Here is a 1,132,890-nt window from a genome sequence, read left to right as displayed (position 1 = left end):
AAGTCAGAATTAGGCTGACGTGTGAAAGATGGGTTAACAGAGGACGGGATTCAAACTTTGACTCCGACTCCAGGCAGCCAAGATTCAAATCCCACCTCCCACACATGATGCTCTGTGTCTTTAGGCAAGTCACTTGGCCTCTCTGTGCCTCAGTCACCCATCTGTAAGATGAGACTAATAATTGCTTCTGCCTGTTCGGAGTGTTTTCAGCCGTTAGTGTGTGAAATCTGTGCCTGGCATTTAATGAGCAATCCAGGCCATCATCAGTCCTGTTTTCGCAGAATCTTGGGGGGGTGGTTGTGGGATCTTTCTCAGAGCAGATTAGGACTTGAAGAAGCAAGGGCTCTCCCATCTCTCAGTTTTGGCATCTTTTTCTGAAACCTCTTTTCCCAGTTTACACATGGGGAAACTGAGGCCAGGGGAGTGAAAACAGATGTGTGCAGCCCCAGCTTGCAAGTTGGACTCTGAGCAGAGGGGACGCCCCACGTACAGCTAGGTTTTTCCCTGAGACTTTTTATATTTCTTGGGCTGTGCAGGGCGGAACCGGAAGGAACCTCTTTTCTTCCTGTCGTGGGAGGATTCCACCGCTAGGTGGCGCCAAAACGCGGCTCTGAGGGACGGGGCTGGACGGGGTGGGGTGGGACGGGGTGGGACGGGACGGGACAGGGCGGGGCAGGGCGGGGCGGGGCGGGGCGGGGCGGAGCGGGGCGGGGCGGGGCGGGGCGGGCTGGGGGCGGGGACTCCTGGGTCAGAGGGAGCGGGGTTTGGGGGACCGACTCAGAATTCTGGAGCTCAGGTTATGGTATTTCGTCAATTCCTAGCTTAATGACGTTGTGGCCAGACAATATACTCGGTATATTAGAATTTTGAAATGTGTTGAGACTTGCTTCATAGCTCAATATCTGGTCAATTTTTGTAAAAGCTGGTGCAAAGTCTTTTGCTGAGGTATATATATGTTTTTGTTTTTGTTTTTTCTATTCATGGATAGGTTTTTAAACCCACTTTTATCTATTAATTGTAAGTAATACAAATATTCCGAAAATAGGAACAGACACTTAATGGTGTCCTACCTTTCAACTTTTTGAATAAAACGAATTTATCAAGTCATGAACTTGTAAGCAAGGTAGTCAGAGCTCCACAGCCCAGTCACAGTGGAAGGCAGATCTCCCCTACCCTCCAGATGGCATCTTGGAGGGGGCTGAGCGGCATGACTTGGACAGGTCGAATCTGAGATAACTACAAGCAAAGAAGCTCAGGGGACCCAAACAGGAGGGTCTGCTCCAGGGGCAGGCCCCACAGCATCAAAGGAATGGGGCAGGGGGCCAGACCAGACCTCTGCCTCCCCTCCCCAGCTTAAATGCAAGTATTTACTGGTGTTGTTAAAAAAAAAAAAAAAAGACAAAACTGAAACCCCATTTTACAAAAAGGTAACTGAGAGACAACAGTGACAAATAACCAACTGAAATGCTGAAGGGGAAAACAAGGCTTATGTTCTGTAGACACTTGACCTGGGTGGGACGTGGGGTGCAAGACGGTCTCGGAGGGGGTGAGGGGGTTTCCTTACTGAATGAGGCCTTGAGGTATATTTTTTAAATTGCGGTGTACACAGTGCAAGGTATAGATTTCATGTTCAATGAGTTTTGATAAATGCATGCACCCAGGTAACTCTCAATCCCACCAAATTATAAAACATTTCAGTCTACTGCATAGCACAGGAAACTTTACTCAGTACTCTGTAATGATGTATATGGGAAAAGAATCTAAAAGATAGTGGATATGTGTATCCATACAGAGGGCGACAGGGGATGAGATGGCTGGATGGCATCACCAATTCAATGGACATAAACTTGGGCAAACTCCAGGAGATAGTGAAGGACAGGGAAGCCTTGTGTGCTGCGATCCAAGGGGTCACAAAGAGTCAGACACGACTTAGCAACTCATCAACAACAAGCCTTTCTATTCTAGAATCTGAAGGTCTGATAGTCTAGAGATTTTGAAGGTCTATGGTTCTAGAATGACTGAGACCCTAGGATTGTGGAATAACTAAGAGTCTGTGGTTCTGAAATGTCTTAACCCCTGGATCACCATGGAAGTCCCTACTCAGCATCCTGATTTTGAGGTGCACTTATACTGTTGTATATATCAATACTTCATCTTTCTTATTACTGAGTAGCATTTTGCATTGAGTGAATAGTTTACAGTTTGTTTGCCCATTCACTTCTTCATGGACATTTGTGTTGTTTCCAATTTGGCTGCTATGAATAAAGCTCCTATGAACATTCATGGGAAGTTTTTTTTTTTTTTTTTTCCCATTGCTCTCACATGAATACCTAAGAGTGGACTTGCTGGTCATGGGGTAGACAACATATGGTTAGCTTCTAAGAAACTGCCAAACTGTGTTCCAAGGCAGTTGTACCATTTTATACTCCCCCGTCCCCCCAAATATGAGAATTACTGCTGCTCTACACACCAACCAATATACCATGCTGCCCTTCTTTTTAGTCTTAGCCATTCTAGTAGACATGTGCATTTTGAAAAGTTTGTATATTCTTCAGATACTGGGTGCAATGTTCTATATATGATGACTAAATAAAGTTTGGTAATCACGTTGTTCAAATCATGTATGTCTTTATCCACTTTTATCTTGTTCATTCTTTTATTTTTTAAGAGGCTCCTTAAAATTCTCTTTACGTTTTTTAAAATCTATTTTTATTTTTTTACTTTTGGTCGCACCGAGTGGCTTGTGGGATCTTAGTTCCTCGACCAAGGATTGAACTTGTGCCTGTGCCGTCAGCAGCGAAAGCAGAGTCCTAGCCACTGCACCACCAGGGAGTTCCCCAAATCCTCTATCATGAGTGGGGATTTGTCTCTCTTAGTTATCTCATCATTTACTTTATATCTTTGAGGATACTGAAGAGATACAGAAAAATTTGAATGTCTCCTTAAGAATAGGTTCACAATATATTTATGAAGATATTCCTGGATATAAATTCTTATCAGTATATTCTATTTAGTTGTTGTTGGTTAGTCTCTAAGTTGTGTCTGACTCTTTGCCACCCCATGGACTGTAACTGGACTGCCACCAGGCTCCTCTGTCCATGGGATTCTCCAGGCAAGAATACTAAGTCAGTTGCCATTTCCTTCTCCAGGAGATCTTCCAGATGCAGGGACTGAACCTGCATCTCCAACATTGTCAGGCAGATTCTTTACCACTGAGCCACCAGGGAAGCCCCACTGTATTTAGTATAGTAACAATTCCTTATATTCTTGGGCCTTCAGTCTTCTCTCTCTCTGTCCTAACTCGCCCCTCTCTCCATCCTCAGACTCCCTACCCCTTCCCTCCAGATTCTTACCACCAGTCTCCAGCTACAGCAGGTGGGTCCTAAGGCAACCACAAGTGAAAAATTCTTAAAATGCACCGAAGAAGACAAAACCAAAATAAGTCAACTAAAGTCGATTAAACAAAATAAGGAAATCCCACTGATTTGCCATTTGCTGATTCGACTTTTCAGAAATTGGACAACATCCACAGAATCAGTTTCTCTTAACCTCCTCCCAGGGATGTCTTCTTTCGTGGGGATCCTGTGACTCTTCTTCCGGTCAAGGGTCCCATTTCCCAGATGAAAAAACTGAGGCACAAGGAAGGCAAACTATTTGCTGGAATCCCTTGGATGGGAAAGGAAGCAAGGAGGACAGTTCGGACCGAGCTGGTGCTCTCTTAGACTTTATTTCAGGGCTTAGGGGAAGGGACAAAAACAGTGAAAAATCAACTTTCTCTCAATGGTAAGGCGGTGTCAACATCGTGCCACTAGGGGGCACCGTGTACAGGAAAAGATTCTTGGTGGGACAGGACTCCTGGGGTTGAGGGAAGGGGGGTGGGGGTGGGGGTCTAGACTCCTGGGTCTGAGGGTGGAAGGCACTGGGAACCCAGATTCCTGAATTCCTTCAGCAGCTTATATTTTGGGGTTCAATTTCATGAGTCCCAGTCCTAGGAGTTAACTGGCCTGGATGGTTTTCTGTATCCAATCTGTGAACTTGCAGAGGTTGGTGTAGACGCTTGGCACGTAGGGTTGGCCACACTGGGCTTGTCCAAAGGACACAAGGCCCTGCAGGGACCCGTTGCAGACCAGGGGGCCCCCAGAGTCACCCTGTTGCGGAGAGACAGAGAAAAAAGAACCCAAATCACAGAGAAGTGGGGACTCGCCTGACGGTCCAGTGGTTCAGAATCCCCTTTCCAAGGCAGGCAACACAAATTCGATCCCTAGTTGCGGAACTACGATCCCACATGTGGTGGGGCAACTGACTAACGTGCCACAGCTACAGAGACTCCTGAGCGCCACAAGTGGAGAAGCCAGCGTGTTGCAACGAAGATCCCGCATGATGCAACTAAGGACCCGAGTCAGGCGAACAGATAGATGGACAAATAAATGAATATTAAAAACAAAAAAACACGGAGAGGTGGAGATAGATGTGAGATCAGAAAGGAGCCAGATGAAGAGAGGCAAAGACGTGTGCGAGAGAGGAAAAACGATAGCAACAGATTCCTTAAAGGTTCTACTCCAGAGCCCCAATCACACCTAATTCGGCTCCCTGCGTCCTAACAGCTGGCCGAGTCTCTTGGGTTTGCTGCTGTTCCATCTCTGTGTCTCTCCTTTTTCTCCCACTATAGCTGACTTCTCTGTCTCAATGACTCTCAGAGTCTCTATGCATCTCTGCACCTCCTTGTATGTTGATTTTTTCTCCTATTTCACTTTACATTTCATCTCTATGTGTCACTGTTCTGTTTCTCTCTGGGCGCGCATGTATGTATGTGTGTTTCTGCCTTACTGCATCTGTCTTTATTTCTGTTGCTCACTTTCCTTGCTTCTCTTTATTCCTGTGTCTGTTTCCTCTCTTTCAATCTCTCTCCCGTATCTCTGTTTCTCACCACGGGGGTCCCTGCCCCTTCCCTTCTCCATCTCTCCCTGGATCTTCTCCCCTCTTCCCTTCCCCCATCTCTCACGTGGCAGGAGTCCTTTTGGTCCTGGCCTCCGCCAGCGCAGAACATGCTGGGGTGGTACACGTGGGCATAGAGTTCACTGCAAATCTTCTCCGACACCACTGAGATATTCACGCATTGGAGCACTTTGGGCAGTCTGCCTGGGACGCAGAGCATCGGATCAGCCTCTCTGGCTGGGCGGAGAACCCCTCAGAGAGACCAGACACACCCACCCTCCCGAGCTCACCATTCGCCAGCCGACCCCAGCCGGAAACCAGGCAGGAATCCCCGGCGGCCGGGCACTGGGAGGCGATGCTGATGTCCTGGATAGTATCAGACTGGGGCACCGATTCTTCCAACTTGATGAGCATGAGGTCGTTGGCCAAAGATGGTTTGTTGTACTCTGGGTGCTGGATGGAGAGGTGGGCTTCTATCATCTGACTGCCTGGTTCGTGGTCGGCCTCAAGACTGTGCAGGCCCAGCCCGATGGTATAGGACCTGAGGGCCACGGGGTCAGGGCACGGGGTGGCGTGGGGACAGGTTAGTTCTGTGGCAGCCACGCCATTATCTCTATTTTTGTCTTCAACCACCACTCCATCTCCAGTCCCCTGCCCCACCCCCATCTTCCTTGCTAAGCACTACGCTACCCAGTCATGATTTCAAATCCTAATGCACAAGCAATAATCCAGGGACAAGAACTTGCCACAGTTTACTAGATACTCAGCAGTTGAACTGAGATTTCAACTCAGGACACTCTTGAGTCTTTCCAAATCAAGAGATCCCGCCTCCTTCGCAGAGCCTTCTTTGAGGGCGGCTTTCATTTTTAGTACCCGGAGACTGAACCTATGAAGGCCCTCTCCTTAGCTAGCAGTGCATCCAGACCCTCCCTAGAACACAAGCCCCGTCCCCGTCCCTTCTCCTCGCCCCCTCGGCCCTCCCCCCACGCCATGCACTCACTTCTGGAAACAATGTGCGGCTGACAGCACCCACTGGGGATGCACCAGGACGCCCCCGCAGAAGAATTCATTTTCCAAGAACAGGGCCGCCTGCCAGGGCTGCGAGTGCGGGCGGCAGTCCTCGCCGTTGATGATGCGGCTGCTGCCGCCCCAGGCGAGGGATCCTGAGGGCGGAGGCAGGGCTGGGGGTCCCGGCTCTGAGCCGAATCGGGGATTCTGGGGGCGGGGCTCGGTGTGGGGGCGTGGTCATTACTGGGCAAAGGGCCCAGAATGCAGGACACTGACTCCTGGGGGCGTGGCCATGGCTCTCGGGGAGAGGCGTGGCCACGGTTGGTGGGCGTGGTCGGGGCTTCTGCGGCGGTGAGGGGGCGTGGCTCAGGGTGGAAGCAGGACTTGTGGGAGCGGGGTTGGGGCGGGGCTCTCGGTGCACGGGGGCGTGGTCAGAGCTGGGAGACAGACAGGAGGCGGGACTAGACCTCTTAGGGGCGGGGTCACAGTGTACTGAGGTTTGCGGTCAGATGGAACTAGACCTCTGGGTGGGCGGGTGTGGTCAGAACCGCAGGGATGGAGTCAGGGATCCTGCGGGCAGTGAGAGTCCTAGGGGCGGGGTCAAGGGGGAGTGAGAATATGGGGGCAGGGTCACAGTGCAGGGCCTTTATTCCACGGATCAGGTTCCTTGGGGTGGGTTCGGGTTCTCAGAGGTAGGGTCACTTGTCGGGGGAGAGTTTCAGCTTCGAGTTCGTCACAGCCATCTCCCAGACCCACACTCCATCTCTCTCTCACACACACACACACACAAGCACCACGGCAGGCTTGTGCACTACTGGGGCCTCAGTCTCCCAGCACAAGCATACCCCTCCACACAAGGTGGCAGAGGCTAGGGCGACAGAGGAAAATGCTCAGGGAAGCAGTGCCAGTATCTGTAGCCCTGGTGTCTCGCCTTCCTCGGCTCAGTCCTGTCCCCCCAGGGCAGCAGAGAGCCGGCTCACACAGCAACCCCATCACACCTTCCTGATGTGCATCTGAGGATTGGAGACGCACGAAGCAGGCGCAGATTGCCAACAATGGATGACTCTTCTAGAAGCGTAATCTCCCTTTCAGGGGTACCCCAGGCAAGGTCCGGTGGCTCAGACGGTAAAGAATCTGCCTGCAGTGCAGGAGATCCCGTTTCCATCCCTGGGTGGGGAAGATCCCCTGGAGAAGGGTATGGCTACCCACTCCAGTATTCTTGCCTGGAGAATCCCATGGACAGAGGAGCCTGGGGGGCTACAGTGCATGGGGTCGCAAAGAACAGGACACGACTGAAGCGACTAACACTTTCATACTTTCCGGCTCCACAGATCCTCGCAGCCTCATCACTCAGGTCCTCTCAGCACTGTCACCGCGCTGGGTATCCGGAGGCACAGACTGTCAGAGCCATTCACCCAATCATGAACCGACTTTCGCGGGTACAACTATACACGGAAGCGTGCAAAGCCACACACACGCCAGTACACAGGTGGCACCCATGCAAACACCCTGTGATACAAGGAATCACACGTGTGCATCCGGAGAGCAACGGCCACACCGTACTGTCACCCACGCAGCTTCAGTCAGGTCTTGGAGGACCCTGAGTCGTGCCCGCCCAATAACAAGCCTCAGACACAATCTCACAGACACACACATCTCACTTAGATACCTGTGACACCGAGGAGGAGATGCCCCAGGAACCAGCCCCAGGAGTTTCCTGCTGTGGTCATCCTTCAGCACCTGTATGAGGGTCAGTCTCTAGGGAACCAAGTCTTTCCATCAGTCTCTTTCTCCACTTCTGACCACCCCCCCCAGCATATTATTGGAGAGACAAGGACCTATACCACCCCCTCTCTGACACATACACATAGCAGTCTGAGCTCATGGCCCAGAGACCCACAGCCTGGAGAGACTGAGAGGCTGAGAGAGCAGTGGAAAGAGAGAGGGAGAGAAGTGAGTGGAGAGGAAGAGATGGAGAAAGTGTCTCTCCATCTATAGACTGGGAGACGTAGGAGGATGGAGACAGGACCCTCAAGGTTGCAGAGAAGAGGGAACATCAGAGACGGGCTGAGAGTCAGAGTCTGGGAGAGAGAGATTCAGGGAAATAGACCAGGGGAGACACAGGGAGGACTGGAGAGACCCTCCTAACTAGAGACCGATTTGAAGGAAACAGACCTGAAGGCCCAAGGTCCGGAGGCTGAGAACCCCAGGGACATGGGGCTGTAGAGAGAGTAGATCATGAAGACTGCTCTTAGGGGAGTGGTGGGTGGGAGGCTCACCTGGTTGCCTGTGGGCTCCGGGATCCTACACTGGGCTGGGCTCCTGCCTGCTGCCTCCAGCAGGGGCCCCCTGGGGAGCTTATAAGCATCCCCAGCTGGGCTGGCCTGCCCCCTAGGGACACATTCCTGGGGTGAGGTGCTGCCAGCTTGCAGCTCAGAACTCTCAGGCTGCCTGGTGCCAGGCTGAGCTCAGTGAGCCAGAGGGGCCGGGAGACCCTGGCCTCACCGCCCCCTCTTGCTTGCTTCCCTGTCAGCTTTCTTCTCTCTCTCTCCGGTTCTCCCTCCCTCTCTCTCTCACACACATACACATGCTCTCTTTCTCTTTTTCTCTTATTCTCCCTCTCATTAAATCTCTCTCATCCTCCCTTCCTCCCTCTCCCTGCTGAACTTCCCCAGCAGAACCTCCCCGATTCAAATCCCCAACAGCACATTCTACCTTTGGAACCTTGCACACGTCACTGCACCCCTGTGAGCCTCTGCTTTCCCATCCATAAAATCAGGGTGATCACTGTTCCTCCATCTCAAAATTCTTCCAAAAGGCTGCGGGGGAAAATGCCTGGACTCTGATCCAGGCGCGCAGTGGACACCCAAACGGTGGGGGGTAGGAGAGCAATCGCACCCCTCAGAGGCTCCGAGCTACGGGAAGGGACAAGCACATTCCGGCGCTTCAGGGGCACATGCCCCAGCTGGGGAGACCGACGAACAACAAAAAAAAAAATGCAGGGACAAGCGGATATCTGGTAGTCACGTGTATGCAGAGAACACGGCTGATATTAGAGAGGGACTGGGACCAGGTGGGGTAACTAAAAATGAGGGGATGTCGAGGAGTCTCAGAGGAGGGGACTTTTAGGCTTGAGAGGCAGTGAACTTGGCAGGAAAAAGAGAAAAGTTGGGGGAATTCCCTCGTTGTCCAGTGGTTAGGACTCGGTGTTTACACTGGGTTCAATCCCCGGGGGATTTGCATGCCAGGGGAAAGAGTTTGGGTTTATTTTCATTGCAATGGATTTTTTTTTAAGTTTTTTTTTTGTGTGTGTGCCGTGGATCATTTTAAAAGTCTTAACTGAATTTATTACAATACTGCTTCAGTTTTATGTTTTGTTTTTTATTTATTTTTTTGGCTGCGAGGCATGTCGGGTCTTAGCTCCCCGACCAAGGATCGAACTTGCACCCTCGACATTGAAAAGGTGGCGGTTTAACCCCTGGACCATCCGGGAAGTCCCTCAGTGCAATGGATTTTTAAGCATGAGATAGGAGTGGCATGATCTGATTTCTTTTTAAAAAGCATTCCGCTTGGAGAATGATGGAAGTTGGGGTGAGATGGAAGCGGAGAAACCAGCGAAGAGGTGGGGGGTGGCATCTCTCCGCGGATGGGAGAAGCTGTGGCCCCCGGGCGAGGAGAAGGGGGAGGGGCGGGGAGTTAAGTATCTGTCGCCGCTGGGTGGATGGTGGGGAGAGAGGAGGAAAGAGGCGTGGAGGGTATCTCCGCCTCGGTCTGTTGGCGGTCACATTTGTGGCGCCATCTGTGTGGAGGTGCGAGGGGGTGTGGGGGAGAAGGGCTGAGCTGAGGCCGCCCATCGGGAGCCAAGCGGTTGGATGTGTGAGCCCCAGCGGACAGACAGAGGTCGGGGCAGGTGAGGAGTCACCCAAGGAGACCTGTGTTTAGAGCCATGGGGTTGGATGAGATCACCCAAGAAGCAGGTGTGGACTGCCCTGATGAGGGGTTGTCGGGACAGTTAAGGTGATGCTGAGGGATGACTGTGCCTCCCTCCGTCTCTCTTGGCCCCGTTTCCCTCTGCTTTCTCTGTCTCTGGCCCTTCCCTAGTGTCTGGTTCTCTGACCGTGTCTCCACTTACCTGCCTGCGGGGTTCGGTCACCTGGGGGCACAGAGACCCCGGACCCTGACCTACAGCTTTGACCGTGAAGATGGAGAAGGTCAGCAGGAGGGATGTGTGTGTGTGGGTGGGGGGTGGGGGGTGCAGGGTGGGCTCAGACCTCACAGCTGCCCAGACGTGACTTAGGTCCGGGGAGTGGAAGGAGGCGGGGTTGGAGCCAGAGGGAGGGACAGGGCCGGGGTGGCTGGAATGAGGGAGAAGGGGATGGATGCGGCATCCTTCTGCCCTGCTCTGTGGCCTCACCTCTGTCCTGTCCTGCTTGAGGTTAGGCAGAGGTGGCCCGGTTATTTGGGGATGAATCCAAGAGTGAGCGTGTCTGTGTTTGGGGGGTTAGGTCATGTCATGGAGACGCCTCCAGGCTGGCAAGTGGGAAGGATTTGGAACGGGGGCTCCATGGATGAGAACCCAGGCTGGGGTGGGGGGTGGAGAGAGGCAGAGACCACGAGATGCAGAGATGGGTAAAGAGACTGGGACCAGAGGCAGAGAAATAAAACCCCAGAAGGACATAGGGAGAGACATAGAAAGAGATGGACTTCCCTGGTGGCTCAGAGGGTAAAAAATCTGCCTGCAATGCAGGAGACCTGGGTTTGATCCCTGGGTTGGGAAGATCCCCTGGGGAAGGGAACAGCTACCCACTCCAGTATTCTGGCCTGGAGAATTCCATGGAGTGTACAGTCCACAGTCTTGCAAAGAGTCGGACACGACTGAGTGACTTTCACTCATAGAGATGGAGGCAGAGACAGAGCTGGGGAGATGGAGAGGAACAGAAACACACTCAGAGAGAGAACAGGGGGAAGAGATGAAGACAAAGAGGAGAGACAGAGACCAACAACAGGGAGAAAGACCTAAACAGAGGCAGAGATGGGTTGGGACACAGAGGGAGACAGGGAGAGAGAGACACAGAGCAGAAGGCAGAGAGATGGGCAGAGAACACAGGCAAACACCAAATGACACAGACAGAGGTTGTCTAAGCACCCTGGAAGGCATTCTAATTTATTGTTTACTTTTAAAAGTATTTATTTATTCTGGTGCTCCAGGTCTTCTTTGGGGCCCACGGAATCCTCACTGCATCACGCAGGATCTGTTGTTGCGGGCAGCACACAGACTCTCTGGTTTGGAGCGAGGACTCAGTAACTGTGGTGAGTGGGCTTCATTGCTCTGCGGCATGTGGGGATCTTAGATCCCTGACCAGGAATTGAAGCCACTTCCCCTGCATTGCAAGGTGGATTCTTAACCACTGGACCGCCAGAGAAGTCTTCCAAGTCATTTTTAAAATAGAGACCAAAGATAAGTTGTAATTTTCCCCAACTTGACCCAACCCTAGCCACCCCAATAAGTGTCACCCATTCACAAGTCCCCATTGATTCTTTTCTTGGTTGCTCTAGTCCTTTGAGCAGCGCCTCCAAAATGTAACTCAGACCTAACCAGGTCTCCCCACCTTGACTCCCCCTCTCCTGCCCCAGCCCTCTCCCTGGGCTCACTGCTTCCACTCTGGTCCATCCCAGTCTATTTCTCAGAGGTATGTGGTTCCTGTAAACAGCTCCAGGAGCTTCCCTCATCCTCTCGGCCCCCCTGTGGTCTGTTCCATGCGGCTCCAACACCTTTCCCTTCACTCGCTCCCTCGACCACTCCCGCTGCTCCTTTTATCTTATCTCAAATGTCACTTTTTCCCAGTGGCCTTGCCCAAACCCCCTCCCAGTCTAATCCAAGGCCCCCACTTTCCTGGGTTTTGTTCCTTTGTTTTCTTCTCAACGCATCCTATCTAGGTCTCCAGAGCCCTTGGCACAATTTACACACGTGTTACTGTTTGTTTATTTTTCTAACATCTGCCGCTCTCATTAGCCTGGGAGTTCCGTGGGGACAGGGTCCTTGTCTGTTCTGTTCACCATGGAAAATTCAACACTTCCTGTGGAGAAGGCAGGCATTCACTAGGCGTGTGCTGAACACATGGGTAGGGAGAGAGAAACACATATTCTAAGACAGACACTCAGGGACAGACAGACAGAAAGAGGAAAGACTGATGGACACAAAGTCACTGATGGAAAGAACAAACAATAAAAAACAGTAATAACAGCTTATGCTTAATAATAGCTCTTTGCACTGGGACAGGAGTAGGGAACTTAATTAATTAATTAATGTTGAATTAATTATAATTATGGCAAGAGCTTACTATGGGCCTATTCTAAGTGGCTTATATGTAATAACTTTATTCACCACCAAACCATATGCTCTTATTAACTTTATACAAATGAGGAAACTGAAGCACAGAGAGGTTAAGTAATTTACCCAAGGTCACAGAGGGTTTCCCATGTGGTGCTGGTGGTAAAGAACCCGCCTGCCAATGCAGGAGACATAAGAGGCGCAGGTTCGATCCCTGGGTTGGGAAGATCCCCTGGAGAAGGAAACAGCAACCCACTCCGGTATTCTTGCCTGGAGAATCCCATGGACAGAGGAGCCTGGTGGGCTACAGTCCATAAGGTCGCCAACAGTCGGATACGACTGAAGTGACTTAGCTGCAGCAGCAAGGTCACAGAGTCTAGGAAAGATGGAGATGGACAAACGGGCAGAGATGGACAGATACAGAGCAGGACAGAGTTGGTAACATAGCGAAAGGTAGATGCTGAAAGACACACATCTCAGGATAATAATGATTAAAAACAAAAAGATCTAACAGTTATATATCACTTTTTACTAGGTGCCTTCATGACAGTTTTATGCACACCAACTAGTTTTAATTGTCACAATAATCCCACGAGGTACCCATTATTATGCTTAATTTTATGAACGTGGAAAGGGAGGCACAGAGAGGTCAATCAACTTACCCAAAGTCACACAGCAAAGTGGCAGTGAATCCAGGCATGTGACTCCAGAGCCTGCACCTTGAGCTCGCTGCTATGCAGCCTCCTTCATGCACCTTAGGAAACAGAAGCAGAAGATGAGGGACACTTGAGCCGTCTCCACAGGGACACAGGTCATGGGGGTTCAGGATACACCTGAGTCCACGGCCCCTCACCTGAGCCATCTGCCCTCATCCCCACCTGCAGGTGAGGGGCAGCCTCGGCCAGAGAAGACATAGAGCATCGCTGGGGAGGGGATGAGATGCGGCCACGCCAGCCCCAAGTACCCCTCTCACTGCATAACTGGAAGAGCAAGCCTCTCCCGCTCCCATAGATGGAGCTAAGAAGAGTCTTAAATCTCCTGGACACAGTGGAGGGTGGCCGCCTGCTTACAGATGTCATCTGCTCTAAGGCCCAAAGCGGCCCTGACCACGTTTTCAGGGGTGTCTGCCCCAGCCCTTAGGGTAGCAGTCCCCATTCTTTTGGGGACCAGGGACCAGTTTCATGGAAGACAATTTTTCCACAGACCGGGTGTGGGGTGCACGGAGGATGGTTTCAGGATGATTCAAGCACGTTACATTTATTGTGCATTTTATTTCTATTATCATCACAACAGCTCCGCCTGAGATCATCAAGCATTAGATCCTGGAGGTTGGGGACCCCTGCCTTAGGGAACTCACCCCCAAGTTCTACCTGGTAAACTCAGGAAACGCCTTTAGGCTGGGTCTGAACCAACTTGAGGGTGATGGGTACAGGCGTTTCCCCTATTTCATTCAATAACTAAAACCACATTGGCATAGATTGTATTACCTGAAGAGAAGTGCCCCCCCCTTATTATGGGTAATGGGGGATTTTGTAGGAAAACTGCCTGCTGAAGGCATCTCCGCTTCCTACTCCTGTCCTGGGGGAGAGAGAGGCCAACACCTGGGGTGGGGGTCCACCCCGAAGCAGGGACAACGGAAACAGGGCTTTGGGGAGGAGATTTACTGGGGTGAGAGAATTGGAGCCCAGAGAACTACAGAGACCACAGCCTGCCCACTTGTGAGCTGGGGAGATGGCTGTGGGCTGTGGGGACCACTACTGGGGTGTCTCCTGGACACTTTGCAGCGACAGGGTATGGGTCTAGGGGGTTGGTGCTCAGTGGATGTCAAAGGAGCAGAAGTTAAGACAGTAGCCCTTGTGGGACTTCCCTAGTGGTCCAGCAGCTAAGACTCCATGCTCCCAATGCAGGGGACCTGGGTTCAGCCTCTGGTCAGGAAACTAGATACCACATGTCAAAACTAAGAGTTCAAATGCCACAACCATAGATCCTGAGTGTGGCAACTAAGACCTGGCATAGCCAAAAAAAAAAAAAAAAAGACAGTAAGTAGCCCCCATGGACCAACGGCCTGGACATTTCTCCTTTTCCCTCTGTTTTCAAGCTAAGTTATGTCATCCTCCTGCAGAAGAAAATGGGACCCTGCAAGTGACAGACATTTCCTGCCAGACTGGTGGGATATGGGGTTGGGGGAGGACCAGTGGGCTTGAAGCAGATTAAAATCCATTTAGATCTTTGCTGTCCAAACAGCAGCAACCATCGGCGTCTACTGGGCACTTAAAACGTGGCCAGTGTGTGGTTAAAGAACTGGCTTTCACTGTTTAGTTAATTTTGGCGAGTTTCAGCATAAATGCCAACACTTGGTTCAATTATTGGGAAAGTTTTAAGTTCCTATGGAACCAGCTGGGTACCTGAATCCACCTTTTCAACTCTTAAGTTTTACAGGCTCTAAAATAAAGACCTAGAATTCCAAATGAAAATTTAACATTCTAATGGAGATGCTGCTGTAGGTGTGAAATAGTCACCAGATTTTTAGTTTTCTAAAGTTTACTTTATTTATTTTTGTCTGTGCTGGGGCTTCGTTGCTGCTTGAGAGATTGTTCTAGCTGCAGCGAGTGGGGACTACTCTCTAGTAGCAGTGCCCAGGCCTCTCATTGAGGGTGGCTTCTCTTGTTGAGTAGCAACAGTAGCTACTAGAAAATTTTAAAATACTTAGGCAGTTGCTGCTATATTTTGATTGGACAGTGCCAGTGTGGAGGGAATAGGAATCAAAGATTAGCAACACAAAAAAGCTTAAGCACTTTGTAAACTGGTGTGACTGGGGACGGGAGATGGATGTGAGAGTTGGGTCATAATAAAGAAGGCTGAGTGCCAAAGAATAGATGCTTTCAATTTGTGGTGCTGGAGAAAACTCTTGAGGGTCCCTTGGACTGCAAGGAGATTCAACCAGTCAACCAGAAAGGAATTCAACCCTTGAATATTCATTGGAAGGACTGATGCTGAAGCTAAAGGTTTAATACTTTGGCCACCTGATTCGAAGAGACGACTCACCGGAAAAGACCCTGATGCTGGGAAAGATTGAGGGCATAAGGAGAAGAGGGTGACAGAGGATGAGATGCTTGGATGGTATCACTGACTCAATGGACATGAGTTTGAGCAAACTCTGGGAGATAGTGAAGGACAGGGAATCCTAGCATGCTGCAGTCCATCAGTTTGCAGAGGCGGACACAACTGAGCGACTGAGCGACAACGTGATGGGGGACAAGAGGGTTTCTTTTTTTTCCAGCTGTTCTTGGCACCCACGAGTTTCACTGATCTTAAAAAAAAAAAAAAGAGCTCTGGAAATGGCAGACTTTTTGTCTGGGCTGATCCACAAATAGCCTTCAACTGCAAGAAAGACCTCTCTAAGGCATATACCTGATCCAAAAGACTTCTGATCACACTCAGAATAGAAGTTAGAAAACTTACCAGGACCCAAAGGCCCAACCACACTCTATGTGCCTTTGTTCTGGGTTTTCCACAAACGTTAACTCAATGTCCTCAACATCCTATGAAATAGTAAGTGTTATCACCCCCACTTTACAGATGGAAAAAATGAGGCACAGAGAAGCAAAGAGTCATATGCAGTTGATCAATCTGGGAATATCCCCTAGAGTAAGAAATCGGTTGGAGGTGGGTTTGAAGATGGGCTTCCCAGGTGGCTCTAGCTGTCAAGAATCCGTCTGCCAGTGTAGGAGACGTAAAAGACGCAGGTTCGATCCCTGGGTCGGGAAGATCCCCTGGAGGAGGGCATGGCAACCCACGCCAGTATTCTTCGCCAGAGAGTCCCATGGACAGAGGAGCCTGGAGGGGCTACAGTCCGTGGGATCGCAAGGAGCCGGACACAACTGAAGCCTCTGGGCACAGGTTGGCAGGCAAGCTAGTCATCTTCCGAGCTGGAATTTTGACATCGCGTCTCTCTGTGCCCAACGACTGTGCAACACTGCCCCCTTGTGGATCCGAAGACACACACGGAGAGAGTTCCGAGGCTGGGAGGGGTTCAGGGACAAAGGAGGGACCCCAGGGTCTCGGGTCCGTCTCCCTGGGCCCCGACATCCAGCTCTGGACCCAGACGTGGGAGCAGAGGAGGCAGGTGCAACCCCGGCTGGTGACGGGAGCAGGGACCGCCACGTGAGCTTTGCCCCTGGTGAGCTCCGAGCCTTGCGCTCTGTGAGCTTGAGTCTTGATCCTGACCTTGGGTGTATCAGGAACTAAAAGGAAGGGCTCAGAAATCTGACCTCTGGAGTCAGATTTGCTCCAGCAAGAGCTTGAGTGAGCCACGGAGTGTTTCTGGTCTTAGGAGTCAGCCACTGTTATCTCCAATTATTGCTACTAATACAATGAGTCCAAGAAGACTCTGTTTATTTATTTACTTTATCTCTGGTTATTTATTTATTTGGCCACACCGTGTAGTTTGTGGGAGCTTAGTTCCCGGACCAGGGATCGAACCCAGGCCCTCAGCAGTCAAAGTGCTGAGTCCTAACCACTGGACCTCCAGGGAATTCCCATCTCTGTTTATTCTTGAATCATGGTGACCCTGGGTGTCTTCCAGAACCATGTCCTCTGAGCACCCAGATACCCAGAAATGATCATGCTAAAATAATGGGGATAATAAAAATAATGAGGATAATAAATCCCTCCCATGCATTGAGTGGGCTTCCCTCATAGCACAGCTGGTAAAGAATCTGCCTGCAACACAAGAGACCCAGGTTTTATTCCTGGGTTGGGAAGATCCCCCGGAGAAGGAAATGGCAACCCACTCCAGTATTCTTGCCTGGAGAACTCCATGGACAGAGGAGCCTGGCAGGCCACAGTCCATGGGGTCACAAGAGTTGGACACGACTTAGCGACTAAATCACCATGCATTGTTTAGCTTGTGTTATTGTTCTTAATCTCAGGGGATAAAATTATGAGCCTGTCTTTATACAAAAGCAGAGATAGGTTCAGAAATGTGACTTCCCCCATTATAAAAGGAAATCAGTTTTTCTCAGAAAACTCCCCGCTGGCTGTATTTTTAGGGTGGCGGGGGAGGTGAAAACAAAGTCCTTCTTTGTTTTTACATACTTGGGGGAACATGCTAACACTAATGGTTAACATATGCTGAGTGCATGCTCTGTGAACTTGTTTCAACAGCTTCACTCAGATTAACTTGCTAATATGCCCATTAACCTTAAGAGGTCGCTACCATTGTCTGTCTCCACTCTAAGCAGGGAGAAACCCAGGCGAAGAGAGATTAGAGTCACCTTCTGAGGCTATCACGGTAAGAAATAGCTGTATTTGAACCCAGGGAGAGTTGCATGAGAATCTGTGTGTGTGTGTGTGTGTGTGTGTAACGTCATTCCCACTTCACTTTTCAAAAGTAGAAACAAGTAAATTTATTTAAATAAAAATATTTATTTATCTATGTGGCTGTCTCAAGTCTTAGCTGCTGCACGTGGGATCTTGACTGTGTCATGCGGGATCTTTCTTGCAGAGCAGGGACTCTCTAGCTGCGGCTCCAGGGCTCTACAGCACCTGGGCTTAGCTGCTCCTGGCATGTGGGATCTTCCCCGGCCAGGGATCGAGCCCATGTTCCCGGCGCTGGTAGGTGGATTCCTATCCACTTGTCACCAGGGAAATCTTCCAGGAGGGTTCTTAACCAGTGGACCACCAGGGAAGTCTCTCCAACTTCATTTTTCAATAGGTATTGTTTCCACGTGGCACAGAAACAAAGTATGTTTATTAAAAACATACAGAGTGATAAACTTCCATTGTGACCTTGCCTGCCTTTGATCCTGTCCTCGCCCCTTCTTCCAAGCATAATGACCAGAATGTCTTTCTTGGGTCATCTTCAAGGGTTTCACTGCACATGAACCATTAAATGCAGAGATGTCTTCTCATTTTTGTCTCGGTTTTAGCCACCAGGCTGGGCTTCTTGAAAAATAAGGTGTCTCCTGGTGTTCAAAACATCTGGTGAAATGAACCATTTAGATACTGAGAAAGAAAACTGAATTTGAAGAAGTCTAACTCTTGGGCCTACAGAAATGAACTGGGTCTTTGCTACATCTCCAGGGGAGATGATGAGTGTAAATAAAGAATAGCTCCTTATCTCATGTGACTGCTATCAAAGTGCATTATAAACAGTAAAGTTTTTGGAAATGTCAATACACAGTTTATGAGAATTACAATAGATCTGCATTTGTTTCTCCTGTATCTTTAAGGCTGGTCTAAGAGTCACAGGCAGCTAACAATAAGGGTACATGAGAAAAAAAATTAAAAACACAACATTTAGTGAATTCTTTTTCGTGATATAAGCATAAAAAAAACTTGTAATGCTGAGTTAGTTTCAAGGTTTGTGCAACACTGTTTAGATAATTACGTAAGTTATAAAACAATGGCTGGTGTGAAAATTACAGATGATTCATAATTATATCTATGAACATAAAGCTCTCTATTGGGAAGGTTTCCAGTCTGGGAGAACTCAGTGGGAGGCATTCCTCCACCCACGCCCAAGGGACCTGGGCTGGACCATTCTGTGGTGACTGTTGTTGTTCAGTCCTGTCTGACTCTTTGCAATCCCATAACTGCAGGCTCCTCTGTCCTCTACTGTCTCCCAAAGCTTGCTCAATTTCATGTCCATCAAGTTGGTGAGGCTATCTAACCATCTCATCCTCTGTCGTCCCCTTTGTCCTCTTGCCTTCAATCTTTCCCAGCATCAGGGTCTTTTCCAGTGAGTCGGTTCTTTGCATCAGGTGGCTAAAGGATTGGAGCTTTAGCATCAGCATCAGTCCATCCAATGAATATTCAGGGTTGATTTCCTTTCGGATTGACTGGTTTGATCTCCTTGCAGTCCAAGGGACTCTCAAGAGTCTTCTCTAGCACCACAGTTCAAAAGCATTGATTCTTCAGCACCCAGGCTTCTTTATGGCCCAACTCTCCCATCTGTACATGACTAGTGGAAGAAACCATAGCTTTGACTATACAGACTTTTGTTGGCAAAGTGATGTCTCTGCTTTTCAATACGCTGTCTAGTTTCGTCATAGCTTTCCTTCCAAGGAGGAAGCGTCTTTTCATTTCATGGCTGCAGTTACCGTCCTGTGGGTGGAAAGAGAACACTGAAAACAGAACAAATAAGACAGTGAAAAGTGCACATAGAGAGAGCTAGAACAGTGACCACAATACACGTCCAATGCAGTGGTTGCAGTATGCAGGAGCGTTAGTTGGGTCTAAAGCTCTAAAGTCATGTGAACTCATGAGTCGCAGCAAGTGGGATCTAGTTCCCTGATCAGGGATCGAGCCTGCACCCCCTGCATTGGGAGCTTGGAGTCTTAGCCACTGGACCACCTGGGAAGTCCCCCAAGTTTCAGTTTTGCAAGATGAAAAAGTTCTGGAGATCGGCCATACGACAATGTGAGTGTACATAGCACTATTGAACTGCATGCTTAAAAGTGCACAAGATGGTACATAATTTTACATCATGTATTTTTACCACAGGATATTAAAAAAGACCTCCTGATGCTGGAGTTGGTTACAAAGTTTGTGACACATCACTTAGTTAGTTAACATGAGTTACAAAACAATGACTAAGAGTGAAAATTAGAGATGACTCTCTTGTTATCAGTGCAGGTAAATGATACCGCCCCGAAGCTTCCCTGGCATATTTCTTAGGGTACATTGTTTTTAAAAGCTATAAAAGCTCTGGACAAACTCCTCATTGTGAAGATGAACAGTTTCACTCTTCTGTGTCTAATGCCCTGCAGGGGTGTTTTGGTAGAGTCAGTTCTTGACAGTTTTTCTTGAGTGTGTCTGTGTGTGTTAGTTGCTCAATCGTGTCCAGCTTTTCACGACCCCATGGACTGTAGCCCTCCAGGCTCCTCTGCCCGTGGAATTCTCCAGGCAAGAATACTGGAGTGGGTGGCCATTCCTTTCTCCAGGGGATCTTCCTGACCCAGGGATGGAACCTGCGTCTCTTAAGTCTCCTGCATTGGCATTAACACTAGTGCCACTCAGTGTCTCCACAGTGCACATAGGAAAATGTCCACATCGGCTTTCTCCGGGTGGTTGAATCACTATGTGGTTTTATTTTCTTCATTCACATACCTCCGTGTACATGTTCCTCCGTGTAACTAAATAGTTGACGAGAGAATTTTTAAATAGAAGAGTTCCAGATCATAGATATAGAGGAGTGATAAAGTTATAAAGTCACCATTTTGTGACCCGTAACGAAGCAGTGCATGTGGGCTATGGTCATGGTTGGCTGCTAAAGCCAGTAGGTGGAAAGCAGATGGGAACTTAACAATATATGGGTCAGGCTGATGACACTGGAATCCTAACATCACAAAGAGAGACAACTCGACAAGTATCTCTTGATTTGCTGTGACAGTAAGACTCGGCAGTGGAGAAGGCAATGGCAATCCACTCCAGTACTCTTGCCTGGAAAATCCCATGGACGGAGGAGCCTGGTAGGCTTCAGTCCACAGGGTCACTAAGAGTCGGACACGACTGAGCGACTTCACTTTCACTTTTCACTTTCATGCATTGGAGAAGGAAATGGCAACCCACTCCAGTGTTCTTGCCTGGATAATCCCAGGGACGGGGGAGCCTGGTGGGCTGCCATCTATGGGGTCGCACAGAGTCGGACACGACTGAAGCGACTTAGCAGCAGCAGCAGTAGCAAGACTCGGCAGCAGCTCTGAAATATTTTGCTACCAGCTTGGACCTGAAGGAGATCGTGCGTTTTGCTCCAACTACCAGAGGATGGAGAAACACGTTAAATAGGCCCACAGAGAGCCTATCAGGAGAATCTGTGGTGTGCAAATTTCCAGGATGTTTTCATTAACAATAAACACATTGTTCAAGATTGGGAAAGGAGTATGTCAAGGCTGTATATTGTCACCCTGTTTATTTAACTTCTATGCAGAGTACATCATGTGAAATGCCTGGCTGGATTAATCACACACTGGAATCAAGATTGCTGGGAGAAATATCAACAACTTCAGATATGCAGGTGATACTACTCTAACGGCAGAAAGTGAAGAAGAACTAAAGAGCCTCTTGATGGGGATGAAAAAGGACAATGAAAAAGCTGGCTTAAAACTCAACATTCCAAAAACTAAGAGAAAAAGTGGAAACAGTGACAGATTTTATTTTCTTGAGCTCCAGAATCACTGTGGACGGAGAATGCAGCCATGAAACTAAAAGAAGCTTGCTCCTTGGAAGAAAAACTATGACAAACCTAGACTGCGTGTTTAAAAGCAGACACATCACTTTGCTGACAAAGGTGTATATAGTCAAAGCTATGTTTTTTCCAGTAGTCATGTACGGATGTGAGAGTTGGACCCTAAAGAAGACTGAGCGATGAAGAATTGATGCTTTTAAATTGTGGTGCTGGAGAAGACTCTTGAGAGTCCCTTGAAGTGCAAGGAGATCAAACCAGTTAATCTGAAAGAAAATCAACCTTGAATATTCATTGGAAGGATTGATGCTGAAGCTCGAATACTTTGACCACCTGATGTGAAAAGCTGATTCACTGAGAAAGACCCTGGTGCTGGAAAAGATTAAAGGCAGGAGAAGGGGATGACAGAGGTTGAGATGGTTGGATGGCGTCACCCACTTGATGGACATGAGTCTGAGCAAACTCCGGGAGATAGTGAAGGACGCGAAAGCCTGGCGTGCTGCAGTCTGTGGGGTTGCAAAGAGTGGGACATGACTTAGTGACTGAACAACAACAGTAAAACCTTTATCAGTATGTAGAACATTTGTTGTCACTTTCTGCCAGTGCCCCATCCATCTCCACCCCCACCCAAGAGGCAAGCAGTATTCTGATTTCTTTCCACTATAAGTTAGTTTTGCTTGCTGTTCATATAAATGGAGATATAAATATATCCCTTTCGTGTAAGGCGCTTTCGTCTTGAGAGTCACTCAGTGGTAACTGATTCCTTTCGATGACTAAGGCATATCTCATTGCTGGACTCCACCACAGTTTTGTTTATACGTTCTCGCATCGATGGACGCCTGGGCTGGTTCCAGTCCTCTCCAAATAAAGCCGCTGTGCACATTTGTCTGATGGTGGTTTTCAGCTGCACTTCTCTCATGATTAAAGATGTTGAGATCTTTTCACTTGCTTTTTGCCCATTTGCCTATCTTCTGTTGTAAGTTCAGTTCAGTCGCTCAATCATGTACGACTCTTTGCGATCCCATGGACTGCAGCTCGCCAGGCTTCCCAGTCCAGCACCAACTCCTCGAGCTTGCTCAAACTTTCTGTTGTAAAGTAGACCTATCTTCGATTTTTTTTCTCTCAAAGAGAGGAATCTTGGACCTCCCTGGTGGTCCAGTGGTTAAGAATCCACCTGCCAATGCAGGGGGCACGGGTTAGATCGCTGGTCCTGGAAGAGCCCACGTGCTGCAGGAAGCCTGCATGACCCAATGACTGAGCCCGTGTGCTACAAATACTGAAGCCTGTGTGCCTAGAGCCCATATGCTGCAAACAAGAGGAGTCACGGCAACGAGAAGCCCACGCACCTAGCAAGAGAAAGCCTGTGCGCAGCCTAAATAAATAAACAAAATTTAAAAAGAAAGGGGTCTTGAAACATTTTCTAATGCCCTTATTTAACTTTCCTGGTGGCTCAGATGGTAAAGAATCCGCCTGCAATGCAGGAGACCTGGGTTCGATCCTGGGGTCAGGAACATCCCCTGGAGAACAAAGTGGCAACCCGCTCCAGTCTTCTTGCCTGGAGAATCCCACGGACAGAGGAGCCTGGTGGGCTACAGCCCATGGGGAGGAAAAGAATCGGACACAACTGAAAGACTAACCCTTAATCTAACTTACACAGATGATCAACCTTCCCGTGTATATTCGTTTTCAGGGACTACTGTATTAAGGTATCACGAGCTGGGTGTGTGAAAACAACAGAAATTCATTCTCTTACAGTTCTGAAGGCCAGAAGTCCAAAGTCAAGGTGCCTGCGGGGCTGTGCTCCCTCGGAAACTCGGGGTGGAATCTTTCTGTGCCTCTTCCAGCTTCTGCTGGCGGCCGGCATTGTTTGGCCTGCAGCTGCACCCCCTCGTCTCTGCCTCCGTCTTCACATGGCATTCTCCCCCGTGAGCCTGTCTTCACATCGTCTTCCCTCTTCTCTTAAAGACACTGGTTTTATTGGATTCAGGTCCACCCTACTTCGGTATGAACTCAACTAATTACATCTGCAGTGACCCTATTTCCAAATACGGTCACATTCTGAGGTACTGGGGATTAGGACCTCGACATATCTTTCGGGGGAACACCACTTAACCCATAATATTATCGATTCGATGATCTGCTCCCCCCCCCCCCCCAGTTATGTCTAGGCGCTCACTGTCTTCGAAACTGGGCTGCATTCTCAAAGTGGTGGGATGTCTTTTCCTGCACCAACTCCGGGGCAGACGCTGGGCAAGAGGTGGCATTGTCATCTCGGTGTTACCCGTAAGGAGTTTGATCCCATCCACGGCTCAGATGGGTCGAGGGACTTGCTCAAAGCTAGCGGAGGAATTGGTCCTCAGGGTCCTGCTGCTGCTGCTGCTGCTAAATCGCTTCAGTCGCGGCCGACTCTGTGCGACCCCATAGACAGCAGCCCACCAGGCTCTGCCGTCCCTGGGATTCTCCAGGCAAGAACACTGGAGTGGGTTGCCATTTCCTTCTCCAATGCATGAAGGTGAAAAGTGAAAGTGAAGTCGTTCAGTCATGTCCGACTCTTAGCGACCCCATGGACTGCAGCCTACCAAGCTCCTCCGTCCATGGGATTTTCTAGGCAAGAGTACTGGAGTGGGGTCCTCAGGGTCCTAAGACTCCAAAAAAGTCCGGCCATGTTCACGGCTTCCCCTAGGCGTTTCCTCAAGGGGCCTCGAGGTGGCGCCGTAGAGCAAATGGTGGATTCTAACACCCCGGCTTTTAAAACGCCTTCGCCCTGGGCGCACCTCAGACCTGAACATGAATCACCGGGAGATCTTGCAACTCTTGATTCAGTTGGTCCGAGGAGGGGGTCAGGAATTGACTCTTTTAACAGGCACCCAGAGGACGCCGATAGGCGAGGGCTGAAGGATCGATGCCTGTCTTCGCAATTGTACGGGGCAGCTTAGGGAACTCAGTAATGTTAACAATCCTCATGGAAACAACTATTTTCACATGCTCCTTCTGTGCCCAGCTCTCTGCGCTTGCCTTTAAGGGTACGTTCTCTCCTTCAGTGCTCATGGTAGCTCTGTGAGATCGTCCCACTGGAACGAAACAGGAAGAGGATGCTGGTCTGAGCATCCGTTCCTTCTTTACTACCAGACAGACCCTACCCATGAGAAGACGCAGGGGCCGAGGGAAGCTAGACGGGAGCTCTGGAGGCTGTGGCAAGGCCACAGGGCTTGGGGTGGGGGGCGACTTAAGCATCTAGAAGTGCAGGGAGAACTAGATCAGGGTCAGCCAAGGAAATCTGGGGTCCAGGATTGCCCCTCTCCCAACTAAAGCTCGCTGCAGGAATCCTTCCCACCTTACTGTCTCTTCCTGTGCCTCTCTTTCCTCTATCTAACCACCGTCTGCCTATCGACCTAGTATCGCTCTCCATCCCCCTCAGTACTTCTCTGTAGTTCTGTTTTAGTCTTTCTTTGAGGTTTCCCAAAGGGCTGGCTCTTTCTTCCCCACTCTTTAAATCTGTGTCTGTCTGACTTTAAATCTCTTCTAACCTCTTTTTTCTTTCTTCCTTTTTTTTTTTTAAAGATCTCTCTCTCTCTTTTAATGTGGACCATTTTGTTGTTCAGTCACTCAGTCTCGTCCAACTCTTTGTGACCCTGTGGACGGCAGCAAGCCAGGCTTCCCTGTCCTTCAGCATCTCCAGGGGTTTGCTCAAAGTCATGTCCATTGAGTCGGTGATGCCATCCAACCACCTTATTCTCTTTAAAAGTCTTTATTGAATTCGTTACACTATTGCTTCTATGTTTTAGATTTTCGGCCATGAGGCATATGGGATCTTAAGCTCCCTGACCAGGGATTGAACCCACATCCCCTGCATTGGAAGTCGAAGTCTTAGCCACTGGACCACCAGCGAAGTCCCAGCCTCTCTTTCTTTACAGTTATCAGTCTCCCACCTCCTCTCTCCCCTCATCCCTCCGCACCCCTTCTATCATCACTCATCTCCCTTGTTTGGCTCTATGTCCCTCTGTTTGCTTTCGTTGGCCCAAGTGCGTTGTGGTTTCAGGCACAAGCTCAGGACTCCCACTCCTTGGTTCACATCCTAGCTCTGCCATGTACCAGCTGCAGAAATGGAGCCAGATTTACCCAACCTCAGCCTCCTCAGCCCCTCAGCTTCCTGATTTGTTGAGAGCCTCCCTCCAGAGAGGCTGCTATCAGAACCGGAGAGACGAGGCTCGCAACACATGCGGCGAGATGTCTGGCACTCAGTAAATAGGAGCTGTCATCATCAGCGTCATTATTATTATTACTAATACAAGGTAACCCACTGCCAGCCTCTCTGGGGCCAACAATTAGGTGCTTATCTGGTGTGTGGAATGCATGAAGAAGATCCTCCCACCACCAAAATTGGAGCCACTCCCTGACCTCGGTTTCTAGCCTGGATCAGGCACCCCCAAGAGCAAGGGCACCGGGCGGAGGACACACCAGCTTTCTGTGGACACACCCGATGACACTTTTTGCCCTTCGTCTCGGCTTCTGCGATGTCCCGAGCCAACCCCGTGCCTTTGGTGTGTGTGCTGGGAGGGATCTAGCAAGGAGCAGCCATGTCAGGTTAGATTCAGAGTCTCATTTAACGAGTGAGGGATACACAGTGGTATCAGAAGGTGGCCACGGTGAATAGAAACAGCACGCACAGCTTCCACAGTCTTGCAGAAGAGGTTCAGCGCCTCACTATCTGTGCAAGATGTGGCTTGGTCATTTGACAAGTTCATTTCTTTCTTTCTTTTACTGCCTTTAGACCTTAGGTCAGAGGCTGAATATCATACACACATCGTTATGAACATTATCATTGCTGGTTTACACGGAATCCCTCTCTTATCTGTCTCCTCTCCCTCCCTCCTTCCCTCTCTGTCTTCTCTCTTCCCTTCTCTCCCTTCCTTCCTCCTTCCTGCCCTCCTTCAGCCTCACAAACTATGTCATGTAGCTCTTATATGTATTTTTAACTTATGTCACTGGCGTTGGATTACACATCCCCCTCTCTTCCAAGTCGCTTTTCAAACAAGCGCTGTGTTTGTAAGACCCTTCCACACTCTTCTTGTTCCTGTGTCTGCCTCGTTGCAGGAACTCCACGGAGGGTGTCCCCCACGTTCACCCGAGAGTCTCCCTTGGGATGGACACTCCATGGCTGCCATCTCTGAGACACCCCAAAGAACATTTGCAGGGCACATCCTCGTTCGCGTCCCCTTGTGGGTGTGTAAGAATTTATTCGGGATGGATAGCCAGGAGAGAAATGGCTGAATCATGGGGTGTGTGTATACTTAATTTGATGAAATAGTGCCAGAATCCTTCCTCAGAATTGAAACCACCACACGTACCCAAGCGGCGCCTGAATATTCTAATGTCCATAATCCCTAACAATACTTCGCACTACGCATCCTCCTAATTTTCTCCACCCTGATGGGCGTAAAGTAGGATCTTGTTGTTTCAGTTTACATTTCTATGATAACTAATGAGTTTGAACATCCTCTCATTTGCATAGCTTTTTTGCAAATTGTCTATTCAAATCCTTTACCTATTCCCCTAAGGGTGTCCATCTTATTGCTTACCAATTCACAGGTTGTTCTTGTTGTTCAGTCAGTAAGTCAAGTCGTGTCCAACTCTTTGCGACCCCATGGACTGCAGCACATCAGGCTTCCCCGTCCCTCACTGTCTCCCCAACTTTCCTCAAACTCACGTCCATTGATTCATTGATGCCATTGAACCATCTCATCCTCTGTTGCCCCCCTCCTCCTCCCATCTTCAATCTTTCCCAGCATCAGGGTCTTTTCCAATGAGTTGGCTCTTTGCATCAGGTGGCCAAAGTATTGGAGCTTCAGCTTCAACATCAGTCCTTCCAATGAATATTCAGGACTGATCTCCTTTAGGATGGACTGGTTTGATCTCCTGGCAATCCAAGGGATGCTCAAGAGTCTTCCCCAGCAACACAATTTGAAAGCATCATTTCTTCAATGTTCAGCCTATTATAGGCATTGGTCTCTTTTCCATCTTTTCCCCTGGTTCATGTTTGATTTTACAAATAATTTCTCCCATTCTGACAAATGTCTATTAAAGGTCTATTTTACCCTCCTTTAAACCCAAATTCTGAATTTTGTCATAATCAACCTAACCAATGTTTTGATATAATATCTTTGCTTTCAAAGTCTTAAGAAGTCATTCCTTGTCCCAGAGATTCAAAGATATTCTCCTTGATTTTTTTCTACTGACTTTATAACTCTATCTCTTCCATATTGGTCTCTAATACTTCTAAACTTCACTTTCTTGTGTGGTGTCAGATAGGAATCTGGGTTTATTTTCCTCCTCATAGTGAGCCAGTTTTCTTAATACCATTAATTAAGTGTACCGTATTTCCCCTATTAATAAATAGGGTTAAGAGAACTATTAAATTCCCTTTTAAAATTTCCCCTATTAGTTTGAGTTGCTACTTTACCATATTTATATACATCTTATATAGTATTTTATATAATATTACATTGAGTTCCCATGAGTTCTTTCTGAGCTCCTTCTCTGTGTCACTGACCCATTTATCTGTTCTTTGACTAAGGCTTCACTTAAAAACTACATTCCTTTTGTTTTGTAGTATATCTAGTAGGGCAAGAAGCTTATTTCTTGCACCACCGTAACCCTATTCTCACTGCTTACATCACCGTGCAGGAAACACATTGATCCTCTCCACCCTTCATGGGAACTATTTACCGGTACCTATTCCATCCTGGTCTCCCTGTCGGAAAAGGCACATCTTCACTCAGGAAGAGAAAGTCGAACCTGCCAAGGAAAATCGGCACAATGTCTTTGCTTAGCTTTTAGTTCCTGGAAACTATTTTCCCCACCATCTCCTCCGTATCAGCATACTAAAAACCAACTCCAGTAGCTCAGACACTTGAGGTTTTTTAAAAAATACATTTATTTATTTGTTTCATTTTGGGCTGCGCTCCGTCTTTGTTGCGCCAAGCGGTGGCTACTGTGTCGCTGTGGTGCGCAGGCTTCTAACGGCGGTGCTTCTCTCGCTGCAGAGCACGGGCTCTAGGCCGGCAGGCTCAGAAGTTGCCCAGCTCCGGCTCAGCCGCCCCGCGGCATGTGGGACCTTCCCAGGCCAGCGATCAAAACGGTGTCCCTTGCATTCCAAGGCGGATTCTTAACCACTGGACCCCCAGGGAAGCCCTGACACTTGAGGTTTTATTCTGTTTCAAGCCCAGGTGTTGGAAGTCCATGCCTGAAGCATATTCTTAAGCGAGTCACCAAGAACGCAGGATTCCTCTTGCTTCTTGCGACCCAATCTTTATCCTGTGATTTTTATCCTCGGAGTGGCGGGTCTGCCTCAGGGCACCTACATGCCAGGTGGTAAGAGGGGGAAAGGTGCAAACATGATGCTCTCCTTTTTATCAGCAAAACAAAAACTTCCCCGGGAAAACCCGGCTGCTAGTCTTCAGCTGCTGTCTTACTGCTTAGAACTGGATCACGTGGCCACCCAGAGGTTGGATGAACGTCTTTACTTAGGTCACGTGCCATGCCACGGCAATAGAGGGTCTCAGGTGGTGATGCGGTGCAGAGAATGACGACCACCTCTTTGACTTCTGCCTCCTGGCCCACACACTTCCCCTCTGATCCCCTGCTGACCCTGAAGCCTAAATCCACCAAGTATGCTTCAGGTTTCCGCCATCATGAGAAAGAAGAATGCGGATGGGTTGGCTGAAGAATCAAAGCACACTGCCTCTCCTAAACGCTTTTCACCATAGTTTTGTTTTCGCAATTTTGGGGTGGTGGTGGTAATATTTATTTATTTGGCTGTACCGGGTCTTAGTTGCGGCATGTGGGATCTATTTCCCTGACCGGGGATGGAACCCAGGCCCCCTGCCTGGGGAGCGCCGAATCTTAGCCACTGGACCACCAGGCAAGTCCAACAAATGTTACATTAGGAAAAACGTAAGCTGTTTAAATCTACTGAAGAGCCTAGAAACTACTCCAGTACTTATCCAAAGTAAAAATGGGTAAGTTGAAGTATGCTTACACAATAACACACAGGGCAACGGTGAGAAGGAAACGTTCACCTCTATAGACAAAAATCTGGGTGAACTGAGAGCAAATACAATATTGAAATCTGGATTCTGAAGACCAAAACTCCTGTCCCCAGATGTGTCTGTTTCCTAGGCTGCCACAGCCTGCAGCCTGTTCTCAGGGGCACTGCCCCGCGGGTTGCTGCTGAAGGAGGGATGACGGACCGCTCAGCCCATACTAGGTGGCCCCACCTCCTTAGCCATAGCTGATTGGATCCAGAGTCAGCACCTGACCCACGAGCAGCCAATCAGATTTTTTCCTCTCTGTTGATTGTGAACTAAGACAACCCAATCACTGGAGCCAGTTGTCCCGGAAGTGATGAGAAAACAGAGGAGGACCTTTTCAGAAAATGAGAAGAGACCATGAAAGCAAGATTGCATGGGGAAAGAGTGAGCCATCCCAGAGGCAACTATCTGGCCCATTGTTTTCCAACTGCAAGTCATGGACAGTCTGTTGATAATGCACCTCCTTTTTTAACTTTGGCCAATAAGCAGCTCCGTTTTGTTTTCCACCAACATCTGGAATGATGTGCTTAGCACTGTCACCATCTGGCTTTAAAACCTCTGGTGGCTTCCCAACCTCTTAGAAAAACAAACAAACCAGCTTCCAGATATATTGGTCTTCTTTGCGTTCTGAGAAATGCCCAATCCCATCACCATCTTGCAGCCCTTGCCCTTATCCTTTTATCTGGAATTCCAGGTCCCAGACACTCATGGGGCTGGTCACTTTTCATCTCACACGCTGTTGTTGTTTAGTCACTAAGTCGTGTCTGACTCTTTGGGACCCTATGGACTGTAGCCCACCAGCCTCTTCTGTCCATGGGATTTTCTAGGTAAGAACACTGGAGTGGGCTGCCATTTCCTTCTCCAGGTGATCTTCCCAACACAGGGATAGAACTTGCGTGTCCTGCATTAGCAGACAGATTCTTTACCATTGAGCCACCGGAGAAACCCTTCACTCGCAGGTCTCAGCTCAAATGCCTCCTCCTCTGAGAGGCCCTTTACATTAGTCTCTTGTTGCCGATGTAACAAATTATCACAAACTTAGTAGCGTACAACAGAAATTACTGTCTTACGGTTCTGGAGGTCAGATGTTCACAGTGTTGTCTCACTGGGCTAAAATCAAGGCCCTGGCAGACAGGACTGAATTCCTTTTGGGAGCTCTAGGGGAAAATCCATTTATGTGCCTTTTTCATTATCTGCATTCCTAGGCTCACGGCCCCTCCCTTCATCTTCAGAGCCATCAACATAGCATCATCCAGTCTCTCTCTCATTTCGACTCCGTACCCTGCTTCCTTCTTATAAGGGCCCTTTGGCTTATGTTGGCCTCTCCCTCTCAAAATCCTTAATTTAGTCACAGCTGCAAAATCCTCTGCCATATAAAGTCATGGGGCTACCCTGGTAGCTCATACAGTGAAGAACCTGCCTGCAATGTGGGAGGCCTGGGTTTGATCCCTGGGTCAGAAAGAACCCCTGAAGAAGGAAACGGCAACCCATCCAGTATTCTTGCCTGGGAAATCCCTCGGACAGAGGAGCCTGATGGGCTACAGCCCCTGGGGTCACAAAGAGTTGGACACGACTCAGCAACTAACACACATAAAGTCACATATTCACAGATTCCAAGGATTAGGATGTGGACACCTTGGGGTGAGGGTGAGGGTGGCTACTGCTCCCCCACACCCTTCCGACCATCCAGTATAAATACACCCTCCCCCCAATATTCCTTTTTTTCCCCCATGCCCTGTTCTCCTTTTATTCATATCACTTACATACTTATTAGAGTATAAAATGTGTTTGTCTATCTTTTCTGATCTGCCCGCTGTAGTATCCCCAGCATGCAGACCCATTCCTGGCAGGAAATCACCAGTCGATCAGCATTTGTGAATAAATTGAAAAGTTGGCTGAAGAAATCTTTCCTGCAATTGCAATGATGGCCCAACAGAGCAAACAGCAGTGCAGAGGGGCCAGTGACTTGTTCCTGGCCACCCGGCCATTCAAGGAAGAGACTGTACACATGGAGCCCCCTTCTCAGATGCTTTATTTCTGGGATCAAATCTGGGTCACAGCTGCAGAGAAGGTGGACTCTGGACCTGCGGAAGGAAGCACTGGGGAGACTGAGGTGCAGCCTTCACCCTGGGCATTATGGGAACTGTCTTCAGGATCCGACCAGAAGGACTGGTCTCTCCACTGTCCGGGGAGGGGGACCTTGACTCCAGGAGACGGGTGGAGGGGACGCGCTGGAGAGATGAGCAACCTCAGCATTTTAGGGAAGGAACTGGGGTCTGGGAGGAGTGTCAGGGTCCCTGCAGGGGCGAGAACTTGTGGGGTGGGGTACTGGGGAGGGCAAGAGGAGTCCAGAATGCTGGGTCCAGGGATGAATCACGAATTGGACTTGATAGTGTCCTGGATCCACTTGGTGAACCGACAGAGGTTGGTGTAGACGCCGGGTCTGTTGGGCTGGGCGCAGGGGAAGTCTCCCCAGGACACGAGGCCCTGCAGGGAACCATTGCAGACCACGGGGCCCCCGGAATCACCCTGTGGAGGAGAGAGGGAGGCACAGAGAGGCATTGATGCGGGGAGGTGGGGGGAGGGGGTCACACAGATGAGGAAGACACCCGAGAACGAGAACAGAGACACAGAGCGAAACAGGTAAAAAGACACACGGAGGGCATGTTACTCTTTCACCCCAAGTCCACCCTTTAGAAATGCCCTTTGTTCCTCTCTGGGCTTCCCAGGTGGCTCAGATGGTATAGAATCCACCTGCAATGCAGGAGACCTGGGTTTGATTACCTGGATCAGGAAGATCCCCTGGAGAAGGGACTGGCTACCCACTCCAGTATACTTGCCTGGAGAATCCCATGGCCAGAGGAGCCTGGCGGGCTACAGTCCATGGAGTTGCAAAGAGTTGGACACGGCTGAGCGACTAACACGCACTGACCCTTTGCCCCTCTTTTCTGTCTCCCTCATGGTCTGTCTCTGTGTTTCCTTCTATTTCTTTCTCACTCTTCCCTCCAACCTTGGAATACCGAGTTTCTCCTTCTGGATACGCCTTCCTTTCCCTTCCTCACTCTTCACCCATCCTTGACACCAATCCGCCTTGTACCTATACCTCAATTTTGCAGAGGAGCAGTCGTCAACCCCTGGGTGAAACTTTTTCAGCCTGGCACCGCTAACATTCTGCAGGCTCGATCAGTCATGTAGTTGTGACTCTGCAACCCCATGGACTGTGCCCGCCAGGCTCCTCTGTCCATGAGATTCTCCCGGCAAGAATACTGGAGTGGGTTGTTATTTCCTCCTCCAAGGGACCTTCCTGACTCAGGGATGGAACCTGTGTCTCTGGTGGCTTTTGCACTGGCAGGTGGATTCTTTACCACTGAGCCACCTGGGAAACCCACTGAGACCAGACAGTTCTTCGCTGTGGGTGGCTGTCTTGTGCATTGTAAGACATTTAGCAGCATCCCTCCAGCCACTGCACTCTAGGAGCTCCCTCCCTCCCCAGACACACTGAGACGACCAAGAACATCCTCAGGCCTTGTCACATGTGCCCCGGGGGTTCGGAATTGAGGATCACTCTCAGGGACTAATTTGGGTTGCCTGTGCTTAACTCCCTTAGCTCCCTGTAATTACCCTTCCTGTAATAATACTAGGCATTTTTCCTGTCATTTCTTGTTTATGTTTATGCAAAATCCCTCCGACCTGGCTTCTTCTCGTATTATAATGCAGATGCTGTTTTCCAGGCAAGAAAAGCCCTGCTGCCCTAATCGCTAAATTTCAACTTTTTTGTGGTTTAATTTCTCTCCTTTTTTGTTCACTCTTGTTTAATATCCCTGCAGAGTTCCTTTCACTCGGCAGTGAGTTAACTGCTCTGAGCCTTGGCTCCTTGTCTGTAAAACAGAGTTAATAATAATGGTTAAATGGGTTAATTGAGCTGATGCTTCTGAACCACTTAAAAAGAGTGTATGGCAAGTAATTAGCTCCTATTATTATAGTATGATTGTTATTACTTCTTGCTTTTAGTGGCCACGCCCAGACCACATTGGGTATGAAAAAGTCACTTGAGGTTTAGGCAAAAAAAAACAAGGTACTACCCCTGGCTACAGAAAGGCTACGTATTTTACGATGTTGACATCTGGATACTGAGTGAAGTAAGACAGACAAAGAAAAAAATCTCTTTTATGTGGAATCTAAAAAGAAATGATACACATGATCTTATTTACAAAACAGAAAGAGACTCACAGGCTTACAGAACAATTTACGCCTGGCAAAGGGGAATGGATAGTTAGGGAGTTTGGGCTGGACATGTACATGCTGCTGTATTTCAAATGGATAACCAATAAGGACCTACTAGAGAGAACGTGCAACTCAGTCTCATGTGGTAGCCTGGATGGGAGGGGAGTTTGGGGGGAGAATGGATACATGTATATGTATGACTGGGTCCCTTGGCTGTTCACCAGAAACTATCACAACATTGTTAATCGGCTCCACCCCAATACAAAATTAAAAGCTTTTTTTTTTTTTTAAAGACGTTGGTATCTGAATCAGATGTTCTTTCTTCTCATAAAACCCCCTCCATCCAGATGTGTGTGCTCCCAGTGTTAAGCTGGTGGACCTGGGAAGTTTTTGCAATTGTTACATTTGTAAGATTTTTGGGATTGGGGAGCTTTTCCCAGACATCAGAATGGGTCTGGAGTGCTGTCTGAGCCCACAGCTTACTAAACACCAATATTACTGAACATACATCCTGCCAGCAGAGAGCTTGTTAATTTACATTCCTCTAGACCCTTTGGAGGGGGTTTCCCAGGTGGCACTAGTGGTAAAGAACCCACCTGCCAAATGCAGGAGACAAAAGAGATCCAGGTTTGATCCCTGGGTTGGGAAGATACCCTGGAGAAGGAAATGGCAATCCACGCCATTATTCTCAGCCTGGAGAGTCCCATGGACAGAGAAGCCTGGTGGGCTACAGCCCATGGGGTCACAAAGAGTCAGACTAGGCTGAAGCAACTTGGCAGGCATCCAGAGCCTTTGGGGACCTGAATATAGGGAAGGGTCCTGAGCTGTAACAGTTTAATTTCTGTCATCCTCAACAAACAGAGCTCCCATGAGAACATTAAGAAGCTGTGTCCTGGGAATCAAGAAATATTTGCTGAACACTGGGTTCCACTCATCCTTCCACTCTCAACCTCTGTCCCCTAAACATGCTGGCTCTTTTCTTTAATTCTTTGAATCAGCAGGACTCCTTCCTGCCTCAGGGCCTTTGCACTTGCTTTTCTCGCTCCTAACTTCTGCAAGGCTGGCTCCTGTCTGTCATTCAATCTCTGTGCAGATGTCACCTCTTCAAGGTCCTTCCAACCACCCTTCTGTATCTTACTCCCCCATCACTTGCTATCATAAAACTACATTTTATTTTCTGCACAGTCCTTACCACTTTCTGAAATTACCCTGTTTATGCAGTTTCTTGACCGTAGGATTTTTTTTTTAAACTTTTTACTACACCAACAACTTTGTGATCAATCCTGTCTATTAAATACTGCCTTTTAAAAAATACCCCTAGTTCCTGTTTTCCTCTTTTGAGATGTTTTACGAGAATTTGTCAGAAAACTTTCCTACTACAGATTTTGTGGGAATAAGACTCTTCAGACTGCACTTGCCTGAAAAGTGCCAAAATAAATAAGACAAACCTGTGATGTTTGCTGGGGCTTCCCTGGTGGCTCAGATGGTAAAGAATCTGCCTGCCATGCAGGTGACCGGGGTTCGATCCCTGGGTGGGGAAGATCCCCTGGAGCAGGGAGTGGCAACCCACTCTAGGATTCTTGCGTGGGAGATCCCATGGACAGAGGAGCCTGGCGGGCTACAGTCCATGGGGTCGCAAAGAGTCAGACACGACTGAGTAACTGAACACATGTGATGTATGTGGTATGAAGGGTGGCCCCTTAGATGTAGTATGTTTTTTCAAGCCTGTCCATACAACACAGGCTTGATCTCTTCCTTGAGACCAGTGCTGTCTAACGCAGTGGCCACTAGCTACATGGTGTTCTTGAGCACTTGAAACACGGCTAGCCCCAACTGAGATATGCTGTCAATGGAAAAGGACACACTGGCGCAAACAAAAAAACAAACAAGAGAAAAACAGGAAAAAGAAAAGCCATTGAAAAACATCCACACTAGCTTTCAAAGACTTACTGTGAGAATCAAAGCATGTAAAACATCTCATTCCTAATTCTTACATATCAATTACATTTTGAAATGGTGGTACTTAGGATACATGGGATCAAATAGTGTATATTATTATTGCATGTGTGTGCACGCTCAGTCATGTCGAACACTTTGGGACCCCATAGACTGTAGCCCACCAGGCTCCTCGGTCCATGGGATTCTCCAGGCAGGAATACTGGAGTGGGCTGCCATTTCCTTCTCCAGGGGATCTTCCTCACCCAGGGATCAAACTTTTGTCTCCTCATTGACAGGCGCATTCCTTACCACTGAGCCACCATTATTATTATTATTATCGTCATTATCATTATTATTATTTGCTGGGTCTTCATTGCAGCGTGTGGGCTTAGTTGCCCCGTGGTATGTGGGAGTTTATTTCCCCGAACCAGGGATCAAACCCATGTCCCCATGTCCCCGGCAATGCAAGGTAGATTCTCAACCCCTGGGCTACCAGGGAAATCCCAAGCTATATTATTAAAATAGTTAATTTCACTTGTTTGTTTTTATGTATTTATTTTTCTACGTGTAACTATGTGTGAAAGTGTTAGTCGCTCAGTTGTGTCTGACTCTCTGTGACCCCATGGACTGTATCCTTTAAGGCTCCTCTGTCCAAGGGATTCTCCAGGCAAGGATACTGCAGTGGGTTGCCATGCCCTCCTCCAGGGAATCTTCCTGACCCAGGGATTAAACCAGGTCTCCTGCACTGGACACAGATTCTTTACTGTCTGAGCCACCAGGGAAGCAGGAAGTTACGTGTAACTATCAGAATGTTTAAAATTACACGTAAGCCTGGCATGATATTTTTACTGGAAAGCATTGCTCCAGAATATGAGCTCTGTGGGAACAGAGGGTCTCACTGATTTGATCATCACGGGGTCCCTAGGACACAGCAAGGTTCCAGGTACATAGCTGCTTTCAGTGTGTATCAGCTGAATGAATGGAAAAGTCTCCAGCCTCACCTGGCAAGAATCTCTGCCCGCCTGGTCCCCAGCGCAGAACATGGTGTTATCTATTTGATTTGGATAGGCCTTCTTGCACTGGTCGTCCCTCAGCACTGTGATGTTCAAGCACTGGAGGGCCTTGGGGAAGGTAACTGTCGAACAGAGAGACCGCAGAGCGGGGCAAGTGGTGAGCGATGGAGGAAGATGGGGGAGGGGCAGAGTGCTCAGAGACGGAGGAGGGGAGAAGGCAGACATAGGTGGGCATCGAGAGAGAGAGACCTGGACACTCACCCTGGGGACTGCTGGTTGTTCCCCAGCCAGACACCAGGCAGCTGGTCCCAGCAGAGGGACAACGGGAGGCGATGTTGATGGGCCTGACATACGGAGTCTCGCGGATCCTTTTGTCCAGTTTGATGAGCATGAGGTCGTTGGAGTGGCCGGGGTGGGAGTAGCCAGGGTGGGCGATGGATTTGATACCCTGGAACAGCTGCTGCCCGGATTCATACACGGGTGACAGTGAGTGGTGGCCAAGACGAACTCTGAAAAATCTGAGGAAGACGGTGCTGATCACCCCACCGACTCTGATTCCGACCCCCATATGCAATGCCGACTCCCATGCCAAACCTACCCCCAACCCCAACTTCACCCCATCCTTAAACCCATCCCCAACACCATCTTTGCCTCCAACCCTTTGCCTAACCCCACCCCAGTCACAACGGCAAACGCATCTCCAGCCCGTCCCTAGCACCAACTCTAATCCTTTCCCCACACAAAGTGAAGTGAAAGTTGCTTAGTCGTGTCCGACTCTTTGCGACCCCATGGACTGTAGCCCACCAGGCTCCCCTGTCCATGGGATTCTCCAGGCCAGAATACTGGAGTGGTTGGCCTTTCCCTTCTCCAAGGGGTCTTCCCAACCCAGGTATCAAACCCAGGTCTCCTGCATTGCAGGCAGATTCTTTACCAGTTGAGCCACAATGGAAGCCCCCCACAAAAACCATGAACAAATGCATTCTCAACCCCAAATACAACCATCCTCAATCTCACATCTAACCATGCATGCTAAGTCACTTCAGTTGTGTCCAACCATTTGCAACCCCATGGACCATACCCCACCAGGCTCCTCTATCCATGGGATTCTCCAGGCAAGAATACTGGAGTGGGTTGCCATGTCCTCCTCCAGGGGATTTTCCCTACCCAGGGATCGAACCCGCGTCTCCTGTGTCTCCTGCCCTGCATTCATAACCATCCAGGGCTTGCATTTCTAGCCTCAAATCCAGCTCATCCCTAACTCCACCCCCTACCACAACCCCCTCCCAGTCTAACGTCATCCCCGCCCCACTCTCCCAGCTCCATTCTAAATCCCGTCCCCAAGTCTGCCACCTCTTGCTCCCTCGTCCCCATTCCATCCTCACCAGATCCCCCATGCCCAGCCCCATCCCACCCTCACCAGACCCCCCATGCCCCTCCCCCAGCCCACCCCCCCAGCCCTCCTCTTGGGGTCCCCACTCACCGCTTGCGGCAGTGGGCAGCCGTGAGCAGCCACTGCGGGTCCACCAGCACGGCCCCACAGTAGAGCTTGTTGAATCTCACCAACAGCGCACCCTGCCACGGCTGGCTGTTCCTCTCGCAGTCGGTCCCATTCACGATGCGGCTGCTGCTGCTGTCATCCGCCCGGGTGTCCTCCGTCGCCGCAGGCCTGAGGTCCTGGGTGCTCCCAGAGGGCCCGATGGCAGATGGGTCGTCGCAGGAAGTCGCATCGTTTGCAAGAACCTGGTCTGGGGACAGAAAGTGGGCGGGATGGAGCTCGGGGGCGGGGCTTGGACTCAGGGGGCGGGGCTAGGGGTGAGGCCTAGTTTCCAAAAGGGAGGAAGTCAGGCCTTCGAGAGCCAGGTCTGGGTTTGTGTGGGCAGAGCCTGAGATGTGGGTGGGGCTTAAAATAGACATGGGCAAGGCTAAGGCCAGGGTCACACGGAAGAGCCGATTCTATAAAAAGCCCTGACTTTGGAAGAAGAGGCCAGGACTGGGTTCTAGGAACTGTGGCCGGAACCGGAGGTGGAACCTGGCCCAAGGAGGTAAACCCAAAGAAGCTGGGGCTTTTCTTGGTGGAGGGGCACAGCCCAAGGATCCCTGACTGTAGATAAAGTCTGGACTTGGGGTATGGTTGAGGAAAAGAACTAGGAAAAGTGCTCAGACTGGGGCAGGGGGAACGGGTTCACCGGGCTGGGGGTTGGAGAGCAGAGTTGTTTTGTGAATTCAGAAACACAAATGTGAACCCTTCTTCCTCACACAAACCTGCAGAAAGGGACCCAGATACCCTACTCCATCACTGGTTCTCCCATCGCCTGTTCACCCGTTCGCTTGTTTGTGTTCTTGCTGAAGACCGAGACAAGCAAAACCCTGGCGCCATCTTCATTCACACGCGCTCTCCAAGAAACACGCACACAATGGCTGTCACAGACAGGCACACACACAGCGACATGTATCAGCCCCACACACAGCTCTGCCTCGTTGGTGCACATGCTCCCCAGGTACACTTATTCGGGGAAGGCTGACACTTTTCCAGTGGTCATGTATGGATGTGAGGGTTGGACTATAAAGAAAGCTGAGCGCCGAAGAATCGATGCTTTTGAACTGTGGTGTTGGAGAAGACTCTTGAGAGTCCCTTGGACTGCAAGGAGATCCAACCAGTCCATTCTAAAGGAAATCAGTCCTGAATATTCATTGGAAGGACTGATGTTGAAGCTGAAGCTCCAATATGTTGGCCACCTGATGCGAAGAGCTGACTTATTGGAAAAGACCCTGATGCTGGGAAAGATTGAAGGCAGGAGGAGAAGGGGACGATAGAGGATGAGATGGTTGGATGGCATCACTGACTCAATGGACATGAGTTTGAGTAAGCTCGGGGGTTGGTGATGGACAGAGAAGCCAGGTGTGCTGCAGTCTGTGGGGTTGCAAAGAGTCGGACACAACTGAGTGACTGAACTAAACTGACATGATCTCACTCACCCACACACAGTATCTTAGTGACCTGTATATATATATATACATATATATATATACCCTGTGCACAGACGTGTAGAGACTGCCTCTCACTTCTGCACACAGCACGATGGCATAGTGACAAGGTTAGATAGACTCTGTGGACCAAGCATGACACGGGGCAAGTCACCTAGCCTCATTCCCTGTCACACAGCCACTGTCTCGTGGTGCCAGCCTCTTCCGCACACTCAGTGTGTCACAGGAGGCAGTGAACTCCACACACACCACGGCATGGTCACACATACAACCCCTACAAACACACAGTCTTGGGACTTCCCTGGTGGTCTAGTGGCTAAGACTCCGAGCTCCTAACGCAGGGGGCCCAGGTTTGATCCATGGTCAGGGAGCTAGATCCTACAAACACACAGCCACATACAGTTACCCATACATAGAGCCTCAACCAACCACACAAAGTTGTTGTTGTTCAGTCACTCAATCGTGTCTGACTCTTTGCAACCCTATGGGCTGCAGCATGCCAGGCCTCCCTATCTCTCACTCTCTCCTGAAGTTTGCTCAAGTTCATGTCCATTGCATCAGTGATGCCATCCAGCCATCTCGTCCTCTGTCATCCCCTTCTCCTCCTGCCCTCAGTCTTTCCCAGCATCGGTGTCTTTTCCAATGAGTTGGCGCATCAGGTGACCAAAATACTGGAGCTTCAGCTTCAGCTTCAGCATCAATCCTTCCAATGAGTGTTTCAGGGTTGATTTCCCTTAAGATCGACTGGTTTGATCTCCTTGCTGTCAAACCAGTGAGCAATATCTGTAGCTGTCACAAAGAGAGCCACCCATAACCACCCATAACCTCGCACCCAGCCACAATCACACAATCACAAACGGCTACCTGAAGGCAACTAGCCACACATTTTCATGGCACCAAGCACTTTTGTTAGACACGATCCTGTGACACAGGGACAGAAACCAGCCGGCATCCATACACACAGCCAAACAGCCACACATGCAGTAGCACTCACAGCGTACACACAGCCACCCACACAGTCATTGAAACACACACATCGTCTTAGATGCACACACACTTAGTCACACAATCACATGTACAGTCTCAAAGGGGAGTCCCACCTGTCACAGATAGTCACTTGATATGGGAAAAGGCACCACACACTCACACTCACACGCACAGACACACACACGCTCACATACGTAGCAGTCCCACTGCCACACACAATCACAAATGCAGATTCGCAGTCACCCAACCTTGGGGCCATAACTACTCGCATGAGGTCCCCCAGGGTCACAGAGTCCCTGACAGCTCCCCCCTCCCCAGCACTGTGGGCCTGTGCGCACACACTGGGGTCCTGGTTACCTGCCGCCCCCAGAATCAGGGCTGTGATTAGGGCACAGACCATCCAGGTCCAGGGGGCTCCGGCCGTGGCCATGGTCTTTGCACCTGATGGAGGTGGGGGAGAAAAGGGTGGGCGGGTGATTCTGGGACCGCTTATCCCACCCCCATCTCCTTCCACCCTCTGTTGCTCAGAGCAGAGAGGGGCCATGAGGACCTGTTCCACCCAGAGCGCTGAGTTGAGGCTCGGGGGAAATTGTAGACTCCGGAGCATCCTCGCGTCTCCGGTCTCTGAGCGAGGGTGGGCATGGGATGGAGAGAGGACCCGGACGCATCCTTCCCAGACCAGAGCCCACGCGGAGCCGTCTCTTCGCCCTTCGCTCCTCCCCAGGGCTCACCTGCCGCGTCCCCCAGGTGGGGGTTGGGGACCCGGCTCCCCGCTCAGCCGCAGACTCTCAGGCCGCCGCCGCCGCCGCCGCGGTCCTGCAGCCGACACCTCCTCCTCCTCGGCTCCTGGCACCGGCCTGGGTTATAACCACCCACTGATCCCTGGGGCGCATTCCCAGGTTGTGAGGCGCCCTACCGGGCTTTAGCAACCACTCCTCAGGCCTTCCCCCCACCTCCACCCCCAGAGCACCCCCCACCCAGTCCCGAAAGCCACTCCCTACCTCCCTGGCCCCGGATGGGGAGGGGTCTCCCGAATTCTGGCCCCGGGGCCTCCCCGAGCCTCAAACCCAGCGCCTCCGCCCGCTCGGAAGCGCGCTCGGCTTGGGTTTTACGTCTTCCCCGCGCCTTCACTCGTTCGGCTTCCCCTGCCCTCCCGGCTCTGCTCCACCTTTCTCTCCGTGTTCCTCTTGCCTTGGAAACTTTCTGAGTCTCTTTCAGTACAAAGCGCCCAACCAGTGTCTCTTTCTGCTTTATTCTGTACAGCTTTATTGAGGTATGACTGAGCTACAATGACATGCTCATGTTCAATACGTACAACGTGATGCGTTCTGACCCACATTCATCCAACCATCACCCCAACCAGGATAATGAATGCATCCATCACCTCCAAAATTTGTTCATGCCCTTTTACGTGTTTCTGTGCTGTTCAATTAACCTCTCTTTCTCTACACCCTGGGTCTCTCTCTGTATCTTTTCTGTTACCTCTCTTTTCTGACTCTACCCTTGTCTGTCTCCTATCTCTATTCTGTCTCTGCGTCTTCTTCCTCTTCTTCTTCCTTCCCTCTCTCTCTCTGTCATTGAGTGCCTGTGTCTCTGCATCTCTCTGTCCCTCTGTCTCCCTTGCTGTCCACTTGGAGCCAGGAAGACTCTGGCCACCTTGCTGAGGGACCCCCTCAACACCTCCTCCTGACCCGCATCCAGGAACTGGTCCCTTGGGGGCAGAAAGGGACCCCCACAGGTGCCTTCCACAGACTGCCGGGTACAGCCAGGTGTGGGCAAGAGTTGGGCAGGGCCACCTGCCAATGAGGAAGGAAGCCAAGAGGCTGGGAGAAGGGTGGGTGGCTCCAGGCCCCTTGGGAAATGGGGCACTGGGTGGGGAACCCAAAGGGCGCCTCCTCCCTCTCTGGTTCTGGGCCATCCGGGGCTGCCTCTCCTGACCTCTTAGCATTCGGGCTCTTCTTTCGGTCGGCCCCCCAGCTTTAACTATGTCTCCAAGTCTCTGTCTCTGCTAGGATGTAAGAGCCAAAGACTCATCTGACACCTGCTTACTACTGAGCACCTACTGTGTGCCAACTCAGGTCTGTCTGTGAACAAAAACAGACAATGACGTCTGGAGACGCTGCTTTTGCAGAGCTCACGTTCCTTGAGGGCAAAAACCTGAGCTGTCTTGTTCACCTCTATAATCCAGAACCCGTTGACTGGGAGAATTTAGAGCCCTGAGGCTGGTTTCAGTGTGTAGGGGGAAAAAAAGTCAAGACCTAAGAGTCTGAGGCTTATTTTGCCTATTGCAATGAATATTTCATGCGTTAACGTGACAAATCCTGCATCCTACTTCTTTTAAGTTTATCTAACTCACCTTTTTAATTACAAATTCCAGGAAGGTTTTTGTTTGTTTGTTTTGGTTTGGGGAGAGTTCTCTTTTGCATTTTAATTTATTTTATTATTGAAGTAGAGTTGATTACAATGTTGTGTTAATTTCAAAGTTTGCCTTGATAAAATTTCACCTTCCTTTGGTTCTTGAGACATCTAAGCGTGCTTTTTCTCAGCTCTAAAGATGTTTAGGATTGAGAGACAGTCTGGAATGGCCACTCTGTGATAATTTCTGACATCATTCTACTCTATGCAGGGCACAACTGAGGTTGGCCATTCATGTTGGCGAAACAAATGGACCATCATCTCTGATCCTCCCTCTGAACCTATTTCTCTGCTCCTAATTTCAGCTCCCATGTTGGACCCTCGTTTCCCTTTCTCTGGGGAGCCACTTACTGTTCCATTCAGCTTCCTGGGAGGATGGCTGGCTTAGCCGGCCTTTTGGCTTTCTCAGAGATGGTGCAGTGGGACTAAGCGAGGAAGGTCTTTCTGAGGACAGGGCAGGTACATCAGCCTGGGATCATGCACAGTGCATGTGGGTGGAAGAACCCCAGAAGGTACATGCAAGCCTGGGTCTTCACCCAGTTCTGCCTGTCTGCTCCCCTCATTTGGGGGATCTTCTGCGGTCTCTCCACCTCCCTGCCCATCCCCCTTCTCTCCCCTCAAATGGACTGCAGTGCGATCTTTCACATATCTGCCTCTGATCCTGTCCGTCCTTTTCTCAAGGCCCTCAGGATCAAGGTCAAGTTCTTCGGCCTGGCACTCAGGACCCAGTGCCATCCTCCACTGACCTACATTCCCAGCCCCATCACCCACTTCTCCAGCCTCAAACCCCAGCCCCCACCATCCTGGATAATTTACCATGTCAAGGACACATCGGAAGTTCTCACTCACCCACCCCCAGATTTTTCTACAGGTCATTAGCATCCTGAGAATGCCTCCGACCCAAGCATCTCCATATGGCATACTCAAATTCAGCCTCCCTTCTCCAGCCCTCCCAGCCCCAGCCCCTGCTCAGCCCCCGTCGTCTCTCCCTTCTGGTCCATCCTGCACGTGGTCCCAGAGCTGCTCATGCTCACACTCCTTCCATGGCTCCCCAGTACCCTCAGGAGGAGCCCCAGGCTCCCAGCCTGGGGTCTGAGGTCCTTTGGGATCTTGTCCCTGCCTTCTCCTCTCATCTTATCTCCCATCACTCTCACCCACTCACAGTGGCCTCCCAGCCCTCTCGTCTGCCTGCTTTTGCTGCTACAAGGGGAGTTTAGTGGAGAAAGCCACCCTCAGGCAGGGCTGGCACAAGGTGGAGGAATCAAGGACATCTCCCTGGGGGGGGGGGGAGGAAGATCAAGTTGGGTTGTGAAAGGGGACTAAGGATATCTGGGCTTCAGAGAAGCAGATGAGGGAAAAAAGCAAAAAGCACTACGAATAATAAAATTCACTCTTTTATTGTTCACGTGGGTGTGCCAGGCACTGTTGCTTGTGTTTCACACGTTTACAACCTTCAATCTCCCCCACCACAGCCACCGCCTTATGAGACATGTATGATTCTCCTCCTCATTTTTACAGAGAAGAAAACCTACACAGGAAAGGAAGGCAGTTCCTGTGGGTACATGGCGAGCAAGTGGGGGAGCTGGGACCCCCAACTCGACTTTGGCCAGGGACGAGACCACTTCTCTGTAGGAAGAAATTGAGCTCATGGGGTCATCAGGGGAGGGAGAGATCACTGGAAGGGAATTGTTTGTATTCTGTTAGCAGCGAGGGTAAGACCTTAGCCCGTGTCCACCATCACACCTAGTGATGCGAGGGTGGGGCTGGGGTAGGATCAGGAAGGGTTTGCACGGTGGTGTCACGGCTTTTTATTAAGCATTAGGATCGGGTCTGGGCAGGTGGTGGGGGTGGGGGGGCAGGGGAAGGTCAAGAGGTGGAGGTCACAGGTCAGGATCAGTTGCCCTGAATGACTCTTTGGATCCAGTGACCGTATCTGCAGACATCAGTGTAGACGCCTGGCTTCTCCTTGGAGCCGCAGGGGACGTTACCCCACGACACGAGGCCTCGGAGGCGGTCGCCACACACCAGCGGACCCCCAGAGTCGCCCTGTGGGTGAAGAGGGGGAGAGAGTCAGACACAGACCCACAAGAGAAAGAAAAAGAGTGCGACTTCCCTGGGGGTGCAGTGGACCAGGAATCCGCCTGCCAATGCAGGGGACATGGGTGCGATCCCTGCTCTGGGAAGAGTCCATGTGCCACGGAGCCACTAAGGCTCTGCGCCGCAGCTAGTGAGCCTGCGTGCCCAACTCCTGAAGCCCGTGTGCCTGGACTCCGTGCTCCACAACGGGAGAAGCCACTGCAATCGGAAGCCCGCACACCGCAAGGAGAGAAAGCCCCAGTGAAGACCCAGCGCAACCGTAAACAAATAAATAATTTTAAAAACCCACTCTAAAAAAAAGAAAGAAAAACAGACAAAAGGAGACACAGAGAGACATGTAGAGAGGGAGAAAGATACTCAGAGATGGAGAGAATGACTCACATACAGAGAAAGAGAGAAAGACAGACACAAAGTCACAGTCGGGGGAATAGAGACTGAGGGAGACTCAGAAACAGAGACATCTCTGAAGGGAGGGTGGACAGTCTCAGAAATGCGGCTTCTCTTCCTGCCCTTTCCTTGCATCCAACTCACTGGGCATCACCTTTCTCTAGCTTTGTCTCTTCCTCCCTCTTGGCTGGTCTCTGCAGATCCTCCGATGCAGAGGGGTCAATTTGGCCATCGAAAGGAGAGATCCAATGGACGACGTGGCAGGAACCCAAGTTAAAGGTATTTGGGAGAGAGGACGGGGCCCCTTTGCTCCCTGGCTAGGGTCCCCCTTCTGCACAGCTTGGCTATTTCCAAGCAGGACTGGTGGGGGCTCTGTTGGAGGAGGGACAGTCTCCTGGCACCATCTGCCTCCTGACTGTGTCTCTCTGGTTCTTGATCTCTTCATCTCCATCCTTGTCTCTGCACTTCCTGTCTCTGCTAATTAGCTTTTTTGTCTCTGCCTGTCCCTGTCTGTGTTTCTGTGCGTGGAATTGAATCTCTCTCTCTCTTTTCATGCCTCTGATTCTCACCCAACCTGGCTCTATGTGAGTCTGTCCCTTCCATTCGGTCTATGTGTCTATCTCTTCCTGCCCGTTTATGTCCTATGTAGCCGATGGGTCCCAGCGTCCTCACCTGGCAGGAGTCCTTCCCGTGCTTCTCATCCCCAGCACACACCATGTTTTGGGTGATCTGGCCAGGGTAGGCATGATCACACTCTTCACGGGACACCAGGTGGATGTACGCACACTGGATGATGTTAGGATATTCACCTACAAAGAGAGATGGGCCATGATCACTTCACAGTCCACTCTTCTCATTGATCCTCCAACATCTGTAAATCCTCCCTCCCCTAATGGTTTCTATTTCCCCCTGATTGCTTCCCTTATTCCTGTTTGTCACTCATTCTCAACACCCACTTCCACTACCTGACTCCTGATTGGTCCTTCTTTCCATCATTCTTCCTTCCCATTGGCCCCTCTTCCTCATTAATTACCCCTTCTCTCAGTCAGGTTAGTTGCTCAGTCATGTCTAACTCTTTGCAACCCCATGGACTGCAGCACACCAGGCTTCCCTGTCCATCACCAACTCCCAGAGCTTGCTCAAACTCATGTGCATCTAGCCAGTGATGCCATCCAACCATCTCATCCTCGTCCCCTTCTTCTCCTGCCTTCAGTCTTTCCCAGCATCACGGTCTTTTCCAGTGAGTCAGCTCTTCGCATCAGGGGGCCAAAGGATTGGGGTTTCAGCTTTAGCATCAGTCCTTCCAATGAATACTCAGGACTGATTTCCTTTAGGATAGACTGGTTTGATCTCCTTGCAGTCCAAGGGCCTCTCAACAGTCTTCTCCAATACCACAGTTCAGTCTTCATTTCCTATTGGTTTTCACTTTCTCTTAGGTCCCGCCTCGACTTGTCACTTTTCCATTGGCCCCACCTTCTTCAGTATTCTCTTCCTCTATTAGTCGCTCCTCTGTTATATCCCTTCCTCCTTCACTGGACCCTGCTTTCCCATTGGCTCATCCTGATTAGTCACCACTTGACTGTTGTGCCTTTCCTAACTGGTCCCTTTCCTCATCGGTTCTCCCTTCCTATTGGCCCTTCATCCAAAGCTGTGCTCCCTCATTGGTTCTTTCCTAAATGGCCTCGTGTTCCCGATGATTCCCCCTTCTTTTTTGCCTCTTTACTCACAGACCCACCCTCCATGGTTCCTGCTGATCTATTGGGTTTATTTCTGCCTCTAGTCCTTTATCTAGTGACTCCTCTTGACCTTTGACTCTTCTCAATTGGTTCCTCCACCATCAGCTTTCTCTACACTGTTCACTTTCTTGATCCACATCTTTCAGCTGGCTCCCCTGCTTTATTGATCTCTCTTCTTCCATTAGTCCCTCCTCCGTTTATCCTTTCTTGATCATCTGTGTATCCTGATCGGTCCTTTTTGACAATTGGCCCCCTTCCTGACTGATATCTCCGCACTGACCTTCCTCCTTAATGACCCTTCATGTCATGCCCCCTGACTCCATTTCAACCACCTGTTGGTCTGCTCTCTTCGCTGGCTGTTCACTCGTTGGCCCAGCTCTCCTATTTGTCCCCCCTCCCCATTGAACTTTCACCCACTGATTCACTCTCCCACTGACTCTCACCATGAACCACTTCCCCCCGCCACGACCCATCACCCAGCAATGATGGGTCACCCGCATCATTCTCCCCCTACTGACCGTCTGCCATCTTGCCCCAGCCTAGGATGTGGCAGCTGGTGTGGTTGGCTGAGCAGTCTCTTTCCAGGGCCAGAGGCTGGATGTGTTCGGAGAACCTGGCCGGCTGTGACAGACGCAGCAGCATGATGTCCTGGTCGTGAGTGGCGGCGTTGTAGCCTGGGTGGGTCACGGCCCGGACAACAGAGCTCTCCTCCTGGAAAAACTCCCTTTGCTGAAGGTTGTGCTTCCCCAGGTAGACCTGCAGATTCCTGGGAAAGGAAAGGGCAGGGTCTCACCTGGGGCCCTTTGGACTGCAGCTGAGGCTCTGGAGGGGCCTACGGTGGGAGATGGGGTAGCCTGGTGCCCCACGAACCATCTGGCCTGCTGCTCACCTCATGGTCTTCCCAGCTTAGCATCTGACAACTCCATTCTTTCAGAAAAACCCCGGAGGCTATTCTTGACCCTTTATGTGTTGCTTCATATTCAAGCTGTCCAGAAATCCTTTTGTCTCTATGAAGCATATCCAGAATCTGACCACTTCTCTCCTGCCCCACTGCTACCATCTTGGTCTGAGCCACCGTAATCTCTTACTTGGACCACAGCCTCACTGGACTCCTGGTTTCTACCTTTAGTCCTCTCTAGTCTGTCTTCCACAAAGCAGCCAGGGCTATTTTAAAAATACAAGCCAGCCCTGTACTTCCTGTGCTCAGCACCTTCCCATGACTCCTATCTTGCTCAGAGTAAAGGCCAAAATTCCCACTGTGGTCCATAAAGTTCTGCACAATCTGTCCCCATTATCCATCATCTGTGTCCCACTCTCCTTCTGTTTCTGGTCCAGCCACACAGGCTTCCCTGCCTTTCCCTGAACACAATAGTCATCCTCTCACCCCAGGACCTTTGCACTGGTTGTTCCACCTGCCAGCAACTCTTTCTCCCAGATACCTGCATGCCTCACTTCCTCACCTCCTTCAAATGTCACCTTCTCAGTGCGGCCTTCCCTGGAGACTCACTCACAATGCAAATATTCAGACTTCCCTAGTGGTCCGGTGGTTAAGAATTTATCCAATGCAGAGGACACAGGTTCGATCCCTGGTCTGGGAAGATTCTACATGCTGTGGAGCAACCAGGCCCATGCACCACAACTAATGAGCCCACAGGCACAACTCACTACTGAAGCCCTCACACGCTACAGCCTGTGCTCTGCAACAAGAGAAATGATCACAATGAGAAGCCTTCCCTCCGCAACTAGAAAGTAGCTCTCACTTACGCAGCGATGGGACTCAGTACGGCCAAAAATTTAAAAATAAATATCATCTTTAAAAAGATGAGATTTTTGTTTTATTCAGATACATCCTCCTTAGCACCTAGACCAGTGTCTGGCCTATGATAGACATTGAATAAATATTTGTGAAATGGATCAAAGCGTTGCTGCCTTGCTCAGAAACTCTCTGTAGTTTCCTATCACCCTCGGAATAAAGCTCAAGTGCCTAATCCCACTATTCTCTGACCCTCAGTGAACCAGTAATTTTCCTTAGAACTCTTCAGACTGTTCCCACCTCAGGTCTTTGGGCCTTGTGCCTCCTCTGCCCTGGATGCTCAGCTTGCTTCTTCATTTGGTTCCCGTTTCTCATTCATTTTCCGTGCCTCAGCTAAAATTTCATCTCATCAGAAAGTCCTTCCTGATACCCTCTTCAGTCTAAAGCAGGTACTTCTGTTCTTTTCTCTCATGGAACCACCCCTGTTTTTTCCTTTCACTGGGCTTAGAGTAATTTATGATTATATGTTTCTCACCCCCACCCCCCACCCCACCCCAAGGATTCAACACTGTCTTCTGGTGCCTTTCTACTCCTGTGTTCCAAAGGGCAGACACTCTGGGTAGCTCTGTCTTTGCTGAGTCCCCACAGCCCAGCTCAAATTTAGCACTTAGTGGGTGCCCTTTGTCAATGTGCACTGAATGAATGAATGAATGAGGATGGTGAGAGTGACACCAGCTCTCCCTGTGTTTGGGGGAGACCACCCTGAAGGTCCTTGAGTCCTTGACCCTGCAAGGTGAGACCTCTGCTGAGGTCTTCCCCTGACCCCTCTGGGACACGACACTTCTTGGTTTATCACTTGTTACTCCTCTGAGCTTCAGCTTCTACACCTGCAAAATGGGTCTAAAAAGTCTGTTACTGGGCTTCCCTGGTGGCTTAGATGGTAACGTGTCTGCCTGCAATGCGGGAGACCCGGGATCGATCCCTGGGTCGGGAAGATCCCCTGGAGAAGGAAATGGCAACCCACTCCAGTATTCTTGCCTGGAAAATTCCGTGGATGGAAGAGCCTGGTAGGCTACGGTCCATGGGGTCGCAAAGAGTCGGACATGACTGAGCGACTTCAATTTCTTTCTTTCTTTCACTGTGCGGGATTCCACGTGCCTGACTAGACACATGGCCCATAGTTAGCACTGAAAAAAATGGAGGCTGTTGTTCCTCTAACTACTGGTTATTAGAGCCCAGAGGATTGGTCCTGGACCTGTGGTTGTTTAGTTGCTAAGTCGTTTCTGACTCTTGCGACTCCACAGACTGTAGCCCTCCAGGCTCCTCCGTCCATGGGATTCTCCGGGAATGAATGCTGGAACGGGTTGACATTTCCTTCTCCAGGGGATCTTTCCCACCCAGGATCGAACCCGTGTCTCTTATGTCTCCTGCGCTGGCAGGCAGGTTCTTTACCACCAGCGCCACCTGGGCAGCCCTTTCCAGAGTGTTCTTAAAAATGTAAACTGGAACTTGCTGCTTCCCTGATGAAAACCCTACGAGGCTTCCCCCTTCACTTGGAGTTAAATCCACACACACACACCCTCCACAGGGCCCTGTAAGGTCCTCCTTCCCCATTTAGAAGGTCAGTTTATTAAAGCAGCAGTTTTGCTTGTTTTCCTCACTGCTCTACCTCCCAAGGCCCCAAACACTGCCTGGCACGGATACTGAACTCAATTAAGTACTGACCAGTTGAGCCTGGTTATCAGACGGCGTCATGACGTGGGAGTTATGCAATTCTGCGAGAACCCCGCAGGGTCTAACGGCAGCCACTCCTCACTGGCAGCGAGGACACTCACGGTTTTTTGCAGTGGGCAGCGGTGAGGACCCACAGCGGGTGAATGAGGACGCCTCCGCAGAGCAAGTGGCCTGACATGTAGAGGGCAGCTTGGTAGGGGTGAGACGTCTGCTCACAGGGTCCACCGTGAAGCACCTTGTTCTGCTCCTCTGCTTGGGCTGAGGAAGGGTCTGAGTGAGAGGGGAGGTGTCGGCTACACCCCCCAAGCTGGACCCCATTGCTGCCTTTATCATCAACTTCATCTCCATCCTCACCGCCAAAGCCAAACCCATCCCTAAACTTTCCTATCTTTAAACCTGTGCATGTCTGCTAAGTCGCTTCAGTCGTGTCCGACTATTTGCACCCCCATGGACTGTAGTGCACCAGGCTCCTCTGTCCTTGAGATTCTCCAGGCGAGAATACTGGAGTGGGGTGCCATGCCCTCTTCCGGGGGGGGGGCTCTTCTTGACCCAGGAATCAAACCCGTGTCTCTTATGTCTCCTGCATTAGCAGGCAAGTTCTCTGCCACTAGTGGCCACCTGGGAAACCCATCTTTAAACCCACCTCCAGCCCATTTCCCCATCTCCCAAACCAACCTCAACCTCTTCCTCATCTTGAAGCCCACCTCCCACCCCTTCCCCACCTGCATCCCTCATCCCTAACTTAAACTCCCTGATGTCTTCCTCATTCTAACCCCCCCTCCCCAGCATACCCGTCCGTATGTGTCCCCATCCCCAATTCCATTCTCTCCCCCATCAACCACCCCCCACCCCCTACCCACACTGACTCCCTCACATCACCGCCCTTTTGCCCACCTGCAGCAACCAGAACCAGTGCTATGACCAACATCTTCACGGCCATTCCTGAGGAGGGAAGCCAAATGCTGCATTAGTCCCAGCCTCAGAGTTCACCCAGGCTCCTCCCTCCGCATCTCCCCATCTCCCCGTCCTCCCCATCCTCCCCGGCTGACCATGCTCTCCTGACCCTTGGCTTCTGTCCTTCCCATGTAGCCTCCCAGTTTCTTGTCTTCCTAACCCACGCCTTCCATCTGAGGGTGCCACGAAGGCGGGTGCCAGCGAGGCCCCAGAACCTGCTGTTCACGCTGCCCTTCTCCTTATGTTTCCACACTCGTTCTGTCTCTCCTCTTGGCTCTAGTTCGCCTGCTCAGTAACAGGACGGAGGGCCCCTGACGTTCTTCCCTTGTCCTGTGACTTCCCCTCCCCTTGGCTCTGAGCTTACCTGTCACTCGCCTCCACACCTGGGGCTTCTGCTGGCGCCGGCTGTGGGGGGCGCGGTGGGGGGGCCGGTTCTTGGTTTGAGGGCAGGAACAGTAGGTGTCCCGAGTGGATGGATGGACAGGGAGACAGAGAGAGTCAGAAGTGCAGGGAGCTGGGCAGAGAGAAGGCACGCTGAAAGCAGAGGGAAGCCAAAAGCAGAGAGAGAGGGCTGAAAGCAGAGAATGTGGGTGCCCAGGGCCTGGCGGACAGACACCCCAGCGCCCTGGGCTGCCAGGAAGAGGCCGTCCTGTCCTCAGATGCTTCCATGCTTCCTTTTAACCCCTGCCTCCCCGGGCCCCTGGAGCAGGAAGCTGCCCCGCCCTTTCCTTCCTTCCCCGGACCTCCCACACACATTCCTCCCACCCCTAGAGCTCTGATCCGCTGACCCTTGATCCCGGCCTGAAGGGAGGGGAGTGTAGGTGCCTGAGTGCACGAGGGGGGCGACTCCCCGACTCCTGGGTCGAGGAAGGAGGGGTTGGGGGTCTGGACCCCTGGATCTGAGGGAGGAGGGGCCGGGGGCCTGGACTCTTGGACCTGAGGGAGGAGGGGCTGGGGGCTGAGAATTCAAGGAGAAAGGGGCTGGAAGTCTGCACACCTGGATCTAAAGGCAGGAAGGGCAGGAGCTTGTCCTCACTTCCTAGACTTCTAGGTCCTTGAGCATCACAGGGTGTGAGGACCCCAGAACGCCTGCATCCCAGGCAAGCACACAGTACCCCCTGCCTCCAGGACTCCCACCTCTCCTGTGAGTGCTCTGGGGCCTGCGGGCTGTCAGTGCCCCAGGGCATGGGGAACCAGGTGGCAAGGGTTCAGTGGGGTTGGGGTGATTCACGCACCTGCCCTTAAGTTGCCTCTGTGGGTGTTCAAGAGCCTCCGTGTCCCCGCAAGACAGAGCAAGCCGACCAGCAAGAAAGCGTGTGTCACTAAGCCGGTCCCCACCCTGGCCCCAGGCTGGGGTGCAGAGCCAGGCACTATGGGGAAAGGGCCTTCGAACAATCGGGCTTTGTCCGCCCCCAGCACCCCGTGCCATGCTCCTGGCACCTCCATTTCTCAAGCTCTTTTCCGGGCAGGCGGATGGGCGGCTTCATAAATAACTTCCCTTTGTCCCTCTCCGACTGTGCTTTGATTGTCCACCCACCTCTGGCCGGATACCAGGGCTCTTGACCCTCCTTGTCCCCCTCTTCCATGTCTCTGTCTGTCCATCTCTCTCCCTGGCGGTGGCGGCGGTACCTCTATCTCTTTTTCTCCATCTGCTTGTGTCTCAGCATCCTTTGCCTCTTTCTCTTTTTCTCTGTATCGCTGTCTTTCCCCCTTGATTTTCCACTGACACTGACACTGACACTCCACTGACACTCTAAATCTCTCTTCTTATCTCTCCTAGCTTCCCCCTGCACTGCCAGGAGAAGCGTGTGTATGCACAGAGGGGTGTTAACTCCTGGAGAAGGGGCGACCTGAAGGTGGGAGCCCCAGGGGAGCTAGTGGGAACCAGGAGAACTTCAAGACTTGAAGATTTCACATGTATATGGAAATAAGCATGAGCCATGGAAATAGGCAGGGATGCAGGAACATTGGGGTGCCACGTGGGAACGTGATGAGTAATGGAAATTCAGGAAGCCTTGGAGGCATCCAGGGAAGATTTGAAGAGATATCTTTGAACTTGAGCTTGCAATTAGGAGGAGAATGGGGGTAGTTCAAGGATCTGGCCCAGGTGGGAAAACAACTGACAGGTGATGAGCTGGAGCCCTTAGGGTGTGTGTGGCCGTGTGGCGGGAAACGGGTGTGGTGATCAGAGGGACGGGTGGGATGGAAAATGGAAGCTTTTGGGAAAGTCATTGGGTAGTAAGTCCAACTGATATGAATAATGTCTACCTTAGCAACTAGCTTGGGCCTGGCAGTACAGGTTAACATTTAATTCTTGCATTTAATTGAATTGCCACCACCTTTGCTCAGCCCCTGTCACCCCTGGGATGAAAACCGATTTGGCATTTGATATGCTCTCTCTTGCCTGGAGAATCCCCATGGACAGAGAATCCTGGAGAGCTACAGTCCATAGGGTCGCAAAGAGTTGGACAGGGTGGGATGCAACTGAGCACGTGGGCATACTCTCCAGGGAAGCTCCTCCTCCCCCACCCTCAGCCTCCCCCGGCCCTTCTCACTCACCTCCCCACTGAATTCAGCATCTTCTTCTCAGGACCCCCCATCCTCCCAGATATCAGGTTGGACCGCTCACAGCCACTGCTCCCCAAGCACTCTGCCCCCATCTCCTCTCTCTGTGTGATCCCCTCTCTCCATCCCCATGTCCCTGGTCCCAGGTCAAACCTGCTTCTCTCCCATCTGGACCATTATCGCAAATTCTTCCCTTTCTCTGTGTCCTTCACTTGACCTCAGAGGCATCTCCCTATGTCCAGAGCTGACCCTGCCTCTGTCCTGCTCACACCCCTGGCCTGGGTCCCTCAGCATCACTGGGACAAAGTCCCAGCCCTTCAGCATTCAGGGCAGCTCCGGCCAATAGAAATATAATGCCAGAGGGACATTATGTGCTTTTAAATTTTCTAGCAGCCACCACAGTTTTTTTAAGTAAAATATTCACTTTAATATCTCATTTAGCTCAATGCATCTGAAACAATATCATTTCACTGTGACATCAAAATACAATATTAAGGAGGCTGTTCGCTTTCTTATTTTTTGTGTAATAAGTGTTTGGATCCCGCATGTCTTTTACACATGTGTGCATGCTAAGTCGCTTCAGTCATATCTGACTCTTTGCGATCCCCATGGAATGTAGGCCGCCAGGCTCCTCTGTCCATGGGACTCTCCAGGCAAGAACCCTGGAGTGGGTTGCCATGCCCTCCTCCAGGGGATCTTCCTGACTCAGGGATCAAACCTGGGTGTTCTGTATTGGTAGGTGGATTCATTACCTTTTGAGCCACCAGGGAAGCCACGTTTACACTTACAGTACCCTTCAATTGGAACTTGCCACATTTCACGAGTCAGGAGCCACCAAGGTGAGTGGCTGCCTTACTGCCTGGTGCAGCTCTTCTCCACTTGTCTCCTAGGGCTCCAGCCATGGAGACTAGACGTTTTCCTGAACCATTCATTCCATGTCTTCTAACCTCTAAGCCTTTGCTTATGCTATTCCCCTCTTCCACAATGCTCTTCCCATCTCCTCCTGGCAACAACTTGTCATTGCTTCATCATTACCTCCTTCAGGAAGGTGTCCCTGGACACCACCCAACTTCCAACCCCTTGCAGGTGGGTTAGTCACTCTCATCGAAGTCCCTAGAGCAGGTGGCTCCTTCATATCACCATCTGGGTCCATCCCCCACACTTGGACCATGAGCTCCTTGAGGGCAGACCCTAGGGCTGACTCATCCCTGTGTCCCAAGTACCAGCACAGGACTTGGCCCAGAGGAAGCCTTAGGAAATGTTGACCAAGTGACAAAATGACTTCATTACACCCACTCCTGTTTTACAGAAAAGAAAACTGAGGCTCAGAGAAGGGAATTTAGTTGCCCAACCTCAAACACCCAGAGAATGATGGAGCCTGAACTGGACTCAACTTCCAACATGGTGTTGGACATGGCCCGTCTCTTGGGCTCCACCTCTGGGCCCACCTTACTACTATATGGGATGGGTGGATTTTTGAGGAGTTGCAGAGAGCCCCTTGGGAAAGGAGGGAGGTGGTTGGCAGTGGGGAGTGGAAGAAGCTCTAACACAGAGAGAATGAAGTGCCCAACTCGAGGCATTTACCAGTGGCCTTCATGGTTTTGCCATCCCCACACGCCATGCTTGCTTATGCTCTGCAAAGGTCTTCAATGAAGAAAATGTTTGGGACTTCCCTTGTGGCTCAGTGATTAAGATGTCACCTTCCAGTGCAGGGGGTTCGGGCTCGGTCCCTGGTCAGGGAGCTGAGATCCCTCATGGCTTGGGGCCAAAAAATCCAAAACATAAAACAGAAGCAATATTGTGCCAAATTCAAGGAAAGACTTTAAAAATAGTCCACATTACAAAAAACTTACAAAAAAGAAAATGTTTTATTAGAAAACTTTACAAAAGTAGAAGCAGGAAAAAGAGCCAGAAGTCATAAAAACCAACCCCCACTGCAGGCTTACTCTATGTCAGACACGGTTCATGCACTTTCTGAATATTACATCTATTCTTTGTAACAGCCATGGGAAACAGATGCCATTTCCCTCATTTCTGGGGTGAAGAGGGGACTTCCCTGGTGGTCCGGTGGTTAAGACTTTGCGCTTCCAATGCAAGTTCAACTCCTGGTTGGGGAACTAAAGTCCCACACACTGAGGGGTTTGGCCAAAAATTTAAAGAAAAATTAAAAAAAAAAAAAGGATGAAGGAATTTGAGAAGGAGGGGACATATGCATACCTATGACTGATTCATGTTTATGCATGGCAGAAACCAACACAATATTGTAAAGCAATTATCATTCAATTAAAAATAAGTTAATTAAAAAAAATAAAAAAGCCAGCACAATATCAGAAAAAACAAAAGCAGAAATAACAACTACTTCTGTAAACCCTCCGTGGAAACACCAAATCTTATAATAAATTCGTCTGAACAATCCCTTTACTGAGATACCATGATTCCCACTGTGTGCAGTTTCCTTCGTTCCAACAAGCAATAAGGTTGATTTATTCTACTTCCAAAAAAAAAGAATGAAAGAATAAAGGTAGGGAAGTGATGCGCTCAAACGCAAATAGCTCACTACTGCCAGAATGGGATTGGCGCCAGAATGGGATTGGCACCGAAAAGCCATTTCTAGAGTCAGTGTCTTGAATGACTACGGTGTACCATCTGCCCAGAGAAAAAAGAAGTTGTTTTTTAAAAAAATTCAACAAGAAAACTCTCTCAAGTCATTGCAAACCAACCCGCCTTCAGATTTGCATACAGATCCGCCTAGAGGCATAGTCAACTATCCAGAGGCTGACCTAGTGAAACTGCGATGTTTTGTTTTTTTTTAAATGTTTAGATTGAATATGGATTTAGAGAGAGGGGATGTTGATGGACTTCACAAAGGTAGCGGCCAAATACTCTCTTTGATTTTGGCCACATTGTGTGGCATGGAAGATCTTAGTTCCCTGATCAGGGATCGAACCTTTGCCTCCTGCAGTGGAAGTGCAGATTCTTAACCACTGGACTGCCAGGGACAGTCCCCCAAAGCCTTTTGACATTCCTTAAACTTGACACTTAAATATGCCAGCAAATTTGGAATGCCAGCAAATTTGGAAAACTGAGCAGTGGCCACAGGACTGGAAAAGGTCAGTTTTCATTCCAGTCCCAAAGAAAGACAATGCCAAAGAATGCTCAAACTACCACACAATTGCACTCATTTCACACGCTAGTAAAGAAAGTAATGCTCAAAATTCTCCAAGCCAGGCTTCAGCAATACATGAACTGTGAAATTCCAGATGTCCAAGCTGGTTTTAGGAAAGGCAGAGGAACCAGAGATCAAATTGCCAACATCCACTGGATCATCGAAAAAGCAAGAGAGTTCCAGAAAAACATCTATTTCTGCTTTATTGACTATGTCAAAGCCTTTGACTCTGTGGATCACAATAAACTGGAAAATTCTGAAAGAGATGGGAATATCAGACCACCTGACCTGCCTCTTGAGAAATCTGTAGCAGGTCAGGAAGCAACAGTTAGAACTGGACATGGAGCAACAGACGGGTTCCAAATAGGAAAAGGAGTACGTCAAGGCTGTATATTGTCACCCTGCTTGTTTAACTTATATGCAGAGTACATCATGAGAAACGCTGGGCGGGATGAAGCACAAGCTGGAATCAAGATTACTGGGAGAAATATCAATAACCTCAGATATGCAGATGATATCACCTTTATGGCAGAAAGTGAAGAACTAAAGAGCCTCTTGGTGAAAGTGAAAGAGGAGAGTGAAAAAGTTGGCTTAAAGCTCAACATTCAGAAAACTAAGATCATGGCATCTGGTCTCATCACTTCATGGGAAATAGATGGGGAAACAGTGGAAACAGTGGCTGACTTTATATTTTTGGGCTCCAGAATCACTGCAGACGGTGACTGTAGCCATGAAATTAAAAGACACTTACTCCTTGGAAGGAAAGCTATGACCAATCTAGACAGCATATTAAATGGCAGAGACATTACCTTGCTAACAAAGGTCTGTCTAGTCAAGGCTATGGTTTTTCCAGTAGTCGTGTATGGATGTGAGAGTTGGGCTATAAAGAAAGCTGAGCACTGAAGAACTGATGCTTTTGAACTGTGGTGTTGGAGAAGAGTCTTGAGAGTCTCTTGGACTGCAAGGAGATCCAACCAGTCCGTCCTAAAGGAAATCAGTCCTGAATATTCATTAGAAGGACTGATGCTGAAGCTGAAGCTCCAATACATTGGCCACCTGATTCGAAGAGCTGACCCACTGGAAAAGACCCTGATGCTGGAAAAGATTGGAGGCAGGAGAAGGGGACGACAGAGGATGATGAGATGGTTGGACGGCATCACCGACTCGATGGACATGAGTTTGAGCAAGCTCCAGGAGTTGGTGATGGACAGGGAGGCCTGGTGTGCTGCAGTCCATGGGGACGCAAAAAGTCAGACACGACTGAACGACTGAACTGAAGTGAACTGAAACTTGACACAGATTCAGAGCCTGGAAGAGATTGGGTGTCTGGACTCTGGTCTGAGGGAGGAGGGGGCTTTGCGTTGGAACGCCAGAGGAAGTTAAGACATTCTGCAGGGATGGTGGAATTCCTGCAATACGCAGAGGGGTGGGAGAGTGGGAGGTGAGGAGAGAGGAAAGTTGGTGGAGCTTCCACAAGAGGAGAATGTTGACTGGGAGGGAGTTCTGGAGGAGCAACTGGAAAGACAGGCAGGAGAGGATCCCTTTGTCAGCAGCTTCTGATGTGTGACTCCCCGGGGAGCCTCTGCCGGCAGGAGCAGGGGTGTGGCCAGGCTGAGTCACTGGGGCTTCTCCCTCCTCCCTTTGTGAGGCCCCTTCTTGAGGATAGGAGCCCACCTACCTGGGCTCCCAGCCCCCGCTTCCCCTGACACCCTGGAGGCTGGGTGTTCACTTCCAGCAGCCCCTGTGTGACCCAGGGGTCCTGGCTTCCTGCCAGCACTCTGCTTCCACCTCCCTCTCCTAGTGCGTCACCTGTGGAATGGCCAGAAACACTTTCACATCCCTCTACACCCTGATGAAGTGGCATATTCTCTACCACCGCCCTTTTACTCTCTCTGCCTTCTCTTTCTTTCTCTCTCCCATTTTACAGATGAGGAAAACTGAGACCTGGAAAATGGAGAAAAATATGCCACTGGGCAGGGAGGAGAAGGGACCAAAAATCAAACACATTTTTCTTTCCCGTCTCCCTCTCTTCAGGGTGTCTTCTCCTCCAATTTGGAGCTCCAGAGCTTCTCCACCTTTGTTTTTCAGGCTAGTAAAGTGCATACCCACAGAAAAGCAAGTGGAAGGAAGCAGGCGCCCCGTGACTACCACCGTATGCAGGCTGGTACACGTCCTTTCAGGTTTTATTTTGTGAATATTTTCATAATATTGTGAGAAATTCAAACTTTGCTCCACATTTTGGATTTTTTTTTTTTTAGTAGACAACTAGAATTACTAGGTCAAAGGTGGAGAACAAAACAAATGTCCCCACTCACACTGCCAAATCACCTTCCATAAAAACTGTATCAATTTACAGTTTCAGTGGCAGAGAGGGCTGGTCTCACTACATCCTTACCAACAACAAGGTTTTTGTATTTGTTTTGGTTTTTAGGTCCTTACTGATTTGATTGGCTTACACACATATTGTTGAGGTTTTGACATGGCTCTGAGGAAAGATAAATTCAAGTAGGACTGTAGGTTACCGAGGTCCTTATTTCTGTGAATTTCCTGTTCCAGGGCGTAGGGATGGAGAGATGGGAGTGGAGAGATCAGCGGTATCTTCTCATGGTCTCTTTTATCCAGTTGACATACTTGCAGACTTGGGTATAGACACCTGGGTCGTTGGGTTGGCCGCAAGGGAAACTTCCCCAGGACACCAGGCCTTGCAAGGTACCTTTGCACATCAGCGGTCCCCCTGAGTCACCCTGGAAGGGATAAAGCAAATTAGCTTCAGCTTCAGAGGGAAACTCCTGCCCCTGCCTCAGTTGTCAGTCTTTGTCAGGCGGACCCTAGATTTCCACCCCGGCCAATGAGGAGAGAGTCATTGTTTCTGGGGACCAATGAAAGAGCAGAAATTAGGGCCATCGAGGAGAAGATAAATCACGTTCTCTAAAGACGTTGGCTTGAGCCCCGCCCATGGGACCAATCACAGGGAAGGGGCGGGGCGTCTGGTGGTCAAAGCCCCATTTCTTCCGGGTCTTCCGGGGATTCTGGCACCAAGCCAAGGGAGGCAGGAGTAATGTCTCCAAGGGATGGATAGATGTGCGAAAGGGGGACGGGGTGGCCCTGGAACCTAGGGGCCAAACTGATGACATAATTCACAAGTCCCAGTGCAAAATGAAAATGCAAAGAATTCCCTGGCGGTCCACTGGTTAGGACTTGGCACTTTCACTGCTGTGGCCTGGGTTTGAGCTCTGGTGGGAGAACTAAGATCTCCCAAGTGACTTGGCATTGCCAAAAAAAGAAAGAAAGAAAGAAAATGTGGGCTCTGTAGCTCAGAAAGTATTAAGAATTTCAAAATAGCAACAGGAATGTGTTAAACCAAGCGTGGGACTCTCCCGAGTGTGGGACCCTGTGTCACGGTACGACTCGCACATTCAAGAAGCCGGCCATCACTCGGAGAAGAAGAGGATGTCTTACTCTTTGGGACACACATTCCTGTCCCATCACCCCATCTCTCACACATAGGGTCCCACCTTTCCTGACAGCTGAGGGTGCAGGTGAGAGCCAAAGGAGTGGGGGCGGGGAGGTCCGGGGAGAGAGACAAGGAAAGGCAAAGAGTCACAGAGAAAAGGAACAGAGGGGACTTCCGTGGTGGTCCAGTGGTGAAGAATCCACCTTTCAATGTGGGGGGACACGGGATCTCATGGAACTAAGATCCCGCATGCTGTGGGACAATGAAGAGAAAGAAAAATAAAAGGAAGAGAGGTATAGCAAAGGATGGAGAAGAGGCTGCCAGTGGGGGTGGAGGGGGCCACACAGATGGAAAGAATGAAATGAAATTCAGTGTAAAGATATGGAAAGATGATGTTCAGAGACAGAGTGAAAGTGAAAGTCACTCAGTCGTGTCTGACTCTTTGCGACCCCATGGGCTATACAGTCCAAGGAATTCTCCAGGCCAGAATACTGGAGTGGATAGTCTTTCCTTCTCCAGGGGATCTTGCCAACCCAGGGATCGAACCTAGGTCTCCCGCTCTGCAGGCGGATTCTTTACCAGTTGAGCCTCCAGGGAAACCCAAGAACACTGGAGTGGGTAGACTATCTCTTCTCCAGTGAATTTTCCCGACTCAGGGATCAAACTGGAGTCTCCTGCATTGTAGGTGGATTCTTAACCAACTGAGCTATCACAGAGAGGGAGTTACAAAGAAGAGGGGAGAGAGAATTCTTGGCCTAAGACTCGGTCCCAAGGGAGGGGAATGAGACCTTAACTTCAGGCACACAATCTCAGTAATTGCAATAAATACTATTTTAATGCAATACCTTAAAAATTGAATTTAATACGAAAAAGTTCATGATGAACACTGTATCCCAATTTTAGATAAAGGGTCAGGTACCAGGCTGTGCTGAGACTCATTGAAGCCTGAGGTAGATGAGAAATTCGGTAAGACTGAGGCCTCTTTATTAAAAATTCTGATATTTTGTTCATCATGGACTTTTGCATGAATTGACAAAAAAATATTGCATTAGAATGGGATTTATCTTGATTACCGAGTTTTTTGGGCACCTCTTCCCCTGTAAAGTTTGTGTTTGGGGGCTTCACTGGTGAATCAGTTGGTAAAGAATCCGCATGCAATGCAGGACACCTGGGTTTGACCCTGGGTGAGGAAGATCCCTTTAAGAAGAAAATGGCAACCCATTCCAGTATTCTTGCCTGGAGAATCCCATGGACAGAGGAGCCTGGTGGGTTACAGTCCATGGAGTTGCAAAGAGACGCGACTAAACGACTAAACCACCACCACTGTGTTCCTGGGTTGCGATACTCAACAAAGATGTCAATTAAAAATAAATACAGTTTGTGTTTGAAGCCAAGGCCACACATGCCTACCCCTTGGCCCCCAGGTTCCCTACCCCCAGACCCTCCCGTTCATTTTTTTGCCTCATCCTCAGGGTCCCATCAGCCCACACTGGGCTCCCACTACTGACCCAAGCAGAGAATGAGGTAGCGAGAGCTAGGAAAGCTGAGCCTGGGGCGGGGGCTGGGGCGGGGAGTGCGGGGGTGATGGGAGAAGGATCTGCACCAAGGTCAGGTGCAGAGACTCTGGGTGAAGGAAGACGACAGGGGCGCTGTGCTGAGATGAAGCAGCCCAGGACCCGGGGCGGGGGAGGAAGGGAGTCTCACGTTGCAGGCGTTGGTGCTGGAGTTGGGGATGCCAGCACAGAGCATGGAGTCCCCCAGCAAGTCCTTGTAAACCTTCCTACAGTCCTGGGGGGAGATGAGCTTGACATCTGTGCACATGAGCTGCGCTGGAAAGGTCACTGCGGGATGAGGGTAGGGGGTGCGTCAGTCCGAGGTCTGGGGTCCCGATGGGGAGAGGATGGGGGTCCAGGATTCTAGACCCTGAAGGAGGAGGGGGCTTGGGGTGGGGGGAGGGTCTGCACATTAGGATCATGAAAAAAGGAGCTGACTCTTGTCTCCTGGGTTCTGGGGGAGGAAGGGTCAGGGTCCGGGGCCACTGGGTCTCCGAGGCAGCCTCACCATCAGGACTGGTGGTGGTTCCCCAGCCGGAAACGGTGCACATGGTCCCGGGGGGGTCGCAGCGGGAAGGCAGGTTGACTTTCTTCACACTGGACGACAGCTTCGCCCGGCCATTCAGCCTCACCAGCATGATGTCGTTGGCGTGGGTCTGTGTGGAGTAGCCCGGGTGGCGGAAGGACCGCGTGGCCTTGATCTTCCGGCCGGCCACCAGCCGATCACTGCCCACGTGCACGTTGTACTTACTGGAGGAGGGAGCAGTATTCAGAGAGATGCTGTGAGTGAGACGGGGGGCAGGGACCCAGAGAGAGGGGACAGAGACCCAGGGAGGGGGGTACAGGGACTCAGAAAGAGGGGGACAGGGACCAGAGAGGGGGGATGGGGACCCAGGGAGAGGGGAACGGGGATCCAGAGAGAGGGGGACGGGGACCAGAGAGAGAGGGGGATGGGGACCAGAGAGAGGGGGATGTGGACCCAGGGAGAGGGGGATGGGGACCAGGGAGAGGGGCGTACAGGGACCCAGGGAGAGAGGTGTACAGGGACTCAGAAAGAGGGGTACAGAGACTAGAGAGAGGGGGACAGGGACCCAGGGAGAGTGGGATGGGGACCAGAGAGAGAGGGACAGAGACCAGGGAGAGGGGGACAGAGACCAGACAGAGGGGGACAGAGACCAGAGAGAGAGGGACAGACCCAGGGGAAGGGCTGGACGCGCCCCCGCGTACTTCATCTTGCAGTGGGCAGCGGTGAGCACCCACTGCTCGCTGAGCAGCACACCGCCGCAGTGGAGCTGGCTGCCTTTGAGCAGAGCCACCTGCCAGGGCTGGGAGCCTCTTGGACACGGGACCCCATCAATAATCTTCTCCCCACTCTTGTCGCCCTGGGCTGGACAGAGACATGGAGGAACACGTGGGCAGCAAGCCTCAGAGGAAGGCTGAGTCAGCAGCTGAGGGATTTGGAGACAGAGGTGGAGACAGACAGACAGACAGGAGACAGGCAGAAAAGGAGAACCGTGCTGAAAAAGCAGGAGATGGAGACGGAGAGAGACAGAGGCACCCCGCTCAGACACCCAGGGGGAGCATCTCGTCTGGGGGCCACCGCCGAAGCTGATGGGACAGATGCTGCGTGCCGGAGACAGGGTCTGGAGGGGCACAGAGACCCCGGGAGGCAGAAGCAAGCAGGAAGGAAGGAGGCCGGAGGCAGAGGAGTCTTGTCTTCCGAAGGAGGAAGCTGCTGGAGCCGGGGGAGGCCTTGAGCAGGGACGCCCCGGAGAGGGGAGCCCCTGAGGAGGGTCAACGGGGCTGATGATGGGAGGTCGAGGATGAGGGCAGCTCCCTCGGGCTGGTCCCCACCTTCCTGTGCAGCAGATCCCAGGGCGAAGGTCAGCAGCAGGATCAGCAAGGGCGTCGCCATGGTGACCCCTCTGAGCCTTTCAGGGGCTGCCAGGAAGGGAGGGGTCTCTTCTGATGGGGCTGGAAAGGACAGATTTCGGGAAGCAGGAGTCCTGTCCCCCCAGCCCCTCCTCCCTCAGACCCAGGAGTCCGGACCCCCAGACGCCCTTCCCCTGGGGACCCAGGAATCTGCGCTCCCATCCCTCCGCATCCATCCATCTGTATTCCGAGTTCCTTTTCCCTTGAGACCTCAAATTCCAGACCTCCAGCCCCTCGACCGTCAGAACCAGGCGTCCAGGCTTCCCTCTGCCCCCTCCCCTCAGGAACAGGAGCCAGGGGTCCAGCCAGCCTCATCCGCCCCCCTCTCCCCCTACCGTAAATGAAGCCCCTTCTCAGCTCGGGAAGGTCAGATCCGACCCGGGCGCCAGACTCGGTCGGGAGCCAGGTGTCTCCAGACTGGCGCAGGGCGGCTGTCTTATATCAGGTCCACCCGCGCTCCCGCCCTCGGGGCCCTGGGGTGCAGGTGGGGCCGGCTCTGGGACGCCCCCTCCCGCGTTCTTGGTTATCGCGAACCACTGCTGCAGCCCAGGCGCTTGCACTGGGCTCTCTCCACCCTCTCACCCCCGCGCCTTCGGGCCGGCATCCCGGTGCAGCTGCGGACGGAGGACCCAGACGCTCCGGCTCTCAGGGCCGGGGGCAGAGTTCAAGGGGCAGCAGGGCTCAGGAAATGGGGTCTGGCTGGTCCCTCCTCCGGGGCCGTTTTCTTGCCCCCATCCCCTCTCAGGGATGCCCTAGACCCTATACCCTAATTCTCACCAGTTTGGGAGAATTCGTTCAGGCTGGAACCCGGTCGTCTTTGAACCTGAACCCATTCCCAGCCCTCATATAATGTTAGTCGCTCAGTCGTGTCTGACTCTTTGCCACCCCATGGACTGTAGCCCACCAGGCTCCTCTGTCCACGGGATTCTCCAGGCAAGGATACTGCGGTGGATTGCCATTGCTTTCTCCAGGGGATCTTCACGACCCAGGGATCGAACCCGGGTCTCCTGAATTACAGGCAGATTCTTTTTAATTTAACCCTCATACAGGGTATGAATTAAAAAGATGCTCTTTCCTAACTGGATAAATGCTTACTGTTATCAGTATCATCTGTGTTTTCATATTATACCCAGATTTCTATACATACTGTGTATTTATAACAAAAGCGTCTGCACTAAACATTATCTAATTAATATCACCTCTTTCTTTACAAATTACCTTGAAGAATTTTTCCTCTTAGTATATTTAGATGGGTTCCCCTTCCCTCTTAAGGGTTGCATAATAGTATACCATATTATAGTTGTATCATGATTTATGCAATCTGTTTCAAATTAGAGTATGTTTGGATAGTTTTAATTGTAATAATGCTGGGTTGCGCTTCCTTGTACATTCATCTTTGCTAATTATGTTCATTCAAGAAATATTTACTGAGCATCTGTTCTGTGCCAGAAATTATTCTAGCTCCTGGGGACACTGTGGTCAGCATTCCTTCATACAGGCTCTTGTTCTAGTGGGTGGAGACTGGAAATGCAAAAATGCCTATAAAATACATGCTCTATTTGTTAGATGTTGGTAAGTACTGCAGAGAAAAATAAAAGCAGGGAAGAGGGACAGGGAGATACTGGTTTCCCCCACTCTCAGGGACCCCTAGGGTTGTATTATTAGGAAGATTCCAAATGTCATGAAGATGACATTTGAACAAAATCTTAAAGGAGTTGGTGGATGGGTCCATGTGGCTTCTTGGAGGGAGTGAGTTCTAGGCAGAGCAAATGGGCTGGTAAGTTAGGCAAGAGGTGTGAATACAATGTTCTAGCAGGGGAGCCCTTTTTGAGATTTTTGTTATTTATTTTCGGCTGTGCTGCATCTTCGTGGCTGTGCGGGGGCTTTCTCTAGTTGTGTGCGGTGAACGGGGGCTGCTCTCTGTTGCGGGGCTCAGGCTCCTCACTGCAGTCTCTGTTGCACAGCACAGGCTTTAGGCGTGTGGGCTTCAATAGCAGCGGCTCGGTGGGCTTCAATAGCGGCGGCTCGTGGGCTTCAATAGCGGCGGCTCGTGGGTTCTACAGTGCGAGCTCAGAAGTTGTGGCCCGTGGGCCTAGTTGCTCCTAGGCACGTGGAACCTTCCCCGACCAGGGATCGAACCCGCGTCCCCTGCATTGGATGGCGGACTCTTATCCACCGCGCCACCAGGGAAGTCCAAGGGAGCCCTTTGGCTGGAGCTGAATGAGCAGGAGCACAAGGGCAGGTGATGAGGTGAGAGAGGTAACAGGACTTGGATGACATAGGATCCTGAAAATCAATGTAGGACTTTGGCACTTACCTTGAGTAAGATGGGAACCATTATACCTGAAGGCCAGTTCCTAAAAGTGGAATTGACTCCAGCTTCTAAATCAGACCCCCAAAATGTGATCTGGTCCTCAACCCTGAGCCTAAATCTTACCTCAATTTTGACCCCTTAACCAAATTCTAGGTTTGTCCCATAATTTGGCCCATAATAGACATTACTGTTGCCTACTTAAGCATTCACTCCTTCTGTCTTTCTATCAGAACTCCAATTTTGTTTGGATAATCTTTCATCCTCCTCATGACTATGAAGTTGACCGCAGCAAGCAGGAAAATCATATCCTGCCTGCCAGAGACTGGTTTAGAAATGAACATGTGATGCAGGTCTGGCCAGTGAGGAGTGAAGGGGAGATCCCTGAGGCTTTCTTATTTTCAAAAAGAGACACTGGCAGAATTCTCTTTTCTTTCTTCTAGATAGTACCCCCTCTGAATGTAAATTTTGGAAGCATGGCAGCCTTCCTGGGACTGGGGAGAGAAGTGGCTGGTGGACCAAGTCAAAACACAGCAGATGGTCAAGCAGAAAGATGGAATGATGTTAACAGGATTTGTACTTTCAAAATATCACTCTGGCCGCTATATGAAGGATGGATTTTAAGGGGATGTGGAGACATGAGAAAACTATTGTTATTGTTCCGATGAGAGATGATGGTGACTTGGATAAAGCCATTTGGGAGGTAAGGATGGCAATAAGTGGAGGGATTCAAGGTGCATGTGGGAGAATCAACAGGTCTTGGCAATGGATTAAATGGAAGCTGTGGAGAGGGAGACAGATATTAAGACATCAGAGTCTCTCGCTTGATGGATGACATGGTTGGATACGATCAAGTGCTCAAGAGAGAGTGAAAAAGACCTCACTATTTTCACAGAATGCCTAGGAGGCTGAAGAGAACCCTAATCTTTACTTTGACACAATTCTCAACACCAGTCTTGGGTTATTTTTTTTTTTCTTAATAACGCAATTACTTTATTATAAGCCTGAATATCACCTAACTCATATTCTAAAATGTTGTATGGGAAACAGAACAAGTAAGCATATTAAAAGATGGCAGTCTACCTCCTCATTCACCTCTAGCATTGATGAAGGATATGGTCAAATTATAGACATTTTAAAAGGTAACACGTAGATTTCACTTTGAATTCTGACCAAGCTTGGAGCGTGGTATCTGACGGTAGAAGATACAGATACTAAAGGTTTGCTGTTGCAGAGCACAGGTTCTAGGCCGATGGGCTTCAGTAGCTGTGGCTCATAGACGCTAGAGTAGGCTCAGAAGTTGTGGACGTTGCCCACGGTTCGTGGAATCATCCCGGACCAGGGGCTGATCCCTGAGTGCCTGTGTGCTGCCTTACCCCATCCCCTGGAAAATCTTGTGCACCTACTATGTGACGTGTCAGCTGCCTTGTGACCCTCATCTCTGTTCCTCTCATGGGTCCACGCGAGGACTGTCTCTCCCACTTTATAGATGAGAAAAGGGAGGTTTAAACAAAGTTAGAGGGCTTCCCTGGTGGCTCAGTGGTGAAGAATCTGCCTGCCAATGCGGGAGACACAGGTTCAATCCCTGATCCCTGAAGATCTCACATACCGTGTTGGCAACTAAGCCCATGCATGCAACTACTGAGCCTGTCCTCCACAGCCCGAGAGCCACACCGACTGAAGCCCTCAAGCCTAGAGCCCAAGCTCCACAAGAGAAGCCTGCACTCTGCACCCGGAGAGGAGCCCCCACTCACCGCAACTGGAGAAAAGTCTATGCAGCAGCGAAGAGCCAGCACGGCCAAATAAATAAATAATATATATTAAAAAAAACAACAACAAGTGAGAACTGAGGCTTCCCTGGCGGTGCACGGGTTAAGACTCTGCCCTTCCACTGCAGGAGCTGTAGGTTCGAGCCCTAGTTGAGGAAGTTCCACATGCCATGAGGTAATGCCAAAGAAAAAAAGGAAAAAAAAAAAGTTAGAATCCTTGTGGAAAATCAATAGCTAAGGAGTCAGAAGGGTCAGAATTGGAATGCTGAGGATTGCCCAAGGTATGCCAGGTGGTGCTAGTGGTAAAGAACCCGCCTGCTAATGAAGGAGACAGAAGAGACAGGTTCGATCCCTGGGTCAGGAAGCCCCCCTGGAGGAGGGCATGGCAACCCACTCCAGTATTCTTGCCTGGAGAACCCCTTGGACGGAGGAGCCTGGCGGGCTACAGTCCAGGGGGTCAAAAACAGTCAGACACGACTGAGCAACTGAACAGACACACACCCATCACCATCACACAGACCCAGTCTGAGAAGGAAATTTCTCTGGGACACCGTCACCTATGCTCAGAGCCTCTCTTGGTTCAAAATGAACTGGGAATCCCGTGGACTTATTCACGAGGCTTGTCCCCATGTTGGCCGGAGCCCCAAATCCCAGCCCTCTTGTATGTGCCCTTTATGCTTAGTCCTGCTCTTTGGACCCACCCAGACACCCAGTTCCATACTTCCTTTGCCCTCCAGACTCCTGTCCTGGTCTTCTGCCTGAAGACTCATCGTCCAGCTCACCATCACACCTGAGCACTGGTACCTCGCCGCCCTGCAGCTGTGCCTTGCCCTAAGGCATCCCGGACCTTGTGATCCTGGAACTTTCTATTTCAGCTTCTTAGGTTCTGAAAGCCCATTGTTTCTGACTTCCGGGATTCCCTTCCCCACTTTTTTCAACAACAGCCCCCATTTCTTTTGGAAAGCTGCCCCCGCCCATGCATGTAGTTCTGGTGAAACCGTCAATCACAGTTTTCCAAAACCCTCCCACCCGTTGGTATAGACATATGGCCCAGTTAAGTCAAGATCATGGTTTCCTCCCTAGAAATAATGATCGATCCATTGGGTGGGCTCAGTGCAAGCTGGACTAATCAGAGTTCTTCCCTGGGATTCATATGAAGATGTTGGGAGGAAAGAGATTTTTGTTTCTGCTGGGTTTGCTGAACTGGGGCTGTCTGAGGCTACTATGTTCCCTAAGTGTGAAGACATTTGTCTATAGAGGCTGAAATGAGATCCACAGGAGAAGAAAAGAGATGAGTCAAGATGAGAAACAGTCCACACATATGAGAGAGAGACAGAGAGAGCAGGGAGAGAGACAGAGAAATTGCCACAGAGGGACAGAGAGGTGATTGGCTTAACTCACCAATTCAGGTGGGCTTCCCAGGTGGTGCCAGTGGTAAAGAATCCACCTGCCAATGCAGGAGATGTGAAAGACGTGGGTTCGATCCCTAGGTTGGGAAGATATCCTGGAGTAGGAAATAACAACCCACTCCAGTATTCTTGCCATGGATAATTCCATGGACACAGGAGGCTGGTGGTGTTACAGTCCATGGAGTCACAAGGAGTCGGACGTGACTGAGCACATACACACACACATCAGTTCAGGTACTTGAGACTCTGATATCCATGTTACTTCCTCTAATATTATGAATCATCTCCAAGGCCTTCCTAAGCACCTAAACCAGCCAATCCCCCTTTATGCATAAAGTCAGTTTGAACTGGAGCTCAGCCATTTGTATGCAAAAGCTCCTTGACATAAATAGATTCTTCCAACTTTTGTGCTGCCTCAGTTTCATGGATGCTTCTGGGTGCATATGTTAGCTATTCATATATTTCCTGGACCCAACTCTGCATATCTCACAGTTTATAAGGAGAAATCTCCCCATAGTCAGAGCTATGGTTTTTCCAGTAGTCATCTACAGATGTGAGAGTTGGACCCTAAAGAAGGCTGAGCACCAAAGAATTGATACTTTCCAGCTGTGGTGCTGGAGAAGACTCTTGAGAGTCCCTTGGACTGCAAGGAGATCAAACCAGTCAATCTGAAAAGAAATAAGTCCTGAATATTCATTGGAAGGACTGAAGCTCCAGTACTTTGGCCTCCTGATGGGAAGAGCTGGCTCACTGGAAAAGACCCTGATGCTGGGAAAGATTGGGGGCAGGAGGAGAAGGGGACGACAGAGAATGAGATGGTTGGATGGCATCACTAACTCAATGGACATAAATTTGAGCAAATTCTGGGAGATAGTGAAGGACAAGGGAGCCTGGCGTGCTGCAGTCCACAGGGTCGCAAAGAGTCAGGCACAACTGAACGACTGAACAACAACAGCATCTCTCCCCAGAGCTTAGTAACAGTTTAGTTGCTTAGAAAAACTGAACAGAAACTCTTTTAATGGTCTTTCGCAGGCCAGTCCTTTGGACATTTGGATATCCTTACATCGTCTCTCTCCTCTGAAATTAACCTCCCATTCCTCCAAGTCCTTCCAGAAAAAAAAAATTGGGGGGGGGGTGGAATTTTGGACAGTGGTGATGGGCAAAGTGACCATGGGGACTCTCATCTCTCCATCTCCGGGGTGCAGACCCTCTGCCCCTCCATCCCTCTCAGGAGGGCCAAAGCACAGACAAGCAGGGAGCCAGGCTAAAGTTGTGAGTTTATTGAGGGAGATTTAGAGCTTGTCTTGGGATCAGCCCCTGCTGCCTGTGGTCTTCTTAATCCAGTCCAGGAAGCGGCAGACTTTGCTGTAGACACCAGGTTTCTCAGGCCGTCCACAGGGGTCTGATCCCCACGATGTGATGCCCTGGAGAACGCCATTGCATACCAGCGGGCCCCCAGAATCTCCCTAGAAGGGGAGAATAGAAGATTTTCACCTAAGTTGCTCAGCTGTTACCAGCATTTTGTAGGCTTCCCTAATGACTCAGATGGTAAAGCATCTGCCCCAAATGTGGGAGACCTGGGTTCAATTCCTGGGTCTGGAAGATCCCCTGGAGAAGGGGATGGCTACCCACTCCAGCATTCTTACCTGGTGAATCCCCTGGACAGAGGAGCCTGGCAGGGCTACAGCCCATGGGATCACAAAGAGTCGGACCCAACTGAACAACTAGGAAACACACACACCAGCATTTTTACCATCTCTGTCACGTGATTGGTTCCCTGGGCATAAGATCATTGTATCCTGGGACCAATGGTGAGAGAGAAGGGTGGGGCCTCCATGTGTGGGCATACAGACAAGATGTCTAAGGGCAGTGGAGGAAATCCTGATCAATGTGGGAAGAGAATGCCCTCTGGAGGGTCCAATCCAGAGAGCAGAGAGTAGCAATTGCATCGGGGAGACTGAGCTCCTCCATACTTTGGCCACCTGATGCAAAGAGTCAACTCATTGGAAAAGATCCTAATGCTGGGAAAGATTGACATCAGGAGAAGGGGACGACAAAGGATGAGATGATTGGATGGCATCACCGACTCAATAGACATGAGTTTGAGCAAACTCTGGGAGGTAGTGAAGGACAGGGGAGCCTGGCGTGCTGCAGTCCATGGGGTCGCAAGGAGTGGGACACGGCTGAGCGACTGAAAGATAACAACAACAATTCCTGGCCAATCTTGAAGAGATCATCTAGTTACAAAACACAGGAGAAGGGAGCCGGGTTCTTGTGGATATACACACACCCAAGAGAAAAAGGCGGGAGAATGTGGGAAGACACTATTGTCTCTAAGGAATCATCCGGAAAAGATTAGCTTCCGTGGCAGGATCTACTCATGGAAATGAGTCTGTTCTTGGCCAATAGGAAAGGGAATGATTCTATTCCTGGCCAATAGGAAAGGGAGCACTGAAGCATTGTCTTCAGGGACCAATCGTTAGCAAAGGGGGTGGGGACAAATCCAAGTGGAGCCGTGAGGACTGAACTTGCAGCCAGTAGGCTAGAGAGCACTGTATCTAGTCCAAGATGTGTCATCTTGAGGATGGGGAGCCCATTGAGGGAGCCCTGAAATCAACAGTGCCGTCCTCTGGCCAGTTGGGAAGACAGTGTTGCTCCCCAAGGAACCAGTCGTAGAAGGCAGCCATGCCAGGGAACCCAGTCAGGACCCAGAGAAAAGTAGCTCACTCTACGGTCATCATCGGGAAAGTCAGCACGAACTCCAGGTGCTAACAGTGGAAAAAAGGGCAGGGAGCTTACCCTTCATGGATTTAGCTTCTCACTCCCTTTAATCCCTTACTCCTCCCTGCACCTTCCCCCCGCTGGCAAGCGTTCCCAAGGAAATAACAAGGACGATTAAATTATTCTGATGCTGTGCAGCCTGCAGGGAGTGTGCCTCCTCTGAACTCGCTTCCCACTCTGTAGAGACAGGGGTGCTGACTCTTTGGGATCGCCCCACTGCCAAGCCTCACATCTCTGCAAGGCGAGAGAGGGAAAAAGGGAGTTTCAGGACTTCCCCAGTGGCCCAGTGGATAAGAATCTGCCTGCCAATGCAGAGGACTCGGGTTTGATCCCTGGTCCGGGAAGATCCCACATGCCGCAGAGGAACTAAGCCCGGGCGCCACAGCTACTGAGTTCACGGGCCTAGAGCCTGCGTTCGGCAACGAGAGAGCAATGAGAAGCTAGCGCTCGGCAACGAAGAGGAACATCCCCTCCCCAACCCCCGCCCCGTTCGCTGCAACCAGAAAAAGCCCTAGCAAAGCAACGGAGACCCAGCACAGCCAAAAATAAGTAGATCAAAGAGGGAGTTTCCGAAGGCACTCACCTGGCACGTGTCAGCCCCACTGCTGTCGCTGGCACAGACCATGGTATCCGTGACTTGCCCTGGGTAGGCTTTCTCACACTGCTTCTGAGGAATGATTTTTACTTCTGCGCAGTTGAGAGTGTCAGGAAAATTCTCTGAGGGAGCAGAGGCTGTAAGTTGCCAGAGGCAGCAATCCTTTCCTTCCAACCCTGTCCGGATCTAACCTCCCGTCCGTGCACCCACAGCTGCACGGGGCTTTCTAAGACATCTCACAGGAGGGCACATTCTCCTCTCATCACAGGAAAGAAAGCCACAGCCCCTGCTGTTTCTTTTTCTCCACCTAGAGAAGGACCTTTGGACCATATTGCTTGTTTCTTCCCCTGAGGTCATTTTCAAATGAAGGATCGGGTGACTGGCAGACCTGGAAGCGCCCCTCTGTGACACCTCTGAATCTTTCCAATCTTCCCATTCCCAGACCAGCAGGTCCTCCAACTCAGCTCAGTCCTACTTCTTCCAAATATCACCTCTTCCTAGAAGCCTTCCCTGATTATTTTAACTACAACACCACATTTCCATCACTCCCTTTCCTCTTACCCCAACCCCTAATAATATTCCATTATAGCACTTGGCTCCATCTAATATTTCATTTTATATGTATTTGTTTATTGTCTATTCCCCCGCCTAGCATGGAACTCCACAAGGCTTTTTATGGTACATTACCTGGGACATATCAGATGTTCACAAAATAAGTGCTGAATAGATGATGGACAGTGGAACTAGTTTTTCTCATTAACCTTTGAAAAATAGACTTCAGAGGGAAAAATTCTACCTGGTACCTCTATGTACCAGAAGCTATATGCCCAGAATCTCATTTAATCCTCACATGAGCTCTTGGAAGGAGGGAATCATTCATTCCTTCATCCATGCATTCCTTCAACAAATGTTTACTGAACACGTACTGTATACCGGTTACCACCCTGAACACTAGGAACACACAATGAAGAAAACAGATAAAATCTGAGCCCTCGTGGAGCTTAGAAACCTATTGGATAATTATCCCCATTTTTGTAGATGAGCAAAGTGAGGTCAAGAGATGGAAGGGGACCTGCCCAGAGAAAAGGGGCAGAACCATGGTTTGAACTGACCTGTCTGATTCATGAGCAGGTAGGTTTCCACAGTATCCCATTGTTTTCATCCCATTGACTCAGACAAGCTGAATTCTGATTTTGCTTTCTTAGCAAATCACATCACCTCTGAGCTGAGCCCCAATCTCTTTATTGTGAAGCAAGGCAAAGGACTCCCTGAACTCTGAAGCCCCAGAGGGAGGACCTCAGTGGAGTCCAGACTTGAGTCAAGAAAGAGGAGGGAGATGGGGGTCTAGACCGAGCGTCCTGGGGGAGAAAAGGCCTGGACTCCTGGGTGTGATGGGATCTGGGGCCAGAATCTTGGGTTCAAGATGGAGAAGAGGGAGCCTGTTTTCCTGGGCCACTGAGTCCCTGTATCCCAAGTCTGTTGTGAAGATTATGTAAAAGTCTGAACAACAAAATAGGGCTTCCCTGGTGGTTCAGACAGTAAAGAATCTGCCTGCCAGTGCAGGAATCCCAGGTTCAATCTCTGGGTCGGAAAGATCCCCTGGAGAAGGGAATGGCTACCCATTCCAGTGTTCTTGCCTGGAGAATTCCACGGACAGAGGAGCCTGGCGGGCTGGCGACCATGGGGTCGCAAAGAGTCAGGCCCGACTAGCAACGAACACTTTTGACTTTCTGCAAAACAAAAAGTCTCATAACTCTCCACCTTAAAGGAAGAATGCATTCACTCATCCACTCTTCATTCATCCATCCACTTTTCTGAGCCCAGTTAAACAATCTGTTTCCTTTTTTCCCATCATGCCTATCAATATTCTGGTCTTGAAGGTCTCTAACATGCACCGCCCGTGACTGTCAACCTCACAATCACGTTCCCTTCCTTATCTGCTCTAGAGGCAAAGCGTTGCCAGTGGCTTGGGGTCCACTGGGCCAACCAGCTCCTCCTTTCCCTCCCACTACCTCGGGGACTGGTGACAGTTCCCCAGCCTGAGATGGTGCACTTCTGGCCAACTTGAGGGCAGTGATCCGCCAGCTTGATGGGCTTCACTTTGGGCCCCAGGGATACCCGACCACGTAGTTGAATGAGCATCACGTCGTAGCTGTGGTTGTTGTTGCTGTTGTTGTAGCAGGGGTGCGGGATGGACTGAGCCACGGCCCTCTCTTGTTCTGACTCATCCTTATTCTTCAGGCTGTGCTCTCCCACGCGGACCGTGTATTTCCTGTGATGATGGGGGTGATTGGGCACCCAGGCAGGGATCTGGGCTCCCAGCCTCCTCCTCTCTGAGACCCAGGTCCCCTCTTCTCTCAGACTTCCATTCTCAGAGACCTGGTCCCCAGCTCGCCCTTCCTGAAGCAAAGCCCCAGCCCCCTCTTTCTCCAAGCTCCAGCCCACCTCTGCTGCAGAAATCCACTCACTTTTTTTGACAGTGGGCTGCTGTAAGAACCCAGTTGTTCTTTATGAGAACACCCCCACAGATGAGCTGGACACCCTGGAACAAGGCCGTCTGCCACGGCTGAGAGTGGGGCTTGCACTCGTTGCCTTCCAGCACCTTGCTCCCCTGTGCCCTCAGGTGTCCTGTGGCAGGAGGGGGAAGTTTGGGACAGGAAAATACGGTGGGTTCAAATGCATACACACGCACACACCCTTCTCCAGCATCTGCCGCCCGGATTGCACATACTGCAGCACAGATGCACACTTACACTCGTGGAAGGCCATGAGTCACCAAACACAGAGTCACACACCTGAGCCTGCGTGCACCCGCCCCGTATACTCGCGTAAATATCTGCACCCCTCAGCAGGCAACCCCTGCAATACCCAGCAGAAACTAACACATTCCTACTTGCCGCCACGTGTACCAGGCCTCCACCCTACGGGAGCTCCCACATGTCATCTCACACTTCCCATCTCCCCACAGGCCGCCCCAGGCACCCACGTAACCACCATCACGGTGTTCCCCTAGGCTCACGTGCTCCACCGATGCCTTCTGGGCCCCCTCACCTGCCCGGGATTCCGACAGCAAGAGCGGAAGCATCCAGATCCAGACTGCAGCAGGTGAGGGACATCCCATGGTGGGGCCTGGGAGACGGAGAGAACAGGGCTGAGTGGAGGAGGAAGGAGGAGACAAAAACCCTAGTGATCTCAGGATTGGGGTGGGGAGAAGCAAGACCCTGAACCATTCTTCTGGGTCTTGCAGGAAGCAGGAGCTGAGGACCCAGAGCCTCGGGTCTGAAAAATGAGAGAGGGCTCCAGATTGCTGAATCTGAGTTACTGGGAGCCCATGGGGGTGGATTCCCACATTCCAAGGAAGGAGGGAGTCAGGATCTCCGACTCCTGGGTCTGAAGGAAGAGCCAACTGGAAGCTGAGACTCCTAAGTATTGGAGAGCGTGGGACTGGGGTGCTGATTGCTGGGTCTCCAAGGAGGAAGGGATCTGAGGTTCTGGAGGAGGGGGGCGGGCTGATACCCTGTGCCTGAGATCTTTAGCATCTCACCTTATGGAATTCAAGGGGCGGGGTCACCTACTGATTCCGGGCCAGAGCGAGAGCTCCCAGTACTTCAGCTCTGCAGTGCCTGGTACAAGATCCTGGAGCCTTTTAACTGGAACGGCCCGCCTCCCGATCCGACTCCTCCCACTTGGGAGCCGGCAGAGCATCGAGGAACTGGAAGCCTGGGTATAGCTGAGGAGAGGCTCGGGGGCTGACCGGGAAATCTGGAGGGAGGAGGGGTTGGAATCTCGAACTCTTGAGGTCTGGGAGGGAAGGAGCTTAGTACTGTGACTCCTGGGTCTGAAACAGAAAGGAATGCGTGTCCAGACTCCTGAAGCTGAGGGAGGAGGGGCTGGGGTCCTGGGATCCTGGTCTCCTGAAGCTGAGGGAGGAGGGGCTGGGGTCCTGGGATCCTGGTCTCCTGGGTCTGAGGGAGGAGGGGCTGGGGGTCTGGACCCCTGGGTCTGAGGGAGGAGGGCGATGGAGGCCTGGATTTGAAGTCTGAGGAAGAAGGGGCTGGAGGCTGAATTCTTAAGGGGTTTTTTGGAAGGAGAAATTCGGAGCCTGGGTTTTTGTGGGAGGAGGGGGTTGCCAATAACCCAGAACGGGAGACAAGCTCGTCTTCTGGGTCCCAACTTCTGAGGGCGGGGCGCCCCGCCTGCTGGCTGCCCCCTGCGAGGTCCAGATTCCGGGAAGGCAGGTTTGGGAGGCGCTGTGACCTGGTTTCCCCTTCCCCTGGGGGTGACGGGACCGGCCCAAGCAGAGCCCAGGAGCCTTGCTGCAATAGGGCTGATGGAGCCAGACTTAGGCAGGACCTACTCCGGGCTTATGGGGAATTGCAACGCAGCGGCCGTGCTCCCTCTCTGCCCTCCATCGCCCACCCGATGCCCATCTTTTATCCTACAAAACCGGCAGAAGGAAGGCAGGACTCCGCACGTTTAATGCAAAATTATCCCTTAGATCGGAGGGGACTGAGCGCCTCTCCCAACTTCTCTCCTTTCGGTTGGTCCCCGCCAGGATGAACACCCTGGACACGCCCAGGAAGGGGCCACGGTGAGGGATCGGGGGAGTGGGCAGAAACTGACTCACTGCCTGAGTTCCACGTGGGGGAGGTACCCTCCAGTAAGGCGAGCTCGCTGATCAAGGAGGTGGGGCTGTAAGGGGAAATCTCATTGGACAAAGCTCCGGAGGGAGACGCTATTTATTAATTAACTTATTTATTTGGGGCTTTGCTGGATTCTGCTTGCTGCCTGGGCTTTTCTCCGTTGTGGAGCCCCGGCTGTCGGTGCCCCAGCTTCTGTAGCTGCGGCGGGCGCGGTGGGCTCAGCAGTTACAGTCCCTGGGCTCCAGAGCGCCGGCGCAGTCGTTGTGGCTCCGGGACTTAGTTAATCCCAGGCACGTGGGATTCTTCTTCCCAGACCAGGGATCGAACCTGCGTCTCCTGCACTGGCAGGTGGATTCTCTACCACTGAGCCGCCAGGGAAGCACCTGGAGAAGCTCTTTAGTGGATGTCTTTCCCGAGGTAGACCGCAGGGGACGCTCTTCTATGGGGGCGGTGCCAGTTCCTGGTGACTCAGAGATGCGGCCAGGAGGAGCAGAGGTGTCTCCCCGCTCCTTTCAACTTGGGGGTGTGGGGGCAGCTATACAGTTCACGGGGAATCCCGGGTCTGAACATCCAGAAACCGGGAACTTGAATATCCAGAAGGCGTCTCCAGGCCAGCTGAGGCCAGGGGCGAAGACCGTTGAGGCTGGAGTCTTGCAAATCCGCCTGCTCTGCGCCCACCTTCCTCTCCTGGTCGTCCAAGGCGCGAGGGCTCAGTTGTCTCCCATGGTTTCTTGAATCCAGTCCAGGTAGTGGCACACGCTTGTATAGACCGCAGGGCGCCGGGGCCTGGAGCAGGGTTCCGAGCCCCCGGACACCACACCGGCCAGGGTCCCATTGCAAACCAGGGGGCCCCCAGAGTCACCCTGCACGCCGAACAAGAGCAGAGAAACTGTTAGGCTCGTCTACTCAGGACCTGACACAAGGCATTTTCTCCCTCCGAGGAAGCTTCCAGTTCCCTTCTCCTCCAATACCCAGGCGTCCGGATCTCCAGTCCCTCCTCCCTCAGTCCACCAGTGTGGGCTCAGGCGCTCAGTCGTGTCCAACTGGTTTGTGACCCCATGGACTATAGCCCGCCAGGCTCCTCTGTCCATGGAATTTTCCCAGCAAGCGTACTGGAGCGGGTTGCCATTTCCTCCTGCAGGGGATCTTCCCAACCCAGGGATGGAACCCACGTCTCCTGTGTCTCCTGCATCGGCAGGCAGATTCTTTACCTCTGAACCACCCGGCGAAGCCCAGAGATGCAGGAGTAAAATCTCATAGCCCCCACCTCCCCCTAGGATCTAGCATCGTGGATCCTAACCCCTCTCCTCCCAGGACATAGAGTCCAAACCCCAGTCCCCTCCTCTTTTAGGTCTAGAAATCCTGGCAGGACTGATCCCTCCCCTTCCCGGACCCAGGTATCCCAGATCCTTCCATGCTCTGTTCTAGGAAGTCTGGGTCTCCAACTCCTTTCTCCCCCAGGACCCCAGAATTGCTGCAGGATACCCACCCCCATCCTTCCCAGAGCAGGTCTCACCTGGCAGGAGCCCCGGCCCCCCTCCCATAGGCCGGCACAGAGCATGCTGTCGGAGATGTGGCCTGGATACGCCCGACGGCAGAGTCGGGGCTCCAGGATGCTGATGCTGGCACACTGCAGCGTCAGTGGGTACTCCACTGTTGGGAAAGCAGGTCCGTAAATGATCAGCAGCTGTCTCCATCACACTCAGCACCGCCCCGCTCCCCCTACTTTCCAAAGATGGACCCACCGCCCCACAGCATGAGACTCTCCAAGACAGAAACAAGTGACAAAGCAACAGAATCACAGCATGGAGGAGAAACAGATGGAGACGAAGGGGAGAGAGAAAGAGAAAGATGCAGAGAGCCAAGAGATGAGACGAGATATGCATAAAACTCACACAGAGAAAAAGAGGGACCATGATGGGAGATAGAGACCACTGAAGGGGAAAGAGAATTCTCAGAGGAGGCAATGAAGACATAGGGAGAAACAGACTCAGAGATGGGAATTCCCTGGTGGTCCAGTTGGCTAAGACTCCACATTCCCAAGGCAGGGGGCCCAGGTTCGATCCCTGCTCAGGGAACTAGATCCCGCATGCTGCAACTACTGAAGGCCACGTGCCCTAGAGCCCGTGCTCCGCCTGGGTCAGCCGCCACAATTAGAAGCCTGGGCTCCACAGCTACAGCTAGCTCCCCGCTCTCTGAAACCAGAGAACACCCGCATGCAGTGACAAAAACAAATACAATAAAAAAAAAATGTAAATAAATAAAGAAACAGACCAAGAGACATCCAGGGAGAAAGTAGTGAGATCAAGGGGAGGAGAAGTTTACAGTGAGATGGCCGTTGGCAGAGACGGAGACAAAGACATGGAGAGACTAGAGATGGGGAAGTGGGGGAGGGGCTGCCAGGGAAACAGCAGTCCTTGGGGATGAGACGCGGTGAACCAAAGAACCCATGTGCTGTCTGAAGGGCACAGCCGCCACTGAATTCTGCCCAACAGTGGCCGTTATTTTAGAAATACGGACCCAGCATTGTCAGCTTTGAATTTTTCAAGCAAATCAAGAAGCTTGGCTTTTATATCACATCGCTCGGGTTTTAACTGTTGGCAGCCACAAACTGAGGTTTTTGTTTATTTCCACAGCCCTTTGAAAGCCAGTACTGCCGTGGGAAGCAAGATTTGACTAACGGATGTGCTGATTTCTGACTCTGAGTGACACAGACCTTATTTCAGTTCTAAGATGCAGGTATTTTCACATGTAAACATCTCTGAAATCAGGATGTGCCTTCCAGTAAATGATGTCCTACAGGGATGTTTGGGGACTTCCCTGGTGGTCCAGTGGTTATAAATCCATCTGCCAATGCAGAGAACGCGGGTTCGATCCCTGGTCTGGGAAGATTCCACCTGCCGCGGGGCAACTAAGCCCGGGCACTACAACTTCTGAGCCAGCTCTCTAGAGCCTGCGAGCCACAGTCACTGAACACATGTGTCCCAGAGCCTGCGCTCCGCAACAAGAGAAGCCACCGCAAGGAGAAGCCTGCGCACCACAGCTAGAGAGGAGCCCCAGCTCGCCACAACTAGAGAAAGCCCTGGCACAGCAACAAAAAGCAAGCGCTGCCAAAAATCAATAAGAAGGAATAAAATGTTTTAAAAAAAGAAGTGAAAAAAAATGCAAACGTGTCCTTTCAGCTATAGGTACTTCCGTGTATTTTGTAAGAAAAGGCTGGCTGAGACCTGTTTTTCTTTTTCTCGTTCTTAGTGGGTTGTAAGATAATGGTGCATCTTATCATTCATAGCATTTAGATCTGATGAAATATATGGATGCCTAGATAGATGACAGATAAAACATAGAGATGAAAAAGCAGAGACAGAGGCAGAGAGGGGCTTCAGACCCCCAGCATGAGACATCAGGGTGTCTGCGGTGGGCGAGGCTGTACCCTTAGGACTAGACACGGCCCCCCAGCCTGAGATGAGGCACTGGGTGCCTGGGGAGACGCAGGTCTGGCTGAGGTTGAGGGGCTGCACGGCAGGTCCTAGATGTGCCTTCCGGGGCAGACGAACCAACATGATGTCATCGTTGTGGTCTTGGGCAGTGAGGTCCTGGTTGAACCCAGGGTGAGGGAAGAAGTCTGTGGCCCGGAACAGCTGCTCTGGACCCTCCCATTTCCAGAGGTGGTGCTCCCCGAGGCGGACCCACAGGTATCTGTTGGACAGGTGTCAGAGGTCAGGGTGGAAGAAGGCGAGGTGTCTTCTCAGCCCTGATCCTCTTTATTCTGACCACCGGGATACTGTGTGACTCTCCACAACCCACACACCCTCTCTGGGCCCTTGTCATCTGTACATGACCCACAGGGCTGTGTGATTTTAAGCAAGGCACACACCCTCTCTGGGTCCCTGCTTCCCACTCCATCCCTTCGTCTGCCTCTACTTCATAGCTCTCCCTCAAAGCTCACACCTCATGTCAAGTAAACCACCTTCCTCTCTGCCCCACCTGGAGCCTCAGTGGTGACCTGGGTCCCCTGGAACCATGGAGGCAGGTGAGGCCTCCGCCCACCACCCAACAACAGCCCCACAACCTGCCCCCACAGGTCTGGCAGCTTCTGTGGGGAGTGGCGCTGTGTGTTTTCATGTGTGTATGTGGAAAGGGTGGGATATGGAAAATCCCCAAGCTAGAGTCATTTGTTTGGAGAAGGAAATGGCAACCCACTCCAGTATTCTTGCCTAGAGAATCCTGTGGACGGAGGAGCCTGGTGGGCTGCTGTCCATAGGGTCTCACAGAGTCGGACACAACTGAAGCGACTTTTCATGCATGCGTGCATTGGAGAAGGATATGGCAACCCGCTCCAGTATTCTTGCCTGGAGAATCCCAGGGACAGAGGAGCCTGGTGGGCTGCTGTCTATGGTGTCGCACAGAGTCGGACACAACTGAAGCGACTTAGCAGCAGCAGCAGCAGGGTCATTTGTGGCCTCAGACTTTTCCTGTCTGCTACATCCCTCATCTCTCAATGCATTTCTTCCTGAAATCCAGTCTCAAACCCTCTCCCTGCAGTGGCAGAACCCACTTGTTCTGCTCTGGGTTCATGCCCTGGACAGCCAGGGACCCTCAGGATGTCTACATGTCCATCCCCCAACCTCTGACCTCTGACGTTGGGGACCAGGCTAATGACTGAGAACGCAGAGTTTGAGGAACATAAGGTGTTAGTTCTTCTTTTCCCTCTGTCACACTGTTGCCTTGGTGTCTGTGTCTGGGAAATCAGTCCCAACCCCAGTCCGCAGCCCCGACTTATCCCTGCTCCTGAAGCTCCTGCACCTCCATATTTCTGCTTCTCCCCTCTGTCTTTGAAATGTGACCATTGTTTTCCTAGCCTGATGTACAGGCCTGAGCTAAAAGAGGCTGCAGCATGGAGTGGTGTATGATGGGAAATTCTCACAGAGCAGCCTGGGTAGCCCCTATGCTTCCTTTCTAGAGGGAAAATATCCAACAGGAGGGATGGCCCCTTTTCGAAGATAATATAAAAAGGATTTCTGCATCAGGTAGATTCTAGAATTCTATTAGAATGCCCAGAATCTAAGATTCTGAAATTCTAAGGTTCTAATACCTTGGAAACCCACAATTTTAGAATTCTATGAGGCTCAAGCTCTAGTATCTTAAGAATTTGAGATTCTAATGTTTTTTATTTCCCTGAACCAAAAAGTCTAGGATTTTTAAATTATCTGAATTTAAGTCTAGGGCATAAAAACCTAAGGTTCTAATATTCTAGGACAGTAAAACTAGACTTTCATCATTCTAGAAATCTAGAAATCTTTGATTTTAGGAATGTAAGAATTTAGGTTTCAAATAGTTTGAAACTCTAGAATTCTCTTGGTTAACACTTCGGGGATTTTAGAAATCTTGAATGGTAGTATGTGGGAATGTAAATCCACCAGATTCTAGACATGTACAAACATAATCTTCTAGAATTCACTTGGTTCAAGATTCTAGAATTCTACAAGCCACAGTATTCTAGGACACTGTAATTCAGAAATTCTCAGACTATGAGCTTCTCTACTCAATGAACCTAGCTACAACACTTTGAATCTAAGATTCTAGGGTTGCGCTATCCGACACAGTGATTGAGCACTTAAACGTGGCTAGTCCAAATGGAGATGCAACATACTTGTAAAATGCAAGCCTGGTTTCAAAGGCTTAGTATTAAAAAAAAAAAGACTATGTCATTCATAACTATTTAAAAATTGATTACATGTTGAAATAACATTTTGAGTATGGCAAGTTAAATCTGTTATTAAAATTAATTTTACTCATTTCTTTCTTTGCCTTTTTGATGTGTCTGCTAGAAAACTTAAAATTTCCTACGTGGTTAGGGTTCTATTTCCATTGGATAGTGCTTTTCTAGACTACTCAGATTCTACCTGTCTCTGAATCTACATTTCTCCAATTCAGCGACGTCATTAATATAATTCCTTACTTACATTAGCATAAAATCTCCCGGATGCAAGATTTTAGGAATCTACAACTCTGGATTTTTCCAGGTCAGAGTCTAGGCATCTAAGAGTCTGAGTGAGTGAAGACGATTAGTAATGCCCAACGCTGTGACCCCATGGACTATAGCCCATCAGGCTCCCCTGTCTATGGAATTTTCCAGGCAAGAATACTGGAGTGGGCTGCCTTTCCTTCTCCAGGGGATCTTCCCAACCCAGGGATAGAACCGGGTCTCCTGCTTTGCAGGCAGATTCTTTCCGGTGTGAGCCACCAAGGAAGCTCATCTAAGAGTTGATGTTTCAAAATCTACACCCTTAGGACTAGATTCTTTAGGATGCTAGAATTTAGAGAGTTGACTTTCTGTCATTCTAAGAGTTGAACTTTGGGGAACAGAAGTGGAGGCTCGGCCCTTCCTGCCCAAAGCTCCTCCTCCCTCCTCTACAGAGGTCCCCAGCCCTCTCTCTCTTTCCTGACCTCCAGCCCCCTCCGGGTCACTCACCGTTTGCGGCAGTGGGCAGCTGTGAGCAGCCAGCGGTCACTGATGAGGGTCGCCCCGCAGAAGAGGTGGGTGAGGTGGAACAGACCAGCCTGCCAGGGCTGCGAGTTGGGGCGACATTCCTTGGCCCCGATGGCTCGGGTGTCTGCCCAGCCCTGCCCTGGGGTGGGGATGGGAGGCAGAAGGGTTATCAGAGAGCCAGGTGGGAGGGCTCAGGGAGAGACACGGGACAGAGGGCCTGATGGAGGGGTGCCCGGGGGAGGGGGCCACCATGGAGGGGAGCATGACGGCGGGAACCTCACCTTCCAGGAGCGAAAGCAGAGCACAGAGGAATCCCAGCCTCATGACCTCTGGGGTGCCTGGATCTTCGAGCCTGTGCTCAATGTCCCTGCTTCTTTATGGTAAGCCATGCTATCTTCCTCCTTGGGGCCGCCCCATGATTAATCTGGGTTGGGACATGTCCTGGGGAGGAGGGGGAAGCCCAGGGGCCTTGACTGGGGGCCGTGGGGAGGCAGACAGCACTGGTAGACCCTTTGTCGGGATGAGCCAGGGGCCGGCGGCATCAGGGGTCTGGCGAAATGGTGGAGGGGCCCTGGGTGAGATCGTCCTTCTCAGGTGGGTTCTCCGGAGAGGGCAGCCCTGATCGCCCTGACTTCTGGGTTGCAGCATCCGGTTACAGGATATTCTGTGGCCTGGAGGAGGAAGAGAGAAAGGAGGAAGATCCCTAAGGTGGAGGCCTAGGGTGGAAGCAAGTTCATTTTGAATGAAGTTGCAGTGGGCTGGGACCAGCACACTGGGCAGGCTGGAGCGTTACCTCGCGAGACCTCCCGGGAGTCAGGACTCAGACCAAAGAAGGCAAACCAGCCGGCAGGATGGGGGTGAGGTAGAGGAAAAGGGAGAAGGAAAAAAAACAAAACAGGGAGACAAAGACACCGAAGGATGCAGGCGAGAAAAAGAAAAAGAGACAGAAACGCTGGCTGGAGTGGCGGAGACTACAAAGGGAGCTGCACCCACAGAACCCTCCCTGCCACGGGGACTTGGGCCCCTTCCCACAGGATAAAGGCCTCTCCCAGGAGGTTGAGAAATATGATCCCATCTGGGTTAACCTACTCTTGTCATAACCTACTTCCGTTTCCACATCTCTACCACCCCTAAGATCCAGGTGCCCAACCTAGCTGGTACTAAGCACTTTTCCCATTAATACCACCAGATCTTGACTAAGTCCTGAGAACATGGTCTTGTTTCTTTTCCACCCATCTCCTTCTTTCCAGTGTCCTTCATATCACCCCATCTTCCCTGCCTCTCTCCCCATCCCTCCTTCTCACCGGATGGGCAGTCCCTTGAGGGCCAAGCCCAGATCTGACTCATCTCTGTGTCCCTCGCATCACCCAGTTCAATGGGTGGGCTCATGGGAGGCCTCAGGAGATGTTAATTGAATGAGTGAATGTCTTTCTCCATATCCTTCTCAGTAGTGAACTCCTACTCATCCTTCACAACCCAACCTAAATGTCCCTTCCTCCAGGAAGTCTTCTCTGATTCCTCCAGGCAGAGTACATCTTTTCCACCCTGGGCATTTCCACCCTGGCCCTTCTACTTTCTGTTGCTGTAAGACTGATTATCAAGCTGGGTCTGGGCTTCCTTGAATGTGTACACCCCACCATGATGTAGTGGTTTGAAGCATGGACTCTGGAACTGGACCGTTTGGGTCCAAACCTCACTGCTGGTAATTATTAAGTGTGTGATCTTCGGCAAGTCACTGAACCTCTCTCAGTTGCTCCATCTACTAAGTAGCAATAATAACTGGGGTTGTGGGAGGATTAACACATATGAAGCACAACAGTGGTAGGCATTCGATAATCATGCCTGTCCCCCTTCTACAGAGCCCTGCACTGCCTCCATCATAATACAGATCATCCACGACTGCAGTTGCCTTATATTCTCTGCAGACCGGGAGGTCCTTGAGACCAGAGACTGAATACCCACTCTGTGCTAAGTGCCATACTAACTGCTTTATAGAATATTTTGACAGCTAGCTCTCTTTGACTATTCACTTTTTGCTGGCAGTTGGGTCAACATTTCACATATGTTTTCTTACTACATTCTCACAAGAGTCTAACCAATCTCTATTTCACAGTGGAGATAACTGAGGTAGAGATAGCACTCAAGTGTTTTGCTCAAGTCACACCATGAGTTACAGAAATATATTTCCTTCTCTACCTGGTGAACTCCTACTTATCCTTTAAAACTCCATGCATATGTCCCCTCATCTGAGAAGCCTTCCCTGATTCCTTCAGAAGGAGTCTTCAGGCCCTCTTGGGAAACCCTGGGCCTTGTTCTGTTACAGCATTGATCAGTTTGTGTTATTTGTTAATTTGGCAATGCCTTCTGTGTGTCAGGCATCAGACTAGGTGCTTAGAAAACCACAATGAATAAATCAGAGTCCCTGACCAAACTGACTGGGTGAGGAGGAGACAGACCATTATGGAGTAAACAGATACTGAGATCATTTTTGCTAGAACAAGTGCTGCAAAAGAAATACACAGAGCAATGGATTAGTGACCAGTGAGGAGGAGTACAGTGGGGAGAAGCTTTCAGCCAGGGAAATCTTGGAAGGCCTCCTTGAGGAAGTGACTTTGAATAGGGACCTGAATGACAAGAATGTAAGGCTTGCCTGTCTCCTGGACCAGACTAGCAGCTCCTTGAGGGTAGAGCCTAGTCTGATTCATCTCCAGGACCTGGCATGGCATACAGCTCAATAAACACTTATGATGTGACTAAAGGAATGGGTGAATTGCCTTTAAAAAGGAATCGAGTTTTCAAGTTCCCACCTACTTCGCTCTGATTCTTGCATAATAAGCTCAGCTGATATGCCTCATTGGCGTTTCCTGGGTGTGCTAATAGGAGTGGGGAAACAGTGGAAGAGCTGTGTAGACTCTGCGCAAATGCTGTGCCCCAGTCTTCCGTGGGCTTTGTGGGGGGCAGGGACCTTGTGGTCACCACTGTGTTCCCAGCACGCAGTAGTGAGCCTGCCATACAACTGGTGCTCAATAAATTGATGTTGGAAAGAGAAAACAAAATAACCTGTGCAGGTTAGAAAATTTCTATTTGCATGTGTTCCTCCTGTGTCACCACTCTGCAGTCCAGGCTCAGTGGAAGAGACACCCAGACTTCTGTTAGACACCCAGACTTCGCTTGGATTCTGTGTATAATAGCCCCTGTTCTGCGTGCTCAGTCATGTCTGACTCTCTGTGACCCCATGGACTGTAGCGCACCGGGTTCCTCTGTCCATGGAATTCTCCAGGCAAGAATATTGGAGTGGGTTGCCATCTCCTCCTCCAGGGGTTCTTCCCAACCCAGGGATCGAACCCGTGTCTCCTGCATTGGCAGGTGGATTCTTTACCACTAGCACCACCTGGGAAGTCCCATTTAGCCCCTAGCATGGGAATATTTACACAGAGACAATTTCAGGGAGAGGACAAGAACACCCTCGTCCCAAATTTTCAGGGCAAAAAGCTCAAAGCCATTTTAGGGGAGGGGAGGGGATGGAGTTGGAGTGTCTGGTTGTCGGATTGGCCAATGAGAATGGAGATGTGGTAGAGATGGAATTGGATGGGGATGGGTCTAACCAAGAAACCAAAACATTTCCCTTAAATTTCAGAGTTTCTTTGTGTAAACTTAGCAACTGAGGTAGGGAGAGGTCCTCTGGTCTTAGAGGCTAAGATGCCTGTAAGGTGAGGTCCCTTGAGTTTCGGTGGCCCCAGCAAGGCACGGAAGGTACCAGATGACTCAGAGACAGCCCAGTTCCTGGGACAGGAGGAACAGGTGTTGGGTGGACCCCAACATGGGAAACAGTGGGAGGGAAGAAGGAAGTGGTTAGAGGTGCTCTACAGAACTTGACAGGAAGAAATGTGATTCTCCCATCAGTCCTGATGGATGGGGATGGAAATGCAAAGGGTGGTTAGGATTAGAGGCTAACCCTGCACTTTTCTCCCCAGGGCACAAAAATCACACACATTCCCACCAGGACCTGGTGCCATTTAATCAGAGTTCACCACCCACCATGTTAATACTCGACATGGCAATTTCCATGACAATCTACACGCACATGTTATAGTCTCCTCATGACAGGTTTTATGAGGTAAGCACTTCATTGTTCCGGTTTTCCAAGTGAGGATAAACTGAGGCTCAGAGAAGGTACTTGGCTTGCCCAAGGTCACACAGCAGGCAGCGGTGAAAAAGGCCAGGTCAGATGATGGATAACTTCTCTCAGAGACTAGTGACTACCAGCTTCATTTCTCATGAATAAAACTTGGCCACCGCTTTCTGCATCTTGGCCACCGCTTTCTGCATCTCAGCTTCAGCGCAGGCAGAGAGCAGCAGTGGGCAGGGGGTGTGAGGAAAGAGGAGAGATGTTAGCAGGTGTGGATGGGCTGCAGAAATTTGAGTGGGGCGGGGGGAGAGCCCAGCCCAGCTGGAGGAAGGAGGGGAGGTCGGAGGAAGAGGGCAGATGGAGAAGGAGTTGCAGGGCCTCCTGGGTCAGTTGGAGCGGATGGTCTTCTCTATCCAAGAGCGGTACTTGCAGATCTGAGTGTAGACGGCTGGATGCTGGGCGGAGCCGCAGGGGTAAGCGCCCCACGAAAGGATGCCCTGCAGGGTCTCGTCACAGACCAGAGGGCCACCAGAGTCACTCTGGGAGTGGGAGGAAGGAGTGATCAAATAAATACACCAACGGAAAGGCTGCCACTGGGGGAATCTGGGGTAGTGATGGGGAAGGGAGGGGTCGGGTAGGGTTGGAGCTGGGTTTGGATAAAGCTGAGTTTGGGGTGGGGTTGAGGTGGAATGGGGTGGGGATGAAGTTGGAGATACGATGGCGCTGAGACTGTAGTTCATGGTAGGTGAGGGATGGAGCAGGCGTTAGAGATAGGGCTGGGGTCTGGGTTTAGGAGGGCTTCCCAGGTGTCGCTAGTGGTAAAGAACCCGCCTGCCAATGCAGGAGACGTAAGAGATGTGGGTTCCATCCCTGGGTTGGGAAGATCCCCTGGAGGAGGGCATGGCAACCCACTCCAGTATGAGAATCCCATGGACAGAGGAGCCAGGTGGGCTACAGTCCATAGAGTTGCAAAGAGATGGACACGACTGAAATAACTTAGCACGCAGGCATTTAGGAATGGCTTGAGGCTGGGGATGTGGTTTAGGATGGGGTAGGAAGGAGTTTGGAGAAGAAAATGGCAACCTGCTCCAATATTCTTGCCTGAAAAACCCCAATGGACAGAGGAGCCTGGAGGGCTACAGCCCATGGGGTCGCACAGTGTCAGACACGACAGAGCAACGCATACAGGATGGGGAGACGGGCTTGGGAGTGGAGTTGGAGACAGGGTTGGGCATGAGAAGGTGGGCATGAGAAGGTGGACACGAGGAAGTCGAGTTGCACACGGGGTTGATGTTGGGGTAGCAGTGGGATAGTGCTGGACATGGGGAGGAAATTGGGCTGGGAGTAGGGGGTGTCTGTTTTCCCATAACTTCCCTATCCTGCTCCCACCAGTCAGAGACCCTCCCTGGCCAGTCTGTACCTGGCAGGGGTCCTGGCCCTTATCCAGTCCTGCACACATCATGTTGCTGGTGATCACGCCGGGATAGAAGACTTCACACTCCTTTGGGCTCAGGATAGTGACCCTGGAGCAACTCAGGCCCTTATTGTACTTCACTGATGGGAGAAATCATCGGGTAACCCTGGGCCCCGGCCCCCCAATCCTCCAGGCCCCAGGAGTCCCGACACCCAGATCATGCCTTTTCAGGCCCCAGACTCCCAACCTCTCCTCCCTCCAGGAGTCCCAGCCCAGCATCCTCCTTCCCCAAGATCCAGGCCCCCCGGGGTCCCCGGCTCTTGCCTCTCCGGGAGGATGTGGTGGCCCAGCCAGCGATCTGGCACTGGTCCCCGGGCTGCGTGCAGCGGAAGGGCAGGCGCAGGGGCCGCACCCGAGGCCCCGGCACCACGGGCCTGCCGAGCTTCAGTAGCATGAGGTCGTGCTCATCCGTGCGCCTTGGCAGGATGGGGCCCGAGCCCTGATGGTACTTGGGGTGGACAATAGGATGAGAGGTCCGACGCAGCTGTTCGCCCTGCAGCAGCAGCAGGTGGTCATCCCCGACTCGAGCCCACAGTGGCCTGGGGAGGGAAGAGCCATAAAGGAGGCAAAACCTTCATCGGGACTGGGACTGAACCCTGAGTCCCTGGGAAGGAGGGTACAGGCATTGGGGTCCGTCTGGACTCTTGGGTCCTGGCAGGGGAGGGGGCTGGGGCTGGGACTCCAGGGTCTGAGGGAGGAGGGGCTGGGGGCTGGACTCCTGGGTCTCTGGGAGAAGGGGCTGGGGGCCTAGATTCTTGGGTCTGATGGTGGAGAGGGCTGGGACTCCTAGGTCTGAGGAAGCAGTGGGTAAGGGAGAAGGGAGCTGGAGACCTGGGTGGGGGGACATCGGGAGGTGTGCCCAGGGGTTTGGGTCCCTAAATTCTGCAGGATTTGAGGGCAGAGGGTCTCCACGGGTAAACCTACTCTTTTCTTCCTCCTTCAGTGGGGACTCAAGAGGTGAATAATTTCTTTTAGTTCTAAAGTCCTAACCACACTAGACCTCAACTTCTGTCTGCTGCACACAACTGTCTATACCTAAATGGAAAACCCCGATGTTGGGAAAGATTGAGGACAGGAGAAGGGGGCAACAGAGGATGAGATGGTTGGATGGCATCACTGACTCAATAGACATGAGTTTGAGCAAACTCCAGGAGATAGTGAAGGACAGGGAAGCCTGGCATGCTGAAGTCCATGGGGTCACAAAGAGTCCGACATGACTTAGCGATTGAACAACAAAAACAAGACAAATGGAACCCTAAGAGATTTGGCTGGGCAGTGGCTCTGGATGGCCCCAGAAACGCTGAGAAAGACCACACTGCCCCCTCGTGGCCACAGCACAACCCCACCTCTCCTCGTCCAGGAAGCCCTCCAAGACTGCCCCCACGTGGAGGTGGCAGGTCCATACCCTCACGTGCTCCCGCCCTCCCGCCCGCTCCCCGGGGCCTGTCTCCCCAGCCCCTTCGTAGCGCCCCAGAGGAGCTCCCCCTACTTATTGTTCCCGCAGTGCGCAGCGGTGAGCACCCAACTCCTGTCCACCAGGACGCCGGCGCAGTGGAACGAGAGGCCATTGAAGAGGGACACCTGCCAGGGCTGCGAGCCGTGAGCGCACGGGGCCCCGGAGGCCACGAAGTTGGAGCTTGTGTCGTTGGCGGGGAGCAGCAGAGCCTCCGAGACTGGAGAAAGAAAGCAGGTGGGGGTCAGAGCAGGCAGGACAGTATGGCAAGCACTGGGTTTGGGATCCGAGTGGGACCATAGGAAGGGGCTTTTTGGGGGGGGGAGGTGCACAGCCTGAATCCGACGGTGTGAGTAGGAATTGGGGGTCCCGAAGCAACCGAATGGAAGTGGGCAGAGAACGGCGCGAGATGGGACAAGGAGACCTAAGGGGCCTCCCCTGGTGGCTCAGACCGGAAAGAATCTCCCTGCAAGGCAGGAGACTCGCATTCGATTCCTGGGTCGGGAAAATCCCCTGCAGGACGCAACGGCAACCCAGTCCAGGATTCATGCCTGGGAAATCCCATGGACAGAGGAGCCTGGCGGGCTACAGTGCATGACTGAGCGACTGTCACTTTCACTTTCACTTGCGAGGAGACCTAAGAGGCTGATTCTGGAGGAGTGAGGACTGAACCGAGTACTGGACGAGGTCAGGAATACAAGGAGGCGGGGCTCTGGGCGTGGCTGATGGGGGCGTGGCTAAGGGCGGGGATAGAACGCAGCGCTGGGCGGGTGAAAGTTAGGGCTGGGAATAACGCTACCGCGCCCGCGGAAGGGGTGAGGGCGAAATCCTGCACGGCAAGGCCTGGGATAGGGACCCCCCTGTTGGTTCGGTGACTGAGACTCCACACTCCCAATGCAGAGGGCGTGGGAGTTCAGTCCCTGGAGTGAACTAGATTCCACAGGCTTCAACTAAGAGTTCGCCGGCAGAGACTAAAGATCCCACACGCCAAAGCTAAAAAGATGCCCCAACTAAAAGCTGCAGCCAAATAAATGAATACATATTTTTTTTTAAAAAAGACTCTGGATTAAAATAGGGGGGAGTAAGAAGGGGCGGGGAAGGGAAAGGCGAGAACAAAGTTGGGGGTGTACTGATCCTAGCGGAGTGCAGAGGGTTGGGATAGCTGGGGCGGAGTTAGAAGAGGGGCGGGTCTGATTTGGGGCCGGGCCTTTCCGAACCGGTGGGTGAGTGCTGAGGGTCCCAAGCGGAGGAGAAGTGCGCGGGAGGCTTGGTGATAACAGCCCACTCTCCCATCTCATCCCCTCCCCCCGCCACCCACCCCGTTCCCCGGCAGCCCCCTCCAAGCCCGGTTCCCCGCCTCACCCCAGAATTGCGCCATCAGTAGCGGCAGCAGCAGCTTCCCCAGGCCGCCCTGAGCGCCGGAGGCGGCGGAGAGGTGGAGATGTGGAGGTCTCATGGCCAGGACCTAGGCTGGGGGGGAGCAGGGACGGGGGCAGTTCAAAACACTTGCCGGTCCGAGACCCCCACCTTGCCTGCCCGGCCGCGCATCCTGGGCCACCCCAAGCGGCGGGGATCTGTTTAACCTGCGGCCGACCGCCGCAGGGGTGGGTAGCTTGGCGATTCGGGCCTGAACCGCCAGTGATGGGCGCAATTACCCTAATGATGCCCCTCTGGCGTCCTCCTGCCCTCCCCGTCCCACGCCCGAGGGCAGCGCCCCCCCCTTCCCCGGCCCGGGCTGTCCGGGGTGCCAGCCTCTCGGCGCTTCGGATTCCTGCCTTCCTTCATATAAGTGGGCTGGAGCTTCGAGGCTCAGAGGAAAAAGAGGATAAAGAAGCTGAGTCTCCAACAAGTCTCCTACCCGCCACCCGAAGGTGCCCACCTGGGCTCTGGAGACCCACCCCCACCAAGGTGAGGAGCGTGCCGCTCACCTGGGAGCCGTCGAGGGGAAGATGTGCCTCAGCCCTGCCGTGTGGGCCCGCTGGACTCCTCTGCCAAGGGACCCCTGGGCAGGCCTCCCCTTTTAACCCCGTAGAGCCTGTTTCCCCACCCTCCCCCCAGGGAGGTACCCACTCCCTTTCCCTCTCCCTAATTATGCCGTGGGTGAGGCTGGGCCCCAGATTCCTGCTCTGGGAGGGGCCCGGGAATACAGGCTTCTCCCAGTGCCTGAAACACCCTTTCTGAACTTGGATTTCGTGGGGTTTCCCCAGGTCCAGTGTTCCCAGAAGTCTTCTTAGGTGAGGAGAGAGGGGGCCACATCCCTAGGGGTTCCCTGGGGGTCACTGGCATAGTGTTGGAGACAGATGACTGTGAGCAGAGAGAGAGAGGGAAATAAATAAACAGGGAAATGCATACCTAGAGTGACGTAATGAGAAAAGCTGGACCGCTGAGCTGGAAAGAGGGAAGCAGAGATAAGACAGATTGAAGGAAAAGGAGTGGGAGCAAGAGACACACACACACAAGGGAGACAAAACACAGAGAGGCAGGTGCAGACACAGAGGGATGCTCTGCCCTTGGGTGCGCATCCGTCCACAGCCAGAGAGTGTCCTTGTGTGTCCCGGCCCCTGCGTGTAGGGGGCGGGTCCACATCCTGTGTGGTCATTTCCCATCCTTCCTGCCGCCTGCGTGTCTCCAGGTGACACACAGGCCCGTGAGTCACGGGAGGCCAAAAGCTGCAAGGGGCATCACACAGCACTTCAGCCAACTCCCTCATTTCAGGTGAGGAATGGGAGGCTCAGAGAGGGCAGTGACTCACAGGAGGTCACACAGCAAGGTCCATTTAACCACCCAGAGGCCCCACTTCCAGCTCTGAGCTCTTACTCCTCCTGCCAACTACCTCCCCTGCCAGGTAGCAGAATGTGAGGAGAGATCTAGTTCTGGACTATTTGTGGTATATCTTCTCCAGCAAGAAGTGGGTTAATTTCAGAGGTTTGTCCAGCTCTGTGCCATCCAATTGAACTTTCTGCTGTGATGGAGAGGCTCTGTATTTGCTATTCAACATGGTAGCCACCAGCCATATGTGGCTACAGAGGCTTTGACATGCGACGGGTATGACTCAAGGATTACATTTCTGATTTGGGGCCATTTAAATTTAATTTTAATTTAAATAGCCACATGTGGCTAGTGGCTATTATATTGACCTGCACAGGTCTTGATGAACTACCTATTATGAAGGTTGGAAAGAAAACAATGATCCCTTCCTTTTATTGGGTCTCAGCTATGTGCAGGCTGACTGACATAGTGTGCATACTTCTGAATGCACAATTTTACAGATAAGGAAAGGAGTCTTAATCAAGGCCGTATTGTTAAAAAATGATCCCTTGCTCCTCTTACTTACTGGCTGTGTGACCATGAATACGCGATTTCCTATCTCGGTGCCTTAGTTTTCCTTGTCTGCAAAATGGATATAATAATAACAGCACCAACCTCATATGGTTTTGTGAAGATTGTGTCGGTCAACATATTTAAAAGCCCTGGGACCAGGGTCACTGGCACACAGGGAGCACTCAAAAGATTCATCTGTTTAGTAAATATTTATTGAAACCTTAATGTGTGCCAGGAATTGCGTTTGCAGCTGGAGGTACAACAGTGAACCAGACAGCTATTTTCACTCCCAGAGTCACAAGTTAGAATGAGGCAGGAATAGAACCCAGGTCTCCTAACTCCAAACCTCATGCTGATTACTAAGTTAACAGCATCTCTCGTGGTCAAGAAAGCCCCCCGCAAAGCACATGAAGGGGGTCCTGGCTCAGGCTTCCTTATTAACAGAATGAACAGGAAACCACAGCCCTGAGTAGGGATTAGGGGACTGGGCTGTGATCAGCTGGTCCTGGCTAATTGTTCTCCATGGTCTTCTGGATCCAGTCCACATATTTGCAGACCTTTGTGTAAACACCAGGCTTTTTGGAGACAGCACATGGATCCTGGCCCCAGGAGATGATGCCTTGAAGAGACCCGTTACAGACCAGAGGGCCCCCAGAGTCACCCTGGAGATGGGGAAAAGAGAACCAGTTAGAGAGGAGGCAAGAGGGGAAAGTGTTCATGGTCTTCAGGAGGATGTGGGGATGGTGTATGGAAGAGAGGTGGAGATTGAAGGTGGGATTGGCTGTGAGATTGAGGATGAGGTTAGAGTTAACGGGTGACTCTTTCTATCCTAACCAATTGGGTGGACTTTCCTGGTCATCCAGTGGTTAAGAATCTGATATCCAATGTAGGGGACATGGGTTCAATCTCTGGTCAGGAAACTAAAATCCCACAGGCAGTTAAGCCTGCGGTCCACAACTAGAGAAAGCATGATCTGTAGATGGTTGGGGTTAGAAATAGGGGTGGGAATGGTCGTGGAGCTGGGGATTGTGTTTAGGTTAGAAATGGGAACCAGGAGTGGGGCTGGATTGGGGGGTTGCAGGGAAAGTTGGGGAATGAGACTCTGGTTGTTGATGAAGATGCACCTGAGGTGGGAGATGGGAATGGAAATGGGATCGGAGACCCAGGCCCTGCCCTCTGACCTGGCAGGAGTCCTTGCCCTCTTTTCGGACACTGGCACACACCATGGTGTCTGTGATGTTGCCAGGGTAGGCGTCCTCACACTGCCTGTGCTTGATGATGGTGATGTTGGCACATCGCAAGGTATTGGGCAGCTGCACTGTAGGGACGGTATGAGGAGGTACAGAGGATGAGAACCCCCTGGTCCCCTTCCCCACTCTGCGGGGCTGCCTCTAAACCCAGCAGAGAACCAAGGCCCTTTCTCTGTACCCAGCTCCCGTCCTTCTTGGTTGCAGCCAACTCACCTCTCTGCTTGTAGCAACAGTAACAGTAATGCCATTAAGTAAAATTCTTTATGCCAGTTGCTCTATAAACATTATCTCTTATCTAGACCTAGTAGGTGGGTGTGATTATTCTCGTCTTATAGAGAAGCCACTTGCCTAAGGACCTGCAACTCGCACTGAAATTGCGCATCCTGTCTGCTGAATCCACGCCCCAAACGTTTGTCTCCACCCTCCCCAGCCCTTACTTTTCCACTCGTCCTTTCAGCTTATCCCACTATTGACACCCCCGGGTCGCCTCCTCGTGTATTACTGCAAGTTCTCCTCTTTGAAGGTTCCTCTGGCTCCCGCTGTCCTTCCGCAACCGTAACCACCCGTGCCCCGCCCCTCCCCATCACGTTCCCCTCTGGAGCCCCTACACTGGGGGCTGGACATGGTGCCCCAGCCGGAAATGAGGCAGTTGGCGCCAGCAGGGGCACAGTGCGGAGACACGGTGAGGGGTCGCACGGCCCAGGTAAAGTGGGCCGGGGCCATCATCTTCACCAGCATGATGTCGTTGCGGTGGTCTTTGTTGGGGAGGCTGTTGTTGAAGTCTGGGTGGGGGAAGGACTCAGTGGCGGTTCGGGTCTGCTCACAGCCATCCTGCCGCCGGAGGCTATGCGCTCCCAGGTGAACCACGTATTGGCTGAAGTGGGAGACACGCCGGTCAGAGATGGAAGGGGAGGGAGACATAGGAGATGGAGAGAGGCGTGGGGGGAGCGGGAGAGACGAAGAGAATGAGGAAGCGCGGCTCCACCTCCAACCTCGTCCCCCTCGCCCACCACGACCTTGTCCTCAACACGACATTCGACCCCCGAGCCCAACGCCATCCCGGCTTCCGAAATCATTCATCATCCCACCGTTGATCCCTGACCCCACTGTCCCCACCCTAGTCACGTCCTCCCTGGCCCCGAGCCCCTCTCCACCCATCTCTCCATCTCCAGCACCCCCCGCCAGCCCCGCCCCAGCCCCCGCACCCACGGCTTGCGGCAGTGGGCTGCTGTCAGGAGCCATCTGGGGGCGATGAGCGTGGCCCCGCAGAGCAGCCTCGTCTTCTGAAACAGAGCCGCCTGCCAGGGCTGAGAATGAGGGGGGCACTCATAGCCCTTGATGATTCTGGTCTCTCCCCCGACGTGCCCTAGAGGGGGTGGGGAAGCAAAAGAGGGGGCCCAGGCATGAGAGGACTCCCAGAAATGGGAGAAGAGGATCATAACCCTGGGGACGCACTGTGTGGATGGGCTGCGTATTAAATGATTGAAATCCTTCCATACCAGTTGCTCAGTAGCCACTGTCCTGAGCTCTTTGAGTGTCTCCCACACCACCCCAGCTGCCCCAGCCCCTCCTCAGGGACCCTCTTTGCCATCTCCCTATTCTAGCTCTAAAGGGATTACAACTTTAGGTGGCAGGGGGTATCAGGGACTCATTCTGGCTCATCTACTCATTCAGATGCCCTGTTATTCTGTATTTTTAATATCAGCTCCATCAGTGTCTGCACATAGAGGGCTGGGAATCCTAGAGACTTGGGAGGCCCCTGCCCGTCCCCAACCCCCACCATACCTGTCACCAGAGCAAACATGATTAATTGCAGAGTCATCATGGCCTGGAGCGGGAGAGGGCAGGCCCCAGGTTCTTCTGGGGACAAGAGGGACAAAGGGTCAAGTTACTTCATGGGGAGATGGAGGGCTGGTCGGTGACCCTCTCGCCCCCTCGCCTGCTCCCCCAGCGAGAAACAGCCAGGTTTGTGGAATTCCCTGGTTCTCACAGCACCCCAACCTCCAAATTTTTAAAATAAATCTCTAGTATGGAGGATGGGTTTGCAGGGGCCAAATCCTTGTTAGGGGCTTCCCCAGTGGCTCAGTGGTAAAGAATCCGCCTGCCAATGCAGGAGACCGGGGTTCCATCCCTAGGTGGGGAAGATCCCCTAGAGAAGGAAATGGCAACGCTCTTCAGTATTCTTGCCTGAAAAATCCCATGGACAGAGGAGCCTGGATGGGCTACAGTCCATAGGGTCACAAGAGTCATGACTTAGTGACTAAACAACAACGACAACCACGGGGTCGCAAAGAGTCGGACATGACTGACGTGACTGAGCGCACACACACGCAATCCCAGCTGGAACCTCCAGAAGCTAGGGGAGGGCTTTGCCCAGGGCAAGGGATGGGCTGACCCTGTGTAGTCAGCCATGGGACCTCGTAGGCCCTTCTCGCCCACCTGAGACTCAGGGCCCAGCTAGCTAGGGGTGGGGGGATAAAGGGAACCAGGCTCCATTCAGTAACCACCCCAGAGCTATCTGGGGTGTAGGAGGGAGCTCAGCCTGAGACAGCATTCTGGCCCCCACCCTGCTGAACCCCTGCCCCTTGGAAGAACAGCTAGACAGGGCAGAGTGGGCCTGGTCACCTGGCCTGTGGGGGTGGGGGTGGAGGGTTGGACTCGGTGATGGAAGCTGGGGTCAGAGGACACTGAGACTGGGAGTTGGGGGCGGAGGGGAAGCCTGCTGGAGACACGGATCAAGGCGGACAGACACAATCCCTCCACCTTGAGAAGGACTGAGCAGGAGGAATGGTGCCTTCCCTTCCACCCTCCCACCCCACCCCCAGACTCACAGGCACTGGGGCTGGGGCTGGGGGGCCGGCAGTGTGGCTGATGCAGCAGATCTTGGAGCGGGAGGCACCAGGAAGGTGAGCAGGCAGGGGGTGGCCCGGGGCGGGCCCAGGATGACTGGCCTCCCAGCCCTGCCTTATCACCCCAGGGGGCAGGGTGTGGGGGGCACTCCCCAGCCTGGCCCGGGCCCTTGGATGTGTTGCCCACCTGCCACTGTCACGTCCCCAAGTCTCTCTTCTCTGTGCATCTGTATCCCCTCACACCCCTGCATCCATGTGTCTGTCTGCATCCTTTCCTGTCACTGTGAATCTGCCTTTATCTCTCCCACTTTTCTATAATTCTCTGTGTGTATGTGTCTGTGTGTGTCATTTTTCTTTCTGATCCTTTCTCTCTCTTTGTCCAATGCTGTTTGTCCCTCCCAGTCTCTGCACGTCTCCTGTAATTCTTTACATCTTTCTTCATGCCTCTCTCTTGTCTCTGCCTCCCTCCATCCCTGTCCTTCCGTCTCTCCCCACATCCATGTCTAAATGCCTCTCAGTCCTCCTCCTCTCCCAGTCTGTCTGTGTCTCCTGTCCTTGCTCCTCCCTTCCCACAGCCCCCAAGCCCAGGGGGGCCCCTGGCCCCTTCCTTCACCGTTCCAAGGAGTGGGGTGTGGGGGGACTCGGGCATCACACAGGTGGGGCTACTGCCAGGCAAAGGGGCAGGCGGAGGGTTGGGGAGGCAGGTTGGGGCCTGTAGGATTCGAGGCCCAGGAGAGGGAAGTCTGCCCTGGGCCGGCACCACCACCCCCAGGGCTCCTCCGGGGCTCCACTTCCCTGCCCACCCTTCTCCCGGGGTCCTCGGGAGCCAGCTGGGGCACTTACTCAGTCACCTAGGTCCGATGACTTCCGGAATCTGAGCCAGCTCAGCTTCCTCCTCTGCAAAACTCAAGTGCTGATCCCTACTTCTGTAGCCTTGTTTATTATCACTCAGATCTCCCTCCGTCTTGTCCTCCTCTCTCCCCTAATGAGATGTGAAGCAAGACTACTGGATAGGCTTGGGTTCTGACAGCAGCCAGCCTTGGCCCCAAATCTGGGCACTGCCTCTTCCTACCACAGTGACGTGGGATGAAGGGCTCCACCCGGCTGAGGCTCAGTTTCTTCATCTGTGAGATGGGGGTGACAGTTCTGCCTCAGGAGGTTGGGATGAAGACTCAAGGAGAGCCGGGTACAGTAGGTAGGCATCCAGCAAAATGTTTCCATGGCTGTCCTGATCGCCCCTCACCCTCTCCCATCTCAAGTGTCCCTTCCATTTATTGGGGAGAAGAAATTCTCTTTCCAACTCCTGGAGAGGTTATGAAGACAGACCCTAAGAGGTGGGCAGACCTATTTTGAGACCGAGGCTGGGTCCTCTTGCTTTCTAGGGTTACACAGCCCCCCTCCATCATCACAAACATCAAAACAGACCTGCACGCCACATTAAATATAACGCGGGCTCAACTCCAGCTGAGCCAAGTTGCAATTGGCTGGTGGGAAGAATGTTATGATTTATAGACATTTAATTAAATGGTAGTGCATTTTGATCTTGAAGCTTTCATTTGGTATTTTGGAGCTGACAACCCTGTTCCCCCACACACACACACCGCCCCATGTCAGGTCCTTCATGGCCCTTTGAAAAGTTTATAAGCTCTAAACTTGATTCAAACAGACACAGCCCCTCCTCCAGTTATATTTATTCCATACAGTCACACACTTCCTTCTGCTTCAACCATGGGTCTTAGGAGGGCTGGCTGGAGTTGAGAGTTCTGCGAAGAAGATGGGAGCTAGAGGTGACGATGCAGAAGGTGTTGGCACTCTGCGGGTCAGAGTGGCCCCTCAGCTTGGGGGGTATGACGATGCAGAGAGCAGGTCAGTTGCTCCTCATGACCGTCTGGATCCAGTCCACGTATTTGCAAATATTGGTGTAGACCCCCGGGATGCCTTCCTGTCCGCAAGGCCCCACGGATCCCCAGGACACCAGACCCTGAAGGACCCCTCCACACACCAGGGGACCCCCGGAGTCACCCTGGAAGACAAGAGGCGGAGGAGCATGGTCTGAACATGGGGAAACCCTGTTCCACTTTTCCTCTCCACAGCCTCCTGCCCCCTCACCCATTTCTTGGGCCTTGAGGACGGTGGCTCCAACCATTGTCATCAGAGAAAACAAGCACAGCCAGCCTCCCAGAGGACAACAGTGACTAAATAGAGAAAAACACATTGTCCCTAGAGGCCAATCCCAGGAAAGGAGGGTGGGCCTCTACGCCAGAGTAGAGGGTTCTCTCAAAGACAATGGCTGAGCCCTGACCAACGAGGGAAGAAAGCACAGGCACCAATGGCCAATCCTAGTGGGGGAGGGCGGGACTCCATGCAGGCTCAAGGAACACGGCGGAGGCCCTGACCAATGAGGGAAGAGGACACCGGTACCAGTGACCAATGGTAGAGAAGGAGGACTGGACATCTCAAGAGTCCTCTCCAGGACTCTGGCTGGGGCCCTGGCCAGTAGGGAGGGGCAGCCTTCTAGCTGGAGGACCAACAGAACAAGGTAGCCGAATTACAGGATGAGAGAGCCCTCCAGCCCCTCTCTCCTGCTCCATCCAGGAATCGCTCTCACCTGGGCCAGCACCATGGGAGGATGGATGGTATGGGGAAGACTCAGGACTGGAGAGACACCTGGTCACCTGCCTGAGCTCCGAATGCCCCCTACCTTTTGCTCTCCCTCCCTTTGTGCCCCACCCCAAATCTCTCCTGCTCTGTACCTGCGCTCCCTCTCGCTGTCCTCCACTCCCTGGGCTCTCTCCCTGGAGCTTTCTGTGCCTCTCCTTTCTGACCTCACTCTCTCCCCGTCTCCTCTCTCCGACTTGCCCTCTCTGCTCCCTCCACCCCACCCCATTCTCCCTCCTGTCCTGGGTGTTGCCTGCAAGTCGCTCACCTGGCAGGCATCCTTCCCAGCTTCGCCGCCAGCACACACCATGTTGTCTGTGATTCTCCCGGGGTACACTGCCCGGCAGATGGCATTGGAGACGATGGAGAGGCTGAGGCACTGGAGTCGGTCTGGGAACGGGCCTGGAGATAAAAAATGGATGCCGGAGGATCCCCCAGTGCTTCCCTCATCCCGCCCCCCAAAAGAGGCCACATGGAAGCCCGAAAAAAGTTTATCCTCCACCCCCTCTCTGTGACCTCCAAGACAATCTTCGGGCTTTTAAATTTCAGATGATGATTTGATTACATGGTGGCTCTTGATTTCAATTCATTGGCCCAGTCCCCCCGACCTTTAGCCTATGACTCAGATACAGTGACTCCAGACCTGACCTTCTTCAATCCCAGCTACTGTGACCTTTGACCTTCAATCTTTTAAAATAACCCTTGAGCCCACCTTGGCCTCACATCTCTCTGTCTCTGTCTTCCTTGTCTTCACCTTAACCTCTGACCTCAGCTCTGCATCCTCTAAACTACTGGTTCCTACTCCAAAGTGACCTCTGATCCTAGTTTACTTGACCCCAGACTCCATGACCTCTAACCTTTGGCTCCACACACCAAACCCTACAGCTTCTAGTTCCAGACCAGTGACCCTTGATGGAATCCTAGTTTCCGTCCTCAGATTGCGGCCGACACCTGGGTCCCATGACCTCAATTCCACAGTGATTGACACTGGAGTCCATGACCCATGACCCCAAGATCCTGTTATCTATGCCTTTTGCTCTAGTCTGATAACCTTTGACATCTCTCTGACCTTTAACCTCATCCCTGACCCATGACTTCCGACTCCATATTCAACCACTGAAACGCTTTGACTCCCAAGGCCCTTGATGCACCATATTCTCAGAGCCCAGGGCATGATCCTGATGGGGGACGGTTTACCCATCCTTCCTCTGAGAAGGCAAGACCCTTGACCTCTCACCCTATGCCCCCAGCTCTGTCCATCCTGACCCCTGACCCTGGGACCCCCTTACTCCATGGGTGGTTGGTGGTGCCCCAGCCCGAGATGTGGCACTCAGTGCCGGCTGTCGCACAGGTCGTGGGCAGGGGCAGGGGCTGGACGCTGCTGGTCAGCCGGACAGGGGTGCCCAGTCGCAGAAGCCGGAGGTCATTGTCATGGTTCCCTAGGTTGCCTCGGTAGCTGGGGTGGGTCACCGAGAGGCCACTGCGTCGGATCTGTTCAGTCCAGTCCAGTTTGCTCAGGCTGTGCTCCCCCAGGCGCACCCAGTACCTGCTAGGGGGGCACGGCGGGTGGTGCGTGGGCTCTTCTGGGGCTCCCATATCCCCCTGCCCCTCTCTACCACTCTGCACCTTGATGGCTGTCCTCTCGCTCCTTGATTCCCTTGCTCTCACTCTCTCTGTCTCTTCCCATCTCTTGGTCTCTATTTCCATTGCCATCTCTGCTTCTCTCGCGTTTGTCCTATTTCTCCTCTCCAAGCCACTGTGTCACTTTCTGATTCTGATTCTCTTAGCTGGTGACGCCCGTGGAGGCAGGGACATCTGTTAGTCCTGTTCACTGCCCCATTCCCACCACCCAGCAGAAGGCCTGGGTCATCCACATTGTCAACTAAATGAAGCGGGAAATAATGAGTAGATTCTGTTTGTCTTGCTGGTATCTCTCTCTGTCCCCACATCTTTCTGTCTCTCCAGGTCTGAGAGCATCAGACTTATAAAGCCCAATCCCCTCATTTTGCAGATGGGACCACTGAGGCCTAGGGAGGTACCAGATTAGCCTTTGATGTTGCACAGAGAGTTTGGGTCAGACATGGGCCCACAGCTCAGAGTGGGTCTGAGGATGCTGGACTGGTGATGCACATCATGCGGGAAGGGAATGAGACATGAGGGAACGTAGGGGTTGGTTGAGTGGGCAGGTTGCAAGACCCTGCCCTCCACCCCACAGCTCCCCACCCAGGTCCACCCCAGGCCCATTGTGAGGAAGTCCTACTTCTTGTCTAACCTCAGGCTCTCTTGTTGCAGGACCATCTCCTTACTCCTGTGAGCCCCTCCCCTCCAGTGCTCCCCTCCCCACCACCCTCCCTTTGGCCACCCTGAGTAGGGAGGCTCCCAGGTGGGGGCTTACCTGCCGCTGCAGTGAGCAGCTGTCAGAACCCACCTGCGGTCAATGAGGACCCCCCCACAGCGCAGACGGGTGCCCTCAAACAGCCCCACCTGCCAAGGCTGAGAGTGAGGGATGCACTCGGTGCCGTTAACGATCTTCTCCTTGGCCTCGTGGCTGAACCCTGAGGACAGGGACACAGGGCAGAGAGAGGGGGGTCAGAGACTTAGAGATTGTGGATCATATAGAAAGAGGGGTACGGAGCTCTGGTGCACACACGCCACAACTAGAAAGTCTGTGCGCCTCAGTGAAGGATCCCGCATGAGCCGCAAAGATGCCACGTGCTGCAACTAAGATCCGATGCGGCCAAATAAATAAAGAAATTTGAAAAAAAGAAAGAGGGATACAGAATGAGCAAGAAAAAGGCGAGAGAAAGAAACAAGAAACTAAGAGACGGCGGGGGGAGAGAGAGAGAGAGGGTCAAAGGCAGGGAGACACAGACCCGTGATACACAGAGAGAGACACACTGAAATAGCCAGAGACAGAGAGGAAGAGCGAGGAGAGAGACGCTTCAAGACAGAAGCAGAGATTCAGAGGGAGAAAGGACAGAGACGTGGTGACAGGGAGAGACAGAGGGGAGACGGATGAGGGTAGAGGAGGAGAGAGAGGCTCATGACCTTTGGAGGTGCAGAGTCAGCCAGCCGCCCTCCCCTCCTCAGTGCTCGGCATTCTCGTGAGGGAGGGACCCACCTTCCCTCTGGGGAACTCACCAGCGAAACACAGGAGCAAAACGATGCTGGCCCTCATGGTGGACCACTTCTAGGTTCTGGGGGGTGGGGACAAGATGCAGCATCTCTGAGATGGCAAGTGGACCCTCCCGTTCCCATCCCTCCCACCGGCAACTCCACGAGGAGGAGACGGTCCACACGCCCATCCTTCTCTGTGCCCATCCCCCCGAGGGTCACCCCCCACACACACACACCGGTGTCCACCTGCCTCCTCCTCACCTGGTCTCTCTGCCTGCCGATTCCTCCAGGTGTCGCGATCAGCTTGTCTGTCTCTCTCTCTCTCTGCTATCTTCTCTGGTCACCCACGCACTCGTCCTTTCATCTGCCGGCAAGCCTGCCAGTCCACGCTCCCGCTGTCCACCCGGCCCCTCGGCCACCTGTCATGCTGATCCACCTGTCCCCCTCCTTCTGTCTGTCTGTCCCAGACCAGCGGCTGACACAGCTTTTAACTCTGTTTGTTCCAGCCCATGCGATTTTTCCGGGTTGAGCGAAGGGGACAAGGAAGTCATGGGGTGGGGCGCCCTCTAATCCCGGGGAAACTCTTCTAGGCTAATGACACTCGACTGAGATTTACAGTTAAATGGAGGGAGGAGGGGGCCCGGATGACTTCGGAGGGAAGACCCAGCCCCTCTCCTTCTCCCCTCCTCTCCAGACCGGCCACCAGCCAATGACTCACGGCCATCAGGGAGCCGAGTTCTAATCCCGACTCCAGTGACAAGCCTCAGGGAGGGTTGGGGCGGTGGATCCCTGGGACTCTTCCCCCGAGAGGTGCAGGGAAGGGTGGAAATGAGAGTCAGGGAAACCAGGGCAGAGAGAGCCCGAGAAAGAAGAGGAGGAAAGGGATGAGGTTTCAAAATAGGTGAGACAGAGGAATTTCCAAACCGGGATCCAAGGAAGTCTGGTTCTAATGGAAGTCTTTAAATGCGCAAACAGTTCTGTTCCCAGCTTTCAGAGCACAAGTCTTGGGATATCATGTCGATTTATCTAATTCCATGAAAATTGTTTTGCATGGGGACTTCCACTGAGAAAGAAATGGAATAGGAAACAGAGGGAGGGAGAAAGAGATTTAGGGCAGAGTCCTCTCTCATTCTCTTTCTGCCATCATCTTTTTTTTTTTTTAAGTAAAATTCACATGACAAAATCCAGCTTTTGGGGACTTCTCTGGTGGTCCAGTTCCCAAGGCAGGGGACATGGGTTTGATCCCTGGTCAGGGAACTAAGATTCCACAATCTTTGGAGAAACTAAGCCCACTATGAAAGATCTTGCATACTGGAACTAAGACCCAACATAGCCAAATAAATAAATAAATATTTTTTAAAAATCCAGTCTTTGAACCAGTTTAAAGTCTACCATGCAGTGAATTTCCCTGTACTCAGAATGCTATGCAACCATCACCACCATCTAATTCCAGAATATTTGCATCACCCCCAAAGAACACCCTCTACCTGTTAAGCTGATGCCTACCTATCCACTGATGAATGGATAAATAAAATGTCTGTCCCTACTATTGGGTTCGTGGGTGTTAAGTTACTTCAGTTATGTCTGACTCTTAGCCACCCTATGGACTGTAGCCCACCAGGCTCCTCTGTCTATGGGATTCTCCAGGCAAGAATACTGGAGTGGGTTGCCCTGTCCCCCTCCAGGGGATCTACCCCACCCAGGGATCGAACCTGCGTCTCTTATGTCTCCTGCATTGGCAGGCTGGTTAGCACCACTTGGGAAGCCCACCACAGGGTATATTCAACTATTAATATAAAAGGAACAAGTACTGATGTGTGCTATATACATGGAGGAGGGCTTCCTTGGTGGCTCAGTTGGTAAAGAATCCACCTGCAATGCAGGAGACCCAGGTTAGATCCCTGGATGGGGAAGATACCCTGGAGAAGGAAATGGCAACCCACTCCAGTATTCTTGCCTGGAAAATCCCATGGACAGAGGAGGCTGGCGGGCTACAGTCCATGGGGTCGCAAAGAGTTGGACACAACATAGCAACTAAACCACCATCATACATGGGTGAACCTTGATAACACTGTGGAGAGTGAAAGAAGTCAGTCACAAAGGACCACAAACTGCACGATCTCATTTATATGAAATACCCAGAAAAGGCAAACTGATGGAGACAGAAGGTGGTTTAATTGTTGCCTGGGGCTGCAGGGAGTGGGGGTGGGGAGTGACTGCCTGGTGGTTCTCTTTGACACACTGGACTTGCAGCTTGTGGCTTCCGCATAAAGCCAATTCCTTTCTGTAGCTGGAGGCTCAGAGGACAGACCTCCTGCTTTCAAGAAAAGCTCCGAGAGCCTTTGTCACCTCTCCCAGGGAGCCCCCCAGAGCTCTCAAATCCTTGTGCCTCACGCTTTCCTCTTGGGCATCATCATAAGCTCTCTATGAAGCCCATTTATAGGGAGAACTCAGGCATCCCAACACGGGGGTGATGTCCCCGAGCACAGAGACCATCATAGATGAGGAAACTGAGAGACAATTAAATGAAGCCGCTTGCTCAAAGTCACACAGCTGAGAAGGGGCAAAACTGGGGTTAGAACCCAGGCAGACTGGCTCCAGAACTTGTATTGTTAATCATTTTCCAAGTATGTGAATGAACGAAAGAATGACTAATTGAAGGAATACACGTGTGAATAGATGAATGTAGAAGTGTTGCTGTGGGTTTCAAAGAAAGAGGGTGAGCTTTTGGAAACGTACAGACCAGGTTGAAACCTCAGTTTGTCTCATGACTCACTGGGGGCCACTGGGACTCTCTCTTGTCCTGTCCTCTGTTTGTCCATCAGAAAAATGGGTCTGGGAGGAAGCTAAATGTTTACCCACAACTTCCTCTTGGGGTCATCAAACAAGGCAACAAAAGATGAATGGGAAGGGAGAGAATAAATTAGGAGTTTGGGATTAACGTAAACACACTACTATATACAAAACAGGAAAAAAACCAAACAAACAAGGACCTACTGTACAGCACAGGGAACTATACTTAATATCTCGTAATAACCTATAATGGATAAGAATCTGAAAAAGTATATATGAATATATATATATATATATATGAATCACTTTGCTGTATACTTGAAACTAACATAACATTGTAAATTACACTTCAGAAAAAAATAAAAACAGAAAAGATGGATAGGGGGACTTCCCTGGTGGTCCAGTAGTTAAGAATCCATCTGCCAATCCAGGGGACATGGCTTCGATCCCTTGTCCGGGAAGATCCCACATATCTCGGGGCAACTAAGTCTGTGTGCCATGACTACTGAAGCCTGTGGGCCCAATAGCCCAAGCTCTGCAGCAGCAAGAGAAGTGTCTGCAATGAGAAGCCTGAGCTCTGCAACTAGAGAGTATAACCCGGCTTGCTGCAACTAGAGAAAGCCCACACACAGCAACAAAGACCCAGCACAGCCAAAAATAAAGAAAAGATTTTCAAAAATGATGGATGGGGTATCATGTATGCTAAATGCAGACATGAGTAAGATTGCCCCTATCCATTTATTTCTTTTTATAAAGAAGGAACTTTCAAAGCTGACAGATGACAGAATCTTTCTGCAGTCTTCAATTTATCCTTACACCTCTCTCTCATTCTATTTATGTCTCATTCATTCATTTACTCAACAGACATTCTGCGGTTGCCCTGTGTACCTGCCTGATCCTCTGCTGGGTGATGCTTGGGTCACAGAGTTTAATCAGAACCCGCAGCCCCACACCGCCTCCCAGTTATTGCCCTGTTTTTCTACCATCCTACCCAGCAAAACTTCTCCATGGAGATCTGCTCACTGTTTACACCCCACAGCCACAGTCTTTCTTGGGTCTCCAGAGATTTCCATGTTGAGCAATCCAAAGGTCACCTGTCTGTCCCTGTCTTACTCAAGCTTCAGGCAGCATTCAAAACACAGTCAGCCCCTCCTCTCCCGGGTTCCTTCCAGACACCATGCATTTCTGGTTTCCCTCCTACTCCTGACTCTCCTTCCCAGCCTCCTTCATGAATAGGACCTTTTTCCTCCATCAGTGTCAGTACAAACAAGGGTGTTCCCAGGGCTCTGTCCTAAGCCATGTCCTCTGCACCTGAGTGTGTACACCTGACAGCTTCACCCATCACCTGGGGCAGGTTGGTTCTCAGGTCTCTCCTTAGCTTTATTCCTGAGCATCCAACAGCCCTCCGGACAATCTAAACCTACCTCACCATCTCTCCCCACCGACCTGTTCTCAGACCCCACACTCTCCATCTTTGTGGTTGGCTCCACCAGCCACCCAGCCCCCTGCCCAGACTCTTCTCTCTGGAACCCAGCTTCTTTCCTTCCACTCTCTTCACAGACCACCCCTTGTAGTTTTTCTCTTTTTGCATTACAGAAAGAAGGCCGGGGAACAATACACAGAATACAGTGGGCCACAGGACTGCCAGGCCCAATTACCACCCAATTACTGGGCTACCTGATGCCAGCCCATGACTGTTTTTGAAACAAGTCAAGAGGAAGGAGACAAGATCTTTCCACCTTTGTTCCCCATCACCTACTCCTGACTGCGAGCCCTCCTCTTACAGAATCCCCCAGATTCCTCATGGAAGGTGGGGGTGAGAGGGCGCAGTTCTTGAGGCACAAGCCTACTTGTTCTCTCCTCCAGCAGCTGAGGATTAAAGCCATCTTTCTATTTCCTCCAAACTCTGTGTTTTTCTTTTCGTCTTTTCAGTGGGGAGAGAAAGGGAAGATTTTGGCGCCATCATCCTCCCCAAAGATAGCTTTGAACACTGACTCCTCTGTTCTTTGAAACCTGGCTCCCAAGCTCCAGCCCTCTGCAGCCGTCACCCTCGAGTATGCCCACAGCCCGTCTCCCTCTGTGTCCCCCGGGAGCTCTGCGTCTTACCCCTGGGTTATCTCAAGGAGGCCCCACCACCTACCGATTAACTAGGCTGAATCCAGACACTGTCCTCCTTCTTACCCCTCCTCACACTGTTCCTATTGTCTCCGATTCTCTCAAGCCTTAACTTGGCCCCAACTGGCCTTGTTTCCTCCTCCTAGACCCTCACCCAAGTCACCTACCTGGATTCGAAGCCTCTGACTGCCCCTCCCCACCTAGTCCACCACCTAGAAAGCCCCGGAGGGATCTTTCTACATCTAGAGCCTTCTCTGGTCCAGCTCACATCCTTCCTGTGGGTCCCTGGTATGCATTTGATTTTCCTCCTGGATTCTGGTCATGTAGGTTTTAAAAATTTTTGGAATTTCCCAAGTGGTAGGGGAAGGAGGCTGAGCACTGAAGAATTGATGCTTTCGAACTGTGGTGCTGGAGAAGACTCTTGAGAGTCCCTTGGACAGCAATGAGATCAAACCAGTCAGTCCTAAAGGAAGTCAACCCTGAATAATCATTGGAAGGACTGATGCTGAAGCTGAAGCTCCAATATTTTGGCCACTTGATGTGAAGAACTGACTCACTGGAAAAGGCCCTGATGCTGGGAAAGATTGGGGGCAGGAAGAGAAGGGGGCAGCAGAGGGCGAGATGGTTGGATGGCATCACCAACTCAATAGACATGAATATGAGCAAACTCCAGGGGACAAAGGGAAGCCAGGCATGCTGCAGTCTATGGGGTTGCAAAGATCGGACACAACTTAGCGACTAAACAGCAACATACATAGAAGAGCATGAAATTCACTAACTGGAGATGTTTGTTTTCTTTATTTAACAGTAATATCTTGATGTTCCAACTACCTGGTTTTTGTTTTGCAAAAGCCCCTGTGTATCCTGGCTCCTCCCTTATCTCTTAGAAAGTCCGCTGGAGCTTCTGAGAGGCTGTCTCCCGGGCTTAAGTCCTCAGTATGTCTGTTGAATAAAACATAATTCTCAGCTTTGAGGCTGTGCATTTTTTTCAGCTGAAAAGGTGGTGGCCCTATCTAGGCTCCCACTCACAGTGCCAACTGTGGTCACTCCTCAGAAGTAGAAACGACCCTCTGGTGCATGTGTGGCATCATGAATCATGACATTGGAACCAACCCTTGGATGAGGAAGTCCATCCTATTTCTGTGGGAGTGACTACATTATTCTTCATTATCCCTTCCTCCTTGGCTCCTCAGGTGGCGCTAGTGGTAAAGAACCCCACCTGCCAATGCAGGTGATGTAAGAGACTCAGGTTCAATACCTGGGTTGGGGAAGACCCCCTGGAGAAGGGAATGGCAACCCACTCCAGTATTTTTGCCTGGAGAATCCTCATGGACAGAGGAGCTTGGTGGACTACAGTCCACAGGGTTGCAACGAGTCGGACACGACTGAAGTGACTTAGCGCGCACGCGTACATCCCTTCCTCCAAAAAGTCTGACTTGAGTGTCCAACCTCCTCAACCCGCTCACAACCCGTCTGCTTCCTTCATCTTAACATTGAGTTTGTTAGGATGAAACTGTGGGCTCATATGCCCATTGCTCCCATCCACCTGGTAAATCCAGCCTAGTCCCTTAAACAAGGCCTCACGTAGACTTCCCTGGTGGTCCAGTGGTTAAGAATCCACCTGCCAACGCAGGGCACACGAGTTCGATCCCTGGTCTGGGAAGATCTCACATGCCTCGGGGCAACTAAGCCCAAGCACCGTAACTACTGAAGCCTGCGCATCCTTGCACCTGTGGCCCGTAACAAGAGAAGACACTGCAGTGAGAAGACGGTGCACCCCAACCAGAGAGTAGCCCCCTCCATTCAGCACAGCTAGAGAAAAGCCCGTGCAGCAAGAAGACCAAGTACAGCCAAACAATTAATTAAGTAACTTAGCAAAAAATGAAACCAAACAGGGCCTCACAAATGGGGCAGTGGCTCAGCTTGGTCTGGACTGTTCTTCCAGACATGTGGGGGGGGCGGGGGAGGAATGTCCCTGGGGACGTTCTCAGAGGAGAAATACAGGAAGGTGTCTCCATCAGCCTGGAGGGATTCAACTCACTGCTGGCTTGTCTTTAGGTCCACACAGCTGTAAAATGGGGGAGCTGATATTTCCCCAACTGAGGCCTCGAGAGAAAGACATGAAATGGCGTTATCTGCTGGACTGATGACAGGAAGTGTTTTTATCTTTTTGCTTTGGTCTCCCCCTTCCCCACCACCCATCTTTTCACCTCCTCTCTTCTTCCACCAGCCTCCAAATTCCTTCTTGCACAGGATCTCATTGTTATTAAAAATCCCCCTGGGGCAAAACAGGAAGGAGCGGGCAAGTGGTTACAAAGTCCCTGGAAATGGAAGGGAGGCAGGCGGTCTGAACAGCCTGCCACCTGGCTGGCCTTCTTGAATTAAAGTCCTTTTGGCAGTCAGAGCCTCCTGCTCAGGTACGTCATTATTTACTGCTCAGCAGGAAGGATTGGGCGGCCGCCTCTTGTTCTCAGATCCCCAGCTGCCACCCAAGGCAACCTGCTCTGGGCTGGAGCCTTGGAGACACAACACCATAACAATGACATCAATAATAAGAACAATAATATACTCGTTGACAGCTGCCACTTAGGGAGCATTCACTCAGTACCGGGTGTTCTTCCAAGTGCTTTCACGTATGAAATCAATCCTTTCAAGAGTCCTCTGAAGTAGGTGATGTTCTCTTGAACTTTATTAATATACTGAGATGGTTCTTCATCCTCAGATGGGGAGAAGTGAATTCGTTGGTGGCACATTGTTGTTAATGATCTGTACAAGTCTCTACTTTTGTTTTCCTTCTTTATTTCCTTTTGCCCTCATTTCCTTCTGCTGTTATTTTTATTATTGTATATCCTTTGCTAGTGTGGGCTTCTCCCCATGGCTCAGCAGTAAAGAATCTGCCTGCCAATGTGAAGATGCAGGAGACATAGGTTAGATCCCTGGGTCAGGAAGATCTCCTGGAAAAGGAAATGGCAACCCACTCCAGTATTCTTGCCTGGGAAGTTCCAGGGACAGAGGAGCCTCTGGGTACAGTCCATGGGGTCACAAAGAGTACCACTGAGCGACGGAACAACAACAACAATCACAATTTGCAGTTACTTAGTTTGTGTTATTTGTTTATTTCCTACGAATCCCTTGAGGGCAGACTTTATGGCTGCTTGGTTATCTGATACACAGTTTGAAACCAAAACTCCTGGCCTTTCCCTGCAAAACCGTTCCTTCACCTTCCTCTCATTTTAGTAAATGGCAGCTCCATCTTTCTGGTTGCTCAGGCCAGAGAGTCTTGGAGTCATCCTCCACCCTCCTCTTTTTTTTTTTTTAATGTTGAACATTAAAAAAATTTTATTTTATTTTATATTGGAGTATAGTTGATTTACGATGTTGAGATAGTTTCTGGTGTACGATGTTGAGATAGTTTCTGGTGTACAGCAAAGTGATTCAGTTAAACATATACATATATCCATTAGATTCTTTTCCCATATAGGTTATTACAGAGTACTGAGTAGACTTCCCTGTGCTATACAGTATGTCCTTGTTGATTATCTACTTTATATACAGTAGTGTGTGTATGTCAATCCCAAACTCCTCATTTATCTCTCCTGCCCCCTCGATCATCCTCTTTTTCTCACATTCTCTGGCTGATATCAACAGACACTGTGTAACAATCCCTTCAAATAGATCTAAAATCTGACCTCTGAACTCCTCCGAGGATGTCACCCTGGTCCAAGCACCATCACCTCTCACCTGGGCCATTGAAGTCATTCCACACCAACCTCTGCATCTTCTTCTCTAATCTAATACCTGAGGCGGACTCCTCCTCTTTGTCTTTGTTATACTTTCCACTTAGGCATTTAACCACTGCACTTGAGGGTCATAGACAAAGATATAACAGCACAGGGTAATGAACAAGGATTGTGGGTAAAAGAACAGAATATTTGGTGGACAATAACTGTCAGGAGACCAAACCAGTCGATCCTAAAGGAAATCAACCCTGAATATTCACTGGAAGGACTGATGCTGAAGCTGAAGCTCCAGTACTCTGGCCACCTGATGCGAAGGGTCCGACTCATTGGAAAAGACCCTGATGTTGGGAAAGATTGAAGGCAAGAGGAGAAGAGGGCGGGCAGAGGATGAGATGGTTAGAGAGCTTCACTGACTCAATGGACATGAGTTTGAGCAAATTCCAGGAGACAGTGAAGGACAGAGGAGTCTAGAGTGCTGCAGTCCATGGGGTCACAAAGAGTTGGACATAACTTAGCAACTGCACAACAACAGCAATGAAAGGGCATCGAGGCCTCTTGGAGCAGTCAACCCAGCACCATGGAGTTTAGAGTGCTATTGATAGCAAATGGGCATGGGGGTTCAGAGACAGGGAATACTGGCAGAGCATGGAATGTAGGTAGGAGTGGGACAACTGGGGAGACCCAGAAACGTCTCCAGGAATTTCCCCAGGTTCGCTTGAATGAACGAACTAGCATGTGGCTTCAACGTTAGCTGTGATGAATCAGAAGTGCACATAATGTTGTCAGGGCAGAAGATGCTGCACACAAGAGAATATTTTCAGGAAGAAATGTCTTGGGAGTCTAGAACCCTCTTGAGTACAAAACATAGAAGGATCTAGAATATTGGCAGTGAATAAATACTTGAAGGGGTATAGGATGTTGTCAAGGAAGTTCCGTTCACAGAACATAGACTATCGTTGAGATGGGCAGATGGAGGCATTCAAGTGTTCCACAGATTCCACATTCAGACGGTGAGCTAGGTTTATGTTGAAACAGTTGGGAGATCTGGAATGTTGTCTTCGTTGGGACGTTCAGGGGACTGGGATCTTTCAGTGATGAAATGTCTGGGAGAGCATGATGCTGAAAATGACTGAATGCTTTTGAAACATGCAATGTCAGCTGGGATTGGAAGTTTGGAGAACACAGGTTGCTTGTTCAAGTGGAACACTTTGGGAGGGACAGAGAAGGGGTGGGCAAACCGAGTAAGGGGACAGGAAAGCCAGCCCGACTTTTACTGTGGGCCCTTTGTCCATTTCTGCTGCCAAGTTTTCCGTTTTCGGATTGTTTCTTGGATCCATGGAACATACTGAGAAACTCGGGTGTAGACACCAGGCCGGTTGGGCTGCCCACATGGGTAGTCTCCCCAGGAGATGATGCCATGAAGTGTTCCGTTACAGACCAGGGGACCCCCGGAGTCACCCTAAGTGGGAGAGAGAGAGAGGCAGGGTGTCCTAAACAAAGGCAGAGACACATATAGAAGCAGAGAGAGACAGGAATACGGAGACAGGGTGAGAGAGAGAAACGGATAAGCTGACAAACACAGAGAGACAGACAGATATTTCTGGGTCTCTCCCTGTTTTTCTGTTCTTCAGTTCCATTAAAATGGTGGTGGCTTACCTCACACACCTGTTCTTGGCTCTCTGGCCCCAAATCTCACCTTGTACCCCTCCCCACCTCTCAGCCCTGCTTCAGCTTTATGGTTCCTTGGTATCATCTTACTATTGAGTTAATCCAGTAATGTTCCTGGTAGGGTATGCAATACACCTGAAATGCCACTTCTACCTCTGGGCCCAGGGCAGACATTACTAATTGATGAGGCTCATATTACTCGTTCATTATCATACCCTTTCCCATGAAACCAAAACTCAATCTTAAGAAGCCCCCCCTTCTCTTGGGCATAGGTTGTTTTTTTTTTTTGCCTGTGTAGTACCCATTTCCCCTTATTTTGATGACAGCCTCCTGATTTTTTCATTTGGAGAATGCCCTCTCTCCCACTCTCAATCCATACAACTTGTCCATGCCTCTGTCTGCCCCCACAGCTAGTCACATGACTCAGACTTGGTCCATCAGAGAACCGCACAGCTCTGGCTAGACTGGTGGCTCAGGACACAATACAGCTGACCCTTGAATGGCACAAGGGTTAAGGGCATGGACTCTCTGCACAGTAAAACTCCCGCTATAACTTGTAATTAGCCCTCTATATACACTGTTCTTCAGTGTCTGAGGTTATGCATCTGCAGATTCAATGAGCCTTGAATTGTGTATTTACTGTAGTACTTACTATTGAAATAAACTTCATGTATAAGTGAACCCATGCAGTCCCAACCCGTGTTGTTCTGGGGTCAGATATCCTAAGTCAGCCTAGTGAGAGAATCATGCTCAGTGTTTATGTACACAGCTGAAAAAGAGATGCTCTCTCTTTCAAAGATGGTTCCTTACAGGGTAAGATTTAAGACCAAAGCTGCTGGGGCTAACATGCTATGGCATGGGGAAAATTTAACTGAGAATGAAGCCAAAACAGAAGAGCTGAGAGTTAAATAGAAACAGACTCTTAAACCTCTTGTGGGTACCTGGATCCACCCATGCCTGAAACAAGACATCTTGGACTTTTCAGTCACAAAAGCCAGGGTTTTGCTTAAGCTAGTTTGTGCTGGGTTTCTGTCACTCACAACCAAAGGAGTCCCAATATTTACATATCTCAACACAAGGATCTTGGTAGCCACTGTCAATCAAAGCCCAGGGTTAAGATGAATTCTGTTTGCCAGCCACGGGTACCCTCTTTTTATCTTGACCCTCTTTGTTAAGAGACATCTCACCTTGCAAAGACTGGTTTGCCCAAGGCTGGAAGTAAATCCTTCCCCTCAAGCATCTATCCCCACCTCCTGGCTTGTGGCAACCCACCACCCCCTTGGCCTCACCTCACAGGAGTCCTTGCCACCCTCTTTTGTGCCGGCACAGAGCATGTTAGGTGTGATCTTCCCCGGGTAGACTTGACGACACTCTTCATCTGAGCGAAGCTCGATGTTGGCGCATTGGAGGGTTTGGGGGTAACTCACTGAGGAGGAGAGAGAGGAAGGTCTAAGGATGTCTGTTCTGGACAGGTTATGGGGTGGAAGCTGGATGGGCAGCAAGTTTGTAGAAAATAACGATGGGAAGACAAAAATGGGAGAAGAGATGGGATATGTATTTGGGTAAAGTGATGGAAGACAGAAATGAGGAGAGAAGTTGAGGGACAGCTGGAAGAAAGGATGAGAAGTAGAGAGAAAGATGGAGAGGAATGGTACAGGAGTAAATATATCTCAGTAAGAGACATAAGTGGGGAGGTCGTGGGAAGGTGGTGGGAAGAGATAGGAAGGCAGTGGTGATGAGAGAGAACCGGAGATGGGGAAAACACAAGCAAGAGGAGAGATGGAAAGAGACATGGGAGAGTAGGAAAGAGTGGTGGGAAGGATGGGACACGCTGGGAAGAAAGATATGGAAATGAGACTAGGGGAGAGCTAGGGACAGCTAAGGATATGCAAAAGGCTCTTGCTTCTACAGAGTTCAATTTATAGCAATATATATATATTTATATCCAAAAGATGTATTTATTTATATTTTATTTTACTTAATAACCAATATATTAAATTTAGTTTCTAAATTATAAATGATACATATATATTTAAATATATATTTATGTATAATATATGTTCTTTGTATACAAATGTATTTAAATAAATATATCATTTATAGCTTAGGAAATGAATCTAATTTCTATAATTTACATATTTAACAACATATTTAACTACAGATGTTTCCTTATGTATATCCATATAAATAGAATATGTACATATACTATATACTATATATTTTACATACTTATAAGTTTATATATTTATATAAAGGGAACATATTTTATATAATTTATATATAAAATTATAATTTATATAAATTTAAATATATAATTTATATAATTTATATTGTACAATACATATAATTAAATATATATAATATATAATTAAATGTATTATATTAAAATATAATATATATTATATACAACATATAATACAATAATTATATCATATAATAACTATATTATATTATAATAGTTATATATATTACATAAATAATATATTATATTATAAGTACATATATAATATTATAGTATAGTATAATTAATTATTGTATATTATATATTATTCTTATATAGTTATATATTTCATGTATATATTTTTAATATATATTATATATTTTTTGTATATATAATTATGTATTACCATCTATTATATATATTATAATATGATATATGTTATATAATGTATATCATATATAATATACAAAATATATATTATATATAATATATCATATTATAATATATTAATAATGGATTAATTAATAATTAATATATCATATATTAATATATGATATATTATATATTATATTATTATATATTATATTATGTTATATATTATTATATTATATAAAAATATATATTATATGTTATACTATTACATTATATTATTACTATTATATAATATTATTATATTATATTATATATTATATTAATATTATATATTATTATATTATTGTGTGTTTTATTATATCATTATTATGTTATATTATATTATTATATATTATTATATCATAATAAATAATATATTATAAAATAATAAATATATTATAATATATTATGTACACTATATATTATATATTACATATCTAATATGATATAATAGATAATATATAATTATATTATGATATATTAATATATATAATAATATACATATATAATATACATAATATCTATTTAATATCTATATAATATATATTATATATAATTACATTATAATATATAATTATATATTATACAAATATTATTTGTATAATATTTATATATTATTATATATAAAATTATATAAACATATATAAATAATATATAAAATAATATATATAATATATGCTCACAGTATATTACATTAATATAATTAAATATATATAATTTATATAAATTTAAAATTATATAAATTATATAATTTATATAAAAATACATAAATTATATGCATTATTATATATTTATAATATATACTTTATATATAAATTATATATAAAATACATATAATATAAATTATAATATATTATATTATAATATACTCTTGAGAGTCCCTTGGACTGCAAGGAGATCCAACCAGTCCATCTTAAAGGAGATCAGTCCTGGGTGTTCATTGGAAGGACTGAAGCTGAAGCTGAAACTCCAATACTCTGTCCACCTCATGGGAAGAGTTGACTCATTGGAAAGACCCTGATGCTGGGAAGAATTGGTGGCAGGAGGAGAAGGGGACGACAGAGGATGAGATGGTTGGATGGCATCGCCGACTCGATGGCCGTGAGTTTGCGTAAAGTCTGGGAGTTTGTGATGGACAAGGAGGCCTGGCGTGCTGCGATTCACGGGGTCGCAAAGAGTTGGACACGACTGAGCGAGTGAACTGAACTGATATTATAATATATATATAATATGTATAATAATTATAATATATAAGATCATTATATATAATATATAAATTATAATATATACAAATTATAGTATATATTTATATATTATATAAATATAAATTATATAATTTTATATAATTTGCATATTGCATATGTAACTATAGCTCTATATTCATAAATTTATGCATATTTATATAAAGGAAATATAACTAATCATTTACATGATATGACATATTATATATAGCTATATATATTTATACATTTAGACATGTATTCTTTATAAATATGGATTATAGATATAACTATATATACTTATACATCTATATTTATACATTCTTTATAACTATAACTTTACATATATTTAAGTATTCTTTATATAGAATATAAATATAACCTTATATATACAATTATATTTATATATTCTTTATAAATATAGAATAGAAATATAACTTGATATATATTCACACATTGGCATATTCTTTATAAATATACATTTATGTTTATATATTTATATATGCTGCATTTATATATTCTATAAAGGATATATAAAACTATACATTATATGTTACATTATATAACTTCATACTTGTATTTTTGCGTATTTACACTTTTATATTTACATGAAGGATGTATATACCCTTATATATCATCCCATACCTAATAAATCTGGTCTTATCTATAAGGACTCCTGCTCCGACCTGCCCTCCCGTCTCCGCCCCCGTCTCCCCCGCCGCTCTGAGGCCAACGGCGGGTGCGTACCCTGGGGGCTGGTGGTGGTGCCCCAGCCGGACACCCGGCAGCAGGTGCCGGGAGGCAGGCAGCTGTGGTGGGAGAGGGGCAGGGTCTGGATGTGCCTGGTGAGCCGCACGGAGGACTTCAGTTCCAGAAGCATGATGTCGTGGTTATGGTTCAGGTGGGTGGGGCTGCTCTGGTACCGAGGGTGGGGGATAGATCGGGCCACCTCCCTCACCTGCTGTCCAGCCTCCACACACCCCAGGACATGCTTGCCGAGGTACACTCTGTACCCTCTGCGGGTGCGAGAAGCAGGTGGTCAGAGGGGTCCAGGCACTCGTCTCCGTTCCCATCCCCAGTCTCATCCTTCCCCACCCCCCTTCCTTATTTCCAAAGGTGTTTGCTTCCACATCCCGGACTCCAGCTCCCTCCAAATCCTCTGCTGGGACTCCATGTCCATACTCGCACCCCCACATCTCCACCAAGCCTCACGCTCATCCCATGCCCATCACAACCCAACTCCAACCTCATGCTCAAACTCTGCTCGGCCCACTCACCGCCCGGGTCACAGTCTCATCCCCACCCCTCTCTTCCCCAGGCCCCACGTACTCCTTTAGACAGTGCGCTGCGGTGAGGACCCATCTGGGGTGCACCAGGACTCCCCCGCAGAGCAGCCGCCCTTGCACTTGTAGGGCTACCTGCCAGGGCTGAGAGTGGGGGGTACAGGTGTAGCCACCAGGGAGGAACCCGTTGGTCCCATTGGTGCCATTGAGAATCTTGGGGTACTCCCGAGAGATGCCTGGTGGAGGAGAGAAAATGTCAGAGAATTGGGGTTCACAGGGAAAGGAGGCCTGGCGTTACAGTTCTTGGGCTTGGGGAGCGAGTCACAGTTTTGCTCTGGGTGGTCAGGAACTGATGATTCATTTGTTGGTCTCTGGGCGTTGCCATTTTCTATGTAGTGGAGATCGGCCAGGGCAAAGAGGTTGACGTCCCTTTTTTCTAGAAGCGCCAAACTCTCCACTGGAGGTTAAAAGAAGGGTTTGTGGGATGAGGAAGCTTCTGATACTTCAGCAGAAGACTGACTTCTTCCCATCTGAATTTTCTCCCTTGGTCCACCACAGGGATTGATTTCCAGGGGTAGAGGTGAGCCTGACCTACCTATCTACTTATGCAGTATCCATCCATCCATCCATCCATTCCTCCGTCCTTTCAACACACACTTACTGAGTGCCTTCATGACCTTAAATGCCATTCATAACCTTTGTGAAGGGAACTTTGCTGGTGGCTCAGATGGCAAAGAATCTGCCTGCAATGCAGGAGACCCAGCTTGGAGGCACAGCAGTCCAGACAGAGACAAAGAAGGTCTAATCTTGGGGCTTTCCTGGTGGTCCAGTGGTTGAGAATCCACCTACCAATGAAGGGGACACAGGTTTGATCCCTGGTCCTGGAAGATCCCACACGCTGAGGGGCAACTAAGCCTGTGTATGGCAACCACTGAAGCCTGCATGCTCTCGAGTCTCTGCAACAAGAGAAGCCACCACACTGAGAAAGCTGAGCACCACAAGGAAACGTAGCCCCTGCTCGCCACACCTGGAGAAAGCCCCAGTGTACCAACCCAGACCCAGCGCAGTCAAAACAAATAAAATAAGCAAAGCCATTAAAAAAAAAAAAAATGACGTCTAATCCTGAATGTGCCACTTCCTGGCTGGGTATAAGTCTCAGTTTTCTCTGCTGTAAAGAAGGGAAAGTTATAGTTCGTCTCTCATCAGACGGTCATAGGTTCCATAAGATCCTACATCCAAGACACAAAAGGACCTGGTGCAGAGCAAGCACTCGGGAAGCAGGGAGAGCTATTAATTGCACCCTCAGAAACTGAGTCATCATCACTTCTGTTTCAAACCTGATTTTGCCAGGAGAAAGTTTTCGTGATGGTGCTCAACCATCATGCCTTTCAACATCTCTCTTGTCTTGCTGAGCTCACCTTTTCAAATCAGGAGGAAGCAGAAGGTTGCCTTCGGCTGGCAACCCCAAAATTAAGTAGAACCAGCTGCCTTTCCTATTATGGGGGACGTCAGAAAGGGAAACTGCCTATCACTGAGGGAGATCAGAAAGGGAAATTGCCTATCATCAGCAGGCAATTTAATAAATATTATAATTGAAAACAATATTGGTCCAATTCAGTAAATATTGTTTTTGTTCATTGTGCGGCACTGATTTTTTTCCTTTGTTGTCCTTCAGTTGCTAGGTCCTGTCTGACTCTTTGCGACCCCATGGACTGCAGCACGCCAAGCTTCCCTGTCTTTCACTGTCTCCCGGAGTTTGCTCAGATTTGTGTTCACTGAGTCGGCAATGCCACCCAAACATCTCATCTTCTGTCGCCCTTTTCCTTTACCTTTATTTATAGCAAAAGATGCTGTTTTCCATTTGGAATAGTGATATTAACTTCAAATATGCTCTAAGTAAAGAAAAAAAAAGTTGCCTATGAAGACCATTAGGTTGAAAATAATAAAGATGGTTTGTGCTAAGTCCTTTCAGTTATGTTCAACTCTTTTGCGACCCCGTGGACTGTAGCTCGACAGGCTCCTCTGTCCATGGGATTCTCTAGGAAAGAATACTGGCAGGGGTTGCCATTTTCTACTCCAAAGATGGTTTGCCAGAGCATCAAGTCCAGGGTGTGGAGGAAAGGGTGGGCAACATGGATTAAGGTCCTGACTCAGGCACTGCTGGTGACTTTGGGGCAGGACCCTGCTGTCTGAGAGTCTTGGGGTTTTCAGCTACGAAACTGGAGTAATTACAGCACACCTACCTCACCAGGCTGTCAAGGGCTCCGCAAGACCTCCATGTGGAGCTCCTAGCTCCGGGGCGTGGCACCCAGGAGGGGATATAAGAGTCCTAGGAGTGTCACCACAAGAGAGAAGCCACCTTGCCTTCAGGCCAAGAGTGGTGATGGGTGCCTGAGGACCCCCCTCCCTCGGGCCCCAGCTCAGGTGTCAAGTCCTTTGGGGGCCCCAGTTCTGGGCCAGGAACTGCCATTACATCTCTGGGCTTCCAGGTTGGCTCCTTGAAGCCATCACCTCGCATCACCAACACACACACTGCTTTATTGGTAGTAGTCTGTCTCTAGTCTCAGGCCCTTCCAGAACCTTCTAGATTGTTCTTTAGTCCTTGACAATCATTACAGTGTTAGTTGCTCAGTCGTGTCTGACTCTTTGCGATCCCATGGACTGTAGCCGGCCAGGCTCCTCTGTCCATGGGATTTCTCCAGACAAGAATACTGGAGTGGGTTGCCATGCCCTTCTCCAGGGGATCTTCCCCACCCAGGGATGGAACCCTTGTGTCTCCTACATTGGCAGATGAATGAATTCTTTACCACTAGGGCCACCAGGAAGCCAACAAGTCAGTAATAACGACTAACTTCCCAGTCCCCTCTATCTTTTAATATTCACAACCACCCTTTGTGGTAAAGTTTCCATGTTACAGATGAACGAAAGAAGCTAAGTTACTTGCTCAGTGTGCAGCATAGGGATTTGAACCCCTGTCTATCTCTTCTAACCCTTGAACTTGGGAGGGTCTTGGGGGTGGACTTTCCCGTACAGAGCAGGACAGTCAGTGAAAGGGCTGGTGTGCTAGGGCTCGAAGGCTTAACAACAGGGCGAGCCCATCTGAACTGGGATACTCCAGGGAGAGGTCTGGGGTGGGAGGGGAGCACGGACTGACCCCAGCTGGGTCACCAGGTCACACAGGGACACGCAGGAAGCACGCCTGCGCCCCAGGGACCTGCCCCACTCATCAGGGGCTCCCTGCCCCTCCCACCTCCTACCATTGTTTGCAGTGGCCACCCCGCCTCCGCCCCCACGCGTTGCATTCTTACCTCCTGACCAGGCCACCATCAGGAAAGAGATCGAGGCAGCCAGGGGCCACATGGTGACTTTGTGGTGGGGGACAGGGAGGGCGGAGCCTGAGAAGTTGAAAAGGGGTAAGAGCGGGCCAGAACTCCCATCTCTGGATACTCCCTACCCTCTGGATACTCCCTGCCCGCTCTGCTCTGCGGGTTTCCCAGTCTTGCGTGTCCTCCCTTTTACTCTGAAAACCTTGACCCTGGAATCTGCGCCGACCCCCATCTCCCAGTTCCATTCTTGGTGTGTGTTGGAGGGTGGAGGTGAGGGTCCCGGCAATGCTAATGAGATGGGAGGGGCAGCTTGCACATCCCTCCCTCCGGGCTGCAGCTCTCACTGCCCTTCACCCTGGGTGGTCAGTCCCTCCACCCCAGCCCTCCAGCCAGCTGGATCCTTGGTGCACTCTCCTGCCCCTCTCTACCCTCTGCAGGCGCCTTCTCCTCTCTCAGATGCCTGGTCTACAACTGAGCATCTTATCTTTCCGCTGCTTCACCTCTCAAACCTCTGGAACCCTGCATCTGGCCTCTGCCTCCATCTCCTTGACTCAGCTGTCTCCCTCGCTCTCAGACCCTCCTCCCTCCCAATGCTCCTGCCCCTGCCTCAGGCAAACCCTACCTGGGTCGGCCCCGGGTGACTTCTGCTGTCAGCTGCCTCCAACTTCAGCCTGGACCCATGGCTTTTAACCCCTGAACTCCCTCCCCCAGCGCCTTCAGCGTTTCCCTGTTGCTGGCCTTCCCTTCTCCACCCCCAGTGGCTCAGCAGGCTGTCTCCCGGCACCCCCAGCCTGGGCTTGGCCCTTCTCAGCGGGGCGGAGCTCCCAGGACAAGCTAGGACCCAGATCTGGTTCCGCCCAAGTTGAACCCACCGTGAATTTTCAGGCAGCAGGATCCATCTGGGAGGGAAGGGAAGAGCCCAGTTCCTTCCCCACGTCCACCTTACATCCCCGAGGGGTCCTCTCCAACATCAACCCATTTTTCCATCCCACTTTCTTATCTCCCCTCCAACCTTGTTGCTGTTCAGTCGCTCAGTCGTGTCCGACTCTTTGTGACCCCATGGACTGTAACCTGCCAAGTTCCTCTGTGCCACTGGACCACCAGGGAAGTCTCTCCCACCCAACCCTACCCATATTCTTAATATACATCAGTTCCGGGCCATTTTCCATCCTCTTCCCACCTCCCGACCTAATTTTAACCATTCTCCACACTTAGCATCAGCCCATCCCTCAGATCCATCCCCTTCCACAGCCATTCTCAAGTTTATTTCTCCACGTCAAACTCAACACGTCTAAGTTCCAGTTCTGAGAACTCCAGCCACCTCCAACTCCATCTCCAGTCCTTTTTCTTCTGGAAAACACAGGGATGCCGAAATTTACCCTACCCTGCCCCTCTCTCCGAATCAGACACAAGAAGGGAATCTTCAGATAGGTGGATAGCAAGTCAACTTAGATTGGATGTGGGCAGGGGTTGGATCTGGGAAAGCAACATTTTGGATAAATGGCCTTTTAGGAGCAGGGATGAGGCCGTCCGTGGGGCGTAGGTGGGGAGGGAGAAGCAGGAATCAGAGCTCTGGGGGATCTGGGGGCTGGATGAGGGGGAAGAGGAAGGAGGAAGAGCCTGTGTTTTACGTGTTTGAGGGATGAGAAGGTGTCTCCTGGAACTGGGCCTGGGTGGATCCCGTGAGCTAATCCCAAGGGGTGGAGGAGGCAGGATTAGGGATTAGAGAGGACCAGGTGGGGTCAGAATTTGAAAGAAAGCCAGGGATGGGGATCAGATGAAGTCTGGAAAGAGAGACAGCGGTGGTGTCATGGGGATAAGGAACTGAGTTGGATGGAGTAAGCCTTCATTTCAAAACTGGTGTGACCCATATTGAGAGATTAAAGATTTGTATATAAGGGTCAAATCTAGTGTGAAAAGATTTTTTTTGAAAAGAGAGAATCTAATCATGACACTCCTGCATCTATAAAATGAACATGTGTCAAAGATGTTATTTGGATTCATTAATAAGTGATGGAGCTAGCAAGGTGTTACAAAGAACCACACACATCTAGGCAAAAAGAAGTGCTGAAATGAGCTAACAAACAGATGCAAAAGTGGCTTATGCTGTGTTGTAGTTGTCTGGTCGCTAAGTCGTGTCCAACTTTCTGCCACCCTATGGACCGTAGCCCACCAGGCCCGCCTGTCCATGGGCTTTCCCAGGCAAGAAAGTGGAGTGAGCTGCCATTTCCTTCTCCAGGGGATCTTCCCAACCCAGGGATGGAACCCGCGTCTCCTGCATTGGCAGGCGGATTCTCTACCACTGAATCACCTGGGAAGCCCTATTCTATATGGACAGGAGGGAATTGTACTTCCATCTGACAAAAGTCATTCCCTCGGTTATGGACGAGAATTATTTGCACTGCTATCAACTGTTTCATTCACAGGGTGGTAAAGTAGCTCAGACAGTAAAAGAAGTTGAGATCCCATCCAATCATAACTCGTCTAGTGTTCCGTTGATGGTATCATTGGGTCCATCCTAAAGCATTTCACAAATTTTCCCTACACTAGGAAGAAAATTTTGTGGTCAGGTTTAGGATGGTGGGGGGTGTAGTTGGGGGTGGGGGGGGTCTGATGATAGCAGGCGAGTTTGGGGAAGAGAATGGACCTGGGGTGAGGGTGGGGTTGGAGTTGGTTTGGGGGATAGGATTGAGTTGTAGATGGGAGGGATCTGGGAGTAATGTTATTGATGGAATGCAGTTGGGTTGGGGCTGGAGATGAGGCCAAGACTGAGTGTTTGGATGTGGAGGTGTTGGAACACAGTTGAGCTGGTGTTGTGCATTGACACTGATAAGCACTCGACATGTCTGTATTGGGATCAGGTTTTGATGGGAGTGGGCTGGGTCATAGCTGTGAATGCCTCTCAAGGTGACAGAGAGGTCACTGTCCTTCCCCACCTTGGAATTAGCCCACCTCCCAGGAATGGGCCCAGAGTAGAGACTGAGTTCAGTACCTCCCTCCCCCCAACCACCACCTTTTTTGTTGTTGTTGCACTGGGCTCTTAGTTCCCTGACCAGGGATCAAACCTGCGTCCCCCGCTTTGGAAGCACAGAGTCTTAACCACTGGACCACCAGGGAAGTCCCCGAGTTCACTCTTTTTCAATCAGTTTGGGTTCAGGGTGAGTGCCAGGAGGGAAGATGTCGGGTTAAGTGAGGTGACAGGCTTGCCTGGGAACTTGGGGTACCTGTGCCCTCTGGTGGCCTGGGTTCACATTTCCAGAAAAAGCCTCTCTCACCTGGGAAAGGCTGGAACTTGGAGTTGAGGTGGCTGGTTTTGGTATTTGCTGAGGGGTGAGTACCAGGGCAACATTGACATTAGGGCTTATGATTGGCTGACTCTTGCTGAAGTGAGGTCATGGACCCCACTAAGGACTAGGAGTATTCCACCCCCTCACTGGGTGAACCGGAGCCCAGGGAGGGCAGTGAGCTGCTGAAAGGCACATACCAATTAGACCGAATCCAGGGGTGTCTCGTGGATCAGGGTCTGTTCTCTCCTCAGAGAGAAGGGCTAGAAAAAGAAAAGGAAAGGACTAGAAAAAGAGACAGTGTTCCTAGTGGTTCAGAGCTGAGTTCAAGTGACTTGGCCACTCTGTGACTCAGGGCCCCATTTGTAAAATGGTGGTCTTAGTAGCACCTGCCTCATAGAGAAGGAGTAAATGAGTTAATATTTGAAGATGCTTATATCAGTGTTTGATATGAACCAAAGGCCACAAACGTGACTTGTTATATAAGCAAATCTGGTGATGGAGGCAGCCCAAGGTTCCCGGGGTGGGGGTGGGGGTGGGGGGTGCCCCACCCTCGCTTGGCTTCAAAATGGGATTATTTGTCAAGCAGGAACTGGAAGTTCTGGTTGGAAGTGCTGGCTGGGGCGAGAAAGTTGGCCCCACACCCAGGCCTGGAGCAGAGGCCCCGGTGCAAACGTTAAGGGAAGGGGAGGCAGAGAAGGACACGGAGAATACACAGATAGGAAAACAAGGTGGATGGGAGAGGGCAGAGGAAATGCAAGGAGAGACAAAGACAAGGCAAGACATTTAAGAGGGAGAAAGACAGAGAGGCGCCTGGGGAGAAACCAGACTTGGGCTTTTGGAGAGAAAGATGCCCAAGAAATTCAGGCGCATGAACTCTTTCTTTAGAGCTGGATCCATGTTATTAAGGATGTTGGCCCTGGTCACCATCTTTCTCCACAGCAACGAAATACCGCTTTTCATCCATCGAAACAGCAAAAACTAGAAGCGTCAGTCTTGCTATCTACCTACTTCTGCGCCCGTATCCTCCGCTTCCTCTCCCATTTCTATGGATGAACAATCTTCACGCCCTTCTAAGACAGACCCCTCCACCTGCGCCAGGTACCCCATCCCCTCTCACCTCCTCGAGGACACTGTTCCAGCCAGCAGTTCTCTGCTCCCTCGATGGCATCATCAATTTTTTCCCTTCCCCATTATCATACGAACACGCTACAATTTCTCCCATGTTCCATGGAAAAGAATTAAAAAAAAAAACAAAACCCTGCTCTCAGCCTTCATGCTCTCCTCCTAGTTTTGGCTCCCCTTGTCTGCAACTCTCTAAAACGTTGGCTACAGGTCCTATCTGGCATTTCTCTTCTGTTCTCTTGAGCCCACTCCCAGCAGGCTTCCTCCCCTGCTAAACTTTACCAACTGTGGCCCTTTGACGGGCACCAGTGATGTCTGTGTTACTGAAGCCAGTGGCTGGCTCTTTGGGGTTCATCTTACTTGATTCATTGGCAGCATTTAACGAGCGGATCACTTCCTGCTCCCTCGAAGTCTTTCCTCGACTTCTGAGGCACTACCCCGTCCTGGCCCTTCTCTTAACTCATTGACTGCTTCTCCTCCGTGCCTGGTGCTGTTTATTTCTCATGAACCTCTACATGATCAAGCATCTGCCCCTCTTCTTTTCCTCTGTCTACGCTCACTCCCTTGGTGATCTCATCGTGGCTTTAAATACCATCGACATTCTGACGACTCCCACGTTTCATGTCTCCAGCCAGACCTTGCTCTTAAATTCCCCACTTCACGTCCAACTGCCTACTCAACAAATTCACCCTCGAAACCAAGCTCCTGACCTCCACCCCTCTCTCGTTCCAGATGAGCTCCTTTCAGAGTCCCAGTCTTTTCATTAAAGAGTCTCTTCGTCCGTTCCACCCCTCCGCGATGACCTCAGTCTTGCCCTTGAATTTCTTTCTTCCCGGGCCACGCGTCTGTTTTGCTACCAAACCCTGCCCGCTTCGAAACAGATCCAGAATCGAGACCATTTCTCAACACTTTTCATCCTCACCACCCTGGTCCCTCCCAGCCACCCTCATCTCTCACCGGGATTGTCACAACTTTCTTATCTGGTCTCCATGTTTTCGACCCTGTCTGCCTACACTCTGTTTACCGCACAGAGCCGCCAGCACGACCCTTTAAAGATGTAAGTCGGGGCAGGTCGCTCCTCTTCTCAACAGCCTGCAGTGCCTCTCACCTCATTCAGAGTGCAGGTTTCCTCATGGTGGCCGAGAAGGCTCTGGAAGGCTCCCAATAGTCCTCCAATATCACTTACCCCTTCCTCTTCTCCCACCCTTCCCATGCCACACACAATCCCATCTCAGACGTTAGTAGTTAAGGACTTCCCTGGTGGTCCAGTGGTTGAGAATCTGTCTGCCAACTTGGGGGACGTGGGTTCGATCCCTGGTCTGGGATGATTCCACATGCCATGGAGCAACTAAGCCCGTGGGCCACAACGACTGAAGGCTGTATGCTCTAGAGTCCATTCTGCGGCAACACGAGAAGCCACCGCAATGAGAAGCCCGTTGGTCACAGCTAGAGAAAGCCTGTGCGCAGCAACGAAGACTCAGCACAGCCAGAAATAATAAATAACAGAAAAGCACTTCAGTAGTTCAGTTCCCACTCCTGGAGCCCTCTTCCCCACCAGATGTCTGCCTGACTTCCCTTCTTGCCATCTTCCATGAAGACTTCCTTCATTGCTGTAGCTGGAGATCCCTGAGTCGAGGTCCAGGAATTGCTAAGGAGGACTCACAGAACTCAGACAAGCTCCTCTACTCAGGATGTTGGTTTATTCCAGAGAGACAAAATGGCGCACGGGGCCAAGTCCAGGGCTGACCAGGCGTGCGCTTCCGACTGCCCTTTCCCCGGGAGTCGTGTAGACAGACAGTGCTTACGTTGCCCAACAACAACGTGTGACAGCACATACAGAGTATGGCCCACCAGGAAAGCCCACCTGAACCTTGGTGTCTATGTGTTTGCTGGGTGTTGGTCACGTAGGCACATGGCTGCCGGCCTGCACGGCTAGCTTTAGTCTTCAGCCCCTCTGCAGGTCCAACATGCCCCCAGACCTCCACCACGGATCGCCTTACTAAGATAGACTATCTGACGTGGCCCAAGGCCCCCAGGTAAAGAAAGACACTGTTATTAGGCAGAATATTCCAAGGGCTTAGAGGTTATCTCCCAGAGACTGGACAAAAGCCAAACTTTTCTTTATAAGGTAAACAACAGTCCTGCTGAACTAACCACTCAGTGCATGACCCACTTACAATTATAACAGTCCTCTGACGTTCTCTGCCTTATCTATCCCTTCACTCTGCCTTGAAAGTGAAAGGGTTAGTGGCTCAGTCTTGTCCGAGTCTTTGCGATCCCATGGACTGTAGCCTGCCAGGCTCCTCTGTCCGTGGAATTCTCCAGGCAAGAACACTGGAGTGGGTTGCCATTTCCTTCTCCAGAGGATCTTCCTGACCCAGGGATCGAACCCATGTCTCCCGTATTGCGGGCAGATTCTTAACTCTCTGAGCCACCAGGGAAGCTAACTCTACCTTACTCTGCCTACCCTGCCTTACTTTTCTCCAAAGCACTTACTCCCATCCATAATATGTGTGTGTGTGTGTATATATATATATATATATATATTTTTTTTTTTTTTTTGGCCACTCTATGAGGCTTGCAGGATCTTGCTTCCAGGACAGGGATGGAACCTGGGCCCCAGCATTGAAAGTGCCGAGTCCCAGCCATTGGACCACCAGGAAATCCCCAATATTTCATGCTGTACTTATTTATCTGTCCCTTGTTTGCCCCTCCCCAGAAGTGAGTTCCCCGAGGGCAACAGCATTGTGTGCTTTGTTCCTAGAGCAGTAACTGGCACGTAATAGGACTCAATGAATACTTGCTGGATGAGTGAACGAACTGCAGGCATTTTTGAGGGTGTGGTGAGATAGGAATCCTTCTTATCTGGGCAAAAGCTTGCCCGTACTTGGTGAAATTGAAGAGTAAGACTTTTGGTCTAGTGATCCTGCTTTTGTGAGTATTCCAGAGAAGCCTTCTGTAGATATATAAGGGGCCTGCCCCATAATAGTCATTGCACTATTGCCTGGGTGTCCATCACTGGGGAACTGGTTCATTAAACACGGTGGGTGTATACCATGAGTGGTGCTTCTCAAACTAATAAGCATTGAATCCCCTGGATTGCGGGAGTTGGGGGGTTGGTGGCTCGGGCGGGGGATCTTGTTATAATGGAGATTCTGGTTCAGTTGGTCTGGAATGGAGTCCAAGACTCTGACTTCTTTCTTTTCCAATATTTATTTATTTTTAGCTGTGCTGGGTCTCCGTTACTGAGAGGGCTTTTCTCTAGTTGCGTCCGAGTGGGGGCTCCTCTTTGTTTTGGTGCCCCTGTTTCTCATTGCAGTGGCTTCTCTTGTTGCCTAGCATAGGCTCTAGGCACGTGGACTTCAGTGGTTGTCATACATGGGCTTAGTTGCCCCCCAGCATGGGGAATCTTCCCGGATCAGGGATGAAACCTGTGTCCCTTGCATCAGCAGGAGGATTCTTATCCGCTGCACCACTAGGGAAGTCCTGACTCACAATTTTAATGCTGCCTTTACAGTTTTTGTAAAGTGTTGACTACATTCTCCCCCAGCAATCTTATGAGCTGTTGTAGCCAGGCAGGTCCCAGGCTGCCCCTCAGAACTCTCTGATCCTGGGTTGTCCCCCATGGCCGAACAGGTGGACACATGTGGCCATGCAGCCTTCTACTGTATCTGAGTTCTGCAGTATCTGAGCCCAGAACCTTGAGAAGATGGACATGGAATCGGGAAGGGCTGCCCAGATGCTTGGGGCTTCCCAGGTGGCACTAGTGGTCAAGAACCCGCCTGCTAAATCAGGAGACAGAAGAGACGCGGGCTTGATCCCTGGATCAGGAAGATCCCTTGGAGGAGGGCATGGCAACCCACTCCAGTATTCTAGCCTGGAGAATCCCATGGACAGACGAGCCTGGTGGGCTACGGGATTGAAAGGAGTGGGGCATGACTGAAGTGACTTGGCACACACACATGTCCAGATGTTCACCGTTACAAACATAACATGACAGACATAAATAGCCTTGAAGCATACATACCAGTAATGATAATTAGGAATTGATGCATTTTGAGTATTGACTTTTCAAAAGTGTACATTATTTAATTGTGAGTTTCTGTAATTTAATTTTCTTTTATGGCTGTGTTGAGCAACCAGCCCTCCAAATCCCTGAAAATTTGCCAAGAGGCTCTTATGGGCTGGTATGAGCTGGCTCTGGCATGCATACAGGGCCTGCCACCCAGCCCAGGTTTAATGACCTTTTTATTCCTAGCGACTCTCTACTTTTAAATGACGTTTACTGCTTCTTGTCTGGCACCTCCTGCTAGGATGTAAGCTCTGTCATGAGAAGCGTTTGCATTCGTCCGGCTTGTTCATGGGCCTACGTCCAGTACCTAGAACCATGCCTGGTGCATAGTAGGTGCCCAATAAATAGCGGTTCTTGAATGAAAATAAGAAAGAGAATGAGATTCATAGCACAACGATGTTGTGCAAATTAGAAGCAACATGATGTGACAACCAATGTGTGCCAAGGAGGCACGTTATCGCGGGCCAGCTGGGCTGGTGCCTGTGGGGAAGGAGGGCATCCAGAGTCAGGGGTGACAAATAGAAATAAGTAAAGAAAATGAGTTCAGGACCTGAACTCAATGGTGTGATTAACTCAACTCTCCTCACCTAACATCTGATTAGGAAAAAGAGGACCTCTTCATTTGCACCGTGTTTTCCCAGGAAACAAGGTCGGTCTTTGCCCTGCCTGTCCTGGGCCTCAGAAATCGCTACTTACAGGACCCCGAGAAGAGGCTGGGGGAGGGCCGGTCCTGCTCAGGGGGTCACACTGCAAGGCTGGGGCGTCTTCTTCCACCACACCAGGTACAGTGGATGGTGAGGGGGCGGATCTCCAGAGGACACCATGCGCCTCAGAACCTGGCTCCTGGCTGGCCATGACTGGACCCCTATGCATGTCTGTTGAGTGCATTAAATGAATGGATGAATGATTGTTAAAAAAATTTCTTTAAGCTTTTTGTTTTGTATTGGGGTATAGCCAGTTAGGGGTTCCCTGGTGGCTCAGCGAGTAAAGAATCCGCCAGCCAATGTAGGAGACTCGGGTTCAATCCCTGGGTTGGGAAGATTCCCTGGAGGAGAAATGGCAACCCACTGCAGTATTCTTGCCATGGACAGAGGAGCCTGGAGGGCTACAGTCCAAAGGATCACAAAGAGTCGGACACGACAGAGCGGCTGAGCGTGCAGGCATAGCTGATTAACAAGCAATGTGGTGATAATTTCAGGTGAACAGTGAAGGGACTCAGCCACACTATATACATGTATCCATGCTCTCCCAAACTCCCCTCCCATCCAGGCTGCCACATAACATTGAGCAGAGTCCCCTGTGATATACAGTAGGTCCTTGTAGGATTGTTAAATTTTTATTAGTAGTATTTATCTGGTTTTAGAGACACTGAGAGCTTTGAAAATTGTCCTCTTCAGAATATGGTGCCAGTTCAATGCCTTTGTGTTCCTGCTCCTGCTCTGGTGTCTTAGGGGTACCCTGAATAGTGATAAGGGGGATGTAGGGGTGCAGAGAGAACCCCTGAAGGAACTGCTCTGGCAGAGGGGAGTTCTGAGCCAGGGGTCAGGATCAGGATGCTGGGGTTCCGAGGGAGGGGGAGCTGGGGGCTAGGGTCCCTGGGTCTTGAGTTGGACGGGCAGGGTCTTGGGGAGCATGTGGGCAGGTAATGTTCTGTCCCACTGGCTATGATCTTCTCCGTATGGTTTCCTGGATCCAGGTGTGGTATTTGCACAGGTTGGTATAGACACCGGGGTAACCGGGCTGTGCACAGCGCTCCATCCCCCAGGACACGAGGCCCTGGAGCTGCCCTCCGCACACCAGGGGTCCCCCAGAGTCACCCTGATGGGGAGAGACGGAGATGGAGATATCTGTGGACCGACGGCCAGAGACACGGCCACGGGGAACCCGAGAGGCAAAGATGTGGGGGGTGGGCTGAGACCCTTCCCCCTGTCCAGCCAGGGGCTCTGGAGATCTCAGCCCCTTGGGCTTGGGGTCCCTTGTCCTTTGTGTCTCTTGGGCTCCTCTTCATCTTAGCTGTGCATCTAGAAAACTGCATATGTGTTTCCACACCACGTGTCTCTGGAGCCATTGCTCAGGGATGGATTAAGACCTCCAGAGACCCTGAGCACAGCTTTCCAGGGGCCCACATATAATGATGGCAATGACAGCAGTGGTCGGAGCTCCACACTCTTGCCATGGACGAGCTCATCCCATCCCACCCAGTCCTGCTCCCCCCATGGGACAGGTGAGGAAACCGAAGCCCAGAAGGTTAGGTCCATAGCCAAGGGCGAACAGCTAGGAGGCAGCCTGGCTGTGACAACCTCTCTCGGTCTCTGGGGGTGGGAGGGGGGCCTCCCCTGATCTTCCTGCTCCTGAGGTCCTCTTGAACCTAAGTCCCAACCCCAAACAAGCCCCCTGCCCAGGCTTTCTCACCTGACAAGAGTCCTTCCCGCCTTCGGGGACCCCTGCACAGACCATGCCTGGGGTGATGGCTCCAGAGTAGGCCCGCCGACACTCCTGATCTGAGAAGATCGTGATGTTCACGCATTGCAGAGGGTTGGGGTACTTGGCTGAGGGGGGGCATTGAGGTGTTAAAATGAGCTCTACTCTCCAATAGGACCCAGAAGTCTGGGCCTGAGACCCTCCTCCCTCAGACCCAGGGCTCCGGACCCCCAGCCCCTCCTCCCTCAGACCCGGGGCTCCAGACCCCCAGCCCCTCCTCCCTCAGACCCAGGGCTCCAGACCCCAGCCCCTTGTTCCCGACGCAGGACCCCTCACCAACAGGACTGGAGATGGTGCCCCAGCCCGACACAAGGCAGGAGGAGCCTGCGCGGGCGCAGGAGCTGGCCACGGAGATGGGCCGCACCCTCGGCCTCAGCCGAGCAGGCCGCTCCAGCTGCAGCAGCATCAAGTCATTGTCGTTGGTCCGAGAGTTGTACTGGGGGTGTGGCACCTGGCGGGCCACACGCAGCACCTGCTGTGTGGCCTCCCAGATCTTCAGGTTGTGCTTGCCCAGGGCGACTCGAAGGATCCTGGCCCGTGACCCCCAAGGGTGGTGCTGCTCAGGATGTGACCTGGAGACCCCGCCCCACCCTCCAGTGATGCTTCCTCCCCTGGGGACGAGTTTTCCTCCAGGCCGACGACCCTCCCCCTGGGCTTCCCAGGTGGCTCAGTGGTAAAGAATCACCCTGCCAATGCAGGAGACACCAGAGATGCGGGCTCCATCCCTGGGTCGGGAAGATCCCCTGGAGGAGGGCATGGCAACACACTCCAGTATTCTTGCCTGGAGAATCCCCATGGACAGAGGGGCCTGGCAGGCTCCAGTCCAGGTTCACAAAGAGCTGGACATGGCTGAGCACACACACACACAAAACCCTCCCTCTAACTGCAGGCAGAGTGTTGCCTGGAATCTTGGACCCCTTCCCCCAGCCTGGACGTTCTCTCTGGGCCCAGTCTTATAGCCTCACCTACCCCTGGTGGGCTGTGCTTTTCCTTCTGAGGTTTGGGGGTTGCTGGCTCTGCCCTAGGGTATGTGCCTGGGTCAATACTCTGTGTTCCAAAGTGAGGCTCTGAGCTGTGGCTCTAGGCTCTAAATCAAATTGATCTTCTGGAGTAGGTGTCAGGGAGGCTCCATTGCAGTTCCAGCCTGGCCTCTGGGCTCTAGACATCCTGAACTTTTGACCTGAAGCTAGGAGTTGCATTCTAGATTAAATCTAGATGCTAGAGGTGTGAGCTCTGGTTTCTAGGTTGAGTTCTTGGTTCTTGATGAAGCTCTGGTTTATGACGTGGGTTGTAGACGGTGGTTTGAGCTCTGTGGTCCAGCTGGACTCAGGGTTCTAAACATCAGCCTGCATTCTTGCTATTAGGTTGGGTTCTGCTTTAGATCAAATTACAGGTGATAATCTGGATTCTTGGTTCAAGATTCTGGTCTGAGCCTTTGACCTCTGGGCTCTGGGTTCTAGAAGGAGCTGCAGACTATGGTCAGGATCCCAGGTTCTAGATGTTGGCTTCCATTCTGGGCTTTACGTTCTAGACTCTGGGCCCTCGGTTCTACACTGAACTTCAGTTTATGGCATTCGATCTGGTTTATGAGCACTGGGTGAGCTTTTGTCTGGACTTTGACTTCTAGTGTGGGGTCCAGGTTTAGGTCTAGAATCTGGGAAGGGCTCTGGGCTCTCTATGAAGCTTTAGATTATGGTCTTCATTCTGGGATGGAGAGGGCAGGTTGAGGTCTGGGTTCTAGACTGCTCAAAGAAGAGCTGTAGACTGTAGACTCTGGATTAAATGTTTGATCTAGAACAAGCTCCAGCTTCTGTCTTTATCCCATGCTCTGAGCTGCAAGCAGGTTTCCAGATTCATGGCTGGACGGTGGGTTCTGAACCTGACTCTGGATTCCAGGCAGTGTTCTGAGAGGGGTCCTGAGTGTCTGCAGGTAGCTGTGTCCTGAATTCAACCACCACTACCAATCTTAGTCCCTATGTGGAGCAGGGCCTCTGGATGGATGTCAGGTTTTGTGTTAGGTTCTAGATTCTGTGCAGGACTCTAAGCTGGTGTATGGGTTCCAACTGGCTTCCCAGGTGGCTCAATGGTAAAGAATCCACCTGCCAATGTATGAGATGCGGGTTTGATCCCTGGGTCGGGAAGATCCCCTGGAGGAGGAAACGGCAACCCACTCCAGTATTCTTGCCTAGAAAAATCCCATGGATGGAGGAGCCTGTCGGGTTACAGTCCACGGAGACCCAAAGAGTCAGACACAACTGAACGACCGAGCACGTGAGCATGGTTTCTAAACAGTTGATCTGCTTTTAGAATCTAAAAGCAGATTCTGGATTTATGGCTGGGTTCCCTGTTCTGGGTCTGTGGTTCTAGGCTCTTATCTAGACCCCAAACTAGGATCCAGCTAGTACCCTGGGTTGTACACAGGGCTAGACTCTGGAATTCACTTGGCAGAAGAATCAGGAAGGGACCACTCACGGGCGGGCACAGTGAGCAGCGGTGATGACCCACTGGTTGGACAGCAGGGACCCTCCACAGAGGAAATGACGCTGGGGGCCTTGCAGGAGGGCTGCCTGCCATGGTTGGGAGCCCCGGCTGCATGTGTAGCCACCAATTATCTTGTTCTCATTACCTTGGTTCTGTGCCAGGGCTAGGAGAAGGCAAGGGAGAGCTGGAGTGGGCGAAGCAGGTAAGCAAAGGCTCTCCACCCACCCCCTAGCTCTCTAGGATGTCCGGAACCCACAAGTCCCCCCTATTTTGCCCGATCCTTAACCCACCCATCTTTATGTACCCCACCCTGTATGAGATATGCCCAACAGTGCCCCCAGTATTGTCCTGACACAACCAGAAAGTTTTCTGACAGCTGCTCACCCCCAGGCACCTCCATAGCATCTATTATTAGGTCCCAGAACCACTTCATCCACGGTCCTGACTCTACTGCCCCTGACTCTGCTTTCCCATGAATGCTTTCTATGATCACTTTATGCAGTATGCCACAGCTCCACTCAGCAATCCTCCAACACCTTCAGGGAGCTCCCTGTCCCTTCCCCAGACTTCTCACTCTGTGTGGTCCCCCAGAATCCCCCCTCTCCCTACACCCACTCTGCATCCCACACCACTCCCCAGCCAGGAGCCCACCACCCCATCATCATTTCTGCCATCACTTCTGATTAGTTCTTCCCTAACGCAATCAACAGGGCTTCCCAGGTGACTCAGTGGTTGAGAATCTGCCTGCCATTTAGGAGACAAAGGTTCAATCCCTGTGTTGGGAAGATCCCCTGGAGGAGGAAATGGCAACCCATTCCAGTATTCTTGCCTGGGAAATCCCATGGACAGAGGAGCCTGGTGGGCTACAGTCCATGGGGTCGCAAAGAGTCGGACACGACTGAGTGACTAGACAACAACGGAGTCAGCAAGTGTCCTGCTGGTACTTTCTCATAAGACTCGGTCAAAACCTGATTGTTCTGCTCAATTCCTCCCTTGATTTCTCACTATCTCTTGATGTTGTTGTTCAGTTGCTCAGTCTTATCCGACTCTTCACTATCTCCTACAAGTCTCTGGACCCTGCGATATTCTAATACCTCCACCACTTAGAACCTGGGCCTTCCTCTAGCTTGCTCCTCAACCATGGTCCCCAAACTACTCCCTGCCCCTTCTCACCAGGTGAGCATCTCAGGTCCCCAGGGCCCTTCCCCATCTCCCCGTCTCTTCTCAGAGTCCAGCCCCCCGCCCACCCACTGTCTTACCTACAGCCAAGATCTGAAGAGCCATCAGCAGGAGGAACATTCTGAGGGCTGGTGGCTGGATTCTGGCAAATGCAGAGAGAAAGGGAGGGCCAAGGAAGCTGCAAGAGACCTAGAGATTATAGGTGAGAGAGCCTCTTAGAGACTGAGACCCTTAGGGACATGGATTGGGGGACAGAATAGAGGCCAGAGACCAGGAGGGCAGGGTCTGGGGTGGGAGGTGCTCCTTGGTGGCTGGAGAGGATGCTGAGAAGGGCTCAGGTTTTGCCTTGATATCTCCTGTCTGGAGGAGTAGGGGTGGTGTCTGGCCTCCTTGTCACTCACCGAGGCCTTTTATCCCTGGTCTGAGTAGCTGGCCCTGCTCCCTCCTCCACCCTTCTGAGTTTTTTTTTTTTTTTTATTGCCTATTTCCCACTCCAGGATCCCCGTCCCTTCTCCTCCCATCTTGTCTCTGGCCGGAGAAGCAGCCACAATTGTTCACAGAGAACCTGCCTACCTGGTGGGGGAAGGTGTTATAATCTGGGAGGAACCCAGGGAGGGGGGGACTCCGGGGCAGGGTGGACGGGGTGAGTCGGGGTGGGGGGCGTGCTGGAGGAAGGTGCTGGGAGGGGCCAAGAGAGGGAGGGACAGAGGCAGAGAGAGAGAAAGGCTGCCCAGCAGCAGAGAGAGGCGAGGAAATGTGAGAGAAGTAGCAACAGGAAGGCAGAGGAAGAGGGAGAGGAACGCAGGCCAGAGGGACGAGTGAGAGGTGGAGAGAGTTTAGGGAGATGGAGACTAGAGATGGGGACGGAGGAGGCAGACAGAAAAAGACAAGATGGGTGGGGGCAGGGCGCAGGGACAGGGATTCCCAGAGAGATGAGTGTGGGGAAAGTGAGAGACAGAAGCAGAGAAACAGAAGCAAGGAGGGGAAGACAGAACAGAAACAGGCAGAGAGAAGGAGGAAAAGGCACACAGAGAGAAAAGAAGCGGAGGTACCCCACCCTCCAAACACACACATAAGGAATGGCAGCAGTGAGGGCGGGAGGAGACCCAGGGATGACGAGGAAGGACGTGGAGACCAGGCAGAGGACAGTGGGGAGGTGGAGAGGGAGCGGAGGTCACAGAGGGCACTTGAGAGAAAGGGGAGACGGGGAGGCAGAGATGAGAGATGACAGCCGCAGAAGGACAGAGAGGGGCAAGGAGTGGGGCTGGGGAGCGGACAGGAGATGGGCGCTGCTGGGGGCACCAAGATGCTAGGTGTCCTGTCTCCTAACTGCTGGGCAGGGCCCCGCCACCCTCAGCCCCACCCCCAGCCTCTTAAATTCCCTAATGACTGCAATTTGTCTCAGGGCAGCCAGTCCGGGTCTGGACTGCCTCACAGTGACTCAGCAGGTCAGCTCTCTGTACTTTCCCCCGCCTCCCCTACCCAGGGCTTTGGCTCCCAAACCACTTTCCTCCCCTCTCCACCTGGACTGCTCCTCCCCCGCCCCGCTGCAGAGGCGCTCAGCGCCCCCTTCAACTGTTTTCCCTTCAACTGGCTTTGCAGAGAGGCCACACTGCTTCAGGCTGAAAACCTTGGTTCAGGCCCTGGTAGACCAGAAGGGTGAAATGCACAAATAGAAGCTCTTCTGCCAAGAAAGAATTCTCTGGGGACAAGGCGGGGGGTGGGGAGGGATGGATGGGGTGGGGATGGGACAGGCAGCTGCAAGTGAGGGCTCAGACGCTCTAGGGTGTTTTGTTTTTGTTTTGGCATGCAGAATCTTAGTTCCTCAACCAGGGATTGACCCCCTGTCCCCTCTGCATTGAGAGCATAGAGGCTTTTTGTTTTTAATTTATTTTTATTTTTTATTTTAATTTAATTTAATGTTTTACATCCCATTTTATAATTTATTTTTAATTGGAGGATAATTGCTTTACAGTGTGTTAGTTTCTGCTGTATAACAACATGAATCAGCTTTATATATACATATATCCCCTGTCTCTTGCGCTTCCCTCCCGCCCCCGCCCCACCCCTCGAGGTCATCACAGAGCACTGAGTTGAGCTCCCTGTGCTATAAAGCAGCTTCCCACTAGCTGTTTTACACATGTGCTCAGTCGTGTCTGACTCTTTGCAGCCCCATGGACTGTAGCTCACCAGGCTCCTCTGTCCTTGGCATTCTCCAGGCAAGAATACTGGAGTGGGTTGCTGTGCCCTCCTTCAGGGAATCTTCCCAACCCAGGGATCAAACCCCTGTCCCCAGCATTGGCAGGCGGATTCTTCATTGCTGTACTGCCAGGGAGGTCCCAGAAGGCTATAATTTGAAGGACTCACAAGGATCCTCTGCTGAGCTGGAAGATAAACCTGAGGTCTCCTCTTCCTAGAAAGAATACTTGGCTTAAGCAGAAGGCCTCAGTGAAAGCCACGGAGCCCAGAAAAAGAGTGCCGGGGATGCAGCCACAAATAGGGCTCAGTTAACTGCCTTATAGCCCCCATCCCAGCCCCTAGCCCCCTCAGCATCACTGCCAGGTTATTCATTCCCTTCCAGCCACACTCCATTCTGGGCTGCCTTGCTCCCACTCCACCCATTACAGGGGTCCTCAAAAAATATCTGATGAGTGAATGACTGGACATTTGCCCACAATCCTTGCCTTCCAAGAACTCACTGTCTGTCAGGAGAGGTCAAAGAGGCAATGGGAAACTCTGTGCCATGTGACGTGTGTTCTGATTGGATGGAGGGGACTATTGAAGGTTCTGATGAAGCCCCAGGAGTAGGGAAAGGGCTCCCAGAGGGCAGGCTTTCTAAGTTGGGCACTGCGGATGAGAAGGAGTTCACGGGGGGGAGCGGGTAGATGGAGTGAGGAGAGCAGCTCTGAGTAGAGCTCTTCAGACAGAAGGACTGTGCAGAGCTCAGAGTGCTAGAGGGAAAAGTGACCCCACTGGGATTCTGAGCAGGGGAGAGAAGAGCCCTTAAAGTCCTCACTGCAGACCTGGGCTGCCTCTTAGGGGAGCTGTCTGGTTAGAGATAGTGGTGGGGTGTTACTAGCACCAACGGGAGGTGCTGGAAACCAGAGTGCTGTGGCACTCATGTGGGGAGACTGAATAGAGTGAAAAGACCTGGGGCTTCTGCTCAAGACCCCAAGAAAGACCCCCAGCTTAGGGGGCGGGGGGCCGAGAAGGAGAAATGGAAGAGCTAAGTAGGAAACCGGGAGAGGGTGGCATCGGGGAAGTCGAGATGAATTTTAAGAAGAGTGGCGCGAGGGCTGGACCTAGCGAGGTGGCCACCGGGACTGAGGGTTTTGTTCCTTGCTTCTTCTTTTGGCCTTGTAGCGTGTGGCATCTTACTTCCCCGGCCAGGGATCGAACCTGGCTGCCCTGCACTGCAAGCTAGATTCTAAACCACTGGACCACCAGGGAAGCCCTCACTTACATCATTAAGGGTACAGTTCAGTGGCAAGAAATACTTTCACTTGGTTGTGCAACCATTACCGTCATCTGTCTCCAAAACCTTCTCATCTCCTCTGACTGCAAGTCTGTCCCCATTAAACACCAGCTTCCCATCCTCCCTGCCCCAGGCCCTGGTAGACTCCATTCTACTTTCTGTCTCTATGAATTTGACTCTGAAATAGGTATTTCACATTTCAGTGAGCATAATGTCCTCCAGGTTCACGTGAGATGCTGTCACACATCAGAATTTCCTTCCTTTTTTTTTAAAAAAAATAATTAGTTTGGTTATTTCCTTTTTGGTGGCGCTGGGTCTTCATTGCTGCAGGCGGGCTTTCTCTACTTGTGGCAAGTGGGGGCTCCTCTCTGGCTGCGGTGAATACAGCCTTCTCATTGTGGTGGTTTCTCTTGTTGCAGAGCACAGGCTCTAGGGTGCACAGGTTTCAGGAGTTGTGGCGCATGGGCTTAGTTGCTCTGTGGCGTGTGGAACGTTCCCGGACCAGGGATCGAACCCGTGTCTCCTGCACTGGCAGCTGGATCCTTAACCACTGGACCACCAGGGAAGTCTTCCTTTTTCTTTTCTCCTTCCTTTTGGAGGCTGGATCATACATCTTTGTATGGATGGGCCGCATTTTGTGTATCCAGGTAACTATTTTTTAAGAGTTATTTTGGGCGCAGGTTATTGACATTTTAGGGACGAGTGTTTATTTATATTTTTTGGCCATGCTGGATCTTTGCTACAGTGCGTGGGCTTCCCGTTGCGGAGCATGGGCTCTCAGCACGTGGGCTCAGTAGCTACGTTTTCGGCGCTCTACAGCATAGGCTCAACAGTTGTGGCGCACGGGCTTAGTTGCTCCATGGCATGTGGGATTTCCTGGTGGTCCAGTGGTTAAGAATCCACCTTGCAATGCAGGAGACACCGGTTCGATCCCTGGTCCAGGAAGATCCCAGGTTACTTTCTTAATGTGGGTTAGTTTCTTTCAATCCTCCTTCCCTCCCCCGCCTTCCTATCTCCCTTTCTTCCTCTCCCTCCTTCCCTTCAACAAATATTTCTTGAGTACCTACTATGCATCAGTCATGGTTCTCAGTGCTAGAAAGTGGAAAGTGAACGTCCCTCAGTCGTGTCTGACTTTTTGCGACCCCATATATAGTCCATGGAATTCTCCAGGCCAAAATACTGGAGTAGGTAGCCTTTTCCTTCTCCAGGGGATCTTCCCAACCCAGGGATCAAACCCAGGTCTCCTGCATTGCAGGTGGATTCTTTACCAGCTGAGCCACAAGGTAAGCCCAAGAATACTGGAGTGGGTAGCCTCTCCTTTCTCCAGTGGATCTTCCCAACCCAGGAATCAAACCGGGGTCTCTGGCACTGCAGGCGAATTCTTTACCAACTGAGCTATCTTACCAACTGAGCTATCAGGGAAGCCGGCTAAGCGCTAAGGATATGGCAATAAGCAAAGTAGACAAAGATCTCTGCCCCACGGATACTTAAATTCTGGAAGCAAAAGAAAGTTAAATAAATATAACATATAATATTACAAGTCATGAGTGCTAAGAAGAATAAGGAGGCAGGGAGGGGACTTCCTTGGTGGTCCAGTGGTTAAGACTTCACCACTATCTGTAGGGGGGAAAAACTTCTTAAAGAAAGAAAGCAGGGAGGAGGTCAGGGTCAGGGGGAAGGCGCTCTTTGAGCAAAGACCTAAAGGCCGGGAGGGACATGGGGGTGCGGGGACGTGGTGGGAGGATGGCAGCACTTGCAAAGGTTCTGGGGTGTAAGGGGGTCTGATGCTTCTGGGAACCAGCGAGGAGGCCAGTGTAGCCGGAGAAGCTGAGCCAGGGGAGAGAAGAGAAGGGAATGAGTGCAGTGAGGTAGTCGGAAGTCCACTCTCCCTGGGCTAGGTACTATCCTGAGTCGGTTTTACAGCCTGTGGAAGGAAGCTGGGGGAGTGGGGAGTGGCCCGTCCAAGGTCAATCCGCGGGTGAGCGCCGGAGGAAGGGCCGCGCACTGGGCTCCCGGACCCTCTGAATCCTCTGTTGTCTCCGTGATTTGAGCGTCAGTTTCATCTGAGCCCTTACTTGTGTGTCCAACGCTGTTTTAACGCATGTTTCGTCAATTAACTCGCCGACCCCTTCCCACGGCCTCGTGAGAAAGGTGCTCTTATTATCCTCCACACGCAGGTGGGGAAGGGGAGTCGCCCGTCCACGGTTACGCAAAGCGGAGCGTTGCGTTCGAACCTGGGCGGCGGGCTCTTCCTCACTGCAGGGAGCCGGATGCCTGAGAACACAGGGGCGGAGGGTGAGCCGCCCCAGCGAGGGGATTAGCCCCACACAGAAGGAAGGATGCCTCTCCCATTGTTCGGGAAGGAAGCAGGAAGGGGTGGGGGAGGTTGGCGGGTGGGGGGTGGGGGTCAGGTGGCCGGGAGGCTCGGGCCAGCTCATCCCGTCTTCAGCGGGCATCTGCTTGGGGAGGTGAGGGTGGCGGGTAGGTTCCCAGGTGAGGTTGGCGACCGGGATTTTAAAAGCGGCCTCTTCTGAGCAGCTGAATGGCTCTTGTTCTGTTTGCCTCCAGCAAAGAGCCGGCGCGTGCAGGGCAGGGTGACTGGGGGTAGGGATGCTGAGAGCGGGGAGATTAAGACCGTGGGGCGGGGGGAGGGGGAGCGTTAAGAGGGCGGACTGTGAGTGTAAAGTGCAGACAGAAAGCGCTTGGTTGGTGGAGGGGTCGGGGTGTCTTGGAGGTGGACAAACAGGTATGGCGGAGCTCTGGAAGCATGGGAGGGAGGCTGTGGTCAGGGAGTGGGATGTGGGATTTTGTGGGTTTTTAGAGGTGGAGCTCCTCTGCGTGGAGATAGAGGCCAGGGTGTGACCTTGGGAATGAGTGATGGGCGAGGTAGACTCCCTGCCGGCCTCCGGGGACTGTGAAACCCCGGGGTGGGGTGGGGGGTCCTCTCTCCAGGGGCCTCCCGACTCCCTGTCAGCAAATGCCTGTCTCGACCTTCACTTATAAACACAAATCTGGCAGGTTGTCTAGGACTTTGCCTGCGTTTATCACCTTTAATTCTTGCAGGAGCTGTATGAGGTTGGGGTTAGGGCTAGTGTCAGAATGATGTGAGAGATGAGGAAACCGGGTTCTCAGACAGAAGTCCCTTGTGCAAATGGCATTAGCTGGGGTCAGAATTTGGGCCATCTGGCTGTTAAACACTATGCCATTCAGTCTCCAAATCTGTCTCTACGCCGTTCATGGGCAAGGAGTTCTCCGTTCATGGGCAAGGAGTTCTCCGCTGCATCCTTGGCTCCTGGTACAGCCCCAGAGTGAGAGTGCCTGCAGAGATCATGTCTGGAATGTGCAAATCGACCCTGGGACTTCCCTGGCAGTCCAGTTGCTAGGACTTAACTCTTTGATTTCAGGGGGCATGGGTTTGATCCTGGGTCAGGGAACTAAGATCTTCTTGTTGTTCAGTCACAAAGTCATGTCCCACTCTTCGTGACCCCATGGACTGCAAGCCAGGCTTCCCTGTCCTTCACCAACTCCAGGAATTTGCTCAAACTCATGTCCATTGAGTCAGTGATGCCATCCAACCATCTCATCCTCTGCCACTCCCTTTCCTCCTGCCCTCAATCTTTCCCAGCATCAGGGTCTTTCCTAATGAGTCGCCTTTTCGAATTAGGTGGCCAAAGTATTGGAGCTTCAGCATCAATCCTTCTAAGATCTGCACACTGCCAAAAAAACAAACGAGCCAGTCCCTCACCTTCTGTCAGCCCTTGGTTGACAGTTTCTCTAGTACCTCCCAAGTGCCACAGCTCACTTATTCCCTGCACCAGCCCTAGAGGTGCATATAATCACTCCCATTCTACAGATGAGGAAACTGAGAGAAATAAGGTCGGTTGCCCAACAAGCAAGAGGTGGAGCTGGGGCTCGAACCCAAGCCTGTCTGGCTCCATACCCCTCTGCTGCTGACCTCACGTGTCCCTAGGATTACCCAAAGTCTCTCTGGATAATCCCTTAGATGGCTCCGAGTCAGCACCTGTATCTGCTACGTGCCAGGCAGCTTCTGCGTGCATGCCTGGGTGCCCCTGATGCTCCGTCAACAACCAGCGGACATCTCTGCCCCACCTCCCTCTCCCATCTCCATCATCAAGCGCTTGTTTCCCTTTGTAGGTGATGACACCATCCTTTCCCCAGTTGCTTCCATCAAAGGCTGGGAGTGGTCCTTGATCCCGCCCTCACTCCCACTTCCCACTTTGGCAATTCCTGTCACCTTAGTGCCAAAATAGACATCAAATCCACCCACTTACTTCCTCTCACTCACCCTCATCCAGGCTACCCTTATCTCTCACCTGGACAGGTGCAGTAGTCTCCAAACTGGTCTCCCTGCTTCCAAATTTAAACCCGGTTTCCACCTCCCCCCTACGCCCACCCCACACTAAGTCCATTCTCCACTTGGCAGGCAGTGCGTTCTTAAAATATAAAATGGTATCATGTTAAAATCTGCTTAAAACCCATCTGTGACTTCCCACTGCAATTATAATAAAACCTAAACATTTCCAAGGCACTCTGTGTCTGGCTGTCTCTCCAGCCTCACCTTTCTAACTGTGCTGCAGGACCCCCTGGGTGTCTTTGATTTTTCCTGACATGGTAGGTACACCACCCCCACCCCCACCCCCACCTCACTGCCTGTCTTTGCTCTTCCCTCCACCTGGGACACACTTCCCACCACTCTGCCCATGGTCACTTTCTCGAGTTGACATTCCCTTCTAGTTTCTGTCTCAGCCCCTTGCTGGTTGCCTTTCCTCATTTTAATCTATAATTGCCTTATGTGTTTGCTTCCTTGTTTATTGTTGCTGTTGTTTTCTTCTCCATGGCATTTGTCACCATCCGATGCCCCTCATGTTTTATGTACTTCCTTTTCTGTGTAGTCTGTCCCCCCAGTTTGAGTGCCAACTGACAGGGAAGGGGGGGTTGCTTGTTTTCTGTGTTTCTTTTCCCTGGCATGTAGTATCTGCTCAGTGTACTTTTATGGACTGAAGGAACATTTCTCTCATTCAAACCAAGGCTTCATGCAGGCAGGGACCCTGTCTAACATGTTCACCGCTGAATTCTTAGAGCCCACCCTGGTACCTGGCATGTGCAGCAGCTCTATGAAAACAGGCTGGGTGAGATTAAGGGTACTGGGAGACTTCTTCTCCCCAGAATCTCTGCACCCGATGCCTCTACATCTTCAGACCTGATAGTAGTCTCCAATTACCCAGCCCTGGGAGAGCACACACAGGGGGGAAGATGGGGAAGCCCTTCTTTCTGAGATTGGGCCCCAACCTTGCAGGAAAGAATGCTTCTGACTCCAGGTGGTGGTACCCTAGGGCATGGGGATTTCGGGCTCATCAACTTGGGTCCTTTCACACACATTCAATAAGTATAAAGGACCCCTTGTGTTCATGTAGGAGATGCCTTCTCCAAGGTCTTCCCTGGTAGGGTAGCTGGTAAAGAATCTGCCTGCAATGCAGGAGACCCCAGTTTGATTCCTGGGTTGGGAAGATCCCCTGAAGAAGGGTTAGGCTACCCACTCCAGTATTCTTGGGCTTCCCTGGTGGCTCAGACTGTAGGGAACCCACCTGCAGTGTGGGAGACCTGGGTTCAATCCCTGGGTTGGGAAGATCCCTGGGGGGAAGGACTGGCAACCCACTCCAGTATTCTTGCCTGGAGAAGCCCCATGAACAGAGGAGCCTGGAGGGCTACAGTGTATGGGGTGGTAACACACAGCACAGCCTTCTCCAAGGCTATAGACCTCAGCTAAAGCCCTGCTCCACGATGACTAGGGCTTCTTGCCTCAGCAACACCCTGCCCTCCATGTTTACCACGGCTTTCTCTCTCAGCAAGACTCTCCTGTGATCACCACTGCCATCTGCCTAAGTGGCAAACATCTTTATTTCTGTTTAGGAGAAGCTTCTCTTGTATTTACAGGGTGTTTTTTTTTTTTTTTTTTAGTGGGGGGGTTGTGTGTGGAGGGGTTATGCAGGAGCTCTTACACTTATAAAACAACACCTTAGAGTTCAGCAGGATTTCCGGGCTTCTTGTATAGCCCTCATATCTGTTCCCACCATCCCCACCTCCTTATGGTTTTGGCTTCTTCCTGGCCTCCTTGCCTTTAAGTACCTTCCTTCCCCACAGTCCTCCTAGAGGCAGCCACAGAAGGCTTAAAAATTTTTTTTTTTAGGTTTTGGCCCTGGCCTGAGGTATGTGAGATCCTGGTTCCCCGACCAGGGAATGAACCTGCGCCCCTCTGCCCAGGAAGCACCAAGTGTTAACCCACTGGACCGCCAGGGGAGTCCCCGGAAGGCTCTTTTTGACACTCTTGTTGAACAAGCCCTGTCAGCTCTAAGCCCTTCTGCCTTGTGCAGTGGCATTCTGACCCTAGCGGGTGGGGGGTCGCCGCCCACCCCCACCGGCCCCTCCCCGGGCGGCCTGCACCAGAAGCAACCGTTCCTCTGCTGGGCTCAGGGGTGCACGGTGCGCCCTGGCCTGCAGGCCTTTCCGCCGGCCCTTTTCTCCGCCACAGGTGCAGTCGTCCCCCTCCCTCCCTTTTCTCGTGCTCATTCTTACTCATCTGGATCCCGGTTTAAACACTACCTCGTTCAGAAAGCATTCCGCGACGCCCCACGCTGAGTTAGCCGCCCCACCTCTGGGCTCCCCTGTGTCCTTACTAATCTCCGCCTTGACGCCTGTCCCTCTGGGTCTTGATTTGCCAAAGTCGGTGCGCACCCCCTCCCCCCATCAGACAGGGAGCCCGTTGAGGGCAGGGACTGGGGCTGACTCAGCTCTGTTTCCCCACGAACCCCCTGCAGGGCCTGGCTCCTGGGAGGTGACTGGGCAAATGTTTGTCTCCTGAATAAAGGGTGATCCTTATCACTCCCCTGTTCCCAAATCTCCGTGGCTTCTCGCCCCTGCGACCTGGCCCCTCTTTCATCTCTCCTCGGCTCACCCACCTCCACCACTCCCCTGCCTCCCTTGGAGCTTGCCCGTGCGGTTTCACAGCCATTGAAGAGGTCTTCCCTGTCCACCCCACTTAAATGTATGACATGATCGGTCAGATTATCACCATCTGAAATACTACCTATTCTACTTATTTTCCTCCTTTTTGGGCCTCTCCCGTGAGGGCGGGCTTTTGTTTTGTTCATTGCTGTCACAAATTGAGTGCTCCATAAATATTTGCAGAATGAATGGATGGATGGACAGACACATGGGTCTTCGGGTCATGGAATTTTTCCAGTGTTCATATGGGACCTTCAGGTTTCTGCCAGGCTGGGTCTCTCGCCCTTGGATCCAGGCTGGCTGGGGCCAGAGGGACCGGTTTTGGCGGGAGGGGTCGGGGGGGGCAGGCGGCGAGAGGGAGGAGGAGACAGCGGGGTGCACCGAGGCCCTGGGGAAGGAAACAGACCAGTTCTAAGGTGACGGCCACCGGATGCACGGTGTGGTCACAGTGACCTCTTGTGGCTGGAGCTGAGAACAGCGTCTTCCTCAGCTCCTCAAGGCCCTCTGGCCCCATTTGCGACAGAACTGTGGATGACTCTCAGTGGAGATAGACTGTAAGTGTAACATACACACAGGATTTTGAATCCTTTTTATCAAAAAAAAAAAGTTAAATTTCTCAAGGTTTAGGGATTAGATTTGAAAGACAGAGTGCCTGAAGTACTACGGATGGAGGTTCGTGACATTGTACAGGAGGCAGGGATCAAGACCATCCCCGAGAAAAAGAAATGCAAAAAGGCAAAAGTGTTGTCCAAGGAGGCCTTACAAATAGCTGTGAAAAGAAGAGAAGCTAAAGGCAAAGGAGAAAAGGAAAGATATACCGATCTGAATGCAGAGTTCCAAAGAATAGCAAGGAGAGATAAGAAAGCCTTCCTCAGTGACCAATGCAAAGAAATAGAGGAAAACAATAGAATGGGAAAGACTAGAGAGCTCTTCAAGAAAATTGGAGATACCAAGGGAACTTTTCATGCAAAGATGGGCTCAATAAAGGACAGAAACTGTATGGACCTAACAGAAGCAGAAGATATTAAGAAGAGGTGGTAAGAATACACAGAAGAACTATACATAAAAGATCTTCATGACCCAGATAATCATGATGGTGTGATCACTCACCTAGAGCCAGACACCCTGGAATGCATAGTCAAGTGGGCCTTAGGAACCATCACTATGAACAGAGCTAGTGGAGGTGATGCAATTCCAGTTGAGCTAGTTCAAATCTTTAAGATGATGCTGTGAAAGTGCTGCACTCAATATGCCAGCAAATTTGGAAAACTCAACAGTGGCCACAGGACTGGAAAAGGTCAGTTTTCATTCAAATCCCAAAGGAAGGCAATATCAAAGAATGCTCAAACTACCACACAATTGCACACATTTCACACACTAGTAAAGTAATGCTCAAAATTCTCCAAGCCAGGCTACAACAGTAGGTGAACTGTGAACTTCCAGATGTTCAAGGTGGATTTAAAAAAGGCAGAGGAACCAGAGTTCAAATTGCCAACATCCGCTGGATCATCAAAAAAGCAACAGAGATCCAGAAAAACATCTACTTCTGCTTTATTGACTATACCAAAGCCTTTGACTGTGTGGATCACAACAAACTGTGGAAAATTCTGAAAGAGATGGGAATACCAGACCACCTGATTTGCCTCCTAAGAAATCTGTATGCAGATCGAGAAGCAACAGTTAGAACCAGACATGGAACAACAGACTGGTTCTAAGTAGGGAAAGGAGTACGTCAAGGCTGTATATTGTCACCCTGCTTATTTAACTTATATGCAGAGTACATCATGAGAAACACTGGGCTGGATGAAGCAAAAGCTGGAATCAAGATTGCCGGAGAAATATCAATAACCTCAGATATGCAGATGACATCACTCTTATGGTGGAAAGCGAAGAAGAACTAAAGAGCCTCTTGATGAAAGTGAAAGAGGAGAGTGAAAAAGTTGGCTTAAAACTCAACATTCAGAAAACTAAGATCATGGCATCTGGTCCCATCACTTTATGGCAAATAGATGGGGAAACAGTGGCAGACTTTTGGGGGGGGGGGCTCCAAAATCACTGCAGATGGTAACTGCAGCCATGAAATTAAAAGACACTTGCTCCTTGGAAGAAAAGTTATGACCCACCTAGGCAGCATATTAAAAAGCAGAGACATTCCTTTGCCAACAAAGGTCTGTCTAGTCAAAGCTATGGTTTTTCCAGTAGTCATGTATGGATGTGAGAGTTGGACTGTGAAGAAAGCTGAGCGCCGAAGAATTAATGCTTTGGAACTGTGGTGTTGGAGAAGAATCTTGAGAGTCCCTTGGACAGTCCTTCCCTTCAGGACTGATGCTGAAGCTGAAACTTCAATACTTTGGCCACCTGATGTGAAGAACTGACTCATTTGAAAAGCCCCTGATGGCGAGAGGAGAAGGGGATGACAGAAGATGAGATGGTTGGATGGCATCACTGACTCTGAGAGTTGGTGATGGACAGGGAGGTCTGGCGTGCTGCGGTCCATGGGGTCGCAAAGAGTTGGACCCGACTGAGTGACTGACACATTAAAATAGCAATATTTTGGATATTTGTTGTTGTTGTTCAGTTGCTAAGTCGTGTCTGACTCTGTGACCGCATGGACTGCAGCACACCAGGCCTCCCTGTCCATCATCATCTCCCAGAGTTTGCTCAAACTCATGTCCATTGAGTCGGTGGTGGCATCCAACCATCTCATCCTCTGTCGCCCCCCTTCTCCTCTTGCCTTCAATCTTTCCCAGCATCAGGGTCTTTTCCAGTGAGTCAGCTCTTCACATCAGGTGGCCAAAGTATGGGAGCTTCAGCTTCAGCACCAGACCATCCAATGAATATTCAGGACTGATCTCCTTGCAGTCCAAGGGACTCTCAAGTCTTCTCAAGCACCACAGTTCCAAAGTATCAGTTCTTCAGTGCTCAGCCTTCTTTATGGTCCAACTCTCACATCAATACATGACCACTGGAAAAACCATAGCTTTGACTCTATGGACCTTTGTCAGCAAAGTAATGTCTCTACTTTTTAATACACTGTAGTAAAATATATTAATAACATCTCATCTGTTTCCTCCCCTCTTTAAAAATATGGCTATATGAAATCTTTAAATTACATATATCGCTCATATTATTAATATATTTCTGTTGGTTAGTGTTGCTCTAAACTACAACAGAAATCTAATCAACCACTCATCTCCTGATGGAAGGGAGCACCTCAATTAAAGAAAAGTCCCTTGTCCAAAACCACAAGGTGAATCAGTGGCTGATATGCAAAAAGGGCCCAAGTCCCCTGGCTTCCAGCAGGTGGCACAGTGAAGAGGGTGAATAGCCCCAGCTTCTTCACTGATTTACTGCTGTGTGACCTTGGGCGAGTCACTTCACATCTCCGTGCCAAAAATTTACCATTTGTAAAACTGGGGATCAAAGCAGTCTATCCTATCACTGAGCTTAACACAAGGAAGGAGTGCGCAAGGAAGGGCCTGGCAAACTAGAACTAGGAAATGAGCTCCTGCCTAAGTGAGCCCTGGAGGACCCGGCCTGGCTACCAGCTCATCTCAACTCTTGCTGTTCTCCTCCCTGCCCACTCTGCTCTGGCCACACTACCTTGCTGTTGTTTACTGGACTTACCAACTTTATTTCCACCCTTGGGCTTTTGCATCAGCAGTTCCTTCTGCCTGGAAAGTTCTTCCCCTAGATGGCTTTATGATTTTTTTTTTTGGTGGGGGGGTGGGGGCTGCCTTCAGTCTTAGTTAACTCAGGATCTTTTGTTGCAGCCCAAAGACTCTCTAGTTGTGGTGGGTGGGCTCAGTAGTTGCACCGTGGGTGGGGGGAGGGGCTTAGTTGCCCTCTGACATGTGAGATCTTAGTTCCCACACCAGGGATCGAACCCGTGTCTCCTGCATTGCAAGGCAGATTCTTAACCACTGGACCACCAGGAAAGTCCTGATAGCTTTATGATTCAGTCCTTTGCTTCACTCAGGTCTCTGCTCAAATGCAACCTCCTCAGAGAGGCCATGCCCTGACCCCCATGGACACTGGCACTCACTATCTCCTTCTCTAATCCTGCTTTATTTTTATTTGTTGCGTTAATCACTACCTGACATTATATATTCATTGACTTATTGTCTGTTTCTCCCAGACTGGGAATCTCATGGCAGGCCGGGGCTTTTGTCTTTTGCTCACTGCAGTATTCCTAGCCCTTGGCACATGGGCCACAGATGAGGTGCTCAATACATATTTGTTGAATGAATAATTAACCTAATGCTCTATTAATTCACAGGGGACTCTGAACATCTGTTCCTGGCCCTCCAGCCCAATCTAAATAGGAAAAGAGAGACTCAAAGAGTGTGGATGGCCAGAGGACAGGACCCAGCAGCTGGGGTTTGGGAGAGTCCCAATGTCCTGGGCTGGGCAGAGTGGGAGAAGAGATTCAGGGAAGCTTCCAGGAGGCCCCTGGAAGATGTGAGCGGGAAGATGGGAAAGGAGGGCATTTCTAACAAAGGAGCAGCCCAGCAAAGCTTGGAGGTGGGACTGAGGACACCAAGACTGCCCAGGAGTCAGGTAGGCAGTTTCTAGCCTCACACCTGTCTGGATCGGCAGAGCAACAACCCCGAAATCGAGCGCCCCCTGGTGGCCAAACCTTAGTGTGAACAGCCAAGTCGGACACATTTATTGAGCGCTTTATCAAACATTCAAAACAGTGCTTAGGTGGGAGGCCTTGATTCCATTTTCAGCGGAGAAAATGGAAGATCCGAGAGCCTGAGTCACTGACCCAAGCTCACCCAGCTCTGCCTCTAGAATCTGAAGTCTGGAGAGCCACCCCATTTGCTCTTCATCCATCAGACAGAGATTCAGGTGATAGTGGGGAGAAGGACTAATTCCACCGTCTTGAAGAACTCCAGGTAGACCCAGGTGAGAGCCCCCAGGTGGGGCTCCAGAGAGGTGGCCTCAGGCCAGTTATGGGCCTCGGGCTACAGCCAATGAGATCATGGTGCGGGTGCAATGAGATGGCCCAGCGCCTGCAGGACACACAGCCCTCACACAGAAACACCATGAGCGCTGTAACTGACATGTCCAGCCAGTTACGTGGTTGTGCTTATCCCACTGCAGGCAAACACGAACATCAGGCAGGCAGTAGGCGATCGAGAAGGGTTAGGACTATCTGAGCTCGTCCAGAACCCCACAGAGGTACAGGCAAGCAGCCCCCTAATTCCCACTCGCTCGGGAATGGAAGGTCGTTTAGTGCTCCCCTCTCTGAGACCCAGGAGTCCCCGGCCCGCAGCCCCAGGAGTCCAGAGCCCCAGCGTCTGCAGGATCGCAGGTAATAGGTTCCGTCTCTCTCCCAGCTGCACACGAAACCCGGGCTCAGGTAATTCGGGTTCATTCCGTGTCATTTACAGGCGGCCCGGCGCCCCTATGGCGCCGGATCCCAGCGGAGAACTGGAGTCTCTAGAAGTCGGGGACTGGCTCGGAAGTCGGCGGTCGGGACGGCTGAGGCTCCCGCGGCGGCCCCTCCTCGTCCAGCCCCCGGCGGCCCTTGCCGATGGCCAGGCGGGGACGGCCGCGGTTCAGGCCGTCCAGGAGCGCGCAGGCCTGGCAGAGCGCGCGGCTGGCCAGCGCCCCGCAGCGAGAGCAGGCGCCGGGCGGCGGGGGCCGCGCGGCCGGGGCCAGCGCCAGGCGCTCGGCCGAGTGCACCAGGTCCAGCACCGCCGACGGCCGCGCCGCCTCCAGCATCTTGAGCAGGTCGCGCGCGTGGCCGCGGAAGGCCTCGGGCGCGTACACGCACTCCTCGGAGAAGTAGTCGAGGCGGCGGAAGTGCGCGTACAGCACCACCTCCTTCTGCGATGCCAGCTGCAGCGGGCGGCAGCGCGGCAGGGCGCCCCCCTCGCCCGGGGAGCCCAGGCCCCCGCCCCGGGCCAGCCGGCCCGCGTCGCCCCGGAGGAAGTTCATGAGCACCGTCTCCGCCATGTCGTCCGCGTTGTGTCCTGGGGAAGGGGAGACGGGAGCCGTGAGGAGGGTCCGGGGTCGGCGGGGCCGCGGGAGGAGGCCCCGGGGCACCGCGGGGCGGCCTGGGGGCGGCTGCGGGGGGGACCCGGCGAGAAACGAGAGGGCGACGCACCCATGCGCCCGCGGAGCAACCCGGGGAGCCTTACTTACCCCCACTTATCGCAGACCAGGCCCTCTGCTAGCGAGTGAAAGTCCTTTAGGCTACAACTATCATTTCAGCGCCTCCCTAGTGGCACAGACGGTAAAGAATCTCCCTGCAGTGCGAGAGACCTGGCTTTGATCCCTGGGTCGGGAAGACTGTCATTTCAGTCTCAATTGAAAGTGTACTTCAGGGAATTCCGCGGCAGTCCAGTAGTTAGGACTCTGTGCTTTGGATGCTGAGGGCCTAGGTTCAACCCTTGGTTGGAGAACCAAGATCCCACAAGCCCGAAAGACCTCCCCCCCACCCTCCCCAACAACAACAACAACAAATGTACTTCAGACTACACGGAAGTCATTTAATAGAGATGAGAAAGAGGACTGTTGTGATAAGCAGAATCCCCCACCCCCTCAACCTGAACATACATTGGGTCCCGTGGCAAAAGAGATCAAGATTGCACACAGAATGAGGGTTACTAATCAGCTGATCTTGATATAGGGACAGCAGCCTAGCTGAGCCACATGGGCCCCAGGGTAATGACGTGCTAAGTCGCTTCAGTGCTGTCCAACTCTTTGTGATCCCCCCAGGCTCCTCTGTCCATGGGATTCTTCAGGCAAGAATACTGGAGTGGGTTGCCGTGCCCTCCTCCAGGGGATCTTCACGACCCAGGGATCGAACCCACCACTCTATGTCTCCTGCATTGGCAGGCGGGTTCTTTACCACTAGCACCACGTGGGAGGCCCAGGGTAATGACAGGGGTCCTTAAAGTGAAAGAGTCGGGATGGAAGATGTGGGAACACAAGCAAGGTCAGGCGATGCAAAAGAGAAGGACTCAGCTGCTGGCTTTGAAGCTGGAGGAAGGAGGCCTCTGAGAGGTAGCCTCTAAAAACTGAAAGAGGCAAGAAAATGGACTTTCCAGTAGATTCTTTAGAGGAATGCTGACCAGTGAGACTTCTGCCAGAACCTTAACCTCCAGAACTACAACCTAATACATTTGTATTGTTTTTTCTCATTTGTGTTGTTTTAAGCCACTCAATTTGTAGTAATTTGTTACAGCGGCCATAGAAAATAGTTGTTGACACAAGTGCCTTTGACAGCACAGACTGCAATGTTTTTGTGTTATCTTTGTTTAGAGAGACCAGGGAGAAAGTAAGGGAATATTTACACAGCATTAAAAAAAAAAAGCACTGATTCTCACAACCATCATCTCTCACCTGGACCACCCGCAGCTGCCACCCTCCAGGCTCATCTCCTTTGCTCTGCCCTTGCCTCTCCAACCCAGGCTCCTCACCCCTGCCCTAGTGTACTTTTCAGAGCCTTTGTCAGGCCCACCCACTTCCCCATTGCTCAAAGGATCAGATGTTAACGCCTCACTATCAAAAGGGGAAAGTGAGCTCCACCCACTGCTCTGGTTTTCCTGGGGCCCCTCAAACGGGCCTTGGCACAGATGGTTCCCTCTGCCCTCTCAAACATCACTCCTCTTCACCTCCTCACTCAGAGCCCTCGGATCTCAAAAGCCCTCCCTCATCCCCTCTCCACACCATAAGGTTCTCTTTTTGCTCCATGTAATTTTTCCCAGTAGCATTTATGATTGTTTATCATTTTATATTTGAACTGTGCAAAGGTATGGGCGTATGTCTGTCCTGAGCATCGCTATATTCTCAGCCATAGCCCGATGAGGATGATGTGAGCATATATAATATAAATGTGTGTAATATATATTCTACATATGAATAACAGCTTGGATCTGGCATCTGGTAGAACCCCAGGAGTTGTTTGTTGAAGGAATGGATGAGAGCGAGAGAAGAAAAGAGAGTTATGGAAAAAAAGAGATGCCAACAAGAAAAGTTACGAGGCAGAGAGATACTTTCCAGAGACAGAGATGGATTCTGAAGAGAGACAGCTGGGGGCCCTGAGACCAAGAGTATTAAGACCATTAAAGATAAGACTCAAAGACCTAATCCCCAGAGACTAACTCCTGCCCCTTGCTTCTCCCAGCCTCCTTGCCGAGCTGTGCAGACCAAGAGAGCGGCCAAGACCCGAAGTCTTCGTGATGCCCAGGCCATCCTGTTTCCTCCCGCCCCCACCACGCTGGCAGGAACCCTCTGTACAGTCGGGCCCAATGCTGAAGCATGCGCACATCCCCTTTTCCGTGTTCGGTTCTTTCCCCTAGGCCATTCATAGTCTCCATTACCCCTTGGGCACGCACTCCAGCCCCCTTACGGCGCCCGACCCTCTCCCGCGCACGCACCCCTCCCACCACGCCCCCTCTGGGCCGCGCCTGCGCTCACCGGTCACGACGTGCGTGGCTCCCACGAGGCGCGCCCCTTCCTCCAGCGCGCGGCGCCGCAGCACCCCGCAGAAGGTGCAACAGGCGCGGCTGCGGCCGGAGCCGGCCGTGCTGCGGGCCACGGCGTCCATCGTCCAGCCCCCGAAGAGGTCCGCGTAGGCCACGACGGTGAGTGGGAGCTCCCAGCGCGCCGCCTGCCGCCGCACGGCCGCCAGCGCCGCGTCCCGGTAGCCGCCGATGCCCTCGTCCACCGCCACGAGGTGCAGCGAGATGCCCAGGCGCGGGGCCAGCTCGCGCAGCACGTGCGCCAGCACCGTGGAGTCCTTGCCGCCCGAGGCGCCCACGGCCACCACGGCGCCGGGCGGCAGCAGGCGGCCCGCGACCACCGTGTGCAGCACCTCGGCCTCGAAGGCGGCGCAGAAGCAGGCACCGCACAGCGCCTGGCCCGAGCGCGGACGGCGGAGTGCGGCGCGCGCCTTGTGGCAAGAGGCGCACTGTGGGGCGGGCATCTTGGGGTCCTGGAGAGGCAGGAGGGGTCGGCTTCTCCTGGATGGATGGAGAGGGGAGGCGGGTTACACGTGGATTCGGATTGCAGATCGTTGCTTACAGAGGGTAGTGTCCCTGTTGAGAACAGTGGGGGCCAGGTAGGCTTCTTCCAGAGTAGTTGTAGTACTTAGTAGTTTAGTCGCTAAGTCGTGTCCGACTCTTGCAACACCTTGGACAGTAGCCTGCCAGGCTCCTCTGTCCATGGGATTCTCCAGGCAAGAATACTGGAGTGGGTTGCCATTTCCTTCTCCATCTTCCAGAGTAAGGGAGGGTTATATGTATACAGTTGACCCTTGAACAATGCGAGGATTGGGAGTGCAGCCAAATTCCACGTAACTTTACAGTCGGCCTTCCATATTTTCCCGCTTCTGAGTCAGGATTCAACTAAACTGCGGATGGTGGAGTATTTTATGTATTTATTGGAAAAAAGAAAAAAAATCTGAGTCTCAGTGGAGCAGTTCAAACTCATGTTGTTCAGGGGTCAACTGTCTGACCCTTGGAGGTTTGAGGATGTTTAAGAAGGCTGTTGCCTCCAGGAAGGCTTCTTGGATTACACCCATTACACACCAAGGAGAAAAGCAGCTGGTTGGGGATGAGGGGTGGAGGGGAGAGGGAGCAATAGGCAAGTTAGGTCGGATTCTGTTTGGAGGGATGGAGGTGCATATTAAGGACCCATTTCACAGTCTCCAGGGAAGCCACCCCTCTTACAACCCTGATTAGAAGGACAGGTCGCTGACCTGAGCTTCCAGGGCTGCTCAGAGAGCTTGGAAAGGGTCAGTGATCTAAGAACAGAAGGAGGCAAGGGGACTGACGGCAGCTCTGTTAGGGGAAGGGGGATAAACAGGAAAGACCGACTGGATTTTCACTTTGATGGGGCTGGGATGCTGTCTCTAGGAATGGGTCCCGACTGTGTCCTCTGAAAGGCAGAGCAATCATCTCAGAATCTCCTGCAAGCTTCTGTGGCCTTATCAAGAGATGAATCAGCCCATCTTTGACTCTTTCTGTTCCCTCCACCTCATTCCTCCCCACCCAGCCATGCTTCCCTCTCTTCTTGGACCCACCTGCTGGGGGAACCCATAAGAACCCATCAGACTGAGTCCCTCTCCTCCAAGGCACCATCATCTACAGGCTAGACTATCATAGTGCAGTAACTTCTGAGCAGTTCACCCTGTTTCCAGGATTTACCATGAAGTGTGGAATCATTTTATGTGACTCACATGCTTACTGTAACACCAGTTAGGGGCCAGTGCAACTCAGCTGTCTGACAGGCATCTCAGAACCCAGATTCCTGATTCCCCTTCCCAAAGCTGCTTCTCTTTTAAAGGGCAGCTCTGTCCCTCCAGCTACTCAGGGCAGGAGCTTTGTGTTCCAGGACACTGGACTGCTTTCTCCATCCCTCTTCTTCTTAACTCTCCCTGTAGGTGATTCCAAATTGCAATGTTAGGTCCCAACGTTTCCTCCAAATGCCCCACTGAGAATGCACCTGGGGCATGTCCTCAAACCTCAAACCCCACACATCCAGCTAGAACGGAGCAAATCCTGTTTGTAGCTTTAAAACAGACCCAGAAGCCCAGCACTCCTTAGCATCTCCACAGCTGCAACCCTGGTCTGAGCCATGTCTCTCTCTTGGACACAGCACCAGGCTCCTCCTCTACACATGCAACTGTCCACAAAACAGCCAGTGAGATCCTGCCCAGGGTCTTCTCTACATCCTCCCATGCATCTCACCTTACCCCTGCCTCTGGCTTGATTCTCCCCCGCTCCTGGTTTGCCTCCTGCTCAGCTTCCAGTCTCTTTTGGAGAGGCACCTTCATGGTTCCCAGGTCCTGCCCAGCTCATTTTCCTTGTGGGTGACTGAATCACGATGTCCATCGGGCTCGTCCTTCAAATGTCCCATTGAAGATACCCACTGGTTCTCTAGAATCCTAGGTACCCAAACTGACCAGTCCCCTGCTCCCCACAGAGAAACCTGTTCTTGCCCAACTGTTGTTCCCTGCTTGCTGAGAGTACCACATCTCCACCCAGCTCCTCTGCAGGACAGGGCATAAAGTCACTCTGGACTCATCTCTCTTCTCCCCCTAAATCTGTGGTCATTAGGTCCCAGGAACCTACCTCCTGAATGAGGAAGACCCTGCCAGGAAATGAGTCCGCAGATTTTCAGAGGCTCATAGGCCACGACACAGCTTTAATTTTCATTCAGAGAGAGATGGGAGTCATGGGAGGGTTCTATGCAAAGGAGGCATACGATCTGACTTAGGTTTTAAGTTTCCCTTTGGCTGCTGTATGGGGAACAGACTGTGGCAGGCAGGGAGGCCAGAGAGGAGGCTATGGCGATAGTCAGTGAGATGATGTTGGCCTGGACTGGGGTGCTGGCAGTGGCGATGACAAGGTGGGGTTTTGGATCTACTTTGAAGGTAGGGTCTGTAGGACTTGCGCCAGACTTGGATTAGGGTGGAGGGTGGGGTCATGAGAAAAGAGAGGAATGAAGAATGATTTGGAGGCTTGGGCCTGAGCACCTGGGAGGATGATGGGAACATTTAGTTGTGGAGGAGGCTGACTAGAATTCCGTTTGGACACGTCAGATTTGAAACGTGTGTTAAGCATCTTCCTCTCGAAGATTTTATAGACCCTAGGCTGGCTCAGGCACCTTCTCTGGGGTCGCAGAGCCCCTTGCATGCCTCCATCCCAACCGGATCACGATGCTCCCCTTCACGGTGACAGGCCTGTCTCCCTCCCACTGACCTGTGAGCTCACTACAGGCAGGGAGGGACAGGGTCTGCCTCAGCCACCACTGACTCCCCCTGCCTTACAAGGAATTTGGCAAAGGATCGGGGCTCAGTAAAGACCTGTTGGCTGAGGGAATAAGCGCTCCCAGAAGGCGCGGCCCAGACCCCAAGTGTGCCTCCGGATCGCAGCTTTGTCAGAATGATGGGTAGTGTGTAACACCATTCTATCAAGACAGAAGTTTCAGGACAGCCTAGGGACCTCCCGGAAGTATCCGGTTGGAGGTGAGGGCAGAGAAATAGTCGAATTTCCCTGAGCCCACCCGGGGGAGATGGGTGGGCGGGCCAGGAACAGGCTGGACCGCAAAGCCCACAGTGAGGATTCCGGTCAGTAGGCCTCTGGGATACAAGCATTGGGAAGTCAGAGGCCAATGTTATCATCCCTGGAGAATTCCTCAACCTTCACACAGCACCGCAACAAAGAGCGGGCGCTCAGGGGCCGACCAGCCCCGGGAGGAAATAACTCACCTGAGTAGAACGCGGTGCCGGATCCTCCAAACTGCCTAACACGCGGAACTCCTGTACGGAAGTGGCTCCGAGACTACGACTCCCACAAGGCTTTGGGAGCCGTGTTGCCTACGGCTCCCAGAGCCCCACGCGACGGCTCCACCTGAAACGGCGGTAGTTACTGAGGCCCTCGGCCTACAACTCCCAGCAGTCCCTGCGGCCCCTTAGTTCAATCTGCCTACTACTCCCAAAAATCCACTGCACTGTCTCCTTCTGCGCCTGCGCATGGGCAAGGGACGCGGCGCGTGTACTGTTAAAACTAAGGTAGTGAGCTGTCACCGTGCCGGACGCTTAAAAGGCGAAGTGGCTGCATTCGGATTATCTGCTTTTGTGGGATTACGATGGGCTTTTAGAAGGATTATAGAGCACATTGAACTTCCCTGGTGGCTCAGACAGTAAAGCGTCTGCCTACAATGCGGAAGACCCGGTTTCAATCCTTGGGTGGGGAAGATCCCCTGGAGAAGGAAATGGCAACCCACTCCAGGATTCTTGCCTGGAAAATCCCATGGATGGAGGAGCATGGTAGTCTACAGTCCATGGGGTCGCAAAGAGTCGGACACGACTGAGCGACTTCACTTGCACTCTGTTTCACAGAGCACATTATTTTTGCCCTTTGAGTTTGGGTCGCAGCCGTGTGAATCTCGTCCTCCACATTTTACTGATAAAAGCAGTAATGAGCTCAATCCAGATTCAAGAGGAAGACGTAATAAATTTCATTGTGTAATAAGTGAAGTTTATTACTATTTTGCCTTAAGGAAGTGGTGGGATTGTTTGGAGCTCTTTGGAGACTAGTACCTACAGCTACTCATCTGTCTGTCAGCTGCTCCCTCTATTTAATGAGGGGGATTACCCCTTTCTGTCAGGCATGTTCAGAAAATGAAATGGGATCATATATGTTAAGGGGTAGAACAAAGCTTTCACCTTACCCAGTGCTTGGACCAGTGTGTCAACAGCCTAGCATTGTCCATGGAACGTTCCTGAGGGTGGCCAGAAGGTCAAGGAAGACGAATAGAGATCTTCCTTTCCCTGGAGTCCCTCCTCCCAGGTAGTCCTGGTCCCTTCCCGGCACGTCTGACATGTTGTTGGCCCTCCTGAATCCAGACCGAGGGTCCTTGTTCTTTGTGGTCAACCTCCCCCTCCCCAAGGCTGCAGACATTCTGAGTCAGCAATCAACTCCGAATCAGCACCACGGACAGCGGCGTCGCCGTTTCCTAGGGATCCCCAGAAACCAGACAGAGAGCACTATGAGGTGCAGAGGTGGGGTTGGTCACAGAGCCCAGAACTTGGTAGCTGGTGGAGGATCCCCAGCACAGTGGGAGAGTGAGTGGGATTGGGAACATGGTACCTGAGAGTCCAGGGTCATCTGCAGAACTCACATCACTTGTGAGACCCTGAAAGTCCCCACTATGTCTGCTTGGCCTATTCCTCTCTGAGAACTCACCCTTTAGTCCAGAGAAGCAAAAGCCCCACCCATCACGTGCCTTTGTTTCCCCACCACAGGCACTGTCCCTGTCTCATTGGAATTGTCAGGTGATCTGTCTCCCAACCAGATGTTGCTTTTCTCAAGGGCAAGGGTTGAATCTTTACTAAAAACCTAAAGGTACAGTGTAGATGGTTGATGAATGAATGAAATTTCTTCCCTCACCTCATGGTAAGAGTTGACAAGTCTTCCCTCTCATATTAACATACACTTCCTATCACCCAGCCCAGTGAACCTTAAGCCGTCAGCTGATGAACTGACTTCCTGTGCAATTCACTTGCCCACTCTGGACCTCAGTGTCTTCTTCTGCAAATTGAATAAGTGGGGTTAAAAGTCCTCTTAAACTCTGATAGCTTGTGGTCAAAAGTTCCTCTTTCACCCACATTAGAGTCTCTGTGACTTCCCTCTGTCTCTTCTCCAATTCTTCTGTTTTTGTTTATAAACTAGGGACCATGGGAAACAGGCCTTCTGAGCACCGAGATACTATAACTACCCCTGCTAGGAGACAGTGAGGTGGTCAGGACAGAGGGGGCCCAAGAAGGGGATGGGGCTGTAAGATGAGATATCAGCTGAAAATGCAAGAGTTGATGATGGCGTGGGCATGCCCATGTATGCTTATCCCCTGCACCTTCTCAGTGATCACAGCACCGACACTACCCCAGGTTATGGGTAACAGTTCCAGGAGAGGGGTGAGGAGTATAAGATGGGCAGATTCATGAAGCTGAATGGAAGAAAATAGATGTATTTTTTCCTCTTTTTACCAAGTCTTAAGAAAAAGAAGTGCAAAGCTATAGTACCAAAGGTAGCATGCTCAGGTGATAAAACTACAGAGAAAAGCAAGGAACCAGTTGGCATTAATGGAGAAGGAAATGGCAACCCACTCCGGTATTCTTGCCTGGAGAATCCTAGGGACGGCGGAGCCTGGTGGACTGCCGTCTATAGGGTCGCACAGAGTCGGACACGACTGAAGCGACTTAGCAGCTTAGCAGTTGGCATTAAAGTGAAGCTAGGGGCTAATTAGGGCTTTCCTTATGGCTCAGAAATCAGGTAAATAATCTGCCTGCAATGCAGAAGATGTGGATTCAATCCCTGGCTCAAGAAGAGCCCCTGGAAAAGGGCATGGCAATCCAGTCTAGTATTCGCGCCTGGAGAATTCCATGGACAGAGGAGCCTGGGGGGCTACAGTCCATGGGGTCACTAACAGTCGGACATGGCTGAGCTAACACTTTCCCTTTTTTTTCACTTGGGGCTTATTGAGGGAAGGGGGTGTGCAATGGGGACGAGAAGTGAGAAGGAGATCCTGAGGGGCTGACAACATTCTGTTTCTTGGATGGCACAGTAGTCATGGGGGCTGAGAAGGGGGAGGGACTACTGGGTTCATCCACAAGAGGCTCTCAGATCACTGAGGTGGGGCCAGAACTAGACAGGGCCCTGGGCTGGAAGCAGCCCTTTCCTACAGCCTGGGAGGGGCCTCCTTCCTACCTGTGCTATTTCCTTGGACGACGGTCACGTTCAAGTTCAGTGGAAAGTCTGTGACAGAGAGACATGGCGGACCCATGTCAGTAGTGAGGCCTCAGTGGACATGGGCACTGTGTCCCCAGGAGCTGCATAAATGGGGAAAGGATGGGGCAGAGATCCTCCTGAGCCCCTCTCAGGCCAAATTCTGAGACCTGATGTTAGAGGCCCATAACCCCTGGTTATGAGTAATGGTTCCCAGGTACCCCCGCTGCCCTCAGCACCCTGTCAGGGACCCGGGTGTCCTGGCCCAGCTCTCACAGGACACGTTGAGGTGGGTGATCCTCACTGTGCTCACTTCAGCTCCAGGCGAGGTCACCTGACAGGGGAGCTTGGTGCCGTGGGGTGAACACTGATGCGAGGGGAGTCCTGGGGCCCAGGGAGATGGCAGCAACTGACTTCCAGGAGAAGATGGGGGGCGTGCCCACCTCACTGGCCCAGGGCACAGAGAAGGTCAGATTCCCGGGGCCGCTGGGCTCCAGGGTCCCAGAAATAAGGATGTGGGGTGCATGGTTTAGGGCTGGTGAGGAGAGGGGAGATGGAGGGATTAAGAGGAGGGTTCAAGGTGTGACCCCCAGACAACCTCAGGCTTTGATCCATCGCCTCCCTCTGGGCCCATTTTCTGCTTTACCCCAACCCCCATTTCTGAAGGAGAGTCTCATTAATACTTTTTAATATTGATTCTGTCACCTACAAATTGGCCCTTGCCATCTACCTCAACAAAGATCAAATCCTGAGCCGCTGTAGCTGCTGACCTTCGTTACCCCCTGCAAAGAGTTCAGGGTGGAGATCAGGAATGAGATATCTGTGCTGTGGGAAAAACTGGCATGACAGGTCTTCAGACAGTTAGATATTTTCAGGAGATGATTTTATGAGCCCAATTCATGCATCTCCTTATGTCTAGAAAAGCACTCAATTCCTTCCTGGTGACGTCTGCTCTTCGTGACTAGCAGTAACCTTCACAAGGCAAGCAGAAACCTTCTTCAAAAAAAAAAATGTGATTAATTAAAAAAAAACGAAGTGGCAAAAAAAATGTGCTTGCTTGCATGTTCCTAACTCACATATATACTGACCTTTTGTCCTATCCTTTGGAGCAGTTTCTTAGACCTAGAAAGGCTGTCTCTGGGGCTATAGTCCTCATTTTGCCCTGACTAAAGCTTAACTCACAACTCTCACATTGTGAATTTTTTTCAGTTGCCAATGCCATATTTAAATATTTTTGATATGGTGGGTTAAATATAATACAATTAAAAGTAATTTCCAACTTCCCTGGTGGTCCAGTGGTTAAGAGTCCTCATGCCAATGCTGGGGATATGGGTTTGATCCCTGGTCGGGGAACTAAGATCCCACATGCCATGGGGCAACTAAATCCATGCACCACAAATCCTGGTCTCTAGAGCCCTTGAGTCACAACTACTGAAGCCCCCGCGCCCTAGAACCCATGCTTTGCAACAAGAGAAGCCACTATAATGAGAATCCTATGCACAGCAGAGAAGAGTAGCCCCTGCTCACCGCAACTAGCAAAAGCCCGCATGCAGCAACGAAGACTCAGTGTGGCCAAAAAGACATAAATAAATAAAATTTAAAAGTAATTTCACCAAGTTGTTTTTCTATGGTGGCTATTAAGACTTTCAAAATTACATACGTGGCTTGCATTCTATTTCTTTTGGACAGCATTACTCTTAGAAGAGTGTCTACGGATGTGCAAAGAATTCTTAAAGCACATGCAAAATACTAAGCATAAAATACATAAATTAGACTTCATTAAACACTTCTGTTCATCAAAGACAGAATTAAGAATATAAAAGGGAAGCTATAAAGTGGGAGAAAATCATATCTATCTATCTATATCTTCTATCTATCAAGAGATCCCTGAAAGACAGGTTGAACTTAAATATAAATAATTTTTACTTGTTGATAAACCAATGTTTTCAAAAAAGAAGTTGGGCCCCAAATGGAGTCATACATGCTAAGTCCCACATCAGCAAACAACACTGATTACCTAACCTAATTGCAGTTTTAACCTCCCAAGGGTGTGACCTTTAACCAGTCAATCTGGAATTTTCTGGTCAGCACTAGTGAGATGATGTTCCATATAGATCTCTATCTCCCAAAGAAAGATGAGATAATTCATTCTTTCCTGGTCCCTGAACCCTTCTGATATAAAAGCCTTCCATTTTGTACATCTTTCTACTTGTTCAGTGAGATGTTGCCTGATTCATGAATAAGCAAATATCTAATTAGATATTTAAATCTGCTCAGTTGAATTTTGCTTTTTACACCGACGGCAACCTAACTTTTAAATTGGGAAAATGGACTTGCTTATATATTTTTGTAAGAGAAGAGATCCAAATGGCACATGAAAAAGTGCTCAAAAGATGCCAGAGAAATGAAAATTGGAATCACAATAGATGTCCTATTGCACCTGTTACAGTGGCTAAAATTTTAAAACCTAAGCATACCAAATGTTGGAGGGGACGTGGAGGAACTGGAGCTCTGTATATTTCCGAGTGTGCTCAGATGCTCAGTCGTGTCAGACTCTCTGTGATCCCATGGACTGTAGCCCACGAGTTTCCTCTGGCCATGGAATTTTCCACACAAGAATATTGGAGTAGGTTGCCATTTCCTACTCCTGAGATCTTCCCAAACCAGGGATTGAACCTGCATCTCCTGCCTTGGCAGGCAGATTCTTGATGACTAAACCACCTGGGAAGCCACAGATTTCTTGAGGGGAATGTAAATAGTACAGCTGCTTTGGAAGATGATGTGGCAGTTTTGTGTACAGTTAAGCATAATACATCTACTCTATGACCCAGCCATTCTACTCCTAGAAATTTACTCTAGAAGAATAAAAGCAAATATCCACACAAACACTTATATGTGACTATTTACAGCAGCATTATTTATAACGGTCAAAATGTGGAAGTAACCCAAATACTAGAAGAGAATGGATAACCAAACTATGGTATATCCATACAACGGAATACTAGTCCTCAAAAAAAAAAAAAAAAAAGAACAGTGGCACATGTAACAAGAGTGAATTTTGAATACATGTTGAGTGAAAGAAACCAGATGCGAAAGAAAACATACCTTATAATTCCATTGCTATGAAGCTGAGGAATGGGTAAAGTTAATGTGTAGTATCAGAAATTCCTCCTCCGTGGACCACAGCCTTGTTCTGGTGAGGGGGCTTGCATAACTCAATGAAGCTATGAGCCGTAGCTCAGGGCCACCCAAGATGGACGAGTCCTAGTGAAGAGTTCTGACAAAACGTGATCCCCTGGAGAAGGAACTGCCAACCCACTGCAGTGTTCTTGCCTGGAAAATTCCATGGACAGAGGAGCCTGATGGACTACTGTCCATGGGGCTGTAAAGAGTCGGACACAACTGAGCACACACAGCAGACTTAGGATATTATATTAGTTTCAAGTGTACAATAGAGTGATTTGACTTTTTTTTATGGAGATATAGGTTTAGACATAGACGTCGAACACGAGCCCATCTCTGTCGATGGGAATACACGGTGTTTAACTTGGGATGTGTTTGTGTGTGTTAGTCGCTCAGTAGTGTCCAACTTTTTTCGACCCCACAGACTCTGTAGCTCGCCAGGTTTCTCTGTCCATGGAACTCTCCAGGCAAGAATACTGGAGTGGGTTGCCATTCCCTTCTCCAGAGGAACTTCCCAACCCAGGGAACAAATCCCGGTCTCCTGCATTGCAGGCAGATTCTTTACCTTTTGAGCTACAGGAAAGTCTATATAGTGAAAGCGAAAGTCGCTCAGTCGTGTCCGACTCTTTGCGACCCCATAGACTGTATAGTCCATGGAATTCTCCGGGCCAGAATACTGAAGTGGTAGCCTTTCCATTCTCCAGCGTATCTTCCCAACGCAGGAATCGAACGAGGGTCTCCAGCATCGCAGGCGGATTCTTTAGCGACTGAGCTATGAGGGAAGCCTATGAGGGATGTGTTTAGTTTTTTATTATTAGGATGAGGTGATTTTGGAAATATCTGTGAATCTAATGCATCTTAATGCATAGATATGACAGGCTGCAGTCCATGGGAGTGCAAAAGTGTTGGATACGACTTAGTGATTAAACAGCAACAATGGTGGTTAAATAATGGAGCACAGAGTCCGCAAAAAGCGGGCAGGCACTTCTTTCCAATCTGACTCCACAGGGGAGGGAGCTGGGAGCCTGGGACAGGGGCAGATGATTCCCATCTCAAACCTTGACAATTTACATCCGGAAGAATTTCTCACAGCAGCTCACAGTCTCGATTCTCTCCTAACAAGGACTGGGATCCCTGTTGCCTCCTCCTCCTGAATCATTGTTCATAACAACCCTCCCAGGCTTTTTCTGAGCCCCTCAGCTGCAATCCTGGGATGACCCGTGCCCGGTGGGCGGATCCAGGCAGTGACAGGCAGAAAGCCCCGTCCACTCTTTTCCATCTCCCTTCTTGCGCTCATGATGAAAAAAAATCCTCATCGCTCCTCCCAGAGGAAGGTCCCTGCTTACATGATGTGGCTTGGCCACTGTCCAGCCCCACCCAGGACGCCTTCCGGGTTTGAACAGCAGAATTCATAACTCCCCCACACCCCTAGTTGAGACAAAACAAACAATCAGACCATGTATGGCTTCCTGGGATCTTTGCCAAGCACCTGGCCTGTGTGAGGCTCTGTGCCAGGTGTGCTGAAGGATCCTGAGAAATGCAAAGTGTCGCGCAGGTTATGGAGACCATGCTCAGAGAGGTTAGGCGGCTGCCTCGGGGTCAACCAGCTACGCAGGGCAGCGTTGGGACTCACGCCCCTCCCGGTTTCTGAGGGTCTCTTCCTCATGGGCTATTGTTGGGTCAGGCAACCAGCAGACCCCTTGGCCATGTGTTTGCACGAAATAACCTCCCATGAGGACTTTTGATTTTTATTGAAGAAATGGCAGTGAATGACCTAGTGACTCAGGGACAGGCAGATACAGATGAGGAGATGAAGGCCAGAGGACCCGAAGACGGAAGAAAAGGTCTTAAGCAATGGGCTGAGGAGACTGCCTTGGGTCCAGAAACGGCCCTCGCTGCTTCACGAACCTTCAGACAGTCAGGTATTTCCCGAGAGCAGCGAGGACCACAGGGGCTCGGCTCGGCCTCCACACACCCAGAGATCTGGCCAGTAGAGAGTCTCTGTCTTTTTCTATCTCCCTCCTTCCCTTTTTTCTATTCTGTTATGGGGATGAGCAAATTTACTTAGATATTTTTGGACACATACATGAAGAGAGCTCAAGAAAAAGTTCCAGAAATGGCATTATGAGGTCTCAGTAAACTGTATGTTATTTTAACTTTGTTCGTTCTTATGCTAAATATGAAAACAACGTATACACTTTGAGAAGGAAAAAAGCACTTCAGAGCATACAGTAAAGTGCAAAAAGGGAAATTTAGAAGCACCGTTAAGAGTTAAGGGTTTCTACAATTTGTGCATAGATATTTATATATATATGGAGATGTATATGGTATATCTATATGTGGATATTGCCATTGTTGTTCACTTGCTAAGTCGTGTCCCACTCTTTGTGCCATGGACTGCAGCACGCCAGGCTCCCCTGTCTTTCACTATCTCTCGGAGTTTGTGCAAACTCATGTCCATTGAGTCAACGATGGCATCCAACCATCTCACTGGATATATATAGGATATATGTGTGTGTGTACCCATACTGTAATATTGTACCTAAATCAATTAACTAATCTATACTTTTCACAACATGGTCCTATCAGATGCAGGTCTGTATTAGGCGTTTCTAACTTGGCATCAAGTTGTGAACATTTTGCACACCAGTGAGTATCGTGGCCCAGCGAAGTTTATAACCACGACAGATTCACCCAACATGTGCTGTGGTTCCGTCTCTCTGTCACTGGCGATGCTGAGATGGGGCATCTTTGCAGCCTCTCTGATGGTCCCACAGGGTCTAGTTAAGGAAGTAGAGAAGCTGGAATCCTATTTACTGGTGGGGAGGAGGCGTGGGACTTAGAACCCGGAGCTCCGTGCATGCCCTGCCCCAGTCTGCATCGTGACTGGCCCCAGTCCCTTGCTTGACTGTCCCCTCCAGCCAGTCCCTGAGCCCCTTCCAGCCTAGCCCGTCCCTATGGGGACTCTCACTTCTGCCTCACCTCCTTGCCTGTCTGGTTTTATCCTCCAGGTCTGAGGTAGACAGTCATATAGACCAATTTGCTCTATGGAGAGAAATTAGGGAAGAAGTCAGATCTGGGATCCATAGGAAACTGTGAGAGTCCTGGGTAGATGAGGGGTCAGCTTCTTCTTTCCAAGCCCCCGTACTCCTAAGACAGATAATGAATCTGGGGGCTTATTCCTTACAATGAGTGTCTCCAACATTTGCACAGTTTAATATTTCTGAGGTCTTAAGGTCGCTAGAGAGCAATGCTGTGGGGCAAGGGGAGAGGGAAAACAGACTGGGTGTTCCTGGAAAAGATATAGGTACTACCTGGCCTGATTATTGATGATGATGAATTTCACACTTGTTTTATGCCAAGCACTATGGTAGATCATTTATAGAAATTGTCCTGAACTCTCCAAACAGATACACAAGGTATATTTTGTGGCTGAAAGAACAGGAGGTGCTTGGGCAGTCACCTGCCCAAGTCACACAACCTCCTAGGTTCAAGTCTAAACTGCTTCCTTTTATGAAGCCCCTAGAGTCCTAAGATCAGAGTTGGGGTAAATTCCAGGGAGATAAGGAGAGCCAACGTTTTCTGAGTACTTCCTCCATGCCAGCAGCCACCACTGTAACCTGGGTGACACTACCAGTCTCCCTGCAGAGTAAGTGATTGTTATCAGCATCACCTCAACTTTGTTGTTATTGCTGTTTAGTTGCTATGCTGTGTCTGACTCTTTGCGACCCCATGGACTGCAGCATGCCATGTCCCCCTGTCCTTCACTATATCCTGGAGTTTACTCAAACTCATGCCCATCTAGTTGGTGATGCTATGCAGCCACCTCATTCTCTGTCTCCCCCTTCTCCTCCCGCCCTCAATCTTCCCCAGCATCAGGGTCTTTTCCAATGAATTGGCTCTTCGCCTCAGGTAACCAAAGTATTGGAGCTTCAGCTTCAGCATCAGTCCTTTCATCACCTCCACTTTACAGATGAGGAAATGGAGCCTCATGTCCTTGTTATCTATTGGTTTGCCCAGATGATCCCTGAATACTCAGTTCCTGGTTGGTCCCTTCCCCGTTCTGGCTCTGCCTCCTCTCTCGAGGATGTGCTGTCCCTTGAGTTCAAGTCCCCGACCAGTGTCCCACCCTGGGTCCAATGCAATAGGTACCTACCTGGTAGAGTAATGTCTGAACAGGGCAGGGATCAGGACGATAAGGAAGTAGGTGAAGCTCAGAACCATGAATATGATGAGAAACACCAACAAGGATCCTGAGATGGTGAAACTTCTGCTGACAACAGTCCGGCGCCCTAGAAGGAGAAGATGCATAGAGGTCAAGACCATCATTAGCTCACCGCTTCGTACGCTCACACATCTGTTCTTTGACGATTCCTCAGCACCTTCTTCTATGTGCGAAGCACTGTTCTGGGTGCTAGGGGCTCAGCAGTGAACAAAAGAAGCTTCTTGACTTGATGGGGGGAAGTGGAGCAGGTCAGCAATTAAGCAAAGAAACATCCCACTTCATCACAGGTAGCAAGAAGTGCTCTGGAAAAGCATGAGCCCAAGTAAGGGGAGAGAAGGCAGCAGGGCAGGGTGTGCTGGATACACAGGGTCATGAACTCGTTCCACAGGGATACATTCACTGAGCTCCAACTGTGTGCCAGGCACCATGCTAAAAACTGGGGACAGATGATGACCAAAGTGCTTGCCCAGCCTCTCTCTGACCTCCTGAAGTTTAATAGTCCAATGGGTGTCGAATGGCATGAATTGAAGCATCATTCATACACAAAAATTGTATCTGTTCGATGCTTAGTAAATAGTGAAGGGTAACTGAAATAAATGTCTCCAGCCCCGACTCAGTGTCCACTCGTGTCATTCTGAGCCAGGCTGACGGCTTCTCGTGCCCTGTCTGATTTCCCTCATGCAGCAACCCCATCGGCTAGAACTGTCACTATCAAACTGCCAAGGGGGAACCCGGGGCTCAGAGAGGTGACGCTGCTGCCCCTGTTCACGCAGAGGGGCAGCCACAGAGCTGGGATTTGATCTCAGGTCACCGGGCTCCAGAGCTCCTGCTCTTCACGGCCCTGCATGCCCACTCTCTCCCCAGGCCTGTCGATCTCCCTCCGTGGTGTGGAGGATCGGACGTGGGGTTCCTGAATAGGTGCCTCCCCCACGTGCAGACTCCTTCCTAACCTGCTCCAGAGGCCACACCATGGACAGCTCCCCACGTCCCCAGCACCACCTCCCCTGGCGTGTTCCCACTTCCTCATCTCAGCGCAGCCCCGCGGATCTGTGGAGGGCACAGGGTATGAGGTCAGTCGGCCAGGGCTGGAATCCTGCGTCCTCTGCCCATTAGAACTGGAGCCTTGAACAACGCACCCAAACTGTCTGTGGCTCCATTTGCTCACCCATAGAGTGGCGGTGATGCTAATAATGGTCACTTTCTCTGTAAGGAGACTGGAGAGTCACCCAGGTTAGAATCACCCATGTTAGAATGGTGGCTGCTAGCGTAAGTGCTCAGTCAGTGTTGGCTGATCCTACATCCCTGGAATTCACTCCAACTCTGACCTGAGGACTCTGGGGGCTTCATAAAGGCAGTTTGGACTTGGACTTAGGAGGTTGGGGGAACTTCATCTGACTATTGTGAGCATGGCAACACATGGTAAAGAGGACATTTCTGATGACAGGCATCCCCCAGGCAGAGGCATAGAAGTGGGGAAATTGGAGAGAGTGACAGGACTCTGCTGCACTCACTGGGTGCCTGGACGTGGACTTCATTGTACAAGGTCAGCTGGGTGGCGGAGTTCTCTGCGATGCACCTGTATCTACCCATCTGGTCCCAGGTCAGACTCGGGAGGGTGATGTTCTTCTCTGAGGAGCTCAGGAGGGAGCCGTTGTGGACCCAGCGGTACTTGGATTCTGGTCTGGAATAGGAGACGCACTCCATCTCCACCTGGGAGCCGATCTCAGCAGACAGGATGCCGTTGAAATCAATGGGACTGCTGCTGAGCAGCAGACTGTAGGGCCCATCTGCAGAGACAGGGCAGGACCCCCAGAACTATGCTTCTGACACCTGGGGGTCCCATCTCCTTCCCTCAGTCCACACGAAGTCCTCCCCCAGCCCCGAGATGCCCCCACTCTGTACCCCAGGCAAACTCCCAGACCCATCCCAACCAGGGCAGCTGAGCCAATGACAGTGACAGTAATTGTAGCATTTTCTGTTACCAAGAGGTACTACAGCCCAGCTCCCTGGCTGCCCTTCACATTGTAATAAAATAGAAAAGTAAGAGTAGAAGGAGGCATCACACCTACTGCATTGTTTTAAACATGTCACACATTCACACATTCACTTAATTCCCGCACAACCCATGTGACCACAGCCACTTATGATCCATTTCATGCCTGAGGATAATGAGGCTCAGAGGAGAGGTTTAGGGATTCACAAGTCCCCTGCTGACCTACAAAAGGACCAGGCAAGTACCCTTATGACCTGGGAGGAATTTCCCTGAACACTTGCAGCCCCTGTGCCTTTGGCTTTGGTTCCGAACCTCTGGCCAGTGAGCAGTGTGGGAAGGTCAGAAATGATGAGCCCTTTGTCCACAGCTTTCAGGTTAGCAAATCTGAGACGCGGCAAGAGTGGTTCCAGATTTAAAGTGATAATGACGCTAGACTTGATGTGTTTCCCAGTTGAAAGAGATGAAAGAGCTGGATCAGTGTGAACAGTCCTGGAATGTTTCAAAGAATCTGAGTTTCACTGCATTTCTAAGTTCAGGAGCATTTACAAGACCTGTTTGAGAATTTGAGCAGGTCTTGGTGGGTTGCCAACTTGCGTTGATGGGCAGCAGAGGACTTTAACAGAGTGTCTATAAAATGCATAATTTAGTTTGAAAACCAAACTCTTTAGGGGAGCATAATCAATCCCATCCCAGTAACAGCAAAAGTGAACATGATTTTACTAAATTTAGAAGAACTGAGTAAAATGATCAGTGAGCTGAATTTGAAGACTCGTGAACAATTGGGTTTTGAAAACTTAAGAAATGAAATGTTGTTTTAAGAAACGGTTGTAGGGGCGTCCCTGGTGGCTCAGTGGTAAAGAATCCACTGGCCAATGCAGGAGACGTGGGGTCCATCCCTGATCAGGGAGGACCCCACAAGCCTCGGAGCAGCTAAGCCCGTGCCCACAGCTCTTGAACCTACGTTCTAGAGCCTGGGAGCCGCCACTCCTGAAGCCCGCCCACCCTAGAGCTCCTGCTCAGCAACAGGAGCAGCCCTCGCACCACAGCAAAGAGCAGCCCCCGCTCGATGCAACTACAGAAAAGCCTGCACAAAGCAGTGAAGACCCAGCACAGCCAAAAATAAATCAATAAAATGATTTTTAAAACAATTGGTTGTAAGCAGTCCCCTCAGGGCGCAAGAGACAGGTGTCACAAATTCACACTATTTCTAACCAGAGAGGTAGGGATTAGGGCTCCCATTTTAAACCGAGTGGAGACCAGGGTTCTGAGCAGCGAGTAGGGTTCTGAGGCCTAAGAGTTAAATAGTCAACCGTGGGATTCGAACCCAGGGAAGCTGTCTGCAAGGCTGCTCATACCGCTCTCTCCAGTTCTGCCTGTCTTATTGCTATGCCCTGGGAAAACCCTGAGCCCTACCCCTGGCTTCACTCTCACGACCCCAAAACACTCACAGGCCACTGTCACATAGACGAGGTCACTTTTCTGAATGATCTCCGGGAGAATTTCTATCTCACACTGAAGTGGTGAGTCGAAGCGGCCGAACATTCGGATGACGAGGGTCTTGTTGTCCGAGGAGATGGTCATCCGGTAATTGCTGGACACCGGTACATAATTCACATACCACCGGACGTGGCTGTCATTGGTGTAGCAAGTGGCAGCCACTACATCCTGGCCATCTACGACAGAGGTGGCGTTGACGGAGATTTGCGGGACTTCCAACGCTGGGTGAAGCAGGAAGGAGAAGGTTAGGGGTCGGATCTGTCTCCCCACGCTCTGCTCCTCTCCAATGGGGGTTTCAGGGTATGTTGGGGGAGAAGCCCAGAATTGTTAGATCGGATCTAGCATCCTGACAAGAGAGCATCCCTGGGGCTGAGAGGGACAGAGAAGCAGGGATGGGCATGAGGCAGTCAAGATGGGAGTTCTCTACTGAGCTTAATTTTTAGGGATTATATATATATAATTTTTAGGGATTGTATATTATATATAATTTTTAGGGATTGTATATATTATACTGATTATATATTATATTATATTATATACAATAATATATAATATACATATTATATACAATAATATATAATATACATATTATATTTTATATATATTATATAATATATTATATATTATATTGTATATATATTATATAATATAATATATTATATTAAAATATATTATATTATATATTATATTGTATATATATAATATAATATAATATATTATATTAAAATATATTATATTATATATTATATAATTATATTATATAAAATAAGTAATAATATATATTATATTATATATATTATATTATAATTATAATATATAATTATATATATTTATATATAAATTATTATTATATTATATATAAATATAATATAATTATATTATATAATATATACATAATATATAATATATATAATATAATATAATAAAATATAATATATATATAATATATGATATATTATTATATATCATATATTATATATAAAATATATTATAATGTATATTATAATATAATATATATTATATAATATATTACATATATATTATATTATATATAATATATATAATATTATATTATATTATATATAACATATTATATCATATGTTATCATATATAATATATAATATAATATAATATAATAATATACAATATATATAATATTATAATATATTGTATATAATATATAATAATATATCATATATAATATATATTATATTTTATTATATATATCATATTATATAGTTATATATAATTATATAGTTATATCATTATATAGTTATATCATTATATATATTATATATAATTATATATATATATATAATATCATTGTAATAGTAAGTGAGTTCTTACTATTGTCCAGTGGCCTGAAGTGAGAGATGGTGTTTGTTCTCCATAACAATTCCTCCCATTAACTGTTCCCATTCTCTTTACAAGTTTCTGCCTCTAACCTTAAGGCAGGCCATAGCGATGGATAATATTGCCATTTACAAATGAGAAAGCTGAGGCCCAAAAGGTGACATGGTAAATGAAGAGTCAGAGGTGAACTAAGTTCTTCCAGCCTTCAAAATCCACGCTGTCCTGCCCTAGCCCTGTGGAGCAGCAAGAGCTCACTGGAGTAGACGGAATCCCAAGATGGCCCCATGATCTCCACTCTCTGGCATAACCCCTCTATAATCCCATCCCCTCAATGCGAGTGGAGCTCCTGACTTTCTTGTAGCCTACTGAATATGGCTAAGGTGATGGGCTCTCTGTCACTCCCATCATTAGCTTTGTTGCATTAGACTCCTCTCCAGGCAGAGAAATTTTTGTTGGCCTTGAAGAGGCAAAGAGCCAGGATGTGAAATCCTGTAGACAGAGTCACACACGAGAACATCACCCCAGCCAACACCCTGTGAGTCTCAATGCTGGAAATGGCTGAGCCACATCAGAACTTCTGACTCACAGAAGTGGGTATTCTTTTAAGCTACTAAGTTTGAGGCTATTTGTCCCGCAGCAGGAGATAATTAACCCACTGAGAGGGAATCTGGAGCCCTTGAAGGTAGTGAGGCTCCCATTTCTGGGGAGAAGCTGGGCTACCATCCACCAAGGTGCCCAGTGTCATCTGGAGGTGGGTGGAGACTGGATGGTGTGAGCTCCATGGGACACCATCCCCTAAACCTCCAGTTCAACTCAGCTGCAGTTGGGTGGCGGGGCAGCTGCCAACTCACCTCGAATCTTGAGCCAGCCAGTTGCTCTCTGGGTATCACTGATGGTGTTCACCCTCACTGTGTAATTCCCCGTGTCATTTAACTGTGACCTCCCGATCCTCAGGGTACCTCTAATGGACACACTTTCCCGGCCGCTGTACATGGGGCCCTCCTGCCTGGAATGAGATGTGGCATTGTAGCTGATAATCAGATTTTCCTCAGTGTCATTTGCACCCCGGTGCCAGCTATATTCCTGAACATCTTCAGGGGCGTTCTTGATGACCAGTGAGCTTGAATATCTTTCCACTCCGATGAGTGAATCCGGGGCGATGTAGATTTGGCTGGAGGCCTGGTGGATCACGCAGGCCAGCAGACTGGCTGAGAAAGACAAAACAGAAAAAGACACACACACATACATACATGCACACAGGTTTACACCCACAGATCATGATCCACAGAGACCTTGGAAAATGGGTCAAGGGCTTCTAGCTCCTGAAGGACTTGGTGGTCTGTTCCCCCATTCTCCGTCACCGCAGTCCTTGCCCTGGTCCATTCTTTTATTGTCCTTTTCCAGGCTGGCCTCCTCCCTGAACTCCTGTCCATCCTCACAGGTCAGTTTTGTGGATCCTTATGAAGCCCCACTGGCGACCCTGCTCTCCCTCTGCTCACATTTCTTCCATGGCTCCCCAGTGCTCAGAATAAGTTCAAAGCCTTAGCATTGCTTGTGAGACACGTAGAGAGAACTGGTGTCTAGGATCCAACGTAGGCTCTTTTTGAGTCACATCTACTCTACTTTATCACTTTCTTTCATTCATCAAAAGACACAGCGTCCAGCCTGTGTGCCCCAGTCACACACACAGCTCTTCTTGATCCATCACACATACTCTTCCCCACTTCTAGCACCCTGATCCCTGCTCTCTCCTCCCCATATCTGTCTTCCTTGTTGACTCACTTCTGTGTCCCCAGCTCCCTGGAGATCAGGGTGGAACCCAGCAGGAGGGCTCAGAATGCTTATCTGGGGGGATTAAACTCCCCCAAGAGGATCTACACTGTCTTTGATTTACCATCTAGGTTCAGTGGCACAAACACCAATGTGGGTGTGCATCTGTTATCTCCTAAGTGGCGGGAGGAGCAGGTGTCTGCTGCTCTGGGAACCCTAAGCCTTGCCTCCATGGAGGAGGCAAAGACAGCTGAGACCACTGCTCCAGGGCTCCGGGTGTGGACCCTAGGGGTTTTGGAGGACAGTATATGTGGCCAACAGGGAAACACGAGAGTGGTTAGTATCAGGAGGAAGCAGAGTGTTTTGGGGGAAAGTGAGGGATTGGGAGGGGTCCTGCCAGAGAGGCAGTGGAGGGGATCAGGGCAGAGGAGGTGAGCTCTGAGGAAGTGATTGCTGGCATTGTTTGTTGGGGCTCGATTTCATCATGCCTTGTGATGGGTAGAGATGAATGCTATCTGTGTGTGTGTGTGTGTGTGTGTGTGTGTGTGTGTCTTGGGCAAGCCGTGCCCAGGTATGTGAGTTCATGAAAGTCCCGCTGAGGGTCTTTGGTCTCTCCCTTCTCCCCCATCTCCATCCTGCTAGCCCCACTCTCTTACCCACAAGGACCAGTTCCCTCCAGAGTCTGCACCTGGGTCTGGAAAGGTCCATGAGCCACTCTGGTCCTCTTGCTGGAGGTCTCTTTCCAGGGACCCAGCTGCCTCCTGTGCCCTTTTACAGACCTGTGTCCTCTCAGGCCCCAGGTGTGGTCTCCACCCACTTCCTGCTCAGGGATGGACTCTGAACTGCAAGGCGGGAGGGGCTGGGAAAGAGACACTCTGCTGAGTGGGCGATTATCTTTAGGACTTGATACCCACAAGGAAGGACCTTGGACCCATGGCGATTTAGAATGTCAATAATCATTAGGAGGAATTTTTGATGTCCCCAACTGACTTTTCCTGAAACTGAATCGAACTACCTGAGAACAAAAAGAGAATGAACAGCATCACTCATCACCTAGTTGTACAAGGGTTCAGTCACTACCAGCTGCAGTCTCCCACCAACAGTGAACCCTGAGAGGATTTGGGGATGAAAAAACAAGATGAAGTACTCTGTGATTTGGATAATCGGGCCCCTATATGCATGACTCAGGAAGAATTTCATGAATTCTTCTTCTGATGAATTTCATAAATTCTGACTGATGACTTCTGCGTCGGTCATATGCACAAAAAAGCACTAAAATCATTAACTTGGTATATCTGTTCTTTGTGATGAGCTGTGATCAGTTACCAAGATGTATGCTTGATGACACGTTTTCCCCAGCCCCCAAATGCAAATACACACTGGTCCTGTCTCCTCTCAATGCACAGGAAGTCTCCCTCCTACCAAGAGTGTCCCCACTCTGTGCCCCAAGTGGATCCCCAGCCCACCCCATGAAGGCAGCTGGGCCAGCAACAATACGAGTCATCACAGCGTCTTCTGTTATGGAGACTAACTGCAGGCCAGCTGTCTGGCTGCCCTTCCTGTCGCAGTAAAATAGGTGTAGAGTAGAAGTAGACAGGCTTCTCTGGTGGTTCAGAATGTAAAGAATGTACCTGCAATACAGGAGACCCAGGTTTGATCCCTGGGTTGGGAAGATCCCCTGGAGAAGGGAATGATAACCCACTCCAGTAGTCTTGCCTGGAGAATCCCATGGATTCCACGGTGTCGCAAAGAGTTGATGCGACTGAGCATGCACTCAGTTCCTTCTTTACACAAAAGCTAGATGTGCATGCATTCATAGTATTTCTTGTCTGAGAAGTAGGGATTAGGGTCCTCAGTTTAAATTGAGTGGACCGGGGTTGCGAGCAGTGAGGATAATTCTGAAGTCTAAAGCTTCAAACAGCCAGAGCTGGGATCTGAAGCCGGAACAGCTGTCTTCAGGGTGGCTGATGCCACTCTCAAGTTCTGCCTGTTTTGTCATGATGTCCCTGGGAGACCCTGAGACCAGCTTGGCTTCCCTCCCATGACCCCAAGACACTCACCGGTCACCGTCAGATAGACCGGTTTACTTTTCTTAATAATCTGTGAGAAGAGTTGGGTCCCACACTGCAGTGGTGAGTCATCGCTCCTGACCTTTGTGATGATGAGGGTCTTTGTGTCTGGAGAGATGGTCATGTGTTCAGAGCTGGACACCTGTGTGTAGCCTACAAACCACTGGACATTCGTGGCGTTGGCCTGGCAGATTGCAGCCACGGAGTCCACATTCCGTACTGCGTAGCTGGTGTTGACTGAGATGCCCGGGATTTCAAACTCTGGGTGAAGCAGGAAGGAGAAGATTAAGGGCTGGATCTGCCTCTCCAAGCTCTGCTCCTCTCCAAAGGGGCTTTCAGAGCATGCTGGGGAGAAGCCCAGGATTGTAAGATGGGATCTAAGATCTCAGGGCTGAGACGGACGGGGAAGCAGGGAGTGGGCATGAGGCAGTCGAGATGCTGGTGATCCCCTGAGCTTGTGGTCCCATAGGCCAAGCCATCCCTATAGCCATTCATTGCAATAATGGTGAGTTCTTCCCATAGCAAGTTGTCATATGGTTGTTTTTACAAAACTTGGATCCTCCATCCATGGAACCACGGGTCGTATGGACTGAGAGATGGTCATTGTTCTCCATAACAATTCCTCCTACCATCTGAGTCCCATTCCCTTTACAAATACTTCCTCCAACCTTACAACAGACCACACTGTCTCTGATTCTACTGACAAGAGGATCAGAGAGGGAAGACTAAGACGATTTGGTATATACAGAATCAGAGGTAAGCAAAAGTCTTTCAGTCTTCAAAATCCATGCCGTCCTGCCCTAGCCCTGTGGAGCCCCCTGGAGCTCAGTGGACTAGACAGAATTCCAAGATGACTCCACTATCTCCACTCCCTACTATAGCCCCTGTATAATCCCATCCCCTCAGTGCCGGTAGAACTTGTGACTTTCTTGTAGCCTATAGAAGATGGCGAAGGTGATGGGCCACCACTCCCATCATTGTGTGCCTCGAACGCTCAGTCACTGAATCGTGCCTGACTCTAGCCCACCAGGGTCCTCTGTCCATGGGGGCTTCCCAGGCAAGAATACTGGAGAAGGTTGCCATGCCCTCATCCAGGGGATGCTCCTGACCCAGGGATTGAAGAACCCACATCTCCTGAGTTTCCTGGATTGCAGGTGTATTCTTTACCCATTGTTATACAAGGATCCTTCTCAGCAGTCTAGACAGAGATACTGTTTTTGACCTTGAAGAGAAAAAGAGCCATGATGTGAAATTCTGTGGACAGAGTCAACCATAAGAACATAGCCCCTGCTGACACTTTGTGAGTCTCAGCACTGGAAATGGCTGAGCCATGCCCGGACTTCTGACTCACAGAAATGAGTGTTCTTTTAAGCTACTAAGCTTGAGGCTATTTGTCCTATTTGTCACGCAGCAGGAGATAACCAATACACTGAGAGGGAACCCAGAGCCCTTGAACATGGTGAGGGTCCCATCTCTGGGGAGAAGCTCGACTACCACCCACCAAGACTCCCAGTGTCATCTGAGGGCAGGTGGAGACTAGATGCTGTGAGCTCCAAGGAACACCACTCCAGCTCAGTGCCGTCGGGCAGTGGGCCGCTGCCCACTCACCTCGAATCTCGAGCCAGATAACTGCTCTCTGAGTGTTAGTGATGGCATGCACCCGCATGGTGTAGTTCTCCATGTCATTTAATTGGGATTCCTTGATCAGCAGGGCACCACTAAGGTACATGCTTTCCTGGCCACTGTACACGGGCTCCTTCTGCTGGGAATGAGATGTGGTGTTGTAGCTGATAATCAGATTTTCCTCAGTGTCATTTGCACCCCAGTGCCAGCTGTATTCCTGAACATCCTTAGGGGCGTTGTTGACATTCAGGAGGCTCCGGTAGCCCTTCAAACCTGTGAATGAGTCTGGGCTGATGTACGCTTGGCTGGAGGCCTGGGTGATCCCACAGGCCAGCAGCCTGGCTGAGGAAGACCAACAGAAAGAGACACACATACACAGGTTTATACCCACAGGCGATGACCCACAGAGACACTGGTGACCAGGCCGTGGGTTTCTAGCTCTGAATGACCCCCCCACCCTGTCTCCTTCTCTCCATCACCTCAGCCCCTGCCCTGGTCCACTCTTTTATCATCCTTTTCCAGGCTGGCCTCCTCCCTGGATACTCAGCCTCCAGTCCGTCCTCACAGGTCAGCTTTGTGGATCCTTATGAAGCCCCACAGGTGACCCTGCCTTCCCTCTGCTTCCATGGCTCCCCCGTGCTCTCACAGTCTTAGGGAGCAAACTGATCTCTAGGACCCAATGTAGGCTCTTTTTGAGTCACATCTACCCTACTTTACCACCTTCATTCATTCATTCATGTATTCATTCATTCATCTGAAGACACAGCATCCAGGCTGTGTGTCCCAGTCACACACACAGATCTCTCTTGACCAACTTCACTTTCTTCTGACTTGGGTTTTTGCACATGCTCTTCCCCATTTCTAGATCCTTGGCACCCTAGCTCTCTCCTCCCCATGTCCATCTTCCTTGTTGACTCAGGTCAGGGTGGAACCCAGCAGGAGGGCTCAGAATGGTTATCTGGGTGGATTAAACTCACCCAAGAGGATTTACACTGTCTTTGATTTACCATATGGGTTCAGTGGCACAAACACCAATGTGGGTGTGTATCTGTCATCTTGGCAGGTGTCTGCTGCTCTGGGAACCTCCTCCATGGAGGAGGCAAAGATAGCAAAGACCCCCTCCCCTAGAACTCCAGGTGTGAACCTTAGAGGTTTTGGGGGACAGTATACGTGGCAACCAGGGAAACAAGAGAGTGGTCAGTATCAGGAGGAAGCAGAGTGTTTTGGGGGTAAGTGAGGGATTGGGAGGGGTCCTGCCAGAGAGGCAGTGGAGGGGATCAGGGCAGAGGAGGTGAGCCCAGAGGAAGTGATTGCTGGGAGGTGTGCATTGGGGTTCAATTTCATCATGCTTTGTGGTGGGTAGAGATGAATGCTATCTGTGTGTGTGTGTGTGTGTGTGTGTGTGTGTGTGTGTGTGTTGGGCAAGCCATGCCCATGTGTGTGAGTTCATGAAAGTCCTGCTGAGGTCCTGGGTCACTCCCTTCTCCACCTGCCCCCTCACCATGCTAGCCCGACTCTCTTACCCACAGGACTAGTTTTCTCCCGAGTCTGCACCTGGGTCTGGAAAGGTCCATGAGTCACTCTAGTCCTCCTGCTGGAGGGATCTCTCCAGGGACCTGGCCACTTCCTGTGCCCTTTTACAGACCTGCGGTGTCTCAGGCCTTGAGCTGTGGTCTCCATCTCCTTCCTGCTCAGAGATGGACTCTGTACCACTCGGTGGGAGGGGCTGGGGAGGAGACACTCTTCTGAGTGGGCGATTATCTTTAGGACTTGATACCCACAAGGAAGGACCTTGGCCACCTGGCGATTTAGAATATCAGTGACCATTATGTGGAATTTTTGATATCCCAGCCTACTTTTCTTAAAACATAATTGGACCACCTGTGACCAAAAACAGAACAAACAGCATCACTCATCACCTAGTTGTACGGGGGTTTTCAGTCACTACCTGCTGCAGTCTCCCACGGACAGTGCACCCTGAGAGGAATTCAGGATGAGGTACTCTGTGCTTTGGATAATCAGGCCCCAAGAGGCATAGCTCAGGAAGAATTTCAATGATCCCAGACTTCAGCATCAGTCATACTCAAAAAAACCTCTACAATCATTAACTTGGTATATCTGTTCTTTGTGATGAGCGGTGATCAGTTACTAAGATGTATGCTAGATGACACATCTCTCCCAACCGCCAAATTCAAATACACACTGGCTCCTCCCCTTCTTCTTTGGAGCAGTTCCTCAGAGCTATCTCCCAGGCTACAGTCCTCAGGAGGACCCTGAATAAAACTTTTTAGATGCTCTGTGTTTTGCTTTAAGTGGATACCCTTCAATATAGTCAGCCTAACTTATCACCCCGGTTTCGCCAACTCATCAGTTAGTTCATATGCTTGTAAGTGAAGGCTTGCCAGTGACTTCACCATTGCATGAAAGCCACTAAGTGGGAAAAGCCTGAGAGGTCTCTAGGGTTACTGTGAGGAGGCCAGCCTGCTAACTTAATATGTGGTCAGGCTTGGGCAATCACCGGGCCACTTCTTCATGTGATTCCTAGGGTTTTTCCAAAGCCTGTTGATTCAACAAAATTCAGGCTTGAACACACAAATCTGATGAACCTGTTTATTGATAGGGCCCACATGGGGTCTCACTGATAAGATGGCTCATTTTGTCAACCTCACAAACAAAGGATAAATCACAGTGATCCTTGAGAATGACCAAATTGTCCAAATGGCATCCTGTTGTCTCACTGGTGCCTATCTTCTCAAAGCTGTGAGACCACCAGATTCCAGACCTCTGGCTACGTGACCATCCCTTCAGAGAATTTTTCATTGATGGGGTATAAGAAGGACTCCGTCAGAAAGGGAGGACGCTGGTTCTCCTTAAGGGCCAGTCACCCTCTTTTTTCCATCTAATAAATTTCCCTTTTCTTGCCTGACTGCCTGACTCGCTCTTTTTCTCTGCACTTGCCAAACATTTATGACTATCACAGTTAGCTTCAGGTTACTTTAAAGGATATTCTGATCTTCCTTCAGATGTTGATTCCAACCAGGTAGCTTTTAATTCTATGTTTGCTAATGGGCTGAACCGGGACCTCTCTTGGACCAGGACAGGGTGGTAAACTCTGTTGAAGATTTAGCTAATCTGGAAAAACAGCTCTCTCACTCTAGGGGAGCTCCCTAAAAGCCCGTGTTCTGCAACAAGAGAAGCCCCCTTGATGAGAAGCCAGTGCCCCACAGCTAGAGAAGCCCCCACTCACCACAACTAGAGAAAAGCCCACACAGCAGTGAAGACCCAGCACAGCCAAATAAATAAATAAGTAAAGTTAAAAAACACATAAAGACTTAAAAAATGCAAATGGATCTCTCAAAATCACTTTTCAGAATTAATATCCTATAGGTAAGAAGTCCTTCAGTGCTTCCCAGTTGGCACATTCGATCCCTCGGTTGGGAAGATCCCCAGCAGGAGGGCATGGCAACCCATTCCAGTATTCTTGCCTGGAGAATCCCTTGGACAGAGGAGCCTGGTGGGCTATGGCGCATAGAATCTCGGAGAGTTGGGCACAACTCAAGGACCTTGTACCAGCCCCTGCTAACACTGCCAACTTGGCACTGAGTATGAAAGTGTTTCTCAGATCTTCAAGGAATAAACAGAACTGCCAAACTTTGACACTGTTATTCCTAACACTCATATGTTGTGGGCATCCCTTCCACCATAAGTAAACTCTTTACTGCAATTGATTTATGAGTATAACCTTTAGTGGGCTTTCCTGGTGGCTCAGATAGAACTGGTTTCATTCAGAGCCCAGTTCCAGTTCACTGCAGGAGTTAAGGGGCTTCCCAGGTGGTGCTAGTGGTAAAAAAAAAACAAAAACCTGCCTGCTGATGCAGGAGATATAAGAGATACGAGTTCGATCCCTAGGTCAGGAAGATCCCCTGGAGGAGGAAAGGGCCACCCACTCCGGTTTCTTGACAGAAGAATCCCATGGACAGAGGAGCCTGGTGGGCCACAGTCCGTGGGGTCCCAAAGAGTCAGACATGACGGAAATTGGGCAGCAAGCACGCATGAAAGAACCTAAGAATTTAAAGCAATGAGACCCTCAGGAGGCCCTTTCCCCTTGGGAGGTGCCTACAGGTTTGGAATTCATTCCATCCTCCAGAGACTCACTCTCCTGTCCTTAAGCAGACCTGGAGCTGGGCTGATCTGTTCCATCCTGAATTCCCTATAACTTGGAGTCAGGAACCTGAGGTTTCCTACGTCATCAGACTCTGTATCAGAGACATCTGAAAATACTGGGGAACTGATTCCCTCCAGAAAGACCTACTAATACTGCTACCGAGTCCAAGCTCGCTCTGCTCACCACATGACAGGCCAGTGAATTGGAGACAAGGCTGTTGACGCAAGGGATACAGCTTTATTCAGAAAGCCCCTGGACCAAGAAGACGGCAGACTTAAGTGTAAAAATAACCTTCTTATTGGGGTCTAGATGCCTGGATCTTCTATAGATCAGAGACTGGGGCAGGGGGGAGGTGAGGAGACAAAGTAAAAAGGTCATTAATCTTGCAAATATCTCCTAGAATGGCAAGCCTCAGGCAGAGGATGTGTTAATTTCCTCCTTCCTGTAGCCATCCACAGGGGGACAGAGTCCTGAACAAGAGCTCTTTAGTTTTAACAGTTAGGTGAGGGACAGATTCTCTGAGGCAGGCCATTGTGTATGATCATAATAACAAAAATAACGAAAAATGAGTCAAAGAAACAGTCCCAACCTGGAATCAGAATTGGCTTTTCCCTGCAACAATACGGGATGTGGCTCCCCTTAGCCAGCCCCAGAGCTCACCTGGGGGCAGGTGACACCCAGGGAAGCTGTCTCATAGAGTCCTTAATCTCTTTCTGGAGCTCAGCTTTGTTCTTTTTTATTGGAAGAGCAAAATGTCACAGCCTCTCCCAGGGCAAATTTCTACCAGGTGCAGTCAGCATGTGTGCATGCTAAGTCATTACAATCGTGTCCGACTCTTTGCAACCCCATGGACTGTATAGCCCACCAGGCTCCTCTGTCCACAGGATTTTTTAGGCAAGGATACTGGAGTGGCTTGCCATGCCCTCCTCTAGGGGATCTTCCCAATCCAGGGATCAAATCTGGGTCTCCCGCATTGAGGACAGATTCTTTACTAATTGAGCCACGGACATTAATAAATTTCCACCCCTACCTATTTATTAGGCCTGGAAAGCACCAGGAATATTAACCTGGGCCCTTTGTGTGACTCCAAACAGGTGGAGCCCTAATAACTTCCAGCCACTGTCCTCCTAGACCTGCCTAGGCAAAGTCCCATCACCCCAAGTGCATGAGACTAGCAGGGGGAGCCGTGGAGTTGTGAAACTCGGCCACCCTGATCTTGGTCAACATGGCAACCCACTCCCGTATTCTTGCCTGGGAAATGCCATGGACAGAGAAGCCTGACGGGCTACAGTCCAAGGGGTCACACAGTTGGACACAACTGAAGTGACCGAGCCCGCAGGCAAGTGATGAAAAGTAGTAACTCTGATACATGCCCCAGAGCGCCTTGCTCCCTGGTACGCAGTGCGGTGTGGTTTAGTCACTAAGTTGTGTCCGACTCTTGCTGAAGGAGGAAACAGAACAGGCTCTGTCTTGAAAGCAGGCCTCCATCTTGGGCCAGACTGTGGACTTTGAGCTATATGCCCAGTATCTATGGAAAAGACATACCAACTGAAAAACCAGGCACCCAGAAGGAAGAGCCCCAGGGCTTTCCATCGCCTAAAAGCATATCCAAATTATCTGTGGAACTGAATAGAATCATACATTCTATTATGCTTATTGGGGAATGACCACAGGCCTATTGATAATTGTCCACTGTTAACTATCAATAACCTCAGATATGCAAATGACACCACCCTTATGGCAGAAAGTGAAGAAGAACTAAAGAGCCTCTTGATGAAAGTGAAAGAGGAGAGTGAAAAAGTTGGCTTAAAGCTCAACATTCAGAAAACTAAGATCATGGCATCTGGTCCCATCACTTCATGGCAGATAGATGAGGAAACAGTGGAAACAGTGGCTGACTTTATTTTGGGGGGCTCCAAAATCACAGCAGATGGCGACTGCAGCCATGAAATTAAAAGACGCTTACTCCTTGGAAGGAAAGTTATGACCAATATAGACAGCATATTAAAAAGCAGAGACATTACTTTGCCAACAAAGGTCCGTCTAGTCAAAGCTATGGTTTTTCCAGTGGTCATGTATGGATCTGAGAGTTGGACTATAAAGAAAGCTGAGTGTCGAAGAATTGATGGTTTTGAACTGTGGTGTTGGAGAAGACTCTTGAGAGTCCCTTGGACTGCAAGGAGACCCAACCAGTCCATCCTAAAAGAAATCAGTCCTGGGTGTTCATTGGAAGGACTGATGTTGAAGCTGAAACTCCAATACTTTGGCCACCTGATGCGAAGGGCTGACTCATTGGAAAAGACCCTGATGCTGGGAAAGATTGAGGGCAGGAGGAGAAGGGGATGACAGAGGATGAGATAGCTGGATGGCATCACCGACTCGATGGACATGGATTTGGGTGGACTCTGGGATTTGGTGATGGACAGGGAGGCCTGGTGTGCTGCGGTTCACAGGGTCGCAAAGAGTCGGACACGACTGAGAGACTGAACTGAACTGAACTACCTAGGCTTAAGGCATGTGAATCATGGGTTAACTTTGATTGTATCTTTCTTTTCCTTTCTTCAGACTAGTTTCAGGGAATTTGGGGAGGTGGGTTTGGGCACATACACTTAGGTATATAAGGTTTTCACAAAAGCTGGTCGGTGTCCTTGGCTAAGAGGAAACTCTGCCTTGGGCCCGGCGGTGTAATAAACTGCACTCCACTACCTGCATTGTCCTTCTGAGTGAATTTGTTTCTGGAATGCGTGGCCACAACATTGCGACCCCAGGGACTGTAGCCTGCCAGGCTCCTCTGTCCATGGGATTCTCCAGGCAAGAATACTGGAATGGGTTGCCATTTCCTTCTCCAGGGGATCTTCCTGACTCAGGAATTGAACCTGGATCTCCTGCATTGCAGGCAGATTCTTTACCTACTGAGCTATGAGGAAGCCCCTGGAATGCAGAGCAGGTTCCAAAGGACAGGATGCAGGGAGGCAGCCAGGAGAGGGGGCAGCAGGGCCCAGCTTCCCAAGTGCCTTGGGTTGTTCGTTGCCCTCTCTGGACTGCAGCATCTCTCTGAAAGATGGGTAAATGAGCACCATCTCCCAAGACTGCCAAGCTGCAATGAGAGGAGGTCTGAGGTTCCTCTTCTGCACACACACACACACACACACACACACACACACACACACTTCTGTCAGGACTTCCTCTTGCTCACAGGGCTATTGGTTCCTTGAAAGAGGGAACCTAGACATCAGACAATCCCAGAAAAGAGCTTGGCCCTTCCCATTCCCTCTACTGTGCGCACTTGATGAAAAGAATTGACTCCTTGGAAGAAGACCCTGATGCTGGGAAAGATTGAAGGCAAGAAGAGAAGGGGACGACAGAGGATGAGATGGTTGGATGGCATCACCGACTCAATGGACATGAGTTTGAGCAACCTCAAAGAGATGGTGAAGGGCAGGGAAGCCTGGCGTGCTGCAGTCCATGGGTGCAAAGGGTCGGACATGACTGAGTGACTAACAGTTTTACATTCACTTTAGGAGGCTAAAGCTTTCTTTTATAAATGAGAGGCAGGGGTCGTGGGGTGGTCGGTCTCTGGGAAAGGCCCTTAGGGTCTTACTCAATGTCAGCTCCACACCTGGAAGAACTGAGGACCTCTAGGTTCTAGACTAGGGTTTCTCAGTCCCAGCACTGTTGACTTTGGGGCTGGATGATTTCTGTCGCAGGAGTAGGGGCTGGGGGTGGATTATAGCATGTTAAGAAGCTTCTCTGGCCTCTGCCCACACCCATCAGATGCCAGTTTCAGCCAATATCCAAATGTCCCCTAGCGTTTTGGGGCAGGGGTAAGAACCACCGGTCTGCACAACAGGGTTATCCTCCCTGGCCAGGACAGCAGGACCCAGCCATCCAGACATCTACCACATCCCCCCCACTGCCACCCCCCGACCCCACATGTCTCTGAGGTCTGCAGACCCCCCTGGTGCACCCATGACAGGTCAGGAGGCGCCTCCACCAAGGTCCAGAGGTTAATAAGCCACATTCCTCATCACTGCTGCACCGCTGGATGGATGAGCCTGAGATGGGGTACAGGACAGGGGTCCCCTCCTTGTATGCTCCTCTCTGGGCAGGTCTCCGGGGTCTCTGGGCCCAGGGGTGTCCTGTCCGCTGTGTGTGGAGGGGGGACGAACTCCAGCTCTGAAGTTCCTCTTCTGTGAACAGAGTCTTGCTTCTCCCAGCTTCGCTCCGGTCTCCCCGCAGCCCTACCTCCCTCTCGCCTCCCCTTCTCTTTTCACACACAGGACGCACAGACACCCTCCGGCTCAGACATGCTGCCGCTGCTGCTGCCGCTGCTTTGGGCAGGTGAGTGGACAGCGGGGCGGGGGTGAGCAGGACGGGGGCTCGGCTGATCCTCTCTCCCCCGCAGGGTCCCTGGCTTATAATTCAAGATACCAGCTGGACGTGCAGCCGACTGTGTCGGTGCAGGAGGGCCTGTGTGTCCGCGTGCCCTGCTCTGTCTACTATCCCCGGGACTTCCACAGTGGTTCTACCCCTGTTCACGGCTTCTGGTTCCGGAAAGGGGCCTATATATTCATGGATGCCCCCGTGGCCACAAACAAATTAGATCGTGAAGTTCAGGAGGAGACCCAGGGCCGATTCCACCTCCTCGGGGACCCCGGGATCAACAGCTGCTCCCTGGAGATCAGAGACGCCAGGAAGAGCGACAGAGGTTCCTACTTTTTTCGTGTGGAAAGAGGAAGAAGGAAATGGAATTACATGTCTGAACAGCTCTTCTTGAATGTGACAGGTAAGCAGTGGATCTAGGAGAGGCCACAGTGGGGGACATGGGGATCGCAGGGCAGGGCTGGGGTGGGGGCCCCTCCTGGGAGGGCGCGGAGGGTAAAGCAGGTGGGGGCTCAGAGGGAGCGGCTGGACTGAAGCCTGAAGCTTCTCTGGGGGCCACATCTCAAAGCCTCCTCCGGATCCCCCGTCTCCCCCTCCTCTCACCAGCCCTCACCCACCAGCCCCACGTCCTCAGCCCGGGGACCCTGGAGTGCGGGCGCCCCGGGAACCTGACCTGCTCTGTGCCCTGGGCCTGTGAGCGGGCCACGCCCCCCATCTTCTCCTGGACGTCAGCTGCCCACAGCTCCCTGGGCCCCAGGACCCCCTTCTCGTCGGTGCTCACCCTCACCACACGGCCCCAGGACCACGGCACCAGGCTCACCTGTCAGGTGAAGTTCCCCAGAAGTGGGGTGATGGTGGAGCGGACCATCCTGCTCAATGTCACCTGTGAGTGAGGGGTGAGGACCCCAGGGGGCCTGAGGGTGTGCGGGCAGGGGGGCCAGGCTAGGGATGCGAGGTGCTCTTGTCCTGGAGGCCCAGCTGGGGAGGGGGCTGGAGGGACGTAAGGCCTGTCCCTCCCGGATTTTTGTGGTTTCTGGGTTTGTGTGTGTGGGGAGGGGATGTCTACACTTGTCTCACTCCATTCCCCTCCTCCTCCCCACTGAAGAGGGAAATGCTCTCTTCCTGTCCTAGGTGCTTCACAGAACCCAAGCAATATCTGCAGAAGGGATGGCACGGGTAGGAAGGAGCCCCTCCCCCATGGGGAATTGCCTGGAGTGGGGTCTCTGCCAGCTTGGCTCAGAGCTGTACTTTCCACATTCAAATGATGAGGTCTGAGTGGCATCGTGCATTGAGACAGAAGCCCCCATTAGGTCTCACCCCCAATATCCTCCAACTCTGGTCTTGCCAAGTGACCCAACACCTTCCTCCCCACCCATTCTAAACATGCTCTTTGCCCTTCACCAATCACTGAAGTCCTTGGCAGACAGTTTTTTAAATTAGACTTTAGTTTGAGGAACAGATTGAGACTAAATATGCTCTTTATCCTCCACCAATCACTGAAGTCCTCGGCGGGCATTTTTTTTTTTTTTATGAATTAGACTTTATTTTGAGGAACACATTGAGGTTCACAGCAGAAGTGATCAGAAGATAAAGAGACTTCCCCTGCCCTTCCGGCGCTTTCTTACACACACACAGCCTCTCCTTTACCAACATCCCCCCGCTCCTAGGGTACGTGTTACAGTGAACTTCCATTGACACATCCTTTTCAACCAAAGTCCATGACTGATGTTAGAGTTCACTCTTGGCATTGCACGCTTCGTGTGTGTGTGTGTGTGTGTGTGTGCGCGCGCTCAGTCATGTCTAGCACTTTGCCACCCCTGGACTGTAGTTGCCCAGGTCCTTCTGGCCATAGAATTTTCCAGGCGAGGATACTGGAGTGGGTTGCCATATCCTACTCCAGGGGATCTTCCTGATCCAGGGACGGAACCTGTGTCTGTTGCATCTTCTGCATGGGTAGGTGGATTCTTTACCATTGTGCCACTTGGGGTACATTTCATGGGTTTGGACAAAGATGTAATGACATGTATCCACCATTAAAGTGTCACCCAGAGTGGTTTCACTGCCCCTAATGTCACTTTGAGGCATGTTTTGTGGCCCCAAAAATGGGGCTGTCAGCACCACCCACCCCCAGACCTCACCCTGACCCCTCTCTGGAGCCCAGCGCTCCCCTCGTTGCTCCAGTCCCACGGGTCATGACAACTGGACAGTGAGCCCCATCAGCAGTCTCTCAGCAGTGCCCATCCAATCAATCACAAGAAATGTCCAGATGTACATACCTCATCTTGAGTGTTGGGGTCCCAGGAGGCTTGGCCAGGCAGGGCCAGGAGCACCATCTGGGTCTGCTATGAAGGTCTGAGAAGGTTCCTTCTTCCACTTCCTTCTGGAGGCTCAAAACACCATCGTGAATTCTGAGTGACAGTGCCAACAGAGGCCAGGAGAGCAGATTTAGACACCCTCCCTGGAAGGAAGGAGGGGCAAGGCCTTTCAGCATCCCCCAAAGGCTCGCTGTCTGTCTGTCTGTCTGGAATGTCCACGGGGCTCAGAGCTTCATGGTTCTACTGTGGCCGGGTCTGGGGTCTGTTACGTAGAGACCTTGAGTAGAGAAGTAGCTGACTCCAAGGAGAGCTGAAGTTTGTTGGAAGAGTGAGGACTGGAGAGGCAGTGCTGCTTAGACTGTGCCCTTCTGCAGAAGGCTGAGGTTCTGAGAGGGGAGGGGGAACCGAGGGGCTGGACCCTGCACGGGGGGCGGGGGGATACCCCTCTGTGTGCTGAGGAGAGGAGTCACGGTTGGAATCCTCTCCAAGTGTCTCTCTCGCCTGCAGGGGAATCAAGGACCGGGGCAGGAGTGACCAAGGGGGCCATCGCGGGAGCTGGTGTCACCATGCTGCTTCTTCTCTGCTTCGGCCTCATCTTCTTTGTGTGAGCTGGGCTGGGTGTGGGCCAGTGGAGGAGAAGAGGGGCCTGGAGGGATTTCGAGGACCCAGAGCAAGGGCGGGGTTGCAGGGGTAATGAGAATCCAGCTAGTAGCCACCTAGCCAGACATGACAGTGCTCCCAGCCCTGGTCCTAGACATTCAGGACCCAGTGGGCTGGGGGTGGAATGCCTTGTTCCAGTTTTGTGATAAAGGCTCCTGGACTTACTCTACTCTTTTGAAATTTTTATTGGAGTATAGTTGGTTTATAATGCTGTGTTAATTTCAGGTATACATCAAAGTGAATCCATTATGCATATACCTATATCCACTCTTTTTCAGATCCTTTTCCCATATAAATCATTGCAGAGCATCGAGTAGAGTTCCCTGTGCTGTACAGTAGGTTCTTATGACTTATCTATCTTATGCATCATGCTCCTGCTCAGTCTCTAAGTTATGTCCGACTCCTTGGGACCCCGTGGACTGCAGCCCACCAGGCTCCTCTGTCCATGGGATTCTCCAGGCAAGAACACTGGAGTGGGTTATGCATTTCCTTCCCCAGGGGATCTTCCCAACCCAAGGATCAAACCTGCATCTCCTGCATTGGCAGGCAGAGTCTTTACCACTGAGCCACCAGAAAAGCCCATTTTATGCATAGAAGTGTGTATATGTCAATCCCAATCTCACAATTTATCCCTCCCCCTGTTTTCTGCCCTGGTAGCCATTAGTTTGCTTTCTACATCTGTGACTCTATTTCTGTTTTGTGAATAAGTCCATTTGTACCATTTTTTTTAGATTTCACATTTAAGTGATATCATATATTTGTCTTTCTCTGTCTGACTTCAGGCTTCGCTAGTGGCTCAGATGGTAAATAATCTGCCTGCAATGCAGGAGACCTGGATTCGATTCCTGGGTCAGGAAGGTCCACTGGAGAAGGAAATGGCAACCCACTCCAATATTCTTTCCTGGAGAATTCCATGGACAAAGTAGCCTAGTGAGTTACAATCCAAGGGGTTGCAAAGAGTTGGACATGAATGAGCAACCAATAATTGTCTGACTTACCTCACTTAGTGTGATAATCTTTAGGTCCATCCATGTTGCTGCAGAATGGCATTTCATTCTTTTTTATGGCCAGTAATATTCCATTATAGGGCTTCCCAGGTGGTGTTAGTGGTAAAGAACCCACCTTCAATGCAGAAGACATAAGATTAATTCAGTTCAGTCGCTCAGTCATGTCCGACTCTTTGTGACTCCATGGGCCACAGCACGCCAGGCTTCCCTGTCCATCACCAACTCCCGGAGTTTACTCAAGCTCGTGTCCATCGAGTTGGTGATGCCATCCAAAAATCTCACCCTCTGTTGTCCCCTTAACCTCCTGCCCTCAATCTTTCCCAGCATCAGGGTCTTTTCAAATGAGTCAGCTCTTCGCATCAGGTGGCCAAAGGATTGGAGTTTCAGCTTCAACATCAGTCCTTCCAATGAACACTCAGGACTGATCTCCTTTAGGATGGACTGGTTGGGTCTCCTTGCAGTCCAAGGGACTCTCAAGAGTCTTCTCCAACACCACAGTTCAAAAGCATCAATTCTTCAGCGCTCAGCTTTCTCTATAGTCCAACTCTCACATCCATTCATGACTACCGGAAAAACCATTGCCTTGACTAGATGGACCTTTGTTGGCAAAGTAATGTCTCGGCTTACTTTGTGTAAGATACATGGATTCAATCCCTGGGTCAGGAAGATCCCCTGGAGGAGGGCACAGCAACCCACTCCAGTATTCTTGCCTGGAGAATCCCACGGAAGAAGAGCCGGGTGGGCTACAGTCCATAGGGTCGCAAACAGTTGGACAGGACTGAAATGACTTAGCATACATGCATTCAATATTCCATAGTATACAGGCACCACATCTCCTTTATCCATTCCTCTCTCAAGGCACATTTAGGTTGCTTCCGTGTCCTGGCTATTTTAAATAGTGCTGCAATGAACATTGGGATGCATGTATCTTTTTGAATTGTGGTTTTCTTTGGATATATTGGTCTGGCCCTACAGTTGACCTGCATTAATCACTCACTCCAGCCTCAAAAGAGTGACCCTGTGTCACAGGCCCTCTGTCTCATCAGAGTGAAGACCTACAGGAAGAAGGTAGCCAAGACCGCAGTGGACATGGAGGACATCTACTCTGCCGCAGAGCCAGCTTCCCTGGTGAGTGACATGGGTACCCTGGCAATGCAGCCTGCCCTGTGTATCCCCCCAGTGTGTGGGGTGGCCCATAGCCATGCTCCTTTCAGCATGCCCAGAAATGAGCTCTTCCTCTTCCCCTTCTTGCTTGTTTGAAAAGGTAGGATTCATTATTATTCAAATATGTGAGGCTGACAGATCAGGAGATGATTGCCATGGAAAAGACAGTTATTAAAGTTCCCAAGAGGAGGGTTCATGCCACACCACACAATCACACCATTGTTTTATTGTTTGAGGGGCAGGTCTTGGGCTTCTTTTGCACGGTTTTGTTGCTAAGCAAGCCTGCTTGGTTTCGTGGCTAAGCAAGAGAAGGGAATGGCAAACCACTTCAGTATTCTTGCCTTGAGAACCCCATGAATAGTATGAAAAGGCAAAAAGATAGGACACTGAAAGATGAACTCCCCAGGTCAGTAGGTGCCCGATATGCTACTGGAAATCAGTGGAGAAATAACTCCAGAAAGAATGAAGAGACGGAGCCAAAGCAAAAACAACACCCAGTTGTGGATGTGACTGCTGATGGAAGCAAGGTCCGATGTTGTAAAGAGCAATATTGCATAGGAACCTGGAATGTTAGATCCACGAATCAAGGCAAATTGGAAGTGGTCAAACAGGAGATGGCAAGAGTGAATGTGGACATTTCAGGAATCAGTGAACTAAAATGGACTGCTGCTGCTGCTACTGCTGAGTCGCTTCAGTTGTGTCCGACTCTGTGCGACCCCATAGACGGAAGCCCACCAGGCTCTGCCGTCCCTGAGATTTTCCAGGCAAGAACACTGGTGTGGTTGCCATTTCCTTCTCCAATGCATGAAAGCAAAAAGTGAAGGGGAAGTCGCTCAGTCATGTCCGACTCTTAGCGACCCCATTGACTGCAGCCCATTAGGCTCCTCTGTCCATGGGATTCTCCAGGGAATAGTACTGGAGTGGGGGGCCATTGCCTTCTCCAAAAATGGACTTGAATGGGTGAATTTAACTCAGATGACTATCTACTACTGTGGGCAAGAATCCCTTAGAAGAAATGGAGTAGCCATAATAGTCAACAAAAGAGTCCGAAATGCAGTACTTGGATGCAATCTCAGAAACGACAGAATGATCTCTGTTCATTTCCAAGGCAAACCATTTAATGTCATGGTAACACAAGTCTATGCCCCAACCAGTAATGCTGAAGAAGCTGAAGTTGAACGGTTCTATGAAGACCTACAAGACCTTATAGAACTAACACCCAAAAAAGATGTCCTTTTCATTATAGGGGACTAGAATGCAAAAGTAGGAAGTCAAGAAATACTTGGAGTAACAGGCAAATTTGGTCTTGGAGTACAGAATGAAGCAGGGCAAAGGCTAATAGAGTTTTGCCAAGAGAATGCATTGGTCATAGCAAAAACCCTCTTCCAACAACACAAGAGAAGAGTCTACACATGGACATCACCAGATGGTCAATACTGAAATCAGATTGATTATATTCTTTGCAGCCAAAAATGGAGAAGTTCTATACAGTCAGCAAAAACAAGACCAGTAGCTGACTGTGGCACAGACCATGAACATCTTATTGCCAAATTCAGACTCAAATTGAAGAAAGTAGGAAAAATCACTAGACCATTCAGGTATGACCTAAATCAAATCCCTTATGATTATACAGTGGAAGAGACAAATAGATTCAAGGGATTAGATTTGATAGACAGAGTGCCTGAAGAACTATGGATGGAGGTTCCTAACATTGTACAGGAGGCAGGGATCAACACCATCCCCAAGGAAAAGAAATGCAAAAAGGCAAAATGGTTGTCTGAGGAAGCGTTACAAATAGCTGCGAATAGAAGAGAAGTGAAAGGCAAAGGAGAAAAGGAAACATACACCCATTTGAATGCAGAGTTCCAAAGAATAGCAAGGAGAGATAAGAAAGCCTTCCTCAGTGATCAGTGCAAAGAAATAGAGGAAAACAATAGAATGGGAAAGTCTAAAGTTCTCTTCAAGAAAATTATGACATACCAAGGGAACATTTCATGCAAAGATGGGCACAATAAAGAACAGAAATGGTATAGACCTAACAGAAGCAGAAGATATTAAGAAGAGGTGTCAAGAATACACAGAAGAACTGTACAAAAAAGATCTTCACGACCCAGATAATCACGATGATGCGATCACCAACCTAGAGCCAGACATACTGGAATGTGAAGTCAAGTGGGCCTTAGGAAGCCTCACTACGAACAAAGCTAGTGGAGGTGATGGAATTCCAGTTGAGCTATTTCAAATCTTAAAAGATGATGCTGTGAAAGTGCTGTACTCAATATGCCAGCAAATTTGGAAAACCCAGCAGTGGCTATGGGACTGGAAAAAGTCAGTTTTCATTCCAATCTCAAAGAAAGGCAATGCCAAAGAATGTTCAAACTACTGCACAATTGCACTCATCTCACACACTAGCAAAGTAATGCTCAAAATTCTCCAAGCCAGGCTTCAACAGTACGTGAACTATGAACTTCAGATGTTCAAGGTGGACTTAGAAAAGGCAGAGGAACCAGAGATCAAATTGCCAATATCCATTGGATCATTGAAAAAGCAAGAGAATTCCAGAAAAACATCTACTTCTGCTTTATTGACTATGCCAAAGCCTTTGACTGTGTGGACAACATCAAACTCTGGAAAATTCTTAAAGGGATGGGAATACCAGACCTGCCTCTTGAGAAATCTGTATGCAGGTCAGGAAGCAACAGTCCAGACAGCATATGTCTGGACATGGAACAACAGACTGGTTCCAAGTAGGAAAAGGAGTACATCAAGGTTGTATATTGTCACCTTACTTATTTAACTTATATGCAGAGTACATCATGAGAAACACCGGGTTGGATGAAGCACAAGCTGGAATCAAGATTGTTGGGAGAAATATCAATAACCTCAGATACGCAGCCTCAGATATGCAGATGATACCACCCTTATGGCAGAAAGCAAAGAAGAACTAAAGAGCCTCTTGATGAATGTGAAAGAGGAGAGTGAAAAAGTTGCCTTAAAACTCAACATTCAGAAAACTAAGATCATGGCATCTGGTCCCATCACTTTATGGCAAATAAATGGGGAAACAGTGGAAACAGTGGCTGACTTTATTTTGGGGGGCTCCAAAATCACTGCAGATGGTGACTGCAGCCATGAAATGAAAAGATGCTTCCTCCTTGGAAGAAAAGTTATGACTAACCTAGACAGAATATTAAAAGCAGAGACATTACTTTGCCAACAAAGGTCCGTCTAGTCAAAGCTATGGTTTTTCCAGTGGTCATGTATGGATGTGAGAGTTGGACGATAGAGAAAGCTGAGTGCCGAAGAATTGATGGTTTTGAACTGTGGTGTTGGAGAAGACTCTTGAGAGTCCCTTGGACTGCAAGGAGATTCAACCAGTGTATCCTAAAGGAAATCAGTCCTGAATATTCATGGGAAAGACTGATGCTGAAGCTGAAACTCCAATCCTTTGGCCACCTGGTACAAAGAACTGACTCATTTGAGAAGTCCTTGATGCTGGGAAAGATTGAGGGCAGAAGGAGAAGGGGACAACAGAGGATGAGATAGTTGGATGGCATCACCAACTCAATGGACATGAGTTTGAGTAAGCTCTGGGAGTTAGTGATGGACAGGGAGGCCTGGCGTGCTGCAGTCCATGGGGTCGCAAAGAGTCGGACATGACTGAGTGACTGAACTGAACTGAAATCTGTTTTCTCGAGTAGTCATTAACTTACAGGGGTCTCCCATATTTTTCTACTTACAATCCCTTAGTGGGATTAACTGTTTAATCACCTATTCTGTCCCTCATTTTGTCTCTATCATTGGGAAGTAGCTACTTTCTTTAGAGTTTCCCTGTAGCATAATAATATTTTCTACATAGGGCTCCCCAGGTGGCTCAGTGGTAAAGAATCTGCCTACAGTGGAGGAGAGGCAGATGTAGATTCAATCCCTGAGCCAGTAACATAATATTATTTTCTACATAGGTCTATGTGAGTGTTCTGTAGAGTTGGAAAACAACCTGTAGCCTTATATCTGTTGGATGACTGAATAAACAGAACCTTGAGAAATGTTTAATAACAGAATGGAAGAATGAATAAATGCTTGTCCCAGAGTCAAATTCACTTTATGGGCCCTCTCTGCCTTCTCATCCTGAAACTACCTTGATGTGACCCCTTTCTTTGCTCTCCACACAGGGTCACCAGCAAGCATCCAAGTCAGAGGAGTCTCCTGACCCTACAAGTTACGCAGGGGCCAACGCCTCTTTGGAGTTGGAGCAGGAGTTGCATTATTCCTCCATCATCTTCCGTGGGGAGAAGCCTCAGAAGAGCCCTCACTCGGAATACGCAGAGATCAGAACCAAGTGAGGCCCCGAAGGCCGTATGAGCCTCAGCGTCGGGACGTCCACATCCTCTGCAGCAAGGAGGACCCACAGGCTAATTCTTGGAGACCTAACATTCCCATCAGCAGTGGGTTCATGAACTACTGCCTGAAAGTTTCCTGCTGTATGTCTTAGGCTTTGCAATCACAGAGCCCTAGGATCACATCCATGCTCTTTCATCTATTAAGAAAGTATAATCTTGTGACCCACCTACCCTGACCCCCATCGACCATGCCTTGGTTTCCTGCTTTGGTGAAACAGACATGAGAAGTCCAGCCTCACAAGGCTGTTGTGAGGATTAAATGGAAGTACGAAATATGCAACAGAAGTCTCGATACTTTGTGACTTTTGACTGGAAAAAAAAACACACACAAAAACACACACAGCCTAAAAGTTGTGAGTTATGTTTTATTTGGGGATCTTACTGAGGACTATAGCCTGGGAGATAGCCCTTCAGATAGCTCCCAGAAGCTGCTCTGTAGAAGTAAGGGAGGAGCCAGGATATATAGGCGTTTTTGCTGAAAACAAATGTGTAACTGAACATTAAAAGATCACTACTAATCACAAAAATCAGATACCTTAAGGTAATGATTTTAGTGCTTTTCTATGTATGGGAGAATGCAAAAGTCTGAGTCCATTGGAAATTATTCCTTAAATATGCATTTTGATAATCTAGGGCCAGTATTGTGTTTTTCTCCATCCTGAGTTCTCCTCAGGACACAGCAGCAGGGCAGGCTGCTGTGGCTGATGGCTTGATGGTAGGCAACATTATTATTTTGTTTGCACATTTCACCCCAAGCTGGGTTGGTCCTGTCCCTGGGTACCACATCGGCTACGTTTGTCAGTCTCTCTCTTACTCAAAACTCTCCCTTGGATCTCTTCCCTGACTTGACCTCCAGCATCATCTCTCTCCATTCCTGAATCTTCCTTTTCTATCCTCCCTACCTCCTACTACTCCTGCTATAGGCAAAATCAAATAATGCCATTTAGAGAATTTCCTAAAGCTTAGAGCTGACCATAACCAAAAGACTGTTCTCTCTCCTTAATCCAACAGAATAATTTGCAAGCTTCTCGACCTGATATTCCAGGTCAGCAGTCAGGAGAGTTTTTGGTAAAGGGACAAATAGTAAGTATTTAGGCTTTTCAAGCTGTATGGTTCCTGTTGCATTTCCTGGCTTCTTCCTTCTGTTCACAACTATAAACCCCCAAAATGGTGCAAGAGACAACCAAGGAGAATTCTGGAAGGTGGTAAGAAGAAGGCAAGTGGGCTTCAGTTCAGTTCAGTCGCTCAGTCGTTCAGTCGTGTCCAACTCTTTGCAACCCCATGGTCTGCAGCACGCCAGGCTTTCCTGTCCATCACCAACTCCTGGAGTTTACCCAAACTCATGTCCATCCAGTCGTTGATGCCATTCAACCATCTCATCCTCTGTCGTCCCCTTCTCCTCCTGCCTTCAGTCTTTCCCAGCATCAGAGTCTTTTCCAATGAGTCAGTTCTTTTCATCAGGTGGCCAAAGTATTGGAGCTTCAGCTTCAGCATCAGTCCTTCCAATGAATATTTAGGACTGATTTCCTTTAGGCTTGACTAGTTGGATCTCCTTGTAGTCCAAGGGACTCTCAAGAGTCTTCTCCAACACCACAGTTCAAAAGCATCAATTCTTCGGCCCTCAGCTTTCTTTAGTATTTAGGCTTTGCAAGCTGTATGGTTCCTGTTGCCTTTCCCAGCTTCTGCCCTCTGTTCACAACTATAAACCCCCAAAATGGCACAAGAGACAACCAAGGAGAATTCTGGAAGGTGGTAAGAAGAAGGCAAGTGGGCTTAGGACCCCAGGAATGGAGGAACAATACAGAGTCAGGGCATTTCAGTCCCAGCAACCCAACCCACTTAGACCAACCATCTCTCAAACCCTGACTGAGAGACAGTCAAGGGTCATCACCATATTGTCAGGGATGTGCACACCTGTCCCATCCTCCAGGTACATCCCCTCTCCTTCCTCGGGGCTCCCACAGCCCGATCCTCCCGGCAGGGTCAGCCCTGGCCGCGCCCGACTCTGCAGCCCCTCCCCCACCCGGCTGGTGCTCCCTCAGTGTCAGCCCCACCCCCACCCTGCCCCCAGGACACTCTGCTGGACAGATGGCTGCAGGAGCAGCAACTGGCTCAACCAGCAGAGGGACAACCCCAGCAGAGGCCAGGTCAGCTCCGCCTGGTGAAGAAAGAGCCCGCTGGTATCAGAGCCAGGACAGAGAGGAGAAGCAGAGGTTTCCTGAGGTTGCCATACCGTTCCTTCCCTTTTCTCCTCCCAGCCTCAGAGGGGTCCCATCCTGCCGGCTGACCACTGGCCACTGTGTGGGCCCCGTCCATCGAGGGCCGCTCCAGCCTGTGCTGAGCACTCCACGGGTTGATTCTTCTGGGGGGCCCCGTGGGTTCACTCACTAGGGCTGCTTCAAGGAAGTTCCACCGGCTGGCAGGTTTGAACAGCAGAAATTCATTTGCTCATGAATCTGGAGGCTGGAAGTCTGAGATCAAGGTGTCTGTGGGGCTGGCTCCTTATTTTTTCATATTAAAAAGTTGACTTATTTTCGACTATGCTGGGTCTTTGTTGCTGCCCGTGTTGGTTTTCTCTAGTTGCATCGAGTGGGGGCTACTCTTCGTTGCAGTGCACAGGCTTCTCACTGTGGTGGCTTCTCTCGTTGAGGGGGGCATGGGCTCGAGGCCTGTGGGCTTCAGCAGTTGCAGCTCCCGGGCTCTAGAGCGCAGGCTCAGTAGTTGTGGTGCAGGAGCTTAGCTGCTCTGTAGCGCTGCGGGATCTTCCCCAACCAGGGATTGAACCCGTGTGCCCTGCATTGGCAAGTGGATCCTTAACCACTGGACCACCGGGGAAGTCCCTAAGTTTTAAAACAATTTTTGATTAAAGTATAGTTGCTTTACAATGTTGTGTTAATCACTGCTGTACAGCAGAGTGATTCAGTTATACATATGCATACAGCCTTCTGTGGCCTCTCTTCTTGGCTTGTAGACCCTCATCTTCTCCCTGTGTCGCTACGTGGTAGCTTCTCAGTGTGCGTCTGTGTCCTAACCGTTTCTTCTTACGTGGACACCGGCCCTATGAGGACCAACCTCAATGGCCTCATTTTACCTTAATTACCTCACACATTGTGAGAGCTGGACTGTAAAGAAGGCTGAGCACCAAAGAATTGATGCCTTTGCACTGTGATGCTGGAGAAGACTCCTGAGAGTCCCTTGGACTGCAAAGAGATCAAACCAGTCTCTCTTAAGGAAAATCAACCCTGAATACTCATCGGAAGGACTGATGCTAAAGCTGAAGCTCCAGTATTTTGGTCATCTGATTCGAACATTGGAAATTTTCCTGATGCTGGGAAAGATTGAGGGCAGAAGGAGAAGAGGGTGTCAAAGGATGAGAGGGTTGAATGGTATTGTCAATGCAATGGGCATGAACTCAGGCAAACTTTAGGAGATGGTGAAGGACAGACAGGCCTGGCCTGCTGCAGTCCATGCGGTCGCAAAAGGTTGGACACGACTGGGCGACTGAATGACAACAACCTCTTTAAAGGCCCCGTCTCCAAATGCAATCACATTTAAAGGCACTAGGGGTTAGGACTTGCACGTATGAATTTTTTTTTGGGGGGGCGGTGATACAATTCAGCCCTAACACCCCATTAACACAGGGATGCAATTCTGCACAGAATGGTTAAGCCCCTTCCCAAGGTGGCACAGCATGCATTAGGGAGCCAGGCTCGGGCCGGAGCCATCTGATCGTAGAGTCTGTGCTCCGGATCCCCTCTTTGGAGGCATCAGATGAGGCTTTGGTATCTTTGGTATCAAAGATACCACTCACCACCAGGAGCTTCTCACTGAAGAGGGACTCAGAGTGATCCCTGAGGAATGGGTAGGGCCAGACCAGCCACACCAGAGTCTGTAGAAAATGCCCAGGACGAGGGTTGAACATTATTATTCCCACATGTGACAGATGAAAAAGCTGAGGCTTGGAGAGGGAGAAGGGCAGGCCCACCTGCCCCCAAAGGCTGTCATCTTGCTCTCAGTGCCCGGCTCCCAGGCCTGGCATGTGCCGTCAACACCAGGGGGGCCAGGGCAGGCGGCTGTGACTAGGTCTAAGAGCCCCATGGTCCTCTGGGATCATGTCCTCATAGCACCTTCATTCTGGTCCCACCCACTCTGGCCATTTACACCCGGGAACTCACCTTCTAACTGCACAGAGCAATCGAGTTTTTTCTCCGAACCCTGACCTGGCTGCCCCCGGCTTACACTGTATCAACGGGACCTGGGGCGTCAGAGAAGTTCTCCAGGATGAGACAAAGTCTGTCCCGTTCTTCCTGGGACTCCAGTCCCCGAAAGCAGAGATGCTCATGTGTGCCGCTGTCATGTTCATCTCGGTAACTAATCACCACCTCCTTCATCCGGTGGCAGGGAACCCATCCCCATCTTTCATGCCTGGAGCTTCCCAGGCTGCCCCTCCTGCCTCCCACACCTGGCGGGGACTGATCAGCCTGACTTCCAGCTGTGGACAGAGGTGCAGGGGGGTCGGGCTGAGGACAGGGAGCCGGGAGCCACCCCTGGGCAGTGCTGGCTCCTTGTGACCCTCGGCGAGGCCTCATCTAGACGGTTCCTCTCCAGGATTCCCGCAGCTCTGGTAGCCTGTGGGTGCCGAGTTCCTCTTTCGTGGTCTGTCACTTTCCTGACCTCAGCCCTGGGCTTCCTGCTGGGGCTTCTTCTCAACCCTGTGACACCAAGGTCCCAAGACTGTCACCCCAAAGATGCTGCTGCTGCCGCTGCTGCTGCCGCTGCTGTTGCCGCTGCTGTGGGCGGGTGAGTGGATGGCGGGGCGGGGGTTAGTGGAGCGGGGGCTTGGCTGATCCTCGATTCCCCGCAGGGTCCCTGGCTCAGGATCTGAGATACCAGCTGGTCATGCAGCCGTCCGTGTCGGTGCAGGAGGGCCTGTGTGTCCGCGTGCCCTGCCTCGTTTACTATCCCCGGGAAGACTGGGAGGACTCGGACCCAGCTCACGGCTACTGGTTCCGGGAAGGGGAAGATTCCTCTGGAGATCTGGCAGTGGCCACAAACAACCCAGAGCGTGCGGTGCTCAGTGAGACCCAGGGCCGATTCCATCTCGTTGGAGACCCCCAGACCTACAACTGCTCCCTGGACATCAGAGACGCCCAGAGGAGGGACACGGGGACATACATCTTTAGGTTGGAGAGAGGGCCTACTGTGAGATATAGTTATGCATTGAATCTGCTCTCCATCAGTGTGACGGGTAAGGATGAGATTAAGGGGAGGACACACATATAGGGTCCTGAGGGTCCCAGGGCAGGGTGGGGGGAGAACCCCTGTCTTCTCATCCTGGAGGGGACCCAGGGATACAGGATGCTGGGGAAGAGACTGCTCTGAGAGGCACACAGGGGTCCCCCCTCCAGACCTGGGCCTGCATCTCCCCCTCTCCAGCTCTGACAGACATACCTGACATCCACGTCCAGGGGACCCTAGCACCTGGCCGCCCCACGAACTTGACCTGTGCGATGCCATGGACCTGTGACAGGGGGACGCCCCCTACCTTCTCCTGGACCGGGGTCGCCCTCAACTCCTCGCACCCTAAGAGTCTCCCCTCCTCAGTGCTCACCCTCACGCCGAGGCTCCAGGACCATGGCACCAACCTCACGTGTCATGTGACCTTCCCTGGAGCTGGTGTGAGCACAGAGGCGACCATCAGGCTCAATGTGTCCTGTGAGTCGGGGGCCAAGAGCCTGGGTCCCCGACGGTGTTGGGGAAAGGGAGGCAGGGCCTGGGCTGCTGGAACTGGGGAGGATGGGAGAGGAGACCCCACTCTACTTGCTTCCCATTTCTGATGTTTCTGGGAGGAAGGGCCTATGTTCCTGCCCCTGGAAAGGGACAGTTATGTCTGTCTGTCCAGATGCGCCCCAGAAGCTGACCATCAGAGTGTACTGGAAAGAAGACGCAGGTATATGTCAAAACCTCTCTTCTTTGGGCAGTGACAGAAGTGGGGTCTGTCTCTGACCTTCTGAGTAGATCTGGGGTTCAGGACTCAGATGGAAGGTGTGGGAACAGCAAGGGTGGGAAGCCCCCCCCCCACTGGCTCGTGGGCTTACAAACCAGCCTCCCCCTTCCACTGACCCTGTTCTCATGGATGTCGCCTGGCCTCTTCCTCGCCTAATGGACATAACTGTCCCCACTGCCTGGGCTCTATCTTCCTCCCAAATCTTGCCTTCTCTCTCCTTAGGGGTTGGTTCTTACTGGTTGGCAAGAGCCAGTTGTGCAATTGTGTCCATCTTTTCCCACCTCTGGGTTCAGTGGCTTCAAATGAGGTGCTTGAAATTGGCCACGATGGGAGTTTTTACACAGAGGAAATCGACAATGCTCAGAACCAGGACAATATGAGCCACTAAGCAATGGAAGAGACAGACAGAGCAAGGCTAGCTTTCTCTCTGTCTTGCCAGGACCTGAAACTCTGGGCAACAGCCAGTCTCTTCCAGTCCAGGAGGGCCAGTCCCTGTGCCTGGACTGTGTTGCTGACAGCAACCCTCCTGCCATGATAAGCTGGACCCGAGGGAGCCTGACCCTGAGCCCCTCAAATTCCTCGAACCCTGGGGTCCTCAAGCTGCCCCGGGTGGAACTGGAGGACCATGGGTTATATGTCTGCCGAGCTCAGCATCCACTAGGCTCCAAGGAAGCGTCTCTGAGCCTCGTTGTGAGAAGTGAGTTGGAACACACCTGGAGGAAGGAGGCTGGGGTTCCAGGGAGGGGAGAGGTGCCCCTGATCCCTCCCATCTCTCCCTACAGCCCCCCCGCAGCTGTTGGGCCCCTCCTGCTCCCAGGAGGACCAGGGTCTGCGCTGCAGCTGCTCCTCCCGAGCCTGGCCGGCCCCCTCCCTCTGCTGGCGGCTGGGCGAGGGGCTGCTGGAGGGGAACTTCAGCAACGCCTCCATTGAGGTCACCTCCAGCTCCGCCGGGCCCTGGGCTAATAGCTCCCTGAGCCTCCGCGAGGGGCTCAGCTCCAGCCTCAGACTTAGCTGTGAGGCCCAGAACGCCCACGGGAAACAGAACATGAAGATCCTGCTGCTGCCAGGTCCGGGGAAAGGGGAAGCCGCACATCTGGGTCCTAGAAGACACGGAGAGGAAGAGAAATGGGTGTGATTCTGGGCTAAAGGGGACTAGCATTCAGGGTCCTCTGTAGTGGCTGGGGAGGCGGGCACAGGAGGCTGCAGTCGTATCAAAGGATGGTGGACACACCACCGATTCCTGGGGAAAAGTAGGCACACTCGTGGGTCATGGATGCGAGAAGGCTGGGGGCTCAGGCGCCCGCTTGACGGGGGCTGGAGGTCACCCCAGGTCTCATATCTGCAGGGAGACCTGGACCCAGGACTGGCGTGGTTTCGGGGGCCATCGGGGGAGCTGGTGTCACAGCCCTGCTTGCTCTCTGCCTCATCTTCTTTGTGTGAGTGGTGGCCTCAGCTGGGGACCACTATGGGGGTGGGTGCAAGGAGCGGATGAGGGGAGCGAAGACTCAAAGAATCTTCAAAACTCAAAGCTAAGGACTTCCCTGGTGGTCCAGTGGTTAAGAATCCACCTGCCAGTGCAGGGGACACGGGTTCGATCCCCGGTCCAGGAAGATCCCACATGCCCGTGGGACAACTAAGCCCATGTGCCACAACTACTGAAGCTTGCTCGCCTAGAGCCCATGCTCTTCGACTAGAGAAGCCACTGCAGTGAGAAGCCCAGGCAGGGCACCTAGAGAGTAGCCCCCACTGGCCCCAACTAGAGAAAGCCCCTACACAGCGAGGAAGACCAGCACAGCCAAAAATAAACAAATTAATTAATTAAAAAAAAAAAACAAACCCTCAAAGCCCAGAGTTGAGGGCGCTGGTGGTGTGATGAAGCCGAAAAGGAGGTGGCTGGCTCAAGTGGCATCGGGAATGTAGCTTCCTGACATCTTGGTCCAGTGTGGACCCTGGCGCTGGCCGTGCAGGAGGAGGGCGCTTGCTTCCTGGTCACGGTCTCTGCACATGGACACCAGCCTGCACTCAGGAAGTCCCTCTGGACTCCCTAGAGGAGCCCTCTTAAAGGCCCTGGTCTCTTTTTTCAGAGTGAGGATCTACAGGAAGAAGTCGGCGGCGGAGAAAGCGTCGAGCCAAGATGGCGACCGCCCAGCGTTGAGTCCCGTGTCCCGGGTGAGTGACGTGGGCAGCTTTCCGTCCAGTGTCTCCACTGGACACCTCTCCCCACACAGGGGCCACGGCCGCCTACTCAGCACCTCAGAAAAATGCGTTCTTCTTCCCCCAACCCCCAAGTTTGTTTTTCCTCTCGACTTTCTTGTTGCACTCAAATCACCCTCTCGTCTTTCCGCCACTCCCCGGAGCCTAGAATTCACCAAGTCCTGTCCATCTTCCTTTTAGCAAAGCTCTTCTCCTTTTGGCCCCTTCCCTGCTGGGCCCTCACTCTCTCCTGGGTCACTGGCTTCCTCTCTCCTCCCCCAGCAAGCTCTCAGCAGGAAGTTCCCCAAACAGCTTTTTTGTGGTCACCCTGTGCTTGCCCCCCACAGTCTAGATCCAACAGAAATATGATGTGAGCCATGAGTATAACTTAAAACTTAGCCATGTTTAAAAAAAAAGGAGAAAGGAATGTGAAATCAGCTTTTATATAATATTTTATTTAACAGTATTCATTTTGTACTCCCAACACATCTTTGTTCTGATTCACTACATTTCTTGGGTTCAAGAGCCACTCATGGCTAGGGGCTCCTGTATCGGACAGCACAGGCCTAAGGAATCAAGCCCAGATTCTTCAGTCTGGTGTTCTGTAATCTGTCCCCTGCTAAGTTCTCCCACCAGCATTCTGTCCCTCCCCACAAATGAGCTTATTGTATTCTATGATATTATGATCTATAATAAGAGATATATATTTGATCTTTATCCCCGATTCCTGGCACCAAGCTCCTAGAACACTTGAACCTTGCAGTTACGGTAGTGTTAAAGGGGTCTCTTGTTATTTCCATGGGGTGACTTTTGGAAAGTACTTAAGGATAGGGCCTGGTTGCCAGGAGAACCAAGCAGAGGGGATTGGAACTTTCAGTCCCACCCCCTGACCTCCAGGGATGGGAGAGGTGCTGGAGGATTTCAGTCGCCAAAGGCCAAAGGTTTAGTCAATCCTGTCTGTGGAGTGAAGCCTCCCTAAAACCCTCAAAGGGTGGGGTTTAGCGAGCGCCCTGGTTGGTGAACAAGCGGAGACTTAAGCAGGACGGAGCAATTGGAGAAGGCGTGGAAACTGTGTCCCTTCCCTATACCTTGCCCTCAGCATCTCTTCCATCTGGCTGTTTCTGAGTTAATATTGTCCAGTCGCTCAGTCGTGTTCGACTCTTTGGACCCCATGGACTGCAGCACGCCGGGCTTCCCTGTCCTTCACTATCTCCCTGAGTTTGCTCAAACTCATGTCCATTGAGTCGGTGATGCCATCCAACCATCTTACCCTCTTGTTGCCCCCTTCTCCTGCCATCAATCCTTCCCAGCATTGGGGTCTAAATAAGTTCATTTGTATCATTTTTTTTAGATTTCACATATAAGCAATATCATATATTTTTCTGTCTTTGTTCGACTTACTTCACTAAGTATGATAACCTCTAGATCCATCCGTGTTGCCACAAATGGCTTTATTTCATTCTTTTTTTTTAAAAAAAAATGTATTTTGTTGAAGTATAGTTGATTTACAGTGCTGTGTTAATTTCTGCTGTACAGCAAAGTGATTCAGTTATGCATACATATATAAATATATATACATTCTTTATTCTATTTCTTCCCATTATGGTTTATCAAGGTAATTGAAAATAGTTCCCTGTGCTATACGGTAGGACCTTGTTGTCTATCCATCCTGTATATAATAGTTTGCATCCACTAATCCCAAACTCCCAATCCATCCCTCCCTCACCCCACCCCCCTCCTTGGCAATCACAAATCTGTTCTCTATGTCTGTGAGTCTGTTTCTGTTTTATTTCATTCTTTTTTAAATGTCATGCCAATTGATGTTATTTAAATATTCCCCTGCCCTACACCAGGCAGACTGTCGCCACACTTCCCTATAATAACCGCAGACCTGTCCCCCTAACACCGTGAGCTCCTGGAGGGCAGCGCGGGTCTCCTGCAGGCCTCTGTGACTCTCCCCCACAGCACCCTGCTTCTGTCTATCAAAACACAATTTGCAATTCGATAAGTTTTGAGTGTGTGACAAGTTCATACTCTCTCCTTGTCCTGATAGATATTCCTAGGCCGGGGACCTTGTCTGTGGAAGAATCACTTCACTTTGCTCCCTCTGTTTTCCTATCTGTAAAATGGGGATAACATTTATATCACCCATGGAAGGAGGTTGTAAGGATTCGGTGAGATGAGTAATAAGAAGAACAGACCATTGTGATTAAAGGTATGAATGAATGCAGGAATGACTGAATGAGCGGATCCTCAGGAAATGGGTGTGAAAATGGATAAGTGAATAAATGCCCTCCTCAAGCCCTGGGTTCCCTTCTCCAGACCTCAAAGGCCAGCTCAAGTCGTTCTCTCTTCCCACTCAGGGTCACTTCAATGAATCTTGGTCAGACAGCCCCGTGGACCACCAGACCCCAGCTCCGGCTGCTTCCACCTCAGAGAAGGAAGAAGAGCTCCATTATGCAAGCCTCAGTTTCCACAGACAGAGGACCCACAGCTTTCAGGTGCAGGACACCACCGAGTACTCAGAGATCAAGATTGGAAAGTGATAGGACCCCACCTCCACCCCCAGAAAATGCACCTCTGAGGGACATGTGTGTCAGATACTGATTCTTGAAGACTTGGCTACCTGCTGAGCCAAAGCTTGTAAGTGAAAAGGTGAAGTTCCTTGGAGTGGCTGAAGGTCACAGAGAGTCCTGGGTTCAAATCCAGGCTTGGGTAATGCTAAGGGTGTTATGTCAAGCAAGTCAAAAGAGTTTACTTCTCTGTGCCTCAGTTTTCTCCTCTGTAAAGTGGGGATAATATTCCTTAGTTCAGTTCAGTTCACTCACTCAGTCATGTCTGGTTCTTTTTGACCCCATGGACTGCAGCATGCCAGGCTTCCCTGTCCATCACCAACTTCCAGAGCTTGCTCAAACTCATGCCCATTGAATCGGTGATGCCATCCAACTATCTCATCCTCTGTCATCTCCTCCTCCTTCCGCCTTCAATCTTTCCCAGCATCAGGGCCTTTTCTAATGAGTCGGTTCATCGCATCAGGTGGCCAAAAAATTGGAGTTTCAGCATCAGTCCTTCCAATGAATATTCAGGACTGATTTCCTTTAGGATTGACTGGTTGAATCTCCTTGCAGTCCAAGGGACTCTCAAGAGTCTTCTCCAACACCACAGTTCAAAAGCATCAGTTCTTCAGTGCTCAGCTTTCTTTATGCAAGCATGCACTGTGGGACATGACTGAAGTGATTTAGCATGCGCACGCACACACACACACGTGCACTGTGGGCCTTGTTAACCATATTGTGATATGTTACCTCAGAATGGAGGGAGATATCAGCTTTTGATTCTACCACATACTTCTATCTTGCCTGACTGGTTTTTAACTATTCTTAACTACATGTATTATTTTAGTTTTTTGTTTTTCTTTTCTGGTGCGGTGTGACATGTATTATTTTTTTTTTTAAGTAAACCTAAATGTAATTCTCTGGGTGGAAAAGATATTTCCCAATACATGTATCTAACAAAGGACACCCAGAGTATATAAAGAATATGTATTTTAAAATAATAAAAAAATTAAATGCTAAATTAAAAAAAATTTAAAGGAATATATAAAGAGCTTCCACAAATCAATAAGAAAAAGTCATATAAGCAAATAGAAAGGCAAGATAGTCAAATGGCCAACAAGCATACAGAAATGTATTCAACTTTTGTAGCTGTCGAGGAAATACAAATGAAAACCGCAGTGGTATGCCAGTTGCATAGTGACATTGGCTAAGATAATAAAAATAATATCAAGGAAATTGAGTGTTGAGGATATTACACGAAGTGAAATAAGCCAGTTGTACACAAAGACAAATGCTGCATGATTCCAGCTATAGGAAGTATTCAAAGAAATTAAACTGTGAAACAGAAGGTAGAGGGGTCCTGGGGGGTACTCAGAGGTTGGGGAGACAGGAAGTTACTATGCAATCGATATAGAGTTTCATTTTTGCAAGATGAAAACATTCTTAGAGATTTGATGGCCAACAAGATGCATATAATAAACACTACTGTATCATGCACTTATAAATGGTTAAGATGGTAAATTTTATATCATTTTTTTTTACTACAGTTTTTTTTTTTTTAAAGCATTATGAAGTGGATACTAGGGGCTGGGGACTGGAGGAGTCAGTGGACAGTTAATGTTTAATGGGTACAAAATTCCAATTTCAGATGATGAAAAAGTTCTAGAGATGGACAGTGCTGATGATTACACAATTTGAATATGTTTAACGCCATTTAATTGCACACTTGAAAATGGTTAAATTGGTAAAGTTTATATCATGGGTACTTCATCACAACAAAAAATGCTTTTTTAAAGAATATCCAGTGTTGGGACTTCCCTGGCAGTCCAGTGTTTAAAACTTTGTGTTTCCGATACAGAGGGCACAGGTCAATCCTAGTTGGGGAACTAAGATCCCGCATGTCTCGGTTCAGTTCAGTTCAGTTCAGTTCAGTCACTCAGTCGTGTCCGACTCTTTGCGACCCCATGAACCACAGCACACCAGGCCTCCCTGTCCATCACCAATTCCCGGAGTCCATCCAAACCCATGTCCATCGAGTCGGTGATGCCATCTCATCCTCTGTCATCCCCTTCTCCTCCTGCCCTCAATCTTTCTCAGCATCAAGGTCTTTTCAAATGAGTCAGCTCTTTGCATCAGGTGGCCAAAGGATTGGAGTTTCAGCTTCAACATCAGTCCTTCCAATGAACACCCAGGACTGATCTCCTTTAGGATGGACTGGTTGGATCTCCTTGCAGTCTCTGGGGTGACTCTCAAGATCTTTTTGAGAGAAGGGGCTCTCAAGAGTCTTCTCCAACACCACAGTTCAAAAGCATCAGTTCTTCGGTGCTCAGCTTTCTTTATAGTCCAACTCTCACATCCATACATGACCACTGGAAAAACCATGGCCTTGACTAGACGGACCTTTGTTGACAAAATAATGTCTCTACTTTTTAATATGCTGTCTAGGTTGGTCATAACTTTCCTTCCAAGGAGTAAGCATCTTTTAATTTCATGGCTGCAATCACCATCTGCAGTGATTTTAGAGCCCAGAAAAATAAAGTCAGCCGCTGTTTCCCCATCTAGCATGGCCAAAAAATAGATAGCATTTAAAAGAAAAAAAAAAAGAATATCAAGTGTTGGTGATGCTGTGGAGCAATTGGAACTCTCCCAAAGTGCTGGTAGGAGTGAGAATAGGTACAACCAACTTCGGAAAATGCTTGTCACTCTGTTCTAACACTGAGCACGCGAGACAACCATTCAACTCCCAGGTATGCATTCAACAGAAACGTGTATGCATGTTCACCAAATGGATCCCAAAGTTTTCACAACAGTGCTTGTTGTAATGGCTGAAAAAAATGGAACCTGCCCAAGTGCCCATCAACAGTAAGACAGGTGAGAGACAAAAAGGTTCTACTGTATAGCACAGGGAACTGTAGTCAGTGTCCTGGGCTGAATCATCATGGAAAAGAATATTAAAAGGAATGTACAGAGATGTATAACTGAGTCACTTTACTGGACCAGAAATGATCACAACATTGTAAATCAATTGTAGTTCAAAAAAAGAAAAACCATTAAGACAGGTGACAACAAGTTCCTATTGGATAGCACAGGGAACCATATTCAGTTTCTTGTAATAAGCCACAGTGGAAAAGAATATGGAAAGCAATATGAAAAAGAATGTTGTCGTTGTTTAGCAGCTCAGTTGTGTCTGACTCTTTTGTGACCCTGTGGACTCTAGCATGCCAAGCTCCTCTGTCCATGGGGATTCTCCAGGCAAGAATACTGAAGTGGGTTGCCATTTCCTTTTCCAGGGGATATTCCCGGGCCAGGGATTGAACCCAGGTCTCCTGCATTGGCAGGCAGATTCTTTACCACTGAGCCCAGGGAAGACATGAAAAAGAATATATATATGGGTGAATCACTGCTGTGCAGAAACAGGCTCAGAGACCAGGTCTGTGGTTTTCAAGAGAGTGCAGGGAGGGGGATGGATTGGGAGTTTGGGATTAGCATATGAAAACTATTATATATAGAATGGATAAACATGCTACTGTGCATGGGGAACTATACTCAATATCTTGTAATAAACCATAATGGAAAACAAAAAAATTGTAAGTGCCTTCCTAATAGCCAAAAAAAAAAAAAAAAAAAATCCAAATGTCTATCAGTGGATGAATGCATAAACAAAATATGACCCATCCATACAACGGCACCAACCCACTCCAGTGTTCTTGCCTGGAGAATCCCACGGACTAAGGAGCCTCGCAGGCTACAGTCCATGGGGTCGCAAAGAGATGGACACAACTGAGTAAATAGGCAGTACAATGGCATATCTTTCAGCAGTAGAAGCACAGATAACACACTACATCATGGATGAACCTCAAACATATGCTAAATGAAAGACACCAGACACAAATGGTCACATATTGTATGATTCCCATTTATACAAAACATCCAAAATATTTACCTCCACAGAGACAGGAAGCTGATTAGGGGCTGCCAGGAGCTTTGGGAAAGAGAAGACTCTTGAAGAGTCCCTTGGATTGCAAGGAGATCCAACCAGTCTATCCTAAAGGAAATCAACTCTGAATATTCATTAGAAGGACTGATGCTGAAGCTGAAACTCCAATACTTTGGCCATCCTATGAGAAGAGCCAACTCATTGGAAAAGACCCTGATGCTGAGAAAGATTGAGGGGAGGAGGAGAAGGGGACGACAGAGGATGAGATGGTTGGATGGCATCGCCGACTCATTGAACATGAGTTTGAGCAGACTCCGGGAGACAGTGAAGGCCAGGGGGGCCTGGCGTGCTTCAGTCCAGGGGGTTGCAGAGAGTGGGACATGGCTGAGAGACTGAACAACAAACAACAAGGGGTTTGGGGAGGAGAAAATGGAGAGTAACTGTTTAGTGGGTACAGAACTTCCTTTCGGGGTGATGGAAAATGTTTTGAAACTAGATAGAGGTACTGGTTACACAATATTGTGCATATACTAAATGCCACTAGACTGTTCGTTTAAAAATGGTTAATTTGATAAAAATTAGATAAAAAACAAGGGGATTTCCCTGGTGGTCCAGTGCTTCAAACTCTTACAGCCAAGGCAGGGATGAGGGTTCCATCCCTGGTTGGGGAACTGAGATCTGGCACACCATGCGGCAAAGCCAAAGGATAAAAAGTAATTTATTGGTTAATTTTATGTCATGAGGATTTCCTCTTCATGAAAACAATAATAATTTAAACTCAAAGTCATTCTGCCAGGATTCAAGCACCTGTCTCACCACTCCTGCATCAAATGGGGATGACCGCGTTTCTTAGCTCATGTGGTTGTCTTAAGGATTCAGTGAATTCTTGTCCACAGGCATGGTGCGGTGCTCTGCGCTTAGTGAGTCCACAGAGGCAGTCAGCTCCCGGTGGCCGATCAGCCAAATGCCGCCCAGGAAACCATTAGACTTATGAACTGACCACCAGACTGGAGGCTGTAAACCTGGGGCACCCTGATCAAGTGGGTGTTTCTATGGTTGTGGGGAAAGAATGTTGACATGCAAGTTAGCAAAGGAGAAGTATGAGGCTTATCTCAAGTCTTCACGGCCAGGCTTCTGTTTCAGTTCCCTCCTCCCTCGTCGCTAGTTTCCACTGAGTCACCAACTCCCAGATCTGTCCCCTTGTCTCTGTCCCAGCATGACCTCTCTCCCCTGAGCATTGAAACACCCCCTCTCCTCAAAATGGGGGCTCCAGTCTCACTGCCTCCAGCCCATCACCACCACCAGCAGCAGAGGGAGCAAACACCCAGCTCCAACCCTGTCCCTCTCCTCCTCAGCGTCCTTCCACGCCTGCCCCTTTCCCTCAAGATGAAGCATCAACCTCAGGGACAGTTATTCAAGAACATTCACACTCTCACCATCATCTTCCCTTCCCCCACCTCGGCCACATCGCTGCCACTTCCTAAGGACCTTGTGCCTCTTTCTGTCTCTCCAACCTTGATTCACATGGTTCCACCCCGCTACAGTATTGTCCCCTCTCTCCATCTTTTCGATGCATGCTTATCCTTTGAGATTGGGGTCTACGTTCCCTCAGACAAGCTACGTTCCCTGCCTTACCCTGTCCCCATCCCTGCAGTTGCCCATGGGTGGATAAGAGCTCGGTTTGTCAGCCTCCGCACTGTTGATATGTGGGCATTTGGGGCTGGACGATTCTTTGTTGATGGGGTGGGTGTTGGACACGGCAGGACATCAGCAAATATCTCTGCTCTCTACCCATGAGATGTCAGGAGCTTTCGATGTCCGGTTTCGACAACCAAAAATGCCCATTAGCAAATGCCCCTGGGAGAGTGGAAAGTCCCCACCCCCAGCTGAGCCTCACTGAGTTACAGTCTCCCTTCTCTGCCTTCACAATCAAACGGCAAACTTTCCCCAGTTCTTCTTTTTTAAAGTCACCGCAAGCACCATTTCTTCACTCCTGGTCAGTTTCAAAACCATTAAATGTATTTCGGTTCCTTTCCTTTGCCTCACGTTCAGGAGGGGAGTCTTGGGAAGTTTTTACACTGCCTCCTCACTTCTTTGCTCCCCAAACTTTTTTTTGGCTGCTGTCATTCCCAATGTGCATGAAACGCTAAGAATAACTGAGAGGAGAAAGATACAGTTTCTGCCTCAAAGGAGTTCAAGTTCACGGGGTAAGGGTTGGAGAAGGAACAGAAATATGTAACCTGTTTAAGACACAGTGTGATGAGGCTCTTATCCAGATGGACATAGGGGATTAAGGGAAAAGCAGGAGCTGGCCAAGCAGAGTAAGAGGTGAGAGGCCGGTGGTTTGGGCCAGGGTGGCAGCTGGTTAGAAGCGGCCAGACTTTGAATAGCTTTTGGAAAACAGCACCAGCAGGATTTTCTGACATACAGAAGAGTAGTCAAGGGGGACTCCTGTCGTGGGGATTCCTGATAATGTACTTTCACAGCCTTGAGAAATTTCATAGAAATAGCACCTGGAAAAACAGCACGTATCAAGAAACTGTGCTGATGATTATTTTTCATGGTTTTCTTAGAATAACAGCCTTGTTACAGACCCAGAAGGGAGTTTGACTGGGATCGTGAAAGCATGGACCTTGGAACACTGGGCGGCGTTAGGTGGGAACACTGCCTACGCACTGGCTGACTGTTCCCGAGACTATCCCAGAAGGGAACGGCCTGGGGTAAAAACAAGGAGATCTGGACTATGTCAACATAGAGTCTTAGGAAAGATAGATCAAAGAAAGCCTTGTAGTCTGCAATCAGGAATGAAAGCTGGACTCAGAGTGGACTCTGCCCCTCAGTCCAATAGACGCTGCAGGTCCCCTGACCCATTGCACCAGATTTCACGTTCCGTTTTCATTCTCGTCACTCGCTCCCGGACCTTTAGGGCAACTGACTCTGAGGTCTTGATTCTCGATTTCCTCCTGAACGTGATTTTATTTGATTTAGAGACATGTTTTCCTAAATTTTAAGTGATTTGCTTTTTCCTTTTTCGAGCGAGATGAGGGCTGCGTTGCTGCGTTAGCACTCAGTCCTGTCCGACTCTTTGTGACCCTATGAACTGTAGCCCGCCAGGCTCCTCTGTCCATGGGATTATCCCGGCAAGAATACTGGAGTGGGCTGCCATTTCCTCCTCCAGGAGAGCTTCCTGACCCAGGGATCGAACCCGCGTCTCCTGCATCTTCACATTGGCAGGCAGATTCTTTACCACTGAGCCACATGGGAAGTCCTGAGTTGAGGGTGAGCCTGTATAAACATTTAATAGTAATTTGTACAGTACCCATAGTGCCAGTTGGCCAAAGAATGTAGGGAGTTTATACAATTTCTACACTCTCGAAAGTTGGTGTGGAGAAAGAAAAACTTGAGTTTTAAATCCACCCCTAAATGTATTGGGGTTTCCATGATGACTCAGATGGTAAAGAATCTACCTCCAATGCAGGAGGCCTGGGTTCAGTCCCTGGGTTGGGAAGATCCCCTGAAGAAGGGAATGGCTACCCACTCCAGTATTCTCGCCTGGAGAATCCCATGGACAGAGGAGCCTGGTGGGCTACAGTCAATGGGGTTGCAAATGAGAAAAACAGGTTATTGATTCAGAGCTTGCTGTAGTGAGAGAGCCAGCAACCACCATTTGCATTCGGCAAAGACTACAAAGGCGGGCAGGGCAGTGGGAGGCCTTTAGAGCGGAAGAAAGTGAAGGAGTGTCAGCAGTGATGGGAGATGATTGTAATCATGAGAAAACCGAAGGATAGCACCTTCTGTGGTTGTATTAGGAAGCATATTAATTTTCTTTGTTTGGTTCTGAGCTGGACGCAGGGGCAAATAATAAGGAACCTGATATTTGTGGACCAAATTCTGACTGTTCTGGGCTAACTGTCATTGCAGTATGGTTTGGTTTCTTGGACTAGTTGCTGGTAATTGAGGATCAGAGTCATATATGTCATACGGCTGAGACTTGAGGGTCATATACAGTCTGGCTATTGTTTATGTATATTCAGTCTCTCAGGTTGTTGGCGGGGGTGTAAATGAGACTATGTGTATGTGAAACTGACAGACGTACGTGCTAAATCACTTCAGTCGTGTCCAATTCTTTTCGACCCCATGGACTGTAACCCACCAGGCTTCTCTGTCCATGGGATTCTCCAGGCAAGAATACTGGAGCGGGTTGCCATTTCCTCCTTTTTGAAGACATATAGTAAACAATAAATAAATACTAGTTTAAGTTAAAGATTTTTTAAAATCTCATTATGGCCTAATTAGGGGATCCTTTCTTTTATTCTCTTACTAATCCATCCTTAGGAAAAGAATTTATCACCAATGTAATACATGAATGTGAACTGATATATCTAACAATAACAGAATGTACTTAATAAAAACTGCAAATCCTGCTTCATTTTTTCCTTAATCACTGCTCTTGAGTTTAGTCTCTCAGTTGTGTGTGACTCTCTGTGACCCCATGGACTGTAGCCCACCAGGTTCCTCTCTCCAGGGGATTCCCCAGGGAAGAATACTGGAGTGGGCTGCTGAAGGCAGGACAGGGTGATCAGACAGCAGGTGGCGGCTGGTGGAGGCTGAGGAATCCCATCAGATATGGAGGGTAAGGAATTTTGGTTAAACTGACTTCCCTGGTGGTCTAGTGGTTAAGAATCCACCTGCCAATGCAGGGGACATGGGTTCCATCCCTGGTCCAGAAGATTCCACATGCCAGAGGGGCAACTCAGCCTGTGCTGAAGCACTGAAGCCCATGCACCTACAGCCTGCGTTCCACAACAGAGAAGCCACTGCAGTGAGAAGCCCGTGTGCTGCAAATAGGGCAAACCATGTGCAGCAACGAAGACCCAGCCCAGCCAAACATTAATAGATTAATTAAACTTGAGTTGGGATAAAGGGGACATTGATGGGGTCAAAACAAAGGTCTCAGTGCAGCACTCTGGGAGACTGGGTGGACATCATCCCCCAGCATTGAAGGACCTCAATCAAGTCTGCTCTGTCTACCCTGGTCTGGGGAAAATTAAAAAGCCACAAGACAGATAGGACAATGATCTGACTGCAAATCACCTGAGGTGATGGTCCCATAACCCAATACAGACAAAGATTGGTAAGAGAGCCTGGGTTCCTTGGCCCCACTTCCAGCTGGGCACTCAAAGCCATATGCACATTAGTGGTAAAACGGAGAAAATATGTTTCCGGGACTCCTTAACACAGGAGCCTCATGTTCTGTGATTCTAAACTTGTTGTTTAGTCACTCAGTCATGTCTGTCTCTTTGTGACCCCCTTGAACTGCAGCATGCCAGGCTCCCCTATCCTTCACTATCTCTCAGAGTTTTCTCAAATTCATGTCCATTGAGTTGATGATGCTATCTAATCATCTCATCCTCTGTCATCCCCTTTCTCCTCTTGCCTTCAGTCTTTCCCATCACCAGGGTCTTTTCCAATGAGTCAGCTCTTCACATCAGGTGGCCAAAGTATTTGAGCTTCAGTTTCAGCATCAATCCTTCTAATGAATATTCAGGATTGATTTCCTTTAGGATTGACTGCTTTGATCTCCTTGCAGTCCAAGGGACTCTCAAGAGTCGTCTCCAGCACCATAATTTAAACGCAACAATTCTTCAGCGCTCAGCCTTCTCTATGGTCCAACTCTCACATCCGTACATGACTAGTGGGAAAGCCATAGCTGTGTCTAATCGGGCCTTTGCCAGCTGAGTGATGTCTCTGCTTTTGTAATACACTGTCTAGGTTTGTCATAACTTTCCTTCCAAAGAGCAAGTGTCTTTTAATTTCATGGCTGCAGTCACCATCCACAGTGATTTTGGAACCCAAGAAAATAAAATCTGTCATTGCTTCCACTTTTTCCTCTCCTATTTGCCATGAAGTGATGGGACTGAATGCCTGGTTAGCCCTAATGGGAGTTACAGTTGGGTGGGGAAGCTATGGAAATGCAAGAATGATGAAATTAAGGTGAGAGTTTGGATGAAGATTGGAATGTTTGAACAAATTTCTTGGGAAGTCATTGTATCTCCTTCTTTACCCCAATGTATTAATAAATAGATACTCTGTATGACCGGGGAACATTTCCCCTTTCTAGTATTATTAAATAGGAGACATGTATATCCTCCCTTCAACCAAAATTGATTGGACACCATAAATGAGACCCAATAAAACTGCCCAAACCCACACAGGTTGTTAATTTGAAAAGTATAGGGTGTCTGGTGGAAAAAAGGAGTTAGAAGTCCAGTGTCTGATTGGCCTATTTGGATTTTGGAGGACACACACATATTCTACAACAGCGGTTATTGCTAGCTCCTGTCTATAAAATTACTGGAAAGAAGTCTCAGAATCCTATGCAGACGAGAGTTTATGGCAAAAGCCAATGAGCTCCACAAAGTGGCGGCTGCTGGAATATTTGACCAGAAATCTCCTTTGTGAGAGACAACTAGCTAGCTATTGGGCTTTAATTGAGACCAACCCAATGTCTGAGGACATAAAAATAACCCTGGAACCTGAAATACCCATGATGCCTTTGGTAATGCTTGACTAAAATGCTAACAAGGAAGGCCATGCTCAGATGTATTTCTTCAGTCTGTCTCTTTCCCAGGAATTATTGCAGAATTATTGCAGAAATGGCCCAGAGAGGAGGGAGTTGTTTGTGTTTCCCCAATGAATCAATGTCACTGCCGCCATAATCAGCACTCAAACCCAGGGCTCCTGCTCTAAAGTCAGTACTTTCAAAAAAAAAAAAAGTGTGTGTGTGAGGAATAGGTTCAAGAGAGGTGAAATTGATGTGAACATTTTATCAATGACATCAAACAAGTTCATCTCTAAGCTCTTTGGAGGACACAAAGGTCTGCTTGGTAAGGATTGGTTGTCAAGGAGGAGATGGGTGGGGGAGGGATGGATTGGGAGTTTGGGATTAGCAGATGCAAACTATTATAATGCAGAATGGATAAATGACAAGGTCCTACTGTGTAGCACAGGGAAATATATTCAGTATCTTGTGATAAATCATAAAGGAAAAGCATATGAAAGAGAATATACATATTTATACATATATATGTATAACTGAATCTCTTTGCTGTACAGCAGAAACATTAAATCAGCTATACGTCAATTAAAAAAAAAAGATTGCAGAGCTAGGCTGTGCAGGGTTGGCATAGCAGCTCTACAAGGCCGTCAGGGAACTAGGCTTCTTGAATTGTTCTACTAAAGCATCCTTAAGTGAACATCAACCATGAGTGGCTTTCTTCCTCATGGTTACCTCATGGTTGCCAAATTGCTGCTCTTCCTCCAGTATCACATCCATATTCTAGGAGGAAGAAGAAGGAAGTGACAAGAAGGAGGAAAGGACAGAATCAGGAAAGCAAAAACTTTCCCAAGAATCCCCAGCTCACTTCCACTAAAACAATGTCACACGGTCCCCTCTTAACTGCAAAGGAGGCCAAAGTAGTGCTTTCAGTTCAGTTCAGTCGCTCAATCGTGTCCAACTCTTTGCAACCCCATGCACTGCAGCACGCCATGCCTCCCTGTCCATCATCAGCTCCCAGAATTTACTCAAATTCATGTCCATCGAGTCTGTGATGCCATCCAACCATCTCATCCTCTGTCGTCCCCTTCTCCTTCCACCTTCAATCTTTCCCAGCATCAGAGTCTTTTCCAATGAGTCAGCTCTTCACATCAGGTGGCCAAAGGATTGGAGTTTCAGCTTCAACATCAGTCCTTCCAATGAATATTCAGGACTGATTTCCTTTAGGATGGTCTGGTTGGATCTCCTTGCAATCCAAGGGACTCTCAAGAGTCTTCTCCAACATTTCACCCATGGTGGTGTATATGTGTCAATGGTACTCTTTCAATTTGTCCACCTCTTCTTCTCCTGCCGTGTCCACATGTCTGTTCTCTATATTTATGCAAATATTGTCTTAACAGATATATATGGAATCTAAGAAAATGGTATTGATGAACTTATTTACTGAGCAGGAATATAGGGGCAGAGTAGTTCTTAAACTTTTGGATGTTAAGCTTTCAAGCCATAAAATACATTGACAATCATTCCATGCTAAATTTTACTAAGTGAAAGAAACCCATTCGAAAATGCTACAAACAGTAGGAATTTTACAATATGACGTTTTGGTGTAGGTAAATGTTCATACGTGCTCAGTTGTGTCTGAGTCTTTGTGACCCCAGGGGCTGTAGCCTGTCAGGCTCCTCTGTCCATAGATTTCCCAGGAAAGGATACTGGAGTGGGTTGCCATTTCTTCCTCCAGGGGATCTTCCTGACCCAAGGATCGAACCCGCATCACCTGGATGTCCTGCATTGGCAGGCAGATTCCTTACCACTCAGTCACCAGCGAATCTAGTAGGAAATATAGAAGAGATTAAAAAGGTCCATGGTTGCCATGGGTTTCAAAGTAGGGACTATGAATATCCTAAGTCTAGAGAACTTTCAGGACCGTGAAATAATTTGTGTTAAACTGTCGTGATGGACATATGTTATTATACATTTATGCAGAGGTATGGAAAGCGCATCCCTCAAAGAGAAACACAAGGGTAAACTAGAGAGTTTATCTATTTACTGTCCATGTAGATTCGTCAGTGGTAACAAATGCACACTCTGGTGGGGAAAGGTAAGATTGTCCACATGTGGGAACAAGAGGTATATGGGAAATGTCTATACCTTATTCTCAATTCTGCTGTGAAACTAAATCTTCTACAAAGTTGGTACTGGTGCATGCACATTGAATATTTTTTAGAATATATAATATTAAAAAAGATGAATATGCTTCCATCTTTAATTTTTCCTTCGTCATTGTACTTTAAAGATGTGAGAAAATAGAGCTCTCTAAATGGAGCAGACAACAAACTGTAGCAGATGATTCATAAAACCTAGCAAAACACACAGGAAGTAAAACAACAGCATTCTCATGTGTTAATTCATGTGTAATGTAACTTATGACAACACCGATCATTATTTCCTTGGTTGGTCATCAGATAGCATTTAGGGCATCATTTTCAAAGGCATTTGTCTCTGCCCATACACACTGTTAACCTAGCGTGTCCTGCTCAGTTCAGTTCAGTTCAGTTGCTCAGTCATGTCCGACTCTTTGTGACCCCCTGGACTGCAGCATGCCAGGCCTCCTGCTGCCCCTGGTTTATTTTCAAAGAAAGCTGAAACACCTCCAGGCTCCTGGTCTCTGAAGTTGGAGGTGCCACAGCTGCAGAGAGGTGATCACAAAGCAAATCCTTTTGTGAAAACCTGTGTCCCCAGGCTGCAGAGGGGGGTGAAAAAACCTAAGGACACAGGAGATCTTCGGGAAGAATTCTGCAAGTAAAGCCTGGCAGGAACCCAAGACCCCCAGGTGATTCCCACCAAACACTCACCCCTCCCTTCCTATCCCCCAAGCGTGCAGGCACAGGCCGTGGACCACCACACCCATCCTGGAAAGAGCCCCTCCCCAGGGAATCAGGTTGACCTTCTTTGTTTCTAGAAGTTCCCGCCCTAAATCCTCCCTTCCCGAGGTCTCAGGTGTGTCAAAGGTGAGGTTTCCCCTCAGGGCTCCTGAATGCAGGTCTTCCTCTTGCATTTTTTCAAAACCCTCATAGGCTGGGTCAAGTAGCCCAGAAGTAGGGTCCCTGCTCTCTCGTGAATTGTTCTGCGGCCTGCTCTCTGTAATGCAAAAAGGAAGGAGAGGAACCAGCCAGGAAAATCTGCAAATAGAGTAGAGCCCCAGGATGTGATTAGCATATCAGATGAGTCTTGATTACCCACTACAGATCAGGAACACAGAAAGTCAGAAAAGAGCTCAGAAAAGGGTGAGAGAAACAAGGAAACTTTTTCTTCTTTTTCACTGCAGCAGTTGCAGGTTAAACAGCTGTGTGGATGCCTTTGAAGGCATTTTCGCAAGATGCAGATGTGAGTTTGCGATGCAATATCCCCACAGAAGATGCAGAGCAGGAGAAAGAAGAGGAGGAAATGACAGCTTCTCAGGTACACGTTCTGTCCCGGGTCTGGGGCTGTGTCTGCTTTTCTTCCTGAAATGCCTGGACTGAGAACCTGCAAACCTTTAATTCTCTGCTTCTAATTTTTCTGCCTGGGGTGCTTGTTATCACCTTATTTTTTCCTTTTTTTTTTTTTTTCATAGTGAAAACCAGTTCTTCAGGTCTCCCTCATGTTCCAGAGCCTTTTCTCCATTGTCTGTGTCCCGGCTTTCTACAGAGCATGATGAATTCTCAACATGAAATAGTGACTTTCAATGTTGAATATATTCCCCTTGTGAGAGATCAACACAGGGTGTCTGAGATTCCCACTGGGATGTGGCTCAGTTTTAGGATCTTAGGGAAGTCGGGGAAATGCCGCGATGAATTCACATGTGGATGCATTTCAGCTCTTTAGAGGAGGAGCAAGAAAATGTCCTTATAAATAGAATGAACTCCGCACTCCAGAATTTTTCAGAAGTTAAAGTAGCAGAGACAATCCTCTATACCAATAAGAAAAATGTACTAATTAAATGGACTATTAAGCTTCAGATCGTGGGAGGTATATAGGAGGTGGAATTTGCAGAAAACTGACATTTTTCACGATAGATTGAGATCATGGTTTCCATAGTATTGCCAAAACTCCTGGCAGTGATAACGCATTTTTCCATGTACTTCTTACCCCGAGACCTCTGATGTTCACTGGTTCAGGTGCTTCTGTGACATTTCCAAGCTATGAAATCCATTTTTTTTTCTGTCTTGAACAAGGGTTTTGGAAAGAAGAAGTGCTGGATATGCCTATCACAGTTAATGAGGAAACATCGTATCTTCTTAGTTGCTCTTTGCTTTGAAAAATGACCACTGCCGGCTAAAACAGATGCACAATTTGAGAATTGTGAGTTAGTTTTATTTGGGGCAAAATGAGGACAGCAGCCCAGGAGACAGCACCTCAGATAACTCTGAGAGACTGCTCCAGAGAGGCAGTGGGGGAAGGTCAGTATGTTATTTTGATGAAGGAGGAGTTCAGTGCGATCAAGCACTTACTTTACAAAAGCTTTTCTGCCAGTTGTGAGGAGCTGATGTCATCATTTAATGGTTTAGTGCTTTTCTAGATATGAAGAGATGCAAGGATTGGTATCATGAAAGCAGTTCCTGAAAATGTCTGACTCTGAAAATGTCTGACTCTCTAAAGACCGGTTCCACCAGATTTTCCTGGAGCACAGAATGCCTCAATCCACCCCGAACTCCCTCGAGGGGACTGAAGTCTACGTGAATGAACCATAGGGTTCATTGTCCCCAGAGGCAGAAGGCAAACGCCCTTGTTGTTCAGTCGCTGGCAATGCTCTTGGCAAGTGCCGATTTGTAGTTGACAACACTCACGTGTGTTCAGTAGGGATGCTGGGATTTGGGAGTGGGGGTATTCGTTGCTCAAGCCCAGGTCTGATCATTTCCAGTACACTCCATGCTCACATCACAGGCATAGTCTCATCACATATCTGTATTTTCCAAAATGTTTACAAGAATCATATTAGTGCTAATCTATGTTCAACTGTGTTAAATTTTAAAATATAGCTCCATGCAAATGATACAGACTTTTCAGGAAATTAAAAAATTCAGAACCAGAGCTCTCTACTTTATTTTTTATTGTTGTATATGTCTGCACCCTAGTCTATCTTTAAAAAATAATATCATCCTCAAATATTTATGTACATTTTCAATCAGTTAAAAATTATCTTGATTTTATTGACATGACAATTTTTCCCTATTACTATTAATAAGTATATAGTCGCATTTTAGTGTATGTCTGTAGGCATGCACATGTTAATGTTGGGAGTCGTTCTGGAACTACTGCTGGGTGACAAAGTCACGGCACCACTTAAGGAGAAACTGCAAGCAGTTTCCAGGATCGGAGCCTTCTTTCCTTCCTGTTTCTATGCTTTTGTTGTGGCTAACTCTGTTTCATTCTTCGGTGGCTGGAGTTGTAGGGGCTTCCGTGATGAGGTCATGAGAGTCCAGGAAAAAGAAAAATGATCCCTTGCCCCAGAGAATCATTCCAAAAATGATTAAACCTACTGAGGCCCCTGGTTGGTGGGTCCCTAACACTCAGCCAGGGAATAAGGCCATGATCGTTTGGAAAACAAGCCCTAAGCCTATTGTGACCTGGCCTCATAAGGAAATTGTTATTGATGACTGGAAAACTTGGGTCAAGTATCAGGGAAAATTACAGAAACTAAGCCAATTGCCTTTTCCCCTCAGAATCTAAGCATAAACGGAAAAGAAATATATAAATTGCATTGTAAATAGTTTCTAGGTAAACTGCAAAAGACTTCCCCCTGCCAGAAATAGTCTTGTGGTATGTGGGTAGATGGTAAACAAGCCACTGCTGACAATGGCTGTACTATGAAAAACTTTGCCCTTAACCACCGCTATAGTACTTATTCACTGAAGCAAGACGCTGTATTTGCTGTAGTAGCAGGCTGTACAAAATAAGTAGATGGAATAATATGATTTATAGACTATGTTTTAGTAAAATAAAAATAGGTTTCGGGGTAAACATGTAACCAAAATGTGACAATAAACTAGGAAAAACCTTTTAACACATCTTAGAATCAGGGGATGTTGATCTGAATGGAAAAATATTGTAAGAATCATTACGTAGAAGATCATGTGCTATATAAATAGAGACTAAAGCAATAAAGATTATGGTCCTTGGGCCATCAAAAACTCTGTCTCCTTTCTTTTCCTTTCGCCAATGCCGTTCATCCCTTGGGGACCCCTGGACCAGCTGGAGCGGGACTCCGGCAGGTTAACATCATTTGATTGATTTTTTCTTTTTCTTTTTTGAAGATTCCCTGAAGCAGGGAATAGCTACCCACTCCAGTATTTGTGCCTTGAGAATCCCATGGACAGAGAAGCCTGGCAGGCTACAGTCCCTGGGGTTGCAAAGAGTAGGACACGACTGAGTGACTAACACTTTTCTTGTTTTTAGTATTATTTACAAATACAGAAATTTCTATAAACTTTCATTAGACTTAGCTCTGTGCATCTGTCTGTGTTTCATTAAAGTCTAGAGTGATAAACTGCAGTAAAAGTTAAGCTGTCATTTAAAGAATGTTTGTTAAAATATTTGCCAAAAGATGCAACAGCAACATTATTGATGTTAAATTATTTCTGTTGTACATTCAAGACTCTGAAAAACTGTCAGAAAGATATATAGTGTATACCGGATCGTCAAAATGATTCTTGTCGCCGAGGTTACTATCCTAACAGACTTGTAAAATCTGTAAAGCACTTAAAGTTTAAAGTTGAATATGAATTCTTTCCTTACTATTCTACTTTGTTGTTGTTCAAACATTGTCATTCACGGAGCAGAATTTTCAACATTATGGGTTCAAATAAGCTTGTTAAAAATGTGCCACACTGAGCCCACTCCAGAACATTTGGATCAGGAAGTGCTTTTTAAAAATATTTCCTGTTTCTTTTGATGGACAGTTTATCCTCTGTCAACTGAGTACAACACGCAAAAATAAATATGCCAATGTTGATCTGATTATTTTATAATTTCTCTTCCAAATCGGAATAAGTTCTGTGGTGGTTGATGGATCATATCTCATCCTCTTTCCTTGGGGTTAAAAATGTGGTAGAAAATATTACTGTGTAAAAATTATATTATTGCATAATACCAGCCACTCTCCTAAATCAAAACCATGTCTCTTGCTGGTTTCATCTTGGGTCACATTAGGAAGTCTTCCCACAGCCACATGGCATCTGTACTTTGTGTTTCAGGGACGGCTGACGTTCCAGGATGTGGCCATAGACTTCACTCAAGAGGAATGGGAATGCCTGGACCTCGGTCAGCGGGAACTGTACAGGGATGTGATGGTGGAGAACTACGGGAACCTGGCCTCCTTGGGTGAGGATAACTTCCTTTCAGAATCCCTTCTCTACCCACTGGGTTTGGTATTTGTAGAATGTCTCCTGGAATCTTCTGCTTCTTATAGTAGTTTCAGATCCCTGCTTTCTATGGGAAAATGGGTATTTATGAGTTGAGACAGAAGACTTCATGATGACTCATTATGATTCTAACTTTTCCTTGATGTATTCTGCCTCCTTCTTCTAGGTTAGTGGTAATTCTGTGGGCTTTGTGGTATAAAAGGGTGCCACTCCCCTTTTCAAATCAGATTTGTACTACTTACTTACCTTTGTCTTAGTAGGAGTTGACTAGAATCTCAAGATCTTTTCTTTATGTATTCGTTAGTGTTATAAAAGTGCTTTCAATAAAGTATTTGGGGATATAATTTTCTAGGCTATATTAACATTCAACCATGCCTTCTCTAGAATGTTAATAATGTAATAATCTAATGAGCAAGATTACAGTTGTGTCCGACTCTTTGCGACCCCATGGAATAGTCCATGGAATTCTCCAGGCCAGAATACTTGGGTGGGTAGCCATTCCCATCTCCAGAGGACCTTCCCAACCCAGGCATCAAACACAGGTCTCCCACATTGCAGGTGGCTTCTTTACCAGCTGAGCCACCAGGGAATGTTAATATAGCCTAGGAAATGATGTCCCCAAATACTTTATTTCTAGGCTGTATTAATATTCTACCATGCCTTCTCTGGGCTTCCCAGGTGGCACTAGTGGTAAAGAACCTGCCTGCCAATGCAGGAGACGTAAAAGAAGTGGGTTCAGTCCCTGGGTTGGGAAGATCTCCTGGAGGAGGACATGGCAACCCACTCCAGTATTTCTGCCTGGAGAATCCCATGGACAGAGGACCCGGTGGGTTATAGTCCATAGGGTGGCAAAGAGTCAGACATGACTAGAGTGACTTAGCACACATGCCTTCTCTTCTCACCTGAAAACATATTAGGTTGGAAACTGATGAATCTCTAGCAAAATATATATTCCTTTTCTTGATAGCAGGTCTTGTGGTCACTAAGCTGGACCTGGTCACCTTTCTGGAGCAAATGAAGACTCCCTGGGATATAAGGAAAATGGAGATGCCAGCCATATACACAGGTATGTCTGAAGGGATGGATCCGATGACTCGACGACAGGTCCAAGGATCAGTGAGGAATTCATCCTTTGTCATGTGGTTTGGGAAGATCTGCTTCAATGGAAATGATTTTAGAGAAGTCCGGGTTTCTTTCTCTGGCTGTCATGGGCGGATCAGCGGGGCGTCACCGGCCCCACTCTGTCTCTTAAATCATTCCTGAATTCCACTCCAGTGATTACTTTTCTCAATCACAGTGAGAACTGAAAGTCCCCTTTTGGCCTGTGACAACCTGCATGAATCGGTTACTATTCCATTTCTTGGGGGTCCTAGGAAAACTGCACATTTCAGAATAACTCTAAGACACGCCTATTAAAGTTTGTTTCTACCTCTGAATGGCAGTATGTGAGTGGAATTGTAGACATACTGCCAAAGTTCTAGGAATACTGGGGCCAGAGGTTTTTTTTCTGACTTCTAATTTCTAAACCACTGGAAGCTACAAATACGGTCTTATAAACTTTAAATTCAAGTAATTTCTTTACTGCATAAACCAAAACCTCCCTAAAGAGAAAGAATGCAAATCTCAGGGTTACTTCAAACTTTCTGTTTTCTTCATATGAATTCATATGAAATGTTAAGTTTATTTACCCAAATTCCTCAATGCTAAAAGACTTAAATATATTCAATTAACTCAAAGAATTTTCAAATAAATTGGCATAAGAGCTTAAAACATTTTCCATAATATTTTTAATGATTTCAAACTATTACAATTTTTAGATAATATAAAGAAATCTTTTAAAAATGTTCTTATTGGAGTATAACTGGTTTACAATGTTGTACAGCAAACAGAATCAGTTTTACGTAAATATATCTACTCTTTTTTATATTTCCTTCCCAATTAGAGCATTGATACTGTTCCCTGTGTTCCCACCATAAAGTCTCATTTCTTGTTTAATTTCTCAAGAACTACTTCTTTATTAATTAATCTTGTTATCAGCTTCCCCAGACTTTGATATATCAGTGTCATTTATGATTTTTAGATTGAAACATCTAATAGAACATGCTAAAATAAGAAGTGGGTTAAAGAGTTAGAAGGCACAGTACTCTTGCCTGGAAAATCCCATGGACAAGGCTACAGTCGATGAGGTCGCTAAGAGTCGGACACGACTGAGCGACTTCACTTCCACTTTTACCTTTCTACACTGGAGAAGGAAATGGCAACCCACTCTGATGTTCTTGCCTGGAGAATCCCGGGGACGGTGGAGCCTGGTGGGCTGCCGTCTATGGGGGTCGCACAGAGTCGGACACGACTGAAGCGACTTAGCAGCAGCAGCAGCAGCAGCAGCAGCAGTGGCATCTCCATCTAAGATGACTTAAGTCAAAAAGTCATCATTAGACTGCCCGTCTCCTCTTCATTTAGTGGTTCTTGTAGCTTTTTGTCTTGCTCCTTCCTCTACACCATACTTCATTGTCCTCTCATTCTGTCACATTTTCTGGGTTCGTGGTCTCCGTTCTGCAGGCTGTAGGATCCTAGCTCCTCTTGCTCTGGTGTCTGCCCGCTGCGGGGTGAGGTCGGTCCAGAGGCTTGCGCCCCCATCCCCTTGATGGACTTTTGATTGCTGTTACTGTGACCCGAGCCTGCCCTGGATATTGCGGGGAGCTTCCCCGTGGCTCTGTGGCTGTCCCTGCCCTGTCTGTGGTGGGGTCTGCTCCCTGGTGGGTGGAATAGAGCCCCCAGATCTGTGTCTGTGATTCTGATCTGTGGTGGAGGCAAGTGGGATTGGAGCACACCCACTGGGAGGGAAGCCGCTGAGTGTTGCTCCTCTGGGGATGTTCACCTCGGGGGGTGCTCTCTGTGTCCCCTTCATGCATTGTGCGAGCTCTCATGTGACCCTGGTCGGCACTGCTCTTGGCCCCACCTCAACCATGGGCGTGATGGCACACGGCCCTGGTGTCTCTCAGATGTTTTCACCAGGTCACCAGCATAGATCCCCTGAAGTCAGGGCCCAGGATTGCATTTGTCATGGAGCTGGACCCGCTGTGGTGCCATGGGGGCAGCTCAGACTCTGGCCTGGCCCCAGCCCCTCGTGTACATCCCCACAAAGGCTACGGCTGCTAAAGCTACACCTCCATGGCTGGGGGAGCCCTGGTTGTCCATTCAGATGCTCTGTAGGGGCAGAGCTGACAAAGTCAGTTGTGGGTGTAAAAGCATGGTTAGTGCAGCTGTGAGGAGAGGCTTCAGCTTTTCTTCCTTAACCCTGGGGCTAGCTGTGCTTTCAACTCCTTCTGTGTGTGTGGCCCACCCACAGGCGTCTGCTCCAGAGGCTGCTCCAGAGCACAGGAGTCTGCTGATGGTGGAGGAGGTGCATGGGGGGGAGGCAGCGGCTGGGGGCTCAATAGAGCCCACCCGGGTGGCGGCCCTTCCTAGTGCCAGGGGTGAGGGGCCAGCACAGGGGGAGAGGGGCTGCATTGGTGGGTCTTCGCTTTGGGCATCGCTCAGCAATGGGGCTCTGCTCTGGGGTGGTTCAGGCTTCCTCCACAAGCATCCCGTTTACAGAGCTCCTCCCTCCCTGCCATCCCCTCAGGATGTCTCCTCACAGCCCACAGCAGTGCTCTGCCGGGGTCTGCTCTCCACGCCCCACATTCCAGCACCCAGCCCTTGTCTGCAGCGGTGGACACCTTCTCAGGCTGGGTGGGCCTGAGGGGCTGGGGTCAGTACCCCGTGCACAGGTCTCACTCTGTCCTGCTGCCACAGACTTGCCGTGTTCTCTTCCCACAGAGAATGAGGTCCCCCTTCTGTCCCAACTGGGCTCACACCTGCCCCAGTGAGGGGCTTCCCTGGAGGTGGAGACCTCGTCTCTCTCCATTTCCCCCCAGGGTTGCAGGTCCCATCCCACTTCCTCTCCTCTTCCTTCTCCTTCTTCTTTCTTTGGTCCTACCTGGCTCAGCAGGAATCTTTCTTGTCCTTTTAGATTCCTAAGGGCCTCTACTAGTGTTCAGCTGTGTTCTGTGAGAATTGTTCCATTTCTGATGTATTCATGTGTTTGTGGAGAGAGATGAACTCCACGTCTGCCTAATCCTCTGGCATCTTGATCCTTGTACCCCTATTTTCTCTTAATCTTTAAGGATATTCACTGAGAATAGGAGATAAGAAAACTTTTGTTTGATATCTTTCAGCTGTGTCTTCTCAAAACACCCAGGGTTTGATGTCAAAGAATCCAAGGTTAAAAAATTTAATCCAAAAGGCAAACCTAGGAATATATGAAAGAGCTCACCTTGGAAAAGAACATTTAACGAAAGACCAGAAATATACAGGGGTATGTGAAAGACCGAGAAGATGTTTATATGGACATAAAGAAACTGAGACAGCTTCACATAATGCGGACATTACTGCCAAAAGAAATGAACAATGTGAGCCAAATTGGGGAAAACACCCATTTCGGTTATCAACGTCTGCAGAGAAGTGTATCTTTTTAAGCAAAGGCGTAAATCAATTTTTGAAACATACACGTTCTCTGAAGGGAAATGTGGAAAATCTGGAAAGTCATCCAGTCTCTACTGCAAATACTCATTCAAACCACTCTGAACACAGGCTTCGATTGCACATACATTCAAGCATGTCTGAAAACCAGAAATTTAAAAATGATGGGGAAAACTCACAATATAATCAATTTGAGGTATCTGTGAGCAAGGGGTCATTATTCTTCCACCAACAGACAGTTTCTCTCTGTTCCAAAATTTGTCATGTTGATAATAATGGAAGAGAGTTAATCCCACCATCATTGTTCAATACACACCAAGACAGGGTTAATATGGAACAACTTCTCACGTGTAACAACACGAGTCAGGCCTTAAGTAAGAGCTCCATCCCCGATAATTACAAGAATATTTACGATGGAGTGAGAAGCTATTCATGCAATGAAACTGGGTATAAAACTGAACAAGACTGTAACCCTATGAAACATCAGGGACCTCAATCTTCAGACAAGGATTCTAAAAATAGTACATGCAGGAATATCTTTTATCAAACGTCAGGCCTTCCACTAAATGAGAGTACACATACTGGAGAGAAGACTTACAGTTGTGAATATGGTGATGTTTCTAATCAGTCTTCAAACCTCACTCAACAGCAGAATATTCAGAATCCGCAGAAAATTTACAAGGGTAAGAAATGTGAGAAAGTCTTTACTAACTCATCCAGTCTAAGTAGACATAGGAAAATTCATACAGGATGGACACCTTTCAAATGTACAGAGTGTAGCAAAGCCTCTAATCAGAATTCAAAGCTTAGTCAAGATTGGCAAATCCACACTGACAAGAAACCTTATGAATGTAAGGAATGTGGAAAAGCATTTATGTCTTGCTCAAATCTTAGTCGACATCAGCGAATTCATAATGAGGAGAAGCACTATAAATGTACAAAGTGTGGCAAAGCCTTTAATCAGAACTCAAATCTTACTCAACATCAGCAAATCCATACAGAGCAGAAACCTTACAAAGGTAAGGAAAGTGGCAAAGCCATGTTTAGGTGTTCACATTTCAATCTGCATCAGCAAGTTCATGCTGGGGAGAAACCAAACAAATGTAAAGAATGTGGCAAAGTGTTTCCTTGTGGCTCATGTCTTACTCAACATCAGGTAATTCATACGCAGCAGAAATCACACAAATGTATGAAGTGTGGCAAAGCCTTTAATCAGAAGGCTAATCTTACTCAACACCAGAGAATTCATACTGGAGAGAAGCCTTATAAATGTAAGGATTGTGGCAAAGAATTTAACCAGTGTTCAGGTCTTACTTACCATCAGAGAATTCATACTGGAGAGAAGCCTTATAAATGTAAGGATTGTGGCAAAGCGTTTAGACAGCATTCATGTCTTACTAAACATCAAGTAATCCATACTGGAGAGAAATCTTATAAATGTGAAGAATGCGGAAAGGCCTTCAGTCACTACTCAACTCTTGCTAAACATCAGAGAATTCATACTGGAGAGAAGCCTTATAAATGTAAGGATTGTGGCAAAGAATTTAACCAGTGCTCAGGTCTTACTTACCATCAGAGAATTCATACTGGAGAGAAACCCTATAAATGTGCAGAATGTGGGAAATCCTTTAGTCAGAACTCAACTCTTACTCAACACCAGCGAATTCATACTGGGGAGAAGCCTTATAAATGTAAGGATTGTGGCAAAGACTTTAGCAAGCACTCAGGTCTTACTTACCATCAGAGAATTCATACTGGAGAGAAACCTTATAAATGTAAAGAATGCGGAAAAGCCTTCAGTCACCACTCAAGTCTTCTTCAACACCACCGAATTCATACTGGAGAGAAACCTTATAAATGTAAAGAATGTGGAAAAGCCTTTATCAAGAACTCACATCTAACTCAACATCAGAGAGTTCATACTGGAGAAAAACCTTATAAATGTAAGGAAAGTGGCAAAAGCTTTAATCAGAGCTCTCACCTTACTAGACATCAGAGAGCACTTCCTGGAGAGAAACCCTAGTAGTAAAATAAGTGATGGAAGAGGTTCGTCCTAAACATACACTTCAGAAAATATAAGACCATTTATTTAAGAAAGATAAGGAATGACATAAAAAAATTGTAGGAACGTATTTAACGAAAATTAAATCTAAATAAATACCAGAAATTGCACACTAGAAAAAGTGAAAGTTGCTCAGTCATGTCCAACTCTTTGCAACCCCGTGGACTGTGTCCATGGAATTCTCCAGGCCAGGATACTGGAGTGGGAGGCAGATTCTTTACCAACTGAGCTATCAGGGAAGCCCGCACACTAGAAAACATTTCATCAATCCTGTTTTTTGAAGTTCCTCTTCAGGAAAAGTACTATAAATAGTAATCCACGGTTAAAACAGATAGAAAATTGATATGTTAGTGTGGATCACAAGATGAAGGGTTGGTATTTAGAAATGTACAATTATTAGCAATATATCTTTGTTTATATTGACACGATTTGTGATTATTTGAAAACCAAAATAAATGTTATTCAACTCTCAAGTTACTCCATGCTGCTATGCTTCATTTCTAGTGTATATGCAAAGTTGTGTTTTGATGGTTGCTATCTCAAAGATGAGACAAGGCCTTCTATCCTAGAGAGAAATCATTTATATTTATTCTCCATTAGAAGATTAAGGACACAGTAATGTAACATGTACACTGAACATCTAAATGGAGGTGTTAGTCATTCATGTCAAACATCCCTATAGGTCACCATGAGATAAGTGTTCAGGGAGTAATTCCACATATTAAAGTAACATGTACATTTTCAATAGTTATGTCACTTGCTTTTTAAGGAAAATACAATGACAGTTCACTGAAATCTTGATGTGTCTTTATAATATCAACAGAAGTCATGAATATTAGTTGACATGTTTCAAATAAAGACATCTCTGATACCCTAGAAATGTATGGAAACCCTTCCCAGAAAAGTCATGTAATTAGTGTACATCTTGTTTCGTAAACGATTAGCCTCCATTTCGTAACTGTAGAAATCACAGTTTTCAGATCATTGTATCAGAGGAATGAATATCGTTGTTTATGCTTGTCATCTGTATTTTAATGAGTTACACAGTGCATTGGAAAAGGTTTTATTCTGACTATGTGTGATATTACATGTCAATAAAACTGGATGGTTTCTTGTGATAAAGTTGGTGTGTAATGAATGAGGTGTCAACCTACCGATTTGAGGCTGCAGGGAAGAATACCTAACAATAAACTCTTTGTTAGCACAGAGGGATGATATCTGTAACAATTAGTTTCCTTACTGCCTTTAAGCCTCAAATAATTGGCTATTTCCCATCATTTCTCCACTGTACTTTTCCCCCCTCTGTGTAACTGCTGGGACATTGTGAAAGTTCTAATAAGGGTCATACAGAGTACTGTTGAGAGCTTACCTGAACTGCTCCATGCTGTTTCTGCCTCAGCATCTGTCTGGGGACCAGCATCTGCAGGTCTTTGAACTCACACCAGCCAACCTGCTCTGGACGACCACCCACCTTGTGATCAGCAGTCTCGCTGAACCCCAGGGTCTACTCCACAGGGCCCCCTTCAATGACACCCTCAGAGCTCACCAGATTCCTGCTCCTCTTGGTTTGAATGGACCCCATCCACACTCAGCCTGGGGAGCCCACAGCACTTCACCCAAGGTCTCTTATAAAGGCCTGAACCCCAAGTTCTGGAGCTTTCTCTGCTTGGTCCTAAGCTTGACCTAAGAAATTCCTGCCCTAGATCTTCCCCTCCTGAGAAGTCTCAGGTGTGCTGAGTGTGAGGGCTCAAGCTCAGGGCTTCTGAGTGTGGGTCTTGGGGGAGAAACATCAGAACAAACGGAATTTGCTAAAGACTCATTTCATGGCCCCACTTCAGAGCTGCAGATTCATAACTTCTTAGAGTGGGGACCTGACCTCGAGGGGTTCCTATTCACTGAAATGGTTCAGAAAGAACCTTTTAAGTGGTGTCAGCCCGGTTTCCTATCAGGATCACGTGACCCGTGTTAAGCAATAACCTCACCGGTCCCTCCCCACAGATTTCTCTCTTGGTCCTGTGGGGGCATCAGCGTGGTTTGTAGGAAGTGCTCCAGGGGATTCTAAGGGGAGGCCTGGGTTAAGAATGCGGCTCCCGGTCTATTTGTGAGAGCTGGGGCCCAGCTTCAGTCTGAGGAGAGGCAGCAAGGTTGGTCTAACTGGATTTGGATCCGGGAAGTCCGTCAGCTCACATGGTCTGTGTTAGCAGAGGGTTAGGAGCTCTCTCTAAGGAGAGAACAATCAAGAAATAAGTTCACAGATTGGTCTCCAGGTAGGAAGTAATTGTTCCTGAATCTCTCCTGAGACAAAGGACAGGAGAGGTGGGTCTTTTCAGCTTTTCAAGGTCCTTCCGTCTGTAGGTGAAGTAGTTTGAGGTTAAAGAGCTGTGCGGATGCCTTTGAAGGTATTTTCTCAAGATGCAGAGATGTGTTTGCTGCATAACATCCCCAGAGAAGACACAGAGTGGGAGGAAGAAGAGGAGGAAATGGCAGCTTCTCAGGTACATGTCCTGTCCCGGGTCTGGGGCTCTGTCTGCTTTTCCTCCTAAAATGCTTGAACTGAGGGAACCTGCAAACCTTTAGTTCTCAGCTTCTAATTTTTCTGCCTGGGGTGTTTGTTATCAGCTTCTTATTTTCTCCTTTTCTTACCGTAGTGAGGACCGGCTCTTTAGACCACTTCTCCCTGGGGCCCCAGAACCTTGTCTCCCTTGTCTGTATCCTGGCTTTCTCTAGAGCATGATGAATCCTCAACCTGAATGAGTGACTTTCAAGTGGTGAAAATATTCCCTTTGTGAGAGATCAACACGGGGAGGCATAGGTTCTGAGATTCCCATTGGCATGTGTTTCAGTCTTGGGATCTTAGAGAAGTAGGGGAAATTGGGGATGAATTTACATGTATATGCAACTTCAGACACTTAGAACAGGATTAAGAAATTGTCCTTATGAATAGAATTACCTCAGTGCTCCAGAATTCCACAGGAAGTTTGGGGAAAAGAAGGAGAAAAGTATGAGAGACCCTTCTCTATATTGGTAGGAAGGACTCACTCTTAAGTGTAGTTTTAGGATACAGAACATGGAAGTTATATAAGAAGTGAATTTTGTATAAAACTGATATTTTTCAGGATTCAGATCACTGCTAACATTTGTCCCACTACACCTCACGTTCCCTGGTTCAGGTGCTTCTGTGATATTGCAACTGTGATGTTCCTGCTTTTTGACTTTAAGAAGGATTTTTGAAAGATTTAGTGAGGGATGGGTATAAGCTGCCAAAATTAATGTAGCAAACCGTGCCTTCTTGGTTCTGTTTGCTTTGGAAAACGAACAGTCACCTGTGTTTAGTAAGATTCTTGCATCTTGGGAATGGAGGTTTTCATCACTCAAGCCCAGGTCTGATCATTTCCATTAGTAATATACTCCGCGCTCATTTTCCAGACAGAATTCTTATCACATCTTTGTATTTTCTACAATATTTACAAGAATGTTATAACTCATGTATGTTTAACTGTTAAATCTAAAATATAATTCAACACAAATGATAGAGATTTTCAAAGGAATAAAAGATTCAGAACCAAGAGCTCTAATTTATTTTACATCATTATGTGTTTTTGCACCCTAGTGTATTTAAAAATACAGAATATTGCCACAAATAAATTATAAGATTTAAACACAGAAATCTATTCCTGATTTTATAAACATGAATAATTTTTCTCCCAACTAGTATATGTTTGTGTGCATGAAAATGTTAACAGTATACAACATTTTTTCTGTTTTTGATATTTTTGCCAGTTACCTCAACTGGTAAAACATCCATTAGAGTGGACTCTGCATTAAGTTCAATTCGGTCACTCAGTCAGGTCTCTGTTGAATTTGTTCTTTTTACATAAAATTGAGCTCACATCCATTGAAGTAAATCCAAAGCTCTACCATTTTCTGAATATTTGATCAAATATTCCAAACAATTTTGAACAGCAATATTATTGATCTAAAATTATTTATGTGGCTCATTCAAGATTAAAAAATAAAAAACTGTTAGAAAGTTATATAGTTCAGAAACAGTCAAAAGGATTGTTTTCTCTGCTTACAAATCTATTAAACCTGTAAAATCTGTAAAGCGCATAAAGTTCAATAATAACTATGAATTCTTACCTGGCTCTTTTCAGTTCAGTTCAGTTGCTCAGTTGTGTCCAACTCTTGGTGACCCCATGGATTGCAGCACATCTGACAATCACCAACTCCCGGAGCTTACGCAACCTCATGTCCATTGAGTCCATGACACCATCCAACCGGGTCAACCTTTGTTGTCCCCATTCTCCTCCCACCTTCAATCTTTCCCAGCATCAGGGTCTTTTCCAATGAGTCAGCTCTTCAAATCAGGTGGCCAAAGTATTGGAGTTTCAGCTTCAGCATCAGCCCTTTCCATGAATATTCAGGACTGATTTCCTTTAGGATGGACTGGTTTGATCTCCTTGCAGTCCAAGGGACTCTCAAGAGTCTTCTCCAGCACCACAGTTCAAAAGCATCAATTCTTTGGCACTCAGCCTTCTTTATGGTCCAACTCTTACATCCATACATGACTACTGGAAAAACCATAGCTTTGACTATACGGGCCTTCGTTGGCAAAGTGATGTCTCTGCTTTTTAACATGCTCTCTAGGTTTGTCATAGCTTTTCTTCCAAGGAGCAAGTGTCTTTTAATTTCATGGCTGCAGTCACCATCTGCAGTGATTTTGGAGTCTAAGGAAATAAAGTCTCTCACTGTTACCATTGTTGCCCTTTTATTTGTCATGAAGAGATGGGCCTGGATACCATGATCTTAGTTTTCTGAATTTTGAGTATTAAGCCAGCTTTTTCATTCTCCTCTTTCACTTTCATCAAGAGGCTCTTTAGTTCCTCTCCACTTTCTGCCTTAAGCATGGTGTCCTCTGCATATCTGAGGTTATTGATATTTCTCTTGGCAATCTTGATTCCAGCTTGAGCTTCATCCAACCCGGCATTTTGCATGATGTCATCTGCATATAAGTTAAATAAGCAGGTGACAATATACAGCCTTGATGTACTCCTTTCCCAATTTGGAACCAGTTCATTGTTCCATGTCCAGTTCTAACTGTTTCTTCTTGACCTCCATACAGATTTCTCAGGAGTCAGGTCAGGTGGTCTGGTATTCCCATCTCTTGAAGAATTTTCCACAGCTTGTTGTGATCCACACAAAGCCTTTAGCATAATCAATGAAGCAGAAGTAGATGTTTTTTGTAATCCTCTTGCTTTTTCTATGACCCAGTGGATGTTGGCAATTTGATCTCTCGTTCATCTGCCTTTTCTAAATCCAGCTTGTACCTCTGGACATTCTCAGTTCACATACTGTTGAAGCCTAGCTTGAAGAATTTTGAGCATTACCTTGCTGGCATGTAAAATGAGTGCAATTGTGCAGAAGTTTGAACATTCTTTGGCACTGATCTTCTTTGGGATTGGAATGAAAACTGACCTTTTCCAACCTGTGGCCACAGCTGAGTTTCCCAAATTTGCCGGCATATTGAGTGAAGCACTTTAACAGCATCAGCCTTTATAACTTAAAACAGCTCAGCTGGAATTCCATCACCTCCACTAGCTCTGTTTATAGTGATGCTTCCTAAGACCCACTTGCCTTCTCACTCCAGGATTTCTGGCTCTAGGTGAGTGATCACACCATGGGGGTTATCTGGTGTGATAAGATCTTTTTAGTATAGCTCATCTGTGTATTTTCGCCACCTCTCCTTAATAGTTCTGTCCAACTCTTTGTGACCCCATGGACTATATAGTCTGTTGAATTCTTGAGGCCAGAATACTGGAGTGGGTAGCCTTTCCCTTCTCCAGGGGATCTTCCCAACCCGGGGTTCGAACCTAGGTCTCCCACATTGCAGGGTTCTTTCCCAGCTGAGCCACAGGGTAAACGTGGTATAGTTCATCTGTGTATTCTCACCATCTCTCCTTATTATCTTCTGCTTCTGTTAGGTCCATGCTGTCTCTGTCCTTTACTGTGCTCATCTTTGCATGAAATGTTCCCTTGTTATCTCTCTTCCTCTTTTTTCTTTTTTGGTTAATTTTTATTTTCTATTGGAGTAGAGTTGATTTCTGTTGTGTTTGTTTTAGGTTTACAAGAACGTGATTCAGTTATACACAGATGTATATCTATTCTGTTCTTTTTTGGGGTCTTTTCCCATATAGGTTCTTTCAGCATACCCAGTTGACTTCCCTGTGCTATTTGGTAGGTCCACTGGCATTATCTATATGATAATAAGTAGTGTGTTTTTGTTAATTGCAACCTCTCAATGTCTCCCTGCCACTACATTTTTTTTTAAAAAGTCACAAGTTGGGTTTCTAAGTCTGTGAGTCTGTTTCTGTTTATAGTTACTTAATTTGTATAAATTTATAGATCCCCCCCTAAGTGATACCTCTTCTTTCATCTCTGACTCACTGAGTATGATAAATTCTCAGTCCATTCATGCTCCTAAAAATGTCACTCATTCATTCTTTTGGATGGCTGAGTGTATTCCAGTGTTTAGATGGACACGTGACTCTTCATTTCTCTATAGATGGAACTTTGGTTGATGCGCTGTCTTAGATATTGTCAATAGCGCTGCCCTGAAAATAGAGGTGCAACTATCATTTTAAATCATGATTTTCTCTGTGTCTAAGGCAAGGAGTGGGCTTGCCAGATCATGTGGTGTGTCTATATTTAGTATTTTAGGGAATTTCCATACTCTTTTCCTTGTGGTTGTACCCACTCAATTACACTACCGCCCACAATGTAGGAGGATTCTCTGTGACCCTTGCCCTCAGCAGCAATTAACCTTTGTAGACCTTTTGGAAGATGGATATTCTGCAGGGTGTGAGGTGATACCTCATTGCAGTTTCAATTAGCATTTCTCTAAAAGTAATCCTGAGCATCTTTTCATGTGTTTTATGGCCATCTGGATGTCTTCCTTGGAGAAATATCCATTTAGATCTTTGCCAATTTTTCTATTGGACTGGTAGATTTTTTGATCATGAGCTGTGTGAGCAGTTTGCATGTTGGGAGATGAACTCATTATTTAAGCATCTGTTGCAAACATTTATTTTCCCATTCTGAGGGTTTTCTTTTTCTTTCCTTTAGGGTTGCCCTTGCCGTGCAAAGGCTTTTTGGGTAATGAGATGCCTTTTTGAAGTTTTGTTTTAGTTTTAATTATTGTAAGCATAGGTTCAAAAAGAACTACTTGTGATTCATCTCAAAGTGTGTTTGACTATATTTTTCTCAAGAGGATTAGCGTAATCTTCCGTTCATTTAACTCTTTAAGCTATTTGGATTTTTTCTTCTGTAAGCAGTTAGGGAGAGATGTAAATTCTTTCACTTTCCCCTTGTTTAAGGAACCTCCTCCCTGTCCTCCATCCTGACTGTTAACAGCTTACATTGCCAGCATCAGTGTAGGAGAGTTTCTCCACCCCTCTCCTCTATTTATTGTTACCAAACCTTAAGACACAGGCCATTCTGAGCTGCGTGAGGTGATACGTTGTTGTAGTTTTGATTTTAATCTCTTTAATAATTAGCGATGTGAGCATCTTTTCATTTGCTTTATAGCCACCTGGATGTCTTCTAGATGCCTTCTGGGGAGAGATATCTGTTTAGGTCTTTGCCCTCTTCCGCTTTTTTTATTGAACAGCATGGGTTGTTTGCATGTTTGGGGGATGAATTCCTTATTTTCACCTTGGTTGTAACATTTTTTTATCCTGAGGGTTATTTTGTTTTTCCTTTAGGGTTCCCCTCCTTTTGATCTCTGGTTCCTCTGCCTTTTCTAAATCCAACTTGAACATCTGGAAGTTCTTGGTTTACACACTGTCAAAGCCTCGCTTGGGGAATTTTGAGCATTACTTTATCGGTGTGTGAGATGAGTGCAATTGTGCGGTAGTCTGAGCATTCTCTGGCATTGCCTTTCTTTCACATTGAAATGAAAACTGACCTTTTCCAGTCCTGTCGCCACTGCTGAGTTTTCCAAATTGGCATATTGAGTGCAGGACTTCAACAGCATCATCTTTGAGGATTTGAAATAGCTCAACTGGAATTCCATCACCTCCACTAGTTTGTTCCTAGTGATGCTTCCTAAGGCCCACTTGACTTCGCATTCCAGGACATCTGGCTCTAGGAGAGTGATCACACCATCGTGGTTATCTTGGTCATTAAGATCTTTTTTGTACAGTTCTTTTGTGTATTCTTGCCACCTCTTCTTAATAAATTCTGCTTCTGTTAGGTCTTTACCAGTTCTGTCCTTTATTGAGCCCATTTCTGCATGAAATATTCTCTTGGTATCTCGAATTTTCTTGAAGCGATTTCTAGTCTTTCCTATCCTATTGTTTTCCTCTATTTCTTTGCACTGATCACTGAGGAAGGGTTTCTTATCTCTCCTTGCTGTTCTTTGGAACTCTGCATTCAAATGGGTGTATCTTTCCTTTTCTCCTTTTATGTTTTTGCTTTGCAGTTTTGATTTACATTTCTATAACATTTCACAAAGGTGAAAGCTTTTCATGTGACATTTTTAATAACAGTGTGAGTAAAACCGAGCTTTGGAGATCGGCCTCGTGATCCTTTGCCCTGGCTTGACTCTTTTTCCCCGACGCACCTAGGACATTTCTTCAGGCAGCTGTTTCTTCCTTACAGCCCCTCCGTCCTGGTGAATATGAAGAGCCCTCCGCGCAGGATTTCCCGCTGTTGTACCAAAAGCGGCCACAAGGCGGCAGCATTTCATTATGCTGCACAATTATTTATTTATTTATTATGGTTAACTTTTATTTCCTATTGAAGTAGAGTTGATTTCTGTTGTGTTTATTTTAGGTTGACAGGAACTTGATTCAGTCATACATAGAGGTACATCTATTCTATTATTTTTCGGGGTCTTCTCCCATATAGGTTCTTTGAGTGTGTTCAGTAGACTTCCCTCTGCTCTTCAGTACGGAGAAGGCAATGGCACCCCACTCCAGTACTCTTGCCTGGAAAATCCCATGGACGGAGGAGCCTGGTAGGCTACAGTCCATGGGGTCGCTAAGAGTCGGACACGACTGAGCGACTTCACTTTCACTTTTCCCTTTCATGCACTGGAGAAGGAAATGGCAACCCACTCCAGTATTCTTGCCTGGAGAATCCCAGGGACGGCAGAGCCTGGTGGGCTGCCGTCTATGGGGTCGCACAGAGTCGGACACGACTGAAGCGACTTAGCAGCAGCAGCAGCAGCTCTTCAGTAGGTCCATTTGGATGATCTATCTGACAATGAGTAGTGTGTATCTGTAAACCCCAATCTCTTACTGTTTCCATTCCCCAAACTTAAAAAAAATAATAAACGAGTGTTTCTATGTCTGTGAGTCTGTCTCAGTTTATGAATTAGTTCATTTGAAGAATTTATAGATTCTCCCTGTATGTGATCCTTTGCTTTCCCTCTCTGACTGGCTTCACCCAGAATGATAAATCTCTCGGTCCATCCATGCTCCTAAAAATGACTTTTTTCTTTCGTTTCGATGGCCGAGTGTACTGCAGTGTTTACATGGACAATTTCCTCGTTATTTCTCTATTGATGGACAGTTTCATTTGTGCTCTGTCTTGGATATTGTCAACAATGCTGCCCTGAGAATAGGGGTGCAACTATGATTTTCAGCTATGATTTTCTCCCGATCTAAGACCAGGAGTGGGCTTGCCGGATCATGTGGTAAGTCTGTGTTCAGTGTACTAAGGAATCTCCATACTGCTTTCTTCTGTGGCTGCACCCACTCATTTCCATCCCCACCCACAGTGTAGGAGGATCCCGTCTTCCTCGCCCTCGCCAGCATTTCATCCTTGCAGATCTTTTGGAGGATGGCTGTTCTGAGGGGTGTGAGTGATACCTGGTGGCAGTTTGATTGGCATTTCTGTAAGAGTGGTCCTGAGCAGCTTTTCATGTGCTTTATGGACATCTGGGTGAATACGAAGAGCCGCCAGCCCAGGATTTTCCGTTGTTGTACCAAAAGCGGCCACAAGGCGGCAGCATTTCCTAATGCTTCACATTTTTTAATTTCAGTTTATTTATTTATTTACTGCTGTTAATTTTTATTTTCTGTTGAAGTAGAGTTGATTTCTGTTGTGTTGTTTTAGGTTGACAGGAACTTGATTCAGTTATCCATTGAGGTATATCTATTCTGTTCTTTTCGGAGTGTTTTCCCGTATAGGCTCCTGCAGTGCGTTTTATACTTCCCTGTGCTATTCAGGAGGTCCATTTGGATGATCTATCTGACAATAAGCAGTGTGTATCTGTTAATTCCAGATTTTTATTGTCTCCCTTCTCCAACCTTTTTTAAAAAAAAATCATGAACTTGTGTTTCTACGTTTGTGAGTCTGTTTCTGTTTATGAATTAGTTCATTTGAGGAATTCATCGATTCCCCATGCGTGTGATACTTTGCTTTCCCTCTCAGACTGGCTTCATTCAGTATTATAAAGTCTCAGTCCATTCATGCTTCTGAAAATGACGTTTTTCATTTGTCGCGATGGCTGAGTGCATTCCCGTGTTTAGATGGACAAGTTCCTCTTTAGGTCTTTATTGATGGACCCTTCGGTTGATGCTCTGTCTTGGAGATTGTCAGTAGTGCTGCCCTGAAAGTAGGGGGGCAACTATCACTTTCAATTATGATTTTCTCTGGATATAAAGCAAGGGGTGGCCTTGCCAGATCAGGTAGTAAGTCTATGTTCAGTGTTTTAAGGAATGTCCATACTGTTTTCCTTGTGGCTCCACCCGCCCATTTCCCTCCCCCGCCCACAATGTAGGAGGATTCCCTGTCCCCTCGCCCTCGCAGCGTTTAATCTTTGTGGGTCTTTTGGGGGATGGCTGTCTGAGGGGTGTGAGGTGATACCTTCTTGCGGTTTCAATTGACATTTCTGTAAGAGTGGTCCTGAGCATCTTTCCATGCGCTCTATGGCCATCTGGATGCCTTCTTTGGGAAAATGTCCGTTTAGATCTTTGCCTGTTTTCCTACTGGTTCATTGTTTTTTTGATCTTGAGCTGCGTGAGCAGTTTGCATCTTTGAAGATGAATTCTTTGTTTTTTACTTCGGTTGCAAACATTTATTTTCCCATTCTGAAGGTTGTCTTTCTTTCCTTTAGGGTTGCCCTTCCTGTGCAAAACCTTTTTAGGTTAATGAGGTGCCTTTTTTTTTAGTTTAGTTTTATTTTGAATAATTCTGAGTGTAAATCCAAAAAGAACTTGCTGTGATTTATGTTCAAGTGTGTTCTGCCTATGTTTTCCGCAAGAGATTTAGAGGAATCGTCCCTAAGTAAAACTCTTTAATCGATTCGAAGTTCCTTCATCTTCAGGGAAGGGAGAGATGTAAATTCTTTCACTTTTCACAAATTGAAGGAACCTCCACCCCATCCTCGATCGTGGCTGTTAACAACTTACATCCCAGCATCAGTGTAGGAGGGCTCCCTTTTCTCCACAACCTCTCCTGCCTTTATCGTTTTTAAGGCTTTTTGACAAAGGCCGTTCTGACCGTTATGAGCTGATACCTCTTTGTACTTTTGATTTCCATTTCTGTAACATTTCACGATGTTGAAAGCTTTTCATGTGGTATTTTTAAAAAACAATGTGAGTAAAACTGGTCTTTTGAGATCGGCCTTGTGATCATTGGCTCGGTTTTGAATTTTTCCCCCCAACCCACCGAGGACATCAGTTGAGGACGCGTGTTTCTTCCTACAGCCGCTCGGTCCTGGGGAGGAGGTGCCTCTGCAGTTTTCCCACTGTTGTTACCAAAGGCGGCCACAAGGCGGCAGCACACCTCCATGTCCCGCTGTTTTGTTGGCTAAATTGATATTTATTTTCTCTTAGAGTAGAGTTGATTGCCGTTGTTGTGCTTGTTCCGGGCTTACAGGAACTTGCTTCAGTTATACAGAGAACTCTGTCTATTCTTTTTCTGGTTTGTCCCAGGTCGGTTCTTTCAGGGTGTTCGGTAGACTTCTCTGTGTTATCCAGGAGGTCCTTGTGGATTATCTATCTGATAAATTGTAAGTATATGTTAATCCCAACCTCTTAATGTCTCCCTTCCTGTACCTGATTTTTTTTTTTTAGTAATCAAAATTGGTTTTCTAAGTCTGAGAGTCTGTTTCTCTTTATAAATTCTTTCATTCGTATGAATTTATAGATTCCTCCTGTAAATGGTATATTTCTTTCGCTCCCTGACTCACTTCACTCAGTATGATAAATTTAGCTCCGTCCATGCTGCTGACAATGATATTTTTTCGCTCTTTTTGACTGCTGAGTGATTCCCGTGTGTAGATGGGTCCGTGACTTTATTTCTCTATTGATGGACATTTTGTTTGACACTCTGCCTTCGATATAGTCAATAGCGCTGTCCTGAAAATAAGCGTACATGCACATGTCGTTTAAATGTTTTGTTTTTTCCGGATCTAAGGCAAGGAGTTGGCTTCCAGGGCATTAGTAACTCCACGCTTAGTGTTTTAAGGAATCTCCATGCCATTTTCCTTCTTGGCTGCACCCACCCGTTAAGGTCCCTGCCCCCAGGGTAGAAGGATTCCTTTTCCCTACACTCCTGACAAAGTTTAATCTTTGTAGATCTTTTGGAGGATAGTCAACTCTCAGTGATTTTAGCTGATACTTCTTCCTAATGTTGATTTGCATTTCTCCAATCATTAGTGATGCTGAGCATCTTTTCATGTGCCTTATCTGGATGCATTCTTTGAAAAAAATATCCATTTAGATCTTTGGCCCATTTCTCTTGTGGTTTTTTTCTTTGTTATTTAATTGAGCTGCATGTGCTGTTTTGCAGATGAATTACTTGTTGGTATATTTGCTTGCAAACTTTTTTGCCCTCTGAGGGTTGTCATTTTCTTTCGTTATGGTTTCCCTTGCTGCACAAGTGCTTTTAAGGTTAATGAGGTCCCTGGCTGAGTTTTTCTTATTTCTATTTTTCATTATTCTAAGAGGTGGATCCAGAGGGAATTTGCTGTTATTTATGTCAAAGCCTGTTTTTCCTGTGCTTTCCTCTAATGGTAAGGAGTAATTGTCCCTCCATTTAGTTCTTTAATTAATTTGGAGTTTTTCTTTAAACGGTTAGGGAGTGTTGTAATTTCATTCTCTTTTTGCTTGTTTAAGAATCCTCCTCCCTGTCCTCTGTCCTGGCTGTTAACAAGTTACATTGGCCTCTTGACCATCTGCCCTGTTTTGAATTCTTTTTCTAGGATCCACCCCAGGACGCTTGTTGAGAATAAGTGTTTTTTACTTACATCCCCGACGGGCTGGTGAATATTAAGTGCCCATCGGCACAGGTTTTTCGGTTGTTGTTACCAAAAGCAGCCACAGTTCAGTTCAGTCGCTCAGTTGTGTTCAACTCTTTGCGACCCCATGAACCGCAGCACGCCAGGCCTCCCTGTCCATCACCAACTCCTGGAGTCTACCCAGACCCATGTCCTTCAAGTCGGTGATGCCATCCAGCCGTCTCGTCCTCTGTCGTCCCCTTCTCCTCCTGCCCTCAACCTTTCCCAGCATCAGGGTCTTTTACAATGAGTCAGCTCTTCGCATCAGGTGGCCAAAGTTTTGGAGTTTCAGCTTCAACATCAGTCCTTCCAATGAACACCCAGGACTGATCTCCTTTAGGATGGACTGGTTGGATCTCCTTGCAGTCCAAGGGACTCTCAAGAGTCTTCTCCAACACCACAGTTCAAAAGCGTCAATTCTTCGGCGCTCAGCTTTCTTTATAGTCCAACTCTCACATCCATACATGACCACTGGGAAAACCATAGCCTGGACTAGATGGACCTTTGTTGGCAAAGTAATGTCTCTGCTTTTTAATATGCTGTCTAGGTTGGTCATAACTTTCCTTCCAAGGAGTAAGTGTCTTTTAATTTCATGGCTGCAATCACCATCTGCAGTGATTTTGGAGCCCCCCAAAATAAAGTCAGCCACTGTTTCCACTGTTTCCCCATCTATTTCCCATGACGTGATGGGACCAGATGCCATGATCTTAGTTTTCTGAATGTTGACCTTTAAGCCAATTTTTTCACTCTCCTCTCCCACTTTCATCAAGAGGCTTTTTAATTCTTCTTTACTTTCTGCCATAGGGTGGTGTCATCTGCATATCTGCTGCTGCTGCTGCTAAGTCGCTTCAGTCGTGTCTGACTCTGTGCGACCCCAGAGACGGCAGCTCACCAGGCTCCCCCATCCCTGGGATTCTCCAGGCAAGAACACTGGAGTGGGTTGCCATTTCCTTCTCCAACGCATGAAAGTGAAAAGTGAAAGTGAAGTCGCTCAGTCGTGTCTGACTCTTTGCGACCCCATGGACTATAGCCTACCAGGCTCCATCCATGGGATTTTCCAGGCAAGGAGTACTGGAGTGGGTTGCCATTGCCTTCTCCATTGCATATCTGAGGTTATTGATATTTCTCCCGGCAATCTTGATTCTAGCTTATGCTTCTTCCAGCCCAGCGTTTCTCGTGATGTACTCTGCATATAAGTTAAATAAGCAGGGTGAGAATATACAGCCTTGATGTACTCCTTTTCCTATTTGGAACCATCTAGAGTTTAACCTCTGATGTGGAATTGTGAATAACAACAAAAAAAAAAATCACAAAAACCAAAGCAGTTGTCACAGTTACTGATTTTAGTGCTTCTCTAGGTATGAGAAGAGGCAAGAATTTGGGCTCATGAAAATCTTTACTTGAAAACCTCTAACTATCTGAAGGCTTGTTCTGCCAGTTTTTCCAGAGCACAGATGCTTCATTCCTGATCTCCCCCCTCAATGCCTTTCAGGGCGTGTTGAAGGTCAACAGCAGCAGTGGTCCTGATTCAATCTTCGCAGGAGCAGACAGGAGGGGCCAGTTTCCTGTCAGTATGGCCCCGTCATGGCCATAATTTGACCACGGTTTTGGTGGCATTTCACATCCGCTTTAAGCCACAGTGCGAGGAATGCTCATTCCCAGGTCTGGCAAAGACTCCGCCGACAGGCCACCCAGTGCCCCGTTACTGGACGAGGCCAGAAAGCAGTAGCCAAGAGCTGCTGGATCACCTGTCTCTCCAGCCTCTATGGCCCATGAAAATATTCCCATTTGGAGCTTCTTCCCATGTTTAGAGTTAAACCATTACCATCACTGAGCTCCTAAGGAATTATATATCATTGTTGTATCAGAGGCTCAATCATATATTTGGTAATGCAAGAAACAACTGAAAAGCAGGCAGAAAAAGAAAATAAGTTTTTTTTCTAAAATTACCCTCAGTTTTATTAAACTAGGTCAAGACTAATTTGTTTTAAAAATAAGTTTGATGTACTGACCACACAGCTTCTTCTATGCGGTCTCTGCTGTAATTCCTCAGGAGTCCTAGACTAAATTCCCAAAAGGCCTCTCAAGGCCAAGAAAGTCATGCCAAAGGCCTGCCGTCAGATTTTGTCTAAGTGGATTTTTCTCTCTTCTAAAGGTCCCCCAAATACTTTGAGTGCCTGTACGTGTCAGGAGATGGTCTTTTCATTTACCTGATAAGGCTGCTCAGAACCGAAGTGTCTCTAATTTCTGGAGGGACAAGGCAGAGAGAAAAGAAAAAAAAGTTTGAATTTTACCCAGAGGTGTAAATTACCAAACTGTTGTAAATCTTAAGTAGCCTGAGGAGAACAGCTTCTTTATACCTGAAAAGAGTAGAAGCCGGTAATATGTCACCCGGAGTGTCATGAACATTATAATGACCTTTAGCAGTTTATTTAACCCCACGTAATTAATCTTTGCTCTGTTGTCCTTGCCTGATGATTGAGTATGATAATGACAGTGATAGTTTTAAGAAGTTTGTGAAGTTTTGTTAAGGCTTGCATGGTTTGTCCGGTGAAGTGGGTGCCATGATCACTGGAGACTGTGGCAAATGTACCCCAAGTGGAAAACGCATTTTAAACTATTTTTTTTTCCATTGTGAGGCCATCAGACGTGTTCCCAGGAAAGGCTGTAAGCCATCAAATAAAAATAAGGTTCATCCAGGAGCTGGGAAGAGCTGAGTGGACGTCTTGGATTTCCCATGGCCTTGACTATTTGAGTTACAGCTAATGTTTACCACTGTAAATTCCTAGATTTCAGAGACTATTGCCATCTCCTAAGGACATCAGGATAACAAAAGTCTGACAACGATGGGTTAATTCTTTGTAGAAGCAGAATTAGGTTTATCTACATGTACCACAATCTTCATAGATCACTGTGAAATAATATTTACTTTACCAAAATAACCAAAGATTTTAAAAACAAATATAAATCACTTTAAGGCAAAGAAATTCACATAGTCACATTCCAAGAAAACTTTATTCTCTTAACAGGGAGAGAAAACCAAATTCCAGTCTGGTCACAGCTTACTGTTAATCACAAAATTTATTTACCTAATCAAACTTAGCGTGGTCTTAGAGAGTACTGACCACATATAACATTATCTTCCCAATATTCAGTTCAGTTCAGTCACTCAGTCATGTCCAGCTCTTTGCCGCGCCATGAACCGCGGCACGCCAGGCTTCCCTGCCCATCACGCACTCCCGGAGCTTGCTCGGACTCATGTCTATTGATGTTCCTTTCGATCACGTCCAGCCCAGCGCTCCTTTAATACAAACCTTGAACCCCCAGGTTTCTGGTTTCGGCACCAAATGGTCTCGCAGAGGCAGCAGTGAGCCGTCCTGAACTGAATGTGGGGAGCCCGGAGGAGAACCAGGAGTCTTTGCCGCCAGACCACCCGGGGCCGGAGGCGAGAAGCCAAGTGACCCTGGGTCTTCCTCTGTTTGAAAACAAGAGTGTTTCAAGGAGGCAAAAACTGTACAAACAGATACAAGGTTCACTCTTAGAGACACCGCAGAGTGTGGGCAAGCACGCAGGAAGCGGTGTGTTTATTTAAGACAGACACCGGGCAGCCCGCACACCCGGGAGGAGCGCTGAGTCCTGAGTGAGAGCCCAGTAAGCGGAGATTTAAGTCCCTTACATAGAACGGCCTCCTGGGTCTTCATTTACATTTGAGAAAAACATATATCGTGTAATACCACTTCTAGGTGGAATCTCAACACGGATACAAATGAACTTCTTTACAAAACAGAAACAGCATCACAGACTTAGAAAATAAATTTATGGTTCCCCAAAGTGAACTGTGGGGGGCAGGGAGAAATTAGCAGGTTGAGGATAACATAAACACACTACTATTTATACTTCTAAAATAATCCACAAGGACCCACCACAGAGCACGTTGAGGATAACATAAACACACTACTATTTATACTTCTAAAATAATCCACAAGGACCCACCACAGAGCACAAGAAACCCTCTCAACACTCTGTAATAACCTCTATGGGGAAAGGAACTGAAGAATATATGTACTCCTACGAATAAATGAATCAAGTTTCTGTGCAAGCCACCACAATGTAACTCACCTGTAAACTACAATTCAAAATAAATATTTTTTTTTAAAAAGAGAAAAGAACTGCTGACTCTGTTCCCCTCAGGCCTTGGGGACCTGGGATGGTGTCACATCCCTGGAGTCTGAGCAGGCTTGGGTCCCCAGGCTGGACTGTCCTGGGGCTGAGGGCGCTGGGGAGCGTGTGCCAGGCAAAGAGCCCCCCACCTCCCACCCCATGGACCTGGACCACCTGTCCCCCTCTGCATGAGCCCACAGTCTCCAGACCCAGGGGACCCTCCTGCAGCAGAGCCAACCCTAGTGCCCCCAAAGGATGGCGGGGTCTCTGAGCTGGCAGAGCTTTGCAAAGTCCCCTGGTGGTGGGGTTCCCACCTCCAGCCTCCTTCCTTAGGGTCGCCCAACTGACGGAGGACACCACCCTCAGCAGAGCGGTGTGGCAACCTTTGAGATCTGTCCGGGGGATGAAGGCTAAGGGGACACAGCCTTAAGTGTATCCTTTCTAATTAACAACCCAGGAATACGATTTGCCCTAAGGTTCTGGCTGGGCACGAAGAAATGCTGCCACCTTGTGGCCGCTTTTGGTAACATCAACTGAAAAACCTGGGCTAATCAGTTCAGTTCAGTTCAGTTCAGTCGCTCAGTCGTGTCCGCCTCTTTGTGACCCCATGGACTGCAGCACGCCAGGCCTCCCTGCCCATCACCAACTCCCGGAGTTTACTCAAACTCATGTCCATTGAGTCGGTGATAACATCCAACCATCTCATCCTCTGTCGTCCCCTTCTCCTCCTGCCTTCAATCTTTCCCAGCATCAGGGTCGTTTCCAATGAGTCAGTGCTTCACATCAAGTGGCCAAAGTATTGGAGTTTCAGCTTCAGCATCAGTCCTTCCAATGAATATTCAGGACTGATCTCCTTTAGGATGGACTGGTTGGATCTCCTTGCAGTCCAAGGCGCTCTCAAGAGTCTCCTCCTAACACCACAGTTCAAAATTCACCAGGCCTGCTCAGATGTAAGGAAAAAACACCTGTCCTCAACCAATGCCCTCGAGTAGGTCCTGGAAAATGAATTTAAAACAGAGCAGATGGTCCAGAGGCCAACCTTGAGAGGTCAGTTTTACTCACACTGTTTTAAAAAAATCACATAAACGGGCTTCCCATCATGAAATCTTACAGAAACCCAAATCAAAACTACAAGGAGGTATCACCTCACACTGATTAAATGGCTTTTGTCAAAAAATCTACAAACAGTGAATGCTGGAGAGGTTGTGGGGAAAAGGGAATCTTCCTACACTGATGCTGGTGAAGTAAATTGGTAACAACCAGTGTGGAGAACAGGGTGGAGGTTCCTTAAACAAGTGAAAAGTGAATGAAACTGACGCTCCCTAACCAATTACAGAAAAAGACATTTCAAATCAATAAAGAGCTAAACTGAGGGATGATTACTCTAACCCTTTCAAGGAAAATATAGGCAGAACACGGTTTGACACAAATTGCAGCAAATTCTTTTTGGATCCACTCTTGAAATAATGAAAAATAAAACTCAACAAAAGGGACTTCATTAACTTCAAAAGCTTTTGCACAGCAAGGGAAACTCAAAACAAAAGAAAAAGACAATCCTGAACATCAGGGGGAAAATGCAACCGAATTTAAAAGCAATGTATTCATCTCCAAAACATGCAAACAGCTCCTGCAGCTCAATATCAAGAAACAATCAACCCAGGAAAAAAACGGGCCAAAGATCTAAATGGATGTAACTTCGAAGAAGGCTTCCAGATGGCCTTAAAGCCCATGAAAAGGTGCTCAGCATCACTGTTAGAGAAATGCCAGTCAAACTGCAACGAGGTATCAGCTCACCCCCTCAGAATGACCATCCTCCAAAAGATCTACAAAGAGCCAGGGGACCAGGGACTCCTCCCGCACTGTGGGCGGGGATGGAAATGAGTGGGGGCAGCCACGAAGGAAAACGGTACGGACATTCCTTAAAACACTAAATATAGTTACCACCTGATGAGGCAAGCCCATCCTTGCCTCCTTCCCTGAGATCTGGATAAAATCATAATTTAAAGTGATACTTTCTCCCCTGTTTTCATGGCAGCACTATTCACAAATTCCAAGACAGAGCTCCAACCAAAACGTCCATCAATAGAGAGAAATAGAGAGTAACTGATCCATCTAGACACTGGAATACACTCAGCCATCAAAAAGAACAACAGCGAAATGCCACTAACGGCAGCACAGATGGACCAAGAGATTTATCCTACTGAGAGAAGCCAGAGAGGGAAAGAGAAACATTGTATCACTTACAGGTGGAATCTATAAATTCTTTCAAGTGAACAGATTTATAAACAGAAATAGACTCAGACTAAAAAACCCACCTATGATTATTTCAAAAAAGGTAGGGGCAGGGAGACGTTAAGAGGTTGGAATTAACATATACCTACTACTTATTATCAGAGAGATAATCCAAAAAACCCTACTGAATAGCACAGGGAACTGTACTGAAAACACTGAAAGAACCTATGTGGGAAAAGACCCCTAAACAGAAGAGAATAGACACACATTCATGTATAACCGAATCAAATTCTTGTAAACCTAAAACAAGCCCAACAGGAATCAGCTGTAATCCAACAGAAAATAAACACTAAATTCAAAACAGAAGCGGAGCATGAAGAAATGCTGCCGCCTTGTGGCCACGTCTGGTAACAGCAACTGAAAAACCTGTGCTAATGGGCACTTCATTATTTACCAGGCTTGCAGGGATTTAATGAAAAAACATCTGTCCTAAATAAATGTCCTCGAGTGGATCCTGGAAAAGGAATTCAAAAGAGGGCAGACGGTCAAGAAGCCAATCTCAATAGGTTAGTTTTACTCACACTTTTTTTTTTTTTAATCACACGCAAAGCTTCCACACCCTGCAATCTTGCCAAAATGCAAATCAAAACTAAGAGGTATTGCCTCACAGCGGTCAAAATGACCTTTGTCAAAAACTTTACAAACAACAAATGCTGGAAGGTTTTGGAGAAAAGGGAATTCTGCTGCACGGATGCTACCAAGTTAAATTGTTAAGAGTCGGTACAGAGGAGAGGGTAACAAGATAACAAGAAGATAACAGTGAATGAAACTGTGACGTTCCCTATCCTCATACAGAAAAAGTAACTCCAAACCAATTAAAGAGCTTAATGGAAGGACAATTACTCTAAACCTCTTGAGGAAATTATAGGGGAAACATGCTTTGACATAAACCACCGCAAACCCTTTTGGATCCACTTTTAGAATAATGAAAAATTAAACACAACTCAACAAAAGAGTCTCTAACCTCAAAAGCTTCTGCACTGCAAGGGAAACTAAACCAAACTAAAAAAGAAACCCTCGGAATGGGAAAAAAATGTTTGTAACTGAATTTAGAAACAAGGAATTTATCTCCAAAACATGCAAACAGCTCATGCAGCTCAATATATTAAAAAAAAAAAAAAAATCAACCCATTAGAAAAATGGGCTAAAAATCTCAATGGGCATTTGTCCAAAGAAGACATCCAGGTGGCCATAAAGCACCTGAAAAGACGCTCAGCATCATTAACTATTGGGGAAATGCAAATCCAAACTGGGCCATGGTATCACCTCACACCCCTCAGAACAGCCATCCTCCAAAAGATCTACAAAGTTTAAGTGCTGCCGAGGCGAGGGGAGCAGGGACTCCGCCTACACTGCGGGCAGGAATGGGAATGGGCGGGTGCGGCCGCAAGGAAAACAGTACAGACATTCCTTAAAACACTAACTATAGACTTAGTGCATGATCTGGCAAGCCCACTCCTTGGGTTAGATCCGGAAGGAATATTAATTTAAAGTGATACTTGCACCCCTCTCTGAAGGGCAGCACTACTGACAATATCCAAGACAGCGTCAACCAAAACTCTGTCATCGATAGAGAAGTGAAGAGTAAATGGTTCATTTGTACACTGAATACACTCAGCCATCAACAGAACGAAAAAATGCCGCTGGCAGCAGCATGGATGCACCAGGAGATTTATTATTCTGAGTGAAGTCAGGCAGAGAAGGAAAGAGAAATATGTCACTTACAGGTGGAATCTATAAATTCATTAACATGAACTAATTTATGAACAGAAACAGACTCACAGACTTAGAAAACTCACTTACGATTATTAAAAAAAAAAGTAGGGGAAGGAAGACATTAAGAGGTTGGAATTAACATACACACTCACTGCTTATTATCAGATTGATGATCCAAAAGGACCTGCTGAAGAGCACAGGGAAGTCTGCTGAACGCGCCAAGAGGACCAATATAGGAAAAGAACCCGAAAGAGAATAGAGATGCGTTCATGCATAACTAAACCAAGTTCCTGTACACCTAAAACAAACACATCGGAAATCTACTCCAACAGAAAATAAACACTAAAAAACAAACAACAACAACAAAAAAAACCCCGAAACAGTGGAGCATGAAGAAATGCTGCCACCTTGTGGCCACTTTTGGTAACGACGGAAAAACCTGTGGTCATGAGCACTTGATATTCACCAGGTCTACGGGGCTGCAAGGGAAAAACGCCTATTCTCAACAAATGTCCTCGGGTAGATCCTAAAAAAGGAATTTAAAACAGGGCAGTCGGTCAAGGGGACACTCTCGAGAGGTCCGTTTTACACTGTTTTTTAAAAAATCATATGAAAATATTTCAACGTGGTGAAATCTTAAGAGAAATGTCAATCAAAACTCACACAGGTCAGAATGGACATCGGCAAAAAGTCTAAAACCAATAAACGCTGGAAAGGGTTGTAGAGAGAGGGGACCCCTCCTACATGTTGGATGCTGGCAATGTCAACTGTTAACAGCCAGACTGCAGGACAGTGCGGAGGTTTCCCAAGCGAAAAGAGAATGAAATTCCACACTCCCTGACCCCAGCCAGAAAAAGAAACTCCAAATTGATGAAAGAGCTCAAAAGAGGGCTGATAATCTCAACCTCTTGAGGAAAATATAGGTAGGACAGACAGACAGAACATGCTTTGATATAAACCGCAACTCTTTTTGGATCCACTTCTTAGAGTAATGAAATAAAAACAAAAATAATTTAGGGGGGCTCCAAAATCACTGCAGATGGTGACTGCAGCCATGAAATTGAAAGACACTTGCTCCTCGGAAGAAAAGTTATGACCAACCTAGATGGCATATTAAAAAGCAGTAACGTTACTTTGCCAACAAAGGTCTGTCTAGTCAAAGCTTTGTTTTTTCCAGTGGTCATGTATGGATGTGAGAGTTGGACTATAAAGAAAGCTGAGGGCTGAAAAATTGATGCTTTTGAACTGTGGTGTTGGAGAAGACTCTTGAGAGTCCCCTGGACTGTAAGGACATCCAACCAGTCCATCCTAAAGGAAATCAGTCCTGAATATTCAGTGGAAGGACTGATGCTGAAGCTGAAACTCCAATACTTTGGTCACCTGATGCGAAGAGCTGACTCATTGTAAAAGACCCTGATGCTGGGAAAGATTGAAGGTGGGAGGAGAAGGGGACGAAAGAGAACAAGATAATGGATAGCATCACCAGCTCAGTGGACATGTTTGAGCAAGCTCCAGAGTTGGTGATGGACAGGGAAGCCTGGTGTGATGCAACCCATGGGGGTGCAAGGTCAGACATGGGCTGAGCGACTGAATAACAACACCATGATTATACAGTGGAAGTGACGAGTAGATTCAAGGGATTAGATCTGATAGACAGAGTGCCTGAAGAACTATGGACAGAGGTTTATAACATTGTTCAGGAGGCAGTGACCAAAACCATCCCCAAGAAAAAGAAAGGCAAATAGGCAAAATGGTTGTCTGAGGAGGCCTTACAAATAGCTGAGAAAAGAAGAGAAGCGAAAGGCAAAGGAGGAAAGGAAAGATATATCCATCTGAATGCAGAGTTCCAAAGACTAGCAAGGAGAGATAAGAAAGCCTTCCTCAGTGATCAGTGCAAAGAAATAGAAGAAAACAATAGAAGGGGAAAGACTAGAGATCTCTTCAAGAAAATTAGAGATATCAAGGGAACATTTCACGCAAAGATGGGCACAATAAAGAACAGAAATGGTATGGACCTAACAGAAGCAAAAGAGATTAAGAAGAGGTGGCAAGAATACACAGAAGAACTGTACAAAAAAGATCTTAATGACCTGGATAACCACAATGGTGTTGTCACTCACCTAGACCCAGACTTCCTGGAGTGTGAAGTCAAGTGGGCCTTAGGAAGAATTACTACCAACAAAGCTGGTGGAGGTGATGGAATTCCAGCTGAGCTATTTTAAATCCTAAAAGATGATGCTGTGAAAGTGCTTCACTAGGTATGCCAGCAAATTTGGAAAACTCGGCAGTGGCCACAGGACTGGAAAAGGTCAGTTTTCATTCCAGTCCCAAAGAAGGGCAATGCCAAAGAATGTTCAAACTACTGCACAATAGCATTCATTTCACATGCTAGCAAAGTAATGCTCAAAATCCTTCAAGCCAGCCTTCAACTGTACGTAAACTGAGAACTTCCTGATGTACAAGCTGGATTTAGAAACTGCAGAGGAATCCGAGATTAAATTGCCAACATTCATTGGATCATAGAAAAAGGGAATTCCAGAAAAACATCCACTTCTGCTTTATTGACTACACTAAAGCCTTTGACTGTGTGGATCACAACAAAGTGTGGAAAATTCTTAAACAGGTGAGAATACCAGACCGCCTAAGCTGCCCCCTGAGAAACCTGTATGCAGGTCAAGAAGCAACAGTTAGAACCGGACATGGAACAACAGACTGGTTCCAAACTGGGAAAGGAGTATGTCAAGGCTGTATATCATCACCCTGCTTATTTAATGTATATGCAGAGTACATACTGGAGAGAAACTCTAGTAATGTAATAAGTGCTGTGCAAGAGGTTTGTCCCAAATGTAGTTTAGAAAACTGGAGAGGGTTTATACAAGAAAGATAAGTGAATGATATTTAAAAAAAAGTAGTAAAGTATTTAATCAAATCTAAGTAAATATCAAAGAATGTATAAGAAAGCATTTCATCAATTCCTCTTTTCTGAAGTTCCTGGAGGAGAATTACTGTAGATAGTAATCCATAGTTAAGACAGATAGAAAATCGATATGTTACTCTGCATCACCAGACAAAAGGTTGGTGTTTAGAAAGGTATAATTATTAGCAATGTATTCTATTTCTATCAACATGATTTGAGATTATTTGACAAAATGAATGTAACGCAATCTCAAATTATTCCATGCTATGCTTTGTTTGTAGCGTACGTGAACTTACGTTTCTAAAGGTTGCTGCCTCAAGGATAAAAGAAGCCCTTCTCTCCCAGGGAGAAATCATTTATATTTATTCTCCATTAGAAGATTAACTGCAAGGTAATATGTACACTGAACATCTAAACGGTGGTGTTTGTCATTCATGTCAAACATCCCTACAGATGTTGGGATTACCATGATTACCATTACATCACCATGATGTAAGTGTTCAGAAATTAATTCCATGTATCAAAGTAAGACCAAGGGTTGTTCTAAATTTCCAATGATTATGTCATTTGCTTATTAAGGATAAGATAATGACATTTCACTGGAATCTTGATGTATCTTTATCATATCAACCGAAGTCATGAATATTAGTTGACATGTTTGAGATAACAACATCTCTGATACCCTAGAAAAGTATGTGAAAGGCTTCCCAGAAAAGCCATGTAGCTAGTTACATCTTGTTTATTAAATGATTAGCCTCCATTTTGTAACCATAGAAGTCACAATTCTTAGATCATTGTAGCAGACAAATGAATATTGTTGTCTATGCTTGTAAATCTGTATTTTAATTAAGGTCACACAGTGGATTGTAACAGGTTTTATTCTGACTGTGTGTGATATTCATATATGTTAATTAATAAAATGGAATGGTTTCTGGTGATAAAGTTGATGCGTAATGAATGAAGTGTTAACCCACCGCCAACATTAACCTCTCCTACCTTCTTTAAGGTTATGGGGGAGAGATTGTAACAATAAACTATTAGGTAGCACAGAGGGATGGCATCTGTAACAATTAGTTACCTTACTACCCTTAAGCCTCAAGTAATGTGACAACACATTTTCCATCATTTCTACATGTTCCTTCACCCACCTCCCCTGTAACTGCAGGGACACTGTGATGGTTCTAATAAGAAGGACCATACAGAGTACTGTTGAGAGCTTACCTGAACTGCTTCACGCTGTTGCTGCCTCAGCATCTGTCTGGGGAGCAGGCAGCCTGCGGGTCCTTGAACTCACACCAGCCAGTCCTGTGAGCACCTGCCCTAGATGACCCCCTTCCTAGAGATCAGCGGTCTCGCTGAACCCCAGGGCCTACTGCACAGGCCCCCTTCAATGACACCCTCACAGCGCTCACCAGAATCCTGCTCCTCTGGTTTCAATGGACCCATCCACCCTCAGCCTGGGGAGCCCACAGCACTTCACCCAGGGTCACTTAGAAAGGCCTGAACCCCAAGTACTGCCTCTCTCTCTGCTTGGTCCTAACCTTGACCTCTCCAAGAAATTCCCACCTAGATCCTCCCCTCCTGAGAGGTCTCAGCTGTGCTGAGTGTGAGGGCTGAAGCTCAGGGCTCCTGAGTGTGGGTCTTAGGGAAGAAGCATCGGAACAAACAGGGAACTTGCTGAAGACTCATTTCATGGCCCCACCTCAGACCTGCAGATTTATAACCTCTTCGAGTGGGGCTCTGACCTCGTGGGATTGCATATACAGAAATGGTTCAGAAACAATCTTTAGCCAAGCGGTTTCCATCTGTTCCCCATCAGGATCACGTGACCAGTGTTAAGTGATGACCTCCCCACAGAGTTCTCTCTTGGTCCTGTGGAGCATCAGTGTGGTTTGTAGGAAGTGCTCCAGGGGATTCTAAGGGGAGGCCCAGGTTAAGACCGCGGCTCCTGGTCCATTTGTGAGAGCTGAGGCCCGGCGTCAGTCCAAGGAGAGGCAACAAGTTCTGCTCTGCGTGGGCTTTAAAGGGGCAAGTCAGCGCAGCCCACACATCCTGTGTTAGCAGAATTTGGGGGAATTTGTATGAAGAAAGAAGTGTAGATGACAAAACAACAAGAATTCCTAGATTGGTCTCCACGGAGGAGCTGATTGTCCTGAATCTCTCCTGAGACGAAGGACGGGAGAGATTGGCCTTTCCCCCTTTTCAAGGTCCTTCTGCCTGTGAGGGTGTTGGGAGCAGGCGAAGGAGCTGTGCTGATGCCTCTGAAGGTGTAATCTCACGGCGCTGAGGTGATTCCTCCACAGTCTTGATGCGAAAACGACCCAGAGCAGGAGGAAGAAGAGGAGGAAATGGCAGCTTCTCAGGTAAATGTCCTGATCCAGGTGAGAGGCCGTGCCTGCTTTTTCCTCCTTAAATGCCCTGGCTTGAAAACATACAGATCTTTAATTCTCTATTTCTGATATTCTTGCCTGGTGAGGTGGTTTTCAGCTATTAAATACTGTTTTTTCTTTTATTTTTATGAGTCACAATCAGGCCCTTCTGTCTCCATGAGCCTCTTCCCCTTGTCTGCCTCCAGGCTCCCTACAGGGCGCGAAGCATTCCCACTGTGAACCAACAACTTTCAGTTTTTCAAAATATTCCCTTTTGGTAAGAAAGGTCTATTATTTAAATGCGCTATTAGGGATACAGAATAGGGGAGGTATTTACGGAGCAAAAATGCATAAAACTGAAATTTTTTTCAAGAGACATTGAGATTTCCTTATTTTTGCCGAAAGTACCCCTGCAGTGACCACATGTCTTCCTGAGGGTTTGTCTCGCCTGACACCAGTTTATCCCATTACACCTGATGGTCACCGATTCGGGTGTTTTCTGCTGGATTCCCACACCATCAAGTTCCATTTTTTTTTCTATCTTTAATAAAATCTTGGAAAGACGTAGTGAAGGATGTGCATAAACCAACAGAGTTAAGGTGGAAACTCCATTTCCTCCTAGTGTCTCTTTGCTGCCAGTTGGCTTTGAAATATGAACATTCAACAGTGTTCAGTAGAGATACTGATTTTGTAAGGAGAGGTTTCCATCAGTCACGTCAGACACTTTTCCCTTATAGGTTATTACAAATACTGAGAATGGTTCCCTGTGCTATGCAGCAGATCCTTGTTGGTTGTTTTTGTGTATGCTAGAGTGTATATGTTAAACCCAAAGTCCTAATTATGGTCATTTTTCTAAAGGGCAGGTCCCCTTTGGAGTAAGGAAGAATCCCGGGGCTAGGTGTGAATGAATGAAGCTGATGACACAGGTAAGAGGTCCAAAGATCACAGAGCAAGCCAGACTTATTCAGATGGTTTGGGGAGGCCTGCTTCACTAGAATGAGAAGCCTGGCTTTATTTCTGTCAAAGAGGGACCTGCCCTGCCCTGTTCTTCTGCTCTTACACCTCCATATGTTCTTCAGCTCCAGCGGTTTTTCCCTCACGTGCACTGAGAACCAAAGCCTTCTCCTGGTCTGTGAGGACCTGCATAACATGGCTGCTTTGGGGGACCTAGGAAAAGCTGTCAACAGCTCTGACAAATTCTGCCTGAAGGCCTTTCCAAATTTCTGTCTCTGCCTCAAGTCAGAAAAGTGTGAGGAGAGTTGTGGAGATCCTGAGATTAGTTGACAAAATTCCAGAAATAGTGGGAACAGATATATGCTTCCTGCTTTCCAGTTTCCAACGGAAACTTCAAACATGGCTCTCCGAAGTTCAGACTCAGTCCCTGAAATCATAAAATGTAATCCCCAATTTCTCCCTCCCAATTTTTACTTCCTATGAACAAATTTTAGACATTTTAAGTGCATTTACCCCAACTCATCAATGCTAAAACCATTTAATATATATATTAACTCACAGAAATATTTTTTTACTGTTCTTTTATTTTGTGTTGGAGTATAACCGATTCACATTGTTGTGATAGTTTCAGGTGGAGAGCAGAGCAACTCAGCTGTACATACACATGTATCCATTCTCCCCCAAACTCCCCTCCCATCCAGGCCGCCACGTGACATTGAGCAGAGTTCCCCATGCAGTACAGTAGGACCTTGTTGGCTAGCCATTTTAGATATAGCAGTGTGTACGTGGTGATCCCTTATGGAGAGCTGATATTTATTTTTCTTGAAATGTTGCTGGAATTTTCCAGTTAATTCATTTACTCCAGGGATTTTTTAAATTACTTTTTTACTCTTATTAATAGTTGTAGGTGTGATATAATTTTTTAATTCACTCATGCTAACATCTAAAGTGTTCTGTGTTTCTAAAAACTGAATCTTTCTTTGAGGTATTCAACTTTTTGGTATAGTATCATTCATTGTAACCTGATAGAATTACTTTTTGTTCTGTGTTAATATGTACGGTGCTGTTATTTTTACTTCTGATCTTACTTGCATCTCACCTGTTATTAATCTAGCTAAGGGTTTGTCAATATTGCATACAACTGTAAAGCATATTCACTCAAAGTACTAAGTGGGATCTTGGTTATTTGTTGTCTTTCAGCGATATCTTCTCATGACACCCAGGGTTTGTTCCCAAAGAAGCCGTGCATAGGAGATTCGTGTGTGATGTGCTGGGAAATTCTGAGAGCTCTCAGTTTGGAAATTTGTACTTAATGAAAGACTGGGAAAGTAAGGGGGCCTGTGAAGGGCCAGAAGGATGTTGTTTTAGATGTAATCAAATTGGGTCAATTATTCATGATGAAAACATTATTGCCAAAAGAAATTGAGGATTTGCATCTAATTGGAAAAAATTCCATTTGAACTCAATACCTTCAGCAGAAAAATATGTTTTTATAAGCAAGGACCCACATGATTTAAAAGAAAAATACATATTCTCTGATGTGAAATTTTGAAAACATGGAAAGTCATCTAGTCTATGCTACAAATAATCACTCAAACCAGTATGAATATAGGTTTGAGTTAAACAGTCAGTCATACATGTCTGAAAGCCAGAGATTTGAAAATGAAGGGAGAAAATCTCACTATGATCAATTTGAGAGATCCTTTAGTGAGGGCTCATTATTTTCCCACCAACAAACATTTTCTCCCTATTCCAATATCTTTTATGTTGATAATAATGAAAGAATCTTTATCCAGCCACTGTCATTCCATGGATATCATAGTACAGATAATGCGGAACAACCTTCCATGTGTAATCCAATGAGTGAGGCCTTAAACGAGAGCTCCAGCTTCAGTTATTACAACAGCGTTTATGATGGAGCCAGAATATACCCAAGCTTTGAACCTGGGAATCACTTTGACCAAGACTCAGGTCTCATGAATCATCAGAGAACTCAATGTTCAGAGAACCATGATGAAAGGGATGAATGTAGAAATGTCTTTTATCAAAGCTCAAATCTTATTACAGATGGGTATACACATATTGAAGAGAACAATTACAAATTTAGTGAATGTGGTCAAGTTTCTAACCAGTCATCAGACCTTACTCAACATCTGAGTATTCACGCTAAGAAGAAACACTGCAAGTGGAGTAAATGTGGGAAAGTCTTTCCTCAATTATCAAATCTAAACAGACAGAGGAAAATCCACACCGGAGGGAAACCTAACCAATGCACAGAATGTGGCAAAACCTTCAGCAAGCCCTCAAATCTTACTCAACATCTCAGAACTCATACTGCAGAGAAGACTTACAAATGTACAGAATGTGGCAAAGCCTTTACTCGGAATTCAAACCTTAATCAACATAGGCGAATCCATACTGGGGAGAAACCGTATAAATGTCAAAATTGTGGGAAAGCCTTTAACCAAAGTACGACACTTATTCGGCATCAGCGAATCCATACTGGGGAGAAACCATACAAGTGTAAAGAATGTGGCAAAGCTTTTAACAGTTGCTCAAATCTTACTCAACATCAGCAAATTCATACTGGGGAAAAGCCTCATAAATGTATAGAGTGTAACAAAGCCTTTAAACAGCGCTCAAACCTTACCCAACATCAGAGAATTCATACTGGGACAAAATTATACAAATGTACAGAATGTGGCAAAGCCTTTACTCAGAGTTCAAGCCTTAATCGACATAGGCAAATCCATACTGGGGAGAAACCATATAAATGTCAGAATTGTGGGAAAGCCTTTAACCAAAGTGCCAGACTTTATCAACATCAGCAAATCCATACTGGGGAGAAACCATACACATGTAAAGAATGTGGCAAAGCTTTTATCAGTTGCTCAAAACTTACTCAGCATCAGAGAAGTCATACTGGGGAGAAGCCTCACTCATGCAGAGAATGTGGGAAAGCCTTTAAGAGTTGTTCATATCTCACTGTACATCAGCGAACTCATACTGGGGAGAAGCCTTACAAATGTACAGAATGTAACAAAGCCTTTAATCACCACTCGAACCTTACCCGTCATCAGAGAATTCATACTGGGAAGAAACTATACAATTGTACAGAATGTGGCAAAGCCTTTACCAGACGTTCACATGTTACTCAACATCAGCGAATTCATACAGGAGAGAAGCCTTATAAATGTACAGAATGTGGCAAAGCCTTTACCAGGCGTTTATATGCTATTCAACATCAGCGAATTCATACAGGAGAGAAGCTTTATAAATGTACAGAATGTGGCAAAGCCTTTAATCAGAGTTCAAACCTTAATCACCATAGGCGAATTCATACTGGGGAGAAACTATACAAATGTAAAGAATGAGGCAAAGCTTTGAATTGGCACTCAAGCCTTACTTGCCATAAAATAATTCATATTGCCAAGTAGTCTTACAAATATAAATAATGTGGCAAAGCCTTGAAGTGAGCTGTCACCTTACTCTGCATCAGAGAGTGTGTACTGGAGAGAGACCCTACACATGTAACAAGTGATGGAAGAGGTTTGTCCTAAGCATACACTTCAGAAAACACCAGAGAGTTCACACTGGGAAGAATGCTTAATGATGTAAGAAATGTATAAAACGAATTTAAAAACTCAGGTCTAAATAAATGTCAGAGAATTCATCAAAGATAGCATTCAGTCAATAACCCTTTTCTAGTATTACTTTAAATCAGGATATTATAGAAAATAATCCAAAGTTAAAACACTTAGAAAAATTATTTGTTACTTGGACCATAGAATCAAGGCGAGAGATGTTGGACAGTATAATTATCATTGTATCCTTATTCATACTGACATTATGTGAAAATGAAATTTAATGTAACTCAACTTTCAAATTACTACATGCTATACCTTTGTTTCTAGTGTGTATGTGAACTAATATGCTTTTTTTTAAACTAATATTCTTGATCTTTGCTGCCTCAAAGTTAAACAAGACTGTTCTATACTAGGTGGAAATAATTTTTATCTACTTTTCTATGGACTATTAAGGATCTTGTAATGTGAAATGTACAGTGGAAGTCTAAATGGAGGTGATGATTGTCATTGTTTAAAACATCCCTCTATGTCACCATTAGGTAAGTGTTCAGAGAATAATTCTTTGTATTAGAGTAAGACAGAGAGTCTAATTTTAAATAGTTGTGACAATGGTTTTTTATGGATATAAAGATGGCAGTTCACTGAAATCCTGATGTATTTTTATAACAGCAATAACTAGAAGTCATGAATTTAAGTTGACATAGTAGCAATCAGGAAATATTCACAGATACCCAAGAAAAATATATGTAACTTTTTCCTGAAAGATCACGTAATCAATGTACATTGTTGTTTACTAAATAATTGCTCTCTCTGTTTTGTAAACCATAAATATCACATTTCTCTGACCATTGTATCAGAAGAACAAGAATGTTTCCAAATGCTTGTAATCTGTATTTTGATCAAAGATTATAGAGTAAACTTTGGAAAGTTTTATTTAGATTATATGTGAACTTACTATATGTTAATTAATAAAAGTGAACGGCTTTTCATATATTAAACTTGATGTATAATTGATGAAGTGTTCTCATCAGTAACAAGCTTCCAGGTGGTTCAGTGGTAAAGAACCTGCCTGCCAATGCAGGAGACACAGGAGATATAGATTTGATCCCTGGGTTGGGAAGATCCCCTGGAGAAGGAAATGGCAACCCACTTCAGTACTTTTGCCATGGGAAATCCCATTGACAGAGGAGGCTGGTGGGCTCCAGTCCATGGGGTTGCAAAGAGTCAGACACAACTGAGCGCACACATGTATTCCACCACCAATGTTAACATTAACACAAGCATTAGCATCCCCCTGGGTTTTCTTTTTTTAAGTCGTCACTAACTTCTGGTGAATAGAAAGTATCTCTAACAGAGTAGGATGACATCTCATGGGGCTTCCCAGGTGGCGCTAGTGGTAAAGAATTCGTCTGCCAGTGCAAGAGACATAAGAGATGCTGGTTCGATCCCTGGGTCCGGAAGATTCCCTGGAGGAGGGCAGGGCAACCCATTCCAATATTCTTGCCTGGAGAATCCCATGGACAGAGAAGTCTGGCAGGCTACAGTCCATGCGGTCACAAAGAGTCGGACACGACTGAAGTGACTTAGGATGCACGCAGAATGACATCTCATAGTAACTCCTTTTTTCTACTGGCCCTAACCCTCAAATAACTTGAGATCATATTTTCCATAAATGGTACAGTGTGTCATTTCCTCGTTTTTAACTACTGGGACATTATGATGGTTACAATATGGATTCATAGGAGTGTTGATGAGAGTTACCTACACTGCTCCATGATATTGCTGCCTTGGCATCATTTGTGTAGACTGGTGGCCTGCACGTGCCTTGCTTTGACACCAGCTTTTCTCATAACCACACGTGCTAGATAACAGCCTGCAAATTCATAAGCAAAGGTAAATTCCTTATAGGTCTTCCCCAGCATCCCTGGTAACCAGCAGTCTTCCTAAATCCCAGGTCCCGCTATTTTGATTTATTCATTTATTTATTTCTGGCTGTGCTGGGTCTCTGTTGCTGTGTGGGCTTTTCTCTAGGTGTGGTGCATGGGCTTCTCACTGCGGTGGCTTCTCTCGTTGTGCAGCGCGGGCTCCAGGGCACACACTTCAGTAGTTGCGGCTCCCGGGCTCCAGAGCGCAGGCTCAGTACTTGTGGGCACCGGCTTACTTGCTCTGCGGCCCATGGGATCTTCCTGGGCCGGGGATGGAACCCGTGTCCCCTGCGTTGGCAGGAGGATTCTTAGCCACAAGGAAAGTCATTGATTCTTGGTGAGAATGCTTCAAGTTCTCCAGGCAGCCTTGATGCTGACAGACACCTGAGAAAAGGCTCTGGGATGTGAGGGAGACACATTCTAAAGCTCTGATCTTGACCATCATCAGAATAAAAGGGGAAAAAATTAGCAGTTGAAAACCACAACAGGCAACATCAGAAGTAGAGAATGAACGGTTTCTAAATTGTTAATCTAGGGCATTTCAGGAGGAAAAGCAGAGGTAACCTCTGACCCAGGACAGGACATTCACCCTAGAAGCTGTCATTTCCTCCTCTTTTCCTCCTGCCCTGGGTCGTTTTCTCCTCAAGGTCATGTGGAAGAATCACCTCAGCATCGTGAGATTACACCTTCCAAGGTGTCAGCACAGCGCTTTTGCCTGCTCCCAAAGCATCAGTTCTTCGGCACTCGGCCTTCTTTATGGTCTAAGCCTCACATCCATACGTGACTGCTGGAAAAACCCATTTGTAACCATTGCCAAAAGCTCTGCCCCACCCCCTGCCATCATCACCAGCAGACTTCCTAACCCCAAACTAGGCAAAAATGCTCATCCTGGTAGCCACCCTATAGTGCCCTATCCAATAACCTAATGCTAGCCTTCCAGCAGGAATTTTCTTTGTCTTGAGGCTATAAAAATCAGCTACTAACCCAGGAAAAGCACAGGCTCTCTCCAGGCAGCTGCATTTGTAGCACCTTCATTATCTCTATCCCTGCTCTTAATAAATGCACTCCCTTCTGAAATACTCTGTGTCTGAAAATTCTTTTCCAACCCACGCTCAGACTGCCCCAACATACTTGAATAAAAAATTAACTTAAAAGCAGAAAAATTTTGGAAAAAAAGAGCTCTTATTATAAATGAGTGAATCACTGCTATGAAGTTCTAGACAGCATATTAAAAAGCGGAGCCATCACTTTGCTGACAAAGGTCCCTATAATCAAAGCTATGGTTTTTCCAGTAGTCATGTATGGATGTGAGAGTTGGACCATAAAGAAGGCTGAGTGTCAAAGAATTGATGCTTTCGAACAGTGGTGCTGGAGAAGATTCATAAAAGTCCCTTGGGCAGCAAGGAGATCAAATCAGTCAATCCTAAAGGAACTCAACCCTGAATATTCATTGGAAGGACTGATGCTGAAGCTAAAGCTCCAATACTTTGGCCACCTGAGGTGAAGAGCTAACTAACTGGAAAAGAACCTGATGTTGGGAAAGACTGATGGCAGGAGGAGAAGGGGGTGACAGAGGACGAGATGGCATCACTGACTCAATGAACATGAGTTTGAGCAAACTCAGGGGGATGGTAAAGGACAGGAAAGCCTGGCGTGACTTAGCAACTGAACCACCATAGGCAAGAAAGGACTTAAACCTGACTTGGCTGGTAACATTTAATCGCTGTGATATCTGACAAATCCAGGCAGCTCTGTTCTCCCAGTAGTTTAAATAGATGTTGAGCTCTTTTGGTAATGTGTCATTATATTTTGTCATTATATTTTGGGCTTCCCTGATGGCTCAGCGATAAAGAAACTGCCTGCCAATGCAGGAGACATGGGTTCAATCCCTGGGTCGGGAAGATCCTGTGGAGAAAGAAATGCCAACCCACTCCAGTATTCTTGCCTGGGAAATCCCAGTGACACAGGAACCTGATGGGCTATAGTCCATGGGGTCACAAAGAGTCGGACACGATTTAGCAACCAAAAAACAACAATTGATAGTAGAATATTTTTAGATGAGTGAAAGTATCTTGGTATATTTGAGCCTGACTGGGGCTATCTGAAACTCAGTATTATAAATTTACACTTTTCTTATGTGCTGATTCCTTTTCTTCAAAAGGAAAACAGTCTCACCAATTTAACAGACCAAAGACATTTTCGGGAGGTAACAATTACTGTCTCCATTAAGCACTTCATAAACTCAAGAGATAAAGCAAACAATTTTATACCAGGAACTGTCATCTGGATTCACCATTTCTGCACAGGACTAAGTGACTTGTAGATTCATCTTATTCATTACTATAAGCAGAAGGTGTCATAGGCACGCACACCTTCAATAACCTTGAAAATTTAATCTATGATTTCAGTAAACGAGGCTGAACTTCAGACTGAGTTCAAAACTACCGTTCTTAAAGACTTCCCTGGTGGCAGAGTGGATAAGAATCCACCTACCAGTGCAGGGGACACGGGTTCAATCCTTGGTCCGGGAGGATTCCACACGTCCTCGGACAGCTAAGCCTGTGTGCCGGCACGTTTGAGCCTGCTCCTAGAGCGGCACGTCGCAACTACTGAGTCCACATGCTGCGAATACTGAAGACTGAGTGCCTAGAATCTGTGCTCTGCAGCGAGAAGCCACTGCAATGAGAGGCCTGGCACCACAGCAAGGAGTAGCCCCCACTCACCCCAACTAGAGAAAACCCACCCAGCAGTGAAGCCTCAGTGCAACCAAAAATAAACAAATAAAAGAAAAAAAAACCTAGGGTTCTTAAGAAAATTAAAAGTCAAGCTGCATTATCACTCACAGTCAATGCCAGGAATCAATGTCATTGTGGATTACACTAAATTATACACTATAAATTTGGAGTGGTCATGGATTGCTGTTGGATCTATAGTCCTGGCCTTTCTTTACTAGTCCAGCTCAAGAGTTAAAATCCTTCTTTCTTTCTGTGTGGCTTTGGCAATGGACTAGATTTGAACCCTGAAGAATTTCTTTTTTCTGAAATAACCACTTATCCCGGTTCCTGATACTTCTTGTCTGCAGATTCTTCCTCTCAGATTGAAATAGAAAATGGGTACCTGACTCCTTTCTGTTGTGAGGACGCTGTGGGAGGAGGTGTGCTGGTTTGAAAATCAGCACCTGTGTTAGATGAAGGCTGTCACACCCCTAGATGTGGATTTGTGATTCCGTGACCTCCCCTTCCCTCAGAATTGCAATTATCTTTTCACTTTAAGCTGCAATGAGAAGGTAGGCTCATGGGACAAGAGGATACTTGTGTACAATTTTTAATTAACTTTCTAAAAACTGTTAATTACCCTCTCCCCAAAAAACTACAATCAACTTGTTATTCCCAAAGAGACCACTGCAGTGCTCTGAGAGGCTTTTTCTTTCATTTGATCTGGGGAGGCAGACAGGTTCTCATATGGAATGAGCAGGAAATGCTGAGTTGATAGCTGAGAGCCTGGCAATGAAACTCTTGTATCGTGCTAACTTCTCTGTTCCTCTGAGAAACTTTTCTACCCAACAGTGAGTTCTTTCCTGATCCCTGAGCTTCAGCATCACTTAAGTATGATCAGAAAAATAGAACCAAAGTGCCTGAGGACTTCTAAGCCCTATACTTAAAAGGAAGACCATGATGACAGAAATTTTTACATTAAAAATTATTGTATATATTTGTCCAACTCAATGCCAATTAATTTGGAAGTCTAGATAAAGATGTTTTCCACTAAAATATATTTTGCCAATATGGACCCATTCCCAAGTAGTTACAGAAAGTCTAAATAGAAAAATATCCACAGAAAGATGGAAACTTATACATTTCTCCCTCTAAAAGTACCCCCAATAGTAAGTTTTAACAGATGCTTTCTTGTTCAGTCGCTCAGTTGTGTCTGACTCTTTGTGACCCCATGGACTGCAGCACACTACGCTTCCCTGTCTACCACCAACTCCTGGAGCTTGCTCAAACTCCTGTCCATCGAGTCGGTGATGCCATCCAACCATCTCATCCTCTGTCATCTCCTTCTCCTCCTGCCTTCAATCTTTCCCAACATCAGGGTCTTTTCCAGTGAGTCGACTCTTTGCATCAAGTAGCCAAAGTACTGGAGCTTCAGCTTCATCATCAGTCCTTCCAATGAATATTCAGGGTTGATTTCCTTTAGGACTGACTGATTTGATCTCTTTCCAGTCCAAGGGACTCTCAAGAGTCTTCTCCAGGACCACAGTTTGAAAGCATCAGTTCTTTGGCACTCAACCTGCTTTATGGTCCAACTCTCACATTCGTATATGACTACTGGAAAAACCATAGCTTTGACTATATGGACCTTTGTTGGCAAAGTGATGCCTCTGTTTTTTAATATGCTATGTTTGTTTTGACTGTGTGGATCACAACAAACTGTGGAAAATTCTTAAAGAGATGGAAATTCCAGACCACCTTACCTGCCTCCTGAGAAATCTATATATAGGCCAAGAAGCAACAGTTAGAACTGGACATAGAAAAACGGACTAGTTCCAGATTGGGAAAGGAGGACGTCAAGGCTGTATGTTGTCACCCTGTTTATTTAACTTGTATGCAGAGTACATCATGCAAAATGCAGGGCTGGATGAAGCACAAGCTGGAATCATGATTGCCGGAAGAAGTAACAATAACCTCAGATATGTAGATGACACCACTCTTAAGGCAGAAAGTGAAAAAGAACTGAAGGGCCTCTTAATGAAAGTAAAAAAGGAGGGTGAAAAAGCTGGCTTAAAACTCAACATTCAAAAAACTAAGATCATGGCATCCAGTCCCATCACTTCATGGCAAATAGATGGGAAAAAGTGACAGACTTTATTTTCTTGGTCTCCAAAATCACTGCAGCTGGTGACTGCAGTCAAGAAATTAAAAGACGCTTAGTCCTTGGAAGAAAAGCTGTGACCAATCTAGAGAGTATATTAAAAAGCAGAGACATTACTTTGCCAACAAAGGTCCGTCTAGTCAAAGCTATGGTTTTTCCAGTAGTCATGTATGGATGTGACAGCTGGACCATAAAGAAAGCTGAGTGCCAAAGCATTAATGCTTTTGAACTGTGGTGTTGGAGAAGACTCTTGAGAGTCCCTTGGACTGCAAGGAGATCAAACCAGTCAGTCCTAAAGGAAATCAACCCTGAATATTCATTGGAAGGACTGATGATGAAGCTGAAGCTCTAATACTTTGGCCACCTGATGCAAAGAACTGAATCATTGGAAAATAACTTGATGCTGGGAAAGATTGAAGGTGGGAGGAGAAGAGGGTGACAGAGGATGAGATGGTTGACTGGGATCACCGACTCGATGGACAGGAGTTTGAGCAAGCTCCAGGAGTTGGTGATGGACAGGGAGGCCTGGTGTGCTGCAGTCCATGGGGGTCACAATGAGTCGGACACAGCTGAGTGACTGAACTGAACTGTCATAGCTTTTCTTCCAAGGAGCAAGTGTCTTTTAATTTCATGGCTGCAGTAACCATCTGCAGTGATTTTGGAGCCCAAGAAAATAAAGTCGGTCACTGTTTCCATTTTTTCCAGATCTAAGTCTGGGAAAGTATAATAACCTCTGTCTAGTGATGTTAGTGTTCTGTGCTGCCCAGAAACTCTCCTAACTCAGGAGAACAGAATTTGATTTCCCGGATTCTCAGAAACCTACTGTATTTGCCACATTCTCGTCTCTGTCATTTGTTCATCAGAACACCCCCCCCCCCCCCAGCAGCCCGAGACTTTGGAGGGATCAAAGAGCGCTTGCTTGCAGTCTCCTCCATGCGTTTCCAGAGAGTGCTCCATGGGTTGTGTGGTCCTCACTAAGAAAGACAGCATCACCCACAGCATCTGGGGCTTCCTTGGTGGCTCAGTGGGTAAAAAAAAATCCTTGTGCCAATGCAGGAGACACAGGTCCGATCCCTGATCCAGGAAGATCCCACATGCCTTGGAGCAACTAAACCCCTGCACCATAACTATGGACTCTGTGCTCTAGGGTCCAGAAGCCACAACTACTGAGCCCAGGAGCTGTAAGTACTGAAGCCTGTGTGCCCTAGAGCCTGTGCTCCGCAACAAGAGAAGCCACCACAACGAGAGGCCACACCCTTCAGGGGGGAGTAGCTCCCCTCTTCGCAACTAGAGAGCAGCCCCTGCTCCCCGCAACTACAGCAAAGCCTGCGCAGCAATGAAGACCCAGCGCAGCCAAAAATAAATAAATAAATAAATGTTTTTTAAAAAGCATGTTTTTGCACATCTTGGTCAGTTATAACTGCCTGAATGAAACCTCTAGAACTTGATGCTGTTCCCCTTTTATTTCAATTAAATGATCAGAAAGTTGCATTCAAATCTCCTAAGTGGCACCAATTTCTTCAGTTAAAATTAATTTCTCAATGCATGAGAAAAATTCAAAAGCACTCATAAAATCCTTTTGGGTCCTGCACGGATGACGCACGTGAGAACACCGAGAACTCTGTAGTCATCACACAGACAAGGAAGGCTCGTGACTGTGACTCGTGTAGCAAAAATACCTACAAGGAAAATACAAAAACTGGAGATAACTCGGCAATAAAACCTGCAGATTTTTCTCCTAAATTTAGAGTCTCAGTTGTGCCACAAGACAGCAGGTACCCTCTCTCCACACGAAGAATTCCCCATCCTGTATAGTTTCTATCTCTTACTTCAGATTACAGCCTCAATCTATTGAATTATTTTTCTTTTTTAAAACGAATTTTATTTATTTATCTTTGGCTGCGCCGGGTCTTCACTGCTGTGTGGGCTTTTCTCTAGCTGCAGTGAGGTGGGGCTACCCTCTAGCTGCCGTTGCGGGCTTCTCCTTGCGGCGGCGTCTCTTGTTGGGGAGCACGGGTTCCAGGTGTGTGGGCTCAGGCCACAGGTTCCGTAGTTGTGGCTCACGGGCTTAGTTACTCCGCAGCATATGGGATCTTCCCAGATCGGGGATCGAACCTGGGTTTTCTGCCTTGTTTTTGTTGAGTCGCTCAGTCATGTCCGACTCTTTGCCTTAGTACCCAGATTCTTTACCACTGAGCCACCAGGGAAGCCCTTGAAGTATTTTTCTTTTAATTACAGATAATCTGTCATCCATCCATCAGCTTCACTGTGTTTGTTCACTTCTATAATTGCCCAAGCCACATGATCACTTATGAAGTTTCCAGATTTTCTCCTGTTCAATTGTCACAATAAACTGTTTAACCCTGATTAAGTCAATTATAAGAAATGAAAGAAACAATCAGAAAAAAAAGATTCTCTTAGTGTTGCTCTCAAATTAAGAAGGAAGAAATGGAATGTATTTAACAAAATCAAATTAATATGCTCATGGGGAAATTTATCTCATCTTGAAATTAATTTCTGACCTCCATGAAATTTAATTAAAGCTATTCTTAAAATACTTGAGCAGATAAGTAAAGTTCATAAATTTTGAACTAATAAAAAAATCCACAAAATAGACTTTTCATAATTAACAGGCCAGTAAGCAAGACAGGATCAGCATGGAAAGAATCTCAAAACAAGGATACATTAAATATGGGAGAAGTGAATTCAATGAAAAGTAGACAAATTAGATTTACTTTATGAATCTAAGGTTTCTAGTAACTCATAAAAAGTTTTGAAATGACCAGGTTTGATTTAACATTTCTAAACTCTGCAAAAGACCTGCGTATAAACACATATACCCACACTGCTCTTCTTAGGCTTCATACTCTTAAAATATACCTTCATATATTTACATTTTGCATTCAGTGTAGATCAAAGCCATGAAATACTGTGTTCCATAAGTTGAGGCAAAGAACATGTGCAAAGAAATATATAGCATAAAATTGTATAAATATGATTCCAGATTTTGATAAATATGGCTTTAATTATATTTTTGTGACTTTCTTAAATTTACATTTGTTAAAAGGAACCTCCAGGAGGAATGGAGAGTCTCAGTTCAACAAAAAAGCACAATGGAAATTGATGCAGATGAGTTTATTACTCAAGGTCTTGAGTGAATTAACAGCAAGGCTTGAGGGACCCCTGAGGGAGGTCAAGGCTAGAACCAGGCAGAGAAAGCTCCATTACTTGGGGTTCAGGCCTTTCTAAGGGACCCTGGGTAAAGCGCTGTGGGCTCCCCAGGCCGAGTGTGGATGGGTCCATTCAAACCAAGAGGAGCAGGATTCCGGGGAGCTCTGTGAGGGTGTCATTGAAGGGGGCCTGTGAAGTAGGCCCTGGGGTTCAGTGAGACCACTGATCTCAAGTAAGGGGGTCATCTAGTGGAGGTGCTCACAGGACTGGCTGGTGTGAGTTCAAGGACCCGCAGGCTGCCTGCTCCCCAGACAGATGCTGAGGCAGCAACAGCGTAAAGCAGTTCAGGTAAGCTCTCAACAGTACTCTGTATGATCCTTATTAGAACCATCACAGTGTCCCTGCAGTTATGGGGGGGGCGGGTGAAGGTACATTGTAGAAATTATGGAAAATATGTGACATTATCTGAGGATTAAGGCCAGTAAGGAAACTAATTTCTATAGATGCCATCCCTCTGTGCTAGCAAATAGTTTATGTTCTATTTCTTCCCTGCAACCTTAAACAAGGTGGGAGAGGTTAAAGTTGGTGGTGGGTTAACACTTCATTCCACACCAACTGCAACACTAAAAATCATTCAGTTTTATTCACATATATTAATAGACATACAGTTGACATAAAACCTTTTACAGTTCACTGTGGGATCCTTAATCAAAATAACAATTACAAGCACAGAGAAAGATATTCACTCCCTTGATATAATGATCTGAGAAAACTATTTCTACGGTGTACAGAATGGAGGCTAATTGTTTCATAAACAGGAACCTACATTAATCACGTGGCTTTTCTAGGAAGGGTGTCTGGTACTTTTCTAGGGTATCAGAGAAGATGTCATTATTTCGGCCATGTCAACTAATATTCTGTTGATATTACAAAGATATATCAAGATTTCAGTTAACTGTTATTGTTGATATATTTCTGTTGATATTATTGAGATACATCAAGATTTCAGTGAACTGTTGATATTATAAAGATACATCAAGATTTCAGTGATATTATAAAGATATACCAAGATTTCAGTGAACTGTCATTGTTTTATCCTTAAAAAGCAAGTTACATAACTAGTGAAAACTTAGAACAAACCTGTCTTACTTTAATACACAGAATCATTCCCTGATCACTGACATCATGGTGATCTCCAGGGATGTTTGACTTCAACGACAGAAGGCCTCCATTTAGATGTTCACTGTACATTTTACATTACTGTGTCCTTAACCTTCTAATGAAGAATAAATATAAACTATGCCCACCTAATACACAAGGGCTTCTTTTATCTTTGAGGCATCAACCATCTATAACATAAGTTCATATACAGTAATTCTCCTTTAGAGTGAATTCAGAGAAGAGCAATTGATGAAATGCTTTCTAGTACGCATTCTCTGATACTTATTTAGATTTGATTATTGATTACTTTCCTACATCTGTTTTTACATCATTCACATATCTTTCTTGTACAAACACATGTTCATGTTGTCTAAAGTGTGTATTTAGGACAAACCTCTGTCATCGCTTATTACATTACTAGGGTTTCTCTCCAATATTTGTTCTCTGACGTTGAGTGAGGTGACAGCTCTGATTAAAGCCTTTGCCACTTTCCTTATCTTTAGGTTTTTAAGTTTCTCTGAAGGATGAATTCTCTGATGTTGACCAAAACTTGAGCTTTGGGTAAAGGCTTTGCCACATTTCTTTACATCTGGATGATTTCTGCCCAATGTGAATTCGCTGATGTTGAGTAAGGCTTGAAATTTGGTTAGATTTTGCCACAATCCTTACATTTATAAGGTTTCTCTCCAAGTATGAATTATCTGATGTCTAGAAAGACTTGACCTCTGATTAAAGGCTTTACCACATTCTGTACATTTATAACGCTTCCTTGTAGGGTGAATTTGCTCATGTTGAGTAAGATGTGATTTACAATTAAAGGCTTTGCCACAGTCTTTACATTTGTGAGGTCTCTCTCCAGTATGGATTCGCTGATGTTGAATAGGATGTGAGTGTGGCTTTGCCAAAGGCAAAGGCTTTGCCAAAATTCTCTACATTTGCATAGAGTATCCCCAGTATGAATTCGCTGATGCATAGTGAGATATGAACACCTATTAAAGGCTTTGCCACATTCTCCACATTTGTAAGGCTTTTCTCCAGTGTTAATGACCTGATGTTGAGTAAGATTTGAGCAACAGGTATAGACTTTGCCACATTCCTTACATTTATAAGGTCTCTCACCAGTATGGGTTCGCTGATGTTGAGTAGGACACGAGGGACAGATAAAGGCTTTGCCACACTCTGTACATTTGAAAGGCTTCCTTTCTGTATGGATTTTCCTATGGCTACTTAGATTTAATGATTTAGTGGCCATTTCCCCACATGTGTTACACTTGTAATGTTTCTTCACATTCTGAATACTCTGCTGTTGAATAAGTTTACAAGACTGATTACAAACTTTACTATATTCACTACAAGTATAAGCCTTCTTTCCAATATCCATACTTTTATATAGAGAAACATCTGCTCTTTGATAAAAGATATTCCTACATTTATTACTTCCAGAATCACGGTCTAAAAATTGATTTCCCTGATGTTTCATGAGACTTGAGCCTTGGTCAACGTTATGTCCAATTTCATTGAAAAAATACTTTCTCACTCCACCATAAAGACTCTTGTAATTATTAGGGGCAGAGCTCTTGCTTAAAGCCTTACTCATTTTACGACACATGAAAAGTTGTCCCTCATTAACTACACCCCCATATGCATTGACCATTGATGTTTGAATAAAGTCTCTTCCATTATTATCAACATTGCAGATTTTGGAAAAGGGAGAAAATATCTGTTGTTTGAAGAATACTGAACCCTTGCTAAAGGATCCCTCAAGTTGATTACACTGGGAATCTTTTCCCTCATTTTTAAATTTCTGGTCTTCAGACATATTTGAATATATGTTTAATTGAATATTGCATTCAGAGTGGCTTGAATGATTCTTTGCATTAGAGACTAGATGACTTTCCAGATTTTCCACAGTTCCTTTAATAGAACATGTATATGTCAAAAAATGATGTGGGTCTTTGCTGACAAACATACACTTCTCTGCAGATGTTAATGACTTAAATTGGTGTTTTTCCCAGTTTGATTCACATCCTTGATTTCTCTTGGCAGTAATGTTTACATTGTGAGAAACTGTTCCAGTTTGGTTATGTCCATCATAACATCCTCTCTGCCCTTCAGATGCCCTCGTATGTTCCCAGTCTTCCATAAAATGTAAATTTACAAGGTGAAATATTTCATATATTTTTTGGTTTTCTATTGGACATAAATCTGCGAAGCCTGGATTTCTTGGCACCACACACTGGGTGTGTAGAGAAGACGCAGCTGAAAGGGCAAATAACAAGTTATTCTCAGTGACTATAGTTTACAATTTACCTAAAACTGACACACCCTTAGCTAGATTAAGAATGAAAGAGAAGGAGTCAAGATGACAGAGGATTAGGAAGACATGGAGTTCATCTTTCTACACAAATGCATCAATACATCTAGAAATGGATGAAGTCTCCCAGAGCTCCTACTGAACACTAGCAGAGGACCATGGACACCTAAAAGGACAAGAAAGACTGTTTAGCCAGGTGGGACCAGAGCAAATGAAGGAAAGGGAAGAGGAGAGGAGGTGGGGTGGAACCTGCAACCCTGCGGGGAGCTCACTGGGCCAGAAGGGAGCCTCATCCTCTTATGGGAAGAGAGGGCAGCACCAGTCAGAGGCAGCAGGACAGAGAGAGACCTCTACACAGGATACTAAACACAGCCCTGCTCCCCCAAGCCTGAGAGGGTGTCCACCACTGCACACAAGGGCTGGGTCCTGAAGTGTGGGGTTTGGAGAGCAGACCCAGGCAGAGGACTGCAGTTGGCTGTGAGGAGACATCCTGAGGGGACAGGAGTCAGGGAGGAGCTCTGCAAACGGGAATGCTTGTGCAGGAAGCCTGAACCACCAGAGAAGCAGAGCAGCTTGAGTAATGCCCAGAGGGAAGAACCACCATGGCAGCCCCTCTCCTCCTATGCCAGCTCCTCCTGGCCAGGCACTAGGGAGGACTCCCACAGGGTTGGGTGATCTCACGACCCCAGCTGCTGCCTCCTCCTCCATGACCCTCCCAACCAGGGTGGACTCCTGTGCTCCAGGGCAGCCTCAGGAACAGGTGCCTGTGGGTGGCTGAAAGCACAGCTGAGCCCCAGAGTCGTGCATCTAAGGAAGAAAAAGTGAAATCTCACAGCTGCACAGACCACGATTTTATACCCCCACAACTGGCTTTGTCAACTCAGCACCCACAGAAAACCTGATTAGACAATAAGGACTCCCACAGTCCTGACAGGTGTAGCTTTAGCAGTTATAGACTTTGTGAGCTTGTGCTTGAGGGAGCTGGACCAGGCCAGAGTCTGAGCTGCCCCCATGGCACCACAGCGGGTCCAGCTCCATGAAGAATGCAATCCTGGGCCCTGACTTCAGGGGATCTATGCTGGTGACCTGGTGAAAACAACATCTGAGAGACACCAGGGCCATCGTGCCCATGGTTGAGGTGGGGCCAAGCGCAGTGCCAACCAGGGTCACACGAGAGCTCGCACAATGCATGAAGGGGACATACGGAGCATTCCCCGAGGCGAACATCCCCAGAGGAGCAACACTCAGCGGCTTCTCTCCCAGTGGGTGTGCTCCAATCCCACCTGCCTCCACCACAGATCAGAATCACAGACACAGATCTGGGGGCTCTATTCCACCTGCCAGGGAGCAGACCCCACCACAGACAGGGCAGGGACAGCCACAGAGCCACGGGGAAGCTCCCCGCAATATCCAGGGCAGGCTCGGGTCACAGTAACAGCAATCAAAAGTCCATCAAGGGGATAGGGGCGCAAGCCTCTGGACCAACCTCACCCCGCAGCAGGCAGACACCAGAGCAAGGGGAACTGTTAACATGACCCTGCAGGCTGCAGAAAGGCGACCACAAGCACAGAGAATTTCACAAAACGAGATGAAGAAGGAGAAGAAATATGCTGTCGAGAAAGGACCAAGATAAAAACCTACAAGAACAGCTAAATTAAGAATAGATAGTTAATCTAATGGTCACTTTTTGCTTTAAGTAATCTTAAATTAAGATTCCAAACATTTTCACAAATACTAGGTGCCTATTAATTCTTTAACCCGCTTTTTACCACATGTGTTTTTACTTGAGCATATTCTATTAGACGTTTGAATGTAAAAATCATAAATGATATTGACATAGAGCTAATCAGAAAGTGAGGATGTATAGGATAAAGTCCTGGGATGCTTCATAACAAACAAGATAAACTTAATAAAAGTAGTAGTTCTTATGAAATTAAATAAGAAGTGAGACTTTCAAAATGTGGTAAGAATACAGGGAACTCTACTCAGTGCTCTGTGGAGATGTAAATGGGGAGGAAATCTAAAAAAGTATATATATATATATATATATATATATATATGATTCTTTTTGCTGTACAGCAGTACATTGTAAAACAGCTACACTCCAATAAAAATTTTTAAAAGATTTCTTCACATAATCTAAAAAGCTTAATAGTGAGAAACAACCAGAAAAAATATGGTAGAAAATGTTCTAAGCTCTCACGAAAATTTATTTTAACATTATTTGAGTTAAATGAATATATTAAAATATTTTAACATTGAGGAATTGGGAAAAATACACTTAAGATATTTAACATGAGTTCATATAAAGAAAAGAGAAACTTTGAAATAAACCTGGGATCTGCATTTTCTCATTTTAGGGAGGTTTGGCTTTATACACTGAAGAAATTATTTCAGTATGAAATTTATATGGCCATAATTGTAGCTTCCAGTGGATTAGAAATTATAAAGCAGAAAACAAATGTCTGTCCCTGGTATTTCTAGAACTTTGGCAGTTTGTCTACAATTCCACTCAAACACTTCTGTCTAGAGGTAGAAACAAAATTTAAAAGGAGTGTCATAGAGTTACTCAGAAATGGGCACAGTTTTCCCAGGATCCCCAAGAAATGAAAGAGCAGCCAACTCAGGAAGGTTGTCACAGGCCAAGGGGAGAATTTCAGTTCTCACTGTGAATGAGAAAAGGAATCACTGGAGATGAATTCCTGAATGATTAAAGAGACAGAATGGGGCAGGTGATATCCATCTATGACAGCAACAGAAATAAACCCAGACTTGTCCAAAATCATTTCCACTGAAGCAGGTCTTCCCAAACCACATGGCAAGGTTGACTTCCTCACTGATCCTTGGACCTCTCATCCGAGTCATTGGCTCCATCCATTCAGACATACCTGTGTATATGGCTGTTGTCTCCATTCTCATTATATTCCTGGGATCCTTCATTCACTCCAGAAATGTGACCAGATCTGGCTTAGAGACCACAAGACCTGTTCATCAGAGAATGGAATATTTGTTGTGCTGGAGATTCATCAGTTTCCATCCAATATGTATTCAGGTGAGAAGACAAGGTGTGGTAGAATATTAACACAGCCTAGAGAAATGATTTCCCCAAATACTTTATTGAAAGCACCTATAAACACTTACAAAAACATAAAGAACAGATTCTGAGATTCTGGTCTAGTACTACTATGGAAAAGTTAGTAGTGGAAATCTGATTTTGAGACAAGGATATGCCTATTTTATACCACTGAATTTACAAAACTCCTAGTAATCTAGAGAGAAGGAGGCAGATTATCTCAAAAAAGAGGAAGGTTGGAATAATAAAGAATCATCATGAAGTCTTTCTAATCTCACAAACTCCCATTTTTTTCCTAGAAAGCAGGGATCTGAAACCCTATTATAAGAAGCAGAAGATTCCAGGAGGTATTCTAGAAATGAAAGAACCATAACCCAGTGGGTAGATAAGGGATTCTGGAAGGAAGTTATCCTCACCCAAGGAGGCCAGGTTCCCGTAGTTCTCTACCATCACATCCCCGTACAATTACTGCTGACCAAGGTCCAGGCATTCCCACTCCTCTTGAGTGAAATCTATGGCCACATCCTGGAACGTCAGCCGTCCCTGAAACACAAATTACATATGCCATGTGGCTGTGGGAAGACTTCCTAATGTGACCCAAGATGAAACCAGCAAGAGAAATGGTTTTGATTCAGGAGAATGTCTGGTATTACACAAGAATATAATTTTCCATGCTAATATTCTCTACCATATTTCTAATCCCAGAAAAAAAGAAGATGGTATATGATTCAGAAAACCACTGTAGAGATCCTTTACATCTGGGAGAAAAACTATGATATGATGTGATCTATAGAGGCATGTTTATTTAGAGTGTTGTTCTTGTGTTATACAAGATAAATAGTCTATCAATCAAACTGGGAATAATTTTCTCCAAACTGGGAATATTTTTTAAAAGGAGATTCTAATTCAGGAATTCTAGAGTGGGGCCAGAGTTGTTCTTCTTTAACAAAGCTCATTTTTTAACTGAATCTCAGATACATGAATGGCATTGTGAGTAGCACAGAAGTAGAACAGACAGGTAGGGCTTTCCTGGTGGCTCAGCTGGTAAAGAATCCACCTACAATGTGGGAAACCTGGGTTCGATCCCTGGGGTTGAGAAGATCCCTTGGAGAAGGGAACGGCTACCCACTTCAGTATTCTAGCCTGGAGAATTCCATGGACTGTACAGTCCATGGGATCGCAAAGAGTCAAACACAACTGCGTGACTTTCACTTTCTTTCAGAACAGCCAGGTAAGAATTCATAGTTAATATTGAACTGTACATGTTTTATAGATTTTACAGGCTTAATAGAATAGTAAGCATAGAGAAAACAGTCCTGTTGATATTTAGTATACACTATATATCTTTCTAAAAGTTTTTACATAGTCTTGAATGAGCCACATAAATAATTTAGATCAATAATATTGCTGCAACACTTATTTTAGAATATTTTGTCAGGTATTCAGTAAATGGCTGAGCTTGGGTTTTCTTCAGTTGATATGGACTAGAATTTATTTTAAAAGAAAACATTTTTTCAATCTTCTAACTTTATTGAGGCTTTCAATGGCTAAGTCAAAGATCTCTCTTGGTAAATGTCACATTGCACTTGAAGAATCTTTTGATATTTGTTCTAAGACAATCCCACATTGATAAGAGAACAGACTTTATGATTTCAAAACCTTTAGACCATGAAATTTTTGCACCTTGTTTTATGTACCAAGATAACTCCAGTATTCTTGCCTGGAGAATCCCATGGATAGAAGAGCCTGGTAGGCTACAGTCCATGGGGTCACAGAGTCAGACACAACTGAAGTGACTTAGCACGTGTGTTCCAGTGTCTCCTAGTTCACAGGCTATGGGAAGGTGAATAGAATTTGTATTCTACTGTTGTGTCCAAATCATATAAATCTTAATTTTGTTGAATTGCTTCATAGTGCTTTTCAGGTCTAACTATATCCTTCTACTTTTAGAAATTAAATTAAATAAACTTTAATAAGTCATAATCCATTCACTTTAGAATGAATATTCTATTAACTTTGGAGAGCTTGATATTGAAACTCCAACTAAAAATCTTAATTTATCGTTCTGTGTTTTACATGTCTCCTGTAAATGTGCTATCATACTTTCATAGAACAAAAAAGAAAAAATAAAAAAGAATACAGAGAAATATACAGAGACAACTTTAATAAATGTGTATATAAGTGTAGGTAATTGGGAAGAACATCAAGAACATACTCCAAAAATGGATCAAATAATGTTAACATTTTCATGCACACACCTACACTAAAATGGGAACTACATACATTTTAAAAGTGATAAAAAGTATTCAAGTCAATAAAATCAAGATGATTTTTCACTGATTAAATCTTATCATTTTTTGTGGATGATAATCTGTATTTTTTAAATATACTAACGTGCAAAAAAACAATATGAAATAAATTAGGACTCTAAATAGAGTCCTTTATTTCTTTCAAAATCTGTATCATTTGTATTGAGCTATATTCCAGAAATTTAACATAGTTGCACAAAAGTTAGGAATATGATTATTGTAAATGCTTTGGAAAGTAAAAAGAGGTGATAAGAGGATTATGTATGAGATATGAGGGTGGAGTGTAATGGAAACTACCAGACCTGGGCTTGAGTAAGGAAACCTCAACTCCTAAAATCCAATATCCCTACTAAACACAGGTGTGTTCATTATTCGAAGTAAAGATAAACTAAGAAGGTATGGATTTCTACAAAGAAGCACATGGTTTTCCTTGCTGTTTCCCAAAGATAGCAAGCATATTGACTCTTAGGCTTATGCTTTTTCTCTCAAATAAAGCTCTTCTGGATATTCTGAGATGTTTATTGAGTACCACTATATATAAGGCAGGGCTTCCCTGGTGGGTCAAATGGTATGTCCATTTATGCATGTCCCTCACTAAATCATCTGAAATCTTTGTTAAAGATAAAGAGAAAAAAATGTGAATATCATAGTGCTGGAATCTCACAGAAGTACCCGATCGAGGTAACATGTGGTGTAATGGGATAAATGGTAGCAGTGATCTGAATCGACCCTGAAAAATGTCAGTTTCTAAAAATTTCACTTCACATATACCTCCTCTGTTCTGTATCCTATGAGTATATTTTAAGAGTAAGTCATTTTAATAATATAGACATTACACTATTATTTTTTATTTCAAAATTTTCTGAAAAATTTGGAATCACTGAGTTCATTCTATTTATAACTGCATTTTCTTTCTCCTGTTCTAAAGAGCTGAAGTTGCATCCAGATGTAAACTCATCACTGCATTTCCCCTACTTCCCTAAGAGCCCAACACCGAACCACATCCCAGTGGGAATCTTGGATACCAGTGCCTCTCCATGTTGATCTCTCACAAAGGGAATATATTCACCAGTTGAAAATCACTAATTCACTTTGAGAATTCATCATGTTCTATAGAAAGCTGGGATACAGACAATGGAGAAAAGGCTCTAGGACATCAGAGAGAAGTGGTCTAAAGAGCTGGTCTTCACTGTTGTAGAAAAAAGTAAATAGTTGAAAACAAACATCCCAGGCCAAAAAAAAAATAAACGTAGAGAATTAAAGGTTTGCAGGTTCTCTCAGTCTGAGCATTTCAGGTGGAAAAGCAGACACAGGCCCAGACTCGGGACAGGACATGTACCTGAGAAGCTGCCATTTTCTCCTCTTCTTCCTCCTGCTCTGCGTCTTCTCTGGGGATGTCATGTAGCAAACACACCCCTGCATCTTGAGAAAATACCTTCAAAGGCATCCGCACAGCTCTATGGTCTGCAACCACCACAACTACAGACAGAAGGACCTTGAAAAGCTGAAAAGACCCACCTCTCCTGTCCTCTGTCTCAGGAGAGATTCAGGAACAATCACTTCCTACCTGGAGACCAGCCTGTGAACTAATTTCTTGATCTCTCCTCGTAGAGAGCTCCTAACCCTCGGCTCACACAGACGATGTGAGCTGACTGACTTCCCTGGTCCAAATCCAGCTAGACCAACCCTGCTGCCTCTCCTCAGACTGAAGCCCGGCCCCAGCTCTCACAAAGGGACCGGGAGCCACGTCCTTAACCCGGGCCTCCCCTTAGAATTCCGTGGAGCACTTCCTACACATCACACTGATGCCCCCACAGGACCAACAGAGAACTCTGTGGGGAGGGCACCAGGGAGGTCATCGCTTAACACTGGTCACGTGATCCTGATAGGAAACCAGGTGGAAACCACTTGGATAAAGATTCTTTCTGAACCGGTTCAGTGTATACAATCCCTTGAGGTCAGGGCCCTACTCTAAGAAGTTATGAATCTGCAGGTCTGAAGTGGGGCCATGAAATGAATCTTTATCAAATTCCCTGTTTGTTCTGATATTTCTCCCTCACGACCCACATTCAGGAGGCCTGAGATCGAGCCCTCACACTCAGCACACCTGAGACTTCTCTGTAGGGTAGGGTTTAGGGATGGAATTTCTTAGGGAGGTCAAGGTGAGAACCAGACACAGAAAGAGGCAGTACTTGGGGTTCAGGCCTTTATAAGTGACCCTGAGTGAAGTGCTCTGGGCTCCCCAGGCCGAGTGTGGATGGGCCCATTCAAACCAAAAGGAGCAGGATTCTAGTGAGCGCTGTGAGGGTGTCATTGAAGGGGGGCCTGTGCAGTAGGCCCTGGGGTTCAGCGAGACTGCTGATCTCAAGGAAGGGGGTCATCTAGTGGAGGTGCTCACAGGACTGGCTGGTGTGAGTTCAAGGACCCGCAGGCTGCCTGCTCCCCAGACAGATGCTGAGGCAGCAACAGCGTGGAGCAGTTCAGGGAAGCTCTCAACAGTACTCTGTATGATCCTTCTTATTAGAACCATCACAGTGTCCCTGCAGTTACAGAGAGGGGGGAAAGATAGTGTAGAAATGGTGGGAAATATATGACATTATTAGAGATTTAAAGCCAGTGAGTAAACTAATTTCTACAGATGCCACCTCTCTGTGCTACCAAACAGTTTATTGTTATGATCTCTTCCCTGAAACCTTTAATAAGGTGGGAGAGGTTAATGTTGGTGGTGGGTTAACACTTTATTTATTAAAATCAATAATAAAAACCATTCACTTTTTATTAATTAGCATGTATTAATTTCCCACATAGCTGAAATAAAACATTTTACAATCCACTGTGTGATCATTGATTAGATACAAATTACAAGTGTAGAGAAAGCTATTTATTTTCCTTATATAACAATCTGAGAATTGTGATTTCTGTGATTTACAAAACAGAAGCTAGTAAACAGACATACACTAATTATATGACTTTTTCAGGAAGGGTTTCCCATACATTTCTAGGTTATCACAGAAGATGTCTTTATTTCAACGTTGTCAACTAACGTTCATGACTTCTGATGATATTATAAAGATAACATCAATATTTTAGTGAGCTGTCATTGTGTTCTCCTCACAAATCAAGTGATATAACTATTGAAAATTTAGAACCAATCTGTCTTACTTTAATACATGAAAAGATTCCATGATCACTTACATCATGGTGACCTCCAAGGATATCTGACACGAATAACACACACCTCCAGTTAGATGTTCATTGTACATTTTACATTACGGTGTCCATCTTCCAATGGAGAATAGATATAAATGGTTGCAACACCATATAGAAGGGCTTCTCTTCTCTTTGAAGCACAAACCATCAAAAACCTATATTTGCATACACCCTAGAAACGAAACATAGTATGGATTATTTGAGAGTCGAATGACATTCATTTTGGCTTTCAAATAATTTCAAATTATGTCATTATAAACAAGGATACATCGCTAATAATTGTCACTTTCTAAGCATCAACTCTGCCTCTCAGGAGCCACACTAAGCCACGCAGTCACTGATTGGCTGGGAGGCAGGCCCTTGCAGTCGCTGATTGGCTGCCGGGTACTTACGTCACACGCTCAGGAGGCACGCAGCCAGGATCCAGGGTGGTTTCCACACAGCCTTCCTTTTGTAGGTACAAAGGGCGTCGTGGGACCTCACGAGGCCTCACGAGGCCTCACGGGGCTGCACTCGGGCTGTTGGCTCTCCTGTCAGTTGTTGAGTGGAGAACCTACACTGGCAATGGCCAAACTGGGCTTCCATGAGCGTCGGGCATCTCTGTCAGTCACTGTGACCTTGAGCAGTTAGGCAGCCGGAGGTGGGTGAGGCCTCCCGAGGTGGCTGTCCGGCCTGAGAGGCCCCCGAGGCCAATTCTGGATCAGGTTGGGAGGCTCCCTGAGAGCCAGCTCACCAGCTAGCCAGTCAGTTCACCGGGAGCCTGTCTCTGTATTCGTCAGCCTGCCACCAAGTGGGTCACCCGGTCAGCCTGAAGAGCAGCCAGGGGATCACCAATCTGCCAATAAGACCGTCAGTCTCTGTGTCAACGGAGGATCAGGCTAGTGCCCTGATGAGACTGCAGTGAGTCCCCTCATAAATCGTTTAATCGGATAATCCACCCCCTTCACAGCCTGCCCTGTTAATCAGGCCAATTAGGCTCCCTGTAAATCAGCTTCCTAATAAGCTAATCCCCTTACAAGGCACTCAGTCATTAGTCACACAGTTGTCCTGTGTGTAAGCCAGCTAATCGGTTTCACTGTTAGTTCTTGATTTCTCTAGAAAATTCGTTTTCCAGGCTCCTAAGTAGGTCAGTCATCCAAAAGTCCGTGCCGCCCTTACCAAGTCTGGAAAGGTCGCTGCATCACTTGCCCTCTGCTTCGGAAATATACAGACAGAGGTGTGCTGAGGTCAAAGAACTACCTGGGGCCCTTGGAACGAGAGACAAAGGTAAAATTGAGAGGAGAGGTGATGGATGAAGGGAAATAGGAGAGGGAAAAAAAGAGGGTGCATGAGGAGTCATTCAACTCATCTCTAAAGGCTGGCAGAGAGGAGCAAGAAGAAATCAGAATTTTAGAGCTTGGCTGATCATTACATCTCAAACAATCAAGCTCACTCATGTTATAGATGAAGAAATAAAAGGAGGGACATCCCTTGTGGTTCAGTGGCTAAGACTCCGTGCTCCCAATGAAGGGAGGCTCAGTTCGATCCCTGGTCAGGGAACTAGGTCCCATGAGCCGCAACTAAGATGCCGTGGAGTCAAATAGATAAATACAGATTAAAAAAAAAAAGAAATAAAAAATCCAGAAAGGGTAAAATAGTTGACCAAGTTTATTTAGTGATTTACTGGCCAAGCCTGGGCCAGGACCTAGACAGGGCTCATCCCAACACCCAAATGCAGTTTTAAATTGGAGAAAGGAAAAGAGAATAAAAGTGGCAGTGCAAAAAGTGAATGGTTGTAGGGTGTGAAGAAGAGAAAATGCTATCATTTCACTGCAGAATCTATCCTCAGTACAGTAACTCTTGGATCTCCACAGCTTCCACCCTGGGCTAAGCCATTATATTTTCTGGCTGGCTGAGTGGTCTCCCACTGGTCTCTGTGCTTTCACTCTAGCCCCTGATGTGGTCCATTTTTCACACAGCAGCCAGAGGGAACGCTAAACCAAATTAATCCGTTTACGGTCACACCTCTTAATACACTCCAATGGAATTGCATTCATATTCCTCCTTGTGCCTTTTAGGAGCTGAGCCCACCTGGTATCTGACCTTGTCTCATGCCAGTCTCCCCCCTCCCTCACTGCACTTCAGCAGCTCACTTTTTTTTTTTTTCTCTTAAACATGCTCAACTCCTCAAGCTTTGCAATTGCTGTTCCCTCAACCTGCAATTTTCCTTCCCCTAGCTTGGCCTGGCTTTCCTTCCTCTAGTTTTCTGCTCAGATGTCACTTCCTCAAAGAAGCCTTCTCTGACCACCCTATCTAAACTGTTTCCCCATTGTCCCCCATCCCATAATTCTCTATCATGTTGTCCTGGGTTCTTTTTCTTCACTGTATTTACAGTTATCAATTGTGCTCATCATCTGCTTGATTTTTGAGGACAGGGATTGTGTCATTCTTGCTTACTGTTAAAACCCTAAAGTAGTGGCTGACATAAAGGAGGTGCTCAAACATGTTGGTTGACTGAAAGAATGAATGAAGAGTGCCATCACAAAGGCATGTGCTTCTTGGGACTTCTCTGGTGGTCCTGTTGTTAAGACTCTGTGCTTCCATTGTAGGGGGCCCGGGTTTGATCCCTCCTGGGGGAACTAAGATCCCACATGCTGGCTGTGTGTCATGGCCAAAAACAAAAATGGCCTGTGCTTCTCGAGAAAGGTTCCTGAGAAGGGGCAGACTGCTCTTTGATGCCGAGTTTCTGTAGGGGATGAGATCAGACATGGAAAGGGAATGGAGGGAATGGACCACGTCGTGCAGAACTTTGCCTTTTACTCTTGAGTGAGATGAGAACCATTTGGAGAGTTTTGAGAAGAGAAGGAGACAGGATGATACTGAGGTGTTGATGGAATCCCTCCAGCTGCCATCTGGGGAGTAGCATGTTCGGGACACAGAAGAAGCAGCCAAGCCAATGAGAAGATCATCGCAGCCATCTAGGTGAGAGGATGGTGGTTTGGGCCAGGGTGGCAACAGTGCAGCTGATTAGAAGTGGCCAGACTTTGAATATATTTTGGAAAACAATACCAACAGGATTTTCTGACATATAAACGAGTAGTCAAAGTGGACTCTGAGGTCTTGACTCTTGGTTTCTTCCTGATTTTATTTGATTTAGAGACATAGTTCCTAAATTTTAGGTGATTGACCTTTTCCTTTTTCTGAGATGAGGGCTGCGTTGCTGTGTGTGTGCTCAGTCTCGTCTGACTCTTTTCGACCCTGTGGACTGTAGGCCACCAGGCTCCTCTGTCCATGGGATTCTCTGGACAAGAATACTGGAGTGGCTTGCCATTTTCTTCTCCAGTGGAGCTTCCCGATGCAGGAATCGAACCCACATCTCCTGTATTGGCAGAAGGATTCTTTACCTCTGCGCACCTGGGAAGCCTTGAGAATAGGGCAAGGCTGTTTAAATATTTAATAGTAATTTGTACAGTACCCATAGTGCCAGTTGGCCAGAGAATTTGGGGAGCTTATAATCTCTACACTCTTGAAAGTTGGTGTGGAAAAAGAGAAACGAGTTTTAAGTTCATCTCTAACTGTATTTGCTCAGCGACTCTGGGAAAATCACTTACTTCTCTGAGTTTCCATTTTCTCCTCTATGAAGAGGAAATCATAACACTTAATTCCATAGGGCTTGTGGAAATAAATGAAAACCACCAAAATGAGAACAAACAGGCTGTTGATTCAGCGCTTGCTGTAGTGAGAGAGCCAGCCACCACCATTTGCATTTGGCAAAGACTACAAAGGCAGGCAAGGCAGTGGGAGTCCTTCAGAGTGGAAAAAAGTGAAGGAGTGTCAGCAGTGTTGGGAAATGATTTTAATCATGAGAGAATTGGAGGGTTAGCACCTTCTGTGGTTGGGTTGGAGAGCATATTTGGTTTTCTTTGGTTGGTTCTGAGCTGGAAACAGGGGTAAATAATAAGGAACCTGATACTTACGGACCAAACTCGGACTGTTCTAGGCTAACTGTCACTTCAGTATGGTTTGGTTTCTTGAACTAGTTGCTGGTAATTGAGGATCAGGGTCATATATGTCATACAGCTGAGACTTGAGGGTCATATATAGTTTGGCTATTGTTTCTGTATATTCAATCTCTCAAGTTGTTGACAAGGATGTAAATGAGACTATGTGTATGTGAAATTGACATATACATAGTAAACAATAAATACTAGTTTAAGGTTTTTTGTTTTTTTTTTTAGTTTAAGGTTTTAAAAATTCTCATTATGGCCTAATTAGGTGATTCTTGCTTTTTTTTCCACTTACTAATCCATCTTTGCTTCCCAAGTGGCTAACCCTTCAATGCAGGAGATGCCAGTTGGATCCCTGGTCAGGGAACTAAGATTCCACATGCCACGAGGTGCAGCCAAAACAAAAATAAATAAATAAAACTTGTACATAAATGAAATGATCAATTTTTCATTTCTCCTCTGTCTATGGAATTCTCCAGGCAAGAATACTGGACTGGGTTGCCATTCCCTTCTCCAGGGGATCTTCCCGACCCAGGGATCGAACACCGTTCTCCCACATTGCTGGCAGATTCTTTACAGAACTATAAAAATGGTATATAAAAGAGCACGCACCTACCATCCAGCTTAAAATTTTAAACACTCACCCTTTGTACCCCTTCTCCAACCGTATCTCCCACTAAAATCTAGCGATAACTGCTACCTTGAATTTAGCACACATCATTCTATGTAGTAAGGAACTTAATGGAGCCCAAAGAGAGGTCTGGCCTTTGCCCTTGGATTCCAGGAGGTATAATCTCTAAACCCTGGGAAGTCTTGCCTGATAGGAGAGTCTCTGTTTGCCTGAGGTCCTGGCATCACACTGAAGAGTCTTCAACTGTGATTAAGGGCAGGAGCTGGCTGCACAAGACAGTTTAACAACGTGATTTCCAGTGGGGTCTTTGGATCCTGTGGTATCAGTTCACCTTCAGGAGGAGCAGGAGAATAAAATCTGGCGCAAGGGCAGATGCTCTCATGATGAGGCCCAATTAAAACTCTGGTCACAGGGTTTGGGTGAGCTTCTCGGGTCGTCAGTCTTCTGTGCCTGTTGTCAGGCATTAACTCCAGGACAGTTAAGTTGCTCTGTCTCTGACTCCTCGGGGAGAGGAGAACAGGAAGCTGTCTGGCTGGATCTTTCCCAGACTCTGCCCTCTGTGCTCCTTCTCTTGGCAGATTCTAATCTGTGTCCTTTAGTTGTAAAAACCAGTAACCTAAAACAGCTTTCAGTGAATTCTGAAAGTGGATTCTTTTGTTTCCTATTTTTGGCTGAACCCGGAAGCATGTGGGATCTTAGTTCCCTGACAAGGGATCGAACTCATGCCCCCTGCATCAGAAATGCTGAGTCTTAACCACTGTACCACCAGGGAAGTCCTTCTGTGAAATCTGAGGGTAGTCTTGAGCGCCCCAAAACTGTCAATAGATGTCAAAAATGAGGGGCTTTTAGGGACCCCTGCCATCTGCAGTCACTGTCAGGAATGAGGCATCTTGCAGATTGTTCCCTAGCTTTGCTTCTGGCATAGAAATAAAATCCACTAGAACAAACAGGACCCAGTGAAGCACATCATTTGGGAAAAGGAAGGCTATGAGGACAGGAGATGGTGACTCTTTGATTCCTGGGTGGCCCCAGGGTTACTCAAGGGTTCCTGAAATACAACTGTTCTGTAATTAGTTACAGGAGGTTAAAAGTTATTACCTTTTTTTTTTTTTTTTAATGATGGATACAACATCCAAGAAGTTGACTCACTGGATGCAAAGAAGATGCAAAATAACAAGAAAAAGCTAAATGCATGATTGTGGGTTATTTTTGTCTGTAATAGCTAATGTGAAAGAAAAGGAAAAGGCTGGGCTGGATCCTGACACAGAGCCCAGTTTGGGTTCTGTCCAGCCCAAGATAAAGCTGTTAGCCTCGGGGCTGCTGCTCCTAAAGGGAAGAGTTGTGTTGGAACCACAGGGAACACAAAACATTAAAGTGATTCACAAGAGAATGAAGAAAGATGAAGGGGAGAGTCAAAGCCTGACAGGGTGGAAGTCTTTAAACAGTCCTTAAGACATGGGAGAAATAGGAACTTCCCTGCTAGTCCAATGGTTAAGAACCCACCTGCCAGTTCAGGGGACACGGGTTCCATCCCTGGTCCAAGAAGATTCCACGTGCCAGAGGGGCAACTCAGCCTGTGCGCCTTAACTACTGAAGCCCATGCACCTAGAGCCTGCGTTCCACAACAGAGAAGCCACTGCAGTGAGAAGCCTGCGTGCCGCAAATAGAGCAAGCCCACGTGCCGCAACGAAGACCCAGCCCAGCCAAACATTAATAGATTAATTAATTTTAAAAGAGAAATGGGATAACGGGGACATTGATGGGGTCAAAACAAAGGTCTCAGTGCAGCACTCTGGGAGACTGGGTGGACCAGTGGGAACCCTGGATCGTCCCCTAGCATTGAAGGACCTCAATCAAGTCTGCTCTATCTACCCTAGTTTGGGGGAATTTAAAAAGCCACAAGACAGATAGGACAATGAGAAATCTGACTACAAATCACCTCATGGTGATGGTCTCATAACCTAATCAAGATAAAGATTGATTAAAGGGCCTGGGTTCCTCGGCCCCATTTCCAGCTGGGCACTCAAAGCCATGTGCACATTAGCAGTAAAACGGAGAAGACATGTTTCTGAGACTCCTTAACATGGGAGCCTCATGCTCTGTGATTCTAAAACTTGTTGTTTAGTCACTCAGTCATGTCTGACTCTTTGTGACCCCCATGAACTGCAGCATTCCAGGCTCCCCTATCTTTCACTATCTCTCAGAGTTTGCTCAAATTCATGACCATTGAGTCAATGATGCTATCTAACCATCTCATCCTCTGTCGTCCCCTTTCTCCTTTTGCCTTCAGTCTTTCCCAGCATCAGGGTCTTTTCCAATGAGTAAGCTCCTTGCACCAGGTGACCAAAGTATTGGAGCTTCAGCTTCAGCATCAGTCCTTCCAATGAATATTCAGGGTTGATTTCCTTTAGCCTTGACTAGTTTGATCTCCTTGCAGTCCAAGGGACTCTAAAGAGTCCCCTCCAGCACCACAATTTGAAAGCATCAATTCTTTGGTGCTCAGCCTTCTTTATGGTCCAACTCTCCATAGCTTTGACTATACAGACTTTTGTCAGCAAAGTGATGTCTCAGCCTTTTTAATACGATGTCTAGGTTTGTCATAACTTTCCTTCCAAGGGGCAAGCATCTTTTAATTTCGTGACTGCAGTCACTATCTGCAACGATTTTGGAGGCCAAGAAAATAAAATCTGTCACTGCTTCCACTTTTTCTCCTCCTATTTGCCATGAAGTGATGGGACCGGATGCTAGTCAGTCCTAAGAGGAGTTATAGTTGAATGGGGAAGCTATGGAAATTCAAGAATTGATTGGATTACTGTGGGAGTTAAGATGAAGATTGGAATGTTTAAACAGATTTCATGGAAAGTCATTGGATCTCCTCCTTAACCCCAATGTATTAATAAATAGATACTCTGTATGACTGGGGAACATTTCCCCTTTCTAGTATTATTAAATAGGAGACATGTAAATCCTTCCTTCAACCAAAATTGATTGGACACGATAAATGAGAACCAATAAAACTGCCCAAACCCACACAGGTTGTTAATTTGAAAAGTATAGGGTGTCTGGTGGAAAAAAGAAGTTAGAAGCCCAATGTCTGATTGGCCTATTTGGATTTGGAGGACACACACATATTCTACATCAGGGGTTATTGCTAGCCCCTGTCTATAAAATTACTGGAAAGAAGTCTTGGAATCCTTAGGCAGACCAGAGTTTATGGCAAAAGCCAATGAGCTCCACAAAGTGGCAGCTGCTGGAGTATTTTACCAGAAATCAATTGAGACCAACTCAATGTCTGAGGACATAAAATAACCCTGGAACCTGAAATACCCATGATGTCTTTGGTAATGCTTGATTAAAATGCTAATGAGGAAGGTCATGCCCAGACATATTTTTTCATTCTGCCTCTTCCCCAGGAATTATTGCAGAATTATTGCAGAAATGGCCCAGAGAGGAAAAGGAGTTGTCTGTGGTTCCCCAATGAATCAGTGTCATAGCCGACATAATCGGCACTCAAACCTAGGGCTCCTGCTCTGGTCGGTGCTCTTCAAAAAAAACAAGCGTGTGTGGGAGCAATAGTTTCAAGGGAGGTGAGATTGATGTGAACATTATATCAGTGACTATCAAACTAGTTCATTTCTAAGCTCTGCAGAGGGCACAAAGGTCTGTTTGATATAGGATTGTCAAGGTTGATACAGGTTGTCGAGGGGGAGCTGGGTGGGGGAGGGATGGATTGGGAGTACAGAATGGATAAACAACAAGGTCCTATATTCAATACCTTGTGATAAACCATAATGGAGAAGAGTATATATATATATAGGGATTCCCTCATAGCTCAGATGATAAAGAAATCTGCCTGCAATGCAGGAGACCTGGGTTCAATTCCTGGGTTGGGGCGATCCCCTGGAGAAGGAAATGGCAACCCACTCCAGTATTCTTGCCTGTCACAAGAGTCGGACACAACTTAGCAACTAACCACCACCATATGTGTCCGTTGCTAAGTCGTGTCCGACTCTTGCAACCCCATTGACTGCAGCCCGCCAGGGTCCTCTGTCCATGGGATTCTCCAGGCAAGAATACTGGAGTGGGTTGCCATTTCCTTCTCCAGAGATAAAACTGAATCTCTTTGCTGTATAGCAGAAACGAACATTAAATCAGCTATACATCAATTAAAAAAAAAAAGATTGCAGAGCTATGCTGTACAGGGTTGGCATAGCAGCTCTACAGGCCGTCAGGGAACTAGGCTTCTTGAATTGTTTTACTAAAGCATCCTTAAGTGAACATCAACCATGAGTGGCTTTCTTCCTCATGGTTACCTCATGGTTGCCAAATTGCTGCTCTTCCTCCAGTATCACATCCATATTCTAGGAGGAAGAAGAAGGAAGTGACAGGAAAGAGGAAAGGACAGAATCAGGAAAGCAAAAGCTTTCCCAAGAATCCCCAGCTCATTTCCACTAAAACAATGTCACACGGTCCCCTCTTAACTGCAAAGGAGGCCAAAGTAGTGCTTTAGCTGGCAATATTACGTCCCTAAACAGGTTGAATTTGTGAGTAATGAAGAGAAGTGTAGGTTACTATCTGACACCTACACAAAAACAAATCACTCTGTCATGAGGAAAAAAACACTTCTCCAGAAAAGAACAAATAAAATCACTTGATAGAGGCTTCCCTGGTGGTCCAGTGGTTAAGACTCCACCTCCCAATGCAGGCAGCCCAGGTTCCATCCCTGGTCCGGGAACTAAGATCCCACCTGCTGCGGAGCAACTACATGCCCTGTAGCCAGCGTGCTGCAACTAAGACACAATGCAGCCAAATAAATATTTTTTTAAAAAAATCACTTGATAATTCTGGGAGGGGAGAGATTACCCACTTCTGACTGGGTGGGGCAATCAGAAACGGCTGCATGAAGGAAGCAGCGTTGAACTCAGCTGTGAAATTGAAGAAGGATTTGAATGTGAACAGAGAAGAGCTACAGGAGGAAAAGCTGGGAAACCGAGAAGTCCCTGATGATGGGAGAGCTATGTTTGGGGTGAAAGTTGGAAAGGGGAACATCGGGGAAAGGTTGAGAAAGACACGGGGACATAAGACAAGGGCGAAGCAAACTTGTGGGGACCCTCATTTACAACTCAAGAAGGTTTGGAACTTTTCCCATCAGCAGTAGGAACCCCCGTCCGTTTTTATTCCCCCCAAATGTTAAACGGGTCCCGTCCTCTCCATCTCCCGTAGCCTGTGCACCAGCTCCAGCCTGCCATTCTTCCCCAGCCACCAGCTCTCTCCTCTGACCACCTGGCCTGCAGTCACTCCTTCTCCAAGCCATTTCTTACAAGGGCCCCAGGGGGACATTCCAAGCCCCTAGACCTGATCCTGTCTCCCTGTGGTACACAGCTCCCTGTACCACACAGTTTATATGGTACCCATAACTTTGGAGGAAGCCTGCAGACCTGGGACTAAAGACCCTCCCAAGGGGGCTGGGGAGGGGAGTGACAGACTAGGGGGAAAAGGAGACGTGACTTTGGGGCATCACAGAGGATCGCGGTGGTGCCGTCCTGTCTGCAGGCCCTCAGGCATCACATCCCACAGAATTCCTGCTTCTCAGAGGGGACGCATCTTCAGGATGACCCAAGAGGCCGAAGCCCCAGCTGGCTAAGAGTTCTTTCTGCTCTCCCCACCCCCACAGCCTCTTCCAGTTATTCATCACATCACCCCTTCTGAGCCAGACAGCTCCGGTTTCAGGGCCAGCCGTGGTCAAGGCCCCGGGCCTCTCCTGTGCCAAGAACAACTGCTGCTGCTCATGGCGCTGCCAGGGCTCCGGCTGGGTGAGTGGGAAGAGACGCAGCGCTGCAGGGGTCTGAGGAAGCTGAGGCTCCAGAGCCAGGGGTGGGTCGGGCCCTGGTGACGTGAAACAAGAGGACTTAAGGGTGTGGGGTGGGCTTCCCTGATGGCTCAGCGGTAAAGAATATGCCTGGAATGCAGGAGACACAGGGTCGTTCCCTGGGTCAGGCAGACCCCCTGGAGGAGGAAATGGCATCGCACTCCAGTATTCTTGCCTGGAGAATCCCATGGACAGAGGAGCCTGGTGGGCTGCAGTCCATAGAGTCGCAAAAAGTCGGACACGACCAAGCAGGCACGCAAGGGTGTAGGGCACCAAGGAACCAATGTGGGTTAAGCATCTGTGGGCCAGATTCTGGCAGGAGTGAGGGGATTGGGGAGGTGAGGGGGGTCTGGGCCAGGGAGTAGAGTTGAGGGCCAGGGTGGGAGCTCATCAGGGGGGTCTGAAGATATTTGAGCTCAGGAGCCGTCTGAATATCGCTAGCACGCTCCAAGTTCCAAAGTTAGGAAGTTTTTTTCAGCCTCTTTCGATCGCTCTCCGTGGCCTGCTTCCCCGGATGGTGAAAATGAATAATGTGGAGGTCAGCAAGGGAAGTGGAGGAGGGGCCTGCAAATTCCTCTTCCCCTCAAGTGACCCAAATGGAAAGCCCAAGATCAAGGGCAACTGTTCGGGGGGAAATGACCCCTTTCCTCCAGTAACCCCAAACAACTCCAATGACAAAGTACATGGAAATGCTAAAGACCGATTCCTCATTATTGGAGACCTTGAAGAGCGTGACTATCCCTTATTAACCCACAATCTCACTGGGTGGACCACGTGTCTGACCTGTTCTATGGAGAGTGAGGCGGTTTCATGGTGTTCTTACTCAGAAACCTGCACAGCAGTCTTTGCTTAGGATGAATGCTCAGTCCACGGCCATTGGAATGGGGAAGAGGAAAATCTAGAAAGGGGTTCTGTTTCTTCAGTGAGTGGTGCTTGGCCATGCGCTGAGACAGGAACACAACAAATCTCAGGCATTCATTCATTGCATGCCTCTTCCAGCAATGATAGTGTGAGATGGCTTCAGAGAGTAGCTCTGTTTTCCAGACTAGGGAAGAGCAAAGAGGGAATTGACTTGCCAGGGGCATCCGGTCAGTGATGAAGGGAAAAATCTGATTACAGGTGGAGCTGGAAGGGCCAGAGCTGGGGACGCAAAGAAGGCAGTTGCTGAGGGTGGGAAGTCTAGCCTCAGTCGGGGTGGATAGATGAGGGATGAAGGCAATGCAGATCCTCACGAGACTCCTTTGCTATCTGTCTGGAAAGTTGAGTGTTCTGGTTCAGGCCAGATGAGAAGAAAAGGTGAAGGGAAATTGGTCTGTGAGGCCTGACTCCTCTGGACTTCCAAAAAATATTTCTTTTTTAAATATAATTTTGTTCATTTATTTATCTTTGACTTTCCTGGGTCTTTATTACTGTGCAGGCTTTTCTCTAGTTGCACTGAGCGGGCTTCTCACTGCAGTGGCTCCTCTTGTTGCAGAGCACAGCATCTAGGGTGATGGGCTTCAGTAGTTCAGGCTCATGGGCTCAGCAGTTGTGGTTCTCAGGCTCTAGAGCACAGGCCCAGTAGTTGTGGCGCACGGGCTTAGTTCCTCCATGGCATGTGGGATCTTCCAGGACCAGCGATTGAACCCGTGTCTCCTGCCCTGGCAGGCAGATTCTTTACCTCTGTACCACTGGGGAAGCCCCAGAAAGTCTCTCTGAAGTTCCTGGTTTATCACAAATAAGGAAAAGGCTGGGTCCTGGAGGAGGCAGACAGGGAATCAGGATGCTTGCTGACTCCTGACCCTCCTCCCACAGCCCCCACCAGGCTGCTCGATTCCTCTTGCTCCTTGAAGAAGACTCTGCAGTGCAGCTGTTCCTTCCATGGGGCCCCCACGCCCTCCGTGCGGTGGTGGGTGAGGGGCGCTCCCGTGGTCATGAACTGCACAGACCTTCGGGTGACTTCTACCACGCTTTGTCCCTGGGCCAACAGCACCATCCATCTGACCGAGCCGCCTGAAACAGGCACGAGCCTCCTCTGTGAGGGCAGGAACCCAGAGGGAACCCACAGCCTGACCATCCTGCTGAAGTCAGGTGATGGTGGAGGGGCCCCGTGAGCATGGGGAAGAAGGGGTGGGCCCTGGGGCCAGGGGAGGGAGCTGGGAGGTCCCTGGGGAGAACCTCTTCTCATGAGCTCTCTACTTCTTTCCAGGAAAGAGTTCTTTGGTTGCCCAGACTTTCATGAAAGGACTGATTCGGGGCGTGTTCTACGGAGCCATCGGAGTTACACTGATCTTCCTCTGCCTCGTCCTACTCCTGTGAGTACCGAGGTTAAGATTCACCGTAAGCTTAGTACAGCTTTAGGCAGCCTGTCTGCTGATGGGTGGGTTTGCATTCCTGTCTTGCTTGTTGTCTGGCATGAGGTCAGGGGGGGATGAATGGGGAGAGTGGCACTGACATATGTATCCTACCGTGTGTAAAATATGTAGCGAATGGGAAGCTGCTGTACAGCACAGGGAGCTCAGCTCCGTGCTCTGTGATGACCTGGAGGGGTGGGGTGGGGTTGAGAGGGAGGGGCACTCAATAGGGAGGGATATAGGCATACATGCAGCTGATTCACTTTGTTGTTCAGCAGAAACTATCACAACATTGTAAAGCAATTATCCTCCAATTAAAAACATTCACCATTCAGCCTCTCTCAGAGCCTACTACTCCCAGGCCTGTGGTGCTGGATGGGCCCTCACCCTTGAGGAACTCAGGGTCTGGCAGCAAACAGGGTCCCCACAAGCCAGGGCCATCGGGACTATACGGAGCCACAAAACAGGCCCAAGGGACTGAGGCTTTCAAAGAACTTCATAAAAGAGGAAGCGGAGGAGGAAGTGAAACCAGCGGAGTCCCCAGAGAGCTGTCTCAAGTGGCAGCAGGGCTGAGCAGTTGCTCACTTGGTGGAAAGTCGTGTGCAGAGACCCTGGGAACACATCTGAGGAACTTCCGGTGTCTTTGTGCAACATCAGGTGCATTGAGAGTGACAAGTAACAGCTAAAAGCGAGGTTGATAAAGGTTCTTGGGGTTGGTTCACAAAGACTCCTGAGACCTGGCTAAACGTGCTGTCTGGAAGCCTGGAGTGAGAAAGGCAGAGAGGCCAGAGCTGGGCAGGGGGGCCTCTGGCCACTCCAGACATCTTGGAGTTAATCCTTAGTTGAGGACCATGGAGGAGTCAGCTGGGAGGGAAGGTGTGAACTTGGGGTGGGCACAATCCGGAGAGGGAGAGGCAAGAGGCTGGTGTTGCAATCTAAGCCAGGCCTGAACTGGGCAAGTGATAAGGGGCAGAGAGACTTGGGAATGACTGTCCATCAGGGTGAGGAAGAAGAGGAGTGGGGTGGCAGGGCAAGCTGGGGTTTTCTTCCTGGGTTTTTTTGGGGGGGCATGCTACATGGCATGCAGGATCTAGTTCCCCGACCAGGGATTGAACTGGTGACCCCTGCAGTGGGAGCACTGAATGCTAACCACTTGACCACCAGGGAAATCCCCAGGGGGCTATGTTTTAAGTATAGTTAGCTGGACTTGAAGACCAACAAGAACCATTCAGAGTTTGCACAGCCCTTTCATAGCTGACCTCATCTGAGGCCCACAGCCTGACAAGCATGCATCCCTGTTGTCCACGATAGGAAAGCAATCCCCAGAGAGGCTGCGTGGCTCACCCCAGACAACCCAGTCTCTAAACCAGCACTTCCCAGAGAGATCAGAGCCCATATTGTGAGTGGAGAGCCAGAACTGATCAAGAGCATCTTTTCCTTAGAGCGAAACATATCAGAATGAAGCAGGCAAAGAAAATTGCAGCAATGAAAGCAGAAAAGAGCCCTAAAATCAGAGCCCGCCAAGGACTCGAAACATCTCTAAGGCCCAAGGAACCAGAAAAATCCAGAGTCACCCCGTCTCCTGAGCACCGGATATTGGTGGGTACCCCATGTGTCTGGAATCCAGCCTATCAGAATAACGATCACAAGACCCATGAGGAAAGGCACGTACAGTGTGTAAAGGCAGTATTAATATCATCCTCAATCTTACAGGACTTCTAGAATGCCAGAGCATGCTTACACATCATCTTACAGATGGTGACGCTAAGGCCCAGGGAGGGGAATTCAGATGAAAATTAAGAGGAGTAACTTGAAGAGTCATTAGAATCTGCAACTCATTCCCCCTACACACACACACACACACACACACACACACACACACACACACACTCTGAGTCCCCATTGAGAAGAGGATTGGGAGACTCCCTAACAGCAGTTGTAGCATCGGAGTGGAAATCAAACGGTATGGTCTCTGAGCGCTCGGCAGGCTGCAGTCACCACAGCCTGTAGCTGCTACAGGCCCAGGTCAGCCTGAAAGACTTGAAGACCAGGCCACACCCAGGTTACCCCTTTATTCCCCCTGCACCCCCTATTCTCAGCAGAGCTTAGAGGGGTCAGCACCCGAGTAGCTGGGTCTCACTGTTGTTTAGTCATTATGATTCTCTAGGGCTAGAAGTGCCCTGCTGCTCTCCTTACACCCTGCACTGGGAGCTGGTGTCCCTTTGTGGGTCAACCAGACATCTGTTAAATTCCACCAGTATTTCCTGCAATATCTCCTATTCTCCATGCTGGGGTCTCAGAATTTGGACCAGGCCCAGGCCCCGCCCTCAGAGCGGCCAGGCCGGTGGGGAAGGCAGCATCACAGCAACAGGGCTGGGATGGGGTGATGGTTGCCAAGGGGTGAGAGACTGAACCTCCCTGGAGAAGTCAGGCAAAACTTCCCAGGGGAGTCTGGGAACAGCTGGGTGGCTCCTGGTGCTGAGAATGCACAGGGAGGAAGGATCAGTAGGAGAAGACAGGGTGGCAGGCTCCAACCATGGGGATTTTGATGAAAGGTGAAGCCAATCCCTGCTTTACACTGCCTTTAATTCAGTGCTCAAAGAAAGGGACAGAGTTCTGTCCTTTGCAGATTTGGGTACTTCTCCTCTAGACCTGTTCCGACATCCTTCTTTCTTTGCCCTGCCCTCCAGGCCTCATCGCCCTAAACTTCCAGGAAGAGCAGGAGAAACTGGAGCTGACAAAGCCTATGAAAACAGCATTTATACTGGAGTCCCCATCAAAGTCCATAGCATCCTCAGAGGCCCCAGGAACCCTGGAGTCTACAACAAACTCGGAGCCCCCAGAGTATCCTCAGCCCACGAAGCCCTCTCCAGTCCCACCTGCGCCCTCACCAGTTATCCATTGAATAGGGTTACTTTGGACCTGGTCTTTGAACTCCTGAAAGCACACTATATGGTATGCTGTTTGGATTAGCCAGAAGACAGGTGCTCCACCCTGGGAGCTCCTTCAAAGGAAGGAGAAATAAATATGGGATTGTGAAATATGTCAAGAAATAGTTTTTGAGCCCCTATTATGCACCTAGTACCTGAAATATATACACAAGGGCCATCACACACAGAATGAATCCTTGCTTGAATGCTTAGTGGTTATGTCTTTGGATAAGATCTTTTGCCAACCCCACCCCTTCTCTTTGAACTTGAGTATCCTTACTTGAGGTGTACCTGGGTAGAAAGTAAGCGAAAAGTGGTATCGAGAGATGTAGGAAGAGAAATGACATAAAAGCCCTGAATGCCATCATAAGACATTGGGACCTTATCTGTAGGACCTTGTCCCAACTCCCTTAAATGTAAGTTCCATGAAAACGGGGATCTGGTCTGTCCTGCTTTCTGCTGTATCACCAGCACCAGAATGGTTCCTAAAATAGACTTTAAAACATGTTTGTTGCATAAGTGAGTGAATGAATAAACTGTTAGAAGGCTTGAAACAAAGAAATAGATTGACTGGATATATAGTGAAAGACGATCCCAGGAGTAGTTATTGAGGTGTGCTTTTTTAGGCCTAATTAATTAATTATTTTTTGGCTGCACTGGGCCTTCATTGCTGCTTGAAGGCTTGTTTTAGTTGCAGTTAGTGGGGCTTCTCTTGTTGCGGAATACAGGCTCTAGAGCACAGTTCAGTACCTGTGGTGTGTGGGCTCAGTTGCCCCGAGGCACGTGGAACACAATCGTCCTGGACCAGGGCTCGAACCTGTGTCCCCTGCACTGACAGACAGAGTCTTAACCACTAGACCACCAGGGAAGCCCTGAAGTGTATTTAGAAGAGGTAAGACTGGAGGCAAAGAGCCCAATTAAATGGAGGTTATTGCAATATTTCTTGACCACAAAGGAATACAAGGAATGAGAATTGGATTCTGGCATGAGAATGGACCCCTGCTGTGTGTTTCTTTCAGAATGAATGACAACTTCCTTTTTTGGAGCCAGATGCTGGTAGTTTTTCAGAGGATAAGAAAAGTGTCATCTCTTTGCTAGGGCATTGTTTGTAAGTCTGAGGGTTCTCCCATCTGTCATCACCAGTGAGATGGTCATCTTGTGCTCAAGGCCGATTTGACATAAGCCACCCATGTATGCATGCAGTTCACAAATCCCACAGAAATACAGGCACCTACCACGTGCCGTACAATGAGGCAAAGAAGCCAGACACTGGACCTCATGGTCTGCACAAAATTCCAGCTTAAAATGTTGACAATTGCCTGATGTCAAGCTGTTCTGATGAAAAACTTACTTGAGCATTTAATTTACAAAAGAGGGATTGGACACACTGGCATATATAAGAAGCTATGTTTCAGGTTGAGGTCCCCTAATCAGCATTCCAGAGGTTGTAAGAAAGAACAGCTTTACCCTTCTCCAGAAACTCCTGTGACTGGGATGGACTGAGATGTCCTCTGGGCCATCTTGGTGTTTACCAGAGTATGTTGCACTGTATCCATCAGGAAGTCAGCTTGCCCCCACTGTCACAGTTGCCTGGGGTTCCTGGGGCATCATCAGAGTCTTCTCTCTCTCTCTCCCACATGAGAGGCTCCTGTCTTTATTGTTTTCCTCTCTTCCGGTTACTCTCTCTCTGGGAATCCATTGCTGCAGCCAGGTAAGTGGCTTTCAGTCTTGCATCCTCTTGCTTCTTTCTCATTGTTCCCTGTTGTTGAACACTTTAAAAGCAACATCTACTTACGAAGAGTTCATTCCAAATGCACCATTTAACTTTTGTGATTTGCTTCTTATATCTGGGGTGCTTGGCCTGTTTAAGGTCTTGTTTACCATTCTCATATTTTCAGGGGCCTCAGGGCCTCTGTCAGTGTGGTTTCTCTTTCTAGAAACTCTGATGAATCATCATTCGGTTTTTGGTGTATCTCCTACATTTTATCTAAGCTCTTTCGGCTGGGTACTCCTTTTCAAAGACCTGCTAAGATACACTTCCTATAACGCTCTAGGTGCGTCCTCTCTCCATTATTAGGATCCCAGTCGGGCTCAGCAGTGGGAACTTCCACCAGATTTGTTCCTGGAGTTCCACCTGGATCCACCAGATGGAGCCAGTGCACTTCCTCTCTAGCCCTGTCAACGACCACCTTCTTTTCATCCCCTGAAAGCATCATATTCTGCCCAAGAGACATGGTGAGTGGCAAAGACAGAAGTGAAAAGTTCAGTCATACAGAGGGGGTCCTCTCAATAAGCAGGGTTATGGTTTTTCTAATTAAACAAACCTGAAGTTGAGAACAGAAACTCAGCTGGTTGACCATTTGCACTGAGACATCCTACAGGATATCACAGCAAGAGAAATTGCCCTGCTCTAGAAGTGGCTCCAGGTCCAAATGGGCTTCCTCGATGGCTCAGCAGGTGAAGAATCTGCCTGCAGTGCAGGAGATATAGGTTTGACCCCCGGGTCAGGAAGATCTCCTGGAGAAGGGAATGGCTACCCACTCCAGTGTTCTTGCCTAGGAAATCCCATGGACAGAGGAGTCTGGTGGGCTGCAGTCCCTCGGGTCACAAAGAATCAGACAGGACTGAATGAGCACACACGGAAGTGGCTCCCTATCCAAATGGGCTACGCTGCCCTGTCTTAGATGAGGACACAGTACCAGGCCCCTGTGCCCCGGGGGTTAACATAGAAACTTCTATCTGATCCCTGTAAGTAGGAGAAACAGGAAGTGCTGACAGGAGTGAATATGTTGGCCACATGGGGGTGGTTGGAACAACTGTCAGTGCAGTCTCTTCAGGCAGTGGAGGAGCCAAGTTAGCCAGAGGGGAGTTTAAGTTTTGAAATAATGTGTCCTCAGTCTCACTTTCTTCCTCTCTCTCGTGTAAAACAGATTTTCCCCTGGTTTTCCTTTCAGACCTCTGTACCATAAGGCATCAGCTGTCTGACTTCTTTTCCTCCTGATACAATAGTGTAAATGCTTCTGCATATGGAATATCATCATTTTCACTTGCTCTTTCACAAAACAATTCTAACTGTAATATCGTATAATAATTAAGTGAGCCATTCAAGGGTCATCACTCTCCTGATCCTAATGTATACTGGGGCCACACACTATTACAATAGAATGCCATCTCCTTCTTAGTCACAGACTCACAGCCATATTTTGTCCATTTTTAAAAAAAATATATGCCCCCAAAGGGCTTTCCTTAGGGACGGATGATATTTTTTCCACATTTATAAGTTAAGAAAACAACAGAACACAAAAAGCACAAGCAAATTCCAATACCAAAAGGGCAAGCAGATGCCATCATGAACGAATGCAAACAAAAGCAAACCACTGGTTCCTGAGTCAAGCAGAGTTCTACAATTCCCATCTCCAGCGGAGCACCCCAATCAAATGCAAAACCAATTGGCTTTTCACTTAAGGAAAAGTCAGAATTGAGAAGGGAGAATGTTCCCGGCTGTACACACCGAAGCCACTTATCCCACTGTATGGAGCCCAGAGACTCCTACATGTCCACTCCTTGCTTCAACCTCCAACCTGGTGCTGCTTCAGGGAATTTTGAAAGGAAAATTCTCAGGGCAAGTGTTCCTGGCAAGCTGTTAGGGCCTTACCTGAAAATTCCCCAACCAGGGCCGCTAGTCACAAGCAGCAAGACTCTTGGGTGGCTTGGTCAGAATTGTTGCCAAGTCCAAACTTGTTTTGCTCACCACACGGCAGGCCAACAAATCTGGAGTTGTTGGGGCAAGGACTGAGGACTTTAATCAGGAAGATATCAGACCAAGAAGATGGCAGACTAGTGCGGCAGATAAAAACATCTTCCCTCAATCTGAATTCCAGGCTCCTTTTATACACGGAAAGGGGAGGGGAGGGTGCCGCTGCAATTCCAACCAAAGACTGACAGGGACCCCTAACTGGTGGCTCACTAACGGACGCTAACGTCGCTGGCTTGGGGGAGGGGCCCACTGCAGCTCCAACCAATGGCTGGGCGGGACTACTGACGGTTGCTCATTTGGGGGGCGTGGCCTGTTGCAACGAGGACCAATGCCTGAGCAGGACCGCTACAGTCATAGACAGTTAACGGCTGGCTTACCCGCTGGCATACCGGATGCACCCCTATTACAGGAATAGGTCAGTGACGGGTTTGCGCATGAAACTGGAAAGCTGGGTCTTGCTTTGTTCGTGACCGAGGCCTTGGTTACAGGACAGGAAACAAGAGGGTACCAAGGTTACTTCTGATTGACCCTAAGGGGAGCACACTCGGCATTTTGATCCTTGATCAATGGTTTCCAATCTGCCCATCACCTCCTTGTCCACATGTCCCGGCTTGAAGGAGGAGTGTCCTTAAAGCTGATTAGACCTAGAGTCTCAAGTCTAGCAGGGGTCTAGAACCCCTGTTTGAGAAAGACAATTCTCCCAAGGGCCGCTGGAGCCCAGGGGGCCCAGTAGGGACGGTTGTTCAATTGTTTGGGGCTGGCTCAGACAGTGCAGACTCACCCGGTTCCCCTTCGCGGCTCCTCGGGGTCCCAGCAGCTCCCACGAGCATCATCAGGCCTCACTGGCTTCGGATGGACTCGCGCATGCTCTCTGGCACTCCTGCCGAGCAGAGCTTGGTGAGGACGGGGAGGTGGGACGGGAATCCTGGGGGACCTCCACAGTGACCGGGCGTTGGTGAGATTTGGGGACTTTCAGGCCGCCTGATGAGCTGGTTATAGAACAGCTAAGACTTCCTCCACCTTAGTCGTTTTCCCGAGAGTCAGTCTTTGTGTACAAAGTTATCCCATTTGTCAGTTCATCTGGCTCCTTGTGGGGTGTTAAATCAAAAAGTCGTCCCTCTGGAAAGTAGGTCCTCAAGTCAGCGTTTCTGTAAGTCAGTCCTTCACTTGATGCACTCAGCAAAGGTCAAGGAGGATGCTCAGTTTTCAAGGAAATAGCCAGATGGTGTTGTGCTGAGGAAGCTCCAGGCTGGAACTCTCCCAACCGCTGACAAGGAAGTAAATTTGGAAAAGGAAATGATTATCTAGAGGGAGGAGAAAGGTTGCCGGTGGAGACAACCCATGGAAGTGCTAAAGGCCAAGGAAGGGAATGAGACTTGGACAAGATCATAATTTTCAAGTCTAAAGGACCATTATGTACTGGTCAATAATACTCATGTTCACACAGTTCTGGAGGCTAGAAGTACAAAATCAAGGTACTGGCAGGGTTGCTTCCTTCTGAGGGAGAATCTGTTCCCTCCTTCTCTTTTCGTTTATGGTGACGACTAGCAATCCTTGGAGTTCCTTGGCTTCTAGTTCTTTGGCCCTTGTCTCCACATGGCCTTATCCATGTGTGTTGGATGAGTGTGTCTGCATTGAAATTTCCCTCTTCTTATAGGGACACTAGTTGTGTTGGAGTAGTGCCCACCCTTAACCTCATTACACAGGTAATCTGCAAAGACCTTACTTCAAATTAGGTCACATTCACAGATATGTAGGGATAAGTCTTCAGCATATCTTTTTGGGGACACAACTCAATCCATGGCACAAGAGAAATCAGAAAATATTTAGAATTGAATGTATTTTAAAAACATATTAAAAGTTGTAAGATGCCACTAAAGCTGTGCTTAGACTAGAGAAAAACTCCTCAAATCCATGGTAAGGACTGCCACTTTAAGAAAAGAAGGGGTGGGGGTGGGGAAAGGGGAAAGGAGAAAGGGCAAATTAAACCGGAAACAAGCAGAAGGAAGGAAATAAGAAAAGGAAGAAATCAATTAAATTAAAAAGAGAGAAGCAATACAGAAAAATCAGTTAGAACCAACGCCTTGTTCTTTAAAAAAACAAAAACTCATAAACTTGATAGACCTTATGTAAGCTAATTGAGAAAAGGAGAGAAGACAGAAATTACAAATACCAAGAATGAAAGAGTGGCTATAACCACAGATCCTAAAGACATTTCAAGGCTAATAAGGAATATATTTTTCAGAAGGGAACCTTTCTAAGCACTGGGAAAGACGCAAAGATGTATCTGATGTTGGGCCTTACCTCAAGGAGCTCATTCTTGGATAGATTTCCTGGTAGGGTGTTTCATCAGTTTGCCTCTGAGAGCAGTACCCAAATGAAGAAGCATGTAGTAAACTATTCAGGGTGGTGTAGTGGCTCCACAAGGCTGTCAGAGAACCAGGATCCCTATGCTATCGTCAAGAATATCCTCAGTCTGTGGTTTTGATCTATAAGGGTTCCTCTTGGTTACCAGGGGGCTGCTACACCTCCAGCATCTCATCTATATTCCAGGGGAAAAGAAGAAGAAATAGCAATGAGAAGAAAGTAGTGGCGCTAATATAAAAAACCCAGAGCTTCCCAAAAGTTTCCAGCAGATAGCCTCAGATGTTTGGTATTTCAAGCAGGCAACTCTCTCACAATATTTGCTTAACAATAAATATAAAAACAGAGTCCATGGTTTTTATTTTGCATTGTCCACTTGGGAGAAGAGAGTACAATCCTACAGATAGGTATACAATCTAAGAAGACAGAGGTGTCAATTACAACCTACTGTTACCAGAGCAAGAAATTATCAAGTAAGACAACGGGTCTGGATTCCATTTTATTTGGATATCATTTTCAGAAGTCATGTAATAATTTCTAATGTCTTTGGAGTCTCATAAGACCACTTTATTTAAATTGTTCTTCCAAGGGCAGATTTGTAACAGCCTAGAACAAGTCAGTAACAGTCATGAATATTCATATGAAACTGTATATTGCAGAGGAGAAAAATTATGTTCTTATAAACATCTCAGTTTTGCACAATATCAAATCAGACTCCTTGAACCCTCTTATAACACAAACAATATCTTTTGATTTATAGCTGCAGGGGACCGGGACATCTTCAATTCTATCCCATGTTTCCTTTGTCACGAATACTTATGTTTTCTTAAAACCAGGCTCTCAAATTTCATTAGTTAGTATTACATGCAAAAAGCAGAACTTCAGAGCTCAACTGTGATGCCCCCAAAAAAAGGGGGGGCGGTAAATGCTGAATAGGCTTCTATCTGGTGATAATAATAGCGTTTTTCTTGTACTTGGCTCATTGGCCAGAACTATATCACATGACCAGCCCTAGAAGAAGGAAGGGAAATAGGTGTTTTTATTTTTAAACGGTTAACTTCACCACTGAAACAAATTTGAAAGAATAAGAACATATAGGACTTCCCTAGTAATCTACTGGTTAAGAATCCGCATGCCAGGGTAGGGGACACAGATTTGATCCCTGGTCCGGGAAGATCCCACATGCCACAGGGCAACTAAGCCTGTGCACCACAACTCCTGAGCCCGTGTGCCCGAGAGCCTGTGCTTTGCAACAAGAAAAGCCACTGCAAGGAGAAGCCTGCACACCGTCACTAGAGAAAGCCCACGCTCAGCAGTGAAAATCCAACACAGCCAAAAATAACTAAAATTTAAAAATAAAACAAAAACATACAGGAGGGTCAGTCAGTTCAGTTCAATTCAGTCACTCAGTTGTGTCCAACTCTTTGTGACCCCACGGACTGCAGCACGCCAGGTCTCCCTGTCTATCACCAACTCCCAGAGCTTGCTCAAACTCATGTCCATTGAGTCGGTGATGCCATCCAACCATCTCATCCTCTGTCATCCCCTTCTCCTTCCACCTTCAATCTTTCCCAGCATCAGGGGCTTTTCCAATGAGTCAGTTCTTCACATCAGGTGGCTAAATTATTGGAATTTCAGCTTTAACATCAGTCCTTCCGATGAATATTCAGGACTGATTTCCTTTAGGATGGACTGGTTTGATCTCCTTGCAGTCTAAGGGACTCTCAAGAGTCTTCTCCAACACCACAGTTCAAAAGCATCAATTCTTCGGCGCTCAGCTTTCTTTATAGTCCAACTGTCACAAACATACATGATTACTGGAAAAACCATAGCTTTGACTAGATGGACCTTTGTTGGTAAAGTAATGTCTCTGCTTTTTAATATGCTGTCTAGGTTGGTCATAGTTTTTCTTCCATGTAGCAAGCATCTTTTAATTTCATGGCTGCAGTCACCATCTGCAGTGATTCTGGAGCCCCCTAAAATAAAGTCTCTAACTGTTTCCATTGTTTCTCCATCTATTTACCATGAAGTGATGGGACCAGGTGCCATGATCTTAGTTTTCTGAATGTTGAGTTTTAAGCCAACTTTTTCTCTCTCCTCTTTCACTTTCATCAAGAGGCTCTTTAGTTCCTCCTGGTTTTCTGCCATAAGGGTGGTGTCATCTGCATAGCTGAGGTTATTAATATTTCTCCCAGCAATCTTGATTCCAGCTTGTGCTTCATCCAGCCCAGTGTTTTGCTTGATGTACTTTGCATATAAGTTAAATAAGCAGGGTGACAATATACAGCCTTGATGTTCTCCTTTCCTGATTTGGAACCAGTCTGTTGGTCCATGTCCAGTTCTGTTGCTTCTTGACCTGCATACAGATTTCTCAGGAGGCAGGTCAGATGGTCTGGTATTTCCATCTCTTCAAGAATTTTCCAGTTTGTTGTGATCCACACAGTCAAAGGCTTTGGCATAGTCAATAAGGCAAAAGTAGATGTTTTTCTGGAACTCTCTTGCTTTGTCTATGATCCAGCAGATGTTGGCAATTTGATCTCTGGTTCTTCTGCCTTCTCTAAATCCAGCTTGGACATCTGGAAGTTCATGGTTCACGTACTGTTGAAGCCTGGTTTGGAGAATTTTGTGCATTATTTTGCTAGTGTGTGAGATGAGTGCAATTGTGCAGTAGTTTGAGCATTCTTTGGCATTACCTTCGTGATTGGAATGAAAACTGACCTTTTCCAGTCCTGTGGCCACTGCTGAGTTTTCCAAATTTGCTGGCATATTGAGTGCAGCACTTTTACAATATCTTCTTTTAGGATTTGAAATAGCTCAGCTAGAATTCCATCACCTCCGCTAGCTTTGTTCCTAATAATGCGTCCTAAGGCCCACTTGACTTCGCATGTCTGGCTCTAGGTGAGTGATCACACCATCGTGGTTATCTGGGTCATGAAGATCTTTTTTGTGTAGTTCTTCAGTGTATTCTTGCCACCTCTTCTTAATATCTTCTGCTTCTCTTAGGTCCATACAATTTCTGTCCTTTATTGGGCCCATCTTTGCATGAAAAGTTCCCTTGGTATCTCTAATTTTCTTGAAGAGATCTCTGGTCTTTCCCAGGAGGGTAGATAGCAGGCAACTCTGGGGTTCTGCCTGAGACATTCCCCTAGAAGAGGTGAATATATAGAGGTGCTGAAGTCTGAAAAAGGAGACTTTTTTGTGCTTGTAGGGATCCAGGAAGGCTCCCAGGAGAAAGTTACATGGGCAGGAGAGTTGCAGGAGGATGCCATGAGAAGGGAAGTGGCCCAAGGAAACATCCAGAGCTGGGACTGTACGGACTAGGTGTGCTGTATATGTATACACAGCTGTTTCTCTTGGGCTGGCAAAGTGTGGCGGGAAGGTGGGCAGCAGAGATAGGGCAAGTGCAAGCTCAAGTCATGGACTGCCTTGAATGTAAGGCAAGGGAGTTTGGAATTTATCTTGCCAGTTATAGAAATGTCTTTTATGGCTCAAATATCTCTTACATACACCCCATCCTCTCCATCCCCCATAGGCACAGGGCCAGCTCAGGTCGCATCATCTTTCTCTTGAGTTATTACTTCCTCCTCAACGCAGACCAGAGAGACCTCCTTTTTTTTTTTTTTTAATTGCCTGCTCCCAGGAGTTCCTTATTTACTTGTTTGTTTTTGTCTTCCCGAGTCCTTGTTGCTGTGAGCAAGCTTTCTCTAGTTGCAGCAAGCGGGGGCTACTCTTCGTTGTGGTGTGAGGGCTTCTCACTGCGGTGACTTCTCTTGTTGTGGAGCACAGGCTTTGGACATACAGGCCCTAGAATGCAGGCTCAGTAGTTGTGGAATACAGGCTTAGTTGCTCCAAGGCATGTGGAATCTTCCCAGACCAGTAATCAAACCCGTGTCCCCTCCATTGGCAGGCGAATTCCCCACTAGGGAAGTCCCCAGAGAGACCTTTATATTAATAACTCCCATACCTGCCCCCTACTCTGTGGTTCAAAACCTTTTCATGATTTCCATGACGTCCCCGTGGACTTCGGAAAAAGCCCAAGCTCTTCAGCCTGGCCTGTGAGACTCTTTAAAGGGTTAAGGGGCTGGGAGTGAGGACTAGAGGAAAGAGAAGAAAGCAGACATGGTCTTGGGACTCCACAGAGAGTCATGGGACCCTTCCCTGTCCCTGTCCTTGAAGCTGCTCAGCCTCTGGTCCCCTGAGGCTCCTACCTAACACAATGGACAAACCTCAGGGATGATTGCAGATTCACGAGACCCTAGTAAACAGTGCATTGATACTGTGCCCCTCTCCTCATTCATTCCAGATCCTGCCCTCCAGGAAGTGTGGATCTGAGGCCAGCATTTGGCAGCAGGTTAGGTGCTGATCCTCTCTTGTCCGTGCCATCCTGTTGGTGCTGATGGTACCGCCACTGTTATGGCTGGGTAAGTGGAATGAGAAGCAGGGTGGGGGGATGTTTGAGAAAAGCCCAGGAAGGGCTGGGGTGGGTGTGGGCAGGGGGTGGAAGCTGGGCTGGACTGGGGTGAGGTGAAGAGGTGAGGACCTAAAGAATTAAGTGCATGATAAATCATACCTAACAGACATCTTCCATGTGCATATCCTGTGATTGCCATTGTGACTCACCACATGTCCGATTTTCTCTACCCTGAGGAATTATAATCCCTGTTTCACAGGTGGGGAAACAGGCTTTGGGAGACTAAGCAACTGGCCCCAAGTCACTAGAAATTTAACTAGTGGAGCGTTCACATTTTCTGACTCTTAGTTCCTTTTTTTTTTGGCCACACAGCATGTGGGATCTTAGTTCCCTTACCAGGGATTGAACCAGCACCCCCTGCACAGACTCTTAACCACTGGACTACCAGGGAAGTCCCGCCTACTTCCATTTTAATGATAAATGTATGCACATCTGTTCTCTCAACATCATCAGCTGTTCGGTGGGCATCATTAAGTCTAACCTTAGAGGAGAGGAAAAGCGTGGCGGCCAAGTGGGTCAAGACCCGCTGACCTGGAGACTGGACTTTGCAAGTGGAAAGCCTGGGTCCAGGCCTGAGGCTCCTATTCTATAACCTCAGGTGAGGCCCTTACTTTCTCTGGAGCCTCAGTTTCCTCATATGTCTAGGGGAGTAGTAAAACTAATATAAGAATGGCTTAAACTGATTGCTGTGAAGGTGTTTGGAAAGCCATAAAAACTTACACAGAGGGACTTGCCTGGCAGTCCAGTGGTTAGGACTTCAGGCTCCCACTGCAGGGTTCATGGGTTCCGTCCCTGGTCCAGGAACTAAGATCCCCACAAGCCACACAGTGCAGCCAAAAAAACAAAACAGAGAACCTTACACAGGTTGGCATTACTACCATCATTTTAGATGTCATTACTAGAAGTGGTCTCATGAACCGTGACATTTACCAGTCCATCCATTTTGTACATGACAGAGCAATCACCTAGGAAACAGAGACGGAAGGGGAAGAAATAATTGTTCACAGAGTCGATGACTATGTTATAGCCTGCAATTATGACTACAGAGTGTCACGTGCCTCTGTAGCTAATATCTTTAATTCTCACAACGTTGCAGCATTTGGTATTATTTTACCCTATTTTCTAATCAAGAAACCAAGATATAGAAATGATGTGATGTGACCAAGGATATGAGATACAGTTGCTACCAAAAACAAGGGAAATTTTAAAACACAGCAGGCTAGATTGGGATGGTACAGTATGAGAATCCCCAAGACCACCCTCAGGCTCAATAACTCACAAGGTCTTGCAGAATTCAGCATAACTGTTATATTCACGGTTACAGCTTATTATAGCAAAAGGACAGAGATTAAAATCAGCACAGGTGGGGACTTCCCTAGCTAAGAACGGTTAAGAGTCTGAGCTTCCTTTGCAGGGAGTGAGAGTTCCATCCCTGGTCAGGGAACTAGGATCTCACATGCCGAGTGGCAAAAAAAAAAAAACCAAAAAAAAACCTAATTAAAAAAATGTAAAAATTAGCAGAGGGCAGAACATCTAGGGCAGGATGTAGGAGGGACCAGGAACCAGCTTCCAGTTGTCTTCTCTGAGTGGACAGGGCCCCCCTTCTCCTTGTTGTTCAAAGTGTGGCAACAAGCAGGGTATTTCCAAGCAGGGAAACACTGAAAGTTGGTGTCCAGGGTTTTTACTGGGGCTCAGCACGTAAGTGTGGCTGACCATCCCCTTGGCTGACCTTCATCTCCAGCCCTGCCAGAGGTCAAACTGACTCTGCATAGCCCAAGGCTCCCTCGTAAATCACTCTGTTAGCATAACTGTCTGGTGTGGCCCCAGGCCCCAAGTAAACCAAGACACTGGTCATCACCAGACAGAACATTACCAGGGCTCAGAGCTTTCCTCACAGAAGCTGGGCAAGAGCCAAGCCTTCCGAGGATAAGATTAATCCTTTAGTGCACAGGTAAGATACTAGTGGGGTTTCCCAGGTGGCGGTAGCGGTAAAGAATCTGCCTGCCAATGCAGGAGACCTGGGTTTGATCCCTGGATGGAGGAGATCCCTTGGAGGAGGGCATGGCAGCCCACTCCAGTATTCTTGCCTGGGGAAGCCCATGGACAGAGGAGACTGGTGGGCTATAGTCCATAGGGTCGCAAAGAGCTGGACGCGACTAAAGCAACTTAGCACGCACAGGATACTAGTGGATCAGATGAGTCTATTTTTCAACTTGAATCTCTCCGCACAGGGTTAATTTCTCACATGTCGTTGGAAGTCGAGAAGGTGCCGGTGGAAGAGAGCCGGTGCTCTGCCTTCTCTTGCGTATTTGTATTTCCTGAAGAATCCCCAAGCAGCTCCGCGACCCTGGGCACCCCACTCAGGAAAAGTATCAGCTCCTCTGTAGCTGCAAATCAACGCAGCGCTGCCCTCCATGATAACACCCAGGACACACCTCACACTACTTGGAGTCTTGAAGAGCCAGAATGTACCCACCTGATCCACAGCATACTCAAAAGAGACAATGGGACACATCCACTCTATGCCAATCTAGGAGAACACGGGAGTGCTTTCCTGAGGGACAGCATCGAACTCTTGGTCTCAGGTGAAATTCAACATCATGCAGTGGATGGTTTAGAAAGAAGGAACTCCAGACTGTGTTCTGGTAAGTGTGTGGTTTTTGTTTCACCTGGCGCCAGGCTTTACAAAACCTTAGGTATTTCATTCTTACAATGCAACAGGCACAGTTGATAAGACCTCCTGCTCCCCAAATAGGAATGGCAAAATGGGGGTTAGTGACTTGCCCATAGCATCCAGCCAGGAAGAGCTGGAGGCATAAATGATCATAGATCACATGGAAGGGGTGGAGCCTAAGGGGAGAGATGGATTGGCAGGGAGGAGACAGAGTAGGAGCTGGCCCGAAGAAGTCTAGGCTGGGAGGCAGGTAAAGAATCCTGCTGTTGTTGCTCAGTTGCTAAGTCGTGTCCGAGTCTTTGCAACCCCATGGACTGCAGCACGCCAGGCTCCTCTCAGAGACAATGTAGATTCTCAGAAAATGCACTCATCCTCAGTCTTGAAAAGTCACGGTTCTGGTTCAAACTCTGCCACCTGAAGCAAGTCTCTTCAGTTTGCTCAGCTAGACACTGAAGTGTGCCCCTTCTGTGCAGAGAAGGGAAATATACTTATGAAATGCCACCCCGTAATCACAATCCCAGCTTCTAGGGGGTTGTCAGATTAGGGGAGTGGTACCAAATCAGCTTCCCTGGTGGCCTAGATGGTAAAGAATCTGCCTGCAATGCAGGAGACCTGAGTTCAATCCCTAGTTCAGGAAGATCCCTGGGAGAAGGGAATGGCTACCTGCTCCAGTATTCTTGCCTGGGAAATCCCAGAGGAGCCTGGTCGTCTACAGTCCATGCAGGTGGCAGGGAGTCAGACATGACTGGGCAACTTTCACTTTTCTCCAAATTGGCTAACGGGTGGGAAATCCCTTTGCCACCTGGAACACTGCACATCACTGAGGTGTCCACCAGGGCCCCTTGTCTCCAGGTTGGGGTCCAACCCGTCTCTCTCTTCCAGCTCTGACCCAGAAACCAGAGCTCCACGTCCCAGGGACTCTGGCAGCTGGGGAACCTGCGACCTTGGCCTGTAGCTTCAGAGGCACTTGCAAAGAAACCAAAGCCCTCTTCGTCTCCCGGAAAGGGCCCCACTTGTCCCCCGGCACAGACGGCTTCAGCAGCTCCCCCCCCCCTCCCTTGTGCTGCACTTCACCCTGAAACCTGAGGACCGCCGCGGCACCCTCGGGTGCCATCTGCACTTCTCCCCGGCTCACTTGCCCGGAAGTAGCATGGTCAGGCTCCAGGTGGCCTGTGAGTGCTGGTGGGCGAGGGACGATTCAGAGTCTGGGAGGGACACCGACCCAAGAGAAAGACCCGAGTCCTGGGCTGGGGGACAGGAGCCGTCTGGGGAGCAGTCACACCTCCCCCCAGCTTCTGGGGCTGTAAGGCCAGAGGTAAGCGCTGAGCTCGGGTGTGAAGCGGGTGAGCAAAGAGGATGAAAGGGGAACTAGTCTGAGTCCCAGCCCCTCGGGGCTTCCTGGGCTTCCAGAAAGCCTTTCTGGAGCCCCATGTGAGTTCCAAACACGGAGAGGGCTGAGTCCTGGAGGAAGCGGAGACGGAGTCAGGATGCCCGCTGACTCCTGGCCCTCCTTCCCCACAGCACCCGCCAGGCTGTCCTACTTTTCTTGTTCGTTGGAGAAGACTCTGCAGTGCAGCTGTTCCTTCTGTGGGCTCCCCACGCCCTCCGTGCGGTGGTTGATGGGAGGTGTTCCTGTGGGTATGAACAGCGTGAGTAGGAACTTCCAGGTGACTTCCAACACAGCTGCGCCTTGGGCCAACAGCACCATCAGCCTCCTCGGGGAGCCAAAAATAGCCACGGGCCTCCGCTGTGAGGGAAAGAACCAATATGGAATCCATACCGCAAGCATCTTCCTGATACCAGGTAAGTGTGCAGGCGTCTGGTGAGCGGGCTAGAACGACAACACCCAGGGACCAGAATGAGGTTGGGTACAGGGCTTCCCTGGTGGCTCAGATGGTAAAGAATCGCCCAGGTTTGATCCCTGGGTCGGGAAGATCCCCTGGAGAAGGAAGTGGCTACCCACTCCAGTATTCTTGCCTAGAGAATCCCATGGACAGAGGAGCTTGGCCGGCTACAGTCCATAGGGTCACAAGAGTCAGACACTACTGAACTTTTTTCACAGAGCCAGCGGAAAGAGTAGAGGCTCAGACTTTATAGCCGTAGGAGAAAAATTGCTCTCACTTCTCTTTGATTCCAGATAAGAATTCAGTTTCTAATGCGTTGGTGAAAGGGCTGATCCAGGGCGTTGTGTATGGATCCATCGCAACAGCACTATTCTTCTTCTTCCTTGTCCTCCTTGTGTGAGTATCAGATTAAAATCCATCAGCAAGCTTTCCCCAAAGTCTACTACATTTACTTATGTAAATGTACTTTACAGCAAAGTACTACGTGTGTAGTACTTGTAGTACGTTTAGTACATGTACTGCTTGTAGTACTACTTTACTACATTACTAAATGTGGTAAAGTACTACATTTACTTTATTCCCTTCCTTATGATTCTTCCAGCTTTGTCTTCCCTCTTGATACAGACTCTTACATCAGTTTCATCCATCTTCTTTTCCAGTTTTCCATTTAAAGGCTATAAATTTCCCTCTATGCATGACTTTAGCTGCGTCTCACAAATTTTAATATAAAGTCTTTTATTATAATTTGGTTAAATACCTCTAATTTCCATTAAGATTTTTTTCACCCATGAGGCTTCTTTTTAAAGACACATCAATATTTTCTAATAATCCTCTTTTCTTTATTTCTATTTAAATCCAGTAAGTTCAAAGAATATGCTATACATGATTTCAGTTCTTTATTTCTTTGTGGCAGAATTTTTGCTTAGTGTTTATAAATAAATATTCCATGTGGACTTGAATAGAATATGCATTCTACGCTTGTTGAATGCAGTGTTTATATAAATACAATATATTGTACATGTATATATACATACATATGGGCTTCCCAAGTGGCTCAGTGGTAAAGAATCTGCCTGCAATGCAGGAGATGCAGGTTTGATCCCTGATTCAGGAAGATCCCTTGGAGAAGGAAATGGCAACCATTCCACTATTCTTCCCTGGGAAATCCCATGGGCAGAGGAGCCTGGTGGGCGATAGTTCATGGGGTCACAAAAGAGTCGGACACGACTGAGCGACTAAACAATAACTGTATATGTGTGTGTGTGTGTGTGTGTGTGTGTGTGTGTGTGTGTGTGTGTGCGCGTGCTGAGGCAAGCCACAAATATCAGAAAGCAAACTAAAGACAGGTGGGCGTGAAAAAATTCTGATGGTCATAAGGCAACCAAACATGTTAAATATAAAAGTTAATTTTTGGGAACTCTGGGGTTTTCATGTTGTTGTTTAGTGGCTAAATCATGCCCAACTCTTTTTGATGCTATCTATCTCATCCTTTGCTGCCCCTTTCTCCTTTTGCTTTCAATTTTTCCCAGCATCAGGGTCTTTTCCAATGAGTTGGCTCTTCGCATCAGGTGGCCTAAGTATTGAAGCCTCAGCTTCAGCATTTCAGCCCTTCCAAGGAATAGTCAGGGTTGATTACCCTTAGGATTGACTGGTTCGATCTCCTTGCAGTCCAAGTTTGCTTTGGTGTCTTTTATCAATTCTAGAAAATTCTCAAACATCTTTCACAGATTGCCTCTGCCATTTCCTTTCAGATTGGGGTTCTCATTTTATTTGGGGGTTTTAAATATGTACATATTTATTTATTTGGCTGTGTCGGGTCTTCGTTGCCTCATGCAGGATCTTTTATTGAGGCACACAAACTCTCCGTAGAAACCACTGGCACGGCTCGGTAGTTGCAGGATATGGGCTTAATTTCTCCGCAGCATGTGGGATCTTATGTTCCCACACCAGGGATTGAATCTGTGTCCCCTGCATTGCAGAGCAAATTCTTAACCACTGGCCCACCAGGGCAGTCCCAGGGTTCTCAATGAATATTTGTGAAATCTTCTCTCTCTCTCTTTTTTTCCTCTTACCCTGTCTCCTGTATTTTGTAAGTAAAGTAAACAAGTGCTAGGTTAGAGAGACCTGCACAAGTAAGATACTAAGGGAACCCTGCCCCTTCAGTATCTCCTTATCCTACAGGAGGGAGCATCAGTACGGCCCAGAAATCCCTCAGCCTACCTGGAGTCAGCCCTTTCTTTGTCAGTACTACAAAGGATTTCTTTCCTCCTCCTGAGTTTCTTATCTCCTCCCTTCTCACTCTTAGCAATAAGGTTTCCCTAACTTCACAGGAAAAAAGCAACTCCCCAAGCCTACGACGTTATTACCATCGGCACTGATGATTTACTCCTTGCCTTTTTCAGAGAAAGGCATCTCTCTTCTTGTCCAAGGTTAGCCCTCCCTTCTCTGCCTTGGGAGTCCATCTCCTGCACACTCCACTGATCATGCCTTCTGTCTCTCAAATGCTCAATCCCTCTTCCTTCATTGGCTCTTTCTCTGAATTATACAAGCATGTCCAAATCTCTGCCGCCTCAGCCCCACAAACTCCTTCTATGTACCATCCAGTGTTTTTCTTTTTTTTTTTTGAGAGAGAGACTAGCTTTCACCCACTTCCTGATTCTCATCACTCCTACATTCTTCAATCCACTTCAATCCGCTCTCCAGCACGCCACTGAAATGACATTGTGTAAGCCAACCAGTTATCCTTACTCTCGAGACCCAAGGGCAGCTCTTCTTTTTCTTGTTCATCTTTAGGTGACGTTTTGATTGGGTAGCCATTTGTGATTAGCTTCTACCCAATGGCTCCTTGTTAGACAGAAGGAACATGGCAAAGCCATTTGCTGGAAATGATGTGGGTGGAAGCAGGAACGGTGGATAGAGAATTGAGAGGAGTGATGGTGTTAGGTGTGGTTAGAACAGCCATTGAGAAGAATACTTGGGGTTTGTACAAGGACAAGGGAAACACTTGGTAAGCAGCTGCAAAGGCCCCGCGATGACTGGAGACTGTCATTGTTATTGGCACCAGGCGCCATTGCCCTGTGATGTCTCCTCCCAGCCGCGGTCACAGGAAAGAAAAAGTAGATGGTGGCATCGATCTAGGTTTCAGTCTTTGCAGGCAGGGTGTTGTGGAAGGGTGATGGAGGGGAGAGGCAGGGGAGGCAGGGGGGCTGGAGGGAGAGAATCCATCAAGAAGGCTGGTAAGAGGGTCCAGGCTAAGCGAACAGGAACTTGTATCCCCATTTGATGAGGGGAGGGGAGTGCCGGTCACAAAACCAGCAAACAGAGGCAAGCATGGTCCTCTAACCCCAGCCCAGGCCTCCTTCTGGGAACCAGTGGGTACTGAGCATTAACCTCAGGGCTCACTGCCTTAGAATGAAGACGCTTAAGTGTTGGGAGCAGAGTCACATTCCCAAGGCCAACAAGGCCCTGATCCCCGAGAAACCAGGGCAGCTGGAGGAGCCAGAAACACCCCAGGAGTCTGCAGCTGAACCCTCGCCTGCTTCTGTAGCAGGTAAGTCCCTGGGCTGGGCCGCTGCACTCTGAGGCCTCCAGAGGGCGCTGATTAGAAAGGAGGACTTTCCAGGACCCCTGGAGTTGGAAACCACATTGCTAGCACCGGAGCCCAGAGGGTCTGCACTCAGGGAGGACAGGCCAGCTCATGCTGATGTGTGGCCACCAGCAAGGAGAACCAGGGCTCACCCTTGTCTGAGCATCTGTCTGCTTCTTCAAGCCGAGGTCCCCTTGCAGCAGCTGAGCCCCCTGTGCCACAGATGGTGATGACCCTGCAGGGGGCCAGCCCCAGACCCATGGAGGAGGCAGGCTCACCCACTAGCAGCCACCACCCTGCCAGGAAAGGACAGTAAATTCTGGAAGGGGTGTGTGAGCCTGCTTGCACTGCCATAACAAAGCACCACAGCCTGGTGAGCTTAAACAACAGACATATTTTTTTCACCATCCTGGAAACTACGAGTCCAAGATCAAGGTGTGGGCAGAGCTGAGTCCTCCTGAGGCCTCTCTCCTGGCTTGTAGACAGCCATCTTCCCCCTTGCATCCTCACGTGGTCATCCCTCTGTGTATGTCTGTGTCCTAATCTCCTCTTAATGAGGACACCAGTCCTACTGGACTAGGGCCCACCCATGTGGCCTCATTTTACCTTAATTATCTCTTTAAAGGCCCTGTCTCCAAAAACAACTCGGAGGTGCTGAGGGTTAGTGCTTCAACATACCGATCGGGGGGCAGAAGGGACACAATTCAGCCCATGAAGGAGGCTTCAAGGAGCCAGTTGGGTCCCTCTGTTTGTGGGAAACCTCGAGAGGGGAAGGGGCTTGCCCACAGCAGAGGGACCCCAGGGTCTGGTTTCCCCACAGTCTAGGGCTCGTGAGAGAGAAAGAAAAAGACTGAGGATGCACAAACTCCAGGGCAGATGAAGACCATGGCTCACAGCTGCCTAGACCCAGCAGCCAAGGCAGCAGACCCACAGGGCAGGAGCAGCAGCTCCATCTCTAGTCCTATGAGCAGAGGCCCCGGTCAGCACTCGCATTCACTGGACAGACATGTCCAAGGCCTCCTGTAGGCCCTGGGGACAAGCCTTTTCCCTGCCCTGGAGGAGCGAGGTTTGGGCCGGCCTCTGTCACCCAGGGGGCACCCAGGAGCACAGGTGAAACACTGGAGCCCTGGACTGTTACCATGGCAGCGACCACATGCCGCCCTGTGAACTGGAGTGACAGTGACCACCGCAGCCAAGTCCAGCCCCAGCGTTCTGCAGAGAAACAGAGACCCGCAGAAGTGAGACCCTAAAGGGCTCTCTCTGCAAGGACACTGGGGATCCTCCCCACCCCCACATGGCAAACGGGGAAGCTGAGACTCACAGCTCCTCCGGCCACACAGCAAGACCGTGCCCTGATCAGGAGCCCCGGGTCCCAGGGCCCTGGGTCTCAGAGCAGCTGTCCAAGGTCCCTGGTCACTTTCTCCTGAGCTAACGAGGCTCCAGTGCAGAGGTTGCAAACTCAAGGCCTCAGGAACCACACAGGTAACAAAACAAAACAAGTGCCTGGGGCCCTGAGGGGGAGGGGGGGCTGGGGGGCATGTGGCCGGTGGGCAGGGGGGTGCCCTCCGCCAAAAGGGGCGCCTTGGAGCAGACATCTCCGCCCCATGCCTCCCCCCATCCTCCCACACAGAGCAGGAATGAGATCTCTATTGCCAGATCTTCTGATTTTTTTTTTCCCCAGAGGAATCCAGAGATCCAGGTTTCAGAGAGACATTTCTGGATTCTGGATCCAAACATGTTAGTAATCAAAAAAGCAGCGCGGGGACTTCCCTGGCTGTTCAGCGGTTAAGATTCTGTGCTTCCACTGCTGGAGGCACCGGTTTGATCCCTCCTAAGGGAACTAAGATCTCACATGCTATGCGACCAAATAATAATAATTAATAAAATTAAATATAAATAAATAGATTAAAATAAAACAATGCGGGCCCAAGAGAAGCCATACGTGGGCCTCTCGTTTGTCAATTTGATCAGAAGCACAGACGTGGAGGTGTGGGACTCCCTTTCTCTAAACCCACCACCTACCCCCAGAATGCCAACGCCTGCCAAGTGCAAACAGAAGCCCCAGGCGCCAGAAAGAGGCTCGGGGCTGGCGGGATGAGGACGGGCTTCTGGTGGAGATCCAGGAGGTCATTCTCTCTTGCTTCTGCAAACGTCTCCGGAGGCCTCCCATGTGCCAGGCCCTGGAGTGGGGGCACGGAGATGGGTCAGATCCAGGTCCTGACACTTGACCCGTGAGAAGTGATGGCCGTCCAGGCACAGGAAGCCACAGGATCGTCATAAACTGGGGGTGCTGGGGGCTGGAGCACTCCAGCCAGGGCAAGGCAAGCAGTGTGTCTTGGCAGGGGGCAGTCGATGGGGAGAAACGAGCCAGGCCAAGTGCCACCGCCTGAGCCTGGGTGAGGCTCCCTGCACACAGGCCTCCACCTTCACCCAAGCCACTCTTGGGAGAATCAAGAGGGGTTGAGGCCTGGCTGACTCTGCCCACCTTCCAGGACCAACGGGGTAGAGAAGCCAGAGCTGGGGTATGGCGTTGAGCATGTCCAGCTTCTGACCTGCTGAATGAGGAGGCAGAAGACACAGACTCACAGGGCTGGCAGGTGGCTCGCTCAGCATCCAGCTCCCACTTTGGGGAAGGGGCGGTTTCAGTATCACCCGCACACAGCGAGTAGCGGCTCGGGATTTATGGTAACTTGCAGATCCCAGACGTGAGGGGGCGTGGGGAAGGGCAATCCCCATCCCAGGCCACCTGCGAGCCCCAGATGGCAAGGTAGGAGCGCCTATTACTCCCAAGGCGATTGCGGCCAGGTCACTAGGTCACTAACTGGTTCTGGCCTGACTCTGTGTGGTTATTTTAAAAGGTATCTGGGGAAAAACAAAGCGTGAACTTACAGCGAGCATCCTACACTCAAGTCCTTATCTAATGTTCAGACTCCGGATATGAGCAGGGTTATCATACTGTAAAATGGCCAGGCGGCAGCTGGGGAAAACAAAATTGTTTTCTTCAAAAGTTGTTTTTCTCATTGTAAGAATACATGAGGCAACACTCTTGAGTTGGACTTCACAGACCCCGTACCCCACCAGTTAGGTCATCGTGGAGACACAGAGATCAAGTTCAGGAAAAATGGGATGTCCCCATGGGTGGTTGGCTTGATGAGGAAGGCTGCAGCAGCTCCATGAATAAAGATAAGGTTGGAAAGTGGATCATCTTCCAAGAAGAGGTTACAAGGTGGACCTCTTCCTCCAGAGTCAAGGGAGAGACACGAGAGGGTGCTAAGGGGTCAGACAGACAGGGCTCCAATCCCAGGCTGCATGCCATGGGGCCAAGCACAGCCTTTCTGAACCAGGATAAGAATCAAGTGCTTGGACTGCCCTGGTGGTCCAGTGGCTAGGAATCCATGCTCCCAATGCAGGGGGACCAGGTTCAGTCCTTGGTCAGGAAACTAGATCCCACATGCTGCAACTAAGACCCTGAGCAGCCAAATGAATAAATATTTTTTTTTAAAAAAGAAGAATCAGATGCTTGAAGTAGTCATGAAGTTCATGGTGGTGGTGGGGGGCCCATGAAGAGGGCCCCCAGGAGCCTACAGCTCACCACCTTCTGAGCAGACATTTGCTGATGTTCACTGGGTTTCGAGATTCACTGAAAGGATTTGGCAAAGCTGTTGTACTCATAGTTATGGTTTATTGCAGCCAAAAGATAGAGATTAAAACTAACCATGGGAAAAAAAGCACACAAGCCAGAGTCCCAAAGAGGCAGGAGCCCCCAGTGGTCCTGTCCCAGCAGAATCGGGAGTCTGCATGATCTCCGAGCAGCAATATGTGACAACATGCACAGTGTCATCAACCAGGGGCTCACCTGAGCCTTGATGTCCAGGGTTTTTTTTATTGGAGGTTGGTTATGTAGCCCTTAGTTTTCAGCATCACCACCCTGCCCAGGAGGTCAAACTGATAGCACATGACCCAAGGCGTCCTCCATAAATCACACTGTTAGCATAGACTATCTGATGTGACCTGAGGCCCCCAGATAAACAAAGACACTCCTATCCGGACATTCCAAGGGCTTAGAGGTTCCCTCCCAGGAGCCGATAAAGAGCCAGTCCTCTGTTTGGGGTGGGCAGAGTTTGGACAACTCAGGCCTGCTGAGTTAACCCTTCACTGCACACCTGTCCTGAGGCCAGCTGGGAGTGCAGGAGATGCAGGTGAGTCAGCCCAGAAGGGGACCAGAGCATCTTCCTCTGAGGGATAATGGGTCTCGGTGGTTTAGGCTGTTCAGTGCCCACCTCTGAGCCCTGAGCCCTGCCCTGCCCCCACCCCCACACCCCCGGGTTGCCTTGGGTCCCCATCTGGACTGCGAGAGGCCTGTCTCATCTGCAGGCCCCTGCAGTGCTCAGCACGGAGTGTGGCACCCTGGGGGCTTGGGAAAACACTTGCTAGATAAGCGACAGAAGGAAGGACTGAGAAACAGTGAGGGAGAGACAGAAGGGGAGGAGGAGAGAGAGAGCCGGACGGTGACCGTGGTGGAGGACGACAAGGAGACGGAGACAGGGACATAAACCAGAGACAGAAGGAGGAAGGGGAGGTGCCCGGAGGGAGAGACAGAGGAGACCACGGGGAGGCAGGCTGGTATGAACCTCCTCTGTCCCTTCAGGAGGTGATGGCAGCAACTGTGACAATGACGCCAGCCAGGACGGAGCGCCTTCCATGCCCTCAGCCGTCACTCACTCAACCCAGCAGCCCTGTGCCCCAGTCATTGTGCCCCTTTCACAGAGGAGTGAACTGAGGACCAGACAGATTCAGAAGCCTGCCTGCCGTCACACAGCAATCTTGTGAGATGGGAGCTGGTCCCCCACTCTCACCTTTAGGGATGAGGATGCTCAGGTTCAGAAAAGGGGAGGATCCTTCCCAAGGGCTCACAGCCCGAGGGGCATCTGCCCTCTCCTGGCTGCCCGGGGAGCAGACCCAATCAGGATGCCTTCTCTTCATCCGGAGTGCAACCCCACCCCTGCCATAGACAAACGCTGTTCTGGTGCCTGGTGTTTCCTCCCAGAGTGGTGGATCTCAACTGGGAGCCAGGTTACCCTTCTCTGGGTTGTCATGACTTCGGCAGAAGGAGTGTTACCCACATCTAGAGGGTGGGGTCCCCACATGCTGCTCACCACCATGAAACACACAGGGTGACCCCCACCACGAAGAATCACCCGGCCCCCAAGTATCAGTGATACCAAGATTAAGAGAGCCTATATTCTAGGGACTTCCTCCTTGGTAGTCCAGTGGTTAAGACTTCTCCTTCCCATACAGGGGACTCAGGTTTGATCCCTGGTCAGGGAGCTAAAATCCAACATGCCTCATGGCCCAAAAACACAAAACATAAAAAAACAACAGAAGCAATATTGTAACAAATTCAATAAAGACTTAAAAAATGATCCACACCAAAAAAAAAGAAAAAAGCTTTTTAAAAAAAGCCTATTCTAGAGGAATAGGATGGACACACAAACTTGCGTGTGTTAAATTTTTGCATTATGTATTTATTTCCCTTCCCTTACAGAACTCCACACAGTCTGTCATCAGCCTCAGTCTTTTAACAGCTGCCCATCAATGCAGTAATATATCGAACCAGTCCCTTGTGGAGTATTTAGTTTGTCCTCTGAGCACTGCAGACAACACTACATTGATGATCTTGTCCCTTAGCTGCTGGGTGTGTACAAGAGTACTTTTGCAGTGGAAAATTCCGGATGTGGACTTTCAAGGTCAAGGGTCATGTACATAGTTTTCAGAAGTAATGCCAACTTGCCCTCTATAGAAAGGGGACTGATTTCAGTCTTGTCAACAACTGTCATCACCAACCTGGTGCGTTCCTGGGTCCTTTGAACTTTGCCCATGTGATGGATGAAAAGATGATACCTGAGGCCATCAGAATTTTTATTTCACTTGTTAGGGCTGAAATGGAGCATCTTCCATACCCCTGAGACTTCTAAGCATCATCTTCAGGGAGCTTCATGTCTTGACTATGAAACCCCTAGCACAACAGTGACACTCCATGAATAATAATAAAAGTCGGTAGTCAGAATGACCATCATTTAAAAAAAAATCCACAAATGATAATGCTGAAGAGGGTGTGGAGAAAAGAAAACCCTTTCACGCTGTTGGCGGGGAATGTAAACTGGGGCAGCCACCATGGAAAACAGTCTGGAGGTCCCTCAAAAAAATAAAGATAGAACAACCATACGATCCAGCAACCCCACTCCTCAGGGACTATGCAAAGAAAACAAAAAACACCAATTCGAAAAGATATGTGCACTCAATATGTATAGCACCATTATTTACAATAGCCAAGATATGGTAGCAACCTAAGTGTCCAAAAACAGATGAATGGATAAAGAAGATGAAGATATATATAGATTCATATACATGTATGTGTGCTTAGACACTCAGTCATGTCCGACTCTTTGTGACCCTTTGGATATGTAGCCCACCAGGATCCTCTGTCCATGGGTTTTTTCAGGCAAGAATACTGGAGTGGGTTGCTGTTTCCTTCTCCAGGGGATCTTCCTGACCCAGGGATCGAACCTGAGTCTCCTGTGTCTCCTGCATTGGCAGGCGGACTCTTTACCCATTGAGCCATTGGGGAAATATATATATATATATATATATATATATATATATGAATACTACTCGGCCATAAAGAAAGAATGACATTTTGCCTATTGCAACAACATGGATGGACCTGGAGGGTATTGCACTTAGCGAAATAAGTCAGACAGAGAAAGACAAATACTTTATGTTATATGCGAGGCCTAAAAAATAAAACAAACAGATGAATATGACAAAACAGAAACAGACTCACAGATAGAGAGGACAAGTGGTTCTCTAGTGGTTTCTTGTGGGAAGTAGGGGAGGGAAGAGGGGAGGGGCAAGATAGGGGTAGAGGATTAAGAGATATAAACTACTAAGTATAAAAGAAATAAGCTGCAAGATTATATTGTTCAGCACGGGGAATAAAACCAATATTTTATAACTTTAGATGGAGTATAATCTATAAAAACTTTGAATCACTATGTTGTACACTTGAAACTAATATACTATTGTAAATCAACTATACCTCAATGAAACAAACAAAACCACAAAACCCTGCCTTAGCAAAGCTTACATTCTGGAAGTGGGAGACAGGAGTGGGGAAGGGAAGTGACTGGAAACAAACAAGTGAACACACGACATAAAGGAACGGCAAAGGCCAGGGAGAAAAACAAAACTGGTGTGGCAGAGAGCGGTTGCGTTGGGAGTAGGGGTTCCTTTGGACAGCAGGATCAACCAAGGCTTCTTAAGGGTGAGACCTGAACGATAAGAAAGAGTCTGGGGACAGTTTGATGAGAAGAGCCTTCCAGCAGAGGAAACAGCAAGTGCAAAGGCCCTGGGGTTGGAACGAGATGGGCTTGTTCAAGCAGCAGAATGAACGCCAGAGCAGCTGGAGCTGAGTGAGCAAGTGAGGCAGGGTGGTAGCATCAGGTGGTTTATGTGCTCAGTGCTTGTTGATCTGAGGGTGGAGACAGAGGTGGAGGCCAGGAGACTGGGGCATTGGCTGCTGCCGCCAGAGCGGCCATCCAGGGGAGAGGTGACAGCTCAGAGCAGGGCAGAGCGGGGAGAAGAGGACACAGTGGAGATCCGTTTTAGAGGCAGAGCCAGCTGCTCCTGCAGACAGATTGAATGTGGGGGGATCAGGGAGGAACAGAGGACTGGAAGGTTCCCTGGAGAAGGGAATGGCAACCCACTCCAGTATTCTTGCCTGGAGAACTCCATAGACAGAAGAGCCTGGTGGGCTACAATCCATGGGGTCGCAAGGGGTTGGACAGGCCTGAGAGACTTACACTTTCACTTTTCCTGCTTTTGCGGCAAAACAGCCCCTAGAGGGTGACTTCAGTAACTCCTGCCTCCAAGTGCCCCAGACAGGCTGTGGGCTCAGGGGTGGTTCTCTTGCCTCAGAGCCTGTAGGGGAGACAGGGACCAGGACACCTCATCTGGTGGACAGGAGAGGGGACTACAGCTAGTAAGTGGAGGCATAGTGGGACCAGGAGGAGAGAACTAACTACAGGTTGTTGGGGCGCTGGGAGAGCTGGCACCTCCCAGGATCTCGCTTGTTCTTCTCAGTAACCTTGAGATATACAGATGATTCCATCTCACAGGCAAGACACCGAGATTCTGGGAAGAGAAGGGACTGGTCCAGAGTCATACAGCCAAGGAAGTGAAAAAATGAGCAGTGGGGCTTTTTCATCCCTAAACCCTGAGTCACCACATCCCAAGGTCAGGTCCCCCAGCCTCTCCCCATTCCCTTGTTATCCTGGGGATGAGGGATGGGGAGAAGGGTGGGGAACCGAAGGAAACTTCACCCCAGAGTCACTGTTATTCATGAAAGTAGACAGAGAAGCAGAACCCTGTCCCAGAAGAAGACGGGGACTGGGGGCTCCAATTCCTGGATCTGGGGGCCCTGACGACTAGGGGACCAGATTCCAGGGTCTGAGGGGCCTGGGAGCCCGGACTCCTGGGGCTAGGGGAGAAGGGGGCTGAGGACCAGGATTCTTGGGGTTTGGGTGGGGGAGGGGGCTTGGGGCTCTGCTTCCTGGGTCTGGGGGCAGTGAGGACCGAGAGACCAGACTCCAGGGTCTGGGGGGCTGGGAGCCCAGGCTCCTGGGGCTAGGGGAGAAAGAAGCCGGGGACCAGGATTTCTGGGTCTGGGTTGGGGAAGGGACTTGAGGCTCTGGTTCCTGGGTTTGGGGACAGCGAGGACTGGGGGACCCGTCTCCAGGGTCTGGGGGACCGGGATTTCTGGGTCTGCCGGAGGATGAGGCTGGGACCTGAAGCAGGAGGAAGGTGGGCTCCAGGGAGAGTGTCCCGGCCCGGGGTCCTAGGGATCCGAGGCGGGGAAGCCGCGGGGACGGCCGGGGCGGGAGGGGGTAGGGGCCGGGCCGCAGTAACAAAGGCCTCTCCCTCCAAGAAGCGCCCCCCCCGGCCCCGCCTCCCCGGCCCCCCGCCTCCCCTGATTGGTCGGCCTTCCTGCCCGTCAGCGCCGCCCCCTCCCCGGGTCTGCAGCAGCTCCGGCCGCCTCGTCGCGCCCCCCCAGCCCCCTCCCCCCGCCCCCGCCGCCCCCCGGGCCGGTGCAGCCGCAGGCGGGGTCCCCTTCCCCCTCCCCCTCTCCCCCCAGGCCTTGCGCGCCCCGGACCGGCCCCCCCTTTCCCCTCCCCCTTCGCGCCGCCGCTGCCGCGATGCCCCCCCCTGCGCCCGGGGCCCGGCTCCGGCTTCTCGCCGCCGCCGCCCTGGCCGGCCTGGCCGTCATCAGCCGAGGTACCGCAGCGCCGGGGGCGGGGGGCTCGGCCGGGACTCCAGGGTCCCGGGCGGGGATTGGGGGCGGGGGACAGAGCATCCCCGGGCGGGGAGGAGGAGGCCCCCGGACGCCGAGGTCTGGGCCCGGGGCGGGCGGGGGCAGCATCCTCTGGCTGGGAGAGGGGTCCTCGGACGTCTGGCTCCATGCCGGGGGGCAGGGGTCCGCGTCCTGGGGCCCGAGCCTGGGCCTAGGGGCGGAGGTCTGCTTCTCCGGGTCGGCGAGAGGGTCGAGGACACCTGGTCCCGGCCTGGGGGCGGGAGTCTGCGGCTCAGGATCGTGTGGGGGAGATCAGACGCTAAGTAAGGGTCCCCGGGCAGGATCTCTGAACTGAGTTGGTGGGGGATAGGCAGAGGGATGCCCCGTCGGGGGTCTTCATCTCTGCGTGGGAGGGTCTCCCAGGGGGTCCCGGCCTGCGGGCTGGGGTCGGCGTTTCTGGGGGAAGGTTGGGGGAATGATGTCTTCCCAGGTTGCCAGGGTCAGTAAGAGGAGGGGGCAGGGGTGTCCAGAGACCTCCGTCCCAGGGCCGGCAAAAGAAGGGGGTGGGGCTGGTCTCTCAGCTGGGAAGGGACTGAAATTCCCCAGCTGGGTCGTCTAGGTTGGGAGAAAGTGTTAGTATTTGGAGGGTTGCATTTATGTGTTAGGGGAGATGGGGCTGAAGATCCAAGAAGTTGGGGTGCTGAGCTGGGGACTCCAGATGTGGAAAGCCCTGGCTGAATATTTGGGTTCGGGGCAGGACAGAGGGTGACTGAGGACCGCGGGAAGGGAAGGGTTAACCCGGGGTCAACGGGTTAATATCAGTCTTCCTAGTTGAGGAGGGGGCTGGGGGCTGGTCTTTTGTAGAGCTGGAAGGGAAGAATGGAAGGGGGGAGGCTGGGGGGTGAACTTGGCAGTCTCTGTTTAGAAGATGTATAGCTGGACCTTGTATCTCCCAGCAGGCAGACGACCTGGGGGTGGTCCAAGAGATGACCCCCTAAGGAGGGGAGGGAAGAGCTAAGAGGCTGGAGGTAGGGGCCAGGGTTCATTTAGTGCTTCTGGAGAATCACCTCCAGGCCCTGCCCTGACCCAGAATCACAGAGGTAGGGACACACAGTCGGGAACATCCTAGAACCCCCAATAGTCTCAGCGAGACAGCCGCTCTCAGCCTCCCGCCCACACAAGGCCGATCAGGCACAGCCACGTAAACACCCATCACCCGGTCCGACCCGGAGCCACACCTGCAGACACAGACACACTCGCAGAGTCACACGGGATGCTGGGGGCTGGGGCGGGGGGGCGGTCACCCCCTCCGTGGTGCAGAGCGTCTGGGTGCCCCTCCCACCTGGCCCGTCTGAATCCCTATCTGACTTTCTGCCTGCCTGTCTGTGTCTCTCTGTCTGTGTCCCTTGTCTCTTTCGGTCTCTCTCACGTCTGGGCCATTTCCAGAGGCTCCCAGGCTCGGGGTGACATTCCGTAGGTCTCCGTGGCTGCGTCGCCGACTCTCCATTGCTGCTGGGCTCAGCACAGCTCCACATCTGGCCCATTTGGCCTCTGGAACTGCATGTCCCCGTCACACCCCGTGTGTCTCTCTGTCTCTCTCCAGCCCTTCACATGGTGCCTTGATCCTCACCCACTTCTGGGAACTCACGTCCCATCTCGGGTCACTTATTCTCCTCCTTGTCCTTTGAAATGTCTCTGGCCTTCTCCCTTCACCTCTCCATTTTCCTCTCTCTCTTTCTTTACTCTCAAGATCACTTCCAGCTTGCCTTCTACTTTGACTCTTCAGAACCCTAGAAATCACTGTTGTTCACACGTGCTGGGCTGGGAGCTCGGTGGAACCAGGAGATGGTCTGTGACCTAGGTCAAGTCCATTCCCACCTCTGGGCCTTTTGTCCTCTATCAGAGGACTGCGACCAGAGGGACAGAGGGCAGAGTGGCTGGCCGGGTGAGCTGAGACAGGATTAGAGGGTTGGAAAGACAGCCCCACCTACCCACCACTGCTTGACGGCTGAGGCTGAGAAAAAGCCAGTGGAGGTTACACCAGATTGCATCTCCTCCTCTCTTTTATTCATTTGATGATTTCCAGATTACAGGAGGAGAGCATACCAGTGAACCATCCACTCCAAGAATTCATAAAACAAACCCCGCCACGTCCCGCCCCCACCTTCCAGTCTCGAGAGAGAGCCAGGGCCCTCAGCCTCCCCAGTCGCCTCTCACTTGCACAGTCAGATGCACAGAGTTCAGCGTCTGTAAAGGATTGGTTAGTTTGTTGATGTTTCTCCCAAGGTAGAAACAAAGTAAAGCCATTTCTCTGCAACTGGCTTTTTTCCACTTAACTCGACCTCCCTGGCATCTGTAGATACTGCTCTGTCTTTCCCCTAAATTCTTTATGCCAACACACACACACACATCCACACATCCACTTAGAAAAGTAGCTACAGCTGATGATTTGGGGGTGGTTCCTTTGCCGTATTAGATGAAGCAGGGGCAGGGTGAACACAGGCACGGGGACCCTTCTCTAGGGGGTCCCCCAAGCACCCAGTTTGTCTAGACTGTGGGTGCTGCCTTGTTAGCTCATTTAACACATACTTACTGGGTACACAGTCTCTGTGGATCTATAAACACTGGGGATCTATAAACACAGCAGTGGAATCCCTGCCCTCATGGAGCTTATATCCTAGTGGGGTGGAGAGAGATCCACCAACTAAAACGAAACCTAAAAAGTAAACAGGTGATTTTAGAGAGTGATGAGCACAGAAGAAATGAGAATGACTCGGCAGGCAGATGAGTTGGCCTTGGGAGCTCAGGTAACATCTGAGCAGCTGAGTGGAGTTCAGGCTGAAAGGACGGGGGGAGTCAGCCTTGGAAAGATTCCCTAGGAGCAGCAGAAGCAAAGGCCCTGCGGTGGGAAAGTGAAAGTCGCTCAGTCGTGTCTGACTCTTTGCGACCCCATGGACTATACAGTCCATGGAATTCTCCAGGCCAGAATACTGGAGTGGGTAACCTTTCCCTTCTCCAGGGGAGCTTCCCAACCCAGGGTTCGAACCCAGGTCTCCCGCGTTGCAGGTGGATTCTTTACCAGCTGAGCCACAAGGGACCAGTGGAAAGGAATGGCCAGCATATGGAAAGTTCCAGGGCTCTAGGCTCAGCATACAGACACTGGACATCAGTGATAAGAAGGATTTGGGAGGTCAGCCAAGAGGGAGAGAGGTCTAGGGGCTCTGCAGTGGTAGTTATACTGGCCCTTTCTTGGGCTTCCCAGGTGGCTCAGTGGGTAAAGGACCCACCTGCCAATGCGGGAGACTTAAGAGACACTGGTTCGATCCCTGGTTTGGAAAGATTCCCTGGAGGAAGGCATGGCTATCCACTCTAGTATTCTTGCCTGGAGAATCCTATAGACAGAGAAGCCTGGCAAGCTACAGTCCCTAGGGTTGCAAAGAGTTGGACATGACTGAAGCGACCTAGCACAGCCCAGCCCAGCACATGAGGGTCACTCGTCTGGAGTGGCAGAGACCCACATGGTCCCTCCATCACCACTGGATCCACCGCCAGGCTGATCTCTGCCCCATAACCATCCCACCAGCCAACAAAGGTAGCGCTGTTTGCAGGCGCTTAACTAGCAGGAGCTGCATTGAGCCTGCTTGCTTGGGTGACCTTCCTTCATCCTCTCCCCCTCAACCCAGTGAGTGAGGCATGATGATGGTCCCCGATGGGTCCCATTTAGAGGTGGGGAAACTGAGCCCCAGGTGTAGGAAGTAACTTGTGCAGCTTGGTGGCACAGCTGGGATTTGAACTTTGGCAGCCAGGCTCCCCAGTCCGTTCATTTAGCAGCCTGGTTATGCTGGCTTGGTAGTAGCAGAGCAGATGCTAAGTCCCAGACTCAGGGGTGGGTGCTGGGCATAGAGCAACCTACAACCCAGACCCGCCCTGCACTTTCCCCATCCCCGGGGGAACGACACCAAACCTGGGATAACAATAGATGTTTCTTTAAAAAGGAGGTGCTGTTAAGAGCAGCAAGCATTTTTCAGTCCCTTCCTGCCTGCTAAGCGCTGAGTTACACATTTTGCTTGCATGTCCTCGTGGAATCCCTGATAAATAGCCTGCTGAGGGAAGAAATACCATTTTTCTCCTTTCCACAGTTGAGGAAACTGAGGCTCAGACTGGCCGGGGGTCACCCAGTCAGGAAGTGATGGGACAGACGTTTGATCTGTCAGCTCTGGCTCTTCAGGGCTTTCTTATCCAATCTCTAGAGATATCCAGCCCCCCTACCAACAGTTCTCTAAGTCCAACTTGGGGGACACAACCAAGATTTAGGCCTTTGGAGAACTCCTGGTCAGGAAGGGGAGACACACCTGGATGCTGTCACAGCTGAATCAGAGGGTACCCAGTAGAGACAGTGGGAACTGTCCACCTCGAACAGTCAGGGAAGTACTTCTGGAGGAGGGGGCATTTGAGCTGGGGTTTTGAAGAATGCATAGGAGTTCAAGAGTTGGCAAAGCATGTTACAGGCATTCCATTTACATTCACTCATTCAACAAATATTTCCCAAGGCCTTCCAGGCCAGGCCCGGTGCTGGGAGATGCTGGGGACACAAACCTGAGTCAGACTCAGGCTCTGCCCTCAATAAACTTATAGTCTGACAGGGGAGAGAGACACAGTCACCATAGTGTGATCTGAGCTCTAAGGGAGGTAGTGCAGGTATTGTGGGAAAACAAAAGGACTTGAAGGAGTAGGGATTCAGCATTTTCCAAGCAGAATTCCTACAGAGGGGACCTCATGTGCACTAGCTTGTTTATTTAGGTATTAAACATGTCTTGAGGCCGCCTCTGGGTCAGACTGTGTGTGGGGTGATGCTGCAGGTGAGGAGACCCAGGCCCCGCCCTGAGAGGCTCCCATCTGGTGAGGAAAGCAGACTGAGACACAGTCCAGGTGATGGGGACTAAGAGGGAGGGATGGTGACTGGGACTAAGACAGAGGGAGGGGCCGGGCCCAGCGACAGACAGGGTGGTGGGATGGCTAACCTGACCCTCTCCTCCATTTACTGACACCCAGAGAGGGGAAGGGACTTACCCAAGGTCACACAGCACAGGCTGGAGTCTGGGAGCCGCAAGAGACAGACAGGCAGACGCCCAAATTTATAGACACACAGACCAGGCATCCAAGACCCACTTGAGATAACTTCATCACTCAGCTCCCGAGACGGCCCTCAGCCAGGGCCCAGCTGCGTGTGCTGGGGACGCAGATGGTCTGAGCCGGGCCCTGCCCTGGAGGAGCAGGTGGGGGAGGCAGATGCCTCTGATCCATGGAGCCCTGGGAAAAGAGCGAGAGGTTGTGTGGGCTTGGATGGGCCGTCTCTCCTCCGAGAGGCCCCATATACCAGGTGCCTGGAGAAGCAGAAGCGTTTTGATGGGGGATAGTGGGAGGGAGAGAGGGGAAGATAAATGGGAAATGCGGGCCTGGGCTGCACTAGGGGAGAGGAGGCAGGAGACAGATGTCAGGGCCCTGGACGCCAGGCTGAGGGGCGGGGACTTCGTCCTGGAGGCCGCTCTGAGTGTTGGAAAGATCCCTCTGGCAAACAGTGTGTGTGTGTCTGTCTGTCTCTCTGTCTCCTGGGACATGTGCTTAAGATCCTGCCCTCTTCTGTGAGGTCCGCACCCTACCCCAGGGCCCGAGGCTGAGCTCGGGAGCCCTTGTTTCTACCCTGAGGCTTCGGGGGCACCTTGGACAGCTCCCTCTTCAACCCCCCCAGTTTGGGGCGGGCCTCCTTGAACCTGGGACAGTTGCTGTCAGAGGGCTGGGGAGGTGGGGGGGCGGGCAGGGTGACTTTGGCTCCCAGGAGGCATCTGGTGACACCGGCATTTTTGGTTAGGGTGGGGGAGCTCCTGGCATCTGGGGGGTCAAAGCCGCGATGCTCTCAAACATTCTACACTGCACAGGACGGCCCCGGGATGAAGAATCATCCGGCCGGCCCCCGATGTCAGCGGTGCCAAGATGGTGCAAGCTTGGTCTAGGATGTGTGTGACCAGGAGTATGACAGATCGTGTGGGGTGTGCATGTGTGGTGTGTGTGTGGTGTGTGTGCATGGGCTGTGTGTGATCTGATTGTAGGTGACAGCGTGGCTGCATGTGCCCGACTCTTGGCCCAGGGCGGTCGCTTTGTATTTGAGAGCCTCCGTCGGTGTGTCGCTGTTTCCGGCTGTAGCTTCATGCACGACTGTCCGGGGTGGGGGGTGGGGATGAGCATAACCCTCCGGCTGGGAGGTCACTGTGACCGATGAAGCCTCTGTGTGTGTGTGAGAGAGAGAGAGAGAGTCTTCGGGCAGGGCTGTAACCGTGTGTAGACTTTGCACCTGCATGTGGGGGGCTGCGTGTGTGTAACCGTGTGCATCCAGTTATGTCTCGGGGGGCTGGTCAGGGTGCCGTGGCTGGTGGCCAACCGGCGTGCTTCTGGGAAAGAGCTGTCTCTTCTAACTGACCTTCTCCCGGGGGTGTGTCCCGGGCTGTGTGCGTCAGCCTAAGTGTGTATGCCTCTGTCCCTCAGCGGGACCCGGTTGTCGTGGGTGGGACTATTTCCTGTCCCCAGGGCTGACTCTGTGCGTCTTTCCCGGGCCCTAGTGACTGTGTGTCTGTCTGTCTGTCCTCTGGCCGCCCCCTCCTCTTCCTAGGGCTGTCCTGGCGCATCCTCTCCCCCTGGTTCAGGGTGGGCGAGTCCCTTCCCTCTCTCCAGGGCTCATCAAATGACCAGAGCGACTCTGGCGCGGGTGAGCCTGGGGTGAGGGGCTGCAGGGCCCAGGCTCCAAACCCTGGGGCCTGGCGAGCCCACCGCCCTGGCTCTGCCCCAGCCACATCCAGAGGGGCTGCTGATGGAGAGGGCCTCCGGGAGTCATTGGGGCGGCACGGGCAATTAATTCACCAGATTAATCAGTTCCTCATCCTGGGGTGGGGGCCAGGGCAGCCCTGTGAGCGCCAAGCCTCCCCAGGCGTCCAAGGTCACCCAGCTTCTTCCTCTCCCTCGCCCGGTGCTGTCTCTATCCGCCGCCTCCGCGGGCCCAGCCCCCTCTCCCTGGCCCCGGTCCAGCCTCTGGCCACGGTCCACGGAGAGATGAATGGGTGGGGGTGGGGTTCTGCCAGGTGCCGGGGCACTGGAGCGGGCAGGCAGGAGTGGGCATGCGCCTGCCAGAGCGTGCCCCGCTGGGCCCGGGCACACGGGGCAGTCTGTGTGCACGCGGGGGGCCTCTACACCATGCCAGAGGGCATCCTGGGCATCTGTGATAGATGTGTATCCACGTGGATATTCGCGCACATCCGTATTGGTGTGCGTGCTTCCGTTTGCGTGTCTGAGTGTCTGTGTGCACATATGTGGCTGTTGAGTATCTGCCTGCAGCATGTCTTTCCATGTATTTCGGAATTAATGTGTGTACATGTGTATACCTGTTACATCTGTACATACATCTGTGTATATGAGTATCTGTGTATTCATGGGTCTGTGAATATGTGTATCCATGTATCCATGTACATGGATATGTGTGTGTGTGTATTCTTGAATCTGTGTGCATTGTGTGTTCACTGTGAGCATGTATGTGTGTGCCGTGTTTATACGTGTCTGCATGTTGTGTATCTGTGTGCACAGCTGTGTGTGTGTGTATCTGTACATGTGCATTTCTGTGTTTACAAATCTGTGCATGGATCTCTGTGTGCACCCATCTGTACATAGCATCTGTGTGTATACGTGAGCTTTGATGTACGTGTGTCTGTGTGCACGTACACGTGTTTGTGCTGTGACTGTGTGTTGTCTCAGTGTCTCAGGAGGTGTGTAGATTTGTGTGTCCCAGCCTGTCTGAGTCAGCATGGGCTTGTGGGAAGGTACGTTGTGTGTGTCTGTGGTGAGTGTCTCTGGAAACATCAGTGAATGTGTGTACCAGTGGGTGCAGGAAGTGTGTGTCTGCCGGGGTGTGTGTGTGTATGTGTGTGTACACATGTGCACAGTCCTGCCCAGCTGAGCTGCCCTCCCTTCCACAGGGCTGCTGTCTCAAAGCCTGGAGTTCAGCTCCCCTGCCGACAACTACACAGTGTGTGAAGGCGACAACGCCACACTCAGGTAGGGGGACCTAGAAGTGCTGCCCTTCCACTTTCCTTAGGGGGGGACTGTCCTGACCCACAGGCCCTGCCCATACCTTCCCCCTCATTGGGACAGAGGCCCTCAGGGCCCAGACTCTGGGCCCGGCTCCACCCTGGGCCTCAGTGTGCCCATCTGTCAAATGGGTGGAGGAACAGTGAACACCACCTGGGTTGTTGGAGGATTCAAGAGTCTATACATACACTGTGCGGGCTTCCCTGGTGGCTCAGTGGTAAAGAACCCACCTGCTGATGCAGGAGACCCGGGTTCAATCCCCGGGCCTGGAAGATCCCCTGGAGAAGGGAATGGCAACCTGCTCCAGTATTCTTGCCTGGGAAATTCCATGGACGGAAGAGCCTGGCCAGCTGGTCCATGAGGTGACAAAAGAGTCAGACACCACTTAGGAACTAAACAACACACGCTGAGCTTAGAGAGCTTAGCACACTGACTGTTTAATGAGAACCGGTGTTACCATCCCCCAGCTCTCTGCTCTCCTGTGGGTCTGTCCCCCAATCTCTGTCCCTCTCTCTGTCTATCCCCCTCTCTCTGGGTCCCTTGTCATTCTGCATCTCTGTCCCTCTCCCCTGGGGCGTCTGTCCCCCTCTTTTTGGGTCTCTGACACACAGCAGTCACTCGGTAACCAGCAGCTGTCATCCCATTGTGCACTTGGGGTCACAATTATCCCTCTCTGAGGCTTAGTTTGCCCACCTGTAAGGTGGGCGCAGTCACACCTGCCTCTGAGGACTGCTGTGGGAACTTGAGATGAAGCGAGCCTTCCTCTCCCACCTCCAAGCGCCCTCAACAGGAGGGACCCTGGAGGGCCAGGTGGGGGTGGGGGAGAGAAGAACTGCCCTCCCCTCGTCCTCTCCTCCAGCTGCTTCATTGACGAGCATGTGACCCGAGTGGCCTGGCTGAACCGCTCCAACATCCTGTACGCGGGCAATGACCGCTGGACCAGCGACCCGAGGGTGCGGCTGCTCACCAACACGCCCGAGGAGTTCTCCATCCTCATCACCCAGGTGGGGCTGGGCGACGAGGGCCTCTACACCTGCTCCTTCCAGACCCGCCACCAGCCGTACACCACTCAGGTCTACCTCATCGTCCACGGTGAGCCCTCTGCCGGGGCCCTGGCGGGGGAGGGGGGAGCCGGGGAACGGGCAGTGGGGAGAGGGGACACTCGTGTCCTCGTCGATTCCAGGGACACCCGTGGGAAGACAGACACACTCCCTGCCCTCACGGATTCCAGCCAGGCAGAGGGAGAGAAAATCAGAGACAACCTCCAGGGCAGGAGAGATATGGGGGGAGCGGGGGGACTTGGAGGAAGACCCCCAGTTCGTTGGCTCAGCCCTGTTTATTGAGCACCTGCTGCGTGCAGGCACTGCTCCACAGGCCAGGGACAGAGGAGCCAGGCAGGCTGGCCCTGCCTCTCTGGCGGTGTCTTTCCGAGGAGAGGCAGTTTCCCAGACATCACGTCTGAGCTGAGACCTTCAGGAAAAAGAACAGCGCGTGCGGAGGCTGGATGCGCAGAGCGGGAGAGGTGGCGCTGGAGAAACCCACGGCAGGGGGTGGGAGGCTGGCATCAGAGGTGGTCTGGAGGGCAGCGAGCACGTGGAGAGACAGGAAGCTAGGGACTGCTCAGCCCGGCTCTTAACAAGCCCTGACATGGGTGCCAAATCTTCCGATTCCAACCTTGCCGCCGCCACCCAGGGGCTGAGGCACCCAAAGTGAGCCGGACGATCAGACTCCTCATCTGCAAAACGGAGATGACGCTGTCATATATCAAATTCAAGACATCATCAGTTGGAAGGGACACCTTTCCTTTATTCTGCTTGCTAGAAACCGTGTGGGAGGGTAACCTGCCAGTTAAACACTGGCGTCCTTCATAAGGCCACCCTGATTGGAGAAATGTTCAGAGGGGGCGGGGTCGAGGTGGGGAACTCCCCCATGTGTTAGATTTGATGAACAGATTAGGTTGCTCTGTTTATCAATTCTTTACCGGTGGCTCAGTCGGTAAAGAATCCGCCTGCGATGCGGAAGCCAAGAGTTCGATCTCTGCGTCAGCAAGATCCCCTGGAGGAGGGCATGGCAACCCACCCCAGCATTCTTGCCTGGATAATCCCATGGACAGAGGAGCCTGGCGGGCTACAGTCCACGGGGTCACAAAGAGTTCGACACGACTGAAGCGACTGAAGGAGTAGACATGCACCCCAGAGAGGAGTAGTGAGGGTTTCATGGGTTGATTTTTGTGAAATACTTAAAACAGGGTAAGCTTACACTCAGTAAGCACCATATAAGCATTAGCTAAACAAATTAACTTTGAAAATAATAGTACTAACCAATAAAAATAGAGATGGGGAGGGAGGAATTCAGACCCAAAGATAGAAAGCAGAAACCAAGTGAGAAGGAAGATGGAGAGAGACTGAGAAAGAGTGAGGACAGAAGACCAGCAACTGGAGAAGAAGCCAGATCCAGAGGGAAGGGGAAACACAGAGGCATTCTTACAGAGACACAGGAATGTCAGCTAAACCCCTGGGTCTGAGGGAGGAGGGGCTGGGGGTCTGGACTCCTGGTCTCAGGGAGGAGGGACCAGGCCTAGATCCTGGGTCCTGGGAACCCACACCGCCTCTCACTGACCTTCCCTCCGGCCTGCAGTCCCTGCCCGCATCGTGAATATCTCTTCGCCCGTGACAGTGAATGAGGGGAGCAACGTGAACCTGCTTTGCTTGGCTGTGGGGCGGCCAGAGCCCACGGTGACCTGGAGGCAGCTCCGAGGTGAGGACCCCACCCGTGGCTGAAAGTCCCTTCCCCCACTCCACAGTCTGGGCCCAAAGCTCCCCGTGTTCCTAGCTAGATACCCAGAACCTCCCACTCCCGCCTCCTTTGATCCCCCCAGAAGCCTTGTCATGACCGGATTTCCCCCTCCTACCTGGTCCTGTTATTTCACCAACTGACCCCAGAGCCTTAGAGCCTGCCCACGTGCCCTCCCAGGCTGGGGCTGTTTCCTCCACCCACCTGCTAGATCCCGGCTTGCCCCCGTCCCCGACTCCAGCAGCCCCAGTCTCTTTCCGCACCAGCTCACATGATTGTCCTGGACTCAGACCCCTACCCACTAGATGGTCAGAGCCAGGTTACAGCCACGGCCCCTGCCCGTGTTCCCATCTCCTGTTCACATTACTACATCTCTGCCGGATGCCTCAGGCCAGCGGTTTTCATAGTATGGTCCCCAGACTCACAGCAGCAGCATCACCTGGAGACTTGCCAGAAATGCATGAGTCAGAGCCACCCCTCCCCCAATCACCACCACAATCTGTCCTAACAAGCCCTTCAAGTGATCCCAAGGTAGAGCTGAGAACCATGGCGGCCCCCAAACAGAGGGACCTGAACGGGAAATTCCAGATCCTAGACATTGCCCACTGCCCCCTTTATCTGGATCTCTACCACCATTTCCCAGACTCCAAGATCCTCACTCACTGGGTCTTGAGAGACCAAATGTGCCAGTCCCTAGATCTCTTGGGACCCCAGAACGTAATAACTAGGTCTCGGATCCCTGGATCCTCCCCTACCGCTTCATCTGAGCCCCACAGTCCTGGTCTTGAATTCCTGGATCCCGAATGCTGTGAGTCCCAAAGGGTCTTCTGAGCAGGCGCGCTGTTCTAAGACACCTCGATACCTGGATTGCTGATTCCAGTCACCAGATCCTGATTCCCTGGGCCCCAAGGGCTAGATCCCAGAACCCTGGATCCTGCCTCACTGGGTCTGTGTTTTCTGGATCCTTCTGAGCCCCAGGAGCTCCTGGCACCCTCCCCACTGGGTTCTAGTTACTAAGTCCCAGATCCTCACTCCCTGTCCCACCCCAGCAAGCCCCACCCCCCACTGACCCCCGGCACTCCAGGCCCTGCGCCTGTCCGCCCCGCTGATGTTTGTCCGTGTTGTGCCCGTGTTGTCCCGTGTTAAGTGTTTGTGTCCGGCCCCGCCCCCTCCCCTCCCCTCCCCCCACAGACGGCTTCACCTCCGAAGGCGAGATCCTGGAGATTTCTGACATCCAGCGGGGCCAGGCCGGGGAATACGAGTGCGTGACTCACAACGGGGTTAACTCTGCACCGGACAGCCGCCGCGTGCTGGTCACAGTCAACTGTGAGCCACCCCTCTGGCACGGGGCACGAAAGCGGGGCGGGCCCCGGGTCCCTGGGGATGAAGAGTGTGCGAGAGGAGGAAGGGGGTGGGTCTGTGGGAGGAAGGGGTCTACGAGGAGGGGGCTAGAGGACTCCTAGGAAGGAGGAAGGAGGGGCTGGGGGGTAAGACCCCTTCGTTCGCACTGGGCAAGGAAAATTCGCTGACCCTGTCCCTCGCCAGATCCTCCGACCATCACCGACGTGACCAGCGCCCGCACGGCCGTGGGCCGGGCCGCCCTCCTGCGCTGCGAAGCCATGGCGGTGCCCCCCGCGGATTTCCAGTGGTACAAGGATGACAGACTGTGAGGACGGCACCGGGGCGGGCCGTGGTGGTGGTGGTGGTGGTGGGGTCTTCGGTCCTTTGGGGACAGAGGGAGCAGAGTTCTGGATCCTGGGAATTGGGGGGTGGGGGGCGGTGTCCGGCTTCCAGGTATTGTGATCCACTGGGCCCCAGGGGAACTGCGGTGGCTTACTGGAAATGTGGGTCCTGGGATAATGAATGCTGGAGCCTGGCCTCCTCCGACTATTCAGGAAGAAGGTCTGGGGTGGGGGCGATGCTGAGACTTGTCGGAGAAGCTTTAGGGTTAGGGGACCACTGGATCTGAGGTTTAGCAGGGCCTGGGAATCCCTAGAGGTTGGAGGTGAGGGTCTGGGGTGCCTGGAGAGAGGCGTAGGTGGGAGTGGCCCGGGATCCATGGAGAGCTAGAACCAGAGGCTAGGGGTCGCTGGGATGGGGGACAGAATGGAGGGTCTCCAGGGAATTAGGGAGTCTAACAGTCGGGGGGCAGGGCTTTTTGTCCGGAGGGGGTCCCGGGCCAGGATCCTGCGGTGTGGTCCCTGACCCGGATCCCCGGCAGGCTGAGCAGTGGCACGGCCGAGGGCCTGAAGGTGCAGACGGAGCGCACCCGCTCGATGCTTCTCTTCGCCAACGTGAGCGCACGGCATTACGGCAACTACACGTGCCGCGCAGCCAACCGGCTGGGAACGTCCAGCGCCTCCATGCGGCTCCTGCGTGCGTCCCCCGAGCAGCGGAAGGGGCGGGGCCGGGTGGCGTGGGCGGGGGCCGTCCTGTATGGGCGGGGCCGCCCTGTATGGGCGGGGCCAGGGAGGTGGCGATGCAGAACCGCCCCTCGACAGACCCCGAGCTTAGGAAAGAGTCGAGGACCGGTGTTCGTTGAGCGCCCACTAAGGGAGGGAATTGGATGCTGGGGACACAGCAAGGCACAAAAGAGGCAAGGTCTGGTGGCTCAGACGATACAGAATATGCCTGCAATGCAGGAGACCTGGGTTCGATCCCTGGGTTGGGAAGATCCCCTGGAGAAAGGAATGGCTACCCACTCCAGTATTCTTGGCTAGGAAATCCCATGTACAGAGGAGCCTGGCGGGCTGCAGTCCATGGTGTAGCAAAGAGTCGGACACAAATGAGTGACTAACACTTTCACTTTTGTCTAGGGACTCGTACAGCTAGCAGCAGTAGTAGAAAAGCAATAAAGTAGACAGATAAAATGAGAAGTCAACAAATACAGACACACATAAGCAAAAAACAATTTTGCATATCGATAAGGACTACCAAGAAAATAAACAATAGAATTGGGGATGGTAACGGTGGATAAGCGCATCAGAGAAGGCTTCCTGGAAGATGCACCCTTTGAGCTGAGACCTGAATGGTCAAAAGAAGCCAGCCCCTGCCAAGATCTACCAAAGAACTTTGCGACGGGGTAGGGGGTAGGGGGGACAGAGATGAGCCAGATACAGACTAAAACAGAGTGGGGGAGAGCAGGCCGAAAAGGCCCTTAGGAGGCGGCCTCAGACAAGACCCTCAGAAACAAGGCACTCGGGAGAGACACGCATGGGGCCTCCTCCCTTGACCCTCTCTCTTTCCCCAGGCCCAGGATCCCTGGAAAACTCGGCCCCGAGGCCCCCAGGGCCCCTGACCCTCCTCTCCGCCCTGGGCTGGCTGTGGTGGAGGATGTAGGAAGAACCCAGTACCGCTGGTGGCCCCCTGCGAGGGGGGCCTGAGGCCGAGAGAGAGAGAGAGGAGCAGGGGGAGCAAGCACCGTGGGTCTCGAGGGGCGGAGGAGCTCTCGGCCGCTGAGGAAGAAGAGGAAAAGGAAGAGGAGGAGGGAAGATCTATAGAGAACCCATCACTGTGAGGGATAACGCAAAATTATGCATCTTTCTACAGCCATTCTCGCCACCGTTCACCTTTCCGATTGTGACCCACCCCTGGCCACCCCCACACCCCTCTCTTAGCTCAGGCTGTCAACTGGATCGCGCGTGTGTGGTGGGTGTGAGCGTGAGCGCGTGCGTGTGTGTGCATGTGTGTGTGTGTGTATGGATGGGTGGTTGGGTGGGTGGGGAAGGGGCTCAGCACTCTTCCCTCCTGGACACCCCCCCATATCCACTGCCCCCATCCCCGCTGTCTCTCACCTCTGGCTGGAGGTAGGTATGGGATCTTTGTGCTGGAAGCTGTGAGGGGAGGTTTTCCAGGCTCCCGCTTTCCCAATATATGCACGCCCCCCGCCCCCTCCCCTCCCTGCTGAAAGGCTGTCTCCCGGGCAGGTTGGAAGTGGGAGGGGCATCAGACTTGCCGGGCAAGCTGTCACTCAACCTCTGCGAGCAGGTGCGGGATCTCCATCTTGGCTCTGGGCCTCCCTGCTGTCAACCAACCACCTGCCTGGAGCCAGAGGCCCCATCACCGGCTCAACGGCCTGAGACCTTCCCGCTTTTCCTGTCCCTCCCCGCCCTGGACTTTCTGGCCCTCTCCAGGGCCGATCGGTGCTTCCATCCGTCAGGCCGGTGCCTGCTGTCACCTGTCTGTCTCAGTGCTTTGCCCTAGCCCGCCCCCACTCCCTTTGGCCACCCGCAGCGCCCGCCAGCTGCCCTCAGCGCCCCTACGGCCGGCCCACAGGTGTCAGCTTGCTGGTCCACCACTCCCCTGGCCTCTCCACCAACTGACCCTCCCAGAGGCTGACCTGACCACCCTCACACACTCAGACACACACACACATACACACACACACACCAGCGACTGTGACCAGCAATAGCCCCCTGGCTCCAGCTGTCCTGTAGCTGGTGACCAGCTGTGGTTCCCCCGAGGATGAGCAACTATGTCAGAAAGGCGCTCTGAGGCTGTAACTTCAGCTCGGATTGTAGGCATACCCCACGCTGGCACACCACATCCCACAAAGTGGGGGGAGAGAGGGGCATCACGCAGACGTCCCCAGCCCAGACCAAGATGTTACCAACTCCAGCTCCCGGGAGACCCTCTATAAACACCCACCCCAAACTATACCACCCGGAGCTTGGGAGGGCGAGAGAGGGCAGAGCAGGGGCAGGGGGGCAAGGGGCAGTGACTGTACCTCAGATGGGGGCCCCATCCCACATTGTCTTCCATTCCCAGGGTCCAGGGGACAGGGAGGGGAGGGGGAGGGGTGCCAGGGAGGGGGGCGGGGGGGCCCTGGGGGCCGTGTGTTCCGATTCATGGGGAGTGTTGAGACCGCCACACCAATAAACGCCTTTTTCCAAAGTCTCCGCCTGCCAGTGTCAATGTCAGTAAGCATATGGGTGAGTGGAGCGCAGACTCCTGGTCATTGGTGGTGCCTCCCCAGCGTCACTTCTGCGCTCCTCTTTCTCTTTGGTAGATTTGGAATTAACCTATTTACAGAGGTGGTCCCTGACTGGCTGAAGCTACTTGGCATAGCCCGTTTCCCACCGTGACTGGTTCAGAGGTGGGCACATGGTCCAGCCAGACTAATAAGAGAACGAACATCAGAGCAGTGTGGATTTCCCAGGAAGAGCTGCTCTTCTGTTGGGATAATGTGGCTCAATGGTATGAAGTCAAGATGTGCAGGATGTCTATTCTCCATCGCATGGAGAGATCTTGGGTCTATGGGGATAGCACTGGTGGGGAAGGCAATACATGGAGCCTGAGAGTGACAAAAACACCAAAGAATGCAGAGTGGAAAGTCTAGAGAAACTGAGTCCACGATGACATCATTCGAGCAACTGGATCAAAACTTACCTGATGTCTACCTTCACTTATATAAGCAATAAAGTCCCATGTATGTTTAAACCAATTCATGTTAGGTTTTCAATTTCTAGTGATTACAAAGGAAATGAAAATTCTCACTGACACAGAAGAGATGTAGAGGTTCCAGGACTCCAGCCATCACCTTTCTAAAAAGATCCAAGGTCTCTATTTTCCAAAGGCCTCTTTCACACCAAACTTTAGCCAGAATGGCTCACATCCTTTCCTCCCTTGAGACAGGTATTGTTGCCTATGCTTCAGTTATTTGTTTACACTTTCATCTTTGCCCACCTTCCATGACACAGACTGAGATATTTGGTGTCCCAGCCTCCAGCCTTTGGTCAATGAGACTTAAGGGAAGTTTGCTATCAGGCTTCCAGGAATTTTTTCCCTCATTCATGTGAGGAAAGGAATCCTGCTCCTTTCCTTTTGTCATTAGATACAGTTGTGTGAACACATGATGCCTGGAGCTGCAGCAGCCATCTTGTAACTTGAGACAATATGCCAACCCACTGAAGGTGGCAAAACAGAAGACACAAAGAACCCAGATACTTGATGGTGTCACTAAGTTGTTGAGCCACACTGAAACTACCTACCTCCATATTTCTTGCCATCATTTACTTTATCACTTACAGCCAAAATCATCTTCACTGATGCATTCCTTACATTTCCAGTGAGAAACTCAATTGGAAAAGGAAGTCATCCTGCTGAGGAGAGCAGCAGCAAGCCCTGAACTTCACTGGTCCCAGACATTTGATCAGATGACAAATACTTATGGATGTTTTTGTGCCAAACTCTGTGTTAAGTGCTGCTGATAATGACACAGTCTCTATCTTTGTGGAACTCTCAGTTTAGAGAGGAAGTCGGAGGTTAAACACGTAATTACATATTTACATACAAGAAGCAGGAGGTTCAGAGCCTCTAGGACCCAATTCATAGCCAAGGCAAGTTAGGGTCATGGGTTAGAGAAGGGTCCTCTAAGATGGTAATAATTCCCTTTACACTTGAAATATTAACGATGCAGAGCAAAGAATCCTGCTCCAGGTGCAGTAAACTCTAGAAGCAAAGGCCTGGAGGCAAACTAAAGTATGGAGAAGAGAAGCAGGGGTGAAATTTCTGGAAGGGGAGGTTAGAGAGGCCAACAGAGGCCAAACCACAAGGCTTCAAAGGTCACAATGAGGAGTTTGGACAATATCTGAAGGGAAATGGGCAGCCCTAGAAGGGCTTAAAGAGAAGAGGTATGTGATCTGATTTAAGATGAAGGTTCTGGGAGCTGGATGAGGCATAGCCTGGAGGAAGCAAACATTGATATAGGCAGACCTTTCCAGAGTATGAGGGAGGGCACCCTCTTCAGCTCCCAGCCGCACAGCAAGCCCTGCCCGGCCGCCACAGGTCCTTGCCCTCTTGAAGTCTGCACAAACCACACTGTTCGGTTAGCAGGAGTCTCTCCCAGCCCTGGAGTCCCATCTCCTTAGTTGCATAAATACAGGGAGAGTCTTCTTGGGCGCTGAGAGGGAGATGGGAAGTCCCACTTTCCATGTCAAACCGTCAATCACAGCGGGACAGAAAGTCCCTGACTGCTATGGAGGCCAAACAGGAAGTCCCGCCCCCAAAGTCCTGCGCAGAACGAGCCACTCGCCCTGCTCACACCTGTGTGGCCGCCCGAACGGTTTTGGGGCCCCCACCTGGAGGCATGCCGGTGGCCTAGAAGAGAGAAGAGGGACGAGGGACAACCACAAGAGTTACCCTGGATGTGACATAACTCACCCTTTCCCAGTGCTAGCTCGCACCACTTCAAAATTAGCTGAATTCCCTCCATTTGCAAGGGGGAAAATGTCTAGTCACCCTTGGGAGGGATAAGGCATGCAACAACTCAGATTTTATGGGGAAGAGGTGTTCTATCTCACTTCAGAGAGAAGATGGAAGTTTTCCCAATTTTTATGGAAAATAATGAAGGCGTTTTGGGGAAATTGGAATTTCATATATATATATATGATGGAAAGTCCTGTCCAACTTCTATGTATCAAAAAAAAGAGGGGGAAAATATACCAACTTTGTGAACCAACAAGAAAAGCTGAAGGAAGAGAAATCAGACCATCTCCTCTGCCTGACTAAATCACAAATATTTCCACCCCCATTCCAGGACCCTGGGGCACCCATACTCACTGGGTGGGCCTTGATTGGGCTAGGGTTCTCCAGCGGTACTTTGAGGGGCAGAGGCTGTGGGGTCTGCACTGGGGTCACGCTCTGCACCTTCTTTTCCGGTTGGAGGACTACAGGGGTCCAAGTGTGGGGTTGCTTCTTTTTCTTATGCGTCTCTCCTGGGAAAGGGAGGAGGAAGAGAAACAGGAACACTTGATTGGCTGTTCCCATATGCCCATTCAGTCAATGGCAAAAGGAAGCTGGGCTGAAGGTGGATTGAATGAGGTAACTGCTGCTGATTGGTTCAGAGGCTGAACCAACGGGACTCTTTCCAGGGGTGGGTTCCCCACTTACTTCGAAAGCGGCACAGACAGCAGATGCACAGGAGGAGAAGAGCTGCCAGGAGCGCCAGGCCTAGTAGGGACCCCAGAACGATGCCAGCGATGGCCCCAGGGCCCAGGGTGGGACCTGGAAGAAACCAAGAGAAAGGGGATAAGGGGAACAGGAACCAAAGCTGGACCTGTTTCCTGAGCCTTCTGCCTCAACCCTCCGCTTGTCAGAACCCAGGAATCTGAGACCCCCACAACCTCAGTTCATTAAACCTTTCCTGAATGACTGTGGTGCGCAAAGCAGACACATCACTTTGCTGGCCAAGGTCCCTGGAGTCAAAGCTATGGTTTTTCTAGTAGTCATGTACAGATGTGAGAGTTGGACCAGAAAGAAGGCTTAGCGCCAAAGGATTGATGCTTCTAAATTGTGCTAGAAAAGACTCTTGAGAGTCCCTTGCACTTCAAGGAGATCAAACCAGTCAATCCTAAAGGAAATCAACCCTGAATATTCATTGGAAGGACTGATGCTGAAGCTGAAGTGCTAATACTTTGGCCACCTGATGAGAAGAGCCTACTCTTCAGGAAAGACCCTGATGCTGGGAAAGATTGAAGGCAAAAGGAGAAGGGGGTGGCAGAGGATGAGCTGGATGGATGGCATCAATCAACACAATAGACATGAATTTGAGCAAACTCCTGGGGATAGTGAAAGACGGGAGTATGGCATGCTGCAGTCCTTGCTGTTGGGTCAAACATGACTTAGCCACTGAACAACAGCAAATGATAGAAATAATGGAAGAGGAGGTGACATTTAGAAAAGTTGGTGAGGGAAGGTCCTCGAAGAAGTAACATTTGAGCAGAGACCTGGGGAATAAGGAGCCAGGCATGCTAAACAGGGGGACAAGGGTGTTCCAAGCAGCCAGGCATGCTAAACAGGGGGACAAGGGTGTTCCAAGCAGAGGGAACAGAACATGCAAAGACTCAGAAGCAGGAAAGAGTTATCTGTGTTCAATGAAGGCCAGTGTGGGTGGAGGATATGGAATGAAGGTGGAAGAGGTAAGGGTTGAGGTTAGAGAGATTAAGAGGGGCCAGAGCCTGGGCATGAAAGGCTTTTAAGCAAGGCAGCAGCAACGTGATCTGATTTGCATAATTCTGGCTTCTACTTGGAGGATGGATTGTAGGAGGGCAAGAGGGGGCATAAAAAAACCAGGAAAATGGCTGTGGCAGTCCAGGCAAGAGAGGACTGTGGTGTCTGACCAGAGTGTAGACGTGAAGATGGAAAAAAGTAGATGATTAAGAAAGCATTTTGGAAAAAAAAAAAAAAAGAAAGCATTTTGGAATAGAATTTGTACCCTGCTATTGTGTGAAAATTGTATAAATTTTAATTATGTTGGATTGGCTCATAGTGCTTTTCAGATCTACTATATCCTTCTACTTTTCTGTCTATACATTCTATTAATTTTTGAGTTTGATATTGAAACTCAAGCTAAATATCTTAATTTATCTACTTAAAAAATAACTGTATTATATAGTTGAACTATGTGTAACTTTGTTTTGTGTTTCCAAGTCTCCTGTAAATGTATTATCATACTTTCATAGTTTTAAAAATAAAAAATTTAAAACTCAAAAAAAAAAAAGCAAGCATTTTGGAAGGAAGGAATATCTGGAGATATTTGGGATGTTAGAGGTGATGTCAGCACGTGGGTGCTGCCATTTTCCAGGATAGGGAGACTGGAGAGTTGACAGGAGGGGGGTGGACAGGGTATAGTTTGGGGAAACATCAAGAGGTCTATTTTGGACATGTAAAGTCTGAAATGTCAGCTGGACATTCAAAGTGAAGATGTCAAGTAGGGAGGTGGCTTTTCAAGTCTGGAGTTCAGAGGTCTGGGCTGGAGATCAGACGTTTGAGAGCCATCTGAGTATTGATGATATTTAAGGCAGTGAGAGTGGAAAGGCCACACTGGGGAGAAATATAGGTGGAGAAGAGAACTAAGGATGGATGCATCCAATACTTAGAAGCTGGGAGTATTTGCAATTACTGAAACCTGCGTGCTTCACAGCTAGAGAGTCTGTGCGCTGCATGAAAGATCCTGCATAATGCAAAGAAGAACCCATGTGTCGAAACTAAGACTGATGCAGCTAACTAAATAAATAAAAATTTTTAAAAGGAAGTTGGAGAGTGTTACTAATTGTCTCCTCACCAAAAAGATATAGTGCCCGTGAATGTGACTTTACTTGGAAATACAGTCTTTGCAGATGTAATCAAGTCAAGATGATATGCAAAGACTTCATTTCCAAATAAGGTCACATTCATATGTGTTGAGGGTCAGTATGTCAGAATACAGTAGGTCCCCTGCCACTTTATCTGCAGGGGATTCATTCCAAGACCCCCAGTGGATACCTGAAGTCATAGATCGTATCAAAACCTACATAGCTACATTTTTTCCAGCATCACTACTCTGGCCCTTTGGGGTCATTAATAAGTGAAAGAAGGGTTTCTTGAACACAAGCCCTGACATACCATGACAGCTGATTTGACAACTGAGACAGTTTCAAAGTAACTAACAGGCAGGATACGCTGGACAAAGGGATGACTCACTTCCCAGGCAAGATGGAGTGGATGGCGTGAGATCTCATCACACTACTCAGGCATGCAATTTAAAACCTATGAATCGTTTATTTCTGAGATTTTCCATCGAATATTTTCAGACTGTGGCTGACCCCTGGTAACTGAAACCTCGGAAATCAAAACCGAGGATAAAGGGGCTACTGTATCTTTTGCAGGGGGAGGCGTAATTCAACCAATCAAGATGAGATCATGAGGGTGGACCTTCATCGGATATGACTTGCGTCCTTACAGGAAGACAGAGACACATACAGGGAGGAGGAGGAGACTATGGGAGGCTGGAAGCAGAGGCTGGAATAATGCCAAGGATTGACAGTCATTGTCAGAAGATGGAGGGCTTCCCTGGTGGCTCAGCTGGTAAAGAATCCACCTGCAATACGGGAGACCTGGGTTCGATCCCTGGGTTGGGAAGATGCCCTGGTGAAGGGAACAGCTACCCATCCCAGTATTCTGGCCTGGAGAATTCCATGGACTGTATAGTCCATGGGGTGGCAAAGAGTCAGACACGACTGAGCAGCTTTCACTTTCGCTTTATCAGAAGAGAGAAGGAGGCAAGCAAGGATTCTTCGCAGAATCTCAGAGGCAGGGACTTCCCTGGGGGTCCAGTGGTTAAGAATTCGCCTTCCAATGCAGGGGATGTGGGTTTGCTCCCTCATTGGGGAACTAAGATACAATGTGCTTTGGGGCAACTAAGCAACGAAGCAACAAAGCCCCAGCGCAGTCAAAATTTAAAAATTAATTTAAAAATGGAATCCGCCTTATTCAGATGGGACGCACGGTTCCATTCCTGATCGGGGAGCTAAGATCCTACATGCCACAGGCAGCTAAGCCCCATGAGGCACAGCTAAAGAAAAGCGCACGTGCTCTAGAGCCCAGGTTCCACAAGAGAAGCCCGTGCGCCACAAAGACACACAGTACAGGAAAAAAAAAAACCAAAAAACAGCTCAACAATCTCAGAGGCAGCGTGACCCTGCACAGACTCCTGGCTTCCAGAGTTGGCAGAGAATACATTTCTGTTGTTTCCATCCACACAGTTCAACGTATCTAATTACGGCAACCCCAGGAAACTAACGCAGAAAAAGAAGGAAGATCCAACTAAACAGACTTGAGAGGAGGAAGTCCAGGAGAAAGGCTCCAACTCACCGGCCTGGTAGATCTGGCTTTGGGAGGGCATCCCTGGCTGGCCCCACAGGGTGGGCAGGATACGAAAGACCCAGGTCCTGGGGTTCTGAAGAGGGAGGGGCACCACAGCTGAACACTCCCGAGGCCCCAGGATGAGCAGGGAGACCCAGTCCTTGGAGGCGATGGCTCTGCCTGGGTCAGGGCCATCCACCCGTGCCTGGACCCGGAAACGGCTGATCAGGGCCCCACGCTCCACATCCCAAGTCAGCACTGCTGCATCCCGGGTTCTCTGCAGCCTCCACGAGGAGATGGAGGGTCCTGGGGGAGTGAGGGGGGGGTCAAGGTGGAAGCTGGATTCACCGGTCCAAGAGGGAGAGGAATGGGGGTCACGGACCTGGGCTCCTAAGTCCTAGGAGCAGATGGTCTGGAGACCCCAACTCCTGGATCTAAGAAAGGAAGAGACTGGGGGCCTGGACTCTTGGGTCTGAGGGAGCAAGGGTCTGAGGTTTCCCTGGAAGAACTGACTGGGGTCCAGGATTCCCTGAGGGATCAGGGATCTGGGGGTGGGAGTCCTAGGGTCTGGGGTTGGAGGAGGCCCAGGACCAAGATTTCTGTGTCTGAGGGAGGAAGGGCTGGGTGGGGGTCTGGAGCCCTAGGTCTGAGGGAGGAACTGGCTGGAATCCCAGTCTCCTGGGTTTGGGAGAAGAGAGGTTCTGGGAAAAGGTGGGACTCACCAGTGAGGGTGATCTTGTCGACCCCAGCCCCCAGCGCCCCACTGCACAATACAGAGTAATTCCCCAGGTCCCGATCCAGGCTGAAGTTGCTGATGAGAAGTCTCCGCCCGCCCTGGGTGAGCCGCAGGCGTCCCCCGCCTCCTGGGGCTAGGGGCCGCCCTTCCCGGGCCCAGGATGCTCGGGAAGGTGGGGGGCAGCCAGAGGCAAGCAGCGCTACCTCTGCCTCCCCGGCCCGTGTCTCCTCCACGATGGGGTGAAGCAGTACCTCTCGGGGGGCCTCTACAGGTGGAAGAAACCCAAGCAAGAAAGTCAAAGAAGGAGTCCTGCGCCCTTTGGTGAATTTAATAGGGCAACTTAGCCACAAGAGGAAGAGCTGCCCTTTCACTCCCTCACTCATTCTTTTATCTGACTTCCTTAACGAGGACTTATGAAGTGCATGCAACTGCTGCTAAGCCGCTTCAGTCGTGTCCGACTCTATGCGACCCCACAGACAGCAGCCCACCAGGCTACCCCGTCCCTGGGATTCTCCAGGCAAGAACACTGGAGTGGGTTGCCATTTCCTTCTCCAACAGAGGAGGTCATATTATTCTCAACCCTTTGTTGCTCTGAACACGTGGGAAAGTGTCAGTTTTCTTGGTGGGTCCAGGAAAGAAACTTTGGACCGGCCCTTGCTTGAGGTATAGAGAAAACCTCCGAACATCCGTAGGGTTAACAACAGAGGAAATCCCCCTTCTTCGGGTCTTAAAGGAGCAAAGCAGTACCCCCTCCTCCTCGGGGTAAACAGTAAGGAAATCCCACGGGCTCTCACCCGGGGTGACAGTGCACGTGCGTGTGGTCACCAGGTGGCGAGCAAGGCAGGTGACGGGGACGCCGCTGAGCCAGGGGTGGGCGGGGACCACTGCCTGGAGCACAGAGGACGCCAGTCCCTCCTGGACGCCTTCAGGAAGACCCTGGAACTTCAGGGAGGCGGCAGGGACCCCGCCGGGCCACGAGCAGCGGAAGCGGAGGCTGCGATCCCCGGGACCCCCTTCGACTGAGCACTGAGGGGACCCGGGGGGCAGATCTGTGGAGGAAAGGGAGAGATCAAGGGGTCAGTCGGCTCTGTCCGCGTTCCCCGCCAGCCCCTTCACTCCTCTTCTTCACCTGACCCCGCCCCGTAGGCACTGACCCCGTCCATTCTCATGTAAACCCTTCTCGCTTTCAGGCAACTCCAGGGCTACGTGAACAACCCCACTGGCCATCCTTGCTCCTCCCCTTCTCCTGGGCATCCCTGTTCCTCTACAGAGATCTCCGCCCCTCCCTGTCGGCCCCGCCCCCTGCTGGCCCCGCCCCCTCCAGGAGTCCCAGCCGCTCGCTGGTACCGCCCCTTCTCCCGGGCATCCCCGCCCCTCCATGCTGGCCCCGCCCCTGCACCCTGCCCAGCACCACTCACCCGCCACGGTGAGGTTGAGCAGCGAGCGGCGGAGGCTGCCGGTGCGCGGGTTCCTGGCGATACAGGCGTAGGCGCCGGCTTGGCTGGGCCGGACCGCTGGCAGCAGGAAGCGCGGGCTGGCGGGCACGGCGGCCTCGGCGGGGTCGGCCAGACTCCAGGTGATGCTGGCCGGTGGCCGCGAGGCGGCGGTGCAGCTCAGGGTCACGTTGCTCCCCGCGGTGACATAGAGGGCGGGGTTGGCATCGCGGTTCGAGGAGACAGTGATGACCGGCAGATCCGGGCCATCTAGGCAGAAGAAGTGGGTTGAAACCGCGAAGGTCGGGGTCATCTGGGGCCGCCCCAGGATTTCCGAAGACTGGACATCCTCCCTAGGGACTCCAGGAGCCTGAGCCCTCAGATCCGTGTCCCCGACCGGAGGCGTCCCCCTACTCACAGAAAACACTGACGTCGGCCGCAGCCTCTGTGTGGCCGAAGGGGCTGTGGACGTGGCAGGTGTACCGGGCGTGGTCGCTGCGCACTGGACGCGCTATGACAAGCTGGTCGCCCTCTGCGCGGATCCGCGGTGGCTCCGCTCCCACAGACGCCACTGTATCCAGGGCGCGTCCATCCTGCGTCCAGCTCAGCTCCCCGCGACCCGGCCCCCACCCCATGCAGCGCAGCCGGAGCTCCGCTGCTCCCTCCTGGGTCTCCGGAGCCTCTGGCTGCAGGGACAGCTCGGGCAGGGGCTCTGGGGAAGGGGGCACAGGCTCAGGACTAGGCTCTCAGTCCCCGCGTCCCTTAGGTCCGAGACCCACTCCCTGCCACCTCTTACACCCAGGACCTGGCCCAGCTGAGTCCCTGTCTTAACCCTCCTCTTAGCCCCAGGAATCCTCTTCTCACAGACTGAGTCTGAGTCCCCAACTCCCTCCTCTCCGGGACTCAGGAGTCAGTGCCCCCAGGAGTTTTGGTCCCCAGGTCCAACTTCCCTAAAGCACCGGCCTTGACCCCCAGCTCCTCTTCTGCCTCTTCCCAACCCAGGAGTCCTCTCTCTGTTTGGAACCCCTTACTCTGGGGGAGGACACACCCACAGAACAGCAGTAACCTGCCCACCAGCAGGCCCCTGTGGTCATCTCTCTGGACCTCAGAGCCCACTTACCATACACACCCACCGTGAACTCCCGGATCTGCCGGGAGACCCCGGCCCGGATGACCTCAGCTGTGTAGACCCCAGCATCCTTCAGCTGAGCAGAGGTGAGCTCCAGGTCCCCTCGGACCTGGTCAAATTGTAGGCGGTCTTTGTAAGCAGGGTCCAGGCTAGTCAGAGGGGCCCCTGACCCCAGGGCCCCCGCTGCTAACACCTTGGAACCTCGGCGCCAAACCACCAGAGGGGGTGGGGGGCCAGGGCTGGGGACTGGAACCAGCAGGAGCTGGATGGTGGTCCCCACCAGGACCGCAAGAGGCTCCTCTGCCTGTGAGGGGAAGCTTATCCCCGCATGGGCCTCTGAGGACACTTTGGAACCCAGGCTCTGGGCAGAGAACTCAAGATCCCCATCCTTAGCGGAGTATGTTGAAGCTGGAGCCTCCACAGAGACTTTAGTATCGGGGACGTGAGCAGAAATGTTGGAAGCTGGGGTCCTAACAGATAAGGGAGGCTCCCTGCTTGGGGCAGCAACTTGCGAACCCAAGGTGTCAGGAGATACATTGGAACTGGGGATTCCAGAGAAGGGTTCCAGATTCAGATTTTCACTCTCAGCAGAAATATTGGACCCAAAGGAATCGTTCAAATTCAGCCCCTTGGGAGACCATTCGGAAAGCGGGGTATCCGTGGAGACTTTTGAGCCTGCCGTCTGATCTGGGAATTTCCAGCTGGGGGGATTGGTGGAGGAAACTTTCGCACCCGGGCCCTGGGAAGAGCTTTCTGGGTCCGAGGAGAGTCTGGTTCTCTGAATTTCAGAAGAGGCTTGGAAGGCGAGGATCTCTACTCCGGAGGCTGCAGAGGAGAGGAGGGGAGGGTGTTGCTGGGCTGCAGAAAAGGGGGCTGGTGGGGAACCAGCTGAGCCAGGGGCTTACCCAGGAGCAGGAGGAGCAGCAGAGCCTGTGAGGTATCCATGGTGCTGGCCGCACCCGCGAGGATACTGGAACAAGACCTGGGGCCTGCACTGATCCCTCCGGGGCTGGACGAGTCTGACAGGACTGGTAGCTTCCTGGGCGGGGAAGAAAGACAGATGTAGTGGGAGGTGCCAGGATCCCCCACCCGGATCTGGTGGCTGAACCACCGACTCCACCCTATTTGTCCTCATCAGCTGGTCCCAGCTTGGGGTGGGGTGCCTAACCTGACCCCTGCACTCCCCAGTTGCCTGGGGTCGGGGGAGGGGGAGGAAGGTGGTGAGAGTGGAGTCCCAGCTGGAAACTTAGTAGCAAGCTTGTGGAAAGGGGCAGGGGAGGTGAAGCCAGGAAGACTGCCCGGAGGAGGGTGAGGCGCCCTTTCAGAGAGCCCCCCCCCCCTTAATGGCTGTGGTCTTCTCCCTCTGCAGCCTCCTGGCCTCTGGTCCACTCTGCCCTGCCAGGCCTCAAATACCCCTGTCTGGTCCTGCTCCTCCTCTGCTCTCCATGGTCCCCTTTTGCCCTCAGGGCCATTTTGAGTGGCTGTCTTCCACCCAATCAAATCTCCTGAGACCAGAGCTGTGTCTCCTTGACCCCTAGACCTTCACACACCCTCTGTCCCACTAAACTTGGGATCTTTCCTCTAACCCCACCCTCCAGCGTTCTCTATCTCCAATCAGCTCCACCTTCTATAGGGATGCTGGAAGCCCTCCTCCTGCCTTTCTTCCCCTCATTGCTGTCTATCTCCAGATCCCATACCACCCCCTTGGCCCCCTGAATCTCTCTGCTCCATCCTTTCCTCTCTTTCTCCTGCCATGACCCCAGCACAGGCCCTGACTTCTCTCTCTGTCCCCTTGCCTCGCCTCCTCCCTCCAGCCCGTGGATCCGGATGGTCCTCGAGTCTTTCTAACCCCAGAGCTGCTCCCCCCGCCGGCCAACCCTCACAGCCCTCCCGTGGCTCCCCCTGGGAAGACAACCAAGTTCCTCATCCGAACATCCAGGCCTTGCATCACTTAGAGCCACCCACTCCTTTTCCCCTCCAGCACTTACTCTTTGAACAGCCCACCATTCTTCAGCCCATATCTCCCCTTCCAGCCTTGGCCTGGACAGTTTCCTCTGCCTGGAATGTTCTGGCTCACTCCCCCACCCCCTCCCACCTGGCTAAACCACAACTTGTCCTTCAAGTCTCACCTTATTAGGAACCAAAATAATAATAATTACCCACTTATCATGGGTCAGGTACTGTGCAAAATGCTTCTCAGGCATTATCGGCCAGAGCCCCTTCTAAACGCTCCATGAGCTGAGTGTTTACGAACAAGGATACTGAGGCTCAGAGATGTCAAGGGACTTGCTGGAGGTTGCCCAGGCAGGGGGAAGAGCTTAGTTTGTGATGGTAAGGCTGCTCACTCCTCCTGAGAGCTTCCCCCACCACCCCATGCTAATGATAATAATGGTCATAATACAGAATGAGCATGTTTTGCATGTCAGGTATGGTTCTGAAGGTGCTATTGTAATTAACCCTTAAAAATCCCATGGGGTAAGTTTTGTAGCTTTAAAATGGCAACAGATGCCACACTTCTTCTATTAAGAAATAGGGTCTATGCCCCCTTTCCTTGGATCTGGGTGGGCTCTGGGACTGTTGGACCAAGAGGGTACAGCACAAGTGGCCCTGTGCATTTCTGTATCTAGGCCTTGAGAGACTGGCACTGTCCATTCCCTGTACTGTGGGACACTCCCTCCTGGGAGCCAGCTGCCATGCTGAGAGGAAGCTCAATCATCCCCATGGAGGCTGGCCCCTGGCCAACAGCCAGCTCAAGTCAACAGCCCCAGCCAGCTTGCCAGACACGTGACTGGGGTATCTTGGATTTCCCATTAGAGCCACCCAAACAGATGCTGCATGGAGAAGAGGCAAGCTGTCCCTGCCAAACTCTGCCCAAACTTCAGATTTATGAGCAAAGTAATTGTAGGTTTACGCCACCAAGTTTTAGAGAAGTTTGTTATGCTGTGATGGGTTTCCCTGGTGTCTCAGTAGCAAAGAATCCTCCTGCAATGCAGGAGACTTAGGTTCAGTCCCTGGGTCGAGATCCCCTGGAGGAGGGCATGGCAACCCACTCTAGTATTCTTGCCTGGGAAATCCCATGGACAGAGGAGCCTGGCAGGCTACAGTCCACGGGATTGCAAATAGTCAGACAGTACTGAAGCGACTTAGCATGCATCTTATGCTGTGACAAACAAACAGAAAACAGGTATCATTACTAACTCCACTTGATGGAGGAAGAAGCCCAGGCTCAGAGAATAGGAGCCTGCCAAAGGTCCTCCCAGAGCCAGGGACTGGCTAGGCTGGGAGCTGAACCTGGGTTAACCAGGCCCTTAACCACTATACCAAGCTCTTACTGTTTCGATCGTCCACATGCGGAAACTGAACATCAGAGACAGGAAGTAACTCACTCAAGATCTCACAACTGGTAAGTATGAGAGTGAGGCTCTAAAATCACTATCTCTGACTCCAGGACCCAGTTCTTCGTCCCCTCCCTAGGTTTGGATTGTCTGTTGCTTGTCTGTCTGCCCAACCAGGACCAGAGCTTCCGGCCTCATTCCCTCTTGTGCCCCAAGTCTCAGCAAAGGCCGGGCACCCATGTCTGTCCCTCCTTCAACACGGAAGCTCCTCATAGGTAGGGACCTGATGCGACTCACTTGGGTCCCCAGTGTCCCCCAGCACAGGACCTGGCAACATGGCAGACTTGAGTAAATGTTCGCTGAATGAATCAAAGAATGGATTCCCGGGGAATGAGTTAATAGAGACAGACGTCGGAAGAGTCATGGTTTTATTGCTGGGTTTCAGGGAAGGGGCTCAGATGCGCCCAATCTCCTTCAGTTTGGCCACCAGGTCCTCTGTGGTTTCCACCTTGACGCCGGCTGTGCGCTGGGGCGGGTCTTCCACGCTAATCACGGAAAGCTTGGAGGTCAGGTCCACACCCAGGTCCCCTGCCTTGATCACCTCGATCTTCTTCTTCTTGGCTTTCTGCACTCGGGAGGCCACGGTTTCACAGGGCTGCCCCAGCCCCTGCCCACCCTCTTGCGGCCCCCTTCCATGCGTGCCACACCTGCAGAACCACTCCCACTGGCTGAACCCTTCTGGATCTGCCCACTGGCCAGGGCACATGTGACCTCTTACAGGGCCACACTTGGTGTGGACAATTCCTGCTAGCTGAGGTGCCCTGGGGAGCCCTCCTATTGTGGAAGCCCCCCTTTAGTCAACCACCATGGGAAGTCCTTCACTGGCTGGAAAGGGCTGCAAAAGTCATCCTCTAGCAATAATGACTCAATGGACCTTTGGCCAAGATGACCAATTGCACTCTCCTTGTTGGCTGAGATGACTCAGTGAACCCTCCCTGTTAGATGAAATGACCTACTAAACTCTCCCTATTGGCTGAGATGACTCACTGAACCCTCCCTATTGGCTGGGATGACACATTGAAACCTTCCTATTGGCTGAGACGACTCACTGAACTCACCTATTGGCTATGATGACTCAATGAACCTTCCATGTTGGATACATGACAAACTGAATGCTCCCTATTACTTGAAATGACATGCTAAATTCTCCTGTTTGCCTGAGAAAACACAGTGAACTCTCCCTATTGGCTGAGATGCTTCATTGAACTCACCCTATTGGCTGAGATGGCCCACTATGTTCTCCCTATTAGCTGAGATGACACATTAAATTCTATTGGCTGAGACGACACACTAAACCCTCCCTATTGGCTGAGATGATACACTGAACTCTTCCTATTGGCTGAGATGACAATCCATTCTAGAGTCTACATGAACAGTGAATTCACCATGTTTGCCAAGAGACCACATGAATTCTTCCTAGTTAGCCATGATGGCCTAAATAATTCTTTCCTGTTGGTAATGATTACCAGCAGAACCCTCCCTGATGAACCAAGATGATCTAATTGGCTAAGATTACACAGTGAACTTTTCCCATATGTTGGAATGAAGGGTAACCCTTCCTATTGTCCAATGAAGCCTTTCCATTAGCTGAGGTGACCAGAAAACCTGCCCTGTTCACCAAAACAGCACCCTCTCCTGGAACTCTCACTATTGGCAGAAATGATTCAGTGAACCCTCTGTTAGCTAGACTCACCAGGTGGCCCCTTCCTTTGGAGGAGACATCCCTTGGGTCTTCTCTCCTCCCACCTGACCACCAGTAAGGCATGGGGCCTGCAGCACCAGCCCCTCCGCAGCCCCCCAGTGGCCCCTCTGCCAAGTACTCACCATGATATTGGGCAACGTTGCATAGCGGGGCTCGTTGAGCCGCAGGTCAGCAGTCACCACCGCAGGCAACTTCAGGCGCAGAGTCTCCAGGCCCCCATCAATCTCCCGCTCCACTTTGATCTTGTCCCCTTCCAGTGTCACCTGGGAGGCGAATGTGCCCTGGGGAGGGACAGCGCCGGGGGCACACAGCGGAGGTTAACTAAGAAAGTCACAGAGAGGGATCTCGAAAATCCAGGGGAGGGTGTCTTTCTTGGGAACAAGGGTATAGATCTTAATATCCTAAACCTACCCACTGGATCTTCCTTTCTTAATGATAATGAACATGTGTTGACTATGGGACACTGTTCCAAGTGACTGAAATGTATTAAGTCATCAGATCCTCTTAGGAACTCTATGAGGTAAGTGCTATTATTCCACTTTACAGATGAGGAAAACTGAGGCAGAGAGAGGCTCAAAAACATGTCCAGGCTGGTTCAAGGCTCATGTCATGGTCTCATTTACCCACCTTTCTGTCCTCAAGAGCTCCTTTGAGGCCTCTTGACAACAAAACCTCATGTGTACCTTGATCCTCAAAACATCCTCTGGGGCCCCATCTCCTTCACATAGTGCCCACCCTCAGACCCAAGGCTCTTGGGTCCTTCGCTCCTGAATTACCATTTCCGGATGTGACCTACACCCTCTGTCTAACCAATTTGTTCTCTCTATCATGTCACTTACTCACTGGACAAATCTTTCAGGTCTCAACCGGAATGTCCCATAAGTCTGGCTGTTGGAGATATACCATGAACACAACCGATAAGGTTCCGGCTTTGGGGACGTTTATCCTGCAGTGAAGACCACCAGTAACCAAGTAAACACACAGTGGCGACTGGCCAGATGTGGCTTCTGAGCATGTAAACTGTGGTTAGTTCTACTGAGGTGCAGATGGAATTTTTCATTTTATTTCATTAATTTAAATTTTAAAACCAATAAGCAAGATCCATTATCATAACTGTGGTGATGATTTCATGGGTGTGTAATATGTGTGTAACACGTATCAGGGTTTACTTAACTGTACACTTTATATAATGTGCAGTTTATTGTAGAGGTCAGTTTTATCTCAATAAAGCTGCTGAAAAAAAGGATATTTGATGGTTATTTAAGCCTGTTTGGAACAACTCGGGCATGTGAATCTACTTTTTCAACAATGAGTTTTAGGAGTCTAAGTATTTCTGATAGAAACTGAGCATCTGAATTGAAATACTCTGTAAATATAAAATACACACAGGATTTCATAAACCTCATACCAAAAACCAAAAGAATGTTAAACAGCCCAATATTTTTTTTCTGTGACATGTTGAAATTATATTTTCGATATATTATGTGAAATAAAATAAGATTGAAATAAATTTGGCCTCTTTTACTTTTTGAATGTGGCTGTGAAAAATTTTAAATGACTCCTGTCATTTGCATCTCTATTAGGCGGGAATGGGGCACATGGGTTTGGGGAGGGGGCATATTTCATAGATGGTGGGCAAGGTAGGCCTCTCTGAAGAGGTGAAACCTGTGGAGAAACCTGGAGGTGAGTGAAAAACCCTGAAGCGATCTGAGAGAACCCTGTTCCAAGCTGAGGGAACAGCAAGTGGAAAGGCCCTGAGGCAGGGCCAAGCTGGGTGTGGCTGAGGAGCAGCAGGATGGGGAAGGGGTGCGTGAAAGCCCAGAGGAGGCCTGGAATCTTGCATATGTGACTCCACTTTTGCCCACTGGAGCAGCCATCCAGCTTCACACCTGCCTCCCCCCAGAAGGGCAGAGATGGGGTGGCTGTGTTCTGAGGCCCCAGGCCTTCAGCAGATGGTCCCCACTCTGGCCTCACCTGTGGCCAGTCCAGAAATCCAGCTGTCATCTGCCCTGTCTGGTTACAGTCATCATCGATGGCCTGAGTGGAGAAGAGAGAAGATTGTACAATGATGGGGTTTCTCAGGTACCATTTGGGCTTTTGTTCTAGAAAGGAGGCTGGCAGACATCTCTATAACAGGCCAGGTAGAAAATATAAACTCTCTCACGGTCATTCAGCTTTGCTTCTATAGAGCATAAGCAGCCATAGACAATAGGTGTCTACATAAACAAATGTGGTAGCATTTCAATAAAACTTTATTTATAAAATCAGTGGTAGCCATGGACCAATTTGCTGACTCCTGGTCCAAAATGATCCCGTCCTCTCATTTAGGCCCGGAGAGAGGCAGTCACTTGTTGAGGAGCACATGAGGGCCCCTGGTATCCCTGATGCAAAGTCTTTGCCCCTTCTCTAAATATTCCAGAGGTATCGCTCTAGGTACACCCGTTCTGGTTACACAGAGGAACTACATGAATGGCATCTGGGCCAATGGGAACGCTTTATCTCCGACCCCAGTGATTAGTTCAAGGATGCGCACGTGACTCCAGCTGGACCAATGAAGAGTCAGCTCTGAAAGTTTTGCTGGAGTCCTTGGGATAGAGGTTCCTGTCTTTCTGCTGGGGTTCTCAGGCTGCTGGGATGTGAGCCTGGAGCTACAGGGAGTAAAGCCAAGACAGAGTTACAGACTGTACAGCATGTGGGACCTGGATCAAGCTGTGCCTGAAGCTTCCTTACATGAACTAATAAGTTTGCTTTTTGGCTTCAGCCAGTTTGAATCATGATTCTGCCACCTACCTGCTTTCCCAGCAGCACCAGGTCCACCTTCTCCTTCTCTGCAAGCTTGGCCAGGACCCGAGCCACCTGCAGGGGACCCAGGTGATTCGCTTCTGCAGCTGGCACCTCCACGTGGATGCCCCGGTCTGCACCCATGGCCAGAGCGGTGCGGATTGTCTCCTGCCGGGCAAAGAAGGGGCTTGACTTGGCTTCTAGACCGAGGGGGACCCAGGAGTCCAGGCCCCCAGTCCCTCCTCCCTCAGACACAGGAGTCCAGGCCCCTGGCCCCTCCTCCCTCAGACCCAGGAGTCCAGGCCCCGAGCCCCTCCTCCCTCAGACACAGGGGTCCAGGCCCCGATCCCCTCCTCCCTCAGACACAGGGGTCCAGATCCCCAGCCCCTCCTCCCTCAGACCCGGGAGTCCAGGCCCCCGGCCCCTCCTCCCTCAGACACAGGAGTCCAGGCCCCCGGCCCCTCCTCCCTCAGACCCAGGGGTCCAGGCCCCTGGCCCCTCCTCCCTCAGACACAGGGGTCCAGATCCCCAGCCCCTCCTCCCTCAGACACAGGGGTCCAGGCCCCTGGCCCCTCCTCCCTCAGACCCAGGAGTCCAGGCCCTGAGCCCCTCCTCCCTCAGACACAGGGGTCCAGATCCCCAGCCCCTCCTCCCTCAGACACAGGGGTCCAGGCCCCCAGCCCCTCCTCCCTCAGACACAGGGGTCCAGGCCCCCAGCCCCTCCTCCCTCAGACACAGGGGTCCAGATCCCCAGCCCCTCCTCCCTCAGACCCGGGAGTCCAGGCTCCCGGCCCCTCCTCCCTCAGACACAGGGGTCCAGATCCCCAGCCCCTCCTCCCTCAGACCCAGGGGTCCAGGCCCCCGGCCCCTCCTCCCTCAGACACAGGGGTCCAGATCCCCAGCCCCTCCTCCCTCAGACACAGGGGTCCAGGCCCCTGGCCCCTCCTCCCTCAGACCCAGGAGTCCAGGCCCTGAGCCCCTCCTCCCTCAGACACAGGGGTCCAGATCCCCAGCCCCTCCTCCCTCAGACACAGGGGTCCAGGCCCTGAGCCCCTCCTCCCTCAGACACAGGGGTCCAGGCCCCCAGCCCCTCCTCCCTCAGACACAGGGGTCCAGATCCCCAGCCCCTCCTCCCTCAGACCCGGGAGTCCAGGCTCCCGGCCCCTCCTCCCTCAGACCCAGGAGTCCAGGCTCCCGGCCCCTCCTCCCTCAGACCCAGGGGTCCAGATCCCCAGCCCCTCCTCCCTCAGACACAGGGGTCCAGATCCCCAGCCCCTCCTCCCTCAGACACAGGGGTCCAGGCCCCTGGCCCCTCCTCCCTCAGACACAGGAGTCCAGGCCCTGAGCCCCTCCTCCCTCAGACACAGGGGTCCAGATCCCCAGGCCCTCCTCCCGCAGACCCGGGTGTCCAGGCCGCTGGCCCCTCCTCCCGCAGACCTGGGTGTCCAGGCCGCTGGCCCCTCCTCCCGCAGACCCGGGTGTCCAGGCCGCTGGCCCCTCCTCCCTCAGACCCGGGGGTCCAGATCCCCAGCCCCTCCTCCCTCAGACCCGGGGGTCCAGGCCCCCTGGCCCCTCCTCCCTCAGACAGGGGTCCAGGCCACCAGCCCCTCCTCCCTCAGACCCGGGGGTCCAGGCCACCGGCCCCTCCTCCCTCAGACCCGGGGGTCCAGGCCACCAGCCCCTCCTCCCTCAGACCTGGGGGTCCAGGCCACCGGCCCCTCCTCCCTCAGACCCGGGGGTCCAGACCCCCAGCCCTTCCTCCCTCAGACCCAGGACTTGGGGCTCCAACCCCTCCCCAGGCCCCTCAGCACCTGGCACTGGGCAGGCCCACAGCTGACGGCAATGATTTCCTTCACCAGCTTCTTCTCCTTGAGCCGCACGGCCTCCTCCACGGCGATCTCACAGAAGGGGTTCATGGAATGCTTCACGCCATCTGTGACCACACCTGTCTTGTCGGGCTTCACCCGGATCTGCTCAGCCAGGAGGGGAAGGGGCAAGGTCAGCGGGAAGCAGGTGAGGAGGCAGAGGCTGAGACACCAAGCTCCACCCAGGCTGGATGGGGACCACGTGAGTGCGTGCTAAGTCACTTCGGTCTTGTCCAACTCTTTGCGACCCTATGGCCTGTAGCCCGCCAGGCTCCTTTGTCCGTGGGATTTTCCAGGCAAGAATACTGGAGGGGGTTGCCATTTCCTTCTCCAGGGGATCTTCCCAATCCAGGGATGGAACCTGTGTCTCCTGCCTGACAGGTGGATTCTTTACCGCTGAGCCACCAGGGAAGCCCCCGAATAGAAGTAACTGTCCCATAGTCACGTGGTCAGTCGGCAGCGCCCTGGGCCTCAAGCACTCTAGTCTCCTTCGGTACCACCTGACAAATCCTGGAGGAGAAGTCGGGGAGCTGTGAGACAGGACAAGGGGGGCCCCCGCCCAGTGTGATGTTGGAGGCTATCAGGGGAGGATTCCCTGAGGCAGTGGCAGTTGAGCTGAACCTGAAGGGGAACTGCACTGAGGAGGTGAAGTGTGTGGGAAAGTGTCAGGGGTGGGGGGAGCATGTGCAAAGGAGTTTGAGGAGTCCCAGGGGGCTGGTGTGGCCAGGGGAACGCAGTGTGCTGTTGCAGAGGCTGGCAAGGGCTGGACTGGTGTGATCCTCAAGATGCCCACATCCTAACCCTTGGAACCTGTGACTGTCGCCTGCATGGTGACTGTTGCCTACCTGGTAAAAAGGACTTATGCAAAAGTGCTTACGTTCAGGATTCTGAGAGAGGGAGGTTACCCAGGATGAACCAGGTGGACCCAAAGGAGTCACAACCTTCCTTATAAGTGAAAGAGGGAGGGGAGAGAGTGTCAGGGTCCAAGAGACAGACTGAAAATGCTACACTGCTGACTGAAGACAGAGGAAGGGGCCACAAGCCAAGGGATGCAGGAAGCCTCCAGGAGCTGGCAAAGGCAAGAAACAGATTCTCTCCTGGAACCTCTGGAAGGCACACAGCCCTGCTGACACCTTGAACTTAATCCAGTAGACTCACTGCAGACATCTGACCTCCAGAACTGGAAGAGAAGGAATCTAGGTTGTTGGGAGTCACACAAGTTTGCGGTAGCTAGTTACAGGAGCAACAGGAAAGGAATATGACCGTCCAGGGCCCAGCATGCTCCACCAGAGAGCTGGGCCTTGATCCAAAGAACAGCGTAAAGAGGTGAGCGCATCCAGCTTAAGTTTGCACAAGGTCATTCTGGATCCTTGATGGAGAAAACTGGAAAAATGGCAAGAGCGGAAGTGGGGACTGGGTGGCTGGGTGGCTGTTGGTCACTGAAATCAGAGATGACTCTGGTTTGGACAGCCGTAACAGTGGTGATGGGGAAGTGGATGGATTGGAAGTCTTTGGAGGTGAAACTGACAGGGTGCTGGGGTGGGGGAGAGGGAGTGGTGAGAGGTAAGAGAGACTCTCGGGTTTCCAGTGGGTACATTAGCACAGAGTGGGGGACGCTGAATTGGGCTCCAGCCTGAGGGAGAGATGCCCAGAGGAGCCTGGCTTGGGAGCCTACATAACCTGGCTCAGAACCTTCCCTCTCTCTTTTCCTTGAACAGAGCAGATCCAGAGTAACAGCATGGCCCGGCTCGGAACACTGGGATTCTCTCTCTTACTATTTCCCTGCAGGGGTTTCTCTGGGCCTGGGGGGTGGGGGAGGTGTGGCTCTTCCTCCCACCCACAGGCCAGAACTGAGATGGGAATGTGGGATTTGGGGAGGGGTCTCCCAGTCTGCCTGTGCCTCAGGGACTGGTAACATTAAAAGGAGGAGGGGGAGAAAGAGAAAAAGGACCACCTTATCTCAGTTTTGAAAAAGTCATCTTGGCACTAACAATAGGGCACAGACTCTAGAACTTCATCAATTTACTTTACAGAAAAAGCCATGGAGCAAACACCATGCACTGAGCCCATGTTTTGTTTTTCCTACTAGAACCTCTACTGGGTGGATCACACAGGATCTCCCCAGACAGGCCCTTGGCTCCATCCCTCACCTCCTTCTGCCTTCCCTGGCCATCCGCCTCAAACTGCAACCCTCTCAAACTCTCCCTGTCCCGTCTGACTCTGTCTCTTTCCGTCACAATGCCCCATCCCCCGCCACATGACATATGTCAGACTTGTCTTCTCCCCAGCAGAATGTCAGCTCCACGAAGACAGGAATTTATGTGCACTTTGGTCATGACCGTATCCCCTGGGCCTAGCACAGTGCCTGGCACATGGTGGGTGCACTGTAAGTATTTGTCAGGTGACTAAATGAGAGCATGCTCACAAGGGCACCTGTCCGCTCACCAGTCACTTACTAAACAGCATGGAAACTAAAACACCAAAGCCCTTTTTTTCATTAAAAAAAAAACAAAAACAAATTCAAGATAGGAGTTTCCCCTTTATAGACAGGAAAGTGGCCCCTCTAATCAGTACGAGGCCTCACTGGGGGGAGTCAGCAGGGGCCAAAGGAGTGCCCCAGCCTGTTCCAGCCCTGGCAGGACGCCCAGCCCCGGACTCCTAACTCCCAGGGAAAGAGAGATGTGAGCTCTCTGATAGCAGGGATCGTGCCAGCTCATCTCCAGGGAAGCCCTTTGAAGCTTGAGTTGTTTCCAGGCTTCAGAAACACTGCTTACTTAAATTACTTAAGTCGGGAAACAATGTTGGCCTGAAAACTCAGTATGGTCTTTTTTTCTTTTTTTGAATAAAGATATTTTTTATAAATTGAGGGAGATGATTCAGTGAAGCTTCCAGGCTTTCTCTTTAAGGTGCAACAAATTAACCCTCAACAGAAACAGGCAGGCGCGCCTCCAAGGGCTTTATAAGCCTTAACTTGTTTAACCATCCAAAGAGCCCAGGAGGTTGGTTCCTGCCACTGCCATTCCCACTTGCTAGATGGGGCAACCGAGGCACAGAGAGGCCAAGCAGGTGACCATGGAAGGCCTCAGAAACTAGGTGACGCTGAGCTGAGTCTGAACAGAAGTGAGGAAGCGATGCTGGAAACACAGAGTTGGGTCAGGTCTTGCACATACCCTGCCTCCGCCCCCCACAAAAAGAGCTGCCAATCTGGGGGTGGGGGGTGGACATCTGGGCAAACAGAGGATCTTAATCCAGTGTGGGAAGGGCTGAGACCAAGCCCAAGGGGCTGCGGGAGGGCCCAAGGACACATCAGAGTAGCCTAAAGGGATGAGACGGTGGGGGGGGGGCGTTTGGGGAGGTGGTGACGTCATAGAATCCCTTAGCCCTACTACAATGGATGAGATGGGAATTAGGCAGGACAACGGAGGGATAAGAAGCAGAGGTGGGAGGGTGGAGCTGGAAAGGCACCCAGGCAGAAGGCACAACAGGGGCAAAGGCACAAGGCAAGAAGCAGTCTGGTCTGTTGGGAAAGTCTGAGCAGCTTGGAGCTGCAGAGGCACCAAGGAGGGGTGATGGAAGGCCAGGGGGCCAGGGCTGGACCACAGAGAGGCCTGAGCACCAGGCTGAGGGACTGGGACTTTGTCCTCTGGGAGCTGGAGAGAAATGGGATGATGGTGGGGGCACAGGGTCAGCCCTGGGGATAGGAAGCCCCCTCCAACTCCAAGGCTTCGAAGGGATGAACCGAGGGGGAGAGACTGGGGAACTGGGGAGGAGACGACACTGAGGGCTCAGTGGAAGAGGAAGCCTGAACCGCTAGAGAAGAGGGAGCAGGGCAGAGAGATGGAGAGGGCAGGAGGCACCGGGCTGAGAGATGACAGGCTGCGGGGGTGAAGGAAGGAGGCTGGGGTGGTGCCCCAGCTCTGGCCGGGTGCTTAGGGAGTTGGCACTGTTTGAATCACTTTTTTTCTGAACAAGGGACATTAACAAACACATCCAGGGAGACACCCTGGGGCACTGTGGGAGGGGCGGGCAGTGCCAACACTTCGGAAAAAGGACAGGAATTCATATAAGGAGGAATTCACACTTCCGCATTTGGCACAAACACCAGAGGCACCCATGTGTCAGGTCCTGTGCCGGGCGATGTGAGGACCTAAGAAAACATTAGTCGCTCAGTCTTGTCCGACTCTTTGCAACCCCATGGACTGTAGCCTGCCAGGCTCCTCTGTCCATGGAATTCTCCAGGCAAGAATACTGGAGTGGGTAGCCATTCCCTTCTCCAGGGGATCTTCCCAACCCAGGGATTGAACCCAGGTCTCTTGCATTGCAGGCAGATTCTTTACCATCTGAGCCACCACGGAAGCCCAAGCTGAGACCTAGAGCTGAGTCAAATGTGAGCCTTTCTGATGGGTGAGACAGGCATCTCAGGCCAGGGACTAGGACTGGCGCTGTGGGAGGCTATGGGAGCCCAAAGGGACAGTCAGAGTGGGGAGGACACCAGGAGAATTGGGTTGCAGGACCCCCAAACAAGCTTTCTCCCCAAATGTTGGAGGCAACTCCCCTGTCACATGGTGCCAGAGCTGTCATTAGGCCAAATGAGTGTCAGGTGGAAATGAGAGGAGGCCCTGGCTGCGTTTTGATCCTGACTGCTGCTGCCCTGCCGGGTGATCTGACAACCAACAGAACCTCCATGGGCCTCAGCGTCCTCACCTATCCAATGGGATTCATAATATCTAGACGGTATTGAAAGGACTGAATCAGTTCATCTCCGTCAAGAACTAAGAACGCTGCCTAGTGCATAGCAAGGACCCACTTAACGTGAGCTCTCAACAATCACTACAGTTTTCATACGTGGGCAGGCTTCCAGGCCCTGTGTTGGGCAATGCTGGGGAAACAGAGGTGTACTCAGGTGTACTGACAGGGGTGGGGAGGTGGGGACAGACATGGATGGACAGTCACGGCCTTCAGTCTGGTTCAGGCCAACTATTGAGACAAAGTGGCTTGAGGGAGTCTGTCTGATTTACCTCTGTCCAGACCAGCTTCTCTGGGGACAAGCCCGGTCCTCAGGGACCCTGCCCTCCACCCCTCTCGTGGAGGCTATAAGCTGTTCCATCAGCTTGTCAGATTGGCTTTCATCTTTAGCAAACCTTTCTCCTTCTGAGCTAGAGCCTCCTCGCTCGCCCTGGGGCTGGATAGCTTATGGGTTCCCAGAGGACTTCCATTATAGCACATTGCCTGTGCCCATCAGTCCTTTGAGTGTGCAACGCAGCCGAGTGAGTGAAATCCTGGCTCGTGTTCAAAGGCACTAATTGGGGTGAGGAGTCAGCGGGACCTGGCTAGGAATCCCGGCTCAGCCCCTTCTCAGCCGAGTGGCCTCTCTGTGACTCAGTTTCTTCGTGCGTTAGAGGCCACGGCTCTTCCAGCAGGTAAGAAACAGAGACGGTAACTCGCCCCGCACGCAGTTCTCAAGACACTGAGTATAGAACTGGCGGAAGGGGGACGGGGTCATGACCCCAGACGGGCTGGATTTAAATGAACCAGGACGGGAACCTCAGAACCTCTCCGTTCGGTGATCTCCGCCCTCAGATGTGACTCTGACGTTTGGGAGAGCGGCAGACACGGGAGGTACCAGAAGACCCTCATACGGTGGGCGCTCGTGACCCCGGAAGTACACGACCGCAGGGTTCAGGGAGGAGGGGGGGCCCGGTCACCTTCACCGCGAAGTCGATCACCCTCTTGACAGCCACGAGCGCGCGCAGCTCCGCCATCTTCTCGCCGCGGCGACCCGCCGGGTCGGAACTCACCTTCTGCCTCCCTGACCGCTCGCCCCGTCCCCCTGCCCTCCTCTGCGCCTGCGCCCCGCGCCGCCAGCCAGCCAACCGCTGCGGCGCCCGCCTCCCCGCCCTGACAGAGGACCAATCGGGAGGCCGAGAGGCAGTGTCGCCAGCATGCGAGGGCCAATGGGAAGCGGCTCCTGGGGAGGGAGGCGGAACCCGGAGGGGAAGGGACAGGAGCTTCGGGAAGGGGGCGTGGCCGGGAACTGGGGGAAAGGTCTTGCGGGGGAGGGAGGCGTCGCAAACTTTTTTCCCCAAAGCCCTCGGGGGTCTGCCCCCTCCCCGAGGTCCCCACCTCATACTCTCCTTCTCGAGAGTGGTGAGAGCGGAAGTGCCCGTGTCCCCGAGCCTCTGAGTCCGCAAGTGTCCGCGCCCCTCCGTTCTCTCCACGCTCGTATTCCTCATCCCCTCCACGATCGCACCTCTGCGTTCCCTCCGGTCAGTCCTCCCCCGTCCCCGCCTCCACTTTCCCCGCTAATCTGCGTCCCCACCTCCTCTCCACGCGCCCCCTTGTTCCCTCCTGATTCAACAACCCCCGTGTCCCTGTTCCCATCAAAACCTATGTCCTTGGTCCTGCCCACGGTGGGATCTCTCTGCGTCCCCCACGTCTCCACTTTCCCTGTAGGTTCGCGTCCTTACTTCCTCCCTGAGCCTCCAGGTACCCCCGTGTGCGCGTCCTCGGGTCCCCCAGAAAGTCACGTGGAGCCGGCTGGCAGTGGGAACCGTTCCTTTATTCTGCCCCTAGGCAGCTGCGGTCATAAGCACACGGGGAATCCACTGATGGCATCCGTGCTCTGCATGATCATGTCCGCCAGCAGAAAGCAGAAGCCTGGCGGGAAGGGGAACGGAGAGTGGGTGGAGCAGGGTGGGTCCTGGGGCAGATGACCAGGAGGGCCCCGGGGACTGGGGTTTGGGGCTCCAAGGGCCCAGACTGGAGGGTGTTAGGAAGTCCCTGGGAGGGCAGCTGGAAAATCTCTGCAAGGAGGGGGGTGGGGCCCTCGGGGAAGTCTCCTCTCCACCCTCTTCCGCTGTCCAGGTTACCCGCGAGAATAGAGAAGGGTAAAGCCAGCCACCCCAAAAAATAGGACCAGGAATAGAAGACGTCGTCTTTCCATGCATTCTTCGCTGTGTAGACTGTCAGGGAGATCAGCAGAAGCAGGCCTGGGCCCCATCCCGCCACCAGGTGAGCGTGGCCGGCGGGCTGCATCCAGGCCCCATCCTGACCCCGCCCACCGCCCCCGGTCACGCCCTTCTCGCCCTTCTCGCCCACCCGCCGGCCCCCTTCTTCCCGACCCCGCCCCTGGCCCCACCCCCTCGATGCCGTCCTCCGGAGCCCCGCCCCGCTCCTGGGCTCTCTCCCAGGCCCACCCTATGCCATCTCACCCGAGATAAAGAAGACGGCACACGTGATCTGACCCCGCGAGTAGCCCTCATTGCACAGAATCCGCAGGCCCATCACCAAGCCCACGATGCTGCAGCCCGCTGCCAGCACCATGCACGCCCCGGTCACCACCAGCGTGCCTGGGGAGAGCGGACAGCGTCAACAACCTCCGCTGGCGCCGCTCCTGCCCATCACCCTCGCCCGCCGGTTCCGGGCTGGGAGCAGAGTCAGGGGTTTAGATGGGGACTCGGAAGTTACATCATGAGGGGAGATTAATGTTGAAACAGGGAAGCAGGTCCCAGAGTGGGGGTTCGTGGTGGCCTCGGTGGGGGCTTAAGTGGAAAGAGCAGGGGGGTGGGGGCGCTGCAGGATGTGGTGTCAGGTGAGGGGGCAGCTGTGGTCAGTGCTGGGGGATGTCTGTTCACGGGGGGCGGGGATCTGACAGCTGGGCCGCCGGGCCTCACTATCGCAGGGGATGTTGGAGCAGACGCCCTCATTACACTCCTGCCAAAGGCCACTGTGGCCCCCGGAGTAGCGAATCCAGTAGTTGGAGGCAGTGGACAGAACGATGAAGAAGTTGGCCAAGAAGCCCAGCATGGTGCCCCCGCTCTGAAGGCTCCGCTTCACCCCCATGCCAGGGCGACGGCTGCCAAGGACCACTCCTGCAAGACTGACCCATGCCCCACTCACCCCCAGGTCCCTGGGACCCCCTCCTGCATGTCCCTCTGTATCCCAGATGGCTACTCCTTCACCCCTGCCTGGGACTTCTACTTCTGGGGACCCCTCTCAGGCCCCCCCAGACCTAAGACTGACCACCTTTCCCTCAGGCACCACAGCTTAGGAACCTCCCTTCTGTCCAGAGACCTCTGTTCCCTAGTGGGTGTGCCTTCCTAACACCCCACCTCTGTGCACACCCACCTAAATGACTCACTCCCAGCTCCCCTAGGCTTCTTGGACAGGGCCCAGAGGTGTGAGAGAAGGGAGACTGTGTCTCTATGAGGCAGAATTCCAGAACCCCCCCTTCTCCTAGCAGCCATTTAAAGAGATAACCACTCACCCAGCCATACACACACACACAGGGGCAGCTCTTCTGGCAAAGTGACAGAGTCAGCATCAGGTGGCAAGTCCGGGGGAATCTGAGGACCTTGACACGGTAGCCCATGTCCTTCTAGAAACTTCCTTCCCCTTGACCCCCATAAGCTCTCCTGGTCCCCGGCTCTTTGTGCCCTCCCAAGCCCCCAGGCAGCTTCCTGCCCCTCCTCCTCCCTCAGCTTCTCAAGGCCAGTTCTGAAGAACTCCATTCTGCATCTTCTTACCAGGTGAGCTCCAGGGACCTCTGATGCTCTGAGAGCATCCCAAACCCTATCTCCAGTCCGGGTCCTCAACTGCTTCCGACCATCTCTCAGACCCTGACACTCAACCACATCCCCACTGAGCTCGGCGTGTGAGCGTGCTGTGGTTCAGTCATATCTGACTCTCTGTGACCACGTGGACTGTAGCTCACCAGGCTTCTCTGTCCGTGGGACTTTCCAGGAAAGAATACTGGAGTGGGTTGCCATTTCCTCCTCCAGAGGATCTTCCCCACCTAGGGGGAGAACCAGAGTTTCCTGCATGTCCTGCATTGGCAGGCAGATTTTTTTTTTTTACCACTGAGCCACCTGGGAAGCCCCATTGAGCTCAGCATCTTCCACCAAACCAGGGAGGCCCCTGGTATCCCACCCAGTTAGTTGGACCACATCCCTGAGCACTATCCTTGTCCCCTTTCTGCTCCTTGCCTTACAAAGCCCTTGGATCCCTGAGTCCAGTTCCTCCTGCCCCTGAATCTGTTTTTTTAATAATTTTATTCATTTATTTACTTCTCTGTTGCACTGGGTCTTTGTTGCTGTGCTCAGGCTTTCTCTAGTTGCCGCGAGCAGGCGCTACTCTTTGGCGCGGTGTACAGGCTTCTCATTGCGGTGACTTCTCTTGTAGCAGAGCACAGATTCTAAGCACGCGGGCTTCAGTAGTTGCAGCATTCAGGCTTGGTAGTTGTGGCTCGTGGGCCCAGCTGCTTCAAGGCATGTGGAATCTTCCTGGACCGGGGATCGAACTCATGTGGCCTGTATTGGCAGGCAGGTTCCTATCCACTTCTCTACCGGGGAAGTCCTTCCCCCGGCCCCGAATCTTTCTGGCTCCTCCTTTCCCTCTCGTGCCCTGGCCCCAGTGCAGCCCTGTCCTGTCTCATGTCCCACCTGTTGGATTGCCAGTCTTGTTTCCCTCCCCTTTTGGCCCCCAGAGTGGGGGGGGCAGGGCGCAGAGTGGGGGCCTTTCTGGCACCCAGACCAGATGCTGTCCCTCCCTTTCTCCACCCTTAGCTCCCCATCACCCTCAAGAGAGAGTCAACTGTGGGGTTAGAGGTGCTACTTCTCACCCATCCTCATTTCCTGTCACCCCCTCACCTTCGACAGTGGACCACAAAGTGCTGTTCCCCATCTTCTGAGAACCCCCAGCCTCTCCATGCCTCCACTTTGGGGTCCCTCTGCCTGCATTACCTTCCCTCGGCCCTGGAGAAGTTCCTAAACACTGTCTCCCCCAAAAGCTCACCCCCACACCCCACCTCTCCCCCAGACACAGCCAGTCCTCCTGCCATACCAGCCCTGGGCTCTGCCTGTCCCCACGGGACTTGGAGCCCCTGGCAGGCAGGGCCTGGTCTGAGTCACCGCAGCATCCATGGCGGAAGGCCCAGCAGAAAGGATGCACTCAGGAAAAGCCAGCCAAAGGAGTGGATTTATTAATGAAATGCACAAGGACTAAGGATGAACGCCAGGGTGACAAAATCAGAGAGGGAGCCGAAAGACAAGAACTAAAAGGAGAAAGATGCAGGGAAGACTTCCCTGTTGGCCCAGGGGTTAAGACTCTGTGCTTCCACTCCAGGGGGAGCAGGTTCAATCCCTGGTCCAGGAAGTTTGCATGCCATACAGCCAAAAAAAAGATGCAGGAAAGAAAAGAGATGGAGGGACAAAGAAGAGAGACAACAACGGCCCTGGGGCCATGCCCGAGCCTAGACTGGTTCTCACACTCGGTGGGAGCTCCTGGAGGGCAGGGCAGGTGGCAGGACTGACTCCCCTCTTGGTGCCCAGCATCACCCACCATGGAGCTGGCATGTCATTGGTTTATGTCACGGCTGCATGACCCTTGGAATAACCAGATCCAGGCAAATTTTTGTTGAATGAATGAAGCCACAGAGGAAGAAGCTTGTGGAGGCTGGGAGTCAGGGCTGGCTGGAAGCAGAGCCAGCTGTTGTTTTCAGGGTTCCTGATGACGCCTTCAGAGAACAGAGCTCTAAAGCCATTCTGCGGTTCACATGGCCTCATAGCCAGGCCGGGGGGCCGTGCAGTGAGCGCCCAGACTCAGGCCACCTGGGATAGCAGAGAAAAATTAGATACTCGCTCCTCTCCTGCTCCCTCAGAACCCCCAGCCAGCCCCACCCCAGCCTCCCCCAGCCAGCCCCCACCCCACCTCCAGCCAACACCCCCCCAACCAGCCCCCTCAAGCCAGCCCCAGAACTCCCCAGGCAGCAATTACAATCACCTGTACAGAGAAAGAGAACGGTTGAAACCCAGCCCAGGTAGAAGGACCATGAGAAGAAGCTCTGGATCTGGGGGTTTCGAGGCTGGTTCCACCGCTCAATAGTGTAGACCATCATGGCCACTATCAGGGACAGGGCTGGGGACGGAGACACGAGGGTCGGCTCAGCCCCCCCTGCAGCAGCACACCAGGTCCTAGCCCCCCGCCCCCGCCCCCCCAAGCCCAGCACGGAGTCCTCACCTCCAGCAAAGGCCATGAAGGTGGAGACAATGGGGCCGCGTCCCGGCGCAGACAGAGAAGGGATGCAAGACATGACCAGAAAGGCCGTGGAGATCAGGCCCCACAGGACGGCCAGGATGCAGAAGCTCTGCGTCACGTGGATATAGCCTGCTCGGAGATGGGACCTCTGACTGCCTGTCCCCGCGGGCCTTTCCCCCCACCAAGACCACCCCCCCCACCTTACCTTCTACTGAGACTTCGTCCTTGCTGGGCCAGAGGCCCGAGTGAGATGAAAACTTGGGCCCCTGGGCCGCAAACCAGAAATTCGTGCTCAGAGCCACTAAGAGGGACATCAGGCCCAGGGAGCTGGTGAGGAGGGCCAGGGACCGGCAGGGCTCCATGGGGGTGAAGGCTGGGTTCCTGGGTCTCAGGTAACGAAGATGAGCCTGGTGATCTAGACTCTTGGGTCTCTGAGAGAGGAGGAAGCTGTTTCCCCCTCTGCCCCAGACTCCTGGGTCCTCTGGTCTCAAGAAAGAGAAACCAGCAAGCGCTAGGGGTGGCGGGAGGGTGGTCTTTGCTCCTCAACGTCAGACCCGATTGGTCTCTGCCAGTTGCAGGCAGCTGCTCTATATGACACACCCTGCCTTCCTGGCTTGCATCAGTACCCGCCCCCCGACCCCGCCCCTCTCTGAGGTTTCCCTCGGCCTGGACGGTGGTGGTGGGGGTTGGCCCTGAAGATGTCACATTGTCACTGGTTTGGAACTTGTCTGTCTCCACAGAAGCCTCTCTACCTGCTGCTCTTGGGGGGCCTCTGCACCAGAGGGGCTTCCTGGAAAAGGTGAGAGAGAGACGTGAGGTGGGGGGAGCAGTTGGGGGGGTGGATAGAGGGCTGGGCAGAGGGGGCATGTGGTGAGTGAGGCTGGGGTGTGAGTTAGATGGGAGGGGGAGGTGTGACTAGAGGGAGACAGTTGGGGGAATGCATCATGCTTTCCTGTGATTCTGCAATTTTCCGTTCTGGGAGGTAGGGGCCCCTAATTCTAGGGTCTCTGCAAAAAGAGGGGGCAGTTGGCAAGGATGCTGGGAGCTGCAGGAGGAAGGTGCTAGAAGCCTAGCCTCCAGATCCTGAGGGTGCGGGCTCTCAGACTCCCAGCTCCTTGCTTGGAGCTTGTGGCGGGGGGAAGGTAAACAGTGACCACAATTCTGAAAGTTTGCAGAGGGGAAGACGTGCCCACATCCTGATACAAATGAGTTCACAAACAGCTCGGCCGAGAGTAAGGTGTTCAGCCTGGTGGGCTTCATCGCCGGGATCGGGGTTTCTGTGGTCAGGGGTGAGTAGGGGGGATGGGTAAAGGATGTCAGGGCAAGACTTTCCGGCCCTCCCCCCCTCAACCAGCGTCAGGCCCTGGGCCCCACCTCAGGCATACGGGGATGGTGTTACAGCCCAGGGGGGAGGTGCAGACCCTAAGCCTAACTCTCTGAAGCAGGAGTGACCTGGAACACGACTGCTGTCCCGAAGAGGAACTGAACCGACGGTCACAGGACAGCCGGAGAAGGGGAGGACGAGAGTGACTGCAGGAGGCCAGTCCTCTTCCTTAGTCGGAGACTCCAGTTTGCAGAGTTTGGCTCCCATCTAGATCCTCACCAGCTGGGCAACTGGTCACTCCTGAGAACACGCTGGGAGGACAGGCTCCCAGAAGGCGATCCGGGTCATGGGCAGCTGGGGCACCATCTCAAAAGCGGTGATGGATCCAGCTCCTGTGAGGAGCAGCTGGACAGGCTTCAGGAAGTCTGGGCTGAGGGCATGTGATGATCACATGCTCAGAACCCATCTGGGATCTTCTGTTTTTCCTCTTTTTCTCCCCACCACCTCTCTCCCATTTTCTCTTGGCCTTACTAAATGGTTTGTGGGATCTTAGTTCCCCAATCAGGGACTGAACCCAGGCCCATGGCAGCGAGGGCACAGAGTCCTAACCACTGGACCACCAGGGAAATGTCCTCCTCTGTGATTGCAACCCCAACCTCAACCTGACCGCAGCTCCTATCCCATTTCTAGCTCCATTGCTATCCTCCAACCCCATTCTCATTCCCAAACCCAGCTCCAAACTCAATCCCATCTTTTCTTTTTGGCCGCACTCCGAGGCTTGCTTAATTCCCTGACCAGGGACTGAACCCAGGTCCCAGCAGTGAAAGCACCGAATCCTAATCACTGGACCACCAGGGAATGCCCTCAATCCCATCCTTAACCCCAGTTTCAATCCCAAACCCCAGCTCCAACCCCAAACTCAACCCCATCTCAAACCCCAAACATAACCCCATTCTCGTTCCCAAACCCAACTGTAAACTCAACCTGGTGCCCAAACACAACCCATATTAAACCCCTGAGTTTAACCCCAACCCTCTCCTCCCACCTAACCCCTTTCTTAATCCCAAACCCAACCCCAGTCTCAACCCATCGCCAAACCCAAATCCATCCTCACATTTAACCCTCTTCTCATTTCTATACTTACACCGGTTCCACCCCTACTTCCTGCTTCATACCTCTCCCCAACCCCAGTAATTCCTACCTCAATCCACACCCCCCTCCATTTTTATCTTCATCCTACCTCCAGGTCCAAGCCACTGGAGGACTTAGAGCAGAAAGGGGACATGATGTGAGTCATGTTTTAATAAAAATTCCTTTAAAAGTCTAAAAACAAAGCTGCAGAAGGTGCAGAGAAAAAGGAACCCTCTTACACTGTTGGTGGGAATGTAAATTGGTACAACCACTATAGAGAACAGTATGGAGTTTCCTCAAAAAACTAAAAATAGGGCTTCCCTGGTGGCACAGTGAATGAGAATCCACCTGCCAGTCTGGGGGATGTGAGTTTGATCCCTGGTCTGGGAAGATCCCACATGCCACGGAGCAACTAAGCCCGTGTGTCACGACTACTGAGCCTGCACTCATTTGGGGAGATGTTGGTAGGAGCAGTTGTGGGGTGTGAGAGAGATCAGGAGCTCAGCTTTAGACTGACATGTGAAAATTGAGATGCTTCTTCAAGTGGGAATGTTGAGCAAGCAGTAGTTGGAGTTGTAAGTCTGAAGTTATAACATTATTGTTATTACTAGAGTCGTTGTTGTTCAGTTGCTAACTCATGTCCAGCTCTTTGTGACCCCATGACCTGCTACACACCAGGCTTCCCTGTCCTTCACTGTCTCCCAGAGATTGCTCAAACTCATTTCCATTGAGTCAGTGGTGCCATCTAACCACCTCGTCCACTGTTGCCCCCTTCTCCTTTTGCCCTCAGTCTTTCCCAGCATCAGGATCGTTTCCAATGTCAGCTCTTCAAATTAGGTGGGCAGAGTATTGGAGCTTCAGCTTCATCATCAGTCCTTCGAATGAATATTCAGGGTTGATTTCCTTTAGGATTGACTGGTTTGATCTTGCTGTCCAAGGGACTCTCAAGAGCCTTCTCCAGCACCACAGTTGGAAAGCATCAATTCTTCGGTGATTAGTCTTCTTTCTGGTCCAGCTCTCACGTCCGTGTGTGACTATTGGAAAAGCCATAGCTTTCAGCCTCTATAAATTCCTGGAGTAAGTCTCAGTAAATATTTCTACTTAAATAGGCCTCAATAAATTATAATTAAAAAAGACTTTGTGCTTGATTTGGCAGCATATATTCTAAAGAGGAAAAGAGGAAGACTTCAATTGCTATAATCACTAGAGGAAGCCTCTATAAATACAGTATTATTGTTATTTGAGGAGGGCCTAATAAATGTGTCTAGGGAGTAAGCCTCTATTAATATAACAGTTCCTAACATAGGCTGCAATAAATCTTCTTATTATTGGAACTAGCTTTCTAAACAGTCTTATTATTTTATGATAAGCATTAGTAAATCTCATGGCAGTAGGCATGAATTTGTTGAATGAACTAATGAATGAGTGAATGAAGAGAAGATCAAGGTCAAGGTCATGAATGATGGATGAAGAGGCAGCTGCAGGAGGAGGTGCAGGTCAGAGTTCTAGTGTTTCTTCTTGGAGGGGCTCATCCAGGGAGGGACAGGAAGTTGGGAGAAACAACTGGAGATGGCATGAGTAGGCAAGGAAATTGTTTTTTTCAATTTTTTTTTGTCTATGCTATGCAGCATGTGGGATCTGAGTTCCCCCACAAGGGATGGAACTCAGGCCCCCTGCATTGGAAGCTCAGAGTCTTAACCACTGGACCGCCAGGAAAGTCCCACCACAGATGTTTTCATTTATCCTATTATCCTCTTGTGATATTATGATTTATAATAAATATATATTGGGTGTTTGTCCCCACTTCTGGCATCCAGAAAAAAGAGGTAAGTTATGGTGGCTCAGATGGTAAAGAATCTGCCTGCAATGCGGGAGACCCGGGTTCAACCTCTGGGTTGGAAGATCCCCTGAAGAAGGGAATGGCTACCCACTCCAGTATTCTTGCCTGGGAAATCCCATGGACAGAGGAGTCTGGCGAGATACAGTCCACGGGGTCACAAAGAGTCGAACACCACTGAGTGACTAACACTTTCACTTTCAACTTTCTGGCATCCAGATCCTTAAGGTCTAAAATTTCCCAAATTGTGAGGGCAATCAAGGTGTCTCTTGTTATATTAATGTACTGACTTTGGGACGACCCCTCCTTAACCAAAGGGAGGGGGCTGGTTGCCAGGGGAACCAAGCACTCCATTAGAGGGTCAGAACTTGCAGTCCCAACACCTGACCTCCTGGGAGGAAAGAGAAGTTGGAGATTGAACTCAGTCACCAATGGCCAATGATGTTCTCAATCTTAATTGTGTAATGAAGCCTCCATAGCAACCCAAAAGGAGAGGGTTCAGAGAGCTTCTGAGGTCGGTGAACTTGTGCTTTTGGTGGGAAGAGTGACCTACTTGGAGAGAGCATGGAAGTTTCAGGCCCCTTCCCGCTTACCTTGCCCTGGGCATCCCTTCCATCTGGATGTTCTGAGTTAGATTCTTTTATAACACACTGGTGACCTAGTAAGTACAATGTTTCCCTGAGTTCTGTGAGCTGCAGATGAATCGAACCCCCTCAGGGGGTCATGGGGACCTCTCAGCTATTGCTGGTCCTCCCGAAGCACAGGTGACAACCTGGACATGTGATTGGTGTCTGCAGTGGGGGGTGGTCTTACAGGGCTGTCTTTAACCTGTGTGATCTGTCAGTTTCTTTAGGTAGATTGTATCTGAATTGAGTTAATTGCTTGGTGATGTGGGGAAAACACACACACACACACACACACACACACACACACACACATCAGAACATACAGGGACCTCCCTAGTGGTCCAGTGGCGAAGACTCCGTGCTCCCAATGCAGGGGGCCCAGGGCACTAGAGCCAGCAAGCTGAAACTAAGACCTGATGCGGCCAAATAAATTAAAAAAAAAGAACTGGACTTACACACATCAGCTTCCTAGCAGTTGTGAGCCTAGGAAATTCCCTGGCAGTCATCCTGTGGTTAGAACACCACGCTTCCACTGCAGGGGGCCTGGGTTCCATGCCTGGGTTGGGGAACTAAGATCCCACAAGCTGCACGCGTGCATGTGTGCTAAGTCACTTCCGTCGTGTCCCACTCTTTTCGACCCCATGAACTGTAGCCTGCCAGGCTCCTCTGTCTGTGGGATTTTCCCAGGCAAGAATACTGGAGTGGGTTGCCATGCCCTCCTCCAGGGGATCTTCCCGACCCAGGGATCAAACCTGCATCTCCTAGGTCTCCTGCATTGGCAGGTGGGTTCTTTCCCACTAATGCCACCTGGGAAGCCCCTACAAGCTGCATGGTGTGGCCAAAAAAATAAAGAAGTGGAACCCAGTAGCAGGGGCCTGTGTGGTTTATTCCGGTGCCCACCCCTACAGGAACGGAACAGCTTGGCCTACTCTAATGCAACCACCCCTGCGCCATTCACCACAATCGCTCCTCTTTCTCCCTACCCCAAGCCCTCAGGGACCACTCTTCAGTAGTTTCAACCAGTTTTATTAGACTCTGAAAAGCCGCTCTAATGGATATCCCATTTCTCTAACAACCCCCGGGTGGGTGGGGCTACTGTAGGTCTTCTCAATTGCCTCCCCCAGGCCCCAGTCTTGCTCCCTTCCCCTTGGGACACAGGAGTCAGGGGTCCCCACCCAGCGTCCGGGACCAAGCCCCCTCACGCCCCCTAGGAACCAGGATCTCAGGCCTCTAGGCGCTTCCCCTCCTCTTCAGTGACCGGACTTTTACTTCCAGATGCAGTCGGGGCACACATTTGGGCTCAGCGGGGAGTGGACAGGCGCCGACATTCGTGCATCCGGTAGGCACACATGTAGAAAATTCCTGCATGAGAAGAGACCCCAGTGGACCCCACCCCCAAGCCCTCCCACCCCTCCATCCTCCCCACCTCCGCCACCCCAAGACCCCAACACAGTATTCCCTTTCTCCCTGATTGTCTGCAGGGCTTGGAGTCTGCCTTCTGGCTCAATGCTGGGCACCCCGTGTGGGACTCCCCATCCTTTTGGCCTCCTGGGTGCTGCCGGCTGGGACACAGACACTGACCTTCCCACCCCCAAACCCGGTACCTGCAAAGAAGGTCATGAGCAGGGCTACCCAGCCCAGGATGTAGGACCAGGAAAAGCGCCAGTCCCCGAAGCGGCGACCCAGAAAGCTGACGGTGACCCCAGTGTAAATAGCCAAGGCCAGCAGGACGAAAAAGGCTGGAGAGAGAGGGCGGGGGATGGGGGTATGGGGTTGGGTTTAGAGATGGGGCTTCCCTGGTGACTCCGATGGTAAAGAATGTGCCTGCCAAGCAGGAGATGAGGGTTCAATTCCTGGGTCAGGAAGATCCCCTGGAGGAGGGAATGACAACCTACTCCAGTATTCTTGCGTTGGAGAATCCCATGGACAGAGGAGCCTGGTGGGCTACAGTTCCATGGGGTCGCAAAGAGCTGGACACAATTTTTCACTTTTAGAGATGGGAGTTGGAATGAGATTGAGAAGGGGGTATGGATGCAGAGAGGGATAAGGGTGAGGATGGGGGCTGAGTTGAAAGTAGGAGTAAAAATGAATGAGGAGTAGGGTTAAGGGCAGGGATGGGGTGGGGTTGTTGTTGTGTCACAAAGAGTTTGACTGGTCTTTGTCTCTGGTTCCTGGGAGGGAGACTCTAAATCCTCGGAACTTTCTGAGTAATAGGAGTGTCTTTGTTTCTCTTGAGCCTCTCGAATCACACCTGAGTTTATGTTGACGAGCAGAGATGACTCAGGGTGAGAGCTGGTCACCAGAAAGACCAACTGTAGGATGGAGGGTTGGGACTTGGAGCCACCTGGGATCACTCCAACCTCTGGAGAGGAGAAAGGAGCTGGAGGTTGAGCTCAATCAGGTGGCCCATGATGCAATCATTCATGTCCTTGTAATGAAACCGAAAGAAACGCAGGCCGCTGCTGCTCACTGGAGCTTCCTTGTTGGTGAATGTATGGATATGCTGGGGCTGGAGGGTAGGGTGATGAGCCCCAACTCTGCAGGGAGAGGGTGTGGGAGCTGTGTGTTCAGGACTCTCTCCAGCTTCACCCTATGCATTTCTTTAGTTGGCTGGTCTTGAGCTGTATTCTTGGTAATCAAACTGAAATTTTTAAGTATTATGCTTTCCTGGGTTCTGTGAGTTGTTCCAGCCAGTTTCTGAACCTGAGTGGATCCTGGGAGCCCCTGAATCTGTAGCTGATAGATCAAAGTGCAAGTGGGCTGGGGCCCCCACTTGCAGCTGAAGTAGGGGCAGTCTTGTCGGGAACTGTGCCTTTAAGCCTGTGGGGTCTGATGCCAGGTGACGAGTGCCCGAATGGAATGGCAGTACCCCTGGGTGGTATAGGAATCAATGAGCATTAGAAAATAGTCATGAAGTTGTTGTTGGGAGTGGAGGTGGGATTCTGGTGCAGGTGGAGTTGAGAGCGAGGAGCAGTGGGGAATGAAAGCGGTGTTGGGGGTGGGGGTGGGTGTGGGTCGGAGCTGGGCAGGGAGTCGGGGAGAGGGGTAGGAGGTGCAGTTCACTCACTGGAGGCGAAAAACATGATGCCCGCGGAGAAGGGCCGGGAGAGGCGGGTGAAGGTGGGCTGCTGAGCGAAGGCCACGATGCCCATGATGATGCCGGAGGTGGCACAGAGGGAGGACAGGATCATGAAGGCCCGGGTGGCATTCCAGTATGCTGTGAGAGCACCCCACGGTCACTGCTGTGCTGCCCCTGCCCTCAGAGTGAGGGCTGCTACCTCTGAGGGCATGAATGCCTCCCCCTCTCCATATCCCTGACCCGGCTCTTCCTTCACTGCTCTTCAAACACCCCCCTCTTCACCTGGCAAACTCCTATTCATCCTCCAAAGCCCACCTCCCAGATCCCCTCCTCTAGGAAGCACTCCCTCACCCCTCAGGTACCATCTACACTCCCTCCTCTGGGTGGAGACTCTGTTTGTCTCCCTCTCCAGCCTGATTTCTCCCTGAGGACAAGTGCCTGGTTGATTCTACACCGCAAACATGCCCAGCAGATGCTTGTTTGAACAGGAGGCTGGAGAAATGTTTGTTGGATGAATGAATGAGTAAATGAATGAATACCAATTTCCCATAACCCCCTGCTACTCCCTGTCTATCCTCTCTCTCATGCTCCCTTTCCCTTCCTTCATACCACTTGTCCATATCAAAAAAACGTCCCACTTGTTTATTTCTAACTTGTTTATGATGTCTATCTCTCTCCGCTGAGTTTTTGGCTCTGTGGGGTCTGGCTTTCTCATTCACTGCTGTATCCCCAGCATCTAGTGCCTGGCATATAGTAGGTGTTCAATAAACATGTTGAATGTATGAAGATCCCTGAGAACAGTCCTCATGATCTCAACTTCCTCTTGGCAACTATCAAGTATGGACCAGGCTCTCTTTTCCTGTATGACCCTATTTATTCCTTCCAAGAATCCTATGCTGTGTTTTCCTGCCCATTTTTTCAAGTGAAGGAAGAAATAGAGGCTGAGAGAGGTAAAGTGTTTTGCCCAAGGTCCCACCCTTAGCAGAGGGACTAGAGTTGAAAGCTAAGCTCAAAACTCTCAGTCTTAACTACTTAACTACCTGCTGCTCATACCCAGCTGACCATGAACCCAGAGAAGACTTGCAAAACTGGAGTTTTCAACAAGAGCTGCAAGTCCAGATTTTAATGTAAAATCTCCAGATTTTTTAACACTCGCATATCATAAAACAAAGACATCTCTTTGCTGACAAAGGTCTGTGTAGTCAAAGCTATGGTTTTTCCAGTAGTCATGTATGGATGTGAGAACTGGACCATGAAGAAGGTTGAGCACTGAAGAATTGATGCCTTCGAATTGTGAGGTTGGAGAAGACTCTTGAGAGTCCCTTGGACTGCAAGGACATCCAACCAGTCAATCCTAAAGGAAATCAACCCTGAATATTCATTAGAAGGACTGATGCTGAAGCTGAAACTCCAATACTTTGGCCACCTGATGTGAAGAGCCTACTCACTGGAAAAGACCCTGAGGCTGGGAAAGACTGAAGGCAAAAGGAGAAGAGGGTGGCAGAGGATGAGCTGGTTATATAGCATCACTGACTCAGTGAACATGAATCTGAGCAAACTCCAGGAGATAGTGAAGGACAAGGAAGCCTGGTGTGCTGCAGTCCATGGGGTCACAAAGAGTTGGACACGACTTAGCGACTGAACAACGACGACTTTAGAAACTTTAAAAATGTTATGCGTACACATTTAAGGTTGGGTTTGGCCCTGGGGAAGCACGCTTAGGACTCCTGCTCTATTTTTGGTGATTGGATTACATCAGTCATACAATGAATGAACAAGTTAAACCAGTTGTTTGGACAAATACTCAAAAATCTATCGGGGTGAGGTTGTCCCTGAGGTCCTCAGTCTTGGGGTGGTGAAGATGTCAAATGAACTTGAAGACCTCCATCCAGCCTCCCTCTCTCCCATCCCCAGCAGAGATAAGACAGAGAAGAAACTCAGAGAGTCCCAGAGCAGGGGGGTGGGGGAGGGTGGTTCCCAGTCTGAATCAGGAGGAATGGTAGAAATGTGACAATGGATGCGGCCAGAAATGAAAAAGATACATGAGCCTTTTTCCCATGAGATACATTTCCCATGAGCCATCTCTCATGAGATACGTGGGATGCTAAAAAGATACATGATTGGCAGATGGGGCTCTGAAATGGGTTGAGTGGAAAAGGGCAAGCTTTTCCACTCCCCCTGCCTCAGTTTACCGCTCTAGTAAATGGGCAGGTTTGGTGAGATGGGGTAGATGAAATCTCTTGCCACAATCCTGTCACATCACAGGGCTCAGGGAAGGTAGGCTCCTCCTCCCAACACCCTCCCCTTGCAAAAGAATTGGTTTTTCAAGGTCATGTATCACGTCTTATTCATAGACACAAAGGAACTGTCTTCTTAGTGTTGTTGGGACAACTAAGGGAGTTAATCCAGGCAAAATACTTATAATAGCATGTAAGACACAGTAACAATACATGCCAGTTATTATTATTATTATTACCACTATCACTGGATACATATAATATAGAACATGTGATATACTATATATCATTAATATATTACATAACATGTATTATATAATATATGTGAGGTAATATAGTATATATCTCTATGTATCCCTCTTTCCAGGTATTAAGATTCCCAGGTGGTGCAGTGGTAGAGAGTCAGCCTGCCAATGCAGGAGATGCAAGAGATGCAGGTTTAATCCCTGGGTTGGGAAGATCCCCTGGAGAAGGAAATGGCATCCCACTCCAGTATTCTTGCCTGGAAAATTCCATGGACAGAGGAGCCTGGTGGGCTGCAGTCCATCGGATCCTAAAGAGTTGAATACGACTGAGCACGCACAACTTCCATATATATGTATGTATATACATTTGACCCTTGAACAGGTTTGAACTGTGCTGGTCCACTTACATGCAGATCTTTTCCAATAAATATATGCAGTACTACATGATCTGGGGTTGGTTGAATCTGCGGATGCAGGATTGTGGATATGGACCCATGGCTGTGGAACAGCAGATACAGAGAGCTGACTATGTAGCTTGAGCATCCTGGGGTTTTGGTATCCACTACAGGTTCTGGAACCAATTCTCTGAGCCTGCTGAGGGACCAAGGGATGACTGTACATATATACAAATATATACCGATAGGGAAAGAGGTACATAGAGACATATGTACATAGTACATTATAATAACTTATATAACATAGATTGCAAGTGGCTCAGATAGTAAAGAATCTGCCTGCAATGATGGAGACCCAGGTTCAATCCCTGAGCTGGGAAGATCCCCTGAAGAAGGGAATGGCTACCCATCCCAGTATTCTTGCCTGGGAAATCTCATGGACAGAGGAGCCTGGTGGGCTACAGACCATAGGGTTGCAAAGAGTCAGACACAACTGAAGCAACTTAGCAGCAACATATACACTCTGTATCTATATACACAAATATATACACACATGTATACATATACATAATATGTATTACGAGACTTGGCTCACAACAAGTATTAAAAAATACCTCATCTAGCACAGCAAATTTAGGGTCTGTATTGCTTCTGTAACCTCCTAGTACCGAACAGAGTTCTTGACACATAACAGATATTTAGGAAATGGTCTTTTGTCAGCCCTGGCCCCAACTGCTGTTACCTGACCTCTATTTCATGCCAGAAAGTGTCACCTCTCTCCTTAACTTCTAAATCAGTACATCCTGTGATTGTACCAGAAAAAAATACTGGAATCCCAACTCTGCCCCTTCCCTGCTGAGTGACCTTGGGCTGGACCCTTTCCCTCTCTGAGCCACAAGGTTCTCGATCTGCCAAATGGAGGGCCCTTCTGCTGTAAGGTTCTGCCCTGCAGGAGGCTCTGGTCCCAGGCAGAGCCCAGCCCCTGCCCCGGAGCCTCACCGATGCTCTCCGTCTGCAGATAGCACTTGGTCCCCAGGCAGTACCGCCACAGGCCCTGGTGGGCAAAGGCCCCCGACAGCCGGTACTGCATCCAGTGGTCTGTCGCCGTGGCCACCACCAGGAGGATGGTCCCCACCCAGGCACAGAAGAGGCCGCCTCCCATGAAGCTGTACATGGTGATCTGTGGGTGAGAGGAGAAATGGGGTCAGGAGCTGGACTCCCGGGTCCTGGGGGAGGTGAGGGCTGGGGGATCTGAGTCCTGGTTTGCGGGAGGAGGACCTGGGGACCTAGACTTCCAAATCCTAGGGTGGGGAGATGGGAGGGGGGCTGGGACATCAGGTCCCAGTGAGAGCAAAGAACTGGGCATCTGGACCCCTGGGTCTGGGGGAGGAGAGCTTGAGGACCTAGACCTGTGGGTTCTGGGGGAGACAGAGGCTGGGGGCCTAGACATTCAGGTCCTAAACTGGGAAGGGGCTGGACACTCCCTGCCCCTTGGGGCACCAAGTCTCTGGGGGGGAAGGAGAGGGCTGAGGGCCTGGACTCCCAGATCCGAGGTAGCAGGGCCTAGGGCTAGGACCCCACCAAGTCCCTGGGAGAGAAAGGAGCCCTGGCCACCTACGTTTGGGGGGAGGAGGGGGCCACAGGTCCCATGCCTGGTCCCTACCTGAGCGGCAGATTCTGCCCTGAGCCCTCCGTCTGCCTCGGCCCCTCTGAGCAGACTGAGCCCAGCCAGGTCGCTGGCCTCTCGGCTCCCTGGCTCCCCCAAATCCCTTAAGCCTCCCCACACAATGGCCCCGCAGCCCAGCAACTTCCAGCAGGCCGAGGCCCCAGATGGAATTCGCTGAGGCAGGAATCCAGGCCCTGCCTCTCCGCAGCCCCTGGCCCCAGCGGCCTCTCTTTGTGACCCTCCCAGCCACCCTGGCAGCGCTTCACCGGCCTTGCTCCCGGCACCCATGGGGTTAGCCTGAGCTGCGTAAGCACACACAGACACAAGACATAGGGACACTCAGCCATTTATTGTGCAAGCTGGTCCCCCTCCCCAAGGGCAGGAAATGGGGTGGGGGGCTGCAGGTGCATGGATATGTTGGGACAAGGGGTTTTCTGCAAGTGGGGTCACAGGGCATGTCAGCTGGGGGGGTTGGGACCGGAAAGGGGTTGAGGATGAGGTGGGGCTGGCTGGGGTCGAGGACACGGCCCTTAGGAAGAAGGGGATGAGGGAGCTGGAAACGGGGCTACGAGGGTGGGTCAGGGCAGAGATGGGAGCAGGAAGGGGGATGAATGGCTGGGGCCATGGGATTCAGCAGGGCCATGGGCTGGGGCGGGCGGAGGCAGGCTGGAATAGCTTTAGGTTAGGAAGGGGGCTGGAGAGGTCCGGGGGAGCCCCGGGCGTTGAGAGAGAGGCGCAGGTTGGCACTGTAGTTAGGGATGCTGTCAGAGACGAGAAGGGGCTTGGGTTTGGGCATGAGGTTCAGGTTGTTTTCCTGGCTTGGGATCCTAAGTCAGGTCCCGGTGTCACCAGCGGACTCGCAGGAGCCCTTTCTGAGGCTGTGGTTTTCAGGGAAGAGGGATGGGAGTGTGATGTTTCCTGGGTATCTCTGGCAGGGCTGGGGTCACCCTGGGCTCCAAGAAAACTCTCCTGGTGACCTCCAAGGCTCCCTCCGGAATCCGGGGTGCAGGATCCTCAGGGTCCTAGTACTCGGCCTCCCAGTCCTCAGCAGGTGGTGGCTCCACAGGTGGCTCCGGAGCCTGGGTGTCCTTCTTCCCATCCTGGGCAGGCGGTGCTGGTGACGGCGGCATCACTGGCAGGGTCCTGGGGCCAGCCCCACGGCCCCTGGCCCAGCCCCTCTCTGCCTGTTCAGCCCTCCCAAGTCCCCATCTCCGGTGGCCCTGGCCCCGGCCTGGCCTACACGGGATGTCCCAGCCCCTGCGTCCCTTGGGTAGCCTCTTGGCAGCGCCCGGCTGGGTGCAGCATGCCTGGGGAACACAGGGGCAGGAGGGCAAGGACTGCTGAAGCGAGTAGGCCCCCATCAGGGCGCTGTGCAGGAGGTAGGAGAGGGCATCCAGGCGGATGGGGATGGTCACAGAGGCCAGGCTCTCGGGGAGCCCCAGGTGGGCTGGATCTGGGGCACCCAGGAAAGAAGCAGGCAGAGCTGAGAAAGCTGGAGGCGGCCACGACCCAGTCCCGGGGGACGGCAGATTGTTCCTAGAACGACAAGAGGACAGGTCAGGCAGGGGATGTCCGCGGTCTGCACATGCCTTTCCTTTCCGCAGCCTCGCTGCTTCCTGTCTTCTCCCAGGCTTTCATTTCTCCTCCTCATCAGGACCGTTTGCCTCTGACTTCTGGCCCCTTACTCTCTCTCTTTCTCTGTTCCTTCCTGTCTCTCTTTACAGACAGGCAGACAGCTCAGCTGGAGCTTCAGCGTCCCACTGAGGATGGTCTCCTTTCCAGGCTGCCCTTCTCACCCGTGCATCTGGGCGAATCATTTTCCCCTTCCGAACCTTAAGTTTTCATACCAAGAGAGAGCTGCTGGTGGTATCAAAGGTGCCTCTGAAAGGGCTAGGTCTGGGAAGTGTTCAATACCTGGGGTCAATTATCACTATTATTTCTCCAGACAATTATCAGTATCTTCAATTCTCCTGGTTCCCGCTAGAAACTTCTCTTTCTTCCATTAATATCTGCTCCTAGCTCTCTCCCTATTTCTCAGTATCTCGCTCAGCTCTGTCACTAAGATCCTCAAAGATTCTGTTTCTATGTGATGATACCAGAGGCTTTTTTTTTTTTCTTTCCCGGTACCCTGTCTGGGTCTGCTCAACTCTCTCTCCGATTTTCTCTGTCCCTCCTCATTCTGGGTCACTGTCCTTCCCGCGGGGAGTCCCGTGTCTCTCACCCCTCAGGCCCAGCTTCTTCCTTTTGCTGTTCCATCTTTTCAGGGTGCTTCAAGTCTTTTCTAGCACCTTCGCCTCGATTTCTCCAGCGCGCGGAGAGAGAGGAAGGGTCTGGGAGAAGGTGGGCGGGACTTTGTTGGGAAGGGGCGTGGCTTGCGGGGCGTGCGGGGGCGGCTCGTGCGGGGCGTGCTGAGCCGCGTGGAAGCGTGCGAGGGTTGGGTTTGGAGGTTCTAGTTGCTTCAACCGCATAGGTCTCAGGCCGCAGCTCCCACCTCCACGAGACCAAAGTCCCCGGCCCCGAGCCCCCTCCTCCCTCAGACCTCGAATGCAGGCCCCCAGCCCCTTCCTTCCTCAGATCTAGAAGACCCTAGCCTCCTCTTTCTTCATCTGTGTTACTGGACCGTGTCCTGGACGGAGTCGGGGTGGGGCCGATGGTGTACTCTAGGACTAAAGGGGCATTTAGGGAAATCTGGACATTGGATGCTCCCGAGGGCAGAGGGGTTAGTAGCTGGGCTGCGAATCTTCGAGGCTGGATTGCATTCTAAGCTCTGTCTCTGACTTACTTTGTGAGTTTAAACCCTTCTAGTCTCTGTTTTTTGAGAAACAGGGTTAATATTACCTTCTAGGATCTCGTGAGGTTTAAAGGCTATATCGCATGTGTGAAGTAGTCAACACACGATCTGGACTAAAATTCATCTCAACCAATGAGCGTTTCTTTTTGTTATTGCTGGTGACCATGGTAGTATTCTACTGAGAAGCAATGGGATTCTTGTATCTGTTTATTTAAGAAATATTATTCAGTGCCTGCAATACTCTAGGCGCCAGGTTGGGCGCCCGACAAAAGAGATGCACGCTTATGAGCAACACACAAAGCACAGATAGTACATTTCCTACCTGCTGCTGCTGCTGCTGCTGCTGCGTCGCTTCAGTCGTGTCCGACTCTGTGCGACCCCATAGGCGGCAGCCCACCAGGCTCCCCCGTCAATGGGATTCTCCAGGCAAGAACACTGGAGTGGGTTGCCGTTTCCTTCTCCAATGCATGAAAGGGAAAAGGGAAAGGAAGTCGCTCGGTCGTGTCCGACTCTTCGCGACCCCATGGACTGCAGCCTACCAGGCTCCTCCGTCCATGGTATTTTCCAGGCAAGAGCACTGGAGTGGGTTGCCATTGCCTTCTCCGTTCCTACATGAAAGAGGGCTTTGGAAGTGTAAAGACAGGACAAGGGATACAAAGGCACAGGGGGTCATTTCAGTTAAGATGGTTAGAGAAGACTACTTGTGGGATGAAACGAGCCGACCTGGGCGCTGAGTATTCCTGGTAGAGAGACCAGCAGGTGCAAAGGTCCTTCAGGGTGAAACAAACATAGTGTTTGACGGACTGGGAAGCAATAACCTAGGAGATGAACAGGTCTATTTTTTAAAAAATATTTTTTAAAATTTTGGAATACCTTCACATTTACAGAAAAGTTACAAAGATAACTTTGTAACTCACCCTGCTTCCACTCTTGTTATTTCCTTACCTGGTCATGGAACATTTGTTACAGCTAAGAAATCAGCGTAGCTCTTTTCAAAAATATTTATTTTAGTTATTTATTTGGCTGCGCTGGGTCTTAGGGATCTAGTTCCCTGACGAGGGATCGAACTCAGGTCACCTACATTGGGAGTTCAGAGTCTCGGCCACTCGACCACAAGGGAAGTCCCCTTACATGACTCTTAACTAAAACCCCAGACTTGATTTGGATTTTCCCAGTTTTTACATGAACATCCTCTCTTTTTTCTGTTCCAGAATCCAATGCAGGGTCTCACTGAATCATCACAACTCAGTCACCTCTGATCTGCAGCCATTGTCTTTCCTTGTTTTTCACAACTTCGACAACTTGGAGGACTACTAGTCAGTTTTTTCCTTTTAATAAAACAGAGATCTATATTAATTAATAATTCCAACTTATTTAGTCCTCTTTTCACAGAGGTTTAAACTGGGTGTCAGAGAGGCTAAGTGAGTTACTCAAGGTCACAGAGCAAGTAACTGGCACAACTGGGATTTGAACCCCACCTCTAGAGTCTGTGCTTTTAATGGAGACACAAGTAGAAGCTAGACTGCATAATACCTTATAGGCTGCAGTGAAGACTGTGGAATTTTTTAAATTTAATTCTGGAACATTGAGATGACTTTGAATGTTTACAGGCAGAGATGTGACATGATTTGTTTTAAGAAGAGCACTGTGCCTGCAGTTTGGGGAGTGGATTGTGGTGGGGCATAAGACTGGAAGCAGGAAGCCTAGAGAGAATGCTGTCATCCTCTAGGCAAGGGTGGTAACGACCCCAAGGAGGGTGCAGTTAATGGGGATGGGAAGATGTGAGTGCATTTACGATGAATTTTGGAAGAATAACCATCAGGATTTGCTGTAGGGCTGCTGGAGGTGAGGAATGAGGAATCAAGGATGATGCAAAGTTTTCAACCTGAGTGATGCCTTTCAATATGAATTTTCTTATAAAAGCTCACAACATCCCACTTTAAGGATGAGAAATCCGAGAGTAACTCACTTTCTGAGTTCTCTTGAGCTAACTCTACGTGATGCTGGGGACTCTGAGTAGATGCAGAACCAATAGCTGCTCTCCAAGGGCTCTCAAGGTTTGAGGGGGTGAAATCCACGGTAGCATTCTGGGGTGATGGAAGCTGGGACACAGGGAGGGACAGGACAGTGAGAGCTGGAAGTGGGTTAAAGGTAGCCTGGAGGCAAGGAGGTGGAGGGTCAAGTCAGGGGCCAGGAAAACAGTTGCTCTCTCCATAGCGGCTGGAGGAGAAGGTATGGGAGAGTTTTTTTGTTTGCTTGTTTTTACAGGAGGGGCCTTTGGCCTAGGTCTAGGGTGAATGGACATAGAAAAAAATGGTGCAAGCAAAGGCCAGGTGGCTGGAATCAAAAAGATTTTATCAAGAAAGCTGGCTTTCTTTTCTGGCAGCTATGATTAGCATTCAGGTCTCATTAATCCGGTTACAATCTATCCCAAAGAAGAAGCTTTTGTTGAACAGGGCTCTGAAATGACGATACGAATCCTCTCTCTGCTTCTTACTAGCTCTTGCCCTAGAACAAGCTAAGTCTGTTTTTTCGCAACATAAAACTCAACCCCAGCATAACGGCACTGCTTCTGGTTTTGTTCTGTAATGGTTTCTCCTGTTTCTGTGATCAGAGTCCAACCTTGTCAATTATCAAGTCAGTTAGTTCAGTCGCTTAGTCGTGTCAGGCTCTTCGCGACCCCATGAACCACAGCACGCCAGGCCTCCCTGTCCATCACCAACTTCCGAAGTTTACTCAAACTCACGTCCATTGAGTCGGTGATGCCATCCAACCATCTCATCCTCTGTCATCCCCTTCTCCTCCCGCCTTCAATCCTTCCCAGCATCAGGGTCTTTTCAAATGAGTCAGCTCTTCGCATCAGGTGGCCAAAGTGTTGGAGTTTCAGCTTTAACATCAGTCCTTCCAATGAATATTCAGGATTGATCTCCTTTAGGATTGACTGGTTTGATCTCCTTGCATTCCAAGGGACTCTCAAGAGTCTTCTCCAACACCACAGTTCAAAAGCATCAATTCTTTGGCGCTCAGCTTTCTTTATAGTCCAACTCTCACATCCATACATGACTACTGGAAAAAACCATAGCCTTGACTAGACGGACCTTTGTTGGCAAAGTAACATCTCTGCTTTTTAATATGCTGTCTAGGTTGATCATAACTTTTCTCCCAAGGAGTAAGCATCTTTTAATTTCATGGCTGCAATCATCATCTGCAGTGATTTTGGAGCCCAAGAAAATAAAGTCTGACACTGTTTCCACTGTTTCTTCATCTATTTGCCATGAAGTGATGGGACCAGATGCCATGATCTTTGTTTTCTGAATGTTGAGCTTTAAGCCAACTTTTGCACTCTCCTCTTTCACATTCATCAAGAGGCTCTTTAGTTCTTCTTCAGTTTCTGCATCTCCATATCTGAGGTTATTGATATTTCTCCCGGCAATCGTACCAAGTACCTGGCCCTTTAAGGCCCTCCTCCCGGAGCTAGGAGAGCGGAGGTGGGCTTTTGCGTCTCTAAGGAAATGCGCTTCGCCCAGCTTCCAAAACTGACAGGCAAGTTCTGAAAAGTGACCAATCAACTCGTGCATCTGGAGGGAAGGACGTTTCCGATTTGCTGGGCGAAGGGTCAGTCATCGGCTTGAGCTCCGCCCACTCCGTGTTACGTACGAAAGCGAGAGGCGTCATCCTCAGCTCTGATTGGCGGATGAACTCGCTTTGCTTCCGAGGCTGCTCCCTCCAGCTGTCAGATCCAGGTGGGGCTTGGAAGCAGTGCGAGGCTAGCACCCCAGGAGGCTAGCACCCTCATTCTTTCATTGGCTACGTTTCTGAGCACAGTCTCTCTCTCTCGCCCTCTGATTGGCTGTTTCCTTTCAGCGCCAGAGCTGTAACTGAAGGTTTTGCCCGGGTCTTTAGCGGTGTCCCTTGTCTGCTCCCCGCCGCGGTGGCCGCCTAGACCAGGAGATGCTGAGCGAAGCTAGAAAGGGAGAGGGGTCCCCAGGCTGAGGGGAGTCCCATGCAGGGGTATTGTTGGTCCTCTAGGGTAGCTCACTGGACTTTCCTGATGGCTCGGTGGGTTAAGAATCCACTTGCCAATACAGGAACCATGGATTCAATCCCTGGCTCCAGAAGATCCCCTGGAGGAGGAAATGGCAACCCACTCCAGAATTCTTGCCTGAAAAATCCCGTGGACAGGGGAGCCTGGAGGGCTAGTGCTTGGGGTCGCAAAGAGTCGGACAAGACTGAGCAACTAAGCACGCAGCCAGTCTTAGGACGAATCTCTTCCTTTCACTGCCCCCTACAGGCCTCCGACTGTCAAAGTCCCAAGATTCGATCTTCAGGGCCTTCCTAGCCCACAGGGCTCAAGGATTCCCTTAAGTTCCTTCCGTCCCCCTCCCTGCAGGAGACCCTTGGGCGCCTTCCTCTCTCCCTCCCTTGAGCCTTACCCACTCGTTCAACACCTCCAACTTAGGAGCCCTTCCGGTCTTGGGATTTTCCACTATTCTCAGAAATGGCTGGGATGCTTGGCAAGAGGTTACTGGAGTGAGACTGAGATCAGGGGTCAGATTTGTGGGTCGAAGTCTGTGTTGGAAAGAGTGCCCCTGGGTTTATGTGGCTCTCATGATTGCTTTTTTTTTTCTCTAAGATTTTTAAACATTATTCTTTTAAAAAATTATTTGGCTGCGTTTGGTCTTAGTTGTGGCATTTGGGATCTTTGGTGCAGCATGTGGGTTCTAGTTCCCTGACCAAGGATGGAACCTAGGCCCCCTGCATTGGGAGGTGGAGGCTTAGCCACTGGACAACCAGAGAAATCTCCATGATTGCTTTTTAGATTGCTTGGTAGTCAGGGTTTGCTAGAAAAGTCCGCTAAAGTGGCAGTGGGAGTCTGGCGGTGAAGGGCCCCAGAAAGGGAAATCACTGAGATACTTGCATTAAATCATTTGAATCCTCACAGTCTTTTAAAAAGTGCTCAAAATATTTTGCATTTGTATTATTTACCTTCTTTCAAGTACAGTAAAATTCACTCTTTTTGGTGTGCAGTTCTGAGTTTCGACAGATGCATAGAGCTGTGTAACTGTCACTGCTAACAAGATCCAGCGTGTTTTTATCATTCCTCCAAATTCTCTTGTGCTGCCTCTTTGTCCTAATAACCTTTTTTAAAAAAGTTTTCATCAGTTATTTATTGAAAATTCACTAAAAACTTAACACCAGAATCATACTATATGTTGGAGGAGTTTATTTTATATAGGTTATAATCATGGTTATTTGAGGGGCTAGAGGAACTTGACCTTATATATTTCACGTAAAAGTTTAGTTACTCCAAGTCCTCTTATTGTCTTTAGAAAGTCTTTTTTTATTTTATTCAAGTATAGTTCATTTACAATGTTGTGTGTAATTTCTGCTGTACAACAAAGTGACTCATACATATATGTATTCTTTTTCATATACTTTTCCATATATATATAACTGAATCACTGTGATCTACACCTGAAACTAACACAATATTGTAAACCAACTATACTGTAATTAAAAAAAAATTTTTTTGTTTAAAGGTGCCTACTATTCCAAAAGAAGAAGCAGAAGAACCAGGAAAGCAACTAAACAACAAACTTTTCCTAACTGAAGGCCAGCTTTCTTGGGCTTAACAGGGCAACAACTCCATTCTGCCTGAAATCAGTCATAGGCAATACAGAAAAAAAAGGGCATGTCTGTGCTCCAATAAAGCTTTATTTAGGGACACTGAAATTTGAATCTCAAGTCATTTCCATGCATCGTAAAACATCCTTCTTTTGATTCCCCCCCCCCAACCATTTAAAATGTAAAAAGCACTCTCGGCTCACAGGTGCTATCAAAGCCCGCAGCAGCCCAGATTTGACCCGTGAGGTTGGCTGGGTGATCTCACAAACAGCAGTGCTTCATCCTCTCTAAAGGCCCTCCCAACCGTTGAGAAACTGAGACTGTGAATAATCAGCTGGGATGGGGCCTGGGTTTCTCTGAGGAAAAGCTTTTCCTTGCTCAGAAGAGTGTATTTGAAGAAATGAGGGCAGGAGGAGAAGCGCCCAACAGAGGATGAGATGATTGGATGGCATCACCGACTCAATGGACATGAGTCCGAGAAAACTCCGGGAGATGGCGAAGGACAAGGAAGCCTGGAGGGCTACAGTCCATGGGGTCGCAAAGCTTCGGACACGACTGAGTGACTGAACAACTCTGGAGACAGTCATCGAGCTGCTCCAAAATGCTAGGATCTGGGGTGGGATGACCCATCCTCGGGGGATTAAAAAGAGAGAGACAGACAGACCACACTCTATTCTCTTCCCAACTGCTCTCCCTCTCTCCCTGGCCTGGATCTGAGTCCTCCGGCCTCGAAGACCCTCAGTAGAACTGGATTTCAGCGTACTCTGGGTGCGTACCCTTGGGTCTCTGGGTCTCCCATGGTCTGAGGCCTGGAAAGTTGAGGACAGCGTAATGGAGCTCCTCTTGGTTGTTCTCTGCTTCTGAGGCTTGTGGGGATGATTTGGGTCCCGGGCAGTTGTGGGAGACGAGATGGAGCTCATTCTGGTTCTTTCTGGCTTCCAGGGAGTGACCCTCTGGAGGAGGAGGCTGGGAAGGACTGCTTGGTTTGGCTTTCTGTTTCTGAGCATAAGAGGGGGGAAAAAAACGACCATCCTGCCTTCCTTCCTTCATTCAACAAATACTTGAGCGCCTGCCCAGTGCCAGGTACTAATTAAGGAACTGGGGTTACATCAGGCAGTGAAACAAAGACTCTGCCCTCCCATCTCGGGACAGGACCAAACTATAAACAGAAGTCTGTTGTTTAAGCCTCCAGCCTGTGGTTCTTTGCTATGGCCACCCTAGAGAACTAACTAATGCAGGTAGATTGGTGTGAAGACCACCACAAAACACAGAAGTGCTCCATCAACACATGGATCTCCCTCCCACATCCATAACCTCTCTTCCCATCATCCTTCCATCCTGGACCCCTCACAACTACTAACCTGTCCTCTATCTCTACAATCTTAACATTGGAGAGTGTTTTACACATGGGATCCCGTGTAGGTGACCATTTGAAATTGGCTTTTTTCACTTTTTTTTTTTCTTGGTCCCTAAGCTCTATCCAACTGAGGTGGGGAGAAGTGGTTTGGATGGATGTGAGAAGAGATGTGTTGATGGATTGATTGTGGGAGGATAAAAAAGAGAGGAGTAAGAAGTGACTTTAAGGCTGGAGGCTTGAGCAATTGGGCCAATGTGGGCTCTTTGCTGAGATGCAGAGGGTGGAGGAGAAGGGATTTAAGCGGTACTTAGTCATGAGTTTGATTTTGGACAGGCAAAGTTTGAGATGACTGTTAGACATCCAAATAGAGATGCTGCCTAGAGAGTTGGCTGTGAGTCTAGAGTTGAGGAATGAGTCTGGGAAACGTAAATTTTAGAGTCGTCAGCATCTACATGTTCTCTCCTGAAAATACCCAGCATTTACCCAACACTTCTTAGGTGCCTGGTACTAAATATTTTATGGGTAGAAAATGAGCATTATCAAGTACCCAGAATGAGCCTACATGGTCTGTACTACTTGTATTCCCTTTTTACAGTTAGATCGAGGCACAGAGAAGTTAAGTGACTCATCCCAGAATGGAAATGGGATGGAAAGCAGGAAGGAACCCAGGCAGGCTGACTTTAGAGCCCTGCCCTTAATCATCACTAGGACATATGGCCCCTCAGTGATATTAATCATTGTGACATCATTAATTATACCTAGTCATGTCGTTGGCAGTGGTGATAGTGAAATAGCTGCCATCTATTAAGCAATAACGGAGAAGGCAATGGCAACCCACTCCAGTACTCGTGCATGGAAAATCCCATGGACGGAGGAGCCTGGTAGGCTGCAGTCCATGGGGTCCCGAAGAGTCAGACACGACTGAGCGACTTCCCTTTCACTTTTCCCTTTCATGCATTGGAGAAGGAAATGGCAACCCACTCCAGTGTTCTTGCCTGGAGAATCCCAGGGATGGCGGAGCCTGGTGGGCTGCTGTCTATGGGGTCGCACAGAGTCGGACACGACTGAAGCGACTTAGCAGCAGCAGCAGCAGCATTAAGCAATAATATGTGTTGTAATCCTCAAACAGGCTCTCAAGGAGGAAGCAACAGAGGCTCAGCAGGAGGGAGGGACATGCTCAAGGTCTCCTAGAAGTTACCTGCCAGAATCAGGGTTTGAATCCAACACCTGGGCCTTTTCCACTGTGAGGAAAATCGGGACGGGGCTTGGTCAGAGAAGGGGACCAAGAGGCAGCGGCTTGGGAGCACTCACCAGGGGGCCGGCTTTAGGGATGACGTTGATGTAATCCAGGATCGTGCTCCTCCGTGAGAACCTGGACCGCGGAGACTCTCCGGGGGCCGGGGCCGGGGCTGAGGCCGGGGCCGGGGCCGGGACCTCTGCCTGCGTCCATTTCTTCCTCAGAGTCCTCAGGCTGATGAAACACCCCCCCTCTGCCTTGGTGTGCGCCTGGGTCCCGCCCCCTTTCCCGGGGGGCCCCAGATTCCACGCCCCATCCCTCGCTGCCTCCTGCTCCTAACTTACAGAATCAGGATGAAGCAGAGGAAGAGGAGGGTGGTGACGCCAATCCCTAGAGAGACTCCGCTGGAGAACGCTCCGAAGGCGAGTCCCTTCTTATCTGCACGGAAAATGGTCAGCCAAACTCTGAGCCTGTCCCGTCCATGTGCGTCCTCCTGTCTGCCCGCCACTAGGCACTCAGTCTTCCAGCTCCCATGCCAGAGGTTTTCCCCTGCAGCCCCTTCCCATCGACTTCTTGGAAATTCCACTACACCCCAAGCCCAGATGTCAGGCTTTCTGATTTAAATTTCCCCTCTGCATCCCAAGTGGCTTCCCTGGTGGCTCAGACAGTAAAGAATCTGCCTGCAATGCGGGAAACCTGGATTCGATCCCTGGGTGGGGAAGATCCCCTGGAGAAGGAAATGGCAACTCACTCCAGTATGCGTGCCTAGAGAATCCCATGGACAGAGGAGCCCATTCCATGGGGGTTGCAGAGTCGGACAGGACTGAGGGACTAACGCCGGCCTGTCCCCGCCCCTCCCCCCCCCCAGCTCCTGATCCAACCACAAGACCTAGCTGAGTCCCTCTCAGCCCCCGCCTCCACGGGGTGTCCATTGACCCCTGACCTGGCAGCAGCAGGACAGACCCACTCTGGGCCCCGTGGCCGTTCAGGGCCTCGCAGCTGAGTCTGAGGCCGGAGCTGAGCCCCTCTCGGAGGCTCAGGGAGCTGTTGGCCCAGGGCCCGGTGGAGCTGGAGCTGACCTCGAAGGAGGCGTTGCTGAGCTCCCCTGCCAGCAGCCCCTCCCCGAGCCGCCAGCGCAGGGAGGGGGCTGGCCAGGCTCTGGAGGAGCAGCTGCAGCGCAGACCCTCATGCTCCTGGGAGCAGGAGGGGCCCAGCAGCTGCGGAGGAGCTGTGGGGAGAGATGGGAGGGATCAGGGGCGCCTCTCCCCTCCCTGGAACCCTGGTATCCTGTCCCAAGGGCCCCCACACTCACAGACCACGGAGAGGCTCAGGGAGATATTTTGGGAGCCCAGAGGATTCTGAGCACGGCAGGTGAACTCCCCTTCCTGCTCTGTTTTTATCTGAGGCAGCTCCAGGACCCCGGGATCTGAGGGCTGGGAGGGGCTCAGACTCCGTCCCTGTCGGGCCCAGCTCAGCTGGGCAGGGGGGTTGCTGTGAGCGACACAGAGCAGACGCAGGCTTTGGCCCTCCAGGACCCGAAGAGATGCGCCACTCTCGAAGTTTTCCAGAGCTAGGGAGAGAAGGGGTAGGGTGGACGAAGAGTTGAGGACACAGGAACCCTCCTGACTGCTGACGTGCCAGACGTCCGTGCCCCAGTTTGGCACCCAGAAGCCTTGGCTCCTCTGACGCCCTTCCCTACCTGTGCTGTTTGCTTGTGAGACCATCACTTTCAGGTTCTCCGGGGCATCTGAAACAAGTGGGGCGCTTGGCTCTAAACAAGGCAGGGGTTTCCTTCTGGGTCAAGTGAACGTCCCCGGGGATGAAGGGATTGGAGGGGGAGGAGGGTTGAATCACCCTCCGAGTGATTCTCCAAAGAGGAACCCAAGGGAACTGACTAAGGCAGGTCCCTAAGATACGGTGCTATATAACAGAGATAGGTCTTTGGTCTTCCTTCCTACTCCACATACAGAGCTTCTAAAACTCCTGGATTTTCTGAACGGTAAGGATGGTAAAAGTGCCTTGTTATTTATAACAAACCCCTTTCCACCATCCCTGAGTATACCATTATTGAACTGACTTTTGGAAGTGCCCAAGGCTGAGGGCTTGTTGCCGGGGGAAATGACCACGTGATATGAGGGTTGAAACTTCCAGTCCCACCCCCCTGACCTCTGAGGAGGGGAAAGAAGGGGGACTGGAGATTGAGTTTAACCACCAGTGGCTGATGATTTAGTCAAAGTGACTATGTAACGGGGGCTTCCCGGGTGACTCAGTGGTAAAGAATCTGTCTGCTAATGCAGGAGACCCAGGTTCGATCCCTGGGTCAGGAAGATCCCCTGGAGGGAGGAAATGGCAACTCACTGTACTATTCTTGCCTGGGAAATCCCAGGGATAGAGGAGCCCGGTGCACTACAGTCCATGGGGTCGCAAAGAGTCAGATGCGACTGAGCACACACTCAGGCATATGTAACGAAGCCTCCGTAACCATCTCCCTAAATGGGGTGAACAGATGGAGATTTGGGGAACATGGTGCCCAGGAAGAGGACGTGGAAGTTAGGCGCCCCTTCCCCATACCTTGCCCTAAGCATCGCTTCCATCTGGCTGTTCCTGAGTTAGAGACTTACAATAAACCGGTAATTTAGTGAGCAAACTATTTCTCTGAGCAGCTCAAGCAAATTAATGGGACCCAAGGAGGAGATCATGGGAACCCCCAATCAATTACTGGTCGGTCAGAAGCACAGGTGACACCGTGGACTTGTGATTGGCAGCTGAGGTGGGGGCGGGGCCAGCCTGGTGGGCCCCATCCCTTCACCCTCGGGGATCTGACTGACTCTCTCCAGGGAGACAGTATCAGAACCGAGTTGAGCTGTAGGACAGCCCGCTGATGTGGGAGAATTGCTTGGTGGTGTGGGGAAAATCCCGCTCCGGCCGACCCCTCCCATCAGAGCTGGAAGCAGAATCTTTAGTCCCGCAGGCCTGGGGTTCCAGGTCCCCGTGGAGCTCTGGGACTCTGCCCCCAGCCCCCTTGCCTCTTCCCCGGCCCCCCAATCCAGGCCCCTGCCGGTCACACTCACACTGCACTGAGAGGTCCAGGCTGCGGCTCAGGAAGCCAAGCCTGTTCTCAGCCCGGCAGGTGTAGCGACCCGCGTCCTCAGCCTTCACCCCGGGCAGTGCCAGCTCCAGAGTTGGGGAGCCCAAGGGGTGGGACCAAGAGAGGACTCTGTCCTGCAGGGTCCAGCTCAGTGTGGCCAGCGGCAAACTGTCCGCAGTACAGAGCAGCTGCAGGAACTGGCCTTTCTGGACTTCCAGGTGTGGGTTCTCTCCCCAGGGCTCCAGAGCTGCAGAGAGAGAAAGAGAGAGAGAGACAGCAAGAGAAGGACCACAGGGGGAGACGCCACTCCCCCCGCCCTCCTGACACCCCCAAGTGGCCCTCAGTACCTGGCTCATCGGTGTCGGAGACGCTGATAACCAGGTCTTTGGGGGCATCTGTTAACAGGATTGGGAGTTGGCTTTGGGGAAAGTGAAAGTCGCTCAGTCGTGTCTGACTCTTTGCGACCCCATGGACTATACAGTCCATGGAATTCTCCAGGCCAGAATACTGGAGTGGGTAGCCTTTCCCTTCTCCGGAGAATCTTCCCAACCCAGGGTTCAAACCCAGGTCTCCCGCATCGCGGGCGGATTCTTTCCCAGCTGAGCCGCCACGGAAGCCCAAAAGTACTGACGTGGGTAGCCTATTCCTTCTCCAGGGGATCTTCCCAACCCAGGAATGGAACCCGGGTCTCCTGCATTGCAGGCGGATTCTTTACCAGCTGAGCTATCAGGGGAGCCCGGCTTTGGGGAGGAATGATACATTCCCCAGCGCCAGAGAGCACCCCCTCAGAGAAAAGAAAGTGTGACAGTCCCCCGGGAAAACAGGCGACGCATGAGTGCCTAAGATGCGCTTGCGGACAGAGGACCACATGGCAGCCGCGTTCCCCTCCTGGGGCCGAGGCCAGCATCGCGAGACTCCGGAGCCTTCCTCCCCGCAGGCCGCCAACAGCTGTCCGTCATCGTCCCCTCTCCACCTCCCCATCCCCCGAGCCTAGAGCGCACCCTGACGTCCTTCCCGCCTCCAAAACTCACAGGCCACGCTAAGCCGGACCGTGTTCTCCGTGCTCACACCCTCTCCGGAGAAGTCCACTCTGCAGGTGAGCTCAGTGTTGTGGTCCTGGGGTCTGGGTGTGAAGGTGAGCTCTGAGAAGTAGGAAGTTCTTGGGCTGGCCTCGTGGGGGGAGACAGTGGCTCCAGTCCAGGAGAGAGTAGGGACGGGACATTTCTCAAAGATCCAGTTAAATGTACAGAATAGCGTCACCTGGTGTCCGGGCTGCAAGATCTCTGGAACGTAGATCTCTGGCTTCTGTGTCAGGGCTGGGATGGACCAAGAGAGAGTGGGATGCCAGCTCCGGGTTGGGGGTACCCCAGGGGGGTCACCCATGGTCCGCTCTCTACAGACTCTCCCCCGTATGAGAAGGTGGGGGAGGGGGTTCCCCCCACCCACCCCATTCCAGCTCGAGCCAGTTCCGTACCTGTCACCTGCAGATAGAACTTGTATTCCATGAAATTATATTTCACATAATCGCCTCTCTCGAACCGGAAAAAGTACAATGCGCTGTCCTCCAGGTGCGCCTCTCTGATGAGCAAGGAGCAGCTCTCACTGGGGTCGCCAAGGAGCTGGAATCGGCCCTGGGTGTCTGTGTCGACGTCTTGATCTGGCTTGTTAGTGGCCACTGGCAGACTGGGCTTGGGGGTCCGGTCTCTGAACCAGAAGCCGTAAGCTGGGGTGGTGGGACTCCATCCTCTGGAGGGGTAGAAGATGGAGCAGGGCACGACCACGCACAAGCCTTCTTGCACCATCACAAACTCTTGCACCTTCAGCTTGAATGAGTCCAGAGCCTGCGACCCTATGGGGGAGACAGAGGTTCAGGCCACAAGCCCAGCCCCAGCCCCCGACCCCGGACCCCTCCTGGCCACCCCTCATCCACTCACCGCCCCACAGCACGGCCAAGAACAGCGGCAGGAACATCTCAGGCACTTGGACCTTCCCGGGACACACTCATTCCCCAGACGCTTTGACGGGCAGTGGGCAAGGGCAGAAGGCGGAAGCTGAGCCCTGGGGGACTGATGCATGAAATGAGCTTCTGGTGCACAGACCCACACGACTCTTTTTCCTTTCTGGACTGTCCCCACCACCATCTGGCGCCCACTTGAACTCATTCTTTCCTAGAGACCTCACCTGGCGTCTGGGCTCCCTGAGCTGGTCACCTTTCCCAGTCATCTCTGGGGGAGGGGGTGGAGGGCATGTGTCTAACCTTGGGGCCTGGCTTCGGGTGGGTGGAGGCTGGGGACTCTCCCTCTGGACCCTGAGTCGTTAGGGAAGCAGAAGTGAAAGTCCCCAGTAAGCCCTTCCAGGGGCCCCTGGTGACTGCAGTGGATTCCTGGGGCAGAGGGCGATGACAGTGGTGGTGGTGGTGCAGGGCTGGTCTTGCCAGATAAAAGGCAGGAAGCCCAGTTAAAATTGGCTTTCAGATAAATAATATATATATATTTTTTAGTATAAGTATGTCTCAGAAGTATATGCATGAGATATTCACACGTGCATACTCAGTCGCTTCAGTCGTGTCTGACTCTTTGCGACCCCATGGACTGTAGCCCACCAGGCTCCTCTATCCATGGGATTCTCCAGGGAAGAACACTGGAGTGGGTTGCCATGCCCTCTTCCAGAGGATGTTCCCCACCCAGGGATCAAACTCTGCGTCTCTTATGTTTCCTGCATTGCAGGTAGATTCTTTACCGCTGAGCCACCGGGGAAGCCCGTGCATGAGATATACTTCTACTAAAATTATTCACTGTTTAGATCTGAAATTCCACTTTAACTGAGCATTTTGCATTTTTCTTGGCTACATCTGGCAATCCCAGGCTGGTCTCTGTCCCTACTCCTTCACCCTCCTTGATGGGCTCACTGCAGCCTGGTCCCCCAGGATCTCTGTCTGCTCCCCAATCTCCCCTTCTTCTGTCCCACAGTTGAATGACATACATTTGTAACACCTGTTGTGATAAAAACTCAGGACCCCTGGTGGCTCAGTGGTAAAGAATCCAAAATGGCAACCCACTCCAGTATTCTTGCCTGGAGAATTCCATGGACAGAGGAGCCTGGTGGGCTACAGCCCATGGGCCTACAAGAGTCGCACACGACTTAGAGACTAAACCACCACCGCCAGCCAGGGTGATGCTGATGGCAGCCTCTTTGGCAGTGTACGAGGCATGGGAACTGTGCGGTGAGTCAGTGTTAACTCCCCCAGATCTTGACTGTTTCCCTCTCCTTGAAATGATTCTTTGTTTTGGTCACGTAGAGACGCCATGTTTGCCCTGTTGACCTCCATGCCCTGGGACCTTGTATGTGGCAGATGTCCAGCTGTGTATGGGGGAGGGGAAACACACATAGGTAAATCAGCTGGTGTCTGACCTTGGGGGATCCCAGCTTGGTAAAGGAAGAGCCTTAGAAACAGAAAAGCGCTGAAGTGTTCATAAACGCCCCACCCCACACGCTGAGACAGATGTCCCCGCCTGGCCCTGGGGAAAGGGTGTTCACTTCCTCCTGGTGAAGTCAGGAGGGGCTTCCTGAAGGAAGTGACATGTAGCTATCCCTGTCTTCGGATCCACCGTGTTAATCTGTTGTCATAAAACCACACAGAATGAGTGGCTTAAACAACAGAGATGTATTTCCTCACAGTTCTGGAGGCTGCAAGTTCAAGGTCAAGGTGTCAGGAGGGTTGGTTTCTTCCAAGATCTCTTTCCTTGACTTGGAGATGGCCACCTTCTCTCCGAGTCTTCAGCTGGTCTGGCTTGTGTGTGTCCTTCATAAGGACAGCAGTCATATTGGACTGGGACTCTGCCCTTTGACCTCATTTCAACTGAATTAGCTCTTTAAAGATTCTATCTCCAAGTGTATCTTCTGAGACACTGGGGGTTAAGGCGTCAACGTATGAACTTGGAGGCCGAGGGAGCACAATTCAGCTTGTAACATCCACCCTCCTCTTCATCTGCTTCCAGGTCCCCACTGCCCATCCTGGGCTTTCTCTAGGGGACGCCCTTGCGTCCAGGGACAGAGCGGGAAAGGGCCTCCCAGAGGGAGCAGTGAGAAGGAGAGAAGGAGCCTGGGTCTAGCTGGGGGCTTGCCCTGACGGAGCCGAGAACTGAAGTTCCCCACCCTCAAAGCTTAGATTCAGTCTTGCCCCTGCCTTGAAGCATCTCCATGCCTCTCTGAGGTTAACAGGAGCAGGAACCAGGAGGGTGGCAACATGTCAGGCCTTCCGTGGGTTTCTCTGCACTATTCCGTGCTGCTCCATCAGCCAGAAAAAGGAGAGAGAGCACCCTCTGCTACCCTGGGGCCAAAAAGATACCAATCTGTGGCTCCCCTGTTCCTCCTAACCAACCCAGAGGTCTCCTATTCCCGCATCAATGAACATGGGCCACCCATGGGGTAATATACGCCTTCAAACCTCAATGCTGAGCCCTGAGATGTGGAGGTGAGGAGGCCTCCTGTACCAGGTGAGGTCATCGGGGCAGCTTTACATCCGTAGCCAGGTGGCCAGAGGCAGGTGGAAACTGAGTGGGGCCAGAGGACCCTTTAGTGACCCCACTTGTGGAACAAACCACCCTCTTCTGCAGGCAGCTGCCGAGAGGTTCCTGGAGGTGGTCCTGAAACCATCAGCTCCGCTGAGACCATCAGCTCCCCTCCTCCACTTTCCTGGAAACCCTGAGGGTTCACTCTTCTCATCATAGGAAAGGTATTTCCGGTCACAGGACCTGCCCTTTCTTTTCTGCCCATCCCACTTTTCCTGGTCCAATCTTGCCTCCATCCTCACATCACTCAAACTCTTCCTGTCAAGATCACCAAAGACCTCAAATGCTTAAAAGCCCCAGGTAAATTATGTTCTCATCTCACTTGGGTCGCCCCCTCCCCACCTGCTTCTTGAAGCACTGGCTCAGTCTGGCCTCTGTGTCCCCTAGAGCTGTCATCTCGAAGGTGCCTGCTGGAGAGAGGCTGCACGCAGCACACAGAGGACACCCTTGTTATTGTCGTGTTAGTTGCTCAGTCGCGTCTGACTCTTTGCGACCCCGTGGACTGTATGCCCCTCTGTCCATGGAATTCTCCTGGCCAGAATACTGGAATGGATTGCTATTCCCTTCTCCAGGGGGAGCTTCCCGACCCTGCAATCAAGCTCAGGTCCATACTTCCCTGGTTTTCCTCCGACCTTTCTGGACACTCTTCCTCATCTTTTATAGTTCTGCCTCTTCCCCTGACTCCTAAATCTTAGAATGCATCAGGATCGCTCTCCCAAGATGTCCTGTTTCCTCTATGACCTTAATAACCCTTGCTACGTGTGATATTGTGACTTGCAGTAAATACGTATTTTGGTCTTTGTTCATGGTTCCTGGCCCACAGCTCCCCAAACCCTTGGAATTTCCTGACTGAGAAGAGCAATAGGAGCATCTTTTGTTAAAAAAAAAAAAAAAATTTGGTCTCTTGTCCTCAATTCCTGAAAGCACTTTGGAGCTAGAAATGGGTGTCTCGTTATTCTTAACAAGCCTCTTTCCACCACACCAGAGTTTTTGTTAATGGGGCAACTTTTGGAAAGCACAAAAGGATGAGGGCTGGTTGTCAGGGGGAATGAACCTGTGATTAGAAGGTTAGAATTTTCCGTTCAACCCCTGACCTCCCAGGAGGGGAGAGGAGCTGGAAATTGAATCAGTCCCCACGGCCAGTTATTTAATCAATTGTGCCTATGGAATGAAGCCTCCGTAAAAAAACAAAACAAAACAGAAGTATGGGGTTCAGAACACTTCCAGGTCAGGGAATATGTGAAGATTTGGGGAGACTGGTACATGTCCCCAGAGAGAAGGCATGGAAGCCCTGAGCCCTCTTCCCATACTTTGCCCTGTGCACCTTTTCCATCTGGCTATTCCTGAGTTACATATATCCTTTTACAATAAGCCAGTAATCTCGGAAACAGCCTGCTTCTCTGAGCTCTTCTGCTTTTCAGGGGTCCAAACGTCATGGCTTCTGGTAGCAACATCTGCCCATATCCTAGCATCATTCTGATGTCTTTGCCTCAGTCCTGTGTACAGTCTATCTGCACATCAATTCAACTTTTTTAAAAACATAATTTATTTTTGGCTGCGCTGGGTCTTCGTTGCTGCGTGAGCTTTTCTCTAGCTGCAGTGAGCGGGGGCTGCTCTCTAGTTGCAGCGTGCGAGCTTCTCATTGCAGCGGCTTCTCTAGATGCACAGCACAGGCTCTAGGGCACCCAGGCTTCAGTAGTTGCTGCTCCCGGCTCTAGAGCACAGGCTCAACAGTTTGGCACTCGGTCTTAGTTGCTTCAAGGCATGTGGGATCTTCCCAGACCGGGGATCGAACCTATGTCTTCTGCGTTGCCAAGTGAATTCTTTACCACTGAGCCACCAGGGAAGCCTCCAACTTTTTAAATATTAAAAAAATCTACTCACTTATCCCCATCCCCTCTTTCATTCATTACCCTAGTCTAAGGGGAACACAGTTGACAACACAATTGATGTTTTGAATCAGATAGTTCTTGGTGAGTAGAAGCTGCCCTGCACTTTGTGTAGAATATTGAGGAGCATTCCTGGCCTCTCTGCTCACTATTCTCTACTCCCCGTCTTCCCATCCCAGGTGCGACAATAAAAACGTCTCCAGGCATTGTCACCTGTCGACAAAATCACCCTTGATTGAGAATGACTATCTAGGTCCCGGTCACCATTACCACTCATCTGTATGACAAAAGTCTATCAATGATTCTCCTTGCTTCCTTTTTTTTAAAAAAATTATTGACGTATAGTTGATTTACAATGGGTTAATTTATGCTGTACAGCAAAGTGAGTCCACTGTACACATATGCGCATTCTTTTTCAGATTCTTTTCCGTTATGGTTTGTCACAGGATACGGACTCTCGTTCTCTGCTTCCATTTTTGCTCCCTCCCTAATGCTGTTTCAACACAGCAACCAGAGTTACCGTTAGAATATAGATCAGGTCAAGTCACCCTCTTACTCAAGCGTTTCAATGGCATTTCATTCTATTTAGGAGAAAAATCTAAACTAATCGCCACAACCCACTGAACTTGACCAGGTGTAATCCCAACGATCCCTGCAAACTCATTTTGAATCCACTTCACTTTACTTCCCGCATTCTCTCCAGTGATACCTACCTCCCTGTTCCTCACATTTACCAAATTTGTTTCTGCCTCAGGAACGTGACACTAGCTTTCCCCTCTTCCAGGAATGCTCTTCCTGTGGCTGGCGCCCTTTTTCACCGTTTTCAGCTCAGAGGCCATCTCTTCTGAAATGTTTTTCCTGAACTTACAATGAAGTTGCCCCAACATTTCCCCACCTCTACACTTTTTTCCCCCACCCACAAATGTCTGGTGATTCCTTGGACCCCCTCTGAGCTTTCCACCTCTCCTCCATGTGACCAGAGTGCCTCCCCATTCTACTTTGCAATTGCCTTCTCATCCAAGCCATCCTTCCCCCACCCTTGGCCAGACAGCAGATGAGGGGTTACCGAGTCTGCAAGAACCTTTTTTCAGTCATCCTTGTATCTGTCTTCTCTGCCTAAGAATGTTCAGATTGTCTCTGAGCCTAGTCCTTAAAAAAAAAATAAAACACTCTGCAGGCTTCTGGTTTCCTTCTCAAATTCAGCAGGTGTTGAGCACCTGCTGTCTGCCCCTGAGGTCACAAGGGCAAAGATAGATATTGAGGGGAAGTGAGACAGGGGTGGGTGGGTAGGTATGGGGTTGGAGAGGTTGAGGAGGAAGAAGAGAAGTCGGTAGGTATGTGTGTGTACATGTAGGTAGGTGGGTAGGCAGCTCAAGATTCTGTCCTAGGAAGGATGCTGGGTGTGGGTCTGAGGACTAGGCTCATTAGGACGGTTGAATGAAAAGGATGTAGGAAAGCATTCCAGGGGTGAACGCAGAGTCTGAGTCTGGCTCTATCTGAGTCCTTGAGGGTGCTGAGGAGCTTTTGTTGGGGGAAGGGGACTATCTTAGACATCCCTGTGTGCTCAGCGGCGTCAGACTCTTCGTGGCTCCGTGGACTGTAGTCCACCAGGCTCCTCTGCCCATGGAATTTCCTGACAAGAATACTGAAGCGGATTGCCATTTCCTCATCCAGGGGATCTTCCCGACCCAGGGATCGCACCAGCGTCTCTGGCATCTCCTGCATTGACAGGCAGATTGTTTACCTACTGCGCCACCTGGGAAGCTGTTGTTGTGCTTAGTCATCCAGTCGTTTCCGACTCGTTGCGACCCCATGGACTGTAGCCCGCCAGGCTCTCTGTTCATGTGGGATTCTCCAGGCAAGAATACTGGCCTGGGTTGCCATGCCCTCCTCCAGGGGATCTTCCCAACCCAGGGATCAAACCGAGGTCTCCCGCACTGCAGGCAAATTCTTTACCGCCTGAGCCACCAGGGCAGCCCACCTGGGAAGCTAGACACCCCCTAGCTGGCATCTTTGTGTCATTGGGACACACCTGTCTGTCAGCGCCCACCCATAGCGCTTGTGCTGCAGTTCACAACGCTGTCCCCAGAGGGCGCTCCACTTCCCTCGGCGCAGACTGACCCCTGACCCCAGTCACCAGGATCTGTGCTGTCCAGAGTCCTGAAGAACTGCAGCTCCCTCGGGAATGTTTCCCAGGTTCTGGACACGTTTGCAAATGCTGCTTGCCCAAAACGGCTGCATTCATACTCACTGAACCTAGGAACAAGGAGTCTGCTCCTCTCACTGTACTTCAGTACAGCCGAGTCTCTGCTGGAGGGAGCATATCAAAGCAAGCACTTAGTTACCACAACCACCCCACTGCCCTCACCCTTCCTGAAATTTAAAACACCTCAATATCCTCCCCCAACACACACACTTTCACAATGTCATTCTCAAATGACTTCCACTGAGACACAGCAAACCTGTGATGTCTACATAAGAAGATGTTCCTGTGGTGTTTCAATCTGTTCCTGCTGCTGTATTAGACATAGCAAAAGCAAGATCTGAAGTCATAAAACTCTAAGAAGAAAATATAGGCAGTAGTCTCTTTGACATCGGCCTTAAAGACATCTTTTTGTCTCCTCAGGCAAGGGAAACAAAAGCAAAAATAAATCAATGAAACTCTAAGAAACTAGAAAGCTTTTCCACGGTGAAGGACAAAACAAAAACACAGCCTACTACATGGGAGAAGATATTTGCAAACAGTATATCTGATAAGGGGTTAATATTCAAAATATACAAAAACCTCATGCGACTCAACATCAAAAAGGAAAAAAAAAGCACCCTGACTAAACATAGGCAGAGGATATGAGTGGACATTTTTCCAAAGAAGACAAACACATGGCCAAGAGATACAAGAGAAGGTGCTCAGTATCACTCATCTTTGAGGAATGCACACCACAACCAGAATGAGCTACCACCTCACACCTGTCCGAGTAGCTATTCTAAAAAAGACAGCAAAAAACAAAGATGTGGATAAAAGGGAACCTCTGTGCACTGTTGTTGGAACTGTGAATTGGTGCAGCCGTTATGGGAAACAACATAGAGGTTCCTCAAAAACTTAAAAAACAGAACTGCCATACGATCCAGCAATTTCACGTTGGGGTATTTACTCAAAGACAACAAAAGCAATAAGTTGACAATATATATGCACACCAATGTTCCTTGCAGCATTATTTACAATAGTCAAGATATGAAAGCAGCCTAATGGTCCATTGATAGATGAATGAATATATAATATACATGTGATATCACTCAGACATAAAAAATGAAGTCTTGCCATTTTTGACAACTTGGATGAATCTAGAGCATGTTAAGGGGGCTTCCCTGGTGGCTCAGATGGTGTAAAGAGTCTGCCTGCAATGCAGGAGACCCAGGTTTGATCCCTGAGTCAGGAAGATCCCCTGGAGAAGGGTATGGCAACTCCGTCCAGTATTCTTGCCTGGAGAATCCCATGGACAGAGGAGCCTGGTGGGTGATGACCCACAGGACTGCAAAGAGTCCGACAGGGCTGAAGTGACTTAGCACACACGCATGCAGGGCATATTATGTTCAGTGGGATAAGCCAAGTACAGAAATACAAATACCATATGACCCTGTACATGGGATCTAAAAAAAGAAAGCATACAAACAAAACAAAATGAAAGCAGACTCAGAGAAAACAAATGGGTGGTTGCCAGAGGGGAGGAAGTGGTGGTGGTGAGGCAAAACAGGCAAAGGAGATTAAGAAGTGCAAGCCACCACTTACAAGGACAATAAGCCATAAGGATGTAATAGACAACATAAGGAATATGGTCAATGATATTGTAATGACTTTGTGTTGGGACAAGTGGTTACTAGACTTACCATGGTGATCAATTCATAATGTATGCAAATGTCAAATCATTATGTAGTACACCTGAAACTAACGCAATATTGTACATCAATGTTATTTCAACAAAAATTAAAGAACCCTTCAAATATTGACCCAACATGCAAATTACTTAACTGCCATCGAGAAACAGACTAGCATTATTTAAAGAAATACAAGACCAAGTTATCAACCACATAAAATTGACACTGTCCAGCAATCACTGAAAAATTACTAGACATAAAGAAATAGTAACATGTGACACTTAATGAAAGAAAAATCATTCAATGAATCAGGCTTAGACATGACAGAAGAAACAGACCTAGGAGGCAGATACATTAAAGCATTTATTACAAATATGATTCATATACTCAAGGACGTAAAGTGAAAGTGAAAGTCACTCAGTCGTGTCCAACTCTGCGACTCCATGGACTATACAGTCCATGGAATTCTCCAGGCCAGAATACTGGAGTGGGTAGCCTTTCCCTTCTTCAGGGGATCTTCAGAAAACATTAACACAATAAAAGAAGAAATATAAGATTAACACTAAGGAAATGAACTACTGGAGATGAAAATAAATGATCTGAGGTGAGAATTTCACTGAGTGAAACTAACAGCTGGTTCAATATTGTGGAAGAATAATCAATAAACTTGAAGACATAGAACAGATCCCATTCAAACTGAAGAGTATAGATTTTAAAAAAGGCTGGAAATGGTGAGCAGATGCTCAGGGCTGATAATGAGATAATATTGGGCAATACCACATATGTAAAATTGTAGATGTAAAGGAGAATAGAGAGAGGAAGACTACAAATATATGTATGTATATATTAAAGACTATAAATATATATTATATATATATATATAAACATTGACTTCAATTTTACACGTTTGATCACAAGTATAAAATTTCAGATTCAAGATACTTAACACATTCCACGTAGGATAATCTCTGTCTGCCTCTCTCTCTCACACACACACATACACACACATTCACACACCAAGGCACATATTAATTCAACTATTTTTTTTATTTAATTGATTTTATTTTTAAACCATGCTTCATAGCTTGTGGGATCTTAATTCCCCGACTAGGGATTGAACCCATGCCCTTGGCAATGAAAGTGGGGAGTCCTAACCACTGGACGGCCAGAGAATTCCCTTAATCAAATTATTTAAACCCAGTGAAAAAGAGAAAATGTTAAAACCAGTCAGAGAAAGATATAAACTACAAAGAAATATGAAAATAACAGCAGAATTCTCATAAGAAACTAAGCAAGCCAAAATAATTTGAATAACAGAAAGGAGGAAAATTTAACCTAGAATTCCTAATCCAATAAAAGTATCTTTCCAAAACTGATGTAAATGAAAACTTTTCCAGACAATGGCTGAGAGAATTCATTACCAACATGCCTACACTACAAAAATATAGGAAAAGACCTTCAGGTAAAAGGAAAATGATACTACAGAGAAAATATTTGGTTTTTGTTTAGTTGCTAAGTTGTGTTCAACTCTTTTGTGACCTTGTGAACTGTAGCCTGCCAGGCTCCTCTGTCCATGGGGATTCTTCAGGCAAGAATACTGGAGTGGGTTGCCATTTCCTTCTCCAGAGCCTCTTCCTGACCCAGGAATCGAACCCGCATCTCCTGCATTGGCAGCTGGATTCTTTACCACTGAGCCACCTGGGAAGCCCAGAGAAACTATGCTCTTGTCTTAAATTACAAATAAATCTGAGAAACGAGGCAGCGTTATCTTAAAGCAAAAGGAAAGCTTTATTGTTCACAGGGTTTGCAAACCAGAGATAAGAAGCCTTTGGCTGTAACCAAAAGTATGTTCCTTGGAGGTGAAGGGGTGAGGGACTTCTAAAAGCTCAAACCACAGAAGAATAGGAGGGAGATTTGCCAAAAGGGACTGAATGGCCCTGGCAGACTGCCCACAAGTCCTTGCTGGCTGACCTGTAGCTTCTGATGATGGCTGTCACCAAGCATGTCCTTAGTGGTTTTTCAGATAGGAATCTTAGCACAATCAGAAATTCTCACAGTTTTTGTTTGTGGTTTTTCTAAGAACACCGTGTACGTGACTGAACCCTATGTCTGTCGTGACTGCCTGGCTCCAGTTTATCTGGGGTCCCTGTTAGCCACAGTGGGTCCACTTTCCATGTTCTCTCCATGGGGAAACCTCTTATGTTTACTCCTCCTTGTGTGAAAGTGTTAGTCACTCAGTCGTGTCCGACTCTTTGCGACCCCATGGACTGTAGCCCACCAGGCTCCTCTGTCCATGGGATTCTCCAGGCAAAAATACTGCAGTGGGTTGCTATTCCCTTCTCCAGGGGACCTGCCTGACCCAGGAATTGAACCTATGTCTCCTGTGTCTCCCGCATTGGCAGGCAGATTCTTTACCACTGAGCCACCTGGGAAGCCCCCTTAGGGGATGTTGTTTTTACAATAAAAGAGTGAAGAGCAATTGAAATGATTCATATATGTCTAAACATAAAATAGTTTAATTTTTCTAATTAAAAAAAATCTCCTTTGGGACTTCCTTCATGGGCCAGTGGTTAAGAGTTCACCTTCCAATGCAGGGGGAGTGGGTTGGATTCCTGGTCGGGGAGCTAACATCTCACTTGCCTCATGGCCAAAAACCAGAAAACAGAAACAAGGAAGCTTCCCTGGTGGCTCAGTGGTAAAGAATCCGCCTGCCAATGCAGGAGACCCAGGCTCGATCCTTGGATTGGGACAATCCCCCGGAGAAGGGAATGGCTACCCACTCCAGTATTCTTGCCTGGGAAATCCCATGGACAGAGGAGCCTGGCAGGCTATGGCCCATGCGATCACAAAGAATTGGACGTGACTGAGCAACTAACACTTTCACACGTTATGTTTTTACAGGTCGCATTATGGGCATAACAAAATCACTCCAAGGTAAGCACACAGAAGAAAAACTATTACATGTGGCACAGTTCAATTTGGTAATAAAAACATCTATTTCATCCTTGCCCTCCCAACCATTCCTGTAGAACTATCAGGAAGACACCTGGAGACCAGATGTGATGAGATGTTATTCCTGGGTAGGGCTTGGGGCAGGGCCTCTAGCACCTCCTTGTCCACAGACCTCTGGAGCACCTCCAGGAAGGACCGGGCTTAGTCACACCTCCTAGCCCTACTCGCCCGTGACCTTCTGAACCTGTAAGAGAAACACAGATCAGAAATAAGAGATCGGTTTGTTGGTTTCTTCACCAGATGTGTTGGAGTCAGTTTCACGGAGGGTTTGCTCTGGAAAGGACAAGAGAGAAGGTCACAGGAGGGGTCCCTCCCCCTCTCCCCCAAATGCAGGGACACTTTGAAAGTGCTTCTCACCTGGTGTAGTAGATCCAGGTGAGGCCATAGGTAATGAGGAAATCAGCCCCCATCAGGGTCCCCGTAAGCAGGGTGAGGACCAGGGGCCAGGAGCCCTGATTCTCCCCAAAGACTTGGGGGCATAAAGAGGAGACCCCTGCAGGAGGAAGAGAGGGAGGAAGGTAGAGGTGAGGTGTGAGTTCACACCTTAGCCCCGCTTATGGCCCCAGCTCTGAAAGAGAGCATCCGGACATCCCTGGTGGTTCAATGGTTAAGAATCCGCCTGCCAATGCAGGGGACACCCATCCCATCCCTGGTCCGGGAAGATCCCACTTGCTGCAAAGCAACTACGCCCATGTGCCACAACTACTGAGCCCACGTGCCTAGAGCCTGTGCTCCACAACTAGAGAACCCACCGCAATAAGAAGCCCGAGCAAAGCAACCAGAGAAAGATCTTACACAGCAGTGAAAACCCAGCGCAGCCAAAAAATAAAGAATTGGGGCATCCTTGCTTACACTCACCCAGTACAACTAGGTTTAAGGACACATGGTCGGAGCCGCTCGGGTGCTGAGCTCTGCAGGTGACCTCTCCTCCATCCCCTAAGACTACCCGGGGCAGCTCTAGGACCCCAGGATCCAAAGGCTGGGAGGCGCTCAGGGTCAGGCTCCCCCAGGACCAGCTTACATTGGCAGGGGGTTTGCTGTCGATGACACAGACCAGGCGCAGGGACTGGCCCTCCAGGACTCGCAGGGAAGTGGCGTTGCCCAGGATCTCAGGGACTGGGGACACAGAGAGAGCAGGAAGGGCAGGGCTGAGAGGCCCTTCCCCCCTCTCTGTCCTCCCAGATATAGGACAGTGGCTCTAAGATATCATCAAAGGCAAGGGCAAGTAGGGGTGAAGGCCCCCCGAGGTCAGGGGTGGGGGGTGGAGAGGCAACTCAGTGAGTCCAGGACAGGGGGATGGATGTTAGAAGAAGAGTCAGCCGTATCTCAACCTGGGAGATAATGTCCCAGGAGGTGACCCCTGATGTGTGTGACCATGTGCCATGCATGGACACGTGTGGGTCTGGCCACATGCAGGCCAGCACACAGGTGATGAGGAGAAGGGAGACACGGAGGGAAGGAGGAGGGTCAGATCTGGGCCTGAAGACACCCCTTTGTGGCCCCATTTATGGCAGGCTGGACAAGGCATGGCTAGAGGCTGACAGGCCAGAGGGGAGGCTGGTCCAAGTCCAGGTGAGAGAGAGAATGCTGGCCTGAGCTGAGGCTGTGGTCATGGAGGTGGAGGAGGGGAGGACATGAGGCATTTTCAGGAAGTCAAGGTTGCACACCAAGTCTTGGGGAGGGTTGGGTGAGACATAGTCTAAAGAAATTTCTGCGATGTAGACTCTGATTACTCAGATCGGAGGGTCTCGACCAAGGGGAAGTGGAGGACACTGAGGACAGAGATTTGTGAGGGTCTTCAGTGTGGAGGCTTGAAAACTCCAGGATGAATGAACTTGACCTGGCCCTCCCGCAGAAATGGGCAGGAACCTGGTGTTAGTTAGTTACGGTTAGTCACCCAGTCATGTCTGACTCTTTGAAACTCCATGGACTATAGCCCGCCAGGCTCCTCTGCCCATGGAAGTCTCCGGGTGAGAATACTTGAGTGGGTAGCCATTCCCTTCTCTAGGGGGTCTTCCTGACCCTGGGATTGAACCCAGGTCTCCTGCAATGCAGGTGGACTCTTTACTATCTGAGCCACCAGGGAAGACCAGGAGCCTGGTACCCAGCTTGGGAGCTCAGACTTCTGGGAGATGGAGATGGAGATTGCACGGTCAGGAAACTAACAGAGAATCAGGGAAAGGATGGCATGGGAAAGTGAGGGGGTGAGGAGAGGTGGGAAGAGAGGGAACAAGGGGAGATGGCAGTGAATAGTCACTTCGGAGTCCACGTGGCCCCAGAGAGAGTCCTGCCAGGGGACAGAGTAGGGGAGAGGGGAGGGGAGACATAGGAGCCGAGAGGGGATGAGTGGTGAGGGGCCTGATTCTGTTCAGTCTTCACAGCATCCCCCCTTCTGACCTCCATGCTGCCCAGGGATCTCACACCTGTGCTGTTTTCCCAGAAGACCTGAATATCTAGGTTCTGCGGGGCATCTGGAAGAGAAAGGAATAAAAATCCCACTGCATTGCAACAGGGGTCAGGAGTAAGGGGTGAGGCAGAAGTTCTCCGTGCCTTCACCCCAGTTTGTCTCCAAGAAGAGTCCCTGAGTATCCCACCCAGAACCCTGCCTCCCCCTCCCCTCGGGGAGGACCACATCCAGGACCCGGCCTCTTGGATCCCACTCACAGGACACATTGAGCCTGATGGTCGCCTCTGTGCTCACACCAGCTCCGGGGAAGGTCACACAACACGTGAGGTTGGTGCCATGATCCTGGGGCCTCAGGGTGAGGGTGAGCATTGAGGAGCGGAGACTCTTGCGGTGCAGGGAGGTGAGGGTGACCTCAGTCCAGGAGAGGGTGGGGGGTGTCCCCCTGTCACAGGCCCATGGCATCATACAGGTGAAGTTGGTGGGGCGGCCGGATGCTAGGGTCCCCTGGACGTGGATGTCAGGTGTGTCTGCCAGAGCTGGAGAGGGGGAGATGCAGGCCCAGGTCTGGAGGGGGGACCCCTGTGTGCCCCTCAGAGCAGTCTCTTCCCCAGCATCCTGTACCCCTGGGTCCCCTCTCAGGATGAGAAGACAGGGGTTCTCCCCCCACCCTGCCCTGGGACCCTCAGGACCCTATATGTGTGTCCTCCCCTTGAGCCCATCCTTACCTGTCACACAGACGGAGAGCTGGCTCTGTAAATAATTATATCTCACAAGAGGGCCTCTCTCCACCCTAAAAAATTATGTCCCTGTATCCCTCCTCTGGGCGTCTCTGATGTCCAGGGAGCAGTTGTAGGTCCGGGGATCTCCAACGAGGTGGAATCGGCCCTGGGTCTCACTGAGCACTGCATGCTCTGGGTTGTTTGTGGCCACTGCTGGATCTCCAGAGGAATCTGCCCCTTCCCGGAACCAGTAGCCGTGAGCTGGGTCAGAGTCCTCCCAGTCTTCGCAGGGATAGTAGACGGAGCAGGGCACGCGGACACACAGGCCCTCCTGCACCGACACGGACGGCTGCATGACCAGCTGGTATCTCGGATCCTGAGCCAGGGACCCTGCAGGGAATCGAGGATCAACCAAGCCCCCACCCCACCGCCCCCCGCCCTGCCACCCACTCACCTGCCCACAGCAGCGGCAGCAGCAGCGGCAGCAGCAGCGGCAGAAGCATGTCTGAGCCGGAGGGTGTCTGGGCGTCCTATGTGTGAAAAGAGAAGGGAAGGCGAGAGGGAGGTAGGGCTGCGGGGAGACCTGTGGGAAGCTGGAGAGGAGCCCGAGACTCTTCACAGAAGAGGAACTTCAGAGCCGGAGCTCCTCCTCCTCCACACACACCAGGCAGGACACCCCTGGGCCCAGAGACCCCGGAGACCTGCCCAGAGAGGACCAGACAAGCAGGGGACCCCTGGCCTGACCCCCATCAGGGCCTCGTCCCTCCAGACCAGAGCTGGGACCTGTGAGGACACCGAGGGATGGGACTCAGGCAGCCTCCTAAGGTTCCCCCATGCGAGCTCCGCTGCCTACACCAGGGCGCTGCTCAGCTCCTCTCTTGACCTGGAGAGTCACAGCCTCACGGAGGCCCTCGGGTGGTCAGTCCTGCGAGACGTAGGGCTCTTTACGGTCTGTGGGAGTGTCTGGAGCAGAAGACAAGAAGGGGCTCCTGGGTGGAGTGAAGACAGCAGCCAGTCACCCATTCACGCATCCCCGCAGCGGTGAGCATCTCTGGGTGGTGACCTGGAGGCCAGAAGGGACACGACTCACCTGGTCCCCGCCCGAGAGATGCTCCCCGCCCGGTGCCCTCACTTTTTGCCCCGACACACAGCACTGCTGGGTCTAGAGCTTTGTCGCTGGTGAGACTGCCATGAGTCTTGGCAGCATTCTGGGGATTTTTTAAAGTGAGTATGATTTCTCTTACTCCAATAAAAAAATAACTCTTTTCCGATAGAGAAACTTGAAACTCTAAACAACAAATCCTTACTCCTCTTTGTCCCATCTCCTGGCCACCCCAGTTCTAATTTTCTATCTTTAGGAAATTGACACCTTTGGTACCTCATAGATGTGGAATCATATACTATTTGGCTTTCTGTGACTGGGTTATTGAAGTTACCATAAGGTCCCTAGAGTTCATCCACGTGGTGGCATGTGTCAGAGACTGCTTCCTGGATTTCCCTGGTGGCTCAGTGGTTTAGAATTCTGCCTGACAATGCAGGGGACATGGGTTCGATCCTCGGTCAGGAAACATTGTACATGCTGGGGAGCAGCTAAGCCCATGCCACACAATTACTTGCCTGCCTGGCCTGGAAACTGGGCTGCACAATGACAAAAGCCACCACAGTGAGAAATCCACACACCACAACAGACTGTAACCCTAGCTGGCTGCAACTGGAGAAAGCCCATGTGTAGCAACAAAGACCCAGCACGGGCAGAAATAAATAGAAATTCCTTCCTTTTCCAGGCTGAATAATTTTCCATGGTTTTGTTGATCTGTTCATCGGCTGAGGGGCACTTGGACTGCTCCCATCGTTTGGCTGTTGTGAACACGCTGCCAGAAACACAAGTGTGCTAATGTCTCCAAGAGTCCATCCTCTCAATTCTCTTTGGAGGTAATCAGAGGTGGAATGCCTGGATCATGCTAATAATATATTTCATTTCCGAGGAAGTACCATTATCTTACCATTATCTTACCATCTCAGCGACCTGCTGCCCCCCTGACTTAACCGTGGGTGTGATCAATTTACACTAACTATAAGTTTGAAGATGTTTATCTTGGATCCCTCTCCTGATCTCCAGACATTCCTGTCCAGCTCTCTCCCTGGCGTCACAGTTGCATATCTAAAGGCTTCGCAGGAAAAACATGGCATTTCAAAGCCATACTCTCTGAAGCCCTCCACATAACACAACTCCATCTGCCCAGTTGTTCAGGAGAAACATTTCAACATCATCTTAGCTCCTCTTTTTCCCCTTACTTACCACTTCCACTAAAAAATTTCCCTGGTGGGTACTTCCTGGTGATCCAGTGGCTAAGATTCCCTGCTCCCTAGGCTGGGGCCTGGGTTCGCTACCCTAGTCAGGGAGCTAGATCCCACAGTCTACAACTAAGAGTCATAGGCTGTCACTGAAGATCCCACATGCTACAACTAAGACCTGGCCGGGCAAATAAATGAGTAAAGAGTTTTAAAAAGAAAAGAAATTCCATTAGCCTGACCTTCACAATAGATCCAAATATATGCTCCCTGTTTACATGACTTCCTTGGGCCATTGCAGCATCACTTCTTGCCTGGGGCACCCAGCAGTCTTGCCACAGCTCTTTCTTGTTGCCCTGGATCTTTCTGGGGTTTCCTGGTGTTTCAGAGAGTAAAGAATCCACCTGCAATGCAGGAGACCTGGGTTCGCTCCCTGGGTGGGGAAGATCCCCTGGAGGAGGGAGCGGCACTCCACTCCAGTATTCTTGCCTGGAGATTCCTTATGGACAGAGGAGCCTGGTGGGCTACAGTCCATGGGATCACAAAGAGCTGGACACGACTGACAGGCTAGCACTTTAGCGCTGATTCTGTTGTAATAGCCATTGGGATTCTGCTCCTTTCCTTGTGTGATTTTCCTCCAAACATGTCAGAGGCTGATGTAGTCTAATTTTACTTTTAATATATATTTAAAAATTCTGGTCCACATAATGACAGCACATGATGACAGAAGTGCTCCTCATTCCCTTTTATTTTAGTAAAATATTCATAAAATAAAAATTATGTTTAAGACTGCATAGGGAACACTTTGGGGAATCCCACATGGCTCAGTGGTAAAGAATCTGCCTGCTAAGCAGGAGACTTGGGTTTGATCTCTGAATCTGGACGATCCCCTGGAGGAGGGCACGGCAACCCACTGCAGTATTCTTGCCTGGAGAATCCCACGGACAGAGGAGCCTGGTGGGCTACAGTCCATGGCGTTGAAAACAATGGACATGACTCAGCAACTAAACAACAACATGTTACACCTGAGTGGCAGTAAGAACATCACCATGTTAGTGCAACCACCATCTCTGTCTATTTCCAGGATGCTTTCATCATCCAAAACAGAAACTCTGGGTGGAGAGTCAGCAGGGAGGGCCCACCAGGACTTCGAATCCAGCCTGTGGTGTGGGCTCCTCCGTCTCCTGCGTGGGGAGGAAATAGAGCTGCTCCCACTGTGCGGGAAGTGGACAGGAACCGTCTCTGGTGAGTCTTCTGACCCGAGGTCTGTGTTTCCCAGCGAGAGGAAGCAGGAGGTGGGTGTGTTCAGTGACTCAGGGAAGAGATGAGGCTGCTGGAAGGACCAGGGTCAGGGCAGGGAGGAGATGGGCTTCAAGATGAGCTGTGCTTAGGAGGAAGGATGGGGAGCACTGAGTGAGTTGTTGGATCCGTAGAAGGGGCGGAGGCTAAATAAAGGACGTCGTGCCCCTCCAGCTGAGCCCCGCCCCCCTCACCCAGCCCCACCTTCTAATACTCCTCCTACCCCTGCAGCTTCTGGCCTAAGTGATGGGGGCTGCCTTGTCATCAGTGTGACAGGGAACCCAGTAGAGAAACGAGTCACTCACCTGAGGGGTTAAAGGGGGATTTCCTTTGCCTCTGACACGCCCCCTGCCGGCCTGGCTGACGTCCTTGTGCAGCGCCTCACTCTGCAGGACAGACCAGGCTCTTGCAGTCTTTTCAGATCGGGATTCAATGGGGATGTGGACTCACCCACCCTCTAGCCGTGGCTCAGGGACACGAGGGGTGACCGTGGGACAGGGCGGTTGGCCCCACAGACCTCCTGGGCACAGCAGGGACCTCCATCCCTGACAGTGGGCGGGGAAGAGGCCGGTCCCCAAGCGGAGTCCTCAGGTCCCCCAAGCCCACCCTCCTTCCCCTCAGGGTCCTGCCCTCCCCTCAGCCTCCTCCCCCGGGGCAGTGCTCACAGGAGGCCCAGGACACAGAGGAGGAGGAGCAGGGTCTTGACAGCCGCTTCCCAGGTGGCCACCAGGACCACCTCTGCCGGGCGCGCCGACCGCCCTGCGGGAGAGTGGACGAGGCCCGCGTCACCCGCCGGTCCTCAGCCTCGTCCTCCCGCTCCCAGGGGGACTGCGGACCCTCACCTTCCAGGCTCCCCTCAGTCACCGCACGGAGGACCCCACGTGCCCGCCTCCCCCACCCCGCCACCTGCCCGTCCAGCAGTTGTCCGGGGCACTCAGGGCCGTCCCCGGACACTCACTCTGCAGCGAGACCCTCAGGGAGACGTGCTGGGCGCCCAGGGCGTGCTGAGCTCGGCAGGTGAACTCCCCTTCGTCTTGGCTGTAGAGTGCCCCCGGCAGCTCCAGCACCTCCGGTTGGGTGGAGCTCAGGGTCAGGCTCCCCCGGGCCCAGCTTATCCTGGCGGGGGGGTTGCTGTCAACGACACAGACCAGGTGCAGGGACTGGCCCTCCAGGACTCGCAGGGAGGTGGCGTTGCCCAGGACCTCGGGGACTGGGGACACAGAGCAGGAAGGGCAGGGCTGAGAGGTCCTTCCCCCCTCTCTGTCCTCCCAGATATAGGACAGTGGCTCTGAGATATCATCACAGGCAAGGGCAAGTAGGGGTGAAGGCCCCCCGAGGTCAGGGGCGGGGATGGAAAGGCAACTCAGTGAGTCCAAGACAGGGGATCCATGTTTGAGGAGAGTCAGCCACACCTAAATCTGCGAGAGAATATCCCAGGAGGTGACCCTCGATGTGTCACTGTGTGCTGGGTGCTGACACGCCTAGGTCTGACAACCTGGGGCCCTGCACACAAGTGATGCGGACCCAGGGAGCCACGGGCGGCAGGAGGGTCTTTTCCAGGCATGTGGACCTCTCAGTGGTGCCTGAGTTATCGCAGGCTGGACAAGGCAAGACTAGAGATGACAGGCCAGATGGGAGGTTGGACCAGGTCGAGGTGACAGAGAATGGAGGCCAGAGCTGGGGCTGCCGTCATGGGGGTGGCAGAGGGAAGGACACGAAGCATTTTCAGGAAGTCAAGTTTGCAAAGTCCTGGGGAGGACTGGGTGAGACATAGACTCTAAGGGGACTTCCACGATGTAGACTCCAATTACTCAATCTGGAGGGCCTCTGCTAAGGGGAAGAGGAGGACCCTCATGACAGAGATTTGTGAGGGTCCTTAGGGGAGAGGTAGGACTGGAAACCCCAGGGTGGATCAATTGAATCTTGCATTTTGCAGAAAAGAGCAGGAACCTGCTGGTAGTTAGTGTTAGTTGCCCAGTCATGTCCGACCCTTTGTGACCCCCTGGACTGTAGCTCGCTGGGTTCCTCTGTCCACAGAAGTCTGCAGGCAAGAATACTGGAGTGGCTTGTCCTCTCAACCTCCAGAGGATCTTCCCGACCCCGGGATCAAACCCAGGTCTCCTGCAATGCAGGTGGATTCTTTACCATCAGAGCCCCAGGGAAGTCCAGGAGCCTGGTACCCAACTTGACAACTCAGTCTCCTCCTGGGAGATGGAGATTGCACAGTCAGGAAGTGACAGAGAATCAGGGAAAGGATGGCATGGGAAAGCGAGGGGTGAGGAGAGGTGGGAAGAGAGGGAACAAGGGGAGATGACAGTGAATAGTCACCTCGGAGTCCACAGTGGCCCCAGAGAGAGTCCTGCCAGGGGACAGAGTAGGGGAGAGGGGAGGGGAGACGTAGGAGCCGAGAGGGGATGAGTGGTGAGGGGCCTGATTCTGTTCAGTCTTCACAGCATCCCCCCTTCTGACCTCCATGCTGCCCAGGGATCTCACACCTGTGCTGTTTTCCCAGAAGACCTGAATATCCAGGTTCTGCGGGGCATCTGGAAGAGAAAGGAATAAAAATCCCACTGCATTGCAATAGGGGGTCAGGAGTAAGGGGTGAGGCAGAAGTTCTCCGTGCCTTCACCCCAGCTTGTCTCCAAGAAGAGTCCCTGAGTATCCCACCAAGAACCCTGCCTCCCCCTCCCCTCGGGGAGGACCACATCCAGGACCCGGCCTCTTGGATCCCACTCACAGGACACATTGAGCCTGATGGTCGCCTCTGTGCTCACACCAGCTCCGGGGAAGGTCACACAACACGTGAGGTTGGTGCCATGATCCTGGGGCCTCGGGGTGAGGGTGAGCATTGAGGAGCGGAGACTCTTGCGGTGCAGGGAGGTGAGGGTGACCCCAGTCCAGGAGAGGGTGGGGGGTGTCCCCCTGTCACAGGCCCATGGCATCGTACAGGTGAAGTTGGTGGGGCGGCCGGATGCTAGGGTCCCCTGGACGTGGATGTCAGGTGTGTCTGCCAGAGCTGGAGAGGGGGAGATGCGGGCCCAGGTCTGGAGGGGGGACCCCTGTGTGCCCCTCAGAGCAGTCTCTTCCCCAGCATCCTGTACCCCTGGGTCCCCCCCAGGATGAGAAGACAGGGGTTCTCCCCCCACCCTGCCCTGGGACCCTCAGGACCCTATACGTGTGTCCTCCCCTTGAGCCCATCCTTACCTGTCACACGGATGGAGAGCTGGCTCTGTAAATAACTATATCTCACAGTAGGGCCTCTCTCCACCCTAAAGATGTATGTCCCCGTGTCCCTCCTCTGGGCGTCTCTGATGTCCAGGGAGCAGTTGTAGGTCCGGGGGTCTCCAACGAGGTGGAATCGGCCCTGGGTCTCACTGAGCACTGCACGCTCTGGGTTGTTTGTGGCCACTGCCGGATCTCCAGAGGAATCTGCCCCTTCCCGGAACCAGTAGCCGTGAGCTGGGTCAGAGTCCTCCCAGTCTTCCCGGGGATAGTAGACAGAGCAGGGCACGCGGACACACAGGCCCTCCTGCACCGACACGGACGGCTGCATGGCCAGCTGGTATCTCGGATCCTGAGCCAGGGACCCTGCAGGGAATCGAGGATGAGCCAAGCCCCCACCCCGCCGACCCCCGCCCTGCCGCCCACTCACCCGCCCACAGCAGCGGCAGCAGCAGCAGCAGAAGCATGTCTGAGCCGGAGGGTGTCTGGGCGTCCTGTGTGTGAAAAGAGAAAGGAAGGCGAGAGGGAGGTAGGGCTGCGGGGAGACCCGTGGGAAGCTGGGGAGGAGCCCGAGACTCTTCACAGAAGAGGAACTTCAGAGCCGGAGCTCCTCCTCCTCCACACACACCAGACAGGACACCCCTGGGCCCAGAGACCCCGGAGACCTGCCCAGAGAGGACCAGACAAGCAGGGGACCCCTGGCCTGACCCCCATCAGGGCCTCGTCCCTCCAGACCAGAGCTGGGACCTGGGAGGACACCGAGGGATGGGACTCAGGCAGCCTCCTAAGGTTCCCCCATGCGAGCTCCGCTGCCTACACCAGGGCGCTGCTCAGCTCCTCTCTTGACCTGGAGAGTCACAGCCTCACGGAGGCCCTCGGGTGGTCAGTCCTGCGAGACGTAGGGCTCTTTATGGTCTGTGGGAGTGTCTGGAGCAGAAGACAAGAAGGGGCTCCTGGGTGGAGTGAAGACAGCAGCCAGTCACCCATTCACGCATCCCCCCAGCGGTGAGCATCTCTGGGTGGTGACCTGGAGGCCAGAAGGGACACGACTCACCTGGTCCCTGCCCGAGAGATGCTCCCCGCCTGGTGCCCTCACTTCTTGCCCCGACACACAGCACTGCTCTGAGGCGCGTCACAGGTGATATTGCTGTGTTTCCCAGCAGCATTCTGGGAAGTGTTTGTTTTTCTTTTTAATGAGTACCTGCCTCCTGAGAAGTTTGTATGCATGTCAAGAAGCAACAGTTAGAACCCGAAATGGAAAAAGGGACTGGTTCCAAATTGGGAAAGGAGTATGTCAAGGCTGTATATTGTCACCCTGCTTATTTACCTTCTATGCAGAGTACATCATTCGAACGAAGTGCCAGGCTAGATGAAGCACAAGCTGGAATCAAGATTGCCGGGAAAAATATCAATAACCTCAGATACGCAGAAGACACCACCCTTACGGCAGAAATCGAAGAGGCACTAAAGAGACTGTTGATGAAACTGAAAGAGGAGAGTGAAAAAGCTGACTTAAAATTCAACATTCGAAAAACTGAGATTGTGGCATCCGGTCCCATCACTTCATGGCAAATAGATGGGGAAACAATGGAAACAGTGAGAGACCTTATTTTCTTGGGCTCCAAAATTAATTCAGATGCCGACTGCAGCCATGAAATTAAAAGACACTTGCCCCTTGGAAGAAAAGCTATGACCAACCTACATAGCATATTAAATAGCAGAGACATTACTTTGCCGACACAGGTCCATCTAGTCAAAGCTATGGTTTTTCCAGTAGTCACGTATGGATGTGAGAGTTGGACTATAAAGAAATCTGAGCACCAAAGAATTGATGCTTTTGAACTGTGGTGCTGGAGACAATGCTTGAGAGTCCCTTGGACTTCAAGGAGATCAATCCAGTCAGTCTTAAAGGAAATCATCAGTCCTGAATATTCATTGGAAGGACTGATGCTGAAGCTGAAGCTCCAATACTTTGGCCACCTGAGGGGAAGAAATGACTCACAGGAAAAGACTCTGATGCTGGGAAAAACTGAGGGCAGGAGGAGAAGGGGGCGACAGAGGACGAGGTGGTTGGATAGCATCACCGACTAGATAGACGTGAGTTTGAGCAAGTTCCAGGAGTTGGTGATGGACAGGGAAGCCTGGTGTACTGCAGTCCACAGGGTTGCAAAGAGCCAACACAACTGAGTGACTGAACTGAACTGATAGTTTTATTTCTTAATCCAGTGTTAAAGAAAGGTAACTGTTTTGAAGATGAAAACCTGAAAACTTTAAACACCAAATCCTGATTCCTTTTCCCGCACATCTCCCAGCGACCACAGTTTTATTTCCTATCTCTAAGAATTTGACTACATTAGGTACCTCATGTAAGTGGAATCATATATGGTTATCCAACTTCCCATAATTTCCTAAGTTCATCCGTGTACTAGCATGTATCAGAAATTCCTTCACTTTTCAGGCTGAGTAACATTCCATGATTTTGTCTGTCTGTTCATCTGTTGATGGGCACTTGGGTCACTTACATCACTTGGCTATTGTGAACATGCCAATACCTCTGAGACCTGTGTGCAAATGTCTCTGAGAGTCCCTGATCCCAGTTCTCTTTGATGGATATCAGAAGTGAAATTAATGAATCAGATGTTCATTCCATTTTTAATTTTTGAGGAATTACTGTTCCCTTATCATTCCACTAACCCACACCCCCTTTTCCTTTTATCTCATCTGTGACCATCTCACCCTAACTATACATTTGAAGGTCTCTGTCTTGGATCCCTCTCCTGATATCCAGACATTCTTGTCCAGCTCACTCCCTGGCATCACAGGTGCATATCAAGGGGCTTCTCAGAAAAACATCGCATTTCGAAGCCCTACTCTCTGAAGTCTTATACAGTCCATGGAATTCTCCAGGCCAGAATACTGGAGTGGGTAGCACTTGCCTTCTCCAGGGGATCTTCCCAACCCAGGAATCAAACCCAGGTCTCCCGCACTGCAGGCGGATTCTTTACCAACTGAGATATTGGGGAAGCCCCTGAAGCCCTCCACATAACACAATTCCACCTGCCCAGTTGTTCAGGAGAAACATGTCAACATCATCTTTGCTCCTCTTTTTCCCTCACTTACCACCACTAAAAAATTTACCTCCACTAAAAAATTTCAGGTACTTCCCCGGTGGTCCAGTGGCTAAGACTCCCTGCTCCCTAGGTTGGGGCCTGGGTTCGACACCCCAGTCAGGGAACTAGATCCCATGGTCTACAACTAACAGTCACAGGCTGTCACTGAAGATCCCACATGCTGCAACTAAGACCTAGCTGGGCAAATACATAAGAAAAGATTTTCAAAAAGAAAAGAAATTCCACTAGCTTGACCTTCACAGTAGATCCAAATATACCCTCCTTGGGCCATTGCAGCATCCCCTTCTGCCTGGGGTACCCAGCAGTCTTGTCACTTCTCTTTTTTGCCGCCCTGGATCCTCTCTGGCTGATTCTGAGCTAAATAGCCATTCAGATCCTGCACCTTTCCTTGTGTGATTTTCCTCCAAACATGTGTGATTAGCTGATGTGCTCTAATTTTATTAATAATATGTTTAAAATTCTTGTCCACATAATGACAGCACCATGAAGATGGAAGTGCTCCTCATTCCCTTTGCTTTATTTCAATAAAATATTCATAAAATAAAAATCATTTTTAACGCTGTATATGGTACACTTTAGCACTTCCCAGGTAACTCAGTGGTAAAGAATCTGCCTGCCAAGCAGGAGACTTGGGTTCGATCTCTGAATCTGGACGATCCCCTGGAGGAGGGCATGGCAACCCACTGCAGTATTCTTGCCCGGAGAATCCCACAGACAGAGGAGCCTGGTGGGCTACAGTCCATGGCATTGAAAACAATGGACATGACTCAGCAACTAAACAACAACATGTTACACCTGAGTGGCAGTAAGTACATCACCATGTTAGTGCAACCATGCTGCTGCTGCTGCTGCTAAGTCGCTTCAGTCATGTCTGACTCTGTGCAACCCCATAGACAGCAGCCCACCAGGCTCCTCTGTCCACTGGATTGTCTAGGCAAGAATACTGGAGTGGGTTGCCATTTCCTTCTCTAATGCAACCACCATCACTGTCTATTTCCAGAATGCTTTCATCATCTGAAACAGAAACTCTGGGTGGAGAGTCAGCAGGGAGGGCCCACCAGGACTTCGAATCCAGCCTGTGGTGTGGGCTCCTCCGTCTCCTGCGTGGGGAGGAAATAGAGCTGCTCCCACTGTGCGGGAAGTGGACAGGAACCGTCTCTGGTGAGTCCTCTGACCCGAGGTCTGTGTTTCCCAGCGAGAGGAAGCAGGAGGTGGGTGTGTTCAGTGACTCAGGGAAGAGATGAGGCTGCTGGAAGGACCAGGGTCAGGGCAGGGAGGAGATGGGCTTCAAGATGAGCTGTGCTTAGGAGGAAGGATGGGGAGCATTGAGTGAGTTGTTGGATCCGTAGAAGGGGCGGAGGCTAAATAAAGGACGTCGTGCCCCTCCAGCTGAGCCCCGCCCCCCTCACCCAGCCCCACCTTCTAATACTCCTCCTACCCCTGCAGCTTCTGGCCTAAGTGATGGGGGCTGCCTTGTCATCAGTGTGACAGGGAACCCAGTAGAGAAACGAGTTTGCAGAGGAAAATGGCAGCTGAGTTTTGGCCGCCCCGAGTGTAGCAATCCCAGGAGCCATCCCGGCGGAGGTGTGCACTGGGATGTTGGGTGGTGAGATGCCCCATCACTCACCTGAGGGGTTAAAGGGGGATTTCCTTTGCCTCTGACACGCCCCCTGCCGGCCTGGCTGACGTCCTTGTGCATCGCCTCACTCTGCAGGGCAAACCAGGCTCTTTTCAGATCGGGATTCAACGGGGATGCGGACTCACCCACCCTCTAGCCGTGGCTCAGGGACACGAGGGGTGACCGTGGGACAGGGCGGTTGGCCCCACAGACCTCCTGGGCACAGCAGGGACCTCCATCCCTGACAGTGGGCGGGGAAGAGGCTGGTCCCCAAGCGGAGTCCTCAGGTCCCCCAAGCCCACCCTCCTTCCCCTCAGGGTCCTGCCCTCCCCTCAGCCTCCTCCCCCGGGGCAGTGCTCACAGGAGGCCCAGGACACAGAGGAGGAGGAGCAGGGTCTTGACAGCCGCTTCCCAGGTGGCCACCAGGACCGCCTCTGCCGGGCGCGCCGACCGCCCTGCGGGAGAGTGGACGAGGCCCGCGTCACCCGCCGGTCCTCAGCCTCGTCCTCCCGCTCCCTGGGGGACTGCGGACTCTCACCTTCCAGGCTCCCCTCAGTCACCGCACGGAGGACCCCACGTGCCCGCCTCCCCCACCCCGCCACCTGCCCGTCCAGCAGTTGTCCGGGGCACTCAGGGCCGCCCCCGGACACTCACTCTGCAGCGAGACCCTCAGGGAGACGTGCTGGGCGCCCAGGGCGTGCTGAGCTTGGCAGGTGAACTCCCCTTCGTCTCCCATGAGCACCCGCGGCAGCTCCAGCACTTCCGGGTGGCTGGGCTGTGAGGCGCTCAGGGTCAGGCTCCCCCGGGCCCAGCTTATCCTGGCGGGGGGGTTGCTGTCGACGACACAGACCAGGCGCAGGGACTGGCCCTCCCGGACTGAAAGAGAGGATCCGTTCTCCTGGGCTTTGGATGCTAGAGAAAAGGAGACCGAGGGTCAGAGAGGCCCAGAGACTGGGAGAAAGAGGAAGATATACTTGGAGGAGGGCTGAGAAGGAGAGGCCCACAGACACTGACTGAGAGAATCAAAGACTCTGAGAGAGGGATCCAGCGAGACAGAGTGAGCGTGCTCCCTCAGCACTGCGGTGTGCTCAGTCTGGGCGCTGATGGGCTCTGCCTGGTGGATCCAGTCCTCATGAAGCAAACAGGGAGGCTCTTGGCCTGCAGAGGACACCCCTAAGTGCTGTCAGCCCTGCCGTTAATTCCATGTGCCCTTCGTTTAGAACCCACTGCTGCTGCTGCTGCTAAGTCGCTTCAGTCATGTCTGACTCTGTGCGACCCCATAGACGGCAGCCCACCAGGCTCCGCCGTCCCTGGGATTCTCCAGGCGAGAATACTGGAGTGGGTTGCCATTTCCTTCTCCAGTGCATGAAAGGGAAAAGTGAAAGTGAAGTCACTCAGTCGTGTCTGACTCTTAGCGACCCCATGGACTGAAGCCTGCCAGGCTCCTCCGTCCATGGGATTTTCCAGGCAAAAGAGTACTGGAGTGGGGTGCCATTGCCTTCTCCGACACACATTGACCCTGAAAAGTCTTGTCCCTTATTCATGGTTTCACTTGACACCAATTTACTGATTTAATAAGCTGTTTCCAAGGAGGCTCAGGCTTCCCTAGTGGCTCAGTGCTAAAGAACCCGCCAGGTAAAGAACCAGTGCAGGAGATGTGGGTTTGATCCCTGGATCAGGAAGATCCCCTGGAGGAGGAAATGGCAACCCACTCAAGTATTTGTGCCTGGAGAATCCCATGGACAGAGGAGCCTGGTGGGCTAAAGTCCATGGGGTCACAAAAGAGTTAGACACGACTTAGTGACTAAACAACAATAAGGAGGCTCACTCTTAGAAACTCAGTCTGGTGAGGAGCGCAGACCCAGGAACAGGGGCTCACAACACCACATATTACTTATGGTGGCAGTGACTCTGGGTGACAGGAGCCCCTGGGTATGGCAATGTGAATGCTACTGTCAGGTCCAGGAGGGCTTCCTGGAGAAGGCAGCATCTGCAGTCAAGTGTAAAAAGGAAAGCAGGGATGGCAAGATGATGATGAAGAGTTGGAAGGGCATTAAAGGAAGGAGGAACAGAGCTTGCAAAGATAACCAAGGCCTGTGAGGAAAAGCACATAGACTTGCAAGGCTGGAGGGAAGGGGTGGGGTGAGTGTGGGGGGCGGCCTTCAGAAATGAGGCCACAGGATGAACAGTGGCATTTGTTTTTTTAAACTCAAAGTGGGTGAAGCAAAGCCATGATTGATAAATGTAGCTGTGGGTATGCATACATGCTAAGTTGCTTCAGTCATGTCCAACTCTTTGCGACTCTATGGACTAGCCAACCAGGTTTCTCTGTCCATGGGATTCTCCGGGCAAGAATACTGGAGTGGGTTGCCATACTCTCCTCCAGGGGGTCTTCCCAATCCAGGGGTTGAACCCAGGTCTCCCACATTGCAGGCAGATTCCTTACCATCTGAGCCACCAGGGAAGCCCAAGAATACCGGAGTGGGTAGCCTATCCATCCAAGCACTGTAAAAATCGCTGCATGTGTGTGCTCAGCCGCTCAGTCATGTTTGACTCTGCGACTCCATGGACTGTAGCCTGCCAGGTTCCTCTGTCCATGGAAATTCTCAAGGCAAGAATCTGGAGTGTGTTGGCATGCCCTCCTCCAGGGCATCTTCCCAACCCAGGATCGAACCCAGGTCTTCCACATTGCAGGTGGATTCTTTACCGTCTGAGCCACCAAGGAAGCCCACTATATTCAATCTCCCATGATAAAGCATAATGGAAAGAATATAAAAGAATATTACAACAGTTACAAGATTACTCATGCAGTGTTTCAGTTAGTAGAATAAAAGGAACACCACAATTTCTCACTGATAGATGCACAGGAACTCGGAATCCATCTATGCACTGGAGTACTCCACAGTCCTGAAGAAGAATAGGGATGACTGAACTACTGCTATCAAAGGATGCCTAAGATGCTCTAGGCAAGCATACCAAGGCTCAGAGCAGCTCGTGGACACAGGTAACTTCCCACAAGGGGACTGGGCATCTGAGGACAGACTCTGCTGAACATTTGGAATTTTTGATCATGTGAAATACATATGACAAGCCTAGACAGCATATTAAAAAGCAGAGACATCACTTTGCCGACAAAGGTCCATATAGTCAAAGCTATGGTTTCTCCACTAGTCATGTACAGATGTGAGAGCTGGACCATAAAGAAGGCTGAGAGTCGAAGAATTGATGCTTTCGAACTGTGGTGCTGGAGAAGACTCTTGAGAGTCCCTTGGACTGCAAGGAGATCCAACCAGTCCCCCAAGAACTCGTTGTTGACGTGGATCCACCATGTCTCTCTGTCCCAGACCCTCCCCAGAACTTGACTGTGACTGTCTTCCAAGGAAATAGCACAGGTAGGAAAGAAGTCCCCTCCTGGGCTGTCGGGGACAACCCTAAAGAAAATCAACCCTGAATACTCATTGGAAGGACTGATGCTGAAGCTGAAGCTCCAATACTTTGGCCACCTGGTACGAAGAGCCGACTCATTGGAAAAGACCCTGATGCTGGGAAAGATTGAAGGCAGGAGGAGAAGAGGGCAACAGAGGATGAGATGGTTGGATGGCATCACCGACTCAATGGACATGAGTTTAAGCAAACTCCAGGAGATAATGAAGCACAGAGAAGCCTGGCGTGCTTCAGTTCATGGGGTCGCAAAGAGTTGGACACGACTGAGTGACTGAACAACAATACATAACCTGTCAAAACAGATGTAAATTATGAACTATTGGGAGAGGACTTGCCTGGTGGTCCAGCAGTAAAGAATCCACCAGCCAATGCAGGAAACATGAGCTTGATACCTGGTCCGGGAGGACCCCACATGCTGCAGGGCAACTAAGCCCGTGTGCTACAACTACTGAGCCTGTGCTCTAGAGCCCGGGGGCCGCAACTACTGAAGCCTGCACGCCTAGTATCCATGCTCTGCAACAAGAGAAGCCCCCGCAGTGAGAAGCCCTACACCGAAAGTAGAGAGTAGCCCCTGCTCGCCACACCTAGAGAAAAGCCTATGCAGCAACGAAGACCCAGTGCAGCCAAAAATAAAATTAAAAATGTAAAACTATTTAAATAAAAAATTTTTTTTTAATGTAAAACTATTGTGAGAAAATAAACAGGAGAGCTGGAGGAGTCAGGTCATGGATGGTGAGGCGCTTTGAGAGGTGGGCTCTGCCCTGTGGATGTCCCCCTGCTCTTGGGGAGCGGAGGAGGAAGGGGACAAATCCCAGGGGAGTGAGGGGTCGGTGGGGACAGCCGGGCAGAGCAGCCATGGGGGCAGAGGGGCAGGGACCAGTGGGTTCACCCACTAGGGGGCTCTGGTCACTAGGGTGGGTCCAGCAGAGACCAGCCCAGTCCTGAGCCGGAAGCAGCCTCGCTCCCGACAGCCCAGGAGGGGACTTCTTTCCTACCTGTGCTATTTCCTTGGAAGACAGTCACAGTCAAGTTCTGGGGAGGGTCTGGGACAGAGAGACATGGTGGATCCACGTCATCCACGAGTTCTTGGGGGACATGGGCCCAGTGTCCCCAGGAGCTGCAGAAATGGGGAAAGAGTGGGGGCGGGCATCCTCCTGACCCCCTCCCAGGCTGGATTCTGGAACCCAATGTCTGAAGCCCCAGTGCCCGCTTCCCCTCTGCCCTCCAGACCCGGTCAGGGGCCCAGGCGTCCTGGCCCAGCTCTCACAGGACACGTTGAGGCGGATGACCCTCGTTGTGGTCACTTCAGCTCCAGGCAAGGTCACCTGACAGGTGACCTTGGTGCCGTGGTCCTGGGGCCGTGGAGTGAGGGTGAGCACCGAGGAGAGGGCTGTCGTGAGGACCTGGGAAGAGACGGTGGCCCCCTTCCAGGAGAAGATGGGGGGCGTGCCCCACTCACAGGCCCAGGGCACAGAGCAGGTCAAGTTCCCGGGACGGCCGGACTCCAGGGTCCCAGAAATGAGGATGTCAGGTGTGTGGTTGAGCGCTGGTGAGAGGAGGGGGGAGATAGGGGATCGGGAGGAGGGTTTGAGGTGCAGCCCCCAAAGAAGCCTCAGGGTTCGGTCCAGCCTCTCCCCCTGGGCCGCCACTTTACCCCAGACCCCCTCGCAGGAGGGGCTCCCATCCCAGCCCTGCCCTGGGACCCTCCCTGCGACCTCTCCTGGACCTCCTCCCAACAGCCCGCATTACCTGTCACATGCAAGGAGAGCTGGTTAGACATGTAATTGTTTTTCACACTTCCTCGTTCCATCCGAAAAAAGTATGAACCATTGTCCCTTCTCCTGGCGTCTCTGATCTCCAAGGAGCAGTTGTAGGCCCGGGTGTCCCCGAGGAGATGGAATCGTCCCTGGGTCTCCTCCTGCACTTCTCTGTCTGGGTCATTTGTGGCCACGGGAGCATCCTTGGATGTCGCAGCCCCTTCCCGAAACCAGTAGCCCAGAGTTGAGGTAAAGATGGCCCAGACATCCCAGGGGTAGGAGAAGGAGCAGGGCACGTGGACACACAGGCCCTCCTCCACCATCACCAGCTCTGGTACCTGCAGCTTGTAATTCTCCCCAGGCCCCATCTGGCCCTCGGCTCCTTCCCTCCGCCAGAGCAGGGCCACCAGCAGCAGCAATAGCAGCATGTCTGTGGTTGGTGGTGGCAGATTCCCTCAGGGCAAGCCTCTTTCTCAAGGTTCGTTTCGCAGTAAATGGAAGCGGAAGTTGCCAGATCTAGAGGAGCCACCAGCAGGAAGACGAGGGTGAGGTCAGAAGGAACCTCTGTCAGAGGAGGAACTGCACACCGGAGAATGTTGGCAGCGGAAGAGTCCTTAGGGATCCACCACCCACCCACCACCTCACGTCCACTCCTGGGCATGCTGGGCCAAGGAAGGTGAGAGAGTTGCACAGATTCACATCCCATGCTGGGCCACAGTCCCACCTCCCTGTCAATGCCCTTCCCCTTGGGGGTCATTTTCTGCAAAGTGACAAAGAGTCCCTTCCGGCCAGACCCCCTGAGTCACAGCTAGTAGGTGTTTGTAAAGATCGGTCCAGCCAGGGTGGGACCTAAGGACATGGGAGGTGGCGGGCGAGGAGGTCTACTGTCCACCCTCCCTCAGTGTCCACGTGGTGAGGTCACACACCCTTGAGGCACCGTCCAGTGGAGAGACAGTAAGTGTCCCAGCATTTGGAGCTCCCTGTGAAGAGGAATTGTAATCCTATGAATATTTGTTTTATGTATTTTGAGGCTCCATTTGTAGATGCATACATGTTTAGCATTTTATATTTGAGGGGGAGAGTGAATTAAACCTTTTCTCTTTATGAAATGCTCCTTCTCAATGCCTTTGGCATCAAAAGCTCACCTGGGGAATTCCCTGGTGGTCCAGTGGTTAGGACTATCACTGCCCAGGGCTAGGGTTCAATCCCTGGATGGGAAACGAAGATCCCTGCAAGCTGCACAGCACAGCTAAAACAAAACAAACAAACGAACAACAGCAAAAAACCTTCTCCATCTTATGTTAGGATAACGACATCAGCTTTTCACGCTTAGTGCTTGCTCCATGTACCTTCTGACATCTCGTTTCAAGCTTTCTGAATCCTTAAGTTCTAGTAATGTTTCCTGTAAATACGGGGAGACACATTTCCTTCATTTGTCCTGTCCTTCGTTCCTCCAAAAGCACAGGGATGTACTCTGCTTCCTCCTGAGAGGAGACTTTCTCCTCACCCTCCAGCAGGGAGCTGGGCGGGGCATGGAGAAACTAGGAAACTAGGAGTTGGCAGGGGGGTGTGACCAGGAGCCTCGGGCTGGGAGTAACCAGAAGTAAGGTGGATAGTGCACTTAACCCAGCAGAGTGTCTAGAATACGGTGAGCACTCGGAGGCAGCTGTGATTTTTTTTGTGGGTTGGGGTTGTACGCTTACCACAGTTGCCCCCATGGCCTCCGTGACTGGTTGCCACACAGCCCTTCCTTCTTTCCCCAGAGTTACTTCCTCTCACTGTTCCAGTACATGACAGGCTCTGCCCTGCCTCTCGGGCTTTGCTCATGCAAACCCCTCTGCTGGGGGGCTTTGGTGCTCAGGACACATAGAATTAGGACTGCCAGGCTGGGAACCATCCACCACTGGGAACCATCAGGATTTGTTGGGCAAGAGTCTTGCTCCTGAATATGGGGAAGAATGCTTCTCTTGTGAATCTTGTGGGTGGGGAGGAAGTGGTGGGAAAGTAGGACAGGCATTGGAGGGGAGACTCATTAAATGGGTTTATTGTCAGTTTTTATAACGTCTTAGGACATTCTCATTGTTTGCTTTCTTTATTTTTCTGAAACACGTTGCTTTGTCTTCTCCCGAGTTTATAATGCCCAATCCTTTCCTTAGATACAGAGTCTTTTTATCCCCTCTGCCATTTTTCCAAGATCTTTCTCTATTCCCTTCTTCCCAAGCCAACCGTACTCCTTTCCATGAACTGCTCTTCTTAACTACAATGCAAAGAGTGAAAAAAGAATGAAAGACATCTCATTAAATCCTCAGAAAGTATGCTGGGTATGAAAAACACACTAAAGCATTCCTCTTCAATACTCGAAGTATCTGTGGTCCCCTTTCTAGGGCCTGGGACTTTGTAACACTGAGGGCACCTACCAATGAGAGGATTGTGTAAAATCATGTTAAGCTCCTTCCCAGCTCTAATGATCTACAATGCAATATATTCCATGTACATTTTAGAATCCAGCTCATCGATTTCTACCAAAGCTCTCACTCAGAATTTGAGATTGCACTGAATTTATCCATCTGATCTCCTAACAATATTGAGTCTTCCAATCCATGAACATGGTACATATCTCCATTTATTTGGGTCTTCTTTCATTTCTTTAAGCAATATTTTAATGTGCTCAATATACAGACTTACATACATTTCAATTCATTTCACATTTCATTTAACTGTAAACTGCATCTTTAAAAAAATATGCAATTTCTAATTGCCTTTGGCCAATATATAGAATTACAAAGGAACTTTGCAATTTGAATAAGTACCTTAACACCTGGCTGAATTCTATCCCGGCTTCCCAGGTGGCTCAGTGGCAAAGAATCTGCCTGCCAATGCAGGAGAAGCAGGTTTGATCCCTGGGTTGGTAAGATCCCCTGGAGAAGGAAATGGCAACCCACTCCAGTATTCTTGCCTGGGAAATCCCATGGACAGAGGAGTTTGGTGGGCTACAGTCCATCAGGACACAAACGAGTCAGAAACAACTTAGCAACTAAACAAAAACAAACTCTATGCTTGGTCTTAGCAGTTTCTTTGTGGATAACTTTAGAATTTCTAGGCACACAATTATTACATCATTTGTGAATAGGGACTTTTTTTACTTCTTTTATGAATTGGATAGCTCTTACTTCTGCTTCTTGCATTTATTGCACTGGAGAGAATCTACAATATATTGCTTAATAGGAGTTGTAAGAGCAGCCACCATTGCCTGATTTCCAGTTGTGTGACTTCTGGGACTGGCCCCTCCAAGCCTTAGGAGAAGTTGTCAGCAAAAAATTTATGTGTTCAGAGTCCACAAAAAGCTTTGTGTCGGGATCTTCATTACCTGTTTTCTGTGTATACTTTCATTGCTCTTTCACAACAGTCTAGCCAGACAGGAATGGTTTCCCTGCTCACAGAACAGTAAAGTGAGGCACAGAGAGATAAAGTGACTCATTCAATGAGTGACATAAATGAATCTGAACTCAGTTCTTTTGGTCACAGCCCTCCACACCTGGCCAGCAGATAGGACAAAGGTTTATCTAGTCAAAGCTGTGGTTTTCCCAGCAGTCATGTACAGATATGCCAATTGGACCATAATGAAGGCAAAGCGCCGAAGAATTAATGCTTTTGAACTGTGGTGCTGGAGAAGACTCTTGAGAGTCCCTTGGACAGCATGGAGATCAAACCAGTCAATCCTAAAGGAAATCAACCCTGAATATTCATTGGAAGGACTGATGCTGAAGCTGAAGCTCCAGTACTTTGGCCACCTGATGCGAAGAGCTGACTCCATGGAAAAGACCCTGATGCTGGCAAAGATTGAAGGCAGGAGGAGAAGAGGGAGACAGAGGATGAGATGGTTGGATGGCATCAACGACTCAACGGATGTGAGTTTGAGCAAGCTCAAGAAGATAGTTAGGGAAGATAGCCAGGGAAGCCTGGTGTGTAGCAGTTCATGAGATTGCAAAGAGTTGGACACGATTTTAGCAGCTGAACAACAACAAATTTTGGTCACAAGTCCTATGGTTTTCCACCCATACCAGGGGATTCTGACCACCGGCAAGAAGGCCATTTGTTTTTAAATGATTGGAGCTGAGTGTTACAGGCTGAAAACTCGTGTCCTTATAAGAAGAATGAATTAGGACACAGAAACACACAGAGGGGAGACTGTGTGAGGACATAGGGAGAAGACAACTGTCTCCAAGCCAAGGAGAGAGGGCTCAGAGGGAACCAAGCCTGCCGACACCTTGATCTCAGACTTCCAGGCTCCAGACCATGAGAAAAGAATTCCTCACTTGTGTATCTTGATCTCTGAGTACTCAGTGTTAGTGCCTTCCTGTTTCTGAGGCTTCAGCTTGTGAAATCGGAGGAAAGCATAGTGAGGCTCTTGTTCATTTCTTGAGATGGGGCCAGCCCCAGCGGGGGTGGGGTGGTCCACAGGGGGGTCTGTCCAGAACTGGGGCTGGTGTTCCTGAGAGGAAGGAGGAGAAAGGATTCAGATCCAGGCAACAGGGTCTGGGAGAACTATGGAGTCAAAGGCAATGGGATGGAAGTGGAACTGACGGAACTTTTGTCATTTTCCCATTCATTTGTTTAAACAGAGTTAATTCAGATTGACCAGCCCTTCGTGAGTGTTTACATGAATCACATTATATTCTTTAAAAATGCTAGGAGAGAATACTATTGTCATATGTGTCTTAGAAATAGTAAAACTAAGGCTAAGAGAGATTATACACATTGTTTTCCTGAAGACACACGTCTATAGATGCACCTCTGAGCCAGAACTAGAAACCAGTTCTTTCCAACTAGGGGGCTGTCCTTTGTCCAGGCTGTGAGTGTAGGAGGTGCAGTGTGTGGAGTGATGGAAAAAGCAGACATAGTCCCTCATATTATGCAGTGTGTGGTTTTTTGTGGGTTTTTTTTTTTTTTGAGGGGGGTGGTTTTGTTTGTTTTGGTCACACCACACAGCTTGCGAAATCTTAGTTCCCTGACCAAGGATCAAACAGATGTCCCCTGCCATGGAAGCTTGGAGTCTTAGGCATTGGACCGCAGGGAAATCAGGGAAATCCTGCTCATGGTTTTCTAGGAGAGGCAGTTAATAGACAAATACATCTCAAGTTCTAAATTTGATAGGAGACATTTTGAAAGATAAAGCAAGGGCGGGGGTGTGCAGGTTCTAGAAGACAGAGTAGAGATCAGATCCTGCAATAAAAACGGTAACCAGATACCCTCTCTCATATCTGCTCCCTGCTTGCAACACCCTCAGGCTATAGGAGCATGAAATAGAAACCCTCCAACGATAGCGAAAAGAGGCAGACAAATCATTCTCAGATTAGGAGCAGATGGTTGCTGTTGTTGTTTAGTCACTAAGTCATGACTCTTTTGTGACCCTATGAACTGTAGCCTGCCAGACTCCTCTGTCCATGGGATTTTCCAGGCAAGAATAGTGGAGTGGATTGCCCTTTCCTCCTCCACGGGATCTTCCTGACCCAGGGATTGAACCTGCATCTCCCGTACTGGCAGGCAGATTCTTTACCACTGAGCCACCTGGGAAAGTGCAAGTCACTCAGTTGTGTCCAACTCTTTGCGACCCCGTGGACTATAATCCATGGAATTCTCCAGGCCAGAATACTGGAGTGGGTAGCCGTTCCCTTCTCCAGGGGATCTTCCCAACCCAGGGATCGAACCCGGGTCTCCCACATTGCAGGTGGATTCTTTACCAGCTGAGCCACCTGGGAAGTCCGAGAAAATGGTTATTTTACTTTAGTTTTTTGGCCATGCCACACGGCTTACAGGATCTTAGTTCCCCTGACCAGGGGTCAAACTCAGGCCCCCCTGAAGTGAAAGTGCCAAATCCTAACCACTGGACCACCAGGGAATTGCCCTGAGAATGGCTATTTTAGAAGACAGGGAGAAGGCTGCCCATACTAAGGAAAAGCAAGGTGAAAATAAGTGAGTTAATAGTTTAAATCTGCTACAGTCAAGACACAGAGAGAAAAAAATGTGTCTATTAATAACTGTGACTGAAGTATTTGTATATGGATGAACCTCACCAATCAAAAGATAGAGATAGCGACTTTTATTAGCAAATGAGATTCAGCAACATGGTTAATCAATGATTTATTCCAGACATATTGTGCACCTACTGTGAGTTATGAGCTAGGCATTCCTCTAGGCGTTGGGAAGACAACAGGGAATAAAGTAATAACAACAGCAACAAATTGCCTTTGGGACTTACTAGAGGAGGAAAAGGTTCTGATTGGTTATCAGGAGGACTTGCTTCATACATGCCAGAGACTCTTCTAATCATGCCTCATAACTACTCTGAGCTTCCCTGGTGGCGCAGATGGTAAAGAATCTGCATGCAGTGAAGGAGACCTGAGTTTTATTGCTAGGTCAGGAAGATCCCCTGGAGAAGGGAATGGCTGCCCACTCCAGTATTCTTGCCTTGTTACAATAAGTCTTAACCACTGGACCACCAGGGAAGTCCAAATATTAATAATATTCCCATGTCACAGAAAATAAATAGAGGTCAGAGAGAGCACACCATTTATCCAAGGTCACACAGCTTGTAAATAAGATCGGATTTGAATGCAAGCAGTCCAGCTCCAGAGTATATGCTTTGAACCATGATGCTATACTGACTCGAAGAGACACTCATTAGAAAAAGAAAAGAAGTTTCCTGAAAATTTGAAAGTAAAATAACGGAAAAGATATCTCATGATTTCTGACAAGATGGGGGCTGAACACACACTAAAGATTCCATTACCCGAGATTAACCAAGGAGAAACTGCAGGGAGAAATGTGTAAATTAAATTTAAAACCTGATTTTCTGTTTTCTTGTTCTGCCAGTTTCTGAGAGAGGAGTTTCGAGATAATCAACACTAACTGTGGATGTGCCTGTTTCTCCTTGCAACTCTGTCTGCGTTTGTTGATTTATTTTGAGAAACAATGCTCCATTATTGGGGGTGTCTACACTTAGGATTTTACATCTTTTAATAAAACACTAGAAGCCACATAGAGAGAGTGAGTATTGCATGATTCCATTTATATGACATTCGAGAATGGACAAAATGAATCAATAATGATAGAAATCAGTGATTGCTGGAAAGGGGTGGGGGTTGAATGAGAAGGGGAATAAAAGAATTTGGGGCCCTGATGGAAATGTTCCCTATCTTGACTGGGGACACGGTTACAGGATGTATGCGTTTGTCCAAGTTTGTTTAACTTCATACTTAAACTGTGTAAATACCTCAATATGGGCTTCCCTGGTGACTCAATGGTAAAGAATCTGCCTGCCATTGCAGGAGACATGGGTTTGATCCCTGGGTGGGGAAGATCCCCTGGAGAGGGAAATGGCAACCCACCCCAGTGTTCTTGCCTGGAGAATCCCATGGTCAGAGGAGCCTGGCAAACTATGGTCCATGGGATCGCAAAAGAGTCGGACACGACTTCGTGACTACACAACAATATCTCATTAAAGTTGATAGTAAATAACAGGGTGGTAGATTTGAAAAATACACATCAGGAGTGATGAACTGTGATGCTAGGATGCCTCGGGCTCTCTATCCTACTTCCTTGTCCTCAGTGAGTCTGACACGGACTAGGTTTGGACCAATTCTCTTCCCCATAATCAATGTGAGAAGAAAAGGCTAAAGCCCTAGGAGAATATGATAATCTGGCATACCAAGCAAAATACCCCCAGCCAACCAACTAAACTATCTACATATTTCATCAGAAGCAGCAGTGCTAAAGCAGTTGAATCAGTAGTTTTAAACAACCCCATGTGGAATTCCAGGAAGTGCTGGATGTTAATAGGGAAATGCCAAGGGCCAGGACCAGAGGTACCGCCCACAAGGGATAAACTGAATGGGACCGCCTGCTGCATTACTCACCCTGGAGCCTGAGCCCACGGCTTGGTTCGTATCATCCACGCTTTGCACTGGCTGGGTCTTTCTGCGGGTCTTCACTCTAAGGGAACAGCCCAGGGTGTTTCAGCCTGGCCATCTGGGGCATGGGGCAGACAGACCATCCCCTACTCCCTACGAAGAGCATGGAATGAGGGAGGAGGTGTCCAGGTGCTCCCCGCAACCCAAGAGCTGGACTGGGGCTGGGGAAGTAACCCCCAGCCTTGGTCCGGCTGCTTACGGCCTGATTCACACCATCACTCAGCCTTCTTTCTCTGTCCTGGGGCTTTCCAACCAGTCCCTGGTCCTCCAGCTCAGGTTTTCTGAGATTCCATGACCCCGAGCCCTTCCCACCCTGGGCTTTTCCCTCCACCCTGGAGCCCCCTCTCACCTGAAGATGAGATATAGGCAGAGAGAAAGCAGGACCGTGACGCTAGCTCCCCCGACTGCTCCCAGGACCTTGCCAGCCCTGGGCTCTGGTTTACCTGTAGACAATTTGAATCTTGTTTAAACTCCAACCCCAATACATGGCATCTTCCCAACAGGCCACCCTTCTCTGTGTTCTGCTAGTGTACCCGCCTCCCCCTTGACCTCCCATCCAAGACTCGGTCACTGGACGTTTCCATTGTCCTGCAGACCCTGGGGCCAGCCCCTTCCCCTGGACTCAGGACTGAGAATCTTCCACCACCAGCCACGCAAGCTGGGGCCCTGGGTTGCCCCTCCTCTGAGCTCCATTCCTCTGGGGCTGTTCGACTTGACTTGTGTTTCCCTCCCCCAAGTTCATATGTTGAAGTCCCCTGACCCCTAGTCACTCAGAATGTCACCTTATCTGGAAAGGAGATCTTTACTGAGGTAATCAAGTTAAAATGAGATCAGCAGGGCCTCCCTGGTGGCTCAATGGGAAGGAGTCTGCCAGCCAATGCGGGAGACACGGGTTCGATCCCTGGCCCGGGAAGATCTCACATGCCTCAGAGTAGCTAAGCCCCTGTGCCACAACTATTAAGTCTGTCCTCTAGGGCCCGAGAGCTGCAACGACTGAAGCCCTTGCTCCCTAGAGCCCGTGCTCTGCAAGAGAAGCCACCACAAGGAGAAGTCCGAGCACCATAACTCGAGAGTAGCCCCTGCTCTCCACCATTAGAGAAAGCCCACACAGCAACGAAGACCCAGCACAGCCAGAAATAAATGATTTAATTAAAAAACATGAGACCAGCAGGGGCTAATCCAATATGACCGATGTCCTAAAAAGGGGAAATTTGGACACAGACACATGCAGGCAGAATAATGCCATGTAAACATGAAAGCGGGGGTGGGGAGGCTTCCCAGGTGGCGTTAATGAAAAAGAACCTGTCCCCCAAGGCAGGAGACCCTCATCCTCCTGGGAGCAGGAGGGGCCCAGCAGCTGCGGCGGGGGCTGTGGGTTTGATCCCTGGGTCAGGAAGATTCCCCTGGAGGAGGGCATGGCAACCCACTCCAGTATTCTTGCCTGGAGAATCCTGTGGACAGAGGAGCCTGGCAGGCTACAGTCCATGGGGTCACAAAGAGTTGAATACAACTGAAGTGAGTGAGCACTCACACACGTAAACATGAAAGCAGAGATGGGGGTGATGCTCCTACGAGCCAAGGAATGCCAAAGGTTGCCAGCAAAATTGCCAGAAGCCACGGGGAGAGTCCTGGGACAATTCTCACAGCCTGAGATGGAATCAACCCTGCTGACACCTTGATCCCAGGCTTCCAGCCTCCAGAACTGGGAGATGTATCTGTTTAAGCCCCCAGTTGGAGGTGCTTTGTTCTGGCCACCCTAGCAGACTCATATAAGGATCAAGGCTCCTCTTCTCTCAGGCATCACCCTTCGGCAGACCCCTGACCTGGCAAGCAGGAGGACAGACCCGTTCTGGGCCCCATGGCCATTCAGGGCCTCGCAGGTGAGTCTGAGGCTGGAGCTGAGCCCCTTGCAGAGGCTCAGGGAGCCGTTGGCCCAGGGCCTGGCAGAACTGGAGGCGACCTCGAAGGAGGCATTGCTGAGCTCCCCCGCCAGCAGCCCTTCCCCAGCTGCCAGTGCAGGGAGGGAGCTGGCCAGGCTCAGGAGGAGTAGCTGCAGCGCAGACCCTCCTTCTCCTGGGAGCAGGAGGGGCCCAGCAGCTGTGGGGGGGCTGTGGGGAGAGATGGGAGGGATCAGGGGCACCTCTCCCCTCCCTTGAACCCCAGCGTCCTGTCCCCAGGGGGACTCCACACTCACAGACCACGGAGAGGCTCAGGGAGATATTTTGGGAGCCCAGAGGGTTCTGAGCCCGGCACGTGAACTCTCCTTCTGCTGCCTCTACACGAGGCAGCTCCAGGACCCCGGTGCTCGAGACGGGGACGGCCTCCAGGGCGGGAGACCCCCGGAACCAGCTCAGCTGTGCAGGGGGGTTGCTGTCAGCAACACAGAGCAGCTGCAGCACCTGGCCCTCCTGGACTGGAAGGGACGAGGCATTTTGCAGAATCTTGAGGGCTTCGGGGGAAGAGAAGGGCAGAGAGACAGAGAGATGGGCTGGGCAAGGCTGGCACCTCTCTGGGGACTGGCAGAGTCTGAACCACAGGCATTCAGAAGAAGCCCCAGCAGTTTCCCTGGGGCTGCCCAGACTGTCCATCAGATGGGGCATAGAAGGCTCAGGACAAGATATGTGTGTTTGAGATGCTCAGTCGTGCTCGACTCTTTGCGACCCCATGCACTGTAGCCCTCCAGGCTCCTCTGTCCATGGGATTCTCCAGGCAAGAATACTGGAGTGGGTTGCCCTGCCCTCCTCCAGGGAATCTTCCTGACCCAGGGATTGAACCCAGGTCTCCCGTATTGCGGGCAGGTTCTTTACCATCTGAGACACCAGGGAAGACCTGGGGGACAAGGATACAGTGAGCAAACATAGTTATGGGCTGAAGAAGAGAAAACAGAAGGTGGTAAAACATCAGAGAGGGATTTCCTTGGCGGTCCAGTAGTTAGGACTCCACACTTCCACTGCAGGGGACACGGGTTCGATCCCTGGTCAGGGAACTAAGATCCTGCATGCTGCACTGTGTGGCCTACTGCTGACCGCCGCCCCCCCCCCAAAAAAAACAAACAAACCAAAAACCATCAGAGAGAAAGCAAAAGGAATGTGACAGCTTCCTTTCAATTTAGCCAAAGAAAGCTGTGGGTGAGCTGAAGGTTAACTTCAGGGAGCTGAAGTGTCCCCACCCCGGCGCTGGTTTCCAGTCCTGAGCCCCACTACCATACTTGTCATGTTCAGAAAGAGCATCTTGTTTAGCTATGGGAGTTTACTGAAGCGTGTCTCGACTTGAAAGAAGTATGTCCCGCTGTCCCCTGCGTTGACATCCCTGATGCGCAGGCTGCAGTTTTGGGCTTGGGGCTCCCCGGGGAGGGAGAATCGCCCCTGGGTCTCCTCAATGCAGCTTCTGTTCCGGCTTGTTCGTGCCCACCGGGGGATCGCGTTCTGTATCTGCCCCTTCCCGGAACCAAGACATGTAGAACTTTTCCAAAGGAAACCCGGGGCTGTGGAAACGTGCAGGCTACGAGGACGCACAGGCCCTCCTGCACCGTCACACTCTGCTGCAGTTCCAGGCGCTGAGCTAGGGGTGCTGGGCAGAGGGAGGAAGTCAGCCTGGAGCTCAGTGCCTCACCCCAGTGTGTGTGTGTGTGTGTGTGGGGTTCCCCGTACCCCACAGGCCGGTCACCTCCCCACAGCACAAGTGGCAGCAGCAGCAGCAACAGCCGCATCCCTTCCTGATGTCTCCCGGGCAGGATCTGCCTTCTGGACCCCTCTGAAAGAGAAGGCCAAGCTGCAGATAAGGGGCGGGTGGAGGAAGCTCACACAGGAAGCTGCGGTGAGGATACCAGGCCACAAGTCCCTAAGAGGAAACTTCAGGCTTAGAGAGTCAGCTGTGGTTGGCCCCGCTGAGATCATTCTGCCGTTTCTGCATATTGGAAGGTGACCCCTGAGGATCAGAGGAGGCAAGGGGCTTGCCCTGGTGAGGCAGCAAGGAAGGATGAGAGCCCCTGAGTCCTGCCTCTTGCCCTGTTTTCTGCACTGGATAAGGGGGCTCCCCTATCTAGCTCCCCGAGAGTCATGGTCTGGGGAATCCTCGTGAAGGTGGCCTGTTAGGGATGAAACTGGAGATATCCTATATGGGCACCAGGGGCAGAAGAAGGTGTAGATGAGGCAAGAGAAGCAACACATGCCTCTACTTCATTCATTCATAAACTAACATAAAACAGGACAGATTTGGGGACTTCCCTGGTGGTCCGGTGGTTAAGAATCTACCTTGCAACACAGGGGATGCGGGTTCGATCCCTGGTTGAGGAACTAAGATCCCACATGCCGTGGGGCAGCCAAGCCCACGTGCCACAGCTAATGAAGCCTCTGAGCTCTGGAGCCTGCGTGCCACGACTAGAGAGAAGCCCATGTGCCACAATGAAAGAGCCTGTGCGCTGCTACTAAGACCTGACACAGCCAAAACATTTTTTTAAACAAAGAAGACAGGTTTGAATCAGTCCTCACCCTTGACTAGCTCAAACAGTGGGGGAAGACAAACAAACCCGAGCTTTATTTAAAGGCCACCGGGAGCCATGGAAAGTTCTTGAGCAGGAGTGGGACAGAGTCATATAGGCATAACATGATCTCACTGAAGCCAGTGTAGGGAACAGCTGGAAGGGAGAGGCTGGAGGCCAAGAGGAAGCTTCTGTGATTGGGAAGAAGAGAACCATGCCTGTGGGGAGATAGCAGCCTGGGGGATGGAGGAGAGACACCATTGAAGACACTTTGAGGAAGTGAGATTTGAGGGGAGGCGTGGGGGGCCCGGGGGTGGGGGAGAGAAAGGCGTCTAGAGTGACTCTCTGAGCCCTGACTCCAGTGACTGGGGGGTGGGGGGGATGGAAGTGCCACCACCAAGAGCAGGATAAATGTGCAGGTCTAGGCTGGGAAGACGGGGGCTGAGAAGGTAGCAGAGCTGCCCCTGGAGGTGGACACAGACACACTCACCGAGCGGGGGCAGAGGGCCCTGGACGGAGCAGTGGGAGCCCGCACGCCTGCACACCTGCACGCCCCCCATTAAGCTTAATTGTGGGGTGTAGGGAGAGCTGGCGGTGGTGAGCGAGATGGCCTGATCGGGAAGAGAACAGGTGGTTACTGGTGACCCAGGTGAGAGTTTTGCCAGGGAAGGGAGAGAAGGGGCGGCAGCCAGACAACAGGGAACAGAGAGGTGATGCGAATGCGGGCTGGGGGTGGTGTGGAATCCCACTGACCGCCTTTAGCCCTCTCACATTTAAGCTTGAAGACCCCACTTCTGCCCTGAGCAGTAGGAACCCCCCCTCCATCACTGCCCCAGAGGAGCGCTTCCTTCCTATCTGTGCCATTTCCTTGGATGGGGGCCAATAGCCCAGGTTCTTGGAGCATTTGGAATGGAGATAAGAAGGTATTTTCTCCTTCAATCATGGGGAGAGATGGTGACTTTAACTCTGGCTGGATCCACAGAAGGGTGGCGAGGCAAGAATACTGGAGGGGATTGCCATGCCCCAGGGATCTTCCTGACCCAGGGATCGAACCTGCATCTCTTACGCCTCCTGCGTGGTGGTGGGGGACTGTTGTGGTTTCTTCTCCCCTCTCGGGCCAGGCTTCTGGCCAAGCACCATGTCCTACAGGCACTGCTACTGGGTCCCTCCTCAGGGACCCAGGTGTCCTGACCAACACCGAGAAGGTATGCTGAACCTGACTGGGGCCTGCAGCTCAGCCAAGTGGGGAGAGACAGCCTGAGCTGCTAGTGTCAGAGGTAGATGCTTAAAACAGCTGAGTCAAAATGAAAATAACAATTAAGCCTTTAATCACCTACTGTGATGATACAAGCAACAGTCTAAATGGAAAAAGCACTGACTCCCTCATGTTCCGGGATGGTTGCAGGGGTGTCAAAGAAAAAGATGTGATTCTAATTGTTAAGGAAAAAACAATTATTCTTGGCACTTCTTTTTTTCATTTTTCATTTTTATTTTTTATTGGACTATAGTTGTTTTACACTGCTGTGTCTGTTTCTGCTGTTCAGCAAAGCGAATCAAACCTTTGTATACATATGTCCCCTGTTTTTGAATTTCCTTCCCATTTAGGTCACCACAGAGCAGAAAGCAGAGTTCCCTCTGCTATACAATAAGTTCTCATTAGTTATTTGTTTTATACATTGTTGTTGTTTAGGTGCTTAATCACATCCAATTCTCTGTGACCCCATGGACCCCACCAGGCTCCTCTGTCCATGGGATTCTCCAGGCAAGAATACTGGAGTGGGTTGCCATGCCCTCCTCCAGGGGATCTTCCTGAGCCAAGGATCGAACCTGCATCTCTTACATCTCCTGCGTTGGCAGGTGGGTTCTTTACCACTAGCGCCACCAGGCAACCTGACACATTGTAGTATAGATAGGTGAATCCCAATCTCCCAATTCACCCCATCACCTACCCTTCGCCCCTTGGCAACCACACATCTGTTCCTTTCATTTGTGTCTCTGTTTCTGCTCATGACACTTAAGGAACCATGAAGCAGACTTCATTCAGGACCATTGTCATAGGTTCAGGGACTCCTGTAATGGCGGTTTGCTGCAGGGGAAAGAGACCAGGCTCAACTCTGACAACGATGAGGAAGACTGGGGATTTATTGCCAAAGAGGGGGGTGAGGGGTCAGCAGATGGAAAATTACTGAAAGGAAATATCGGGGGAAAGGGGGTTCTGGCTAAACCAACCTACCAGGCTTCTTGCTGAAGGCAGGGCAGGGTGACCAGACAGCAGCTGGGGGCTGCTGGAGGGTGAGGAATCCCATCAGATATTGAGGGTAAGGGATTTGGGTTAAACTGACTTCCCTGGTGGTGCAGTGGGTAAGAATCTGCCAGTGCAGGGGACACGTGTTTGATCCCTGGTCCGGGAAGACTACACATGCTGCAGGGCAATGAAAGTCCGTGCACCACAGCTACTGAGCCTGGACTCTAGAGCCAGAGAGCCACAACTACTGAGCCCTCGTGCTGCAACTACTGAAGCCGGTGCTCCACAACAAGAGAAGCCACAGTGAAAGCCGGTGCACCACAACAAGGAGTAACCCCCGCTCTCTGCAAATAGAGGAAGCCTTCACACAGCAATGAAGACTGAGAGCAACCAAAAATAAATCAATTTTTTAAAATTATTTTTAAAAAAAAGAACTCGAAGGGCCTGGCTAGAGTTGAGCCAAGGGGAGAATCTTTGTCAAGGGGTCTGATGGGCCAGCACAGACATGAGGGTCATTTCATGTACCAGGGACTCAGAACAAAAAGCTGCGGCGGATCTATGGATCCTGGGTTGGGGCGTGGGGGTGGGAGTGGAAAAGTACCGAGTCCTGAATCAGAGTGGGGCAAAGTGTCTTCAAGTTTTCCTCCTCCTCCCCCCGCATTAGGAGGCCTCAGAAGAGGTGCCTGAAGATCTCTGCCCAAGGCTTCAGATAAACAGACCAAGAATGAAGTCCTCTGAGCTCGGAATGCAAAAATGTGAAGAGTATGACAGGCCAGAGCAGTCTGAGTCCTTCACTGTAACTCCTTTCAGAGACTGCAGTGCACAGACAGCATCCCCGAGGCCAGCCGAGGAAAACTTTCGCGTTTGCCTGTGATCAGGTCTGAAAAATCACCTGTAGGTTTGTAGCCATGAGCTGAACTCCTTGGATGGCTCTATGCAGAGACCTTTCACCTCCTGTGGCTTCCCAGGTGGCTCAGTGATAAAGAATCTGCCTGCAGTGCAGGAGCTGTAGGAGATGTGGGTTTGATCCCTGGGCCAGGAAGATCCCCTGGTGAAGGAAACAGCAACACACTCTGGTATTCCTGCCTGGGAAAATCCCGTGGATAGAGGAGCTTGGTGGGCTACATACAGTCCATGGGGTCGCAAAAGAGTCGAACACAATTTAGTAACTAAACAGCAACATCAATCACCTCCTAGGAAGGTCGCCTGAAAACATAGGGCTGGTGTCACAGTCTCTTTAAAATTTATTTATTTTCAATATTTTCATTGGAGTATAGTTCATTTATGATGCTGTGCTAAGTTTCAGGTGTACAGAAAAGTGAATCAGTTGTATATATGTATGTTATATATATGTGTGTGTGTATCCTGGTGTCATGTTCTTGGGACCTGAGCATGTGGGTGAATAATAAGGAATGGGGAGCCTTGGGTCCCATGGAGGAGAGAAATATCTTCCTACTGGACTTTGAGCTGTTTAGACTCTAAGACAGTTGGGCTTCAGGTTAAAGGGATGTAGATTTTGGGGTATCTGGTATAAGCTGGAGAGAAGGAAAAGATTCAGACCTCAAAAAGGAGACCCTGAGAGTCCACCTCAGCTTCCTCTGGGATCATGAACGCTTGCCCCCATCTTTCAGATAGGAAGCACCTGTGTTCCTGTCTCTAGGGTTCTCTCCTGGGGATCTTTGACTACTTGTCACATTCAGAAATATAAGGAGTCATCCATGCATGCTCAGTTGCTCAGTCCTATCTGACTCTTTGTGAACTTTGTAGCCCTTTAAGGTCCACTGTCCATGGGATTTCCCAGGCAAGAATACTGGAGCGAGTTGCCATTTCCTACTCCAGGGGAATCTTCCCTACCCAGAGATCAATCCCGTGTCTCCTGCATTGGCAGGCGGATTCTTTATCACCGGGCCACCTGGGAAGCCCATATTGGGAGTCATTTTTCACATGATATTTCTCTACCCGAAAGCATTCTCAGTTTCCTGCATCTTGATGAATCTAATGCTTAGAGAGCAACTGTGGGCCCCTGGACCCCACAGAAGGTTGGGTTGGCCCCAGAGAGTTTCTTCCAGATTTTGATGGGGTCTGTGGGTGGAAGGGGATGACAGTATCTGCTGGCTGCCTCTGGGATCTGAAGGTGGAAGTTGAGTAGGCTAAAGTCAGTCCAGAAAACCCAAGGGTTGAAGTGAACGGGATGGGAAGCATGGGCCCTCCTTCACCACCCTCAATGAAGGTTACAGAGAGCACCTGCACCGCCTCCAGGGACCACTGCAGGAAACAGAGCCTCTGACTGCAGCCCCGCCCGGAAACCTCCTCCTCACGTCTGCTGCCCTCCCAGCTGCAGCCACAGTGGCAGCAACGTCTCTGGGCTGCAGAGGCTAATCTGGATTCACCTGACACCGTCTGATTAGTCTCTCCTAGCTTAGAGGTGGGGGTGACCATGGGGTGGCAAGAGAGCTGGGGACACTTCTTGGGTTGAAGTGTATGACTTCTGTATCAGTCTTCTCTCTTCAGCAGAAATACCCGTCTCTCCCTTGAGCCACTGCGGTGGGGAAGTGAAAGCCGACCTCTTCTCTCTTGGGGCCACAGCTGGGTGGACCTGTATTGTACCCTGAAACCCTGACTTTCACCCCCTGAAGACCAACTCCCACTTCCCTTAAGCGAGATGTGGAGTTTCAGGGTCTATTTTCCCCATATAGGTTTCTCGGAGCCTGGTTAGAACCTAGACAGGGAGGCCTTTATCCTGTTCATTACCAGTCCCCAAGCCCGTCCCACTTCTTCCCATCAGAACGTACCCACAGCGAGATCGCTCTTCCAGCCAAGACAGCATGTGGTCCCCAGAAGCAGGTGTGGCACTGTCCGTGGTGCTGAAGCAGGGTTGGGTCTTGAGCTTGGGAATCACTGGATTATGCAGAAGGGTCTGACTAGACACAGATCAGATCTGGACCTCAGGCCGGGAAAGCAGCTGAGTCAGAAGGGTTGGGCCTGCCAAGGAAGGAGAAGATTAGGGAGGGGCCGACCCTCTGGTATGGGGGCTTGTCTTCCCCTGAGCCTCTCTTCCTTCTTCTTTACACTCTAAAGTCCTCTGGGTTCTGCCAGGCCACTGGATCAAAGTCAGCTGCAGCTCCCACCCCTTCACCTCCCACTGACTTCTTGTTTTGTGAGAAAAATAAAGCCCTATTTGTTAAGGTTCCTGAAAGTCAGCTTTTTTTTTTTTTTTAACTTAGAGTGAAATGCATTTCTAATTGATACAGTATGTGGAGATGACTCCTCCAATTCCATTTAAAGCCAACATGACTTTTTCTAAAAGTGCCCTACTCACATGAGAGTGCCTGGTATGCCTGACTTAACAGTATTATATCTTTTCTTTACTTTACTTTGATGTGACTATAAATAACCTTTCTCATCTTTTTAAATTAACTGCAACCCTTATCTGTGGATTATCTATCCAAAGGGGAACTTCCCTGGAGTTGCAGTGGATAGGAATCCGCCTGCCAGTGCAGGGGACATGGGTCCGATCCCTGGTCCAGGAAGATTACATATGCCTCAGAGCAACTAAGCCCTTGTGTCACAATTACTGAGCCCACGTGCTGCAATGACTGAAGCCTGCACACCTCGAGCTTGTGTTCCACAACAAGAGAAGCCACTGCCATGAGACATCGTGCATCGCAACAAAAAGTAGCCCCCGCTCATGGCAACTAGAGAAAGCCTGAGCAAAGCAACGAAGATTCAGTGCAGCCAAAAATTTTAAAAATGATAAAAAAATTTTAAAAATCTATTCAAAGGGTTTACACAGAAGGACCGTGGAGTTTTCCTGATCAACCTCTCTAGAGACTCTGATCTCATCGTTATTACTAACCTGGTGTGCTGTGCGAAGTTGCTTCAGTTGTGTCTGACTCTCTGCGATGCTATGGACTGTACCCACGAGGCTCCTGTGTCCGTGGAATTCTCCAGGCAAGAATACTGGAGTGGGTTGCCATGCCCTCCTCCAGGAGATCCTCCTGACCCAGGAATCAAACCCACCTCTCTGTGTCTCCTGCATTGGCAGGTGGGTTCTTTACCACTAGAGCCAGCTGGAAAGCCCATTATTAACCTTAGAGGATAATATGTTTACCAATGAAATACACATCCCTAAATTTCAAGGTTATGGTTTTATAAATACTGTTTTTAATGTTTATGTGATTGGCATCCTACAGTACACATTTTCCTTCCTGGCTATTTCCACTTGATGTCAGCTGAAAATTTTTTTTATGGTGAAGTGTATAATGTTCAGAAGATAAATGGGTAAGTGTGCACTGCAGTGATTTACCACACAGCAAATGCAGTCAGTTCACAAAATATCTCCAGTTCAAAATACCAGGTATGGCCAGTTCCCCGAATAGCTCAACAGTTTACACTCTCACCATACAGCATGAGGTTCCTATTTCCTCACATCTCTGCAACGCTTGCTGTTATCTGCCTTTTGGGTTTCCCAGTCTCACGTGTGTAGAGCAGTATCTGGTTTCTGTGCGGTGTTTTTCCATTACCAGTGTGTCTGAGCATCTCAATGTGGACTTGTTTTCCATTCACATTTCCACGTTTCTGAGATAAATATTCCTGTCCTTTGCTATTGTTATATTGGCTTGTTTTTCTTCCTGTTGATTTGTGGAAATTTTGGTGCATTCTAAACAGTTAAAAAGCTCTTGTGAGCTTCAATGAAGAAAATAATTGCTCCCATTCTGCCATTTCTCGGTTAAATTGATCTCTGTTGTCCTTCATTTTGATGTGATCATATCTGTGTGTTGCTGCTCACAGCACTGTGGGATGCAACACTGTGTACTCCTCCTATAAGTATCCATGATCTTGGCTTTTACATTAACCATTTCCATGTTTTCTTTATAGTTTTATCACCGATGTATCCCTAGAAAGTACAGTTTACATAAACCTATTTTCGAACTTTTTATAAGTACAATCATATTATATGTCATTGCCTGTGTCTTGCTTAATTTTTTTTTTATTGTGGTATAATTTATATATAGTGAATATATATTTAGGTACATTTGTAAATAATGGATTTATACCCAACAAGTAATTTTTAAAATAAGCAATATACTTTATTCTTTTGGACAGTTTTAGGTTTACAGAAAAATTGAGCAGATACTACAGAGAGCTCCCATATGTACCTCGACCCCCTCACATTCTTCCCTATTATTAACATTTTGCATTAGTGTAGAATATTTGTTACAATTAATGAACCAATACTGACACATTACCATCAACTGAAGTCCATAGTTTTCACTGAAGTTCTCTCTTTGTGTTATCCAATTCTATGGGTTTTGACAAAAGCATAATGTCATATCCACCAGTACAGTATCTTACATATTATATATGGATGATATACACTTATATATAACATACAGATCTATATATACATAATAAATAATTTGCTATTGTGTATTTATGTATAGTGCACATGTTTTAATGAGTTTTGATAAATGGATACATCCACCCCAACCAAGATGTGGAATATTTCCATCACTGCTCATATTCTCCTTATACTACCCCTTGCCTGTGGCAGCCTTTCTATCAGCATAGCTTAGTTTTGGCCGTATTAGAACTTCAGGGAAATGGAATCGTAAGCATGTACTCTTTCATGTCTGGCTTCTTGGGATTCTTGCATGAGGTTGGCCCCTGCAGTGGCGGTTCGCTTCATTTCACTGCTGAGTAGAATCTCCGGAACAGGAGGTCCAGAATCTGCTGCTTCCTGTGCCTGCCCGCAAGTTCTGGAAAACTGTCCCTGGGGTGGGGGCCGCTCCTGCTTATCTCACACGCTCCATCGAAGACCTAGGGCCTCTAGCGCAAACTCCCATCAGCAGGCAAGTCCCCTCTGGGCTTCTGCTCTGACAACTCCACTTTTCCCAGGAGCCCAAAGATGGTGGGCATCAGGAGGCTCCAACCAGAGCCACGGGAGAGAGTGGGGCTGGGCTGGGAAGGAGGATCCTGTAGCCTCAACAATGTGGCCTGACCCAGGGGTTCTGCAGAGGCACCAAGAAGCCCTTGAAAGGCAGTGACTATATGGCCACTCATCCACCCATTCTGGAGAAGGTCAAGGGGCTAGGCGCTGATGGTAGACAAAGATCAGGAAAACTGGACAGCAATAAAACATAAAAAAAAAAACCACAAGAGATTTGGACTACACTTAATGAAACTTAATCACAGCTCTGCCACCTTATAACTGTGAGAATATGAAGCTATGACTTTAGTTTTAGTTTCTAAAATGTGGAGGAAGGTATTAATCCCAGGTGTGAAAGTGACATTTGATGAGGCTTGTGAAACCCTGAGCACCTGCTTCACACTTGATAAACACTGGACCCTAAATAATCCCCAATTTGGGGTTTCATGTAATTCATTCCAACAGGAAACCATCATCAATCTGCTTAACAGCCAATCACTGGCCCTTACCATGTCCTCAGGGACCCAAGGAGACACCAACACTGACCCACTCATCCATTCACAAAGGACCTCAACACTCACTCTCCAAGGTCTCTAGTCGAGTGGTTCCCATATGCTTCCATTAGGCCCCCATTTTACTGATTTCACAGGTCCTCAATCACTGGCCCCCTGAATGTATTACAGTGTGAACCTCAAAGCCCTCTGATTCCTAAGCTCCCGCTCCCAATCAGTCACTGCTTCCTACTGTCCCCTAAGCAGTGGATCACTTCCCTAAATGTCCCCCGGCCCCAGGGATGGTTCTCAAGAACCAGGGGACAGACACTGGAGGAGCAGATATGGACTCCCTGTTCCTGAGGCAAGCTGGATCCTCCTGCTGAGAGCAAACCACAAGGGGCCTTCTTTCCTTGTCCACAGGCCTTCCGTATTACCAAGGAAACCATGGTCTGGCTGATGAAGAAGTATATGTCTGTTAGAATAGATGTGCTGGGGAGAGTGATGAGGAATCTGTGGGATGAGTATTGGAGGTGTGTTCAGGGTGAGTGATGGAGGAGATTTACAGTGGGTGATGGGGAGCAGGGTCTTTGAGGAGAGTGATCTCTTCCAGGGCATTGGGAGGGGGGTGAATGATGGGGGCTGTGTAATGTGAGTGATGAGAGGGTCTTTGGGCTGAGTGACAGGGAGTCTGTGGGGTGAATGATGAGGTTCTGAGTGTTGGGGGCAAGTTGGATGTATGGTTCATGAAGTTTAACCCTCTCCTTTTGTTTTTCTGTATGTATGTGCATCAATACTTTTGTAACCATTAAACTCCAAGTGTAGTTTTACTGTTGGGTTTATATCATTGGTTCATGAGACTTGCTCATTTGAGGACAGTGAACATGCATCTGAGGAGGGACTTAAGTTTTGAAACTTACAGGAGATGAAGCTGGCTGAGCCCTTAGCACCTGCCTGGCACGTAGAAAACAGTGAATAAAATAAAAGTCATGTATTAGGTACCATGTTTAATTTCCACATAATCCTGTCAGCTAAATATTATGTTCATTATTATACCAATTCTGTGGATGAGGAAATGGAGGCCGAGTGCTGTTCCATAACTTGCCTTAAGGCCAAAAAGGAAGTAAAAGGATGTACGGGTAATCAGTCCAACATCTGCCTCATTCTAAACTGCACACAATCGCCACTATCCCATGTGGTTCCCTACATGATCACCATTTCCATTTCCTGTTGCCTTCAGACAGCTTAAGTTTTGGAGTGGCCATGTCTGTTGTGCCTACTCTGAGCTACTGGACATTTCACTGCCTATCCATGACACCCTACATAGCCCAGCCTTTCCAACAAAGATAAAAGTTAAATTCACCATACCCAACCTCGAACCATGACCTGGAAAACCCACAGATCTGTATCATATCAGGACACTGAATCACTGATTATCTTCCGTCTGGAGATAAGGCTGCCAGAGGATCCTGAAATGCCCCTGAGTCACTGACATGGCCAAAGCTCTGAAAATCATTAATCTATCTGATTGCTACTAATTTCACAAATCTCCAAATAATCCCCAACACAAGGCTCAAAACATGGCACTCCAATAGAAACCCATCAAGAATCTGTTCAACTGCCAGTCAGACTTTTACCACATTCTCTGGGACCCAAAGAAGAGCCAACAATGACCGTTTCCCCAAAGACTGTCAACACTCACCATCTGGAAGCAATGCAGTCACAAACTCCCATCACTGTCTCCTACACCTCCAGTCAACTGGCCTCAACATGCTCACAATTTCAGCTATCCTCAGCACCCCATGCTACCAACTCCTGTTACCACCCACTGGCCCCCCAAGTGTGCTACATGACCCTCAAGTCCTGCAGTCCCTGAAGCTCCCAGACTCTCAGTCAATTCCCAAACCCTATAGTCTCCCAAGCCATGAATCACTTCCCCACATGTCCTCCAATACCATCCACTAAGGCAGAAGGAGAAGGGTGCGACAGAGGATGAGATGGTTGGATGGCATCACTGACTCAATGGACATGAGTTTGAGCAAGCTCCGGGAGTTGGTGATGGACAGGGAAGCCTGACATGCTACAGTCCATGGGATCACAAAAAGTTGGACACGACTGAGTGACTGAACTGAACTGAACTGAAGGTCCTCTTAAGATACATGTTCACTGTTCTCAAATGAGCAAGCCCCTAGGAAAAGACAAAATAAAAACTGATATTAAGGTACATTTGGAATTTTAAAATTACAAAAACACTATATATGACAATTACCAAAAGTACATAAATAAAATATACAAAGTTGAAAAGTAATGAACTTATCATCCAATTTAAATTACAAAAAACACCCCCTTCACACACCTCACAGATCCTCCATCATTCATCCTGCAAATGACCCCAGCTGACCTCCTAGCACTACCCCACAGAACTCCCATCACTCACTCTGGAGACGCACCCATTATTCAACTCTCAGACCCCTTCCCCATTATTCTCCCCACAGAATCGTCACCACTTGCCACAAACAGACATCCCATCAATGATCCCACAAAAGCCCCCAAACAACCACACTATATCACCTCAGCTTCCCTCAAGCACTGTGTGGGTGAAAAATCTGTGGCAACATCAGTGAAACCGTCTCTCTAGGCCACTTCCGGTTTGTGTCAGAGTCCCAGCTTGACCTCTCTGACCACCATCTATCAAAACACATGTTCACTAGCATTTTTGAAGCTACTCGCTGCCAGTAGTTATCATGGCGCATGACAGGGTTTCTCTATTTCCTTTGTTCACGTTTATTCAATAGTTTCATCAGGCAAACAACTTGATCCCACCCATTTGAACTAGTTATTGGAGGCCGCCATCTTCAAAGTGTTATTCCCTACACCCAGGGGAGGAGTTTGGAGTCTCACAGAGGATGCAGTCTTGGAGATTATTTAACTTCTATGTAGAGTACATCAAGAGAAATGCTGGGCTGGACGCATCACAAGCTGGAATCAAGATCGCAGGAAGAAATACCAACAACCTCAGATATGCAGATGATACCACTCTAATGGCAGAAAGCCAAGAGGAACTAAAGAGCCTCCTGCTGAGGGTGAAAGAGGAGAGTGAAAAAGCTGGCTTAAAACTCAACATTCAAAAAATATAGATCATGGCATCCATTCCTATCACTTCATGGCAAATAGATGGGGAAAAAATGGAAACAATGAGAAACTTTATTTTCTTGGGCTCCAGAATCACTGTAGATGGAGACTGCAGCCATGAAATTAAAAGACACTTGCTCTTTGGAAGAAAAGCTATGACAAACCTAGACAGTGTATTAAAAAGCAAGGATATCACTTTGCCAACAAAGGTCCGTATAGTCAAAGCTGGTCTTTCCAGTAGTCATGTATGGATGTGAGAGCTGGACCATAAAGAACACCGAAGAATTGATGCTTTTGAACTGTGGTGTTGGAGAAGACTCTTGAGAGTCCTTTGGACTGCAAGGAGATCAATCAGTCAACCCTAAATGAAATCATTCCTGAATATTCATTAGAAGGACTGATGCTGAAGCTGAAGCTCCAATACTTTGGTCACCTGATGTGAAGAGCCGACACAATGGAAAAGACCCTGATGCTGGGGAAAGCTGAGGGCGGGAGGAGAAGGGCGCAACAGAGGATGAGATGGTTGGATGGCATCATCAACTCAATGAGTTTGCAAAAACTCCAGGAGATAGTGAAGGACAGGGAAGGCTGGGGTGCTGCAGTCCACGGGGTTGCAAAGTTGTACATGAATTAGCAACTGAACAATAACAACAAAGGGGAAAATATAGTTACTTGGGAAAATGCCAGTAAGTCCAGTTGGGCAGAATTTTCAGATGATTTTTCCATCATCAGAAGTGTAACCTAGAAAAGTGGACAATAGTGGCCATAAAGTCACAATGAGGCAGATTTCAGGAAATGGAGAGTGGGTGAGAGTGAGGATCTGAAGCAAAGAATCTGAAATGACCCTCCTCATTTATGATAACATGAAGCATTTCAGGGTCATGGGAAGGATAGGAGTTAGAAAGGAACTGCAAGGAGCAGGAATAACACAAAAATAACATCGAAATAACTTAGGCCTACAAATTGATGATTGTACAAGGAAACACATTTCAGACTAAGGGAAAATGGGGATGCTTGGGAAGTGAAACAAGAATGAAAGATCTGGGATGAACCCCAAGACTGGTAATGAGGCAGTAGATAAATAGACCCCAGGATGAGCAGCTGGAGTTTGTCTCCTGTGAAGAGATACTCCAAACCCACAGGACGTCTTCTCTCTTGGGAGAAGCTCAGAGGTTGGATACAGTCACTGCCAGAGAGGTTGCACAATGAAAAGAGAGGGGAAGAAATAAATACCCTGGATTTTACATTTTCTTCCTTGATGTATTTTTTAAAGAGAAAACAGGATGGTTTAATTTGTAGAGCCTAGTTGTTTGTTCTTGATTATAGCATTCAACATGTAAATTCAAGTCACCTCTTGGTACAGAAACGGCCCTCTTCTACTTTCTTGGGCAGTTAATCCAAAATATATGGAACGTTTCATGAATTTGTGTGTCATTCTTGCTGGGGCCATGCTAATCTTCTCTGTATAATTCCAATTTTAATATCCATGCTGCTGAATCGCGAGCACTTCCTCCTTGATTTTAATCTCTAGCATTTGACTAACTAACTGAACCTAGTGGGAGGCTAGCTAATAAAAATATCTGGAAAATGTAACCTGCAGGGGTAAATCCCATTAGGTCAGAGCAGTGTAGGGGAGGGACCAGGACACTAGCCAAGGACTGATCTGTACATCCACCCATCCTCTCCCATGGGTCCAGTTCAGGAGACCAGACATGAACCTGGACAGAGGTTATTTCCGGCTGAGAAAAGTCAGCAAGTATGACCTGATGTACAGACATGAGCTGTGGTGAGAGAAGTGCCTAGGAGATAGAGACTCCGTCCCTCTGAGCTTCTGTGTTCTGCCTCTCACCATGGCCAGAGGACAGGGAGTGGTTCCGTCCACAAACCCAACCATGCACCTCTTGCTGTTCAGTCGCTCAGTTGTGTCCAACTCTTTGTGACCCCATGGACTGCAGCACACCAGACTTCCCTGTCCTTCACTATCTCCTGGAGTTTTCGCAAACTTACGTCTATTGATTCGGTGATGCCATCCAACCATCTCATCCTCTGTCATCCCCTTCTCCTTCTGCCTTCAGTCATTCCCAGGTCTTTTCCAGTGAGTCGGCTCTTCACATCAGGTGGCCAAAGTATTGGAGCTTCAGCTCCAGTATCAGTCCTATCAATGAATATTCATGGTTGATTTCCTTTAGGATTGACTGGTTTGATCTTCTTGCTGTCCAAGGAACTCTCAAGAGTGTTCTCCAACACCACAGTTAGAAAGTCTCAACTCTTTGGTGCTCAGCCTTTTTTGTGGTCCAACGCTCACATCTGTACATGACTACTGGAAAAACTATAGCTTTGACTGTAGCTCCTCTAGGATCCTCCAATTCTGTGGGAAACTGTAAGAGGAGGTTATGGGCTAGGACTGAAGAGAATTCACCAAGACAAGGCCAGCCTCCCTTGGGATTTGGGGGCTTAGATGTAGATCATCTGAGGAAGAGCTTGCTCACCTATATTCAGATGATCCACAGGTGAGTATGAAGCTGGCCCCATGAGGATCCCCTTAAGCAGAGTCAAACCCAGGGGCTATGAAACACCTTGCTCTACAGATATAATAGTCATCTGAGCAAGAAGAGAGAATGAAGTTGAAAAAAGACAACTGTGTCGAGAAGTGGCCTTGGATTTTCAAGGCATGGACAATAATCCTAAAAGGCAAAAGGAAAGGAATGGGTATGGAAGTGTGGAGGGCAGAGGTGAAGAGAGGAAACCTTGGCAACATTACATGTAAATATGAATCCAATTAAATATAAACATAAATATAATTGTGTTTGTGTGCATATGTGTATACATTATAATACATACATTGTCAATCTAAATAAGTCTATATTTAAATAAACCCAGGAAGCAATGAGCAGACAGAAAGCACTTATTTGGGATCAAAGACTTGCAATTTGGGGCACACAAATTCAGGGAGCAACCAAACTGTGTCCCACATGGGAGTAAAAGTCAGGGGGTTTTAAAAGCAAAGAAAGGAGATTTGCATTACAAAGAATTTTCACTGGAGTTGGAGGCAGGATCTAGTGTTGGCTGAACATGCTTGAATGCTAAGGCTATAACTAGAGGGTGGAAAAAGTTCGTTGCTGTGACAAGTCGCAGGTGTTCTTGCAGAGATCTTGAAATATCTGTGGTTTGGCCTAGTTGAAAAGTTCAAGATTCCACCTGGTGGGGATGTGTGTAAGGTCCACCCCCTTAATGGCCTCCTAGCTCCATTAAGGAAAAAAAATACCCTTGACATAAGTGACTCCATTTTATTTCACATTTCACAACATCGTATATATTCTCAGAGTTGGGAATGCCAGAGTGATAAGCAAATAGTTAAAAGCTTTAAAGACATAAGTTCAACTTTATTTATATATGTAAGCAAATTTATTTATTTATACATTTAAATTTATTTTTTTATATTTATATAGTTCAACTATATAAAACAAAAAACATTTACAAATCCAAGGTAAATGAAATCAGAAGACAAGGACAAGCCAGGAGAATATATTCATAATCATTTTATAGACTAATGATTGTCATTCCTATATAAAAGAATTAATCCAAATCTTTAAGAAAAGAAATATACATTAATAATGATGAGACAGATATGAACAGCCATTGAATGGCAGAATGGCAGGAAAGATTGTTGTTGCTCAGTCATGTCCAACTCTCTGTGATCCCATGAACTACAGCACCCCAGGCTTTTCTTTCCTTCACTATCTCCCAAAGTTTGCTCATACTCATGTCCACTGAGTTGGTGATACCATCCAACCATCTCATCCTCTGTCGTCCCCTTCTCCTCCCCCCCTCAATCTTTCCCAGCATCAGGGTCTTTTCCAATGAATAGGCTCTTCAAGGCTCTTCACATCAGGTGGCCAAAGTATTGGAACTTCAGCTTCAGCATCAGTCCCTCCAATGAATATTCAGGGTTGGCAGAACAGATTAGAATGGAAAGTAGTAATCATTATGAAACCTACTTAAAAATACTTCACTTTCAAGTCTATAATAAGAAATTCTAGTTAAAACCATAATGGGTACATTTTTCATTGGTAAGATAGAAAGATCCAAATCAGTGCTAATGCACACTGCTGTTGAGGTTGGAGAGAAGCAGAGATGAATCACATTATAGGGGATGGTGATGCTAATTGGCACAACCTCCTGGAGAGTCATTTGGCCATACTGTATCTATCAACACTGGTAATGTATGTGCCCGCTGACTGAGGAATTCAAATTCACACAGACATTTTAGCAGACAGGCATACCTTGGGGATAGTTCAGGTTCACAATAAAGCAAATACCTCAATAAAGTGAGGCAAACAATATTTTTTCTTCCAGTGCATAAAAGTTATGTTTACGCTATATTTTCACATTACACAGTCCAGTGAGTGTGCAATAGCAATATGTCTCTAAAAAAAAATATGTACAGGGCTTCCCTGGTGGCGTGGTGGTAAAGAATCCTCCTGCCAATGCCGGAAACGCAGTTTCTATCCCTAGTCCAGGACGATCCCACATGTCACAGAGCAACTAAACCTGATTACCACAACTACTATGACTGTGCTCTAGAGCCCGGCAGCCCATGTGCCACAACTGTTGCAGGAAGGGGAACCCCTTCCAGGGCCCAAAACTGGGCTCTTGTCTAACACTCAGAAATGAATTGTCCGAGGAGACACATGTGCTGACAAAGCAAGAGATTTTATTGGGAAAGGGCACCCGGGTGGAGAGCAGTAGGGTAAGGGAACCCAGGAGAACAGCTCTGCCGCTTGGCTCAGTCTTGGGTTTTACGGCGATGGGATTAGTTTCCGGGTGGTCTTTGGCCAATCATTCTAATTCAGAGTCTTTTCCTGGTGGCGCAGGCATCGCTCAGCCAAGATGGATGCTAGCAAGAGGGATTCTGGGAAGTGGACAGACACGCGGTGTCTCCTTTTGACCTTTCCCGAACTCTTCCAGTTGGTGGTGGCTTATTAGTTCCATATTCTTTAACAGGATCTCCTGTCATAAAACAACTCATGCGAATGGTTACTATGGTGCCTGACCAAGGTGGGCGGTTTCAATCAGTGTGCTTCCCCTAATACAACTACTTAAGTCCACACACCAAGAGCCCATGCTCCGCAACAAGAGAAGCCATTGCAATGAGAGAAGCCCAAACACCACGATGAGAGAGTAGCCCTTGCTCACCTCAACACCTCAAGGGCTGTTGCTGCAGTCCTTGCAGCAACAAAGACCCAGTAGTGCTAAAAATAAATGAAAATAAATATTTCTTAATGTACAAAGCTTAATTCAAAAATACTTATTTGCTAAAATATGCTAACCATCATTTGAGACTTTGGGGAGTTGTAATCTTTTTAGTAGTAACATCAAAGATCACTATCACAAATCACCATAAAAATATAATAATAAAAAGTTTGAAATACTGCAATAAATACCAAAATGTGACACAGAGACATGAAGTGAGCAAATGCTGTTGGAAAAATGGCGCTAACAGACTTGCTCTACACTGGGCTGCCCCAAACCTTCAACTTGTTTTTAAAAAAAGGTGGGGGCAATATCTGTGAAGCACAATGAAGAACAATAAAATGACAAATGCCTTAGGCCTCTCAAAAATCACCTCATTAACGTCACAAAAGATTCTTTAAAGGCTCTCATAACTAAGGAAATCACGAAGCTTTTAGGAGTTCTCTGCCAAGCTTTTAGGAGTTCTCTGTCAAGCTCTGCACCTTTGGGCTCCCGACAGATCTCTGCTTCTCTGGGCAGTCTTGACAGGGAAGAAGAGGCCAGATGGTGAGAAAGGGGCTTTAAATCAGTGTGAAAAGTACAGAGAAAGGATATTTTTCAGAATGTGCCACGCTATTTTTCTCCTAGAACTACACACGTATTTAATTGGTCCCTCGCCAATGGGAAACAACACGAAGACTTCAACTCTATGAAGATTGCCTAGTGCTTTCCCTGGCCGTACGGCTTTGAAAATGGCGTCCTCCTTAATATAATCCTTATGGGCGCGGCCATGTTGTTCTCCCGACACGGTCCCTGAGGGAAAATGAAACGCGGAATAGACCAACGGACTTGATACGCCATGATAACTATTGGCAGACAGTGGCTTCCAAGGTGCTAGTGAGCATGAGCAACGTTCAAACACAGCCTCCCAAATCCTGACAGGAATTCGAATCGGAAGTGGCCCAGAGCGGCCATTTCGCTTCTGTTGTCAGCTCTTCTAACCTGTGAATCGCCTGTCGGATGGTGAGGTGATTTGGAACATTAGCAATGGGGAATCCGCGGGGTCGATGAGGGGGAATCCGCTTGGTGTGAGTGATGTTGGGAATTGGGGGCCGAGTGATGGGGGTCTGTGGAATGAGTGATGTCGGGTTTGCGGAGTGAGTGATGGGGTTCTTAGTGATGGGAGCTGTAGGGTAAGTGGGGTTTTCTAATTTAAGTTTAATGCTTGGCTCGTTGATTTTCACTCTTTCTTGCGTTATTTCTGTATGTAAAGAAGTATTTTTTAACTTGAATTCCAAGTGTACTTTAATACCAGATTTTATATTGTTGGCCCATGAAATTTGTTTTTACGATAGTGAACATGGGTCTTAAGAGGGCCTTGGCATGGTACTGGGAACCATTTGGGGAAGTGATCCACTGCTTGGGGGACTGTAGGAGACAATGATTGACTGGGAGCAGGAGCTTTGAGGGTCACATTGTAACACATTCGAGGGAGACAGTGATTGACGGAGGATCTGTGAAATCAGTAAAGTGTTTGAGGTGCCAAGGGCAGTATTTGGGAACCAGTTGATGGGAGACCTAGTGGGCCATTGATGGAGGTTTGTGAAGCTGATTGATTTGCTTTCTGGGCAGTGAGTGTTGTCCTTTGGAAATGAATGAATGGGTCAGTGTTGGTCTCAACTTGGGTTTCTGTGGACATGGTTAAGGATAAGTGATTGGGTGTTGAGCAAATCAATGATAGTTTCCTCCTGGGGTGCATTATTTGGAACCCTATGTTGGGGATTATATAATGGTGATTGGGAGTCCTAGTACATGTCTGCAGGTTTTCCAAGTGAAGGTGGGGTTCCATACATTGAATTTGAGTTTTGTCAGAAAAGGTTGAGCTGTCTGTATTATGGATGGGCACTGAAATCTCCAGAACCTCAGTTCCAGACATGGGCTACTTGAAGCCTAAGCTCTCTGAAGGCAACAGGAAATGTACATGGTGTTTCTGGAAATTGACTATGTAGAAGACCACGTGTGATAGTGGCAAATGTGTGCAGTTTAAAATGAGGCAGACCTGGGACGCCTCAGAATTCCCTTTGGAGACTGAGTGACCTTAGGCAAATTAGGTAACAGCAGTCAGCTTCAGTTTTCCTCATCCACGAAATGGGTATGAAAGTTGCTCAGTCTGACTCTTTATGACCCCATGAACTATACAGTCCATGGAATTTTCTAGGCCAGAATACTGGAGTGGGTAGCCTTTCCCTTCTCCAGGGGATCTTCCAACCCAGGAATCAAACCAGGGTCTCCTGCATTGCAGGCAGATTCTTTACCAACTGAGCTATCAGGGAAGCCCTCAAATGGGTATAATAATGATATTTAGCTGACAGGGTGGTGTGAGAATTACTCAAGGTATCTGATACCTGACTCAGCAACTTGCTGATTTTTATTCAGCAAGTAATAAATAAAATAATTTTTATTTTATTTTTTATTGTTTATCATGTGCCAGGTTATGAGGTTCTGAGGACTTGACAAACCTCATCTCATGGAAGTTTCTCAATGTCTATGATAAATACCTTCCTCTTCATTTTGGAAACTGCCACTAAAATAATATCTTTCTCTTCTCATAGTTAAAAGGTATGCCAGAGCTGCAATTAAACCTTCATGAATTTTAGTCCAAATCTCTTCACTTTTCTTATTTCTTACCCCAATAGATAGGTTCCTGAGTTTTGTTTACCCTCATGTTGTGAACACAGTGACTTTCACCTAATGGCCCTCAGAAATTCCTGTGGAGTGGATATTAGATGAGTAATGATGTGGTTACTGCCTTTCCAGAATTTCCTATGGCCCTCCAGAGCCCCTGGGTCAGGCCACATCACAGAGACTGCAGGATCTCCCTACACAGCTCAGGTTGACTCTTCCCAGCAGCTCTGATTGGAGCCTTCTGATGCCCACCCAGCTCCAGGCTCCTGGGAAGAGTGGAGTTGTCAGCAAAAGAGACCAAGAATTGAAGCCCAGAAGGGACATGCTTGCTGATGCAAATTTGCCCCAGAGGCCCCAAGTCTTGGGTTCAGAGGAGCAGGATGGATCGTATGAGGTAAGCAGGAGCCACCCCCACCCAAGGGGCAGTTCTCCGCAACTTGAGGGCAGGCACAGGAAGAGCAGACTCTGGACTCCCTGCGTCCAGACAATCTGGATTCTTCTGCGGTGAGCAGAGCACTGATAGCTAATGTTTCCTCATCCACAGGCACTGTGTCTTATAGAGGAAACTGAACTGACTGATGCAGGAGGATGTGTAGGAGAAGAGGGTTGGCCCTGGGGCAGAGGAAGAAAAGGTAGCTCCAGCCACAGGGCAGGAAATGCTGACTCCTTCCTGCTCAGCACAGGCATTTTTCACCCATATGTTCATCCTCTATCCACTGCTGGGTCTTTGCATTGTTTCAGCTGATCCCCACCTGACTCCCCCTCACTGGAGATTGGCTGGTTTCTCCTCTGTCCTCAGAATTTACAGTCATAGGATACTAGAGCAAGAACTGGCTTTTAAGGACTGTGAGGTTTTTCCTCTTTTAAAAGATAAAATAAAAGTGCCCAGGAATAATGCAGATATTAATATTTGATATTTTGGAATGAGGAAGCAGGGTTCTTGGTTATACTCTTCCTGAAATTCTAAGTTGTTCTGTGTATTTCATGACCTTTCGTGTGTTTTTAAAATAAAATTGACCCACTCTAAGGACCTCATTTTAACTCTGTTACCACTTTAAATACTGTGTATCTCCAAATACAGGCCCATTTTGAGGTTCTGGGGGTTAGGACTTCATATGAATGAGTGGGGGGGGGGTCACAATTCAGCCCATAATAGTGGCAAACACTGCCTTGTAGAAAAATGTATTTCATTTTCTGTTGGAGTTGGCTGAATTTTAAGAGCATTTCATGTACAGTTAAGGTGTTAAGATGCATGATATTGGGTTGGCCAAAAAGTTTGTTCAGGAATGTATGGAAACCACAAACTTTTTGGCCAACCTAATCCTTATTAGCTTTGTTCTTATTTTAATATTAAAAATATTGTTTTCTTGCCCTGATTCTGATTTCATACAATATGAAACAGGTAGTTAGTGGGAAGCCATATATATCATAGTGAAGTCATTAAAAACACACCCTTGTATGTAAGTTCACCAGTGATGACTAATTCTCATTGAGCTGGGGTATGTTGTTATAGGGGTTAGTGTCTGTTGAGGATGTGACCATGGACTTCAGCAGGGAGGAGTGGCAGCAACTGGACCCTGCCCAGAGACACCTGTATCAGGATGTGATGCTAGAGATCTATAGCCACTTCTTCTCCGTGGGTGAGCACACCTGACCTGGGACTCTTGAACGGGCCTCCATGAGGAGATGTCGTTTCTTCTTGTGGCATGCAGTGGGACATCTGAAGAATGTAATCAGTTTGTCCTGGGCTTGTCCCAAATTGTTCATTCCTCTTGGGCATCTTTGAATGTTACTTTGTTCCTAATGACAGATGCGTCAATGAAAGAAAGCTTCATTGAATGGCCTCTGAAGCCCAATGTAGTTGTGTCCGACTCTTCTCGACCCCATGGACTGTAGCCCATCAGGCTCCTTTGTCCATGGGATTCTCCAGTCAAAATACTGGAGTGAGTTGCCATGCCCTTCTCTGAAGCCCAATACCACATCCTAATGCAATATCTTTTCTTATTCACAGGGTATCACATTCCCAACCCAGAGATCATTTTCAGGATTGAAGAAGGAAAGGAGCCATGGGTGAGGGAGACTGAACTCCCATGTCAGAGGTATCATGGTGAGTGACTGTCAAGTCGTGTAGATCCATGAGGGGCCATTATTCAACCTACCACACTTATCCATTCCCCAATGGTGGACACACGTTATCTCCTACTCCTTGAAACTAATGCTGCCATACATTATTTTATAATGTATGGCATTAAGGCTAATGCTGCCATACATTATTTTGTAAATGTCCATAGGGGCCAACATAAGAATTTCTCAGAGGTGAATAGTCAAGGGGGATTGCCTGATCACTGGATATGACTACACTTAATCTGGCTAAGTAAATCATTTGTGCATCTTGTTTGCCAACATATATAATATTTATCAAATTTCTCATTTATGGCCCATGTTATGATAGAGCTGTTTTCTTTTTTCTAGGAACAGAGCATTTCATCATATCTGTTATCTGATTGGATTTTCCATCTGTATATTGCTTTTGTCATCCCATTTTATCCCTTTGTGGAATTTCCTGAAGGCCTTTTTATTTGTCCTCTGAACTCATTTTTTTCCTGCACTGAACCCTTCGTCTTTATCCCTAATTGTGGTGCCTCCAACTTGGGCCCCTGTACTTCCCTCTGGTCATCCCTTCATAGAGGAATTACTTTAAAGGACCCTTCTATTTTCAACACTTAAGCCTAAAATTTTTTTTCCTGGTGATCCCTTATCAGTGCCTCCAGTCCCCATGCCTAAACCATGTTCTCTTATTTAGCTTCATTGTGGACAGTTCCTGTGGGGTGTCTCATTTCCTTTATTTTGAGGAAATCAGAAATTAGAATCATTATGCACATCAGACTGGAGAAGGGAATGGCAATCCACTCCAGTATTCTTGTCTGGAGAATCCCATAGACAGAGGAGCCGGGTGGGCCACAGTCCATGGGGTCGCAAAGAGTCAGACACGACTGAGCGACTAACACTACTACTACTACTATGCACATCAGAAATTCTTCTCGCCTTATACGTTTTGTCCAGAAGATTCTTCTGTTTCTTGGCTCTCTCATCTTAGTCTTCTAACTTGTTATTTTAGAAATTCTACTATATTTTCTTTTTAAAGCACAGTTTAGTTGACTCTTTTTCTTAATTCCAGGGGTATCACCATAAACCAGCTATTTTCTTATGCTTGGGTTATTTTGTTCCTAATGGGATTTGTGGATTCCCAGTCATCATGAGTTCAGTCAAGATGACATTGGTAGATTACCTCAAAGATTGATTTCTTTTTCTCAGATTTTAATGCTATATATATATATATATAGACACATACACATACATACATACTAAAAATAGCAAAAATAAAGAGAATTCTCATGTTTTTAAAAAAGTGATAGATGACAGAGGTTTGGGAACAGGACAAGGGTCTGGGATACAGTTTATCCAAGTGATTGAACGAGAAAAGAAAACAAGATGTGATGGTCTTAACCATACTTAGTGTTTAAATCTCTGATAGGATAAAGTAATAGTAAAATTCAGTGACCTTTTTTTAAAGAATCTATTGTGTCTTATGTTCTTACTAGTAAACTAGATGATCAGTGACTCCCATTCTTAACCGAAAAATGGTATATTGAGTAGCATTAAGCTGAAAGTTATAACAAAGAGACCAAGGTCCAGTATAATAATTTCCAGAATAATTTTCCCCCTATAAAACACTTATAAAAGTCAGGTCAGCAGGAAGCCTTACATTTTGTATTCATTCAGGTGTTTAAGTTTTTCTCTTGTCATTGCAGTACCATCTTTTATGATGCTGTCGATCTGCGGGATTGAATGCATTGCAACCAAAGCCAGGTTCTTCTAGGCAGAAAAGGGGTGGGAGGGTACTGAGAAACTGTAATGTATTACTCTAGCTAGAAGCGGTACATAATGTTGTGTGCCCATTCTGTCAGCAAAAACAGTCTCACCATCACATATCACCGCAAAGGAAATTGTGAGTCATTACGTGGCTTGGCTGCCATGTGCCTGGCCGCAGTTAACCTCTGTGGAAGAGGGTGAAACAGATTCTAGGGGACAGCATGCTTGTCCAGTCTTCCAGTTTACCCTTCTTGGGATATGTACATTCCTAAGTTCAGGGAAACAAACTTCAGTTTCATAGAATTGAGAGTTTGAATATAGGTATTCTTTCACTGCTTGGCTATGTCAGGATTGATGCTTTAATAGTCTGTCAGAGGATATCTAGGGCTGAATGATTTTGGTATTGTTTCCAATGAGTAGAAGGCAGCTGGGAGATTAATCACAATGTAGATTTTTCACGAAAACCTATACAGATGGTCCCTGACTTGTGGTGGTTCAATTTATGATTTTTCAACTTTACAATGTTGTGAAAGTCATACACATTTAGTACAAACTATATTTTGAATTGTAAATTTTTATCTTTTCCCAGGCCAGTGATACACAGTACTATACTCTCATGATGCCAGGCTCCCAGTCAGCCACATGATCATAAAGGGAAACAACCAATACACTTACCCTTCTGTACCCAGATAACCACTCGATTTTTCACTTTCAGTACAGTATTCAATAAATTGCGTGAAATATTCAACACTTTATTATAAAATAGGTCTTTTGTTAGATGCTTTTGCTCAACCTTAGGCTAACATAAGTTTTCTAAGCACATTTACAGTAGGCTGGGTTAAGCTTTGTTCAGTAGGTTAGGTGTATTCAGTTCACTTCTGATTTATGATATTTTAAACTTATGATGGACTTATCAGGACTTAACTCTATTGTAAGTCGAGAAAGCTCTGCACTCTGAACCCCTCCTTCAAGCTTTAGCTATGCACAGATACTGCTCTATGACACTCTTGTTCTCTTTTACCCTGTAGTCATTCTACTAGGTCTGGGTATCTAGATCACCTGCATGAGTGGAGTTGGGTTGCCTTTGTTAAAATCTTAACTTTCTCCATGGCTGAGCAAAGTGATTTTGGCTAATTATTTAACCATTCTATTTCCTTTGCTTCATGTGGAAATCCAGGATAATAAGTAGTTAACTCCTGAGATTGTTGTGAGGATTGAATGAGCTTATGTGTGCATCACACGGAACATTGCCTAGCAAATCTAGATGCTATACAGATAAGTGCTTGACATATAGTAAGGGCTGTGTGACTGTCTTCTCTCATGATCACTATAAGCACCACCACTGGTATATGACTCAGCAGTTTCCCCATGCACAATCTCAATCAGCTCCACGTGACTTCTGCTCTATCCTTTGCTAATTGTTCACTGTATCTATTTCACCTTGTTCTCCTTCTAGAAGGGGAGTTTGGGCTTGAAACCCCACATCAGGAAATTTCTGAAGAAGCTTCATTTCACAATGAGATGATGTGTGGAGTCACAAGAGATGGTTCATGGTGTTCCATTTTAGAAGAACTGTGGGAACAAGCTGACCAAATAGAGAGAGATCCAAAAAATCAAAATAAACCTTCACATCAGGGGGTTTTCTTCAATAAGAAAACACTGAACACAGAGAGGGACTGTGACTACAAGGACCCTGGAAAAGTCATCCAGGCAAGGCCCCAGCTTGTTTCTTCACAAAAGGGACCTCATAAACATTGCTCATTTGCAAAAAGGTTGAAGCTTAACCTAGAAGCAACTCATCAAAATCAAAACAGTACCACAAAACACCTTGATGATATGGTTGGATCTGGTCAGCCAGTCACCCATAGCTCTTCCAGTGCCAGCTGCAAGAATACTCACAAAGGAGAGAACTTCCGTGAAGGTAATACATGTACAAAAACCTTCAGCCAGAAACAGTTACTCACACAACATCAAGTTCACACTCAGGAAAAACCAGATAAGTGTACTGAATGTGGCAGGGACTTCACCCACAAGTCACACCTCCTTGAGCAACAGAGATTCCATAGTGTAGAAAACCTCCAGGAATGTGGTAAATGTGGGAAAGCCTTCACCTCACAACCAAAACTCGGGGTCTGTGTGACAGATCATACGGGTAACATACCGTATATATGTAAGGAATGTGGAAAACTCTTCATTCAGAGGCCAGAATTGGTTACACACCAGAGAACTCATACTAGAAAGAAGCCCCATAAATGCCATGAATGTGGAAAAACTTTCTTCCAGATGTTATCTCTCTTCAGACATCAGAGAACTCATACGAGAGAAAAACTCTATGAATGCAGTGAATGTGGTAAAGGCTTCTCCCAGAATTCAACTCTCAGTATACATCAGAAAATCCACACTGGCGAGCGACAGTATGTATGCAGTGAATGTGGGAAGGCCTTCACCCAGAAGTCAACACTCAGCTTGCACCAGAGAATCCATTCAGGGGAGAAGTCTTATGTGTGTATTGAATGTGGCCAGGCCTTTATCCAGAAGGCGCACCTGATTGTACATCAGCGAAGTCACACTGGAGAGAAGCCTTATCAGTGTCACAGCTGTGGGAAATCCTTCATTTCCAAGTCACAACTTGATATACATCATCGAATCCACACTGGGGAGAAACCTTATGAATGCAGTGACTGTGGGAAGACCTTCACCCAAAAGTCACACCTCAACATACACCAGAAAATTCACACTGGAGAAAGACACCACGTGTGCAGTGAATGCGGGAAGGCCTTCAACCAGAAGTCAATCCTCAGCATGCATCAGCGAATTCACACCGGAGAGAAGCCTTACAAATGCAGTGACTGTGGGAAAGCCTTTACTTCCAAGTCACAGTTCAGAGAGCATCAGCGGATCCACACGGGAGAGAAACCCTACGTATGCGCTGCATGTGGGAAGGCTTTCAATGGTAGGTCAAATTTCCATAAACATCAGATGACTCACAATAGAGAGAGAACCTTTGCCTGTTACAAGTGTGGGAACACCTTCGTCGAGAAATCAGAGTTAATCACACATCAGAGAACGCATATTGGAGAGAAACCTTATGAATGCTGTGACTGTGGGAAATCCTTCAGTAGGAAACCACAACTCAAAGTGCATCAACGAATTCACACAGGAGAGAGACCTTATGTGTGTTCCAAGTGTGGGAAGAGCTTCAACAACAGGTCAAATTTTAATAAACACCAGACAACTCACACGAGAGACAAATCTTACAAAAGCAGTTAATCTGTGCAAGGCTTTACCCAGAAGTCAATTCCTAGTATGCATAAACATCAATGAAACTAACTGAATTTCTTGAAGAAGAAAAAACATGAGGCAGATATAATCATATATTATAGAATTCGTGCTTCAGAAAATCTCTAGGGATGCACTGCATGTCTCCAAGTTACACATATTTTATGTAAGGGAAATTATTCAGGAAAGAACTTTTAAGAATGAGTGGAAATGTCTATATTTGTACTAGCTTCATTAAAAGTTATAAAATTCATTTGAGGAAGAAACCCTGACTAATACTTTGAGAAAAGAGTCTCTATAGAGTAAGACAGATTGTTACCAGATTATTTACAGGAAAATTTGTGGGAATTTATATTAATGATAACCCTATTTAATGTGGAATATCATTATTTTTAGGCTGCCAGCAAACTAAATGATGACTTGGCAATATTATGTATATGTGTGTGTATCTGTATACTTATGTATATATATTTATGTCTGCAGGTCAGCATACACACACACACACACACACACATACACACACACACATACTCAATTCTGTAGTTTTTCCTACAGAATTCACTGTGTAACCAGAAGTGTTAATTATACATTTTTAAAAAGAACCTAACAATTGTTTAATCAGATTTACTCCCTATTGAATATACATCCTGAGTTTGCACAGTCAATAATTATTCTTTATGTACACAGATGAATGTACCTTTTTTGGTAAATGCATAAATGTGATTCTGATATTCATAGTGTAGCTTTTCTCTTCTTTCATGATTAGTTCAGCTCTACTCTCCCCTTTCTACCTCCACCATCTATGGCGAACCTTTTAGTCTGGAGTCTTTTATATGTTTATACAGGCTCCTATCATCTATGTCAGGAGTCAGCAAACTGGCCATCAGCCAAATCTGGTTGGCCACACGTTTTTTAAATAAAGTTTTATTGGAACACAGCCATGGTCATTTGTTTGTGTGATGTCTGTGGCTGCTTTTGTGCTTCAGTGGCAGAGCTGAGTAGTTGTGGCAAAGGCCATATGGCTTGCAAACTGAAAGTATTTACCCTCCAGCTCAGAAAGAAGTCTGCCAACACTTGTTATTCCCGCACACTCATTGCTATGCTCATAAGCGTACACCTATATAGGTACTCTTCCCTCTTGGTTTTGTAAACATCGAATCATATCACATAGCTGTGCACTTGTTCTTTTCAGTCTGCAACACAGCTGTTCAGTGACTGCATCAGTGTTCTATCAGTATGAGGACATGCTGTAATTTATTCTGCTACCCTCAGTTTTGGGGGGGGTGGTGGGCCACACCCAGGATCTTAGTTCTGTGACCAGGAATCAAACCTGTATCCTCTGCATTGGGAACTCAGAGTCTTAACCGCTGGACTGCCAGGGAAGTCTCCACATATTTTATTATTCTTTCCCACTCCCCCCCTCCTTTTTTTTCTGCTATAAGAAGGGAGTAGAACAGCATAATTTGTAAGTAGATAGGCCCAGGAGCCAGATTCCTGTGCATCGGTGCCTGCTCAGTCATGTCTGCCTCTTTGCAACCCCGTGGACTGTAGCCCATCAGGCTCTTCTGTCCATGGGATTTCTCAGGCAAGAACACTGGAGTGGTTTGCCATTTTCTCCTCCAGGGGATCTTCCTGACCCAGGGGTCAAACCTGCATTTCCTGTGTCTCCTGCATTGGTAGGTGGATTCTTTTTTATTTATAACTGACGGACAATTGCTTTGCAATATTGTGTTGGTTTCTGCCATACATCAACATGGATCAGCTATAGGTATACATATGTCCCCTCCCTCTTGAATCTCCCACCTCTCACCCCATCCCACCGCTCTAGGCTGTCACAGAGCATTGTTTGAGCTCCCTGAGTCACAGCAAATTCCCACTGGCTCTCTATTTCACATATGGTAATGTATATGTCTCCACGCTACTCTCTCCATTTGTCCCACCCTCTCCTTCCCCCACTGTGTCCACAAGTCTGTGTGTGTGTGCATCTTCATTGCTGCCCTGCAACTGGGTTTATCAGTACCATCTTTCTAGACTCCATATATATGCTTAATATATGATATTTGTTTTTCTCTTTCTTACTTCACTCTGTATAATAGGCTCTAGGTTCACCCACCTCATTAGAACTGATTCAAATGCATTCCTTTCTATGGATGAATAATATTCCACTGTATATATGAACCACAGCTTTTTTTATCCATTCATCTGTTGATAGACATCTAGGTTGCTCCCATGTCCTAACTATCGTAAATAGTGCTGCAATGAACACTGGGATGCATGTATCTTTTTCAATTATGGTTTTCTTGGCATATTTGCCCAGTAGTGGGATTGTTGGGTCATGTGGTAGATTCACTCCTAGTTTTTTCTTTTTTAAGGAATCGCCATACTGTCTTCCATAGTGGCTGTACCAATTTGCATTCTGGCAGGTGGATTCTTTACCACTGAGCCACCTGGGAAGCCCTTGGGTTCCTGTACTTGATTCCATATCAATCAAGCAAGATATTTATCTGCCCCCAGTTTTCAAAAGGAAGATGACAGTAATGCTACCCCACAAATACTTGTGAGAAATAAACAGGTGAATAAGCATTAAGCACTTCAACTGTGTGGAAAGAACCAGAACGTGGTCAATGTGTGACCACAGAACGGGGCCCTGTGTGACCAAGTGAATGGCAATGAAAGGATGGGGGTTAGGGACGGCAGTAAAATAAAGCCTCCTTTAACAGGAAACTAGGGGGGATGGCTGGGGGGCTGCCCTGCAGCTGTGTGAGCCGAGGGCTTGGGAACAGACCCAGGACTGTCCACCCCCACCCCACACCCCGACTACCTCTGGGAGCTCTGCTTGAGGCTGGGGTCCTGCCCTTCCTCCAGTATGTGGTAGCAGCCAAAGGGCAAATGAGGCCTGAGAGGAGTGTCCCGCCGAGTTGCAGCCTTACAGGGGAGAGGGCATGAGGCCAGATGCCTGTCTCCTTTGATAGGGTCCCCATCCACACCCGGCCCCTCAGGCCAGAGTGGCTTGTGTCTCCCACAAGCCAACACAGCTCACGTTCCCACTCAGTCTTGGGCACCCCGTGGCCCCCGCACCATGGAGGGGCCTGCCGCCCCTGAGCAAGGCTCCCCAAAGCAGTGCCCCCGACCTGACAGTGATGTCACTGTCCTCTTGATCCCAGCCCCAGTTGGTGTTGGGGAAGCCACTGATCCTCAGGTAGTGAATGGGGCGCAGGGCAAACACCCCTCCACAGTAGCCTCGATAGGGAAGCCTGCAGAGGCAGGGAGAGTTGGAAGCACAGGGCATTTCAGACAATGGGCCCTGGCCCTTTGCTGGCCAGGACCACAAGGTTTATTTCTGGGTTAGCCGTTCCCCACTCTCTCCCTTGGTAACCTCTCCCCGACCCCTAGGATGTCCCTGTGCCTGATCCTGGGGCAGCCCTGCCCCTTGAGATGACCCCTCACATAACCCTGGGAAATCCCCTCCTTGAATCATCTGACAGGCCCATCTTGTACCCCATCAATGGTCCCTCCTGTTATAAGTTCTCCTCTGACCTCTGTTATAACTTCTCTGCCTACCACTTTATTAAATGCATCCTTACTCCCTCACTGATAACTAATCCCACTCTCATTTGATATCCACATCCAGGAAGAAGGTTCTCCCTGTCTACAAGGCCTTTCCCCAGGCCTCTTCATCCTCTCCATCATCAGCCCCAGGGATCAGGGCCTGGACGGTACAGATGGGCAGGGCCTGGCCAAGAGTCCCCCCCACAGGAGGTCCCCTCCCTCAACCTACTTGTATTCGAACTTGTCGATTGATGGCCATGGAACACGGGCAGGGAAGATGTCGCAGATGCAGAGGCTGTGGTCATCCTCTGGGAGCAGGTTCACATCATGCAAAAAGACACAGTCCCAGTCCTTGTCCTGCATGGCCTCCCAGAACCCCACATTGCACAGCTTGCCCTGGTTGAAGGCAGTGTCGTTCACCTAGGGTGGACGGAGATACTCCCCACAGGTAGTGGTGTCCCCGCCACTTGCCAGGCCCATCCTCTCTCACCTTTCCAAGTGCCATTCTCCTGCCTAGAACCCCTTTTTATTCCCACTGTGGAGATGGAAAACCCAGACCTGTCCAGGAAGGCTCAGTTCAAAGGTTACCCCCCCACACATACCCAGGAATCTTTCCTTGAATCCCCACCCCCATCCTCGGCAGACTTAGCATCTTCAGTTTCTCAGCTCTCCCTTCGTGGCCACTTTCAAGGTTCTCAAGGATCGTCACCTTCAAGGGATCATCTGAGGGAGGCAGAGGTCAGGAGAGACTGGGGACCACCTGTACTTCTCTTTCTGCTCCTGCCAAAGACTAGGTCTGATGCTCAGGATAAGATCTGCCTCTCTTCCTTGTTCTCCTCTATCATCTTCTTCATCACCATCTTAACCATAACCAGCCTCACTTATCATTACCACGATATTCATCATCAGCATCACCACCATTATCACTATCACTATCTTCATCATCTTAACATAATTAGCAGACCTAACCTCCATCATCACTATTACCAACATCATCATCATGACCATCACCACCATGACCACCACCACCATCATCACTATCACCACCAGCATCACCACTGTCACCAGCAGAAAGAGCGATCACCATCATTACCAGAATCACCACCATCAAAACCATCACCACCACCACCACCATCATCATCACTGTCACTTATTAAGTACCTACTATGTGCCAGGCTTTACATTCATTGCTTTACACTCATTATCTCAATGAATCTTTGACTCATGAATGAGAAAACAGTAGCACAGGTTCCCCAAGTTTATACACAGTCATACTGAGGAACAGTGTGTTGAATGACTGGATGGATGGATGGAGAGATGAAGACTGGCCCCAACCTCAGACCACACAAGTAGTAACGGGCAAGGCCAAGATTCAAACAGGCATCTAACAGACCTCAGACCCAGCACTTTACTTTACCCCTTAGGTTGCTGCCCAATCCGACAAGCCTTGGTCTCAGAGAGACCCAGACTCAGCGGGATGAGCCCTTCCCTTAGACAGCTATTCAAATGGATCCCAGACTCAGCCCGTCTAGACCAAACCTATAGCCCTTGGTTCTGGTCTCCCCCAGTCCAAGTTCTTCTTGACTCACCAATCCTGCCCCCTGGATACTCTCTGGCACAGACACTCTCAGCTCAGACACTGACAACTCCAGCCCTGACTCTCCAAGGCCAGGCTCAGACCCCTCTGCCCTCTTGCTCCTGTGCCTCCTCATTCCTGCTGCACCTGGTTCACCATGTAGCTGGCACAGTGCAGTCGCTATCACTGTAGGAAGGGGTGCAGGTGGGAGAGCAGGTGCTGGGCCTGCCCACAGTAGGGCACCACTACGGTCGCGTGGGGCTGCACCCAATAGTCGGGTGGCCAGTACTGGCCTCCCAGCTCCACCAGGGGGTTCCTTTCCACCACCTGCTCCATCATCAGGTTCTCTGGGATCATCACCTTCAAGGGGCCACCTGAGAGAGGCAGAGGCCAGGGATAGTCAGGGACCAACCCCAGAAACCCCCACCACCCAGGGGTACTGGGTTAAATCATGTCCCCCCACAAATTCGCAGCCACCTGGAACTTCAGTACATGATCGTTTGGAAACAGGGGTTTTGCGGATGTCACTGGTTAAAATGCAGGGAGGTGGTGAGGCTGTGGTGGTGGTGGTTCTGGTAGAGGAATGCCCCCACCAGCAGCAACTGCTCCCCCAGAAATAACAGCAGCATCCCCCTCTGCTGTACCATTCTGGGGAAGAAAGCCAAAGGTCATTCCTCCCATCTTGTAAACCCTTCACTTCAGCCCCGGGTGGCTCCATCCCTGTCTCCTGCTCTCATCTTTCCCCACCTGGCTCTGCACATGCCACAGAGGGAGACCGAGAGAGAGACTTGCCGAGGCCACTCAAGGTCACACCACCTGCTCTGAGGACCTGCTGTGCACACATCTCCAGCCTCATCACTCCTACCTTCTGGGCACACTGGACGCTGGCTGGGTGCTCCCCTGGCTAAGTGACCTAATCTCTCTAGGGCTCGATGTCCTTGTGTGTAAAAAGGGGCTTATAGCTTGCTGTTCAAGGACCCACAATGTGCATAAATCAAGGGGTTGGACTGGACTCAGCATTTTCCCAGGACAGGGTCAGGTTCTCTCACATCTCCAGCATCCTGAAAGGAAGGGACCTACTCCACTCCTGCTAATTCTGGGTGACCCCTCTCCCCTCCGCCACCACAAGCACCAAGTAGCCCCTCGTGGCTTCCATAGCCCGTTATCTCCCTCATCCATCATCTGATCATCATGGATTGTGACTGTCCGTGTCAGCCGCCCCCATCAGAATGTGCACCAATTCTAACCAGTTTACCTGGATACTGTATTCAGTGTAACTTGAAAATTTTGTCCCTGGAAACATTCCAGTTAATTTTTTTTTTCATTAGCTTCACTAAATTGAAATGCTTTTGGTTCTGGAAACAGAACATACCAATATGAGAACAGAACACATCACTGTACACGGAGTTTTGTGTACACACCCCACTTGGGAGACCTCTGCCTTGTTAGAGAAAACAGCTTCTGTACCCTCAAAGACATTTCTTACCTCCTTGAAAGTCAGGAAGTTTATGCCTATACCACCCCCCCCACACACACACACAACTCAGACTTCTTATGTCTTAACTAGTTTCAAGATTTATGAAAAGCTGTTTTAGCCATTTCCTAAATCACAAAACGAAAGTGAAAGTCACTCAGCTGTGTCTCTTTGTGACCCTTCTAGACTATACAGTTCATGGAATTCTCCAGGCCAGAATACTGGAGTGGGTAGCTGTTCCCTTCCCAACCCAGAAATTGAACCCCGGTCTCCTGCATTGCAGGTGGATTCTTTACCAGCTGAGCCACAAGTGAAGCCCTCCTAAATCATAAAAGAGAGGCTAATGGGAAAAACTTACTAGATCAGAAGTACATATATTAAGCTTCTTGGTCAAGGTCCCTTGTCCTGGGGAGTAGAGCAAAGTGACTGCTATTTGCTGAGACTCACTTGTGGGTCTCTGCTATCCAACGTAATACAAGTCACAGATGGAATTTAAAATTTCCTACTAGCCACAGAGAGTAAAAATAAATGGGTACAATTAATTTTTAATATTACACTTAACCCAATATATAAAAAGATTACCATTTCAACATGTAATCAAGATACAAAAATTTTTGTGAGATATTCCATTTTTTTTCACATAAGTCTTCTAATCTGGTATATATTTACCTTTGCAGCACAGCTCAATTCAGATTATCCACAGTTCAAGTGCTCACTAGCCACATGGCCAGTCGGTACCATTTTGAACAGCCACACCTTGGACATCTGTACATAATTCACATGTGCCTGGCAAAAACCTATATTCTCAAATCACCAGCTACCATTTAAGTCACTGAGTGCAAGCTTGTGAGTGGTCGTGTTCAACTTTTCCATAGCTTTATTGCTGTCGATTAATTAGAGAGATGCAGTAAAATGTCACGGTTCTTACAGAATGTTTCAATTTCTTCTTGTCATCCTGTTAACTTTAGTTTTATTTCTTTTGGGATTATGTTATTAGGTGCATCTGAGTTTAGAACTGTTTCGTCATCCTGGTTATTCCTTTTTCATTTGTGATGACATTTATTACTAATAGTGCTTTTTGACTCAAAATGTTTTGTTTAGTGGCTCACGTGGCTAAAAAGTTTCTTGAGTTGTTTTCCTAGTATATTTTTCCCTACCCTGTTGCTTTCACTTTCTGAGTTTTTATTCATTAGAAGCGGGTCTTGTGCACATAGCATATAACATCTTTTTCCTTAACTTTCCCAGTGCTACAGATAATTTTGCTTGTTCCTATTTTTTCTGCAGTAAAACATACTTAAAAGCATATTTCTAAACAATTTCCCTCAATCTAAACCACCACTAAGCCTTTAGGTTTTATTGACTCTACATCCCACAATGGGAGTCCCGACATTAATCAAACACTTTCCTGGTGCTGGTCTGTTTCATCCTCAAAGCCATCCTGTGGTTTCAAAGAAAGGGATACCGAGGCTCAGTTATTCAGGTGCGAAAAGAGAGCATGAGTTTGAGTCCAGGTTCGTATGTGTGACTCCAAAGAGTCACCGCTTGACTGAAGGTGTGTCTTGGGGGGACAACGATGGTAGAGGTCAGGGAAAGTTTCCCCAAAGAGGTAATGTCCGGGTAGGTCTTGAAGGATAAGTAGGCATCTAAGCCCCATTCAAAAGTGGGGGAAGGGTATTCTGGGCAGAGAGGTGGAGGCAACAGAGAGCTTGGTGTATGTAGTCACAGAGCATACCAAGTCACTTCAGTCCTATCTGATTCTTTGCAACCCTAAGAACTGTAGCCTCCTCTGTCCATGGGATTCTCCAGGCTACAATACTGGAATGGGTTGCTATGCCCTCCTCCAGGGATCTTCCTGACCCAGGGATCAAACCCTAATCTCATGTCTCCTGCATTGGCAGGCAGGTTCTTTACCACTAGCGCCACCACGGTAATCATAGCTAATTATCTAGAGTGCTTTCTGTGGCCCCAGAGCTGTTCTAAGCACTCAGCAAGTATCTCCTCTCAATCTCAGCACTACTGACGTTTTGGGGAAGCTAGTTCTTTGCCATGGAGGCTGACCTCTGTGTTCGAGATTTAGTAACATTGCTGGTCTCTGCCTACTGGATGCCAGTACCCCAACCCCAGTTGTGGGTCAAAATCATCCCAAGTTGAGAACCACTGCTCTGCTCCTATGAAGGCGGGACTATTTCATCCCCTACAGGTGAGGAAATGTAACTTAGCGACACTCACACAACTAGATCCCAGGATCTGAACCTGCTGCCTAGACCTTAACCACCACATTCCACAGCAGCAATCTCCTGCCTGAGCTGTGTTCCCTGGGGTGCAGATAAGAGGAGGAGGCAAGGAAGGAGAGGTAGGCCAGAAGCAGCTCAGGACGGTCCGTGAATGTGTTGCCTGCTCTGTCCCAGGCCTTCTGTACAGGAAGCTATGGACCCAGATGCAAACCCAACCAACCCTTCTCTCGGAAAGCACCCAACCCAAAGAGACAGTGAAACTGAGACAGCCACAACCCAAGGTGACAGGGCCTCTGACAAAGTAAGGGGCCATGGGAGCCCAGAGGTGGCTTGTTAATCCAGGGCAGGGGAGGGGTCCTGTGGGCTTCCTGGGGGAAGTACCCACATGGCCATCTGGATGAGAAAGAGGAATCAGGGTGTTGGGGGAGGAGGGATGCAGGACAGAGAGTCTTCAGAAGAGGAAACAGCGTGTGCAGACACCTGGCAGAAAAACTTCTTCCTCAGGAAAATATGGGGGCCTGCCAGAGATGCAGGGTGAGAGGTGAGGCTGAGAAGTCATCAGGGGCCAGGTCACTAACATCAGGCTGAGGGACTCAATCTTTACTGTGCAATGATGAGAAGCTGCAGCCACTCTCCAGAAGCCCTCTGACACCAATTCAGTCTTTCCCTTCAGAAACAAAGTTAATGAGTAATGAACTGCGGCCCCCAGAAAGAGACATAAGGAACCGAACACTGCCCTCTGCTCTTTTCACAGCACTTATGAAGCACCAGGCACGGTTTGGGGTGCTTTGAAAATATGAAATCATCTAGTTCCTCCAACAGCTGCTATTTTATCATCCCCACTACATACAGGAAGCCCAGAAAGGTCAAGTCACTCACTCAAGGTCACAAACTAAGCAAGGGGACATGGAGTCACCCTGGCAGGCCAGCTTTCACATCCACTTTCTTTTTTTCACTGGCATCCAGTTTAAGACAAACTTTTTTTTTTTTTTTAACTAACTTCTCACCCTAAAGTATGTGAGCGGTGTGGAGAGCCACCATAATACTTAAAGAAACTTTCAAAGCCAGAGACTAAAATCAACATAGAAACACCTGAATGTGCATACTGATTTTGAGGTTGAAAACCAAAGCACAGCAGAATACCACTTAAGCCAGGGCCCCTCGGCCTCAGCACTACTGTTATGTGGGGCCGGATGATTCTGCCCTGTGGAGGCCATCTGGTGCAGCATATGTTTACCGTCAACCCTGGCCTCTGCCGGGTACCGGCCACACTCTGCCCCTTGCACCCTAGTTGTGACAATTAAAAATGTCTCCAGACATCACCAAATGTTCTCTTGGGGATAAATTCACCCTCAACTGAGAACTGCCTTAGACTCTCTGTAGGTTGTCTGAGGTTTTGAAATGCCCAACTCAAGACTTCCTTTAAAAGAAAATTTACACATGTTCCAGAAATGGAAGCCATGCCCAGTTATGAGAATTAAGTGCAATGAGAAGTACAAGTTTTTTTTTCAGTAAACACTTCCCTACTAACTCATTTATTCTCACACACACTGTGAGGCAGGTACTATCATCCCCATTTTACTGACCAGGAACTTGAGACGGTGCGAGCAAAGTGCAGGGGATGGGTGTCTGGCATACTGCTAACTCCTTACAAAGTGCTGTCCCGCTTCCTTACCCGCACCCCATACACTGGTTAGCAGCACCTGTCACCTCTGGGCTCCTACAGCCCCAGTCATCTGCCCGCTCCACATCAAGCTTTGCCATGCTTCTCTCTCCAGCCAGGCCTGGTATGCCCAGAGGATAGGATCTGGCACAGGAAGCCCTAGGAAATGATTGACAAATGAATGAACCCGATGACCACGCTTCAACCAATAGGTTTAGACACTCAAACGTCCCCTATCCCTACCCTCTAAAGGGTCTCACAGGGGTAGAGACAAGAGAATCTCAGACTATAATAGGCAGGAAAGGGGGCAGTTTGGGGGCTGGAAAGAGGCTGAGGGCTTCGACCCTGGGTGCAGGGCTCCAGCCGATACTTGGGAAGGTGCTCCGGCTTTTGATCTGGGGACCCTGCATCCCACGCGTTTCACCTGCCCTCCATCCGGAACTCGGCCTTCAACTCCAACAGGCAGGAGGCGTGAGCAATGGGCCTTCAGCAAGCGTGAGCGTAACTGCTCACCGCATTCTTGACCTGAACCCGGTGCACGCGTGTAAGAACCGCAAACTGCTACATTTCTGCTCCGCATAAGCGTAACACGGCCAGTCCGCACCGCGGAGGCCTGGGCCGGGGCGCACATTCACTCCCACCTCTGCCAGCAGGCGCGCACGCAAGAACCCAACCTGTAACCTCGAACCTTGGAATCGGTCCAGCGCCCTCGTTACCTTTCGCACCTCATCCCCATGATACCCCACTCCGACGCCTCTCCACCCCCGCCACAAATTACACCATGCTCCCCCAAGAGCACAAAACTTGAAAAGCATCCATCTTTGGGATAAACCACACACGGCGCGCAGCGCAGGGAAGCGCAACAATCACGCCATAACCGGTCCCACGCAGGCGCACGAGGGCTCGCGCTGGACCGGAGGCATGGAGCATTCTGCGAGCTGTGGGCGGAGCGAGAGACGTCACCGCGAGGGCCGCCGGGAGTTGTAGGCCCAGCTGGTCCGAGGGCAGTAAGCGCCACCGACTCAACCGCCGCGTGGGTACCTGGGAGTTGTTGGCGGGCAGACCACAAAGCCTTCTGGAAATCGTAGTTCTATTTGCTTCCGCGCTATCTCGGAGCCTGGACCTTCCCGCGTGGATTCTATTCAGGTGAGTACCTCCTCCCACTGCGGGCCGATCCCGGCCGTTTGTGGCGCTGCAGTGGAGGAGTTGACGGTCTTTATATCTCTCCCACGCACTCGGTAGGCATTCCTGGGAGACAGCACTCCCCTCCATAAACCCCCAAAGCCAGTCTCCCGGCGGCCCTCCAGGCAGGAGTGCCATAAACAGCTGGCGTTCCTGATTTGAATTCTGCCGGCCGGGTCTGACTCCCTGTTTCCACCCCCACCCCACCCCACCCCCCACCCCTTCCCCAAGCTTGGTGCGGTGCGAGCGCACCCTCTTCTGTCCCGATTACAACCTAGAGTGGTCAGGACTGGCCTGGGCGGGGGTAAAGGGCGGGGATTAGGTGGACGTGGAAGCCTAGAGGAGGCAGCACACCCAGCTCAGGGTTCTGAAAAGACTTCCAGAGCAAAGAACCTCAAATCTACCATGCCCAAACTCACCCCTCTCACAGTATTTCCCCATTCTTCCCCAACCCTCACCTCCTCTCTACTAAATGGTCCCACTACCTTCCAAGTGCTCAAGTCAAAACAAAACTTGAGGTTGTCCTGAGTCCTGTTTCTTTCATCCACTGCCCTCCCCCGAGGCTTGTAAAAGTCCCATCTGCTCTGTCTCCGAAACAGATCCAGAATCTGACTACTTCTCTCCAATTCCACTGTCTCCACTCTGCTCCGAGCTACCACTGTTGCTTACCTGGATCACTGCAGGAACCTCCTCACTGGTCTGCCCATGTCGGCCCTTTCCACGCTCCACCTTCTATTCATTCACATGCAGTCCAAGGGATCCTGTTAAAATAAAAATTAGATTCTGTCACTAGAGCTTAAAATCGTCCAACTGTTCCTGTTTCTCTCAGAATAAAGTCCAAGCTCCTTACCCAGCCAACCTCCGAGCCCCCGGAACCTTTCCGACCTTCAACCACAATGCACTTGAACACAGACAAGACGTGCACTTTCATGTCCTTTGCATTTGCTGCTAACTCTTATCAGGAATTGGAGAAGGAAATGGCAAACCACTCCAGTGTTCTTGCCTGGAGAATCCCATGGACGACTGAGCGACTTTCCTTTCCTTTCCTTATCAGGAAAATCCTTCCCACTGATCTAATGCCTGACTCCTTCTGGCCTCAGCTCAGAGGATAATTCCCTCATATTATTACTTCTCATAGCTGGAAAGTATCTTGAGTCGGCTCTTCCACTAGAATTTAGTGCCTGCAACCTTTCCTGTTTTGCTCATTGCTGTGTCCCCAGTTCCTAGAGAACGTTGGGCACCTTGAAGGTACTGAGTGGATACTTGGTGAATGAAAAATGAATGAGTGATTGAAAGGCTAAGCTGAGATTTGAAGGTGCCAGGCCTGCACAGTGCTGCGGGAAAGAGTGTTACAGACAATGGGTTTACTCTGGGTACTATCTAGGCAGCCTTCCGGGAGGCAAGCCACAACCCCCGCAATCCAGAACCCACGTGTAACCCGCCTCCCCTCTCCATCCATCCAGGAGAAGCCGACCCCTCCCGCCTCTCCAGGACCCGACGATGCCCGCCCCACAGTGCGCCTCTTGCCACAAGGCGCGCGCTGCGCTCCGCCGTCCGCGCTGGGGCCAGGCGCTGTGCGGTGCCTGCTTCTGCGCCGCCTTCGAGGCCGAGGTGCTGCACACGGTGGTCGCGGGCCGCCTGCTGCCGCCCGGCGCTGTGGTGGCCGTGGGCGCCTCGGGCGGCAAGGACTCCACGGTGCTGGCGCACGTGCTGCGCGAGCTGGCCCCGCGCCTGGGCATCTCGTTGCACCTCGTGGCGGTGGACGAGGGCATCGGCGGCTACCGGGACGCGGCGCTGGCGGCCGTGCGGCGGCAGGCGGCGCGCTGGGAGCTCCCGCTCACCGTCGTGGCCTACGCGGACCTCTTCGGGGGCTGGACGATGGACGCCGTGGCCCGCAACATGGCCGGCACCGGCCGCAGCCGCGCCTGTTGCACCTTCTGCGGGGTGCTGCGGCGCCGCGCGCTGGAGGAAGGCGCGCGCCTCGTGGGAGCCACGCACGTCGTGACTGGTGAGCGCAGGCGCGGCCCAGAGGGGGCGTGGTGGGAGGGGCGCATGCGTGGGAGAGGGTCGGGCGCCGTAAGGGGGCTGGAGTGGGTGCCCAAGGGGTAATGGAGACTTTGTATGTCTTAGTTGGAGAATCTAAATAGCAAGAAGGGGATATGCACGCTCACTGAAGGTTCATGGGCATAGTATGTGCACATCTTTAGGATGGGCATGACAAGCTTTTGAGTCATTGCCATTATCTGGCACACACGCATCCATGCCAAGTCGCTTCAGTCGTCTCGGACTCTTTGCAACCCTATGGGCTGTAGCCGACAACAGCCAGGCTCCTTTGTGCATGGGATTCTCCAGGCAAGAATACTGGAGTGGGTTGCCATGCCCTTCTCCAGGGGATCTTCCCAACCCGGGGACAGAACCTGCGTCTCTTGCGGCTTCTGCATTGCAGGTGGATGCTTTACCGCTGAGCCACTGGAGAAGCCCTATCTGGTACACACATGCTGGCAAATAGAGGGGTGGAAGAGTACTCTCTGGGGCTAGGGCGGTGGTCTTCTGCACTGTTTCCTTTTTAATGACATTCTCTGTGTCCCTTTTTATAAAAGGAGGGGCATGGAGGGGTATCGCCCATCAGAAGCCATCTATAGGCTGAAACGCAACTGTGTCTTTTAACTCCTTTTGTCTTTCAGCCTCTCTCTTCTAACTTTTTCTCTGTCCCAGTCATTACTTCAACAAATAATTATTGACCATTTATTTTGTACCACATGCAAGCTATGTACCAGAGAACAAACTACCTAACCTCGGTTACCTCTCCTATGTAACAGGGCTACTAATATTATCCAGATCCTAGACTTACTGGGAATTAGATGAATTTTGTATGAAACACTCAGACAAGAGATGAGAAACAGTAAACCTATAAACATTTGCTGCTATGATGATGCAAAAGCCAGTGTCTGATCCTGTCCGTTTCTCACATACATAATTATAACCTGGTAAGTGCAACTAAGGAAAGTGATGCAGGAAGACCTAGTGAAGGGAGAAAGGAAGAGTTTCCTGAGTAATCAGAGACCTGAAGGCTGAGTGGGTCCTTAGATGAAGGACCAAAAGGGGATTGGGAGAGATTCTGAGCAGAGGAAACAGCAAAGGCCCTCAGAAGGGAAAGTGTGGCCGATTTAAGAAGCCCTAAGACCCATTTTTACTATAGACTCAAGTATGAGAATTCCATAGACAGAAGCGCCTGGCGAGTTATAGTCCATGGGGTCGCAAAGAGCCGGACATGACTGAACAACTTTCACACACACACAAGTATAAGATGACAAGTTGCAGAATAAATTTAGCTTCATTTTTACGGTGACTGTTGTGTGAATGTGCGCTTACTTCCTCCCTGGTCCTCTAAACACCATGATCTGCATTCTCAGAGGCACTTGTGTCAACAGCCCACTTGAGAGTCTCCATCAAAGGCCATTTGGACGTCTGTGCAGTCTGAAGTACACTTTTCACTGAGATTGAAATGAGATTTGCTGCGTAAAGCACTTTTACTCAATACATGAAAGGGCACCTAGCAGAGGGCCTGGTCTGCGATAAGTGGGGGGTAAGTGAGGCTCCCCCGGTTGCTCCACGGACGCCTGGGTGCGTCGCCCTCTCGTTTCTCGCCGGGTCCCTCCGCAGCCGCCCCCAGGCCGCCCCGCGGAGCCCCGGGGCCTCCTCCCGCGGCCCCGCCGACCCCGACCCTCCTCACGGCTCCCATCTCCCCTCCCCCAGGACACAACGCGGACGACATGGCGGAGACGGTGCTCATGAACTTCCTGCGGGGCGACGCGGGCCGGCTGGCTCGGGGCGGGGGCCTGGGCTCCCCGGGCGAGGGGGGCGCCCTGCCGCGCTGCCGCCCGCTGCAGCTGGCGTCTCAGAAGGAGGTGGTGCTGTACGCGCACTTCCGCCGCCTCGACTACTTCTCCGAGGAGTGCGTGTACGCGCCCGAGGCCTTCCGCGGCCACGCGCGCGACCTGCTCAAGATGCTGGAGGCGGCGCGGCCGTCGGCGGTGCTGGACTTGGTGCACTCGGCCGAGCGCCTGGCGCTGGCCCCGGCCGCCCGGCCCCCGCCGCCCGGCGCCTGCTCCCGCTGCGGGGCGCTGGCCAGCCGCGCGCTCTGCCAGGCCTGCGCGCTCCTGGACGGCCTGAACCGCGGCCGTCCCCGCCTGGCCATCGGCAAGGGCCGCCGGGGGCTGGACGAGGAGGGGCCGCCGCGGGAGCCTCAGCCGTCCCGACCGCAGACTTCCGAGCCGGTCCCCGACTTCTAGAGACTCCAGTTCCCCGCTGGGATCCGGCGCCATGGGGGTGCCGGGCCGCCTGTAAATGACATGGAATGAACCCGAGTTACCTGAGCCCGGGTTTCGTGTGCAGCTGGGAGAGAGACGAAACCTGTTGCCTGCGATCCTGCAGACGCTGGGGCTCTGGGCTCCTGGGGCTGCGGGCCGGGGACTCCTGGGTCTCAGAGAGGGGAGCACTAAACGACCTTCCATTCCCGAGCGAGTGGGAATTAGGGGGCTGCTTGCCTGTACCTCTGTGGGGTTCTGGACGAGCTCAGATAGTCCTAACCCTTCTCGATCGCCTACTGCCTGCCTGATGTTCGTGTTTGCCTGCAGTGGGATAAGCACAACCACGTAACTGGCTGGACATGTCAGTTACAGCGCTCATGGTGTTTCTGTGTGAGGGCTGTGTGTCCTGCAGGCGCTGGGCCATCTCATTGCACCCGCACCATGATCTCATTGGCTGTAGCCCGAGGCCCATAACTGGCCTGAGGCCACCTCTCTGGAGCCCCACCTGGGGGCTCTCACCCGGATCTACCTGGAGTTCTTCAAGACGGTGGAATTAGTCCTTCTCCCCACTATCACCTGAATCTCTGTCTGATGGATGAAGAGCAAATGGGGTGGCTCTCCAGACTTCAGATTCTAGAGGCAGAGCTGGGTGAGCTTGGGTCAGTGACTCAGCCTCTCGGATCTTCCATTTTCTCCGCTGAAAATGGAATCAAGGCCTCCCACCTAAGCACTGTTTTGAATGTTTGATAAAGCGCTCAATAAATGTGTCCGACTTGGCTGTTCACACTAAGGTTTGGCCACCAGGGGGCGCTCGATTTCGGGGTTGCTGCCCTGCCGATCCAGACAGGTGTGAGGCTAGAAACTGCCTGCCTGACTCCTGGGCAGTCTTGGTGTCCTCAGTCCCACCTCCAAGCTTTGCTGGGCTGCTCCTTTGTTAGAAATGCCCTCCTTTCCCATCTTCCCGCTCACATCCTCCAGGGGCCTCCTGGAAGCTTCCCTGAATTTCTTCTCCCACCCTGCCCAGCCCAGGACATTGGGACTCTCCCAAACCCCAGCCGCTGGGTCCTTACTGTGTGGCCATTCAGCCCTTTGGGGCCCTGTTCTTCCTAGCTGAACTGAACTTTAGGGACAGAAACCATATCTGTGTTTCCACTGGATAACACAACATCATTCTTGCCACATTTATGGAGCCCCTGACGTCTGCAAGGGCATTTCTAGACATCGGTGGGAGAGAAAAAAAAAAAAATTTGGTCACGGAGTTTACAATCTTGTGGGAGAGAGGTAATAGACAATATGTAATATGAAGTCACAATGATGGGTGCTATGAATAGGAAACAAACCAACAGACGGGGAAAGCGAGTGAAGTGTCCTGTTTTAGTTTTGAGAGGCCAAGGCCTCTTTGAGAAGGTGACTTTTGAGCAAAGACCAAAATAAAGCAAACGAGGGACTTCCCTGGTGGTCCAGTGGATAATACTCAGCACTCGCAATGCAGGGGCCCTGTGTTCAATCTCTGGTCAGAGAACTAGATCCCACATACCACAAGGAAAGATCCTGTGTGCCATAAGACCTGGTGCAGCCAAATAAATCTTTAAGGAAATGCCAAATAGAGCAAACAAGGTTTCTAGCCTTGATGGAATATCTCATGTCAGAGCAACACTTCCACTAAGACCAACTAGAAACACACACACACGCTATTTGAACACATGAAACAGCTACCAAGGCAGCTAAGATCCCCCCAAAAAGAGAACCTCATTCAGCGGGAGGGGCCAGAAGGCAGAGTAAGCAAGCAGAAAGCATAAGCTAAGCTGAGCTGAACTTTCAGTAGCAACACAGGGCTGGAGACAGGAATGGAGTGTGGGGCCGCCGAGGCAGGCAGGACTGGAGGGGCCAAAATCCTGGGCAGAAGGGAAGAGCATTGAGATCAGCCCATTGTGAGGAATGGTTGTGACAAGAAACACTCCCTTGCCAGTTGTTGGGTGTCCTACCCCCTCACCAGACCATGGCATGGGGTTCAGGATCTCCTTGTGCCCTGACTCCAGGGTTCCCAGGATGCAAATGTCAGGTATTAGTGTCAGCACCGAGGAGGGACAGAGAGAACCAGAGCTCGAAAAGAATGACAATAATCAGAGGCTGAAACAGGAGTGGGGTGCTGGCTCCAGCCCCAGAATTAGGTGTGGTGTTTGCAGGTTTCTGGGGTCAACTTGAGTTCAGAAAGCCACTGGATTTGTAGATGGCTCTCAGCAGAGTCTCAGGTTTCCCATGAGCCGTGAGCTCACACCTTGAGAGTGAGTTCTAACCTCTTATCAATTCCTCCAGTCCCAGAAAATTCTTCCCTCTTTATAGTATCTATTGAATCTTCCTCTCCTTACCCCACTACTACTTTTTCCTGACCTTGCCTGGCTTTCTCTACTCTTCATAATTCTGTGTGGTGGTCCATTGAGGCCACAAGATCCTTTCCCCAATCTGAATATTTACCATTCATGTAGAATGAATGAAAACTTAGAATTTACTTTTGTGACCTATCAGCTAAACCAGATTTCTGAGACTTCATTCCTTTATTTAAGCTGAATCAGGACTTGGCAGAGCACCACGCATACAAAATGATCATAATCATGTTCTCTTATCACCCAGAGCCCTGTGGTGGTATGAAAAAGGGATTAAAGACGAGTGCAGAATACCAACCTACTGGAAAGTGAGGGAAGAAACCTGACACAGAAGATTTTCTGCAAAGGTTGAGGGTAGAGTCAGTCCTGAGGGGAAAGGAACTCAGTGGCCTGTGCGAAATGAATTGTGTCCCTGAAGCTAAATCCCCTACACCCCTGGAGGAGGAGGTTTTCAAGGGAGACTGAGGAGGAGCTTGGCTGTCCCCTGCCCAGCACCTCTGTCCTGAGGGACAGAAGGTCACCAGTCCATCTCTTTCCTCTGCATTTGAGACTAGTCAAGTCTCTGCCCCCAGGGGGCACTCCAATCACCTTGCCAGACCCCCGGAGCGCCTAGCTGAAGGGTTGTCGCTGTCCATGGTCCTGGAGCGCAGCTGGGGTCACAGTAATGGATTCTAGGAATCCATGTCCTCTTAGCACCACACTAGAACTATTAACTTCTTTCCTCACAGCTACTTGATAAAGTTTAGGAAATAATTTATCCTTGTTTTGGTGATTGTTTTGTGTCGCGTGGGGTACTCGCCGAGGCCCACACTACTTGGTGAAAGTGCAAGTCGCTCAGTCGTGTCCAACTCTTTGCGACCCCATGAACTATACAATTCTCCAGGCCTGAATACCGGAGTGGGTAGCCTTTCCCTTCTCCAAGTGATCTTCCAAACCCAGGGATCGAGCCCAGTTCAGTTCAGTTCAGTTCAGTCGCTCAGTCGTGTCCAACTCTTTGTGACCCCATGAACCCCAGCGTGCCAGGCCTCCCTGTCTATCACCAATTCCTGGAGTCTACCCAAACTCATGTCCATTGAGTCGGTGATGCCATCCAACCATCTCATCCTCTGTCGTCCCCTTCTCCTCCTGCCCTCAATCTTTCCCAGCATCAGGGTCTTTTCAAATGAGTCAGCTCTTCGCATCAGGTGGCCAAAGTATTGGAGTTTCAGCTTCAACATCAGTCCTTTCAATGAACACCCAGGACTGATCTCCTTTAGGATGGACTGGTTTGATCTCCTTGCAGTCCAAGGGACTCTCAAGAGCCTTCTCCAACACCACAGTTCAAACGCATCAATTCTTCAGTGCTCAGCTTTCTTTAGAGTCCAACTCCCACATCCATACATGACTACTGGAAAAACCATAGCCTTGACTAGACAGACCTTTGTTGACAAAGTAATGTCTCTGCTTTTTAATATGCTGCCTAGGTTGGTCATAACTTTCCTTCCAAGGAGTAAGAATCTTTTAATTTCATGGCTGCAATCACCATCTGCAGTGATTTTGGAGCCCAGAAAAATAAAGTCAGCCACTGTATCCCCATCTATTTGCCATGAAGTGATGGGACTGGATGCCATAATCTTCGTTTTCTGAATGTTGAGCTTTAAGCCAACTTTTTCACTCTCCTCTTTCACTTTCATCAAGAGGCTCTTTAGTTCTTCTTCACTTTCTGCCATAAGGGTGGTGTCATCTGCATATCTGAGGTTATTGACATTTCTCCTGGCAATCTTGATTCCAGCTTGTGCTTCATCCAGCCCAGCATTTCTCGTGATGTACTCTGCATATAAGTTAAATAAGCAGGGTGACATTATACAGCCTTGATGGAACCCAGGTGTCCCGCATTGCAGGCAGATTCTTTACCAGCTGAGCCACCACGGAAGCCCTTGGGGCCAGCCCCCAAAGAGATTCCTCGACCAGAGCCAATGTTGTAAATGGGCTGGCACCTGTTCTTATTATGATTGCAAGATACACTTCAGCAAAAACTATCAGGAAACTTTGAAAAAAGCAAGGCTTACTGCTCACAAGTCCTGGAGGATACGCAGCACACCCGAGGGCCAGGTGAAGGAGGTGGGAGAGAGCATGGATCCTCAGATCTGCCTTTACTAGGGTACACGGGGGGTCCCTAGAGTATTGTGGGTTCACTTTTATTGGCGCATTTAAAACATAGGACCTGGAATTAGGGCGCAAGAAGGGAAAAGCAGGGTCAGACAAGAGTTAGTTATCTAGTTCACCCAGAGCTTTCTAAACGGGAATTTCGGGGACTTCTCTGGCGGTCCAGTGGTTAAGGCTTCTCCTTCCAATGCAGGATGGGGAGGAGGGGAGTCTGGGTTCAATCCCTGGTGAGGGAGCTAAGATCCCACATGCTTTGTGGCCAAAAACCAAAATATAAAACAGAAGCAATGTTGTAACAAATTCAATAAAGATTTTTAAAATGGTCCCCATCAAAAAAAAAAAAAATCTTTAAAAGGGAACTTCATGGGTGGGGCCACCTGGCTCTTTAAAGTCATAGCTGTCAATATGTTTATTCGAGATGAATTATTTGAGCTGGATGTCTCTGAAAAGGATGCCTGGGCAATCAAAAGTTTAACATCAGGTGTTTACATTCAAAAAAGCTTAAGCTTATTGTTAGGCACTCACACTACATTGCTGCTGGTGAAATATTGTCTATTTTTGCGTCAGTGCTACTTCCTTTAAAAATTAATTAATTCAATTTTAGAGGAGGAGGTGTATGAGCTCTTTCGTCAGTTTCCAAATCTGTTCATGAGCTCAAGTTTGAAGGATGAGATGGTGGAAACAGATGAAAGCTAGGCAGCATGACCTCCAGGAAAGAGATCTCAAATTGCAAAGACATTTGTATGAATCAGCCTGGAAGGCACAAGGAAGAATGGACCAAGAGGAGAGGGTGGGTGAGTAGATAGCAGTGAGGTCATCAGTCAGTCAGTCAGTTCAGTCGCTCAGTCGTGTCCAACTCTTTGCAACCCCATGAACTGCAGCATGCCAGGCCTCCCTGTCCATCACCAACTCCCAGAGCTTGCTCAAATTCATGTCCATCGAGTCAGTGATGCCATCCAACCATCTCATCCTCTGTCATCCTCTTCTCCTCCTGCCCTCAATCTTTCCCAGCATCAAGGTCTTTTCCATTGAGTCAGTTCTTCACATCAGGTGGCCAAAATATTGGAGTTTCATCTTCAGCATCAGTCCTTCCAATGACTATTCAGGACTGATTTCCTTTAGGATGAACTGGTTGGATCTCCTTGCGTACAAGAGACTCTCAAGAGTCTTCTCCAGCATCGAAGTTCAAAAGCATCAATTCTTTGGTGCTCAGCTTTCTTTATAGTCCAACTCTCTATAAACAGTTCTAGCGTGATGCTAAGAGGGAATAGATTTGTTCAGGAGTGTTGGGGTCAGCTCTCTGGCTGTTGGAAAGATATCTTTAGGGTCTATAAATGAAATAGGGAAGGGACTGGTTGAGGAAATATGCTGGAAGAATTGACAGATAAAAGTGAGGCAAGGAGATAACCCCAGAGAGATGACAAGATGCTAGTTATAAGATTATAAATGCCAGGCTGAGGGGCTAGTCTTTCCCTGGGGATACTCCAGAGAGTTCTGGGATGGAGAATGACATCAGTAAGTTGCCACTCTGTCCTCTGTTCCTGGTGTAAAAAATGAGTAAACTGAAGCCTCAGTTAGAGTCCAGAAGGGGGAGCTCTCACTGGCTGTGATGATACCAGAGCCCAACAGGAAGAAGGAAGACTCCTTCCTTCCTGGCAAGGACTCAGCCAATGAAAAGCCATGGACTGTTTACTCTGGCTCTCAACTTCCTTTGCCCCTCTATAAACGTGGTCTCCTTCCCTCCTTGAATTGGAACTTGCACATGGCTCCTCACGGTTGCAGACCCCAAGCTGCAATTCTGGGCTAATGCCAAAGTAAACCCATCTTTGCTGGGAAATAGCTGGCTGTCTATTTGTTTCACGTCAACACTAGTCACCCTCAGAAGAACCTGATGGGAGGACCTTTCTGTTCAGGAAGAGAAGCCAGCAGACACTACACACACGCCATGTGATGGGACCTCTGTTTGTGGGTTTTAATATGTTCTTCCTTTTTTTCCTTTTAGGTTTTTCCCCTTTATTTTTTTTCTTTTTATATGTTCTTTCTTTAATGTTCACCAACTTGGAGGTAAGACACATGATCTCTGAGTTACAGAACAGAAAACTGAGACACAGAGAGCTGGACTGAATCGCTTGCTAACGATGCCTTAGGAAGTGCTGGAACCTGCCTGTGAGCCTAAGCTTCTCTAATCCCATCAGCTATCTTCTTTCTACTCTACCTGGGGACACTCATACATACAGTAGTTAGATATTGCCACCAAGGCTTCATCAGCTAGTCTCTGACCTCTTCTTGAACCCACAGAGGCTGTGGTTCCCCCAGCTGGGACCGAGGTCTGGATGAGTCCTCATTAGCTTGTTTTGATCTCGGAGTACTCGGTGCTGGTGGCTTCCTGGTCGTGAGGCTCCTGAAATGTCATCTCATGAAAGTTGAGGGAGGCATAATGGAGCTCTTCCTTTTCCCCTGGGGCTGGGGCGTCCTCTGCAGGGGACAGCACCACCTGGCTGGGGGTGCTGTCTGAGCAAGGCTTTTGCCTGGCACCCTGAGTAAAAGGGAGAAAAAGGAGTCAGAGAAGGAGTAAGCAAGCATGATCCCCAAAGGAAAGTTCAGCGGATGCGATGTTTATTCATTCATCTTCTTATTCCTCACATGCTTCCTGTGAACTCAAAAAGATTCACTCATTCATTTACAATTTTGTCAAGATTGACTGGGCCGTATTGCAGGCTTATGAATCCTATTTAACCATCACAGAAACCCAGTAGGAGTGATATTCTTATTATTCCCATTTTACAGGTAGGAAAATTGAGGTGGGGGAGAGGTGAAGTAAACCAAGGTCACTCGTAGAGTGGATGGCAGAGCCAGGATTCAAACCCAGGCCTGCTGTTTTCTTGACAGTGTACCCCATACCAAGTTCTGGGTGAGAGGCCAAATGAGCAGTGTGAGAAAACAGATATAGACCCTGACCTCAGGCAGCTTACAGTAGGCTAGGAGGACTGGATTAGAGACAAGTAAACACAGCTTCTAACTTTGGTGTGACTTATGAACTAGCTTGTGCAAAAACCAGAAGAGACGGCAATTCTGGATCTTGGACCTGGGTTCCATAAAACAAAAATGAAAATAAAGCAGGACCCAAGTCTCCCAGAAAAGAGGGTACCCAGACGCTGGTATGCCATTCTCTTTTCTCTAAGTCTGTCCACACACACCTACACCATCATGCTATAGACAAGTGTGTCGAAAGCAATATTAGCCTTCAAATAGTAGCTCATAAAGAAAAGAAAAAGAATTCCAGGTTAGGAAAAAACGGTTTCACAACCTCAGAAAAAAAAAAATAGCATATCTAGACAGAGCTGCCCATATTAGGCATAAGCAAGTTGAAATGACAAAACAGCTAGGTGTATTGACCCTTCTGTAGCCAAAGAGGGAGAAATAAGAACATGTGCCTGTTAATAGCCTTACCATATATTAAAAGGGGATTAAACTGATCCTCATAAGACAACATGGGCTTCCCAGGTCATGCTAGTAGTAAAGAATCCACCTACCAGTGCAAGAGATGCAGATTCCATGCCTGGGCAGGAAGATCCCCTGGAGTAGGAAATAGCAACCCACTCCAGTATTCTTGCCTGGGAAATCCCATGAGCAGAAGAGCCTGGTGGGCTGCAGTCCATGGGGTTGCAAAGAATCAGACACGATTAGGCAACTGAGCATGCATAAGACAAGATGCAGCTCAGATGAATAACCAGGAGAAAGTACTATGTTCATTCTTTCATTCAACACCTCTTTGCTGAGTGCTGGTTATAAGCTGCTGCTGCTAAGTCGCTTCAGTTGTGTCCAACTCTGTGCGACCCCATAGACAGCAGCCCACCAGGCTCCGCTGTCCCTGGGATTCTCCAGGCAAGAATACTGGAGTGGGTTGCCATTTCCTTCTCCAGTGCATGAAAGGGAAAAGTGAAAGTGAAGTCACTCTGTCGTGTCCAACTCTTAGCGACCCCGTGGACTGTAGCCTACCAGGCTCCTCCATCCATGGAATTTTCCAGGCAAGAGTACTGGAGTGGGGTGCCATTGCCTTCTCCTGCTGGTTATAAGCTAGGTGCCATTAAGTGCTGTTCTTTCAAATGAGGACATATAAGGAAGTGAAACAGCCCCAAACACCTGCCTGCATGCCCAGTTCCTTATTAGAGAGGGGAATACAAACATTAGGTAAGAGTTGTAAGCAATTTCCCATGACCTAGGCATATTTCTAAGCACTTCTTGTAGCAACCCAATGAAACAGGTACCAGCATAGCGACGGTCTCATTTCCAGAAGAGAAAACAAAGAAGCAGAGAGGTTAACTAACTTGTCCAAGGTCACACAGCTTGGAAGTGGTTGAATCCAGGACTTGGACACAGGAGGATGAACTCCAGGGACTATGCAGATCATTGCTTTACTATTCTGCCTACAGTATCAAAGTTACAGAAAGGTTGAGAAAGCCAACTTACTGGAAAAAAAAAAAACCCTGATGCTGTGAAAGATTGAAGGTAAAAGGAGAAGTTGGGGGGAGAGGATGAGACAGTTAGATAACAGCACTGAGTCAATGGACATGAATTTGAGCAAAGTCCAGGAGATGGTGGAGGACAGTCCATGATGTGCTGCGGTTCATGAGGTTGCAAAGAGTCTGACATGACCTAGCAGCTCAACAACGACAACAACGCCATAATGGGGAAAACAAAGCTCTATCAGGGTTCCTGTCAGGATAGTGAATTCACATATACCACTGGCTCTGTTCACCAAGATCCAACAATCAAAAACTATAGACAGAACTTGATAAATCAATTGTCAGCTGATTGATTAATCAGTTGATCACTCTGAAGTTCCTGGGGGGAAGTAAAAGCTAATTTGAACATATGGGGCCGGGGAGGTGCATGCTATAGCCCAGGGCTAGGGAAGCTGGCTTGTTGATGAGAGGAAGAACAGATTCCCTCAGATGTGCTTGGATTCTGCTCCCTTCTCTCCTCTCCCCTCGGTTTGGGACAATCATTGCCTGCAGAATTCAGAGAGCATGGACAAAATGGTTACGTGCATGTGTCCAGAGGTAAGTGCTGGATAAGCACCGAAGGCTCCCTGGGGTGAAGAGAAGGAGAGACGCCGTGGAGCCTCACTGGCCTTTGGGATTCTTGTCCTCACTTTCTTCTTTCCAAACTCCAGAGTTTGGTGGATCAAAATCCACAGAGATTTTGGATCAAAATCCAAAGCTCCTTTTCCTTGAGGTTGGAAGGCAAAGGGGTGACTTATACTTCTTTTTCGGGGGGGTGGACAAGAAGTGGGACTGATGGACGGTGGTTTTGGTGCCCGGGGCACTCCACTCTGCGACTGGTCCCCATCACTCCTTTGAGCCAACACAGGCCGGCATCTGCCCTTCACCTTCACCCAATCAACAGTCTAGACCAAAAAGCTAACACCCCTGGGGAATATGCCCCTCCCAGGTCAGAGGATTGAGCACCTGCAAAGTGTAAATGTCCTGGAAGAAAAACCAACCAAAGGAGGCTGGGAACGTCATGTACCTTCAAAGAACAAGTATTAGAACACTTTGATCAAGAGTTTTAAACTAAGCATGATAAATGCACTAAGAGGAAAAGTGCTGGTGTTACATCGTGAAAGTGAGAATAAGAAATTATGCTGCTCTCCCAATTCCTCCCATCCTCTCCTTCACCAGCAGTGTCCACGAGCCTGTTCTCTCTATGTATTATCACATGTAAACTAGATAGCAAATGGGAAGTTGTTGTATAACACAGGGAGCTCAACCTGGTGCTCTGAGACAACCTAGAGGGGTGGGAGGGAGGTTCAAGAGGGAGGGGACCTATGTATACTTGTGGCTGATTTACGTTGTTAAATGGCAGAAACCAGCACAACACTGTAAAGCAATTATCCTCCAAATAAAAAAAAAAAGCAACAAGAAAAGAAATTATGTACATCACTCAGTAACGATGTAATATCTCTGACTGGTGACATATTGTAACTAGACAGCATGGTGATCATTTTGAAACAGAAATATCCAATCACTTGTACTTCAAAAAGGAAGAAACAAGCAAACCCACAGAAAAAGAGATCAGATTTGTGGTTACCAGAGGCAGAAGGTAGGGATGGGGAAACTGAATGAGGTGGTCAAAAGGTACAAACTTCCAGTTATAAGATAAATGACTACTAGACAGGTAATGTAGAACATAATCATTAGAATTAACTCTGCTGTATGTTATATATGAAAGTTTTTTTTATTTTTTATTTTTTTTAATTTAAAAAATTTTTTTTAAATTTTTTTAATTTTTAAAATTTTTTTTAAATAAATTATATGAAAGTTATTCAGAGTAAATCCTAACTGTTCTCATTGCAAGAAAAATAATTTTTTCTATTTCTTTAATTTTTTATCTATATGAGATGGTGGATGTTCACTAAACTTATTGGGCTAGTCATTTCATGATGTATGTAAATCAAATCATTATTCTGTACACCTTAAAATTATACAATGCTATATGTCCAATATATCTCAGTAAGACTGGGAGGAAAAAAAGAAAATTATGCACATCAGTAGTTACGTACATCAAACGTAGAACAAGAAGTTATGTAATCATGTAAATTACATTAAAAGGAAATGTGTGTGCAGTTCTGTAAAACATGGAAATATGATGTCTGAGATACAAAAATAGGAAGAATCCAGTGGTGGGATGAAGAATAGAATGAATACAATTGAAGTACATCAGGGAGCTAGACGAACCTTTGGAGTCTCCCGTAGAAGGGAGCAGGGGAGGATGAACACATGAAAATAAAAGTTATGGATGATGAAGGAAACAGAAAATCTCAACATTCAGATTATAATAGTCCCCAGATGACATGCTCTTTTTGGGGGGCCACACCACCTGCATGTGGGGTCTTAGTTCCCCAACCAGAGAGCAAACCCGGGCCTCTACACTGGGAGCATGGGGTCTTAACCACTGAGCCACCAGGGAAGTCCCAGTAGTCCCCAAAGGAGATAAAAATGAAACCGAAAGAGGAAGAGATATTCGGACAAAAATAGTGGAGATAAAATTGTCAGAATTGCAGAAAAAATGAACCACGTCAGCACAAAGTACCTCGCAAACACAAGAAAAAAGACAAGGAAAAGCCCACAACCAAATAAAGTACAGTTCATCTTCAGACTGTCAAAACCAAGGAGAAACGTGTAAATGTTTCCAGGGAGAATGAGTGGATTACCCACCAATGTGTGAGACTTGAGACCTCTAACAGGGATACCGGGTACAAGAAACAGTGAATCAAGTGTTCAGAGTATCAAAAGGAAACCACCTCGATCCTGGAATTGAAAGCCTACCAAATGAAATTCAATTGTGGGGGCATAAAAATATTTCAGATACAAGTCTCAATACAGGACATCCCAAATTAAAAACACATTAGGAGAAAGAACTGAAATACAAAGAATGCAAATAAAAATAAGAAAACTAAGAAGCCACACACAATGAATATAAGATGCCAAGGCGATCAGATTACCTCAGGAAAATGTGTAGCTGTGTTGTTTTTTTTTTTAATGACCAGAGAATAGAAAAAGGTTGAGTGCGTTCATAATTACACAGAATGAAAACTGGAGACCTAGAGAAAGAACCAGCATGGCCGTAGAAGGTGGACGGAGGGGACACCAAAAGATATAAAAGCACTCGAGTTCTTTTTGTTAGGGGTAAGACAGAGATGTTACATTTTTTTTAATAAGAGAGGAGAAAATGAAATGTTGAAAAAAAAAATGGAACCAAGCAAAAGGAGAAGGTAAAATAGCACAAAGAAATCCACGTATATCGAGAACCACAGTAAATACAAATAGCGTGAACTCGACACAGGATGTCAAATTGGATTTTCAAATACCTGGTTATAGGGCTTCTCTGGTGGCTCAGTGGTAAAGAATCTGTCTGCCAATGTAGGAGACACGGGTTCGATCCCTGAGTCCAGGAAGATCCCATATGCCTCGTGGCAAATAAACCCATGCACCACAATTACTGAGCCTGTGCTCCAGAGGCTGAGATCCGCAACAAGAGAACCCATCGCAACGAGAAGCCTACAACTAGAGAGTAGCCGTTGCTGGCCACAGCTAGAGAAAAGCTTGTGCAGAACGAAGACCCAGCACAGCCAAAAATAATAAATAAAATCAAGAAAAAACGACCTAGTCATATACCATCCAAAAGAATCATTGCTAAAGCATAAAAAAAAAATGTTAGAGGCGCACGGGGAGAGGAAAGGATGGAAAAATACCAGATATCTAACTAACCAATGACAAAGCGGTGTGTCTATCTTAAGATCTAACCAAATAGATTTGAAACAAAAAGTATCACTAGGGACAGAGGCAATCACAAGGTGTGGTTAAATGTGAGAAGATATGATCCTTCTAAACTATACATTTTTAATTTAAAAGTACATCATCTGTAAGAAATATATTTGATAGAACTCCAGGGGAAGATTGACAAGTAAACTATCATAAGAGTTCAGATAATGGTAGTTCAGGAAGACCTATTGGTAAAGATTTGGATTTGAACAATACAGTGAACACACACTGGCTTATGGACCTTAGTTGGAATTTATGAAATAGAAAATAATATATTTTTCTTAAGCATATAGGAACTATTTACAGAAATTCTTCACATAACCAGGTCACAGATAAAGTCTCAACAAAGTTAAAAAGTAGATATCATCAAAACAATGTACTCTGACAAAACTCAATTTAGTTAGAATTTAAGGATGGAAAGATGTTTTAAAATTCCCATACATTGGGATTTTTTTTGTATTAAAAATTTTTTTTTAATTTATTTATTTGGCTGCACTGGGTTTTAGCTGCAGCATGTGGGATCTAGTTCCCTGACCAAGGATCGAACCTGGGCCCCCTTCATTGAGAACTCAGAGCCTTAGCCATTGGACCACCAGGGAAGTCCCCTACATTTGAATTTTTTAAAATCCCCAATAATTTAAAATTGCAAAAAAAAAAAATCACAATAGGGCTTTAGCAATGTTTATAACTGAATGGTATTAAAATAACACATTTCAAACTGTGTGAGGTGAAATTAAAGTGGTGTTTTGAGAGAAATTTATCCATAAACACTTTTATAATGAAAGAAGGGTGCTATATATTAATAAGCTAAGTTGTTGTTGCTTAGTTGCTAAGTCATGTCTGACAAATTCTTTTGCCAGAGTACTATGGAGTGTAGCCATACCAAGCTCCTCTGTCACATGGGATTTTTCAGGCAAGAATACTGGAGTGGGCTTCCATTTCCTTCTCCATGGGATCTTCCCGACCCAGGGATCAAACCCGGGTCTCCCGCATCGCAGGCGGATTCTTTACCACTTGAGTCACCAAGGAAGCCCCCAAAGAGGAATTAATCCTAATTAAACAGTATGCAATTAAGAGAATACTACTCATAACCTTTTGTCAACAAATGATAAAACTTGGATGAAATGAACAAACCGTTATCTCACTAACAGACACACAAAATGACTGAGTCAGAAAAACCACATATAAAGACAAGGACAGACCCAGGCGGGTTATACAAGTGATACTAATCTTTCATGAAACAGATCATTTCAATTTTATACACTCTCTTTCAGATAATATTAATAGAAAAAAATGGGAAGATCCTACAATTCCTCAATATTATCTTGATACCCAAACAAGAAAACAACAAGAGGAGAAAGGAAGACAGAGGTCCATTTTACTCTTGAATACAGATGCAAAAGCGCTCAACAAAATATTAGAAAATATTAGAAAAAGAAAAAAAAAACACTCACTGTGAACAATTTCATCTTTTCTCAGAAATGCTAGTTTCAAAATAGAAAATGTTGAACTGTTTCGCTCACCACTGGTAACAGATTATGGGGGAAAATCAGACCAGTAGATGTATCTGAAAAGTTCAACTGAGATGTATGATATAAACTTAAAGTTATTCAGTAATAGAAAAGAACTTCCTTATCCTGATGAAGACTATCTATACAAGCCATGACAGTTAAAAGCAAGAATATTACAAATTTTTCAGATGGGATCTTTATCTCTGAAAAAGGATGGTTCAGCAGGGTTACAAGTAAGATATAAGAATTTTCCAGCTACTCAAGCAACAAGATTCTAAATGACACTCAAGACCAATCTGAGATTTTTTTAAGTTACAAAATAAACCCTCACATTTAAAAAAATTTTTTCTCATTCTGCATACAGCAACGAGAAATCAGGAAATGCATGTACAGTAGTAACAATAACTAGTATTTAGGAAGAAAAAAATAGCAAAAGATGACCAAGACCTGTGTGAAGGAATTCTCCATCTTTCTCGAAAACATTTTTTAAAAAGACTTAAATGAAGAGAGATAATCTGTTCTCTCGGATTAGAAGACTTGAATTCACAAACAAATACACTCTCCATGGATTGACCTATAGGTTCAATGCAATTACAAACAAAACTCCAACAGGAGTATTTTGGGGAACTTGACATACTGATTTTAACATTTAAATAGAACAGCAGAGGTCCAAGAATAGTCAAGACAACTTTGAAAGAAGATTCAGAAAAAGGACTTGCTCTATCAGATACCAGGACTTATTTTTGAGCCTTTAGACTCTGCTGAATGTAGACACAGTTCTGACTCAAGGACAATAAAACCAATCATTGGAACAGAAGAGGTCACAGAAAGAGGACCACCCACATGTGGAATTTTGATGAACGCAGATCAACAGGGGAGGAAGTGAAGGACTATTTTACAGAAAAAGAAGGAACATATATAGGTCAACGTTGTACACCACACAGAAAAATCAACTTCCCGTAGATGAAGTCTTTAAATGATAAAAGGAAAACAGAAAACTTTTAGTAGAAACTATCCTTGAATATCTTTATACATCTTAAGATGGGGAAGAATTTCTTAAACCCCGAAGTTCTTATGACAGTTAAGAACTTATCATCATCAAACATCACCTTGAAAAAGGTAAAATACGAGCTACTCACTGGGAGAAGATATTTACAATGTACATAATCTTTTAAAAAGCATAAAAATGTATAAAGCTCTCAAACGAATTTAATAAGAAAAGGTCAAACATTTAGTAGGAAAATGGGCTGTCAATGGGACCAGGCATTTTATAGAAAAGATGTTCATATGCCGCTGAAGCTGTAGAGAGATTTTCATCTTCATTGGTAACCAAGGAAATGCAAATCAACACCATAGGGAGAATGTGAGATGACCGGAAAAAAAAAAAAATTGAGAAAACCAAGTGCTGAAGAGATTGTAGATTAACAGAATCTGATAGGCATAGATAAGAGTATGAGTGAATACAGTTGCTTTGGAAAATATTTGTCATGATCTTGTAAATAGGAACTTTACAGACCCTATGACCTAGTAATTAAATTCCTAAGTAACGCTAAAGGAAAACTTTCGCATGTGAATACAATGAGACACGAATAAGGAATGTTCGTAATTGCAACACCAGGAAACAACTCCAATGTCCATCAATAGGAGCTTAGATAATAGACATAATCATAAAACGCATCATTATACAATGGGGAACTGCAACTTTGTGCAAAAACATGAATGAATCCTTGCTACATAAGACTGCATCTACAAGGCAAGTCCAAGAAGAGTACCTGACATGTGACACCCTTTGCAGGTTCAGAAGCAATTAAACTAAAGAGTGTATATTTGGGGTAAACATATATGTGGTAACACCAGCAACAAAAGATTCAGAGCAGTGGTTACTGGGGTTGGCTCAGAGTAGACGGGTAGATGAAAGTTATCATCAGTGTTTTAAGTCTCAGGTTGGATGGTAGGTTTACACGTGTTTATCATATTATGTGTAACGATGAGTAAGTAAAAGTGAATACTGCTTGTTCCACTGATACTAGTTCGGTGATGAACAAAGCATTTTGGATAATTCCATCTAGGGCAACACAAGCCCAATTTTAAAAAAGGGAACAGGGATCTTCCTGGACAGGGACAGAGTGAGAAAAAATTACAGCCCTCGTTCTCAAGGACTTTACAAATATGATGCGATGGTGGAGACAGGTCAACGCAGTGATGTTGTGTGATGTAACCCTGTGTCAGAGATGGACACAGGACTCGGTAGATGGAGAGAAGGAAGGGATGGACACTGACAGGAAGGGAGAAGACAAAGTTTCCCAGAGTAAGAGATGTTGACCTTGCAGCTGGAAGGAGGAGGCGAGGTGGATGGTTGAACTGGGAAAGGGAGGGCAGCTCAGGTAGTGAAGGGACAGTTGCTCAGTCGTGTCCGACTCTTTGCAACCCCATGGAGTGTAGAGTCCATGGGATTCTCCAGGCCAGAATACTGGAGTGGGTAGCCGTTCTCTTCTCTAGGAGATCTTCCCAACCCAGGGGTCAAACCCAGGTCTCCCGCATTGCAGGTGGATTCTTCACCATCTGAGCTACTAGGGAAGCCTAGTTCAGGTAGAAGGAACTGTATATTCAAAGGGAATAGATCTCTCTGGACACAGGGAGAAGGCCAGTGTAACTGGACCCTAGGGCAGGACCCTAGTGGCTGGAGCAGCCGTCCGGGGAGACCCCAGGAAGGACATCATGTATCAGACCAGTGATTATGACTTGATTCTCTAAGCAGTGGGAGCAAGTAACAGCTTTGAGACTCCAGAATGGCTACAAAGTACTGGTTTGGGGGGAGATAGTTCTAGCGGCCTGTATCCAGTAAAGAAGTAAATAGGCTCAGTGGTCAGCAGAGGACCACTGGGCCTGGGAGATGAAGGGGAAGAACAGAAGGGAAGCCAGTTCCCAGGTGTCTGCCTGGGGGAACAGGCAGGAGCAGGAAATACTGACGGACTTAGCCTGAATCTGCCAAATGGACATGCCTGGGGCCCCCATTGCTGGAGAAGACGCCCGCGTGACTCACCCAGGCGACGGTACCCATGACCGGGTCTTCATCATCCACACCCTCTGGTCTCGTGGCTGCCTTCTTTCTGCGGGCTTTCAGTCTAAGAGAAGAAACCAGTGCACTGTAGCCAGGGCGGCTCAGACAAAGGTGGGCAGGCTGCCCCTCACCACCCCCAATACGACGGCTCGGGCATCCAGACCCTGAAGCACCGGACCCAGAGGCCTTCCTGACGTGGAAGTAAGTGCTTCATCTTCTTGGATGACCAGGACTTTGGCCAAGACTGAATTTCCATCACTAGAGACTCGACTTACAAACTTGTACATGAATGTCATTATTATTGACACATGGTGGCCAAAACGTGGAAACAACCCAAATGTCCATCAGTGGACGAATGGGTGAGTAGAATGTGCTCCACTCATCCAAATAAAAAAGAATGAAGGAGATGTCCCTGGTGGCGCAGAGGATGAGACTCCACCTGCCAATGCAAAGGACACAGGTTTGATCCCTGGTCTGGGAAGATTCCACGTGGCTCTGAGCAACTAAGCCTGTGGGCCACAGCTTCAGAGCCTGCACTCTAAGCCCTCGAGGTGCAACTCTGGAAGCCCGCGCACCTTAGAGCCTGTGCTTTGCGATGGCAATGAGAAGCCTGTGTACAGCAACCAAGACCCAGCACGGCCAAAAATTAATTAATTAATTTAGAAAGAAGAAAAAAAGGAGTGAAGGACTGCCATGCATGAACCTTGAAAACATCACGCTAAGCAAGCGAAGTCGGTCACATAGGACCACATATTTTATGATTGCACATATTCGAAATGTCCAAACCAGACAACTCTAGAGAGACAGAAAACAACCTAGGGCAGAGGGTGGAACGGAGGGGATGACCAGGGGTGTGGATTTCCTTTTGGTTTCTCTTTCATTTGGGGCTAATGCAAAAATTCTGTCAAAATCACTGTCAAAGACACGCAGCTCTGAATAGACTAAAAGCCAATGAACTGTACACTTTAATGCATGGGAATTACATCTTGCTAAGGCTGTTACCCAACTCTGAATCTAATCTAAGCTTCTCCACATTTCTGGGATTAAGGGACCTCTTTCCAAACTCCCTACCACACACCTCCCTATACCTCCCCAAGAACACAGACTTACATGTAAAAGAAAAGGAGGCAAATGCACAGGGACAGCAGGGCCATGGCACCAGCGCCTCCAAGAGCCCCAGGAAGCAAGGATGCAGGGCTCCCTGCAGGGAAGACGGCCAGGAGATGATCACGCTCCCAAGACTCAGTCTCTTGCCCTCCCGCTTCCTTGCAGAACTTTCTGAAGAGCCTCTTCAGGCCTGAGAGGGAGCCCCCTGTCCTAGCAAGCACCTTCTGCCCTGACCACAGCCACTCTCCCTCAGCCCCCAAGCATCATCTTCTAGGATCATAACTTTTGCCCCTCTATGCCTCTGCCCCCAACAGACCCCTGACCTGGTAGCAGCAGGACAGACCCGCTCTGGGCCCCATGGACATTCAGGGCCTCGCAGCTGAGCCTGAGGCCGGAGTTGAGCACCTCGCGGAGGCTCAGGGAGCCGTTGGCCCAGGGCCCGGCGGAGCTGGAGCTGACCTCGAAGGAGGCGTTGCTGAAGTTGCCCTCCAGAAGCCCCTCGCCCAGCCGCCAGCGCAGCAAGGGGGCCAGCCGGGCTCGGGAGGAGCAGCTGCAGCGCAGACCCTCATGCTCCTGGGAGCAGGAGGGGCCCAGCAGCTGCGGGGGGGCTGTGGGGGGAGATGGGAGGGATCAGGGGCCCCTCTTCCCTCCCTGGAACCCCGGCATCCTGTCCCCAGGGGCCCCCACACTCACAGACCACGGAGAGGCTCAGGGAGGTATTTTGGGAGCCCAGCCGGTTCTGAGCTTGGCAGGTGAACTCTGTTTCTGCAGTTCCTAAATGTGGCAGCTCCAGGACCCCGGTGCTGGAGTTGGGGGCGGCCTCCAGGGTGGGAGACCCTTGAAACCAACTCAGCTGTGCAGGGGGGTTGCTGTCAGCAACACAGAGCAGCTGCAGCGCCTGGCCTTCTGAGATGAGAATAGACGAGGTGTTCTGCAGAATCTTGAGGGCTTTGGGGGAAAGCGCAGCGGGAGAGCTGGGGGAGGCTGAGGTCTCCTCCTCCCTCCTTCCCAGGATCTCCTGGCCTCGCCCTCTCCTCCCCTGGCTGGCCAGCTGGGTTTCCTGTGGTCCCAGGACTGGACCTTCCCACCCTAAGCAGGCTGACCCAATGAGTCTGGGCCTCGTATCTTCAGGGGAGGCTTGGTGTCTCGATGCGACAGGCCTGGGCTCTTTGGTGGAAAGAAAACCCAGAGCCTCAAGGCTGCAGGAGCTGATTCAGTGAAGGCAGCAGGAGATGGGGCTAAGGAGGCTTTTGTGGAAGAAAACCACACAATAGAACCATGGTGAAGGGAAATGGGCTTTGAACACAGTGTATGAGTGTGTAAATGTGTGGGGTGCATGTGTGTGTGTATGTGTGTATGTGTGCATGCGTGCACATGTATATGTCCATGTGTGTATGTGTGCATACGGGGTGCCTGTGCTGTGGGAATACCTAAGTCTATATGTGTGTGTGATGTGTACATGCCTGTGTGTATGGGCATTTCTGTGCGTGTCTCAGAATATGTGCATGTGTATGGACTATATGTGTGGGTGCCTGTGTGTGTGAGTCTATGTGTGTATTGCATGTGTGTGAGGTCTAGTGCATGGGAGGTGGGGCGGGGTGGTGAATTTCTCCTTGCTCTTCCCATATCTGATCACATGCAAGCCCACCACCCCACACCTTGGAGGCAGTCCCGGGAGCAGGACCCAGCCCTGGAGAGGACAGGTCCTGTCCTACCTGTGGCGTTTCTGAAGCGGAGGCTGATGCGGAGGTTCCTCGGAGCATCTGGGGCAGAGAGACATGGGCTGGCTGCAGAGGGAGGAGTGGGATGGAAACTGACCAGCACCCCAGGAGGGAAACCAGAAAGGGGGGTGTCTGTCCTTCACGGCCATGCTCCACCTCAGCTCCCAGGGCTCAGACTCATAGACGAGTAGGCTGGCCTTCTCTCTACACACACACACACACACACACACACCTGCCCTCAGGGACCCCGCCACCCCTCCACACTCACAGGAGACGTTGAGGCGGACGGTACTCTCCAGGGTCACCTCCACCCCCGGGAGTGTCACCCGACAGGTGAGGTTGGTGCCGTGGTCCTGGGGCCTCGGGGTGAGGGTGAGCTCCGAGGAGTGGAGGGTCTCTGGGTCCATCTCATCAAGGGCGTCCCCCGCCCAGGAGAACTGGAAAGGGTGTCCCCCATCACAGGCTAGTGACAGGTTGCAGGTCAGCCTTGTGGGGTGACCAGACTCCAGAGGCTCCACAAACTGGATGTCAGGTTTCTCTGTTGGGGCTGAGGAGGAGAGAGGGAGATGCCTGGCCCCCGGGGTGTGGGGACCGAGAGGGGGACCCTGAGAGGGACCAGTGCCTCAGGGCCACAGCTCACTCCCGGTCCTGGGTCTCTCCTGAGCCCTCAAACCCCAAGACCTGGAGCAGGGAGGGCTCCTACATCCTGTTCCTGTTCTAATACAGGAGTCTCCATGTGCCAGGGTCCTCTCTTGGGCCCCCTGTCATACCTGTCACCAGCAAATTCAGCTTCTTATCGCTGTAACTATATTTCACAGGTCCGATCTCCACTCTCAAGTAATAGACTCCTGAGTCGCTTATCCTGGCCTCTTTGATGCTCAGGGAGCAGTCGTTGCTGCTGGGAACCCCGATGAGGCGGAATCGGCCCTGGGTCTCTGTCTTCACTCGTTTCTTTTGGTCGTTTGTGGCCACAGCATCACTGTCTGGGCTGTCTTTTTCCCGGAACCAGTAGATGGAGGGTCCAGATGAGTAATACCTCCAACTCCTGGGGTAGAAGAAGGAGCAGGGCACGCGGACATCCATGCACGCCTGCACCGACACTGATTCCAGCACTTGGAGCTCGTACCCTGCATGCTCCTGCAGGGACCCTGGGGGACACAGAGGCTCAGCGGCAGCTCCAGCCCCTCCCCACGCGTGCCGCCCCTCCCCCAGCCGTGACCCCGTCCGCCACCCCTCCCCCACTCACCCCCCCACAGCAGGGGCAGCAGCAGCAGGGGCACCATGTCGGCAACCGCCAGCCCAGAGCCGGTTCAGGTCCCTCTGCTGGGGAGGGAAGCGCCCCTAGTGTGGGGAGGGAAGGAGGAAGCCCCAACAGGAAGCCAGAGGGTGACGGAGACAGAGCCTGGCCAAGCACAGAAAGGGAACTTGGACGCCCCAGGGAGGAGGGGCGGCCCTGAGCAGTCAGAAGGTCCCACCCCCGCCTCCCACACCCCACACCGCAGGGGGAGATCCTGAGGCCCCCAGAGGCCAAGAGGCTTCACCGCACGTGGCTCTGACATGACCACCTGTCCTGTGATGCTCGGGTCCACGGTGGGATCACCCAGCGGGCGCTGCAACCAGAAAAGAGAAACCGGGTCCAGCCCTGATCATCGGATGGGACCGACCCTGCAACAGAGAAACACTGGACTTTCCAGAAAAGAATATTGAAAACTTTCTCAAAACCATTCAGTCTTGGGCAAGAAGACTCACACACGGTGGAGGGTGGAACCCAGGAAGGAAAGCTGAGCTGAAAAGCTCCTTTGCCCAGAAGGGTTTTCAAAACAAGGCACACGGGCCGTGGGTCTTCATGGATCTGAGGATCTGTGGGACCTGCCGACCTGAACACAGGCCCACGCAAAATGGGGTGGTAAAGGAAGAACTTGGCCCCATTCAGCGGAGACCCCAAAATCTAGACCTCCCACAGAAACACAGTTCACGACCCCTCACTCTGAATGGCCTTATTTTCAAAGCCACATGAAGGCTTAAGTCATGTGCAGAAAAAATCCGTGAACTTACTGCCCTTTAGGGAAAAAATTCTTTTAAGATTCGGAAGTTTGACTATGATTGTAAACGTTTTAGACACTTTCAGGAACAAGCTATGGGACTGATGGAAAGATTTTTTATATTTATATAAATAGAAATATTAGTATATTCTTTACTTTCTTAAACTACAGAAACAAAAAGAAATGTCCATCAATCAACTGTGCCAGTGGAAATACTACTGTATTTTCTTTCTACTCTATTTTAGATATAATATAATTAATACTATTTCTTCCTCTAATGGGCTTCCCTGCTAGCTCAGATGGTAAAGAATCTGCCCTCAGTGCGGGAGTCCAGGGTTCGATCCCTGGGTCAGGAAGATCCCCCGAAGAAGGGAATTGCAACCCACTCCAGTATCCTTGCTTGGAGAATTCCGTGGACAGAGGACCCTTGCAGGCTCCAGTCCATGGGATTGCAAAGAGTCAGACACAGCTGACTAACACTTTATTCGTGTAATATTCGTATTAATTAATAAACCTGACTATTCTCCTAAAAAGAGGCAATCAAAGAGGATCAGGGAAAAGTGTGGGGAAGAGGTGTTATGCAGGTGTGACGGGTGTGCCTGACTCCTGAGGAAATGGTGCGGTGGCCCAGCGCTTAGGACTCTGCACTGTCACTGCCTCAGGCTCAGGCTCAGTCCCTGGTCTGGGAACTAAGACCCTACAAGCCCTAGGTCATGGCTGAAAAATAAAAAGGAAGAAGGAAAAATAGTCTGCAATAAATGTCTTATCTTTTGGTTTTCAGCATTTTATGTTTTGTGATGGATTACTTAGGTCTCTCCTTTTGAAAGGAACTGAGATGTGATGTGCCTGTGATATTGAGACTTCTCAGAAATACGTATTTGGGCTTCATCCACAGTTCCTGGCTCACAGATTCATGAGTTGTTGGAATTTACTGATTGATAGGCGATATGGCAGCTTCTTTGTTCACACATTTGTTCTCTGTTCTCAGTCCCTGAAACATTCAGGGCCACACCGGAGACCCGGGGGTCACAGTTTGTATTTGGGGGCCATGTCTGTGCTGCATTCACTGACACCATTTTTTTGCCTAAGGAGGGATCTGAACGCTTGGGTCAATGTCAGGCTCCACAGAACCCAGGACTGGCCCTGCCCAGGGTCCAGGTGAACGAGAGGGGACGAGCTCCTCTCCCTACTCCTCACCTGTTGCGGGAACATCGCTGAACAAGCAGGTGCTGGAGAAGGCTAGGATCCGCAGGGCTGTGCCGCACCCCTTCACAGCGGCTGGTGTCGAGCAAAGGTCAAGCCGGGATGGTCAAAGAACAAGAACCGGCAGTGCTGGTGAGGACGCGGAGTAAAGGGAACCCTTGGGCACTGCTGGTGGGAATGTGAATTGGTGCGGCCACTATGGGGAACACGGCGGGTTCCTGAAAACTAAAAGTAGAACTATCAAGCACTTTCACTTTGGGGCCTTTAAAGAAAGTGAAAACAGCAGTTTGAAAAGATATATGCGCCCCATGTTCATGGAAGCATTATGTACAGCAGCGAACACATGGAAACAAATTACATACCCAGTGATGAGTGAATGAATAAAGAAACTGTGGTGTGTGCATATTCATGATTATCCTTCAGCTATAAAAGAGCAGGAGATCCTGCTTTTACAATATATGGATGGTACGCCAGGGCATTAGGGTAATGAAATACATTAGAGAAAGAAAAATACTGTATGACCTTACAGGTAGGTGAAACTGAAAACAAACAAACAAAATAAAGTCATGGATACAGAGAAATAACTGGTGGGTCTCAGAGGTAGAGAGTGGGGTCACTGGCAAAAATGGGCAAAAATGGTCAGAAGGTACACATTTCCAGGAATAAAATAAATAAGTTGTGGACATGTAATGTATGTCATGGTGACTATATCTAAAATATTAAGGACACTAATACAGTTAACAATACTGTAGTGTACATTTGAAAGTTGCTAAAAGATTAGATCTTAAAATTTCTCAGCACAAGAAAAAAATCTTAGCCTTATAGGTATAAATGTTAATTAGGCATATTTGGTGACCATTTTGCCATATGTACATATATTAAATCATTATATTGTATACCTGAAACTAACCCAATGTTATACCTGTATCTCAAAGAGAATATATGTCTATGTATGTAAAGGATATGAAAAATATCAAGTTGGGGCTTATATTAGAGTGGTCCAAAGCTAAGAGAGTGTTCCCTGGTTGACAGGCTCCACTGGCCTTTCAACACCTGTGTAATCAATTACTTATGTTACAGTGCCTCTGTGGAAATATACAATACGTAGTGGGGCTTCTAGTGTGGCTACAGTCCCTGATTTACGGATTAAATCTCAAGGGATGAAAAAAATGAACACTAGGTGATTGCAAATGCCTTTGTGATAAAATTCACAGTGCATTGCAAATAAAAGAGAAATTCCCTAAAAAGAAGAAGGGTGTCTTTAGAAAGCATCATACTTAATGGAGTAGCATAGGTTCTACCCTAGAAGTCAATATATATTGGTAATAGATATAACAATTGAAAGGAAAAAGAAAAGAGATTTCTCTTCATAAAAGTTTGTGCATGTAGAAAAATCCAAAAGTTTATACAGATCCATTTGCAGGTTTAACAAGAGAGCATGATGATTTGAGACAAATTCAAATTTTAAAAATCCATTGCAGACTTCCCTGTGGTCCAGTGATCAAGCATCCCCCTTCCAAGGCAGGAGATGAGGTTTTGATCCTCAGAAAGGGAATCAAGATCCCATATACCTTGCAACTCGGCCAAAAAAGATCAATCACATTCTCATAGCACGGTAATATAAAACTGTATGAGAACCATTGACAACTGCATCAAAAATTAGGATATACCTGGAATCCATCTAACATTTAGAAAGGTAAACAACAAAAGGATATACAAATCCTTAATGGAGAAAATTATAAATTGGTCTTGAAGGACATTAAAGATATAAATGGAAAAATATACCACATTAGGGGTTTGAAAGAAGAGAGTATAAATGTCCATTCTACTCAAAACAATGGGCAGAATCAAAGCATATGTCACCACATCCTAAGTGGACATCTGTGGAACTCAGTAACTCCACTAAAAATTTATAATGAAGCAGAAATTTCAAGGATGGCAAGGGGACCTTGAAAAAGAACAATGTGGGAGGCCTGGCTCTGCAAGTTGTGAAGATGTATTTCAGCATACCTGCTTGCTTAGTTGCTCAGTCGGGTCTGAGTCTTTGCCACCCCATGGACTGTGGCCCACCAGACTCCTCGGTCCATGGGAGTGTCCAGGCAAGAATACTGGAGTGGGTTGCCATTCTCTTCTCCAGGGTATATTACAGCATAGTAGAACAAAACTCTTGGACTGAAACAAGAATGGTCCAGTAGACTAGGGAACCTAGACATAAACCCCAACCACGGGAAGCATCATGTGTAATAGAAAAGGTGATAGAAAGAAGTGACAAAGAGATAGGCGTTTCAACAACTCTGTGGACGACAGGGGATCTGAACCCAGTCAAATGAAACTGCACCCCTAGCTCATACGGAAACCAAAATCAAGTGCAGATGGGCTGAAGACCGATTTAGAGGGACAAACAGTAGAGCTGCTGCAAGATACTGGAGCAGGTATCTCCATGAACTGTGGTGGGGAAGGATTCCTGAACAACACAGAAAGAACAGCATCTGTAAGAGAGACGCTGAAATCTCAGGGTATATTGAAATGAAGAACTCTTCATAACAGAGACATCCTTGGGAGTGCCAAATTGAAAGCCATCAGGTGGGAGAAGATACTGATGACACAGATACCATCAAAGTAACAGTAGCCAAATAGGAGCTTCTACAAATGCCCAAGGTGAAAGAAATATAGAGAAATGCACTTAACTGAGCAGCAATTTCATAGAGGACAGTGTCCAAGGAGACCGTGAAGAAATGGAAAGCTTCCCCACATCACTGCAGTCAGGAACCTGCACATTAAGACACGAATAGGGTATGACTATATGTGCTCCAAGTTGCCACCTATTAAAGTCTCTCAAAACACCAACTGCTAGGGAATGTGTGGAGCAGTATGAAATATAAGTTGCCCCACGCATTTGAGAGGAAAACAGCTTCATCCAGCAAATGGAGCATGTTCTTACATCAGGACCCAACATTTCCACTCCTTGGATGCATGTTCTAGACCAGCCATGACTAATGGTGGGCAATCCCACATGTGGCAATTGAAGGGTTTAAAGACGGATATAAGGATGGGTGCTGGAGGGGCCACATAAAGTGCTGTAAGCGTTAAACGACACTGGGTTTCCAGATTTAGCATAAGAAAATGAATGTAGATGATTCTGGGCCCAATTCCAATGTGTCTGTCAGTTCGAACAAATCACCCACAAGCAATTTTGAGACACCAGCCGTGCATCCCAGAATTCAACTCAACTCAATCCAACTCAATATTGACACTGTCTACCTGTAAATAGCATCACATCCTAGGAGACTTCAGTCCTTCCAGACTGCCTGTCCAGTTTCAGACACCTGTTTCACCTCCAGGTTGTCACATGTATGTCTGATCTGTGGGTTACATACGATGCAGTTCAATTCAGTCACTCTGTCGTGTCCGACTCTTTGAGATCCCATGGACTCTAGCATGCCAGGTCTTCCTGTCCATCACCAACTCCAGGAGTTTACTCAAACTCATGTCCATTGAGGTGGTGAGGCCATCCAACTATCTCATCCTCTGTTGTCCGCTTCTCCTCCTGCCTTTAATCTTTCCCAGCATCAGGGTCTTTTCTAATGAGTCAGTTACTCGCATCAGGTGGTCAAAGTATTGGAGTTTCAGCTTCAGCATCAGCCCTTTCAATGAATATTGAGGACTGATTTCCTTTAGGATGGACTGGCTGGATCTCCATGCAGTCCAAGGACTTTCAAGAGTCTTCTCCAACACCACAGTTCAAAAGCATCAATTCCTCAGCAGTCAGCTTTCTTTATGGTCCAACTCTCACATCCATACATGACCACTGGATAAAACTTGGCTTTGAGTAGACAGATCTTTGTCGGCAAAGTAATGTCTCTGCTTTTTAATATGCTGTCTAGGCTGGTCATAACTTTCCTGACAAGGAGTAAGCGTCTTTTTATTTCATGGCTGCAGTCACCATATGCAGTGATTTTGGAGCCCCCCAAAATAAAGTCTGCCACTGTTTCTACTGTTTCCCCATCTGTTTGCCATGAAGTGATGGGACCGGATGCCATGATCTTAATTTTCTGAATGCTGAGTTTTAAGCCAACTTTTTCACTCTCCTCTTTCACTTTCACCAACAGGCTCTTTCGTTCTTCTTCACTTTCTGCCATAAGGGTGGTGTCATCTGCATATCTGAGGTTATTGATATATGTCCCCACAATCTTGATTCCAGCTCGTGCTTCATCCAGTCCAGCGTTTCTCATGATATACTCGGCATATAAGTTAAATAAGCAGGGTGACGATATACAGCCTTAATGCACTCCTTTCCCGATTTGGAACCAGTCTGTTATTCCATGTCCACTTCTAACTGTTGCTTGCTGATCTGCAGACAGATTTCTCAAGAGGCAGTTCAGGTGGTCTGCTATTTCCATCTCTTTAGGAATTTTCCAGAGTTTGTTGTGATCCACACAGTCAAAGGCTTTGGCATAGTCAATAAAGCAGAAATAAATGTTTTGCTGGAACTCTCTTGCTTTTTTCGATGATCCAACAGATGTTGGCAATTTGATCTCTGGTTCCTCTGCCTTTTCTAAATCCACCTTGAACATCTGGAAGTTCATGGTTCACGTATTGTTGAAGCCTGGCTTCAGGAATTTTGAGCATTACTTTACTAGCATGTGAGATGAGTGCAATTGTGCGGTAAGTTTGAACATTCTTTGGCATTGCCTTTCTTTGAGATTGGAATGAAAACCAAACTTTTCCAGTCCTGTGGCCACTGCTGAGTTTTCCAGCTTTGCTGGCATATTGAGTGCAGCATTTTCACAGCAACATCTTTTAGGACTTGAAATAGCTCAACTGGAATCCCATCACCTCCACTAGCTTTGTTCGTAGTGATGCCTCCTAAGGCCCACTTGACTTCGCATTCCAGGATGTCTGGCTCTAGGTGAGTGATCACAGCATCGTGATTATCTGAGTCATGAAGATCTTTTTTGTATAGTTCTTCTGTGTATTCTTGCCACCTCTTCTTAATATCTTCTGCTTCTGTTAGGTCCATATGATTTCTGTCCTTTATTGTGCCCGTCTTTGCATGAAAAGTTCCCTTGGTATCTCCAATTTTCTTCAAGAGATCTCTAGTCTTCCCCATTCAACTGTTTTCCTCTATTTCTTTGCGTTGATAGCCTCCAAACTGAGGAAGGCTTTCTTATCTCTCCCTGCTATTCTTTGAGACTCTGCATTCAGATGGGTATATCCTTCCTTTTCTCCTTTGCCTTTCACTTCTCTTCTTTTCTCAGCTATTTGTACGGCCTCCTCAGACAACCATTTTGCATTTTTGCATTTCTTTTTCTTGAGGATGGTCTTGATCACTGCCTCCTGTACAATGTCACGAACCTCCATATTCCATAGTTCTTCAGGCACTCTGTCTATCAGATATAATTCCTTAAATCTATTTCTCACTTCCACTCTATAATTGTGAGGGATTTGAGTTAGGTCATATCTGAATGGTCTAGTGGTTTTCCCTACTTTCTTCAATTTAAATCTGAATTTGGCAATAAGGAGTTCATGATCTGAGCCACAGTCAGCTCCCGGTCTTGTTTTTGCTGACTGTATAGAGCTTCTCCATCTTTGGCTGCAAAGAATATAATCAACCTGATTTCGGTGTTGACCATCTGGTGATGTCCATGTGTAGAGGCTTCCCTTCTGTTGTTGGAAGAGAGTGTTTGCTATGACCAGTGCTTCCTCCTGGCAAAACTATATGAGCCTTTGCCCTGCTTAATTCTGTACTCCAAGGCCAAATTTGCCTGTTACTCCTAGTATTTCTTGACTTCCTACTTTTGCAGTCCAGTCCCCTATAATGAAAAGGACATCTTTTTTGGGTGTTAGTTCTAGAAGGTCTTGTAAGTCTTCATAGAACCGTTCAACTTCAGCTTCTTCAGCATTACTGGTTGGAGCATAGTCTTGGATTAATGTGATATTGAATGGTTTGCCTTGGAAATGAACAGAGATCATTCCGTCGTTTTTGACATTGCATCCAAGTACTGCACTTTGGACACTTTTGTTGACTATGATGGCTACTCCATTTCTTCTAAGGGATTCTTGCCCACAATAGTAGATATAATTGTCATCTGAGTTAAATTCAACCATTGCAGTCACTTTAGTTCACTGATTCCGAAAATGTCAGTGTTCACTCTTGCCATCTCCTGTTGACCACTTCCAATTTACCTTGATTCACGGAGCTAACATCCAGGTTCCTGTGCAATATCATTCTTTACAGCATTGGACTGTACTTGCATCACCAGTCACATCCACAACTGAGTGTTTTTTCACTTTGGCTCCATCTCATCATTCTTTCTGGAGTTATTTCTCCACTGATCTCAAGTAGCATATTGGGCACCTACCAACCTGGGGAGTTGATCTTTCAGTGTCCTCACTTTTTGCCTTTTCATACTGTTCATGGGGTTCTCAAGGCAACACTGAAGCAGTTTGCCATTCCCTTCTCCAATGGACCACGTCTTGTCAGAATTCTCCACCATGACCCATCTGTCTTGGGTGGCCCTACATGGCATGGCTCATAGTTTCATTGAGATAGACAAGGCTGTGGTTCATGTGATTAGATTGGTTAGTTATGTCCTACTGAAACGTGAAATTGAATCCTGTTCCTGGAGCTGAAGAATGAATTCCACAAACTCGAAAACACTCACACAGGCAAAGTTAATTTTAAAAGATAGAGACACAAAGTTCTCAGCATAGACAATGAGAGGGTGTGATGTAACCACAAAGATGGGAATAACAGCAGATTTGCATCTTTATTAGAATTGATCTTTTCTTATTTCGTTGGCTTGGGGCCAGAGGTATATGATTTCTGACCAATCAGTTTAAATGTCCCAATGTCCAACGTGTCATTTTTCTGCCTTTCTTGGATCCCCCAGTTTCTCAGTATCTACAGATGTTGCGCTATCATCCATCGACCCTTCCTCAAGACCCTACATCATTATTTAGGGACCAAATGCATCTTTAAGTGGTAATGCCCATCCTAACAGAAAATAAAACAACCCAAACAATTGAACTGGGAACATGAAGCAACCATTTTTACATTCCAAAAGAGTTACAACTTCCTATCAGTGAAAACTGTATATATCATACTTTTTAAAAGATTTATTCATTTACTTACTTATTTTTGGCTGTGCTGGGTCATAGTTGCAGGGAGCAGGGTCTACACTCCAGTTGTGGTGTTCCCATTGGGGTGGCTTCTCTTGGAGTACAGACTCTGGGCCCACTGGCTTCAACAGTTGCCACTGTGGGCTCAGGGGCTCAGTCGTGGCTCACGGACTTAGCTGCTCAAGGACATGGGGAATCTTCCCAGACCAGGGATCAAGCCAGTGTCCCCTGCGTTGGCAGGTGCATTCTTAACCACTGGACCACCAGGGAAGTCCCATGCATAGATGTTTAAGAAACAAATCAATAGTAATATTTTATTGAGGTGGTATTCACTTGACAATGAAATACTAATGATGGTTTTGGAGGTGTGAACTTTAACAAGACGAGGTGAGGAGGAAACTAAACGACGTTGGATGATAAAGTAATGTGGACCAAGAGGCTCCCTCTGGTGGAGGAGAGAGGAAGTGCTGTCGACAATCCCAGACCCCAGGACAGTGGGAGGAGGATTGGGGAGACTTTGGCCCCACCAGCATGGTTACCAGACAGACACCCAGGAAAAGGCCTTCTGTGGTGAGAATGAAGGGTGAGTTTTTGCAGCATGATACCTAGTATCTGATTGAAGCTATTTCCTGTCCTCAAGGACCATTTTTTTTCGTGCTGCCCCAATACATACACAAAATACGATTGTATGTAGTGCTGGGGAAATGCAGGAAGATATCTACCAGAAAGAAAACATTTTAAAACATTCCATGGACAATTTCATCAAAGAGAATAAAATACCCAGGAATAAATTTCAACAAGGAGAAGAAAGACATTGATGAAAGAAACTGAAGACACCAAGAAATGGAAAGATATACCATGCTCACAGATCGGAAGAATGAATATTGCGAAAATGTCCATTGTAGCCTTGCAATACAGATTCAATTCAATCTTATCTAAAATACCCATGGCATTCTGAACAGGGCTAGAACAAATAATCCTCAAATTTTTATGAAGCCATCGAAGACCTCAAATTGTCAAAACAATCTTGAGAAAGAAGAACAAAGCTGGAGGCATGACACTCTCTGAAGTCAACTCTGCTACAAGGCTCTAGTAATTGAGTACAGTCATGAACACTGTCATCTTTGTATATGCTGGCAGATGGTAACTAGGTCCTTGTCAGGGTGATCATTTTGTAATATATTTGGTGGTGTGGCATTCTGTTGTATACCTCAAACTAACATCAATTTATATATCATCTATACTTTAATTTTAAAATGGTATTGAGATATGCAAAGATTCCATAACTGGATACCCAGAGCACTCCATACAGATGACAGGACTGATGAGAGGATTTCATAACATAATTTTTAGACTCCTGCACAGCAAAGAAGAGAGAGAGAAGAGGGGGAAAGAAAGCCACAAGTCAAAAGACTCACTTTGTAAAGGGATAAATTAGAAGTTTGGAATTAACATGTACACACTATTATATATAAGAGAGATAACTGACAAGGACCAAATAAATAGTACAGGGAACATTACTCAGCATCTTGTAGTAAGCTATAATAGAAAACAACCTGAAAAGAATATAGATGTTACATGTATTATACGTGGAAAAGAACCCAAAGAGAATATATATATATATATATATATAATGGAATCACTTTGGTACACTGTGAAACTAGCACAACATTATAAATTCATTAACTTCAATTTTTAAAAATACATATACAGAGTAAAGAATTCAAATGATTTTTTTTCAAAAAAGTCTGCCCAATTTTTATTATTAAATGAGCAAGAAATCAAACAGGAATTTCACAAAAGCAAATATTCAAATGGTTCAACATCATTGCATGGAAGGGAAATAAATGAAAAGGGGAATGAGATACTACCCCAGTGAAGTGCAGTGCTGAAAACCGAGCCGGCAGGTAATACAAGAGCTGCTGAGGATGTAGAAGTTCAGAGCCCTCACATATGATGCTGGGATGGAAATTCACTTGACTAGACAAGAGAACTCTTTGAGGCTGCCTTCTAGAATTAAATAAAGGCCGGCCTTATGACGAGGCACTTCCATACCCACCAGGAAAGGAGCGCTGTGCTTCTGTGACGTGCTTATTCCCTCAGTCATGTGCTACACTTTGCGACCCCATGGGCTGCAGCCCGCCAGGCTCCTCTGTCCATGGGGATTCTCCAGGCAAGAACACTGGAAGTCAGTCGCCATGCCCTCCTCCAAGGGATTTCCCCAACCCAGGGATCAAACACCAGTCTCCTGCATTGCAGGTAGATTCTTTACCAGTTGAGTCATGAGGGAAGCCCAAGAACACTAGAGTGGGTAGTCTATCCCTTCTCCAGGGGGAGCTTCCTGACCCAGGAATCGAACCGAGTCTCCAGCATTGCAGGCAGATTCTTTACCAACTGAGCTACCCGGGAAGCCCAGAGGAGTGCTAGTCTTCCTATTTTCATCACAACGTTCATATCAAAGCGGTTGTGACGGAGCCAAAACTGGGAAACACATGCAGCGTCAGAGTGTTTTAGACTGGATAGGTAACTGGAGGTGCAGTCCCACATAAAATGTTATTTGAAAGGCAATAAGTATAGCAAAACCAAAAAATCCTTGATACATGTAAAAACATTGAAAAACGTAGTACTGAGACACAGCACACAGTCTGGCTCACGGATCTATCAGGAGAGAAATAGGAGAGCCTGACACTCAAGGTTGCAAAACATCTGACCTGCTTTCTCTCAACCACTGTTGTGTCTCTGCTGCGCCTGGACCTTCCTGCCAAGCTGGAGACATAGGTGCCTCTCCCCTCACCCTACAGGCTGTCACACCTCTTAGCACATCACCATCTGAGCTGCCCACCTCCTTCGCTTTACTGTGAGAACGGCTCCTCCCACTTCCAGTCTCGGCCCAGCCCCCTTCTTTCTGACAGTGTGAACTGACCATGAGGAGGAGGTGGGAAGAATCCACTTGCTGAACTATGTGGCATAAGCATGGTGTGTATATGCATAAACCTCCATCCAACTGTACTCTTCAGAACTGCAACTTTGCTCAATTTAAGGTAGGCGTCAAAAAGAAACAGGAAACCTTCATGGAAACAGATCAACCGAAAATAGTGTTGCAGTAAGAGATTATTTTGCTTTAAAAAGTCTCACAGGAAAACCAAACAGTAAGATCGATTTTCATATTTGTATATTGCTTAATAAAATGTTTAAATTATAAATGCTGTGATAATTTATACCAGTTACGAAGAAGTAGGTGACTTGACACCAGAAAGAAAAACTGTGTTACTGATTCTACTCTGTGTGGACCTCCACATTGATAGGGAGGTTGAAGACCGGAGACTCAGGTGTTAACCAGGTCACTTTTGGGTCATGAGGGGAGAGGTCATGTAGGGCTTGACATGGAGGGAGAGGGTCAGGGCAGGAGCGGCGGGCTCAGGCAGGACCAAGAGCAGAAGCACGTAGTAGATGGTGAGTGGACTTCAGAAACAGGAGGCAGTGGTGGGCGGGGGCGGTGTAATCAATAACCATATTTCATTTTCTATTCCTTGTGATGATTTGACATCTTAAAAATCCTGATGGCCCATAAAGGACACCGTCTTCAAGGGTCAGCCAATTCTTAGAAATAGAAAAGGGCTCTAACAAGACCTCATCCTTCAAATGAAAACCAACCAATCCACACCCCATAATGCCCAATCACCCTCTTTGATCCACCCCTCAGTCCCAAACTCACTATTTCCCTTACCTAAATCACCCACTACAGACAACAGCTACTAAAGGTCACCCCTTCAACCCAGAGCCCAAAAAAATCATTCGCAGGAGAAGATCCTAAAGAATTCTCCCTTCCCAGCCTTGCCTCTTTCTTTGGGATTGGAATGAAAACTGATCTTTTCCAGTCCTGAAGCCACTGCTGAGTTTTCCAAATTTGCTGGCATATTGAGTACAGCACTTTCACAGCATCATCTTTTAGGATTTGAAATAGCTCAGCTGGAATTCCATCAACTCTACTAGCTTTGTTCGTAGTAATGCTTCCTAAGGCCCACTTGCCTTGCACTGCAAGATGTCGGGCTCTAGTTGATAGATTGCACCATTGTGGTTATCTGGGTCATTAAGATCTTTTTTGTATAGTTCTGTGTATTCTTGCCACCTCTTCTTAATCTCTTCTGCTTCTGTTAGGTCCATACCATTTCTCTTTATTGTGCTCACCTTTGCATGAAATGCTCTCTTGGTATCTCTAACTTTCTTGAAGAGATCTCTAGTCTTTCCCATTCTATTGTTTTCCTCTGTTTCTTAGCATTCTTCACTAATGAAGGCTTTCTTATCTCTCCTTGCTATTCTTTGGAAATCTGCATTCAGATGTATACCTTTCCTTTTCTCCTTTGCCTTTCGCTTCTCATCTTTTCTCAGCTATTTGTCTCGTCCTCAGACAACCAATCTCCCATTTTGCATTTAATTTTCTTGGAGATGGTTTTGATCACCACCTCCTGTACAGTGTTATGAACCTCCGTCCATAGTTCTTCAGGCCCTCTGTGTATCAAATCTAATCCCTTGAATCTATTTGTCACTTCTACTGTATAATCAATCATAAGGAATTTTATTTAGGTCATATCTGAATGGTCTAGTGGTTTTCCCTACTTTCTTCAATTTCAGTCTGATTTTTGCAATAAGGAATTCATGATCTGAGCCACAGTCAGCTCCCAGTCTTGCTTTTGCTGACTGTATAGAGCTTCTCCATCTTCAGAAGGAAAGACTATAATCAATCTGATTTCTGTATTGACCATCTGGTGATGTCCTTGTATAGAGTTGTCTCTTGTGTTGTTGGAAGAAGGTGTTTGCTATGATCAGTGTGTTCTCTTGGCAAAACTCTATTAGCCTTTGCCCTGATTCATTTTGTACTCCAGGTATCTCTTGACTTTGTACTTTTGCATTCCAGTCCCCTATGATGAAAAGGACATCTTTTTTGGTGTTAGTTCTAGAAGATCTTTTAGGTCTTCATAGAACCATTCAACTTCAGCCTCTTCAGCATTACTGGTCGGGGCATAGACTTGGATTACTGTGATATTGAACGGTTTGCCTTGGAAACAAACTGACATCATTGTGTCAGTTTTGAGATTGCACCTGAGTTCTGCATTTCAGACACTTTTGCTGACTGTGAGGGCTACTCCATTTCTTCAAAGGGATTCTTGCCCACAGTAGTAGATATAACACTCATCTGAATTAAATTTGCCCATTCCAGTCCGTTTTAGTTCACAGATTCCTAAAATGTTGATGTTCACTCTTGCCATCTCCTGTTTAACTGCTTCCAATTTACCTTGATTCATGGACCTAACATTCCATGTTCCTATGCAATATCGTTCTTTACAGCATCGGACTTTACTTCCATCACTAGATACATCCACAACTGGGTATTAGTTTTTGCTTTGGCTCCATCTCTTCATTTTTCTGGAGTTATTTCTCCCCTCTTCTCCAGCAGCATATTGGGTACCTACCAATCTGGGGAGTTCATCTTTCAGTGTCCTATCTTTTTGTCTTTGCATATTGCTCATGGGGTTCTCAAGGAAAGAATACTGAAGTGGTTTGCCATTCCCTTCTTCAGAGGACCACGTTTTATCAGAACTCTCCACCAAGTCCTGTCCATCTTGCATGGCCCTGCAAAGCGTGACTCATGGTTTCATTGAATTAGACAAGGTTGTGATCCATGTGATCAGTTTGGTTAGTTTTCTGTAACTGTTGTTTTCATTCTGTCTGCGATCTGTTGGATGAGGATAAGAAACTTGTGCAAGCTTCCTGATGGGAGGGACTGGCTGTGGGTAAAACTGTTAAAGTGCTCAACTCAATGTGCCAGCAAGTTTGGAAAACTCAGCAGTGGGCATAGGACTGGAAAAGGTCAGTTTTCATTCCCATCCCAAAGAAGAGCAATGCCAAAGAATGTTCAAATTATCGCACAATTGCACTCATTTCACATGCTAGCAAAGTAATGCTCAAAATTCTCCAAACTAGGTTTCAACACTATGTTAACTGAGAACTTCCAGATTTTCAAGCTGGATTTAGAAAAGGGAGAAGAACCAGAGATCAAATTGCCAACATCCATTGGATCATAGAAAAAGCAAGAGCATTCCAGAAGAACATCTACTTCTGCTTCACTGACTATGCTAAAGCCTTTGATTGTGGATCACAACAAACTGGAAAATTCTTCAAGAGATGGGAATACCAGACCACCTTACCTGCCTCCTACAAAATCTGTTTGCAGGTCAAGAAGCAACAGTTAGAACCAGACATGGAACAACAGACTGGTACAAAATTGGGAAAGGAGTACGTCAAGGCTGTATATTGTCCCCTTGCTTATTTAACTTATATGCAGAATACATTATGCAAAATGGTGGGCTTGATGAAGCACAAGCTGGAATCAAGACTGCTGGGAGAAATTTCAATAACCTCAAATATGCAGATGACACCACCCTTATGGCAGAAAGAGAGGAGGAACTAAAGAGCCTCTACATGAAGGTGAAAGAGGAGAGTGAAAAAGCTGGCTTAAAAGTCAACATTCAAAAAACTAAGATCACAGCATCCGGTCCCATCACTTCATGGCAAATAGATGGGGAAACAATGGAAACAGTGAAAGACTTTATTTTTTGGGACTCCAAAATCACTGTAGATGGTGACTGCAGCCATAAAATTAAAAGATGCTTGATTCTTGGAAAAAAGGCTATATTTCCTTCCAAAGCAAGACAGTATATTGAAAAGCAGAGACATTATTTTGCTGATAAAGACCCATCTAGTCAAAGCTATGGTTTTTCCAGTAGTCATGTATGGATGTGAAAGCTGGACTATAAAGAAAGCTGAGCGCCAAAAAATTGATGCTTTTGAACTGTGGTGTTGGAGAAGATTCTTGAAAGCCCCTTGGACTGCAAGGAGATCCAACCAGCCCATCCTAAAGGAAATCAATCCTGAATATTCATTGGAAGGACTGATGTTGAAGCTGAAATTCCAACACTTTGGTCACCTGATGCCAAGAGTCAACTCATTAGAAAAGGCCTTGATGCTGGGAAAGATAGAAGACAGAAAGAGAAAGGGACGACATGGTTGGATGGCATCACCAACTCAATGAAAAAGAGTTTGAGCAAGCTCTGAGAGATGGTGAAGGACATGGAGGCCTGGCATGCTGCGCTGTAAAGAGTCAAACATAACTGAGAATTGAACAACAACAATAAGCCTTGTCTCTCCCGTGGAAACTCGAAGAAAGGCTTCCTCATGCCTGCTCCTGCTTCTTGAGCACAAGCTGGTGCTTCCCTCTGGGCCCTGCCCTGACCGAGGGACCATGTATTCTTGGAAAATGAAAGCAATAAAAGTCTCTTTTCAATGGAATTTACTCTTTGTGTCATCACACAGTCACCGCTACAAATTAAAGGTTACAACCCCTGGGTGGATATGAGACAGACTTGGAGTCAAGAGTTTCCAGGGAGAAGCAGACAGTGATGTCCCCACGTCTGTCCTCTGGGCTCTGCATCCTCTGGTGAATCTCCTCAAGACAGGGAGGGAGGCTCAGCCACACCCCTCAGCCCAGCTCCCTAGTGGCCACCACACCTGCAGAGCCAACGCGGTCTCAGGTCAGAGAGTCAGACACATTTCACTCATTCTGGGCTCTGCCTCAAGGCAGGTGGGATCTTAGTCCCCAACCTGGGATTGACCCCTGCCCCCTGCAGGGGAAACCTGAAATCTTAGCCACTGGACCAACACAGCACTCCCTGAGAGTCACCCAGTTTAGCTCCAGGCAGGACAGGACTGCCCAGCCCCACGGGCAACTCCAGAGCCATTCACCAGACTTCCCTGCAGGGGGACAGGTGTGCTCACCTGGTGTAGTACATCCAGGTGAGGCCATAGGTGAGGAGGAAGCCAGCCCCCATGAGGGCACCTCTGATCAGGGTGAGGACCAGGGGCCAGGAGCCCTGCTGCTCCTCAGCCTCACAGCTGCAGGGAGGGGGGCCTCCTGGGGAAGGGAGAGGGGGAGAAGCTCAGTCCCCAGGCCCAGCCCTCCCAAAAGCACACGCCTGCCCAGACTGCCCACCCCCAGCACCTGTCCTGCAACTCACTCTGCACAGCGAGGCTGAAGGAAACTTGCTGGGAGCCCAGTGGGTGCTGAGCTCGGCAGGTGACTTCTCCTCCATCTCCGACTCCTACACGGGGTATCTCCAGGACCCCGGGGGCTGAACGCTGGGAGGGCCCCAGGGGTTTTCCCTCCCAGAGCCAGCTCAGCGTGGCAGGGGGGTTGCTGTCGGCCACACAGACCAGGCGCAGGAACTGGCCCTCCAGGATGGGCAGTGACGTGCCATTCAGATCTGGGTGAGAGATGCACAGATGAGTGGGTGGAGCCGAAGGGCTGTCTCACCCTCGTTCCGCTCACTTCCTGATGCAGAAAGACTGGCCGGGTGACAAGGACCAAGGATGAGCTCACTGAGGCTGATGAGGCAACAGTCCTGGGGTCCTGTCAGCCTCCCAGAGAAATGGGAGCTGATCTGAGGATGCAAGGGAGAGAAGTGGGTGGGAAGCTCACAGGAACATGTGCCAAGAGAGAGACAGCCCGGAAGATGGGGAGAAAGGCGTGTGTGTCTGCATCGGGGCACAGAGGACCCGGAACAACAGAGACACGATAAGAGTGGGAGAGAGAAGGGAGGGGCAGGTGTGCTGGAGCCCTGACAGCAGGGCTGAGAGCGCTGGGCTTTGCTCCAAGGTGATGGGCAAGCAGTAGGAGCCTGTGAGGAGGGGAAGCTTCAGCGTCAGCGCCAACTCTCAGAGGACCCTGCTGGGGCCAAGTGGGGCCTGGACTGGAGATGAGACTGGAGGCAGGGAGGCTGAGGGAGGAGGCTGATCAGTGGTCAGGGTCTAGGACAAGACTGCAGCTGGCTCTGGGGCCAAAGGCATGGAAAGGGGGAAGTGATTTGAGCAGTGAAGCTCTGCAGAGTCCCTGAGTCATGGGTGCAGCTGGTGAGAAAGGGAGATGAGTAGAGGGCTGTCCAACCACAGCCCTGTTAAATGGGGGACAGGGTGCAGTTGACAGGCCTCAGCAAGAGGTGGTTCTGTGCGTGCTCAGTCAAGAGTCATGTCCGACTCTTTGGGACCCTATCATCTGTAACCTGCCAGGCTCCTCTGTCCATGGAATTTTCCAGGCAAGAATACTGGAGTGGGTTGCCATTTCCTGCTCCAGGGGATCATGCCAACCCAGGGTTCGAACCCACTTCTCCGGCGTCTCATGCATTTCAGGTAGATTTTACTGTCTGAGCCACCAGGGAAGCCCAGGAAACAGGGGTGGCTCCTGGCAAAGATGGTGAAATCAGAGCTGAAAGAGGGCGCAGATTATAGGAGATGAGGACAGACAGAAAATTTTTTTAGAAAGAGCAGAACGTACACAGTAATACAAATCACAGAGACAAAAGTGGAATGGTGGTTCCCAGGGGCTGAAAGAGGGAGGGGATGGGGAAGCCATATCTGATGGGTTTTGAGTTTCGATTCTGCAAAATGGACAGGGCTGTGTGGATGGATTGCACAACACCCTGCCTGGACGGACTTCCTGCAGCTGGGCTCTACCCTTAAAAGTGGGGAAGATGATCTTCTGTGTGTTTTCTCGCAGTTAAAACTAAAATTTTAAACAGAACAAAAGGAAAGGGAGCAGGCAAAAGTAATAGTCCATGGATGCAAGACATTGGGGAGGGAGGAGGACAGGTCCAGAGCCTGGGGGCTGAGGATGAGGGACCGTCTCATCTCCAAGCCCTGAGCCCTGAGCTGGCAGAGACCTGCTCCCATCACAGCCCCAGAGGCGAGACCATCCTTCCTACCTGTGAAGCTTTCCTGAGATATTCTCGTGATCACCAACTGTGGAGCATCTGGGAAGGAAATGGGAGAGGCAGGGAGGCGTCAGTGCTCCACCCCGGAGCCACCCAAGAGGACGGGGCTTTATTCCCCCAATCTCATCTGGAAGGGGGTGCGGGGGTGCCACCCGCCTTCTGCCAACACCGCCCCCTGGTGTTGGCCCCCCCGGGGCCCCTCCACACTCACAGGAGACGTTGAGGCGGACGGTTCTCTCCAGGGTCACCTGAGATCCCTGGAGTGTCACCCGACAGGTGAGGTTGGTGCCGTGGTCCTGGGGCCTCGGGGTGAGGGTGAGCTCCGAGGAGTGGAGGGTCCCTGGGTCCATGGTGTCAACCGCCTCCCCCGCCCAGGAGAACAGGAGAGGGTGTCCCCCACCAGATGCTAGTGACAGGCTGCAGGCCAGGTTTGTGGGGCGACCAGCCTCCAGAGGCTCCAGAAACTGGATGTAGGGTTTCCTTGATGGGGCTGAGGAAGACAGATGGAGATGCCTGGGCCCCATGGGGGTGTGGGGACCCTCAGAGGGACCCGTGCTAAGGGCCACAGCTCACTCCCAATCCTGGGTCCCTTCTGCACCCCCACATCCCAAGACCTGGGGTGGTCCTATGTCCTGTTCCTATTCTAATAGGAAGGTCTCCACATCCCAGGGTCCTCTCCTGGACCCCCGGCCATACCTGTCACCTGCAAATTCAGCTTCTTATCTCTGTAACTGTATTTCACATCGTCTCTCTCCACCCGGAAGTAGTAGACTCCTGCATCGCTCATCCTGGCGTCTTTGATGCTCAGGGAGCAGTCGTTGTTGCTGGGGTCCCCGATGAGGCGGAATCGGCCCCGGATCTCCGTCTTCATTCGCCTCCTCGGGTTGTTGGTGGCCACAGGATCACTGTGTGGGTCGTCCCCTTCCCGGAACCAATAGATGAAGGGTTGGCCAGAAGAATACCAGGAGCTCCAGGGGTAGGAGAAGGAGCAGGGCACACGGACGCCCAGGCCCGCCTGCACGGTCACCGATTCCTGCACTCGGAGCCTGTACCCTGGATTCTCCTGCAGGGATTCTGCGGACACGGAGGCTCAGCTGCAGCTGCAGCCCCCTCCCCACCTGAGCCGCACCTCCCCTACCCTTGACCCCCTCTTCCCGCGGCCACTCACCCCCCCACAACAGGGGCAGCAGGAGCAGCAGAGGCACCATGTCCGCGTCCCCCTGGGTCCAAGTCTCTCTGTCGCGGAAGGTAGTGCCCCGAATGCTGGGTGAGAACCAGGAAGCCCCAACAGGAAGTCAGTTGCTGCCCGAACAGAAGGGAAACTCAGAAGCTAAAGGCTGTGGGGCTGGGATGGGGGCTGGAATGTCACGCCACCCTCACTCCCCACCACCTCCCCATCCCCCCTACACCAGAGGGGGTGATCATGGGGCCCCCAGAGTCCCAGAGGCTTCCCAGCACGTGGCTCTGACATGATCGCCTTCCCAATGATGTTCACATCCACCGTGGGTCGCCCAGCGGGCAGCGCCGCAACCAGAAAAGAGAAATGAGGTCGGATCCATTCGGAGCCACCCACCCTACAGCAGAAAAACTGGACTTTCCGGAAAGGATATTTTCTCAAATATGTTCCACTAGGGGCAGAAAACAAGCTTCCCGACCCAAATGCAGTGGAGGGTGGAAGCCAGGCAAGAAAGCTGAATGTGAAAAGCTCCTTTGCCCTGAAGGGTTTTCATAACATGGCTAACAGGGCTGTGGGTCGTCCTGGATCTCAGGGTCTGTGGGACTAGCCCTGGGCCAAAAGACCATGAAAAATGGAGTGGGTGAAGGGAGACCCTTGCCCCATAATTGGGGACCCTGGGCTAGACCTTACCTGAAACACAATTCAGGACCCTTCACTCTCTTCACCATTAAGAAGGCTGAGCGCAGAAGAATTGATGCTCTCAAACTGTGCTGCTGGAGAAGACTGTTGAGAGTCCCTTGGACTGCAAGGAGATCCAACCAGGCAATCCCCAAAGAAATCAACCCTGAATAGTCATTGGAAGGAATGATGCTGAAGCTGAAGCTCCAATACTTTGGCCACCTGAAGTGAAGAGCCGATTCATTGGGAAAGACCCTGATGCTGAAAAAGACCCTGATGCTGGGAAAGATGGAAGGCTGGAGGAGAAGGGGACGACAGAGGACGAGATGGTCAGATGGCATCAGCGACTCAATGGACATGAGTTTGAGCGAGCTCCAGGAGATGGTGAAGGACAGGGAGTGCTGCGCTCCATGAGGCCGCCAAGAGTCGGACACAACTGAGACACTGAACAGCAATCTTCACAGCCTTGTTTTCAAAGCCACAGGAAGGGCTCAAGCCACGTGTGGAAACAACCTGTAATGTTACTGTTCTTTAGGGGAGAAATTGCATGAAGATTTCCTTTTTTTTTAAATTTATTTATTTTAATTGGAGGCTGATTACTTTACAATATTGTAGTGGATTTCCGAAATATGACAATAAACATACACATTTGAGACACTCCCAGGAACAGGTTGTGAGAACAAACGAATATTGGTTTCATAATTATTTGGATATATGTTTACATCTTTGTTTCTTCAAGAATAAACACTTTTAAAAAGAAGGAGGGATAAATTGGGAGATTGGGATTGACATGACCAACAAAGACCGACTGTACAGCACAAGGAACTCTACTCACTATCTTATAATAACTTATAGTGGAAATGAATCTGAGAGAAATATACATATGTAACTGAATCACTTTTCTATAGTATGACACTAACACAACATTATACAGCAATTATACTTTAATTAAAAAAAATCATAGCCAGAACAAAGAACTCAATAAGAAAAAGATCGCCCAGTTTTTATTTTTAAATGGGCAAATACTCAAACAGGAATTTCACAAAAGAAGATATTCAAATAACTCAACATCATATTGCACCTAAAGGAAGTAAAAAGGTAAGGAGACACTGCCACAGTGGAGCGCAGGACCGAAAACGGAGCCTGCTGATAATACAAGTGATGCTGAGGATACAGACAGCTCAGAACCCTCAAATATGATGGGGGGATGGAAATTCACTTGACCAGTCAGGAGAACCCTTTGAAGGTACCTTCTAGAACTATACATACGCCAAACTTACGACGAAGCAGTTCCATACCCACCAGGAAAACTTGCTAGCCTTCCTATTTTCATCACAACATTCCTATCAACGATATGTTGAAAGAGCCAAAACATGGAAACAAATGCAATGTCATCGTATTTTAGGGTTCATACATAACTGGAGGAACAGTCATACATAAAATACCACTTTCAAGACAAAACCATAGCAAAACAACAGTGAGTTATTGATATAAAAACATGGATAATCTCGTACTAAATGAGGTAAGTCAGAAAGTCTCCTTTCAATGGAATTGACTCTTCCTGTTGTCACACAGTCATCACCACAAATAAAAGCTCGTAGATGCAAATAACATAGGGTTTGACTGGAGAGTTTCCACAGAGAAGCAGACAGTGATGTCCCCACATCTGTCCTCTGGGCTCTGCATCCTCAGGTGAATCTCGTTATGACAGGGAGGGAGGCTCAGCCACACCCCTCAGCCCAGCTCCCTAGTGGCCACCACACCTGCAGAGCCAACACGGTCTCAGGTCAGAGAGTCAGACACATTTCACTCATTCTGGGCTCTGCCTCATGGCAGGTGGGATCTTAGTCCCCAACCTGGGATTGACCCCTGCCCCCTGCAGGGGAAACCTGGAATCTTAGCCACTGGACCAACACAGCACTCCCTGAGAGTCACCCAGTTTAGCTCCAGGCAGGACAGGACTGCCCAGCCCCACCAGCAACTCCAGAGCCATTCACCAGACTTCCCTGCAGGGGGACAGGTGTGCTCACCTGGTGTAGTACATCCAGGTGAGGCCATAGGTGAGGAGGAAGCCAGCCCCCATGAGGGCCCCTCTGATCAGGGTGAGGACCAGGGGCCAGGAGCCCTGCTGCTCCTCAGCCTCACAGCTGCAGGGAGGGGGGCCTTCTGGGAAGGGAGAGGGGGAGAAGCTCAGCCCCCAGGCCCAGCCCTCCCAAAGGCACACGCCTGCCCAGACTGCCCACCCCCAGCACCTGTCCTGCAACTCACTCTGCACAGCGAGGCTGAAGGAAACTTGCTGGGAGCCCAGTGGGTGCTGAGCTCGGCAGGTGACTTCTCCTCCATCTCCGACTCCTACACGGGGTATCTCCAGGACCCCGGGGGCTGAGAGCTGGGAGGGCCCCAGGGGTTTTCCCTCCCAGAGCCAGCTCAGCGTGGCAGGGGGGTTGCTGTCGGCCACACAGACCAGGCGCAGGAACTGGCCCTCCAGGATGGGCAGTGATGTGCCATTCAGATCTGGGTGAGAGATGCACAGATGAGTGGGTGGAGCCGAAGGGCTGTCTCACCCTCATTCCGCTCACTTCCTGATGCAGAAAGACTGGCCGGGTGACAAGGACCAAGGATGAGCTCACTGAGGCTGATGAGGCAACAGTCCTGGGGTCCTGTCAGCCTCCCAGAGAAATGGGAGCTGATCTGAGGATGCAAGGGAGAGAAGTGGGTGGGAAGCTCACAGGAACATGTGCCAAGAGAGAGACAGCCCGGAAGATGGGGAGAAAGGCGCGTGTGTCTGCATCGGGGCACAGAGGACCCGGAACAACAGAGACACGATAAGAGTGGGAGAGAGAAGGGAGGGGCAGGTGTGCTGGAGCCCTGACAGCAGGGCTGAGAGCGCTGGGCTTTGCTCCAAGGTGATGGGCAAGCAGTAGGAGCCTGTGAGGAGGGGAAGCTTCAGCGTCAGCGCCAACTCTCAGAGGACCCTGCTGGGGCCAGGTGGGGCCTGGACTGGAGATGAGACTGGAGGCAGGGAGGCTGAGGGAGGAGGCTGATCAGTGGTCAGGGTCTAGGACAAGACTGCAGCTGGCTCTGGGGCCAAGGGCATGGAAAGGGGGAAGTGATTTGAACAGTGAAGCTCTGCAGAGTCCCTGAGTCATGGGTGCAGCTGGTGAGAAAGGGAGATGAGTAGAGGGCTGTCCAACCACAGCCCTGTTAAATGGGGGACAGGGTGCAGTTGACAGGACTCAGCAAGAGGTGGCTAAACATGCAGAACGTCTCTGGATGTACAGAGTCAGGACAGGAAAGGCAGGGACAGGATGGGGGCACGACTGCAAGTGGAGACTCGGGATGGGAGGAGACCACCCAGGAAGATAAAGAGAGGTTGGCACGGGGTCCAGGGTGGAGCTGTGGGCAATGGGAACACGAGTCCCTCTGAAAGACGATGACATCAGAGCTGAAGGAGGGTTGCTATCATAGGAGGTGATGACAGACAGAAACTTTAAAAAAAAAAAAAAAGCAGAAGCTAGAATAGTCCAAATCACAGACAGTAAAAGTGGAAAGCTGTTGGCCAGGGGCTGAAGGGGGAGGGATGGGGACACTGTGTCTGATGGGTTTGGCGTTTCAGTTCTGCCAATTGGGAAGAGCTCTGTGGATGGGTTGCCCAACATTGTCAGTGGACCTCACTCTACTGAGATCTACCCTTAAAAGTAGTGAAGATGGTAACTTTCATCTTCTGTGTGTTTTCTCGCGGTTAAAACTAAAATTTTAACCAGAAGAAAAGGAAAGGGAGCAGGCAAAATAGTAGTCCATGGATGCGAGACATTGGGGAGGGAGGAGGACAGGTCCAGAGCCTGGGGGCTGAGGATGAGGGACCGTCTCATCTCCAAGCCCTGAGCCCTGAGCTGGCAGAGACCTGCTCCCATCACAGCCCCAGAGGCGAGACCATCCTTCCTACCTGTGAAGCTTTCCTGAGATATTCTCGTGATCACCAACTGTGGAGCATCTGGGAAGGAAATGGGAGAGGCAGGGAGGCGTCAGTGCTCCACCCCGGAGCCACCCAAGAGGACGGGGCTTTATTCCCCCAATCTCATCTGGAAGGGGGTGCGGGGGTGCCACCCGCCTTCTGCCAACACCGCCCCCTGGTGTTGGCCCCCCCGGGGCCCCTCCACACTCACAGGAGACGTTGAGGCGGACGGTTCTCTCCAGGGTCACCTGAGATCCCTGGAGTGTCACCTGACAGGTGACGTTGGTGCCATGGTCCTGGGGCCTTGGGGTGAGGGTGAGCTCCGAGGAGTGGAGGGTCTCTGGGTCCATTTCGTCAAGGGCATCCCCCGCCCAGGAGAACAGGAGAGGTTGTCGCCCATCACAGGCTAGTGACAGGCTGCAGGTCAGCCTTGTGGGGTGACCAGGCTCCAGAGTCTCCAGAAACTGGATGTCGGGTTTCTGTGCTGAGGTTGAGGAGGAGAGAGGGAGATGCCTGGCCCCCAGGGTGTGGGGACCCAGAGGGGGACCCTGAGAGGGACCAGTGCCTCAGGGCCACAGCTCACCCCCAGCCCTGGGTCTCTCCTGAGCCTTCAAACCCCAAGACCTGGAGCAGGGAATGGTCCTACGCCCTGTTCCTATTCTAATAGGAAGGTCCTCACATCCCAGGGTCCTCTCCTGGGCCCCCTGCCATACCTGTCACCTGCAAATTCAGCTTCTTATCGCTGTAACTATATTTCACATTAGGTCCTCTCTCCACTCGCAAGTAGTAGACTCCTGCATCGCTCATCCTGGCGTCTTTGATGCTCAGGGAGCAGTCGTTGTTGCTGGGGTCCCCGACGAGGCGGAATCGGCCCCGGGTCTCTGGCTTCTCTCGTCTGTTCGGGTTGTTGGTGGCCACAGGATCACTGTGTGGGTCGTCCCCTTCCCGGAACCAATAGATGAAAGGTTCCATAGAGGAATACCAGGGATACCACAGGTAGGAGAAGTAGCAGGACACGCGAAGGTACATGCACGCCTCCACCGTCACCGATTCCTGCACTCGGAGCTCAAATCCCGGAAGCTCCTGCAGGGACCCTGGGGGACACAGAGGCTCAGCGGCAGCTCCAGCCCCTCCCCACGCGTGCTGCCCCTCCCCCAGCCGTGACCTCCGTCCCCCCCACCCCTCCCCCACTCACCCCTCCACAGCAGGGGCAGCAGCAGCAGGGGCACCATGTCGGCAACCGCCAGCACAGAGCCGGTTCAGGTCCTTCTGCTGGGGAGGGAAGCGCCCCGAATGTGGGAAGGGAACCAGGAAGCCCCAACAGGAAGCCAGAGGGTGACGGAGAGACAGAGCTCTTAAGATCCATGGAAGGGGAAGTTGGGTAGCACAGACCAGGGTTGGGGGCTGTCTGACTGAGAAATCTTCTCGTTTCCCGTCTCTCCCATTTGCACCTACAAACTGTGAGCCTAAAATATGAGGCTGGAGGCTCCCAGGGCCCCGTTGCTGCTCGCGCTTTCCCCGTGTACCGCTTTCTACACGGAGTGGGGTGGAGGGTCACCTGGCTAGCTCCCCGGGGATCAGAGCCCCTGGGACGTCCAGGAGCAAATTCATGATCAGGTGTGGAGAGGAGCCCATGCTGAGCATCCAGGAGACAGAGGGCTGCCCCCGACTCAGGAGAGATGCTGAGATCTCAGGGACAAGTGTGTCTAGATCCCCTGAGATACGGTCCCCACTGTAAGCCTGAAGCCTCCTGACCCCTTGGAGTTCAGTCCCGATTCCCATCAGTGCCCTGGTCCCAGGCAGGCTCAGATTCTGGTCCTGCTGTTGATGCTCAAAGCCGACCTGAGCGCCCTGGCATTTGGAATACAGAAGCTGAGGGCATAGAATGCCCGGTTGGGAACCCAAACTCCTACCACTTCACCTGCCACCTGTTAACTTTCCCAGAGTTACTTCTCCTCTCCGTGCCTCAGTTTGCTCATCTGAAAAACAGAGACACCAGCAGAAATGCCGATTAAATGAGTTCGTGTGTGTCACGTGCTTAGGACAGAACCTGGCACTGGTACCTGTTCATTCAACTGAGGCTTTGGGGACACAGGGCTTCTGCACAATCCCAGGCTCTGTCTAGGGGCACAGAGACCAGAGCAGGGCCACCCCACACCCCACCTCGCCCACCTTCGGGGGTTACCCGGTCATTAGCAGGGAGGGCAGAAGCATCGCTAGGCTGGAAGGTCAAGACCCTGCCCTTGAGACAGACTGGGACCTAGGACCCTTCATGGCAGTGCTTGCACCTGACAAACATCTCCCATAGTGACAAAATACAAAGAAACGATAAGGGACTGAAAATAACTCCACGCGTCTGCAGTTGGTGCAAATTATGAGCAATAAGATACAAAAAGACCAAAACCTAACTGCCCATTCTGCTGTGTGGGGAGCAAAAACAGGGTCCTGGGCCTGATCCCTGCACACAGCACCACAGAGGGCGTGGGCAGACCACCTAAACCATGCCTCACCCACTGATCCACCCACCCCCCATCCCATTTAAGGGACCAGCTTGCCCCACCTCAGCATCTCAATAAAGCCTGCCCTGAATTTCTTCTCTGGCCTCTCATCAATTTGTATTGATTAGAGAGACCAAGGTCGTAGTTCCTTAACACCCTGTGATTATGTCATTATCTTACCCCACGCTCTGATTCATCTGTCAGAGGCAGGAACACAGATAAGATCAGTTTTTTATCCGGAAGGAAGTTGCATCTAGAAGCCACAACCTGTAGAAAGAAGGACCATGATTTTGAACAGAAAAGGAAATTTTCCTGTAACCTTGTTACTGAAAACAATTTGCCTGTCTGAGGAGCAGTCAAGTCATACAAACCCAAACTTGTCAGAGTTTGAAGGGAGAAAAGTTTACCGCAGGGCCATGGAAGGAGATATGTGGCTTGTGCTCAAAAACCCCCTGAAATCCACAAAGGGTTTCAGCAAAGCATTTTTAAAGGCCAAGTGAAGGAGGATTGCCCAGGGTGTGTGATCAGCTCGTGCACAATTCTCTGATTGATTGGTGGTGATCAACACTTAGGTGTCAGAAGGCCTGGGGGCTACTTGCTCCAGATCTTCAAGTAGTTAATTTCTTCCCTTTGGTGGTGGTTTTTAGCATCTGAAAAAACTCAGGAACCTGAGAAGATACCCTGGAGGGGGAAATGGCAACCCAGTGCAGTATTGCCTGGAGAATCCCATGGACAGAGGAGCCTGGCGGGCTACAGTCCATTGGGTCGCAATGAGTCGGATGCAACGGAGTGACTTAGCACTCATGCACGCATGGATGAGATCCTGCTGTCTGGGTACTTCAGAGAGGGGCTAGAGCAGAGGGTGTGGGCGAGGGTCTCTCCCAGGAAGGCCCCCAGGGTGCTGCTCAGTTGCCAACATCTCTAGGGAAGGAAGAGTGTGGATTGGAGGTCCTCAGAGCTGAGTATGTAGTGAGAGCCTGTCTGAGAACAAGGCCAGCAAAGCTACAGAGTTAACAACTTTTTTTTTTTTTTAACATATTATATATTTCCCTATGCTCTTAAAAAAAAAAAAAGATCTGTTTATTCATTGGCCGTGGCGGGTCTTCGTTGCTGCACAAGGATTTCTCTAGTTGTGGCGAGCCCGGGGCTACTCTCCATTGTGGTGTGTGGGCTTCTCATTGCCGTGGCTTCTCTCTCATGGTTCAGCACAGGCTCTGGAGTGGGGCTCAGTAGTTGTGGCCCATGGGCTTAGTTGCTCCTCCTCATGTGGGATCTTTCCAGACCAGACATCGAACCCATGTGCCTTGCGTTGCAAGGCGAATTCTTAACCACTGGACCACCAGGGAAGCCCACCTTGTTATTTTTTTTTAAGGAGTTTGGTGACATTGACCAAGTTCCAAAGCCCTCATGTCTGAAGCCATTGTGTGTGAGTGCATTTAGTCACTCAGTCGTATTCGACCCTTTGGACAATAGCCCACCAGGCTCCTCTGTGCAGGGGATTATTTAATATATCCGACATATACACGATGGAATACTACTCAGTCATGAAAAGGAAGGCATTTGAGTCCGTTGTAATGAGGTGGATGAACCTAGAGCCTATTATACAGAGTGAAGTAAGTCAGACAGAGGAAAACAAATATCATATATTAACACATATATATGGAATCTAGAAGGATGGTACCGATGAATCTATTCAGAGAGCAGCACTAGAGATGCAGAAATAGAGAACAGATTTATGGACACGGGTCAGGGGGAGGAAGGAGAGGGTGAGACGAATTGGAGAGAGTAGCATGGACGCATATACACTAACATATGTAAAATAGATTGCCAATGGAAATTTGCTGTATGACTCAGGGAGCTCAAACTGGGGCTCTATAACAGCCTAGCGGGGTGGGAAGGGGTGGGAGGTGGGAGGGAGGGGACATAGTTACACCTATGGCTGATTCATGATGTTTGGCAGAAATGAAACCAATAACGTAAAAAAATCATCCTTTAATTAAAAATACATAAATTTTAATTTATTTATTTTAAATAGATTTTTTAAAGGAAAACAAAATACTGCAGTGGGTTGGGTTGCCACTTCCTTCTCCAGACGATCTTCCTGACCCGGGGTCAAACCTGAGTTTTCTGTATCTCCTGCACTGCAGGTGATATCTTTACCCGCTGAGCCCTCAGGAAGCCCAAAGCCTGTATACTTCAGAGATCTGCAGGTTAAGTGAGTCAACACTCTGCTTTGCTTTGTTTTCCCCATCAGGTCAACTGGAGCTGGAATGATCTCGCATGTGCCTAACACAACCTTGCCCCTCACCGCCAGGCCCGCACACCCGTACCTACTCAGCCTCAGCCCCCGAAACTGCCCCACACCTCCCCACAAGATGTGCCTTCAATTTCGCAGCTCACAACCCTTCCATGGACTTCTGGGAAACCTGCTGATACATGTTCATGCTTTTTGGCAAGTCCTTCTCTGATGCCCATTAATATACAATAAAAATGACCAAAACCTGCTATAGAAAGAAATAAGGACCAGTGTCTTAGTCAGTTCAGGCTGCCATAATGAAATGCCAAATCTGGGAGGCTTAAACAAAAGGAATTTATTTCTCACGGTCCTGGAGGCTGAAAAGTCCAAGATCAAGGGGCTGGCTGATTCAGTTCCCTGGTGAGGAGGCGTTTCCTGGCTTGCAGACAGCCACCCTCTCACTGTGTCCTCCCGTAGGGGATCGGGAGAGAGAGCGTACAGTGTTCTTTCTTTTTATTATTTGTTGTTGTTCAGTCGCTAAGTCGTGTCCGACTCTTTGCGGCCCCATGGACTGCAGCACATCAGGCCTCCCTGTTTTTCACTGTCTCCCGCAGATTTCTCAAACTCATGTCCATTGAGCCAGTGATGCCATCCAACCATCTCATCCTCTGTCGCTCCCTTCTCCTCCTGCCCTTGATCTTTCCCAGCATCAGGGTCTTTTCCAGTGAGTCGGCTCTTTATATCAGGTGGCCAAAGTATTGGAGCTTTAGCTTCAGCATCAATCCTTCCAATGAATATTCAGGGCTGATTTCCTTTAGAATTGACTGGTTGGATCTCCTTGCAGTCCAAGGGACTCTTAAGAGTCTTCTCCAGCACCACAGTTGGAAAGTATCAATTCTTCAGTGCTCAGCCTTCTTTATGGTCCGACTCTCACATCCGTACATGACTACTGGAAAAACTATACCTTTGACTATCAGGACCTAGGTCAGCAAAGTGATGTCTCTGCTTTTTAATATGATGCGTAGGTTTGTCATTGCTTTTCTTCCAAGGAGCAAGCATCTTTTAATTTCATAAGGGTGGAACCTCCATGATGAAATTAATGTCCTTATTATCCTAAATACTAAAACCAAATCCAGGTACCATTTGTCAGAACATGTGCCCAGTTGTCCTTCTTACACATCTCTACTTCACTCATTTACCATAACTGCCTTATCCATGTAGGGGGTTGATCAGGGAGGCCCTGAAACGACCAACAAAAATGTTACAAGCTGGAGTGTTTCTCTCTACTTGGAGTTAGCAGCAGTTGATCACACCTTGAGAAAGGTGAAGAAACCAAAGCTCAACAGCTCCTTCTGCTGGATATGGTGAGCTTAGCAATTTCAACATATTTCAGAGGTTAGATTTAGGAAGTTTCTTAGCTCCTTTTTCAAGAGGCAGTAGTCATGTATGGATGTGAGAGTTGGACCATAAAGAAGGCTGAGCACTGAAGAATTGATACTTTCCAACTGTGGTGCTGGAGAAGACTCTTGAGAATACCTTGGGCTGCAAGAAGATCAAACCAGTCAATCCTAAAGGCAATCAATCCTGAATATTCATTGGAAGGATTGATGCTGAAGCTGAAGCTCCAATACTTTGGCTACCTGATGCAAAGAGTCGACACATTGGAAAAGACCCTGGTTCTGGGAAAGATTAAAGGCAGGAGGAGAAGGGGACGACAGAGGACGATATGGTTGGATGGCATCACCAATTCGATGGACATGAATTTGAGCAAGCTCCGCAAGATGATGAGGGGCAGGGAAGCCTGGCGTGCTGCAGTCCATGGGGTTACAAAAAGTCAGACATTACTGGGTGACTGAACAACAAAAAAGTTGCATCTTCTCAACGTGCAGATGGGCAAGGTCCAGCCTCCAGCAAAAATAAAAAATGTTACACACACACACATACACACACAAAGAACAAAAATAACATAGCAAGAGACTTTTGGTTTCAGGTCTAACATTCAAATTGCTTGGAAGTTGTCACTTCTATTCTTACAATGAGAAAAATGTGAAAAAACTGGGGGATCAATTACTTTTCTTAGACCGATCAGAGAACTGAGATCACAGAGCAAGTTATCATCCTAAAATCTAGAGACACTGGAAAATCCAGGAAGTTACAGCTGAGACCTTTCTCTTCACTTACTGCTCAGTTTTGCTGTGAACCTAAAACTGCTCCGAAAAATTGTCCATTAGAATAGCACCACTACTACAGTCTAAGGAGACAAACCAAGGATCATAACAAGACTCTGACATGACCCAGATGTTGGAATTATCACACAGGGGATTTAAAATAGCCATGATTACTGTGTTAAGGGACATCCCTCGTGGCTCAGTGTTAAAGAATCCACCTGCCAATGCAAGAGACTCATCCTTGGATAGGGAAGATCCTCCAGAGAAGAAAAGGCAACACACTCTCGTATTCTTGCCTGGTAAATCCCATGGACAGAGGAGCCCAGTGGGCTATAATTCATGGGGTCGCAAACGAGTTGGACATGACTTAGCAACTAAACAACTATGTTAAAGGTTCTAAAAGCAAAAGTAGACAACATTCAAAAACAGATGGGGATGTCGCAGAGAGGGAAGCTCTAAGACAGAATCAAAATGAAATGCTAGCAATCAAAAACACGGTAACAGAAATGAAGAACTAACTCCTCTCCTCAACACTGAGATGGGTCCAGGAGAGAAAAGCCCTCAGCACCTATGGTCCTGGCTGGAGGAAGTATTGACTTTTTAAAAATATCGACTATTCTAATTCCGGAATATGATATATCGCTTATTTCGGGCTTCTTTAATTTATCTCTGCAATATTTTCCAGTTTTCAGTGTAGAGGTCTTGAAACTATTTTACTAGTTTTACTTTTAGAAACATTGTGTACTTTTATGGGTTTTTTTTTTAAAGCATTGTACTTTAAATTTAATTTTCTGCTATTGCTAATATGGACATACAAGTTATTTTTGTATGCTGATTTTGGATAAGCTACTCTGTTAAATTACATACTAATTCCAAAAGTTTGCTTGTATATTTTGTTTTCTCTGTACACTTTCTCCTCATTGGAAACAATGAGGTTTTACTTCTCCCTTTCCAATCACTATGCCTTTTATTCTTTTCATGTTTCATTGCACCCTTTAGTAATTTCATTACAATGTTGAGTAGAAGTGGTTGGGAAGGATATCCTTGTCTTTTCCTTGACCTCAGGTGAAAGTATTCAGTATTTCACTATTTAGTATAACTGAAAGCCCATGCTACATAAGTACAGTGAATCCAGGGCTACTCATCAAAAAAAAAAAAAAAAAAAATCCAGATCATAAATTGTATTGCGTTTACATACAGGATTTTCTCAACATTTATTTATTTGGCTGCATCAGTTGTGACACTTGGGTAATGCAGGAATTTTCCTTGTGGCATGCGAGCTTAGGTGCCCTGCAGCATGTGGGATCTTAATTCTCCGACCAGGGATTGAAATTCCCCGATCAGGGATTGAACTCGAGTTCCCTGAATTGCAAGGCCGATTCTTAACCACTGGACCACCAGGGAAGTCCCTGTGTTGTTGTTGTTCAGTCACTAAGTCGTGTCCGACTCTGTGACCCCATGGACTGCAGCAAGCCAGGTTCCCCTGTGCCCTACTCTCTCCTGGAGTTTGCTCAAACTCATGTCCATTGAGTCGGTGAGGCCCTCCAACCATCTCATCCTCTGTTGCCCCCTTGTCCTGCCCTTAATCTTTCTCAGCATCAGGCTCTTTTCCAGTGATTTCGCTCTTCGCATCAGGTCGTCAAAGTATTGGAGCTTGAGCATCAGTCCTTCCAATGAATATTCAGGGTTGACATACGTTTTTGAAACATTTTAAATTTATCTGTCACAGTTTAACATCTGGACATACCTCACAACACTCTGAATGGCTAACTTCTCTTGAAAATCTTGAGTCTCTGGCATTCCCACGTGTTAGACATCAGCTGGGCGGAGCAAGAGCTGTCCGCCTTTATTCTGCCACATTCTCCCAGCAAGTGCTATGGTCTCCCCTGCACAGAGGCCAAAGTTCAGGCCCCATTTGTCAGTATACTTGCCCTGTTGCTTTTCCTACCCTAGGCCTCCTGCAGTCATTTTTATACCTGCTTTGCTACCGTGGGGACTTAATTTTGCATCTCCTGGAAAAATAGATGCACTGACTCCATCTAACAAAAATCCCTCCAGCCAGAGGCTTACTTTCTAACCTCCTTTCTCAGGAGGGAATTTGCTCGAGCTGAGGCACGAAGACAAAGTCCAAGACTGCCACCTGCTGGACGATGTGCACTCAGCAAGCTCTACTGGTAAATTCAAGGAGACCAAGAACTCCAGTTTCTTCCAACACATTCTTTAAAAAAATATATTTATTTATTTGGCTGCTCCAGGTCTTAGCTGCTGCGCTTGGGATCTTTAGTTGTGCATATGGGATCTAGTTCCCTGACCAGGATTGAACCTGGGCCCCTGGTATTGGGACCACGGAGTCTTAGCCACTGGACCACCAGGGAAGTCCCTCAACACATTTTCAAAAAATAAAATGTTATAGAAACTTATTTCATTGAAGTATAGTTGATTTACAACGCTGTGTTAATTTCTATTGTACATCAAAGTGATTCAGATACATATATATATTTATATGTGTGTGTGTTTCCTATTCTTTTCTATTACGGTTTATCACAGGATTTTGAATATAGTTCCCAGTGCTATACAGTACAACATTGTCATTCATCTATCCCATATACAAAATAGTTTGCATCTGCTAACCCCAAACTCCCCATTTATCCATCCCTCACCATCCCTCCACATTTTACAAATAATAAAACACAAAAGGAAGGTAGCACGAAAAACACTGTAGATTATTTTCATTGATTAACCTTTCCAAACAAAAGATGGTAGACTTTTGCAGCTTCCCACTTATTGGAAATTAAAGCAAATAATCTTTTTAGATATAAGCAATGATGCAGCCCACTCCAGCATTCTTGCCTGGAAATCCCACGGACAGAGGAGCCTGGCGGGCTGTTAGTCTGTGGGGTTGCAAAGAGTCGGACAAGACTTAGTGACAAAACAACAACAACAAAAAAATGGTAAGACAACAAAATCAAAACAGAACTGGAAATGCTCGGGGGGAAAATAATGACAATTAAAAATGAAATGTACTTACGAGCATAAAATACAGTAGTTGGCACACAGAAAATGGAAACCAGTGGCACAGACTCCAAGGTCTGTGCAGTCACATGGAGTGCAGAAGACAGAAGCAAGCATGAAAGTGTTAAGAGAGACGGGGACCGCTCTGGAGGAACCGAATTGCTCAGAGAATTCTCTGCTCAGTTCATTGCTAAAAACTAGAAAGTTGGGGATAAATGGAGGATTTTTTTAGGACCATGTAAATTCCAAAAATATTCTCAAGAAGAGATGAGCATGTTAAACAGATTGTGCTCACTCAGTTGCGACCCCGTGGACTGTAGCCTGCCAGGCTCCTCTGTCCATGGGATTATTCAGGCAAGAAGACTGCAGTGGGTGCCCATTTCCTTCTCCAGGGATTAAATAGATTAGCAACTGTACAATAAACTGACAGAATCATACCAAATTATTTCAAACTGTCCACAAACCGACGATGCTGATTCAATGTAAACTAAAGACAAAAATTGAAAGTTGGGGTGGGGTTGGGAGGGAGGTTCAAGAGGGAGGGGGCATACATATACCTATGGCTGATTCATGTTGATATTTGGCAGAAAACAACAAAATTCTGTAAAGTAATTATCCTTCAATTAAAATAAATAAAATCAGAAAAAGAAAAGTTGGAGTGGGGGTGGGAGGGATGTTCAAGAGGGAGGGAACATATGTATACTTATGGCTGATTCACGTTGTTGTATGGCAGAAACCAACACAACATTCTAAAGCAATTATCCTCCAATTCAAAATAAATTTAAAAAAAGAATGAAAAGTTGGGGACATCCCTCGTGGCCCAGGGGTGAAGGCCCTGTGTGTCCACCACCAAACTGGGAATGAATGGTGGTTGAGACAGGGAACAAGTTACACTCAAGAGAAACCAACCAAGGGGATTCACTGGCGGTCCAGTGGTTAGAGCTCGGAGCTTCCATGCTGGGGGGCTTAGGTTCAATCTCTGGTCAGGGAGTAAGGTTCTGTGTGCCATGTTGTACGGCTGCAAAAAAAAAAAAAAAAAAAAAGAGGAACGAATCAAATAAGTAAACACATTATGGATAACGGGGAACACGTTTCCCTTTCTCAGAGAAGGGATTTACACATATGGGAAGGCAGAAAACCAGGATGACCCAACTTGTATTGGGTTGGAACTAGAGATAAAGGAGTGAACTCATGAATTTCAACATGTGTTTTATGAATGGATTAATGAATGTGTACAGATGAGAGACTATTTCCAGCTAAGTCAGAAACTAGACAATTAGCTCACTATCACAATTAATGGGCTTCCCTGGTAGCTCAGCTGGTAAAGAATCCGCCTACAATGCAGGAAACCCTGGTTCCATTCCTGGGTCAGGAAGATCCTCTGAAGGGTTAGGCTACCCCCAGTATTCTTGGGCTTCCCTGGTGGCTCAGCTGGTAAAGAATCCGCCTACAATGCAGGAAACCCTGGTTCCATTCCTGGGTCAGGAAGATCCTCTGAAGGGTTAGGCTACCCCCAGTATTCTTGGGCTTCCCTGGTGGCTCAGATGGTAAAGAATACGCCTGTAATGCAGGAGACCTGGGTCCTATCCCTGAGTTAGGAAGATCCCCTGGAGGAGGGCGTGGCAACCCACCCCAGTATTTTTGCCTGGAGAATCCCATGGACAGAGGAGTCTAGCGGGGTACAGTCCATGGGGTCACAAAGAGTCAGACATGACTGAGCAACTAAACAAGCAATCACAATTACTATTTAACATTCTCACTGTGGGGTTCTTGGTTATGAAGGAAACCAATTTGGGTTAACTTAAGCAAAAAGGGGGTTCATTCATAGGACACTGGGCAGCTGCCAGAGAGGATGAGAAAGCTAAAGTTCCAAATTAAGAAAATAGGTCAAACCCCAAGGGAACAATGGGAGGAGAATCATAGCCAAGTTTGCCAAGGGACAGCCTGGTTCAGTGCCAAGGCCATCAAAGGGTGCACAGGACCCTTCCTGACGTCTTTGCTGTTGTTGTATAGTCGGTAAGTCATGTCTGACTCTTTTGCAGCTCCATGGACTGTAGCCCACCAGGTTCCTTTGTCAATGGGGTTTTCCAGGCAAGAATACCGGAGTGGGTTGCCATTTCCTACTCCAGGGGATCTTCCCAATCCAGGGATCGAACTTGCATCTCCTGCATTGGCAGGTGGATTCTTTACCACTGAACCACTTGGGAAACCTCCTGAGGTCTTTATAGAGTCTCTGTGCAGACATCTGCATACTAGTCACTCAGTTTCAGGAAAAGCAAATATCTAGTCTTGAAGTCCTTGGTGGTAGGAAGTAGAATCTTACCCAATGATGGAATTTCCATTCAGTTCCCGGGTGCAAACATTGTTCTGAGAGTGTTCAGTTCAGTTGCTCAGTCGTGTCTGATTCTTTGCGACCCCATGGACTGCAGCAAGTCAGGCTTCCCTGTCCGTCACCAACTCCTGTAGCTTACTCAGACTCATGCCCATTGAGTCGATGATGCCATCCAACCATCTCATCCTCCTCTGAGAGTGCTGGCTAAATGCAATTATGAAACAGAACCAAATAAGAGGAATAAATACTGAGAGGACGTATCCTTATCATCTGCAGTTAGTTAGTATGATTACATACCTGGGACATCCAAAAAGTAACTGGAAATCTATTAGAAGCAATATGATAACTCATTAAGGCATCCTGTTATACTGGAAATCTATTAGAAGCAATATGATAACTCATTAAGGCATCATGTTATACCACAGTTTTTCCGCTTTAACACTATAGGTATTTGGAACTGGGCAATCCTTGTTCTAGGGGAGAGGGAAGGTGTTCTATAGGATATTTTGCAGCTTCTCTGTCTTCCACTCACTAGATGCCAGTAGCATCCCCCTCCCTGACTCAGCTGGGACAAACAAAAACGTCTCCAGCCTGTGCCAAGTGTCCCCTGGAGGGAGAACAAAATCACTCCCATTAGCAGCAGATTAATTCTTTGGTCAAATTCGATCACTTTCTTCCATTAAAAAATAATGGAAAATTATTTTTGTTCCACCTGGAATGACATTGTGTGTGGTGTGAGACAGGGATTTAATTTTACTTGTTGCTTCTTCATCAGATCTTAACTAGTGTATATAACTTATAGTTTACCAGCTCAAAGAACTTGATAAGTGAGCTCTATTTTTCTGTAAACTCTCTTGGACTTTCTAAGTAGGGGATCTTATCATCTGCAAATGATGACACTTTTGTCTTTTCATTTCTCACATTGACACTGCTTGTTTCAATTTCCTGTCTAGCTGCTTTTTCTGGCACTTCAGGAGCAATTATAATCATGTTAATAGTGAAACTCTGCCTCACTATTAACAGTAGCCAACGTGCGGAACAATCTAAGTGTTCATCAACAGATAAACAGATAAAGAAGATGTGGTATATACCCACAATGGAATACTGCTACTGCTTAGTCACTCAGTCATGTCAGACTCTGACTCCATGGACTGTAGCCCACCAGGCTCGTCTGTCCATGGAATTCTCCAGGCAAGAATACTGGAGTGGGTTGCCATTTGCTCCTCCAGGGGATCTTCCCAAGCCAGGGATCAAACCCAGGTCTCCTGCATTGCAGGCAGATTCTTTATCACTGAGTCAGCAGGGAAGCCCAGTGGAATACTACTCAGTAATAAAAAAAAGAGATGAAATGATGCCATTTGCAGCAACATGGATGGACCTAGAATTATCATACTAAGTGAAGTCAGTCAGACAAAGACAAATATCGTATGATATCGCTTACATGTGGAATCTAAAAAAGTCATACAAATGAACTTATTTACAAATGAGAAGTAGACCCACAGACATAGAAAACAAACTTATGATAACCAAAGGGGAATGGGAGGGATAAATTAAGGGGGTGGAATTAACACATACCCACTACTATGTATAAAATAGGTAAACAACAAAGACCTACTACACAGCACAGGGAATTGTATTCAATATTTTGTAATAATCTATAAGGGGAAAGATATAATTGAATCACTGTGCTGTACACCTGAAACTAACAAATTGCAAATCAACATTTCAATAAATTTTTAAAATATTTTAAAAGATGAAAAAATCTTAGATTCTAGTCATCTCTGTTAGGGGATCACAGATGAATGAATGAATGTTCTGATTGGCCCGTATTGGGTCACATGTCCAGGCTACATGTTTTGGGGAAAGGAGGAAGGGCATTTTGTTAGAACATTTTTGTTAGAGTCATCTGGAATGGGTTTCTCATGGGAAAGACAGACTCTATCACCAGAGGAAGGAGAAGTGGATGGCTGATGGGCTTGAAAAAACGATATCCACTACCACTCCAGTCTCCATGAACGTCAGAAGCATCTTCTCTCCCATTTGCTGAGATGTGAAGAGTGGGATAGTTGAAGGCCCTTCACCATTCAGATGACTAGAAGGCATGGCCATAGGGGAGAGAGAGAGGCTGTGGAGAAACCCTCCCTTAAAAACCACACCAACCCTCAACCCAGGAAAGAGTTAATAGTAGGAATAAGATCCGTCATCTTCTGGGGCTTCCCTGGTGGTCCATTGTTTGAGAATCCACCTGCCAATGCAGGATACATGGGTTTGATCCTTGGTCCAGGAAGTTTCCACATGCCACGAGGCAACTGGACCTGGGAGCCACAACTACTGAGTTTACACACCCATGCTCTGCAACGAGAGAGGCCACGGCAGTGAAAAACCTGCATACCGCAACTGGGGAAAGTCCTCATGCAGCAACAAAGACCCAGCACAGCCAAAAATAAAACATAAATTAAAAAATTTTTGTCATCTTCTTCCCACTCACTACCAGCCTACACGCACAGAAAAGGGGGCCCCCTCCCCAATTCCTAAAGTCCACTGGGGTAAATTGCCATTTGGGATTACTTAACGGCATGATGGGAGCACCTATTGCATTTGGATGGTCTGGTATTAATATTTTGGGTGATCTGCCGTCTGAGGATTATCGCACCTGCGGGGATTAAGCAGTGCTGTGGGGCACTGTCTTGAGTTTGGAAGCATTTGGTGATGGTGCTATAGGATTATGTCTGGTTTGGGCTTGATCCCTCCCATTGAAGGATTCTCTGCTATTTGGAAGTTCTCCCTCACCTTCGTGTCCCCATTGCTACAGCATTAATAAGCGAGTCCTTGATTCAGACCTACTTCAGGGCAGGTTGAAGTGTCTTTTCTCACAGTTTCTGTTCCAGGGAATTGCGGACGGCCTTGTGAAGGGCGGGGAGTTTTTATTTTCCATTGGCATGCTGTTCTAAAGGGATAATAGGAAAGGTGGAACTTATATCTCAGGAGTTGATGGGAATGGTGGTCGCCCTGTATTGCAGTGGGATAGGAATTATGGATATTGGGTATCAAGGACTGACAAGAACTGTGGTACTGTGTGTCAATGTCAGATGGGAGTGGTGGACCCTGAGTCTCAGGGGCTGATGGGAACGAACGGTGGATCCTGAGTCTCAGGGGCTGATGGGAACGAACGGTGGATCCCGAGTCTCAGGGGCTGATGGGAACGAATGGTGGGTTCTGAGTCTCAGGGGCTGATGGGAATGAAGGGTGGATCTTGAGTTTTAGAGATGTGTGGAAATGGCAGTACTTCAGTATTAGGTGTCAAGGGAGTTATGAACTCTGTATATCAAAGAACGATGGAAACAGTGCTTCCTATGAGTCACTAACAAATGGTAAAGGAGGCCTTATGCTTCAGGAAATAGCGGGAATTAAGTTCTTTCATCCCAGAACTTAGGCAAGTCTCAGCCTAACCCATAAACCACTTGTTATTCATCCATCTCTCCATTCATTCATTTGGCAAACGTTTTCCTGAGCCCTTCCTCTGAGCCACACCCTATGCTGAGTGATACTGAGGACATCGAGATGACTCAGACCTCCATGGTGCCTTCAGTGAACTCTCAGAGACAGACCCAGATGTTGAGAATCACCAAACAAGGGAATCGGGGCAAGTACAAGAAGGCAGAGGGCGGTGTGGTTTTTGTCCTGATATGAACACAGAGCATCTGAAGATGAGAACAGACTGACAGTCATTCTGGATGCCAAGTCAAGGTGTAGGGCCTGACAAAAGATCCTTTTATCAAGTGTGAATCCGTGTGCATGACTAGTCTAACCTGTGCTGGACAGCAATCCCAGGCAAACTGGACATTTTCACAGAGGCAGCCGGTCTCCAAAGAAAGGGCATAGAACGTGGACCGAGAGAGGCCTGGGTTCGAATCCTGGCTCTGCCATTCACTTTGTAAGCATGGGAAACCCACTATTCAGAACCTCAGTTCTCTCATCCTTACATGGAGATAAAACAATCCTTAAAAATAAGACTGCTGCTGCGAAGTCCCTGGTGGTCCAGTGGTTACGACTCCATGCTTCCAATGCAGGGGGCATGGACTTGATCCCCGGTGAGGGAACTAAGATCCCACAAGTAGCAGGGTGTGGCCAAAAAAACCCAAAAAAAGTTGACTGAGATAATGTATAACAAATACTCAGCCCAGAGACTGTCCTTAAGTAGACATTCAATAAAGGATTGCCAATTGTTATTATTCTTATCGTTAGTAATTAGTGACAAAATTTAAAGAACCTAGAAGTATTTATCAAATATCTGGGTCCAGAGGTTTCAGAGCATTGGAAGAAATCAGTTTTTAAAAAACAGTAATTTGTATATTCATAAGCATTAGTTTCTTTATGTGAAAAACCCCTCCTAGTTGATAACAAGTATGGATGAATACGGGTTTCCCAAGTGACACTAGTGGTAAAGAACCCGCCTGCCAATGAAAGAGACATAAGAGATGGGAGTTCAGTCCCTGGGTCAGGAATATCCCCTGAAGGAGGCCATGGCCACCCACTCCAGTATTTTTGCCTGGAGAATCCCACGGACAGAGGAGCCTGGTGGGCTACGATCCATGGGATCGAAAAGACTTGGACACGACTGCAGCGACTTAGCACACACACGGATGAATAAATTTATACAATGGAATACTACCGCTGTTTAATCACTAACTCGTATCCAGCTCTGTGTGACCACATGGACTGTAGCCTGCCAAGCTTCTCTGTCCATGGGATTTCCCAGGCATGAATACTGGAGTGGGTTGCCATTCCCTTCTCCAGGTGATCTTCCTGACCCAGGGATCAAACCCACATCTTCTACATTGGCAGGCAGATTCTTCACTGCTGAGCCACCAGGGAAGCCGTGGAATACTATACAGCCACTAAAATGAATGAGGTACCTCTAATAAGCTACTACATTGACATAGGAGGATCGTCAGGATATAGTGTTAAAAAAAAAAAAGGCAAAGCATAATATGATCCTACCTGGGGACAAAACAGAGGGGGCTAGTATAATACATGCGTGAAAGTGAAAGTCGCTCAGTCGTGTCCGACTCTTTGCAACCCCATGGCCTATACAGCCCATAGAATTCTCTAGGTCAGAATACTGGAGTGGGCAGCCTTTCCCTCCTCCAGAGGATCTTCCCAACCCAGGGATGGAACCCAGGTCTCCTGTATTGCAGGTGAATTCTTTACCAGCTGAGCCATAAGGGAAGCCCGATATACAAGTACAAAAGGGTATAATTCTTCTGGAAATATACATAAGAAACTGGTAAGCATGAGCTGTCCCCGGAGAGGAGTGGGTGGCCAGGGACAGGGCATGAGGAGACTATTTTGCACTGTTGGAACCCCAGGACCCTACACTCACCACTGTCTCAATATGTCCTCTAGCCCCTAATGTCCACTAGGTCCCAATCGGCACACAGCACCTGCCCTCTTCTGCACCCCCTTCTCCCTTCTGGTTCCCCATCCAGAACAACTCCTGTCCCTGCAATTTCAGGGCCAGACTTCTGGTTGTTGTATGTTCATCACCTCTTCCATCCTCATTACCCTCCTCACGTTCTCTGTCCCACCCCCTCCTCTGGGTCCCCAGGGTCCCAGCCTAGGATCAAGCAACCACCTCAACAGCCTCCAGGAGTCTCTTCCCCCCAACTCATCCCTCACAGGCCCCAGAGGGATCGCTCTGACACCCCAAATCTGACCCTGCCCCTCCCTTTGCTCCCAGACACCCACATGGGAAAGTTCCCCGCCCCCGGCCAGCCAAGGGCTGGGCCCCGGGCCCCGCCCACCACCTCAGCCTCCTGTTGCAGGCTCCTGAGTTTCCATCAGACTTGACCGCCTGCCCTTCTCCCAGAATCGCCCCCTGGTTTCCTTTGGGCCTCTGCTTCAGCTGTGCTCTCCGCCTGCGACGCCCTTACGGCCGCCTCTCTCTCTCTCTCACAATTCAGATCTAACTTCTCCTAGTTCTTGGAGGTCACAACCACCGCCTTGTCTGGAGGCCCTTTCGGCTGTCGCCAGCTGAAAGGATTCCTGCCCCCTACCCCGGGGCTCCCACAAGCCGCTGGTCCCTCCCTTCGTCATACCCCGATCGCCCAGGATTGGAACTGTCTGCGTCTGGGTCTGTCTCCTCCATCAGACTGTGAGCTCCGTCTGCAAGGGCAGATCTGGGTCTGATTCACCTTTCTGTCCCCCAGTGGGTGGGTGGGTGGAGAGACCGAAGCGGAGGGAGGGGAAGGAGGCTGGGAGAGCAGAAAGGGGGAGCCAGAGTGGGGAGAGGAGAAGACCCTGATGTTGGGGGGGGGCGTGATGTAAAGAGAAAGAGAGACGCGGAGACGGAGACACAGGGGCGGGGCGAGGGGGAAGCACAGGGCTAGGAGGAGGCAGGCAGAGTGAAGGAAAGGGAGGAGAGGTGGAGGGGACGAAAGAAAGCGGAGAGCAGAGACCCAGCCGCGGCCAAGGGAGGAGGGAGGGAGGGAGGAGCGGGAGCGCCGCCGGCTCACCCTGCCGCCTCCCGGCCCCTTTTGTCCCTTCCCTCCTCCCTGCGTCACGCTCCCCGGCCCGGCCTCCCCGCCCCGCTCGCTCCCCCGCCCCGCTCCCTCCTCCCCGAGGCTGGATGGAATTTTTTCCCCTGGACCGGGGCCAGCTCCGGGGCAGGGGCGGGGCGGGGGGGGGGCGGTGCGGTGGTGGTGGTGGCGGCCAGGCCGGACTGGGCCAGGCGGTGGGGAGGGGCCGGGCCGGGGGCCCCCTGGGGAGGGGGCTGGTCCGGCGGGGTCCCGGGCGGGGGAGCCGAGCCCGCAGAACCGGGAGGAGGCCCAGGCCGGAGGGAGTCGGGGAGGAGGGAAGAAGGATGGCGGGGACGCCGGGAGGAAGGGGAGAGGCCGTCGGGCGGCGGAGGCGGGGAGAGTATGGGGAGCTGGCGGCGGCGGCGGCGGCAGCGGGGCCCGGTTGGGCCCGGCCCCGGGGGGCTGTCCGCCGAGACCCTTCCCCCGACGCGGGAGCAGTGGAGCCGTGAGTCTGCGGAGAGGGAGGGGCGTGGGACCCGGGGCCCGGACTCCAGGGTCCCTAGATTTCTGGGTTCCTGGGGGGGTCTGGGGACCCAGAGTCCCGAATCCTTGGAGGTGGGGACTGGGGGGCCTGGATTCCGGGGTTCAGGAGGAGGAGCGGGCCAGGAGCACCTCCGGGATTCCACTGGGAGGGTAGAGATGGGGCTGGGGTAACTAGCGAGGCTCGGAGCCGGAGGAGACTCGGGAGGGATGCCCTCCCGCACCCTCAGGGGAGCTCGAGGGAGAGGCTGGCTCTGGAGGTGCCTCTGGCCGCGGAAGGGTTAACGTCTGGCTGGAGGGGCGGGGGAGGGGCAGGGAAGGGGCTGCGGGGCTTCGAGGGGTCAAGGGTGAGCCGTGCCAGTGGGAGGGGGCTGCAGAGGAGGAGGGAGGTTGTCTGGGCTGCCAGACAGGCCAGGGTCAGCGGCGGGGGCAGGGGATGTCTGGCGCAGGAGAGGCCCAGGGTCCAGGCTCCCTTGGGGACCGGGATTCCAGGCCCCGGCCCCCTCCTCCCTCAGACCTGGGAGTCCGCGACCCGGCCCCTCCCGCAGAATTCCAGCTTCCGAACCCCCAGGCCCCTTTTTTAGCCCCGGACCCTGGAGTCTGGGCCTCCAGCCTCTTCTTCCCTCAGCTCTTGGCGGGGAGGGACGGGGGGCGGATCCACATTCCAGCTCCCCGATTCTCCACGAAAGCCCAGAGTTCGGGCCCCCAGACCCTTCCTCCCCGAACCCAGGCGTCCCCACCTCTTCTTTGGCCCCAGCTGGAGTCCAGCCCTCTGGGGGTTAAGGGGGAGGGGCCACTGGTTGCCATGGTGCCAGACTGTTTGGGTCTGCTCTCTGACCCTTGGGGGCTCCCCAGGGTCTGCGGGGAGGGGGAGGGGGGCCCAGACCTGGGCGAAGTCCTGCGCCAACCCTTTCCCCGGATCGGGCCTGCGGGCCGGGGGAGTCCGCGTCTCCACCGAGGCCCCCGTTCGGTGACCTTGAGCAGGTCCTGACCCACACCCCGGCCCTCCCCTCTCTGGGGGCCTCAGTTTCCCCGGGAGAGGCGTGCCGGAGCCGCCGGGCGATGCGGCGGCCCCGCGAACCCTGAGGACGCTCGGCTTCCCTCGGCTCGCACCCCCTCCCCAGGCCCCCGGCAGCCCCGGGGCATGCTGGGAGCCCGGGCCTGGGCTCCGGGCCAGGTGGGGGGGGCCGGGGGGGCGGGGGCCGCCTCCTCCCTTCCCCTTCCTCCCCACCTTGGCCCGGCTCGCGCCCCCGCCGGAGGGTCGGGGAGGCCGGGAAGGAGGGAAGCGGGATGCGAGCGGGGTCCGCGGACCCGTCCCTGGGCACCCCCCCGCCCTTCCCCCCGGCCTCCCCCGCCCCTCCGCGCCTCCCCGCCTCCCCAGCAGGTCGCTACCCCGGCCCTGGGCCCCAGCGCGAACCACCCCCACCCCACCCCCAGCTCCAGACCTGGCTCCGAGCTGCGGCGAGGGGGAGGGAGAGAAGGAAGGAGAAAGGGGGGGGGAGGGAGGCGAGAGACCCGGGAGGGAGAGAAGGAGAGAGAGAGAGAGAGAGGCAAGGAGGGAGACGGAGGGGGAGAAGGAGGCCGGGAGATGGAGAGACGGGGGAGGGAGGCAGGCAGGGGGAAAAAAGGGGGGGAGAGGAGAGTGAGACGGGGAAATCGAGGGAGAGACGGGAGGAGAGGGACAAAGACTGAGGGAGGGGGGCGGAGCAGGGGAGGGGGCAAGACAGGAGGGAAAGGGAAAGAAGCAGAAAAGAGGAGAGGAGAGCGAGCGAGGCGGGGGAGGGCGGAGAGACACGGCCTGAGAAAGGCCCCTGCGAGCCGGGGACGGCCGCGCGCGGCGGGAGGCGCGGATGGGCAGTGCAGAGCCGGGGAGGAGCTCAGGGAGGCTGCAGGAGATGGGGACCAGGTGAGGCCGAGGGCGAGTGAGCGGCCGCGCAGGGAGAGAGCGGGCCGGACCGGGAGAGAGGACCGGGAACATGGAGCTGGAGCGGCAGACGGCGGGAGCGAGACCGCCGGAGCTCTGGACCGAGGCGGAGGTTCTCAGGTGCACACTCTCAGCCCCGGGCTGGGGAGGGCGGGCGCTAGGCCCTCTTGCCTGGAAGGCCTGGCCCCTCCCACTCCTCCCTCCCCAACCCCCCCACCCCACCCTACGGCTGGCTGGGGCTCAGCCTTCCCACCTGCGAAATGGGGGTGCCGATGGCACCTCGCGCTCCGCCTGAGATATGACACAGGCCTGGGGCGGCATCCGCGTGCAGGCATCCCAGCTGTCAGTGTGGTACTTGATGAGAGGCCAAAAGCAGGGGTGAGAGAGGAGCAAATACCCATACAGGCTTTCACGGGTTTATAGCCCCTGGGCGGCCTCCGCCCCGCTCCCGGATTTCCGATTATCTGACAGGTAGGGAGGGAGGGAGGGAGCTGGCCCAAGTGGCCAAACTCTGAAACTGTTGAGGTTCCCTCGGACCTGGGATCCAGGAAGCCGGGCTGCGTCTTCTCCAAAGGAGGCAGGCCTGGCTGGATTCCCGGGTCCGAGGGGGGGCCGGGGGCCTGGCCTCCTGGGTCCCCTAGGGAGAAGAGGGGCTTGAGGACTTGGACTTTTGAATCTCAGGGAGAAGTGGGGGCTAGGGGGCCTGGATTCCGGGGACCTTCGGGGAGGAAGGGGCCGAGAGACTGACTCCTGGGTTCCTTGGGGAGGAGGGGGCCGGGGGCCCGGATTCCTGGGTCCTGGCACCCACCCGTAGAACCGACCTTGCGGGGCCTTCGCCGCACACAAGCTCGTGTCTGTGGGTCCGTGTCGGGGGCTCACCATCGCGGCTGGGGCCTCCCCGGCCCTCCCCGCCCTCCCTGGCCCCCGTCTGTCCGTCCATCCGTCTGTCTGTCCACCTGCCGCGCCCCCCGGGCTGAGGTAGGAGGTTGTATAGTTGAGGAGGACACCCACGGAGATCACTATACGGCCTCCTAGCTTTCCCCAGGCTGCGCCCTGCACGGGACGGCCCGGCGGGGACCCCTGGACCCCGGTCCCCTGCCCCACCCGGAGAGAAGCTGGGCTGTCCCTCCTGTCCCCGTCCCTTTCCTTTCTTGCCTTTCCCTCAGAGAGTTTCTCTCCCATCCGGAAATCTCTGCTTGGCTTTCTCTGTCTCTCCATCTCCACTGGGTCTCTGTGCAGTGGCCTCTGAAACTCTGTCTCCATTAGTCTCTTATGGTGCTTTCTGGATCTCTGACCTCCCGATGTCTCTCTGTGGCCCAGTTTCTGTCTTTCGGGCCATCACAGTGTCTCTGTGCCATGTTTATTTCTCCGGCACCCCTCCCAAGGGCCTGGCAGGCCCCCCAACAGTGCACTGCCGGCCTCTGCGTCCCTGAGACCCTTTAACCTGTGAGGACGTCCAGGGTCACAGGTGAGGTTCTTGGGAGCCTGGCGTCCGGCCCAACCACCAGCCTGGGGCTTGCCGGCCCAACCCCATGTCCCCTTCCTCCCTGAAAACCCGCACTGGGGAGTCTGACATTGGATTGGTGACTGAGACCTGACCTCTGACCCCTGCATCCTGAGCCCCTCCCCCGCACCACAGTGACCTCACAAAAGTCACCAGCTTCTCCCCCAGGCCGCCACCCTCCGCCATGGCCTGGCTGGCCCCTTGGAGAGCCGTCCTGCCCTCCCTGGTGGCCCTTGCGGTGGTCTTCGGGGCCTCAGCCTGGGCCTGTCTCCTCTGCTTCACATCTTACGAGGAGCGCCTCCAGGTTTGCCAGATCTTCGCAGGCCTGGACAGCCCCGACCTCGGGAAGTGTGAGGAGGCCTTCGAAGATGCCTTTAAGGGGCTGCTGGACACTGAGATCAGTGAGGAGACTGCCCCCCCTCCCCAGCATCCTCGAGGGGGGGTGCCCGGGGGTAGGCGGAGGGAGGGACCCGAGAGGCCTGGAGAGACTGAGAGGGACAGAGATGCAGAGATGGGAGAATGGAGACTTGGGGAGCAGAGATCGGAGATGGAGGGATGACCACCTCGGGGACGTGGTGCCGGGGGAAGTGGTTCCCCCTAGCCCTTGCCTCCCACCGCCAGACTACGAGGAGAGGGGCCAGCTGCACGATGCCTTCACCCAGATGACCCACTCCCTACAGGAGATGGCTGCCGCCCAGGGTGAGTGGGGCGGGGTCCGCAGCGGTGGGAGATGGATGTCTGAGCCTTTGGGGGGCGGTGTGGGGGAGGGAGGAGAAAGCCCAGAACGTGACTGTGATCTTGATGGTAGGAAGCCGAGGGAGCTGGGTGACCTTGTCAGGGAGCAGAGACGAGCAGGGCCTGGTGGATTCAGTGCAGAAGGAACTTAGAGTCTGAAGCCAGTGGGGCTCGGGGAGGTGAAAGCCTGCCCTCCCTGTGTGGCTTGCCCTGTCCCTGGCTATGAGATTCTGGACGCGGCACTGCCCCTGTCCCCAACTTCGGGCCTCAACTTACCCATCTGAGAAATGGGACAAGCGCTTTGCCTTCCAGCAAGGCGTGGGAACTCAGTGAGACGGAGAGGGCTTCAGCATGGAGACAGACTTCAGGGAGAAGAGCTTCCTCTAGGATTAAAACACACGTGTTCCCTACAGTTAACAAAGTGATTCCACATCTTTGACCTGTGGAGGCTATCAGGGGGCCTGGAAGACAGGTGGGAGCAGGGAGGGAGAGGATCACTGGGGAGACAGGCACATGTGACAACCTTGAGGGAGTGAGTCACATGCTCTGGAGAAACGCATGCGTGTGACAGTGCGGAGGGACCACAGGGCTGGGGTGACCCTCGTGGCCAAGGGGCAGTGTGAGCAGTGATCACAGCAGGCCCCTGTGGTCACGTGACACAGGATTCCCCCCACCCTCCCACCCCCACACGCTGGAGACTGGAACCAGGCAGTGGGAGCGTTCGTGGCCGTGGCCGTGGTCTGGGGGCTCCGCACTTATTTCTACATCTCGGTTCTATTAGTTCTTTTGCTTCCTACTCTTGGCTCCGAGCTTTTTGACAAACATGATCCCCAAACGTGAGGAGGTTCCCATCCATCCAGGGGGCTCCCAGGGCAGGGGAGGGGGTGTGCAGTGTGGAGAATCAGCTGCAGATTCCCCAGGGAGAGCTGAGGAACTCAGAGCTGGGGGTGGGGGGTGGGGGGAGAATTCAGGGAGATGCTCTCCTCCCTTACGTCAGAAGGTTTCGAAAAGAGCAGAAACAAGTCCTGCTCTGGGTGCGGAAGACCCCAGAGGGCAGTGTGTGGGACCAACTGGAGCAGGGGAGGGAGTGGAGGCTGGGAGGCCCGGGGTGGAGGCTGTGGTGAAGGAGGCCAGACCTGCGGCGGGGAATCTGTGAAGGTGGAGAAGAGATGACCGGGCCTAGGTCTGATGAGCTGTTCAGGGAGAGGGGAAGAGGAGGGTTAGGGACCGTGTGCCGGGTCTGGCCCTGTGCCTGAGTGGGCAGTAGTCATCTCTGAGATGAGGGAGTCTGGGAGGAAGAGCAGGAGAAGGGGTAGATGGCGAGCTGGGTGAGGATGTAGTGACTGCAAGGGGCCTGGGGGACATCCAGGGTTCGACTGGGAGTCAGGGAGATTTGAGACTGTCCCAAAGGAGCAGGACTGTGAGCTGGGGAAGGGCAGGGTCAGCTCAGGGTGTAGAAAGATCCTCGGGGGCCACATGGAGGATGGACTGGAGGGAGAGTCTGAAGGCCGGGAGAAGCTGGGGCTTTACGTTCCACGGGTATTTATTGACTGTGCCAGGAACACCACCAGGGACATGGTTGTGACCCAAACTGCAAGCCACCTGCGCTCAGGTTGCTTGCATTGATTATTAAATGCAATCAGTGAAATGCCATAGATGTCAGTTGGTGATCCATGCTATGGAGGGAAACAGAAGTGAGGAGGGAAAGGGAGGTGACCAGTGGGGTGATCGTTTTACTAAACAGGTTGATCAGGGGAAGTGCAAATGAAAAGATCCAGTTGTGCAAAGACTGGAATGAGGGGAACAGAGAGAGCTGTGCAGGTGACCTGGGGAGAGAGCTTCCATGTGGCGGGAAGAGCCAGTGCAAAGGCCCTGGGGCCAGTGGGGCTGGAGTGGACCATGTAGGCCAGTGGTTCTCCAGCCCCACAGTGTATGTCAGAATCTCCTGGGACCTTATTAAAATGCAGGCTCCTGGGCCCCACCCTCTGTTTCTGACGCTTAGGTCTGAGGTGGGGCCCAGAAATGGACATTGTTCCCAGGTGCTGCTGCTGCTGTTCTGGGAACACACTTTGGGAACCGCTAGGGTGTGTCCTCGAGCCAACTTCAGCCAAAGGACCCCTCTTTCCAGCTCATACCCAATGATCACTTCAGCTCTTGCTCTTGATGTGGGGAAACGCTTTGGAGGATTTTACAGGAAGGAGGGGTTCTGACTAAGGCCATGTGGGTCAAGGCCAGAAGCAGAAAGCCCAGGGAGGAGGTGGTCAGTGGTGACTTGAGCCTGTTGTGATGGTTGGTGGGGGCTGAGATGAACCTGCCCCTTGCATGGAAGATGCTGCAAAGAGTGATTTATATTAATAATCCTCCTAAAGGATGTCCTTGTACCGGCCCTGTGAGGTGGAGTTTTATAGCCCCATTTTCCAGATGGGGAAGTTGGGGCGCCCCTGGATGGACCCAGGGGATGTCTGGACCAAACGTATGTAGGGTGATGGGGATGGGAAGAATCAGGACGACTCCTGGGTCTCTCCCGAATGGAAGCCCTGAGAGCTTGACTCAGAGTAGCTCCCAGTGGTGGCTAGTGACACTGTTAGTGTGGTGTTGAGGAGGGCAATGTGTGTACCACAGATAGTGGCCACACATGGAGGCTCTGGAGTTTGGCCACATGGGTTCCAATCTAGCTGTGTGACCTTGGGCCAATTTCCTAACCTCTCTGTGCCTGGGTTTCCCCATCTCAGATTAGGGGATGATAATGCTAGTAGTTGATTTCTGTAACACAGACATTATCCCATTATGGTCATTAAATGTTACCTAGCACGTAGTTTGGGAAGAGGAGGCTTTTATATTGTATGACATTAAATACTCACCACCAATTCTGTGAAGTAGACACCGATATTGTCCCCATTTTATGAGTGAGGAAACCAAGGATCAGGAAGGTTAAATACCCAGCCAAGGTCACATAGGGAGGAGTACATGTGATGGGTAGCACGGAAGTGAGACAGGTTTGCGCATAGTTGGAAGAGACAGGACTCAAACTCAGGTGATCAGCAAGTTGAGGCTCCCAATGAAGCACCTCTCTGGGGGAGACTTTATAACTCATGCCCCTTTGTGGTTAACACAAGCCTGCCTCTTGCCCCTTTGGACATTTCACTCCATCCCTACTTTACTCCCATGCTTCTCCCCTGCCCCATGGCTGACTTGGTATATTCCACACACCCTCCCCCGAGAGTCATTTGGTTTGGCCCATAGATATTCCTTAGCGGCCTTCTCCAACATCATCCTGGCCTCTCATTTGAGCATGCTGCTCGGACCACATCCTTCTGACCATCCTGCCATCACCGGACCACATCTCCTGCTTGCCACGTGGCCAAGGAGAGACTGCTAAGTCCTTGACCCCTCATTTTGCACCTGCTTCCTGGCTTCAGAGCCCCCCTCTCTCCAGCTTCTACCATCACTTCTATGATCATTACTTCATCCAGATTCTTATCAGAATCCTCAATTCCCTCCCTTTATGTATGGTTTAACCTAAGGTTAAAACCTGCAATGTCTTAAGCAAGGTAGAAGTTTATTTTTTCCATATAAAAGAAGTCTTGAGGTAGGTACTTAAGACTGGTATGGCAGCTCCATTTTCCTGGGAACTCAGTACCCTTCCAGCTTTCTGCCTTACCATCCTAGGGTATACTACTTATCCTCATGGTCCCATATAACTGCTAGAGCACCAGCCATCAAATCTAAGTTTCAGGCAACAGGATGAAAGAAGGGGAAAGAGGCCAATAAAATGGCACCATATCTCTTTTAAGGCTACTTTCTGTGACTCACACATCACACTCAAACTTACTTTTCAACCATCAGAACTTGGACATATGACCACAGCTAGGTCATATGACCACAGCTAGCTGCAATGGAGGTTGGGAAATGTAGTCTTTTAGCTGGGGCAGGGTGAGGGTGCTTTCTCAGCTGAAACGTGGTGATATGTTATTAAGGAGAATATAGGTATTTTGAGGCAACTGGCAATCCCTGTGTATTAGTTTGCTAGGGCTGCTGTAACAAAAAAACCAGAGACTGGGTGGCTTAACTAAAAGAAGTTTATTTGCTCACAGTTCTGGAGGCTAGAAGTCCGGGATAAAGATGTCAGTGTCAGCAGGGTGGGTTTCTTCTGAGGCCTCTCTCCTTGGCTTGCAGAATGACTGTCTTCCCTCTGTGTCTGTGTCCAGATTTCCTTCTCTTCCAAGGAAATCAGTCATGTTGTGTTAAGGCCCACCCAAAAAAACCTCCTTTTAATGTCATTACCTCCTTAAGATTCCATCTCCAAACACAGTTACATTCTGAAGGACTAGGGCTTAGGACTTTACCGTATGAATTTGGAAAAGACGAAATTCAGCCCATAGCACCCCGCCACATGAGCACTGGTGGCTCAGTGGTAAAGAATCTGCCTGCAGTGCAGGAGACACAGGTTCAATCCCTGGGTGGGAACATTCCCTGGAGAAGGAAATGGCATCCCGTCCAGTATTCTTGCCTGAGAAATCCCATGGACAGAGGAGCACAGCAGGCTACAGTACACGGGGTCACAGAGTTGGACCTGACTTAGCGACTAACTAACTAACAACAACAAAACCCTGCCACATTTCTGACTTCCAAAACCACCTCCACCTGTAAATCATTGCAGCCATCCACTTTGAGAAAGTCCCCAAACTTTTTTTTTTTTTTTGAAGGCCATTACATGGTGAAAACTCAAACATCCATAAGAGCAGAGAACATAGAAAGAGTGAAAGAGGGGTAGAAATGAAGAGACTGGGAACTCTGGAAAAGTGGGTGTGTGCCCTGTCTAAAGTGGGTGGCTGCTGCTGAGTTCCAGCCAACTGCTGCCTCATGGAAATACTGCCTCTGTTACAGCTCTTCCAGATTTCGTAAAGGGATGCCAAACATTTTATGTGACTTTTCCCAAACTTTATGTGACGGCAACTGGGTCATTTTTTAAAAACACTTTCCGGGCCAAATATAATACATCCAGCAGATGGATTGTGGCCCCAGGCTTCCAGCTGTGGTGCTCATTCCAGCTGAATCCTGGAATTCATTCTACACATACTTATTCCTAAGACTTGGGGCTCTTTGCTGGTTTCTGAGGACACAGCACTAAAGAAGGACTTGTTTGCTTACTCAAGAGACAGTCTTAAATGCTATGTATATGTGAATGTATGTATTTGCAAACTGGTGAGAGCTTTGAATGGAACCGATGGGGTACTGTTAGAGACAAAAATAGGGGACTGGATTAAATTAGATTTGTGGTCAGGGAAAACCTCTAAAGAGGTGACATGAAGTATAGCAGGAAGGATGAGTAGGAGCAGGGGGAGAGGTGTGCTGGAAACTGAGGACAGTGTGTGCAAAGGCCCTGAGGTGGTAGAGAACATGATGCTTTCCTTATTAGGGGAAATGAATTGCAGGAGACTTAAGAGTTGCGGGTTCCATACATACCTGGGTCAGGAAGATTCCCCTGGAGGAGGACATGGCAACCCACTCCAGTATACTTGCCTGGAGAATCTCCATGGACAGAGGAACCTGGTGGGCTACAGTCTGTGGGGTCCCAAAGAGTCGGACAAGACTGAAGCAACTTAGCACGCAGAGAGGGAGACGAGACTAGGCCGGACCACACGGGGCCTCGTAGGCCATGGGAGAAAGTTGACCTTTATCCTCCCTTTTCTCCTTAACAAGATAACACAGATGCGGAGGGGTTCTGTCAGAGTGATTAGTCCAGAGGCAGCAGAAGGAGATTTGGGGGTGTGCCCACCATCCAGATAGATACAGTAGGAGGCTGTGGCATATACCAGAGACCTGGGGATAGCAGGGGCTGGGGGAGGGGCACAGACATGACGACATGGCTGTCGAGCTCCTGCAGGCTTGGGGAAGGGTCTTTACTACAAGGACTCCCTCTACCCCCCAGGGTCCTTTCGGGTTGCCTTTCTTCATGCCGCGGAGAAAATGCAGAAGATTATATTGCAGCTTAAGGAAGGTAAAATAGACTGTCTCCTTCCCCCAGACACAATTAGAAAAACCACTCCGGAGACCCCCATCCTCTCCCATCAAGCCAATCCCCCGGCCCGATCTCTGAGCCGAGCTTCCCTTGTGGGTCACTCTGGGCACAGCCTCTTACCCTGCTAGGACCACTCTGGGTCCGGCCCCGCCTCCGATGATGCAACATTACCTCTAGCTGGGACCGCTTTGTAGGACAGTCCTGTCCCAGACTAGCCCGGGCCTCTTCATGGATCTGTGTCTGACCCTGGGCACTCTGTGACAGGTTTCCTTTCCATCCGGGTCGTCTTAGTGGGCTACGTCCAGCCTGACCACACCTCTAATTGGGCCCCCTAATTAGGCTCTGTCCCCTCCGATGATCGCCCGAGATCTAGGCCCGTCCCGCTCGGTGGGATACACCGGGGCTGGACCTGCCTCCTGGGTGCGAACAGCAGGCATGGGCCTGACGTGTTAGTGGAATGCTACAGGGCTGGCAGGGTCCCCAGAAGTAGTACCGCAGGCCTGGCCCCGCCTACAGGTGGGAAGCTGCAGGCTTGGCCCCGCCCCTTTGGTGGAGCGCGGCAGACCTGGCTCTGGTCCCTTGAAGGAATGAATGCATCCGGCCCCGAAACGTTTCCTCTAGGGAAGTTTCAGGTGGGTACCTGCCGCGACTTACAGGGTGGTAACGCTTCTTCTCTGTCCGCAGTGCAGGCCTGCATTCCTCCCTGCGGTAAGCACGTCATTCAAAGCTCAGAATTGCGTGGGAAAGGGAGGTGGTAAGGGCCGAAACCTGGGACTCTCGGGAGAGTACGGGTGGCCTCTAATCCGAAGGGGCCAGTGCGAGCCCAGGAGAAGAGTAAGTAAACCAGGCATTGTTCACAAACCTCATGAAAGGCGGGTCCGAAAAAAAACCCAAGGCAAACCAATAGGGATCCTAGAGGCTGGAGAGCGGTGGGAGCTAGCCAATGAGCGCGGGGTCCAGAGTCTGTCCGGCAGGTAGAACCCAGGGAAGTTAAATAGACCTTATGGTGGCCGAAGGGACCCTGGCTAGGGGAGGCAGATGGACCCCAGACCCAACGTTCCCACCCCACAGGACTCCAGGAGGTCACCCGGCGTTTTCGCTGCCGCGGATGCTACTCTAAGGTCTGCGACCTCCCGCTTGACTGCCCAGGTGAGAGGCGTGGCCTTGAAGGGCGAGAAACCTGAAAAACTGGAAGAGAGGGCTGAGCGAGGAAGGGGCTGAGGTTGGGGGGTCGGATGTGGGCGGGCCGAGGTGGCGACGCGAGACCTGTCTTCAGTTCAGGACCTGACGGTGACTCGGGGTCGTCAGGCCATGTTCTCTTGCGCTGTGAACTTCCAGCTGCCTAAGGAAGAGATCACCTATTCCTGGAAGTTCGCAGGAGGTGTGAGTCGGGGCGGGGCCAGCGTGAAGGGCTTAGGAGGCGGTTTATGCTTCACTAGAGGATGGAGAGTCAGGAGGCAGGGAGTGGGATTCGAGGAGGCTCGGTCTAGACTCCTGTTCCGTGCAAGGGGACGGTCCCGGCATTTGGGGGTAAGGGTTAAAGCTCACAATGCAGTGACAGCGCCCACGGCTGGGTTATCCGTAGGGGTTTCAGGCGGGAGAGCAAACACTAGGCCCAGGAGGCGGAGTCAAGGCCTAGGGGGCGGGGCCATGCGTGAACGCTCGGCGAATAAGAGAGAGAGGCCGGAGCTCGGGGGCGTGGCCTGGATCGGGGGCGGGGCTTCACGTAGCGGTGTGGCGAGTCGGGGCGGAGCCGGCCGCCCTCGGCCTCTCGCCGTTTCAGCCCGAGCGTCCCGCAGCTCCGGACTCAGGACCCGACCTACTTCCGAGATATTCCGCGGGCCCAAGGTTATCTGGCGCGGATCCGGCCGGTGCAGCCCACGCACCGCGGGACCTTCTCTTGCGTGATCACGCACGACCAGCGCCCCCTGGCGCGCCTCTACTTCTTTCTCAATGGTGCGGGCCGGGCGGGGCCGTACGGCGGGGGCGGGGCCGCCGGGCGGGGCTGCGCGGCGGGGGCGGGGCTGGCGCCCGGCTGACGTGCGCGTCCCCGCAGTGACGGGCCCGCCCCCGCGCGGGGAGACCGAGCTCCAGGTCTCTTTTCGGGAAGTGTTGCGCTGGGTGCCGCAGGAGGCGGAGATGATCGAACCTTGGAGGCCCAGCCTGGGCGAGCTGCTGGCCAAGCCCGAGGCTCTGACGCTGGGCAATCAGTGCCTGCTCGCGGCCCTTGTGGCCTTAGCATCAGCCAGTGCGACCGTGCTGGCGTGGTGAGTCCCCGGGACCCCGGAGTCCCAGTCTCCGGTTCTCTCCTTACTCAGACTGGGACGTTTGGGTTTCTCAGCCCCTCCTCCCTCAGATCCGGAACTCCGAGTCACCAGCCTCCTCCTACTCAGGAGTCAGAACCCCCAGCCCCTGTTTTCTCAAATCCAAGAGTCCAAGCCCTATCACCCGCCTTTGGAACCTAGGCTCCAGGACCCAAATTTCTGGTCCCCAGCCTCTCCCCCCGCCACATACTAACATCTCCGTGTTTCCCCAGGATGTTTTTTCGATGGTACTGCAGCGGCAACTAAGAAAGGTATCTTTTTTTTTTCTTATCCTATTTTCATCCTTAAAATAAAAAATCTGTTTTTGCTCTCTCGATTCTTTCATCTTTGCAAGTGATCACTACAAACAACTTAGGGGGAAGAGCATCATATACCCAAGTGCACATGCCCCCATAATGGTGAGAGGCACAGGTGTGGCAGTGCAGGGCCCTGTGCTGAGAGCTTTAGGTGCACGCCCAGGCCCCTCCCCAGATTTCCTGCAGTGTCCTGGACATTGACGCCTGCTACAGTCACCCTCAAATAAAGACCTTCATGTCGCCCCAAAAGCCTGTTCCTCCCCCAAAACCTTCTTGCTGTCGTCAAGGGCATCACCATCCACCCAGCTGCTTGACTGGAAACCTAAGTTGTATTTAATTTCTCCTGCATGTCTCACCTATTTCCAAGTCTCAGCCTTTTCAGTTCCTAAATATCTCATGGAGTTGCTCCCTCTCTGTGGTCCACCACCGTCTCTTGCCTGGATCTCTGCAGCAGTGTCACACTGGTCTCCCTGGCTGAGAGCGGGCTCGGCTTTATCCCAGTGAGGTCCATCCTCCAGAAAAGCAGCCAGAGTGCTCTTGTTCTGTTTTGTTTTTTAACTACTTTGGCTAAGGTTTTAATTTTTTTTAATTAATTTTTATTGGAGTATAGTTGATTTACAGTGTTGGTTAGTTTCTGCTGCACAGCGAAGTGAATCAGTTATACATACACACTCTTTTTTAGGTTCTTCTCCCATATATGTCATTACAGAGTATTGAGTAGAGTTCCCTGCTATACAATAGGTTCTTATCAGTTATCTCTTTTATATATAGTAGTGTGTATGTGTCAGTTCCAATCTCCAGAGTGATATTCTAGAGTTTGTCAGGTCAGGTCACTCCTCGGTTCAGAACCCTTCAGTGGCTCCCCATTGCCATTGGGCCAAATTCCAGCTCCCCTTCAAGGTCTCCAAAGCACCCCCCAAGGTTCTGGCTAGCCTTGTCTTCCCGCTTGATCTTTCTACCCTGTAGTTCCTTTGCCCATTCCTTGTATTCACCATGATTCTTCTCGTTCGTTCTATGCAGGATCTAGGGTACATACTACTATTCTCTTCCTAGAATAATGTTCCTTCTCCTTTTTGTCTGGTTAACTCAGTTGCGATTTCCCCTGAACAGCCTTTATGAACATGAGCCCACCTGATCTCCAGGACAGCTGTGGGCAGGCAGTGTGTCGGTGTGTCTGACTCCCACTCCCTGTCACCCCCTCTTTACTCTCTAGCCCACTGGCCACCTGCGCAGGCCCCTGGGACATACAAAGCTCAGTCCTGTCCTTGGGCCTTTGCATGTGCCATTCTTCTTACTTGAAATGAGATTACTCTGAACCTCACGAAGCCACCTCCCTCTCACTTCACAGGTCTCAGCTCAGATGACACCTCTGATTACTCCCCTCCTCCCACATGATACCCCCCCATTTTTTTTTTTTAAATTTTTTGTGTGACTGGCTTGTGGGATCTTATTTCCCTGACCAAGGATTGAACCTGGGCCCTTGGCAGTGAAAGCTTGGAGTCCTAACCACTGGGTAGCCTGGAAAATTTTGACATTCCTCTATTTTACCTTGTGCACAGCATTTACTCAGACCTGATGTAAACTTATATTTTAATTTGGTTTTATGGCTTCTCCACTTTAAAGGTAAGCTCCCTCATAGTGTTCTTCACCAGTATCTTCCCTTTCACTGATTCATTCGATCAGAAAATATTTACTGAGTGTTTATTATGTGTCAGGCATTTTCAAGGCTCTGTAGACACAACAATGAAGAAATCAGAACAGACAAAAATCTGCACCCACAAGACAGGCGCAGGAGATTAAGAAATATAAACTATTATGTGCCTGTTAGTTGCTCAGTTGTGTTTGACTCTTTGGGACCCCGTGATCTGTCCATGGAATTCTCCAGACAAGAATACTGGAGTGGGTTGCCATTCCCTTCTCCAGAGGATCCTCCCAGCTCAGGGATCAAATCCAGGTCTCCTGCATTGCAGGCAGATTCTTTATCACCTGAGCTACCAAGGACTAATGGATTATGTTCCTGAAAATCCTTAACTAAGGATAACACTGTCTTTGCTTAATGGGATAGGAGCTCCTGGAAAGCAGACTCAGACTCTTAATAGCTTCTGTATTTGCAAATCTGGCAATGTGTGTGGAATTCAATAGGAACTTGGTAAATGTGTTTTGTGGTTGACCGACTGAATCAAAGAATGATTGAAATGAAATGACAGTGTCCAGCACATAGTAGGTGCTCCATAGTACCTGAATAAGTTGAGAAATTCCATCTTCAAAACAACCCCAACCCATGGCATTCCTATCCCTATTTTCCAAAGAGGGTGTCCAGGCTAAAAGGAAGGAGGGTAACCTGTCTAGTTTCAAACAGGCTCCTCTGTCCATGGAATTTTCCAGGCAAGAATACTGGAGCAGGTTGCCCTTTCCTTCTCCAGGGGACCCTCCAAACCCCAGGGATCGAACCCATGTCTCCTGAGTCACCTGCATTGACAGGCAGATTCTTTACCACTGCACCACCTGGGAAGCCCCAAGACCCAGCCAGGAGCCCTCAGTTCTCAACCATGAAGCCCCCCTTGGTTCTAAAAAAAAAAAAAAAAGGAAAAAAAATGGAGGAGAGTAGGCTGAGAAGAAAATAAATTAAATTCTTTATTATATTCTAATACACAGTACAAATGGAGGTTAAATAAGAACAGAGAAATCAGGAGCCCCAGGACAGCATGTGGGGACCCCTTTCGCCCTGCCCCTAAAAATCCACAACCTGATCAATAAATACCCCTCCCAAGAGACCCAGAAGTCCCAGCCCGCCCCCTCCAAAGAGTCCAGGCTGAGAAGTCTTGGGTCGAGCCCCTCACTTCACAGAGGAGGGCCACTGAGGCCCAGGGGTCACCCAGCAAGTGCGTGGCTCCGAGAACCCCGCTAAGTCCCCTCGGGCCGCCCCCGGAGCCAGCAGCCCGTGCACCCAGCCTCACACCTGGACGCGGTAGCCCCCCGCCCGCCGTCGGCAGAGCCTCCGCACGCCCACCCAGTAGAGAGTCAGCATGACGGCCCAGTAGCCCACGTAAGCGCCGGCGCCCGCGGCCAGGTGGCGGGCCTCGGCCGCCCGGGAGGGCCCGCTCCAGTCGGCCCGGGCCTCGTGGACCACGCTGCGGACCAGGCCCCCGAGCAGCAGCAGCGCCCAGAGGGCCAGGGGCAGCAAGGGCACGTAGTTGGCGGCCAGCTTGCGGCGGCCCGACGTGCCCCAGCCGCTCTGGTTCATGGTGGCCAGCGCCAGGAACTTGGCCGGCAGGAGGCCGCCCATGTAGAGCGGCGCGTAGAGAGAGAGCAGCAACATCCGCAGGCAGCCCCGCAGCCAGGCCGCGAAGGCCGCCTTGGCCAGCGCCACGCCCTGCACGCACAGCAGCACCCAGAGCAGCGCCCAGGGGCGGCCCGCGTAGAAGAGCCGCAGCACGGTGGCCGCCACGAAGAAGGGGAAGAGCCCCGAGACCACCGCCTCGTAGGTCATCCAGGCGTGGTGCCGGTGCCACCAGAGAGCGTTGTACAGCCACTCGCGGAAGTATGACTTGGACCAGCGCGTCTGCTGGCTCAGCCAGCGCAGGAAGGACGAGGGCGTCTCCGAGTAGCAGCGCGACCGCGAGGTGTACCTGGGAGGGAGGCAGGAGACGGCGCTGGAGGAGGCGCGGCTCTCCTTGGGGCCCACGGGGACTGGTCCGAGCCAGGAATGGCCCCTGGGGCACGTGTGCTCAGCCTATCGGAGAAGGAAATGGCCACCCACTCCAGTATTCTTGCCTGGAGAATCCTAGGGACGGAGGAGCCTGGTGGGCTACAGTCCATGGGGGCGCAGAGAATCAGACACGACTGAGTGACTCGCTCTTTCTTCTCTTTCTGGACCTCAGGGTTTTTGATACCCACCTGGGTCCCTGGACTTTTTATCTTTGGGACCCCATGGACGGTAGCCCGCCAGACTCCTCTGTCCATGAATGAGATTCTCCAGGCAAGAATACTGGAGTGGGTGGCCATTTCCTTCTCCAGGGGATCTTTCCGATCCAAGGATCGAACCCATGTCTCTTGTGTCTGCTGTACTGGCAGGTGGATTACTTTACCACTGTGCCACCTGGGAAGCCCCTCTTTATCCAACAGGAACTGATTAAAAGGCCAGTGGAGGAATTCAGGGAAGCATTTACTGGGACTCCTGCTGCAAGTAACAGGTTCCCTTGCTTGCTCCCTCCCCTGTGGGGCTGGGGAGGCGCTGGTCCCTTAAATGGGATGAGGGGAGGAACGGATCAGTAGATCAGGTGGAGGGGTCGTTTTGGTGGTCTGCCCACCCCCTTGGGGGTGCACTGTGCAGGAATCAGGCCCGGTACCCCGCTTTTGCTCCCTACACCTCAGAAATGGCAGTTGAGTTTTGGCCTTGTTGTATCTCACTGTTCATAAGTCACCCCAGCTGCACATGCGTGCCGGTTACTTTTAGTCCCTTATAGTTTCTTTGTATTTTGTTGCTGGAAGAGGCATTTGTTTCGGTGCAAGCACTGCAGTACAGGGTTCCAGGTCCCAGCCTGTCTCGTTCTCATATGTAAAGTGGGGTCAACAATGTTTCCTACCTAATAGATGAGGGTTGAAGGAGGATTAAACGCCAAGTGCTTAAGACCAGTATCTGGTACTTGCTCAACTGATGCTGGCTATTATGATTATTTTTACTATGACTAATGTAACTTGGCATTACTAATATCATTGCGGTGGCTGACAGTATTACTAATACTATCACTAATCTATTACAAATACTGTTATTGGCAGACCTCACAGTGAAGAAGGAGCCAGGCATAGTTCCTACTCAGGATAGCCCAAGCCTTAGAGCTTCTCAAGGGAACCATTAAGCTCCCTTCCTGTGGCCCTGGCAGACATGACTAATCAATCCCTCCCAGGTTTCCAGCCAAGGCCCCGCAAAGCTAGAATCATTTATGTGAGACCTCATCGAGGTGGCCTCCAGCAGTCAGCTTATTAGGAGGGATTTAACCATTCTGTCCCCAAGGGCATTATTTGACAGCATCCAGTCTCCTTCCCTTGTGCCACCTGGCATCCTCAGTGACCTCCGTGGTAATCCTCTTCCTCCCACAGTCCATACTCAAAACAGCTGGGAGAGAGCCTGTTACAACAGCATGCTACCCTTCTGCTCAAAACCGCCAATGGTCCCCTCTCCTTAGTTCATGATTCTTGACCACAGAGGCTTTCATGACTGGATGCACCACCCCGTGAGCTCTCTGTCCTCTCCTGCTACTCTCTCCCTTGCTATTGGTCTGGCTGCTCTATTTTCAGCCCCCATTCCTACCTTACCCTAATTTATCATTTCACTCCCTACCTGGAAACTTCTATCTGCCTTCCTGGCTTTATATGTCAACTTAGCATGTGCTGGTGTTCAGTTGCTAGACGTGTCCAACACGCTGCAATCCCATGGATTGCAGCACGCTTCCCTGTCCTCCACTATCTCCCGGAGTTTTCTCAAACTCATGTCCATTGAGTCGGTGATGCCATCCAACCATCTCATCCTCTGTTATCCCCCTCTCCTCCTGCCTTCGATCTTTCCCAACCTCAGGGTCTTTTCCAATGAGTTGGCTCTTTGCAGCAGGTGTCCAAAGTATTGGAGCTTCAGCTTCAGCATCAGTCCTTCCAATGAATATTAAGGACCAATTTCCTTTAGGATGGACTGGTTTGATATCCTTGCAGTCCAAGGGACTGCCTTCACCGTCATGTATCACTCTCTAATATGCTATATTTCCTACTTCTACATTTTACTTATTGTCTATCTCCCCAGTCAGTGTAAGCATGAATTTGCAGTTCTTTTGTTTGCTGCTGCATCCCCAGAGTTGAAAACATGGGAGGCACTTGAAGAATATTTGTCAAGTGCATAAAGGTATGGGTTCCCTTGGTAAACCCCGAGTTCTCTCTGGCGCTGTCACTGGTCTAACTTTGTAGAAAAATCTTTCCCCTGTATGTCACGTGGTCTAGCCATCCTCCCCCGAATCTCCTTCAGTTACATCCCTTCTTCCTGAAGCACTTATTGGAGTTTAGGCGCTCCCCTCCTCCCCCACGTGAACCTTCTCACTCTCTCACTAGTCGATCCCACTCTGTTGATCTCCTTCTCTTCCCACAGACTGGGGAGTCTGTGCTCTCCGTGGCGGAGCCATCTTGCCCAATTTCATGTTGTATCTTCTAGGTGGAATTCCCACCCTCACCTCACCCTACTTGGTCGAGTCCACTGGGTCACATAGTTCCATGTAAAGGCCACCCCTGCCCCTATGGGATCTTCCACTCCCCTCTAGTGTCTCACTTGATGCATTGGATTGGCCAAAAAGTTCACTGGTAACATGTCAAGAAAAACCCAAACTAACTTTTTGGCCAACACTATAGCTCATGATTCAACGCAAGTGCCCCTTCTGTTCCTCATCGTTTCTTTCTCTCTCCTCTGAAATCTCGCGTGAGAGACCCCAGTGTTCTATGATTTACTTTAAGTTTGGAGTATCCCCAACACACACACTGGAGAAGGCAATGGCAACCCACTCCAGTATTCCTGCTTAGAGTATCCCGTGGACAGAGGAGCCTGGTGGGCTGCTGTCCATGGGGTCGCACAGAGTCAGACACAACTGAAGCGACTTAGCATGCATGCATGCGTTGGAGAAGGAAATGGCAACCCACTCCAGTATTCTTGCTTAGAGAATCCCGTGGACAGAGGAGCCTGGTAGGCTGCCGTCTATGAGGTCGCACAGAGTCAGACACGACTGAAGTGACTTAGCAGCAGCAGCAGCAGCAGCAACACACACACATTTGTTGAGATACACGTCGGCCCCTGCACACACCCAACCACCCAGTGCCCTCAGCTTACTTGGTGGCGTAGCCCATGCTGAGCATGCGGTTGGTGAGGTGGCGGTCATCCCCAAAGGTGCAGTGGGTGCCCAGGAACTTCTGGTTGTACCAGGCCTCAAGGAAGTGCTGCAAGAGGTTGTTCCTGTACAGGCCTGGGTGGGGGAGGCGTGCACAGGAGCCTCAGCCACTGCTGTGGCCAGCACCATCCCCAACCCCACTGATCTCCAATTCCAACCCCATCCTTTCCCTACATATTTTTATTTATTTATTTATTCAGCTGCTCTAGGACTTAGGTGTGGATCTAGTTCCCCCACCAGGGATGGAAGCTGGGCCCCCTGCCTTGGGATGATGGAGTCTTAGCCACTGGACCATCATGGAAGTCCCTCCAGCCCCATCTTTAACCATCTCAATCCTATTCTTAACCCTGTCCCCAGTGACAACTCCAGCCGCAACCCTGTTCTCAGCCTCACCTCCTTCCTCAACCCCACACCCATCCCAAACTTGCCCCAGTCCCATCCCTGACCCACAGCCACTCTGACTGCAAACCCATCCCCAATCTGGTATCCATTCTCAGCTCCACCCCCTACTCATCCACATCCAAAAACCCATCTCCAGCCTCAAGCCTAGCACCAACAGTGTTCTTAAGTTCCAAACCCATCTCATCCCCTTCCCCTGGGGATCCTGTGCCCAGCCCCAGTCCCAATCACCATCCACACCCTTTCTCCAGCCCATTCCTACCACCAGACACCATCCCCACCTCCAGCTTCCAATCTTACCCCATCCCCAATTCCTGCCCCAGCCTCATCTTTGTCTCCAGTCTCCATCCTGTCTTCAACCCATCTGGCTCCTCTTGTCCCTTCCCTCTCCACCCCATCCACAGCCCTACCAGCCCTACTCCTGCTCACCTAGGGGCCCACTGATGCAGGACACACAGTGGAAGTAGCTCTGACAAGCCCGCTCCACGTTGAAGGCCACCCAGTACCGCAGGCTGCTTAGGAAGCTGACCCAGGAGTCCAGAGGGTTCAGAATCCGTACATCGCCCCCAACAGCCCCTACACGGGGGTCCTCGTCCAGCACCCGCACCAGCTCCAGCAGCGCCATGGGGTCCAGCCTCGTGTCTGAGTCACAGACCTGACAAGGAAGGGGCCAAGATTCAGGCGAGATCCTTGCACAGGGCTGGCAATTGAGGGACCATCCTTGGTCCCCAAGGGATGAGTACCAGCTCGGACACTCTGCAGCCAATCTGAACATAGCTTTGAGTTTTTTAGTCATGTTCAATGTCTTATCACATTTTAAGATGACTGCCCCCCCCCACACACCCCCATGCCCTTATAAAATACCCTCCTCTGGTGTGTGGGCAAGATCTGTAACTTGCTTCTAACCTGTAGAATATGGCCAATGGCCAAAGTGATGATATAGAACTCCCATAACTGTATTCCCTTATTTGGAAATGGTGAAGGAGTTTTGCAATGTAATTAAGATCCCTAATCTGTTGGCTTTAAGTTAATCAAAGGGAAAGTATCCTGGGTGGGCCTGACCTAATCAGGTGAGCCCTTTAAAAGAGGGTCTAGAAGTCGATTCTTGCTGGTCTTGACAAGGCAAGCTGCTATGAGTTCTGTGGTTGCAAAGAAACAAATTGCCAGTTCCAACTGACACCATGACTGCAGCCTGATGACACCCTGAACAAGGGATCCAGTTAAGCTTTGCCCAGACTCCTAACCCATGGAAACTATGAGATAATAATAAATGTGTTTTGTTTCAAGCTGCCAAATGTGTGGAAATTTGTTATGCAGCAGCTAAAAAAAACCCAAACAACTACTGCAATGCATTAATGAATGAATTACTGCATTCAATGGATGAATGAATGATGAAATAAACAAATAAAGCTCTATACTGATAAGTAAATGGATGGATAAACAAGAGAATCTCAACACTGAATGAATGAAGAAACAGAATGAACCAATCTCTACATTTAATGACTAAGTGACTGAGTAAATGAATGAATGATCTCCATATTGGATGGACAGATGGATGCGTGAAAGAAAGAATTTCTACCTTGGATGAAGAAAAGATGGAACCTCTGCATTGAATGGATGAATAAATAGAGGAATGAATGATCTCTGTAGTGGATGATGAGATGAATGAATGAAGACAAGATACAATGAAAGAAGGGAGAGAAAGGACAGAGACATTCTGTACTGAATGGGTAAATGAATCTTTATATTGAATGGATGGATAAATGGATGGATGAATGAGTTAGTGAGAGTTTCTGCATCAAATGGATGAATGAATGAAAAAGGAAGGAAAGAAGGACGAAATCTCTTCACTGGATAAATGAATGAGCAAAACGAATGAGTAATCTCCCTAAAGGTTGGATGGATAAACGGAAGTATGAATGGTGGAAGGAAGGAAAGAACCTCTCCATTGAATGGATGAATGAATAAAGGAAGCAGAGAGGTTCATTCCAATTGAATGAAGGATCCGAGGGAAGTGGGATAGGGTGTTAGGGTCACAGACGCGGTGGGGGCGCCTCCCACTCACCTGCACGTAGTCCACCGAGTCGCCGAGAGCCTTGAAGGCCGTGTACATGACCTCGCGCTTGCCGCCCCAGCGCTGCGCCACGCACACGCACCTGCGCGTCTTCACCAGCGCCTCCACCGCCAGGCGCCCGGGGTCCTCGGCCTCCACCTCGCGGTAGGCGCCCTCGCCCGCCGCGCCCGCCGCCGCCGGCTCCCAGGGTTGGTGGTAGTTACCGTCCCACACGTAGGTGGCGGGGTCCTCGTCGGCGAAGACCTCGCGGAACATGTCGACCATGTACAGGTCCTCGGCGCGGTTGCCGTCCACCACCATGAGGACGCGCAGGCGCGCGCGCGGGTACACCAGGGCTCGGGCCGACACCAGGCACTGGCGCAGGTACGCGGGGTCCTCCTGGTAGGCCGAGATGGTGAGCGCCACGCTGCGCGCCGTGGCCGCCTCCGGAGGCCCCCGCGCCGCCGCGCGCCTCGCCGCCGCCGCCACCCGCCGGTGCTCCAGGTACGCGAAGAGACTCTGCGCCACCAGGTGCGCCGAGAGGAAGGCCCCGTAGAGGCCGAAGGCCAGGAGGCCGTAGCGATCGGAGGCCAGCGGCACGCCGGCGGCGTAGGCCCAGGTCATGAGGCCCAGGATGAGCAGCGCGAAGGCGATGGTCAGCATCCGACGGACCAGGCCGGAGCAGTGGCGGGCTGCCTGGCTGGGCTTGGGCACGTCCTTCGGGAAGAGAAAGGGGAAAAGAAGAGTCCTGAGATGCTTTCCGCGAAGGGAAGCCCTCCTGGCTTTTGTTTCCAGGCCAACGGTCACATCCCCTTTTCATAAAGAGAATCCCCTGGGTACTGCAAAGTTACTTTCATTCATGAAAGTAAACGTGGCAAACAGTTATCAAGGCTGAATACCTGCTTACCCTGCTTCTGATGCTGTTTTCCCCCACGTTTTTAACAGCTTTAAAATCCACGAGGATTACACTCAGGGCAGTGTCACAGTTGAATTAACAGGGGTTCCCGGCCTCCTTCTTAGTGGCAGGGAAAATGATTCATCTCATAAAGATTTCTTAGTGTTAAGATAATAATAGTGATAAAAATGTACATCTCAGAGAAGAATGCAATGTGCTTTAAACGTTTTACGAAAACTAACTTATTTTAATCCTCTCAACAGCCCTCTGAGGTGGGTAGTATTACTGTGTGTGTGTGCTAAGTCGCCTCAGTTGTGTTCAACTCTTTGCGACCCCATGGACTCTAGCCCTTCAGGCTCCTCTGTCCATGGGATTTCCCAGGCGAGAATACTGGCGTAGGTTGCCATTTCCTCCTTCAGGGCATCTTCCCAACCCAGGGACTGAACTTGTGTTTCCTGCGTCTCCTGCGTTGGCTGGTGGATTTTTTACCACTGAGCCACCTGGGAAGCCCCATCCCAATTTTACAGGTGAGGCAACTGAGTCACATAGAGGTGCATCAACCTGCCCAAGGTCTGCCTGGAAAGCAGAGAAGTCAAGCCTTTGTGTGTTTTCTTTGAGGGGGGGTGTTGCATTAAAAATTATTTTTTTCGATGTATAGTTGATTTACAATGTTGTGTTAATTTCTGCTGTACAGCACTGATTCAGTTAAACATATATATTCTTTTCCATTATAATTTATCACAGGATACTGAATACAGTGTCCTGGACTACACAGTAGACCTTGTGGTTTATCTATTCTATATATGACAGTTTGCAACTGCTAATCCCAAATTCTCAACATTTCCCACCACCCCTCTTCTCCTTTGGCCACCACAAATGTGTCAGAGAAGCCAAGATCTGAACCCTAAGAATCCAGTCACTCAACCACAACCTTATATATTGACTTTACTCCTCAGCAGCACCCCAGGGGGTGGGGGTGGGGGAACAGATAATCTTTCCTGCCACCACCATAGGGATGGCAAAACCAAGGACTGATTAGCCAGGAGGAGTGGCTGGCAGGGCCAGATGCCCAGTACATGTGACTGGCAGACCTCATAATAGAAGGGAAGGAGGTGCCTCTGTTTTCTTGTCTGTAAAATGGGGGTTTACCCCCTTCCACATGCCAAGCACTGGGTAAAGTGAATACTGTTAATGCTTCCTATTACAGACAAGGAAACTGAGACACAGGTGGGTGTGTTCTCTCATCCAGGGTCACTCAGACTCCGTCCTCTGGCTCCACCGTCCTTTACGCTAAACTGCCTTCTCCCTCTGTCACCAGTTCGCACCTCTTGGGCCTATTATGAGTTAAATGAATCACTAAGCTATAGATCCGCACGGTCCAATATGTGACCCATGGTCCACCTGTGGGTACAGACCGCTTGAAATGCAGCAGGTACCACTGAGGAACTGAATTTTTAATTTTATTCCATTTAAATGTTTGAATCAGACACTGGGATTTCCCCGGTTGACTAGTGATTAAGAATCCGCCTTCCAATGCAGAGGACATGGGTTTGATCCCTGGTCGGGGAACTAAGCCTGCGTGGGGCGGCTGTGCCACAACTCGAGAGGAGCCCGAGTGCTGCAGGTAAGACCTGGCACAACCGAAAATAAATAAATAAATAGTCTTAAAAATAAAAATAAATTTAAAAACAGATCCTTAATTCAGTTATTGGAACAAGTAGGATCTGTGAAGCTTCTTTTTCAACTAAATTTTATGAAATCTAAAAATATAGATTAAGTATCTCCAGTGAAATATAGCATCTGCATGAGATATGCTACACATCTCGATTGTGAAGCCTGAGTGTGGAAAAAGAAAGTAAAACATGGCATTCATATTTTGTACTGAAATTATAATTTTTTGATATATAGCAGGGAGTTGGCCACCTATGGCCTCTTGGACCAAATGCCTGCCTCCTTTTTCACTACAGCCTGGCAAGCTAAGATTAGTTTTTATGTTTTTAGAAGGTTGAAAAAAGTCAAAACAAGAATAATATTTTGTGGGGCATGAAAATTATATGAATACACACACTACTATGTATAAAATAAATAAACAACAAGCACCTACCATATAGCACAGGAAACTACACTCAATATTTTATAATAACTTACATGGGAAAAGAATCTGAAAGAGTATATATATATATATACATATATATATATATACACACACACATATACATATAATTGAGTCACTTTGCTGTACACCTGAAACTAACATGACATTGTAAATCATCTTCTTGTTGTTTAGTCACTAAGTCGTGTCCGACTCTTTTGTGACCCCTGTGGACTGGAGCCAGCCAGGCTCCTCTGTCTATGGGATTTCCCAGACAAGAATACTGGAGTGGGTCGTCATTTCCTTCTCCAGGGGATCTTCCTGACCCAGGGATGGAACCCGCGTCTCCTGCACTGGCAGGCAGATTCTTTATCACTGAGCCACCTGGGAAGCCCTGTAAATCAATTATACTTCATTCAATAAAAATAAAGCAATAAAGAAGATTATATGCAATTCAAATGTTATCATTCTTAACATCGTTTCCTTGGCACACCACGCACATCTGGTTACATATTGTCTACAGCTGCTTCCTCATTATCCCAAAGTTGTGTAGTTACAATGGAGACCATATGGCCCTCAAAACCCCAAATGTTGACTGTCTGGCCTGGTACAGGAAAAGTTTGCCAACTCCTGATACCATGGGTTAAAGGAAATTTTATTATTAAAATTAATCACACCTGTTTCATTTTCCTTTTTAATGTGGCTACTAGAAAATTTTAAATGATGTATGAGGCTTGTTTAATGTTTCTCTAGGGCAGAGCTAAGTTACAGCTTTTAGCCTGGTGCTAGTAATCGCTCAGTATTAACCACTGTTATTATTTCTTCTGGAATCTTCCTTCTGAGACCCTTTGCCCCAAACCTAACTGTGCCTGAGTTCCTGGGTGTGGGGCAGTTCATCTTGGGGATCCCAGGGACAGGTGGGCATCCGGAGAATCCTAACCCCAACAGCAGTCACAGTCATACGCTACCATGGACACACAACTCCAGACAAGATGACCCCAGACACCTGCCCTTAGAATTTAGTGATCCTGAGTCCCCCTCCACTGACAGCCACACAGGTGAACTCAGGGACACATACCCTTCAGCAGATGAGAACATCACCACCAGCAAACACACACACACACACACACACACACACACACACACACACACACGCAAACACACACACACACACACACACACACACACACACACACACACACACACACACACACACACACACACACACACACACACACACACACACACACCCGGCAAGGTCAAAAAAAAAAGGTTAACAGTTGAGATTGAACCATAGGAAATCGCCATTTTCACCAGTCAAAAGTGACCAGCGATGGGCGATTTCATTTGGTCCACCTTAATATTTTCTGAACACATGAAAATAGAAATCTAGACCCACGTGTGGCGCAAAGATAGCTCTTCCCTTCCCGGTCCGGGGCGCACGGACCTACACGGATTTACAGGCAGGTGGACCTGACATGCGTTCAGGCCAGACTGACTGCACACAGCCTCACAGGGCCGCTGTCACGCACAGGAGCACACGTGCTCACGAACGTGCGGGGAGGCCTCCCGCCCGGCCGCGGTCTCACGCGTGCCCACGCACACTCACGACGCACCTGTCTCATCGCTGCGGCTCCGGCGGCGGCGGCGTCTCTCCTCGCCCGCTCGCTACTCGCAGAGTCTCCCTGTGGCCCCTGAGCTCCGGGGGGAGATTTGAAGAGCCGGGCGGGCGGGGGCGGGAGGAGGGGCTGACGTCAGGGCTGAGCTGGGCCAGGGGCTCTGAGGTCACGGCCGAGAGTCCGGCAGCCACACCCGCTTCCCGCCATCACCCCCGCCCCCAGTACCAGATGGGCCTCCCCTTCCAGCCCCCCAGCCTCGCTCCCCTTCCCTCTCCCCCCGAAGCCCCCCCATCACACCCATCACACCCATCACACCCACTCCTGGCCCCGTCTCTCCCCTCCGTTTCTCCTCTCGCTCTGCCCTCATCTCGTCCCTCTATTTCTGGACTTCTCTCCATCGCTTTCCTTCTCCCCACTCCCTCTGTATCTCCCCACCGCTCTTTCCCCTCTGTCCCCCATTTCTCTGTCTTCCCCCCACACCCCCAGCCCCCCTCGCCCCCTAATTTACCCCCCCCACGAAAGACCCGCCCGTCCCATCCCCTAGAATCCTTGGAATCTCTCCCATGTTGGCTTCCCCGGGGACTGGTCCCGGCCACTGGCAGCCGGAATGAGACGCACACACGTGCGTGCTGGTGGGTGTGACTGTGCGTGCCTGGTCTGGGAGGTAGGCTGTCTGGAACTGGAGCTGTGAGTGAACGTCTGAACGTTCCATGCCTGGTTGATTCCGGTCCACATAAGTGTGCTTGTGTGTGGATGTGTCTGTGCGTGTCTGTGTGTGTGTGTGTGTGTGTGTCTGTGAGTGTGTGTGTGCGTGGGCGCTTGCCTATGTGCCAGGGTCTGGGGAGGCGGCTGGGGCATTGGGGTCTGTCTCCCCAGGGTCTCCAGGGTGAACTCAGAGTTGTGGGTCAGCTGCCCCAGGGAGTCTGGGCAATTGAGTCACAGCACAGTCGGAAGTGGAATGGGGATTATCGAGGAGTCTGAATCCCTGATCTCTCAGAACCAGAAGACTCATACATGTCATTGTTTCTATACCTTTGTTTTCATGATTTAAAAAAAAAAAATCTCTGGAGGTGATGGGATTTCAGTTGAGCTATTTCAAATCCTAAAAGATGATTCTGTGAAAGTGCAGCACTCAATATGTCAGCAAATTTGGAAAACTCAGCAGTGGCCACAGGACTGGAAAAGGTCAGTTTTCATTCCAATCCCACAGAAAGGCAATGCCAAAGAATACTCAAACTACTGCACAATTGCACTCATCTCACACACTAGTAGGGAGAAGGCAATGGCACCCCACTCCAGTACTCTTGCCTGGAAAATCTCATGGACGGAGGAGCCTGGTAGGCTTACAGCCCATGGGGTTGCTAAGAGTCAGACACGACTGAGCGACTTCACTTTCAGTTTTCCCTTTCCTGCATTGGAGAAGGAAATGGCAACCCACTCCAGTATTCTTGCCTGGAGAATCCCAGGGACGGCAGAGCCTGGTAGGCTGCCGTCTACGGGGTCGCACAGAGTCGGACATGACTGAAGTGACTTAGCAGCAGCAGCAGCACACACTAGTAAAGTAATGCACAAAATTCTCCAAGCCTGGCTTCAGCAATACGTGAACTGTGAACCTCTAGATGTTCAAGCTGGTTTTAGAAAAGACAGAGGAACCAGAGATCAAATTGCCAACATCCGCTGGATCATCAAAAAAGCGAGAGAGTTCCAGAAAAACATCTATTTCTGCTTTATTGACTGTGCCAAAGCCTTTGACTGTGTGGATCACAATAAACTGTGGAAAATTCTGAAAGAGATGGGAATACCAGACCACCTGACCTGCCTCTTGAGAAACCTGTATGCAGGTCAGGAAGCAACAGTTAGAGCTGGACATGGAACAACAGACTGGTTCCGAATAGGAAAAGAAGTATGTCAAGACTGTATATTGTCACCCTGCTTATTTAACTTATATGCAGAGTACATCATGAGAAATGCTGGGCTGGAAGAAGCACAAGCTGGAATCAAGACTGCCAGGAGAAATACCAGTAACCTCATATATGCAGATGACACCACCCTTATGGCAGAAAGTGAAGAAGAACTAAAGAGCCTCTTGATGAAAGTGAAAGAGGAGAGTGAAAAAGTTGGCTTAAAACTCAACATTCAGAAAACGAAGATCATGGTCCCATCACTTCATGGCAAATAGATGGGGAAACAGTGGAAAGAGTGGCTGACTTTATTTTTGGGGGCCCCAAAATCACTGCAGATGGTGATTGCAGCCATGAAATTAAAAGATACTTACTCCTTGGAAGGAAAGTTATGACCAACCTAGATAGCTTAAAAAGCAGAAACATTACTTTGCCAACAAAGGTCCGTCTAGTCAAGGCTATGGTTTTTCCAGTGGTCATGTATGGATGTGAGAGTTGGACTCTAAAGAAAGCTGAGCACCGAAGAATTGATGCTTTGAACTGTGGTGTTGGAGAAGACTCTTGAGAGTTCCTTGGACTGCAAGGAGATCCAACCAGTCCATCCTAAAGGAGATCAGTCCTGGGTGTTCATTGGAAGGACTGATGTTGAAGCTGAAACTCCAATACTTTGGCCACCTCATGCAAAGGGCTGACTCATTTGAAAAGCCCCTGATGCTGGGAAAGATTGAGGGCAGGAGGAGAAGGGGACGACCGAGGATGAGATGGTTGGATGGCATCACCGACTCAATGGACATGGGTTTGGATAGACTGTGGGAGTTGGTGACAGACAGGGAGGCCTGGCGTGCTGCGGTTTATGGGGTTGCAAAGAGTTGGACACGACTGAGCGACTGAACTGAGCTGAATTCTCTCTGCTCCTCTTAGTATGAACTGCTAACATCTCTCTGTGACCCTGACTATGTTTCTGTGTACCTGAGCATCTCCTCTCTCTGTATCTGCCTTTCTCTAAATCTGACACTTTGTCTCTCTCTCCTGGCTTTGTTTCTCTGTCCGTCTGTCTGGTTCTTTCTCTCTGTGTTCGTCTCTCTCTATGGCTCCCTCTGTGTATGTGTGTATCCATTTCTACCTGCTTTCCTCTGGGTTTGTGTCTTTCTGCCTCTTAATTTCTGACCCCACATCCCCTGACTTCCTTATTCTAATGTCTCTCTTTCTCTCTTTCTTATCCTTTTCCTCTCTTCCTCGCTGTCTGTGTGTGTCTCTCTGCCCCTGTCTCTCTGTGCGTACATCTGTCTCCTTCTCTCTGCTTCTATCTGGATCCTTAACTCTTTCTTTTTTCCTGTCTCCCAGCTTTTGCTTCTCTGTTTCTCCCAGATCCTCTCAGTGGCTGCCTGTTTCTCCTTTCTGTGTGTCCATCTGTCTGTTTGTCCGTCTGTGTGTGTGTGTGTGTGTGTCTCCTCTCTGAGTCCCTCTGCATCTCTGTGTATCTCCGAGGCTCTGTGTGTGTGTCTGTCTCTCTCTCTCTGACTCACGCGTGCTCTCTCTCATACTGTTTGTCTCTGTTTTTCTGTCTCCAGGTCCTCGTATCTCCCCGCTGCTCCATCTCTCCCCGCCTATTCTGGCGCTTTCCCCTGCAAGGTGCCAAGTTCTCACTCCCTGGGTTTCCCGGGACAGGCAGGGTGTGGGGGATCCCCGGCCAGGTTGGGCCTCTGCCTGAGCCTGGCTGTCAGGGAGAAGAAGGCTGCTTCAGGCCTCAAGTCAGGGGTACCCTGCCCCCCTCACCAGGGCAGGGCGTCTCTGACGCGGTTGCTGGGAGCCCGGCCACCGCCCGGTGTCTGGCCATGTCGGGGTGATGGGTCCTCCGGTGGGAGCCCAGCCCAGAGCACGAGGGGAGGGCAATTCCTCTACCCTGGGGGGAGGCTGGGGAGAGCCCAAGATCCACTCAGAAGCCGGGCATTTGGCTGCCCAGCCCCCACCCCACCCTGCCCGGGTGGAGCAGCTGTATAAAACCAGATGTTGCTAAAACCAGAGTGTGGACGAGGAAGGAGGGACCAGGACTTTAAACCCAATGGTTTCTTTCTCCGGGACCCAGGAGTCTGGGCCCCCAGCTCCCAGCCCCTCCTCCCTCAGACCCAAGGGTCCAGACCCCCAGCCCCTCCTCCCTTGAGTTTTAAGTCAAGGGTCAGACCCCCAGCCTCTCCTCCCTCAGACCCAGGAGTCCAGGCTTCCAGCCCCTCCTCCCTCAGACCTGGGAGTCAAGGACCTCAGCCTTCTCCCTCAGATCCAAGAGTTCAGGACCTTAATTCTCTCCTTCTTCAGACCTAAATGTCCAGTCTCCCAGAATTCCTTGCAGGGAGAGATGACCAAGGCTGGAAACAGCCAAGACAAGAGCTGAAAGACAAGGACAGATAAAACGGGCACTCCCACAGGAGGCAGGGACTGGTAGTGGCAGGACCACCCCCTGCTCCCCTCACTAACAGCCATCTCTCCCAGAATCCTCCATTCCAGTGGTGGCCCTCGGGTCCCTGCCCTGGGTCCACAGTGACCCCCCCCCAAGATTTCCATCATCATCAAAAAACTCAGGGTGTGGTTTACAGAACACAGGATGGAAAGAGCGAAAGTGGGGAGACCATAAGGCCAAAGTGGAGAAAAGGCAGCGGGAAGGACATATGCTCACTGGAGGGACATCGCCTGTGCGCCCAGCTCCTGGTGGGGCTGGGCTCTCAGCTGGGCGATGCCTGGCACAGAGAAATGACTCAGACCCGGGCCCTGCCCTTGAGGAGATGCCAATCTGGTGGAGGAGACAGCTGTGTAAACAGAGGATTACAGACCAGTCCGAGCAAGGATGCACGAACCCAGCAGGAGAGTCAGGGAGGGCTTCCTGGAGGAGGTGATATCTTGGAGGAGTGGAGTCCTTGAGTGTGGAGGAGTTAGTCAGGGTAAGGGTGGCGGGGGTGGGGCTGAGGGTTGAAAGATGGAACAAGAAGGGCACCTGAGGCAAGGAATGTTCTAGACAGTCAGGAAAGTACCTGGGAGTTGATGTTGTGGAAGCTGAAAGAGTGAAGCACAGGGGTGGGTGCATAACACAGTCCACCCCAGGAAGGGTTTTGAATGCCAGTTTCAGAGGCTGGGACTTTGTCCTGGGTGCTGGGGAAGGACAGGGAGGGGCTGGGAGCAGGGGAGGGACAGGGTCCGCTCTGGGTGCCTGTGAGGGACGCAGGGAATGGAGAGACTAGGGGCGTTTGGCCAGAGTGTGTGCGTGGCGGGTTCACGTCAGCATCTTCTCTGGGAGGAAGAGAGCACAGAATGTGGACTGGGATGCAGGCAGCAGCCGCGGGTCTGGAGGAGCATCGGGGGACCTGCAGAGCTGGGGGGAGCAGAGGCCAGAGAGGAGCCCTGAGGGTGGATGAGAGAGGGAGGCAGATGTGGGGGGCGGACACACTGACCCTTTTTGTCTGAGCACTTTCTTTGTTTTTTGCATATTTTTTAATTGGAAATCTAGCATTCTATTCATATGAAGTCAAACAAGTGGAATCTAAATGTCATAAATTTTTTAGTTAGGTAAAAATTCATGTTTTCTAAAATACATACATTATACATATTATTTATATATATGAACACAACAACTTTTCTACTGCGTAAAGGCTTGAGAAACAACATCAGAAAAAAAAGAGAAGAGATGGAGAAATTGGAAAACATAAACTAAATGAGATGGGAGCACTGAATAAGAAATAGAAAAAGTGAAACAAACTAGATAAAAGTAAATGATCATCATCTAGTCCAGTTGTTTTTAAACAAGACTGCTCATTAGAAATATATTTCGTGAGCTCCTTCTTTTAAAATTTTTCTTAAATTTTAATAGTTTGGTCACACTGCAGGGCATGTGGGATCTTAGTGGATCTTAGTTCCCCGACCAGGGATCAAACCTGTGCCCCCTGCATTGGTAGCTCAGAGTCTTAACCACTGAATCACAGGGAAGTCCTTTTTCTGAGCTCCTTCTGACTACATTTGCCTCCTTTCAGAACGAGGGAGAGTGCCGGGCCTAGGGAGGCAACTTGAAGAAGTCTGTGTTTTGTTAAATGCTTGAGTCCAGGCAAATGACTTCTCTGCAAGGAGTCCTGGGTGGGAGGGAAGTACTTTGGGAGAATTTAGACACTGAGAGTCAGAGGAGAAAGGAAGAGAGGGAGGAGGAGGGGAGGGAAGAGGGAGAAGAGGAGAGGAGGGATGGAGGGAAGGGAGGAGGGGAGAGGGAGGAGGAAAGGGAGGAGGAAGGAGGGGAGAGAGGAGGGAGGGGAGGAGGGAAGGGGGAGGGGAAGGAGGAGGGAGGGGAGGAGGGAGGAGGGGAGAGAGGAGGGAGGGGAGGAGGGGAGGGGGAGGGGAAGGAGGAGGGAGGGGAGGAGGGAGGAGGGGAGGGAGGAGGGGAGGGAGGAGGGGAGAGAGAGGAGGAGACGGAGGAGGGAGGAGGGGAAGGAGGAGGGAAAGGAGGAGGGGAGGGAGGAGGGAAGGGAGGAGGGGAGGGAGGAGGGAAAGGAGGAGGGGAAGGAGGGGGAGGGGGGAGGAGGGAGGGGGAGGAGGGGGAGAGAGGGGAGGAGGAGGAGGGAGGAGGGGAGGGAGGAGGGGAAGGAGGAGGGAGGGGGGAGGGAGGAGGGTGAAGGAGGAGGGAGGGGAGGAGGGAGGAGGGGAGAGAGGAGGGAGGGGAGGAGGGGAGGGGGAGGGGGAGGAGGAGGGAGGGGAGGAGGGAGGAGGGGAGGGAGGAGGGGGAAGGAAGGAGGGGAGGGAGGCTGGTTAACCTGACCACCCTATTTAATACGGAAAGCTGTCCCACTCTGGGACTCCTGAATCTTACTGCCCTCTAATTCTCTTCTTTTCCCACAGCATATACTTCCTATATAAAGTATAACTTGTCCATCGAGTCTCTTTCCTGTATAACCTGCATCTCCCTTGTTAGAATGAGAGCTTCTCCCAGACAGCAGTCTTTGGGTCGTTGGTGACTCCGTTTCCTCAGGTCTGGACTGGTAGCTGTGGCATAGCAGGTGTTGGATGGGTAACTACGGGGTGAATGAGTGAGTGAGACTGGGATGGAGGGTCCGAATGGTTGGTGGAGGCAGGAAAGAGGACGAAGACGGATCCCCTGGTGTCCAGTGGTTAGGCCTTCGTGCTTTCACTGACAAGGGCTGGGGCTCCATCCCTGGGTTGGGCACCTAAGATGCTGCATCTCACAAGCCTCTGGGTGCTGTCAGAGAAATAAAAATAAAAAAGGAAAGAGAAGAGGAGGAAAAGGGGGAGGGAGATAGGAGGGAATGGGGGAGGGGTAGGGGGTAAGGAGGAGGAGGGCTGAGGAGGAGGAGGAGGGAGATGGGGGGAGATGGGAAAGTTGGGGGTTGGGGGGAGAAAGCCCAGAGCTGAGGACCCCCCAGCTACCTGCAGCTCTGGAGGGATGGGAAGAGGTGTTCCCAGGATGGTGGGACCCTGGACGAGCCTTCCCAGGATGAGTGAGGATCTGAATCCAGAAGCAGATGGCCTTCCAGGAATTCCAGGGCTCCGAGCTGAGCCCTGGACAGGCTGCAGTTGGTTCCCATGGCCATTCCTCCCACTCAGCCACGTTCTAGGAAACCCCTAGGCCTCCAGATTCTGCCGAAATCAACGCCTCGGTCTCCAGATTCTGCCGAAATCCTGGGAGGGGGGAGGGGAGGGCGGAGGGAAGGGGATGATGGCCGCAGGTCCGCCTTCTGCCCTTGGGAGAAGCTGGGGGGCCTCTGAGACCAGAGGAGAGGGCCGCGCGGTCAGGCTGTAACCCTCCCTCCAGCTGCAGACAGCCCCTCGCTGCTTGTCTCTGCTCCTACCCTTCTCCCTGGAGGGGGACAAGCAGACAGGGCCAGGCTTCCCAGGTCAGCAGCTCTCTCCTCTTCCAGGAAAACAAGAGAGGAGTCTCATCGTGAGAGACGAAGACTGAGGCCTGGGAGGAGCTGTTTCCTGGTCAGAGGGATACAGCGTGGGGACAGCAGAGCCCAGTGGACAGGCCACGGGGGGATGCAGGGGAGGAGGGGCTGGGGGCCTGGACCCCTGGGTCTGAGGGAGGAGGATCTGCACTCCTGCGTGCTGAAGAGGAGGCCTGAACCCTGGCCCTTCGAGTCCATCACCTTCTGAGCTCTGACAGAACTGTTGGAGCCCCAGGTCACTCTGCACACCTGACTTTGGTTCTGTGCCTCCCCGGCTCCCTTCCTGAGCAAAGTTGCCATTGTCCACGTTGAGTCCTGGCTGTGCCTCCACACAGACCAGGGCCTGAAGAGCCTCCCAGGAGAGAAACACAATGATCGGAGTCAGAAGACAGGATGATGGGGACCAGGAAGGACCACCTGGGCCCCCCAGGTGGCAGGAGGCCACTTGTGTGTTCTTGAGTCCCTGAGCCTCTCTTTCTGCATCTGTAAAACGGGACCATCTCAAGTTGTCCCTTGTGCTTCCCTCGTGGCTCAGGGGTAAAGAATCCGCCTGCAACACAGGAGACGCAAGAGATGTGGGTTCCATCCGACCCTGGAGAAGGAAATAGCAACCCACTCCAGTATTCATGCCTGGAGAATTCCATGGACAGAGGAGCCTGGCAGGCTACAGTCTATGGGGTTGCAAACAACTTGTCCCTCACGGGCAGCCCTACAGGTTAGGAGAGAGCGTATGCACCGTGTGCTGGAATTGGAGGTGAGTTTTAGCTGTTCCTGAGCCAGCCGCAGCTGAGGGCCTGCATGACTGCTTCAGGCTGCGACAGGCGGGCCCTCGACCTTCCCCCGGCAACCTCAGCACAGACCTGGGGACCAGACCAGCTGACAGAAGGCACCCAAAGCTCAGAACCAGAAACCTGCTCTAACGTCTGCTCTTATCATCCATCCGAGCATCCTGCAGAGTGGTCTAGGGGCCTCAGAGTGTCCACGTTTGCCATGTGCATTTGCTAAAAATACAGATTTCTGGGTCTCGCCCCCATATATTCTGACTCAGTGAGCTCAGGACCCCGCAAATGACTCCTTGGACTGCAAGGAGATCAAACCAGACAATCCTAAAGGAAATCAACACTGAATATTCATTGGAAAGACTGATGCTGAAGCTGAAGCTCCAATTCTTGGGCCAACTGATAGAAAGAGCTGACTCACTGGAAAAGACCCTGATGCTGGGAAAGACTGACGGCAGGAGGAGAAAGGGGCAACAGAGGATAAGACGGTTGGATGGCATCACCAACTCAATGGACATGAATTGAGCAAAGACAATGAAGGACAGGGAAGCCTGGTGTGCTGCAGTCCATGGGGTTGCAACGAGTCTGATATGACTTAGTAACTGAACAACAAAACATCAGGGTGTTCCCTGGGGACATAATGGTTAGGATTCCAGTCTCTCGTTGCTGTGACCTGGGTTCAATCCCTGGCTGGGGAATTGAGATCCTGTAAGCTGTGCACTGTGGCCAAAAAAACAAAAACCCTACATGGTTCTTAGACACTGTAAAGTTTGAGAACCATCTGACTAGGGAAAAAGTGACTTCTGAAGTGGCCTTACCCCTGCACCCTCCCCAGGCTCCTGTTTCTGCTTCAGTTCAGTTCAGTCGCTCAGTCGTGTCTGACTCTTTGTGACCCCATGAACTGCAGCACGCCAGGCCTCCCCGTCCATCACCAACTCCCGGAGTCCATCCAAACCCATGTCCATTGAGTCGGTGATGCCATCCAACCATCTCATCCTCTGTCGTCCCCTTCTCCTGCCCTCAATCTTTCCCAGCATCAGGATCTTTTCAAATGAGTCAGCTCTTTGCATCAGGTGGCCAAAGGGTTGGAGTTTCAGCTTCAACATCAGTCCTTCCAATGAACACCCAGGACTGATCTCCTTTAGGATGGACTTGTTGGATCTCCTTGCAGTCCAAGGGGCTCTCAAGAGTCTTCTCCAACACCACAGTTCAAAAGCGTCAATTCTTCGGTGCTCAGCTTTCTTTAGAGTCCAACTCTCACATCCATACATGACCACTGGAAAAACCATAGCTTTGACTAGATGGACCTTTGTTGACAAAGTAACATCTCTGCTTTTCAATATGCTATCTAGGTTAGTCATAACTTTCCTTCCAAGAAGTAAGCATCTTTTAATTTCATGGCTGCAATCACCATCTACAGTGATTTTGGAGCCCAGAAAAATAAAGTCAGCCACTGTTTCCACTGTTTCCCCATCTATTTGACATGAAGTGATGGGACTGGATGCCATGATCTTAGTTTTCTGAATGTTGAGCTTTAAGCCAACTTTTTCACTCTCCTCTTTCACTTTCATCAAGAGGCTCTTTAGTTCTTCTTCACTTTCTGCCATAAGGGTAGTATCATCTGCATAGCTGAGGTTATTGATATTTCTCCCGGCAATCTTGATTCCAGCTTGTACTTCCTCCAGCCCAGCATTTCTCATGATGTACTCTGCATATAAGTTAAATAAGCAGGGTGACAATATACAGCCTTGACGTACTCCTTTTCCTATTTGGAACCAGTCTGTTGTTCCATGTCCAGCTCTAACTGTTGCTTCCTGACCTGCATACAGGTTTTTCAAGAGGCAGGTCAGGTGGTCTGGTATTCCCATCTCTTTCAGAATTTTCCACAGTTTATTGTGATCCACACAGTCAAAGGCTTTGGCATAGTCTTATTGACTATGCAGAAATAGATGTTTTTCTGGAACTCTCTTGCTTTTTCGATGATCCAGCGGATGTTGGCAATTTGATCTCTGGTTCCTCTGCCTTTTCTAAAACCAGCTTGAACATCTGGAAGTTCACAGTTAGCATTGATCTATGTGCTTGCCCTCATTTAACTGCTTTGAAAACCATTTGAAGCAAGTATTATAATCCTCATTTTACAGATAAAGAAACTAAGGTCTTGATACACTCAATGTTCTGCAGAGAGCTGGAGGTCCCAAGCCCAGAAACTGCCTTACATGAGCTCCCAAACTCGTGGATAATTTGTTATTTATAGGAAATATTTGCACAAGATTGCTTTCTATGCCTGTGACTAATTTGCTTCATTCTGGTTCAGATGGTAAAGAATCTGCCTGCAATGTGAGAGATTTGAGTTCGATCCCTGGATTGGGAAGATCCCCTGGAGTAGGGAATGGCAACCCACTGCAGCATTCTTGCCTGGAGAATCCCATGGACAGAGGAGCCTGGCGGGCTACAGTCCATGGGGTTGCAAAGAGTCCAACACGGCTGAGCCACTAAGCACAGCACATTCACTCATTCATCAAACACCGTTACCGAGGCCTCCTGTGGGACAGAGCACGGAAGAGCAACAGGTTGGAGGGACCTGTATTCTTTTTTTAGAAAAAATCATTTATTTTTGGCTGTATTGGGTCTTCGTTGCTGCGCCAGCTTTTCCCTAGTTGCGGTGAACCAGGACTCCTCTTCTCTGTGGTCCTCAGGCTTCCCACAGTGGTCATTCTCTTAGTGCGGAGCACAGGCTCGAGGCCCACAGGTTCGGTAGTTGTGGCTCATGAGCTTAGCTGTCCGAGGCATGTGGAATCTTCCCGGATTGGGAATCGAACCTGTGTCCCCTGCATTGGCAGGTGGACTCAACCACTAGACCACCAGGGAGGTCCCTCTTTTAAAGAAAAAAAAAAAAGAAATTAAAAAGGGAAGGAAAATCTTTATTTTAAATTAATGAATGAGTTTTTGGTTGCGCTGCGTCTTTGTTGCTGTGCGCGGGCTTTTTTCTAGTTGCGGCGAGCGGAGGCTGTGCCCTAGTTGCGGTCCCGGGCTTCTCACTGCGGGGTCTTCTCTTGTTCCGGAGCGCAGGCTCCAGGTGCACAGGCTTCAGAACCGGCAGCGTGCAGGAGGCACCTGTATTCTAACCCCACCTCCGACCTAAGAGTGTGGGTCTGGGAAAGGGATGTGTTCCCTCATCCCTCATAGCCTCAGTTTCCCGCCTCTGACATCATTTTGGAGCGCGGATTCATGAGAGGGTCGAGTCCCTGTGCCCCCCCCCCCCGCAGAGTCCTCACCGCTTGTACCTATGAGTGTGACTTCAGGTGGGAAAAGTCTTTGGGGGTGTGATGAGGTTAAGGATTTTGACGTGAGATCACCCCTACCTAAATCCAATGCCGGAATCCTTGCAAGAGTGAGGCACATACATTAACGCATGTATATAAAATCTAGAAAAATGGCACAGATGAACCTATTTCCAAGGCAGGAATAGAGACGCAGACATAGAGAAGGGACATATGGGCAAGGGGGGAGGGAAGGGTGGGACGAACTGGGAGAGTAGCATGGAGATATAGACGCTACCACGCGTGAAACGGATCGCTAGAGGGAAGCTGCTGTATAGCACAGAGAGCTCAGCCTGGGGCCCTGTGATGCCCTAGAGGGGTGGGATGCGGGGGTGGCAGAGGGAGGTTCAAGAGGGAGGGGATATATGTATTCATACAGGTGATTCACATTGTTGTACAGCAGAAACTAACACAACATCGTAAAGTCAGTTATACTCCAATAAACAAGAATTACCGTATATTAATGTATAATATATGGAATCTAGAAGAACGGTACAGATGAACCGTATGCAGGGCAGGAAAAGAGACGCAGATGTAGAGAACAGACTTGTGGACACAGCAGGGAAGGAGAGGGTGGGATGGGTTGAGAGAGTGGCATTACCATATATGCATGACCATGTTTAAAACAGGTAGCTAGAATCTGCCATTTTCTGTCCCTGAGTAAGTCTCTGGCGTCCCGAATTCCGTCTGTTTTTCTCACAGGCTGTGTCCCATCTGCTGGCCCTCCACTTCAGGGGAACGATGGCTGCAGAGTCCACAGCCACTGCCGCCATCACTGCGGAGCTGGTTTCCACCGACAAAATTGAAGAAGATGCCCCTGCTCCTTCTACTTCTGCAGATAAAGTGGAGAGTCTGGATGTGGATAGTGAAGCTAAGAAACTATTGGGATTAGGACAGAAACATCTGGTAATGGGTGATATTCCTGCAGCTGTCAATGCCTTCCAGGAAGCAGCTAGTCTTTTAGGTAAGAAGTATGGAGAGACAGCTAATGAATGTGGAGAAGCCTTCTTTTTTTATGGGAAATCGCTTTTGGAGTTGGCAAGAATGGAGAATGGTGTGTTGGGAAATGCCCTGGAAGGTGTGCATGTGGAAGAGGAGGAAGGAGAAAAAACAGAAGAAGAATCTCTGGTAGAAAATAATGATAACATAGATGAGGAAGCAAGGGAAGAGTTGAGAGAACAGGTTTATGACGCCATGGGAGAAAAAGAAGCCCAAAAAACAGAAGACAAGTCTGTGGTAAAGCCTGAAATGGATAAAGAACAGGAAACTGAAATGGAGAAGGGTGGAAGAGAAGAAATGGATATTGGTGAGCCTGCAGAGGAACTACAGGAAAAAGTTAAATCAACTCCAGATCAGTTAACTGAAACCACTGAAGAGGGAAAAGGAGCAGCAGCACCAGAAGGATTGAGTGAAGCTGAAGTCACTTCTAAGAAGCCAGATCAGGAAATACCGGGTGCTGAGGAAGGAAAATCAGTTTCTGGAACTGGCATCCAAGAAGAGTGCAGAGAAAAAGGGGGTCAGGGAGAAGTAATTGTGAGCATATAGAGGAGAAACCAAAAGAAGCTTCAAAAGAACAACCTGTTGTGACTCTAGAAAAGCAGGGCACTCCAGTGGAGATAGAAGCAGTCAAGGCAGTGGATATGGGTGAGGATGAGCCAAAGGAGCAGATAGCTGCCTCTGAAAGTGAGCTAGGAAAGGCTATTCTTGAGCAGTTGGTAGGGCAAGAATTGCCTTCTGCCGAAGAGTCAGCAGAGGTGACAACACAGGCTGCAGATGCCTCAGCTGCAGAAGCCGGATCAGAAGTCTCTGAGAAGCCTGGAGGGCAGGACACAGTTCTCCCTAAGGATGGTGCAGTCAATGGACTGTCAGCTGCAGGGGATCATGCCTCCACTAAACTACAGACTAATGCAGAAGGACTGATAGGAACAAAAGATGGCTCAGGACTAGAGGAGGTCAGGGCAGAGTTGGTTCCCAGCCAGGAGACTAAGCTGTCTGTAGAAGAGTCTGAGGCAGCTGGAGATGGGGTGGAGACTGAGGTGGCCCAGGGGGCTACTGAGAAATCCCCAGAAGACAAAGTTAAGATAGCTGCCAATGAAGAAGCACAAGACGAAGAACAGATGAAAGAGGGTGAAGAAACCGAGGGCTCAGAAGAGGAAGATAAAGAAAATGACAAGGCTGAAGAAACACTAAATGATTCAGCTCTTGAAAACAAGTCCCTTCAAGAAAATGAAGAGGAGGAGATTGGGAACCTAGATCTTGCCTGGGATATGCTGGATTTAGCAAAGATCATTTTTAAAAGGCAAGACACGAAAGAGGCTCAGCTTTATGCTGCACAGGCGCATCTTAAACTTGGAGAAGTTAGTGTTGAATCTGAGAATTACCTCCAAGCTGTGGAAGAGTTCCAGGCTTGCCTAAACCTTCAGGAACAGTATCTGGAAGCCCATGATCGGCTTCTTGCAGAGACTCACTACCAGCTGGGCTTGGCCTACGGGTACAACTCTCAATATGATGAAGCAGTAGCACAGTTCAGCAAATCTATTGAAGTCATTGAGAAGAGAATGGCTGTACTAAATGAGCAGATGAAGGAGGCTGAAGGATCACCTACTGAATATGAGAAAGAAATTGAGGAGCTGAAGGAGCTGCTCCCTGAAATTAGAGAGAAGATAGAAGATGCAAAGGAATCCCAGCGTAGTGGGAATGTAGCTGAATTGGCTCTGAAAGCAACTCTGGTGGAGAGCTCTACTTCAGGTTTCACTCCTAGTGGAGGAAGCTCTTCAGTTTCCATGATTGCCAGTAAAAACCCAACAACAGATGGTGCTTCCTCATCAAATTGTGTTACTGATATTTCCCACCTTGTCAGAAAGAAGAGGAAACCAGAGGAAGAGAGCCCTCGGAAAGATGATGCAAAGAAAGCCAAACAAGAGCCGGAGGTGAATGGAGGCAGTGGGGACACTATTTCCAGTGGAACCGAAGTTTCCGAAAACATGGAGGAGGAGGCTGAGAATAAAGCTGAAAGCCGGGCAGCAGTGGAGGGGACAGTGGAGGCCGGAGCTACAGTTGAAAGCACTGCATGTTAAGAGAGGGAACACAGCTTTCCTCCCAATGGAAAGTGTTTTTGTATAGAATGTATTTTTTCACTTTTCGGGGATTCTTTTTGTATAACTTCAATAAAGATTGTAAGCAAAAAAAAACAAAAAAAACAACAAAGAAAAAACAGGTAGCTAGTGGGAAGCTGCTGTTACAGTGCAGGGAACTCAGCCTGGTGCTCTGTGATGACTTCGAGGCGTGGGATGGGGGGTGGTGGAGGGAGGCTCAAGAGGGAAGGGATATATGTGTTCACACAGCTGATTCACCTTGTTGTAGAGCAGAAACTGACACAACATTGTAAAGTAACTATATCCCAATAATAACATTTGAAAAAACGAGTGACCAAATTAAAAAAAAAAAAAAAGAGTGAGGCTGAGGGAGATTTGGAGAAGGCAATGGCACCCCACTCCAGTACTCTTGCCTGGAAAATCCCATAGACGGAGGAGCCTGGTAGGCTGCAGTCCATGGGGTTGCTAAGAGTCGGACACGACCGAACAACTTCACTTTCACTTTTCCCTTTCATGCACTGGAGAAGGAAATGGCAACCCACTCCAGTATTCTCGCCTGGAGAATCCCAGGGACGGCGGAGCCTGGTGGGCTGCCGTTTATGGGGTTGCACAGAGTCGGACACGACTGAAGCGACTTAGCAGCAGCAGCAGAGGGAGATTAGTAAACAGTAGACACAAAGGAGAAGGGGATGTGAAAACAGAGGTAGAAATTGGAGGGATGTGTCTATCAGCCAAGTGTCTTCATTTTCCAGGACTTCTGTATAGCTTACTGCAACTTTTTGGCTAAAAATAACAGAAAGTTGCTGCCCCATAGATCTTGAGGCTGGAAGGCTGAGGTCAAGGTTTTGGTCAGGTTGTGACTCTGAACTGTGAACTGTGGTGTTGGAGAAGACTCTTGAGAGTCCCTTGGACTGCAAGGAGATCCAACCAGTCCATCCTAAAGGAGATCAGTCCTGAATATTCATTGGAAGGACTGATGCTGAAGCTCCAATACTTTGGCCGTCCCTGATGTGAAGAGCTGACTCATTTGAAAAGACCCTGATGCTGGGAAAGACTGAAGGCAGAAGAGGGCGACAGAGAATGAGATGGTTGGGTGGTATCACCATCCAACTCGATGGACATGAGTTTGAGCAAGCTCCGGGAGTTGGTGATGGACAGGGAGGCCAGGCGTGCTGCAGTCCCTGGGGTCGCAGAGCCAGACACGACTTAGTGACTGAACTGAGCGGTGACTCTGAAGGCTCTGTGTCTTCTTGAGTTTCTGGTGGTTTGCTGGCAACCTTTGTCTCCCTCGTTTTGTAGAAGCATCACCCAAATTTCATCTTCACATGACGTTCACCCTGCGTGCGCGTCTATCTGCTGGTTTCCCTTTTTCCTAAGGACATGTGGTCATATTAGGGGCTGACCATACTTCAGGATGACCTCATCTTAACTGAAATGACTATATAGGCACCAACCTCATATCCAAACAAGGTCACATTCAGAGGTGCTGGAGGGTTAGAACTTCAACTTAAGAATCTGGAGGAGGGAGGCTTACAATTTAATTCATCGCATCAAGGATTGCTGGGAACCACTAGAAAGGAGGAGGAAGTCTAGAACGGATCTTCCTGAGAACCATCAGAAAAACCCCTCCCCGCCCCCACCCCCCACACCTTGATTTCAGACTTCTAGGCTCCAGAACTGTGAGAGAATACATTTCTGTGGTTTGAACCCACCCTGTTTGTGGTCATGATTACAACAGTCCTAGCAGACCAATACATCAGCCTGGTGCCTCGCTTGCGGTAAACCAGGAACTGGTCTTTGCCCTGGAGAAGCTCACGGGGACCCTCCTCTTCTAAGGCAGCAGGGACCGGAATGGGTTACAAGGAAGGTGTCCCCTTGCCTCCCTCGCCAGGTCCAGGGAGTCACAGTAAATTCTGCTGAAGGATGTGCCCATGTGTTGACTGCCGAAGGGTGGGGCCAGAGGAAGGAGCGTTGTGGGGAGGAGGGGGAAGGGCCACGTCATTGTGGTCTGGACCTCAGAGGGCTGAAAAGGCAAGAGGGAGAGCAGACTTGTTTCCAGCAAGTCGAAGTAGCCGTACTGTGGATGGTGGCCATGATACATACCAAGTCCTGGGCTACCCACTTCGTATTCAGCACTGTTGTTGTTCAGTTGCTCAGTCATGTCTGACTCTTTGCGATCCCGTGGACTGCAGCACACCAGGCTTTCCCATCCTTCACCATCTCCCCGAGTTTGCTCAAATTCATGTCTGTTGAGTCGATGATGCCATCCAAGTATCTCATCCTCTGCCACCCCCTTCGCCTCCTGCCCTGAATCTTTCCCAACATCAGGGTCTTTTCCAATGAGTCAGCTCTTCACATCAGGTGGCTGAAGTATTGGAGCTTCAGCTTCAGCATCAGTCCTTTCAATGAATATTCAGCGTTGATTTCCTTTAGGATTGACTGGTTGGATCTCCTTGCAGTCCAAGGGAATCTCAAGAATCTTCTCCAGTACCACCATTTGAAGCATCAATTCTTCAGCACTTGCCCTTCTTTATGGTCCAACTCTCACTTCCGTATATGACATTAGCTCCACCAAAACATCGACCTCAGTTATTATAGCTTCCATATTAAAGAGGAGAAAAACTGAAGTTCAAAAAAGGGCGGATGAGGTCTCTAAGGTCATATGAATACCATCAGAGCCAGGGTTTGAATGCAGCTCTTCCATATCCCAAGCACAGGTGCTGTCTGCACTGTGGTATGCTTGTAAACATTAACAGCCAGCTCAAGGGAAAAAAGTAGGTCTGTAAATACATATGTATGTTTACGATAAATTTTACTGATTACAAATGATACGTAGCAGATACTTTTGGGCTTCCCTGGTGGCTCAGTGGTAAAGAACCCACCTGCCAGTGCAGCAGACTGGGGTTCAATCCCTGGGCTGGGACGATCCCATGGAGGAGGGCACGGCAACCCACTCCAGTATTCTTGCCTGGAGAATCCCATAGATAGAGGAGCCTGGTGAGCTACAGTCTACGGGGTCCCAAAAGAGTCGGACATGACTTAGCAACTAAACAACGACAACAACAAAGCAGACAGCTTACAAATCAGACTTCAGCCTACGACACTCTATTGTAAATTCCATACCATGGTGGTTTCTGGGCAACTTGCTACTTCTTACAACCGATGATGTCAGCGTCTGTTGTTAATTTTGTTTATGTTAATAAGAGGCAAATGCGAAACACAGAAAATGGATGTTGGAACTTCATGGGTTCATTGAAATGTAGCAAAGAAATTAGGAAGGGCTGAATTTGAGAATTTGTTACCTTTGTTTTGACTATCACTTATTCATCGTAATTTTATAGGACTGATTTCTTTTTAAAAAAATATTTATTTAATTTTCAAAAATTATTTATTGGCTGCACTGGGTCTTAGTTGCGGCACACAGGATCTCTGATCTTCCTGGAGGCATGCGTGCAGGATCTTTAGTTGATGCATGTGGGATCTAGTTCCCCGACCAGGGATTGAACCCCAGCCTCCAGGCATTGGGAGCAAGGAGTCTTAGCTACTGGACCACCAGAGATGTCTCTACAGGATTGATTTCTAATAGTGGCTCATAAAATTCCTGAAATGTTAATGGCTGTCTGGAAGCCATCATGAGCCACCTCAACACATGGCTGGTGTTGCCCCCTCTGATATATGAGTGGGTGGGTGGGAGGGGGACAGACACGGGTCCCCGTCATGTCGGAGTCCCAGGAGCCATAGGCCCTGGCTACTCTGAGGCTTGGGAGACGGAGGCCAGCTCCAGCGCCTGGAAATAGTATTGACAACAGAGGGCCCTTGTCCACAGTGGCTTCTCTGCCTCGGGTGCTGTCCAGCTGCTCCAGGTCACTGGCGATTGTGCTCGGAACTCGGCTATTTCTGACTGTGGTGCTGGTGTTTCTCCCAGCTTCCAGATGTGTGGATGGAGCAGGGTAGGGAAGGATAAGAAACTATTTTCACGGACTCTACTGAATGCCTGTATCCACTCACCCCGTGTCATCCTTTCAGCTGCAGAAGATGCTAAAACTCACCGTCTTTTACATTCGCTGTTCCAGGAAAGAGCTTCCTCTATCCCTTCCTCCCTTCTCCATTCCTCTGTCCCTCCCTCTCTTTTTCTCTCTCTCCCTTTCTCTTTCCTCCATCTCCTCTCCCTCACTCCTTCGCTTTTCTCTCCATCTCTCACCTCTCTCCCATCTCCCTCCTTTTTCCTCTCTCAGTAAAATTTTCACTGAAATGTAATATACACAGGCCATTGCACATGTCATAAATGTTCCACTTATTCAATATTCACAATGTCAACACATCTGAAGAACCAGCACCCAGAGAAGCGGAATGTCCCCACTGCCTCCTTCCAGACATGCTACACACACACACACACACACACACACACACACACACACGCTGTGGTCCCCTTTGCCTGGCAAAGCAATAAAGCTACTCTTTTCTACTTCACCCCAAACTGTCTCCAACATTTGATTTAGCACCTGTTCGCAGAGGCCCATCACTACAGTTCAGTTCTGACGCAGTCTAGATTCCACATCAGATTCCATCAGGTTAAGAAAGGCTCAGTCCCCTCAAGACTGCTCTCTCCCCCACTTCACACGCTGATCTCAAGTCCAGGTTGTCACCTGTGCTTCTGACCGACCTACTATAAACCGGAGTTTCCTGTGGCATCTCTTCCCTGGGTTTATTAATTTGCTAGAGCAGCTCAGAAAACTCCGGACGCCCATTTATTCACGACATTACTGGGTTATTACAGAGGATATGAATCAACAGCTAGAGACACATAGGGTGAGGTCTGAACAAAAGGTCTTCTGTGCTGTTAAACAACACAAATCCAACTGAGTGATTTAAAGATCAAATTGGCTTGCTCGAACGATTCATGAATCAGACAGCATCCCGTCTAACAAAAAGTTCCTTTCTGGAACTTCACTGAGCCGCAGAAAAGGAAAGGTTTTTAAAGGTGGAGGCAGCGGGCAAGGAGGTGGGGATTATTAGCAAAGAAGGCATTGTTTCAGGCAAGGTCAACTCCCCCCAGGTAAAGTACCTTGCCTAACATGTCGCCTGATCGCTTTGTTTTGTAACAAATCAATCTGCAAAAGGACTTGGTCTTTTCCCTTGCTTTCTGCAAAGGATCACTCACAAATTGCCCTTCATTGTGTAACGCACATTCCTAATGCACTGGCAAAAGAAAGAACTCAAAATGAGTATCACCTGATCCTGTTATCCAAAGTCCACCACCCACTCCACTGTTTTTACTTCGTCATCTTCTCCCCCTTCATGTCACCCCTAAAGTTTTTGCATTTTCAATGCAAAGAAGTTTACCCATCTCATTTGCACTCAACTCCTAGAAATGCATTTTAATTCCCAAGAAATGTATGCTTAACTAAGATGCCCAACTCAATGCCCAGTGTATGCCCAAACTCAATGCCCAACTAAGATGTGGGTATAGAAAATAAGGAACAACTAATAAAGACAAGAGGCTTCCCTGGTGGCTCAATGGTAAAGAATCCACCTGCCAGTGCTGGAGATGAGGGTTCCATCCCTGGGTCAGAAAGATCCCCTGGAGAAAGAAATGGCAACCCACCCCAGTATTCTTGTCTGGGAAATCCCATGGACAGAGAAGCCTGGCATGCTACAGCCCATGGGGTCACGAAAGAGTCAGACATGACTTAGCGACTAAATGAGAACAATAAAGATGAGAGGGCAAACCAGAAGGCTTGAAAGATGGTGTGTACATCCTCTACATAGGAGAATAGGTGCTTCCAAAGCGGCCGCCAGGGCAGGGAACTCTTACTATCCCTGCCCACTGGCCTTGGTTGCAATACAGTAGCACTTGTTGAATATCCTCTCCAGTATTCTTTTAATTGGAGTATAATTGCTTTACAATATTGTGCTAATTTCTGCTGTACAACAATATGAACTAGCTATTTTTGTTCAGTCGCTAAGTTGCATCCAACTCTTTGCAACCCCACGGACTGCAGCATGCCAAGCTTCCCTGTCCCTCACTATCTCCCAGAGTTTTGCTCAAACTCATGTCCATTGAGTCGGTGATGCCATCCACCCATCTCATCCTCTGTCTCCCTCTTCTCCTGCCCTCATTCTTTTCCGGCAGTGGGATCTTTTCCAATGAGTTGGCTTTTCGCATCAGGTGAGCAAAGTATTGGAGGTTCAGCTTCAGCATCAGTCCTTCCAATGAATATTCAAGGTTTATTTCCTTTAGGATTGACTGGTTTGATCTCCTTGCTTTCCAAGGAACTCTCAAGAGTCTTCTCCAGCACTGCAATTTGAAAGCATCAGTTCTTTGGTGCTCAGCCTTTCTTATGGTCCAACTCTCACAAATGTACATGACTACTGGAAAAACCACAGCTTTGATTATATGAACCTTTGTTATCAAAGTGATGTATAGAATACTCACCACAAAGTTGGCTCAGCTGGTAAAGAATATGCCTGCAGTGTGGGAGACCTGGGTTTGATCCCTGGGTTGGGAAGATCCCTGGAGAAGGGACCTGCTACCTACTCCAGTATTCTGGCCCGGAGAACTGCATGGGTTGTATAGTCCATGGGGTTGCAAAGAGTCAGACACAACTGAGTGACTTCTAGACTTGATTGAGTCTAAAACTCCAAAATAAAACTTTGGCTCTGTCCCCCTTAGGAAGGATGGGTCTATTTCTATTTGAGGAGAAGAGTATACAGGGATGCTGGTTAGACAAAAGGGTAGGATGCGGTAGAGACTGGCAGCTTCCTGCGCGATATTCATGCCTCTTCCTGGTGGCCAGACATGGGTGGAAATTCATCTGCCTAAAACAATAGGTTTCTCAGCCACCCTTCCAGTTAGATGCCAGTAAATTCCAAGCAATGAGATGCAACTGTTGTATCACATCGGTGCATAGTTAGGACGGGCAGAGCTGAGGGGTCAGAAGGCAGCAGCAGTAAACAATCCTGGCATGACTCGGTTTGGTGTGGCGTCAACTCAGTTTGTCCCCAGGGGTAATGAAAACTAGCTCGTTAGAGACCGAGCACCACCTGGTGGCTGATAAGACACAAAGCAAGGAAATATGGGTCTTGCCTCACCCTCAGTTCTCTGAAGCTGAAGCTCCAATACTTTGGCCACCTGATGCGAAGAACTGACTCACTGGAAAAGACCCTGACGCTGGGAAAGACTGAAGGCAAGAGGAGAAGGAGGCGACAGAGGATGAGATGGTTAGATAACATCACTGACTCAATGGACATGAATCTGAGCCAAGTCCGGGAGATAGTGAAGGACAGAGGAGCCTGGTGTGCTGCAGTCTACGGGGTCGCAAAGAGTCAGACACGACTGAGCAACGGAACAAGAACAGCTCTCTGACCTCATTGGGAGAGAACGTTTAGGAGAGTTAAATTATTTTCCCTGGGAGCTTCTAGAGTGAATCTCTAAGTGCATCTGAAGGAGAAACTTTTTTTTCTTTCCCTTTATGGTTTATCACAGAATAGTGCAATACAATAAGACCTTGTTGTTTACCCAAGGAACTTTTTTTTTCTTAAATAATCTAGAAAGTCCCCTTCATTCCAGAATGTACATTCCAGAGACTGGAGATCTCTCAAGTATCTCATCCCACCCTAAGAGTTAACCATGGCTGCAAGATATGAGAGAGCCTAGGTAAATGTTTCATAACCTTGGGACGCCGTGGATTGTTCAACTGTGTTTTTCCCCCTCACATTCCCACCTCATGCCTCTCCAGGCAGCAAATACCACCCAGGTAACTGATTCCCAAAAGTTGATTTACAGCCAATGCTGTTCCATCAAAATCGCCTGAGGGTTTTTTTTTATAACTAATTAATTACGTTATTTTCCAGTGGTCATGTATGGATGTGAGAGTTGGACGGTGAAGAAAGCTGAGCGCCGCAGAATTGGTGCTTTTGAACTGTGGTGTTGGAGAAGACTCTTGAGAGTTTCTTGGACTGCAAGGAGATCCAATCAATCCATCCTAAAAGAGATCAATCCTGGGTGTTCATTGGAAGGTCTGATGTTGAAGCTGAAGCTCCAATACTTTGGCCACCTCATGCGAAGGGTTGACTCATTGGAAAAGACCCTGATGCTGGGTAGGATTGGGGGCGGGAGGAGAAGGGGACGACAGAGGATGAGATGGTTGGATGGCATCACCGACTCGATGAACATGGGTTTGGGTAAACTCCGGGAGTTGGTGATGGACAGAGAGGCCTGGCGTGCTGCAATTCATGGGGTCGCAGAGAGTCGGACACGACTGAGCGACTGAACTGAACTGAATTACGTTATTTATTTTTGGCAGTGCTGGAACTTCCTTCCTGCGTGGGATTTTCTCTAGTTGTGGAGAGCGGGGGCTACTCTCTAGGTGTGGTAGCAGGCTTCTCATTGCTTTGGCTTCTCTTGTTGGGGAGCACAGGCTCACGAACCATGGGCTCAGCAGTTGCAGCTCCCGGGCTCTAGAGCACAGGCTCGATAGTTGTGGCACACAGGCTTAGCTGCTCCTGGTCTGTGGGATCTTCCCGGATCGGGAACTGAACCCCGTCTCCTATATTGTCGGGTGGCTTCTTTACCACCAGGGAAAGCCGGGGAGGTACTTTTAAAAAATACAGGTTAGGGAGTTCCCTGGCAGTCCAGTGATTAAGACTCTGCCATTCCACTACAGAGAGCATGGGTTCAACCGTCGTCAGGGTACTAAGATCCCACATGACTCGCGTCACGACCAAAAAATAAAAACAAATAAATAAAACTAGACTAATTAGAAATCCGGAGGATTAAAAGACAGCAAAAGCAAAACAGCTCTGGTGTGACCTGATGATGCCACTCATGTCCCCTTTGTGTCCCAAGAGCGGGTGAAAACTCAGATTAGAACTCAGTTGCCACCTAGGCTTCCCTTGTGGCTCAGCTGGCAAAGAATCCGCCTGCAATGTGGGAGACCTGGGTTCGATCCCTGGGTTGGGAAGGTCCCCTGGAGAAGGGAAAGGCTACCCACTCCAGTATTCTGGCCTGGAGAATCCATGGGGTCGCAAAGAGTCAGACACGACTGAGCGACCTTCACTCACTCCCACCTAGTTGTTGCTTGGGGCTAGGACACCGGATTAAGGAAGTTTTGCTAAATGCCACTGAGAGAGCCTCAGGAGAACCTTACAGTCCCCGTCAGCTTCTCCAGAGCGAGTTTTCAGGGGCCTCCAGAATAAATAACCTTCCAAGAAATCCCAATATCCTTACCTGGAATGTGTTTCAGGAGATTGGGCCTCACCTCACCCGAAAACTTACTGTTACTAGACAGATGAAAATTATTATTATACACGTTATAGAGATCTGTGACTTCTTTTTCTTCTGTCTGTGCTGTGTGGTATGTAGGATCTCAGGTCCCTGACCAGGGATCGAACCCTCATCCCCTGCAGTGGAAGTGTGAAGTCTTAACCGCTGGACTGCCAGGGAAGTCCTTGTGATCAGTGATCTTTGATGTTGCTATTGAAAAAATTATGACTTGCTGAAGTGTCAGGTGATGGTTAGTATTTCTTTTTAGTAAAAAATCATTTTTAATTGAAGTATAGTTGATTTACAATATTGTTTCAGGTATACAGCAAAGTGATTTAGTTATATTTATACATAATTTTTTCAGATAAGCAGAAAACATATTTTAATCTCAAGGTATGTAAATTGATTTTTTAGGTATAATACCGTTGCACAGTTAACCCACTACAATATAATGTAAACATAACTTTTTTTTTTTTTGCCATGATAGCAGGATCTGAGTTCCCCGACCAGGGATTAAAACCAGGGCCATGGCAATGAAAGCGCCTAGTTCTAACTAACCTCTGGACCACCAAATAACTCGCCAAGCGTAACTTTTATATGCACTGGGAAGTCAAAACTTTTGTGTGACTCACTTTATTGCAATGTTATCTGTTGTGGTCTGGAACAAAACCTGCAATATCTCTGAGGTATTCCTTGTACTCTGCTTATTAGCCTTTCTTTGGGTTCACAATATTTTTTAGTCATTCTATTTTTGCTCTTTACTTTTGCCCTTGACTGGTTTGGAAGACAGACATCCTGCTTCTATTCTGTTAATGACTAAACATGCATTCTTTAAAAAAATTTTTTTTTACTGGACTAGAATGATTTCCAATGTTGCATTAATTTCTGCTGTACAGCAAAGTGATTCAGTTATACATACAGATACATTCTTTTTCATATTCTTTCCCACTATGGTTTATCACAGGATATTGAATAGAGTTCCCTGTGCTGTACAGTAGGCCCTTGTTTATCCATTCTGTATATAATAGTTTCTGAGTAGTAGTCAGTTATCTAATAATGAGATAGCAAGAGCTGTGAGACGTTTTTATGTCATCACCATTATCATTGCCTAAGTATCCATCATGTAGAATATCATGTGCAAGACTGGAAGTGGACAGACTATCCTTACATAGGCCTAAGATGAGTGATATTTAGTATAAAATTAATGTGCTAGTTTTCTGATTATAACTTTGCTTCTCTTTCATTGTTGGAGAAACTGCATATCAGCCTATCATCACAGGTGTTTTTTTGTTTTGTTTTGACCATACTTCCTGGCTTGTGGGATCTTAGAGGGATTGAACCCAGGCTCTCAACAGTAAGAGCGTAAGAGTCCTAACCACTGGATGCCAGGGAATTTCCCCTTATGACTTTCTTAATAATGTTTTCTTTTCTCTAGTATATAAAATATAACAAATATGTGGTTAGTCAACTGTTTATGTTATTGGTAAGGCTTCTGGTCGACAGAAATCTATTAGTAAAGTTCTGAAGGAATCAAGTTATATACAGATTCCCAAATGCATACGGGATCAGCACCTCTAAACCCTGCATTGTTCAAGGGTCAACTGCACTAGCTTTTTTACAAAATAACTTATTTATTTATTGGCTCTTCTGGGTCTTCGTGGCTTTGCATGGCTTTGTGACATGACTGAGTGACTGAGCATGCAGGCAGGAGGTCAGGAAGACAGAGCCCTCAGGAGGACTGGTGAGGTAGAAATCGATTTATTCGCATGGGAAAACAGACTTACAGAACTTGATATTTTATCCAAAGTCACACAAATCACTGGAAAAACTGACATAAAAAGCTAGGATTCATTTGATTTCAAGCACTTACAAACACACGTGTACACTGGCTGACTCACACACACACAAACTCATATTTACGGCAGTTCAGTTCAGTTCAGTTCAGTCGCTCAGTCGTGTCTGACTCTTTGCGACCCCATGGACTGCAGCACGCCAGCCCTCCCTGTCCATCACCAACTCCTGAAGTCTACTCAAACTCGTGTCCATTGAGTCGTCGATGCCATCCGACCATCTTATCCTCTGTTGTCCCTTTTTCCTCCCGCCTTCAATCTTTCCCAACATCGGGGTCTTTTCACATGAGTCAGCTCTTCGCATCAGGTGGCCAAAGTATTGGAGTTTCAGCTTCAACATCAGTCCTTCCAATGAATATTCAGGACTGATTTCCTTTAGGATGGACTGGTTGGATCTCCTTGCAGTCCAAGGGACTTTCAAGAGTCTTCTCCAACACCACAGTTCAAAAGCATCAATTCTTCGGCGCTCAGCTTTCTTTAGAGTCCAACTCTCACATCCATACATGACTACAGGAAAAACCATAGCCTTGACTAGATGGACCTTTGTTGATTTTAACAATTCATGGATCTAAGTGGCAGCTATACTGCAGAACATTTTGCTATTCTTTCTATTTTTCTGTATGCTTGAAATTCTTCAGTCTAAAACGTTGGGAAATAAAGTACCCCAGTGCTCAGTATACACCCAAATATCTGTCCACCTGAGGTCTCCATGCTCCAACCCCTCTCAGCCTTTCCTAAGGAAACCCACACAGCTCCCCACCCTGTACTTGGCTGTCGCACCCATTTACAGTTCCCCAGACACCTCTTTTCATCCGGACCACTAGCCCCTCCAAAGCTCAAACCCCAACAACGGGTATTCCAATGAATGACGCCCAAGCCCTATACTCAACAACAGCACCTAGATGGGCCCCTTGATCACTGACTCTTCCATTGCCTCTCTCCACTGCCTGGGGGTTGGGGGCTTAGGGACTAGGAGGTGCGAGCCGGCGCCGACCTGTCACTGTCAACAGCAATGGTCTCTGGTGTCTTCCTCAACCCCACTCCCCAAGACTGATGCCAGCCCAAACCACCCACAATACCCTTCAAGCTCCGAGGATGCCTTAAACAATAATCATCTACAAGTACCCATCACAAACCACATCTCAAGTCACAGAATTTCCACTACGCGGGGTTCTAAAAGACGCTCGCAAAAATCTCAAGTAACGTCAAAGGCCGATTCCGCGACTTTAAGCTCCGGGAAGCCAAGCTTCCGACAGTTTCGTTTCCGCCGACGTGAGTGGCAGGTCCCTGCTGTCACTCACATCCCAGGCCACTTTGGAAGCGAGCAACGCTTTCTGACGCCTGAGGGAACTAGTGCTGTGCAATATGGCCGCGTCAACGTCCTTACGTTATGATGGGAGCTGCCATCTTGGCTACGGCGTTGCCATTCTGGATCACGTGACCTACAAAGAGCTGAGTTGGACCCTGGGGCTGACCAGGCCGGCAACGTGCCAATCCAGGTGATTCTTTCTCTTTGACGTTTTTCATCTTGGGCACTTCCATCTAGCATTTCAGCACTTTTGGCTACAGTCCTCTGACCTGACCTGAGATCTAAACCAATCACAGGCTAGATTAACGCAGCATGACCGCACCTACTCTTTCTCATAGCACCCCCGCCCCCCACCCTTTCACAAAATTTATTTCACTGAGCTGAGTCTTAGTTGTGGTATGAAGGATGTAGTTCCCTGACCAGGGAACGAACCAGGCCCCCCCTGCATTGGGAGCGGGGAGTCTTAGCCGTTTGGACCAGCAGAGAAATTGATCCCAACTGCTACAGCTAAGACCTAGAGCAGCCAAATAAATAAATATTACAAAATAAAAACCTTAAAAAGGGAGGAGGTACTTTCCTAAGATCTACCACTTTTCCTCCTTCTCTTTCACCTGCTGGGTCTTCAGTGATGAACTCCATTGTTTTAGTCTTTTTCTATAGGCATTAGAGAACTTCAGTCTTAAATTTGACCAACCTAGAGGAATGTGGTTGTCGGGTCCCAAGACCTGGTAACCACGTGGAAGTTTCATAGTGGGGGCCTGATTCTGAACCTGGTCATATGATTTTCAAATATAATGAAGGCTCTGTTGTTGCCTTACCTGGTATATTTGGTTTTGTTGCCTTTTTGGATTCAGGAAGCCTCACTGTGGCTTTCTTGGCTGAAACTCTTATTGAAACTAGGCTTCTCTTTTTCAGTTTGTGGATGTTTTCCAGTATCTGGTCCTCTGTCTTTCCCAAATACCACACTCTCAAAAGACTAGCATCGTGAAGACCTTGTGGCTTGTAGGAGAATATTTTTATTATTAAGAGATTCAAATTGAGGTATTTGGGGGTGAAGGATCATGATGTCTGCAATTTACTTTCAAAATAGTTCAGCCAAAAGAAGTAAATTGGATAGAAGACAGAGGGAGATGGATAGATACGTGATAGCTAGAAGATACATACAAAACAAAATGACAAAATTTAACATTTATTGAATCTATGTGATAGTATAAGGATATCCATGGTATTATGAGTTTTATATATGTATGAACATTTTTATAATAAGAAACTTGTGAGAAGCTACTGGTGACTGGTTTTGGATGATATGTAACTGATTTGGAAGTGATTTGCTTTTTGTGCGGCAGGAAGTTGGAGAAGAAAGTAGAGTTTCTATTTATCATATCTCAGATCACTGTAGAAATGTTCTCAGCACTCATCTAATAAGAACCCATTTTGTACCCATCTCTGGAAAGAAGCAGTTTCCTGTTTAGTATCTTGAAATTAAAGCCTTTGAGGAAGAAAATAATTTGATGCTATTTGGAGTTTGTTGACCTGATTGTATACGTAGATTCTTTTCATCAAATTTGGAAGTTTTTTTTTTTTTTTTGCCACACTGGGTGGCTCGCAGGATCTTAGCTCTTCAACTAAAGACTGAACCCAGGCCCACAGCACTGAAAGTGCAGAGTCGTAACCACTGGGAATTCCCTTTGTCATTATTTCTTCAGATGTTCTTTATGCCCACTATTCTCTCTCCTCTGCTTCTAGGACTTCCATTATGCATATGTTGGTATGCTTGAGAGTGTACCATAGATTTTTGAAGCTCTGTTTACTTTTTCTTTTTCACTTTTTTCTCTTTGACTTTTCCCTGTTTCTCACACTGGATAATCTTTATTGACTGATCTTCATGCTTACCTATTCTGCCTTCTACAACTGAAATCTGCTGTGAAGCCCCTCTAGTAAATTCTTCTTCTTTTTTTTAATCATCTCTTTGTTGATATCCTGTATTTCATGAAACATCATCATACTTTCCTTCAGTTTTTCAGAGATGGTTTCTTTTAGTTCCTTGACTATATTTATAATAGCTGATTTAATGTCTTTGTGTAGTAAATCTGATACATGAGACTGCTCAGTGACAATTTCTACAGATTACTTTTTTCCTGTGTAAAGGTAAAAAGTAACACTTTCCTGTGCTTTGTGTATCATAACTTTCTATTGAAGCTAGACATTTTATTATTACTATTTTTGGCCACACTGTGCATTATGTGGAATCTTAGTTCCCCAACTGGACTGAACCCGACCGTGCCCCTTGCATTGGGAAGCGGAGTCTTAACTGGAGGGGAAGACCCTGAATCCAATTGAATAACTGCCCTAGTAAACCATTCAAATTTTTGATATGTCCCAAAATTATGTCTATCCAACTTCACTTTCATCAGCTGTTTCAGAGAAAAAATGATCACAAAGCATCAAGGTAATACTAACATCTATGCAGTACTGTGTTCATTTGATTGTCTGCCTTCTTAGTGAAGCTGAAAGCTTCTATACGGTTAAGTCAATGTCTTCTAAATCTTACCATCGTCATCAAGATACATTCCAGTATCTTGAGTGTATGTCTGTCATGTGCTAGACATCCATATATCTTTGCTTTGAATAAGTGAATAACCAGATTATTTGAAGAAAAGAGAAACTGTTGTGAATGGGCCATTAGTCATTTGGGATTTTTTCTCCTCACCATTTAAGAGCAGAATCTTGGTGCTTGGAGATCTCGAGGCAACAATATCAGGGGGCTCAGGGAGGGATAACATGCTGCTAGAAAGGTGGTAGTGTGCTGCACCCAGAGGTGAGATTTGGAAAAAACATTATAGATTGTAAGGAGAGAATTGGTGAAGTAAAACAAAATGATGGAGCTTGCTAGAAGCAGGACGGTTTGAGCAGCTTTTGCCTCAGGAGAGAAGCTATGGAAGTTTCTGAGGGTGTGAATATGCTTCACTCGCTGGTGGTGTCTATGCAGGAGAAGGACCATGTAAACACTGGCCCCAATCATGAGTCCCATAAACACAACATCTGGGAAAGTCATGATAATGGTGTATTTTGCAGCACTAGACATTTCAGGATTTTTCGAAGAACACAGCCCATAATCCCGTAGCTTGGCTGAATTCTGAGTATGCCGATGAGCCTCTAAATTTACAGGGACAAAGACATTTATCAGCAGGTTGGAGATCCAACACAGGAAGCAAGAAGAAAGGATGTTCTTCCAAGCTCTGTCCTTGAGCCTCATCCACCCACCAGTTCTGGGGCTGATGGTGATTGCCTGAAAACTGCTCAAGAGGCAAGTGGAGCAGAGAGAAAGACTTCGGGCTAGTCTATGGATGTAATAGACAAATTTACACCCCATGTTGTCCAGGATGTGTGTCATTCCCCAGATAAACATCATCTGGGGGATCCCCTTGAAGAGAAGAACCAAAAAGTTGGCCACTGCCATGTTGGTGAGAATCAAGTGTATGGGCTTCAGGACATGGCTAGCGCAGGATGCAGAAGCATAAGTTGAGAGCAGAAAGGTGTTTCCTAGGACCCCAAGCCCCGTCTGGACCAGGAAGAGTAGCCTCAGGATCAAGTCACCAAAAATCATTCTCATGAGATCATGGGAGGAAGCAGCTCTGAAAAGAACCTGAGGGTTATGAAGTTAGAACTCAGAGTGATAGCACTAGTCACAGATTTGCTCCACTATTCCCAGTTCTGATAGGGAGTTTTGGGCCCTTAGGAACTCCCTTTCCGAGGATAGAGATTTCATTTCTGGGAAGGGGAGTCTACAGGAATGAGCTCTCAGAGTAGCCATCTTGGCATATGTCTGCTTATGCTCACACAGCCATGCAAAATGGTTCATTATTTAGTCCATTACCCAAATCCTACAGTGTATGTGTTGAGGCCATAACTCCAAGGTATAAACCCTCATATTTCATTTAAAAAACTCTTCTTAAACATCTACTATATGCCAGGACAGGTTGTCGGTGCACAGATATACAAAAATTAGCTGACCTGGATCATTGTTCCAAAGGGCAGGGAGCCTAGTGTGGGAGACACCTATATAAAATACAATAAGATAAAATAGAAATCACGCAAAGATGAATAAAGGATATAAACAGTATTGCGGATATGTGTGTCAGGGATCCCAGCACTTAAAGAATCTGTGATAATATACAGACATTTAAATTAATTTCATAAAGCTGCTCTCCCAAATTATTAAATTAATATGTGCATCCCTTATTAAGGAATAAAATAATTACAAAGATGTAGAGAGGAAAAAGTTCATCTGTGTCCTCTGTTTCTCATTTCTAGTCTTATTCCTCTCTCTCCTGAGATAATCATATATTTTAGGTGTGCATTCTTTCACACCCATTCACACAAAAAATGTGCGTGTGTGTTAGCAATCAGTAATAATAAATATAGGACTAAATGTGCCACTTACGTTTAGAAATTTAAAGCATTCTTTCTCATAAAACATGGGCCAAAGGGAAGAAAAAATCATACTGAAAACCTGACACTAAGAAAACAATATACCATGGCCATGTGGGACAAGGAATGCAAGGAATTTTATTACCGAAACTCACCATATATATATCTTGATATTATAAAATCCACTTGATACATCTAAGAAGAAAATTCATATGACTATCTTCATTGATGTTAAAAAAGCCTTTGACAAAAATCACCCACATGATTTTTTTAAAAAAACCACTCAAGGATATAGGAGTTTATGGATACCTCCTTGGCATGATTATGAATTTATATACTAGCACTTTACCAAAGGGGAAATATTACCAGAACAAAGCAAGGAGGAATGGTATTTCAATTAATAATTCATGTTGTCCTCTAAGTGTAAGTCAGTATAATTAACACAACAGAAAACAAATAAGCATAAGCATTTTAAAAGAAGTAAAATTATTCTTGCATATGATATGATGGTATAGCATGAAAACCCTAGAGAATCCATGTTGAAACTAATTCAACTAATATGATAATTTATGGGCATTCCCTGGCAGTCCAGTGGTTAGGACTCTGCCCTCTCACTCCCCATTGTGGAGGGCCTGGGTTCAATCCCTGGTCAGGGAACTAAGATTCCCCCAAGCCCCATGAGTAAATAAATAAATAATAAATTTTGGAAGGTGGAAAGCTTTAAAATTAATATATGAGTCATATACACATATAACAATCAGATTATGTAATGGAAGAGAAATTTTATTTACAAAACCAATGAATATTTATAATTTTTTAGGGATAAACTTAACAAAAACAGAAAAATCTAATGCAAAAAAAATTTTAACACTCCACTAGGATATCAAAGTAATTCTAGTCAAGTGAAAGGACATTCCATGCTTTCTAAACATTCTAAAGACATCAGTTCTAAGATAATTTTTCGATGCATGATACAGGGCACTCGGGGCTGGTGCACCAGGATGACCTGGAGGGATGGGATGGGGAGGGAGGTGGGAGAGGGGTTCTGGAAGGGGAAAACATGTACACCCATGGTGGATTCATGTCAATGTATGGCAAAACAAATACAATATTGTAAAGTTAAAAAATAGGTAAATAAACTAATTTAAAAAATAAAAAAAAAAGAAAGAAAAAAAATAAAATTTAATGGACCTAGTAAAAATAACAACAAGCTTTTTTCTGGAACCAAATGAGTTGGTTTTCTAAATTACAAGGAAAGTAACATGCAAGATTAGGTAGGAAGAGCATAAAAGAAGTGTGATGGGCTATGGGGTAGTTCTAGCAGGTGTTAAAACATAAGTCAAAATCTCTGTAATTAAAAGGGTTGTACTCACATGTTTGTGTGTGTGTGCTCAGTCATGTCCAACTCTTTGCAACTCCAAGGACCGTAGCCCACCAGTGTCCTCTGTCCATGGGATTTCCCAGACAAGAATACTGGATGGGTTGCCATTTCCTTCTCCAGGGGATCTTCCCGACCTAGGAATCTAACCCACATCTCCTGCATTGGCAGGTGGTTCTTCACCACTGAGCCACTAGGGAAGCTGAACTAACTGTATATTCATTAAAAAATATAATATAGGGGGTTTCCCTGGTGGTCCAGGGGCTAAGACTCCACACTCCCAAAGCAGGAGGCCCGAGTTCGATCCCTGGCCAGGGAACTAGATCCCACATGCCACAACTAAGACCCAGGGCAGACAAACAAATTAAATAAACAAATCAACATTTTAAAATATATATATAATATAATATATATATATATATATAATATACGGGCTTCCCTGGTGGCTCAGCTGGTAAAGAATCCGCCTGCAATGAGGGAGACCTGGGTTCAATCTCTGGGTTGAGAAGACCCCCTGGAGAAGGGAACAGCTACCCACTCCAATATTTTGTCCTGGAGAATTCCATGGACTGTATATTCCATGGGGTCACAAAGAGTTGGACATGACTGGGCGACTTTCACTTTTCTTTCATATAATGTACCTGTAATGTAATCTATATAATTATATAATATATATAGTATATAGATCTTATATTGCAGGTGGGTTCTTTACCACTGCGCTACCTGGGAAGCCCGTACTCACATACAGATGGACAAACTGAGCAGCAGAACAGATGAAAGATCAAAATCTTTTCAAATGGAGCCCTTGATATGTTGTGTATAAGAGACTATAGGTGAATTCCTCTATGACCCGGACACAGGGAAAGGCTTTCTAACTATGACTGAATACCAAAAGACAATAAAATATTGATAAAATCAACTATATAAAGGTTAAAAAGAAGAAAGTTTTCATGAAACACTATAAGTAAAATAAAAGACAAAGAACAGTTTCTGCTTCTGTTAATAGCTGGGCAAATTCTACTGAACCAACACTCCTGAAAATAACAATCACAGACTCTGGACAAAAGATATATATACACATATATTTATATATTTATATTATGTTATATTTTAAAATGAATATCTATAGAGTTAGTTCAGCTTCCCTGGTGGCTCAGTGGTAAAGAACCGTCTGCCAATGCAGGAGATGTGGGTTAGATCCTTGGGTTGGGAAGATCCCCTGGAGGAGGAAATGGCAACCCACTCCAGTATTCTTGCCTGGGAAATCCCACGGACAGATAAGCCTGGCAGGCTACAGTCCATGGGGTCGCAAAAGAGTCAGACACAGCTGAGCAACTAAACAACAACAGAAGTAGTTCACTAAAGAGTGAACAACAGCAGGCAAATCCTGCTGGGGTGACACTTGGAAGAAGCAAGAGTTCCCTTTTCCTTTTTTTTTTTTAAATGACTCTTCCTGAGGACAGGCTGTAGCTAGCATCATGCCTAAAGCCCAAATAGATTCCCGATAATCCTACTGGTCTAAAGAACCAAACGACAGGATAACCACAGAGGCTGCAAAGTAAAAAAAAAAAAAAAAAATCTTAAAAAAAAAAAAAAGAAGAAAAGAAAAAAAGAAGCCAGAAAAGCGTGACTGTAAATCTTAGCCAGGATGTCTATCCAAGACTCTGGCTGACCCCGAATGTGCTTGCATGGGGCCAGATACCAAACAGTCTACCATAGCGTGCTGATGTCCAGCATGCTTCTAGGACTGCAGGTTCTAGGGATCCTGTCTTTACCCACTTTCCTACAGATGATAAGTTTCTGCAATAGGACTCAAGATGTCTCTTGATTTTGCCTTTGCCACTGCATGCTTGGTGATTCAGGGGTTTCTCTTTATGGAAAACAAAACAAAACAAAACATTAAACTGACAGCAAGGACAAGGGAAAAAAAATGTCTTGAGTGTTCCAAGTGCTAGAGGGGCAAGCATCGGGCAGAAATAAATATGAAAACGAAAATGGAATTGTGAAGATCAGGTCAAGCACTGGTGAGTCAGGCATGGTTAGACTTGCTCTTTGGAGTTGGAGACTGTGATGTTTGAGAAAGCTGCCAGCTGTAAGAGCTCTGGAAATAAACTCTGAATCTTCAAGGAGACTAACGTGAAGACAATTTAAAAAAAAAAAAGGAAGAATAGCCTTAGAAGAGATCTATTCACCCAAAGAGGAATTCTTTGAGAGATAAAAGAATTGGAAGTGATTAGGAAGACAGAATAATTAACAGAGCTACTAATTTCTGTAGCCTCCCTGGTAGCTCAGCTGGTAAACAACCCGCATGCATTGCAGGAGACCCCAGTTCGACTCCTGGGTTGGGAAGATCCCCTGGAGAAGGGAACAGCTACCCACTCCAGCATTCTGGCCTGGAGAATCCCATGGACTGTATAGTCTATGGAGTCCTAAAGAGTTGCACACAGCTGAGCGACTTTCACTTTCTCTTTTCACCAGTTTCTGTACGTTTTTAAAATTTGATACGCACAGCTTAGTTTGCTCTGTGGCATGTGGGATCTCCCCAGATCAGGGATCAAACCTGTGTCTCCTGCATTGGCAGGCAGATTCTTTACCACTGAGTCACAAGGGAAGCCCCAATTTCTGTATTTTTAACTCACTTCCTAATAAGTGGCTCACGGTCCATTGAGAAAATATACCAGGAGATACAATTTATTGATGAGCTTTTGCATATAGGGCCAAGAATAGGCCCTTCTAAGTTAACATTGAATGTTCAGTGGCAAAGATCACTATCTGATGAATATTATTATCCTACTTTACATGGATGGAAAATGAGCCAGAGAGACTTTTTTTAACCTTCTCAAGGTCACTCAGTTCCAGTAAATTGCAGCCTAGGTCTGATGTGACCCAAGGTATGTACTTCTGATGTTTTAAAAAATAAATTCATTCTTTAGTCTTGAAACCAGATTGGTTTCTCTTTTGTTACTAAAATGTACTCAATATGTAAGTGAATCAGTGGGTAATTCAAATCCTACCAGCCAATTTTAAGAAGACAATTTTTTTTTTTTCTGCACCACATGGCTTGCAGGGTCTTAGTCCCCCAACCAGGGATTGAACCAGGGCCCTGGCAGTGACAGTGCTGAATCTTTACCGCTGGACAGGGAATTCCCAGAGGCAGTTTTTTGTCCTACCTTGTTGTTTATGCTACTGTATAGGACAGAGAACTAACTTTCATATCCTGTGACAAACCATCATGGAAAATAATTTATAAAGTTATATACGTGCACGCGCGTGTGCATACACACACACATATAACTGAATCACTTTGCTGTACAGCAGAAATTAATACTGTATATCAACCGCACTTCAATAATTTTTTTAAAAAAGCAGTTCCCTCCCCGACCCGCTTTTTAAGGTCTAAGAGGCACTTTCACAAAGGTAAAGCGAAAAAAAAGAAAGAAAAACACTGATCTGTGTTGTCAAGGGGTTATTCTTCTCCTCTACTATTGAAATCTTTGCTAAGAAGAAACTCCTAAACACATCAATAACCTTCTTTGCTGAATAAGACATCATGTTTGGATGTACTGTCTCATTTTTCATAAGTACCTGGTAGGTTGGTAAATGTGGGCATGGCCTAGGCAGTCTTTCTGTCTCTGTCTCACACAAACACATACAAATACACTGAATCATTCAGATCCATCCCCCTTCCAGCCGAGTACCCACCGCCCTCCTCTGCCTGCTCTGGGGGTCTCTGCTGTTACACCTGCCCCGTCACTCTCTCAGCCCAGGAAGGAGTCCAGCTGAGGCAAAGCTGTCCTGAGACGCAAGGGGGAAAAACCGCTGTCGGGTGCAGTTCCTCAGCTGCCCGCTCCTCCTGGACGCTGTCTCCCTCACCTTGTTGGAGTCTGAGCCATAAGGACACACTCACCACGGTTGATCACTGCTGCAGGAATGGGCAGCAGGACCGTGGCTGTCAGTAAATATGTGCCATGCAAGCCATGGCAGCTATGTGTCTTGAGATCCCCTGAGTTCATCTCCCCCTGGCCCAAAGAGCTGCAATTACCCTGGCACTTGCAAGGCACTGACAGCTTCTGCAGAGGGACCGAGGTACATCTGCAAAGAAGGTGTCAACATTAGTTCCAAGGCAAGTCAGCATCCGCAGTTCCTGGGGATTAAGACAGAACTAATTAAGAGCAGATGCAGCTAAGGGCAAAATTTTCCTGCGCCCACTGCAGTGAATCCTGTGTCTGAGGGAGCGCGGGACAGACAGGGCACTCCGCGCTGTGCTGGGATGGCAAAGTGGATCCTCAAGTCCTCCCCGCCGCCCCTGCAAACCAGGGTCACAGAGATGAGACCTGTCATGCTCATGTTGGACTCTGAGCTGTAGTGTTGTAAGAGGGAAGAGTAAATCTAACCCTGAATTAGGTCTGTTTCTTTCTCAACTTTGTGCTCTGCTGCCTGTGCTTAGTCATAATGCACATTTTGCAAAAGAATGTTGCCTAGAGCCTGAAATATATAGGAGAGCCCATCTCAAGACTCTGACCATTAAGCCCGTGGTCCGCAACAAGAGAAGCCACCGCAATGAGAAGCCCGCACGCCACAACTCGAGAGTAGTTCCCACTCTGCAACTAGAGAAAGCCTGCACAAAGCAATGAAGACCCAATGCAGTCAAAAAATAAATACATATATTAAATTATTTTTAAAATGTGTTTAAAAAATCAATGATTGCTTCATAAAGTGCTCCAACCTTTTTTTTTAAAATCTCACTCTCTTGAGAGCCCCTTGGACTGCAAGGAGATCCAACCAGTCCATCCTAAAGGAAATCAGTCCTGAATATTCATTCATTGGAAGGACTGATGCTGAAGCTGAAACTCCAATACTTTGGCCACCTGATGCGAAGAACTGACTCATTTGAAAAGACCTTGATGCTGGGAAAGATTGAAGGCGGGAAGAGAAGGGGACGACAGAGGATGACATGGCTGGATGGCATCACTGACTCAATGGACACGAGTTTGAGTAAACTCTGGGAGTTAGTGATGGACAGGGAGGCCTGGGGTGCTGCAGTCCATGGGGTTGCAAAGAGTCAGACATGACTGAGCGACTGAACTGAAGCAGAAATGAACAATGGTACTTCTTTGGTGTAGATTCAATGTCAGACACTTTCTGTTGTCTACTAGCAACATTAAAATAGGAAGCAAGAATGAAATATTAAAAAAAGAAATAAAAGATCTATATACTTTACTCTCATTAAAAAAAAAAGTCAATTCATATAAAAAGTTGCAGAAGAGACAATAACCTTTGTCTTGTTGGAGGTTTACAGGAACAAAGTGAACTGACCTACGTGGACAACAGCTGCAAGAAGCAAGGATACCCACACCAAGAAGTCTGTGATAACTAACCATGCCCCTCCCTCACCTTGCCTTTAAAAGGGCTTTGCTGAAACCCTTCCAGGAGTTGGGGCTTTTTTGAGCACGAAGCACCTGTCTCCTTCATAGCCCTGCAGTACAACCTTCTCTGCTCCGAACTCTCACATTTCAGGTTGTTTGGTTTCACAGTGCGTCGAGCACACGAACTTGCATTTGGCTAACCTTGTGTCACTGTTAAGGACACAAGCTGTGTCTGAGGTGCTGGATTACTGGGAAGGCTCTGGCTGGATCTTATTCCCGCTTGCAGGAGCCCTGATCACTCCTGCCAGTCCCTCCACCTTTCGAGCCCAAATCTGTCTTTTTGAACCATCTTGGGGCCAAGTCAACAAAAGTGACCCAATCACTTTTGAAAGTGCTTCTACCCTAACTTCTTGAGTGCCTACTCTATGTAATGATACAATTTGTATAGTTTCACTTCCTGTTTTTTTCCTTCCACTGCCCAGGGTTAACTGTACACTTGTCTTCATGTTTCTTTTTATATTTTATGTGTATGTGAAGTAAAATTCACACTTTATGATAAGACAAGAAATAGGTGTTTTTTTATATTATTATTTTTTGGCTGTGCCATGAGCCTTATGGGATTTTAGTTCCCCAAGCAGGGATCAAACTCCAGCCCTTGGCAGTGAGAGCATGGAGTCCTCACCACTGAACCACCAGGGAATTCCCAGAAAAATTTAAACATAAAAAATTTTTTCTGTCCGGTGGCCTTCCCTCACCCACTACTGTGCCTTGTGTACCTACATTAGGCATCGACCAAACCTCCCCCAGCAAGAGAAATACCGGCTCAACCATAAGGAGCAACATTCTCCCAGCATCAAGACAACTCCTTAACACTCCTTCTTGACCTTGTAAGGGACCACAGTGATGCTTAGATCTGAGTTGTGTAAACTGTCAACAGTATGCCATTTAAAATACAGCCATCTGTCTCAGAAAATGTAAATAACTGTGTTTTGACTTCCAACAGGTAGAACAGGTCTTGGAACTTTCTGAGAGGCTGTTCTTGGGCTATAATTCTAAATTTGGCTCGAATAAAATTTTCCATTTCTTTCTTAGATTGACTAATTTTTCTTTGACGTGTACTTGTCTTCTATTTTTTTGTCAGCTTAGATGATATCTAGCTTGCTCCCTAGACTAAAATGATTAGACCAATGTTCATACATTACCTTTTATTTTCTGTCCCCCCTTCTCTCCCAATAGTTGATTTACAATGTTAATTTCTGCTGTACAGCAAAATAACTCAGTTACACACATACATTCTTTTTTATACTCTTTCCCGTTGTGTTTTATCACAGGATATTGAATATAGTTCCCTGTGCCATGCAGTGGACTCTCTTTTTCTACATGGTTGTCTATGGGTTCTCATCTCCCCACATAGGCAATCACATCATCTGCAAATAATGGCAATTTTGTTTCCAATTTTTAAACCCATTAGTTGTTATTATTGTCATGCTATGCTGGTTAAGACCTCTAGCAGAGAGTTTAGCAGGAATGGAGACAGCAGATTTGTGTACCTCACTGAATAACTAGAGAATATCTTCAAAATTTCATCATTAAATATGATGTTAGCTATAAAGTTTTGGTAGCTAATATCTATTAAGTTAAAGGCTATATATTTATACCTGTTTTGCTGCGCAGGGTTTTTTTTTTTTTTTCCTGTAAGTATCATCACTGACTCAATGGACATGAATTTGAGCAAACTCTGGGAGATAGTGAAGGACAGGGAAGACTGGTGTGACCATAGGGTAGCAAAGAGTCAGACATGACTTAGCTACTAGACAATAACAAACAATTTTTATTTGCATTTTGAGTGCCAAGGTTCTTGCAATGTTATTCTTTTCAAATATTTTTTTTATTGATGTAAAAATTCACAAAATATAGTTAACCATTTCAAACTATACAATTCAGTGAGCATTTACTACACTGAGAATGTTATGCAACCACCACCTCTAATTCCAAAGCATTTTCATCATTCTAAAAGAAAACTCTAGCTACTAATCATTCAGTCTCTATTCCTCATTCCCCACAGGCCCTGGCAACCACCAATTTCCTTTATGTCTCTCTGCTGTTGTTGTTTAGTCGCTCAGTCGTGTCTGACTCTTTTGAGACTCCATGGACTGTAGGCCGCCAGGCTCATCTGTCCGTGGGATTTTCCAGGCAAAAATACTGGAGTGGGTTGCCATTTCCTTCTGCAGGGGATCTTCCCGACCCAGGGATCAAATCTGGGTCTCCTCAATTGGCAACTGATTCTTTACCACTGAGCCACCAGGGAAGCTCTTATGTCTCTATAGATTTATGCATTCTGCACATTTTATAGAAATATAATATGTGATTTTTTTTTTTTTCAGTTGGGTGGCATGTGAGATCTTAGTTCCCCATCCAGGGACCAAACTCATGCTTCCTGCATTGGAAGTGCAGTCTTAACTAGTAGACCACCAGGAAAGTCCCAATGCATGGTATTTTGGGTCTGGTTTCTTTCACTCAGTGTACTGTTTCTAAGGCTTATTCATTTTATAATATGTATCGATAGTTAACTTGTATGGGTGATTAATACTCTATTACATATATACATGTATTATGTTTATCCATTTAGCCACTGATAGGCATCTGGGTTGTTTCCACCCTCCAGTTATTGTGAACAGTGTGCTGCAATGAATATTCTTAAGCAAGTATTTAAGTATCTGTTTTCAACTTTATTGGGTATATACCCAAGAGTGGAATTCCTGGGTCATTGTTCACTTGCTAAGTTGTGTTTGACTCTTTGTGACCCCAAGGACTACAGCATGCCAGGCTTCCCTGTCCTCCACTATCTCCCAGAGTTTGCTTAAACTCAAGTCCATTGAGTCCGTGATGCCATCCAACCATCTCATCCACTGTCACCCCCTTGTCCTTCTGCCCTCAACCTGTCCCAGCATCAGGGTCTTTTCTAATGAGTCAGTTCTTTCAATCAGGTGGCCAAAGAAATGGAGCTTCAGCTTCAGTATAAGTCCTTCTGATGAATATTATGTGTTGGTTTCCTTTAGGATCGACTGGTTTGATCTCCTTGCTGTCCAAGGAGATCATCTACATGAAGGAGGTACTACGTTTCCTACATTAACAAGGCTCTCCTCCTGAGTTTGTTGATGTAAGGAAGACTACCACATTCACCACATCCATAGGATCTCTCTCCTGTACAAGATGATCAAAGAGTTTTGACTTTTCTAGGGGATACTGTCATTATCAAAACATTCCTGAAACTTCCATTTTTATGTACAATGAGATGTGACTTTTCTTAGCTTGCTTGTATTCACTGCAACTGCAGGGTCCCTCTCCTGAATGAATACCCTAGTGTATAACCAACATGACTTGAAAAATTTCCCCCTTCCCCCGCACCCACATGGGCTGCCTCTTAAATGCATAGCCTGTGACTTTCAAATCAAGTCTTTTGACAATCACTGCCTTTATACTATGGTGCATGCTCAGTCATGTCTGACTCTGTGTGACCCCATGGACTGTAGCCTGCCAGGCTCCTCTGCCCACAGAATTCACCAGGCCAGAATACTGGAGTAGGTTGCCTTTTACTACTCCATGGGATCTTCCCGATCCAGGGATCAAACCTGCATCTCCTGTGTTGGCAGGCAGAATCTCTATACCATTGCACCACCAGGAAAGCCCATTCTCGCTGACTTTATAATGTTTCTTTTTTTGGTGCAATCCCTAAGGTATAACAAGGTGAATGTCTCCAGATGGAAGATGCACCACTTTCATTCCAGGTACAAGGATTCTTTCCTATTAAGGAGTTCCAGAACGGTCTGTATAATGAGAGCACCTATGGCATTTCCACTCTGTGAGTTCTGTGAGCAGATCAGGTTAATCGAAAGAGCTTTGTTACCTTCTCACAGTCACTGTGCACAGGATTTTCCTCTATGCTGCGTTCGCTGATGATTGACAAGCACTGATTTCCGAAAGAAGGCTTTCTGACATTCACTGCAGCCATAGGGCCTCTCTCCCGTGTGAGTTCTCCGGTGACTGATAAGAGCTGACAGAGTAGTAAACGCTTTCTTACAATGGGGGCATTCATATGGCTTCTCTCCTGTATGAATTCTCTGATGTACGGTGAGATAGGATTTGGCTGTGAAAGCCTTGTCACATACACTGCATTTGAATGGTTTTTCACCTGTGTGGGTTCTCTGATGTATAATGAGCGTTGACTTACATGACAGAACCTTCCCACATTCGGGGCATTCACACAGTTTCACTTTGGCGTGACAATTTTTTAGATGGTTAGTGAGACCTGACTTCTGGATGAAAGCCTGCGGGCATTCACTGCATCCGTAAGGCCTCTCCCCTGTGTGAATTCGCTGATGGATCATGAGATAGGCCTTAGTGGAGAAGGCCTTCTCACAGTTGGAGCATTCATACGGTCTCTCTCCTGTATGAACTCTCTCGTGGATAACAAGGTGTGCCTTTGACGTAAAGGCTCTAACACACGCACTGCATTTGAAGGGTTTCTCGCCTGTATGGGTTCTCTGATGTACAATGAGAGTTGACTTAGAGGAGAGAATCTTCCCACATTCACTGCATTCATGGCATTTCTCTGCTGCATGATGACTTTTCTTATGATCACTGAGATCTGACTTCTGGATAAAGGCTTGCTGACATTCGCTGCATCCATACGGTCTCTCTCCGGTGTGGACTCGCTGATGAATCAGGAGCTGAGACTTTTTTGAGAAGGCTTTCTCACAGTCGGAGCATTTGTATGGCTTCTCCCCCGTGTGAGTTCTCTGATGCACGGTCAGATGCGCTTTCACCATGAAGGCTTTATCGCACACTCCACATCTGAACGGCCTTTCTCCTGAGTGAGTCCTCTGATGTAAGCTCAGCTTTGACTTCCAAGGAAAAGCTTTCCCACATTTGCTGCATCTGTGGGACTTTCCTTCTCTGTGTCGGGTCTTCTGATGATAGGCGAGTGCTGACTTTGTAATGAAGGCTTTCTGACATCGACTGCATCTATATGGGTTTTCTCCGGTGTGAGTTTCCTGATGAGTAACTAGCTTTAACTCACTGGGAAAGGTTCTCTTACAATCACGGCATCCATGGGAATTATTTCCTGCGTGAATTCTCCAAGGCATGGGTGTGAGTGGCTGACAAGTATCCACTGCATTTTGATTGCATCCATATAGTTTCTTCCCTAAAGAAGTTGAGTTATAATTAGCAAATTCTGACAGCTAGATTAAAGTCAGAGTACTCATAGCAGAATGAACAACATAGCAAGGAAAGGTCCAGAAAAAGGTTGTTTTGGTTTTTCTTTTTTTATTATTATAAAAATAAGAGTGAGATAATTAGTAAAATTTGAGGAAACTCTAGATTGGATAATAGTTTTGTATAAGTAGTAATATTCTGATTTTGATAACTAGTCTGTTTATGTTTTTTAAATTACTTGTTTCTAGGAAATACACAGTTATATATTTAAAAAGGGCCATTTTTAGGGGGTCAAGAGTTCAGGAAAGCAATACGTACTTGTGTGTGTGTGTGTGTGTGTGTGTGTGTGTGTGTAAAATGACAGATTATGATAAAGCAAATGTGGTAAAATACTACCACTTAAGAGAATCTGCAAAAACAATGTACATGAAATCTGTGTATAACCTTGGGATTTCACATGAAGTCCAAACTATTTAGGAATAAATATTTTCAAAAGGAAAAAATAGAAAATCAAAGAAGACATTTGTATTAAGTTATATAGGAGGATTACTCATAATGGCCTGAATGCAGAATGACTAAATTGTTTTATATTTCCACAATGGCATCCTGCACAGTACTCTAGTATTCCTGATCTAAATTCTGGTTACACAATGAATTGATTGCAAAAATTAACTTCATTATACTTCATTATTACATAAACAAGTAAAAAAGTAGGCAGTAGTCAGGAAATGCTCACGTGTAGGAGGACTCTGGAAGGAATTCAGATATTATATTATTAATAACAGTAACAGGATGCCATTCAAGGTAATACTAGGAGAGAGACGTCTTAGCTTTCACTTCAAAAATGTCATCCTTTGTGTATGTGAATTACAAGGTCTTAAATATTGTGACATAACACTATTTTTAGGCTTGTGGACTGTGGTTATGAAAATTGGTAATGATCTGCTATGTCATATAGCATTGTTCTTAGATTACACTTTAGATTTTGCTCTCTACCCTCCCACTCAGAAGGTTGTTCTACACGATGGTTTCTCTTGCCATACCCCGTTTTTTCAATCCAGGTAACTGTCAAAACATTATGTCTTTAAAAAGCCAGATGTTTCTGAAGCTTATGCTCATAACCGTTGCAGGGGGTAGGGTGGTGAGTAGCTAGAAACACTGACTTTCCTTACTTCCTTTTTATAAATAAATAAAAATAGCAAAATTTTTGAAAAAACTCATTTGATTACTGTGTGGAGAACAGAGAGAAGCAAGATTAAAGAAGTCAAGAGTATTTTCAAGAAAACTATAACAATTTTGGCAAAAAATACTGGACATTGACGTGTGAGTGAAAACAATAGTAACAGAAACGAATGGAGCCCTTGGGATATAAGGAGACAGTGAGAGCAGACTTGCTGATGGATTCAACTTGTGGTGTGAGCAAAAAGAGGAACAAAAAGTGATGTGAATACGAGGTAGGTATCAGATCTCTGAGTGCAGAAAAGAAGTATCAGGTGACTATACGAGCATAAGGGAAGGTTTGGTCAGTAGACAGAAATTTGGGGGTCATCAGCAAATAAATAGTATTGTTAAGGCCATGAAATTTAATGAATTTACACTGGTTAACAAATGACAGAAATAGGCAAAGATGAAGCTTCATGCTTTTCAACTCTGAAGACTTTAGGACATGCCCCGAGTATGGAGAAGGTCCATTCATCAGGCACAAACAATGACTACAAAGGAAAGACGCCAAGTTAAGTCTTGAGCAAACATCTGGGGGAAGCAGTTTAGAATAAAGGATCCTCAGCTTTTCACTTAAAGTGTAGTTACCCTATCTACTGATTCTTTCTTATCTAATTAATTCTGCAGGCAATAGACAATGAACCTTCCCAAAACTCTAATATCACATTTATAAACCACCACTGTGGTCAATATTCCCACCTTCTGGCTTGCTCTGATACATTCTCACACGGCCCACAGAAAGCCACCAGCACCGGTGCTGCTGTATTAACTGGAAGAATTGTGGCATTATTTGATCAGGTAAGAGAAGCTAAAGAGAATGTGGAGAAAGGAAGTGACGCTGCCAAAGAGGAAGAAGAAGGAGGAAGTCTGGAAGCTGTAAGGAAACTAATTACTGAACACTGAGTCAATTGATAGAGAAAGAGGCACATTTTCCTGGAAACAGCATGCAAGAGAGTCTCGTCAATGATTTAGGTGTTTGTAAAGACCTTCAGAGTCCCTTGGACAGCAGGGAGATCAAACCAGTCCATCCTAAAGGAAATTAAACCTGAATATTCACTGGAAGGACTGATGCAGAAGCTGAAGCTCCAATACTCTGCCCACCTAATGTGAAGAACTGACTCACTGGAGGAGACCCTGATGCTGGGAAAGATTGAGGGCAGGACAAGGGGGGCAACAGAGGATGAGATGGGAGGAGGGCATCACAGACTCAACAGACATGAGTTTATTTTCACTCTGGGAGACAGTGAAGGACAGGAAAGACTGGTATGCTGCAGTTCATGGGGCTGCAACGAGTCAGACACAACTTAGTGACTAAACAACAACAACCTTCAGAGTTTTAGCCTTGCTAAACACATTCGAAAAGGTCAACCTTTCACGTCCAACTACTTTCAAGGTCTCCCATCTTGCAGCTTCTCAGCTGCTTACTTACCTGAAAAGTAGTGATGCTGAATTTCACCTTCTACTTTCCATGGTTCTTCTCTGGGCTTGAAGTTAAGGATCACATCTGGTTTGGTAGCTTGATAGCCTGTTCATGGGAAATGACAAAGACTTGGATGCTTACAATTGGACTTGGTGGGGGATGTCTAGGAAGAGCACAAAACGTTTCTGGAATGGACACACTCTCACCTTGGCAGATTAAAGATCTAATGAAGATGAAAGCACATTAAGTTCTGATGGGAACAGAAGAAGGACTGAAAATCTATTGTCTATAAACTCCAGTATCTTGAGGCTCTTTGGACATTAGGGCAACTAAAACAGGAAAGGCTATTGGCTGTGTTCTGAATGACACAGGGCAATCGTCATTAACCAGTGGCTCCTCTAAGCAGAACCTAGTGGCTACCACTCCTCCCAGGTGAAGAAGTAGAAGTGAAGTCGCTCAGTCGTGTCCAACTCTTTGCGACCCCATGGACTGTAGCCTACCAGGCTCCTCCATCCATGGAATTTTCCAGGCAAGAGTACTGGAGTGGGTTGCCATTTCCTTCTCCAGGGGATATTCCCGACCCAGGGATAGAACCTAGGTCTCCCACATTGCAGGCAGATGCTTTACCATCTGAGCCACCGGGGAAGCCCCCCTCCCAGGTGAAGTCCACAGAAATATCCTCAAATGACACTAGTCCCTATTAATTATCACACATCCTTCTTCCAATGTGTGGTGATCATTGTGAGTGTGTGTGTACGTGTGCTCAATTGTATCCGACTCTTCGTGATCCCATGGACTATATCCTGCCAGGATCCTCTATGCGTGTAATTTTTCCAGGCAAGAATACTGGAGTGGGTTGCCATTTCCTTCTCCAGGGGAATCTCCCCAACCTAGGAATTGAACCCATGTCTCTTGGGCTTCCTGCGTTGGCAGGTGGATTCTTTCCCATTGCACCACCTGGGAAGCCTGTGATCATTACTAATGAGCAAAAGACCTACAGGTATATGTTCTGGCTGTTTTCACCATAAGTTACCAAGGCTATCTCTCTCTGGGTAACAGTTTTCATTAGTTACCATGAAAAGAAGTAAAATGCCCTTATACCGATTTTGCAATTGAGCACTTAATTATCAACTAGTCTAGTAAATCAGAAGTTTCTGAAAAGCATATTCACTATATCTTACAGGTAAAATATCCCTAAAACAGGGATATAAAATGTCTCTATAAAACATTTCAGACAACTATTTAAAAGGTGAAGAAGAACTAAGTGCTAACATATAAACACAGCAAAAATCTGCCCTCAAGGAGCTTTTGGACACTTTTCAATAAATAGAACTAACAGAATCAGATATGAAATGACTACACATACAGGAATTATCAGCACAAGTTATTAATATGAATGTTTAATATAAAGGCTTACTGTATTGAGAAACAGGATATCTAAAATATGTAGTAGGGATATTATTAAAATGACCATTTAGATGTACATAAACCAGCAGAAAAATTTAAAAGTAAAGTTCAGTCAGTTCTCATTATTCATGGATTTACTGTGAATTCACCTGACTGCTAAACCCAAAATCAATAATCACAGCACTTTCACGAACATCTGCAGACACGCATAGAATAATTTGAGCAACAAATAATTTGAGTTGCCCAATGTGTATGATCCCGGCTGAGTCTGGACAAAATGATATTGTCTTATTTCAGTTCTCCTATTGCAAACAAGCGTCCTTTTCATGGTCTACTTAGTGTCATGTTTTTCATATTTTTATACTTTTTCTTGGTAATTCTGATTAAAATGGTCCGAAGCACAGGGCTCAGGTACCGTCTAGTGTCTTCAAGTGCAAGAAGGCAGTGATGTACCTTATGGAGCAAGTGCATGTGTTAGATAAGCTTTGCTCACGCAAGAGGTATAGTGCAGGGCTTCCCTTGTGGCTCACTAGTGGAGAATCCGCCTGCCAATGTGGGGGACATGGGTTCAATCCCTGATCTGGGAGGGTCCCACATGTCACGGAACAACTGAGCCTGTGTGCCACAACTCCTGAGCCTGCGCTCTAGAGCTCGTGACCTGCAACTACTGATCCCACGTGCCCTAGAGCCCATGCTCTGCAACAAGAGAAGTCACTGCAGTGAGAAGCCTGGGCATCGCAACTAGAGAGCAGCCCCTGCTTTCCATAACTAGAGAAAGCCCGCACCCAGTGACAAAGACCCAGCTCAGCCAAAAATAAATAAAATGTTTAAAGAGAGATACTGCGCAGCTGGCCATGTGCGTGTCAGTCGCTCAGTAGTGTCCGACTCTTTGCAACTCCATGGGCTATAGACCACTAGGCTCCTCTGCCCATGAGAGTCACCAGGCAAGAATACTAGAGAGGGTAGCCATTCCCTTCTCCAAGGGATCTTCCCGACACAGGGATCGAACCCAGGTCTCCCAGGTTGCAGGTGGATCTTTACCCTGTTAGCCACCAGGGAAGCAATCTGTCCCTTTCCTCACGTGGAGAGAATCCCACAGAAAATTATAATTTCCATAATCCACTCGACACAGCCTTCTTGACCATATATAATATTTATAATAACTATTTTAACATCATTTTCTACTAATTCTATCACCCATGTCATTTCTGGGTCTCTTTTATTACTTTTTTCCTCTTTTTAGATTTATTGTTTTCTACATTTTTTATTGTTTTTATTTTCCTTAAGAAATATTTTTTCATTTTTTATTTTTCTGGGTCTCTTTCTATAGACTTTCCTTCATGTTTATGGGTCCTATTTTCCTATTTCTTGGCATACATGTGTAGGTTCTGATTGGATGTCTTTGTGAATTTAACATTACTGGTTGATCCATGCCTGCTGAGTCATGTCCTACTCTTTGTGACCCCATGGACTGCAGCCCACCAGGATCCTCTGCCCATGGAATTTTATATGTGGATATACTAATCTATTCAATTTCATAACAGATACAAAGGTATGTTTGGTAGTATTTCCAGCAGCAAAAATCTCATGTTCTATTAGGAGAGAGTTCTTTTCCAGTGCTGACAATTTGATTCATATGTTTCAAGAGCATTCCATGGTGTTCGCATCTAACAATTAGTACAAGATTCTCTGATTAAAGAAAAAAAATGTTAATGCACTTAGATCATAATTACTTTAGATAACTGCTTCACTGGGAACATGCTGTTCCAAATTTATTTAAGGGGTAGGCAGGAATTTACTGAAATGCAAACTCTCTGAAATCTAATGCTTTTGTGGTAGGCAATATCATGGCAAATCCCAAAGATGTTCATGTCCCAATTCCCAGAATCTGGAAATTTGCTACATTGTATGGTGAAGGGGAATTAAGGCAGAAAATGGCATTAAGTCATTTTAGGGCCAAATGAATTGTTTCTAGAGTTCACAGAGAGAAACTGTGCCCCAGGGCAGATTATACCCAGAGGCTCACCAATATTAGCTTTAGGTGAGATTTGGCACTCCCGAGTGGATCTGTTTTAGGGGAGATTTTGGACTCTGGTCCTGTAACAGGCTGAGACACTTGGAGATGGTGGGATAGGGTGAATCCACTTTACACGTGGGATGGACACAAACCAGTGGGTGCCAAAGGGTAGCCTTTGGTAGGAAGCATAATGGCCTCCCGAAGATGTCTACATCCTTACATCCAGGACTTGTGAATATGCATATTGTAAGGCAAAGGGGATACAAGTTAGCAGATGGAGTTAAAGTTGCTAATTAGCTGATTATAAGATAGGAGGTTATTTTGAGTTTTCTGGGTGGGCCCAATGTAATCACAAGAGTCCTTAGGTGTGGAAGGAGGAGGCAGAAAAATGAGATGGAAGAGTTGACCAGTCATCACTGGCCTTAAGGAAGGAAAGGGGCCAAAAGTCATGGAATCTGGGCAGCTTCTAGAAGCTGAGAAAACAAAGAAACCGAGTCTGCTCTAGAACCTCCATAAAGAAATGTGACCCTGCAACAACCTTGTTTTTAAGCCCAGAGAGATGCGTTTTGGATTTCAGATCTCTGGACTAATACACTGTGTTATTCTGAAACACTGAGTTTGTGAAAACTGGTTACAGCAGCCACAAGAAACTAATACAGCTGTACTTTCACATCCACTATATTCTGAGGTTTTCACTCCATAGAGCAATTCCTGACGTCTAAGATTTCCTTTACTTAGAGAAGTCTCTCCCCACTTCCAAAGGTAAAACTCTGATACATGACTTAGTCTGGGGATACAATTTCCTTTTTTCTTTTTTTTTACAGCTTTCAGGGGATTTCTCTTTTCTATGAGTTCTTCCACATTTTATAAATGTGTTTTTTCCACTTTCAGCGCCTCTAAGGTTGTCTTTCTATGTTTCTCTGACAAGTGAGAAGGTAATATTGATCACTGAAGACCATCACACTCTTTCCTAAGGTTTCGGTCCCGTGGGAACTCTTTGAAACCCCCTGGGATATCACCTCTGGGAAAAGGGCTCCCCACGAGAACTACATTTCTGCTCCATGTGATCTCACTGATATTTACTAAGTCTAACTTTTCATAGAAGTGTTCACAATCACTGCATCCACGGCATTTTTGTCCTGAAATCAACTCTTTTTTTTTTCTGTGGGATCTTAGTTCCTCAACCAGGGATCAAACCTGCACCTCTTGCATTGGAAGCTTGGGAGTCTTAACCACCGGACCCCAAGGGAAGCCCGGCATTTCTGCCCTCAGTGACCACTGACACGCAATGAGTGTGGGCAAGGTTCTGGCTCAAGGCTCTCCCCCATCTCTGGTACCCGAGGATTCTCCTTTCTATGCACTATCTGTAACATACAAGACATAATTTGTTACTGAAGGGGTGGTTACATTCACTGCATTTCCAAGGCTTATTCCCTGGGTAAACCCCCAATTGTCTACTGAGGCCTGATTTCTTAGAAAAGACTGGGCCACAATCACTCTGTTTCTGCCCCTTAGCAGCTCGCTGTTTAATAAGGACTGGGTTCCCAGACACCATCTCCACAGGCACTGTGTTCACAGGGCTTTGCTCCTGTATGAGTTCGATCAAGCATAAAGAGCTATGACCCCCGGAGGAGGGTTTCTCCAGCTCTGGGGAATCCACAGCTTTCTCTCCCCAATGAGTCTTCTTATGTTTGATGAGAACATGTGGGCCAAGGCTTTGCCACGTTCACTGCAGCCGTAGAGTCTCTCTCTGGTGTCAGTCTGCTGGTGCTGAATGAGCTTTGCCTTGCTTCGGAAGGCCTTTTCGCAGTCACTGCACTCATGTTTTCTCTCCCCTGTGAATTCTCTGATGCTTGGTCAGTTCAGTTCAGTCGCTCAGTCGTGTCCGACTCTTTGCGACCCCATGAATTGCAGCACGCCAGGCCTCTCTGTCCATCACCAATTCCAGGAGTCTACCCAAACCCATGTCCATCGAGTCGGTGATGCCGTCCAACCATCTCATCCTCTGTCGTTCCCTTCTCCTCCTGCCCCCAATCCTACCCAGCATTAGGGTCTTTTCCAATGAGTCAACTCTTCGCATGAGGTGGCCAAAGTATTGGAGTTTCAGCTTCAACATCAGTCCTTCCAATGAACACCCAGGATTGATCTCTTTTAGGATCGATTGATTGGATCTCCTTGCAGTCCAAGGGACTCTCAAGAGTCTTCTCCAACACCACAGTTCAAAAGCATCAATTCTGCGGTGCTCAGCTTTCTTCACAGTCCAACTCTCACATCCATACATGACCAATGGAAAAACCATAGCCTTGACTAGACGGAGTTTTGTTGGCAAAGTAATGTCTCTGCTTTTAAATATGCTATCTAGGTTGGCCATAACCTTCCTTCCAAGGAGTATGCGTCTTTTAATTTCATGGCTGCAATCACCATCAGCAGTGATTCTGGAGCCCAAAAAAATAAAGTCTGACACTGGTTCCACTGTTTCCCCATCTATTTCCCATGAAGTGATGGGACCAGATGCCATGATCTTAGTTTTCTGAACGTTGAGCTTTAAGCCAACTTTTTCACTCTCCTTTTTCACTTTCATCAAGAGGCTCTTTAGTTCTTCTTCACTTTCTGCCATAAGTGCTTGGTCAGGTCAGACTTAAAAAAGAGGGTTCTTCCGCATTCGCATTCGTGGGACTTGTAGGGCTTCTCTCCTATGTGGAGTCTCTGATGGGCAATGAGGTAAGCCTTTTGGGAAAAGGCCTTCTCACACACGCCACAGCCATATAGTTTCTCTCCGGTGTGAGAGCGCTGATGTCTCTTGAGCCGGCACCTCCGGCTGAAGGCTTTTCCACACTCACCACATCCCGTAGGGTTTCTCTCCTGTGTGACTTCTCTGGTGGACCATAAGCTGTGACCTTCTGGAAAAGGCTTTCCCACATTCATTACGTTCGTGGGGCTTCTCTCCCGTGTGAGTTCTCTGATGTTCACTGAGTTGAATCTTCATGCTTTTCCACATGTGCTGCATCTGTGGGGCTTCTCTCCCCTTTCAGTCCTCTGATGTCTAATGAGCTGTGCCTTCCTGGAGAATGCTTTCCTGCACTCACTGCGTGCATATGGCATCTTTCCTGAACAAGTTTTCTGACAGCCACTGAGTGGTGATTTAGTGCTACTGGGTTTCACACAACCATAGTATTTGATTCCACTAAGAGTTTTATTACCCTAGAGGCAGAGAGATGATTTCCCATATCCACTGAACCCATCAGAGTCCTTTCCTGCATCTCTTCTATCCTTGACAACAAAACCTAACAGCGACTTCAGACTTTTACACTGTAAGCCAAACTTATTGTGTCTTTGTGTTAAAGGAACAAGGCTTTTGCATAAATTAAAATTATTTGCATAACTTTGTGGACGTCTTTCCAAAGTGTTAATCTTGTTTTGGTTTTCTGGGTGCCATTGCATAGGATCAATCTCCCACATTTCTTCTAGGAAAAAGAACAATGAAAACATCCATGATAATTCTAGCGGGGGAATGGAGTACAAAAATGCCATGGTTTGAGTTAACTCTTATAAGATCCCAGTCTAAGAGAAATGTCTACTATGGAAGTGTATCCTATGCTCTGTGAAAAAAAATGACAGTATTATAAAACAAAATTCAATAGGAACAGCAGTTAGTTAGTGTTATTCACTCCGTCGTGTCCAACTCTTTGTGACCCCATGGACTGTAGCCCACCAGGCTCCTCTATCCATGGAACTCTCCAGGCAAGAATTCTGGAGTGGGTAGCCATTTCCTTCTCCAGGGGATCTTCCTGACCCAGGGCTCAAACCCAGGTCTCCTGCATTGCAGGCAGATTCTTTACCATCTGAGCCACCAGGGAAGCCCAAAAGAAGGCACCTGGAATCCATACAGAAGGCCTTTTCAATTTTTTTTTTTGGGGGGGCATGTCCTATGCCATGTGGGACCTCAGTTCCCTGACCAGGGACTGACCCTGTGACCCCTGCAGAGGAAGCGTAGAGTCTTAACCACTGGACTACCACAGAGACCTTCAGAAATAACAGCGCCAAACAGGGAAGACTCAAGGGAACTGAAAGGCAGAGCAATGTGGTAGAACCTAAACAAAATGCATGGGGAGGAAAAGGACTCAGCAGGAGGAAAAATGATCTCATTCATGAAATTCAAGGAAAAAGAACTTCACAGGACAATTACTTTGGATGCAGGCAAAATGCAGCATGAGAGGGCAGATTAGACTATAGAGAGGGAGTTGTCAACCCAGGTGTATCTGTCAGAGAGCTTAAATCTTCCATATGTGCGAACACACACTGAGGGTGAAGACACTATCTGGGAGAAAAGAGGATTTTGGTCTCACACACAGGAAGTAGAGCATCACAGGCCAGTGGCCCTGGCGGCTGGCAACACACAGAGGGTTAGAGTGCAGGTCAGACGTTAGCAGGAGTCAACCTGGGACCCTCCAGCAGAGAACAGAAAGCCGAGGCCCTGAGACTGAGTCAAACTTTTAACAGAAGATGAACAACAAAAACCATAACCTGAAAGCTGGGGAAGCAGAGGGTAAATCAGTAGATAGCAGTACCCTGGGAGACAAGGTGTGTGTGGTTTTCAGATGAATGAAGGGGAGGTGGATTGTCAAGGAGGGAGAACAGCTCTGTCAAAAGGGGAGGTGATACTGCAGAGGCAGGGAGCAGCGCTAAGTGCAAAGTGATCTGTATGGGTGGTGAGAGGGACCACATAGTGAGTAAGGTGGAGGACAGGAAGTGAGCCCCTGCAGACAGAGGAAAGGAGAAGGCATGAGGGAGCATGCTGGGAGGCATGGAACCAGCTTAAGACCTCAAGGTCTTGGATGAGACAAACCGCAGTAAGATCCAGAAAACTGTAAAAAAGAAGACATCATCCTTTAATAGCAGGCAAAGAAGAACAGTCCTAATAAAAACATGCAGAAAGGTGTTAGGTTATTGAGCCACCAACTGGTGTCAGGGAACTTCTCTGGATAACATTTCAGAAGTGTCAACCCGTCACTGACTAACTGAATTTTCGTGTCGTTTCTTCTCACCTTCCTGGTTTGCGCTCACTCACCTGGGCAGGTTGGACTCAGGGCTGCTCCCTTGACCGTCCATGGGGATCCTCCTTGATCCAACTGAAAGAGTGAATCTTGTTTGGGAGCCTGATATCCTGTAAACGGGAAATCACGGGATGGCTGGTGCTGAGCATTTGAGCCTGGGTGATCTAAGAGAACTGTAGAAAGTTCGATTTCAGGGACCACATCCTTTGTACTTTGGTAAAGTAAAAACCTTTAATTTGGAAAGGGAGAACATGCATTCTAGGACCTACAGTGCTTTAGTCCCAACCATAAAATACAACATTCCAGGAACCCTACAGATTTCACTAAACGAGAAAGAAAAGGCAACTGCCTATAATGCTGTCTGCTGGGCTGCACCCTGCAGTCCTCCAAGCCCCGGACTCACTGAAGTTCAAACCAAAGAATAAGAGCCCAGAGTCAGCAACAGAGACATCAATGGCTTAATGGAGGGAGGAGCTTACTTTTCTGATGCAAGGTCCTGGAGCAACACCCCACTGTGTGCAGTACATGGCAGGCGGGACATGGCGGCAGTCTTTGCTGGGGTGGGGGGTGCATCACCAGTTACAGGGGAAATTGATATCAGGTTGGCTCACTGGTTACCAGGGAAACCAGCAGAGGGGCACGCCTGTCACCACCCCTATGATAAGCTCTCAGAGTGGAGATGTCCTGATCTAAAGCTAGAATGGGCATTAGCTGGGGCCGGGGTAAGTTTGCAGGTAGAGAGGTCAGTCACGTGGGCAGGGTGTAGGTGAAGCAGGCAGGGTTGAGCCAGAGATGGACAGAGGGCAGGAGAACAGCCATCCTGGGTGGCCTGGGCACATGCTGCCCTTACCTACTGACACCAGGTTGCAGTAGTTCTCCAACATGACGTCCCAGTACAGGGCCTTCTGAGACGGGGCCAGGAGCCTCCACTCCTCCTGGCTGAAGCCCACAACCACGTCCTCGAAGGACACAAAGCCCTGTAATAACAAATCCCAGCGCAATTTGCGGTGGAATATATGATGTGGAAAAAAGCATAAGAACACTTTCTTTTATTTTTTTTAATAAATCAGAAGAGATCTCATTTTTATTTTATTTTTTGGCCATATGACACAGCTCACGGGATCTCAGTTCTCTGCCCAGGGACTGAACCCGGATCACAGCAGTGAAAGCCCGGAATCCTAACCGCTAGGCTACCAGGGAAGTCCCAGGAACATGTTCTGTTTATCTTCCCCATGATAAATTATGTGCACTGTGGCTGTGGCTATTTCACACAGGACAGACCATGTGTCTTTTTTTTTTAATCTCTATTTATGTATTTATCTTTGTGCTGTGTCTTTCTTGCTGAAGGAGCTTTTCTCTAGCTGCGGGGGCCACTCCCTAGCTGTGGTGTGTGGGCCTCTCACTGTCACTGCTCCTCTTGTCGCACAGCACAGGCTCTAGGCCAGTGGGCTCCAGCAGTTGGACCTCCCAGGCTCCAGAGCACAGGCTCAGCAGTTGTGGTGCTTGGGCTTAGCTCTGTGGCAACGTGGGATCTGCCTGGCCCAGGGATTGAACCCGTGTCCCCTGCATTGGCAAGCGGGTTCTTTACCACTGAACCACCAGGGAAAGCCCATGACTGTGTCTTAGTCCACCTGGGTTGCTATAATAAAATACCACCGACTGGGTAGCTTATAAAAACAATTTATTTCTCACAGTCGTGGGGGCTGGGAAGTCTGGGATCAAAATGGCCACATTTTAGTGACGGCCCGCTCCCTGGTTCACAGCGGGAACCTTCGCAGGGAAGGGCAAGGGATCCCTGTGCATTCTCTCTTAAAAGGACACTCATCCCATATGTGAAGACCTCACCCTCATGACTGACCTACACACCTCCAAATGGTCCCACCGCCTAATACCATCATCTTTGCGGGTTAAGATTTCAACATACGAATTGTGGAGGCACACAAACATTCAAATCACAGCCCTGTGAAGTTCTACAAATTAGTCCTTCCCAGCCTAGAAAAGAACTAAAATAATATTTGCATAGAAATAAAAGACACTGTGCAATAAGAATGCCTTTGTTTATAAAAATCTGTTATTAATTTACATGTCTATCAGAGGCAGACAGGGTATCCTATACCTACATGCTATGAAATACTATGCAAACATTAAAATCAATGAGATGGATTTAAATATACTGCTATCAGTGATCTTCAAGGCATTCTCTTAAATGAAACGAATCAAGCCCCCAAATAGTATATAGTCTCATCCCAGACATGTGAAAAACTCTTAATAATATATTTAGTTACATATCTGTAAGTTTACATACATATGCGCATAGAAATGCATATATTAAGATATATATAAATTAATCTAAATATAGATATATTTTACCAAACATGAATTTGGTGGGAGACCCAAATTATTAACATGTTACCCCTTGGGTTGGGCCTTTGGTGAGAAAAAGGTAAAAGAGGATATTCTCTTTTGGTGCAAAGACTTGTGTGTGCTTAAACCTGGTGCACGTGAATGGAGCTATGTATCATTTGTGCAATTAAAAATACAAAGATCAAACCAAGAAAAATCGTCTCTGACTTCATTTTTTGAAACTGGGGTTAAGAAGTTATAAGGGAAGAATCTGCCTCTATTTTAAGATTTTAACCTTATTGTCCAGCAGATCCTAATTTTTATTAACATATACTCTTCTCAGGGATTTCCTGGTGGCTCAGATGGTAAAGAATCTGCCTGCAATGGAGGAGACCAGAGTTCAGTCTCTTGGTTGGGAAGATCCTCTAGAGAAGGAATAGCTACCCACTCCAGTATTCTGGCCTGGAGAATTCCACAGACAGAGGAGACTGGTGGGCTACAGTCCATGGGAGTCGCAAAGAGTCTGATACAACTGAGTGACCATCACTTTCACTTTTCACTTAATACTGTCCTCATTTCACCAGACTACTTTTTAGAAGCTTCCACAAGTTCCCTGGGAAACAAAGGATTAAAATAGATAACACAAACCTCACCTGGACCTTGCTCATCTTCTCCAGTTTTTAAGAAAGGGCTTGTAACTCCAGGGTGTGTTCTGTCTTCTCTCTTTCCAGGCCTGCCTGGAGGTTATGGTCAGGGATCTCAGGTCAGGCTGCTGCCAGAATCCATGATCTCCCAAGCCTGGAGCCTCCTTCTTCTATTACTGAAGATGTTCCTGTAGACTAGCACCTGTGGATTCAAGAGCAAATTCAACGGCTGAACCTGTGGCCACAGCTCTCTCTAGCCATGAGTACTCACTCTAACAGAATGTCCCAGTAGTTCAAGTCTCTTTAACTCCCGGAAAGCTTTTCTATCATGGGGCTGGGTCTCACAGAAACATATGAAATGGGTGAGAGGAATGCCTTTTTTGACAAAGTTGGAAGAGAGTGAAAGTGGAAGAGAAGATGGGAAATAAAAAACAGCTCATGGTCTTGTCCATGGCTAAGATCTCACACAGATCCAGTTCAGGAAAAATGAAGTACAAAAATGTTGGCTCTATAAACAAGAGGGTCCTACTGTATAGCACAGGGAACTATCTATTCAGTATCTTACAATAAACACTACTGGAAAAGAATATAACAGAATGTGTACATATATAATAATATACTGGAGTAGGAAATGGAAACCCACTCCAGTTTCTTGCCTGGAGAGGCAAGAGAATTCCATGGACAGAGAAGCCTGATGGTTACAGTCCATGGGGTTGCAAGAATCAGACATGACTGAGCAATAAAAAGAAATGAGATGGTAAAGAATCTGCCTGCAATGCAGCAGACCTGGGTTCAATTCCTGAGTTGGGACGATTCCCTGGAGAAGGGAATGGCTACCCACTCCAGAACTCTTGCCTGGAGAATTCCATGGACAGAGGAGCCTGGCAGGGCTACAGTGTGTGGGGTCGCAAAGAGGCAGACACAACTGAGGGACTAACAATTTCTTTTACTTTCATACAGTGGAATACTAATAGCAATGAAAAAAAAATAATCTATTGCTACATGCAATAACTTAGATGAATTTCACAACAAAATAGTGAACATAAGAAGCCAGACACAAGAGAACATGTAATGTATGATTCCACTTACATAAAGTTAATAGTCAGGCAAATTTAATATGTTTTTAGGAAAGTAATTGCCTCTGGAGAGGAGGGAGATTAGGAGGTTGAGGATTCTAGGGTACTGGAATACTCTATTCTTTTTTTTTAGCCATGCTGTTTGGCATGTGGGTGTGGGATCTTAGTTCCCCAACCAGGGATGACCAGGAATTGAACCCATGCCTCTGTAGTAGAAGAGCCACTGGACTGCCAAGGAAGTCCCTGTAATATTCTATTCTTTTTTTATTTGGCTTTTTATTTCTGCAATATTCTAGTCTTTAATTTTGGGTGTTATATTTGAAAAAAGCTTTTAAAGAAAAGTACAGATCAGTTTCACTTATACATTTTCACAATTTTTTTTTAAAGTTTCAAGCGAAAGAAGGAACAGTAATTTAAACCTCATGTACAAAAAACCCCCATAGAGAACAGTATACTTAGGGACGCTCTGGTGGTTCAGTGCTTAAGAATCTGCCTGCCAATGCTGGGGACATGGGTTTAATCCCTGGTCCAGAAAGATTCCACATGCCTTGGGGCAACTAAGCCCAGGCACAAACAACGACTGAGACCGTGTGCCTAGAGTCCGTGCTCTGCGACAAGAGAAGCCAGCTCAGTGAGAAGCCCTGTGCATAACTGCAGAGTAGATTCCACTTGCTGCGCTAGAGAAAGCCCGTGTGCAGCAACAAAAGCCCAGTGCAGCCATAGATAAAATTTCAAAAATTAAAAAAAAAAAGAACAGCATAATCAAACTCCACACATCCACTGTGTGACTTCAGTAATTATCAACTGAAATCTAATTTGTTTTATCTACACCGCCATTCACTCCCCCACCATCACTGGATTATTTTGAAGCAAATCCAAAACATTTCTTTATTTCTAGGTGCAAAAGTATTAGGTAAAATAGAAGCAAAGAGAATTCTGTCCCATGTTACAAGAACAAATCATAATGAAGAGGTATGGTTTCTTCCAGGACTATAAAATATTGAGAAATCTTGCAACACAAAGAAAATTTTAAAGAGAGAGAAATTACCAATGAAAATAAAATTAAAAAGCCTTTTGAGGGGACTGTAATGTACAGCATGGTGATTATAGTTAAATACTGTATTATACCTGGGTTCGATCCCTGAGCTGGGCATAGCAACCCATTCCAGTATTCTGGCCTGGAGAATCCCCACGGAGAGCAGAGCCTGGCGGGCTGCAGTCCAGGGGATCGCAAAGAGTCAGACACGACTGAGCAACTAAGCACATACACTTGAAAGTTAATTAAAAAAAAAGTAGATTTTCGGTGTTCTCACCACTAAGAAGAAATGGTAATTATGTCACATGACGCAGATGTTGGCTAACTTATGGTGGTGACCATTTTGCAGTATGTTAAGTGTAGTAAATAAACACAACTGTACACCTTTAAACTTATAGGATGTTCTATGTCAATTACATCTCAACAAAGTGGGTGCGAGGCCTTTGAGAAAGATTAATAACTTGATATAAAGTGCGGGTACCATTTATTTGGACTGTTAGGTGCTACACTTTGTACTCAAAGAACTTTTGCTCATTTCATCTTTCTAACCGCTATGAAAGTGGGAATTATGACAGCTTTTTTCACAACTGATGAAGTCTGACTCAGAGATTAACCTACCCAAGTCAGAGGGAGAAGCAGGTTCTTCTTACTCCAGTCCATAAACTTGCCACCTGGCCAACTCTATTTGCAGATGACAAAGATGCTCAACTAGAAAACACAAAGGAATCCGTTTGAAGGAATCAAGTAGTAACATCATGAGTGGAATAAGGGGACAAAATAAGTATATCTTTTTAATTTTTGCTCTTGTGTGTCACATTAAACTAGAAGACACAAAAAAGACAGAGCAGGGTCATATGGGAAAAAAAATGACACTATTTACAGTTACAACAAAAGTATAACCCGTTTACAAACACACGTAATAAAACATGTCCAAAACACATATAGAAAAACATCACAGCTGGTCAAAGGAACAAAAAAACTTGAGTTAAAAGAAATCCATTTACATGTTCCTAAAAGTGTAGTACCTACATCAGTATCGCTTTTCCCAAATTAAAATACCCACTTGATGGAACGTAACTGCAATAGTTTTTTTTTTAAAGAAAAGAAATAAAACTTTCAAATGGTAATGATAGGATGTTAGATTAAAATGTATAAAATCATACCAACACCTACACACCTGATCCCAATGCTAAAAATGAAATATACTAAATTTTAACAAGAGTTGCTTTCTGGAGGAGTATTTAAAGCGTGTTAGTCGCTCAGTTGTGTCCGACTCTTTGTGACCCCATGGACTATACAGACCATGGAATTCTCTAGGCCAGGATACTGGAGTGGGTAGCCTTTCCCTTCTCCAGGGGATCTTCCCAACCCAGGGATCGAACCCAGGTCTCCCGCATTGCAGGCGGATTCTTTACCAGCTGAGCCACAAGGGAAACCCAAGAATACTGGAGTGAGTTGCCATTCTGTTCTCCAGGGGATTTTCCCATCCCAGGGATCGAACCTTGGTCTCCTGCATTGGCAGGAAGATTCTTTACTGCTGAGCCACCAGGGAAGCCCTGATTTAGGATGAACCTGAAAACATATTTTCAGTAGGAATATACAGTAGACATTGATGCAAGAGGACCAGAAACTCCATCTCTAAAATTAAACATGCAATAAGCTCCCCAAACGCTGTCCCTAACGCGGACACAAGTTCCAATCCCCCAACCACAGACACCCCAAATGTTCCTCTCCAGCAAAGACCTCCCAATTTGTCCTGCTGTTAATCATGTTCAAGACACAGCAAAAGCAAACAAACTGAAAGGTTGAAGTCTGCAACAGAGAAAGGTTTATATCAAGGCCTTGCAATGAGACAAGACGGCTCTTGCCCTAAAAAGCCCTTAACTCCCCAAAGGAATCTGGCAAAGCACTTTTAAAAGCCAGGTGAGGGATGAGGTTCGCAGGATCTAAGATCAGCTTGTGCACAATTCTTTAATTGGCTAATGGTGAGGTAGCAGGGTGGTTTCACAGGAGTTAACATTATCAGTCCTTAGGTTCCAGGAGGCCTGGGGTTCTGTGCTCTACCTCACTAAATAGTTTATTAATATCTTCTTCTTTGTTGGAGAGGGGGAGTTTGTTTTTTTTTTTTTAACTTCTGCAAAACAAGTCATGAAACGTACATCAAGTATTATTATCTAGGTACTTCACAGAGGAGCTGAAGCAGAAACTATGAAGGAAGGCCTGTGCCAGGAAGGCCTGTGCCAGGAAGGCCTGGTGACGTCCAGCTAGGTTACAGATCCAACACGGTAACCCGTGCTCCCCCACCAGAGAAAACTCGCAACACGAATCCCCGGGTTGGTCCACAAACACAAAAGGCACCAGCCTGCATAACCGCTCGCTTCATCCCAACACCTACCCCTACGCAATCTGGAACAAACACCCTAAGGTGCTCTCCCTAGCCCTGAAACACGCCCAGAACCCAACACTGACCTGATGGAGGACTTCTGTCTTCACCGCTGGAGGCAAATCACAGGACAGCTGTTTTTAAACCAGGCGACCACCGTCTGAAGCAGACAAGACTCCTGGAAGGGGAAAGGATGGCGGCCGACGAGGTTCACAAGCAGCCGTTCCAAAGACCCGGATCCTTGCTTCTCGCGATCCTTCGATGACGCAATATTTCCGGGCCGGCTTCGCGGCTCTTTACCAGGAGCAGCGGTTTTTCCACCTAGTTCCGTTTGACCGGTGAGGGTTTTCTTTCTTTCGCGGGAAGGTGTAAAACGGTGAGAAGCTATCGGAAATGACTTATTTCACCCTATTTTCAGCTCACCTGACCCGTTGGGCCAGGACTTTGCAACATTCGCCAGGGGCGCTGCAGAAACGCTTAGCTTCTCAGAAACTCAAGGGTACCTGGATATCTGCAGGCTGGACAGAGATGTTCGCGGACATGAAGGCCCTTTGATTTAAAAGATACAGAGAAGCTAAGAAGCGCGACCGTCTCAAAGAAATCCAACAGGGAGGGATCCCAAGCCAAACCTGGCAACAACTGAAGGAGAACCGAGTAGTATTCTAGGAATGCGGACTGGAGAGGGTGTTGTAGGGTTTAGAGAACCGTTCAGGAGGGCGCAGGTCTGAGAGTGGGTAAAACGGCGGGATTATACAGCTTTTGTTATGACTGATGTGGAGGGAAATGGGGAACACTTTTGATCAGGAGCAAAGCCAGCGGAGAAGCGTGGTTCCCCCTTCCACAGTGGGACGAGCCAAAGATGGGGTAAGGTTTTACTTGCCCAAAAGTGAGAAATACTTGAATCAAAAGCTCTGAGGGAAGTGATTCTGTTGAGTATTTTGACGCAACTGATGAAGCACCGCTCCCTAAATCAGGAAGGTCAGAAAAGGAGATGGCAACCCCCCTCTATTATTCTTGCCTGTGAAATCCCATGGACAGAGGCGCCTGGAGGGCTACAGTCCATGAGGTCGTAAAAGAGTCGGACACAGAGTAGCGACTAAACAACAACCCTGTAATTATACAACTTGATTCAGAGAACGTTCAAGCTAAAGGGGTTACTCGTTTATTTATTGACCGAGCAGATGTTTATAAAATGCATACTCTGTGGCAAACAGGGATCTGGATGCTGGAAATATAAAAGGTATAAATGCAGGAAAAATAACATGGTTTCTTTGAGCTGTACATTCTGAGGGTTCTTGGACTGTAACCAATAGAAATTGGTAAGAGGCCAGATAAGTTCAGGCAAGGCTTTATTGGGCCTGGTGCTATAGCAGGAGAATGTGAAAACAAGTAACAGGTACCCTTTCTTGCTAGGGGGTAGGTGGTGAGCTGGTCCATTACACGTTGTGAGGGTAGGGCAGGTCCAGGGGAGGGGTAGCTTGGGTAGTCTGCCCATTCCTTTTAGGGCTGTTTGCAGGGAATACACACAGGATCCTGCTTTTGCTCGCGGTACCTCAGAAGTAGCAGTTGGATTTGGGTCTTTGTGTATCTTGTTCATAATTTGCCCCTATTGCCTATGCCAGGCAGTTATTTTTAGTCCCTTATAGTTCCTCTGTATTCTGGAGGGGCCGTTTGTCCAGGTGCAGACACTGCAGCAAAGTGTCCTGGGTCCCAGCCTGTCTCAGTACTGGTGTGCAGAATGTAAAAGGAAAGTTGCTGGTTTGTCTTTCTCATTATAGCAAGAATTTTGATTCACACCTACAATGTGATCTACAGTGCCTGGAGGGCAGAGCAGTGAACCAGAGACATTAGCCTTAAGATTTAATGGAATTTGTTTCTCTAGCTTTTGGACTTGCTTGGGACCAGTCACTCTTTTTTCCTTATGATTTATCTGTCTTATGATGGGAGTATGTATTGTACCTTTGTCCAACCATTGTATTTTTGAAGAACATAACTTACCTGGTTTCACAGGTCCAAAGCTGGAGAGGAATTTTTCCTCAGGGTAAATTGTACATCACATCTCACCTATATTTGGCTCAGATGAGACTTTGGCCGTAGACTTTTTTTTTTTTAAGGTATTTGTTTTTGGCTGTGTTGGGTCTTCCTTGCGTGGGCGCGGGCTTTATCTAGTTGCGGAGTGTGTGCTCAGTATTTGTGGTGCACAGGCTTATTTGCCACAGGCATGTGGAATCTTCCTGGACCAAGGATCAAACCCATTTCCCCTGCATTGGCAGGTGGATTTTTAACCACTGAACCACTAGGGAAGTCCTGGATTAGAGTTAATGTTGCAGTAAGACTTTGGGGGCTATTGGGATGAAATGTATGTATTTTGCATGCAAGAGGCACATGAATGGAGGGGACAGGGCCAGTGGTGGAATTTTAAGGACTGAATGTTTGTGTCCCCTCAGATTCACATGCTGAAGCCCTGAAACCCACTGTGGCTCTATTTGGAGATGGGACTCCTAAGGTAAGTAATTCAGGTTAAATGAAGTTGTAAGGGTGGGGCTCTGCTCCAGTTGTATCTGCTGGAACCTTGATCTTGGACTTCTAGTCTCTGGAACTATGAAAAAATTAACTTCTGTTTAAGCCACCTACGCTGGTATTGTGGTATGGCAGCTGGAGCAGTGTAATACAGGAATATGTGACCTAAGATCTTCATATATTCCACATTAAAGCCCTTAAGAAAACAATTGAGATGTTCACTCCAAGTGAGTCTTAAGTTTTCACATCAGGTATTAGTTTTTAGAGAACATTTACAATGCCATTAAGATATCTCATCTACTTACATGCCTCTACCGCTAGCTTCTCCCTGAGGGACCTGACATCATGCCCTTCCTTAAACCCAGTTTTCCAGCAGTAGACTTAGCCTGAACCTTACACCAGTCACTACTGACATTACTCCTGGCTACAGCTCAATGATTATAGAGATTCGGAAAACATTTGCCAGATTGGTTAAAGGCCTGTAGTATTCCAGTCTAGAACCTGATTCAGCCCAGTCTTGCAAGGCTCCTCAACTCATTCCCAGTCTGATTCAGTCTCTCCAGCTCTATTGGAAGTGAGGTAACAGGCCAAAGTTGATTCTACAAAATCTACTTCTCTCTTCCTCATGTGACTCCCAAAGATGTTAGACTCAAGAGTGCCTGAATTAGGAAGAAATGGAACCACCCACCTTTCTTCCTGGCATCTGTTTCCATCCCATCAGCGAGGCAAAAGATAGGGTGAGGTAACGATGTCCAGAAGGAAGAATGCAGCTGAGTTATCCAGTGTAGACGTTCCTATTCCCAAGATTCTGAGAATAATTTGGATAATCAGAGAAGGGGAGAGCTAGGAGACAAGCAATCTTAATTTGTGCTCAGATTGCCCATCTTCTTTTCATGTTTTCAGGGGAAAAAAATCAAACCAAGGTCTGTGTTGCAATGTATTTTGTTATATAATTTATAGGTTTAAATTACTAATTGTCTTTGGGCTTTCAGTTCATTTTGCACACCTTCATTTCACTACCTTTTCAAGTCTAGAAAATCTTAAAAATCACATTTAAGGTGACCCCTTTATTGTATGATGCTTGGTCTTATTAGTTGAAGTTAAGCTCATCCAAGGACATTAAATTACATTTATGACATTAATATTCATTTTTCTTATTAGAGAATTCAATTGTCTGAAATAGTATTTAAATAAATTTAGAGCCAAAGAAATGCAGCAGCTAGTTATCATATACTGGGTGGGCGTTGAAGATAATTTTTTTTTCAGTTGGGAGAAATGAATGAATATAAGAAACGAATATAACCAGTGATGTGAGGTAGATTATCTCCTTAAAATTATGGAAACATAAGCATAGCAATCAGGCTTCCCTGGTGGCTCAGACAGTAAAGAATCTGCCAACAATACCGGAGACCCTAGTTTGATCCCTGGGTCAAGCCCCTGGCAAATGGAATGGCAACCTACTCCAGTATTCTTGCCTGGAGAATTCCATGGACAGAGGAGCCTGGCAGGTACAGTCCATGGGGTCACAAAGTGTCAGACATGACTGACTGACTAACATTGTCACTTTGTTCACTTTTAAGCATAGTAACTAAGAATATGGTTCCAGGTTTCCTGTCCAACAATGTGCATCAGTCTATTATGTAATGCATTAAAGTGGGAAGTGATACATAGAGCTCTCAAACGCCCCTCATTTTCACAGGCTTTGCTTCACAAGGACTAATTAAGATACGCGTCAAGTAGTACGTTCACAGTGTTGTGTGTATGATTTCACCAGCTGATGGATGAGGCAGAATATACCACTGAAAACCTTGCCACATTCACTGCCTTCCAACGGCTTCTCTCTAGTATGTAATAATACCTATTGAGGGCAAGGGTTTTACTACTCTCATATTTTTTACTCACTATAAGCTCACCTATGACCAATAGTAATCACCGATGACAGGATCTCTCTTCCAAAACACAGCTTTTCTAACTTCTGCATTCACAGGCTTCCTGTTGACATATAACCATGCAATCAGCTATACAGTATGGCCCAAGGCTTTTCCAAATAGAATGTACTAGTTTTTTCCTATGTATTTTTCGTGACATAAAATAAGATGTAATTGACCACCGAAGGCATAACCACATTCATGGCATCCATAAACGTTTCTCTCCTGCACAAACTCTGTTATCTCCTGAGGGTGCACATCTGTCAGCTGGCTGTTCCATCACAACTACATTCCTATCTGCTAGGAACCCCCTGATGTGTAATGATGTCTGAGAGGTCACAGAAGGCATCTGTACAGTCACCATATTAACAGGGTTTTTCCCCTGCAAGAGTTCATTAGTATCTAAGAAGCTGTGACCCTTTGTGAAAGGGTATTCCACCTTCACAGAATCTACTTGTTTCTCTCTTGTATGTGTCCTCTTGTGTTTAACCAGACATGACATGTGGGAGAAAGCTTTCTCACACTTGTTGCATCCATAGGGCCTCTCTCCCATGTGAGTTCTTTGATGGTCAATGAGCATTGTCTTTGTGGTGAAGGCTTTCCCACAGTTGCTGCACATATAAGGTTTCTCTCTTGTGTGAATTCTCTGAGGTTTAATGAGTCCTGATTTCTGCGAACAAGATTTTCCACGGTCAGTACATACAAAGGAAGTCTTCCCTGTATGAAATCGCTGATGTGCTATGAAGCATGCCTTCTGGCTGAAGGCCTTACCACATTCAGTGCATCCATAGCGTTTCTCTCCAGTGTGAGTTAGTTGATGTATGAGGAGATTGCCCTTCTGTATGAAACCTTTCCCACACTCACTGCATATACAAGATTTGTCTCTGTATGAATTTTCTGGTGCAGAATGAGCTGTGATTTTCTGGAGAAAGCTTTTCCACACTCACTGCATACATGGGGTTTTTCTGATTTGTTTTGTTGGTGTATAGTGAGCTCTGCCTTCCTAAAGAAGGCTTTGCCACATTCAGTACATTTGTAGGCTTTCTCTCCTGTATGAGTTCTCTGGTGCTCAGTTAGCTTGAACTTTCTGTAGAATGCTTTCCCACATATACTGCATACATGGGGTTTATTTCCTGTATGCGTCTTCTGATGTTCAGTAAGCTGAAATTTCTTGAGGAAGGCTCTTCCACACGCACAACACTCATGGGGTTTCTCTCCTTTGTAAGTTCGCTGGTGTTGAGTGAGCTTGAACTTCTTGAAGAAAGTTTTCCCACACAGACTACATCCATGGAGTTTCTTTCCTGTGTGAATTATTTTATGTTCATTGAGCTGAGACTTCTTGAGGAAGGCTTTCCTATATTCAGTACATTCATGGGCGTTCTCTGTTTTGTGTATTTCCTGATATTTAATTTCAGTATGAGTTTGTTGATGATGAGCATGGAGCAAGGATCTCCCATCCCCATTAAACTCAGCAGGCCCCTTTTTGTTGCAGCTTCTATTCTAGTTAGTTATGTCTAAATATGATTTCAGAGTTTTCCTGTGTAAATAAAATACATCATGATTTGGCCTTAAGGGAAAACAACTTCTGCTCTGATGAATAATATTCCTAAATGCGTTCTGTTCATAACACTTCAGCATATTTTGGTTTTGCCAGTGCAACCGCACATGATCATCCACTTCCTTAATGTCTAGGAAAGATAACAATGAACACTTTATGAGCATCAGATGGAATAAAACTATTTCAAAAATACCTTGGGGCGAGCTGGCTCTTTAATGAAAAACCCAAGATATCAAACAGAAGAAATTCCAAGTATAAAAGTACCTTAGCTTTAAAAAGCTTTTCAAAATTATAGTTAAATATATATAAGATAAATTTACTGTTTTAATGGTTTTGGGGGGGCTGGGCCATTCAGGATCTTAGTTCCCTGACCAGGGATTGAACCCATGCTCCCTGCAGTGGAAGCAGAGTCCTACCACTGGACCACCAGGGAAGTCCCTTAACCATTTTTAAGTGTACAGTTCTTTGGCATTAAGTATAATCACAATGTTGTACAACCATCAGCACCTTTCATCGCTAGTTTTTTGGTTTTTTTTCCATCTTCCCCAACTGAAAAACTCTGCATCCCTTAAGCACTAACTCCTATCTCTTGGAAATGGTTAAAAACACGATAATACTATACACAATGGAATATTACTCAGCCATTAAAAAAAATACATTCGAATCGGTTCTACTGAGATGGATGAAACTGGAGCCCATTATACAGAGTGAAGTAAGCCAGAAAGAAAAACAACAATACAGTATACTAATGCATATATATGGAATTTGAAAGATGGTAACGATAACCCTATATGCGAGACAGAATAAGAGACACAGATGCATGGAACAATTTTATGGGCTCTGAGGGAGAAGGTGAGGGTGGGACGTTCTGGGAGAATAGCATTGAAACATGTATATTATCATATGTGAAACAGAACACCATTCCATGTTCGATGCATGTGACAAGGGCTCAGGGCCGGGGCAATGGGATGATCCAGAAGGATGGGATGGGGAGGGAGGTGGGTGGGGGGTCCAGGAAGGGGAACACATGTAAACCCATGGCTGATTCATGTCAATGTATGGCAAAAACTATTACAATATTGTAAAGTAATTAGCCCCCAACTAAAATAAATAAATTTATAAAAAAAAAAAAAAAAACACGATAATATAAAACACCAAACAACCCAAAAGATGTCAGCCATCAGTGTAAAATAGAGTAAATTCACAATGAATAAATACAGATTTGTCTGGTTTATAAATAAGGCCCTGGGGACAGTTAAATACAGTCACTGTTAGCATCACCTCACAGAGGCTGGAGGGACACCCAATTTCAAAATGGTGAAAGACATTCATTCAACATATCCTTATTAAATGGCTACTCCATAAACCAGACACGGTGCTGGTATTGGAGAAACACAAAAAAATTCTTCACTTAAACTGAAGCCATATTCTGCAGGTGGAAAGGGAAACAATAAACAAGATAAGGAATAAAGTAGGCGGTTCAAACATGACAGTGGTTTGAAGAAGCAAAGGAAGTAACAAGATGTAGAAGAAACGAGGATTTATTTGGAAGGAAGGATAAGACTCACTAATGAGATTTTATGATTTTGTTTAGGCTCCCTAGCCTAACGAACTGAGAATGAGAAATTTTAGAAAGATCTTCTCTAATGAAACAAAAAACAGGAACAGCAAAGGCATTAAACACAGGAGCCCAGAGGGTAAAGAGGGGCTTCCCAGCTGGTGCTTGTGGTAAAGAACCCACCTGCAAATGCAGGAGATGCAGGTTCGATCCCTGGGTCAGGAAGATCCCCTGGACAAGGAAATGGCACCCCACTCCAGTATTCTTGCCTGGAGAATCTTATGGACAGAAGGGGCTGGCAAGCTACAGTCCGTAGCGTTGCAAAGAGCTGGAAATGACTCAAGCGACACAAGCGCACACGCGGACGGTAAAAAAGATTCACGGTAACGTCAGGATTTAAGATGCACAGAAGCACAACAGAATCTCAACTTCAGAAAGGATGTTGGAAAGGGCTTTTCTTGGAGGGAAGATGGTTCTAGCGTCTCACATAAAAAGTGTGAACTTACTGGGAGTTGCTGTGGAGACAGGTAAACTATATGGTAGCAGCAGGTGTATCAGACATTGTTACGGGACATGTCAACTGGGAGTCTCCATAGAGAACAAGGGCTTAACACATTTAAATAAAGTGAGGTTTTATGGTTGATGAGAGCAAAGGGTGACAACAGAAGCTTTGAAGCAGCTCAGAGTAGGAAAAAAGAAAAACAAACATAAATACTTATTAAGAGACCATGTCACCATGAGAACAAAGGCTTCCGAGGTGTGGCTGGATGTCATAAGGGGAAACATTTTCCAATAGGGCAGGAACGTGTATCAGTCAGAAGATAATGATGAACTCCAAGTTTCCTCTTAGAAGCAAGACACAGAAGGAGGAGTTTCATACCAAGAGACATGAAAGGAACATAAAATCATACTCTGACAAATGAAGTAGGGGAAGATTTGAAAATCCAAGCAAGAAGACTGTAGGGTGTGGCAGGGGGGAATGTTGACATCTAAGGAGAAATAAACAGGGATTCTTTCCAAGAAGAGAGAAAAGGGTATATTTTCCTTTAAATTCCCACACAGAAAAAGAGCTCTCGTATGGGGAGAGGGATACATGGGGGCTGTTTCCATGTCCTCAGCACCCCTCCCCACTGGGAAGCCTTCTCTAAGGAACTGAAAGGTGATTTCCACAGCCTTGCCTGTCTTGCTGCTTCTCTCTCACCTACCTGGACAGAGGCGACTGCGAACTTCATCGTCTAAGGTCCATGGTGGTTCTTCTCATTCCAACTTGGAGAGTACATCAGGTTTGCTAACTTGATACCCTGTTCATGGGAAATGACAGAAGACTCAGGCTCATCAGATATCGCCAGGGATCTGTGATGCTGAGAACAGTACACTTTTTAGGGACTACGCAATTTGTATGTTTGTAAATTAAAAGCTTTTCTCTAAAATGAGGAGAGAGTATACCTTTTCATCTGGGACAAGAGAAGGACTGAAAATCTACCACTTCAGAGCACGACAGACACAACAAAGCTTTCAGAAGCTGAAGAAAGAAAAGGCACTGTCCAAGGGACCCAGGGCAGCCGTCCTCACCCGCAGACAGCAGGTTGCTGTAGTTCTCCAGCATCACGTCCCGGTACAGGGCCTTCTGAGCAGGGGCCAGGAGCTGCCACTCCTCCCACGTGAAATCCACAGCCACATCCTCCAGTGTCAGCGATCCCTGTAACAACACAGTCCTCTGTAATATGAATGTTTCTCTTATTACTAAAATGGAGGGTGTGAAATAATAGAGGTCTCTGTCCCTGGTTGTTGGCTCAGACATCCTAAAACCCTTGTAGTCTCTTAAGTGGTAAAAGCACTAGGAACATCTTTTATTCTGATATTTGGTCTTGAACTTCAACCCTAATCTGACACTGACAACTCAGAGTTAGCATCAGGCTCCACAGGCTAAAGGGTTCAGTCTCACAAGACTGCCTTCAGTTCAGACACCAGTCCAGTGTCCCAGGTTCCCTGCATTTGTGTCCAGCTTGGCTACAACTCAGGGGTTCCCATAATTTCCCTGCTAAGGTTGGATAAATTGCTAGAACAACCAACAGAACTGAGGACAATGTTATGCTTACCTTTATAGTTTATTATCAAGGATATAGGGCTTCCCATGTGTGGCTCAGCTGGTAAAGAATCTGCCTGCAATGTGGGAGACCTGGGTTCGATCACTAGGTTGGTAAGATCCCCTGGAAAAGGGAAAGGCTACCCATTCCAGTATTCTGGCCTGGAGAATTCCATGGATTGTATAGTTCATGGGGTCGCAAAGAGTCAGACACGACTGAGCAACTTTCACTTTCATCAAGGATATATATGAACACCCACATGAAAAGGTACAGAGAGCCAAGTGTAAAAGGGTCCTGAGTGCAAGGGCCACTTTCCCCACTGAGCTGGGATGATCCCAGCATGGGGATCGGCCTGCCTCCTTGGAAGCTCTCTGAACCCCGTTGGGGTTTTTATGGTGGTTCCATTACACAGGTATGATTGATTAAACCCCAGCCTACTAGTTCAATCTCCAGTTCTTTTCCTGTCTACTGAGATCAGAGGGTAGAGCCAAACATTCCAGTCAAGGCTTAGTCTTCAAGTTGGCTAGGAACTTGTCCTGAGTCACCTCATTAGCATACACTCACAGATGGTTCAGAGGGGCTTGTTATGAATAAAAGAAGGACACTCCTCTATTTCTCAGGAAATTCCAGATGTTTTAGGAGCTCTGTGCCAGGAACCAGAGACAAAGACCAAATATGTACAAAGACCAAATATGTGACAATAAGTCATTTGTGTAATTAAAGGCAATAAAGGGGCTTCCCTGATGGCTCAAAGCGTAAAGAACTTACCTGCGATGCAGGAGACACAGGTTGTTGACTGCACGTTCATGTGCCAGATACAGACTAAGGCCAAACAAACCAAAATGTTGGAATTTGGAGCAGAGAGAGGTTTACTGCAGGGCCAAGCAAGAACGGTGGCTTGTGCTCAAAAAACCTGAACTCCCTGATGGTTTTGAGGGAAGAGTTTTTGTTTGTTTGGGGTTTTGGTTTTTCGTTTGGGTGCATCAGGTCTTAGAGGCATGTGGGCTCTTAGCTCCCTGACCAGGGATTGAACCTGCATCCCCTGCGTTGGAAGGCGGACTTTTAACCACTGGACCCACCAGCGAAGTCCCTGTTTGCTTTTAATTAATTAATTAATATTTGGCTGCACTGGGCCCTTGTTGCTGTGTGCTGGCTTTCTGTAGTTGCAGAGTGGTGGGCAGTTCTTCACTGCAGTGCACGGGCTTCTTGTTATGGTGGCCTCTCTTGGTGCGGAGCATGGGCTCTAGGCGCAAGGGCTTCAGTAGTTGAAGCTTGCCAGCTCAGTAGTTGCAGCACACGGGTATGTGGAGATCCTCCCAGACCAAGGATTGAACCTGTGTCCCCTGCATTGGCAGGAGAATTCTTATCCACTAGACCACTAGGGAACTCGGGAAGCGTTTTTAAAGGCAAAATTTGCGGCGGGGGTACAGGATATGTGACTTTCTTCTGTTTGGTTGGTGGTGAGGTAAAGGATAGTGTTCCAGGAATGTTGTGCTCAGCCAAAAGCTGAAAGGTATATTGTTATGTATATCCTTGGAGAAGAACCAGGACCCTGCTTTATTGCTGCAATATTATTTCTTGACTGCTTTTCCTTTGTTACTGAGTTCCCTTACTTCCTTAATTAGAAAAGCGATTTGAATCTGCCCTTTTGAACTCATGGAAAGTGGAGGAGCCCAAAGCCTTTTTCCTATGACGAGGAGGCCCCACAGGGTTCTGGTAGGTCTCAAAATACACACAACCATTCTTTCTGGGACAACATCATTAAGGCCTTAGCACCTCTGCTTTCATCTAAGATTATTGGGGGACAATTCTGGGGCTTCTTTGTGCTGTTTTGTCACTTTTCCATGTCCAGCCCCTTCTCTCTGTTCATCCCTCACTCTATCTCTGCATCTTAGTCCAAGCTTTTTCCAGCTGTAGCAGCAGTGGGCTGTGGTTGCAGAAGTGGGGAGCAAGAGATTGGTCACGAGAGAGTGAGCCATAGTAAAGTGAAAGTGAGTTTATTCAGAGAAATACACATGCCCCAGGCAAGTGAGAACAGCCTGGGGGTAGAGGGTTGTTAGTTTTTATGGGTTGAGTAATTTCATAGGCTAACAAGTGGGAGGATTATTTTAACTATTTGTGGAAAAGCAGTTTTCAGGAATTGGGCCACCACCCACTTTTTGGTCTTTTATGGTCAACCTTGAAACTGTCCTGGCACTGGTGGGTGTGTTATTTAGCATGTTAATGTATTACAATGAGTGTATAATGAGGCTCAAGGTCTATGGGAAGTCATATAGGCTAGTCAAAGCCTTGTAGGTTCTAACCAGTTTATGTCATGTCTTCAATGGCTGTGTCATTCTTGTAACGGCTGTGCCCTGCCCCCTTCCATCGTGTCACACTTTGGCAGAGACAAATCAAGTGTTCTTTAACAAATTTTTAGGACACTATAAGTCGGTCAGATGTCACTTTACAGATATGTCCCCAAAAGCTATTAAAACTATCCTATCCAGCAGGAATTGCTATAATTTTTAAGATAAAAGAAGTAAAATCTGAGAATTGGCTGTCCAAAAATGGGCCTGCTTTCAATTAAAAATGCAGTTTAGTGTCTTTTCATGTTAATTGGCTATTCAGAATCATCTCTTCTGTGGATATTTACCCGTTGATTTTTACTCTGTTGTCATTTTCTTATTGATCTGTTGACTGAAAGACAAACAAAATAACAATTGTGAGCTTTAAGTTTTATTCAGGTTCTTGCCAAGAACCACAGCCACCCAGTTAATGTAAGCATATGGGTTAGGGAGATTCCTCAGAGAAAGAGAACCAGGTGTGGCTTTCTTGACATGAGAGAACCCATTTTAGCCTAAGCCGTTTTGCCATCTAAGCCTGGCCATAATTCTTGCCCTTGAACAGTCTCCAGAATCAATGATCTTAAGGGGACAAAGGGGCTTCCCAGGTAACTCAATGGTAAAGAATCCACCTACCAACGCAGGAGCCACAGGAGACGTGGATTCGATCCGTGAGTCAGGAAGATCCCCTGGAGAAGGGAACGGCAGCCCACTCCAGTCTTCTTTCCTGGAACACCCAATATAGCCTGGTAGGCTGCAGTCCATGGGGTTGCAAAGAATGGGACCCCGCTAAGCAGCTAAACTTTCAGTAGGTGAGGGACCAAATTGATGATCTTGACCCTCTGACATCAATCTACTAAAGCTGGACACTCAACTTTTGCCCAATTTTATGCTGAATTCTCTGCTCAAGCCCCTTCATGAACATGCATGTGCCCTTAGCTTAAAATTTCTTCACTTTTTGTGGAAAATCCCACGGACAGAGGAGGCTGGTAGGCTACAGTCCATGGGGTCGCAAAGAGTCAGAGAGACTTCACTTTCACTTTGCGGTTCCCAGGAGCCACTGCTTTGGGAAAGATCCCTGGTGTTCTTACTTGCCGCAAGTAATAAATCCTTCCTTCTTCCATTCTTTGGCTTGGTTGTGCCTATTGGCTTGACACCCACCAAGAGGTGAACCTAGTTTTGGGATGACATTAGCTCTGAGGAAATTGCTCCGAAAAGGTAAGGGAGAAGCCTGTTTATATATGCTTTCTGGATAGGAAATACATGCAGTTAGGCATACATTTTGGTAAAAGATTTACTGCTAATCATAAAGGAAAAAAAATGTCTAAAGTTAATCTTTTTAAGGCTTATCTCTGTATGGGAAGATGCTAGAATCCAGTGTCACTAAAATTCTTCCTGAGATACACATCTAACGATCTGTGAGGGCTGCCTATTCACTTGCATTCTAAGCACAGAATGCCTGTTGTTTTCTATTTAAATTCCTCTCAGTGCACTGTCAGCAACTGCAGTGGGTTACAAGTTAACCCCCTATCAAAACTGGACAGTGAGCAACCCTCTTTGTCTTAATGATCCTAATTTTTCTGCACCCACAGATTCATGAGAGTTCTTTGTACAGTCTAAGTTTTCATCTTTTTCAGTTAAGTGTTGAGATAGTCTCCCAGTCTGCGGATTGTTCTTACTGTTTTTGAGGTCTGTGTTTTATTTTAATGTAAAATGTGCTTGAAAAGGAAACCAGAGTCAAGCTTCCTGTAACTTAAGAGTTTAATTCCCCTTTAAGGAAAAAAAGTGAGATTCTGCAGTTACATTCTACAAAGGGATTAATAAAAACATCTCTAAAGTTTGGCTTATGCTCTTTCAAAAGGAAGTGCATCTTGTGCTGTGTGGGGGAAATAGGAAATATTTTATTTGTCCATAGGAACAAACCACACATCCAATCAGGCAATACCAGGACTCAAGCTAATATTTAATTTAATCTTCTGATACCAGGGACTTTATCTCAAACTGTTCAGCATTCAAAGGGGGTATAAAAACCTGTGAATAGTCAACATCTTCAAACCCTAAATATCTGGCTGGTTTACAAAAAAGAATATTATAAAGATGATGATTTCTACTGTATTTCATCCAATCTAAGGTACCTTTGGTTGTATGATACACTAATATTTTATGTACCCAGTTCTGGATTTAAATATGTTAAGCAATCAACTGTGTGCTGCATTTTAACTTAAGCGTTATTAATACATGGGAAAAATTTTCCATCTTCAGATCAATGAAAACAAAAGTTTTACTCAAGAAAGACTCAGAAGTTTCCAGGCCCACTTACTAATACAGCACACAGTGGGGCATGGTAGAGGTGGCAAGATGTTGAGTTGTAAGATTTTTTTACTAAAATAATGAACCATGTAGTTGAGTTATAATTCATGTAGCATTATGATGATACAAAGACTCAGTGCAGGTATTCTGTGGTAAAACTTTATGACATTTAAGCATGTGAACTAGAGAGTCACAATCATTAATGCTCTCACATGCACAATTCCCAAATACAAAAATCATGTTATAATTAAAATAGGTACAGAACACTTACATATTTTCACATGGTTCTGATATAATTTTTGCTTTGTTTTCTAACTACTGTATTTATTTACATATTTAATAATTTCTATAATGCTGTGTATTATGTCACAATTACAGAAAATGAATTCCCTCATAAATGATACCCATGAAAGCATGAAAATGTCAATTCTCTGTAGCTGAACTTCATACCGACAACATCCCCACCATTGACACATACACAGATGTTCCTATTTGTCCCCTCTAGCCTACATTCAGTTGACATTTATCGGGAAAGGTATTTCCTCCTGTCTGGCACTCTATGCAGTACCACTGTCTGATAAAGTAACATGGTATGAATCTGAAAAGTGTCCAAATCTGCTTCAGTCTTAAGGTTTCACTCCTACGTAAACTCGGGAGTGTAATGAGCTATTTCCTTTCAGTGACAACTTTTGGATACTGACTTTCTTCATGACTTTTCTTGATGAGTTTTCTGATGTAAAGTGAGGCTAAATTTGTGGGAGAAAGTTTTCCAGCACTCACTGCATCTGTAAGGTTTCTCACCTGTGTGAGTTCTTTGATGTATAATGAGATGTGACTTCTGGGCCAAAGATTTCTGACACTTGTGGCATTCGTGGGGTTTTTCTCCTGTATGTGTTTTCTGATGTAAAACAAGGCTAAACTTCATAGGGAAAGTTTTCCCACATTCACTGCATCCATAGGGTTTCTCTCCTGTATGGATTCTCTGATGAATGATGAGGCTAAACTTGTGAGAGAAAGTTTTTCCACATTCGTGGCATTGATAAGGCTTCTCTCTGGAGTGAATTTTCTGATGAATAAGGAGATACGACTTCCGGCTGAAGGCTTTGTGGCATTCACTGCACTCATAGGGTTTCTCTCCTGTGTGAGACCTCTGATGAATAGTGAGATGTGACTTTTGGGTAAAAGCTTTCTGACACTGATGGCATTTGTAGGGTTTCTCACCTGTATGAGTTCTTTGGTGTAGGATGAGACTAAATTTGATGGAGAATGTTTTTCCACATTCATTGCATCCATAGGGCTTCTCTCCTGTGTGAGTTCTCCAGTGAGTGTTGAGGAGTGACTTCACACTAAAGCCTTTTCCACATTCACTGCAATTATAAGGTTTCTCTCCTGTGTGAGTTCTCTGATGCCTGTTGAGCTCAGATCTCTGGATGAAGGCTTTCCCGCATTCACTGCATCCATAAGGTTTTTCCCCTGTATGTGTTTTTTGATGTAAAATGAGGCTAAACTTAAGGGAAAATGTCTTTCCGCATTCATGGCAACCATAGGGTTTCTCTCCCGTGTGAGATCTCTGATGAATAATGAGCTGTGACTTATTGCCGAAGCTTTTCTGACATTCGTCACATCTGTAGGACTTCTCTCCTGTATGTGTTCTTTGATGCAGTGTGACTTGTGACTTATCACTGAAGCCTTTCTGACACATACGGCACTGAAACCATTTCCCTCCTTTGTGAGTTCTCTGGTGCATATTAAGGCATGACTTATCAGTAAAAGCTTTCCTGCCTTTGTTGCACTCATAGGGCTTCTCTCCTGTGTGGGTTCTCTGGTGTAAAATGAGATGGCACTTCCGGCTGAAGGCTTTCTGACACCTACTGCACCCGTAGGGTTTCTCTCCGGTGTGTGTTCTTTGATGCTTAATGAGGTCTGACTTCTGGAAAAAGGCTTTCCCACAGTTAGTGCAGCTGTAGTGTTTCTCTGCCATTTGAATTTTCCAGTGTTTAATAAGCTGTGACTTATGGCTGAAAACTTTCATGTGTTCACTATATTCGTCGTATTTTTGTCTATTAAGAATTTTCTCATGCTTAGTATAAAGAAATATCTTGTCATATTGATTAAATCCTACTTCATTTCTTGCATAGCTTTTATTCTGAGTAATACACTTTAGATTAGGTTTCAAGTATTTCCCAAGTATGTCAGGTGTATGAGATACTTGTGCTAAAGGAACTTCACGGTTTAAGCTCAGAGAAGATACTTTTCCAAATGCATTATCTCTGTGGTGACTCTCCGTAGTTTCCAGGTTTCTGTGGTTTACTTTGTGCCAGTCTCTGTAATTATCAGCTCGCCAGGTGTCTTCTAGAAACAGACCAATGAATCCACAGTGACCATGTAACAGAAGGAAGAGAATCTCAGCAAAGGCCAAAGAAAAAAGAGGAAGGGAGACTGTGAGTATATACCTAAAGTCTGTGACATTTATAAGTAAAAGGAGACTTAAAGATGAAAAAAAAGGAATAAACTACAAGCGGCTTCCCAGGTGGTGATAGTGGTAAAGAACTCGCCTGCCAGTGCAGGAGATGGAGGTTTGATCCCTGGGTCTGGGAGATCCCCTGGAGAAGGGCATGGCAACCAACTTCAGTATTCTTGCCTGGAGAATCCCATGGACAGAGGGGCCTGGCAGGCTACAGTCCATAGGGCCACAAAGAGTTGGACACGACTGAAGCAACTTAGCATGCACACACAAGGTGCATGAGAGATACACAGAATGAGAAGAATGGGGAATTTATGCATGCTTGAATATATAAGAAAAGAGAGCTACTAATATTAACATGGATTGAGGAGATGGAGATAAGGAGAAAGCAGGTACACGGAGGATAACAGAGAGAAAGATTAATTAGGAGAGCAAGTTCCAAGATGGACTAGAGAGGGATCTGATCAGAATATCTAAAATAAAGAAATGTGTGTGTGTGTGTGTTTTAAACCAGACGAAAGAGACCTGTAGGTTTCCCAGGTGGCTCAGTGGTGAAGAACCCACCTGCCAATGCAGGAGACCTAACATGGAGAGATTAAAATGTGGAGTCACAGCGCTTTCACTGCCAAGGGCCTAGGTTGGATCCCTGGTGGTCAGGGAACTAAGATTCCGCAAGCCATGCTGCATGGCCAAAAAAAAGAGAAAAGGAGTCAATGTTCATGTTATGTGGGAACTCAGGTCAGCTGTTCTGAGTCACATTGAGAGCTTAAAAATTTCAAGACGATTTCTCCAGACATGTTTGAGGTGCCTCCCTCTTTCTGGCAAGATCGATACTCCATTTATCCCGGGGGTCTGGGTTTTCACTCCCCGGGATGAGTCTGACTCTGGATTTTTTCCCTGTGATCCATGGTGCTTCTTGTTGCAACTGGTAGAATGCATGTGCTTTGGTAACATGATACCTACTCAAGGGGAATTCCAGAGGACCCACAGACCCAAACACAAGTCCTCTGTAGAATGAGGTTATATTTAAGGGGTTGAACAAATTCCAACTTGGCCAAGTAAAGGACTTTTGCTTTGGAAGTGGGAGAAGCAAACTAAGAGGCCAGAAGGTACTAAAATCTATGATGTATGAAACTCAAGTCTAGAAAAGTAAGGCAGTTGTAAGACTCCACCCCTTTCATCCCTGAGAAGGAAAAGGCACTCCACTGCCTACAGTACCCAGAATGCTCTTCTTACCCACTGATACTAAGTTGATGTAATTTTCCAGCATCACATCTTGATACAAGTTCTTCTGAAGGGGGTCCAGTAGCTGCCACTCCTCCCAGGTGAAAACCACAGCCACATCCTTGAATGACACCGAGCCCCGTAATAGAACATTCCTATTCATTCTAAAGGAATTATCATTGATTACTACTCTGAAGATAAATAGGAATGTCTCATAAGTTTTCCTGTAAGTTTTCCCATGATGAGCTATTTGACTGCTTTCCGTGTAACAAGTTTTGCATTTTACTTTGTAGGAAAAGCCAATTTTTTAAAATTTAAAATAGCCTATCTTTTGTGCTGCTATTCAGTCATTCTGAGACTCACATGTTCATCCATTCACAAAAGAGGAATAGAACAGAGAACATCCTTAAATCTTTAATCTGGAAACCACCTACAGCCTATGTGTATGCACCTATGACAGACAATGTATTAAGCATTCCTTTATAAGTAAGACTCGCTTTTACCCTGAAGGAACACACTAGCTTACAGAGAGAAATATAACACATTGCTCTCTTGAGTCCTGTGAGGTCTTCTAGGGAATCACTCAGTTTGAGTCATGGACCCTCAACTCAAATTCATACAAATACACATTTACATATGTGAATACTGACACAGGAAGTCAGAAGAATATACATAAAACTTTTTGGATTATTTATCTTGCAGGTAAAGAAAAAGGACTGATGGAGGATATATGGGTTTAACTCTATAAATTTCTGGACTGTATGAAACTTTGACACAGACTATTTTAAGCTTCACTGATGTTATCAATGTGATTTATGTTAGAGGTCTTGGGCCACATTGTAGCAACTTGACTTCTGAAGTTGTCCACGGGCTGGACACCAATGTCAGCCATTGATGTAGTCAGCCTTGCCTATGTGACCCACTGCAAATAAAATGCCTAGACACTAATTAGCAATATCGGAGATGTGTTGTTGGGCTTCCCAGGTGGCGCTAGTGGTAAAGAACCAAAGAACCTGCCTGCCAGTGAAGGAGATGTAAGAGACGTGGGTTCAGTCCCCAGGTCAGGAAGATCCCCTGGAGGATGGCACAGCCCACTCCAGTGTTCTTGCCTGGAGAATCCCATAGACAGAGGAGTCTGGTGGGCTACAGTCCATGGGGTCGCAAAGAGTCGGACACACTGAGCACACACATGAGATGTGTTCTTACAAACCATTGTTGGGAAAAGGAAACAAAATCCATATGACTTCATTGAGACAACAGGAAGCTTCTGCCTGGTGTCTTCTAGACCTGGCCTTACCCACCTTTCTCTGTTGCTGATTTTAATCTGTATCCTTCTGTTGTAATAAATCATAACCATGAGAATAACCGCATTGCTGAGTACTGTTGAGCTCTTATAGCAAATCACTGAACCTGAGGATGGTCTTTGAAACCCGAAAAGATACACGCCATCGCCACAGGGCCCATAGGGCCCACTGAATTGTTCATTAGATCTAAAATTTTATTATATACCTTCCTGCATTTTTGAAGCATAAAGTAGTACATCGTACATATCTGTAAGCTAGTATATTTGCGTCACCATTTGTAATATTTAAGAAATTCTCACTCTTTATAGAACAAAAGTATTGTGTATCCAAAAAAACACTCCAGGATACTTTTTTTTTTTTTTCAAAATTTGTAATGTGTTACTCCTACATAAGCTCTCTGGAAACATCCATAACTAGTGGGACACATGTAAACACTCGAAGATCCATCCTAGAATTCAGTGTCCCACAAAAACAATGTGTGGACAGAATATTTATACCCATTGAATCCATGAGGATTATAAATGTTTACCACTAGATTTTGGGGTGACTAACAAGGCAACAATAGATAAGTGGAAAAACAGAGGATGCCAGAGACAAGTTTGTACTCTTTATTTATTTATTTTTTTTGGCACACTGTGAGGCATGGTGGGATGTTAGTTACCAACCAGGGATCAAACCCATGCTCCCTGCAGTGGAAGCACAGTCTTAACCACTGGACTGCCAGGACTGGAGCACAGGACTCCATGTGCTCAATTTTACTAAACATTTAGAGCCTCACAGGCTACAATCTATGTTCTAACTTCAAACACGATTTATAAATTCTTATTTATAAATTTTATAAATTTAATAAAATTTAAAAATTTTTAAAATTAATAAAATTTTAAATTTATTAATTTTATTAAATTTATAAACCTTACTGTGAAGTTGATCTTTTGTCTCAGTACTTTTTTCTGAATTCAGACATTCATCTTTCCATGCTGGCTCTGGTATAGACTAGCCTTCATAAATACTGAATAAACATTTTCTCTTAATATATGTATTATTTAACGTCCTAAAATCCACTAGAAAGCCAAAAGGAAAATAAATATGCAGAAAACTACTCATTTGGGACCTGGACATTTTCTGGAGCCCTAGGTTCTAATATCTGCTCTGTTGTTGACTCCGGCGCCGCCCTGCAGCTCCAGTACAGAGTCTCTGGTGAAGGACGTCAGGTTGTTCCTGGCACCTTTAGTTCCTTCCCTCACTGGAACTATTTCATCCCAGGAAGCCAGGACCCGGGGGATTACAGAAATTCACTCCTGTGACAGACTATAACTGGGAGCGTAATATTTTTCTGAGTTGCATGAGTTTCTATTTGTATGTGGTGGTAGGTTAATGTGATAGCTTAAGGAGAAAAAAGTACCATATACTACCTGATGGTCTATTTTACAAGAAAGAAACACAAGCAACAAAGCTATCTTCATTAAATTATGTAATTGTGCTAAAACTATTCAAAACTAAATCTACATTTAGGGAAGAGTCATTATAAAGAAATTTTTTTAAAAAACTAAATTTTTAAAAGGCTAAAATCCAGAGAAACGGTATATATATGTGTATATATGTGTGTGCGCTAAGTTGCTTCAAGTCATGTCCAACTCTTTGCGACCCTATGGACTATAGCCTGTCAGGCTCCTCTGTCCATGGGATTCTCTAGGCAAGAATACTGGAGTGGGTTGTCATACTGTCCTCCAGGGGATCTTCCTGGCCCAGGGATCAAAGCAGTCTCTTATGTCTCCTGCATTGGAAGGTGAGTTCTTTATCACTAGAGCCATCTGGGAAGCATGTGTGCATGTAAGCGTGTGTGTGTGTGTTGGAATAGTGCTTGCTAACCTCTCTTGGGTACTTACTCTGTGCTAGGTATTCTAAGTATTTGAATAGTTAGTACTGGTAGTTTTTTAACCAAATGGGAAAAGCATCATAGGTTGAGAAATGCCCAAGTTCGCATAGTAAGTGGAAGAATATGGATAAAAACCTAGGTCTGCCCAAATCTGAAGTCCATATTCTTTTCTCTGAGTTAAACTTATCTGCAGGTGTTCTGACTGCTCACCTGGAAAACCTAAAAGGATCAGTTTAAACACATTAGTAATGAAAGGAGTTCAGTAAGGCAATGGAAGAGAAAAAAGTTAATTACTTTTATAACTATAAAATAAAAATAACTGAAGGTTCAAAAGAAAGAGAAGCTATTTGCAATGGCAGCAAACATAGATAAGATCTAGGCATAAACTTAACAAGCAATGTCCAGACCTATGTGAATATTTCAAAGTCATGTCTATCCAGATTATTGCAAAGAATATTACTTGAGTCAACACTGCAAGGAGATTCACATTGTAGAATACCATGCAGCTGTCAATAAGACTTTGTACCAAAAGTCAGTAATCTGGAACAATTTTACCATATAAGGTTAATTTTCTTTTTTTGAAGGTTTTGCTGCTGCTGCTGCTAAGTCTCATCAGTCGAGTCCGACTCTGTGCATCCTACCAGGCTCCCCCGTCCCTGGGATTCTCCAGGCAAGAACACTGGAGTGGGTTGCCATTTCCTTCTCCAATGCATGAAAGTGAAAAGTGAAAGTGAAGTCGCTCAGTCGTGTCCAACTCTTTGCGACCCCATGGACTGAAGCCTACCAGGCTCCTCCGTCCATGGGATTTTCCAGGCAAGAGTACTGGAGTGGGTTGCCATTGCCTTCTCTGTTGAAGGTTTTGAAAAAGGCAAATTATAAGCTATTTATGCATTGTTATCACATTTTTGTAATAAAATGAGTCATAGAAAAAAATTGGAAAAGGAAACATATCAAAATTTTAACAATGTGTATTTCTGGTTACCAAGATTTTGGATGTAGGAAAGTCCTCTCATGCATCAGAAGGATGAAAAAAGGGAGGATCCCAGAGAAATAATGCAGTAAGTTTGAAAATCAGAGGAGCAGATACCACATCCTTCAGAATAAGCATTTTACCTTAGATTTTATGTAAATCTTGGTCATTACAAAGCACTGTGAAGACAGCGAGAGGAGGAGGTGATTTAGAGGACAGAGGAAAGCAGGTTTTTATGAAGGCAGTAGTCTGTGAGAAGTCAATGGGCTTTAAAACACCAAAGTCCTCTAAAATGCAGAGACCTCTCAAGTTCCAACTCCCATAAATTTCTTATGTATCAATGCCTAACATCATACCCCAAATATGGACCACATGGCTATTTCATAGTTCATGACTTCTAACAGACTATCATTCCTTTATGCAGACTCAAACACCTAGATCCCCATGACTCTCAGTGACCACTGGGGACTCAAAGACAAGAGACAAAGTTGCCCCAAGCACTAACCTCCCTACAAGGCCACGCAGAAAGATACTCCAAACACTGAATCCCCCACTAAGTACATCCCAAATATTCGCCTAAGCCAAGGACATCAAAAACACGGAAATGCCAACCAAGGATGTCTGAATCACGGACCTGCCATTATGGACACATCCGTTAGCGAACCTCCCAAAAGACGTCTCAGTCACTGACTTACGCCCAAAGACTCCCCAATCACTGACCTTCCTCCATGAAAGCTCCAATCGCTGACATTCCTCTAAGGCTGTCCTAAGAACTGATCTTCCTCCAGAAGACGTTTTCAGGCTCTGACATACTCTCAAAGAAACCTCAATTCCTGACTTCCTTCAACACCTCCTGTCATTCACCCCCCATCAATAACATTCCCCCGAAGGATGCCCCAAATCACTGACCTACCCCCTAAGTGCCTCCCAATCACTGACTACCCCCTAAACCATGCCAAACACTGGTGTGCCTCCAAGACCGCAGTCACTGACCTCTCCCATAAATGGTAACCCCAAGCTACCCCAAATCTGTCTCCACTCCACTCCAATACCCTGACCCTTCCCCAGGGCTGCCTCATTCCTGACCATTGTGTTCCCTCATTAACGGAATGCATTCCCTGCCCAACAAGGGCTTGCTCCTCCTGAAGACTCCCCATAGGCTGCCCTTACCTCAAAGCTCATATCTCCACAAAGCTCAACCTGATTTCTGCTCCCAGAAAGCGAAACTGAGACCCCTTAATAGATTCTTCACACACCGCTGGGTGGGTAGAAATAGGCACAGTCCAACACTTTCTTCAGAGCCACAAGCCCGGCTGTTCCACCTCGCAGGTCAAGTTTATCCTCTGTAGCGCCCAAGTCTGCAGGCGTTCTTCCACCAACGAAAATTCCGTTTAGCTTTCGCGTCTTTTAGACAAAGACACTATGACAAGAGTATGGCGGCACCCTGTTAGATGGTGTATATGGGACCCGCCATCTTGGAAGGCCAGCCGTACAACCAGTTTTTCTGCTCTACAAAATTTGTCTGCGTTACGCTAATCGCTAGCGTTCCAAAGGGAAATGCGCATGTTCTAGTCCATCTCGCCGGGATGCTGGTGTCCTTCTAGTAAGGCGCACTAAACCCAAACACGTACGCCTTCGCTTTGCCGCCGGTACGTGCGAGCTACAAAACGTCACAGTGGGCGCAACCATATTTAAAAAGGTGCGCATGTCCGTACCGCAAAAGGCGTCCTCCTTTAGGGAGTTGGGAGCCGGTGGAGAGATTTCAGGGAACGGTACAGGGTTTGGAGAAGCCAAGGTGGTAGAGGAAGGCAGCATGCCTCTCTGCTGACACATAGGAAACATTTAGTTGAAGGGAAAGGTCTTCAGTCAAAGTTGGGGGTGGAAGTTTGATGATACCCCTAGGGTGAAAGGTGAGAGGGTTGCTGAGAGGGTTGATCTAAAAGGGAGGGGTTTTGTTCTGACTAAGATGAAAAGTAGTGAAATGGGGAGGAATAGAAGATCAGAAAATGTGGGTAAAGAATCTGCAATGCAGGAGACCGAGTTCGATCCCTGGGTCGGGAAGATGCCCTGGAAAAGGGAGTGACTACCCACTCCAGTATTCTTGCCTGGAGAATCCCATGGATAGAGGAGCAAGAGGGGGCACCACTGAGTGACTAACACTTAACACTTTTTTTCAGACCAGAAATTGTTGGTAGAAATTTCTCTGCAGGCTTTATCTCAGTTGAAATGTTTTCACATAATTTGTCTAATGAAGAATTTTTTAGAATTGGAGTTGTTGAAAGAGTCAGAGAGAATGAAAACTTTGAATTGTATTGATTATTCCAGGTTGTTGTCCAAAACTGCTCTATTAGTTGAGTCCACTTTACTAATCTATCCTCCCCCAAGAACTTCAGCTGAAAAGTAAGAGCTAATTTTTATTGAGTGTATGCATATTTTTTGATTAGGGGAGTATTTCAAACACAGTAATTTTATTATTTTACTTAATATGATGAAAGCTGTCAATGGTGGGCAGAAATATTATCCTCATTTTAGATATGGGAAAAAAAGGTCTAATTCTATCAGAGTGCCTGCTTTCTAAATACCTCATCCATCTTTTAGTCTGCCTGTTCTAAAGAGTGAAAAAATATTGTTTTAATTTTGCTTATTTATTTTACTTGATAACATTTAATAAGTCTTTTGTTGTTTTCTTCGTGTGGTGGAGGTTTTGGGAACCTTGGTCCCCAACCTGGGATTGAACCCTGGCCCCCTTCAGTGGACCACTGGACCACAAGGGAATTCTTTTATTTCTTATTTTATAAATTATTTATTTTCTTATGCCGTTATTGCTTTTTTGTTTTAGGTTGGTTATCTTTTTCTTAATCATATTGTGGATATTTATAACTATCAATTCAGCCTCCATTCTCCCCATCTTTTAGTTCAGTTCAGTTCAGTTGCTCAGTCATGTCCAACTCTTTGCAACCCCATGGACTGCAGCACGCTAGGCTTCCCTGTCCATCACCAACTCCCAGAGCCTACTCAAACTCATGTCCATCACGTCGGTGATGCCATCAAACCATCTCATCCTCTGTCATCCCCTTCTCCTCCTGCCTTCAATCTTTCCCAGCATCAGGGTCTTTTCCAATGAGTCGGTTCTTCGCATCAGGTGGCCAAATATTGGAGTTTCAGCTTCAGCATCAGTCCTTCCAATGAATATTCAGGACTGATTTCCTTTAGGATTGACGGGTTGGATCTCCTTGCTGTCCAAAGGACTCTCACAAGTCTTGTCCAACACCACAGTTCAAAAGCATGAATTCTTTGGTGCTCAGCTTTCTTTATAGTCCAACTCTCACATCCATACATGACTACTGGAAAAACCATACCTTGGACTAGACGGACCTTTGTTGGTAAAGTAATGTCTCTGCCTTTTAATATGCTGTCTAGGTTGGTCATAGCTTTTCTTCCAAGGAGTAAGCATCTTTTAATTTCATGGCTGCAGTCACCATCTGCAGTGATTTTGAGGCCCCCCCAAAATAAAGTCTCACTGTTTCCATTGTTTCCCCATCTATTTGCCATGAAGTGATGGTACTGGATGCCATGCTCCCCATCTCTAAGCAACCACTAATATACTTTCTGTGTCTAGATTTACCTACTCTGAACATAAATTCGATCATATAATATGTAGTCTTTGTAACTGGCTTCCTTCACTTAGCATAAACTTTCAAGGTTCATCCATATTGTAGCATGTTTCTGTACTTATTCCTTTTTATACCTGAATAATAAAGTCTAGGAGGTTGCCAAGACTCAGACACTACTGAGCACATGCACACACAATATTTCTGTTATATGGATATAGCACATTTTTATTTTTTCAGTTGATTGATATTTGAGTTGTTTCCACTTTTGGCTGTTACAAATAATGCTTCTGTAAACATATATGTACCAGTTTTTGTCTGGACATCTGCCTTCATTTCTTTTGGATATAAACCTTGGAGTGAAATTGTTGGGTCATATGGTAAATTTGTTTACTGTTTGGGGAACTGTGAGACTGTTTCCAAAGTAGCTGTGCAAAAGGGATACTGACTAAAGGAAAACTTTTTTCTACCCTAGGATACTTCAGAAACCAAATATTTGGTGGAGTCCGACCTCTCAAGTCCACTTTTCAAATGAGGTTCTATTTGTTAATTTTCACCTGATGATTAAAAAAAAAAAGTGAAAGTCGCACAGTCATGTCTGACTCTCTGCCATCCCATGGACTGTAGCCTGCCTGGCTCCTCTCTCCATGGAGTTTTCCAGGCAAGAATTCTGGAGTGGGTTGCCATTTTCTTCTCCAAGCGATCTTCCCGACCCAGGGATGGAACCCAGGTCTCCTGCATTGCAGGCAGATTCTTTATTAACTGAGCCATAACGGAGCTTTAATTTGGGGGTATTGTCTCTCTTCTATTTGTAGGAGGCTTCAAAACACCTCTCTTGCAAACACAAAGAGCTCTCTTCACGCAAGCATTTCATTTCCCTCATTCTTCCAATAGAGTATATTATGGATTAGCCAAAAAGTGCTTAATTATGATTGGATCAGACTTAGTGTTTACATTATGTTGTGTGTGCACGCATGCCCTCAGTCACTTCAGTCGTGTCCAGCTCTTTGTGAGCCTATGGACTGGAGCCCACCAAGCCACTTTGTCCGGGAGATTCTCCAGGCAAGAATACTGGAACGGGTTGCCATGCCCTCCTCCAGGGGATATACCGGATCCAGGGATCGAACCCGCGTCTCCTGTGTCTCCTGCCTTGCGGCCTGAGTTTCAACTCACTGAGCCACCTGGGAACTATAAGTAGTATTTATATATGACTATATAATACTGTATACTACTATATACTGTATACTACTGTAGTTCAACCACTAGTATACTATGATTACTTTTCCTTTCTTGTACGACTTTTTATTCTGCCCGGAGTTATATTATTTATTCCTTACAAAATTTCTGTACTCTCGTTTTCATAAGGCCCGGCCCTTGATACCGGCTCAAGCTTAGCCCGGTATCAGGGGCAAAAAACTTTCCCCGACGTTGGATTCCCTCTTCCCATTGGCTCGTGACTACTCTCCTCCCCCTTTCTGGGCGGTAATCAGTGTAGTTTGCGGAGGAGCGTTTAAGGTGCAAAATCCCTGCTGGCTCAGCGGGTGAAGAATCCTCCTGTAATACAAGAGACGCTAGTTCCATCCCTGGGTTGGGAAGATTCTCCTGGAGAACGAAGTGGCAACCCACTCCAGTATTCTTGCCTGAAAAAAAAAAAAATCCCATGGACAGAGGAGCCTGTCGGGCTACAGTCGGACGCGAATGAGCAAAGATGAGCAAAGTGGGGGTAATTTGGCTTTTGTCACTTCTGTGCTAGTTCCTGTCTTTCTGTACGGCAATTCCCAAAAGATGGCAGCCTCGGCTTCCGTGGCGAGCAGGGCGCAGACATTAGCTCCCTGGAAAAGCCGGAAACAAACAAACAAACAAACAAAAAAACCCAGTTGTGCGCGCTCCGTACGGATGCCGCGGCCCCTAGTCGGCCGCCGTAGTCCAGCTAGGGCGCAGTAGTGAAAGAATTCTCGGAAGTGCGGGTTCGAGGAGGTCGCGGTGGAAACGGGAAAATCCGGCTAGTGTGTGCATCTCTGCGTGGAACAGGATGCGAGTTCTGAGGGGTCGTTCGGGCCCGGGTGGGGTGGAGCCATGCCCTCCGTAGAGGCAGAGGAAGCAGGTGGGAGGTGGTGACTGGGCTGTTTAGGTTGGGCTGACGCTGGAGTCGGTTCTGAAGGATTCTGGTGTTAGTCCAGTAGAGGTCAAGGACTGAAAATCCGTCATCAGGGTTTTGTGTCTCTCCGCCGTGCTTGGTGATTGAGGACGGCGGCAGGGAATGATATTTGTCAGTTAAAGTGGTGTCTGGTTTGGATTCGGGATTTAGTAGGCGGTTTAATGACAGGATCGGGGGACTCCTGGTCAGCGAACCTGGGCGTCTAGTGCAGCTTTTGGGATTAATCCAGTGTTTGCGGGAGCGGGGGGTGGTGTCAAGGGGTGTCAGTCGTTGAGAGGTTTGTGAAAGCTGAAGCTGTTCGGTGGATGGGTGTTTCAAACGTTACTTTCTCCTTCAGTTCCTCGAGTCCAAGGCTTCGTTTGTAAAATTGCCTTTGGCTTTTTGTATCTCTTCCTCTCGGACCGGTAGAAATGAGAGCGTTGTTGGAGACCGAGACTAAGCACATCTAAAGTGGTAAGGTTTCTACTAAAAATGAGGATTTTGCCTTTCCTGCTTGTTTACTGTGTGTGTGCATACACACACTTGTAAATATTTCCTTTCAGAGTTGTTCTAACAAGAGTACAGTAACATTTCTCTTACCCCATTTCTGTTCTCCAATGATCACGTTTTTTAAAGTTTTAAAAAGTTTACTTTTTAGTCTTCATTTTTCTATGCTTGGTTTTCACAGTTCCAGTAAATTGTGGAAATATTGGTATAATTAGCCTCATTATTTAATTTCTTATCATAAATATCCATAATGAATGTATCATACAATTTTTTTTTTCTGTGAAAATTCTTTTTTAAAAATTCCTAACCAAATACCAAGAGACAAACCTATGTCATTAATGACTGGCATCACTCAATATGTACATTCACTTAGATAGAATTTAAATGCTTAAATAGTCAGCACTTTGAGAACAGGTTATGATTCTGCATTTACACAAGAGTCTGGTTCCCTGTCCCTCATCTCCATCTGGATTTTTAACTTTTTTGCCATTGTGAATGATGTCTTTTTACTGACTTTTAATTTTCTATTGCATAGAAGAGCAATTATATTGAAAAGATTTGTTTTTGCTCACCCTGCCTCATTATTACAGGCTTCCCCACCCCCATGATTTTATTATGAAAAATTTCAAACATATATCAAGGATTACAGAATTACACATTTGAATTCCTGTGCGCCTGTCACCTAGATTTTATCATCATGATTTTTTTGTGTTTTTTTTATCATATATGTATCCATATATCACTCTTCTACTCATCATCAACCCACGTTTTTACTTTTTTGGGGGTATATTTCACTGTAAGTTGCAGACACTTATGCATTTCCCTCTAAATATTTTAGTAAGCAGATAAATAGAGCTCTACTCATAGTTTTTTCCTAATAACTTTTTTTATTCACACATCATACAGTTTATCTGCTTAAAGTGTACAACTTAGTGATTTTTATTGTAATCACATTTCTTGAACTTGTTTTTATATTTTTACTAAATGAGTTATTGTTGTTTTGTTGCCAAGTCACGTTCAACTCTTTTGCTGCTCCATGGACTGTAGCCTGCCAGGCTCCTCTGTCCATGGGATTCTCCAGGCAGGAATACTGGAGTGGGTTGCTATTTCCTTCTGCAGGGGATCTTCCCAACCCAGGGATCGAACGCTTGTCTCCTGTGTCTCCTGCTTGGCAGATGAATTCTTTACTACTGAGCCACCTGGGAAGCCCACTAAATGTGGATGTATCCACAAATAATAATCTTGATCTATACACTTTAATTTTTTCCTCTTGGTTTTCCTTTGTTTCTTTCACACAGTGGAGTAGTTCAACAGGTCCATGAGCACACACGGTTTCCAGGGAAGAGCTGTCCAGGTCGTCACGTGTATATGTTCTCTTTCCAGAAACTGGCCTGTGATAATTTCCCTGCTTCAGGAGCTTCGTGTTGTACTGGTTCTCCTTTCCCATCTCCCCTTTCACAGTCACCCCACTTCCACCTCACAGAAGGAAGAAATACTAGCCACACATTTACAATCTTCTGTTTTATTGCTCCAGCATGTAATAGCCTCTGGGTCCCCAAATAAAGGGACAGGTGACCTTGAAATTAGGTCGGTGACAATGTCAATGACAAACATCTGGGCCCTGAGGAAATGGGCACTCAAAAGTGAATTTACTTTTCACCCCCCAGGTCCTGGCTCCCTGATACATCAAGATACAAGATACATCAAGTGACATGAGGAGGTTTCCCTTCCTGGACGTCATCACTTGCGGGGACGTCACTGCCTTGGGAGTAAGATTTCTAACCTGAAATTGAGGACAGTCCAAGAAGAGACTCAGGACACATCCTAGTCTTTGGCGAGTTCTCAATATCAGAAGAAAATGATCAAGGACCAGGTAACTTTTTGGCTTGTCTTATTCCTTCCACCATTCTATAATTGGTTTCTGGGGGAACTGTAAAACGCAATTGAATTCAGTAGAAAATAACAAATTGGAAAAATGGGATTTGTGCAGAAATAAATTTAGATTTAAATTCAGCATCAAGGGAAAGTAGCATCAAGAATATATTTTTAGCGAGATCTACACTGAAGGACTAATGTTGGAACAACGTGTGTGATTGGAATATCCTATGGGTTACATTTGCTGTCAACTTATGTTTAACATTTCTTTTTTTTCTTTATAATTTTATTTATTTTTGGCTGCACAGGGTCTTCATTGATGTGCAGGCTTTTCTATAGTTGCGGCAAACGAGGGCTCTGTCTAATTGCAGTGCGAGAACTTCTCATCGCAGTGGCTTCTATTGTTGCAGAGCACAGGCTCTCAAGGACAGGTTCAGTGGTTGTGCACACAGGCTTAGTTGCTCCGAGGCACAGGGGATCTTCCCAGACCAGGGATCAAACCCACGTCCCCTGCACTGGCAGGCGGATTCTTTACCGCTGAGCCAGCAGGGAAGCCCAGGAGTTCACCCGCCACAAGTAAATGATCCTGCCGCATTGAAGACCCAGTGCAGCCTAATAAATAATAATTTAAAAAAACCCTCCAGTGATTACAAAGTACATCTAGCAAAAAAGTAAGAGTCCTCTTCACAGGCTTCTTTCCTAATCCCCTGGTATCACTTAACAAACAGGCAGGAGTATGTACTTCTGGTCTCTGAGTTTGTATACCTCTGTGTCTGTGCAGATGTTTGTGAGTGGATCTCGCTCAGCTCTTAGGTCTTTGGATAGTGCCCTTCTATGACTGTATTTACAGTTTCATAAACCGAGTTGGGGAACGTGAGATCTCTCTCAATCCTCTCTATTTATTGTTCTGGTTTTATATATAAATATAGTCCATCATTATATGTTTGTGCTGCATTTTGAGTAATTTCTTCAGATCTTACCGTTCATTTTATTATCTCTTCAAAGATATGCCGTGAACCTGACTGGTAATGTAAATATAAATAATGTACATAGGTACATAAGTATTTGTGTGTTTTTTGAAGGGTGCTACTTATTTTCTTAGTTTGCATAATGTGCTTTCCTAGTCTCTCACTCTTTGGACATACATGTTTTAGAAAGATGTCTTTATTCCTCCTAACATACTTCTTTAGTATGTAGTATCTTGTAATTATAGTGTGTGGCGTTTCTTCACAGTTGATTCTGATAATGGTTACAAAGATTCATGTTGAATGTAGGAATGTGTTCTATTCATCCTGGTGTCACTGGAATATACTTAGTGCCTGGCACATATATGCTTGCTTCAAAAAAAGTTACACATGTAGCAAATGGTTCAACTTTATATTGCAAATGTTTCTAGTTTAGCAAAAGGGTTTAATGACGACTTGTTACAGAAACTTCTGATTTGTTGAATGATGATTGACTGTACAGTTACAGAATATTTTGGGAGATAGGTTTGCTTCTGTGACAATGTAGTTTGAAAAAAAAAATCAAAACACCTCCATATATAGATGTAGCCTAAATGGTAAAAAGAAAGAGAACAGAACAACTTTCTTCACATGCCTTCTATTACGGTAACCAGAGAAACACTCTAGCAGGTCTGTGTTGTTACAGGGATCGCTGACACTGGAGGATGTGGCCGTGGACTTCACGTGGGAGGAGTGGCAGCTCCTGGCCCCTCCTCAGAAGGCCCTGTACCGGGACGTGATGCTGGAGAACTACAGCAACCTGCTGTCTGTGGGTGAGGACGGCTCCTCCGGGTCCCTCAGAGGGTCCCTAGTCAGTGGCCTTTCTTATTTCAGCTTCTGAAAGCTCTGCAGTGTCCATGGTGCCTGGAAGTGGTAGCTGAGTCTCAGTTTCCTTTCTGGTCCCAGCCTAAAGAGGATGATGTGCCCTTTCCTGAGAGATGAGCCTTCTCTTGGTTGAGCTGCACACTGTGTACTTCCTAAAATATAACTCCAGCTGGCAGACCACGACCCTAGTCAAGAGCCTGTCTGTCTCTCATTTCCCATGAACAGGGTATCAAGCCAGCAAGCCGGCTGCTCTCTCCAGATTGGAACGAGGAGAACCATGGCCTGTGGAAGACGAAGTCCACAATCGAATCTGTCCAGGTGAGTGAGAGCACCAGCCCTGGGTTGGCCGCAGGACTTACATTCTCATCATCCAGAGATGTCCCAGCCACGAGTGTCTGACAACATGGAAGTCAAGCTTCCATGACGCTCTCATAGAAGAGCTCGTTTTCTTTTAGGTGTGTTGAAGAATGTCTCTCTTCTTGGATTTCATCCCTGTTTATTTCATCTTGGTCTTGATTTTTTTTTTTCTCTTAAGTTTCTTTGTAGAATTCTCAAATCTTCCCGTCCTGCCCCCAGCGCTGTATCACTGACTGTTCCTTCTGCTTTCCTTGCTATGAAATTATACCTTCCATGCCTCTCTCTGAAGAGAGATGTTTAATTCTTTTTAAAAAATTTTGGCCACACAATTTTTTAGGCAGAACTTGTTTTAGGGAAATTTTTTAGTTCCCTGACCAGGGATTGAACCTGGGGCCCCTGCACTGGAAGCATGAAGTCTTAACCACTGGACCACCAAGGAAGTCCCAAGATTTTTAGCACTGTCTTCTGGCAACTGCACCTTCTTGCCCCTTTGGATAATATTTATCTCCAGTCCTAACATTCACATCATCTTTGATTGGCAAATAGGGTTTCAACATATAAATTGTGGAGGGAGGAAAGATAAACCCTTAAGGCAGTCTCTGGAACCTTCGGTTTTTTCTTCATAGATCTGTGTTGGGAAAGCCTCAGTCTTCCTGTGTTTCTCCTCTGTTCTCACACCACTGCTACACACAGCACTTCTGACACCAGATGTGTGTTGGGTTTTTCCCCATAATAAGCAGTTCTCTGTGACACCAGCTGTATGTGTGTGCGCTCAGTCGTGTCCGACACTTTGCAACCCCATGGACTGTAGCCCAGCAGGCTCCTCTGTCCATGGGATTTCCCAGGCAAGAATACTGGAGTGGGTTACCATTTCCCATTCCAAGGGATCTTCCCAACCCAGCGATCAAACCTGCGTCTCTTGCATCGCCTGCATGTGTAGGTGGATTCTTTACCACTAGCGCCCCCTGGGAAGCCTGACACCAGCAGAATGTCCTACAATTTAACTCAGTTCTGACACTGTCTGCCTGGAGAAAGCGTCAGATCCCACATGCTAAGGGCTCCATCACACCAGACACCCCCCCTCAACTCCACTTCCAAACACGAGTCTAGGTTGTGCCCTGTGCTTCTGACTCACTTGCTCTAGACCGGGGCTTCCCAAGACTCTCTTCCCCCCAGGTTCAATTCATTTGTTAGAGCAGTCACAAAACTCAGAGAACCATTGCGCTTACTATATCACCAGTTTGTTATGAAAGGATCTAAGTCAGGAACAGCCAGATGAAGGAGGTGCCCAGGGCAGGGTGTGGGGAAGGGGCTGGGGGGCTTCCACAACGTGTCTGGGCATAATGCTCTCCCATCACCACCATGTGTTCAGCCACCCAGAAGCCCTCTAAATCCTGTAATTTTCTTATTTTTATGGAGACTTCAACCCCCTAGGCATGACTGATCACTGACTTCATCTCCAGCCCTTCTCCCCTCTCTGGAGAATGGAGGTGGGGGTGAGACTGAAAATGCCAAGCATCTGATCAAGGTTTGGTCTTTCTGGTGACCAGCCCTACCCAGCATCTCCCACCCCAAAGTATAGGGTGAGTAGAGCTAACAATGACAAGGAGGAGAGAGCAATAGCCTGACATACAGAAGGCATAGCTGGGATTTGAGTTAAGATGATGGAGAGCAAAGAATGAAGGTGTGAAGTTGAAAACATGCTAGGTCTTGAGGGAACTATCAAAAGATTAGCCTGAAGCCCCTTGAAGGCCGGTTTTAGCAGGTAGTTGTACAGGAACAAGTGGAATGTGTAGATGGATAAATAAAGTAAATGTTGGTCATATAACTTTTATTTCCAGACTAACTGTTCTGGTCTTGGTTAGTAGAGTTGACCCTGAATAACACAGGTTTGAGTGGGTCCACTAATATGTGGAATTTTTTTCCATAAATACGTAATGCAGTGCTGCGCTATCTGAGGTGCTTGAATCCTTCACTACAGAGGGATGTCTATAAAGTTGATCTTTATAAAGTTAAAATGGATTTTGACTTTGAGGAGGGTCTGTACGCCTAACCCCATGTCGTTCAAGGGTCAGCTGTAATTGAGGTATAATGGTGGCGTTGTGAGCTTGGTTTATATTATCCTTGGATACGTAGCCTTACTTTTTAATTGGGTGGCAGTAGTGTGAGCTGTAGTAAGTACATCCAGTAGTTCTGAGGCAAATGGCAAGTGAACTGTCAAGAGTCCTGAGATCAGTAATGTGATCCTTTACTTTAGGATTCCTTAAATGATGGAAACCAGGATGAATATGTAGGCTTTTGAAAGAAAATGCTGTTAGTGGCAAGAGGTGGGCTTAGGGATTGTTACAATGAAATGGGAACAATTTGGATATTACATGTGTACATGTACAAAGGGTGAAAGAAAAAGGTGCCAGTTCTCTAGTATGAAATTGTGATATAAGATGCATGTATATCTTTGTCTTTGACTCTGGTTTAGAGCTCCTAAAACCCTTGTTTCCTGAGTACAGGACTGCTTATTTCCTTTATCAGTATCGGTATAGTCAATGTTGAGTGCTCCTCACTGGGCTTTTTAAAACTCAAAGTCGTGAGACTTTCCTGTTGGTCCAGTGGCTGGGTCTCTGAGTTCCCAATGCAGGAAGCCTGGGTTTGATCCCTGGTCAGGGAACTAGATCCCACGTGCTGCAACTTAAAAAAAAAAAAATCCTGTATGCTGCAACTAAGACACAGCACAGCCAAATAAATAAATAAATAAATATTTTGAAAAAACCCGAAGTCTTAATGTTACAAAAAACTATAAACTTTGACCCATGCCTTCATCTACTTTCAGGCTACACTTTTCCTAAATATCTCATCTTATCCCCTACTCTTATATAATATTTATATACAAATGATTCCCACAGTGTTGTCTTCAGTGAGGACCTTTATCAGGATCTGTATGTTCAGTTGAATTCTTCGTGTCTGCTTTGAATATCCAGAACCTATCTGAAGGTTGATATGCTTTGAAACGCACACTGGATTTAGCAACATTGTAAACCTCAATGATAGTCCCCATCTCATTAAAAACCACTACTCATCTATCCAGTGGCCTAGGTCAGGTCATCAGGAATAACACTTGATTCCTTACATTTATCATAGCAACCATGAATGAACCTTGTTTTTTCTCTCTCTAGATTATATCCTGATTTTTTCCACCTGGTTCTCTATTGCTTCCTCAAACCACTTTTCACAATTTACTCTTGCCTTCTTAATTGTTGCTTTAATGTTCAGTTTTACCCTAACTGGAAATTATGCTCAGTGACAATAAGAACTTTGTTTCTATTTCCTCATCACTGGCATAATGCTGGATACATAGCCATAATTTAATAAAGATTTATGGATGTATGAAAGTGTCCCACATCATTTGGAAACAAATAGCCCTCCATCTTTGTTCATAATGAAAGTGCAAGTGTTACTCACTCAGTTATGTCTGACTCTTTGTGACCCCATGGACTGCAGCCCTCCAGGCTCCTCCATCCATGGACTTCTCCAGACAAGAATACTGGAGTGGGTTGCCACTTCTTTGTCCAGGAGATCTTCCTGACCCAGGGATTGAACCTGGGTCTCTCGTGTTGCAGGCAGACTCTTTACTGTCTGAGCCTCATAATAACTTGATTTTATTTTACTATCTCAGCATACTTTATAAGTTCACAATTACAAAGCAGCCAAATCTCTATTTGCTCATTTTGAATGCTCTAACCTCATTTATGCCCTATTTCAGCCTTTATTTTCTTTGTTTATGTTATTGTGTTGTACTCTTGTCCAGGTAATAACAAACATATATTTACTTGAAGTTTCTTTTTTTTTTTAAGTTAAAGTATAGTTGATTTACAGTTTTGTGTTAATTTCTGCTATATAGTAAAGTGTTTCATTCTTTTTCATATTCTTTTCCATTATAATTTCTCACAGTATATTGAATATAATTCTCTGCGACCCACTCCAGTACTCTTGCCTGGAAGATCCCATGGACGGAGGAGCCTGGTTGGCTGCAGTCCATGAGGTCACTAAGAGTCGGACACGACTGAGCAACCTCACTTTCACTTTTCACTTTCTGCATTGGAGAAGGAAATGGCAACCCACTCCAGTGTTCTTGCCTGGAGAATCCCAGGGACGGAGGAGCCTGGTGGGCTTCCATCTATGGGGTCGCACAGAGTCGGACAAGACTGACGCGACTTAGCAGCAGCAGTGCTATACAGGAGGACATTGTTGTTTACCCATCCTATTTATAATAGTTTACATCTGCTCATCCCAAACTCCCAAACCATCCCTCCCCATCCCCTGCTTCCCTTTTGGCAACTACAAGTCTATTCTCTATATCTGTAAGTCTTTCCGTTTCGTAGACAAATTCATTTGTGTCATATTTTAGATTCCATGTATAAGTGATATCATATCTTTCTCTTTCTGACTTACTTCTCTTAGTTTGATAATCTCTAGGTCCACCATGTTGCTACAAATAGCATTATTTCATTCTTTTTTTATGTCTGGGTAGTATTCCATTGTGTACCACATCTTCTTTATCCATTCATATGCTGATGGACATTTAGGTTGTTCCATGTTGTGGCTATTGTGAATACTGCTGCTATGAACATAGAGGGTGCATGTATCTTTTCGAATTACAGTTTTTTCAGATATATGCCCAAGAGTAGGATTGCTGGATTGTATGGCAGCTCTATTTTTAGTTTTTTAAAACCTTCATACTATTTTCCAGAGTGGCTACACCAATTTAATTCACATTCCCACCAACAATGTAGGAGGATTCCCTTTTCTACTTGTAGTTTCTTTAAACTGAGGTCATAGTGTTGTCTGTGAAGAGCCCACCTACCCAAAGGCATTTGTTAAACAGTTTCACTCTATACCAAGTTCATGGGAAGATTCATTCTTCTCTTCTTTCCTAGAAATGAGGAAAGATGACTATCTTCTACAGGAGGACTTGCAAAATCAAAGCTGTCTAAAAAGAATGGAACGATGTCACGACCATAATGCACTTGGAAACATTGTTTATCAGAGCAAAAGTCATTGTCCTTTAAGGCAAAATCATGATATACTTTACTTACATGGGAAAGCACTGAAATCAAACTTAAGTTCAATCAGCCAGAACAGAAACTATGAAGTAAAGAACCCTGTTAAGGCTAATATAGATGGTAAATTCTTCCTCCATGCAAAGCATGAGGAATTTCACAGTGAAAGTAAGCTTCCTGAATGTGGAATTCCTATGAACACAAATTCACAGATGATTACGTGTCTAGGAACTCAACAGATAAATAAACCTCATGTTTGCACTGAATGTGGGAAAACCTTCATCAAGAAGTCCCGCCTCATTGATCATCAGAGAGTTCACACAGGAGAAAAACCCCATGGATGCAGTGTATGTGGAAAAGCTTTCTCTAGAAAGTCTAGGCTCACTGAACACCAGAAAACCCACACAGGAGAAAAACGGTATGCATGCACTGAGTGTGACAGAGCCTTCCCTAAGAAGTCACGGCTGCTTATCCATGAAAAAACTCATACAGGGGAGAAGCCCTACGTATGCGACGATTGTGGAAAAGGCTTTGTCAAGAAGTCTCGGCTCATTAATCATCAGAGAGTTCATACAGGAGAGAAACCTCATGGGTGCAGCCTATGTGACAAAGCATTCTCCAGGAAGTCCAGGCTCATGGAACACCAGAGAACTCACACAGGAGAAAAACCTTATGAATGCACGGAATGTGGCAAAGCCTTCCGCTGGAAATCACAGCTCAACGCACACCAGAAAACTCATACAGGGGAAAAATCGTATATATGTAGCGATTGTGGAAAGGGCTTCATTCAGAAGGGCAATCTCATTGTACATCAGCGAACTCACACTGGAGAGAAACCCTATGTATGCACTGAATGTGGGAAAGGCTTCATCCAGAAGGGCAATCTCCTGATACATCAGCGAACTCACACTGGAGAGAAACCCTATGTATGCACTGAATGTGGGAAAGGCTTCAGCCAGAAAACATGCCTCATCTCACATCAGAGATTTCACACTGGAAAGACTCCCTTTGTGTGTACCGAATGTGGAAAATCCTGTTCACACAAGTCAGGTCTCATTAACCACCAGAGAATTCACACAGGAGAGAAACCCTACATGTGTGATGACTGTGGGAAAGCGTTCAGGGATAAGTCATGTCTCAACAGACACCGGAGAATTCACACAGGAGAGAGACCCTATGGCTGCAGTGACTGCGGGAAAGCTTTCTCCCACTTGTCATGCCTTGTGTATCACAAGGGGATGCTACATGCAAGAGAGAAACGTGGCGACTCGGTCAAGTTGGAAAATTCTTTCTCAAAGCATCCCAGCCCATCACGTCCAAGTGATATGGTACAGAGAAAAAACCCTGTTAGTGTGGTGACTGTGCAGGTGCCTTCTGTAGCAGCTCAGACTCCATCCCACAGTGATAAGTCCCTAGAAGATGGGAACATAACCCTTGTGGGACAGCCATGGGCCAGATATGCACCCTCAGCAGACAATGGAATTTGCACAGAAGAGAAACCTAGTGAATGCAGTGAATGTGGTAGCACCCTCAGTGATCCGTTACGTCATATTTTTTGTCACAAAAGACACAGGAATAAACTCATTCAATCAAGCTGGAAAACCCTTGAATAAAACCTTCTAGCTCTTTGTATGGCTGGTGAGCATATACTGAGACAAATAGTATAAACACAGAGACTGGGAAAGCCTCTCATGGAAAGATAGACCCTAACAGGGCTTTCATAGGTCACATATGTCAGTGAGGTCATAGTTGGCAGAAATGTAATGACTGTGGAGAAGTCCTTCCCCAGAAATAAGACTTCAGTAGGTGTCAGAGTTCACACTGGAGAGAAACTGTTGGACCTCTGAAGGCAGTAAATGGGTCAGTGGTATGTTCCTCCTCACCAGTTGGCAGAGGAAATCATGTAGAAATAAAACTCTGAACACGCCAACTATGGCACATCTTCAGCAAAATATCAGAAAGTGCATAAAGCAAATAACAAATAAACCTTGTGAAAATGAATCTTTTAGAGATTTCTGTCACAATTTTAACATAATATATCAAATTGTATACATAGTGTACACTCTAGGACAGTACACCTGGAATCAAACTAGTTTTGATGTCAGTGACTCCTTAATTGAAAGGAAGGCATCTCTGTTGCACTTCACCTCTTAAAGTTATAATGCGGTACATTCCCCTCTGTGGGCTTCCCTGGTAGCTCAGATGGTAAAGAATCTTCCTGCAATGCAGGAGACCTGGGTTTGATCCCTGGTTTGGGAAGATCCCCTGGAGAAGGAAATGGCAACGCACTCCAGTATTTTTGCCTGGAGAATCCTATGGACAGACCATGGGGTCACAGAGTCAGACATGACTGAGCAGCTAACACTAACATACACTCCCCTCTGTGAGGGGACGTGCGTCTTGTTTTCCCACCCAGGATCATTATATGGTTAGCTCTTGTATTTCTTCAGTTCTAACTTTATTCAGTTTGTTGTTTCAGCCTACCAAAGTCCTTCAAAAGGAAACGAAATACATTTAATCTGATAATGTAACACAGCATGTTTGGATGTGCTTAACTTTATACATCTCACTTGGAGGAACAGAGCTCAAAATTCATGAATAATCTATCAGCCAAGCTCTGGCTCTAGAAGACAGTTCCCTTCCTGTACACACACCACCCAGAAAAAAACTTTTTTAACAACTGTTTCCCTTGACTTGGTCCTGTCCTAGGTCCTGAAGATGATGACAGTGATGAACTTAAGAGGAAATCCTTTCCACCTTTGAGCTGGCAGTTTTTTTAAGGCTAGATTTCATGCCTATAGTAATTTTACCCTCAATCAAAGATAATCAAAATATATGTACACCTACATGAGTTGAAAAGGACATATAAGGAATGAAGTATTTCTGATAATTTTCTGTTCAAGGTGAAAGGTTGTTGCATGAAAGATGCCAGGATTCTTGGCCTCTGGAGGAGAGGAATTCAATCTGGGGCCAGTGACGAGGCTTGATCACTCAGAGGTTTTGTGTGACAAAGTTTTATTAAAGTATGAAAGAGATAGACAAAGCTTCTGACATTGACATCAGAAGGGGGCAGAAAGAGTGCCCCCTTGCTAGTTTTTAGCAAGATGTTTTATGTCTGTTAGAAAGCTATTAATCAGATAAGAGAGACACCTCAAGACTGAGGGAGTTTCACTAGGCCCCTCTCCCACAGTATACATTTTTGAGATAGGATGGAATGAGGTGTGTCATCCCCCAGCCATAAAACAATTGATATGAATACTGGTTTGTTGAGCTATTATCAGCCCAAGGTTTGAGAAAAGAAAAAAAGTTAGTCTTAGGTAGAACCATTTTGAAGAAAGGCAAATTCCAAAGCAAATACATAGTTTCATTAACATAGCTTAAGTAAAACATTTCTATAAGGAAAACGCATTGGTTAGCTCAAAGTTTGAGAAAAGTTCAGTTCAGGTGGAACCAGGTGTCATCATGGCAACACAGAATTTTAAGAGAAATCTCCTTTTAATTTTGTATAAAGGAGGAAAAATATCTGACACTTGTATTTTTTTTCCTCCTGCTGCTTAAGGGAGAGAAAAAAAATTCTGACACTTGCAGCCTATTTCCTCTGGAGATCCCTGGCCTGCCTTCCTGTTACCCTCTCAAAGGGACATATTAGAAGAGAAGGGAAATAATTCACTTAAGTTTACATAGAAAAGGGTATGGATACTTTTTAAAAAATGTTCACATCATTCCACCTAGATTATAAATTCTTTTTTAGTTTATACATAATGGTATAGTCCCCAGTTCATAGCAAAATAGGAAATGAATTCTATGTAGATTTGAAAGTTTAATGACCTCAGTAACTAACCAAAGTTATTTTGTCGCTGAAGGAAAGGACCTACTGGAAAGCGATTCTCAGGATCAGAATTATTGCAAGAAAACTTTTTGAATAGAGGCTCCTGTCAGAATATAAGATGGGCAGATCAGAGAAGGAATAGTGAGATATTTAATCCTAACATCTTAGTGTGACATAATGTTGAATGTATTTGGTCACTGCTCTTGGTTCCTGACACAAAAGTCATGAAACCCTTGTAATTTCCTGAGTGATGGGAGTGATAGGAGCATCTTACACAGAGCTGTTAAATCCCTTGGAATTTCCTGGGTGATAGGAACATCTGCTCTCATAAGGTGACTCTTGGTGGGCTTCTGCCTATCTCCTAAGTGAGGCTGGTCACCAGAAAGACCAAACCATGATTAGAAGCTTGGAACTTTCTACTTTATCCTCATATACTATGGGGATGGGAGAGGGGCTAGAAATTAAGTTAATAATCAATTATTCATTTAAATATATATGTCATCATTTGAATTTCCTATCTTTAAAATGTAGCCATGAGTCAAGTATATCAGTTTTTAAAAGAAAGGCAACATACATGTGTATATATTTAATAATATGTGTAATGATATATACATGTTTGTCAAAAAAGGACCTTCCATATTGTGTTGAGGGGCTTCCCTGGTAGCTCAGCTGGTAAAGAATCCGCCTGCAATGTGGGAGACCTGGATTTGACCCCTGGGTTGGGAAGATGCTTGGAAAAGGGAACGGCTATCCATTTCAGTATTCTTGCCTGGAGAATTCCATGGACAGAGGAGCCTGGCAGGCTACAGTCCTTGGAGTCACAAAGAGTCAGACACGACTGAGTGACTTTCACTTTCACTATTGTGTTGGGGGTCCCCAGGACCACCCTCAGATCTGACAATCTGCTAGAAAGACTGATAGAACTCAGAAAACTTGTTATCCTCAAGGTTACATGTATTATAGAAACAATAGACACTAAAATCATCAAGGGAAAAAGGAAAAACCACACCCACCCTGATTTAGGGTGGAAGCTATAGATCCCATGGTGTCAGTGGACCTCTGCAGGGACTGGAACTGAAATCAGGCCTGTGGGTTCCCGTCCAGGCTGCTGGGATCCAGCCCCAGATAAAGACTGGACATCGGGGTTCAGGGGAGCTTCCCTGGTTGTTGATCCCCGCTGCCTGCCTGCTGTCACACATTTATGTCAAGAAAGTAACCCTCACTGTTATATATAAAATAGATAACCATGGGAATTCTCTGGCAGTCCCATGGTTAGGACTCTGCCCTTCTACTGCAGGGGACACGGATTCCATCCTTGGTTGGGGAACTACTATTCTGCAAGCCTCAAGTTGTGGCCAAACAAAAATCATAACCAACAAGAGCCTGTAGTATAGGACAGAGAACTATACTAAATATTTTGTAATAACCTATTAAGGAAAAGAATCTGAAAAAGAATGTATATTCACATATGTGCATACTAAGTCACTTCAGTCATGTCTGACTCTTTTTGACTCTATGGACTATAAACTGTCAGTCTCTTCTGTCCATGGGATTCTCCAGGCAAGAATACTGGAGTGGGTTGCTATGCCCTCCTCCAGATCTTCCCCATCTGGGGATCAAACCTGTGTCTCTTATGTCTCCTGCATTGGCATGTGGGTTCTCTACCACTAGCACCACCTGGGAAGCCCAATATATATGAATAATTGAATTATTTTGCTGTATATCTGAAACTAACACAACGTAAAGCAACTGTACTTCAATTTTAAAAATTTAATATTTTTTAAATTAAAGGGATTTATTATGTATATGTCAAACTCTGGCTTCTCTGGTGGCTCAGATGGTAAAGAATCTGCCTGCAATTCTGGAGACCTGGGTTTGATCCCTGAGTTCGATCCCTGGGTTGGGAAGATCTGGAGAAGGGAATGGCAACCCACTCCAGTATTCTTGCCTGGAGAATCCCATGGACACAGCAGCCTAGCTGGCTGCAGTCCACAGCGTTGAAAAGTCAGACACTACTCAGCGACTAACACCATGTAAAACTGAATCACTTTGCTGTGCATCTGAAACTAATACAACATTGTAAATCAACTATACTTCAATTAAAAAATAAGGGGGGAAAAAGTCACACTGCCCATGATTCCATTGTTGGAAAGGCAGCTGGAAGCTCCATTTGGAACTTCCGCAGACTCTGCCCGTCCAGTCTCTTCCCTTGGCTGATGTTAATCTGTATCCTTCAGCTGTTATGAACCCTCACCCTGAGTAGAACAGCTTTCAGTGATTCCTGAGCCCCTCTTGCAAATTATTGTCGTCTTGGGGAATATTGGAAAATGGAACTAACTTCCTGCTATGACCTTTGGGTACATGAGTATCAGTCACTTTCTGAGAACTGTGTATGGCATTGGCTTATAGGGCTAAACTTGGAAGCAAACAGGTGAACCTGGGGTCTGTGCCACAGCCTGTGTTCTCAAGATCTGTTTCCTCAGGGTGAGTGAGTCTTCGAGCTTAGGGCTGGGGTGATGGGAGGAATATGAGCTGGAGCAGGGCATAATATGGGTAGTATCCCTGTAAATGACTGGCAAAGACTTCTTGGGGAGGTGACGAAGATGCACAGGACTGTGAGAAAACCAGTTCTTTGAGGTCATTTTTGTACACGGATGTTCATAGACGTTCTATTTGCAGTATCCAAAAAACTGGAACCAATTCAAAGGTCCACCCATTGGTGAATGATTCAAGTTTGGAATATCCAACAATGAATACTAAAGCAACAAAAAGGAACGAACTATTGATACTTTACTAATGATGAATTTCAAAACAATTAGCTAAGCGAAAGAAGCCAGAACATTACTAATTTTATGAAAAGAATGCAGACTAATGTATAGTGAAGGAAGGCTGTCCTGTGCTGCCTAGGATATGGCAAGTTTTGTATTTCGGCCGTGTAATTAACTCTCTTGAGAAGTGGCTCACAACGTCCCCTGTGTGCTCACATTGTAATCGCTATACTAATCAGTTTCCCAAATCTCCGCTGCCCCGCCCCGCACAAAGCACTTGCTCTGTCGTACGGACACCGAACCTCTTCTAAGATGGCTGCTTCCACGGTGCTCCTGCCCAATGGCTACAGAGCTCCTCCAGTTTTTGTTTTATTCCAAGCACGCTTAAGTTTTCATACGGTCTCTAGATCTTTTCGGGGTTAAACCAGTGATCGAGAGGTCCACAAGTAATTTTAATTTCCCACGAAGCTGAGACGCCGTAGCCATTAACAGCCGCTTAGGATGTATGCCTGCGCCCTTTTGGTCTTGATGGACTCTGACCTTAGAAAGCGGACCCTGTCCATTCAAACGAATTTACCCTCACGTCATGATTGCTTTGTATGAGCTCGAACCTCTTAAAATCGTCCCATTTTCCTTGGGCCAGGAAATAGAATTGCAGCCGTGGTTTCCCGGCAGACCCGTACCCCGTCTGTACGTCAGATGTGCAAAGATGGCGGCCCCCAGGGGGCTGAGGCGGCGGTGGCGGCGCGGATATATTAGCTCATAAGGAAATGCCGGAAACGTCCTATCGTTCACCATAGAAACGCGGTAGAAACGCCGCTGACCCTTGACGGTTGGTGTCGGTAGAGGGGGCTGGGCGAGGGGACCAGAAGTGAAAGAAGCTTAGGGAAGAAAGTTAGGCCCTGAAGACGTGGCTGCAGGTTCAGGAGAGAACCAGGTGGGTTTGTGGGTCTGGCTGTAAAAAGGGCGGGGACGGGGGCGGTCTGTCGGCCTTTAGGTGGGTTGTGGCTCTCCAGCCCGTGAAGGTAGCACGAGGGCGGGTGGCGGTTTGATTTTTGTTTTTGAGGGGAGCGTGTACTGAACGTCCGTGATCGGGGTGTCTTTGGGGTCAGTCATGGCCTCTGGTGGTCACCGATTAAAAGTCTGAACAGATCAACTACTGAGCGAGTCCTGAGGTCAGGGTTTAGCGTCTTGGCGGTTGACGACTAGTGCGGTGGGGATTGTCAGTGAATGCGGCGTCTTGTAGGGGTTTTCGAATAATTCGGAGCTCAAAGTTGAGGAACCATTAAGGGAGGTCAGTATACGTGTGTATCTGACCTGGTATTAGTCGGGTGGGGGGTAACGGTCACTGTCTTTCGTGAAGAAATGCGTGACGCAGAAGGCTTGGAGGATCAGGAGCCCTGGTAGGTTCGGGTGTTTAGCTCAGACTTTGGCTAATGAACTTAACATTCCCCGAAAACTCCAGGTTCAAGTCTCTGACCCACCAGTTTTCTAATCCCTTTAGATTTTGTCTTTATTCTTTTCCCTGCAAGTTAACTGCCTTATTCATTTTCCCAGTATTTATATTTTTGAATTGTTTTTTATATTTGTACTTATAGCTCATATTCTTTTTTTTTTTTTTTAGTTTTGTGGTTTTTTTTTTTTTTTATCTTAATTGGAGGCTAATTACTTTACAATATTGTGGTGGTTTTTGCCATACATTCACATGAATCAGCCATGGGTATACATGTGTTCCCCGTCCTGACCCTCCCTCCCACCTCCCTCCCCATCCCATCCCTCAGGGTCGTCCTAGTGCACCAGCCCTGAGCACCCTGTCTCATGCATCGACCCTGGACTGGCGATCTATTAATTTCACATATGATAATATACATGTTTCAATACTATTCTCTCAAATCATCCTACCCTCTCCTTCTCCCACAGAGTCCAAAAGTCTGTTCTTTACATCTGTGTCTCTTTTGCTGTCTCGCATGTAGGGTCATCGTTACCATCTTTCTAAATTCCATATATATGCATTAATATACTGTATTGGTGTTTTTCTGTATGACTTACTTCGCTCTGTATAATAGGCTCCAGTTTCATCCACCTCGTTAGAACTGATTCAAATGCAGTTTTTTAATAGCTGAGTAATATTCCTTTGTGTATATATACCACAGCTTTCTTATCCATTCATCTGCCAATGGACATCTAGGTTGCTTCCATGTCCTGGCTATTGTAAATGGTGCTGCGATGAACACTGGGGTACACGTGTCTCTTTCACTTCTGGTTTCCTCGGTGTGTATGCCCAGCAGTGAGATTGCTGGGTAGTATGGCAGTTCTATTTCCAGTTTTTTAGGGAATCTCCACACTGTTCTCCATAGTGGCTGTACTAGTTTGCATTCCCACCAACAGTGTAAGAGGGTTCCTTTTTCTTCGCACCCTCTCCAGCATTTATTGTTTGTAGACTTTTAGATAGCAGCCATTCTGACTGGTGTGAGATGATACCTCATTGTGGTTTTGATTTGCATTTCTCTAATAATGAGTGATGTTGAGCATTTTTTCATGTGTTTGTTAGCCATCTGTATGTCTTCTTTGGAGTAATGTCTGTTTAGTTCTTTGGCCCATTTTTTGACTGAGTTGTTTATTTTTCTGGAATTGAGCTGCATGAGCTACTTGTATATTTTTGAGATTAATTCTTTGTCAGTTGCTTCATTTGCTATTATTTTCTCCCATTCTGAAGACTGTCTTTTCACCTTGCTTATGGTTTCCTTCGTTGTGCAAAAGCTTTTAGGTTTAATTAGGCCCCATGTGTTTATTTTTGCTTTTATTTCCATTACTCTGGGAGGTGGGTCATAGAGGATCCTGCTGTGATATATATCAGAGAGTGTTTTGCCTATGTTTTCCTCTAGGAGTTTTATAGTTTCTGGTCTTACGTTTAGATCTTTAATGCATTTTGAGTTTATTTTTGTGTACGGTGTTAGAAAGTGTTCTAGTGTCATTCTTTTACAAGTGGTTGACCAGTTTTCCCAGCACCACTTGTTAAAGACATTGTCTTTTCTCCATTGTATATTCTTGCCTCCTTTGTCAAAGATAAGGTGTCCATAGATATGTGGATTTATCTCTGGGCTTTCTATTTTGTTCATTGATCTATGTCTCTGTCTTTGTGCCAGTACCATACTGTCTTGATGACTGTTGCTTTGTAGTATAGCCTGAAGTCAGGCAGGTTGATTCCTCCAGTTCCATTCTTCTTTCTCAAGATTGTATAGCTCATATTCTTTTTCTGATTTGTTCATTGGCCCTCGTGTTGAAAAATGTATTTAAACAAGGGCTGTGAAGACTTTTAAAGAGGTGTCAGAGCGACAAATTTAAAGGAAGATTTTACAGTTTCTCTGTGCCTGGATGGCTTCATTTCTGTAACAGTTCTGAAAATTACCTGCCACTGAATTATAGTGCTGTGCTAATTCTCCTTGGCCACTTCCCCCATCAAATTCATGTTACTCCCACATATTCAGGGAATTAGGTTTCACTGGCCCAAGGTGTGAAATTCTCTGGGAAACCAAATGGAGGGACAGAAATACTGGGGACCATAGTATTAAGGTGAGCGCACAGAAAGTAGGAATATAATCCTAAAAGTAATTTTGCTTTTCAACCCACAGGCTTAAACAACAGACAAGATATGATTGAAGAAAGAGGAGGTTCCAGGACCTAGATATTGTTATTTCTGGGGACACACCGGCAGCTGTGATATCTAACTAGAAATTAACAGGAATATCCAAAAGAGGTAGAGACAGAACCTCTGCATTGCCAACTGTTTTCAGAGAACAGAGAATATGATCCAGGCGCAGGTGACTCATGTCTTATTTTATTCTCTCCTTTATTCCTTAATGGATTTGTAGAGGCCTGTAAAAAAAAAAAATCCAGTTCAGTAGAGAGAAATAAACTGAATCTAACCCCAACACCATGGCAAAGTGGGATAAAGAATGTAATGTTTATATGATTCCTGTGAAACAACTAGTGTTAGAACATCATGTGTATCAATCACTGACCCTGTGTGCACACCTGTAGATGTGTGTCTATTTACAGATGTATGTGGGTTTGTGCACATATCTGTGTACATAAACACATCTGTTAGGACATTTTGTGCAACAAAAAATTACACTCTTAAAGAACATCCTGTTGCCATAAGATGATATAATTTAAACATCCAAATGAATAATGACTGCAATTGTTCGGTGAATATTAGCTGCATAAAATTCCGTTTGTCTGTGTGCTGTGCTAGTCACTTAGTCGTGTCCAACTCTGTGTGACTCCATGGGCTTTAACCTGCCAAGTTCCTCTGTCCGTGGAATTCTCCAGGCAAGAATACTGGAGTGGGTTGCCATTTCCTCCTCCAGGGGATCTTCGTAACCCAGGGATTGAACCCATGTCTCCTGTGTCTCCTGCATTGCAAACAGATTCTTTACCCACTGAGCCATTTGTCTATAGTCATACTCAAAAAACTGTGTTAAACTATGTAAAGCGTTAAGAGGAGTGCCTGCTACATGGTAAGGGTTGTGTGAGGTCATCCATGCCTTTAGTCTCTGACAGCACTAAATACTAGGAAATTATCAAATTGTATAATTTACATCAATCAGGTTTTTTTTTTTTTTTGCCATATTTTGCATTTACCTCATCACAGATGAGGTTGAAATCTGTCTTGTATATTAATTGGTCAGCTGCATTTTTTTCTCTTGAGATATCTCTGTCCTTATCATTTTTACATTAACAAGATTGTCTTTTTCTTCTGATTAATGAGTCATTCCTATCCACTATAGATTGATTCTTTCTCTCTCTCTTTTATTTTAACCTCACAACGTTGCATGTGGGACCTTATTTCCCTGACCAGGGATTGAACCTGCTCTCCCTGCAGTGGAAGCATGGATTCTTAAGCACTGGACTCCTGGGGAAGTCCTCTTTCTTTTGTTTATAAAAAAATATTTTCCCGGCTTGTCACCTTTCTTTCAGCTTTGCCCATGATATCTTCTTTAAAATCTTTTTTAAATTGAAGTATAGTTGATTTACAATGTTGTGTTAATTTCTGCTGTATACCAAAGTGATTCTATTATACATGTATATACATTCTTTTTTCATACTATTTTCCGTTATGGCTTGTCACAGTATATTGAATCTAGTTCTCTGTGCTGAACATTAGAAGTTTATTTATCCATTCTATATATATATAATAGCTTGCATCTGCTAATCCCGAACTGCCAACCCATTTCCCCTCCAACCCGCACTTTGGCAGCCATAAGTCTATTCTCTGTGTGAGTCTGCCTCTATTCTTTAGCTAAGTCCCTTTGTGTCGTATCTAGACAGGGGCTGCCCTCACCCTGGGCCCCATGGTGCCCTCTCCAGGCTGACCGTGTCAGAACTGAATGGCAGCAAACCAGCTGGTGTCAGAGAAGGGCTTGCTGGTGTGTTTAAAACATACTCATGAGAATTGGTGTCAAAACCGCACTTCATATGAGCGGCAGAGCTTCCTTTATATCCTTTATGAATGAATCGAAGAGAAGCACTCGTATTAAACCAGGAATCTGTTTCTCCAGGAAACCCTGTCATTCAAGGATGTGGCCGTGGACTTCACGTGGGAAGAGTGGCAGCTCCTGGCCCCTGCTCAGAAGGCCCTGTACCGGGATGTGATGCTGGAGAACTATAGCAACCTGGTGTCCATGGGTGAGGACAGCTCCCTTGGGTCCCTCAGAGGGTCCCCAGTCAGTGGCCTTTATTTTCTCAGCTGCTTAAACTTTGAAATCATTGCAGTGCCCTATGGCAGATTCTCATTGCCTCTTCTAGCTCCTGATAAAAGGGTATATACAATGTGCCATGAACTGTTTTCACGCCCAACATGGCTGACACCAAATGTCTGGGTTTTTTCTATACTAGTAACCAATTCTCCTACTCTTCAGGTACAGCCTGGGTGTCCCGCAATCCAATCTTCTTTTGACACTAACCACCCAAATTCAGCATCATACCCCAGAGGCTTACAGGCTCACTTCAGATGTAAATTGAACATATTAGGTGTCCAGGGTACCCACACTTCTGTCTGACTTGACTATAAACTGAGCCTTTGGGACTTCCCTGGTGGTCCAGTGGTTAAGACTTTGCACTTCCAATCCAGGGAGCGCAAGTTTGATCCCTGGTTGGGAAACTAAGGTCCCACATGCCACAGGGCATGGCCAAAAAAAAAAAAAAAAATACATTAAAAAGAAAAAATCAAGCGTTCCCATTCTCTACCCCTCAGCATTTGACAATTTGTTAGAATGGCTCGTAGAACTCAGGAAAGCACTTTACTTACCATTACCAGTTTATTATAAAGGATAAAACTCAGGAATAGCCAAATGGAAGAGATGCCAGGAGCAGAGTTAAGGGAGGGATCATGGTCCTTCCATGCGTGCTCCAAGTGTGTCACCTTGATGTGGTCATCAACCCAGAAGCTCCCCCAGCCCGGTGATACAGGGGTTTTAATGCTGATTTCATTGTGTAGGCATATTTTTTTTAAATCACTGGCTGTGGGTGGTTAACTCAGTCTCCAGTCCTCTCTCTCTCTGTGGTGGGGGTGAAAGGTGAAAGAAAGTGAAAGTCGCTCAGTCATGTCCGACTGTTTGCAACCTCATGGGCTATATAGTCCACAGAATTTTCCAGGCCAGAATACTGGAGTGGTTAGCCTATCACTTCTCCAGCGGATCTTCTTGACCCAGGAATCGAACTGGGGTCTTCTGCATTGCAGGTGGATTCTTTACCAACTGAGCTATCAGGGAAGCTCATGGCAGGGGTAGGAGGAGCTGAAATTTCCAACCTTCTGTTCATGCCTTGGTTTTTCTGGCAGCCAGTCTCCACTCTGAAACTCCCTAGGGCCCCTAGCCACCAGTCATCTTATCAGCACACAGAAGACACCCGTCACTCTTGGAGACCAAGGTTGTTGGAAGTTCTTGTGCCAGGAACTGGAATTTAAACCAAATGCAGTAACAAAAGAGGTTTCCTCCATGCCTCTCACATAGGAAATTACAAGGGCTTCATTTTAATTTTAATTTTAAAAATATTTATTCGGCTGTGCCAGGTCTTCCCAGGTGGTGCTAGTGGTAAAGAACCCGCCTGCCAATGTAGGAGATAGAAGAGACTATGGTTTGATCCCTGGGTCAGGAAGATCCCCTGGAGAAGGTCATGGCAACCCACTCCAGTATTCATGCTGAAGAGTCCTGTGCACAGGGAACCTGGCGGGCTAGAGTCCATAGGGTCACAAAGAGTCGGACACGACTGAAGTGACTTAGTATGCACGCCAGGACTTAGTTCGCACGCCAGGACTTAGTTGTGGCAAAAAGGATCTTCAAGCTCTATTGTGGCATGTGGGATCTAGTTCCATAACCAGGCATCAAACCCAGGTTCTCTGCATTGGGAGCTTGGAGTCTTAGCCACTGGGCCATCAGGGAAGTCCCTATAAGGGCTGCAGAAGCTCTCTGCCAGAAACCAGGGATGGAGACCAAAGAGATAGTATCATATCATAACATCCCATGAGTCTCTCCTGAGTGCAAAGCCTCTGCTTGGCAGATGTGAAAACCAATTCCTCAAATGTAAAATTCTCCTGTCTTGACCAGCCCCAGCCCAATTCAGTGGGACTAAGTCTTCTATCATTTCCTATGAACAGGGTATCGAGTCAGCAAACCAGATGTGCTGTCCAAGTTGGAACAAGGGGAAGAACAATGGATGACAGAAGATGAAATCCACAGTCACACCTGTCCAGGTGAGTGAGAACTGGTTGGTAACTGCAGATGTCCTGAGCTAGACAGGGAGAAGAGGCTGGGGAGTGTCTGAAAATGCAGAAACTGTGCCTCTGCATAGCTCTCTCCCATAAAAGAACTTTTAGGCCTTGAGAGGGAAATATACCCGTTTTCGCTTCTGAGATCTGATCCTTGATTTTATTTCATATCTTGATTTTTGTTTGCCTCGTTTTCTCCTTCCTTTGATTTTATAACTCACTCCTTTGAACCCTGTCACAAATCCCTTTCACTTCCCTGGCTGTGGATTTCTACCTTCCAGGCCTTGGCTCAAGAAGAAATCTTTGGTTTTTGTTTTTGTTTTTTTAAATTTTTGGCCACACTGCATGTGGGATCGAACCCGTGTGCCCTACAGTGGAAGTACAGAGTCTTGACCACTGGCCCACCAGGAAGTCCCTATATTACTTTGTTTTTATCAATGTGTAAGAAATAAGGAACATTTGTACATGGTGTTTGTTTCATACTGTTATCATAAGGTTGCCACTAAAGTACCATTTTTAAAAAACACCAAGGAATTTTTTAACCAATTTTATTCCAAACAGGAATAAAAAGGATTCATTATTCTCTTCTTTCCTAGAAACTGGCAACGTTGGTAATCATCTGCAGGTTGACTGGAAAGGTAAAAAAATGCTGAAAGGTATTGAACAATACCAGGAACATAATACATTTGGAAATCCTGTTCCTCAAAGCCAAAGTTATTTCTCTTTCAGGCAAAATCATGATATGTTTGAGTTCTATATAAAAACTTTGAAGTCAAATTTAAGTTTAGTCATCCAGAGCCAAAGCTATGAAATTAAAAACTCTACTGAATGCAATGGAGATAGGAAATTATTTCTGTTTGGTAAACATGAAAAATGTCATTCTCCAGTTAAATGCCCTGTAACTACAAAACCCATCAGCACTAAGTCCCAAGTCATTAAGCACCAAATAACTCACAACATAGAGAAAGCCCATATATGCAGTGAATGTGGGAAAGCCTTTGTTAAGAAATCTCAGCTCACTGATCATCAGAGAGTTCATACAGGAGAGAAACCTTACGGATGCAGTCTGTGTGCAAAAGTCTTCTCCCGTAAGTCCAGGCTCAATGAACATCAGAGAATTCACGAGAGAGAGAAATCTTTTATATGCAGTGATTGTGGAAAAGTCTTCACCATGAAGAGCCGTCTGATTGAACACCAGCGAACTCACACAGGAGAGAAACCTTACGTATGCAGTGACTGTGGAAAAGGCTTCCCAGGGAAGCGTAATCTCATCTTACATCAGCGAAATCATACTGGAGAGAAATGCTATGTATGTAGTGAATGTGGAAAAGGCTTCACTGGAAAGAGCATGCTCACTATACACCAGCGAACTCACACAGGAGAGAAACCCTACATCTGCAGTGAATGTGGGAAAGGCTTTACCACAAAGCACTATGTCATCATCCACCAACGGAATCATACAGGAGAGAAACCCTACACATGCAATGAATGTGGGAAAGGTTTCATCATGAAGAGCCGTCTGACCGAACATCAGCGAATTCATACAGGAGAGAAGCCATATGTGTGCAATGAATGTGGAAAAGGCTTTCCCAGGAAGGGTAATCTGATTGTACATCAGAAGACTCATACAGTAGAGAAATCCTATGTATGTAGTGAATGTGGAAAAGGCTTCACTGTGAAGAGCATGCTTACCATACATCAACGAACTCACACTGGAGAGAAACCCTACATCTGCAGTGAATGTGGGAAAGGCTTCCCATTAAAGAGTCGGCTGGTCGTGCATCAGCGAACACATACTGGTGAGAAACCTTACCGATGCAGTGAATGTGGGAAAGGCTTCATTGTGAACAGTGGACTGATGTTACATCAGCGAACTCACACTGGAGAGAAACCCTATACATGCAATAAATGTGGAAAAGAGTTTGCCTTTAAGAGCAATCTTGTGGTACATCAGCGAACTCATACTGGAGAGAAACCCTTTACATGCAGTGAGTGTGGAAAAGGTTTCACCATGAAACGCTATCTCATCGTACATCAACAAATTCATATGGGAGAGAAGTCCTATATATGCAGTGAATGTGGAAAAGGTTTTGTCCTGGAAACAGAGCTCATTTTACACCAGCAGATTCATACTGGAGAGAAACCTTATGCCTGCAGTGAATGTGGCAAAGGCTTCACTGTGAAAAGCCGTCTGGTGGTTCATCAGCGGACTCATACAGGAGAGAAACCTTTTGTATGCAGTGATTGTGGAAAAGGCTTCTCCTCAAAAAGGAATCTCCTTGTACATCAGAGAACTCATAATGGAAACAAACCATAAAAGCAATGACTATGATCACACCTACAGGAAGAAAATATGCTTTGTCCAACATCAGAGATTTCTAACCTTTATATTTTCTGACTGTGGAAAATCCTATTCAGCATTGGTATTGGTCTCATTACCCACCAGAAAATTTACACAGGAGACAAACTGTATGTATGCAATTAATGTGAGAAAGCCTCAACACAAATTCAACACTCATTGTACATCAAAGAACTCATAAACGAGACAGACTAAGAATCCAGTGATTGGGGGTAATCTTCTGTCAACCCTTATTAATATACACGAGAAACATGTAGGTCAAAATACATAATTCTTTGTAGAAACTCTGAACTCATTATATACAAGTGAATTTGTTTAGGATAAAAAAGATGATAGTTCAGTGAACTTACTAAACATCAGTGTGCTCCTAGCACACTTGACTGTTGTCAGTGTAGATTAGCCTGCTGCTAGATTTCACCCTTAGGAAATACGAAATTTGCATAGGAGTGAAATTTAATGAATGAAGAGAATGTGATAGTGCCTTCAGTGATCAGTTACCTCACATTGTATGTCTAAATTAACATGTAGGAAAAGCTCTGATACATTCAATGCAGAAAAAGCTCGAGGAAGCATTTTTAGGTACTAATTATATGTCTGAAAAGTATATGCTAAGATAAATACTATGAATGGAGAGACTAGGAAAGCCTTCTATGGAAATAAAAACCCTATCTCATCAGTGATCATAATAGATCACCAGTGAGCTCATACATAGTAACAATATGATGATCGTGGGAAAGCCTTTGCCTAGAAATAAAACCTCGGTAAGTTGCCTGATGTGCATACTGGAGAAAAATTTTCAGATGGCAATGAATATGGCAGGATTTCAGTGATACATTCTGCCTCATTGCTTTTCATGAATTGACACGGAAATAAAATGGCTATGGACCCACTAAATATGGAGTAACTTTAGCAAAATATCAGAATTCTGCAGGAAAGAAACCTCATGAAAATGACATATACTTGAACTTTCTATCACAAGTCTAAATTTATTATACACCTGATGTCCATTTTGGGGCAGAATACCTTGAACCATATCAAAGATTCCATAATTTTAAAGTGGGCTAGTCTTGACACTAATTTGTAATGTTATATACAATACAGGAGTGTTCTGTGCCCACCTTATATTATTATATGTTTCACTTTTGCATTTCTTAGGCTCTAAATTCATCTCTGTCTACAATGTACTTCAAAAGAAAAAGGAATATATTCATAAATGTAATCCAACATAACTGGATGTATTTATCTAAGTTTATAAGTGGCATTAGGTAGTTTACAAACACTTTAAAAATGATTTTTATAAAATTCGTTTTGAAATAGTTTTAGACTCCCAGGTAATTACAAAATATGCCAAGTTCCCACATACCCTTACTCAGTTTCTTTAGTGATGTTATCTTATGTAACCATAATACATCATCAAACCCAACAAAATGACATTGGTGCAGTGCTGTTAAGTAAATTGGATCTTACTTGGATTTTAGTAGGTTTTTGCATGCACTAATTTGTATGAAGCTTTTTGTTTTTAGTATATAGTTTTAAGAAATTTTATCTTATACATAAGATTTCTGTAAACCCCACCACAACTGGGATGCAGAATTGTGCCAACACAAAGAAACACCCTCCTGCTACCCCTCTGTGGTCACACTCTTCCCCCACCCCTGACCATGGTGACCACTGGTCAAACTCCATCACTCCAACTTGGTTATTTCAACAATACTGTTAAAATGGAATCATACAGTGTGTAGCCTTTGAGATAGGCTTTGTTTCATTCAGCTAATTGCTGTTAAGATCCATCCAATTTTTTTGGTGTATAAATAGTTCTACTTGTTACTGAATAGTATTCTTTTGTATGGATGTACAATGACTTATCTGTTTAATGTTGACAGATGTCTGGGTTGTTTTCCAGTGTTTCATTGTTTTGAATAAAACCCTATGAACATTTGTGGGCCCAACTTTTGTTCCTTTGGGGTAAATACCAGCAGTCATATGTTACATTTGTGTTTAACTTTATAAGAAACTGCCAAATTTTTCTAGAGTGGCTGTACTAATTTGCATTCTCACCAGTAGTGTATGAACACCCTGGATGTTCCATGTGTTTTCTAGCAGTTGGCACTGTCATACTTGATTCCAGCCATCCTGTCAAGTATGTGGTAGTAGATAATGATGGCCTGAATTTACAATTCCCTAACAGTGAATGGTATCTCAACACTTCTACCTACATTGAGAACCATATCAGGTAAAGTTGTCATGTCTGCTTTCAACCACCCAATGTAATTTTAAAAAACTTGAAAGGAGACTAGCCTATTATATTTGATGATATATTTACCCTTTCCATTCCTTTTTCTTCATTCCTGATGTCACATGTTTCCTTCTGTTATTTTCTTTTTGTCAGCATCTCCTTTATCAATTCTTTTTGAGCAGGTCTGCTTGCAACAAATTCTTAGTTTTCCAGCAATAGATCTCTTCTCTTGCCTCTATCCAGAGTTATTTTCTTTGATATAATAAGGATATTTAACCCAGTTTACAAATGGTGAGTCTTGCTTTTAGGGGAAAAAGAAAAGAACATTTGCCATACAGTATTGTGACAGTATTCAATATCCAACTGCATGGTGAGTAACTCATTCCTTTAAAAATATTTGTTAAGCATCTACATTTGGCCAGGCACTGTTTTAGACACTGGAGACTCATCAGTGAACAAAACAGGCAAAGCCACGGCCTTCATGGAGCGTAGAGTCTAGTGAAGGCGACTGAGTTAAATACACCTCAGATTGTCAGTTCTGATAAATATTTTGGAGAAATATTAAGCCTAGTACATACGCTTTCATGGGGAAGATGTTTTAGAAAGGGTTTCCAAGGAAGGTTCTTCTGGACAAACGTAATTTGAATCAACACCTAAATGTACCAAGGGGAGCCAACAAGATCTGTTGTGAGCCAAGAACACTCTAGATGTGTTTCTAAGTGTTTTCTCTGGGCTTCCTGCCTCAGGATTCTCTGAGAGGCTTGTAAAAGATGCAAGCTCTTGAGTCACACTGCAGACCCAAACCAGAACCTGTGAGACTGGGGACCCCGGACTGTGGGTTTATAGAATGACCTTTCTGATCTATACTTAAATTTGAACAGCTCTGCCCTAAATCGTGGATTAGTGCAGCCACTCCCACCACACACTGTCACAGGATGGATTCTGGGCAGATATTCTACAACAAAGAATCAGACAGGAGGCCCCCACCAACCAGGTCCTCAGATGCTTTCTACTTCTTGTCCTTCTGTGAATCTACACATGCTGCCATGGCAGGGTCACAGCAGCTCATTCCTGAAACTGATCAGTCAGGGTCGCAGAATGGGCTGCCCTGAGTTCTCTGGACCACATGTTCAACTCACCTTTCAGAGTTTGACATCTTGAGTGAATAGGGCTAAAATTTAATCCCTGAAGGGAATTTAATACTATTAAGAAATTATTAAAATAAATTCTTAATGTATACAAATTAAAAAGCATATATAAAAATTTTAAGTCACCCATATTGTACCTACGAGCAAAATACTGTTAACGATATATTCTCCTCCAAATTTCAAATGCAGGTAAGTATATTTTTTACAAAAGAAAAATGAGACAAGTCTATATTTACTATATTATGAACATCTACATCATTCAGTATTCTAAAACTTTTCTAAAATGGACATGTTTTTATAATAAAACATAATTACTATACAAAGATATTAACAATGAAGAATTGCAAAAACTGGGAATGTGAAAACTTACGATATTCTCTACTCATAAGCACAAACCCTAAAGTAATCCAAGCTAAATATTTAACCAATCAGAATTTTCAAAAAGACAAACATTATGGTTTGTTCTCATAAAAGGATCAAAATATATATACTATCCTTCAGATGCTTTTTATCTTCTGAAGAATACTTCAGTTCAGTTCAGTTGCTCAGTTGTGTCCGACTTTGCAACCCCATGGACTGCAGCACGCCAGGCCTCCCTGTCCCACCACCAACTCCCAGAGTTTACTCAAACTCATGTCCATTGAGTCGGTCATGCCATCCAACCATCTCATCCTCTGTCATCCCCTTCTCCTCCTGCCTTTAATCTTTTCCAGCATCAGGATCTTTTCAAATGAGTCAGTTCTTCGCATCAGGTGGCCAAAGTATTGGAGTTTCAGCTTCAGCATCAGTCATTCCAATGAATACTCAGGACTGATTTCCTTTAGGATGGTCTGGTTGGATCTCCTTGCAGTCCAAGGGACTCTCAAGAGTCTTCTCCAACACCAAAGTTCAAAGCATCAATTCTTCTGTGCTCAGCTTTCTTTATAGTCCAACTCTCACATCCATACATGACTACTAGAAGAACCATTTTCCTTATTTATACTAACAATCTTTAAATGTTATATACTGTTATACTGAGTGGATAGCCCATAATTTACCAAAGCATTTATTACTGTACACTTAGGCTTTTCCTTTGTTTATTACAAAAGACTCTGTGGTTAATAAAACCTTTTACCAAATAAATTGTTGGAATTAGAATTCCTGGGTCAAAGAATGAAAAATTTAAATTGGATCTAGGTTGCCTTCTAAAAATCATCTTTAAATCCTCTAGAATTAAACTTCCCATGCCTACATAAAAATAATATTTTAAAGCATTTTTTTCATTTGTGAACTATGCTGACTATGATAATTGCATTATCTCATAATTTTATATTCTCAAATGCCCCACTGTCACCATTTACTTTTGAAAACATGTAGTTCACACATTTTCACCTCATCCCCTTACCCACTAGATGTCTCTATGTGTCCATCCCACGGCGATATTAGCATTTTTATCGCGATACACTCTAGCTATTCCCCCTGGTTTAGCCGGTCGCAAAGAGGCGGACACGACTGAGCGACTGAACTGAACTGAACTAGAGGTAAACAATCTGCTTGCAATGCAGATGCCCAAAGTTCGATCCCTGGGTCCGGAAGATCCCCTGCAGAAAGGCATGGCAAGCCACTCCAGTGATCTTGCTTGGAGAATCCCATGTACAAAAGAACCTGGCGGGCAGCAGCCCATAGGATCGCAAAGAGTCGGACACGACTGAAGTGACTGCATGCACACCTCTACAAAAGCTGTTAATTCTTCTAAACTACATAAGACTTTACTCACTCCACATTTAACTGCTCTCTCCACAAACCTAAGATTATAAATGACCACTACTTTTGTCAACTCAATGGCCGCTGCCTCTCCAGAGACGTCTCGGCTTCTACCTTTAATGTTAATCTTTCCAAGTCACCAGGCGCCTGAACCCTTTCCGTCGTACGGACACCTACCTTCTAAGATGGCCGCACCCGTAGGGCTCCAGCTCTAAAGTTCGCCAAGGGCGCCACCATCTTTCTTTTTTTCCTCAGCCGGCTGAACTCGCCAGTTGGCCTTGGAAGGGCATTGACCTCTGAAATCTTAACGCAGTTAGTACAGAATGGTTGGTCATTCCTTGCAACCAGGAGGTAAAAGCATTTAAGGTGCCAGGAATGATTTCAACTTCTTCCCACAGCCGTTACGGCCGGTCTCGTCAGAAACGCCGAGTGGGTGGGGCCATGTTACGTCATAAAGCGGAGTCCGCTGACGGAATCCGGAAATCCGGCAGCGCTCCAAGGTCGTCGGCGGATAACCTGAACCAGCAGGTTTGCGTCCCGAGGGGTCGTGAAGGGCGTCGGTAGAGAAAGTGGGCTCCAGCTGCCAGGAGTGTCTGGACGGGTTTGGGATCAGGTGAGTCGGATTCTGGGCTTGTATTCACGGCTTGTGAGGTGTGTGAAACCGGAGCATGTGTGAAGGACCGTAATTAGAGTTTTATTTAGATTCGGCTTCAGAGACTTCTGGGAGTTAATGATGAGGCCTTTGGCAATCTGTGATTAAGAGTCTGAAGAAATCACTGGCCGAAGGTCCGACTCTGTCAGGGTTTGGGGTCCACTTGGATCGCTCTGCTTGTGGGGTTCCGTGGTCGCGAACTGTGATGAAAGTTTGTATAGGTGAACGCGGTGTCTCGTCCTGGTTAACCTGCGACTCTGTTAGAGACACCCGGGTTAGGGGCTGTCTCTTTTGGTTTCTTGGTCATGTTTGGAGTTTAATCTGGCATTTGGACGGCCTGGTGGGGACTCTCAGTGTTTGAGGAGGTCCGGGGTCCCTGGAGAATCCGTAGGCTCAGGATCGAATGCCGGAAACAGACTTGAAGGCTGCATTTCCCCAATTAATCCGAGTACAATTCTCTCCTTGTAGTCTGTTCTCAAGGACCGTACTAAAAACGTTGGCTCCCCGCATCAGCACCGTTCTCACCGTCCTCACAAAATTCAGTGTGGTTGATCTAGTTATAAATTTACTGTTTTTAATGTAATTTAATATAGTTTTCATTCCTCTTGTCCCCAAGTTTACTATACTTTTTTTGGATATTTTTGCTTAGGGTCATTCTTACTCAAGTAAAAGCTTCTCCCTTATCCTATATTCTGTTCTGCAGTGCGAATTTTTTTAATAGGTGATTTTATATCAAAGGAGATTTTTTTTTTAAACATTTGGGATTATCTGTGTAAGCATGATAGATGACTGTATCACTTAATTTCTCTGTTCTCAACACATTTGCATCTGAGATATTTATACTATTTAAAAATAGTTCCAGTAGTATCAACTCGGAGAAGGCAATGGCACCCCACTCCAGTACTCTTGCCTGGAGAATCCCATGGATGGAGGAGCCTGGTAGGCTACAGTCCATGGGGTCGCTAACAGTTGGACACGACTGAGCGACTTCACTTTCACTTTTCCCTTTCATGCACTGGAGAAGGAAATGGCAACCCACTCCAGTATTCTTGCCTGGAGAATCCCAGAGATGGCGGAGCCTGGTGGGCTGCCGTCTATGGGGTCGCACAGAGTCGGACACGACTGAAGCGACTTAGCAGCAGTAGCAGCAGCAGTATCAACTCAGGTTGGTGAACCACTGGCATGGTGTCTGGAATCAAATGTATTCATTAATGGAGGTAGTGTTGACATACAGTATTCAGAAGTATTCGATTATAATTTCATTAACCCATTTGACTTTCTGATTCTACCACTCCACTTGAAAATTTATGGCGCCTTTTTTTCCCCCCTGAAATTTCTGGATACTTTTATTTCTTGGTAAACTCTTTTCCTTGACATTTTTTTAAAATTTCAGTTGATGGGTTCTTTTTGTTTGGTTGGTGTGGTTTTTTTACTGTAGAAAAAGGAAGTCTTTTTTTGTTGTAGTTTTATTTGCTGTAAAATTCACCGAGTATAAATATACATTTCAGTACTTTGAATTTCTAGAGTTGCACAGTTCAATTTTAAAACATTTCTATCACCCCAGAAATTTTCCTTAATCCTCTGTGCACTCAAGTTTCCACTCCCGTGTACTCTTGAAAGTATCAACACCATGAAGATAGTGAACATACCTATCACCTTGAGAAGTTTCATTGTGTTCCTTTTTAATCTCTGCCTGTCATATTCCCCACATCTCCCCAAGCAACCGCCAATCTATTCTACATTATAATAGGTTACTTTATTTTTAAAAACTTTTATGTAAATTGAATCATACAGTGTACATTCATTTTCATTCTAACTTGTTTCACTCAGCATTCAGTTCAGTTCAGTGGTTCAGTCGTGTCCAACTCTTTGTGACCCCCATGGACTGCAGCACACCAGGCCTTCCTGTCCATTACCGACTCCCGGAGTTTACTCAGACTTATGTCCATTGAGTCGGTGATGTCATCCAACCATCTTGTCCTCTGCCGTCCCCTTTTCCTCCTGCCTTCAATCTTCCCCAGCATCAGGGTCTTTTCAAATAAGTCAGCTCTTCGCATCAGGTGGCCAAACCGTTGGAGTTTCAGCTTTAGCATCAGTCTTTCCAGTGAATATTCAGGACTGATTTCCTCTAGGATGGACTGGTTGGATCTCCTTGCAGTCCAAGGGACTCGCAAGAGTTTTCTCCAACACCACAGTTCAAAAGCATCAATTCTTTGGCACTCAGCTTTCTTTATAGTCCAACTCTCACATCCATACGTAACTACTGGAAAAACCATAGCCTTGACTAGACAGACCTCCTTTGTTAACATCTCTGCTTTTTAATGTGTTGTCTAGATTGGTCATAACTTTTCTTCCAAGGAGTAAGCGTATTAATTTCATGGCTGCAGTCACCATCTGCAGTGATTTTGGAGCCCCTAAAAATAAAGTCTGCCACTGTTTCCACTGTTTACCCATCTATTTGCCATGCAGTGATGGGACGTTACTTTGTCAACAAAGGTCCATCTAGTCAAGGCTATCGTTTTTCCAGTAGTCATGTATGGATGTGAGAGTTGGATGGCATCACCGACTCAATGGACATGGGTTTGGGTAGACTCTGGCAGTTGGTGATGGACGGGGAGGCCTTGTGTGCTGCAGTTCATGGGGTTGCAAAGAGTCGGACACAACTGAGCGACTGAACTGAAGAAGAAGATTTAGCTTTGAGACCAGAGACCCAGCTTGATCACTCAAGAGTTTTTGTGTAGCAGAGTTTTATTAAAGTGAAAGAGAACAGAGAAAGCTTCTGACATAGACATCAGAAGGGGGACTGAGAGTGGCCCCCTTGCTATTCTTAGCAAGGGAGTTACATACTTTTTAAAATTGGTTATTAGAGTAAATCAAAAGAATGTCTCAAGGTTATAAAGATCTTACCAGACCCACTCCCACAATTTACATTTTAAGATAATGGGATTAGAACTAACAATAGAAAGGTCCTACCAGACCCACTGCCATAATACACATTTTAAGATGACAGGATTAGTCAGAGGATTCTCAAGAAGGAGAAACCTGTCCTCAGGCAGGATACAATTGACTAAGACAAAGCAATATAGAAAAAAAGCATTTGTCCTTTTCTCCTCCTTCAGAACTCCAGACCCCTCTCTCCTCCTCTGGGACCCCGGACTTCCTATCAACGTACCTAGGAATTGTCTCTCATATGTATCCAAGTTTTTTTCGATGTAAATGTCTGCTTGTTCCAGAAACATTTGTTGAAAAAGCTTTTCTCCACTCCATTGTCTTTGCTCCTTTTTGAAAATGTCTGCTGGCTGTATATGTGGGGCTTCTCTGAGCTCGATTCCACCCAACTCATTTGTCTGCATTGACATGGGTACCACCCTGTCTTGATTACTGTAGCTTGATATAAATTCTTGAAGTCAGGTAGTGTCAACCCACCAACTTTGTTCTTTTTCACAGGGTTTTTTTTTTTTTTTAGACCTTTTACGGAGAAGGCAATGGCAACTCACTCCAGTACTCTTGCCTGGAAAATCCCATGGACCGAGAAACCTGGTAGGCTGCAGTCCATGGGGTCGCTAAGAGTCAGACATGACTGAGCATCTTCACTTTCACTTTTCACTTTCATGCATTGGAGAAGGAAATGGCAACCCACTCCAGTGTTCTTGCCTGGAGAATCCCAGGAACGGGGGAGCCTGGTGGGCTGCCATCTATGGGGTCGCACAGAGTCGGACACAGCTGAAGCGACTTAGCAGCAGCAGCAGACCTTTTACACTGCTATCTGAATTTAAAGATCAGGCTGTCAGTTTCTACGGAAAAACTTTTCTGAAATTATGAATAGATAGAATTGTATTTTTTAAAACTAAATGGCTTCATATAATGAATTGGAAAATATTCTCATTAATTCTATTCATGAATGATCTATTGAATGTATATAATGCATTTCATATATCAAATCAGTTATTGGAATTGTTTTCCATTTGAGACTATGATGAATAATGTTGCTACATCATACATTCAGGTACAAGTTGGAAATGTTTTCATTTTTGTTTGTTAGATTCCTCTGAATGGAATGACTGGTTCCTAAGTATGTGTTTTACAAAGTTTCAAAAGTACCTATACCAGTTTACCATTATTGTGTGAGAGTTCCAGTTTCTCCGCATTCTCATCAGCATTTACAATTATTAGTCTTTATTACCATCTTTCTAGTTGGCATATAGTAGAATTTCACCATCATTTTAGTTTCCCTGGTGACAAATAATGTTGATAATCTTTTCATGTGTTTATAGACATTGATAGGTCTTCTTTAGTGTAATACCCAAGTCTTTTCCCTTTTTTTTTCCCCTATCCAAGAAAATGATTTTGTTTTTCCATTTGTCCAAGTCTTCTTTTGTGTCCTTCATTAGTATGTATTCTAAAGTTTTGTTCCTATTTTTCTACATTTATTACTTAGTATTGGTTAGTCTTAGACATTTTTTAAATGGTATCATTATCTACCTTACACTCTAATGGATAGTAGTTCCTCAGTTGATTTTCTTAGGTTTTCCATATATACAATTATATCATCTACCAATAGCAATATTTATTATACCCCAATTATTTCTCTTTTATCTAACATGGGACCCAGAATATAAATCCTATAAATTCAGAGACTTTTGTTACTTTGTTATCTGCTTTGTTGCAAAGAAGGACACGAAATAGTGTTTGGCACAGAGTATATGCCCACTAAATATTTGAATTAAATGAACTGCATAGTCTAGCAACTCTGGTATAATGCTCAGTAACAGTACTGACAGTGGGCACCTGGTCTTGTTCTTGACTTCAGTGGGAATGTCTGATTCAAATGTACTATTATTTCATGTTAAGTAAGCATCTGCCTATTCCTATTCTTTTTAGCATTTTTATCTGAAATGTTTTTTAAAAAATTAATTTATTTATTTTAATTGGAGGCTAATTACTTTACAATGTTGTGGGTTTTGCCATACATTGACATGAATCAGCCATGGGTGTACATGCATCCCTCCATCCTGAACCCCCCTTCCACCTCCCTCCCCATCCCATCTCTGGGTTGTCCCAGTGCACCCATTTGAGTGCCCTGTTTCATGCATCGAACTTGGATTGGTGATCTAGTTCACATATGGTAATATACATGTTTCAATGCTATTCTCTCAGATATCCCACCCTCGCCTTCTCCCACAGAGTCCAAAAGTCTGTTCTTTATATCTGTGTCTCTTTTGCTGTCTCGCATATAGGGTTGTCGTTACCATCTTTCTAAATTCCATGTATATGCATTAATATACTGTATTGGTATTTTTCTTTCTGACTTATTCACTGTGTATAATAGGCTCCAGTTTCATCCACCTCATTAGAACTGATTCAAATGTGTTCTTTTTTATAGCTGAGTAATATTCCACTGTGTATATGTACCACAGCTTTCTTATCCATTCATCTGCCAATGGACATCTAGGTTGCTTCCATGTCCTAGCTATTGTAAACAGTGCTGCGATGAACATTGGGGTACACGTGTCTCTTTCAATTCTGGTTTCCTCAGTGTGTATGCCCAGCAGTGGAATTGTTGGGTCATATGGCAGTTCTATTTTCAGTTTTTTAAGGAATCTCCACACTGTTCTCCACAGTGGCTGTACTAGTTTGCATTTCCACCAACAGTTTAAAAGGGTTCCCTTTTCTTCACAGCTTCTCCAGCATTTATTATTTGTAGACTTTTTGATAGCAGCTATTCTGACTGGTGTGAGATGGTACTTCATTGTGGTTTTGATTTGCATTTCTCTGATAATGAGTGATGTTGAGCATTTTTTCATGTGTTTGTTAGCCATCTGTATGTCTTGTTTGGAGAAATGTTTGTTTAGTTCTTTGACCCATTTTTTGATTGCATCATTTATTTTTCTGGTATTGAGCTGCACGGGCTGTTTATATATTTTGGGGATTAATTCTTTGTCAGTTGCTTCATTTGCTATTATTTTCTCCCATTCTGAAGGCTGTCTTTTCACCTTGCTTATAGTTTCCTTTGTTGTGTAGTTTCCTTCTTTCAAGGAAACTATCCAAGTCTTTGCCCTTTTCTAAAAATAGGTTGTTTGTCTGCTTAACAAACTGAGTTTTTTAAATTGTTTGTATATTGTGCATAGAAGTCCTTTATCAGATACATGGTTTGCAAATTTTCTTTCTCAACTTGTAGCTTACCTTTTCCTTTAGCTTTATAGTGTCTTTTGATGTGCAAAAGGTAATACAAATCCAATTTATCAATTGTCTTCTTTTATGGTTTGCTGATTTGGTGTTGTGTAAGACTTCTCTGCCTAACCCAATGTCATGAGAAATTCTTCATGTGTTTTCTGAAGACTGTGTGTATATAGATATAGATAGATAAGGATATGACTTTATTCTTAAAGAGCAGTTTTAGATTCACAGCAACATTGAGTGGTAAGTGCAGGAGGGGTACTGAGAGAGTCCATTCCTAGGCAGGTTGATAAGAAGTCCCGGGTTCCCCACCCCCACCCCACCAACCTCAAGGAGGAGAAGGGGGTCCAGAGTCCTTGAGAAGGAGAAAGGGGTCTCCGGCTCTCAAGGAGAAAAGGACAAACGTTTTTTTCTACATTGCTTTGTCTTAGTATAACAATGTATCTTGAGGATATGTTTCTCCTTAAAGAACCTTCTGACTAATGTTGTTATCTTAAGATATATGTTGTGGGAGTGGGTCTGATGAGATCTTTCTATTGTTCTAATCTTGTTAATGTAAGATGTATGTTGTAGGAGTGGGTCTGGTAAAAGTATATAAGGCCTTAATAAGACTAGATAGGGGGGCAGTCTCTGCCCCCTTCTGGTGTCTGTGTCAGAAGCTCTCTCCGTCCCTTTTCAGACTTGAATAAAACTGCTACACAAAAGCTCTTGAGTGCTCAAGCCTGGTCCCTGGTCCCGAAGCTAAATCTTCTTCTGAGATCACAAATCCTACACCGTTCACCATAAACTGTGAATACCACACCCCTGTGCCCCGACATGTGCAACTTCCCCACTGTCAGCATCTTGCCCCAGAGTGGTGAATTTGTTACCATCAATTTACGTACTGACTCATTATCACTCAAAATAAATAACTCGCATTAGGGTTCACTCTTGGTGTTATATGTTGTTTGTCTTGACAAATGTAAAATGACATGTGTCCACCCGTTAGTGTTATACAGAATAGTTGCACTGCCCTAAAAAGCCCTCTGAATTCTGCTTGTTCATCCTACCTTCTCTCCAACTCTTGGCAACCACTGCTCTTTTTATGTCTCCTTGGCTTTGCTTTATCCAGAATGTCATTTACAGTAGTTGGAATTGTATAGTGAATAGCCTTTTTAGATTGGCTTCTTTCACTTAATAATAGGTATTTTAGGCTCCTTGTTTTTTCATGGTTTGATAGCTGATTTCTTCTTAGTGCTGAATAATGTTTATTCATTGGATGGATAAGTCTGCTATATACACCTATGATCAGGTTTCTGTCCAGACATTAATTTTCAGATATATATAGTTCTGTAAGAAACTGCCAAGCTGTCTGCCAGAGTGGCGGTAACATTTTGCCTTCCCGTAAGCAATAAATCTGTTGCTTCATGTACCCTTCAGCATTTGGTGTAGTCATTATTTTGAATTTTGGTTATTCTAATAGGTAGGTAATGGTATCTCATTGTTCTTTAATTTGTTATTTCCTAATTATATATGATGTAATTTCCCAATTACACATGTTTTCATTTGCTATCTGTGTATCTTCTTTGGTAAGGTGTCAGTTCAGGTCTTTTGCCTATCTTTGTGTTTTCTTATTGTTGAGTTTTTAAGAGTTCTTTGTATATTTTGGATAGCAGTCTTTTATCAAATATGTCTTCTGCAAATATTTTCTCCCAGCCTGTGGCTTGTTTCTCAATTTCTGGAAGTAGTTTGTATTTTTAGCTATTACATTTAAATTTATTACCTATTATTATTTCATTGGAATTGGATATTCAGTTGTTCCAGTATATTTGTTGGAAATACCATCTTTTTCCTCATTGCTTTAATCTTGCACCTGTGTTGAAAATCATCTGTGTTGTTGTTATCATTCAGTGGCTAAGAAGTGTCCAACTCTTTGCAACCCCGTGGGCTATAGCCCACCAGACTCTTCTGTCCTCCAGTATCTCCCTGAGTTTGCTCACATTCATGTCCATTGAGTCGGTGATGCTGTCTAACCATCTCATCCTCTGTCACCCCCTACTCCTTTTGCCTTCAGTCTTTCCCAGCATCAGGGTCTTTTCCAATGAGTCAGCTCTTCACATCAGGTGGCCAAAGTATTGTAGCTTCAGCAAGAGTCCTTCTGATGAATATTCAGGGTTGATTTCCTTTACGATTGGCTGGTTTGATCTCCTTGCTGTCCAAGGGACTCTGAAGAGTCTTTTCTAGCACCACAATTTGTAAGTATCAGTTCTCTGGCACTCAGCATTGTTTAATTTATATAGTCCAATTCTCACATCCTTACGTGACTGCTGGGAAGACCATAGCTTTGACTATACAGACCTTTGCTGACAAAGTGATGTCTCTGCTTTTTAATGCACTAAATTTATCATAGCTTTTCTTTCAAGGGCAAGTGTCTTAATTTCATGGCTGTGGCCAGCACCTGCAGTGATTTTGGAGCCAAAGAAAAGAAAATCTGTCACTGCTTCTACTTTTCCCCCTTCTATTTGTACTAAAGTGATGGGACTGGGTGCCATGATCTTAGTTTTTTTAATTTTAAGTTTCAAGGCAGCTTTTTCACTCTTCTCTTTCACCCTCATCAAGAGGCTCTTTAGTTCCCTTTCTGCCATTAGAGTGGTATCTTCTGCATATCTGAGGTTGATATTTCTCCTAGCATCTTGATTCCAGCTTGTGGTTCATCCAGCCTGGCATTTATTACCATGGCTTTAAAGTAAACATTGAACTAGATTAGTGTAAGCATTCACCATAATTAGCATAGCATATTCTAATTCACACCATAAGCATTCACCACGTGATTAGCATAGACTGTATGGCCCTCACCTCTCAGGTAAGCAAAGCCGTTCTTAATCAGGCCTAACATTCTGAGGGCTTAGAGGTTTCCTCCCAGAAACTAAGGGCAAAGCTCAACCTCTGTTGGGCAAGGTTAATCCTTTTAATACGCAAAGAGAAGTAAGACAACCTTAAAGATCAACTTCCTGCTATCCTCTTCACACTGAGGTGTGTGTACCCACTGAGCAGATAAAGTTTTTGGAGTGGTGCAAGGGTACACATGCATTTTACACATGGAGTGTCCAGATTCTTGGAACCTTCCGTGTGTTCTCTTCCATAAACTTGATCTGCCCTGAGCCTTCATCAGGCTCTGAGGCATCTTGCCCTGCTTATGCTTTCCCTCTTCCCCTTTAATAGTCATGCCACTTCCTCTTTACAAAAGAAAGCCACACCTTTCACCTCTAACCTTGATTTATTGCCTCAGAGTATGAAAGCCTCTAGGGTATCAAATAAAGGAACAGCTGGAAATACTGAGGTCCCTTTAAGGATAAGTGCATATCAACAGTGACAGTGTTTGGGCCGAGAGGAAATGTACACTCAAGTCGGTGCGCTTTTCAGCCTACAGGTCCAGGCTCCCCAGGAGAAAGAGGGATCAAGTCAAGGAATGAGGGAAGAAAGAGGAGGTTCTTGGAATTGGATATCATCGTTCCAGGGGACATCTTTAAGTGAATGCCAAGATTTCTGTCTTAGAATTATACGGTAAATGCAGAAGAGACAGAAGTCAGAATCCACGTTACTTACTATTTCCTGAGCACAGAAGATGATCAAGGCCCAGGTGATTTTTTGTTTGTTATATCTTTCCTTGATTGTCTAATGGATTTGTGGTAAGCTGAAAAAAATAACAGCTCAACTAAACAAAGTATAAATTGGGGATGATTGGGTTCTGTGGAGAAATTAATTTGGATTCTGAATTCAGAATCAGGACAAAGTGAATCAGTAATATATTGTTCATAGGGATCACGTCAGATGACTAGTATTGGAAGAGAACGTGTGACTGTGGTGGAGCCTGTGGATTGCATCAGCTGTCACTTTGCGTTGTCTTAGCAGACATCACAACCGGAAAAACACGAAAAGCTCCATGATATGTGTGGACTATGAGGAGAGAGCAGATCAGCTCTTTGGGGGATTCAATGGTTTTTGTCACTTAAGTGAATGGAGTGATACTCCTAACAACATTGGTGACTCTGAGGGGCTCCCCACTGGCCTGGTACAAATCACGCGTCTGAAAGAAAGATGAATGCAGTTTACTGAAGAGCATTACCTGTATAGCAATATAAAATTCCACGAGTTTCATAATCATACTCAAGAAAGCGAGTTGTAAGCTAAGTACTAGGGATGTAAAACATGATGGCTGTAGCTAACACTGCTGTATGGTATATAGGAAAGTTGTTAAGAGCAAATCCTAAGCATTCTCATCACAGGGAGAAAAGCGTTTTCCTTTTCTTTTTGTTGTATCTACGCAAGAGAAGATAGCTGTTGACTGAACCTGTTGTGATAATTATCTTACAATATTTGTAAATCATATCATCATGCTTTACCTCTTAAATTTATACAGTCATATATGTCAGTTATTTCTCAATAAAACAGCCATAACAGTTTGATAGAAGTGAAATATTTAACCTTTGAAATGAGAAAATAACATAATCCAACCTGTGTTTTGGTGAGCAGTGGTGGAGATTCACTCTGAGTTTTAGAAATAGATTCAGCGTGAAATATACAAACTATACTGCTCAGTACTCCTTGACCATGATCCAATGGCTCAGCTGGGGACAGATGCACTTCTGAGTTCACTACATGGTTATTGGCAGAATTCATTTCCAGAAATCAAATAAGATCCTCAGTTTCAATCTATCTGCTTGTGTGAGACCGTATCACATGGGCCTCCCCAACGTGCCATCTTGTTTCATTAAAGTAATCAATGGACAGATTCTGTTAGCAAGATGGAAATCATATATATAGCCTAATTTAAAAATGCGTGTCTTGATTTTCCCGGTGGTTCAGAGGTTAAGACTCCTCGCTTCCATTTCAGGGGGGCATGGGTTCAAGCCCTGGTCAGGGAACTAAAATCCCACATACCATGCAGACCCCAAAAAAAAGAAAATTAAAATCGGTATCACAGCACTTTTGCTGTATTTTGTTTTTTAGAAGCAATTCAGCCCATGCTCAAGGGGAGGTTCCCTCATGGGGGCGTGAGTACCTAGTATGTAGTAAGAAATTAGGCTGACTTTTGTCCCTGATTTCTAAAGCCTTGGAATTACCCATGTGTTAGGAGTGTCTTGTTTTTCATCCCAGGCCACTGCAACCACATTTTATAGTTTATGCTATGAGGTGACTCATGTGGGCCCTAGATGATTTGTGCTAATAAGACAATTCAAGGTAAGGGCTCTCCATGCCCTAAAGACCAGCCTTGTGGTTAGAGGGTTGTGGCTTTCAGCCATGCGTTATCAGTCTGGGCAAGAACGGGGAAGGATCTGGGTTCAGCCATGTGGTCAGTGATTCAATAAATCATGCATATATAAGGGAGCCTCAATAAAAATTCTGGACACTGGACTCTAGGTGAGCTTTCTTGGTTGGCAGTACTCCTGAGTACTGTCACACAGTGTGGCTGGGAGGAGAGAATGCATGATTTATACTGTGTTTCAGTACCAAGCAGCCTTCACGTCTGACCTTCTTGGCACAAAAATCAGAACTTTGAAGATAATATTCCGTGTTTTTTGAGTTCTGTTGTAGATCATCAATCTTTTGTGTCTGGATGCTTTTATAGTTCTCTTTGGTATTTTGTGTATTATAGTTTTAGTCTGATGTCCCTACCTAGAGATTACCTGCTTGGAATTTGTTGGGATTTCTGAGCCTGGGGTTTGGAGAGTTTAATCAGTTTTGAAAATTTTCACCTTTAGATCTTGGGATACTGCTTCATTACTATATTTTTTCTTTGTTTTTGTTTTCAAATCTTCCTAATCAACTAATTTTTTTCTTTGCTGCAGATATATGTTGTATAGTTTCTACTATTTTTTACATGTATTAAAAGCATTATCTTGTAAATTTTGGATGTGGAGTCTGTTCAGAGTTGATTTTTATATTTCATGGTAATGTAGGACTGTTTTATTTGTCCTGATGTCATATGCATATTATACAAATGGGTAGACACTAAAATATATACATAGAAAGATAGGATTTTGCTTGTAACTGGAATGTATTTGAGAAAGGTATATTGATGCAGGAGGTATGGTGAAAATTAGAATAATTTCTCTCATGTTTCTTCCATATTGATGAAAGTAATTCACATCATACAGGACTTTATTATTACAGGAATTGCTGACACTGGAAGATGTGGCTGTGGAGTTCAACTGGGAGGAGTGGCAGCTCCTGGATTCTGCTCAGAAAGACCTATACTGGGATGTGATGTTGGAGAACTATAACAATTTGGTGTCACTGGGTAAGGATGACTCCCAGTGTCATTTATGAGGTGCAGAGTCACTGGACTTTTCTCCATCACCTGATGAAAGCTTTGCAGTCCTTGTGGTCTTCCAAAGAGTTAGATTTTCTGTCCCCTGTCTGGCTCCAAAGAGGTGTAATCTCCTGTACCCTGAAAGAGAAAATTACTTTGCATACAAGAAATTTTGTCTCTAAAATGCAGTATTTGGCAAGGGTGGAGGTAAGGGGGGGGTGGGAGGGAGGCTTAAGAGAAAGGGGGTATATGTGTATCCACATAGATGATTCACGTTGTACAGCAAAAACTAACACAACATTGTAAAGCAATTATACTCCAATTAAAAAAATAGACTCCAATAAAATGTAATACGCTTAAGAGGAATCCAGTAAAGTTGAAAATTCAGTAAATGTTAAATAAAATGCAGTATTTTCCCATCTTGACATACCATACCCTAGTTCTTCCATCTAAGTCTTCTATCATTTCTCACGATAAGGATATCAAGGTACCAAACCAGATATGCTCTCCAAGTTGGAACATGGAAAAGAACCATGCATAATAGAAAATGAAATGCGGAATAGAATTTGTCCAGGTGAGTGAGTTAGAATCAGCAAGGGGAGTGACCATGGGAGTCATATTCCAGGGCCTTCTAGAGAAGGAATCACAGCTGTGAGGGTGACTGAGGTGCCCCCTCAACAGCTGTTCCTCATATTCATCTCTTCAGATGAGAACTCTTTCTGTATATTTAGCTTTAAATATATTCCTTGTATCTTTTTGGATCTGATATTCATTTACTTCCTCATGCATCTTTATAATTTGATATTGGGATTACGTGGTAGATAATAAAGAGCACCCCCACACACCATGTCATTTTGTAAGCACTTTCATCACATACCAGTCTCATGAAATAATTTGTCATTTCCTTTTTTCTTAGGAATCGGGAAAGGTAACAGTTATTTGCCAGAGCACTCTCGAAACCAAAGATTTCTGAAGAGCATGCAACAGTGCAGTGAACAGAATACATTTAGAAAGAGTGTTCATCTGAGCAAAACACATTTCACCCTAATTCAAGATCGTATATTTGACTTACATAGAAAAGCTTTGGAATCAAGCTTAAGTTTAGTTAACCAGAATAGAAGCTATGGAATAAAGAACCCTGTGGAGTTTAATGGAGATGAGAAATCCTTTCTACCTAGTGATTGTGGACAGTTGTATTCTGGAATTATATTTCCTGAAAGTACAGAACACATCAGTACTCAATTCCAAGTTCTTAAGCATCAGAGGACTCACAAAATAAAGAAGTCTCTAGCTTGTGTTGAAAGTGAGAAACCATGCAGCAGGAAATCTCAGCTTGTTTCTCGTGAGAGTGTTCATACTGGAGAGAAACCCAGTGGGTGTGATCCATGCGAGAAATCCTTCTCCAGAAATGTCACATTAACTAAACATCAGAAAACTCAAACACGAGACACACCCCACTTAACCAGTGAGCCCAGAAAAGGCTGTACTGTGAAGAGCACCTCCCCTGTACATCACCAAACCTGCACAGGAGAGAAAGCCTATGTATGCAGTGAGTGTGGAAAAGGCTTCACCATGAAGCGCTATCTGATTGCACATCAGCAAACTCATAGTGGAGAGAAACCTTACGTATGCAGTGAATGTGGAAAAGGCTTCTCCGGGAAGAGCAATCTCACTGTGCATCAGCGCACCCACACGGGGGAGAAACCCTATGTATGCAGTGAGTGTGGGAAAGGCTTCACCATGAAGCGCTATCTTGCTGTACACCAGCGAACTCATACTGGAGAGAGACCATATTTGTGCAGTGAATGTGGGAAAGATTTCGCCGTGAAGAGTAATCTCACGGTACACCTGCGATCTCACACGGGGGAGAAATCTTACATATGCAGTGAATGTGGGAAAGGCTTTACTGTGAAGAGTAATCTCATGGTACACCAGCGAACTCACACAGGAGAGAAGTCTTACCGGTGTAACGAATGCGGAAAAGGCTTCACCACAAAGCTCACTCTCATTATACACCAACGAACTCACACAGGAGAGAAACCCTATGAGTGCAATGAGTGTGGTAAAGCCTTCAGTCAGAAGATATGCCTCATACAACATGAGAGGTGTCACACGGGAAAGACTCCCTTTGTATGTACTGAGTGTGGAAAATCCTATTCCCACAAGTATGGTCTCATTACCCATCAGAGAATTCACATAGGAGAGAAACCCTATGAGTGTGATGAATGTGGAAAAGCCTTCACCACAAAGTCAGTACTCAATGTCCATCAAAGGACTCACACAGGAGAGAGACCGTATGGGTGCAGTGATTGTGAGAAAGCCTTCTCCCACTTGTCAAACCTTGTGAAACATAAGAAAATGCACATCAGAGAAATGGGTAGATCCAGTCAAGTTGGAAATGCCTTTAACAGAGTCCCAGATCATTACTTATGAGTGAACCATAGCCCCATTAATGCAATGATTGGGGAAATGCCTTCTGTGACAGTGTTTCTAGCAGAGCAGAATGTAATCGTGGGATGACCTGTTATCAGATGGGGGACCATGAGGAGATGAAAGGATTTGCCCAAGAGAGAATACAGTGAATATCATGAATGCAGTAGTGCCTTAATGATCCTACCTCACATTTTCTGTTGGTGAAAATATGTTGGAAAAGCTCTTGATTGGTTCAGTGTGGAGATGCCTTGGGAAAAACTTTCTGGCTTCATTATATGTCTGAAAAGTATATATTCTGTACACACTTGGACAAATTCTGTGAATGCAAAGACTAGAAAATTCATCAGTGGGAAGACAGACTTTATTATCAGGGATTGTCATTGATCATCAGTGAACTCATTGTAGAAATATGATTTAGAAAAGAAAAAAGAAATATGATGACCATGGAAATGTCTTGACCTAGAAAGAAGACCTCAGTGAGTGTCAGAGGTCACACTGGAGAAATATTTTTAAGAAGACAGTATATATGGCAAGATTTCAGTGAAGCATTCTGCCTCATCATTTGTCAGAGAATGATAGAAATTAAAATTTTTAGGAACATGCTAAAGGTAGAGTACCTTTAGTTAAATATCAGTGGGCTTACAAAGGGATGAATTTTTATGAAAATGATAAATGTTTGAGTGCTTTTTGTTGCAAATGTAACCTCATCAGATATCAGATGATGCACCTGAATCTTGTTTCTGATTGCCTTGTGAATAATTCCATAGTTTTGTGGTTTGTTTTTTTTTCAGTGTGAACCATCTCCCTACTCTTTATTGAATTTGCTACAATATTGCTTCTATTTTATGGTTTTGTTTTTTTGCAAGGGATGTGAGATCTTAGCTCCCCAATCAGGGATCAAACCCACACCCCCTGCATTGGAAGGCAAAGTCTTAACCACTGGACCACCAGGGAAGTTCCAGTAATTCCATAGTTATAAAAGTTGTTTGCTTTTCTTATCACTGATGTTTATTGCAAGAGTGTTCTATGCCTACCCCCATATGTGATTAGCTCTTAACTTTTCTTTGGCTCCAAACTAATTGTAAGCGTACTGAACTTTTTTAAAAAGGAAATGGAATATGAACACACATGTGCAACTTGCTTAACTAAGTTTATAAATAAAACCAAATATTTTATAAAACCACCTTCAAAGTTGTTTTTATAAAATGTATAACTTGAAATCATTTTTAACTTATAAGAAAATGCAAAAGTAGTCCAGAGAATTCCCTTGTATCCTTTATGCAACTTATCCCAGTAAAAACATTTTATGTAACCATTAACTCTTAACCTTTGGAATTTAGATTTCACTCGATTTTTTACACGAATTTTTAAATAGTTTTTTTTTGGAATTCTAAGCTGCTTTATTATGTATGTAGATTTTGTGTAACTGCTGTCTCCAGAACGTAAAACTTTAATCAACACAGACACCCTCATGCTACCTTTTTATGGTCACTCCTTCTATCCAAACCTACCTCTGGTAACCACTTGTTGGTTTTCCACCAATATAATTTTGTCATTTATGAAATTAAATTAATTTTTATAGCTGGATTTTAAACATTATATATGTTGTATTTATTTATACAAATTTATAATTTTTTATTAATAAGAGCCATGTAATCTTTATTTTTTGTCCCTCAGGAAGTGGCTCTTAAGACTTTTTTGAGTTGAATTGCTTTATTTTTATTACTGAGTAGTATACATTATTGGATGTACCAGTTTGTTTATCCATTCACTCTTCAGATAAGTTTGTATTGTTTCCTGGTTTCAACTTTTATAAAGAAAGGTGCTATAAATCTGCATCCAGGGTTTTGGATGGACATAAATTTTCATTCCTTTGTAATAAATATGCAGGTGTACGATTACTGGGACATAAAGAAAGTTGTGTTTAGCTTTAAAAGAAACCACCAAACTATCAAATTCTGACTATACCATTTTACATTCTCACCAGCAGTATATGATATCCACTTGTTCCACATCCTCCCTGGCACTTGGTATTTTAAGTCTATTTTATTTTAGTCGTTCTGCTAGCAACACATGATTCAATTGTTCATCCTCACCAGCACTTGGTTATTGTGATACGTTATATTACCCATTCTATTAGGTTTGTAGTCATATCTGATCTTGAGTTTGCATTTCCCTCATGGCTAATAATGTTCAATCCTGTTATTATTATTGGACTTATAATGATGTTTGTACCGTTTGACCACCTTCACCATTTCTGCCCTCCCACCTCTCTTTCAGCCTCTGGCACACAATCTGTTCTTTATAAGTTTGGGTTTTTTTGGGGGGATCTACAAATAAAAGAGATCATAGGATATTCAGCTTTCTTGGCCTGATTTATTTCACTTAGTATCCCTCAAGGTTGCAAATGGCAAGATTTCCTTCTTAACACTGCCCTGAACATTGTAACATCATGTCTTTTCAAGTTAGAGTTCTTATTTTTTTCCAGATATATACCGAATTGCTGAATCTTATGGTACTCCTATTTTTCATTTTTTGAGGAACCTGTGTACTGTTTTCCTTAGTATCTGTACCAGTTACAAGCTTCTTCATTCTTTTTATGTCTGGCTGTATATTGTCACCCTGCTTATTTAACTTATATGCAGAGTACATCATGAGAAACGCTGGGCTGGAAGAAGCACAAGCTGGAATCAAGATTGCAGGGAGAAATATCAATAACCTCAGATTTGCAGATGACACCACCCTTATGGCAGAAAGTGAAGAGGAACTAAAAAGCCTCTTAATGAAAGTGAAAGAGGAGAGTGAATTAGTTGGCTTAAAGCTCAACATTCAGAAAACTAAGATCATGGCATCTGGTCCCATCCCTTCATGGGAAATAGATGGGGAAACAGTGTCAGACTTTTATTTTTGGGGGCTCCGAAATCACTGCAGATGGTGACTGCAGCCATGAAATTAAAAGATGCTTACTCTTTGGAAGGAAAGTTATGACCAATCTAGATAGCATATTAAAAAGCAGAGACATTACTTTGCCAACAAAGGTCCGTCTAATCAAGGCTATGGTTTTTCCAGTGGTCATGTATGGATGTGAGAGTTGGACCATAAAGAAAGCTGAGTGCTGAAGAATTGATGCTGTGGTGCTGGGGAAGACTCTTGAAAGTCCCTTGGACTGCAAGGAGATCAAACCAGTCGATCCTAAAGGAAATCAATCCTGAATATTCATTGGAAGGACTTGATTGATTGTCCTTTGATGCTGAAGCTGAAACTCCAATACTTTGGCCACCTCTGATGTGAAGAGCTGACTCATTAGAAAAGACCCTGATGCTCGGAAAGATTGAAAGCAGGAGGAGAAGGGGACAACAGAGGATGAGACAGTTGGATGGCATCACCGACTCAATGGACATGAGTTTGAGCAAGCTCCAGGAGTTGGTGACGGACAGGGAGGCCTGACATGCTGCAGTCCATGGGGTTGCAAGGAGTTGGACACAGCTGAGCAACTGAACTGACTGAGTGATATGGCTGAGAAGTACATACTGAGAGAAATTTATCATTATTTCCATCATCCTAGAAAGTTATATTTCCCAGCACAGAAAAATAAAAACCAATTATTTTATTTGGGACGTGAATGGACTAATCGGTTTTTTTGTCATTGAAGGGAGTGAGCCACTGGAAAAAGTTCTAAAGAACATAGCTGTCTTCTAAATTGTGTGTGAGTAGAGACTCAATATAAAGTGGGCAAAGCAAAATGAAAGAGGATCCTCAGACAGAAAGGACAAAAATTGCAGTTTCTAAGTTGTTAGTCATTGAGTCATGTCCAACTCTTTGTGACTCCATGGATTGCAGCATGCCAGGCTTCCCTGTCCTTCACTATCTCCCACAGTTTGCTCAAATTCAAGTCGAGTCAGTGATGCTATCTAACCATTTCATCCTCTGCCTCCCCCTTCTCTTACCCTCAATCTTTCCCAGCATCAGGGTCTTTTCCAATGAGTCATCGCTCTGCATTGGGTGGCCAAAGTATTGGAGCATCAATGTCAGTCCTTCCAGTGAATATTCAGGGTTGATTTCTTTAGGATTGACTGGTTTCACGTCTAAGAATGGAAGAAAATATAGGAGATTGGAGATGACGTTCTTAAAGGATGTGGTGAAGAAACTTTATTCTCAGGGCAAAGCTCTCAAAACTCTTGAGAGCTGCTGCCATTTCAAAAATTCCAGCTTCATTGTTACCTGCTGAACTGAGACGTGCTTTCTCTTCTCCCTCCCTCTTCTGAGAGTGGGGGTCTTGGCCTCTCACTATCCTGAGTGCATGCATGCCAAGTTGATTCAGTGGTGTCCAACTCTTTGTGATCCTATGGACTATAGCCTGCCAGGCTCCTCGGTCCATGGAATTCTCCAGGCAAGAATACTGGAGTTGGTTGCCATGCCCTCCTCCAGGGGATTTTCCAGACCCAGAGATTGAACCCGGGACTCCCACATTGCAGGTGGATTCTTTACAGTCTGAGTCACCAGGGAAGCCCTATTTTTCCTTAATTTCCTAACTACCCTGTAGTTATCCACCTATCCAAGTTATAAACATTTGGGTCTTATTCACAGGAAAGGAAATGGAAATTTGCCATGCTGTGGCTGTCTCGGAATTCAATCTGAAATGTTGGGTTATTGGGTAATTCACTCCTTCAGATATATTTTAAAGCAACAGCACTGTGCAAGACACTGTACTCCACACTGAAGATACATCAGAGATCAACACAGGCAAGGGAACACCCCTTATGGATCTTACAGAATAGTGAAGAGACAGTCAACAGATTCTATGCCACCAAGTGATAAGTCCTTTGAAGAAAAAGCCTAGTAATAGTAATTTATTGGGTGTCCCAAGTGGAAAGTGAAAGTCACTCAGTCGTGTCCGATGTTACTGGAGTAGGTAGCCTTTCCCTTCTCCAGGGGATCTTCCCGACCCAGGAATGGAACCGGGGTCTCTTGCATTGCAGGCAGATGCTTAACCAACTGAGCTATCGGGGAAGCTCCAGGTAGAGGTAGTGGTAAAGAACCCACCTGCCAATGCAGGAGACATGAGACTCCGGTTAAATCCCTGGGTGGGGAAAATCTCCTGGAGGAGAGCAAAGCAACCCACTCCAGTATTCTTGCCTGGAGAATCCCATAGACGGAGGAGCCTGGTGAGCTACAGTCCCTAAGATCGCAAGGAGTGGGACTCCGCCGAAGCGACTTAGCACACATATACATGCTTCAGTCAGTAATAATGGGGAAGGCTCTCCACCCCAAGCTTTTCTGGATACAATTTGAACCAACACTGCAGTACCAAAGGAAGTCCCCGATCATAATATTGGTAACTAGAGAATATTCCAGGACTGTTTATTTTAACCACGGCCTAATTTCACAACGGCCTGATGCACACCTAATTTTGACGTTCTTTGAATTATATCTTGAGTTACTGCCCCCATCACCACCCTTACGTTATGGCAGGATGGATTCAGGTCAAGCATTGACTCCGCACCATTAATGGCCTCACTTCCGGTGGCCTTTTCCCGAGCCCCCACCCCCAGTCAAAACGTGGGTAGCCCCTGCCGCTCTTTTCCCTCATTAATGACCAGCCCCATACTGTAGCAGTATGAGAAATGCTGGGCTGGAAGAAACACAAGCTGGAGTCAAGATTGCCGGGAGAAATATCAATAACCTCAGATATTCAGATGACACCACCCTTATGGCAGAGAGTGAAGAAGAACTGAAGAGCTTCTCGATGAAGGTGGAGGAGGAGAGTGAAAAAGTTGGCTTAAAGCTCAACGTTCAGAAAACTAAGATCATGGCATCTGGTCCCATCGCTTCATGGGAAATAGATGGGGAAACAGTGGAAACAGTGTCAGACTTTACTTTTTTGGGCTCCAGAATCACTGCTGATGGTGACTGCAGCCATGAAATTAAAAGACGCTTACTCCTTGGAAGGAAGGTTATGGCCAACCTAGATAGCATATTTAAAAGCAGAGACATTACTTTGCCAACAAAAGTCCGTCTAGTCAAGGCTATGGTTTTTCCAGTGGTCATGTATGGATGTGAGAGTTGGATGGTGAAGAAAGCTGAGCGCCGCAGAATTGATGCTTTTGAACTGTGGTGTTGGAGAAGACTCTTGAGAGTCCCTTGGACTGCAAGGAGATCCAATCAATCCATCCTAAAAGAGATCAATCCTGGGTGTTCATTGGAAGGTCTGATGTTGAAGCTGAAACTCCAATACTTTGGCCACCTCATGCGAAGGGTTGACTCATTGGAAAAGACCCTGATGCTGGGTAGGATTGGGGGCGGGAGGAGAAGGGGACGACAGAGGATGAGATGGTTGGATGGCTTCACCGACTCGATGAACATGGGTTTGGATAGACTCCGGGAGTTGGTGATGGACAGGGAGGCCTGGCGTGCTGCAATTCATGGGGTCGCAGAGAGTCGGACACGACTGAGCGACTGAACTGAACTGATACTGTAGCAATTTCTGGAAATCTTTTTTTCTTCTTAAAATCAGCCTCCTGAAAGCTATTTTCCCTCTGGAAGCTCTCCTTGGAGTCCGTTTACCAGGTATATTTTATTTTCCCTTTCTGGGAGTGTGTTCTTCGCTGCCAAACCAAACAATAAACTACCTCTCTGGAATTTTTTTTTTTTTCATACAAAGTATAAAAATACGGATTTATACAAAAAGTTATACAATTTACGTATATAATTTATACAATATTGTATATTGTCTATAATTGTATATATATGTATAATTGTATATAACATACAAAAATTTATACAATTTATACAAAAGTTTATACAAAATACGGCTAATATATGCTGAGGCCGTATTTACTTCCATGACTAGCCTTCTGAAAGAACCTTAGCCGGCATTATTCTGAAGCTTGAGGCTGAAAAGTACCTATTTTCTGCAAGAGTCGAAATGTGAAGAAATAAGAGAATTTCAGTGGCTCCTCACCCTCCAGGCCATCCCAGCTCCTGGCCTCCAAATCCATCCCTGGACTTTCCGTACGTCAGGTGTGACAACATGGCCGCCCCCTTGGTGGGCCGTTGTGATATGGGCAGACATATTGCCTGTCTAGGACGTAACGGAAGTTGGTTCGTTAGCTTCACTGACAGCCCAGATCCACCTCGGCATCCGTAGACAGGTCTAGACGTCAAAGCAGTTCACCGAAGTAGGAGGACGTTTAGGTTTCCCGTCGGTCTGGGGAAAATCTGTTTAGTGTGTGATCTTTGTCCCTGGATTTTCTCTGTTTCTTTTTTTGTCGTCACAGTAATGGTATTGTTTCGCCCAGGGTGATACGTGGACTTGGCGCCGTCTGGACCACTGGGATTATCGCTAGAGGGCAGAGGCATACGGCAGAAGTGCCGAGGCGGTTATATTTAAGGGGACCCAGGTGGGTACTGGATTTGGGAACCAGAGGCGAAGTTTGTCTGTGGTTTGCGTTGGGGGTGTCCTGGGGGTCAGCGTGATTAGCTTCTGTAGAGATCAATGCTCTTTTTCCAGTTGTCAGGGCTTGGGGTTCTGTGGATCACTCCGCTTGCAGGGTGTACAGGTGGCACTGACGACAATCGCAGTGTCGGATTCAGATCGGGGATTTAATTCGGGGCTCAGTGATGGGGGGGGTGCCTGGGTCATAACATGAGGGTGTCTGTACCAGGTTTCGGGTTAATAAGAAAGCGACTGAAGACCGTACATCCCAGGGCAATAGTTCCAAACCACCTGTATTTTATCTTTTGTGTATGTGTGGTTTTCTTTTTAAATTTATTGAAGTATAATTGGTTTACAACATTGTGAATTTCTACTGTATAGCAAGGTGATTCGGTTATATATATATGTATATCTATGCATTATATCTCTTTAATATTCTTTTCCATTATTATTTATGACAGGACATTGAATATAGTTTCCTGTGCTATACTGTAGGACCTTGGTTATCCTGGTATTTAGCTTTTATTCGAGAAGTTGACTATGGAACGAGAGACTGAACCAGCAATGCCAATCTGTCTTATATCGTCTGTGTGGCTTTCGCACAGCAAAGGCACAGTATAGTCGTGACAGAGACATTTTGGCCTGCAAATTTGAAAATCCGTGTCTGTACTTTTTGCAGAAAATATTTGTCAACACTTGCACTCATCTCCTAATAACGATATATTGCAACAACACCATTACTTTGGAGAAGGAAATGGCAATCTGCTCCAGTATTCTTGCCAGGAGAATTCCATGGACAGAGGAGCCTGGCAGGCTACAGTCCATGGGATGCAAAGAGTAGGACACGACTGAGCAACTAACACACACAGTTACTTACCTCCCTGACATACATGAAAACTTTGTCCTTTGCTAACAGAATCTTCATTTTGTTTAATTATCTGGCAAGGTGCCTTCTGGCACCCTTACCCCAAGGTCACCCATATCCCTTATTGGAAAGTCCTGACTGGTCTTAGTCAATCATGTGGTTTGAGTTTCCATTGCTAGTGATTGAGTTAGTACTAAGAAAAGAGCTTATGTATATGAGGTGGTTCTAACCAGCTATGTATGTAGAAATGTGCTTTGGGGTTTCTAGGGGAGCATTTTTTCTTTTAAAGAAGTAAGGCCTTGAATCTCTTTTTTCATGTTGATAATGATATTGTTGAAAAATTTTGGCCCAGTTTTCTAATATTAACTTATTCCTTCAGGTTTTCTTTATGGTGTTGTAGTTATTCATTCCTCCTCATTATAGTTTATTTAGTTTTGCCTGTTTTCAACTGTATATATGTATATACCACATCTTCCTTATCTGTTCATCTATTGATGGACACTTGGCTTGCATCTGTGTCTTAGCTATTGTAAGTTAGTTCTCCTGTGAAATTGGGATGCCTGTATCTTTTCAAATTAGAGTTTTCTTCACATCATGCATTTTTTTAATGTCAGGTTCAATATTTGTGAGAATTATTCATGTTTTTGCACATAGGTGTACTTTTTTCCCCCCTGTGTAACAAAGTCAGGCAAATATATAAATATCCACATAGTAAATATTTTGTGGTTTGCATGCCACCGTTCTCTCATATATACTTCTTTATTTTTGGTTTATAGTCCTTGAAAGATGTAAAAGGCATTCTTAGCTTGAAAGCTGAGCAAAGACTGTTGTTTTTCCATAGCATTCTATTGTTTGAATATATGATTTTCCGACTACTTATGAAATTTGTGTTGCTTGCGTTTTGGTTTATTATGAATAATGTTACTATGGAGATTCATGACAGTGTCCTCTGGTTCAACCCACATTTTTGGAGGGAGGCCCCAGATTTTTGGAGGGATGTATTTTTTAGATGTATTCTTCAGAGTGAAGTTGCTTCTGGCTTGGTCAACATGTGGGGATGCAGGGAGAGTGACTCTCCTGTCAGGGGCACTCCTCACCCTTTCACATTTACCCTGTCCTGGGCACCTCTTCCATCTGCCTGTTCTGAGTTACATCTTTTTGTAAGTAAATGTAATACCTAAAATGTTTCTCTGAGTTCTGGGAGTTCTAGCATATTTTTGTTTGTTTTGTTTCTGGTCCTGATTTTGTTTGTTTTGCTTTGTTTTTGGCTGTGCCACATAGCATGTGGGATCTTAGTTCCCTGATCGGGGATGGAACCCATGCCCCCTGCAGTAGAAGCATGGAGTCCTAACCACTGGACCTCCACAGAATTCCCTCCTTTAGCAAATGAATCAACCCAAGCAGGGGCTCACTGGACACTGTGATCTGTGGCCAGCTGCTTGGAAGCACAGGTGACAACCTGGACTTGTGTTTGCACATGAAGCAGAGGGTAGAGGCCAGTCTCATAGGACTGAGCCTTTAACTCATGAAATATGATATTATCTCCAGGTACATAGTGGCAGGAATTGAGTTGAAGTGTAGGACATCCAGCCGGTGTTGTAGAATTGCTTCCTGATGTGTTAAAAAAGAACTATGTATCAAATTGGTGTCAGAATTGCACCTTGTTGTGGATGAGTTTCTTGTTATTACATTTCCCTCTTCTGATAGCACCACAAACTGTGTTTTAAGAGAGTTGTTAGTGTTCATTGTGACACTGGAGAGTACGTACGACATATAATTTTTGTTTGTCAGATTCTTATGTGAATTAGTACTTTTATACTTTCTTGTGACAACATAGTAGTCTTAGAGCACTTCAACTTCATTTATGTACAATTATTTTGTATTTTAATTTCTTATGTATTTAAAACCTTCTAAGATATTACCAGTATTTTTTATACCAAAGCGTTTCTGGTTTGAGCAGAATGTTGGTTTTCAAAATCAAGTGCGTGTAGTCACGGGATGTATAAGAATTCTTGAGTAGGTTCCTGACCGCACATGGTTTAAAGGACACAGTGCCCAGCACCTCTCCTCCCATGTGGTCCCTTTTGTGTGACTGAATTGCCTGCAGTTCTCCTGCTCCTGAGGCCTGCTGCTGGGTGACTCTCTTGTCCCTCATCTCGTTTGACAGTCACCCCCCTTCAAATTCATGGAACAAAGGAACACTACCTCCGTCACAGTCAGAAGCTTAGGTTTTTTTGGCCAGAAGTATAAAATCTTCGGGGGCTACCAATAAAGGGACACTCGGCAATGCTGTGGGCATTGGCTTAAGACGAGCACCCAGGAGCAGCGATGGACTCTGGGCCCAGAGGAAATGTACCCTCAGCTTGAATTTTCTCCTCCACCCCAGGTCCTGAGTCCCCAGGAGCAAAAGAAGGAGGAAGGAGGAAGTTGAAGGAGGAAGAAGCTGCAGGATCTGGGAGCAGCATTTTCCTGGGATATGCTTGGTTGAAGACACGTTTCAGAACAGAAATTGGGAGCAGATCCAGGAGACACACAACACAGCCTCCGGTTGCCAGGTGGTTTCAGAGAGCAGGAGAGAATGACTCAGGCCCAGGTGACTCCTGGTTTGTTTTATTCTTTCCTTTGTTCCCCAGTGGGTTTGTAGAAATCTGTAAAAAATCACTTTCATTATTCTATAAAGTATAAATTTGTATATCTTTTCCTGTTTTATATATACACACACATATATGTGAGAATGTAGTGTTTCTAGCTTAATAAGAAGATTTAGTTCTACATACTATATAGAAAGTTCCAGTTGGTTAAAGGAATGGATGGCTGACTACACAATTAGAGAACGTTGTATTAGGCATTTGCTTCTTTAATGATACATTAAAATAAAAACCCTACTGGATATCTCAGTGCAGCTTGTAAAGTGGAAATAGCAGTTTCTTTTAACCTTTCTTTCATATCATCAAGATGACATCATCATTACACACCTCTCTTATTACAGGAACCCCTCACATTTGACGATGTGGCCGTGGAGTTCACGTGGGAGGAGTGGCAGCTCCTGGCCCCTGTTCAGAAGGCCCTGTACCGGGACGTGATGCTGGAGAACTACAGCAACCTGCTGTCTGCGGGTGAGGACGGCTCCCCTGGGTCACTGACCAGGATCCCAGTTAGTGGCCTTTCCTTTCTCAGCTTCTGAAAGCTCTGGAGTGTCTGTGATGCTCAGTATCCTCTCTGGCCCAAGAGAAGTGGGTGTATTCTCTCTTCTCCCACAAGAAAAGCCTTGACTCTGTAGGTTGTGAAATTGTTTTGGCCTCACATGTGGCATTCTGCTGTCTTCACAGACCCCAAGGCCAACTCACTGGGCCTAAATAGTCTGTCATTTCCCATGAACAGGTTTCCAAGCACGCACACCAGAGGTACTGTCGAAATTGGATCAAGGAGAACCATGGATGATGGATGATGAAATCCACTGTCGAGCCCGTTCAGGTGAGTGAGAGACCAGCCAGGGGACAGGCCGTGGAAATGACACTGTCAGAGAAGAGCCACAGCTGCGAGGGGGTTGGAGGATGGGTGAACACTGCCTCCCTGCATTTCTCTCTTGGCGTCAGAACTTTTTCTTTGTAGGAGTTTCAGTTCAATTCAGTCGCTCAGTCGTGTCCGACTTTTCAACCCCATGGACTGCAGCACGCCAGGCCTCCCTGTCCATCACCAACTCCCGGAGTTTACTCAAACTCATGTACATTGAGTCGGTGATGTCATACAACTATCTCATCCTCTGTTGTCCCCTTCTCCTCCCGCCTTCAATCTTTCCCAGCATCAGGGTCTTTTCAAATGAGTCAGTTCTTTGCATCAGGTGGCCAAAGTATTGTAGGAGTTTAGAGAAGAATATATCCCTTTTTAGGAAATATTCTGTGTCTTCTGGGTTCTGTTTCTTTATTTTACTGCCATCTTGAGTTTTGTTTGCCTAGTGTTCTTTTCCCTACCATTTTCATATCTTTTCCTTCTCCATACTCTTCCACCTCATTTTCTGTGAAATTCCCCCTTCCAGGACCTCTAGCCACAGAGAAGACTTTAAAAAAAATTTTTTTTATTTTTGGCTGTGCTTTGTCTTTGTTGCTGCATGCTGACTTTTCTCTAGTTGCGGCAAAGGGGGGCTATTCCCTAGTTTTGGTGCACAGGCTTCTCATTGCAGTGACTTCTCTTGTTTTGGAACACAGGCTCTGGAGCTCAAGAGCTTCAGTTGTTGCAGTTCCCAGGTGCTGGAGGACAGGCTCGACAGCTGTGGCACACGGGCTTTGTTGCTCCCGGCATGTGGGATTTTCCCGAATCAGGGATCAAACTCATGTCTCCTGCATTGGCAGGTGGTTTCTTTACCACTGAGCTCCCAGTGAAGCCTTCCACAGAGAAAACTTTGAATTCCTCTCTGTCTGCCGCCGTCTACTGCCCCTTCCTGCTTCACTGTTCATATTGATTTCCTTTCTCATAACCATCCCATTGGATGCTGGCCCCAAAGTAAACTGGTCTTCACTGGGCCTTCTCTCCGCTCTGGGGTTTTACTAATGTTTTGCTTTCCATCTTACTCAATGATCTCTTGACCGTCCAAGTTTTCTTCTTTCTAACAAGCTAAAAAATTCCTTTGGCTCACTGGAGAAAACTCCCAAGTTGATACCTCCCCAGTGTGATCCAGCACAGACTTGGTTCTGTACAATTTCCTCATCTCGATGGCAGCTCTCCTTAGTTCCGACTAACTACCTGGTTGTGGCTCATCTTCCCTCCCAGGAAACCCTACAAGTTAGCTTCTCCCTTACTCCTGTGCAGCCACCATCCTGGCCATTCAGACATTACTTCCACTGTCCCCACCTGCAGAGCTCTTGTCTGTAAAGGGCTCAGCCATTCAGGATGAGTTTTTAACTAGAAAATTATGTTAACATATTGCATTCTTAGTTCTAGCCTCAACTCGATCATAATTCTTGCCTACTTCCAGTTAATTCCTTTGTGTATTTACTAGTTTTGAAACTTCTTCTCACTTGTTGTAGACCTTACCATCACATTCGTTTCCTGAAAGCTTTCGTTTCTTTTCCCTGGTATCCTGATAACATTAAGTACCAGGTAACCACATTCCCTTTGAGGACAAAAAAAATTCTCCTTTCTGTGATCGTCATGACAGATTATCTTATTCACACAGAGATTTTCATCTTCCTAAACCTCCCAGTCTGTTCCATACATGAAATAGCTTCCTTGATTCCTTCCTCTATGAATGTTTTTGATAATGAAGTGTAAACTGGAATGTTACAGCAGTCTGAGCCACTCAGACGGGGAAGAATTCACCTGCAAGGCAGTAGACCCAGGTTCTATCCCTGGGTTGGAAAGACCCCTGGAGAAGGAAATGGCAACCCACTCCAATCCTCTGGGAAATTCCATGGACAGAGGAGCTTGCTGGGCTGCAGTCCGTGGGGTTGCAAAGAGTTGGATACGACTGAGCAACTAACACACACACAAACGCAGAAGCTGAAAAAACAGACCAAGAGCTTTTGTTCTAAGAGAATGAGACATGAATTTGTCAAATTTATAATAAATAATATGTCTAGGTGGTGAAAAGTGCTGTGATGAAATTAAGTTGCGTCATGGACCAATGTGAGCCGGGGCTCCTCTTTTAAGAAAGGGAGCAGCTCTCTGAGGTGCAGATTGTAGCTTACATGCGCTTGCAGTTCTCTGCTGTGTCATTTTCTTTCTTTTTTTAAAAAATTAAAAAAAAAATTTGCCGCAAGACATGTGGAATCTTACTCAGATGGTAAAGAATCCACCTGCGATGAGGGAGACCTGGGTTCGATCCCTGGGTTGGGAAGATCCTCTGCAGAAGGGAATGGAAATGCACTCCAGTATTCTGGCCTGAAGAATCCCATAGTCAGAGGAACCTGGCAGGCTCCAGTCCATGGGGTCGCAAAAGAGTTGAACTCGGCTGAGCGACTAACACACAGGGATTGAACCCAAGCCCCCTGTACTGGAGGCGAAGAGTCTTAATGGCTAAGCTGCTAGGGAAGTCCCTGTCTCATTCTCTTCATCCCCCTCATGCCAACAACAGCACTGGACCCGTGGGGAGGCCTGTCTTCCTCCAAACTGAGCCAGATTTCCTCCACCCCTCTCCCTCTCCATTGCTCCTTCCCACCAGTTTTCACAGCCTGTAGCTGTTTCCCTCATGTTCTGTCTCTGCCCCGTGAAGTGGTTTTATCCCCCCCACAGCATAGGCTCTGTGCACTTGCAGAATGTATTTATGACTCCCCAACACGAGCACCGTTCCTGGTCCACCGTGGTCAGCAGTCAGGATCTGTGGACTGGATGAGTCCCTGTGTCACAATGTAGATGAGGTGCCCTGCAACCTTTGGTCTCCTTCTCACAGAACAGTGCTTGTATTTTACAGTCTCTGTATGTCTGCAAGGCTAGTGTTTAGAAGATATTCAAATCTGTATTTATTCCTTGTGAATTATCCAACCCTGTGTTTTACACTAGCTACTTTTTCCTTTTGGCTGGTTTGTGGCACTGTTCCAATGTGCAGGGAACATTAAACATAGAATTTTATTTATACTTATAAGAACATCCCCAGAAAGATTCCTCATATCAAGGTATTTTTAGGAAATTCATTTTTCTTCTCTTTCCTAGAAGTCTGGAAATTTGATGACCACCTGCTGGAGTACTTACAAAATGAGAGCATGGAGAAGAGACTAGAACAATGGCATGAACAGAACCCACTAGAAAATGCTGTTCGTCAAAGCATAACTCATTTTCTGCTCAGGCAGCATCATGATGTGTTTGACTTACATGGAAAATGTATGAAATCAAATTTAACTTTACTTTCTCAAAACCTCAGCTATGAAATAAAGAGTTCCAATGAGCTTACTGGAGATGAGAAATCCTGTCGCCATGCTGACAGTGAAGAGTTTCATCCTGAAATTAAATTCCCCCAAAGCCAAAAACCCATCAGTTCCAAATCCCCATTCAACGAGCATCAGAAAACTAAAAAAACAGAGAAGCCTCATGTATGTGGTGAATGTGGGAAAGCTTTCATCAAAAAGTCTTGGCTCACTGATCATCAGATAATTCACACAGGAGAGAAGCCCCATCGATGTAATCTTTGTGACAAAGCATTCTCTAGAAAATTCATGCTCACTGAACATCAGAGAACGCACACAGGAGAGAAACCTTACCAGTGCACTGATTGTGGCAAAGCCTTCCTCAAGAAATCACGGCTCAATATACATCAGAAAACCCACACTGGAGAGAAACGGTATATCTGCAGTGACTGTGGAAAGGGCTTCATCCAGAAGGGAAATCTCATTGTACATCAGCGAATTCACACAGGTGAGAAACCTTACACATGCAGTGAATGTGGAAAAGGCTTCATCCAGAAGACCTGCCTCATCGCCCATCAGAGATTTCATACTGGAAAGACTCCTTTCGTGTGTAGTGAGTGTGGAAAATCCTGTTCCCAGAAGTCAGGTCTCATTAAACATCAAAGAATTCACACAGGGGAGAAACCCTTTGAATGCAGGGACTGTGGGAAAGCCTTCACTACAAAGCAAAAGCTCATTGTCCATCAAAGGACTCACACGGGAGAGAGACCTTATACCTGCAATGAGTGTGGGAAAGCTTTTGCCTACATGTCTTGCCTTGGTAAACATAAGAAAATACACACAAGAGAGAAACACGGAGATGCACTCATGGGGGAGAATCCTGCCTCACAGACAAGTGATGCCAAGCGGGAGAAGAACCTTGTTAACTTGGTGGCTGTGCAGGTGCCTTCCGTGGCCCTTCAGCCATCAGTCAACATCAGTGAACTCCTAGCCAATAGGAACATCATCATAACAGGACCACCTGTGGGCAGGTGTGCACCCGCAGGAGATGACAGAGGGTCTGCAGAGGACAGAACCCTTAAGAACGCAGTGAGCATGGTTGTGCCTTCGGTGGTCAATTACGTTTTATTTTGTGTCACAGAAAACCCCTAGGAAAAAAACTCGGGACATACAACCTGTAAAAGTTAGAAATTGTTGAGCAAAAATTTCTAGGTCAGGTGGTGGCTGAAAAGTTTAACTGTATAAATGCTAAGACCAGAAACCCATGATATGCTCATCCAGTTAAATATATGCATTGATACTGAGGCATAATCTGATGTTAACTCAAACACAAACACATCAATTGCTCTGTTGTGTCAGCTGAATGAATGCAGGAAGCCTGGGTCCAACTAACTGGAAGAAATAAGTAGGTGAAGTTTTTAAGCATACAATTTGTATGTGGAAGGTTCCTGTGAACAAACAGGGCTAATACTGGTTTGGTTGGCTATGGGACGTGTATATATATATATATATATAAATTCTGTTTCTCCAGGCAAGGTGAAGGATTGACTGAAAACTGGGATGTCTACCTTAAATGCTAAGAAATTTTATATTATGCAGAGGGATTTAGAGCGAGCCAGTTTGCTTGAGTCTTAGATTGAGTCATTTTGTTCATTTACTGAGTATTTGTTGAATACTTCCCTTTTTACTAGTTCCTGTCCTAGGAGCTGAGGATACAGTGGCGATTAAGTCCATGAAAAAACCCATGGTCTCCCAGAGAGAGCTTTGAGGTAACTGTATTATTTTTAAGTAGTACATCAGCTAATCTGTTAATAGTAAGAGGATGTAAATACATACACTAAATGAAATATATATTTTCTTAGTCCCTTCCAGTTACCATAAGAGAAGACCATCACCTGCGTAGCTTATAGAAACAGAAATTCATTTCTCACAGTTCTGGAAGCTACAGAGTCCCAGATTAAGGTGCCTGCAGATTTAGTATCTCCCATCCAAGTACTAAGCAGGCCTGACCCTCTGAGCTTTTCAGCTCAAATGGGATCAGCACATTCAGGGTATTACAGCCATAGACAGACTTGGTATCTAATGAGGGCTCCTGGTTCATAGAAGATGGTCATCCCACTGTATCCTCACCTTGGGGGAAAGCGCAAAGTGGGGGTGGGTTCTCTTCTATACAGGCACCATTCCCAATCATGAGGGCTCCACCCTTTGGGCCCATTCACCTCTTAAATGCCCCACTTCTTAATACCATTCTATTTTGTTTTTAATATTTTAATTTTATTGGAATATGGTTGATTTACAATGCTGTGTTAGTTTCCAGTGTACAGCAAAGGATTCAGTTATACATATACATGATTCCCTGGTGGCTCAGATAGTAAAAAATCTACTGCTATGCAGGAGGCCCAGGTTCAATCCCTGAGTTGGGAATTTCCCTTGGAGGAGAGCAGCAAACTACAATAGTATTCTTGCCTGGAGTATCCCATGGACAGAGGAGCCTGGCGGGCTACAGTCCACCCGGGTGGCAAAGACTCAGACACAACTGAAGTGAGATAGCACACACGCATGAATGCTTTGGTAATAATGAGGGAGGTTCCCCATCCCAAGCTTTTCTGGGTATAATTTGAGCTAAGACTTAACTACTAACGGGAGTCCTGCATCATAATATAGGTTGCTGCTGCTGCTGCTAAGTCGCTTCAGTCGTGTCCGACTCTGTGCGACCCCATAGACGGCAGCCCACCAGGCTCTGCCGTCCCTGGGATTCTCCAGGCAAGAATACTGGAGTGGGTTGCCATGTCCTTCTCCAGTGCATGAAAGGGAAAAGTGAAAGTGAAGTCGCTCAGTCGTGTCCGACTCTTAGCGACCCCATGGGCTGTAGCCTACCAGGCTCCTCCGTCCATGGGATTTTCCAGGCAAGAGTACTGGAGTGGGGTGCCATTGCCTTCTCCGCATAATATGGGTAACTAGAGACTATTCCAGGACTGTTTCTAGTGATTGTATGTGACAGCCTTCCTGCCTCAGATTCTCTGAGAAACTTAATGCAGATATCCTAGCCATGTCCCCCAGCTCTGAAACCAGAACCTCTGGGGCTACAGTTGAGGACCCCGCATTTTTAACAACGGCCTGATGCACACTTAATTTTGACGTTCTTTGCCCTAAATTTTGGGTTACTGGCCCCATCACCACCCTCACACGATGGTGGGATGGATTCAAGTCGAGCTTTTTCCATCGACTCCACACCATTAATGGCCTCACTTCTGGCGGCCTTTTCCCCAGCCCCCAACCCCAGTCACAACTTGGGTAGTCCCTGCTGCTCTTTTCCCTGTTAATGGCCAGCCCCATACTCTACAGCTCCTGGAAATCGTTTTATGTTCTAAAAAAACAGCTTCCTGCAAACTATTTTCCCTCCAGAAGCTTTCCGTGGTGTCAGTTTACCAGATGTATTGTTTTCCCTTTCTGGGAGTGCATCTCCGCTGCCAATAGGACGACTTGACTCTTCCCTTTCTGTTTGGATTTTTTTTTTTTTTTTTAAATACAAAGTGGATAATATACACCGTTGCCTTTTACTTCCCTGCCTAGCAGGCTTGAAAGCACCTTAATCTGCGTCAGTTTTGTCTCGCGAAGCCTGAGACTGAAAATGTACCTATTTTCTGCAAGAATCGAAATGTCAGGAAATGAGAGAATTTCAGTGACTTCTCACCCTCCAGGCCATCCCCAGCTTCTGGGGCACAAACGTATCCCTGTGTATTCTGTACGTCAGGTGTGCCAACATGGCTGCTCCCAAGAGGCCTCGGTGAGCTGGGCGCAGACATATTGCTTCTCTAGGACGTACCGGAAGTCGGGTCCTCAGCTCCTGCACACCCCAGACCCACCTCGGCTTCCGTAGACAGTTCTGGAGGTCAAAGCAGTTCACCGAAGCGCGATGGTGTTCAGGCGGTTGGTCAGTCTGAGGAAAATCAAGTTAGTATGCAATTTTGTCCCTGGAATTTTTTGTTGTTGTTACAGTGGTGGTATTGTTTCGCCCAGGGTGATTCGTGGACTTGGTGCCGTCTGGACCCATGAGATTACTGCCAGAGGGCAGAGGGGGAGGGTAGAAATGCCGAGATGGTTATATTTAAGGGGAACCCGGTGGGTGCTGGATTTGTGGAGAACCAGACGTGGAGTTTGTCTGTGGTTTGGACTGGAGGAGTGTCCTGTGAATCAGTGTAATTAGATTCTGTAGAGATCAGTGCTCTTCTTCCAGTTGTCCGGGCCGGGGATTCTGTAGATCACTCGGCTTGCGGGGTGGACACGTGCTGCAGAAACCAGGAAGCGAGAAGCCAAGCACCGCACTCGAAGAGTTGGAGAACTCAGGTTTATTAAGCAGGTGGGCCCAGAGGAGGTAACGCTCCAAGCTCTGAGACATAAACAAAGGGTTTATAGAGTTTTTATAGACAGACTATAATGGGCAACACTAGCTGCTAATAGGGTGGCTTAAACTGAGGGGTTTTGCGCACGGAAACAGCGGTCAAGACGGGGAGGGGGATGCCTGACCTTTACAGGGACAGGCATGATGAAGCAGGATTGCAGGGGCCGGGCAGTTGCAAAGAGCAGGACAAGGGTGAGTGAGATAAGCTCCGGTTCCTAGTATTGTAAGTCCCCACTTTCTGAGACTACCTGACCTGTGATTTAGACTTTGCAAGGCTCAAGCAGAGGCAGAACAAGCAGGAGGTTATGTAAAATTTTAACTTTTCCTCTTCAGTGGCGTTGACAACGATCGCAGTGTCGGATTCAGGTTGGGGATTTAATTCGGGGCTCAGTGGTGGTGGGGGCTGGATCATCACATGAGGGTGTCTGGCCCAGGTTTAGGGTTAATAAGGAAGTGCGTAGTGTAGTCAGTGTCTGGTACAGAGAGGTGTGTGACGGCTGAAGATTTGGACGCCAAGGATGGTTGCTTTGGTAGTTACGCTGAGGTTCCAGTTTCTGCTGGTGCAACAGAAGACTGTACATCCCAGGGCAGTAGTTCCAAACCATCTGTATTTTAGCTTTTTTTTGTGTGTGTTTTTCTTTTTAAATTTGCTGAAGTATAGTTGATTTACAATGGTATGTTAATTTCTACTGTACAGCAAGGTGATTCCGTTACATATATATAGATATGTATATATATATTCTCCTTGATAATAATTTCCATTGTGATTCATGACAGGGCATTGAATATAGTTCCCTGTGCTACACTGTAGGACCTTGTTTAGCTTTTAGTTGGGAAGTTGACTACAGAACGAGAGACTGAACCAGCAATCTGTTTTGTACCGCCTGTGCTGCTTTCACACAGCAAAAGGAGAATATAGTCATCACAGACATTTTGGCCTGCAAATTTGAAAATCTATCTGTTCTTTTTCGCAGAAAATATTTATCAACACCTGCACTCACCTCCTCATATCGGCATATAGCAACAGCACCGTTACTTACCTCCCTGACATACATGAACACTCTGTTATTTGCTAACAGAATCTTCTTTTTGTTTAATCATCTGGCAAGGTGACCTCTGGCAAGGCCACCCATATCCCAGTTTATTGGCAAGTCCTGGCTGCTCTTAGTCAATCATGTATTTCAAGTTCCCATTGCTAGTGATTGACTTAGTACTAAGAAATGAGCTTGGGCATTTCTGACCAGCTATGTATGTAGATGTGCTTTGGGGTTCCTGAGGGAGCATTTTTTCTTCCAAATAAGTATCATTTCATGTTGATAATGATATTGCTGAAAAATACCGGCCCAATTTTCTAACGTTAACTTATTCTTTTGCATTTTTCCTTATGGGTTATAATTATTCATTTCTCATCATTATAGTTTATTTAGTTTTTCCTATTTTCAACAGTGTATATGTATACAGCACATCTTCTTTTTCTGTTCATCTGTTGAAGGACACTTGGGTTGCATCTGTGTCTTGGCTATTGTAAGTTAGTTCTGCTCTGAACATTGAGATGCCTGTATCTTTTCAAATTAGAGTTTTCTTCACATCATGCATTTTTTTTTAAAGGTCAGGTTCAATATTTGTGAGAATCATTCATGTATTTTCACATAGGCGTACTTTTTTTCCCCCCTGTGTAACAGGGTCAGGCAAATATTAAATATCCACATAGTAAATATTTTGGGGTTTTCATGCCACCATTCTCTCATGTATACTTCTTTATTTTTGTTTTATAGTCCTTGAGAAATGTAAAAGGCATTCTTAGCTTGAAGCTGAGCAAAGACTATACTTTTCCAATATTATTCTATTGTTTGAATGTATGATTTTCTGACTATTTATGAAATGTGTGTTGTTTACTTTTCGGTTTATTATGACTAATGTTACTATGGAAATTCATGACAGCGTCCTCTGGTTCAACCCAGATTTTTGGAGGGATGCCCCAGATTTTTGGAGTGATGTTATTTCTTAGATGTATTCTTCAGAGTGAAGTTACTTCTGGTTTGAACATGTGGAGATGCAGGGAGAGTGACCCTCCTGTAGGGGGCACTCTTCGCCCTTCCACACATACCCTGTCCTGGGCACCTCTTCCATCTGCCTGTTCCTGAGTTACATCTTTTTATAAATAAATATAGAACCTAAAATGTTTCTCCGAGTTTTGTGAGGTGTTCTAGCATATTTTTTTTGTTTTGTTTTTGGTCTTGGTTTTGTTTATGTTTGTTTTGTGTTTGGCCGTGCCACGCAGCATGTGGGATCATAGTCCCCCAACGAGGGATCAAACCCATGCCCCCTGCAGTAGAAGCATGGAGTCCTAACCACTGGACCACCAGAGAATTCCCTGCTGTAGCAGATTAATCAGCCCAAGGAAGGGGTCATTGGAACCTGGGATCAGTGGCCAGTTGCTCAGAAGCACAGGTGACAACCTGGACTTGTGTTTGCACATGAAGCAGGAGGTGGGGGACAGTCTCATAGGACTGAGTCTGTAACTCATGCAGTTGATATTATCTTCAGGTTCATAGCGGCAGAATTGAGCTGAAGTGTAGGACATCCAGCCGGTGTTGTAGAATTGCTTCGTGATGTGTTAAAAAAGAACTACGTATCAAATTGGTGTCAGAACCGCACCTTGTTGTGGATGAGTTTCTTGTTATTACATTTCCCTCTTCTGATAGCACCACAATCTGTGTGCTTTAAGAGAATTGTTAGTGTGCATTATGACACTGAAGAGTATGTACCATGTATAATTTTTGTTTGTCAAATTCTTATGTTAATTTGTACTTTTGTGCTTTCTTCTGACAATATAGTAGTCTTAGAGCACTTCAACTTTAATTATGTATGATTATTTTGTATTTTAATTTTTATGTATTTGAAACCTCCTAAGATATTACCATTATCGCTTATAAGAAAGCGTTTCTGGTTTGACCAGTGCATTGGTTTTCAAAATGAGTGCGTGTGCTCACGGGGCGGATAAAAACATTTGACGAGGTCCCTGAGTGCACACGACTTAAAGGACACAGCACCCAGCGCCTCTCCTCCCATGTGGTCCCTTTTGTATAACTGAGCCACTTGTGATTCTCATGCCCCTGAGGCCTGCGGCTGGGATGGATCGCGATTCCCTCATCTCCTTTGACAGTCACACCACTTCAAGTTCACAGGATAAAAGAATATATCACCAGCACAGTGAGAAGCTTAGACTTCTTGGCCAGAGGTATAAACTCTTCTGGGCCAGCAAATGAAGGGACACTCAGCAATGCTGTGGGTCTTGGGCTAAGGTGAGCACCCAGGAGCAGCGATAGCATCCGAGCCCAGAGGAAATGTACCCTCAGCTTGAATTTTCTCCTCCACCCAAGGTCCTGAGTCCCCAGGAGCAAAAGAATCAGTTGAAGGAGGAAGAAGTTACAGGATTTGGTAGCAGCATTTTCCTGGGATATGCTTGGTTGAAGACACGTTTCAGAACAGAAATTGGGAGCAGATCCAGGAGACACACGACAGACCCTCCGGTTGCCGGGTGGTTTCAGAGAGCAGGAGAAAATGATCCAGGCCCAGGTGACTCCTGGTTTGTTTTATTCTTTCCTTTGTTCCCCAGTGGGTTTGTAGAAATCTGTAAAAAATCACTTTCATTATTCTATAAAGTATAAATTTGTATATCTTTTCCTGTTTATATACACACACACATATGTGTGAGAATGTAATGTTTCTCGCTTAATAAGAAAATTTAGTTCTGCATACTATAGAAAGTTCCAGTTGGATGGCTGACTACACAGTTAGAGAACGTTGTATTAGGCATTTGCTTCTTTAATGATACATTAAAATAAAAACCCTACTGGATATCTCAGTGCAGCTTGTAAAGTGGAAATAGCAGTTTCTTTGAACATTTCTTCCATATCATCAAGATGACATCATCATTACACACCTCTCTTATTACAGGAACCCCTCACATTTGACGATGTGGCCGTGGAGTTCACGTGGGAGGAGTGGCGGCTCCTGGCCCCTGTTCAGAAGGCCCTATACTGGGATGTGATGCTGGAGAACTACAGCAACCTGCTGTCTGCAGGTGAGGACGGCTCCCCTGGGTCACTGACCAGGTTCCCAGTCAGTGGCCTTTCCTTTCTCAGCTTCTGAAAGCTCTGGAGTGTCTGTGATGCTCAGTGTCCTCTCTGGCCCAAGAGAAGTGGGTGTATTCTCTCTTCCCCTGCGAGAAAAGCCTTGACTCTGTAGGTTGTGAAATTGTTTTGGCCTCACATGTAGCATTCTGCTGTCTTCACAGACCCCAGGGCGAACTCACTGGGCCTAAATGTCTGTCATTTCCCATGAACAGGTTTTCAAGCATGCACACCAGAGGTACTGTCGAAATTGGATCAAGGAGAACCATGGATGATGGATGATGAAATCCACTGTCGAGCCCGTGCAGGTGAGTGAGAGACCAGCCAGGGGACAGGCCGTGGAAATGACACTGTCAGAGAAGAGCCACAGCTGCGAGGGGGTTGGAGACTCTGTGCATCTCTCTCCTGATGTTATGCTCCCCCATGCAAGATACTGGATTGAGTTAGCCATTCACTTCTCCAGGGTTCTTCCCAACCCAGGGGTTGAACCTGCGTCACTTATATCTTCTGAATTGGCAGGTGGATTCTTTACCACTAAAGCCACCTGAGAAGCCCTAACTCTTGCCTACTTTCAGTTAATTCCTTTCTGTATGTACTAGTTTTGAACTTTCTTCTCATTTGTTGTAGACCTTAACATTGTATTCACTTCCTGAAGGCTTTCATTTCTTTCCCCTCATATCCTGATAACATTAAGTCCCAGGTCCTGTTATGACATAAAAATTTTCCTTTCTGTGATCGTCATGACAGATCATCTTATTCCCAGAGATTTCTTATTCCTAAACCTCCCTGTCTGTTTCACATGTGGGACTGCTTCCTTGATTCCTTCCTGCATGAATTTTTTGGATAATCTATTGTAAACTGGAATGTTGCAGCAGCTGGGAAAACTTAATAGCCTGAGAGCTTTTGTTCTAAGAGGATGAGACATCAATTTAATCAAAATTTAAAATAAATAATAGGACTAGGGGGTGAAAAGGACTGTGATGTAATTAAATTGCGTCATGGACCAGTGAAAGCTGGGGCTCCTCTTTTAGGAAAGGGAGCAGCTCTCTGGGGTGCAGGATGTAACTTAGATGTGGTTGCAGTTCTCTACTGTGTCATTTTCTTTATATATATTTTTCCTTTTTAAAAAGATTTTTTTGCCGTATGACATATGGGATCTTACTCAGATGGTAAGGAATCTGCTTCTGATGCTGGAGACCCAGGTTTGATCCCTGGGTAGGAATGATCCCCTGGAGAAGGAAATGGCTACCCACTCCCATATCTTGCCTGGAGAACTCTATGGACAGAGAAGCCTGGCGGGCTACAGTCCATGGGGTCACAAAGAGTCATGGACATGACTGAGCAACTAACACACTGTGGATTGAATCCGAGCCCCTGTACTGGAGGCGCAGAGTCTTAACTGCTAAACCACCGGGGAAGTCGCTGTGTCATTTTCTTCATTCCCTCTCCTGGCAACCCCAGTGCTGGATCCATGGGGAGGCCTGTCTTCCTCCAAACTGATCCTGGATTTCCTCCACCCCTCTCCCTCTCCACTGCTCCTTCCCACCAGTTTTCACAGCTTGCAGCTGTTTTCCTCATGTTCTGTCTCTGCCCTGTGAAGTGGTTTGACCCCCACTACAGCATAGGCTCCACGCACCTGAGGAGTAAGTTTGTGACTCCCCAACACTAGCACCATTCCTGGTCCACCGTGGTCATCAGTCAGGATCTGTGGACTGAATGAGTCCATCCGTCACAATGTAGATGAGGTGGCCTTGCAGCCTGCAGTCTCCTGCTCACAGGACATTGCTCGTATTTTACAGTATTTAGAAAGTAACCAAATCTGTCTTTATTCATTATGACTCTTTTTTTTCCCCCCAGTGTATGAAGGATATTAAACATGCAGTTTTATTTACACTCGTACCACAGGCTCATCACTAAAAAGACACCTCACATCGAAGTATTTTTAAAAATACCTTTATTCTGGGACTCCCCTGGTCATCCATGGGTTAGGACTGTGCACTTCCACTGCAGAGGTGCAGGTTTGATCTCTGGTTGGGGAACTAAGATCCCGTGTGTGTGTGTGTGTGTGTGTGTGTGTGTGTGTGTGTCTGTGTTAGTCGCTCAGTCCTGACCAACTCTTGGCGACCCCATGGACTGCAGCCTGCCAGGCTCCTCTGTCTATGGGATTCTCCTGGCAAGAATACTTGAGTTGGCTCTCATTTGCTTTTCCAGATCTTCCCAACTCAGGGATCACACTGGTGTCTCCTGCATTGCAGGTAGATTCTTAACCGTCTGAGCCATCAGGGAAGCCCCAAGATCTCACATGCCACAAGGCAAAAAAAAAACCAAAACCTTTTATTCCAGATCTAAAAGATGGAGGAATTCATTCTTCTTTTCTTTCCTAGAAGTCTGGAAAGTTGATGGCCACCTGCTGGAACACTTACAAAATAAGAGAGTGGAGAAGAGACTAGAACCATGGCTTGCACAGAACCCACTTGACAGTTCTGATCATCAGAGCAAAACTCTGTTCGGGCACAATCATGATGTGTTTGACTTGCATAGAAGAAGTGTGACATCAAATTCAAGTTTACTCCCCGAGAGCCCGAACTGTGAAATAAAGAGCCCCGCTGAGCCTCCTGCAGATGGGAAATCCTGCCCCCATGCTGACAGGGAACCATTTCATCCTGAACTCCTCAGCACTAAGTCCCAACTCATGGAGCATCAGCACACTAAACAAATGAAGAAGGCTCACGTGTGCAGTGAATGTGGGAAAGCATTTGTCAAGAAGTCCTGGCTTGCTGATCACCAGAATCTTCACACAGGAGAGAAGCCCCATCGATGTGACCTCTGTGGGAAAGCCTTCTTCAGAAAGTTCCAGCTCACTGAGCACCAGAGGATGCACATAGGGGACAAACCATATGAGTGCGCTGAATGTGGCAAAGCCTTCCTCAAAAAATCAGGTCTCAATGTGCACCAGAAAACCCACACGGGAGAGAAGCCATTTATTTGCAGCGCGTGTGGCAAGGGCTTCATCCAGAAGGGAAACCTCATGGTCCATCTGCGGATCCACACGGGCGAGAAACCTTACACGTGCAGCGAGTGTGGGAAAGGCTTCAGCCAGAAGACGTGTCTCACGGCACACCAGCGGATTCACACTGGCACGAGTCCCTTTGTGTGTGGCGAGTGTGGGAAGACGCTTTCCCAGAAAATGGGTCTCATCAAGCACCAGAGGACTCACACGGGAGAGAAGCCCTTTGAATGCAGCCACTGTGGGAAGGGCTTTATCGAGAAGCCACAGCTCGTGATACACCAGAGGATCCACACGGGGGAGAAACCCTACAGATGCAGCAAGTGCGGGAAATCATTCAGAGGAAAGTCGGTCCTCAATAAACACCTGAAAACTCACTCGGTCAAGGAAGACCCTCCCTCAGCAAGGACCCCCCAGAGCAGTGTCGTCCTCCAGGAGAAAAGCCTCAACACAGTGACAATGCACCTGCCTCCTCTGGCTCCTCAGTCGCCAGTCGGCATCAGTGGGCTCCTGGCTGACAGGAACATGGTCTTAGTGGGACAGCCTGTGACCCGCTGGCCACCCGCCGGAGACAACAGGGGGCTGGCCCAGGAGAGGACCCTTATGAACTCAGTGAATGTGGTTGTGCCTTCCGTGGTCAATTACATTTTATTTTATGTCACCGGAAACTAGTAGGAAAAAACAAAACACATTGTCTGGGGAGAAGGGTTGAGCAAAAATTTCTAGCTCAGACAGTGGCTGAAAAGGATACACCATAAGAAATCGTATGAATGCGGAGACGGGAAGGACATAATGTCCTCATCCAGTTAGATATATGCATTGGTACAGAGGAATAATCTGATGTTAACCCAACAGATATACTTCATTTGTTCTACTATGTCGAATAAATGAAGGAAAGTAAGGAGAGGTGTGTGTGGTTAGTCATGTCTGACTCTGTGACTCCATGGACTGTAGCCACCCAGGTTCCTCTGTCCATGGGATTTCCCAGGCAAGAATACTGGAGTGGGTTGCCATTTCCTTCTCCAGGGTTATGTTACTGACCCAGGAATCAAACCCGCGTCTCCTGTGTTTTCTACATTGCAGGTGGATGCTTTACCTGCTGAGCCATCAGGAAAGCAAATGAAGGAAGCTTGAATTCAACTAAGTGGAGGAAATGAGGAGGTGAATTTTTAAACATATAATGTGTATGTGGGAAAAGCACAAGAGGGCTGATACTGAGTTGGTGGCATATGGGGTGTGTTGGTATCAATTCAGTTACCCCCAGCCAAAGTGAAGTGTGAATTCAAAACCGGGATGTCGTCCTTTAAACCTTGCAAAGTTGATATTGCCAAGGAAGACTTGGCAAGCAACAGGCTGAGGTTGAGTCAGTCTGTTCATTTACAGAATATTTGGCAAATACTTCCTTGGTACTTGGTTCAGTCCTAGAAGCTGAGGAGATTGTGTTGATTAAAACAAAGAAAACCCATGGTCCCCTGGAGATATCATTGAGATGGTAGGATTATCTTTAAGTGTCTATCTCAGTGTATCTCTACACTCAAGCTAATTTAGTGAGAGGATGTAAGTGTTTCTAATAAATGCAATAGATGTGGAGTAATTGTCTCAAGGGAATATGACAATTTATTGTTGAAGGAGCACCTCATTTAGGGGATTGGGGAAGGACTTAATAATGGTATTTAAGCACCATAGAACACAAATCGATTTTTTAAAAATTTATTTTCTTGACGTACAATGTTGTGTTCATTTCTGCTGTATAGCAAAGTGATTCAGGTATACATATATATACATTCTTTTTCATATTCTTATCCACTGTGGTTTACTCCAGGATAATATAGGGCACTGTGCTATACAGGAGGACCTTGTTGTTTCAAATAAATTTTTGAAATGCCTATTTGTTATCTCCACAAGGAGATAATAAATTCCTTAATTTTAGTGAATTTCCTTTAATTTCAATGTTTAAAAAAATGGAAAACCAGTAAGATGAAGAAAACCAGTTTCTCAGTTGCAATGGCAGCATTTTAAGTGCTCAGTAGTCATGTGACTCCTGGCACTAGATCAAACTGGACAGCACAGACAGCAAAATGGTCAGACCGGGGTGGGATGCTCCACCATCATTTCCTTGTACCAGAGAGTAGAGTGCTGGTTTTCATGATTCTCTGATTCCCAGCAGAGAGAGGGGGGAAAAAAAACACTCAAAACCCTTACCTGTATAGATTTGGAATGTGAATGAATCAACTCATGGGCTAATAAAAATGCGTTCCGTCACTGGAGAGAAAGATGGTTCCAAGGAGCAGACTGTCTGACATGTCAGAGAGACTTAATTGATTATAAGGGGACAAAGCAGGAATGGAAAAGGATTGCTTGAATAAATAGAACAAAATGCGAAATAGAAGCCTTAGTCTTTAAGAGTGGTGGAGTGTATAGGGAGTCAGGGAGGTAAGATCTTTCTGGAAGGTGAAAGAGATTGGAGCTGAATCCTGAGATTGGTCCATAGGCCTGACACCTGTGAAGAGCTGCCATTTAAATATCCTGGAACTTCCCTGGTGGTCCAGTAGTTAAGACTCCATGCTTCCAATGCAGGGGTCGTGGGTTTCATCCCTGGTCTGGGAACTAAGATCCCATATGCCACGTGGTGCAGCCAAAAAGTAAGTTTAAAAAAAGTCTCAGCTCCTCTGTGATCCTCTGATTTGAGACAGGTGACTTCTTTCTCCCTCTTTCCTTCCCACTGTCACTGAGGTGGGGTCTTTGCTTTCTCCTTTATCTGGAGTTCTTTCCCATAGTACCATGAGAATAGAAGATCCCAGTTACAAACAGTGAGTCTGACTCATAGGAAAAGCAATGGAAATTTGCCATGTTATGGCCAACTCAGAATGCAAAAGCAGTCCTGGGTTTGGGTCATTTACTCCTCCGGAAACATTTTAAAGCACCATCATTGCAAATCATTGTTTTGCACAGTGAGGAAACATCAGTGAACAAAATGGGCAAAGGAACAGCCTTCACAGTGGACCATACAATCTAGTGAAGGACAGAGAGTGAATGGATTATAAAATGTCGAGAAGTGAGGAGAAATTTCTATGAGGAGAAATAAAGGAGAAATGACTAATATTAATAATAGTAATTTACAGTAAGGTAGTAATGAGGTAGATTTCCCCTCCCCAAGGAAAGGCTCTTCTGGATGTGTGCTAAGTCCCTTCAGTCGTGTCTGACTCTTTACAGCCCTGTGGACTGTAGCCCACTAGCCTCTTCTGTCCATGGGATTCTCCAGGCAAGAATACTGGAGTGGGTTGCCATTTCTTTCCCTAGGGGATCTTCCCAACCCAGGGATTGAAGGTCTCCTACATTGGCCGGTGGGTTCTTTACTACCAGCCCTACCTGGGAAGCCTGTTAGCATTTAATAGTCTATTATTGAAACCCATTCAAGTTTTTGTTCTGAGAACTGGGGATACAAAAATATTACAGAGTTTCTGTCTGAGGAATTCATAGTACTTTTGGAGGGCAGACAAGTCAGCATGATGGTCTAGAAAGATAATCTTCAGTCATCCCTTGTATAGACCTGTTGTCTCTTTTTCTCTGTTGGATGCCTTTTGTACTTTCTATTGTTAGTACCACAGTGTAGTTGCAATTTAATATTTAATAATTGTATTATTGTTTTTGAGACTGGCCTGGAAGATGTCCCTGAGTGCTATCTGAAGAAGTAACATCCAAGATGACTCATGAGGGAACAGCCATAGTAACTAATATTCTCTCATTGCTTCCTGTGTGCCAAGGACTTCAGTGGAGGGAAAGTATTCACAAATTCTTGGTAGCCTATGAGACCACAAGGTCTTGGGAGTGACCAGAGTAGTGGAAGAATTAAGTGGGAGGCAGGGAGTAATGAAGATGATAATGGAGAATCTGTTCAGTGTGTGCCTGTATATAGCCTTAAAAGCATTCTCTTGAGATCTTGCTTTAGTCTGTTATCAGTAAACTAATTCAGGGTTTTGTGGAGGGTATAATAACAAAGATGGTTGCGGTATGGGAAAAAAGGAGGTGGTTGGAGAGGCATTCACTTCTGGAGCTGGTGCGGTGGCAAATTCAGTAGTAATTCATATAAATGGAGTAAAGCAATGAGGGCGAGCACAGGGAGTGATTCTGGGGTTATTTTTGAGGTGGTATTAACAGGAATCAGTGGCCAGTATGATGGTGACATGTAGGTTATATTTTGGGTTGATCCTCTGACCTTCACATCAACCTACAATCCAGGTAACACATCTCCATTCTTGATTTACTGTGTAGTAGTGACTGCTGGATGAGAAACAAAACAAGGGAAAATTCAGTCTGGAAGGGAGAGGACTTCCATTTTAGAGTTGTGCACTTTGAGGAGCTTCCAGACTGGAGCAGGTGGTATGTTGTGATGCTATGTTAATCTTTGAGTTTAGTGACGATTCCATCTCCAAGTCCATACCCCAAATATAATCAAAATTGTAAGTTTTACTTAATCCCTTCAAATTTTTGAAATGCTTAGTAATGTTTGCCATAGGATCATATTATGAATGCTGTTCTGGAGGTCAATATTTCATCCTTTCAATAAGTCACTTAAAAAATACAGGTAATTCCATAATTGGCTTATTTATTTATATTATTTTCAATTTGGCCACACCACATGGTATATGGGATTGTAGTTCCCGGTCCAGGGATCAAACCTGCAGTGCTGTATTGGAAGCATAGTCTTCACCACTGGACCACGAAGGAAGTCCCTATAATTGGCTTTTTAAAGGCTGTAGACTGTTCTGTTGAAGAGATCTATGTTTAATTTACCAAACTATTCACCTGCTGATTGTACACTCAGGTTATTCTTAGTTTAAAAAAAAATTACCAAACAAAAATTCCTAGCATTGGAAATTCTGCATCAGTGAGAATGAAAATTTTAAATTGTATAGATAATTTATAAATTACCCTCTAGAAAGGATGTACAGATAATATCCTCTACTACCCCTCTATCTGTGTAAAATAATGGCTAATATTTAAGTGTTTTATTTGGGAATGATGCCAAACAATATAATACTATACTATATATATATACACAATATAATACTATAATTATTCGTAATTGCCCTTTGTTTTCTAAGGACATATTTGCATTCCTTTTAAGCCTCGCCCCTCTCGGTTTGCAATTAGAAACAGCCACATTCCCAGCCCCCGGCATTTGTATTTACAGTGCTGGGCTCTTCAGCGTCGGCTCCGCCCCTTCAACAGGGCTCAGACCCACCTTACTCATTCTCCATCCCCGCTCCACCTCCTTTCCAGATTTCACCCGGTCTTTGACAACCGCCTTTATAACGTGTCTTCACTCCTACAAACCGCTGATCGTCCAAAGGCGGCTCCTAAAGCCAGCTCCTCGTGTCTCCCTGACGTACGGAACCGCACTTCCTGCCAGTTGGCCGCCCCAGAGTGCTTGCTTCTCCGTGGTGTCTGCGGGCGCCGCCGTCTCTCCGTAGGCCCCAAAAGGCAAAAGAGAATCCGGCCCGCGCCGCCACTGTCTTGGGTAGGGTCCGGCCTCTCAAAACTTGTTCAGCGTGGTACGTTGGACCGACAACGAGGAGGAAAAGGGAAGGAAGTGTCCCCGAGTGATCTCGATCCCCGCTCTGAGCCCCATCTTCTGTGATGACCGTTTCCTCTCCCGTCGCGGGGTGGGCGTGGCCCCGTTACGTCACAGAGCTGGGCGGGAAGCCAGAGCGCCGAGACCGCGAAAGGCTCTGAGGTCGCGCCGCCTCAGAAGCGTCCCTAGCGACAGCCAGAGAGGGGACTTGGGAGCGACAAAGTGCTAATGGGAATCGTACTGGAAGTGAATTCAGCCTTTGGCAGCTGCCCGGAGCCTTGAGAATCTCAGTATCCAGTGGGTAGAGTTCGGGACGTCGATCCGGAGGGAGGGGCCTGCGAGGCCAGTGGAAGGCCTTCAGGCGGTTTTGGGTTCAGTCACTGAGGAGGCTGGCTTGGCTTTAGGCGTACGCCCTTTGTCAGTCAGTGCTGTTAAATCTCCGAAGAGAGAAGCGACCGAGGCGCTGACTGTGAGGGTTTGTGTCTGTGTTTTGAAACCCAGCCTTCCTAAAATTGACTTCCCTTGCTGACTTTATAATTGACCTCTCTAGTCAAAACTTTTTTCTTTTTCGTGTCCCACCCTGTTCCCCTCAGGATTGAGGACTATCAAAGGAAAGGGGGATTGAAAATGAGCTGGATCCTGAAGGGCCCTCTTGGGTACAAAAGGCCCTCCCTGTCACCCCCCCTTTCTTGTTTGTAGAAAAAGGCTTTGATCTCCTGGACTTTCAGGGATATCCAAAGAGCAGACTAATTAGGGACATGGGAAGTGAGGGAATGCAGAAACTAAGGAAAAGCAGGCAGGAAGCAGTAATTCATGGAATCTTAGTTTCTCCTTAAGGGATGTGCATAGGATCTGATGTGTACCTTTGAGTTGTTCGCAGAAACTCAGACACCTGCAGGGGTGGAAGATGTGATTGCTTGCTGAGCACAAGTGTGTAGAGCTCAGACTGGTTAGAACTAGAAAGTTGATGATGAAGTTTCCTGAAACTGTTACCTCACCGCCAACCAGTCAGTAGGAAGTCATGAAACCTGCATCCCTCATCACAAATAATTGCTTTAAAAAAACTCTTACCTGAAAGGCATCAGGGAGTTGAGGTCTTCTGAACCTGAGCTGTCAGTTCTCCTGGCTGGGCCCTGCAGAAAACGCTGGGGTTTGCTTCACAACAAAGGGGTGTCAGTAAATTGGCTTTGCTGCTCAGTGGGTGAGCCGACCCAAGTTTGACTTGATAACAATTTCTGCTTATGAGGCTCAGTGATTAAAAACTGGAGTGGTAGGTGAATATCAATGAATTCGGTGTTTTGCCTAGGTGTCTTGTCACTGTGGGGCTCAGACATGGAGAAACCTGGGGTGGGGGAAGGGTGCCACTGAATGGGGATTTATGGTCCAGATTTAACTTGAAGTCAGGTTTTTTGTTTGTTTTGGTTTATTTTGTGGGGCTGATTGTGTATGTGAAGAGGCATAAGGCTAGAGCTTTGGTGAGTAGGTAGGCTTGAGGTTCAGATATGGACTCCCGGGTACAGATTTTTTTTTTTTTTTTTTTTTTTTTTTTTTTTTTATGTTCAAAGATATTTATTGAACCATTATGAGTAGGGATAAAATAGTAAAAACAAGTGATTGCCCATTTATAAGAGAGTGATTAACTCAATTTTGGCACATTTACACCATGGAATATATTGCAAATGGTGCTGACTGAGAAAAACAAAGTGTATAATGACATCTCGTTTTTTTTTTTTTTTTTTTTTTTTATAAATTTATTTATTTTACTTGGGGGCTAATTACTTTACAATATTGTAATAGTTTTTGCCATACATTGACAAGAATCAGCCATGGGTTTACATGTGTTCCCCTTCCCGAACCCCCCACCCACCTCCCTCCCCCTCCCATCCCTCTGGATCATCCCACTGCCCCGGCCCCGAGCCCTTGTCACATGCATCGAACATGGAATGGTGCTCTGTTTCACATATGACAATACACATGTCTCAATGCCATTCTCCCAGAACGTCCCACCCTCACCTTCTCCCTCAGAGTCCATAAAATTGTTCCATGCATCTGTGTCTCTCATTCTGTCCCGCATATAGGGTTATCGTTACCATCTTTCAGATTCCATATATATGCATTAGTATACTGTATTGTTGTTTTTCTTTCTGGCTTACTTCACTCTGTATAATGGGCTCCAGTTTCATCCATCTCAGTAGAACCGGTTCAAATGTATTTTTTTTAAGATAGAAATATAGATCAATGGAACAAAATAGAAAGCCCAGAGATAAACCCACGCACATATGGACACCTTATCTTCGACAAAGGAGGCAAGAATATACAATGGAGAAAAGACAACCTCTTTAACAAGTGGTGCTGGGAAAACTGGTCAACCACTTGTAAAAGAATGAAACTAGAACACTTCCTAACACCGTACACAAAAATAAACTCAAAATGGATTAAAGATCTAAACGTAAGACCAGAAACAATAAAACTCCTAGAGGAAAACATAGGCAAAACACTCTCCGACATAAATCACAGCAGGATCCTCCATGACCCACCTCCCAGAATATTGGAAATAAAAGCAAAAATAAACAAATGGGACCTAATTAAAATTAAAAGCTTTTGCACAACAAAGGAAACTATAAACAAGGTGAAAAGACAGCCTTCAGAATGGGAGAAAATAATAGCAAATGAAGCAACAGACAAACAATTAATCTCCAAAATATACAAGCAACTTCTGCAGCTGAATTCCCGAAAAATAAATGACCCAATCAAAAAATGGGCCAAAGAACTAAACAGACATTTCTCCAAAGAAGACATACAGATGGCTAACAAACACATGAAAAGATGCTCAACATCACTCATTATTAGAGAAATGCAAATCAAAACCACAATGAGGTATCATTTCACACCAGTCAGAATGGCTGCTATCCAAAAGTCTACAAGCAATAAATGCTGGAGAGGGTGTGGAGAAAAGGGAACCCTCTTACACTGTTGGTGGGAATGCAAACTAGTACAGCCACTATGGAGAACAGTGTGGAGATTCCTTAAAAAACTGGGAATAGAACTGCCATATGACCCAGCAATCCCACTGCTGGGCATATACACCGAGGAAACCAGAATTGAAAGAGACGCGTGTACCCCAATGTTCATCGCAGCACTGTTTACAATAGCCAGGACATGGAAGCAACCTAGATGTCCATCAGCAGATGAATGGATAAGGAAGCTGTGGTACATATACACAATGGAATATTACTCAGCCATTAAAAAAATACATTTGAACCGGGTACAGATTTGATGATAGATTCATTCAGTTGATCCAAATCCAGTTCACTCCTTCAAGCCCATACCTTCCTCAAGATACTAATTGAAAACTATTGTCATGACAAATAAACTCTTGTCACTATCTATTCTCAAAAATAGATATAATCTAGTGATGTGCTATAAAAGATGTTTTTTATTTCTTTTGCCTCCAAGTCTACTCCACAGTTTTCTTGTATATTCCCTTTCAGGTTCCTTCTACACAAGTAAAAACATGTCTCTTACCCTAAATGCTGATCACCAATGCAAACCATGGTGTATGTGTGTGTTTAATATTTTTGTGTTACCTTTGGATGGAAAAGGCACCTTTACCGTACCTTTGGAGTGACCTGTATAAAAGATATGGCTTCCCAGGTAAAGAATCCCAGTGGTAAAGAATCCGCCTGCCAGTGTAGGAGATGCAAGAGATGTGGGTTTGATCCTTGGATGGGGAAGATCCCTTGGAGGAGGAAATGGCAACCCACTCCAGTATTGTTGCCTGGAAAGTCCTGTCCCAGGGACAGAAGACCCTGGTGGGCTATTGTAGTCCATGGGGTCACAAGAGTTGGACATGACCGAGCAGCTCAACATACACATATGCACATGTAACAGATGTTGGTTTTATCACTTTATTTCTAATTATAAACATTTCCATAGTATAAAATGATTACATTTTCTTAATGGCTGCGGTGGTGTCATGTCAGGTGAGGGAACCAGAGGCAAGGTTATTAGAGTCACATTAACTGTATGTGTACATTAATTTGAATAGGCTTGACTTACATACTTAGGCTTTTCTGCAGCATGTTAACGACTCTCTGCTTATCCAGGTTCTCTCACCCACCCACAGGATTTGTTGTCATTTACTACTGAATAATTCAGAGTTTTCATTTATATTGCCTTTTTAGTTTGAAGGTTTTTCATTTTTTTTCCCCTGGATATGCAGGTTTTGGTTTCTGTTTTTATAAATGTGTTGAATTTCTCATTAATATTTCTCTCTTGCATCTCCTGCATTGGCAGACGGATTCTTTACCACTGAGCCACCTGGGAAGCCATATCTCTTATACAGATCATTCCAAAGGTATGGAAGAGGTACCTTTTCCATGCAAAGGTAACACAAAAATATTAAACATATACATACACCATGGTTTGCATTTCTAGTTTTGTTGTGTTGTGGTCAAGAAATAAGCTTCTTTGATATTAATTTGTGAAACTTACGAAAATGTATTTCTGTGGCCTACTTTGCTCTTTAAGGCTTCATATTTTTCTCTTTGTACATGTGTGTATTTCTGGAAAAAGCAGGTGGCCCTTCTAGGGCAACAGGAGTGATGCCATAAAGTGAATGTGTGCAGTGAAAAGAAATCATCAGGAAATCCTACCCGTTCATTATAGGAGGGACAGGAGGACTCGTGAACAGGGGATTATGAAATTTGAATGTGGCCAAGATGTTGTATTCGTGTTCTCCTCCTCATGAGTAGTCCTGAGTTTGATGGTCTTTGATAGTCCTATAAATAGTTCTATACGTTTTCTCTTGTCCAGATCTCTAGTCCTGGTGCATAGAGTAAAATGATTCAAGGTTGGCGACCGAGTGGAATTGCATGTACCCAGAGGTCAAAGACAGAGGATGAGATGCTTGGATGGCATCACTGACTCAATGGACATGAGTTTGAGCGAGCTCCAGGAGATAGTGAAGGTCAGGGAAGCCTGGTGTGCCGCAGTCCATGGGGTCGCAAAGAGTCAGACATGACTTAGTGACTGAACAACAGGAGATCAAAGAACAGTTGTGGTGGGTAGAATGGGGGTGGGTCTGTGGTTTGGGGGGTTAGAAAAGCTATTGGGAAATTATCTTGGAAAAATTTGTGGCCAGAAGGAGTGGAAGCAAAAACTCATGGTGATTTCGCTGAATCAACGAGCTTGTGACGTGAGTCTTTCTGACTCCTTGTCTGTCTTTGACTTGCTGCTTTGGAGTGAGTGTCGGGACTTGCTCCTGCTCTAGTTCTCTCTTTGTGAAAGAAGGTTGCTCTGTGTTCGTGCATTGAGTGTTCTGAGAGCTGTTTCAGACATCCAGTATAGTCACTGTGCTTGTATGCTGCTTTCTAGTGTGATATTATGGGTAGTGAGCTTTTTCAGCCAGCTCTACAGAGAACTAAACTTTTGGAGGTTGTCTGGTGAAGAAAGTACAAAGTGGTTAAGGGGATGAGCTTTGGAGAGAGCCCAGGTTTGAAATTCAGCACTGCCTCTGAGAAAGTATGTGACTCTGGACAAGATACTCTGTCTCTAGGTTCTAAGCCTTGACTTGTTTCATTTAAACACACATCTAGTGATTTGATACATCTGGATTGGTGGCAAGGATTAAATAAGAAAATATTTATGATTTGCTTAGCATGTTAATCTTTTTTTAATTTTATTTTTATTTATTTATTTTAAAAATTTAATTGGAGGCTAATTACTTTACAATATTTTGGTGGTTTTTGCCATACATTCACATGAATCAACCATGGGTGTACATGTGTTCCCCATCCTGAACCCCCTCCCACCTCCCTCCCCATCCCATCTCTCAGAGTCATCCCAGTGCACCAGCCCTCAGCACCCTGCCTCATGCATCGAACCTGGACTGGTGATCTATTTCACATACGATAACATACATGTTTCAATGCTATTCTCTCAAATCATCCCACCCTTGCCTTCTCCCACAGAGTCCAATAGTCTGTTCTTTACATCTGTGTCTCTTTTGCTGTCTCACATATAGGATCATCATTACCATCTTTCTAAATTCCATATATAATTAGCATGTTAATCTTCATAGTGTTTGCACTGCCTTGAGGCCTAGATGTTGTGGTTTTCTAAACAAAAGGAAACTTTCAAGTATTAGGATCTTATGTTAGAGGACACCTATATTAGATTTTGTGTTGGTTCTGTGATTTTCTTGTTCAGTCGCTCAGTCATGTCCGACTCTTTGCAATCCCCTGGACTGCAGCACACCAGGCTTCCTTGTCCTTCACCATCTCCTGGAGTTTACACAAACTTGTGTCCATTGAGTCGGTGATGCCATCCAACCATCTTATCCTTTGTCAGCCCCTGCTCCTGACTTCAATCTGTGATAAAGTAACACAAACTTAACTGTGTAAATACAAGTCTATTGTCTTAGAGTTCTGTGGGTTAGCAGTTCAAGATGGATCTTACAGAGCTAAAACCAAGGTCTCAGCAAGAGTGTGTTCTTTCCTGGAGGCTGTGGGGGACAAGCTATTTCTTTGTCTTTTCAAGCTTCTAGAGTCTGTCCATGCTCCTTGGCTCCTGGTTCCCCTTCTCCCCATCTCCAGAAATGGCGTGTTGAGTTCTTATCATATCACATCTCTCTCTGGTCCCTTTGCTTTCTTCCATGCATAAGGGCCCATTTCGTTACATTGAGCCTACCAGGCCCAGGGAATCTAATCTAATCCAGGGAATCTCTGGATTAGTAGGTCATCTGATTAGCAACTGTAATTTCATTAACCACCTTCATTCCCCTTTGCCATGTGATGTAACGTATTCACAGCTTCCAGAGATTAGAACATGGATATCTTTGTGGGGGCCGTGACTCTGCCTACCGCAGCACCTTTAGCAACACCAACGAGGTGTATGGCCCAGTAGTTGTGGTGGTTTAGTCCCTCAATCCTGTCTGACTCTTTGCAACCCCAGGGACTGTAGCTGGACTGTAGCCCACCAGGCTCTTCTGTCCATGGGATTTCCAGGGGAATGTACAAATTGAAGTGAATTTGCTTTTGGATGGGCTTGGCATGTATACACTATTGATACTATGATATCACTATGATATACACTGTTGATTAGATGACTGATGAGAACCTACTATATAGCACAGGGAAATCGACTCAGTGCTCTGTGGTGACCTGAATGGAAAGGAGATCTAAGGAGATGGGGATGTATGTATGTGTGTCCCTGATCCACTTTGCTGTACAACAGAAATTTACACAGCATTGTAAAGCAATTATACTCCAGGAAAAGTAAAGTGAGTTTGTTTTTAAGTCCTTAGAATCAAGTGAAGTAAGGAGAAGGAAGTTCCAGGACCAGGAAAGGATCACTTCCGGGGATACGTTAATTTGAGATGTGAGGTCTATGATTGGAATTTGAGTGACAATCTGGAAAAACAGAAGAATCCCAATTCCAGTCATTTTCGAAGAACAGAAGAAAATGACCACGGTCCAGGTGAGTTTGACACGTTTACTCCCTTCTTTCATGTTGTATTTGTAGAGGCTTATCAAAGTTGACTTGATTTATTGGAAAAGACACGTTTTTGAGAGCCTGAATCTGAAGAAAAATAAATATCAACCATAATGTCTATGTCACGGTAAATTTTAAATGGGGGGGAATGCAGGTCAGAGAATCTGCTCAGAATTTTTAATGTCAGAATATTAATTAAAAAACTGTAAGACCGTAGGGGTTATTTATGTTGTTGTTCAGTCACTAAGTCATGTCTGACTCTTTGCGACCCCAGGGACTGCTGTGTACCAGGCCTCCCTGTCCTTCACTGTCTCCCAGAGTTTGCTCAAACTCATGTCCATTGAGTTGGTGATGCCATCCAACCATCTCATCCTCTGTTGTCCCCTTCTCCTCCTGTCCTTAATCTTTCCCAGCATCAGGGTCTTTTTCCAATGAGTCAGCTCTTTGCATCTGGTGGCCAAAGTATTGGAACTTCAGCATCAGTCCTTCCAGTGAATATTCAAGGTTGATTTCCTTTAGGATTGACTGGTTTGATCTCCTTGGGAGATCCAAGGGACTCTCAAGAGTCTTCTGCAGCACCACAATTGGAAGGTGTCAATTCTTCGGCACTCAGCCTTCTTTATGGTCTAACTCTCACATCCGTATATGACTACTGGAAAAACCATTCAGTTCAGTTCAGTTCAGTCGCTCAGTCGTGTCTGACTCTTTGCAACCCCATGAACTGCAGCATGCCAGGCCTCCCTGTCCACCACCAACTCCCGGAGTTTACTCAAACGCATGTCCATTGAGTCGGTGATGCCATCCAACCATCTCATCCTCTGTCTTCCCCTTCTCCTCCTGCCCTCAATCTTTCCCAGCATCAGGGTCTTTTCAAATGAGTCAACCCTTTGCATCAGGTGGCCAAAGTATTGGAGTTTCAGCTTCAACATCAGTCCTTCCAATGAATACGCAGGACTGATCTCCTTTAGGATGGACTGGTTAGATCTCCTTGCAGTCCAAGGGGCTCTCAAGAGTCTTGTCCAACACCACACTTCAAAAGCATCAATTCTTCTGCGCTCAGCTTTCTTTATAGTCCAACTCTCACATCCATACATGACTACTGGAAAAACCATAGCCTTGACTAGACGGATCTTTGTTGACCAAGTAATGTCTCTGCTTTTTAATCTGCTGTCTAGGTTGGTCATAACTTTCCTTCCAAGGAGTAAGTGTCTTTTAATTTCATGGCTGCAATCAACATCTGCAGTGATTTTGGAGCCCAAAAAAATAAAGTCAGCCACTGTTTCCACTGTTTCCCCATCTATTTGCTATGAAGTGATGGGACCAGCTGCCATGTAAGATCATGGCATCAGCCTTTCTGAATGTTGAGTTTTAAGCCAGCTTTTTCGTTCTCTGTTGTTGCTCTACCAGATTATCTCCAATAATTTTGGAAGCTAATGCCAACAAGAGAAATACAGAGCATTACGTGATTCATGTTTTTGTGCAGAGAAGGTAGATCATTTCCTCAGTAAAGTAAATCTTTCCTGGCACTGAAGTTTTAATAAATTATTTATTTATTTGGGTGTGTTTGGTCTTAGTTTCAGCATACGGTATCTTTCATTTGTGGTATGTGAGATATAGTTCCCTGGCTAGGGATAGAACCAGGGCCCCCTGCATTGGAAATAGGGAGCCTTAGCCACTGGACCAGCAGGGAAGTCATCACTGCTGTTGGGAACTTAGAGGCAATAAATCATATTGGTTATTCTTTTGTTACATATATGTAGTTTCCCTTTGGATATTTTTGAATTTTCCCTTTGAGTTTGGTGTTCTGCAGTTTTACCTCCGTGTGTGTATAGCAGTGGATCTCTTTTTCCTCCTGCTTGGCATTGTTGAGTTCTCTCATTCTGAGGTTTTGTCTTTTACCAGTTCTAAAATATAATCTGCCTTTGTACCTTTGGTTATTACCTTCCCTCAGATTTTTTTTCTTCTTCCCTCAGATTGAGAATAGGTGCAAATTCAACATTCTCACTATGTCCTTCATATCTCTCACCCTCACTTTTGCATTTTCAATTGTTGTCTTTTGCACTTCAGATCTGTTGTCCAGTTGACTTCTGTGTTATATCTAATTGGTAGTCAGTCTATAAATTGAAATTCCTAATTTCAGTTTCTGGATTCCTTGCTTTGAATTGATCTTTGTTTCTTCAAGTTAACCCTCTTATCTTTAAGACCGTGTTACGCCTCTGCATGCATTAAACATGGTTTATATTTCAGTGTCTCACACTTCCAGCCTCATCAGGTTTTCCATGTTTAACTCTAGTGCTTATTGTTGCTGTTTAACTCGTGCTTCTTGAGGGTAAGAACATGCGTGTTCGTTTTGATATCACCTGCACATAGCTTGCGTGCACATATGCACACAGATGGCAGATGTGTCAAGGTTAAAAGAGGTGTTAATGACCATGTTTCAGAAAACCTTCTGAATTATTGAGTGAATGGGTGGCTGAATTAGAGTAACAGGATGCCTGTTTAAGATTCTCCATTCTTCCACACTGGATAATATATCACATATATGGATACAGCCTACACAGTAGAAATGATTAGATTTCTATACGTCTCTTCCAAACCATCTAAGAATCACTCCAGATTAAAGAAGAATCTGTTACTACAGGGATCATTGTTATTTGAAGATGTGGCTGTGGAGTTCACCCGGGAGGAGTGGAGGCTGCTAGACCCTGCTCAGAAGGACCTATACCAGGACGTGCTGCCGGAGAACTACAGCAGCCTGCTGTCTGTGGGTGAGGACGGCTCTCCTGTGCCACTCGGTGTGCCCAGGCAGCAGTCTTTCCTTTCTCAGCTGTGGAATGCTTTGGGGGCAGATATCTGAAGTACGAATGATGTAAGAGAGATTGTCAGACTTCTGCAAAGGGCCAGATAGCAAATACTGCAGGCTGTGCGGGCTGCCTACTGTTTCTGTAACATATTCTTTTTTTTTTAAACAACACATTTATTTGTTGTTTTTTTTTTAGCACACACACTATATATATATATATATTATTTATTTATGGCTGTGCTCGCTCTTCTTTGCTGCGTGGGCTTTTCTCTAGGAAGTGAGGACTACTTTCTAGTTGCAGTGCACAGACTTCTCATTGCAGTGGCTTCTCTTGTGTGGAGATCTCTAGGGCACGGGGGCTTCAGTAGTTGCAGTTCCTGGGCTCAAGAACACAGGCTCAGTAGTTATGGCACATGGGCTTAGTTGCTCTTCAGCATGTGGAATCTTCCCGGACCAGCGATCGAACCCATGTCTTCTACATTGGCAAGTGGATTCTTTCCCGCTGAGCCACCAGGGAAGCCCAGAACACACACACACACACACACACACACACACACACACACATTTTATCGATTATGTAGGTATTCCGCTAAATTTATTATATGTATTATAAGTAAGTAAGAGTTAGTCACTCACTCGTATCCAACTCTGTGACCCCATGGACTATCCCACGAGGCTTCTCTGTCCATGGAATTCCCCAGGCAAGAATACTGGAGTGGGTTGCCATTTCCTTCTCCAGGGGATCTTCCCAACCCAGGGATCGAACCCAGGTCACCTACATTGCAGACAGATTCTTTACTGTCTGAGCCACCAGGGAAGTCCATACGTACTATAAAAGATACATAAAAATAGAAACGTCAAAAGGATGAGACATCCATGAGATGAATATTTTTAAGTGATTTTAATTTTTAAAATGTAATGGTACAAAACACATTTGCTATCATGTTTTAGAAGTTTTCCTTTACTTCTTGAATATTCTGTTTTGTAAGAGCACTTTATTCTGAATGAATAACACTTTTAAAGTGTGAAAGTTTAATGTCTTAGTTACAGTCACTGACCAGAGTTTGTTGACACATACATATGACTTGAATTTTTATAAATGATAGATTCTTAGTCTCCCCTCAGGCCTCAGACAGGTTTATTTCATCTAGGATCTTGATTTGTTTTGCTTAGATTTTTTTTTTCCTTTCTATGGATTCTCAAGTTTTCACTACTCCAAGGGGAAAGCTACTTCCAAGGTGCAGCTGCATAATCTGTTAATATAAACGGGATCATTGAACAGTGTTTAGATTTCATGCCCAAAGATTTTGCTAAATAGTATGTTATTTTTTTGTGAATAGGTTTACAAAGTCCCAAACCAATTGAAATCTTCAAGTTGAAGCAAGGAGACAAACCATGGACAGAAAGGGAAGATATCCATGATCCAGGTAAGTGAATGAGAAACATCCAGGTAGAAAAGAAGTAAATTCCTAGATCTGTGAAGGCCTCACACCTTTGAAATCGTGTTATGGTGACATCTTCTAGTTTCTAAACTTTGACAGTATCTCAACAGAGCCTCCGGAGAAGGCAATGGCACCCCACTCCAGTACTCTTGCCTGGAAAATCCCATGGACGGAGAAGCTTGGTAGGCTACAGTCCATGGGGTCGCTAAGAGTCGGACACGACTGAGCGACTTCACTTTCACTTTTCCCTTTCACGCACTGGAGAAGGACATGGCAACCCACTCCAGTATTCTTGCCTGGAGAATCCCAGGGACTGCGGAGCCTGGTGGGCTGCCGTCTATGGGGTCGCACAGAGTCGGACACGACTGAAACGACTTAGCAGCAGCAGCAGCAGCAGCAGCAACAGAGCCTCTGAGGATTCCTCTTCTATGTTAATATTCATTACTTAATCATTTAGATGGAGAAGGAGAAGGAAATGGCAACCCACTCCAGTATTATTGCCTGGAGAATCCCATGGACAAAGGAGCCTGGTGGGCTACAGTCCATGGGGTCATAAAGAGTTGGACACGACTGAGTGACTAACACACACAATCATTTAGAGGAAAATACTCATGTTTTCACCTCTGGATTTCGTACTGATTTATTTCATCTAGAGTCTTGATTTGCTTTGCTTAGATTTTTTTCTTTCTATGGATTCTCAAATTTTTCCCTTCTTCATTGACTGCCGTAGTATCACTGCTAGTTCCTTCCTCTTACCTTGCTTTGAAAATTCAGGCTTCCATGCCTCTCTGCAAAGAGAGAACTTCAAATTCACCATCGTCTCCTGACTAGTGAACCTCAGGTAATATTGATTTCCCTTCCTAACATTAAGCCCCACCCTGAATGCTGTGTTCTCATGGCAACTGGTCTTTTAGTGTACATCTGTCTGTTTATTCATTCTGGATGGGCAAATATGAGATAAACAAATGTAGCAACATGTTAACTGTAGAATCAAAGAGGTGGGTATATAGCTGTTCACTGTGTAATTCATTCGATCTGTATGTTTGAAAAAATTTTTTAATAAAATTGTGAGAAACGCTATAAATACTGTAATTTTTAGAATGAATTATGCCTCCTACATAGACTGAAATAAAGGAATTCAGTCAAGTAAAAAAAAACAAAACAAAAAGTTCACAATCTTAGGCCTCACCTGAAGTCAAACCATAACCCTCATGCATACTTTGCTGATTTCTTCATATATTTGCTGGATCAGATATATATATATATTTTTTTTCCCCCCTCTCTTTTTTGGCTGTGCTGTGTGGCACACAGGATCTTACTTCCCAAATCAGGGATCAAACCTGTGTCCCCTACAGTGGAAGCTCAGAGTCTTAACCACTGGACCACCAGGGAAGTCCTTACAAAACCTTCAGTTGTAAAAAAAAAACCACACTATCTGCAAAGTACAATAAAGCAAAGCACAATAAAATGAGCTGTGTTTGTATAGAAATATTACCCAAAGAGGGAGTTCATTGGCAGTCCTGTGGTTAGGACTCCATGCTTCCACTGCAGTGGGCATGGACCAGACTAGATTCCTGGTCAGGGAACTAAGATCCCCTGCAAGTTGTGTGGCACAGCCAAAAAAACCAAATTGAATTGAAGGTTTGTGGCAGCTCTGTGTCGAGCAAATCTGTTGGCACCATTTTTTCCAATAGCGTTTGCTCACTTTGTGTCTTTCTCATATTTTGGTAATTCTCAATATTTCAAACTTTTTCATTATTATTATGTTGTTACGATGATTTGTAATCCATGATCTTTGATGTTACTTCTACAACTCACAGAAGGCCCAAATGATGGTTAGCAATTTTTAATGAGAAAGTATTTTTAAATTAAGATATGTACTCTGTTTTAGACATAATGCTATTGCACACTTAACAGACTATTGTATAAGCATAACTTTTATATGCACGGGGAAACAAATTCATGTCACTAGCTTTATTGGAATACTTGCTTTATTGTTGAGGTCTGGAACTGAACCTGGAATATCTCTGAGTTATGCCCATACAGATAACCCCATATTTGTCCTCTAACCAAAATCTTCTCTAAATTCCTCTTTCCAGTTGAGTTCTTTATGTCTGTACTACGATACCCACCTCAGAATGTTTGTGTCAAAATACACACCGATTTTCCCACATTAAAAATCTCTTTTCCTGGTGTTCCTCACCAACTTAAGCTGGAACTTCTAGTCATTTAGGCCAAATACCTGAGGAAAATCCTTAATTCCTCCTTGTTACTTACATTGAATTCAACACTGAATGTCGTTTTTTCCTTCTCCTAGATGCGCCTTGAGTTCCTCGGCTTGTCCACATGTACACTGTTGTTGCTCCAGACCAAGCCACTGTTGTCTCTTGCCTGATGACTTCATTAACTTTCTCTCCCACACTTTTTCCTCTCCCATCACTATCCATGCAGCAGTCGGCAGTCTTTTGGAAATACAAATCAGAACTCCCCACCTCCTCAGAGCTTCCAGTGGCTCGTCACTAGTCTTAGCATTAAATTCAGACTCTTCTACTAGGTCTACATAGCATGACTTCTGTCTACCTTTTGAACTTTAAGTTTTCCTTCTCCCTATGTAACTGTTCCATTCAGGGCCCACTGGCTACCTTTCTATTTCTTGACCTGGCCCAAACCTTTCCTTTGTCAAGACTTTTGCACTGCTGTCATACTTGAATGAAACATGAAGTTACTTACATGAAGCTGCTTAATTTTTATTCCTAGTTTCTTGGCTCACCTTTTATTTCCCCACAGGTAATTACCTGTTTCCCATTGTTCTTTTTTCATGTGCTAGGAACCACTTTTCAGTGTGAAGTTGTCTTATTTCTTTGCTTCCATTTTGTTCTCTTTTGCTCAGGGGAATGCAGAAAATGTGTTTCTCTTTGGTGTGTATTCAGATGCTATAACAGCACATGATACATATTAGACATTCAATAAATATTGAAGGAGAGAATGGATACATCCTCCATCATGTTAGATCAAATGTCTCTCCAACTTATTTTATTTTGTGTTAATGACACACATTTCTACTTTGTCCTCTTTGCTGGTTTTGCAAGGATCTCTTTGGAGAGCATCAAAAATTTTACTAATTGAGGATTGTCTGCCACTGATTCTGTTATCTTCTTTTTTTTTCTAACATGTTATGGCCTTATTGTGTTTCCCCCAATTTTCAAGAAGTAAATTTACACTTAATGATTTTTTTCATATGACACAATTGTCACAGAGAGCTAGCCCAAACCATTTCATTTTAGAAGCAGTTTTATTGCATAACCTGATTGTGAAAGAATTCATTTTCTTTCTAGAAGTGGGTGATCCTATGCAGCAATCCTTAGAAATCCAAAACAAGCATAAAAATATGGAAGGTGGCCATGAAGTCAGTTCTTTGGGAAATATTTTTTGTCTGCATAGAAATCTTGTTACTTTAAGGCAAAGCCATGATAAGTTTGACATACTGAACTCGAATTTATATTTAGTTAACCAGAATAAAAGCTCCATAGCAAAGAATCCTGAGAAGTTTAATAAATATGAGAAATCATTTCTTCATAGTAAGCATGAAAAACATTACACTGGAATTAAATGCAATAAACATGGAAACACTCTCTGCACCAATTCAAAACTCAGCATATATCAGATTGAAAAAGGAAAGAAACATGAGTGTATGGAATGTGGTTAAAACCTTCATCAAAAAGTCTCAACTCACTGTACACCAGAGAACATATACAGGAGAGAAGCTGTATAAATGCCTTAAATGTGGTAAAGCCTTCTGCAGGAAGGCAGAGCTCAATATACATATGCAAGTTGAACGAGGAATAAAACCCCAAGCATGCAGTGAATGTGGGAAAACCTTCTCCAGGAAGTCTCAGCTCCTTGTACATCAGAAAACTCACATGGGAGAGAAACCCTATACATGCAGTGAATGTGGGAAAGGCTTCATCCAGAAGGGTAACTTCCTTATACATCAGCGAATTCATACTTCAGAGAAGCCCTGTAGATGCAGAGTGTGGTAAAGCCTTCAGTCACAAGCCATGTCTCGTTGCACATCAGGTATTTCACACTGGAAATCCTCCCTATGTATGCAGTGAGTGGGGGAAAGCCTACTTTCAGAAGTCAAGTTTCATTAGACATCAAAGAGGTCACACAGAAGAGAAGTGCCACAAATGCAACGTGTGTGGGAAAAGCTACTCCACAAAGTCCATACTTAGCAGACACCAGAGAGTCCATACGGGAGAGAAGCCCCATGGGGGCAGCAGCTGTGGGAAAGCCTTCTGCCATGCCACAAGTCCTCCCTCACTAAACATAAGAGAACTCATACAAATGAGAAATGTGTCGATTCAGTCAAGGTGGAAGAGGATTCCTTGGAGAGCCATGACTCATGTACTACAGAACCCAAACAGGAGAAAACCTCTGTTGAGACAGTGACAATGTAGGGGCCTGCTATGGCAGTGCAGGCATCATTAAGCATCCATGGATTCCTTGCCCAAGGGAATGTGGTTCTTGTGGGAGAGCCTATGGCCAGATGTGTCCCCTCAGGAGATGGCAGAGAGTTTTCACAGGAGAGGAACCTCATGAATGTAGTGAATGTGATACTGCCTTCAATTACCAATTATGTCTTCTTTTATGTTATGGGAAACATGTAAGGAGTGCATTCAGTGTGGACAAGCCTTTGGAGCAAACTTTAGCTTTTTATGTAGTTGAAAACTCACTGAGAGAAAGCTAATGAATGTAGTGATAATGGAAAGGTCAGTCAGTCAGTCAGTGTTAGTCGCTCAGTTGTGGCTCTTTGTGACCCCATGGACTGCAGCCTGCCAGGCTCTCTGTCCATGGAATTCTCCAGGCAAGAATACTTGAGTGGGTTGCCAATCCCTTCTCCAGGGGATTTTCCCAACACAGGGATCAAACCTGGGTCTCTTGCATTGCAGGCAGATTCTTTACCATCTGAGCCACTAGGGGACCCTAGTACAAAGATATACCTCATTAAATATCAGCAGCTCTTAGTAGGTTGAATCGTAGCGAGCTTGACTTCAAAAGCATCATAAATTCACATCAGAAAGAAATTTGGGGAAGGCAAATATGTCAGTCCCTAAGACCACCCTCATGTTTGATTATTCTCTGAAGGCACTGACTCAAAAACTAAAAAAAACACCCCCAAACCTCAAAAACTCAAAAACAAAAAAAGAAAAACTCAGAAGCTGCTATACTTATGGTTACAGATTATGACAGTGAAAAGTTACAAATTAGCAAATCTAAAAGGTGCTTGAGGTCCCAGTTGTCCTCCTAGTGGAGTTGTATGGACTGTGTGTAACTCTACCAACAATGACATGACAACTCGTGCATATTGCCAGCCAGAGAAACTCACCTGAGCCTTAGTGCCTGGGGACTTAGGGAGTCAGTAAGGGTGCTCCTTATGCCAGCATGGAGAAACCACATGACTGACTTTAGCTTTTCAAACTCTAGCCTTCTTGACGTCAAACCAATACATCATGGCCCAGAGACCCCCAGGCAAACAAAAGCAAGTGTTCACCAAGAATCATATTGCTGGCATAAACTGTATGACATGGTTCAAACCCCGGGTATGCGAAGATGCTCATGGCAGGCAGGCTGTTCCAAGGGCTTAGAGGTTCCCTCTCAGGTGGTGGTCAAAAGCCAGTCCTTTCTTTGGAATGTGCAGGATCTAAACACCCCCAACCTGCCAAGTCACCTTCAAATTTGCACACTAGTGAAAATGATAAGGTTTTTAATAACATTGTTCCTCATCATGTGTCAGAAATAAATGTCTATGGATACATGAAATGTGTAGAACGTTTAGCAGAATGGCAGCCAGTCTCATAAAGAAGATAAGCTTGTGATTGTAGTGGAAATTTGGAAACTTGACATAAAACTACCCTCATTTTCCATCAGATTAACACCCTTAATGTGTGTGTGTGTGTGTGTGTTCATTTTTTGGCTGCACCCCTACGGCTTGTGGAACTTCCCTGACCAGGGATCATACCCATGCCCCCTGCAGTGGAAGCATGGAGTCTTAACCTCTGGACTGCCAGGGAAGTCCTTAATGTGTAGTTTGATAGAGAAGGACTTCAACTCTTTCTCATTGCTAGGGGATGACTCCATAACTCACCTGCTGATGGTTCATAGGCAGTGTAACATTGTACCTATTATATTTGGTCACCTTTGTTAGATTCTTTTAGAAGCAGGTTGCTAGGCCAGCCCATACTCAGTGGGAGAGTTGCACATCTGTGAGGGCCTTCTTAGAGTCAACCTGCCTGAATAATCATCAGGGAAAAAAGATATTCTTTGTGGAAAGTTGCCATGGTTTCCTGTTTAAACAGTGCTTGAACAGAACCTGGTACTCTCTGTGCCACCCCCCCTACCCAACCCCACCTTGACTCAGCTTGGCCATGCAGAGCCAGCCTTCTGTCACCACCTCACGGCACCCTTGGACCACTCCCAAGGTGTCTGCTGCTGCTCCAGTGTGGTGAGCCGCTGCCTCTCAGCCCCTTGATGTGACCACCACGTACCCCTTGCAGGGGCCCCGGAATTCCTGCCAAGGCTTGGAGGCACAGTCAACTGCCAGATCCACCTGGAGCCTCTGAAGTTTACCTGTCCACCTCTCACTACTCTGATGGCAATGATGTGGCTTTGGAGAACTTTGTCAAATGTCTTCCTAGCCAGTCTCGTAAGGGGAGGGCACACGCTGAGAGGCTGATGAAGCTGCAAGAACCTCCGAGGCGGCTGCATCTTCCTCTGGTGTATCCAGAAACTGGAACAGGATGACTCAGAGTGGGCTCTGTGCAGTGGAATGTGTGTTCCACTCAGAAAAGGGCATGAATCAGTTACTACTGGAACCGCACACAAGTTATCATATGACATATAATACCTACTGACAGAAATGAGCCCTGCTTGTGTGACACCTGAGTGAGCAGGTGAAATACACCAGAATTGAGTGACCACATAACCGACTTATGTGTGGTGAGGGTTCCAGAATCGGGTGTGGCAGAGTGTTTCTGACAGGCACACCCAATAACGATGAGAGTAAGCATTAGGCTGGCTTCCCGGTGGCAATGAGGGTGACTTCCATGGTCACCATGGGAGTACATCCCTTTTGGGTTTTCTTTTACCCTTTCTGTAAGTTGTATAATACTAAAGCACTAAAGCATCCACTTATGCTTTTTTTTCCCATTTGTCTGTTCCTTCAAATTTGGTACCTAGAAAAAAAAATGACAGACACATTAAAGACCCCAGTATATACTCAGATTCCAGTACCATTGAGAACATCCAGTCTCATGGGAGGAGGGCCGTGGATGATAAGAAAATCTCACAAATGTCATCTTGTTTGTTACGTAGGAGGGATTTAGCTAGAGGTCACTGCTTGCCAGGTATTCACTTGAAACTTTGTGCTGAGTCAGGACCCTGGAGGATGAACAACTCTTCCTCCCCCAAGTTTCTCCCCGCACTGCTCTCCTCTCATTTCTCCCTCTCCACCTTGGAACTCTTCTTCCACTCTCTGAGGAGAGTATATGGCCGTTGCTAGAATGCCTGAGGACATGGGATGAAGATGATTCTGAGACTCTGGACAAAAACTGAAAACACCAATTGTTTTCTCTGCAGCAGGGAGACAGAGGAAAAAGCAAGTCCCATCTCCATCTTCATTCTGCCTATCTGTTCTTTTTAGTGTCCCTACATTGGCAGAACTTAATATGAAGCTGGCAAGAGAATCTGGTTTGCGCTATCACAAAGCAGACAGTGAAAGAGTAGGTTGAGAGATGAGAGTCAGTAGCTAAATAATCAGGCCAGCAACCTACTTCAGTTGAGATTAACAGTGGTGCATGCCCCCGGCCCCGCAGTTTACAGATGTTACAGTTCACTTACAGACAAGTGCAGATTCAGAATTTATTTATGAATAAAATGATACGTATTTAAACAGTCCTTGAATTTGCTCTATATAAGACAATCTGTTAGTAAAGTTACTAGTCATGATTTGTGTGATGTGTGTGTGTGTGTGTGTGTGTGTGTGTGTGTGGTGGGATTTGTTAGTAACTGATGAGATTTATGACACAAAACACTAGTATGGTTTCTGCCCCTATAATCTGTTCTGTATATTTTGCTTGTTTTTTGTATGTTCTTATTTTAGGGACAGATACACAGTCTGAAATCATGTAAAGTGAGGAAAGGGAAGATCCTTTAAGGTGCTGGAATTATTGATCATTGATATGGAAAATGATGAAATTAGGTCCCTGCCTCACATTGGACTTCCCTTGTAGCTCAGTCAGTAAAGAATCTGCCTGCAGTACAGGAGACCTGATTCGATCCCTGGGTTGGGAAGATCCCCTGGAGAAGGAAATGGCAACCCACTCCAGTATCCTTGCCTGGGAAATCTCATGGACACAGGAGCCTGGTGGGCTGCAGTCTGTGGGGTCACACAGTGTTGGGCATGACTGAGTGACTAACACTTACTTACTCACACTGTACATCAAGATCCATTCTCGTTATATCAAAGACCTAAATTTGAATGGTATATTTAAAGAACACAATCTGTGGGAGAGAATTCGACTCTGATCATTTCAAAAGCCCTCTTTCCAGTGGCTTCCAGCCGTGACATCCTCATATGCCCAATAATTGACTCTTGGGATTGCCCAGTCCCTGACCACAAGGACCTTCCCATCACTGGCCTCTATAGAATGTTTTTAAAAATATTTTTAAAGTTTTTTTTTTTGATGAGGACCTTTTTTTTTTTTTATAAATTTATTTATTTTAGTTGGGGGCCAATCACTTCACAACATTGCAATAGTTTTTGCCATACATTGACATGAATCAGCCATGGGTTTACATGTGTTCCCCCTCCTGGACCCCCCACCCACCTCCCTCCCCATCCCATCCTTCTGGATCATCCCATTGCCCCGGCCCTGAGCCCTTGTCTCATGCATCGAACATGGAATGGTGAGGACCTTTTTTAAGGGACTTATTGAATTTGTTACAGTATTGCTTCTGTTCTATGTTTTGTTTTTTTCCGAGAAGTATGTGGGATCTTGGCTTCCTAACCAGGGATCGAACCCACCACTCCTTGCATTGGAAGGTGAATTTTTCACCACTGGACCTCCATGGAAGTCCCCTGTGACATTTCTTAATCATGGTTTTGGGAGTCAGAATGTGTGTATGATTCTGGCTCTTTGGTCCATGGCTTGAGGGTCTGTGAGTTCATTTTGTCCAGAAGAAACCACCTGAGTTAATACATTAATATCTACAACAGCAATTTTATTACATTAAAGGTGTTATTGACAGCAGCAGTCTCGGTCATCTGACTGTGGTGGATTAGTGTTCACTTAGTTCAGGGCTGGGGTCAGAGAGGATAAGGGAATAAAGTTCTGGACAGAGATTAATCATAAACCCAGTAGTGATACCAAGCAGGACCATGTGGGGTTCCTGGGCATGATAGCCTTTCTGTGTCCCCCACTTCTTGACTATAGAAGACAGGCTTCATTTAGCCTTCACGACCCTTCCTGAGTTCCTTCGGGCAGGTTCAAATGGATGCTAATTAGGGAAGGGAAGGAGTGCAGAGAAGAGAGAGGAACAGTCTAGAAACAATAGTGCAGCTCTGGGGCAGAGTCTTGTTAGTGTTAGTAGCTCAGTCCTTTCTGATTCTTCTCGACCCCAGGGACGGTAGCCTGCCAGCCTCCTCTGGCCATGGGATTTCCCAGGCAAGAATACTGGAGTGGGTAGCCATTCCCTTCTCCAGGGGATATTGTAGACAGACCCTTTACCGCCTGAGTCACCAGGGAAGCCTGGTGCAGAGTCCTGTTTCCCCTCAAGTGTAGCGGTGGCCTCCCCAACCAAACTCAGAGTTTGCTAGGCCCTGCCTTTCTTCCCGCGCGCTTCACTGAGGCAGGAGCCGCCCCACAGCGCCTCTCTGTGGGCAGCGGCACCTAGCCCACAGGCCACCCTGCTCGGGCCATCCACTGACTGTGCAAGCGGGCAGGTGGGAGTTACACTCCGGAGGCACCAGCTCCCGGGCCGCCCCATTAGTCACGAGCTGGCTGGTGGGGCTGGTGGGGCTGGCGGCTGGCTGAACCCACAGCGCCCGCCTCTTCAGACAGTGATCCCAGTTAATGGGCCCATCAGCTGCCTCTGCGTGGCCACCGTGGTCTCTGCAGCCTCCATGCCTCGCTCCATTGAGGGCTGGAGGACCATGTTGCTGGAGTGACCAGGTGCTTCTCCGGACTCGGCTGCTTTTTAGAGTTGCCCCTTTCCGCTCCCGCTCCCTGTGTAATGGCTGTGAGGCAGGCACGCGCTCTAGCGGTCTCCCTCAGCCATTGGCTGGCGCCACAATGGGCCCCTCCCACAAGCAAGGATCGCTAGTGAGCAACTGTCAACCAGGGACCGTTAGTGGTCCTGCTCAGCCGTTGGTCAGTGGCACAGTGGGCCCCTTCCTCTCCCCGTCTTGTATGTAAAAGGAGCTCAAATTTCCACCAAGAGCTGACTTTTTGAGATGCTAGTCTCTGCCATCTTCTCAGTCTGCTAGTTTTCTGATTAAAGTCATTACTCCTGGTCCCAACAACTAGTGTGTAGATTTATCGGCCTGTCTCGCATGGAGCAGAAAGAGCATGCGCATGGTAGCAAAAGGATTCACACCCTGTCAGTTAAGCTGTGTTGCAGATACTGAAACCCCACCAGGTGGGAGAATTTTATTACAGCTTGTGTTGCACACAAGTACTTACACCCCTGACCGCTTGAATCCAGAAGGTTCACTATATTGACGCCCACTTACTTCACGACCAACCAATCAAAAGAGTGTGCATGAACTGACCACGCCCTCTCTGAGCCCTTACTATAACCCCCCCTCACTACCCTCTTCAGGTTAGGACACAGTTTTGAGGGGTTAGATTGCTGTGGGTCCTTTTGCCTGGCAAAGCTGTAAAACTATTTCCTTTTTCACTCAAAACTCAGTCTCCAAAATCAATTCAGTGTCGGGGTACAGATGCTGGATTCAGCTTCAGTAGGGGAACTCAGTTTTAGCGGGACCCAGTTTCATCACCTCAACTTCTCCAAACCAGGACTTTTCTCTATAGCCTTCTCTAGCCAAAAATTTTCTCAAGGTCTGCCTGTTGACCAGACTCTTCTCTGCTAAGGATAAAAGACCTCAGCCTGTTGGACACAACCACCTTCTTCAACATGGCCACAGCCTCCTATGACAGACTCGGTGGACACAGGCATTTTAGGTCTTGGTCCCACTTAACTGACAGGGAAGAAGCCTAAGCTGCATGGTCAGAGTCTGTACGTGTGCCACACTATTGATGGCGCTTGGGGAAATGGAGGCTTCAGAGCTCAGGTGTCCGGCTGAAGAGATCGCAACTTCAAAAAGAGCGCAACTTGGAAAACAGATTCTCCACAGGTGCTGACCGCTATATTGCCCAGCAGCGCCCCCTACGGGCAGAATCTGGGTTCCTGGTGGTTCGTCACGTGATGGGCAGCCATTGGTTGCCGTTGGTGGCTCTCAGGTGGTTTGAAGTTTTGGAGTGTTCACTGCCAGGCGACCTGATTCGGAAGGTAGACTTTGGAAGCCTATTGTTTCAGCCGCATCGTGAGAAGACCCAGTAAGAGGAGACTTCCGTGACGTTACTTTTGGTAGGGTCAGTGGCAACAGTCTGTGAGAGTCTAGGGAGCGGGTGTATTGGGTTGATAGGCCGCTGGTTTAGTCAATAATCCGGAACTGTCCCGGAGTACTGATATCAGTGGTCTGTGCAGGTTTTCACTGCGCGAATCTATGATTCAGTGATGGAGGGAGTGTGGGATCAGCCACGGCATGGTGAATCCGCAGGTTCAAATTTCAGGGCCTGGAGAATGAGGGATGGACGTTTGCAAGGTCGCTGATGGGGAAGTCTGTGAGAGCTGGTAACCGATACCGTCTGTATGGTCGCTGATAGGACTGAGGGTTTGTGACGGGGAGTCTTGAGGTCTGTTATGGGAGAGTGTGGGCATTACTAATGTGGAAGTCTGGGGACCTCATAGAGGTTGAGGATGAGGTATTAGGGGGCAGTGATGGAGTTGTTGAGGGATATTAGGAGCTTGGAGGGGGTCAGTGATGGGTACTGGACGTCAGCGTTTAGGACTGTTACTGGGGCAGGGGATGGAATGGGATTGGTGGTAGCATATTCTCATGACTGGGGAGACCTAAGTATCGGTGTCTGACAGGTGAGCTCATGGAAGTCTTTGCTTTAGGAAGCCTGTGGGGTTCGTGACTGGGGAGGGACTCCCTGGAAACCCTTGGTTTGAGTTTCCAACCTGTATAACCAGAAGGAGCTTCGTGTTGTGACATTCTGCCCCCAGTTCTTCAGCAGTTCACCAGCTGTTCCTGTCAAGCCCCTCCTCACACCTACACTTCTGTTCACGTCTTCCTTTGCCTTGATCACATCCCTACAAAAATTTAAAGCATTTTTAAATAATCAGAGCCTGAGGAAATCTGGTGATATTTGCTTGTATACTCATACACTGTCACTGTAAGGATTCACAAAAGTAGGAACAGAGGAACTGGGTGGCTGAAGGACCTCAGGTGAAGACGATGCCCTTTGTACTTTGTGAATGTTGAACCATGTGGACTATTTCTTTCTTTTTAAAAAAATATTTTTAACTGGTATGCAAATGATATTTTGTCTATTATTACATAAAAACTGTATATTGCTTGATGAGGATAAAAGTAAAGTAAAGTTGCTCAGTCGTGTTCGACTCTTTGCGACCCCATGGACTGTAGCCTACCAGGCTCCTCCATCCATGGAATTTTCCAGGCAAGAGTACTGGAGTGGGCTGCCATTTCCTTCTCCAGGGGATCTTCCCAACCTAGGGATCGAACCCAGGTCTCCTGCATTGCAGCCAGATGCTTTACCATCTGAGCCACCAGGGAAGCTCAAGGTGAGGATATGACGTATGTAAAACATTCAGTTACCTCTTTCAGAACATGTTTTTAGTTTTCCTGTAAGCCAGTGATCTCTTGGATATGATCCTTCTCTTGTTTCTACCTGGTAATCATAGAAATAATGACATTGATTCTGATTGTATTCATGCTTCTTCACCATAATTTTTCACATTTAAATATTTATTGTCATTTTACAAATAGGCAGAAATTGCTAATTCTGTTCTCACTTCACATAGGAGGCATTTAGGATAATTTTAAATTTTGTTTTGTTTGGAACTTTTTGATTGTCTTTCTTGTTATTCCTAATTCTGTCTTAAGGAATTTATCACACTTTCCATTGTGATTTCCTATATGATTTTCTCTTTTAAAGCAAACATAAATAATTGAAAAGAATGTATTGTTTTCAATATGTGCATCTTTTATCTACTTTGATATATTGCTGAAGTCTGTATTAGTTTTAATATTTAGACCATATATACAGTATTTTCCTACATTGACACAAAATTACAGTGGTATTTTAATATTGTCTATCTCAGTGGTGTCCCTGTCAAACATTCTTGTTTTTTTCAACAGTGTTTGTTTTATGTGATTTGGTTCTCTATGGCTTGCTACATAAAGCAACCACACTGTAACTTCTAACTCATGTTATTCTGTGAATTTCTACTTTATCCAACTGAATGGATCTCATCCTAAATTCTTTTACTGGTTCCTGTTACTATTACTCCTCCTAATTTCCAATTATCTACATTTGCCTGGGCCTGATACACTTTGTCTATTCCAGGTTATTTTCCCTGGACAGTTTTAAGGATGTGAGTGTCTCTGAGAACCAGTTACTGGATTTTTTTTCCTTTTTATTTATTCCAGTCAGCTGTGTCTTTTCATGGACTGTTTTACTGTTTGCATTTGCTGCCCCCACCCTGTACTGTGTGTCTCTCACTTCTGTTTTACTCCTTTTTAAAATTCTCTTCGTTTCCTTGTAGTTTATTTTCCTTTATAGTTCCTGTTACCTAGATCATACATTTTTAGCTTTTAATTTATGCAGGGGTTTAGAAGGCACACCTTGTTTTTATATATCTACTGGAAGTTCCCTAAAAGTTTTCCAGAAATAGTCTTGAATTTATGTTGTTCTAATTAGCAGAGTGGCTAACAAAAATATAGGTCTGTTTTATCTGTATTCTTTCTACTTTCTATTCTAGCTACCTCAGCTTTAAACATTGTTGTTACTTTATTTTTGGTCGCACTGGGTCTTTGTTGCTGCACTTTCTCTAGTTGAGGTGATCAGGCACTGCTCTCCCTTGTGGGGTGTGGGCTCTTCATCGCAGTGCCTTCTCTTGTTGCAGGGCACAGGCTCTAGGTGCACAGGCTTCAGTAGTTGTGGTACATGAGCTTTGTTGCACTGAGGCGTGTGGAATCTTCCCGGACCAGGGGTTAAAGCCATGTCCCCTGCACTGGCAGGTGATTCTCAACCACTGGACCACCAGGGAAGCCTTATAGTTCTTAACTGAAGGGTTAATCATAGTTGCTGCTGCTAAGTCGCCTCAGTCGTGTCCGACTCTGTGCGACCCCATAGACGGAAGCCCACAAGGCTCCCCCGTCCCTGGGATTCTCCAGGCAAGAACGCTGGAGTGGGTTGCCATTTCTTTCTCCAGTGCATGAAAGTGAAAAGTGAAAGTGAAGTCGCTCAGTCGTGTCTGACTCTTAGCGACCCCATGGATGGAAAATCCTCCTTCCATGGGATTTTCCAGGCAAGAGTACTTACCTACTCAAAATTTTTCACAAAGCAAATGTGGAGGTCTTTATTGACCACTTGATGGTCTTAAATTGAGTACTGTTGGCTTACATGACAGTAACAGGAATAGTAGAGTCTCCGTTTTAAACTATCTGACCCTGGTAGTTTTATTTGCAAGAGACGCTTTTAGAGCCTCCTCGCTTCTGTGGATATTAGTCTGTTTCTGCTTACTATCACTAGTGAGGATCAATGTGAGTAAGGTTTATTTTCCTAACAGTTTACATGTTCATTGATACTGAATTGTACAAATGAGTGCAGTGATATCTAATGTAGATCATTGGCATCACGTTCTTGTTACCTGTATCTATTTTTAGATCCTTCTCAAATACTTAGACAAATTCCAGTTCATTGCTCATAAGGGAACTGATGGTGCAGCTCACTGTGTGAAATTAAGAAAGAACTCTTTTGGGTACAATTTCTCGGTGAGGTGGAACCTCCTCACCATGACACATACTTGCAGACAGTCCATTGCATGTTCTAAATTCTTCCTGCTCCCTGCATGTGAGCCCTGTCTGCCTTCAGGGATCATGAAAAGTGAGCCTCTGTCATAAACACTCTAATAGTCTGTAAAGACGTATTAACTAGAAAGTGATAATTGTCCTTGAAAATTAGCAACTGGCAAAATGTTTTCACAAATAATCCCAGTTCCCAAGCTTGTTCCTGCCAGAGCTGTTATAGGTTACATGATAATTGCAGTTCTGAGGGGAGGTGAGGTCGCAGGATCGCAAACTCATATCTCAGGGTCAAGCTACCCCTCTTGCACACAGGTTAATTGCTTTGACCTTCATACTGAATCCACTATCCAGGCATCAGGAAAAAGTCAGTGAGTTTTCTCTATATTCATCAAGGAGGTAGAATCTATAAACGAAGGCTCTGTATCAGGAATCTGGTAAGGGAACTTATTGGACAAAGAGAATCTCCTGTGTATGAACCTGGTCCAGCAGCAAAGCCCTGCAGGACGGTGGGATAAATCCTGAGTCTGAACTGAGATAGGAAAGGGAGATGGGGTCCTAGACCTTTCACCGGTCCGTAATGGTTCCTAATGTAGTGTATGTACTTTTCTCACTGACAGAGATTGTTGTGGTTTAATACTAGTGTGATATTTTACAAAATTAAGACTCTATTTCCCCAACTAATATGATGTTCAGTCTACTTTCCAGGAATCCTATGCATACATTTCAGGTTTCAGAGGTGAGCACATAATAGTTCATTCCTGTAACAAAGAGTATGAAGAGTCTCTAGGAATCATCTGAGCCTGTGCAGGAACAGTGTGTCTGGCAGCCACCTCTGGAGTAGAAATGTCTCCTCTAGCTCTGGATGTTGTATGAATTGCTGAGAAGATTAAATTATTGTGTCTCTGTTGCTGTGGAGAGACTCTTTTCACTTAAATTAAGGAATCAGCATGTAAGAAAAATAGAACTTTATGCAATTCAGCTACCATTTCTCTGCTTCTTTTCAATATTATGATACCCATTCAAAAAATGTATGTTCTTTATACCATACACAAGTTGCTCATCTTAACATTGATTTTGCATGTATCTTGTATTTTCATATCTTTCACAAATCTTGCCTTATTGGTAATACTTGTATTTGTTGTCGTTTTGTTGCTAGGTCGTGTCCAAGTCTTTTGCGACCCCGTTGAGTGTAGCCCGCCAGGTTCCTTCTTGCCATGGGATTTCCCAAGCAAGAATACTGGAGTGGCTTGGCATTTCCTTTTCCAGGGGACCGTCCCCACTCAGGGATCAAAACCATGTCTCCTGTGTTGGGAGGCATGTTCTTTACACAGCTTTTTTTTTTTTTTTTTGGCTTTGCCAGGAGGCATGCAGGATCCTGTTCCCTGACCAGGTATCTAAACAGCACATGCTGCATAGACGTGTGAAATCTTAACCACTGATCCAGCAGGGAAGTCCCGGTACCTAAATTTTCAAATAGAATACTACCAAACTAAACTGGAACGACAAGTTGTAAAACTAAACTAAAATCTGGTTTAGTTGGGGAATACAGGTCACTAGTATTTGCATGTATTCTGGTGCAAATGCACTTTCCTTGTTACCAGGGCAGCCAGATTCAAATCCTTGCTAGCCATCTGCCCATAACCAGTGAGTGAATATAGATTAAGCATTTAACCTCTCTGGGTGATGTTTCCCTCGTCTTTATAAGGGAGATAATACTGTCTGCCTCATGAATGTGAGAGGAATAAAGATGTTTTCATTTGTGTGGCTTTCTTCACAGTGATTCTTTCAATCAAGTGTTTTTTAATGGTTATTCATTCAACTCTTGGAAGCACTGATATGAGAGGAAAACATTGATTCTTTTAAAGTAGGAATCATTGATAAGTGGAGATATTGGATTTTTGTTGACCTGCTGCTTATGTTCCATGCCTCATCTTCCCATTCAGGACTCTCCGCTCAGAAGACAGCCATCAGTCACTGAGACCTGAGAGCATGGCTATTGGTGATTTGGCAGCAGGATCCATCTTATTATTACAGACAGTATTTGGAATGCTGGGGAATTTCTCTCTTCTTTACTGTTATCTCTTCCTGTATCGTACTGGGGATAGGCTGAGAACTGTAGCTTTGATTGTGATAAACCTTATTGTAGCCAACATCTTCATCCTGTTTTCTGCTGGATTCTGCAGTCCAATGACAAATATTGGGTGGAATTGTCTCAAAAGTGGATCTGCATGCAGAGTTTTTGCTTATCTTCGTGGAGTGGGCAGAGGAGCATCCATTGGCATCACATGCATCTTGAGTGTCTTCCAGGCCATCACGATCAGTCCCAGGAACTCCAGGTGGGCAGAGCTTAAAGGGAAAGCTCTCAAGTGTGTTGTTCCCTCGATATCCTGTGCTGGGTTTTGAACATTATGTTAAATCCCATTTATCCTATTTTCGTGAATGGAGAAACATGTGCAGCCATGATGTCCATGCCTGTTGTCTTCTGTTTTGTGCTCATGACCTTGGCCAGTGGCTCCACAGTTTTCATCCTGTACAGGCACAAGCAGAGAGTCCAGAACGTTCATTGAATCAATGGCTCCTCTGTATCCTCTGCTGAGTCCAGAGCCACCAAAACCATCCTTCTCCTAGTGAGCATCTCTATTAATTTTAATACAGTTTCCTCCATCTCTGATATTATTTTAGGTATTTCCAACAATGCTAGTTTCTTTATTGTGACCATGTCTGCAGTAGTCATTTCATGTTTCCCAGCTATCAGCCCCTTTCTGCTCATGAGTTGTGACTCCAGAATATCCAGGCTCTGTTTTGCTGGGGAAAGGAATGCAAACTTCCCCACTCTTAAGAGAAAGGTGTGAATGGTATGTATTTGCACTATATTCATTGGCTTATTCACTCAATCCCTCAGAGTCCTAGGTAAATTGTGAGTGGTTGACCAGAGGATGGTAAACAGGATGTGGTGAGCATCTTCTTCAAAGTAACCAATGTTGTGATAGTAATTGCAAGGAAGTATGATACAATTATCATGTATATACTTCTGTAATGGATGTTCTACTAGTGCTTGCTGTGGAAGAGTTCAGAATTTAGGTAATAATAAACACCATGTGCTCAAACAGCCTGCTTCTTATAGACACATGTAGAAGGGTGTAACTTAAATGTATCAATGTAAATTTGCTAGAAATGGAGTAGGCATAGAGTATTAGGAAAAGATGGGTGAAAATGGAAGAGCATGTGGCAGGTCATTACTGAATCTGAAGGCAATGGGGAAGGGAATCTCAGTCCTTGAGTAAAGATTTTTGAAGGCAGTCATGAGTTTTGTCAGTTTTATCCTTAGAATGACAACAGTTGTTTAGATGAAATACAGTATTTTGTGGGGAGATGAGTGTGTTCTAGTATTTTCAGGTAGAAACTGCCAGATTGAACTGAAGTGGTGTACAGGAGAGCATAAAATTACATTTTACCATATTTTTAAAAATCATCGTGTGATTGTGATAATTGAAAAAGTTGAGAATTGCATGGAACTTGGATCTGTAGAAGGCAGAATTTTCTTTCTTTTGTGAAAATGACCATATCGGTAAGTAGAGGTTTTCAGGTGCATGCTCATATCTCCAAAGCTATGAAATTACTTTGCAGTGTAGACTTGCATTACGTTCAGAGCACTGGAGGAAGAACCATTTGAAAGGGAAAGGGATCCATCCTGTGCACCTGGAGTTTGTGGCTCCTCAATTTTTAGGGTGCAGAGTGTTGCCTTAGTGTTGTTGTTCAGTCGCTCTGTCAAGTCTGAGTGCCAGCTCGTGGACTGCAACACTGCAGGCTTCCCTGTCCTTCACGACCTCTAGGCATTGCTCAAACTCATGTCCATCGAGTCAGTGATGCCATCCAACAGTCTCATCATCTATCATCCCCTTCTTCTCCTGTCATCAGTATTTCCCAGTATCAGGGTCTTTTCTAATGAGTTGGGTTTTTGGATCGGGTGGCCAAAGTATTGAAGCTTCAGCTTCAGTATAAGTCTTGCTAATGAGTATTCAGGATTGATTTCCTTTAAGACTGACTGGTTTGATCTCCTTGCAGTCCAAGGGACTCTCAAGAGTCTTCTCCAGCACCACAGCTCAAAAACATCAATTCTTTGGCATTCAACCTTTGTGATGGTCCAACTCTCACATCCATAAATGACTACTGGAAAAACCATAGCTTGGCCTGTACAGACCTTTGTTGGCAAAGTAATGTCTCTGCTTTTTAATATGCTGTCTAGGTTGGTCATAGTTTTCTTCCAAGAAGCAAGAGTCTTTTAATTCTATGGCTGCAGTCACCATCTTCAGTGATTTTGGAGCCCAACAAAATAAAGTCTGTCACGGTTTCCATTGTTTTCCCATCTATTTGCCATGAAATGATGGGACCGGATGCCATGATCTTCATTTTTGAATGCTGCGTTTTAATCCAGATTTTTCACTCTCCTTTTCACATTCATCAAGAGGCTCTTTAGTTCTTCTTCACTTTCTGCACATACTGCCACCTTTCATTTAATGATCACTTTTTATTTTGAAAAATTGAAACATACAGAAATGTAAAAATACAGCAGGAAATATAGACCTGCAAAACCCTGAATTACAGCATACTTTTCATCTAGATTCACCAAATATTACAATTTTTTTTGCAAACATTGCCGTTTTATCACAAATTCTTTTTTATATGTTTATGTGCTTGTTGTTTCATGTGAGAATAAATTGTATACCTTTTGACAGTTTGCCCCTTGATAGCTAAATATTTACTTCCTTCTTTCTAGGTCATTCTCTAATCTAACATAATAGAGGCATCTTACTTATCAATCAATACTAGCATCTTACTAACAAATCAATGCTTAACAGCATCATTGAATAGCAAGTCCATATACAGATTTCTCCCAGTGAGGCAATGATGTCTTTTCTATCTACTTTCATAAATCTAGGATCTAGTCATGATACGAGAATTGCATTCCATTGTCTTGATTCTTTAGTTTCTTGAATTTAAAATACTTGCAGCTCTTTTTTTTCCCTTCAGTGATACAGTTTTGAAGAATGCACACTCACTGTGTGCTAACATCAGGTGTGTTGACATCAGGTGGCAATGTTGACTGCACATTTTAGGCGCTGTGTATTGTAGTAAATATTGTCTTTGTAATTGTCACAGGGTTGGAAGGACGGTAAAGTGTAGGAAACCTCCCATTTTGAAGCATCCGGAAGTTTGAAGATTCAGCTGTCCTTATCATTGAAGGGCATATGTGGTGGCTGTGATTTCATGAAAGAGTGTGATTCTGAGTTTATGTGTGTTTGTATTTATGAGTACTTGTGTATGTGAGAGGTAATTTTCATGTGTGCAGTGTGTGCATTCATGATTGTGAGTGTGCAGTTGAAACTGGGGATGAGAGTGAGTATGTGTGTGCATAAGTATCAATGTGTGCAAGTATATATTTGAGTGTGTGAATGTCCTTGCATGCCTGCATGTAAATGAGCTTCTTTGTGAGCATGTGTGTGTGTTTATGTAGAATGGATTGTCTTCCATTACGGCTCTAACAACTGACTTGACAATTGAGAGGGAATATGGAACGAACCTGGATCAAAGATTTAATATATTTGTAAGGAAAACCTGAAAAATTAGATTCAACTCATAATATATATACCCATTTTTTTCTTGACCCTATGGCAGTGTATTTGTTAATTAAAACTACAATCCTAATTTCTTAATGAAAAGTTTGTACAAAAGGAAGTGTAGAGAACTGTGTTGACCTCTCTACTGTCTTGAATTGAGTAAGTAGCATTGGCTTATCTAACATTTATGGAAATAGTAGAATCTCCCTGTTAAACCACCTGATCCTTGTTCTTTTGTTTGCATGGTTCTGTTTTCGAGCTTTATCTCTTTCTTCTGCAGGTAGTATCTACATCTTCTTCCAAAATTACTGAAGGTCCACATCAGGAAAGTTTATTTTCCTAACAAATTACATATTCCTTGATACTGAGTTGTAGAAATGAATACACTGGTGTCTAATGTAGATTGTTGAAATCATGTCCTTCTTATTACTTGTATCTCTTTTGAAAACCTCAGCTATGAGGACAAATTCCATCTCTTTGTCACACTTTAATTGATGGACCAGCTCAGTGTATGAAATTGGAAAAGAATTGTCCTGGGTAGAATTTCTCAGTGAGGCAAAACCTCCATTGAGACATAGATGTGCAGCCAGTTTCTTACATGTCAGTCCTAAGTTCTTCCTGCTCCCTGCATGTGAGCCCTGTGTGCCTCCAGGAATCCTGGAAAGTAGACGGCATGGCAACCCACTCCAGTATTCTTCCCTGGAGAATTTCATGAACAGAGGAGCCTGGGAGGGCTACAGTCAGTCCATAGGGTCTCAAAGAGTCAGAGACAACTGAAACGGCTTAGCACGCTCACACGTAAGCATCTGTCACAAACAATCCGAAGTCTCTTAAGACAGATAGAAACTTATAATTGTCATTGGTAATTAGTGACTGGAAAAATATTTTCAAAAATAATTGCAGATCCCAAGCCTGTTTCTCCTGCCAGCGCTGCTACAGGTGACATGATAATTGCAGTTCTGAGGGGAGGTGAGGTCACAGGATCACAAACTCATATCTCAGGGTCCAGCTAGCCCTCCTGCACACATACTGATTGCTTTGACTTTCATGCTTAGCCCACCATCCAGGAAGCAGGAAAAAGTCACTGAGTTTTTTTCTGTATTCTTCCGGAAGGTAGACTCTGTAAAGGAAGGATCTGTATCAGGAATCATGTAAGTGAACATGTTGGGCAAAGGGGTTCTCCCTTGTGTGAGCCTGATCCAGCACCAAAGCCCTGCAGGAAGGTGGGATAAATCCTGAGTCTGAACTGAGGTGGAAAAGAGTGATGGGGTGCTAGATCTTTCACCAATTCCTGATGGCTCCTAATGTGATGCATGTATGGCTCACTGACAGAGATTGTTGTGGTTTAATAGTAGTGTGTTATTTTTACAAAGCTAACGACTCTATTCCCCCAATTAATATGATGTTCAGTCTACTTTCCAGGAATCCTATGCGTACATTTCAGGTTTCAGAGGTGAGCACATAATAGTCCATCCCTGTAACAAAGAGTATGAAGAGTCTCTAGGAATCATCTGAGCCTGTGCAGTAACAGTGTGTCTGGCAGCCACTGCTGGAGTAGAAATGTCTCCTCTAGCTCTGGATGTTGTATGAATTGCTGAGAAGATTAAAGTATTGTGTCTCTGTTGTTGTGGAGAGACTCTTTTCACTTAAATTAAGGAATCAGCATGTAAGAAAAATAGAACTTTATGCAATTCAGCTGCCATTTTTCTGCTTCTTTTCAATATTATGATACTCATTCAAAAAATGTATGTTCTTCATACCATACACAAGTTACTCACCTTAACATTGATTTTGCGTGAATCTTGTATTATCATATCTTTCACAAATCTTGCCTTATTGGTAATACTTGTATTTGTTGTCGTTTCGTCGCTAGGTCGTGTCCAAGTCTTTTGCGACCCTGTCGAGTGTAACCCGCCAGGTTCCTGCTTTCCATGGGATTTCCCAAGCAAGAATACTGGAGTGGCTTGGCTTTTCCTTTTCCAGGGGATCTTCCCTACTCAGGGATCAAAACCATGTCTCCTGTGTTGGGAGGCATGTTCTTTACCAGCTGATAACGCAGCTGCTAAAGAATCCGCCTGCAATGCAGGAGACCTCAATTCGAATCCTGGGTCGGTGAGATCCCCTGGACAAGAGATAGGCTATCCACTCCAGTATTCATGGGCTTCCCTGGTGGCTCAGATGGTAAAGAATCTGCCTGCAATGTAGGATACCTGGGGTCGATCCCTGGGTTGGGACGATCTGGAGGAGCCACTGCAGGTATTACTAAATAAATATATATATCACGTGAAATCAATATTAATACTAATTTTGTTTCTTTAGTGAACTATTAATCAGATATCATTGTTTGCTGTTCCATGAAACTATGACTTGTGCCATTGTGCTTTTTCCTGGATTGAGAGTAAATGAGTCTTTTTTTGCTACTCTAATATTGAGTCATTCTTACATGCATTAAATCCAACTTGAACACAGGCCAGTTGCCAGCAGTATTATATTCCTTATGAATATCTGTAAAGCTTTATTCAAAATTTATACTTGACCCTAGAATGTCTTTTTTTTTGGCTTTGCCAGGAGGCATGCAGGATCCTGTTCCCTGACCAGGTATCTAAACAGCAGATGCTGCATAGACGTGTGAAATCTTAACCACTGATCCAGCAGGGAAGTCCTGGTACCTAAATTTTCAAATAGAATACTACCAAACTAAACTGGAACGACAAGTTGTAAAACTAAACTAAAATCTGGTTTAGTCGAGGAATACAGATCACTAGTATTTGCATGTATCCTGGCGCAAATGCACTTTCCTTGTTACCAGGGCAGCCAGATTGAAATCCTCGCTAGCCATCTGCCCGTAACCAGTGAGTGAATATAGATTAAGCATTTAACCTCTCTGGGTGATGTTTCCCTCATCTTTATAAGGGAAATAATACTGTCTGCCTCATGAATGTGAGAGGAATAAAGATGTTTTCATTTGTGTGGCTTTCTTCACAGTGATTCTTTCAATCAAGTGTTTTTTAATGGTTATTCATTCAACTCTTGGAAGCACTGATATGAGAGGAAAACATTGATTCTTTTAAAGTAGGAATTATTGATAAGTGGAGATATTGGATTTCTGTTCACCTGCTTCTTGTGTTCCATGCCTCATCTTCCCATTCAGGACTCTCAGCTCAGAAGACAGCCATCAGTCACTGAGACCTGAGAGCATGGCTATTGGTGATTTGGCAGCAGGATCCATCTTATTATTACAGACAGTATTTGGAATGCTGGGGAATTTCTCTCTTCTTTACTGTTATCTCTTCCTGTATTGTACTGGGGATAGGCTGAGAACTGTAGATTTGATTGTCACAAACCTTATTGTAGCCAACATCTTCATTCTGTTTTCTGCTGGATTCTGCAGTCCAGTGACAAATTTTGGGTGGAATTGTCTCAAAAGTGGATCTGCATGCAGAGTTTTTGCTTATCTTCGCGGAGTGGGCAGAGGAGCATCCATTGGCATCACATGCATCTTGAGTGTCTTCCAGGCCATCACGATCAGTCCCAGGAACTCCAGGTGGGCAGAGCTTAAAGTGAAAGCTCTCAAGTGTGTTGTTCCCTCAATTATCCTGTGCTGGGTTGTGAACATGATGTTAAATACCATTTATCCTATTTTTGTGACTGGAATATTGAGTAACAAAAGCATCACAAATAGAAAAAGTTTCAAATATTGTTCTGCTGTTCCCCATGATCGTTATAGAGAAAGATATGCAGCAATGATGTCCATGCCTGTTGTCTTCTGTTTTGTGCTCATGATCTTGGCCAGTGGCTCCACAGTTTTCATCCTGTACAGACACAAGCAGAGAGTCCAAAACGTTCATAGAATCAGTGGCTCCTCCATATCCTCTGCTGAGTCCAGAGCCACCAAAACCATCCTTCTCCTGGTGAGCATCTTTATTAATTTTAATACACTTTCTTCCATCTCTTATATTATTATGGGTATTTTCAACAATGCTAGTTTGTTCATTTTGACCATGTCTGCAGTAGTCATTTCATGTTTCCCAGCTATCAGCCCCTTTCTGCTTATGAGTCGTGACTCTAGAATATCCAGGCTCTGTTTTGCTGGGAAAAGGAATGCAAACTCCCTTACTTTAAAGAGAAAGGTGTCAATGGTATGTATTTGATCTATATTCATTGGGTTATTCGCTCAATCCCTCAGAGTACCTAGGTAAAATGTGAGTGGTTGACCAGAGGATGGTAAACTGGATGTGGTGAGCATCTTCTTCAAAGTAACCAATGTTGTGATAGTAATTGCAAGGAAGTATGATACCATTATCATGTATATACTACTGTAATGGATGTTCTACTAGTGCTTGCAGTCGAAGAGTTCAGAATTTATGTGATAATAAACACCATGTCCTCAAACAGACTGATTGTTATAGACACTAGAAGGGTGTAACTTAAATGTATCACTGTAAATTTACTTGAAATGGAGTAGGCATAGAATATTAGGAAAAGGTGGGTGAAAATGGAAGAGCATATGGCAGGTCATTACTGAATCTGAAGGTAATGGGGAAGGGAATCTCAGTCCTTGAGTAAAGATTTTTGAAGGCAGTCATGAGTTTTGTCAATTTTATCCTTAGAATGACAACAGTTGTTTAGATGAAATACAGTATTTTGTGGGGAGATGAGTGTGTTCTAGTATTTTCAGGTAGAAACTGCTGGATGAAAGTGAAGTGGTGTACAGGAAAGGATAAAATTACATTTTACCATATTTTTAAAAATCATCGTGTGACTGTGATAATTGAAAAAGTTGAGAATTGCATGGAACTTGGATCTGTAGAAGGCAGAATTTTCTTTCTTTTGTGAAGATGACCATATTGGTAAGTAGAGGTTTCCAGGTGCATGCTCACATATCCAAAGCTATGAAATTACTTTGTAGTGTAGACTTCCATTAAATTCAGAGCACTGGAGGAAGAACCATTTGAAAGGGAAAGGGATCCATCCTGTGCACATGGAGTTTGTGGCTCCTCAATTTTTAGGGTGCAGAGTATTGCCTTAGTGTTGTTGTTCAGTCGCTCTGTCAAGTCTGAATGCCAGGCCATGGACTGCAATCCCGCAGGCTTCCCCATCCTTCACCACCTCTAGGACATTGCTCAGACTCATGTCCATCAAGTCAGTGATGCCATCCAATCATATTATCATCTATTGTCCCCTTCTTCTCCTGTCATCAGTCTTTCCTTGTACCAGGGTCTTTTCTAATGAGTCAGGTTTTCACATCACGTGTTGAAAGTATTGAAGCTTCAGCTTCAGTATAAGTCTTGCTAATGAATATTCATGTGGTCCCATCACTTCATGGCAAATAGATGGGGAAACAATGGAAACAGTGGCTGACTTTTTTGGGGGGGCTCCAAAATTACTGCAGATATTGATTGCAGCCATGAAATTAAAGGACGCTTACTCCTTGGAAGGAAAGTTATGACCAACCTAGACAGCATATTAAAAAGCAGAGACATTACTTTGCCAACAAAGGTCCGTCTAGTCAAGGCTGTGGTATTTCCAGTAGTCATGTATGGATGTGAGAGTTGGACTATAAAGAAAGCTGAGTGCTGAAGAATTGATGCTTTTGAAGTGTGGTGTTGGAGAAGGCTCTTGAGAGTTCTTTGGACTGCAAGGAGGTCCAACCAGTCCATTCTAAAGGAGATCAGTCCTGGGTGTTCATTGGAAGAAGTGATGTTGAAGCTGAAACTCCAATACTTTGGCCACCTGATGAGAAGAGCTGACTCATTTGAAAAGACCTGATGCTGGGAAAGATTGAGGGCAGGTGGAGAAGGGGACGACAGAGAATGAGATAACTGGATGGCATCACCGACTCGATGGACATTCGTTTGAGGAAACTCCTGGAGTTGGTGAGGGATGGGAGGCCTGGCTGTCTGCAGTTCATGGATTCACAAAGAGTCAGAAACGACTGAGTGACTGAACTGACTGAATATTCAGGATTCATTTCCTTTAGAATTGACTGGTTTGATCTCCTTGCAGTCCAAGGGACTCTCAAGAGTCTTCTCCAACACCACAGCTCAAAAGCATCAATTCTTAGGCTTTCGGCCTTCATGATGGTTCAACTCTCACATCCATAAATGACTACTGGAAAAACCATAGCTTGGCCTGTACAGACCTTTGTTGGCAAAGTAATGTCTCTGCTTTTTAATATGCTGTCTAGGTTCGTCATAGTTTTCTTCCAAGAAGCAAGTGTCTTTTAATTCTATGGCTGCAGTCACCATCTTCAGTGATTTTGGAGCCCAAGAAAATAAAGTCTGTCATGGTTTCCATTGTTTCCCCATGTGTTTGCCATGAAATGATGGGACTGGATGCCACGATCTTCATTTTTTGAATGTTGAGTTTTAATCCAGATTTTTCACTCTCCTTTTTCACCTTCATCAAGAGGCTCTTTGATTCCCCTTTGGTTTCAGCCATAAGGATGGTGTCATATGCACATCTGAGTTTATCGATATTTCTCCCAGCAATCTTGATTCCAGCTTTTGCTTCATCCAGCCCGGCATTTTGCATGATGTACCTCTGCATATAAGTAAATAAGCAGACTGACAATACACAGCCTTGACGTACTCCTTTCCCAATTTTGGACCAGATCTTTTTCCACGTCCAGTTCTAGCTGTTGCTTCTTGATCTCCATACAGGTTTCTCAGGAGGCAGGTTAAGTGATCTGGTATTCCCATCTCCTTAAGAATTTTCCAGAGTTTATTGTGTATTTACCACACTGTCAAAGGCTTTAGTGTAGTCATGAAGCAAAAAGAGATGTTTTTCTGGAATTCCCTTGCTTTTTCTTTGCTCCAGAGTATGTTGGCAATTTCATCTCTGGTTCCTCTGCCTTTTCTAAATCCAGCTTAAACATCTGGAAGTTCTTGGTTCACTTACAGTTGAAGCGTGTCTTGGAGAATTTTGAGCATTACTTTGCTAGCATGTGAAATGAGTGCAATTGTGTAGTAGTTTGAAGATTCTTTGGCATTGCCCTTCTTTGAGATTGGAATGAAAACTGACCTTTTCCAGTCCTGTGGCCACTGCTGAATTTCCCATATTTGCTGGCATATTGAGTGCAGCACACTAACAGCATCATCTTCTAGGATTTGAAATAGCTCAGCTGGAATTCTATCACCTCCACTAGCTTTCTTTCTTTGTAGCAAAACAAAAAAGACCTTGATGACCTAGATAACCACGATGGTGTGATTGCTCATCTAGAGCCAGACATCTTGGAGTGTGAAGTTAAGTGGGCCTTGGGAAATATCACTTCAATCAAAGCTATGGGAGGTGATGGAGGTTTTCTTTGTATTGACATTCTGAAGCCAGTAAAAGTATTGAGAATTCAACAGCTTAAAAATAAAATAACTATTTTGACCCAATGGATCTATATAGATTGAACCTTGTACCCCAAAGAGAAACCACCATTTTTAACTCACATGAAACACTTAAACATTTTCCACAAACTAGATCACAAAGCAGCAAGAAGGAAATACAGTCACACACATGCCTACAAATATGTGTATATATCTGCTCGAATTCCTTATAGTGTGTTTTTGATTTTCCTACTTTCATCCTGTTATTTGTCCATATCACCTAAAAAACATCAAATGAATACAATAACAAAATATGGATTAATAAATTAGTCTACTTGTTTAATATAATAATTTATCCCTTTGTGTATCCATAATTTATTTTTTATCTTATCTATGTCAATTTCACTTCATTAGTTCTCAAATATAATTCGACCTTACGATTTTTTTCTTTGAAATCTGTGTAGTTATTATGTGTTGGCTTTTACTTAGAAATTTATATAAATTTAAAGGTAGGATATATGTATATATATAGCTAATTCACTTTGCTATAATGTGAAACTAACACAACATTGTAAATCAACTATACTGTGGTAAAAAAAGTATAAAAATGAAATAAAAAGTTAAAAATTCAAAGTTAATCACAATGTCATTTTATCTGATACTATCAGGACATTGAGATAATAATCTATTCACTCTTTCTCATATTTTTTTCAGAAGGCTTCGAAGAGGATTTTATTTACTTTTTTCCTAATTTTTAACTTACCTTTATTTCAACTTAAAAAATTTTTCATGTTAATTAAGATTGAAATATAGTTGGTTTACAGTATTATATGTTTGATGAATACAGAATAATTGTTCACAGTTTTTAAAGGTTCTACTTCATGTATTGTTGTTATAACGTATTGGCTTTGTTTCCTGCGTTATGCCATATGTCCTTATATCTAATTTATTTGATGCATAGTAGTTGGCATCTCTTAATCCCCTACCTTGTCTTGCCCTTACCCCTTCCCCTTCTCCACTGTAACTCCTAGATGTTTTTCTATATTTACCAGTCTATTTCTTCTTTGTTACATTCTTTAGTTTATTCTATTTTCAGATTCCTCAGAGAAGCAAATATCATATAGTATTTATTTTTCTGTTTAATTCATCTCTTTAAGCATTATATCCTCTAGGCCTACCCGTGTGGTTTCAATGGCCAAATTCCATTGTCTTTAATAGCTGAGCAGTATTCCATTGTGTGTATACCACCTCTTCTTTACCCATTCATCTGTTGGTAACTCAATTTGTGTCCGTATCTTGGTTATTGCTTTTAAAAATGCCACTTTGAACATTGGGGTGCATGGTGCCTTGTTTTTCTTTTCCTGAACCTCACTGCACGTGGAACTTCCCTGACCAGGAATCAAACTCATGCCCATTCTGCCGTGGCAGCACCAAGACTTAACCACTAGACCACCCGTAGAGTCCTACAGATTACTTTTTGAAGTAGCTTCTTAATGTAGAGTCGGGTGGAATTGCTGGATCATGTGGTAGCTCTATTTAGAGTGTTTCTGAGGAGCTTCCATACTGTTTTCCATAGCGGCTACACCAATTTGCATTTCCCACCACAGTGCACAAGGGTTTTCTTTTCTGTAAAAACTGGCCAACATTTCTGTTGATAGCCATTCAGACAGCTACGAGGTGATATCTCACTTTTGTTTGACTTGCATTTTTGATGTCTAGCTGTGTTGAGTATCTTTTTATGTGCTTGCTATCCATTTGTATGTCTTCTCGGAAAAATATCTATTCAGGTCTTCCACTCATTTTTTCAGGGGGGTTGTTTGTGTTTTGATATTGAGTTATATGAGCTGTTCATATCTTTTGGATATTAATCCATCATCAGTCATATCGTTTGCAGGTATTTCTTCCCACTCCATTGGTTGTCTTCTCATTTCTCAGTGGTTTCCTTTGCTGTGAAATGGCCTTTAAGTTTAATCGTTGTTATTGTTCAGTCACTACATCGTGCCCGACTCTTTAGCGACCCCATGGGCTGTGCTCTTCCGGCTCTTCCGTCCATTGGATTTCTCGGGCAGCGGGAATACTGGAGTGGAGTACCGTTTCCTTCTCCAGGAGATCTTCCAGACCCAGGGGTTGAACTTGCTTCTCCTGCATGGAAGGCAGATTTTTTATTTTTTTGCAAGGAGGATTCTTTACCACTGAGCTACCAGGAAAGCCCCTTAAAATTAAATAGGTGTCCAATTTGTTTATCATTGCTTTTGTTTCTTTTCCCTTAGGTGACAGATCCAAAAAAGTGCTACTGTAATTAATGTCAGAGAAGTTCTTCCTATCTTGTCTTCTAGGTGGTTATTTTCCATTCCTATCCATTCTCTTTGCCCACAAAATATAAACTGCACAAGGGTAGTGTGCCTTGTTCATGGAGTTCTGTCCACTGCCAGCAGATCAAGCCCTTGACGCAGCATGCAAAGTATAGTCAGTGTATTTTATGGGAGGAACGGGATAAGTCCCCCAGTGCTTGCTGAGCTGTTACCTTCCTTTTTGTGTCACTATAATGTACATTCCGTCATTTTCACCTTCTCTCTCCATTTTGCAAGTCATCTTTGTAACTATCACAGCCTGTTTTGTTGTGTTCCTTTCCTATCACTGTTTTAGTGACGTGTGTTTATTCCCAACAATTGTGACACCAGATAAGAGTGGGTTTTCTCCACTCTGCAAAGAGATTGTTCAACTGTCTGGAAACCAGCTGGGTGTCCTATAACTCACTTCAACTGTGACACTAACTAACTGGTTCAGACTCCACAAGACTGTCCTCAGTTCAGATGCGAGTCCCAATATTGGGGGCCCAAGGTACCTACATTTCTGTCTGACTTGAGTATAATATCAGATATTCCCATATTCAGCCCTCCCCCAATTCAAGTTGAAGAATTTCAAATTAGACACAGTTATGATAGCAATTGTAATGAAGTATTATGTAATTATCATGCAAATACTTATTTAATGGATGGTCTACTAATGCTTGCAGTAGAGGGGTTTAGAATAGATACAATAATCAACACTGGGTCCTCAAACAATCTGGATGTTATGAAGAAGTGTGCAGCTGTGTTACTTAAATACATCACTGTAAAATTTCCTAGAAATGAGGTAGGCATGGAATATTAAGAAAAGATATGTGAGAATTGAATAGTGTCTGAAAGAGAGGTCATTACTGATACTGAAAACAATAGTGCTGAAGGGGAAATTCAGTCCTTCAATAAAATTTTTGGCAGCCGGTCTTGAGTTTTGGCCATGATACCCTTAGAAGACATTTATTTCAAATATGATGTTTTGTGAGGAGGTGAACATCTTTGAATATTTTAGGCAGAAATGGCCAGATTGAACTGAAGTGGTGCAAATTAGAGCATAAAGTTACTTTTCACCATGTTTTTAAACAACATCTAGTGGTACTGGCAGTTGAAAAAGATGTGAATTGCGTGGGACTGGGATGTGTAGAAGGCAGACTTTTCTCTTTTGTGAAGGTGACTTGGACATCTTGGTGAGAAAGAGGTTTTCAGGTGCACACTGATGTCTCCAAAGTTGTGAAAGTAGTTTGTGGTGGAGACTCGCATTAAATTCAGAACACCAGAGGAAGAGCCAAGTGAAAGGGAAAGACACGGCTCCGTTTTGGGTGTGCTGAGTTTGTTGCTCCTCGATTTTCATGGAGCAAAGTGCATATTGCCTCAGTTACAGGAGAAATTTGTCTGTGGTTTTCTCTGTATTGACATTCTGAAACCAATGGAAGTATTGAGGATTCAGCAGTTTGGAAAACAAAAGAAGTATTTTGGGTGAATGGACATCTCACACCCCACAGAAAAATGCTATTTTTAGCTCACGAGACATTTAATGATTTACCACAAACTAGACACATAGGAAGGAGAAGAATATACCAACATACCTAACTATAGAATGTGTTTATATGTCTACTTGTGATCTTTGTGTATATTTGTGTGTGTATGTATATATGTTATTTATATATATGTATATAAACTCAGTCATGTTTGGTAGTTCTCAATAACATATTGGGAAGTTGTATTTAATAAAAATTTAAAATAGCACTAACTACAGTAGTTATAAATATTAAAGTATATTTTATCTGAAAAATATATTGCTGTGCTAATTTTTTAAAATTCCATAGAGTGTATTTTTCATTTTCCTACCTTGATCCTATTATTTCACCTTATCTCTTGAAAAACCATTTATTGAATATAGTAACAAAATTTGAGTAAGAAACTCATCTACTTACATTTAATATAATAGATACAACTGTCTATCAATAGATTTTATTTTTTTTGTTTTATCTATATTAACTTCTTTTCCATTAGTTTTTATTTTTATTTTATTTTATTTTATTTTATTTTTTTTAAATAAATTTATTTATTTTAGTTGGGGGCTAATTACTTTACAATATTGTAATAGTTTTTGCCATACATTGACATGAATCAGCCATGGGTTTACATGTGTTCCCCTTCCTGGACCCCCCACCCACCTGCCTCCCCATCCCATCCCTTTGGGTCATCCCATTGCCCCGGCCCTGAGCCCTTGTCTCATGCATCGAACATGGAATGGTGTTCTGTTTCACATATGATAATATACATGTTTCAATGCTATTCTCCCAGAACGTCCCACCCTCACCTTCTCCCTCAGAGTCCATAAAATTGTTCTATGCATCTGTGTCTCTTATTCTGTCTCGCATATAGGGTTATCGTTACCATCTTTCAAATTCCATATATATGCATTAGTATACTGTATTGTTGTTTTTCTTTCTGACTTACTTCACTCTGTATAATGGGCTCCAGTTTCATCCATCTCAGTAGAACTGATTCAAATGTATTTTTTTTAATGGCTGAGTAATATTCCATTGTGTATAGGTACCACAGCTTCCTTATCCATTCGTCTGCTGATGGACATCTAGGTTGCTTCCATGTCCTGGCTATTGTAAACAGTGCTGCGATGAACATTGGGGTACACGTGTCTCTTTCAATTCTGGTTTCCTCGGTGTATATGCCCAGCAGTGGGATTGCTGGGTCAGAATGGCTGCTATCCAAAAGTCTACAAGCAATAAATGCTGGAGAGGATGTGGAGAAAAGGGAACCCTCTTACACTGTTGGTGGGAATGCAAACTAGTACAGCCACTATGGAGAACAGTGTGGAGATTCCTGAAAAAACTGGGAATAGAACTCCATTAGTTTTTAAATATAATTCTACTTTATAATCTTTTCTTTGAAAGTTGTGTATGTATTTTGTGTTAGCTTTAACCTAGAAATTAGGATACATTTAAAAGTGAATCACAGTGTCATTTTATCTAATACTATTACCCCACCTTGATAAGAATATTGAGACAATAATCTATTCACTGTATCTCATCTTTATGTTTTCTACTTCGTTTTCCGTATCTATGAATCTCTTTCTTTTTTATTATATTCACTTGTTTGTTCTAGTTTTTAGATTCCACATAACAGTAATATCATATAGTATTGGCTTTTCTGTGACTTATAAACATAACAATTCCTAAGCACAGTAATTTCTAAGTCCGTCCACATTGTTACAATGGCAAAAGTTCATTCTCTTTAATGGCTGAGCAGTATTGCATTGTGTATATACCACCTCTTCTTTATCCATTCATCTATTGGTAACTCAGTTTGAGTCCTTATCTTGGTTATTATAAAAAATTCTGCTGCGAACATTAGGGCGCGTGTTACTTTTTGAATTAGTGTGTTTGTTGTCTTTTTTTCAATATATATCCCCAGATGTGGAATTGCTAGATCATATAGTAAGTCTCGTTTTGAGTTTTGTAAGGCTTGTCCATACTGTTTTTTGCAGTGGCTGCACCAATTTACATCCCCACAAATAGTGTAGGAAGTTTCTCTTTTCTCAGTAGAGATTATTAATGAGACCTCTACGTCAGAACACTTCCTGTTTATACATTTAAAGAGTCAAATGTCAGCTCTCATATCATGGGATGTGGCTAGTTGGCCATGTTGCCTTGTGGACACATGGACTATCTCAGTGGTTCTGAGGGATGGAACTGCTTCACCACCATGAATGCATAGTCTCACTGTGGGTGCATAATTGCTAAATTGCTCTTACACCTGGCTGTAAAATGCAATAATATCCCAGCATCAGTGTATCAACATACTCCCAGTTCAGTTCAGTTCAGTTGCTCCATCGTATCCGACTCTTTGTGACCCTGTGGACTGCAGCACACCAGGCTCCCTGTCCATCACCAACTCCCGGAGTTTACTCAAACTCATGTCCATTGAGTCGGTGATGCCATCCAACCATCTCATCCTCTGTTGTCCCCTTCTCCTCCCGCCTTCAATCTTTCCTACCATCAGGGTCTTTTCTAATGAGTCAGTTCTTTGCATCATGTGGCCAAAGTATAGGAGTTTCGGCTTCAGCATCAGTCCTTCCAATGAATATTCAGGACTGATTTCTTTTAGATGGACTGGTTGGATCTCCTTGCAGTCCAAAGCACTCTCAAGAGTCTTCTCCAGCACCACAATTCAAGAGCATAAATTCTTCGTTGCTCAGCTTTTGTTATAGTCCAACTCTCACATCCATACATGACTACTGGAAAAACCATAGCTTTGACGAGACGGACCTTTGTTGGCAAAGTAATGTCTCTGCTTTTTAATATGCTGTCTAGCTTGAGCATAACTTTTCTTCCAAGGAGCAAGCATCTTTTAATTTCATGGCTGCAGTCACCATCTGCAGTGATTTTGGAGCCCCTCCTGAAGATAATTGTGTCACTGTTTCAATTGTTTCCCTATATATTTGCCATGAAGTGATGGGGCCAGATGCCATGACCTTAGTTTTCTGAATGGTGAGTTTTAAACCAACTTTTTCACTCTCCTCTTTCACTTTCATCAAGAGGCTCTTTAGTTGTTCTTTGCTTTCTGCATGTACTTCCACCTTTCATTTAATGATCACTTTTTATTTTGAAAAATTTAAACATATGGAAATGTAAAAATACAGCCGGAAATATAGACCTGCAAAACCCTGAACCTACAGCATACTTTTCATCTAGATTCGCCAAACATTACTATTTTCTTTGCAAATGTTGCTGTTTTATCACAAATTCTTTTTCATCTGTTTATGTGCTTGTTGTTTCATGTGACAATAAATTGTATGCCTTGTGACAGTTTGCCCTTGATAGCTGAATATTTACTTCCTTCTTTCAAGGTCATTCTCTAACACAATAGAGGCATCTTACTTATCAATCAATACTAGCATCTTACTAACAAATCAATGCTAATGTAAGAGCATCATTGAATAGCAAGTCCATATACAGATTTCTCCCAGTGAGGCAATGATGTCTTTTCTATCTACTTTCATAAATCTAGGATCTAGTCATGATACAAGAATTGCATTCCGTTGTTTTGATTCTTTAGTTTCTTTAATTTAGAATACTTAGAGCTCTTATTTTTTTTCCTTCAGTGATACATTTTTGAAGAATACACACTCACTGTTTTGCAAAACATCCTTCATTGTAGATTTCTCTGATCCTATGCCTCATCTTGAGACTCAGGTTTAACATTTGAGCAGAACTTCTACACCCAGATGACAATGGAACCTTCTTATTGCATCACGTCAGAGGTACAGATTAGGGATATTTTCTGTTATTGGTGTTGAGTTTGATTATTTAGGCATGATTCCATAGTAGATTTACTCCTTTTTGAGGTGAATTTTCTCCAGTGTAATTGATAAATAATCCTTGGGGTGAAACCTTAAAGTTGCCTGAACAGCTTAAATACTTTGACCAAATTATTCTAGCATCCACTGTAGATATTTCATGTGAACCAATCCTCTGATGATAGTTGCAAATCTGCATTCTCCTATCTCATAAGGGTATTAATTGCCATTCCTTTGTAATGAAGTTTTTCCTCTTATCTTTTGACTGTGAATTCAAGGATTCCTTTTCATTTGCAGTGATAAATTATTACTGTAACTTTCATTTTTGGTGCTCAAATTTTCTCCAGTTTTTCCACTGGGAAATTCTTCAGCCTGGGTATATCCCATCATGTTTTCTGGTAAAAATTATTGAGTTAAAATACACATAACATGCAGTTCAAGGATACAATGCAGTGACCTTGAGTAAATTCACAGTACTGTGTAACCATCACGACTGTCTCATTCTAGAACGTTATTATCACCTCAAATGGAAATCTAATTCCCTTGAATTGTCACAGCCCCATTTCCCCCTTCACCCTACCTGTCCTGTCCTGTCAGACCCACCATGTTAGATCCTATACACAGTACCCTGAACGAAGAGAGAAAATACTGTTAAGTGTTGTTCAGCCCACATTTTACTTTACCTATAGATTCAATTGAAGTGTATTGAGGGGCATTTTTTTGGAGCACAATTTTTGCTTCTGAGCTGAAAAAAGAGGTTATCAAAATGGTGTTTGCAGTGCCCTGTTTATGCAGCCTGATTTACAGCAGCCAAGGCAAGGAAACAACCTAAGTGTCTGACAATGAGTGACTGAGTGAAAGAGGTTGTGTATACATATGTACACACATGTAATGGAATATTACTCTGTCGTGAGAAAGAAGGAAGCTCTTCCATTTGAGACAGCACGGATGGATCTTTGGGACATGCTAAGTGAGATGAGTCAGATAGGGAAAGACAAAGACTATGTGATATCATTTCTATAAAAACAGAGTGAAATGGTGATTAGCATGGGTTGGGGAGTGGGGGATAGGATAGAAGTTGTTTAATGGGATAAATTTGAAACTATTAGACTCCTAGGTCCTAGAGATGTAACCCGCAATATAGTGACTATAGACAATAATAGTGAATAATAATCATCAAGATTATTCTAAGCACAAGAAACTGATCATCATGTGATCTGGATGAGATACTGTCACTACATGGGTGATTATATTACAATTTATAAAATCATGAAATATAAACATGTTATATAATTTAACTTTTACACAATGTTATATGTCAAATATGGTTCACTAGGAAAAGAAACCATACATCTTGTGATTTGATCACAAATGTGGGAATAGATGGAAGGCAGAATCTGAGGCCTCTAGTCTCCCTCTGCCACTGATATCGCTGCTGGACACATCCACACTCTCATTCTGCCTCTCGTCCCCCTGCCACATCCTTCATCTCCACCCTGTGGCGTTTAGACCTCCAGTAAAACTCCACCTGCCTCCATCCAGCTTCCTTAGGTTTCAGTATTTCAATCTCCGCTGCCATTCTATGACCTTTTTAACGTCCACCCCTCTGGACCATTATTCTAGGGACCTGAGTCTAACCCTCCTCACCCCTGCAACGTCCATCGCCATGCCCACTTTCATCTTGCCGACGATCTGCCCCCAATTCTGAGATCTCATCCCATGCCCTGTGTTCTCTGTGCCCCTGCACTCTCATTTGCCCAGGCCGGTGGCTCAGACAGTAAGAATCCACCTGTAATGCAAGGGACCTGTGTTCGATCCCTGGGTTAGGAAGATCCCCTGGAGGAGGGCATGGCAACCCACTCCAATATTCTTGCCTGGAGAATCCCCCTGGACAGAGGAGCCTGGAAGGCTACAGTCTATGGGGTCGCAAAGAGTCTGCAGGTCTGCTCAACTAAGCACAGCACACCTCTGGTCTTTGCCCCGGTGGACCCAGACACACGCTGCCTCCAGGGTCCTCAGCCCTGTAGTCAGCCCTGTAGTCCTGACTCTTTGATCTGGACTCTTGGGCTACCTCATACCTGCTGTCCTCTCCAGATCTCTCATGCCCTGTGCCCGTTATTTCCCTCAGGCTCCATCCCTTTCCCCACATGTTATCTCTCTGGGACTGTTAACTCTACCAGGACCTGCCTACCCCACGTGAAGTCACTTTCTCCCCACGTCTTCTTTTATAAACCCACCCACCACTGACCTTTGCTCACTTTTGCCCATGAACTTCTCATCCCCATTGAAACTTTTGTTCCTGTGACTCTCTGCATCCCATATCTCCCCAGACCTCTAGGTTCCCCATATCATCACTTCTATTGATGCCCACTTGTATTTTCATCACTGGCATTGCAGTTGGATATTTAACCAACCTTAAAATCCCTCTGACTTTTCTCTCTTTGCCCTCTCTCTTCCCCTGCTCTCTGTATAACCCCAGGCCCCCAGGTTCAGTCCACCGCTACCTTATCCTAATGGCTCCTTTTCACTGTGGCCTATTCGCACTCTCCTCTATCACACACCCACACACTGCTCTCCCCCAAACACTGCAGGTTTCCCAGAGTGTGTCTTGACATCAGGTGGCAATGTTGACTGCACATTTTTAGGTGCTGTGCATTGTAGTAAGTATTGTCCTGTGATTGTTTCAAGGTTGGAAGGACTGCAAAGTGTAGGAAGGCTTCAGTTTCAGTTTTTCTGTGTAAGTTCATGTCATTGAGACACACACACGTGGTGCCTGATTTTACGGTAGAGTGTAATTCTGAGCTTCTGTAAGTGTGTGTATTTGTATTTATGTATGATAATCTTTATGTGTTCAACGTGTGCACAGATGCTCTTGACTGTGAAGTAGACATTGTATGATCATGTGAGTAATTGCATATGTTCCTGAATGTGTGAATGCATGTGACTATATTTGTGTATGTGAGGGTGCATGCACAGCCATTTGCATCTGTGTGTAAGCTAGTTGTGTCTGTAGGATGGGTTGTCCACTATTACCACTCTAGTAACTGATTTGACATTACAGAATTATCACATAGTGAACCTAGTTCAAGACCTTCCTTGGTTGCTCAGATGGTACAGAATCTGCCTACAATGCAGGAGACCCGGGTTCCATCCCTGGGGTGGGAAGATCCCCCGGAGAAGGAATGGCAACCCACTCCAGTATTTTTGCCTGGAGAGTCCCATGGACAGACCATACTTCAGAGATTAGATATGTGTGTCAGAAAACCTTAAGAATTGAATTCAACTTATATATATATATATATAATATATATTCCTTAAAGAAAAAATCGTAGGATTTTACTCAAAATTTTGCACAAAAAGTAAGTGTGGCAGACTCTGTTGAGCATTTGTTGGTGGTGGTTTTATTTTTTATTGGAAGGACGAGGTTGTGCTGTGTATCTTTCGGGGTTTTAGTCTACCAACCAGGGACTGAACCTGGGCCCTAAAAGTGAAAGCACTAAGTCCTAAACAAACACTGGACAGCCAGTCAGTTCCCCATTTGTTTGTCTTGAATTGAGTGAGTATCATTGCTTGACAGTTACAGGAATAATAGAGTCTCCCTCTTAAACTATTTGAACCTGTTTTTTAATATTTTAATTTTCGAGGGTCTTTTTAGAACCTTCTCTGTTTCTTCTGTGGATATTAGTCTGCCTCTGCTTCTTATCACTAGTGCAGGTCAGTATAGGTAGAGTTTATTTTCCTAATAATTTACATATTCATTGGTATTGAGTTGTGCATATGAATGCAGTGATAACTAATGTTGATTGTTGGCATCATGTCCTTCTTGTTACTTGTATCTGTTTTGAAAACCTTTTCAGATATATGGACAAATTCTGTTTCTTTGCTCATGCTTTAATTGATGGTCCAGCTCAATGGGTGAAGTGAGGAAAGGACTGTCCTGGATGGAGTTTCTCAGTGAAGCAGAATCTCCATTAAGACACACAGGTGGGCCAGCCCCTTATGTGTCAATCCTAAGTACTTCCTGCTAGCTGCATGTGAGCCCTGCATGCCTGCGGCGATCATGGAAAAGTGTCGCATGCACTCTGATAATCTCTTAAGACACACTGGCTGGAAACTTATAATTGTTCTTGACGATTAGCAACTGGGAACTGTTCTCAAAAGTCACCCCAGCTCCCAAGCCTGTCCCTCCAGCGCTGCTACAGGTGACGTGATCATTGCAGTTTTGAGAGGAGTTGAGGTCACAGGGTAACAAACTCATATCTCAGGGCTGATATCCGCACCTCCTGCACACGTACTGTTTGCTTTGACCTTCGTCCTGAGGCCACCACTTAGGCAGGAGGAAAAACTTGGTGATTTCCTCAGTATTCATGTAAGAAGTAGTATCTGTAAAGGACAGATTTGTGTCAGGAATCTGGTAAGTAGACATACTGGACAAAGGGAATCTCCTGTGTATGAACCTGGTCCAACACCAAAGCCCTTCAGGAGGGTGGGATAAATCCTGAGTCTGAACTGAGATAGAAAAGGGAGATGGGTTCCAGAGTAATGGAAATAAAAGCAAAAATAAACAAATGGGACCTAATTAACCTTAAAAGCTTTTGCACAACGAAGGAAACTATAAGCAAGGTGAAAAGACAGCCTTCATAATGGTAGAAAATAATTGCAAATGAAGCAACTGACAAAGAATTAATCTCAAAAATATACAAGCAGCTACTGCAGCTCAATTCCAAAAAATAAACGACCCAATCAAAAAATGGGCCAAAGAACTAAACAGACATTTCTCCAAAGAAGTCATACAGATGGCTAACAAACACATGAAAAGATGCTCAACATCACTCATTATCAGAGAAATGCAAATCAAAACCACAGTGAGGTACCATCTCATGCCTGTCAGAATGGCTGCTATCAAAAAGTCTACAAACAATAAATGCTAGAGAGGTTGTGGAGAAAAGGAAACCCTTTTACACTGTTGGTGGGAATGCAAACTAGTACAGCCACTGTGGAGAGCAGTGTGGAGATTCCTTAAAAAACTGGAATAGAACTGCCATATGACCCAGCAATCCCACTGCTAGGTGTACACACCAAGAAAACCAGAATTGAAAGAGACACGTGTACCCCAGTGTTCATTGCAGCACCATTTACAATAGCCAGGACATGGAAGCAGCCTAGATGCCCATCAGCAGACGAATGGATAGAAAGCTGTGGTACATATACACAATGAAATATTACTCAGCTATTAAAAAGAATGCATTTGAATCAGTTCTAATGAGGTGGATGAAACTGGAGCCTATTATACAGAGTGAAGTAAGTTAGAAAAAAAAATGCCAATATAGTATATTAACGCAAATATATGGAATTTAGAAAGATGGTAACGATGACCCTATATGCAAGACAGCAAGAGACACAGATGTAAAGAACATACTTTTAGACTCTGTGGGAGAAGTCCACAGGTGGGGGGGTTCAAGATGGGGTACACATGTACACCCATGGCTGATTCATGTCAATGTATGGCGAAAGCCACTACAATATTACAAAGTAATTAGCCTCCAATTAAAATAAATTAATTAACTAAAAAAAAGAAACGGGAGATGGGTCCTAGACCTTTCATCAGTCCCTGATGGCTCCCAACGTAATGTATGTATGTCTCACTGACAGTGATTGTCGTGGTTCAGTGCCAGTGATAACGAAATCTGATATTTTATGTGATTAAGGACTGTATTTCCCAGGTCATTCTACTGTTCAGTCTACTTTCCAGGAATCATAGACATAATTTTTAGCTTGAGAAGTGTGACCACAATACTCCATACTTGTGACAAAGAGTAGGATGAATCTATGGGAATCATCTGACCCTGTGCAAAAATAGTGTGTGTAGAAGCTGTTGCTGGAATATAAGTAAATGTTTTCTCTAACGCTGGGTGTTTGAAGTGCTTAGTACATTTGAAAACTGCATCTCTATTGAATATGGAGAGTCTCTTCCCAGTTAAAATTAGGGAAGTAGCGTTTAAGAAACATAAAACTTCATACAATTCAAATACCATTTTTTAATGTTTATTTTCAGATACCACTTTTAGGCTCAAATGTATCTTGTGATATTTCTGCTGCTTTTAAATATATTAACACCCATCCAAAAAAAAATGTCTCATTTATATAGTATAGAAGTTGCTTGCTTGCCTTAACATTTGATTTTGCATGTTTCTATGTTCATATTTCACAAATCTTGCCTTACTGCTAAGAGTTTTATTTGACTCAGGTATTAATATATATTAACAGATGTGTAAATGATCTGAAATTAGTAATAATTTTGTTTCTACTGTAGAGTATTAATCAGGAGGAAGTGCTTCCTGTCTCATAGTTAGTGTGTTTCTGTCATTGTGCTTTTTCCAGGAATGAAAGTAAATGAGTCATTGGTTTCCATCCTTATATTGGACTAATTTTGTAGTCATTAAATCCACCTTGTCATGGGGCAGGTACCTGAAGTTTTATAGTGAGGCAGTGCATCTACATTTAATTAAAATTTTTTTTATTCAAAGTTATATTTGCCTCTAACATGACACTTTAGATATCAGTAGGAAATTGTCATTACCTATATATTAAAATACCACAGACCTACATGAAATGACAAGGTGCAAAAGCAAAACTAAATTTAGACCTGGTTTATCTGAAAAACACAGGTAGCTAGTATTTGAGTACATCCTGCATTAAATGTATGGCCGTTACTAGTCGATCCAGGGTCAAGTCAAAAGAACCATCTGCCTCCCATCAGTGACAGAATTTAGACCAACACTTCAACCTTTGTGTGCTGATGTTTCCTTCATCTTTATATGGAATATAATAGTGTCTGCCTCATGAATTTGTGAGGAATAAAGACACTACCACAAATGTGGTTTTTATAGCAGTGATTTTTAATTATTTCAGAGTGGGAACTGTTTCTAAGCAGAGAATGGTGGATTTCAGTTAACAGTGTTCCTGTGGTCCACACCTCATGCTGCCATTCACGTTCCCATTCAGGATCCTCAAGCTCAGAAGACAACCGTCAGTCGCTGAGACCTGCGAGCATGGCTGCCTGGGTTTTGACAGTAGCAATGATCTTCTTATCACAGACACTATTTGGAGTGCTGGGGAATGTCTCTCTTCTTTACCATTATCTCTGCCTTTATTGCATTGGGTATAGGCTGAGGTCCATAGATTTAATTGTCAAGAACCTGATTGTAGCCGATGTCTTGGTTTTGTTCTTTAGTGGATTTCTTGATACAGTGTAAAATTTTGAGTGGTACTTCATGGAGAGTGATTTTTGTGTGCAGATTCTTCCCATATGTTTGTGGGGTAGGCAGAGGTGTGTCCATTGGTACCACCTGCCTCTTGAGTGTGTTCCAGGCCATCACAATCAGTCCCCGGACCATCAGCTGGGCAGAGCTTAAAGTGAAAGCTCTCAAATGCTTGATTCCTTCAGTTATCCTGTGTTGGACCCTGACCATGCTGGTAAATGTCGTTTATCCTATGTATATGAGTGGAATGTTGAGCAACAAAAGCATCACAAACAGAAAAAGTCTTGGACACTGTGCTGGTGTTCATCATGGCCAGCCGAGAGACTCAATATATGCAGTATTACCATCATTCCCTGACGCCTTATGTTTTGTGCTCATGATCTTGGCCAGTGGTGTCACGGTTTTTCATCCTGTACAGGCACAAGCAGAGGGTCCAAAACTTTCACAGTATGAACGTCTCCTCCATATCCTCCCCTGAGTCCAGAGCCACCAAAACTGTCCTTCTCCCAGTGAGCACCTTTATCAGTTTAGCATCCTTTCCGTCATCAATAACATTGGTGCACTGGGATGACCCTGAGGGATGGGATGGGGAGGGAGGTGGGAGGGAGGGTAAGGGTGGGGAACACATGTGCACCCATGGCAGATTCATGTGAATATAGGGCAAAAATCACCACAATATTGTAAAGTAATTAGCCTCCAATTAAAAAAGAAGAATGCAAAAAAAAAATTAAAAGAAAAAAATTATTTTGACTGTTTTTCACAGTATTGACATTTTCTTTGTGAAAATCTCTGCCATAATCATTGCATGTTTCCCCACTATGAGTCCCTTTCTGCTCATCAGGTGAGACTCCACGATATCCAGGCTCTGCTTCGCTATGATAAGGCACATGAAATCCCCTGTCCTTATGAGAAATATGTAAATTGTTATCTCCAGTGCCAGCAATGTGTTTGACACTCCAGGTAAAGTATGTTCAGTATATTTTACCCATGGAAAGGATTAATTTGTCCAGTACTTGTTGAGGTTCTTCCTACATTCTTTGTGTCACTAGAATGTACTTTGTATCTCTTTCACCTTCTCTCTCCATTTTACAGGTCATCTTTGTAAATATCATAGTCTGCATTGTTATTTTCCTACCATTGTTTTAATGAAGTGTTTTTATTCCCAACATTTCTGACACCAGATGTGAGTGGGTTTTTCCATACTTTGCAAAATAGTTACTCAACTCCCTGGACACCCAGTGTGTGTCCTATGGTCCATTGGGTCACAAAGAGTCGGACATGACTGTAGCAACTGAGCGCACACACACGTGACACTAACTACCTAGTTTAGACTCCACAAGACTGTCCTCAGTTAAATGCAAGTCTCAAGTGTTGGGGTCCAAGGTTACACTTCTGTCTGACTTGGTTGTAACATTAGGGGTTCCCATATTCATCCCCCCACTTCAAGTTGAGGAATTTGCTGAAATATTCACACAACTCTGGAAAACATCTCCCTTACGGCCACCAGTTTATTTTAAAGGATACAAAGCAATCACCAGATGAGGGAGTACATGGGGTGGGTTCTGGAAGGAGCCGAAGCACAGGAGCTTCCGTCCCCATGGAGCTGGGTGTCACCACCCTCCATGCGGGTGGGTGTGCCGTCCAACTCTGAAGTTCTCTGTGCACTGTTGTTTATGAGTTTTTATGGTTTCATCATGTGAATATCATTGATTAAAGCATTGGCAATTGATGAGTGGGTCTCTAGCCCTCTTCCCTTTCTGGAATGCAAGGGGTAAATCTGAAAGTTGCAACCTGCTAGGTACATGATTGGCTCCTCTGGCAAACAGCTCCTTTCCTGAAGCTCTCTACGGGTCCACCAAGGTCACCTTATTAACAGAAACTCAGATATGATTGAAAGGGGCTTGTTATGAAAAACAAAAGACTTTTTTCACCTGTACCACTCAAAGATGTTAAGGGTTTTAGCAGTTCTGTGTCAGAAACCAGAGACAACGCCCACATGTGGATACTTTACTGTGTCACAACTTTCATGCCAAAAGTTTATTTTTTATGTTGTATGTTTTGTGTGTGTGCAGTACCAGCCTTCTGAGTTTTCTTGGTCCTCAGACTTTTCACTCCTCCGCCCTCTCATATATCATGAAGAACCTTCCTTGAAACCAGCAGTGCTATAGGGGCATGGTGCTCTAGCCTAGGTCCTTCATAAGTCATGTCGTTAGAGACACCCACTCTGAAATTTGTTATTGTCTTTTTGAGGGCTGAGACAGGAGGGGCCAGCAGCTGTTTCTAGGTGATGGTGTTCACGTCCCCATTTCCCCCCTAGGGGGCACTTGCTGAGTCTTGACTTGCCCATCCTTCATGCACAGGCTCGAGCCCACGTTCAGGAGCTCCCGAAGGGCCTCATAGCACACCTGGTTCTGAGAGGACGCCTGATAGGCAGATCCCTCCCAAAGACTTGATAGGAGTACTTATTTCTCAGAGTCACATGAAATTGGTACTTGCTGACAAAGGTCACACGCACAGTGGTGCTGACACACTGATTTTGGACACTTTGCATTGTTTAGATTGACAGGCACCCCAAAGAAAACCATATCTCAGTGGCCCTGTGTATCCTAAATGTAACTCTGTGTGTGTGTGTTTGTATTTTTAACCCCCTATGGAGTAGGGTATTCACTGTTGAATTTCCTTATCCTAGGCTCCTGGACTTGGTAACAGTTATTACAACAGAATGACATTTCTTTAGTGTTTTATTAGTATTCAATAATAGTAGTATTTTTTGACCACACTACAGGGAATGTGGGATCTTAGTTCCCCAACCAGGGATCGAACCCAGGCCTCCAAGTGAAAACACTAAGTACTCACCATTGCACCACCAGGAAATCCCTTGTTTTATTAAGTTGATTTAGTCGGGGCTTTCCAAGGCTATCCTCAAAGTTGATTCATAGATGGGCTCCCAAGATTCAGAAATGGTTAGACTGAAGTTTATTCTTTATTACAGTGAAAGGATACAGGCTAGAGTCATCAAAGAGGAAAGGTTCATGGAGGAGGGTCCAGAAGAAACCAGGCTTAAGATTCCACATGTCTTGTGTATTATCATATGCAAAATAGATGACCAGCGCAAGTTCGATGCATGAAGTAGGGCACTCAAAGCTGGTGCTCTGGGACAACCCAGAGGGATGGGGTGGGGAGGGAGGTGGGAGGGGGTTCAGGATGGGGGGACACCTATACACCCGCGGCTGATTCATGTTGATATATGGCAAAACCACCACGTATTGTAAAGTATTTAGCCTCCAATTAAATAAATTTTTTAAAAAACGATTTCACATGTCTCTCCCTGGGGAGTGAGACGGGGATGTTGTGAGGTTGCCCTGAACGACAGTGACAGTACATGAAGGGTTGCCAACCTCAGAGGTTCCGCTGAGCCTGGGCACAGGAATGTCAGTAGCTCCGAGGCCCCATGTGACTGATGTCAGCTACTCAAACACTAGCCCTTGAGAACAAAAACAGCTCTTCACCATAATGGCATTGTTAGGATTAACTTTTCTGGTCCCACTGGTCTTGTATGGCTCAATGCCTCAGGTATTTCAAAACACTCTCATCCAGGAGACTATTCCAAAGTTCAGAAGTTATCTCCCAGGAGGGAGCCAATGCTGAAGACAGGTCTTTCTTTAAAATTTGCAGGGTTTGAGCAACCCAAGTTTGCTGAATTTACCCTTTCCTTCATGGCTATAATGGATGGTTCTCTTGTTCTTTTTTGTCTAAACGATGTCTGTGAATTTACTGATCAGGTACAGTGGCAGCACGAGAAGCACTATAACCTGAGAACTATGAAAAGCCATGAATGTGATGATTTTGGCAAAATATATTGTCTACACTTAAAGCTTGATTCTTTACAAGAAAAATGCCACAAATGTGACTCACAGGGGAAATCTTTCTAAGGGAATGGTACAGAGCCAATGGGAATTGGATTGAGGTGACTAGACTACGGGAAAATATAGATCCACAAGGAGGAGAGAGGCTAGCAAGGTTTAGCTGGCTGAGGTGCAGAGTATGGTTGGGTATAGAGTTGTCAGAGGGAGAGGATTCCAAAGGGTACAGAGTAGAGATGGGGTGTGCAAACAGAAAAGTCAGATGGAGGTTGGAGGGGAAATATAGATCATGGCCTTGGAGGGTGATGGGACAGGTGCTAGAGATGGATGAGGATCTAAGAAGTAGTGGGGTGTAGGTCTCTGGGTGATAGAGGTGGAGGGGAGCCATATAGTGATAAAGGGATGGAGGTATTTAGTGCAGACTGGGGCTCACTAATTCATTTCCCCGTTAATACCCTCATCTACAATGAGTCACTAGTCACTCATAGGTCCTTTTTCTACAGTCAGACCCTGAGATGATAACCCTGCTCATCCCTGATCCTCCGGGGACTTCCCTGGCGTGTCAGTGGTTAGGACTCCACGCTTCTGTTGTCCAGGGCACAGGTTCGCTCCCTGTTCGAGGAACTAAGTTCCCACGTTATTTATCTTTCTCTTTCTGACTTACTTCACTCTGTATAATAGGTTCTAGGATCATTCACCTCATTAGAACTGACTCAAAGGCATTCCTTTTTATGGCTGAGTAATATTCCATCTTGTATATGTACCACTATTCTTTATCCATTCATCTGTCAATGGACATCTAGGTTACTTCCATGTTCTAGTTATTGTAAGTAGTGCTGCAACGAACAATGGGACACATATGTCTTTTTCAATTATGGTTTCCTCAGGGTATGTGCCTAGGAGTGGGATTGCTGGGTCATATGGTGGTTTTCTTCCTAGGGGCTCTGTATCAACCTAGAGGGGTGGGGTGGAGAGGGAGATGCAAGGGAGGTTCCAAAGGGAGGGGATATATGTATACCTATGGCTGATTCAGGTTGAGGTTTGACAGGAAACAACAAAATTCTGTAAAGCAATTACCCTTCAATTGAAAAATAAATTAAAAATAAAAGATCTCACATGCCACATGGCATGGCCACAAGGAAATACTTCTTATAATTTTTTTATATTCATTAGGTCTCCAGATAGAAGTTTGAGTGACATTCAACCCATCACTACTCTTCTATGGGTATTTAGGGCACAGGCGATGATTGGGTGGGTCAGCAGGAATGGCTCTTTACTGGTCCTGGGCCCTCAGTTTGGCAATAGGAAACCTGACCCCTTCCCAACACTATTTTCAAGAACGTTTATGCCCCAAACTGGTTTGATGAAATTCCCCTTATTTACTTTAGATTTTAAAACTTTAATGCAAGCTTTATGTAAGAAATAAAACCTAACTAAACAATATTGAAAAAAGTAAGTAATGTTTGTTTTTTTGTGTGAAACCATCCCATGAAGTAATCACTGACAATAGCTTTATGGATATGATCATCATTAAAGATATTTTTCATTGAAGAAAATTGTAGTGCTGTAGGCAGATCTCCATCCTCTGGTGTTTTCCCTTGGTGGTTCGTGTCATGTTATAGGCAAAAAGGTCTTTGCAGATGCACCTAAGGTTACAAGTCAACTGACTCCTGCGTTATCTGGGTAGGCTGTTTGTAGTCACATAACCCAAAGAACAGAAAGACTGATTAGAAGTAAGTGAAGGGAAAAGATTGAAAACAGGAGCAGGCAGTGGCAGGGCGGTGGTGGCGGGGGGTGTCAGTGTGCTCACACTGTCTTTCAAGGATAGGAATTCACGTAGAGATTGTGAAGAGTTCACAAAGACATGAATCAGCCTGGAAGTAATCCTTGCCTAAAGACTCCCATTAAGAGCTCAAGAGAGCAGATCACTTGATTTTGGCCTTCTGCCTTACCTGTTGGAAAATGAATGAGTGTTTTTGCTAGCTGCCAGTTTCATGGAAGTTTGTTACAGCAGCAATAGAAACAATAAAATTAGCAATAAATAAAATTAAGTAAATTCCCATTTATTCTCGCACAGCTGATAGCTTTTGAACTTGATGTCAGAATTTTCTTCAGTTTTATGTTTACTCTATTTTAAAATGAGGTTTTATTTTTTAAATAAATTTATTTATTTTAGTTGGGGGCTAATTACTTTACAATATTGTAGTAGTTTTTGCCATACATTGACATGAATCAGCCATGGGTTTACATGTGTTCCCCTTCCTGGACCCCCCTCCCACCTCCCTCCCCATCCCATCCCTCTGGGTCATCCCATTGCCTCAATCCTGAGCATTTGTCTCATGCATCGAACATGGAATGGTGTTCTGTTTCACATATGATAATATACCTGTTTCAATGCTATTCTCCCAGAACGTCCCACCCTCACCTTCTCCCTCAGAGTCCATAAGACTGTTCTATGCATCTGTGTCTCTTATTCTGTCTCGCATATAGGGTTATCGTTACCATCTTTCAAATTCCATATATATGCATCAGTATACTGTATTGGTGTTTTTCTTTCTGGCTTACTTCACTCTGTATAATGGGCTCCAGTTTCATCCATCTCAATAGAACCGATTCAAATGTATTTTTTTAATGGCTGAGTAATATTCCATTGTGTATATGTACCACAGCTTCCTTATCCATTCATCTGCTGATGGACATCTAGGTTGCTTCCATGTCCTGGCTATTGTAAACAGTGTTGCGATGAACATTGGGGTACACACGTCTCTTTCAATTCTGGTTTCCTCGATGTGTATGCCCAGCAGTGGGATTGCTGGGTCATATGGCAGTTCTATTCCCAGTTTTTTAAGGAATCTCCACACTGCTCTCCATAGTGGCTGTACTAGTTTGCATTCCCACCAACAGTGTAAAAAATAAATAAATAAATAAATAAACTGAGGAATGTAATATACAGCCCAGAGACAAACTTGAGTTACAATGTTATCACAAGGACACTTAAGAAGAAACTCTGAAGGACAACAATGATTTATGGAGACAGTAAATATGGGTGAGGGGAAACTGAAGGTGTCATACCTCTGACCTAATGCTTTTGTAAAAGTATAAAAGAAAACCTGATGCTTAAAATAAACATGCAGCCCAGTGCTTTGAGCGAAAAAAAAAAATGTGGTTTTAGAGTATAGTTAGTAGTATATCTGAAATGGCATACAATTATGTTTTAAAGTCTTCTATTTTGGTTCAGTATTTACACAAATATTGTCATATGGACTTAACTTCCAAGCAAATTTTTCTCCTCCATCACTGGTCTATGGTGAAGATATTTGAGTCCCATAAGAATAGATCTGCAATATTGTCTGAGACATCACAGTTATTGAGTGGTGATTATTTTTAAATTTTAATTGAAGTATAGTTGATTTACATAGTGTGTACATTTCAGGTGTACAGCAAAGTGATTCAGTTATTCATATATGTGTATTTTTCAGATTATTTTTCGTAATTGTTTATTATAAGATAGTCACTATAGTTCTGTATCTGTTCAGTTCAGTCACTCAGTCATGTCCGACTCTTTGCGACCCCATGGACTGCAGCATGCCAGGCTTTCCTGTCCCTCATGAACTCCAGGAGCTTGCTCAAACTCACGTCCATTGATGGGTGATGCCACCCAACCACCTCATCCTCTGTTGTCCCCTTCTCCTCCTGCCTTCAGTCTCCTCCTGCCTCCAATAGTTCTGTGTACGTTATAGTAAATCCTTGTTGCTGATCTATTGTTTGTGTATAGGTGTTTCCATAGTAGTTTGCTAATTTTAAATTTTTTATGTATTCCTCTTCTCTCTTTCCCTTTTGGTAGTCATAAGTCTGTTTTGTATGTCTCTAAGTCTTTTTCTGTTTTTATGTAGGTTTAATTGTATTATTTTAAGAATTCATATATAATCTCAGTCTGCACACTGCATCCATGTCCTCAGCGCTGTAGTCCTGACCTTTTGTTCTGGGCTCTTGGGCTCCCTCGTACCCCCTGTCCCCTCCAGGGCTCTCATGTCCTATACCCATTATTTCCCCCAGGCTTCATCCCCTTCCCCACACATTATCTCACTAGGGCCGTTATCTGTACCATGACCTGCCTACTCCATGTGAAGTCACCTTCTCCCCACACCTCGTTTTATAAACCCACACACCACTGACCTTTGCTCACTTTTGCCCATGGACTTCTCTACCCATTGGAACTTTTGTTCTCATGACTCCCTGCACCCCCCTTAGCAACCCAGATCCCCAAGTCCTCTCTGTAGTATCTCCCTTGCCCACTTTTCCCATTTGCACTTTGATCTCTGGCATTGTGCATTAGTACTTGACCAACATTAAACTCCCACTCCCTTTCCTCTCTCTGCCGTTTCTCTTCCCCTGCCCACTCTACAACCCCGTGCCCCCAGTCTCACCCCGTCGCCCTCTTATCCTTATTAAGGCTCCTTTTCCCTGTGGCCTATTCCTACGCCGCTCGATGACATACCCATACACTGTCTTTTCCCCAAATACGCCAGGTTTCCCAGAGCGTGTGTTAACATCAGGGGGCAGTGTTGACTGCACATTTGAGATGCTGTGTATTGTAGTAAATGTTGTCCTTGGGATTTTCGCAGGGTTGGAAGGATTGGAAAATGTTGGAAGACTCCCATTTTCAGACTGTCAGAAGTCTAGATATGTAGCCGTTCTGCCTAAGATCATGTTATTGAGACACACACTTGCATGATGATTGTGATTTTATGAAACAGTGTAATTCTGAGTTCCTATGACTGTGTATATTTATGACAATTTTCATACATTTCATATAAGACAATTTTTTAAATTTATTTTTTTATTGAAGGATAATTGCTTTACAGAATTTTGCTGTTTCCTGTCAAACCTCAACATGAATCAGCCATAGGTATTCATATATCCCCTCCTTTTTGAAACTCCCTCCCATCTCCCTCCCCATCCCAACCCTCTAGGTTGATACAGAGCCCCTGTTTGAGTTTCCTTAGCCATACAGCAAGTTCCTGTTGGCTCTCTCTTTTACATATGGTAACGTAAGTTTCCGTGTTGCTCTTTCCATACATCTCACCCTCTCCTCTCCTCTCCCTATGTCCATAAGTCTATTCTATATGTCTACTTCTCCATTGCTGCCCTATAAATATATGACAGTTTTTACGTGTTCAGTGTGTGTATTGATGCTTTTGAGTGTGTATTGATTCAGTTAAAACTACTAGAGCAGGAGTGATTGTGTATACACATGTTATATGTTAATCTAGGTAAATACATGTTTGAATGTATGAGTGTGCACACATGCCTACTTGCATCTAGGTGTAGGTGAGTTGGCATGTGTGTCGGGGGGGTGTTTCTGTGTAGGTTGGATGGGCCATCTTAATTGCTATAGAAACTGACTTGAAATTACAGTCATTCCATCATGAACCTAGTTCAAAGAGTTGATTTGTGTGTAGGAAAACAGTAAGAATTGAATTCAAGTGTTTTATATATACAGACTAGTTTCATAGAAATATATATGTTTCTTAATTTAAAGAACAATCTTGGTTCCTTACTCCAAAGTTTCCACAAAAATATGTGTGGAGGATTCTGTTGATCATTTGTTGCTATTTTTGGGGGGGCCACACCCAGTGGCTTGCGGGATTGTAGTTCCCTGACCAGGGATTGAAGCCCTGACCTGGAAGTGAATGCACTGAGTCTTCAACACTGGACCAGCAGGGAATTCCGCATTTGTTGGTCTTAGTTGATTAAGTAGCATTAGCTTATCTGACAGTTACACGAATAGTAGAATCTCCCTCTTAAACTATGTGATCCTGGTTCTTTTATTTTCAAGAACTTTGAGGAACCTTCTTTCTTTCTTCTAAAGATAATAGTTGGTTCTGCTTCCTGTCACTAGTGAGAGTCAATATCAGTAAAGTTTGTATTGCTAACAATTTACATATTCATTGGTATTGAGTGGTGCAAATGAGTGAAGTGATATCTAATGCGGATCGTTGGCATCATGTCCTTCTTTTAACCTGTGTACCTTTTGAAACACTCCTATTTGGACCAATTCCATTTCTTTACCTTACCTTAATTGCTGGCTCACCTGAAATGAGGAAAGAACTGTTCTGGGTAGAATTTCTCAGTGAGGCAGAACCTCCATTGAGACACACACTTGAAGCCAGTCCCTTACGTGTCAAACCTAAGTAGCTCCAGCTCCCTGCACGTGAGCCCTGCCTGCCTCCGGGGATCATGGAAAACTAAGCATCTGTCACAAACGCACTCCAATAGTCTCTTAGACATATTAACCTGAAACTTACAATTGTCCCTGGTAATTAGCAACTGGGAGACTGTTTTCAAAAATAACCCCAGCTCCCAAGCCCGTTCCTGCCCGCGCTGCTACAGGTGACATGATAATTGCAGTTCTGGGGGGAGGTGAGATCACAGGATCACAGCTCATATCTCAGGGTCGAGCTACCCATCTTGCACACAGGCTGATTGCTTTGACCTTGATGTTGAGCTCACCATCCAGGCAGCAGGAAGAAACAGTGATTTTCTCTATGTTTATCTGTGAAGTAGAATCTGTAAAGGAAGGATTTGTGTCAGGAATCTGGTAAGTGAACATATTGGACGAAGGGAATCTCCTGTGTATGAACCTGGTCCAGCACCAAAGCCCTGCCAGAGGGCAGGATAAATCCTGAGTGTGAACTGAGATGGAAAAGGGAGATGGGGTCCTAGACCTCTCACCAATCCCTGCAGGCTCCTAATGTGATGTATGTATGTCTCACTGACAGAGACTGTTGTTGTTTAAAGCACGTGATAATGAAATCTGTTTTTCCATATGGTCAAGGACTGTAGTTCCTAAGTCAGTTTGATATTCAGAGTGCTTTTCAGGAAATATAATTTTTAGGTTGATAAGTGTGGCCAGGGTACTCCATACTGTAAGAAGGAGTAGGATGAACCTCTGTGAATTATCTGATCCTGTGCAGAAACAGTGTGTCTAGCAGCTGTTGCTGGAATAGAAGTGTTTTCTCTAACTCTAGGTGTATGAAGCACTTAGTACATTTAATAACTGTACCTTTATAGAATGTGGAGAAACACGTATCTCTTAAAGTTAGAGAAGCAGCATATAAGAAAAATAGAAATTTACATGTTTCAGATATCATTTTTGGCTCACATGTATATTTGATATTTCTGCTGCTTTTAAATGTTGTAACACCCATCCAAAAAATGTATGTCATTATACAGTACACAAATTGCTCACCTTAACATAGGATTTTGCACGCATCTTGTATTTTCATATCTTTCACAAAGCTTGCCTTACTGTTAATGCTTTTATTTGACTCAGGTATTAATATATATATGTATATGTGATTTGGAATTAGTAACAAAATCTACCATACAGCATTAATCAGGCATCAGTATTTGCTGTCCCTTGGTTCCTATGATTTGTTCCGTTGAACCTTTGTCCAGGAATGAACGTAAATGAGTCTTTCAGTTTCCATCCTTATATTGAGCCATTCTTGTATTCATTAAATCAACTTTGTCATGGGGAAGGTATCTGCAGTTTTATGCTGTGAAGTAGTGAATCTACATTTAATTACAATTTCGACAGCTTTATTCAAAGTTTATATTTGCCTATAAAATGAGTCTTTAGGACTAAATGGAATATTGTCACTACCTAAATATGAAAATAAAATATTGATACCACCAACCTAAATGTAATGACAAAGTACAAAAGCAATACCAAATTTAGACAAGGTGTATTTGAAGAACAGAGGTGACTAGCATTTAAATGTATTCTCAATTAAATGCACCATTCTTATTACAGGCAATCCAGGGTCACATGCCGTTAACCATCCGTCCCTAACAAGTGAGTTTATCCCAAACACTTAATTTCTCTGTGCTGATGTTTGCCTCAAATTTATATAGACATTAATAGTGTCTGCCTCATGAATTTGTGAGGATTAAAGACATTAGTGCAAATGTGGCTTTCATAGCAGTGATTCATACATTGAAAGTGTTCTTTTATGGGTATACATTCAACTCTTGGAAGCATTTACCTGACAGGAATACTTTAAGTAATCATTTCAATGTAGGAACTATTGGTAAGTGGAGAATGTTGGCTTTTAGTAACATTGTACCTGTGTTCAATGCCTCGTGTTCCCATTCAGGATCCTCTAGCTCAGAAGAAAACCATCAGTCACTGAAACCTGAGAGCATGTCTGCCAGGGAATTGGCAGTTTCAGCAATCTTCTTATCACAGATTATATTTGGAATCCTGGGGAATTTCTCTGTTCTTTACCATTATTTCTTCTTTTATTGCACTGGGCAAAGGCTGAGAACCATAGATTTTATTATCAAGAACCTTATTGTAGCCAACATCTTGGTTCTGTCCGCTAGTATATTTCAAGATACATTGGGAAATTTTGAGTGGCATTTCATGGACAATGATTTTATATGCAGATTTTTCCCATATATTCGTGTAGTGGGCAGGGGGGTGTCCATTGGCACCACCTTCCTCTTGAGTGTCTTCCAGGCCATCACCGTCTGTCCCACAACTGCCAGATGGGCAGAGCTTAAAGTGAAAGCTCTCAAATGCATGGTTCCTTCAGTTTTCCTGTGCTGGACCTTGAACATGCTGGTAAATGTCATTTATCCTATGTATATGAAGGGAAGTTTGAGAAACAGAAGCATCACAAACATAAAAGATCTCGGACAGTGTAGTGCTGTCAATCATGGCCAACCTGCAGACTCATTGTTTGCATTCTTACTATCCTTTCCTGATGCCTTATGTTTTGTGCTCATGATCTTGGCCAGTGGCTTCACGGTTTTCATCCTGTACAGGCACAAGCAGAGGGTCCAAAGCTTTCATAGGACCAACATCGCTTCCATATCCTCCCCTGAGTCCAGAGCTACCAAGACCATCCTTCTCCTGGTGTTCACCTTTATCTTTTTCAACATCCTTACCTTTTTATGGAATATTATCTTGGCTGTTTTTTCACAGTATTGATGTTTTCTATGTGAAAACGTCTTCGATAATTGTTGCATGTTTCCCAACGTTCAGCCCCTTTCTGCTCATGAGCCGAGACTCCAGGATATCCAGCCTCTGCTTTGCTGGGATAAGGCACTCAAAATCTCCTATCCTTATGTGTGGTAAGTCACTTCAGTCGTCTCCAACTCTGTGTGACCCCAAAGACCCTCCAGGCTCCTCCCTCCGTGGGATTTTCCAGGCAAGAATACTGGAGTGGGTTGCCATGCCTTTCTCCAGGGGATCTTCCCGACCCAGACCCAGCGAGCAAACTGGTGTCTCTTCCCTCTAACCTGCCTTGGCAGGCTGGTTCTTTTACCTCTAGCACCACCTGGAAAACCGATGTAAATTTTTCTTTTTTTTTTTAAATTAGTTTATTTATCTATTTTTTAACTTTACAATATTGTAGTGGTTTTGCTATACATTGACACGAATCCGCCATGGGTTTACATGTGTTCCCCTTCCAGAACCCCCCTCCCACCTCCCTCCCCATTTATCTCCAGTGCTGGCCAAGTGCTTGACACTCCAGGTAAAAGAATGTTCAGTTTATTTTACCGATGGAATGGATTAATTTGTCCAGTTCTTGTTGAGGTTCTTCCTCCCTTTTTTGTGTTACTGTAATGTACTTCATTTCGTTCATCTTCTCTCTCAACTTCCCAGGGCATCTTTGTAAATATCAGTCTCTTTTGTTGCTCTTATTTTTCTACCACTGTTTCAATGAAGTGCTTTTGTTCCAGCAGTTGTGATACCAAATGTGAGTAGGTTTTTCCACACTCTGCAAAGCAGTTGTTCAACTCTCTGTCACTCCAGCAATGACACTAACTACCTAGCTCAGACTCCAAAAGACTGTCCTCAGTTAAATGCATGTCTCAAGTGTTGGGGGCCAAGGTTGTGTCCACTTCTGATGACTCGGCTGTAACATCAGGAGTTCCTACACTCACCCCACAGTTCAAAATGAAGAATATGCTGGAATATTCACAGAACTCTGGATAACATTTTCCTTACTACCGCTAGTGTTTGGGTTTTTTTGTAGAGGATAGAAAGGAACGGCCAGGTGAAGTACGTTGGGTGAGTTCTGGACGGAGCCCAAGCCCAGAGCTTCTGTCCCCGTGGAGCTGGTGTTGCCACCTCCCTGCCAGTGGGTGTGTTGTCCGCCTCGGAGGGCCCCTGTGCACCGTTGTTCAGGCGAGTTTTGTGGAGGCTTCCTCACTGACTAAGTCATTCAGAGTTGGTGAGTAAGCTCGATCTCCGACCCCTATTCTGCCTCTGGAGCTCGGGATGTCACCCTGAAAGTTCCAACTGTCTAGTCACATGGTTGGTTCCTCTGGCAACCATCTGCCATCCTGAAGCTCTCTAGCGGCCCATCCAAGTCACCTCATTAACAAATACTCAGATTCGATTAAAAGGGGCTTGTTATGGAAAACAATAAAATGCTTCTTTCACCTGTGCCACTCAAACATTGCTAAGGGTTTTATCAGTTCTGTGTCATAAACCAGGGACAAAGACCAAACGTCACAGCTGACTGTGTCACAGCTTTCATGCTGAAGGTTTATTTTTTTACACTGTAACTTGTGTGTGTGTGCAAGTACCGGCCTTAGACCTCAGCAAGACGACTTTCCCTGGACTTCAGATTTTTCTCGTCTCCTGTATCATGAAGAACCTTCCTTGAAACCAGCAGTGCTGTGGGGACTGGATCCTTTGAATCCATACCACATCCTGCATAAGTTATAATTTCAGAAAGACCCACTTTGAAAATTTTTACTATCTTTTGAGGTGTGAGACAGGCAGGATCAGCAGTTGTGTCTCGGTGATGGTGTCCTTGTCCCTGTGTCTGACCTAGGGGGTACTTGCTGAGTCTTGTTCATCCTTCCTCATGCATGGACTTGAGCCCATGTTCAGGAGCTCCAGCAGGGCCTCATAGCAGACCTGGTTCTGGGAGGATGCCTGACAGGCAGGTGCCTCCCTCTGACTTGATAGAAGCAGTACTTATTTCTCAGAGTCACATGAAATTGTTATCGACCCAGTTCACTTGCAGATTGGTGCTGACAGTTTTGGACATTTTACATTGTTTATATTGACAAGTGCCCCTAAATAAAACCATGTCTCAGGGTCCAGTCTATGTTAAATGTAACTGTGTGTGTGTATTCTGTGTCTGTGTATGTGTGTGCGTCTTTTTAAAGCCGCTTTGGGGTGGGGGATATTCACTGTTGGATTTCCTTAGCCTGGGCTCCTAGACTGGTAACAGAGCTTATTACAGCAAGATAACATTTCTAGAGATGTTTTGTTAGTAGTAGTAATATTTTTTTTTGACTACACTGTGGGGCATGGGGGATCTTACTTACTGAACTAGAGATTGAACCAAAGCTCTACAGTCAAAGTGCTGGGTCCTAACCACTGCACCGCAAGGAAATTCCTTGTTTGATTCAGTCAGAGGTCTCCAAGGCCATCCTCAAGGTTGATTCGTAGAAGGACCCCCAAGATTCACGGTTGGTTACACCCCCTACATGTATATATGCTGTCCTCAGTCACTCAGTTCTGTCTGACTCTTCAAAACCCCACGGACTGTAGTCTGCCAGGCTCCGCTGTCCAAGGGGTTCCCAGGCAAGAATGCTAGAGTGGGTTCCCATTTCCATCTCTGTTACACCCAGAGTTACACCCAGGGTTACTCTTTATTGCAGTGCAAGGATACACGTTAGAATCAGCAACGGGAAAAGGTACATGGGATGCAATTGCCAAGAATCCAGGCTTAAAATTCCCATGGGTTTCCGAGAGAAGTGACGTGAAGATGATGTGAGTTTGCCCCGCACAACATGTGACAGCACACGTGTTGTTGTTGTTGTTGTTCAGTCCCGAAGTCGTGTCAGACTCTTTGTGACCCCATGGACTGCAATATACCAGGCTTCCCTGTCCTTCACTCTCTCCCAGAGTCTGCTCAAACTCATGTCCATTGAGTCGATGATGCCATCCAACCATCTCATCCTCTGTTGTCCCCTTCTCCTCCAGCCCTCAGTCTTTCCCAGTATCAGAGTCTTTTCCAATGAGTCAGCTCTTTGCGTGAGGTGGCCAAAGTATTAGAGCTACACATGAAGTGTTGCCAACCTAGGAAGTTCAGCTCAGTGTAGGTGCAGGGCTGTCCTAGGGGTCAAGAAGGTAGCTTTGAGGACTCATGTGACTGATATCTACTACTCAGACCCCAGACCTTGAGAGCAAATGGCTCTTCATCATAAATGGCATCGTTAGGATTAACTTCTCTGGCCGCACTGGTCTTGTATGTCCCAATGCCTCAAGTATATCAAAACACTCTGGCTTCTTTTTGTGAACAGACTTTCTTAAAATTAATAAAGCACAATTTATCAGCAAAAAACAAAACAAAACACTCTTCTCAGAAGAATATCCCAGAGTTGAGAAGTTATGTCCCAGGAGACAGCCCGTGCTGAAGACACATCTTTCCTTAAAATTTTCAGGGATTAAACAGCAAGGTTTGCTGAATTTACCCTTTCCTTCATGGCCATAGTGGATGTTTTTCTTGTTCTTTTTTGTCTAAACGATGTCTGTGAATTTACTGATCAGGTACAGTGGCACCACGAGAAGCACTATAACCTGAGAACTATGAAAAGCCATGAATGTGATGATTTTGGCAAAATATATTGTCTGCACTTAAAGCTTGATTCTTTACAAGAAAAATGCCACAAATCTGACTCACAGGAGACAAAATTCTTGAGGGAGGGGTACAGAGAGAATGGGAATTGTATAGAGCTGAGTAGACTTGGGGAAAGTATAGATCCACAGGGAAGGAGGAGGCCATGGAGGGCAAGGATTTCCCAGCTGAGGTGCTGGGATTAGTGGGAGTACAGAGTTGTCAAGGGAGAAGACTCAAAGGGGGTATATAGAGTGGAGGTGAGGTGTGGAAATAGAAGCGCCTGGTGGGGGTTGGAGGGGAAAATATAGATCATGGGCTTGGAGAGTAATGCCAAAAGCCCTGAGAGAGAGACAAAGACCTAAGGAGCTGTGGGATGAAGGTCGTTGGGTAATGTAGATGCAGGGGAAACCAGTATGGAAAGAAGGGGGATGGAGTTATTTAGGGCAGTTATTTAGGTCACTAACTCATGCCCCATTAATGATGCCCTCATTTACAGTGGAATCACAAGTCACTCGTACGCCATTTTTTACAACCAGGCCTTGAAGTGATTAAACTGTTCGTATCAGATACTCCTGGGACTTCCCTAGAAGTTCAGTGATTAGGACTCCACACTTCCACTGCCAAGGGCACCAATTCCATCCCTGGTATGGGAACTGAGATCACACATGCTGCATGGCACGGCCAAAAAAAAAATACTGCTAATAATTTTTTTTACATTCATTAGGTCCCTCGATAGAAGTTTGAGTGAATATCAAACCATCACTAATTTACTCCTCTTTGGTATTTCGGGCATGGGGAGTGACCAGGGTGGGCCTGGCTGGAGCATCTCTCCTGGTCTGGGGCCCTCAGTATTGGCAGCAGGAGACACGACTCTTTCCCAGTATAATGTCTTCAAGAACATTTATGCCTCTAATTGATTTGATGAGATTCCCCTTACTTACTTAAGTATTTATAAAATTTAATACAAGCTTTACATAAGAAATAACATGTAACTAAACAGTATTAAAAAATTGTAAGTAATGTTTGTTTTTTTGTGTGAAACCATCCCAAGAAGTAATCACTGTCAATAGTTCTATAGATATCACAATTAAAGATGTTCTTCATTGAAAAAATTTGTAGTGCTATAGGCAGATCTCCTTCCCCTGGTGCTATTGCTTAGTGGTTCATGTCACGTTAGAGGCAGAAGGGTCTTTGCAGATACACCTAAGGTTACAAGTCATCTGACTTTAACATAAAGAGATTCTCCTGCATTATCTGAGTAGGCTATTTGTAGTCACACAATCCTATAAGAACAGAAAAACCACTTAGAAGGAAATGAAGAGGAAGAGATTGAAAACGGGAGTGGGTGATGGGGTTGGTGGTGGTCAGTGTGTCGACACTGGCTTTCAAGATAGAGGGATTCATTGGGGTACACGTGTCTCTTTCAATTCTGGTTTCCTCGGTGTGTATGCCCAGCAGTGGGATTGCTAGGTCATATGGCAGTTCTGTTCCCAGTTTTTTAAGGAATCTCCACACTGTTCTCCATAGTGGGTGTACCAATGTTCATCGCAGCACTGTTTATAATAGCCAGGACATGGAAGCAACCTAGATGTCCATCAACAGACGAATGGATAAGGAAGCTGTGGTACATATACACAATGGAATATTACTCAGCCATTAAAAAGAATACATTTGAATCAGTTCTATTGAGATGGATGAAACTGGAGCCCATTATACAGAGTGAAGTAAGCCAGAAAGAAAAACACCAATACAGTATGCTGCTGCTGCTGCTAAGTCGCTTCAGTCGTGTCCGACTCTGTGCGACCCCATAGATGGCAGCCCACCAGGCTCCGCCGTCCCTGGGATTCTCCAGGCAAGAATACTGGAGTGGGTTGCCATTTCCTTCTCCAGTGCATGAAAGGGAAAAGTGAAAGTGAAGTCTCTCAGTCGTGTCCGACTCTTAGCGACCCCATGGACTGTAGCCCACCAGGCTCCTCCATCCATGGGATTTTCCAGGCAAGAGTACTGGAGTGGGGTGCCATTGCCTTCTCCGCCAATACAGTATACTAATGCATATATATGGAATTTGAAAGATGGTAACGATAACCCTATATGCAAGACAGAATAAGAGACACAGATGCATAGAACAGTCTTATGGACTCAGGGAGAAGGTGAGGGTGGGATGTTCTGAGAGAATAGCATTGAAACATGTATATTATATGTGAAAAAGAACACCATTCCAGGTTCACTGCATGAGACAAATGCTCAGGGCTGGGGCAATGGGATGACCCAGAGGGATGGGATGGGGAGGGAGGTGGGAGGGGGGTTCAGGATGGGTAACACATGTAAACCCATGGCTGATCCATGTCAATGTATGGCAAAAACCACTACAATATTGTAAAGTAATTAGCCCCCAACTAAAATAAATAAATTTATTAAAAAAACAAGAAGAAAGAAAACCGATTATACGCCCAAAAAAACCCCACAAAAGATAGAGGGATTCACATAGAGAGTATGAAGAATTCGTAAAGACGTGAAACGGCCAGGAAGTAATTTTTCCCCAGAAACTCCCACTAACAGCCCAAGAGAGGAGACCACTTGATTTTGGCTTTCTGACTTACCTGTGAGGAAATGAATAAGTGTTTTTCTTAGCTGCTAATTTCACGGAAGTTTGTGACAGCAGCCATAAAAACAGAATTATAAGTTAAACAATAAATAAAATTAGGTAAAACTCCCATTTAATCTCCCACAACTGATAGTATGTTACTCTTGGCTGTCACAATTTTCTTCAGTTTCAAGTGCTTTCTATGTTGAAATGTGGTTTTAGAGTGTACTTAGTAGTATACCTGAAATGGCATAAAAATGAATTTTTAAAGTATTATCTTTTGGTTCAGTATTTAAACAAGTGCCGTCATACTGGACTCGCTTTCCGATCAAATTGCTCCACTTAATCACTGGTCTTTGATGCAGATGTTTTAGTCCCATATGAATAGACCTAGAATATTGTTGAAACATCACCATTATTCCACGGAGATTATTTTTAATTTTAATTTTTAAATTGAAATATAGTTGATTTATAATAGTGTTTTTGTTTCAAGTTTACAGCAAAATGATTTAATTATTCACGTATGAATATTTTTCAGATTATTTTTCATTGGTTTTTTTTTATAACGTATTGATTAGAGTTCTGTATGCCATACAGGAAATCCTTCTTGCTTCCCTGTTCTGTATCTACTAATTTCCGTAGTAGTTTGCTAATTTCAAAGTTCTAATTTGCTCTTCTTCTCCCTTTCCCCTTTGGTAGTCACAAGTCTGTTTTCTATGTCTGTGAGCCTCTTCCTGTTTCATATATAAATTCATTTCTATTGTTTTTAGATTCTACATATTATCGCAGTCTACACTCTGCATCCATGGTCTCAGCCCGGTAGCCCTGACCCTTTTGTCCTGGGCTCTTGGGCTCCCTCATACCCCTGTCCTCTCCAGGGCTCTCATGTCCTGTGCCCGTTATTCCCCCCGAACCCATCCCCTTTCCACACTCTGTCCCACTAGGACTGTTCTCTGTACCAGGACCTGCCTACTCCATGTGAAGTCACTTTCTCCCCACACCATGTTTTATAAACTTATCCACCACTGACTTTTGCTCACTTTTGCCCATAATGTCTCATCCCCACTGAAATTTTTCTTCCCGTTACTCTGTGTACCCCGTATCTCCCCAGATCACCAAGATCCCCATATGGTGACTTCTCACCCACTCTGCTCACTTGTATATTCATCACGAGGCTTGCACTTGAATACTTAACCAGTGCTATGCTCCCTGCGCCTTTTTCCTCTGCCCTCTTCCTTCCCTTGCCCTCTCTTTAACCCTGTGCCCCACCTTCACTCCACCATCTTATCCTTTTTGTCCCTTTGCCCTGTGGCCTATTCCTACCCCACTCAGTCACACACCCACACAGTCACTACCCTAAACACTACAAGTTGCCTAGAGTGTGTCTTGACATCAGGTGTCAATATTTACCACACATTTTGGATACTGTGTATTGTAGTAAATATTGTCTTTTTGACTGTTACAGGGTTGGTAGGACTGGAAAGTGTAGGAAGGCTCCCATCTTGAGGCATCCAAAAGTTTGCAGATAGAATTAATCTTCTATGGAAGATCATGTCACTGAGAGACACACGTGCATGCTGACTGTGTTTTTAAGAAAGAGGGTATTCTGAGTTCGTGTATCTATGAATATTTGTATATATGCCTGGGAATTTTCATGGAGTGGGTTGCCATGTCCTTCTCCAGAGGACCTTCCTGACACAAGGATTGAACCTGTGTCTCTTGCATTGGCAGGCAAATTCTTTACCACTGAGTCCCCTGGGATGCCCAAGATACTCCATACTTGTAACAAAGAGTAGGATGACTATAAGAATCATCTGATCCTATGCAGTATCAGGCCTGAATATTCATTGGAAAGATTGATGCTGAAGCTGAAGCTCCAGTACTTTGGCCACCTGATGAGAAGCGCTGACTCATTTGAAAAGACCCTGATGCTGGGAAAGATTGAAGGCAGGAGGAGAAGGGGACGACAGAGGATGAGATGGTTGGATGGCATCACTGACTCGATGGACATGAGTTTGGGTGGACTCCTGGAGTTGGTAATGGACAGGGAGGCCTGGCGTGCTGCGATTCATGGGGTCACAAAGAGTCGGACACGACTGAGCGACTGCACTGAACTGAACTGAACTGTATTTTCATATCTTTCACAAATCTTGCCTTATTGGTAATACTTGTATTTGTTGATCTTGTTTAGTCACTAGGTCATGTCCAACTCTTTTGAGACCCCATTGAGTGTAGCCCACCAGGTTCCTTCTTTCCATGGGATTTTCCAAGCAAGAATACTGGCAAGCGTTGGTATTTCCTTTTCCAGGGGATCTTGCCCACTCAGGGATCAAAACCATGTCCCCTGTGTTGGGAGGCATCTTTTTCGAACTGGTAACTCAGCTAGTAAACAATCTGCCTGCAATGCAGGAGACCTTGGTTCGATTCCTGGATATTCCTCCAGGAATATCCCCTGGAGAAGGGATATGCTACCCACCCCAGTGTTCTTGGGCTTCCCTGGTGACTCAGATGGTAAGGAATCTGCCTGCAATGTAGGAGACCTGGGGACAATCCCTGGGTTGGGGAGATCTCTTGGAGGAGCCACTGCAGGTATTACTAAATAAATATGTATCTCACATGAATTAATATAATAATAATGTTGTTTCTTTAGTGCACTATTAATCAGGTATCATTGTTTCCTGTTCCATGGTTACTGTAACTTGTGCTATTGTGCTTTTTTTACTGGATTGAGAGTAAATGAGTCTTGTTTTGCTGTCCTAATATTGAGTCATTCTTGTATTCAATAAATCCAGCTTGAAACAGGGCAGGTGCCAGCAGTTTTATACTCCCAGTGGAGGAACTGCATTTAACAAATGTCTGTAAAGCTTTATTCTATGTATGTTTGGCTTTGCCATGAGGCATGTGCGATGCTGTCCCCTGACGAGGTATCTAACCAGCGCATGCTGCATGGAAGTGTAGAATCTTAACCACTGAACCAGCAGGGAAGTCCCAGTGCCTAAATTTTCAAATAAAACACTCTCGACCTAGATTGAAATGACTAGTTGTAAAACTAAACTTAGATTTGGTTTCTTTGAGGAACACACATCACTAGTATTTGTATATAATCTGGAGGAAATGCTCTTTCCTTGTTACCAGTGCTGCCAGATTCAAATCCTCGCTAGCCGTGTGCCCGTAACAAGTGAGTGAATATAGACCAAATATTTAACCTGTCTGGGTCGATGTTTCCCTCATCTTTATAAGGAGGATAATACTGTCTGCATCATTAATTTGTGAGGAATAAAGATGCTTTTGTTTGTGTGGCTTTCTTCACAGTGATTCATTCGTTTCAGGCGTTCTCTAGTGGTTATACATTGAACCTTTGGAAGCACTGATATAACAGGAAAACAGTAATTCTTTTAAAGCAGGAAGTATTAGTAAGTGGAGAATGTTGGATTTTTGTTGACCTGCTGCTTATGCTCCATGCCTCATCTTCCCATTCAGGACTCTCCGCTCAGAAGACAGCCATCAGTCACTCAGACCTGAGAGCATGGCTATTGGTGCTTTGGCAGCAGGATCCATCTTATTACAGACAGTATTTGGAATGCTGGGGAATTTCTCTCTGCTTTACTATTATGTCTTCCTGTATTGCACCGGGAATAGGCTGAGAACTGTAGATTTGATTGTGACGAATCTTATTGTAGCCAACATCTTCACTCGGTTCTCTGCTGGATTCCACGGTCCAATAACAAATTTTGGGTGGAATCATCTCAAAAGTGAATTTACATGCAGATTTTTTTGCTTTTCTTCGTGGAGTGGGTAGGGGAGCATCATTGGCATCACCTACCTCTTGAGTGTCTTCCAGGCCGTCACGATCAGTCCCAGGAACTCCAGGTGGGCAGAGCTTAAAGTGAAAGCTCTCAAGTGTGTTGTTCCCTCAATTATCCTGTGCTGGGTTGTGAACATGATGTTAAATACCATTTATCCTATTTTTGTGACTGGAATATTGAGTAACAAAAGCATCACAAATAGAAAAAGTTTCAAACATTGTTCTGCTGTTCCCCACGATCGTTATAGAGAAAGATATGCAGCAATGATGTCCATGCCTGTTGTCTTCTGTTTTGTGCTCATGATCTTGGCCAGTGGCTCCACAGTTTTCATCCTGTACAGGCAGAAGCAGAGAGTCCAGAACGTTCATAGAATCAGTGGCTCCTCCGTATCCTCTGCTGAGTCCAGAGCCACCAAAACCATCCTTCTCCTGGTGAGCATCTTTATTAATTTTAATACACTTTCCTCCATCTCTTATATTATTTTGGGTATTTCCAACAATGCTAGTTTGTTCATTTCGACTATGTCTGCAGTAGTCACTTCATGTTTCCCAGCTATCAGCCCCTTTCTGCTTATGAATCGTGACTCCAGAATATCCAGGCTCTGTTTTGCTGGGGAAAGGAATGCAAACTCCCTTACTCTTAAGAGAAAGGTGTCAATGGTATGTATTTGCACTATATTCATTGGCTTATTCACTCAATCCCTCAGAGTCCTAGGTAAAATGTGAGTGGTTGACCAGAGGATGGTAAACAGGATGTGGTGAGCATCTTCTTCAAAGTAACCAATGTTGTGATAGTAATTGCAAGGAAGTATGATACCATTATCATGTATATATTTCTGTAATGGACGTTCTACTAGTGCTTGCTGTGGAAGAGTTCAGAATTTAGGTAATAATAAATACCAGGTGCTCAAACAGTCGGCTTCTTATAGACACATGTAGAAGGGTGTAACTTAAATGTATCAATGTAAATTTGCTAGAAATTGAGTAGGCATAGAATATTAGGAAAAGGTTGGTGAAAATGGAAGAGCATGTGACAGGTCATTACTGAATCTGAAGGCAATGGAGAAGGGAATCTCAGTCCTTGAGTAAAGATTTTTGAAGGCACTCATGAGTTTTGTCAGTTTTATCCTTAGAATGACAACAGTTGTTTAGATGAAATACAGTATTTTGTGGGGAGATGAGTGTGTTCAAGTATTTTCAGGTAGAAACTGCCAGATTGAACTGAATTGGTGTACAGGAGAGCATAAAATTACATTTTACCATATTTTTAAAAATCGTGTGATTGTGATAATTGAAAAAGTTGAGAATTGCATGGAACTTGGATCTGTAGAAGGCAGAATTTTCTTTCTTTTGTGAAAATGACCATATTGGTAAGTAGAGGTTTTCAGGTACATGCTCATATCTCCAAAGCTATGAAATTACTTTGCAGTGTAGACTTGCATTAAGTTCAGAGCACTGGAGGAAGAACCATTTGAAAGGGAAAGGGATCCATCCTGTGCACATGGAGTTTGTGGCTCCTCAATTTTTAGGGTGCAGAGTATTGCCTTAGTGTTGTTGTTCAGTCGCTCTGTCAAGTCTGAGTGCCAGCTCGTGGACTGCAACACTGCAGGCTTCTCTGTCCTTCACGACCTCTAGGCATTGCTCAAACTCATGTCCATTGAGTCAGTGATGCCATCCAACCATCTCATCATCTATCATCCCCTTCTTCTCCTGTCATCAGTATTTCCCAGTATCAGGGTCTTTTCTAATGAGTTCGGTTTTTGATCGGGTGGCCAAAGTATTGAAGCTTCAGCTTCAGTATAAGTCTTGCTAATGAACATTCAGGATTGATTTCCTTTAAGATTGACTGGTTTGATCTCCTTGCAGTCCAAGGGACTCTCAAGAGTCTTCTTCAACATCACAGCTCAAAGACATCAATTCCTCGGCATTCAACCTTTGTGATGGTCCAACTCTCACATCCATAAATGACTCCTGGAAAAACCATAGCTTGGCCTGTACAGACCTTTGTTGGCAAAGTAATGTCTCTGCTTTTTAATATGCTGTCTAGGTTGGTCATAGTTTTCTTCCAAGAAGCAAGTGTCTTTTAATTCTATGGCTGCCGTTACCATCTTCAGTGCTTTTGGAGCCCAAGAAAATAAAATCTGTCACTGTTTCCATTGTTTTCCCATCTATTTGCCATGAAATGATGGGACCGGATGCCATGATCTTCATTTTTGAATGCTGCGTTTTAATCCAGATTTTTCACTCTCCTTTTCACATTCATCAAGAGGCTCTTTAGTTCTTCTTCACTTTCTGCACATACTGCCACCTTTCATTTAATGATCACTTTTTATTTTGAAAAATTGAAACATAGGGAAATGTAAAAATACAGCAGGAAATATAGACCTGCAAAACCCTGAATTACAGCATACTTTTCATCTAGATTTACCAAATATTACTATTTTTTTTGCAAACATTGCCGTTTTATCACAAATTCTTTTTTATCTGTTTATGTGCTTGTTGTTTCATGTGAGAATAAATTGTATACCTTTTGACAGTTTGCCCCTTGATAGCTAAATATTTACTTCCTTCTTTCTAGGTCATTCTCTAATCTAACATAATAGAGGCATCTTACTTATCAATCAATACTAGCATCTTACTAACAAATCAATGCTTAACAGCATCATTGAATAGCAAGTCCATATACAGATTTCTCCCAGTGAGGCAATGATGTCTTTTCTATCTACTTTCATAAATCTAGGATCTAGTCATGATATGAGAATTGCATTCCATTGTCTTGATTCTTTAGTTTCTTTAATTTAAAATACTTGCAGCTCTTTTTTTTCCCTTCAGTGATACAGTTTTGAAGAATGCACACTCACTGTGTGTTAACATCAGGTGTGTTAACATTAGGTGGCAATGTTGACTGCACATTTTAGGCGCTGTGTATTGTAGTAAATTTGTCTTTGTAATTGTCACAGGGTTGGAAGGACTGTAAAGTGTAGGAAAGCTCCCATTTTGAAGCATCCGGAAGTTTGAAGATTCAACTGTCCTTATCATTGAAGGGCATATGTGGTGGCTGTGATTTCATGAACGACTGTAATTCTGAGTTTATGTGCATTTATATTTATGAGTACTTGTGTATGTGAGAGGTAATTTTCATGTGTGCAGTGTGTGCATTCATGATTGTAAGTGTGCAGTTGAAACTGGGGATGAGAGTGAGTATGTGTGTGCATAAGTATCTGAATGTGTGCAAGTATATATTTGAGTGTGTGAATATCCTTGTATCCCTGCATGTAAATGAGCTTGTATGTGAGCATGTGTGTGTGTTTATGTAGAACGGATTGTCCTCCATTACGGCTCTAACAACTGACTTGACAATTGAGTGGGAATATGGAACGAACCTGGATCAAAGATTTAATGTATGTGTCAGGCATATGTGAAAAATTAGATTCAACTCATAATATATATACCCATTTTTTTCTTGACTCTATGGCAGTGTATTTGTTAATTAAAACTACAATCCTAATTTCTTAATGAAAAGTTTGTACAAAAGGAAGTGTAGAGAACTGTGTTGACCTCTCTACTGTCTTGAATTGAGTAAGTAGCATTGGCTTATCTAACATTTATGGAAATAGTAGAATCTCCCTGTTAAACCACCTGATCCTTGTTCTTTTGTTTGCATGATTCTGTTTTCGAGCTTTATCTCTTTCTTCTGCAGGTAGTATCTACATCTGCTTCCAAAATTACTGACGGTCCACATCAGGAAAGTTTATTTTCCTAACAAATTACATATTCCTTGATACTGAGTTGTAGAAATGAATACACTGGTGTCTAATGTAGATTGTTGAAATCATGTCCTTCTTATTACTTGTATCTCTTTTGAAAACCTCAGCTATGAGGACAAATTCCATTTCTTTGTCACACTTGAATTGATGGACCGGCTCAGTGTATGAAATTGGAAAAGAATTGTCCTGGGTAGAATTCCTCAGTGAGGCAAAATCTCCATTGAGACATAGATGTGCAGCCAGTTTCTTACAAATCAGTCCTAAGTTCTTCCTGCTTCCTGCATGTGAGCCCTGTGTGCCTCCAAGAATCCTGGAAAGTAGACGGCATGGCAACCCACTCCAGTATTCTTGCCTGGAGAATTTCATGAACAGAGGAGCCTGGGAGGGCTACAGTCAGTCCATAGGGTCTCAAAGAGTCAGAGACAACTGAAACGGCTTAGCACGCTCACACGTAAGCATGTGTCACAAACAATCCGAAGTCTCTTAAGACAGATAGAAACTTATAATTGTCATTGGTAATTAGTGACTGGAAAAATATTTTCAAAAATAATCGCAGATCCCCAGCCTGTTTCTCCTGCCAGCACTGCTACAGGTGACATGATAATTGCAGTTCTGAGGGGAGGTGAGGTCACAGGATCACAAACTCATATCTCAGGGTCCAGCTAGCCCTCCTGCACACATACTGATTGCTTTGACTTTCATGCTTAGCCCACCATCCAGGAAGCAGGAAAAAGTCACTGAGTTTTTTTCTGTATTCTTCCGGAAGGTACTCTGTAAAGGAAGGATCTATATCAGGAATCATGTAAGTGAACATGTTGGGCAAAGGGGTTCTCCCTTGTGTGAGCCTGATCCAGCACCAAAGCCCTGCAGGAAGGTGGGATAAATCCTGAGTCTGAACTGAGGTGGAAAAGAGTGATGGGGTGCTAGATCTTTCACCAATTCCTGATGGCTCCTAATGTGATGCATGTATGGCTTACTGACAGAGATTGCTGTGGTTTAATACTAGTGTGTTATTTTTACAAAGCTAACGACTCTATTTCCCCAATTAATATGATGTTCAGTCTACTTTCCAGGAATCCTATGCATACATTTCAGGTTTCAGAGGTGAGCACATAATAGTCCATCCCTGTAACAAAGAGTATGTAGAGTCTCTAGGAATCATCTGAGCCTGTGCAGTAACAGTGTGTCTGGCAGCCACTGCTGGAGTAGAAATGTCTCCTCTAACTCTGAATGTTGTATGAGTTGCTGAGAAGATTAAATTATTGTGTCTCTGTTGTTGTGGAGAGACTCTTTTCACTTAAAATAAGGAATCAGCATGTAAGAAAAATAGAACTTTGTGCAAGTCAGCTACCATATTTCTGCTGCTTTTCAATATTATGATACCCATTCAAAAAATATGTGTTCTTTATACCATACACAAGTTGCTCATCTTAACATTGATTTTGCATGTATCTTGTATTTTCATATCTTTCACAAATCTTGCCTTATTGGTAATACTTGTATTTGTTGTCGTTTCATTGCTAGGTCGTGTCCAAGTCTTTTGCGACCCCGTCGAGTGTAGCCCGCCAGGTTCCTTCTTTCCGTGGGATTTCCCAAGCAAGAATACTGGAGTGGCTTGGCTTTTCCTTTTCCAGGGGATCTTCCCCACTCAGGGATCAAAACCATGTCTCCTGTGTTGGGAGGCATGTTCTTTACCAGCTGATAACGCAGCTGGTAAAGAATCTGCCTGCAATGCAGGAGACCTCGATTCGAATCCTGGGTCGGTGAGATCCCCTGGACAAGAGATAGGCTATCCACTCCAGTATTCATGGGCTTCCCTGGTGTCTCAGATGGTAAAGAATCTGCCTGCAATGTAGGATACCTGGGGTCGATCCCTGGGTTGGGACGATCACCTGGAGGAGCCACTGCAGGTATTACTAAATAAATATATATATCACGTGAAATCAATATTAATACTAATTTTGTTTCTTTAGTGAACTATTAATCAGATATCATTGTTTGCTGTTCCATGAAACTATGACTTGTGCCATTGTGCTTTTTCCTGGATTGAGAGTAAATGAGTCTTTTTTTGCTACTCTAATATTGAGTCATTCTTACATGCATTAAATCCAACTTGAACACAGGCCAGTTGCCAGCAGTATTATATTCCTTATGAATATCTGTAAAGCTTTATTCAAAATTTATACTTGACCCTAGAATGTCTTTTTTTTTTGGCTTTGCCATGAGGCATGCAGGATCCTGTTCCCTGACCAGGTATCTAAACAGCAGATGCTGCATAGACGTGTGAAATCTTAACCACTGATCCAGCAGGGAAGTCCTGGTACCTAAATTTTCAAATAGAATACTACCAAACTAAACTGGAACGACAAGTTGTAAAACTAAACTAAAATCTGGTTTAGTCAAGGAATACAGGTCACTAATATTTGCATGTATCCTGGCGCAAATGCACTTTCCTTGTTACCAGGGCAGCCAGATTCAAATCCTCGCTAGCCATCTGCCCATAACCAGTGAGTGAATATAGATTAAGCATTTAACCTCTCTGGGTGATGTTTCCCTCATCTTTATAAGGGAAATAATACTGTCTGCCTCATGAATGTGAGAGGAATAAAGATGTTTTCATTTGTGTGGCTTTCTTCACAGTGATTCTTTCAATCAAGTGTTTTTTAATGGTTATTCATTCAACTCTTGGAAGCACTGATATGACAGGGAAACATTGATTCTTTTAAAGTAGGAATTATTGATAAGTGGAGATATTGGATTTCTGTTCACCTGCTTCTTGTGTTCCCTGCCTCATCTTCCCATTCAGGACTCTCAGCTCAGAAGACAGCCATCAGTCACTGAGACCTGAGAGCATGGCTATTGGTGATTTGGCAGCAGGATCCATCTTATTGTTACAGACAGTATTTGGAATGCTGGGGAATTTCTCTCTTCTTTCCTGTTATCTCTTCCTGTATTGTACTGGGGATAGGCTGAGAACTGTAGATTTGATTGTCACAAACCTTATTGTAGCCAACATCTTCATTCTGTTTTCTGCTGGATTCTGCAGTCCAGTGACAAATTTTGGGTGTAATTGCCTCAAAAGTGGATCTGCATGCCGAGTTTTTGCTTATCTTCGTGGAGTGGGCAGGGGAGCATCCATTGGCATCACATGCATCTTGAGTGTCTTCCAGGCCATCACGATCAGTCCCAGGAACTCCAGGTGGGCAGAGCTTAAAGTGAAAGCTCTCAAGTGTGTTGTTCCCTCAATTATCCTGTGCTGGGTTGTGAACATGATGTTAAATACCATTTATCCTATTTTTGTGACTGGAATATTGAGTAACAAAAGCATCACAAATAGAAAAAGTTTCAAACATTGTTCTGCTGTTCCCCACGATCGTTATAGAGAAAGATATGCAGCAATGATGTCCATGCCTGTTGTCTTCTGTTTTGTGCTCATGATCTTGGCCAGTGGCTCCACAGTTTTCATCCTGTACAGACACAAGCAGAGAGTCAAAAACATTCATAGAATCAGTGGCTCCTCCATATCCTCTGCTGAGTCCAGAGCCACCAAAACCATCCTTCTCCTGGTGAGCATCTTTATTAATTTTAATACACTTTCCTCCATCTCTTATATTATTTTGGGTATTTCCAACAATGCTAGTTTGTTCATTTTGACCATGTCTGCAGTAGTCATTTCATGTTTCCCAGCTATCAGCCCCTTTCTGCTTATGAGTCGTGACTCTAGAATATCCAGGCTCTGTTTTGCTGGGAAAAGGAATGCAAACTCCCTTACTTTAAAGAGAAAGGTGTCAATGGTATGTATTTGATCTATATTCATTGGGTTATTCGCTCAATCCCTCAGAGTCCTAGGTAAAATGTGAGTGGTTGACCAGAGGATGGTAAACAGGATGTGGTGAACATCTTCTTCAAAGTAACCAATGTTGTGATAGTAATTGCAAGGAAGTGTGATACAATTATCATGTATATACTACTGTAATGGATGTTCTACTAGTGCTTGCAGTCGAAGAGTTCAGAATTTATGTAATAATAAACACCATGTCCTCAAACAGACTGATTGTTATAGACAATTTAAGTGTAACTTAAATGTATCACTGTAAATTTACTTGAAATGGAGTAGGCATAGAATATTAGGAAAAGGTGGGTGAAAATGGAAGAGCATGCGGCAGGTCATTACTGAATCTGAAGGTAATGGGGAAGGGAATCTCAGTCCTTGAGTAACGATTTTTGAAGGCCGTCATGAGTTTTGTCAATTTTATCCTTAGAATGACAACTGTTGTTTATATGAAATACAGTATTTTGTGGGGAGATGAGTGTGTTCGAGTATTTTCAGGTAGAAACTGCTGGATGAAAGTGAAGTGGTGTAGAGGAAAGGATAAAATTACATTTTACCATATTTTTAAAAATCATCATGTGATTGTGATAATTGAAAAAGTTGAGAATTGCATGGAACTTGGATCTGTAGAAGGCAGAATTTTCTTTCTTTTGTGAAGATGACCATATTGGTAAGTAGAGGTTTCCAGGTGCATGCTCACATATCCAAAGCTATGAAATTACTTTGCAGTGTAGACTTCCATTAAGTTCAGAGCACTGGAGGAAGAACCATTTCAAAGGGAAGGATCCATCCTGTGCACCTGGAGTTTATGGCTCCTCAATTTTTAGGGTGCAGTGTGAGTATTGCCTTAGTGTTGTTGTTCAGTCACTCTGTCAAGTCTGAATGCCAGGCCATGGACTGCAATCCCGCAGGCTTCCGCATCCTTCACCACCTCTAGGACATTGCTCAGACTCATGTCCATCAAGTCAGTGATGCCATCCAACCATATTATCATCTCTTGTCCCCTTCTTCTCCTGTCATCAGTCTTTCCTTGTACCAGGGTCTTTTCTAATGAGTCAGGTTTTCACATCACGTGTTGAAAGTATTGAAGCTTCAGCTTCAGTATAAGTCTTGCTAATGAATATTCGTGTGGTCCCATCACTTCATGGCAAATAGATGGGGAAACAATGGAAACAGTGGCTGACTTTTTTGGGGGGGCTCCAAAATTACTGCAGATATTGATTGCAGCCATGAAATTAAAGGACGCTTACTCCTTGGAAGGAAAGTTATGACCAACCTAGACAGCATATTAAAAAGCAGAGACATTACTTTGCCAACAAAGGTCCGTCTAGTCAAGGCTGTGGTATTTCCAGTAGTCATGTATGGATGTGAGAGTTGGACTATAAAGAAAGCTGAGTGCTGAAGAATTGATGCTTTTGAAGTGTGGTGTTGGAGAAGGCTCTTGAGAGTTCTTTGGACTGCAAGGAGGTCCAACCAGTCCATTCTAAAGGAGATCAGTCCTGGGTGTTCATTGGAAGAAGTGATGTTGAAGCTGAAACTCCAATACTTTGGCCACCTGATGAGAAGAGCTGACTCATTTGAAAAGACCTGATGCTGGGAAAGATTGAGGGCAGGTGGAGAAGGGGATGACAGAGGATGAGATAACTGGATGGCATCACCGACTCGATGGACATTCGTTTGAGGAAACTCCTGGAGTTGGTGAGGGATGGGAGGCCTGGTTGTCTGCGGTTCATGGATTCACAAAGAGTCAGAAACGACTGAGCGGCTGAACTGACTGAATATTCCGGATTCATTTCCTTTAGAATTGACTGGTTTGATCTCCTTGCAGTCCAAGGGACTCTCAAGAGTCTTCTCCAACACCACAGCTCAAAAGCATCAATTCTTAGGCTTTCGGCCTTCATGATGGTTCAACTCTCACATCCATAAATGACTACTGGAAAAACCATAGCTTCGCCTGTACAGACCTTTGTTGGCAAAGTAATGTCTCTGCTTTTTAATATGCTGTCTAGGTTCGTCATAGTTTTCTTCCAAGAAGCAAGTGTCTTTTAATTCTATGGCTGCAGTCACCATCTTCAGTGATTTTGGAGCCCAAGAAAATAAAGTCTGTCATGGTTTCCATTGTTTCCCCATGTGTTTGCCATGAAATGATGGGACTGGATGCCACGATCTTCATTTTTTGAATGTTGAGTTTTAATCCAGATTTTTCACTCTCCTCTTTCACCTTCATCAAGAGGCTCTTTGATTCCTCTTTGGTTTCAGCCATAAGGGTGGTGTCATATGCACATCTGAGTTTATCGATATTTCTCCCAGCAATCTTGATTCCAGCTTTTGCTTCATCCAGCCCGGCATTTTGCATGATGTACCTCTGCATATAAGTAAATAAGCAGACTGACAATACACAGCCTTGACGTACTCCTTTCCCAATTTTGGACCAGATCTTTTTCCACGTCCAGTTCTAGCTGTTGCTTCTTGATCTCCATACAGGTTTCTCAGGAGGCAGGTTAAGTGGTCTGGTATTCCCATCTCCTTAAGAATTTTCCAGAGTTTATTGTGAATTTACCACACTGTCAAAGGCTTTAGTGTAGTCATGAAACAGAAAGAGATGTTTTTCTGGAATTCCCTTGCTTTTTCTTTGCTCCAGAGTATGTTGGCAATTTCATCTCTGGTTCCTCTGCCTTTTCTAAATCCAGCTTAAACATCTGGAAGTTCTTGGTTCACTTACAGTTGAAGCGTGTCTTGGAGAATTTTGAGCATTACTTTGCTAGCATGTGAAATGAATGCAATTGTGTAGTAGTTTGAAGATTCTTTGGCATTGCCCTTCTTTGAGATTGGAATGAAAACTGACCTTTTCCAGTCCTGTGGCCACTGCTGAATTTCCCATATTTGCTGGCATATTGAGTGCAGCACACTAACAGCATCATCTTCTAGGATTTGAAATAGCTCAGCTGGAATTCTATCACCTCCACTAGCTTTCTTTCTTTGTAGCAAAACAAAAAAGACCTTGATGACCTAGATAACCACGATGGTGTGATTGCTCATCTAGAGCCAGACATCTTGGAGTGTGAAGTTAAGTGGGCCTTGGGAAATATCACTTCAATCAAAGCTATGGGAGGTGGTGGAGGTTTTCTTTGTATTGACATTCTGAAGCCAGTAAAAGTATTGAGAATTCAACAGCTTAAAAATAAAATAACTATTTTGACCCAATGGATCTATATAGATTGAACCTTGTACCCCAAAGAGAAACCACCATTTTTAACTCACTTGAAACACTTAAACATTTTCCACAAACTAGATCACAAAGCAACAAGAAGGAAATACAGTCACACACATGCCTACAAATATGTGTATATATCTGCTCGAATTCCTTATAGTGTGTTTTTGATTTTCGTACTTTCATCCTGTTATTTGTCCATATCACCTAAAAAACATCAAATGAATACAATAACAAAATATGGATTAATAAATTAGTCTACTTGTTTAATATAATAATTTATCCCTTTGTGTATCCATAGTTTATTTTTTATCTTATCTATGTCAATTTCACTTCATTAGTTCTCAAATATAATTCGACGTTAGAATTTTTGTCTTTGAAATCTGTGTAGTTATTATGTGTTGGCTTTTACTTAGAAATTTATATAAATTTAAAGGTAGGATATATGTATATATATAGCTAATTCACTTTGCTATAATGTGAAACTAACACAACATTGTAAATCAACTATATTGTGGTAAAAAATTATAAAAATGAAATAAAAAGTTAAAAATTCAAAGTTAATCACAATGTCATTTTATCTGATACTATCAGGACATTGAGATAATAATCTATTCACTCTTTCTCATATTTTTTTCAGAAGGCTTCGAAGAGGATTTTATTTACTTTTTTCCTAATTTTTAACTTACCTTTATTTCAACTTAAAAAATTTTTCATGTTAATTAAGATTGAAATATAGTTGATTTACAGTATTATATGTTTGATGAATACAGAATAATTGTTCACAGTTTTTAAAGGTTCTACTTCATGTATTGTTGTTATAACGTATTGGCTTTGTTTTCTGCATTATGCCATATGTCGTTATATCTAATTTATTTGATGCATAGTAGTTGGCATCTCTTAATCCCCTACCTTGTCTTGCCCTTACCCCTTCCCCTTCTCCACTGTAACTCCTAGATGTTTTTCTATATTTACCAGTCTATTTCTTCTTTGTTACATTCTTTAGTTTATTCTATTTTCAGATTCCTCAGAGAAGCAAATATCATATAGTATTTATTTTTGTGTTTAATTCATCTCTTTAAGCATTATATCCTCTAGGCCTACCCGTGTGGTTTCAATGGCCAAATTCCATTGTCTTTAATAGCTGAGCAGTATTCCATTGTGTGTATACCACCTCTTCTTTACCCATTCATCTGTTGGTAACTCAATTTGTGTCCGTATCTTGGTTATTGCTTTTAAAAATGCCACTTTGAACATTGGGGTGCATGGTGCCTTGTTTTTCTTTTCCTGAACCTCACTGCACGTGGAACTTCCCTGACCAGGAATCAAACTCATGCCCATTCTGCCGTGGCAGCACCAAGACTTAACCACTAGACCACCCGTAGAGTCCTACAGATTACTTTTTGAAGTAGCTTCTTAATGTAGAGTCGGGTGGAATTGCTGGATCATGTGGTAGCTCTATTTAGAGTGTTTCTGAGGAGCTTCCATACTGTTTTCCATAGCGGCTACACCAATTTGCATTTCCCACCACAATGCACAAGGGTTTTCTTTTCTGTAAAAACTGGCCAACATTTCTGTTGATAGCCATTCAGACAGCTACGAGGTGATATCTCACTTTTGTTTGACTTGCATTTTTGATGTCTAGCTGTGTTGAGTATCTTTTTATGTGCTTGCTATCCATTTGTATGTCTTCTTGGAAAAATATCTATTCAGGTCTTCCACTCATTTTTTCAGGGGGGTTGTTTGTGTTTTGATATTGAGTTATATGAGCTGTTCATATCTTTTGGATATTAATCCATCATCAGTCATATCGTTTGCAGGTATTTCTTCCCACTCCATTGGTTGTCTTCTCATTTCTCAGTGGTTTCCTTTGCTGTGAAATGGCCTTTAAGTTTAATCGTTGTTACTGTTCAGTCACTACATCGTGCCCGACTCTTTAGCGACCCCATGGGCTGTGCTCTTCCGGCTCTTCCGTCCATTGGATTTCTCGGGCAGCGGGAATACTGGAGTGGAGTACCGTTTCCTTCTCCAGGAGATCTTCCAGACCCAGGGGTTGAACTTGCTTCTCCTGCATGGAAGGCAGATTTTTTATTTTTTTGCAAGGAGGATTCTTTACCACTGAGCTACCAGGAAAGCCCCTTAAAATTAAATAGGTGTCCAATTTGTTTATCATTGCTTTTGTTTCTTTTCCCTTAGGTGACAGATCCAAAAAAGTGCTACTGTAATTAATGTCAGAGAAGTTCTTCCTATCTTGTCTTCTAGGTGGTTATTTTCCATTCCTATCCATTCTCTTTGCCCACAAAATATAAACTGCACAAGGGTAGTGTGCCTTGTTCATGGAGTTCTGTCCACTGCCAGCAGATCAAGCCCTTGACGCAGCATGTAAAGTATAGTCAGTGTATTTTATGGGAGGAACGGGATAAGTCCCCCAGTGCTTGCTGAGCTGTTACCTTCCTTTTTGTGTCGCTATAATGTACATTCCGTCATTTTCACCTTCTCTCTCCATTTTGCAAGTCATCTTTGTAACTATCACAGCCTGTTTTGTTGTGTTCCTTTCCTATCACTGTTTTAGTGACGTGTGTTTATTCCCAACAATTGTGACACCAGATAAGAGTGGGTTTTCTCCACTCTGCAAAGAGATTGTTCAACTGTCTGGAAACCAGCTGGGTGTCCTATAACTCACTTCAACTGTGACACTAACTAACTGGTTCAGACTCCACAAGACTGTCCTCAGTTCAGATGCGAGTCCCAATATTGGGGGCCCAAGGTACCTACATTTCTGTCTGACTTGAGTATAATATCAGATATTCCCATATTCAGCCCTCCCCCAATTCAAGTTGAAGAATTTCAAATTAGACACAGTTATGATAGCAATTGTAATGAAGTATTATGTAATTATCATGCAAATACTCATTTAATGGATGGTCTACTAATACTTGCAGTAGAGGGGTTTAGAATAGATACAATAATCAACACTGGGTCCTCAAACAATCTGGATGTTATGAAGAAGTGTGCAGCTGTGTTACTTAAATATATCACTGTAAAATTTCCTAGAAATGAGGTAGGCATGGAATATTAAGAAAAGATATGTGAGAATTAAATAGTGTCTGAAAGAGAGGTCATTACTGATACTGAAAACAATAGTGCTGAAGGGGAAATTCAGTCCTTCAATAAAATTTTTGGCAGCCGGTCTTGAGTTTTGGCCATGATACCCTTAGGACACATTTGTTTCAAATATGATGTTTTGTGGGGAGGTGAACATCTTTGAATATTTTAGGCAGAAATGGCCAGATTGAACTCAAATGGTGCAAATTAGAGCATAAGATTACTTTTTACCATGTTTTTAAACAACATCAAGTGGTAGTGACCGTTGAAAAAGATGTGAATTGCGTGGGACTGGGATGTGTAGAAGGCAGACTTTTCTCTTTTGTGAAGGTGACTTGGACATCTTGGTGAGAAAGAGGTTTTCAGGTGCACACTGATGTCTCCAAAGTTGTGAAAGTAGTTTGTGGTGGAGACTCGCATTAAATTCAGAACACCAGAGGAAGAGCCAAGTGAAAGGGAAAGACACGGCTCCGTTTTGGGTGTGCTGAGTTTGTTGCTCCTCGATTTTCATGGAGCAAAGTGCACATTGCCTCAGTTACAGGAGAAATTTGTCTGTGGTTTTCTCTGTATTGACATTCTGAAACCAATGGAAGTATTGAGGATTCAGCAGTTTGGAAAACAAAATAATTATTTTGGGTGAATGGACATCTTGCATCCTACAGAAAAATACTATTTTTAGCATGAGACATTTAATAATTTACCACAAACTAGATCACATAGGAAGGAGAAAAATATACAAACATACCTAACTATAGAATGTGTATATATGTCTGCTTGTGATCTTTGTGTATATTTGTGTGTATATGTATATGTGTTATTTATATATATGTATATAAACTCAGTCATGTTTGGTAGTTCTCAATAACATATTGGAAAGTTGTAGTTAATAAAAATTTAAAATAGCACTAACTACAGTAGTTATAAATATTAAAGTATATTTTATCTGAAAAATATATTGCCATGCTAATTTTTTAAAATTCCATAGAGTATATTTTTCATTTTCCTACCTTAATCCTATTATTTGACCATATCTCTTGAAAAACCATTTATTGAATATAGTAACAAAATTTTGAGTAAGAAATTCATCTACTTACATTTAATATAATAGATACAACTGTCTATCAATAGATTTTATTTTTTTGTTTTATCTATATTTACTTCTTTTCCATTAGTTTTTAAATATAATTCTACTTTATAATCTTTTCTTTGAAAGTTGTGTATATATTTTGTGTTAGCTTTAACCTAGAAATTAGTATACATTTAAAATTGAATCACAGTGTCATGTTATCTAATACTATTACCCCACCTTGATAAGAGTATTGAGACAATAATCTATTCACTGTATCTCATCTTTTATTTACTTGTTTTTAAAATTTGTGTTTCAACTTTAATATTTTTGGTTTATTTAAAAAATTGATGTACAGTTGATTTATAGTATGTTTGTGTAAAACATTGTGGTTCACAATTTTTAAATTTGTATTCCATTTATAGTTAATATAATATATCAGCTATGGTTCCTGTGCTGTACAATATATCCTTGTATCTAATTTATTTTACACATCATAGTTTGCCTCTCTTAATCCCATATTCCCCTGTTGCCCTTACCCTCTTTCCTCTCCCCACTGGTAACCACTACTTCGTTTTCCGTATCTATGAATCTCTTTTTTGTTATATTCACTTGTTTGTTCCAGTTTATAGATTGTGCATAACAGCAATATCATATAGTATTGGCTTTTCTGTGACTTATAAATGTAATAATTCCTAAGCACAGTAATTTCTAAGTCCATCCACGTTGTTACAATGGCAACAGTTCATTCTCTTTAATGGCTGAGCAGTATTGCATTGTGTATAGACCACCTCTTCTTTTTTTTTAAAAATAAATTTATTTATTTTATTTGGGGGCTAATTATTTTACAATATTGTAGTGGTTTTTGCCATACATTGACATGGATCAGCCATGGGTTTACATGTGTTCCCCTTCCTGGACCCCCCACCCACCTCCCTCCCCATCCCATCCCTCGAGGTCATCCCACTGTCCCAGCCCTGAGCATTTGTCCCATGCATCGAACCTGGAATGGTGTTCTGCTTCACATATGACAATATACATGTTTCCATGCTATTTTCCCAGAACGTCCCACCCTCCCCTTCTCCCTCAGAGTCCATAAGACTGTTCTATGCATCTGTGTCTCTTATTCTATCTCGCATATTGGGTTATCGTTACCATCTTTCAAATTCCATATATATGCATCAGTATACTGTATTGGTGTTTTTCTTTCTGGCTTACTTCACTCTGTATAATGGGCTCCAGTTTCATCCATCTCAATAGAACTGATTCAAATGTATTCTTTTTAATGGCTGAGTAATATTCCATTGTGTGTATGTACCACAGGATCTTTTCAAATGAGTCAGCTCTTTGCATCAGATGGTCACAGTTTTGGAGTTTCAGCTTCAGCATCAGTCTGATTTCCTTTAGGATGGACTGGTTGGATCTCCTTGCAGTCCAAGAGACTCTCAAGAGTCTTCTCCAACGCCAAAGTTCAAAAGCATCAATTCTCTTGTGCTCAGCTTTCTTTATAGTCCAGCTCTCACATCCATACATGACTATTGGAAAAACCATAGCTTTGACTAATGGACCTTTGTTGGCAAAGTAATGTCTCTGCTTTTTAATATACAGAGTAGGTTGGTCATAATGTTTCTTCCAAGGAGCAAGCATCTTTTAATTTCATGGCTGCAGTCACCATCTGCAGTGATTTTGGAGCCCCCCAAAATAAAGTCTGTCATTGTTTCCACTGTTTCCCCATCTATCTGCCATGAAGTGATGGGACCAGATGCCCTGATCTTAGTTTTCTGAATGTTGAGTTTTAAGCCAACTTTTTCACTCTCCTCTTAAACTTTCATCAAGAGCCTCTTTAGTTCTTCTTTGCTTTCTGCCATAAGGGTGATGTCATCTGCATATCTGAGGTTATTGATATTTCTCCTGGCAATCGTGATTCCAGCTTGTGCTTCATCCAGCCCATTATTTTGCATGATGTACTCTGCATATAGTTTAAATATGCAGGGTGACAGTATACAACCTTGATGTACTTCTTTCCCTTTTTGGAACCAATCTCTAACAGACTGCTTACACTGGTTAGAACCATGTGCAGTTCTGTTGCTTCCTGACCTGCATACAGGTTTCTCAAGAGGCAGGTCAGTGGTCTGGTATTCCCATCTGTTTAAGAATTTCCCAGAGTTTGTTGTGGTCCACACAATCAAAGGCTTTGGCATAGTCAATAAAGCAGAAATAGATGTTTTTCTGGAACTCTCTTGCTTTTTCAATGATCCAGCAGATGTTGGCAATTTGATCTCTGGTTCCTCTGCCTTTTCTAAATCCATCTTGAACATCTGGAAGTTCACAGTTCACATACTATTGAAGCCTGACTTGGAGAATTTTGAGCATTACTTTACTAGCGTGTGAGATGAGTGCAATTGTGCGGTAGTTTGAGCATTCTTTGACATTGCCTTTCTTTGGGATTGGAATGAAAACTGACCTTTTCCAGTCCTGTGGCCACTGCTGAGTTTTCCATATTTGCTGGCGTATTGAGTGCAACATGTTCACAGCATCAGCTTTTAGGATTTCAAATAGCTCAACTGGAATTCCATCACCTCCACTAGCTTTGTTCGTAGTGATGCTTCCTAAGGCCCACTTGACTTCACATTCCAGGATGTCTGGCTCTAGGTTGGTGATCACATCATCGTGATTTTCTGGGTCATCAATATTTTTTTGTATAGTTCTTCTGTATATTCTTGCCACCTCTTCTTAATATCTTCTGCTTCTGTTAGGTCCATACCATTTCTGTCCTCTATCGTGCCCATCTTTGCATGAAATGTTCCCTTGGTATCTCTAATTTTCATGAAGAGATCTCTAGACTTTCCCTTTCTATTGTTTTCCTCTATTTCTTTGCACTGATCACTGAGCAAGGCTTCTTATCTCTTCTTGCTATTCTTTGGAACTCTGCATCAAATGGGTATATCTGTCCTTTTCTCCTTTGCCTTTTGCTTCTCTTCTATCCACAGCTATTTGTAAGGCCTCTTCAGACAACCATTTTGCCTTTTTGCATTTCTTTTCCTTGGGGATGGTCTTGATCCCTCCCTCCTGTACGATGTGATTAACCTCTGTCCCTAGTTCTTCAGGTACTCTATCAGTTCTCATCCCTTGAATCTTTTTGTCACTTTCACTGTATAATTGAAAGGGATTTGATTTAGGTCATACATGAATGGTCTAGTAGTTTTCCCTACTTTCTTCAATTTAAGTATGAATTTGGCAATAAGGAGTTTATGGTCTGTGCCACAGTCAGCTCCCAGTCTTGTTTTTGCTGACTGTATAAAGCTTCTCCATCTTTGGCTGCAAAGAATATAATCAATCTGATTTCCGTATTGACCATTTGGTGATGTCTATGTGTAGAGTCCTCTCTTGTGTTGTTGGAAGAGGGTGTTTGCTATGACCAGTGCATTCTCTTGGCAAAACTCTGTTAGCCTTTGCCCTGCTTCATTCTGTACTCCAAGGCCAAATTTGCCTGTTATTCCAGGTATGTCTTGACTTCCTACTTTTGCATTCTAGTCCCCTGTAATGAAAAGGACATCTTTTTTGGGTGTTAGTTCTAGAAAGTTTTGTAAGTCTTCATAGAACCATTCAACTTCAGCTTCTTCAGCATTACTGGTCAGAGCATAGACTTGGATTACCGTGATAGTGAATGGTTTGCCTTGGAAATGAACAGATCATTCTGTTGTTTTTGAGATTGCATCCAGTACTGCATTTCGGATTCTTCTGTTGACTATGATGGCTACTCCATTTCTTCTAAGGGATTCTTGCCCACAGTAATAGATATAATGGTCATCTGAGTTAAATTCACCCATTCCAATACATTTTAGTTCGCTGATTCCTAGAATGTCGATGTTCATTCTTGCCATCTTCTGTTTGACCACTTCCAATTTGCCTTGATTCATGGACCTAACATTCCAGGTTCCTATGCATTATTTCTCTTTACTGCACTGGACTTTACTTCCATCACCAGTCACATCCACAACTGGGTGTTGTTTTTGTTTTGGCTCCGTCTCTTCATTCCTTCTGGGGTTATTTCTCATCTGATCTCCAGTAGCATATTGGGTACCTACTGACCTGGGGAGTTCATCTTTCAGTGTCCTATCTTTTTGCATTTTCATACTGTTCATGGGATTCTCAAGGCAAGAATACTGAAGTGGTTTGCCATTCCCTTTTTCAGTGGACCACGTTTTGTCAGAACTCTCCACCATGACCCGTCTGCCTTGAGTGGCCCTACATGGCATGGCTCATATTCATCGAGTTAGACAAGGCTGTGGTCCATGTGATCAGTTTGGTTAGTTTCCTGTGATTGTGGTTTTCAGTCTGTCTGGCCTCTGATGGAGAAGAGTAAGAAACTTATGGAAGCTTCCTGATGGGAGAGACTGACTGAGCGGGAAATTGGGTCTTGTATTGATGGGCGGGGCCATGTTCAGTAAATTTTAATCCCGTTTTCTGTTGATGGGTGGGGCTGTGTTCCCTCTCTGTTATTTACCTGGGGCCAAACTATGGTGGAGGTAATGAAGATAATAGTGACCTCCTTCAAAAGGTTCCATGAATGCACTGCTACACTCACTGCCCCCAGCCCTGCAGCAGGCCACCTCTGATCCACGCCTCTGCCAAAGACTCCTGGACACTTATGGGCAAGTCTGGGTCAGTCTCCTGTAGGGGTCACTGCTCCTTTCTCCTGGGTCCTGGTGAACACAAAGTTCTGTTTGTGCCTGCCGAGAGTTTGTTTCCCAGTCCTGTGTAAGTTCTGGTGGCTCTTTGGTGGGATTAATGGTGACCTCCTCCAGGAGGGCTTATGCCATACCCTGGTCTGCTGCATCCAGAGACCCTGCCCCTGCAGCAGTCCACTGCTGACCCGTACCTCCATAAGATTTCTCTTTGACTTCAGCCATAAGGATGATGTCATCTGGATATCCGAGTTTATTGATATTTATCCCAGCAATCATGAGTCCATCTTATGCTTCATACAGCCTGGCAATTTGCATGATGTACTCTACTTATCAGTAAATAAGCAGAGTGACAATACACAGTCTTGACGTACTCCTTTCCCAGTTTTGAACCAGTCCATCATTCCACGTCCAGTTCTAACTGTTGCTTCTTGACCTAAATACAGGTTCCTCGGGAGGGAGGTAAAGTGGTCTGGTATTCCTATCTCCTTAAGAATTTTACAGAGTTTGTTGTGATTTTACCATAGAGTCAAAGGCTTCAGTGTAGTCATGAAGCAGACAGAGATGTTTTTCTGGAATTCCCTTGCTTTTTCTTTGCTCCAGAGTATGTTGGCAATTTCATCTCTGGTTCCTCTGCCTTTTCTAAATCCAGCTTGAACATCTGAAAATTCTTGGTTCACGTACAGTTGAAGCCTGGCTTGGAGAATTTTGAGCATTACTTTGCTAGCATGTGAAATCAGTGCAATTGTGCAGTAGTTTGAATATTCTTTGGCATTGCCCTTCTTTGAGATTGGAATGAAAACTGACCTTTTCCAGTCCTGTGGCCACTGCTGAGTTTTCCATATTTGCTGGCATATTGAGTGCAGCACTTTAACAGCATCATCTTCTGGGATTGAAATAGCTCAGCTGGAATTCCATCACCTCCACTAGCGTTCTTTGTAGCAAAACAAAAAAGATCTTAATGACCTAGATAACCACGATGGTGTGATCACTCACCTAGAGCCAGACATCTTGAAGGGCGAAGTTAAGTGGGCTTTAGGAAACATCACTTCGAACAAAGCTATTGGAGGCGAAGAAGGTTTTCTTTGTATTGACATTCTGGAATCAGTTGAAGTATTGAGAATTCAACAACTTAAACATAAAATAACTGTTTCGACCCAATGGATCTATAGATGGAACATTGTACCTGAAAGGTAAACCACCATTTTTAACTTACATGAGACGCTTGAACATTTTCCACAAACTAGATCACGAAGCAGCAAGAAGAAAATACACTCACACACATGCCTACAAGTATGTGTGTGTATCTGCTCGAATTCCTTATAGTGTGTTTTTATTTTCCTACTTTAATCCTATTATTTGTCCATATCGCCTAAAATAATATAAAATGAATACAGTAACAAAATTTGGATTAATAAATTAGTCTACTTATGTTTACTATAATAATTTATACATTTGTATATAAATAGTTTATTTGTTATTTTATCTATGTTAATTTCATTTCATTAATTTTCAAATACAATTCTACCTTACAATTTTTTTCTTTGAAATCTGTGTACTTAGTATGTGTTGGCTTTTATTTAGAAATGTACACACATTCAAAAGGTAGGATCTGTGTATATGTATAGCTGATTCACGTTGCTATAACTTGAAACTAACACAACATTGGAAATCAACTATACTCCAGTAAAACTTACAAAAATGAAATAAAAAAGTAAAAAATCAAAGTTAATCACAATGTAATTTTATCTGATACTATCAGGACATTGAGATAATAAGCTATTCACTCTTTCTCATAATTTTTCCAGAAGGCTCTGAAGAGGATTTAATTTATTTACTTTTTGGCTTAATTTTTAATTTACCTCTATTTCAACTTAAATTTTTTCAATTTTATTTAAGAAGATTGAAGTATAGTTGATTTACAGTATGATATGTTTGAAGAGTACCACATAGTCATTCACAGCTTTTAAAGGTTCTACTTCATGTATTGTAATTATAACATGTGGGCTATGTGTCCTGTGTTGTTCCATGTGTCCTTATGTCTATTTTATTGGACACATAGCAGTTTGCATCTCTTAATCTCCTGCCTTTTCTTGCCCTTACCACCCTCCCCTTCTCCAACTGTAACCCCTAGATGTTTTTCTGTATTTACCAATCTATTTCTTCTTTGTTACATTCTTAAGTTTAATCCATTTTTTTCGATTCCTCAGAGAAGCAAATATCATATAGTGTTTATTTTTCTATGTTTGATTTATCTCTTTAAGCATAATAACCTCTAGGCCTATCCATGTGGTTTCTATGGCCAAATTCCATTCTCTTTAATGACTGAGCAGTATTTTCTTGTGTATGTATCACCTCTTCTTTATCCATTCATCTGTTGGTACTCAGTTTGTGTCTGTATCTTGGTTATTGATTTTAAAAATGCCACTTTCAACATTGGGGTGCATGCTACCTTTTTTTTTCCTGCACCAAACTGCACGTGGAACTTCCCTGACCAGGAATCGAACTCATGCCCATTCTGCAGTGGCAGCACCAAGCCTTAACCACTGGAGCACCTAGAGAATCCTACAGATTACTTTTTGAAATAGTTTTTTTTTTTTTTTTTTGACGATAAACGCATATCATCATTTATTTAATGTTTAAGCTCTTGCACTAGATTTTTACAAGCTGGTGAACACTGACAAATTATTTCTCCCACAGAACTATAACCACTTGTTCCCGGACAGTATAAATATATGGTTGAGCTAATGTTAATACACATCACCATTTTATCAATTACATAATAAAACAAATTGTCAAGTATCCAAATATTAAGTTACACAGCTCAAAAGCTATATAAAATATTAAATGTCTGCTCAATTCATTAGCAGAAACCCACTTTTTTTTGCGAGAGAGGCTGGGAATCACACTTCAAACAAAACTAAGTCGGTAAACAACTTCAGGTAAGTATGAAAAAAAATTACAAGAATTTCAGAAATTTTGATTAAGAATTGTTTTAGTTACAGTAACAAAGTATTTCTACCTTTTAAAAAAATATTTACTAAATTAAAGCGCATATTCTACATGTTCTGCACAAGACAAAGGCAACATTTTACTAAAAATACTTAATAGCCCCCTCCCATTCTTTTTTCAGGCCCTCCCTGTAAGTTGCACCCCAAAGTGCAAACATTAAAATGAACTGTAAGGCTTTTGTCTGGAGACATTAAAGACATGTGCTTCTGTACAATGTAGATTTTCAAAATGGAAGCCTTCTACAACATAAAATGAAATTTATAGAAAGATATTAAATAATCACTGTTAAGACTTGGTTAATTAAAAAGGGAGCAAATCTGATGTATACTGGTATGAGTGTGGGAGATGTAAACATATTGTGAGTAAACAAACCTCATAGGCCCTACTTTCTATGTTTGAAATGATGCAAGGAATAAACCACATAAGGTCCAGAGTGTTCATAGTTCCTGGGATTTGTTCTATATGATACTAAAAATATACAAGTATTGTGCTGGGTATTTTGGCACCTAGTCTTTCTAAATTCTTACATATTGGTAAGATTCTGGCATGGAAACAGATTTAAAGACATGACTCAATACTGCATGATTTCAGGAAAGGTCAACTGGTACAAATTATAAGCACATATTAAATGCTGAACAGCAAGAATTCTTTACTAGTATCCAAATAGGTTGATCATAACCTGAACAGAGACTGCAATTCTGCCAGGCCTGTGGCCTGGTAAAACTGCTTTTCAACACTCCTATGGAAGCTTCATCGGACTTACTCACCAAGTCAACTGGGCTATCTGCTATGTACGACAAATTTCATCCTGTCTCAGGTTCCACTTCCCAACAATGGCATCATGCACCCTGGTTTTATTGAACACAACAGTTGTTTCTATGCCCATTGGAGTCTTTGAAGCGCAGCCGCATTTTAGGACGATACTTCTCCAAATACAAAAGTTGCTTGCTGTTAAAAGCTTCTCGCCGTTTTTGTCTTATGAACTGTACTGCATCTTCATATTTCATTCCACCTTCAATTAATGCTAGGGCAACAAGCACTGGAGCTCTGCCAAGGCCTGCAACACAATGAACAGCAATACAACAACCAGGATCTTCACGAAACTTGATTTTCACAAGACTTAACCAATCATCAACAATCTGGTTAGATGGTGGTGCGCCATCATCAAAAGGCCAATCAAGAACATGGATGCCTTCTTTCTCCACAAGGGTAGTGTCATAAGTTGCTTCACATACTCTTACGATTGTGGTAACTCCATACTTCTTAAGTTCCTCTATAAATTTGCTTAAGGTTGCATTAGTTGGGTTGTGTGTAATAAGAAATCTCATGTTCCTGTATGTAACTTCCACAGGAGCTGGGCGGTTCATTCGAGCCATGTTAATTTAGTTAAAAACACTCAATAGGGATATGAAAGAATTTAAAAAATTGAATACAGAAATGATGAAAAGAAACGCAATCAACTTCAATATATTCCACTTGAAATTCTCAGTGCTTTTAAGTATGAAGTTGGGAGTAATGAATGAATGAACCTCTTAACAAGAAGCAGCAATTCTTCAATCCGGTAATACTGAGGGAATAGAAAGGAAGTGCGCTGAGGTTTACCCCATCCAGATCAGAACTCTTGTAAAAAAATGCTCTGTGGATTTCAATTCAACACTTCTGTGTCCAGGTTAACCAGTCTTATGGGGGGCTTCTTGGTTGAGCAGTAATGAATTTCTGCAGTTCACTTGTCTGCATAGAGGTCGTGCTGTGCCTGGCAGTAATCTCCACTGCCCTTCAGAAACTCCATAAATGTGTGACCGAGAACACCACAGAACTGAGGAATATGTCTACTCATTGAAGATTGTGGCCTAACCATACAGCCGGTCCCGAGGCGGCGGCGGCGGGGCAGGGGCGGCGGCGGGCGTCGTGCGACGGCGACGGCGGCTTCGCGGGCGGCGGCGGCGGCACCGGAGTCGGTCCTGCAGTGAGCGGCCCGGGGAAGAGCACGCAGCCTCGCCGCCCGCAGCCCAGGCAGCCAATGCACGCGCCGCGGCCAGTTTTTTTTTTTTTTTTTTTTTTAATGTAGAGTCAGGTGTGGAATTGCTGGATCATATGGTAGTTGTATTTTGAGTGTTTTTGAGGAGCTTCCATAGTGTTTTCCATAGCGGCTACACCAATTTGCATTTTCCACCAACAATGCAGAAGAGTTATCTTTTTTTTTTTTTTTTAGTTTATTTATCTATTTTTTAACTTACAATATTGTGTTGGTTTTGCTATACATTGACATGAATTCGCCATGGGTGTACATGTGTTCCCTTTCCAGAACCTCCCTCCCACCACCCTCCCCATCCCATCCCTCCGATCACCCCAGTGCACCAGCCCCAAGCACCCTGTATCATGCATCGAACCTGGACTGGTGATTCGTTTCACATACGATAATTTACATGCTTCAGTGGCATTCTCTCATATCATCCCACCCTCGCCTTCTCCGTAGAGTCCATAATACGGTTCTATATCTGTGTCTCTTTTGCTGTCTTGCATACAGGGTTATCTTTACCGATTTACTAAATTCCATATATATGTGTTAGTATACTGTATTGGTGTTTTTCTTTCTGGCTTTCTTCACTCTGTATAATAGGCTCCAGTTTCATCCACTTCATTAGAACTGATTCAAATGTATTCTTTTTAATGGCTGAGTAATATTCCATTGTGTATATGTACCACAGCTTTCTTATCCATTCGTCTGCCAATGGACATCTAGCTTGCTTCCATGTCCGGGCTATTGTAAACAGTGCTGCAGTGTAAACAGTGGATTACTATGTTGTAATCCATACAGTCAAGTACTTTAGCATAGTCATTCAGAGCATCACATGAAGAACCATTTGAAAGGAAAAGACATGAAAGACACAGAAAGATCCATTTTGTGTATACAGGGTTTGGAATTTGGGGTTCTTTGATTTTTTTTCTCATCGAGCTGCTCAGTTTCTGGGATCTTAGTTCCCTGACCAGGGATGGAGCCTGGGCCTCCTTCAGTGGACACTCAGAGTCCTAGTCACAGGACTGCCAGGAATTCCCTGGAGCGCCCAGATTTTCAGTGAACAATGTGGATATTGCCTCAAATTTAGGAGAGATTTTTATGTGGTTTTCTCTGTATTGATGTTCTGAAACCAGTGAAAGTATTGACAGTTCAACAGTTTGAAAAACAAAGAAGTTATTTTCAACCAATTGATATATAGATTGAACCTTGTATCCCAAACAGAAACCACTATTTCTTTCTCACATGAGACACTTAAATATTTACCAGAAACTGGATTACAAAGGAAGAAGAAAGAAAAATGAAAGAAAAACCTACATTATATGTAGGTTTTGTGTATATGTCTGTGTGTGATCCGTGTGTATATGTGCATAAAGTCTGTCATGTTTGTTATCCATCAGTCAGTATATTGGAAAGTTGCACAGTAAGAAAAATTGAAAATACCACTAATTACAATAACAAAACTCAGTGTATGTTATCTGAGGAGTACATTGCCATGTTAGCTGCTTCTTAAAACTCCATGAAATGTTTTTTTCATTTTCCTACTTTAATTCTATCATGTGGCCATATCTCCTGTAAAACCATTCATGAATAAGGTAAAATTTTTCAATTAAGAAATTAGTCTATATAAATTTAATGTAATAATTGATATGTTCGCTGTTAGAGTATTTTCTTATTTTATCTATGTTAACTTCTTTTCTGTTAATTTCTAAACATAATTCTACAGTATAATTTATATCTTTTCTTTGAAAAGTTGTATACAATGCATTTACTAGCTTTTACCCATAAATTACAGCATATTTTTCAAAGGTAATCACAGTGTCATTTTATCTAATACTGTTAAACACCACCTTTATAATATGAGGATGTTGCAACAGTAATCTGTTTTCTGTATCCCATCTTTTTATTTTTTTTCAGAACGCGCCAAAGAAACCTTTATTTATTTACTTGCTTATTTAATTATTCACCTTTGTTTCCACTTTTTATTTTTAAAATTTAATTTTTAAAGAGTGAGGTATATTTTGTTTACAATATTATGTAAGTTTCAGATCTATAATGGTTATTCACAATATTTAAAGTTTATACTCCACTTATTGTTATTATAAAGGATTAGCTGTATTTCCTGTTCTGTACAATATTTCCCTGTACTTTATTTATTTCATACATAGTCATTTGCAGCTCTTATCCCCCTACCCTCTGCCTCCCTTTGGTAGCCTCTAGTTTGTTTTCTATATCTTCAAGTCTGTTCTTTTTGTTATATTTAGTAGTTTGTTCAATACTTTAGATTCCACAAACAAATGTATCATATAGTGTTTTTCTTTCTCTGACATATTTACTAAAGCATAATACCCTCTAAATCCATCCGTGTTGTTGCAAGTAGCAGAATTTCATTATTTTTTATTGCTAACTAGTATTCCATTTTGTGTGTTATAGATATAGTCCATCTATATGTATCACATATTCTTTACCCATTCATCTGTTGGTAACGCAATTTGCTTTCGTATCTTGGTTATTGTAAATAATGCTGCTATGAACATTGAGGTGCGCTTATTGTTTTGAATTAGTGTTTCTATTTTCTTCAGATATGTGCCCAGGAGTGGTCTTTGATGATGGTCATTCTCACAGCGTATCCAAGTTTTTTGATTGGTGATATGTATTTTAAAATATTAAAGACACATGCACAGTTTATACAGTCAGAACTCAACAGAAATTCACAGAATGAACACATTTCTGTAGTCTGTACCTAGATCAGTAAATGGAATGTTGCCAGGACCCCAGAACCCCTGACCTGTTCCTTCTCGTTCACTACTCCGCAGGGTAACCACTGCCCTGACATCCAGCAACACAAATCACTTTATAGTCAGTCTGAATTTTATATAAAGTAAGTAAACTATTCTTGTATTTGGCTTTTGTCATTCCTCATGTTGTTTGTGAATTTATCGCTGGGTGTTGTCATTGATCATTTGTTTGTGTTGCTGTGTAGGGTTCTATCATGTGAATAGAAAACAATACTTTAATTATTCCACTGTTAGTTGGCATATGGATTGTCTTCAGTTTGGGACTATTAGGAGTAGTGCTGGTATGTAAATCGAGAACATGGTTTGATGAGACACATACTAGTTTCTGTTGGCTATATATTTAATAATGGAGTTGTGTGACAGATTTACATTTTTATCATTTTTAAAGATTGTTTTTGATGTGGACCATTTTTAAAGTCTTTGTTGAATTCATTATAATATCGTTCCTGTTTTATGTTTTGGTTTTTTAGCCATGAGGCATGTGGGATCTTAGCTCCCCGACCAGGGGCCAAACCTGTACTCCGTGCATTGTAAGGCTAAGTCCTAACCACTGGACCACCAGGGAAACCCCTGCATCTTTACCTTTTAGGGGCAGTGCCAAAGAGGTCTGGAAAATGTTTGGACAAATTTCCACAGTCACAGCAGTGTAGGAGATACTCTTGGTTTACCAACATCCTTGTCAACATTTTCTGTTTATTTTTTTTCATTTTGGACTTCTAATTGGTGTGTCATGGTTTCAAGTAGTGATTTTATTTTATTATGAAAGTGAAGCATGTTTTCACATATTTATTTATCTTTATTGGGAAACCTCTTTCTGAAGTACGTATTAATTCATCCATTTTTTTCTTTTGTATTGCCTTTTTCTTACTGATTTATAGTAGTTCTATGTACCTGCTGGATATGATACCATTCTTGGTTTCCTTTATTTCGTGTTCTTTGTCTCTGTCTTCCTGTGTGTGTGTGTGTGTGTGTGAATGAGGAGGAAGTGTTAATTTTAATCTAACAGTATTTACTTCTCAATAATGTTTATTAGTCTGCTTAAGAAAATTTTCCCCATTCTAAGACTAGAGACGTTTGTCTTTGTTTTATTTTTAAATTTTTATTTAGCTTTAATATTTAGATTAGCCATCCATCCAGAACTGACTTGTTGCATGTGTGGACACTGAATTATATATTTTTCTGATAAGTTAACAGATTTCAATTTATTCAGCTATGTGACATTATTCTTTCTTTTCATTTGTTCTCACCTCTCACTGCTCATCCAGGTTAATACCACCTCATCCATGAAGTCTCCTGATAAATCTGTCTCTTTCTGCCTCCTCCAGCCTTTTAACAGGCACACAGCACCACACAGGTGGTGCTAGTGGTAAAGAATCCACCTGCTAATGCAGGAGACAAAAGAGATGCAGGTTTGATCCCCTGGAGGAGGGAATGGCAACCCACTCCAGTACTCTTGCCTGGAGAGTCCCATGGATGGAGGAGCCTGGTGGGCCACAGTCCACGGGGTCAGAGAGTCAGACACGACTGAAGCAACTTAGCACAGGAGCACCACACAACCAAGGTCGGTTTTGGTATCAGAAATCTTCATGAATCTTTTTGCTCAGTTACTCCCAAAAGTTGAAAGGAAAGGTGTACCTTATTGGGAGACAGTTCTCCATGACCCTCTCATTTTATTTTTCATGTCTTATATCAGCTTCTGTTCTGGGCTACTTTGAAAGGATTTTTATATAACCTCCTTGGAATATGGCAGTAGTGTCTGTCTTGGGGACAAGGGAAGATTCATTATCAAACTAATATAATAAAGAAAATGTCTTCCTTGGAAGCAAAGGTTGACAGATGTACTTACAATCCACACTGGAAGATTAGGATTTCTTAAGCATAATGTTCTCCATCTGTGACACAGACCCCGCTGTGGGTGTGGCATCCCTTTGGACTTCTTTGTACAACCCCTGTGGGGCTTGTGGAAACAAAAGGAACCAGGTGTGAACTTGAAGCTCTTGCTGGCTGTTGTGCTACAGATAATAATGGCTTCTGTCCTAGGTGTCTCACATCTTATGCCAGCATCCATGAAACTGGCAAGGTAACTTGGTTTGCAAATGGGGTAAAATCTAACACCCTTTACCTTTCTTGACAATCCTGGAAATGAGGATGGGGTAGTGACTGAACCAACACAACAAACAGCCTTCATGTATTATCACAAAAGCAGAGGGAAGCTAAATAGATGAGGTAGTTGGGGGCCTCTCTCAGTCTGTTTGGGCTGCTGTAATGAAATTCCAGAGAGCGGGTGGTTCATAAACATCAATTTATTTCTCTCAGTTCACAAGGCTGAAAGTCTGAGATCTGGGTGACAGCAGGGTCAGGTGAGGGCCCTCTTCTGGGTTGCAGACTTCTGGTTGTATCTTCACAAGACAGAAGAGGGCAAGGGAGCTCTTTCAGGCTTCTTTTGAAAGGTCATTATAATCCCATTCATGACCTAATCTTCTTCCAAAGCTCCATCTCTTAATACCATAACCTTGGGAGTTGAGTTTCAATATATGAATTTTGAGCACACACAAACAGACCATAGCAGGATCCTTTGGAAAAATTCAGCATCCTGCATCAGAACATATCAGAAATTGTTGTGTGATATGCTTCTGTTCCCACATCCCACAGAGGTGACTGTTCCAGTAAGGGGAGATGCAGGTAGACAAGTGTTAGTGAGACATATTACCTTTTTACTTGCCTCCAGCAAGTGGTAAGGATTTTGGTCAAGCGCCACTAACGTCTGATGTACAAAGTTTTCATTATATAAATTATATTCTCTTTGTTGGCAAGTTAGAGGCCCCAGCCTCCATAGCCTTGTCTAACTTGTCATCACATCTCTGCCAGTTGGGGTAGCTGATATAACCTGACCAAATTCAAGTCCTATTTTCCAGTGAAAGTTTAATGGGATTCTTTGGGCAGATTACCATGCTCAATCCTTCCAGCAGTGAAAGAAAAACTATTGTCTCTTGGACTCCCCATTAGGCAAAGGAGGCCCAGCACTCACTACACTCCTGGGACATGGGAGACAATGTCCTAATGATTTTGTCAGTTAATACCTCTGGCAAAGGGATGCAGCCTCCACTTACAAGTCCCTACTGCTTTATGAGCTCAGGGCCACTCTGACACCACCCACAGGTGCACTGCTTATAAGCAGCAGCAATTAGCTTGCCAATAAACGCACCTCACAACAGAAGCCTGATCCGTAGAAGCCTTGGGATTCTTGGGCTTGATGTTCCAAATTTGGGGATGAATCAACTTGGACTCCACTGCCACCAAGGTACAGGGCCCCCAAAGTCCTGCATCTGACGGGAATCACTTATTCGAGAATGAACCCTGACTGGCTCCAGCAGCATCCTGGCTTTATAGGAATAAGTGGTATCTATCCCTTTGAGAGAAATTTTCAGCTCTACACTATAGCCAAAGCCACTGGCACTACCAACCCTCAGTCTTCTGAGACCTCCCTAAGTTCATGGTCTGACCTACATGGATGGTTTAGGCAAGTTGAAACTAATGGTGCCCCCTGGGCCGCTGTGGCTGTGCATTCTTAGTGCCAGCTGTGCAGGAATAGGAAACAGAGGTGGTCAGACATGTGGACGATTGCCAGTGTGTCCAAGTGGCACACAAGTGTTTAGTGTGCCTTGGATATTCCTCTTTTAGGATGTGAAATGTAGAAACAAATTGTTGTGCTGAGAGAATTGTTTGGGTCACGGGTTGAGATTCTCTTGGTCAGGGTCTTTTCTGTGAAGAGTCTGACCAGAATCAAGCTGCTGACTGCATCTATGAGCTGCAGAGGCTGTCTCTGCATGGCACACTTGGGACTCTTATGGCCAACCTAGATAGCTTATTTAAAAGCAGAGACATTACTTTGCCAACAAAGGTCTGTCTCTAGTCAAGGCTATGGTTTTTCCAGTGGTCATGTATGGATGTGAGAGTTGGACGATGAAGAAAGCTGAGCACCGAAGAATTGATGCTTTTGAACTGTGGTGCTGGAAAGGACGCTTGAGAGTCCCTTGGACTGCAAGGAGATCCAACCAGTCCGTCCTAAAGGAGATCAGTCCTGGGTGTTCATTGTAAGGAGTGATGTTGAAGCTGAAACTCCAATATTTTGGCCACCTCATGCGAAGAGTTGACTCATTGGAGAAGACCCTAATGCTGAGAAGGATTGGGGGCAGGAGGAGAAGGGGACGACAGAGGATGAGATGGTTGGATGGCATCACTAACTCGATGGACATGGGTTTGGGTAAACTCCGAGAGTTGGTGATGGACAGGGAGGCCTGGCGTGCTGCGATTCATGGGGTTGCAAAGAGTAGGACACGACTGAGCGACTGAACTGAACTGAACTGACCTGACAAATAAAACTCTAAGATATTTAAAGCGCATCCTTAGCTAAGGAGATTTATAGCCTCCGTGGGTTGGCAGAGTTAGGGTTGGGGGAAGATCCTGGGAATAAGGAGGAAAAGACTGAAATATGCCACGTCTCCCCCGCTTAACCCCAGCTCCCTTTTATAGGGAGCAGTTTCCTAACTGGAGTGAGTCTTTAGCACAGACTCAGCTAAGGGATACGAATTTTGAGAGGGAGAGAGAGAGATTGAGATTGACTGATAACGCGGCTCTGGGGGCTTGGCCAAGACTAAAGAGAGGAAGGGAAGAGGAGATACGTAGAGATCTGACGATTTAATAGGAGCTGCTTTCCAAATAGAACGTACAGTTTGGGCAAAGCCTTGTTGGCATGAAAAAGCATGATGTGCTCAAGCAGTTAATTTTCCAGAACTGCTGAAGAGTAAAAAAGGGAGGTGGGAGACAGGCGTTCAGGAATCAGATCCACGCCTGAGGGGCGTTGGGTTTTACCCAGAGTAAAGCAAGTCGCCACTCTTCTCGGGGCCTCAGCAAAACAAGGCATGAATCAAAGACGCACTCTCTCCTCCTCTCGCACAAAGGTTGAGAAGTCCGCTTGCCAGCAAGAGGAACCACCGCCTCCCAAACCAAAACCTGCCTCTAGTTCTGGCTGCCCCGCCAATGACGTCATACATTCCTAGCGACGCACGCGCAGAAGAACTCGGAGAAGAACTGGCTTAGCCACCTCCCAATCTTACTCCTCATTGGCTAGAAACAACTGCTCGTCTAGGCCGATGTTAGCGGCGACGTAGGCGGGCCCAATCTTGGTCGCTAAGATACCACGTACTTCCGTTTCCTCCTCCCCCTCTCCTAGGCTCCGGCAAACTTAATCTCGTCCCTTCGGCCAATGGCAAATGGGCGGTAGGCGGGACCTTATTTGTTCGGACCAAAGAAACGCGGGCTCGGTCCGGAGTATTGCGGCCAATGAATGTGGGGTAGCCCCTGTAAAGTGGCTCGGGCGTCCCCACGCCTTTCTTTCCTCCTCCCAGCCCAACCCCTCCCTATCCCGGTTTTAGCACGGCGCTGGCCGCAGTCTTGACAGAAACGGGACGGGCCCAAGATGGCGGCGGCCGACGGCGACGACTCGCTCTACCCCATCGCGGTGCTCATAGATGAGCTCCGCAACGAGGATGTTCAGGTCCGGAAGCTACGGGGACTTGAGGAAGACGGGAAGGGGAACCTAGGGGCACGGGCGTCCCTCGCGGACAAGGTTCAGTGTTCGCTGGGAGTGGCGGAAGGGGCGGCGGCCAATCAGCGTTCAGTTTTCATCTGTTAGGGTCCCCGGACTCGATGAGACGGCGCCCGGGATTGGGTTTCTGCCCAGCGGAGGGCGGGAGCGAAGGCGAGCTTGGAGGGTCCCGGGCCTGCCAAGTGTGCGCGGGGACCTGGGCCTAGGAGCCCGCGGGACTGGAGGGGTCGACCGATTGGGTGGGGGAGAGGCGAAGGAACGGCTCGGTGATTGGCGGCAGCAGCCCTTGAATGGTGCCTTGGGGATGGGCTGGGCGCGTGACTTGCTCCGAGTGGGGGAGGGGCCGCCTCATTGGTGGGGGTCCGGGTAGTTTTCACCCTTCACGGTTTCAGCGGCTAAGGCTCTGCGCTGTGGGGTAAACTTTCCAAATGGGGACTAAGACGTGAAGACTGACTTTCCAATTCCTGCCGTCCCACTCTCTCCAGTTTTGGTGTAGACCCCCGAAGGGGAGAGGAGCGAGAAGCTCACTCCCAAAGCGGGAACTGGCCAAATTTAGGTACGAATTACGAGGTGGAAACTCGCCCCCCTCCCGGGATCCTCCCGTGGAGTGGAGGGTGGGCAGTGTACTAAACGGACTAACATGTCTGATGTGTGGGGGCGGGGGGCTCAGCTATCTGAGCCCCGCAGACGAAGGATTGAGAAGAGGTCGAGTTCTGTAGTTGGCCTGTCCCAGCCCTGCCTCTCACCCGAGTGACCTTGGGCCGATTACTTCACCGATCTGGGCCTTTGTTTTCCATAAACTGCTCTAATAATAGTCCTGGTCTCACTGGGAGGTTGTAAGGGGCTGAACGAGTTAATAATAAGAGTCATATAGAACGGCGCCCGGTCTGTTGTAAGGGCCCAATAAATGTTAGCTGTAATTGTGGGGAGTGGTGATTGAAGAGTGTCGATCCTCCCTTTGGGCCTCAGTTTCCCCATTTATAAAATTGTGCGGGTTACACTGGCCCAGTCTCTGTGGTTTGGGCTCTTATGACCGTAGTTTGGAGTCAGAACAGCAAGGCCAGCATAGTGGCTGCACAGTGAATGTCTAAGTGGTGGCAGATGAGGATTAATCCAGAGCTAGATCAGGTGAGGCCTGTGGACCAGCAAGGCAAAGACTTTGGTGAGGTGGAGGAGCCAGTGCCAGGCTTTGCATAGAGGAATGACATGCTCTGACTTTTTGCTGTCGGATAGGGGCCAGGCAGGAGCAGAGAGACCTTTCTGGATGCCAGTGCAGAGCAGCACCGGCATTGGCAGAATTAGGGGTATCTTGAAAAGGAGGGTTGTTGAGGTTTGCTGGTGGTTTGGATGCAGTGTGGTAAGTGATGGAGGAGGAGGAGTCAAGATGACTGAGGTTTGAATCCCAGCACTACTGGTGCACTCCCTGTGTGCCCGGGACCAGTCAGTGCCTTGCGTGTTTTGGGTCCAGATTCCTCATCTGTAAGGAATAATGATGAGTGAGGAAGCAGCATCTACCTGGTTGGGAGGTTGCAGTGGAATTGACCCCTTAAGTGGCTGCCTCAGAGAACGCATTCAGTGATGACCTCATTCAGTTGTCATAGCAGTTTATGGTTTTATATTTGGAAAGTGAGATTCAAAGAAATTGCTTCCTTAGCCAGTGAGAAAGCAGTGGCTGGGTTGCATTGTCTCAGGGGTGTTTGGGGCACCACGTTTCTTAAAATGTGGTCCACTGGTGGAGAGACCAGGTTTCTGTGTTACTTATACTGTCTGCTTCAGTTTTCTCATCTATGAAGTGGGAATAGGGAATTCCCTGGTGGTCCAGTGTCTGGAACTCGGCACTTTCACTGCATTGGGCTCAGAGTTCAATTTGTGGTTGGGGAACTAGGGTCCCGCAAGCTGTGCAGTGGAGCCCCCCCCAAAAGTAATACTTAACTTAGCACTTCACAGGGATGTTTCAAGGATTAAATAGGTTAGTACAAGGGAAATGCTTATAACAGTGTGCGACATGTTCTAAGTTTTCATTAAATTTAGTCTGCCAGTTGTGGTAAGATGAAGGCTTCATCTCTCAAAGGTGAGGTGCTTCAGGCATTTAAAAACTATTCTCTTAATGGTTACTATAGAGCAGTGGGTCTTAACAGGTTGTCACGACTGGTGGGGGGAGTACCGTGAGCAGCAGCTAGCGATGCTCCCCAACATCCTGCACTGCCCAGGCCCTCCCTTCACAAGGGATGGTCCACCCCCAGAGGTCAGTGGTGCCAAGGCTGAGAAACCCTGCTGTATGCCAGCCTGCTAAGTGCTTTGTGTGGGTGTGTTGAGTCCTCACAAAAGACATCTGAGGTAGGTGCTGGATTTTTTTCCAGTAAATGTTTTTTGATTGTCATATCTCAAGCCACAGAGAAAATAGTACCAAATCCAGATTCAGAAGTTTTTTAAAAATTTTGTCATGTTTTTTCACCTGTTTCTCATCCTCTCCCCACACACTTTTTTTTTTTCTGAAGTATTTTAAAAATAAATCCCACGCCCCAGATACTTTCTCCTACATACTTCATTTTGCGCCTCTAAAACCATGGCTGTGCAACGCAGCATGTGGGATCTTTGTTCCCCAACAAGGGATCAGACTAGTGCCCCCTGCATTGGAAGCTTGGAGTCTTAACCCCTGGACCACCAGGGAAGTCCTAAAACAATGGGCATTTTAATAACCACAATGCCATGATCATACATCAGTTCAGTTGAGTCACTCAGTTGTATCCGAGTCTTTGCAACCCCGTGGATTGCAGCACGCCAGGCCTCCCTGTCCATCACCAGCTCTCAGAGTTTACTCAAACTCATGTCCATTGAGTTGGTGATGACACACCCAACCATCTCATCCTCTGTCATCCCCTTCTCTTTCCGCCTTCAGTCTTTCCCAGCATCAGGGTCTTTTAAAATGAGTCAGCTCTTTACATCAGGTGGCCAAAATATTGGAGTTTCAGCTTCAGCATCAGTCCTTCCAATGAATATTCAGGACTGATTTCCTTTAAGATAGACTGATTGGATCTCCTTGCAGTCCAAGGGACTCTCAAGAGTCTTCTCCAACACCACAGTTCAAAAGCATCGTACATAACTAAGTTTTTACAGTGATCTTTGATGTCATCTAACAATCGATTCATACACATAATCAGATTTTCCTGATTGTTCCAAAAGTGTCCTTTTACAGTTGGCTCCTTTAAATCCGATTCTGAATCTTCAATCTGAATGTTTGGTCATTGTCACACAACCCAATAAATACTGAAATAAGACTTAGCCAAGAGCATTGGGTTTCAGGGCAGCGCTTTTCACCGTCAAGCTGGGCCCTGTGGAGACAGAGTAGACCCGGAGGTGACACAGAGGTGGCAGTGCCATGGGTAGAGGCCGACCAGGGTTTTGAGTCCTTGTCTGGCAACTTTATGAGTTACTCAACCCTTCTGGGCCTTGATTTTCTTGTTAAGTGAGAAAAAGGGTGGGAGACACACCTGGCAGGGCTGCTGGTGAGGACTGAATGAGATGGACTAGGTAAAGACAGTAGGTTCTTGCACAATCTAAGACATTTTGGGTGCCCACACCTTAGAAATGTGACATCATAGACTCTGGCTTCTTTTCTAGAGTACATAGAGTACATGGGGTTTGAAGCAGAACTCAGGAATCAGGTTGTGCTCTGAGAGTTTAGTTGGTGTAGGGTAATGGTGAAGAATGTGGGTTCAAGATCCAGGCTCTGCCGTGCCTTCTCTGGATGATCTGCATTTTTAAAGACTTGAAAAATGTTCATGCTTGCGGTTTTTGATGTGCCCAGCCCTGTACTCGGCTCAGGAATCACCAGCTGGTAACAGTCATGTCCCTTCCTCATCCCAGAGACAAGTCACCTTCCAAATGGGGGAGCAGGCACCTCCATAATTATAAGGCCAGGTAAACTGCTAGGGAAGGACTAGTTTATGCTGCGGTTTCCAAGGAAGTGGGGAGATTACTTTTTCCTTTCTATTTCAGATTAGCTTTTTCGTTTCTCTGCTCAAGAAATAAAAATACATGAGAATTAATAATAAGAATAATGGTTAACACTTGCGTGCTTGCTTCATGCCGGGCTCTGTGTCTTCCTTATTTGATTATCCCAGCAATCCTGTGAGACAGGCATTGTTGTGATAACCATCTTACAGTGAGGAAACTGAAGCTCTGAGGTGCCCAGGATTTACCTGGGGACCTTAGCTAATTGGTGAAGCCAGAATACATACTTGTTCATTCTTTACTTGAAAAAAAAAAAAATCAAACGCTCCAGAAATAGAGATTGTGGTCCTCATTTCACTCTCCAGTGATGCAGAACTTTTCACACCCATCTGCCTGCACACACCCACACACATTATGTTCATTTAAAAACATGATTCTTCATGGAATGAGGTGGAAGGATGTTAGGATTTTATAGAAGTCGAAGAGGCACTTGTGTCCCTCTCTAGGCGTTTCCAGGCTGAGGCTTGTTGTTGAAGCCGCCACCTTGCCGCGCCCGCCACCCGGGTTGTTCCCAGCCACCGCTCTACCAAACTGTCACAGTTGGGAGCATATTCCCCCAGGTTCTTCTCTTCCCTGCCTGTAGAAATACATGTATAGCCTTGATTTTAAAAAAGTAGTTCAGCATTTAATTATTGGACTCTTCTTGTTTGCCAGGCCCTGTCCTGGGAGACTTGGAGGCACAGAGTGCAGAAGACAGAATCCCTGCCCTTGTGAAGCCCACATTCTAGTGGGGAAGGAGAAACAGTGAACAAAGAAGTACAGTTGACCCTTGAACAGCACAGGTTTGAACTGTGTGGGTCCACTTACATGCAGATTATTTCAGTAGGAGATACTATGGTACTACGTGGTCTGCTGTTGGTTGAACCCACGGATGTGAAACTTCAGATACGGAGGGCCCACTGTAAGTTAGACCCACGTTTTCAAGTGAGCGGATGGTGGGCGCCCCAACCTTGTGTTTTTCAAGGATCTGCTGCCTATGTTGGAAATGATAAGAGTTAAGATGTGTAGAGTCATGGGGGCGTGCTGGTTTACCCAGAGCAGGCATTGGTGAGGACTGAGCAGAGGCCTGAATGCAGTGAGGGGAGCCCTGGTGTGTCTTGAGGGAAGCTGAGGAAGCAGCACGTCAGCAAGTAAGAAGACCTGACGGTAATGTTTGTGTTTCAGTTACTGTCAAGGGAGCTACTGTGACAGGAACCCGGGGAGCAAAGGGAGGGAATGGGAAGTGAGGCTGAACCTGTACACAGGAGTCAGTTGTGTTGGCCTCGTAGTCCATAGGAGAGCCTTCGGGTGTCACTCAACTCGTGAGGGGAAGACATGCTACATGTGGGATCATACTGTATATGGTCATATCGGGGAAGCTCTGTGGATTGAATGTGACGTGGATTTTGAAAAGTGGTAGCGTTTCTGTGTGGATGTAGTGGTGAGAAGGGAGTTTTTATTTATTATGTCTCGTGTACTAGGCTGAGGGCTGTTGGGGACACAAGCAGTCCCAGCTCACAGTGATACGTGTGGTCGTGGAACCATGGGTGTGAACAGAGAGGTTCTTCTCATCCTCCTCCCTCTTATCAAAGAGGAAAATCTTTGCTGGATGTTCCTTGGCCTACTTGTGTCTTTCTGTCTAGGAAGAACTCGGTCATTGACTGGGCTAGTTAGGGTTAAGGTTGGCTGTAGCAGTGTTAGTCTCTCAGTCCTATCTGACTCTTTGTGACCCCATAGACTGTAGCCTGCCAGGCTTCTCTGTCCATAGGATTGTCCAGGCAAGAATAGTGGAGTGGGTAGCCATTCCCTTCTCTAGGGAATCTTCCTGACCCAGGGATTGAACCTGGGTCTCCCACATTGTAGGCAGATTCTTTACCGTTTGAGCCGCCAGGGAAGCCAAGATTGGCTGTAAATAATAGGAAGACTCTGAATAAATGATACTTAAATGACTCACATCAATAAGTCTGGCGGTAGTCCAAGCTGGTGTGACACTGTAGGTGTTGAGTCCCAGGCTCTTACACATTGTTCTGTTTGTCCTCCACCCTGCCCTTCCCAGTCCCAGGTTACCTCAAGGCCCCAAGATGGTTGCTGAAGCCCCAGCTATCATGGGCCCATTCCAGACAGGGAAGGAAGGATGAAGAATGTGACCCCCATCTCCCCATAAGAGCACTTCTAGAAGTCACACACACTGTTCCCACTTGGATTTCACTGGCCAGACATTAGTCTCATGGTCACATCCAAATGCAAAAGTGATTTAAAAATATCTTTGCAGGGACTCACATGCACAGATGGAAACCAGAGGTTCGAAGCGGCAGGATAGCCCAGTGCAGGAGCTCTTAACCTGGGACCCATCTGGCATTCAGGGCATGTCCATGAATTTGGATGAGAAAGATAACATCAGGCAGCACCTGTGTGCTTCCCACTCAAGATTTCACTGGCAGTTCATGTTCACCGTAGTTAGTTGTTTATATGTTTCTGTAGGTCTGTCTCTATATACATTTAATGTTTGGCTAAAAATAAGATGCAGGGCTTGTGATACTTAGTCTGGAGACCCTTTTATTGCCAGGCAGGTGAGTGAGTGGACCCCTTCAAGCCCAGGTGATCCAAAGACCCAGTGACACTATGAAGAGCGGGATTTTTTCTGAGGAGAGGCCACCATGGCGTTCCTTCAGGCTGTCATCACTGTGGTTCCCAAAGAGCGTCTCAGTGCCTTCAACCAGAGGGGGTGCAGGGTCCCAGGCACTCGCCACCCTCTTCACAGCCACACAGCCCGGGCAAGAGCAGGCTGAGGGAGTTCTTGCTGCTCCCCCTCCACCGTGCTCCCTTCTTGTTCTGCTCCTTCTCCGGGGAGGAATCCGGCTTGTGCTTGGGCTGGCAAGGCTGACTGGCTTACTCACCGCCAGGGCGTCGCCTTGTATTCGCACAGGAGCTCACGGCTGCAGCCCCGCTGTCAGGATGGGGACACGGAAGGGAGATGCCCAGGTGGCCAGGCCACCCGAGCAGCTGGGGTTGGGTCCTGGCCCACTCAGTGCTCATTCAGGCAGCTGTCTGCACCCCTAAGCCTGCCTCCACGCTGGTGGAAAGGTGGCATTGGTCATGTTCCCTGGGATGAGGGGATCAGGTGAGGTCTTGATACTAACATACTGAGTCTGAGGCCCTCCTTGTGTTAGCAGAAGGTGCGTTTTCAAGGGTGGCCATGACAAAGCACCGCAACTTAGGTGGCTGCAGACAACAGAAAGTGTTCTCTCTGAGCGCTCTGGAGGCCAGAAGTCTGAGATCACAATGTCAGCTGTATTGGTTCTTTCGAGAGGTTCCAGTCTGAGATCACGGTGTCAGCTGTATTGGTTCTTTCGAGAGGTTTGAGAAGTCTGAGATCACGGTGTCAGCTGTATTGGTTCTTTCGAGAGGTTTGAGAAGTCTGAGATCACGGTGTCAGCTGTATTGGTTCTTTCGAGAGGTTTGAGAAGTCTGAGATCACGGTGTCAGCTGTATTGGTTCTTTCGAGAGGTTCCAGTCTGAGATCACGGCGTCAGCTGTGTTGGTTCTTTCGAGAGGTTCCAGTCTGAGATCACGGCGTCAGCTGTATTGGTTCTTTCGAGAGGTTCCAGTCTGAGATCACGGCGTCAGCTGTATTGGTTCTTTCGAGAGGTTTGAGAAGTCTGAGATCACGGTGTCAGCTGTATTGGTTCTTTCGAGAGGTTTGAGAAGTCTGAGATCACGGTGTCAGCTGTATTGGTTCTTTCGAGAGGTTCAAGAAGTCTGAGATCACGGTGTCAGCTGTATTGGTTCTTTCGAGAGGTTCAAGGAGTCTGAGATCACGGTGTCAGCTGTATTGGTTCTTTCGAGAGGTTCCAGTCTGAGATCACGGTGTCAGCTGTATTGGTTCTTTCGAGAGGTTCCAGTCTGAGATCACGGTGTCAGCTGTATTGGTTCTTTCGAGAGGTTCAAGAAGTCTGAGATCACGGTGTCAGCTGTATTGGTTCTTTCGAGAGGTTCCAGTCTGAGATCACGGTGTCAGCTGTATTGGTTCTTTCGAGAGGTTCCAGTCTGAGATCACGGTGTCAGCTGTATTGGTTCTTTCGAGAGGTTCAAGAAGTCTGAGATCACGGTGTCAGCTGCATTGGTTCTTTCAGGAGGCCCTGCGTCTCTCCCCAGCTCCAGGGGGCTGCCGGCCATTCTTGACAAATCCCTTGGCTTGTGGACGCAGCCCCAGCTCCCTCCCTTGTCCTCACATGGCCTTTCCCTCTGTGTCGCTTCGGCTTCTCTCCTGTCTCTGGTAAGTCACTGCCGTTGGATTTCGGGCTTGTGTCTCTCCTTTCCTCTCACACCCCTCCCACACTTGGCACTTCTAACACCAGATGGCTTTCCCCTTCCTGATCAAGCAGTTCTTGGCAACACCAGCCGGATGTCCTATGATTGGCATCAAAGCAGGCCCATCTGCTCGATTTGATTATTTGCTAGAACAGTTCACAGAACTTGAGGAAACACTTGAATTTACCAGTTTGTTTTATAATAAAGCACGCAGTAAAGAGTCTAGATGAACAGCCATGTGAAGAGATGCAGAGGGCGAGGTCAAGGGAACTTCTTCCCCTGAAGTTGGGGTACGTCACCCTCACAGTATGTGGGGGTGCACCCCAAGCCCCATAGTCGGAGGTTTCTTACGGAGGCTTCATCACATGGACGTGACTGATACATTGTCAGTGCCCCTCTCAGGGGAATGGGGCTTGGGGCTGAAAGTTCCCAGCTTCTGAGAATGGCTTGGTCTTTCTGGTGACCAGCACCATCCAGGAGCCCAGCCAGAGTCACCTCATTAGAACAAGAGACATTCCCATCACCCAGGAAATTCCAAGGAATTTGGGGGCTCGGTATCAGGAACCAGAATGAAAAATCAGACATCAGAACAAGGGATGCTCCTTGTGTTCCTGTCACTTAGGAAGCTGCAGGGGTTTAGGAGCCAGGAGCTGGGGGTAGACACACACCTTGCTAATGTTTCACAGCACCACCAGCACCACCCCCGCCCCAAATTCAGGATGATCTCGAGATGCTGCCTTAATTACATTTGCATATTTCACATTTACGCGTACTGAGGGTTAGGACTGGGACATACCTTTCTGGGGTCATTGTTCAACCCACCGTATTAGTGGAGTTACTACTGCTAATGCTAGTCTTGTGTTTATAGCAGTGTCGTCATAATATTGTTTGTTCCGTTATCACCACTGTTAGCCGCCATCTACCATCTAACCCATCACTGGGTTACAGTCCCCGCTCCATGCCACAGAGCTCTGTGACCCTTAGAAGGGGCTTTAACTCCCTGAGCCAGTTTCCTCTTCTGGGGCAGGGCCTGTAACCCTCTGCCCTCGGCTTGTCGTGAGAGCTAAACAAGACAGTGCAACTGCGTGCTCTGCCTGGGACTGGGCCCAGAGGAAGCTGGGAACATAGCTGCTGCTATTAGGAGCACAAGGTGGAGTGTGTTAGTGGTGTTGAGCCAAAGAGTGGGCCCAAGTAGGAGGGTGGGGAACTTGGGCATGCAGACACAGTGTCAGACAGAGTGATCCTGGGAAGTGCTGAAGGGGGTGTTGGCTCAGTGAGACCCATTGGATGCTTTTGCTGAGGCTGCCTCTGTAATTTAACTGCTCAAGGTCACAGAGTCACTTGGTAGGCTTGCATTACTCAGCACCCGACACGTGCTTAGCAAGGCTTCCAGCAGCTGACTGGGTCCAAAACTATCAGCTTAAGTCTGGGCTTGCTAACATTCTCCCTTCCTTCTTCTCCCCCTCATTAGCTTCGCCTCAACAGCATCAAGAAGCTGTCCACCATTGCCTTGGCCCTCGGGGTCGAAAGGACCCGCAGTGAGCTTCTGCCCTTCCTTACAGGTACAGTGGAGTCCTGGGGCCCACGTTGAGTGGGGGCTTCTGGAGTAGGTCCTGCCAGATAGGAGAGAAACCTCCCTGTGAGTTTAACAGATTGTAAGTGCCATGTGCTGGGCGCCGGGGGCTGGCGCAGGGACTAAGGAAGGGGGTCTGAAGGCAGATGGAGCCTGGTTTGAATTATAGCTCCAGTTAGAAGCTGGTGACTTTAGGCAAATTACTTAACTTCTCTGTTCCATAGAGTTTTTATGTATGAAACAGGCATGGTCATCATGTGCTGTAACGTTGATGTGAACATTATATAATAATAATAGTAATAATAGCTAATACTTACTATATACTTACCATATGCCAGACAGTGTCCTAAACCCTTTCTTGTGAGAATTAAGTTTGTTCACATAGAGCTTGTGCTCTATGCCACCATCATTGTCCAAGATTATCTCATAGTAACTTCTTAAGGCAGGTAAGACTACTGCCCTCATTTTATCGATGAGGAAACTGAACTATGGAGAGATGAAGTGACTTAATTGGTTGTATAGTTAGGAAGTGACCCAGAGGGGATAATCTATTAAGTCACGCTGGCTCTAAACTTGACCATATTGGTGGTCTCTCTTCCCTAGCATCCCACACCTAATCACCTGTGTCCACGCCCCCCACCCACCCAGGTGGAGGGTGGCTGCCAGGTTGAGGAAGCAGACTGGAGCACGCTTGTTCCCCAGGTGGGGTCAGCTGTGGGCGGGACTGTAACCCAGTCTGTCTTGTCCTGCAGACACCATCTACGATGAGGACGAGGTCCTCTTGGCCCTGGCGGAGCAGCTGGGAACCTTCACCACTCTGGTCGGAGGCCCCGAGTACGTGCACTGCCTGCTGGTGAGTCTGGAAGCGGGGGAGGGTCCCTGCCCACCAGGGGTCAGAACCAGGATCCTCGCAGGGAGGGGAGAGTGCAGGCCAGGCCAGGGTCGTCTCTGAACAGAGGGGCCTTGATCGTTCTCTTTAACCCAGCAAGTCAGCAGTGGCATTTACTATATTTGAACGAAAACACACCCATCTTCCTCACTGTTGACTGGGCATGTCTGAGCAGCGCCAGGCCACACCTGGCCCTCTACATGTGAGGTTTTCAGTTGGGAGTCAGGCTCCACTTACTTGCTGTGTGACTTGTAAGTCACTTGACTTCTCTATGCTGTACTTTCCTCATCTGTAGAAAGGGAGTCCTTAGAACTTACGTTGAGGATCACCTCAAGAAGCCTTAGTGCAGTACTTGGCATGCAGTAAGTACTCAAGAGATGTCAGCTACGTTGTCATCCTGTCCACTGTTTGGGGTAGAGACAGTCACATCGTCCTTGGCCATGCCACCCTGGACGCGCCCGATTTCATCTGATCTCGGAAGCTAAGCAGGGGTCGGGCCTGGTTAGTACTTGGGCGGGAAGACAGTCACACCGCTAGTGAGTGGCAGACCTGGGATTCCAGGCTTGTCCCTGTGACTTTTCCTGAGTTCCTGTCCATGTGACCCTGTGTTGGGTGATGGCGGAGGTCAGAGATGGTCAGATACTCAGAGTAACTGCTGTTTGGGAGAAGGGACGGGAGGAGGTACTCCAGTCCTGTGGCCTGGGTTGAGAGAACCTTGGGGGTTGCTCAGTTTTCACTGTTCCTCAGAACCGCAGTTTTCCCCCCGTAATTCTCTCTTTCATGATTCCTAAAGATACATCTTCATACTTTGGCATCTGCACTTGGTGGTGTTTTGTAGTTAGTCTGCAGGCTTTCTTTTAGTGATATATAAATCATTGCCACCTTTTTAATGAGATTGTAAAAAATTTGTTCTTGATTTTTTTACTTTTTATCACGGTGAGTTAGTAATAATTAGTTACCATTATTAGTAATAATGGTAATAAGTAGTTACCATTATTAAGAAACAGTTACCATTTTAACCACTTTTTTCCCATGACCTTAAGCACATTCACACTGTGATGCAGCCATCACTGCTGTTCGTCTCCAGAACTTTCTCATCTTCCCCTAAGAAGCCGCACTCATTGAGCAGTGACTCCCCAAGCTCCCCACCCAGCTCCCAGCAGCCACCATTCCACTTTCTGTCTCTGTGAGTGTGACTGCAGACATACCTCAGAAATTGTGGGTTTAGCTCCAAACTACCATAATAAAGAAAGTGAATGTTGCAATAAAATGAGTCACATGAATTTTTTTTGTTCCCTAGTACTTATAGAAGTTATGATTATACTTTACTGTCGTCTATTAAATATGCAATAGCATTCTGTCATAAAAAGAGATACCTATCTTAGTTAAAAAATACTTTCTCGCCAAAAAATACTAACCATCATCTAAGCCTTCAGCAAGTTGTAGTCTTTTTGCAATAGTAACATCAAAGGTCACTGATTGCAGATCATCATAATGAATACATTAATAATGAAAATGCTTTTAATATTTTGAGAATTACCAAAATGTGACACAGACTCAAAGTGAGCAAATGCTGTTGGAAAAGTTGATGTTGATAGACTTCGTGGACACAAGGTTGCCACACACCTTCAGTTTGTAAAACGCAGCACCTCATATAAGGAAGCATTAGTCTTTTGTGACAGATTTATTGCATTTAGTATAACATCTTCAAGGAATTCATCCACATTGAAGCATGTGCCAAGCAAGACTGTTTTTTCACATGTAAGGGCCTGGCCCTTTTGGCTGCTTTTGGAAAACCCCAGATTTGCTTTCCCCGGCCATGTCCCCCGTGACAGTTGATGAAGCTGGAAGCAGCTCTGCTCCCTGGACTGGACGCTCTCCAGCCAGTCTCTGCCTCTGCTGTCCCCTTCTGTCACCTTTGCCCATTGCTGCAGTCAGTTACCTGCCTGGGCCCTGGAAACATCTCCATTTATGATTTCTTTCTGCTTTCTGTCCCTGTCAGGCCAGGTTGGACTTCAGACCACAAGCCTCCACCCACATCTTTATTTGAACAGATTAGGATAAAAATTGAGTCTTCTCTTAAGTCAGTAATTCCTGCATTCCTGCTCTGTGCTAGGAGGTCTGCTGGGCTCCGGGGACCCCATGGCGAGCCAGTCACATGTCCTTAAAGGAACACGATCACTCCAGGCCTCGCAGTAACAAGAGTCTTGAGCGCCAGGTTCCCCAGTATCGTGAGATCCTGGTGTGGTTGCCTGTTGGAAACCATAGCTCTGCCTTTCAGCCCTTTGGAGGTTCTGGAGCCAGCTGGCCTGGTTTAGATCCTGGCTTGTCGCTGTTAACATTTCGGGCAAGTTACTTAGCCTGGCTGTGCCTCAGTTTCCCCTTGTTTAGAATGGAGACAGTAACAGGATCTGCTTCATAGGACTCAAGTAAGTTAGAACCAGCACCCCTGGAGTTGTGGCGCGGCTAAGAACATGCAGTAAATAGACGCTGCCATCAACATCAGTGATTATTACTGCACTTGGAGATGCCAGAGAAAGCTGTGGCCCTCTCAGAAGGTGACATGTACAGCTTGGGGGTTTGTAGACCCCACTGAAGCTCCTTCAAGGACCTGTGCATGAGGTTCTCTGTTGTGGTTCTTCAGGGAGGAGACACTGTGCACGCGGGCCCCTGGTGATCAGGGAAAGCCTTTCGGAGGAACTGAGTCCCTGAGGGGATGCAGCCGGGAGCTCTGGGACGCTGGGGAGGAGCCGTGTGCTGACCTCCTGTTCTGCCCCACAGCCACCCCTGGAGTCGCTGGCCACGGTGGAGGAGACGGTGGTACGGGATAAGGCAGTGGAGTCCCTGCGGGCCATCTCTCACGAGCACTCCCCCTCTGACCTCGAGGCCCACTTCGTGCCCCTAGTGAAGCGGCTGGCGGGTGGCGACTGGTTCACCTCCCGCACCTCAGCCTGCGGCCTCTTCTCCGTCTGCTACCCCCGCGTGTCCAGTGCCGTCAAGGCGGAGCTTCGACAGTGAGTCCCCTGGCCTCTGGGCCCTGGCGAGACCCCACCTCCAGCTTCTGCTTGGTCCCCTTCTCTCAAGCCTCAGTCTCCGTTAGGCCCATCCAGCGCCCAGAGGCCCCTGAGCTCTGCCAGCCCTCAAGAGAGCTGGTGTCTGGACACGGCTGTGTGTAAGTCCAGGCACTGCCTCCTGCTCATTTAAGAAATGGAGACAATGATGGTTCTTCCTCCCATTGGTTATTTAAAAGAATTACTGTGTATGAAACGCTTAGGACAGAATCTGGTACATGCAGGTGCTCAGCCAGTGGCGTGCGGTGCAGTCTTAGGCCTGTCTCGTGTGGCACATAGGAGGCCCCCGCCTCCACCACCTTCTTGGCTGAACCCCAGGAAATTGCTTGCACTTGTGATTTGGCCTATGGAAGAACCAGTATTTTTAATTGGATTAAAATTTCCCGTTAATGTGTGTTTCTTCCCCTCCCTCTGGACTCCTGTTCTTCCACCATTTTCCTGAACCGCTGGAAAGCACACCCAGCCCCTGAGCCATCACTCCAGCTGGGACAGCAGTGTACAGCTGCTCACAGGTGCTTGGAGGGCTGTGCTGGGCCCCTCACATCTCTTTATCTGAAAGCAGTCAGTGCTGGAAAGGAAAAGCTCTGAGCAGCTTCAGCCCAGCCTCTTGGCTAAGCAGTTTTATGTGGTCATAATAATAGAATCAGCACCTGCAGTTCACTGTAGACCTACGTGCAGAGAGACGGCTGGGCGTCTCACACATGTCGTCTCATTTAAACCTCAATGGCCCAGTAGGGTGGGTTCTGTTATCAGTTCTTTTGTGTAGGGCTGGGGAGACTCAGGCTGTCACTTGGGTCAGGATCACCCGGGCAAAGCCAGGAGCTGCAGGGCTGCTTGGGATTCCAGGGCTTCCTCCTCCTCAGCCCCCTCTACCCACCCAGGTACTTCCGGAACCTGTGCTCAGATGACACCCCCATGGTGCGGCGGGCCGCAGCCTCCAAGCTGGGGGAGTTCGCCAAGGTGCTGGAGCTGGACAATGTCAAGAGCGAGATCATCCCCATGTTCTCCAACCTGGCCTCTGACGAGCAGGTGGGGCCGCCCGCCCGTCCCCCCACCCCCCCGCTGCTTCTCCCTGCGGCGGACCCCGAGTCTGGGGAGGAGGCTGGGGTTGACGGGGCCTCTGCTGCCCCCTCCTTCTTCCCAACCTCTCCCCAGGACTCGGTGCGGCTGCTAGCGGTGGAGGCGTGCGTGAACATCGCCCAGCTCCTGCCCCAGGAGGACCTGGAGGCCCTGGTGATGCCCACCCTGCGCCAGGCTGCTGAGGACAAGTCCTGGCGCGTCCGTTACATGGTGGCCGACAAGTTCACAGAGGTGCGTGCGGGGGCTGTGGACAGCGTCTCACAGACGGGGAGACGGAGGCCTCGGGGAGGAGCGGCGTCACGTGGAGGAGCCGGGGTTTAGTGAAGCCCAGTGGGTCATCGGGCACTGAGGCAGGAAGCTCTCTGTTATTTGGTTAGCTCTCCTGTCGACCCTGGTTGATTGATAGTGGCAGCTTGAAGTGTTTCCTTCAGGAAGTGTTTCCTTCAGGTTTCGGAGGCCAACTTAAGGTTCTGTGAGAGACAACCACAGGGGCAGAGAAGGGTAGAATGTGTGTGTTGCCGACCTGCAAACCATATCTCCTTTGACAGAGACGTCTTTCCCTGGCCGTAGCGGCCTTCTTCTCCCTGTATCTTACCTGTGTGTTGTGTTCTCATCTCCCCTTCTTATAAGCGCTTTAGACGTTTTGGCTTAGAGCTCACCCTAATGACCTTCTTTTACCCTATTACCTCTTTAAATACCCTGTGGCCAAGTACAGTCACATTCTGAGGTACTGGGGTGGGGTGTTAGGATGTCAGTGTATGAATTTCAGGGGCGGAGGGATACAGTCGAGCCCCAAAACACAGCCCAAACGTTTGAATGGTCAGCGTGATGCTGTCAAGCAGGCAGAACAGATGCCACGTCTCTGAGGACAGTGCTCTTTCCATGAAGTCTCAGTGGCTCATCGCACAGACATGTTTGTTGAGCTCCAGCTCGTGGCTGGGTGTTGGGGATCCAGTGAATTCACATTCCTGGCCTTCAAGGAGCCGGCAGCCTGAAGAGGGGAAGGTCAGCCGAGACAGAGGAAATGTAGTGAGACAGCGTGACAGGTGCAGGGCCGGCCGGTGGGCGTGGAAGTGCCGAGGCGGGGAGGTGGCGCTCCAGCAGGTTCTGAGGACGAGAGAGAGCGCCGGGCAGGAACTGTGTCCCGTGTGTGCAGAGGACCTGGGTGGTGAGAAGGGCACAGACAAGAACGTTCGGCAGTGGCTCTCGGGGGGAGAGGAAGCTGGAGAGGTGGGCAGCAGGCCCCTCTCCTCACAGTCAGGAACCACCCTGCCTTCCCCAGGTCCTCACGAAGCAGCTTCACAGCAGAACCTGTGCGTTTTTTCTTGCCTGGTTTCTGGAGGTGGGGGCAAGTGGTTCTGGTAAACAATCTTAACACAGAAATAATATAAATGAGAAAGTGACAGGGACCATATATCATCAGACTCTTTTGGGATCAGGGACAAAAAACCCAACCCGAATAACCTGAACAGTAAGGCGATCTGTTGTTACTTTTAATGCAGACAGCAGTACTTTGCAGTAGGTACCCTCGTGGTTTGAGGAAGCAGAGGCTCAGAGAGGTGCAGGCACTCATCCAAGGTCACACAGATGATAAGCAAGAGTACGAACGTGAGCCAGGCAGTTGGACTCCAGGGCCGCACTCGTGACCGCTACCCTGCCCAGCCAGCTCGGTACCATGCACATTTCGTCACCATACAACAGGGAAACCGAGCCTCGGAGAGGGTCTTGAGACTTGGCTGAGGTCGCCCCTACGGCACTCACATTACATCTCAGCAGTGACGCCAAGGGCTGTTTTTGCCTCAGTCCTGGTGCCTTGAACTTTGATTTTGTTCTCATTCACCGAAGGTGCCCGGCAAGCCCTCTCACTCCTCCCCACCCTTCCTTCCCTTCCTGCAGCTCCAGAAAGCAGTGGGGCCTGAGATCACCAAGACAGACCTGGTCCCTGCCTTCCAGAACCTAATGAAAGACTGTGAGGCCGAGGTGAGGGCCGCAGCCTCCCACAAGGTCAAAGGTTGGTGCTGGCGACCAGAACACAGCAAGTGGGCATGTGGGTGGTGGGCTGGGTGTCCGAGGGGCTGCAGGCAGAACGAGCACATTGGGTCTCACCTTCCGTCGCCTCCCTCTTGCTGCCCGCAGAATTCTGTGAAAATCTCTCCGCTGACTGTCGGGAGAATGTGATCATGACCCAGATCTTGCCCTGCATCAAGGTAACAGGGAGTTTGGTGGGAGGAGTAGAGCACGCCTGAACCTTCTGGAAGGAGGGGTGGAGATAGGGTGGGAGGGGCAGCGCGCTGCAGACCGAGTTCCCAGCCTCCTCGGACCGGGCGGTGTTGGGTTTAGAGCAGTCAGGAGACCTGAGGGCAGGCGGAGTCTGAGGCTCGGGGCTGAGCGTGGTGGGGGGGTGCTTCCTCCTCAGAGCTCGCAGGGTCTCCTCATCCACAGAGCTTCGAGTTTGGGCCAGAGGCTACCGGTGGGGCAGGGGTCGTTGAGCTCCAGGCACACCAAACATGTAAGGAGCTCCAGTTCCCCTCGTGCACTCAGCCTGGATCGAGAGGACAAAAACAGGCAGTGTCTCGGGGCTTCGTAGGAGCTAAGTCTCCTCACCACTGACCCCGTGGCTCCCGTCTTCCTTCTCCCTCCCAGGAGCTGGTGTCCGACGCCAACCAGCACGTCAAGTCGGCCCTGGCCTCCGTCATCATGGGCCTCTCCCCGATCCTGGGCAAAGACAACACCATCGAGCACCTGCTGCCCCTCTTCCTGGCTCAGCTGAAGGATGAGGTGAGGGCGCCGTGAGGGGGCCTCTGCACTCTGGCCATGGCGCGCGGGGCAGCTGCCTCTCAGGTTCACCAGCACCTTCAGCAAACACCCAGGTCGCCAGTGAGTCGAGTGTCTGTGGGCATGGTGGGCTGCACAGTAGCTCAGTGGTTCATTTGGCGTTTGTTTCATGTGCCTTTATCTTGTACTAGTCTTTTTCCTGGGCATTAGGGATACTGAGAAAAAAAAACGAACAGGACACTTTTGGTCCTCCAGGACCTTCAGAGAGTGGCCGTGGAGAGGGACAGATGGGCAGTCCCTTGACTCCCTGATCGTACAGGTGCTGTGATAGGTTCATGTCTATCCAAGTTCAGTCTAAGGTGCTTAGAGACCCCAAAGGGCTGTGGGTTAGATAAGGTAGAGAATGGTTTCTCTCACAGGAGTCTAGGGGCGGAGTGGACCTACACTGAGGGGGTTGTCCCTGCTGACCCCAGCACCCTGTGGGTCTGAGGTGGCTGCCCTAATTTGTTCCATCTCCCAGCCAACATGAAGGGAGAGGGCACCAACCAGCAGCAGGCCCAGTCCTCTCAGTTAGACGCCAAAGAGGGTGCCCATCCTGTCTATTGATGGCTGACCTTAGGTTACAGGTCTCTAGCCTGTGTGGAGGTCAAGTTGATGCCACATGGCCCAAGGTCCTCACCATAAGTCACATTATTGGCATGATCTTTTTGGCATGGCCCAGGGCCCTTTTTATTTCAGATGCTTAGAGATCATCTCCCAGAAGCTGGTGGGGGCCATTCCTCTGTTTGGAATGTGCCAAGTTTGAACAGCCTAGCCCTGTCCAGTTAATAACCCTTTACTGTACACTTGATTATTTGGTTCATTGATTGATTTCAGCGCATGCCTCTTCACCCCACAGCTCCCAGAGGGAGATGCAGGAAAAACTGACTGTGGTGTCTGCCATCCAGGAATGTATGATGTTGGACAAGGAATTGATTGTATTTATGTGCCTTTTCTTAGAAGTTGCTTCAGAGATTTTTGGAAGCAGATGGGGATATAGGTTTCCCCTCTGTGCTAAGATAGAGCACTCCTATAAGTCTATCATAGGTCAAAATGGCGCAGAGTGAAGCAGCAGCTTTTTTCATTGGTAAAAGCAAAAATCCTCTTTGGGTTTCTTTTGGTTAGTGACAGCAGGAACCAGTGTCGGTCTTTCAGAGCGGTGTAAAGTGAACTTTGGAAAAATGGGGGCTACTTGTGTACATGCGCATGTGTGTTTGTGTGTGTTAGTCACCCAGTCGTGTCCGACTTTGCAACCCCATGGACTGTAGCCTGCCAGGCTTCTCTGTCCATAGGATTGTCCAGGCAAGAATGCTGGAGTGGGTAGCCATTTCCTTCTCCAGGGAATCTTCCCGACCCAGGGATCAAACCTGGGTCTCCTGCACTGCAGGCAGATTCTTCACCGTCGGAGCCACCAGGGAAGCCCATACATGCATGGAGTGTAAGTCAGAGCCTTGCCCTGGGCTCTGTGTGCAGTGCGTTTTCTCAGAACCCTCCTGTCCTCTCCTCAGTGCCCGGAGGTGCGGCTGAACATCATCTCCAACCTGGACTGTGTGAACGAGGTGATCGGCATCCGGCAGCTGTCCCAGTCCCTCCTCCCTGCCATCGTGGAGCTGGCGGAGGATGCCAAGTGGCGGGTGCGGCTGGCCATCATCGAGTATATGCCTCTGCTGGCAGGACAGCTGGTGAGAGCACAGGCCTGGGCCAGGCCCGCTGCCCAGGGAGGTGGGCAGTGCAGTCAGGTCTTGGGGCTACGCTGGGGGACCTGGGGGCCGTGAGGGCCCAATGGAAGGTGTGAGGGCTGTCGGGGGAATCGAGGGGAGAGAAGGGAAGAGAGCCCCTCAGGTGAAGTGGAACAGTGCCCGGCTCTTTGGAGTGGCTGTGGTTTCCCTGGGCTTCACCAGAACTGCCCAGTCTCGACTCGGATCTCTTATCTCCTCGTCTCCTGCAGGGGGTGGAGTTCTTTGATGAGAAACTCAACTCCTTGTGCATGGCCTGGCTTGTGGATCATGGTGAGCACCTCCCCGGTACCTCTGGGAGGAGCCAGGGGCTCCAGAGGGTGCAGGGGCAGGTGGGGGGAGTGGCGTCACCCCACTGCTGTCAGGTGGACCAGCTCCCTTGCTTTCTGGATTCCCACAGGAGGGCAGGGTAGGAGGTGGGTGTATCAGGTCACCCGGGGTTGCCAGGTCCAGTGGGGAGTCTGAGGGCCCAGGCAGACAGCCCGAGTTTGAATCCCACCTCCTGGCTGTCGAGGCTTAAGCACGTCACTTGCCATCTTTGAGCCCACACTTTCTCTGTGAAACATAGGGTGCCTCATCCCAGTCTTTGAAGGCCATTGTGAGAACTGCTCATTGTTTTCACTAGGAGTGGCAAAAATAAAAGTTAGCATTTGTCTGTAACAGGCTCCATTCCGTGTATTAAGTCATTCACTTGGGCAAATTCAGAGCCTCAGTCTGCCCATCTGCCTTGGAGCTGTTGAGAAGGTGCTACGTGAAAAGAAAACGCTACGTCCCGCGCACACAGCTCTCTCTTTCTCTGCGAGTGTATTGGTTCTCATGTGGCCTGGTACCTGGGGCTGCTCTGCAGGCAGGAGCAAGGGTGACTGTGACTCCCCACCCCGTCAGTCCTTCACCTCCTGAGTCTCCCTCCCTCCTCCTCCTCCCACAGTCTATGCCATCCGCGAGGCGGCCACCAGCAACCTGAAGAAGCTGGTGGAGAAGTTCGGGAAGGAGTGGGCCCACGCTACTATCATCCCCAAGGTCTTGGCCATGTCTGGGGACCCCAACTACCTGCACCGCATGACCACACTCTTCTGTATCAATGTGAGCATGCCCACCGGCCCCCACCGCTCCCGGGGTGGGAAGGAGGCGGGAGAGGAGGAGTGCAGAAGGTCCTCAGGGGAAACCTGGCTTGGGAGTAGGGAAGTGATGGGATCTGGGACCGTAGGGGTGATTCCTTGGGGAACTGCAGGCCAGAGCCTGGGGCTCCCTGGTCAGTCACAGGGCCTTTGCGGGTGGGGACCTGTGTGCGGGAGACTCAGGACTAGGGAGATTTGGCCGGCAGAACAGTGGTGGCCAGGTCTGTCTGAGCACCCCTCTTCTTCTCCACAAAATGTGTGGATATTTATGATACAATGGTTAAATACAGTTTCTAGAATCAGACCTACTGTTTAATCCTGGCTCTGCCATATATTGACTGTGCACCTGGAAAAAATCACCTTACCGCTTAGCGCTTCCGTTTTCTCACCTGTAAAGGGTTCATACCAGTAATCACAGCCTCAGACTCCTGAGGCTCTGAAGATTGATCTGGTTATGCAGCTTAGAACAGTTGTTCATATGTCTAGTGTGTATGTAATATGTATATGTGTGGTAGATATAGTAGAAAGTGCTCATATCTAGTCACTTAAATAAACCATACACGTAACTACAAATTAAAGAATGAGATTTAAAAGTTAGCATAAGATTGTTCCGATAATCCCTTCCTGTGTGTCCCTCTGGAGACCACGGCACTAAGGAAGGGATCCCAGGTCGGGAGTCCAGTCCCATCCCCAGAGGATGAGGGAGAATCCGAGGAGGGGAGCCGGGATGGGGCAGTGTGGGCTGGGGGTTTTCAGGGCAGCGAGACGGTGGAGTTAGGAGGGTGTTAGGGGACCTGGGAACTTGAGGAGAATCAAGGCCCTCAGGGTGGGTGAGCCTGAGCTCAGAGCCCCTGATGCTCAGCTAGCTTCACCCCCAAGCCTGACAGCCACTAAGTGTCCTGGTCAGAGGGAGCGAGGACTTTGGGGAGTCATCCTCTGCTGCTCACTGACCTGCAGGTGCTGTCCGAGGTCTGTGGGCAGGACATCACCACCAAGCACATGCTGCCCACGGTGCTGCGCATGGCTGGGGACCCTGTCGCCAACGTCCGCTTCAACGTGGCCAAGTCCCTGCAGAAGATAGGGCCCATCCTGGACAACAGGTGAGGCCTGCCCCCTCCTTCACACACGATTGCATTTATATCAACTTCAAAAATAGATCAAGGGGGACGCAGGTGATGGAAGTGAGAATGGTGGTTGTATTGGGGGAGGGGGTGCTGTCTGTCAGCTGGAAGGGGCTTGTGACGCCTGCACCTCTGTCTGTCCAGGACACAGCTTCATCCCTTAGTTTCTCTCTGAAGGCCGCCTTCGTCCCCCAAACAGCTGACTACTGCTGCAGAAGCATTTCCCTCGACCCTTACCTCCCTGGGCCCCTGTAGGGCCGAGTCCCTCCCTTTGGCACTCGCCTCTCCTGTTATTCATCGGCAGTTTGATCTGTCTTCTCTCAGCCCCGGCTCCATGCGGGTGGGAATCAGGAGGGTTGGGTGTTCCGCTGTGTCCACACCTGATGGGCAGTAGGCCTCGGTAGATAATGTTACACAAATGCAAGGCGTCACGTTGCCGAGGCTCAAACACTTGAGGGTTCTGAGTTCTCTGCCCCACTTTTCCACATCACCTCACCTCCCTATACCTATTCTGGGCCCCCAAGGCCTCTATCCTGGTTTGTGTGACTTCCAACCTTCAAAGTAATGGTTCCTCTGGCCCCTGAGAGCTTTCATTCATGTGTGTGTCTGCGTCTGTGCACGCTTGGGCCCCCAGCAGCCCCGCCCGGCTGACCCCTCGCCTTCCCCTTCTCTTCCCAGCACGCTGCAGAGCGAGGTCAAGCCCATCCTAGAGAAGCTAACCCAGGACCAGGATGTGGACGTCAAGTACTTCGCCCAGGAGGCTCTGACTGGTGAGGCGTCAAGAATCTGAGACGCCAGTGGGAGGGGGTGGGGGTCTGCGAGGGCGACACTTGGCCTAGGAGCGGCCGCGGGCAGTGGACTGGCTGCCCTTCTGACTGCCGCCTCTCCCTGTCCCCCCAGTTCTGTCTCTCGCCTGATGCTGGAAGAGGAGCCGCCGCGGCCTCCGGAGCCCACCCTCCCCCGCCAAGCCCCTCCCTCGGGGGACAGCGGGGGCCTCTGGCTGTCCCTCCCTGTGCATGGTCTGACCCCAGGTCCCTCCCCCGGCACGGTTCCTCCCTCAGCCCCACGGGGCTGGGGGCACACAAGGTGGGACAGAGCAGAGACCCTGGGAGGAAGGGGCCACTCCCGCCCGCGCTGGGGAGAGACGCGAGCATCCCGGGTCGCCGGCTCCTGCTGCTGTTATGGGGACCCCTCCCCCATCTCCTCCTCCACCTCCCTCCCTTCCTCTCAGTGGGTTTTTTGTGTTAATTGTGCCGTTTTTATTTTATTCCCTTTCCCCCCTTTTCACAGAGAAATAAAGGTCTAGAAATAGCGGGTCCTCTGGTCCTAGTCACTAGATGGAGAAGAGGGCACCACCTCAGGGCCACAGCCTTGTGCTTCTGTCCGGCGAGGACTGACTGGACTCGCCACACCCCCGTGTCCTGCGAGTGAGGAGGATTCTCTGGGAAGCCGGTGGGAGTGCCCCTGGCCCCAGGGGCCAGCAGAGTCCTGAGGTGCAGTTAGGTTTCACAGATGTTGGCTGAGTGTGTGGTGGTTCGAGTGGGTGCCTTGGCGCCAGACTGCTTGCATCCAGATCCTTGTTCCTTCCGTTAATAGCTGTTTGGCCTTAAGTAGGGTGCCCGGACTCAGATTGCAAGACTGTAAAATGGGGGTAACGATCTAGATTGAGGGGGGCAGGTATGAAGACTAGATGAGTTAATACACACAGAGTGGGTAACGATGTTTGACGCATGAGAGGAGTGGGCCAGGAGCTCTCCGGATCATCAGGGCTGTGACGGAGCAGGCTGGGGACTGTGGCTAGACAGGACCAGTTCTCTCTCAGTGTCTGTTCTCTTCTTTAGTGCTGGTTGGACACCCATATTTTTAGTTGGGCACCTGGCTGCCTGGATTCAAGGCATTTTCCCAGAGTCTCTTGAAATTTGGTGTGGCATTGCAGCTAAATTCGGGCCAGTAATATGTGAACAGAAATGGCATGGGCAGCTTCTAGAAAGCGTTCCTAAGCGAGGAAATAATGCTTCCCCCTGCTTCCTGTGCTCTGGAATGTGGACCTGATGGCAGGAGTGGGTGCAGCCATCCCAGCCCAGGAAGTGATCTCAGAAGTGCGGGCCCAGCAAGGCAGCAGGACAAGATAGGCGGAGCCCAGCGTTCCTGATGCTCTCGAGGCCCACACAGGTTACCCATCACCTGGGAGAGTTAAACCGTCTAAGTGACTTTGGAGTTTCATCACTTGGCAAGTCACCCAGATTCTAACTGTTGCAGGGGCCAAAGAGCCCTGGAGAGAGGAGCAACAGACAACACAGATGGTGTGTGTAGAGTTTCACAGAGGACGTGACACCTGAGTGAAATCGGGCCTTGCAGGGTGGCGGGGACCTTGGCGTTTGGTGGCAGGTTGCTTTCACCAGCTCAGCTCTTGTGTTACTGAGTCCCTGCTGTTTGTTAGAACAGATAAACTCTGGGGGTGAGGGCGAAGGAGACCCTCTTCTCGTGCAAGCTGACACTCATTTCCTAAGGACAGGGCCTGTGGTTTAAACTCAGCCCATTGCTCTCCACAACCCCCTGCCTCACACACACATATATGTGCCTTCCTAAATATAAATACTTGAAGGACTGAGTGAGTAAAGAGTTTATGGGGCGGGGACGCGGGTAGTGTAATCACTTGCAGCATGGTGTTGAATGTTCTGGCTTAGCCAGCAGCCTGCCAGTAATGAATGATCCGTGGTGTCCCACTTAAATTCTCCTGCCTTTCAACCCCTCCCCCAAAGCTTAGTGACTTAGAACAGTGAGACGTATTATCCCTCATCATTCTGCAGCCTGGGCTTGGCTCATCAGGAAGGTTCTGCTGCATGTGGTGTCTACTGGGGCTGCAACATTCAAGGTGACTTCTTCACTCCCACATCTGGTCCTCAGCTAAGGCCTGGTATATCTTCTCCCAGCATTTGGCTGCTCCAGGATGGCTGGACCTCTTTATCCGATGGCTGATGGCTCCAGAGCAGTTTCCGAGAGAACAAGTCCCAGTTTCCAAGTGCCTTTTAAACCTCTGCTTGCATCACAGGCCATATCAAGTCACGTGGCCAAGCCCGAGTCAGTGTGGGAGGGGTTGTGTGGTCCATTGCAGACTGCTGATGTAACAGTCCTCACGTGTGTGGTCCAGAGATAGCTGAGCTCCACTGCTGATGCACGGAGGCATGGAGAGCATAAGGAGATGAGGCTGACTCCAGGGCATGTATTTTGGAGTGAGCTGAAGATGGAAGCTTTACCCTGGAAGGCAGAAGAAACCGCAGAGGGGTTTGGCAAAGTAGTGACAGCATCCGAATTGACGGGCAGGTTGAGACTAAGAAACCTGAGAGAATTCTGGCCTAAGTGAGCTGGAGCAGGTGGAGGGAGGGAGGTGGCAGGTAGTGAGGGTGACAAGATTCCCAAGGAGGCAGATTGGGACTTGGTGACACCTGGATTAGGGGAGTAACGGGAAGGATGCAGTCACCGTGGCACCCAGGATTCAGATCTTCCTAGTCTCAGCACCCACCACTCCCTAGGAAACATTCTTGGTTCCTGCAAACTCACACATGATTCAGCATCTCCAGTCTTTTTCCTGTAACGTGAACCTCTACCTGGAAAGCCTGCCTTCCTCCTCATTTGTCAGGGGAACAAGTAATTCAGTGTGCAGAGTGGGAAAGTGAGACCAAGAGGCACAACGAGCGTGGAGGAGTAAGTATGTAGGGGTCAGATCCAGAGGAGCTGCTAAATAGCAGAGTGAGGGGCTTGAACTTGGCCCTGAGGGATGGGGTCCAGTAAATCTTGGGGAGATCTTTCCAGGGTCAACAAAGCCTGGGATGATGGTCCTGGAAGGTGAAGACTTCAGCTGGGCAGTGGTCAAGGACAGAGAGCAGAGGGATTGAGGAAGTGGACTTGATGCCACTTCCCCTTTCCAAACCACAAGAAATGACACAAAGAGAGCCGGAAGGAAGGCCCGTCTCTCTCCTGTCCTTGGTTCTCATCAGAATATCCAAAGTCTCAGCACATGCCTGTCATCAGTCCTCCCCTGTCCAGCTGTGTCTTCCAAATGGGAGAACAGCCCCAGAGTGTGTTGGGTGTGTGATGTGGGCTCTTACAGAGCGACCAGACCAGAACTCCACAAATCTCCTAGAAGAAAGAAAATGCCTCAATTTCCTCTGGTAATTTAAGATCCTCTTCAGCCCAGCCAGAGACGGGAGCTGGCCCTACAAGTGAGATGAGGATGAGCGGGCCGCGGCTGGCTTAGCACTGCGGGAAGGCGGGTCCTGATCTCTTAGCTGTGATGCATATTGTAGAAATTCTTTTCAATGAGTCAGGGGGCAAAACCCGATCTGACCGGAACTACTCTGTTGACAAAAGCTGACTTGGACTGCTGTGTAGAGTTTTATCCCTTTTCTGTGGAATAGAAAGTACAGCAGAAATCTCCTTGTATTTGGAATACATGGAGTATACTGACCTAATAATAAAAACCATCCACAAAGTGAAGCACAGGCCCCGATGGCTTCACTGAGTTCTACCAAAACATTTGCAAAATTAATAACCAGTTCTTCTCAAACTCGTCCAAAAACAAAAGGGGAGGAAGCACTTCCCAGCTTACTTTGAGGCCAATATTGCCCTGATACCTAAAGCCAGACGAAAACACCAAAATGAAAGAAATCTACAGAGGATTTATCTCTTAGAAACATAGAAACAAAGATGCTGACAACCTGAATTCAGCAGCATATAAAAAGAATTGTATACCATGACCAAATGTAATTTATCTCAAACATTAAAGGTTAGTTTAATGTCAAGCAAGTCAACGTAATATACCATATCAGCAGAATAAAATGCAGAAAGAACCACATGATCATCTCAATTGATGGCAGAAAAAGCATTTGGCAAAATCTAACCCCTTTTTGTGATTAAAAACACTCAAACTAGGAATAGAAGGGAACCTCCTTAAACTGATAAAAGGCATCTCCAAGAAACCCACAGTTAACAATACTTAGAGATGAAAGACAGTGTTTTCTACATAAGATCAGGAATAAAACACTCTTGCCACTTCTACAGACCATACTGGAAGTTCTAGCCAGAATATTTAGTCAAGAAAAAGCAAAGGCTTGCAGATTGGAAAGGAAGAAGTAAAACTTTGCAGGTGACATGATCTTATATATAAGAAATCCTAACAAATCCACTAAGAAAAAAAAAAAACACCACTGGGCTTCCCAGGTGGTGCTAGTGGTAAAGAAGCCACCTACCAATGCAGAAGATTTAAGAGATGCGGGTTTGATCCTGGGTCAGCCAGATCCCCTGCAGAAGGAAATGGCAACCCACTCCAGTATTCTTGCCTGGAAAATTCCACAGGCAGAGGAGCCTGGCGGGCTACAGTCCAGGGGGCCACAGAGAGTTGGACACAGCTCAACTCAGCACAGCCCAGCAGCAAACATATTTAGCGAGATGGCAGGATACAAGGTCAACATGAGGATCATTTGTATTATTGCAGATGATAACAGGTGTTTGGTGAGGATATGGAGGTACTGGAATCCTCATACTGCCAATGAGAATGTAAAATGGTGGACCTCACTTTGGAAAACATTACCAAGCCCATTCCACTGCTAGGCATACTCCTGAGGGAACTGAAAGCATGGCCACACAAGAGCTGGTACACAAATGTTGGTAAGATTATTCACAAGTCAAAATGTGGAACCCCGTTCAAATGTTTCTCAACTGATGAATGGATAAAGGTATCCATATAATGGATATTTCTTAGCTATAAAAATAAGTGAAGTACTGACATGTGCTACAACATGTTGGAACCTGGAAAAAAAAAAAAAAAAACATTGTGCTGAGCGAAAGGAGCCAGACACAAAAGGCTGTATGCGGTGTGCTTTCATTTACAGGACATGTCCTGATAGGTAAATCTGTAGAGACAAAATAGCTGAGGGTGGCCAGTGGAAAGTGACTCCTTAATGGGTATCAGGTTTCTTCTGGAGGTGATGAAATGTCCTGGAGTTAGTGGAGATGGTTCCCCCACTTGATAAATATACTAACACTTATGCAGTTGTGCCCTATAAAAGGATGAATTTTATGGTATATGAATTATGTCTCTATGAAAAGCAATGACCACCAAGCCCTATCTGGCAACCCTGGTCTAGGTAAGTGGATTTGTAAGAATGAAATGGAATGGTTTTCTCTCCTCTCCACAAAGTTATTTATACTCCAGTTGGCCCTCCATACCTTTGGGTCAAAAATATTTGGAAAAAAAATTCCAGAAAGTTTCAAACATCAGAACTTGTACTTGCTGCATTTGTTGTTCAGTCGCTTGGTTGTGTCCAACTCTCTGCAACCCCGTGGACTGCAGCACATCAGGCTTCCCTGTACTTCACTATCTCCTAGGGTTTGCTCAAACTCATGTCCATTGAGTCATTTACATTGCAGTAGGTATTGTAAGTAATCTAGAGATGATTTAAAGTATATAAGAGGATGTGTGTAGGTTGTGTGCAATTATTAAACATAAGGGGCTTGAGCACACCTGGATTTTGGTGTTCATGGGGGATTATGGGGTTAACCCGTGTATAATGAGGGATGACTATTTCAAGTGCTGTTTCCAAGAAGACTTTCTAACACATTCGCTATCAATTTCTATCTTCATTGCACTATAATTAGAGGATATGTTTGGTATTTTTAAAAATCCTTTGATTACAGCCAAGACTTACTTTGGGCGCAGTGTGTGGTCAAGTTTTGTAAATCCCTTTGTGTCATTAAGATGTGTAGTCAGCAATGGGAGCAACATTCTGCAAAGTCCAAAGGGCCAGGTTTATTGTTTGTGGTAGGCAGACCTGCTATTCATTGCTAAATTAATTCAGCTTTTAACAAATTAATACTAAGGAAATTGCTTAACTCCCGCTTTTAATTATAGAATTGCCTGCTCTTCCTGTTTTGTTTTTGCTTTATATATTTTGAAACCATGTTTACTGAGGCATAAAATGAAGACTTTGTGTTTTTGGTGAATTCAGTCTTTTATCGTTATGAAACTGCTTCTTTATACTGAGCAAGACCTTTTCATGTCAAGTCTTGTTTCTCTGAAATTAATATAGATGCATCAGCTTTTTTTGATTAGTATTTTCATGCCATGCTTTTTCCATCCTTTTACTTTAAAACTTTCTGCATCCTTAGGTTTTATATATAGCAATTATAAATGGCATATTTTTGGAAAATCTAGTCTGACGATCTTTGTTAACTGATACTTAATTCCAGTTATACTTAATATACTTAACGAATATATTTGCACCTAAGTCTGCTGCCTCCCTTTGTGCTTTCTGTTTCTTTCTATTTCTTTTATTCTTCTTTGTTTCTTTTTCTAATCACCTCTTTGCTGACTGACTTAGGATTTATTTTACCAATTCATTTCTCCCCTCTTCTGGTTTGGAATCCACCAACTCTGCTTGCTTTTAGAGGTTCCCCTAGTGCAGTATTTCCCCACCTGAGTACTTACTGAGGCTTTCAGCTGGATAGTTGCTTGTGAGGGTGTGCTTCAGGAAGTTTGTGAGCATCCCTAGCGTCCACTCACTAGTCAGCAGTAACAGCACCACCCCTCCTCCGTGACCAGAAATGTCTCCAGCATGGCATACACAGTGGAAGGCAAAATCCCTCCTGGCTGAGGACCTCTGCCCTAGAAATTACCACACGCATAACCAACACGTTAAAGTCTAACATCAAGACTTTCATCCTCAGGTTAATGTGAGAACCTTAGAATCTTGATACTCAGAATCCAGAATGGACCAACAGCCTCAGCTTCCCCCAGAAGCTTGTTAGAAGAGCAGAATGTCTGCCCACAACCCAGACCTGTTTGATTTTATATTTAGAATACTTCTTTTGTCTTGTATGCTGGAAATCTTAGTTGTTAATGAAATACATAAGATATAAAAGTATCACAAGTAGGTTATATGTTAGTTACACATTCCATATATCAGGAAGGAAGGCACATACAAACACCTATAATAGTTCCAGAATGACTAACAAATTTACAAATAGTCTACTGAATATAGCTTAACATATTCTTTATGGCTCATTTTTTGGAAGGAATTTCCCACTTAATGTGCCCTGAGGTTGGTCACATGGCCCTTCTCATCCACCCACTCACACTTGAGAAGTGCTTCAGCCATGGGGTACGTGGAAAAGGTCACTGGTCGTGGGGGCCCATCCTCCGAGTTCTCCAGTCCTATCTTTTCCACCTGGAGGGTGACTTGGCTTCTGTGAACTTCACACTGGGAGAAGAAAATGATGAATGCGTGGTGGTAAGTGTATTGCTGTGAGCAGCACCGCAGCCCACAGGCTTTGCTTGCTGTGTAAGCCTGATCCTTTCTTTAAAAGCTGCAGTTTGCCGCTCCAGGTCCCTGATCCCATCAGAGTGAAGAGACCAGGGTGGAGCCGGGCTGAGCTACGTGGCCCTAACTCCTCGTCCCCTGCAGGCCCAAACCAGCAATGGCGCGTCACGCATCTCTTCCATGACACTGTTCATGAGAACCGCCACACTAACATTGTCTCCCTATTTGATGACTCCAGCTTGGCTGGATTTTTTTTTTTTTTTAAACCACCAGCTTCTCCATTCAGCCCTCCAACTGCTTCAACCTAGATGACCTGAAAGTGGATGAGTTCGGGGAGCCGTTTGGAACCTTTGACTGCCTTAACTTAAATGATCAGAGCAGAGGTTCTAGCAGAGCCCTAGAGTCACTGTGCTCTCAGGAGGTCCGCCTGTGATGCCTGAGACACAGCTGTCTCGGGTGGCTCAGTGGGTAAAGAACCCACCTGCAAGGCAGCAGACACAGGAGACGCGGTTTTGATCCCTGGGTCAGGAAGATCCCCTGGAGAAGGGCATGGCAAGCCACTCCAGTATTCTTGCCTTGAGACCCCCATGGACCGAGGAGACTGACAGGCTACAGTCCATGGTATCTCAGTCGGACATGACTGGAGCGACTGAGCCCACAGGCAGTGGAGAATTACCACGGCTGCCGGAGCAGATAAGGGCCACACGAGGGCACTCTGTTCCTGATGTGCAAACTGTCCAGGTGAAGAACAAGATCTTGCATACTATCATCAAGTACGGATGGAAGGCACCAGGTTCATCTTCCCAAATGAGTGATGACAGGCCTGAAGACATCTCTCACATCTGTGCTCAAAGACAAGCTCCACACACACTTTGGCGGGGGTGCATCAGTGTGATCTAGAGTTTATTGCGGAGCCACGAGGACATGGCACCTGGATCCTTTAGTGTGTGTGAGTAGATGGTGAAGATGAAGATGATGGGGGTGTTTCCATTCGTTACCACCAGGATGGCTGTTCTTTGCCCCCCTTTATTCATTTCCTAGACAGTCTACCTCAGCTTTTTTCTCACTGTCTGCCTCATTTTCCCTAAGGCAGCATGTGCTTACCTCATGAACACTCCCACCACTACTAGAGGATTTCTTTACCCCACAATGAAATCATCATGACAGGCATGTAGTCTGCATAGGGAGGGTCTCCTCTTCCATGATGCCACCAAGGGGGAGATGTCAGGGTCAAGTTCATGTTGTTTCCAGATAGGGTAACATCAGAAGACAGATCCTGACATATATTTAGGCTTTACTTGCTCTTCCCGGGATCCACATTAAAACACACACACACATTAAAACACACACACACACCTCTCCAGATCATACCTCCATCTAGTACCCTTCCAGTATTACTTCTCCTGGACACAGATGACATTTTCTAAACTACTGCAACAACAGTGCCTCTGATTCTGGGAAAACCCCTGAACCTGAACCTCTTTGGAGTTGCGCTGCCTTGTAAAGAGAGGGCATGGGGAGAACTTGCCCACGTCGGGGCTCAGCTTCCGTGTCCCTAGCTTGGAAGCCACTTCTATCCAGTGGCTAGAGAGAGACCTGGGTGCTGCTCGGACATAGGAAAAGCTCTCTTGTCCAAGCCCGCAAATAGCACGTCTTCTTTCCGCTCCAGTTTTTAAAGGCCTGCCCTGTGCTCATTCTTCTGGCCAGGGTCCAACAGTCAAATAGCCGGGGCTGCTTCAGACTTGTTCGTGCATCATTACCCTTCTCACAGAACCGTTTGCCCAGACTCTAGGTTGAGACAGGAAGGAAGGGTAGTAACCTCTCAACACTTTTCATCTGGGACAAGGAGCTGAACAAGGCCCACAGTGGGGTTCTTAATAGCTCTCCTGCTTCCCCACACTTGGAGCTGGAAGGTCTATTTTTACCAGTACTCTAGGTTATTTACGCACAGGGTAGGGGAGCAGCAGAATGGGAGCTGCTCTTCATTTCCATTAAGGCTAAGCTCTAGGATGGGGAGAAGATTCCAGTCCTCAGCCTCCACGGGGGCCACAGGGCAGCTACTCGCCGTGAAGAATATCAGAGTCACAGGTTTCCCTCCACCCTTCTGAAGTCAGAGTCTAGCCAACTCAAACTTCTAGTTTCTAATTTTGCAACACATGGAGCTACTTTTCTTTTCTCTTCTGGAGGCTGGGGGTGGGGTGGGGAACCCAGCTCTACAAAGCCTGTAACCCCACTCACCCACAAATATGTGGTGTTTAAAATCTTGAGGAAGCAGAGGGAAGGGCTTCTGGACCCAGGTCCTGGGAGTGGGTCTTGACTGTTATTCAGTTGCTCAGTCGTGTCTGCCTCTTTGCAACCGCATGGACTTCAGCATGCCAGGCTTCCCTATCCTTCACTATCGCCCGGAGTTTGCTCCAGTTCACATCTTTATTAGATTTTTTTTTTTTGACAAGTCCCTGGATTTTTTTTGAGATTTGAAAAATCATAGTAAAAATACTCAAAAAATTTACCATCTTAACCATTTAAAATTGTACAGATCAGTGGTATTAAATATATCCATAATGTTAATGCAAACATCACCACCATCCAGCCCCATAATTCATTTCATCTTGTAAAATGGAAACTCTATGCCCATTAAACAACAATTCATTAACTTCTCATTTTCCCCTTTCCCCAGTCCTGGGATGGAGAAGGCAATGGCACCCCACTCCAGTACTCTTGCCTGGAAAATCCCACGGACGGAGGAGCCTGGCGGGCTGCAGTCCATGGGGTCACTGAGTCGGACACGACTGAGCGACTCCACTTTCACTTTTCACTTTCATGCCCTGGAGAAGGAAATGGCAACCCACTCCAGTACTCTTGCCTGGAGAATCCCAGGGACGGGGGAGCCTGGTGGGCTGCCGTCTGTGGGGTCGCACAGAGTCGGACACGACTGACGCGACTTAGCAGCAGCAGCCAGTCCTGGGAAACTACTACTCTACTTTCTGTCTCTTATGATTTTGACTACCGTTAAGTATCTCACATACGTGGAATCATACAGTATTTGTCCTTTAGTGACTGGTCTATGTCTCCTAGCATAATGCCCTTGTTAACCTAAAACAACAAACCAGCATTTTACTAGACAAGTGGGTTTATGCAGGAGCAACAGAGAATTGCAATTTGGGACAAGCAAACTCTGTGAAACATATGGAAGTCCAGTAAAGCAAGTAAGAGGAAACTTATTGGGAGGGGCTGTTATAAACAAAAAGTCCATTGGAGGAAACTGGGAGTTCAAAGTGCAGTGGCTTTTCATTGAGTTGTTACAGTCTCTCATTGGTTGAGCTGTTGTCTGGCTTCCTGTTGCTAGTGGTAGTAAAGTAGTGTCACTTCCTGCCAGAAATGCAAGGTAACATCTCTTTCTTGCTGGGACCTGTATTGCGATCCAGCGGTACATGTGTGAGTGCTCCCCCTGCTGGTCACCCAACAGCATTTTAGTGAGATTTTCCTTTATTCACATTTCTCAAGAGTCATTCACGCTGCATTATGTTGCAGAATTTCCTTTCTTTTACGTTTTATGTCTATACTGCATTTTACTTATCTGTTCATCTGTTGGTGAACTGTGGGGTTGTTTCCATGTTTTAGCTATCAAACATCTATTTGAGACCCTGCTTCTGATTCTTTTGTATAGATACCCAGAAGTAGAATTGCTCGATCATATAGTAATTCTATTTTTATTTTTCTGAGGAGCTGCCATCCTGTTTTCCAATGGCTGTGCCATCTTACATTTCTGCCCAACAGTGCATATAATTCCAATTTCTCCACATTCTTGTCATCACATGTTGTTTTCAATTGTTTTGATAGTAGCTATCTTAATGGCTGCAAGATGGCATTTCATTGTAGTTTTGATCTGCATTCCCCTAATGGATAGTGATGTTGATCATCTTTTCATGTGCTTATTTGTCATTTGTATATCTTCTGTGGAGAACCATCCTTTCCCAAGTCCTGAAGTGCGTTATTTCTGGGTTGGTTTTTTGTGTAAGAATTTTCTCCATATTTTGGATGTTAATGTCTTATCAGGTATATGATTTGCAAATATTTTCCCTTATTCAGTGAATTCTCTTTTTACTCTGATGATTCTGTCTTTGATACACAAAAGCTTCTTAAATTTTAGGAGGTTCAGTTCGTGTTACCTGTGCTTTTAGTGTCAAATCCAAGAAATCATTGCCAAGTCTAATGTTGCAAACTTTTGTCCTGTGTTTTCTTCTAAGAATTTTATTGTTTTAGGTCTTACATTTAGGTCTTTGATCCATTTTGAGTTAAGTTTTGTATGTATGTTAAGTAAGGGTCCAACTTCCTTCTTTTGCATGTGGATATCCAATTTTCCCACTCTCATTTGTTGAAAGAACTGTCCTTTCCTCACATTGCCCAGAACTTGGATAAGAAGATTTCCACTTGTTCCAGGAAACATTCTCGTATCCTCTAACCAGGATTGTGTAAGATCTTTGTAATTTTCTCTTTGAGAAAGTCATGTCTCTCTCAGCATCACATCCTTATCATCATGACTATTAACGAATGTGAAAAAATGTCTTAGATTTTACCCTACATGCAAGATAACAAATTATCCTGTACTTCATGGATGCGGTCAGAAGGCAAGAGATTCCTGGGTCTGAGAAGAAAGATTTTATTATTCATGACACAAGAACAGTAAGAGCTTTGTGTTTTCATTTATTCTTCTTGTCTGTATCAGGCTTCTCAGAGGCGATAAAAAGAGGCCCAGGTGGCTACAATACACATAATGGGTTTACATCACAAGTACAGATGTGAAGGTTAAGAAATCCAAATATTTTTAATGTTGGTCTTGAACAAACCTGCCCAAATTTTGCCTCAGAGGAAGGCATTATTTTTATTATGCTGATCAAGTAATTAACCTGTCCTTTTCCCTGGAGGATATACTGTAGACACTATCTGAAGCAGATTGTTATATGAAAAGTTCTTGAAAAGATAACGTAGGACAGAGGCTGACACAAGCTGTGAAGAAACTAAGAGAGCAAAACTTGTCTCTCAGCGTGCAACTTTCCCTTTACAACACGAGCCTGCTCAGCCTTCTCAACAAAAAGGCCCACTGAAGCCTTCCGGTCCCAAGACCAAATTTGTCTCTCAGCACGGCGCAACTTTCCCTTTACAACACAAGCCTGCTCAGCCGTCTAAACAAAAAGGCCCACCGAAGCCTTCTGGTCCCAAGACTAAACTTGACTGTGCGGCACACTGGGGTTGTAGATATTGGAAGAGACAAGAAGAGATGGGATCCCAGGAAATCTGACAGAAAACGAGCTCCAAGCATGAGGCGATGTCAAACTGGATGAGGCAACGATAGATGACAGCAAACAAAAAGCAAGGCAAGCACAGCATTTTCAGAAGAAATGGAAGTGTGTTATCTTGAAGCATAAAGAGACAAGTTAGTACTGACATATATAACAAATTATTCTGAATAGATTGCTGATGTACATTTTAAAGATATAAAATGATGTCTTTAGAAGAAAACAGAGAACATTTCTGAGCTCTAATAGAAAAAGACTGTTCTTAAACAGAGCAAAAATATTGACTATAAAGGAGGACATGACAAATGTGCTTGTACTGAAGTTAAGTGCTTCTACTCATCAAAAGAGAAGATAGTAATATTCCATTGTGTATATGTACCACAGCTTCCTTATCCATTCGTCTGCTGATGGACATCTAGGTTGCTTCCATGTCCTGGCTATTGTAAACAGTGCTGCGATGAACATTGGGGTTCTACTGAGATGGATGAAACTGGAGCCCATTATACAGAGTGAAGTAAGCCAGAAAGAAAAACAACAATACAGTATACTAATGCATATATATGGAATTTGAAAGATGGTAACGATAACCCTATATGCGAGACAGAATAAGAGACACAGATGCATGGAACAATTTTATGGGCTCTGAGGGAGAAGGTGAGGGTGGGACGTTCTGGGAGAATAGCATTGAAACATGTATATTATCATATGTGAAACAGAACACCATTCCATGTTCGATGCATGTGACAAGGGCTCAGGGCCGGGGCAATGGGATGACCCAGAGGGATGGGATGGGGAGGGAGGTGGGTGGGGGGTCCAGGAAGGGGAACACATGTAAACCCATGGCTGATTCATGTCAATGTATGGCAAAAACTATTACAATATTGTAAAGTAATTAGCCCCCAACTAAAATAAATAAATTTATAAAAAAAAATAATAAAAAAAAATAAATAAAAAATAAAAGCAGAGACATTACTTTGCCAACAAAAAAAAAAAAAAGAGAAGATAGAAAACAAGGTAGAGAATTCATTTCATCTTGCAAAACTGAAACAGTAACTCCCCATCTCTCCTTCCTCAGTACCCTAACAACTGCCTTCCTGCTTTTATTGCTGTGATTTTTACTACGATAAGCATCTCATAAAAGTGGAATCATACAGTGTGTGTCTTTTTGTGATTGGCTTATTTCACTTTATATAATATCCTCAAAATTTATTCCTGTTGTGGCATATATCATTATTTCCTCCTCTTTAAGCCTAAATAATATTTCATTGAATGTATATACCAGTTTATTTTTGTATATAAGAAACTATTACAGTTTGATTGTTTTGCATGTAGCTGTCCAGTTTCCCAACACCATCTATTGAAGAGGCTGTCTTTGCCCTATTGTATCTGCTTGCCTCCTTTGTCATAGAGAAAATGACCATTAAGTGTAGATTCGTTTCTGTTCTATTTATTCTGTTCCATTGATCTATGTGTCCATTAATCTTGTGTCAGTACCACACTGTTTTGATGCCTGTAGTTTTATAATGCAGTTTGAAATTGGGAGCAACATAGCTCCAGCTTTGTTTTTCCTTCTCAAGATTGTTTTGGCTATTCAGGGTCTTCTATGTTTCCATACAGACTTTATGCCTTCACTCCAGGCTTTCCCAACCATGGTTTTATTTGGGTATCAATACATACCCATTCACTGTTATGCCCTGAAACATGCTATCTTTCTTACCCCCTGACCCATGAAGAGGTAATACTCACATGGACGATAGAGTCCATGGAATTCTCCAGGCCAGAATACTAGAATGGGTAGCCGTTCCCTTCTCCAGGGGATCTTCCCAACCCAGGGATCAAACCCAGGTCTCCCACATTGCAGGCAGATTCTTTACCAGCTGAGCCACCAGGGAAGCCCAATTTTAAGGCAGCTTATAGCAAATATTGTCTGTGGATTGTTGCAGGGTGAAAGGATTACAAGCAGAGGAAAGGATGCCTTTTTCCTGCATCCAGAAGTCTGGAGATACACCTGTCCTTCTGTATATGAAATCATCATCCAGAGATACGCAGGGACCATGTAAGTTGATTTTATGAAGGTGAACGTGACCGTGTGAGTTCATATGAACGTGTGTTGTGTGTTTAGGCATATGATGTGAGTTTGTGTGTGGTAAGCATGTGCACAAATGTTTGTGATTTTTAAACTATAATTGTGTAAGTACTATATACATAAGTATGTGAGTATTAATGCACATGGGTGTTTGAATCTGCCTGAAGGATTTAAATGAGTTGTGTGCAGACCTGGTTGACCACCAAGTATATGGCTCCAAACCCCTAACTTGAAAATTGACAGTGATTGTATCATGATGCTGCATCAAATGTAGATGTATTTATATGAAAAACCAGATTTCTTGCAACTCCTAATTTATATTTCTTAATTATCAGAGTATCAAGTGCTCATTTTGGAAAAATAGCACAATTAATTAATTAATGTAGAGCACTGAGGTAACTATTTTATCTCTTTGAATGAGGTAATTGAGCATTGGTTCATCTGATATTTACAAGAATGGTAGAATCTGTCTGTTGAGCCATCAGAACTAAGGGCTCATTTGTGAGACACTCATTTTGAACCTTCTCATTTTTTTCCATGTATATTGTTCTGTTGTGTGTCAGTTGCTCAGTCATGTCTGACTCTTTGCGACCCCATGGACTGTAGCCCACCAGGCTCCTCTGTTCATGGAATTCTCAAGGCAAAAATACTGGAGTGGGTTGCCATTTCCATCTCCAGGGGATCTTCCCAACCCAGGGATCGAACCTGCATTGCAGACAGATGCTTTACCGTCTGAGCTACTAGGGAAGCCCCATATTGTTCTGTGTCTGATTCTAATTGCTAATGGAGGTCAATAATCATATAGTAAATTTTCCTACAGTATCTCTATACTGATTGGCATTGATTTATGCAAAGCCCCCAGTTAATTGGCTCTGATTTGTGCTGACATTTTCTATAATGAGTGATGTGTCCTGTTCATCCTTTTACTTGTATCTCTTTGAATGTTTTTTACCAGGTATTTTGTCCCATTCCATTTCTCTAACCACACTTTAATTGATCATTCAGTTTAATGGTCTGAAGTTTAGGAGAGCACTAGTTTCAGGGTAGAGAAACATCTCAGGGAGGTGAAGAATGCAGAGGGACACACAGTTTATGCCAGTCCCTTATGTGTGTGACTTCAGAAAGTCCAGCCTTCCTCAGTGTGAGACTTTGTCTGCCTTCAGGGATCACGGAAATTAAGAAGGCTCTTGGAAACACTCCTTTAGTCTCCTAAGGGTGCTAACTAGAAACTTGTAATTGTTTCCAGTAATTAACAACTGAGAGAAAAGTTTCCAGAAATATTCTCAGATCCCAGGCCTGCACTCCCATTGCTGCTGCAGGTGAAATGATAATTGCAGCTGTGATGGGAGGGGAGGGGAGGACACAGCATCTCAAACCCAGATATCAGGATCCGGTTGCCTGCCTCCCACACAGACACTGGGTATAATGACCACCAGGAAGCCCACTCTCCTGACAGCAGGAAGGTGTCTGGTAAGTGTTTTCCATCTCATTCTAAGCAGCAGAGTCTGTAAGAGAAAGTCAGATCAAGAGTCTGGAGAAGAGATCATATCAGACAAAGGCAATCTTCTGTGTAGTAACTTGATTCAGTGCCAACAGCGAGCAGGAAGGTGGAGTAAGTCTGAGGAATGAGCTGAGCTAATATTGAGGGAGTGGGTTTCTAGAACCCACAGCAATCTCTAAAGACCCTTCGTGCAATCAAATGTAATCCTCTGACAGTTTCTGTTGTGACTCAATCCGAGTTACAGCAAAACCTGATTTTTAAGGTGCTTAAAAATATTTGTGATGAAAAGGATGCTAGTCCACATTGGGGAAATGTCATTTGTAAATAAGTATATGGTCTATCATTTGGTAATATTTAAGCTATTTGATAACTATACTGAAAAAAGCTTTGCTTCTCAATGAGTTAAAGCTCTTGGATTTAACTCATTCATGTCCATCAAAGCCTTTTCTAGGCAAAGAATGAAACTGCACACATGACACAATTCCAATAAAGATATTTTTCTCAACTTAAAAAAAATTGTATTTTAAGTGGTAAAATACATTTGTAAAATCAAATGTTGAGTCTACCTTACAGGAATTATAGACTCCATGTTCAGGATGACTAGAAGTTCACCACTAGTCCATACAGGTTTGCAATAAAATGTGTGATGGATCTGAAGAAATCATCTAATACCATGCAGAAAGTGTATCTAAATGGAAACAACTTGAATAGAAAGGGTTGTTCCAATCCTGGATGTCGGATGCAATTAGTGTAGACAGTAACTTTGCCTCAACTGAAAACCTCTGTAGTGTGTTAATGCTGGTGAGGTTATTGTCATTCTTAGATTTAAAGAACAATTGACGTGGTAATTGTAAGTTAGAGGCAGCAGCTGGCAGTCTCCTATAATGTTGATTCTTTTTTTTTAAAATAGGCTACTATCAATCCAAACATCCAGTCTCTGAATTTATAAAATACACAAGAATACATGCCTTGCAGATGCTATTTTACACATATGTCTGGTATGTCAGTGGCATGCACAAATCTTATTTCTTTGTTGCTATTTTTGCTTAGCTCTAGAATTAACAAATAGATAAGTATGTGAATTGAAAACAATAATAATTCAGTTTTTGCTTACACTCTTTTATCATGTATTAGTGTTTTATGGCTCAAAGTTTACAATGTTACTTGTGTTTATTCAATAATTCCTGTGATAGGTACATTATACCTGCTTTTCAGACATAAAAGCATCCTAACACCATCCCAATACTGAGCCATGCTCATCTTCATGACATTGCGTTATCCTGGGCGGGTTCCTGCCATATGTCGTATTCTACTGCCAGCAGTCCATGTATATGTATTAAGATATCTAAAACCTCATACATAATACAGAGTTCCCTACAGAATAAAGCTTTACAAAAATGGAATCTTCTTATAATGAAAATATAAAAGACCATTGGTCTCAAATCAAGTTAAGAAGTTGAGAAATCAAAACTAAGTATAGGTATGGATTATTATTTGAATACAACTAACTGGTTTTTAGCAGAGCTGGTAGTTCGGTGTGCTCTCTTGACCAGCCTAATGAGTTTCTAAAGTCCTTACTCTGCCCTGTGCAGCAGATTTCAACTAATACATAACCTCGCTGTGTTACCTTTCCCTGAAAAATTGAAGTCACAGAAATCCCGGGGTCATGGATTTGTGAAGAATGAAGTGATAACATGGAGTGTCTTCAGCAAATAATTTTGCATTTTAAGTGCTCTTTCAATGTTATACATTGAACCCTTTTAAGGCTACTAGTAGCAGAAAAGCATAAAGCAAAATTTTCCAAGTGGCACCTGAAGATAAATGGAGAATATTGGATTTCAGTGGACATGATGCATGCAGCCCACGCTTGATGTTCCCATAGAGACACTAACTCACGAGACAAGTACAAGTGACTGTGAACTGAGAGGATGGCCAGCAGCTTTTTCATAATAGGCATGATCATCTTAACACAGACCGTGGTTGGAATCCTGGGGAATTTCTCACTCCTCTGCAGTTATATCGTCCTTTACTTCATGGGTTACAGGTTAAGGTCCACAGATTTGATCCTTAAGCACCTGATTGTGGCCAACTTCTTGGTCCTCCTCTGTAAAGGCGTCCCCCAGACAATGGCAGTGTTTGGGTGGAGGCATATCCGCAGTGATTTTGGCTGCAAACTTCTCTTCTTTCTGCACAGAGTGGGGAGGGGAGTGTCCATCTGTAGCATCTGTCTCTTAAGTGTCTTTCAGGTGATCACGATCAGTCCCCAGAACTCCAGGTGGGCAGTGCTGAAAGCAACAGCTCCCAAGTACGTGGTTCTCTCTCTTTTCCTGTGTTGGATCCTGCAAATGCTGGTAAATGTCACTTTTCCTTTCCATATAATTGGCAAACGGAGTGACAAAAACATCACAGAGGAAAGAGATTTTGGCTACTGTTCTTCTGTTCTTCTGGAGAAAATCATAAGCAGCTTGTATGGAGCATTGCTATTATTCCTTGATGTTTTATGTTTGGGGCTCACGCTCTTGGCCGGCGGCTCCATGGTTCTCATCCTGTACAGACATAAGCAGCAGGTCCAGCACATTCGTAGGACCAACACCTCCTCCAGGTCCTCCCCTGAGTCCAGAGCTACTAAAACCATCCTTCTCCTGGGGAGCACCTTTGTCTACTTTTATACTCTTTCCTCTGTCTTTCAACTGCTTTTGGCTCTTTTTGATCAGCCCGGCTGGTTCCTTGTGGACATCACTATAGTCATTGCAGCATGCTTCCCAACTGTCAGCCCCTTTCTGCTCATGAGCCATAACTCCAGTGTACAAAGGCTCTACTTTGCCTGGATAAGGAATGCAAAGTCCTCTACTATTATGAGAAAAGTGTGAATTTTATTTATTTCTATAATGAGCCATTGCCAGTTCGTTTATTCACCCTCAGAATCCCAATTTAAATTTTGAATCTCAAGATAATAATATACCGGACATGCCAAGTGTCTTCTTCAATATAAAGACCAATTGAAATATATTGTCATGAAATATGAATATATCGGTGAAGTTTTCTTGTAGAAAAGGAGTTCAGATTTATGCAATAAACAACAGGTCTTAAAATGATCTGCATATTATAAACTGTTCAAATGTGTTACTTTCAGTCTACCAGAACGAATTTCCCAGAAATGAAGTAGGTATGGAATTATAAATAAAAGTATACATGAAAATGGATCAGTGTGTACAGTAGTCATAAATAAAACTGAAGAAATTAATGTCCTCACAGAGTAAAGAATACCCTGGTTAGCACTCGAAGGTAAAATCAGGTAAGAATTTGGGAGCCAGTTACAAGTTTATAGTTATCATTGTTAAGAGAGATGGTAGTATTTATTAGACAGAGTCTTGCAGGGAGATTAGCACATTAAAGTATTTTCATGTAGAAATGAGCAGTTTGAAGTGAAGCACAATAAAAAACACCGAAAGAAAAATATATTTCAGCAGATTTTTTAAACTGAAATATACTTGACATATAACATTGTGTAAATTTAAAGTGTAAGATTTGATAATTTGTTACACTTATATATTGCCTACCATTGTAATGTGACTGCCATTACAACCACATAGCACAATGCATAACTCTTCTTTTACGTTAAATTTTTCATTGAATTATAGTTGATTCACAGTATTATAGTAGTGGCAGAGGTACAACATTGTGGTTCAATATATAGGTTATACTTTGTCTAAAGTTATTATGAACTATTGGCTATGTTCCCTGTGTATGTCCTTGTAGTTTATTTATGTTATACATAGTAGTGTTTACTTCTAAATCTTTACTCTGTCTTGCCCCTTCCCACTTTCTCTCCCCACTGGTAAGCACTAGTTTATTCTCTATATGCAAGAGTCTTTCTGTATCATTATTTTCATCCATTTGTACTAGTTTTAGATTCCGTATGTCAAGTGATAATATACAGTATTTGTCTTTCTCTGACTTAATTCAATAAACAGAATGATTTCCAGGTCCATCTATGTTAGAAGCAGCAAAATTTTATTCTTAAGGGGTGAGGAATATTCCATTGTGTGTCTGTATGTGTGTGTGTGTGTGTGTGCGTATACTGAATTCATTAGTTAGTTTTCTATGCAGGTTTTCTAGACAGGTTTTTTTATAGACAGGTTTTCTATATAAAGTATCATTTCTCTATAGTAGTGACAGTTTTACTTCTTCTCTTAGGCGTTGGATGTCTCTTATTACTTTTTTGTCCAAATGCTGTGGCTAGACTTCCACAATGTTAAACCAGAGTAGCAAGAGTGAGCATCCTTCTCTTGGTCCTGATTTTAGAGGAAAAAGCTTTCAGATACCCATCTCTGTGGGTTTGTCATAAATGGCCTTTATTATGTTGAGATGTATTCTCTCTATGCCCAGTTTTCTGGGAGCATTTACCATGAATGGATGTTAGATTTTGTCAATGCTTTTTCTACATCTATTGACACAATCTTGTGTTTATGTTCCTTTTTTTTTAATGTGGTGTATCATATGGATTGATTTGTGGATTTTTAACCATCCTTGCATCTCTGGAAGAATGCTCTGTGATAATCATTTATGATACCTTTTATAGATTGTTGAATTCTGTCTGCTAATATTTTGTTGAAAAATTTTTTCAACCATATTCATCAACAAAATGATCCGTAATTTCCTGTAGTGTCTTTTTATAGTACTGATATCAGAGTAAGATAGCCTGATAGAATAAATTTAAGAGTGTTCCCCTCCTCTTTAATTTTTTGGAAGAGTTTAAGAAGGATAGATGTTATTTTTAAAAATGTTTCATAGGATCACATGTAACACCCTCAGATCCTGGATGTTGTTTTCTGTGAGGTTTTTGATTCAGTTCAGTTCAGTTAAGTCACTCAGTCGTGTCCGACTCTTTGCGACCCCATGAACCGCAGCACAGCAGGCCTCCCGGTCCATCACCAACTCCCGGAGTTTACCCAAACTCATGTCCATTGAGTCGGTGATGCCATCCAACCATCTCATCTTCTGTCGTCCCCTTCTTCTCCTGCCCTCGATCTTTCCCAGCATCAGGGTCTTTTCAAATGAGTCAGCTCCACATGAGGTGGCCAAAGTATTGGAGTTTCAGCTTCAACATCAGTCCTTCCAATGAACACCCAGGACTGATCTCCTTTAGGATGGACTGGTTGGATCTCCTTGCAGTCCAAGGGACTCTCAAGAGTCTTCTCCAGCACCACTGTTCAAAAGCATCAATTCTTCGGTGCTCTGCTTTCTTTATAGTCAAACTCTCACATCCATACATGACTACTGGAAAAACCATAGCCTTCACTAGACGGACCTTTGTTGACAAAGTAATGTCTCTGCTTTTCAATATGCTGTCTAGGTTGGTCATAACTTTCCTTCCAAGGGGTAAACGTCTTTTAATTTCATGGCTGCAATCACCATCTACAGTGATTTTGGAGCCCAAAAAAATAAAGTCTGACACCGATTCCACTATTTTCCCATCTATTTGCCATGAAGTCTTGGGACCGGATGCCATGATCTTAGTTTTCTGAATGTTGAGCTTTAAGCCAACTTTTTCACTCTCCTCTTTCACTTTCATCAAGAGGCTCTTTAGTTCTTCTTCACTTTCTGCCATAAGGGTGGTGTCATCTGCATACCTGAGGTTATTGATATTTCTCCCGGCAATCTTGATTCCAGTTTGTGTTTCTTCCAGCCCAGCGTTTCTCATGATGTACTCTGCATATAAGTTAAATAAGCAGGGTGACAATATATAGCCTTGACGTACTCCTTTTCCTATTTGGAACCAGTCTGTTGTTCCATGTCCAGTTCTAACTGTTGCTTCCTGACCTGCATACAGGTTTCTCAAGAAGCAGGTCAGGTGGTCTGGTATTCCCATCTCTTTCAGAATTTTCCACAGTTTATTGTGATCCACACAGTCAAAGGCTTTGGCATAGTCAATAAAGCAGAAATAGATGTTTTTCTGAAACTCTCTTGCTTTTTCAATGATCCAGCAGATGTTGGTAATTTGATCTCTGGTTCCTCTGTCTTTTCTAAAACCAGCTTGAACATCTGGAAGTTCATGGTTCATGTATTGCTGAAGCCTGGCTTGGAGAATTTTGAGCATTACTTTACTAGCGTGTGAGATGAGTGCAATTGTGCGGTAGTTTGAGCATTCTTTGGCATTGCCTTTCTTTGGGATTGGAATGAAAACTGACATTTTCCAGTCCTGTGGCCACTGCTGAGTTTTCCAAATTTGCTGGCATATTGAGTGCAGCACTTTCACAGCATCATCTTTTAGGATTTGAAATAGCTCAACTGGAATTCCATCACCTCCACTAGCTTTGTTCGTAGTGATGCTTCCTAAGGCCCAGTTGACTTCACATTCCAGGATGTCTGGCTCTAGGTGAGTGATAACACCATCAGCATTATCTGGGTCATGAAGATCTTTTTTGTACAGTTCTTCTGTGTATTCTTGCCACCTCTTCTTAATATCTTCTGCTTCTGTTAGTTCCGTACCATTTTTGTCCTTTATTGAGCCCATCTTTGCATGAAATGTATCTCTAATTTTCTTGAAGAGATCTCTAGTCTTTCCCAGTCTATTGTTTTCCTCTATTTCTTTGCATTGATCGCTGAGGAAGGTTTTCTTATCTCTCTTTGCTATTCTTTGGAACTCTGCTTTCAAATGATTATATCTTTCCTTTTCTCCTTTGCTTTTCACGTCTCTTCTTTTCACAGCTATTTCTAAGGCCTCCTCAGACAGCCATTTTGCTTTTTTGCATTCAAGATTGTCTATTTCTTCCTAATTCAGTCTTTAAAGACTGTTTCTAGAAATTTGGTCAGTTAAGTGGGTTTGGGTTTTTTCTTTAGATTTTTCTCAGACATTTGAAGTAGGCCTGTATTGATATAAAGTTTTCTCTTAGAACTGTGTTTACTGTGTTCCATCAGTTTTGTACAGTTGTGTTTTTATTCTCATCTGTCTTCTGGTAATTTATGATTTACTCTTGATATCTTTTTTGAACCTGTCATATTTTAGTGGTGTGTTGTCTGGTCTCTATGTGTTTTGTCTCTGCAGATTTGTATCTGAGGTAAGTCTCTTGCAGAAACATAGTGCAGGACCTCGGTTTTTGTTTTTAACCCAGTCAAGTGCTGGAGCAGAAACCCTGTGGGTCGGGCCCGAGGCAAATCTGTTTCTTCTAAGTGTGTGTTTTTCCTCCCCGCACAGCAGGTCCATTTCCCCAGAGGAGGAAAGCCTCTGAGTCGGTCGGGGACCGCGGGCGGACAGGGGTCTGACGCTCTGCCTGTGTGAGTGCCTGTGGCTGTGCCGTCGTGGCCTCAAGTGTGCGTCCCCATTGTCCCTCCCGGTTGAAGACAGCTCCCTGTCTTTGCAGCCCCCACCCTGTTATGGAGCTGCTGTTTACAGCTTGCAGGAGCTCACCTGGACCCTAAGCGTTGGTTGAGAAGTGAGCTGTTGCGGAACAGCTCTGTCCCAGAACCATGTGGCTCTGTGTCCCTTGGTGAAGTCTTCTCTCTGGTTGTAGGTGCCCTAATCAAGTGCAGCGATTTGACATGGACTGAGTTGGGCTGAAGCATTCACTGTGTTCAGGCTGGGGCACGTGAGTAGGTGGTTGGCGGTCCTAGAAAACTCTGCAGCCACTAGAGTAGACCTCTCTGTCTTGTCTGAGTGGCAAGTCCCCTGTGTCTCTAAACTTTCCCCATCCTCTGTCACTCCTGCACTGTTGTGAAACTGCTCCTCAGGGTAGGCAGTTCTCTGCATGTGATATCAGGGAATGAGCTGTAGTGAAGTAGCTGCCACATGATCTCTGGGCTGCTTCTGGGGAGTTGCTTGAATCAATACCAACAGTGGCTGCCACTGCTGCACCCAGGCTCTGCCCTGGCTGTGGGTTACCTCTGTGTCCCTCCATCAAGTCTTCCCTGATAGTGGCTGCTCCAGAGACAGTGCCATGGAGGGAGGAGTACTGGTGTGTTCATTCCACTGGGGCTGGGGTGTGTGGAGAGTCAGTTGTGGGAAAACAGCAGCTACTTGAGTAGACCTCTCTCTTCCCTGCCTCATGGGCTAGTCAATGTGTGCTCCTCATGAGCATAGTCCTGCCTTCCTATAGCCCTTCTTCTCGTCCCAGCCCTTCTCCCACCAGACAATGTGGCTTGTATCAAACACACAGGACCCTAGGACTGGGGTGCCCAATCTGTAGCTCAAACTACTACTCACTCACTGGGGTATCCATTTCTCTGAGTTATCAGCCATGGGTACAGCTCCTGGCTTGATTGCTCAAGGATAGATCATATATTGGAACACAAAACAAATCTCAACAAATTTAAGTAGAAATCACATATATCCTATATTCCACTCACAGTGGTATGAAATGAAGAAGCTATCTTTGAGAAGAGAGCTAGAAAAGTGAGAGGGGAGTTTACAGCAATATGGGCCCACCTAAAGAAAGAAGGAAAATCTCAGATAACCTTCTAGCCATACACCTAAAGAGACTAAAGAGACTGGAAGAGGGACAAACCAAGCCCAAAGTCAGGAGAGTGAAGGGAATGATAAAACTAGTGTGGAAATAAATAAACCAGAGACTAAAAAGACAGTAGAGAAGATCAATCAGGGGCTTCCCTGGTGTCCCAGTAGCTAAGACTCCATTCTTCCAGTGCAGGGAGCCTGGGTTTGATCCGTGATCTGGGATCTCGATAGTACATGCAACAACTAAGACTTCACATGCCGAAGCTAAAGATACCAAGTGCCACAACTAAGACATAATGCACCCAGGTAAATAAATAAATATTTTTTAAAAGACCAATCAAACTAAGAACTGGTTCTTTGAAAAGGTAAACAAAATTGAGAAACCTTTAATTAGACTCACTTAAAAAAAGAGAGAGAGAGAAGCCTCTGATCAATAAATTGTGAAACAAGAAGAAAAAGAGCAATAATTACACAACAATACAAAGAATTATGACAATATTATGAACATCTATCTATGCCAACAAACTTGGACAGACCAGAAGAAATGGACCAATTTTTAGAATCATACAACCTTCCAAGACTGAATCATGAAGTAGAAAACCTGACTAGATTGATCACTTGTCCAGTGCTTGAAATAGTAATAAAAAACTTCCCCAAACAAAAGTTCAGGACCATATGGCTTCACAGGTGAATTCTACCAAACATTCAAAGAGTTAATACTAATGCTTCCCAAGCACTTCCAAAAAAACTGAAGAGTAGAGAATGCTTCTTACCTCATTTCATGAGGCCAGCATCACTATGATACCAAAAGCACAAAATGGCAATACATAAAAAGAAAATTACAGGCCAGAATCTATCATAAACATTGATGCAAAAACCCTCCACAAAATATTAGAAAACTGCATGCAACAATACATCGAAAGACTCCTATGGACCCAAATTCAGCTTGGTAACATCTACTTGTAGGAAGGAGGAGCTGGAAATGAAGGACATGGCAGAGGACCCATTCATTAATTTCACAATTTGTCATCTAATCATAGCTTCTCTGGTAGCTCAGCTGGTAAAGAATCCACAATGCAGGAAACCTCAGTATAATTCCTGGGTCAGGAAGATCAGCTGGAGAAGGGATGGGCTACCCACTCCAGTATTCGGCTTCCCTGTTGACTCAGATGGTAAAGAATCTGCCTGCAATGCAGGAGACCTGGATTCAATCCCTGGGTTGGGGAGATCCCCTGGAGAAGGGAACGCCTACCCAATCCAGTATTCTGGCCTGGAGAATTCCATGGAGAGAGGAGCCTGGCAGTCTACAGTCCATGGGGTCTCAAAGAGTTGGCCACGACTGGTCAACTTTCACTTCACTTCATATCTGACACATTCAGTTTTTTTTTAATTTATTTTACTGATATATAGTGTTGATTTACAGTATGGTGTTAATATCTGCTTCACTGCAAAGTGATTTAGTGACATTCTTTTTCATATTCTTTCCCATTATGGCTTATCACAAGATATTAACTATAGTTCCATGTGCTGTGCAGTAGGACATTGTTCTTGATACATTCTGTATTTAATAGTTTTCATCTACTAATCTCAAACTCCCAATCCATCCTTCCCCCACCTTCCCCCTTGGGAACCACAATTCTGTTTTCTATGCTGTGAGTCTGGTTTTTTTCACAGATAAGTTCATTTGTGTCATGTTTTCACTCGCTTAGTTGCTTCAGTCATGTTCAGCCCTTCAGACTGAAGCCTGCCAGATTTCTCTGTCCATGAGGATTCTCCAGGCAAGAATACTGGAGTGGGTTGCCATGCACTACTCAGGGGATCTTCCTGACCCAAGTAGTGGATCAAACTTGGATCGAACCCATGTCTGTTTCTGTCTCCTGCATTGGCAGGAGGGTTCTTTACCACTAGTGTCACCTGGGAAGCCCCAGTATTTTAGTTTCCATACATAAATGATATCAGATGGTATTCGTCTTTCTCTTTCTGGCTTACTCCCCTTAGTATGATCATCTCTAACTCTGTGTTGCTGCAAATGGCATGATTTCATTCTTTTTATGGCTGAGTTGTATCCCATTGTATATATACACCACATAGTATTTAATCAGTCAGGGTTAGTTTCTAATTTCAGCTCAGGGGAAAATATCTTGCTTATTTAAAATACCCTCAAAACTCCTTTGAAAGCACATACAGTAAAGGGGGAAAGCTAAAATTTTGAGGAAACAACACTTAACAGCATTCTCCCTCTTCCTTCACAATATCAGTCATAGGATGTGGACTCACAGGGTCAGGAAGGAGAGGCTGTTTACTGGTGTCCAGTGATGCAGGTGTTGGGGAGTAATGTCAGCTCATCGTGTTCAAAGTCCGCTGTGTTATTCAATATTTGCTATACCTCAAAGAAATTCTATGCCTCTCTACTGATATGATGAAAACACATTTATGTGTTCTGGTATTTCTGAAACATAGCATTTTAAATGCAGATATATGAGTCTTTAAACCCTTTTGCTTTACTGTAACCAATTCAACAGTATGTGAACCGTGAACTTCCAGATGTTCAAGCTGGATTTAGAAAAGGCAGAGGAACCAGAGATCAAATTGCGAACATCCGCTAGGCTGGATGAAACACAAGCTGGAATCAAGGTTGCAGGGAGAAATATCAATAACCTGAGATATGCAGATGACACCACCTTTATGGCAGAAAGTGAAGAAGAACTAAAGAGCCTCTTGATGAAAGTGAAAGAGGAGAGTGAAAAAGTTGGCTTAAAACTCAACATTTAGAAAACTAAGATCATGGCATCCGGTCCCATCACTTCATGGCAAAGAGATGGGGAAACAATGGAAACAGTGAAAGACTTTATTTTGGGGGGCTCTAAAATCACTGCAGATGGTGACTGCAACCATGAAATTAAGAGACGCTTGCTCCTTGGAAGGAAAGTTATGACCAACCTAGACAGCATATTAAAAAGCAGAGACATTACTTTGCTGACAAAGGTCCGTCTAGTCAAGGCTATGCTTTTTCCAGTAGTCATATATGGATGTGAGAGTTGGACCATAAAGAAAGCTGAACACTGAAGAATTGATGCTTTTAAACTGTGGTGTTGGAGAAGACTCTTGAGAGTCCCTTACACTGCAAGGAGATCCAACCAGTCCATCCTAAAGGAAATCAGTCCTGAATATTCATTGGTAGGACTGATGCTGGCTGAAACCCCAATAATTTGGCCCATGATGAGAAGAACTGACTCATTTGAAAACACCATTATGCTGGGAAGGATTGAAGGTGGGAGGAGAAGGGGAGGACAGAGGATAAGATGGTTGGATGGCATCACTGACTTTATGGACATGAGTTTGAATAAGCTCCAGGAGTTGGTGATGGACAGAGAAGCCTGCCATGCTGCAGTCCATGGGGTCGCAAAGAGTCGGACAAAAGATAAGACCACTAAAAATCGTGAGGGCATATCCCCTTATACTGGCTTCTTCCTCATGAGAAACCATGCACAGGAGCAATCTAAGATTGCTCATAGAGTTGAAAACATACTGATAATTATATAAATAATAAACAGTTCTCCTCCCATGGATATTACATCACCTGGGTAGTCATGTTATACTACATGGCAAGTGGATTTTTCAGGTCCATTAAGTTTACTAATCAGTTGTTTCAAGATAGGGAATTTTCCCCAATTATCTGTGGGCCCAATGTAATTAGTTCAGTTCAGTTGCTCAGTCATGTCCAGCTCTTTGTGACCCCATGGACTGCAGCATGCCAGGCTTCCCTGTCCAGCACCAACTGCCGGAGCTTGCTCAAACTCATGTCCATCGAGTCGGTGATGCCACCCAAGTATCTCATCCTGTCGTCCCCTTCTCCTGCTTTCAATCCTTTGCAGCATCAGGGTCTTTTCCAGTGAGTCCATTCTTCGCATCAGATGGCCAAAGTATTGGTGCTTCAGCTTCAGCATCAGTCCTTCCAGTGAATATTCAGGACTGATTTCCATTAGGACTGACTGGTCTGATCTCCATACAGTTCAAGGGCTTCTCAAGAGTCTTCTCCAACACCACAGTTCAAAAGCATCAATTCTTCTGTGCTCTGCTTTCTTTATGGTCCAACTCTCACATCCATACATGACTACTGGAAAAACCATAGCTTTGACTAGATGGACCTTTGTCAGCAAAGTAATCTCTCTGCTTTTTAATATGCTATTGAGGTTGATCATAACTTTTCTTCAAAGGAGCAAGTATCTTTTAATTTCATGGCTGCTTCACCATCTGCAGTGATTTTGGAGCCCAAGGAAATAAATTCTGTCACTGTTTCCATTGTTTCCCCATCTATTTGACATGAAGTAGTGGGACCAGATGCCATGATCTTTGTGTTTTAAATGTTGAGTTTTAAGCCAGTTTTTTCACTCTCCTCTTTCACATTCATCCAGAGGTTCTTTAGTTACTCTTCACTTTCTGCCATAAGGGTGGTGTCATCTGCATATCTGAAGTTATTGACATTTCTCCCGGCGATCTTAATACCAGCTTGTGCTTCATCCAGCCTGGCATTTCGCATGATGTACTCTGCATATAAGTTAAATAAGCAGGGTGACAACATACAGCCTTGACGTACTCCTTTTCCTATTGGAACCAGTCCATGGTTCCATGTGCGTTCTAACAGTTGCTTCTTGACCTGCATACAGATTTCAGAGGAGGCAGGTCAGGTGGTCTGGCACTCCCATCTCTTGAAGAATTTTCCACAGTTTATTGTGATCCACACAGTCAAAGGCTTTGTTGTATCCAATAAAACAGAAGTAGATGTTTTTCTGGAACTCTCTTGCTTTTTCGATGATCCAACGGATGTTGGTAATTTGATCTCTGGTTCCTCTGCCTTTTCTAAATCCAGCTTGTACATCTGGAAGTTCTTGGTTCACATATTGTTGAAGTGTGGCTTGGAGAATTTTGATCATTGCTCTGCTAGCGTGTGAGATGATTGCAATTGTGTGGTAGTTTGAACATTCTTTGGCATTGCCTTTCTTTGGGATTGGAATGAAAACTGACCTTCTCCAGTTCTGTGGCCACTGCTGAGTTTTCCAAACTTCCTGGTATATTGAATGCAGCACATTCACAGTGTCATCTTTTAGGACTTGAAATAGCTCCGCTGGAATTCCATCACCTCCACTAGCTTTGTTCGCTGTGATGCTTCCTAAGGCCCATTTGACTTCAGACTCCAGGATGCTTGGCTCTAGGTGAGTGATCACACCATTGTGGTTATCTGGGTCATGAGATTTTTTTGAATAGTTCTTCTGTGTATTCTTGCCACCTCTTCTTAATCTCTTCTGCTTCTGTTAGGTCCATACCATCTCTGTCCTTTATTGTGCCCATCTCTGCGTGAAATGTTCCCTTGGTATCTCCAATTTTCTTGAAGAGGTATCTAGTCTTTCTCATTCTATTGGTTTCCTCTATTTCTTTTCATTGATCACTGAGGAAGGCTTTCTTATCTCTCCTTATTATTCCCTAGAAGTCTGCATTCAGATTGGTATATCTTTCCTTTTCTCCTTTTCCTTTAGCATGTGTTTTTTTCTCAGCTAATTGTAAGGCCTCCTCAGACAACCATTTTGTCTTTTTGCATTTCTTTTTCTTGGGGATGGTCTTGATCACTGCCTCCTGTACAATGTCACCAACATCCATCCATAGTTCTTCAGACACTCTGCCTATCAGATCTAGTCCCTTAAATCTATTTGTCACTTCCACTGTCTAATCATAAAGGATTTGATTTAGGTCATACCTGAATGGTCTAGTGGTTTTCCCTACTTTCTTCAATTTAAGTCTGAATTTGGCAATAAGGAGTTCATGATCTGAGCCGCAGTCAGCTCCCAGTCTTGTTTTTGTTGACTGTATAGAGCCTCTCCATCTTTGGCTGCAAAGAATATAATCAGTCTGATTTTGGTATTGACCATCTAGTGATGTCCATCTGGTGTAGAGTTGTCTCTTGTGTTTTTGAAAGAGGGTGTTTGCTATGACCAGTGAGTTCTCTTGGCAAAACTCTGTCAGCCTTTGCCCTGCTTCATTTTGTACTCCAACGCCAAACTTGCCTGTTACTCTAGATATCTCTTGATTTCCTACTTTTGTATTCCAGTTCCCTATGATAAAAAGGACATATTTTTTTGGTGTTAGTTATAGAAGGTCTTGTAGGTCTTCATAGAACTGTTCAGCTTCTTCAGCATTGTTGGTTGGGGCATTAACCTGGATTAATGTGATATTGAATGGTTTGCCTTGGAAACAAACAGAGCTCATTCTGTCATTTTTGAGATTACACCCAAATACTGCATTTCGGACTCTTTTGTTAACTATGAGGGCTACACCATTTCTTCTAAGGGATTCTTGCACATAGTAGTACATATAATGGTCATCTGAATTAAATTCGCCCTTTCCAGCCCATTTTAGTTCACTGATTCCTAAAATGTCAATGTTCACTCCTCCCATCTCCTATTTGACCACTTCCAATGTACCTTGATTCATAGACCTAACATTCCAGGTTCCTATGCAATATTGTTCTTTGCAGCATCGGACTTTACTTCCATCACCAGTCACATCCACAACTGGGCATTGTTTTCGCTTTGGCGCCTTCTCTTCATTCTTTCTCGAGTTATTTCTCTACTCTTCTCAGGTAGCTGGACAGCCTCATGTAAATATGTGAAGTTAAAGCATGTCCTCACACCATACACAAAAATAAACTCAACATGGCTCCAAGAGTTAAATAGAAGACATGACACCATAATACTGCTAGAATAGAACATAGACAAAACTTTCTCTGACATAAATTGCAAGATCACCCTTGGAAGTCCCAGGATCAAACAGACAGACTCTTACAGTTTGTATTACATTTTAGGTCTGCCTTAGTAAAATACAACAGCCTGGGAGGTTTAAACATAGATAGTTATTTTTTCACAGTTCTGGAGGCTAGAAGTACATGATCAAGTTGTCAGTGTGTTTGCTTTTTGTGAAGCCTTCTACCTGCATTTCAAATTTTCTTTAAATTTTGAACTGATGCACTGGTTTTTAGTGGCATATTGTTTCATCTCCAGGATGCTCCTGAATTAAGTACTTGATAAAATCATCAAGCCATCAGATCTAGGTGCTTTTATTTTATAACTGTTTTCAAACCCTCTCTCTTTTTTCTATTTATTTGTTCTGCACCCAATTCTTATCACAGGGTTCAATAATAATAAAGTATATTTTCCTACAAAATTTCCATAATAATTGTCATTGAATTGTGAAAATGAGTCTAAATTGATATAAGTTGTGCCAGTGGTTCCTATCACGAGTTCTTGATGATGTTCTTCCTTTTCCTTTTGTCTCCTTGAATATACGTCCCAGGTATTTTGTCTCATTCCATTTCTTTACCAATACTTTCATTGACGGTTCCATTCAATGGTTGGAGGTGAGGAAAGTACTACTGTTAGGGCAGAGACGCATCTCAGGGAAGTGAAGAATCCAGAGGAACGCACATGGTTTGTGTCCGTCCCTACTGTGTGTGATTTCAGCATTTCTTCCTCATGAGACCATCACCTTCAGGGATCATGGAAAAGAAAATGCCTCTCAAGTATAGCCCATTGTCTCCTAAGGGTGCTAACTAGAAACTTGTAATTGTTTCCAGTAATTAACAACTGAGAGAAAAGTTCTCAGAAATGTTCTCAGCTCCCAAGCCTGCATCGCTGATGCAGATGAAATGATAATTGCAGTTTTGACAGGAGGGGAGGGGAGGGCAGTGTCTCAAACCCATTTGTCAGAATCTGGCTGCCTCCCTCCCACACACATACTGGGTATAATGACCGTCCCACTGAGCCCTCATCCTGGCAGCTTGAAGCTATGTTCCTTGTACTTTGAGCAGCAGTCTGTGAGAGAAAGGCAGATCAAGATTCTGGGTAAGCGGTCACATCGGAAACAGACACCAACACCAATTTGTTGCCATTCTAACAAATCTAGTGTGTCAGTTTATGAAAGACACAAGAATACATGCTTTACAAGTGCTAAATTTTGCCTCTATGTCTTGTATGTTAATGTCAATTGCAATTATTAATTCATTGCTAATATATTTACTGGGCTCAGACAATAACATACTGGTTCAGTATACGATTGGACAATAATAATTTTGTTTTGTCTTAAACTGTTTTATCACATGCTAGTGTTTTATGCCCTACGGTTTATAGCCTACATATGATTATTCAAACATTTCTATAATACATGTTATTTTAGTTGTGTTTCTATCATAGGAACAAAAGAGTCTTTCTGTTGCCATCCTCACAGTGAAGCATTCTCGTCATCATGACATTGCCTTGTCCTGAGGCAGGTTCCTGCTGTATTCTACTGCCAGCAGTGATGTTTGTGTATTAAGATGCTAAGACTTTATTCATAATACATGGTGCTATAGAATAAAGCTTTATAAATAAATGGAATCATGTTATATGAAAATTACAAAATGCCACAGGTCTACAATCAAAAAAGTTGTTACATCAAATTAATCATATACTAATCAAGATCTAGATCAGTATATGCTCACAACTAACTAGCTATTTGGCATGGCTGGTGATCAGTGCACTCTCTTTTTTGTTTTTGGCCGTGCATCAAAGTTTGTGGGATCTTAGATCCTGGACCAGGGATTGAACCTGGACCCTCTGCGGTGGAAGGCAGAGTCTTAGTCGTTTAACCACCTGGGAAGTTCCGCAAACCACTGTCTTGAGTAGCCCAATGGGATTCAGTCCTCACTCTGCGTTAAGAAGCAGATTTGACAAATACCTAACCTGTCTGGGTGTAGGTTACACTCTTCTGTATAACTAAGGTCCTTCCAGTTCCTGTCTAGTAAATTTGTGAAGAATGAAGAAGTGATCACATGAGTATCTTCAGTGATTAAATGTTCTCTTTAAATGTTATACATGGAACCCTTTAAAGGCTGATAGTAACAGAAATACAAGAAGCAAATATTCCCAAGTGGGAACTATTGTTAAGTGGAGAATATTGGATTTCAGCTGACACGATGCACGTAGCCCACACCATGTTCCCACTCAGGACATTCTAACTCACAAGTACCAGTGACTGTGAACTGAGAGGATGGCCAGCAGCGATTTCACAATGGACATGATCATCTTAACACAGACCGTGGTTGGAATCCTGGGGAATTTCTCACTCCTCTGCAGTAATATCGTCCTTCACTTCATGGGTTACAGGTTAAGGTCCACAGATTTGATCCTTAAGCACCTGATTGTGGCCAACTCCTTGGTCCTCCTCTGTAAAGGCGTCCCCCAGACAATGGCAGTGTTTGGGTGGAGGCATATCCGCAGTGATTTTGGCTGCAAACTTCTCTTCTTTCTGCACAGAGTGGGGAGGGGAGTGTCTATCTGTAGTATCTGCCTCTTGAGTGTCTTTCAGGTGATCACGATCAGTCCCCGGATCTCCAGGTGGGCAGCGCTGAAAGCAACAGCTCCCAAGTATGTGGTTCTCTCTCTTTTCCTGTGTTGGATCCTGCAAATGCTGGTAAATGTCCCTTTTCCTCTCCATATAAATGGCAAACGGAGTGACAAAAACATCACAAAGGAAAGAGATTTTGGCTACTGTTCTTCTGTTCTTCTGGACAAAACCAGAGATGCCTTGTATGCAACCTTGATGTCGTTCCCTGATGTTTTATGTTTAGGGCTCACGCTTTGGGCCGGCGGCTCCATGGTTCTCATCCTGTACAGACATAAGCAGCAGGTCCAGCACATTCGTAGGACCAATGCCTCCTCCAGGTCCTCCCCTGAGTCCAGAGCTACTAAAACCATCCTTCTCCTGGGGAGCACCTTTGTCTACTTTTATACTCTTTCCTCCATCTTTCAAGTTCTTGTGGCTCTTTTTGATCAGCCCAGCTGGTTCCTTGTGGACATCACTATAGTCATTGCAGCGTGCTTCCCAACTGTCAGCCCCTTTCTGCTCATGAGCCATAACTCCAGTGTACAAAGGCTCTACTTTGCCTGGATAAGGAATGCAAAGTCCTCTACTATTATGAGAAAAGTGTGAATTTAATTTATTTCTATAATGAGCCATTGCCAGTTCATTTATTCACTCTCAGAATCCTAATTTAAATTTTGAATCTCAAGATAATAATATACCGGGCATGCCAAGCGTCTTCTTATATATATTGTCATGTAATATGAATATATCAGTGAAGTTTTCTTGTAGAAAAGGAGTTCAGATTTATGCAATAAACAACAGGTCTTGAAATGATCTGCCTATTATAAAGTGTTCAAATGTGTTACTTTCAGTCTAACAAAATGAATTTCCCAGAAATGAAGTAGGTATGGAATTATAAATAAAAGTATACATGAAAATGGATCAGTGTATACAGTAGTCATAAATAAAACTGAAGAAATTAATGTCCTCACAGAGTAAAGAATGCTCTGGTTAGCACTCGAAGGTAAATCAGGTAAGAGTTTGGGAGCCAGTTACAAGTGTATAGTTATCATTGTTAAGAGAGATGGCAGTATTTATTAGAGTCTTGCAGGGAGATTAACACATTAAAGTATTTTCATGAAGAAATGAGCAGTTTGAAGCGAAGTACAATAAAAAACACACCGAAAGAAAAATATATTTCAGCAGATTTTTTAAACTGAAGTATACTTGACATATAACATCGTGTAAATTTAAAGTTTAAGATTTGGTAATTTGTTACATGTAAATATTGTAATATGACTGCCATTACAACCACATATCACAATGCATAACTCTTCTTTTATGTTGAATTTTTCATTGAATTATAGTTGATTTACAGTATTATAGCACAATTGCACTCATCTCACACGCTAGTAAAGTAATGCTCAAAATTCTCCAAGCCAGGCTTCAGCAATACATGAACCGTGAACTTCCAGATGTTCAAGCTGGTTTTAGAAAAGGCAGAGGAACCAAAGATCAAATTGCCAACATCCGCTGGATCATTGAAAAAGCAAGAGAGTTTCAGAAAAACATCTATTTCTGCTTTATTGACTATGCCAAAGCCTTTGACTGTGTGGATCACAATAAACCGTGGAAAATTCTGAAAGAGATGGGAATACCAGACCACCTGACCTGCCTCTTGAGAAACCTGTATGCAAGTCAGGAAGCAACAGTTAGAACTGGACATGGAACAACTGACTGGTTCCAAATAGGAAAAGGAGTAGGTCAAGGCTGTATATTGTTACCCTGCTTGTTTAACTTATATGCAGAGTACATCATGAGAAACGCTGGGCTGGAGGAAGCACAATCGGGAATCAAGATTGCCGGGAGAAATATCAATAACCTCAGATATGCAGATGACACCACCCTTATGGCAGAAAGTGAAGAAGAACTAAAAAGCCTCTTGATGAAAGTGAAAGAGGAGAATGAAAAAGTTGGCTTAAAGCCCAACATTCAGAAAATTAAGACCATAGCATCCGGTCCCATGACTTCATGGCAAATAGACGGGGAAACAGTGGAAACAGTGGCTGAATTTATTTTCTTAGGCTCCAAAATCACTACAGATGGTGACTCCAGCCATGAAATTAAAAGGTGCTTACTCCTTGGAAGGAAAGTTATGACCAACCTAGACAGCATATTGAAAAGCAGAGACATTACTTTGCCAACAAAGGTCCGTCTAGTCAAGGCTATGGTTTTTCCAGTGGTCATGTATGGATGTGAGAGTTGGACTATAAAGAAAGCTGAGCGCCGAAGAATTGATGCTTTTGAACAGTGGTGTTGGAGAAGACTCTTGAGAGTCCCTTGGACTGCAAGGAAATCCAACCAGTCCATGCTAAAGGAGATCAGTCCTGGGTGTTCATTGGAAGGACTGATGTTGAAGCTGAAACTCCAATACTTTGGCCACCTCATGTGGAGCTGACTCATTTGAAAAGACCCTGATGCTGGGAAAGATCGAGGGCAGGAGAAGAAGGGGACGACAGAAGATGAGATGGTTGGATGGCATCACCGACTCAATGGACATGGGTTTGGGTGGACTCAGGGAGTTGGTGATGGAGAGGGAGGCCTGGTGCGCTGCAGTCCATGGGGTCACAAAGAGTTGGACACGACTGAGCGACTAAACTGAACTGAACTGAGTAGTTGCAGAGGTACAACATTGTGGTTCAATATATAGGTTCTACTTTGTTTAAAGTTATTATGAACTATTGGCTATATTCCCTGTGCTGTAAAGCACGTCCTTGTAGTTTATTTATTTTATACATAGTAGTGTGTACTTCTAAATCTTTACTCTGTTTTGCCCCTTCCCACTTTCTGTCCCCACTGGTAAACACTAGTTTATTCTCTATATGTGAGAGTCTTTTTCTATATCATTATTTTCATCCATTTGTACTAGTTTTAGATTCCATGTGTCAAGTGATGATATACAGTATTTGTCTTTTTCTGTCTGACTTAATTCACTAAACAGAATGATTTCCAGGTCCATCTATGTTAGAAGCAGCTAAATTTTATTCTTAAGGGTTGAGGAGTATTCCACATTGTGTGTGTGTGTGTGTGTGTGTGTGTGTGTGTGTGTGTGTACTGAATTTATTAGTTTTCTGGTGGAGACATTAGGGTTTTCTATATAAAGTATCATTTCTCTGCAGTAGTGACAGTTTTACCTCTTCTCTTATGTGTTTAGTACCTGTTATTACTGTTTTATCCAATTGCTGTGGCTAGGACTTCCAACGCTGTGTTAAGCCAGAGTGGCTAGAGTGAGCATCCTTCTCTTGTTTCTGATTTTAGAGGAAGAAGTGTTCAGATATCCACCTCTGAGTATGATGTTAGCTGTGGGTTTGTCATAAATGGCCTTTATTATGTTGAGATGTATTTTCTCTCTACCCATTTTTCTGAGAGTTTTTACTGTGAATGGATGTTAGACTTTGTCAATGCTTTTTCTACATCTATTGACATAATCATGTATTAATCCTTCCTTTTTTAAATGTGATATATCCCATGGATTGATTTATGGATTTTTAATCATCCTTGCATCTCTGGAAAAATGCTACTTGATAATCATTTATGATAGTTTTTATAAATTGGTGAATTTTGTCTGCTAGTATTTTGTTGAAAATTTTTCAACCATATTCAAAGAAAATACACTATAATTTTCTTTTCTGTAATTTTGTTTTCTTTTCTGTCTTTTTCTAGTACTGATATCAGTATAAAGGTAACTTGATAGAATAAATTTAGGAGTGTTCCCTCCTTTTCAATTTTTTGGAATAGTTTAAAAATGATAGATATTATTTTTAAAAATGTTTTACAGGATCCCATGTGATGCCATCAGGTCCTGGACTTTGTTTGCTGGGAGGTTTTGATTAGTGATTGATCTCACTACTCATCATCAGTTTGTTCAGATTGTTTATTTCTTCCTGATTCAGTCTTAGATGTTTGTTTCCAGAAATTTGGTCACTTAAGTGGGTTTGGGTTTCTTCTTTAGATTTTTCTCAGATATTTGAAGTAGGCTTGTATTGATATAAAGTTTTCTCTTGCAACTGTGTTCACTCTGTTCCATCAGTTTTGGAAAGTTGTATTTTTATTCTCATTTGTCTTCTGGTAATTTCTGATTTACTCTTTGATATCTTTTTGGAATCTATCATTTTTTAGTAGTGTGTTTAGTCTCTCTGTGTTTGTTCTTTTCCTATTTTCCTTTCTGTACTTGATATCCAGTTTCAAAAAATGCTTCATATGATTTCTGTTCACTGAAATTTGTTAAGACTTGTTTTGTGGCTTAGCGTATAATGTATCCTGGAGAACATTTCACTTTAAAAGAAAGTGTATTCTATTGTTTTTTGATGTAAAATCCTAGAGATATCTACTAAATTCAGCTAGTCTGTTGCACCACATAAGATCTCTGTTGCCATACCAATTTTCTGTCTGGATGATGTGTCCATTAAAGTAACTGGGGTGTTAACATCCCCTACCATTTTTGTATTATTGTCAATTTCTACCATGATGAGTATGGGTATTTGCTTTATATTTTTAGTTACTCCTTGTATTGAGTTCAGCACAGCAAACAGTGGAAACAGTGGCTGACTTTATTTTTCTGGGCTCCAAAATCACTGCAGATGGTGATTGCAGCCATGAAATTAAAAAATGCTTACTCCTTGGAAGGGAAGTTATGACCAACTTAGGAAAGGAAAGTCGCTCAGTCATGTCCGACTCTTTGCGACCCCGTAGACTGTAGCCTGCCAGGCTCCTCTGTCCATGGGATTCTCCAGGCAAGAATACTGGAGTGGTTTGCCATTTCCTTCTCCAGGGGATCTTCCCGACCCAGGGATCGAACCCAGGTCTCCCGCATTGGAGGCAGACGCTTTAACCTCTGAGCCACCAGGGAAGTCCCATGACCAACTTAGACAGCATATTAAAAAGCAGAGACATTACTTTGTCCACAAAGGTCTGTCTAGTCAAGGCTATGGTTTTTCCGGTGGTCATGTATGGATGTGAGAATTGGACTATAAAGAAAGCTGAGCACCAAAGAATTGATGCTTTTGAACTGTGGTGTTGGAGGAGACTCTTGTGAGTCCCTTGGACTGCAAGGAGATCCAACCAGTCCATCCTAAAGGAGATCAGTCCTGGGTGTTCGTTGGAAGGACTGATGTTGAAACTGAAACTCCAATACTTTGGCCAGCTGATGCAAAGAGCTGACTCATTTGAAAAGACCCTGATGCTGGGAAAGATTGAGGGCAGGAGGAGAAGGGGACGACAGAGGATAAGATGGTTGGATGGCATCACCGACTCAATGGACATGGGTTTGGGTGGACTCCGGAAGTTGGTCATGGACAGGGAGGCCTGATGTGCTGCCGCTCATGAGGTCTCAAAGGGTAGGACATGACTGAGCGGCTGAACTGAACTGTATTTGGTTCAGATATGTTAATGACTGTAACGGTCGCTTCTTGTATTGATCCCTTTGTCATTATAAATTTTCTTTGTCTTTTGGTATAGCCTTAGTTTTCAAATCTATTTTGTCTGACATGAGTGTTGCTACCCCTGAGTTCTTATAATTTGTTTGCATGAAGTATTTTTTCCATTCCTCCCACTTTCAGTCTCTTTGCAGATTTAAAACTGAGGTAAGTCTCTTGCACACTGCCCTAGTGGCTCAGATGGTAAAGAATCTGCCTGCAATGAGGGAGACCTGTAATCAGTCCCTGGATTGAGAAGATCCCCTGGAGAAGGAAACAGCTACCCACTCCAGTATTCTGGCCTGGAGAATTCCATGGACAGAGGAGCCTGGTGGGCTACAGGTTTGGGGTCACAAAGCTTTGGACACACTGAGCATTTCACTTTCACTTTCAAGTCTCTTGCAGGCAGCATACTGGAGGAAATTGTTTTTTGTTTTTAATCCAGTCAGCCCCTATGTCTCTTAGTTGGAGCATTTTGTCCATTTTCATTTAAAGTGATTATTGATAGGTCTGTACTTACGGCATTTTATTACTTGTTTTTCAGTTGTGCTTGAAGTTCTTCATTCACTTCTTTTTGTTTCTTCCCTTGTGGTTTGAGGGTTTTCTTCAGTGGTATGTTTGTGTTGCTTTCTTTTTAGTTTATCTGTGTCTATTGTAGATTTCCAATTTGTGGTTATCGTGGGGTTCATATATATTGACCTACAGTTACATCTCCTTGGTTTAACCTGATCATCATTTAAATTCAAATTCATTCTAACACATTTACACTCTTTCCTCCTTTTACCCACATTTCATGTTTTTGATGGAGAAGGTGATGGCACCCCACTCCAGTACTCTTGCCTGGAAAATCCCATGGATGGAGGAGCCTGGTAGGCTGCAGTCCATGGGGTCGCTAACAGTCGGACACCACTGAGCAACTTCACTTTCACTTTTCCCTTTCATGCATTGGAGAAGGAAATGGCAACCCACTCCAGTGTTCTTACCTGGAGAATCCCAGGGACGGGCGAGCCTGGTGGGCTGCCGTCTATGGGGTCACACAGAGTCAGACACGACTGAAGCGACTTAGCAGCAGCAGCAGCATGTTTTTGATGTCATAATTTACATCTTGCTTATCTGTTAACTTTTGTAGTTGTAGTTGCTTTTATCATTACTTTGTCTTTTCATCTATGTATTGAATTAAGTGGTTGATCCTCAGTCCTTACTATATATTGGCCTTACTTTATGTCAGATTTTCTTTCCTATAGATTCAAACTTCTTTTACATTTAAAAAAGACGTTTCAACATTTTTTTAGTGTAGGTTTAGATTGAAGAATTCTCTTCATTTTTGCTTGTCTAAGAAATTCTTTCTCTCTTGTTCTATTCTAAATAACAGTCTTGCTGGAAAGAATATCTTTGATTGCAGCTTTTTCCTTTTCAGCACCTTGAAGATATCATGCAGCTCCCTTCTGGCCTCCAGAGTTTCTGAAGAGATTATCAACTGATAGTCTTTTGGGGATTCCCTTATAGATGACTCTTTGTTTTTCTGTTGCTGCCTTTTGAATTCTCTCATTTTTGATTTTTGACTTTTAAATTATGATATTTCTTGGATGATATGTGTAGGTCTGTTTCAGTTCATCTTTTCCAACTCTGTGTGTTTCCTGCATCTGAATATATGTTTTCTTCCTCAAGTTTGGTAAATTTTAAGCCGTATTTCCTCAAATACATTTTCCATCCTCATCCCTATCTCTTTTCTTTCTGGAACTCTTATACTTTGAATCCCTGATGGCTCAGACGGTAAAGAACCTGCCTGCAATGTGGGAGCCTTGGCTTTGATCCCTGGGGCGGGAGGATCCCCTGGAGATGGGAATGGCAACCACTGCAGTATTCTTGCCTGGAGAATTCCATGGACAGAGGCTACAGTCCATGGGGTCACAAAGAGTCGGACATGACTGAGCAACTAACACTTTCACTTTTACTGTTGACGTCATCTCAGAGATCTCTTTTTTATAATTTATTTTTTAATTGGAGTCTAATTGCTTTATCCTGTCGTGTTGGCTTCTGCCACATGTCAACGTAAGTCAGCCATAGGTGTACACATGTCCCCTCCCTCTTGAAACTTCCTCGCATCTCCCAGCCCATCCCACCCCTCTAGGTTGTTAAAGAGCTCCAGGCTGTATTCCCTGAACTGTACAGTAATTTCCCACTTGCTATCTATGTTACACGTGGCAGTGTATATATGTTAGTGCTACTCTCTCAATTCATTCCACCTGCTCCTTTTTGTGCTGTATCCATAAGGTCTGTTCTCAGAGATCTCTTGAGTTGCTATCATTTCGAAAATTGTCCTTCTTTCTACTCTTCTTATTGGGTAATTTTCATTATTGTATCTTCCAGGTCATGTGTGCATTCTTCTATATCACCTAGTCTGCTCTCTATTCCTTCTATGTATATTTTCTTTCAGCTATTTTTCATTTCTAATATTTTTAAAAATATATTTTCCAGTTCCTAGTTAAAATACTCAGTATTTGCATCACTGTTCCCCTTTCATTCAGTTCATATTTTTATTAAATTTTTATCTGATAACTTGTTGATTTGTTATTTTTTTTCAGGAGTTGTTCTACCGGTCGTTCGGTTGCGAGTAGTTAAACTTTTGCCTTTTAATTTTGCTTCTTTTTTTTTCTGCCTCAATGAATTTAGGTAAAACAGTTGCCTACGAGTGGCCCTGAGGAGATGTTCTTGTGTGGTGGGCCCATATATACCTGGTGTGTGTCTGTGGCCTTTGGTGGTCAAACTGGATTTGAGGTGGATGCAGGTCCCCTCTTTTCTCAGGAGAGTGGGGGCAGTTACTACCTTGGTAGCGGGTGTGGTTGGAGATGGCGGAGCTGGGATTGCTGCCGGTTTGAGACATTCTTTCCTCTCTGCTCAGTGAACATCGCCATTCTGTTGGCAGTGGTGTCTCGTCCTAAGGCGCTGGAACCCTGTGGGTCTGACCCGAGATGAATCTCCTCCTTCTGAGTGTGTGTTTTTCCTCCCCACACAGTGGGTCCATTTCCCCAGACGAAGGACAGTGCTGAATCAGTTTGGGCCCATGGTCAAATCCATTAAGTTTACTAATCAGCTGATGTCAAGAGAGGGAATTTTCCTGAATTATTTGGTGACCCCCATGTAATTACATGAACCCTTGAAAGAAAAGGAAACCAGTGAATTGTGTTAGAAAATAAAATCAGAGATTTCAAATGTGTGTGTGTAGTCTCTCAGCCTTTGAGATCCCATGGACGGTAGCCCGCCAGGCTTCTCTGTCCGTGGGGATTCTCCAGGCAAGAATACTGGAGTGGGTAGCCATGCCCTCCTCCAGGGGATCTTCCCAACCTAGGGATCGAACCCAGGTCTCCCTGATTGCAGGCAGATTCTTTACCATCTAAGCCACCAGGGAAGCCCAAGAATACTGAAGTGGGTAGCCTATCCATTCTCCAGGGGAACTTCCCAACCGAGGAATCAAACTGAGGTCTCATGCATTACAGGAGATGGCAGTATTTATTGGAAATACTCTTTTGTCTGGAGATTAGTACACTCAAGTATTTTCATGTAGAAATGACCAGATTTAAGTGAAGTGCAACAAAAGGAGAACAAAAAGAAAATTATACTCCAATAAAAATTAAAAACAAAAAGTATGCTTCAGCTGATTTTTATAAATGTATTTTACATATAGCATTATATAAATGTATAAGTGTACAAGATGGTAATCTATTTAGGTATTGTATTATGATTGCCGTTTTAGCCACAGTTAGCACCTCTATTACAAAATATTAGTCCTTTTAAATTTAAGTTTTTTCTATCTAATTGTATTTAATTTACAATTTTAGTTTCATGAATGCAGCATGTGATTCAGTGTTATATATAGATTCTAAATTCTAAATCCTTACATTACCTTTTTCCACCCTCTTTTTCTCTCCCCAGTGGCAACAGTTAGCTTCTTCTCTGTATCTGAGTCTCTTTCTGTTTAGTTGTATTCATTCATTTCTGTTTTATATTTTAGGTTTCACATTTAAGTCATAGCATACAGTATTTGTCTTTGACTTATTTCACTAAGCTTACTAGCTTCCATGTCTATCCTTGTTGTTGCAAATGGCAAAATATAATCCTTTTGTGACTGACTGGTATACCAGTGTGTGTATTTCTGTGCGTGTCTGTGTGTGTGTACAACATCTTTATCCATTCACTTCTCAGTGAGTTAGTATTTTCATTTTCTTTGGATGTATATTATTGTTGTTCAGTCGCTCAGTTGTGGCCAAAGTATACTCAGGCGTATAATTGCTGTTTGACATGGTAGTTCTTTTTAGGTTTTTGAGGACGCTCCATACTGCTTACCATAAGTGGCTGCACAAATTTCCATTCCCTTCCACAGTGTACTAAAGTTCTCCTTTCTCCACATCCTCACCAACATTTGTTATGTGTGATCTTTTTGATGATATCCATTCTGATGGATGTGGGGTGATATATAACTGTGGTATTGACTGCACTTCTCTAATGGATAATGATGTTGAGCATCTTTTCATGTGCCTGTGGGCCATCTGCATGTCTTCTTTGGAATAATGTTTATTGAGGTTTTCCACCCATTTTCTACCACATTGCTTTTGTTTTTAGTATTGAGTTGTATGAACTGTGCATACATTTGACTATTAATTACTTGTCTGTCACATTTTTGGAAACTATTTTATCTGATTCAGGATGTTATCTTTTCCTTTTGTCAATGGCTTCCTTTGCTGTGCAAAAGGTTTTAAATTTAGTTAGGTCTCATTTTTGAACTGTGGTATTGGAGAAGACTCCTGAGAGTCACTTGGACTGCAAAGAGATCAAACCAGTCAATCGTGAAGGAAATTAGTTCTGAATATTCATTGGAAAGACTGATGCTGAAGCTGAAACTCCAATACTTTGGTCACCTGATGTGAAGAACTGACTCACTGGAAAAGACCCTGATGGTGGGAAAGATTGAAGGCAGGAGGAGAAGGGGATGACAGGGGATGAGATGGTTGGATGTCATCACTGACTCAATGGACATGAGTTTGAGCAAGCTGCAGGAATTGGTGAGGGACAGGGAGGCCTGGCGTGCTGTAGTCCATGGGGTCGCAAAGAATCCGACACGACTGAGCAACTGAACTGAACTGAGGTCTCATTTGTTTATTTTTGCTTTTGTTTCCTTTGCTTTAGAAGAGAGACTCCCACAAACATTGCTACCTTTTATGACAGAAAGTGTTCTGGATATATTTCCTTCTAGGGATTTTATGGTTTCTAGTTTCATATTGGTGTCTTTATCTATTTTGTGTTTATTCTTGTATACACTTTGAGAAAATATTCAGATAGTTTCATTCTTTTACACATAGCAGTCCAGTGTCACTTTTTAAAAATTTATTTTTGATTGGAAAATAATTGCTTTACTTTGTTGTGTTAGTGTTGTGTGCTGCACAACAGCGTGAATCAGCCATAAGTATTTACACAACCCCTCCCTATTAACCTCTCTCATGCCCACCATTCCACCCCCATTACACTTCTGGAAGAGACTACCTTTTCTGCATTATGTCATCCTGCCTTCTTTGTCATAGATTAAATGGTCAATAGGGCATGGATTTATTTCTGGGCTCTCTGTTCTATTCCAGTTTTCTGTGTCTGTTTTTGTGCCAGATGGATACTGTATTGATGACTGTAGCTTTGTCATATAGTCTGAAATCAAGGAGCCTGTTTCCTCTATTTTCTTCTTTTTTTGAAAGCAGACACATAATGTGCTAACCAAATTACAATAATGAGATTGCATAGGATGGACATTCTCATTCCAAAAACAAGAAATCAGAAAGAAGAAACAAATCATCTGTCCAAAGCAGCTAAAAATGCTAGGAGGATAAATTTCATCAGATTTTAAAGTTTGAGAAATATCCTATTTGTCTCAATGTTTTGTCCCTGAGTTACCTGTTTACAACCCCACCTTTCAAATACGCAGTAGCCATGAGCACACGTGCAGTGCATGTTGTGTTTCATCACACCATTCACTAACAAAAGCAGCTGCTGCTCTGTGGAGTAATGGCTGAAGCTGGGACCAGGACAGAGCAGAATATATATCTATATATTATTACTGGAGTATCATATAGAGCTATAAAATTTTATTATTTTGTTTTTTAGTCATTCAGTCATGTCCGACTATTCTGCGACCCCACAGACAGTAGCCCACCCAGCTCCTTGCCTATGGGGCTTCCCAGGTAAGAATACTTGAGTGGTTTGCCATTTCCTCCTCCAGAGGATCTTCCCAACCCAAGGACTGAACCTGCATCTCCTGCATTGGCAGGCAGATTCCTTACCACTGAGCCACCAGGGAAGCCCACTAGAAAATAAGAAAATGCCTTAAATAAGAAGAGAGGGGAAAAAAAAACGTAGACAGAGCTATAGCAAAGACACATAGGAGTCGCCTAAAAGAGCTCCTGATGACCAAGTAGAATAATTTGATTTTTTTTAAGAAACCAGTTTTAGATTATAACTTAAAGTGTAAAATAAATGTGCATCAGTCTAAACTCACATGAAGTACAATTGAAGAAATAATTTATTTGAAGAAACAGGTGGAATTGTTTTTCAGAAATATTCCAGATAATTGTGTTAAAATTTTATCATGAAAAAGGTGGAACATAACATCTTATTCTTAAGTGTGGTCTGCACAGAATGTCTTGTCTTCCTTTCAAGAGTACACCATGAAAAGGGACAAAAATAACATCTCATGAGCAAATCAGAGGCCCCTGCCTCATCCAGGAGACTAGGTTAATATCAACAGTGATAAGTCACGTTGGTTATATGTTGGTTATATAATGAAATGAAAATGGCTCTTACATCTCTGCAGTCTTAGTCTTAGTCTCTGCATCTCCCCAAAACACTGAACCCAAGTATAATCATGAGAGGAGTGTCACATTAATCTCATACCAGGGCATTCCAGAAAATACTGGACTAGTACTCCTCAAATCGGTCACATCGTTAAACCTGAGGAATATCTGACTAATTGTCCCAGCAAAGAGGAGCCTCGGGAGAGGTGACTACAACTTGAGATTTGGTATCTGGAAGCGTTCTTGGAAAATAAAATGGATAGAAAGGAAAATTTGAGAAAATCTGAAAAAAGTGTTGACTTTAGTTAACACAATGTAATCATTAATTATGACAATTCAACATACATAAGATTTTCAGAGTTAGTGCACTGAGTATGGGATCTGTGGGAACTCTGTATAGTCTTGCCATTTTGGTAAATCAAAAACTATTCTAAAATAAAATCCTTCTAAAAAAACCCAAAAAACCATGACTAGAATTCCCAATACATATTTGAGTTAACTTCACAGTCTTTTCTCCTGAGTTGTCCCTTGGAATAAATACCAAGAGGGTGAGATTCTCTGCTTACTTTTCAGCAATCTCAGCTGAGTGGTGCATTCATGCTATGCCGCTCAGTCGTGTCCACAGGTGACCCTATGGACCGTAGACCTCCAGACTCCTCGGTCCAAAGAATACTGAAGTGGGTTGACATTTCTTCCTCCAGGGGATCTTCCTGACCCAGGGATTGAACCTGCTTCTCTTATGTCTCCTGCATTGCCAGACGGGATCTTTACCACTAGTGCCACCTGGGAAGCCTCAGCCCAGTGATGGGAAGAGGTAAGGGTCTCCTTCAGGGCACACATAGAAGCCTTGGGTCCTTTATATAGTGCTGGAATGGAGCATTCCAGTCCCTGAGCTCAACCTTTTCACTCACCTCTTAGTCCAGCAACATTAAGAGCAAGCAGCCAATGTTACTACATTCATTACTTTCTCCCAAAAGTTCAAAAGTATTGTAAACAAAATCACCAAGGAACTTACTTCTTCTAAGAGGTGATGAATCCCATGGACAGAGGAGCCTGGCAGGTTACATTCCATGGGGTGGCAAAGAGTCAGACACGACTGAGCGACTTTCACTTCAAGACGTGATGGGGACTATCCCATGCAGATGTGTTTCGAGTCTGTACTGCTGAATCAGGACATGGACTATCCGCACTCTCCTTACTGCTGAGAATGAACTCATTCGTGTCTTTACTTCTAATCAGATTCGAAAGCTATTTCCAAAAACCCAGGAACCAATGAAAAGCTCTCCCACAGTGAACTCATGACATTATTTAATATTCTTAAAATGAAATCCTATATTGTATATTGCAGAAGGAAATGGCAACCCACTCCAATATTCTTGCCTGGAAAATCCTATGGACAGAGGAGCCTGGTGGGCTACAGTCCATGGGATCACAAGAGTCAGACAGGAGGTAGCGACTAAACCACAGCCATGATCGTATTGGCATATACAGCAACGCCAATGAGTGCCATAGAACTTTCTGCTAACCTTAAATTCACAAACAACTTAAGAAATGTAAGAAGACTAATACTAAACAGTAGATGTATTTCTTTTTTAAGATTTTTGAATGTGAACCATTTCTAAAGTCTTTATTGAACTTGTTACAATATTGCTTCTGTTTTATGTTTTGATTTTAGGCAGCAAAATTTTAGCTCCTGGACCAGGGATCAAACTGGACCTGCTGCATTGGAAGTCTTAACTACTAGAACACCAGGGAAGTCCCAGATTCACCTCTTTTGTTTTTTTGATGACCCCCAGTAAAGGCTTGTCAGTTGTGTGTGTGTTTTCAAAAAACCAACTCTTGGTTTCACTGACTTGTTCTATTGGTTTTTTGATTTCTGATTTTAAACTTTTCTCTTTGATGTATCACTTCCTCTGTCTGCTATCTTTGACATTACGTGTAGTTTTTTTCTGATTTCTTTAGATGGTAGGTTAGATTGCTTATTTGAAATTTTTCTTGCTTCTTGAGGTAGGTTTTTATCCCTATCAATTTCCCTCTAGAACTGCTTTTGCTGTGTTAAATAGTTTTTGAAATTTTCTGCTTTTATTTTTATTTGCTTCAAGGTAATTTCTCATTTTCTTCTGATTTCACATGGATCCATTGGTTATTAATAGCCTGTTGTTTAGTGTCTAGGTTTGATCCTCTTGAATTAAGTAATTGTTAAAAATCACCGAGCCATTAGATCTAGGTGATTTTATTTTATGACGTACTCTTTTCGACCCCATCCTTTTTTTTTCTGTGTGTATGTTCCATATCCACAAACAGAGGTCAATAATAATAAAGTATTTTTTTCCTACAAGATTTCCATGATAACTGGCATTGAGTTAGGAAAAGGAGTCTAAATTGATTTGATTTGTGCCAGTGATCCATATAATGAGTTCTTAATCATATTCCTCCTTTTTCTTCTGTCTCTTTGAACATAGTTGCTAGGTATTTTGTCTCATTCCATTTCTCTACCAGTACTTTTGTTGATGGTTTGGTCCAGTGGTTGAAGGTGAGGAAAGTACTAGTTTCAGAGCAGAGACACATCACAAGGAAGTAATGAATCCAGAGGGACAAAAAATGGTTTATGTCAGTCCCTAATGTGTGGGATTTCAGCATTTCCTGCTTTCCTCCTTGAGAGACCCTGTCACCTTCAGGGATCATGGGGAAAAAAATGCCTCTCAAATATATCCAGTTGTCTCCTAAGGGTGCAAACTAGAAACTTGTAATTGCTTCCAGTAATTAACAACTGAGAGAAAAGTTTCCAGAAATGTTCTCGGCTCCCAAGCCTGCACTCCCATCGCTGCTGTTGGTGAAATGATAATTGCAGCTTTGATGGGAGGGGAGGGGAGGACACAGCATCTCAAACCTACATATCAGGGACCGACTGCCTCCCTCCCACACACAAACTGGGTATAATGACCATCAGGGAGCCCACTCTCCTGGCAGCAGGAAGGTGTCAGGTAAGGATGTTCTATTTCAGTCTACGGCCATACCACCCTGAACGCGCCCGATCTCGTCTGATCTCGGAAGCTAAGCAGGGTTGGGCCTGGTTAGTACTTGGATGGGAGGATGTTCTATTTCAGCCTGAAAGGCAGAGCTGTAAAAGAGGGGCAGCTCAAGATGCTGAGTGATCATATCAGAAAGGGGCAGTCTTCTGTGTTGTAACTGGATTCAGTGCCAACACTATGCATAAGATAGTAAAATCCTGAATCATGAGCCAAGATGGCAAAGAGAGATGGACTCCTAACCCTAAACCAATCCCTGCTGGCTCCTCCTGGAGTTTAATTTAATCCTCACTGACAGTGGCTGTTATGACTTAGTCCAAGTGATAACAAAACTTGATTTTTTTAAGATGTTTAAAAATGTAGATATAAAATCAATTTTCTCTTGAGTCTGCCTCAGGGGAATCATAGACTAAATGTTCAGATGACTAGAGAGGCCACAATGATAACTCCAGGGTGGTAATAAACAGTATGATGAGTCTGCAAAAATCATGTAATTCTGTACAGAAAGTGGATGCAACTGGAAATGGCTTGAAGGGAAATGTATTCTCTGACTCTGGATGTTAATGGAAACAGTCACTGTGTCCTCACTGAAAACATCCAGAGTCCATTGATTATGGTGAGGTTGTCTTCAGTCTTCATGTTATGAAATGAGCAGTTAAAGAAACTTCACATAATGCCAAGTTTCAGGCAGCAGCTCTCAGTAATATATCATATTGTTTCTGCCCATTTAAAAGGTATTTTAATATGAATCTAAATACCAAGTAATTTAATTTATAAAATGCATAAGAATAGATCCCTTGCAGGTGCTGATTTATATATATCTCTGGTATGTTAATATCATTTGAAAAGCCTAATTCATTGCCATATATTCAATTAACTCTGCTATTAATGAATAGATATCTGTATCACCAGAAAATAATAATAATTTACTTTTTACTTTTGTACTACTTCATCATGTATGACTATTTTATGTCCCAAGTTAATGACATTATATGGGATTATTTAACAGTTTCTAGAGTACTTGCATTATAACTGCTTTTCTGAAATAAAAGCAAAAGACTTCCTGTTTCCATCCTAATTCTGAGCCATCCTCATCTTCATGACATTACCTGGTCCTGGGGCAGGCTCCTCCCATATTCTCCTGACAGGCAGCAGTGCATGTACATATACTAAGACACCTGAAGCCTCATTTATAATACAGAGTGCCTTACAGGTTAAGACTTTTCAAAATTGGAATCTTGTCTTAATAAAAATTATGAAATAGCAGCAGTCAAATATCAAAGAACAAGTTCTGAAAACAAAACTAAATATAGATCTGAATTATTATATGAACAGTTAACTGACTTTTTGGCAAAGTCGGGGTTCAATGCACTTTCTTTACCAGTCCAGTGGGTTTCAAGTCCTCACTCTGTCCTAAGAGCAGATTTTGACAAATATTCAACCTCTCTGTGCTTGTGTCACCCTCCTTGGTGTCATTAACCTCTGTATAATTATCCTCTGTATAATTATCTTATCACATAAGTACTTGCCTCATAGATTGTTGAAGAATGTAGAAGTGATCATGTGTGGAGCCTACAGCTTTTAATTTTACATATTAATGCTCTTTAAATGTCATATATGCAACTCTTTAAAGCTGCTAGTAACTGAAAAACATAAAGTAAATGTTTCTTAGTGGGAACTAAGGGTAAATGGAGAATAGTGGATTTCAGCTGATGTGATGCATGTAACCCATGCCTCATGTTCCCACGTAGGACATTCTGACTCACAAGACAAACATCAGTGACCGTGAACTGAGAGGATGGCCAGCAGCGATTTGACAATAGCCGTTATCTTCTTAACGCAGACTGTGGTTGGAATCCTGGGGAATTTCTCACTCTTTTGCCATCATATCATCCTTCACTTCACTGGCTCCAGGTTAAGGTCCACAGATTTGATTCTTAAGCACCTGATTGTGGCCAACTCCTTGGTCCTCCTCTGTAAAGGCATCCCCCAGACAATGGCAGTGTTTCGGTGGAAGCGTATCCACAGTGATTTTGGCTGCAAACTTCTCTTCTTTCTGCACAGAGTGGGGAGGGGAGTGTCCATCGGGAGCATCTGCCTCTTGAGTGTCTTTCAGGTGATCACGATCAGTCCCTGGAACTCCAGGTGGGCAGAGCTGAAAGTTAAAGCTCCTAAGTACATTGTTCCCTCTCTTTTCCTGTGTTGGATCCTGCAAATGCTGGTGAATCTCATTTTTCCTGTACATATAGATGGCAAATGGAATGACAAAAACAACACAAACAAGAAGGATTTTGGATACTGTTCTTCTGTACATCATGACAAAATCCATCAGTCATTGTCCGCAGCGTTGCTATCACTCCCTGATGTTCTGTGTTTGGGGCTCATGCTCTGGGCCAGTGGCTTCATGGTTTTCATCCTGTACAGACATAAGCATCGTGTCCAACACATTCGTAGGACCAATACCCCCACCAAACTCTACCCTGAGTCCAGAGCTACCAGAACCATCCTTCTCCTGGTGAGCACTTTTGTCTATTTTTATACTCTTTCCTCCATTTTTCAGTTCACGATGGCTCTTTTTGCTCATCCCAGCTGGTTCCTTGTGAACGTCACTGGGATCCTGGCTTTGACTGTCCCGACTGTCAGTCCTTTCCTCTTCATGAGCTATGACTCCAATGTACACAGGCTATATTTTGCCTGGATAAGGAATACAAAGTCCCCTACTATTATGAGAAATATGTGAATTGGGTGTATTTCTGAAGTGTACAGTTGACCATTCATTAATTCACCTCAGTTGTTGTTCAGACGTTCAGTCATGTCTGACTCTTTGCGACCCTGTGGACTGCACCACGCCAGGCTTCCCTTCCACATCTCCTGGAGTTTGCTCAGACTCATGTCCATTGAGTCGATGATATCATCCAACCATCTCTTCCTCTGTCATCCTCTTTTCCTGCCGTAAATCTTTCCCAGCCTCGGGGTCTTTTCTAATGAGTCATTTCTTCACATCAGGTGGCCAAAGTATTGGAGCTTCAGCATCAGTCCTTCTAATGAATATTCAGGACTGATCTCCTTCAGAACTGACTGGTTGGATCTCCTTGCAGTCCAAGGAACTCTCAAGAGTTTTTTCCAACACCACAGTCCAAATTATCAATTCTTCAGTGGTCAACCTTCTTTATGGCTTCACCTCAGAGATCTAGCTAAAATTTTGAATCGCAAGAGAATAGTAAACATGACATGCTGAGCATTGTCTTCAAAGTAAACAATTGTAATAGTAGTGTCATGACATATAGTTATCTTGTAAAGAATTATATGATTGAATTTTCCTAATACTTTCAGAAAATGAGTTCAGAATTTATGTGATAATAAAATCAAGTCTTGAAACAATCTGCCTATTCTAAGCTCTTCAGGTGTGTAGTTTTCAGTCTGCTACAGTAAGTTTCCTAGAAGTTATACAGGCATGAACTTATAAAGAAAAGTATGCATGACTATGGGTTAGCATGTGCAATAGACATTAACGAAACAGAACCAGTTAATGTCCTCACAGAATAAAGAGTGACCTGGTGTGGAGTTGGAATTTAAAATCCATCTCCTTCAGTAAAGACTTTGGCAGTCCATTATGAGTTTATAGATAACATGCCTACAGAGGTGGTAGTACTTATTAGAAATATGTTGTTTGGAACTGAGATTAAAACATTTAAATACTTTCATGAGGAAATGACCAGATTGAAGTGAAATGCACTTTCCAAAAAGAAACACAAAAACAAAAGAATACTCCAATAATTTTAAAACAATAGATGAACTATGTCAGCTGATTTTTAAAATTAAAATGTATTTGATATATAGCATTGTGTAAATTTAAAGTGTACAAAACATTGAAATAATTTTATTGTCTTACATGTACATAGCTGTCAAGTTTTCCCAGCACCACTTTTGAAGAAACTATCTTTTCTCCATTATATAGTCCTGCCTTATTTGTCATAGATCAATTGACCAATAGCACATGGGTTTATTTCTGGCCTCTCTATTCTATTCCAATTATCTATGTGTCTATTTTTGTGCCAGTTTGGTACTGTTTTGGTGACTGTAGCACTGTAGTATAGTCTGAAATCAAGGAGCTGTTTCCTCCATTGTCTTCTTTTTTTTTTTCAAAGCAGATACGTAATATGCTTACCAAATTCCAATGGTGTGACCAAATAGAATGGATATTCTCTTTCCAAAAACAGGAAATCAGAAAGAAGAAACTCACCTGTTCAAGGCAGGTGAAATCCAAGGGGGATAAATTCTGTCAGATTTTAAAGTCTGAGAAATATCATGTTTGGCTGGATATTCTGTCCCCTGGGCTACCTGTGTACAACCTCACCTTTCAGACACCAGTGGCCATGACTACATATATGGTGCATACTGTGGTTCATCACACCATTCACTAATAAAAGTAGCTATTGCTTGGTGAAGTAATGGCTGAAGCTGGGACTAGGACAGAATATATATATATATATATATATATATATATATATTTCCTTGAGAATCCTATATTAAATAGTAGAAAATAGGAAATGCTTTAAATAAGAAGTAAGAAGAACCGTAATGATGGGCTATATCAGAGACACACAGAAGTCACCTAAAAGAACTGCCAATCACCAAGTTGGACAATTTGATTTTTTAAGAAAACAGTTTTGGATTATAACTCAAAGTATAAAAATTAATGTGTACCAGTGAAAACTGAAATGAAATACAGTTGAAGAAATAATGTATTTGAGGAAACAGAATTCCTTTTCAGAAAGATTCTACGTAATTGTGTTAAAAGTTTATCATGAAAAAGGTGGAAAATAACATCCCATGCTTACGTGTGGCCTGAACATAGTGTCTTACTTTCAATGAGTACACCGTGAAAAGGGACAAAAATAACATTTGATGAGCAAATCAGAGGCCCCTACCTCATCCTGGAGACCTAGGTTAACATCGACAGTGATGAGTCATGTTGGTTGTATGGACCCCTGACATGATGAAATGAAAATGGCTCTTATACCTCTGCAGTCTTCCTCCCTAAAACACAGAACCCACGTATAACCATGAGAGGAATGTCACATTAATCTCAGTTAAAGGTCATTCCAGAAAATACCGGACTAGTGCTCCTCAAATCTGTCACCATCATTAAACCTGAAGATTGTCTGATTGATTGTCACAGCATAGAGGAGACTAGGGAGTGATGATGACAGCATGACAATTGGTATCCGGATCAATTCTTGGAAAAGAAAATGGATATAAAAGAGAAACTGAGAAAATCTGAATGAAGTATTTGTCTCTGTGCATTTGTTCTGTATCCCATTCTTATCACCAACAGAATTAAATAAGAATAAAGTGTATTTTCTGTCAAGATTTCCTTCATAATTGTCATGGAATTATGAAAATGAGTCTAAGTCAACTGATCTTATTTGTACTAATGTACTAATGATTCATATGAGTTCTCTATCGTGTTCCTCCTTTCCCTTTTATATCTTTGAGTATACCTCCCAGGTATTTGGACTCATTCCATTTCTCCACCAATACTTTAATTGATGGTTCAGATTACTGGACTGCCAATTGGGAGAGTACTAGAGAAACCTCTCATGGAAGTGAAGAATCCAGAGAGACCCACGTAGTTACCTCAGTCATGTGCATATTTCAGTATTTCTTACAGTCGTCCATGTGAGACCCTGTCTGCCATTAGTGGTCACAGAAAATAAGAAGGCTCTTGGAAACACTCCTTTAGTCTCCTAAGGGTGCTAACTAGAAACTTGTAATTGTTTCCAGTAATTAACAACTGAGAGAAAAGTTTCCAGAAATGTTCTCAGATCCCACGCCTGCACTTCCATTGCTGCCGCAGGTGAAATGATAATTGCAGCTCTGATGGGAGAAGCAGGAAAGACACAGCATCTCAAACCCATATATCAGGGTCTGGCTGCCTCCCTCCTACACACATACTGGATATAATGACCATCAGGGAGCCCACTCTCCTGGCAGCAGGAAGGTGCCAGGTAAGGATGTTCTATTTCAGTCTGAGAGGCAGAGTCTGTACAAGAAAGGCAGATCAGGATGCTGAGTAAGCGATTATATCAGAAAGGCACAGTCTTCTGTGTAGTAACCAGATTCAGCGCCAACCCCAGGTAGGAACATGGGAATATTGTGAAGTATGAGCTGAACTGATAAAGAGAGATGGGGTCCTAACCCTAAACCAATCCCTGCTGGCTCCTCCTGGAGTTTAACTGAATCCTCACTGACAGTGACTGTTGTGGCTTGGTCCAAGTGATAACGAAACCTGATTATTTAAGGTGCTTAAAACTGTAGATGTAAAATCAGTTTATTCTTGAATCTACCTTGGGGTAAACATAGACTCAGTGTTCAGGGTGAGTAGAGGTATGGCAATAATAACTCCAGGGTAGCAATAAAGAGTATGACAAGTCTGCAAAAAATATATCATCCTGTGCAGAAATTGTACCCAAATGGAAACAGCTTGAAGGAAAATGTTTTCTCTGACTCTGGATGTTAATGGAGACAGTAATTGTGTCCTCACTGAAAACATCCTGAGTCCATTGATTATGGTGAGGCTGTCTTCACTCTTAATATTATGAAATGTTAAGGAAAGTTCACATAATAATGCTGAGTTTCAGGGAGCAACTCTCAGTCATATATCGTTTCTGCCCATTTAAAAAGTATCTTAATATCAATCTAAATATGCGGTATTTTCATTTATAAAATGCATAAGAATACATGCCTTGGAGGTTTTGATTTGTATATATCTCTGGTATGTTAATATCATTTGCAAATCCTAATTCATTGTCATATTTTCTATTACAAATACATAATTTTATCACCTGAAAATAATAATTTAGTAACTCCTTACACTAATTAATCATGCATGAGTGTTTTATGTCCCAAAGTTTATGGCATTACATGTGACTATTTAACAATTTCTGGGATACATGCTATTATCACTGCTTTTCTGCAATAAAAGCAAAAGATCTTCCTGTTTGCATCCTAATTCTGAGCCATTTTCATCTTCATGACATCACCTTGTCTTGGGCAAATTCCTGCCAGATTCTCCCGGCAGCAGTGCATGTACGTATACTAAGACAGCTAAAGCCTCAGTCATACTATATAGAACCCTCCAGAATAAAACTTCACAAAACTGGAATCTTCTTATAATGGAAATTATAAAATAATATCAGTCTAAAATCAAAGAACAAGTTGTGAAAGAAAAGCTAAATATAAATCTGGATTATTATATGAACACAGATAATTAACTTTTTGGCAGAAATAGGGAATCGATGCCCTTTCTTTACCAGTCCAGTGGGTTTCAAGTCCTCACTCTGTCCTAAAAGCAGATTTTGACAAACACTCAACTGCTCTGTGGTTGTCTTACCCTCTTCTGTATCGTTAAGGTCAAATAAGTGTCTGGCTCATAGATTTTGAAGAATGAAGAAGTGATCACGTGTAGAGCCTGTGGTGATTAATTTTACATTTTAGTGCTCTTTAAATATCATACATGCAACTGTTTAAAAGCTGCTAGTTTCCAAGTTGGAACTAATGTTAAGTGGAGAATATGAGATACCAGCTGACACGATGCACGTAACCCACACCTCATGTTCCCAGGCAGGACATTCTAACTCACAAGACAAGCATCAGTGACTGAACTGAGAGGATGGCCAGCAGCGATTTCACAATGGACATGATCATCTTAACACAGACCGTGGTTGGAATCCTGGGGAATTTCTCACTCCTTTGCAATTATATTATCCTTCACTTCATGGGTTACAGGTTAAGGTCCACAGATTTGATCCTTAAGCACCTGACTATGGCCAACTCCTTGGTCCTCCTCTGTAAAGGCGTCCCCCAGACAATGGCAGTGTTTGGGTGGAAGCATATCCGCAGTGATTTTGGCTGCAAACTTCTCTTCTTTCTGCGCAGAGTGGGGAGGGGAGTGTCCATCGGTAGCATCTGCCTCTTGAGTGTCTTTCAGGTGGTCACAATCAGTCCCCGGAACTCCAGGTGGGCAGCGCTAAAAGTAACAGCTCCCAAGTACGTGGTTCTCTCCATTTTCCTGTGTTGGATCCTGCAAATGCTGGTAAATGTCATTTTTCCTATATATATATATATATATATATATAACTGGCAAATGGAGTGACAAAAACATCACAAAGAAAATAGATTTTGGATGCTGTTCTGCTGTTCATCATGATAAAACCAGAGAGGCATTGTCTGCAGTGTTGCTGTTATTTCCTGATGTTTTATGTTTGGGGCTCACGCTCTGGGCCAGTGGCTGCATGGTTCTCATCCTGCACAGACATAAACAGTGAATCCAAAACATTTGGGGGACCAACCCCTTTCCCAGGTCCTTCCCTGAGTCCAGAGCTTCCAAAGCCATCTTTCTCCTGGCGAGCACTTTTGTCTATTTTTTTTTTTTTTGTCCATATTATATATATATATATATTTTTTATAAATTTATTTATTTTAGTTGGGGGCCAATCACTTCACAACATTGCAATAGTTTTTGCCATATATTGACATGAATCAGCCATGGGTTTACATGTGTTCCCCCTCCTGGACCCCCCACCCACCTCCCTCCCCATCCCATCCTTCTGGATCATCCCATTGCCCCGGCCCTGAGCCCTTGTCTCATGCATCGAACATGGAATGGTGTTCTGTTTCACATATGATAATATACATGTTTCAATGCTATTCTCCCAGAACGTCCCACCCTCACCTTCTCCCTCAGAGTCCATAAAATTGTTCCATGCATCTGTGTCTCTTATTCTGTCTCGCATATAGGGTTATCGTTACCATCTTTCAAATTCCATATATATGCATTAGTATACTGTATTGTTGTTTTTCTTTCTGGCTTACTTCACTCTGTATAATGGGCTCCAGTTTCATCCATCTCAGTAGAACCGATTCAAATGTATTTTTTTTAATGGCTGAGTAATATTCCATTGTGTATATGTACCACAGCTTCCTTATCCATTCGTCTGCTGATGGACATCTAGGTTGCTTCCATGTCCTGGCTATTGTAAACAGTGCTGCGATGAACATTGGGGTACACGCGTCTCTTTCAATTCTGGTTTCCTCGGTGTATATGCCCAGCAGTGGGATTGCTGGGTCATATGGCAGTTGTATTCCCAGTTTTTTAAGGAATCTCCACACTGTTCTCCATAGTGGCTGTACTAGTTTGCATTCCCACCAACAGTGTAAGAGGGTTCCCTTTTCTCCACACCCTCTCCAGCATTTATTGCTTGTAGACTTTTGGATAGCAGCCATTCTGACTGGTGTGAAATGATACCTCATTGTGGTTTTGATTTGCATTTCTCTAATAATGAGTGATGTTGAGCATCTTTTCATGTGTTTGTTAGCCATCTGTATGTCTTCTTTGGAGAAATGTCTGTTTAGTTCTTTGGCCCATTTTTTGATTGGGTCGTTTATTTTTCGGGAATTCAGCTGCAGAAGTTGCTTGTATATTTTTGATATTAATTGTTTGTCTGTTGCTTCATTTGCTATTATTTTCTCCCATTCTGAAGGCTGTCTTTTCACCTTGTTTATAGTTTCCTTTGTTGTGCAAAAGCTTTTAATTTTAATTAGGTCCCATTTGTTTATTTTTGCTTTTATTTCCAATATTCTAGGAGGTGGGTCATGGAGGATCCTGCTGTGATTTATGTCGGAGAGTGTTTTGCCTATGTTTTCCTCTAGGAGTTTTATTGTTTCTGGTCTTACATTTAGATCTTTAATCCATTTTGAGTTTATTTTTGTGTACGGTGTTAGGAAATGTTCTAGTTTCATTCTTTTACAAGTGGTTGACCAGTTTTCCCAGCACCACTTGTTAAAGAGATTGTCTTTTCTCCATTGAATATTCTTGCCTCCTTTGTCGAAGATAAGGTGTCCATAGGTGCGTGGGTTTATCTCTGGGCTTTCTATTTTGTTCCATTGATCTATATTTCTATCTTTGTGCCAGTACCATACTGTCTTGATGACTGTGGCTTTGTAGTAGAGCCTGAAGTCAGGCAGGTTGATTCCTCCAGTTCCATTCTTCTTCCTCAAGATTGCTTTGGCTATTCGAGGTTTCTTATATTTCCATACAAATTGTGAGATGATTTGTTCTAGTTCTGTGAAAAATACCATTGGTAGCTTGATAGGGATTGCATTGAATCTATAGATTGCTTTGGGTAGTATACTAATTTTCACTATATTAATTCTTCCAATCCATGAACACGGTATATTTCTCCATCTGTTTGTGTCCTCTTTGATTTCTTTCATCAGTGTTTTATAGTTTTCTATATATAAGTCTTTTGTTTCTTTAGGTAGATATATTCCTAAGTATTTTATTCTTTTTGATGCAATGGTGAATGGTATTGTTTCCTTAATTTCTCTTTCTGTTTTCTCATTATTGGAGTATAGGAATGCAAGGGATTTCTGTGTGTTAATTTTATATCCTGCAACTTTACTATATTCATTGATCAACTCTAGTAATTTACTAGTAGAGTCTTTAGGGTTTTCTATGTAGAGAATCATGTCGTCTGCAAACAGTGAGAGTTTTACTTCTTCTTTTCCTATCTGTATTCCTTTTATTTCTTTTTCAGCTCTGATTGCTGTGGCCAAAACTTCCAAAACTATGTTGAATAGTAGTGGTGAAAGTGGGCATCCTTGCCTTGTTCCTGACTTTAGGGGAAATGCTTTCAATTTTTCACCATTGAGGATAATGTTTGCTGTGGGTTTGTCATATATAGCTTTTATTATGTTGAGATATGTTCCTTCTATTCCTGCTTTCTGGAGGGTTTTAATCATAAATGGATGCTGAATTTTGTCAAAGGCTTTTTCTGCATCTATTGAGATAACCATATGGTTTTTTTCTTTCAATTTGTTAATGTGGTGTATTACATTGATTGATTTGCGGATGTTAAAAAAACCTTGCATTCCTGGGATAAAGCCCACTTGGTCATGATGTATGATCTTTTAAATATGATGTTGGATTCTGTTTGCTAGAATTTTATTAAGGATTTTTGCATCTATGTTCATCAGTGATATTGGCCTGTAGTTTTCCTTTTTTGTGACATCTTTGTCTGGTTTTGGAATTAGGGTGATGGTGGCCTCATAGAATGAGTTTGGAAGTTTACCATCTTCTGCAATTTTCTGGAAGAGTTTGAGTAGGATAGGTGTTAGCTCTTCTCTAAATTTTTGGTAGAATTCCGCTGTGAAGCCGTCTGGTCCTGGGCTTTTGTTTGCTGGAAGATTTCTGATTACAGTTTCAATTTCCGTGCTTGTGATGGGTCTGTTAAGATCTTCTATTTCTTCATGGTTCAGTTTTGGAAAGTTATACTTTTCTAAGAATTTGTCCATTTCTTCCAAGTTGTCCATTTTATTGGCATATAGCTGTTGGTAGTAGTCTCTTATGATTCTTTGTATTTCTGTGGAGTCTGTTGTGATCTCTCCATTTTCATTTCTAATTTTGTTGATCTGATTCTTCTCCCTTTGTTTCTTGATGAGTCTGGCTAATGGCTTATCAATTTTGTTTATCTTCTCGAAAAACCAGCTTTTAGTTTTGTTGATTTTTGCTATGGTCTCTTTTGTTTCTTTTGCATTTATTTCTGCCCTAATTTTTAAGATTTCTTCCCTTCTACTGACCCTGGGGTTTTTCATTTCTTCCTTCTCTAGTTGCTTTAGGTGTAGAGTTAGTTGATTTATTTGATTTTTTTCTTGTTTCTTGAGGTACGCCTGTATTGCTATGAACCTTCCCCTTAGTATTGCTTTTACAGTGTCCCATAGGTTTTGGGTTGTTGTGTTTTCATTTTCATTCGTTTCCATGCATAATTTTATTTCTTTTTTGATTTCTTCTGTGATTTGTTGGTTATTCAGAAGCGTGTTGTTTAGCCTCCATATGTTGGAACTTTTAATAGTTTTTTTCCTGTAATTGAGGTCTAATCTTACTGCATTGTGGTCAGAGAAGATGGCTGGGATGATTTCAATTTTTTTGAATTTACCAAGGCTAGATTTATGGCCCAGGATGTGATCTATCCTGGAGAAAGTTCCATGTGCATTTGAGAAAAAGGTAAAATTGATTGTTTTGGGGTGGAAACTCCTGTAAATATCAATTAAATCTAATTTGTCTATTGTATCATTTAAAGTTTGTGTTTCCTTGTTAATTTTCTGTTTAGTTGATCTATCCATATGCGTGAGTGGAGTATTAAAGTCTCCCACTATTATTGTGTTATTGTTAATTTCCCCTTTCATACTTGTTAGTATTTGCCTTATATATTGTGGTGCTCCTAACTTTTGTCTATTTTTATACTCTTTCCTCCATCTTTCAACTTGTCGTGGCTCTTTTTGATCATCTGAGCTGTTTCCTTGTGAACAAGACTGTAATCATAGCAGCGTGCTTCCCTACTGTCAGTCCCTTTCTGCTCTTGAGCCGTGATGCCAGTGTACACAGGCTCTACTTTGCCTGGGTAAGAAATAAGAAAGTCCCCTACTATTATGTGATATATGTGAATTGTATGTATTTCCACAGTGCACAGTTGCCAATTCATTCATTTCTTCACTTTCAGTGTCCAAAGAGAATTTTTTAAGCAGAACTGAAATAAGAATTGCTTCCAGTCTGATTGATGTTGTTGGTAGAATTTGTTTCCTTTAATAGACTCACATTTGAGTTCTCTCCATCTACCATGCCTGCATTGGCAAATTGAGTCCCCCTCCTGTTTTCAATCTCTTGTCTTTCAATTATCTCTATTTGACTTCTAAAGTTCAGGTGAATATAATCAACCCACCTTCCTTAACCAGAAAAATCTGTTTTAGTCATCTGGCGACTGCTCCAAAATGGTGGAGCAGGAAAACCGTGAGCTCTTCGCTTCTCATGGACACACCGAAATTACAACTGTATACAGAGCAAATATTGACGAGGAAGACTGGAAGCTACCAGAAAAGGTCTGGTACAACTCAAGAAATGCAGAAGGATCCACAACGAGACAGGTAGGAGGGTTGGAATCTCTGTATAGTCAAGAACCGTAGCGCTGGGTGCGTGACCTACATACAGGAGAATAATACAACTACAGAGATTCTCCCCAAGGGGTGAGGGTTCTGAGCTCTACATGGGGCTCTAACACGGAAAAGATGAGCACCTAGAACATTTAGCTTTAAAATCCAGCAGGGCTTTCTTTGAGGAGAGCCAGAAGGCTGTGGGAAATAGAGACACCACTCTCTCTTTTTTTTTAGAGATACAGTTGATTTACAATAGTGTGTTAGCCTCAGGGTACAGCAAAGTCACTTGGGTTTTTTCTTCAGACTATATGCCACTTTAGGTTCTTACAAGATACTGAATATATTTCCCTGTGCTATAAAGTAACTCTTTAAAAATAAAGAATATCAAAAGCAGCAAGAGAAAAGGAACAAGTTACCTACAAGGGAACACCTTTAAGGCTGTCAATTGACTTTTCAGTGGAAACCCTGCAGGTCAAGGGGTGTGGAACAGTATTACTTAAAAGATGAAAGGAAAATACTGGATTGGCCAAAAAGTTCATTTGAGTTTTTCTGTAAGATCTTATGGAAAAACCCAAATGAACTTTTTGACCCAACCAATATCTGTAACCGAGAGTACTCAGCAAGGCTTTCATTTAGATTTGATGGAGAGATAAAACGTTTTACAGACAAGCAAAAGTTAAGAATTCAGCACTGTGAAACCAGCTGTAAAAGAAATGTTAGAGGGACTTCTCTAAGCAGAAAAAAGGCCACACTAGAAACATGAACTTTACAAAAGGAAAAATCTCATTAGTAAAGGTAGTAAATGAACCATGTTCAAAGCTAGTAAAATGGCTTAAAAACATAGTAAAAGCATCCATTTCCTCAGAAAGTAAGAAAGGAAGTAAAAGACATGTGCTTGGAAACCAGTAAGACACTGAGGAAAGAAGTTACAACACAAACAAGTGGAAAGATATACCAGATTCGTGGTTTGGAGGAATTAGAATTGTAAAAATGAAGATACCACCCAATATAACCTACATATTATTTTATGTTCCCGTGACTCCTGTAACCCTTATTCCCCACAGTGCAAATATGTGATGTGCCCTTAACATTTTTGCTTAACCTCTGAGTTCCCATATATCCTGCGGTGGACTTGAAACCCACTGCAGCCTTCAAATCCATGTGCTGTTTCCTCCTGCACACTCTTTCCTCCTGCACTCTGCACCCCAGAACCCCTTTCTCTCACCTTACCCTCTGACCTGCCCCCCGTTTCCTCTTGCTTATCTCTCTCCATCACACGCGCTCCCAGTCATACCCACAGGCATTCCAGCATTTATACCATACTCTCCACCTCAAGTGGCAAAGCTCTCAGAAATTTTTAAAAGATGCGTGTCTAATATATTATCCTTGAGTGTTTGACAGGATAGATGGAGGGTAAAGTACATACATTTCCGCCCTTTTTCTGGCCTTCACTCCCCAGAAAAGATGCAGATTTTCCTTATACAAACGCATGATAGAAATAATAACCCTCTTGATGACCAAATAAATGATTCTGTGACAGTGGGATTGTGTCATTTATGTTGGTGTGTGAGTGAAGGGTGTGCAATAATGTGAGTGTGGTTCCATGTGTCATGAGTGTTTATGAGTGTGGGATAAGTGTGGAGTATGGGGTGACTAAGTGTATATTTAAGTGTGCAAACACGTGTGTGTCAGACTGTCTATGTGTATGTGTGTGTTTGGAGTATGTGCTGTCCAGATATGTTGCATTCACTGACTCAGAAACAGAGGGTCGTGTGGTGAAAAATAACCTTACCCAAAGTGAGGTCAGTAGAGCAAAGGGGAAAGAAAACTTGAATTAGTAGAAATCTGTGAAAATGCATGTAATAGCTTTGTAGGATGCAGTCACTGTCTCGTTAAATCTCTATTTACCTCATACTGGCTCTTCAAATGTTAGGCACATTCAGGGATACTATTGCCGTCTGTCTTGTGAAGCCTGTAGGAAACGTACTAAATACAGATGCTCAGACAAATGTGTGCATTTTGCTGAGAGCTGCGGCCAGAGACCAGGAGATGCCCTGTGTAGAGAACATTGAGCGGCCTGGCATTGTCCTGGGCTGCTGTACCCCTTGCATCTCTTCCTTGTCTGGTGCTAATCTGTATCTTTCCATATAATAAACCATAACTGTGAGGAGAACAGCGCCAGTTAGTTCTGAGTCCTTCAAGAGAATTGCCGAAATGGGCATGGATTTGGGAAAGCCCACACTGGTAGTTGGAGTCAGAAGTGGATGTGCTTTTGTGTGAACTGTGTTTCCTTTAACTTCCCAGCGGGACCAAAAACACCCGTGGGGACTAGAGAGTGGACATTGTTCAGACTGTGAGCATGTCTGTTGGAAAATCCAAAGCAGTGATGGAGGCTCTTATTTTGTGTGTCTTCATCAATCCCGTAACCAATGAGTGCTCCTTAATGAAATTTCAGCACAAGTGTAAAGACCTCTGGTAACAATCCAATGCTGTTGAGTTGAGAAAGTGGCATGGCTTGTCTGATGTTTAAAAGAATTGTAAAAACAATCTGATCCTTGCGCCTTTGTTTATAAAGGATGCTTTTCAAAATGCTCTGTTTTCTGGGCGTATATCCCTATTTGCACTTAATGTCATTGTTAGCGTCAGTCAGTCAGTTAAGTTGCTCAGTCATGTCCAACTCTGCAATCCCACAGACTGCAGCAGGCCAGGCTTCCCTGTCCATCACCAACTCCCAAACCTTGCTCAAACTCATATCCATTGAGTCAGTGATGCCATTCAACCATCTCATCCTCTGTCGTCCCCCTTCTCTTTCTGCCTTCAGTCTTTCCCAGCATCAGGGTCTTTTCAAATGAGTCAGTTCTTTGCATCAGGTGGCCAAAGTATTGGAGTTTCAGCTTCAGCATCAGTCCTTCCAATGAATGTTCAGGACTGGTCTCCTTTAGGATTCACTGGTTTGATCTCCTTGCAGTCCAAGGGACTCTCAAGAGTTTTCTCCAACACCACAGTTCAGAAGCATCAATTCTTCGGCGGTCAATGTGAGAGTCTAACTCTCACATCCATACGTGACCACTGGAAAAGCCATAGCTTTAACTAGATGGACCTTTGTCAGCAAAGTAATGTCTCTGCTTTTTAATATGCTGTCTAGGTTGGTCATAGATTTTCTTCCAAGGAGCAAGCGTCTTTTAATTTCATGGCTGCAGTCACCATCTGCAGTGATTTTGAAGCCCAAGGAAATAGTCTGTCACTGTTTCCATTGTTTCCCCATCTATTTGCCATGAAGTGATGGGAGCAGATGCCATGATCTTCATTTTTTGAACGTTGAGTTTTAAGCCAACTTTTTCACTCTCCTCTTTCACTTTCATCAAGAGGCTCTTTAGTTCTTCTTCACTTTCTGCCATAAGGGTGGTGTCATCTGCATATCTGAGTTTATTGATATTTCTCCCAGAAATCTTGATTCCAGCTTGTGCTTCATCCAGCCTGGCATTTTGCATGATGTACTCTGCATATAAGTTAAATAAGCAAGGTGACAATATACAGCCTTGATGTACTCCTTTCCCAATTTGGAACCAGTCTGTTGTTCCATGTCCAGTTCTAACTGTGGCTTCTTGACTTGCATACAGATTTCACAGGAGGCAGGTCAGGTGGTCTGGTACTGCCATCTCTTGAAGGATTTTCCACAGTTTGTTGTGATTTCCACAGTCAAAGGCTTTGGTGTAGTCAATAAAACAGAAGTAGATGTTTTTCTGGAACTCTCTTGCTTTTTTGATGATCCAGTTGATTTTGGCAATTTGATCTCTGGTTCCTTTGCCTTTTCTAAATCCAGCTTGAATATCTGGAAGTTCACAGTTCATGCCCTGTTGAAGCCTGGCTTGGAAAATTTTGAGCATTACTTTACTAGCGTGTGAGATGAGTGCAATTGTGCAGTAGTTTGAGCATTCTTTGGCATTGCCTTTCTTTGGGATTGGAATGAAAACTGACCTTTTCCAGTCCTGTGGTCACTGCTGAGTTTTCCAAATTTGCTGGCATATTGAATGCAGCACTTTCACAGCATCATCTTTTAGGATTTGAAATAGCTCAACTGGAATTCCATCACTTCCACTAGCTTTGTTCGTAGTGATGCTTTCTAAGGCCCACTTGACTTCACATTCCAGGATGTCTGGCTCTAGGTGAGTGATCACACCATTGTGGTTATCTGGGTCATGAAGATCTTTTTTGTGTAGTTCTTCTCTGTATTCTTGCCACCTCTTCTTAGTATCTTCTGCTTCTGTTAGGTCCATACCATTTCTGTCCTTTATTGTGCCCATCTTTGCATGAAATATTCCCTTCAGTTCAGTCACTCAGTTGTGTCCGAATATTCCCTTGGTATCTCTAATTTTCTTGAAAAGATCTCTAGTCTTTCCAATTCTACTGTTTTCCTCTATTTCTTTTCATTGATCACTGAGGAAGGCTTTCTTATCTCTCCTTGCTATTCTTTGGAACTCTGCATTCAAATGGGTATATCTTTCCTTTTCTCCTTTGCTGTTCACTTCTCTTCTTTTCTCAGCTATTTGTAAGACCTCAGACAACCATTTTGTCTTTTTGTGTTTCTTTTTCTTGGGGATGGTCTTGAACACTGCCTCCTGTACAGTATCACGAACATCTGTCCATAGTTCATCAGGCACTCTATCAGATCTAATCCCTTGAATCTATTTGTCACTTTCACTGCATAATCATTTGGGATTTGATTTAGGTCATACCTGAATTGTCTAGTAGTTTTCCCTACTTTTTTCAATTTAAGTCTGAATTTGCAATAAGGAGTTCATGATCTGAGCCACAGTCAGCTCCTGGTCTTGTATTGTGCTTGAGGGCATTATGATAAAACATCTTTAAATTAAAATTCACTTCCTCAGACCCAGTACCATTAAGGAAAATGCCTTACTGGCATTTCCCTTTGAACTACTGATTTTTAAGAAGTGGTTTCAAAACAAATAAAATCATGAAAAGTAGATTATATGGATTGCATATGACAAACTTCAACAGAAAAGTACTGTAAAGTGCCATCTCTTAGAAACTTTTCCATATTTCCATTTCCAAATTAAACTGTTTAATTTGGTTGTTGTGCTGGGTCTTCGTTGCAGTTCATGGCCTTCTCATCGTGGTGGCTTCTCTTGTTGTGGCTCCCGGGCTCTAGAGCACAGGCTCATAGGTGTGGCGCCCGGGCTTAGCTGCCCCACACCATGTGGGATCTTCCCGGACCCAGGGCTTGAACCTATGTCCCCCTGCACTAGGGGGCAGATTCTTATCCACTGTTCCACCGGGGAAGTCTCAAATTGACTTGTTTTTAATTATACAAATGCAAAAGCAACATCATGCATGTTCTTCCTTTTATTCCTATCCCAGATATTCTTCTTGTGCTACATCTGAATCAAAGTCTAATAGTAGTAAAGCTTAGAAGTCCAGAGATGAAGGATGAACTAGATGTTTAGGGGAAGAGCTTCTTGGGGAATCAGGCAATCCTGAGACACACATAGCTCACTACCAGTCACTCAGACATCAGCATGACTCCTCCTTCTACAGGTGATCTTCTGTGCCATCAGGGATCATGAAAAATTACAAGCCTCTTCCCAAACACATCAGTGGTCTCTCTGGAGATACTCGTCAGAAAGTCATAATTGGTTTTGGTAATTAGCAACTCAAAAAAAGTTTTTCAGAAAGATCATTAGCTCCTCAAGCCTGTCCTGTCATTCCCACTTCAAGTGAAATGATAATTGCATTCTGAGGGAAGATGAGGTCACAGAACATAAACCTATATCTCAGGGTCTGACCACCTCCCTCCCATTCACGTCCTGGCTGCTGTGACCTTCACCCTGCCCACCGTCCTGGCAGTGGGAAGGAGTCAGGCGAGTATTTTCTATTTCAGCCCAAGAGACAGAGTTTATGGAAGGAAGTCTATAAGTGTTCATGTCTGGAAAAGGGATAAGAACTGATTCAGTGGCAAAGCTAGACAGGGAAGCAGAATAAGACAGTAGGTATGAGCTGAGCTTGTAAAGAGATATGAGTATCCTAAACCCCGCCTAATGCCTCCTGCTGTCATTGAATGAAATCTTCACTGTGGGTGATCAATGTTGAATCGTCACAGTGAGGATAAAGAATCATTTTTTTAAGGTCTTAAGGCTTTTGTTCTGAAATCATTCTGATGTTACCTTGCATGCATGCCTGTGGGCTCAGTTGTGCCCAACTCTTGGTGACCCCATGGACTGGAGCCCACCAGGCTCCTCTGTCCATAGAATTTTCCAGGCAAGAATATTGGAGTGGGTTGCCATTTCCTTCTCTAGAGAATCTTCCCAACCCAGGAATCAAACCTGCGTCTCCTGCATTACAGGTGGATTCTTTACCACTGAGCCACCTTTACATTACTTTACAGGATTTAAAGATTAAATTTTCATTATAATTAGAGGTAGGTTTATAATGCCTATAATACAGAGTAGGATGGCACTGTGCGTGCATGCTCAGTCACTTCAATCATGTCTGACTCTTTAAGACTCTATGGGCCATAGCTTGCCAGCCTCCTCTGTCCATGGAATTTTCCAGGCAAGAATACTGGAGTGAGTTGCCATTTCCTCCTCCAGGGGATCTTCCCAACCCAGGGATTGAACCCACATCTCTTTCATTGCAGGTGGATTCTTTACTGCTGAGCCACCAGGGAAGCCAGGATAGCACAGTAACAATTTTCTAATCATCTGCATACATTGGGAATATGAGTTTGTTTTTGGATAAGAATAGTTTTTTTTTTATCAAGCTCTAGGAATATGATACATTTACTAGATACAGTGAGCATTCCTATACACCAATAATGGGAAAACAGAAAGAGAAATTAAGGAAACAATACCATTCACCATTGCAACAAAAAGAATAAAATACTTAGGAATATATCTACCTAAAGAAACAAAAGACTTATATATAGAAAACTATAAAACACTGATGAAAGAAATCAAAGAGGACACAAATAGATGGAGAAATATACCGTGTTCATGGATTGGAAGAATCAATATAGTGAAAATGAGTATACTACCCAAAGCAATCTATAGATTCAATGCAATCCCTATCAAGCTACCAACGGTATTTTTCACAGAACTAGAACAAACAATTTCACAATTTGTATGGAAATATAAAAAACCTCAAATAGCCAAAGCAATCTTGAGAAAGAAGAATGGAACTGGAGGAATCAACCTGCCTGACTTCAGGCTCTACTACAAAGCCACAGTCATCAAGACAGTATGGTACTGGCACAAAGATAGAAATATAGATCAATGGAACAAAATAGAAAGCCCAGAGATAAATCCACACACATATGGACACCTTATCTTTGACAAAGGAGGCAAGAATATACAATGGAGAAAAGACAATCTCTTTAACAAGATTATCTCCATTGAAAACATTCAGGGGCAACAACTGTGGAGAGATGCTTTCCCTATTCAAGTTAGAGAAGTAACATTTAAGGAAAAGATAACTTTTTAATTATGAGTGTTAAGATATAGTCAGGACCAAATGTATCTTATCTTGTGTTGTATGGCTTGAAAATATTCTAACACCAATTCCAAGCTCACAACTCATTTCTTTATGATTTCAACTTAAACAATACACAGGGCTCCATATTCACTATGTTGCATTTAATATGTTGCATTTAACTATGTTGCATTTAAGACATACATAAAATACATGTCTCTTGTATTTTAACATCTTTCACAGATCTTGCTTCATTGTTAATAGTTTTACTCATTGTAAGCATTAATAAATACCTAGGCATTTAGACCAAAATTATTAATAACAGGTAAAAGAGCTACACTCTTTTTATCACATAGCAGTATTTCATGCATTACAATTTAGTGAAGAAGTATTTATCATCCAATAATTTATTTGATAGATACCATTGTGTTTTGTTCCTGGAATGATAGCAAATGAGCCTTTCTGCGGCCAACTAACACTAAAGAAATCTCGCATCGTTAAATCCAGGTTGGACATTTACTGTAACAGTAGTCTGTGAAACTGCATCTGTATTATGACCTCAAAAATTCATTTATATTTGATATTGACCATATGGTAAATTCTTAGACTAAAAAAAAGTTCCTAATAGCATTGAAATATGTATATTATCATATGTGAAATAGATCGCCAGTCCAGGCTCAACGCATGAGACAGGGTGCTCAGGGCTGGTGCACTGGGATGACCCTGAGGGGAGGGAGGTGGGAAGGGGGTTCAGGATGGTGAACACATGTACATCCATGGCTGATTGATGTGAATATATGGCAAAAACCACTACAATATTGTAAAGTAATTAGCCTCCAATTAAAATTAATTAATTTTTTTAAAGTTCCTAAAAATAGGAATTGTTTACAACCATAATTATATAATAAAATTTTAAAATGATATGAATTAGGTAGAAAAGTATAAAAACAAAATGAAATTCAGCTCTGGATGATTTGAAAACAGAGCTTACATGATTTCTTAGTGTAACACAGTGGTCAGGGCACTGTCTTGGCAAGTAGCCTACCAGGTCCTATCACTCAGCCCCATAGCAGCATGTGAATTTACACAGGTCATTCAACTCTCTGCATCTCAGGTCTCCTTACTGAAATAATGCTGAAAATACTGAAAATAATGCCCTCAGGAAAATAATGTACCTCAGGCAGGTACAAAAATCAAAGAAAGCACCTCATGTGATGTAGTACGATAATGATGCATCCATCCTAAGCACTATTTAAAGGTTACATATTCAACTCTGTGAAGCCTCTTAATATTTACTTGAGACCATGAGCCTCTCAAGTAAATATTTATCAAAGCAAATATGGGATTTCCACTGATGTGATGACTGTGCCCACAGCACATGTTCCAAAACAGGATCCTCTCATTCTGAAGACAAAACACCAGTCACCAGCAACTGGCAGAATGGCTTCTGGGGCTTTGCAAAGAAGGGTCTGCTCATTTCAGACTACAGGAGGAATCCTAGCATTTTCTTCCTTTACCATTATCTCTTGCTAAAGGTTGAGATCCACACATTTGATCCTCAAGCACGCATATACAGTCACTTCTTGGTCATTCTCTTTAAGGCATCCCCATGACACTGGCAGTTGTTAGTTAAAGCATGTCTTCAGTGACATATCCAAACAAATATGTTTTCTATCCTCACAGAGCTGGCAGCGTGTGTCCATGGGCTCCTCTTGCCTCTATGTGTCTCCAGCCATCACGATCCTCCCCAGGAACTAGAGTTGGGTAGAACTGAAGGCTCCAAAAGAGTAGAGGTTTTATATTCCTCTGCTGGAATTTGTATAAGCTGGTGTATATCAATTCCCAGTGCATAGACTTGCCAAATGAAGCAATAGATGAACACAAAGAACAAAAATCTGGGATACCACTCTTCTGAATTAAATGATAACATCAGTGACTCACTATATGCAGCCATGTTATTATTGTCTGATGATCGGGACCTATAGCTCTCTAAGGCTCGTCCTCTATAGACACAATCAGCAGATCCAACATTCAAAGAAACAGCTTTTTCTCAGTTTCTTTAAAATCTGTTTTCGGTAATAGATATTTTTTTTAAATTAAAAACATGTGCACAGGTTATAAGTACAGAGCCTAGTGGAGTTTCAGGAATGACCACATCTCTGTAGGCAATGACTGGATCAAAAGACAGACTGTTGAGCTTCCCTGGTGGCTCAGTGGTAAGGAGTCAGCCTGCCAATGCAGGAGATGCAGGTTCAATCCCTGATCTGGGAAGATCCCACATGCTGCAGAGCAATTAAGCTCATGCACCAACTATTGAGCCTATGCTCTAGAGCCGGGAGCCACAAATACTGAGCTCACATGCTGCAACGAATGAAGCCTGGACACCCTAGAGCTTGAGCTCCACAAGAGAGGCCACTGCAATGAGAAGCCTGGGCACCACAACTGAAGAGTAGACCCTGCTCTCTGCAACTAGAGAAATGCCCATGCAACAATGAAGACCCAACACAGCCAAAAGGCAATAAAGAAAATTATATATATACATATATATGTATATGTATATGAATGAAACCAAATGTTGTGGGTCACCTAGAAACCCTCTATACTCCAAGTCTCTGTTCCCAAGACTATAGTTTTCTTGAATCTATTTGTAGGTCAGGATTTTTGGTAAGAGCTCTACAACTATTCTAACATTTAACAGATTAGATCACTTTCGCCTGCTTTATACTTAAATGGAATCATGGAGTCTGAAAACCTTCATATCGGCCTTTTCTCCCAGTTGCGTATGATTTTGGGGAATCTATTTGTATGTTGTTGTTCTAGTCATTAACTTGTGTCCGACTCTTTGCAATCCCGTGAACTGTAGCGCTCTAGGCTTCCCTGCCCTTCCCTATCTCCCAGAGTTTGCTCAAGCTCATGTTCATTGAGTTGGTGATGCTACCTAACCATCTCATCCTCTGTTCCCCCTTCTCCTCCTGGCCTCAATCTTTCCCAGTATCAGAGTCTTTCCCAGTGAGTCATCTCTTCACATCAGGTGGCCAAAGTATTGGAGCTTCAACATCAGTCCTTCCAGTGAACACTCAGGACTGATCTCCTTTAGGATAGACAGGTTGGAATCTCCTTTCAGTCCAAGGGACTCTCAAGAGACTTCTCTAGTCCCAAAATTTGAAAGCATCTCTTCTTCGGCACTCAGCTTTCTTTCTGGTTCAACTCTCACATCCACACATGAGTACTCTTCGTATAATTGCATTTAATTATTGGTATATGTTAGCATTGCTAGATAGGTCTTCACTGTGTGATTATCAAAGGGTTAATTCTGCTGATTTCTTCTACTGTTCATGGATAACTAGGTAGTTTTGATTTTAGGGCTATTATGAGTAATGTGTGGGCTTCCCAGGTGGCTCAGTGGGTAAAAATCTGCCAGCAATTCAGGAGACATAGGTTTGATTCCTGCATTGGAAAGATCCCCTGGAAGAGGGCATGGAAACCCACTCCAATATTCTTGCCTGGAGAATCCCTGGCGGGCTACAGTCCGTAGGGTGTCAAATAGTCAGACACAACTGAAGCGACTGAGCATGCACGCACACATGAGTAATGGGTAAGTGCTAGCATACAAATTCTACTAGTCTGGATGATACACATCGGAGAGGAATTGTTGAAATGTAAGATTACATCTAGTCTCCAAAATCTTTGTCCCAATTTTAATATCTACCAGCAGTGACTGAGATCCTTGGTTGACCCACATCTTTGCCAAAATGTTGTATTTCTGTCATTTCCATTCTAGTTTTCTGGATGGTGTTTGATGTGTAGGCAGTGGTTATATTTTCCTTTTCCTGATTCCAAAGGACATTGAATATTTTTTACATATGCGTTGTCCATTGAATAACGATTGAAGTTTCTGTTGAAACAGTTTGGTCATGTTTTATTCTGCTATATGGTCTTTAGGAGTTCTTTGTGCTGGTGACAAATCGAGTGTGTGTGTGTGTGTTTGTGTGTGTGTGTGTGTCTGTTGATGTGAGCCAGTCTTAATAGAAGCTAAAGATAAGCTAAAGTCATTTTGCCATATGGTTTATATGTTTTGTGGTGTTTCACATATATTTTTAATTTAAAATTTTGAAATTGTTTTTCTAAAAATTGCATAATTTTTAAAATTAGAAATGGAATCTATTCAGAATAGATTTGTCTGATGATATGGGCAGTGATTGAAGTGTTACTTTTCTCCAATCTGGCTAGCAAATTTCAGCTTATTCTTGAAATGTTGTAATAAGCTCTCTTTCCATTTCCTCTCATTTGTCATTGCTTCCTCCAGGTTAACTCTGCTTCATCCTTATTGCTGACTTTTCCATGAAATACACCAGCTATCTCTCCATCTCTTCCTGTCTCATGAAACCTTGGCAAACCAATAGGAGCACAAAAGTAACATTACACTTACTATCAAAAATCATCAATGAGACATTTTACTCAGAAGAATGACTGTCACTATTTAAAGGAAAATATTTTGGGGACATCTGTGGTGTTCTAGTAGCTAAGACTCAGTGCCCCCAGTGCAGGGGGCCTGGGTTCAATCCTTGATCAGGGAATTAGATCCCACATGCTACAATGAAGACCAAAGATCTGGTGCAGCCTAATAAATAAATAATAAAGATAAAAACCCTTTAAAAGAAGGCGAACACTTTCATTTAAAAATATTGAGTGAAAAAATAACCCCCAGAGATTTGGCCCTAGGAATAATATTCATATCATAGATTATGATTGGAATTCTGGGCAGTTTCTCCCTCTTTACTGTTACCTATTTCTTTACCACACTCAATGCAGGGAGAGAGCCATGGTTATGATTCTAAAACACCTGACTATAACCAACTCCTTGATCATTCTCTCAAAAGGAGCCCCTCAGACGATTACAGCTTTGGAGTGGAAATATGTTTTCAGTGATTTTGCCTGCAAATTTATTTTGTATGTTGACAGAGTGGGCAGGAGTATATCTATCAGCACCACCTGCCTCTTGGTTATCTTCCAGACCATCACAATCAGCCCCATGAGCTCCTATTGGAAGAATCTTAAAGTCAAAGCCCCAAAGTACATCGCCTTCTCCATTTCATTCTGGTGGATCCAGGGCATGTTTGTACATCTCATTTTTCCTCCGTATGCATTATATGTTTCTGGAAAATGGCACAGCACAAACATGACAAATACAAGAGATTCAGGGTACTGTGCTGCCGCAGATCTTGAGAATGTCTCAGGCTCAATGTATGTAGCTTTGATAGTGTTCCCTGAAGTTTCCTTTTCTGTGCTCATCTTCTGGGCCAGTGGCTCCATGATTCTCACCCTGTACAGACACAGTCAGCGAGTCCAATATATTCACAAGGCTAGTGTGTCTCCCAGACCCTCCGCTGAGTCCAGAGCCACCCAAAGCATCCTACTCTTGGCGAGCACCTTCGTGTGTTTCTGCACGCTGTCCAGCATCTTTCACGTTATTCTTGCTCTTAATCATAATCCCAGTTGGTGGTTGGTGACTACAGCTGCCTTGATTTCTGTGTGTTTTCCCTTTATCAGCCTCTTTCTGCTCATGAGCCGTGACTCCACTATATCCAGCCTCTGCATTCATTGATGAGGAACTCAGTACAGTATCTGCTAATCTTATCAGAAAAATGTAAATTATATGTGTTTAAATATTTATTAGGGTATAGTTGATCTACAACGTTGTGATAGTTTCAGGTGTAGAGCAAAGTGATTCAGTTATACATACATTCTTTCATTTTCAGATTATTTCCCATTGATTTATTACAGGATATTGAGTAAAATTCCCTATGCTATACAGTAGGTCCTTGTTGGTTATTTATTTTATATATAGTACTGTGTATCTGTTAATCCCAAACTCCTAATTTATCTCTCCCGCCCACATTTCCCCTTTGGTAACCATAAGTTTGTTTTTGAAATCTGAGTCTCTTCCTGATTTCTAAATAAGTTCATTTGTATCATTCTTTAGAGTCCAAAAAATAATAATAAATTAGATTCCACATATGAGTGACATCATATATTTGTCTTTCTCTGTCTGACTTACTTCACTTAGTATGACAGTCTCTAGCTCCATCCATTTTGCTGCAAGTGGTGTTATTTTTGCACAGTTGTCGGGTGTTCATTCACTCATGAGCATAAGGTCAATGGACTGTAGATAAGGAAGCCACATGTCTTTCATAGTAATGAGTGTGGGTATTTCATCCTTGGTGCATACAGAACCTACATGGGCAGAGTGGAGAGGAATAAAGAGCTCTGCCTCTTTCTGATGCCTAGTAACCTGAGTGTCATAGTGCTTTAAAAATTTTTTTAATTCTGTATTGGAGTATCATCGATTAACAATGTTGTGACAGCTTCAGGGAGATAGCAAAGGGACTCAACTCCCCTCCCATCTATGCTGCCACATAACGTTGAGCAAAGTGCCCTGTGCTAAATAGTAGGTCCCTGTTGGTTATCCATTTTAAATATAGCAGTGTGTACATGTCCATCCCAAATTCTCTAATTATCCCTTCCCCTCAATCTTCCTCCCCACTTAGACAACCATTTTGTTATCTAAGTCTGTGAGTCTCTTTCTGTTTTGTAAATAAGTTCATCTGTATCATTCTTAAATTAGATTCTAAATAATAATAATTCATTAGATTCCACATATGAGTGATACCATATATTTGTCTTTCTCTGTCTGACTTACTTCACTTAGTATGGAGTTGCAAAAACTTAATCCAGATTTTTGTTGATATGTTTGTGTTTTAAAAAAAAGACTCTCATAAGATGGGTATAGTATCATATTTGGGACAGAGGGCACTTTTTAAATATTTTCATTTATTTATTTAGCTATGCCAGGTCATAGTTGCAGCATGCGGGTTCACTAGTTGCTGCAAGCCAACATTTAGCTGCACCTTGTGGGGACAAGTTCCCCAACCAGGGGATCGAACCTAGAACCCTGCATTCTGAGTACAGAGCCTTAACCACTGGACCACCAGGGAAGTCCGCAGAGGGCTACTTCTTTGGTATACAGGAAAATTAGCGGCTCCAGTGGAGACTAGCTGGTTACAGAAATTTCATAGATTCAGGAAGAAAGTTAATCCTGAGAGGTTCTCTGGTCCTCAACCAGTATTAGGAGAAGGACCTGAGACATAGTTCAAAATAGTTCAAAATTTACATGAGAAAAAGTCAACAGAGGGCTCCAGTAAGCATGCCAAGCTCTCCTCTACCCTGCATGCAGAGGCCATTCCTTAAAACCCATGTTGCTGGTAGGCGGAGTGTAAAACTGAAGGTAGAGCTCCAGAGCCCCCTTCATAGCTGCCGTCACAGCATCCTTGTATCAGAAAACTTGGCTTCTAATGACTGACTCATTGTCCCATCCCCAGACTGCCCTTGGGAGAAATATGGTAGCTTCCCAGGGCTTCTTAAAGCCATGTGGAGGGCAGAAGGGACAGCCAGGTGTCCTTGGATCCCTAGAGCCCAAAGCCCAATGCTTCATCTCTGAAAGAAGCAATGACCCTAGAAGATTGAAATCAGGAAAACATTAAGGACAGAAGGAAGAACTGGGATCTCCCATTCCAGTGGGTAATTTTCCTGCTGTATTCAGACAATAAAAAATGTGAGCAGGATCATCCATTTCTGCCACCTAAATGGCAAGCTCCTCCAAAAGTGTCAGGCATATATTTCAGTGATTTACCCCAAGTAAAGAAATGAATAGAAATTCCTTTGCAAAAAGGTATGACTCAGTCTGTCTTTGACTAATTCCAAATCCTTTAAAACCAGAGCTTTCTTCATGCACACTAGAGACACAGAAACTCAGGACTCAGGAGCATAAGCCTCTGACTTTGTGGATCACGACAAACTGTGGGAAATTCCTTAAGAGATGGCAATACCAGACCACCTTAGCTGCCTCCAGAGAATTTGTATGCAGGTCAAGAAGCAACAGTTAGAACCAGACATGGAACAACAGACTGGTTCCAAATTGGGAAAGGAGTATGTCAACACTGTATATTATCACCCTGTTTATTTAACTTATATGCAGGGTACATCAAGTGAAATGCTGGGCTGAATGAAGCACAACCTGGAATCAAGATTGCCGGGAGAAATATCAATAACCTCAGATATGCAGATGACATCACCCTTATGGCAGAAAGCAAAGAGGAACTGAAGAGCCTCTTGATGAAAGTGAAATAGGAGAGTGAAAAGCTGGCTTAAAACTCAACATTCAAAAAACGAAAATCATGGCATCCAGTCCCATCACTTCATGGCAAAGAGATGGGGAAACAATGGAAACAGTGACAGACTTTGTTTTCTTGGGCTCCAAAATCACTGCAGATGGTGACTGCAGCCATGAAATTAAAAGATGCTTGCACCTTGGAAGTAAAGCTATAACCAACCAAGACAGCATATTAAAAAGCAGAAACATTACTTTGCTGCCAAAGGTCGATCTACTCAAAGCTATGGTGTTTCCAGTAGTCATGTATGGATGTGAGACTTGGACCATCAAGAAAGCTGAGTGCCAAAGAATGGATGCTTTTGAATTGTGGTGTTGGAGAAGACTCTTGAGAGTCCCTTGGACTGCAAGCAGATCCAACCAGTCCATCCTAAAGGAAATCAGTCCTGCATATCCATTAGAAGGACTGATGCTGCAGCTGAAGCTCCAATACTTTGGCCACCTGATGCTAAGAACTGACTTATTGGAAAAGACCTTGATGTTGGAAAAGATTAAAGGCTGGAGGAGAAGGGGATGACAGAGGATGAGATGGTTGGATGGCATCATCAACTTGATGGACATGAGTTTCAGCAAGCTCTGGAAGTTGGTAATGGACAGGGAAACCTGGTGTGCAGAAATCAATGGGTCGCAAAGAGTTGGACATGACTGAGTGATTGAACTGAAGGCAATCATTGGCCTATTTCTCAGGGAGAAAATGGAGTTGAGGTATGAACTGAAAATGGTGGAGAAAGGTCAACTCAAGGATTTGGCTCCAGGCCCAAAGGGAGCCACGGAGGATATGTCAGTGACTAGAAGCCTTCTGTGTACCAAGAGCAAAGGCCATGAGAGTGCTGCAAAGACAGACGAGTGCTACAGCCAACACTGAAAAGCCACCTCAAGACCCAAAGATATTCCTTCACTATCATTTCTGTTCCTCTAGCTCCAGCATCAACCTAACTCCTTATCCAGGATCTAAAACTGCATATTCCAGTGTAGGATCAGAGATGCAGGACAGAGAAGAAGAGGTAGAGCTGTTTCGAGAACAAGAAAGAAGGTGCCATACAGCGACTTCCCTGGTGGTCTAGTGGCTAAGACTCCAAGCCCCTATTGCAGGGGGTGTGCAGGTTTGATTCCTGATCAGGGAACTAGATTCCACATGCTCCAACTAATAACGCACATGCCACAACTAAGTCCCAGCACAGCCAAGTATATGAATAAATGAACACACACAAAAAATTCTTATGTTCTGCTCAAGTTTAATTGGGTGTTTTTTGTTCATTTCCAGATCAATGCCTGGTAGACTCACAACTGACTTTGTTACGTGCTTTGGTTGTGGTTGTGGTTGTGGGAGAATCCCTAAGATTTGTAAACGACCTGTTTACAAAGGCAACAGATTTCAGAGTTGTGTAGAAATCCTAATCATTTCAAAATACCCTTCATCATGAAAAATTATGAGCTTTTCTCAAACACATCAGTGGTCTCTCTGGAGATACTCACAGGAGACTCACAATCAGTTTTGGTAATTAGCAACTCAAAAAGGTTTTTCAGAAAGATCATTAGCTCCTCAAGCTGGCCCTGTCATCGCCACTTCCAGTGAAATGATAATTGCAGTTCTGAAGGAAGATGAGGTCACAGCTCCTAAACCTATATCTCAGGGTCTGACTGCCTCCCTCCCGCTTATGTCCTGGCTGCCATGCCATTCACCCTGAGCCCAGCATCCTTTTCATGAGAAGGAATGAGGAGTCGAGTACTTTGTATTTCAGTCCAAGAAGCAGAGTCTGTAAGGAAGGAGGTCTGAGTAAGTGTTCATGTTTGGAAAAGGGATCATTCTGGGGGATGGGGAGTAGAGTGGGAACAGATCCAGTGGCAAAGCAGGTCAGGAAGGCAGAATAATTCCTTAGGAGAGAGCTTAGGTAAAGCGAGATCAAGATCTTTGTTGTTGCTCAGTCTCTCAGTTGAGTCAGACTCTTTGCAACCCCATGGACTGCAGCACGCCAGGCTTCTCTGCCCTTCACTGTCTCCCAGAGTTTGCTCAGACTCGTGTCCATCGAGTTGGTGATGCCATCCATCCATCTCTTCCTTTGTCGTCCCCTTCTCCTCCTGCCTTCAATCTTTCCCAGCATCAGGCAACACCAAACTTGACAGCTACTAAAGCTATTTTGTGAAACTCTTACTGTGGAGGACTCACAGGAACAATCCTAGTGATAATAATGAGGAATATTTTTTAAAGTATTCATCTTAGTTGCAGCATGTGAACTCTTAGTTGCAGCATGTGGGATCTGTTTTCCTGACCAGGAATCAAACCGAGGCTCCCTGCATTGGGAGCACTGAGTCTTAGCCTCTGGACACCCGGAAGTGCCAAAACATCATCTTGAAGCAGCTTAAGGGTTGTATTTTTAAGTTCAATCTGCTGTACATTACCTTTCAGAAATTCTAGACTAATTTTAAATTTGTATTAGAAGTGTTATCGTAATGCCTTTATGCTTTCCACAAAGACTAGGATAGAAAAGCAACGATTTTCTAATCCTCTACAGAAAGCATGAATATGAATTTGTTTGAAGAACAGAAATGATTTTTTACATATATATCTAACTGTAGGCTATAACGTGCTTACTGGACATAGCAATTGTATCTTCTCTGAAACATTTGAGGTCTGATGATGATGGCGAGATTGCTTTCCCTCTTCAAGATAGAGAAGCAGCATTTCAGGAAAAGGCAGCTTTATAATGGTGAGGTTTGGAATAGAGTTGTCAGGACCAAATGTATCTTCTCATATGTTGTCTAATCTCATAATATTCTAACACCAGTTCCAAGCACACATTCATTTCTTTATGCTTCCGTCTTTGCAACACAAGAGTCAATATTCTCCAGATTATACTTTCACATGTGCCTAGTATGTTAACATTCTTCACAAATCAAGTTATATTGTAGTCTCACTTAACCTCCATTTTAAAAATACCTAAGGGTTTAGACAAAAATAATCATTTCATTTCTATCCTATACTCATTTATCGTATAGTAGTTTTTCATGGTTCATAGTATAATAAACAAAGTAATATTGTCCCAGGCTTTTTTTGATAGATACCATAGTGAATTTGTGCCTGGCATGATAGGAATGTACCTTTTTGTTGCACAACTTATATTGAGGAAATCTTGCATTCATTATATCCAATATGGACAGGAAGTACTTTCCTATAAGTTTGTGTGTGTGTGTACATGTTAGTGGCTCAGTTTGTGACCCCGTGGACTGTAGCTCACCAGGTTCCTTTGTTCTTAGGATTTCCCAGGCAAGAATACTAGAGTGGTTTGCCATATCCAATGCAGGGAATCTTCTTGGTATGTTATTTACATACAGAATAAATACTTATGCGGATATGGAAAGTATTTAAAATTATAATATATAAAAGGTATGGGATGAACTCCAATACTTTGGCCACTTGATGAGAAGAACTGACCCATTGCAAAAGACCCTGCACTGGGAAAGATTGAAGGCAGGAAGAGAAGGGGACAACAGAGGATGAGACAGTTGGATAGCATCACCGACTCAATGGACATGTGTTTGAGCAAGTCCCAGGAGTTGGTGATGGACAGGGAAGCCTGGTGTGCTGCCGTCCATAGGGTTGCAAACAGTTGGACACGACTGAGCAACTGGACTGAACTGATAGAATAAGCTATATGATATAAAAACAAAACTAAATTTCAGACTGGATTATTTAAAAACAGCTGATGTGTTTGGTTGGTGCATCACAATGCTTAGGACACTGTCTTGGACATACCTACAAGGTTCATACAACAACTCAGCCTGTAATTAGCGTGTGAATTTAGACTGATCACTTGACCTATCTGTACCTAGGATCTCCTTATCTTTGCAATAAAATCAGTACCAGTACCTATCCCGTGCAGTTATGAACATGAAACACCTGGCAGAATGACCTCCAGGGAGTTGGCAACAAGAATGGTGTGCTCCTCTTAGACTGTAGTAGGAATCCTGGGCGTTTTTTCTCTTTACCTTAATCTCTTCGTATACTACATTGAATGTGAGTTGAGGTTCACACATTTGACCTTCCGGCACAGGACTGTAGTCGCTTTTTGGTCATTCCCTCTAAAGGCATCTCCATGACAATGGCAGCCTTTAACTGAAGCTTGTCTTCAGTGATTTAGCCAGGCAAATGTTCTCTATGCCCCCAAAGCTGGCAGGGTGTGTCCATTGGCTCTCCTGGCCCCTTAAGTGTCTTCAGCCATCAAGATCAGCCCCAGGAAATCCGGGTGGGTGGAACTTAAAGCAAAATCTCCCGAGGAGGGGACTTCCCTGTGGTCCAGAGGTTAAGACTGTGCTCCCAATGCAGGGGGTCCAGGTTCAAACCCTGGTCTGGGAACTAGAAGCCGCATGCCATAACTGAGAGTTTACCTGCCATAACTAAGAGTTTACATACTAGTAACTAAGACCTGGTGTAGCCAAATAAATAAATGAATAAGATGAAATAAATAAAATCCTCTTTAAAAAAGAAAGCTCCCGAGCATATTGGGGTCTCCACTTTTCACTACTGGACAGTATGTAAGTTCTTTCTTGAAGTTTCTGTATGAAGACTATGTCTACTGTTCATTATATTTCCTGGTCTTTAGGAGAAGATTATGTGGTCACAAGTCATATCTCTGTGTAAACATTATTTTCCCCACGGATATGATGCCAGATGGAGCAACACATCAACACAAAGCATGAAGACTTAGGATACTGCTCTGCTGAATTTTATGACAAAATCAGCGATTCACTGTGTGCAGCAGTGTTACTATTCTCTGGTGTTTAATGGTGGGGTTATGATCTGGGCTTACAGCTCCCCTCCTTTGCAGACACAGGCAGCAGATGAGACACATTCACATAAACAGCCTTCCCCAAGCTCCTTCCACATTTTTTCATAATACACATTTTTAAAAAATTAAAGACATGTTCGCAGGTAATAAGTGTGTAGCTCAGTGAAATTTCAGGAATGATTGCACCTCTGAAGACCACAACTAGAGCAAAAAACAGAATGTTCTCAGTTTCCATGAAACTCTCTTATGCCCCTTCCAACTCACTGTTTCCAAGGCTATAGCTTTGTTAGCTGTATTTGTAGGCCTGGATTATTCAGTACACGATTACAACTATTATGACATTTAATATTGGATCACTTTGCCTCTCTTGGCCTCCACATGAAAGAAATCATACAGCATCGTTCACCTGGACTTTCCCCTCCATTCCATTGCATCTTTGTGAATTTATCTGTATTGTTTTATATTATTGTTGTTTTTTCAATGATGGAATTCCAGTTGAGCTATTTCAAACCCTCAAAGGTGATGCTGTGAAAGTGCTGCACTCGATATGCCAGCAAATTTGGAAAACTCAGCAGTGGCCACAGGACTGGAAGAGGTCAGTCTTCATTCCAATCCCAAAGAAAGGCAATGCCAAAGAATGCTCAAACTACCACACAATTGCACTCATCTCACAAGCTAGTAAAGTAATGCTCAAAATTCTCCAAGCCAGGCTTCAGCAATACATGAACCGTGAACTTCCAGATGTTCAAGCTGGTTTTAGAAAAGGCAGAGGAACCAGAGATCAAATTGCCAATATCTGCTGGATCATCAAAAAAGCAAGAGAGTTCCAGAAAAACATCTATTTCTGCTTTATTGACTAGGCCAAAGCCTTTGACTGTGTGGATCACAATAAACCGTGGAAAATTCTGAAAGAGATGGGAATACTAGACCATCTGACCTGTCTCTTGAGAAACCTGTATGCAGGTCAGGAAGCAACAGTTAGAACTGGACATGGAACAACAGACTGGTTCCGAATAGGAAAAGGAGTCCGTCAAGGCTGTATATTGTCACCCTGCTTATTTAACTTATATGCAGAGTACATCATGAGAAACGCTGGGCTGGAAGAAACATAAGCTGGAATCAAGATTTCTGGGAGAAATATCAATAACCTCAGATATGCAGATGACACCACCCTTATGGCAGAAAGTGAAGAAGAACTAAAGAGCCTCTTGATGAAGGTAAAAGAGGAGAGTGAAAAAGTTGGCTTAAAGCTCAACGTTCAGAAAACTAAGATCATGGCATCTGGTCCCATCACTTCATGGGAAATAGATGGGGAAACAGTGGAAACAGTGTCAGACTTTATTTTTGGGGGCTCCAAAATCACTGCTGATGGTGACTGCAGCCATGAAATTAAAAGACGCTTACTCCTTGGAAGGAAGGTTATGACCAACCTAGATAGCATATTTAAAAGCAGAGACATTACTTTGCCAACAAAAGTCCGTCTAGTCAAGGCTATGGTTTTTCCAGTGGTCATGTATGGATGTGAGAGTTGGATGGTGAAGAAAGCTGAGCGCCGAAGAATTGATGCTTTTGAACTGTGGTGTTGGAGAAGACTCTTGAGAGTTTCTTGGACTGCAAGGAGATCCAATCAATCCATCCTAAAAGAGATCAATCCTGGGTGTTCATTGGAAGGTCTGATGTTGAAGCTGAAACTCCAATACTTTGGCCACCTCACGCGAAGGGTTGACTCATTAGAAAAGACCCTAATGCTGGGTAGGATTGGGGGCGGGAGGAGAAGGGGACGACAGAGGATGAGATGGTTGGATGGCATAACCGACTCGATGGACATGGGTTTGGGTGGACTCCGGGAGTTGGTGATGGACAGAGAGGCCTGGCGTGCTGCAGTTCATGGGGTCGCAGAGAGTCGGACACGACTGAGTGACTGAACTGAACTGAACTGTTTTTTCATTATCATTGCTATATTGGACTTCATTCTGTGACTATCAAAGGATTAATTGATCAAATGTTAATGGGTAGGTGGGTATTAAGAGTTAGGGGCTATTACAAGTAATAATTAGGGCTCTCATATAAATTCTATTAATATAACTTATCTTTGGGTGATACAGGTACAAAATCCTGTTGGCGTATACTCATAGGAGTGGATTTCTCAGAACAGGATTACATTTGATCAGCTAGGTAGATACAACAGTTTTCCAAAATGTGTGTACCAATTTTAACACCCACCATCAGTGTATGAGATTCTTGGTTGATCCACAGCTATGCCAAAACCTGGCATTTTTGTCATTTCTGTTTCAGATTTCTTGATGGTATTCGATGACATATAGGTAGTGGTTATATTTTAATTGTCCTGATTACCAAGAATGTGGAATATTTTTCGACATGTATTATCCACTCAATAACTTCCTTCTCGAGGTTTCTGTTTGAAGACTCTGTCCACTGTTTATTCTATTTTGTAGTTTTTAGGACATGCTTGTGTGGTTCTAAGTTGTATCTTTGTGTGTTTGTATGTGTGTATTGATGAGAACTGGTCATTAGTTTCATGTGTGCAAAAGTTACTTCATCATATGTTTTACATATTCTATTCTGTTTAGCATACATATATATTTTTAAATATTTATTTATTTAGCTACATTGGGTCTCAGTTGTATCATGTGGGAGCTTTGTTTTATCAACCAGGACCTTTGGTTGTGGTGCACAGACTCTCTAGTTGCAGGTTCCAGTCTTAATTACCCCATGGCATATAGGGTCTAAGTTGCCCAACCAGGGATCAAATCTGCGTTCCCTACTTTGCGAGGCACATTCTTAGCTACCAATCAACCAGGGAAGTACCTTTAGCATATATTTTAAATTGTAAGACCCTAGAATAACTCCTGTCTTTTTTTCTAAAATACTACATTCAGTTCAGTTCAGTTCAGTCGCTCAGTCGTGTCCGACTATTTGCGACCCCATGAATCGCAGCACGCCAGGCCTCTCTGTCCATCATCAACTCTCGGAGTTTACCAAAACCCATGTCCATCGAGTTAGTGATGCCATCCAACCATCTCATCCTCTGTCGTCCCCTTCTCCTCCTGCCCACAATCCTTCCCAGCATTAGGGTCTTTTCCAATGAGTCAGCTCTTTGCATGAGGTGGCCAAAGTATTGCAGTTTCAGCTTCAACATCAGTGCTTCCAATGAACACCCAGGACTGATCTCCTTTAGGATGGACTGGTTGGATCTCCTTGCAGTCCAAGGGACTCTCAAGAGTCTTCTCCAACACCACAGTTCAAAAGCATCAATTCTTCGGCGCTCAGCTTTCTTCACCGTCCAACTCTCACATCCATACATGACCACTGGAAAAACCATAGCCTTGACTAGAAGGATATTTGTTGGCAAAGTAATGTCTCTGCTTTTAAATATGCTATCTAGCTTGGTCATAACCTTCCTTCCAAGGAGTAAGCGTCTTTTAATTTCATGGCTGCAATCACCATCAGCAGTGATTTTGGAGCCCCAAAAAATAAAGTCTCACACTGTTTCCACTGTTTCCCCATCTATTTCCCATGAAGTGATGGGGCCATATGCCATGATCTTAGTTTTCTGAACGTTGAGCTTTAAGCCAACTTGTTCACTCTCTTCTTTCACTTTCATCAAGAGGCTCTTTAGTTCTTCACTTTCTGCCATAAGGGTGGTGTCATCTGCATATCTGAGATTATTGATATTTCTCCCAGCAATCTTGATTCCAGCTTGTGCTTCCTCAAGCCCAGCGTTTCTCATGATGTACTCTGCATACAAGTTAAATACTACATTATCTTCTTTAAAATACCAGCTGAGCCACACGGGAAGCCCAAGAATACTGGAGTGGGAAGCCTATGCCTTCTCCAGCAGATCTTCCCAATGTAGGAATCAAACTGGGGTCTCCTGTATTGGAGGCAGGTTTTCTTTACCAACTGAGTCATCAGGGAAACCTCTACAATAATACACTATCTTCTTTAAAATTTAGAAGGGAATGCATTTAGAATTGCCCTGTTTTCTGTTGAGGGCACTGATGGAGATATTTTTTCCTCCAGTAAGCTTCCTCTTAAAGTATTGTTTCACGCTGTCTTTCACTTTACTCTCACTTGTCATTGCTTCCTCCAGGTCACCACCACTTCATCCTTCCTGCTGACTTTGTCATAAAATAGACTGACTCTCTCATCATCGTTTTCTGTCACGTGAAGCCTTGGCAATTTCACAAAGCACACAAGGAAAGTTGGCTCTCAATGTCACAGATTTATATAAACCATACTGCTCTAAGGCATCACTGTTGCCATCATTTAAAGGGGAGTATCTTGAATGACACAACAGCCTCCACCCAACTGGCCATAGGAATAATCTTCATGTTACAGACTGTGCTTGGAATCTGGGGCAATTTCTCCCTTTTGTACCATTACCTCTTTCTTTACCACACTCAGTGCAGGATGAGGGTCACAGCTTTGATTAGCAAGCACCTGGCTTTTGGCAACATTTTGGTCATTCTCTCAAAAGGAATCCCTCAGACAATTACAGCTTTGAGATTGAAACATTTTGCCAGTGATTTTGCCTGCAAACTTATTTTCTATGTTGAGAGAGTGGGCAGGAGTATGTCCATCAGCACCACCTGCCTCTTGAGTGTGTTTCAGACCATCACGATCAGCCCCATGAGCTCCTATTGGAAGAATCTTAAAGTCAAAGCCCCAAAGTATATCTCCTTCTTCATTTCCCTCTGCTGGATCCAGTGCATGTTTGTACATCTCATTTTTCCTCTGTATGCATCATATGTTTCTGACAAACGGCACAGCACAAACATGAGAAATACAAGAGATTCAGGGTACTGTTCTAACACAGATCTTGAGAACATCTCAGGCTCAATATATGTAGCTTTGATAGTGTTCCCTGAAGTTTCCTTTTCTGTGCTCATCTTCTGGGCCAGTGGCTCCATGATTCTCACCCTGTACAGACACAGTCAGCGAGTCCAGTACATTCACAAGGCTAGTGTGTCTCCCAGACCCTCCACTGAGTCCAGAGCCACCCAAAGTATCCTACTCTTAGCGAGCACCTTCATGTGTTTCCACACCTTGTCCTGCATCTTTAATATTGCTTTTGCTCTTTATCATAATCCCAGTTGGTGGTTGGTGAATACGGCTGTCTTGATTTCTGTGTGCTTTCCCTGTATCAGCCCCTTTCTGCTCATGAGCCGTGACTCCACTGTATCCAGTCGCTGCTTTCTGTACATGAAGAACTCAGTATTGCATGATCTTATCAGAAAAACGTAAACTGTATGTTTTTAAAATTTTATCAAGGTAGAGTTGATTTATAGTGTTGTGTTACTTCCCGGTATATAAAAAAGTGAATCAGTTATACATTTATATGTATATCTACTCTTTTTAGATCCTTTTCCCATATAGGCCATTACAGAGGATTGAGGAGAGTTCCCTGTGCTATACAGTAGGTCCCTTTACTTTTGTTGTAAACCAGGCCTCGTGGCATGTGGGACTTGGTTCCCCAACCAGGGGTTGAACCCCTTCTCCCTGCCTAGAAAGTACTTAGTCTTAGCCACTGGACCATCTGGGAATTCCCCCTAGGTCCTTATTAGTTACCTATTTTATATATAGTAGTGTATATTTAGGGCCTCCCTGGTGACTTATGGTAAAGAAACCGGCTGCCAATGCAGGAGACTCCAGTTTGATTCCTGGGTCAGGAAGATCCCACATGCCACAGGTCAACTAAGCCCATGCACCACAATTTCTGAGCCTGTGTGCGTACAGCCTGTGCTCTGCAAGAGAGGCCACCGCATTGAGGAGCCCAGGCTTACTGCAACTAGAGAAAGCCTGCACACGACAATGAAGACCCAACACAGCCTAAATAAATAAATAAATTTCCACTTCTGATCCTTTAGTGTATAAAGGGTAAAGTTTTTCCAGGCATACTATATATGCCTAAGATATCTGCACCATGGGCTCAAATGTAGAAACAATCCATGAGCAAGTTCTTAGTCCAGTTTAAATGAGGGCTTTTGTTTGTTTGTTGTTTTTCTTTTCTAATTAAGATATTTTTAAAAATTGAATTATATGTTATGTTAGTTTCAGATGTACACAACAAAATGATTCAGTTATATATACATTTTTTCTTTTCAGATTCTTTTCCCTTATATGTTATTTCAAAACATTGAGTGCAGTTCCCTGTTTTGTACACTAGGTCCTTGTTGTTTAGCTATTTTATATATGGTAGTGTGTATATGTTAATTTGAACTTCCTAATTTATCCCTCCTCCCACTTTTCCCTTTTGATAATTATAAGTTTGTTTTCTATGTCTGTGAGTCTCTTTATGGTTTGTAAATAAGTTTATTTGGATCTTTTTTAAAAAAAGATTCCACATATAAGTGATATTGTATGCTATTTGCTTTTCTCTGTCCGGCTTACTTCATTTAGTATGATAATACCTAGGTCCATTGATGGTGCTGCAAATGCTTCACTCGATATGCCAGCAAATTTGGAAAACTCAGCAGTGGCCACAGGACTGGAAAAGGTCAGTTTTTGTTCCAATCCCAAAGAAAGGCAATGCCAAAGAATGCTCAAACTACCACACAATTGCACTCATCTCACATGCTAGTAAAGTAATGCTCAAAATTCTCCAAGCCAGGCTTCAGCAATACATGAACCGTGAACTTCCAGATGTTCAAGCTGGTTTTAGAAAAGACAGAGGAACCAGAGATCAAATTGCCAATATCCGCTGGATCATCGAAAAAGCGAGAGAGTTCCAGAAAAACATCTATTTCTGCTTTATTGACAATGCCAAATCCTTTGACTGTGTGGATCACAATAAACCGTGGAAAATTCTGAAAGAGATGGGACTACTAGACCATCTGACCTGTCTCTTGAGAAACCTGTATGCAGGTCAGGAAGCAACAGTTAGAACTGGACATGGAACAACAGACTGGTTCCAAATAGGAAAAGAAGTACGTCAAGGCTGTATATTGTCACCCTGCTTACTTAACTTATATACAGAGTACATCATGAGAAAAGCTGGGCTGGAAGAAACACAAGCTGGAATCAAGATTGCCAGGAGAAATATCAATAACCTCAGATATGCGGATGACACCACCCTTATGGCAGAAAGTTTGAAGAAGAACTAAAGAGCCTCTTGATGAATGTGAAAGAGGAGAGTGAAAAAGTTGGCTTAAAGCTCAATGTTCAGAAAACTAAGATCATGGCATCTGGTCCCATCACTTCATAGGAAATAGATGGGGAAACAGTGAAAACAATGTCAGACTTTATTTTTTTGGGCTCCAAAATCACTGCTGATGGTGATTGCAGCCATGAAATTAAAAGACGCTTACTCCTTGGAAGGAAGGTTATGACCAACCTAGATAGCATATTTAAAAGCAGAGACATTACTTTGTCAACAAAAGTCCGTCTAGTCAAGGCTATGGTTTTTCCAGTGGTCATGTATGGATGTGAGAGTTCGACGGTGAAGAAAGCTGAGCATCGCAGAATTGATGCTTTTGAACTGTGGTGTTGGAGAAGACTCTTGAGAGCCCCTTGGACTGCAAGGAGATCCAATCAATCCATCCTAAAAGAGATCAATCCTGGGTGTTCATTGGAAGGAATGATGTTGAAGCTGAAACTCCAATACTTTGGCCACCTCATGCAAAGAGTTGACTCATTGGAAAAGACCCTGATACTTGGTAGTATTGGGGGCAGGAGGAGAAGGGGACGACAGAGGATGAGATGTTTGGATGGCATCACCGACTCAATGGACATGGGTTTGGGTAGACTCCTGAGGTTGGTGATGGACAGGGAGGCCTGGCGTGCTGCGGTTCATGGGGTTGCAAGGAGTCGGACACGACTGAGCGACTGAGCTGAACTGAGTATTGCATTGTGTTTAATTACCATTTCTGGGGGCGGTCCTAAGATGGTGGAGGAATAGGACAAGGAGACCACTTTCTCCCACACAAATTCATCAAAAGAACATTTGAACGCTGAGCAAATTCCACAAAACAACTTCTGAATGCTGGCAGAGGACATCAAGCACCCAAAAGGCAGCCCATTGTCTTCAAAAGGAGGTAGGACAAAATATAAAGATTAAAAAGAGAGACAAAAGAGGTAGGGACAGAGATCCTTCCTGGGAAGGGAGTCTTAAAAGAGGAGAAGTTTCCAAACACCAGGAAAACACTCTCACGGGCGGGTCTGTGGGGAGTTTTGTAATCTCAGAGGGCAACATAACTGGGAGAAAAAATAAATAAATAAAACCCACAGATTACGTGCCTAATGGCAACTCCCAGCACTCGCATCCACCACCAGCAAATGGCTGAACAGGGAGGGGTGGGCTGCATTGCTTAGGGTAAGGACTGGGCCTGAATGCCCTGAGGGCAATCTGAGGGAACTAACGTGAGATAGCAACCCAAACTGTGGGATAGTCAGAGGGAGAGGGAGAAAAAAGAGAGAGAGAGAGAGAGAGAACTATCGTGTGAAAGCCCTAACCTAAGGCACTGCTGGGCCCACTCACAGAACAAACGACTGAGTGAATACCAGAGGAGAGCTAGCCAGCTGCGGGCCGGCCCATCTCCCACCAGAGACAGGAAGGCAGGCGAGGGGCAGCCAGAGCCGGAAAGGGGCAATCTTGGCCCCAGAGAGGCATCCTCTACCAAACTGCCAGCAGGTTCCCAGTTGTTAACCAAGACTTATTGGGATTCTGGACGGTTGACATCTGCCGGCAGGGTTGCAGCTAGAGATCAGCTCCCCAGAAGAGACACACAGCACACCTGAGATGGATGCACCCACTGCCACCCAGGAAACCGAGTGGCTCGGACCAGGGAGGTGATAAGATGCACTCCCCACCTGGGGAGACTGTGCTCGCCAAGCACGTGGTCACCTGAGCTGCTAGGACCTGGGAAGGGCACAAAACGCAGGCCCAACTGAGTCTACACCTTTGTGAAGTACCCGAGAACCTGAACCTGAGTGGCTTAGACCTGGGAAGTGCATGCAACCCAGGGCCCGCCTCAGACAGTTCTCTGGCAGAGCAACCTAGAGCCTGAGCAGTGTAGATTGGGAAAGCACACATGCCGTGAGTGGGGGCAAACCCAGTGCAGCCCAGACGCTGTGAGCACTCCCCACACACGCCAGTGATATTTGTTTGCAGTGTTCCTCTTTCCCCACAGCATGACTGAATAAGTGAGCCTAAATAAGTGACCACCTTCGTCCCCTTGTATCAGGGCAGAAATTAAACACTGAAGAGACCAGCAAACAGAAGAAGCTAAAATAAACAGAGGGAACTGCTTTGGAAGTGACAGGTGCAACAGATTGAAACCCTGTAGTAAGCACTGACTACATTGGAAGGGGCCTGATCTTGAGAAGTATAAGCCAGATCAAGGAACTATCTAAAACTGAACTGACCCCATACTGCCAGCAATGGCTCCAGAGAAATTCCTATATATATTTTTAGTATTATCATTTTTTAAAATTTTTTTAATTTTTAAGTCCTCTATTACTCCTTTAATTTTCATTTTAATAACCTACTATTACCTCGCAAAAAAAGACCCTATTTTTAAAGCAAAGTTCATATATCTATTTTATAATTTTTGTGACTTTTTTTAATATTGTATTTTTGAGAGTCTAACCTCTACTCTAGATTTTTAATCTTTGTTTTTTGGTATTTGTTATCAATTTTGTACCTTTAAGAACCCAATCTTCAGCACCCATTTTTACTAGGGAGTGTGATTACTGGCTTGATTGCTCTCTCCCTCTTTTGACTCTCCTTTTCCTCCACCAGGCCGCCTCTATCTCCTACCTCCCCCTTCTCTTCTCTGCCCAACTCTGTGAATCTCTTTGTGTGTTCCAGGCTGTGGAGAATACTTAGGGAACTGATTACTTGTTGGATCTGTCTCTCTCCGTTTGATTCCCCTTTTTCTCCTCCTGGTCACCTCTGTCTCCTTCCTCCCTCTTCTCTTCTCTGTGTAACTCCATGAACCTCTCTGAGGGGTCCAGACTGTGGTGAGCACTTAGGGAATTGATTACTGGCTAGCTTTCTCTCTCCCCTCTTGATTCCCCCTCTTCTTCTGGTCACCTCTATCTCCCTCCTCCCTCTTCTCTTCTCCATGTAACTCTGTGAACCTCTTCGGGTGTCCCTCACTGTGGAGAAGCTTTTAATCATTAACCTAGATGGTTTATCATTGGTGCTGTATGGATGGAGAAGTCTTGAGGCTACTGTAAGAATAAGACTGAAAATCAGAGGCAGGAGGCTTAAGTCCAAAACCTGAGAACACCAGAGAACTCCTGACTCCAGGGAACATTAATTGATAAGAGCTCATCCAAAAGCCTCCATACCTACACTGAAACCAAGCACCACCCAAGAGCTAACAAGTTGCAGAGCAAGACATACCACACAAATTCTCTAGCAAAGAAGGAACAGAGCCCTGAGCTTCAATATACAGGCTGCCCAAAGTCACACCAAACCCATAGACATCTCAAAACTCACTACTGGACACTTCATTGCACTCCAGAGAGAAGAAATTCAGCTGCACCCACCAGAACACTGATGCAAGCATCCCTAACCAGGAAACCTTGACAAGCCACCCATCCAACCCCACCCACAGTGAGAAACCTCCACAATAAAGAGGAACCACAAACTGCCAGAATACAGAAAGGCCACCCCAAACACAGCAATATAAACAAGATGAAAAGGCAGAGAAATACTCAGCAGGTAAAGTAAATGATAAATGCCCACCAAACCAAACCAAAGAGGAGGAAATAGGGAGTCTACCTGAAAAAGAATTCAGAATAATGAGAGTAAAAATGATCCAAAATTTTGAAAACAAACTGGAGTTACAGATAAATAGCCCGGAGACAAGGATTGAGAAGATGCAAGAAGTGTTTAACAAAGACCTAGAAGAAATTAAAAAGAGTCAATCAGTAATGAACAATGCAATAAATGAGATCAAAAACACTATGGAGGGAACCAACAGTAGAATAACAGAGGCAGAAGATAGGATAATTGAGGTAGAAGATAGAATGGTAGAAATAAATAAATCAGAAAGGAAAAAAGAAAAAAGAATTAAATGAGGACAACCTCAGAGACCTCTGGGACAATGTTAAACACCCCAGCATTCAAATCATAGGAGTCCTAGAAGAAGACAAAAAGAAAGGCTGTGAGAAAATACTTAAGGAGATAATAGTTGAAAACTTCCCTAAAATAGGAGGGAAATAGTCACCCAAGTCCAAGAAACCCAGAGAGTCCCAAACAAGATAAACCCAAGGCAAAACACCCCAAGACACATATTAATCAAATTAACAAAGATCAAATATTAAAAGCAGCAAGGGAAAAACAACAAATAACACACAAGGGAATTCCCATAAGGATAAGAGCTGATCTTTCAATAGAAACTCTTCAGGCCAGAAGGAAATGGCAGGACATACTTAACGTGCTGAAAGAGAAAAACCTACAACCCAGATTACTGTACCCAGCAAGGATCTCATTCAGATATGAAGGAGAAATCAAAAGCTTTACAGACAAGCAAAAGCTGAGATAATTCAGCACCACCAAACAGCTCTTCAACAAATGCTAATGGATCGTCTCTAGACAGGAAACACAGAAAGAGTGTATAAACTCGAACCCAAAACAACAAAGTAAATGGCAACGGGATCATACTTATCAATAATTACCTTAAATGTAAATAGGTTGAATGCCCCAACCAAAAGACAAAGACTGGCTGAATGGATACAAAAACAAGACCTCTATATATGTTGTCTACAAGAGGCCCACCTCAAAACAAGGGACACATACAGACTGAAAGTGAAGGGCTGGAAAAAGATATTCCACATAAATCAAGACCAAAAGAAAGCAGGAGTAGCAATACTCATCTCAGATAAAATAGACTTTAAAATAAAGGCTGTGAAAAGAGACAAAGAAGGATACTATATAATGATCAAAGGATCAATCCAAGAAGAAGATATAACAATTATAAATATATATGCACCCAACATAGGAGCACTGCAATATGTAAGGCAAATGCTAACAAGTATGATAGGGGAAATTAACAATAACACAATAATAGTGGGAGACTTTAATACCCCACTCACACCTATGGATAGATCAACTAAAGAGAAAATTAGCAAGGAAACACAAACATTAAATGATACAATGGACTGGTTAGACCTAATTGATATCTATAGGGCTTTTCACCACAAAACAATGAATTTCACCTTTTTCTCAAGTGCACATGGAACTTTCTCCAGGATAGATCACATCCTGGGCCATTAATCTAGCCTTGGTAAATTCAAAAAAATTTAAATCATTCCAAGCATCTTTTCTGACCACAATGCAGTAACATTAGATGTCAATTACAGGAGAAAAGCTATTAAAAATTTCAACATATGGAGGCTGAAAAACACATTGCTGAATAACCAACAAATCACAGAAGAAATCAAAAAAGGAAATCAAAATATACATAGAAATGAATGAAAATGAAAACACAACAACCCAAAACCTATGGGACACTGGAAAAGCAGTGCTAAGGGGAAGGTGCATAGCAACATGCTTACCTCAAGAAACAAGAAAAAAGTCAAATAAATAACCTAACTCTACACCTAAAGCAACTAGAAAAGGAAGAAATGAAGAACCCCAGGGTTAGTAGAAGGAAAGAAATCTTTACAATTAGGCCAGAAATAAATGCAAAAGAAACAAAAGAGACCATAGGAAAAATCAACAAAGTTAAAAGCTGGTTCTTTGAGAAGATAAATAAGATTGACAAACCATTAGCCAGAATCATCAAGAAACAAAGGGAGAAGAATCAAATCAACAAAATTAGACATGAAAATGGAGAAATCACAACAGACAACACAGAAACACAAAGAATCACAAGAGACTACTATCAGCAACTATATGCCAATAAAATGGACAACTTGGAAGAAATAGACAAATTCTTACAAAAGGATAACTTTCCAAAACTGAACCAGGAAGAAATAGAAAATCTTAACAGACCCATCACAAGCACGGAAATCGAAACTGTAATCAGAAATCTTCCAGCAAATAAAAGCCCAGGACTAGACAGCTTCACAGCTGAATTCTACCAAAAATTTAGAGAAGAGGGAACACCTATCCTACTCAAACTCTTCTAGAAAATTGCAGAAGAAGGCAAACTTCCAAACTCATTCTATGAGGCCACCATCACCCTAATACCAAAACCAGACAAAGCTGCCACAAAAAAAGAAAGCTACAGGCCAATATCACTGATGAACATAGATGCAAAAATCCTTAACAAAATTCTAGCAAAGAATCCAACAATATATTAAAAAGATCATACATCATGACCAAGTGGGCTTTATCCCAGGGATGCAAGGATTCTTCAATATCCGCAAATCAATCAGTGTAATACACCACATTAACAAATTGAAAGATAAAGCCATATGATTATCTCAATAGATGCAGAGAAAGCCTTTGACAAAACTCAACATCTATTTATGATTAAAAAAAAAAAAACCCTCCAGAAAGTAGGCATAGAAGGAACATACCTCAACATAATAAAAACTATATATGACAAACCCACAGCAAACATTATCCTCAATGGTAAAAAATTGAAAGCATTTCCCCTAAAGGCAGGAACAAGACAAGTGTGCCCACTCTCACCACTACTATTCAACACAGTTTTGGAAGTTTGGGCCACAGCAATCAGAGAAGAAAAAGAAATAAAAAGAATCCAGATTGGAAAAGAAGAAGTAAAACTCTCCCTGTTTGCAGATGACATGATCCTCTACAGAAAAAACCCTAAAGACTCCACCAGAAAATTCCTAGAGCTAATAAATGAATATAGTAAAGTTGCAGGATATAAAATTAATACACAGAAATCCCTTGCGTTCCTATACACTAACAATGAGAAAACAGAAAGAGAAATTAAGGAAACAATTCCATTCACCATTGCAATGAAAAGAATAAAATACTTAGGAATAAATCTACCTAAAGAAACAAAAGACCTATATATAGATAACTATAAAACACTGATGAAAGAAACCAAAGAGGACACAAATAGATGGAGAAACATACCATGTTCATGGATCGGAAGAAACAATATAGTGAAAATGACTATACTACCCAAAGCAATCTATAGATTCAATGCAATCCCTATCAAGCTACCAATGGTATTTTTCACAGAACTAGAACAAATAATTTCACAATTTGTATGGAAATACAAAAAACTTCGAATAGCCAAAGCAATCTTGAGAAAGAAGAATGGAACTGGAAGAATCAGCCTGCCTGACTTCAGGCTATACTACAAAGCTACAGTCATTAAGACAGTATGGTACCTGCACAAAGACAGAAATATAGATCAATGGAACAAAATAGAAAGTCCAGAGATAAATCCACGCACCTATGGACACCTTATCTTTGACAAAGGAGGCAAGAATATACAATAGAGAAAAGACAATCACTTTAACAAGTGGTGCTGGAAAAACTGGTCAACCACCTGCAAAAGAATGAAACTAGGACACTTTCTAACACGATACACAAAAATAAACTCAAAATGGATTATAGATCTAAATGTAACACCAGAAACTATAAAACTCCTAGAGGAAAACATAGGCAAAACACTCTCCAACATAAATCACAGGAGGATCCTCTATGACCCATCTCCCAGAGAAATGGAAATAAAAGCAAAAATAAACAAATGGGACCTAATTAAACTTAAAAACTTTTGCACATCGAAAGAAACTATAAGCAAGGTGAAAAGACAGCCTTCAGAATGGGAGAAAATAATAGCAAACGAAGCAACTGACAAAGAATTAATCTAAAAAATATACAAGAAACTCCTGCAGCTCGACTCCAGAAAAATAAACGATCCAATCAAAAAACGGGCCAAAGAACTAAACAGACATTTCTCCAAAGAAGACATACAGATGGCTAACAAACACATGAAAAGATGCTCAACATCACTCATTATTAGAGAAATGCAAATCAAAACCACAATGAGGTACCATCTCATGCCAGTCGGAATGGCTGCTATTCAGAAGTCTACAAGCAATAAATGCTGGAGAGGGTGCAGAGAAAAGGGAACCCTCTTACACTGTTGGTGGGAATGCAAACTAGTACAGCCACTATGGAGAACAGTGTGGAGATTCCTTTAAAAACTGTAAATAGAACTGCCATATATGACCCAGCAATCCCACTGCTGGGCATACACACTGAGGAAACCAGAATTGAAAGAGACATGTATACCCCAATGTTCATCACAGCACTGTTTATAATAGCCAGGACATAGAAGCAACCTAGATGTCCATTGGCAGATAAATGGATAAGAAAGCTGTGGTACATATACACAATGGAATATTACTCAGCCATTAAAAAGAATACATTTGAATCGGTTCTAATGAGGTGGATGAAACTGGAGCCTATTATACAGAGTGAGGTAAGCCAGAAAGAAAAACACCAATACAGTATACTAATGCATGGAATATATATGGAATTTAGAAATATGGTAATGATAACCCTATATGTGAGACAGCAAAAGAGACAAAGATGTATAGAACAGTCTTTTGGACTCTGTGGGAGAAGGCGAGGGTGGGATGATTTGAGAGAATAGCGTTGAAACATGTATATTACCATATGTGAAACAGATCCCCAGTCCAGGTTCGATGCATGAGACAGGGGGCTCAGAGCTGGTGCACTGGGATGACCCAGAGGGATGGGATGGGGAGGGAGGTGGGCGGGGGGTTCAGGATGGGGAACACATGTACACCCATGGCTGATTCATGTCAATGTATGGCAAAACCACTATAATATTGTAATTAGCCTCCAGTTAAAATAAATAATTTTTTTCTAAAAGAAATGAAAAAAAAATCACCATTTCTTCTTTATCCATTCATCAGGTGATGTACATTTAGGTTGCTTCCATGGCTTAGTTATTGTAAATACTGCTGCTGTGAACATTGAGATGTGTGTATCTTTCCAATTTATATGCACAGGAGTGGGATTGCAGGATCATATGGTATTAATTGCTCTATTTCTAATTTTTTTAATGAAACCACATCCTGTTCTTGATAGTAGTTGAACCAATTTACATTGCCACCAACAATGAAGGAGGATTCCCTTTTCTCCACACCCTCTCCAGCATTTATTATTTGTAGACTTTTTTATGATGGACATTCTGACCAGTGGAAGGTGATATCTCACTAGGTTTGATTTGCATTTCTCTGATAATTAGCGATGTTGAGCATTTTTTCATGATCCTTTTGGCCACCTGTATACTTTCTTTGAAGAAATATCTATTTGGTTCACTTTTTGGTTCACACATGTCTCTTTGGTTCACTTTTTGATTGGGTTCTTTGAATTTCTGATACTGAGTTGTATGCGCTGTTCGTATATTTTGGAGATTAATCCTTGTCGATTGCATCATTTGCAAATATTTTCTCCCATTCTGTAGTTTGTCTTTCTAATAGCAGGAGTATTTTTTTCTTTGCTGGTGTGGCCACCAGCCATTCTCACAGTGTAAGTTTGCTGGGGCTTTAGGCTACGTAGCCTCAGGTTGGCTTCTGGAGGAACTGGAGCTGACAGGATTAGTCTGACTCTCAGAAGAACCAGAGACTAAAGCTCAGCCACACATACAGATACTAACGGAGCTCAAGTAAAACAATCTGGGCACCTGGGCTTGGGTGAATCTCCCTGGTGACAGTACTCCCTGAGTCATCAAGTAGCAATTCCATGAAAATGACATACCATCACTTCATGGGGAGAGGAAAACTGGAACTCCAATTTGACTATATTTTCTGAACTCTGACCCATGCATCTCTTCCATTAACTGATTTATTTTATTTAGTCTCTCTCTCGATCCCAACTCCATGTGACCCAAGGATTATAGCCCACCAAGTTACTCTGTCCATAGAATTCTCCAGGCAAGAATACTGGAGTGGGTTGCCATTCCCTTCTCAAGGAGATCTTCCCAAGCCAGGGATCAAACACGGGTCTCCTGCATTGCAGGTGAATTTCTTACCATCTGATCCATCAGGGAATGTATCTTTACCCTGTAATCAAGCATTACAGTGAGTGGACCAGCTCTCAGTGAGTGCTGAGTCCTTCTAGAGAATTATTGAAACTGAGTGTGGTTTTGGGAACCCCCACACTTGCAGTTAGTGTCAAAAACAGGTGAGGCCTGATTGATTCTGTTTCACTCTTCAACTTCTCAGTTGGACTGAAAACTCTCACAGGGGAAATGGATGGTGGGCTTTGTTCAGATTGTGTGTTTGCCTGCTGGAAAATGAAAAGGAGTGATTTTGCCCCTTTAAGTTCATGTCTCATCACTCATTGCATAACCAATGAGTGCTCCTTAATGAAATTCAGCAAAAGTATGTACAAAGACCTCTGGTAACCATTCATTACTGCTGAATGGAGAAAGCAGCCCTGGCTATAGTTAAAAGAATAGCAGAGGACTTCCCTGGTGTCCAGTGGTTTAGACTCCATCTGTCAATGTAGGGGACATGGACTCGATCCCTGGTCCAGGAAGATTCCACATGCCATGGGACAGCTAAGCCTGTGCACCACAACTACTCAAGACCATGGGTCTTGAGCCTGTGCTCTGGAATAATAGAAGCCACCACAATGAGAAGCCCACGCACCGCAATTAGAGAGTAGCCTCTGCTCACTGCAAATAGAGAAAGGCCATGTGCATCAGTGAAGACCCAGCACAACCAAAAATACATTAAAAAAAAAAGAACAGTTGATACTGTCTGCTAAACCTTCTGATCCTGATGTTTTCATTTGTGATGGGCACTTTTATAAATACCTCTCTGTCTTCTGTGAATATTTCTCTGTTTGCATTTCATATCAGTGTTGGGAGCTGTATTGATAAAGTACAATATCCTAGAAAATGTCTATTATCACTATTTCCACATTAATTTTCATTAATAAAAATTTGTACAAATTAGGTCAATGATTTCTTTTTTTAACTTTTTATTTTTTATTGGAGTATAGCCAGTTAATGGGGCTTCCAAGGTGGCACTAGTGGTAAAGAACCTGCCTGCCAATGCAAGAGACTTGGGTTCAATTCCTGAGTCAGGAAGATTCCCTGGAGGAGGGCATGGCATCCCACTCCATTATTCTTGCCTGGAGAATCCCATGGACAGAAGAGCCTGGCAGGCTATAGTCCATAGTGTTGCAAAGAGTTGGACACAACTGAAGCGACTTAATGCACACACAACCACTTAACAGTGTTGTGATACTTTCAGATGAACAGCAGAGGGACTCAGCCATACATATATATGCCTCTGTTCTCCCAGGAGAGTGACTTCTAATGTAAACTATTGATGTGTTCTTCCTTTTACATCTCAGTTCTGTTCAGTACCGTCACTCAGTCATGTCTGATCCTTTGTGACCCCATGGATTACAGCACGCCAGGCCTCCCTGTCCATCACCAACTCCCAGAGTTTACTCAAACTCATGTCCATTGAGTCGCTGATACCATCCAACAATCTCATCCTCTGTTGTCCCCTTCTCCTCCCGCCTTCAATCTTTCCCAGTTCAGGCCCTTTTCAAAAGAGTCAGTTCTTCACATCATTTGGCCAAAGTATTGGAGCTTCAGCTTCAGCATCAGTCCTTCCAATGGATACAGGACTGATTTCCTTTAGGATGGACTGGTTGGATCTCCTTGCAGTCCAAGGGACTCTCAAGAGTCTTCTCCAACACCACAGTTCAAAAGCATCAATTCTTCGGTGATCAGCTCTCTTTATAGTCCAACTCTGCAGGCCAAGTCTTAGTTGCGACTTGTGGGGTCTAGTTCCCCAAACAAGGGATCAAACCTAGACTCGCTGCATTGGAAGTGCAGAGTCTTAACTATGGATCACCAGGAAAGTCCACAGAGACCTGATTCTTTGGTATACAGGAAAATTAGTGGCTCCAGGGAAGAGTAGCTGGTGAGAGAAATTTCAATGATTCAGGAAGAAAGTTAAGCCTGAGAAGATCTCTGGTCCTCAACCAATATTAGGAGAAGTGTCCTGAGACATAGTTCAAAATAGTTCAAAATTTACATGAGGAAAAGTCAACAGAGGGCTCCAGTAAGCATGCCAAGCTCTCCTCTACCCTGCATGCTGATGCCATTCCTTAAAACCCATCTTGCTGGTAGGCGGAGTGTAAAACTGAAGGTAGAGCTCCAGAGCCCCCTTCACAGCTGCCATCACAGCATCCTTGTATCAGAAAACTTGGCTTTTAATGACTAACTCATTGTCCCATCCCCAGACTGTCCTTGGGAGAAATATGGTAGCTTCCCAGGGCTTCTTAAAGCCATGTGGAGGGCAGAAGGGACAGCCAGGTGTCCTTGGATCCCTAGAGCCCAAAGCCCAATGCTTTATCTCTGAAAGAAGCAATGACCCTAGAAGATTGAAATCAGGAAAACATTAAGGACAGAAGAAAAAATCGGGGTCTCCCATTCCAGAGGGTAGTTTTCCTGCCCAATTCAGACAATAAAAAATGTGAGCAGGATCATCCATTTCTGCCACCAAAGTGGCAAGCTCCTTCAACAGGGTCAGGCATATATTTCAGTGATTTAACCCCAGTAAAGAAATGAATAGAAATTCCTTTGCAAAAAGGTATGACACAGTCTGCCTTCCAAATCTTTTTAGCCAGAGCTTTCTTCATGCAGAGTAGAGACACTGAAATTCAGAACTCAGGAGCATAAGCCTTTGACTGTGTGGATCACAACAAACTTCAGAAAATTCATCAACACATGGGAATACCAGACCACTTTACCTGCCTCCTAAGAAATCTGTATCCAGGTCAGGAGGCAACAGTTAGAACCAGACATGGAACAACGGACTGGTTTCAAATTGGGAAAGGAGTATGTCAATGCTGTATATTGTCACCCTGTTTATTTAACTTATATGCAGAGTACGTCAAGCAAAATGCTGGGCTGGATGAAGCACAAGCTGGAATCAAGATTGCCAGGAGAAATATCAATAACCTCAGATATGCAGATGACACCATCCTTATGGCAGAAAGCAAAGAGGAACTGAAGAGTCTCTTGATGAAAGTGAAAGAGGAGAGTGAAAAAGTTGGCTTAAAACTCAACATTCAAAAAACGAAGATCATGGCATCTGGACCCATCACTTCATGTCAATAGAAGGGGAAAAAATAGAAACAGTGACAGACTTTATTTTCTTAGGCTCCAAAATCACTGTACATGGTGACTCAGCCATGAAATTAAAAAACACTTGCTGCTTGGAAGAAAAGCCATAACACACCAGGACAGCATATTAAAAAGCAGAGGCATTACTTTGCCGACAAGCTCCATCTAGTCAAAGCTATGGTTTTTCTAGTAGTTGTGTATGGATGTGAGAGTTGGCCCATCAAGAAAGCTCAGCGCCAAAGATTTGATGCTTTTGAACCATGCTGTGGGAGAAGACTCTTGAGAGTCCCTGGGACTGGAAGGAGATCAATCCAGTCAATTTTAAAGGAAATCAGTCCTGAATGTTCACTGGAAGGACTGATGCTGAAGCTCCAATACTTTGGTCACCTGATACTAAGAACTGACTCATCTGAAAAGACCCAGATGCTCAGAAAAATTGAAGGCAGGAGGAGAAGGGGATGACAGAGAATGACATGGTTAGATGGCATCAAAGACTTGATGGACATGAGTTTCACCAAGATTCATGAGTTGTTGATGGAAAGGGAAGCCTGGTGTGCAGAAGTCCATGGGTTACAAAGAGCTGACTGAGTGACTTAACTGAAGGCAATCATTGGCCTATTTCCAGGGGAGAAAATGGACTTGAGGAGTGCACCCTAAATTATGGAGAAAGGTCAACTCAAAGATTTGGCTCCAGGCCCAAAGGAAGCCATGGTGGATATGTCAGTGACTAGAAGCCTTCCGTGTACCAAGAGCAAAGGCCATGAGAGTGCTGCAAAGACAGATGAGTGCTACAGCCAACATTGAAAAGCCACCTCAAGACCCAAAGATATTCCTTCACTATCATTTCTGTTCCTCTAGCTCTAAGGTCAACCTAAGTCCTTACCCAGGATCTAAATTGAGTACAAGAAAGAAGGTCCCATACAAGGACTTCCCTGGTGGTCTAGTAGCTAAGACTCCAAGCCCTTATTGCAGGGGATGTGCAGGTTTGATTCCTGATCAGGGAACTAGATCCCACATGCTGCAACTAATAGTGCGCATGCCACAACTAAGACACAGCACAGCCAAGTAAATGAATAAATGAACACACACACAAAAAATTCCTATCTCATGCTCAAGTTTAATTGGGTGTTTTTTGTTTGTTTCCAGAACAAAGCCTGGTAGACTAACAATTGCCTTTGTTAAGTGGTTTGGTGGTGGCTGAAGGGAAAACCTAAGATCAAACAACCTGTTTACAAAGGCAACAGATTTCAGCGTTGTATAAAAATCCTAATCATTTCAAAATAACCTTCATCATGAAAAATTATGAGCTTCTCTCAAACACATCAGTGGTCTCTCTGGAGATACTCACAGGAGACTCACAATCAGTTTTGGTAATTAGCAACTCAAAAAAGTTTTTCAGAAAGATCATTAGCTCCTCAAGCTGGCCCTGTCATCGCAACTTCCAGTGAAATAATAATTGCAGTTCTGAAGGAAGATGAGGTCACAGCTCCTAAACCTATATCTCAGGGTCTGACTTCCTCCCTCCCACTCACGTCCTGGCTGCCATGACCTTCACCCTGAGCCCAGTATCCTTCTCATGAGAAGGAATGAGAAGGAGTCGTGTAATTTGTATTTCAGTCTAAGAGGCCGAGTCTGTAAGGTAGGAGGTCTGAGTAAGTGTTCATGTTTGGAAAAGGGATCATTCTGGGGGATGGGGAGTAGAGTGGGAACAGATCCAGTGGCAAAGCAGGTCAGAAAGGCAGAATAATTCCTTAGGAGAGAGCTTAGGTAAAGCAGGATCAAGATCTTTGTTGTTCAATCCCTCAGGTGTTCCGACTCTTTGCAACCCCATGGACTGCAACACGCCAGGCTTTCCTTTCCTTCACTATCTCCCAGAGTTTGCTCAGACTCATGCCATCCACCCGTCTCATCCTCTGACCTCCCCTTTTTCTCCTGCCTTCAATCTTTCCCAAACTTGACAGCTCCTAAAGCTATTTTGTGAAACTCTTACTGTGAAGGACTCACAGGAACAATCCTAGTGATAATAATGAGGAATCATTTTAAAAAGTATGTGTCTTACTTGCAGCATGTGAACACTTAGTTGCTGCATGTGGGATCTTTTTTTTCCTAACCAGGAATCAAACCCAGGCTCCCTGCATCGGGAGGGCAGAGTCTTAGCCACTGGACCACCAGGGAAGTGCCAAAAGATCATCTTCAAGGAGTTTAAGAGTTGTATTTTTAAGATCAATATGTTGTAATGTTACCTTTCAGAAATACTAGAGCAATTTTAAATTTGTATTAGAAGTGTTATCATGCTGCCTGTATGCTTTCCATAAAGACTAGGATAGAAAAGTAATGATTTTCTAATCCTCTACAGAAAGCATCAATATGAATTTGAAGAATAGCAATGATTTTATATATATATATCTAACTCTAGGCATATAATGTGCTTACTGGACAAAGTAATGGTGTCTTTTCTGAAACATTTGAGGTCTGATGGTGATGGAGAGATTGCTATCCCTCTTCAAGATAGAGAAGCAGCTTTTAAGGAAAAGGCAGCTTTATAATGGTGAGGTTTGGAATAGAGTTGTCAGGACCAAATGTATCTTCTCATATGTTGTCCAATCTCATAATATTGTAACACCAATTCCAAGCACACATTCATTTCTTTATGGTTTCACTTTTGTAACACACAGGAGTCAATATTCTCCAGATTGTACTTTACATGGGTCTAGTATGTTAATATTCTTCACAAATCTTGTTATATTGTAGTCTCACTTAACCTCAATTTTATTTTTTTTTTCTTTTTCACAGGTTTTAACCTCAATTTTAAAAAGACCTAAGGATTTAGATCAAAAAAATTATTTCATTTCTATCCTATACTCATTTATCATATAGTAGTATTTCATGGTTCATAGTTTATTAAACAAAGTAATATTGTCCAAGTCTTTTTTTGGTAGGTACCATAGCTAATTTGTGCCTAGCATGGTAGGAATGCATCTTTCTCTTGCAAAACTTATATTGAGGAAATCTTGCATTCATTAAATCCAATATGGACAGGAAGTACTTTCCTACAGGACTATGTGTGTGTGTCTGTGTACATGTTAGTGGCTCAGTTTGTAACCCCATGGACGATAGCTCACCAGGCTCCTCTGTTCATAGGATTTCCCAAGCAAGAATATTGGAGGGGATTTCCATTTCTGAATCCAGGGAATCTTTTTGATATGTTATTGACCTACAGAATAAATACTTATGCAGATATGGAAACTTTCTACAATGAAAATTTTAATATATAAACAGTATGGAAAAACTCCAATACTCTGGCCAACTGATGCGAAGAACTGACTCATTGGAAAAGACCCTGATGCTGGGAAAGATTGAAAGCAGGAGGAGAAGGGGACGACAGAGGATGAGATGGTTGGATGGCATCACCGACTCAAAGGACATGAGTTTGAGCAAGATCCAGGAGCTGGTGATGGACAGGGAGTCCTGGTGTGCTGCCATCTCAGGGGTTGCAAAGAGTTGGACACGACTGAATGACTGAACTGATAGAATAAACTGTATGATATAAAAACAAAACTAAATTTCACAATGGATTATTCAAAAACACAGCTGATGTGTTTGGTTGGTGTGTCACAGTGGTTAGGACACTGTCTTGGAGTCAGCCCACCAGGTTCCTACCACCACTCAGCCTGTAATCAGCATGTGAATTTACACAGATCACCTGACCTCTCTGTACCTAGGATCTCCTTATCTTTACAATAAAATCAGTGCCAGTGCCTACCCCATGCAGTTACGACCATCAAACACCTGGCAGAATGGCCTCCAGGGAGTTGGCAACAAGAATTTTGTGCTCCTCTCAGCCTTTAGTTGGAATCCTGGGTGCTTTATTTCTTACCTTAATCTCTTCCTTTACTACAACAAACGTGGGTTGAAGTTCACAGATTTGACCTTCAGGCATGGACTGTACTCGCTTTATGGTCATTCCCTTTAAAGGCATCTCCATGACAATGGCAGCCTTTAACTGAAGCTTGTCTTCAGTGATTTAGCCAGGCAAATGTGTTCTCTATGCCCCCAGAGCTGGCAGGGTGGTTCCATTGGCCCTCCTGGCCCCTTAAGTGTCTCCAGCCATCAAGATCAGCCCAAGGAAATCCGGGTGGGAGGAAATTAAGGCAAAAGCTCCCAAGGAGGGGACTTCCCTGTGGTCCAGAGGTTAAGACTGTGCTCCCAAAGCAGGGGGTCCAGGTTCAATCCCTGGTCAGGGAGCTAGAGCCATATGCCATATCTGAGAGTTTACCTGCCATAACTAAGAGTTTGCATGCCATTAACTAAGACCTGGTGCAGGCAAATAAATAATAAGACGAAATATATAAAATCATTTAACAAAAACTCCTGAGCATATCGGGGTCTCCACTTTGCAGTACTGGACAGTATGTAACTTCTTTCTCGAAGTTTCTGTATGAAGACTATGTCTACTGTTTATTATATTTCCTGGTCTTTAGGAGAAGATTGTGTGGTCACAAGTCATATCTCTGTGTAAACATTATTTTCCCCATGGATATGATGCCAGATGGAGCAACACATCAACACAAAGCAAGAAGACTTAGGATACTGCTCTGCTGAATTTTATGACAAAATCAGCGATTCACTGTGTGCAGCAGTGTTACTATTCTCTGGTGTTTAATGGTGGGGTTATGATCTGGGCTTACAGCTCCCCTCCTTTGCAGACACAGGCAGCAGATGAGACACATTCCCAAAAATAGCCTGTCCCATGCTCCTTCCACATTTTTTGAAAATACATGTTTTTTTTTTTTTTTTTTCTAATTAAAGACATGTTCCCAGGTTATAAGTGCATAATATCTCAGTGAAATTTCAGGAATGATTGCACCTCTGGAGACCACAACTAGATCAAGAAACAGAATGTTCTCAGTTCCCATGAAACTCTTTTTGCCCCTTCTAACTCACTGTTTCCAAGACTATAACTTTGTTGGGTATATTTGTAGGCCTGGATTATTTGGCACACATTTACAACTATTATGACATTTAATATTAGATCACTTTGCCTGTCTTGGCCTTCACATGAAAGATATCATACAGCATCTTTCATTTGGACTTTTGTCCTCCATTCCTTTACATCTTTGTGAATTTATCTTTATTGTTTTATATTATTGTTGATTTTTCATTATCATTGCTATATAGGACTTCATTGTGTGACTATCAGAGGATTAACTGGTCATTCAGCTGTTAATGGGTAGGTGGGTATTAAGAGTTAGGGGCTATTACAAGTAATGATTAGGGCTCTCATATAAATTCTATTAATATAACTAATCTTTGGGTGATATATGTACAAAATGCTGTTGAATGTTTTCACAGAAGTGGATTTCTTGGAAGAGGATTACATCTGATCTGCTAAGTGGATACCACAGTTTTCCAAAATGTATGTACCAATTTTAACACCCACCATCAGTTATGAGATTCTTGGTTGATCCACAGCTTTGCCAAAACTTGGCATTTTTGTCATTTCTGTTTCAGATTTCTTGATGGTATTTGATGACATATAGGCAGTGGTTATATTTTAATTGACCTGATTGCCAAGGATGTGGTATATTTTTCCACATGTCTTATCCGTTGAATAAATTCTTTCTCAAGGATTCTCTTTGAAGACTCTGTCCACTGTTTATTCTATCTTGTGGTTTTTAGGACATGCTTGTGTGATTCTAAGTTGTATCTGTGTCTGTGTATGTGTGTATTGATGAGATCCAGTCTTAATTTTAATGTGTGCAAAAGTTATTTCACCATATGGTTTATATATACTGTCCTCTTTAGCGTATAGATATATATATTTCAAATATTTATTTATTTAGCTGCACTGGGTCTTGATTGCATCACGTGGTAACTTTGTTGTATCATGCAGGATCTTTTGTTGTGGTGCACAGACTCCTTAGTTGCAGATCCCAGGCTTAGAAACCCCGTGGCATATAGGGTCTTAGTTGCCCAACCAGGTATCAAACCTGAGTCCCCTACATTGCAAGGCAGTTTCTTAACTACCAGACAACCAGGGAAGTACCTTTAGCATATATTTGACATTGTAAGACCCTAGAATAACTCCTGTCTTTTTTTCTAAAATAATGCATTATCTTCTTTAAGTACAACCTGAGCCACACAAGAACCCCAAGAATTCTGAAGTGGGTATTCTTTTAGTGGGTAAGATTATCCCTTCTCTAGCGGATCTTCCTGATCCATGAATCGAACTGGAGTCTCCTGCATTGCATGCAGATTATTTCCAAACTGAGCCATCAGGGAAGTCCCTACAATAGTACATTATCTTCTTTAAAATTTAGAAGGGAATGCATTTAGAGTTGACCTGTTTTATGATGAGGGCACTGATGGAGATACTTTTTTCCTCTAGTAAGCTTCTTCTTAAAAGGTTGTTTCACGCTGTCTTTCAATTTACTCTCACTTGTCATTACTTCTTCCAGGTCATCACCACTTCATCTTTCCTGCTGACTTCTTCATAAAATAGACTAATTCTCTGATCATCGTTTCCTGTCTCATGAAGCCTTAGCAATTTCACAAAAGCACACAAGGAAAGTTGGCTCTTGATGTCACAAATTCATATGAGCCATTCTGCTCTGAGGAGTCACTGTTGCCATCATATAAAGGAGAGTAACTTGAATAACACAACAGCCTCCAGCCAACAGGCCATTGGAATAACCTTCTTATTACAGACTGTGCTTGGAATCTGGGGCAATTTCTCGCTTCTGTACCGTTACCTCTTTCTTTACCATACTCAGTGTAGGTTGAGGGTCACAGATTTGATTTGCAAGCACCTGACTATAGCCAACATTTTGGTCATTCTCTCGAAAGGAGTCCCTCAGACAATTACAACTTTGAGGTTGAAATATTTTGCCAGTGATTTTGCATGCAAACTTGTTTTGTATGTTGAGAGAGTGGGCAGGAGTATGTCCATCAGCACCACCTGCCTCTTGAGTGTGTTTCAAACCATCACGATCAGCCCGAAGAACTCCTGTTGGAAGAATCTTAAAGTCAAAGCCCCAAAGTACATCGCCTTCTCCATTTCCTTCTGGTGGATCCAGTGCATGTTCGTACATCTCATTTTTCCTCTGTATGCAATATTTCTTTCTCACAAATGGCGCAGCACAAACATGACAAATACAAGAGATTCAGGGTACTGTGCTGCCGCAGATCTTGAGAAAATCTCAGGCTCAATATATGTAGCTTTGATAGTGTTCCCTGAAGTTTCCTTTTCTGTGCTCATCTTCTGGGCCAGTGGCTCCATGATTCTCACCCTGTACAGACACAGTCAGCGAGTCCAGTATATTCATAAGGTTAGTCTGTCTCCCAGACCCTCCGCTGAGTCCAGAGCCACCCAAAGCATCCTACTCTTGGCGAGCACCTTCATGTGTTTCCACACACTGTCCTGCATCTTTAACATTACTCTTGCTCTTTTTAATAATCCCAGTTGGTGGTTGGTGTATACAACTGGCCTGACTAATGTGTGTTTTCCCTTTATCAGCCCCTTTCTGCTCATGAGCCGTGACTCCATTGTATCCAGTCTCTGCTTTCTATACATGAAGAAATCAGCATCCCCTAATCTTATCAGAAAAGCATAAATTGTATGTTTTTTAAAATTTTAACAAGATATAGTTGATTTACAGTGTTGTGTTATTTCCGGGTATATAAAGAAGTGAATCAGTTATACATATATGTGTATATCTACTCTTTTTAGATTCTTTTCCCATATAGGCCATTACAGAGGATTGAGGAGAGTTCCCTGTGCTATGCAGTAGCTCCCTTCTTTTTTGTTGCAAACCAGGCCTCGGGGCATGTGGGACTTGGTTCCCAGAGATTGAACCCCTTCTCCCTGCCTAGAAAGGGCTTACTCTTAACCACAGGACCATCTGGGAAGTCTCCACTAGGTCCTTAGTAGATACCTATTTTATACATAGTAGTGTATATTTGGGGCATTCCTGGTGCCTGGGTGTGAAAGAACCTGGCTGGCAATGCAGGAGACTCCAGTTTGATTCCTGGATCGGGAAGATCCCACATGCCACAGGGCAACTAAGCCCATGCACCTCAACTACTGAGCCTGTGTGCCCAGAGCCTGCGCTCTGCAAGGGAAGCCACTGCAGTGAGGAGCCCACGTTCACCGCAACTAGAGAAAGCCCGCACGCAAGAGCAAAGACCCAGCACAGCCTAAATAAATAAATACATAAAATTCTACTTGGGACCCTTTAGTGTATAAAGGGTAAAGGTTTTCCAGGCATATTTTTATGTGCCTAAGATATTTGCACCATGGGCTCAAATGTAGAAACAATCCATAAGCAAGACTTAGCCCAGTTTAAATGAGGGCGCTTTTTTTGTCTGTTTTTTGTTTTGCTTTTTTAATTTAGATATTTAAAAAAAATTGAAGTGTATGTTATGTTAGTTTCAGGTGTAGACAGCAAAGTGACTCACTTATGTATATATATATGTATATATATTTTATTTTTTTCTTTTTCAGATTCTTTCCCTTATAGATTGTCACAAAATATTGAGTGCAGTTCCCTGTGTTGTACACTAGGTCTTTGTTGCTTATCTATTTTATATATGGTAGAGTGTATATGTTAATTCCAACTTCCTAAATTGTCCCTCCTCCCCCTTTTCATTTTTGATAATCATAAGTTTCTCTTCTATGTTTGAGTCTCTTTCTGTTTTATAAATAAGCTTATTTGTATTTTCTTTTGAAAAAAGAATTCTACGTATAAGTGATATTATATGCTATTTGTTTTTCTCTGTCCGGCTTACCTCATTTAGTATGATAATCCCTAGGTCCATCCATGGTGCTGCAAATGGCATTATTTCATTCTTTTTAATGACTGAGTAATATTCTATTGTGTTTATACACCATATCTTCTTTATCCATTAATCAGGTGTTGGACGTTTAGGTTGTTTCCATGTCTCAGTTACCGTAAACAGTGCTGCTGTGAACATTGGGATGTGTGTATCTTTCCAAATTAGTTTTCTCTGGATATATGCCCAGGGGTGGGATTCCTAGATCATATGGTATTAATTGCTCTATTTTTAGATTTTTTTAAGGAAACTGCAGCCTGTTCTTGATAGTGGCTGAACCAATTTACATTCCCACCAACAATGAAGGAGGATTCCCTTTTCTCCACACCCTCTCCAGCATTTATTATCTGTAGACATTTTGATGATGGCCATTCTGACCAGTGTGAGGTGATATCTCACTAGGTTTGATTTGCATTTCACTAATAATTAGTGATGTTGAGCATTTTTTCATGAGCCTGTTGGCCACATGTATACTTTGAAGAAATATCTGTTTAGATCTTTCCCCCCTTTTGGATGGGGTTGTTTGAATTTCTGATATTGAGTTGTATGAACTGTTTGTATATTTTGCAGATTAATCCTTTGTCAGTTGCATCATTTGCAAATATTTTCTCCCTCTGTAGGTTTTCCTTCTGATAGAAGAAGAACTTTTTTGCTTGATGGCGTGGCCACCAGCCTCTCTCACAGTGTAAGATTGTTAGGGCCTTAGGCTATGTAGTATCAGGCTGGCTTCTGGAGGAAATGGAGATGACAGGATTAGCCTGCCTCTCAGAACAACTGGAGACTAAAGCTCAGCCACACAGACAGATCCTGATGGAGCTCATGTAAAACACTTTGGGTACCTGGGCTTGGGTGAACCTCCCTGGTGGCTGTACTTCCTGTGTCATCAGGTATAATGCCAGGAAAATGACATACCACCCCTTTATGGGGAGAGGGAAACTGGAGCTCCAATTTGACTATTTTTTCTGAACTCTGACACATGCGTCTCTTCCACTGACTAATGTTATTTTTTTAGTTGCTCTGTCGTGTCCAGCTCTTTGTGACCCCAAAGATTATAGCCCAACAAGCTCCTCTGTCCATGGAATTCTCCAGGCAAGAATACTAGAGTGGGTTGCCATTCCCTTTTCAAGGAGATCTTCCCAACCCAGGGATTGAACCCGGGTCTCCTACACTGCAGACAAATTCCTGACCGTCTGATCCACCAGGGAATGTATCTTTACCCTGTAATCAAGCATTACAGTGAGTGGACCCGCTCTCAGTGAGTGCTGAGTCCTTCTAGAGAATTATTGAAACTGAGTGTGGTTTTGGGAACCCCCACACTTGCAGTTAGTGTCAAAAACAGATGAGGCCTGACTGATTATGTTTCACTCTTCAACTTCTCAGTTGGACTGAAAACTCTCACAGGGGAAATGGATGGTGGGCTTTGTTCAGATTGTTAGCCTGCTGGAAAATGAAAAGAGTGATTTTGCCCCTTTAAGTTCATGTCTCATCATTCATTGCATAACCAATGAGTGCTCCTTAATGAAATTCAGCGAAAGTATATACAAAACCTCTGGTAACCATTCAGTACTGCTGAATGCAGACAGCAGCCCTGGCTATAGTTAAAAAGAAGAGCAGAGGACATCCCTGGTGTCCAGTGGTTTAGAATCCACCTGTCAATGCAGGGGACAAGGGCTCGATCACCGATCCAGGAAGATTCCACATGCCATGGGACAACTAAGCCTGTGCACTACAACTACTCACGACTATGGGTCTAGAGCCTGTGCTCTGGGAGAATAGAAGCCACCACAATGAGAAGCCCCCACACCGAAAAACAGAAAGGGCATGTGCATCAGTGAAGACCCAGGGCAACCAAAAATACATTAAAAAAAAAAGAAGAACAGTTGATACTGCCTGCTAAACCATCTGATCCTGGTGTTTTCATTTGTGACAGGTACTTTTACAAATACCACTCTGTCTTCTATGGATATTTCTCTGTTTGCACTTCATATCAGTGTTGGGATCTGTATTAATAAAGTACAATATCCTAAAAATGTCTATTATCACCATATCCATTTTAATATTCATTAATACAAATTTGTACAAATTAGGTCAATGATTTCTTTTCTTTTAACTTTTAATTATATATTGGAGTATAGCCAATTAATGGGGCTTCCTAGGTGGCACTAGAGGTAAAGAACCTGCCTGCCAATGCAGGAGAGTTGGTACAATCCCTGAGTCAGGAAGATTCCCTGGAGGAGGGCATGGAAACCCACTCCAGTATTCTTGCCTGGAGAATGCCATGGACAGAAGAGCCTGGCAGGCTATAGTCCATAGGGTTGCAAAGAATCGGAAACAACTGAAGCGACTTAGCACACACACAACCACTTAACAGTGTTGTGATACTTTCAGATGAACAGCGGAGAGACTCAGCCATACATATATATGTCTCTGTTCTCCCGGGACAGTGATTTCTAATGTAAGCTATTGACATGTTCTTCCTTTCACACTTCAGTTCAGTTCAGCCACTCAGTGTTCAACTCATTGCGATCCCGTGGACTGCAGCACACCAGGCCTCCCTGTCCATCACCAACTCCCAGAGTTTGCTCAAACTCATGTCCATTGGGTCAGTGATGCCATCCAACCATCTCATTCTCTGTCGTCCCCTTCTCCTCCCACCACCAATCTTTCCCAGCATCAGGGTTTTTTCAATGAGTCAGTTCTTTGTATCAGGTGGGTAAAGTATTGGAGTTTCAGCTTCAGCATCAGTCCTTCCAATGAATATTCAGGACTGATCTCCTTTAGGATGGACTGGTTGGATCTCCTAGCAGTCCAAGGGACTCTCAAGGGTCTTCTCCAACACCACAGTTCAAAAGCATCAATTCTTCGGTGCTCAGATTTCTTTATAGTCCAACGCTGCAGGCCAACACTTAGTTGTGTCTTGTGGGGTCTAGTTCCCCAACCAGGAGATTGAACCTAGAACCCCTGGATTGGGAGTGCAGAGTCTTAACCACTGGACCACCAGGGAAGCCTGCAGAGGGCTGCTTCTTTGGTATATAGGAAATTAGCAGCTCCAGGAAAGAGTAGCAGGTGACAGAAATTTCATAGATTCAGGAAGACAGTTAAGCCTGAGAAGTTCTCTGGTCCTCAACCAATATTAGGAGAAGTGTCCTGAGATATAGTGGAAAAAAGTCCAAATTTTACATGAGGAAAAGTCAACTGAGGGCCCCAATAAGCATGCCAAGCTCTCCTCTACCCGGCATGCAGAGGCCATTCCTTAAAACCCATCTTGCTGGTGAGAAAAGCATAAACCGGACTTAGAGCTCCACAGCCAGCTTCAGAGTTGCCATCACACCATTGTATCACAAAACTTGGCTTTTAATGACTGACTCATTGTTTTATCCCAAGACTGTCTTTGGGAGAAATATGGAAGCCTCACAGGAGTTCTTAAAGCCATGTGGAGGGCAGAAGGGACAGCCAGGTGTCCTTGGATCCCTAGAGCCCAAAGCCCAAAGCTTTGTCTCCGAAAGAAGTGATGAGCCTAGAAGATGAAATCAGGAAAACAAAAGGACAGAAGGAAGACCTGGGATCTCCCATTCCAGAGAGTAGTTTTCCTGCCCAATTCAGACAATAAAAAATGTCAGCAGGATCATCCATTTCTGCCACCAAAATGGCAACCTCCTTCAACAGGGTCAGGCATATATTTCAGTGCTTTAACCCCAGTAAAGAAATGAGTGGAAATTCCTTTGCAAAAAGGAATGACACAGTTTGTCTTTGACTAACTCAAAATCCTTTAAAACAAGAGATTTCTTCATGCACAGTAGAGACACTGAAACTCAGGACTCAGGAGCATAAGCCTTTGACTGTGTGGATCACAACAAACTGTGAAAAATTCCTCAAGAGATGGGAATACCAGAACACCTTAGCTGCCTCCTGAGAAATTTGTATGCAGGTCAAGAAGCAACAGTTAGAACCAGACCTGGAACAATGGACTGGTTCGAAATTAGGAAAGGAGTATGTCAAGGCTGTATGTTGTCACCCTGCTTATTTAACTTCTATGCAAAGTACATCTTGCGAAATGCCAGGATGGATGAAGCACAAGCTGGAATCAAGATTGCCAGGAGAAGTATCAATAACATCAGATATGCAGTTGACACCACCCTTATGGCAGAAAGCAAAGAAGAACTGAAGAGCCTCTTGATGAAAGTGAAAGAGGAGAGTGAAAAACCTGGCTTAAAACTCAACATTCAAAATACGAAGATCATGGCATCAGGTCCCATCACTTCATGACAAATTAAAGAGGAAACGATGGAAACAGTGACAGACTTTATTTTCTTAGGCTCCAAAATCATTGTAGATGGTGACTGTAGCCATGAAATTAAAACACACTTGGTCCTTGGAAGTAAAGCTATAACCAACCAAGACAGCATATTAAAAAGCAGAGACATTACTTTGCCAACAAACTTCCATCTAGTCAAAGCTATGGTTTTTCCACTAGTCATGTATGGATGTGAGAGTTGGACCATAAAGGAAGCTGAGTGCCAAGAATTGATGCTTTTGAACCATGGTGTTGGAGAAGACTCCTGAGAGTTCCTTGGACTGCAAAGAGATCAAACCAGTCAATTCTAAAGGAAATCAGTCCTGAATATTCATTAGAAGGACTTATGCTGAAGCTAAAGATCCAATATACTGGCCACCGGATGCTAAGAACTGACTCACTGGAAAAGACTCAGATGCTGGAAAAGATTGAAGGTGGGAGGAGAAGGGGACGACAGAGGATGAGATGTTTGGATGGCGTCAACGACTTGATAGACATGACTTTCAGCATGCATGGGGAGTTGCTGATGGACCGGAAAACCTGGTGTGCAGAAGTCCATGGGTCACAAAGACTCAACTGAGTGACTGAACTGAAGGCAATCTTCAGGTTATGTCCGGGGAAGAAAAAGGAGTTGAGGTGTGAACCCTAAATTATGGAGAAAGGTCAACTCAAGGATGTGGCTCAGGCCCAAGGGAGCCACGGTGGTTATGTCAGTGACTAGAAGCCTTCCGTGTACCATGAGCAAAGGCCGTGAGAGTGCTGCAAAGACAGATGAGTGCTACAGCCAACATTGAAAAGCCACCTCAAGACCCAACGATATTCCTTCACTATCATTTCTGTTCCTCTAGCTCCAACATCAACCTAAGGCTTCACCTGGGATCAAAAACAGTGTAGTCCAGTGTAGGATCAGAGATGCAGGACAGAGAAGAAGAGGTATAGCTGTTTTGAGTACAAGAAAGAAGATCCCATACAACGACTTCCCCGGTGGTCTGGTGGTTAAGACTCCAAGCTCCCAATGCACGGGGTGTGCAAGCTTGATCTTCGATCAGGGAATAGATCCCACATGCTGCAATTAATAGTTTGCCTGCCACAATTAACACCCAGCACACACACAAGTAAATAAATAAATGAACACACACACACAAGAAAATTCTTATATGATGCTCAAGTTTAATTGGGTGTTTTTTGTTTGTTTCCAGAACAAAGCCTCGTAGACTCACAACTGACTTTGTTAAGTGCGTTGGTTGTGGTGGTGGGGGAATCCCATAAGATCAAACGACCTGTTTACGAAGGCAACAGATTTCAGAGTTGTGTAAAAATCCTAATCATTTCAAAATAACCTTCATCATGAAAAATTATGAGCTTCTCTCAAACACATCAGTGGTCTCTCTGGAGATACTCACAGGAGACTCACAATTGATTTTGGTAATTAGCAACTCAAAAGAAGTTTTTCAGAAAGATCATTAGCTCCTCAAGCTGGCTCTGTCATCGCCACTTCCAGTGAAATGATAATTGCAGTTCTGAAGGAAGATGAGGTCACAGCTCCTAAACCTATATCTCAGGGTCTGACCACCTCCCTCCCACTCATGTCCTGGCTGCCATGACCTTCACCCTGAGCCCAGCATCCTTCTCATGAGAAGGAACGAGAAGGAGTCGACTACTTTGTATTTCAGTCTAAGAGGCAGAGTCTGTAAGGAAGGAGGTCTGAGTAAGTGTTCATGTTTGGAAAAGGGATCATTCTGGGGGATGGGGAGTAGAGTGGGAACAGATCCAGTGGCAAAGCAGGTCAGGAAGGCAGAACAATTCCTTAGGAGAGAAATTAGATAAAGCAGGATCAAGATCTTTGTTGTTGCTCAGTCTCTCAGTTGGGTCAGACTCTTTGCAACCCCATGGATTGCAGCACGCCAGGCTTCTCTGCCCTTCACTGTCTCCCAGAGTTTGCTCAGACTCGTGTCCATCGAGTTGGTGATGCCATCCATCCATCTCTTCCTTTGTCGTCCCCTTCTCCTCCTGCCTTCAATCTTTCCCGGCATCAGGCAACACGAAACTTGACAGCTGCTAAAGCTATTTTCTGAAACTCTTACCATTGAGGACTCATAGGAACAATCCTAGTGGTAATATTGAGGAATCGTTTTTAAGAAGTATTTATCTTAAGTATAGCATGTGAACTCTTAGTTGAAGCATGTGGTATCTATTTTCCTGACCCAGGCTCCCTGCATTGGGAGTGGAGGGTCTTAGCCACTGGACCCCAGGTAAATGCCATAAGATCATCCTCAAGGAGTTTAAGGGTTGTATTTTTAAGATCAATCTGCTGTACATTACCTTTCAGAAATTCTAGACTAATTTTAAATTTGTATTAGAAGTGTTCTCATAACGCCTTTATGCTTTCAATAAAGACTACGATAGAAAAGTAATGATTTTCTAATCCTCTACAGAAAGCATGAATATGAATTTGTTTGAAGAAAAGAAATGATTTTTTTCATATATATCTAACTCTAGGCTATAACGTGCTTACTGGACATAGCAGTTGTGTCTTTTCTGAAACATTTGTGGTCTGATGACGATGGCAAGATTGCTATCCCTCTTGAAGACAGAGAAGCAACATTTCAGGAAAAGGCAGCTTTATAATGGTGAGGTTTGGAATAGAGTTGTCAGGACCAAACGTATCTTCTCATATGTTGTCTAATCTCATAATATTCTAACACCAATTCCAAGCACACATTCATTTCTTTATGGTTTCACTTTTGCAACACACAAGAGTCAATATTCTCCAGATTATACTTTCACATGTGCCTAGTTTGTTAATATTCTTCGCAAATCAAGTTATATTGTAGCCTCACTTAGCCTCCATTTTAAAAATACCTAAAGATTTAGACAAAAATAATTATTTCATTTCTAGCCTATACTCATTTATCATATAGTAGTATTTCATGGTTCATAGTTTAATAAACAAAGTAATATTGTCCAAGGCTTTTTTTGATAGATACCATAGTGAATTTGTGCCTGGTATGATAGGAATGCACCTTTTTGTTGCAAAACTTAAATTGAGGAAATCTTGCATTCATTATATCCAATATGGACAAGAAGTACTTTCCTATAAGTTTGTATGTGTTTGTGTGTGTGTGTGTATACGTGTTAGTGACTCCATGGACCGTAGCTCGCCAGGTTCCTCTGTTCTTAGGATTTCCCAGCCAAGAAACTGGAGTGGGTTGCCATTTCCAATACAGGGGGTCTTCTTGTAATGTTATTTACCTACAGAATAAATACTTATGCAAATATGGAAACTTTCTACAAAGAAAATTTTAATATATAAACAGTATGGAATGAACTCCAATACTCTGGCCACCTGATACGAAGAACTGACTCATTGGATAAGATCCTGATGCTGGGAAAGATTGAAGGCAGGAGAAGGGGACAACAGAGGATGAGATGGTTGGATGGCATCACTGACTTAATGGACATGAATTTGAGCAGGCTCTGGGAGTTGGTGATGGACAGGGAAGCCTGGTGTGCTACCATCCATGGGGCTGCAGATAGTCGGACATGACTGAGTGACTAGACTGAACTGATAGAATAAATTATATGATATAAAAAAACTAAATTTCAGACAGGATTATTCAAAAACAGCTGATGTGTTTGGTTGGTGTGTCACAGTGGTTAGGGCACTGTCTTGAATCAGCCTACCAGGTTCATACCACCACTAAGCCTGTAATCAGCATGTGAATTTAGACAGATCACTTGACCTCTCTGTACCTAGGATCTCCTTATCTTTGCAATAAAATCAGTGCCAGTGCCTACCCCATGCAGTTACGACCATCAAACACCTGGCAGAATGGCCTCTAGGGAGTTGGGAATAAGAATGGTTTGCTCCTCAGACTGTAGTTGGAATCCTGGACATTTTTTCCCTTTATCTTAATCTCTTCCTTTACTACCATGAATGTGAGTTGAGGTTCACAAGTTTGACCTTCAGGCACAGGACTGGAGTTGCTTTTTGGTCATTCCCTTTATTTTTTTTTTTCAAAAATAAATAATTTTTTTAATTAATTAAAAAAAAAAACCTTAGTAACCAGTTTGATGCTCTTTACACAATGGAAAATAAACCATAAATTGGGGGAATACAGTGCCTCAGAAGCTATGGAACCGTCTTTCCCAGGGATGTCTAGGCTAAAGTGAGTTTTATAAAGCATTAGAAGCAGCAACTTGTAAACAGGGCATTCATGATTGTCTGGGAGGTCAGGGGTTTTCTTGTAAGGCTGGCAGGCTTATTTTCTAGGGTTAGGTAAGATAAAGCAGGAGTGGGAGAGTTGTGACTGGTCTATGTTAGGTTTCTTGGACCCTGGGGCATTTCCTGTTTATGTGAGGGCTGACTGAAGTTTCAAGGTGGGCTAGCCTCCATTCCGGGGATCCCAAAATTAGGTTCTGGACGCAATTCCAGTGTTTGTGGGGAGTTCTGCCACCTCCCCTTCCAACACACATGTGTGAGTGCTCAGTCCCTCAGTTGTGTTTGACTCTTTGTGACCCCGTAGCCTGCCAGGCTCCTCTGCCCATGGGATTTCCCAGGCAGGAATACTGGAAAGTGAGTGAAGTTGCTCAGTAGCGTCTGACTCTTTGTGATCCCATGGACTGTAGCCTGCCAGGATCCTCTGTCCATGGGATTTTCCAGGCAAGAGTACTGGAGTGGGTTGCCATTAGTTGCTATTTCCTCCTCCAGGGGATCTTCCCAACCCAGGGACTGAATCTGCATCTCCTAAATAGGCAGGCAGATTCTTTACCGCTGAGCCAACTCACTGGGAAAGACCCTGATACTCAGAAAGATTGAATGAAGGAAAAGAAGGGGATGACAGAGAATGAGAGGGTTGGATGGCATCACCAACTCGATGGACATGAGTTTCAGCAAACTCCTGGAGGTGGTGAAGGACAGGGAAGCCTGGCGTGCCGCAGTGCATGGGGGTAGCAAAAGAGTTGGACACGATTTAGCAACTGAATAGCAACAACAACCCTTCCTAGAAGGTCCAAGGGTGGATGGGAAAGTACCAACCCTACAAACGCAGTGTATCTCCCTTGGCAACCAGCCCTTATCCTTAGGGGACATAAGGGCATTCCAAAAGTTGCCTCGTTAACATAGCAAAACACCTTTATCTCTCTCATCACTAAGGAAATTCCAACAGTTTCAGAATGGCAGCCTTAAAAAGGGAACAAAGTCCCAATATGTATTCCTTATTATAATTCGAATCATAATTCATAGTATCAGTCCCCACAAACAAAGTATCTTCATCAGCAAGCCGTAGAAACTAGAAATTATATATTTGACTACGTAAAATTTTAAATTCCTCTTAAGAAAGCTCATAACGTTACGGAATCAAACTTGGATCCACTCGCCGGTCCCGCAGCAACGTACATTTACTGTCTCCAGGATGTGTGAGGGGAAGAGATAGGGGAGTATGGAGAGTATGGACGGAGGAAATGGGGTGGCTCAATCCCAAAGAACAGAACTCCTGGTCATTCCCTCTAAAGGCATCTCCATGACAATGGCAGCCTTTAACTGAAGCTTGTCTTGAGTGATTTAGCCATGCAAATGTGTTCTCTATGCCCCCAGAGCTGGCAGGGTGCGTCCATTGGCACCCCTTGCCCCTTAAGTATCTCTAGCCATCAAGATCAGCCCCAGGAAATCCAGGTGGGTGGAACTTAAAGCAAAAGCTCCCAAGCAGGGGACTTCCCTGTGGTCCAGAGGTTAAGACTGTGCTCCCAATGCAAGGGATCCAGGTTCAATACCTGGTCAGGGAACTAGAAGCCGCATGCCATAACTGACAGTTTACATACCATTAACTAAGACCTGATGCAGGCAAATAAATAAATGAATAAGATGAAATAAATAAAATCCCCTTTTAAAAAAAGCTCCTGAGCATATCAGGGTCTCTGCTTTACACTATTGAACAGTATGTAACTTCTTTCTCGAAGTTTCTGTATGAAGACAACGTCTACTGTTCATTATATTTCCTGGTCTTTAGAAGAAGATTGTGTGGTCACAAGTCATATCTCTGTGTAAACATTATTTTCCCCACGGATATGATGCCAGATGGAGCAACACATCAACACAAAGCAAGAAGACTTAGGATACTGCTCTGCTGAATTTTATGACAAAATCAGCGATTCACTGTGTGCAGCAGTGTTACTATTCTCTGGTGTTTAATGGTGGGGTTATGATCTGGGCTTACAGCTCCCCTCCTTTGCAGACACAGGCAGCAGATGAGACACATTCACACAAACAGCCTTCCCCAAGCTCCTTCCACATTTTTTCATAATACACATTTTAAAAAAATTAGAGACATGTTCGCAGGTAATAAGTGCGTAGCTCGGTGAAATTTCAGGAATGATTGCACCTCTGGAGACCACAGCTAGAGCAAAAAACAGAATGTTCTCAGTGCCCATAAAACTCTCTTGTGCCCCTTAAACTCAGTGTTTCCAAGGCTATAACCCTGTTGGGTGTATTTGTAGGCCTGGATTATTCGGTTTATGTTTACAACTATTATTGCATTTAATATTAGATCATTTTGCCTCTCTTGGCCTGCACATGAAAGAAATCAGATAGCATCTTTAACTTCGACTTTCTCCTCCATTCCATTCCATCTTTGTGACTTTTTCTGTATTGTTTTATATTATCGTTGTTTTTTCATTGTCATTGCTATATAGGACTTCATTGCGTGACTATCAAATCTTTAATTGATCATTCATTTGTTAATGGGTAGGTGGGTATTAACAGTTAGGGGCTATTACAAGTAATGATTAGGGCTCTCATATAAATTCTATTAATATAACTACTCTTTGGGTGATATATGTACAAAATCCTGTTGAGTATATTCATAGGAGTGGATTTCTTAGAACTGGATTACATCTGATCTGCTAGGTAGGTATCACACTTTTCCAAAATGTTTGTATCAATTTGAACACCCACCATCAGTGTATGAGATTCTCCGTTGATCCACAGCTATGCTAAAACTTGGCATTTTTGTCATTTCTGTTTTAGATTTCTTAATGGTATTTGATGACATATAGGTAGTGGTTATATTTAATTGTTCTGATTATCAAGGATGTGGAATATTTTTCCATGTGTCTTATCCACTGAATAACTTCCTTCTCGAAGTTTCTGTTTGAAGACTCTGTCCACTGTTTATTCTATTTTGTGGTTTTAGGACATGTTTGTGTGGTTCTAAGTTGTATCTTTGTGTGTGTTGATGAGAACCAGTCTTAATTTTCATGTGTGCAAAAGTTACTTCACCATATGGTTTATATATTCTATTTTCTTTAGCGTATATATATTTTTAAAATACTTATTTATTTAGCTGCATTGGGTCGTAGTTGCATCATGTGGGAGCTTTGTTGTATCAACCAGGATCTTTGGTTGTGGTGCACAGACTCTCTAGTTGCAGATCCCAGGCTTAGTTATCCCGTGGCGTATGGTGTCTTAGTTGCCCAACCAGGGATCAAACCTGCGTCCCCTGCTTTGCAAGGCAGATTCTTAGCTACCGGATAACCAGGGAAGTACCTTTAGCATATATTTGACATTGTAAGACCCTAGAATAACTCCTGTCTTTTTTCTAAAATAATACAGTATCTTCTTTAAAATACCAGCTGAGCCACATGGGAAGCCCAAGACTACTGTAGTGGGTAGCCTATCTCTTCTCCAGAGGATCTTCCTGATCCAGGTTTTGAACTGGGGTTTCCTGCATTACAGGCAGATTTTCCTTACCAACTGAGCCATCAGGGAAGCCCCTACAATAATACATTGTCTTCTTTAAAATTTAGAAGGGAATGCATTTAGAATTGACCTGTTTTAGAGTCCCTTGGACTGCAAGGAGATCCAATTAATCCACCCTAAAGGAGATCAATCCTGGGTGTTCATTGGAAGGTCTGATGTTGAAGCTGAAACTCCAATACTTTGGCCACCTCATGCGAAGGGTTGACTCATTGGAAAAGACCCTAATGCTGGGTAGGATTAGGGGCGGGAGGAGAAGGGGACGACAGAGGATGAGATGGTTGGATGGCATCACTGACTCGATGGACATGGGTTTGGGTAGACTCCGGGAGTTGGTGATGGACAGAGAGGCCTGGCGTGCTGCAATTCATGGGGTCGCAAAGAGTCGGACACGACTGAGCGACTGAACTGAACTGAATGATGAGGGCACTGATGGAGATATTTTTTCCTCCAGTAAGCTTCCTCTTAAAGTGTTGTTTCATGCTGTCTTTCACTTGACTCTCACTTGTCATTGCTTCCTCCAGGTTGCCACCACTTCATCCTTCCTGCTGACTTTTTCATAAAATAGATTGATTCTCTCATCATCGTTTTCTGTCACGTGAAGCCTTGGCAATTTCACAAAGCACACAAGGAAAGTTCGCTCTCCATGTCACAGATTTATATGAGCCATTCTGCTCTAAGGCATCACTGTTGCCATCATGTAAAGAGGAGTATCTTGAATGACACAATAGCTACCAGCCAACTGGCTGTAGGAATAATCTTCTTGTTGCAGACTGTGCTTGGAATCTGGGGCAATTTCTCCCTTCTGTACCATTATCTCTTTCTTTACCACACTCAGTGCAGGATGAGGGTCACAGCTTTGATTTGCAAGCACCTGTCTATTGCCAACTTTTTGGTCATTCTCTCGAAAGGAATCCCTCAGACAATTACAGCTTTGAGATTGAAACATTTTGCCAGTGATTTTGCCTGCAAACTTATTTTGTATGTTGAGAGAGTGGGCAGGAGTATGTCCATCAGCACCACCTGCCTCTTGAGTGTGTTTCAGACCATCACGATCAGCCCCATGAACTCCTATTGGAAGAATCTTAAAGTCAAAGCCCCAAAGTACATCACCTTCTTCATTTCCCTCTGCTGGATCCAGGGCTTGTTTGTACATCTCATTTTTCCTCTGTATGCATTATATGTTTCTGGCAAATGGCGCAGCACAAACATGACAAATACAAGAGATTCAGGGTACTGTGCTGCCGCAGATCTTGAGAAAATCTCAGGCTCAATATATGTAGCTTTGATAGTGTTCCCTGAAGTTTCCTTTTCTGTGCTCATCTTCTGGGCCAGTGGCTCCATGATTCTCACCCTGTACAGACACGGTCAGCGAGTCCAGTATATTCACAAGGCTAGTGTGTCTCCCAGACCCTCCGCTGAGTCCAGAGCCACCCAAAGCATCCTACTCTTGGCGAGCACCTTCGTGTGTTTCCACACGCTGTCCTGCATCTTCAACGTTACTCTTGCTCTTAATCATAATCCCAGTTGGTGGTTGGTGTATACAACCGGCCTGATTTCTGTATGTTTTCCCTTTATCAGCCCCTTTGTGCTCATGAGCCGTGACTCCATTGTATCCAGTCTCTGCTTTCTGTACGTGAAGAACTCAGTATCCCCTAATCTTATCAGAAAAGCATAAATTGTATGTTTTTAAAATCTTATCAAGATATAGTTGACTTACAGTGTTGTGTTAGTTCTGGGTATATATAAAAGTGAATCAGCTATACATATATATGTAAATCTTCTCTTTTTAGATTCTTTTCCCATATAGGCCATTACAGAGGATTGAGGAGAGTTCCCTGTGCTATATAGTAGGTCCCTTCTTTTTTGTTGTAAACCAGGCCTCAGGGCATGTGGGACTTGCTTCCCTGACCAGGGGTGTACCCCTGCCTAGAAAGGACTTCGTCTTAACCATGAGACTATCTGGGAATTCCCCGTAGGTCCTTATTAGTTACCTGTTTTGTATATAGTAGTGTACATTTGGGGCTTCCATGGTGACTGGGTGGAATAGAATCCAACTGCCAATGCAGGAGATTCTATTTCGATTCCCGGGTCAGGAAGATCCCACATGCCACAGGGCATAATCCCACGCACCACAATTTCTGAGCCTGTGTGCGTAGAGCCTGTGCTCTGCAAGAGAAGCCACCGCAGCGAGGAGCCCAGGCTCACTGCATCTAGAGAAAGCCTGCACGCAACAGCGAAGACCCAGCACAGCCGAAATAAATAAATACGTAAAATTCCATGTCTGATCTTATCAGAGAAGGAAATGGCAACCCACTCCAGTATTCTTGCCTGGAGAATCCTGTGGACAGAGGAGCCTGGTGGGCTGCTGTCCATGGCGCCGCACAGAGTCGGACACAACTGAGTGACTGAAATGAACTGAACTGAACTGAATTTATCCCTCCTCTCCCATTTCCCCTTTGGTAATCTTAAGTTTGTTTTCTACATCTGTGAATCTCTATTTTGTAAATAAGTTTATTTGTATCTTTTTTTACAAAAAGATTCCATATGTAAGCGATATTACGTGATATTTATTTTTCTCTGTCCAGCTACTTCATTTAATATGATAATCCCTAGGTCCATTCATGGTGCTGCAAATGGCATTATTTCATTCTTTTTAATGGCTAAGTAATATTCTGTTGTGTTTTCATACCATTTCTTCTTTATCCATTTTTCAGGTGATGTACATTTAAGATGTTTCCATGGCTTAACTATTGTAAATAGTCCTGCTGTGAACATTGGGATGTGTGTGTATTTTCAAATTATAATTTTCTCTGGATATATGCCCAGGAGTGTAATTGCGGGATCACATGGTATTAACTGCTCCATTTTTAGTTTTTTTTAAGGAAACTGCATCTGTTCTTGATAGTGGCTGAACCAATTTACATTCCCACCAACAATGAAGGAGGATTCCCTTTTCTCCACGCCCTCTCCAGCATTTATTTTTTGTAGGCTTTTTGATGATGGCCATTCTGACCAGTGTAAGGTGATATCTCACTAGGTTTGATTTGCATTTCACTGATAATTAGCGATGTTGAGCATTTTTTCATGAGCCTACTGGCCACCTGTATACTTTCTTTGAAGAAATGTCTATTTGGATCTTCTGCCCACTTTTTGATTGGGTTGTTTGAATTTCTGCTATTGAGTTGTATGAGCTGTTTGTATATTTTGGAAGTTAATCCTTTGTCAGTTGCATCATTTGCAAATATTTTCTCCCGTGCTGTAGGTTGTCTTTCGATATAAGAAGTATTTTTTTGTTTGATGTTGTGGCTACCAGCCTCTCTCACAGTGTAAGTTTGTTGGGGCTTTAGGCTATGTAGTAGCAGGTTGGATTCCGGAGGAATTGGTGATAATAGGATTAGCCTGACTCTCAGAAGAACTGGAGACTAAAGCTCAGCCACACAGACAGATCCTGATGGAGCTCATGTAAAACATTCTGGACACCTGGGCTTGGGTGAACCTCCCTGGTGGCAGTACTCCCTGAGTCGTCAGGTATCAATGCCAGGAAAATGACATACCATCACTTCATGGGGAGAGGAAAACTGGAGCTCCAATTTAACTATTTTTTCTGAACTCTAACGCATGCATCTCTTCCACTGACTGATGTCATTTTTTGTAGTCACTCATGTCCATTGAGTCAGTGATGCCATCCAATCATCTCATCCTGTGTTGTCCCCTTCTCCTCCCTCCTTCAATCTCTCCCAACATCAAGGTCATTTCCAGTGAGTCACTTCTTTACATCAGGTGGCCCAAGTACTGGAGTTTCAGCTTCAGCGTCAGACCTTCCAATGAATATTCAGGACTGATCTCCTTTAGGATGGACTGGTTGGATCTCCTTGCAGTCCAAGGGACTCTCAAGAGTCTTCTTCAACACCACAGTTCAAAAGCATCAATTCTTCAGTCTCAGCTTTCTTTATAGTCAAGGCTGCAGGCCAACTCTTATTTGTGTCTTGTGGGTCTAGTTCCACAACCAGGGGATTGAGCCTAGAGCCCCTGGATTGGGAGTGCCTAGTCTTAAGGGGCCACCTGGGAAGTCGCCGGAGGGATGTTTCTTTGATATACCAGAAACTTAGAGGCTCCACTGAAGAGCAGCTGGTGACAGAAATTTCATAGATTCAAGAAGAAAGTTAAGCCTGAGAAGTTCTCTAGTCCTCAATCAATATTAGGAGAAGTGTCCTGAGATATAGTGGAAAAAAGTCCAAAGTTTACATGAGGAAAATTCAACTGAGGGCTCCAGTAAGCATGCCAAGCTCTTCTCTACCCTGCATGCAGATGCCATTCCTTAAAACCCATCTTGCTGGTGAGAAAAGCATAAACCGGACTTAGAGCTCCACAGCCAGCTTCAGAGTTGCCATCACACCATTGTATTAGAAAACTTGGCTTTTAATGACTGACTCATTGTCGCATCCCCAGACTGTCCTTGGGAGAAATATGGCAGCTTCACAGGAGTTCTTAAAGCCATGTGGAGGGCAGAAGGGACAGCCAGGTGTCCTTGGATCCCTAGAGCCCAAAGCCCAAAGCTTCATCTCTGAAAGAAGGGATGACCCTAAAAGATTGAAATCAGGAAAATATTAAGGACAGAAGGAAGACCTGGGATCTCCCATTCCAGAGGGTAGTTTTCCTGCCCAATTCAGACAATAAAAAATGTCAGCAGGATCATCCATTTCTGCCACCAAAATGGCAGATACCTCCCTACGGGTCAGGCATATATTTCAGTGATTTAATCCCAGTAAAGAAATGGAACAAAATAGAAAGCCCAGAGATAAATCCACGCACCTATGGACAACTTATCTTTGACAAAGAAGGTAAAGAATATTCAATGGAGAAAAGACAATCACTTTAACAAGTGGTGCTGGAAAAACTGGTCAACCACTTGTAAAAGAATGAAACTAGAACACTTTCTAACACGATACACAAAAATAAACTCAAAATGGATTATAGATCTAAATGTAAGACCAGAAACTGTAAAACTCCTAGAGGAAAACATAGGCAAAACACACTCTGAGATAAATCACAGGAAGATCCTCTATGACCCACCTCCCAGAGTAATGGAAATAAAAGCAAAAATAAACAAATGAGACCTAATTAAACTTAAAAGCTTTTGTACAATGAAGGAAACTATAAGCAAGGTGAAAAGCCAGCCTTCAGAATGCGAGAAAATAATAGCAAACAAAGCAACTGACAAAGAAACTCAAAAGTACACAAGCAAATCATGCAGCGCGATTCCAGAAAAATAAACGACCCAATCGAAAAATGGGCCATAGAATTAAATAGACCTTTCTCCAAAGAAGACATACAGATGGTTAACAAACACATGAAAAGATGCTCAACATCACTTATTATCAGAGAAATGCAAATTAAAACCGCAATGAGGTACCATCTCACGCCGGTCAGAATGGCTGCCATCTAAAAGTCTACAAACAATAAATGCTGGAGAGAGTGCAGAGAAAAGAGAACCCTCTTACACTGTTGGTGGGAATGCAAACTAGTACAGCCACTATGGAGAACAGTGTGGAGAATTCCTAAAAAACTGGAAATAGAACTGCCATATGACCCAGCAATCCCACTGCTGGGCATATACACCTAGGAAACCAGAATTGAAAGAGACACATATACCCTAATGTTCATCGAAGTACTGTTAAAATATCTAGGACATGGAAACAACCTAGATGTCCACTGGCAGATGAATGGATAAGAAAGCTGTGGTACATATACACAATGGGATATTACTCAGCTTTTAAAAAGAATGCATTTGAATCAGTGCTAATGAGGTGGATGAAAATGCAGCCTCTTTTACAGAGTGAAGTAAGTCAGAAAGAAAAACACCAATACAGTATATTAATGCATATATGTGAAATTTAGAAAAATGGTAACGATGACCCTATATGCAAGACAGCAAAAGAGACACAGATGTAAAGAACAAACTTTTGGACTCTGTGGGAGAAGGTGAGGATAGGATGATTTGAGAGAATACAATTGAAACATGTATATTACCTTATGTGAAATAGATCGCCAGTCCAGGTTCGACGCAAGAGCGAGGGCGCTCACGGCCAGTGCAGTGGGATAACTTGAGTGATGAGATGGGGAGGGAGGTAGGAAGGGGGTTCAGGATGGGGGACACATGTACACCCATGGCTGATTGATGTGAATGTATGGCAAAAACCACTACAGTATTGAAAACTAATTAGCCTCCAATTAAATTAGATTAATTAATTTACAAAAAATAAAAAGGAATGAGTAGAAATTCCTTTGCCAAAATGTATGACTCAGTCTGTCTCTGACTAATTCCAAATCCTTTAAAACCAGAGCTTTCCTCATGCACAGTAGAGACACTGAAACTCAGGACTCAGGAGCATAAGCCTTTGACTGTGTGGATCACAACAAACTGTGGAAAATTCTCCAAGAGATGGGAATACCAGACCCCCTTAGCTGTCTCCTGAGAAATCTGCATGCAGATCATGAGGCAACAGTTAGAACGAGACATGGAACAACGGACTAGTTCCAAATTGGGAAAGCAGGAGTACGTCAAGGCTGTATATTGTCACCCTGCTTATTTAACTCATATGCAGAGTACATCATGCAAAATGCTTGGCTGGATGAAGCACAAACTGGAATCAAGATTGCCGGGAGAAATATCAATAACCTCAGATATGCAGATGATACCACTCTTATGGTGAAAGCGAAGAGGAACTAAAGAGCCTCTTGATGAAAGTGAAAGAGGAGAGTGAAAAAGCTCCCTTAAAACACAACGTTCAAACTAAGATCATGGCATCTTCTCCCATCACTTCATGGCAATAGAAGGGGAAACAATGGAAACAGTGACAGACTTTATTTTCTTGGGCTCCAAAATCACTGCAGATGGTGATTGCAGCCATGAAACTAAAAGACGCTTGCTCCTTGGAAGAAAAGCTATAACCAACCAGCACAGCGTATCAAAAACCAGAGACATTACTTTGCTGACAAAGGTCGATCTAGTCAAAGCAATGGCTTTTCCAATAGTCATGTATGGATGTGAGAGTTGGACCGTAAAGAAAGCTGAGCACCAAAAATTGATGCTTTTGAACCGTGGTGTTGGAGAAGACTCTTGAGAGTCCCTTGGACTGCAAGGAGATCAAACCAGTCCATCCTAAAGGAAATAAATCCTCAATAGTCAGTGCAAGAACAAAAGCTGAAGCTGAAGATCCAATATTTTGGCCATCTAATACTAAGAACTGGCTCATTGAAAAAGACCTAGATGTTGGGAAAGATTGAACGCAGGGGAAGGGGAAAACAGAGGATGGAATGGTTGGATGGCATCACCAACTTCAGGGACATGAGTTTGAGGAAGATCTGGGAGTTGGTGATGGACAAGGAAGCGTGGCATGCTGCAGTCCATGGGTTGCAAAGAGTCGGACACAACTGAGTGACTGAACTGAAGGCAATCATCAGCCTATTTCCAGGGGAGAAAATGAATTGAGGTGTGAACCATAAATGTTGGAGAAAGGTCAACTCAAGGTTTTGGCTCCAGGCCGAAAGGAAGCCATGGTGGATATGTCAGTGACTAGAAGCCTTCCATGTACCATGAGCAAAGGCCATGAGAGTGCTGCAAAGACAGATGAGTGCTACAGCCAACATTGAAAAGCCACCTCAAGACCCAAAGATATTCCATCACTATCATTTCTGTTCATCTAGCTCTAAGGTCAACCTAAGTCTTCACCCGTGTTCTAACACTGCATAGTCCAGTGTAGGATCAGAGATGCAGGAAAGAAAAGAAGAGGTAGACCTGTTTTGAATACAAGAAAGAAGGTCCTATACAGGGACTTCCCTGGTGGTCTGGTGGCTAAGACTCCAATCTCCCACTGCAAGGGGTGTTCAAGGTTGATCCCTGATCAGGGAACTAGATCCCACATGCTCCAACTAATAGTTCCCATGCCACAACTAAGACCAAGCATAGCCAAGTAAATAAATAAATGAACACACACAAAAAACATTCTTATGTCATGCTCAAATTTAATTGGGTGTTTTTTGTTTTGTTCCAGAACAAAGCCTGGGAGATTCACAATTGACTCTGTTAAGTGGGTTGGTGGTGGTTTTAGGGGAATTCCTAAGATCAAACGACCTGTTTACAAAGGCAACAGATTTCAGAGTTGTGTAAAAATCCTAGTCATTTCAAAATAACCTTCATCATGAAAAATTATGAGCTTCTCTCAAACACATCAGTGGTCTCTCTGGAGATACTCACAGGAGACTCACAGTTGGTTTTGGTAATTAGCAACTCAAAAGAAGTTTTTCAGAAAGATCATTAGCTCCTCAAGCTGGCCCTGTCATCGCCACTTCCAGTGAAATGATAATTGCAGTTCTGAAGGAAGATGAGGTCACAGCTCTTAAACCTATATCTCAGGGTCTGACCACCTCCCTCCCACTCACGTCCTGGCTGCCATGGCCTTCACCCTGAGCCCAGCATCCTTCTCATGAGAAGGAACGAAAAGGAGTCGAGTACTTGTATTTCAGTCTAAGAGGCAGAGTCTGTAAGGAAGGAGGTCTGAGTAAGTGTACATATCTGGAAAAGGTTTCATTCTGGGGGGCTGGTGGGTAGAGTAGGACCTGACCCAGTGGCAAAGCAGGTCAGGAAGGTAGAATAATTCCTTAGGAGTGAGCTTAGGTAAAGCGAGATCAAGATCTGTGTTGTTGCTCAGTCGCTCAGTTGTGTCCAACTTTCTGCAACCTCATGGACTGCAGCACGCCAGGCTTCTCTGCCCTTCACTCTAGCTCCCAGAGTTTTCTCAGACTCATGTCCATCAAGTCGGTGATGTCATCCAGCCATCTCATCCTCTGTCATCCCCTTCTCCTCCTGCCTTCAATCTTTCCTGGCATCAGGCAACACCGAACTTGACAGCTCCTAAAGCTGATTTCTGAAACTCTTAATGGGGAGGACTCACAGGAACAATCCTAATAATAATAATGAGGAATCATTTTAAAAATATTTACCTTAGTTGCAGCATGTGAACTCTTAGTTGCAGCATGTGGGATCTATTTTCCTGACCAGGAATCAAACCCAGGCTCCCTGCATTGGGAGTGCAGAGTCAAGGCCACTAAACCACCAGGGAAGTGCCAAAAGATCATCTTCAAGGAGCTTAAAGGTTGTATTTTTAAGATCAATCTCTTGTAACGTTACCTTTTAGAAATTCTACATTAATTTTAAATTTGCATTAGAAGTGTTATCATGCTGCCTCTATGCTTTCCATAAAGACTAGGATAAAAAAGTAATGATTTTCTAATCCTCTACAGAAAGCATCAATATGAATTTCTTTAAAGAATAGCAATGATTTTATATATATATATATATATCTCCTACTCTAGGCATATAACGTGCTTACTGGACAAAGTAATGGTGTCTTTTCTGAAACATTTGAGGTCTGATGATGATGGCAAGATTGCTTTCCCTCTTCAAGATAGAGAAGCAGCATTTCAGGAAAAGGCAGCTTTATAATGGTGAGGTTTGGAATAGAGTTGTCAGGACCAAATGTATCTTCTCATATGTTGTCCAATCTCATAATATTCTAACACCAATTCCAAGCACACATTCATTTCTTTATGGTTTCACTTTTGCAACACACAAGAGTCAATATTCTCCAGATTATACTTTTACATGTGGCTAGTAAGTTAATATTCTTCATAAATCTTGTTATTTATAGTCTCACTTAACCTCAATTTTAAAAATACCTAAGGATTTAGATCAAAATAATTATTTCATTTCTATCATATACTCATTTGTCATACAGTAGTATTTCATGGTTCATAGTTTATTAAACAAAGTAATACAGATACCATAGTGAATTTGTGCCTGACGTGATTGGAATGTATCTTTCTGTTGCAAAACTTATATTGAAAAAATCTTGCATTCATTAAATCCAATATGGACAGGAGGTACTTCCCTATAAGAATGTGTGTGTGTGTGTGTGTGTGTGTGTGTGTGTGTGTGTGTGTGTGTGTGTGTATACATGTTAGTGGCTCAGTTTGTGACCCTACAGACTGTAGCTCGCCAGGATCCTCTGTTCATAGGATTTCCCAGGAAAGAATACTGGAGTGGGTTGCCATTTCCTAATCCAGGGAATCTTCTTCCTATGTTATTGACCAGCAGAATAAATACTTATGCACATATGGAAACTTTTTACAACCAAAATTATAATATATAAACAGTATGGAATAAACCCCAATACTTTGGCCAACTGATGCAAAGAACTGACTCATTGTAAAACCCTGATGCTGGAAAAGATTGAAAGCAGGAGGAGAAGGGGACGATAGAGAATGAGATGGTTGGATGGCATCACTGACTCAAAGGACATGAGTTTGAGCAAGATCCAGGAGTTTTGTTTGGACAGGGATGCCTGGCGTACTGCTGTTCATGGGGTTGGAAAGAGTCGGACATGACTGAGTGACTGGACTGAACTGATAGAATAAACTATATGATATAAAAACAGAACTAAATTTCAGACTGAAAGCAGGAGGAGAAGGGGACGATAGAGAATGAGATGGTTGGATGGCATCACCGACTCAAAGGACATGAGTTTGAGCAAGATCCGGGAGTTTTGTTTGGACAGGGATGCCTGGCGTACTGCTGTTTATGGGGTTGGAAAGAGTCGGACATGACTGAGTGACTGGACTGAACTGATAGAATAAATTATATGATATAAAAACAAAACTAAATTTCAGACTGGATTATTCGAAAACATAGCTGATGTGTTTGGCTGGTGTGTCACAGTGGTTAGGACACTGTCTTGGAGTCAGCCTACCAGGTTCATACCACCACTCAGCCTGTAATCAGCATGTGAATTTACACAGATCACCTGACCTCTCTGTACCTAGGATCTTGTTATCTTTGCAATAAATCAGTGCCAGTACCTACCCCATGCAGTTATGACCATCAAACACCTGGCAGAATGGCCTCCGGGAAGTTGACAACAAGAACGGTGTGCTCCTCTCAGACTACATTTGGAATCCTGGGCACTTTTTCTCTTTACCTTAATCTCTTCCTTTACTACAATGAGTGTGGGTTGAGGTTCAGAGATTTGACCTTCAGGCACAGGACTGGAGTCGCTTTTTGGTCATTCCCTTTAAAGGCATCTCCATGACAATGGCAGCCTTTAACTGAAGCTTGTCTTCAGTGATTTAGCCAGGCAAATGTGTTCTCTATGCCCCCAGAGCTGGCAGGGTGGTTCCATTGGCCCTCCTGGCCCCTTAAGTGTCTCCAACCATCAAGATCAGCCCAAGGAAATCCGGGTGGGTGGAACTTAAGGCAAAAGCTCCCAAAGAGGGGACTTCCCTGTGGTCCAGAGGTTAAGACTGTGGTCCCAAAGCAGGGGGTCCAGGTTCAATCCCTGGTCAGGGAGCTAGAGCCACATGCCATATCTGAGAGTTTACCTGCCATAACTAAGAGTTTGCATGCCATTAACTAAGACCTGGTGCAGGCAAATAAATAATAAGACGAAATATATAAAATCATTTAACAAAAAACTCCTGAGCATATCGGGGTCTCCACTTTGCAGTACTGGACAGTATGTAACTTCTTTCTCGAAGTTTCTGTATGAAGACTATGTCTACTGTTCATTATATTTCCTGGTCTTTAGGAGAAGATTGTGTGGTCACAAGTCATATCTCTCTATACACATTATTAGACCCATGGGTAACTTCTTTCTTAAAAATTCTCTTTGAAGACTCTGTCCACTGTTTATTCTATTTTATGGTTTTTAGGAGATGCTTGTGTGGTTTAAGATGTATCTGTATGTGTGTGTGTGTATTGATGAGAACCAGTCTTAATTTTGGTATGTGTAAAAGTTATTTCACCGTATGGTTTCTATATTCTGTGCTCTTTGGCATATATATATATATTTCAAATATTTATTTATTTAGCTGCATTGGGTCTTGATTGCATCATGTGGTAACTTTGTTGTATCACACAGGATCCTTGGTTGTGGTGCACAGACTCTCTAGTTGCAGATCCCAGGCTTAGAAACCCCGTGGCAGATAGGATCTTAGTTCCCTAACCAAGGATCAAACCTGCGTCCCCTACATTGCTAGGCAGTTTCTTCTATAGGACCACCATGGAAGAAACTTTAGCATATATTTTAAATTGTAAGACCCTAGAATAACTCCTGACCTTTTTTCTAAAATGATATAGTATCTTCATTAAATATCAGCTGAGCCACACGAAAAGCCCATGAATTCTGGAGTGTGTAGCCTATCCCTTCTCCAGCGGATCTTCCTGACCCAGGAATCACACTGGGGTCTCCTGCACTGCAGGCAGATTCTTTACCAACTGAGCCACTGGGAAAGACCCTACAATAATACATTATCTCCTTTAAAATGTAGAAGGCAAGGCATTTAGAATTGACCTGTTTTATGATGAGGGTCCTGATGGAGATATTTTTTTCCCTCCAGTAACCTTCTTCTTAAAAGGTTGTTTCATGCTGTCTTTCACTTTACTCTCACTTGTCATTGCTTCCTCCAGGTCACCACCACTTCATCCTTCCTGCTGACTTTTTCATAAAATAGATTGATTCTCTCATCATCGCTTCCTGTCTCGTGAACCCTTGGCAATTTCACAAAAGCACACAAGGAAAGGTGGCTCTCAATGTCACAGATTTATATGAGCCGTTCTGCTCTGAGGAATCACTGTTGCCATCATGTAAAGGGGAGTATCTTGAATGACACAATAGCTCCCAGCCAGCTGGCTGTAGGAATAATCTTTTTGTTACAGACTGTGCTTGGAATCTGGGGCAATTTCTCCCTTCTGTGCCATTACCTCTTTCTTTACTACACTCAGTGTAGGTTGAGGGTCACAGACTTGATTGGCAAGCACCTGACTATAGCCAACATATTGCTCATTCTCTCAAAAGGAATCCCTCAGACAATTACAGCTTTGAGGTTGAAACATTTTGCCAGTGATTTTGCATGCAAATTTATTTTGTATTTTGAGAAAGTGGGCAGGAGTATGTCCATCAGCACCACCTGCCTCTTGAGTGTGTTTCAGACCATGACGATCAGCCCCAAGTACTGCTGTTGGAAGAATCTTAAAGTCAAAGCCCCAAAGTACATCACCTTCTCCATTTCCTTCTGCTGGATCCAGTGGATGTTTGTACATCTTATTTTTCCTCTGTATGCATTATATGTTTCTGGAAAATGGCACAGCACAAACATGACAAATACAAGAGATTCAGGGTACTGTGCTGCCGCAGATCTTGAGAATGTCTCAGGCTCAATATATACAGCTTTGATAGTGTTCCCTGAAGTTTCCTTTTCTGTGCTCATCTTCTGGGCCAGTGGCTCCATGATTCTCACCCTGTACAGACAGTCGGCGAGTCCAGTATATTCACAAGGCTAGTGTGTCTCCCAGACCCTCTGCTGAGTCCAGAGCCACCCAAAGCATCCTACTCTTGGCGAGCACCTTCGTGTGTTTCCACACGCTGTCCAGCATCTTCAACGTTACTCTTGCTCTTAATCATAATCCCAGTTGGTGGTTGGTGACTACAGCTGCCTTGATTTCTGTGTGTTTTCCCTTTATCAGCCCCTTTCTGCTCATGAGCCGTGACTCCATTGTATACAGCCTGTGCTTTCTATACATGAAGAACTCAGTATCGCCTAATCTTATCAGAACAGCATAAATTGTATGCTTTTAAATTTTTATCAAGGTATAGTTGATTTATCGTGCTGTATTAGTTCCAGGTGTATATCAAAGTGAATCAGTTGTAGATATATGTGTATATCTACTCTTTTTAGATTCTTTTCCCATATAGGCCATTACAGAGTATTGAGGAGAGTTCCCTGTGCTATATAGTAGCTCCCTTCTTTTTTGTTGTAAACCAGGCCCCGGGGCATGTGGGACTTGGTTCCCTGACCAGGGATTGAACGCCTTCTCCCTGACTAGAAAGGACTTAGTCTTAACCACTGGACCATCTAAGAAGTTCCCACTAGGTCCTCATTAAAATGAAGTTGCTCGGTCGTGTCCAACTCTTTGCAACCCCATGGACTGTAGCCTACCAGGCTCCTCCGTCCATGGAATTTTCCAGGCAAGAGTACTGGAGTGGGTTGCCATTTCCTTCCCCTGGGTCAGGGGATCGTCCAGACCCAGGGATTGAACCCGGGTCTCCCACATTGCAGGCAGACACTTTACCATCTGAGCCACCTGGGGAGCCCTTATTAGTTACCTATTTTATACATAGTAGTGTATATTTGCGGCATCCCTGGTGCCTGGATGTGAAAGAATCTGGCTGGCAATGCAGGAGACTCCAGTTTGATTCCTGGGTCGGGAAGATCCCACATGCCACAGGACAACTAAGCTCATGCACCTCAACTACTGAGCCTGTGTGCCCAGAGCCTGTGCTCTGCAAGGGAAGCCACTGCAGTGAGGAGCCCACGTTCACCGCAACTAGAGAAAGCCCGCATGCAACAACGAAGACCCAGCACAGCCTAAATAAATAAATACATAAAATTCCACTTGTGATCCTTTAGTGTATAAAGGGTAAAGGTTTTCCAGGCATATTTTATATGCCTAAGATATTTGCACTATGGGCTCAAATGTAGAAACAATCCATGAGCAAGACTTAGCCCAGTTTAAATGAGGGCTTTTTTTTTTTTTTTTGAGAAACCTGTATGCAGGTCAGGAAGCAACAGTTAGAACTGGACATGGAACAACAGACTGGTTCCAAATAGGAAAAGGAGTATGTCAAGGCTGTATATTGTCACCCTGCTTATTTAACTTAGATGCAGAGTACATCATGAGAAACGCTGGGCTGGAAGAAACACAAGCTGGAATCAAGATTGCTGGGAGAAATATCAGTAACCTCAGATATGCAGATGACACCACCCTTATGGCAGAAAGTGAAGAAGAACTAAAGAGCCTCTTGATGAAAGTGAAAGAGGAGAGTGAAAAAGTTGGCTTAAAGCTCAGCGTTCAGAAAACTAAGATCATGGCATCTGGTCCCATCACTTCATGGGAAATAGATGGGGAAACCGTGGAAACAGTGTCAGACTTTATTTTGGGGGGCTCTGAAATCACAGCTGATGGTGATTGCAGCCATGAAATTAAAAGACGCTTACTCATTGGAAGGAAAGTTATGACCAACCTGGGTAGCATATTTAAAAGCAGAGACATTACTTTGCCAACAAAGGTGTGTCTAGTCAAGGCTATGGTTTTTCCAGTGGTCATGTATGGATGTGAGAGTTGGATTATAAAGAAAGCTGAGTGCTGAAGAATTGGTGATTTTGAACCGTGGTGTTGGAGAAGACTCTTGAGAGTCCCTTGGACTTCAAGGAGATCCAACCAGTCCATCCTAAAGGAGTCCTGAGTGTTCATTGGAAGGACTGATGCTGAAGCTGAAACTCCAATACTTTGGCCACCTGATGCAAAGAACTGACTCATTGGAAAAGACCCTGATGCTGGGAAATATTGAAGGTGGGAGGAGAAGGGGACGACAGAGGATGAGATGGTTGGATGGCATCACTGACTCAATGGACATGAGTTTGAGTAAGCTCCGAGAGTTGGTGATGGACAGGCAGCTCTGGCGTGCTGCAGTCCATGGTGTCGCAAAGAGTCGGACACGACTAAGTGACTGAACTGAACCGAACTAGAGCACAGGCTCAGTGGTTGTGGTGCACGGCTTAGTTGCTCCATGGCATGTGGGATCTTCCCGGACCAGGGATGGAACTCCTGTCTCTTGCATTGGCAGGTGGATTCTTTACTACTGAACCACTAGGAAAGCCCTTTATAATTATGGGTTTCAGAAAACAGTTGTCATGACCTAACATATCTTATTTTATCTAAAGTTTAACAGTATTCTCATTTGAATCAGTTCTAATGAGGTGGATGAAACTGGAGCCTATTATACAGAGTGAAGTAAGTCAGAAAGAAAAACACCAATACAGTATACTAACGCATATATATGGAATTTAGAAAGATGGTAACGATGACCCTATATGTGAGACAGCAAAAGAGACACAGATGTAAAGAACAGACTTTTGGACTCTGTGGGAGGAGATGAGGTTGGGATGATTTGAGAGAATAGCATTGAAACATGCATATTATCATATGTGAAACAGATCACCAGTCCAGGTTCAATGCATGAGACAGGGTGCTCAGGGCTGGTGCACTGGGATGACCCTGAGGGATGGGATGGGGAGGGAGGTGGGAGGGGGGTTCAGGATGGGGGACACATGTACACCCATGGCTGATTCATGTCAACGTATGGCAAAAACCACTACAATATTGTAAAGTAATTAGTCTCCAATTAAAATCAATAAATTACAAAAAATAATGTTCACGTGAAAAAAAAGTTTAACAGTATCCTAACATCTTAGCTCACAACTCATTTTATTATTTCAATTTATGTGATGCACAAGATTCCATATTCTCCAGACTCCTTTGTACGTCTCTTGTACTTTAATATCTTTCACAAATCTTGCCTTACGGTTAATAGTTTCATTTAATATAAGTATATTAATAAATACTGAGCACTGAGACTAAAATTATTAATAAATTCCTTTCTAGCCTCCCTTGTTTTATCACCTATTAGTATTTCATGTATCACAGTTTAGGAAACAAGGTAGTATTATCTGATAATTAATGTGGAAGATGTCATTGTGGTTTTGTCCCTGGCATGATAGCAAATGAGTCCTTCTGCTGCCAAATTAATATTGAACAAATTTTATATTCATCCAATGCAACTTGGACATGGGGAAGTTTCTGTAGAATTAGCCTCTAATTACAGCATCTATACTTTATTATTATCTCTAAAATGTCATTCATATTTGATAATGACCTATAGAATAAATCCCTAAATAAAAAGGAAATTTTTTACAACCAAAATTATAAAATAAAATGAAAATGATATGAAATAAAAGTATAACTAAAATATAGGTCTAGATTATTAGATAACCAGCTGACGTGATCAGTTAGTGTATCACACTGGTTGGGGCATAGTCTTAGCAACCAGCCTAGCCATATTTAAACCATTAGACCCAAACCAGTGTTGGGGTGAGTTTAGACAACTGTTCAACCTCTATGTGACTTAGGTTTCCTTATCTTTTTAATGAAAATAATGCCAGTGCCTATCTCACGCAGTTATGAAAATCAAAGAAGGTACCCTATATACGGGGCTTCCCTGGTGGTAAAGAATCCGCCTGTCAACACAGGAGACGGGGATTCGATCCTTGGATCTAGAAGATCCCCTAGACAGGGAGATCTGGCGTGCTGCGATTCATGGGGTCGCAAAGAGTGGGACACGACTGAGCGGCTGAACTGAACTGAGAGAAGTAGCTATCTGTACGTTTAAAATTTGTTAAATCTATTTTTTTTAATTTATTTTTTTATTTGTTAAATCTATTTTAAATTTGTTAAATCTATTTGTTAATCTATTTTTAAATCTATTTTTTAAATCTATTTATTAAAGCATACCATGTTAATTTGCTTTTGTAATCAAGGTGACTAATAATTTCAGTTGTGTAAATAAAGTCATGTATCGTTTAAAAACAAAACAAAACGTAAGCAACAGGGACGCACAGAAAAAACAGTCAAGCCTTTCCAAGCCCTGACAACGCAGAGGCACTGAGAGCGGAAGCCCTGGCCCCGCCCCTGCTTGGCCTCGTCCAATTATGCCTCTTTCCACGCCTCTACGTTCCCGCCCAGCCCAGGCCCCGCCCCCGTTGCCCCGCCTCTTCCCTTCGTTCCCCTGCGCAGGTTCCTGCAGACCCGGAAGCGGTTATCGCGGAGCGAAGGTCGCCCTACGGGAGCGTGAGTTTCATCTTTCTTGTTTAAACCTGCGCTTTGCGGTACGGCGTCCTCCGTACCTGGGTCTGAGGGTCAGGACGAATCTTAACGTTCGCGCACTCATCCTCCACCCGAAGTAAACACGGACGTCGCCTGGAGAGAGGGGGGAGGGGTGGGGTGCCGCTTCTGCGTCTTTTTGAAATCCGCGAGCTGCCGCCCTGGCGCCGCGCGCCCGCTCAGCCTCGCCCTCTCGGCCGCTGGAGGACAGCGCCAGCTGCCCCGGTGCAGGAGAGGGCGCGTCCTCTTTGTGACGCTGGGGCTCTGGAGAGTCCGCTGCTTTCCCGAGACACACTCACGTCCCTTCACTTCGCACACTCCTCAGCAGAGTCGTACCCATCCCCAGGCTTCCCCGTGTAAGTCACCGCCTCTCCTCACCTTGCGTTGGGGAAAGAGGCTAAAAAGAGCCTGTGTTGAGACACCCAGGATTTTCCAGTCCGAAATTCTACCCCACTGAATAATGTGTTCTATTAATGTGAAATTAATAGGTATCTAATTCCAGGGCTTCTCTAATGGCTCAGTGACACACACACACACACACACCCCACACACACACCCCCCCACACCACACCCCCCCCCACACACACACACCCCACACACACACCCCACCCCCCCCCCACACACACACACGCCTGCCAAACAGGAGACGTGGGTGGATCCCTGGGTCCCGAAGATCCTCTGGAGAAGGAAATGGCAACCCACTCCAGTGTTCTTGCCTGGGAAATCCCATGGACAGAGGAGCCTGGCGGCCTCCAGTCCAGGGGGTCGCAAAAGAGTCAGGGCTAAAAACAGTCTAATCCGATGTATCCACTGGGAGGGCGGGGGAGGGGAATGCGCCACGTAGAAGATGAGAATTGTGTTTTATTTGGCAGACAAAACTGAGGACTTAAGCCTGTAAGACAGCCTCCCACATCGCTCAAGAAGTGAGGGAGGAACCAGAGTATATAGGAGTTTGGGAACAACAAAAACAAAAAACAGGTAATTGGAACATCAAGAGATTAATTTAAGGAAACCAGACATCTCAAGTTAATAAGTTTAGTACTTTTCTGTGCATAGGAAAATGTTAGCTTTTGGGTACATTGAAGTCATTCCTTTGGTATGCACCTTATCATAGTATCTATGGCTTTTCTCCACCCTGAATTCCCTCCGAGTGCACAGTTGGGGTGGCTGCAGTGGCTGTTGCAACATCCTTTGTTTAGATAAGGCTGGCGACATTCTTCATCCACACATCCCATGCCTGGGACTGACCCTCTGAGGGACTGACCCACTGAGAGAAATAGGGAAATGAGGAAAAGACTGAAGGGGAACCATCCACAGATAGCACAGTGAAGGATAGATGAAGTTTAGTCACTCAGTCGTGTCCCACTCTTTGCACCCCCATGGACTGTAGCCTACCAGGCTCCTGTGGCCATGGGATTTTCTAGGCACCAATACTGGAGTGGGTTGCTATTTCCCTCTCCAGAGGATTTTCCTGACCCAGGGATTGAACCCAGGTCTCCCACATTGCAGGCAAATGCTTTACCCTCTGAGCCACCAGTGAAGTCCTAAGAAATGGTTATCGTCCTAAAAAAATAAAATAACGAGTTATTTTACCAGCAGAATGGGTTTATTAAGGAGTTGCAATTCACGACAGGCAAACAGTAGCAGAAAACCACAGACAAGACCAACAAGCCTCGATGAGGAATTGCTTTATAGAGAAAAACAGAAAGTTGGGAGTAGTTGTTCTGAACAAAAGTCCCTTGGAGGGAAGTGGAGAGTTTGGAATGGCAAGGTGTTTCCCATTGGCTGGGCTCCTGGGCGGGGAGGATAATTCCTGTTGGGGTTTGTAATTGTCTTCTTGGCATTTCTAATTCTTTTTTTTAACCCCCCCCCCCACAAGTGCTCAATATCTTTTTCTGTTTTGAAATATTTATTTGGCTGCATCGGGTGTTAGTTGAAGCACCAGGAATCTTCGCTGTGACTGGTGGGCTTCCTTGCTCCGAGGCATGTGGAATGTTAGTTCCCACACCAGGGGTCGAACCCTCGTCATCCTTTGCATTGCAAGGGGGATTCTTAACCACTGGACCACCAGGGAAAGTCCCTGTAATTGAATTCCAGTGCTGGTGCCTGAGGCCTTTCCCTGAAAACCTCCAGACTCCACACTTTCGAGATTTTCTGTGTTCTGTTTTACAGAGTGAAAGAATAAGCTGAGAAAGTAGCAGGGGGGAGCAAAGAAGATCCAGACTATTTAGAGTAAGGTTGGGGTGGGGGGATTCTCCAGAGAGATGAAGGGAAGCAAAACAGGGAGAGGAGGCCCCTGATCCGCAGGAGGAGCACTTTACCTAGAGTGGGGGAAGCGGGTAAGAGACTGGGCAGACAGAGCGACTGTGAGCTGGTGCAGAAGGAAGGGACCACGGGAGACAAGTGGGCCAGAAAGAGGAAAAAGCAGGGAGAAAGCAGAGCGAGCTGGGGAGGGGGGCAGACGGTGGGGACGAGGTGGGTGTAACAGGAAAAGAGGGAACACGGTGGAGAGCAAAGGTGGGGGAAGAAAGAGGCAGAAATCCGCGGAGATGTGACACAATCAGGGAGACGGGGGGGGGGGGGGGGGGGGAAGAACAACAGGATGGGAAACAGGCCCCCAGAGCGGAGCAGAACGAGGCTGAGAGGAGGGATCGGAGGGATCGTTTGGCGAAGGGGAAAACCAGCAGACTGGGGAGGAAAACACGGGAAAGCCAGTAGAAACGATGAGAGGGAGACTGGGAGCTGTGCAGAGCGATGGAGCCAGATAGGTGAGTGGTGAGTTGACTAGATAGGGATGATGAGGGGGTGAGGTATTTGGGTGTGGCTTTCTCGTGGCTCAGCTAGTAAAGAATCCACCCGCAAGGCAGGAGACCTGGGTTCAATCTCTGGGTTGGGAAGCTCCCCTGGAGAAGGGGAAGGCTACCCACTCCAGTATTCTGGCCTGGAGAATTCCATGGACTATAGTCCTTGGGGTCACAAAGAGTTAGACACGACTGAGCAACTTTCACTTCACTTCTCATAGAATGCATTCAAGATCTGGTTAAATTAGGCACATGAACATGACATTTGCAAAACTTTCTAAAGGGCTTGTACATTTTTGTAATTATTTGTATCAGAAGATAAGTTCCACTGGCAGTCCCTATTCAGCCAGGAGGCAGTGATCTGACTCAGCTGGTTATGGGTCACCCTCTTCCCTTTTCCTAGTGTGGGGTAGAAGGTCAGGGAGATCAGGAGGAGGGCATGCAATGACTGTCCCTACATGGTGCTGTTTGTTTGTGGCCGCACTGTCCCATTTGCAGGATCTCAGTTCCCTGCAAAAGTTCACTGCAGGGATCGAACCCACACACCCCGCAGTGAAAGCGCTGAGTCCTCACACTGAACTGCCAAGGAATTCCTTATATTGGGGTCCTGGATCAAGTGTAGAACCATTGGAAAGGCAGTCTAAGGTCTGCCTAGAACACCTGCAGATGGGTTAATGGGTAGTTACAGGGCTGCGTCTTGGGGTGCTACTAAATTAGCTCAAGTTCCCTGGGACACAGATGCAGAGATTGAGATTTGCAGGTGTGGGTTTAGTTGGGACACTCACAGTCACACTTGAGGAATGAAGGAAGTGGAATTAGGCCGAGCGAAAAGACATCCTGCAATGTTGGAACCAAGGCCTGCACTGGGCCCATTGTGAATTCATGAATTGCTGGGGTTTGTGGGATTTCGTCACAGGCAGGAGGTTCATCACGGAGTATCTGGGGAGTGTGTGGGGACCCCATGGGAGTTTGTAAGAGCATCTGATTCTAGAAGTGGATCAGTGGGGCCTTTCAGACAGCTCAACCGGCAGATGGTTTTCACTAGGGAGAACTTGCTGGGAGTGGGCCTGGAGGCAAAACGCCAGAAGAGAGCCATGACGTAGGGAAAGATCTCTGAAGAATCAAAGGGCAGGGACGCCACAGCAGAACACCTGCAGCAGAACGTCTCCTCCTGGGGACTCTTTTTTTTTTGGAACTATAATTGATTTACGTTGTTGTGTTAACGTCAAGTGTTGTTGCTGTCTGGTCTCTCAGTCGTGTCCAACTGTTTGCAACCTCATGGACTGCCTGCCAGGCTCCTCTGTCCATGGGATTTTTCAGGCAAGAATACTGGAGTGGGTTGCCATTTCCTCCTGCAAGCGACCTTCCCCACCCAGGGGTCGAACCCATGTATTCTACAGGTCTCCTTCATTGGCAGGGGGGTTCTTGACCTCTGAGCCACCAGGGATGTCCCAATTTCAAGTGTACAGGTCAGTGACTCAGATACATATATATATTCTTTTTTAGATTCTTTTCCCTTATAGGTTATTACGAAATATTGAGTAGCGTTTCCTGTATACAGTGGTTCCTTGTTGGTTGTGTTTTATGTATAGCAGTGTGAACATTGTAATCCCAAACTCCTAAATTATTCCTACCCCTTCCTTTCCCCTTTGGTAACTAAAAGTTTGTTTTCTGTGCGGGTCTATTTCGGTTTTGTAAATAAGCTCATCTGTGTCTGTCTGTCTTACGATAGCACTTATAAGCTGTATCATGCAGTGTTTCTCTCTGTGTCTGGCTCACTTCCCTTCCTGGGATCATCGCTAGGTGGGACTCTCGTTGGAAAGACACAGCCTGGCTGCCTCGCTGCCAGGGTCGTGGGGATTACTGTCTGCTGGTCCCATGCTCCCCACCCGCACTGATACTTTCTTTTTCAGAGTCACCGATGACCTCTTTGTTTAAAAAATTAATTTATTGAAGTATAGTTACAATGTTGTGTTAATGTCTGCTGTACAGCAAAATGATTCAACCTACTCAGGATACTGGAGTGGGTTGCATGCCATCCTCCAGGGGATCTTCCCCACCCAGGGATCGAACCTGTGGCATCTTCTGCATCGCAGGAGGGTTCTTAACCATCTGAAGCAGAGGCTTCCCGGAAGCTCAGATGGTAAAGAATCTGCCTGTGATGCAGAAGTCACGAGTTTGATGCCTGGGTCAGGAAGATCCCCTGGAGAAGGGAATGGCTATCCACTCCAGTATTCTTGCCTCGAGAATTACATGAGCAGAGGAGGAGCCTGGCAGGCTACAGCCCATGAGGTGGCAAAGAGTTGGACACAGCTGAGCGACTGACACTTTCACTTTCACATTTATACATTCTTTTCATATTCTTTTCCATTATGGTTTAACATAGGATGTTGAATATAGTTGCTCGTGCTTTCTCTTTGTGACTTATTTCACGTAGTATGATCATCTCTAGGTCCATCCTTGTTACTGCAAATGGTATTGTTTCGTTCTTTTTTATGCCTGAGTAATATTCCTAAGTACCCCATCTTCTTTATTCATTCCTCTGTCAATGGACATTTAGGCTGCTTCCATGTCTTGTAGATTTACCTGAATATATGCTCCAGGGTGGGATTGCTGGGTCATATGGTAGCTCTGTTTTTGGTTTTTTGAGGAACCTTCCTACTGTTTTCCATAGTGGCTTCACCGTTTGCCTTCCCAGCAGCACCTCGTTTCTAAGTCCAGTATTAACTTCCCGGGCACGTTTGCTTCTCCCGTCAGCCGTGTGCCACCGGCCGTCACTCCCTCTTCCTCGAGACCTTGGTTTGAGGCTGCCTCACTAACCTCTGCAAACCCACCTGCCTGTGTGTTTTATTTTCTTCTCCCCTCCCTGGTGGCTGCTTCGTTTCCTCTGATGAGGCGCTCCCTGAACTCCCTGGTCTCTGAATATGGGAGCACCCCAAGGCTTAGTCCGTGAACCTCTTCTCTGTCTACACCCACTGCCTTTCCTCATCATCTCATCAGACGGCTTTCAACCCCACCTACTTGTCTCCCAGTTTATCCTCTCCATCCAGACTTCTGCCTTAAACTGTCAGTCCTGCGTCCGGCTGTCTCCTCAACATCTCTGCTGGGACGACCAACAGGCATCTCAGCTTAACTTGCCCAGAACTGGTCTTGACCGCCTCCAGTCCTGTTCCCCCTGCCGCCCTCCTTAAGGTTGCTTAAGGGCAACCCTGTACTTTCCAGGGCTTAGGTGACTATCTCAGCATGCTTTGAAATACATACTCCATAATTTGTAAATGTTTTACTATATAAGGTAAAGGAAAGATGAGATGTTTACTTAAAGTGAAAGAAGAAACACATAGTTTTCAAAATTCTCTTAAGTGATGGGAGAAGAATGTTCTGTCCTTCCTCTTGGGCTTCCCCCCCCCTTGCCTCTCTGGCCTCCTCTCCTGTCTCCCCCTCCGCTTCCCCTGCTCCAGACGCACAGCCCTCTTTCCCCTTCCAGCCCCAAGTTTGCTACCGGCTCAGAGCCCTTAAGGGAATGTCCTCCACTAGAACTCTCTGGCCCAGCAGATGCAGATGGCTTCCTCCCCCAGGTCTTTGTTCTGAGGTCACCTTCTGAGTGCAGCCATCTCGGAGCTCCCCGCGCCCGTGCCAGCCTCGCCCTCACCCCCACCTCTGCTCTGACAGGCCTGGTGGGCGTGTGTTGTTCTGCTCCCTCCCCTTCCGTGGCTGGTTCCTGGTGACAGCGGTTCACCACGGGTCAGAGAGAGACAGAACGTGGGGCCGTGCTGCCTGTGCCTCTGAGTGGTGCGCAGCCCGGCCTTCATATTAGGTCTGTGAGGCATTTCGCATAGACAGGTTTTGTGCCCCTTTTCCCATCAGAGACTGTCCTCAGACAGTTGCGTGGGGCCTAGCCGCAGGAATGTTGGCCTGCGTGCATGCTAAGGCACCTCAGTCGTGTCTGACTCTTTGAGACCCCATGCAGTGTAACCCACCAGACTCCTCTGTCCATGGGGTTTTCCAGGCAAGAATACTGGAGTGGGTTGCCATTTCCTTCTCCAGGAGATCTTCCCGACCCAGGGGTCAAACCCGCGTCTCTTAAGTCTCCTGCATTGACAGGCAGGTTCTTTACCACTCGTGCCACCTGGGAAGCCAGGAATGTGCACAGGCCACAGACGATTCCGATCTGGATCCTGCATTGAGCACCAGGTCTCTTAGCCTCCACTTCTGAGACTGAGATCGGGCCCTGGGGGAGGGGAGGGTGCTCTGCTCTGAGTGGGGCTGGACCAGGGCCTGCTCTGTGACCTGAAGGGGATCATGGGATCAGCGGAGGTGCCCCTGCTGCTGTGTGCACGAGGCCTCACCAGGAGGGGAGTGAGATCCGAGGGGCAGTGTGGGAAAGTCCCATGTTGGACTCTGTGCAGGAGTTGAGTGTCCTGAGTCCCTCGTGAGACAGTGGCCACAGGGGACTGTCTGTTCCCCATGGTGGGGGCTTCCCTGTGTGTGTGGTTGGGGCACAGGAAGGGGCTGTGTTGGCTCTGAGCATTAAACAGCATGTTTTCCACTTTCTAGACTGACTTCCAAAGTCTCATGATGCCCGAGGAAAAAACCCAGAAGAGGAGGAAGAGGAAAGAACGGGTAATGGCTCTTTCTCAGCTAAAGTCGTATTCTCAGTTGATTCACCGCCGGTCCTTCCCTTCTCTGGACTCACTAATCGTGTCTGACTCGGGAGTGTCCTGTCTGACTCGGGAGTGTCCTGTCTGACTCCTGTACACGCACACTCACCCCAGGCCTTCCCTCAGGGTCTGCCGTCTCCACTTAGATCCTCATGACTCAGTGATGAAGAAACTTGAAAAAGCCCCATTGTGGTCATAGAGAGACAATTCCTTTTATTTCAGCAAATTTAAGTGTGTATACATGTGTGCATGAGTGCACAGGTGTGCAAGCCTGTGGTTTTTATAAAATACATATCATTATGTCTATATATAAGTTATATGGTATTAAGTTGTTATGAAATTCTATCTTATATATTTTTCATTATCTTAAAATTTTTCCACACACTGACATTCATGAGTTAAATAAGAGTAATTAATGTACTTCTGCATGTGTGCATGATGACATTTTATGCAATTCTAGCGTGTTAGCCTTGAACTTGTTTCAAGTTTTCTTAAGAAGCCCTCTGTCAATGTACCTTTGGTGATTTCATATGACTTAAGTTTTTTACATTTAATTCTTGAGCCTAAACACCTGGATTTATATACTTGCTCTACCATCTTTAGCTGTTTGACCTGAGGCAGATTTCTTAGAATGTCTGTGACACAATTGTCACTGCCTTCAGATGTATGGGACTAGAGCTTTTTATTTTAAAAAATTTGTTTTTAATTATTTTATATTGGAGTATAGTTGAATAGCAGTGTTATGTTAGCTTCAGGTATACAGCAAAGTGATTCAGTTATACATACACATGTGTCTATTCTTTTCCCATTTCGCTTATTTCAGAGTATTCGTCAGAGTTGCTTGTGCTATGCAGTAGGTCCTTGTTTATCTATTGAATACACAGTAGTGTGTATATAAAGCCCCAGTTCCACCCCCAACCCCTGCCCACGCCGCGTTTTCCCTTTGGTGACCGTAAGCTCGTTTTCTGTGTCTGTGAGTCTGTTTCTATTTCGTTTTTCATTTATGTATTTATTTACTTGCTTATCTATTTGTTTTGATATTTTAATTTTATTGGAGGATAGTTGACATACAATGTTGTGTTAGTTTCAGGTGTGCAGAAAATTGAGTCAGTTATACATACACAAATACCCATCGTTTTTAAATTCTTTTCAGATCTTTTTAAATTTGCTGTTATGTTATTATACGAGTTACTACATGCAGAGCATTTAGAGGAATGCGTAGCACCTGAGGAGTGTTCAAATCCCTGTTGCTGTCGTCACAGTTTCTTTAAAGTCACTATAGACAACTGTCATCTCCGAAGGTCTCACTGCTGCTCTAATTCCTCTTAGCATTGAATATTATCTGGTGTGTGCGACATACTGTCTCACACTTCTATACAGACAATCCTGTGTCGATTGTGTGTGTGTGTTTCGTGTATTGCCCACAAAAATGGGAAATACATACTGATTTAGAGGCTGTTATAACCTCTTGTGGAAGAGTATAATAAACCAAAATCAGAGACACATAACTTGCTCAAAAGTGCCTTCAGTGAATCTGTAACCACACTCACTTTAGTCAAAATCAGTCCTTACACCTCTCTCCTTTTCTCATTTTGTGTGAAAATAAGACTCTCCTGGTGGGCCCGTTGGTGAAATGTGTTTTCGTTTCAGGGACGGTTGACATTCAAAGATGTGGCCATCGAATTCACTCCCGAGGAGTGGGAATGCCTGGGCCCTGCTCAGAGGGCCTTGTACAGAGAAGTGATGGTGGAGACCCTCAGGAACCTGCTCTCTGTGGGTGAGGATCACTTCCCTCCAGAAGTTGGGGTCTGCCCTTGGGTGGCTCTGCATTTTCCCTCCTGTGCCTTTTGGGGGCGCCTGCATTGCCTGACTGAGCTCAGAGCCCTGTTGACTCGGACATGAAAAGCTTCCTAATGCAGCAGGACTTTGAACTTGCCCTCTCTTCATATGATCTTACCATTTCATGGTCGAGGGTGATTCCAGAGCTCAAATATGCATCAAATCTTACAACAAATAGAAAATATCCAGTTCCCTCTTTTCTACCCCTGAGCTGTTGATTCAGAAATTCTTGGAAGAGAGCTAGGTGTCTGCCCTGTGCACTCAAAATCAGGCAGCCAGTTGATGAATTTTTGGATTGTGGCGGGGGAAGCTGTGTTGTGTGGCATGCAGGAACTTAGTTCCCCAGCCAGGAATCGAACCCAGGCCCCCGGCATTGGGAGCTCAGAATCAACCACTGGACCAGCAGGGAAGTCCCATGTAGTGGTTTTTTAGCTTTATGGGTATAGTTGTCAAATTAAGTTATGGTGTATTTAAACTGCACGACACAGTGACTTGCTATCCATGTACATTGTGAATGGGTTTCCATGAAGTTACTTAACACGGAAATTACCTCACATGTTACTTTCATTTTTTGTTTTGGTGAGAACACGTAAGTTCTGCTTTCTCAGCACGTTTCAGTTTTACAGTATTAATATCATCCACTGTCGTCGCCGTGCTATATGTGAAATCCTCAGAGCTTGTTCATCTTGTGATGGAAATTGTGAGCCCTCTTATCAACCCCTCCCCATTTCTGTCACCCCCAGGCCCTGGCAGCAGTTATTCTAGTCTGTGTTTCTTGGCCTGGTTTCTTCCCTCTTCATCACACTCCCTATCTTTTAAATCTCTTCCTTTTGGCCCCATGTCCTACAGTTAAGAAAGGACAGTATCATACCACTTGCTAAGTCAGTTTCTCTTTTCTTCCCAGGTCAGTGTTTTATGTACCCAAGTACATTTATCTTCCCACAAATTGGCAGGTACAAACACTGCCCACATGCCCTTTACTCCCTACCCTCCAGTCTTCTTTTTTTTTTTTAATTCTCTCTATTAATTTAAGTGTACTTGATTTACAACGTTGTGTTAATTTCTGCTGTTCAGCAGAGTGATTCAGTTATACGGCTATATACATTCTTTTTCACGTTCTTTTCCGTTATGGTTTATCACTGTTTACTAATCTTCACTATGACCTACAGATAATGATTTTTCAGGATGTATTTCACCACTTGTTAGTGTGGCAGAATAGCCATTCTAAGTGAATATGGTTTTATAAGTGGCATTCAGAGAATTATTTTATTTCTATAACATTTTATTAAATTCTTCTTCATTTCCACAGGGCAGATATGGTTTTCCAATTCTAAAGTGCCATTTACTTATATTACTCACTAATTAAATTTGTTGTGGCTTATTTACCATTAGAGTACTATGCGTTAGCATTTATTACTACACATTAAATATATAGTAAACATATATAATATGGGCTTCCCTGGTGGCTCAGATGGTAAAGAGTCTGCTTGCAATGCAGGAGACCTGAGTTCAGTCCCTGAGTGGGGAAGATCCCCTGGAGAAGGGAATGGTTACCCACTCCGGTGTTCTTGCCTGGAGAGGAGTAAGATTGTTACTGTGTAATATTGTTCTTTCTTCAAATATGAAGCAGCCGTGTTTTCTGTGAAATAATATGTGGGTTTAGGTCATGATGCAAAAATACCCCTGTCAGGACTAATGTAAGTTTGCACGCTGAGATTTTCAGCCATTGGTTGTTTAAAATAGGCTTCCTTAAAATTAATTTGAATTACATGTAATCACCCTTTTTTTTTTTTTTCACTTTTTTAAATTGTGGTTGAAGTCACAGAACATAAACCATACTGTCTTAACGTGCAGTTCAAGCTTCCCAGGTGGCACTAGTGGTCAAGAACCAGGCTGCCAATGCAGGAGAAGTAAGAGAGCTTTGATCCCTGGGTTGGGAAGATCCCCTGGAGGAGGGCATGGCAACACGCACAGTATTCTTGCATGGAGAATCCCATAGACAGAGGAGCCTGGTGGGTTATAGTCCATAGGGTCACAAGGAGTTAGACACGACTGAAGTGACTTAGCGTGCATGCACACAGCTGTGCAGTTCAGTGGCAGCAAGTACATTCACATCATTGTGTAACTCTCACCATCATCCATCTCCTGAATTTTTCACTTTCCTAAAGTGAAACTGTCCCCATTAGACATTAAGTCCCCATTTCCCTTCCCCATACCTCCTGCCCGCCCCCCCCACCAAGCCCTGTCCCTGGCATCTTACCAGGGACCCTGTAACTTTGACTGTTTTACTCATATAAGTAGAATCAAACAATATTTGTGTACACCTCTTGTATATACCCTTTCTTTATCAAGGGACCTTATTCCTGGTGTGTTCCCAAAAAGGAAAGACCATGGTTGCACCATTTCTTATCTGTGCAAAGCATGTAGTCCTTTCAGTATAATACTATGTTCTTCCATATAAAATATTTCTTTCCCAACTATAATTAACAGAAGATATGCGATTCTCTTTGTCTTGCAGATAGCTCTCCTAAACGTGTGTTGAAGGGATCAGCACCAAAACAGAGCGGTCACACAGGAGGGATCCTGCAGACAGTGTTGTCGGAAAGACACAAAAGCCATGACACCAAGGACCATGGCTGCCAGAAAATCCAGAAAAATGTGTACCCGCGGGAAAGTGACAAAAGTCATCAGAAGGGAGTGCCTGCCACTCATCCAAAAAATCTGATTTGTCGAAGAGACGAAGGAAAGAAGCCAATTGAAAGCAGGCTGGCACTAAGCTTTCCGTCATACCTGACTGGACTGCCCATCTTCCCAGCTGAAGGGCAGTTTTATGTGTATCATCAGGTTGAGAAGGCTGACAACACAGGAGCCTCCTTGACAGTACTTCCAAGAATTGTTCCTACTGTCCAAATCAACATTTCTAATGGATACGGGATCAGTTTCTGGCATTCTCCATTACTCATACAAGACCAGAAAGCACACGTTCAGGAAAACCCTTACAAACGTGACGAGTATGACAAAGCAGTTCATGACGGCTCCCAGCGCCCCAACCATCAGGTGATCCGTGGAGGGGTGAGGCCTCACACGTGTAACGTGTGTGGCAAAGCCTTTCATCAGGGCTCACATCTCACTCGACATCAAAGAATCCACACGAGAGGGAAACATCACAAGTGTGAAGAGTGTGGCAAGGGCTTCAGTTATAGTTCGCACCTTGTACGCCACCGCAGAATCCACACCGGAGAGAGGCCTTACCAGTGCAGCGAGTGCGACAAAGCCTTCAGCGTGCTTTCAAGTCTTATCTATCACCAGGTTGTCCATACGAGAGAGAAACCCTACAAATGTAATGAATGCGACAAGGTCTTCAGTCAGAGCTCAAGCCTTACCAATCACCGCAGAATCCATACCGGAGAGAAACCCTACAGATGTGATCAATGTGGCAAAGCCTTCAACCAGAGCTCGCATCTCACCAGACACCAGGTCATGCACACTGGAGAGAAGCCTTACAAGTGTGACGAGTGTGGCAAGGTCTTCACGCAGAACTCCAGCCTTGTGAGTCACCGGAGAATTCACACTGGGGAGAAACCCTACCAGTGTAACGAGTGTGGCAAAGCATTTGGTGTGTATTCGAGTCTGACTTATCATCAGGTAACCCACACTAGAGAGAAACCTTACAAATGTAATGAATGTGGCAAGGTCTTCAGTCAGAGTTCAAGCCTTCCCAGTCATCGCAGAATCCATACTGGAGAGAAACCCTACAAATGTGATCAGTGTGGCAAATCCTTTATTCACTGCTCAAACTTCAATAGACATAAGAAAATCCATACTGGAGAGAAACCTTACAAATGTGACGAGTGTGGCAAGGTCTTCACTCAAAACTCAAGCCTCGTGAGTCATCGGAGAATTCACGCTAGGGAGTAACCTGACCAATGTAATGAGTGACACAGTGCTTATTGTAAGTTCTAGCATAAATTGACACCAGAGAGTCCATACGAAAGAGAAATTCTATCAATGTAACATATAGGACAGAGGACTTATACAGATTCATAGCTCACTAGACATCCAGAATCATACACCTTTGATGAAGCCACAAGAATGTAATGTGTGTATAAAAATCAAAACTAAAGAACATCATGACATTGCTGCTGGAGAGCAGCCTTACAAGTGGAATGAATATGGGAAGGTTTCTTATTAAGCATTCATGTCTTTGATGTCCTGAGAGTATTTAAACTAGGGAGAAACCAGACAGACTTACTGAGTATGGAAAGGCCTTTCAGCAACAGCATCCCCTCAGAATTCACCAAAGAATTCATTAATGGAAAGAAACCTTACAAACATAATGAATATTTTAAATTTCTTCATGACTTTTCGTAACAGTCTGCCTCAGAGCATTCACGTGAGGAATGACTTAAGTCTCAAATTTAATCTGAAGTATTGCAGACTGCAGAATAATTAAAATATGTTCAAACTTAGATAGGTCCTGAGGATATTACCCTATGGTTTCTTTTCTGAATCTCTTACAGTGTAAAATACGACGGTTTTACATTTCATGTTTAAATCTATGACCAATTTTAAACTAATATTTGTACAAGTGTGAAGTTTTGGTGGAGGTTCTTTCATTTTTTTTCGCTAGTATGGGAAATCAGTTGCTAGGGTATCATTTTTCAAATTCTTTGTCCATCTGGTTTCCTTGGTACCTTATCAGACTCAGTTGGAAGCACTTGTGTGGGGGCTGTTCCGGGTTTTCTGTTTCGTTTCTTTGACCCGTATGTCTTACTCCACAGACATCACAGTCTTGATTACTTTTTACCATGTTAGAAATCTTGAATGAGAGTGACTCTAAACAATTGATTCTTCTTTAGGTGTTTTTGCTATTCTAGTTCTTTCCATGTAAGTGTTAGAAAAATCCTGTTTGTTTCTACAAAATATCTTGATAGAAAATGTCTATCAGTTTGCAACCATTTGACATCGTTTCTGTGTTATGCCTTCCAATAAATGGCTGTTGTATGTCTTTATTTGTCTGTTCTTTGGTTTCTTTCACCAGTATTATATAAATATCAGCATCAAAATCCTGTCAACGCTTTGTTTACCACATTTCTACTTTTACTTTTTGAATAATTGGACATGTTATTTTTAATTTGTCTCCCTGTGTTAATTGCTACTATATAGAAATACAGTAGATTTTTGAATGTTGATCTTGTATCCTCAGAATTTACTAATCTCACTTATTCTAGAGATTTTTATAGATTCTTTGGACTTGTGTATCTGTAATCATTTCAGTAGTTTCCTAGAACAAGGCTTGCCGACAAAAATTCAGTTATCAAGAAGAAAAGGGAATCTATGTGAGCCAGACTGCAGATTATAATCCAGGAAGTAGGTTCTCAAAAAGCTCTGACAACTGTTCCAGCTGTTAAAGAGTTCAAGGTACAGTCACAAACATGTTTGAGACAAAGGATTGTACATCAAAATGACATATTTTTAAAAATTGTTTCAACATTTTATTTTTGACTGCACTGGACTTTCATTGCTGCACAAAGGCTTTTCTCTAGTGGCAGGCTTCTCATTGTGGTGGCCTCTCTTGTTGTGGAGCACAGGCTCTAGGGCACACGGGCCCCAGTGGTTGTGGCTTAGTTACCCTGTGGTATGTGGGATCTTCCCGGACCAGGGTTTGAACCCGTGTCCTTTGCATTGGCAGGTGGATTCTTAATCTCTGGACCACCAGGGAAGCTCAGACCTACTGATATTTTACATGAAGTTCACCAAGGATACATGGTCCAGGTAAGTACATGCAAAGTGAACAGCAGGTCACTAGGACCTCCTGTAGAATTGGGAAAAGACACCATTCTTTTAAGAAGTTACATTGCTAGCTCCAAAAGAAAGGGAAAAGATGAGACCTTTTCTGTTGGTTGGGCAGGCACGGCCATCCCTGAGGAACTGGTTCATGTGTAACACAGGTACACACTGCACATTAGGGAGGGAAGGAGGAGACCCAAACAGAATTTAATGTTTAAATTTTTTCTTGTCTTAAAATACACATTTTATCAGGCTGTAAGAAATTACCACAAACCAAGTGGATTAAAACAAATTGTCTTCCAGTTCAGGTCAGAAGTCTAAAATGAGTATCTTAACACAACCGGGAGAAATTTGTTTCCTTGCTGTTTCCAAGTTCTGGGGACTGCTTACATGCTTCGCCACTTCAAAGTAAACCAGGTACCATTTTTTTTTTTTTTAATTGCTTTTTGCCTCACTGTGTGGCATCTGGGATCTTAGTTCCCCAACCATGGATTGAACCCGTGCTCTGCAGAGGAAGTGAGGAGTCTCAACCACTGAACCTCCAGGAAATCCATATATATATATATATATATATATATACACACATACATATTATATGTACATATTTATTGCATATATATGTTACACAAGGTTGAATATATTGTTCATTGTTGAAACTCCTTTAAATTTTTTGAATCTTCAAATCTAGCGATCACAAATAAGGGTATATTATAATCTTTGTGTATGATTGAGGAATTGTGCATTTCTCCCACTTTTTTATTCTTCTGCTTTGTTCCCTTGGATCTTTGCCTACAGAAAAATCCACATAAATGAAAAGGCCATACACCCCCACCCTGTTTGTGTATGTCATTTGCTCATGTCTGACTCTTTGTAGCCCCATGGACTGTAGCTCGCCAGGTTCCTCTGTACATGGGATTCTACAGGCAAGAATACTGGAGAGGGTTGGGATTCCCTTCTTCAGGGGATCTTCCGGACCCAGGGATCGAACCCTGGTCTCATGCTTTGCAGGCAGATCTCTTTACAATCTGAGCCCCCACCCTGCTCCTCTGCTATTCTAGAAATAGTAAAGATTCCACCATAGATATATTTCCTCAGTAGAAGACAGGAACAATGCCGGGTTGTTTGGAGGTTCACATGAAATGGTAGCCGTTAAGCATTTGGAACACTGCCTGGCTCAAAGTAGGAGCTCAGTGATCACAGTTGTTTAGTAACTAAGCAGTGTCTGACTCTTTTTGCAACCCCGTGGATTGTACCCCACCAGGCTCCTCTGTCCATGGGATTTCCCAGGCAAGAATACTGGAGCGGGCTGCCATTTCCTTCTCCGGGGGATCTTCCCAACCCAGGGATTGAACCCTCAACTCCTGCATTGGTGGGTGCGTTCTTTACCACTGAGCCACCAGGGAAGCCCAGTAGAGGACGTGGGAATTCAACCTGACTCCTGTCTCCCCTCAAACTTACTGAGATGCCATTTAACAAAATATTTCAGTCTCGAAATATCCCAACATCCAATTGATGTTTTTATTCTTTTTAATATTTATTTGGCTGCACCACCTCTTAATTGTGGCACACAGTGTCTTCAGTCTTTGTTGTGGGATTTTTAGTTGTGGCATGTGGGATCTAGCTCCCTGAGCAGGGGTTGAACCTGGGCCCCTGCGTTGGGAGCACAGAGTCTTACCCACTGGACCACCAGGGAAGTCTCTCCAGTGGGTATTTTTGCTTGTTAATTTCCATCTTAAAAATATTCTACAATGAGATACCACCTCATATCTATTCGGATGACTATTATCTAAAAAACAAAAACCAGAAAATATTAATTACAAGTGTTAGCAAGGATGTAGTAAAACTAAACCTTAACCACTGCTGGTTGGAATGTGAAATGGTACAACTAATATGGAAATCTCATGGCAGTTCCTCAAAAAATTAAACACAAAATTAACATATGATCCAAAAATTCTGTTACTGGATATATACCCCAAAGAACTAAAAGAAGACTCTGAAAGAAATTTGTACAAGCATGTTCATAGCAACCTTATTTACTGTAGCCAAGAGGTGGACACAACCAAGTGTCCATTGGCACACAAAGGAAACCCAGTGTGGTCAACAGTAAAATATTGTCTACGTGTGCTCAGTCATGTCCGACTCTTTGCAACCCAATGGATTGTGGCCCTTCAGGCTCCTCTGTCTGTTGGATTTCCCAGGCAAAAATACTGGAGTGGGTTACCGTTTCCTTCTCCAGGGGATCTTCCTGACCCAGGGAAAAACCTGCCCTTCAGTGCAGCGTCTGACACCTTATTCCGCCATCCAGATCCATTCTAGGTGTGTGAATCAAAACTGAAGGCTTTTTCTTTCCATAAACTCTTCTCACATTTCACTGCCTCTTGAACTGTAGGGAAATTTCTATTAGATTGAAATATACATACTCAGAGAAACTTTATATTATGTTCAAATAATCACAGGCCACACTTCTTACAACAGATTCCTTGTCTCTGAAGTATTACATTGAAACAGCTCATGAAAATGAAATTAATGACATTTTAATTAGTAAATAACTGGTTCAATGTCTTCAATATATTTTATTTTTTGTGTATGTTACTTAGACTCATTTTTTTTTTTTTGCTTAATTTTGTATATTGGAGTATAGTTGATTTACAATGTGTTAGTTTCAGGTGTACAGCAAAGTAACTCAGTTATATATATACATATGTCCATTCTTCTTCAGATTCTTTTCCCATAGAGCTTATTACAGAACATTGAGTTCCCTATGCTATACAGTAGATCCTTATTGATTATCTATTTCATATATAGTAGTGTGTATATCAGAGAAGGCATTGGCAACCCACTCCAGTACTCTTGCCTGGAAAATCCCATGGACGGAGGAGCTTGGTAGGCTGCAGTCCATGGTGTTGCGAAGAGTCGGACACGACTAAGCGACTTCACTTTCACTTTTCACTTTCATGCATTGGAGAAGGAAATGGCAACCCACTCCAGTGTTCTTGCCTGGAGAATCCCAGGGACGGCAGAGCCTGGTGGGCTGCCGTCTATGGGGTCTCACACAGTCGGACACGACTAAAGTGACTTAGCAGCAGCAGCAGTGTGTATATGTTAATCCCAAACTGTTAATTTATCCTTTCTGCCACATTTCCCCTTGGTAACCGTAAGTTTTTTTGACGTCTGTGAGTCTCTTTCTGTTCTGTAAATAAGTTCATTTGTATCATTTTTTAAAGAATCTACATATAATTGATATATGATATTTGCCTTTCTCTGACTTAACTTCACTTTGTATGATAATCTCTAGGTCCCTCCATATTGCTGTAATGGCATTATTTTGTTCTTTTTCATGACTGAGTAGTATTCCATTGTACCACATCTTCTTTATCCATTCCTCTGTTGGACATTTAGGTTGCCCTGTATCCTGGCTATTATAAATCGTGCTGCTGTGAACATGGGGACACGTGTATCTTTTCAGATTACAGTTTTCTCCAGATACATGCCCAGGAGTGGAATTGCTAGATCATATGGCAGTTCTATTTTTAGTTTTTTTAAGGAACCTCCATACTGTTCTCCATAGTGGTTGTACCAACCAATAGATTTTAACTTCTGAAGACAGTCTGCTGCTCACCACTCTGTGATGTGACAGCTCATTGTGGGGCTGGACACAGCAAAAACTGAAGGAATAAAGGATTTTACACTGTGAATACAAGTGGAAAATTTAGAGCTTTCTGACCCGATTAGGGACTGGGTTATTCCTTCTGCAGCAGGCAGAGCAGAGCCTGGATACACAGGTGTCTGGATTCATGAGAAGAAAGGGGCTAACAGTGGGGAAACACAAATGCGTTAGTGAGGAGATGTTAAGCAGCCACCAACTGGGATGATTGACAACCAACATATAAGTCACAAAAATGGTGCAGAGCATGTAGAAAGATAGAAAGGTGCTCACCAGGGCAAGGATTCTTTGGGCAGCTCTGGTCTCAGGAGAGGATCCAGCTGAACTGTTGGTCCTAGGAATGTGGCGGACTTGCCAGTGGTGTCTATACAGGGTGAAAACCATGTATCCGCTGGCCAAGGTCATGAGTCCAAAAGACAAAGTGCTAGGAGGGCTTAAGAAAGCTGCCAGTAGTGTGGACGTTATTGTATCAAGACGAGTAATAGAGCAGTACCCCACATCTTTTCGCTTTGTGGTGTTCGTGCTGCTCCATTTCCCAGACACATACGTGAACACAAATGTATTTACAAGCAAGTGCAAAATCCATCATAGGTAAAGAGTGAAGCCGGCGTACTTGGGGGCTTTTCCTTTAAGACTTGTCCATGTGGAGTTCCTGGGGCTGATCATGATGGCCTGTAAGACACTTAAGAGACAGGTGGTGCTGAAAGACACCCCCACAGCCACTTTGTGAACATAGAAAACGAGTTTGCATCCAGGGTCACCAAGGAAATGTCTCAACCCAAAGGCTGCGGCCGTCTGGGGAAGGCCTCTAGACAGGAGGGCCAAGATGTTGGCGAAGATCAGGTGCCTGAGAGTGATATCAAGGGAGAATTTTTTTTAACCTGTGTCCCTTGAGGTGAATGGTGACATTCTGATAAAGAAACAAGAAATTCCCTAAGATTCCAACTACAGTCTGTGATAAGGAGATGACCCCTACTGCAAGATCCCTGGAGGTCACTCCGCCACCTTCCAGATCCCAGGGTTCATGTTCAGAGTAAGATGGCATTGCAGGAATATGTGAGCTTTGTGTTACTTGGTGACGTGGCAATTGAAATTCACTATTCTTCATTCGGGCTTCCCAGGTGGCTCAGTAGTAAAGAATTCACCTGCCAAGCAGGAGACCCAGCTTCGATCCCTGAGTCAGGAAGATACCCTGGAATAGGAAATGGCAACCCACTCCAATATTCTTGCCTGGGAAATCCCGTGGACAGAGGAGTCTCATGGCCTACAGCCCATGGGTTCACAGAGAGTTAGACAGGATTTAGCAACTAAACAACAGTTCTTCATTCAGCAATAGTCATTCATAGTTTCCATTAACAACTGGTTGCGTAAGTGGTATTGATTTGTAAGTAACAACATCGACTCTTCACCTCTGAGATGTTGTTATTATTTTTCAGAGGAGGAGCCCCTAAGTACAGATTGTAAGAACCATCCAAACTCACAGCCCCCTAGGTGACCGAGTGAGAAATGGAACCTTTTTTTTTTAGCTGCAGACAAGCCTCTTCACCACAATCCTACATGAAGAAACGTTGTCAGTTTTACTCTTTACTAAGGTTATCAGCTTTATATGATGATGGTAACAGAGATGCATTTGTCCTTATTCCAAGAACAAGCATAAAATGAGAGTAACCACCAAATCTTTGCACTGTAATATGATGGGCTAAACTCTAGGCTTTGAAACAGATACGAGACAAAACACTGTAAAAGACTAAATTATTATTGATTACATAGGGCATAATTGATTGATAATGAAAGGATTAAATGAAACTATGAGGAACAATGTAATAATTATTGAAATAGACTCATATACAAGTATTTCAAATAACATGCAGAGGCATGGAAACAACTGCAGTGAATAAATTTAAATTGTAGATTTGGTATGAATTTAGGATTGACATTAAAACAGTTCTTTTTTTTCCCCCAGGCCCTGTGGCATGTTCTATCTTAGTTCCCTGACCAGAGCTAGAACCTGTGCCCCCTTCTTTGAAAGCACAGAGTCGTAACCACTGGACAACCAGGGAAGTCCCCAAAAACATTTATTTTTAACAGAGAAGTATCAGGAGAACACATCTGAAGCTTCAATCTGTCGAGATCATTTTGCTCTGAAACCTACAAACAATGTTAATGTTTTTTCTGAAATAGTCTTTGCCTAATTTCTTTTTTGGGGGGTGGAGGGGCGGGTTAAGTGTGATCTCTCATTGGTTTTCCAATTTTCTGCACAAAAATCCACAAGAAAGACTGCTAAGGTGGATAATAATGAGTCTTTGCTGATGCCTTCCACTTGCTCTAAGAGCAAAGGGAAAAAATTCCACACGAGACTGAGTTTATCTTTCTGACACAGGCAAGACGCTAAAGTGGGTCTTGAGAAAACCCAGAGGGGAAGACTCTGGGGCTGCCTCCTTGGAACCAGGAGAGGAGCCTGAAGGCATGAGGACTGAGGTATGTGAGTCTCAAACCAACTAGGATACCAAGGAACTGAACTGGGACTCTCCCTTCCCCTGGAAATGTGACTCTGAAGTAGGCTCCCTCATCCTTAGCACTCCTGGAAAGTGGGGGGCAGTAGGGCCCGTTCACCCATTAACCAAGAGACTATGCGCCCTACCCGCCAGTAAGGTGCTTTGAAATCCCCTGCAAATCTCCGCCCAGAAAACAAAAGAGTCTGAGAGGGGAGAGGAGAGGCTAGGAGGGGAGGGGAGCTTGTGCCCTGGGAAGAGAGGACTGGAGCGGAGGAGAGGGCAGAGAAGGGGAGGGGGAGGGATGGGGCGTCTGCCTGCCTGGCCAGCCTCAGGAAGAACAAAGCAGAAAAAGGGGTGTGCACCACGCCTACCAGTGGCTGTTGGCTGCAGGGCGCCCTAAGCCCGGCATCTCCCAGGCAGCCCTCGACTGTCAGCCTTTGCCTAATTTCAAGAGAGATAACAGTTTCACCATAATCAGAGCACAGGGAGTTTCTGTTTGGGTTTTTTTTTAAACCCACATGGAGATAAAATTACTGCATCCATTTGAAACAGATAATGTGCTCAGCTTAAGAGGGAAAAAAGAAGATATTTATGTTGTAGTGTTAAAGAAGAATTAACCAATAAGACAACTTTACCAGCCAAACTGAGAGTTTTGAAAACTGTTCTGGGCGGAGGTCAGTTTACATGTGGTTTGTGGGAAGGGGCTGTGAAATCCCCAATCAAGCACGCCTCTTGGAGGGTTGCTGCTGATCACTAGGAGCAGACATCCCAGGGGATGGTTTCAGTGCTTTTCTAAGTATAGGAAGATGCAAGGACCCAGGTTGATGAAAACATTTCTCCTGAAAATATCTCCCTCTCTGAAGGCCAGTTCTGCCAGTTTCCCCAGAACAGAGAGTGCCTCATCCTCTCAGGGCAGCTGTAGGTCAGTGACCATGGTGACTAATGACGCGGTTCTTGTAGAACTGGCTGGTGGGCCACATTCTCTATTTTTACAGTCCTTTCTCTTTCGGTGTTAATTTCAAGGCCTGGGAGGCATTTGTGACCAGTTTGTCCCCCGGTGCTAGGAGCTGGGAATGCTCATTCCTGGGTCCGCCGAGGATCTCGCTGGTGGGCTACTCAATGTGCCAGCACTAGTCTAGACCCTGCAACAGTAGCCAGAGGCTTCTGGACCTTCTGTCTCGCCAGTCTGTTACAAACCAAGAAATGATGCCTCTTGGTTATTTCTTCCCCTATCTGGAGTTACACAACTACAGACATTGATCTTAAAAGACTAGGTATTTGGACAATGGTTTCAAGTCATCTAATCATCAATTTTCTCAGAGGCTAAGTAAGACATACATCTGGTATGTAGGAAACTAGCGTCTTGTGAACTAGGACACAGGCCGTGTAGCTAGTAACATTTATAAGGAAGGTGATATTTAAACTAAACTCCCCTTAAGTGAGTCCCATTATCTCCCCAGTTGTCTGACCAGTCTGTTCTGCACTGGTTGTTATCTTTAAGGGAAATGATATAACATTATTGCGCATAAGTTTTCACCACAGATGCCTGCACGCACAAGGTGAATGGCGAGTCACCGTGACCCCTCACAGGACTGAGAAAGGAACCTTCTGTTCCAGGGCGGTGGTCCTCAACCTTTTTGGCAGCAGGGACTGGTTTCGTGGAAGACAATGGTTTCCACAGACCTGGGGGAGAAGGTAGGGGGTGCAGATGGTTTCAGAATGATTCAAGTGCATTATTTACTGTGCACTTTATTTCTGTTATTATTATTACATCAGCTCCACATCAGATCATCAGGCATTAGATCCCAGAGGTTGGGGACCCTTGTTCTAAAAAGTTACATGGGGACTTTCCTGGTGGTCCAGTGGGTAAGACTCTGTAGTCTTAATGCAGGGGGTCCAGGTTCGATCCCTAGTCAGGGAACTAGATCCCACATGCCACAAGTTAAGACCTAGCTCAGGCTAAATAAATATAAAAAATATATATTTAAAAATATACTAGAGTAAAACAGCACTCATCCTCCTCGGGGTGGATTACATTAAAAGGCATCAGGAATTGATATATAGAGTCAGGAACTATCCATCTCTCTCCATGAGTTCAGCACATACTCCAGGAATTATTCCTGCATCCCAAGGACTCTGTACACTGGACCGCTTTCTACCTGGGAAAATCCTGTTTCTGAAATGAGCACCTCTCCAGATTCTTTCTACACTCCTGCCCTTATGGGTGGGAGAGGGCTCAGAATAAAACAGAAGATACTCACCAGAGTCCTTTAGCTGCCAGGATGGGTGGGCTCAGTGCCAGGGTCCCCACAGCCAGTACATGTGAGAGGGAGACAGCCAGGCACTGAAATAAAACCTTGTGATGCTGTGACCTCACCTCCCTGCAGAACCACAATTATTATTTCATCTGTAGCAGCAATGGCAGTACACGCTAGGGGAGCTGAGAATGTTTTTAAGCAATTCATCCCAGTTCTTGAGTACCAAAAACAACAACATGTCTAGTGAGTATCTCCCAAAAGGCTGTCGGGGTGTGTAAGAAGAGTCTTTTTCATGTCTGTGTCTCTGTCTCTGGAGCATTGAAGATCCTACAGAGAAAGATCAGGAAACCCTGAGGGCTGAGCCATGAGGGACTTCCAGCAAAGCGCATCTCTCACTGCATCCTCTGCTGTCCTGAGAAGTTCAGTTCTATTAAAGACTCTAGTTCTTTCCTCTCACTCAGACCCCTTTCAAGCTTCCAGACCCCTTCTAAGTTATGGCAAGAGAAATGGGATGACACAAAAGAGACTAAGAAGGACAGCTGTTTTGCCAAAAGTTTTACTTTCATTTTCTTTTTTTATTTTAAATTTATTTTTATTTGGAGGATAATTGCTTTACAATATTGTGTTGGTTTCTGCCATATATCAACATGAATCAGCCGTAAGTATACATGTGTCCCCTTCTCTTGAACCTTCCACCACATCCCACCCCTCTAGCTTGTCACAGAGGACCAGATTTGAGCTCCCTGCGTCACACAGCAAGTTTCCACTGGCTATCTAATTTTACACATGATAATGTATATGTTTCAATACTACTGTCTCAATTTGTTTTAGGTTCAAAAGATTTGTTAACAGCAACAACAAAACCACTCATTACACACAAAGTTTCAATTGTTAATAGATTATTCAACTTAATTAATTTCAATATACAGTCATTAGATGGAGAAGGCAATGGCACCCCACTCCAGTACTCTTGCCTGGAGAATCCCATGGACGGAGGAGCCTAGTAGGCTGCAGTCCATGGGGTTGCACAGAGTCGGACACGACTGAAGCGACTTAGCAGCAGCAGCAGCAGTCATTAGAAGAAAAGAAGTTAGAAACAAGAGAAGTAACAGCATATATATCTCCAAATTGGGCCAAACCTACATTCAGACTTGAACAGTGCTGGGAAGTTATGAATGACAGCAATCTGGAGTCCCAGTTGGGAAAGGGGTCCCAGGCAGTGTGTCCACCCCACAGATGAGACTTCAAATTTCAGTTTGAGGGCTCCTGCTTATAATCCCAGGCCACAAAATGGGATCATCAGTCTGTGCAAAAATGCAGCTCTATGGAGGCTGGGTAGGAAGCTGGCTAGGCCCCCAGAGGCTCAAGAATTCCAAGACCTTATCTAAAGTGCCAACGGATTTGTGCTTGAAGGCAGGTATGGAATCCAGGCAGTATCTGAGCAGGTCAGGAGCAGGTCAGAATCCTGCTCTCCTGCGACTGAACCCTGAACAAGACTTCCTTCATTTTAATTTCCTTAACAGCATTTTAGGCACCAAGTTAACTTGAGGTTTTCTGAAGCTGTGTGAGGAGCACATAGAGAATAACAGCATAATTATAAATCATTTATGTACTATATCCTCAAAGAGGTGGAGGATATAATTCCCTCCCTCTTAAGTGTTGCCTGCATTAATTACTTTTTAAACAGTATAGTCTGACTAAATATAAAATAGATGAGCAAGGTCCTGCTGTATAGCACAGGGAGCTATATTCAATATCTTGTGTTAAAACATAATGGAAAGAATACAAAAAAATGCACATGTATGTGTAACTGAATCACTATAGCAAAGATTAACACTGTAAATCAACTATACTTAAATTTAAAAAACTAAATGCAGCTCTGCATTTTTTTCTCTACTACATTTGTGGACAGAATTTCTTGGTTCAGAGGTTTGTTTTCATTGTTATTTTTTAATTTTCTTTTTTCATGTTTTTAACTATTGAAATATAGTTGATTTACAGTGTTCTGTTAGGTTCAGGTGTACAGCACAGTGATTCAGTTTTACATAAATATATTCACACCCTTGGGCTTCCCGTGTGGCTCAGCTGGTAAAGGATCCACCTGCAATGCGGGAGACCTGGGTTTGATCCCTGGGTTGGGAAGATCCCCTGGAGAAGGGAAAGGCTACCCACTCCAGTGTTCTTGCCTGGAGAATTCCATGGACTGCATAGTCCATGGGGTGCAAACAGCTGGACACAACTGAGCGACTTTCACTATTCACACCCTAATCTTGTCAACAACTCTACCCGTTTTGAAACTCTGAAGAAGAAAGAAGACGCAAGACTATTACTGTTGATCCTTATCACATATCCCCCGCCTGACTATATAAACTCTCCCTGCTCCCTGCTCACCAGGCACAGTTCTTGAGGTGCTAGGCCACTGTATCCCCACTTTGCCTGGCAAAGTTATAAAGCTACTCTTTCTTTCTCCTCCGTAACTCTGTTTGCACGTTTCAGTTTGGCCTTAGTGCACCAAGAGCCAAGATTTTGGCATCAATGTAACCTCTGGGTTCTTGTTCAATTTAACAGCAACACAGACCTCTGACTTGACTTGGTGATTTAGAGCAACATTCCTTCAACACGTACCGATGTCTCTAGGGTGTGACAAGACCATACACAACACAGCCACAAAGGGACACGCAGGACCCTTCAGCATCATTCAAAGGTATATATGCCAAGGTTCTCGGGCCTTTGTTATTGTCTTATTATTAGTTAATATTCCTAACGTTCCATTTTCAACTATAGCATGTGTATTTATCATTTTTGACTTTTGCTTGTTAGAGTTTATGGTGACAGAGTTGAAGCTTACTTCAGACCCTCTGATTGTGGAAAATAGCAAAGATTAAAGACTTCAAGTTCCAGGAAACGGCTTGCTGTCAAGACCCACTCTTCCCCATTATCACTGATTTAAGACTCCCACTAGGTCCCTTGTTTACCTGGGGAAAAGCCAGACACAGACCGTCCAAAATTCCCTTCTTCGGCCTATCGATTACCCGACGCTGGCCCCGCCCACCGTGCCCTGAGGCCCCGCCTCCCCACCCGTGGTCCCCACGCAGGCCCCGCCCACCGCGCCCGCGGTCCCCACTCTGGCCCGATTCTCTCCACGACCCGCCCCCTAACGGCCTCGCCCCGCCTAGGCCCCGCCCCCCAGGCCGCTCAGTCTTTTCACTCCTCGTGCGCGCAGTTTCTCACACACCCGGAAGCTGAGCGCCGAGAGAGAAGGTGTCGCTGCGCAGCGTGAGTTTCTGTCTTTTAGTCAGATCTGAGCCTCGCAGTTTCCTTTCTTCTGTACCCGGGGTCTCAGGGTCGCTGCAGACCGTGAGTCCCCGCGCCCGCCCCACCACCCCCAGCAAATTCAGACGTCTCCGTAGGTACTTACCTTTCGGTTTCAAGTCGCTCTGGAGCCGGTTCTTGCCTTCGGTCCACTTAGACGCTGCCTTTCGCACCCCTTTCCAGCTTAAAACCCTTCGCTGACCTCACTGACCCCTCTGCCGCTCCTGCACCGCATAAAATCCCCTCCCCTGATGTGGATTTACTCGCACCACCGCCCCCAGCCTCGCCCTCTCGGCCCCTGAGGTCAGCTCCGGCCACCACTCTCCCGGAGAGGCCGCGTCCTCTCCCCGTCCTGAGACCCCCGCCTCCGTCCCAGCCCCGCTGTCCTCGCGTCTCCTCAGGCCGGTCCTTCTGCCCCGCAGGCGTTCCCCTCAGAGTGACCTCTCTTCTAAACCCGTGTTGGCAGAGGTGACCTGGGTCAGCCATGTGACACCCGTGATCTTCTGTTCCAAATTCCACCCCCTGGAAAACAGGCTCTTGCGGGAGGGGGGCTTCTTATTCGGTCGCCATCCCTGTAAAGTGGGCAAGGGGGGCTCAGGAGAAGCAGAGTCAGCGATTCCGAGAGAAATAGAAAGTTGAGAGAAGCACGAGGGGGAAGCGATGGCAATGAAGAGGATTGTGAGGCACTTGGAAGAGACAGCTTCATGAAAGAGAATAAGCTTTGAAGGTGGCTGATGGGGAAAGGAGAGACGTTTGGGGAAAGCAGAATCTCCAGAGAGATGAAGGTAAGCAGAATAGGAGAGGGGCCCTTGCTCAGCGGTAGCAGCGGGGAAACTGGTGAAGCGCTTCATTCTGATGGTGCAGGCGAGAGGGTGAGACTTGGAGCCTTGATGGTGCTGGGACAGAAGGAGACCTGGACGGAAATCTGCCCCCAAGCATGTGGGCGGGGCGGGGTTGCGGAGAGGGTCGGGGGGAATGTCACAGGGGTAAGAGGGAGGGAGCGGAGAAGCAGCTCAAATGGGAGAAGAAAGGCAGAAATATTAATACTTGGAGATTTAGGACAATCAGGTTGGGGAAAAAAGAGCAACAGAGAAGTAATGAGTGGCAGAGTGGGCATGGTGTGAGAGAAGAAATGGAAGGGCAGTAACAGCCCAGAGCAGAGGGGAACAAAAGGACAGAGGGAGAGGGAAAAAAAGAAACAGGGAAATAAACAGAATGACAGAGGGGAACGCGTATTAGTGAAGAAAGAGGAGTGACCTGGACCCATGTGAGTCCGTTGGATATGAATTTGCATTTCGGTTCAGTTCAGTTCAGTTGCTCAGTCGTGTCCAACTCTTTGCGACCCCATGAATCGCAGCTCGCCAGGCCTCCCTGTCCATCACCAACTCCCCGAGTTTACCCAAACCCATGTGATATCATAACTTTATAGTCTAATAAATTTAAAAGTTTATATAGATGATGAGAATTGCAAAATTCCACTCTCTGATGCTTGTGTGTTTTATATTTATTTCTATCAGAAGATAACTTCCATTTGCAATCCTTCAACCAGAGACATGGAATAGGGTGTGTGTGTGTGTGTGTGTGTGTTTGGAGCAAGAGAAAATTGTCACTTCATGGTGCCTATTTAAAGGAAAATTACAACTCCTTTTTCTGGTAATTTTTTTCATTGTTCTTTTTGCAGCTTGAACTAAATATTATCGTTCAATTTCTACTTTCCTATAAATAATAACTTCTGAAGTTGCTTTGCTGAAATTTCTGGGCATCCTGTAATCAACTCATGTGATTTTCTAAATTTATGTTCAAATATTTTCTGACTTTGACACCAGAATTATGTAGGATATATATATATGTATATAATTGTGTAGGCTATATATATGTGTGTGTGTGTATAATGGTGTAGGCTATATATATATATATATAAAATGGTGTAGGCTGTATGTATATATAGATATATATGTATGTATGTATGTATGTATGTATAATTGTGTAGGCTATCAGTTCAGTTCAGTCGCTCAGTCATATCCGACTCTTTGCGACCCCATGGACTGCAGCATGCTAGGCTTCCCTGTCCCGCACCAACTCCCGGAACTTGCTCAAACTAATGTCCATCAAGTCAGTGATGCCATCCAACCATCTCATCTTCTGTTGTCCCCTTCTCCTCCTGCCTTCAATCTTTCCCAGCATCAGAGTCTTTTTAACGAGTCAGTTCTTCGCATCAGGTGGCAAAAATATTGGAGTTTCAGCTTCAGCATCAGTCCTTCCAATGAATATTCAGGACTGATTTTCTTTAGAATTGACTGGTTGGATCTCCTTGCAATACAAGACACTCTTAGGAGTTTTCTCCAACACCACAGTTCAAAAGCATCAATCTTCAGCGCTCAGCTTTCTTTATAGTCCAACTCTCACATCCATACATGACTACTGGAAAAATCATAGCTTTGACTAGACAGACCTTTGTCGGCAAAGTAATGTCTCTGCATTTTAATATGCTGTCTCGGTTGGTCATAGCTTTTCTTCCAGGGAGCAAGAATCTTTTAATTTCATGGCCATTTGCAGTGATTTTGGAGCCCCCCAAAATAAAGTCTGTCACTGTTTCCATTGTTTCCCCATCTATATGCCATGAAGTGATGGGACCTGATGCCATGATCTTCGTGTTTTTTTTTTTTAATATTTTAATTGAAGGATAATTGCTTTACATATCTTCGTTTTTTAATGTTGAGCTTTAAGTCAACTTTTTCACTCTCCTCTTTCACTTTCATCAAGAGGCTCTTTAGTTCTTTGCTTTCTGCCATCTGCGTATCTGAGGTTATTGATATTTTTCCTAGCAATCTTGATTCCAGTTTGTGCTTCATACAGGCTAGCATTTCTCATGATGTACTCTGCATATAAGTTAAATAAGTAGGGTAACAATATACAGCCTTGACGTGCTCCTTTTGCAATTTGGAACCAGTCTGTTGTTCCATGTCTGGTTCTAACTTGTTTCTTGACCTGCATACAGGTTTGTCAGGAGGCAGATCAAGTGATCTGGTATTCCCATCTCTTGAAGAATTTTCCACAGTTTGTTGTGATCTACACTGTCAGAGGCTTTGGCATAATCAGTAAAGCAAAAGTAGATGTTTTTCTGGTATTCTCTTGCTTTATCGATGATCTGAAGGATGTTGGTAATTTGACCTCTGGTTCCTCTGCCTTTTCTAAATCCAGCTTGTACACCTGAAAATTCACAGTTCACATACTATTGAAGCCTGGGTTGGAGAATTTTGAGCATTATTTTGCTAGCATGTAGGATGAGTGCAACTGTGCGGTTTTGAACTTTCTTTGGCGTTGCCTTTCTTTGGGATTGGAATGAAAACTGACCTTTTCCAGTCTTGTGGCCACTGCTGAGTTTTCCAAATTTGCTGGCATATTGAGTGCAGCACTTTCACAGCATCATCTTTTAGGATTTGAAATAGCTCAACTGGAATTCCATCACCTCCACTAGCTTTGTTCATAGTGATGCTTCCTAAGGTCCACTTGACCTCATATTCCAGAATGTCTGGCTCTAGGTGAGTGATCACACCATGGTGATTATCTGGGTCATGAAGATCTTTTTTGTATAGTTCTTCTGTGTATTCTTGCCACCTCTTCTTAATATCTTCTGCTTCTGTTAGGTCCAGACCATTTCTGTCTTTTATCGAGCCCATCTTTGCATGAAATATTCCCTTGGTATCTCTAATTTTCTTGAAGAGTTCTCTAGTCTTTCCCACATTGATCACTGAGGAAAGCTTTCTTATCTCTCCTTGCTATTCTTTGGAACTCTGCATTCAAATGGGTATATCTTTCTTTTTCTCCTTTTCATTTAGCTTCTCTTCATTTCTCAGCTATTTGTAAGGCCTTCTCAGACAACAATTTTGCCTTTGTACATTTCTTTTTCTTGGGGATGGTCTTGAACACTGCCTCCTGTACAATGTCACCAACCTCCATTTATAGCTCTTCAGGCACTCTATCAGATCTAGTCCCTTGAATCTATTTGTCACTTCTACTGTATAATCATAAGGAATTTGATTTAGGTCATACCTGAATGGTCTAGTGGTTTTCCCTACTTTCTTCAATTTAAGTCTGAATTTGGCAATAAGAAGTTCATGATCTGAGCCACAGTCTGCTCCCAGTCTTGTTTTTGTTGACTGTGTACAGCTTCTCCATCTTTGGCTGCAAAGAATATAATCAGTCTGATTTCAGTGTTGATCATCTGGTGATGTCCATGTGTAGAGTCTTCTCTTGTGTTGTTGGAAGAGGGTGTTTACTATGACCAGTGAGTTCTCTTGGCAAAACTCTGTCAGCCTTTGCCCTGCTTCATTCTGTACTCCAAGGCCAAATTTGCCTGTTACTCCAGGTATCTCTTGACTTCCTACTTTTACATTTCAGTCCCCTGTGATGAAAAGGACATCTTTTTTGGGTGTTAGTTCTGGAAGGTCTTGTAGATCTTCACAGAACTGTTCAACTTTAGCTTCTTCAGCATTACTGATTGGGGCATAGATTTGAATTACTGTGATGTTGAATGCTTTGCCTTGGAAACGAACCAAGATCATTCTGTCATTTTTGATATTGTACCCAAGTACTGCATTTTGGATCCTTTTGTTGACTATGATGGCTACTCCATTTCTTCTAAGGGATTCTTGCCCACAGTAGTAGATATAATGGTTATCTGAATTAAATTTGCCCATTCCAGTCCATTTGAGTTCACTGATTCCTAAAATGTCTTGTTATATGCTGTTTGACCACTTCCAATTTACCTTGATTCATGGACCTAACATTCCATGTTCCTGTGCAAAACTGCTTAAAGATGGCAGAGTAGAAGGATGTGCACTCATCTTCTCCTTTGAGAACTCCAAAATTACAACTCACTGCTGAACAGCCATCGACAGGAGAATGTTGGATCCCACCAAAAAGAGATACCGCACATCCAAGGGCAAAGGAGAAGCCCCAGCAAGACGGTAGGAGGGGCGAAATCACCATACCTGCCAGAGTCGCTCGGAGGGCTCAAACATAACCTTGTGCACACCAGGACCCAGAGACCCCACAGAGTGTAGTGTACACACACACACACACACACACACACATATACACACCTACACATGTCTATATATGTGTATATATGTGTGTATATGTATATATGTATAGGTATATATATATAAAATTGGGTAGGATATATATATATATTTGGCTGTGCCTGGTCTTAGTTGCAGTATGTGAACTCTTAGTTGCAGTACATGAGATCTAATTCCCCCACCAGGGATTGAATCCAGGCTCCCTGAATTGGGAGCTCCGAGTCTTAGCCACTGGACCACCATGGATGTCCCTTTGTAGGGTTTGGGGGGTTTTTTGGTTTGTTTTTTTTTTAATTACAAATTGTTTCCCTTTTAAATTTGTTTCTGGTTTAGAGAAAGCCTGTGACTTTCTTCTTTTATCTTATATACTGGAAATATTCTTTGGTAACTAGTAAAGAATTTTAGACTGTCTCCCAGTGGATACTGGGTAAAGATGTCCATGGTCTTTTCTTTTAAGAGTTGGAACCTGATCTCACCTAGGTAGTCTGATACTCCATTTTCTTTGCTTTCATATCATCTATTACAACATGAGCCATGAGCTCCTAAGCAGGTGTCTCCAGTCGTGTCCTGGAAGCTGACCCTTTTCTCACAGTTCCCTCTGCCCTGGTCACGTTCACCTTTTCTCTGCTCCCAAACATCAACACCTTTTCTGTCTCAGCTCTCACCTCCTGCTTGACCCTTTGTCTCTGGAGCATCGCTGCTCTGGCCCTTTCTCCTCCTTCAGGTCTTGGCCAGAGCTGTCTCCCCACCCTCTCCTGCTCATCTTCTGAAGTTCCCTTCACCTGCCGTTCTCTGTCTCATGACCCAGGTTTTATTGCTCCCACATCAGTCTCCTCTATCAGAAATGCTCTTCTCCATCGATTATTTTGGGTCTTTCCTGTTTCCCCTCCATTGGAGGGTGCCTGATCTCCGTCTTCTTTCCAGGACACCTGTGACACTTCCCTTTGGGAAGATTTAGATGCTGGGGACTGGGGTTGGGTGGAATACTCCTCAGGGAAGAACAAGGAGCTTAGACAGGTGATGAGGTTAGTTCCCGTATTTGTTCTGGAAATTTCAACTTGAAATGAACTAAACCTGCTATGACTACTTATTTACTCACAATAAGAGCAAAATGATATGCACTGAGGCTTAGCCCTGCAGAACCAGTGTCCCCCATGCAGTGTCCTGAGGTGCCCCCATGTTCATTCCACTGTGTCTCTGCTCCACTCTAGCCCCCAGGTCTTCCAAATTGTGTGCTTCTGGGGCGAGCTGCCATCTTGGATGGGAGCTTTGCCTTGCAGCAGTTCATCTGCTCAGAGTCAGGGATACTGACTACACTTTGCTAAGGATGCAGAGAAGCTTAGGAGTCTGGGGGTGGGCATGCAGGAGGCCCCCCTTGAAGCTGGGGTACCTTGCAATTTGCTCTGAGTGGGGAGGACAGAAGACAGTGAGAGCAGGGCTGTCTTTCTCTCTCTTTCTCTCTCGGTGACTTCCTCACCAAACACCATCCAGCCAATCCTCAGACGCCTTTAAAACTAGACTCCATGATGTCCCCCGTTGCTGGCGAGGTTTCTAGGGAGGGCCCGCTTCTTGATCTCCATACTGAACATCCAGTGTCCTGCTGTTTGCAGCACTGTTCATGCCTGTTGCAATGCCTCTGCCCATGGGTGCCTTTTAGCCTGATTTATTCATGCATGCCTGAGGTGTGTGTGTGCTCAGTCGTGTCCGACTCTTTTGTAGCCCCACGGACTGTAGCCCACCAGGCTCCTCTGTCCATGGAATTTTCCAGGCAAGAATACTGGAGTGGATTGCCTTTTCATTCTCCAAGGGATCTTCCCCACCCAGAGATCGAACCCACATCTCTTGCATCTCCTGTGTTGGCAGGCAAATGTGTTACCACTAGTGCCACCTGGGAAGCCTGGAGGAAATGTCAAGACCCGAGGAAAAGTGGAGCGAAGATTTTAGGGGTCTGCAGGAGGGATGTGACAGCAAGTGTGGGCCTCCAGAGGAGCCCAGTGAGCAGTGTGAGCGCCCTTCCTACGCATGGCCTGGGGTTCAAGGGGTGTGGGGAACTTTTGGAAAGGGGCATCTCAGTTCTGGCTGGAGCGTCTAGATGTGGATTCACGGGGAGCTGCGGGGCTGTGTGGCTCGGGCTTGGTGCCATAGTGTCTTTTCTCAGGTTCCCTGGGACGCAGAGGCAGAGATTGAGTTGTTGGTGTTGTTTTTTGAGGTTGAGATTTTCAGGCATGGGTTTCATAGGGAAGGCCATGATCACACCTGAAGAGGAATGAGGAAGTAGAATTAGGAAGAGGAATGTTATCCTGTGTTGTTAACCAAAGCCTGAGAGGAGCCCACAGGGAGCTCTGGGAGCAGGAGAATGGCTGCCTTGGCCCTGGGGGGGAAGGGGGTGGATTCAGGAGGTGCCCTACAGTACCCACTCCATACCGTGGATTTGGTGGGGTCTTTTGGTGCTGGTTTAGTCCCTAACTCATATCTGACTCTTGTGACTGCATAGACTGTAGCCCACCAGGCTCCTCTGCCCATGGGATCTCCCAGACAAAAATACCGAATTGCTATATCCTTCTTCAGGGGATCTTCCCAACCCAGGGATCGAACCCATGTCTCTTGCATTGGCAGGTGGCTTCTTTACCACTGAGCCACCAGCGAAGTGTGGGGTCTTTGTGAGGGGCAGAAATCATTGTGCAACCCATAGTGTAGTTACAGAGAACATCTCAGAGGTCATTTTGTGGGTTATCTTTGGTATTTTGGGATATTTGGGGGTTGCAACAAAGAAAGTTTCAGATGCATTTTAGAAGACAAAAAGAATTTGGAATGTTTCCTGGGAAGACGCTGGGGTCTCATGGGCATCACTGGCCAAAACTCTCTTTTGTTGGTAGCTTTTGGAGGTGACAGTGCTCAGACTGGGGTCACCATGAATGAAAACATGGTGTCACGTCTAGTGGTCTTCATGAGTATCATTCCATCGTGAATACACGAGTCATGGGGGTTTGGAATGTTTGATGGGGTTGTGTAGCAGGTAAGGGGATGGCTCTGCGGTCTCTGGGGAGTGTGTCAGACCCTAGGGAATTGAGTCCACAAGGGAAATGATGGGTGTTAAGACTCACATGGCAGAGAGTCCTCATCAGCGAGGGGATGGGACCAATGGCAGAAGGGCTGCGAGGGCTCGTGACCCGGGGAAGATTGTTCAGCTGATCAGGGGCAGTCACGGTGGAGAGACGTCAGCCTCGGGAAGACGCAGCTGCTGTTGTCTTACTGCCAGACTGGTGGCGGTCACTCTGCCACCTCTGCCTGCCCGTCCCAGAACTCACACACACACAGTACAGTCACAAGGAAGCTGCGGTGCGGAGGGCAAGGTGTTTTAAACTAAATGTGGAACAAGCGTATTTCTTTGAGGAGGAAGGCTGCTGTGTTCTGGGGAGGAGACAGGAAGGGAACAGTGTTTGGGAACTCAGAGCCCTGGTGATGGCGGGAAAGCTCAGGAAAGAGGTGAAGGAAAAGCTCTGTTCCTCCTCACCAGTGCTCAGCAGCTAGCCCAACAGAAGGGGGTGAGGTATCAGGGCCCCGTTTAGAGGAAGGATCTTGTCTTTCTCAACACCCACTCAGCCTCTGTGCACGTGTCTTCATAGTCTTCTCTAGAATGGCACTCACAGTGGTGTCCCCAGTAGATGACCCGAGGAAGTAAAGGGTTTTCTTCCTGTGCCCCGGCGGCCTCAGCCTCTCCTCCACCGTTCTGTCTGACACCCACTTCCCTGCTGTTCTTCTCACTGTTGGTTTGCCCAATCCCAGTGAAGCCAGTCAAGTCAGCATTTCAGGCTGTGATTTTTCTTCAGCTAATATCAACGTAGCTCAGTCAGTAAAAGAGTCTGCGTGCCATGCAGGAGACCCAGGTTCGATTCCTGGGTCGGGAAGATCCCCTGGAGAAGGAAATGGCAACCCACTCCGGTATTCTGGCCTGGAGAATCCCATGGACAGAGGAGCCTGGCGGGCTACAGTCTATGGGGTCGCGAGTGTCGGACATGACTAAGCACATAGCACACACACAGTATCAATGCAGACTGAGAAACCTTAGATTCCAGGAACCTTTCTCCGATTAAGTGTCAAGCCAGCCAAGAGCCTCCTCCTTTTTCTGTGGATTGTTTTATATTATGTTTGGCTGCGCAGCTTGTGGGTTCCTTAATTCCCCGACCAGGGATTGAACCCGGGCCCACAGCAGTGAAAGCTGGTAAGTTGTAACCGCTGGACCGCCAGGGAAGTCCCAGTTTTTGGCTCTCTATTGCCAGAATGGGTCTGCTCACCCTCGAGCAGCTACCGCTGGGATGAGCTCACTGCCATCCTAGTTGAACTTGTACGTGACCTTTCCACCTTTGGAGGGCAGGGAGCATTGTCCAGATGCAGGACCCTTGGCTTCACTGTCCTCAGCTGTTCCTGTTCTGCCCTGTCCTCACTCCTCCAGGGCAAAGGACCCCTGCCCACGTCAGTCTCCCAGCATGAAGATGATGGCAGAGTGGGAACTAGTGTAACTTTGTGTCCGTCTCATTCACTTATTCACTACACAAAGAGTGTATACCATATTTTTAATTTGTGTGTGTGTGTGTGCTTAGTTGCTCGGCAACTAACCCTGTGGACTGTAGCCCACCAGGCTCCTCTGTCTGTGGGATTCTTCAGGCAAGAATACTGGAGTGGGTTGCCATGTTCTCTTCCAGGGGATATTCCCAACCCAGGGATCACACCCTGGTCTCTTGCATTGCACATGGATTCTTTACCATCAGAGCCACCAGGGAAGCCCGTTTTTTAATATTTATTGGGGTATGATTGATTTTCAGTGTTGTGTTAGTTTCAGGTGTTTAGCAAAGTGAATTGTCAAATACATACATCCGCTCTCTTAGATTCTTTTCTCATGTAGGTCATCACAGAGGACTGAGTTTAGTTCCCTATGCTATACAGTTAAGGCTTAGTTAGTTACCTGTTTTATATATAGTAGTGTGTATGTGCCAGTCCCAATCTCCTCATTTATCCCTCCCCCTCTTACCCATCGATAACCATAAGCTTATTTTCTACATCTGTAACTCCATTTCAGTTTTGTAGATAAGTTCATTTGTAGCCTTTTTTTTTTAGATTCCACATATCATTGATATCGTACAATATTTGTCTTTCTCTGTCTGACTTACTTCACTCAGTGTGAGAATCTCTAGGTTCATCTGTGCTGCTGCAAATACCATTATTTTTTTTTTAATGGCTGAGTAATTTTCCATAAATGATGGAGACAGGGACCTCCCTGGCGGTGCAGTGTTTAAGACTCTGCACTTCCTGGGACTTCCCTGGTGGTCCTGTGGTTAGGACTCAGTGCTTCCACTTCAGGGGCACAGGTGTGATCCCTGACCCTGGTCAGGGGACTAACATCCTGCATGCTGCCTGGTGCAACGCCCCACCCCCACCCCCCAAAAATGGAGACAAACCCACCTTGTCACTTACAGTCATGCAAGTCGGATGCCCCAAAGCAAAGGCCTGGGGTGTGGACTTGGATTCTCCTCAACGCCCACTGCTCTCCCCGATGCCGCCATCACACCAGCTCTACCTGGTCCCCGTGTGGCTCATCACAGCTGGAGAAAAACACACCCCTGAGCTGACCGGTCTCACTTCAGATTCCTGGCTCTGCTCCCTCACATTCCCTGTGTGTCTGCTCCATACCTTTCCTGTGGAGCTCCTCAAAAGTCCACCTCAGCCTCTCCCATCTTTTTTCCTCAAAGATGCTGTTTCTTCTCCATTGAGCTCCTGGAGCAAAGGGCGAGGTCTCCTCTAACTGCCTCAACCGTCTGCTCCGGGCCTGTGCTCTCTCCTCAGTATTGACTGCGGATAGTCTGAAACTGCCTCTGGCTGTTGCTGGCCCTGAAGTTGTGCCCTGATTGCTAGCTCCACTGTCAGGATCAGGGCCTTGTGGCATCATGTATTTCTACTTCTCGGAAGTTACTTTGATCAACATTCAAACACGGTGGCATTGTCTCTCTGAAACACAAAGACGGGCACTCACATACACCCCACACCTTTTTATACGCTCGGTTCTTTCCTCTTGAAAATACAGTGTTCTCAATTAGCTACATTTTCCCCTCCTATTAAATGCCACAATGTACTGTTGCAGAAGAATGGGGGTGCGAGAGAATGACCATGTCCCAGGGGAGATCGTAGGATAGGTCGTCAAGTAAGGGTCCCTGGCTTCCTGCAGGAAAGAATTCAAGAGCGAGACTTAGTAGACTGAGCCATGCCGTGCCGCGCCGCCCAAGATGCCCGGGTCATGGTGGACAGTGCTGACGAAACGTGGTCCACTGCACAAGGGGATGGCAGGCTCCTTCAGTATTCTCACCTCGAGAACCCCAAGAAGGATAAAGTAAAAGCAGGTTTATTGAGAGAAATATACATTCCATAGGCAGAATATGGTTGTCTCTGAAGGGGAGAGTGACCCTGGGCTGTGGGCATACTTAAGTTTTTGTGAGGTGGGTCATTCATGCACTAACGTGTGAGAGGACTGTTTCAGCTATTTGGAGGAAAATGCAGAAGTTGATTTTGGTAGTTATGTCACAGTATATGTGTATATACATATGTCAAATATCATATTGTGCATCTTAAATATACATGATATTTATTTGTCAATTATACCTCAGTAAAACTTTAAAAGAAAAAGGTGCAAGGTATGCTGTGCTTGCCTCCGCTGCGTGGTGCTCATCTGGGCTACACATTACATCGATGAGGCATTTTGCAAATACATGTGTGCCCTGACCAGAGATTCCCCTTCAAAAAGTCTATGTGGGGCTCAGCCTCAATGGTATTTAAGGGGCCCTGGTGCATCTAGCATTGAGCATCAGGACTCTTGAGTCCTTCTATCCTGAGGGCTGAGATCTGGGCTGAGGGTAAGGCTGCTCTGCCCTGAGTGGGGCTGGACCAAGGCCTGCTGTGTGACCTGAAGGGCATCGTGGGGTCAGCGCAAGTGCCCCCTGCTGCTGTGTGCATGAGGCCTCACCAGGAGGGGAGTGTGATCCGAGGGAAAGTGTGGGAGAGTCCCGTGTTGGTCTCTGTGCGGGAGTTGACTGTCCTGAGTCCCTCCTGAGACAGTGGCCACAGGGGACTGTCTGTTCCCCATGGTGGGGGCTTCCCTGTGTGCGTGGTTGGGGCTCAGGAAGGGGCTGTGTTGGCTCTGAGCATTAGACAGCATATTTTCCACTTTCAGGGTAGACCTCTGAAGACTCATGTTGCCTGAGGAAGCCCAGAAGAGGAGGAAGAGGAAAGAAGGAAGAGGCTGGAATGGCTCTTTCTCAGGTAAACTCATATTCTTGGTTGATTATTCTGTTTCTCCCTCCTTTTCTTTTTTAATTATTATTTTTTTTTTTTGAAGTACAGCTACTTTGCAATGTCGTGTTAGTCTCTGCTGTTCTCCTTCCTTCTTTGCACTTGCTAATCTCTGACTCAAGAAGCGGCCTGCTTGATTCCTGTTCATTCACACTCACCCAGGGCCTTCTCTCAGTCACTGACACGTACCCTTAGAGCCCATCTGTGACTGAGTTTTCTACTCTGTAAAATGGAAACAGATCTTTCTCTGATGAGTTACTACACTGACAACAAGTTAATTCATGAAAAGCATCTAGAAATGCTTCCGTGGTGGCTCAGATGGTAAAGAATCTGCCTGCAATGCTGCAGACCCATGTTCGATCCTTGGGTCAGGAAGATCCCCTGGAAAAGGAAATGGCAACCCACTCAGTACCACTCCAGTATTCTTGCCTGGAGAATCCCGTGGACAGAGGAGCCTGGCAGGCTACAGTCCATGGGGTCGCAAAAGAGTTGGACACGACTGCGATTAACAACTACTCCCATTACTACTACTGGAGTAATTCATAACACACAGGAAGTGTTGAAAAACTTGTAGTCATTGCTGTTAATCATCGTCACAATTTTTAGATTCGGAACTTTCTTTAACACCTCTGTATAGACAACCCAGAGTTGAATTTCTATTTGTGTATTTTATGTGTCATACAGAAAAACAAGAAATCCACTTTGATTTGGAGGCCATCGTAATCTCCTATGGGAAAGCATAAGCAATTCAGTTCAGTCGCTCAGTCGTGTCCAACTCTTTGTGACCCCATGAACCGCAGCACACCAGGCCTCCCTGTCCATCACCAACTCCCGGAGTTTATCCAAACTTATGTCCGTTGAGTCGATGATGCCATCCAACTATCTCATCTTCTGTCATTCCCTTCTCCTCCTGCCTTCAATCTTTCCCAACATCGGGGTCTTTTCAAATGAATCAGCTCTTCGCATCAGGTGGCCAAAATATTGGAGTTTCAGCTTCAACATCAGTCCTTCCAATGAACACCCAGGACTGATCTCCTTTAGGATGGACTGGTTGGATCTCCTTGCAGTCCAAGGGACTCTCTAGAGTCTTCTCCAACACCACAGTTCAAAAGCATCAGTTCTTTGGTGCTCAGCTTTCTATATAGTCCAACTCTCACATCCATACATGACCACTGGATAAATTATAGCCTTGACTAGACGGACCTTTGTTGACAAAGTACTGTCTCTGCTTTTTAATATGCTGTCTAGATTGCAATTAGAGATGCATAATTTGCTGTAAATACCTTTACATGAATCTGTCAGAATACATACTTCAACTAAATCAATCCTCTTCTCATTTTGTATGAAGATAAGAGGTCTCCGTATGACCCCATCAGTGATATGTGTTTTCATTTCAGCAGCAGTTGACTCTTGAGGACGTGGCCATCGAATTCACTCCTGAGGAGTGGGAATGCCTGGCCCCTGCTCAGAGGGCTTTGTACTGGGACGTGATGCTGGAGACCTACAGGAACCTGCTGTCTGTGGGTGAGGATCACTTCCCTCTCAAGTTGGGATCTGTCCTTGGGTATCTTTACATTTTCCCTCACGTGCCTTTTGGGAGCCCCTGCCTTGCGTGGCTGAGCTCGAAGCCCTATTGAATCAGAGGCCAAAAGCTTCATAATGTGACATGAGGACTTTGAAATTGCCTTTTCCTCATTTGATCTGCCCATGTTATGATACCTCGAGAGTGGGTCCAGAGCTTAAAAATGCATAAAGCCTGTAGCAAACTTAAAACCTACACTTCCCTGTTTCGAAAATTTTATTTATTTATTATTTTTTGGCTGTGCTGGGTGTTTCTTAGTGGCAGTGATCAGGGGCTCCTCACCAGGTGCGGGGCTCGGGCTTCTCATTGTGGTGGCTTCTCGTGCTGCGGTGGGCGGGCTCTAGGGCGCAGGGGCTGTGCAGTTGTGGTGCACGGGCTTAGTTGCTCTGCAGTATGTGGGATCTTCCCGAACAAAGAATTGAACCTGTGTCCCCAGCACTGGCAGGCAGATTCTTAACCACTGAGCCGCCAGGGAAGTCCCACTTACCTTTTTACTACCCTCGTGTGTTTGATTCAGTAGTTCTTGGGAGAGAGCAAGATGTCTGCATATGACACTCTTCCCTGTGCATTCACTTGATCTTAGCCAAAAGGCTGAGAAGCGATTCCGTGGTGCATTCAGGAGGCAAGCCATGGATGAATCTGTGAAGTGTTTTCCAAGAACCCCCTCATAATGTCCTCACTCCTCAGCTGAACAAAGAACTGGGGTTCTGGAAACAATGTAGCACGTGATGTTCCCTTCTTGCAATTAGCAATAATTTCTGTTTCTGACCTGAATATTCTTATCTCCATTTTGGAGTAAAGAAAAGAGCGCACTGGACCCTGGACAAGGAAGTGAAAATAGCAAAAAAAAAAGAAAAAAACTACTAAAGGGGTGGAAAGTACCAGGTGTAGACACAGGTCAGATCTCAGATGAACAGAGAAGAAACCTCACCATTTATAGTTTCTGGGAATCTCTCCCCAAGTGGAAGAGTTCTGTGGGAAAAGAGTCTATTTTTTGGTACACTCTCAGAGGAAATCGTTGTTCTCCCCATCGATTCACTCTGTTCTTTAGTATGTAAAATGTATCTCGCCCTCCAGTGGTGCCACCGCTCCTACAGAGACGAAGGCAAGGTCTTGGTGTGATCCGCAGCAGCCGGTCATTTGACTCCTGCCAGCTTTGTCGCTTGACTTTGAGGAACGTGGGATGGGCTCTTTCGGAGGGGTCTCTTGCCCCTGCGTCTCCACTTCTGTGTGTGACTTCATTGGCCGCTCAGTTCTTGGTCCCTACAAGTAAGAGCTGAACTGCTCTGCAGCCACGCTCAGCACCTTGTCCTAGTTCCATCCCTACTCGCTGTTCTAGGAAGACCTAGTTAGGAGATGGGAAACCACTGGTGCTCTCTGATTCCATCTCTCACCCCAGAACCTGCACGGAGCTGTCTCAAGCCCCGTCTGCCTGTTCAGGTCATTCAGCCCTTCCTTCTGGGACTGTTACTTAGGAGAACTGTAAAGACAGTAAACATATCTTCTCTTTGATCTTTGGTCGTACATGGGGAGTGTATGTCGGCCTTTGAGATTCTTAACTTGGTGTCTGTGAGGAGAGCACACATCTCAAGACCCTGCAGGATCCCCCCTCCTGTCTTGTATTTTCATCACTCTTCCACTGCTCTACCTGGTCTGGGAATGTAGACTTTTCCTGATTTCCTATTGTCTTAAGTTGAGTCTGATGATTGCCTTTGAAATCCACATTCCTAGAATCTGAGATTTTATCCTCTTATTTTTTTGCTGTGATAATAACACTTTTAGGGGATAGACAACTTCTAGGGACTCTCCCTATGGAGTGGGGTTATTTGGTGACAGAAAATTCCCCCCAACCCTGAGATTTTCTTTTTTTTAATTGAAGTATAGTTGATATACAATGTTGTATTGTCTTCTGATGTAAGGCAAGGTAATTCAGTTATACATATGTATACATTCTTTTTTTTAATTGTGTTTATCACAGGATATTGAATATAGTTCCCTGTGCTGTACAGCAGGACCTGGTTGTTTATCTGTCCTATATATGATAGCTTGCATCTGCTATTTGCAGACTCCCAACCTGTCCCTATGCATGCACACTTGGCCACCAGAAGTCCCTTCTGTATGTCTGTGAGTCTGTTTCTGTTTCATAGATAAGTTCATTTGTGCTGCATTTCAGATTGGACATACAAGTGATATCATATGTCTTTCTCCTTCTGACTTATTTCGCTTAGTATGATAGTCTCTAGGTCCATCCATGGTGCTGCAAATGGCACTATTTCATTCTTTTTTATGGATGAGTAATATTCCAATGTGTGTGTGTGTGTGTGTGTGTGTGTGTGTGTATTTATATGTGTAGACACACAACATCTTTATCCAGTCGTCTGTTGATGGTCATTTAGATTGTTTCCATGTTTGGCTATTATAAAGAGCGCTGCTGTGAACATAGGGTTGCATGTATATTGAAAAGAGTCTTTTTTACTTATTTTTCATTTTTATAATTTTTTATTTTCGCCACACCTCAAAACTTGTGGGAACTCAGTTCCCTGACCGGGGATCAAACCCAGGCCATAGCAGTGACAGTGCAATAATATTGCACATTTTATAGAAAAACTGTAAGTTACTGTTGTTTAATGAGATATATCTACTTTGTCATGTTTTGTTATGCCATATCCCTTTGTCTGCATTATATTTTATATGCTTTTATTTTGCGGTTTGTCCTCAACAATGCAGCCTGTGACCGTAGTTAATATATATTTTAAGCACACACTTCCTATTACATATCTGGGGACAATAAGCTGGAGAATTAAAGGGCACTGCATAGATAAGAAACCGCTCTGCTTGGTTATTATATAATGGCGATCATGAAATCATGTGACTTTTGGCTTATTTCTTCAGTTTCTGTTCTTTTGTTGTTCATTTGCAAAGTCATGTCCCACTCTTTGTGACCCCATGAACTGTAGCACACCAGGCTCCTCTGTCTTTCATGATCTTCCAGAGTTTGCTCAAATTCATGTACACTGAGTCAGTGATGCTATATAACCATGTCATCCTCTGCCACCCCCTTCTCCTTTTGCCTTCCATCTTTCCCATAATGTTATATATTTTCCTGACCTGATATTTTAGAAGTCAGTTATGTCAATACCTTTTACATTTCTCATATTGTGTGCCCTTTCCAGGGTAAAATTCTCTTCTTTATTCTTAAGGAAGAGTGCTTAGAGTTTCATAGAATATAATGTTGTACAACATGGTTACTTATTACTGGTTGTTTTACTACAATAGTAAAGGGTTACTTTACTAGAATAGAAAGGGTTACTAGAATAGTATGTTTATTAATTTTTATTGTGATTTACAGTTGATGGTCTTTGAGAACATATTATGCAGTATAACTGGCATTTACTTGTTAATGTTATAAAATGCCTGTTTTTCATGGGTATTGTTACTTTTATAACAGGTAATTCAGGAAAATATTAATTTTTTAAATATCCTTATTAAATTCTTTATTTTCTCAGTGCTATATTTGTTTTGCAATTCTAAACTGCCATTTATTTAGGTTACTTGTTAGATAAGCTTGTTTTGGATTATTTACCATTATATTACTTATTTTAAGTATTAATTTATACACAGTAATGATATAATACTATATGCAGATTATATATAATAAGTATGTGGAAAATATGTCTAATATGTTTCTCTTCAGTTAGTATATATATGCTTTGGGTTCATGGTCATGGGATTAGCCATTTTTTAAGAACTAACTTAAGTTTACACAACCTGAGTGTTTTTGTCATACAGTGTTTGAAATGAGGCTACCCTAAAATTAATTTGAATTTCATGTGATCACACTTTCTTTATTAAAGAATCCTATTTCTTTAATGTTTCTCAAAATTTGAAGATCGTGGTTGGGAAGTTTCATAACTACATTCAGTGTAAGTGTTATTTTTGGTATAATATGTTTTCAACATAAAATATTTATTTATGAATTATAATTAATAACATACCTATGATTTTTTGTATTTTGTAGATATTTCTCCCATACACATTATCAAGAAATTACAACCAAAGGAGAACACTAACTCAACAGATACATTCCAAACAGTGACTTTGGGAAGACATGAAAGCCATGGAGGCAAAGATATTTACTTAAGGGAAATCCGAGGCAATATGCATGAGTTTGAGTGTCAGTGGAAAGATGATGAGAGAAATTACAAAGGAGTGCTTGTAACCCATAACGAAAAGCTCACCGATAAAAAAGATCAATGTGGTAGAAGCAATGCAGGAAACAAGCCGCTTGAAAATAAACTTGCATTAAGCTTTCAGGATGAATTGCAAATATTTCAAATGGAAAGGAAAATTTTTGAATATAATCAAGTTGAGAAGGTTATCAACAATAGTTTCTCAATTTCAGCTCTCCAAAGAATTCCTCCTAGTGTCCAAACCAACACTTCTAACATGTATGGGAATGATTTTATCCATTCTTCAATACTGACAAAAGACCATAAAGCACATAGGGAAAAACCTTACAGGTGTAATGACTGTGACAAAACCTTTACTCATGTCTCGCACCTCACTAAACATCGGGTGGTCCATACAGGAGAGAGGCCATACAAATGTGATACATGTGGCAAGGACTTCAGTCAGAGTTCAAACCTTGCAACTCATCGGAGAATTCATACTGGAGAGAAACCTTACAAATGTAATGAGTGTGGCAAGGTTTTTAATAGAAAATCAAACCTTGAAACTCATCAGAGAATTCATACTGGAGAGAAACCATACAAATGTAATGTGTGTGGTAAAGCCTTTAGGGTGTGTTCAAGCCTCAGGAGCCATCAAGTAATCCATACTGGAGAGAAGCGTTACCACTGTAGTAAATGTAACAAGGCTTTTTCCCGAAATTCCAAGCTTCTAAAACATCAAAGAATTCATACTCGAGGGCAGCCCTACAAATGTGATGCATGCGGCAAAGCCTTTATTTTGCGATCAAGCCTAATCAACCATCAGGTAGTCCATACTAGAGGGAAGTCTTACCCATGTAATGAATGTGGCAAGACATTCATCAAACATTCACACCTTAGGCTTCATGAGAGAATTCATACTGGAGAGAAGCCATACAAGTGTACTGAATGTGGCAAGGGCTTCAGGCAATGGTCTGATATCAGAATTCACCAAAGAATCCATGCTGGAGAGAAACCTTTCAAATGTAGCGAGTGTGGCAAATCCTTTACTCGGAGTTCACACCTCACTAGACATCAGATCACCCATACTGGAGAGAAACCATATAAATGTGAGGTCTGTGACAAGGTCTTCAGTCGGAATTCACATCTTGCAGGTCATCGGAGAATTCATACTGGGGAAAAACCTTACAAATGTAATGAGTGTGGGAAAGCCTTTAGTGATCGTTCAAGCCTAACTTACCATCAGGTGATTCATACTGGAGAGAAGTCTTACAAATGTAATGAATGTGGCAAAGCTTTTATTAAGCCTTCATATCTTAGGCATCATGAGAGGATTCATACTGGAGAGAGGCCATACAAGTGTACCAAATGTGGCAAGGCTTTTATCAAGCCTTCACATCTTAGGTATCATGAGAAGATTCATACTGGAGAGAAACTATACAAGTGTACTGAATGTGGCAAGGCCTTTCAGCAATGGTCTGACATCACTATTCACCAAAGAATTCATGCTGGAGATAACATAGAAACATAGTAAATGTAGTGTGGCAAGTCCTTTAGCCATTGAAGCCTCAGTAAACACCAGGTGATCCATACTGGAAAGAGACTTTACAAACATAATGAATGTGGCAAGGCTTTTAGCAGGTGTTCACACCTTAGGCTTCATGAGAAGATTCATACTGGAGAGAAATCATAGCAATGTATTGAGTGTGGCACAGCCTTTAGACAATAGTCCTACCTCAAGATTCACCAAAGAATTCATTCTGGAGAGAAACCGTACCAATTCCATGAGTGTGGAAAAGCTTTTGCTCAGGGCTTACACCTCACTAATCATCAGATAATCCATACTGGACCGAGGCTTACAGATGTACTGAGTTTTGCAAGGCTTTTAGGTATTGCCTTAAACTCCAGGTTCACAGAGTAGTCCATACAAAACAAATTAATGAATGTGGCAAAGTTTCAAATTATTGCTCACTTTTCACTAAATAAAGAGATCTGTTTTCTGGAGTGAAAGCCCACAACTGTAGTGTGTGGTAGGATTTTACCCATATAGCAAATGAGGGGGAAGATATAGGATTGACACCTTCAAAATGCAATAAACATGGTAAAGACTTTCCCTTGAAATCAAATATTATGCAACAACAGAGTCCATGTTGGAAAGAAATCACTAGACTTTAGAATATGCATCCTTGAGAGAAGCCACATAAAAATAATGTGCATGCTAGTTACAGTTCAAGATGGTGGAGTAGAAGGACACGTGTTAGTCTTCTCCTGCAAGAGCACCAAAATCCCAACTAGCTGTTGAACAACCATCAGCAGGAGGACATTGGTCCAAAGACCAAGAAGCCACAACGAGATGGTAGGAGGGGCACAAACACTATAAAATCAAATTCGATACTGGCTGGGTGAGCGACCTACAAACTGGAGAACAATAATACCAAAGAAGTTCTCCCACTGTAGGGAAAGTTCTGAGCCCCACCTCAGGCTTCCCAGCCTGGGGATCTAGCAAAGGAACTGGGAGTACCCAGGGAATCTGACTTTGAAGGCCAGTGGGATTTGATTGTAGAACTTCCACAGAACTGGGGGAAACAGATTCCATGCTTGGAGGGCACAAACAAAATCTTGGCATGCACCAAGGCCCAAGGGAAAGGAGCAGTGACCCCACAGGAGACTGAACCAGACCTACCTGCTGGTGTTGGAGGGTCTTCTCTGGAGGCATGGGTCAGAAATGGCTCGCCCTGGGGGCAGGGGCACTGACAGCAGCAGTCTGGGAAGGTGCCCCTTGGTGTTAGTCCTCTTGGAAGTTGCCATTAACCTGACCATAAACCCCAGAGCTGGGTCGCCTCAGGCTAAACAAGCAACAGGGAGGGAGCACAACCCCACCCATCAGCAGATAATTGGATTAAAGTTTTACTTGGTGAGGCCCTGCCCACTAGAGTGAGACCCAGTTTTTCCCACCAAGTCCCTCCCATCAGGAATCTTACACAAGCCTTTTAGCCTCATCTACCAAAGGGCATATAGAAGAAACAAGAAGAACCACAATTCCACAGCAGCTAGAACAAAAGCCACATTACACTAAGTTAATTAGGATGAAAAAGAAAGAGTTGTATCACAGATGAAGGGACAAGATAAAACCCCCAAAAAACAAGTAAATGAAGTGGAGATAGGCAACCTTCCAGATTATTCATGATTCAGAATAATCATGAAGATGTTCCAGGATCTCAGAATGGAGAAGATGCAAGAAATGTTTACCAAATACCTAGAAGAACTAAAGAACAAACCAACAGAGATGAACAATACAGTAGAAAGAATCAATAGTAGAATAACTGAGGCAGAAGAACAGATAAATGACCTGGAGAACAGAATGGTGGAAATCACTTCTGCAGAACAGGATACAGCGGGGGAAAGGAATGGAAAAAAAAAAAAAAAGAGCCTAAGAGACCTCTGGGACAATGTTAAATGCATTAACATTTGCATGATAGGAGATCCCAGAAGAAGAGAGAGAGAGAGAAAGGACCAGAGAAAACATTTGAAGCAATAATAGCTGAAAACTTCCCTAACATGGGAAAGGATATAGTCAACTAAGTCCAGGAAGCGCAGAGTCCCAGGCAAGATAAACCTAAGGAGGAACACACTGACACACACAGTAATCAAACTGACAAAATTTAAGACAAAGAAAATATTAAAAGCAACAAGGGAAAAATAACAACATACATGGGAACTCCCATAAGGTTACAAACTTGATTTCTCAACAGAAATTATGCAAGCCAGAAGGGAATGGCACTATATATTTAAAGTGATGAAAGGGCAGAACCTACAAACCAAGAATACTCTAACCAGCAAGACTCATTCAGATTTGATGGAGAAAGCAAAAGCTTTCCAGACAAGCAAAGGTTAAGAGAATTCAGCACCACCAAACCAGCTTTACAACAAATGTTAAAGGAACTTCTCTAGGCAAGAAACACAGGAGAAGGAAAAGACCTACAAAAAATAAACCCAAAACAGTTAAGAAAATGGTAATAGTACCATACATATCAATAATTACCTTAAATGTAAATGGATTAAATGCACCAACCAAAAGACACAGACTGGCTCGGCCAGTGAAAACGTGCATGTGTGCACTTTGGCTTACCAAATCACTCTACTTAATCCCCTAAATTGTAGGTGATTATTTTATATTGTTAGGTTAATCATGTTCCTATTATGGCTTGTGATTATAATTATCTTTGAATTTTGGCTGGTTATTGATTGTGAAAACTGATAAACATCTTTTACTATTGTGATTATGTAACTGTTATTCACTCAATACCATTGTATCATGATTGGTCAACAGAAAATAATAGAATTCTGTATCACCAAAATTGCCATTTAATGGAAAAACCTGTAATCACTTTTTGAAATCCAGATGCATACCAGAATTATCTTGGAATTTTTTGAAAAATACAAATGCCCAGTTATTGCTTTTTTCCTCCAAAACTCCATATGTATTTCTAATGAACAGCCATGTCTAAAAATAACTGGACTCCATCGGGGGGAAAAAAAAGTTGCAACAACCAAAGATGAAAACTGTGGGGCATCAGAGGATTTATATTTGAGAGCACCCTTACAACTGTAATGAATGTTGTAAAGCTTCTTCAAATGTCCATGCCTTTGGCATAATGAGAGAATTAATGCAGGACAGAAAATACACGGATATACTTAATGTGAAAATACCTCTAAGAAACAGTGTGTCCTCAGGACTCACCAAGTAATTCATATTGGGGAGAATCTTTACTTTAAAAAGTATGTGGTAAATTTCTTGACCAGTTCTCCCAATGGGCCACACTTCAGAGGAACTATACTGGGAATAACTAAGTCTTCAGTTTTTTGAGATTAGTCTGAGATACTATATACTGCAGAATAATTCAAAGTCAAAATATGTTGAAACTCATTCCACAATTATCCCAGGAATAAGGACTTACTTGTGTGGAAATGGCTCATTATCTCCAGTGTGTATTTAAATATTTAAATTTTGTTAAGACTACATTACTATCTATGACTTTAAACTTGAAGTTTGAAATCTTTTGATGTTATTCATTCAATACAGGCCTTTCACAATGGTCTTGTTACACAAATCACAAGTCCATGTGCCCAACGCACAGTGAAGCTCATCAATACTAAACGTTAGAGTTTGGAATAGAGAAAGGTTTATTACAGATTCATACAAGGAGATGGGTGGCTCATGCCCTAAGAACCCCAGAGTTACCGAAAGCTTTCAGCAGGTCCCTTAAAAAGCAAAATGTGAGGGATGGGCATGGTTAGTTGTTGTAGACTTCTCAGTGTCAGATCCTTTGTTCTTGAGGTCCGGTCATGGTCAGGTAACGATGTTCCTGTACTTCTCTACCAGACGAATATTACTCTCTATTCTGAACAGAAAGGGCAAAGTCCCAAGACACAACTTTCTCTCTCCAAGGTCCCAATCCTGACCAAGAGGAGGCAGATCTCAGTTGGCAGCTCCTTCAGGGCCATGTACCCACATCCTTCCCAGCTGTCATCCCTTAGGGAGCCAGGCACCCAACCCAACTGGCCCTCAGTCTCCTCAGGCCGCCCAAAGGAGGAGACTAGGTCTCACAGACTGTGACCCATGCAGATGGCCACTGCTATTAGGTCACAGAGACAAGGATGGAGGAGAGGTTCACCGCAGCCTCAAGGCCTGGGCCAAGGCTAGTGGAGGGCCTTAGTGAGGGCTCTGGAGCCCTGCAGAGCATAATCCTCAGGCTGTTCCTTGGGCCTTCCCACTGGCCCAAGGCTGGGTAAGCTGGAGGGGCTCCAGGAGAAGGCCTGAATCTACCTCTTACCTCACTCTCCACCTGATGACTACCACTGACCCTTGACTGAATCACTTGCCCAGTGGTCCTTCATTGACAGTTACTATTGGGCAGGGCCCACTGCAGTACTGGCCAGTAACCAAGCAGGACAACTAACGGGTCACTCATTGACAGTTGCTTGCTTGTGTGTGGGGCCCTCTGAGGCACCAAGCAATGACTGAGCAAGACCTGTTGCCTGCTAACAGGGTGCAGAGTAATGAGACACAGCAGTGGCTACCTGCTAAGGGTTGTGCTCCACTTTCTGTGTTACAGTCTCATGATGGTTTCATGAAGGAATCAGATGAGGGAGCTGACTTCATTAGGTGTGGTTTGTTCACATTTGTGTTCACTGGAGAAACAAGGACACAAAATTATCAAATTCAGTATGAATTAGTCAAGGAGGGACAGAGAATAAATGTACAACTGTGATGACGCATCATGCCCATTATGTTCAGGCTGCCCTTCCATAGATCAGCAACTGTGGGTTATAGGAAAGGATGTTGTATCAATTGACCTTGAACAGAGAAGGCTGGACATTAAGGGACATGGGCTTTTCATGGGAGGAGAGTGACAGGTTACGACTGAGTATGTGGTGGAAATACTACAAGGAGAATGGCGATCACTTTCTCCTTTAATTGGCGATAGCTGTTGTATATCAATGGAAACTTAATCTTATTCTTGGAAATTGTAGAGGGCAGTTTTCTTGAGAGGAAAATTTAATCAAAAGACTCAGAGAAGTGTGTGTGTGTGTCTGTTTCATATTTAATTGCTGCCATTATGTTTAGCTACTCCTTTATTCAGAATATATCATAAGTCTCATGCATATGAGTTTTCATTTGTAAAGTAACTGGCTGATAAAATATGCTTTTACCTTAAAACTGTTACAGATAGTCAGAGTAAGCCCAGCTCTCCTGGGCTCCCTCCTCGCCCCGACCCCGGCGGTAACGCTTCGCCCAGGCCCCGCCTCCGGAAGTCCCGCCTCTTCCTTTCCGACTCTATCCCCGGGAACCGAAACGCAGTACGCAGACAGAGTACCAAACGGTGACTGACTTGTGTGAAGCCGTTGTTTCAACGTTCTAGTGTAAATATGTGCCGCACTGTCCGCCCTATTCTTACTTTAAGGTCTTGGGAGTGACTCTCGACCTTACAGCCCAGCAGCCGGCGCTCAACCTGAGTAAGCCCAGACATCGCCGTTACTCGTCGGGTATGTGTTCATTTTGGTTTAAAGGTGTGAGGCTGGCCAGTTCTCTTGACATTTCTGCCATCGTTACACGTAGACACCGCCTTTCACCACATTTTTCTGCTTAAAACCCTTTACCACCTCTGTCCTCCGCCCCATATAAAGTCCTCGTCCGCGAGGTGGATTCGCGGCCCTCAGCGTCGCCTTGGAGCCCGCGCCGGCCGCCCCGCTCCCGGAGAAGCCCCGTCCTCTCCCCGGTCCTGAGATTCTGGAGAGCCCGCCCCGCTCCTGAGACCCCGTCCGCCTCTGTCCGTCAGTCTCAGGCACCTCCTTCTGCCCCGCAGGCCTTTTCCGTTCCGTCAGCCCGTTCCCTCACTCCGCACAGGGGCAGGTGACTCGGGCCAACCTTGTACTACCCACTCTTCTTCGGTTCCCAACTCCAGATGGTCTTTTCCCATCCGCGGGCATCTTTTTTAGTCGCCATTCCTGTATGTGGCCCAGGAGGTTCCAAAGAAGCAGAGACAGAGCGACCGAGATAGAAGTAGAACCACTGAGGAGAAAAAGGGAGAACCAAGTGGAAGATGCAAGATGGCTGAGGATGTTCCCACTAGCTGTGTATTTTACACTTGATAGTGTACATATGTCAGTGCTACTTTCTCAATTTGTTGTAGCCTCTCCTTCCACTGCTGTGTCCACAAGTCCATTCTCTAAGTCTGGGTCTCCATGTCTTCACTGTGAATAGGTTCGTCAGTACTATTTTTTCTGATGAACCTGTTTACAGAGAAGACAGAGAAGGAACTGGTTCAATGGCATCACCGACTCAATAGACATGATTATGAGCAAGTTCTGGGAGACGGTGAAGGACAGAGAAGCCTGGTGTGCTGCAGTCCATGGGGTCGCAAAGAGTCGGACACAACTGAGTGAGTGAACAACAATATATATGTGTTAATGTATCAAGCTTGTTTTCCTCTTTCTGACTTCACTCTGGATAACAGACTCTAGGTTCATCCACCTCATTTCAGCTGACTCCAGCTCCATTCTTTTTATGGCTGAGTAATATTCCATTGTATTTACGTACCACATCTTCTTTATCCATTCATCTGTTGATGGACATCTGGGTTGCTTTCATGTTCGGCTATTGTGTAGCATCTGTTTACTGCCAGGTGTGCATGCCTCAGAACAAGCTACGATTATTTTGATTTCCCCAAAGATACAGATTATTATGAACAATAGTGTTAATCCACTTCTCTTACGGCCAGTTCTGGGAACTGTGCTAGGCATAGACTCGGTACTGGCTCAAGATAAAGCACTTTATGGCATGGTTACAGTCAGGTCATCACGCAGTTAGCCTTTTCCCTCTGGCAGCAGTTACCGTATCTGTAAAACTCAGAAATGTAGGACTTCCCTTGTGACCCAGTGGTTAGGAATTTAATTTCCCTTCCAATGCATGGGACATAGGTTCCATCCCTGGTCATGAAACTGACCCCACATGCCACACGGCAACTAAACTGGCACACCAAAACGAAAGACCCCACGTGCCACACCAAAGATTCCATGTGCCACAACTGAGACCCAATGCAGTCAAATAAATAAAATATTTTTTAAAAGAACTCAGAAATATGCATCACATACTGAGTCTGTGGTTCCTTTGTCCTATTTATTAGATACTTGAGTCTTTCTCTTTTGCCTCAGGGAGGTCTGGGAGACTTCAGCTTTTCTATCAACAAGAGACAGAAAAGAAAGACAAATCTAGGGTTTCATTTACCTGTGGAATCTAAACAAAGCGCACAAATGAACTTATCTGCAAAACCAGAATAGAGGTACAGACATACAAAACAAACATGGTTATCAGGGGGTGAGGTGTGGAGGGATAAACTGGGAGACTGGGATTGACATATACATACTAGTATATATAAAGTAGATAATAGTGACCTACTGTATAACACAGTAAATTCTACTCAATACTCTCTAATGAGTTTTGGGGGAAAGAATCTAACAAAGTGTGGAATGTATATAACAGACTGAATTTGCTGTACGCCTGAAACTAACACAATGTTGTGAATCAGCTATACTCCAGGAAAAGTGTTTAGAAAAGAAAAGACATGAGGGGCCTTTCTACTTGAGGGTGGGGTGGGGATGAGTGCAGCATTATGCTGGGTTCCAGGAAGATTCAGGTCTTTTAAGGGGTCGGGATAAATTACAATCGAGGGACTCCCATACATATATATGTATTCATTCTTCCCCCAAACTCCTCTCCCATCCAGGCTGCCACATGATATTGAGCAGTTCCTGTGCTATACAGTGAGATGTTTATGTTTTGTAAATGAGTTCATTGGTGTCATTTTTTCATATTCCACATATCAATTCAGTTCAGTTGCTCAGTTGTGTCCAACTCTTTGTAACCCCATGGACTGCAGCACGACAGGCTTCCCTGTACATCACCAACTCCCAGAGCTTGCTCAAACTCATGTCCATCAAGTCGGTCAGTGATGCAATCCAACTATCTCATCCTCTGTCGTCCCCTTATCCTCCCGCCTTCAATCTTTCCCAGCATCACGGTCTTTTCCAATGAGTCAGTCCTTTGCATCAGGTGGCCAAAATAACGGAATTTCAGTTTCAGCATCAGTCCTTCCAATGAATATTCAGGACTGATTTCCTTTAGGGTGGACTGGTTGGATCTCTTTGCAGTCCAAAAGATTCTCAAGAGGCTTCTCCAACACCACAGTTTAAAAGCATCAATTCTTCAGCACTCAGCTTTTTTATAGTCCAACTCTCACATCCATACATGACTACTGGAAAAACCGTAGCTTTGACTAGATGGACCTTTATTGGCAAAGTAATGTCTCTGCTTTTTAATATGTTGTCTAGGCTGGTCATAGCATTTCTTCCAAGGAGCAAGCATCGTTTAATTTCATGGCTGCAGTCACCATCTGCAGTGATTTTGGAGCCCCCCAAAATAAAGTCTCTCACTGTTTCCTTTGTTTCCCCATCTATTTGCCATGAAGTGATGGGACCGGATGCCATGATCTTAGTTTTCTGAATGTTGAGTTTAAGCCAGTTTTTTCACTCTCACTTTCATCAAGAGGCTCTTTAGTTTTTCACTTTCGGCCATACGTGTGGTGTCATCTGCGTATCTGAGGTTATTGTTATTTCTCCCAGCATTATTGATTCCAGCTTGTGCTTCATCCAGCCCGACGTTTCACATGATGTACTCTACATATAAGTTAAAGAACTAGGGTGACAATATACAGCCTTGATGTACTCCTTTCCCTATTTGGAACCAGTGTGTTGTTCCATGTCCAGTTCTAACTGTTGCTTCCTGACCTGCATACAGGTTTCTCAAGAAGCAGGTCAGGTGGTCTTGTATTCCCATCTCTTGAAGAATTTTGCCACAGTTTGTTGTGATCCACACAGTCAAACGCTTTGGCATAGTCAGTAAAGCAGAAATAGATGTTTTTTCGGAACTCTCTTGCTTTTTCGATGATCCAGCGGATATTGGCAATTGGATCTCTGGTTCCTCTGCCTTTTCTAAAACCAGCTTGAACATCTGGAAGTTCACGGTTCACATATTGCTGAAGCCTGGCTTGGAGAATTTTGAGCATTACTTTACTAGCATGTGAGATGAGTGCAATTGTGTGGTAGTTTGAGCATTCTTTGGCATTGCCTTTCTTTGGGATTGGAACAAAAACTGACCTTTTCCAGTCCTGTGGTCACTGCTGAGTTTTCCAAATTTGCCGGCATATCGAGTGCAGCACTTTCACAGCATCACCTTTGAGGATTTGAAATAGCTCAGCTGGAATTCCATCACCTCCACTAGCTTTGTTCGTAGTGATGCTTTCTAAGGCCCACTTGACTTCACATTCCAGGATGTCTGGCTCTAGGTGAGTGATCACACCATTGTGATTATCTGGGTCGTGAAGATCTTTTTTGTACAGTTCTTCTGTGTATTCTTGCTACCTCTTCTTAATATCTTCTGCTTCTGTTAGGTCCATACCATTTCTGTCCTTTATCGAGCCTATCTTTGCATGAAATGTTCCTTTGGTATCTCTAATTTTCTTGAAGAGATCTCTAATCTTTCCCATCCTTTTGTTTTCCTCTGTTTCTTTGCACTGATCACTGAGGAAGGCTTTCTCATCTCTCCTTGCTGTTCTTTGGAACTCGGCATTCAGATGCGTGTATCTTTCCTTTTCTCCTTTGCCTTTCGCTTCTGGTTTTTTCTCAGCTATTTGTAAGGCCTCCTCAGACAACCATTTTGCCTTCTTGCATTTCTTTTTTGGGGGGATGGTCTTGATCACTGCCTCCTGTACAGTGTCATGAACCTCCATCCATAGTTCTTCAGGCACTCTGTCTATCAGATCTAATCCCCTGAATCTATCTGTCACTTCCACTGTATAATTGTAAGGGATTTTATTCCATATATAAGTGATATCTAATATTTGTCTTTCACTGAGTTAGTCATTTAGTATGATAATCTCCAGGCCCATTCATTTCTATCATTTAATTGTATTTTCCCAACAATGTTGACTATTTCTTGGATAATTCAGTTCAGTTTGTGTTTACTATTTCATATGTGCTAAATCCTCAGTAGATCTACTCTTGAAATTTTATGAGGACTTTCCCCCAGGTGTCTGGGCCACACTGTTTTACAGTTTAACACCCAGTTGATCCACATCTATGTGGTACTGTCTGCATGCCCAACATGAAGGACAATTCATGTACAGCTTTCATTCTCAGGTCACAGAAAACAACTGACCCTTTTTTTTTACTTTATTAATCAAGAAAAATTTATTCTCACCAGTTTAGTTCTTCAGCAGGGCTCAGCTGGCAAAAGACGAGATGACTGGATAATTTAGTTACATAAGTATGAGATTTTCATTACTGCTTATCCTGTCTAATCATGAACATAAAGTACATGATGCTGCCCAAAGATTTTTTTTCATGATCACCAGAAAAATGGAAAAGTGAAAAAAATATATTTTTTAACATTGATGCTGCCGAGCAGGGCCCTGTGGGTCTCCTGGACAAGGAGGGCTTTTTGTCTCCCTCTTCTTATAGGCAAGACTCCAGCCTCCATAACCTTCTCTGAGTTCCAAAGTGCAGAACAGTTGCTGGTCACAGAAGGATGCTCACCCTCATTCACTCCTGTCGGACTCTTTGTGACCCCATGGACTGGAGCCCACCAGGTTCCACTCTCCAAGAATTTCCCAGAAAAGAATATAGGAGTGGGTTGCCATTTCCTCCTCCAGGGGATCTAGCTGACCCAGGGATCGAACCCAAGTGTCCCACACGGCAAGCAGATCCTTTAGCACCACACCACGTCCAGGCAAAGGAGGAGCAGCCACAAAACCACCTGAGGCGAGATTGAGGGACCAGAGGGGCTCATCGAGGTCGGAGACCAGACCTCCTAAGGCCCTGCACACACCCTAACCTTTGGCAACCCCATCCTTTGCAACTTTGTAGAAGAAAGAATACAAGACTGTTACTTCCTTGATGCTTATCATATACACCTGCCTGACTGTATAACTTGTCTCCACTCATCAGGGAGTGGGGCACAGACCTTGAGGAAGGCTAGCCTACTGTGTTCCCTCCTTGTCTCTCCTCCACATGTCTCTGTATTTGTATTTCAAGTATTTCAGTTTGGCGTTGGTGGACAGAGAGCCAAGAGTTTGGTGCCAGTTTAACCTCTGGGTTCTTGTTCAGTTTAACAGCAACCCAGACCTCTGACTTGGTGATTCAGAGGAACATCTTTCAACACGTACTGATGTCTCTACAATGTGACAGGACCAGACACAACACAGCCTCAAAGGAACAGGCAGGGCCCTTCACCAGTGTTCTAAGGTACATACACCAAGATTCTCGGGCCTTTGTTGTTGTTTTTATTATTATGATTTAATATTCCTAAGGTTCCATTTTCAATTACAGTATGTATATTTATCATTTTTGAGTTTTGCTTGGTGTTATAGTTTATGGTGATAGTTAAAGCTTACTTCAGACCCTGTAATTATGGGAAAGAGCAAAGATTAAAAAATTCTCCCACTTCACTTCCAGGAAACAGCTTACTCCCAAGACCCATCATCCCACATTATCACTAATTTAAGACCCCCTACTTGGCCCCTGTTTACCTGGGAAAGAAACAGACACCGACACTCCACAAATTCCCAGTCTTTGCCCTGTAAGTGACGTAAGTTCCCTGTAAGTGCCCTGTAAGTGATGTAAGCCCTGTACGTTCAATCGGTCAGTAGTGTCCCACTCTTTACAAGCCCACGGACTGTAGCACGCAGGTCTTTCCTGTCCTTCACACACACACACGTACACACATCTTCCCTGTCCTTCACACACACACATACCAAGCACCCCCACCCCCGAGCGAAGTTGTCTCCGCACAGCGTCCATCTCCGTCTCAGGCTCACACCTGAGCCTCGCAGTCTCCTTTCCTCTGTACCTGGTGTCAAAGGCCATACATTCTCGCGTCCCGTCCCACCACCCCTAGCATTTCAGACGTCTCGGTGAGAGGCGAAGGGGCGCCTCCCTTTCCGTTTGCAGTTGTTCTGAAACCGGTTCCTGCCTTTGGTCCATTGGAGACGCTGCGTTTCGTACCTCGTTCCTGGTTAAAACGCGTTCCTGACCCCACTGACCCCGCCATCCTTCGCGCACAACAGAAAATCCTCTTCCACCAGGTGGTTTATTCGCTCGGTGTTCCTCAGCCTTGCCCTCTCGGCCCCTGGAGGCCGCGGCCTCTCCCCGGTCTCGGGGTTCCGGAGAGCCCCGACCCCCACCCCACCCCCACGCTCCCGAGACCCCCTCCCTCCCGGCCCCTCTGTCCTGCGTCTCCTCAGGTCGCTCCTCCTGCCCCGCAGGCCTCCCCTCCCTGTCAGCCCGCCCCCTCACCCGCACAGGGGCAGGTGACCTGGGCCAACCTTGTACCACCCACTCTTCTTCGGTTCCCAGTTCCAGATGGTCTCTGCCCGTCCGGGGGCATCTTTTTCAGTCGCTATTCCTTTAAATATGTGGGCCAGGAGGTTCCGGACAAGCAGAGACAGGGCGTCTGAGATAGAAATAGAACAACTGAGGAGGGAAAAAAAGGAAGAACCAATAAATGGCAACCCACTCCAGTATTCCTGCCTGGAGAATCCCATGGACAGAGGAGCCTGGCAGGCTACAGTCCATGGGGTCGCAAGAGTCGGACACGACTTGGCGACTTCACTACTACTGCTGATGGGAAGGTGCAGGATGGCTGAGGATGTTGCAAAGAGACTGTAACATAAAAACATTTACCCTCGAAAATCTTGCAGTGTAGTCAAATAAACAATTAGTTAAAACAGTATTTGCAAGGATTGGAGAGCAACACAGGGAGAGGGGCCCTAGGCGCACAGCAGGAAGGGCGATGACAATCGTGAGACACTTCACCCTCAGAGTGAGGCAGTGGGGATAAAATATTTGAAAACTTGCCCTTCGGAGCAACGTGGTACTGGGAGGTGGTTGGCGGGGCGGGACTTGTGATTGGAGGAACAGAGAACAGGAAAGGAGCATAGCCACCAGGGGGCGATAGAGAATGGGACAAAGGGAGCCGCAAAGGGAGGGAAGACGTGTGACCTGGATGGCAGACAGGGATCAGGGATGCTGAACGAGGAGGCAGAACTACCCAGAGAGTGAGCGTAATTAGAAAGGTGGTCGGGGAAGAGTCGTGAGAGGGGAAACAAGTGGCAGAGCAGCGATAAATGGGGAGAACGATAATGTAAAGGGAAGGTTCTGCAGATCTGATCGTAGAGCATGCTAAGTCTTTAATCAGAGTGTGTTACTAAATACCTGAATTGCGGAGAGAATATCATTTAAGTGTTCTCACCACACACACAAAATGGAAATTGTGTGATGATGGAAGTGTACATGCCTTGATTCTGATCATTATTACACAGTATATGCATCTGTCAAATAAACACATTGTAAGTGTCATATGTACACGGTTTTTATCCCTCAATTATACCTCAATAAATCGGGAAAGGAAATAGAAAGTGAGGCTGTGCTGGACTTGCCTCCTCTGGGTAGTTTTCAAACCAGGCTTCGCATTAGGTCACTGAGCCATGTTGCATATATGCTTTGTGCCTGTTGACCAGAGATTCCCCTTCAGATAGTTTGTGTTGGGCCAAAGCTCCAGGAGTTGGTGAGGGACAGGGAAGCCTGGCGTTCTGCAGTCCATGAGGTCACAATGAGTTGGACATGACCGACGGACTAACTGAAAGCTCCATTATATGTAAGGTGATTCCTGTCTGGATCCCTCACTGAGCGTGGTGACTGTGAGTCCTCCACTTTCTGAGGGCTGAGATCCGGGCTCTGCGTGGGGATGGACCAGGGCCTGGTCTGTGACCTGAAGGGGATTGTCTGATCAGCTGAGGTGCCCACAGCTGCTGTGTACATGAGGCCTCACCAGGAGGGGAGTGTGATTCGAGGGAAAGTGTCAGAAAACTCACTGTTGGTCTCTGTGTAGGAGTTGACTGTCCTAAGCCCCACCCGAGACAGTGGGCAGCAGAGGACTGTTTCACATGGTGAGGTCTTCCCTTTGTGGGTGGTTGTGGCAAAGAAAGTGGGGATGTTGGTTCTAAGCATTAATCTTCATGTTTTCCACTTTCAGGATAGACCTGTTATCCTAACATCATTCCTCATTGTTTTATATTTTTTCCTTGCAGAGCTTGTGTTATGAAAGGTAATAATATTATGTCCAGTAATTAGGCCACCTAAAGGAACACTGTTATGTTTAGTAACATAGAGTGTTAGCATAAGCTTTCGATATACCAGAGTCAATATATTCCAATATTTTCTTTTTTGTTCACATTCTTAACTAATGGGATCTTATCCTTAAAATACTCAGACTTCAACAAACACCTTCTGCCAGCCTTATTTACCCATGAAAACTCTGCTCACCCAGCCAGGATCTTCAGTCTGAAATCCTGATCTCCTTAGTGTATGGTATTGTGGATATGATTCCTTAAGTCTGCATGTGTGTGCACAGCATAAATTCACCCACCTTTAGTTGGCCTTTTCCTGTTTTTGTTCTGGTTTCTGCTAAGAAAATACTTAAATATTTTTAAGTATCACCTAAATACTACCACCTAAACACTATCACACTAAATACAATCACCTAAAATATTATGTATGTTTTTATTAAATATATGGATGGAAATGGAAGTTATGGAATATTCCGTATGACACATGACATAGTAATAGAAGTGAACCTGTTCTCTCCCTTCAGTAGCTTAATCTCCTCATTTTTAAAATCTTCTGTTTCAGTACTTTAGTTAATACTGTATCACATGTTAACTTACTTTTTTTTAAACATAGTGTTTCTTTATATCCTCAGAATTGAATTAGAAGTTTTAAGCCTCAAATTTTTTCTTTAAATCACTAGGATAATAAATTTTCAGGAGTTTTAGCAGTAATACTACATGCCAAAATACAGAACTATATCAAAATTTTAGTCTATGAGAGTAGTTTATACTCTATGGAAAGTTGAATAAAATTTGTATCCTACTGTTGTGTGAAAATTGTATACATCTTAATTATGTTGAATTATTTTATAGATCTCTTCAGATTTTGTGTCCTTCTACTTCTCTGTCTATTCATTCTATTAATTTTTGAGAGTTTGATATTGAAACTCCAACTAAAAATCTTAATTTATCTATTTGAAAAACAATTATAATATATAGTGGAACTATATGTAACCATGGCTTTCCTGGTAGATCAGCTGGTAAAGAATCCACCTGCAGTGCAGGAGACTCCGGTTCAATTCCCAGGTTGGGAAGATCCCCTAGAAAAGGGATAGACTACCCATACCAGTATTCTTGGGCTTCCGTGGTGGCTCAGATGGTAAAGAATCCACCTGCAATGTGGGAAACTTGGGCTCAATCCCTGGGTTGGGAAGATCCTCTGGAGGAGGGCATGGTAACCCACTCCAATATTCTAGCCTGGAGAATCCCTGTGGACAGAGGAGCCTGGCAGGCTGCAGTTCATGGGGTTGCAAAGAGTCGGACACCTTGTTCTGTATTTTCCAAGTCTCTTGTAAATGTGTTATCATACTTTCATAATTTAAAAAAGAAAAAAATTTTTAAACAGTTTTAAACTTTCATTTTAGGGCCTTCCCTGGTGGTATGGTGGTTAAGAATCTGCCATGCAGTGTAGGGGTCATAGGTTCCATCCCGGATCCCACACACTGTGGGGCAACTACTGAGCCTGAGAGCCAGAACTAAGACCCAGTGCAGAACAAAAATAAAGAAATATTAAATAAAATAAAATCTTTCCATTCCACACCCATAGTATAACTCTCATAGATAAAAATTGGACAGTAGTATGCTTCCTGGTAAGCCAGTTCTTCTTTTCTCTTAAGGTCAGTTTTGAGTTGCCCTTTCATTCACACAGATATGCAGTCATCAGCTGTGCTCCCACACAACACATGAATATTCCCTGCATGCCAGTCAGACCCCTTCTCAGTCCTGACCTTGCCTCACATGGGATCTTGATGAGAATTGGAACACTTTTTCCTAGCACATTTCAGTTGTTCTCTGGAAATTCCCAATTTTCACAGCACTTCACCCATCTTTCCATCTTCCACATGTTATAATTCACTAAAAAAAAAAATAACCTCGCTTCATTTATTGAACAAGTTTTTCATGACAAGACCCAAAGAACTGCAACCATGATGACTCAGAATCCATTTCTAGGGGGCATATCTGAATATTAATAACATGATTACTTGACACAGTTCACTTCTTACTGCATCTTTCTTAGAAAATTTTGTTCTAAATTCCTGATTTTTTTGGTATCATTTTGCAATATATACAGTTTGGATGGGTGATCATGGTTAAGAATATGTTTTCTCAGACTGTAGGTTCAGGCTCAAGCCCTTTTTGCCTCACTTAGTTTGTCAGTTGAGGTCCTGCACAGTAACCCTATTTCCCTGCATTGAAAATTTGTGATATTTTTCCTCAAACCTTCTAAGAGAATTTAAGATTGTCAGATGGCTTAGACTAGTGCCTGTTTTATATTAAAGGCTCAAAAGTTACTTTTGCATAAAAGATACATTAATATTCTATAATATTTATTATGACATCCTTTGCATTATATCTTGAATGCTTTCCTGTTGTACTTTATTCTCAACAACATAGTCTCTTGTTGTGGTCCTTTAATGGACCGGAACTTGGGGGTACAGAGTCGACCGATAAGAAAGTGAAAGAAGGAAGAAAAGAGGGTGATATTCCCTGGTTTACACAGTATGCCAATATAACTCTAGGACAAAGAGCTAGCACCGTCTACGTAGGCTCAGGGCGCCCTCTCGAAGAGGTCTTGAAAGCCCAGGCAAGTAAGTAGACATGGTGGACACCTGTGCTCTGTGGCAGCAGCCTGAAACGGAGAGGGGGAGAGAGCGAGAGCGAGAGAGAGAGAGAGAGAGAAAATGAGGAAAGACACGGGGACCAGTGCTCTGATGGAACAAAGGCATTTATTTAACATATTGTGGGCATATATATACTCTCCTACAAGAGAGCCCTTTTTAGCAGAGACAGGGATCAAAAATCTAACAAGTCATCTAGAAAGCAAGAGGCTAGAATCATTTTCAAGAGAGGGGGTTGTAAAAGTTACTTTACATATCAGAAAGGAGGAGAGTTGTAAATGGCTGCTGTTCACCGTATGGAATTTCCATACAAATGAGATACACGAATTTTTATTATCCCTGAAAGCTGGCTTGCCAGCTCTCTGGCACCTGTATTCAGGTGCTGTTAAGGAACATAGAATTCATACAAGACTGAAAACAGCACACAGGAAGCCTCCTGTTAAGTCTATCTTGACAGTCTCTGACCTTTTTAATAAAGTTACAAACTGCTCACACTTTATTACATGTGATTTGGAGCCAATGAGCTGGATAGTTAAGGGCACTGCATAGGTAGTAAATTGTTCTATTTATTCAGTTTTACTTTCACTGCAGAGTATTTCATTTATAAATATTTAAGTATGATTCACATATGGTGGTCTTTCCAAATATTTTACACTTCTTCATGGGTTTATTGTTTTTTAGAAAAAAAACTTTTTATTAGCAAACTCTTCACCTTATACTGTATTGAATTTGCTCAAATTCATGTCCATTGAGTCGGTGATGCTATCTAACCATGTCATCCTCTGTCGCCCCCTTCTCTTGCTCTCAATCTTTCCCAGCATCAGGGTCTTTTCCAGTGAGTTGGGTCTTGCATCAGGTGGCCAAAGTATTGGAGCTTCAGCATCAGTCCTTCCAATGAATATTCAGGATTGATTTCCTTTAGGATTGACTGGTTTTATGTGTATGTATAATTGATTCAATTAATTGTACACCTGAAACTAACAGAACATTGTGAATCAACTGTACTCCGATGAAATTTTTTTTTAAAAAAGCAAAGACATGGTAGTGCAGGGGAACTTTTGTACTTGGGGGTGGGGTGGGGATGGGTGTAGGGTACTGCTGGTCCTGAGAGGATTCAGGTCTTCTAAGGGGTTGGGGTAAATGACAGTATCAAGGGACTCAGCCATATACATATATATGTATATGTACATATACATATATATGTATATGTATATGTATATGTATATATCCATTCTCCCCCAAACTCCTGTCCCATCCAGGCTGCCACATGACATAGAGTAGAGTTCCCTGTGTTATACAGTATGACGTTTCTGTTTTGTAAATGAGTTCAGTGGTATCATTTTTTCAGATTCCAAATATAAGTGATACCTAATATTTGTCTTTCTCTGACTTATTCACTTATGATAATCTGCAGGCCCATTCATTTTTGTCTTAAATTTTATTTTCCCAACAGTGTTCAGTATTCCTTGGATAATTCAGTTCAGTTTGTTTACTAGTTTAGATGTGCTAAATCCTCAGTAGATCTACTCTTGAAATTTCCTGAAGACTTTCCCCCAGGTGTCTGGGCCAAACCATTTTAAGGTAATACCTAGTTGATCCACATCTGTGTATACTGTCTGCATGCCCAACATGAAGGACAATTCACATACAGCTTTCTTTCTGAGGTCACAGAAAACAACTGACCCTTTTTTTACTTTGTTAATCAAGAAAAGTTTATTCTCACCAGCTTAATTCTTCAGCAGGGCTCAGGTGCTAAAGGAGATGAGTAATTAGTCTATTTACATCAGTAAGATATTTCATTACTGCCTAATCATGAACATAATAACCATGATGCTGTGCAAAGATTTTTTTTCACGATCACCAGAGAGATGGCAAAATGGAAAACATTTTTCTTAGTATTGATGTTGCGGAGCAGGGTGCTATGGGGCTCCAGGGCACAGAGGCCTTTTGTTTTTCATTTCTTACAGGCAAGACTACAGCTTCCATGACCTTCGGTGACTTCCAAGGGCAGAAACATTGCTAATTAAAGAAGGATGCTCCTGCTTGGTCAGTCCTGTCCAACTCTTTTGTGAACCAATGGACTATAGCCTGCTAGGCTCCTCTGTCCATGGAATTTCCCAGACAAGAATACTGGAGTGGGTTGCCATTTCCTCCTCCAGGGGATCTCCCCGACATAGGGAGTCTCCTGCATGGAGATTCTTTACTGCTGCATCACCTCCAGTCAAAGGAGGAGCAGCCAGGAAACCACCTAAGGCAAGATTAAGGGATTGACTGCACACACCCTAGTCTTGTCACCAACTCCATCCTTTTGCAACTTTGTAGAAGAAAAGTACAATACTGCCTTGGTCCTTATCATATATCCCCAGCCTGAGAATATAACCTCTCCCTGCTCACCAAGGAGAGGGCCTGATGTGTTCCCTCTTAGCCTGGCAAATAATGTAAAGCCACTTTTTCTCTTCCATAACTCTATATTTGTATTTCAAGTATTTTGGTTTGGCATCGATGCACAGAGAGCCAAGAATTTGGCATGAATATAACCTCTGGGTTCTTACTCAATTTAACAGCAACCCAGACCTCTGACTTGATTCAAAGGAACATCTTTCAACACGTACTGATGTCTCTAGGATGTGACGGGACCAGACTGACACAGCTCTACAGGAACAGGCAGGACCCTTCACCAATGTTCTAAGGTACATACACCGAGGTTCTCAGGCATTCATTGTTTTTATTATTATTGGTCTAATATTCCTAATGTTCCATTTTTGAGAAGTGTGTTTATCATTTTTTACTTTTGCTTGGTGTAATAGTTTATGATGACAAAATTGAAGCTTACTTCAGACCCTGTAATTATGGAAAATAGCAAAGGTTAAAGAATTCTCCCACTTCACTTCCAGGAAAAGGCTTACTGCCAAGAGCCACCTTTCCCCATTAACACTGCCTTAAGACTCATACTAGGCCCTTTGTTTACCTGGGGAAAACACAGACACTCTAGTTTCCCAGTCTTTGCCCTAGCAATGATTTATTGTTGTTGTTTAGTCACTAAGTCGTGTCTGACTCTTTGCAACCCTGTGGACTGCAGCAGGCCAGGCTTCCCTGTCCTTCACTATCTCCTGAAGTTTGCTCAGATTCATGTGCATTGAGTTGGTTATGCTATCTAACCATGTCATCCTCTGCTGCTCCCTTCTCCTCCTGCCCTCAATCTATCCCAGCATCAAGGTCTTTTCCAATCAGTCTGATATTTGCATCAGGTGGCCAAAGTATTGGAGCTTCAGCATCTAGTCCTTCCAATGAATATTCAGGATTGATTTACTTAAGGATGGACTAAGTTGATCTCCTTGCTATCCAAGGGACTCAAGACTCTCCAGCACCACAATCCAAAAGTATCAATTTTTCTATGCTCAGCCATCTTTATGGACCAAGTCTCACATCCCTACTGGCTACTGGAAAAATTATAGTTTTGACAATAGGGACCCTTGTTGGCAAAGTGATGCCTTTGCTCTAAAATACACTGATAACTTATCATACCTTTCAAGGAGCAGGCTGTCTTAACTTCCAGCTGCAGTCACCTTTAGCAAGACCATTGCCATGGAAAAGAAATGCAAAAAAGCAAAATGGCTGTCCGAGGAGGCCTTACAGATAGCTGGGAAAAGAAGAGAAGCGAAAAGCAAAGGAGAAAAGGAAAGATATTCCCATCTGAATGCAGAGTTCCAAAGAATAGCAAGGAGAGATAAGAAAGCCTTCCTCAGCGATCAGTGCAAAGAAATAGAGGAAAACAACAGATTGGGAAAGACTAGAGATCTCTTCAAGAAAATTAGAGATACCAAAGGAACATTTCATGCAAAGATAGGCTCGATAAAGGACAGAAATGGTATGGACCTAACAGAAGCAGGAGATATTAAGAAGAGGTGGCAAGAATACACAGAAGAACTGTACAATAAAGATCTTCACGACCCAGATAATCACGATGGTGTGATCACTCACCTAGAGCCAGACATCCTGGAATGTGAAGTCAAGTGGGCCTTAGAAAGCATCACTATGAACAAAGCTAGTAGAGGTGATGGAATTCCAGCTGAGCTATTTCAAATCCTCAAAGGTGATGCTGTGAAAGTGCTGCACTCGATATGCCGGCAAATTTGGAAAACTCAGCAGTGGCCACAGGACTGGAAAAGGTCAGTTTTTGTTCCAATCCCAAAGAAAGGCAATGCCAAAGAATGCTCAAACTACCGCACAATTGTACTCATCTCACACGCTAGTAAAGTAATGCTCAAAATTCTCCAAGCCAGGCTTCAGCAATATGTGAACCGTGAACTTCCAGATGTTCAAGCTGGTTTTAGAAAAGGCAGAGGAACCAGAGATCCAATTGCCAATATCCACTGGATCATCAAAAAAGCAAGAGAGTTCCAGAAAAACATCTATTTCTGCTTTATTGACTATGCCAAAGCCTTTGACTGTGTGGATCACAATAAACTGTGGAAAATTCTGAAAGAGATGGGAATACCAGACCATCTGACCTGTCTCTTGAGAAACCTGTATGCAGGTCAGGAAGCAACAGTTAGAACTGGACATGGAACAACAGACTGGTTCCAAATAGGAAAAAGAGTACATCAAGGCTGTATATTGTCACCTTGCTTATTTAACTTCTATGCAGAGTACATCATGAGAAACGCTGGGCTGGAAGAAACACAAGCTGGAATCAAGATTGCCGGGAGAAATATCAATAACCTCAGATATGGAGATGACACCACCCTTATGGCAGAAAGTGAAGAAGAACTAAAGAGCCTCTTGATGAAAGTGAAAGAGGAGAGTGAAAAAGTTGGCTTAAAGCTCAACGTTCAGAAAACTAAGATCATGGCATCTGGTCCCATCACTTCATGGGAAATAGATGGGGAAACAGTGGAAACAGTGTCAGACTTTATTTTGGGGGGCTCCAAAATCACTGCTGATGGTGACTGCAGCCATGAAATTAAAAGACGCTTACTCCTTGGAAGGAAGGTTATAGCCAACCTAGACAGCATATTTAAAAGCAGAGACATTACTTTGCCAACAAAAGTCCGTCTAGTCAAGGCTATGGTCTTTCCAGTGGTCATGTATGGATGTGAGAGTTGGACGGTGAAGAAAGCTGAGCGCCGAAGAATTGATGCTTTTGAACTGTGGTGTTGGAGAAGACTCTTGAGAGTCCCTTGGACTGCAAGATCCAACCAGTCCATCCTAAAGGAGATCAATCCTGGGTGTTCATTGGAAGGACTGATGTTGAAGCTGAAACTCCAATACTTTGGCCACCTCATGCAAAGAGTTGACTCATTGGAAAAGACCCTAATGCTGGGTAGGATTGGGGGCAGGAGAAGGGGACGACAGAGGATGAGATGGTTGGATGGCATCACCGACTCGATGGACATGGGTTTGGGTAGACTCTGGGAGTTGGTAGTGGACAGAGAGCCCTGGCGTGCTGCAATTCGTGGGGTCGCATAGAGTCGGACACGAAGGAGCGACTGAACTGAACTGAACTGAGGCCCCGCCCGCCGCGCCCCGCCCCGAGGCCCCGCCCGCCGCGCCCCGCCCCGAGGCCCCGCCCGCCGCGCCCCGCCCCGAGGCCCCGCCCGCCCCGAGGCCCCGCCCGCCGCGCCCCTCCCTGAGGCCCCGCCACGCCCTCCCAAAGTCTCCACGCAGGATTGGCTTCGCTTCAAGGCCCGCCCCCTGACGCCCTGGGTCCGCTCCGGCCGCGCCCCCAGGCCGTTAGGCCTTTTCACTGAGTGTGCGCCTGGCGTCACGCGCACCGGAAGCGGAGAGCGGCGAGTGGACGTCTCATGGCAGAGTGAGTTTGTCTTTCTAGTCAGACTTGCGCCTTGCAGTCGCTTTTCCTCAGTACCCCAGGCCTGACGGCTGCTACTGAGTCTGTATCCGCGTGCCCGCCCAACCACTCGCAGCAAATTCAAACGTCTCCGTGAGCGGAGTAGGGGCGCCTCCCATTTTGTTTTAAAGTCGCCATGAAGCCGAGTCCCGCTTTCGGACCGTTGAGACGCTCCGTTTCTCACCTCTTTGCTGCTTAAAACCATTTACTCACCTCACTGACCCCTCTGCCTTTGCTGCAGCGTATAAAACTCTTCGGCGAGGCGGTTTATTCGCTCCGCGCTCCGCAGCCTCGCCCCCTCGGCCTCTGGAGGCCGCGCCCTCTCCCCGGTGCTGGGATTCTGGAGAGCCCGGCCCTGGAGAGCCCGCCCCGCTCCCGAGACCCTCTCCCCCGAGCCCCTGTCCCCACGTCTCCTCAGGCGGGTCCTACTGCCCTTCAGGCCTTGCCTTCCTAGTGACCGTTCCGCTGACACCGTGTGGGGTAGGTGACCCGAACCAGCAACGTGACACCCATGGTTCTTCCGTCCCAAATTCCACCTGCTGGAATGTGGCTCTTGTGGAAGCGGGCCTCCTTACTCAGTCTCCTACCCTGTAGTTAGTGGGTGAGGTGTGGTCATGAGAAACGGAGACAGCGACTCCGAGAGAAATAGAAAATGGAGAAAAGCATGAGGGAGATGCGATGACAGTGAAGAGGATTGTGAGGAACTTGGAAGAGAGCGACATGAAAGAGAATACCCCTTCGGGAGCGGGTGGGGAAAGGAGAGAAGTTTAGAAAAAACGGGATCTCCGGAGAATTATAGGTGAGGAAAAATGGGAGGTGTTGTTCAGTCCGAGTCTTTGCAACCCCTGTATCTTCCAGAGTTTTCTCAAATCCATGTCCGTTGCGTCCAGGGATGGTATCTCACCATCTCATCCTCTGCCGCCCTCTTCTATAGCCTTCAGGGGAGAGGGGCTGTAAATCAGGGGTCCCAAAGAGGGCGACAGTGGAGAGGCCGTTCACACAGAGAGCCCGCAAAGGGGATACAAGTGTTGGGACCTTGACCTACAGACAATATCCTGCTGGGAGAGAGAGGGGACTCCTAGTGATTCGAGGAGCTGAGAAAGGAAGCTGAGAGGAAGCATAGCCTCTTGGGGGTGCCAGAGAGTTGCGAGGAAGGGAGGGCAGAGATGGAGGAAGAAAAGCAGAAATACGGCGATTGAGGATCACCAGGGAGGTTGGAGAGAAACCATCTTTATGGGGAACAGATGGCAGAGAGAGGCCGGACGGGAGGCAGGAAAGAAGTAGAGAGGAGGACAGGCACAGCAGGAGAGCAGAGGGGAATAGGAAGGGCGACAGAGAAAGAAGTAGGGAAACAGATAAACCAAATGAAGTGGAAACAACTAGTGGGCGGGGCGGGGCGGGGCGGGGCGGGGGCTAGATCCAGACGAGTGCTGAATTGGTTGGGTAAGAATTATTAAGTCGTGATACATTGATTTTTGGCTTTAAAATCTAGTAATTTTAAAACTTGTTTCCTTAAATTAGATGAGAATGAGAATTGCAAAACTTCCGTCTATAAGGCGTGTGCATTTTGTAATTATTTGTATTAAAAGAGCATGCATGTGTAGAGCCTGTTGAGGTGGGGGCTGTGGTAGTGACTTGATTCTCTCAGGTGTGGGTCACCCTCTTCCCCGTTCCTGGTGTAGAGGTTATGTGAGAGAAGTGGGGCAAGAACTGACTGACTCTTACTACATGATGCCTTTTCAAGGAACTTTAAACATGTTCTTTGTGATGATTTTACTTTTAGCTTTCTCCTTCTTTTACATTAAATTCTTTTTTGTAGCTTGAGATAAAGATTTGTTCATTCAATAGCGACTTTCTTGTAAACAACTATTCACTTCTGAAATAAGATTTGGTGGCCTCCTGTAATTAATTCATGTCATTCTTTCCTAAATATGCTATATTCTCAACTGTTTTTTTTTTTATACCTTGCACCAATATTCTTCAATGAAAAAATTTTAACAAGCTGATTCACTTTAGGTTTCTTGCACGTTTATTTGAGGCCTGTTCTCTGTCTCCTCTTTATGTTTTATCTGGAAACATTTTTTGGTAACTAGTAAATAGTTATAGACTATTTTGATGAGTTCTTAGTAAGGATGTCAGCGATCTTGTATGTTAAGAGTCAAATCTAATTTAAGCAGAAAATGATACTCCGTTTTCCTCTCTTTTATGTGTTCTGGCAACTAGTGAGCTATGAGTTGATCTGATGATGCTTCTTTAGGTCCAGAAGCTGAGCAACAGTGACCCCTGAAATGATTGGCCAGATTGAGTGTCTGACTGTGTGTGGCAGTTCTTCTTGGAAGGAGTACCCAGTTTTATTAGAATTTTACATGGACCTTAGTTTTCTAAAATGAAAAGACGAACGGTAGGATGGAGGCAGGAGCATAGGCTCAGAACCTGAGAGGAAATCATGAGCCGTCTTCTGTGAATATAGGTCAATGTGAAGCGACGCCTCCCACCTCCGCTGGCTTCCCCCGTCCTCAGGGCAGCATCCTGACTCCTCAGGTCTCCAGCCTCATCCTGGAAGCTGACCCCGTTCTCATGGTCAGTCTGTCCTGGTCACATTCACTTAGTCCTTGTTCATGAACACCAAAACCTTCTATGTCTCAGATCTTAGTTGCTATGCCTGCCTTTGGTCATTAATAACCATGGCCCTTGCTCTTTCTGTTCTTTCAGTTCTAGGCCAGAGAAGTCTCCCCATCTCCTTCTGATATTCTCTGTCACATTAACCTGGTTTAGTGCCTCTATATTAATCACCCTCATCAGAAATGCCCTCGTCCTTTGATTATTTGGAGTCGTTCCTGCTTTCCCTTCACTGAAGTATGCACCACGTTCATCTCACTCGGGGTGAGGACTAGTGTTGCCCTAACGGTCCAGGAACGAGCAACAAGAATGAAGAGAGAACACCAAGTCTGGTGCAATGGGTCAGGGGACCCGCAGCCACTATTGAACTGAGGTGCAGAATCCACTCTGAGTCCAGCTTTTATTCCTAATTGCAGACAACAAGACTTTCTCGGATCTTATCTTTCTCAAGACACATGCTGTGTTAATCACATACTTCTGAATGTCATGGACTACACTGACAGAGTCCAGATCTCCTTGTGTTTACCCAGATTGCTAGTCTCGGGAACAGTTAGCAAGTCCGTAGGCAGCGTTCATGCCTGGTGCCAACCCGGTGTTCAAGGTCCATGCTTTCATGATCCCAGTCATACTCTCCTGGGTCTGCCCTTGGGGTTTGTAACAAGGTGATTTTCCTTAAGAAAAACATGAAAGATAATCATTAACATAGTTGCTTAATATATGTTGTTTTTCCAGGTGTTATTTCTGTGGAATTTCTCAAGGCTGTGAAAGTACGTTATTAGGAATTCCCATACAGACTATGACTGTAGTTTGGACTCAATCCTCAGGGGAGACAGAAAGGACAGGGTAGGTGGTGATGGTTCCCGTATCTCTTCTGGACATTTCAACTCTTTGACCCCATGTGGACATTTGATTCCTAAAAAGCAAAAGATGTTCAGTTCAGTTGCTCAGTCATGTCTGACTCGTTGCGACCCCATGAGCTGCAGCACGCCAGGCCTACCTATCCATCACCAACTCCCAGAGTGTACCCAAACTCAAGTCCATTGAGTCAGCAACCCCATCCAACCATCTCATCCTCTGTTGTCCACTTTTCCTCCTGCCTTCAGTCTTTCCCAGCATCAGGGTCTTTTCTAATGAGTCAGTTCTTCACATCAGGTGGCCAAAGTATTGGAGTTTCAGCTTCAGCATCAGTCCTTCCAATGAATATTCAGGACTGATTTCCTTCAAGATTGACTGGTTTCATCTCCTTGCAAGTCAAGGAAGTCTCAAGATTCTTCTCCAATACCACAGTTCAAAAGCATCAATTCTTCAGCACTCAGCTTTCTTTATAGTCCAGCTCTCACATCCATACATGACTACTGGAAGAACCATAGCTTTGACTAGATGGACCTTTGTTGACAAACTAATGTCTCTGCTTTTTAATACGCTGTCTAGGTTGGCCATAATTTTTCTTCCAAGGAGCAAGCATCTTTTAATTTCATGGCTGCAGTCACCATCCGCAGTGATTTTGGAGCCCCCCAAAATAAAGTCTTGTCATTATTTCCCCATCTATTTGCCATGAAGTGATGGGACTGGATGCCGTGATCTTAGTTTTCTGAATGTTGAGTTATAAGCCAACTTTTTCACTCTCCACTTTCAGCTTCATCAAGAGGCTCTTTAGTTCTTCGCTTTCTACCATAAGGGTGGTGTCATCTGTGTATCTGAGGTTACTGATATTTCTTCTGGCAGTCTTGATTCCAGCTTGTGCTTCCTCCAGCCCAGCGTTTCTCATGATGTACTCTGCATAGAAGTTAAATAAGCAGGGTGACAATATACAGCCCTGACGTCCTCCTTTCCCTGTTTGGAACCAGTCAGTTGTTCCATGTCCAGTTCTAACTGTTGCTTCCTGAGCTGCATACAGGTTTCTCAAGAGGCAGTTCAGGTGGTCTGGTATTGCCATCTCTTTCAGAATTTTTCACAGTTTGTTGTGGTCCACACAGTCAAAGGGTTTGGCATAGTCAATAAAGCAGAATTAAATGTTTTTCTGGAACTCGCTTGCTTTTTCAATGATCCAGCGGATGTTGGCAATTTGATCTCTGATTCCTCTGCCTTTTCTAAAACCAGCTTGAACATCTGGAAGTTCACAGTTCACATCCTGTTGAACCCTGGCTTGGAGAATTTTGAGCATTACTTTGCTAGTGTGTGAGATGAGTGCAATTGTACAGTAGTTTGAGCATTCTTTGGTGTTGCCTCTCTTTGGGATTGGAATGAAAACTGACCTTTTCCAGTCCTGTGGCCACTGCTGAGTTTTCCAAATTTGCCTGCATATTGAGTGCAGCACTTCCATAGCATCATCTTTCAGGATTTGAAATAGCTCAACTGGAATCCCATTACCTCCACTAGCTTTGTTCGTAGTGATGCTTCCTAAGGCCCACTTGACTTCGCATTCCAGAATGTCTAGCTCAAGGTGAGTGATCACACCATCGTGATTATCTGAGTCGTGAAGATCTTTTTTCCTGTAGTTCTTCTGTGTATTCTTGGCACCTCTTTTTAATATCTTCTGCTTCTGTTAAGTCCATACCATTTCTGTCCTTGATTGTGCCCATCTTTGCATGAAAAGTTGCCTTGATATCTCTAATTTTCTTGAAGAGTTCTCTAGTCTTTCCTATTCTATTGTTTTCCTCTAATTCTTTGCATTGATCACTGAGGAAGGCTTTCTTATCTCTCCTCGCTATTCTTTTGAACTCTGTGTTCAAATAGGTATATCTTTCCTTTTCTCTTTTGCCTTTCGCTTCTCTTCTTTTCTCAGCTATTTGTAAGGCCTCCTCAGACAACCATTTTGCCTTTTTGCATTTCTTTTTCTTGGGGATGGTCTTGAACACTGCCTCCTGTACAGTGTCACAAACCTCCATCCATAGTTCTTCAGGCATTCTGTCTATCAGATCTAATCCCTTGAACCTATTTTTCCCTTCCACTGTATAATCATAAGGGATTTGATTTAGGTCACACCTGAATGGTCTAGTGATTTTCCCTACTTTCTTCAATTTAAGTCTGAAGTTTGTAATAAGGAGTATGATCTGAGCCACAGTCCACTCCCAGTCTTGTTTTTGCTGACTGTATAGAGCTTCTCCATCTTTGGCTGCAGAGAATATAATCAATCTGATTTCGGTATTGACCATCTGGTGATATCCATGTGTAGAGTCTTCTCTTGCGTTGTTGGAAGAAGGTGTCTGTGGCCACTTAATTCCTCAAAAGCAAAAGATGTGGGGAGTCCAAAGGAGCCTGATAGATCTAGTGTCTTGAGGTGTCCCCATGTTTTAGTCCGCTGTGTCACTGCTCAGCTGCAGCCCCCAGGTCTTGTAACCTCTGTCCATCCAGGGACCAGTTGCCATCGTGGACAGCAGTTTTGCCTTCCAGCAGTTCATCTGCTCAGAGCAGGGGATGCTGAGTTTACTGTGTCTGGAGTGGCCAAAAGGTTTGGAAGTTAAGTGTATATGAAGGAGACACCTCCCTATCCCCCAGCCCCCTCAATGAGCTGGGGTATCTGCCAGTTAGCTGTGAGCATGGAGAAGAGGAGCCAGTAAGATGGGACCTCTCTCTTTGTGACTTCCTTACCAACCATCTCTCAATTGCATAACGTCTACAGTCGCTGACAGGTTTTCCCAAGAGCACTAGCTTCTTGGTCTCCATACTAAGTGCCTAGGGCTTGTGGATTTGCAGCTAGGGTGCATTTTTGTTGTGATACCCACACCCAAAGGTCTCTGCTCTTTTTTTCTTTTTTTAATTAACATTTTTTTTATTTTTGGCTGCATTGGGTCTTCATTGCTGGGGTGGGTTTTCTCTAGTTGCAGTGAGCAGGGGCTACTCTCTAGTTGCGGTGTGCAGGCTTCTCATCGCAGTGGCTTTTTGTTGTAGAGTGTGGGTTCTAGGGCAGGCAGGCTTCAGTAGCTGTGGCTTGCAGGCTTAAATGCCCCACAGCATGTGGAATCTTCCCGGGCCAGGAATGGAACCTGTGTCCCCTGCATTGGCAGGTGGATTCCTAACCACTGAACCACCAGGGAAGTCCCAGTCTTGGCTGTTTAGCCCTCTTATTCAGCCATGCTTGGAGAAGAGGTAGAAAAATGGAGGAAAGTTAAGGGGAGCTTGTCAGTAGCAACAGTGGGCCTCTGGATGAAATGAATAAATGGTGGGTGTGTGTGTGAGAGAGATAAGCATAGTTGTGGGATCATGGGTTATGTGAAACAGTTGACAAAGGCATTTTCAATTCTGGCTGGAGGACCTGGATGTGGGCTCATGGCTAATGGGCTGCATGGAATGGTGGGCGTGTCTTAGCTCAGGGCGTGTCATAGTGTCTTAGCTCAGTTTCCCTGGGACAGAGATGCTGTGACTGAGGTTTGCATGTCCAGGTTTGGGAAACTTGTAGTCACGCCTGTGGAGGAAAGAAGCAAGGCTGGCTGGGGTCACTGTGAGTGATAAGAAAATGTCTTGAGTCTGGTTTGTGTTTGAGCATCTTGTGTTATTGTTCCATCATAAACACAGGAGTTGTTAAGTCTTGGAACCTTCTTGGGATTGCATAGCAGGATAGGTGGATTATTACTGGGATCTGGGGAGTGTGTTGGACCAGATGGAGGTTTGGGAGTTTCTTTCGGCCTCAAAGAGGAAACAGCTGATCCAGGGCTTTGGTGGTGAAGGATTTCGATAGGGAGGGGCCATAGAATCACATGATGTAGGGAAGGATTGTTCCTAGAATCCGAGAGCCATCAGTTCCACAGCAGCCTGTTCTGGACATTCAGTACGGAGGTTGCCTAATGATTAAAAACAGAACATGCATAGAATTTCGCAGTCTCACTTCTGATTGTACATCCAAGAGAAGCAAGATCAGAATTTTTAAAAATGTTTATGTGTTTGGCTTCGCCTGCGTCCTGCAGGATCTTTGGTTTCGGTGCACAGACTCTCTAGTTGTGGTGCTTGGGCTTGGTTGCTCCACCGCCTGTGGGATCTTAGTGCCCCACCAGTGAATGAACCCACATCTCTCGCATACCCAGGCAGGTTCTTAACCACTGAGCAATAAGAAAGGGAAGAGCCACAAACCAACTGTTATTTCTGAGTCTCCAGAAGCAAAAGAGGTCACTGGCCGTGATCCCTGCCCACAGCACCAGCAGTGGGGCCGACGGAGGTCAGATATCCTCAGCTTCCTTCTGGCCTTAACCACTGATCCATGCCTCCCTTCACCCACATTTAAGGGGCCAGCTCGCATGCCGGTTTTGAGAGGAGCGAGGGCACCTGCTTCTTTGTGGTGCTCTGCTTTAATGTTGCAGGAGGCCCAATAAGCCTTCCCTGAATTTCTCCTCTGGTCCCTTAACTATTTCTTTTGTTTTTTTAAATTTTAAATTAGTGTATTTATCTATTTTTTAACTTTACAATATTGTATTTGTTTTGCCATACATTGACGTGAATCCACCATGGGTGTACATGTTTTCCCCTTCCAGAACCGCCCTCCAACCTCCCTCCCCATCCCATCCCTCCGGGTCATCCCGGTGCACCAGCCCCGAGCGCCCTGTATCATGCATCAAACTCTTAACTATTTCTGTTGATTAAAGAGCCCAAGAATCCAGGCTGATAAATGTAAGTTTAAGTCAGTGTTAGTCACTCAGTCGTATCGAACTCTTTGCCACTCCATGGACTGTAACCTCCAGGCTCCTTGTCCATGGAATTCTCCAGACAAGAATACTGGAGTGGGCTGCCATTCCCTTTGGCAGCGGGTCTTCCTGACCCACAGATCGACCCGGGTCTCCTGCATTGCCGGCAGATTCTTTACCATCTGAGCTACCAGGGAAGTACTGATTGGTAACATGCATGCAGGCTATCACACACACACACATATAATGACATTATGCACCCATAAAAATGGAGATATTTGTCACTTGGGACAACTTGGATGAATGTAGAGAATGTTATGCTACGTGAACAGGGAAAGACTGATATTATATGTGCTTGCTTATATGTGGAATCTAAAAAAAGTGAAACTCACTAGTACCAGACACTGGGACGGTGGTTATCTGGGGCTGGGAGATGGGGAGGACGGGGAGATACTGGTCAAAAGGTACAGACTTTGACTTGTAGAATGAGTGTGTCCTGGGGAGGTGTGTGCAGCATGCTGACTGTAGTTAATCCTATTCTGTTACTGCATACTGGGAATTTGTCAGCAGAGTACGTCGTCAGTGTTGTCACCACACAAAGAACATGGAGATTTGGAGGCGATGGATGTGTTGGTTCATGGATTGTGATAAACATTTCACAGTGTACACGTGTCACATGGTGTGTGGTATGTATACACATAATCCTTTCATTAGTCAGTTCTCCCCCATCAGACACGCTCCTCAGGTTCTCTGTGGGGCCTCACCCCAGGAATGTGCACAGGCTGCAGATAATTCCGATCTACATTGAGCACCAGGGCTCTTAGCCTCCACTTCTGAGACTGAGATCGGGCCCTGGGGGAGGGGAGGGTGCTCTGCTCTGAGTGGGGCTGGGCCAGGGCCTGCTCTGTGACCTGAAGGGCATCGTGGGGTCAGCGGAGGTGCCCCTGCTGCTGTGTGCATGAGGCCTTACCAGGAGGGGAGTGAGATCCGAGGGAAAGTGTGGGAAAGTCCCATGTTGGACTCTGTGCGGGAGTTGACCGTCTGAGTCCCTCCTGAGACAGTGGCCACAGAGGATTGTCTGTTCCTCATGGTGAGGGCTTCGCTGTGTGTGTGGTTGGGGCTCAGGAAGGGGGTGTGTTGGCTCTAAGCATTAAACAGCATGTTTTCCACTTTCATGATAGACCTCTGAAGACTCCTGTTGCCTGAGGAAGCCCAGAAGAGGAGGAAGAGGAAAGAAGAGGAGTCAGGCATGGCTCTTTCTCAGGTAAGGTCATATTCTCAGTGGATTCTCAGTCTGTCCTTCCTGAAATGCCCTTCTCTGGACTCGCGAATCTTGTCTGACTCTGAAGTGTCCTGTCTGACTCCTGTACATGCACACTCACCCGGGGCCTTCCCTCAGGGTCTGTCGTCCTCACTTAGATCCCGTCTCCCCATGACCCAGTGACCTGGCCCTTGTGAGGAGGCTCCCCTGGGCACCGTCCTGGGCAGGGCTTCTCACCCATGGGTTGGAGACGGGGTCTCAGTGCTGTTGGGCAGCAGGGATTGCTGAGGGCCCATCTGGATGCCCTGTCTGCTCTCTGTCAACCAGGGTAAGGAAGCTGCACCTGGAGTCAGGTGTTAGTATGCACAGCATGTGGTAAAATCTGGAAAAGGAACTAACCAGGAGGAATTTGTTCTCACTTTTTATAGTACATTTAAAACTAAATGAGGACCTCCTTGAAAATCGTAGTGTTTCAGAATCGAATGGAAAGATCAGAAAAAGACCTCAGGGCTGGAGAGTGTTTCATTGTATCATCTCATTTAAACTATGAAATCAAGTTTACTAATCTTTTTTTCTTTCTTTTTTGGCTGCACAGTGCAGCTTGCAGGGTCTTAGTTCCCTGAGTAGCGGTTCGAAACCCTTCAGTGGTAGTGTGGGATCTTAACCACTGGACTGGCAGGGAATTCCCCAACTTTACTAATCGTGATTTAATATTTTATTATTGGAATAAACTAGTAAACTTTTGAGTTTGGTTAATAACTGAATACCTAAAATTAAGAATAAAATCACATTATCATTTTTTAAATATATTTATTTGCTATACTGACTCTTCATTGCTGTAATGGCTTTTATCTAATTCTGATGAGTGGTGGCCACTCTAGTTGCAGTGTGCATGCTTCTCATTGCCGTGGCTTCTCTTGTCTTACACCTCAGGCTCTAGAGCGTGCTGGCTTCAGTAGTTTCACCTCCTGGGCTCTGTACCTCTGGCTCAGAAATTGAGCCTCACGGGCTTAGTTGCCCCTCAGCGTGTGAGATCTTACCGGACCAGGCAACAACCTGTGTTTCTTACATTGGTCAATGGACTCTTTACCACTGAGCCACCAGGGAAGCCCTCGTATTATTTTTAAATACAGGTATTTTATACAGATTGACATTAAAGTATTTTGTGTATTATTTTCGGCTTCTACTACTTTTTTATGTTTTTAATAGTATGAGATAATCTTGAGGACTTTTCCTGGTGATACAGTGGATAGGAATGTGCCTGCCAGTGTAAGGTACACGGGTTCCATCCCAATTCCTAGAAGATGCTGCAGAGCAACTAAGCCAATGCCCAAAAACTGCTGAGGCTGTGCTCTAGAGCCTAGAATCCTTAACTACTGAAGCCCATGCTTGAGCTTCTCTTCCGAAACAAGAGAAGCCACTGCAATGAGAAGCCTGGGCACTACAGCCACAAGTAGAGAGAGCTGGATCACAGCAACGAAGGCCCAGCATAACCAAACCAAATAAGCTGTAAAAAGGAAATAGAATGTTAACAAACTTACTGAAATACATTTGATTCATTTTTAATGTCCTAAAGATGCTAAAATACACATGAATAGGAGAAGGGAATGGCCACCCACTCCAGTTTTCTTGCCTGGAGAATCCCATGGACAGAGGACCCTGGCAGGCTACAGTTCATGGGCTTCCAAAGAGTCTGACATGACTGAGCCAACTGAACAACCTCCTCCTCACCTAGCAGAGTGAGTGCTGAAAAACAAACCTAAATCTCTAACTTGCCTCCTGCAGATTCTTAAGTGATGTCCAGTTGCTTTTGAAATAACGTCCTCAATTTATAGACCTTACAGAAATCAGCCTCTACCTGGCATCACCCCGTCTTCATTCCCTATGTTGCAGTCACACTGGCTGGTTTTCTGTTCAGTAAATATCTTCCTGCGTCAGAACCGGCACTCAGGCTCTTCTCTCTGCTTACAAAACTCTTCCATTTCCCACCTTGCCAATCCTAAGTGTTTCTTCCTCACAGAGACCTTGTCTGATTTATTGATGTAGGTCAAGACTTTCTGTTAAATCTTCTCTTAGCACCAGGCCTGTTTCAGAGCACTTATTACAATAATGATGTTAAAATTGTGGATGTAATTGGCCGGCTGGCTGCTAGTTTGTAATCTGCATCATGTTCACTGCTGTATTCCCAGTTTGGGACACAGAGTTGATGCTCACTAAATTTTGATTGAATGAAAGAAAAAAATAAAAGACAGCTCTTGTTTCAATCAATTGTGTGTTTCCATGTGCATGCATGAGTGCATGGATATGTAACTCCATGATTTTATTACAAAACCATTTTATAAATACGGTTTTAATGCTTAAAGCAGTTACAGTTGTATCTTAAGTGTGTATTACATGGCCTTTAATATTTTCTACCTCATTACATGAATAATATAAATAGTAGTCAGATTATTGACATTGTGTGGGTTGGCGGGTAGAGGGGGTGACCCTGTACAGTGACTATGCTGCTCCATTGCACTTCAGCTCCCTTGAACTTGTTTCCTGTATTCTCAGGGAACTCTCTGTGGATAGTCTTTTATGTTGTGTTACTTAACTCTTTGATTCCTTCGGTTCAGTTGTCTCTCCCAATCACCTGAGCTCAGGTGCTGTTGCCTCAATTCTTAACTGTTTGATCGGAGCTATTTATTAGAGTGACAGTTTTCTCCCCAGTAAGATGGACACAGATCTTTCTCTAATGTTGATGTTACGTTGATGACAACTTCACATGTGTAAAGTCTTGAGAGTGATGCTTAGTGTGTAGGAAGTGCTGAGACGCCTCCGTCAGTGTGATGATGACATCCTTATCACAGTGTGTGTTCTTTTAAAGTCACTGTGGATTTGTTGTCTCTGAAGACACCAGTCTTGGTGTAACTCAGCTAAATAGTGAATGTCACTCAGTGTGTCGAACGTAACACTTCTGCATTGACAACCCATTGTTGATTGTAATTTATATATTTTTCATGTCTTGTCCTCACACGTGATGAATTCATGTTGATTGGAGGATATCATCCTCTTATGAAAAAACAGGAAATTAAATTAGAGAGCAACAATTTGCTCCATATAGATTTGCATGGATCTATCAGAATATTACTTCAGCTGAATTGACCTTACCTGTCTCACTTCTTCTCCTTTTCTGTGAAAATAAGAACCCTCCTCAGGGCCTGTTGGTGAAATGTGTTTTCATTTCAGGCACAGTTGACCTTCAAGGATGTGTTCATAGATTTCACTCCCGAGGAGTGGGAATGCCTGGACCCTGCCCAGAGGACCTTGTACAAGGATGTGATGGTGGAGACCCTCAGGAACCTGCTGTCTGTGGGTGAGGATCACTTCCCTCTGAAGTAGGGATGTACTTTGGGGTATCTCTGCATTTTCCCTCTCTGTCTCTTGGGAGCCCTGTTTTTCTTGACTGAGCTGAAAGCCTTGTTCACTCAAACATGTAAGGCTTTGTGGTTGGCATCAGGAGTTTAAACTTGTCTTCTCTTCTGGTGACCTGCCCACTGTGTGATACACAAAGAGTTTTTCCAGAACTTGAGTATTTATAAAGCTGATTTAAACTTTGAAATATCCAGTTGCCTGTTTCATACCCCTGTGTTCTTGGTTCAGTAACTCTTGGAAAGGAACTAGATACCTGATACATACTATACTGTATATTATACTGTTCCCTGTGGATTCAGAAGGAGGCAAATAGTAAAGTAATTTGTGAAATACTTTTCTGTCCATCTGTAATGTCCTCACTTCTTGACTGACAGAAGAGCTGGGATTCTCCACCTGCCAATGCAGGAGACACAGGTTCGATCCCTGGTCTGGAAGATCCCACATGTCACAGAGCAGCTAAGCCCGTGGGCCAGAACCACTAAAGCAACACTCTAGAGCCTGGAAGCTGCAATTACTAAGCCCACATGGGACAGCTACTGAAGCCTGTGCACCCAAGAGAAGGCAAAGCAAATGAGAAGCCCGTGCACTGCAGCTGGAGAGTAACCCCTACTTGCCCAACTTGGGGAAAAGTCCAAGCAGCAATGACCACTCACTCCAGCCAAAATAAATGAATAAACAAAATTATTAAAAATAGCAAATGCATTTATTTTAAAAAAAGAAAGTTTGGATTCTGGAAGAAGCCAAGTATATGGCATTTCTTCTGAGCAGGAATTTCTGATTCTGACCTGAATCATAACTCTATTTTTGTAGCACGAGGAAGATCCCTGAATTGTGGAGAATGAGGTGCTAATAGCAGAAAATCAGATGAGTGGGAAAGAATCAACAGTGTGATCCCAGGTCAGCTGTCACAAGGATAGAGAGGAAGCCACACCATTCATCATGTTTGGGAAACTCATGAAGTGGGAGGGTTCTGTGAGAAAACAGATATTTAGTGTTTGTGAACTCTCACAGGAGACTTTTCTTCTCTTCAACTTCCTGCTCTGTTCTTTGACGTGTGAAATGTACATCACCCTCCAGTGGTGCTGTAGTGCCCACAGAGACAAAGGCAAGGCCTTTTGGTTTTTTTCTTCTGGCTGTACTGGGTCTATTTCCTGTATGGCCATTTCTCTATTTGAGACGAGTTGGGGCTACTCTCTGCTTGCAGAGCGCATGGCTTCTCATTGCGGTGGCTTCTTTTGTTGTGGAGCACCGGCTCTAGGCACACAGGCTTCAGCAGTTTCACTACACAGGCTCAGTATCTGTCCTTCATCAGCTTAGTTGCTCCCTGGCATGTGAGATCTTCCCAAAACAAGGGTCGAACCCATGTCTCCCGCGTCGGCAAGCTAACTTTTTACCATGCGGCCACCAGGGTGTTAGGGAAATTAAATAGTCCTGTTAAGGCTTCAAGACAAAGCAGTGCATTCCTCTGTGCTTGCCTCCAACCTGCCTGGACACACCCTGACTGTGAGTACCCTGACTGCCTGCTGTGAGTGCAAGGCTTGCAGCACCAGAGATCAGTTAGGACACAAATCTTGAGATTGTTCACCCTTGAGATTATTCAAAGAGGCTCTGACCAACTGAAGCCCCAGGCTTCGGAACATCCAAGTTTCATAAGACAAAACAAACAGGATTAATGTGAAACCAGAGCTGCTGTTTGCTCACAGATTGATGACATCAGTTTGCATCCTGGGATGATAAGTAGGAACCCCGAACTGCAATGTTAAAGCCTCACCCATGGAGTGGACACGCTGCCTGGGACCTTAACCCAATTGAGACTCCAGATGTGCTGTGTCCTGGGACTTCCCAGGGCTGTTCCAGTCTGGATGTTGGTCAGAAGCCAGTTTGGTGATGTATCCTCTGCTGTTTCTATTTCCTTGTCTTTTCAGTTCAGTTCAGTCGCTCAGTCATGTCCGACTCTTTGCGACCCCATGAACCGCAACTCGCCAGGCTTCCCTGTCCATCACCAACTTGCAGAGTTTACCCAAACTCATGTCCATTGAGTCGGTGATTCCATCCAACCATCTCATCCTCTGTCCTCGCCTTCTCATCCTGCTCTCAGTCTTTTCCAGCATCAGGGTCTTTTCAAATGACTTAGCTCTTCGCATCAGGTGGCCAAAGTACTGGAGCTTCAGCTTCAACATCAGTCCTTCCAATGAACACCCAGGACTGATCTCCTTTAGGATGGACTGGTTGGATTAGTATATTGACAGTCAGGTAGATAATTCTCTAATAAATATTGGAATATTTATTTGTATAGAACGAGTGGCTTCTTTTCTTAACAAATCCTTGGAACCTGAGATGAAAGTGAAAACTTTTGGCAAGGCATTAATTGGCGCTGTGAGCAGGATTTGTGAGACAAAACGCCACTCTTTAAGAAGCAAGAGATTAAGGTGGTGACGTTTTATTCCCAGATGGAAAGATTCACCTTATTACTCATTAGCTAATACATGGGACATCTTCTCTGGATTGTGTGAGAATTGGAACCATAAATTAAACAGGGCTGAACCCTTAGAAGTTACTGAATGTTTCTAACTCTCGTCAGTTGAGAAAGAATAAGAATCTGCCCTGCTGGATGAGAGGCTGGATCCTCCTGTCTCCTACCGTGAGGTACATAAAGCAAACTTAAAACTGTCTTAGAGAAGTTACTGGAGAAACAATTATGCAACTAGTGAGGATGTTTGTCCATATTACAGTGTCAAAATTATATTTTGGCTGCTCAAATCCTCACTTTTTAAGTCGGCTCTCTATTGAGCCGGCCCACAGCTCCAGTAGTGTCCCCCACTGCCCTTTCTCGCTCCGTTCTCTGTCCTGTTGTGGCCTTTCACCCCTCCCAACCCCTCTGTCTCCCTCTCCATGAGCTGGTCCCCTTCTGACTTCCCCTGTCTCTTAGGGGGGAGGATGAGCCCAGCTTCCCCCACTCTAGGGAGTTTCTTTACCCCCTCAGATTCTTCTGAACAATCCAAGACCCCCATCTCCCCAGAGCAACAATCCAAGATTTTTATCAGCCCATCTGCCCGTTATCACAGTCAATTTGAGCACTATTTGGTCTGTATTTTAGCTACAAAACTATGACTGTAGAAAGGAAAGGTAACTTTTTTAACATAGGATAGCTGTGATATTCTCTAGACTCTGGAGAAAACTGGTTAAAATGAATTTTTTTTTTCTCTTTGAAAGTGCACAACCGGTTCTTTTTGCATATGGAGTTAAAAGCAACTAACTCGTTGAGACAGCTAGCCTAGAAAAAAGCTTGAAGTTAACCTTTACCAGAGCATCCCAGATGACTCTAATGGTATAGAACCCGCCTGCACATGTGGGAAAGGTGGGTTTGATCCTGGGTTAGGAAGATCCCCTGGAGGAGGGACTAGCAACCCACCAGAGTGTTCTTGCCTGGAGAGTCCCATGGAAAGAGCAGCCTAGCGGGATACAGTCCATGGGATCACAGATAGTCGGGTGTGACTGAAGCAGTTTAGCACAGCAACCTTTACCAAGTCCTTGAAATACATAATCCACTTTGCCTGAGGCTTCAACCTTGGGCAAATTAGAATTTCAAACCAAGGGAAAAGAAAAAGGTCAAAGAGACATTTTAAATCTCAAGCAGAAAACTATGGTCTCTGTCCATCTGTGTGTCTGGATTTATGCATGTCTCACTGTGTGTCTTTGTTTTTGGATAATATTGCTGAGGCTAGTTTGGAAGTGAGATCTAATTCAGTTGGTTTTAAAAAAGAAAAAGTAAGCATTTACAAATCAAACAGTTACAAGAAATTAATATAAATGAATTTCAGATGCACATGAACTGGGAAATATTCAACATTAAATATCTAGTATTAACATTTGTTTGCTCATCTAATTAAGACATGAGTCATCAAATTGTGTAATGATTTTATTGTATTACACTGATTACTGAGAGTTCAATCCCTGTGTCGGAAAGATCGCCTGGAGAAGTAAATGGCAACCCACTGCAGTATTCTTGCCTGCAGAATCCCATGGACGGAGGAGCTGGCAGGCTACATTCCGTGGGTTTGCAAAGAATCGTACGTGCCTGAAGCGACTTAGCACACACATAGGCACTGATTACTGATAATTTCCTCTCAGAGAAACTAAAGAGATTTTGGATTATTAATGAATATGTTTGCTGCTACCCTGAGATGTTCTCCATAAAAAAGCAAATGTTTTTAGAAGCTATCACTGGTATTTATGGTCACCATTCTACAAAATGCTAATATAAAGGACAGTTCATGGTTGCTTAAGGAAAGTAAGATCCGTGTTTTTAGTAACAAAAGGTATGAGCAATGAAATTGATTTGGGACAGTCACAGCAGTGAGTGGGAGCGAGCGGAAGCTGGAAGCAAGTTCTTAATTTCCCAGATCGAGACTCCTAACCCCTGGACCACGGGAGCCAACATTTAGGGCTAAGGTCCCTAGTCTGGCCTGCCTAGTCAAGAACACATTCAGATCATGAGGCAGAAGATAAAGAGTAAAGGAAAAAGTTTATTGAAAGGAAAAGTGCATGTGGCAAGGCACATGGGCAACCTCAGAGAGAGAGAGAGACGCCTTTGGGAAGTGTAAATTCTTTACAAAGGGGCAGTTTTCTGGGTCTTCATCTTCCCTCAGGCCAATCACCTTGTTTATTCGCCCTGGTCAGTTTGTCTCAGAACCCTCCCTGGAGTGTGCATGCATACCTTAGCCAAGTTGAATCTCAAAGTGCATGCTTCTGGGAGGAGCAAGACTCATTATGCCCTGGAATTATCCTGTGAGTTTTGACTCCAGGCAGCCTTTCTGGGCATGTGTAGTATCTCCCTTAACAAACAGGGTTTTTTCCTTTCTTTGTCCTTGCCATAATTATTCCCTGAGAGTAGAGAATAACTGTCTATTTATCCTGTTTTTGTTGGGTGTAAATTCCTCAAGTGGAGCCCACGTATCTCTTATCTCAGGGAATGCAAAGGGGAAGATGACAGCATTCAAGACATTCAACATGGAGCCCATTGGTCTCCTACCAGAAAATTGCATTTTTTTATGGAGAAAGTAGGTCTGACTTATAGGTGGCTGTTTCTAAATGAAGAAAATGATTTAATTAGAAAAAAAAAAAGAGTTTTTATGCAAAGTGGGCCCCCAAGAAAAAAGGTCCCAAAAGGCAAAGTCTTTCTATGATCTGTAACAATCTGTCGTTTGACTCCTGTCAGTGTTGTCGCTTGACTTTGGGAAGCATGTGATGAAGTGTTTCAAAGGGATCTATTTCCTCTTTGTCCCCCTTCTGTGCTGGATTCCATCGGATACGTGCTTTTTGGTCCATGTAGAACAGTGCTGACACCTCCAGAGATCATTTCGGACCCAGCCTGGTTCTCTTCCTATTTGCTTCACTTGGGAGACCTCATTGGAAGAAGGGAAAGACTGGCAGCTCTTCAGTTGCATTTGGTGTCTCAGATCCTACACAGAGCTGCCTTCAACCTGTCTTCCTGTTCAGAGCCCTCAGCTGTTCCTGTTGTTACTTCTTTTGCCACATCCTTCAGCGGTGTGTATAACAGGAATGTGGTTTGGATCTTCTGTGATTGTAACTCAGGAAACCTGTAAGGACAGTGGACATTGAGGTCCTCTCTTGGACAGGACCTGAATTGATATATTGTTGGTGCCTTGGAAACAATTTCCAAGAGGGATGGCTGAGTAACACAATTACACAGGTCAGTTCTTGTGTCTGATCTGAAGTTTTCTTTTTACACTCCTGGAGTTCACTGTAACTTTTTGTCCTCTGTTCTGCCCAAGTGGGCCCTGGTGGTTCAGAGCATGTATGAACCTGTAAGTCTCGGTTTGAGTCCTGGCTTTTGCTCATTTACTTTCATGTTCCATGGAGTTGTGTACAGGAACCCTGTGAATCCACTACCTTTATTTGTAAAATTGAGGTCATTAGTGCTGTTAGATGGCATAGAATGTTGCCTGTTTTACAGAAAAGGTCAGAAGTTACTTTTTTTTTGGCTGAGCCACGTGGCAGGTGGTATCTTAGTTCCCCATTCCTGGATGGACTCTGTGCCCCTTCCAGTGTATATGCGTACTCTTAATGACTGGAACACCAGGGAATTTGCCTCAAAGATTACTTTTGCTTAAAGAATATATTTACTTCCTGTCTTGCTTATTGTGACATCTCTTTGTCTACTTTACATCTTGTATGTTTTTATTTTACTTTTTATTTTTATGAGTGTTGTCTCTGACTCTGGTTAATAAGTTTTCAAATAATACTGGTTTTCTTCATACCAGTACGTTACATTTTTTAAATGTTTTTTGTTTTTAGTTGCACTGGGTCATTGTTGCTTCAGGGGCTTTTTGCTGCTTGTGGCAAGCAAGGGCTACTCTCCAGCTGCAGTGCACGGACCTCTCACTCGAATGCCTTCTCTTGTTACAGTGTATGGGCTCTATGCCTGTGCTCAGTAGTTGTGACTCCTGAACTCTGGAACACGGAGTTGTGGCCTACAGACTTAGTTGCTCCAAGGTATGTGGGAACTTCCCGGATGAGGGATGGAACCCTTGTGCCCTGCGTTAATTACCAGGTGGTTTCTTTACTTCTGAGCCAGAAGGGAGGCCCCAAAGCTTGTTCCTTGACATGTATCTTAGAACCAATGAACTGAGTAGGTTAAAGTTACTATATAGATAGGGAATTGCTGTACTGAATGACTGTTCTTTAAGTAGAGAATGTTTCATTTATTAATATTTTGTTATTTAAAGATGATGGTCTTTATGTATTATGCAATGTAACTGACATGAACCACTTGTCAATGTCATAAAATGCCTATACGTCTATCTACTGATAGATTTATAAGAGGTATTTAGAAAAGTTTTTTTTTTTTTTTTCACATTATTGTAGGGAATTTCCTGAACAGTTGTCAACTGCTGTTTATGTTTTCCATTACTCGTTAAAGTGCTTCTTTTGAATTATTTACCATTGCAGTGTATTGCCTGTTAATGTGGAGAAGGCAATGGCACCCCACTCCAGTACTCTTGCCTGGAAAATCCCATGGATGGAGGAGCCTGGTAGGCTGCAGTCCATGGGGTCGCTAGGAGTTGGAGACGACTGAGCGAGTTCACTTTCACTTTTCACTTTCATGCATTGGAGAAGGAAATGGCAACCCACTCCAGTGTTCTTGCCTGGAGAATCCCAGGGACGGGAGAGCCTGTTGGGCTGCCGTCTATGGGGTCGTGCAGAGTCGGACACGACTGAAGCGACTTAGCAGTAGCAGCCTGTTAATGAATAGTTGCTCAGTCGATTGTTCTCTCTGACTCTTTGTGATCTCATGGACAGTAGCCTGCTAAGCTGCTCATCCATGGAATTTTTTTCAGGCAAGAATAGTTCAGTGGGTACTATTTCCTCCTCCAGGGGATCTTCCCCACCTAGGGATTGAAGCTCCCTATCCTATGTCTCCTGCATTGGCAGGCTAATTCTTTACTACCAAGTCACCTACATAGCCCTGTGTGTTCTTTACCATTTACTTATGTATAAGTGTGCATAAAGTGTGTACAATATGCTATATTTTCTCCTCAATTATGAGACAGCAGTGTGTTTACTACCAAGTAGAATGAGTTTAGAAGTCATGGTGCAAAAATACCCTTTTCTTTGAGAACTGACATGAGTTTGGAAAAAATTAATGGCTACCCTAAAATTAATTTGGATTACATGTGATTGCTCTTTTGTTTTTAAAGAGTTCTGTTTGGCGTTTCAAATATTTTTAAGATCATCATTGGGAAGATGCGTAATTCTGTTCAGCATGGATATGCCTTTTGGTATAATACCATGTATTCAGCATGAAACTATTTATTTATGAATTGTAATTGATAGAATGCATATGGTTTTTATATTTTGTAGATGTGTCTCAAATACGTATGATCAAGAAATTACAGGCAAAAGGAAACAGTGGTAAAGAAGAAATTTTTCAAAGAGTGGTGTTTGGAACAGCCGAAAGCCATGAAATGGAAGATTCTTTTCTCAGAAAGATACAGGAAAATATGCATGATTTTGAGTGTCTGTGGACAGATGATGAAAGAAATGACAGAGGAACCTCTATATCACATAACAAAAATCTCACCAATAGAAGAGATCATGATAGTAGAAGTGATGTGGGAAATAAGCCTGTGGAAAGGCATGGATCAAGCTTTCAAGATCAGTTGCAGATACTTGAATCCGAAGGGACAGTTTCTGAAAGTCGTCAGGTTGTGGCGAACATCAACAGTAGCGCCTCAGGTTTGCCACCTCGGAGAACTCGTAGTGTCCGCAGAGGCAATTCTCATAAACATGAGAGTGCTGTCACGCATCCCTCAGAACTGACACCAGACCAGGAAGCACACAAGAAAAAATCCTACAAATGTAATGAGTGTGATATAATGTTTCTTCAGGACTCAGAACTCACTAGACATCAAAGAATCCATACAGGAAGAAAACCATATAAATGTAACATATGTTGTAAGGCTTTTAATGATAAATCGACTCTTGTAGTTCATCAGAGAAATCATACTGGAGAGAAACCATATAAATGTGATGTATGTGGCCACTGCTTTAAACAGCATACACACCTTCAGCATCATCAGCGAGTTCATACTGGAGAGAAACCGTATAAATGTGATGTGTGTGGAAAGGCCTTTAGTCGAAAAGCAAGGCATACAGTTCATCAGACCCTTCATACTGGAGAGAAACCATATACGTGTGAAGTATGTGGCCGTGGCTATACTCGAAAGTCACACCTTGGAATTCATTGGAGAGTTCATACCGGAGAGAAGCCATATAAATGTGACGTATGTGGCAAGGCCTTTAGTGTAAATGCAAGGCTTGTAGTTCATCGGAGAGTACATACTGGAGAGAAACCATATAAATGTGATGTGTGTGGAAAGGCCTTTAGTGTAAATGCAAGGCTTGTAGTTCATCAGAGAGTACATACTGGAGAGAAACCATATAAATGTGATGTATGTGGAAAGGCCTTTGCTCGCAAAGAAACCCATGCACTTCATCAGACCCTTCATACTGGAGAGAAACCATATACATGTGAAGTATGTGGCCGTGGCTATACTCAAAAGTCAATATTTTTAATTCATCAAAGAATTCATACCGAAGAGAAACCATATAAATGTGATGTATGTGGCAAGGCCTTTAGTGTAAATTCAAGTCTTGTAGTTCATCGGAGAGTACATACTGGAGAGAAACCATATAAATGTGATGTGTGTGGAAAGGCCTTTAGTCGAAAAGCAAGGCGTACAGTTCATCAGACCCTTCATACTGGAGCGAAACCATATACATGTGAAGTATGTGGCCGTGGCTATACTCGAAAGTCAATACTTGTAATTCATCGGAGAGTTCATACTGGAGAGAAACCATATAAATGTGATGTATGTGGCAAGGCCTTTAGTCTAAATTCAAGGCTTGTACTTCATCAGAGAGTACATACTGGAGAGAAACCATATAAATGTAATGTGTGTGGAAAGGCCTTTAGTCAAAAAGGAAGGTGTACAGTTCATCAGACCCTTCATACTGGAGAGAAACCATATACATGTGAAGTATGTGGCCGTGGCTATACCCAAAAGTCAAAACTTGTTATTCATCGGAGAATTCATACCGGAGAGAAACCATATAAATGTGATGTATGTGGCAAGGCCTTTAGTGTAAATGCAAGACTTGTAGTTCATCAGAGAATTCACACCGGAGAGAAGCCATATAAATGTGATGTATGTGGCAAGGCCTTTAGTGTAAATGCAAGGCTTATAGTTCATCGGAGAGTTCATACTGGAGAGAAACCATATAAATGTGATACGTGTGGAAAGGCCTTTAGTCGAACTACAGGCCTTGTAGTTCATCGGAGAATTCATACTGGAGAGAAACCATGTAAATGTGATGTATGTGGCAAGGCCTTTAGTGTAAATGGAAGGCTTGTAGTTCATCGGAGAGTTCATACTGGAGAGAAACCATATAAATGTGATATGTGTGGACAGGCCTTTAGTCGAAATTCAATCCGTGTAATTCATCAGAGAATTCATACTGGAGAGAAACCTTACAAATATAACAATCGGGACAAACATTTTAGTGCACAATCATCCTTAAATTGCTGTCAGGCAGTTCATACAGGAGGAAAAGTGTAGAAATGTAATTTACATGGCAAAGTCTTCAGTTGCAGGTCTTTGCAGTTCACTGGAAACATATTGGAGAGAAACCATATAAATAATGATCTATGTGGCAAGGCCTTTAGTCAAACGACAAACCTTGCATTTCGTCAAAGAATTCATACTGGAGAGAAACTGTGTAAATGTGTTGTGTGTGGCTGATGCTTTACTGGAAACCCACAGCTTGGAATTCATCAGAGAATTCATACTGGAGAGAAACCATATAAATGTGATCTCAGTGGCAAGGCCTTTAAATGCAAACCTTGCAGTTAGTTGGAGAATTCATACTGGAGAGAAACCTTACAAACGTAACCATTCTGACAAACGTTTTACTGCACAGCTAGCCTCATCATCATGCAGTTCATACAGGAGAGACAGCATAGAAATGTGATGTATGTGGGCAGTGCTTGAAATGACCATCTAAGAAATCAGAGAATTCATAGTGGAGAAAAACGTTACAAATAACAACAATTACGAGAAACATTTTAGTGCAGTGTAATGAATGTAGCAAAGCCTTTAGTCAGAGTTCCGGCCTTATAATTAATCAAAGAAATCATACTGTACAGAAACCATACAAAGGAAAGAAATACGGTCAAGCTTCTAGTGCATGTTTAGCCTCAGCTGACCGTTGGGCAGTTCATACAGGAGGGAAACCACATAAATGGAATTCATATGACAAACCCTTCAGTCATAAAGTATATCAACTTTTTGACCCTCAGAAAAGTCAAACTAGAGGAAACCTCATGAATGTGGTAGGTGGGGCAAAGCTTTGGTTCTGTGTTCAGACGTAACTAACCATCACGTAACTAATTCTGAATGGAAATCTTACCCACGTAGTGCATGTGGTAAGTCTTTTGGAAGGCATTCAGTTATTTACAAAACATGAGAAAATTCATACTGGTGAGAATCCATACATTTAGAGCACGGTCCGTCCCTCCAATCTCAACATTAAGATTGGAGGAAATCATGTAAATATAATGTGTGTGGCAAGGGCTTCAATAACAGGTCTCATCTTTCCCATCAGCAGAGAATTCATAATGCAGAGACACAAATGTAAGAGTGTGGCAAATCCTTCAGGTGGCATTCAGGCCTCAAAAGACATCAGGTGATGGACTGGAGAGACCATCTGAATGTAATCAGTGTGTCCAGGCTTTTGTCAGGTGTTTACACCTTAGGCTTCTTGAGAATATTCACACTGAATAGAAACTATATCAATGTAATGAGTGTGTCAGGGCTTTTAGACGACAATCCTAAGTCAGGATTCAGTAAAGAAGTCATTCTGGAGAGAAAGCTTACAAGTGACATGAGTGTGTAAAACCTTTACTTGGGGCTCACATTGCATTAGCCATCAGATGATCCATGCTAGAGAGAACGTTACCAGTGTACAGAATATGGCAAGACTTTTAGGTACTGCCTTAAACTCAGGATTCACCAAATACTTTATACTTCAGCAGTTTTATACTTTACTTTAAGCTTCATGGAGTTTTCACAGTTACTGCTCACTGTTTAGGTGTGTAAGTATATATATCCTGGAGTTAAACCACACAAATGTAATATTTGTGGGAAGGATTTTACCAAACATCCAAGTTCGGGAACATTCTGGAGCGATGCTCAAATGCAATGGGAGTGGGAAAATTTTCACCTTGAGTTGAAGCATTAGACAAGACTCCATAGTGAAGAGGAGTCTTGGAAATGGACGGGCAAGGGCTTTCTGGAGGGTTCAGAGTGCACTAGACTTCAGAATATATGTCTTTCCGAGAAACCACACAAAAGTAATGTGCACACTGAAGCTTTAACTCAAAGATCAAAACTGTGGAACGTGAGAGAATATATATGGAGAGCAAACTTGGACAGGTAGTGAATATTGTGTAGTCTGTTCCATGAAATATTCATAGCATGGGCATAATGAAGTGATTCACGTGTGTCAGAAACTGTACACTATACCGAATTTGGAAACATGTATAAGAAAACAATATTTCCTCAAGATTCCCCCCCAGAATTCATATTGGAGAGAATTGTTACAATTGTAGTGAATTTGGCCGTCTTGTGTGACAGTTCTTAGAGCAGATCACAGAAGAGAGAATTCATTTGAGGAATAAATAAATCTTCAGTTCTCCAGCACTAACCTACGCTATTACTGCAGAATAATTAAGTATGTTGAAACTTAATCACATGTGGAAATTGCCCATTATCTTTAGTGTGTGTTTAATTACTTGAATTTTCTTGAGAACGTCACATTATTGTTCTTTATTTCCTGAAAGTTAAATTCTTACAGCTTTCTTAGAGACTTTCATGATGGTCTCTGCAAAGAAATCAGTGAGATGAAGGGGCTGACTTCATTAGGTGTGGTTCACTTATATCTATCTATCCTGGTAAAACAGGGACACTGGAGATATTAAATTCAGTGGTGTGTGAATTAGGATCAGTGAGAGAGAGAACCATGTAAAACCATGACATGACTCAGCATGCTGATTGTGTTCAGGGTGCCCTTCTGTACACAGGTCACCGTGGTTATAGGACTGAATGCTCTACTGTCTGACCATGCAAAGAGCAGGCTGGACATTGAGGGCTTTTCATGGGAGGGGAGTTGACAAGTTACTGGGGACTGATTGTGTGGGAGAAATAGTACCAGGGAAATGGTCCTTTTCTCCCTTAACTAGCAGTTGCTGTTGTGTGTAAATGATTAATGGAAACTTATTTTTGGAAATTGAAGAGAGCAGTTTTCTTGAAAAATGTTAATCAAAAGAACCAGAAAGAAGATGTGCATGTATTTGCTTTATCATTACCTGCTGCCATTTACAATGTGCCTTTGTTTTATTCAGAATGTATCATAAGTCTTGTGCTTTAATAAAGTTTGCATCATTTTTTCCATAACTCTGAATGGGTCATGTTTCTTCCAACAACACAGTTTTAATCCACCTCAGTACTTCATAACAGAAACTAGCAATGCAGCAAAGACTCTCAAGGTTGAAAGAATCTCTAAGTTTCTTTCCATGGTGAAATCAAATAGACAATTTTGGGGTTATATACTAACAATACACACTTGAGTTATTCTCTCCACACTTTGTCCATAGTGGAGCAATTATAGATTCTGGCCCTGTAAAACCTACCCCCGTTTATATGTGCACTGTATGATATTTCCCAATGTTACCTTTTGTGCTCAAATAAAACTAAAAGTATGTGCTTGATTTACATGAAGTGAAAATAGGAATAATAAACATGCAAAAATTAGGAAATAAACTTTGGAAATAAGGGTAAAAGTGACATGTCTTTTGGAGCTTGGAGCATTCTGAAAAAAAAAAATTTTTTTTTTTTGCTTATTGGCTGAATAATTGCGGCTCATGAGGTCAGGAGCTCTACAGCATATGGGAATTTCCCAGACCAGGAATTATCAGTCCCTTGTCTACTGCATTGGTAGGCGAATTCCTTACTGCTGAGCCACCAGGGAAGCCCTGGAAATAATTTAGAAGGCACACTATATGATGGAACTTTTTTTGTTTGCTAAACTAGAAATTTCATATGTTCAGTCCCCATCGTTTACTTGTTACTTTGCAGTCACCCACTGGAACAAGATGCCACCAAATAAAGTCTAAAGATGTCAGTAGTCAAACATCAAAAAAACACTGTGAGACTGTTTAACAAAACACTGAATGTTTACTCGTGCTTTGAATTTATTACATTCCTTTTCCTGCTGTACACATTTTCTATTGTTATATATGGTGTTGAAGATGGTTTAAATTACTATTAATCTATTTTACTAGACAGATAAATTGCTATTTACTGTCTATTGCCTGTGACATTTTTACACTAGCCTAAGAACATTAGGAACATTAATGTTGGGAAATATTTATTAGGTAATAAATAGAAGTCCAGAGGATATTAAAAGTCCTGTTGTCACATGAAGTAAGGAATATGCTCTATTGTTCGTTCTTATATGTATTTAAAAAAAATTTTTTTTTTTACAATATTGTGATGGTTTTTGCTCTCCAACACAAGTTGGCCATAGGCATACATATCTCCCCTCCTTTCTGAACCCACCTCCCTCCCCACCCTGTCTGTCCAGGTCTTCACAGAGCACGGGCTCTGGGCGCCCGGCTTCATACATCAGACTTCACTGGCTATCTGTTTTACATATGGCAATACATGTTTCAGTGCTATTGTTTCAAATCACACCACCCTATTTGTTTTTTCAGTAGTTTTTCCTTAGCGTAATTTTTTTCTGTCCGTATGTTGTGACCCAGATTTACTGTTTAGTTTACATTTCTTTCCTGCCTTACTCTAACAAATCCACATCCGTGGGTTGTTTTGAGACTTTTAGAACATGAAAATGCACATACATAAGACAATGATGGGACATGGTAGGTACCCTATAACTATGAAGACAGACAATTCCTTTAGGACTTGAGTTAATACACAGAAATATTTACAGTTAATACACCGAAATATTTACAAATAGTGCATAGTTGATAATTTTGGTGAAAATGAATTCTACTCTGCTTTGTTGTTCACATGTGACAGTGCTTCCAAACAGACAACAAAGAAAAGAGAAAAATGGACTACAATTTTTTTTTAAAGTAAATTGCCTAATTACCCTCAAATGGTCATATAGTAATTTGATGTTCCATTACATTGGGCTTCCCTGGTAGCTCAGACAGTAAAGCGTCTGCCCACAATGGAGGAGACCTGGGTTCGATTCCTGGGTCAGGAAGATCCCCTGGAGAAGGAAATGGCAACTGACTCCAGTACTCTTGCCTGGAAAATTCCATAGATGGAGGAGCCTGGTAGGCTACAGTCCATGGGATCACAAAGAGTCTGATACGACTGAGCAACTTCACTGGCACTGGTACATTGAAGAAATATTGACAACTATATATTATATAGTTATTATATAACTATAAGGCAATGGCACCCCACTCCAGTACTCTTGCCTGGAAAATCCCATGGATGGAGGAGCCTGGTAGGCTACAGTCCATGGGGTCGCTAAGAGTCGGACACGACTGAGTGACTTCACTTTCACTTTTCCCTTTCATGCACTGGAGAAGGAAATGGCAACCCACTCCAGTATTCTTGCCTGGAGAATCCCAGGGACAGCGGAGCCTGGTGGGCTGCCATCTATGGGGTCGCACAGAGTCGGACACGACTGAACTGACTTAGCAGTAGCAGCAGTAGCAGTATAATTACTATATGTAATTATTATATATAATATATAATTATATATATTATTATACAAGTTTTTGTCAAGTATTTGAAGCTATGCCATCACAAGCATGAAAAGAACACCTTTTATAAAGAAGAATGCAGTTCTCATTAAAGATTTTTTTCTCTCTATTAATTTTTTAAATATAACTGATTCAGTTTGCTCTATGCCTGATACTAACACAACATTGTGAACCTACTCTTTTCAAATTTTAATAAAAGAGCAAAGACGAGGCAGGGTGAGGTGGGTATGGGTGTAGGGTACTGCTGGGTCCCAAGAGGATTCAGATCTTTTAAGGGGTCGGGATAAATGACAGTCAAGGGACTCAGCCACATATATGCATGTATCCATTCTCCCCAAAACTCGTGTCCCATCCAGGCTGCCACATGACATTGAGCAGAGCTCCCTGTGCTATACAAGCGGATGTTTCTGTTTTGTAAATGAGTTCATTGGTATCTTTTTTCAGATTCCAAATATAAGTGATGTCGTATCTTTGTCTTTCTCTGACTTATTCACTTAGTATTGAAAGGTTGTTGCTGAGCCATGAAATACTGCAGGATTCTTTGTGTCTGGAGGAGAGGAATTCAATCCGGGGCCAATGATGAGGTTTGATCGATCGTTCAGAGCTTTTGTGTAATAAAATTTTATTAAAGTATAAAAGAGAGAAAGTTTCTGACATAGACATCAGAAGGGGACAGAAAGAGTGCCCCCCTGCTAGTCTTTAGCTGAATGTTACATAGCTACTAGCTGGCTGCTAATTGGGGAAAGGAAATCTCTCAAAACTCAGAGATTGGCACCAGGCCCCTCACCCACAGCATGCATTTTGAGATAACATTGGCACAAGGTGAGTTGTCCCAGACCATAAAACGATTGACATGAATTTTGAAGAAAGGCAGGTTTCCAAGCAAATAAATAGTTTCATTAACATAGATTAGGAAAACAACTGTATGAGTAAAACATACTGGTTTGTTGAGCCATTATCAGTTCTGAGTCTCTTAAGCAAACCGACTTGAAGAAAGAGTCTAGGGTAAATACATAGTTCATTAGCATAGCTTAATAAAGACATTTCCATAAGAAAAACGCATTGCAAATCAAAACCACAGTGAGGTACCATTTCATACCTGTCAGAATGGCTGGTATCCAAAAGTCTATAAGCAATAAATGCTAGAGAGGGTGTGGAGAAAAGGGAACCCTCTTACACTGTTGGTGGGAATGTGAACTAGTACAGCCACTATGGAGAACAGTGTGGAGATGCCTCAAAAAACGGGAAATAGAACTGCCATATGACCCAGCAATCCCACTGCTGGGTATACACACCGAGGAAACCAGAATGAAAGAGACACGTGTACCCCAATGTTCATCGCAGCACTGTTTGTAATAGCCAGGACATGGAAGCAGCCTAGATGCCCATCAGCAGACAAATGGATGAGGAAGCTGTGGTACATATACACAATGGAATATTACTCAGCCATTAAAAAGAATACATTTGAGTCAGTTCTAATGAGGTGGATGAAACTGGAGCCTATTATACAGAGTGAAGTAAGCCAGAAAGAAAAACACCAATACAGTATACTAACACATATATATGGAATTTAGTAAATCAATAAAGATAACCCTGTATGCGAGACAGCAAAAGAGACACAGATATATAGAACAGTATTATGGACTCTATGGGAGAGGGCGAGGGCGGCATGATAAAGGAGAATGGCATTGAAGCATGTAAATTATCATATGTGAAATGAATCGCCAGCCCAGGTTCGATGCATGATACAAGGTGCTCGGGGATGGTGCACTGTCATGACCCGGAGGGATGGGATGGGGAGGGAGGTGGGAGGGGGGTCCTGGAAGGGGAACACATGTACACCCATGGTGGATTCATGTCAATGTATGGCAAAACCAATACAATATTGTAAAGTTAAAAAATAGATAAATAAACTAATTAAAAAAAAAAAACGCATTGGTGAGCTCAAGGTTTGAGAAAAGTTAAGTTCAGGTGGAACCAGGTGTCGTCATGGCAACACAGAATTTTAAGAGAAACCTCCTATACAAAATTAAAATTTTGAACAGAGAAGGGAAAAATATCTGACACTTGTAGTTCGTTTCCTCCTCCTGCCGCTTAAGAGAAAGATAAAAAACGTTGACACTTGCAGCCTATTTCCTCCATTTGGAGACCCCTGACCTTCCTGCCTGTTACCCTCTCAGTATGATAATTTCCAGGCCCATTCACTTTGGTATTTAATTTTGTTTTCCCAACAATGTTGAGTATTTCTTGGATAATTCAGTTCAGTTTGTGTTTACTACTTCATATGTGCTAAATCCTCAGTACATCTACTCTTGGAATTTCGTGAAGACTTTCCCCCAGGTGTCTGGGCCAAACCGTTTTAAGGTAACACCACATCTGTCCACATCCGTGTGTACTGTCTGTATGTGGAACGTGGACAATTCACATGCAGCTTTCTTTCTCAGGGCACAGAAAACAACTTTCTGCTTTTTCACTTTATTAATGAAGAAAGGTTTATTCTCATCAGCTATTTCTTCACCAGAGGACAGCTGGTAAAAGAGGAGATGAGGGGATAATTTAGTTACATCAGTATGATATTTCATTACTGTCTAATCATACACATAATATCCAGGATGCTGTGCAAAGACTCTTTTCTGTGATCACCAGAGAAATGGCAAATGGAAAATATTTTTCCTAGTATTGAGGCTGCAGAGCAGGGCCCTGTGGGGCTCCCAGGCACAGAGGCCTTTTTGGTTCCCATTTCTTATAGGCAGCACTGCAGCCTCCATGACCTTCTGTGAGTTCCAAAGGGCAGAACAGTTGCTAATCAAAGAAGGATGCTGACACCGGGTCAATCGTGTCCAACTCTCTTGTGACCCAATGGACACAAAATAGGTTGCCATTTCTTCCTCCAGGGTATCTTCCCGACCCAGGAATCGAACCCAAGTCTCCTGTACTGGCAAGTGGATTCTTTACCACTGCACTGATTAGGAGACCAGACCACCTAAGACCCTACACACAACTTAATCTTGTCACCAACCCCATCCTTTTACGACTTTGCAGAGGAAACAAGAATACAAGACTGCTCCTGCCTTGATATATATATCCCTAGCAGACGATATAGCCTCTCCCTACTCACCAGGGAGGGGGCCTAAAGTGTTCCCTTTTAGCCTCGCACATATATAAAGCCACTCTTACTCCTCCATAACTCTGTCTCTGTATTTCAAGTATTTCGATTTGTCATTTGTGCACAGAGAGCCAAGATTTTGGCATCAGTATAACCTCTGGGTTCTGATTCAACCCAGACCTCTGACTTGTTGATTCAGACGAATGACTTTCAACACATACTGATGTCTCTAAGATGTGACAGTACCAGACACAACACAGCCCAAAGGAACACGCAGGGCCCCTCACCAACGTTCTAAGGTACATACACCGAGGTTCTCAGGCCTTTGTTGTTGTTTTATTATTATTGGGTTAATATTCCTAAGGTTCCATTTTTTAACTATTACATGTGTATTTATCTTCTTTGACTTTTCTTGGTATTATAGGTTATGATGACAGAGTTGAAGCTTACTTCAGATCCTGTAATTATGGACAAGAGCAAAGATTAAAGAATTCTCCCACTTCACTTCTAGGAAAAGGTTTACTGCCAAGAGCCACCCTTCCCCATTATCACTGATTTAAGACCCCCACTAGGCCCCCTGTTTCCCTGGGAAAAAACCAGACACACACGACACAAATTCCCAGTCTGTGCCCTATCAGTGATGTGTTGTTGTTGCTGTTGTTTCGTCGCTCAGTCAGAATGACTCATTGCAACCTCGTGGGCTGCAGCACGCCAGGCTTCCCTGTCCATCACCATCTCCTGGAGTTTGCTCAAACTCATGTCCATTGAGTTGGTGATGCCATCTAACTGTCTCGTCCTCTATCATTCCATTCTCCTCCTGCCTTCAATCTTTCCCAGCCTCGAGGTCTTTTCCAGTGAGTTAGATATTTGCATCATGTGGCCAAAGTATTGGAGCCTCAGCTTCAGCATCAGTCCTTCCAATTAATATTCACGGTTGGTCTCCTTTCTGATTGACTGGTTTGATTGCCTTGCTCTCCAAGGGACTCTCAATACTGATCTCCAGCACCACAATCCAAAAGCATCGATTTTTCTATGCTCAGCCTTCTTTATGGACCAACTCTCACATCGCTTTTTTAATCACATCCCTAACTGACTACTGGAAAAACCATAGGTTTTCTATAGGCACCTTTGTTGGCAACATGATTCTTTTGCTTTTTAATGCACCATGTTCTTCTATCATAACTTTCCTTCCAAGGAGCAGTTGTTTTTTTATTTCCTGGCTACAGTCCCCTTTAGCAGTGATTACAGTATTGAATATTTCATGGCTGCAATTACCATCTGCAGTGATTTTAGATCCCCCAAAAATAAAGTTTCATTGGAAAAGGCCCTAATGCTGGGAAGGATTGGGGG

General features: G+C 46.1%; 55 protein-coding genes, 14 long non-coding RNA genes, 4 other non-coding genes and 5 pseudogenes across 233 annotated transcripts; 35 read left to right on the top strand and 43 right to left on the bottom strand.

Annotated features, from left to right (window-relative positions):
- Positions 1-3,708: 3,708 nt before the first annotated feature.
- KLK4 (kallikrein related peptidase 4) lies at positions 3,709-7,673 on the bottom strand. Its single transcript, XM_081514894.1, has 5 exons — positions 7,613-7,673; positions 5,936-6,098; positions 5,226-5,476; positions 5,003-5,139; positions 3,709-4,148 (listed from the first exon to the last, which is right to left on the bottom strand). The coding sequence occupies exons 1-5, from the start codon at positions 7,671-7,673 to the stop codon at positions 3,996-3,998; spliced, it is 765 nt and encodes a 254-aa protein (XP_081371020.1). The 3' UTR covers positions 3,709-3,995.
- A 9,062-nt stretch (positions 7,674-16,735) lies between these two features.
- Positions 16,736-16,808, bottom strand: TRNAQ-UUG (transfer RNA glutamine (anticodon UUG)). Its single transcript has one exon. It is a non-coding gene; the product is annotated as a tRNA-Gln (tRNA).
- A 14,758-nt stretch (positions 16,809-31,566) lies between these two features.
- On the bottom strand, positions 31,567-41,908 carry KLK5 (kallikrein related peptidase 5). Its single transcript, XM_081511432.1, has 7 exons — positions 41,700-41,908; positions 41,430-41,580; positions 41,056-41,139; positions 38,207-38,471; positions 36,988-37,244; positions 36,715-36,848; positions 31,567-32,080 (listed from the first exon to the last, which is right to left on the bottom strand). Exons 3-7 carry the CDS (start codon positions 41,126-41,128, stop codon positions 31,925-31,927), a joined length of 885 nt encoding a protein of 294 aa, XP_081367558.1. The 5' UTR covers positions 41,129-41,139; positions 41,430-41,580; positions 41,700-41,908; the 3' UTR covers positions 31,567-31,924.
- Positions 41,909-44,494: 2,586 nt separating this feature from the next.
- Positions 44,495-52,476, bottom strand: KLK6 (kallikrein related peptidase 6). Of its 2 annotated transcripts, none has more exons than XM_081510288.1 (6): positions 52,139-52,476; positions 51,715-51,762; positions 50,922-51,078; positions 47,852-48,099; positions 46,270-46,406; positions 44,495-45,159 (listed from the first exon to the last, which is right to left on the bottom strand). In XM_081510288.1, the coding sequence occupies exons 2-6, from the start codon at positions 51,758-51,760 to the stop codon at positions 45,007-45,009; spliced, it is 741 nt and encodes a 246-aa protein (XP_081366414.1). In that variant the 5' UTR covers positions 51,761-51,762; positions 52,139-52,476; the 3' UTR covers positions 44,495-45,006. The 2 variants fall into 2 exon arrangements, with proteins under 2 accessions (XP_081366414.1, XP_081366412.1); XM_081510286.1 differs by having other exon boundaries at positions 50,922-51,090; positions 52,139-52,475.
- A 7,191-nt stretch (positions 52,477-59,667) lies between these two features.
- On the bottom strand, positions 59,668-64,851 carry KLK7 (kallikrein related peptidase 7). The gene is made up of 6 exons (XM_081507924.1): positions 64,780-64,851; positions 64,367-64,486; positions 63,740-63,899; positions 63,021-63,262; positions 62,664-62,800; positions 59,668-60,249 (listed from the first exon to the last, which is right to left on the bottom strand). The coding sequence occupies exons 2-6, from the start codon at positions 64,425-64,427 to the stop codon at positions 60,094-60,096; spliced, it is 756 nt and encodes a 251-aa protein (XP_081364050.1). The 5' UTR covers positions 64,428-64,486; positions 64,780-64,851; the 3' UTR covers positions 59,668-60,093.
- A 6,342-nt stretch (positions 64,852-71,193) lies between these two features.
- Positions 71,194-77,867, bottom strand: KLK8 (kallikrein related peptidase 8). The gene is made up of 7 exons (XM_081507612.1): positions 77,784-77,867; positions 76,854-77,147; positions 76,361-76,438; positions 75,778-75,937; positions 75,322-75,581; positions 73,298-73,431; positions 71,194-71,399 (listed from the first exon to the last, which is right to left on the bottom strand). The coding sequence occupies exons 3-7, from the start codon at positions 76,428-76,430 to the stop codon at positions 71,244-71,246; spliced, it is 780 nt and encodes a 259-aa protein (XP_081363738.1). The 5' UTR covers positions 76,431-76,438; positions 76,854-77,147; positions 77,784-77,867; the 3' UTR covers positions 71,194-71,243.
- A 795-nt stretch (positions 77,868-78,662) lies between these two features.
- KLK9 (kallikrein related peptidase 9) lies at positions 78,663-84,766 on the bottom strand. The gene is made up of 5 exons (XM_081507613.1): positions 84,724-84,766; positions 84,425-84,581; positions 81,383-81,648; positions 79,469-79,605; positions 78,663-78,815 (listed from the first exon to the last, which is right to left on the bottom strand). The coding sequence occupies exons 1-5, from the start codon at positions 84,764-84,766 to the stop codon at positions 78,663-78,665; spliced, it is 756 nt and encodes a 251-aa protein (XP_081363739.1).
- Positions 84,767-88,435: 3,669 nt separating this feature from the next.
- Positions 88,436-93,491, bottom strand: KLK10 (kallikrein related peptidase 10). 2 transcript variants are annotated; one of them, XM_081505823.1, is made up of 6 exons: positions 93,427-93,491; positions 92,861-92,968; positions 91,535-91,718; positions 90,310-90,584; positions 89,992-90,125; positions 88,436-89,110 (listed from the first exon to the last, which is right to left on the bottom strand). In XM_081505823.1, the coding sequence occupies exons 2-6, from the start codon at positions 92,952-92,954 to the stop codon at positions 88,958-88,960; spliced, it is 840 nt and encodes a 279-aa protein (XP_081361949.1). In that variant the 5' UTR covers positions 92,955-92,968; positions 93,427-93,491; the 3' UTR covers positions 88,436-88,957. The 2 variants fall into 2 exon arrangements, with proteins under 2 accessions (XP_081361949.1, XP_081361950.1); XM_081505824.1 differs by having other exon boundaries at positions 92,861-92,963; positions 93,427-93,468.
- A 1,837-nt stretch (positions 93,492-95,328) lies between these two features.
- Positions 95,329-98,751, bottom strand: LOC145512200 (kallikrein-11-like). Of its 2 annotated transcripts, XM_081505826.1 has the most exons (6): positions 98,742-98,751; positions 97,855-97,929; positions 97,279-97,435; positions 96,678-96,943; positions 96,001-96,137; positions 95,329-95,481 (listed from the first exon to the last, which is right to left on the bottom strand). In XM_081505826.1, exons 2-6 carry the CDS (start codon positions 97,892-97,894, stop codon positions 95,329-95,331), a joined length of 753 nt encoding a protein of 250 aa, XP_081361952.1. In that variant the 5' UTR covers positions 97,895-97,929; positions 98,742-98,751. The 2 variants fall into 2 exon arrangements, with proteins under 2 accessions (XP_081361952.1, XP_081361951.1); XM_081505825.1 differs by lacking the exon at positions 98,742-98,751 and having other exon boundaries at positions 96,678-97,012; positions 97,273-97,435; positions 97,855-97,894.
- A 1,840-nt stretch (positions 98,752-100,591) lies between these two features.
- Positions 100,592-104,773, bottom strand: LOC145512201 (kallikrein-12-like). The gene is made up of 5 exons (XM_081505827.1): positions 104,718-104,773; positions 103,972-104,131; positions 102,866-103,125; positions 101,845-101,978; positions 100,592-100,941 (listed from the first exon to the last, which is right to left on the bottom strand). The coding sequence occupies exons 1-5, from the start codon at positions 104,752-104,754 to the stop codon at positions 100,786-100,788; spliced, it is 747 nt and encodes a 248-aa protein (XP_081361953.1). The 5' UTR covers positions 104,755-104,773; the 3' UTR covers positions 100,592-100,785.
- Positions 104,774-114,611: 9,838 nt separating this feature from the next.
- LOC145513072 (kallikrein-13-like) lies at positions 114,612-123,504 on the bottom strand. Of its 3 annotated transcripts, none has more exons than XM_081508186.1 (5): positions 123,453-123,504; positions 120,191-120,380; positions 119,609-119,877; positions 116,299-116,435; positions 114,612-114,800 (listed from the first exon to the last, which is right to left on the bottom strand). In XM_081508186.1, exons 1-5 carry the CDS (start codon positions 123,502-123,504, stop codon positions 114,612-114,614), a joined length of 837 nt encoding a protein of 278 aa, XP_081364312.1. The 3 variants fall into 3 exon arrangements, with proteins under 3 accessions (XP_081364312.1, XP_081364313.1, XP_081364314.1); XM_081508187.1 differs by having other exon boundaries at positions 116,299-116,431; positions 119,824-119,877; XM_081508188.1 differs by lacking the exons at positions 119,609-119,877; positions 120,191-120,380.
- A 10,109-nt stretch (positions 123,505-133,613) lies between these two features.
- KLK14 (kallikrein related peptidase 14) lies at positions 133,614-138,212 on the bottom strand. The gene is made up of 5 exons (XM_081506115.1): positions 138,173-138,212; positions 136,905-137,076; positions 134,709-134,962; positions 134,364-134,500; positions 133,614-133,769 (listed from the first exon to the last, which is right to left on the bottom strand). Exons 1-5 carry the CDS (start codon positions 138,210-138,212, stop codon positions 133,614-133,616), a joined length of 759 nt encoding a protein of 252 aa, XP_081362241.1.
- A 15,018-nt stretch (positions 138,213-153,230) lies between these two features.
- Positions 153,231-160,891, bottom strand: CTU1 (cytosolic thiouridylase subunit 1). Its single transcript, XM_081514871.1, has 3 exons — positions 160,823-160,891; positions 157,027-157,571; positions 153,231-154,574 (listed from the first exon to the last, which is right to left on the bottom strand). Exons 2-3 carry the CDS (start codon positions 157,532-157,534, stop codon positions 154,039-154,041), a joined length of 1,044 nt encoding a protein of 347 aa, XP_081370997.1. The 5' UTR covers positions 157,535-157,571; positions 160,823-160,891; the 3' UTR covers positions 153,231-154,038.
- Positions 160,892-162,151: 1,260 nt separating this feature from the next.
- Positions 162,152-164,889, top strand: LOC145515185 (uncharacterized). The gene is made up of 4 exons (XR_014060728.1): positions 162,152-162,181; positions 162,362-162,391; positions 164,160-164,309; positions 164,761-164,889. It is a non-coding gene; the product is annotated as an uncharacterized LOC145515185 (long non-coding RNA).
- A 5,486-nt stretch (positions 164,890-170,375) lies between these two features.
- On the bottom strand, positions 170,376-183,382 carry CEACAM18 (CEA cell adhesion molecule 18). The gene is made up of 9 exons (XM_081506114.1): positions 183,337-183,382; positions 181,541-181,897; positions 179,924-180,193; positions 176,945-177,301; positions 174,691-174,960; positions 172,761-173,036; positions 172,200-172,296; positions 171,181-171,316; positions 170,376-170,666 (listed from the first exon to the last, which is right to left on the bottom strand). Exons 1-9 carry the CDS (start codon positions 183,380-183,382, stop codon positions 170,655-170,657), a joined length of 1,821 nt encoding a protein of 606 aa, XP_081362240.1. The 3' UTR covers positions 170,376-170,654.
- LOC145515137 (myeloid cell surface antigen CD33-like) lies at positions 180,063-199,929 on the top strand. Of its 5 annotated transcripts, none has more exons than XM_081514825.1 (8): positions 180,063-180,688; positions 190,001-190,061; positions 190,126-190,506; positions 190,710-190,988; positions 191,235-191,279; positions 192,926-193,022; positions 195,132-195,213; positions 199,422-199,929. In XM_081514825.1, exons 2-8 carry the CDS (start codon positions 190,028-190,030, stop codon positions 199,590-199,592), a joined length of 1,089 nt encoding a protein of 362 aa, XP_081370951.1. In that variant the 5' UTR covers positions 180,063-180,688; positions 190,001-190,027; the 3' UTR covers positions 199,593-199,929. The 5 variants fall into 5 exon arrangements, 4 of the variants coding, with proteins under 4 accessions (XP_081370951.1, XP_081370952.1, XP_081370949.1 ...); XR_014060709.1 differs by having other exon boundaries at positions 180,083-180,688; positions 195,088-195,213; XM_081514823.1 differs by lacking the exon at positions 180,063-180,688 and adding an exon at positions 193,357-193,413 and having other exon boundaries at positions 189,999-190,061.
- Positions 199,930-204,397: 4,468 nt separating this feature from the next.
- Positions 204,398-210,395, top strand: LOC145512375 (sialic acid-binding Ig-like lectin 5). Its single transcript, XM_081506113.1, has 9 exons — positions 204,398-204,449; positions 204,514-204,897; positions 205,086-205,364; positions 205,552-205,599; positions 206,096-206,353; positions 206,439-206,723; positions 207,002-207,092; positions 207,741-207,825; positions 210,213-210,395. Exons 1-9 carry the CDS (start codon positions 204,398-204,400, stop codon positions 210,393-210,395), a joined length of 1,665 nt encoding a protein of 554 aa, XP_081362239.1.
- Positions 210,396-224,341: 13,946 nt separating this feature from the next.
- Positions 224,342-234,841, top strand: LOC145515094 (uncharacterized). 3 transcript variants are annotated; one of them, XM_081514624.1, is made up of 4 exons: positions 224,342-224,356; positions 228,130-228,256; positions 229,268-229,363; positions 232,515-234,841. In XM_081514624.1, the coding sequence occupies exons 1-4, from the start codon at positions 224,342-224,344 to the stop codon at positions 234,839-234,841; spliced, it is 2,565 nt and encodes an 854-aa protein (XP_081370750.1). The 3 variants fall into 3 exon arrangements, with proteins under 3 accessions (XP_081370750.1, XP_081370752.1, XP_081370751.1); XM_081514626.1 differs by lacking the exon at positions 224,342-224,356 and having other exon boundaries at positions 228,124-228,256; positions 233,568-233,974; positions 234,059-234,841; XM_081514625.1 differs by lacking the exon at positions 224,342-224,356 and adding an exon at positions 229,409-229,413 and having other exon boundaries at positions 228,124-228,256; positions 233,489-234,841.
- A 19,359-nt stretch (positions 234,842-254,200) lies between these two features.
- LOC145512374 (uncharacterized) lies at positions 254,201-266,014 on the top strand. Its single transcript, XM_081506112.1, is given in 3 exon segments — positions 254,201-254,235; positions 264,904-265,232; positions 265,317-266,014. Coding segments are annotated over 3 exon segments (1,062 nt in total).
- A 22,720-nt stretch (positions 266,015-288,734) lies between these two features.
- Positions 288,735-304,059, top strand: LOC145515167 (SIGLEC family-like protein 1). Of its 20 annotated transcripts, none has more exons than XM_081514929.1 (9): positions 288,735-288,839; positions 288,979-289,099; positions 289,314-289,465; positions 296,230-296,403; positions 298,491-298,629; positions 300,480-300,755; positions 300,874-300,979; positions 302,461-302,617; positions 303,709-304,059. In XM_081514929.1, exons 5-9 carry the CDS (start codon positions 298,605-298,607, stop codon positions 303,721-303,723), a joined length of 579 nt encoding a protein of 192 aa, XP_081371055.1. In that variant the 5' UTR covers positions 288,735-288,839; positions 288,979-289,099; positions 289,314-289,465; positions 296,230-296,403; positions 298,491-298,604; the 3' UTR covers positions 303,724-304,059. The 20 variants fall into 20 exon arrangements, with proteins under 20 accessions (XP_081371055.1, XP_081371054.1, XP_081371050.1 ...); XM_081514928.1 differs by lacking the exon at positions 296,230-296,403 and adding an exon at positions 291,084-291,160; XM_081514924.1 differs by lacking the exon at positions 296,230-296,403 and adding an exon at positions 291,006-291,160.
- A 3,971-nt stretch (positions 304,060-308,030) lies between these two features.
- Positions 308,031-324,512, top strand: LOC145515151 (sialic acid-binding Ig-like lectin 11). 2 transcript variants are annotated; one of them, XM_081514876.1, is made up of 8 exons: positions 308,031-308,120; positions 314,373-314,490; positions 316,772-317,185; positions 318,736-319,017; positions 319,352-319,454; positions 322,469-322,608; positions 323,465-324,126; positions 324,326-324,512. In XM_081514876.1, the coding sequence occupies exons 2-7, from the start codon at positions 314,466-314,468 to the stop codon at positions 323,467-323,469; spliced, it is 969 nt and encodes a 322-aa protein (XP_081371002.1). In that variant the 5' UTR covers positions 308,031-308,120; positions 314,373-314,465; the 3' UTR covers positions 323,470-324,126; positions 324,326-324,512. The 2 variants fall into 2 exon arrangements, with proteins under 2 accessions (XP_081371002.1, XP_081371003.1); XM_081514877.1 differs by having other exon boundaries at positions 308,119-308,209.
- A 7,204-nt stretch (positions 324,513-331,716) lies between these two features.
- IGLON5 (IgLON family member 5) lies at positions 331,717-346,468 on the top strand. The gene is made up of 8 exons (XM_081514874.1): positions 331,717-331,977; positions 340,012-340,090; positions 340,983-341,215; positions 342,761-342,880; positions 344,108-344,242; positions 344,462-344,582; positions 345,138-345,292; positions 346,167-346,468. The coding sequence occupies exons 1-8, from the start codon at positions 331,899-331,901 to the stop codon at positions 346,253-346,255; spliced, it is 1,011 nt and encodes a 336-aa protein (XP_081371000.1). The 5' UTR covers positions 331,717-331,898; the 3' UTR covers positions 346,256-346,468.
- On the bottom strand, positions 340,536-345,255 carry LOC145515195 (uncharacterized). The gene is made up of 6 exons (XR_014060738.1): positions 344,754-345,255; positions 344,447-344,639; positions 344,118-344,293; positions 343,215-343,355; positions 342,743-342,863; positions 340,536-341,858 (listed from the first exon to the last, which is right to left on the bottom strand). It is a non-coding gene; the product is annotated as an uncharacterized LOC145515195 (long non-coding RNA).
- A 1,877-nt stretch (positions 346,469-348,345) lies between the features above and the next one.
- VSIG10L (V-set and immunoglobulin domain containing 10 like) lies at positions 348,346-358,869 on the bottom strand. The gene is made up of 10 exons (XM_081514616.1): positions 358,742-358,869; positions 357,828-358,661; positions 357,126-357,419; positions 356,693-356,977; positions 356,069-356,323; positions 355,261-355,539; positions 354,548-354,844; positions 350,807-350,920; positions 350,477-350,631; positions 348,346-350,014 (listed from the first exon to the last, which is right to left on the bottom strand). Exons 1-10 carry the CDS (start codon positions 358,779-358,781, stop codon positions 349,955-349,957), a joined length of 2,613 nt encoding a protein of 870 aa, XP_081370742.1. The 5' UTR covers positions 358,782-358,869; the 3' UTR covers positions 348,346-349,954.
- Positions 358,870-361,582: 2,713 nt separating this feature from the next.
- Positions 361,583-373,421, bottom strand: ETFB (electron transfer flavoprotein subunit beta). Of its 2 annotated transcripts, none has more exons than XM_081514810.1 (6): positions 372,598-373,421; positions 367,526-367,684; positions 365,724-365,882; positions 364,908-364,970; positions 363,056-363,214; positions 361,583-361,796 (listed from the first exon to the last, which is right to left on the bottom strand). In XM_081514810.1, the coding sequence occupies exons 2-6, from the start codon at positions 367,628-367,630 to the stop codon at positions 361,626-361,628; spliced, it is 657 nt and encodes a 218-aa protein (XP_081370936.1). In that variant the 5' UTR covers positions 367,631-367,684; positions 372,598-373,421; the 3' UTR covers positions 361,583-361,625. The 2 variants fall into 2 exon arrangements, with proteins under 2 accessions (XP_081370936.1, XP_081370935.1); XM_081514809.1 differs by having other exon boundaries at positions 373,285-373,421.
- A 163-nt stretch (positions 373,422-373,584) lies between these two features.
- Positions 373,585-376,644, top strand: LOC145515184 (uncharacterized). The gene is made up of 4 exons (XR_014060726.1): positions 373,585-373,845; positions 374,444-374,590; positions 375,261-375,484; positions 376,108-376,644. It is a non-coding gene; the product is annotated as an uncharacterized LOC145515184 (long non-coding RNA).
- Positions 374,118-375,779, bottom strand: CLDND2 (claudin domain containing 2). 4 transcript variants are annotated; one of them, XM_081514938.1, is made up of 5 exons: positions 375,707-375,779; positions 375,253-375,450; positions 374,791-374,928; positions 374,449-374,568; positions 374,118-374,236 (listed from the first exon to the last, which is right to left on the bottom strand). In XM_081514938.1, exons 2-5 carry the CDS (start codon positions 375,419-375,421, stop codon positions 374,163-374,165), a joined length of 501 nt encoding a protein of 166 aa, XP_081371064.1. In that variant the 5' UTR covers positions 375,422-375,450; positions 375,707-375,779; the 3' UTR covers positions 374,118-374,162. The 4 variants fall into 4 exon arrangements, with proteins under 4 accessions (XP_081371064.1, XP_081371065.1, XP_081371067.1 ...); XM_081514939.1 differs by having other exon boundaries at positions 375,253-375,458; positions 375,707-375,757; XM_081514941.1 differs by having other exon boundaries at positions 374,496-374,568; positions 375,253-375,458; positions 375,707-375,757.
- An 892-nt stretch (positions 376,645-377,536) lies between the features above and the next one.
- NKG7 (natural killer cell granule protein 7) lies at positions 377,537-379,102 on the bottom strand. Its single transcript, XM_081514942.1, has 4 exons — positions 378,819-379,102; positions 378,596-378,742; positions 378,359-378,493; positions 377,537-378,186 (listed from the first exon to the last, which is right to left on the bottom strand). Exons 1-4 carry the CDS (start codon positions 378,973-378,975, stop codon positions 378,128-378,130), a joined length of 498 nt encoding a protein of 165 aa, XP_081371068.1. The 5' UTR covers positions 378,976-379,102; the 3' UTR covers positions 377,537-378,127.
- Positions 379,103-384,831: 5,729 nt separating this feature from the next.
- On the bottom strand, positions 384,832-390,661 carry LIM2 (lens intrinsic membrane protein 2). Of its 2 annotated transcripts, none has more exons than XM_081514907.1 (4): positions 390,352-390,661; positions 386,599-386,748; positions 385,136-385,270; positions 384,832-384,893 (listed from the first exon to the last, which is right to left on the bottom strand). In XM_081514907.1, exons 1-4 carry the CDS (start codon positions 390,659-390,661, stop codon positions 384,832-384,834), a joined length of 657 nt encoding a protein of 218 aa, XP_081371033.1. The 2 variants fall into 2 exon arrangements, with proteins under 2 accessions (XP_081371033.1, XP_081371034.1); XM_081514908.1 differs by having other exon boundaries at positions 390,487-390,661.
- An 822-nt stretch (positions 390,662-391,483) lies between these two features.
- On the bottom strand, positions 391,484-407,478 carry SIGLEC10 (sialic acid binding Ig like lectin 10). Of its 2 annotated transcripts, XM_081514680.1 has the most exons (13): positions 407,433-407,478; positions 407,186-407,317; positions 406,726-407,100; positions 406,283-406,567; positions 405,599-405,646; positions 405,235-405,498; positions 403,863-403,910; positions 403,476-403,733; positions 403,107-403,391; positions 402,508-402,601; positions 402,238-402,397; positions 400,346-400,568; positions 391,484-392,689 (listed from the first exon to the last, which is right to left on the bottom strand). In XM_081514680.1, the coding sequence occupies exons 2-13, from the start codon at positions 407,220-407,222 to the stop codon at positions 392,565-392,567; spliced, it is 2,202 nt and encodes a 733-aa protein (XP_081370806.1). In that variant the 5' UTR covers positions 407,223-407,317; positions 407,433-407,478; the 3' UTR covers positions 391,484-392,564. The 2 variants fall into 2 exon arrangements, with proteins under 2 accessions (XP_081370806.1, XP_081370807.1); XM_081514681.1 differs by lacking the exons at positions 391,484-392,689; positions 403,107-403,391 and having other exon boundaries at positions 399,642-400,568; positions 407,186-407,309.
- Positions 407,479-418,561: 11,083 nt separating this feature from the next.
- LOC145515139 (sialic acid-binding Ig-like lectin 14) lies at positions 418,562-422,240 on the bottom strand. The gene is given in 7 exon segments (XM_081514834.1): positions 418,562-418,780; positions 418,954-419,089; positions 419,455-419,712; positions 421,020-421,067; positions 421,261-421,539; positions 421,729-422,098; positions 422,177-422,240. Coding segments are annotated over 6 exon segments (1,113 nt in total). The 5' UTR covers positions 422,078-422,098; positions 422,177-422,240; the 3' UTR covers positions 418,562-418,737.
- Positions 422,241-424,744: 2,504 nt separating this feature from the next.
- Positions 424,745-429,037, bottom strand: LOC145515135 (sialic acid-binding Ig-like lectin 13). 3 transcript variants are annotated; one of them, XR_014060707.1, is made up of 8 exons: positions 428,966-429,037; positions 428,518-428,901; positions 428,051-428,329; positions 427,264-427,856; positions 426,272-426,523; positions 425,979-426,072; positions 425,619-425,699; positions 424,745-425,395 (listed from the first exon to the last, which is right to left on the bottom strand). XR_014060707.1 is itself a non-coding variant. In XM_081514815.1 (8 exons), exons 1-7 carry the CDS (start codon positions 429,000-429,002, stop codon positions 425,627-425,629), a joined length of 1,167 nt encoding a protein of 388 aa, XP_081370941.1. In that variant the 5' UTR covers positions 429,003-429,037; the 3' UTR covers positions 424,745-425,400; positions 425,619-425,626. The 3 variants fall into 3 exon arrangements, 2 of the variants coding, with proteins under 2 accessions (XP_081370941.1, XP_081370940.1); XM_081514815.1 differs by having other exon boundaries at positions 424,745-425,400; positions 427,809-427,856; XM_081514814.1 differs by having other exon boundaries at positions 427,809-427,856.
- LOC145515134 (sialic acid-binding Ig-like lectin 8) lies at positions 428,966-438,926 on the bottom strand. 2 transcript variants are annotated; one of them, XM_081514813.1, is made up of 10 exons: positions 438,478-438,913; positions 437,996-438,274; positions 437,724-437,771; positions 433,939-434,196; positions 433,646-433,739; positions 433,294-433,374; positions 432,842-432,968; positions 429,863-430,020; positions 429,353-429,462; positions 428,966-429,029 (listed from the first exon to the last, which is right to left on the bottom strand). In XM_081514813.1, the coding sequence occupies exons 1-6, from the start codon at positions 438,911-438,913 to the stop codon at positions 433,302-433,304; spliced, it is 1,188 nt and encodes a 395-aa protein (XP_081370939.1). In that variant the 3' UTR covers positions 428,966-429,029; positions 429,353-429,462; positions 429,863-430,020; positions 432,842-432,968; positions 433,294-433,301. The 2 variants fall into 2 exon arrangements, with proteins under 2 accessions (XP_081370939.1, XP_081370938.1); XM_081514812.1 differs by lacking the exons at positions 428,966-429,029; positions 429,353-429,462; positions 429,863-430,020 and adding an exon at positions 432,163-432,502 and having other exon boundaries at positions 432,648-432,963; positions 438,478-438,926.
- Positions 438,927-441,090: 2,164 nt separating this feature from the next.
- On the bottom strand, positions 441,091-468,939 carry LOC145512908 (sialic acid-binding Ig-like lectin 6). The gene is given in 10 exon segments (XM_081507622.1): positions 441,091-442,977; positions 446,402-446,477; positions 446,805-446,898; positions 448,650-448,904; positions 449,709-449,832; positions 449,834-449,939; positions 450,106-450,226; positions 451,426-451,546; positions 468,707-468,777; positions 468,885-468,939. Coding segments are annotated over 10 exon segments (1,203 nt in total). The 3' UTR covers positions 441,091-442,797.
- On the bottom strand, positions 464,133-464,239 carry LOC145515919 (U6 spliceosomal RNA). Its single transcript, XR_014061125.1, has one exon. It is a non-coding gene; the product is annotated as a U6 spliceosomal RNA (small nuclear RNA).
- Positions 468,913-478,738, top strand: ZNF175 (zinc finger protein 175). 10 transcript variants are annotated; one of them, XR_014060700.1, is made up of 6 exons: positions 468,913-468,992; positions 470,782-471,043; positions 472,163-472,289; positions 472,661-472,756; positions 472,941-473,023; positions 473,122-474,222. XR_014060700.1 is itself a non-coding variant. In XM_081514675.1 (6 exons), exons 4-6 carry the CDS (start codon positions 472,190-472,192, stop codon positions 477,790-477,792), a joined length of 2,010 nt encoding a protein of 669 aa, XP_081370801.1. In that variant the 5' UTR covers positions 468,913-468,987; positions 470,906-471,043; positions 471,194-471,281; positions 472,163-472,189; the 3' UTR covers positions 477,793-478,738. The 10 variants fall into 10 exon arrangements, 9 of the variants coding, with proteins under 9 accessions (XP_081370801.1, XP_081370800.1, XP_081370799.1 ...); XM_081514675.1 differs by lacking the exons at positions 472,941-473,023; positions 473,122-474,222 and adding exons at positions 471,194-471,281; positions 475,979-478,738 and having other exon boundaries at positions 468,913-468,987; positions 470,906-471,043; XM_081514674.1 differs by lacking the exons at positions 472,941-473,023; positions 473,122-474,222 and adding exons at positions 471,194-471,281; positions 475,979-478,738 and having other exon boundaries at positions 468,913-468,987.
- A 4,590-nt stretch (positions 478,739-483,328) lies between these two features.
- On the bottom strand, positions 483,329-491,512 carry LOC145515186 (uncharacterized). The gene is made up of 3 exons (XR_014060729.1): positions 491,321-491,512; positions 490,149-490,240; positions 483,329-489,489 (listed from the first exon to the last, which is right to left on the bottom strand). It is a non-coding gene; the product is annotated as an uncharacterized LOC145515186 (long non-coding RNA).
- LOC145515147 (cytoplasmic tRNA 2-thiolation protein 1-like) lies at positions 489,348-494,551 on the top strand. The gene is made up of 3 exons (XM_081514872.1): positions 489,348-489,443; positions 490,943-491,487; positions 493,236-494,551. Exons 2-3 carry the CDS (start codon positions 490,980-490,982, stop codon positions 493,769-493,771), a joined length of 1,044 nt encoding a protein of 347 aa, XP_081370998.1. The 5' UTR covers positions 489,348-489,443; positions 490,943-490,979; the 3' UTR covers positions 493,772-494,551.
- A 5,715-nt stretch (positions 494,552-500,266) lies between these two features.
- Positions 500,267-535,471, bottom strand: LOC145515085 (sialic acid-binding Ig-like lectin 14). 13 transcript variants are annotated; one of them, XR_014060691.1, is made up of 17 exons: positions 535,402-535,471; positions 534,930-535,307; positions 534,445-534,723; positions 534,225-534,272; positions 532,485-532,730; positions 532,246-532,381; positions 517,285-517,365; positions 515,587-515,655; positions 514,816-515,090; positions 514,314-514,592; positions 514,040-514,111; positions 513,018-513,272; positions 512,648-512,932; positions 512,328-512,418; positions 511,381-511,656; positions 511,200-511,281; positions 500,267-500,854 (listed from the first exon to the last, which is right to left on the bottom strand). XR_014060691.1 is itself a non-coding variant. In XM_081514596.1 (16 exons), the coding sequence occupies exons 1-16, from the start codon at positions 535,439-535,441 to the stop codon at positions 500,663-500,665; spliced, it is 2,808 nt and encodes a 935-aa protein (XP_081370722.1). In that variant the 5' UTR covers positions 535,442-535,471; the 3' UTR covers positions 500,267-500,662. The 13 variants fall into 13 exon arrangements, 5 of the variants coding, with proteins under 5 accessions (XP_081370722.1, XP_081370723.1, XP_081370725.1 ...); XR_014060692.1 differs by having other exon boundaries at positions 511,396-511,656; XR_014060693.1 differs by having other exon boundaries at positions 514,040-514,087.
- Positions 535,472-536,109: 638 nt separating this feature from the next.
- LOC145515138 (sialic acid-binding Ig-like lectin 14) lies at positions 536,110-562,860 on the bottom strand. 6 transcript variants are annotated; one of them, XM_081514829.1, is made up of 11 exons: positions 562,427-562,860; positions 552,281-552,493; positions 542,722-542,808; positions 541,972-542,022; positions 541,239-541,312; positions 540,757-541,137; positions 540,255-540,527; positions 540,035-540,082; positions 538,357-538,602; positions 538,119-538,254; positions 536,110-536,601 (listed from the first exon to the last, which is right to left on the bottom strand). In XM_081514829.1, the coding sequence occupies exons 5-11, from the start codon at positions 541,273-541,275 to the stop codon at positions 536,580-536,582; spliced, it is 1,143 nt and encodes a 380-aa protein (XP_081370955.1). In that variant the 5' UTR covers positions 541,276-541,312; positions 541,972-542,022; positions 542,722-542,808; positions 552,281-552,493; positions 562,427-562,860; the 3' UTR covers positions 536,110-536,579. The 6 variants fall into 6 exon arrangements, with proteins under 6 accessions (XP_081370955.1, XP_081370953.1, XP_081370954.1 ...); XM_081514827.1 differs by having other exon boundaries at positions 541,239-542,022; XM_081514828.1 differs by lacking the exon at positions 541,972-542,022 and having other exon boundaries at positions 541,239-541,315.
- Positions 562,733-572,172, top strand: SPACA6 (sperm acrosome associated 6). Of its 6 annotated transcripts, XM_081514821.1 has the most exons (10): positions 562,738-563,176; positions 563,397-563,474; positions 569,443-569,511; positions 570,217-570,240; positions 570,604-570,681; positions 570,809-570,915; positions 570,994-570,996; positions 571,332-571,488; positions 571,589-571,799; positions 572,069-572,172. In XM_081514821.1, exons 1-10 carry the CDS (start codon positions 562,960-562,962, stop codon positions 572,100-572,102), a joined length of 978 nt encoding a protein of 325 aa, XP_081370947.1. In that variant the 5' UTR covers positions 562,738-562,959; the 3' UTR covers positions 572,103-572,172. The 6 variants fall into 6 exon arrangements, with proteins under 6 accessions (XP_081370943.1, XP_081370945.1, XP_081370947.1 ...); XM_081514817.1 differs by lacking the exon at positions 570,994-570,996 and having other exon boundaries at positions 562,733-563,176; positions 570,049-570,240; XM_081514820.1 differs by lacking the exon at positions 570,994-570,996.
- Positions 572,173-574,762: 2,590 nt separating this feature from the next.
- On the bottom strand, positions 574,763-586,194 carry HAS1 (hyaluronan synthase 1). The gene is made up of 5 exons (XM_081514750.1): positions 586,128-586,194; positions 581,537-582,241; positions 579,901-580,126; positions 579,015-579,147; positions 574,763-575,781 (listed from the first exon to the last, which is right to left on the bottom strand). Exons 1-5 carry the CDS (start codon positions 586,134-586,136, stop codon positions 575,106-575,108), a joined length of 1,749 nt encoding a protein of 582 aa, XP_081370876.1. The 5' UTR covers positions 586,137-586,194; the 3' UTR covers positions 574,763-575,105.
- Positions 586,195-598,705: 12,511 nt separating this feature from the next.
- LOC145515097 (nuclear autoantigenic sperm protein pseudogene) lies at positions 598,706-601,277 on the top strand (annotated as a pseudogene). The gene has a single exon (XR_014060699.1). The product of XR_014060699.1 is annotated as a nuclear autoantigenic sperm protein pseudogene (transcript).
- Positions 601,278-613,442: 12,165 nt separating this feature from the next.
- Positions 613,443-617,864, top strand: LOC145515201 (uncharacterized). The gene is made up of 2 exons (XR_014060747.1): positions 613,443-613,772; positions 616,751-617,864. It is a non-coding gene; the product is annotated as an uncharacterized LOC145515201 (long non-coding RNA).
- An 8,701-nt stretch (positions 617,865-626,565) lies between these two features.
- Positions 626,566-648,802, bottom strand: LOC145515116 (zinc finger protein 577-like). Of its 18 annotated transcripts, none has more exons than XM_081514758.1 (7): positions 648,662-648,802; positions 646,811-646,900; positions 644,090-644,282; positions 641,944-642,070; positions 641,108-641,266; positions 632,582-632,720; positions 626,566-630,019 (listed from the first exon to the last, which is right to left on the bottom strand). In XM_081514758.1, the coding sequence occupies exon 7, from the start codon at positions 629,902-629,904 to the stop codon at positions 628,675-628,677; it is 1,230 nt and encodes a 409-aa protein (XP_081370884.1). In that variant the 5' UTR covers positions 629,905-630,019; positions 632,582-632,720; positions 641,108-641,266; positions 641,944-642,070; positions 644,090-644,282; positions 646,811-646,900; positions 648,662-648,802; the 3' UTR covers positions 626,566-628,674. The 18 variants fall into 18 exon arrangements, with proteins under 18 accessions (XP_081370884.1, XP_081370878.1, XP_081370880.1 ...); XM_081514752.1 differs by having other exon boundaries at positions 626,566-629,963; positions 632,625-632,720; XM_081514754.1 differs by having other exon boundaries at positions 626,566-629,963; positions 632,625-632,720; positions 641,108-641,203.
- A 71-nt stretch (positions 648,803-648,873) lies between these two features.
- Positions 648,874-688,069, top strand: ZNF613 (zinc finger protein 613). 29 transcript variants are annotated; one of them, XM_081514696.1, is made up of 8 exons: positions 648,874-648,951; positions 651,023-651,081; positions 670,313-670,398; positions 676,805-676,920; positions 678,621-678,826; positions 680,479-680,605; positions 680,883-680,975; positions 685,946-688,069. In XM_081514696.1, exons 5-8 carry the CDS (start codon positions 678,812-678,814, stop codon positions 687,679-687,681), a joined length of 1,971 nt encoding a protein of 656 aa, XP_081370822.1. In that variant the 5' UTR covers positions 648,874-648,951; positions 651,023-651,081; positions 670,313-670,398; positions 676,805-676,920; positions 678,621-678,811; the 3' UTR covers positions 687,682-688,069. The 29 variants fall into 29 exon arrangements, with proteins under 29 accessions (XP_081370822.1, XP_081370832.1, XP_081370831.1 ...); XM_081514727.1 differs by lacking the exons at positions 648,874-648,951; positions 651,023-651,081; positions 670,313-670,398 and adding an exon at positions 676,247-676,413 and having other exon boundaries at positions 685,946-686,026; positions 686,105-686,486; positions 686,634-688,069; XM_081514706.1 differs by lacking the exon at positions 676,805-676,920.
- Positions 653,223-663,319, bottom strand: LOC145512907 (uncharacterized). The gene is given in 6 exon segments (XM_081507621.1): positions 653,223-653,858; positions 654,023-654,324; positions 657,345-657,440; positions 657,712-657,838; positions 660,862-660,876; positions 663,311-663,319. Coding segments are annotated over 6 exon segments (1,185 nt in total).
- LOC145512906 (uncharacterized) lies at positions 662,432-666,711 on the bottom strand. Its single transcript, XM_081507620.1, has 4 exons — positions 666,561-666,711; positions 666,208-666,284; positions 664,654-664,940; positions 662,432-664,485 (listed from the first exon to the last, which is right to left on the bottom strand). Exons 1-4 carry the CDS (start codon positions 666,709-666,711, stop codon positions 663,567-663,569), a joined length of 1,434 nt encoding a protein of 477 aa, XP_081363746.1. The 3' UTR covers positions 662,432-663,566.
- Positions 681,381-681,453, bottom strand: TRNAW-CCA (transfer RNA tryptophan (anticodon CCA)). The gene has a single exon. It is a non-coding gene; the product is annotated as a tRNA-Trp (tRNA).
- Positions 688,070-693,532: 5,463 nt separating the features above from the next.
- On the top strand, positions 693,533-704,730 carry LOC145515105 (uncharacterized). Its single transcript, XM_081514693.1, is given in 6 exon segments — positions 693,533-693,602; positions 696,298-696,486; positions 698,227-698,353; positions 700,273-700,322; positions 700,325-700,418; positions 701,030-704,730. Coding segments are annotated over 5 exon segments (2,007 nt in total). The 5' UTR covers positions 693,533-693,602; positions 696,298-696,471; the 3' UTR covers positions 702,751-704,730.
- On the bottom strand, positions 696,322-708,337 carry LOC145515187 (uncharacterized). The gene is made up of 3 exons (XR_014060730.1): positions 708,097-708,337; positions 705,116-705,329; positions 696,322-696,541 (listed from the first exon to the last, which is right to left on the bottom strand). It is a non-coding gene; the product is annotated as an uncharacterized LOC145515187 (long non-coding RNA).
- Positions 708,338-708,416: 79 nt separating this feature from the next.
- Positions 708,417-725,827, top strand: ZNF614 (zinc finger protein 614). Its single transcript, XM_081514773.1, is given in 7 exon segments — positions 708,417-708,532; positions 718,151-718,367; positions 720,902-721,028; positions 721,519-721,614; positions 721,957-722,479; positions 722,564-723,400; positions 723,402-725,827. Coding segments are annotated over 6 exon segments (1,674 nt in total). The 5' UTR covers positions 708,417-708,532; positions 718,151-718,352; the 3' UTR covers positions 723,478-725,827.
- Positions 720,863-730,646, bottom strand: LOC145515199 (uncharacterized). Of its 2 annotated transcripts, none has more exons than XR_014060744.1 (2): positions 730,378-730,646; positions 720,863-721,178 (listed from the first exon to the last, which is right to left on the bottom strand). It is a non-coding gene; the product is annotated as an uncharacterized LOC145515199 (long non-coding RNA). The 2 variants fall into 2 exon arrangements; XR_014060745.1 differs by having other exon boundaries at positions 730,435-730,646.
- LOC145515120 (zinc finger protein 350-like) lies at positions 723,229-746,589 on the top strand. 7 transcript variants are annotated; one of them, XM_081514778.1, is made up of 6 exons: positions 730,492-730,651; positions 730,772-730,873; positions 734,160-734,366; positions 734,763-734,889; positions 735,155-735,247; positions 738,419-739,915. In XM_081514778.1, exons 3-6 carry the CDS (start codon positions 734,352-734,354, stop codon positions 739,759-739,761), a joined length of 1,578 nt encoding a protein of 525 aa, XP_081370904.1. In that variant the 5' UTR covers positions 730,492-730,651; positions 730,772-730,873; positions 734,160-734,351; the 3' UTR covers positions 739,762-739,915. The 7 variants fall into 7 exon arrangements, with proteins under 7 accessions (XP_081370905.1, XP_081370904.1, XP_081370909.1 ...); XM_081514783.1 differs by adding an exon at positions 746,395-746,589 and having other exon boundaries at positions 730,629-730,873; positions 738,419-739,640; XM_081514781.1 differs by adding an exon at positions 745,293-745,462 and having other exon boundaries at positions 730,629-730,873; positions 738,422-739,640.
- On the top strand, positions 742,488-751,055 carry LOC145515127 (zinc finger protein 350). Of its 2 annotated transcripts, XM_081514796.1 has the most exons (6): positions 742,488-742,563; positions 745,293-745,462; positions 745,559-746,590; positions 746,972-747,098; positions 747,363-747,455; positions 749,532-751,055. In XM_081514796.1, the coding sequence occupies exons 3-6, from the start codon at positions 746,576-746,578 to the stop codon at positions 750,824-750,826; spliced, it is 1,530 nt and encodes a 509-aa protein (XP_081370922.1). In that variant the 5' UTR covers positions 742,488-742,563; positions 745,293-745,462; positions 745,559-746,575; the 3' UTR covers positions 750,827-751,055. The 2 variants fall into 2 exon arrangements, with proteins under 2 accessions (XP_081370922.1, XP_081370923.1); XM_081514797.1 differs by lacking the exon at positions 745,293-745,462 and having other exon boundaries at positions 746,395-746,590; positions 749,535-751,055.
- Positions 751,056-754,740: 3,685 nt separating this feature from the next.
- On the bottom strand, positions 754,741-755,792 carry LOC145515208 (uncharacterized). Its single transcript, XR_014060754.1, has 2 exons — positions 755,400-755,792; positions 754,741-754,920 (listed from the first exon to the last, which is right to left on the bottom strand). It is a non-coding gene; the product is annotated as an uncharacterized LOC145515208 (long non-coding RNA).
- Positions 755,793-755,862: 70 nt separating this feature from the next.
- Positions 755,863-889,536, top strand: PPP2R1A (protein phosphatase 2 scaffold subunit Aalpha). Of its 5 annotated transcripts, XM_081514740.1 has the most exons (18): positions 755,863-756,026; positions 763,029-763,208; positions 765,865-765,991; positions 767,367-767,453; positions 876,295-876,385; positions 877,149-877,249; positions 880,067-880,299; positions 881,238-881,385; positions 881,512-881,667; positions 883,333-883,447; positions 883,573-883,643; positions 884,080-884,214; positions 885,759-885,932; positions 886,199-886,259; positions 886,915-887,069; positions 888,062-888,204; positions 888,904-888,995; positions 889,126-889,536. In XM_081514740.1, the coding sequence occupies exons 4-18, from the start codon at positions 767,445-767,447 to the stop codon at positions 889,140-889,142; spliced, it is 1,701 nt and encodes a 566-aa protein (XP_081370866.1). In that variant the 5' UTR covers positions 755,863-756,026; positions 763,029-763,208; positions 765,865-765,991; positions 767,367-767,444; the 3' UTR covers positions 889,143-889,536. The 5 variants fall into 5 exon arrangements, with proteins under 5 accessions (XP_081370866.1, XP_081370868.1, XP_081370869.1 ...); XM_081514742.1 differs by lacking the exons at positions 755,863-756,026; positions 763,029-763,208; positions 765,865-765,991; positions 767,367-767,453 and adding exons at positions 866,356-866,468; positions 871,188-871,434; XM_081514743.1 differs by lacking the exons at positions 755,863-756,026; positions 763,029-763,208; positions 765,865-765,991; positions 767,367-767,453 and adding exons at positions 866,356-866,468; positions 871,188-874,788.
- On the top strand, positions 769,243-774,272 carry LOC145512373 (uncharacterized; annotated as a pseudogene).
- Positions 775,946-792,175, top strand: LOC145515192 (uncharacterized). The gene is made up of 3 exons (XR_014060735.1): positions 775,946-780,398; positions 790,833-791,808; positions 791,992-792,175. It is a non-coding gene; the product is annotated as an uncharacterized LOC145515192 (long non-coding RNA).
- On the bottom strand, positions 841,007-849,230 carry LOC145515202 (uncharacterized). Its single transcript, XR_014060748.1, has 2 exons — positions 843,881-849,230; positions 841,007-841,522 (listed from the first exon to the last, which is right to left on the bottom strand). It is a non-coding gene; the product is annotated as an uncharacterized LOC145515202 (long non-coding RNA).
- On the bottom strand, positions 856,723-857,530 carry LOC145515171 (protein tyrosine phosphatase type IVA 1-like). 4 transcript variants are annotated; one of them, XM_081514937.1, is made up of 3 exons: positions 857,440-857,530; positions 857,137-857,367; positions 856,723-857,079 (listed from the first exon to the last, which is right to left on the bottom strand). In XM_081514937.1, exons 1-3 carry the CDS (start codon positions 857,470-857,472, stop codon positions 856,951-856,953), a joined length of 393 nt encoding a protein of 130 aa, XP_081371063.1. In that variant the 5' UTR covers positions 857,473-857,530; the 3' UTR covers positions 856,723-856,950. The 4 variants fall into 4 exon arrangements, with proteins under 4 accessions (XP_081371063.1, XP_081371060.1, XP_081371062.1 ...); XM_081514934.1 differs by having other exon boundaries at positions 857,137-857,522; XM_081514936.1 differs by having other exon boundaries at positions 856,723-857,274; positions 857,368-857,511.
- Positions 857,820-857,954, bottom strand: LOC145515179 (uncharacterized). Its single transcript, XR_014060720.1, has one exon. It is a non-coding gene; the product is annotated as an uncharacterized LOC145515179 (long non-coding RNA).
- On the bottom strand, positions 889,461-1,031,094 carry LOC145515200 (uncharacterized). The gene is made up of 6 exons (XR_014060746.1): positions 1,030,929-1,031,094; positions 965,142-965,317; positions 943,537-943,645; positions 896,360-896,483; positions 895,712-895,888; positions 889,461-891,483 (listed from the first exon to the last, which is right to left on the bottom strand). It is a non-coding gene; the product is annotated as an uncharacterized LOC145515200 (long non-coding RNA).
- LOC145515153 (vomeronasal type-1 receptor 4-like) lies at positions 899,835-908,297 on the top strand. Its single transcript, XM_081514878.1, has 2 exons — positions 899,835-899,928; positions 903,784-908,297. The coding sequence occupies exon 2, from the start codon at positions 907,356-907,358 to the stop codon at positions 908,295-908,297; it is 942 nt and encodes a 313-aa protein (XP_081371004.1). The 5' UTR covers positions 899,835-899,928; positions 903,784-907,355.
- On the top strand, positions 922,952-923,896 carry LOC145515175 (vomeronasal type-1 receptor 4-like). Its single transcript, XM_081514943.1, has one exon. The coding sequence runs from the start codon at positions 922,955-922,957 to the stop codon at positions 923,894-923,896; it is 942 nt and encodes a 313-aa protein (XP_081371069.1). The 5' UTR covers positions 922,952-922,954.
- Positions 937,646-941,345, top strand: LOC145515154 (vomeronasal type-1 receptor 4-like). The gene has a single exon (XM_081514879.1). The coding sequence runs from the start codon at positions 940,404-940,406 to the stop codon at positions 941,343-941,345; it is 942 nt and encodes a 313-aa protein (XP_081371005.1). The 5' UTR covers positions 937,646-940,403.
- On the top strand, positions 946,281-952,706 carry LOC145512372 (vomeronasal type-1 receptor 4-like; annotated as a pseudogene).
- Positions 963,829-964,688, top strand: LOC145512371 (vomeronasal type-1 receptor 4-like; annotated as a pseudogene).
- Positions 976,334-977,365, top strand: LOC145515148 (vomeronasal type-1 receptor 4-like). The gene has a single exon (XM_081514873.1). It carries the CDS (start codon positions 976,334-976,336, stop codon positions 977,363-977,365), a length of 1,032 nt encoding a protein of 343 aa, XP_081370999.1.
- LOC145512370 (vomeronasal type-1 receptor 4-like) lies at positions 996,978-999,803 on the top strand. Its single transcript, XM_081506110.1, has one exon. The coding sequence runs from the start codon at positions 998,772-998,774 to the stop codon at positions 999,801-999,803; it is 1,032 nt and encodes a 343-aa protein (XP_081362236.1). The 5' UTR covers positions 996,978-998,771.
- On the top strand, positions 1,013,716-1,014,747 carry LOC145512369 (vomeronasal type-1 receptor 4-like). Its single transcript, XM_081506109.1, has one exon. The coding sequence runs from the start codon at positions 1,013,716-1,013,718 to the stop codon at positions 1,014,745-1,014,747; it is 1,032 nt and encodes a 343-aa protein (XP_081362235.1).
- On the top strand, positions 1,025,719-1,026,748 carry LOC145512367 (vomeronasal type-1 receptor 4-like; annotated as a pseudogene).
- Positions 1,027,710-1,030,129, top strand: LOC145515210 (uncharacterized). Its single transcript, XR_014060756.1, has 2 exons — positions 1,027,710-1,028,762; positions 1,029,126-1,030,129. It is a non-coding gene; the product is annotated as an uncharacterized LOC145515210 (long non-coding RNA).
- On the top strand, positions 1,030,827-1,057,310 carry LOC145515121 (uncharacterized). 9 transcript variants are annotated; one of them, XR_014060705.1, is made up of 10 exons: positions 1,030,827-1,030,872; positions 1,031,778-1,031,883; positions 1,038,261-1,038,326; positions 1,040,015-1,040,141; positions 1,042,722-1,044,155; positions 1,045,896-1,045,978; positions 1,046,297-1,046,410; positions 1,051,621-1,052,135; positions 1,056,979-1,057,114; positions 1,057,231-1,057,310. XR_014060705.1 is itself a non-coding variant. In XM_081514785.1 (5 exons), the coding sequence occupies exons 3-5, from the start codon at positions 1,038,279-1,038,281 to the stop codon at positions 1,044,119-1,044,121; spliced, it is 1,575 nt and encodes a 524-aa protein (XP_081370911.1). In that variant the 5' UTR covers positions 1,030,827-1,030,872; positions 1,031,778-1,031,883; positions 1,038,261-1,038,278; the 3' UTR covers positions 1,044,122-1,045,215. The 9 variants fall into 9 exon arrangements, 4 of the variants coding, with proteins under 4 accessions (XP_081370911.1, XP_081370912.1, XP_081370913.1 ...); XR_014060703.1 differs by lacking the exon at positions 1,031,778-1,031,883 and having other exon boundaries at positions 1,052,038-1,052,135; XR_014060702.1 differs by lacking the exon at positions 1,031,778-1,031,883.
- Positions 1,046,297-1,079,572, top strand: LOC145515124 (uncharacterized). The gene is made up of 9 exons (XM_081514790.1): positions 1,046,297-1,046,410; positions 1,051,621-1,052,135; positions 1,056,979-1,057,114; positions 1,070,026-1,070,114; positions 1,071,542-1,071,668; positions 1,075,745-1,076,507; positions 1,076,589-1,076,721; positions 1,076,806-1,077,357; positions 1,077,445-1,079,572. The coding sequence occupies exons 4-9, from the start codon at positions 1,070,100-1,070,102 to the stop codon at positions 1,077,457-1,077,459; spliced, it is 1,605 nt and encodes a 534-aa protein (XP_081370916.1). The 5' UTR covers positions 1,046,297-1,046,410; positions 1,051,621-1,052,135; positions 1,056,979-1,057,114; positions 1,070,026-1,070,099; the 3' UTR covers positions 1,077,460-1,079,572.
- On the bottom strand, positions 1,047,615-1,047,686 carry TRNAG-CCC (transfer RNA glycine (anticodon CCC)). Its single transcript has one exon. It is a non-coding gene; the product is annotated as a tRNA-Gly (tRNA).
- Positions 1,079,573-1,081,058: 1,486 nt separating the features above from the next.
- On the bottom strand, positions 1,081,059-1,083,468 carry LOC145515190 (uncharacterized). 2 transcript variants are annotated; one of them, XR_014060734.1, is made up of 3 exons: positions 1,083,325-1,083,468; positions 1,081,977-1,082,087; positions 1,081,059-1,081,353 (listed from the first exon to the last, which is right to left on the bottom strand). It is a non-coding gene; the product is annotated as an uncharacterized LOC145515190 (long non-coding RNA). The 2 variants fall into 2 exon arrangements; XR_014060733.1 differs by lacking the exon at positions 1,083,325-1,083,468 and adding an exon at positions 1,082,610-1,083,180.
- Positions 1,082,333-1,126,089, top strand: LOC145515096 (uncharacterized). Of its 20 annotated transcripts, none has more exons than XM_081514643.1 (8): positions 1,082,333-1,082,942; positions 1,088,619-1,088,756; positions 1,096,860-1,096,985; positions 1,108,945-1,109,063; positions 1,109,559-1,109,641; positions 1,112,867-1,112,993; positions 1,119,482-1,119,568; positions 1,120,937-1,126,089. In XM_081514643.1, the coding sequence occupies exon 8, from the start codon at positions 1,120,954-1,120,956 to the stop codon at positions 1,123,192-1,123,194; it is 2,241 nt and encodes a 746-aa protein (XP_081370769.1). In that variant the 5' UTR covers positions 1,082,333-1,082,942; positions 1,088,619-1,088,756; positions 1,096,860-1,096,985; positions 1,108,945-1,109,063; positions 1,109,559-1,109,641; positions 1,112,867-1,112,993; positions 1,119,482-1,119,568; positions 1,120,937-1,120,953; the 3' UTR covers positions 1,123,195-1,126,089. The 20 variants fall into 20 exon arrangements, with proteins under 20 accessions (XP_081370769.1, XP_081370771.1, XP_081370758.1 ...); XM_081514629.1 differs by lacking the exons at positions 1,088,619-1,088,756; positions 1,119,482-1,119,568 and adding exons at positions 1,083,661-1,083,838; positions 1,096,263-1,096,341 and having other exon boundaries at positions 1,082,742-1,082,942; positions 1,108,948-1,109,063; XM_081514645.1 differs by lacking the exon at positions 1,108,945-1,109,063.
- The last annotated feature ends 6,801 nt before the right edge of the window (positions 1,126,090-1,132,890 follow it).

Source organism: Giraffa tippelskirchi, chromosome 7 (genome assembly GCF_054371585.1).
Source record: "Giraffa tippelskirchi isolate mGirTip1 chromosome 7, T2T-mGirTip1v1.2.pri, whole genome shotgun sequence".
NCBI classification, from domain to species: Eukaryota; Metazoa; Chordata; class Mammalia; order Artiodactyla; family Giraffidae; genus Giraffa; species Giraffa tippelskirchi.
The sequence above is the reverse complement of the archived record's forward strand: the minus strand, read 5'-3'. Positions and strand labels throughout refer to the sequence as shown.

Bases quoted from the DNA above. Each gene is read 5' to 3' on its own strand.
- KLK6 (XM_081510286.1), bottom strand. From the start codon at position 51,760: ATGGCCGTGAAGATGTTGGTCATAGCACTGGTTCTGGTTGCTGCAG. The intron at 51,091-51,714 runs GTGGGCAAAAGG...CCTCTCACTCAG, and splicing joins ACTGGTTCTGGTTGCTGCAG to ACCCTTCCTCAGCCCAAGCA. The intron at 48,100-50,921 runs GTGAGTGTCCTC...TTCCTTTCCCAG, and splicing joins GCTGCCCACTGCAAAAAACC to GAATCTGCAGGTCTACCTGG.
- LOC145515124 (XM_081514790.1), top strand. The intron at 1,071,669-1,075,744 runs GTGAGGATCACT...TGTATTTTGTAG, and splicing joins CAGGAACCTGCTGTCTGTGG to ATATTTCTCCCATACACATT. The intron at 1,076,722-1,076,805 runs GTAGTCCATACT...AGGCTTCATGAG, and splicing joins CAAGCCTAATCAACCATCAG to AGAATTCATACTGGAGAGAA.
- HAS1 (XM_081514750.1), bottom strand. The intron at 579,148-579,900 runs GTGAGCAGGAGT...TCCCCCACCCAG, and splicing joins CTGCATCAGTGGGCCCCTAG to GCCTGTACAGGAACAACCTC. The intron at 575,782-579,014 runs GTAAGCTGAGGG...CCTCCCTCCCAG, and splicing joins AGCATGGGCTACGCCACCAA to GTACACCTCGCGGTCGCGCT.
- LOC145512200 (XM_081505825.1), bottom strand. From the start codon at position 97,894: ATGATGACTCTGCAATTAATCATGTTTGCTCTGGTGACAG. The intron at 97,436-97,854 runs GTATGGTGGGGG...CACCCCCTCTAG, and splicing joins CATGTTTGCTCTGGTGACAG to GGCACGTCGGGGGAGAGACC. The intron at 96,138-96,677 runs GTAGGGGCTCCA...CCGTCCCTACAG, and splicing joins CACCATGTCCAGCCCCCAGT to TGCAGCTGCCCAATACCTTG.
- LOC145515138 (XM_081514827.1), bottom strand. From the start codon at position 541,275: ATGGTGCCCCTGCTGCTGCTGCCCCTGCTGTGGAGGG. The intron at 541,138-541,238 runs GTGAGTGGGGGA...TGTGTCCCCCAG, and splicing joins GCTGCCCCTGCTGTGGAGGG to GGTCCCTGCAGGAGCTTCCG. The intron at 538,255-538,356 runs GTGAGTTGCAGG...CTCCCTTCCCAG, and splicing joins CTTCAGCCTCGCTGTGCAGA to AAGGCCCCCCTCCCTGCAGC.
- LOC145515135 (XM_081514815.1), bottom strand. From the start codon at position 429,002: ATGCTTCTGCTGCTGCTGCTGCCGCTGCTGTGGGCGG. The intron at 427,857-428,050 runs GTGAGTGGGATC...TTTCTCTTCCAG, and splicing joins CATCAGGCTCAATGTGTCCT to ATGCCCCGCAGAACCTGGAT. The intron at 425,700-425,978 runs GTGAGCACTGCC...TCTGTCCTGCAG, and splicing joins CTCTGTGTCCTGGGCCTCCT to AGTGAGGCGCTGCACAAGGA.
- SPACA6 (XM_081514816.1), top strand. From the start codon at position 562,960: ATGGCCTGGCTGGCCCCTTGGAGAGCCGTCCTGCCCTCCCTGGTGGCC. The intron at 570,682-570,808 runs GTGAGAGGCGTG...ACCTGTCTTCAG, and splicing joins CCTCCCGCTTGACTGCCCAG to TTCAGGACCTGACGGTGACT. The intron at 571,489-571,588 runs GTGCGGGCCGGG...GCGTCCCCGCAG, and splicing joins CCTCTACTTCTTTCTCAATG to TGACGGGCCCGCCCCCGCGC.
- KLK8 (XM_081507612.1), bottom strand. From the start codon at position 76,430: ATGGGATGTCCCTCACCTGCTGCAGTCTGGATCTGGATGCTTCCGCTC. The intron at 75,582-75,777 runs GTGAGTGGATTT...CCATCATCACAG, and splicing joins GCAGCCCACTGTCAAAAAAA to GAAATACACGGTCCGCGTGG. The intron at 71,400-73,297 runs GTGAGTGCCTTC...CTCCCCTTCTAG, and splicing joins GTGGGGCTGACACGTGCCAG to GGAGATTCTGGGGGCCCGCT.
- LOC145515121 (XM_081514784.1), top strand. From the start codon at position 1,038,279: ATGATGCCCGAGGAAAAAACCCAGAAGAGGAGGAAGAGGAAAGAACGG. The intron at 1,038,327-1,040,014 runs GTAATGGCTCTT...TTTTCGTTTCAG, and splicing joins GGAGGAAGAGGAAAGAACGG to GGACGGTTGACATTCAAAGA. The intron at 1,040,142-1,042,721 runs GTGAGGATCACT...TTTGTCTTGCAG, and splicing joins CAGGAACCTGCTCTCTGTGG to ATAGCTCTCCTAAACGTGTG.
- CTU1 (XM_081514871.1), bottom strand. From the start codon at position 157,534: ATGCCCGCCCCACAGTGCGCCTCTTGCCACAAGGCGCGCGCCGCACTC. The intron at 154,575-157,026 runs GTGAGCGCAGGC...CCCCTTCCCCAG, and splicing joins AGCCACGCACGTCGTGACCG to GACACAACGCGGACGACATG.
- ETFB (XM_081514809.1), bottom strand. From the start codon at position 373,341: ATGGCGGAGCTGCGCGCGCTCGTGGCTGTCAAGAGGGTGATCGACTTC. The intron at 365,883-367,525 runs GTGCTGAGGGGC...TTTGCCCGGCAG, and splicing joins GTGGGCCTGCCCAGTGCCAG to GAGACAATCCGCACCGCTCT. The intron at 363,215-364,907 runs GTGAGGCCAGAG...GTCCCTCCCCAG, and splicing joins GATTTCTGGACTGGCCACAG to GGCACATTCGCCTCCCAGGT.
- LOC145515171 (XM_081514934.1), bottom strand. From the start codon at position 857,472: ATGGCTCGAATGAACCGCCCAGCTCCTGTGGAAGTTACATACAGGAAC. The intron at 857,080-857,136 runs GTGCTTGTTGCC...GATGCAGTACAG, and splicing joins CAGGCCTTGGCAGAGCTCCA to TTCATAAGACAAAAACGGCG.
- KLK10 (XM_081505823.1), bottom strand. From the start codon at position 92,954: ATGAGACCTCCACATCTCCACCTCTCCGCCGCCTCCGGCGCTCAGGGC. The intron at 91,719-92,860 runs GTGAGGCGGGGA...TTCTTTCTCCAG, and splicing joins ACTGATGGCGCAATTCTGGG to TCTCGGAGGCTCTGCTGCTC. The intron at 90,126-90,309 runs GCAAGAGCCGGG...TTCTCCCATCAG, and splicing joins CACCACATCCTCCCGGAGAG to TGAAGTACAATAAGGGCCTG.
- LOC145515116 (XM_081514752.1), bottom strand. The intron at 641,267-641,943 runs GTAAGGGCAGCA...AACTTTCTACAG, and splicing joins CTGCAACCTGGTGTCAGTAG to TTCTCTTAGATCACCCAGGC. The intron at 632,721-641,107 runs GTGAGTGAGCGC...TCCCATGAACAG, and splicing joins CCTGAGTCCAACCTGCCCAG to GCTATCAAGCTACCAAACCA.
- LOC145515120 (XM_081514779.1), top strand. The intron at 734,890-735,154 runs GTGAGGACGGCT...TCCCATGAACAG, and splicing joins CAGCAACCTGCTGTCTGCGG to GTTTCCAAGCACGCACACCA. The intron at 735,248-738,418 runs GTGAGTGAGAGA...TCTCTTTCCTAG, and splicing joins CCACTGTCGAGCCCGTTCAG to AAGTCTGGAAATTTGATGAC.
- LOC145515154 (XM_081514879.1), top strand. From the start codon at position 940,404: ATGGCCAGCAGCGATTTGACAATAGCCGTTATCTTCTTAACGCAGACT.
- PPP2R1A (XM_081514739.1), top strand. From the start codon at position 866,391: ATGGCGGCGGCCGACGGCGACGACTCGCTCTACCCCATCGCGGTGCTC. The intron at 866,469-876,294 runs GTCCGGAAGCTA...CCCCCTCATTAG, and splicing joins TCCGCAACGAGGATGTTCAG to CTTCGCCTCAACAGCATCAA. The intron at 881,668-883,332 runs GTGCGTGCGGGG...CCCTTCCTGCAG, and splicing joins TGGCCGACAAGTTCACAGAG to CTCCAGAAAGCAGTGGGGCC.
- KLK5 (XM_081511432.1), bottom strand. From the start codon at position 41,128: ATGGCCACGGCCGGAGCCCCCTGGACCTGGATGGTCTGTGCCCTAATC. The intron at 38,472-41,055 runs GTAACCAGGACC...TTCTGTCCCCAG, and splicing joins CCTGATTCTGGGGGCGGCAG to ACCAGGTTCTTGCAAACGAT. The intron at 32,081-36,714 runs GTGAGGCTGGAG...TCTCCTCCACAG, and splicing joins CGGGCAGAGATTCTTGCCAG to GGTGATTCCGGGGGCCCCGT.
- LOC145515094 (XM_081514624.1), top strand. The intron at 228,257-229,267 runs GTGAGGATAACT...TCTTGATAGCAG, and splicing joins CGGGAACCTGGCCTCCTTGG to GTCTTGTGGTCACTAAGCTG. The intron at 229,364-232,514 runs GTATGTCTGAAG...GATATCTTTCAG, and splicing joins GATGCCAGCCATATACACAG to CTGTGTCTTCTCAAAACACC.
- LOC145515127 (XM_081514796.1), top strand. The intron at 747,099-747,362 runs GTGAGGACGGCT...TCCCATGAACAG, and splicing joins CAGCAACCTGCTGTCTGCAG to GTTTTCAAGCATGCACACCA. The intron at 747,456-749,531 runs GTGAGTGAGAGA...TTTCTTTCCTAG, and splicing joins CCACTGTCGAGCCCGTGCAG to AAGTCTGGAAAGTTGATGGC.
- NKG7 (XM_081514942.1), bottom strand. From the start codon at position 378,975: ATGGAGCCCTGCCGGTCCCTGGCCCTCCTCACCAGCTCCCTGGGCCTG. The intron at 378,494-378,595 runs GTGAGGACTCCG...CTCCGTCCCCAG, and splicing joins CTTCATGGCCTTTGCTGGAG to CCCTGTCCCTGATAGTGGCC. The intron at 378,187-378,358 runs GTGATTGTAATT...CTGCTATCCCAG, and splicing joins CGTTCTCTTTCTCTGTACAG to GTGGCCTGAGTCTGGGCGCT.
- LOC145515096 (XM_081514637.1), top strand. The intron at 1,112,994-1,120,936 runs GTGAGGATCACT...TATATTTTGTAG, and splicing joins CAGGAACCTGCTGTCTGTGG to ATGTGTCTCAAATACGTATG.
- CLDND2 (XM_081514938.1), bottom strand. From the start codon at position 375,421: ATGGGGGTGAAGCGGAGCCTTCAGAGCGGGGGCACCATGCTGGGCTTC. The intron at 374,929-375,252 runs GTGAGGCCCGGC...CGCTCTCCCCAG, and splicing joins CTCCAACATCCCCTGCGATA to GCACGCTGGTGGTGACCGGG. The intron at 374,237-374,448 runs GTAACCTGGACA...CCTTCCCGCCAG, and splicing joins ACCCTTCTCTATTCTCGCGG to GCTTCTGCTTTCTGCTGGCG.
- LOC145512906 (XM_081507620.1), bottom strand. From the start codon at position 666,711: ATGAATAGGAATGTTCTATTACGGGGCTCGGTGTCATTCAAGGATGTG. The intron at 664,941-666,207 runs GTCAGACTCATC...CTTTATACTAAG, and splicing joins TCACAGGGAAAAAATCCAGA to CATGAGAAAATTCTTAATAG. The intron at 664,486-664,653 runs GTGCAACAAAGG...GAAGTCCTACAG, and splicing joins ACAGGAGAGAAGCCCTATGA to ATGTGACGAATGTCAGAAAA.
- CEACAM18 (XM_081506114.1), bottom strand. From the start codon at position 183,382: ATGGTCACTGATATTCTAAATCGCCAGGTGGCCAAGGTCCTTCCTT. The intron at 180,194-181,540 runs GTGAGTGGGCAG...TGCTTCACCCAG, and splicing joins TATCTGGCTCGAGATTCGAG to AGTTTGAAATCCCGGGCATC. The intron at 177,302-179,923 runs GTGAGTGTCTTG...TGTCTTTCTCAG, and splicing joins GGTCTATCTGACGGTGACCG to CCAGTCTGCTGGCCTGCGTG.
- KLK9 (XM_081507613.1), bottom strand. From the start codon at position 84,766: ATGAGGCTGGGATTCCTCTGTGCTCTGCTTTCGCTCCTGGAAG. The intron at 81,649-84,424 runs GTGAGTGACCCG...CCTGTCCAACAG, and splicing joins GCTGCCCACTGCCGCAAACG to ATACCTGTGGGTCCGCCTCG. The intron at 79,606-81,382 runs GTACAGCCTCGC...CTTTCCCAACAG, and splicing joins GGCCGTGTCTAGTCCTAAGG to TGGAGTACCCACTGACGCTG.
- LOC145515151 (XM_081514876.1), top strand. From the start codon at position 314,466: ATGGTACCGCCACTGTTATGGCTGG. The intron at 317,186-318,735 runs GTAAGTGTGTGG...CCTTCCCCACAG, and splicing joins GAACTCCAGACTGTGTTCTG to CACCCGCCAGGCTGTCCTAC. The intron at 319,455-322,468 runs GTGAGTATCAGA...TCACTGCCTTAG, and splicing joins TTCTTCCTTGTCCTCCTTGT to AATGAAGACGCTTAAGTGTT.
- SIGLEC10 (XM_081514680.1), bottom strand. From the start codon at position 407,222: ATGTTCCTGCCGCTGTTCTTGGCCGTGCTGTGGGGCG. The intron at 405,647-406,282 runs GTGAGTTTTGGA...TCCTGTTAACAG, and splicing joins GGTCCGGCTTAGCGTGGCCT to ATGCCCCCAAAGACCTGGTT. The intron at 403,911-405,234 runs GTGAGTGTGACC...CACTTGTTTCAG, and splicing joins CCTGGACCTCTCAGTGCAGT to ATGCCCCGGAGAACCTGAAA.
- LOC145515134 (XM_081514812.1), bottom strand. From the start codon at position 438,913: ATGCTGCTATTGCTGCTGCTGGTGGCCCTGCTCTGGCGGAGGGAAGGA. The intron at 437,772-437,995 runs GTGAGAGCTGGG...TCTCTGTCCCAG, and splicing joins CATCCGCCTCAACGTGTCCT to ACCCTCCCCAGAACTTGACT. The intron at 434,197-437,723 runs GTAGGAAAGAAG...CCTTTTCTCTAG, and splicing joins CTTCCAAGGAAATAGCACAG to CATCCAAAGCCCAGGAGAAC.
- ZNF613 (XM_081514705.1), top strand. The intron at 680,606-680,882 runs GTGAGGACGGCT...TCCCATGAACAG, and splicing joins CAGCAACCTGCTGTCTGTGG to GGTATCAAGCCAGCAAGCCG. The intron at 680,976-685,945 runs GTGAGTGAGAGC...CTTCTTTCCTAG, and splicing joins CCACAATCGAATCTGTCCAG to AAATGAGGAAAGATGACTAT.
- LOC145515148 (XM_081514873.1), top strand. From the start codon at position 976,334: ATGTCACAGATTTATATAAACCATACTGCTCTAAGGCATCACTGTTGC.
- LOC145513072 (XM_081508186.1), bottom strand. From the start codon at position 123,504: ATGTGGCCCCTGGCTGCCTCGATCTCTTTCCTGATGGTGGCCTGGTCA. The intron at 119,878-120,190 runs GTACGTGGGGCC...TCGCACCCGCAG, and splicing joins GCAGCGCACTGTCTAAAGGA to AGGGTACAGAGTGTACCTCG. The intron at 116,436-119,608 runs GTACGCACCCGC...TCTCCTCCTCAG, and splicing joins CACCACCACCAGCCCCCAGG to TGAGTTACCCCCAAACCCTC.
- LOC145515137 (XM_081514823.1), top strand. From the start codon at position 190,028: ATGCTGCCGCTGCTGCTGCCGCTGCTTTGGGCAG. The intron at 190,507-190,709 runs GTAAGCAGTGGA...TCCTCTCACCAG, and splicing joins GCTCTTCTTGAATGTGACAG to CCCTCACCCACCAGCCCCAC. The intron at 193,023-193,356 runs GTGAGCTGGGCT...ACTCTTTTTCAG, and splicing joins TTCGGCCTCATCTTCTTTGT to ATCCTTTTCCCATATAAATC.
- KLK14 (XM_081506115.1), bottom strand. From the start codon at position 138,212: ATGTTCCTCCTGCTGATGGCTCTTCAGATCTTGGCTGTAG. The intron at 134,963-136,904 runs GTGAGTGGTCCC...GTCACGGGCCAG, and splicing joins GCTGCTCACTGTGCCCGCCC to GATCCTTCGAGTCGCCCTGG. The intron at 133,770-134,363 runs GTGAGAAAGCCT...TCTCCCCATCAG, and splicing joins GCGGGAAGGACTCTTGTCAG to GGTGACTCTGGGGGACCCCT.
- LOC145512201 (XM_081505827.1), bottom strand. From the start codon at position 104,754: ATGAGGGCCAGCATCGTTTTGCTCCTGTGTTTCGCTG. The intron at 103,126-103,971 runs GTAAGCCCCCAC...GTGCCCCCCTAG, and splicing joins GCTGCTCACTGCAGCGGCAG to CAGGTACTGGGTGCGCCTGG. The intron at 100,942-101,844 runs GTGAGCGACTTG...CTTGTCTTCCAG, and splicing joins CTGGGAAGGATGCCTGCCAG to GGTGACTCCGGGGGTCCCCT.
- LOC145512369 (XM_081506109.1), top strand. From the start codon at position 1,013,716: ATGTCACAGATTTATATGAGCCATTCTGCTCTAAGGCATCACTGTTGC.
- LOC145515153 (XM_081514878.1), top strand. From the start codon at position 907,356: ATGGCCAGCAGCTTTTTCATAATAGGCATGATCATCTTAACACAGACC.
- KLK4 (XM_081514894.1), bottom strand. From the start codon at position 7,673: ATGACCACAGCAGGAAACTCCTGGGGCTGGTTCCTGGGGCATCTCCTC. The intron at 5,140-5,225 runs GTGAGCTCGGGA...TCTGCGTCCCAG, and splicing joins CTGGGGTCGGCTGGCGAATG to GCAGACTGCCCAAAGTGCTC. The intron at 4,149-5,002 runs GTGAGAGATGGG...TCTCCGCAACAG, and splicing joins ACCAAAAGGACTCCTGCCAC to GGTGACTCTGGGGGCCCCCT.
- LOC145512375 (XM_081506113.1), top strand. From the start codon at position 204,398: ATGCTGCTGCTGCCGCTGCTGCTGCCGCTGCTGTTGCCGCTGCTGTGG. The intron at 205,365-205,551 runs GTGAGTCGGGGG...CTGTCTGTCCAG, and splicing joins CATCAGGCTCAATGTGTCCT to ATGCGCCCCAGAAGCTGACC. The intron at 206,354-206,438 runs GTGAGTTGGAAC...CTCTCCCTACAG, and splicing joins TCTGAGCCTCGTTGTGAGAA to CCCCCCCGCAGCTGTTGGGC.
- LOC145515147 (XM_081514872.1), top strand. From the start codon at position 490,980: ATGCCCGCCCCACAGTGCGCCTCTTGCCACAAGGCGCGCGCTGCGCTC. The intron at 491,488-493,235 runs GTGAGCGCAGGC...CCCCTCCCCCAG, and splicing joins AGCCACGCACGTCGTGACTG to GACACAACGCGGACGACATG.
- KLK7 (XM_081507924.1), bottom strand. From the start codon at position 64,427: ATGGCGACGCCCTTGCTGATCCTGCTGCTGACCTTCGCCCTGGGATCT. The intron at 62,801-63,020 runs GTGAGGCTGCCT...CTCATCCCGCAG, and splicing joins AACCACCACCAGTCCTGATG to TGACCTTTCCAGCGCAGCTC. The intron at 60,250-62,663 runs GTGAGACTCCCT...TATCCCTTCCAG, and splicing joins CCAGCACCAACGCCTGCAAC to GGTGACTCAGGGGGACCGCT.
- LOC145515175 (XM_081514943.1), top strand. From the start codon at position 922,955: ATGGCCAGCAGCGATTTCACAATGGACATGATCATCTTAACACAGACC.
- VSIG10L (XM_081514616.1), bottom strand. From the start codon at position 358,781: ATGGATACCTCACAGGCTCTGCTGCTCCTCCTGCTCCTGG. The intron at 358,662-358,741 runs GTAAGCCCCTGG...TCTCCTCTGCAG, and splicing joins GCTGCTCCTCCTGCTCCTGG to CCTCCGGAGTAGAGATCCTC. The intron at 356,324-356,692 runs GTGAGTGGTGCT...TTTCCTCCACAG, and splicing joins GCTCAACCTCACCGTGGCGG to ATCTGCCCCCCGGGTCCCCT.
- LOC145515085 (XM_081514596.1), bottom strand. From the start codon at position 535,441: ATGGTGCCTCTGCTGCTCCTGCTGCCCCTGTTGTGGGGGG. The intron at 534,273-534,444 runs GTGAGTGTGGAG...TTTCCTTCCCAG, and splicing joins CGTCCGCCTCAACGTCTCCT to ATGCTCCACAGTTGGTGATC. The intron at 513,273-514,039 runs GTAGGACAGGAC...TTTCCCCCAAAG, and splicing joins CCGCTTCAGAAACGCCACAG to CCCTCAAGATTCTGCAGAAC.
- LOC145515167 (XM_081514911.1), top strand. From the start codon at position 298,605: ATGGCGCTGCCAGGGCTCCGGCTGG. The intron at 300,756-300,873 runs GTGATGGTGGAG...ACTTCTTTCCAG, and splicing joins GACCATCCTGCTGAAGTCAG to GAAAGAGTTCTTTGGTTGCC. The intron at 300,980-302,460 runs GTGAGTACCGAG...TCTTTTCCTTAG, and splicing joins CTCTGCCTCGTCCTACTCCT to AGCGAAACATATCAGAATGA.
- LOC145512370 (XM_081506110.1), top strand. From the start codon at position 998,772: ATGTCACAAATTCATATGAGCCATTCTGCTCTGAGGAGTCACTGTTGC.
- IGLON5 (XM_081514874.1), top strand. From the start codon at position 331,899: ATGCCCCCCCCTGCGCCCGGGGCCCGGCTCCGGCTTCTCGCCGCCGCC. The intron at 344,243-344,461 runs GTGAGCCACCCC...GTCCCTCGCCAG, and splicing joins CGTGCTGGTCACAGTCAACT to ATCCTCCGACCATCACCGAC. The intron at 344,583-345,137 runs GTGAGGACGGCA...GATCCCCGGCAG, and splicing joins TGGTACAAGGATGACAGACT to GCTGAGCAGTGGCACGGCCG.
- ZNF175 (XM_081514668.1), top strand. The intron at 471,044-472,162 runs GTAAGCAGGAGC...ATGTTGTTATAG, and splicing joins AGCAGGATGGATCGTATGAG to GGGTTAGTGTCTGTTGAGGA. The intron at 472,290-472,660 runs GTGAGCACACCT...TCTTATTCACAG, and splicing joins TAGCCACTTCTTCTCCGTGG to GGTATCACATTCCCAACCCA.
- LIM2 (XM_081514907.1), bottom strand. From the start codon at position 390,661: ATGTACAGCTTCATGGGAGGCGGCCTCTTCTGTGCCTGGGTGGGGACC. The intron at 386,749-390,351 runs GTCACTCAGCAG...GTGCTCTCACAG, and splicing joins GGGAAAGGGTCCAGCCCAAG to CATACTGGAATGCCACCCGG. The intron at 384,894-385,135 runs GTACCGGGTTTG...CTTCTCATGCAG, and splicing joins GCTCATGACCTTCTTTGCAG to GAATTTTCTACATGTGTGCC.